Source organism: Plecotus auritus (genome assembly GCF_963455305.1).
Source record: "Plecotus auritus genome assembly, chromosome: 1".
NCBI lineage: Eukaryota > Metazoa > Chordata > Mammalia > Chiroptera > Vespertilionidae > Plecotus > Plecotus auritus.
The window spans coordinates 145,989,988-147,098,633 of NC_137770.1; the positions used below are offsets into that span (position 1 = coordinate 145,989,988).

The window sequence follows — 1,108,646 nt, forward strand, 5'->3', positions numbered from 1 at the left end:
CCCCCAAAAAATTAATTTTTAAAAAAGAGCAAGAAAGAGAGGAGAGGAGAGAGTCCTAGATCAAATGGAGGTTTTGGTGCAATGTTCTAAGTGCAAAAGGTCTGGTTAGTCTCTTCTTGTCCACTCTGTTCCATGCTCTGAGGAGTTTATGGATGCAATCCATAAGTACATTGATTTTGTCACAATACTGGATCCCAATAAACAAACAACTCTGCTGATTTGATGCCAAATGAATGTCTCTCTCATGGTCACTTAGCTGGCGAGAGGGAAATCATGTTTTCTCCAAGTCAATGCTCAATTTTCTTTTTCTTTCAGAATATATATATATATATATATATATATATATATATATTCAGAATTATATGTAAATATATAGCGATCAAGATCCTTGCTCTCCCAGCAGTTTCATTTCTTCCTTCTCAATATATGTAGGTAACCAAGAATATTTAACTTGTATGAAACATCACATATAAATTAGAGTACCTGGGACACTATTTAACATTAACTTAGACAACTGAGTATTCTTATCAAAATTTGATTTTCATTTAATTGATGTTGATTTTTTTCTGTCTGCATCCTTAGTGAGGTTACTATGTCATGAATCTATGTGGAAACCTTCCTAAAACGGTACCTAGTGCAACTCCAATTCTCATTATATACAGAATTATGGGAGCCTCGCAGAAGTCATTTACTTTCACAATGGAAAAATGGGTGTCTCTTGTTCCTCTGAGAAGAAGCAAGTCCCCACCTCTCCCTGGTATCATAGTCTTCTTTTTCCCTTTATTATTATGTGTGTAAATTAGCAGTGTTCATTTTTTTTACTTGTTCTTATCAATGCTTTGCCCTCCTGATTGAAGCTACTAGTATATACCTTCAGTGGAAATTTGATGCCCAGAATTGAAAGGGAATCCAGTAGTAATTCAGAGTGAGTCTGGAGAGGATTTTATCCATCTCCATCTCACTGGTGCTGCTCCATTATTTCATTTTACTCATATTTGAATCTTATTCTGAAGAGCTGACCTCATAGAAAGTAAGTATAGAGAGAAGAGGAAGGTAATCAGAAGTAATCATGCGTGATGATTTAGTGCCCAGAACTAAGAAAAAAGATGTCATTATAGTAAACGTGGGCTTTGATGTTTTGCCTTAAATGTCAACCAATAATTTTTTGTCAAAATACATTTTTTCTTTACATTATAGCAAACAACCAATAATTAAAATATATTTAAGATAACATGTTCAAAGTGAAATTGAGTTGATTACTGAAATAACCCTGCCTAATTAAAAGAGGGTAAATCATTGTGGCCTAAATGATTTAAGTTTGCCATATACATTTTACCACAGAATTGTCTATTTCAATTTCATGGAGAGGAATTAGGATTTCTTTGTGAAAAAAGTTCAATCTTCCATCTTACTATAGTCATAAGAACTAAATTGCTGTTTTGTTTTTCTTTGTTTTCTTCCCCCTTCCCCGCCCCCCTGATTCCCTCCCAACACACACTGGTTTAATATTAGCTACCCTCTCAATGAACAAACAAATCAGGAGTCACAAAAGAGTACTGTTGTCCCTGGGGAGTTCTCTGTTTCCCCACCTGTTGCAGGTGGAAGCGGGCTTCTTGTCATATCACAAGGAAAAAAAATGATTTTAGGAGACTCACATGGGAGAATGAGATATTGCAGAAATCTATATTTCTGTGGAATTAAACCCCTGAGTTTCCAAGGTCCCATTTCCCTTTGCCCCACCAAGGAAAAAGTCCCATTTCGTGTTCAGCAGGCCTAAGATCAAAGCCAGTGTCCAGAGTTTCCACGCCATGTTGGGGGACAGTGCAATCCAGCATCAGGCTAGCTTAGTTTGTGTTCCCAGTTGCAGTCCATCAGTCCATTGCATGTGGGATCCTCAGGGCCACGTGGCTATGGTGGGAACACAGGCCAATGCAGGAGAGCCACAGAAGAGCCAAGAGCGCCAGGAGAGAGAATTCCTTTGTCTGGGGGATTATGTATTCCCAAATTTTCATGGCTTGCAGTGGCCCTCACCCCCTCAGGCCAATGATTTCTGTTCTGAGGTTTGGCTGGCAGCACACACCTTCTCTACACCACCCCAACTTCACTGTGCAGGTGCCCATCCCCTCTTTGTCCAGGCCTTTCCCCGGTGATCTGCAGGGAATAGACTGTGGTCCCTGGGGAATGTAAAGTTGCAGCTTCCTGGAGAAGCTGCCCAAATGACCATCCTTATAATGTCTGGCCTTCTCTTTGCTTCTTTCCTATTACTAATAACTAGCTAATTACAATGGTATCAGTACCACTTTAGTTCTTTGTGTATGACAAAGATGTGGAATTCACAGAACATTCCCTCATTTAAGATCTTAAGATAATATTTCAGAATCACTCTCAACAACGTAGAACTTTAGGCAGACATTAGCACCTGAACTAATGTCTGTACAGATATGAAACCTGTTTGCAACCCTTATCTACACCAACTTTTGGAGAGGTTTTTAACCATTCTAAATGCAGTTTTATCTTTATGAAGGCATTTATAATTACCCATTTCATCCCACCTCCAACATTCACATTGAGTATTTCCAAAGACCTGACCTAAATTGAAACTTGGCTAACAGATACTCATTATGCTCAATATTTTTACTTGTTATTAGTCTATTCAGATGTTCTACTTCTTTTGGAGCCAGATTTGATATTTTGTATCTTTCTCAGAATTTGTCTGTTTGTTACCTAATTTGTTGGCAAACTGTTGTTCATAATATTCCCTTAAGGTTGGTAGTAATGTTATCAGTGTAAGTGGAGTTCTTGGGGGGCCTTGAGTGCAGGAAGCCTCTGCTCCCCAATACTGTCAGTGCACCAAGGAACGTGGAAGTCCGATGGACCTTGGACATTAGCAAGGTTGATGCTAAGCACTGAGTGTTGAGATATCAGTGGCTAAAGGCAATTCCCTAACATGATAATTCTTTTACTATTTACCAAACTTTACCTTTGATATGCCTGTATGCATTGCTAAAGGGCCAATGTGTAATCAAATAAATAAATAGCAGACCAGGCCAGAAGTCAGTGTGTCTCTTCAAGAAAGAGGCTCCCCCGGCCCCCAATGCCTTCTAAATTCATATTTCTTGTTTAGCATTTTTGTGCGTCAGCCCCTCCTTTTGATCCTGAACCCCGCCTCAAAGGTAGCAGCACTTGAGGAAATGAATTTCCTGAGGCCCCGATGGGAGGATGGGGTTTAGTGGAAAGCTTACTGATGATGTAAAATTAAAGGGGTCCTCCTCCAAGGTCCCATCTCTGTTCATCTCGCCATGGAAGATATACAATCTTGTCTTTGGCAGGTCCAGAATAAAGGCCCAGAATTTCTGTTCCATATGAAAGTCCAGTCCAGTCCAGCATCCTGTGTGTAAAGTCTGGATGGCCAATAGGCCACATGGGTGTGGGGAGGGAATGAGTGAACGCACGGACAAGTGCACATCATGGAGCAACTGAGAACAAGAGAACAAGAGAGAGGCAAATCTGTCTGGGATCACCAGGACCTTATTTAAACTAACCAATTAACTTTCCGAGATTTCCCACGCTTCTGATGGTGTCCACCCCTAGCCAATCCATTGTTCCCAGGCTAGACTGACAGGCAAGCACCTTACCTGCACCATTTTGACTTTATTGTGCCACTCTCCCCACAACAATCCAGTACCACCAGGTGTGAGAAAGGAGGTGTGTTAATCCCCTGGGAGGAATATGCTGTGTGAAGCCATGGCTTCCTGATAAAGTTTCCTAGGTGACCACGCTTACAATGTCTGAGTTCCCTTTGCTTTCTTTCCTTTATTAGTAATATTAACTAGTTAATTAGGGTGATAGCAGTAATGTCCACTTTTTCATTCTTGATATTACTAACTTAAGTCTTTTCTCTTTTATTCTTGAGCAATTGAGCTAAAAGTGTGTCAATTTTGATTATTCAAAGAACCACCTTTTGCTGACTTTTTCTATCCTTTTTTAAATTCTCTATTTCATGCATTTCCCTCAAATCTTTATTATTTACTTAATTCTGCTTGCTTTAGATTTAACTTGTTTTAATTTTTTAGGGTGAAAAGTTAGGATATTGGTTTTAGATATTTTTTCCAACTTTATTGATATATAATTGACCTATAACATTATGCAAGTTTAAGCTGTACAATGTGATAATTTGATACAAGTATATATTGAGAAATGTTTACCACAATAAGGTTAATTAATGCACCCTTCATCTTACATATTTATAATTTTGTTGTTATTGTTATAGTGGGAATATTTAAGATCTAAGCTATTAGTGACTTTCAATATATTATATAGTATTGTTAGCTATAGTCCAAAAGCATACACAGAAAACCCAGAATGTATTATTCTTAAACTGGAAGTTTGTGCCCATTGACCAATATCTCTTCATATCCCCCACCCCTCAGTCTCTGGCAATGTCCAATATACTTTCAGTTTCTATGAATTACATTTATTTTAGACTAGAGGCCCGGTGCACAAAATTCGTGTATGGGGGCTGTGTGTCCCTCAGCCCAGCCTGCACCCTCTCCAATCTGGGATCCCTCTCACAATCCAGGACTGCTGGCTCCCAACTGCTCGCCTTCCTGCCTGGCTGATTGCCCCTAACTGCTTCTGCCTGCCAACCTCATCACCCCCTAACCACTCCCCTGCCAGCCTAATCGATGCCTAATTGCTCCCCTGCTGGCCCAATTGCCCCTAACTGCCCTCCCCTGCCGACCTGGTCGCCCCCAACTGCCCTCCCCTGCAGACCTGGTCCCCCCCAACTGCCCTCCCCTGTAGACCTGGTCCCCCCCAACTACCCTCCCCTGCAGGCCTGGGTCCCCCCCAACTGTCCTCCCTGCAGGCTTGGTTGCCCCCAACTTCCCTCCCCTGCAGGTCTGGTCCCCCACAACTACCTTCCCCTGCAGGCCTGGGTCCCCCACAACTGCCCTCCCTTGCAGGCCTGGTCCCTCCCAACTGCCCTCCCCTGCTGGTCTGATCGCCCACAACAGCCTTCCCCTGCCTGCCATCTTGTGGTGGCCATCTTTGATCACATGGGGGCAGCCATCTTGTGTGTTGGAGTGATGGTCAATTTGCATATTACCTCTTTATTATATAGGATATATGGGATTACACACCTGAGTGGGTTTAAGCATTATTTGTCATTAATTGATATTTCACTTACCATAATGTCCTCAAGTTTCATTAATGTTATTGCAAATACTTCTTTTTATATGGATAAATAATATTCATTCATTTATTAATACATTTGTATCACATTTTGTTTTATCCATTCATCTGTTTTATCCATGGACATTTAAGTTATGTCTATGTCTTCGCTACTGTGACTGTAGCTCCAATGAATGCAGGGGTAAAGATAACTCTCTGAGATAGTGATATCACTCAGAAGTGAGATTTCTGGATCATTTTTAATATTTTGAGGACCCCCCATACTGTTTTCTATAGTGACTTAACCAATTTACATTCCCATCAATAGTGAACAGGGGCTCCCTTTATTCTACATCTTCACGACCATTTGTTGTTTTCACTTGCCTTTTTTATAATAGCCATTCTAATAAGTTTGAGATATCTTGTGATTTTGATTTGATTCAGTAAGTGAAAAAGATATCACAATAAATAAAAATCCTTTAGGACACATGCATATATTATGGTGCCACATTTACATGGCTAGCATGTAGGTAAAATTGAGTTTTTCATCTGTTGATCTGGATACTGATTGCTGGCTGATATTTAATGTTTTTCTGTTTTATTTTGTTTCATGTTTAATGTTTGTCTGATTTTTTGGTCTCATGTTAATATACTTTGTGTAAAAAAAATCTCTAATTTATTCTCAACATTAATAATCATAAGTCATAACACACACCAAAAGTCTTAATGAATACTTGATATGTCCTTTATGTCACCAGTTTTGCAATAAGCATGTTTTGTTTTGTATCCAGTTAGTCTGGTTTCATCCTTTATTCTTTGTCACTAGTTTCTGAATTTCCTTGGCAATCTGGTTCCTCCCTGAAGGTCTCCATTGCTTCTTTAAATATTATAATTTTTTCTTATTAGAGATTATAATTCTATTTCTAGTTTGTCTTTTCTTTTATTCTACATAAGAAAAATACCATGGAGCTTATTTATTATCAACATTTTATTATTGCTAGGAAGGAAAATTAAGATGAACACAATTACAAATATACACTACTTAAACTTGAGAAATGTTAATAGATTATCACAACTCCAGCAACCTTTATTAAAGAGTGAAGGCCAAACCTCACATGGGCTGTGGATGATTAACATCAACAATTGCAAGAGGCAGGATTTCTCATGCAATGTAATGCAAAAGCTTGAGAAGTCAAGTAAGGGTGTGGTGAGACTCTTTCAGCTGTACACTCAGTCAGCTGAAACCTGATGGCTCCAGTAAGTTTCTATACAGTCATATAAACAGGCTGTCAACCACAGCCTTCCTGAAGATTCTTTTTTTTTAAATTTAATAAATCTTTATTGTTCAGATTATAATACAATTGTTTCTCCTTTTTCCCCCCATAGCTCCCCTCCACCCGGTTCCCACCCCACCCTTTGCCCTTACCTCCCCCTCACTGTCCTCATCCATAGGTGTATGATTTTTGTCCAGTCTCTTCCTGCACCCCCCATGCCCTTTCCCCCTGAGAATTATCAGTCCACTCCCTTTCTATGCTCCTAATTCTATTATATTCACCAGTTTATTTTGTTCCTCAGATTTTTAATTCACTTGATTTTTAGGTTCACTTGTTGATAGATATGTATTTGTTGTTCATAATTTTTATCTTTACTTTTTTCTTCTTCCTCTTCTTAAAGAATACCTTTCAGCATTTCATATAATATTGGTTTGGTGGTGATGAACTCCTTTAGCTTTTTCTTATCTGTGAAGCTCTTTATCTGACCTTACATTCTGAATGATAACTTTGCTGGGTAGAGTAATCTTGGTTGTAGGTTCTTGCTTTTCATCACTTTGAATATTTCTTGCCACTCCCATCTGGCCTGCATAGTTTCTGTTGAGAAATCAGCTGACAATCGTATGGGTGCTAACTTGTAGGTAATTAACTGTTTTTCTCTTGCTGCTTTTAATATTCTCTCTTTGTCTTTTGCCCTTGGCATTTTAATTATGATGTGTCTTGGTGTGGTCCTCTTTGGATTCCTCTTGTTTGGGGTTCTGTGCGCTTCCTGGACTTGTAAGTCTATTTCTTTCACCAGGTAGGGGAAGTTTTCAGTCATTATTTCTTCCAATAGGTTTTCAGTATCTTGCTCTCTGTCTTCTTCTGGCACCCCCATAATTCTGATGTTGGTACGCTTGAAGTTGTCCCAGAGGCTTCTTACACTATCTTCAACTTTTTGGATTCTTTTTTCTTTTTGCTTTTCCGGTTGAGTGTTTTTTGCTTCTTTGTTTTTCAAATCTTTGACTTGATTCTTGCGTTCCTCTAGTCTGCTGTTGGGTCTCTGTATAATATTTTTTATTTCAGTCAGTGTATGTTTAATTTCTAGTTGGTCCTTTTTCATATCCTCGAGGGTCTTCCTAAATTTATCAGCCTTTTCTAGGATATTCTTGAAAAGCCTTATAACCGTGGTTTTGAATTCTATATCCAGTCGTTTGTTTTCCTTCATTTCTTTCGTTTGTGATCTGTTTCTTTGCCTCCGCATTTTCGTTGCTTCCCTGAGTTATTAGGGTATCTTTGTGTGCCAGGCTTCCTATATGGCCCAGTGGGTCTCCCAAGTTAACCTGAGGTGGACACTCTTGGTGCACCCCTTTGTGGACTGTGTGTACAGCCTTGTTGTAGTTAAGTCTTGATTGTTGTTGGTATCACTGGGAGCAATAGACCTCCAGGCCAGTTGGCTGTGAGGATCAGCTTTGTCTACGCTGGGAGAAGTTTGGTGCTGGAGACAGCCTTATAGGATTAGACTTGCCAAATTGCAAAAGCCTCTGTGCTCAGCTTGGATGGGGCGGAGTTTCAGGGCGGAGCAGACAGTCTTGGCTTCCCGTCAGCCCTGCCCTTGCGCGTGCGCCTCCTAACCTCTGCCTTCCGCGACTCCCCTGAGTTTCCACCTGACAGTCCAGATTCCTCCTGTAAGAGCATGGGTCCCCAGTGGCTCGCCCGGAACTGGGGTTCATTGCAGTCAGGAGCTTCCAACTCCTTTCCGCTAGGGAATGCCTGGGGCAACCTCCACATTCAGCTTTCTCTGCAAGCACTGGCGTGCACGCCTCCAAACCCATGGCAGCTCCCCTGGGTCTCCGAGTCTCTGTGTGCCTTTCTCTCTACCTGACAGACCAGACTCCCCATGTATAAGCCTGGGTCCACGGGGTTTCGCCCGGAACTGGGTTTCAGTGCAGTCGGAACTGGGGTTCAGTGCAGTCGGGGGCTTCCTTCCCCCCCGTCTCCACCAGAGAAAGTCAGCCAGGCACTCAGTCGCCCTTCCTCTCTGCACGCGTCTCTGTACCTCAGCCCTCCTTTGCCACTCCTCTGATTCTCCGTGAGCTTTCCACTTTCCTCCTCTAGTTGTAGAATTTCCACTCAGCCAGCCTTCCTGTGGTTCTGGATGATGTCCGTTCTGTCTTTTAGTTGTAGTTTTGAAATTGTTGTGCGAGGCAGCAGTTTAGGTGCTTACCTATGCCGCCATCTTGGTTTCTCTCCTTCTTGAAGATTCTTACCTATGCCTCCTTTTTTGGCAGAATGAAAAGATAAACCCAAACTTTGCAGATCATATTCGCTTCATGTGTAATCCTCAGAAGATCTGAACTAATATTTCTAAAGTTAACAACTATTTCTGTTTCTTGTTCTGTTAAATAAATAGTAAATAAATTCTATTATACTAGATGAGGATTAGTAGACAAATGTGTAGGAAATTAGTTAAGAGTAATCTAATGGGTAATCCCCATTTTAACTGGAAACGAGTTTAAAATAGCTTTCAAAGAAGGTTAATGGAGATTGTATGGTCAAGTTCTACATGACACCTTTTAAAATGTGTAAAAACCAGGCAGATCTAGCAGCATTTATCATTAGAGGAAGATGCAAAATCCTGGTTAGAAGACATTGTGTTCCAGTGGGTCCAAATCTACTATTTAAAAATTTTAACCTAGAACAAATAGTCCTATAGCAAATATATAGTGATGTATGTTATGAGGTATGTTGCCAGGACAGTCTAAAATACCTTTTTAGTTCATAATACTACTCAAATTGTATGTATTTCTGAGAATAAAAAACAGATTGTCAAAAGAAAAACATGTGATATTTTTTGATTTGTTGATGATAGCCATTCTGACAAGTGTGAGATGATACCACATTGTCGTTTTGATTTGCATCTCTCAGATGATTAGTGACTTTGAGCCTGTTTTCATATGTCTCTTGGCCTTTCTTGTGTCTTCTTTCGAAAAGTATCTATGTAGGTCCATTGCCCATTTTTTGATTGGCTTGTTTCTCTTCCTTTTGTTAAGTTGTATGATTTCCCTGTAAATGTTGGAGATTAAACCCTTATCGGTAATAACATTGGCACTCACTCATTTGTAGAATATAATGAACATCATAAACTGATGAACAAAAACAGATCCAGAGACAGAGAAACATCTATCAGATGCTCAAACCTCAAAGGGAAGGTAGGGGAAGGTGGGGGTAAGGGGGAGAGATCAATCAAGAGACTTGTATACATGCATATAAGCCTAACCAATGGATGCAGACCACAGAGGGTAAGGGTGAGGGCAGGATTGGGAGGTGGGGGGGGGGCCCAATGGGGGGATAACCACACAATTGTATTACCTTAATCAATAAAAAAATAAATTTGTGCTATAACTTGGAACATATTTATAATGAGTTGTTTATATGAGAAAAAAAAGAAAAACACAATCAATACTATCCCATATTGAGTACATATAGAAAAAATGTCTTACTAATTAACCAGAGACAGAAAGGGGTAAAGGCTATTTCATGGAATGCCAGGGCCAGCCTGACAGGTTGAACCGGGCTGAGGTAGGGAGGTGGGAATTGAGAAAAGAAAGAAAGACAGGAGAGCGGGATCAGGAGGACTACAGGTCATCGAGAGACTGTAGCAAGTTTATTAACTGCGTAATGCCTTTTATACACAAAACACTGAATAGGAGGTCTATCAAGAGGAAAGTATTCTTTGTTCCTCTTAATCTCTAAGGGAGAGACAGAGCAGAAGGACAAATTCTCAGTACAGCAAATCTCAGTAAATAGTTACAGACTTCTTGGTAAGCTATGAAAGGTTGCTCTCATTCTACTGATAACCGCCATCCAAACAAGCCTGGGAAAAACTGTGTGGGTAGGGGACCCAGCCTTGCTAGTCCCTTCAGGTGCAAGGACCATGTCAGCTTATATCCAGTCTCCCACAGATCCCCCTTCTTTGTTTTTTAGGCAAAGTTCATGTAGTCCTATTTGCAGGGATCGGATGCTGGATCCGAGGGTTCGGAAGCAGACTGGAAGTAAACAGAGAATAATGAGAGCAAGGATAACAACAATTAACAGAGACCAAATGAAAGACTGTAACCCATGAAAGGACATAAGGCTTTGAATTTCATTAAAAATGTTCTGTGCTACTTCGCTAGGAGGCAACAGAGCAAAACCTGCATCATTAATAGCTTTAATCTCTCAATGTAATCTACTGATATCTAAAGTAAAGTTAGTCTGATCCCAAACTTCTAACAGGTGGTTGCGAACTTGATCCCAAAGCCACATAGTACCATTATATATCTTAGGGGTGACACAAATCCAATCAAACTCAGCATGACACCGAAGGGTAGAACGCACTTTTAAGCTGTGCATTTGATCTCCTATAAGGAGCACAGCTTCTTCTAGTGCATTGAGCTTTTGTTCTATTTTCTTATCTATGAGCTCTTGAGCTCCTCAGGCATCTGAAACATCCTTTGCCAAACCATCCACAAAATGAGCTGTGTGTATTTCTTGGGTTAAAGCTATGGCTGCAGTGGTTTGAGGAGTGAGATGATCCGCACTTGGGTGGCCCATGATATCTGTATCATTAACATAAACGGGAACGCTGGGGTCATCCCAAGTAACAGCCCTAAGAAAAGGTGGATCTGGAATGTATGCCCGGTATGGAGTCTGGGCAGCACAGACCTGAACAGCCACAATTGAAAGCATGGCAAGAAACAAAGTCTCAGCAGTTCATTGTGCCCCTTGGCGAACGACCATGGCCTCGGCCTCCGTTGTCAGCTTCTTCAACTGTCCCCAAGTTGGTGGAGATGTCCTCCGAGTCGTCCGTGATCTCCGTGGTGGCGGTGGCGGCACGGGCGCTAGTGAACCCACCCGTAGCCTCTTGAATGGTGGAGTGAGTTCTTTTCCCACTTAGTCCTCCATCTTGACCTTGAAAGGGCCGGACATAGCGTCTGGGGATCCAACGGGGCTCAGAGTCCCCTTCAGGAAATACACAAACAGACCCCCGAGCCCATATCAGAACAGGGTCAGGGCCATGCCATTGTCCTGTAAGTAAGTCTTTCCACTGTACCCAAGGGTGGGATCTGGACAGTGAGGACCACTGTCGCTCCGCAGCGGTTTTGCCCTGAGCATCACCATTTAAAAAATTAAGGGAATAAAGAGCTCTGTTAAGTATGTTAGCAGGGGTATCTACAGACTCCCCCTTCCTTACTTTTTCAATTTGCCTTTTTAAAGTCTGATGAGCTCGCTCAACTATTCCCTGTCCTTGAGGATTATATGGGATGCCTGTTTTATGCTGGATTCGAAAAGTAGCACAAAACTTCTGGAATGCCGTACTTGTGTAGGCTGGACCATTGTCAGTTTTAATGGTGTGGGGGATGCCTAGGAAAGTAAAAGCTTGTAAACAGTGAGCAATAACATGTTTAGCGGCCTCTCCTGTACGAGGGGATGCAAAAATAAAACCAGAAAAAGTGTAAATAGAAACATGGACATAAGTTTGTTTTCCGAAAGATGGAATATGGGTTACGTCCATCTGCCGTAGTTGGCCTGGTTTGTAGCCTCGCGGATTGACTCCTTCTGTGGGAGGAATGAATGTGGTTAAAGGGTATTGAGGACAGAGTTTAACAATTTGCCAAGCCTGTTCCTTTGTGATTCGAAACTGCTGGCGCAGGCCAGTGGCATTTTGATGATGGAGAGAATGTGAGGCTTTGGCTGCATCTAAAGGAGATAATGCTAGATAGGCAGTTTTAGTAAGTTGATCAGCGTATTTCCTGCAGAGAGAGATCCAGGTAAATCTGTATGAGCTCGTATATGGCCAAAGAAACAAGGATGAGAACGTTTCCTGAGTAAAGCTTGAACCTGTAGTAAGAGAATAATCACTTCGGATCGGTCAGTGTCATGTAAATTAGCAGTTTCTAAGTGAATCATAATATTTACAATATAACAGAGAGTCTGAGTAAAGGTTAAAAGATTGAGTGGAAAGTTTGCGTAACACTTGATGTACTGCTTCGAGCTCTACGCGTTGTGCTGAAGTGTTGTTAGTCTGAAAAACAAAGGGTTGATTATTGATAACTAGGGCAGCTGTGCCATTATTAGAACCATCAGTAAACACCAGAACTGCATGAGGAATTGGTTGAGTCTTGACTACTTTGGGGAAAATGAAGGAATGTTCTGTAAAAAATTGTATGAGTTTATTAGATGGGTAATGAGAGTCTACTGTACCGTGATAGCCTAGGAATCAAAGAGGCCATTTATCATCTATATGAAATAGCCATTGCCTTTGTTGAGCCTTATAGGGTACTACGATGGTATGGGGCTCTTCACCAAAAAGTTCCAGAGATCTGAGATGTCCTGCAAAAATAAGATCTGCTACTGCTTCTGAGTAAGGATAAACTACCTTTGTCGGGGAGGAGTGCGGATGAATCCACTCCAAAGGCCCCTGTTGCCCTAAGAGGCCAGTAGGATATACTGGCGTAGCCAATAAATACTAAATACAGCCATGGCTGTGAGTAATCAATTTTTTGTACGAATGGTTTCTTTAAGGCAGCTTCTATGTGGCAGATAGCCTTGAGAGCTGCAGGAGTAAGCTGACGAGGGGAGAGCGGGTCGCTATCCCCACGAAGAATCTATAATAATAAAAGCATAATATGCAAATCAACAGAATAGCAGAACAGCTGGATGACCTTCTGGACGACCACGCTATGACACACACTAGCACCAGGCCAGCCAAGGCGGGTGCAATACTATTGGTTGGGGGCCCCGCCATCACCCCATGATTGCCTCACAGAGGGAGGCCCAGGCCACTAGCCAGCTACCTTGTGGTAGGTGTGTGGGGCCAGCCAGCAATTGCCCAGCAGAGGGAGGCCCAGGCCAGCCAAGCAATCACATCCCGCACCTGTGGTCTGTAGAGGGAGGTGACCGGTGGCAGGGGGTGGGGGAAGCACCACATAGATGGCAAGCAGTGGCAGCGGCGAGCGTGAGGCCAGCTGCTGACAGCCAGGGGAAGGAAAGCCCCAATAGGCCCTGATCGCTGGCCAGGCCTAGGGACCCTACCCGAGGGGTCCTGGATTGTGAGAGGGCACAGGCTGGGCTGAAGGACACCCCCCCCCCCATGCACAAATTTCATGCACCGGGCCTCTAGTATCAAATAAAGGTTTAAGGTCATTAGTAGTTATGCCTAAAGTTGGCCTAATCCAGTTGACATCCCCTAAAAATTTTTGAAAATCAGTCAAAGTCTCTAGCTTGTCTATTCTGAGTTGAATCTTTTGAGGACGAATTTTTCTTCCTTCTATGATATGTCCAAGATATAGGTAAGGGTCTCGTCTTTGAACTTTTTCAGGTGCAATAATTAATCCAGGTTTAAGAAGAGCCTGTTGTAAGTCATCATACACTTGTTCTAATTGACATTCCGTATAGTAAGCTAAAAGGATGTCATCCATATAGTGTATGATATAAGCCTGCGGATGTTTCTCTCGAACTCTGCGAATTGCCTGACTAACAAACTTTGACATAGGGTAGGGCTATTAGCCATTCCCTGAGGCAATACCTTCCAATGATAGCGGCGTATGGGTTCCTGAAAATTAGTAGATGGGACACTGAATGCAAAGCGTTTGCAATCAGAGGGGTCTAGAGGAATAGTGAAAAAACAATCCTTTAAATCTAGTACTAATAGCTTCATCCCATTAGGGATTGCTACAGAGGAAGGGAGACCAGGCTGTAAAGGTCCTATAAACTCCATAGTCTTGTTTATTGCCCTTAAATCTTGTAAAAGGTGCCAGTTTCCTGATTTCTTTTTTATGCTAAAAATAGGAGTATTCCAAGGTCTGGTAGTCTCTTCTATATGTCCTAGCCGGAGTTGCTCCTGTACCAACTCATGAGCAGCTTGTATTTTTCTTTGGAAAGGGGCCACTGCTCTACCCATACAGGGTCATCTGACTTCCAAGATATCTTGTCAGCTGTGTGGATAACAGGAGAAACAATGACCCCCCCCTAAAAATTTCCCTGAGCTGGGGTCGTAACAAGGGCAACACCCAGGGCAGACAGAATGTCTCGTCCCCATAAATTCACAGGGATCCCTGGCAAGACATATGGCCGAAATAACCCAGAGTGACCTTCATTGTCTTGCCACTTTAACATTTGTGAACTCTGTAAAGGAGAGTTGGTCTGACCTGTTCCTTGAAGTTGTGTCATAGCTTCTCTATGGGGCCACTGTTTAGGCCAGTGAGCTAAGCTTATGACAGAAATATCTGCTCCTGTATCCAAAATCCCTGTAAATCTTTTCTCTTGTATAAGTAAAGTTCTCTCAGGCCTTGCATGAGAAATAGCTTGTACCCAATATGCCTTGTCCGAGGAGCCCAAACCCCTGGCTCCCCGATACTCTGTGGAAAGTAGATTGCCTGTGGCAGGCAGTGGGAGCAAAATCAATTGAGCAATTTTTATATCTGAGGTGATGGTGATGATATTTCGGGGGGCAGAGGCCATAATTTTGATTTCCCCTTCATAATCTGCATCAATTACTCCTGGAAAAACTTGTAATCCTTTCATAGTTAAGCTGCTTCTACCTAGTAGAAGGCCAAACATCCCTTTAGGAGTAGGTCCATGCACCCCTGTAGGGATGGCCTGTGGTCCCAATTCTGGAGTTAACACATATCGCCCTATGGATCCAAGGTCCAATCCGGCACTTCCGGGGGTTGCTCGGAATAACTCTTGTATCCGTTTTGCTCCCTGGGGCAGGCCGGGTGTCGTGCAGCCAGCTGGCCTCGAGATGGCACAGGGACAGGAGGGTAAACAGACAATGCCCCTATTATTTGCCGGGGCTGGGCTGGCCCCTTTGGGGAGTTTCCCGACTGCTGCTGAGGCAAGGAATTTCCCTGGACATCTGCCTTGGATCTACACTCATTTGCCCAATCTTTTCCTCTTTTTCATTTAGGGCATAGTCCAGGTTGTTTGGGACCTCTGCCATTTCCTTTATTAACCCCTTTATTAGAGGGACACTGCCTTGCCACGTGTCCCGCCCCTCCACAAGTGAAACACTTGTGTGTTTGACTTTTCCCTGTGCTAAACTGTTGCTGAAGAATTCCTTCAATGGTGGTTCCCGTTAATGCGGCCGCAATGGCGACTCCTTGTACATATGAGGGGCCAATGTCTGCGCAAATGCGGATACAATCTGAGAGAGTCCCTTTTCTTTGATAGGGCCGCAGTGCAGCTTGACAGGCAGTGTGGGCATTTTCATACGCCAACTGTTTGACTATGAACATGCCAGCCTCTCCATCCACCACTGCTGGGCCAACAGCTTGTAATAGCCGAGAGACAAAATCCTGATACTTTTCATCTGGCCCTTGAATAATCTTTGAGAGCTCCTCTGTTTTCTGACCAGAGGTGGGTAACCTTTTCCAGGCTCTGGTCCCAGCTCCATTCATTTGCCCATAAGCTTCCTGGGGGCATTGAATTTGATTATGGGTATCAGCATAGGCTCCCTCTCCTACCAGCATTTCATAAGAAATATTAATCTGGGCAGCTCGATTACGAGCAGCTTGTTCCTTAGCCTTTTCATCATATTCTGATTTCCACAAGAGATAATCCCCTCCTGACAAACAAGCCTTGGCAATAGCTCTCCAATCACTGGGTGGGAGAGCCTCCGAGGCTATAGTTTCCAAGGTGGTTAAAGTACAAGGGGAAGTGGGCCCACACTGAGCACAGGCTGTTTTTAACTCCTTCAGGGTTTTAAAAGGAAGCGGGTCATAAGTACATTCACGCTGTCCCATGTTAGGTAGGGTTCACCCGTTCTATAACGGGGAAGGCGCGAATGCCCAATTCCTCACCACACTTTCCTGCCTCCTGCAAAGCCATCCGGAGAGGGGAAAGTGGAACTGGGGCTGCACAAGGCAGCGGAGAGCGGCGGGAACTGCCCTGGCGGATTCTCTTTTTCTTGCCAAGAAGCTTTAATGCTTCTAAAAAGTGTTCTAACACATCCTCCATATCACTACCCTCTTTAGTTCCAGCAGAAAAATATTCTTCCCCCTCTTTTGCCTGAACAACACCTATATCATCATCATGATAAAGGGCAGCAGCTTCCTCAAGATCCTCCTCATCTTGAGGATTTAATTTATCTTCAACATTTACATTATTCCTTTTTAATATACTGTCTTTTTTAGACCCCTTTTTTGTGCCATCACACTGCATCTCCTTTTTTCCTGGCCTAAGAGATGGTTGATTATGGCCATACCTGGGATCTAAACAATCCCGTATCAAATTCCATAAGGAAAATGCATCAGCAGGGGTCTTACTTGGCCCAAGGGCTTTATAATGATTGCGCATTTGTTCTCCAACTTTCTGCCACGTTTCTAAGTTAACGGTCCCTTCCTCAGGAAACCAAGGGCAGACCTCCTGAATGAATTTTTAAAAATTTTCTACTTGCTTGTCATTAACCTTAGTTCCTTTACTGTTGAGCATAGACTTTAACATTTGCCCATAAAGGGCATTTTCCCTAGCTTCTAACTGTCCCATGCTTTACTCCCGACTCTCAAAATATTGCTCCTTCCTTACCTTAACGAGTGCACTCTTTATCCGGAGGAGTTCCTCACCATCTGCTTCCCAAGTCCTCAGGTCCCTGGTTTTGGGCGCCAATTGCCAGGGCCAGCCTGAAAGGTTGAACCCGGCTGAGGTAGAGAGGTGGGAATTGAGAAAAGAAAGAAAGACAGGAGAGCAGGATCAGGAGGACTACAGGTCATCGAGAGACTGCAGCAAGTTCATTAACTGCGTAATGCCTTTTATACACAAAACACTGAATAGGAGGTCTGTCAAGAGGAATGTATTTTTAGTTTTTCTTAATCTCTAAGGGAGAGACAGAGCAGAAGGACAAATTCTCAGTACAGCAAATCTCAGTAAATAGTTACAGACTTCTTGGTAAGCTATGAAAGGTTGCTGTCATTCTACTGATAACCACCATCCAAACAAGCCTGGGAAAACTGTGTGGGTAGGGGACCCAGCATTGCTAGTCCCTTCAGGTTCAAGGACCATGTCAGCTTACTCCCGGTCTCCAACAATGGAATACATGGGATAATATTATATCAATCTAAGAAGTAATACTATGACTATAAACCATGAGAGTAACAAAAGTAATCTCCAAGTAATATATTATTATCTACTTATTGCTTTTCTACAAATTCCTGTTGACTTTATCAGAGTAAGGTACTTTCAAATATATAGAACTTTGTTGCCATTATATTTTTGTGATAGAATATCAGTATTATTTAATTGTGACTAAATCATTGAAATAAGCAGTATTTATTGAAATTCTGCTAACAATAAAGGATCATTCAAACTCGGGTATTCTATGACCTACTTAAAATGACAGAGAAAACAGTATAATTTGTGTAATCAAAGGCACATGAAAGTTTTAGAATCTCTTACAACATCAAAAATATTTAATGAATTCTAATGTGCTACTGTTAATGAATGCCATTTGCACATAACTGGAAAAGCCGACTAGTTTCTTTTAATACTTCCATTTATGATTAAACAATCCAATAACCCATTTTTTTTTCTAGCTCTATAAAGTCTGGTCTGATATATTTTACTACCTGTGTGTATTCTCTTCTGATTGAATTCTAGTTGTCCTGATTAAATCATCCATCACTTTTAGGAAGATTTTTCTCCTTATTAGTTTTTGGTACTGCCTCACTAGTTTTAGCTACTTGCTATTTTCTCTTCCTAATATGTCACTTTGAAAATATTTCAGTGACTTTCTTATATTACATTTTCTAATAACATTTTAATGTTCACTTGAGTTTTAGCGAAAACGAAAACTTTTTCTATGTCTTTTCCTGCAGGCTTTAAGCCTTTCCATCAGTAAATATAACTTAAATTTTGAAAATTTAGATTTCCATACATATTTGGGACTATCAATAAATAAGCAGCTCTCCAAATAGAAATCTTACCCCTCTAGTGTCATTATATAGCATGCAAGTACTCTGCACCCCTAAATCCTGTGACACTTAGGGAAAAGAGTTCTCTGATGTATTGGATTTAGATTATAATTAGCTACTTACATTTTCCTTGTTTTATGAACTAGGAAATGTTTTGTATTAATCTTTAGAAGATTATTTAAACTTTTTATTTTGTGAGGCCTGGAAAGGAAAGAGATATATATTTAAAGATTGAGGATTAACTTTTGAATTTATCTAATGAAGGTCAATCAAGATCAAGGTCCATACAAGAAATGTTTGCATCACAGTAGGAAGGACATATAAAATCGTTTCCTTGGCAGTATGTAAATATGAAGATAGAGAATGTGTATAGGTAGGAAGAACAAAGCAACTCCAAACTGGAGTGGAGGAAACTGCATTGAAAGATAAAACTCAGGAGGTTGTACTTTAAAGACTCAGAAGATCTTTGAAAAGCTGTGAGGATGGAGCATGGTCTAAATAGAGATGTATATTAGCAAATGATGACTATGTATAATTAGCATGAAGTAGTACACGGAGAGTGATTTTCTGGAGACAGTACCAAGGAATGATTTCAGATAGAGGACAGAAAGATATACAGAGATAATATCATCAAAAGACAGTCAAGCAGTTATAACCACAGAATGATCCCTTTCTTCTCATTCCAAGTGATACCCCAGAGTCCTAGCATCATCCACTAACCATGTGATTTGTGGAGTCAGTCTTGTAAACTATAAAACCAGGTCCAAAATTAATAATGGCAACTTGAATCAATACCTAAATTTTCATTTTAATCATGATAATATTTTTTTTTATTTTATTTACTTCTTTTTCATTATCATTTACCCACATATCCTCTTCCACCTCCTCCTTCCCCCTACAATTGCCACACTATTGTCCGTGTGAGTTCTTTCTTTTTTTTTTTTTGATTCCTCCCTCTACTACCCCGATATATAAATTTGATTCTCAATAAGATCCACATTGGTACTTCTTGCAGGGCTAGGGGGGAAAGCAGGCTGAGTAGACCAAAAAAAAAAAAAACAACAAAAAAAACCAACAACAACACTGATGTTATAGTTTGGTATTTGAGAAACAGAGAAAATCTGCATTTTAAAGTACAAACTACAAAAAATACCACCTGAGCTAATGGAAATGCAAAAGAAGATTATGATCCTTAACTGGGGCTGAGGCACAGCTGGCACATGCTGGCAGGGGTCATATCAGAATCTTCATGAGAAAAGGTTGTGATTTTTATGTTTTTCAAAGGAGGACATGAAATAACACAGAAAATAATGTCAGTGTGGTATAATGTGTGTACCAGTCAGCATCTGAATAGATTTTTTTCCGATGCTCACCAGAAGATATGTTTATTGACTGTTTTAGAGAGGAAAGAAGAAAGAGAGAGAGAGAGAGAGAGAGAGAGAGAGAGAGAGGGAGAGAGAATGGAACATCAATGTGAGAGAGAAACATGAGAAACATGAATCAGTTGTCTCCTGTACTTACCCCAACCGGAGATGGAACCCGCAACCTAACTATGAGTCCTGACCAGGAATCAAACTAGCAACCAACTGAACCACCCATCCAGGGCAACATCTGAGTAGTTTTGACTGGCCTATTATCAAAGCAGGAATTGGACTAATTTAGTGATATTTTAAAATATGTAATTATTGCCAAATTCATAATCAGTTATAAATCATCAGTTCAAATATAAGCCTCATAATTGTATGGTGGATACACATCTAGCACTATATTAAAGCGGCTTTAATGAAGCTCTACAGAACAAATCTTAGAAACATGTGACGTTAGACCATAAAGCATGACTCTAAGATCACTCACTCCTTGAACTGTCTCCATCAATATCACCAAGTATGCTTGCTATGTATGCATACTTCCGCTTCATGCACCTGCCTGAGGATTCTAATTCAATGAGTCTGAGTTGGGGTGAAATGTGGGAAACTAATTTTTTAACAGATCTTTGGGTGCTTACAATCATGCAAGTCATCCTAACACCACAGTTGGAAAACACTTCCTAGTGTAAAGGCATGACATTAAAGATCCTATTCATTATACATGTGTGTATAAATGCATTTTTTACTATCCCTCATTTTTTCATGGTAATTACAGTAAGCTTAAAAGAAAAGGAAAGGTACCCCTATAAAATAATACATGATATTTTAAAAATAACCTTCTTTAGCATCTAAATTTCTGCATTCAGTCTTATTACTCAGAGAAGAAAGTAAGCATAAATTAAAAACTGAATATAAAGCACATTCCTCTAAGATTAAATCAATTTATATAATGAAGTGTTGTCATGCAGAATTTAGAAAGTAATAGCCAAGTTGAGGACAAGCCCATCTCATTAAATAGCTCCTCCTTGGTTATGAGTTATTATCAGTCAGAGCTCAAATCCTTTTGATTCTAAAACAATAGTGAAACTTATTTGGCTTTTTAACAACATTTGTGGGAACCTTGCTCCCTTATTGTTTCATTAATCAAAATAAGTTAAAAAGAAAAATTTATATGGAGCAGCTTATTCGTACTTTATTTTAAAGGATACAATTTCTATCTCAGAAAGAGACTAGCCCTTTAATATAAATACAGTCTCTCATTGTGTGTGTAATGCAATATACAGACAGACATCTATCATTTAATTATTCATTTTTACTCTTTAATTTTTTTCATTCAAATTAATAAACAAACCATGTTGTTCACAGCTTTATATGAGAAGAAAGTAAATAATAGTTTGTGAAATTTAAGAAATATAATGAATACTTGGTCTTTCAAGTACTACACAAATACTAATTTTTAGCCCTATAAGCTTTTGCTTTTTAAGATATTTTACAGGAGTTAATTCAAAAAGTGTACCTTTTCAATGGTAATAATGTCTATCTGTGGCTCTTACATAAAGTATAATATATAAAAATTTGTTTTGGAATATTTAGATTGACCAGATTAAAAGAAGTGTTCTTCTAAATGATTCAATTGTTTCAATATAAACTTAAAAGTGTCATATATGTAATTTGGAATCCTATTTTAAAGTTACATATCTTAAGAAGCCCTTATATTTTAGACATTTTATTTGGTGAGTTCATTAAGCCAAAATCCTAGTTTGTGATATCTTATAATAGGAATGAATCTTCATCCTCATAGCTGAGCTGTGTTCTGCTTAAGTAGAGGGTTTGCTCAAATTCTGACCAAGCTTGTCAAAGGGACCTATTCTCAAACTAGACTGTCAAGTAGCCTGTGTGACACCCTAATAAAACAGTAGAATTACAGTAAAGGGAACAATATCCTTTTCTTCCCAGTTCAGAGCACAGGAACTGTGACAAAATTAGCAATGGCTTGTAAGTGCATAACTTGAAGATTTCATAAGTTTAACTTATATTAAGACTTTGAATGTGAGATAAAATAAACAGAGATCAAATGCACATCTAGAAAAAAAGTTGCTATGATCAGTTCATTCTTTATTTTAACCTTTTTTCTTCGTCTTTCTCTTAATGTTTTTTTTTTTGCTTTTTACTTTCTTTGAAGATTCATATTTTTGAGTCTAAACATATTATTGTCATAAACAAGTTATAATTTATGATGTTGGCTGTGTTTCTTCAAGTTTTTCTTAGATTAAAAGAAAACCCTGGCGCTTGCCTTGTCAATGTGTTATACTAAAATTGGAACCACACAGAGATTACATAGCCAGTGTGCAAAGATGAATCACACACTTGTGAATCCTTCTGTATTTGTCAGTATATGTCTTGGAAGAGATGGGGCAAAAAAGGAGAATATAAAAGCAAATTAAAGGATACTCAACCTCTACCACTTATATTTTACTTATTATATACAAAATCTAGTGTTAGCAAAAGTTAATCTTGTGTGAATATAATGTTTGTTGTATGATTCTCTGTAATATCTCTGTATTTAAAAGTATAAAAATCAATTATTATAACAGTTGTCCCATTTCCAAACCTAAAAAAAAAAAATTCAGAAGTGCATGCCTAGATTTATTCATAAGGATAGTCTCCAGTATTATTTATAACAAGAAAAAATTGGAAACAATCTAAAATTTGAATAATCATGATTCTTATGCATTTATTTGGAAATCTTATTTCCAAATTAGTTCCCTATTGCTGCTGTTAGAAATTAACACAAACTTAGTGGCTTAAAACAACACAAATTTATTACCTTAAAGTGCTGGAGGTCTAAAATGGGTCTCACTAGGGGAGAACCCTTCTCCTTGCTTTCTTCAGCTTTTGGGGGCTACTGCATTCATTGACTGACTCTTGACCCTTTCCTCCTCACCTCACTCCAACCTTTTGCCTCCATCCTCCCATCTCCTACCTGACTCTGACCCTCCCACCCTTCTCTTATAAAGGACCTGTGATCATGCTATACCTACCACAATAACCCAGTGGAATTTCCTCATTTCCAGATGCTTAGATTAATCACCTTTGCCAAGTCCCTTCTACCATGTAAAGTAACATATTCACAGGGTCTGGAGATTAGAATGTGGACATCTTGGGGTGGGGCATTATTCAGCCTACCACATTATATAAGCAAATAAGGGCTTGTGAATATTTAAAGTATTTAGAACAGTGCGGCCTGACAAAAACAAAACAAAACAAAACAAAAAAAACACCCTCAATTGTGATTTGTAAAATGAATAGGTGAATACGTGAACTCATTTCACAGCCTGATCTAAGCCACTATCCCCTTTTGCCTGAATAATTCCCATAGTCTCCTCACAGGCCTCCCTGCTCTGCTCCTTGCCGCCACCTCTTTTCAGCATAGCAGCCAGAGTGATCTGTTTAAAACATAAATTAGATTGTGTTTCTGCTGATGAAAAGACTACACCCACCTCACTCAGAGTGAAGCTCAAACTCCTTGGGTGGCCTCCACAGCCCTCTACCAGGTGCACTCTCCAATGTGACCTATTTAAAGGAACCTCCTTTACTTGCATTCTGCGCCAGCTTCACTGGCCCCTTACTGCTGCTGAGTCTTTTCCCCACTTCACTTGAGGGTCCCTGTGCCTGGAACACTCTTCTCCAGATATTTACATGCCTCAGATCCCCACTTCTTTCAGTCTTTGCTCACATTTCACCTCACTGAGTGCTACCCCGGACACGTCATTTGAAATCTCAACTGTTCTATCATTTTTATGCTCCCAATCCCTCTTACTCAGCTTTGTTATTTTTCCACTGCCCAATCACCTTTTATTATTCTAAAGTTTTATTTATTAAGCTGGTTATTGGCCCTCCCCTACTGAAATATAAATTCCAGTGGACAATGAATGCTGTATGTTGTGTCCCAATGACGTATTTGCATTCCTTTGAATAGTGCATGGCATGTAGTAAGCGCTCAATAAGTAAGTAGCTGAGGAACAAGTGAATGAGATCCCATTACATGCCAGGTTCTGTCCTAGGCACTGAGGCCACATCTGTCAACTTGATGGTTTCTCTTTTGTTGGAACTTCATTTTAAGTTCTAACTGCCAAAATCTACTCCACCCAAGTTGCCAGTTGACTGACAGAGAAGAAAACACTAGATGAGAAGCAGAAAGACTGGCAATTATTAATTACCCTTGTTTTCCTTCATACCATCCCCACCCTTACCACTCCTATACTTTTGTCCCAATTACAGGAATTGTTTTACTGATGTTTTGGAGATTAATTCAAATGCATGGAGTTGTTAACTGTGGGTGCCATGAGAAACATCAAAAAACAACACGACAATCCGAATAAGGGTCAGGGAATAAACCAGTGGGAAATGAAAATGTTCCTTTCAACATTATGTCATGTTACACATGCACATAGAAGAAAATGCCCATCTTCGGGTAGAATTGACTACAAAGCAAATTAGCCTTTTCAAGTTATTTTCTTTTTTTTTTTTTTAATGTATTTTATTGATATTTTACAGAGAGGAAGGGAGAGGGATAGAGAGTTAGAAACATCGATGGGAGAGAAACATCCATCAGCTGCCTCCTGCACACTTTCTACTGGGGATGTGCCCGCAACCAAGGTACATGCCCTTGACCGGAATCGAACCTGGGACCTTTCAGTCCACAGGCTGACGCTCTATCCACTGAGCCAAACCGGTTTTGGCTCAAGTTATTTTCTTATTGACTATCATTTCAAAACTGCTTAAGTATAAACCTCTGTCTGAAATGCATCCTTCAGAATGCTACGTGGAGTGCTGACAGAGTTATCAGGGGACTTCAGGCTGGGAGTTTTCCACTTGTTTTCCTGGACAAAACACAGAGAACTGTCTTTAGAAATAAGCAAAGCAGGGACATCAGTTATTCATAAGCAAAAGTTTTAATCTTCCTGATTTATACTTTCTTTTTCCTTTCTTATACCAGGTACTCTTAAATTTGAAAAGAAACCACTGATGCTGCACCTTTTGAACTGTTTCTAAAGCCAGGAAGTACATAGCCAGAACACAGCAAATGGCTGACATGCAATTTCAGCTTTCTGATCTCAACCCTCAGGCTGCCCACAGATGAGCTTAAAACAAAGACCAAAGAATTTAATATACTTTTCCACCTGATTTTACTTTCCTGTATTACAATGTACATTTTTAATTTTTAAAATATATATTTTTATTGATTTCAGAGAGGAAAGGAGAGGGAGAGAGAGAGATAAAAACATCAATGATAGAGAGAATCATTGGCCGCCTCCTGCACATCCCCTACTGGAGATCGAGCCTGCAACCCGGGCATGTGCCCTTGACCAGAATCGAACCCAGGACCCTTTAATCCTCAAGCCGACACTCTATCCACTGAGCCAAACCAGCTAGGGCACAATGCACATTTTATCAAAACCATCAAGTGTAAGTATTAAAAACACTATGTTTTAAAGACTTATTGAAAAGCAGCATTTGAAGAAATTCAACTACATGAGTAATATAGCCAATCACATCCTCTTCATTTAAAACCTTCCCGAGATTCTTCACATTTTATAGAAAATGTATAAGTCCTAATTTCTCCTCAAATAGTCATCAAACAGTTGAAAGCAATGTAATATCTCAATGGGCATCCATTATTTTATGTATTTTTGTGCTGTGGAAATCTATTAACCAGTTTTCATTATTTGGAAAACTTTTTAAAATAAGATTTGGAAAGGCATCTATATTTTGGAAATGTAGGTAAATTCTGGCTCATTCCAACAACGACAGTTTTAATACACTCAGATGTAGATAATTTCTGATTATACTCCCAAGTTAATAACATGAGTGTTATTAAAGCATTTTCTGACGACTTAACTACACATCAGATAAATTATTTTTTCTTAGAAATATTTTATAACTTTATTTTGAAACTGTACCCATCAGATAAATTAATTTTTACTTTTTTACTTAGAAATATTTTTATAGCTCTAATGGAAATTTTATCATGCATTTAAAGACAGAAATGTTAAAGCTTACATATTTTAGCCCAATCATTGATACCTCTAAATAACTACTAGTGATTGTTTGTTTTATCATATTTCTAGTTTCAATAAAAAAAAACAAAACCTGAAACCTAAGTGTGACTTATTAGTTATATGTTCTGGAGCAAGCCACCCAGTACCGATGAGCTTCGCTGTGTCTATGCTATGTAGATAATAATTCTTGCCCTACCTCACAGTAAGTTTGCAAAAATTAAATAATATAGAAGCATGTTGTAAACTCTAAAGCAACTAGAGATACAATATTATTTTCTATTGGAGATATTAAGTGCTTGAGTAAGTATCCTCAGCTTAAGTGTAACTAAAATGTTCCCCCTATTTCCATATGATCTTTCCTTAGAAAACAGGGGGCCATGAGACACATATTTCTCTTAGCATTACATGATTTCTCTTATAGGATTTATATAAAATAGTCAAATTCATAAAATCAAAACCAGAATTAAAGGAACAAATGGGGAGTTATTAATCTACAGGGATAAAGTTTCAGTTACGTAAGATGAATGCATTCTAGAACCAGCTGTACAGCATTATATCTAGAGTCAACAATAATCTACTGCACACTTAAAATCTGTTGAGAGGGCAGATCTCATGGTACATGTTCTTACCACAATAAAGTAAAAGAAAACAACCCTATTATGTGATTGTATGATCCTATTGAGTTCTATAGACACAGAACGTAGATTAGAGGTTAGTTACCAGTATCAGGGAGGAGGCAGTGTAAGAATTAGTAGTAGGTACAGAGTTTTTGCTTGGGGTGATGAAAATGTTCTAAACAACATCGTGAATGTAATTAATGCCACTGAATTATAAATTCTAAAATGGTGAAAATGGTAACTTTTATTTTATATATATTTTACTACAATTATTTAAAAAACAGAGGTCCGTGGGGGATGAAAGAAGGTGAAGAGATTAGCTAAAGAACATATATGAATAGCCCATGGACACAGACAACAGTGTAGTGAAGGCCAGGAGGAGGGGCAGGGACAGGATGGGGGTGGCAAAGTGCGGTGGGGGGGCGGGAGTGGGGAATGGGAGATATCTGTTATATTGTCAACAATAAAAAATTAGGGGTCCATGAAATTCCTTTTTCTCCACCTAGATTTATAATTAGACCTTTATAAAATAATGTATATACATCCACTCAACAAATATTTATTGAATGTCAATTTCCATCTGTCCTTATTTTAAGGACAATCCAAATGGCTCTTGTTTTCCTGTGTGGGGAAAACAGATGTTTCAAGTGATATTCACAAATCCTTCCAACTCTAGTGTTAAGTCAAGAACTTGTGAACTGATGTTGATCCTTAATGATTTTTGAAGAGGGCGCTCTATGCACCCTCCTATTACTTGCCTCACTCTCTCTCTTCTTTATGGTGATTTTCACAATGGAGAAAACCGTACTGACTCTAACTATGAAGTTCATGTTAGCCACACAGGAAAATGTAAGTTCATGTCTTCTTTGTACCATAACTCTCCCAAGATCTACAGTTCCACCTGGTTACTCTGTGAATTGATATCTCAGCATCATCCACACTGCACTTATTGTCTTTCTCTCCCATCCTTAGGCTTCTCCTTTGGACTTCACCATTTCTAATAATGCCAATATCATTCTCCAAGGCCCCCTAGTTTGAGAAGTTTTTGTGTTTCTGAACTAGTATTTTTTTTTATTTCCTCTTCTTTCCATTCTATCGCTAATACTGTTCCTCATTTTACAAACTTTATATTCCAGGGCCTTAAAATCTTCAGCCTGGATTATTCACAGTTATTAGTAAATTGCACTTCTGCCTTTGATCCTCCTTCTCCACTCCGTTGCCAGAGTAATCTCTCAGAGGATTATGCTCTGGCCCTCCTCAGAAATCTTCACTGGAGTCCAGCTTCCTCACAGTGTCCTTCAAAGCTATCCTCAGTACTGCCCACCCTTCCAGCTCTTTGTTCAGTGGCCCAGAAACGTCATTGCCTGTTCTTTGCACCAAAACCTGTATTTTTTTTTCTGTCTCTGTTTATTTGCTCATGACATTACACTTACCAAAAATCTACAGGGTAGGGAAAAAGTACTTTTATAGTTAGTCATATAGAAAACAATATAATAATAAATAAACAAATAAATAAATAAACTGTGCTTTGTGTACTCACAACTGTAAACCTACCCTTGCTCAACCCTGTACAGCTAATTGCTCGTTACATCCTCATTTCTTATCCTATCCAAAATTGAAGATCTAACTTATCACCTATATGGAAGAAACCCTAGCACAGAATGCAATCTTTCCTCCTTATGCCCATTGTTTTTTAAAAGATCAACAATTTTCATGTCCATGACTTACTTTTCAGAGTTCATATTTTATCTGTTTAATGTTGTTACTGAGCTCAGCACACTCTCAAACTGTCCTTGTACCTTACAGTGTAGAATCAATAGGCAGACTACAAATGAAAAGAATCATGAGGGGGACAGAAAGGCAAAGTAGAGAGAAGAGCTTAGAGATGCTGAGAAAAGAGCTCACTATCTAGGACAGAGGAGGAAAATATAATTTTGGAAGAAGAAGAGGAAATATATTAAAGAAAGCATTAAGTGTATTAAAGAAACAAATGATTCACATTCTTCCCTTGACTGTTGGTTTTTCTCAGTTTTAGTGGCTACCCTGTGTGCTGTCTCAAGTATGTGAAGGTCTTTACAGTTGTAGATAAGTGAGAGAAGCAGACATTTAATACTGATTCTTGCTTCATTTCCAGATTTTTTTTTTGAATTCCACTCTTTCTGGGAAATTTTCTTGTTTTACTAAGTAAAGACATGAGGGTGGTCAAAATTCAGTACCATTGTAACATTTCTGTGTTATAAGAAAATCAATTAACATCTTTTTCATTGCCTTATTTTTAAGAAAGAGGACTGTTTCAACAACAAACTTACTCACCGTCTTAATTATTTTATTATTTGTCACTGATTCTCAAGACTCCATTATTAAACACTTAGACATTGATGAGCCCTTTCTTAAAAATCAAATAAAAATATGAAGAGGTTGTCAATTTTGCTTTTAATAGTTAAGAATTTTTAAAGGGAGAACATTTAATTTAATTAAACTGTATCCATGTCTTAAACATAATAAAAATGGAGTATATATATATACTCTTTACAGTAACAAGTTGTCAGTGTTTTAAAACACATTTATTACTGAGGACACTGACTTATTTTTTTAAATATATTTTATTGATTTTTAACAGAGAGGAAGAGAGAAGGATAGAGTTAGAAACATTGATCAGCTGCCTCCTGCACACTCCCTACTGGGTAGGTGCCTGCAACCAAGGTACATGCCCTTGGCCGGAATCAAACCTGGGACCCTTGAGTCCGCAGGCCGACGCTTTATCCACTGAGCCAAACCAGTTAGGGCAAGGACACTGACTTTCTAAGAGGGTAAGTAACGAGCTCAAGGTTATGCAACTGATCAAATAGAGCAAAATTTTTAATCCAGTGCAAGCACATGTACACATTTTCCACTCTGCCATAATGTGCTAGTCAAGATTAAACATTCTCCTCAAATTCTCTGCAGCATTCTAAAATACGGGAGAAAAATATATAGGTTCAAAATCTTACAAATATTTAAAATTCTCAGTAGAGGTTAACCCACTCCAGCTCTATTTAAAGGCATGCAATGCCTATGGGTTCCTATAGGTGTCACTAGCAGGCCTGAGGTATAAGCAGAGAAAATGCATGGATGAATAAGAAAGGTGATAGAAGAAAAGCAAAAGAAAGAGAGAAATGAAGGAAAGAGATACTTTAGGTGAGAAGTAAGAACACCACCACCAACTGGCTACTATATGCCTCCATTTGTGGGTCTACTTTACTATTTAAAGCATTTCTGGAAATGTGTGTGAAAGTCTCATATACAGTAGCCATATAATAATCAAATATAGGAAGAGTGTGTCTTCCCAGAGAATTTAAAAGGAAAAAAAGCTACCTCTTTTCTGTTGAACCTAATCTTCAATGATAAAATTCCAACATTCAAATACATATGTTCCTAAATTTGTTTTAATCTAATGAGAATCTGGTGATGACACGATTTTTTAAAAACTTTAAACATTTTCTCTGTTATCTACTGTTAGGTTTATGAGTGCAACTTCTTGCCAGCTGACTCAGCATATTTTGTTTTCAAGTTTTCACATTTTTCAGGAAAGGATAAGGACAAAATACAATAAGATGTTAAAATATAGATGCTCCTTGACTTACCATGGGGTTTTATCCTGAAAAAATACATTGTAAATTGAAAATATATTAAGTTGAAATGCATTTAATACACCTAACCACCAAATACCCTAGCTTAGCCTAGCTCATTTCTACTGAATACCTATCATATTCATACTCTCACAGAGTCAAAAAATTCTAAATTGAACTTTTACCCACAAGTCAGGGACCATCTGAACTAACAAAACTGGTGTACATACATGGTGCTACTTAAATTGAACTATATAGCCTGGAAGAGTTCCTTTTTGTGACAGTTTGAAATATTTGTCAGCTAATTATAAAGATCTGAATTCAGAATTGTGAAGGTTATTTAAGGACATCAATATGTAATTTGTAAATGAAACTTCTATGGAAAGTAAACACATAAAAAAAAAAAAACAGGAACCACCCATAATTACCTACCTCTTGTCTCCTTGGTTCAAGTTTCCAGAGCAACTGCATGCTGCCCAGGTATTTGGAAAGTCCCTTTTCGGCACTTGGCCTGACTTAGGGATGCTACTAGTACTTAGTTTACTTCAGAGAAAGTGAGCAGCATACTGGATAGATGCAGATTAATCTGCCTTTTTATTGAATAACAGCCTTAGGGAAAGGCACCATTAGAAAATCAAAGCAGAAAAACTTTAAGGCCACTAAAGCGCTCTGGAAATAAGCTATAAGTGAATTACAAGAGGAAACATTTAATAACCTTAGTTTATCTTGAAGAATAAATGCTTCCTGATATTGAAAGATGTTCAGTAAGCGGTTTATTTATAAGAACCACGACTAATATCATATTAAGCACTGAAAAATTTAGTAATGTTAGAGTGATATTTTAAATTCACTTTGATGATTCCTTTATCTTTTATTTACCTAGTCACTTCTTGAAAAGTATAAGCAGCTATAATTTTATCAATATAAGGCATCCTCACAATTCTAGATATAAAGTACTTAATAATAATAATAGATACCATTTATTATGCAAACACAGTACTATGCAAAGATTACAATATATTTAATATCTTATTTTTCCTATCCTATGTAATAAAAGGGTAATATGCAAATTGACCCTAATGGTGGAATGATGGGGAATGACCGGTCGCTATGACATGCATTGACCACCAGGGGGGAGACACTCAACACAGGAGCTGCACCCTGGTGGTCAGTGCACTCCCACAGGGGGAGCTCCACTTAGCCACAAGCCAGGCTGACGGCTGCGAGCACAGCAGCAATAGCAGGAGCCTCTCCCACCTCCTCAGCAGCGCTAAGGATGTCGACTGTGGCTTAGGTTCCCAGGCTGCCAGAGGGATGTCTGACTGCCAACTTAGGCCTGATCCCCCAGGGAGCGGGCCTAAGCCAGCAGGTGGACATCTCCTGAGGGGTCTCGGACTGTGAGAGGGTGCAGGCTGGGCTGAGGGACTTCCCCAAGTGCACAGATTTTTGTGCGCTGGGCCTCTAGTATATTTTATAAAACCTAATTCTGTCAGGGTACATTTTAAGTCTTTAATACATATTTATTTTACTACAATATTGAGAAAACATTGTATTCAGAATTATAAATGAAAATATTATCCTCAACTCTATCATTTATTCATTGGAATCTCTTTGTTTAATTATTTGTTTTGTTAGTTTTTTCTTATTTTTGTTTAGATTTGTTTTTGGAATAAATAATAACAAAAATGAAAGTCAGGATAAAAGAAACTTTTTGCTATAGGAACAAGAGGCAACTTGAATTTGTCTATATAACAGCTGCACAAGAGGCCGTGCTTATATAGTACTAGAGGCCCATTGCACGAAGAAATTCGTGCAATAGGCCTTCCTTCCTTTGGCTTCTAGCACCGGTTTTCCTCTGGCACCTTGGACCCAGGCCTTCCCTCTGGCCAGAGTCTGCCGCCTTTGCAGCAGACTCCGGCCAGCGTCTGCTGCCTTTGTCTTCACTGCAGACTCTGGCTGGAGTCTGCCATCTTCATCTTTGCTGCAGATTCCGGAGTCTGCAGTCTTGTCTTTGCTGTGGCTGCAGTGCTGCTCCTGTAGATCCCCTCGCCCCACGCCCTCCCTCTCATAGCAGGCGTCCTGCCTCGCCTGGCCACTCTGTGCCTGGAGCAGCTGGGCAGCCACCATCTTTCTCCTTCTAATTTGCATATTCCCTCCTGATTGGCTAGTGGGCATAGCAAAGTGATGGTTAATTTGCATGTTTCTCTTTTATTATAGTACTAGTTGCATGAGGTGGGGGGATTATAGAACAGTGCTCACATCTAACTTATGTATTTTCTAGTACTTACCCAAATCTGGGTTAGAATATAGATAGATGTACTTATTTCTTAGCTCCCATTTCTGAATTGTAAGCTCCTTCAGGTTATAATGTATTTCATTTGTTTGTTACCTGATGTTCCAGCCCACATCTTACATATTATAAGTGCTGCTGCAAAATATTAGTAAATTTTAACTAATTAGTTAACTTCTGACAATAATTATACACTACAAATTATTGAATGTTATAATTCATTTAAGTAAAGTGACTAAATTATTTAACAAAAATAAACCTTTCTAACATTAAAAAGCATTGCATTTCTGTTATAGAATATTTGGAATACAGTGGAAGCCATAATTAGAAATAAACATTTCTCATAGCTTCACGAATAAGAGATGCCTGTGTTCATTTACCAATACTGAGCACTGCCTCCTGCTCCAGGGCCAGGTGAAGAACTCCAACAAGCCCCTGTCTTCATGGAGGCTGGGTTGCAGTGGGAGACATGCTACAAAGAAACCAACTCAAACACCTGGGAGGAGTGTGTTCTGGCACAAATGTCCTAAAGGGGAGGGACTTGATGTGCAGGAATCTTCTGAGGCTGGAAAAGGTGACAGAGGGTGAGAGTGGCATATGCAGATGCTCATACAGGCCTCTGTTAAGAAGCTGAGTTTTCACTTATATACTACTAGTGACCCGATACACGGGTTCATGAACATTGAAAGGAAATTAATTAGAAGGGAGCTGGCAGGGCAGGACTGGGCGAGATGGGCCAGACATGCCCTGGAGCCATCCTCCATGGTCCCTTCCTGGCTGGCCACACCTGGTGTGGCACTGTGGCTCTAAGGGCATCTGCAGAATGAGCAGGGTCCCTCTGGCAGGTGGGGTCTCTTTGCCTGGCCTGGGGGATTAGGCTGAAACCAGCTCTCCAACATCCCCTGAGGGGTCCTGGAGTGCGAGAGGGCACTCTGCAGAGTTGCTGTCATACAGGGTGTGGAACGCAAACGCAAATGTGCAGTAAACCAGATTTGGGGCCGAATTGTGTGGCCCCGTGAGGAATCAGGCTCCCTCCTCTCTGGTTTCGGGGTTCGTCACCTGAGAACTGCCCCTGCCAAGTCACTGCAGTTCGGCAACTCCTGCATTGAGCATCTGCACCCTGGTGGTCAGTGTGCATCATAGCCACTGGTCGGACAGGTGGAGGAACACTTAGCATATTAGCCTTTTATATCTATCTCTATATATAAAAAGCCAGTGACCGGAACACTGGAACAACCAGAATGACTAGTTGCTATTATGCTCACTGCAGCTGGCCAACTGGCCTGATCAGGGGCAGGGCCAGCTAGCCAACGTCCCGCAGCCCCACACCCCACCAACCCAGCCTAATCGGCCCTCAATGGGATGGGCCTGCCAGACTCCACCCGTGAACAAATTTGTGCACCAGGCCTCTAGTATATATATAAAACCCTAATACGCAAATAGACCGAACGACGGAACAACTGAACAACCAATCGCTATGATGTGCACTGACCATCAGGGGGCACACGCAGAACATGGTGGGTGTCAGCCAAGGCAGGATGGTGGAGCAGGTGAGCGGGGGTGCCAGACCAAGGCGGGGCACCAGTCGCTGTCATGAGGCAAGTCTCTGGTGGTTACTGAAAATTCTTTGCTCTCGCATGCTGCAGTCCTGCCTGGTGCTTGTGCCTGGTATTCGCACCTGCTGCCGGCACCGGAGCTCCTGCTCACACTTGCTGCTGGCCCCGATCGCTCGGTACCACCAGTGGGTGTGAGCGGTGGCTGCCAGCCCTGATCGCCCCTCAGGACTACTCTACCTCCCCCTGCTCCTGAGGGGCGATTGGGGCCAGCAGCTGCCTCTTGCATCCACTGCCAGCACCAGCCCCGCTAGCACCTGCTGCTAGCGCTGGCCCCAATTGCTCCACGCCATAAGCAGGTGCGAGCGGGGCTGGTGCCGTCAGTATGTGGGAGCGGTGGCAGTGGGAGCGGGGCTGCAGGCAGACAGGGGACCTGGGGTTGCGGGGGGAGGGGCCGGGCATGGGCACAGAGGATGGGTGGAGACCCGCCCCTGTGCCCACTGCAGCCTCGCGGCCCACAGTTCTTTTCAAGGTGCACAAATTCAAAAAATTGAGTAGAGCATTGAATTGAACAAATTGAGTACAAAAAGAAAAGTGAATGTTAAGGTTGGCTAACATGGAAAACATTTTATCTCTGACAAGAACAGTTTTAAGGGGGTGGGAAAGAGGGAAGGAGCCTGGATTGGAGAGAAATAAAAGACATGAATGGAAAGTTTTAGTTTCCCGCAATGTGGACAAAAACATATATTGGAAAGCCTCCCAAAGAAAAACTTAGAAATGCTGGACAAAGTATAGCAAACACCATCTTAAATATATAGGAAACGACAATATCTAAGGATAATCCCAGGGGCTAGACAGTGAAGAGGATTCAGAGGAGCTTAGAAACCATAAGGATACGCTGAAAATAAAGGTGTAGAGCTGCCCCTGGTAATTTGCCAATCACTGTTTAATTTTTTCTTCAACATTGAGTCGACGTGATGCTGTTTATTAAGTACTAGTAATGTATGAAAACAATCATGATAAAATGAACTTACAAGAGCCTTTAAAGTCCTCCAGGCCACTTCACTTTCCCAACTCCTCAGAGTTAATCCCATCCTGAACACGTTATTACTATCTTCACTTTCTTTACAGTTTCATCAAAATGGTCACCCCAAACAAGGTCCCCATTAGCCCAGCAAGTTGTAATCTATATTTAAATAAATTCTTAATCTTTATGTTTTTGCATCTTGCTTTTTTAGCTTAAAAGTATTTTTCTGATGTTTATCAATGTTGTTACATGAAGTCATAATTCAATAGCTGATGCCAAAGGAAACACTGCCCAGCGGGGAGGAAAAGCTGGTTTTGTTTCCTGAAGAGGGTGGCAGAGGATACGCTGAGTGAAGACCATGCAGGGAGGGTCAGGCAAGTTCCGCCCAAAGCTCCTTAGGCCCCAAACTGCCAAGCAGAACTTACTCTGTGATCCCGTGTGGAGATATTCTCGGATACTTTTGCACACTGTTGTACAGGTGGAAAACAGCTGGACGTGGCTCTGAACTCAGCACAGGGCAGGTACCCTGGCCCCATTCCAAGGTTCTCATCTCTTCTGGGCCAGCAGCCAGGGCCAAATGTGCACGGAGGGCACGCGCCCCTGAGGCCAGACGTTTCTCAAGCTTCTTGCACTTCTCTGCCCTGGGCAGGCTCACTTTCCTGGCACCCCGGACTTTATAAAGTTTCACTGTGTTTCAAAAACCCACCTGAATGAGTAAAAAGAAGCCCTTGCTGAACCAGAGAAATAATGTGTTCAAAATCAAAAGCGTCCATACATCACTCAGTGATTTTACATATGATAATTCACAAAGAAAATCAACATTTTCAAGGGGTTTCCTACTTTTTAAAAAAAGCTCTCTTGAAATATTTCCTTAAAGAAGGGAGGGGTCCTCATCTTCATATTATATATTGCTTTTCTAGTAAAGAAAACATTTTAAGAACTTTTGTCATTCCTGATGCTTGATTTTTTTAAGAAGTGCTCGATAAAAAGCACTGAGTTATTTTGGCTGCAATTATGCCTTCCACCTCTAGAAAGTCTTCCATATGAAACTTCAAATACATCACATTTATAGTGCTGTCTGCCATCCTTATTTAATGAATAGGGAAACAAGGCTGGAGAGGCCAATGGGCTCATCCATGACCACAGAGTCACAGGGAAATAAATTCTCAGCATGGACCCTCACTCAGGCCCTTTGCTGCTGACACCTGACCACAGGCTAGAGAGAATGGTGTGTGCAAATGTCGACATGGGTTCATCTCCCAAGGGCTAATCAGTGATCTTATTACTAAAAATATTGTACTAAATTCATGAAACAAATCACAAAACTGAATTGACAAACATTTAACTCATTGTCTACACAAAGTAGCTACTAGCATTATGGCTTCTTGTCAAATGCATCCCAACTCATATGCTTGTGCATAAATTATAAAGTATAATTTAATATCTGATATGGGCACATTTTCAGCCTGTTTGATGTAATATCAAGCACTTCAGAGAGTGTCTAGAGCTTACGAAGGACCACCTCCCCAGGTCTACCTGGGGACAGCTATTCATCTGTCACATGCCAGCTCAAGAGCCACTTTCTCTGGAAGGCTGTTCAGTATTCTGCACTTCCGCTTCCACTAGGTTAAAGAGGGAAGCTCTTATTTTTCTGTGATAACTTGTTCATATTACTATTGCAATAGTTTATTATAGTTTTCAAGTGTTGGTTGGTTTGTTAGTTGGTGTGCTTTAACATGCTGTCTGGATTCTTAGTTTATCAAAGGCAGAGACCACGTGTCACTCATCTCTGTATTTCTAGTATTGATAACACTGCAGGTAATATGGCAGGTGCCTCACAGTGGTTTATTGAATTAAATTCATTTTCTGTGCAGATGTAAGAGCATCGGAAATTCTACTTGTTTTGGGGTCTGTGTGTGCTCATCATAAAATGTATATAATCTTGGGACTTATATTGGAGTGTTTTCCTTGGATATTTGCATACCTTACAGTTTTTCCTAGGACGGAGGAGTTACAGAATATTAGAATCATATTGGATCGTTTAACTTTTCTTCAAAGAATGATGGCTAAAGACTTCCTCAAAGTGCCTCTCTCCTCCATTCTCTTTTTTCTATTTCTTCTTTGGATCATCATAAGGTTGTTTTTCCCCTCTTTGCTCCTTCTATTTTGGACCTACCAATGAAGATTTTACCAAGAATCAAACTTCTTGAGAGTTATTTATATGAAAAACTCTTAAGATTTAAGATTTCCTTTCCTATAAACCTTTTCATAATGTATTCATACATCCAGAATGTTTGTTTTCTCTTTTAGTGGAAGGGAATAAAAATAGAGACAGAGCATGCTTATTCTCATACTTAATATTTTACACTTACCCATTCTTGATTAATTACAATGATATGCTGCAGATGTCCAGCATAAACTGGATCATTTAATGTGTAATTATACCTTTTAGATGAATTCCAGATCTATTGCTGTTATTTTCCATGGACTGAAGCAGTTATGTGCCTGAACAGAATTAAGTTCCAATTATCCTGTGTCATGGGATATTATCTCATGGAAGATGAGAGTGAAATAGAACCTAGCTTGTGGAGAAATTGTTCCTATAATAACAAAAGTGTCACTTTGGGAATGCTTTGAAGTTCCTGAAAGACAGGAAACCACCAAATGCCACAATAACTCATGTAGTAAAAAGTAAACTCCATTTTGCAACTGGTGAAACTGTTCACAGGATAGTGAATAATACTGCCTGCCACTAGAGGAGTGGGTTTCAAGAAATGTTGTATCATGGACTTAATAACAAAATACTATTCGTATGCTTAAACTTTCTTTATTAAAAAAAAAAAGAATTCCCATCTTTTTTATTTTTTATTGATTTCAGAGAGGAAGGGAGAGGGAAAGAGAGATAGAAACATCAATGATGAGAGAAAATCATTGATTGGCTGCCTCCTGCACACTCCCTATTGGGGATTTAGCCTGCAACCCAGGCATATGCCCTTGACCTGAATCGAACCTGAGACCCTTCAGTCCACAGGCCTATGCTCTAGCCACTAAGCCAAACTGGCTATTGCAAGAATTTCCATCTTTTAAACCCAAGAAAAAACTTTTAGTGTTGAAGGGATAAAGAGTGTTTTTTTTTAAGACTACACACACACACATTGAGTGGCCAGATTATTATGATCTCTGAACGCAAAATAATCTGGCCACTCAGTATGTATATTAGAGGACTGGTGCATGAATTCGTGCATGGGTGGGGTCCAGCCAGCCTGACCAGGGGGAGGGGACATGGGTGGTTGGCCGGCCGACCTGCTGGTCAAACTCCTGGTCGAGGGGACAATTTGCATATTAGCCTTTTATTATATAGGATATACACTGAGTGGCCAGATTATTATGCATTCAGAGATCATAATGATCTGGCCAATCAGTGTATAAATTCTTTATTGTTTTAAGTATTACAAATGTCTCCTTTTCCCCCCATTGACCTCTCCACAGTCATTCCTCCCCTGTCCCCAGCACATGCCCTCACCCCCCTACTGTCTGTATCCATGTGTTATGCTTATATGCATACATACAAGTCCTTTGGTTTATCTCTCCACACCCTTCCCCCCACCTCTCCCGCCTTCCCTCTGAGGTTGGATGGTCTGTTCAATGTTTCTATGACTCTGGATCTATTTTAGTTCATCAGTTTATGTTGTTTATTGTATTCCACAAATGAGTGAGATCATGTGATATTTATCTTTCTATGACTGGCTTATTTTGCTTAGCATATTTTTTTTTTTTTTTGCTTCATTTCAAACTTGATCTTGTTGGCATAGAGTTAACATGCTATGTATTTTTCTATAGGAGTAACTATTAATCAAGACAGCACTGAATATGTGTGGCTGAATTTTTAGAGATAATAAGAACCTTTAAAAATTTTATTGGGTTAATGCCATAACAGCACTAGAATTTCAACACGAACTCTGAAAAAACCAATAGCACCTGTATCTCTAAATTATTTCATTGAATTCTGCACTTAACACCTTAATTTGATTATAGGTTTTGAACCTTTGTCTTACTCTTGAAATTTTTTATAATGGGATGATAAACTATTGAAGTGCTTTCAAGGTCAAAAAGATTGTGCACCACAGCAGCCTTTCAAATGCAGTGTTTCATAGAGCTGCTTTATTGAGGTAAGTTCCACAGCAAAGAGTGCATGTTGAGCTCCCTGAGTGGCAGGCTTGACACGACAGAGCTGTATGCTGAGAGTCGGGAGCCAGATGCGCAAGGTCAGTTTCATAGCTCTACTTTGTGAATGCCCATTGGCAGGCAAGTCATGAACCTTATAAAGTTGATGGCAATAGCTGCTTAAAAGGATGGCTTTATGAATTTGATAAAATGATACCTGGGAAGGTACTGAAAAGTACAAAATTGCACAAATCTCAAACTAGATTTTTTCCTGCTCTGCTGCCCAAAGTATCACACTTGCCCTAAAGTTGAAGCATTTTGTTGCCCAAAAAATGTAGCTCAAAGCACTTCTTTAGATTTAACTTCAAATACATTATATGCTCTCTCTGGTTGACTTAATTAATTTCTGTTAATCCAATTAACTTCAAAAACAAATAGCCACAGAGCTGTCATTTATTGAGGTGCTGTGTGCATCCCATCTATTTGCCCACTAAAAACTCTGTGAGGTAGTTAATATTATCTGCAATTAAAAAATGAAATTAAAAAATGAAATTCAAGAAGACCAGGATTTAAATTTTCAGTTTTTTCCTTCACATTGGTCTGGAGCAGCAAATCTGTATTACCTACTATTTATTAAAATATTCACTGGGATAACTAGGTTACTTAAATTTAACATGTTTAAATCTAAACTCATTATTTTTCTTCCCAGATAAGTATCTCTGTCTTGCACCCCTATTTTAGTTAATTCTATCAATATCTGCTTAATTGCTTAAGCCAGAAACCTAGTATCTTTTTAGATTCCTCCTTTTCCCTCACCCACTGGAGCCTAATAGTCAAGACACTGCCAATTATACCATAAAAGTGGTTCTCAACGTCTTTCTATCCACACAGCCATATTTCTAGTCCAAATCAAATAACTGTCTCATCCCTATGGAAGCCTTTACACATTGGCCTCACTGTCATCATTTATTTTTTATCCAGAAACTATCTATCACATTGGAAGCATAGCTATTTTCCTAAACTAATAATAGAAATGTGTGGTCCTGCCACTTCCTTGCTAAAATAACCACTATGTGTTTTCTGGTCAATCCAGGCTAAAATCTAAACTTCTTATCAGGACTCACTGTCCTTTATTAATATGCCTTGACTTATGTTTCTGTTCTTATTTCCTGCCTCCAGTATCTTCTATCTCCTGCCTCACACATTAACTGAACTCTTCCAGAAATTATCCAGCACTTCTCTACATCTATGCTTTTGTTCTGACTTTTACCTCACTGGATTTTCCCAAAATTTCTTGCCTTAAAATCTCTCATTTATTCTTCAGACTTACTAGTAATTATACTATCTTTTTTATAAAGTCTTTCTTTAGTTCTCTGTCTATATGTGTGTTCCTTCTAGCAGACTAACATCTTACAGTGGTTCTCAACCTTCCTAATGCCGCGACCCTTTAATACAGTTCCTCATGTTGTGGTGACCCCCAACAATAAATTATTTTCGTTGCTACTTCATAACTGTAATTTTGCTACTGTTATGAATCGTAGTGTAAATATCTGTGTTTTCTGATGGTCTTAGGCGACCCTGCTAGCGGTTCTCAACCTGTGGGTCGTCACCCACAGGTTGAGAACCGCTGCTACAGAGCCTAAGACCATGGGAAAACACAGATATTTACACTACGATTCATAACAGTAGCAAAATTACAGTTATGAAGTAGCAACGAAAATAATTTTATGGTTGGGAGTCAGCACAACATGAGGAACTGTATTAAAGGGTTGCGGCATTAGAAAGGTTGAGAACCACTGTTCTAGAAGCTAACACTGAAGATTTATTCCCCTATTCCTTGACAACAACAATGTAGAGCATCATATATAGAAGTGTTTGATAAATTTTGTTAAATAAATTATTGAATTAATAGTCTATTTCTGAATACACTGGAAATTCAAAGGATGATCAAAAGCTAAAATTGTCTATTTTAGTAAAGTCTAGATATATTTGTATGCAATAATATTATTTAGATATACAAAGCTCAGGACAATTTTGTTATTTTCTTTTCTTACAGTCTGCCTCCTGAACTTCACATATTTTAGTTTTACCATCTATAATGTAGATGGAGACTTAGACAGCTGCTACTTAATATGAAAGAATAGACAAATTATAGCTTAAGATGTAGGAAATCAAGAATATGTCACTCCCAACATAACAATGAAAAAAAGCTAGACAACCTACAAAATTATGATTTTTTTGGAGCCTGTTGGAGAGCTGAGGCTGTAAGATGAAGCAGGTTGACTAAATTCCTTAGATGTCTCTGAAAGGACAAAGAGGACACAACAACTGTTCCAACTTGACAAAATGCAGGAGAAAGAGGTAGCCACTATGCAATCATGTAAGAGGAAATCAGGTGATAGACTTCCAAATGACAACATGAGTAGCTATGCTGCCTTGTTATCCAGTAAAACTGGTGAAAACTGTATTATAAATAAAACATTTAAAACATCTGAAAATGATCCTAAGGGAAAATAGCAAATGAAAAAAAAAAATCTATTCAAGAACTTCTATGAAAATCTATATATATAAAAGCTAATACACTGTGTCTCCTGGTAGCTATGATGCACACTGACCACCAGGGGGCAGATGGTGGTCTATGCAGGAGCTGCTGAGCTGCAGTGACTTGGCAGCGGTGGTTCTCGGGTGACACACCCAAAACCAGAGAGGAAGGAGCCGATTCCTCACTGGGCAGAACGATTCCACCTTTGGCTGTGAGTTATGTTGTTGCTGGGGCACTGTCGGCCCTGTATCTGGTTTACTGAGCACTTGTGTTTATATTCCACACCCTGTACAACAGCAACTTTGCAGAGTGCCCTCTTGCACCCTGGGACCCCTTGGGGGATGTTGCAGAGCTGGTTTCGGCCCTATCCCTGCAGGCCAGGCTGAGGGACCCCACCTGCCAGAGGGACCCTCTCACTCCACAGGCACCCTTTGAGCCACAGAGCAACCCCAGGTGTGACTTGCTGGGGAGGGACCATGGGAGGTTGACTCCAGGGTGTGTCTGGCCCAGTCCTGCCCCGCCAGCCACCTTCTAACTAATTTTCTTTCAATGTGCATGAATCCATGCACTGGGTCACTAGTTTTGTAAGAAAGATGAGAGTCTGTAGTATTTGTAGTATTTGAACCAAGACTGCCCCTTCCTATCCTCACTCAGTGAGGCAGAAACTCTATTCCACACTACTGCCTCCAAGAACACTGGTTCCCTCTCCTCTCTGATCTTAGAGGGAGGGCTTTCTGTTTTGGAGGAGTAGGGCAGCAGCATGTCTCATTTCTGCCCCCACCTACCTATTACAGAGGTTAGGTCCAGGGTGAATACAATTATAATTCCCTTCTTGTGCTCAGCCTTCACTTAGGGAACAGAGATTCTACCTTGGCTGCAGCATGCTAAAATACTGGCAGCCTGATCACTCTTGTCCCAATTGGTGAGGTGGTGGTTCCATGCTAGAAGAGGCATGCTAGAAGAGGCTTCTGCCCCACCCCTTCAGCACTGGGTTTCTAGACCAATGTTCCACTCACAGAAGATTGCTACTATCCACAACCCTAATTCCAGAACCTTGGCTCAGAGATTTTGCCTGGGAAGAGAAACAAGCACACAATAAAAACAGAACTACAAATCCCAGTCTACAGGCACTCTGAAGAATAATAGAGGTTGCGATCAAGGTGACTGGGAGGAGGTTCAAGCTATCGGATAAATTATAGGTAGCAGCTTTGAAATAGGAAATAATACAGCTCTGGGGAGTCCTGACATCAGAATAAAAATCAATCACTTGTCTGAGAAACTATGTCTTTGAGGGAATCACATTTGATTGGATTAGCTTGCAGAACAATTTATGACCAAGACATTATTAAAAATAAACGCAAGTGCTCAGTAAACTAGATTCAGGGCCGACAGTGCCCCAGCAACAACATAACTCACAGCCAAAGATGATAGAGCAATCAGCTGGTACTTGGTAGACTTTAACAGCTGCGAGTGGTCAGGGAAAAGGTATTTAAAAACTTGTACCAGTACTACTGTTATCCCAGAACGACTGAATATACCCAAAGTTGTACCATCCTGAGGAACAACATCAGAGGCTGACACTGAGGGTCAGAGTGGGGTGGGGGTTGGGAATAAACCTCACTAAAGTAATTCAGTCTGTCACTGCACAAGTAAATAAGCAAATAATAATAGCAAGCCCCTGAGTGCTTATTAACAAGCTTTGTTATTAATAAGTACTCAAAGTTACTGCAATATATTATGTAAACTGTCCTGTTTCCAACAATAAACATTTCTGAGCTATGCAAAACAAAAAAAACAAAAAAACAACAACAAAAAAAAACAAAAACAGGAAAGTATGACATACATTTGTGGAAAAAAAGCAGGCAATAAAAAAAATTACCAACAAACAGAGCAATGGCTAAAGAAATTAAAGAAGGCCCTAACCAGTTTGGCTCAGTGGATAGAGCATTGGCCTGCAGACTGAAGGGTCCCAGGTTCGATTCCAGTCAAGGGAATGTACCTTGGTTGCGGGCACATATACTTTGTAGGGACTGTGCAGGAGGCAGCTGATCAATGTTTCTCTCTCATCGAGGTTTCTAACTCTCTATCCCTCTCCCTTCCTCTCTGTAAAAAAAATCAATAAAATATATATTTTTTTAAAAAATTAAAGAAGGTGTAATAATTGAAAAAATTCCATGTTCAGAGATCAAAATACTTAATTTTAAAAAATAACAATATTCTTCAAACTGATATACAGATGCAACACACTACCCATCAAAATCCCATCCAACCTCTTTATAAAAATTAACAAGCTGATTCTAAAATTCATATAGAATTTCAAGGCATTCAGAATAGACAAAAAATAAATAATAATAATAAAGAAACAAAGTTAGAAGACTCACAATTCCTTATTTGAAAATGTACTAAAAAGCTTAAACAACCAAGAAAGTACTGAAACAGGATAGACATATAAATCAATAGAACAGGATTCAGAGTCCAGGTATACTAGTAGATCTGCATATCTGTGGTCAACTGCTTTTTAACAAGGGTGACAAAACCATTCAATGGGAAAACAAACATCTTTTCAATAAAAATATCGGACACAACCTGATATCTATATACAATAATTTATATAAAATAGTGAAAATGCCCAAATGTAAGAGCTAAACCTATGAAACTCTTAGAGGAAAACCTAGAGGAAAATCTTCTATATCTTGGATTTGGCAATGGGTTCTTAGATATGTGAGCAAAAACAGAAACAACAAAACAAAATATTAAATTAAATTCGCCAAATTTAAAAACACTTACGCTTCTAAGGAAACCATCTAGAAAGTGAAAAGACAACCCCAAGAAGGGCAGAAAATATATGTAAATCATTCATATATTGCTGAACAAAACATGAGGCTAGAAAAAACAAAAAACAAAACGTGTGAACCTCAGGCCCCACTCTAAGAATAAGGTAACCATAACCAACTGCTATAGGTATTTGAAGTCAGTGGGGAACAGAAGGTGATGAGAGGAGCAACAAAACCTACAACAAGCCAAACTCCTGATTGGAATCACCCCACCACCAACTCCACCACCACACACACACATAGAAGCATGACAAAGCATGACGTTTTCATCATAAACACTATTTACCTCAGTTTCTACTCTTCTACCTAGGATATCCAGCGCTCAAAAATACTGTAAGACAAAAAAGCAAGAAAAAACAATCCTAACCAAGAGGCACATTAATCAAAAGACCCATTTTCAAGTGACCCAATTGCTGAAATGGTATGATAGAGAATTGATTATAACAGCTATAATCAATAAAGATCTTGTGGATAAAGTGGCGACATGTATGAGCAGATGTGGGATTTCAGCAAACAGAAAAAGATGATTTTTTTTAAAGTGTCAAAAGAAAACACTAAAATAAAAAAAATATTAGAGATGGTGCATTCCTCCAATGGGCTCATCAACAGACCAAATGCAGCAGAAAAAAAAATAACTAAATTTGAGGGTATGTGTGAAAATTATTCGAAAAGACTAAAAGATAAAAACTGTGGAGGAAAAATAACCCAAAAGAAACAAAAAAAGAGCACCTGAGACCTTTAGGACTCTATCAAATGTTCTAACATACAAGAAATTTTAATCTCAAAAGGAGAGAGAAAGCATAAAGCAATAAGAATATGGAGATGTAATTAATAGCCAGAAAATTTTTGAAAAAAAAAAATAGCCACAGATCCATAAATCCCAAATAATATGAAGCAAGATAAATTCCCCAAATCACACCTACACACATTATGGTCAAACAACTAAAATTTAATGATAAAAAGAAAAATCTGGAAACAAACCAGAAAATACAAGCAAAATTACATAGAGAGGAACAAAGACAATGACTTCACCAGACTTCATATTAGAAAGTATATAGCCCAGAAAAAAATGGAGTGAGCTTCTTTAAAGTAGTTATAGAAAAATCTTTCAATACAGATTTTGATACTCAGCAAAAATATCCTTAAAAAAATAAATGCAAAATTAAGACCTTTTTCAGACAAACAAAAGCTAACAGAATTTATTACCGTAAGGCCTGTGCTACAAAAAATGTTAGACAAATATGATAGAAATTGAGACTTACCTAGATAAATAATGTAGTGTACTTATATTTTTAAATATAAAAATAATGGTAAATTATCGTAGATGTTTTCATAATTTTAGTTGCTTTAAAACATAATGCAGAAGAAGTGACAATGTGTTTTGATGTTAGGAAGCATGACAAAAAATAGCATGTAGGATTAAGAGGAAGAAAAAGGAAGGTTCTTACACTATGTATGAAGTGACATTTGATGTTTTGATAAATTGATGTATACTCTACACTATACAATAATCATTGAAAATAATATAACACTTTACCTGTATAATATGGGAAATCTCTAGAATAAAAAGTGCCATACTTTTAAAAATATATATTTTTAGCCCTGACTGGTTTGGCTCAGTGGATAGAGCATCAGCCCATGGACTGGGAGGGTCCCGGGTTCGATTCTGGTCAAGGGCATGTATCTTGGTTGCGGGCTTAATCCCCAGTGGGGGGCATGCAGGAAGCACTGATTGGTGTTTCTCTCTCATTGATGTTTCTAACTCTCTATCCCTCTACCTTACTCTCTGTAAAAAATTATATATATATATATATATATATATATATATATATATATATATACTGATTTCAGAGAGGGAGAGAAAGATAGAAACATCAATGATGAGAGAGAATTATTGATCGTCTACCTCCTGCACACTGCAACCTGGGTATATGCCCTGATAAGGAACCAAACCAAGACCTCCTGGTACATAGGTCTACACTCAATCACCGAGAAATGCTGGCCAGGCAAATATGCCATACTTTAAAAAATATGTTGTTAATTAATGAAGATGATGTTCTCTTCTTATAAAATATGTTATAAATTGAAAATACAAAAATATTTTAAATGTAAATCTTTAATCTTAAAGCCAGTAAAGTTTATCTTTTCATGCTGTAGTCTCTATACAAATTCAAATATAAAATAACTATGATTAATATGGCAAAAAATCTAGTGGACAATGTGGACAATATTTTGTTCTACTACTATAGATACTCTTACCACTACCAAAAATAGTAGTGAAAGCTTAAGAGCATTTTGTTTTAAATAGCAAGCAATAAACTCACGTATTCTACTTTCCATTCTTTACTATGGTAGCAAAAACAATCTCACATTATACCATCACCTTCCAGGGCATCATGTTTCAAATACACCACTGAAAAATCTATACACAGAATGAAGAACCCCAGGCAATAACAGGGACTTTAAAGGGGAAGAAAGAATAGTGTTTGTTTCTTATACTTTTTACTTCATTCTTACAATGATATTTTGGATCCAAAACACGTAGGGAAAAGATAATGTTTATATTTTTAGTTGTCATAAAACACATTCAGTTCCAATAAAACATTAAAAAGTTGAGCTTTTAATCCTAATACAAGATTTCCTATAACTTCCCAATTATAGTTGTTGCTGTAATAAAATTGATAGAAACATATCAAATGCTGACCATTTTTCCTGCGTTAATTGAACTACATTCATTCTAATGTTTGGCTTGGTGATTGTTTTATGCTCTGCATGGAAATGAGCAGCGACTGAGCTGGTTTTCTGAAATTTCTTTCCATCTCCCTTACTTTGTTTTCAGTTCTGCCTCTAGATGCTGCAGTAGATCAAAGCTTTTCAAAGGCAGCAATGCGCTCATTGTCTTCCCAGTCATGGTGTGATACGAAGTGACGAAGAAGAACAAGAATGTTTGGAACAGTCACAATAGTATCTATTATGCATCCATCATAGAAGGACTGGAGCTGGATTGCACAGAAGTGATACGTGCCTATTGTTGAAGCTTTTTCTGTAATAGCAGATAGACATAATCATTCTGTGGAAGGCTTTCCTGGGAAAGATATCGTCTCCTTTTTGGACGTGCATTTTAGCGTGGTAGGTGGTTCTGCAGTTAATATAATGTGCAGCAAATGAGTAATGCAATTCAAAGAATTAGTTTTACTTACTGTGGCAATAGTGAATGATCCAGCATTGAAATGTATAATACCAGGGGCTGAATTGGCAGTCCTTGGAATTAGAAATTGCTTATTTTCATATTTATATCTGGCAAACCCCTTAAGTGTGAAGAAATGCAAATGCTTCAGGGAACTGCAAATGGGTATCTGCCACATAGGTGTCCATTCAGAGTAAAATGTCTAGTACTCTTGAGAATCTTGAAATTCGTTTTCAGAAATCATGAAAATCCTACTTGACACATGCCTGCTTTGCCTCGTCTCCATACTTAGGGCACTGGCTACTTTGCACGCCTTTCTTCTGCTAACATTTATAATTTTAAATGAAAATGTTAAATATTTTATTCTATTTCATTTTATAATACAAAATCTCTGAGTATGGTGTACTTCATCAAATATCCTTAGAAAATGAATTCCCAAGGTCTTTTTCTAATTAAAAATTTCCAGGGGATTCATTTTGTAGGAAGATGTGTACAAGTTTATTAAAGATGGGCTCGATTATCTAATAGGCACATTATTAAGAATGTAAAATAACCAATTTTAGATTAAAAAGAAAAAAATCTTGCGAGAAATTGCTCTTGAGATTCTCCATACATCCTTAATATTCTTTACCTGTAGGGAAAAGGTCTGTCACCAGACAGTCACAATGGGTCCTTCTTGAGCAGCAGAGCTTACACAATGGGCTAGAACTGCGCAGACATAGAGGAGACAACGTAAGAATGTTATCACTTCCTGTCTTGGCTCACCTGGGAAGGTATGGAGAAGTGGCTTCTCTTTACGATGGCCACGGTGAAGCTCTCTTAATCCAATCTGGGAAGACTGAAGAGAGGATATCCAAAGAAAGGATTTAGGCCTCAATTTCAAGATTTGACCCAAACCAGAAGGATATGATCTTTTTCCCTCTCTCTGGATCTATCATCTACCTATCTATCTATTTACCACCCTACACATACATCTATATCCACATCTGCATCTGCACCTATACCTATCTATATCTACATCTGTATCTACTGCTATGTTGTTCTTGTGAGTCCTCAACTTGTATCAGTAGTTTGCACCATCTCTACAAAGCTCTCTATTGAATTGCACATTATCTAGACATAAGAACATTTCCTTTCTCTCCTATAATGTGATACCTGTGTATAGACATAGAATATAATTATACATAGACTTGATTGTGCTACTTACCTACCTAGTCAGGATTAATGTTATTTAAATGGATACATTTCCTGCTACTGCACCTGGAAAACTACTATGAATTCGTGGCATACTGACATAAATGATTATCATTCTTTAAATTAATATGATCATAATGTTGAGTCCTATCAAAAGTCTGCTTTAATTTGGCATTAAATAACTTTAATTTATTAAAAACTGTGTAGATTAATAATGAACAATATTGAGACCTTTATTTTACTTAGTTTCCAAGTCTAATACAGTTCAGAACCTTGCATATTTGCTCCTGAAACAAAACTAAAGCACTCTAAAATGATTTCTGAGGAATAACATATCTCCAAATCTTCATCACAGAATGTGTACTAGGCAAGCCAAAATTAAGTGGAATTGTTTGTAGGGAACAAACACAACTTGGCAAAGTTAAGTGAAATTTTATTCTATTAAATCAAATCTGTGAAATTTTGGCAAATAAATATTTATTGTGATTCTTCATGCTTTATTTTAAAAATACTTTTAATAACTTTATAAACTCAGTATTAATTATCTTTTTATGAGTTTATATTATTAAAAGTTTCTAATGAATGTTAATTTTATCCATCCTGTTCTAACAATCTCATACATGCCAGAATGCTTTATAAAAATCTATTAAAATAATTATATATATTATTAAAATCTTTATTGAGAGTATTACAGATATCCCCTTTTTCCCCCGTTCACCCCCTCCACCCAGTTCCCAACTTGCCCCAGGCCTTCACCCCCCTACTATCTGTGTCCATTGGTAAGATCTTTGGTTACTATCTTCCCGTCACGCCTTGCTCTCTTTGCTCCGAGATTCATAGTCTGTTCCATGTTCCATGGCTCTGACTCTATTTTATTCACCAGTTTATTTTGTTCATTACATTTCTTGTTTATTTTGATTTTTAGATTCCATTTTTGATAGATATGTATTGATTGCCAATTTATTGTTCATATTTTTTATTTCTCCCTCTTCTTCTTTTTTTTCTCCCCCTCCTCCTCCTCCTCCTCCTCTTCCTCTTTCTTCTAGAATACCCTTCAACATTTCATGTAATACTGGTTTGGTGGTGATGAACTCCTTTAGCTTTTTCTTGTTTGTAAAGCTCTTTATCTGACCTTCAATTCTAAATGATAGCTTTGCTGGGTAGAGTAGGTCCTTGCTATTCCTCACTTTGAATATTTCTTGCCACTCCTTTCTGGCCTGCAAAGTTTCTGTTGAAAAATCAGCTAACAGTTGTATGGGTGCTCCCTTGTAAGTAACTAACTGCTTTTCTCTTGCTGCTTTTTTGTTTTTAGCCCTTGGCATTTTAATTATTATGTGTCTTGGTGTGGTCCTCTTTGGGTTCCTCTTGTTTGAGACTCTCTGTGCTTTCTGGAATTGTAAGTCTATTTATTTTACCAGGTAAGGGAAGTTTTCTGTCATTATTTCTTCAAATAGGTTTTCAATATATTGCTCTCTCTCCTCTCCTCTAGAACTCTGATAAGGCAACTGTTGGTATGCTTGAAGTTGTCTCAGAGGGTCCTTACACTATCTTCATATTTTTGGATTCTTTTTTCTTTTTGCTCTTCTGATTGGGTGCTTTTGCTACCTCATAGTCCACATCTTGATCTGATTCTCAGACTCCTCTATTCTACTGTTAAATCCTTGTAAATTATTCTTTATTTCAGTTAGTGTATGCTTAATTTCTGACTGGTCCTTTTTCATGTCTTTGATTTTCTCACTAAGATCCTTGAAAGTCTCGTGAAGATCCTTGAGTAACCTTATAACAATGGTTTTGAACTCTGTTTCCAAAACTTTGCTTGCTTCCATTTCTTTCATTTGTGACATGTTTCTTTGTCTCCCATTTTGGCTGTTTTCTTGTATTTGTTTCTATGTATTAGGTAGAGCTGCTATTTCTCTTGGAATTGGTAGAGTGTGTTGTAGGGCCCAGTGGCTTAGCCTCCCCAGTCACCTAAACTGGGCATTCTAGGTGCATACCAGTGTGAGCTGTGTACATAGTCATATACTTGAGCCTTGATTGCTGTTGGTGTCACTGGCAGGAATTGACCTCCAGGATTTTGGCTTTGAGGACCTGCAGCAACAGTGGGAGAGCTGATGTGCAAGAAACACCCATATGGAGCAGGACATGCTTCATTGGGGCCTTGGTGCTTGCTGAGTCTTCCCCTTGAGTGTGTCACTTGTGGATGTGTAGAGTTGTAATGTGCTATGGTCTGAAACTGTCCACTAAGTGCACTGGCTTTAGGGCTTCCAGGGAAGTGCAAAGTCAGCCACTGCCTGGGGCCACCCTGCAAGAGCTATTTATATTGGGGTTGGAGGTGCCCAGCTTTGAAGCAAGGCAGGCTTGTGCTAGTACAGGGTCTTGAGTCTTGGGCCTTTTATTGATAGTTTTGGAGCATGCTGATGCAGTTACAGCTTGTTTGAGAGATTTTAGCAAAGTCTGAAGCCTGAGCAAGGGCAGGCCACTCATATGCAAAAGCCACTGCAAAGAGATTAGGTGGGGTTGCAAATTGGATGTGGCCGGGTCTCAGTGAATCATTAAGGCAGAGCAAACATATATGGTTTCCAGTCAGTCCTGCTACCAATAGGGGAGATCCCAGCATAGGAACAATAACCCCTGCAAGCACCTCCATCTGAGAGAAAGATGCCCCCAAGTTCTTGCCCCAATGTCAGACAATCCAGTTTCTCCTCATATGTGCCTGGGTCCCCCAAAGCCTCACTCTGGCACTGGAGCTCAGATGGAGTGGGACCTTGTAAGTTCAGTTTGTGTGCTGGCCCTTTAAAAGGAACACCTGCATCCCCAGCAGCATCTGTGTCACTCAGCCACAATCCCTGATGGTTTTTATAGCTGGTAGTTATGGGAACTTCTCTTTCCAGCTCTGGAACTCTGGGCTGGGGGTCTGGTGAAGGGCTGGGACCCCTTGCTCCTCACAAGTGGCCTCCCCTGAGAAGATCTCCCTCTAGATTAAAAAATCAGCACATGTGGGTGTACGTCAAGCACATTCAGCACCTCCACCACTCCTACCAGTCTCTGTGTGCTTCGTTCTTTACTTCTCTGCTTGTAAGACTTCCATTCAGCTAGCTTTCAGGTTGTTCTGAATGATGGTTTTTCTGTATTTTAATTGTAATTTTGATGTGGTTGTGGGAGGCGGCGAGTACAGGCATTTACCTACATCCCCATCTTGGTTCTCAAAATAATGATATTTTTATACTAATTTAATGATTTTTTAAGAACTTAACTTTCACCCTAGCTGGCTTGGGTCAGTGGATAGAGCATCAGCCTGCTTACTAAAGGTTCCTCTGTTCAATTCTGGTCAAAAGCACATGCCTGGGTTATGGGCTTGGTCCCCAGGAGAGGGTGTGCAGGAGGCAGCAGATCAATTATTCTCTCTCATTGATGTTTCTCTCTCGCTCTTTCTTTCTCTCTTCCTTCATCTCTGAAATCAATAAACATTGTTGATGTTTCTATCTCTCTCTCCCTCTCCCTTCCTCTCTGAAATCAATTTTTTAAAAAGAACTTAACTTTCAATTAATATAATTAATCCATAGTAATGGACAATATGCAAAATGCACCTGTTAAAAGAGTAAAGAAATTATTAACCACTTGAATGAATAAATTTCCTAATCCATTCTTGGTCTACAATCACAGGTCATTGTCTAAATTAGGATTTGGATTTTACATTCTTTTTCTATTATATTTTCAGCCTTAATATATTCTCATACCCATTGTTATCTATGAACTAGTAATGTCAAAAGAAATCATTGCAGGTCCCGAAGAACAGCACTGTTAAGGGCTGAAATGCTTGTATTCTTTAAAATTCACTTATTGAAGCCCTACCGATAATGTGATAGTATTTGGAAATGGAGCATTTAGAAAGTAATTTGGTTTAGATGAGGTCACAAGTGGGGGGGGGGGCACAGTATGGGATTAATGCCCTTCTCTAAAGAAGCACCAGATAAGACCTTCCTTCTCCAGCTCTTTTCCCTCATGTAGGGAAGAAGAGGTCATGTGAGCACACAGTGAGTTGGCCTATTCACCAAGAGATAAGGTTTCTGATTGGAGCTTACATTGCTGGCATCTTGATCCTGGACTTCACAGATCTAAACTGTAAGAAAACACTTCTGTTGTTGTAGCCACAAGTCTGAGATATTTTATTATTGCAGCACCAGCTGACTAAGGTAAGCCCCGATTTATGCTTCAATTGGCTTTCTTTGGTTGCTAGAAATTGACCCTGACCAACTTAGGGAAAACAAAAGGATATATTGAAAAGATACCAGGGAGCTCACAACATTTAAAAAAATCCTATCTAATAAAAGAGTAATATGCAGATTGACCATCACTCCAACACACAAGATGGCTGCCCCCATGTGGTCAAAGATCCTGCCCCCATGTGGACACAAGATGGCCACCACAAGATGGCCAGCAGGGGAGGGCAGTTGGGAGGGACCAGGCTTGTAAGGGAAGGCAGTTGGGGGTGATCAAGCCAGCAGAGGAGGGAAGTTGGGGGCGACCGGGCCTGTAGGGAAGGGCAGTTGGGGGGGATCCAGGCCTGCAGGGGAGGGCAGTTAGGGGTGACCAGGCTGGCAGGGGAGCAGTTAGGCATCAATCAGGCTGGAAGGGGAGTGGTTAGGGGGTGATCAGGCTGTCAGGCAGAAGCAGTTAGGGGCAATCAGGAAGGCAGGCAGGCGAGCAGTTGGGAGCCAGCAGTCCTGGATTGGAGAGGGTGCAGGCTGGGCTGAGGGACACACCCCTCATGCAAGAATTTCATGCACCAGGACTCTAGTAAATAAATAAAAGCAGAACCTCCAGAATGTGTGAACAATTTGAATGGAGAGTTGCCTTGAACATTGTAGTAATGGGAGTCGGTTGCCATCTTTCTAGGCATTTCCAGGTTCTCTTGCCTTCAGTCCAACCATCTTCCGTTCTCATGTATCTTTGCTTAAGATGTAAATTCCTATGAGATAGAACTCGGCCTGCCTGGGAGTAGCTAAAATTTGACCTGGGATTTTTGAATAAATTTTTATATGAAAAATTAGTCAAAATTTATTTTTTCTTTGTTACATTCATATTTTAGTTTTATTAACAGTACAATACATGCATTATAGTTGAAAGGGGCATGATGGTTTAGAACAGTTCAAATAGCATAGAAATTTATTTCTATAAGATTTGAACTAATTTCTTTTGAAGCCATCAGTGCTTTTTGATTTCTCCATGTTTTGTCATACTCAAATCAATTTTTATAACTGCCATTTCCCTAGAAAATCATTCATTTTTATCCAGATTTTCAAATTTCTTAGCATTCAATAATACAAATTATTTTATAGTGAAGAATTACATTTTTCTAGTCTTATTGAGATATAGTTAACATATAACATTGTATCTGTTTAAAATATATAACATAATGATTTGCTATATATTAAGATGTGTTAAATGAGTATTCAAATAAAGTCAAGTTTAGGACAATACTTTATGAAATTTTTTCCCAAAAGTCAGAAATAAATTTTACTCATAGTGATGGGGAAATTGAGACATTTTTGCGGTCTAGCAATCTGAACCTGTAGCATTAACCTAATACACATTCTTATTAGCCAATAGTCTCTCTGCCCCTTTAATTGTCTGGTCTGCAAGACTTGTCTACTCCCATTTCAGAGAGGCCGTAAACTATCAGACGGAGTTATCAGTGCTGGTGCCAGGCCAGGCCTTTAGTTGTGGTCTGAAGGACACAGCACATGGGGCTCTTTAAGAACTTGCAAAGGGGGCCGGAAAAACCCTTATCTGGGAGACAAAGAACTGGAAAAAGTATAAATAGGGAAAGCTTCCTCCATGTTTTCGCCCAGAATTTGAAAGACATTTTTCTCTGAGCCCACCGGTGTAATAATAATAAAGTGTAGCCTTGACCAGTTTGGCTCAGTGGATAGAGCGTCAGCCTGTGGATTGAAGGGTCCCAGGTTCGATTCCGATCAAGGTACAACCAAGGGCATGTACCTTGGTTGCGGGCACATACCCGGTGGGGAGTGTGCAGGAGGCAGCTGATCGATGTTTCTCTCTCATTGATGTTCCTAACTCTCTATTCCTCTCCCTTCCTCTCTGTAAAAAAATCAATAAAATATATTAAAATAATAATAAAGTGTAGCTCCATTTCTCTAAGCTTGGTTTTTCTCTGGTCTTCTGTAACAATAGTTGCATTGATTAGGATTACTATGATTTTTCCTTCCTGCTAGTTTGTATGCTGAGATAGTTCACCTTTGTTTCTAAGCTCTATGGAATCTAAAAAGCATTTTAAAACTTCTATTACTCAGGACCTGAAACAATTTGATTCATTATGTTAATAATGAATTATTTAATTATTTTAATAATGGTGATAAAAATCAAAGGAAAACAAGAAACTTAAGTAGAACATTTTATTAAAATATTCAGATATATAATGATGATAAGGTTCTGATTCAAATTCCATGAAACCATTCAATATATTTAGTGAGAATATTTATTCTTAAAGGTAATGATTACAGTAGTATTCTGAATAAACTTTTATTTTTTACTATTGCTTAAGATGAGTTTGTATCACATTTGACAGATTGGAATTTTCTATATACCATACATGCTAGATAATACTTGATCTTGACAATACTATTTGAGATGATTAGATACGGTCTGCAGGCTTCCTGATGTTGTGCCATATAATGGATTTGAGAAGGAGTATGTAGAACTCTAAAGAAAAACACATTGAAAAGAATAGGATTTTAGGCATTAAAATAAGAGACTTCTTTCCAGATCATGAAGAATATAGGAAGTTTTTAATGATTTTCCACTGGAGTAATAAGTGGAACATCCCTAGTTCCCCAGCACTCACTCCCAGGCTACACTGCCTGTACCTCTGGCACCAGTCTAGTCTCAGTGTGTGCCTGTCTTCTGTGCGTAGCAGCCACTGCCTCATCCTCACCTCTGGTGGGCTGGAGGGTATGTAGTTGTCCGTATCTTGACTCTTACTCTTTATGGTGCTGGTTTTTCTAAGTCTGCTGTATTTATTATAGACATGTTACACAAAACAATAAAAGAGACAACCAATTGCAGAGTATATTAGAAAATCTAAAATTTGGGACATTCCATTGGACCAACAATTTGATTTCTTTAACAGATAAATTGCAAGAAAAATATAAGAGTGAGAAAATGGAACCTAGAGATTAAAAGAGACGTAAGAGACAAGTCTGACAATTTGGATGCATATTATCTTATATTGATCCTGATTTTTTAAAAAAAATATAGCAACAATAACAACAAATATAAATGCCCCTACTTATGTATGAGGCAATTGGGGGAGATTGAATACTGACTGAATATTTGATGGTATCAAGGGACATTGTTAAATGTTTAGGTGAGATACTGTGGTTAGATCCCTTAAATGTGCAGCTGAGTCTTTATAGGTGAAATTAAATGACATTTGGAACTTGCTTAAAAACATTCTGGTTGACACCAAAAATGAACCTTATTGTAAACTATGGATTCTGTGTGATAATGACAAGTTAATGTAGGTTCATCAGTTGTTAACAATGTAGCACTCTGGTGCGGGATGTTGACAATGGAGGAGACTATGCATGTGTGGAGCTCCCTGCACTGCATGCTCAATTTTGCTGTGAACCTAAAACTGCTCTAAAGAAAATAAAATCTGAAAACGCCACCACCACTCTGGTGGGTGGAGAAAATGAGTGGCAGTAGAAGTGAATCAAGAATGACCATGGGCCCTAACCGGTTTGGCTCAGTGGATAGAGCGTCGGCCTGCGGACTGAAGGGTCCCAGGTTCGATTCCGGTCAAGGGCATGTACCTTGATTGCGGGCACATCCCCAGTGGGAGGTGTGCAGGAGGCAGCTGATCAATGTTTCTCTCTCATCGATGTTTCTAACTCTCTATCCCTCTCCCTTCCTCTCTGTAAAAAATCAATAAAATATATTTAAAAAAAAAAAAAAAGAATGACCATGGGTTGATAATTGTTGAATTTGGTAGCAGGAACAATTATACAATTATCTCAATTTCTGTATCAGAATATGAGAATTTTCTCTGAGTGTTTGGAAGAGTATTTTGGAGAAATCTATTTCTTTGTTATAATGTCAGTGAAGAAACAGTTTAATTAATACAAGGGCATTTGTTTCTGAAAATATAGAAATCAAAACAGCAACAAAGGTCAAGAGCAATTACAGGATTTTTTCTCTAGCCATTTGTAATGGAAGGAAAAAGGAATGTGAAAGGGAAATTTTTATTAGAAAATAAAATAAAAAGAAACTGCTTCCAAGGTTTGCTAGAGTCATCAATCGCCCTGCCATAGGTACACATAGTAGAAAGCATCTTAAAATCATGTTGAAAGGAGGGTCTTTGAAATGGACCGCTTCCTGTACACCAGAGAAGCCACCTTCTCAGTACAAAGTAAAGGACACATAACACCTTCTGAGCATACAGTTAATTATTTTCAGTTGATGAGATATTAATATTTAAAATCCCAAATTTAAAACACTACATTTAATTCTTATGTAATTTTCTCCTTCAGGTACTACAAGTTAAGCTAAGCTAAAGATAAAAAGATTACAATTTCTTTTCTTTAATAAAAATGAAAATAGGTATAAATAGGGTGTCCCAAAAATGTATGCATACACTTTGAATAATTATAAAGGCAGTGTTTATTAAAATCCATTTCATTTTCAAAATTGAGCTACTGAAAGGGCAGAGACTCCATTTTTGTGCTAGGCCCTTCATCCTGTCCCCAGAATAACCTCCCTTCCGAGAAAAACTACAAGAAAGCAGCTAGGCCCAAATTGGGCTATACCATAGCATGCTCCTTCACCCATCAGGTGCTAGGGCCAGCCTGACAGGTTGAACCGGGCTGAGGGAGGGAGGTGGGAATTGAGAAAAGAAAGAAAGACAGGAGAGCGGGATCGGGAGGACTACAGGTCATCGAGAGACTGCAGCAAGTTTATTAACTGCATAATGCCTTTTATACACAAAACACTGAATAGGAGGTCTGTCAAGAGGAATGTATTCTTTGTTCCTCTTAATCTCTAAGGGAGAGACAGAGCAGAAGGACAAATTCTCAGTAGAGCAAATCTCAGTAAATAGTTACAGACTTCTTGGTAAGCTATGAAAGGTTGCTCTCATTTTACTGATAACCGCCATCCAAACAAGCCTGGGAAAACTGTGTGGGTAGGGGACCTAGCCTTGCTAGTCCCTTCAGGTGACCTGGAACTGACCAATCGGGGTCAGCCAACTCAGGGGACCCTCCCCCTGCCCCAGACCCCTATAAAACCTTTGTCCTGTTGAAGCTCTCTCTCTCTCTCCACCTTGCCGCTGTGCCGGTGTGTGTTTGTGGGACTGAGCTCGAGCTAGCTCGAATAAAGGCTCTTTGCTTTTGCATCGGACTCGGCTCCCTGGTGGTCTTTGGGGATCACGAAATCTGGGCATAACACTACCAGCTGTTAAAGAGTGCATACATTTTTGGGGGACACTCTGTATTATACCTTCCTACTTTGTCAAAAAGATACATTTGGTTTCTTTAACATGCACTTATTTATTTATTACCCATTAAGTAGGAATACATATCACTTTTACTTGATGTCTTGATTGACTTGACAGACCACCCAAATTAATTATCTCTGTGCTCTGGGAAATATCTTACTCCTTGTTTTCAATCCTACAAAAACAATACTAACAGTGTGTATGACGTCATAATTGATGAAAACAAAAAAAGTCAAAGGTTGTGTTAGACTTCAGCCTCACCAACAAAGCCTCAAAATTACCAGAACCACCTGACCTGATACCTTTGCTACTATTTTCAAGAACAGTAACAAACTGTTCATGACCTATTTTCATAAAAAAATAATGGAGGAAAATTAAAAACTTTGATATGCTCACTTTGACAGGAGATTAAATTTTATATAACATTTCTAAAATCAGATGTGAGGAAGCTTTCAGAGATAGAAAGCGATGTGTCATGGCTAATCCCATTTTATACCCAAAAGAAGGCTCTTATTGCCCACTTAAGAAAAGGATGGGAAAGATTTTACTTGCCATTTTCTCTCTAGCCCACTTCTTATGCTAGTAAGGAGTAGCCCTAAAAGGGGCCAAGAAAGATGTAATGCACTATTTCTTTATCTTCTGAGTTTTCAGGTAAAGGCCCTCATTGTCCACACCTACCTAAGAGAACACAGAATGCCATCCTCCCTTTTGTCTTTGACAATAAAATATGAAGAACAGTCATATTTGAACCAGTCAAATATGAGTAGTTAACTGTGAGTCGCTGACTAACATTCTGTGGGTGAAACAGATATTTTCCAGATTTGTCAGTTCTCTGAGTATGAACAGTGGCCACAAAGCCATTTAACAGTGAACTGATTTTACAAGCAGATTAAAACTGTCCTGGAATGGAAAATTCTCATAGCACATTTAGAGAGACAGAAACTCCTTTCTACCCTCAGATGAAATCGCTCCTCTTAGTAAAACATGTTCAAACAGCACTGTGTATGTGTGTGTTTTTGCTTCTGAAACAATACAGTTCACCACTATCTCTTACCTCTGATTGCTCTGAGTTGCTCCAACTCCCATACACTGGATTAACAAATGCACAATTAACACTTCCTTTAGTTTTCCTTAAAGCACATGGGGTTGCAAAAAAAGAAAGAGAAAAGAATAAGTATTGAAATATATCACAGTAAATTTTTAGGTAAAAATCTGGTAGAAATCTTTGCAAGACACATTGTCCAGTCTGCATACATATTTTTATGAATATCTACATATGTAAAAAGCCAGCGACCGAACACCATTAACAACCAGAATGACAGGTCGTTATGAGGCCCACTGTGGCCAATGAACCTGCCCGATCAGGGGGTGGGGCTGGCCAGCCAACTTCCCCTGGCACCTCCCCCCAGCTGGCCCCACCCCTGATCTGCTTTTCCCACTATGATCAATGGTGGGGTGGCTTGCCAACCCACCCCGAATCGCCCATCCCCAGGCCAGCCTCGACCCTGATGGACTGGCCCCACCCCGATTGGCCCTCAGACCCTCCCCCTGGCCAGCCACCCCTAATCACCCCCCCACCTCAATAGGGGGTGGGGCCAGCCAGCCAACCTCCTGCAGCTCCTCCCCCCCAGCCTGCCCTACTCCCATTGGGCCCCCCCACTCTGATCAGGGGCAGGGCCACCTATTGCCCTCCCCCAGGCCATTGGCCCCCATTGACACCTCCACCCCATTTGGGGGCAGGGCTGGCCATCCCACTGCTCACAGCCCCTCTCCATGGCAAGCCCCACCCCTGATGAGCCCCCCGATTGGCCCACAGCCCCTTCCCCCAGCCAGCTCTGTCCTCAATTGGCCCCCCACACACCAATCAGGGGTGGGGCTGGCCTGCCAACCTCCCACAGCCCCTCCCTTGGCCAAACTAGGGGGCAGGGCTGGCCAGTCCACCACCCATAGCCCCTCCCCATAGCTGGCCCTGCCCACAATCGGCCCCACCCAACTCAGTCAGGGGCGGGGCCCACCAGCCAATCGCCTATGGCCCCTCCCCCCAGCCAGCCTGGCCCTGATTGGCCCCCAATCAGGGCAGGCCAGCTGGCCAACCTCCCACTCTCTCCTCCTCCCAATGGGCCCGGCCCCGATCTGCTGATTGGGGCCAGGCCAGCCGGACCCCACCCGTGCACGAATTTGTGCACTGGTCCTCTAGTATTACTATAAGTAAAGACTTTTTAGCCTGACACAAAAGCAACCACATTCTTGAAAGCAACTGTTTTTTATCCTTTGAATATTTAGATCCAAATAAACCCAGGCAAAGACAAAAATGGCATAAGTTGATTTTTAAAATTGATTTCTTAAAATATTTATCAAATAACATGAGGAAAAATATTAAAAAGAACAATCCTATCTAATAAAAGAGTAATATGCACATTGACCATCACTCCAACACACAAGATGCCCATCCCCATGTGGATACAAGATGGCCACCACAAGATGTCTGGCAGGAGAGGGCAGTTGGGAGGAACCAACCCTGCAGGGTTGGGCAGTTGGGGGGGACCAGGCCAGCAGGGGAGGGCAGTTGGGGGTGACCAGGCCTGCAGGGGAGGGTAGTTGGGGATGACCAGGCTGGCAAGGGAGGGCAGTTAGGGGTTACCAGGCCAGCAAGGGAGGGCAGTTGGGGCAATAGGGCCAGCAAGGGAGCAGTTAGGGGCAATCGGGGAGGGCAGTTAGGGGCAATCGGGCCAGCAAGGGAGCAGTTAGGTGTCGATCAGGCTGGCCAGGGAGTGGTTAGGGGGTGATCAGGGTGGCAGGCAGAAGCGGTTAGAGGCAATCAGGCAGGCAGGCAGGCGAGCAGTTGGGAGCCAGCAGTCCTAGATTGTGAGACGGATCCTAAATTGGACAGGGTGCAGGCTGGGCTGAGGGACAACCCTCACCCCCCCATGCACAAATTTCGTGCACCGGGCCTCTAGTCTATATATATAAAAGCCTAAGCAACCATTACGACTGAATGACCGGAATGACCAGAATGACCAGTTGACCAGTCACTATGACATGCATTGACCACCAGGGGGCAGACGCTCAATGCAGGAGCTGCCCTCTGGTAGTCAGTGCGCTCCCACAGCCAACCTCCCAAGTCTGGCCAACCTCCCCTGGTCCCTCCACTCTTTCCCTCCCTCTGGCCAGCAGGCCCCGATCGGCCCAGCACTGATTGGCCAGGCCCCAGTCAGGACTGGGTGAGACAGCCCCGATCGGCCCTGATCACCAGCCAGGTCTAGGGACCCCACCCATGCACAATTTCATGCACTGGGCCTCTAGTATAATATAAAGCTGAACTGGTTATACAAAAAGGCCACCTTGAAGTCCCTGAGACTTTAAAGGTGCCAAGTCCTCACATTCTGAGAACTATTCTCCATGACAGTGTATCTCTTAAAGATTTATGGCATCATAGTCTTTAATATTTTAAACAGAAAAGTTAAATATGAGTGTTTTGAGGAGTTCTTTATGTTAATTTTCCTTTTATGAATCACAAATGGGCATGTCCTTGGTAATCTCACACATTGGTCTGTCCACATAATTAACTCAGATATAGTGGGATCCTAAGCAATCATTTTCCTTTTATACTTTAATTACTTAAGAGTCAATAGGTTTATCAGAAGACAACTAGCCTGCAATAGTTGCTGATAAAGAAAAAATGCCCATCATAGGAACAGACAAATATATAACCGGGTATGCAAATACACCCAACTAAAGACAGAGGAAGGATCACAGTCATGCACACAAATATACATGCACCCATACACATAATGGAGAATGAAAGACCAATTCCAGAATGATTGCTGGTGTCCTGAGGAAAAATATGTTCGTGAATACTTTTGACTAATCGAAGTATAATGACGACAAATTTGCCAGCAATATACCTTTAAATCCTAAAAGGAAAGAGAATAAAGAGGAAGCTCTTGCTCTTATGTTTTTTGAAAATAAGTTGTCACAGGTATGACCTCTTATTTTATCCACCAAACCAACCACATAGTCCTCTTCTAAAAGGAGTGAACCTGGCTGCATAACCTGGGTAATTGTGTTGTTCACTTCACTGTGTCTACATTTTGGTTATTGATGAAGAGAGCAATAGCAGCCTTTTTGTGGATTACATTTTGAAAAAAAAATCATAGAATACTCTTAAATGATGAGGCAACAAGTGTCATTAATTGAATACTTATGATTGCTCCAATTAAATCAAACAAGTGGTGCTTGATTCCTTGCCTGTTCTTCCTCCAAGAATAATCAATGTTAAATTCTCAGAGTAGCAAGCTCAGGAAATGGTTGGGTTGGGCATGAGCAGGTTGCTTTCAAAGTTGAGACTTGGTACAAAATGAAGGGCAGTTTTGAGATGTATCAAAGTGTCAAAGCAAAAGCTGATATTAACATGGAGGTAGGGAGAATCAAAACAGAATAAAAATTAAGCAGTAGGTAAAGAGGGGATAGCCACAGATACCAGCAGCTAATAAAAATTAATCTTGCCATGAAAAGGAAGCAGGAGGAAACCCAAACCATAGGACCAGACAGGACAGATGGTGCAAAGGCCGGGCATGCAACCAGGATGAGGGACAGGCTTGGCAGCCAACTGGATAGAAGTGAGGCACAGAACACAGAAAATCTTAATATGAGGTGATTATATTTGGCTTTGGACTGCTGGGACCCCAGATGACCTAGACCAGTGGTCGGCAAACTCATTAGTCAACATAGCGGCAAACTGCGGCTCGTGAGCCACACGTGGCTCGCGAGCCGCAGTTTGCCGACTACTGGCCTAGACCCTGATTAGCAGGCTGAAGTCAGGTAAATTGATCCATTTTCCAGTCCTGTTAATTCAGCTATTGAATCTAATATTCTTCAGAAGGGATTTTGTCTTAAGCAATTTTATATTAAAATGAGAAAAAAAACTCTAGGTGGCCACCCTTTGGGGATTCAGTGACTACAAAGAAGGAAGTGTGCTACTTAAGGGGAAGGATGTGGTATTGTAACAAAGAGGAAAAGGTCACCATATGAATAGTGGAAGAGGAACAAAGGTTAATTCTTCCTGCTACAAATTATCTTTATTAGCAATCTCACACTTTCATTTTTTTTCCAGATAAAAAGATGTCTCCCAATATTAGAAACCTCTGAATTGTTAGGATTAATTCTTAATATCTTTTCTTTGTGAAGTAAAATATTACTCGTCACCCATAAATACTACCATTAAATGAATTTCTAGTGTCAACTCCATACATTTACAATTTCAAGTTCTGTGACATAATTTTTTATCCTCCTCAATTTTACAAGTTTGGTTTTCAAACATTATCAATTTTACTTCAAATGATGAATCCTTATATGAGGAAAACAAACTGATTATGATGTGTTTCTGCTAGTTCTAACACTATATGGTGCAATGACAAGTCTGCATTAGGCTAAAAAATGCTACATTTAACTTATGTTATTTGTAGATAGGCAAATGGTTCGGAAAGAGCTGAGGTTTCAAAGAATCTAACCACCCCTAGGAATCAGCAAGAAATTGACTTAGATGTTTAGTTGAGAAAAGGAAAACCTGCATGGATCACATCAGTTTTCCACCCATAACTTATGCATTCACTTAAATTATTATTAAACACCATGCTTTATCCAATATGTGCAGAAACTGCATAAAGTGGAATTCTGAGTGGATTTAAGAGAGATATGTCAGTGCAGAACTAGGGCAATTCTGATGGGAATTTCCAATTTAAATATAGTGAGCATATGTATACTTCTAAAGGAATTCACTTCATGGATTACTGACTAACAAATATTTTTTAGTGTTAATTAAAAACATGGAAGGGTTTATAAAAGGTATCTGAAATTATTATAAATGGGCAATGAAGATAATAAAAAAGACAAACAAAAACTCATCTATGTTGAATATAGTAAACATGACTTTGAGGTAAATGTTTATTTTATATTATATATACAGGAGTGGGCAAAAGTAGGTTTATAGTTGTAGTACACGAAACACAATTTAACCTTGTATTATTATTTATTAATTATTGTATTATCTTCCATATGAACAACTGTAAACCTACTTTTGCTCACCTTGTATTTTAAAAGCCTTATTGAATTATAATTCACAAATCATACAATTCTTTCAACACATATAATTTAATTTTTAAAAGTAATATTGATATTAATTTACTGTAATTAGTTATTAATTTGAGAACTGTAGTAAAATAATATAAAATTTAATTGTCTTTAAAATGTACAATTCAGTAGAATTCATTACATTCACAATGTTATGCAACCACACCAATATGTATTTCCAAAATTTTTTCATCACTACAAATAGAAACTGTAGCCATTAAACAGTAACTCCACATTTTCCCTTCCTCTAGCTCCTGTAACCTCTAATCTATTTTCTATCTCTACAAATTTGTCTATTCTGGATACTTCATATGAGTGGAAATGTTTTGTGTCTGCCTTATTTCACTTAGCACAATGCTTTCAAAGTTCATCTATATTGTAGCATGTGCAAAAACTTCCGTCATTTTTATGGCTGAATATATTCCATTGTATTCATATGCTACATTTTGTTTGTTCATTTGATGATAGACACTTGAGTTGTTTCCACCTTTTGGCTTTTGTGAATACTCTGCTGTGAACATTGGCATGTAATTATCTGAGTCCCCATTTCTATTCCTTTGGGTATATAACTAGGAGTAAAATTGCTGGGTCATATGGTAATTCTATTTCGCTTTTTTTGTGGGAGAACCAAACAGTTTTCAGAGCAGCTGCACCGTTTTACATTTCCACTAATATTTTATGCGGTTTTCTATTTCTCCACATCCCAACAAACACTTATTATTTTTTGTTTTGTTATTATTATTATTGCCATCCTAATAGGTGTGAAGTAGTATTTAATTGTAGTTTTGATTTGCATTTTCCCTAACAGCTAATGACATTACTATAGGCCATTTGTATATCTTCTTTGAAGAAATGTCTATTCAAGTCTGCTTATTTTTAAAAATATTTGTTATTGATTTTTAGAGAGAGATAGAAACATCAATGAGAGAGAAATATCCATCAGGTTGCCTCTTGCACACCCTATAGTGGGAAGGAACCTGAAACCCAGGCGTGTGCCCTGACCAGGAATCAAACCTGCATGAGTCAATGCTCAACCATTGAGCCACACTGGCTGGGCAAGTCTGTTTATTTTTTAATTGGGTTGTTGCTCTCTTTGTTGTTGAGTTGTAGGATTTTTGTGTATTCTGGATATTAAACTCTTACTAAATATATAATTTCAAATATTTTCTCCCACTTTGTAGGTTATCCTTTCACTTTCTTGATAATGTCTTTTCATGTATGAAAGTTTTTGATGAAGTCCAGTTTAGTTATTTTTTTTGTTCTTGTGCTTTGGGTATCATATCTAAGACTGCGTTGCCAAATCCCAGGTCATGCAGATCTGCTAATATGTTTTCTTCTAGATTTTTTTTATGATTTTAAGCTCTTTTTTTTAAAAAAAAGATATATTTTTATTGATTTCAGAGAGAAAGGGAGAGGGAGAGAAAGATAAAAACATCAATGATGAGAGAAAATCACTGATCGGCTGCCTCCTGCATGCCCCACACTGGGGATCCAGCCTGCAATCTCGACAAGTGCCCTGACCGGGAATAGAACCATGACCTCCTCCTGATTCATAGGTCGACAATCAACCACTGAGCCACACCGTCCAGGCTTAGCTCTTATATTTATGTCTAAATTAATCCATTTTGAATTAATTTTTGTGCATGTTTGTGGTAAGGGTTCAACTTCATTCTTTTGCATGTGAAAATCCAGTTGTTCCAGCAGCATCTAGACTATTATTTTCTTATTGAATCTACTTGGTACTCTTTTCAAAAATTAATTGGTCATAGATGTATAGGTTTACAGTTGGATTACCAGTTCTAGTCCATGTATACTAGTTTGTTCAGACCTCACCTTTAGTTTGCTATAGCTTTATGGTAGGTTTTGAGTCAGGAAGTGTGAGTTCTCCAACTTTGTCCTTTATCAAGATTGTTTTGGCTCTTTAGTGTTCTCGCTCTTCCTTATGAATTTCTGCAAAAAAAAAAGGCTGTTGGAGTTTTAATAGTGAGTGGGTTGTATATATAGATTGCTTTGAATACTTTCAAGTATTGACAGCTTGAAAATACTAAGTCTTCCTATCTATAAACTTGAAATGTCTTTTTACTTATTTAAGTTTTATTTATTTTTTTTTTAGGAACACTTCATTCTTTTAAGCATAGAAACCTTTCACCTCCCTAGTTAAATTTATTCCCAGGTATTATTGTATTCTTTTATATTCTATTGTCATATGTTATTGCTTTCTTAATATATTTTTATGATTTTTCATTACTTGTATTTAAGAGAACAACTGATTTTTGTGTGTTGTTCTTATATCCTGCAAATTTGCTGAATTCATTTATTAGCTTTAGTAAATTTCTTATAGATTTTTGGGAATTTTCTATAAATACAGTAAGGTTGTTTGAAAACAGAGATAGATTTATTTATTCCTTTCCAATTTGGATTTATTTTATTTCTTTTTCTTGTCTAATTGCTCTGGTTAAGTTTTCTTATTACACTATATGAAATTGGGGTAATTATAATGCAGCTATCAAGGTGATTTGAAGAGCTAAACATGATAATTAATTTACTAAAATATACTTCTTGGGCATGCTTGTGTGAAGGAAATTGCTCTCATACTTCCACTATAAAATAATTTCTAAATATTGTTTCTAAATGTTAAAGAATATTCTAATATCCCAAAATATGATTGCCCTGAGTTAAGGGAAATGATGCTCTACAATGTAGTCACTCACTCCTTAAGGGGTAGAATGACAGAATATTGATTATGTTGTTTATCATCTTTCATAATTATTTATTTAAATTTGTCCAATATTTCCAGGACACATACTATGTACTAAACACTGCATTAGGTCCTGGACTTACAAGGCTGATCAACATATCCATAAAACTTGTAGAACTTGAACTTGTCTCTAGAACTTCTTTTGGAGGGTGGCAGATATGGAATTTCTGTCTCTTAGATGAAATTGCATGTTCATAAAATGCCTACCACAAATAGATGCCCACTAATAGTTGAGTGCTATTCTGTTTACTTTTGTTTCTTTTTCTTTCCTCCTTTGTTCATTTATATCCTCTTTTAAACTTGACCCCTGGGATTAATGAAGTGACATCAGCATAAAGAAAAACAACGAGGAAGTATCAAATAATCACTGTAGTACTTATTAATATTTTAAAATTAGATCTATTAATTTAAAGCTATCAAGGACCTTTGAAATCATCTTGTTAATGACTTTTAACAAATGGGGCAACTGAGATTCCCCCCCACTAGACAGTACAAGGATTTTGTCTGGTTTTCTCTTCTACCTCAGCATCTAGTGAAGTACCTAGTGCAGTAGGAATCAACCAAATGTTTATAGGAAGGGTAATTTCATGAATGCATATAGTCTGAAGGCTTAATGATGGAACAAAATTCACTAACCTCTCTACCCTGTTCCCCAATGCCCACTCCTAACAACATACTTCATCGGTATCCAGAGAGAGAAGACATTAATTTTTTTGCTGTTGTTATTGTGGAACCACATTTGTATTAGTTTTCTGTTCCACTTAGTGCAAGACTTTAAGTGGGGCAGGAGTTTACTTTTGCCCCCTACCTCTTTCCATTCTATTTTCAGCAAGTTAAGTGGCAGCCAGAAGAGTAGCTGGGGGTTTCCCTGAAGATTAGCAGAGAATAGAGAAGGCCCTTCTATCCCTTCCTATTACATACAAACGGAAAAAGTCATGTTATTGGAGAAAAATCAATTTGGTATGAATAACTCTTTTTACAATATTTGAAAAATAATGGTCTGTGTTCCTCATATAGTATATGTATCTCTGAAAAATAAGAGGCATGTAATATCCATGTAAAACTATCCAGATACATTTTAGGCTATGAACTATTTGATTTGTTACTATTGAGGAAAACGTTTTCTAACCATAAAAGTACATGTGACATACTTTTTAAAACTAAGGATCCATCTAAATGATGAAATACAACCATTTCACTGGTGGGAATGGAATTCATTTATTCTGAGAGTCATGCCTATTACCTTATATTTTGCTTAGCCTGATTAATAATGAATCTGGGGTGTCTCAGAAAAATAAATCTCAATTCAACTCTCGCTATTTCCACCTGTAATTTTAAACCCTTTTTAAAATTTTAAATAATTTTTTTTATTTTTCAATTACAGTTTACATACAAAGTTATATTATTTTCAGGTATACACCTCAGTGATTAGACATATAATTTACTAAGTGATCATCCTAATAAATCTAGTACCCATCTAACACCATACATAGTTGTTAGAATATTATTGACTATATTCCCAATGCTGTAATTTACACCCCCATGACTATTCTATAAAAACCAATTTGTATTCCTTAATCCCTTTACATTTTTCACCCATTCCTCCAATTCCTTCCCATCTGGCAACTATCAAAATGTTCTCTGTATCTATGAGTCTACTTCTGTTATGCTTCTTTGTTTATTTTTTAGGTTCATTTGTTGATAGATATGTATTTATTACCATTTTCTTCTTCTTGCTCTTGTTTTCTTATTGTTGTTGTTGTTGTTGTTCTTCTTCTTCTTTTTATTATTTCTTTATTGATTAAAATATTACATATGTGTACTCATCCCTCCATTAACCCTCCAAGCCCCTCCCCCAATGATGCCCCCACATCCCTGGTGTTCATGTCCATTGGTTAGCTTATATGCATGCATACAAGTCCTTTGGTTGATCTCTCCTCCTTACCCACACCCTCCCCTACATTCCCTCTGAGATTTGACAGTCTGATCGATGCTTCTCTGTCTCTGGATCTGTCCCTGTTCATCAGTTTATGTTGTTCATTATATTCCACAAATGAGTGAGATCATGTGATATTTATCTTTCTCTGCCTGGCTTATTTCACTTAGCATAATGCTCTCCATCTCCATCCATGTTGTTGCAAATGGTAAGAACTCCTTCTTTTTTACCTCAGCATAGTATTCCACTGTGTAGATGTACCAGAGCTTGTTAATCCACTCATCTGCTGATGGGCTCTTAGGCTGTTTCCAAATCTTAGTTATGGTGAATTGTGCTGCTATGAACATAGGGGTGCATATATCCTTTCTGATTGGTGTTTCTAGCTTCTTGGGATATATTCCTAGAAGTGGGATTACTGGGTCAAGTGGGAGTTCCATTTTTAGTTTTTAGAGGAAACTCCATACTGTTCTCCACAGTGGCTGCACCAGTCTGCATTCCCACCAGCAGTGCAAAAGAGTTCCTTTTTCTCCGCATCCTCACCAGCACTTGTCATTTGTTGATTTGTTGATAATAGCCATTCTGACAGGTGTGAGATGATACAGTATTGTCGTTTTGATTTGCATCTCTCAGATAATTAGTGATTTTGAGCATGTTTTCATATGTCTCTTGGTCTTCCTTCTGTCCTCCTTTGAAAAGTATCTATTTAGGTCCCTTGCCCATTTTTTGATTGGATTGTTTATCTTCCTTTTGTTAAGTTGTATGAGTTCCCTGTAAATGTTGGAGATTAAACCCTTATTGGTGATGACATTGGCAAATATGTTCCCCCATGCAGTGGGCTTTCTTGTTGTTTTGTTGATGGTTTCTTTTGCTGTGCAAAAGCTTTTTATTTTGATGTAGTCCTATTTGTTTATTTTCTCTTTAGTTTCCATTGCCCTAGGAGCAGTATCAGTGAAGAAACTGCTTCAGCATATGTCTGAGATTTCGCTGCCTGTGGATTCCTCTAGTATTGTTATGGTTTCCCGTCTTATGTTTAAGTCCTTTATCCATTTTGAGTCTATTTTTGTGTATGGTGTAAGTTGGTGGTCTAGTTTCATTTTTTTGCATGTATCTGTCCAATTTTCCCAACACCATTTATTGAAGAGACTGTCTTGACTCCATTGTATGCTCTTGCCTCCTTTGTCAAATATTAATTGAGCATAGTGATTTGGGTCGATTTCTGGGTTCTCTATTCTATTCCATTGATCTATATGTCTGTTCTTGTTCTAGTACCAGGCAGTTTTGAGAACAGTGGCTTTGTAATACAACTTGATATTTGGTATTGAGATCCCACCTACTTTGTTATTCTTTCTCAGGATCGCTGCAGCTATTCGGGGTCTTTTTTTATTCCAGATGAATTTTTGGAGAGTTCTTTCTAGTCTGTGAAATATTCCGTTGGTATTTTAATGGGAGTGCATTGAATCTATAGATTGCTTTGGGTAGTATGGACAGTTTGATGATGTTGATTCTACCAATCCATGAACATGGTATGTTCTTCCATCTGTTTACATCTTCCTCTATCTCTTTTTGCAGTGTCCTGTAGTTTTTCGCATATAGGTCTCTTTTTTCAGTGTCCTGTAGTTTTTCGCATATAGGTCTTTTACCTCCTTAGTTAAGTTTATTCCTAGGTATCTTAATTTTTTTGGTCCAATAGTAAATGGGATTGTTTTTTAGTTTCTTTTTCTGTAAGTTCATTATTGGTGTAAAGAAATGGCATAGATTTCTTGGCATTAATTTTGTACCCTGCTACATTGCCAAATTCATTTATTAAGTCTAATAATTTTGTGATGGAGTCTTTAGGGTTTTTCATGTACAATATCATGTCATCTGTGAATAAGGACAGTTTTACTTATTCTTTTCCGATTTGGATGCCTTTTATTTCTTTTTCTTGTCTGATCACAATGGCTAGTACTTCCAGTACTATGTCAAACAGCAGTGGTGAGAGTGGGCATCCCTGTCTTGTTCCTGTTCTTAGGGAAAATGGTTTTAGTTTTTGTCCATTGAGTATGATGTTGGCTGTGGGTTTGTCATATATGGCTTTTATGATGTTGACGTATGATCCTTCTATTCCCATCTTGCTGAGAGTTTTTATCAAGAAGGGGTGTTGGATTTAGTCAAATGCTTTTTCTTCATCAATTGATATGACTATGTGACTTTTATCTCTCAATTTGTTTATGTGATGTGTCATGTTTATTGATTTGTGGATATTATACCATCCTTGCATCCCTGGGATAAATCCTACTTGGTCATGGTGTATGATCTTTCTGATGTATTTCTGGATCTGATTTGCTAGAATTTTGTTGAGGATTTTGGCATCTATGTTCATGAGGGATATTGGCCTGTAATTCTCTTTCATTGTGTTGTCTTTATCTGGTTTTGGTATTAGTGTGATGCTGGCTTCATAGAATGAGCTTGGAAGTATTCCTTCCTCTTGAATTTTTTGAATAGTCTGAGGAGGATAGGTTTTAGTTCTTCCTTTATTGTTTGGTATAACTCCCCTGTGAAGCCGTCTGGCCCCAGGCTTTTGTTTGCTGGGAGCTTTTTGATGACTGCTTCAATTTCTTCCATAGTTATCAGCCTATTGAGATTTTTAGAATCTTCCTGATTGAGTTTTGGAAGGTTATATTTTTCTAGGAATATGTCCATTTCCTCCAAGTTGTCTAGTTTGTTGGTGTAGAGTTGTTAATAGTATTTTTTAATAATCCTTTGTATTTCTGCGGGGCCTGTTGTTATTTCACCTCTCTCATTTCTGATTTTGTTTATTTGCGTCCTCTCTCTTTGCTTCTTGGTGAGCCTGGATAGAGGTTCATCAATCTTGTTTATCCTTTCAAAGAACCAGCTCTTGGTTTCATTGATCTTTTGTATTGTTTTTTTGGTTTCTATGTCATTTATTTCTGCCCTGATCTTTATTATCTCCTTCCTTCTGCTCACTCTGGGTTTTACTTGTTGCTCTCTTTCTAATTCCTTGAGTTGTAGAGTTAGATGATTTACTACCATTATTTTCTTGTTGTTTTTTTTGTTGTTGTTGTTTGTTTTTTGAGGGAGGCCTGCAGAGCTATAAACTTCCCTCTTAGGACTGCTTTCATTGTATCCCATAGATTTTGGATTGTTGTGTTTTTGTTGTCATTAGTTTCCAGGATGTTTTTTATTTCTTCTTTAATCTCATTGGTAACCCAGTCATTATTTAATAGCATGCTATTCAGCTTCCAAGTGTTTGAGCTTTTTGGATTGTTTATATTATAGTTTATTTCTACTTTTATGGCATTGTGGTCTGAGAAGATGCTTGGTATGATTTCAATCTTCTTGAATTTGGGAAGACTTTGCTTGTGACACGATATGTGGTATATTTTTGAAAATGTCCCATGTGCACATGAAAAGAATGTATTATCCCTGGCTTTTGGGTGAAATGTTCTGAAGATGACAGTTAAGTCCATCTGATCTAGTGAGTCATTTAGGATTGCTGTGTCTTTGCTGATTTTTTGTCTAGAGCATTTATCCAGTGATGTCAGTGGTGTATTAAAGTCCCTTACTATGATTTTATTGTTGTCGATCTCTCCCTTGATATCTTCCAGGAGTTTGTTTATGTATTTTGGTGCTCCTGCGTTGGGTGCATATATGTTTATCAGGGTTATATCCTGTTGTTGTATCGGTCCCTTTAGTACTATGAAGTGGCCTTCCTTATCTCTCGTTATGGTCTTCACTTTGAGGTCTATTTTGTCAAATATAAGTATTGCTACCCCAGCTTTTCTTTCATTTCCATTTGCCTGAAAGATATTTTTCCATCCCTTCACTTTCAGTCTGTGTGAGTCCCTTGTTCTGAGGTGGGTTTCTTGTAGATAGCATATATATGGGTTGTTTTTTTTTTTTTTTTTTTTTTTTTTTATCTATTCAGCCACTCAATGTCTTTTGATTGGAGCATTTAGTCCACTTATGTTTAAAGTTATTACTGAAAGGTACTTGTTTGTAGTCATTTCTATTTTTGTGCCTGTGTTCCGTCTTACCTTTTTATCTCTTCTTTTTGCAGCATTCCCTTTAGCATTTCTTGCATTGCTGGTTTGGTGGTAATAAACTCCCTTAGCCTTTTTTTGTCTGCGAAGATCCTGATTTCCCCTTCAATTTTGATTGATAGTCTTGCTGGATAGAGTATTCTTGGATTCAGTCCTTTGCTTTGCAACACTTTGTATACCTCCTTCAATTCCCTTCTAGCTTGATGTGTTTCTGTTGAGAAATCATTTGATAATCTGATGGGGGATCCTTTGTAGGTAACCCTCTGTCTCTCTCTTGCCACCTTTAAGATTCTCTCTTTGTCATTAATATTTGCCATTGAAATTATCACGTGTCTTGGTGTGGGTCTTTTGGGATTCATCTTGCTTGGAAGTCTCTGTATTTGTGTAACTTTTTTCTTCCCCATATCCAGGAAGTTTTCTGTCATTATTTCTTCAAATAGATTTTCTAATCCTTGCTGCTCTTCTTGTCCTTCTGGCAGCCTTATTATACATATGTTTCTTTGTTTCACATTGTCCCAAAGCTCCCTTAGGCTCTCCTCCTGCTTTTTAATTTTTTTCTCCAGTTGCTGTTTAGATTGAGCTTGTTTCTATACCTTATCTTCTAACTCACTAATTCGGTCTTCTGCTTCTTCTAGTCTACTGTTGAAACTTTACATGGTGTTTTTGATTGTAGCTATATCACTTTTCATTTCTTCCTGATTCTTGCATAGGTTGTTGATTTTCTCATCCATCCAATGTATTAATTGAATGACCATTACTCTGAATTCTTTTTCAGTCATGTTGCATGCTTCAATTTCACTAATTTCCTTTCTTGGCGACTCCTCATTTTCTTTCCTCTGGGGATTGTGTCATCTCCCCATTCTGACTATCACCAGAAGTTCAAACTTCGAGTTGCTTGGACCTGGGCCATGTGCCGTGGGAGCTTCGCACCACCTGACTGTCACTGAAGTGCTCCAACACTAAGACGTGTGGCTGCCGTGTGCTGGTGGGAACCAGGCTCGCCCAGGGTCAGTGTTACCAGTGCACAGTGTGGTCTCGTGTGCGCACCTAGAATCATGGACCCCGCCTGCACTGCGCTGTTGGCGTGTGCCAAAAATCAGAGTCCCCTAGCGCATGCCAGGAGTCAGAGTTCCCCTGTGTCTGCACCAAGAATTGAGTATCAGAGTCTCTGATGCTTCATGTGGCTTCTCACTGAGGATCAGGGCCTCTGTGTGCACATGCACCAAGAATTGGAGTCACTGGCTCTTAGTGTGAATGCACTGTGAGTCAGGGATCCCAGGCACACATGATAAGAAACAGAGTCAAGTCAGTGGTGCTCAGTGCTCCTGCCCACTGGGAGAATCTGGGTCCTGGTCACTATGGGGGACTGGGTTACACAGTAGCACTGTCTCGGCCAAAGGTCTGCTCCTGCACTGTGGAATACAGACTTCCGTGTGCGCTTGCCCAGAATCAAAGTCAGGTGGCACTGCCACCCTGTGCGGGCTTTGGGTTTGGTCCCTTGATTGCGTTGCGGGGAGCAGATTCCCAGTCTCTGTGCGTGCGCAGGCTCAAATTCCCGTAGTGGTGCTGTGGCCCTTGCGAGGGGCGGGTCTATCAGTTACTATGGCTCTGTCAGTGAGCTTGTGGGGAGGGGAATTGGCTCCTTGACTCATGGAAATCTGCAGCCCCCCCCCCCCCCCCGGGAAGTCTGGATTCTTGTCTGTTGGTCTGCAGCTGTGGTCGCAGGTCTCTGCCCCCAGTGCCTGCAGGGTCCTGGTTTGCATCTGAGATGAGACTGGCTGGTGCTGAGGCCAGGATCCTAGTTTCAAGCAGCTCTGTTTCTAAAGATGGCGTGGTCTCTGTGCCCGCACTGGCCGCCCAGAAGAGTCCGCCCTCATCCTTCTTTCTCCTCCTCCTCCTCATCCTCCTCCTCCTCCTCCTCCTCCTCCTCCTCCTTCTTCTTCTTCTTCAAGAAAATCCTTTAATATTTCATGTAAAACCTGTTTGGTGGTTATAAACTCCTTTAGCTTTCCTTATCTGGAAAGCTTATCTTTTAAAAAATTATCTTTATTGTTAAAAGTATTATAGATGTCCCTCTTGTTTTCCCCCATTAACCTCCACACTATTGTCTGTGTCCATGGGCTATGCAGAGAATACAAGTTCTTTGGTTAATCTCTCCCCCAACCCCCCCAATCCAGAGATTGGTCAGTCTGTTTTATGCTTCTATGTATCTAGATCTGTTTTGTTCATTAGTTTATTTTGTTCATTAGATTTCACATATGAGTGAGATATTTTTCTAACTGGCTTATTTCACTTAGCAGAAGCTCTTTTGATTCTAAATGATCACAACTAGTCCTTGCAGCAAATTGGCCTGGAAGTAAATCCCTCTCATTGAAGTGCCAACAACAATCAAGGCTCAACTACAATAGGAGGGCCCACATGGAAAGGTGAACTGGACCTGAAGAACACCTACTACATTAAGCCACTCTACCTGGCCTGCAAGACGTAGAAGATTTACATAATACATAAACTCATCAATTAGGTTTTTTCACAAATGTTTCTAGTCCTAAGACTTTGTATGAAGTCCTTTTGAGTGTATTAGTCTTTCAGATAAGAGGAAAATATATTACAAAATCCTAATAAAAATAAAATATTTTTGGGTTTCCATTTATACTTGTATCTATTTTTAATGTTTCTTAACTAGGGTATTCATAATTTTTTTCTCTGTCTCATCATAAAAATTAATAAGTGATACTTTTTTTCTTTTTGTTTCCTGATTTTAAAACCTAGGAAAATGAGGTGTTTTTATTGTTGTTTTTGGTCATTTTGAACTCACAGTAATAGAAAGAGATTGGTAAACTGTGTTTCCTGTGTAATTGTCAGTGGCACATAATTCACACTTACCATCATAGTTCTTTTCTTAAAAACTTAGACAAGTTTTATTTTACACCTGGTCTCTGATCATTTCCAATCCAAATTTCAGTCTGTTTGAATAGACTGTTTATAAGGAGAGTTATCACAAATTTTAAAAGTTAGACAATATTTTGTTATTTTAAAAAAGGACAGATTTATGGAAGTTTGCAAAGATAAGCGCTATAGAAGACTGTAAAACAAATAAAAAGTAGATAGGAAGTTGGAGAAAGGGACTCTGAGAACTAGAAAATAGAGTTGAGCCAGAGGTAATGAGATAGACAGTACATGAAATGGGTATAGTGAGAGTCTATATGTTTATTAAATGTAGAATACAAATTTGCCTTTAAGATGTATGAATTCAAATTTAAGCAAGACAATAAAGTTACATAGGGTCACACTTTCAAAAAGAAATAAACCAGGTGCTTACAAGCACATCTTCTCCACCTCAGGAGAGAAGACTTAACTTATATTGTGTGCATCCTGTAACAAAGTAGCAAGCCCCCAAAACATTATCTTAGAAAAAAATACTAATGGGTTTCACTAGGTTGTTTGTTCACTCATATCTTTCAAAATATCAGACTAAAACTATGCCAACAAGTGCTTAGTAAAAACTGGCTAGGAGAAGGTGGGAGCAAGAAGGTGAATGAACTTTATGAAACCCTTGATGCACAGAAGGGCCTTAGAGAATTTGACTTGAGGGGGGGGGGCATTTTCATGTTTGTGTTTATCATAAAAAAGTCACCAAGACTAAAATATGTAGTATGTAATTAGAGTCGGCACATTAAATCTGTCATAAGGATCTATAGATATAATGCATTGCATGACATCATGAGGCAATATAAGAAAGAATAAATTGAATCTGTTCAATCAACCTTTTCTCACTGACGGTACATGACTATGTATTATCTTACTACTGCTAAAGAAAAAGGGGGAAATCATGCTAACTAGTAAGTGGAGATAATCAGCTATATAATGGTATCTACTTCTGGCAAGATTATGACTTTTTTAAAAAAGAATTAAAACAAACAATCTGGAAAAAAATAGAAAGGAAGAAAAGAAGCAAGCCAATTTGAACAAAACAGAAGGAAATGTTTATGAGCTCGTTTTCATTTCCAAGCCTTTAAGGAACAAGCTGAACCAAATGTTTGGGTGAAAAAGTTCAGAGAGAATTGGGCTCCCAAACATAACCAGAAATGCCACAAAAGGGAGAGGAAAGGATTAATCATCCGGGGTCACAAAATCAAACAATCAGGACACCAAATTTCGCTAAACTCATTCACATGTTACAGCAGCTGCTATATTTTCCTCTTACTCTTTTAAGGCAGGAAATAAGTATCGCTGACCACAAAACCTGTCACTGTTTAATGCGATCTTGCTGTGGCAGAGTGCTTCAGTGGGAACATGCCCAGGAATATGGATGCAATTAGCCTGAATAAAGCTGACCCAGGTTCCTGTAGCTTAACCTGCAGGAGACCCCATGCTGCCAATGGGAGCGCAGTCTCCACTGGGCTTCCCCTCCTCTGACTGCAGTGTTAGCACATTCACAACCACCTAACGTGAACCAGATGAAGAGCGGGAGAGTCCTTTGGAAGTGTATTTGATAGCACACTTGGGAATGTTTGCTTCACCTAGTGTAATTACTGGGTGCCAACCTTTAGGAAACAATTAGAGAGGAAGACAAAGATTTATACAGAAAAAGGCTCATCACAAATGGCTGATAATAATGAAAGATTAGATACGATCTTAATCTCTAATATTATGAGAATGGCCAAATGATGAGACATATACTACTTGAGAGAGTATTAGTGAGCCTTTCAAGTAATGCTTCAGTGGTACAAGGGCAGCGTTTCTCAAAGTGCCGTCTGTGGACCATTGGAGGTCCTAAGACATCTCCAGGGGCTACACCATTCAAAAATATTTTCATAATAAGACACAGGGGTAAAAGATTCAATCAAAGTGCAATCTAAATCAGTTAATTTATTATAACATACTTTTTCACTGTGTTGATATTTGTACCAATGGAGCTAGTGCAATGGTGGGTAAAAATTGCAGATTGGTGCAGCCACTGTGGAAAGCAATACCGAATTACTTCAAATAATTAAAAATGGAGCTGCTTTATAACCCAGTGATTCCACTTCTGGGAATGTATCCAAAGAAACCCAAAACACTAATTCAAAAGAATATATGAACCCCTATGTTCATTGCAGCATTATTTAAATAGCCAAGATTTTGGAAACAGTCCGAGTCCATCAGTAGATGAGTGGATAAGACAACTATGGTACAGTTACACAATGGAACACCACTCGGTTGAAAAAAGAAGGAAAATTTACCCTTTGTGACCGTATGGATGGACGTGGGAAACATTATGCTTAGTGAAATAAGCCAATCGGAGAAAGACAAGTACCTTATGATTTCATGCAGAGATGGAATTTAGTGAACAAACTGAACTAATAAGAAAAATAGAGACTAGACTTATAGATAGAGAGCAGGCTGGCAATTACTGGGAAGCGGGGGGAGTTGGACAGATGGAGGGATTGAGCAAAAAAGAAAAAAGGAGAGAAAGAACTCATTGATACAGACAACAGAAAAACCACTTCTCTTCTTTATACTGTGCAGTGCATTTAACTCACAGAAATATAGTATTTCCTTTAATTGGGATGAAATACTTTTCTATGTAAATTGCTCTGTAGGAATACTCACTCTGATTTCCTTATTGAATTCTCTTAGACACATAACCCCTTTGTTGAAAACTGATTGCAATATTGAAGGTAATAATCAATCTTTGTGATTTGCAGTACCAATCACCTAGCAACGCGCTTCATTGTTAAGTCTTTTTGACAATTTAAAGTTGAAAACCTTATGTAAGAATCTGTGTAGAAAATGGACCTAGTTGCATTTATTTATTTACATTCATATCTCTGTCACTTGAATGTTAACTTCCTCTGGGCAGAGCTAAAGTCTTTATTTTACAGTTTCCCCAGCAAACATTACGACTGAGTCCCAAGCATGTCCCAAACATGTGTCATGTACTCTATTACAGAGCCACTCAGATTGTGACTTATTTATGGCTTGGTCTTATTCTATTTATTGTTCCATGACGAGATAAATACGAAAATTGAGAACCAGTGTTTAGAAACATTTGTAGCAATTTGACAGAGTAAATTTATGTCTGTTGGGGCTAAGAATAAAAAATTTGGACTAGTATTTTATATCTTTTAACTTCATTTTCCCCCAATTCTTATAAAAACATTAGTATGTGATGAATTGAAAACAACAAGGCAAAACAGAGCTGATCCTTCACCAAAAAATAGCTTGAATGGCTTTTTCTACACTGTGAGTCCACAGATGAGCAAACACTCATTTGCTTGGCTTACTTATTTTCCTTCAGTAAGTTTTTGCTAGCTAACTCTTCTGAAAATATTCTTTTCTCTTTCTCCTTATGAAGTGAGATCTCAAAGCTCCATTTTTAGAAGGGCTGGGCACTATATAACTTCCTCTGATCAAAATGAAATGCTTTTTTTTTTCATGTAAATTTCTCTATGTGAAACTCACTCTAATTTCCTTATTGAATTCTCTTAGATACATAATCATTTGATTGAAATAGATTGCAGTGTTGAAGTTAATTATCAGATTGCATGATTTCCTTTAGCAATCACCTAGCAACTTGCTTCTTTCTAAACCTTGTTAGGTGATTTTAAAGTTGACAGCACTATATGAGAATTTGTCTAGAAAAATTGACTTGTTTTATTATGACTCTCAAATATTCACAAATTCCTTTAAATAGAGCCTATTTTGAATTTAATACTTGTAGTTAAAATTCTCTTTTACCGTGAATAAACTCAGTTATAATACTTAAAAAACTTAAACAAAGAATAAAATTATATTGTCTTATAGTTTTAAAAACAACCTATGTTTGAAACTTCAAGACAAATTATAAATACACAGCACAATTAGCTTTCTATGTAGATTTGTTAAAAAGGAACTTTACCCTATTGATTTCCAGTATATTTCCCTCATTTTCTCTTACCTGACCTATGTTTTATACACAGTTACCATGATTTTCTCTGCCTTTACACGAGTGCTTCTGCCTCTTTGGAATGCCCCATCCTCCTTTACATCTAGTGATTTCCACCCAAGCGTTCAGACTTGCATGATGTGGCACATCTCACTAAACCCTTCTTCCGTGTCACCACCATGTCATTTCCACTTCGGAGCAAATTCAGCTTCTCCTTGACTGTGTTTCTCTGGTGCTTTGCAGAAAGCAACTGTATGTTCTATTAAGATACGCTTGTTGAAGAACTGATATTATTTGCTTTTCTATATACCCTCTCTACGAGAGTGTAAATTATTTTTTATTTTTTACATTCTCAGCCCCTATCAGTGCCAAGCACATAATAGGTGCTTAATAAATGTTTGCCAGCAAATATATGAATGAAGTACTAAGAGTTTCTGATTTATGTGTGTTTTGTTTTACAAAGATGAAAATAAGCTGTTCATTTAAGTTCTGTTGTCAATCTGTCCTTTGAGTCATTAATGAGCTAGAAATTCAATACAGTAAATAAATGTAGTGCTAAACTTATAGCAGTGTCCCCAAGGATGCTTTTAAAAAACAAATATGTGAAATGTGATTTGAAAGCAGAAAGGAGTCTATCAGGAGGATAGCAAAGCAGTTACTGAAGAAAAGTTATGAAGCTGCTCCCATTCCCCACTTCCAAATCCCCTATCTTCTAGTAACACCGATAAAGAACAACCTAAGTGTTGTTCTGATTCTGCAGTCAAAGTTGCTGAATGTATTTGCTGCATGCCATGGTAGAGCTATATGATTTACTAATAACACACTTCACTTGACTGCCTTCTTGTCCTTCCTCTTTTACACAGGTTACCTCTTTCAAGGACCATCTCTGATTTTCCTATGACACCTTGACCTACTCTGATGGCTGTATACAAGGAAACACATGCAACATAGAAATATCATGGGCTGAAATGCTGTGTTTTTGCTATGAAAGATTTACAGTGAACTGAGGAAAGGGCCGTGAATCCTGTCCAGGGGACAATCTCTGCCAAACAGTCCTGTTTCAAAATGGAAACATGGCTATCTTCAGATCAAATAATTAGAACATGGGCTGTTACACAGTAAAGTGCTCTGTAAAATTTTTATACAGCTTTCATTTATTTTTTGTTGTTAATCCTCACCCTAGGATATTTTTCCATTGATTTTTTAGAGAAAGAGTGGGAGGGGGAGAGACAAAGAGAGAGAAACATCTATGTGAGAGAGACATGTTGATTGGTTGCCTCCCACACTCGGCCCTTGGGGCCGGCCAGGGATTGAGCCTGCAACCAAGGTACATGTGCTTAACTGGAATTGAACCCAGTGCTCTTCAGTCTGCAAGTTGGTGCTCTATCCACTGAGCAAAACCAGCTAGGGCCATATTTCATCTCTTAAGCTATTTGGAGTTTGTGTCCAATGACAATAGATTTGCAGTCACACACAGGTCCACACCAAATGAAGACGGTATTATTCAAGACTTGTATTCCTGACACATTGCATGTAAACTAATTTTGTTTAGTCAAATAATATATTTTCTAACTATCATGGAATTAGTTATTTTTGAAGTGACTAAATATTTAGTAAAAATAGCAAATCATTTTGGAACTCATATAAAATTTCTACTTTTGTTCCATTAATAAATATAAGAACTATTTTCTTGAAAAGAGTCAATCTATACACTAATTTGAAAATGACTTCTCTAAGAAAATAGAATGAGGAGAACAATACCTTTATAAGTAAAATTGGTAATTACATTAGATTGACAGATGCCAAGCAATGTTTTTAGAAGTTTCAGAGCAAAATCTGTCATATATATGTACATCTAAATTAAATGCTCTGGTATGAGGATAATTTGGGGGAAAGTGAACACAGTTACTCTTGTAACTAAATTCCATTTCCTGCGCCCCTGAAGTACCCAGGTTTTTTGATGCTAAATTTTTTTCCATAGATTTTGAATACTTATACTTGCAGATTTTGGTTTTCTTTATTAATATCCTAGTATTTAAGCTTCTGATTATGGACTGATTTTTAGTCCATTGTGGACTCCAATAATCAGTCTGCCAAGAGTCATACAAGCGGAATCATTTGTTGTTCCTTGATTTGCTTTCAACTTTCACAGAATAGAATGCAGTTCAATCAACTGGGTGGAAATTCTTCAAGAATACCCAACAATGATAGCTCAACTTTTAGAGTCATCTTGTGAGGATTCTAATCTGAATAAATTCTGGAGCATTATGGCCAAGTAAAAGATTGCTTTGGAATATAAATTGTTCATTTGGGTTCCAACATACTATTGTAAATAAGCTGAGAAATTCAACCTAACAAATATTTACTGAGATGAATTCCTAACTGCTACTTGTGAACTTAGGGATACAAATATGAATAGCACAAGGATCCTGCCTTCAAGAGGCTCAAAATCTTGGGAAGTCAAATGTGATGAGTGAAAAACAAGCTGAGAACTAAGTGCTTTGGGAGCTCAGAGGCAGAAATGGTTACTTCTGTCCAAAATGCCCTGGGAAGACTTGCAGAGGACAGCACTTTTGTGGTTAGCTTTGGTAGAAGTCTTACCTTTTATGTTTTATTTTTATGGTAAAGAAAGCAGTAAGGCCAGCATTTCTGGAAGTTTGTTCTACATTTTACAGTGGAAAGGTGGCAGTTTGCATTACTCATTTATGTCCTGAGCATAATCAGCCCATAGAGCCTGAACTCCAAGACTTTGATGTATTATTGTAAATCTACAAATCCCAGCCATCTGATTTTTCATCTTCCCTAGATGTTATTTATGAAATGCACACCATGTGTTAGGCAAGAGGCAAGATAAACAAACAATGCTGTCCCTGCTTTCCAGAGAGTTATTAGTGAATAGAATTACAACTGAGTCCCAGACATTACTGTTTTCACCAGTCAGTTGTGTGGTCAAGACCACCACACAGATAGATTTGCCAAATATTTGGTCTCATATTGAATTACAACTTAGGCACATTTTTACTTTTTAAAATAAGCATTAACTCTCTCAGGGAATTGTAATGCAAAGATTAAGGTAGGGTACTTCTCAGATTAAAGGTACCCTAATAGCCCTGGAATACTCAGGGCTCAAAGAATCAAGTTCAATATTCCATTCGAATCATGCAATTTTGGAGCTTGGAGATAACTTTAAAATAATTTAATTATCATTTCCTATTATGTAGTAGGTGAAACAATGGTTATAAGAAAGAGTAATTTAGGCAACACAAACATTTTAACTTTATAGTTACATTTCATATTAATGGTATAATAAAAATATATAAATGGCACATTAAACTCATGATTTCATGAATATTATTTCTCTAGAGAAAACTAAATAAAAAATGTAGTCTATTTAAAGATAAATATAAGTAATAGTAAACATAATACATACTCAAGCCCTAAATTATGGGGTGGGCTATAAATGATAGAAAATTGGAAAATTGAATGAATTAAAGATCCTCATTTTATACATAAGAAAATTTGGAATATTAAAGTAATTTTCTTCCCTATTATCCAAAGCAAGCCTATCTTTCTTCCTGGGTTTTGGATCTCTGTTAGTGGTATTATCACCCATGCAGTCGCTTAGGAATAATACCCTTGAAACAACTTTGATATTTGCATTTTTCTCACCTCCTGTATTAAGTCAATTATCACTGTTCAGTTTCAAGTTCTCATCTCTCACCTAAACCTCTTGAACAAGTGCATGTCCTCTAGATTGCCAATCTCTTTCTCAATCTGTTCTCATGCTCTTCATTCTTTTATTGAACACAGACGTGAGCTTGCCATTCTTCTGTTTAAAACCCTTTCCTGGTTTGTATCAGTTAAGACCCTAGCAGGAAATAGCTGAAATACTCAAGTTGGAAAATTTGAGGAGTGTTTGATAAAGTGGCAATTTGCAAAGCCAGAATGTAGAGAAACAATAAATGATGGTGCAGTAGCAGGGCCAATGACATCAGACCTGTTATCACCCCAGGCGGGAAGGAGGAAAAAGGAAAGGTATGGGAGAAGGTCGCTGTTGAATGCATAGAGGCTTCTCCCTGGAACACTGCTGCAGGAAGAATCCAGGATTATGAATAACCAGACCCTTCTCTTTCCTCTCTCTACGTGCCCCACTTTGGCCAAACATAACAAATTTAGATGAGAAGAGAGCTTGTTAATGCAATCCAAAAAGGTCAAGTCTCCAGATTTACCTTCTGTACTTCTCCATGCTCTTTGGTTGAGGAAGGTGGAGAGTGGATCTGGGCATAGACAGAGTATAGCCAGAACTCAGTCCTATATATTTTTTTTTTTAATGAATTGAAATCTATTTAGACATTCAAAATCCTTTAACCACTTCTCCACAACTTCCTGTTCTAAGTGTAATTTACCATTTCCGTTCCCATATTCTGTACTATGTGAGACATTTTTGAAACCATGATTTCCCACATTTTATTTTATTTTATTTTATTTTATTTTATTTTATTTATTTTATTTTATTATTTTATTTCCCCTCCTCCCTTTTCCTCATCTGTGCCTCGTTTCTTTATCCTTCAAGTCCCAGTGCAAATACTATCTCCCTTAGGCGCTCTCTTAATCCATCGGGATGCTAGCTCCCTGTAATATATCACCTCCATGTGACAGAGCAAGACCTGCCCTGTGCACCACTCATCCCACTCTGAAGAAGAAGAGCTATGGCTTTATGGAATCCCTGGCCACAGCGTCAGAAGGAGGGCTAGTATAAGAGGAGCAAAAATGTGACCCGCTTGGGACAAATACTCTTTTTCCTTTGAGTCCTCTCTTATGGGCCTTTCCCACCATTGCAGGACAAGAGAACAAAGGTGAGGGTTAAGGGGAAAGTATCAAGCTGTATAGGCTTCTCTTTACAATAGAGAAGGAGGAGGAGGAAGTGCAAAAGGAGAAAGAGGAAGAGGAGGGGGATTCCATTTTTAGGAGAAGATTTTGAATTCCTCTTCTCAATTTAATTTTCTTGCCCAAAGTAAACACTTAGCAGTATTAGCAGAGCATGGCCACTATATGTCTCACAAGGGACTGAGATTGGAGAGTTAGGCTCATGGGCCTTAATAGCTGTACTTTTTGCAGACAGACCAAAGTGTGTCAGCATTATGAGACCACTGTGGTCATTGTCCCAGGTGGAATTCCAGTTTGCTAAGGCTACGTATTCATTTCAGGAACCAGGGCAGGCTCACTGGTGATACTCTAGCTGCAAAAACAGCTGAATGCCTTAAGGCATAGAGAAAGCAAGGTTATGATTTTTGTTAAGGATAAATATTCATTGCTGGGCCCAAGTTAGGCCTCTCCAGGAATCCTAAACTACATGAGCAGCTAAATTTCTGCCTCCAAAGCACCACATTATTTATTATACAAGGTTTTAGCAGTGGGGAAAGCTCTGGTGGAGAGATTATATTATATTATAGAAATAGAAATTTTATTTGGAGGTCAGGACTACTCATTCATGATTTTCAAACAAGAACATTTATATCTCCAATGGGTTATATAGGGCAGCATGTCCAGCTTTTGAAATTCTAATTGTCTCTGTTTCTTATCAGAAATATTTTTAAAAATTATTTTGATCATTCTCCCCTTCCATTTTACCACCAAAGTATTTTGGTTTACATTTCTACCATGATACTCATCACAGTCTAACATATATTACAATTGAATATGAGTCAGAGAGCAGGGAAATCATCTTATATATCTTTGAGATCTCTCAAGACTAGCACATATGAAGTCTTCATTGATGTTTGTGAAATTTCATCATGAGAAATTCCCAAGAGCACATTCTGATCTCATAATTTCCTTCTCAGCAAGGCACACACTAACTCATAATCTTATAAAAATTTTTTAGAAAATTTCCTGATCTAAACTTTTCCAAAAAAATCCTCACACAGAGATATCTTATTTCTCAGAATAATTAACTATAATGTTTGCTTTTAAAAGTTTTCTTAGTGTATTTATTAAATTAACCTTCAGGAATAAAGTGCCACCATGCAGCTATTTATTGACAATTTTCCCCCAGGCAAAGATGATAGTCTAACTTCTCCAAAGAAGGCATAGAAATGGCGTGTGTGTGTGTGTGTGTGTGTGTGTGTGTGTGTGTACACACACATATTTTGCTCAACTTCACTAGCTACTAGGCAAATGCAAAACAAAACTACAATGAGATATGACCTCACACCTGTTAGAATGGCTATTATCAGTAAGACAAGTAATAACTATTGTTGGAAAGGTTGTACTGAAAAAGGAATCCTTATTCACTGCTGGTGGGAATGTAAACTCATACTGCCACTCTGGAAAATAGTATAAAGATTCCTCAAAAAAAATTAAGAATAGCGTTACCCTATGTCCCAGTAACTCCTCTTCTGGGTATCTACCTGAAAATCTTGAAAATATTTATTTGTAAAGATATATGCACCCCTATGTTCATTGCAGCACTATTCACAGTGGCCCAGACATGAAAACAACCCTAAGTGTCCTTTGATAGATGATTAGATAAAGATGTGGTACATATACAAAATGGAAACCTACTCAGCCATAAGAAAAAATGAAAGACTGCCATTTGCAACAACATGAATGGACCTTGAGAATTGTGCTAAGCAAAATAAACCAGTCAGAAAATGCTAAGAACCATATGTTTCACTCATATGTGAAACTCATAGACACAGACAATAGTATGGTGGCTACCAGAGGGAAAGGGAGTATGGGGGTAGTGGAGAGTAGAAGGAGTCAAGTGTTTGGTGATGAAAGGAGATTTGAATTTAGGTGGTGGGCACTCAATGCAATATGCAGATGATGTATCATAGAAATACATACTTGAAACCTATATAATTTTATTAATGAATGGCACTCCAAAAAATTTATTTTTTGAAAAAGATGATATAGTCTAAACTAGGAAAGCAGTGGGAATTATGTGGCTGCTGGTAAGGAAAGAACAGTCCATTATTTATATGTACCCTTTAATCTTGATTTCTAGGTATAGATTTTGATGATCAGATCTACTTTCTGTTACTATAAACAACTCTAGAAGGCTGTCATAGTTGTTGCTTCCTCAACAGTCCCATGGCAGAATGAAACTCTGGTGGAGTCTGGACCATGGGGACAGCTGTTGTGGATACCTTTCAGAGAATTTTCACAATAACTTGTTTCTTGGCCCATCCCCACCACTATAGTGCCTTGATATGGGTGCCTGCAGCCATGCTTATACTATTGACCTCACCTCCTGTCTCATCCATCAAGGGTTTGGCCAGAAATGGGATCCTTACCTAAGTGGGCTAATCAGGTAGTCTTCCTTTAGAATACCGAATGGGGATAGAAAGACAAATATTTACTCTTTCCCCATGTTTCGAGATCTAATGAGTACCTAGTACCCATCCTCTGGGTGATGACCATTTTGTTATATAAACAGTGGGTAGAGGAAATATGTCTTCAGAGAAAATTACCAAGCAAAGAAGGAAAAAGGAGCAGAGATGAGAGGCAAATGAAGAATTCCACTGGGTCCAAGCTGTTCTGAGGCCCGACCTCTTTTATTCTTAGCCTTGAACTCTGGGAGATATGAGCATTTTTAGACAGAATTCTTTATTTTGATTAAGCCAATTTGAAATCAAATTTACCTGAAATCAAAGTGGCTTCATTAATACATTAGGTGGCAAGTAGCTAACAGAGGTCGCCAAATATACAATAAAATCCAGGAAACCAGATCTCCAAAGACAACATTAAGAGATTCATTGCTGTGCTTAGCATTGTCTGAGCATACAGTACTCCATTCTATGTTTTCATTTATTTTTTGTTTATTATTTTAAAATATATTTTTATTGATTTTTAGAGAGAGAAGAATGGAGAGGGATAGAGAGATGGAAACATTGATGAGAAAGAAACATTGATTGGCTGCTTCCTGCATGCACCCTAAAGGAGCAAGCCTGCATCCCATTTGTGCCCTGACTGGGAATTGAACCTGTGATATCTTGGTTAATGGGTTGACACTCAACCACTGAGCCATACTGGCTGGGCTTATCCTATTTTTTGTGTGTTTTTTTTTTAAATTAATAAAAATGTTTCAAGTCACTGAAGGGGCTCTGATGCTACAGATTCTTTTTACAAAATCTAATGAAAAATCTTCAGGTTAAGGTTTATTTAGAGAGAGTGATGAATTTCTTGCTTACATTGATTCCTGTGCATCTCAAAGTTTTGGTATTATTTTCAAGGTGACGCGTTGTTTCACTTATCCATCTCTTGGCCAAACATTCTAACTAGCTTTATGGCTTAAGTGATTTCATGCAAAAAAAAAAAAACTTTTTAAGAAATTTGATGTACCACATTTAAATTTAAATTTAATTAGTAGACTTACATAATGATTTTGATGATGTTCAGAGTATTGATAATATTCAATAAAAGTATAGATAGTTTTCAACAGTCATGTATTGTGTACCAATTATGCATACAATGCTAGCTACTGGGGATATAAGGATGAGGACTGGTTAATATGGAAATAGTTAAGTAATAACACTGCATACTAGTGAAGTAAATGTCTTCTTGATGACAATATTCTGACAGCTCAGTGACTAAGCCTGGAGGGATGCCAGGTAATTTTTTTCCTGGCATCAAAAAATATATATATGAGTTTGGATAACTCTGCCAGGCAGAGGGTACAGAAGAGCATGTGCTTTGGGGGAAGGAGAGACATTTCCCAAAAGACAATGTGGAAGGGTGACAATGGTGAAAAGTTAAACTTGGTGCAGTGGTCTTTGACTAGTCACTTGCATTTTCCCCCAAGTAATTTTGACAGAAAAGGGTGACTTCATTGTTCAACTCCAATAGGTATGTTAAAATGTGTCCCAGAACAATCATATCAATTAATTATGATTTTTAAATCTAACTGGGAACGGAGGGGGAAGGGGACAAGAGAGAAAGAAAAAAGGAGGGAGGAGAAATTTGGCAAAGATTTACCTCTGCTCCCCTTTCAATATTGCTTTTCTCAAATATCTTCTTTTACTCTTTTTTGGAGAACTGCATTCTCACATTATCTCTCTATTTGTATCCCAGGGGTATTGCCCTGCCATTCTCCCACAGGTGATTTATTTTGGTAAGAATCAGGATAGATGTGGATAAAGAAGAGGACATGAGTGAATGAATAAATGAGAAAGGAGAAGCAGCAGGCCAAATGAATCTTTCTCAATGTAGAAGAAAACACATGAAATTTGGGCATCTACAAAATGACTCCCTTGAAACCATTTGTGTCATGTACCCTCAAGAAGGCTCCAAGGCCTCAGATACGCATCCTCCAGTCTGTAGAAACTGGTGTAGTGAATGGTGGCAATTGTGGTTGTGGCCTGCCTCATGTTTGGGCTGAGGCCAGTCTGGTTCCTCAGAGGGAGTTCCTCTCTCTTCACTCACACTAGTGGGAACTTCATCCTGTGGCCTCCAGGGCAACATGAACAAGGAATGATGTGGGAGATCACTAAAGACTGAGAATACAGTCTTGGGTGGTATTTTGGGGCGGGTAGTAGAGGGAATCAAACCTTTTTGTTTGAGATCTTGGAAATGAGAAGAGAAGGTACAAGGGAGAGGGAAGAAGATGTGGAAATCAATCAGTGTGTCAGGGACAGAGACACTGGCTTGGATCTCAAGTCTTGGACTTCACCTGCCTCTCTTAGGAGCAGAGACTTAAGATTTTGGTAACTGATTTGTAATCACTTTTTTTCTACTGTGTTTTATCAGTCATCCTCCCTTCCTGGTCCAATTCACATATATTTTGGGCAAATTTCATAACATTATTGTCTCTTTTAATGATTAAAAGTTAGTTTTTGATGTTTAAAACATAATCCAATCCACTTTAAAGCTACCAAGTAATACCAGACTTTTATTTGTTGCCTGCCCTTTCCCCATTTCAGACTTGAGATCAGACCATGGCTGCTGCTTGGAATCAGGAAGAGACTAAAGGTCACGGTTTTGGCTTTCAACTAACTCCCCTCCCCCACACCCTTTCATTTTTCAAGGCATTGCTCTATCATGGGGACACGGAGATGAAGGGGAAATGCAAGGCTGGGATCTTATTAGTAACTAGTCTCCTGTCATTGGTTGGAAGGCCCCTGCCATTGCATAATGGATAGTTCTCACTTTTCTCTTGTCATGGCCTCCATGGTGATAACATATGGAATTCGTGTGTGTGTGTGTGTGTGTGTGTGTGTGTGTGAATCAACTTCATTTTGGCCCCTTCTATTACTGAATACCTTTTAAAAGAAGGCAGCTGTGTCAACATTTAGTTCAGTCCTTCCCCTAATGCCGTTTTCAGGAGGGGCATCACCTCCCTTAACCTGGCAGCTGACCGAACAGCCCCACAACACCAATTTGCCTCTGTTCTCTGTGCTTCTTCAAATGGACTGAGGAAGGAAACTCTAGGCTCTCTTCCAGACATTTGGAGGGTTGTGCACAATTGGGATACAGTTTAACACCCCCCTCCCCCCCACCTCACTCTCCTGTTGTTTCCAGGTACATTGTACCACAGTCCTTTTAAGCCCAGCTTGTATAGGATGCTCCCAGGACCACCCGCTTCCAGAACAGTGAACCAAAAATTGTCTTCATGTCTGTCTGCAAATGGTACATGTATCAAGTACGCTTGAGAACTTTTGCTCTGCATTGCGCTCTGATGTGGAACAGGGATCAGATTTTGTAGGATTTTCACTCTTTCTTCTAGGCATCATAAATCTTAACTATTGATTCTCTTGGGGCTCTTCCATCACATTGCTTTGGGTAGTGTTGGAGGTGGTATCTTCCTCCCTTCTTTACTGGGAAGGAGGTAAAACTTCTCACTAAAAACACTGCACTGCTCCAAAGACAATGGCTGCAAGGACCCCTTCTCTTTCCTTCCCAGGCCTCTCCCTACCTAGACTGGAGAAATGAAAGGTTGGTTGATGACAGTATAGATGGTTCTGTTTCCATTAGTAAGCCTTAGTGGGTTGTGTCTGGCCTAAATTACTGGTAATCTTGGCAGTTCTTTAAAATGTGTAGTAATAGAAGCCTTATATTTGTAAAATGTAGCCAATTCCACTCCATTTTTTGTGTATCTTGTGCAAGAGGGGTTGTTATTGTAAGATAAGAGTTCTGATGTGTTCAGGTAGGATGATCAAAGCAGCTATATCTAAGCTTTTCACCTCAAATAATGAAGTTACTCTTTCTTTTGGGTAATCTCAAAGGTAGGTTCCAGAATTTGGAAATGATGAGCACTAATATTTCATATGTTAAAGTCAATGTGTCTAGAAAAATTCTATGGAAAAGTCTAGCAAATAATTGAAAGCATGATATGAATTTGGAGCATGGAAAAGAACTTTAGTAAGACAGAGATTATTTGGAGCCATTAATGTATATATGGCATTTGAAACCTTGGAAATGAAAGATATCTTACATAAAAGGGAATCAGATATAGAGTCAAACTCTGGAGACCATCAATAAGAGATGAGAAGAAGATACTAAACATTTTTTAAAAAGTGTCAGAAAACAGAAAAGATTAAGAGGAGATGAACAAATAAATAGGAAAAGAGAAAACAGAAATAGAGTTTGGCACAGAATGAAGGTGAGGAGTGATGAGGAAGGGGAAGTGTGATGCTGAAGAAGGATGACGGAATCGAGAGAAAGGAGAGCTGGCTCTGTCAGGCTGTGGCATAGTGCCACTGACATTTGCCTGAGAGATCTCTCCAAAGCCCCAGTGGCATAAGCTGTCCAACAGGAACCTGGAAAAGGTGTGAAATTTAGGGTTCTCCCTAAATACTCTCGCTGGCTGTGTTAATGTGATAACTCATTCACATTACATGATGATTTATTTTTTTGAATCCTCACCCGAGGATATTTTTTTCCATTGATTTTTAGAGTGGAAGAGAGAGGGAAAGACAGAGAGGAACATCGATGTGAAAGAAACACTTGATTTGTTGCCTCCTGCACAAGCCCCGACCTGGGCCCGGGCTGAGGAGGAGCCTGCAACTGAGGTATGCCCTTGACCCGAATGGAACCTCGGACCCTTTGGTCTGCAAGCAACGCTCTATCCACTGAGCCAAACCGGCTAGGTCCATGTGATTAACTTTATGTGTCAACTGGGCTAGACTGTGGCATCCAGTTCTTTGCTCAAATACTAGTCCAGATGTTGTTGTAAAAGTATTTTTTAGGTGTGATTAACATTTATAATCAGCCAAGTTTAAGTAAAGCAGATTACTTTTCATAATGTGGGTGGGCCACATTCAACCATTTAAAGGCTTTAACAACAAAGACTGAAGTTTCCCAAATGAGAAGGAATTCTGCCTCAAGGCTACAAGGAAACCCTCGCTGTGTTTACATCCTGATAGCATTCCTGGCAGACTTTGAACACAAGCTTGCACCACCAACTCTTACTTGAATTGTGACTCCTCGGCCTCAATTACATAAGCCAATTCCTTAAAATAAATCTTTCTCTAATTCCATATACTATATTCATTGTATTATTAATATAATTAAAATAATCATTATTTAATTAATTTCCCAATAAATATAATTGGTATAATTAATATTATATATTAAATGAAAATATATCTTATTATTTATATATAATTACATGTTACTCTTAAGATATCTTAATATATTACATTAATATATAATATATTTTAATATAATGTTAATATAACAAGATATATAATAAATGATAATGTATTAATATTTTATACTATGTAATATTAGATATATATACATATATCTATATGACAGAAACACTAATATAGTTAGCTATTGTTTCTGTTTCTTTGGAGAATGCTGACTAATGTGTAAATTTTAGCATAGGACCAGTATTTCAATTAGTAGCTTTGTGTATGTTATTCCCACCAGATTACAAACTCCCTTAGGTCCAGACTGCTTCTCATTCATGTTTGTATCTACATTGTCTGACACATTTTACACACATAATAAATAGCCACAGAATTAGTAGATCAGTATGTTCTTCTTGATAGTAATGGATTAAAAATGTCAGATCTTTTTTCTAATGAATACCATAGTTCTGGAATAATTTTGCTTTAATTGATGATAACAAGTTTGGTGTCTGGTATTTAACAAGACCGCAGGCTGGATAGCTGAGAAGCATTCATCAGCAGGTGGCATATTCCATTTGACACCAAGGAGAATGCAGTTATCCTATGCTCTGTGACACATCGGTGTTGCAGCTGATCTAAATCTCTGACCACAGACTCAGCTTACAAGACATGATGTGCTTCTTCAATACCTTAAAATTGTACTGAATCTTATTCTGAGCCTTTATCTTGTTCAGTTCATGGAGAAGGTAGTCACTTTCCTTATTGGGGTGACCTGTATCCCATACAGGTGATGCGAAGATGGGTATTAGGTAGGAAGATCCTAGCATCATTTTTAAAACTTTATCTTTATTGTTGAAAGTATTATATATGACCCTCTTTTTCCCATTGACCCCTTTTAGCCCACACTGGACCCTTGCCCCAGGCCTTCACCACACTATTGTCTTTGTCCATGGGCTAGGTATATATTCACACAAGTTCTTTGGTTAATCTCTTCCCACCCACCCTTAACTTTCCTTCTGAGATTCCATAGCTGTTCCATGTTTCTATATCTTGGATCTATTTTGTTCATCAGCTTATTTTGTTCTTTAAATTCCACATAGGATACTTGTTTTTCTCTGACTGGCTTATTTCGCTTAGCATAATATTCTTCTCCAGGTCCCCCCATGCTGTCTCAAAAGGTAAGAGATCCTTTTTCTTACAGCTACATAGTATTCCATGGTGTAAATGTGCCACAGCTTTTTTATCCATTCATCTATTCCTAGTATCTTGACCAGCACAGTAGACTGTGAGGTCTTCTGTGTCATGCCTGTGCCCTGCCTGCAAAGTTCCTCCAGGTACAGCAGCTCTTGGCCTCTGGCTTGTGCATTTCCTAGGACATGGGGGTCTTGGCCTGGAAAGCTGGTGCCTAAAGTTCAGCCTTCCTGGGAAGGCCAAGAAAGTATCTCTTTTGCAGTTCTGCTGCCTTCCCTGGGCACCACCATAAAGTTGGATGTCTATTCCCTTCTATCTTTTTAATCAGTACAGAATGCCATGTTCTCCTTTGTGTTGTCATCAAAAATGCTCTTAACATAATCTAAAAAGTCAACTTTACTAAAAAAAAATAAGCAAATAAGAGAAAGATATCATGAAGTATGAAAACACTAAAGTTACCTGCATGTAAAATGGAGTGAAAGGAAAATACAGCAAATTAAATGTTTCACTTACCTTACAGGTACTTTTCTGTTCGCAAGAAAACACAAGGTGGCAACGGTAATATGAGTCATCAGGAAAGCTAATCCAATACCCAGGAGAGTCCATATATCTAGAATTTCAAACCAATGAAAAGGATGTACACACAGTAAAAAATATTAGACACTCAAAAACCCAGTGATTCGTTTAGTCACAATGTCACCTACTATTCTGAGAGTATGTAAGATCTGCAGTAGAATGGTGAACTTTGATGTGGCATCGATTTCCTGTCCATCCTTGTGGACATCTGGAAATGAGATAAAAGATGAGAGTTAGAAAAACAAAAAGGAAGTAGCAGCATGTTTTAGTAGTATTGTCATGGAACAAAATGATGAGTGTCAATAGACAATGAGATACCTGCAATATGGGTAACTTTGATAAGAAACTAAAAACGTTAAACCAAAGTCAAAACAAAATCAAATTTCATTATTTTCACAGTATTGTGTAAGAGGGTGTTTGTCGTGGTTTACCTTCTCCTAGATTACAAGATGGGCACTTAGTTTTCAGAGATCTCTCTTTTTGTTTTCAAAAACTGACTTGTTTTTCGCCAGTGTCCATACTACTTTACCCATTTGTCTCAAACTTCAAAGCTAGCACATTTTTCAATAAAAAGTGATTTAACCTACTTCAGGTACTGATAGAGAAGATTCAAATTATGGATTAATATAAATTACAGAGCACAATTATTTTTCTTTAAAACAGATGATCCTTCAAGTTCATAGATTTGGAGTCAGGTTGGTAACCTCATGGGACGGATTAGGAATACTACTAGAATTTCACTTCCTTTGTTTCACTTAGGGACATACATGATGAAACTTAACACTGGGAGCATCTCTTTTGATATGGATAGTTTTCAGATAGTTCAGAAATGGAGACTAGCTTGTGCGCAGAGAGATAAGATTGATTTCTAAGTGGTAAATGTGTTAGAATACTTCTGGTAGTATGTATTTGCATATGGGTGTGAAAGCTTGGGTACACATTCTTGTTTACCAGAAATAACACAATACAAATGAAAGGATATTTAGTTGAATTTCCTGCCAGGTTCATGGTACATGCTCAAAATAGGATTAAAAGCTAGCTTCTGAACAGTGTGCTTAAAAGCTGTGTATTGAACAATGCTTCTTCAGCACACATTTGTTTTAGTTTCAGTCTCTCTTTTGAATTTGAAAACTTGAATGATCAATAGCAATTCCTTCAAAAATCAATAGCTTTTTTAAATATAAAAAGCTTAGAGGTATAAGGAGGTCCATATAAGAATACCTTCTTTCCTTAGGAGGTATTCTTTAAAAGGTAGAAATTTAAGACAATTTGATTGTTTGGATGTTTCTGAAATTCAAATGAAAATAAATCAGAATTGTTGATTAATGGAGTATTTTTTCTTTTGAGTTTCTTATTTATGTATTCTTTCATTTATTTATTTATTAAATTTATTTATCTCTTTTATTCTCTTTCTTTATTTTAATATTTTCCTTTCCAACTTGTCATTCATTTTAAAGTGCTTAAAGATGTTTTTTCAGCTTGGGTAACCTTGTAAAACATGTAATATTATTTTATATGCATACATTAATACTATGTTTTTTATTCTCATAACCCTTAAGATATAGTTCTTGTCAGTTCTCAATTGACAATGTGACTCTACATGTCAGTCTTTCACATGTGCACAAACTGGTGTGGCCTAGAGACAGGGACAGGTTTTCATTTTGGTTAATTGGGCATCGTTAGATTTTTGAAAATGCCACTCACTGGCATGAGGATCATACTAGTCTTCCCTTTAGATATATGGTAGGTATTTGAATGTGCCTATTAAGATAAATGTCAGTGGATACTGTCTTAAAATACCAGTTAAAAATGAATGGGAAAAATCCAAATGTGTGCATTCTATCGATCATCTATCTTCTCTCTATTTGTCTATATATTTATATATGTATGTGTACTTATATATTATCATTTACCTATCTATAGTGTGTGTGTGTATGTATATATATATATATATATATATATATATATATATATATATATATCACTCTTCTGGTAACGAATAAATAGAGTATTAAGTAACTATTTCTTCTGACTATTTTTTTACTGAAAGAAAAATTCCAACTATACTGAAAATATTTTGATGATAATTTTACAGAAATCAGTACAGATGCTATTGATAAAAGGAAAATTAAAGATAGGCAATTTGTTTTTACATTGGTAAAAATATACCTGTAAAAAGTAACAGGATGCCCTGACCGGTTTGGCTCAGTGGATAGAGCGTCAGCCTGTGGACTGAAGGGTCCCAGGTTCGATTCTGGTCAAGGGCATGTACCTTGGTTGTGGGCACATCCCCAGTGGGGGGTGTGGGGGAGGCAGCTGATCGATGTTTCTCTCTAACTCTCTATCCCTCTCCCTTCCTCTCTGTAAAAAAATCAATAAAAATATATATTTTTTTAAAAAAGTAACAGGATATAACCTTCCTTTAAACATAAATATATATTACTGAATTTTTATTTATTTATTTTTCTACTGAAGAACAATTATATTAAAGAATAAATCAAGGTGATATATAATCTTATCAAGTTCCATGATAAAAGTAATAGAAAGGAATATATTTTAAGGACCCAAATTAGTTTCAAAATATGCTGAATTTTTGTCACTTTTGGCCAAGGAAATTTTGAACTTAAGAAGTATGAATGAAATTTTGAGTTAGATATTTATAATACAAAATCCTTTAACGGAGTAATTTTAGAAGAAACTGAGTATCCTTCCCTCAAAAGTTTCCATTTAAGTATATCAGTCTGCTATATTTATTATTATTTTTTAAATCCTCACCCAAGGATATTTTTTCCATTGATTTTAGAGAAAGTGGAAGAGAAGGGGAGAGACAGAGAGAAACAGCCATGTGAGAGAGGCACACCAATTGGTTGCCTCCCGCACATGCCCTGGCCCTGACCAGGGCCTGGTATTAAGCCTGCAACCAAAGTATGTGCCCTTCACCAGAATGGAACCTGAGACCCTTCAGTCTGACACTCTATGCACTGAAGCACACCAGCCAGGGCCAGTCTGCCTAATTTAAACCAAATGTTTTCTACATGTGTTTTCATAGGGGCTTATCTGTGATTTTTAATATATATCAATTAATTTTGAGATATGAATAGAAATTACTGAAATTTTTAAATTTTTAAATTATACAGTAATATCTATGATTCAAAAAAATTCTTGTCGCTGGGCTGTTGTGTCTCAGTGATTGAGTGTCGACCCATGAACTAGGAGGTCTTTGATTCCTGGTCAGGGCATATGCCTGGGTTGCGGGCTCGATCCCCAGTAGGGGGCATGCAGGAGGCAGCCAATCAATGATTCTCTCTCACCATTGATATTTCTCTCTCCCTCTCCTTTCTTTCTCTGAAATCAATAAAATATATTTTAAAAATTCTTGTCAATAACAATAAATTGTTCCTTGAAGCAGAAATTAAAATCTCCACACCAACCTGATTCCAAGCCATCACTTCCTTCCTATGTGATCTTTATCAGATTAAAAGTAATACATGCTTAAATTAATGTATGTTTGAATACAACCCTTCATATCCCTATGTAATTCCATCCTCTTTATGTAACTAATATAAACAGCCAAGTATGTCTCTTTCCACTCCTTTTACCCTTTCATAGAACACACACACACACACACACTTGTGTGTGTTTATTGTAATAGAAGCATCTACATCTTTCTGTAACAAACTGGCTTTTACTTTCAACAATGCATTATGGACTTCCTTAAGGTCAGCTGTCTATACAAATAACCCATACAGACAGTTTTCAGAAATTAACATATCATGTATATATTTCTCAGTTTAATATTTTTGTTGTTGCTTTTCCCCTTCTCCTAACCCTCTCCACTAAGGAGAAACATTAGCTTGGTTGCAAAAAGAAGCAAGTAAGAATATTTAACATATATTTTATCTTTCTTTGTCATACTAAACATCTTCTATGGATAATTCAGTGTTCAAAGTAATTGTGGCAGTTGGATGCCTAGACTCCATTCAAACAGGGAGAATGGATGAGATATTGGGAAGATTTTGGTGTGCTTTGATTAGGCGGATGCCAACCAGAGAAGATCAGTCCTGGTGGGGCATCGAAGGCAGAGCTGGATGGTTGTTAGAGTGGGGTAGGTGTAGGGAGTGCTGTTCACTTGTGTGGTGCCAAGATACAAAGTAGTGATTAAAATATATGACATATAATAAGGTTTAAAAAAGTGTTAAAGGCCCTAGCTGGTTTGGCTCAGTGGATAGAGCATTGGCCTATGGACTGAAGGGTCCTGGATTCAATCTTCTCTCTCTCTGTCTCTCCCCTTCCCTTCCACTCTCTGGAAAAATATCCTTGGGTGAGGTCTGACAAAAAAAAAAAAATAGTTTGCTTTCCTTTGTTAAGATAAATTATATACCTTTAAAAAAACAGTGCTAAAGGAGAGGATGAAAGAATTGCTTTTATATTTCCAGACCCAGAAAGTGAAAAATGTGCAACCTCAATTATACATTTATGGAACAGGTGATATATTAAATTATATTTTAAATTATATTTATTTCAAAGAATGAAGTATAAAATGTTACAGAAAAATTGGTCATCCAATAATATAGAAATCATTTATAATTGATGAGATCTGGAGAAGTGTATTCAAATATGTTATTATGGAATCCCAAATTAACCTATAGATTTCCAAATTCTATTTTACACTGTGTTTGTGCAGCCATACTTACCCTAATATTGCAGTTTTTAAGGATGTAGAAGTAAAGCATGCATTTTGAATATATTTTATATTAGATTTATAATCTAGCATTATAGTAGTAGACTTGTTTTTCTTTTTCTTAGGTATTTTTAAAGCAACATGTTGTGATTATTAAATTCATTTATATTATTTTTGTTTATAGGAGCCAGTATCTTCTATACTTACATTCCATGCTTCAGAAAACTACAATATATAAAGCCCAAAAGGAATTACAATTGAAAACCTGCTACGTGCTCAACAATATTCTAAATGCTTTACTATACTATTTGTAATACAATATTGTTACAGAAAAAGAATTATTTCCCCATTTCATATTTGAAGAAATAAAGCCACAGAGCGGTTGAACAGCAAATCACCCAAGGGGACATTTTGAATGAGATTTTCAACTATGTCTCTTTATCTCCTCAGCCAATGACTCTGTTCACTACATGGTTTTGCTTCCCATGTCTTCCCAAAGTAGGAATTTAGTTGTTTATAATGGCAGTTAACTTTATAATGTTTATCTGTTAGAACTTCCTGGTCTTTGTTGTCTGGAAAAGTCCATTTATCTCATTAAGCTTTACTCTGGAAACATCTCTAGTTGTGGAGGAGGCAGTGTGGCACTAAGAAAAGAGTAAGTAATAGGGTCAGGGCACCTGGGTTTGAGGCTCATCTTTGCCATTTTCTAGCTATGGGAGAATCAAATGACTTCAGTTCCCTATTATGAGCAGTAGCAATTACAACTCACCTCATAGAATGTGCATGAGGATTAAACAACACATATGAAAGTCTATTGTAGACAGTGAAGTGTTACCTATGCCAAGCTGTCCCATACCCAGGCTTTCACTTTCTGGTAGAAATCATGGTCATGTCCCCTGCTGACTTTATGCCCTAACAGACTGTCCCTCCAGGCAACTGGCATCTGACAACTGCCCTATCTCTCATCCTTGCCTGAGCATTGGTTAAGACTTCTAAAGCAGTGAAAAGCCATTGCCACAGCTTCTGCTTTTATGTGGTGATTTTGAGGGGGTGGGGGAGGAGTAGGGGAGAGTGAAGGTGGAACAGGGCATAGAGGAGATAGATGGTCATGGAAATAATAAAATAAAATAAATAAAAATTTATATATAAATATGCCTGGAAGTTCTTAATCCAGTTATAGAGGTAGGGGAGGGAAAAGCAGTTGTTGAATATGCTCAGTGCCTGCAATGTACATTCCTCTGCCCCAGACCAATGAGACATCAGACACATGTATCAGACACATGTATTAGTACTCCAAGGGGGAAGAGGGAAGTGCTGTCTCAACTTAGTCTGAGAGCATCAGCTCTGACTGTTTTCAGGGCTGTGTGCTGAGCCTGTGCCAGCAGAAAGGAAATGGGACAATTGAGGAGAGCCCTTAACAAGCCATCCTGATTGTCATGGGTGAATTCATTTAACAGGAAACAAGAAAGCAGGAGAAGCAACTAAATAATCTCTGAGCCACAAAGCACCAAAATTCCACTTTGAGTACCAGTGATTAATTTGCTTAGACTAATTTCCTACTTGACTAATTAGCTCCAACACATTTATAAGTATTAGGGAGAGTCCACCTGAAATAGAAAGATAAATGTCCCACATCATCCATGCATAAGAGTTTGTTTTCTTAACAAAAACAGGAGAAAGGGAGAAATAAAATATAATTAGACACTCTCAGTCAGAGCCAACATGCTAACTTTCCTTAATTCTAATAGGTCTTCTGCTGTTAGTACACCATAACCCAGGGGCTCTGAAATCACTTATTTCTGGATGTGCTTGGTAACACCCATTCATTACCCACTAAAACCTGGAACAAAGGCTCCTCCCATCCTTTCTGTCATCTGTATGTTGGCCCCAGTTCCTGTGTCTCATTGCCAGGGAAAAGGGAGAGCCACACATTTTCTGAGCATGGATTCATGGGAAGAGGCAGGAGGTTTACTCTTTTTTTTTTTTTTTTTTTTTTTTAAATTTTAACTACTTCAACTGTTCAAATAAGGCTAAAGTAATAAGAGGAAAAATTAAGTGCTAATGCAGAGGCATGCTTATTTCATTAAAATGTTGATATTTGCATATTCAAATTTAGAAAAGACTTAAAATGTAAATTAGGTAACTTAATCTAATACTTTTCACTGACTCAGGATAATGGGGAGATTTCATTTGATTGCATTCTTCCTAACAATTATGAAACTAAAGGGACTTTTAATACTATTTTGAAATATAGCATTCCTAGCACCAGAAGGAGATAAATTTTTTTTCAAAGATTAAAAGCAATTTCTAGATTCCCATATCCATTCCTCTACTGCATCATCTCAATCACCAAAGTTCCAAGTTTACTTCTGAATTATCTCATCCATGCGTCTTCTCTAGTACAGCAATAGGCGCCTCATGGATTTCCTGCCTCCAGACTGATGTCACATTGTTCACTTCCCCAATTCAAACCCTTTACTACTTTCTCACAGCTCTTAGAGTCCTGTCCAGAAGTGGTTTTACACAGAGACTGTTTTCTGATATGGACTCTTGAAGGCACAGATCTCAATTTTCTCTTTGCTCATAAACTCTTTATTCTTTTGTACTTATATTATCTTATTGGAATACCTTCACCTGAGAGATGTACTCTTTTGCCCTTCTGCATCTTTCCAGACATCTATTCTCATTCGCTGGAAGATGGCTTAACTTCTCATCCATCTGGCTAACTTATATTTATCCTTAAAGACACAGACCAAATATCATTTACCCTGGGAGGCCCTCATTTGCCTGTGTTTCCTCCACAGCCAAGTTTACCTGTAGACCCCACATGCAATGGACTGATGGACTGCAGTGGGAAAACACAAAGTACGCTAGCCTGATGCTGGATTGGACTGTGCAGACCCGGAAAGGAAACTCTGGACACTGGCTCTGATTTTAGCTCTGCTCAAGACCTAGCTATACTTCTATGGCAGGACAAAGGGAAATGGGGCTTTGGAAACGTGGGGATTTAATTCCACAGAAATAAAGCCTTCTATCATATTTCATCCTCCTGTGTGAGACTCAGAAAAATTCTTTTTCTCAAGGTATCACAAGAATTCCACCCTCATGAGCCACCTTATCCACCATCATGGATAAGACCCCTTACCCAGTAACAGATGGTAACCCAGATGAGACCCTACCAGGAGAATTGGCTTATGGAAAGCATCCCTTCTCTTTTGCCCTTCTACAAAAGGGCCAAAGCATGCCCAGCAGCCTTCAAACTTGCATGTCTGCACCTGCCCTATACTCCAAAGAGAGGAACAACTGGCCTAGGTTGTGGTGAGAAACCTCTCTCTCTAGCCTGGGAGTTTTACAATTCGTTTCTCACATTGTCTCCTGGATTGGTGCTTGTCTGAATCTTTTGCTTCCTTTTCTCTGCCCTAACTAGCTTCTGCTGCTTTGGATGCAAATCCAGTAGAAAGCGACACCCTGCTCCCAGTCCCAAAGACACAACAGGCTCCAGAAAATGCTGAGAAGGTGCATCACCTGATACTACTATGGAGTTTGTGCCTTGTGTCCATACTCTTCCCTGTTTACAAAACTCATCTCTCTTCACCACTCTCTCTGCATGCTGCTCATGTTGCTACAATTTAACTTCTCTCTGTTCCCGCCCCACAGGATTCAGATTGCGGGCCTGGGAACACCCTTTATGGCCAGCTTGGTGCCAGTGCTATGGGTTCCTGCAGCGCAATATGCAGCTGAGTGCCAGGGGAATGCGAAACACAGAGAGCCGGCATGCACTCACTACTGCCTTGACATTTACTCCTGGCCTGGGAAACCCCCAGCTCTCCAGGCTACTTAAGCCTAGGGAGGGGCCAGCAACCCTGCATCCGAAGCTGGGGGCTTAAGGCCAGACTCCCAGCCCAGTGCAGCTCCAAGCCAAGGACCATCCTAACCCTCGCTTCCCTCTGCCTCCCATCTCCCTTTGCTTCTGCCCTGCTAGTGCACCCAGGGTGCTGAGGAGCAGGGGTCCCGGAGGTGGGCCACAGACTGGATTGCTGCTGCCTGAAGACCAGAATTTTGCCTCCTGCCCACACGCCTGCAAGTTTCCCAACCAAAGCTCCCCTGGACCTCATGGGTCTAGTGGCTGGGCACCTGTGGGGGAAGGCACAACAGAGAAAGTCTGAATGCAGAGAGAAGCCTCCAAGAAAAGCTGCTACCAGGACCCCGCCCCTGGCAAGCCCAGGGCTGCTACCTGCCTGGTTCCACCCTCCCCTTGGCTCATCACAGGGGGTGGGAACTACAATCATCACTAGGTCAGAGGGCACCTCCCTGGCAGCCTATTACTTGAGGCCTGGCAGCCTGTTAACTTGAAGCTGGAAGTTATAAATTGTAACCGCCCCGGCCGCCAGTCAGAGGAGCTGCTCACTACTGATACTGTTTCAGTTACAAATGAAACTGCTGTGTATTTTGATTCATGCAAACTTCACTACTGTGTAATTTGGCTCATGCAAACATTACTACTTGTTATTAATGCTTCTTCCACAGGCATAACTAATAGAGAAAAATCTCAAATATACAGTTGTTCAAAAAAAAAAAAAAAAAGAAAGAAAGAAAGAAAGAAAGAAAGGTTTTTGTTACCTAATCTTGGAAATTAACTACAAACAGAATTTAACCCCAGGGCCCCGGTGTTAAATCTTTGTCTTGGCAGATTAACAGGGGATATTCCCCCTCTCTTAAAGGAAGCTGTCTCATGCTGCCAAGGGACTGAGGCTGTGAGGAAATGAGACAGCAACAGATTGCCAGCCCAGCTATTAAAGGTTAGTTTTAAAAGCCATATTTCCCCATCCAAGACAACAAAGAGTAAAAACCTCCAGTAATGTCCAAGCCCATCAGAATCCCTTGTGTGGAGTTAAAGGCCCCACACCTGGACAAATGTATTACTATCTGGGGAAGGGTCTCTATGCCAGGCGTGAGAAGGAATTTTGCACGGGGGGTGAATGTGAGTCCCCCGGCTGGCGGAGGTAGGATGGCTGTGGGACTTTGGTGGCTAAGGTGTCATAGGCCACTCCAAATTCTGGTATATGACAGAAAGCTGGAAAGCAGAGAAGACATTTATGCCTCCCTCAGCTATCAAGTCGCCTTGTCAAGTTTTTTTTAAAGATTTTACTCCCTGAAGTCAATAAATAATGCCATCTCCACTCACAATGCCTTGAGAGTGCCTCCTCTGGCAGGAAATTTTATTCTAGGTTTTCTATCAAGGAAAGGACCTTCTGCCTTTAAAGGACTCATACCTCATCTCCAAGAACTCTTATCTAAACTATCTATTGAAATGCAAATACTAAAAAATAAATCTTATCTGATCCTCAGCTATTTGAGCCAACCAGTTTAACTCAATTCACCTATGATTTGCTAAATCAGTGAGCTTTACTATATAATACCTGTCTCCATGGAAATGTCTTTTGAAGTATAAATATATTTGCTAGTAAATAAAGCAAACCTGTATTTCTAAAAGTTATGAAATATGTTTGCCAATCTTGAAAATGCTAATTTCTTATTTTTAGCCTTTTCTCCCTACATGATACCTCCAGAGCCTGACAATTCTTAATGAGTCCATAATGGCAGTACCTTTCTTTGCACATACTCAATAAGACCAATTTCAAGTGATCTGGTCTTATTAACCAATATTTTGAATAAAATACCATGACTAAGAGAGACATGCCTGGACTCTGGATGTCACCAGCTGCCTTAAGGAATTGAGATTGACTTCCAAAGCCAACTGAAGCCACATGGCCTGATACCTTACTTGGTCACATGGCTATCTTCCCAAATAACAAACAAACATTGCTTTGCTGAAAGATGGCAAGAAAGAAACCTCAAGAAGTTTTGGGGACCTCAAGAACTTAAGGAACTGACCCAAACCTACAGGTATTGAAGACAAAGGTCAAAGCCTGATGGAAACTGTAGCTGGCCTTCTCTGCCCTGAGGGGATGACTATAGCTCAATATTTAAATTCTTTGTGAAAGATGGCAGCAAAGCAAATTTGAAAGAGCCTGTGTGATTTGTTTGATCAGTTGCTATTCTTGTATTTATGCAAATACTCAGACCAAACTAAAACTGGACTTGATACAGGCTCTTAGAATATGAGAATAACTGTAAGAAGAAAAATTGTATGACAATAAAAACCACAAAGCCTAATTGTGGATTTTTGACTCCAGTACAATTAATTGTCTTTAAATTTTTATTTTTAGGCTATCTCTATATATGCCATACAGATCTCAGCACCTAATAATATCATCAGAGATGTTAAACTGCAGAAAATTTATCAGATTGTCACTGCAAAAACCTTGCATCTAAAAGTCTTCTCAACCGGTTTGTGATTTGTTATGAGCATTAACTTTGGTTTTGTTTCCTTGCTTCTGTTTTCATAGGGTGCATGCCTATGTTCTTATTTACTTGATTGCATATTCACACAACTGAAGCCTCACTCTAGAAACCAACCGCATCACTTGTCTTCTGAAATGAGTCAATGCTTTGGACTTAAGGTTGGGTCAATGAAATATGGATGGTCTATCAACTTCATTTGAAACTGTTTTCCTTTTTCTGCCCATATGGTTCAGACAGAAAAGCCCCACACAGGGGAAATCTTAAAATATTTCCCTTAGTTTAGTCTATAATAATAAAAGCGTAATATGCAAATTGACCAAACTGCAGGACGACCGTCCAGAGACCTTCCAGACGACCATGCTATAACACACACTGGTGCCAGGCCAGCCAAGGCTGGTATGTTGTGATTGGTCAGGGACCCAGCCATTGCCCCATGATTGCCCTGCAGAGGGAGGCCCAGGCCACTGGCGGGTGGGACGATTGATCAATCAAGGGGCTGCACAATTGCCCCAGAGAGGGAGGCCCAGGCTACCCTGTGGTGGTGCTGTGGCTGGTGGGTAGGGCGTCCCTCTGCAGGGCAATCACAGAGCCCTGGCGGGGTGGGCAGGGCCTACCACTTTGGGGCAATCAATCATGGGGCTCCCGGACTGTGAGAGAGCTCAGGCCGGGCTGAGGGACCCCTGCCCCCAAGTGCATGAAATTTTGTGCACTGGGCCTCTAGTTTAAATATAATGGGCAGAAGGGTCAGGCAGGTGTGACACACCTTCTACAGGAAGCCACTCTTCCACCCTAATCTGTGGCATGTAAAGTTAACATTTCCCTTTACCACATGGGCTTTTTATCTCTCATCAGACCTTTAGTTGCTATAAGTCTCCTCACTTTTGAATTGTGCCTTTTAACCTTCTTGTCAAGTTTGTCATTTCCAGAATACAATAGGAATGCAGCTTGTTAAATGCATCATCCTCTGGACATCACTTATGTCACCTCACAGGGACACCAGACTAACATATATTTCGCAAAATCCCTCTTCCCTGCGCGAATACCCCCCTTCCCTTTTGCTTCTCCTTCCTCTGTCAGGGAGAAACTCTGAGCATAGATCTGCCTTTCCTTGGCAGATCTACGCTCTTTGACAGCCAGAAGCAATTGCAAGAAAATGAAAACTTTCATCCACTTATTCTTATACAATTTCAAGGCTTCTCACCAAGAAACAAAGAGAGAGAGGACCCAAATAATAAAAAAATCAGAAATGAGAGAGGTGAAGTATCAACCAATCCCACTGAAATATAAAAGATTGTAAAAAAAATACTATGAATGACTCTATTCCAACAAACCAGACAACCTAGATGAAATTGACATATTCCTAGAAAAATAAAATCTTCCAAAACTCTCAGAAAACCTGAAAAGGCTGATAACTACCAATTAAATTGAAGAATAATCAAAAACTTCTAGCAAACAAAAGCCCTGGTCCTGATTAGTTCACAGAGAAGTTTTATCAAAACATTCAAAGAAGAACAAACACAGATCCTCCTCAGACTATTCCAAAAAATTCAAGAGGAAGAAACACTTACAAGCTCTTCCTATGAAGCCAGCATTACAATCCCAAAACCAGATAAAGACATGACACAGAAAGAGAATTACAAGCCAATATCCCTGATGAACATAGATGCTAAAATCCTCAACAAAATATTAGCAAATCACATCCAGCAATACAATAAAAAGATCATAAACCATGACCAAGTGGGATTCATTCCAGGGATACAAGGTTGGTACAGTAACCACAAATCAATAAGGGTGATACATCACTTAAAGAAATTGAAAAACAAAAATCACATATTAATATCAATTGCTGCAGAAAAAGCATTTAACAAAATCCAACACGCTTTCTTGATAAAAACTCTCAGCAAAGTGGGAATAAAACCTTAACATATTAAAAGCCTAATATGACAAACCTATAGCCAACATCATTCTCAATGGGCAAACACTAAAACTATTTGCCCTAAGAACAGGAACAAGACACCAATCCTTCACCAATATTTTCACCAATCCTGTTCGACATAGTACTGGAAGTGCTAGCCATAGCGATCAGACAAGAAGAAGAAATAAAAAGCAACCAAATTGGAAAAGAGGAAAACTGACAATATTCACAGATGACATGATATTATACAAAGAAAACCCTGAAGTCTCCATCAAAAAACTACTAGATTTAAAAAATGAATTCGGCAATGTAGCAGGATACAAAATTAACACCAAGAAATCTATTTTTATACACCAATAATGAACTCACAGAAAGAGAAACTAAAAAAACAATCCCATTTACCATTGGACCAAAAAAATTAAGATACCTAGGAGTAAACTTAACTAAGGAGGTAAAAGACCTATACTCAGAAAACTATAGGACATTGAAAAAGACATGGAGGAATATATAAACAAGTGGAAGAATATACTGTGTTCATGGATTGGTAGAATTAACATCATTAAAATGTTCATATGATTCAAGGCAATCTATAGATTCAATGCAATTTCCATTAAAATACCAATGGCATGTTTCACAGACCTAGAACAAACTCTCCAAAGATTTATATGGAATAAAAAAAGACCCTGAATACCTGCAGCAATCCTAAAATAGAAAAACAAAGTTGGAGGGATTACAATGCCAGATATCAAGCTATATTACAAAGCCACTGTTCCCAAAACTGCCTGGTACTGGCACAAGAACAGACATATAGACTAATCAAACAGAACACAGAAACCAGAAAATGACCAAAGCCATTATGCTCAATTAATATTTGACAAAGGAGGCAAGAGCATACAATGGAGTCAAGACAGTCTCTTCGCCGAAACCGGTTTGGCTCAGTGGATAGAGCGTCGGCCTGCGGACTGAAGGGTCCCAGGTTCAATTCCGGTCAAGGGCATGTACCTTGGTTGTGGGCATATCCCCAGTGGGAGGTGTGCAGGAGGCAGCTGATCGATGTTTCTCTCTCATCGATGTTTCTAACTCTCTATCTCTCTCCCTTCCTCTCTGTAAAAAATCAATAAAATATATTTAAAAAAAAAAAAAGACAGTCTCTTCAATAAATGGTGTTGGGAAAATTGGACAGATACATGCAAAAAAAAAAAAAAAAAAGAAACTAGACCACCAACTTAATACCATTCACAAAAATAAACTCAAAATGGATAAAGGACTTAAATGTAAGACAGGAAACCATAAAAATCTTAGAAGAATCCATAGACAGCAAAATAGCAGATATATGTCATAGCAATATCTTTACTGATACAGCTCCTAGGACAATGGAAACTAAGGAGAAAATAAACAAATGGGACTACATCAAAATAAAAAGCTTCTGCACAGCAAAAGAAACCATCAACAAAACAAGAGAGCCTACTGCATGGGAGAACATATTTGCCAATGTTACATTCAATAAGGGTTTAATCTCCAAAATTTATAGGGAACTCATGCAACTTAACAAAAGGAAGATAAACAATCCAATCAAAAAATGGGCAAAGGACCTAAATAGACACTTTCCGAAAGAAGACATACAGAAGGCTGACAGACATGAAAATATGCTCAAAGTCACTAATCATCCAAGACAACAATGAGGTACCATCTCATAGATGTCAGAATGGCTATCATCAACAAATCAACCAAATGCTGGCAAGGATGTGGAGAAAAAGGAACCCTCGTGGACTGCTAGTGGGAATGCAGACTGGAGCAGCCACTGTGGAGAACAGTATGAGTTTCCTCAAAAATTTAAAAATGGAACTCCCATTTGACCCAATAATCCCACTTCTAGGGATATATACCAAGAAATCAGAAATATCGATCAGAAAGAATATATGTATCTCTATGTTTACAGCAGCACAATTTACAACAGCTAAGATTTGGAAACAGCCTAAGTTCCCATCAGCAGATGAGTGGATTAAAAAACAGTAGTACATCTACACAATGGAATTATAGGAATTATATGCTGCTGTAAAAAAGAAAGGACTCTACTATTTACAGCAGCATGGATGGACATGGAGAGCATTATGCTAAGTGAAATAGGCCATTTGGAGAAAGATAAATATCACATGATCTCACTCATTTGTGGAATATGATGAACAACATAAACTGATGAACAAAAATAGATCTAGAGACACAGAATCATTGAACAGACTGTGAAACCTCAGAGCAAAGGCCAGGGAGGGTGGGGTGGTGGGATAATTGATCAGCCAAAGGACTTGTATCCATACATATGAACATGACCAATGGACACAGACAATAGGTGGGTGGGGGTATGTGCTGAGGGGTGGGAGCAGGATGGTAGAGCTCAATGGGGTGAAAGGAGACTTAGTAAAACTCTCAACAATAAATAATTTTTAAAAAAGATTACAAGCCTTATTTCTCTAAATGGGGGACTAGTACTGCTATAATTAGCAAGTAATTAATAACTGGGAAGAAGCAAAGACAGAAAACCAGACACTATAGGCATGTCATTTGTGCAGCTTCACCAGGAAGCTGCAACTTTGCACTCTCCAGGGAACCACTGGCCTAGTCCCTGAAAAACAGTCAGGGAAGGGACCCGACAAAGGAAAGATCAATGCATGCCCAGTAAAGTTGGGGTGACATACAGAAGATACTTGCCTGTCAGTCAAACCTGGGGACAGAGATCATTGGCCAGAATGGGCTGGGCGTGGCCACTGCAAGCACATGAAAATTTGGGAATACATAATCTCCGGAACAAAGAAGTTCTTTCTCTCTTGTGCTTCTGGCTCACTCTTGGCTTCCTTGCATTCTCCTGTGTTTCCTCCACAGCCATGTTTACCTGTAGACCCCACATGCAATGGACTGATGGACTGCAGTGGGAAAACACAAAGTACGCTAGCCTGATGCTGGATTGGACTGTGCAGACCCGGAAAGGAAACTCTGGACACTGGCTCTGATTTTAGCTCTGCTCAAGACCTAGCTATACTTCTATGGCAGGACAAAGGGAAATGGGGCTTTGGAAACGTGGGGATTTAATTCCACAGAAATAAAGCCTTCTATCATATTTCATCCTCCTGTGTGAGACTCAGAAAAATTCTTTTTCTCAAGGTATCACAAGAATTCCATAACCATGAGCCACTGGTGGGGACAAGGATCTCTCCCATATGGTAAAATGGGGTGACCTCAGCCCTGACTGGTTTGGCTCAGTGGATAGAGTGTCAGCCTGCAACTGAAAGGTCCCAGGTTCGATTCCGGTCAAGGGCATGTACCTTGGTTGCGGGCACATCCCCAGTGGGAGGTGTGCAGGAGGCAGCTGATTGATGTTTCCTCTCCCATCAATGTTTCTAACTCTCTGTCCCTCTCTCTTCCTCTCTGTAAAAAATCAATAATATATATATATATATATATATATATATATATATATATATATATATAAATAAATGGGGTGATCTCAGAATTTCATTTCTAACAATTTCTCAGGTACCACTGACTCTGCTGATCTGGGGAATACTTTGAGACTTGCTGCCTTAGAATATTGCTTTGAGGCTGGGTTATTATTCCCAATCTACAGAGAACAAATTAAAACTTAGAGGACAATGGCTTTGTCAGTGGTGAATTCAGATTCTTTGAACTGCTTAGCTGTGTTCTTATTATTGTATCTATATTCCACTTCCTCACAAAAGTAGTATATTTATTACCAGATTCTGTTTTTAGGGGATGATAATTTGAAAATGCAAATCACATGTTCCTGTGGCTTTTTTTGTACTTCCACTTGAATTGGTAGCCAAGTTACTCAGAATTGCAAATGTAGGAAGGGAGCACATTCATATATTATTTCAAGTTATTACAACATCATAGAAACAAAAAACTGTTTCTACTCTTACTTCAGAGAGCATAAAGTAGATAAAAAGTGTTCTGCTTTCATTCATTTAGACTACTGGTTGGTGTGGTGCTGCAACTGATATGAAACTAAAAAAGAAAAAAAAATCCCTAAAGATTATGTTTTAGGTTTTCCTCTTCTAACATTTTCCACTGTTATGAAGTGACTAGTAGCCCTGCACATGAATCCGTGCACCAGTAGCTCTCTGTGGGGCCTGGCCACTCCGCGCCAACTGCGCAGAGGCTCTCTGCAGCCCAGAGGCCCATCCGTGGCCAGGTCCGGAACACTTGCATCGTCGCCGGGGTGATGATGCAAGCATTCCCCCTCTGCCTTGCCTCTCCGTGCCCGCTGCCCAGAGGCCCTCCATGCCCGCTGCCCAGAGGCTCACGCTGCCCACTCTCAGCGGCCACCCCCCCAGGACTGGGGGACTCTGGCGGGGCTGAGAGGACTGGGTGCCACCATCTTGTGGCTATGGGCACCGATATCTTTGTGACGGAGTGATGGTTAATTTGCATATTACCTTTTTATTAGATAGGATACTTCCCTGGAGTTGCAAAAAAAAAAAAAAGAAAGAAAAAGAAATAGCAAGGAAATGAAATAATTCACAAATTGGACAACTGAAAATGGGCTGAGAGTCAATAGAAACTAGTGTTGTTCTAAAATGAAGGTGGTAAAGGCATTACACTTTTTGCTGTGGAGTACAATAGCAGCAAAAAATAGGTTTTTGAAATTTTTCTTTTGTTATTATATTATGTATGAAAAACACATGTCTTGAAAACATAGGTTCTGACCTTTTTAATTCCAGCAAGACCTTATTGATGTTTTCTTTATTTCACATTAAAATACACACATGTAAGCACAAAATGGTAAGCTCAAAATGAGAAAGAAGGAGCAGTGGAATGCTGGCTCTGGAAGGAACTTCCACAACCACAGTGCTTACAAGGATGGGAATTCTTGGGTGTCTGTGGTCCACTTTGACCTTTAGTAAAGTGACAAGGCCCTTTACTTGCTCAGTACAAGACAAAGCATCGTCTAATGATTTTCCATCAAACTGAGAAAAATTTCTAAACTCCACACTCTTTGTTCAGTTAGTGATTATTGAGTGTCTTGTATTCACTAGGCCTTGTTTAAGATGCACCATTGTCTGCTAGACCATTTGCTACTGGCCTCAAAACTCACTCCTTCACAATACGGTAATGCTCTTCTCTAAACACTCTTAGCTTGTTCTTATCTCAGGTACTTTATGTTTTACACTTTTTCTGATAGTTAAGTAGTTTGCCCAAATCTTGGAATAGTTTTCCCTTTCATAAAATTGTGATCTTGGCTCAAATCACACCCTTTCAGAGAGGCCTTAGTCAACAAGTTTATCTAAAACATACCACAGCCAGCACCTCTGCCTCATCCCTGACTGACACAATCTGCTCACCCTAGTTATTTTTCTTCATTGCATTTGTTACTACTCAATTTTATGCACACATGCATATATCTTATATATGTATGTATATTTAAAATATTTTAGGTAAATATTGATTTTTAAGTATGTAGTATACATTACCTACAATGTATGTAGAATAAATATACTTATATATTATGTGCATATACATACAAACACATATTAAACTTTATAACCAGAAACTTGAAAACCTCAATGAAATGATTTTGCAATAGTAATATAAATTTTAAAGTTAATATAACCACTAGAAAATGAGAGTAGTTCCATAATGTATGTAATATTGAAAAAGGCTTAAAAATGCTTCAAAACTAGGCTATTTGGCTGTTTTGGTCTTTCAAAATTTCAAGAAAAGGTAATTCTCAAATTATACTTAGCATTTCAGAAAATAAAAGCTACCCAATTTATTTCAGGGAGCTAATGTTTGCCTAAGATAATAAAAACCTAAAAAAAATATTATATACAGAAGAAACTCTGGGAACAACGCCACTTATAGATACCAAAATCCTAAATAAATTACCAGCACACTGCATACAAGAATACATTGTGCTGTAGGCTTTAGTAAAAACCGCCTCTTCCCTCAGTATGTAGTTATAATCCTTAAGGAAAGGCAAATCAATCTGTATAAGGAGCAGAGGGCCTTGTGGGATAGAAGGAAAACTGTAGTAGAAGACTTACTGTTCTCAATTATAAACAGATTCCCTCCAAGAATGTTTCTACCTCTGAATCACTCTACTGATGACTTTTCTCCAGTTCTAAATGTATAAGTAACCCTCAAGTTATGTAAACTCTTCTAAACATATAAAATGGTTGATAACAATGAAAAGTACATTATTATTAACAAATAATCCCTTAGTATATTTCCTGGCCTAGATCTGTTTACTGGTGATTTCTCTCAAATATTGAGTAAACCTACAATTTATCAGTTACATATATATTCTTCTTAATATATGAAATGATTAAGGTAAACTAATTTGTTTCATTAAGCTATATATCTCTGCTACCAAAGTAAAATACAGGAAAAAGTTTTATATTAGAAAGTTTAAACAGCAGACAGTAGTATTTATTAATATATACATATATTTCCATTATTTGTATATCTCTGTTGTTAGATTACATGATGGTCGCTTAAAAATTCAAACCCTTGGACTTCATGAAGAATGATGTTCCCTAATATGTAACACCTGGTGATGAAGGCGCTCTATGACCGGCTATGGTTGGCACAGAGGAGGAAACGCTGGAATAAGAATAGGGTGGTGTAGCCAGCAATGGAAGAAAAATGACTCTGTTAGGGGTTATTTCATGTTGTAAAAATCTCATAAATTTTAAGAATAATAGGTCTTTAACCGCCTGTCCTGTGATAATATAAGTGCATAGGGGAGAGAGAAGTTGCGGGGGAAAGGCAAGGCAAGTGCCAGCCAATGATGACAACAGTTTATCAGAAATATTGCTTTACCATCCTCTTTGGTTTCAGCAGTTTCTGTTATAATAAATCCTGATATTAGATAATTTTATCACCCCAAATACAGAGCAAAAACATTTCCTGTTAAATTAAATATATATACATATATTCATATATATACACTATATATATTAAACTATACATATATAGTTTTAATTATTTCTGAGCACTTTACCACATCTGCAAGGAAATAAATAAGCACTGAAATTCAGATTTTTAGGCAATAAGAACTGACATGTAGCACATATTGGTTTTGTTTATGTTACTAAATATTTAGCTATTTTTATAGCATGTTGTATTTATATGTAAACATAAAATCAAGTTGGTGCAAAATCATGGAATACATATTTTCATTTGCTTCACATCATATATTTCAAAGGTTGTTTTATAAAGCATAGATTTTTTAAAAATATTCAATTGTCACACTGTATGTTGCACATTGTGTACCATATATTAATACTAAAACATCTTTTTAAATAAATCATTGTATTCTTTTGAAATAAGATTTTACACTTGATTCATTTGTTTAAATATTTTTATTGAAGGCCAGGTGCTAAGTCTTAAGTGTGGTCTAACCACACAAAGGTCAAAGTCCTGACCTCCGGAAGTGTACATTCTATTGAGGAAGGGAGGTGTGGAGAAAGACAATAAGCAAGGTGGAGTCAGAGAGGCTGCAGTGCCAACAGAAGGACCAAATTGGAGACGGAATGTGGACAACTCTTTTGGAAAGTTGTATCACAAAATGAGAAGATAAATTTGTTGGGAGCAGAAGCAGACAGTGGGAGCAAGTGAGAGTTTTGTTTGTTTGTTTTTGGTTTGCTTTGTTTTTTAAGGGAATAGCTACAAGAGCATGTTTATTCAATAGATGAGATAAAGCTAGTGTCTGATAAAGAGAGACAGGGGACATGAGAGAAATTCTTGGGAAGAGGAGAAGGAATGGGTCTTTTCTGAGAGAAGGCAGGGACATGAGAATGGGTTATTTGCTCCTGGAATGATTGGGAGTTCTCTGATGATGAATCTTTTAAGCAAAACTGGTAGAGATGGTAGTGTGGGGTGGGAAACTTGAGGCAGAGAGGAGAAAGCATAAATTGAAGTAATTTTGACTCAGAAATCACTCAAACTAGACACATGCAACAGCATTTTCACACAGTGCTGAGTGCCCATTAAGGTCATAAATGTGTGTGTATGTGTATTTGTCAATAGAGGGAATTTTGCTATATTTATATTTTATTAAAATATTGCATGCCTATTTTTCAAACACTCAAGTTGTGCTTAAGCTCCAAAGACACATGCTTTCAATTTCCTTAACTGTTTCTTTTAGGGCAAACCTCTATTTTTATTGATAATATACAATGTGGTGCTTTTTGATTTGCCTATTTTATTGTTATTCTAAAATTTTCACTGGCATTGTATAAACAGCATCTCCTTACTTACTGCCTCTTAGAGGCTTCCCTCCACCACTCAATATAATTAAATCAATATTCAGAGTTTATAATATTATTATTTCATAAATATTGCTGTTCACTGCTAAGCTAATAGTGTACAAAGATTAATGATCTATTTACTTTTTTGGCTCTTTTTTCCTCGAGTGAACTATCCAATTCATTTTAATTTGCTAAGTTTTCTATGCTTGTGGCTAATTCTTCAACTCTCTAACATACTTTCAATACAATTTTTCACCTGGTAAAATATCGGGTAGATTCTCAGTCCTTCTTTTAGGGAAGTCCCAAGTCTCTTGTTTCTTTGGGCCAACCTGGACTGCGTGCTCTGTAGACCTATTCTTTGAGAATTTCTAGGACTTCTCTTCAATGTCAGCCCTGTTTCCTGGATCCCATGTCATCCTCTTCCTTGGTTTCCTCCTTCATTTTGCTGGAGCACAGTGTGCATGAGCTGTTAAATTTTTGAGATCTTTTGTTTGAAATATTACACTCAAAATAAATGTTTAGTTTGTTTGGCTTTAGAACTCAGGTTTGAAAATCACATCTATAATAATAAAAGGGTAATATGCTGATTAGACTGGACGTCCTTCTGGAAGTTCTTCCAGATGAAGCCAGGGTGGGAGCAAAGCCCAGATCCCAGGCCCCAGAGGGAAGTCTGTGCCGGCAGCCGGGGGAAGGAAGGCCTACTCTTGCATGCATTTTGTGCATGGGGCCTCTAGTACTCTAATAAACCAGAGCATTTATTACCTCCTAGATATCTCCATTATCTTCTAGCTGTCAGGAGTCTCCATTATCCTGTAGTTTCCAGTACTTCTCTGATTACATGCCTCATTTTTTGTATGTGACCTATTGCATTCACAGATAGTGTCCTCATCCCAGGTTTTCTGACATTTCCCCATGGAGGCCACTGTATGGTTCTTTTTTCATTCACTGACACTTCATTAATCTGGGCAAGTTTTCTGCATTATTTCTTGTGACAATTCTCTCCCTGCTCTATTTACTCTGTTCTTTCTTTCTGGAATTCTTATTATTTGGATATTGAACGTCCTGACTTGGTCCTTAAATTTTCTTATTTTTATTGCATACTTTCCTTGTCTTTATATTATATTTTGGGAAGAATGCTCTGATTTTATATTCTAATATTCTTATTAATGTTTAAGCATTTTAAGTGCTATATTTTAAATTTCCTAAAGTCTTTTTTTCTATAATCATTTATTTCTCATAGACATTTCCTAACTTTCTGAGCACATTAACTATAATTAAACATTTTTATTCAGCTCTCCACACTGTTTCTGTTTCATTTGAGTTCTATTTTGCCACCTGAGTCTGGTGACTTATTATTTTACCTGTCTTTCATATTAGTGGCTTCCTTGTACACCTGGTCATTCTTATCTTTCTAAGTATATTTAAGAGTAAAGCTCTATAAAAATTATTACAAGGTTTCTGGCACAGACCAAACTGTTTGACTGATGGACTACAGTTTAGGGCAACAAGGTTTATTCTATCTTTATATTGATGTCATCCCACTTGTCCATCAAGAGAGATTTCCATGTATGTTGGAGTCTAATTTGGCATAGGGAAGATATAAGATTCAATGCTGGTGTTTTGGGAGCTGGGAAGAAATAAGGAAAATAAGGTTTTCACCATTAAACATAAAAACAGGTAATTATTCAAGGAACACTTCATGGCTGCCCTATGCTGACCCTGGTCTTCTTGTGTCTGGAGTTTTTGGCACAATTTCTCCAAAGAATAATTGGGTGGGTGCCATTGGGTTGGATATCTAAGACTCCTTACAGGCTTTCAACAAATTATTTTTCCAACTGAGTGTTTCATTCTGCCATTGGGGTACTTAGTACCTCTAACTATTTGGCTTTCCAGAGAGAGAATGCACTGTACCTCATTGGAAACCCCCTTCTAAGATGCTTAGATTTTAGCTTTTACACTCAGGTAAGTCATCCTCCACCTACATCTTATCTTCTAAAATGTTATCTCCTTATTTTGTTCTTTGTTGTTTATTCTTCATTGTCTTACCCTTGTCAATTTATATGGCTTTTACTTTTTGTTGTTGTTGATATTTTGACAAGTCTGGAAAGGAGACTGGATAAATGCATATGCATTTAGTTGCTCTGGAGTAATTCATAGGTATTTGGGTTCATTCAGATGTGAAGTGTGTCCCAATAGACCTGACAGATGGAGAAATGTGAAAGGGGGTTGGCAAGATTACCAAAAGAATATTTTTAATAATGAAAAATGGAACTTAATCTCTGTAAGAATGGAAGTAAAAACATGATGATGAATGTAAAAAATAGTTTTGGGTCAACAATTTGAAAAACTGAATAAGAACAGAGAATATTGCAGTGAATATACTAGATAGATTACATGGAAGTATGGGGCACTCTAGTCAGAAAGAGTGATTTTGAAATCTAAATAATGTAGCTGGAGGTGGTGACAATGTCTAGAAACTGACCATAAGAATGAATAGATCTGCAAGGATAGAAGAAAAGCTCATTGGGGAGAACTCAGAGAATGAAAAGGACCAAGAATATTGTTGAAGAACACTCCTAGATGCTTAGGTCACTAAAAATGATTATCCAAGTGGAAATGAATACAGCTGAAAGCCAAGATCAATAAATGTGGAAGTCAGATGCCAGGAACAGTGAGAAGCAGCAAACAGTATAGCCAGATGGCACAGTTCTGAAAGGCCAGCCTGCATTGTTATGACAAAAAGGTAAAGAAAATCATTCTAGAAGATACTGGGGTTCTGGGAAAGTCTGCTGACCAACATCTGAGACAGAGGACAGAAGGAAAGAGTCTGAGAAAATGGAGAGAGCTGGGGGATTGATTTAGCTTAGCAAATATAAAAAAAATAATAATAATATTGAAACTACTTGGTCATAATAGATGACTGAGAAAGAAAAATGTAGAAAGTGAAAGTTTAGGCATGGAAAGCCTAAATTTTGGCATAATCAGGGCAGTTGCTTCATTCAGTATTGTCAGCTGATGCTATGTATTGGGAGGGAGGGGAGGAAATTAATGTAATCAATCCTAAATAAGTGCCCATTTATCTACCAAGATTCTTAGTAATGGTCTTTTGGTCTTTGGATTAAATCTAAATGGTCAATGATGCATGAATAATCAATATTATTTAAAAGTGACTTTATAATGAAATACAAAAAATGTTTATAATCAAGTGGAAAGTACAAAAAGCATTCACATAGTACACTAACAGTATAATCTTAATTTTAAAAGTAAAGATAGATCAACATATTAATTTTTCTTTTATTTTGAGGTTTTCTCTTTGATGTACTTCAGAATTTAAAAATTTTCTACAATAAATATATTAAAACATTACTTTTAATAAGAAAGAAACCACAAATATCATTAAAATATATCACAATACCATGAATTAAATATTTTCTTTTACTTAGATATGGACTTACTTTATTAAAAATGTTACTGTATGAAACATTCAGATTAATAAGTCAGTTTGCTCTGAGATACAAAAAGGATATGACAATATCATCCCAAAACTGAATGAACATTTTAAGCCAATAATTTCCAAACTGGACTCATCACCAGCATCACTAAGAAAGTTACCTTTTTTAAGACAATTAAAAAAGAGTGATTGATATCTCATGGCTTCAACTGAGATTACTGGAGTGAAGTAGTGTCTTTTTTATAATTAGACAGCACTTGAAACCACTGTCATAAAATAATATAAAACAAAAATTATATTACATCTAATGAATCATTAAATTAATAATCTAATAGGCAGGCAAATTCAGCCAGTCACCATGTTTTTTCAGGCAGACTGGCTACAGACCTCAGGAATAGAGGAACCTTGTAGGGAGGAGTACCCTGTTGCATTTGTGTGTTTGTTTTTCTCCTCGCCTTTTGTATATCCCTGCCTAGGCAGTAGAAAAGGCCACAACCCATAAGCACCCATAGGTGTTGACAATAAAAGCCTGCTCCTTCTATCCATAAAACTGGTCAAAGGTGGCCAGCAGAACAGAAACCTTTTAACCACATGGACCTGTTGTCCAGATCAATACCATGTATGAAACTGTGCCATTTCCCCATACTAAAGGGTGAATTCTCCTCAACTGGTCTACCAGCAGTTCATCTTTTCCTCATAGAGAAAAACTCTCAATAGAGTTTGAGAGAAATATATGATAGTCTTGTCCAGTTAATTTTTTTCTCCCTAGAACTTAGAACAGCATGTCTCTCTGAGGGCTGCAAGGAGCTCTGTGGGGGCTGAGTAAAATCCTTACTGTCGACTTGGGTTCTGCTCTCTCTTCTGAGATCCCATGAAAAGTCTGCTCTGTGGGGCTTCAAGACCAGCCATGACCATATGCCTCTTCTGTGGGATGACATCCTATGGTAGATGAATAAGGGCCTCTTCTCCTGAGGGTTTTCAACTTGACTTTTTCTAGAGCCACCTAATTACCTCCTCAACCCACTTATCTGCAAACGAAGGGCTATCACCCAGAGTTTTCTTTGTCCTTAACTGCTTTTGTGATGGAGGTGATGTGGGTGACAGGCAAAGCCTCATTGATGAACCACAATTAGGAATCACGCTTTACTAAGTTACACGTAGAACTGCACAAAATAGCGCTAAAACACGAGCAGTTGGAAATTTTAAAATCTGACTTTTCTTTTTCCTTGGAAAACTGGATGATGACCTTGAGTAAATCATTTAAACTCTCAATACCTTTGTCTGCAAATATCCACAGTATATACTCTGAGTTTCAGAAAGGCTAAGAATATATAATTGTTTCAAGAGTAGGAAAGTATTAAAAAAAAAGAGTAGGAAAGTATTAAAAAAAAGAGTAGGAAAGTATTTTGAATTCTTCAAAAAGAATGACACTATATAAACTCAACAGTAATGTTTGGTTTTGTTTGATAACAAGTGATGAATAAAATGATTATTTCTCTCTCTGCTTGTTTCCTTCTGCAAGCTGCTTCTCTGAAATGTACTTGGTGTGCCTTGTCACTCTCCTTCAAAGAGCAGGTTAGGTAGAGTCTCAATTAACACTTTCATCTTAAAGTCCTTTAATTTCCATTTCTCTGTGTGCACTCTGCTTCAAATAATTAGTTAATCTGCATGTATTCAACTATAAATACAACATAGTGTGGGTATTGAGTAGTACCTAATCAATAGCAAAAATATATGGTAGTCTTGTCCGGTTCATTTTTCTCTCCCTAGAACTTAGAACAGTGTGTATTAATTATACACTTTCATATGAAAGAAGTCTGAGATTGTATTAATAGATGCTAAATATATTTTTGGATTCATTAAATCAAAAGGAGAAAAAATGAAGGAATGGATGTTACATGAACTCATCTGTATTTTGCAAAATTAATTCAAAACCTCACATTTCCATCTGAAGCACCTATTTTGTTTATCTTGGTGCAAGCTATGGTGTTTAATAAATGCATCAATTTCTCACAATAGCAAGTAAGTCCTTTTTCTTTGGTTTGCTCTCTGTGATTACATTAATATTAATGACCTTTCTTTTCCTTTCAAACAAAGAATATTCTTAAGTGTGTTAGGAATGACGACATGGCGAGAATGAAGTGTCAGCTACCACCTCCTCTTGCATGGAAACATAAAACCTCCCACCACCTCATCCAGCTAAACAAGAGTTTAACAAGAAAATCCAATTGTGAAACAGCACTATGATGACTGTAGCCAATTAGGTTTCTCTTTTATGAAAATGTAATGAAATAAAAAAAACCTTCTAGAATTAATGCCACTATTTCTATAGCATGCTGTTTTGTTTAATTGGATTCATATGGGAGAAAATATTCGATGCTTTCAATGATTATAATGGCTTTTGGCTCTCAAAAGTAAAGCATACTAAAGAATAACAAAACCAAACAGCTGTGTTTTTTTGTTTTGTTTTGTTTTGTTTTGCATAGAGAAAGGTGGGACGTAGCTTATAAAATAATTTGGTCATTTTGAAAGGATACCTGACTACTGTGAATAGACTTAGTATCCTGTTCTTCCATTTTCAAGGACTCATCATGCATAAATAATAACTTTTTAACTGTGTGTTTTCGCTCCTAACCTCTAAGGCCATGAAGACAGCAGTAATGTGTCTTGTTCACTGCTTTATCTGCAGCCTGGGAAAAGAGGCACTTTGTGGTCATTCAATGTACACGTTTTGAATTAAACTGTGCTGAGTATTTATAGCATGTATGGATATCTCTGATGACCCAGAGAGAAGAAAACTCAGAATCCAAAACCAAGATTGCCAGAGACTAGAGAGATTTCTTCAGAAAACAAAGCAGGCAGATTAAGACAAACACCCAAGCTAGGAGTCATTTTTGTTACTGCCAAGTACTTTATCTCCCTGTCTTTTCAGTGAGGGTATGCGTGTGTGTGTTTAGGGGCAGGAGGAGTTTCCCTCCAAAAGCAACAGGACCCAAAGATTGATTGGGTCACAGTATGTCCTGTACAATAAAATCTGCACAGCTGAAGTTACTGAAGGGGGATGAAGTTAGGCAAAAAATCCACATATCCTCTCTGGCTGCGCTATTCTTATGCAATTCAGCATCTGTCATTAATCAGTCCCAGGAATCCAAGGCCCATTAGCAGGTACAGCAGATTCTCCAACTTAGCACCTCAGCTTGGAGATGAAAATGGGACAGTGTCACCATTTGATTTGAGACAAACTTCATATCTCCCAGACAGAAGTGGAGCAGGGACATAGGCACCTTGTATACTGTTTATTGACCTCATGCACAGAAAAAAAAATGCCACCTTAAAAATTATGTTAGGAAAAGTTGAAAGGAACATTACCCTAAGGATTAAGAGAATGACCATTGTAAGAATGGCTTCTATGAAGCAGACCAATGGTGAAGTGAAGAGAGAAGAAAACAAAATGAATATAAAGAGGAATAAGGTAAGAAAAATTATGCAGAAATGTAAATCAACAGAGTTAAAAAATTAAAATCAAAATATATGTTAGAGATGATGAAAATAAAAATAGACATTTAAAAAAATTGTTTATCGATGAAGTGAATAAACTTGTGAATCTCATTCAGTATGTAAATAAAGATAATTACTTAGTCTATTTGTGCTTCAGTTCCTTTTATAAAATACATCAATATAATAACACCTGTCTCTTAGGGCTTAACTCAATATATGTCAAAGTGCTTATAATTGTACCTGGTATGTATTAAGCATTCTATGAATATTAGCTACTATTATCATAGGCAAATATGTTAGTAAGCTCCTAATATATGGAGTGTACAGTCCTAATTATTATATATATAAAGGCTAAAGCAGCTGACATATTGATCAAAAGTTAATCCCTGCCAGTGTGGCTCAGTGGTTGAGTGTTCACCTATAAACCAGGATGTCACAGTGCAGTTCCAATGAGGGCTCGTGCTGGTTGTGGCCTTGATCTCCAGTAAGGACTATGCAGGAGGCAGCGGATCAACGATTTTCTCTCATCATTGTTTTTTTTTTTTTTTTCTCTCTCTCCCTTTCCCTTCCTCTCTGAAATCAATAAAAATATATTTGAAAAAAGTTGATCAAATGACTAGCAGAGAAAATACCAAGCAAAAGACTGAACTAGATAAGAAAGAGCTTCCTGTCCTAAAATAACACTGATGGCTAAAGAGCAAATAGTAGGAAAATACACAGATGAATCATTTTTATGGTCAGTTTTGCAAACAGGCAGTTTTCTACTTTGCCAATTAAAACACATACAAGATATCAAACCGTTTTTTCTTCCAAAGTAAACATTTGGCTCAATTGATTTTTTATTTATTCTTTAAAAAAATCATGATTGTTTTCAATGGCACCTCTCTAACAAAATCAGTGGAGCCATAGGATGACTTTCAGAGGTAAACCACCAAGAGAGACCCTGAATGTTTCTCAACTGTGGTCAACATTACAATGAAAAATAAATGGTATGAAATCAGAGGCAGTGCCAAGTACCGAGTAGGCAAACAAGAGAGAGTGATAAAATTTTACACAAAGTGAGTCCTTATTGCTTTCTGGTTCAAGTTGCTGCCCCATTCCAATTTACATAAAAGGAAACTGGAGATCAGAGAAGTGAATTAATTGGGTAGAAATGACTCAGCTTATGACTGAATATCCATCAGGGTCCATGACTCTTGACCTTCAATATTAAAATATCTCTAATCTTTCAAACTGTTGTGTGTTTTGATTGTCCTTTTTTTGAAAATGGAATACAAAAGGAAGAAACTTTCAGTGACCTCTTCTAACACTCACTGTGGTTCATAATACTCCCACCTCCAGGAGTAAGTGTCAGGGATGCATGTACTCCCAGGTTTCGTTGTGAACAGGCAAGAATATCAGTAGTGTATGCAAAAGATCCTTAAAAACTGACCACACACAATATAACGTAGCACTATTATTTTGATTGTGCATATGATTCTGAAATCTATTTTGATCTTTTGTAAAACATAATTTTCTATACTTGGCCTGAGTAGCAAAATATAGCACTTACAATATTAATCAAGAAATATTAGCTGAGTGCCATGAGAGAGGCAGAGCAGATACCCCAATGTATAACAGCCTCTTCTCTTTCAAAACCTACCATCTACTTGATGCCTATATTTACATAATGGAATTTTCAAAGAACTTCTTTATACATTATTTTATTCAGTTCTCAGAACAGCCCTACGAAGCAGCCAAAGCAAGCATTCTCAGCCCATTTTTTAAAAATATTTTTTTATTGATTTCAGAGAGGAAGGGAGAGGGAGAGAGAGATAGAAACATCAACGATGAGAGAGAATTATTGATTGGCTGCCTCCTGCACGCCCCCTACTGGGGATTGAGCCCACAACCTAGGCATGTGCCCTTGACTGGAATCCAACCTGGGACCCTTCAGTCCACAGGCCGACGACTTTATTCACTAAGCCAAACTGGCTAGGGCTTAGCCCATTTTTAAGATGGAAAAATCAATGTTTATGGAAGTCTCACAAGCAATAATTGCAGAAGACAAGAAGTATCACCTAAGCTCTTAATGTGGGGATCATGAATGTTTTTAATAATTTCTGAATTATATATTTTGAAACTAGTGTTATACTTAACGAATTATTGAATGTGTATACACACACACACACACACACACACACACACACATATATATAATCTGAAATGATTTATCTTTCTTAATTCCTTTAACTTCTAATATAAAACATAACAAAAACAACTATATTTCCCATCCTTGCATCCATTTCTTGGTGCCTAGGTAGAGCTCCTCATTAAGTTTGCCAGACCACTAGATACAGAGGTCCCTGATGTGGACTGAATGCACTTTCACTGGGTTCTTCTGGGAAGCCACTCTGAACTTTACATTCTTAAGAAAGTGAAAAGCAAAGGCCCAAGGATTGTGTGGGAGAATGTACATTGTTAGGATTTGGGAGAAAGGAATTAATTAAGTGAAGACTAAAAATTAAATTACTATAAAGGTCAAATCAGTTAACAAAGCAGAAGCTGGAGGCAGGTCAAAGAGAAAAGGATAAGACGATATAGGGTGGTTGAACGACTGTGACAGTATAGCAAAATATAAAGGGTAAAAAAAAAAGAAAGAAAAGAAAAGATTGAGAGAGAATGAGGATAACAAGTTTAATCTGCAAATGGGGAAATTTGATGATGGAAGGTAATAGGTATACAAAATCATCACTGACCATTTGGACCAACATTATTTAACACGTCTGCATCACTATAATATATTTATTCAACAGCAACAATCCTCTAAGATATTATAAATTTTAAAAAATCTGGAGAGGTAGATCAAAATAGAGTAGAGTGTTTGCAGAGTGAAGAAATCGAAGTGAGTGAAAAAGATTGAGGATGTCATAAAAAAGAGAAGAGTGCCAAAGGGAAATGTGTCATAAAGACAAGGTCAAGGGCAGTGTTGGACAATCAGATGGATAACCCTAACAAATAAATTGTTGTTGCTGCAAAATCGTCATGTTACTCATAAAGTAAGCATATAGCTTAGAAACATTTCCTAGAATTCCAATCTCTATTTGGGAAGTTTCTATACAATTACCTACTGGTAGAGACCACAGATAAATGCACAGGGCTGCAGGTTAGTTTGGGTCAGACAGAAAAAATAAAGTTCACTGTGAGAAATATTGCCAGAATTTCTTGGATCACAACAGTAAAAGTAATAACAAGAATGAATGACGGAAATTCAGCAAGGAGTAACTGGCCCTTCATAGATTATTTTAAGTTATATTTAATAAAGAAAAACATTTATTTATAGAATTAATACTTTGGAAAATTTAGATGAATATGTCTGATATGTCTGATAATTGTTCTCACAAAACATTAATTATAAGGAAAATATAATGGCTGTCATGAACAATATCAAATAAAACATTTTAATATAATTGATCTTTTATTGATATTTTTTAAATAGAAGATTATAAATGGTTACAATAATTAAACACAAATATTACCTGAAACCCTTAGATACTTCAAAATGTATCAGGTATAATATATTTGGCTCAAGACAATAGATATTCTGTTTTTTTATAAGCTCTGTAAAATTGTAGAGCTTTTTTTTTAATGCCAATCCACCAACACAATTATAATAGCCAAGGGAATAGAGCATTGACTACATATGTAGTATTGATTTAGGTGTTTAGCCAATATTAGCGCATTTAATCTTCACACCTACACTATGAGGTAGGTCCTGTTACAATGTGTATTATACATATGAGAATATTGTAAAGAGTGAAATTAACTTGCCCAAGCTCATGCAGATAGATAGCATCAGAGACAGGAAATCAACTCAGATATTCTGAATCCCAAATTCTATACACTTAATCATGACATTCTACTGTCTCCAAATAAGATCATACACAATTAAGGTAAGTGTGTGGCCCTTGAGAGAAGGGAATTGAAAGAAGATAAATCAGAAATGTAATAGGGCTTCCTATCAGTCACTAACTATCTTTTTAAAAATTGTCTTTATTCTACTGGTATTTTTTTCCTTCATAGATATGTCTTTTTGTTAATATATCTCACATGGCAGTCATTCAATCTCAGCTATTATAATGGGAATAATTTTGGATAATATTATTATCTTATCTGTAGAAATATACATGACTTCCTGGATCTCTAGGTTTTTTGATATCAAGTGTATCTTCAAATCATCAACAGTTACATTGAAGAAAGTCAAGCCCAGAGTGATAAAGAATACAAAGAAATCTGGGCCAGTAATAGTCTATAAATCACTTCTCTCTTCCTGTATATAAAGGGAAAACTCCTAGAAACACACTCTTCTCCCAAGTCTTTAAAAACTCTTTCATTTGCAGTTCACTTTTAAAATTAATTTGACCAGAAGACTGCAGAACAACAAAAAACAAACTGATGAACATGTTTCTTTTTTATCTTAAATGCAGTTTCTATGAAAATCCCACTATTTATAGTTTTTATTCCACAGAACGGGGCAAAGTATTGACCAATTGTGTCATATTTTCTGCTCTTTAAAATAAGATTTTTGTTTCACATGAACTCTGCGATTAACTTAAAGTTATTATCAGAAAAGAAGGATTAATTACTTTGTTAAATAAATAGGAAAATAGTTGCAGTTGGTTACTCTCTAATGAATCCAAATACCTGGATTCTTCATAAGGCATTTATGTGCAGGTAGGGCAGGAAGCTGAAACAGGCCATGAATATCCAGGGACTCAGCCCCAGCACACACACACTGCTGTGTCTATCTTCTGCATTTCTTTCTTGCCTCATTCCCCTGGCAGTCACTTCCTGATTTTCCCTCTGTGTATAGATATTTTCAGCTTCAATTTTCATGCTCTCTCATTTTCTCTGTTACTGTATTCAACGACAAAGGTAGTTTCTTTGGGGAACTTTGTTCCCTAACCTCTTTTTGCTTTAAGAACAGTGAATTTTAGATTCACCTGAAAGTTATTTGTTTGCAATGGGAGTAAAGGAAAGCAAAGAAATGCAGCCTTTTATTACAGCAAAGGTTTCCCTCCTAAACATAGTGAGAACAAGAAACTGTGCTACCTAATATAATTCCCCTTTTGGGCTCATCTCTGTAAAAATGTGGATAATGGCCATTTGTCCTAAACAAAGACTGCCTTTACATCTGTTTTCACTGGTGCTTAAGGTATAAACCAGGAAAGCATTGATAAAATTAAATAGACCTTCACCTCAAGGCTTGAATGATGACTGTGTCTGGTGAAATGTTTTATGCCACACAACTTGTTAATAAGATGTATAAGAAAAACCCCACATTTTTGATACAATTTTTCTTTCCCTTTTCTTAATCTTGCTTTAGTCTTTTATCCATCAAAATTGTTTGTTCCCACTGGAGGGATCCTGCCAGGGGAAGCATTACTCCTGCCTGGTGGATGGCAGTGCATATGGAAGGTGATCAATCATTTTGTCATTTCAAGAAAATCACACATTCATTTGCTCCCACAGGAGACAATGTTACTCTATAAAGTCTATGGCTGCCTATTCCTAATGCTGTACATGTCAGGAAGCCACTCAGTATGTCAGTGATAACCCTGCTCATTTTCAACAAAGAGCTTAATTAAACTGTTAACAGGTGATCATAGTTTCAATTGGATTCAGCTATCTGGGTCACTGTTGGGATCTCTGCAGCAAAGGAGGGCTTAAATCATCTCTTCATTAAGCTTTCAAAAAATAGAGAAGAGAGAAAATGGTATTTCAGGTTCCTTTCTGTAATCTATAGAAGACTTTATATTTCTACTATCTTGTTATACTATTACGTTAATTAGCTAATTAATTCAACCATGGACTAAGTCTGAGAGCTACAATGGTAAAAAAGAAGTAATGTTTATCCTTCTGGTTAGTTGGTGCTTTAGTGAAGGCAATTAGGAGGCACAGGAGTTTAAGGAGTGATGTCCATAATTTATAGGATACCCAAAGAGTGTCACAGCAAAATGGACTGGCTAAAGTCTTCAGACAACTGACATCTTCATCTTGCATAAATTTACATATACATTTGTAATGACAATTAGGAGCCAAAGGCAATGCTGCCTAACTCAAAAGTTTTTATTAATAATGGAAAAACTACATTAAAATGGGTCACCATAGATCAGCAAAGAATAACTAGGATAATGTTCTGAAATTTAGATGGACTATTCAGAAGTTTATTGGCATAGAAGTAAGAAAGAACAAAATTTGCTAAAAGCACAAAGAAAATATTAGAAATGAATAAAAGAAAACTTGAATAAAAGAGGGCAAATTGGCTTTAAACTGTAACCCAATAATTCCTTTCTGCTACTTTTTTGTTTGTTTTATTTGTTTTTTAAACCTACAAAAACTGTAACTTTGATCTGAAGAAAAAATTCAGTAATTGTTTAGTTTTATTCTTGTTGGAGATGCAGAATATTCTTTGCATTTTTTAACTGGAAGGAATTCTTAAGAAACACCACTGGCTTCTCATATATACCCTCTTACTTTTATTTTTGAAACACTTGTCATATCTATATATCCCATGTACTTTACCAATTCACTGCAATTGCTCTAAGTACTAAGTTTGCTGATGGTATTGTAGCTGTTCAGAAGTAGACATTTTCCATGCCTATCTTACTAGGCTTTTCACCATTTGACCATTCCGGCAACTGTGGTTGAGGTTCTCCAGGATTCTAGGAATTCTTTCTAGGATTTCATGACACCGATGGTCCTAGTTACTTTCCTTACTCAGATTCCTCCTTATATTCCTTTCTGCACTCTGCCTACCCCTTGCATTTATATACTGATAACTCTCCAAATCAAAACCTCTAGTTCTAAATGTTAAGCGCTACCGCTAGCAGACATACATTGTAATTGATATACATTATTTAATTCTTCACATATAGAACCATAGAGGTAGAGGTTATTCCCATTTCAGAGTTAAAAAATTTAAGTTCTGAGAACCTAAAAAACTCGCTGAGGTCATACAGCTTATAAGTAGTAGAGTGGTGACTTCAAATAAAGACAGTAAGACCAAAAGCTTCAACCTCTGCCCCTTGCTACAATGATTCTCTACAATCTCAAGTGCCAGACACTCCTACTGAACTCTCCAAAGGACATCTCCGTGTGTGTATTCTACAGGTCCTTTAGGGCAGTATATACAAGGTTGAATTCAACATCATCCTGCAAAACCTTCTAATGTTTCTGCCTCTCTTATTTCAGAGACTGTTATTCCTAGCAACCTAGTTGTACAAATCCACAACCCGAGTATTATTTTAAGCCATTCATTCTTCCTCATCCCTATATCTGATCAATTTTCAAGTCTTGCACAATTTCCACAGCCATAGCCATCATCCAGACTCTTACCTTAATTTAATTCAATAGCTGCCTAACTCATGCTGCTTGCCTCAGTATAGTACTGATCTATAGTGCCCATTCCCAGAGCATCCCCCACTGTGCACAGTGATTTTTGTAACATTCAAATCCCTCCCCATTTCTCTCAGAATAAGGCTTACCCTCCCTATGGTGTCATACATGAACTTTCATGATGTGGGCTCTCTGCTTTAAGAATTTTACCTTCTATGTCTCTCTCACATGGGCCATGTACTTGAGCAGCATGTTCAAAAGGTATGTCCTTGAATATTTGGTTCTTTCTTAGAAGATACAGCTCCTTCCCTATTTGTAAACATCTATTTATCAAGCTTCACCCCAAAAACAATTCATATGATTGAGAGGCAGATCCCACATCCCATTACAGGAATTAAACACTTCAGACATTTGCTTTTCCAGTTTCCATGGCAGCTAAGATGTCAACATGTAACATAGGCTCCGCCAAGGAGAGGTTAGACTTTGAATTTGAGGCTAGTGATGCATCATGGACATCATCACTGATAGTGCTGGCATTTTCATAAGTTGTCCTAATATTCACATAATTTGTTACAGTATTCTGGGACAATATTGTGCTATAGTGCTACAAGCTTAGCACTAGTGTTTTGTGGTAGCCACAGTGATGTCCTTTCACCATTAGTTCTGGGGCATGAACTTAGCCATTGTTTCTTGCTTCATAGCCCCTGAGCATTGTTCTCCAGCTTTCCAAGTATTTCTGTGGATTATGCTATAGTTTTAAAATAAACTCCTTTCCACTTAAATCTACCAGAGTCATTTCTATTGCTTGCAACTGAAAACATTGACTGTTATGCCCAGGCAAGATTAAGCTAGCGCTATTCTCTGACTTTGCAAGGCTACTATGTACTTGTCTCATTATATTGTGGCTCCATAGCTCATATGTCTTTTCTACTTTATAAATCATTTTAAAGCTAGGATAATTACTTTTTTTGTTTGTTTGTTTGTATCCACTTCCTATCACAGTCATGGTACATAATAGTGTTCAATACGTGTTTGTTTGTTTGCTTTGAATGATGAAACTACTTAGAAGCTAAATAACTGTCATTCTGAAATAGTCTACTTTTCACATTATGCTTTTTCTCATTCAAATAATGACCCTCTCTTAAAAATTAATAATTATGCCTAAGTAGGCTCACTCTGCCTATATAGAATCTGATGATTCAAAGTATATTCTGACAACAATAGCTGAGAAATCAAACAATATTCTTACATTTATCTGGTAAGAAGTATTTCTGAAGATAAATATGGTAGAGTTCACCATAATACATCCCAACATATTGAAGGGTGGCCCAGCCTCATTCAGTTTTACCAATCTTTAGTTAACTAGAAACATCATCATAGACACAGACAACAGTAGGGTGGTTACCAGAGGAAAAGTGGGGGAGGGTAGTGTAGAATAGAGGGGTCAAGTATGTAATGACATAAGGAGATTTGACTTTGGGTGGTAAACACACAATGCAATATAATTGTATTGTATAATTGTATACTTAGAACTTACATGATGTTTCATTTCCTTTTAAAATTTGTTATTTATTTACTAGAGGCCCGGTGCATGAAATTCGTGCACTTGGTGGGGGGGTCCCTCAGCCTGGCCTAGCAGTCCGGGAGCCCTGGGATGATGTCCGACTGACAGCTTAGTGGGCCTAAGCCGTCAGTCAGACATCCTTAGCATTGCCACAGAGGCTGGAGAGGCTCCCACCACTGCCGCTGTGCTTGCCAGCTGTGAACCTGGTTGCTGGCTGAGCGGCGCTCCCCCTGTGGGAGCACACTGACCTCCAGGGGGCAGCTCCTGCGTTGAGTGTCTGCCCCCCTGGTGGTCAGCACGCATCATAGTGACTGGTCATTCCACCAGTAGGTCATTTGCATATTAGCCTTTTATTATGTAGGATACGCTGTAGATGAGGCCCCCTAGAACCAAAAGAAATGCAAAAAATTCACTGTTAACTCATTCTCGAATTGCCCCCACTTAAAATCAAACTGCCCTCCCTGTGGGGCATGTGCTGCACCTTAGGAACCAGTGGGCTTGACACTTTTCCTCTCTGAGCTTCATTTCTGCATACATATGTATATACCATGGGAATTGTAATCTCTTCTCTGCCTACCTCACTGGGTTGTCATGAGGAGGTTCTGAGCTAATAAACCTAGAAATGTTTCATTAGTAAGTGATGTCTAAATGGGAAGGGACTGTTATTTTTAAGCCCACGGGTACCATTGCAGGTAGCAGGTGCTGATTAGGGGAGGAGGGCATGATTGTTTCCTGGGACTGTAGCTATGGAAGCTTTGCAGAGGGTTCCGCAGGCCTCGAAGGGGTGGGCTCTGGCCAGCAGCCCTGTAGCGGTGGTCGTCTCTGGAGGCGCTGGCAGGGGGCAGAAAATTAGGGGGCGCTAGGGGGCGGCAAGGCCGAAGGGGGAGTAACTGTCAAACCTTCCTGCTTGGCACAGTTCTTTAAGTTGTATGTGGCTGTCTTGCAGCTGTACCTGCTCAGGGCGGGGCTCCAATCTCCTGGAGTGGGGTCGGGGCTGGGCCAGGGCGGAGCCAGGCAGGATAGGAGGGTGGTTTTAGCCACACCCCCAGTGAGGTTCAGCGTGCTTCCACTGCAGAGACGGCACTGCGGCTGTCAGGGGGTGGGGGACAGGGTCTGACCCTGGAGGTGACGCTCAGGCCTGCCTCCACCTGGGTCTGGAGTTGTAGGGAGGAGAGGTGCCCTGCAGAGGTGGGCCGTGGGCCCCGGGTGCCTCAGGGGTGCTAACAGGTGGTCACCAGCATACTATTGTTGTGGGCACCCCTGGTGGGGGTGGCGGGGGAAGAGATTGGGAGTCAGAGGTGCAGGCTGCAGCTACCCCCAAGTCTGGATCTTCTCCCATCTAGTCAGCCTCCCCATCCCCACCCCGGGGGGTGCGGGGGCTGAGGTAGAGTGTCCGTGCAGGGGGATTGGAAGAGCTCCTCCTGGCCGCTTCCTCTTCCTTCTTTGCAGTCTGGGCTCCTGTCAGGCACTCTCCTCAGACCCCTGGGAACTTGGCTCCAGCTGCCCACCCCCTGCTGCACACGCATCAATATGCAAATTGGTCATTATGGGGACAGAATAACGGCAATTAGCAAATTACAGATATATATTAGAGGTCCAATGCACAAATTCATGCACCAGTGGGGTACCTCAGCCTGGCCTGTGGGGATCAGGCCAAAACTGGCTCTCTGACATCCTGGCTCTCTGAGAGGTCCTGTATTGCAAGAGGGCGCAGGCCAGGCCGAGGGACCCCACTGGTGCACGATCCAGGCTACAAAGTTTCAATTGTAGAAGATAAATAAACCCCAGATACCAGGGCCTCCGCTTGGGTCACCAGGGGGCGTGGCCGGCCTGCAAACCACAACAGGGGAGGGACCATGGAAGGGCTCCATGGAGTGTCCGGCCCGTTTCGCCCAGTCCCGATTGGCTGGATCCTAGCAGCAAGCTAACTTACCACTCAGAGCGTCTGCCCCCTGGTGGTCAATGCACATCATAATGACTGGTCGAATGGTTGAATGGTCGGACACTTAGCATGTTAAACTTTTATTATATAGGATAAAGAGAATTCATTGGTTGCTTCTTGTAGCCCTGATTAGAGATCAAACCTGCAACCTTGGTGTATTTGGATGACACTCTAACGAACTGAGCTACTTGGCCAGGGCAAAACCTATATAAATTTATTGACCAATATCAACTCAATAAATTTAATAAAAAACACATATTCATGGTAGTTAACTAAAACATTACTGTAACTAAAACAGCACCTAAATTCTTTGGACTTGTGACCATTTAATTTACATTTTTTAACATAGATAAAGAAGAGAAATAGTATTGTGAAAAATATCCCATTACTGATATAACATATTCTATTTGGGTCAAGAGCAGAGACTATCCTTTGATAGGGACAGTAAGTCCAGAGCTGATGGGGATATTGTTTTTTCTATTGACCACCCAGTGCACTTAGAAACAGCATCCCCTGGCCGGTCTAGCTAAATGGTTCAGTGTTAACCCATGAACCAGGAGGTCACAGTTGAATTCCTGGTCAGGGCACATGCCTGGCTTACAGGCTCTATCCCCAATAGGGGGTGTACAAGAGGCAGCCAGTGAATGATACTCTCTCATCACTGATGTTTCTATCTCTTTCTCCCTCTCCCTTCCTCTCTGAAATCAATGAAAACATCCTATCTAATAAAAGAGTAATATGCAAATTAACCATCACTCTGCTACACCCACAAGCCACACCCACAAGTCACGCCCACCAGCAAATCAGGAGCAAATATGCAAATAAACCCAACCAAGATGGCTACGGCCACAGAGAGCAGGAGGGAGGCTTGGGTTTCCCCGGCAATGGAGGAAGCCAAGCTTTCCGCCTGTCCTTGCTGGCCTAGGCCTCCACTCAAGGCTACAAAGTTTCAATGATAGAAGATACATAAACCCAAACAGAAATGGCGGCAGCCAGGGAGCTGGAAAGAGCAGGAGGCTAGGGTTGCCCCTGGCAATGGAAGAAGCCAAGCTTCTGCAGCCCTGGCTGGCCCAGGCCTCCGCTTAAGGCTATAAAGTTTCAATTATAGAAGATGCATAAATCCCAACAGAAATGGCTGCCGCCACAGAGCAAGCAGAAGGCTTGGCTCCGCTCCAGGCTACAAAGTTTCAATTGTAGAAGATAAATAGCCAAAACCGGTTTGGCTCAGTGAATAGAGCGTCGGCCTGCGGACTGAAAGGTCCCGGGTTCGATTCCGGTCAAGGGCATGTACCTTGGTTGCGGGCACATCCTCAGTGGGAGGTGTGCAGGATGCAGCTGATCGATGTTTCTCTCTCATCGATGTTTCTAGCTCTCTATCCCTCTCCCTTCCTCTCTGTGAAATATCAATAAAATATATTTAAAAAAAAAAAAAAGAAGATAAATAAACCCCAGATACCAGGGCCTCCGCTTGGGTCACCAGGGGGCGTGGCCGGCCTGCAAACCACAACAGGCCCCTCACCCAGGCCGCCCCATGCCCCAAGGGAACCCCCACCCTGATCCGGGATACCCTTCAGGGCAAACCAGCTGGCCCCCACCCGTGCACCAGGCCTCTATCCTATCTAATAAAAGAGTAATATGCAGATTGATCATCACTCCAATACACAAGATGGCTGCCCCCATGTGGTCAAAGATCCTGCCCCCATGTGGACACAAGATGGCCACCACAAGATGGCCAGCAAGGGAGGGCAGTTAGGGGTGACCAAGCCCACAGAGGAGGGAAGTTGGGGGTGACAAGGCCTTCAGGAGAGGGCAGTTAGGGGTGACCAGGCCTGCAGGGGAGGGCAGTTAGGGGTGACCAGGCCTGCAGGGGATGGCAGTTAGGGGCAAACAGGCTGGCAGGGGAGCAGTTAGGTATCAATCAGGCTGGCAGGGGAGTGGTTAGGGGGTGATCAGGCTGGCAGGCAGACGAGCAGTTGGGAGCCAGCAGTCCTGGATTGTGACAGGCATGTCCGACTGCCCATTGGGATCGGGCCTAAATGGACAGTCGGACATCCCTCGAGGGGTCCCAGATTGGAGAGGGTGCAGGCTGGGCTGAGGTACACCCCTCCCCCCCGTGCACAAATTTTGTGCACCGGGCCTCGAGTTCATAATAATAAAAAAGAAAGAAACAGCACACAATGTTTTTTCTAACTTTCAGTAAAATCTCTGACCTGTCAGGCTAAACTGACAGCAATTCTCACTCTCAGTAGGAAGTGTTGCTGCAGACTGAACCTAAAGAAAGGTCTAGGAGGCAGTTTATAGAGATTCAGTTAACTTAAAGATGCATATGAATTGATTGGAAATCTATAACATTAAGAAATGATGCCCAGCTGGCATGGTTCAGTGGTTGAGCATTGACCTATGAACCAGGAGGATATGGTTCCATTCCCAGACAGGGCACATGCCTGGGTTGTGGGCTCGATCCCCATAGTGGGCATGCTGGAAGTAGCTGATCAATGATTATCTCTCATCATTGATGTTTCTGTCTCTCCCTCTCTCTTCCTCTCTGAAATCAATAAAAATATATTTTCAAAAGAAATACTAAAAAGTTATTACAGAGATGTTAATTGAACCTCTAATGTAATTTTATTGACCTTACAACAGTGTATTACGATCACAAATTTGTCTGTCTCCACGACAGTCCACTTGAGGATAAGAACTTTTTTGGACTTTACCATTCATTGTCATATTTCTAGGAATAAGCACTGTGTGTGCTTGGCACAATTTTATTTTACTTATTTATTTTTAATATATTTTTTAAAAATTAATTTTAGAGAGTAAGGGAGAGTGAGAAAGAGAATATTGATGAGAGAGAGAAACACTGATCAGCTGTCTCTTACATGCTCTCTACTGGAGATCAAACCCACAATCCAGGCATGTGTCCTGACTGGGAATTCAACAGGTGACCTCTTGGTATATGGGAAGATGCTCAACCAACTGAGCCACACTGGCCAGGGCACTTGGCACAATTTTAAAAGTAAGTAGTCATGATAAGATAAAGTCCATAAACCAATTCCCCCTTAAAAACAGCTTAAAAGCTGCTTTTTGCAAGGCAACTCAAATTTTTCTATTATCCATTGCAGTGGTTCTCAACCTTTCTAATGCTGCGACCCTTTAATACAGTTCTTCATGTTGTGGTGACCCCCAACCATAAAATTATTATTATTATTTTTTTATAACATGGCCTACTGTTTTTTGTTTTTTTTTTAATTTCTTTATTGAAGGTATTACATATGTGTCCTTATTCTCCCATTACCCCCCACCTCCCATTCATGACCCCACCCACCTGTTGTCTGTGTCCATTGATTAGACTTATATGCATGCATATAAGTCCTTTGGTTGATCTCTCCTCTTTACCGCCACCCTCCCCTACCTTCCCTGAGGTTTGACATTCTGATTGATGTTTCTCTGTCTCTGGATCTATTTTTGTTCATAAGTTTATGTTGTTCATTATATTCCATGAATGAGTGAGATCATGTGATATTTATCTTTCGCTGCCTGGCTTATTTCACTTAGCATAATGCTCTCCATCTCCATCGATGTTGTTGCAAATGCTAAGAACTCCTTCTTTTTTACCACAGTGTAGTATCCATTGTGTAGATGTACCACGGTTTTTTAATCCACTCATCTGCTGATGGGCACTTAGGCTGTTTCCAAATCTTAGCTATGGTGAATTGTGCTGCTATGAACATAGGGATGCAATATATCCTTTCTGATTCCTGTTTCTAGTTTCTTGGGATATATTCCTAGAAGTGGGATCACTGGGTCAAATGGGAGTTCCATTTTTAGTTTTTTGAGGAAACTCCATACTGTTCTCCACTGGCTGCACCAGTCTACAATCCCACCAGCAGTACATGAGGGTTCCTTTTTCTCTGCATCCTCGCCAGCACTTGTCATTTGTTGATTTGTTGATAATAGCCATTCTGACGGGTGTGAGATGGTACCGCATTGTTGTTTTGATTTGCATCTCTCTGATGATTAGTGACTTTGAGCATGTTTTCATATGTCTCTTGGCCTTCCTTCTGTCTTCTTTTGAAAAGTGTCTATTTAGATCAGTTGCCCATTTTTTGATTGGGTTGTTTATCTTTTTGTTAAGCTGAATGAGTTCCCTGTAAATGTTGGAGATTAAACTCATATCGTTGATATCATTGGCAAATATGTTCTCCCATGCAGTGGGCTTTCTTGTTGTTTTGTGGGCTTTCTTGTTGTTTTGTTGATGGTTTCCTTTGCTGTGCAAAAGCTTTTTATTTTGATGTAGTCCCATTTGTTTATTTTCACTTTAGTTTCCATTGCCCTAGGAGCAGTATCAGTGAAGAAATTGCTTCGGCATATGTCAGAGATTTTTCTGGCTGTGGATTCCTCTAGTATTTTTATGGTTTCTCATCTTATGTTTAAGTCCTGTATCCATTTTGAGTTTCTTTTTGTGTATGGTGTAAGTTGGTGGTCTAGTTTCATTTTTTTTGCATGTATCTGTCCAATTTTCCCAACAACATTTATTAATGAGAGTGTCTTGACTCCATTGTACATGCCTCTTCTGTCAAATATTAATTGAGCATAGTGATTTGGGTCGATTTCTGGGTTCTCTATTCTATTCCATTCATCTATATGTCTGTTCTTGTGCCAGTACCAAGCAGTTTTGAGAACAGTGGCCTTATAATAAAGCTTGAAATCTGGAATTGAGATCCCACCTACTTTGTTCTTCTTTCTCAGGATTGCTGTGGCTATTCAGGGTCTTTTTTTTGTTCCAGATGAATTTTTGGAGAGTTCTTTCTAGTCTGTGAAATATTCCGTTGGTATTTTAATGGGGAGTGCATTGAATCTATAGATTGCTTTGGGTAGTATGGTCATTTTAATGATGTTGATTCTCCCAAACCATGAACATGGTATGTTCTTCCATCTGTTTACGTCTTCCTCTATCTCTTTTTTCAGTGTCCTGTAGTTTTCCGCGTATAGGTCTTTTACCTCCTTAGTTAAGTTTATTCCTAGGTATCTTAATTTTTTTGGTGCGATGGTAAATGGGATTGCTTTTTTAGTCTCTCTTTCTGTAAGTTCACTATTGGTGTATAGAAATGCCATAGATTTCTTGGCGTTAATTTTGTATCCTGCTAAATTGCCAGATTAATTTATTAAGTCTATTAGTTTTTTTGATGGAGTCTTTTGGGTTTTTTATGTACAATATCATGTCATCTGCAAATAAGGACAGCTTTACTTCTTCTTTTCCAATTTGGATGCCTTTTATTTCTTGTTCTTGTCTAATTGCAATGGCTAATACTTCCAGTACTATGTTGAACAGGAGTGGTGATAGTGGGCATCCCTGTCTTGTTCCTGTTTTTAGGGGAAATGGTTTTAGTTTTTGCCCATTGAGTATGATGTTAGGTGTGGGTTTATCATATATAGCTTTTATTATGTTGAGGTATGATCCTTCTATTGCCACCTTGTTGAGAATTTTTATCAAGAAAGGGTGTTGGATTTTGTCAAATGCTTTTTCTGCATCAATTGATATGACTATGTGATTTTTATCTCTCAATTTGTTTATGTGATGAATCATGTTTGTTGATTTGCAGATATTGTACCATCCTTGCATTCCTGGGATTAATCCTACTTGGTCATGGTGTATGATCTTTCTGATGTAGTGCTGATCCAATTTGCTAGAATTTTGTTGAGGATTTTGGCATCTATGTTCATGAGGGATATTGGCCTGTAATTATCTTTCATCTATGTTCATGAGGGATATTGGCCTGTAATTATCTTTCATTGTGTTGGTTTTGGTATTAGTGTGATGCTGGCTTCATAGAATGAGCTTGTAAGTGTTTCTTCCCCTTGAATTTTTTGGAATAGTCTGAGGAGGATAGGTTTTAGTTCTTCCTTGAATGTTTGGTAAAACTCCCCTGTGAAGCCGTCTGGCCCCGGGCTTTTGTTTGCTGGAAGCTTTTTGATGACTGCTTAAATTTTTCCATTGTTATTGACCTGTTGAGATGTTTAGATTCTTCCTGATTGAGTTTTGAAAGGGTATATTTTTCTAGGAATATGTCCATTTCCTCCAGGTTGTCCAGTTTGTTGGAATAGAGTTGTTCGTAGTATTTTTTAACAATCCTTTGTATTTCTGTGGGGTCTGTTGTTATTTTACCTTTTTCATTCTGATTTTGTTTATTTGGGTCCTCTCTCTTTGCTTCTTGGTGAGCCTGGCTAGAGGTTCATCAATCTTGTTTATCCTTTCAAAGAACCAACTCTTGTTTTTTTTTTTTGATCTTTTGTATTGTTTTTTTTTGGTCTCAATGTCATTTATCTCCCTTCTGATCTATATTATTTCCTTTCTTCTGCTTACACTGGGCTTTTCTTGTTGCTCTCTTTCTAACTCTTTGAGTTGTAGGGTTAGGTAATTTATTACCATTGTTTCTTGTTTTTTGCAGTAGGCTTGTAGAGCTATGAACTTCCCTCTCAATACTGCTTTCTCTGTGTCCCATAGATTTTGAATTGTTCTGTTTTCATTGTCATTTGTTGCCATGATGTTTTTTATTTCTTCCTTGATCTCTCTGGTAACCCAGTCATTGTTTAATAGCATGCTGTTTAGTCTCCATGTGTTTGATTTTTTTGGATTGTTTTTATTGTAGTTGACTTCCAGTTTTATGCCACTATGATCTAAGAAGATGCTTGATATGATTTCTATCTTCTTGAATTTGAAGAGACTTTGCCTATGACCCAACATATGGTCTATCTTTGAAAATGACCCCATGTGCACTTTAGAAGAATGTATATTCTGTGGCTTTGGGGTGAAATGTTCTGCAGATGTCAATTAATTCCATCTGGTCTAGTGAGTCATTTAGGATTGATGTTTCTTTGCTGATTTTTTGTTTAGAGGATTTGTCTAATGGTGATAATTGGGTATTAAAGTGGCCTACAATGATTGTATTGCTGTCAATCTCTCCCTTGATATCCTCTAGGAGTTTTTTTATGTATTTGGGTGCTCCTGTATTGGTTGCATATATGTTTTCCAGTGTTATTTCTTCTTGTTGGATTGCTCCCTTTAGTATTATGAAGTGGTCTTCCTTATCTCTTGTTATGTCCTTCACTTTGAGATCAAATTTGTCAGATATAAGTATTGCTACCCCAGCTTTTTTTTCATTTCCATTCACCTGAAAGACCTTTTTTCATCCCTTCACCCTCAGTCTGTGTGCGTCTTTTTTTCTGAGGTGGGTTTCTTGTAGACAGCAGATGTATGGGTTGTGTTTTCTTATCCAATCCGTTACCCTATGTGTTTTGATTGGGGCATTTAATCCATTTACATTTAAAGTTATTATTGATAGGTACTTATTTGTCACCACTTTTATTCTTTACTCTGTGTTTTTTCTTTGCTTCCTATTTCTTTCTTTCTTTCTTTTTTTTTCTTTTTTTTACAGCAGACCCTTTAGCATTTCTTGCATTGCTGGTTTGGTGGTAATAAATTCCCTTAGTCCTTTTTTGTCTGTGAGGCTCCTGATTTCACCCTCAATTTTGATTGATAGCTTTGCTGGGTACAGTATTCTTGGATTCAGACCATTCCTTTGCGTGACTTTGTATATTTCATTCCATTCCCTTCTGGACTGATGAGTTTCTGTTGAGAAATCAGTTGCTAGTCTGATGGGGGTTCCTTTGTAGGTCACTTTCTGTCTCTCTCTTGCCGCTTTTAAGATTCTTACTTTGTTGTTGGTGTTTGCCAATTTAATTATAATGTGCCTTGGCATCGGTCTTTGGGGGTTCATTTTGCTTGGGACTCTGTGAGCTTCTTGGATTTGTGTGGGTTTTTTGTTCCCTATATCAGGGAAGTTTTCTGTAATTTCTTCAAACAGGTTTTCTATTCCTTGTTCAGTTTCCTCTCCTTCTGGAACCCCTATTATGCGGATGTTATTTTGTTTCGTGTTGTCCCAAAGTTCCCTTAGGCTCTCCTCCTGCTCTTTAATTTTTTTTTTTCTAGAAGCTGTTCTACTTGAGTATTTTTTCCTACCTTGTCTTCTAGCTCACTGATGCGGTCCTCTGCTTCTTCTAGTCTACTCTTGATGCTTTCTATTTAGTTCTTTACTGCAGTGATGTCATTTTTCATTTCTTCTTGGTTCTTCTTCATTTCTTCTGGGTTCTTACTCATATTGTCAAATTTGTCTTCCATTCTTTTCAGCCACCTTATGACCATTTCTCTGAATTCTTTCTCTGGAAGGTTGCTTGCCTCCATTTCGTTTACTTCCTTTTCTGGTGATGCCTGCTTTTCTTTCATATGCGGGCTGTTTATTTGTCTCTGCATGTTCTCTCTTCTCCGGGTGTTTGGTTATGTAATTCTCTCTCTCCTCTCTCTGGGCTTCTATTTCCACCTCAACGATATGGCTCTCACTTCTTCCTCAAGTTGGCAGAGAAGCATGAGGGCACTGAGCGGCTCTTAAAGTTGCAAAACCAGCACGGTGGCTGCATTCTTTTCCAGGACTTGCTGAAGCCTCCCCAGGACAAGTGGGCAAAACTCAGGATGCCATGGAAGCCACCCTGGCCTTAGAAAGGAGCCTGACTCAGGCCCTTTGGGAGCTGCAGGCCCTGGTTCTACCTGCAGATCCTCTTCTCTGTGACTTCCTGCAGAACCCATAAAATTATTTTCATTGCTACTTCATAACTGTAATTTTGCTACTGTTATGAATTGTAATGTAAATATCTGTGTTTTCCGATGGTCTTAGACTCTACAAATACGACCCACAGGTTGAGAACCGCTAGCAGGGTCGTCTAAGACCATTGGAAAACACAGATATTTACATTATGATTAATTAACAGTAGCAAAATTACAGTTATGAAGTGGCAACGGAAATAATTTTATGGTTGGGGGTCACCACAACGTGAGGAACTGTATTAAAGGGTCGCGGCATTAGAAAGGTTGAGAACCACTGGTTTAAAGAGACTAATAATATCCACTTTGTCCTTTTCAATATTTTCATATTGCTTTAGTCAGTTTCTCTTCTTTTATTCCTCTAAAATATGTTAAACAATATTTTAGTTCTGGAGCATGTTTAAAATGTAAATAGTACCATGATCACATTTAACAACAATAACTAATAAACATATGTGAACTTGATATTTTAATTAATGTACAGATGTGATATTGTGATTTTATTATATATAATAAACATCTAAATATTTAATTGATTTTTCAAAACTAATGTCTTTCTCAAGTTCAAATACCATGACAGAGCTAATCCCCGCCATGACTGGTTCTGATGCTTACACTATCTCTTAAATTGTTTTTTGTTTTTATCTTCTAATATGCTTTGTAATTTCTTCTTGATAGCCAGACATGATATACTGGGTAAAAGAAACTAGGTAGTGAGGTGGTGTGGAGGGGGGTTTACGCCTTATAATTAGCTCTCAGTCTTTTACTGAGCCTATACCTCTGACTGGGAACTTCACAGGTGTTTAACAGATGGATTTTTTTTTGTTTGTTTGTATTTCCTTTTTCAGGTGGGACAGGATGGCTAGAGAGGGCTGGAGTTAGGTCTTTTCCTTCCCTTCAGATCAGTTAGGTTCTGGTTAATTAGTTTCCCCTGAGGACAGGCCACCTTAGGAAGAACAAAACTCTAAAGTATTTAAAATAGTTCTTTTTCCCCTCCCCATGCTGGAAGCATGAGAGGATTTTTCTCTATTTACTGTGGGAACCTTACTGAGCTACTGGAGGTAAATCTCACAATATTGTGGGGGCCACCAACGACTGCAGTTTTCAACTCTTGTGCTTGTCCACGTCGAGACTCCAGCAATTTGTCAAACCAAAGTCCAGGTTTCCCTGTCCTGGCACTCATTCCTGCAGCAGTTCCTGATGGCAGCCTCTGCTCCGGCAAGCTGTGACTCCTGTAGTCACCTGTCTGTCACTCCGGTCCTGGGAACAGCAGTTTGCCCGGTGTGGTGTCCTCCCCTCTCTTAGGGCTCCAAAGAGTGGATTTTTCAGTCTGTTCAGTATTTTACTTGTTGTTATCACATAGTCCATCATGAAATTTTTAACTAAATGTAGGTTCCAAATGTGTGTGCTGCAATTGTTTGGTGTAGTGGTCTATAAATATCATTTAGGTTAAGGTGGTTGATAGTGTTGTTTGTATCATGTTCATACTTAATGAATTTTAGTCTACTTGTTCTATCGCTAACTAAATAAGTGACATTTAAAATCGTCAACTATGATTGTGAAATTGTTTATTTCTCCCTTTGAGAGAGTTTAGCCACTCTGCTTCATGAATTTTGAAGGTCTGATCTTAGTTGTAACATATTTAGATCAATAGGTCTATTGTTAGTTAATTGCCCCTTTTGTCATTATAAATGCCTCTCTTTACTTCTTATAGTACTCTTTGTCTTTAAGTCTATTTTTATCTGATATTAACAGTCTCAGCAGCTTTTTCATTCTTAGTGTCTACATAGAATATCATATTGATTCTCAAAGGCTTCACTCCTGCTATTGAATTTTTTATGTTAATTGAATAGTTTTTGGAAGTCCATTTTAGTTCTTCTGAAGGGGAATATAGGGGACAACCTGAGGAGGGGGGAGGGCTAGCAATCTAAATCTGTGCCAGTAATCAGTATCCTAATGCACATTCTTGTTAGCCTATAATTAAGTTACTGCCCCTTCCTTAGGCAATAATATGTTTTCCAAAATACTCCCAGTTTACCAGGGCCATAAACCAAGAATTTAACAACATAGCCAGAGGGGAGGTCACTGGCACCACCCAGGCCAGGCCTTTGGGTGTAATCTCACTTCTCCCATCCCAACCCACAGAGGGACTGCAAAGCCCATGAAAAGTGTGGAAGCCTGGTCCATATTTGGGGAGACAAAAAAACCAAGGAGATAAATGGGAGAGACCCTCCACATTCGGTACTCAGACTTTGGAAACTGTCTCCCTTGAGTCACTGTACTAGTACATCTGCAAATAAAGGGTTTTTCCTGAATCTTCTGAGTACACGTGTGTTTTTCGGTCACCTGGTAAATTCTGCAATACTTCTATTAACTTCTTAGTTATGCCTTTTAAATTTGTTTTAATTGTGCTAGGGCTATAATTATGCATCCTTAAATTATCAATTTCTAATTAAAGAGACTTTTCACTTCTTCCCACTTAAATTTCCTATTTCCCATTCCACAAATATGATAAACTCACAACAGTATATGTCTGGTTACCCACCTCACCTGGTTCTTTTTGCTTTTTTTTGTTACTTCACACACATTTCATATTCCTTATTTCCTACCTTACAATGTTAAAACACCAGCTGCCTTTTAAGAAAAAATGAGAGAAAAAAAAACCTTTTTTTTTTTTAATATTTATTACTTTTGCCATTCCTGATGCTCTTATTTCTCCCTATAGATTCAAGTTTCCATCTCATATTGTTACCATTGTAACCAGCCAGTTATTGATATTATTAATAGGAAGAAATCAAAAGGGTGGCCGACATTACAATCATGATCATCTGGGCAGCTTCACCAGGAAGCTGCAACTTTACGCTCCCCAGGGAACCACCAGCCCATTCCCTGCAGGTCACTGCAGGGAGGGGTCCAACAAAGGGGAAGGTGGGTGCATGCGCAGTGAAGTAAAGGTGAGATAGGGAAAATGCTTGCCTGTCAGTCTAGCCTGGAAAAAAAGATAATTGTCTAGGAGTGGATACTGCAAGCACACAAAATGTTGGAAGGTCCAAATCCCAGATAAGGGACTTCTCTCTCTCTCTTGTTCCTCTGGCTTTGCTCCTGCTTCCTTGCTCTTGCCTGTGTTCCTTCCATGGCTATGTGGCCCCTACATGCAATGGACTGCTGCTGGGAACACAGGCTAAGCTAGCCAGATGCTGGACTGGACTGTGCAAATATGGAGTGGAAACACTGGACACTGGCTTTCATCCTAGCTCTGCTGAAGATGAACTGGGACGGTTTCCTTTGTGGGACTGAGGGCGATGGTAACTTGGAAACTTAGGGGTTTAATTCCATGTAAATAAATATCACTTATTCTTCCATGTGAGTCTCAGAAAATGCCTTGTCTCCTGACATCGCAAGAAGCCCACTTTCACTAGCAGCAGGTGGGGACATGAAGGACACCCCACGGAAAACAATAGCACTTCTCTTTAGCCTGAATGATATTCTTTTGCATTTCTTAGAGTATGTGGCTTCTAGTGACAAATTGTTTTGGGGGGTTTGTTTATCTAAAAATGTATTTCACTTTTGCTTTGAATATTTTAATAAACAGTTCCTTTTTCTTTCATCCCTTTGGAATTTGGTCCATGGTATGTTTGCTTCTATTGCTTCTGACAGGAAGTCAGCTTTCAAATGTATTACTAGTTCTTTGTATATAATGAGTTGGTTTTTTTTCCCTCCAGCAGCTTTTTTCCTTTCCCCTTTAAGTTTGGTTTTTAGAAATTTTACTATGATGTGTTTAGATATGGATTTCTTCATATTTATCTTGCTTGGTTGGAGTTTGTTGAATTTATAAGTTGATGGTTTTCACTAAATTAGGTAATTTTTTTGATCTATGCCCTTAAATATTTATATGGTCAATCTCATTCTCTTCATCTTGGACTCTTATTATGAACTAGAGACCCAGTGCATGAAATGTGTGCGTGGGTAGGGTCCCTAGGCCTGGCTGGCGATCAGGGCTGATCTGTGGGGCAACTGGTGGGCTGATCAGGGGGCCCCTGCTGGCAACCACCTTGGCCAGCCTGGCGCCACCCGCGCACCAGCCCCACTCCCAGCCTCTGCCACTGGTCACCTCTCTCTGCGGGGCACCCAGCGGGGTGATCGAGGGCCCCCACTGGCACCCACCTTGGCTGGCCTGGGGCCTGCGGGCTGGGGGCAGCTTCTGTGTTGAGCATCTGTCCCCTGGTGGTCAGTGCACATCATAGTGACCAGTCGTTCCTCCAGTCGTCCCACTGTTCAGTTGATTTGCATATTAAGCTTTTATTATATAGGATATGTAAAACCATTTAGTGTATCATATTATCTAACAGGTTTTTTTGTTTTTTTTTTTGTTCTAACAGATTCTTAAGGTTCTGTTCATTGTATTTGCCAGTTGGGTTTTTTTTTTCTTTTCATGTTTTTCTGATAGCATAATTTTTATATGAAACTCCCTTAAGTTTGTTTTATTTGAATGGGTTGGCATAAAAGTGGTATGCTACAGAATATGCAAAATATGATATAAATGTATCTAATTTGGGGACATCAATTATACTAAAATAATTTTGGAAAACATTATTATATACAGAGAAATGCAGATATGACATCATGCATATTGCAGATTATGCTAACTTCTAAAAGGTAAAGCAGGAGACTATCAGGACATGTCACACCTGCAGAGCGGCATTAAGTAGCACCCCTGAACTTTCCCAGGGATGTTCATTTGTGTCTTTCTGCTACTAGTGCTCTCTTGGTGAAAGAATTTTTGAGGAACATTTCTTAGTCACTTGAGGACATTTCTCAATCTCATCCAGCTTTAAAAATTATCTTAGGGCTTTGTTTTCTGTCGGCCCAATCACCTCTCATAGGTCTTTTATCACTCAGTGCTCAGACCAGCTGTTATAACTTTTCTGTTAAGGACTAAATATATCTTCACATTTTATTTCTTAAAAAACAAAGCAATACATATTTTTGTGCCTTTTACTCCTGAACCAAGAAGAGTGAAAGCCTGTGCATAGGTTATCTCATTCAACACATAAAACAACTTCATTACAAATGTATTATTATGACTTGCTTTATTATTTTTTTTAAAGTACCCATGTGCCAAACATTGTCCTAGTGCCAGGGACAGAGACATAAACAGTACTCAGGCCCATAATTGAGAAACTAGCAGAGGAAGCTTTAAACCCACATTAAATCTAAACTATTTTATATTTTATAAACATTTTGGGTCATTGGTTAACCAAAAGTTGGAAACAATGTAGTAGATGAGACAGTGGAATGAGTTTTCCTATTAACAATTCCAGCCAGCAGCCACATGCCAGTACCCTCCCTAATGAACTGCTGAAAAAGGAAATGCTAACCTTTGGATGTGTCTCAGAGAAAATAAACAACAGGAGAAAGTGTCATGTTTTAAAAATAAAATGGTGGTGGTGGTTGGGTGGCAGGGGGGACCAGATCCATAGTTCACATAGCACAACTTTGTTTTTCCTTATTTACATGAGCTACAAAACTTGCCTTTTGTCAACAAAGAAAATGGGAATGAAGGAAAACCAGAATTGTTTTTTTTGTAGGAAAAAAGATACACTGTTGTTTGAAGTACCATTTAGAAACTAAGAAAATAATTGGATTCCTACCCATTTCTTATACTGAATTCAGAGATCACTAAGATTTTACAGGATATAATGACACCATTACTCATAAAAAATAGAAAAATTACTGATAATGTTCTTTAATTAGAATTGACAGTCTGTATTCCTAGTTCTAATCAGTACAAGATAATTATATACTGCCATAAAAATATAACTATTTTTATAGGATCTTTTACAATGAATAGTTTTATGAACTATTACTTTTTCACATATTCATCAAGAGGCTAATTATGAGGGTTAATAGTTAAGAGAATATTATTTATAGTCCAACATATTTGGTTTACATTACAATTGTGCTACTTATTAGATGAGTGACTTTGGGAAAGATACTAAATTGTTTGGACCTCAGTCAGATTCATCACCTGAAAACAACACTACATGGATTTTTCCCCTTAAAATTAAATGGGACACTTGTGCCTGACCCACAGTATTAAAATAATAGTCATTTATATTATTAGATGATATACTGTCTATTACCATAACTGTTTTGACTCATTATGGGATCATGTCATGAGATAAGATCTTTTTGGGAAATGCTAATCTTTAAGATGATTAGAATCAGATGCTGCCTTGCAGGTAGAGTCATATCCTATCTAATAAAAGAGTAATATGCAAATTAACTGTTACTCCACGACAAAAATGGTGGCACCCATAGCCACAAGATGGCGGCGCCCAGTCCTCTCAGCCCTGTCGGAGTCCCCCAGTCTCAGGGAGGGCTGCTGCTGAGAGCCTGCAGAGTAAGCGGCCTGGCAGAATGATGCCCAGAGCCCTCCTGACCCTTTATAAAAAACAAAAACAAATTCACTCCCCACGGCCCGATCCCCTCCCAGCGGAGGCAGCCTGGGGTCTCAACCTGGCTGGGGCACACACCCCCAGGCACGATCCCCTCCCAGCCGCAGAAGCCTGGGGTCTCAACCACTGAGTCACACCAGCCAGGCAGATATGGAGAAATCTTAAATGTTTCTTTTTTTAAAAAAATTATTTTATTGATTTTTTACAGAGAGGAAGGGAAAGGGATAGAGAGCTAGAAACATCTATGAGAGAGAAACATCGATCAGCTGCCTCCTGCACACTCCCATTGGGTATGTGCCCTCAACCAAGGTACATGCCCTTGACTGGAATCGAACCTGGGACCCTTCAGTCCGCAGGCTGATGCTCTATCCACTGAGCCAAAACAGTTAGGGCTGTCCAATATGTTAAAGAAAAAACCCTATCTAATAAAGGAATATGCAGGGGAGGGCATTTGGGGTGACTGGGTTGTCAGGGGAGGGCAGTTGGGAATGATTGGGCTGGCAGGGGAGCAGTTAGGTGTCGATCAGGCTGGCAGGGGAGTGGTTAGGGGGTGATCAGGCTGGTAGGCAGAAGCAGTTAGGGGCAATCAGGCAGGCAGGCAGGCGAGCAGTTGGGTGCCAGCAGTTCCAAGGGGTCCCAGATTGGAGAGGGTGCAGGTTGGGCTGAGGGACACCCCCCTCAGTGCACGAATTTCATGCACCGGGCCTCTACTATCTACATAAGCATAAACACTCCCTCCCCTCAATCACTGCATGTGATCCAATTGAATGAACTGTTTCTTCTTGTCTATCTTTGATGCCTACAAACAAAGCATTTGGAGGCATAAGTGCCTTTCAACAAAGCAGACTGATAAAGCATCTGTGGTGAGCATCTGCTGAGCTGTGCCACAAACTTCACTGACTCTTTCAAATGAACAACAATGAGGTTTCTTTATCAGATTAGATATCTAAATGAGTTCAGGAAGATAGCACCCCACAGGATCCCTGGTTCCTGTACTTAGGGGATCTTTCAGCCCATAGAGCACCACTTTTGAGTCTTGGTTCTTAAAATCAAGAGTTTGGAGGGAAAGCGTTCTGCGAGGGTTCTGACTAAAAAACAGATGATATAGTCGATTTGGTTTATTGAGGAGGGTTTATTAAAGGGATTTTTTTTTTTAAGTGAAGGCAAGGTTTTGGCAAACAACAAGGAATGAGGCAATATACCAAGACAAGTAACAGCAGGAAGTTGAAGGAACTCTTTCCTGAGTTCAAAAATATACTAGCAGTGGAAGAGGGCTATCAGAAGTTATGTCTTAGAAGGACACAGTTAGATTGCAATGGCCCTGAAAGGAGGGGGCCAAGGAAACATACTCTCACTTTCCTTCTGCCCTCTGATCTCTACCAGTGCACCCCACTGGCTGAATTCAATGAGAAGCCAAAGAGCAAGGGAGCCTATTGATGCAGTCCAGGAAGGTCAGCGTGCCAGCCACAGAGCGTGGGAAAGAGGGTGGAGAATAGATATGGGGGTGGGGGCAGAGGCTATATGCTGTGAGGAAGGACAGATTGTGCAGTAGTTCTGAGGTAGACACTGCGTACTAATAAATAAACCTTTCTAAAAAATTCTAATGCCAGGGGCTAAACTTAGAAGAATGGGTACCGATTTCCCCCTCTATTATCAGAATTAATGTGAGCTTACATTATAAAAGTACGTTAAAATTATTGGACAGTTTAATCAAGTACAGTTTTGGCTAACTGAATAAGTAACGTGAAAAATCTTATTCAGGTTAATTTAAGCAATTTTATTTTACTCAAATTACCAACATGTCTCATACTAGTTGTTATGCAAATTTTCCCTAAAAGGAAGAGAATATACATACAAAGAAAATGCAAGCACAAACTGGACTTGACCATTAGCCACAAGAGGGTAAGATAGCTATTTCCAAACTAATTACGGTTATTATTACACCTACAGGCCATACTATGAATCAAACTCAGTAAGAGTCTGAAGAAGAGAGGGCTTTCTGGAGCCCATGGTAATGGCTTTGTGGGCATAAGTCTATCTGACATCACTCCCTGAAGCCTATCAGAAACATGTTCTCTCATGGCCTCCTTCTAACCTCACAACCAGGCTGAGTAAGTTACTATACTCTCTTATCAGGCGTCCTCAAACTGCGGCCCGCCGAGGACATTTATCCGGCCTGCCGGGTGCCGCTGCCTGTCCTGCTTAGCAGCCGACTCGTCCCGGGCCCGCAGTGCGCATAGGAATTTGTTCACAGTTTTTTTTAAACTATAGTCCGGCCCTCCAACGGTCTGAGGGACAGTGAACTGGCCCCCTGTTTAAAAAGTTTGAGGACCCCTGCTAGTAACACACGGATGCCAGCAATCTTTGATTCTTTTATTCTGGACTCTCAAACTTGAGTTATCTACTCTAGGACTTCAACGTTTAAAAGACCCATGTGTCTTCTCATAGGAATGTTACCTAACTTGAACTTGAGAATGTTCATGCAGATTATGTGGGTTTTTTTGTTGTTCTTAGATCTTTCTAAATTATTCAGAGTATTGGGCCAAGCATTAGAAATAGATTTGTCCAGTCTGATTATTTCGATCTCCCCACCATCTATTCAGTAAACTTTTTAGCTTGTTTTTATATTATTTTACCTTTCTTTTATCTTCCACTTTTTCTGAGGAATTGAAAGTAGCAATGTAAGAGGGTCAACCATGCAGGTAGGCTGCTTTAAATTAAGAAACTCAATATTTTGGTTGGTTCAGTTAGCATTTCACAAGCAATTTTTGTACTGGTATATAGATTTCAAAACAGGGGCACAAGGTCCAGTTAAAAATTTATACATTTTGCCAACTCTGGAGATCACAGGGTCCAGTACACACTCACAGAAGAATGATAAGATTAATCACAAAGTTCAAAAGATTTTCTGGAATACTCTGTTATTCTATTTTGACAATGATTCCAGACAATATAAGGAGACACATTAAAAAACACACAAATATTATTGGGCTGGCCCTGGCCCATTTGGCTCAGTGAATAGAGTGTGTGTGAGCCCAAGGAGTGTAGTGTCTGGGTTTGATTACAGTAAAGGGCATGAGCCTCAGTTTCAGGCTCTATCCCCAGCTCTGGTAGGGGCAATGGATGTGTCTCTCTTATATTGATGTTTCTCTCTCTGTGTGTTTCCCTTTCACTCTCTCAAAAAAAAAATTAAAAAAAAATTGTTGGGTTGACATCCCTTAAAAACAAAGTATGTTGTGAAGTTTTGATAAATTTAGTTTGGGGTTGAATTTGAATTATATCATTAGAAAATATATTTTAAAAATATGTCATAAGTTACTAAGATTAGTTTTAATTTTGGAAAAAGAATGCATCAATTTTTATTTCACTCAAAGATAATCTCTAGTTCTGAACATTATGAGTTTACTTGCTATTACCGATAATAAAATAACAGGTTTTAGGTGTATGGATTGTAACACAACTTGGGTCATTTCACATGTATGAGTGTTGAATTAACAATTTAATTCTCGGAGAGTCATGTCTAGTGGTAGGGAAATATTTTGTAAAATATACTTGTAATTAAATTTAGGCTGCTTGTTCCAGGCACTAAAAATCAACTAATGAGCTTGCATAAGAGGCAAACTCACATTAGACTGTAAATAGTGGAACATAGCTATAATACTCATTCTCCCATAATAAAGGCTTTTCATTTCAAAAATGTAACAAATGGTTTCCATTATTCCTTGAGGGTCTAACTTTTTCCATAATTTATTTGTTGCGTCCTGTAATATGTAATGGAGAACCAGAGTACCACACAAAAGAAGCTCTAAACAAAGTCTAATATTGTATTGGAAAAGTTTTGTTAAATAAGTAAAACCAAATTATTAATCTGCCTCAAGATGATGTCTTTTGCTTGTAATAACCATATTCTTTTATAGTTTTTTTTCTGTATTGCAGAATGTACATTTTTATTTGGCATGTAAAGCCTTTGTCTAATGATCAAAAGGCTTTTGAATGTACATATAATTATTGCTTAGTACTCTGATATGCATAGTTTACTTAGAATATTTTTAATGTTATTCATTATTCACTTTAACCATTTTATCTAACAATAGATTTTGAATGTTAATTTTAGAATGTTGTTTTGTATTATTGCTTGCTGTTTATCAGATTTATTATACTATAAATACTATCATCTAAAAACATAATCCACCTGCAATATAGAGTCTATACTATATGAAAAATACATTTGGAATTTTAAACCTGACAAATATGTGATAAACATACCTTTGGGGTGTTAAGTCTGATAATTTTAGCCCTTTTCTCTTATTTAAGCCTAATTTTTTCTTCCATGGAACCATTAGTAAAAATTAATGTCCAATATAAATAAATGCAGATGACATTAAGATGATAATAATATGAATAGAAAGCAATTCCTAGATGATTTCTAGTTGCATATGAAAACAAAATTAAAAACATGTAGCACCATTTTTTTAAAGACAAAATCCATTACTCTGACAATTCCTTATTTGTTCTTTTTCTCTTTTCATTTTAAAGACAAAAATGTATTATATAATTTCCACATCTCAGCTCTTTTGCTGTGTAATACCATGATTACAGTTATTTCTGAATTACATAGAGAGGAGAAGGAGGAAACTAGATAAGTTCAAGAAATGGACTGAAAGGAATATTTTTACCACAGGGTAACAGTGACCCAGAGATAAACAAATTAGAAATAGATGCTATTGGATACCACATTTTCCAAAATAGTCTACAGCAATGAGTCTATGAAATATTTGATGCAAAGTATAATTAGGGTAGGAAGGAACATTAATAAAATCTTCAGTGTTCAACTGTATTTTTTGGAAAGACGCTATAGTCAAATTTTTTATTTCAAAATATTAAAACACACTTTTTTTTTCTTCCTTCTGCCTTTTTTTAAGGATTAAAGACACTAGGATACTGCAATGGGCCTGCAGGGAATCGCAGCCCAGGAGAACAAGAGGAAGCAATGCCCCCTGGTGAATGTCAGTTCAATGGTGAGTCACTGCAATAGTATGTATTGGGAGAAGGGAGGTGACTTGAAATAATTTCAATTTAATTTGAATTAAATAGTTTCATCCGTGTATGTACATAGTTGAACCCTACTTGGTGGTGAATTGGATGCTTTTCATCTGTGGAAATAATCTCCATCTCTACTATTGCCTGAAAAACAAAAACATTTGTATAGTCTGGTATGTGTGACATATAGACATAAAGCCACACATTGACTCTTTAGGGCAAGGCAATTCTGAGGTTTAGTTACTGGTGACTCCAACTACATCCCATCTTGTTGAGTTAAAAACATTCAAATTATCTGTATTCTGAAAATGAGTTAACTTCTAGCCAGGGACATATATGTTGCAAATATGATCAGAACTACTAATGTTCAATAGTTATATGATCATACTCTCCTATTTAATTCCATCCACCAATAAAATAATTTTTATCTGTCATTTCCCACATGGATTTTATGGTGGAAGACTAGAGTTGTATACTGAAGTTCCTGTGCACTGAAGGAATAGACTATACGATTAAAAGGAGTCCTTTGGGGATACTGTGGAAAGTCAAACTCTGACTGTGGAAAGTCAAACTCTGATTTTAAAGTGTAGTTATAGTTACTATTATTATATTATTTTGCATATTTCCCAAAATGTATGGTGTGAGCTGGGGAAAAGTTGCTTTAAAGGGGTTGGGAATGTGTGGTGAGCCGAGAGCTATTTTATGGGACCTTTGTGGGGATCAAATAGATGTGCCTGTTGAATATGGCTCCTTCATTTCAGCCATTTTCCTATCAAGACCAGTTAGAGAAATGTATACGACTATATGCTGACAGTGTCCCAGAGACAAATAAACATATGAGTTTCATCCATCTATGCACACAGTTGAACCCTTTGGGTTGGGCAATGGATGCTTTTTTAGAAATGCAAGCACAGTACTAAGACTAAATATTTTTTTTTGCTATAATATAATTTTTTGAAGGAGAAACTGTTGCACATTTTATATAATCCAGAACTGTCTCTCTTTTTGAACTCCTGGACCATTCCTCACTATATTTCCTAACTTTTACTTTACTTTATGTTTAGTTGTTTGTCTTATGGAGCTCTTAGTTCTTACTCTTTTTTTTTTTGTCCTCTGATAAAGCAAAATTTAAGAATTTAGTTTTCATGGGGTTTCAATCAAAAAGAAAAAAACAAAAACAACTTAGCCTTCCTGTTACTCTCATTACCCACATGACCAAAAGGAAGTTAAATTTTTTGCTGACATGTCTCTTATGGTTTAAGTCTGGGCTTCCTTCACTAGGAGTCTTGCCAAACATTCAACTTCCACAATCTTTTGTGGGAGGTGACTTCATTGGAATCTGAGAGCAAAGGCTAAAAAAAAGAAAAAGTGCCATAATAATTGCAAACAAACCCTAGCTCTGGTGAAGGATTGCTTGGTTTACATTCCTGAAGTAGCTGGAAATATTCTTTCTGGGTAGTTTGATAGAATAGTAGTTTTATTCTCTGGAAAACAACTCCTCTTCCAGATATTCAAGTTCCTCCTTATGATACCATCATTTTCCAAGTTATTAAAAGGCTTAGGGTAATCTTTCTTTCTTCCTCTTCCTTATCATCCCTCACTCACATTCAATTAACTATTGAGTTCTAAAGTCACTTTCCAAAATTAATTTTCTGCTCCTCTCTTAATGCAGAATCACTTTTTACTTTTAGTTTAGTAGTGTGACCATAACTTTTATGATTAATTAGTCACTCTAAGCAGTTGCTCCATTTTCATCTCTACTCTTATTTGTTTTGTCCTGTGCCTTTAACAAATTTGACATGATTTCATAGTCCATGGAGAGAAACCAAAAAAAAGAAGTTCCTTTGTCAAGTGACGTTATTCACTGCCTTTTAACTTTAAACATTTACCTTATGTATTCTTGGCATTCATTTCTTTAAAAAAAAAATATTGATGCTAGATAGAGAGGAAGGGAGAGGGAGAGAGTGAGAAACATCAATGTGAGAGAGAAACATCGATCCTGCACACTCACTACTGGCGATGGAGCTGGCAATCAAACTGGGGACTTTTTGGTGCATGGGATGATGCTCAACCAACTGAGCGACACCAGCTCATATATTAGGACTAAAACTTTTGCCTTTTCTCCAGAATTCTTTGATCTGTTATATAATGAAAAGTGGAAATGGATGATAGTGATGGTTGCACAACAGTGTGAATATTACAACTTATCTCTACACTTAAAAATGATAAATTTTGTTATGTAATTTTACACAACAAAACAATGAAAAATATATTCATAAGTAATATTTTTCAAACAAATCCTAAAGTACTTTGGAATGTCTATCTTCTGAAATGTAAAAGGAATTTAGCATATAAAACTACCACCTGAACGCTCTCCTCTTTTTGATATTCCTTCTCCTCTTTTTGATACTATTCCTTTCCAGATTTTAGTTCTGACTTTTTAAAACAAATTTAAGAGTAGGTATATTTTTTAGAGTTAATAGTAAATTTATAGAAGAGTTTACCTTTTTCTTTAATCACCATTGTTTTATGCATCCTCATTTTCCCTTTGGGATAAACTTTTCTTTTTGCTTAAGGAATTATTTCTTTTATTGGAAAATCTATGGGTAGTAAACACCCCTAAACTCTGTATGACTGATGATGTCTTTATTTCACCTTCCCTCACACATGATTTAAATAGTTTATCAGAGCATGAAATTCCAGTGTGACAATAATATTCTCTCAGCACTTTCCTAACTCTGTTGTCATCTGGTATCTATAGTCTGGGGAGAATACCAATGTCAGTTTAAGTTTCTAAAACTTCATAAGTACTTTGTATCTTTTCTCTGAATGCTTTAAAAATATTTTGTTTTCCCTGATATCCTTGCATTTTTTCCTTGACACATTAAGGTCTTTAGTTTTTTGTTTCGTTTCGTGCACACCTGTGCATGTAACACTTTACATGCTAAATTTGAAGTCACGGCTTTATTCCAATCAGAAATATTCTCAGCCACTATGTTCTTTGAATATTGCTTTTTAAATATTTATCTTCTATGTTCTAGAAATTATAGTGGCATATATTAAAGTTCATCAATCTATCCTTCGTATATCATAGGTATTTTTCATATTTTAAAATATGCATTCTGAGTCAGTTTCTTAATAATATCTTCCAATTTATTAATTCTCTTTTCAACTGTGTTCAACTTAAAATCTGATTTTAATTTTTATGACTAGTTATCAGTTTAATTTTTCTTGAATCATAGCCTTGAGAATTTAAAATAAAAAATGCTTTAACATACAAATTTTGAACTTAGTTTAAACTGCTTGTTTTTCCTTTTTATTTCACCAGGACTATAGTTCCCAATTGTGATTTTGTTTACTGCCTCTCTTATTATTAGATTTTCCTCTGCCTTAGAGCTTTATTTTGTGAGTTTGTGTTAAATAGGAGTCCCCCTTTATGATTCTCCCCTGTGTAGTGGTTTTAGGTTACTTTTCTTAGGCTGCCCTCCATTCTCCATCAAGTATGTTATTGTTTCAAGGCTCCTGTACTGCCAAGATACTAGATATCTCAAATATGTAGTTCTTATTCCTCTGTGTGGCTTTGTCCAGGTAATAGTTGTAGGCAATCTTGGTCCTTGCTATGTAGGCATTCAGCTTTATAAAAGGTGCATATAAAAGCCACAATTGCTATTTTTTTAATCCTAATTTCATGAGTTCTTGAAATTGAATCCTGCTTGAATACCTCATTTCATTCATTCTTCTGTCAAACTAGGACTTCTGGTACTGATTCTTCTACAGCAGTAAAATGACCAGCCAATTTTGCCTTTTTTATTAAGCTTTAGCCAAAAAAAAATTCTAGAATCAAATTCTTCTTATTAAATGTTTATAGCTTATTTACTTTTTGTAGCATTTTTTATAGCTGTGCTGTCTTATTTGAGGACCCTGGTCTAGTTCATGCTGCTGAATTTGCAGATGAGTTCTTTGGGAGAGACTGCTGGGCACCTAGTCCAAATCCATTCTCTCCTTCCTTATCGAAAGAACCCTGAAAAATGCCCAGCTGAAAAATTATTAAACTTGTATATTATACAAGCATAAATTTTCTAATATAATAAAAATAATATTAATTTTTATCTCCCATGGTTTTAAATCTGCTACATATAAATACAAATTTCAGGTGGCCTCATTTCTTCCCTGCTCATTTTAGGTAAATCAATATGTAATAGTTACTTTGAGTGACAAAATTCAGTCTCATTTTGGTGATCTAACTGCTCAATCTTACGTGATCATCAAAGCCCCAAACTTAAAGTTGTGTTTCCTTCCTTCCCTTAGTAGGATCCAGCTTTAGGAAGCCTGACCACCTTTGAAGAAGTTGAGTTGGCTTTTATTTTTGTCCCTCATCTCCTCCCTTTTCCAACTGCTTCTGGTCCATCTGCCATCAGAGTCTGGGCCAGGAAAGGGGAAAGCTGACAAAGAATAATCTTATTTGAGTTGTGCTTCTGTTCTCTGAGCCTACCCAGTGTCTAAAGAATCTTTCGACTTTTCAGAAGGCAGTTTTAGAGTCATTTTGCTTTAGGGTCCCCTCTACTTCTGGCAAAACCGCCTGGGGAAACCTTTTATGAACCACCCATTCGACTCCAGGATGTGTATGCTTAACTGAAGTACTTCTAAGGGGAATCATGCAGTTGCTTTCCAATGCCCCCACCACTGGTTCATTCTGCCCGCCAGCCATCTTTAGATAACTCATGTGCATGACAAACACCACTCCCGTGAGTTTGACAGCTGTAGGAAGCCTATACATGCTTGCTGAAAGGTTTCTACGAAGCCCATTTCACTGTGCTTTTCCTTCAATGATGGGGTGGGGCTCAGCGTGGCCAGCAAATCTTTATAAATCTACTCCCTATTATCCTTTTCTCAATACTTTTAATAGTCTCAATGTTACACAAGGTGTCTAAAAATCACAATTTCTTATAATTTGATCATCTTATTAATCTTTACTTCTTAAGCTAAACTTCCACGGAATGTCTTGTCTTGGTATATTTCTTAGGAAATTGAGGTATATTTGGAAATTGTTAGGTGGAGCTTCTGGTCAAGTCCCCCTTTCCAGTCAACCCTATTTTGTTTAAATTGCCTGGAAAGGGGTTCTGATGGAGCACCAGGCCCAGAACGTGTCAGGAGAAGCACAGTTTTGGCTTTGGCATTCTTGAACAAATGAAATGATGCCAGTAATCATTTGTCTCTAGAACTTTTTTCATAAGAAAAAGGTTGCTTCCTTTGGTTTTTAAGTCACTGTAGCCAGACCTCTGCTACTGGAAGCTGGAAGGGCTTTCTAACTGATAAGCATACTGACATAGAGAACGGTGAGGGGATTTACCAAGGTCTCTCCACTGGCCCAGGCCGCTTTCTATGCCCAATTCTGTTTCCGGAAAAAAAGACCTTTATGAATCACATTCTTCTCTATGTTCCCTTGTTGGCTTTCTATTGGGTTTAGTCAATGGGAGCTAGAGTTTAGAGGGTGAGAGGACAGATAATTGGATGTGTTTTGTCTGTTTCCTAGCTTCTCTGGCGGGGTGGTTTGTCATCCTTCAACAACTGTTGCTTCTGCTGTAAGGCCCTCCCCACAGTGCCAGCTCTCCCCGAGCTGTTGATCCACAATCCACTCCTTGTCCCTTCAGTGTAGGCTTTCTACTTTTACTAGTGTCTTGAGTCTCAACATCCCTGTTATTCCTTTAGCCTTGCCTATACCTTCACTAAAGTAAGTATTCTTCTAAGTTTTGCCATTTTCGCCATCTGGGTAAATTGTCTTTTCTGTTGGGCCCCTGACTGATTCTGGTGTGTAATTATTAAGTGTTGTTGAGGCAGCTCTTCTAATTTCACCTCCAGTCTTCCTTCTTTCGCCCCTCACAATACTTCCTATACGTAGTATTCAATGAGTGCTTAAATTTTATATATTGTGATGTTTTGCCATCAAAATAAAGAAACATAGGCAAATACTTGTCAATGTGGATATATATTTGTTCAGTAGTGTGATTTATCCTAGTAAACAATATACTATAAAAATAATGTTATATACCATTTATCAACATATACCTTTTTATGTATATAACTTGTATTCTCTCAACATTATAAAAGCCATAGCCAATAGGAAAGACAATGCATTATAATTTACATTGCTACAGAGAAAATTCTTATATCATGTTTAATTCCAACAAAATTGAAAAGGATAATATATGTAAAACCTTTTTCCTATATTGAAGTTTTTAGCCAAACTAAAAAATTCTCATTCTGACATTCTAATAAGAAAACAGTGTTTTCAGTTTTATCTACAAAATAAAAAAAATTATTAGAAAATATTCTCATTCCAGAATGATAATTCTATTTATTGTTAGATGGTGGAGTCACAAAATGTAAAGATTTGCTGTAAAGTGATCTTACATGTTTTAATTCTGGATTCCCAGGCATTAAATTCAAAAAGGATGCATTTTTCTATATGCAATAATAAAATGCATGTTCTCTCCCTTTGATCTCTTTTCTTGCTGCTGCTCCTGTGGCATTTGCTGTAATAAATTTGTGTGCTCACTCATTGCCCACACATAGAGAATGAAAAGGCAAGTAGGAGTTCTATCAACATTATCATTAGAATTTCTGAAAGTTATTTTTCTGTGTTGTATGTTACAGTTTTCATGTATGATTCTCACAAATCTTTATCTTTTAACACACAGTAAACAGAAGGATAATATAGACATATAGATTATATAGGATTTATATATAGACATAGATTATATAAAAACCTAGCTACTGATCATAGGTAGTCATAATTTAATTTTAAACTTGGAGACAAAAACAATTGCCATTACCTCTTTCTTCTTCCTGGTGAAAATAAAGAAAAACTGTCATCCTAAGAAGAACACAAATGAGTGCCTATATCTCAGAGTTACGATGGGCAGCAGTTAAGGCAAGGCAAACGTACACTTGGTCTTTCAGAGGATCAGAAAAATCCCACAGGGGTTTCAAAGTTGAAATGCATTTAACTACTTAGATCTGTCAACATTTCACTAGTAAGAGGGATAAGTTCAAAAAGTTCTACCTCATTTGCTAGATTTTGCTTCTGGAAGGCAGAGATCAGCCACCTAGCAACGGCACAAAAGATTCTACTGTGACATAGTTAAACTCATGCTGACTGAGCAGGAAGAAAAGCTATGTAGGATCAAGGCAGAGCTGGATCGCCAGCAGTTCCAGTGCCACTCGGGAGCCTGGTTTGGGAAATTGTGAAATTCAGTCTGAGGAATGACTTTTTGTCAGCATTTTTTTGAAGCTCAGGTCTCTGAGTGTCTCCATTGGGCTCTCTCTCTCTCTCTCTCTCTCTCTCTCTCTCTCATTCAATCCAGTGCTTTGGAAACATACACACACACATACACATAGCCACAAAAGAAAAGATGCCATTTCCAACCAACTGCCACTCCATTAAAGCTCAGGTGTGCACATGCAAGGAAAACAGATAAAGTAAAAACTGTGTTGATGAAGAAGGAACATTTTCCTACACAGCTATTTTAGGATCGGTGAAGTAGCAGGCTTTTTTGAATTCCCAATCCCTACAAGATAGACAGCTATCTCTTGTTCTCTCTTTTAAAGCAAGTCCTTTGGCATTAGATACGGCCCCAGAAGTAACCCACCACTTTTCTTCCAGGAGGAGAGAACTATCTACTTAACAGTCAGGTCATACCAGAGACTTTGGAAAATATCTGGACCACAAATCCCTGTCAGCAATGACCAGTGAACCGAATCTGGGCCATGTCCTTCCTTGGAGGATGCCCTCCCTGGATGAGTCAACAGGTCATTCAAGAGGCACTTACATCAAATTGTCAAAGCAATGCCGAGCTCAGCTGTGAAAGCCCATGGCTGGCATGGAAAGTCTAAACACAATTTAACAGATAAGTGTGCAAACAGATCATGTGGCTTTCTTTCTGGGAAAGGGGCAGCGAAGGCAAATTAGGGATCACTGTGCTTTTCATTTTCATAACGCTTTTGGCACATGTGATCGGAGAAGAATCCAGCTTTGGGAGGGAGGAGCGGAGGGAGGCTTGGTGAGAGGCTATTTGCTTCATGTTCAATCACATTTCTGGTCTGTCTGGCTTGTTTGGCTCTACACGGGGCAGAGAGTGTGTAATGTTTTCTGACAACAGGGTAAGAAAACCGAGGGACAGGCACAGTAACTTGAGCCACTGCTAAAAGCAGCCAGTTGGCTGTGCCTTTTATTGTAAGAGATGTTATTGTTTTTTTAAATATTGCAACTGTTATTAGGATTTCTTTTTTAAAAAATGCATTTCTAATTTACAGAAGCAGTGCTTAAGATGAAAATGCAGAAATGTAAATATGAAACTGCTCTTTTCCCCGAAGCCAATTTCCCTCTACAGAGGTCACTGAACTCCAGAAACTTTGAGGTACACACTGCTAGACTTTCTTTTTTACATGTACACATTTACATACTCTCCCTCCCCCACATATGCATATTATTTTGGAATCTGCACTTTTTACCGAATATTGTAGAGACTTTTCTATGTCAGGATTTATATGTTCCATTTAAAATATTATGTAGTATCTCATTTCAGTATTTGAACTTTTTTTAAAAAATATATTTTATTGATTTTTTTCACAGAGAGGAAGGGAGAGGGATAGAGAGTTAGAAACATCGACGAGAGAGAAACATCGATCAGCCGCCTCCTGCACACCTCCCACTGGGGATGTGCACGCAACTAAGGAACACGCCCTTGACCGGAATTGAACCTGGGACCCTTGAGTCTGCAGGCTGACACTTTATCCACTGAGCCAAACCAGTTAGGTCTACACTATTTTGAACTTTTAAGTTTGTTTTCACAATAGTACTGCAAAACACCCAAATCAACACAAAATCCATATCTTTCTTTTTATTATGTCAGTAGCCTAATTATTTTCCTACCAGTGACCTGGTGCACGAAATTCATGCACATTAAAAGGAGATTAATTAGAGGAAATAATTTAATATTGCTATTTGTCCTTTCTCTACAATAGAAGTGTTAGAGATGAAAGAAAGTTAGTAAAATGTATATGAAAACCTTCCTCCTGGCTGAGTCTGGGGCTCACCACGGGACCCAGATTCAAGTCCCCGCCCACCCACATGCACCTCAAAATCACATGAGACCCAAACCCGGCCAGCCCCCGCCCCCCATTGGGCTAGATCCAGACCCGGCCAGTCCCACCTTTGTCAAGCCCTGCCAGGCAGGGGGCATAGCCTCAGGCGCTAGGATGGGGGATATGGCCTGAGGTTCCCTGTCAAGCCCCACCTGGTAGGAGGGGCGTGGCCTGGGGTCCCCCAGCCTGTCACTGGGGCAGGGGGAGCAGTGTGAGGTCCCCTAGCCCAGCACCAAGATGGGAAGCGCACCTTGGGGTCCCCTGTCAAGCCCCACGGGGGCGGGGGAGGGCATAGCCTCAGGTCCCTGCTGATTGCTTGTTAAGGCTCCTTAAGGGAACTTGGCCTCAGCTGTGGGTGCAGCCATATTTATGATGGAGTGATGGTCAGTTAGCATATTCCCTCTTTATTAGATAGGATAATCTATGTATAAAAGGGTCAGTGTTTCTACATTTTATAGAGTTTATTATGAGACTTTTTTTTTCTCGTTTTGACAGGTAAAACTGGAATTTCAAAGATTTATTTTGCACTTATTATTAATGAGGGTTGAATTTTTTTCAGATAGTTGACAACTTTGTCTAGTTATCTATAGTATAAATTTTATTGCTTTGAGAGGATACTATATATGTATATATATGTACATGTGTGTATACATATAGGTATACATATATATAACAGCTAATATATAATAGCTAATCTTTGTCTGTAGTATATATGTATATCTTTTTTTGTGGCCTGTTGTGCTTCTTAACATTTTTGTTTATGGTGTTTTCACCATAATGCAGTATTAAGAACCATCCATATGGTCAACTTACACATTTCCTTTTCTGCTGCTAATAAACTTAAAAATGACTTCTGTACTTTAATATTTTAAAATATTCCCTTATTCTATATTTCTTCTCAGATTTTTTTTGTTTATATCTTTAATAAATCTGGAATGAATTCCTTGTGTATAGTATCAATAATAATTTATATTGTATTTTTAAAAAATAAGATACAGAATGCTTTATTTCATGATAAATGGAATGGATTGGAGAAAAAGTTTTCCCTCAACATTCAAAGATACATGACTTGTGGAAAATAATTTGTATTTTAAATAAATGTCTAACAATTACTCTAATATCAGTTATTACAAAATCCAGCTCATTCTCATGAACTTGAAATGTTACCTATTTAATATTAATTTCACCTGTTTGTAGTCTCTTCATTCTGTTCCAATAATCTGTCTATTTCTATCCCAGCACTGCAATATTTATTACCATTGTGTTTTAGCAAGCTTTAGTGCCAAGTAGAGCAAATATCAATTCTTAATTTTTTTCTTTAAATATTATGTTTATTTTCCAGGCGAACATTACAATTCATTCATCTATTTCAAAAAACAAACCAAAACCAGAAACACTAAAAAGGTTCTTTGGTTAATTGTCATTTGTACACTATTTAATTTTGCTGCTTCTGGAAAGAAAGTTCATCCATTATTTTTTTATCAATTAAATCGGGTCTTTGAATATTTTCACCTTCATTTGAGCTTTTAATTTTCTTTATATGGATCTTAAACATTACTGTTAAGTGTAGGTTTGTTTATCTATACTAATAAAAGGGTAATGTACTAATTAGACTGGTAGACCGAACATCATTCCGGATGTTCTTCCTGACAAAGCTGGGGCCTGTGGCTGGCCTGGGATGATGCCTTCCAGAGTCCTGGGTGCCTGCGGCCGGCCAGAGGGAGGGAAGCCTGAGTCCTGAGTGTGGGGGCAGAGGCAGTTAGGGATGATCAGGTAGGTAGGCAAACAGGGGCAATCAGGAAGGCAGGCAGAGGTGGTTAGGAGTGATCAGGCAGGCAGGCAGAGTGCTTAGGGGTGATCAGGCAGGCAGGCAGGTGAGTGATTAGGAGCCAGTGGTCCCAGATTGTGAGATTGGGCCCAACCCAGCAGTCAGACATCCCCCGAGGGGTTCTGGATTGGAGAAGGTGCAGGCCAGGCTGAGGGACTCCTCCCACCCCTGTGCATGAATTTTGTGCACTGGACCTCTAGTATTATAATAATTGCTGCTGTTTCAGAATAGAACTCTGTTCCAATTATCTTATTCAATTATTATGCTAATGGTAAAAGGGAAACTTATCTAGTGTTGCATATTTATTTTGTATCCATCTACCATGCTGAACCCTTTTATCATAGTAATAGTGTCACAGTTAATTTGCTTGAATTTCCTGCCTGTGAATATCTACAATAATATCAGTGTTTCTTCTTTTTCAATATGTTTTTATTCTTACTTCTTTTGCTTGATTCTTTGGCTGAAACATCTTGAGTGAATATAATAATCCCAGTGCTAACAGACTTTTCTTTTTAATTTGGCTTTAAGGGAAAATGCTTTCAGTTTTTTAAAAAAGATATCACATTTAAATTTTTTAAAGAGAGGGACTATATATTTGACTTTTAAAATTTCCACTATGTCATTCAAACTGTTAAACCTTAAAATCTCTTTCTGGGGGCAATTTTGGTAATTTATATTTTCCCATAAAATTGTTTCTACCATGTGTAGGGTTTGAAAAAAATACACCTACATAGACTTTCAAGCTTACTACATAAAATATATTTAAATGCCCTCCTCTTTACATTGACCTTTTGAAACCTTGAAATGATTTTCATTTATGAAAAACTCGTGTTATTATGAATATATTTGTTAGTTCTTAGCAGTGAGTACTATGTTTGAAAAAATAACAGAGGCCATGATCTTAAATTTTGATGATTTGTTCTGTGTTCCACCTAGTAAAGAACTATTTTTTGTTGCTATAGAGATGATTTCTATAATGTTAAAAAAGAAACTGGCAAATACATTACTAATGCTTCCCACTTAGATGCAACATTTAAAAAATGCTCCTTAGTAAACTAAACAATTATACATTTCAGCAATACCAGAGCCCTGTTTAAGTCAAAGCTCCATTATGGCAGATATTGTTTTCTTAATGAATGGCCATTTCCCTAGTCCCCTCAGAAAATGGTTAAATGATTTATTTAAAGTCATGGAGTTAGTGAGTGTGGATGGAGCTCATACTCAAAGCCAGGTATTAGTACTGGTTATTAAAGGTATGGAAAACATGGCCAGTATTTTCTATGACAATTGTCTTCAAAATTATTGTCCACACATTCTCCAAAAGAGTTTTTGAAAAACTTTGTAGTTACTTTAATATTAAGTAAAAATTAAAAATTTTATCTTAACATTAAGCAGTTGCAAATGATTCACTCTCCAGGCTACTGCAAATAAAACTCTCACACTTTTAAATGTAAACATTGAAATGTAAATACTGTGGTTATTGAATACACATTATCTTCCAATCCATAATACATAAAGTAGTCCTTAGTATTTAGAAATATTCATTGTTCCTTTTATTCCTTAAACTAATATTTTGATTTTCCTTACCAAAAGATTTCTATTCTAAGTTATTTTATACTTTAAAGCCATGAATTATGTTTTTCTGCAATAAAACAAGGACAATAATTTATTTTTAAATTTCCAATTACCATAATTGTCCAAAGTTACCTTTACAAATAAAACTAGTAAAAATTGGGTAAAACAAATTTTGTTAGCCACAAAAAATAAAATTTTATTGGAAATGTAATTCTCAATAGGATAGACAGGGCATATTTTCATAAAACTTTTTAAAAATTGAAGTAGTTTTTAATAAAACTCATACTTGTAAAATAACAAGGTAACAGAAGCACAGAGGATCCCAGAAAGAAGCCATTCTCTCTGGTTGGTCTGGCTAAGTCCTCCCAGAGAAAATGTCATCCACATAGGATCTAAAAGATTAAAAGACATTCTTTGGTCAAATAAGGTAGACAAAGAAAACTCTAGGCAGAAGGAACAGTATGTGCAAATCTTGGAAAAAGGTAAAAATGTACCCTGTCTAGGCATCAGGTATTTTTGGACATGGTAAATTTGTGATGCCTATCAGATATCAAAATAAAATCTGAATGAAATTTGGGGACTTGTTAGCAATTGAATTTAAGAATGTAAATGTTAGTGGATAGGTTTGGGCTGCTGATAAATTGTATTCAAAGTTTATAAAGCAACCCAAGCTTAGATGTGATCATGTATTAAGTAAGGGTAGGCAGCAGAGAGAATTTCAAACACTGAGAACTGGAGCACTCCAATATTTGAACATCAGGGGAAAGAGAAGGAAACAGTAAAGGAGAATGCAAAAGGCGTCCGATGGTACCCTGGAAACCAGGTAAAGAGAAAAAAGTGATCCGAGCTCAAATACTGCCACCTTGAGAAGGTGAGCAATGAGAAATTACCATTTTTATTGCCTTTTTAATTCCTGGCTAAAGTGCCTTTTTAATATAAGGGCTTCCTAGAAATGATATTTAAAATGTTCAAGAGTTGTTTTTTTCTTTGTCATCACTCTATATTTTTTATTTCTTATTTTATTAGATTACATTTAGTAAATTGGCTGAGCAAAATCATCTGCTTTTATTAGTCTTTTTTTTCTTTTTAGTCAACTACATGGCTATAAGGAAATGACATATAATTATATATGTTTTTTAATTTCATGCTGCTTCCTATTTCTCCCTTTTAGCCTTGCTGATTTGATTTTCTTTTCTTTCTTGCAACCACTTTCCTGCCCTAAATATTAATTTGGAATTTATATTTCATAGCTCAGTCTATTTTTTCCCAGCGAACATATTGATGTACAACATAACATAATAACCAAGCCTCTTTAGCTGAGGGATATTTCCCTCCTCGGCTCATGCTTTGCATATTCAGTCCTCAAACAAACATGGCAAGCCATTGGTGTTTCTCAAGCAATGGGAAAACATGGTTCGCCTGGTAGTTTTTACTCTTGTGGATAATTTCAAACTCCCGGGAACCCAAATGACCTTCTTACAAAGTCTCTTTTTTTCTGGGATTACTGGTAAAACATGAATGTCCTTTCTCAAGGTGTTTTATTTTATTTTTTTAAATATACATTTTTATTAATTTCAGAGAGAGAAACGGAGAGGGAAAGAGATATAGAAACATCAATGATGAGAGAGAATAATTGACCAGCTGCCCCTGCCCGGCCACTACTGGAGATGGAGCCTGCAGCTTGGGCATGTGCCCTCATCGGGATTTGAACCATGACCTCCTGGTTCATAGGTCCATGCTCAACCACTGAGCCACACCAGCCAAGCTCTCAAGAAGAAATCCAAAGGTTTTTGTGGTAGGCCTCCTCAGGTAACCGGCAAAATCTTATATTCACAATGACCTGGATGAGAGGTGGGTTTGATCTGTTGTCCTTACTTCTTTTGGTGACAAAGACAATGAATTCTCCCCCAGGAATTAGAGCAGGGCCTGATATAAAGCCAACACCTTTTCACAGTGCCCTCTATTTACTCTAAATTCTGTATTCTAGCCATAGCCGGGTGGCTTAGTTGGTTGCAGCATCGTACCATAGATGGAAAGGTTGCGGGTTTGATTCTCAGTCTAGGCACATACCTAGGTTGCAGGTTTGTTTGGGAGACAACTGATCAATGTTTTTCTCTCTCTCTAAAAATCAATAAACATATTCTCAGGTAAGGATTAAAATATTTAAAAACTCTGTATTCTAAAGCTGTCTTTATTTAACCTTAAATTCAAAAATAAATACCTGTATGTGACAAATGACCTGGACACTAAATTTACTTGGGAATGAATTTGATACTAAGTGTAAGTAGAAATAATTTGCACGATTATTTGGCATTTCAGTAAAACATGCTATGATTAAAGAATTGTGCAGAATAAGTCAAATGGTGAATACTGCAAGATTTTTTGTGAAGCAAATAGTTAAGAACTAAACAATCATTAGTAGGATAAATGGGGTTAATTCAGTGATGAAAAACCAATGATTAAGTAGTACACTACATGGCATAAAAAAGAAAGATAAAATAATATTGATGGCCACCGTTCCTATAATATCTTGTATGTGTCAGGCACTGTACAGAGTGTTTTACATATGTTAACCCCTTTAAACCTCACACCCACATGATGAGGTAGGTGGTGTTATTTTCTCCATTTTACCAAAAAAGAAGCTGGAACAAAGGCAGGTTAAGGATGTCTCCAAAACTACACAGCTAGTAAGTGGTGGATGTAGAGTTATAATACCAACATAGAAGAACGGAATGATATTTCATAAAGAGAGAAAAAAAATCCCAAGGTAAAAAGTAGATGCATAAAGTGTAATTTGCATTTCTGTAAGAAACAAAGTTTGCTTGTATGTGTACATGATACATGTGTTTGTGAAAGGGAAAATATAGACCATACTACTAAAGAGAGGATTTTGATGTTGGAATTTCTACTTTTGGTCTGTTACATTATGGTATTTAAAAAAAATTATATATATATATATATATATATATATATATATATATACACACATATATATGTGTGTATATATATATATATATATATATATATATAGAGAGAGAGAGAGAGAGAGAGAGAGAGAAGTTCAAAATGTTAAATCCTATATTACAATGTAAAAATTTTTCAAATGTCCATTTTCATACCTATGTTGTAGATAGCACTAATTCCAAACATTTGTCACTATTGATAACAATTCTAATTATTTAGGCTATTTGAAAATTTTTATTTAATATCGAAAGTAATATATTAAAATATTTGATGGATTTTCCAGTTAATCCCTTTCTACATTTGCTGCATTGATTTCCTTTCTTTTGTCCATTCCCCTCTCACATCTCCTCCCCCTATTAGAGTTTTCTTATTTGAGAGAAAAAAGTTTCGACATCACCATCTGGATTTCGATTTTTTAAGTTTAATTAAATACATGAGGATGTTGCCAAGAATGTAAACCTCTTTGCTTGCTCATCTGAGGCTAGCTAGAGTGTGGGAGTTTTCTTGTCTATAAGGGTTAGAGAGCACAAAAATTCAAACTTCTTTACTCTAAACAGTTGGTACTAAATAACATTCAGCTAACTTTCAATATTCATTATTTATGACATCATTTTCAGTTTCTTTCAGGAGATTTTAGAAATTAATATTATGCATCCCATCTTTCCATCATGTTATATTATGACAAATTAATTTCCATGAAAAGGGATACAAGGAAAAGTATAATTTTGTTGAGATGTGAAATAAATTATGTAATAAATTTGAGAGACAAAATACTTTGAGAAACCCATTAATAATTCAGTTTCAATAATGCCAAAAGTGTCTAAATATAGTTCATCAAAATTTTGTTGTTTTAATTTATAGAGGTTTTTGCTTATTTTAGGGACAAACAACATTTCCTAAAATTTGAGTGTTGAACAGAAGGATATAAGGATTTAAGCAACTATTAATCAGTATCTTCCAGATACTTCTATGTTTCCTATGACTTGAATATCAATCTGAAATCAGTTCTCTAATAAGCAAAGTAATATGTCCATTGGTCTTCTAGACTGAAAAGTCATAGACAGATATATAATTGAATATGCATTATTTCCTTTGGAATTTATGAAAGTTTTGCGCAATTCCCTAAAGGATGAGAGAAAAAATTCAAGCAATCTTTGATATATAATGTAAATAACTCCCAAAAGAAATCACAAGTCCTGTTTTTATTTATTTTTGTTTTAAAAATATTTTAAGTATACAAAGGTATATCTTATCTGTACCTTAACTTTAGCTATTCATAAACACCCACTGCATAAACCAGAAATAGGATTTATTTATGAATTTTATTCTTTGTTGTTAGAAAAAAGAAGTATGAAATTTGAAATACAAAGGAAGAAACAGAGACACTTAATTAACCTGAAATAGGATGATACCCACATAAAAATATTTTTATAACCTGATATAAATATTAAATACAAGGAGTAATGAGTATTATTAAACTATATATGCCATGTAATATAAAATGCTCAAAGACATAAAATCATGTTAAATAATTGATATTTTTCTGAAAGGCACTCACACATTACTTTTTCTTATTCAGACAGATACACATAAATAATGCCATTATTCACTATTTTTTACCTTATTAACCACATTGATGCTCTATTATAACAGCCTCAAGAAAAATTAGTAAGCCAAGTGCAATAAATGTTAAAAAAAAACACCTAGACAATGCTACTTACCGACACATAGGACCACTTTTCTCCACCACACAAGTCCCACCATTTCTGCAATAAGCTATTGGACACTCTAAAAAAAAGCATCACAGAATACCAATGTTAATTATAAATATTATTAGAGGCCTGGTGCATGAAATTTGTGCACTTGGGGAGAGGGTCCCTAAGCCCAATTGCGAGAGGGCACAGGCCAGGCCGAGGGACCCCACCGGTGCATGATCAGGGTCAGGGAGGGACACAGGAGGTTGGCCAGCCAGGGAGGGACTGTAGGAGGGCTCCAGGGAGTGTCTGGCCTGTTTTGTTCAGTCCTGATTGGCCAGAACACAGCAAGCTAACCTACCCATCAGAGCGTCTGCCCCCCAGTGGTCAGTGCATGTCATTTGAGTGGTTGAATGGCCTTAGCATGTTATTAGCATATTACACTTTGATTGTTGGTCGGATGACCAGATGACCAGACACTTAGCATATTAGGCTTTTATTATATAGGATTAGCAAGATGATGGTCATATCACTGTTAGTCATTGCATTAAATGTAATAATTTAAAATCAATTGCTTTCTAGTTACTGAAAGCGCATGAATTCTCCGAGGCTTCTTTCCTGTAGCTCTAAACTTACTCAGTGGCCCCTACTTCCTGGGATGTGTTCATTCTCTTCACATGCCCGAGTGGTGGACCAGATAAGTAGACTTCTTGCCTGGGTTACAAAATGTGATTTGCTTTTCCAAGGATATATTCACCATCTTGCCTATACTTACTCCTCCCTGTTTAACGAATTTCAATAAGGAGCAAGGTGCTGAAGACAAGAATAAAGAGCTTTACTCCTCAGGCATCAGGGGCATGCTCAACTGAATAGAACAGATGCAAAATTTCCTTCATAAACAAGAAATTAGCTGGTTTGATTAAAAATAGCTGACCAGTATGATGAAGCATATGTAAATACAACCCTTGTTAGATAAACCAGTTGAAGGTTATTTTTGGTCTTAAGTACAATTTTAGTCTTCCTTAAATAAGAGGTTTGTTTTACTAAAACACCAGTCAGTGTCTGATACTGCAAAGTATCAAAATACACACAGATGCACATTTCTTTTCTAGGGTTATTAACAATTACTTTGATTGTAGTGAGTAACATATAGACTAGTCTTATATCAGAATGATTCTGTGAGAATCTAGATATGTACTCTCTTGCACTGAATAATGGGGCACCTTGAAAAGCAGAGTGGTATTGGTCAGAATAAGAAGTGAATCCTGGTATTTTGGAGGACAGAAGATTTGCAGATTATCTCTAATGAGTTTTTAAAAATTTCTGCCTTTGAGCCAGGTTCTTTATTCATAAAATGGAAAGACAGTACACACTATTTTCATCTTCAATTTACTCAAAACAGTTTAGAGCAGAGGGTAGATGAAATGGAGAAGGGCATGGGTATGACCAGTTAGTAATGAAAAGACTAAATATATCTCCAGTAGCGAAGTAGATAGTTCCCAAGAGTGGAACTAGGAATCTATGGGGTTGTTTTTAGAATTAGTACAGGTCCCCAGGCTCTTTAGCCACACTGATATCTCACTGCCTTCTACTCCCTTGTATTGGTTATTATGACATGTGTTTGGAGGTCCATACAACTCATGGCTGACTTTGAAGAACAAACAGTTTTTGAAAAATTCAAGTTCAATCCCAAAGTGGTGTATCACTTTGGAAAAACAGGAATACCTATAAACTGGACAAGTGATCAATTTAAAAACGAAAGTAACTTTTTTAAAAAATATGTTTTTATTGATTTTTTACAGAGAGGAAGGGAGAGGGATAGAGAGTGAGAAACATTGATGAGAGAGAAACATCGATCAGCTGCCTCCTGCACACCCCCTAATGGGGATGTGCCCGCAACCAAGGTACATGCCCTTGACCGGAATCAAACCTGGGACCCTTGAGTCCGCAGGCCAACGTTCTATCCACTGAGCCAAACTGGTCAGGGCAAAAAAAAAAGGTAACTTTTAAACTTCAATGTAAATAATTTACAACTAGACACCTTTTTTTTTGTTGTTGCTATTGTTTCTCTCAATGTGTATAGAGACTAAGGGAGTGATAGCTATTACGGGGTGGATTGTTGGGAAGACATAATCATGTGAGTCTTGGTTTTCCTTTCCTGAAAACTTCTCAGTTAATAAGTTGTGTGACCTTGTCTAGGTATTTTAGTTACAAAGTTCTTCATGTTTAAAGTGGGGATTATTTCACCTTCCTTATGGGGCTGCTAAGAGGATAAATTAAATTTATAACATTTCTATACTAGTCAATGGTATGCATAAGTATTAAAATAATTGTTCTGATGCATACTTCTATTTTGGGGAATTCTTTGAATTTGCCATGAAATCTAATTTTCATTACCAGTGCACTCTCCATCTTCTCAACACCACTGCCATTTACTGCAGACCTGCTCTGTCATAATCTGTCCTAAGCGTTTTACCAGTGTTACCTCATTTAATCCTCATAACATTATATGGTACATCCCACACTTATCCTTTCTTACAGAGGACATTGCTTAATGATGTAATGCTCAAGTTAACAGCAAGGAAGCAGCAGGTATTGAACTAAATTCTGGTCCTCTCACTCCAAAGCCTGTCAATTTAAAAATGTCAAATGATCCATTATTCAGTTCAGAATTTCTATAACCCCTTGCAGTTCTTGACATTATGGGATTTTAAACCCCTTTGAATCATGTTGTCTTAATGCACTGCCATGGGTTAAATATCCATATACACAATAAACAGCAGCGTAGTTTCAGGAGCTGTCTGGATTTTAAGAGTCCACCAGAAAGCTTGGGCAGCAAACCAAGTTCCCAGTTGGCACAGATTGTTCTCTTTATCTTGAAATCCCAGCACAGAGACTGCAGAAAAGATTAACTGCTGCTAAGAAACTTGAAATAGCTCCACAGTACCTACATGAGAAGTTTTTGTTTTGTTTTCATTCGGTTTTGAAAAATCTTCTGAAATGATATTTTGCTGTATTATTATTAGTAGTAGCGTTTTATTATTCATATATTAAATTATATTCATAATATTTCACCCTGTAAATTTAAATTTTAGTGTCTTTTCCTAATTCTCCTTCAAATAGCTGATTATCATAATTATAGTATCACCATTGCATAAGCTTAATTAACCTCTACTGCTGCAAATGACTGGAAAAACTTGCAACTTAAAATTAAGCCACACAAATTCTGTTCCATGATTTTCTATTGCATAAACCGCCAAACTTGAAAATAATATGTCTTTCTATTGAAACTTGGGAATAGGACCCATAGAAAATACTTAACCTGCAATACCCATACATTGCCTGAGCTTGATGTTCTTGTTAATGATTTAAACTTTGAGGTGAAGGCAGACCAACTGCTCACCATCTGTTGTGTGACTACTGGGAGAAGTAGTGGATGCTGTAAGGTTTGGCATAAAAGTCTATGAAATGCTGACCTTACAGGAATATGATGCGTGAAAGAAACAGGAAGGTTTAATGTGTACTGACACATCTTAGCATGGATTAGCATTAAAGGCATTCTTAAAAATGGAAGCATTGACTTTATTATATTTGATTGACAAACTAAAAAGCAAATATAATATAAATAGAGAATACATAATATAATATGGATTTTATTTCTGAAAACTGTTCCACTAGTTCTTTATTTTACTTTAACCCCAAAGCTGTGGCAATGTGACCTATATGTTTAAAAGAACTGTAAATGAATTGGTAAGTGATTAAAATATATGGGGCAACAAAAATGTATTATTATCTACTAGAGGCCTGGTGCATGAAAATTCATGCACTGGCAGGGGGGCGTCCCTCAGCCCGGCCTGCCCCCTCTCACAGTCCAGGAGCTCTCTGGGGTGGGAGGCAATCGGCAATCAGGGGAAGGCAATGCCCCCATCACACCTCTGCTGCTGCCACTGCCGGCAGCAGAAGCCTCGGCCAGTCCTGGTTACCTGAGTCTTGGGTGGCCTTGGGCGGCCGGGCAGCTGCCATTCAAGGCTTGCCTGTGCCTTGGGCCGGCCATGGGTGGCTTGGGGGCTGAAGGGACTGGGTGCCACCATCTTGTGGCTGTGGGCACCACCATCTTTGAGAGCGTGACAGTCAATTAGCATATCCCCTCCTTATTGGCCATGGGCACCGCCATCTTTGCGATGTGAGGGTCAATTAGCATATTCCCTCTTTATTAGATAGGATAGGGTGTCTGTAACTCAGTATGAATGGCAGGTCTTCTGTATTTCTGATCACATTTTTACAGGTAGAACATGTCAAAGCAAACAATAAACCACAGCATGTTATAATATATTTGTTCTCATATAAAATTATACTAAAGAAAATCTCACCTTTATGTAAACAAATTTTGGTATTGGACTTAAGTACTGTGTCTTAATAGTTTCAAAGAATGGAACTACCTCATTAATATATTTCTAACTGTCTGAAAGAGAGCAAGAAGATTTACTTCTGGGTGCCTAATATGATGTATGTGAATGCCTAGTAGAGAAATAATGTCGGAAAGCATTTATCTTTGCATATTTTATGGCACCAGATTTGCTCAATTCTTGATTTCCTTTTGTATTCATAAAATTCAGTGTTGTGTGAGTATTCATTTTCAGAAAAATAAAAAAGATATCATATACTATGATTTGAATATAATTATCATGCTGTTTTCACTTACAATGTTCTCCTTTCTTGAAAGATACAAAGAATAGTCATACAAAGAATATAATTTTGATATGAAATATCTGCAATTTATTTAGAAAATATGATCAAATACACCTTTTATCACCAATTCATATTATCTTTTAGTTGTGACAGATTTATATTGCCCTTATCTATTATTTTATACTAGAGGCCCGGTGCATGAAAATTCATGCACTCTGGGAGTACATCAGCCTGGCCTGCGCCCTCTGGCAGCTGGGAGCCCTCAGGGGATGTCCACCTGTCAGCTTAGGCCTGCTCCCTGGGGGATGAGGCCTAAGCTAGCAGTCAGACATCCCTCTGGAAGCCCCGGGGGAGCAGGCCTAAGTCGCAGTTGGACATCCTTAGTGCTGTAGACATCCCGCCACTGCCACTGTGCTGCTGTCAGCCCAGCTTGTAACTAAGTGTAGTTCCCCCTGTGTGAGCACACTGACCACCAGGGGGCAGCTCCTGAGCTAAGCTTCTGCCCCCTGCTGGTCAGTGTGTGTCATAGCAACTGGTTGTTCCTGGTCATTTCACTGTTTGGGTCACTTTGCATAATACCCTTTTATTATATAGGACTAGAGGCCCAGTGCACAAAATTCATGCACAGTGGGCGGGGGCAGTGTGTGTCCCTCAGCCCAGCCTGCACCCTCTCCAATCTGGAACCCCTTGAGAGATGTCCAACTGCCCATTTAGGCCCGATCCTACCGGTAGGATCGGGCCTAAACAGGCAGTCGGACATCCCTCTCACAATCCAGGACTGCTGGCTCCCAACTGCTCGCCTGCCTGCCTGCCTGATTGCCCCTAACTGCTTCTGCCTGCCAGCCTGATCACCCCCTAACCACTCCCCTGCCAGCCTGATTGATGCCTAACTGCTCCCCTGCCGGCCTGATCACCCACAACTGCCCTCCCTTGCAGGCCTGGTCCCTTCCAACTGCCCTCCCCTCCTGGCCATCTTGCGGTGGCCATCTTGTGTCCACATGGGGGCAGCCATCTTTGACCACATGGGGGCAGCCATCTTGTGTTTTGGAGTGACGGTCAATTTGCATATTACTCTTTTATTAGATAGGATAGAGGCCTGGTGCACAGGTGGGGGCCACCTGGTTTGCCCTGAAGGGTGTCCTGGATCAGGGTGGGAGTTCCCTTGGGGCATGGGGCAGCCTAGGCGAGGGGCCTGTGGTGGTTTGCAAGCTGACCACGCCCCCCGGTGACCCAGGCGGAGGCCCTGGTATCTGGGGTTTATTTATCTTCTATAATTGAAACTTTGTAGCCTGGAGCAGAGGCCAGGGCCAGCCAGGAAGTTTGGCTTCCTCCATCACTGGGGAAACTCAAGTCTCCTGCTCACTCTGTGGCTGCAGCCATTTTTGTTGGGATTTATTTATCTTCTATAATTTAAACTGTAGCCTTGAGCAGAGGCCTGGGCTGGCCAGGGTGTGCAGGAAGCTTGGCTCCCTCCATTGCCAGGGAAACCCAAGCCTCCTGCTCACTCCGTGGTCACAGCCATCTTGGTTGGGTTAATTTGCATGCTCGCTCCTGATTGGCTGGTGGGAGTGGCTTGCGGGTGTAGTGGAGGTATGGTCAATTTGCATATTACTCTTTTATTAGATAGGATATCTCCTGCATTAAATAAAAATAGTCAGGAGGAATGCTAACAATGAGCTACAATAAATTAGAGCATATTAAAGCAGTTTAATCAAAGTATAACCACAAATATATATTATCAGCTCTTATAACTGTTCCAAGGTAAGAAAAAAAGAAAAAATGTTTAAGTCAGTCTAAAGTTTAATAAATTAACTTTTAGACATGAATAGATTATGCAAATAGGGAGCTCTTATGAAGACGTGGAAGAAGACTACAAAGTTAAAAAAAATTACTAACATTTTAGATTGTGAATGGTTTATTATATAAACCAAGCAATTTTCATCAGATTATTAAATACTAATAATCTTAAATTATATTATAGTAAATTAAATTAAGTATTTGACTTTTCTTTATTTTTAAACATTGTTTATATAGAATAAACAAGTTCATTATATTATACTAGAGGCCCGATGCATGAAGATTCATGCAAGAATGGGCCTTCCTTCCCATTTGCTGGCACCGCCTTCACACCGGCCGGAGCCATGTTTTCGCTCCAGCTCGGAGCCGCCTTTCTGCCTTCCCATGCTCCCCATTGGCCCGGAGCAGCTGGGGTGGTGCAGAATGCCAGCGTTGTTGCCATGGTGATGACACAAGCGTCCAACACCGCCCCTGGCTGCTCGGCATCTGTGTATGCAAATTAACCCACCATCTTTGTTGGGTTAATTTGCATACTCACTCCTGATTGGCTGGTGGGTGTCATGAAGGTACGGTCAATTTTCATGTAGATATTTGTAATATTTATTTGTTTATTTTTAAGATTTATTTTTTTATTGAATTTTAAAGATTGAAGAAAGGAGAGGGAGAGAGAGAGAAACATCAATGTGAGAACAATACATCAAACTGCTGCCTCCTGCATGTCCCTATCAGGGACTGAGCCCATAACCTGGGCATGTGCCCCAACTGAGGATTGTACCGGCTATCTCTTGGTGTATGGGATGATACCCAACCAACTGAACCACATTGGCCAGAGCTATATTTGTAATATTTAAATGTCAACATTCTTCTTGCCCCAAACCAATAATAGAAATGCAGTTATTTAATTCTTGTTATTATTTGAATTTCAAGTTTTAATATTATTATTATCTGCAGGTTAAGTTACTGTCTTAGATTGTAAAGAATATTTGAATGGAAATGGAGTACCTGAACAGCTGGACTCATCAAGTTGGAAGTCCATGCAGTTGGCAAAACCATCACAGCGCTTGTGAACTGGGATACAGCTGTTGGAGGAGGTGCACAGCAGAGCTCCATCAGAGCAACTTACATTGGCTGGAAAAATAGAATCATCATCTTTTTAAAAAAAATTTTCTAATGAAATAATACAATTTATTGTATTATCCTTCATTTATTAGTTCTATATTTAAATTATATATTCAATTTAATAAGTTGAACATTTTTTCAAAGTATGTTGATAGAATCATTTCTCAGCATTGCATTATGTATGTAATGCATCATATGTATTATGTACTAGTAGTCTGAATTGATTTTAGACTAGAGCCAAATTTACATCAAAGAAGATCTCTGTTACTCTGCAAATGTCCCCGATATTATGTGCAATTGAACTGATAGGTACTGTAACTCGTTTGAGTGTTCATCAATTTCCAACTGAGTTATAAGTCAAATAGTGGCTAGGTACCTATTAGATCTGGGTGTTGATGTGGTCACTGCAGCTCAATGTGCTATGACTGTGTGACCTTATAGCACTGTGTTGGTGCATGATGGAGGTATTTTATAAATCCCAGAGTATCTTATTAGCCTGACTTCAAGAAACAAGCATACGTCTTATTCACAAGACTTTGTTTTTTTTCAGAAAAATGTCTTCATTGATGCCTGTCAAGGGTACTGACAGTTCAATGGAGTCTAATCCTGCAAATGACTGGACTTCCCTTGGATGCTCTCTCAGTCCTTACATTGTAGTGTTGTGTTCCTCCCTCTCATTCTCTAGTTTCTTTAGGATTGTGACTTCCTATAAAGCAAGAGGCTGTGTTGTAGACTCCTTCTATGAGTTAGGGCTGAACCAGAACATTTCATTCTAGGCCATCATGCGTCTCTGTTCTCCTGATTACTTAAAAACCTAGAAACCAGCAGGCCTGAGTTTCAGTCCTGATCTCTATTTTTCCTGGTTCTACCTCTGTTTTGTTCCATGCCAATAGTTAATGTCTTCAAGGCCTTTTGTGTGATAGCTCTTCTCTCTAGCATTGCTGTGTTTGGAATAGAGGGAAAGTGTCAAAGCATGAACCCACTGCACCATCTTCTCAGAAAATACAAGATAGGTTTAGAAAGTAATAATAATGATATTGGTCTACACTGTTTCTCTAACCTGTTTCCTTTAAGTCATAGTGTTTTGCAGAGATAATGTGAAAGACAGGAGTGATCAGCGAGGGCTTTCTGGGGCTTAACCCAAGTTCAACAAAAACAGCTCTGCTTTTTTTCAATATACTTAATGATACGATACAATATCTTATTTGAACATTTTTAATTCAAATCTGCTAAAATTTTTAAAGGATTGATCTGGGAAGTTACTTCTACTAGAATAAAGACAACTAAGTTCAAACTTCTCAAACTAAATGGACAGTTTAGAAGACATGGGAATAGAGATCCCCAAGTATGGTTCTTGCACAGATTTTGTCAGTTATTTTAAAATTTTTTATTTTCTTCAAACATATTTGTGTGCTGGAAGGAATTGTTTAGAGTTATCATAGGATATTGGCACAGTTTAGTTTGAGAACTGCCTATCAAAATTTATTTTCAAGTTGGACACAAAAATGTCGTTTGTAGGAGTTTGTATTTCCATTGATTAAAATGCTGGCTCTGAATAATTAAAGTGACAGTCTTCATTCAGCAATCCTTCCTGAGGTGCTGAAACATCAATTCAACAGCAATAAAATATTATTAAGCTGTCATGACATGTAAGATACTAGGCTTAGCACTTCAAATGAAGGGCACAGGGGAGACATGTAAATGAAGAGACATCAGAATGTATAAAGCAACAATAGCAAGATAACAATACAAGAGTGATCAGCAGTTCAAAACAACAATAAAAGATATGCCATAAAGTCAGATTTAGCTGGTAAAGCACTGGTATAAATAAGCATTATAAAAGCAAGAGATTCCTTTAGTGTAGGGAGGCCTATAAAGACTGAAAGAAGAGTAGAGTCTTGAGATGTGTTTTAAATTTTAATGTTTCCAGAGAAAAGCCATTTAACGAAGTGGTAATCTATAGACGGAGAATCAATAAATTTGGTATTGAAACCATGAGTAAAGCATTTTGCCTTTAACTGGAGAATTGTGTAAGAAGGTGGTACAAACAAACATGATAAACAAGGCTGAAACCAGCTTGCAGAAATGGCTAAGATCCAAAGGGAATAGATAATCTTTAAGCTTTTCCAAAGGTTTAAAAAAATTTTAGGATATACATTGACAAGATAAACCATATTGCAAACACATAAACTAGAAAATCGCACAATTTCCAACTCTTACAAGATCCAGAGATATTTGCAAAATAATGTGTATGTTTATTAATGCATCTATATATCTACATGTATGAGCATGTATGTATATATACATATTTTTATTATCAATGCATTGCAAGGAGCTGAGAGATAATATAAGATGATAGTTTTAAGGTTTTAAATAATATAATATGTTGAAATTTGTAAACAAAGTTAATAGATACTACTCATCTACTTATAAAGCATTATTTTTAATCCTTTTCTCAGAAATACTAATTCATCCAGATTCCCTCACCCAATTTCCAGTGGGAATGACAGCTTATCTTCAAGTTGACTGTACAATGAAGATCTGTAACTTATCAGTAATATAAAATATCAATTATGACCCAAATAGCATTAAAAGACATAAAATATACCTCTATCTGAAAAAAATTTAAAAAGAGTTTTACTTTTTCCTTTTAATAGAAAGTTTTCAATTTAGACAGTTAAAAATGGACCTTTTACTTTATAAAATTGGAAACGAAAACCATAGTTTCTGTGGCATTTTAAATAGTATAACATTAAAGTTAATGGATGTTTATCAATTTCCTTTTAAACGTAGGTGGCAAATAAATTATGAATGCAATTAATATTTACTGACATATACAGCAAAGAGCATTGCACTAAATATAGGACAACAAATTGAACTATTGCTCTCTTTTTCCCTTCTATCATTAATATATATACACCAAGGACAATTTCCAAAATTAGTCCAAATAAGTTATATATGAAATGTACTATTTTTAACTTTATTTTTATTGTTGACATTATTACGCTCCTCTCCCTCCCCGCCACAACTTTGTCTACTTCCACTCAGCTTCTGCCACCTCTTCCCTCTGGCCATGACTACACTGTTGTCTGTGTCTATGGGTTATGCATATATATAAAATTTATAGGAAACTGAGTTTCAAAATGTTTCCCTTGACAATATCCACTTTTGCCATATTCACATTAAAACGTTATGTTTTAATGTCTACAGAAATACTTATTTCAATCTGTCATCATCCTACATTATCTTTCTTACCTATGAGCTAAGTAACACAGAGCATTGTGTGGCTTTTAGCTCATTCACTCAAGTACTCAGGTAGGTGATACATTAAAGATAAGCAATTCATGAATATTTCATTGGCGTTACTTCCCTAAAGCAAAATTCCTGTTATAAGTTATAATTGCTGCATAAAAAAATAAACCCTAAGTAAAGCATGTATGACTATGGATGTGTATCCATTCAGTATCTTAGGAGCATGACCTATTGCAAGTGTTCGGTAAGTGGTATTCAACTTACTGGGACATATCAACTTCTACTGGAACAAATTAAAGTTAGAAAACAGGTAAATCATCTGCTTCCCTTTATGTTTTCCACAGCTGTGTTTATCATTGGTGGATAGCTTCTATAACTTCCATTTCCTCTTTTGAGTCATTCTCTACCTCTTCTTGCTCTAGGCCCTGGGAAACTAAACTATAAGGACACATTAACAAGATTCTTTGTCCTTTGGATTTTGATTAGGTTTAACTTTTGTTAAGGTTTGGCAAATGGGTAGCATCAGCAGGAGACTAGTACAAGGGAAGTAACTGTGAAATCACCCTTTAACCAAATAACACACTTTTAAAAAATATATATATATATTTATTGATTTGAGAGAGGAAGGGAGAGGGAGAGAGAAACAGAAACATCAATGACGAGAAATAATCATTGATTGGCTTCCTCCTACACACCCCCTACACGTGGGCATGTGCCCAAACCCGGGACCCTTCAGTCCACAGGCCGACAGTTTAAGCACTGAGCCAAACCAGCTCACGCACCACAACTTTTCTTGATGGACTTCTTTAACTCCAGATTCATACAACGTTTCTTCCTCTTAAATGTTTTGGTCTTAAATGTAGGTGATAAAAGCCCCTATTCTGCCTCTCCTGTTTGGTTTCTTTATGCACAATATTTCCCTAATAAATAACTGCTTTATTAAAATATTCTCAAATTATACAGTATCAATGAACCATCTATTTCTTGACAGAATATTAATGATGTAGTAACTGATGAAATCTTGAAATCTTGGTAAATAGATTGCTATCAGTGAGAAGACTGTTCCTAGTTTTGTGCTATTTTCCCATATAACTAAACCATACCTATTTTTCTTCATTTTTTAAGGGAAAAGGGATAGTTTTGGTAAAGTAAATGTCACTCCAGTTCATTAAAACAATGTGTTTCCAATGGAAAGACAATATTAAATACAAATTATTTTTAAATGTTGAACTCATCACTGATTTGTTTAAACATTCTACCACTACAGCATCTATTTTTGCCAGAAGAGGCCTTCAAATATCAATTGCTATTGATTTTCCTGCTTAAAATTGTAAACACCTCAGAATCCTATTCCTACAACATTTAAACATGTACAAGCCTATCAAAAGAAACAAACCAAACAAACAAACCTCTTATTTGGCCCTACATCTCACTAAATGTCAACTTCTTGAAAGAGTTGTCTATAATTGATTGCTCTTTGCCATTTCCCATTTTCTCTATAAAAGATTGACTTCCAAATTCTTCCCTCTCATTCCAGAACAGGTTCTCTCTTTCCAAGATCACCAGAAACCACATTTTGCTTTTCCCAGCCTACATATTTTTTAGGCCTAATCTCTCCGAAACATTCCAACCTGTGGACACTCTGATAATTACAGCTTTTTATCATCAGATCATCAATCTATTTTTGTTGTCCTGAGGTGTCTATGTCCTCATCTCAGTGTCTTTCAATGCTTGGTTTTCTTAACTGTCTTTTAGATGTTCCTTAGGATTTTGTCTGCCCCTTTTTCTTTTTACTCTTTATTATCTCATCTACATCACAGTTTTAACCATCGTATGTTGATGGCCATGTATCTGTATGGATCTTGCTTTATCTCTTTCTTGAGCTCCAGATATTCATTTCTAAATACTTTCTGAATATTTCTGTGGATGTGCCACAGATACCACAAATGTAACATGTTTAAAAACGAAGCCACAATCTTACCGTAACAGGTCCTTCTCTTCCTATTTTCCCCAGTTCAGGAAATGGTAGATTAGTTGTCCTGGTGTCCAAATCAGAAACTTGGAAACTATTCTTGATTATTTTCTCTTCTTCACCTGAATGTCTCTAAAATCTATTCCTATCTTTACCACACACCATTATTAACCAATGCCTTTATATATATTTTTAAAATATATTTTATTGATATTTCACAGAGAGGAAGGGAGAGGGATAGAGAGCTAGAAACATCGATGAGAGAGAAACATCGATCAGCTGCCTCCTGCACACCTCCCACTGGGGATGTGCCTGCAACCAAGGTACATGCCCTTGACCGGAATCGAACCCGGGACCTTTCAGTCCACAGGCCGACGCTCTATCCACTGAGCCAAACCAGTTTCAGCAATGCCTTTATATTTTTGACCACAACATTTCCTAAGCAGTCCTCTTCCTTGCTTCAGTCCATTCCATGTGCTACTTAAAGGGTTGCGTAGCCCTGGCATGATGGGGAGGCCTCTTCAAGATTGAGTCCTTGCTTGTCTCTCCAGACTTATTTATACATTTCCCACCACAAATTACTCTGGTTATACGAAATATGCTTCAAAGAACCTTTTCACTATTCTTGGGACATTCTTCACTGGAATTGAGCATCTCTATTTGCCTAATGACTACTTGTCTTTCTAAATTTGGCTCTTTTTAAAGTTTACAGACTCCCTAGCACCATAGTTAGAGTCGCCTATAAATTCAATAACCCTGTATCTCTCTCTCTCACAGAACTTATCACGTGGAATTCCCAATTATCACTTACCAATCTCCTTCAGTAATTTAAGAAGTATCTATAAACTGAACTGGTACAATGCCAAATCCACCTGAATCATAAATGTCCAATACAATAAGTGGCATAAATTGTGTTTCTATTGGAAGTTTGTGAACAAGTGAATGAATGAATGTGAGTTTACAAAATATTCTAAATCAGTAGGTAAGCCTAGGAAAAAAGGTTATTCCCCTTTGGGAGGAAATTTCCATCATTGGATGCTATTATTTTGTAATTTTGTTCCAACATTTTGTCCATTGTTCATTTTCACACAATTTACCCTACAGAGTCAGAACTCTTAAATATTTTAGAGATGGGTAGAAGCAATTCTCTCATGATAGCAGTCTATTCCTAATGTGGACTTATTTCCCTTTAGGAGCAGAACTTCAGATATTGCTACCTCATCAAACACCAATTTTCAACAAATCTCTAAAAGTATAAGGATACAGCACTTCCCTAAGCTTCTCTTTAAAGCTACTTAACGTCAAATATCACATAATTATATTGAACTTAATATGACTCCTATCAGCCAAATAACATTAAAACCTTCATGGGAAAGGGATAAGTAATTAGGCAGACTTTTTCTTTTTTATTCATTTCCATTTGTTTACCTTGCCTCTAAGAAAATATTATAAGACTTGACAAGTTGGCTTTATTACAGAAAGAATATACTTATATTTAATAACAGGGAGATAGAAAACCAATCTCTAAGTTTCAGCCAGGAAAAGAAGTTCACTGATTTAAGGATGAAACCTTTTTTATTTTATTTTTAATTTATAGTTAAGGCTGAAATCTTTAAACATTCAAAGGCTGCCTTCCTTTTCCTTCATTTATCTTTAGTCTTTCCAATAATTACTATAATTCTGGATGTCCACAATAAATAGGGCACTGATATTGCCTTATATTTATTTCAATGTTCCAAAGTGCTTTGTACTATTTAAAAAAAAATGTGGTCATTAACATATGGTTTATGGAGCGCTATCATTGCAGCCCTTACCAAAAATAGAGTATAGTTAACATACTATAAAATCAAGCAAATAAAAAATAATTACATAAATATTAATGGTGCTTTGATCCCACCACAATTATGTGCTTACCTTAAAGTTTTGTGTAATTACTTAACTAAAACTCTTCCTTTCCTATCTGACATAGGCTAATTATAATGAAAATAGAAGATGCCAAATAAAAGGGCTTGGGATTTTACATATATTCTCTCAAATCCTCACAGCCCTGAAAGGTAGGTATTATATGGATGAGGAAACTGACTCAAATAACTTTCCCAGGACTGAACAGGTAGTGACAAGGATGAGATCAAATCTATATCCTTAGGCTTTACACAAATTCTTAATGAAATGATATTTGCCCAGGTAGTTGTCCAGGTCTAGCCCCTAACTACACATATTCATTGAAATGAATATTTTCCCATGGAGCTTTGCTTGATCCTCTTCATTAACATTTATGGTGGGAAGAAATGATAATTACATGTCTTCAATCCATTTCCATAAACACTGTTAAAAAAAAAATTAACCAATACATAAGACCATCCCCATATGAATGACACAGATATGAGTAAGAAAGGAAATCAGATAAGTTTAACAGAGATTAATGTGACTACACAGATAGAATGCTTCTAGAGATGCTAAACAAGGGCTATATGTTTTGTCTAGGAACACAACACAAAGAACTATGTTATTGATGATATGGTCATGGTATGACTCTAGAGAATTTTGTTTTATTTGTCAAGCTCTCTTAATCATTCCCAAACAGCATTTCTTCCCTGGCACATTAAGTTAGTGAAATGACTCACAGCAGCTGGATTCATCTTCATTTAAGTGGCAGTCAGGCACTCCATCACATAGCAGGAGGGATGGGATACACTCGTGGGTAGAGCACTGGAACTCCATTTTACCGCAGAGCTGAGGAGGAGGACCGAGAGAACAATCCATTTCATCCGATCCATCTACGCAGTCCTCCTGTCCATTGCATTTCCCTGAGAAAGGGACACACTGGAGTGTGTAGACACAAGAAAATTGATCAGCTTCACAAGCAGGTGGCTGTGTTGTGACAGGACCTGAAAAGAGAGCATGTCAAGTCATTTTTGGCATTAGGAGTGTTAAATCTCTGTCTAGTGTTGAAACATTGTAAGATATATTTATTCTTTATTAAACATAAAACATTTTGGTAATTTAAGTAAATTAATTTCCAATTAGGAATTATATGAACTCCGCAAAACATACAAACATGATTAGAGAAAATGCCTTATCTAAATCTCAGAAACAACATTCTTTTTTTTTCTTTATTGATTAAGGTATTACATATGTGTCCTTATCCCTCCATTGTCCCCCCACCCCTCACTCATACCCTCACCTCCCTGGTGTCTATGTCCATTGGTTAAGCTTATATGCATGCATACAAGTCCTTTGCTTGATCTCTCCCCCTTACCCCCACCCTCCCCTACCTTCCCTCTGAAGTTTGATGGTCTGATTGATGCTTCTCTGTCTCTGCTTTTGCTCATCAGTTTATGTTTTTCATTATATTCCACAAATGAGTGAGATTTATCTTTCTCTGACTGGCTTATTGCACTTAGCATAATGCTCTCCAGTTCCATCCATGCTGTTGCAAATGGTAAGAATTCCTTCTTTTTTTACCGCAGCATAGTATTCCATTGTGCAGATGTACCACAGTTATTCATATTCATATTCATATTCATATTCATATTCATATTCATATTCATATTCATATTTATACTAGAGGCCCGGTGCATGAAATTCGTGCACGGGGGTGTGTGTCCCTCAGCCCAGTCTGCACCCTCTCCAATCTGGGACCCCTCAAGGGATGTCTGACTGCCGTTTAGGCCTGATCCAGGTAGGATCGGGCCTAAACAGGCAGTTGGACATCCCTCTCACAATCCAGGACTGCTGGCTCCCAACTGCTCGCCTGCCTGCCTTCCTGATTGCCCCTAACCACTTCTGCCTGCCAGCCTGATCACCTCCTAACCACTTCCCTGCCAGCCTGATTGATGCCTAACTGCTCCCCTGCCAGCCTGTTTGCCCCTAATGGCCCTCCCCTGCAGGCCTGGTCCCTCCCAACTGCTCTCCCCTGCAGGCCTGGGTCCCCCCGAACTGCTCTCCCCTATAGGCCTGGTCACCCCTAACTGCCCTCCCCTGCAGGCCTTATTGCCCACAACTGCCCTCCCTTGCAGGCCTGGTCCCTCCCAACTGCCTTCCCTTGCTGGCCATCTTGTGGTGGCCATCTTGTGTCCACATGGGGGCAGGATCTTTGATCACATGGGGGCAGTCATCTTGTGTGTTGGAGTGATGGTCAATCTGCATATTACTCTTTTATTAGATAGGATAGAGGCCTGGTGCACAGGTGGGGGCCACCTGGTTTGCCCTGAAGGGTGTCCTGGATCAGGGTGAGGGTTCCCTTGGGGCATGGGGCGGCCTGGGCGAGGGGCCTGTGGTGGTTTGCAGGTTGGCCATGCCCCCCGGTGACCCAAGCGGAGGCCCTGGTATCTGGGGTTTATTTATCTTCTACAATTGAAACTTTGTAGCCTGGAATGGAGCCAAGCCTTCTGCTTGCTCTGTGGCGGCAGCCATTTCTATTGGGATTTATGTATCTTCTATAATTGAAACGTTGTAGCCTTAAGCGGAGGCCTGGGCCAGCCAGGGTGTGCAGAAAGCTTGGCTTCCTCCATCACCGGGGGCAACTGTAGCCTCCTGCTCTTTCCAGCTCTGTGGCTGCCGCCATTTCTGTTTGGGTTTATGTATCTTCTATCATTGAAACTTTGTAGCCTTGAGTGGAGGCCTGGGCCAGCAAGGGCAGGTGGAAAGCTTGGCTTCCTCCATCGCCGGGGAAACCCACGCCTCCCTCCTGCTCTCTGTGGCCATAGCCATCTTGGTTGGGTTTATTTGCATATACCCTCCTGATTGGCTGGTGGGCGTGGCTGGTGGGTGTGGCTGGTGGGCGTGGCTGGTGGGTGTAGCAGAGTGATGGTTAATTTGCATATTACTCTTTTATTAGATAGGATTTATATTTATATTTATATTTATATAAAACAATGGTCAATTAAAAGTTTCACTTCATTCATTATTTTTGTTGGATTAATCTCATATTTAAGGAAGGGCAGACATCTTTAATTTTATTTTTTTTCTAAAATATTTTATTCACTAAACATTTATCTTTTGAACTCACCAAAGGTTAAAAAAGTTAAATAAACATTTTTGCTTGCGATGAAAATTTAGAACCAACTTTTGTAGTACTCCTATTACTTAGCTAAGATCTTTTCTGGGGAAAAAACCAACAAACGGAAACAACACCACCATAAAACAAAACAAACAAACAAAAAATCATGAGGGAAGTAATTTTCTCTATTTCAAGACAAGCACAAATTTCTTATGCTTCTCAGACTATTTCAAATGTGTGTGTGTGTATGCACTCCTTTATATTTTTCCTTATATTAGATTAGAGGCCCAGTGCATAAAATTCGTGCACTGGGGGGTGTCCCTCAGCCCAGCCTGCACCCTCTCTGATCTGGGACCCCTCAAGGATGTCCAACTGCTGGTTTAAGCTCGATCCCGGCGATCTGGCCTAAACCGGCAGTCAGACATCCCTCTCACAATCTGGGATGGCTGGATCCCAACCACTCACCTGCCTGCCAGCCTGATCAACCCCTAACCACTCCCTTGCCAGCCTGATCAATGCCTAACTGCTCCCCTGCCAGCCCGATCGCCCCCAATTGCCCTCCTCTGCCGGCGCAATCACCCCCAACTGCTCTCCCCTGCTGGCCTGGTTGCCCCCAACTGCCCTTCCCTGCAGGGCTGGTTCCTCCCAACTGCCCTCCCCTGCCGGCCTGATCGTCCACAACTACCCTCCCCTATGGACCATCTTGTGCCAGCCATCTTTGACTACATGGGGATGGCCACCTTTGACCACATGGGGGCAGCCATCTTGTGCAACGGCATGAGGGTCAATTTTCATATTACATCTTTATTATATAGGCTATGCAAAAACAAAATTCTCTCTTTTATTTTGAGGTAGCAATGTCATCATATTTCAGAGCCATTTATATCAAAAGGTACTCACAACTCACTTATTCTAGACCCTTCTAAACAAAAAAGCTGAGGCACTTGTACTATCTGTAAAGGATTCTGTGTTGTACTGCGGATTCTGTCTTCCATCAAGATTAAGGTGTTAATTCTCACAACTGCCAGGAAATTACCAGATGACAACTCACAGATGAGTTCAGCTCCAGGAGCTTCCCTCTAAGTTGCACTGCCTCACAAGAACAGCTCCAGTCATTGACCAGTTAATTGTGGATAAGATGACCGAACCCATATGTCTCAATTTGGGACAACTGTGAGGGCCATTATAGCCCTAGAGTTCCCCATGGCAGCCACTGAGCCTCACTATTGCACCTGCAGCACAGCTCAACCCTCCCTCTGCCCAGTCCTGCTCCTTCACTTCACAAGGCCTGTTCCTGGGAGGGTTTCCAATAAACCTTCTACATGGAAATCTTTGCCTCAGAGTTCACTTCTCTGGGAACCCAAGCTAAGGTACTATCCAACCATCAAAATATATCTTGTCTGAAATTAAATCTCCATTGAATCACTTCTCAAACTTTCCACTGAAATATTTCTAATGTAAGAGAATATTAACTTGGACCCTTCTGGGAGTCTATGTATGCTCTTAGCCAGGAGCACTTCTCTGTAAGTTCAACATTTCTTTTAAGTCTCTTGTTTTATCTAGTGAAAGTTCTGCATGTAGATGTTTTTTAATATAAAAGTATAAAAGCTTCCTCCAGTTCTCATTTCAAATAAAATGATTACTCATGGAAGATGAACTATGTTTATCTTTTGAATTGAAAGTATTCTACTATATTCTCTCTTTGAGAAGTTAATAAATTTTTCTAAAAATTTAATATCAATGTATTTATATTTCAATGTCACCCTTGAAATTACCTAATTATTATAGGTCATGTCTTTTCATATAATTCTGTAAAAAATGAGTAAAATTAATTGTTTCCTGTTTTAAACTGAAAAATCTTAGCACCACCTTAAATGCGTATTACTAAGTGAGAATAGTCAATCTAAGAAGGATATATATTGTCTGATTTCATCTATATAACATTCTGGAAAAGGCAAAACTGTGGATAGAATAAAATGATCAATGGCTAGCAGGAGCTGAGGGGAAGGAAGAGTTGAGTACATAGAGCACAGAGGATTTTCAGAGCAGTGTCATTCTGTATGACATTGTAACAGTGGATACATGCCATGCCATAGACTGAATGTTTGTGTCTCCCCAGATTTCCTATGTTGAAACCTAATCCCCATGTCATGATATTTGGAGATGGCTCCTGGGAAGTGATTAGGTCATGAAGCCCTCATGAATGGATTAGGGACCTTGTAAAAGTGCCTGAAGACAGCTACCTTGCTCCTTTTGCCTCCTGAGGACTCAGCAAAAAGGCACTATCTATGAGGAAGCAGTTTTTTCTGGGCACCAAATCTGTCAGAAGCTTGATCCTGGACTTCCTAAGCCTCCAAAACTGTGAAAAATGAATAGTTGTTGTTTGTAAACCACTACATCTATGATATTCTGTTTCAAAGTCTGAACAGATTAGACATGCCATCACAAGTTTGTCAAAACCCATGGAATTTACAACACTAAGAGTGAAGCCTAATGTAAGCTATGAACTTTGCATGATAGTTATGTGTTAATATTGGCTCATCCATTGTAATAAATATACCACTGTAGTGGGGCATGCTGATTGTGAAAGAAGCTGTGAGTGGTGAGAGAGATGGGTATACGTGAACTCTCTGAAACCCCACTTAATTTTGCTTTAAAACAAAAACTTCTCTAAAAAATTATATACTTTATGTAAATTTTAGCACTAATATCCCCCAGAGCATATAATCTAGCTGCACTGCATGTTTTATGCTTTTCTTTTTGTAATTTTTATGTTCAGTGAGCTGCTTAGTCAGGTTGTTTAAAAGCCATGGAATTGAGTCCCAGACAGTGTGGCTCAGTGGTTGAGCATCAACCCATGAAACAGGAGGTTACGGTTTGATTCACAGTCAGGGAACATGCCGGGGTTCCAGGCTCCAACTCCAGTGGAGGATGTGCAGGAGGAAGCCAATTCATGATTCTCTTTCATCATTCATGTTTCTATCTCCCTCCCCACTCTCTTTCTCTATCTGAAATCAATAATTAAAAAATAACATATTTAAAAACAATGGAATTGAGATGCAAGGCCAGTGAATCCACAAGCAAATGATGCCAGATTAGTCCTAATCTTAATTAGCTTCCTTGAAAAATGCATGTTTTTATCAATTACATGAGAGAGTTATTCTGTGGGAGAGCATATAGCATGATAAGTACAAAACTAACCCCTACATCAGAAAAGCAAACTGAAATAGCACATTTAGTGCTGAGAGTGTCATTCATGTACCCCAAAGAGTACTCTCAGAATAGAAAGGAAGAGAGAGAAGGAATTAGGAAATGTTGGTGACCAGGACTGAAGGAGAGAAAAAAGGAGGAAATAAAGACACTCCAAGAAAATGCAGATTAATTTGACAAAATAATTCATTATTTTTAAGTTAAAGGTTTTTTACTGGTGTTAAGGCAACATTTCTCTGACTATATCTGATTAAGGATATTGTGTAGATCTGATTCTGGGGCAGGAAGAAGACACTGCTATGAAAGCTTAGTGCATTTACACACACACACACACGCACACACACACACACACACTCACACACACTCAGACCTTAATATATTATATCAGATTTAGGGGAATGTTTCTCAAATGGATCACAAGTCTAAAGTTTGTGGAGATCAACCATAAAGTATATCTCGTGTTGTAGTTTGCAATTGATTTACTCTTTATATTGGAGCTGCTTCAAGGCTGTACCAACAATAAAAGTATGCTGACTCCCTAGTATCTCACAAATATGCTTCTCCAGTGCAAAGCAAGGATGTGGATTTATAGCTATCATCTAAAAATTTTTTTAAGTCATCACTCTCTTGTCTATATTGCACCAGTCATATGACAAACACATGAGCATTAGCTCTCATGAGTTTCAACAGAAAATAGGTTAAGAAATCTGATTTAGAGTATAAGGGGTTTGTATTGCAAGTTAGTTTTGAGAACAGTGGTTCTGAAGCCAAAGGAAAATCCCACAATCAAAGCTATGCTAGGATCATCATGAAATGTCAGTTGTGTCACGGCAACAGCATCTTTACCCATTCTAGAGGTGTGACCTCACACTGTGTTTGGACATTCCAAGTCAGAGCTGGAAAATTTTTAACCTCCCTTTGAGAATGCAGTGACATATTCTTCAATAAATACTTCTTAAATTGATGAATAATAATTAATGGTTAAAATAGTTTTACTTTCTATGATTAATTAACATAAGGTAACAATAAATAAAGAATGCATTGACTATTTCCATTGATTTAATAAACCATAAAATAGTATACATCAGAAAAATAAAAACTATAAGACTCTTTAAAAATAACTTTCTAATATATGTGAATATAAATCTAATTTAGTAGCATCTATATTCATTTATATAGATGCTATGGTTTTTACCAATTGTTTTAGAAGGTTTATGAGATTTCACATAAAGCACTTTTGCAAACAAGGTTATATATAAATGTGTAAAAATAAATCTGCCTTTTGTTTTATAATAAATGTTAGGAGAGAGAAAAAGAAAATATTTTAGGAAAAAACCCACCTGAGATAAAAGGGTGTAGGAACTGGCATTATTAGCTAACTTTTACATTCTCCGGAACCAAAAAATTCCTCTGATTACCACATTCTATTCCATTTTGTGCTATGAAGCATGTTACAATTTCTGACATCCTGGTTATTTCTTTGTCTTCCTACAGAATGTTGAGTTTTATTGTTCACTTCATTTGGGCAGCAGTTGAAATATCTTTCTTAGAGCAATAAAAATTACTTCATACTGATAATTTGCAGTGAAATACAATGAAATGTTCTCATGAATTTCATATAAATCCAATACATGCCTAAATTGCCCGAAGATAACCTGGTGGATTTTTATCTTTATGATTAATATGTTTAGTGAAAGCAAAATGAATTGCTGGTGTTGAAAGGAAAAATAGTTTTAAAGAGGAGGAAATAAGCTCTTGCCAAATATTGCCATACTCAGTGATATAAATGGTAAATGCTCATTGTAAAATACATCAGTTATAAGTTGATAATTGTTTGTCTCTGGCAGATATTTTATTCACAAAAATGGAAAAATATCTCAAAAACCCATGAGGAAAAATATCATTTTTAAGCGCAATTCCTAAGAAATCCTAGTTTGAAGTTATTTTTTTAAAATATATTTTTATTGATTTTTTACAGAGAGGAAGGGAGAGGGATAGAGAGTTAGAAATATCGATGAGAGAGAAACATCAATCAGCTGCCTCCAGCACACGCCCTACTGGGGATGTGCCCGCAACCAAGGTACATGCCCTTGATCAGAATCGAACCTGGGACCCTTCAGTCTGCAGGCCGACGCTCTATCCACCAAGCCAAACCGGTCAGGGCTGAAGTTATTTTTAATTATAATTTTATATTTATCTTTTCTTAAGTTTCTTTATAAAGAACAAAAATATTCATTAATTTTTTAATTTAAAAATTGTTATCTCTAGGTGGAGCTCTAAGAGAATCATTTTGATCTCCTTTAATCTCAATATCTGGTTAGTTTAAATATTCTTGGAAAGATGATAGTATGTGACCTCTGTTTGGACTAAAAACAACAGAAAAGTCTGGGACATATAGAGAAGTGTGGAGCATGTGGAGTAGATGAATCAGGAGGGCTTGTTGAGCTTGTCCGAAAGAGAAGAGTTAGAAGTTTGACAGAAGTGACAAAGCAAAGGCGGTCTAAAAGTTTCCAGAAGTTGAATCCAATACAGAAGCTGTCAAGCATCTAAGAACAAATGCCAAATAGAAAGTGATAATGATTTTCAAAGTAAATAGCTGCAGCTAGCCAAGGCTGAAAAGCTATAGTAACTTAAGGAGAGAGCTCACAGATTAAACATTTATGTGATATACATACAGGCACTTATATATGTATATATGTGCATTTGTGCAAATATTGTGTGTGTGTGCATCTTTGCATATGCACACATGCGTGTACACAGTTTCACCAGTGATAGAAAGGATGGAGGAGAGAGGCTGGGCAGTGGTGCTGGGCAACACAGGTGAGAAAAAACATGAGACTGCGGTGGAGGGGCGAGTACCTTATTACCAGAGTTCTTTTTCCCCCTCAGCACATACTGACAATGCAGACTTGAAAGAAACTCAAGAAAATACTTTCCGCACTAGGAAAAATAAGAGCTGAAGAAACGGAAGGTATTAAGAGGCCCCAAAAGAGTTATCCTTTCTACTCAACATCAATATCTGCCACGATTATAGAGAATTCCTTCCTAACTAAAAATAGTGATATCACTGCAAGTGACTGAAATTGTATAAATGAAGAATTTTCTGCCTTCACATAACACAAAATAATCTAAAACGTATGTGCATGGAGAAACATGAAATGCTAGGTTGCTGATCATTTCTTTCTTGTCATGAGCCCTGAAACCCAGAGAGACCCTCGTGGATTACATATTCGTTCCTATTTTATCATTTCCAGATGGTGCTATAGTTCTTGGTCTGACATATTTTTATTGGTGTGGCCTCTATTATATGCAATGGTGGACCAGGTTGTGTACTTGGACTAATTTAATGCTATTGTTCACTGATAGTTCGATTACATATTAACTACAACTTTATTTAATAGTTAAGAATTTCCTAAATGCTGAACTCTTGATTTCTAACTTTAAGGACAATATTATGAAATAAATTCCCCTTTTAATTCATGCTTCACATTGCATTTCCCAAAAGGAAGAATCCTGCTCAAAAAATGGTTCTTTAATGCCTTATACGTTTAACTCCACTATTCTTATGGGATTGAATGCCACTGTCCTGTTGGTATTCAATGTTCTGACACCTGATTTGACCTCACGTATGTTCTAAAACCTAAACCTGCAGAGGAAATAATGAACATTCCAGATACAGCAGTGTTATACTCTTTGCTGGCTGGGACGGGGTCAGGAAGGAGAATGTCATGTTAATCATGTGAGTGGAAAGGCTTCTCTTTACAGAAATTCTGAGTTGGTATTTAGGCACCAATCACTTCTTTGGTCTTTGTCTTTGTGTAGAAGGCTTAAGAAGAGAGTGGGAAGCTATCTCTCCATCACACACCATAAATAATATAAATTCAAGGAAATAGAAAAAGTTTTGGGCAATCTGTGAGGGAATATTGTTCAATTTCATGCATAATTTTGGAACACCTGCCTCAGGAATGTCAAAGGAGAGACACATGGCTTACTGAAGTGGGCAAAAGAGAACACTCAGGAGTCAACTACAATTCTATGGCGGTCTTTCAGAGACCTCCCGGCTGTAATGTCTTGACTATCTCTGTGATCCAAACAAACACAGAAAGTGGCTATGGTGCCATGTTTTCCAGTTAACAGGGCATTGGCACTAAAGACAGGGACACGCATGCTGCGTTTAATTTATTACTTTGGGGAAATATGTATGAGTAGCTTGGAGTGTTATATATGAATGTATCACTATTTTTAAAATCACATAGTTTTTGAGACTAATTCCTGCCTTGCTAATGAAATAATTAAAAATGATTATGTTGAAGTGTGTGTTGGGCTCTCTTGCCCTGTATGGAGTCCTACAGGAGGCATGCCTAACTAACCTCACATTAATTACATTACAATCAAAAAGAGCAGGAAGGGAAAAAAAAGCAAGACTATCTGGACTGGCTTCTTATTTGATTAATCATCTACTCCATCCTGCAGGCAAGACCCAGCCATGGGCCTGTCATTCTTTTGACAACCTCCTCTTTCCCCCCCCCCCCCCCCCCCACAAACCTGGTTATTTCTCTAGTTTCTTGTTTTCTATTTTAAGCAAGTTTATATTAGTGGAGATGGCAATTCATACTTGAAAACCCATTTACTTTTTGGTAAGCCAAGAAATGTTTTGTTTGTTTTCTATTTTCCCATTTCCAACTATTTTCACAGAGTAACCAGCATTTTCTGGGTAAAATGTTCTCACAGGCAAATAAGATGCTATCAGTAAAACTGGTCATTCTGTTGAAGTCATTTGTTTTTCAATTTAAAAAAAAAATATTTTCTTAAAACAGATTTTTTAGTAATGCAATGTCACATTCTTATTCTATTTCTTAGGTAATAAACACACAAATGTGTTTTCATAAAGTCTGGATGTTTTCCATATAACAACATATGTGTTCCAGGAAATCAGAAAACCCGTAATAAAAGTAGACTCTAATAGCCCAAGAGAACAAAACATGGCCAGATTCATCTTGGCTGTGAATAGCACCCAGAATCTTTCATACATACTTTGCCTGGTAAAACATTTGGCCTGTTGTGTATTTCTCAGTGAAAAAAAAAGTCAGCAAAGGTTAGAATAATTTCTAAAAATGACTAGGAATTTAAGAATTGGCTTTTGTTTCCATACAGTAGAGAAATTACTAAATTGCCACACCATGTTTTATTGTGTATATACATTATATTACATATATATCCAAGTATACATTGCATGTATATTTACATACTATTTATATACATAAACACATATATTGATTTGGGAAGTACCACTGTTCACATAAAAGCATTCAACTTTAAGACAGAGTGCTGGGACGGTAATTTATGGTTTGTCTTCGAAGTTCAGGTTCACTGTCAAATACAGGCTAACAGAATATGCTTCATACTGTTTTTTTCATGGTTGTCATTTGGATTTCCTTCCCTTAATTCAACAAGATTCCTTCCAAACTGATGATCAGCAGGAAACCAAGTATGAACCACTTCATAGTATAACAGGCAAGCTTCTTTCTCCCATAAGCCTGCTTGGTACTAGCTTTTAATGCTATTTTCTGGTTCTTGTTCCCTCTCCCCCTTTAAATCTAATACTCCTTCTAGGAGTTAAGAGGAATTATCCCATCCTTTGACAAACTGTGAGGACTTCGTGATCCATGATAATAGATTTAAAACCCAACAATATTCTATAAGCCAATAATAGGGAATTAGGATCTACTAACAATCACTTTCAACTTTTTGTACATTCATCACTATTCATTTTAAAATTAGGTCCATGAATCACTAATTAAATCAAAATTATAAAAGTGAACCATGCATTAAAACCACATTTTAAATAATTTATCTACAATTTCTATAACTTCTGATATAAAATGGATATCTACTCTTTATATCAGATGCTGACTTGAAATTTATATTTTTCTTAATCAACCTAAAAGTTAAAGATCTCTCATTCTCACTAAAATAGAAAAAACAAACAAACAAGATAATGACAATGGGGATTTTTCAATGTGGAGAAACTGAAAATGATTTAATACAAGCTACACATCACAAAATATCACATAAGGCATATTATAGGAGAACTGCAAACTTAAGGCTAAGATCTAGAACAGAGTTTGGCTTCTTGTGGGGAAGATGAAATATAATTTCATGAAGAAGGTGGCTTTTGTTCTGCCCTCAAAGGTAGAAAAGGCTTTTAACTAGAGGAGGTAAAGGGCAGGGTGCTCCCAGCCAGGAAGCTGTAAGACCGAAGTCATAGAGATAAGAGAATATGGGGCATAATTGAGAAAGGTAAGAGGTCCCATTTTAAGGGATCATTTTGCAGAGACATATAGGTATGGCAGGAGTTGTACTAAAGAATAAGAAACCTATTTGGTAAGCAATTGGAGCTTCTATGCATTTTATTCATAACCTGTATGAATGTGTATTTTTTAACTAGTTTCTCTTACATTTCCTCTCTCACCATTAGAGTATAGATAGTTTATTGTCACTGGTCAACTTTATAATTTGGTCCATATGTTGCAGAATATTCAGGTTTGATTATGATTTAAAAAGACAGAGAATAGCCTCACCCAGAGGTGGATAATGTGGAAATTAAACACAAAAGATTAACTGAGGAGACTGACATATAAATATATGACTTGGGCTTGGTCTATGGTGTGCTTCCAACAAGTTCTTTTAATTTTGAGGGAGTGACATGGGGACAGTTAGAGATTATTTAGAGTGATGACATGGGAGCAGATATCCCAGCTTCCAAGAAAATTATTTAAAGGCAGTGGAATTAGCCAGTTTTACCCTCTGTTTTAGTCAATTTTACTTGTTTCCCACTATCCTCTTTCAGATTCTCAGTTTTACATTTGATATTTAGAGCTATCCAGTATCCTTTCAATGAAGTTATTTTCTGCTTATTAGCCCAAGCCAGATTTTGTTGCTTGCATAAAAATTATTTTGGTTATTGTGGTGAATAAGAAAGATAGAAAGTTTACCTTTTCTGAAACTTACACTATAATAGAGACTAGGGGACTAATTTGGTACTTGTATATGACACATGTCAGTAAATTTGATAAATCAGTTATGTAGCTATTACAGAGATTCTTTTTTAAAAAAAATATATATATATTTTATTGATTTTTTACAGAGAGGAAGAGAGAGGGATAGAGAGCTAGAAACATCGATGAGAGAGAAACATCGATCAGCTGCCTCCTGCACACCTCCCACTGGGGATGTGCCCGCAACCAAGGTACATGTCCTTGACCGGAATCGAACCCGGGACCCTTCAGTCCGCAGGCCGATGCTCTATCCACTGAGCCAAACCAGTTTCGGCAATTACAGAGATTCTGATGAGCATTAAGAAGGACTTGAACTAGAGTTTGAGTCATAAAATAAAACTGAGTGGGGAGGAAAAGAAGGCAAATATCTATATGCAGCCTGAGGTTTGTAGTAAGGGAATAAAGGAGTAAAAAACAAACAAATAAAAACCCCCACACTGATTTTAAAGTGGATATTTATAAAACAAAAGGCACTGAAAATTTAATGACATGTCCTATGGTTATGCATAACCAAAAGGTTTCTCAGGAGTTTTTATCAACTCATACAAAAGATACAAATATCCTCATTATAGAATACTAGAGGCCCAGTGCACAAAATTTGCGCATGGGTGCCATCCCTAAGCCTGGCCAGAGATCGAAGCACGAGCATCTGGCATGGAAAGGTGGGTCCCAGCTGACCTCTGGGCCCTGGACACCACGTGGGCCCCCGGACCTCCAGCAAGCTCCCCTCTGCCTGAGTCACGACGCCCGAGTCTCCACAAGGAGATCCAGTGAGCATAGCTGGACACCTTGGGCCGGGGCACAGTGTGGGCCTCTGAGCCGCCCAGCAGTGCTGCACGGAAGCAGGGCAGGCAGCGTGCTCTCTCCCAGCCAGCCTTGCAGACCAGCTCCTGTGCGAACCCAAGGGAAGCCTGACCAGGCCCTGCGGTCCTGGCAGCTGCGGCCCAGCTCACCCAGAAGAGGCCACACAGGTGCAAGGTGGGCTCCTCAGGGGTGCTCAGCACCTGAACATGGGCTTCCCTGGTGTGCAAGCCCTGGAATCCCAGGGGAGGGTAGCAGGGGGAGTGAGAGTGAGCTTGGCCAATACCCCACATTCTCACCACACCTCCATCCCCTCAACCCCTGCCCCCAGGTAGCTGGTGAGAGGTTGCAGCATGTCACTGATGCTCACCATGTTTCGCTCTGCCCCTGGTAATCAGCACATGTCATAGTGAGTGGTCAAACGACCACCCGAGGGGACAATTTGCATGTTGGTCTTTTATTATATAGGACTAGAGGCCCAGTGCATGAAATTCGTGCATGGGTGAGGTTCCCCTCAGCCCGGCCTGTACCCTCTCACAATCTGGGACCACTGGCTCCTAACTGCTCACCTGCCTGCCTGCCTGATTGCCCCTAACTGCCCCCTCTGCCAGCTTGATCACCCCAAATGCTCCCCCCTGCCACCCTGGTCACCCCATGCAGCCTTCTGTTGAGTCATTTGGTTGTCCCTCACTAACCCCCCTGCTGACCTGGTTGCCCCATGCAGCCTGCTGTTGAGTTGTTTGGTCATCCCTCACTAACCCCCCTTGCTGGCCTGGTCACCCCAGGCAGCCTGCTGGTCATTACTATTACTGTGACAGCATCCTGGACAATTTGCATATTCCTCTATTATTAGATAGATGTTTCATTAGCAATATTCTTGACTCACAATGCTAAGTAAATGTGCACCATTCTCTGTGTTGAACACCATTAGAGTATAGATAGAGAGTATATTGTTGCTGGTCAACTTTATAATTCAGTTCCTATGCTGCAGAATATGTACAGCATCAGTTTTCATTCAACTGTCTAGCTGGGAGGAGGTAGCACCACTGCCCTGGAGTCCACTCCTCTGACCCTGTGTGTGCTGCAGCCTGTGGTACGACTGTGTGCATCTCTTCCTAATCCCACCTCCCGTGATGTCACACTGGTAACCTGCAATCAATCATGCTAGGAGTATTTACACCCAGAAAATAGGCAAGTTTACAAATCAGGGCTCCTTTCTTAAAAGAAATAAAAGCAGATTACCAGCAAACCACTAACTATTTCTCAGAATATTCAACGATGTCTCAAGAAACTACTTTTGGATGATACCTCTAAATGAAATGAAATCATCTTAGAACACAGATCTTAGAGCTGACAGAGTTTCAAATACACTTCATATTGCTTTAAACTTTCAGGTATGCATCATTATCATAATATCTCATTAGATTTTGAACTCCTGGAGAACTGGTGATACAATTATATTCATATCTGCCCTTCCAATCTAAATTCAGGGCAACACACAGATTCTCAACAAACACTGACTCAATGAAAGGCTGGCTTACTCAAGTTTACAGACACACCAAGTATTGAGAACTCTTCTGCATCTAATTGCAATAACATTTCTACTTGTACCTGTTGGCCCTAACCCCTAGACCACATGCGGCTTGCGAGCCACGGTTTGCCGCTCTGTTGACTAATGAGTTTGCCGACCATTGCCCTATACCCCTTTTAATGTCCTTCTCCTTCTCTTTGGACTCTGTCCCTTTCTGTGTCATTCTCTGGTTCCCTTCTGCTGTCATGATCCTTTGCAACAAATCTAGTCCATATAATCATAAAATGGCAAAGCTGGAAGAGACTAAGAGATGTCTAATTTCCTCAATGACAAAACATGGTTTAAAGATTTAAAATGGTTTTCTTAAAATTATACGAGTATTTAGTGGCACAGTCATGATTTAGACTCATGTCTTCAAAAGTTTACTCTAGTTGTCATCTTTGTAGCACTCAAAATAGTCACAGAATCTGTTGGATGATTCACTAATATCTTCTTTCTCTCTCTAAACAGGGGCTTGAGAAGTAGCCTGGAAGGAGAGTACATTGATGGTATTAAAGAGAGGTACCATATGAATTCAGTTGGCAATAACTTTTCTTTATTCATCTATCCATTTAACATATTTATTTGTCTATTCACAGCATATTTATTGAATATCTACTATAAAATAGGAACTCTTCTGGGCTTGTGGAATTCATAATTGAAGATAATATAAATGATGATGATGATGGTGGTGATAATGATCATGATGAAAACAGACAAACATCTCAACCTCTAAATAATTTGTATTCAAGAGAATACAACTGTCCTGGAAATGTTCCAGAGTTACACTTGCTGTTCAAGTTCAGGGATGTGAAAAGAGAAGGAGAATCTCTGTTCAAGAATGAAGTTGTCCTTTAATAGTGATAATATAAATAAGGAGAATCTGTGGCTGCCTATTCCTCTTGAATTTCTAATGAATATTATACTTTATTTTGTTTGTCACCTTGTTAGTTGCTATCATTTTATATATACCATGTTAAGATTAAATCTAAAAAAGGTGCCCTACAATAATATTTCTTTTCTTTGGAATTTGCATTCCTCCCTGAAAATATATTTTCTTTAGATTAAACACATAAGAGCAAATTTGTTATTTACTGTGTATTAGGTAATGGAGCATCAGACTCAGCACTTTTCTACCAGGAATGTTTTCAGTGTAAGATGAGATGTCTTAAATTGCTTAAGAATTATTGTTAGGTTTTTCCAAATGATTATTTAATTGCCTGAAATAGTTCATGAAATTCTTTTAGACAAAACACATTTCCTAAATCTTGACAATAATCATTTCATGGATAAGGAAAATCAGGTCAGATGTGGTAAGGGGTTTAATGAAGGTTTGAACCTAGTTCTTGATGACAAAGTAGATCTCAATGTTGCCACTCGTGTTAGTTTCCTAGGGCTGCTATAACTAAGTACCACCGACTGGGTGCTTAAAGCAGCAGAAATTTATTCTCTCACAGTTCTGCAGGCCAGAGTCTGAATTCAAGGTGTTGGCACAGTTGTGCTCTCTCTGCTGGCTCTCTATGAGAACCCAGCCCATTCCTTTCTCTTGGCTTCCTGTTTTTCTGGAAATCCTTGTCATCCCTGGACTCATATAAGTATCAGTTCAATCTCTGCCTCTTTCACCACATGGTATTCTCCCCTCGCGTCTCCCTGTTTCCTTGTCCCTTCTCCTCTACTTATAGGGATGCCAGTCATATTGTATTAAGGCCAACCCTGCTCCAGTATGATCTCATCTTAACTTACATCTTAATCATATTTGCAAAGACCTTATTTCCACATTCTAAGGTTCCAGGAAGGACATGGATCCCAAGGCCACACTATTCAACCCAGTACCCCAGTAAACTCCGGTGCTGAGATCATCTGCCTCCTAACTATCACCGCCCGCCCCTCCCCACCCCCCCCCCCACACACACACACCTGGCTCCAATTGTATGTACTGGTATCTGCCTATTTATTAGACTCCTGACCAAATTATGTAGAAATATATCATATCTTTAAGCATCTTATAATTTCTCTGCCATTGTTGTTTCGAATACTTTAAAACATCTTATATATCCTATGAGCTCTGCAAAATGTTTCTTCATCCTGGAAAAAAAAATGTGACCCTCTTTGTTTCAAATTATAGGAGAAAATAGCACACATTTCCTACCCTTGGACACTCACATGGCCAAAGAAAACAGACTGTGAAAATAAATACATTTCTCTGCTGACTCAGAATTGCTAGAGATGTTTTATTGCATGGAGAATGCCTCCATTTAGAAAATGTCCTGGGAAACTGAAAGTAATTAAAGGGAGAGTGGAGAAGTAATAATGCAGAAAGCAAAGATTCTTCAGGGTGGTGGAGGGGCTGCTGCTATAGGAGAATCTTCTAAATGGGAAGAAAACTACGTGTAACTAGTGGTGACAATTGCTGTCTATTCCTGTATTAATGGGAGAGTGCATATTTTTGGAGTGGAAACAGGCGGGTAGATAAAACTTTAAAAAAACCTAGTATGAGGTTGAAAGGAAGTTGAGGGCTATTTTTAACCTTAGGATGTTAATTTGGACATGAGAAAAAAGCTGGTATGTTAAATGTAAAAATCTGGATGTCATATTATAAGATCTGAAAAAAATAACCTAAGTTAATTTAGCTACTTTAGTTCATTTGAATCTAGATGGAATCTAAGGAAAGATGGAAAAAGCAAGCAGGTTTGATAGTATAGATGGTTTCACCTTCTCTGAGGGCTGAATGAAGAACACACATAAATGAATACAGGAAAAAAAATTTATTTAAACTTCTTTCTCTTCCTTTGTTTCATAAACATTCATAGTAGCAGATCCTATACTATCAGAATTTTTGTGTCCTTTTTACAACAATATTTTACAGGAAAGCTATGTCCCATTCTGGGCATTCTTATTCAACAAAAAAGAAAATTTGTGCAAGCATATTATCAAAATTTGATCAATTTGAATTTTATATGAAAATAATGCTTCCTTTATCCAGCATTACTAGGAAATGAAATTTTCCTGGCTAAGTACTAACACTTAAAGATCATTTATTTTTAATCCTCACCTGAGGACATGCTTTTATTGATTTTAGAAAGAGAGGAAGAGAGAGCGAGTGAGAGAAAAACATTGATGAGAAAGTGAAACATCAATACATGGATCAATTGCCTCCCGCACGCTCCCTGACCCAGGGTAGAACCTGCAACCCTAACTGGGAATTGAACTGCCACCTTTAGCTGTAAGAGAGGAAGCTCTAACCAACTGAGCCACACTGGCCAGTGATAAAGAGTGTTGTTATCCAAGCTTACTGAGACATATGTGTGTGTGTGTGTGTGTGTGTGTGTGTATTTTTCCTTCTTAAAAAGCCTTTAAAAAATCTGTAAAGGAGCATGACATCAAAATGATGGTTAAATAGATGGTCCCTGGCTCACATACCCCACCGCCTCCCCACAAACAATACTCTGGCAGCCATCCATGGACAAACTGTCTTTGCTGGAGCTTTAAGAATCAGGTAGGAAGTTATGACCCCCAATGTGGAGCCCAGGACCAGGAGAGCCACTTTGAGAATGCAGGCCCACACCCTGGTGGTGGGCTCATTGAATTCAGTCCTGGCTACAGACTAAAAGTAGCCCTGTCCCCCTGCTTAGCTGAAATTTTGCACCAGTTCCATCTTCCAAGGGATCTGGGAGGAGCCATCCCTGTCTGTGCCCTTAGTAATAGGCCACTGGCCTTGGACTCAACTGTGGATCCTAAAGCAGTCCTGCGACCTGGCTCCAGTCCTAGACCACCCCTTCTACGGTAGTCTAGAGTCATTCCTGCCCATGCAGGGACCAGCAACACTTGTTTGTGCCCCTGGGAAGCAGGACTGTCAACATTAGTCCTGGCTGTGGACCCTGAAGCTATCCTGTGATTCAGTTCCAACCCTGCTCTGCTGTGGTCCAGGGGCAATCGTGCTCACACAGAATCTGGCAGGAGACATGCCCATCTGTGCCCCTGGGAATAGGCCAACTGACCTAAACCTAACTATGGTTCCAGAGGCAGACTTGTGACCTGTCTTGAGTCCTGCTATACCATGGTGAGAAGGCAGAGCTGCCCACCCAAGGACCTGGCGAGAGCCATATCCACCAGCTCGCCCAGTAACAGACCTATTGCTCTTGGACAAGACAGCAGATCTACAAGCAGCCCTGTGACCCAGCTATAACCCTGCTCTATGATAGTCATAGAGGCAGTCCTGCATGCCCAGGGATAGAGTGGGAGCCACCCATGTGTACATCTCCGGTAACAGGTCTGCCATCCGCAGGCTTGATCACAGACCCAGAAGAGATCCCATGACCTGGCTCCAGTTCTGCTGGACTGTGGTTCTGGAGGCAGTCTCATCCACTTGGGCCTCCAACAGGAGCTGTGCACTCCCATATCCCTGGCAACAGGCCTGCCAACCTTGTTCCCATCTGTGGACTAGTAGCAGCCATGTGATTCATCTCAAGCCCCACTAAATTGTGTTCTAAATGTCCTAGGTCTTGTGAAAGAGACAAGCTCCTCTCGGTCTTGAGGAGCTCAAAATTAGAGGGAAATTGTGTGTGTGTGTGTGTGTGTGTGTGTGTGTGTGTGTGACAGGAGCCAAAAGTGAAAGAAAAGAAACTGAAGCTATAGAATAAAGGACAGAGAAGACTTTTATGGGAGAAGTTGAGAACAGAAATGATCAAGAAGAGATATTTACTCTTGGAAAAATGGAGGTGTTTTTTTCCTGAGACAAATGGTGACAAAAAAAAAATTTGGTTGTAGATATAGGTATATTTGGAGATGAAAAGATAAAATTAAAGGTATTTGTTATAAAATGGCTCTAAATTCGACTAGAAGCCTGGTGCACGAGATTTGTACACTTGGGGTGGGTCTCTCAGCCCAGCCTGCACCCTATTGCAGTCCCAAAAGCCCTCGGGGATTGTCCAATTGACGGCTTAGGCCCTCTCCCCGTCAGTCGGACATCCTTAGCACTGCCACGGAGGCAGGAAAGACTTCCGCCACCACTGCGGAATTTGCCAGCCATGAGCCCGGCTTCTGGCTGAGCGGCGCTCCCCCTGCAGGAGTGCACTGACCACCAGGGGCAGCTCCTGCATTGAGCGTCTGCCCTCTGGTGGTCAGTGCGTGTCATAGAGACCAGTTGTTCCGCAGTTTGGTTGAATCGCATATTAGCCTTTAATTATATAGGATTCAAAGGATATAAAAACATTGACAGAATGAAGAAAGTCCAAGGGAGAAGTTGGAGGATTTGAGAATTGCTGCAGAAAAACAGTGCCAGGAATGGGAAACACATGTATCTGGGATCCTTGAAGGCCCAGCTAAGGGTCCAAAATTTCTAGTTGTCCCAGTGAGCAGGAGCATCAGCAGTTTGGAAAATACAAATGGTCATAGCAATTCAATTTTAAAGATTGATAAAGTCATTATGACCAAACATGAGCTGGATACTTGTAACTATTCTACAGGGATGGTCTGATAAATACTTGCAATGTGCTTATCAGAGTTCTTGGCACATAATTAGGACCCATATTTATATTAAAATGAAAGAATCCTATATAATAAAAGGGTAATATACAAATTGACCAAACAGCAGAATGACCTGTTGCTATGACGCGCACTGACCACCAGGGGCAGACACTCAACGCAGGAGCTGGCTCCAGCCCACAGGTCTCAATTGCCCGATTGTAGGCCCCAATCGCCTGATTGGGGCCTACCGGTCAACCTCTCAGTCCCTTCCCCGGCCAGCAGGCTCCAATCACCTGATGGGAAATGGGAAACGAGGGGTGGGTGGCGGCGGACGTGGGCAGCATCAGGCTAAGGTCCCCGCCCCACCGGTCGCCCCACACATAGAGGGCGACTGGCATCAGGGGATAAGGCCGGTGAGCAGGCAGGAATGGCCAACCTCTCAGTCCCTCCCCCCAGCCGGTAGGCTCCGATCACTGGATGGCAAATGGGGAACCAGGGGTGGGTGGCAGTGGGGGGCAGAGCCAGCTGCCAGCAGCAAGGGAAGATGGCCCTGATCACAGGCCAGGCACAAATTGTGTGCGCCGGGCCTCTAGTAGGACATAATAGAATTCAAAGTGCTGATTTAGAATGGAATTGTGGTGTTTGATAATTACATCTGAGATTACTAGGAAAAAAGTATAAAGAGGGTGTTTTATAAAAAGCACATAAAGCATTGAGGATCTAGAATTTTTTTCATGTTATTTACTAGAGGCCAGATGCATGAAAATTCCTGCACTGGAGGGGTGTCCCTCAGCCCAGCCTGTCCCCTCTCACAGTCCAGGAGCCCTCAGGGGCAGAAGGTGACCCAGCAATCAGGGGAAGGCAATGCCCCCATCACACCTCTGCTGCTGCTGCTGCCGGCAGCACAAGCCTTGGCTGGCCCTGGTTACCTGAGCCTCAGGCGGCCCTGGGCAGCTGGACAGCCACCATCCAAGGCTTGCCTACACCTCGGGCCAGCCCTGGGTGGCTGGGCAGCCATCATCGGTGGCTTGCCTGCACCTTGGGCCGGCCCTGTGCAGCTGAAGGGGACTCTGGAGGCAGTATCGTGGAGTGGTTGGACCCACCTGGGGGCGGACCCAGCTGGGCTGCATGCCTGCTGCCCCGGAGGGGCTAAGGGGACTGGGCACCGCCATCTTGTGGTTGTGGGCGCTGCCATCTTTGAGGGTGTGGCAGTCAATTATCATATTCCCTCCTTATTGGCTGTGAGCGCCACCATCTTCGTGAGGGTGTGATGATCAATTAGCATATTCCCTCTTTATTAGATAGGATGTTGGAAAAGAGGTTTAGGAGGAGTAATCAAGAGGAAGAGAACATAAGAATTAGATGAAAATTTCAACCTGGATTTTCAGAGCCTGTTATAAGGTCCAGAAAGTAACTGTGAGATTTGGTTAATGAGGAAAAATATTTATGAAGGTGACTAGCACTGAAGGTCAGTGTTTTATACAAGCTCAATCACCTGGAAGTTGAGATTGTCCAGAATTTAGGATCCAAATTAAAATCATAAAAAAGATAAGAACCCCGATGTGTGACTAGAAGAATAAAATTTTGGAAGAGGCATCAAGTAGGAAAAAGACAATGACCCTATTGTCAAGCATTAAAATTTTTAAGACTAAATTTAAAAGAGAATAAATTGCCACTTAAGGAAAACATCTTAAGTAGGAGAAAGTCAGATTTCAGTTAAGGGGATTTTTTTTTTTTAAAGAGTCAGTGACAGGACTTTTGTTTTCTTTATGCAATAGAATAAGAATTCTAGATTGTAGAGAAGAAACAGGAAAATGGAAAAAGCCTACGGAAAGGTAAAAGTTGACATGGATGAAAAGACAGTCTGAAATATGATAGGTGACCAGAGGGATCTTTACCTTGTGCAGTTACTGCAAACCTACGTAAGAAAGTAGACAATAAAGCTATATTAATGAAACCAAATTTCTGCCATGCTTTTAAAAGAACTTTAGTCAAAGTTATTTTGTTGTCCAGATGACATGAAAATTCCATAGTGAAGCGTCATGGGCAGAAAAATCTTTACCTCCTACAATACAGACTGCTCTTTGTTCAGTATATAAGTAGGATGGAACCTGGAAAGAAATGCTATTCCTCAGAATTACCAATTCTTCTGCATTTAGATATTAAAAACAATGCACGCATATCCCATTTTCTGAAGGAATCACTTACCTCCAAATACACATTCTGGGGTAAAGGAGATGTCATCAAGGGCAATAAAGATGTGTTCATTACCACTCAAATCAGCTTCAAATGCCACCTTAAATGGACTGTTACTGGAGAGATGTACATATCCGTACACCCAACCGGTTCTTTTATTGCCAATCACTGACCACACCAGGATATTTAGTCCAGATTCCTCAATGATATACACCTATGGGTGGGGGAAAACAGAGAAAAAGCAGCTCTTTATGGTTTGGATATTAGAAATATATATACTTGGGTATCTTCTACCCAAGGCAGTATAATCTTTTCAATGTGAATAGAAACTACTTTTGACTTGTTTTGGCTTGTTTCCATGGTGTTTAAGAAAGAAGGAAGCCTGGAGAGTACTCTAAACTGACTTGATGTTTTCAGGTTTTTTAGATGTTGGCTAGTTTTATTTCTGTGCAGTGTACCCAGTCAGGTGCTACAGCTTAAAATAGGATTAGTCCCTCCCTTTAATGGGCCATGTGATAAACCCATTTCCTCAACTATGGCCTGGTGGTTCAAAGGGCAAACTTTGAAGCAGACTGCCCCACTTGAATCCTGTAGAGAGCGCCTGGGAAGGCACATGGGCATTCCTTTAAATTGTCAGCTGAACTCAAGGCAACAGGCAAAGCCCCGCCCTGGGAACACACTTTGCCAAAAAGGCAAGGGTGTTATCAGCCTGACCTTCATTTCGGCGCATGTGTCTGGTAGTGAGTTTTGATATGTAAATCCAGTCAAGCACCAGGAATGCTGGGGCCTACTCAGGAATGCAAATAATCTCCATTGTCTTGACTTTTGGTGAAACTTCCTGGTATGTGGGGGTATAAAATATACACGCTGCATCGGCTATGGGTCACTGTTTCTCCCTCAGAAGAGGACAGTGGTCCCACCCGGTCCCAGCTTTTTCCTTCCATTTTGTGTCCTGTCTCTTTCTTTCTTTTATTTCTCAATCCCCAGCTCCTCTACTCAGGAACTGGAGCCGCTCTCTAGCCGCGCTGGACGCGGAAAAGAGAGAAAATAGTTACAGAATCCTGGTTCCGCTCTTCATTGGGCATCCAAGTTCTTAATGAAAGAATGGAGTCTGGCAGTGTGACAGCTCAGTACCTTGACTATAATATTTTCTATATGTACATACTATGGTTATAAGGTGAGCACAATATGTTACATTGTCTTTTGTTAATTAAATCTTTGGTTTTGTCATATTAATTTCTGTGTATCAAATTGGACATGGTAAAAACTATAACATTTTTAAGCATCTAAAAAGCTGGAGGTGCTATACAACTAGAATCTCTCATTGCTAAGGAGAAATCCATGTCTAACTAAGGTTGTATCACTGAAGAAAAAGAAAACCCTCACAGTAAGTGACTATGAGAGTTTTCAAGTAATTTCAGAAACTAATGTCAGAAAATATTTAATATTTTGACAGAAAATCTTCCTGAATTAATTAACATCAATATTCAAGATGTTCTAAAGTTCAAGGACTAATAAAGTTCAGGATTCAACAAAAAAGAAATGAAATAGAAATACAGTTAGTTTTGAAACCAACTCTTGTGCCAATTTTTAATCATTTTAAAACAAAAACCTGTCATTTATAGCTCTCTTTACCAAAAATTCTGTGCTTAAACAACAAAAAATGTAAAGCTCCAAAGTTATTTTCCTTTTTTTTACTGAATTTAATAGTGATCAGTTCCCCGGATGATCAGTAATGTACTTGAGCAATCCCTTATACTACTCTTGCTTTTATAGAAAAACAAGACCCAGAGAAAACACATAGATAGTAATTTTCTTGCATTGCAATAGTCTTGTTTGTGCAATGACATTCCCTTTTATTAAGTAATCTTACTTTCTCACTTTTTTCTTAGTGTCAAAATTTATCCTATAAAAATCTATCCAAAACGTATACTAACACAAGAAGATGATAAGACCATTCATCCTGCTGCTTAAGATATTATATTGACACTAGAGGCCCAGGGCACGAAATTCATGCATGGGGATGGGGGTCCCTCAGCCCAGCCTGCACCTTCCCCAATCTGGGACCCCTCAAGTGATGTCCCGACTGCCCGTTTAGGCCCGATTCCGGTAGGATAGGCACTAAACAGGCAGTCGGGACATCCCGCTCACAATTCAGGACTGCTGGCTCCCAACTGCTCGCCTGCCTGCCTTCCTGATTACCCCTAACTGCTTCTGCCTGCCAGCCTGATCACCCCCTAAACCAGGGGTGGGCAAACTTTATGACTCGAGGGCCACAATGGGTTCTTAAACTGGACCAGAGGGCCAGAACAAAAGCATGGATGGAGTGTTTGTGTGACCTAATATAAATTCAAAGTAAAGGAGCGGAGGGGAAAGCAAGAGAACCCTCAGCTCTTTCGGCTCCACAGGCCAGATAGAACAGCTGAACGGGCCGGATCCGGCCCACGGGACGTAGTTTGCCCACGGCTGCCCTAACCACACCCATGCCAGCCTGATTGATGTCCAACTGCTCCCCTGCCATCCTGTTTGCCCCCAACTTCCCTCCTCTGCCAGCCTGGTCACCCCTAACTGCCCTCCACTGCTGGCCTGATGGCCCCCAACTGCCCTCCCTTGCAGGCCTGGTCCCTCCTAACTGCCATCCCCTGCTGGCCATCTTGTGGTGGCCATCTCGTGTCCACATAGGGGCAGGATCTTTGAATACATGGGGGCAGCCATCTTGTGTGTTGGAGTGATGGTCAATCTGCATATTACTCTTTTATTAGATAGGATAGAGGCCTAGTGCACAAGTGGAGGCCAGCTGGTTTGCCCTGAAGGGTGTCCCGGATCAGGGTGGGGGTTCCCTTGGGGCATGGGACGGCCTGGGCGAGGGGCCTGTGGTGGTTTGCAGGTTGGCTACACCCCCCAGCGACCCAAGTGGAGGTCCTGGTATCTGGGGTTTATTTATCTTCTACAATTGAAACTTTGTAGCCTGGAGTGGAGCCAAGCCTTCTGCTTGCTCTGTGGAGGCAGCCATTTCTGTTGGGATTTATGTATCTTCTATAATTGAAACTTTGTAGCATTGAGTGGAGGCCTGGGCCTGCAAGGGCAGGTGGAAAGCTTGGCTTCCTCCATCGCCAGGGAAACCCAAGCCTCCCTCCTGCTCTCTGTGGCTGCAGCCATCTTGGTTGGGTTTATTTGCATATTCCCTCCTGATTGGCTGGTGGGCATGGCTGCTGGGCATGGCTGGTGGGTGTAGTGGAGTGATGGTTAATTTGCATATTACTCTTTTATTAGATAGGATTCTAGAAATACTACCAAGAATTGTCAAATATTCCAGACCTGGAAATCAAGCATGTTGTCAATGTTTACCACTATAAAAAATTTGAAGTCAAACCAGAAACTCAACTGTTAATGGACATTAAACAAAACAGTAAAAATAAATCAAGGCGGGGGGGGGGGGCGTGCGGAGGTTAAACTGAAGAAAAATAGAAAGCTTGCACAGTTTGAAACCTGAAAAGTGAGATTTTAAAACCAACATTTTGAAAAAGCAGATATTTCTTAAGCAAAAATCACTTTATATATTGATGTTTCAATAAATGAAATATGCTGTCTCAACATGAAAGGAATTTGAGTCAGTTATCTGTTTCCAGTCTCACACATAAGAAAACATTCATCCCAAAGACTCTTCAGCTCCAGGATTTGGTGGATACATAGTTGTCACATTTATGCAAATTTCCCACACCCCCTTTTTTTTTTTTTAATAAATCTTTATTCAGATTATTACAATTGTTTCTCCTTTTTCCCCCCAAAAGCTCCCCTCCACCCAGTTCCCACCCCACCTTCTGCCCTTACCTCCCCCCCCACTGTCCTCATCCATAGGTGTATGATTTTTGTCCAGTCTCTTCATGAACCCTCCATACCCCTTTCCCCCTGAGAATTATCAGTCCACTCCATTTCTATGCCCCTGATTCTATTATATTCACCAGATTATTCTGTTCCTCAGGTTTTTAATTCACTTGATTTTTAGGTTCACTTGTTGGTAGATATGTATTTGTTGTTCATAATTTTTCTCTTTACTTTTTTCTTCTTCCTCTTCTTTAAGAATACCTTTCAGCATTTCATATAATACTGGTTTGGTGGTGATGAACTCCTTTAGCTTTTTCTTATCTGTGAAGCTCTTTATCTGCCCTTCAATTCTGAATGATAGCTTTGCTGGGTAGAGTAATCTTGGTTGTAGGTTCTTGCTATTCATCACATTGAAAATTTCTTGCCACTCCCGTCTGGCCTGCATAGTTTCTGTTGATAAATCAGCTGACAATCCTATGGGTGCTCCCTTGTAGGTAACTAACTGTTTTTCTCTTGCTGCTTTTAATATTCTCTCTTTGTCTTTTGCTCTTGGCATTTTAATTATGATGTGTCTTGGTGTGGTCCTCTTTGGGTTCCTTTTGTTTGGGGTTCTGTGTGCTTCCTGGACTTGTAAGTCTATTTCTTTCACCAGGTGGGGGAAGTTTTCTGTCATTATTTCTTCAAATAGGTTTTCAGTATCTTGCTCTCTGTCTTCTTCTGGCACCCCCATAATTCTGATGTTGGTACGTTTGAAGTTGTCCCAGAGTCTTCTTACACTATCTTCAACTTTTTGGATTTTTTTTTTTTGCTTTTTGCTTTTTTGGTTGAGTGTTTTTTGCTTCTTTGTATTTCAATTCTTTGACTTGATTCTTATGTTCCTCTAGTCTGTTGTTGGGTCTCTGTATAATATTTTTTATTTCAGTCAGTGTATGTTTAATTTCTAGTTGGTCCTTTTTCATATCTTCGAGGGTCTCGTTATATTTATCGGCCTTTTCTAGGATATTCTTGAAAAGCCTTATAACCGTGGTTTTGAATTCTATATCCAGTCGTTTGTTTTCCTCCGTTTCTTTCGTTTGTGATCTGTTTCTTTGACGCCGCATTTTCACTGCTTCCCTGAGTTGGTAGGGTAAATTTGTGTGCTAGGTTTCCTATATGGCCCAGTGGGTCGGCCTCCCCAGTTAACCTGAGGTGGATACTCTTGGTGCACTCCTTTGTGGACTGTGTGTACAGCCTTGTTGTAGTTAAATCTTGATTGTTGTTGGTATCACTGGGAGGAATTGACCTTCAGGCCAGTTGGCTGTAAGGATCAGCTGCGTCTATGCTGGGAGAAGTTCAGTGCTGGAGACAGCCTTATAGGATTAGACTTGCCAAATTGCAATAGCCTCTGTGCTCGGCTTGGATGGGGTGGAGTCTCAGGGCGGAGCAGACAGTCTTGGCTTCCCGTCAGCCTTGCTCTTGCGCGCATGAGCAGACCTCTGCCTTCCCGGCTCCCTAGTCTCCGCCCGAGAGTCCAGACTCCCCCCACAAGAGCGTGGGTCCCCAGGGGCTCGCCTGGAACCGGGGTTCAGTGCAGTCAGAACTGGGGCCCAGTGCATTCAGGAGCCTCCGACTCCCTTCCACTAGGGAAAGCCTGTGGCAACCTCCGCAGCCTTTGTGCGCACTGGCATGCGCGCGCCTTCAGTCCTCCGCCTTCCCGGCTCCAGAGTCTCCACCCGAGAGTCCAGATTCCCCCCACAAGAGCGTAGGTCCTCAGGGGCTCGCCTGGAACTGGGGTTCAGTGCAGTCAGAACTGGGGCTCAGTGCGGTCAAGAGCCTCTGACTCCCTTCTGCTAGGGAAAGCCTGTGGCAACCTCCGCAGCCTTTGTGCGCACTGGCACGCCGCGCCTTCAGACTTCTGCCTTCCTGGCTCCCGAGTCTCCGCCTGAGAGTCCAGACTCCCCCCCCCCCCCAGTAAGAGCGTGGGTCCCCAGGGGCTCACCCGGAACTGGGGTTCAGTGCAGTCAGAACTGGGGTTCAGTGCGGTCGGGGGCTTCCTTCCCCCTTCCGCCAGAGAAAGTCAGCCAGGCTCTCAGCCGCCCTTCCTCTCTGCGCGTACAAAGCCCCTTTGCCGTACCTCCAATTCTCTGTGAGCTTTTCTCTTTCCTTCTAGTTGTAGAATTTTCACTCAGCCAGCTTTCCTGTGGTTCTGGATGGTGTCTGTTCTGTCTTTTAGTTGTAGTTTTGAAATTGTTGTGTGAGGCAGCAGTTTAGGTGTTTACCTATGCCGCCATCTTGGTTTCCCCCCACACCCCTTTTTTAAAACTTAAAAAATAAAATAAAATAAAAAAATATGAAGCTTTCAGTTCAACTTGATAACCAGACAGATCTACAAAATTATACTAAATTGAGTTTTGGGGTTTGTTTGTTTTTTTTACATAAATTCTGGGTTATTTCACAAAGATTTAAAAAGAAATAGCTTTATTTTATAACTCTTTACCTGGGAAAATGAGTTCAAAAAACCCAATTACATGAAAATATAACCCAAAATTTTGTTTTTCACCCCAAAATTCTAGTATATATATATATATGTATTTAGTTATTAATGTATCTATTTTATTTACACTTCATTGTATTCTCTACTTTCAGTCTTTTAAATCTTCAATCAATCCTGGACGCTCTTGCCAAATTCCTTTTTCTTTCATTGTCCTTTTACCCTGCTTCTCAAAAACTCACCGTGACATCCCCTGATTGCTCCCAACACCCCCGCCCCCTGCCAACACACACACCATCGTGAGCATTATGTCTCCAATAGATGCCAACCTATCTTATGTCATTATTTCACCCTAGTATAGTCCAAATAAGTTCTGGTCAACTTTATTAACTAACTTAATTGCAATGAAACTCTTTTTGAGGAAGCAACTCCTCAGCACTTGAATAAACATCCCTTTGAATTAAAATATTCAATAACAGATATGAACAGATAATAGAAAATATGAGTGGTAATGATTAAATTCAGAAAATTATGGATATCAGAGACTAGTTATTTAACAATATCTATGTGTCTAAATTATCCAGGTAAGAATTTAAATAGCATGATTAGTAGCTTTTGTTGAAGTTCCTCTCTTCCTTCCTGTCTCCTTAGGTAAGACAGGAAGGCTAGAAGAGACTGAAATTGCTTATTCCCCTCCCCCCACCTGGAAAGCTATCAAAGGCTGGGATGGGTATTTTTCTTTCTCCAATTTGTTAAGCTCTGGTAAACCCCAGTAAATCAGCTCTCTTTAAATAGTTTGACTTGAGGGCATGTCTGGCCAAGAAGATTAGAATGCTGGGTATATTTCAAAATGGTTTCTTTTCCCCTTTTCCTACCAAATGTTTGAGGCGACTTTTCTCTGTTTTTCAGTGTGAGAACCTTGTAAGGCTGTTAGAGGTCAAACTCACAAAAGTATGGTATTCCTTCCAGAATGTTTAACTTTCAAACTTGTCTACAGTGAGTCTCCAGCAATTCATTAATTATAGCTCAGGTTTTCTTACCCCAATACTGGGTAAGAAGCCCAGGCCCAGGCCTTGCCTTAGCAGCTGTGTCTGGACTTCAGATCCAGCTCTGTCCTGGGAAACAGGGGGATATAGAAGGATGGCAGAGACCTCAGTTCTTGTAGGGTAACCTTTCCTTACTTTCTCCTGTCCTTCACAGGACCTTTGGCAGGTGGGTCGGGGGATGGTTGGTCTAGAGTTGGGGGAACAAAGGGTCAAGGCTCTTGGAGGCTCCCTGGATGGTGTGGAGCTAGCTGCAGCACTGAGGGGGATCTGGTCAGGCACCAGGCACCTGGGTGGGCACATCTCAGCAGGGCCCCTGCTTCTAGGACAGCCTCCCCCCTCTCCCACCCACCACTCCCCTGCCTGCCACACCAATATGGTAGAATTTATTCAATTCCAAGTATGATTGTTGCTATATGAATTTCTGGGAAAGATAAAACTATAAATTCAGCAAAAAAGATTAGTGATTGAAAGGGATGTGGAGGTGGTAGGGAGGAATGAATAGGTGGAGCACAGGTAGATATTTTAGGGCAGCGATGCTATTCTATATGATAATCTGGATGTGTCATACATTCGTGAAAACCCATGGAATGTACAACAGAAAGGGTGAACCCAAAGGTAAACCGTAGATTTTAATGACTGATAAAGCATTAACATTGGCTCATCAATTGTAACAAATGTACCACAATAATGCATGATGTTAATATTAGTGGAAACTTAGGGTAGGAAGTGCAAGGGAGTATATGGGAATTGTCTGAATGCTGCTGAGTTTTTCCTGTCAATCTGAAGCAGCTAATGAGAAAGCCTATTAATTAAAAAGCAAGCAAAAATATACAAGTACAGAGCTGGCGTGGAATTTTCCTTATTTGCTTTGATTCACTCAATTGCCTAATTAGTTGGAAAATCACAAATGTCTCATCCATTTTAATGTCAGTTAAAACAATTATTCAAATGGTCACTTGGTTCTCTAAAGACATTTACTCACTCTTTCCTCCCTTCCCTATTTCCATCACACTTTCTAATTTCAGATACTTTAAAAAGTCTGGTGGTACATTATCTCTAATTTTACTAATGTCAGCTGCTTTCCCAAGCTCCCTCTCCTGAGACCTAGCAACTTTGCCTGATCAGAGGCAAGGATGATCAAATACCAGGTACATTATGATATCAAAGGAGGTACTAAAGAACTCAGTTAATGATAACAATTTTCTAGAACCGGGCCCCAAAGAACAGTTAATGAGAAAGTCCTTACAATGCTACAAAGCTTGCTTCAAGATTTCTCTCCCCTGCCCCTTTCCTCTATGTTTTATTACTCTCTCCCTCCCCGTGTCTAGCCACAAGGCTCCCTTGCCAGTCCTCCTAAACACCAGAGACACTCTAGACTTGAAGCTTTGCACTATTTCTTCTCGCTGTCTGAAATGTTCTCCCACCTGCAGCTCATATTTGCACGGCTCACTCCCTCACCTCCTTCAAGTGTTTGCTCAAAGTTTACATTTTCACTGCGGCCCACTCTGACTGTGGTTTTGAAAATGTGCCCATACCCTGCTCCAACACTCCTATTATTCTGCTTTACTATGTTATACAGTTTTGTTTTTTTTTTTAAATATATTTTATTGCTTTTTTACAGAGAGAAAGGAAGAGGGATAGAGAGTTAGAAACATCGATGAGAGAGAAACATCGATTAGCTGCCTCCTGCACACCTCCTACTGGGGATGTGCCCGCAACCAAGTTACGTGCCCTTGACCGGAATCGAACCTGGGACCTTTCAGTCCACAGGCGGACGCTCTATCCACTGAGCCAAACCGGTTTTGGCTGTTATACAGTTTTTAAAAATAATTTTATTGAATTTATTGGGGTGATATTGGTTAATAAAATTATATAGTTTCAAATGTACAATTCTATAATACAGCATCTGTATATTGTATTGTGTTTTCACTACCCAAAGTCACATCTCCGTCTGTCATCATTTATACCTCCTTTACCCTCTTCTACCTCCCCACACCCCACTTTCCCTCTGGTAGTCACCATGCTGTTGATTGTGTCTATGAGGTTTTTTGCTTTTATTTTTTTCTTAATCCCTTCACATTTTTCACCCAGCTTGCCAACATCCCTCCCCTCTGACAGCCATTTGTCTGCTTTCTGTATCTATGAGACTGTTTCTGTTTTGTTTGTTTATTTTGTTAATTAGATTCCACATTTAAATGAAATCATATATTTGTCTTTCTCTGACTGGCTTACTTCACTTAGCATAATATGCTCCAGATATACCCATGTTGTCACAAAAGGTAAGATTTCCTTCTTTTTTTAGGTTGAATAGCAGTCCATTGTGTAAATGTACCACAGCTTTTTTATCCACTCATTTACTGATGGGCACTTAGGCTGCTTCCAAACCTTTGCTATTGTAAATAACACTGCAATAAACACGGGGTGCATATATTCTTTTGAATTCATGTTTGGGTTTCTTTGAATATATTAATAGAATATTAATAGAAGTGAAATTGCTGGGTCTTAAGGAAGTTCCATTTTTTTTTTTTTTTTTTTGAGGAAACTCTATATGTTTTCCATAGTGGCTGCACCAATCAGTATTCCCACCAACAATGCATGAGGATTTCCTTTTCTCCACAGCTTCACCAACACGTGTTTTTTGATTTATTGATGACAGTCATTCTGATAGACATGAGGTTATATTTCATTGTGGTTTTAATTTGCATTTTCTGATGATTAATGATGTTGAACATCTTTTCATATGTCTATTGGCCATCTCTATGTCCTCTTTGGAGAAGTGTCTATTCAGGTCCTCTGCCCATTTTTTAATTAGGTTGTCTGTGTTTTTTTTTTTTTTTTATGTTGAGTTGTATAAGTTCTTTATACATTTTTAGTATTAAGCTCTTATCAGATGTATCATTGGTGAATATATTCTCCTATTCAGTGGGTTGCCTTTTCATCTTGTTGATGGTTTCCTTTGCTGTGCAAAACCTTTTTAGGTTGATGTAGTCCCATTTGTTTATTTTGTCTTGTTTCCCATGTTACATGACTTTAAAACAACTACCCATCTTACTTATTTATCACATTTCCTGCTTGCTGTCTTCCTCCATTATAATGTAAATTCTATGAGGGCAGAGAGTGTGTTTGTTTCATTTAATTATGCATCCTTAATGCTTAGAATACTGGCTGGGTACATAATAGATTCTCAGTAAACATTTGATAAATAATGAAAGAGTGGAAAAGTTAACATTTTAAGAATTTCAGTGTTTTCAAAGGATCTTGGTGACATTCTAGTAAAAAACCTTTAGAGAACTAGAGGGAATAATTGACTCATTAGTCAATAATGGGAGCAGAAGTAGAAGCTCATATTTCTCATTGTGAAATTTCTATCTCAGTAAATTATTTTATTTGAAAAAGAAATGTATGTACTTACAAAACTCAGAATCATTCAGGAGCTTCAGTAAGAGCTAGTAATGCTCTCATCCCTATGTTTAAAAATAACTACTTGTTCACACTAAAACATCACCTCAACTTCTTTTCTTAGTTTACTAGTAGAGGTCACTGCATTATAATTAAGCTATATGTCTTAAAATAAGAAATGCACCATATTTAAGTATGGGAATGGATAATTTTCTATTTATCTGACACACATCCAGATATATGTGTTATATATGTATACAAACATATAATTTTACATATATACTATATATATAAGCTTAGAACAATCAGAATATGAAGATCACTTTACATTTAAGCTCTATCTTTAAAGGTTGAATAAATAGATTACTCTTTTTTCTTTCTTATTTGAGATGAAAGATAAAAAATACCAGTTTGTTCTCTAATATCCCTAAGCAAATTCAATGAGTTCATTCACATGAAATCTGTGTCCAAACTATAAAAGACTATCCAAAGTTGGTTGGTGATTACTAGTAAATGTGGTATAATGAGGCATTTCTATCATATTTTAAAAGCATACAGCTTTCCTTCAGTGTTTAACCTACCTAGCAATAAGAAGGCTGAACTTAAACTAGGGCTAGAACCCAGATTCTAATCCTGGTTCTGCCAATACTAACTGGATGTCTTAGTCTAATGATCTAATCTGTTTAAACCTTGATTTCTCCTCTATTGAGTGGAGCATATTAATACCTGATAGGTATGTAATTAGGTTTAAATAAATATATATAATGCATATAAAGTTAATTGCCAACACTAAGTACACATCCTTATTATTATTCACTAGAGGCCCAGTGCACGAAATTCATGCACGGGGGTCCCTCAGCCCAACCTGCACCCTCTACAATCCAGGAGCTCTCAGGGAATGTCCTACTGATGGCTTAGGCCCACTCCCATGGTTCTCTGCTCTCTGCGGGGCCTGGGGGTCTCGCTGCAGCCATGGAGATGAAGCCCCCATGCCCTGATGTCTGCTCTCTGTCTGCCGCCGCCATGTGCCATGCGAAGGAAGCCCCAATGCCCTGCAATGTGCTCTGTCTGCCAGGCCTGGGGGCTTCACTGACATCAACACACTAAGGAAGCCCCCATGCCCTGCTGTCTGGGCTCTGTCTGCCATGTCTGGGGGCGGATCCAGCCTCGCTGCTTAGGCGGACAGGCCTGGACACTCCAGTGGTGGGGCTGAGGGGACTGGGCGCTGCCATCTTGTGGCTATGGGTGCCGCCATCTTTGTGACAGAGTGACGGTTAATTTGCATATTACTCTTTTATTAGATAGGATGTGCTTGTTATTACATATCATTTATTATCTATTTTTAAAAGAGTTTATATAGTAGGATTAATTATATTAATAAGGATGCTTTCATCATGAGGAGCTGACACTATTGTAGGATTAAAAAGTAATTTCAGCGTTGTTTTATTTGTTTGGTTTTGGCGTGTGTGTGTGTGTGTGTGTGTGTGTTTTCAAAAGCATTGTTAGAGTCCTCTTAATAAGAGGAATGAGACCAGAGAGCCTTAGAAATTTTCAGTTTCCAGTCATTTGTAACTCAGAAAGCTAGTCTGGGACAAAGGTTTCCCTGTATTCCTGTATTCCTGTCAATTGCCTCTCCTGAACATCACTTGGGTTGCAGTAAACAGCAGTGGCTGAATCAGAGGAGGAGGAGCTGAGAAAACTACAGCTACTATGCATGTGGAAATGGAAATGGCTGATCTGTATTTAGCTCTACAACATTAACCTCACATTCTTTGAAAGAGCCAGACTATTTAGAAGTAATCAGAAATAGAGCATCAGCCAAATGACTCACTAGCAGAATGACCTGTGTAGCATTGAATATTAGCCTGATACTTACAAGTGTTTTTTTCCCTCCCAGCTAATGATATCATTGTACAGACCACCTTCAAAATGCCCTCAAAATACCTTCCCTCAAAAAGAAGAAAAATTAGCCGGCAAAACAGCAAATAGAAAAAAAATGGAATAATGTTTTAATTTACTTTAGTTTTAGCATGTTCTGCAAAATTGTAAATATTTGAAAAAATGATTTGTGATTCTGATGGCAAAATGAAAACACATGCTTACCTATACTCAAGAATATTCCACTGCAAAGACAGGAAAAATACAGAAATAAATCTACTGACACACTGGAAAACCAAGAGCATAGCTACCAACATAAAAAATAAGAACTTTATGAAAGTTTAAACTGAATAGAAACTGATGAAAATATGTAAGTAAAACTGAGAAAGTTGCGAACACCTACAAGTGAAGAAAAGACCAACCACGAAATGACGTTCCCAGCAGAATTCTGGAATAACTCAGAAAGGTGGTGAGCATAAAGAAGGAGCTGTGCATGTGTCACTGGCTAGTAATTCATCTTTATAAAAAGTCAGGTCAATCTCTGTGTGAGGAGTTGCTGATCTAGCATCCGTGCCTGGAACACACAGCGTGAGTAAATACTAGTATTGCTCCTGTGGGAGATCTGACACATGAGTTTCCATGAGTGGGCACTGGGACCAGAGGAATGAGGAGGCATCCCTTCTGACTGTCATGTAGTACTCATACCTCCCTCAACAAATAAACAAGCTACCATTACATCACAATTTCAAACCCACTAGAAATTCAGCTCCTCCTTTACACCAGAGCAACAGAGAACCAGCGATCATGATTCAAAATAAGTATGCACTTTAAGGGGAATGAAACTTCTTACTTGGTAGGAGGCAATGAAATACACACACACACACACACACACACACACACACACACACACGCTAGAGGCCCGATGCACGAAGTTTGTGCAAGGGGCTTGGCCCTCGCAGCCTTGGCTTCATCCGGAAGGTCATTTGGATGGTCGTTCTGCTGTTTGGTGTAATTAGCATATTAGCTCTTTATTATATAGGGTTATTCAATTTCCACACATAGAAATATAAAACCAATAATAAGTGACCAAACAAGTGAGGAAAATTCTAAGATACATTAAATTGAACAGAATACTAGTAGAATACCTTGAGGAAGATTGCTAATAGAATAAGTGGGCAATAAATAGTGTAAGTAACTCCCTTGAGAGATTTGGGTACCTAATATATCAGTAGAATAGAATAGGATAATAAGAAAAAAAAGCATTCAGAGTTCTTGGAAATTAATAATATGATTGCAAGTATAAGACCCCAGAGATTAACTGAATAGCAGAATCAATACAAATTAAATTCCAAAAAGTAAACTGGAAAATTAAACCAAGTAATCAGACTACAGTGCCAGAAGACCAAAACATAAAATCTTTGAAGATAAGTTAGAGGGTAGCAAGGACAGAGCCAGAAGTTTACACATCTCTCTAATAGATTTTCCCAGAAGGAGACAATCAAATAAATTACAGAATAAAACCACCTGGTGATGAAACATGATGAGGGCCCACCAAATTTCCAGGATAATGAACTCCAGGAATAAAAAAATATTTTACACACTTTCTGAGAGAAAAGTAAGATTCATAAAAATCCTGGAGGAGAAATAATCAGACTGACATCTGTCTTCTGTAAGGCAGACAGATCATGGATTTTAGAATACAATGCAACAGCAACTTCAATAACTTAAGGAAAAATAATTTTGAACCTAGAAGTTCATACCCAATCAAACTATCTTTCCAATATGGGTACATAACAGTTTTTCAATTAATCAGGAACTCACAAAGCTTACCGCCCATGTGTACACTATTTTTGAAAAGTGTGTAAAGAAGATATGTTATTTGGGGCTGACGGTGCCTGCCCCAGAGTTCATATGTTGAACCCTAAACCCTAGTACTTTAAAATGTGACTGTATTTAGAGACAAGAGGTGATTAAATTAAAATGAGGCCATTAGGGTGGACCCTAATACAATTTTTCTTTTGTTCTCAAAAGAAAAGGAAATTTGGACACAGGAAGAGATATACCAGAGATGATCGCACATAAAGGAAAATTCACGTGAGGGAAGATGAGAAGGCTACTATCTGTAAGCCAATAAGAGAAAACTCAGAAGAAATCCAACATGTTGACAAGCTGATCTTGGACCAGTAGAATCTAGAACTGTGAGTAAATAAACTTCTGTTGTTTAAGCTACCCAATCTGTGGTATTTTGATATGGAAGCTTAGCATACTAATATACACAGTAAACAAAAAAGTCAATATAGTGATTGCATAGAAATTGATAAAAACTAGTGAGCAAAGATAGCTATAAAAGTTTTAATTGATTATTATATATTAGTGAGGCATTTCAAAGGAGGTGATTGCTAAGAGAGTGGATGAATTACACCCTGAATCTTCTGTTCTAGCCAATTTTAGTAAGTCATAGAGCTGGGAGGATAAGCCAGGTCAATAAAATCTTACAAAAGATCTTCATTTATTTGAGGAGTGGGTAGGTTGGAAGTATACAATTCATTTACAATAATAATGGATAAATATTTTAAAGAATTTAATATAAATTAACCATTCACTTCAGAAAAAGAGACACAGCAATTAAAATGTCTAAATACTAGGAATAAGCAAGAACAAAAGACATAAAAACGGAAAGACATATAAAGGGAAAAATAATGAAACAAGGAAAAAAACACAGAAAACATACAAAAACAGGTCTCCATTTTGATGAAACAGCAACCATAACACTGAATTGATTTGTAAAAGAACAGAAGCTCAGGTAAGAGGAAAAGAGATAACCACAGCCTTATCTTTATAACTGACATAATGAAAGCCAACTCTCACGGAATAATAAAAATAAAGAGATGGGTAAGATTTTACAGAAATTATTTTTTTAAATGGTAAGAACATCCAAATTATTAACAGGCAAAAAGATTTTAGGGAAAGTATAAAGAGAAATGTTTAAATTTGATAAAAGTTCTAATTCCCCAAGCAGATATAACTGTATTGAATTCTTACACATTCAACAATATAGCTTTGAACTATAAAGGGCTGAGATGGATATAAACAAAAAGACAAACTGAGAATTCTATAATCAAGCTGGAGGAATTTAAAATACCTTTTCCCCAAGTTGACAAACTCAGTAGATAACAGTAAGCATGTAGAGGATTATTATGTATCTCTGTGTTTCTATCGTCTTTCTATGCCTCTATTTTTGTATCAAACTGAGAAACAACCTTTCTTTTATGCATCTGTAGAAAATTTACAAATGCATATATAAATTTCACGTATAATAACGGAAGCATGTCAAATCACCAGGAGAGGACACAGTACTGAGTCAATGGTGGTGGTGGAGGAATTGGCTTGCAAACAGCAAAAATTAAAAGCTTCTAACTTCTCACCATACATGCACAAAATGAAGTATAAGTGGATTAATTAAGTGTAGAAATCAAAATTGTGTAAATCTAAAATAAGTAAGATTATTTTTATGGCAGGAAAGTGCTTCCTAAACAAAGCATTAAAGCCAGGATCTCTAAGGAAAATAGATTAATAGATTTCATGAAATAAGAATGTAAAAGAAAATTCCTTTAGTCAAATATGGCATTTTTAAAATTTTATATAAAATAAAAGACCCAGACTTTTAAGCAAAGCTGGTTTTGGGGTCTTTCTCACAGTGACTTTGCACCGACCCAATGTTGGCAGGTGTAAGAAATACCTTCTTTTGCAAATTCCCATGCCTGTGTCTTAAAACCGTGACATGATTTTAATTTTTAGCAGCATATTTCTTCAAGTTGAGGTTACTTTTCTTTTTCTGATTTTATTATATTCTAAAGGAAAAGTTTATTTTGAAGGTCAGATTAGATTAGCTCCTTCTCTTGAGTGTCAGCCTTTACATTTCATGTGGTGCCTGCTCACCCAGCTCCATTTATAATATAATTGCAACTTATAGTAGTATGTTTCACCATCCTATTTTTCTATTTTCTGCAATGGGAGATGCACAGCACATCTCAGCATAGTTGGTTTTAGCTACACTATCAAAGTATCTCTTTGCTGGCAAGATCTACACACCCACCTTTACTAATCCGGTAACAAACGCCCTTGATTCTTATGTTGTGATGGATGATGGTTGTGTGCTGGACACACTCTCCAAGGCAAAGCTCGTCTGTCAATGCACTCCACCCAGCAAAATGTCTGGCACACGGCACATGCAACCTTACCTTTCTCTTTTATTTAATAGGACCTATCAGATTAAAATATGGAGCACTGATATTATATTGAAAAAAACCTTGAATCTATTCTCAAAAAGGGAGGAAATCACAAAAATAGTTAGGTTCATTTTAACTATTGTTATTGTATATTACTTTGCTACATCTTACAACTGATTGCAATGCAGCAGTGTGTGTGACATATGGAAAACTACTGTCCCAGTATATTGCTTCCTATATTTCTGCTTATAGTACATAAAATGCTCAATTTAGAGTATAATCTAGATCTTCTGAAAGATTGTTTAGATGGCAGAAATGTGTTATGCTCAATGACTCCTACACATATCTCTACCATTTATATCTGGGGATATTACATATACTATTGTTTCCTCTCTTAAACATAATCTACTATTATTTTCAAATTAGAGGCCCGGTGCATGAATTGGTGCATGGGTGAGGTCCCTCAGCCTGGCCAGTGATCAGGCTAATCAGGGCCAACTGGGGCCAGGTGGCTGGAGGGAGGGACTGTGGGTGGTTGGCCAGCCCCAGGAGGTTGGCTGTGGGAGTGCACTGACCTCCAGGGAGCAGCTCCTGCATTGAGTATCTGCCCCTGGCGGTCAGAGCATGTCATAGCTACCGGCTGGTTGTCTGGTCTTCTGGTCGTCCGGTCATAACGGTCGCTTAGGCCAGTGGTCGGCAAACTGTGGCTCGCGAGCCACATGCGGCTTTTTGGCCCCTTGAGTGTGGCTCTTCCACAAAATACCATGGCCTGGGCGAGTCTATTTTGAAGAAGTGGCGTTAGAAGAAGTTTAAGTTTAAAAAATTTGGCTCTCAAAAGAAATGTCAGTCGTTGTACTGTTGATATTTGCTCTGTTGATTAATGAGTTTGCCCACCACTGGCTTAGACTTTTATAAATATAGACGCTGCCCTTGATAAGCAGTGTGCCACCACTGGTGAAAACCATGACCATGAACTTTAGCATAAACAGGAATGAAAGAGACTTGGTTAGTTTGGAACATCAGTAAAAATGTACTTTTAAAAAAGAATAAAATTATAGATGGAATACTGATAGTGCCTCCCAACAAATCTCATAACATCATAACATTCTAAAATTAAGCATTAATAATATAAAAAAGGAATAAAACAAAATAACCAGATGTGTAAATTGCCTTATGGACATGCAATACAATGAGTACCTATTTAATTTTTAATACATATTTTTAAAAATGTAACAAGCATTTTCAATATTTTTTCTCTTTTGAAACAACAGTTTTTTATTGGTTTTCTTTTTTACTCAACATATGCCTGGAGGAATTTATGCTGCACTCATGATAATTACAAAATGGGCCAGATCCTCATCTGTGTGGTAACATCTCATGGTAATAACCAGAGCCTTTTTGGCAACTTTTTAACAGAGGTTATCAGTTTGTAAGTTATTCTTCACGGCACCAAATGGTAAATAGTGCCCCAATTAAGTGAAAATAAATCTAAAGTTTTTTTCCCTCTACTACTAGAAACTGTTCATATTTCATTGATTCATTATTCAACTATTCATCATGACCATGGTTATATGTGGGTGGTGACATTTGGTGCTGATTGGTATGTCAAATGTCCTTTCTAGGGTATTATCGTATGCCCCAGTAGGCTCACGCTCACTTTGTGTTTAAGAAACTGAATGGGATGAAACTCTTCTCTTTTGCCAGACTTCTTATTCTGAAGGTCAGGCGTCTGGGAGTATCCAGGGAATAAAAAGAATTTTCTTCTTCATTAGCATTCAGAAAACCACCCTCTGAATGGTCTGACTCTTCTAATAGGACATCTGTAAATCTGATGAGAAACTTGAGAAGTCCAAAATTGACCAGAGGAGGTCTTTTTTTTTTTTTTTTAAATGACAAAGAGTATGTTTTATTTTTCCTCATGTGTGTTACTCCTATTTTTGAACACCTTAGATTGGAATCTCTCTTCAGGCTTGCCTTCTGCAAATTCTTGGGTACAGAAACCTTATTGCAGATGTGGAAAAACTGGCAGAGAACCCATGTGTCTGATAATCCCCAACGTGCAGAAATGCTTGGGAAGGTCATGCATTTCAGCCTTTTGCTTAGGGTCAGCTGATGTTTTTTTTTTTTTTTTTTCCATTGACCCCCCCCCCCCCCCCCCCGCCGGCCTCCCCTATCCCCAGTACATGCCTTTACCTGCTCCTCCTCCCAGTGTCTTGTATCCATTGGTTATGCTTATATGCATGTGTACAAGTCTTTCGGTTGATCTCTTAACAGCCCACCCCCACCCCAACCTCCCCTGCCTTCCTGCTGTAGTTTGACAGTCTGTTCAACTTAATCAGTTTGATGAAGTGATGTAGTCTTTGTGATCCTTGAACTACTCCTTCAACAGTTAATCATTAAAAGCAGCAGAACACCTAGTGCACTGCTGATGGAAATGCAGACTGGTGCAGCCATTATTGAAAACAGTATGCAGTTTCCTCAAAAAGTTAAATATAGGACTGCCACAAAACCCAAAACACCAATCAGAAAGAATGTATGCACCCCTGTTTCATAAAAGCACAATTTAGAATAGCTAAGATCTGAAAACAGCCCAAGTGGCCATCAGCAGATGAGTGGATAAAAAAGCTGTGATATATTTACACCATGGAATATTATGCAGCTAAAAAAAAGAAAGATCTCTTACTCTTTGAGACAGCATGATGGACCGAGAGAGTATTATGCAAAGTGAAATAAGCCAGTCAAAGAAAGACAAGTATCATATGATCTCACTCATAAGTGGAATCTAATGAACAAAATAAACTGATGAACAAAATAGATCCAGAGACATGGAAGCATAGAACAAAATGATGAATCACAGAGGGAAGGTGGCAGCGGGGAGAGAGGAGGGGGAGAGATTAATTGGGGAACTTATATGCATATATGCACAGCCTATGGACACAGACAATAGTATGGTGAAGGCCTGGGAGGGGGAGTATGGGGTAGAGGGGATCAATGGGGAAAAACAAGGGACATGTGTAATGCTCTCAACAATAAAGATAAATTTTTTAAAAAGTATGTCTTTACTTAAAAAAAAGAAAAGCAGCAGAAAAAAAGGATGACATGGTAGGTCACATAGGCAATTATAGGTAAGACAAATACATATAGCACCCTACTCACCAACTTTTAAAGAACTATGTTGCAATAAATATTTGTAGAAAATAAGGGATGATTTTGAATAATAAAAATAAAGAAAACTAAAATGTTCCATAAAAATCGCCATCCAGTTCTGAGAGACAGTAAACACAGACTGGAGCCAGTGGCTCTGGGGATACCAAGGCCTGTCACCTCCTAGCTCTAGGACTTCAGACAAGCTCCTGAAGCTTCCTCTGTCTCATTATCTTTCTCTATTAAAATGTGGATATTAGCCCTGGCTTGTTTGGGTAAGTGGTTAGAGCATCAGTCCATAGGTCATAGGTTTGATTTGGGGTCAAGTGAGGTTCTGCTTCCTGGTATATGTCAACAGTTTGGCTCAAATAAACTCACAAAAATTATTTACAGGTTTTAATGTTGTTGTTTTTTACGTTTACATTACTTGGCATAGTCACAACAGAATTCCAAAGAAGCTCACCCAGGACCATCCTTTGGACTTGGAATTGGTGCTAGGATCCAGCAAAGGGACCATTGAGCCCTCTGGTTCTCCACCCATTGGCTGAATGTGGATTCCTTGAACCCTAGCAGATGCTGAGTAAGACCCCGCCATTAATGACGCCCAAGACAAGGACATTTGGAGAATAAAAAGAAGATTCGCCAGAGCGGAGAAAAGAAGACCACTGGTAAAGGTGGGTCACAGAAAATTCGGTGGGGAGATTCACTGCATGTAAAGCTTGCACCAAGTTTTGGAGGTCGAGAGCCTAAGGTGGGCAAGAAAGTCTTTTGTTTAGAGCCAGGCCATAATGGGGGAGGATTTGACCAAAAGGCAAAAATATCTTTGTAAATTTTTAGCTTCCATGCTCAAGGATAAAGAAATTAAAATGTTGAAAGGTAATCTTTTAAATCAGGCTCAAGGAAAAAGAGTGCCATTGTCATCTTTAACTATGTAGGGTCTTGTTCAAACTCTATTATGCCTAATTTGTATCAGGGATAAAAAGTCCGTAATAAGAAAAAGGGCCTCACCAGATCCTCTGCCTCTGGTGTCCAGAGGTTCAAAGGCAGCTAGGGGATGGAGCTGTTAATCCTCTCGCCAGGGAACACTCTGATGCTTTGTTTAAAAATTACCATAGGATGGCTTGGGACAGGCAGATTTTAGCTAAAATAACTTTAAAGGCCAGTCAATGCTTTGGAGAGCAGAATACGAAAAGATTCAGGAAAAGAACTGCGATTTATTAAGTCTATATGTTATCTGTTGAATGTAGTTTTGTTTTTTTTAATAAATCTCTATTCAGATTATTACAATTGTTTCTCCTTTTTCCCCCCATAGCTCCCCTCCACCCAGTTCCCACCCCACCTTCTGCCCTTACCTCCCCACACTGTCCTCATCCATAGGTGTATGATTTTTGTCCAGTCTCTTCCTGAACCCTCCCATACCCCTTTCCCCTGAGAATTATCAGTCCACTCCCTTTCTATGCCCCTGATTCTATTATATTCACCAGATTATTCTGTTCCTCAGGTTTTTAATTCACTTGATTTTTAGGTTCACTTGTTGATAGATATGTATTTGTTGTTCATAATTTTTCTCTTTACTTTTTTCTTCTTCCTCTTCTTTAAGAATACCTTTCAGCATTTCATATAATACTGGTTTGGTGGTGATGAACTCCTTTAGCTTTTTCTTATCTGTGAAGCTCTTTATCTGCCCTTCAATTCTGAATGATAGCTTTGCTGGGTAGAGTAATCTTGGTTGTAGGTTCTTGCTATTCATCACTTTGAATATTTCTTGCCACTCCCATCTGGCCTGCATAGTTTCTGTTGATAAATCAGCTGACAATCCTATGGGTGCTCCCTTGTAGGTAACTAACTGTTTTTCTCTTGCTGCTTTTAATATTCTCTCTTTGTCTTTTGCTCTTGGCATTTTAATTATGATGTGTCTTGGTGTGGTCCTCTTTGGGTTCCTTTTGTTTGGGGTTCTCTGCTTCCTGGACTTGTAAGTCTATTTCTTTCACCAGGTGGGGGAAGTTTTCTGTCATTATTTCTTCAAATAGGTTTTCAGTATCTTGCTCTCTGTCTTCTTCTGGCACCCCCATAATTCTGATGTTGGTACACTTGAAGTTGTCCCAGAGGCTTCTTACACTATCTTCAACTTTTTGGATTTTTTTTTCTTTTTGCTTTTTTGGTTGAGTGTTTTTTGCTTCTTTGTATTTCAATTCTTTGACTTGATTCTTATGTTCCTCTAGTCTGTTGTTGGGTCTCTGTATAATATTTTTTATTTCAGTCAGTGTATGTTTAATTTCTAGTTGGTCCTTTTTCATATCTTCGAGGGTCTCGTTATATTTATTGGTCTTTTCTAGGATATTCTTGAAAAGCCTTATAACCGTGGTTTTGAATTCTATATCCAGTCGTTTGTTTTCCTCCATTTCTTTCGTTTGGGATCTGTTTCTTTGACGCCACATTTTCACTGCTTCCCTGAGTTGGTAGGGTAGATTTGTGTGCTAGGTTTTCTATATGGCCCAGTGGGTCGGCCTCCCCAGTTAACCTGAGGTAGACACTCTTGGTGCACCCCTTTGTGGACTGTGTGTACAGCCTTATTGTAGTTAAGTCTTGATTGTTGTTGGTATCACTGGGAAGAATTGACCTCCAGGCCAGTTGGCTGTAAGGATCAGCTGTGTCTACGCTGGGAGAATTTCGGTTCTGGAGACAGCCTTATAGGATTAGACTTGCCAAATTGCAAAAGCCTCTGTGCTCAGCTTGGATGGGGTGGAGTCTCAGGGCGGAGCAGACAGTTTTGTTTTCCAGTCAGCCTTGCCCTTGCGCGCGCACGCGCCTCCAGACCTCTGCCTTCCCTGGCTCCCGAGTCTCTGCCCGAGAGTCCAGATTCCCCCCACAAGAGCGTGGGTCCCCAGGGGCTCGCCTGGAACTGGGGTTCAGTGCAGTCAGAACTGGGGCTCAGTGCAGTCAGGAGCTTCTGACTCCCTTCCACTAGGGAAAGCCTGTGGCAATCTCCACAGCCTTTGTGCGCACTGGCGCGTGCACCTCCAGACCCCTGCATGCCTGGGCTCCCCAAGGTCTCCCTCGGGTCTCCGAGTCTCCGGGTGCCTTTCTTTCTACCTGACAGTCCAGACTCCCCCTGTATGAGCCTGGGTCCACAGGGTTTCACCCAGGACTGGGGTTCAGTGCAGTCAGAACTGGGGTTCAGTATGGTCGGGGGCTTCCTTCCTTCTTCTGCCAGAGAAAGTCTCAGCCGCCCTTCCTCTCTGCATGCACAAAGACCCTTTGCCGTACCTCCAATTCTCTGTGAGCTTTTCTCTTTCCTTCTAGTTGTAGAATTTCCACTCAGCCAGCTTTCCTGTGGTTCTGGATGGTGTCCGTTCTGTCTTTCAGTTGTAGTTTAAAAATTGTTGTGCGAGGCAGCAGTTTAGGTGCTTACCTATGCCGCCATCTTGGTTTCTCTGTTGAATGTAGTTTTATCTGTCATTTTATTTGGTTTAACATGTGTATTGTTAGTTTATTAAGCATGCCTTTAATTCAATAAGAAAGAAACCTGGGCGGCCAGGTCAGTTGCTAATTTCCCAAAGCAAGCAGGATGTGGGGGTGGAGAGACACCTGGTGTTCCTGTAAATTGGACGCCTACTCCCAAGAGTACTATTAGAAAAATCTCATTGCTTTCAGCAGTCAAGGGCACATACATCCTTTGTAGGTTCCAGAGCCCTGGTGGGGGTGTTTTCAGGAGGCAACAAATTGATATGTCTCTCTCCAGTTGATGTTTCTCTCTCTCTCTCTCTCTCTCTTACTCTCTCTCTCTCTCTCCCTCCCTCCCTCCCTCCCTCTCCCTCCTACCCTCTCTAGAAATCAATGGGGAAAAAAATATCCTTGGGTGAGGATTAAAAAAAAAAAAAGCAGACAGTGTTAGTGCTTGCCTCATTGGATGATGTGAGGATTAGACCAATCAATACATGTAAAACACTTTAGACAGTGCATAGCATATAGTAACCATCTGATACTACTCTCTGCTATTTTTCTCTGCTCTTACTATCTTCCTAAACATCACAGCAAAGCAAAGAAAATCTCACAAACACTGACCACAACAATAATGACTTCCTGAATGGAACAATTATATGCTTAATTCCATAGGTTTTAGCAGAAATCATTTAGGTCTAAAAACCCCTACCTCTATTTCAACACAACAGGTTAACTGTTCTGAAATATGAAAAATAGGCTACTAGAAACCCAGATAGATATATGAATTCATCTGTTATCACTGAACACAGTTTTAAGTAGTCTCTTACGTTTTTTTTTCTTCACAAGCAATTAGAAATTTCTACAAATTAGCAAAAATAGTTGTAGAAGTATTAATTATTAAAGTTACCTGCCTTCCTTTGTGTATCTTTAAAAAATGAGTTTGGATATTAAAGGATATTAGTCATTTTTTACAAGAATGTCTTTTGTCCAGTGTCAAACTACCTCTTTTCGTAAACATTAAGTAACTCACACGAGTTAGCATTAAATATCAAAACAAGCTGAAATACTGGAATTAAATAATCTCATAGGAAATTGATTTGGTTCACTGAGGTTATTTTGGCAATGTGTATCAAAATTAACTAGCACCATTTTAAGGAGTGCTTTTAATTTTATATGTAGGTAGGTAATTGAAAAAAAAAACCTGACCTAGAAAATAAAGTATGTATTATCATTGTTCTATAATTTCCCAAGCCTTTGAATAAAAGGATATTGATGCCTGTATGAACATTTTATTATTCTGAATATTATTCATTCACCATCAGGCTTCCCAGTTCTTATGAAACAGTTGCCTTCTCTATGCAACACTCTACTTTGCAGGCTGGGATAAATCTGAATTGTTTGGCTTTTTATCCCCAAAAGTTATAGAAAGCTCATAATTGAATTTTACTTTGATCTCCTCAACTGTACAAGTCTTCTTTGACTATTAGCTTTATATGACGCCCTTCATTAATATACTAATAACATTAAAGCATGTGTAATTTAGAAAATAATCTTAATATACCAGTGAAAATCTAAGTCTTGCTCATTATGTAGAAATTGCTTGTTAGTTTATCCTTATACTCCACTTAGATCAAGCCCTAACTTCTCTGCCCAAACTTCTAGAAATCATCTAACTTGTCTCCTTGCTTCACTTCCACTTCTGTCTCCTCCTGCCACCAGCACTCATTCCTTTTTCCTGTAGTAGTGGGACAGTCTTTGAAATTATCAAATAAGGTTATATTATTCCAGTTTCACACTCTCTGCTATGGACTGGATGTTTGTATCTGTCTCACCAACTTCATATGGTGAAGCCCTCATCCCCAATGCTTTAGTTTTTGGTGGGGCCTTTGAGAGGTAATTAGGTCATGAGGGTGAAGGCCCTCTGAATGGGATTTGTGTTATTATAAAAAGAGACCCAAGAGAGATGATCTCTCTGCCAGGTGAGCACACAAAGAAGGCAGCCATCTGCAAATAAGGAAGAGGATGCACAACAGAAACTGAATTGGCGGGCACCTTGATCTTGGATTTTTCAGCCCCCAGGACTGTGAGATGTAAATTTCTCTTGTGTAAGACACCTAGTCCATGGTAATTTGTTATAGCAGTCCAAGACACTCCCCAATGACGTTGCATGGTTCTTAAATAAAACCTAATCTCACAGTCACAATGCCCTACAGGAGCTGGCCCCTGCCTATTTGACCTCTCTCTCTCTCTCTCTCTCACATTTTGTGCCAGCTATACTGGCCCTCACATTCCTTTCACCTTTGCACTTTTTCATTGACTTGCTCCCTCTGCCTAGAACATTCTGGCTCCGTCTTGTTTTTCAAATATAAATTCAAACATTATTTTTCTCAGGGAGGATTCCTTACCATTCAGTATAAAATAACACTCTCAGCAGACCCTAAGTAATTATTCATCACCAAAATCTGTTTTATTTGCTTCAGGGTATTGTATCACAAATTGAAGTTTTCATATTTGGGTGTTTTAAATTTTGTTTTCTGTCTTCCCTACTAGAGGGTAGTTTTTAATAAGTTAACATAAGCAGGACAAATTTAAACTGACTGGTGCTGACTCAAAATTTTTCTTTATTTTACAAATTAATATCTTTAAAAGATTTGTATTTTCTTGGGGGTGGGCACTAATATCAGTCAGGGACAAGCTATAAAATATAAACTACTCTAACATATTTCAAAAATAGAGGAAATTTAATATGGGGAATTGGTTACAAAATTTATTGCAGAGATGAGAAACCACCAGGAAATTTAGGAGACAATAGATTAGTATGCACAGGAAGATGTTTCCTTCCCTAAAACTAGAGCATTACAGGGAGTAGTCACCAAAATTGAGTTGCTGGAAGAAGCTAGAATTTGGCAGGATTACTTGGTGGGAGTTAGAACTAAGGAACCAGTGCCTATCTGGATGAAACTGAGTTACAGATGAGATGCAGTTAGGAAGTCAGCCAAAAAAGAGAGATGGGGAAGGCTTGTCTTCTCTTTCTGCCTGTATGTCTTTGGCCAGTGCCTTCCATTGGTCAAACTTATCCAGGTAGCAGAGAGCAAAGAAGCTTGGGAAATGTAGTTCTCTGGGATACAGAACAGAGCACAGAAGGGCAGAGATTACACAGTACTTAATATAATTTCATAAAATTCGTGCTGGCAAGAAAGCACACTACCACAATTTACAATTGGAAATCTCTATTAGGAATGCTGTGCTATTTTCATTGCCTCATAAATCCTCTACTAGAAACCTCACCTTAGGTAGTTTCCTTGCCACACCCTTTCTAAAGGATTTATGTAATCACTGTAAGTAGTTTCAGATTAGCACAATTATACCCTGCCATGTGCTCCAAGACTGCATTTGCTCTTTATGAACTCAAGCAGTCATCTGTTATGGCACATCCTAGAGCAGTGTCTCTCAACCTTTTCAATTTAAACATCCTTTAGATAGACATTTTTTTAAATTAGAAAGGTATTACATATTTAATGCAGAAAATTATAAAATTAATGAGTAAAAATAATGAAATAATATTTTTCTCCACCATCTAGAGATAACCATTGTTTGTGTATGCTTGCATATATTTCTTTTAACAATGTAGATATTTATATAGATTAAGATATATATATTTATACATACTGATGCACTCAAAATTAGATATATGTTTTAAATGGCATTCTGGAATGCATCTTTATTAATATCTGCTTTAGTTATTAATGAGATATAAACACTTCTCTTTATCACTAATTATTCATTAACATAATTAGTTTAATATATTATGTAATAATAAAAGTGAATGTACTATATTTCACCAATTCCTATCATTTGCCATTCAGTTGGTTTTAAATAGTTACTATTATAAACAATAGTAAAATAAAAAAACTTCATAAATAAAACATCATGCATGTCTATATTTATTTTCTTATCTTTCTAGATGTGGAATGTATTGATAATTATTATAAAAATATGATGCTTTCAATTACCAAAATACTCTTCATAATTTCATATTGATAGCAACAAAGAAGAATATTTATTTATTCACACCTATACCAACAATGCACAATATTATTCATTTTATTCCTTTAAAAACTCTTTTTAATATTCAAATATAAGAGGTTCTTCCTCACCACAATTCCAGATAATATTAATTAGACTTTTGATTTTAGTTACTTTAGAAAACACATGCACAAATGTTAAGTTCTCAGACCCCTGATAAGGAGTGATCTACCCACCAAACTTTCCCATGTCATAACTGCAGACAGTTCTTACAGATGCAACACATCTGTTGAAAAACCTCTGCCCCCAAAATGTAGTAAAACATGACACTGATATGCCCAAATGAGAGATAATAAGAAAGAAAAAGTTTATAAGATTATGAAAAAGAAAATATGTTTAAAGACATTCTACAAAGACTTTAGTTCAACACAGATCTCTGTCTTCCTTTTGTACCTTTAGTACTCCCATACTCCTGGGATCGGTCATGTAGAACCAGAACCGAACAGTGCACACTCCGAGGCTCGCCGGGAAGTACTGGGAAGTAGTGATTCTTGCAGTGTATCCTTCTTTGGGACCAGATGAGTTGACATACACGAAGTGTTGTCCACTACCTTGAAATAGATAAATATAACTTTTTTAAATTAAATTATATATTTTATAGCATGAGGCAGAATGTATTTATACCATGTACACATTTCATTTTTCTCCAACCACACACACACACACACACACACACACACACACACACACACACACAAACAGATACACACATGCATTTAAACACTATTCACTTACTTTTTGTGTGTTTTATATAAATAACATTTAATTTTTTGAACAACAACAAAAAAAGAGTCATGATTATGCGATTCACAAAATTCACCCAGGGATGTGACTCATGCATAAAGAGATAAAATATTTGTGTTTTTCCCAATTTGCTTAAATTGTCCATCAGTTTCAAGTAAATAAAATATTTTGTGAGCTGCATGTTGAGCAGGTTTTGGGGCTGATTGATGTATCTCATTTTCGGTTGTTCTGATTCACACACTAGCTACAGTAGTAGTGAATGGTGATACCAGCACAGTGAAATGTAATTCTCAATGCCACTACATTATTTTTTTCTGAGCAATAAATGACTTCTCCTCAATTGCATTATGGCATGAATATGTGAAAGATCTCTCCATTTAAACATAGCTGGATTTATTTCCCCTGCATACATAATCATATGTCTTTTAGCATTCTGTATGTACTGTCTGGAGAAATACCTATTCAGGTCCTTTGCTCATTTTTTAATTAGATTGATTGTATTTTTTTAATGTTAAGTTGTATGAGCTCTTCATAAATTTGGGATATTAATCCCTTATTGGATGTATAATTGGCAAATATCTTCTACCCACATGATAGTTTGTTTTTCCATTTTCTTGATGGTTTCCTTTGCTGTGCCAAAACTTTTAGTTTGATGTAGTTCCATTTTTTTATTTTTTCTTTTGTTTCCCTTGTCCTATATCAGAAAAAAAAAATGTTGCTATGAGAAATATCTGAGATTTTACTGCCTATGTTTTCATCTCAGGTCATTATGGTTTTGAGTCCAACATTTCAGTCTTTAATCCATTTTGAGTTTATTCTTCTGTATGGTAGAAGAAGGTGATCTTATTTTTTGTTTTTTTTTTGTGTTTTTTTTTTGTTTTTTGCATATATCCATCCAGTTTCCCCAACACCATTTATAGAAGAGACTGTCTTTTTCTCATTGTATATTCTTGCCTCCTTTGTCAAATATTAATTGAATATAAAGGCATTGGTTAATTTCTGGACTTTCTATTCTGTTCCATTGATCTAAGAGTCTGTTTTCATGTCAGTACCATACTGTTTTTATTACCTCAGTATAGCCTTATAATATAGTTTGATATTAATTAGCATGATACCTCCAACTTTTTAAACACTGCTTTAGCTACTTGGGTCTTTTGTAGTTCCATATAAATATTACAATTATTTGCAAAAAATGACATTGGTATTTTAATAAAAATTATATTGAATCTGTAGATTGCTTTGGGTATTATAAACATTTTAATGATGCTGTAATTATTCCTATTCATGAGCAGAGTATATGCTTACATTCATTTATACTTTCAATTTCTTTCTTCAATGTGTTATAATTTTCTGAATACAGGTCTTTTACTTCCATGGTTAAATTTGTTCCTAGGTATTTTTTGATGCAATTGTAAATGGTATTGCTTTCTTAATTTCTCTTTTTGATAGTTTGTTATTGGTGTATAAAAATGCAGCTGAATTCAGAATATTAATTTTATGTCCTTTTTATTGAATTTACTTATTAGTTCTAGTAGTTTTTTGGTGGAATTTTTAGGAATATCTACATACAATATCATGTCATCTGCAAATGATGACAGTTTTCTTCTTCCATTCCAATTTAAATGCCTTTTTTTCTTGAATGATTACTATGGTTAGGACTTACAATATTATGCTGAATAAAAGCGATGAAAGTGGACACTGTCTTGTTCCTGATTTTAAGTAAAACACTTAGTTTTCCCTTTTGACTATGATGCTAGCTATGCGTTTGTCATATCTGTCCTTTATTACATTGAGGTATGTTTCTTCTATTCCTACTTTGTTGAGCATTTTAATCATAAATATATATTGTATTTTAAGTGTTATCCTGCATCTATTGTGATAATCGTACGATTTTTATTCTTCATTTTGTTTATGTGGTTTATCACATTGATTTGTGGATTGAACCAATTTTGCATCCCAGGACTAAATCTCACCTGATCATGGTGTTTGATCTTTTTAATGTATTGCTAAATTAGATTTGCTAATATTTTGTTGAATATTCTTACATCTATGCTCATCAGGAATATTGACCTATAATTTTCTTTTCTTTTTTTTTGTAATGTCTTCGTCTGGTTTTGAATTCAGTAAATCTGTCCTTGTAAAATGAGTTTGGAAGCCTTCATCCCTCTTTAATTTTTTGGAATAGTTTGAGAATGATAGGAGTTAATGTTCCTTTGAATGTTTGGTAAAATTCACCTGTGAAGCCATTGGATTCAGAATTTTTTTTTTTTTTTTTTGTTGGCAGTTTTTTTGTTGCTCTTGTTGTTTTTAAATTAATTAATTTAATTTTTTATTACTGACTTTATTTAGTTAGTAGGTATTCGTCTATTCAGATTTGTTGTTTCTTCTTGACTCAGTCATGGAAGACTGTATGCTACTAAAAATTTATCCATTTCTTACAGATTGTCCACTTTGTTGTCAAATTTATTTCATATGCAAAAAATCCACAATACTGGGGGTGGGGGGTGTGAGACTATTAAACACTGACCAATTTCTCAAATCTTTAAATTGGATTGAACATCTTCACTTCCTATTCCAAATTTCCCATTTCATATTTATTTTCCCCAGTATTTACTTTTATTATAGTAACTTCTAAAAAACAGTTTATTAAAGATATGATATAATTACAAGGGATTTAGGACAAACTAAAATTTGCATTTTAGGACTATATTATGAAATTTAATTAAAATATTTATAATTCACTGTTTCTAATAATAATCCATCATTTCACTGAAGCTTATCTACTTCAGTAAAAGACAGTGTTATGTAGAGCTCAAAGCTAGCAATTCCAATTATTAGTTAGAGCACTCTAGGTGTGTTTTCAAAATATTACCCACCTAACCTCTTGTAATTTGCACATTCAATTTTGGTCTTACAAAATCCTATGCCTGATCACAAAAATCAGAAAGCCAATCCCTGGGTAATGTGTTAATGCATGAAAATGTGAAATTTTATCCATTTTAAAATTTAAGAATGAAAAAGCATGCCTGGCAATTTAGAAGAGACCATTGCAAAGTTGGTCTTTGGGGATTTTTAATTGTGGAATTCTAGCATATGTAAATTTGGCTTTGTAAGGAGAAAAGACTTGTTGCAATAACATATTTTTACTTGAGAACCATAAAGGTAAAAAGTTGCTTAGCCTCTTGAAATTATTAATAGAATTATATGAATTATCCAGGAACTATGTAATGTATTACAAATTTATAAAACCTTACATTGAATTACATTTTCAGAAATAGACTCATTCTTTATCTTGCAAGTTCAGACTAGACCCACTTTCAAACATTTATAAACTTTCAGTTGCTTCTTTGAGAATTACCTATTTATATATCTAGCAAAATCCTTGGAGAAGGTCACTCTAGCATCCCACACAATGTTCATAATTCATTAAAGCAGTTAATAAAGCTTAAACGTGTCAACTGTTAGAGCATATTTAGAATTCAGTGGTAAGTCATTAAATCAGTTCACTTCATTTATGTGTGACTGTGCAATGATCAACAACATTCATGTGCAATTTTTTTTGTTGGTTTGATATTGGACTATTTTAAAGCTTTCTACTGGCCATTTAAAAGTTAGTTAACTCTCAAATATTAGATCTCATGCATTCAATTACTTTGTAAAATCTAGCATATGTTAATTAAGTATTACTAGATGTAGTACTCTAGAATGTGGGCATTCATTAAATATGTTTGAGTGTATTTTTAAAAATGTATCTTCATTGTTGAAAGTATTCAGATCTGGGGAACTTATATGCATATATCATAGCCCATGGACACAGACAGTATGATGAAGGCCTGGGGAGGCAGGGTGGCTGGGGTCGATGGGAATAAAAAAGGAGACATCTCTAATACTTTCTACAATAAAGATAAATCTTAAAAAAAGAGAAAGTATTACAGATGTCCCCTTTTGTACCCCATTGACCCTCTCTACCCCCGCCCCCCTTACCCTCAGGCCTTCATTTCTGCCTTCTGTGTTTTTCTGTACACTTTCAGATACGACTTTAGTTTTGTTTATACAGGTTTTATAAGTTTTTAATATTCTCTTTTTAAATTATCACCTGAGGATATGTTTCCATTTATGTTTTTGTTTTTGTTTTTTAGAAAGAGAGGAAGGGGAGAGAGAGAGGGAGAAACATCAATGTGAGAGATAAATGTGGTTTGGTGCACCAACTGGGGATCAAACCGCAACTTGGAAATGTCCCCTGACCAGATAGAACCTACAACCTTTGGTGTATGGAACAATGCTCCAGCCAAATAAGTCACTGGCTAGGACTAAGTTGCTAATATTCTTAAAGTACAGATCTTATCTTTCACATATCAGTTAAAATCAGGCACTGAATAGAAGTTTCTCATTAATATTCCATTTTTACTTTAAGAACTATTTAAAGAATTGCACACATTTTAGAAAATTGGGGTCTACTTAGTGCCCAATAGTGTAAATTCTGCACCAAAGTGTATTGTTTAGAAATCACCACTGTTACTTAACATTGGGATGCCCAAATGTACAAGCCACATTCCCAACCCATCCCCAACGCTTCACGGACACTTTCTCCTTTTGGTGTTGCCAGAGAGGAAAGATCACAATTTGCCTTTTAGATGTTGTAAGCTACTATCTTGAGTTTTTGAAAATGGTTCCTCAAGTTATCAGGCTACCAAGTAATCAGTTTGACATTTTTTTTTTAAAAGGACAGTTAGTACTTTTAAAAGACAGCATGTTTTCACAGCTCCAGTGCCCTCAGCAGAATCTCACTCATGTGTACTGGGGTCAAATCATAAAAGACAATTTCCCACTTCAAGTGATCTGAATTCACTCTTTGGTTTAAATTTTTCCCCCTTGCTCATAAAATAAGGCTGCCTAATTTTTTTTTTTTTAAATGCAGTGCAATGCCTCTCTTTCAAAATAGCAAAATCCTTCCTGCTTCAGAGTCAGACTTACATAAGCTTGGCTCCACATCCTCTGTAATTTCTGACTGCCCCTCACTTTAAAATGGAAGGGTACATAGTGGGTGACTATCAGTTGAAATGCCCTCAATCTCTTTTTGCACTTTCATCCCCCCACCCCATATTTTCAAGGTGGTGGCTATTTGTGGCTGCAAGTTTTAAAGGCCTTAACAAGTAAGCATGCTCAGAGAGAGAACAAAAGTTTCCTTAAAACTGCCAAACGGTAACCACAGAATGAGTGCCTCTGAAATCAAATGAAATATTCTTATGGTCTTTGATAGAAATGTCTGTCCTTATGTCACACTTATTTGCTTTTTGAATGGCTGTATAATGTATGGATTAGCATTTTTTAATATCTGTCTTTTCCAAAAGTTTATTTTTTAGGCATTATTCTCTTTTGAGAGTAATTAAACACTTTTCAGCAAAATGTCTCATTTTAACGCTATTTATTATTATAAAATTTAGGATTATTAATTTTTCCCCCTCACTATGGATGGATATGATATAAAAATGAAGCTTCTAATTATGACATGCCAAAACAGGGTAGATTAATCTTATATTGAAAGCTTCTAATTACTCAGCAGCAAATATATCTCAACCACATTATCTTATACTAGAGGCCCAGTGCATAAAATTCATGCATGGGGGGTGGGGATGTCTCTCAGATGGCCTGCACCCTCTCCAATCCAGGACACCTTGGGGGATGTCCCACCACCCCTAACTCCTCCCCTGCCAGCCAGATCGCCCCTAACTGCTCCACTGCCTGTGGGATCAGGCCTAAACCAGCAGTCAAACATCCCTCTTGCAATCCGGGACCACTAGCTCCTAACTGCTCACCTGCCTGCCTGCCTGATCATCCCTAACCACTCTGCCTGCCTGCCTGATTGTCCCTACCCCCTGCCTGCTTGCCTGATCACCCCTAACCACCTCTGCCTACCCTAACTGCCTCTGCCTGCCTGCCTGATCACCCCCAACTGCTCCCCTGCTGGCCCGATCTCCCCCTAACTGCTCCCCTGCCAGCCTGATCACCCCTAATGCTCCACTGCTTGTCTGATTGCCCCTAACTGCCTCTGCCTCCACCTCTGCCACCATGGCTTTGTCCGGAAGGACATCCAGAATGACTTCCGGAAGGTAATTCAGTCTAATTAGCATATTATGTTTTTATTAGTATAGATAATAAAAGCATAGTATGCAAACTGTTCCCTTGACCAGGAGTTGTCTGGGAGTTTGACCAGTGGGTGGGGCGGGCTGCGGGAAGGGAGGGAGGCCCTGGCTGGCAGCTGGCAGCTGATAGGGACCCTACCAGTGCATGAATTTCGTGCACTGGAACTCTAGTAATGATATACTAATAAGGATGAAATTCTGAATCTCTTATTTCTCACATTAAAAGAACCCAGAGAACCTGAAATGTGTAACTTTCTTGTCAAGATGCTTTTGGAAACATGCATTGACCTCATAGCATATCTGAAACAGGATTTAATTTGACAAATGAAGATTAAAAAGGAAACTTATTTCCTAGACATGGAGGAAGGAAGAACTAATAAACCATAAATCTTTTTCTTTAGGTAAGTGACTTTGTTTAGTTTTGAGATCCATTTAAACTGAATGAATGTGGAAAGCAAATAGCAGAACAATATTTGTTTTCATTGAAACATTAAAGGGTTATTATCAGATTCTTTTAATGAATATGTAATAAGCAGAAACTGTGGGGCAGATTGTCCACTAGTTAAGCCTGTAAGCTGTGGGTTTCAGTTCAAATCTTGATTCTACCACTTACTCGGTATGTGACTTTGGAGAACCTATTTAAATTCTCTAGGACTAAGAAGAAATAAAATATAAATATAGTAGGTACTTTAGTCTCATGAGATTGTGGTGAAACTTAAATGATACACTAAATGTAAAGTGCTTTGAATACAACTATAAATTAGATCTATTCTCCTGGGAAATTAGAGAATAGGTAAGAAATACTATTTTCGCAGTAGTAAAACACTATCAATCATAAGTTATTGATTGAATAACTACTGCCATATAGAAGGCATCATGTGTTGCATTTGGATGTTAGGGAGTTGAACAAATCATGGCTGGAAAAAATGAAACATAACCCAAAGAATCTCATGATTAAAGACATCAATATGTATTATTGAGAAGACAAGCTCTAGATCACACTAGGTTCAAATTCAAACTGATACTTGCCTTTGATTTTGGGAAAAGCATTACATACCCACTGTATCTTATATTCATCATCTATCAAACAAGGAATAATTAATGATAATAATAATAATAAAATATTCACTGGGATTATTGTGAATCTATTATACCAAATATTGATGTAGATCCTAAATTGTTATACTATTTAGCCAATAAAAGATGGTTTAAATTTGGTGATTGAGGAAATACTTTATAAAATACATGTCATTATATCAGTATATTGAAGGAAATAGTGGAAATGGTTGCAGGCAAAAAAAAAAAAAAATCAGTTTAGAGTGGCAAAGATCCTTCTAAAAACATAACAATGTGGGAGGATATCTGGTTTCTAGTCCAGCATGTAAGGAGCGTGGAAGGCATCAGTCTCATCTTCACAACAAAAAAGTTAAACTAGCCCTAGCTGTTTAGGCTCAATGGATAGAGCATCGGCCTGTGGACTGAAGTTTTGATCAAGGGCACATGCCGGGGTTGCGGGCTCGATCCTCAGTAGGGGGCGTGCAAGAGGCAGCCGATCAATGATTCTCCCTCATCATTGATGTTTCTATCTCTGTCTCTCCTTTCTCCCTTCCTTTCTGAAATCAATAAAAATATATTTAATTAAAAAAAAAGTTTAACTAAAACTCTCCTTAGATCCATCAGACACTAAAGTAGAGATCACAGGGCAAACTGCCACCCCCAATTGGAGAGGCAGGTAGGCAGATGCAATTTAGTGGAGCAGAACCTCGGGAGCAGGAATCACTAATGGAGCCCATACTGGTTGAGGAGCATGGCAGCTGTAATTAACAAGCTGGAGGCTCAGGGTGGAAAAGCCAGAGATATGAGAATTCCAGGGGGACAAGGCTTAGGGGTACCCTCGAAGGTTTACCTCCAGAAGCCCTAACAAGTTCTCACAGTGAAGACTGGAGAAAAATCCTTTCTGCTTTTTTCAGGGGAGGGGAAAGTAGCCACTCTGAAGTGTGTCTATGTTTCCTCACCAGGTTTAGATGTCCTCGCTCAGGTGACCGGGCAGGAGAACTGAGAAGCACTTGTGAAGGTCACAGTAAAAGGCTTGCTAAAATCACAGGATTGTAGAATGCTTCCCTTCCCCTGACTTTACCACCTAACACCTTTCCACCTTACCACCCCATCAGTAAGGCTCCTGTACATTAGCAAGGGACTAGAATGGAAAGAACTTTATCTCTCAGACATTAAGTCTCTAGGGGAACCAAAATAAAATAAGGGAAGCAAAAACAAGGCTGCTAGAGGAAATTTTACCTTCTGACACAGCAAACAGTAATCACATCCTTACTCCAGGCAAGATAAAAAATTAAAGGCCTATTTACTGCAGTTCCTTTGACCCAGTGCATTGTGTCCATATCAACCAAAAATTACAAGTCATGCTAAAACAATGATATGACCAAAAGTTGATGTTTATAACACCCAAAGCATATTTGAGGAGGGAGAATGCAGTGTTTGGAGCAGAATAACATAAAAACTAAAATCCGAAATGCAATTTGGAGAAGAACCTAGGAAGCCTTTGGTGCCAAACTAAAGGGCAATGAGGAGCTTCTGATGATTTGGAGGAGCAAATTCAGGAATATTAATCCTGTGTCAGTGTGAACAGTGGCCGGATGTAGGAGAATATTTGCATTAGCTAGGAGGTTCTTTGACATCTGCAATGGCCCAAGAGTGAATGAAGATGAGAGAATTGGAAATGCAAAAAAGGGGAAAAGGAAAACATGTAAGTTGAGAATGAAGAGCTGATAGAATTTGAAATTGAGAGAGAATTAAGTGTTAACAATGATAATGTCAGTAACAAAAACTAGGACTCTTTCTGAAAGGAAGGTAAATTTGAGCTTGGATATATAACTAGGAGATACTAGAAATTACCCAGCTTGCACTTGAAAATGTGACACTAGAATGTGGAAATAAGGACTAGATATATGTAAGAATTAGCAAATTTTTGAGCAATGAAAGAATAAAACTTGGAAGAAGCAAAAGTGCAGGAAGAGATGGAAAAAAAGTAAAATCAGAATATTTGGTAAGGCTCACATTTAGGTTTTAGAAGGAGAAAGAAAATGCATTAAGACATATAGCATTAGAAAAAAAATCACAGTCTAATGAAAACACAGGATGAAAACTTCAGGAGGGTGTGGATTAGTCCATAGTGTCAAATGCATCTTAAAAGGAATCAGGTCATTATGATTATGAAGTCACTACAGTCCATGAAGGTGCTAAATTATAAGCTCCATGAGGTTTGGGGCTATATTTGGTAAACAATTAACACTACAGTGTCTAGACCAGTGACAATGGGTGACCAACAATTATTTGCTGATGAAATAATATTTTTGCAGAAGACAGGTTGTAGAGAACCAAAGAAGGTGTGTGTAGTGAGGTAGAGGATACAAGCAATGTGTGGGAAATTATAATTTAAGATATAAGAATGAGCCCGGCAGGTGTGGCTCAATGGTTGAGCATCGTCCTATAAACCAGGAGGTCACAGTTCGATTCCTGGTCAGGATGCATGCCCAGGTTTCAGGCTCAATCCCCAGTAGGGGGTGTGCAGGAGGAAACCAATAAATGATACTCTCTATTCACTGATGTTTCTATTTCTCCCTCCCTCTCCCTTCCTCCTGAAATCAATAAAAACATATTTTTTTTAAAAGAGATAAAAATGAAAAACAATAATATTCAAAAGGAAAGTGAAGTTAAGGTTAGACACATACTTTTCTTTCTTCCCCCCCCACCCGCCCAAGGAAATTGAGAATTATGATGATTGAAGCCAAAACCTATACTGTAGTTATAGAGGCAGTGTAAGGATAATTTTAAAAAGGGAGTAAATAAAAACAGGCAAGAGTTTGAGAAGATAGACAGGGATATGTTTTATGGTTCATTATTTTATGAGAAATAAGGTCTGTAAAAAATATGCATCTAGTAAATTCCTTTAGAAAAATTACAATGGTTAGTTTCTTGCAGAATGATGAAATAATTAACCTAAAATATTTTCAGATTATTTATTCAGAGTTTAATCTTGTCCTCCACGATTCTAAAAGAATTGGTTCGTTCGCATGCTTTTCATTGTCTACCTTTGTCTCACAGAGGCTACCTCTTACCTTTTTGTAAAAAGAAAGCATCATCTGGGTTCCAGTATGTAGTAAAAATAAACCAAGACAAAGGAAAGAAAAACAGGAATTACGATTATGTTTCTCTACAGAGGCAGAAACATTTGATATGAATTGGATGGGATATTGATTCAAATGGCACATGTTGATGATTGGAAAAGATTCATGTTTTGAGACCAGAATGCTTTTTGGTAAAAAATGGAAATCACAGTCTGATAATGCAAATTGATAATGCAAACCAGAAGAGTTATATATAGTCTGGCCTTATTCTTATTGCCTATTCATCACTAAAGTTAACCTTCTGTCTCAGAGAAAATATGGAAAACAGAATGACCCATGCACTCACTATAATTTCATGAAGAGAACTGCCTTTATTTTAATGCTGGTAAACAAAAAAATGATGCACATAATTTGTTGCCGTTTTGAGAAAACTAAATCTGTGAGATGTATTCTGAGACTTATCAACTGTTTTATTTCTTGGCATCATTGTGTAGTTGGAATGGAAGGTTTGTGTTTCTAAAAAGTAACACAAGACAAAGAGAAAGCAGACATGACACTGAACTGTGGTAAGAAAATGGCAACTAGAGTAAATAAGATATATAGAAAAATGTAGAAGAAACATACTTTGGTTGAGCTGTTTCATATTGATAAAATGCCACCCTTTTAATATAGCTAAAATATCACTTCCAACACTTGTGTATTTTATAAGATAAACTATCAATTGATCATTATTTGTACGATCGTCAAATTGACACATTTCAGGAAGTGTTGAGAATGTCATATTAAGTTGTAGAGAATGATGGATACTAATAGAGGCTTTTGCTTCAGAGAGACATGGGTCCCAATGATAGATTCAAGTGTCTTCTGCATGGCTAGGAGCAGATTATTTACTCTCTGAGTGCATCAATGTCCTCTTCTGAGAAAGCCTCAAGGTAAATGTGAGGATTAAAGGAGAAAGCTTGAATAAGCTATGTACATGGTGATTGGTACTCAATGAATGGTTGCTATATATAGTCACATCAATTTTGATGACAACTGTCAGTTAGACATACAAGTATCTATTTTTAGTAGTATATTATTTCTTAAAAAAGAATAAACAATAACAATAAAAAATCATCATCATTTGTACAGTATGAAAGGAATTACTCTAAAGTATTTTACTCTAGAGTCTTTTATTCTGAAGTATTCATTTAATGATTAAATTAATATATTATTTAGACAATATTGGAGCCAAATTACTTTTAAAAAATAGTATTAAAAGTTACCAAAATATCTGGTAAAGAAAAATATTATTGTTATTTATTATTACTCAGTTTATACTATATTGTATGTCATTCTTTTTTATAAAATCTCCTTTTACCTAATGCTCATATGTTTCAGAGGCACAATAGAAGTAAAGGGGAAAGGAAAAGAAAATACAAATAGGGGAGAATAAGAAAAAATACTAATATTCATAATTTACATACAGGCTGTCTTGCATAACTTCAGCATAATCATGAGAAATATTGGCAATGAAAGAAAATTAGAATAAGTACACAAACATTTTGAAGTTATACTAAAAATCAAGGGATCTGTCCATGGCAAGTCAAAGAAAAAAAGAGCTTTAAGAATTAAGGAAAACAAATAAAGTTTTTAAAATAATCTGAGATAAATTAAAGTGTTATTGCAAAATGAGATCCCACATCCTACCAGATTAGACTATGGGGATAATGCTAATTCATTGTTAAAGCAAAGCATCCAAAGCAAATCAATTTAGATGACCAGTAATGATCCAGGCTGATGGTCATAATTCCAGTGAAGGTGGTGGTGATGGTCAGTGAAATTCATGATGTAGTGATTGCCACTGACCTTCAACCCAATTATGTAGTAAGGCCAGGATATTCCTATTCAAGAGATTTTGGAATATGATTGTCTGCTAATGAAACAACTAAACATTTTATTAAAGAAAGCATCACTCTGCCGAAAAGAATTATCGCATTATAGTATGTATGAAAAACTTTTAAGGCTGTCACCTGAAAATGCAGATCCTATAAGAATTAATACTAAATTTATACCTCAAATGGTTTGAATATTTAATTATGGAGATAATTATGGATGTGTCATAACATCCCTGCCTTCAAAGGTATGTTTATACACAGTCATAAATATTGTCCAACAGGTCAGAGACTCTCTAATTTCACAAAAGTGATTAAATATTAACCTTAATTTTGACTATATATTAGAAAAAGAAAAACATAAAAGACAAGTTAAAGTACATATGGAATTAATGACATTGGTTCTTCTTTTTGAAAATTATTTAGGCAATAATTCATAAAGTATTATTTTTGGATATAAGACTACATGTTAATATTTAATTATTAGTATGCAATATACATATAATAATAAATATAACATTATGAAGATAATATATCAGATTAGATTATAATTATCCACTTGCTTTTTATATGTCTTTTTTTAAGTACCTTTCCTTTAAAGTAGAGTGGCAGTTAAATAGATCATCTTTGCAGTTCCTAGCTCAAGTGTGTGAATTCACCACGAAGAGATTGCCCGCCTTCAAAGATATGCAGAGATGGACACTAGTATTTCTTTAGTGAATTCAAGTGTTTTATTCATTTGATAAACAAGAAGGCCTTCCCTATGTCTGCAGTGAAATGTAGAATAAAAACATACTGTGAGCCACATCTGTATCTTTAAACATTTTGGTAGGAACATTTTTAAAAAGTAAAAAGAAATAGGTTGAATTTTAGTAATATATTTGATTTAACAAAATGTATCCATAATGCCTTAATTTCAACATATAATCACTGTATGTTATTAATAACTTATTTTTATATTATGAGTTTCTTCTTTTTATTTGTACTACATATTCAAAATCTAGTGTGTATTTTACACTTATTTTACATTTTACTTTAACACATCTCATTTTGGACCAGCCTCATTTCCATGGCTCAGTAGGTCCTTGTGGCTGGTGACTATCATATTGGACAGTATGGGCTACAGAGGAGAGTCTTTGGAGTTGGAGTTTAGTATTCCAATCCCCCTGCCCAGTCACTCCTGTGACTTGGTGAAGTTATTTAAACTTTCTAAAAATTTGGTACCTTCCATCATAATGTTTTAAAAAATTCAATGAGATAACATGTGCAAATCTTCTTTTGTAGTTTCTGACTGTTAGGAAATATTTAACAAATGTTAGTTCTCTTCCTCTAAATCCCTTGAGATTTCTCTTTATCTATTTATTTATTTTTTTGGTGGGGAGTCCTTTTGTTTAGAGTTTTATGTATGGGGAAGAAGAGCAACTATTCAGCATCTATCCATGCCCCTTTATAAAACTGGAAGCAGTAATGCAAGCACCCTCATTCCAATGGCAAAATTTTTCTAACTTAACCCCCCAATTTTTTCTAACTTAACCCCCACCCACACCACCACTCTGCACTCCTAGCTGCTCCCCACTATTTCCTCACTGATCCTTCTTTTGCTGCTCCTCTTTTCTTTCTCACCCCCCATAGCACTAATCAACTTCCAACAAACTACACAGAATAGTTATTTATAACACTTGATATTGATTTTCTATCCCACCTCTGTTCTAATGTCAGCTACATGATGGTAGAGTTCCTTCTGTCATGTGTTTAACATGTATATATACCTGGAACAGTATATCAAGAAATGAGCTCAGCAAATACTTATTGAATGAATTGATAGAAAACTTTATTTTTGCCACTCCAATATATTATTTTCTGAGACACTCATCTGTAGAAACTCTATTTAGTCACATAACAGAATGGGCAAAAGTAGGTTTACAGTTGTGAGTATGTGAAACACGGTTTATTCTTGTATAATTATTTATTAACTAGTGGCCCAGTGCATGAAATTCGTGCATGGAGGGGGGCTTCCCTCAGCCCAGCCTGCACCCTCTCCAATCAGGGACCTCTTGGGGGATGTCTGACTGCCAGTTTAGGCCCGATCCCTACAGGCCTGGCTGCCCCCAACTGCCCTCCCCTGCCAGCCTGGTTGCCTCCAACTTCCCTCCCCTGTCGGCCTGATCTTGCCCACAACTGCCCTCCCCTGCCGGTCTGATCTCGCCCACAACTGCCCTCCCCTGCTGGCCTGATCTCACCCCCAACTGCCCTCCCCTGCCAGCCTGATCTCATCCCTAACTGTCCTCCCCTTGCCAGCCTGGTTGCTCCAAAGTGACCTCCCCTGCAGACCCGATCTCGCCCCCAATTGCCCTCCTCTGCTGGCCAATTTGGTTCTGATTGGTTGGTTTCTATGCCAGTCAGCATCAAAAACTCCACATCCTAGGCAGCCATTGGCTCCTCACAGTTGACCCAGATTTGGTTCTGATTGGTCAGTTTCTATGCCAGTCAGTGTCAAAAGCCCCGCCTCCTAGGCAGCCATTGGCTCTTTACACTTCACCCAGATTTGGTTCTGCTTGGTCGGTTTCTATGCCAGTCAGTGTCTCTGGGTCTATCAACAAAGCCTAATCAGAAAGGCGGGGCTGATCAGCAGCCTGGGTGGAGGCCTGGAGAGAAATGGTGGCACAGCTGCTGGCCAGACTGGGAGAGAAAAAGAGAGGCAAGTGCTGATCAACAGCTGCCACAGAGGCAATGGATCAGTCCCTGCTTCTCTCTTCAGGCCTCTCTCTGGCTCTGATTCGCAGCCCCCTTAGCAGTCAGTGCTGGGGCACCATGCCTGCAGCAAAAGCAGTCAGCTCTGGGTCACCACGGCAACCCAGCGCTGACTGCAGGACTGACTTCCGGTTGCTAGAGCCTCGGTTGTTACCAGTAGTTACGACCTAGGGTTTTTATATATTAGGGTTATTGTATTATTTTTCATACAAACAACTAAAAATCTACTTTTGCCCCACCCTGTATTTTTTAAGTGGTGGCTGAAGCATCACACAAATCAAATTGTTTTCTTTTAACATTCTTCTCAGACTTTAATCTCAATATAAATAGTAGTAGAACATTAGTAATTTATTCCCCTTGAAGTATAAAAAGTACATATCTTAACAGAAATCTGCTCTGAACTGATATCATAATAAATTCCAATGTATTATTTAAGGATTAGATAAAACAAAAAAAATTTACAAATCATATATTTTTTAAATCCTCACTCAAGGACATATTTTCACTGACTTAAGAGAGAGAGGAAGGGAGAAAGAGAGAGAGAGGGAAACATGGATGTGAGAGACAAACATTGATGGGTTGCCTCCTGTAGGTGCTTGGACTGGGGATCGAACCCACAACTTAGGTATGTACCCTGACCAGGAATGGGACCTGCAACCTTTGGTATACAGGATAACACTCCAAACAACTGAGCCACCTGTCCAGGGCATCATATCCTATGTAATAAAAGCCTAATATGTTAAGTGTCTGGTCGTCTGATCATCCATTCAACCAATCAAAGAATAATATGCTAATAATATGCTAAGACCACTCAACCACTCCTTATGATGTGCACTGACCATCAGGGGGCAGACGTTCTAACTGGTAGGTTAGCTTGCTGCTGGGGTCTGGCCAATCAGGATGGGCCTGACACACCCTGGAGCCCTTCCATAGTCCCTCCCCGGCTGGCCTACCTCCCATATCCCTCCCTGGCCCTGATTGTGCACCGGTGAGGTCCCTCAGCTTCTCGCAATCCAAGACCCCTCAGGGTATATTGGAGAGCTGGTTTGGCCCGATCCTGCAGGCCAGACCAAGGAACCCCACTGGTGCACGAATTCGTGCACTGGGCCTCTAGTACTTTGATAAGACTCAGTATCATTTGACTTTTCAATATCTAACTGTGTGTCACTTACCTAACTCCTACTCTCCCAAGATAATGAATATGGGAATCTCCCTGTACCAAATATCAGAGATCAGGGTGAGATGGCCATATAAGCATGACATAAAATAAAGGTTAAGAGGCCCCAAATATGAAGATTTAGATGGAGCTGTAAATAAGGACCACACATGCTATGGTGATGTCCTGGGGGAGGGCTTGGAATAGGCCCCATTCACCAGGGGGTTCAGGCTTAGAGAAATCATTCAGCTTTTTTCTCAGGTATAGCATAGGAATAATGTCTGTTCTGCATGCCAAAAAGGAAGTGCGGTTATCATCTGCCTAGCCTGCAGGGCTCTGTCTACAAAGTATCAGGTAAATTACATTTGTTGAACACTTTGTACTTTAAACTGCTATTAACACAGCAGAGCATTAACTTCACTAAGATTAGGGTTATTGTTTGACCTTGAGTTGTGAACATAGAAGTAATAATGAGCATGTGTGTTATATCGAGCAGCATATTTCAATCCAGTTACTTTTCAAACACTAGTTAATTCATAACCTCAGTTCCCAACACATTGTGTGTGGTGTTTAATAGGCATTCAAGAAATGCTTGTTGTATTAATTAATTCAAAATAGATGGCTGTTAAAAATACAGAATGAGATACATCCAAATAACATGACCTACACAAGTATTTATCAAGTACTATTCAATCTTAAATGCTGGAGTGAATATAAAAATACAAAAGATGTGACTCCTGGCGTTTATAGTCTAATTGTGGAGATGGTCGATTATGCCATTTAAACAAAAGAAAGTTATGAAGGAAGGGAAAACAGAGACAGCAGCCATCTACATTATACCATTATTAATTCATGTCACACAAATGTCACTCTTGCCATTAAATCCCATGCACACTATGTCTAAACACTATTCATGTGCAGACTAGAGAGTGGATTAATGTTTGTACTGTAGTTTCTTCTATAGTTTCAACAATGGCTCCAACAAGACTCATAAATAGTCATGTGATGGGCATTGAAAATGTCCTCCCTATGTATCTAATTCTTCATCCTGGTAACAATAAATGAAAGATCCACAAATACAGTTTTAATTAACAGCAATGCTGTGATGCTTATAAATAGACCAGAGGCTCTTTGAATCGGTTGGCCTTCTCAGAAAGAATTTTGTTTTTCCCAGAGGGTCAAAATTAATTAATGTTCGTACAATTTATCTAGCAGCCTATTACCTTAGAGATGCCTAAACAAGTTCAGTGAACCATGTTAGTGTATCAAGGATGACATAATCAAGCTGCTTTAAACAGAACACTTTGTAAAAATATACTGTATCAAGTAGTAATTAACAGGGTGGATAATAAAGAATTCTGTCGGAATGATTACTTTCCTTTATCTCTGGACAACATTACTTGGGTACAATATTACATAAATAACCAGACATAAAACTTTTTATGTGGTCTTTAATGAACACACACAAGCTATGAAAGTTTAAAAAAATAAATAGTGCCATTAATAGTCCTTAATTGTTCCATTAAAAGCTATCAATTGATGACTTTTGTCTTTTTGAACATGCATGAAACCTTCTCATATCCATTGATTATACTTTTATTTTTCTTAAAATGAACAATAATACTTTTTGTGCCATTAGAAATATTATACTAGCAGTATTTTCAAATACTGTCTTAAAAAGAAAGAAAATGCTGCAAATGTAATCTAATGAACTAACACATAAACAAACAAAACAAAAACAAACTCATAGATACAGAGAACAAACTGATTGTTGCCAGATGGGAGGGAGGTGGAAGCGGTAAAAAAGGTGAAGGGATTGAGACCTTACAAATTGGCAGTGACAAAACAGTCATGGGGCTGTAAAGCACCACATAGACCATATGGCCAATAATACTGTCATAACTATCGTGTGAGGTGGGTACTGGACTTACTGGGAGGATCACTTTGTAAATTATATAAATTCCTAACAACTATGCGGTATACCTGAGACAGATATAATATCAGATGTCAACTATATTGAAACAATTTTTTAAAATTTAAAAAAGAATTCACAGGCATTTGCATCAAGATATTACTGTCTGGATCTTAGTAGCAAAATTCAATATTGGCTTATTTCTCATAACTTCTTAAGTAAAAAAATATATACTTATCCTTAGAAATAATCATAAAAGTTTAAAAATGTATATTCATTGTTGTGATATTTATATTACAACTGTAATAAATGTCACAACAACAAATATACAGCTAAATATATATTAATTGTTGATATTTATTATAGTGAATGTGCCAAAAAATAATTTAACTTTAACGTTAGATAATTTTATAAATTATGATATACCCAAAATGTAAAATACTATGCTCTAACTAAAACTATATTGCTAAAAATATTCCATGACATAAAAACCTACTCACATTACATTTTCTAAATTACAAAATACAAAGCTTATAGATGGTTATATCACTCTACTGATATTATGAGACAAGTTTTTATTTTTTCTGCTTAATTATATTTTAACTTTTTTAGGAAAAGATGGAAGCCTTAGTAATGTAAAATTGATGAAAAGAAATATTGAACAAAGCTAAATATTAAAAAAGTGAAAAGCTTTTTAAGTGGTAAAGATTTAAAATATTCACCACAATTCCACAAATACATAAATGTTCTACCATCATGTATATTAGATTTTCTTATGAGGTGCAATTTTTGTTTTACTTATTTTATTTTTAGATTTATCATCCTCTCCTTTATTTGAACCCTATCACCATCCAAGTAATAATCCATGTTAATAAATGAATATATATGTTTTATCATAATTTTCTCTATAGTCACATAGTTATAGAAATATCTACCTACATATTTATTCATATGCACAAATAAAAGATGTTAGTCATTCTTTGCTTTAGAAAAAATGGGTCATACTATATAATAATTTTGCATATGGCTTTACCCCTTTAACAATATCTTTTGGAAATCCCTACACATCAACTGTATAACATGAAACTCTGTTTTAGTGATTGCATGACATCGCATGCTGTGTGTTTAACAGGTTACACTGGCCTCCAGGTTGTTCCTCCAGGTTCTCAGCAGAAGTGGGGGTGGGGAGGGTGGTGATTTTGGCCCCAAGGGATTTCTAAGACATTTTTACTTGTCAAGACTAGGGGAGAAGTGCTACTGCAACTGGTGGTAGAGGCCAGGGATACTGCCCAATATGCTACACTGCACAGGACAGCCCCACACCAGCTAATTCCATTACCCAAACCATCAGTGGGGCCCAGGTTGAGACTCCAACCAGGTGTCTGACCTCAGGGCATTTAGTGCTAGCTGTCACTCTACTGTCACTCTGTCACTTTCCTTAGACACCCACATGGCTCACTCCTCACCTCTTTCAAGTGTTTGTTTTTGTTTATTTAAATGGCGTTTTCTCAATGCAGCCTACTTTGATCAGTGTATTTTAACAACCATTCCTCCCTTCCCATTTTCCCTCCAACTGCAATGCACACACCCATCCTTGGGCATTCTTGGTCATACTTCATTCCTTCTTTTTCCTCAACTTCTAACAGTCCATACAATCAGAACTGTTTGTTCATTATCTTGACTCTCCTTGTAGAAAGTAAACTCCACTTCGGCAACAATTTTTATCTGTTTTATTCACTAATGTATTCCCAGGACTAAACAGTGCCTGGTATCAATCTATACTAATAAAAGGGTAATATGCTAATTAGACCAGACGTCTACCAGGCATCCTTCTAGGCATCCTTCTGGACAAAGCCATGGTGGCGGGGGCCGAGGCAGAGGCGGTTAGGGGCGATCAGGCCAGCAGGGGAGAGCAGTTAGGGGCGAAGAGGGTGTAGGCCAGGCTGAGGGACCTCCCCGCCCCATCATGAATTTCAATGCATGGGGTCTCTAGTAGACCAATAAAGCAACAAGGAACAAATAACTGAATGTATGAATAATGGACATTTATCTTATTTCCCTTCTCTTCAACCACAAATAATGCTGAAGTAAGATTCCCTATACACATGTGCTGCTGTATTGGTCTTTTTATTTCTATACTAGAGGCCTGGTGCACAAAATGTGTGCACAGGGAGGTGGTGGTCCCTCAGTCCGGACTGCACCCTCTTGCAGTCCGGGACCCCTTGGGGGATGTCCAACTGCTGGCTCCTAACTGCTCACTTGCCAGCCTGCATGATCGCCCCTAACCACTCTGCCTGCCTGCTTCATTGCCCCTAACCACTTGCCTGCCTGCCTCATAGCCCCTAACCACTCACCTACCTGCTTATCACCCCTAACTGCTCACCTGCCTTCTTGATCAGCCCTAACCGCCTCTGCCTGTCTGCCTGATCGCTCCTAACTGCTCACCTGCCTGCCTGATCCCCCTTAACCACTTGCCTGCCTGCCTGATTGCCCCTAACCACTCTGCCTGCCTGCCTGATTTCCCCTAACCACTTGCTTGATGGCCTGATTGCCCCTAACTGCCTCTGCCTTGGCCACTGAGGCTTTGTCTGGAAGGATGTATGGAATGACATCTGAAAGGTCATTCGGCTGTCCAGTCTAATTAGCATATTACACTTTTATTATTATAGATGGTCAGAACGTTTTCTAATCCATGAACATTTCCCATAACCATGTTTGAGTATCCTTCCCCTGCTTCTCCACTCTTTCTCTCAGCCATCTATAGGTGGCTTTTGAAAATCTTTTTCCAGCTCTTTATTATTTAATTTGCATTTTTCTGATGACTTGTGAACTTGAGCATCATTGAATATATTTGTTGATTATATTAATGTAATCATCTGTGAATTAGTATGCAATAGATATAGATTAGAGATAGAGCTAGAGGTAGAAATAGAGATGACATAAATATAATCTTACTTGTAATCTGTAAGGAAAAATTTTCTAACCTATTATGTGCCTATTGACTTTATTTATGAAAATTTTAGACCACAGTTAAAATTTCACATAATGAAATATGTACATCTTTTCTTTTGTAGCTTCTGAACTTTTGGAAGTTAGATCCTGTCTTTAAATTGCATATTGCTTACCCTCTGTTTTCTTGCAAGAATTTTATTGTTATTTGTTACATTTAAGTCCTTAATCAATCTAGACTATATTTCTGTATATGAAATATGCAGAAGAAAAATGGGATTAATTTCATTTATTTCCAGATGAATAACCAGATATACCAGCACCATATTAAATAATACATCTTTTTAAATTGAATTAACTTTTGTTATATATTAAATCCTCCTAATTTCTGGCCTCAGTGTCTTGATTCTCTTTTCTGTTCTTTTAATATATAATCTGGTGTATATTAACTTCATGTTTTTAAAGAAAAAAACAGCTTGGTAAAAGGAAGAGGAAATATAACCTGGCAGGTCAAAAGAAATAAACATATACAATTTGAAGATGAATTAGGGAACGACTTTAAAATAAGAATGAGTACACATGTTGTAACTGAACATCATGTCATTTTCAATCTGCCTAAAATGTAAAAACAATAAAACTATAGTTCTAGTCTCACTAGTCATAAAATGTCTGGGCCAACCTCATACATTTTTTTTATGAAAAGTTATTTTAATTCATATATTCTTGCTCTTTTTCATTGTGCCTATGCTTCCATCCTTTTGAGTAATATTTTATTTGTTAGGTTTCTCCAGAAAAATAGAACTAATAGAATGTATATAAATATAGAAATATATTTGTTATAAGTAAATGGGTCATATGATTATGATGCTGATAAGCCTTAACTGTCCAGTGTGGGCCAGCAGGCTGGAGCCCCAGGAGAGCCAATGGTGCAGATGAAGTCCAAAGGCAGTCTGTTGGTGAAATTAACTTTTGGTTGGGCAGCCCACCTGTTTTGTTCTATTAGGCCATCAATTGATTGGATGAGGACCATCCATATTATGGAGGGCAATCTGCTTGAAGTTTACTGATATAAATGTTAACCTGATGACATATAGATGGTCAATAGACATATGAAAAGATGCTCAATATCACTAATCATTAGAGAAATGCAAATTAAAACCACAATGAGATATCACCTCACACCTGTCAGAATGGCTATCATCAATAAATCAACAAACAACAAGTGATGGGGAAGATGTGGAGAGAAGGGAACAGTCATACACTGTTGGTGGGAATTTAGATTGGTACAGCCACTATAAAAAACAGTATGGAGGCTGCTAAAAATATTAAAAATGGAATTGCTTAAACCCAAAACACTAATTCAAAAGAATAGATAAACCCCCATCCTATGTTCATTGCAGTGTTATTTACAATAGCCAAGCTATGGAAGCAATCTAGGTGCCCATTATAGGCGAGTGGATAAAAAAGCTGTGGAATACTCAATGGAATATTACTCAGCCATAAGAAATATCAAAATCTTACCATTTGCGACGGCATGGATGGTCCTAGAGGGTGTTATGCTAAGTGAAATAAATCAGTCAGAGAAAAACAAATACCATATGGTTTCACTTATATGTAGAATCTAGAGAACAATCTAAGCAAATAAATAAAACAGAAACTGAATCATAAGTACAGAGAACAGACTGATGGTTGCCAGGTGGGAGAGGAGTTGAGGGACTGGGTGAAAAAGGTGAAGGGATTGAGAAGTACATATTGGTAGTTACAAAATAGCCATAGGGACACAAAGTACAGCATAGAAAATATAGTCAATAATACTGTAATGACTATATATGTTGCCAATTTGGTGCTGGAAATATCAGTGGGAAGACTTTATGTATGCTTGTCTAACCACTGTGTTGTACACATAAACTAAAACAAAATAATATTGAATGTAAAAAAATGTTAACCTTGTCCAATAACACCCTCTAAGTTGCTACATAAAATTAACCATCACAACTATCTTTTTTTTTTTAATATATTTTATTGATGTTTTACAGAGAGGAAGGAAGAAGGATAGAGAGTTAGAAACATCAATGAGAGAGAAACATCGATCAGCTGCCTCCTGCACACCCCCCACTAGGGATGTGCCCGCAACCAAGGCACATGCCCTTGACCGGAATCGAACCCGGGACCCTTCAGTCCGCAGGCCGACGCTCTATCCACTGAGCCAAACCGGTTTTGGCCACAACTATCTTATGTTATTTTTTATTCCTAAGAAAACTTATCTATAAAAAAGTTATTTTTACCCCTGGGGAAAGTTAATTCCTAAAGAAGAAGAGTGCTGAGTAGGCAAGACTTCAGGCTCAAAATAAATAAGGTTACTAGCCTACTTATACTCTGATTCTACTAACTGTAAAACCATTAAAGGTTACATTTACCTAAAATCACAGGACACAAAGTAAAACCTGTCAAGACTTTGTGGATGCTCATTCCTCCATCACCAACTTAACTCTCTGTCTTGGACCTTCAGAGAGACTAGAATAAAATTGGTGGCCAGCTACTGGCCATTGCATATTTTGAAAATTCTTATCATTGCTAATTGTAAACCTTTCCATGCATTAATCTGATCGCCCCCTACTTGTCACTGCTCTGATTGTTGATTTAAGGGACACATTTAGGGTAGAGGGAAAACATTCTTTGACTCTCTTAAAATATAAGTCATGGATTTCCTTGTTGTAGCAATGTCAGTTCTGAGTCTATTCAGTAATTCAGGGGCTAAACAGAAAGTACTAACTTTCTTTTCATAATCCCTATTGATTTCTTTTTTTTAGGTTTTATTTATTTTTTTTTCTTAAATATATTTTATTAATTTTTTACAGAGAGGAAGGGAGAGGGATAGAGAGCTAGAAACATCGATGAAAGAGAAACATTGATCAGCTGCCTCCTGCACACCTCCTACTGGGGATGTGCCCGCAACCAAGGTACATGCCCTTGACCGGAATCGAACCTGGGACCCTTCAGTCCGCAGGCTGACACTATCCACTGAGCCAAACCGGTTAGGGCTCCCTATTGATTTTTAACCGCCCCTCCTCCCCCACCTGCAGACATACTCCAGCATTCAATCAAATAGATAACGCAGGTTTCCAGGAGTTGGTTACTTGGCCTGTGTATCTCTAGTAGGGTTACCTGGTGTATGATCAGAGTCTGCACTCAGTGCTGCATCAGGAATGCTGTTGCCAATGGCCCAGTCCAAGTCATCTTCAGAGTCTTGAGTAAGACTACAGGCTGTGGTCCAATTTCTGGAAGTTGTTTCAAAATTACAGCTTCCTGTTATGGTTGTGTACTGGCCTAAGGAAACAAAAATTTTAATGAAATGTTCTGAAAATCCACATTGCACTTGATATTTTACTACATTAGTGATGATTTTAATTAGTATCTGCATATTCTAATTCTTTATAAATAAACACATAGAACCAGGACATTTGCACCCATTGATAATATCAGTTGTAACCAGCTTTGTTAACCCAGGGTCTAGAAGCAGTGCATGAATATTGTCATTTATCCATTAACAAGCTATATGGATTGACTACTAATACTTATAGATGACAGATAAAACTGTCTACACATAATGAACATAACATTATAATACCTATCAAATCAAATAAATCAACAGCTTCAGTTGTCTGGATATTAATTCAGTTGCTCTGAGTACTCTAGTGTTTGAACAGCATAGACTGCTAGAGAGGCAAACTCATTTACTAAAGAAAAGCTGCCTTTGGGTGAAATAGTAAACTGTATGGACACACACCCTCTTGGCATATGATACAATTACCCATGTCCAACATTTCAGAACTAGTCAGTAAATAATGAAAGATGTTCTCTACTAAAAGTGTTGATTGATAACTCATTACAAATTAAGTTATTCACAATATAAATTACTAGATAACTGTGTTGTGATAATAACTACCGTAGTTGAGATAACAACTAGTCATCTGTGAAAAGTGCCATCATAACATCCTGATATCTGCTTTCATTTTTCATTTTATCTTTTTGCATAGCAGTTATTGTATTTGAGCATTCACTGTAACAACTGTGTTGTACAGGCAGAATGAATTATTGGGTGATTGAATCAGTAGGAATCAACGAGATTGTCATTGACTTTTCCTGTCCTTTTTTTTCTGTTTTTTTTTTTTTTAGAAAGATGGAGTTTATATTATTTTTAACATTTCTTCAAGTAGTTTCTTCTTTATAACTTTTTCTTAACATCAAACTAATACTAGCATATAGAAGCTTCATCAGAAGAAAAACTTGCAGTTAAAATGGACACCAAATATATAGCAAAAATAGCTTTCATATTTTTATAGAAAATTTTCTGGGTCTCTGAGAGAATTTTCATAAAGTATCAGCATTTTACTTCTCAGGCAGGATTGCATTTTATCTCCAAAAGTAAAATCACTTTAAATTATGTACGTTTCTTTCATTCATTCTACATAATTTATAATTAATGGATTTCTATGTGTTTCTTTATGGGCCCTGTATATCTTTATGCTTTCCTGTACCAAACCCATGGCATAGATAGATTTATAACATGCAAACAATGTGGATAAAAGTCAGAGATTCAGTTCTCCAGGTGTTTAACCAGCACAACTGCCAAAATGCAGAACCTATCAACGTACATACAAGACAGCCACCGTCGGTTCTTCAGAATAATGTCACATCCAGGCTCTGTACTATCGTATTTCTGTTTAACTGACTCCCCAACACATAGGCCTGACAATAATTATCCTACATCCTTTTCCCTTCTCTGTGACCACTCTGACCTTCTAGCTCCAATTTATTTAATATATGACCTTTATCTTTGACCCTAAGGATATGTATGCAATCAGGATTAATTCTCTTATGTTTCATTCTCTACATCAAATTTTGAAACTTTTCCTTTCTAGCGCTAATCTCAGTTTATGATCTCTACTCCTTAGCAACACTATTTTTAGCACTCCACAGCCTAATTTATTTCAAAGTTACACAATTTTTCCACATTCGCTAATCTCACATTCTCTACTAATTACTTTCCTATAACTTGCAGATACAGTCACAGTGTCCCTCTTGATTTAAAAAATATGTATTTATTTACTTAAATTTCTCACTCTGTATATCTTCACTCAGCCTGTCCAGGGGCCCTTCACACTTTTATGCAGATGGCTTACAACTAAATCCGCAGCCATGATGAAATGCAGGCGTTTGTCTTCAAATGCTTTTTGAACATTTCACTTGGAATATACAACCATTACCTCAAAACCAAGCAAGCCTAAAACAAACTCATCATTCACTTCTCAAGCTGGGTTCTTCTTTATGAGATTATTGACTAATTTCATAGGATGGATCTTCTCTCTTTCTAAAGATTCTAACTTTGGCGTTATCTTTGATTCTGCATTCTTCATTTTCATATCCAATCTGTCACCAAATACCTATAGATTCTCCCTCTGGAAACTTATTTAATTCATTTCCTTCCTTGCAGTTCCTTAGTGCCTGTTCCAGTTCCATTGGTTCAACCACCTGGTTTAATGGAGTCTCTTTTTTTTTAACGTAGCCTTCAATCTATCAACATTACAAATGCAAACCACATTAATCAGCTTTAAATGTTCTTATGTGTTATTTCCCTTGCTAAAAATATTCAAGTTTTCACATTGTCTGAAGATACTCTCCAAAATCTCTAGCCTTGAATACAGTAACCTTTACGCAATGCAAAGTGTTTTTTAGGCTGAAATCTGTCTCATATTTAAAATTGCCTGCCAACCGAATTTTTCAGAAAATTATCTCTTGAATAAAAACAGACTTTCTTCAACTTTTATAGTTAAAGCTAATTCTCACTTTTAAAAATGTTTTCTCTAGCATTTGGGTGCTCATTTGTCAGTCATCCCTTCCCTCTCTTGTTCAGGAGAGAATTGCAGTTTTCTCCAGGTATAAACCTTCTTTCACTCAGGTATGTGTTTTATGGGTGAAACAGCCCCTCATCAGCTCCAGGGGTGACTGATGGTTTATCTCAGCAATTGTGATGCCATGTTCCTCTTTCTTAATTAGTTTAGGCATCAACATGGGATGCAATTCTAGACAATGAGACTTATTGGAGAAAAGGCACCTAGGAAATTATTTTCATTAAAAAAGAAGTCAAAAGGAAGAAAATCTATTTGTCCTTTCTCAGGATATCATTGCAAAAATGAGATACGCAGGACTGCAGAACTTGATGGGGAGGAGCTGGCTTTACTGAATACCAAATAATTGCAACTCAAACAGACAGGAATTAATTTATTTCAATTAACAGTACGTTGGGAAGTTGTCAGTTTAAGGTTGGCATTGTGGTGCAGCCGTGCAGTGGGTGCGGTGTGAAGCACAAATTTCCCACCTTTCAGTGCTGTCACCTTGTCATCCTCACGCTCATGCATGGTTGCAAGACAACTGCTGTACTTCCATGGGTCACAAACATTCAAGCATTGAGGGAGACAAAAAGAGGAAAGCGCTTTTTCTTTCTGAAAGAGACACCTTTCCAAAATTCCCATGTGTATTCATTGGCCTCTGGTGGCTATAAGGAAGATTGGAGATGATGGTATTTGCAGCTGGTCACAATGCTGCCCCAGATAAAACTGGAGTTCTGTTTTTAAGCAACAAAAAGAAAAGAAAAGCAACTAGCAGGGATTACTGTCCATCTAAACTGCGTAAGGTTGGGATTTCTGTTACAAGTATCTTTATCTCCTCTTCTCCATTCCATCCTTCTTGAATGTCCAATGTCTATCCATCTCTCCCTTTGAAGACCATGCCAGTTCTTGGGGCATGTGAGGGTTTATGGCATTATAGTTGTTACCACTAATTTGGAAATTCATTATATCTTTATTTTATATTGTCATCTTACTTGTTTACTATTATATTACTATAAACATTTCTATTCGATCAGTAATTTTTAGTGAACTACATCATGTATATCAAAGTGTTCCCATACATAATTATTGAATGATGAATAATATGAAGACTTTGCAATGTTTCTTGATGAGGTCTATGTATCATCTGTATTTTCAAAATAGCTATTGCTTTATAAAAACGTTTTCTAAATTGTGTGTGATCTTTATCATGACCCCTTGAAGGATTCAAAGCATTACTAACATTCCTTTAAACAATTGGCATTTTCCCAGTGGAATAATATGGTTGTATGGTCAGTGTAAATATTGATCAATTAACATATGTTTAAGGGATAGCACCATAATTATTTTTAATTCCTTACATCCACATATCCACCTTATTTTGCCATACCATAATGCATAATACATGAATATTAAATTGTTTATCCTCATTGTGAAATGGCATCTTTGCTGCATTGAGAAGGATATTTAAGAATCTGGGTAGACTGGGAAAGAGGATGTTTGTCTCTGTAAGAGGCAGGAGAGAACGGGACCGCCAGCACGCTGGATATCCCCAGCTGAGAACACAAGGTGCACTTGATACGTTTTAGGTGATAATTTCCTTCCATGAAAGAAGAGAGCACATTTTCTGATTTAACTGTTGTGGGTTGTTGTTATTGTTTCTTAAGAATCGATCTCACTTATTAGTAACCATAGATTTTGCAACAGGAGGTAAAGATGCAAAAGAAAATTTTATTTTATGACACATTTTATGAGGAGTAACTGCATTTATTTTCTGATAAGTATAAAGGCCATGTATATAAGACATGACTGACAAATTTCCAGAGAATGTAAAAATGATGATATGGAAAAAGCTAACATTATCAATTCTAGCATACTGAACAGAGACATTCTTTACATTATTTCATTTAATTCTCAAAGCACTCAATAGGATGGATGTTATTACAGTATATCTACTAAACAGATGAGAAAAGTGAGTCATTGAGAATTTAAATAATTGCTCAACAAGTGAGGGTCAAAGTCAAAATGAGGACTCCAGTTTAGTAACCCAAAATTTGGTCAACTGTTTCTTATATTTCTCCAAAGGTCATTTTTAAAATGTGCAATTTATTTCATTATGCACATAGATTATCTGACTTCAGGAACGTAGCCCTGATGATTTACATTGGAGAATATATCTAAAAGACCATCAATATAAAATATTAATGAAGTCAATTTGCAGAACTAAGTCACTTGTGTATTTTCGTATGCTGTGTAGTTTTGTTTGTGGATATGAAAAAAAGTGTATCAAGAGACTAAGAAAAGTGGCTTTTTAATTTGTCAATATATTACTTATATATTAATAAATTCAACTATTTCTTGCAGTTGTCCATCAAAGTTGTGGGTAACACTAACAGATATAAGTAATTGACTTCAGTTTCAGAAAATCAAAACTGCCTGTGTGTGTTTTCACACCAATAACTGTGAGGGGGAAAGCATATCAGGCAGTCTGAGAGGAAAAATGAGCGAAGCCAGAAGAACATGGGCAGCATTCACATTTGAAAACCCGAATAACCCATAACTCTCCCTAGCATTTTGTAAGCCTGTTTCTATATTGCACATATAGGTGTACACACACACACACACACACACACACACACACACACACACACACACACGTGCGCGCTATTCTTCATTTGTACTCTCTGAATAAGCTGTGATAACCTTATTCTTGATAGAACTTGTTACACTTTACAATTAACCAGGAAACATCTCATTTACTAATAACTTCTTTAAAAGGAGAGAAAAAACCCATTAGATTTAAATACAATTTTCTTCAGAGTCCCTCACACACGCAGTACAAAGTAAGTTTTTGAAGTCTAAAACAATGTCTTGTTCATTTTTATATATCTAATGTTCAGAAAGTTGTTCCTAGCCCATATTAAGAATAGGAATAAATGAAAGAATATACTTTTATATAAATATTTTAATATACATCATCTTTACATGAGAGGAAGATAATTTTACTACCTACAGTAACTTTTCTATGTGCCTGTGACAGTCTTCCTTTCTCCACTGAATATATGTATCTATGCCATCATATTTCAATTATTTTTTCCTTTCGAACCTTTATAAATTTGGCTTAGTTTTTAATGTTTTACTGGTGGTTATGAAATGTTCTATTTGTTATGTCTTGTGGGGAAAATGGTGATTTTACAAGTGTTTTAGAATTCCAATGAAATCAATTTCTTACAGTAAGTATAAAAAATGTATTTTTGTCCCTGGCCAGTGTGGCTCAATTGGTTGGAATGTTGTCCCATATATCAAGAGATGGCAGGTTCAATTCCTGGTCAGGACACATACCCAGGTTGCAAGTTTCATACCTGGTCTGATGCACTTAAAAGAAGTTAGAAATAACAGTAAGAAGTATTATTTAATGTATTATAAATTTCATTTCAAAATACACATATTAAATGAAATATATAATTATTTTAAATTAAGAATATAATGTATAATATTCATAGTATAGTTTAAACAATGCCAATTACTTTCACTTCCTTTTATACTTTGGTTTAAAACTAAAATATGGGATGAATGTTGAGGACATTATGCTATGTGAAATGAACCATTCACTAAAAAAATTTAAAAATTATGTATGATTCCACTTATATGAGGTACCTAGAGTTCTCAAATGCATAAGAACAAAAAGTATAATGATGGTTGCTGGGAACTGCGGTGTGGGGAGAATGGAGATTTACTATTTATTGGGTACTGAGATATACTTTTTCAAGATAAAAACTTTTTGGAGATGGCTGGTGGTGTTGGCTACACTCACAGTTCTATACAGTGGCGTGATGGGAAAGTTTTCTAACATAATTTGTTATAGATTTATTGCAGTTTTTAATATAGGAGTAAAAAGAATGAGAGAGGACTGCCATCTGGATATTTTCATAGAGAAGTTGAAAAAATGTTTTGGCTATTCTAAATCTACTATAGTGCATGAAAAGAACATTTCTTCTCAGCTATGCCAATATGTTTCTCTACTAATAAAGTGAAAATCTGTGCTGAGCTGGCAGCATTAGAACAGACAAATATACTTACCACAGTGAGCTTCATCAGACCTATCAGAGCAGTCCGGTTTATAGTCACAGACAAGGTGGGATGCAATACACTTCTTGTTGTGGCACAAAAAGTCAGTGGCTTCTGGGCAAATTTCAGAAGTCTCTCCCACTGGGGAAAAAACAAAGGTGTTATTTTGTGATGGTTTCATTACATTTGATTACTCATTTTAATCATTTTATAGATTTCAAACTATTAAATAAGTTAGTGATTTTAATAGTTGTCCAAGGTAGATATCTATACAACTTCCCCTCTCTCAGTCCTATCTCCATTGTTCAGCAAGTTATATAGATGGTAATTTCAAAATATCCTTTAATTAGTCAAAGGCTGACCATTAGCTATTATATAAACCCAAACTTCTAATCAAGGAATTACAAATCTTTTGTTTTTTGGTACCAACTTATTTTTTAATTCTCATTTTTTTCAACTCTTCTCATAAGCACCTGCAACAGAAGGTTTCACAAATATGTCATTTGTTCTTTATTTTCCCATGTGTTCATATGCTGTTTCCTTTACCTACACTGACCATTCTCTCCTGTGCTTCTGCTGGTCTCTTCAACCTCAAGACTCAAGGAAACAACTCCTCTCTCTACCCTTGTCTTGCCTTTCTCTTTATCATCCCACTTCCTGGTTGAACACCCCGTTTTATGCCACTGAAGACCCCTTTTATTCCTTTGTTAAATAGTCAGCACCTCATAAAAGAGCAGTTTACATGCCTGTTTGCCCTTCAGACTCCAAGCCCCTTAGCAGGAGGAGATTTTGCTGTATTCTCTTGGATTTAACATGGCACCTACTACATACTTTGTGCTTCATAAGTGCTAGTTATAATAATTGACGGTATAATGGTTTCATCTAAAGGGAACTAAGAAAAGTGAATTGACAGGATTTTCAAAGCAAGTCACATAATTGAATATCCCTTAAACTGATATAAAGTCTAATAATAATTCTTCACAGCTTCAAAGTCATACACATTAAAGATATAAAACTATTTTTATCAAATTCAACAAATTAAATAAAGCTCAGCAATTCTTTTGATACAGAGACTATAAGTTCAGGCTGGTGTGCCTGAGGTAAGGTAAGTTACTCAAGGTTAGGCAGTATTTCCATAAAGGAAAATGGTAAAACTCCATAGATTTGATAAAAGTGCATTTTCATATCCTTTGAATCATCCCCCCCACACAACAGCTAAAACCTGAATTTGCAGAAATACTTTAACAGTAACATGTAGTCCAAATATGAAGATTGAAGAAAAAGCATCTAAGACAATAGCAAATATTTCAACTAGGGGCATCACTAAGATGAAGAATTTACAGTCAGGTTTGTTGGCTGATTTAGAATCTTTCCCAAATAATTTTAATAAACACTAGAGAAAATTTACACTTATCCAGAGCAACATGTAGACATTATTTAGTATGCAAGTATATGCACTGGAGATTATTTCTACTCCACAGAGGAAATGTCTTAACCCATAATCTGAATTATAGGATTTTTAGTTTTTTAAAAATTTGACTAAAATAAGCTACATCTCTAAATATGGATTATTTCCCTAACAGTATAGAATAACAAAGACATGAAGAGAAATCAAGTCAGTGCTTTGAATTTCAGTAAACCAAGCAACTGCTAGAATCCCTATTGTATGTGAATTATACTAAAAAAAAATATTAGAAAGCCTACAATTCTAAGAAAAGTATACCCTAAAGACAAGAATATAGTCAATCAGATTGTGGTTAGCAAAAACATCATGGTAAATAGAAAAATTAGATTATTTGAGTGATAATGTTTATGCCTGTTCAGCCAGTTTCAATTTCTTCATCCAGTCAATATGATAAACTCTATACATTTGATAAAGTTGTCAAATATAAGAAATAAAAGATAATCCCAAGTATTCTATAGTTAATGATGCAGTGATGGAAAGAACTCGGTGCTCATTATAGAGAGATGAAGATAACCTGGCTGGTAGAATATGGCATATGAAAAAAACTAAATTATTTACTTTAGCCAAAAAATAAAACATAAACGATTGACAGAGACATAAAGACCTAAAACTAAAGCAAGATAGGCTGAAGAATCCTAGAAAGAAAAAAGAAAAGGCCTGAAAAATTATGTAGCCATAAGAAATGAACATTTAATCCAATGAAAGCATGAGATAGGTATATATATATATATATATATATATATATATATATATATATATAGTTAATTCATATGCATTTGAACAAACTGTCACCATCCTGAATGTGACATCAATTGAAAGCTGACTTTATTCTGCTTTGAAACAGAATTTACAGTAAAGATGTCCTTGACTATAAATTTCTATTTGAATTTAAGTAGTTTTATACACAGGATTCATGCTACTTTATTTTATTGCTCCCATTATTCCAGTTTTGGCCAGGGGAAGCTCTTTAAGTTAGTTCTCGTGTCCCTTTGACATACCTCATCAATGTAGTCATTTCTTTTGGACACTACCTGATTTTCTAGCACTGTAAGTTGCTCAGGGTTAACATATATTTCCTGACCCAGTTCTAGAGTCAGTCATCAGCCATTTGGAGCACTGGTTTCCTTCACTGGAGAATGCCCTTAGAAACCAAGATCTGGGTACCAGGTTGCCCCTTGCTACTGAGATGCCATTTTTTTTCTATGCTATGATAACTTGAAGAGTCATGCCATTTTTCAATTATGGAAAATGATCAATATTTTCTGCTTTGGAATTCTTATTCTCACATGACATACTATCCTATATGTGGTGTGACACAAGTTAAGGTTTTGTTTTTGTGCTGATAGCTCCTATCTTATTTGTTTGTATTTCCTTCACTTTTGCACAAGCCCCTGAAAAAAACAACCACATTCTTTGAGCCTGACCTAAAAAGACTAAGCTGTATGAAAAGAGTCATGTCTAGATCTCCTCCTCTCATACAGGATTAGAAAATTCAGTCCCCACATCACTTAGGCCACTGGGAAGTTAGCTTCCACCTGTGATCTATATTTTGATTCTCCTCCTTTGGTTCTGGGTCTAGTATATTTTTTCTTCTTTAAATTTCAGTTTAGAGTATTAATAAGTGCTTTAGACATATTTTTATGTTTTCAGTGAGTGGAAATAATATCTTATATGATTTTGTCAATTCTTCTATAGCCTAACTTTCAATATAAATTTAATATTTAAAATCTGTCAATATCTTATGAATTCTAAAAATAACCACAAGAAAGCCCCAGAAAACAATTTTCTCCAAGTAATGCTCTTTATTTAATGTAAATTTTATGATACTTGATTTTTTTTTCCAATAGCAGATCTTTGTTTTAAAAAATCTCTCTTTATTTTGTGTTCATATAAAAGTAAATATATGTAAGCATCTGAGTGTACTCAGAGCAAGAGAAACATTAAGATGTATTTGTAGTGGTTAGAAGAGGAAACTTTTCCAAAACCAGGGTTTCTTTTTACTTGATAATGTATAAAATTTCTTTGTAATTTGTCTATTTTAATTTGATAAATTATCCCTGGATAGTTTTTTTATTATAGGTATGTCTCAGAGCTTTTAGCACTCTAAGTAATAAAGTTTTTCTCTAGTTAAAGCTGGTAATAATGGACAGTAAATACTGATTGCAAATGGGCTGTCCAAATAAAAGATGTGGACCAATATAATGATTTTGAACTCCCATTCTTTTTTTTTAATCCTCACTTGAGAATATGTTTTACTGATTTGAGAGAGAGAGAGAGATCAATATATGATAAACATTCATCTATTGCCTCTTATACATGCCCCAACAGGGGATTGAACCCAGAGCCTAGACATGTGCCCTTAGGAATCAAACACAATAAACTTTCAGTGCATGGTCCAACCAACTGAGCCACGCAAGCCAGCTCCTGAATTCCATTCTTTAAAAGCTGTAACCTTAGGTAAGTCATATAATATTGATCTCTAAATGAAAACATTGATCAATAGTTTTTCATACAAAAGACTATATGCTTACATCTAGTGATGTCATCTATTTAGAATCTTTAATTATTCATCCTAGAAACATATAGTAAGCAATTGTCAGACACCCTGGTGGATATTATGATAGTTCTTACCTTCAAATAATTTATAATCTGCTGATGAAAACTTATTATTAAGAGGGTATATGTTGTGCTATAATTGAAGATATTTATGGCTGGCTGTCAGAGGACAATAAAAAGTAGCTCAAGTTTATAGTTATGTTAATAAATATTTAATACATTTATTCAGTTGATGGTCTTTAAAGTGCCTATCATCTCAGTCATTCAGCCAATTAATAAAATAGGCCAGACCATCAACTGAGAGGAAGCAGTTCCTATATGAATTTTCTTCCATTCTTCTTAGCTTCCTTATGAAGAAAATTTGACTACACTGAATATATGGAAGATTCAGATTTATTTGAAGGAAGAGAAACATTTTGGATACTGAAAGGGAAATAGGCTCAAGAATAGATATTTTGGAAAAGATTATGCACTTCAAATCTTCCTTCACAGATGAACTTATTTCGCTTGAGTACTCTCTTGTTCTAGAAACATCAGGGGCAAGTTTGCACATAAAAGGAAATCTCAATACTGCAGAAGACTCAATATCACACAACAAGTATTTTCAAATGTTTAGAAAATAACAGTGTTTCATATTTTCCATTCACCATGAACACTTAAATCTGTCTTATGTTAGAAAAATTGCTAAGTTTTAAGGTCAGTGCACATATCAGACAATTGATAGCAACACATCTGAAACTGTAACCTCAGTGATCTCAGTGACCGCAGAACTCAGTGTGTGTCACATTATCTGAAGTGTTACTGGAGGTACTGGACCATGTCAGTGTACAGCAAGAGTTTTGGGAAATATAAAAAATCTGATTCTGCTTGTGATGCAGAGGCAAGGTGCCTGCTAAGTGGAAAATATCATAAAGATCAACTTTTCATGTTTTTAGACAAAAAAGGTGACTACAAACTGTGTCTATATTTGTCTGAAAGAAAATTATATGTACAAACCTCTCTTTTAATGAATGAAACCCAGATTTTTATCTTTAAATTTTTATATCTGGACATAGTTTAAGTATTTAGTTTTCTTTGTGATTTTTCACATATTTTAAGGGCAACAGATTGCTCAACCCTAAGACATATATATCAGTAATTGGTTTAAAGATTTATATAAAACAAAAACAAAACACACACAATTTTAGAAGGCCCAGGAAGAAGGCAGAGGAAATAATAAGAAAATAAAACAACACCAACAACAAAACTCAACTGATTTAACTGACAAAGAGCACACACTTCTGTGCATGAAGAAACGTTATTAATAGTTTAATGTTTCAGAAGTCCTCATCAACTCCTCAGCTCTTTTCAATTCCCAATTTTCCACCAGAAGATAACTTGCTCAATTACTTAACTTTTAAATGGTAGTGTCTAACTACCATTTAAAAAAGACATAGCAACCATTTCCATTCTGCTGCTTCTGATATGCCAAAAGTGTCTTCCCTTTTGTAACCCTTAAGGCCCTTAGGTATTTGGCATCATATTCCTGCTGTTCTGCTGCCTCTTAACCTTCCATCTCTTCTCTGGGCTCCAGGTCCAATATGGACATTTAAATGCCTGTGGAGCAAATTGTGACCCTGACTCATTTTCCTTTGCTCTTCCTCGGGCATCATATTTACTGTCATGGTTGTATCTACCAACTGGGGGGCTGATGACCCAATAGCTACATCCCAATCTGTAACTTTTACTGAGTTTATACACTTATACATCTTCCATTGGATTTCTCAGTAACAAATTCGACACACAAAACATGACCAAAGATGCATACACTGTCTTTTCTTTTTGCCTCCTACTTTATCTTTCCCTACTTCTTGCCTCACAATAAACTTCACAGTACCCATCTATATATGGTCCACAGATGCACATTTTTTTTCACCAATTTTGCCTTCATTCATATTTTTATGCCTTCATACTTCCCATTCCATGTGGTGGAGATGGCTGGCTATTTACAAGACATGCTCAAATTTCACATATTTTAAGGACAACAGATTGCTCAACCCTAGGCTATATATATATATATATATATATATATATATATATATATATATACATATATATATACATATATACCAGTAATTGGTTTATAGGTTTATATAAAACAAAACAAAAGCAAAACACACACAATTTTAGAAGGCCAAGGAAGAAGGCAGAGGAAATAATAAAATAAATCAACAACAAAACTCAGTGCCCTTGATAATCTCAATTATAACAGATGTATTAAAATACAGCACCATGATACATTTTCTGTTGCATTTATTGACTATACAGTGGACAAAATAATCATGCTTATTCTGAAAAAAAATACAGAAGAATCCTTAAAGGAAGTAACTGTTTTATATTTATTGCTATACCCCTAAAACATAGCACAGAGCCCAGACTCCTTTCAGGTGATAAAGTAATATTTGCTGACCTGTGTTTAAAACTGGTAAACTGGACTTTACCATTGCAATCAGAATAGTAGGCAATTTAAACTTAAAATGAATTAAAAGCATGCTAAGAGTACTAAGAACTGAGAAGTGCATTTAGCAAATTTAAAATGCATTGGGTTAAATCATCCCTACAAAATCTTGCAGTTAAAAATAATTATAAAAGAACTGTCAACTACTGAAAACTGTTCAGAGGATAAATGGGCTGTGTGATAATTATTATCACTGCCTAATATAATTTCTGAGATGTAATATATTCTGTGAGTTTGATAGTCCATATAAACACAGCTAATGATGTAATTTATTGGGTGCTACATGGACAAGGAGGCTCAATGGTGTGTGATGACATGAGGCAGAAAGTAAAGACAATCTGAAGAGAAATGGGACAAGGCAACATAGAATATCATATATAATAAAAGGGTAATAGGCAAATAGACCGAATGGCAGAACACCCAGTTGCTGTGATGCGCACTGACCACTAGGGGGTAGACACTCAGTGCAGGAGCTGCCCCCCGGTGGTCAGTGAGCTCCCACAGGGGGAGCACTGCTCAGCCAGAAGCTGGGCTCATGGCTGGTGAGCACAGTGATGTGGTGGAGCCTCTCCCGTCTCTGTGGCAGCGCTAAAGAGGTCCAACTGACAGCTTAGGCCCACTCCCCATGAGCCTCCAGTTAAGATAATAAAGGAAGATCAATTTGAGGAAGATGAATTTGGTATGCTACATAAAATTGTAAGGAAAGAAAAGAAATTACTTAGGAAAATTATAATCATCATTAAAAGTGGCCCAATCATTAAAAATATTTGTTTACATGCTAGATTCAAGCTTGGACTTAAAAAAGACCCATGATGGATGGAATATGTCATGTGTTTAGATCAAAGTAAAAATTTTTAATTGCTATATTAAGAAGAATTACACACTTTGCTCAAAATTTATCTTCACTCCAGTGGAGTGTGTTATAAAAGGAGAGTTGTACATTAAAGCACCAATGTCATAGACATCTAACAGGGAATGACAAAGGAAGCAGATTTAATTACGTATTTAATTACATTTGTTTCAGAATACTATTGTCTTTTCCTTTGCTCAGGTAACTTTTTTTTTTTTTAATCCTCACCCAAGTATATATTTTCCATTGATAGTAGAGATAGGAAGGGATAAAGACAGAGAGAGAAACATGAGAAACATTGATGTAAGAGAGAAACATCAATCAGTTGCCTCCCGTGCCCACCCCCAGGGACCAGGGATGGAACCTACAACCTGGGTATGTGCCCTGACCAGGGATCGAACCTGCCACCTTTTGGTGTGTGGGATGATCCTCCAACCAACTGAGCCATACTGGCGAGGGCTGTTCAGGAACTTTTGCATAAAATTTATACTGAAGCATTTGCTTCAAAATATCAGTTCAAAATATCCTATATAATAAAAGCCTAATATGCTAAGTGTCCAACTGTTCGATTATTCAACCAGTCGCTATGACGTGTACTGACTACCAGGGAGCAGATGCTCCAACTGATAGGTTAGCTTGCTGCTGGGGTCTGGAAGATCTGGACTGGGCGAGATGGGCGGGACATGCCCTGGAGCCCTCCTGCAGTCCCTCCCCAGCCCTGATCATGCACTGGTGGGGTCCCTCGGCCTGGCCTGTCCCCTCTCACTATCCGGGACCCCTCGGGGAATGTTGGAGAGCTGGTTTTGGCCCAATCCCCACAGGCCAGGCCGAGGGACCCCAGTGATGCACGAATTACATAACATGTAATAAATAGTTTATTCATTTTGACCACATTGAAAACTACAATTTTTATATCTTACCAATCAAGTCAGCAATTATGTTTCCTTATTTCTATTTATCTTACAACCACTATGGAATGATAGGTTAATCACTAAATTGATAGTTAATATGCCTTATTTCTATATTTGTAAAACCCCAAAATAACTTGAAATAAAATCATTTAAACACTGGATTGTTAGGTCTTTTCCCTCTAAAATTCTATAAAATATTAGATATTATCTGAAAACACTTTCTTCATTAATTCACTGAATTTTTTAAAAATATAAATGCAAGTACAAAAATGCTGTTAACAAGTAACCTACGATTATAATTTTCAGCTATCCAAAACTTCCAAAACCACATTTGTCTTATGAGGTAACATGTAAGAAATAAATTCTGTTAACATTTTTGGACTTTAAAGAGTTAAAAATTACTCTTGCAGACTGTCTCACACTATAGATATCCCCACTCCAGCATGTATATTTGCACTAGAAAGGAGAAATCAAGAGTTACATAAAGCCGAAGAGTTTATTAGCATTGATCCCGTAGAAATAAGGTGCGGGAATAACTGGAAAAAAACTAAACCATTACATTTTTTGTGTACAAAATTTATAAAAAATAATTAGGTAAAGAACTTAGGCTCAGGGACAGACGCCTTGCCAAATGGGAAGGAGTGTAGCAGGAGGGAGACAGCATAGGACCCTCTAATGCTCATTACCAAGAATCTCATGGTGGTACTAACATGGCTGCTTTATCACAGGATAGACAACTGATTAAAGAAAGGCCTACCAGGATTATTCCTGTTGAGACTGAATGTTGTACCAAGACACACACAAATGACAGGATTGGGGGCATAGGTGTCTAATGGCCACTTCACTGGAACAAATTTCCGTGAGCCCCTGTTGCTTAGGTCCTTGGAGCTTATGCTTCCCAAGGCTGGCTTGCACAATTGTTTCTTCAATTCTCTGATCTATCCCAGAATCTTTAACCAAAACTGACCTTGATTTATTTACTAGTAAGTTTGAAAATGTAGGTACATGCACTAAAAGGATATAAGCTATTAACTACATTTATTATTGATCTAAGTTGGCCCCGCTCTAGAGGTAGAAGGGCTGCAATAATAACCAATGATATGTGTAATAAAGGAGAACAATCCCACCCATGTTCAAGGAAATGTATAGCCTTCCTTAAAATATAAGGCTCTGGAACCTCTCTGATGGTGATCCCATTAATGGGCGTTAATGAAGATGAAGAGCTTTTGACATGCTGAACAATCTGATTCAGACTTTTTAATTAGTCCAACTTGTCTACTATTTATGTAGTAAGGTCACAACAGGACACTGTTACATAGTTTTAAACTTACGTGCAAATTTCAGGGTCAAACAATGATCAAGTTATGATTTCTTGCATAAAATAAACACACATCTAACCACAATAGAATATTATCATTGACCTTTTCCAATGACCTCTCTATTTTGTGAGATATATAAAAAATTAATCTGCACTGTATTTTCTATATAGCATTTCATTCAAATCTTCAGAATTTAATAGGTTTACTGTGGACTGGAGGTTATTATTGAAACTGGGACCAAGGATAAATATTTAGATGTACTTTATATTTGTTAGCAAATAGCTTAGGTCCAACAAAGAAAATTTAAAATATTTTTTTACAAAATCTTAAAATATTTTTGAGTAAAATCGGTAACATTTTGTGTGTTTTGGTTAAATTAATTAATCGTTTTTAGGCTCTGATTCCTGACCTGACAAGTGGAGATGGTAAAGTTCCCATGTAAATAACAGTTGTGTAAACATTAAGTGAGATAATGTATGCTAAGTTACGAGTACAGACTTAACACTTAGTACATGTTCTATTGATAGGGGTACAGCACATAGTAATAAGAATAGAACCACAGTTGTTTAATGATTATTCACCTTGTAACTATAGATAGGAGGTTTTCTTACAGACCCTGGGAAACTGGAGGATGAAACAGGGCTGTAAAAGACAAGACACCTCGGAGCCTGGATGGGTTCATTACTCAGAAAAGAAAATACATTTTAAAAACAGACCAAGGATATGACATGCTTTGATTTGGTTGTTATGCCTAGATCCTTACCCCCTCGGGAGTTTGCCTCAGGAATGCTGACCATTCTCTGGTCCCAGGACTGGGATGAGCTTTTCGCAATATCATAGGAGGTTAGCCACCTTGTTATTGGGCTTTGAGCTCCTGAAGATCAGACTGCAGACCCTCCCCTCTCCTTTTCCCTGCTGCACTCACAGCTGCACATAGCTTTCTTCCTCACCCTTATATAATCAGCCAGCTGGCAAGGGGGCAGAGCAGAATTTTCGGATGACCTACTGCTCTCCCATACTGCCGGCATTATTTGAATAAATGCTCATATATGAGTCAATCATGTCTGTGCTTAATTTGGGTCAAGTAGTCACAGGTGGCCTCAGACTCGATTAGTGTCCAGTATCACTGTTAATGGTAGTTTTTCCGTTTTTTCCCTTGAATCTTGACTACTTGCCCTCTCAGAGTCTTAGTTTCTTTATTTATAAAATGGGTTCTTATAAGACTTAGCTAAGATAAAATACATAAAGTTAATAAACTCCTTGATTTATAGAAGTTGAAAGTCCTAGTTCTTCCTGCATTTATCCCAGACCAGCATTCTTTCTACCAAAAAACACTGCTTTGAGAAAATATGAATACTACTTTATATTGTAATTTACTTGTAAATATAGTTAGAAAATGTCAGCATTAATTGGTAATATTAATTATTGACTTATAATGGGCTTGATACTTGTTTAATCACTTTGCAAGGATTAAATCAAAAGATTTTTACAATAATTCAATTTGTATAGAAGAGATATGGAGTGGTTACCTAACTTGTCCCAGGTCACACAGCTGAGAAATAGTGAAGTGAAAATTCAAACTGAGGTAATGATCCCAAAGCCTATCACCATATAACCTCTAATATATTGCTTTCCAATCAGAATGGTTATGAAAGAATGTAACTAAAGTGTGTGCTTTATACTTTTAAGGAAATTTGAAAATAGATAAAAGATTTAAAAGTGGAGGTCTTGGCATATTTATAGATTGGAAACATCTGGAAAGTCACTGGGTTCACAGCCAAACTCAACATAATATTTAAGTTGCTTAATACATTTTAAAAATTATTTTAAAAAGAACCTCTCCTAATCATACACTATGTCCTAAAGAATAAAGAAAGCAAGGTTGACATCTTGGGAGAACATATACATTTTAAGTGGCTAAACATTTAAAAAATGATGGTATAATTTTCCAAAATACATATTATCTTATATAATAAAAAGGTAATATGCAAATTAACCCTCACAAGATGGCTACCTACAACCAGGCTCGTGGGGGGGGGGGGGCAGTTGGGGGCAACCAGGCCAGCAGGGGAGGGCAGTTAGGAGTGACCAGGCCAGCGGGGGGGGGGGGCAATTAGGGGCAATCAAGCTGGCACACAGAGGTAGTGAGGTGTATCAGGCCAACGGGGGTGGGGGGGCATTAGGGGTGACCAGGCAAGCACACAGGTGAGAGATTAGGAGCCAGCGGTCCAGGATTGTGAGAGGGATGTCCGACTGCTGGTTTAGACCTAAACCGGCAGTGGGACATCCCCCAAGGGGTCCTGGATTGGAGAGGGTGCAGGCTGGGCTGAGGGACATGCCCCTCCGCACGAATTTCATGCACCGGGCCTCTAGTAAAACATTATAAAACACCTCTTGTTAATTATGTACTTTATATTTTTAAATATTATGGATAAAAGAAACATGCATTACTTCCATTTTTGGCAGGATGGGAATTAAATCACCTCATTTGAGAGGAAGCATCTGCAATGTGTAATAAAATATTGAAATATATTTTAAATTTAAGACAATTCAAAGCCAGAAATGAAATTAATTCAGCCAACAAGAAATATCTGTTGAAGTATTCAGATAACTTCATTGGCTCAGGCCCCATCCAGGGCATGAAATTTATTGAAGGCTCCCACACAAAACTGAAATCTATAGATTTATACCGGCTACATTAAAGTAAATGAGAAATAAGCCTGCCTATCAGAAGTGGTGGACATGAAATATACATCACCTGAATCTCAAATTTATAGGCAATAACAAAAGACTAATAAGAACCAAGACACTCCTGAGAAAGAAGATCAAAATCAAGAGACTATATAACTTAGATAACAAAACTTATCTAAATATAGTGATAAAATATAATAAATAAAATGGTGTGGAATGGCAAAGACATAGAATAATACACCATGGAAACATAATGGATGATGTAGAACTGAATCTCATGTGTTTAGAAATTTGATTTTTGGCAGACTTGGCATGCATGTTGGAAAAGGAAGAATGAACTAAACATATATGAGCAATCTTCAGGCTGAGTTAAGGGTACATTGAAGAGAATATAAAGATCCTGCAAGGAGGATAAAGGCATATAGTTTTAAGGAAATCAATTTCTAGCTCACCATTTTCAAATATGAAGCTTCCTAAGATCGATGTGCCTGAGAATGCATCTATGATCAGCCTGGCTCTCCTTTTACATTTCACAACCATACTCCCTACTTTCCAGGGAGTAAAAGAGCTTCGCATCTTTCCATTTATTCAACATTCAAAAATATGCATGGGCAAGTTGTGGCAGTACCTCATTTAAAGTCTCACATCCTATATAATAAAGAGGTAATATGCAAATTGACTGTCATGCCATCACACAAGATGACCACCCCCATATGGTCATAAGATGGCCTTCCATATGTGGTCACAAGATGGCCACCCCATTGGTCACAAGATGGCCACCCTAATGTGGTCACAAGATGGCCGCCCCCATGTCATCACAAGATGGCCACCACAAGATGACCAGCAGGAAAGGGTAGTTGTGGGCAATCAGGCCAGCAGGGGAAGGCAGTTGTGGGTGAACAGGCCAGCAGGGGAGGGCAGTTGGGGGACAATTAGGCTGGCAGCGGTGGGCTGTTGGGGGCGACCAGGCCTGCAGGGGAGGGAAGTTGGGGGGGACCAGGCCGGCAGGGGAGGGCAGTTCGGGGTGATCGGGCTGGCAGGGGAGCAGTTAGGGGCAATCAGCCAGGCAGGCAGGTGAGTGGTTAGGAGCCAGTAGTCCCGGATTGTGAGAGTGATGTCCAACTGCCGTTTAGGCCCGATTCCACAAGGATTGGGCCTAAACCGGCAGTCAGACATCCCCCAAGGGGTCCCAGATTGGTGAGGTTGCAGGCTGGGCTGAGGGACACTCCCACCAGTGCATGAATTTCATGCAGCGGGCCTCTAGTCTTTAATATATGACTATTTTCAAAGAATGATTTATCTAGATAGAGAGCTTTATTAGACTGAAGAAAAAATAACATGAAACTATCACACAATGTTATTTACTACCAACAAATTAATCACTAAAAACAAACCTATTTTTTTAATTAAGAAAACTAAAGATATAAGTGCAAATGTAAATAAATTTGATATTTTAAAACTCTCATCAAAGTTGTCTTTGGAGGTTTGATACAAATTAGCATTGCTCATAATGAAAGATAGGGAGAGTTACACATCATTAGAAAAATGACAGTAGCTGATGTACTATTAGTAGCTACATGTTAAATTTTCATTTCAACATCTCAGAAAACTGATTCCCTATAATGACATCACTGCTATTGATGAATGTCTATGATGGCAGAAACTGACGTTCAACAGGTTGTATAAAAAATTATGGTAGATTAACCAAAAAAAGCTATTTCCTTAGAACAGTGGTCGGCAAACTGTAGCTCATGAGCCACATGCAGCTCGCGAGCTGCAGTTTGCCATTCTGTTGACTCATGAGTTTGCCGACCATTGCCTTAGAACAAAGAAAATTATGTTATTACTGAGCTTATAGTGAGCAAAGAGGAGATTGCTGAGTTTGGACAGTTTTACACAACTATATTTGAACTTACAAGAGAAATGAGGTATATTTAGAAATATTTACATATCTATATTTACACTAGAGGCCTGGTGCACAAAATTCGTGCACAGGGGTTTGTGTTGCTCAGCCCAGCCTGCACCCTCTCCAATCTGGGACCCCTCGAGGGATGTCCGAGTGCCCGTTTAGGCCCGATCCTATTCTACTGGGATCGAGCCTAAACGGGAAGTCGGACATCCCTCTCACAATCCAGGACTGCTGGCTCCCAACTGCTCGCCTGCCTGCCTTCCTGATTGCCCCTAACTGCTTCTGCCTGCCAGCCTGATCACCCCCTAACCACTCCCCTGCCAGCCTGTTTGCCCCTAACTGCCCTCCCCTGCAGGCCTGGTCACCCCTAACTACCCACCCTCTGCTGCAGGTCTGGTCCCTCCCAACTGCCCTCCCCTGCTGGCCATCTTGTGGTGGCCATCTTGTGTTCACATGGGGGCAGCCATCTTTGACCACATGGGGGCAGCCATCTTCTGTGTTGGAGTGATGGTCAATTTGCATATTACTATTTTATCAGATAGGATATATATTTATATTTCCTGATGTAGCTGTTCAGTGACAAAACAAAGGGTGGATTCATTGTTCATATTAATCTCTATACTAATTTTAAAAAGATTGGCTTAAAACTCAATAGCACAAAAACACACAAACAACCCAATTAAAAATGTGCAAAGGACTTCAAAATATATTTCTTCAGAGAAGATATACAAATGGCTCATAAGCACATGAAAAGACGCTTATCATCACTAATGCAAACTGAGAAAATGCAAATCAAAACCAAATGAGATGCCACCTCACCCCTATTAGGATGCTACTATAAAACAACAACAATAATAAAACTCAAAAACCAAACAAACACAACAACAAAACACAGAAAAGCTTTGGTGTGGATATGAGAAGTTGGAATGCTCTAAAGAACTTAAAAATAGAATTATCATATGATCCAGCAATTCTAATTTAGCACATATACCAAAAAGAATTGATAACATGGACTCAACAGATATTTGTACACCAATGTTCATAGCAGTATTACTTACAATAGCCAACAGGTGGAAGTCACCCAAGTGTCCATTGGCAGATGAATGAATAAACAAAATGTGGTCTATACGTACAGGCTTAAAAGGGAATTCTTATATATGCTACAACTTGAATGAACTTTGAGGATATCATGCTAAGTGAAGTAAGCTAGTCACAAAAGGACAAATATTGTATGATTCCACTTATATGAGGTATCTAGAATAATCAGATTCATAGACACAGCAAGTAAAATGGTAGTTGCTAAGGTTTAGGGGTTCAGGGAATATAGTTTAATGGATTGAGAGTTTCAGTTTTGCAAGGTGAAAAGAGTTCTTGGACAGATGTTGGTGAAGGTTGCCCAACAATGTAAATGTACTTAATGCTACAAAACTATATACTTTAAAATGATTGAGATGGTAAATTTTATGTTCTGTGTATTTTATCAGAATAAAAAATATATGTATATGTGTACATGCATATGTACATCCTATATAATAAAAGGCTCATATGCAAATTGACCGAGCTGCAGAATCACTGGTCGCTATGACTTGCACTGACCACCAGGGGGCAGTTGCTCAATTCAAGAGCTGCCCCCTGGTGGTCAGTGTGCTCCTGCAGGGGGAGCACTGCTTATCCAGAAGCCCTGAGCTGGGCTCAAGGCTGGTGAGCCCAGCAGCTGTGGTGGGAGCTTCTCCTGTCTCCGTGGCAGCTCTGAGGATGGGGAGTGGGCCTAAGTCAATAGGTCAGACATTTCCTGAGGGCTCCTGGACTGCGAGAGGACTGGGACACCCCCCCCTCAGTGCACGAATTTTGTGCACCAGGCTTCTAGTGTGTGTGTGTGTGTGTGTGTGTGTGTGTGTGTGTGTGTGTGTGTGTATGTATATATATATATATATACTGATTATCTACTGAGTGTTAGGCACTGTTCTAGAAGCAGGTGTTTCAGTATAGCCTGACTTCTTTTTTCTCAATTTAAATTTGGAAACACTTTTATTGATAGCAAGCCTTGAATGCTAAAATACTTAGCCTTCACTTGCAGAGTGTGTGTGGGACAGTGCTGCTAAAATGACAAATATTATTTTCTAGGAGATTAAACCTGTATATTTTTAAAAAGACATAAAGAATATGGGATATTTATATTCAGCAATTATTATATTTAGAAGTGAGATAGCTGTCATGGAAGGTGTATTTACACATTTATTTGAATTTTAAAAATAAAGTTAAGTTTATAATGATGAAAACTAAGTCTGTTCTAACCAGCTGATTTACAGAGAACTGCATTTACCAAATATTACACATGTCAGACATTTTAATAAAAACTAGTGAACTAAATCTGCAGTTTTGATATAAATTGTCTGATTCATGTAACAAAATACTTATAAAAATAATGAATATTTATATTAAAACTAGAGGCCCGGTGCATGAAATTTGTGCACTTGGGAGGGGGTCCTCAGTCCAGCCTGCGCCCTCTTGTAGTCCAGGAGCCCTCGGAGGATGTCTGATTGACAGCTTAGGCCTGCTCCCCACCAGGAGCGGGCCAAAGCTGGCAGTCAGACATCCTCAGCACTGCAGCGGAGATGGGAGAGGCTCCCACCACAACCACTGTGCTTGCCAGCTGTGAGCCCGGCTCAAGGCTTCTGGCTGAGTGGTGCTCCCCCTGTGGGAGCGCACTGACCACCAGGGGGCAGCTCCCTGCGTTGAGCATCTGCCCCCTGGTGGTCAGTGTGTGTCATAGCGACTGGTCATTCCACAGTTCAGTCTATTTGCATATTAGCCTTTTATTATATAGAATTACTCATTTTTCAACTTTTCACATCTTTATGACAATTTGTGTAGAGTAAATTGGGAATCACTTTAATATTATGCTAGCAATATACATTTAAAATACAATTTTATATGTATAATAAGGGCTCAAATAATAAAGGGAAAATTAGAATTATTTGAAGCTTTAAAAAATGTGGTTGCCTTTACCCCACACCCAGAGATAATGATTTAAATGGTCTAAAATGGGGCTTGGGCAGAGATATTATTTTAATCTCCCCCAGAGATGTTAATGTGCAGCCAGGATTGAGAACTGCAATCATTGATTCATTTCACAATAGAAAGTGAACATTTTTTTTAACAAGATTAAAAAAAAAATGAGAGAGAGAGAGAGGGAGAAAGTGAGGGAAGAAGAGACTGAAGGAGGACCAGAATGAAGAAAAACAATTTTTGCCTCTTCAACTAAATACCTTTGTCATAATGGGTGGTGGGTAACATTAGTGTCAGAACCAATGGGAGAAAAGGGTATAAAATCAGGCAGGGAGTGGATTGATTTCTAGAAATGGGCATTCTTGGATCCCAGGCAACTAGAGTACCGAAGTTTTTCAGGTCATTTAAACACTGAGGCTACCCATCGTTGGTTTACCTCGCATTCAAGGCCTCCTTAGGCCTTATAAAGGCATATGTTCTCATGGTTTCTGGTCAACATGCCACAGCTTATTGGGCAATTGCATCCAAAGCCCAAAGATGGCTGTATTCCACTCAGCTTCATTTCACTGTGCTTACAATACTTAACTATTGAAATAAATTTCAATCAATCACTAAACTCATAAAATTATACCTAGGCATAAAATAACTAACATTAAAGATGGTTTAGAAACATATTAACATGTAAAAAAAGTAGTAAATAATAAAATTATTAATTTCTTAATATTTAATTTCTTTTTTATTAGCTCAACCAACACATTTAGCTTTAGTACAGATAAAAAGAGCCTTTTAATACTTTGGACTAAGTTTATATTTAAAGCAATAAAGAAAATGAAAGCATCCCCCTGCCAAATGAATCCCTATGAGTCCTTGATAATCAGGGTAATCATTGGATTTCACATTTAGTTTCCATCAGAGTGGGACAATTAAGAGAATCCTATTTAACTACTAAAGATAAACAACTAAAATGAATCCAGGGTGTTCTCTCAGTGCAGTGGACAACAAAATAAAATAGAAAATAATTACAATAGTAAAATATGCCAACATGGAAAGAAAAAAAAATTCACAAAACATGAATTATTTTGGTAGAGGACTTGGGAAGAAGGATCAACCAAAAGTATAAAGCATTATTAATTAGACAAAATCTGGTGAATAAATATGTATGGCTCAAGGATATTTAAATATTAGTGCTAAAATGTAAAGATGGTAAAAACTATGAAGAACATTTCATCTCAGAGTGTTTCTTAAGCCTAGTGATAAAGATAAAACTATAGAGTAAAACTTCAATTATATTAAATAAATTACATAAAACGTGTTCTATAAAAATATAAAAAGAGTCCTGGTGGTGTCATCCTGGTGGGTCAAAGTTGTGAGTTCCATCCCAGTCAGGGCACATACAAGAGTCAACCAATGAATGCATAAATAAGTGGAACAACAAATCAATGTATCTCTCTGACTGTTTCTCTCTCTCTCCTTTCCTCTCTTTCTCTCTCTAATCAATATAAAAGTTCAGTTATAAAAATATAAAACATAAAAAGAAAATGAAAAGCAAGAAAGTCATTTTACAATGTATCTTATAAAATAGCATTTATATGATTAGCAAAGAAAGAGCATGTCCAAATCAATATAAAAAAACAAATAGCTGTTCAGAAATTTTTGGAAAGAAATATAGGCTAGCCTGAAGAGGAGAAATGTGAATGACCGATAATAAGCATACCGGTTAAAATAAGCAATAAGCAACCGTGATGGAGAGCATGTGGAGAAACAGTAAATACCACTGAGTGAAGAGTTGCCAGTGGAAAGTTACATATTTATACTCATTCTTAATTGACAATAAATATTAAAGTGATAATTTGTATACTCTCAGGCTGAGAAATTGTTTAGTGATAGCTTGTAGGCTACCCGTGTTTCCCCGAAAATAAAACATCCTCCGAAAATAAGACCTACTTACAGGTTTCCTTCTGAGTGAAATATAAGGCATTCCCTGAAAATAAGGCCCCCAGGCTCTGTCTCAGAATGAAAATTAATTTACCGTAAACTGGTCTCTAGGGCTGCCCCGACTGGCATCTAGCAACCAGTGACGTTACGCGGAGTCCTGACGTCACTGCTGTGTGGAGGTCGGAGTGAGCAGTGAGCGCAGGGCGAGAGAGAGGAGGAGACTTTCACAGATGCATGTAGAAGAACAGGAGGATTAGAGCGGACGGGACGCGGCAAAGGTGGTGAGTGCTGGTCTGTCTCTGGTGACACTACCTGATGCTCGCGGCCACCTTCATGATGACTGAAGGTTCTCAGTCAGTGGCAGACCCTGCTCCAGCCCAGATCCAGTCCCCAGCAAGCCCAGTGACAGTCCCCAGGCAGGCCCCAGGGGGTAAATGTCTGATAAAGGGGTAGGGGGGATGTCTGATGAAGGTGTTCAGTGGCACAGGGGTGGGGGGAGGGGGATCACTTAAAATGACACGGGAGGATCAGAGGGGGCAATCAAAATGACACAGGAGGATCAAAAGGAGTTACTAAAATGGTAATCTCCCCTCTGATTCTCCTGTGCCATTTTGATTCCCCCCTCTGATCCCCCCTGTGTCATTTTGAGTGATCCCCCTCCCCCCACCTTGATACCCCAATTCCTTTTTTTTTTACCCCTAGAAATGAGCGCAAAAAGAAAAAGCTACTTCGTGGAGTACAAGAAAGGAATCATGGAAGACTCTTGGGGCCAAAATCTTACTGCTTTCTGCAAAGAGAAGATGTTGAGTATCCGATTGGTCCGAAAATGGCGAGCAGAGTATGGTAACCTCATTGAACAAGTGGACAAGGGAAATGCTAAAAAGCGCAAGTGTGGATCAGGTGGGCAACCATTATTTTCTGAGCTGGAAGACCTGATCTTGAATGGGTTGTTGACAGGAGAGCAAAGGCTTTGGTTGTGAATAGGGCTCAGATTCAAGAATTTGCCCTTGCAATGGCACCACAGTTTGACATAGCCCCCGAAGACTTCAAAGCATCACAACACTGGCTGGATAATTCCCTTCAGCGAAGTGAACTGTCTTTAAGAAGATCTACAACATTGTTTAGGTTGGAAGATACTCAAGTTATTAAGCGAGCACTTGCATTCAAGTCCTTTATTGATGATGCTGACTTCTCTAAATACAATCTTTCCAACATGATTGCTATGGATGAAACTGCAGTGTTTATGGGCCAATCATCTCAAACAACAATTGAACAGTGGGGTGCCTCCTTAGCGTACATTCCCTCCACTGCTTACGAAAGTGCACGTGTTTCCTGTATTTTGGCAATTGTCTGGATGGCACTAAAATCCCACCTTTAATCATTTCTAAGGGCAAGAAGGAAAAGATTGAATGTGTTTTGGGCATTTTTATTCTTGAAACTGAAAAAGCCTGGGCCACACAAGCAGTTATAAGGAAGTGGGTCGATTTAATGCTGCCGCTTGTTATGCGAGAGAGCCAAAGAGGTCTGCTAGTCTGGGATGCAGCCAGCATTCACCGTGCTAAAGACATGAAGACATTTCTTCATGAAAGAAAAATAGATCAGATAATGATTCCCGCAGGAATGACGGCCTATCTCCAGACTCTTGATATTGCAATAAACAAGCCATTCAAAGACAATTTGCGCATGCAAATTAATGACTACATTGAAAATAGAATGGAGAGAAATCAGCGTGGAAACTTTGTGAAACCTAAACTGCAAGAAGTTGTGACTTGGCTGAAGAATTCATGGGAGAAAATCACTGACAGTTGCATTGCAAATGCACTGCGAGCAGGCTACCTTGACAAGAAGTACTCATTTAAAGACAGTGCTATTGCTAAACATGAGAGATTTGGTCCACTGATTCTGAAAGAAATGGAGTCACAAGAAATTCACCAGGAAATTCAGGAATTGGATTGTTATGATGATGTTCCAGAAGATGATGACATGATTGTCACTGAATAAATGAGTAAATTCTTGATACTGTAGGATTCACAGTTTGTCTGGTTTGTGTTGACAACTACCGTACTACCGTACCGTATACAGGTAATAAATTTCCTTTATTTTCATTTAACAATAAATGTGTACCATATTCTTCTTCATGGAAAAATAAGACATCCCCTGAAAATAAGACCTAGCATGTCTTTGGGGGCAAAAATTAATATAAGACACTGTCTTATTTTCGGGAAAACAGGGTATTTGTTCTCTAAACAAATACCCATTCCCTTCCTTTACCTTAGATTATTTTGTTTTGTTTTAATCCTCACCTGAGGTTATTTTTTCCATTGAGTGAAGGGAGGGAGAAGAGGAGGAGGGGGGGAGAGAGAGAGAGACATTAATCAGGTACGTGCCCTTGACCCAGAATTGAACCTGAACCTGTGACCCTTCAGTCTGTGGGCTGACACTCTAACCACTGAGCAAAAACGGACAGGGCCCTCTACCTTAGTTTTGAATTAACGTATTCCCCAGGTTTCCTTTTGATTTGACCATGCAACAAAATTTGGCTAGTTATAAGTCCAAATGATGTGCAATAGCTTCAAGGAAACCTTTTAAAGTATGTGCTCTTTGCCACTTTCTGCACCTTATTATTTTTTTTCTGCCAATAGGAAGGGAAACCTAATGACTAGAGTTAAATCACTCATTCTGAACTTTTCCCCCAATATTTCAAACACCCATTTCCCCATATCTATTCTTATTGCGTATGCTAGATCAATTCATTACTCTTTACCTACACCATTAGAGAAGCCATCTATTGGAACAATCAGCTCACTGGGCAATACCCTTCAATATACTTGTATGTGAGGGTACTGTATGAGTATTAGTTAAATGAATACTAACTATTCGAAGAATATATTTTCAATGAGCCAATAGTGAACTTTTTTATCCCACTCCCTTTCATCCAACTACTCCCCTCATCCATACTGCCATCAAGGTGGGGGCCCAGTAGGTGTGATTGTACAGCCATCTGATTACAATTGACTTACTTGAGAGTGGCCATTTGACCTAAGATAGGTCAATCAGAGTACCCTACCAGTAATGTAGAAGTGTAACCAATCAGTTTCTGCAACAATATGTTGAAGACTCTTTTTTAAAAAAACAAACAAACAAACATACATATTTTTATTCATTTCAGAGAAGAAGGGAGAGGGGGAGAGAGATAGAAACATCAATGATGAGAGAGAATTATTGATGGCTGCCTCCTGCACACCTCCTACTGGGGATGGAGCCCACAACCTGGGCATGTGCCCTGACAGGGAATTGAACTGTGATCTCCTGGTTCATAGGTCTACGCTCAATCACTGAGCCACGCCAGCAGAGCTTAAAGACTCTTGAATCCCGTGGTGCAGTCATATTTCTGCCATGCATGCTGAATCAGAGAAAGCTGCTTCCAGGAGAGAGGGGACAGAAATAGATGTGTAGGGAGGAGCAATGAGAAAACATAAGAGGCACAGAAAGATCACAGCTCAAGTTCCCTCTTTTTCAATTCCTGGTTTTAGAGCCTTCCTGAAGCTGGGCTGTTTTTCTGATCCTGGGTTTCCTGAGATTCCTCATCTGAGGACCCTGCAGAATATGCCAGATGTTAAAGGCCCATGTGCCATACACATGTGCAAAGGCAATGACACAGCAGTTTTACTGTATGCACTGCACCTTTATCTTATGTAAAACTGATGCCACTGTTTGGTGAGAAGCCTCTACCTTGCCTGTGTCAGTATAAAAATGTGTCACTGATAGCTGGTGGCTGTTGTGAGGCTGCTCTGTTTGCAATAAAGCACGGCCCACCTTCCTACGCTGTCGTGCCTTTTCCCAATTCCCAGCATCCAAAGAGGTCAAGTCCCTGGCAGAGGAACTTGGACCCAACACCTCATCTCCATAATTAAATTCCCTTTATGTTTGAGGCTATTGTCAATTAAACTAGACCTAATTAACCTAGGGATTTCCTATAAATTATCATGAGAATGTATAAAAATTGAAAAACCAAAAAGTAAACTACTTGACATAAATCCAAACTATAATGATTTTTTTTTGGTTTGTTGTTTTATTTGTGTGTGTGTGTGTGTGTGTGTGTGTGTGTGTGCGCGCGCGCGCGCGTGATTTCTTTTTTTGCTGAGCTCCTTCATGACCTTTTAATCAACCATTTAAAATTGTATTTCCCAACTCCTCTGAGGTAAATTTCCAGACAATTTATGTGCTCCTATTTTGCTCATATCCTTTAGGAGCCTATTCTGTATTAAACATCATTCCCTCCTTAAAACGAACAATGTATGTGCCAGGTCTAGTTTGATCTTGGCACCCACTAGGTGCTCAATATATGTTAGTTTCCTTCCATTGTCTTATCATGTATCCAATGCATGTTTTCATAAAACATGAAGTTTGTATGCAACTGATCAATGAAGGAATTAGGTCAATACAGCACAGCAGTTGTGTTAATTCCTACATGATTTTCCCACCACAGTAACGTCTGGTGTTACCAAGGCACAGCAGAGGAAAACGGGAAACCCGCTGAGCCCAGACAGCCAGGGCAGACACAGGGCTGCTGAGGATGTCTCACCAGTGGCCGTGGCTGTTTCTCCACAGGCTCCCTTACAGAGGTACTATTTGTTCTATGGTTTTTCCAAACTTCGGTCACTTTTCCTTGGTCTCCATAATTCAACAGCTCTTAATTTTTTTTTTATATCTCCCTTCCATTAAGATTCCTTGCCTTCCACCCTACCTCTCCCCTTTCTAGGTAAAGTACTACTTCACTGAAAAGTTTCTTTATTTATTAGAATCATATAATGTTTTAAACTGTGTCAGTATTTATATTATGGTTGCTATTATATATATCAGTACTCTATAATTTAGTTACCTCTGCTCATTGTGGCTTGCCCAAACCCTATTTTCCCATCAGCCCTTTTCTTGTGTATTATTCAAAAACCTGCTTTTCAGAAATTCATATATACCTCTTTGTGTATGAGTGTGTGTGCATGTTCCATTACATTCAATGGACGGGAAAATTGGTTTCTGGCACTGGCTTAGTATTTATGCATGTATATTTTATTGAAACATATTTCTTTATGTTTGATCAAACAGGATATAAATTTCTCGAGTTCCACATCTACTAATTTTAAGTACACCTGTAGCTTATATGTCTTAATATTTGTTTCAGGACTGATAAGCATATCTTTCAACTATATAATAAAAAAAGATATGTCAGAAATGTAAAGTTTCCATTTCTTACTAATATTAACTTTGAATAGAAAAAAAAGTAAAATATACTTCAATAAAAATTGAAATGCCATATTGTCACAAATTCTCAACACAATGATCCTACTGACCAAGATATTAAGTGTGAAAATGTTCAGTGTAATTGAGACAAGTTATAATTAGAAATCATATAAACTGAAGATAATGTTAACATTCACAATTACAGTAGCCTTCATCAGGGATATTTCAAGGGCTATTTAAGGCTTTATAAAATGTATTATGAAGTGCTTGCTTCGGCAGCACATATACTAAAATTGGAACTATACAGAGAAGATTAGCATGGCCCCTGCACAAGGATGACATGCAAATTCGTGAAGCATTCCATATTTTTAATAACTTTACATCTAAATGGATTAAATGCACCAATCAAAAGAGATAGGGTAACGGATTGGATAAGAAAACACGACCCATATATCTGCTGTCTACAAGAAACCCACCTCAGAAAAAAAGACGCACACAGACTGAGGGTGAAGGGATGGAAAAAGGTTTTTAAGGTGAATGGAAATGAAAAAAAAAGCTGGGGTAGCAATACTTATATCTGACAAATTAGATCTCAAAATGAAGGACATAAAAAGAGATAAGGAAGGCCACTTCATAATGCTAAAGGGAGCAAAACAAGAAGAAATAACTCTGGTAAACATATACGCACCCAATACAGGAGCACCCAAATACATAAAAAAACTCCTGGAGGATATCAAGGGAGAGATTGACAGCAATACAATCATAGTAGGAGACTTTAATACCCCACTATCACCATTGGACAAATCCTCTAAACAAAAAATCAGCAAAGAAACATCAATCCTAAATGACTCACTAGACCAGATGAAATTAATTGACATCTTCAGAACATTTCACCCCAAAGTCACAGAATATACATTCTTCTCAAGTGCACATGGGTCATTTTAAAAGATAGACCATATGTTGGGTCATAGGCAAAGTCTCTTCAAATTCAAGAAGATAGAAATCATATCAAGCATCTTCTCAGATCACAGTGGCATAAAACTGGAAATCAACTACAATAAAAACAATCCAAAAAAATCAAACACCTGGAGACTAAACAGCATGCTATTAAACAATGACTGGGTTACCAGAGAGATCAAGGAAGAAATAAAAAACATCATGGCAACAAATGACAATGAAAACACAGCAATCCAAAATCTATGGGACACAGTGAAAGCAGTTTTGAGAGGGAAGTTCATAGCTCTACAAGCCTACGGCAAAAAACAAGAAACAATAGTAATAAATTACCCAACCCTACAACTCAAAGAGTTAGAAAGAGAGCAACAAGAAAAGCCCAGTGTAAGCAGAAGGAAGGAAATAATAAAGATCAGAGTGGAGATAAACGACATTGAGACCAAAAAAACAATACAAAAGATCAACAAAACCAAGAGCTGGTTCTCTGAAAGGAAAAACAAGATTGATGAACCTCTCACCAGGCGTACCAAGAAGCAAAGAGAAAGGATCCAAATAAACAAAATCAGAAATAAAAGAGGTGAAATAACAACAGACCCCCCACAAAAATACAAAGGATTGTTAAAAAATACTATGAACAACTCTATTCCAACAAACTGGACAACCTGGAGTAAATGGACATATTCCTAGAAAAATACAACCTTCCAAAACTCAATCAGGAAGAATCTAAACATCTCAATAGGCCAATAACTATGGAAGAAATTGAAGCAGTCATCAAAAAGCTTCCAGCAAACAAAAGCCTGGGACCAGACGGCTTTACAGGGGAATTTTACCAAACATTCAAGGAAGAACTAAAACCTATCCTCCTCAGATTATTCCAAAAAATTCAAGGGGAAGGAACACTTACAAGCTCATTCTATGAAGCCAGCTTCACCCTAATACCAAAACCAGATAAAGACAGCACAATGAAAGAGAATTACAGGCCAATATCCCTCATGAACATGGATGCCAAAATTATCAACAAAATTCTAGCAAATCGGATCCAGCAGTACATCAGAAAGATCATACACCATGACCAAGCAGGATTAATCCCAGGAATGCAAGGATGGTACAATATCCGCAAATCAATAAACATGATACATCACATAAACAAATTGAGAAATAAAAATCACATAGTCATATCAATTGATGCAGAAAAAGCATTTGACAAAATCCAACACCCATTTTTGATAAAAACTCTCAGCAAGGTGGGAATAGAAGGATCATACCTCAACATAATAAAAACCATATATGATAAACCCACATCTCACATCATACTCAATGGGCAAAATCTAAACCCATTTCTAATAAGAACAGGAACAAGACAGGGATGCCCACTCTCACCACTCCTGTTCAACATAGTACTGGAAGTACTAGCCATTACAATTAGACAAGAAGAAGAAATAGAAGGCATCCAAATTGGAAAAGAAGTAAAGCTGTCCTTATTTGCAGATGACATGATATTGTACATAAAAAACCCTAAAGACTCCTTCAAAAAACTATTAGACTTAATAAATGAATTCAGCAATGTAGCAGGATACAAAATTAACGCCAAGAAATCTATGGCTTTTCTCTACACCAATAGTGAACTTACAGATAGTGAGACTAAAAAAGCAATCCCATTTACCATCACACCAAAAAAATTAAGATACCTAGGAATAAACTTAACTAAGGAGGTAAAAGACCTATATGCAGAAAACTATAGGACTCTGAAAAAAGAGATAGAGGAAGACGTAAACAGATGGAAGAACATACCATGTTCATGGATTGGTAGAATCAACATCATTAAAATGTCCATACTACCCAAAGCAATCTATAGATTCAATGCACTCCCCATTAAAATACCAACAGCATATTTCACAGACCTAGAAAGAACTCTCCAAAAATTCATCTGGAATAAAAAAAGACCCCAAAGAGCTGTAGCAATCCTGAGAAAGAAGAACAAAGTAGGTGGGATCTCAATACCCGATTTCAAACTGTATTACAAAGCCACTATTCTCAAAACTGCCTGGTACTGGCAAAAGAAAAGACATATAAATCAATGGAATAGAATAGAGAACCCAGAAATCGACCCAAATCACTATGCTCAATTAATATTCGACAAAGGAGGCATGAACATACAATGGAGTCAAGACAGTCTCTTCAATAAATGGTGTTGAGAAAATTGGACAGATACATGCAAAAAAATGAAACTAGACCACCAACTTACACCATACACAAAAATAAACTCAAAATGGATGAAGGACTTAAACATATGATGAGAAACCATAAAAATACTAGAGGAATCCGCAGCCAGAAAAATCTCAGACATATGCCGAAGCAATTTCTTCACTGATACCGCTCCTAGGGCAATGGAAACTAAAGAGAAAATAAACAAATGGGACTACATCAAAATAAAAAGCTTTTGCACAACAAAGGAGACCATCAATAAAATAAGAAAGCCCACTGCATGGGAGAACATATTTGCCAATGATATCAACAATAAGTGTTTAATCTCCAGCATTTACAAGGAACTCATGCAGCTTAACAAAAAGAAGATAAACAACCCAATCAAAAAATGGGCAACTGATCTAAATAGACACTTTCCAAAAGAAGACAGAAGGAAGGCCAAGAGACATATGAAAACCTGCTCAAAGTCACTAATCATCAGAGAGATGCAAATCAAAACAACAATGCTTTACCATCTCACACCTGTCAGAATGGCTATTATCAACAAGTCAACAAATGACAAGTGCTGGCGAGAATGCAGAGAAAAAGGAACCCCCATGCACTGCTGGTGGGAATGCAGACTGGTGCAGCCACTGTGGAGAACAGTATGGAGTTTCCTCAAAATACAAAAAATGGAACTCCCATTTGACCCAGTGATCCCACTTCTAGGAATATATCCCAAGAAACTAGAATCACGAATCAGAAAGGATATGTGCACCCCTATGTTCATAGCAGCACAATTCACCATAGCAAAGATTTGGAAACAGCCTAAGTGCCCATCAGCAGATGAGTGGATTAAAAAACTGTGGCACATCTACACAATGGAATACTACGCTGCGGTAAAAAAGGAGTTCTTACCATTTGCAACAACATGGATGGAGATGGAGAGCATTATGCTAAGTGAAATAAGCCAGGCAGAGAAAAATAAATATCACATGATCTCACTCATTTGTGGAATATAATGAACAACATAAACTGATGAACAAAAACAGATCCAGAGACAGAGAAACATCAATCAGAACGTCAAACCTCAGGGAAGGTAGGGGAGAGTGGGAGTAAGGGGGAGAGATCAACCAAAGGACTTATATGCATGCATATAAGCCTAATCAATGGACACAGAAAACAGGGGGGTGGGGGCATGAATGGGAGGTGCAGGGTAATGGGGGAATAAGTACACATATGTAATACCTTAATCAATAAAAAAATTAAAAAAAATAAAATAAAATGTATTATGAAGTGATTATTTATATTTAATATTATGAATAGAATTAAATAATTGTATAATATTAATTTGATTATAATACATATAATCATATTAATTATAATATGCAGTGTATTATGATATACTTAAAACTTTAAATGTAGAGCATTTTGACAGAAATGCAAATTTTATCAATTTTATTGAAAGATAAAGTCATATCTGATATTTTCTAGGTGTGTTATAAATGGTTGGCTTAAATGCAGTGTTAAAGTTATTACATAGATTCATAGCTTTGACTTTTTAATTTAAAATAGCTGGTTAAAGATAAAATAAGAAATTCAATTACATAGTCCTATTGTTTAAAATATGTGCATGGCACAAAGATTAAGAATCTAGTCCTTGATTAAAAGAAAGCAAATAACTTGGCTCTAAGTTTTAATGTAGAATGTAGTTATTGGTTGACAACTGCAATGAGGCTTCTTGCCTGAGGCCTGTCTCAAATCAATTCAATCGATAAAGCAAAGTGAGGGCAATAGCTGGCAATTGCTGGGAGCAGAGGATGATGCCACAAGAATTCTCTTCATCTTTTGGTTCTGAATTTTGTTGGGTGCCAACTTTATTTCCCTGACTCTTTTCCCCACAAGGCTGGAGCCAGGGATGCTAGAAGCTTTTTCTTTATTTAGCATATTAGAATCTGAAAGGTAAGCATACTTCTCTCTTACTGCATTACATTGAAAAACACCTGCAAAGGATTGATATCTTTGTTGTGATTTTGGGGGGTCATTAATTAAGCAACCACAATCCTCATAAAATGTTCTTAACGACAACAAATGTATTAGCTTCCTGTGCTACAATGCTGGATAACTCAATGTCAAATAAAACTCTCTCTATATATTTGCAGTATGAGTCTATAATAGCCCTAATTATAAATAATGTTCCTCTATGTAATATAGGAAATCACATGGTGTGTTAGTTTAGGATCAACTGGATTATATAACAATAAAAAACTTCCAAATTTCAAAAACATTTTATTTTATTTTTACTATCATTATTATTGTTTTAATCATCACCCAAGGATAGTTTTTTGCATTGATTTTTAGAAAGAGTGGTAAGGAGGGAGGAAAGGATGGAGGAAGGGAGGGAGGGAGGGAGAGAGGGAGAGGAAGAGGGAGAGGGAGAGGGAGAGGGAGAGGAGAGAGAGAGAGAGAGAGAGAGAGAGAGAGAGAGAGAGAGAGAGAGAGAGAGAGATCTTATATGATCTTATTATCCAATACCACCGCAAATAAATCAATAAATCTATCACCCAGAACGGGGGTATTTTTAAACAGGACAACATCTTTTGTTAAGCAATAAAAGACATTTGCACAAATGTGAGGTAGCTATGTCAAATAAGTCTATTTTTTCACTTGAGAAACCATTTGGTATTCACCCAGCCAATAAATAAAGTTTATTTTGTAGTATCACATTTAATTTAAACATATGAATTGGCTCTAAATAAAGATTACATTTAACAAATGTTGACAATTCTTGGCAGAAGACTTTAGCTTTAGGTATGGAAGGTGCATTGCAGAAAAAAACCTAAAATAAAAATAGTCATTTATAATCTGATAGTGAAACTGCAGTACCTGGATTGGGCTCAAGTTCTACAATATTTGTATATAAGGCTTAGTTTCTTTTTTCCCCTTCTCTTACTGAAAAATTTTCTGAATCCAAAATAAAATAAGTCTGTAAAAATGAGGATTGTTTGAACATTAATTTTTTTAAAACAAGATTTACAATGTTTTAAAATATTTCAATTAGTGTTACTAAAACACTTCACTGTTAGTAATATGTCTGTTTTTTTTCAAGAGCATTTGAATTATTGACAAAATAAATATGGCAGGTGACTGCTTTTACCCCAACGCTATTCATGATAGTGTGTTCTATGCTATTATGACTAAACTAGAGGCCCAGTGCACAAAATTCGTGCACGGGGGGTGGGGGGGGCCCTCAGCCCAGCCTGCACCCTCTCCAATCTGGGACCCCTCAAGGGATGTCTGACTGCCTCTCACAATCTGGGACCACTGGCTCCTAACTGCTTGCCTGCCTGCCTGCCTGATCATCCCTAACCCCCCTGCCTGCCTGCCTGATTGCCCCTAACTGTTCCCCTGCTGGCCTGATTACCCCTAACTGCTGCCCTGCTGGCCTGATCACCCCTAAATGCCTCTACCTCACCCTGCACCCGGGATCCAAGATTCCCTCCCTCTGGCTGGCCACAGGCACCCAGGACCTGGGCCAGCTTTGCCCGGGTTGGCCGCAGCCACAGGGGACCATGGGCAGGCAGCTTCAACTGGGCAGCAGCTGCAGGTGCCCAGGACCACAGGGCGGGTAGCTTGTCCCTCTCCTGGGCCAGAGTCTCAGCTGCTGATGCCCGGGACTGTGGGGCAGGCGGCTTGTCCCTCTCCTGGGCTGCAGCCTGGCTGGTCCTCATTCCTCTCTCCCCAGTGTTGAGTGAGCCGTTACAGCATGACGGCGTGAGGGCATGATGACCATTTGCATATTAGCTCTTTATTAAATAGGATATGGCTAAAAGTTTCAGTGCCAATTAACATCAGTAAGGAAATCAACCTGTCTGTTATTATTCAGTGTAACCTCTTCATATCTCAATTTTTTAGAGTTGTACTAAGGATTAATTAAATTGTGCTGTGATAATGATGATAATGATAATCATATCTAACATTTATTGAGTAAGTACCATGAAGAGTTACTGTTCAAAGCTCTGGCATATATTAAATTGCTAAATTCTCACAGCTACCATATAAGGTCATTTCTTTTTGTTATTGTTTTAATAAAATAGGCACCCAGTTGATAGGTGTCTATTCAAGGTCACACACAAATAATGGCAGAGTCAGGCTTTAAATCTAGGAAGAATGACTCCAGAGTCTGCTTGATTAACCTAGGTGCTGTGAGAAGATGCCTCACACAAAGCAGTCATTTCTTTTCTTTTTTTTATAATTATATTTATTGAGTGCTTTCTATGCATATGCCAGTTGGTATTTAATCTTCAACAACGCTATCATTAAGTGATTCTTTTTATTTATTTATCTTTTTCAAAAATTTAATAAATCTTTATTGTTCAGATTATTACAGATGTTCCTCTTTTTTTCTCCCATAGCTCCCCTCCACCCGGTTCCCACCCCACCCTCTGCCCTTACCTCCCCCACACTGTCCTCATCCATAGGTGTACGATTTTTGTCCAGTCTGTTCCCGCACCCCCCACACCCCTTTCCCCCTGAGAATTGTCAGTCCACTCCCTTTCTATGCCCCTGATTCTATTATATTCACCAGTTTATTCTGTTCATCAGATTTTTTATTCACTTGATTTTTAGATTCACTTGTTGATAGATGTGTATTTGTTGTTCATAATTTTTATCTTTACCTTTTTCTTCTTCTTCCTCTTCTTAAAGAATACCTTTCAGCATTTCATATAATACTGGTTTGGCGGTGATGAACTCCTTTAGCTTTTTCTTATCTGTGAAGCTCTTTATCTGCCCTTCAATTCTGAATGATAGCTTTGCTGGGTAGAGTAATCTTGGTTGTAGGTTCTTGCTATTCATCACTTTGAATATTTCTTGCCACTCCCATCTGGCCTGCATAGTTTTTGTTGAGAAATCAGCTGACAATCGTATGGGTGCTCCCTTGTAGGTAACTAACTGTTTTTCTCTTGCTGCTTTTAATATTCTCTCTTTGTCTTTCGCTCTTGGCATTTTAATTATGATGTGTCTTGGTGTGGTCCTCTTTGGATTCCTTTTGTTTGGGGTTCTCTGTGCTTCCTGGACTTGTAAGTCTATTTCTTTCACCAGGTGGGGGAAGTTTTAAGTCATTATTTCTTCAAATAGGTTTTCAGTATCTTGCTCCCTCTCTTCTTCTGGCACCCCCATAATTCAGATGTTGGTACGCTTGAGGTTGTCCCAGAGGCTCCTTACACTATCTTCAAATTTTTGGATTCTTTTTTTCTTTTTTCTTTTCTGGTTGAGTGTTTTTTGCTTCTTCGTATTTCAAATCTTTGACTTGATTCTTGCGTTCCTCTAGTCTGCTGTTAGCACTCTGTATAATATTTTTTATTTCAGTCAGTGTATGTTTAATTTCTAGTTGGTCCTTTTTCATATCTTCAAGGGTCTCGCTAAATTTATCAGCCTTTTCTAGGAAATTCTTGAAAAACTTTATAACTGTGGTTTTGAACTCTATATCCAGTCATTTGCTTTCCTCCATTTCTTTCATTTGTTACCTGTTTCTTTGTCTCCACATTTTGGCTGCTTCCCTGAGTTGGTAGAGTAGCTTTGTGTGCTAGGTGTCCTCTAGGGTACAGTGGCTCAGCCTCCCCAGTTACCTGAGGTGGACACTCTTCTTCAGGGAGAACTTCTGTGCTGGAGACACCCTTATGAGACAAGACTTGCAAAATTGCAAAAGCCTCTGTGCTCAGCTTGGGTGGGGCGGAGTCTCAGGGCGGAGCAGACAGCCTTGGCTTCCCGTCAGCCCTGCCCTAATAGGCCCCTGTGTCTCAGTGTCCCTCGGTAATCACTGAGAGAAAGCCGCCCTCGAGTTCTGCCCGCTGCCAGACAGTCCAGTTTCTCCCCGAATGAGTCCGGGTTCCCAGAGTCTCACCCAGAACTGGAGTTCAGCACAATTGAGAGCTTCTGTTTCCCTCTTGCTTGAGAAAGCCAGCCGCACACTCAGCCGCCAGTCCTCTCCGCTCATGCGCGTCTCCATACCTCAGCCTTTTGCAGCATCTCTGAGTCTCCAGTCCTCTGAGTGCTTTTCTCTTTCCTTCTAGTTCTAGAATTTCCACTCAGCCAGCTTTCCTGTGGTTCTGGATGGTGTCCATTTTGTCTTTTAGTTGTAGTTTTGAAATTGTTGTGCGAGGCAGCAATTTAGGTGTTTACCTATGCCGCCATCTTGGTTTTCCCTATTTATTTATCTTTATTGTTGAAAGTATTACAAATGCTCCCCCCCTATTTTTCCCTTTGACCCCCCTCCACTCCTCACCCACCCCTCCCAGGCCTTTACCACACTATTGTCTGTATCCATGGACTATGCGTATACACACATAAATTCCCCAGTTAATCTCTCCCCACCCACCCATCCACCCCCACCTTCCCTCTGAGATTCAACAGTCTGTTCCATGGATCTATTTTGTGCATCAGTTTATTTTGTTCATTAGATTCCACATATGAGTGAGAACATGCGATTCTTGTCTTTCTCTGACAGACTTATTTTGATTAGCATAATACTCTCCAGGTCTCTCCATGCTCTTTCAAAGTATGAGAGATCCTTCTTATTTTTTTTTACAGTGGCATAGTATTCCGTGGTGTAAATGTACTACAGCTTTTTAAAAAATATTTTTATTGATTTTAGACAGAGGAAGGTAGAGGGATAAAGAGAAAGAAACATTGATGAGAGAGAAACATCGATTGGTTGCCTCCTGCACACCCTCTACTGGGGATCAAGCCTGAAACCCAGGCATGTGCCCTGACTGGGAATCAAACCATGACCTTCTAGTTCATGGGCCAATGCTCAACAACTGAGCCACATTGGACAGGCTGTACCACCGCTTTTTTATTCACTCATCTACTGATGGGCACTTGGGCTGTTTCTAGGTCTTACCTGTTAAAAATCGCACTGCTATGAACATAGGGGTGCATGTATTTTTTCTGATTGGTGTTTTAGGATTCTTAGGATATATTCCTGGAAGTGGAATCACTGGGTCAAATGGCAATTCCATATTTAATTTTTTGAGGAAACTCCATACTATTTTCCATAGTGACTGTATCAGTCTGCATTCTCACCAGCAGTGAACTAAGGTTCCCTTTTCTCCACATCCTTGCCAGCACTTGTCATTTGTTGATTTATTGATGGTAGCCATTCTGACTGGTATGAGGTGATACCTCATTATCGTTTTAATTTGCACCTCTGTGATGATCAGTGACTTTGAGCATTTTTTTATATGTCTCTTGTCCTTCTCTATGTCCACTTTGGAGAAGTGTCAATTTAGGTCCTTTGCCCATTTTCAATTGGATTACTTGTCTTCATTTTGTTAATTTGTATGAGTTCCTTATCTACTTTGAAATTAACCCATTTCTGATGACTAAGCTCTGCACAATGTGGCCTCATTTTCTCCCTCCCCTTGTTTCCTTCTGACTCATCAAGTTGCTCCCCTCCCAGTCAACCTGCATCACTAGTTCTGAGGCCGGGGGTGTTTTCATGGTTGCCTTTTATTTCATCGAAGCCTTTGCTTAACTGTAATCTTCAAAAGGGCAGTTTCTGACCACTCTAATCAGGTTAGTCATTCTCCATCACTTTCACCCTAGTTCGTACATAATGCCTATCACTATGTGATACAATATTGCCTATTACATTATTGTCTCTATCTGCCACCAGAACGAAACCCAATGAAGGCAGAAACTTGCTCTGTTCTGAACTTTTACACATACAACAAAATTTGAATAAATTCTTTCTACTAATTCATTTCCCATCTCTCTGTCCCTTTATCCATCTATCTATCCATCTATATTCCTATTTTCCATCAAATGTGAATCCTTACATTATATAGTGCTACCTTCCATCTTCCCCTTCACCCCCTTTTCTGACAATTATTTTTTAAAGAAAATTGTGAAAGATCTAAATGCAACATTTGGCACACATATGTTGAGCAGAACTACAGCTTTTCATCAAACTAAGTGAAGAAGGTAAGTTTTGAAATCAAACTCTACATGGTTCTGTTTATAGATTTATGCATTCGTGAGCTTTATATACAGCAATCACTGTTTTGTGATCTCTGAAGTTCAATTCAAATCCAGAGTGAGGCTGCCCTGAAATCATTATCATCAAGCCACTATTTTTCACTCCAGATGAATTACTGTTTAAAGGACACTTAGGAGTCATACATACAGTTTTAAGGGGAAAAGATGAAAGGTGTGAAAGTAGTTATAATAAAAAAGATATCTTTTCAGGCTATGTGTGAAGACAATGTACTAGACATCTAAAATTATGGTACTGGCTTCTCTTATTTTATTCCCAAGTTATTTCCTTCCTTTCACATTTATGATTATTTGGGGAGCATGATGTGTTTTGATCTGTTTGAATTTAGAGAGAGACTGAGTAGCTATTGTTTACTTTGAAGATTTTATTGACTTCTGGAAGCATTTTCTATTCCTTAAATTATTTCTTTTTCACTGAACTGAAAACTGGTCATCATTCAATTGGATCTTCTAGGTTTTTCAGTAGAAAAGGCAACGTCTCATATCATTATTGGCTCCCACATGAGTCACCATGTTTACCAGGGTCTTGGAGACAGTTCACAGACCAGTCCTGGAAATATAAGATGGTTGGGGTGGTGGGGGAGCACATAGGGAAGAAGAGGAAATGCCAGGAGTCAAGAAAGGGTCTTAAAAGGTGAAATAGAAAATAAATAAAGCAAACACTGTGCGCGACATGCATTTCGCTACTGCTCTGAGGAGTTGGGCATAGTGCACTGCACAGAGCTTCCCTCCGCCTTTGCAATCATTAATTGTTTGCTGAACCTCTCAATAGAACAGAACCTGATCTTAAACACTGATATAAAAAGTATTGTGCTAAAACAATGGCAAGTCTTTTGCTTTTGTTGCTCATTTTTAGTTTTAGCCAACAGATTTTCAGTGCTTGCTCTATCTTGCATTCTTCAAAGCACTTTATGTAAAGTAAATTATTTAATCCTTGTAAGAACTCTATGAGATGGAAGCACTGTCAGTTCAATTTCCTAGCTGAGAAAATGAGACAAAGGAAGCTTATGCCCAAAACCACAAAGCAGACAGCAAGTGGGTAAGCTAGGACTTGCACAGTGGTCTTGTGGCAGAACCGACAAAAATTCTATTTAGTATTAATAGTAAACGCATCAGGTAAATTACTATACTTAATAAATAATGTTCTGATTGAAAATTGATTAAGCATTTAAATTTAGAATTATCACATTTATAATTACAATGATGGAATATTCCTTTTCTTTTCATATAAATTATCCTATTTCTCTGTGCTATAGAATGGTAGTTGCATTTACAATTTTTGTGCAAGCTATTTTAAAATCAGTTTGAATTTTAAAAAGAGATTTACCAATTTCATAATCTTTCACTTATTTTTTTATAAATAAGTTACTTGCTCCCTTGTTAACTTGTCCAAAATGGAGATATGCTTTTTAATGTTTCTGTGGACAAACAAAAGAAGATGTCTATTCTTTGGTCTCATTTTTCTTTTTGAAAAAAGTACAATAAATTTGATAGTAAATTGAAGATAGTACCAGAATGCAAAGAAATAAAAAGAATATATCTATCTTATTTTAGCCATGTACTAAATATTATATTTTAAATTCAGTTGTAAGTTTTTTAATGGAAAGTAAAAAATAAATATGAAGCTCAAACAGCTTTTTTATTTGTAGGTACAGTAGATAACTACCAAATATATATCTTATATATATCCTTTTCCTTCCTCCACTTTTATTCTTAATCAATTTTAAACTTTGCTCTCATGGAATAAGTCAGACAGAAGAAGTCAAGAAGCATGTATACACTTTCACTCATATGTGGGATTTAAAACAACAAATGAGCAAACAAGAAAAGTAAACAAGCAAAAATTCATAGACACAGACAACAGTATGATGGTTATCAGAGGGAAGGGAGGGTTGTAAAGGCTAATGGGGGACAATAAGATTTGACTTTGGTGGTAAACACACCATGAATATACAGATAACGTATCATAGAATTGTACACTTGAAACCTATATAACTTTATTAACCAACTAGAGGCCCGGTGCATGAAATTCATGCACAGGGGGTGGGGGGGTCCCTTAGCCTGGCCTGCGCCCTCTCACAATCTGGGACGCCTGGGGAGATGTCGGGCCTAAAACAGCAGTCAGACATCCCTCTTGCAATCTGGGATGCTGCATGCACCAGTGACCATACTTTTCATACCGGTGAAAGGCATCTTGCTGTTGTATGGGCAGCTACATTTTTTGCCCTGATTATAAAAAAGTAGTACATAACATGATCCTTCTGAGGCCGTAGTACCATTTTCCCATCTTATGGGTGGAAAAATTGAAGCAGAGAGAAGTTAAGTAATTGGCTTTGTCACACAGTTATAAGTGTCAGAATCAGGGCTGACCACAAAATGTGCAAGCCAGAGTCCATGCAAGTCATTGCTGCATCATCCGTTTTTTTCAGTGTTAGAGCAGCCTTGCCAGGTTTTAATTTTTAAATCTAAGACACTCTTCCCAATATATAGGGTAGGGTCCCTAGGCCTGGCCGGCAATCAGGGCCATCTGTGGGGCGACCGGTGGGTGGGGCGATCGCGGGGCCCCCACTGGCACCTGACTTGGCTGGCGGCTTGGTGCTGCCTTTTGGCCAGCCCTGCCCCCCAATCACCACTGCCGCTCTGCCCCCTGGTGGTCAGTGTGCATTATAGTGACCAGTCATTCCACTGGTCCTTCCGCATTCAGTTGATTTGCATATTAGGGTTTTATTATATAGGATGTCACCCCAATAAATTTATTTAAAAACTAAAAAATAATAATAAATTGAATTCTCATTGTGTCAAATGATATATTTTCAGTAAGAAAAATATGCTGGATTCTAGAGTTGTCAATTCTATGAAAATCTCAGAGATGGTCTATTAAGATCCTGTCATTTTGCAAACAAGGAAACTGAGGCTCTAAAATGATATGAAAAATGTTAGGTGATTAGTATCAAAGTCTATAGAACTTAAATAAATCTATACAAATATGATAACTTGCTTTTGAGATTTCCTGGTTCATTTCTCCTCCACCACTTTGGTGTGGTCTTCTCTTTCTTTCATCTGTCCCTGGTCTACTGAATTTTGAATCCACTCCCAGTGGTGCTTGACATGGTTTTCATTTTTTTGGTATTGGTTTTGAACACGGGCTGCTGTACTGGAGAGGAATCTTGGTGGATCCATTTTGAGAGTTCGCGGTAGCTAGACTGCTCCGGTCCCACCAACTCCCATAGACCACTTGGGCCCACTCATTCTCAAAATGGGTAAAATCCCTCCCAATTTTAGCTGCCATTTTCAAACTGTCTGACTGATATTCTAGTGAATATCTTGCCTGTTGTCTCTGTTGTGATTCTCCTGCCTTCTCTTTTGTAGACTTAAATACCACACAGGTCTTGAGGCTGTTGCCAGTTTGTCTCCATTAGCTTGTAGGTTTTGTAGGTTTCAATGCTTATTTACTTTGCTTACCAGGTACTCTGACTGTTTTGATATGAGGACTTTGAAAAATCCAAAAGCTATTCTGACACCACCACTACCATCTCTCCAGAATTCTCCCTCACTTCTTTTTTTATTTTTATTTTTTACAGCTTTATGGATTTATAATGTACAATTTACATTCCACTAAGTTAATCCATATGAAATTTAAAATGTAATGATTTTAGTATAGTTATGAAGTTGTGTATCAATCACCATAAAAAAATTAGAACTTTTTTTTACCCCATAAAGAAACCCATACTCAATAAGTCATTCCCCAAATCCATACTTTTTCAGCCCTAAGTAACCACTAATCTACTTTCCATCTCTACACATCTGCTATTCTGTACATTCCATATAAATGTTATCATATAATATGTGGTCTTTTGTGATTGGCAGGAAGTGACAAAGAAATGAACATTGTCATTTTAACTTTCATTTCAAATGGGAAACAGCAACAATTTATTGATGAGAGATTTTCATGACAAATTATTTGCATATGATTTAAGTTGATTTGCTAATACAGGGAATACAGCACTATTTGAAAACATGGCATGGTAAATAATAATGATGATTATTACAGCAATCCTATATAATAAAAGGCTAATATGCAAATTGTCCCCTCTACTGGTAGTTTGGCCGGGAGTTTGACCAGGGGGCGGGGCTGGCTGGCCATCCACCCGTGGCCCCGATCGGTGAATTTGTGCACCGGGCCTCTAGAAAAGTATATAAATTTTACTAAATGCCAAGACTATTCTAAGTGCTTCATATATATTATCAGATTTCATATTCACAGCAATCTATGATGGAAGTATCATTACTACTATCCCCATTTTATTGATAACAAAATTAAGGCAAAGTGAAAACACACACACACACACACACACACATACACACACACAAACACACCCAAGGTAGACAGTAGAAGAGCCAGATTCCACACCCAGAGAGTTTGACTCAAGACTCCTTGTTCTTAATCACCATTCTATAGTGCTTCTCTGATTTTGGGGTGTTTTGTCAACTATCATTCTCTTCTTCTAAATTGCAATAGTAAAACACAACTTAGGGTAACATATTCTAAACTTTTTCTCATTAGCCATACTTCATAGCACTGACAGTTTATTGGTATATGGAGTGGACATAGAGGGGATAAACATGATGAAAAAATAATATTAAATTAAAATTTAAAAATAAATAATCATATATGTGATGATTAATTATTAAAAACAAACTAATGAATCATTGTTTTTTAGTTCCATGCTTAGTTTTTCAAACTTATACATAATGCTTTTTTTTTTTTGCTTTCTTTTTTTTTTTTTTTTTAAATTTTTATTAAGGTATTATATGTGTACATATCTTACCATTTACCCCCCCACCCCACTCCCATACATGCCCTCACCCCCCAATGTTTTGCATCCGTTGGTTACTCTTATATGCATGTATACAAGTCCTTCGGTTGATCTCTTATTTCCCCCACCTCTCCCTAACCTTACCGCTGTAATTAGACAGTCTGTTTGATGCTTTACTGCCTCTGTAACTATCTTTTTGTTCATCAGTTTATAATGTTTTTCATTATCCCCAAATGAGTGAGATCATGTGGTATTTTTTTTGCTTTCTATCTTGATTCATACATAATTTGAAAAGCCTCATTATTTGTATCAAGCTGATTTATTAAAGACAATTAATTTTTCCTAAAATATATTTAATATACAATTGACTACATTCACCTACAAGTGACCACAATTTGCCTTTATCATTTATGACATAGAGAGAACTATAGTAGTTTGTCACTAAATATCATATATTAAAGAATTACTCAGTAAGCTAAGCATTGGATTGAACTGAACAAAATTAACTATAATCATGTAAATTTTCACAGGACTTCAAGATAAATAGGGGAGGAAACAGTGTAAACTTCTAAATGAAACCTGGCAAAGTTGGAATAATTTTCCGTTTTCTTCTGTCCTGAATCAAACCATTTAGGAATCATTCTGCTTCCCTTGAGAAGAAAGGAATCTCTCTTGTTTAATAAAGCTTCTTTTTTTTCTAAAATATTAAAAAACGCTTTGAAAAAAATGTTTAAGTTGCTAGAAGCGTATATAGATTGAGTGACTAACAACTGTAATAGAAATTTACCATATTTCTAGGAAAGTTACTAGGAAGGAGCTGAAGCAGCACATTGTGGCCTCTAAGATACCTTTGCATGATTAGAGTTCAGAACCCTCCTTTCTGTCATCCGGCATCCTCTCCCAGACTCCTCTAAACCAGACGACCCTGTCTCCTGTTTGACACAGATACCTGGAGCTCTGTGCTCCAGATCATCTGGGCATAAATTCTGAGTTTCTATAACATGTTCCAAGAAACATAATGGGGGAAATCAAACTACAGAACTGATTTCTAAGCAGAATCCTCTTTGAAGCAGCCCTGGTCATAAAAAGAGCAGATGCTTCAACATCACCAAAACCTAAATCATATTTTTAAACTGCCTCAGTGAAGTCATATTTTAATATGAGAGCAACAATATAATTAAATAGCATTCAAGTTTAGCTCTCAGTCCCAGGGCTTACCTCTAAGTGACTCCGTGTAGAAAATCACTGAAGGCATATCTCTCATTAGCAGTATATATCACACAGCACTACTTTGGAAAGCAGATGGAATAATTCCTCAGAAAGAAACATGCCAATTGTGAAAATGTGCAAATGTATTTATAATTATTTTTTACATTTTCTAGGTATTTTTGTAAGAAAAATCTACGTATAGTTAGACTTCACATTTAGAAGCATGATAAATAGCAGTTTTGCAAGTTGCTGTTCACTTGCTAGAGGGGCTTCTTAAATCCCCTAAGCATAGACTTCAACTCAAATTCTGCTTGAATTATACCTAGTTGAACTTATTTCTCATATGTTCACCAACTACTAGCTTTCTAATCAGTAAGGTTCATCTTAAATTATTTAAAGTAGACAAATGTATATAAATATTAGGCCTACACTTTAAATTATGTTGGAAATAAGTAATTCAAAGGAGAACACTTCTGCATGTTAGAAAGGGGATGTATAGAAGGAAGAAAGACATTACCTGAGCAATTAATAAGTGAAGAAAATACTACCTCTTAACATGTAAGTGTAGGTTCAATAATTAAGAAATCAAATTATAAATTTATTTTTATTTATGTACAGAACACATAGCCGAAGAACACTTTATACATATGAAACAAAGACAAAAGGCTAGATTATAAGTGTGCTTCCAAATGGAAATGCTTTCCAGAAACTTACCAGTCATGCAGTTTTTAAATTCAATGTCATCAATTGCAGCTCCTCCTCCTAGATCCCTTGTTCTGATACCTTGGAATATAACTTCAAAATTTCTTAATTTTCCCAGCAGGATGACAGCCTTTTGCCACTGATCACCAGAAGTCTGCTTACTTTCTTGCCATACTTTTGATAGTCCTTTCTCTGTCTGAAAGTAAAATAGTTTACATTAGAGAAATAATTAAACACAAGAGAAAAAGAATAAAAATACCTTCCAATCATTTCATCAGTGAAAACTCGATTTAAAAACATTGAAACTCTGATTAGCTATCTATATATATATATAAAAACCTAAGTGATTGAATGACTGGTCGACTGGTTGCTATGACGTGCACTGACCACCAGGGGGCACACGCTCAATGGAGGAGCCCCCTGGTGGTCAGTGTGCTCCCACAGCCAACTTCCTATGGCCAGCCAACCTCCTGCAGCCCCTCCCCCCGGCCAGCCCCGATCACCAGTCAAGCCAAGGGACCCCACCTGTGCATGAATTTGTGCCCCAGGCCTCTAGTGATATATATTACTGTATTTTTCCATGTACAAGACGTTATTTTTTTCTAAACTCGTTAGACTGAAAATTGAGGGGCATTCTTATACATGGAAATCACACATTGTCAAACAGGCTTCCCCAGTCATGAGCCTTATTGTTACTGATGTCAGCTGATGCTGTAATTCAAGCATGTCAAACTCACGGCCCACAGGCAGCACGCCTCATTTATTTGGCCTGTGTTAGCCTTTGAGTTTGACATGCTTGCTGTGATTGGAGGTGGAGGTAGAGAGTGCAGAGATGCAACAGGGACCAGAGCATTCTGAGCCCAAAAAGATGTCAAAAAATAAAAAGATAAATAGTGGTAAGTGATTGTTTTACTCTGCAAAATTCAAACTGAATGTGATCAGCTATGTAAAAGAGTATGGAAACAGAGCTGCAGAGAGACAATTTGGACCTCCTTCCACTGAATGTATGATCAGACAGTGAAGAAAATAAGAACAACTCCTTAAGATGCCAAAAAAGAAGAAGGCCTTAAGAGGAAAACCAGCAAAATGTTTAAAATATTGATTTCTTAATTTGGGGTTGGAAAAGTGGGGGGCATCTTATACATGGGGTATCTTATACATGGAAAAATATGGCACATCATCAAAACAGACATATTAATCTACTGCAGTGTTTCCTAAAAGCAATACTAGCAGAAGTCACAATAACTTTGTTTTGGTATTTTCAGAGACACCATTATTAAAAAACTAGAGGCCCGATGCACAAAATTCATGCAAGAGTAGGCCTTCCTTCCCCTGGCTGCCGGCACTGGCTTCCCTCTGGCACCTGGGACCCAGGCTACCCTCAAAGCCCTGGCTTTATCCAGAAGGTTGTCTGGAAGGACGTCTGGTCTAATTAGCATATTACATTTTTTATTATTATAGACTAGAGGCCCGGTGCACGAAATTCGTGCATGGGGAGAGCGTTCCCTCAGCCCAGCCTTCACCCTCCCCAATCTGGGACCTCTTAGGGGATGTCCGACTGCCAGTAAACTGGCAGTCGGACATCCCTCTCATAATCCCGGGACCACTGGCTCCTAACTGCTCACCTGCCTGCCTGCCTGATTGCCCCTAACTGCCTCCCCTGCTGGTCTGGTCACCCCCAAGTGCCCCCCCCTGCCGGCCTGGTCGCCCCACACAGCCTGCTGCTCAGCCATTTGGTCACGCCTCACTGCCTCCCACCTGCTGGCTTGGTCACCCCCAATTGCCCCCCCTGTGGGCCTTTTTGCCCCATGCAGCTCAGTTGTTTGGTCATCCCTCACTAACCCTCCTGCCAGCCTGGTCGCCCCACACAGCCTGTTCGGTTGTCCGTTTGGTTGTTTCGGATGGGATGGTTGCTTATCCTTTTATATATATAGGTATTCACCTGGCCAGCATGGTTCAATGGTTGAGCATCAACCAATGAACCAGGAGTTCGCTGTTTGTTTTCTGGTCAGGGCACATGCTTGGGTTTTAGCCTTGATCCCCAGTGTGGGGCATGCATGAGGCAGCCAATCCATGATTATCTCTCATAATTAATGCTTCTATCTCTCTCTCCCTTGGCCTTCCTTTCTGAATCAATAAAAACATATTTTAAAAATATATCCTACTCAATTCAATAAAAACATATTTTAAAAATATATCCTACTCAATTCAATCCACCTCTCCTGTCATGTATACAAAATATTTTATATCTTATGGAATCTGAACAGTTTATAGAAATTCTGGATTTATAGCTCTGGCTATTCCTTCAAACTTCTATTCATATTTTTAATTATTGAGACTGCACCTTCCTTTAAAGAGCTGAAATAACTTAGAGAAGGAAAGGGGAAAAGAGATGAAAGGAGGACTATGTGGGAAAAATCACTTATCCCTGATGGATATGATAAAGGAACTATGGAGTGAATTGAGTATGGGTGGAAAGTGATAATTCCTAAATTCTGTCAGATTTAAAAAACCCTATTATTCTATTATTTTGACTACTTAAATTCTATTATAATATTATTATTATATGAGCACTAACTATAAATATTCCTATACCAAGTTCTTTATTTATAAAAGAAAAATTAATTTCTAAGAGACTTATGTAAATATCTCCTCTGAATGTCTAAGGTTGGTCTACTAGTGGTATAGTATTATGATATCTGAATAATCCCAATGTAGTACATATAACATGACATTACATATAACTTAACCCTACTGATAAAAAAAAATGATGCCTACAGTAAAACAAAATCTAAACCAGTTGAGCTCAAGGACAAGTCTTTAATTGTCTATAATTTTATTTGATAATTTTGAGCCTACACTATCTCTGGGAATTAGATGTTTAATAAATCATGATAATAAATACAAGAAAGATAAATATATACATACATATATATATATTACATTTTGTTTATGGTTAGCCCCAAGTAATTAATATCTCAGGGTGCAGTACTATGTTCTTATGATGAATTCACAAGAAAAACTGGCTTTGAAATTTATAATCAAACAGTAGAATAAAGAATATTTAATGTAATGGCATTCAGGAAATCAAGAACGATATTTCAACAGATTTATACCATACAACTCTGAAACATTTGATTTACAGAACACACACACACACACATATATATATATATATATATATATATATATATATATATATATACACACACATATATATATATGTGTGTGTGTGTGTGTGTGTGTGTGTGTATATATATATACATACATTAAAGAAAAAAGAGAAATGTTTGAAAAAGAAATCCAAAGGAGTTATGCATTCAGTTTCATGTTTTAGGGATCTACTGTTAATAAATATGGTTGACCTTTGTTCTGCTGAGGGAGACACAGATCAATCAAGTGGCTCTTCCTCTGCTGAGTTACAAAAAGAAAGTAGAACTCCATATCACTTCATCTAAAATTAACTTCACAAAGCAACTAAGGTAGATCTTTCAACATACTTTCCAAACAACAACAAACCTTTACAACCAGAGACTCTTGTAACTTCTGCATGAAGATGAAAAATCCACACCTACTTAATGGAGCTTTGGATCTTTCTGATGGCTAAAGAAGAGAAGCCATTTTCAAGGTTAGCCTTTGACTCTCGGTGATATCTCAGTGATTTGGAATCAAAGGAATGATTAGTTAAACTAAAGATTAGAGTAGAAGGGTTCTGTCTGACACATAGCTATATAACAAGCGAGGATATTCATAAAGTCAGTCTTAAGTTACAAATTTAATTCACTTTGCTAATTTTTCCTTTCAACCTGCTTTTGAAGTTAATAGAGCCACTCATCAACCATGTCTCAAAAGGTTTTCAACAAAAATCATCAAAGAAGATTGTGTAATCACTTTAATCAATAAAAGGAGAACCATTTCTTAAATCTTACAACTGGCTTTTTAATAAAAAGACTAGAGGCCCGATGCATGAAATTCATGCAAGAGCAGGTCTTCCTTCCCCCGGCTGCCAGCACCCTGGACCCGCGCTTCCCTCGCAGCCCTGGCTTCATCCGTAAGGTCGTCTGAAACGATGTTTGGTCTAATTAGCATATTATGCTTTTATTATTATAGATATTTGAATAATACAATCATTGTCATTTTATGTGTTAGGAAAAGAAAACAAAGGTAAATTCTTTTAAAAACCAACTATGGAGCCGAAACCGGTTTGGCTCAGTGGATAGAGCGTCGGCCTGTGGACTGAAGGGTCCCGGGTTCGATTCCGGTCAAGGGCACGTACCTTGGTTGCGGGCACATCCCTAGAAGGGGGTGTGCAGGAGGCAGCTGATCGATGTTTCTCTCTCATCGATGTTTCTAGCTCTCTATCCCTCTCCCTTCCTCTCTGTAAAATATCAATAAAATATATTTAAAAAAAAAAAAAACCAACTATGGATTAACCTACTGATGTGTTATTGTAGAATATCATTCTAATGTACTTGCTATTGCTCCACTTTGATATATAACATATAAAATCTTATCCCCATAATTATCAAAAGCATTCATCCAAATTTGCAATGCATACTTATTTATTGTATGCATCCAGTCATTCATTTATTTAGCAAACATTTGATGTTCATACAGATCCAAATACTATGTTACACACCAGGAACAAAAAAGTGGGGAAAAAAAGGGTGTCTACCATGTGATGGTATTAATCTAATAGGAGAGAATCATAAAAGTAAATAACTATAAAATTACTACAGAAATATAAAACAGAGCAAGTTTTTAAAAAGTAGTTACATATAAATTCCCAAATGTTTGTTCCACATACATCAGTGCTTTATTTATTTACTTAATATTCTGTTTTTAACTCTTTTTAAATTGAGAAAGAAAGGTCTCTCAATTCAAAGTCACATCTTTGCCACTGCCCACTCTTGTATCATGTGGATGTTAAATTCAAGAACCCAAGGCAGTATACATATGAAAAGTGATTAACCATACTAACCATAATTAAAAATACACATTAATATAAAATGTTTAAAATGTAAAAATTGGAAAAATTCTCTCTTCTTAGAATTTAACTTTTCATATAATTTTAATTGAATTCTCATCTATTATGCATATTAATCCTTTTATGTTATATTAGAGGCCTGGCGCACAAAATTGTGTGCGTGTATGGTCCCTAGACCTACCCTGCGATCAGGGCCATCTTCCCCAGCTGCCGACAGCCGGCCATGCCCCCCACCCCCGTTCCCCATTTGCCATCCAGCAATGGGAGCCTGATGGCCAGGGGAGAGACCAAGAGGTCTGCCGTTCCTGCCCACTCGCCAGCCCCACCCCTGCTGCCGGTCACCCTCTATGTGTGGGGTGACCGGTGGAGCAGGGGCCTTGGCCTGGCACTGCCCACATCCCCCACCACCCACCCCGGTTCCCCATTTGCCATCAGTGATCGGAGCCTGCTGGCCAGGGAAAGTGAACAAGAGGTGGTCAGTGCACCTCATAGTGACTGGTTGACTGTCGTTCTGCCATTATGGTTGCTGTGCTTTTATTATATAGGATGGTGCTTATCTGTTTTTGCAGTGTGTTTGTCTTATACCTTATTCCCTTCTTTCCCTTTGGGTCATGTAAAGAGTAGTGATAAGAAATACTAAAATGGTAGAGCCACTTCAAGTTGTAGATATATATATTAATAAAGTACTATATAGCCATTTGAATTTTCAGTTTTATATGTTTGAGGTAAATATATAACTTTTCTTCAGATTATTAGTCTATTTTCCTAAAACCGATTGTTCAACAACTCTTTCCTCCCAACAGTTTTTCTCTTTATCATAGTGTGAATCTATTTTTAGAGATCCCATTTCAGTCTGATCTGTATTCCTCCATCAATATCATACTTATTAAGTCACTATATTTTGCTCTGGGAATATCTGAGTGGACTTAATTTTCATATTCTTCTTAAACTCCTGTACATTATATTTAGTTTTATGCAAATACTAGAGGCCCAGTGCACGACATTCGTGCACTGGGGTGGGGGGTTCTCTCAGCCTGGCTTGCACCCTCTTGCAGTCCAGGACCCCACAGGGGATGTCCAACTGCTGGCTTAAGCCTGCTTTCCGGACCTAAGCCAGCAATCGGACATCCCCCGATCGGTCCTTAGCACTGCCATGGAGGTTGAAGAGACTCCTGCCACCCCTGCTGCACTCACCAGCCATAATCCCAGCTTCTGACTGAGCAGCGCTTGCACTGACCACCAGGGGGAAATTCCTGCGTTAAGTGTCTGCCCCTCTGGTGGTCAGTGTGTGTCATAGCAACTGGTCGTTCTGCTGTTTGGTCTATTTGCATATTAGGGTTTTATTATATAGGATAAAAGATTCTAAAAAGTGGAGAGATTTCAGAACTCAAGGAACCACAGGTGGTGAGTTTTCTAAATTTTCTTTTGTATCACATATCCCAAAATGGACATGAGAATCTGGCAATGTGGAATTTCAACAGGCACAGACTGCTCTGTCTTAGCCAAAGGACCAAGAAAGAGAAGTCTAGCAGAAAGAAATCATTTTGATAATAATGGTTCTACAACAGCCAAGCACAATGAAAAATTACAGTCTGTCTGCCCACCCCAACAGCAAAGGCCAAATAGAGAGCTTAGATGGCCACACAAATTAAGCCCCAAGGGCCCAAGACCCCGTCTTCCCAGGCTTTTTCTAAACAAAGTAAAAGTAAAAGAATTTGTCTCCAGTAGACCTACCCTAAACAAATAGTTAAAAGAACTTTGAACAGAAAGGAGAGTAAAGATATGTTAAAGAGTTGTAAGGTTTGTATGCTTGAGTCAGTTAAGTCTTAATGTTACATTTTAATAGTCAGATTTTCATCCTTAATATTATTTTTATTCTTTTGGCTTTCTCATACATTCATTCTCCCAAATGAATTTTAGAATAATTTAATGAATAACTGAAATATTTAAAGATTGAATTATTTTACCATGAGATATCATTTGTCTTTTGATACCCTGTGATATCTTTTTTTAGGCCTCTTTTTATGCCACTGACTAAAATTTTATAGTTGTCAATAAATAAGTTACAGACCTATTAAAATTTATTTCTAGATATAGCAATGTGTGTTACAGTGTTGAATGGGATACTTCTCTGTTATTCTTTGCCAACTGTTGATAATATAAACAATCATATTGTCAGGATGGCAAACTAGCAATAATTGTTAGCTCCCTCACCAAATATAAACCCTAAAATACTATAGAAACTATTGGATAGAACTAGTTTGAGGAACAGCAAGTGGGAAGAAAAAAAGAAGAAAGAAAGAAAGAAAGAAAGAAAGAAAGAAAGAAAGAAAGAAAGAAAGAAAGAAAGAAAGAGAAAGAGAGGAAGAAAGATGGAGGGAGGGAGGGAAGAAAGAAGGAAGGAAGGAAGGAAGGAAGGAAGGAAGGAAGGAAGGAAGGAAGGAAGGAAGGAAGGAAGGAAGGAAGGAGGGGAGGGAAGGAGGGAGGGAGGGAAAAAGAAGCAGAAATTGTGAAACATCTGGGAAGTCTATAGTTTTCTTGAATACCAGTGCCTTGCAGGTGGGTAGGGAGTTCCTGCAGTGTGGGAAAAAGAGAGATAGAAAGATCAATGAGTATGGGATGTAGGGGAGCTCCTGTACAGGCATGTCTTTCTTCCCTATTGCTTGTAAGAATGATTGCCAGGCTTCACAAAAACCAGTACTTCAATTTTAAGCTGGAATATCTGTGATCTATTAAGGCAGCTGAAATATTAATGTATGCAATTTAAAAAACACTTAGGAAATTGAAATATCTCAGGAAGGAATGTGAACTGTGACAAAACAATCTAAATGTATTACCAATGTATAAAATAATTTCACTAAGGGGTTGGAGGAGAAAGGTGTTGATCTAAGTAAATTTGGAATGAATGGAATCTGTAAGACAAAGGCAAAAAGGAACTGCACATAAGCACTGTATTCTAGTTTATAAAGTGGTTTCCCATGAGAATATAGGTAAACAGTTTGAAGCCACTACACACATACATGTACTCTACAATTAAAAAATTAATTAAATGCAAAAAGAATAGTGAGGGCCAGGTTTCTCCCCTTTGTAGTATAAGAGGTTACAGATGAATGAGGCCTAAAGCTAGAATCATCTATGTGGTAATGAATTATAGTAGAAACATTAAAAACTTGCATTTAGATTACTATAGATGCAAAAGGTTACATATAGAAATATGTATAAATATATGTATATACACAGGTTTGTATACACACACATATATTCTATAGCTCCATCAGTTAAAATATCCTACAAGCAACAAGACCCCATTAGCAAGGAGAACACATAGTGCCCAGATTTGGTTTATAGTACCATCTATATATATATCTACACTAATAAAAGAGTAAGATGCAAATTGACCATACCTTCATGACACCCACCAGCCAATCAGGAGTGAGTATGCAAATTAACCCAACAAAGATGGTGGGTTAATTTGCATATGCAGGTGCAGAGCAGCTAGGGGTGGGGTGGGATGCTTGCATCATCGCCATGGCAATGACACAGGCGTTTCACACTGCCCCAACCGCTCTGGGCCTCTGGGCAGCATGGGAAGGCAGAAAGGCGGCTCTGGCTGGAGCGAAGATGGTGCCGGAAGCCAGGAGAAGGAAGGCTCATTCTTTCACAAATCTTTGTGCATTGGGCCTCTAATATATATATGTATGTCTAATATGCTAAGTGTCCTTTCCACTGTCCGACTGGTTGCTATGATGCGCACTGACAACCAGGGGGCAGACGTTCAATGCAGGAGCTGCCATGAGGCACACTTGCCATTTACAGAGAAATGGCAGCACAAACCTGGCCGACAAAGCAACACTTGGCCCCACCACCATCCCAGAGTGACAGGCCACCAAATCACAGCCAATGCTGCCGAGACCCCATGGCCAGCCTGGAAAATGGTCACTGTGGGCATCAGGTAATGACATCATGTAGCAATACCCAGCTTCCTCTCCCTAGTGACGACTAGCTTCCTTGCAGTTTCTTCAGCCCAGGAACATGACTTGCTTTACATTTCATACTGTAACCAAATGTCTGTGAAGTGTTTTCCCATGCCTCATCTCATTTGATCCTCACAGAAGTCCTGGAGTAGGTAGATAGGAGACTTGGTGGAATCCTGTTTTCTTTTCATTAGCAGGAAAATGGAGATTTATAAAGCTTAGAAACTTGACCTGACTGAAAAGAAGTAAGAAATGATGGACCTTGAAAATGACTTAAGGTTTTCTCACTGAGCAGAATATAGTCAAACACTGCTACAGTTAAATATTTTACCCTTTGTTCTCCCTGCGAGATCTACAATAATAATCTGCTTTATGTTGATATTTACTGCTGTGTTGCTGACAATTACCTGAAAGAGAAGTTGGGGTGCTTCACTGGGCTGGAAAAAGTTTCGCTACATCAGAAAGCAGGTCTAATTAAGCAAATTTATTCTCTCTCTATATATAAAAGGCTAAGTTGACTGGTGCATGTGTGATACATATAAAGCTCTCACTGGCACCAATCTTACGTGTGTGTTTCCATCTGTCATTGTTGATTGTGAATTTGTTTGACACTTCTATTATAGAGAAAGGGTGAATAGTGATATTAAAATATTTCTTCTAATTAATTTCCTTTCAATGTGCACAAATTCATGCACCAGGCCACTAGTTCTTTTGAGACAGCATGGAGGGACCTGGGGAGTATGATGCTAAGCAAAATAAGCCAGTCAGAGAAAGACAAGTATCACATGATCTCACTCTTATGTAGAATTTAATAAACAAAATAAACTGATAAACAAAACAGATCCAGAGACACAGAAACATGGAACAGTCTTTGGAGTCTCAGAGGGAAAGTGTGGGTGGGTGGGTGGGTGAGAAGAGATTAACCAAAACACTTACATGCATATATGCATAACTCATGGACACAGACAATACAGTGGGAAAGGCTGGGGAGTGGGGCAGCTGCAGACTAGAAGGGGTCAATGGAGAAAAAGGGGAGAACATTTGTAATACTTTTAACAATAAAGATAAATAATTTTTTAAAAAAATGGAATCAGGAGTCCATGGAGAAAATGGATGGCTCAGAAAATTTACAACAGGGGCCTGGGGCAACTTGTAGCACCAGAATGTGAAAAAGTGTTTAAAAAATAAATACCAACTATGATTGGGGTATATCATAGGGACAATGGAGCCAACTGAAAGAACTCCCAATGCCCAAAGTTGGAATAATCGAAGCAACAAAATAAATAAGATAGTATTGGATTATAACCCACAGTGTAAAATATATATCAATGAGTCCATATTGATATAAATAGATGTTAAATAAATAGATGAGGAGAATAGACAACTCTGTCCCACTGAAGAATTCCAAAGATACTCCACCCTTAAAGAGGAGGAGCATGACTTTCTTCCAAAGAGTATCATTTGAAAGGGGGTAAAAAAGTAACTTACCAGTGGAGAGACATGACAAGCTCTATCTCAAGCCTTGTGATAAAGGTGCTATCACAACGATATCACATTTTGACAATCTATGCCATTGATATAATGTGATAAGAATGGCATTTTGCTTCTGTAGTCTTACTCCCCAAAACACATCATTCCCCCCGTCTTATAAGAAAAACACCAGATTAAATACTGATTGATAGATATTTTACAAAATATCTGAGCAATACTTCTCAAAATCATCAAGGTAATCAAAAACAAGGAAAGTCTACTGTCACAACCAAGTGGAGGTTAAGAAGACATGGATACTGCAACAGAAAACTGGTATTAGGAAAACATTGAGAAAATCTGAATAAGGTATGAACTTTAGTTACTATTTACATACTACATTGGTTCATTAATTGTGACAAGTGTGCCAAACTAATGTCAGATAATAAAAATAGGAGAAACTGGAGTGTGAGGAATACAAGGAACTGTCTGCAGTTTGTTTGCAATCCTATCTAATAAAAGAGTAACATGCAAATTGACCGTAACTCTGCTACACCCACAAGCCACGCCCACCAGCCAATCAGGAGCGAGTATGCAAATTAACCCAAGCAAGATGGCTGCGGCCATGGAGCAAGCAGGAGGCTTGGGTTTCCCTGGTAATAGAGAAAGCCAAGCTTTCCGCACACCCTGGCCAGCCCTGGACTCCACTCAAGGCTACAAAGTTTCAATTATAGAAGATAAATAAGTCCCAGATACCAGGGCCTCTGCTTGGGTCGCCGGGGGGTGTGGCCGGTCTACAAACCACCACAGGCCCCTCGCCCAGGCTATCCCTCACCCCAAGGGAACCCCCACCCTGATCTGGGACACCCTTCAGGGCAAACCAGTCGGCCCCCACCCATGCACCAGACCTCTATCCTATCTAATCAAAGAGTAATATGCAGATTGACCATCACTCCAACACACAAGATGGCTGCCCCATGTGGTCAAAGATGGCTGCCCCCAAGTGGACACAAGATGGCTGCAACAAGATGGTCAGCAGGGCAGGGCAGTTGGGAAGGACCAGGCCTGCAAGGGAGGGCAGTTGGGGGTGATCAAGCCTGTAGGGGAGGGCAGTTAGGGGTGACTGGGCCTGCAGGGAAGGGCAGTTGGGGCAGACCCAGGCCTGCAGGGGAGAGCAATTAGGGGCAATCAGGCTGGCAGGGGAGCAGTTAGGCATTAATCAGGCTGGCAGGGGAGTGGGTAGGGGGTGATCAGGTTGGCAGGCAGAAGCGGTTAGGGGCAATCAGGAAGACAGGCAGGCGAGCAGTTGGGAGCCAGCAGTACTGGATTGTGAGAGGGATGGGCCTAAATGGGCAGTCAGACATCCCTCATGGGGTCCCAGATTGGAGAGGGTGGAGGCTGGGCTGAGGGACACACACTCCCATTCACGAATTTCATGCACCGGGCCTCTAGTCTATACTAATAGAAGAGAAATATGTAAATTGACCATCACTTCACGATGCCCACAACCAGTCAGGAGTGAGTATGTAAATTAACCCAACAAAGATGGCGGCGCCCCCCCCCCCCCCCGCCCCGGCCGCTCTGGGCCTCTGAGCAGCGCGCCTCCTCAGGGCCTCCCTCCCACGCTCCACACCTGTCAACTGTCCTTGCAGCCTCCCTGTGGCCCAGCCCCCAGCCTCAGAGGCAACCCTCTGGTGCCTGAGGTCGTAGCTCCTGGTTTCTGGAATCTCCCTCTACCCCACACCTGCCCCGCTGCTCTGGTAAACAAAACCCTAGTGTTGGAGCAAACCCACAAGTGCGCACACATGCGGGAGCTCGCTCAGTGCACAGTTAGCACTCCCCGGGAGCCCCGGGCCAGCCAAGGGGCGATGGTAGCGGCCATGGCAGCAGTGGCAGGCGGCTCTGCTTTGTTTTGAATAGATGAAAGAGGCCATCTACACAGTAACCCAAATTATCAGATCTCCCTCCTCCCTATATCGCCAAATCAAGAGGGAAGGGCCAATGGGTGTGGAGGGAGGGCAGGTGGGCAAGAGGGGAGGGCAGAGGAGGAAGAGGATGAGGAAGGGGGCCAGTTGCATCCCACTTTCACAATGCGAAAGTGAAACGCACTAGCGCACCCAACCTTTCCAGTCCTCCCTGCCTGCCTTGCTCCCCCCACCTCTTCCCCTCTGCGCCTCCCCAGGAGCGTCAGTGCTGCACAGAAGAACTCTCCGGAGAAGGAGGGTGAGGAGGAAGTGGCACTGGAGCGCACAAGGCTTGCCACCACTGCCGCCACTGCAGGGCTGCCAGAGCGAGCCCACCGTGTGCTGGCAACCAGGGGAAGGAAGGCCTATTCTTGCATGAATCTTCATGCATCGGGCTTCTAGTAATTATATAAATCTAAAACTATTATAAAATAAAAGAGTTTTATAAACACAATTTTAAAAATCTACTTTATATAATATGTAATTACATCTATGCTTTAATACATGTTAATTATCTTATATAACTATCTCTCTATGTAAATTAGATAATTATATTTCATGTAATTACCATGAATAACTAGAATTTAGAAATATAATCTGAGGATAGAAAAAAAAGAACTATCAGAAACTTTTTTCATTTGTAAGATAATAAGGCACAGCTTCCAAATATTCCAATTTTAAAAAACTTTCTTTTTGTGTCCATAAAAATTTTGCTGTTTTTTAAAATTTTTTTCATCAATTACAAAAAAAGTTAAAACATGTTTAAGTAAACATAATCCTCATAAGAAATTGAGCACAGCCGAAACCGGTTTGGCTCAGTGGATAGAGCGTCGGCCTGCGGACTGAAGGGTCCTGGGTTCGATTCCGGTTAAGGGCATGTACCTTGGTTGTGGGCACATCCCCAGTGGGAGGTGTGCAGGAGGCAGCTGATCGATGTTTCTCTCTCATCGATGTTTCTAGCTCTCTATCCCTCTCCCTTCCTCTCTGTAAAATATCAATAAAAAAAAAAAAAGAAATTGAGCACATAAATAATATATAAAAAAGATGAAATGCCACACAGAAATCACCTTAAAACTAAACAACAACAAACATAATTTAATGTATATTTGGCCCTACTCATTGTCATAGTAGCTTAGTTTTCTCTTCTCCCTCTGAACAAGATTAAAACATTGAATATTTGAAGCCCCATGGATGACTTAACTAGTATTAAAAGCATCAATGTTTATAATAAAATATTTTTAAGTACCTTTTAACAAATGGAGAGGAGTGTCTAAGGCCTAGAATATGTTTCTAGCAGATAAATTTATATCATTCTTTAAATAATCTAAAATATTGTGTATTTAAAAATACTAGAAATTCCTTTAAAACTTAAAGCATATTACCTTATTTACAGTTTATGTACAAGTTAATGCTATTTTGAATTTTTGAAAAAAATGAAATTGTGTAGGTTATTTTAAATTTGCATAAAAATCTCTTCCCCAGAAATATCTTGCACATAGCTATTATGTTTCGAGTAAGTTCTCTAACTCAGTGATTCTTGTGTTTACAGAAAGCCTTCTGCCCTGAGAGAATCATGTTGAGGATTAGATCAATATACTCATTGGGTAGATGTGTGTGGTCTTAGATGGATATCTTGTAAAATCACGTTAGACAGAATATAGTCATATTTTTTGCCAGAATAATGTTCTGTTACATCCAAAATATTTATTTCTTAGCAATTTTCTTTAAAAATCTAGACAACTAATATAGACCTTTCAGTTGAAATAGACAGTTTAATGAAAAAATTAGAGATGAATGAAGCTGAAGTTGTATAATTAATGTCTTATAATCACATTCATTTTTACCATACTAATCTTTCTTTTTTCCCAGTGTTTTCAACTGCAGAATCATACACTCATTCACATTGTATTAGAAAGTTTAGTTTCTCTTTCATTCATATAAACACATACAGATGATCCATCTATCTATCAACTATCTATCTATCTATCTATCTATCTATCATTTATCTATCTATCTACACACACACACACACACACACACAGAGACAGAGATAGTGGTCACAAAGTCCCCCATGACTCTCTCTTGAGCCTTTCTATTTTCCATACAGATGTTAAAGTTTTCCTGCATGTTCACATGGTCATTTATTCCATGTTTAATAAAGCAATATATGATATCAACCTTTAGGTCTTCAAAGATAACTAGCAGTGTTAAAGTATTTCCCTACTCCGATGGTCTAAATTTAATGGGCATAAGTTGTTTGGTCTGATTATCAAGAGTGCCACAGCAAGTCTGATCTGTGACCATTCTTTCATCCACTAAATGTGTCATTATGATATTATTTTCCCAGCCAGTGTGGCTCAGTGGTTGAATGTCAACTCACGAACGAGGAGATCAGGGTTTGATTCCCAATCAGGGCATATGCCCAGGTTGCAGGCTTGACCCCCATTTGGGGGCAAGAAGGAAGCAAGCAATCAATGATTCTCTCTTATCATTGATGTTTCTATCTTTCTCTGCCTCTCCCTTCCTCTCTCTGAAATAAATTTTAAAAACACACATAAGAAAATAGGTTATTTAACCAGGAAAGCATGAGTTGCTGGATCATTATCTTCTAGGATAACTGTTGTTTGGGCACATCTATTATCATGGTGGAGTAAATCATGTCTGAATAGGCACTGTGTATGTTCAATAAGCAATATGATTGACATGCTATTAAACACAATTTGGTTCTATCAAGTGATCTTATAAAATCAATGTTCATACTATGAAAGGAGGTAGCTACTTCTCAATTAGCAGGCACACAATCTCGCGTTAAAGTGACTCAGAGATCCTCTGCCCAACCTCCTTTCCTACCAGGTATCTCTTCATTTCTCCTGTGCCATCTACACCCACCCCTTCTCAATCCTCACAGCCATCACAAACCGGTGGCCCATGAGGTCTGAAAGGTTGGTGACCACTGGTTTAAGGAAACCTTTGGAGTCTAATGGCCCACGCTCCTTCCCATTTCAGCACATTTATATGAAATGCTTTTTTTCTTTCCCCCTTTCAATCCAGTTAACTCCCACTCATGTTTCAGTGGAATCATCACTGTCTCACGCAACCTCATTGATCTCAACCTCTCTACCATAGACTCTGAGAGCACTTTGTACTTCTCCTTCAAAGCTTTTGTCTCACTTGTATTATGTAGTCTTTACTAGAGCGATGACTTGGTAAATATTTCTCTCCATCAGATAGAATATAATGCTGGGTAAAATCAGATCAATTGTACCTAGCTAGCATAGTGCCTTGCATATAGTAAGGTGCTTAATAAATAACTACAAACAAAATACATATGTCTACATACACATATGAAAAGAAAATAAAAATAGATTATTTAATTGATACTAAATGTGTACACAGTACAAAGAATGTAATCTGAAAATATATTCATTATAAAGCATCAAAATATCTTTATTTTAAAGCATCTAAAATATTTCAATTTCTTTTTCAAACTGTTTTCAGAAGCCTAGGATATTGGGATTTTGGGGAAGAAACATAAGTTCACAAATGCAATTACTGAGATTACAGAATTACAATATTAGAGATTATATTTTTCTCTTTAAATGTCACTTTGGAGAAGCCTTCCCAGGACTTCAAGGGTGGGTTCCACTCTCAATCATATCATATCATCCTACTTTAATGTTTATAGTACCTTTTACTTCTCAATGTTTATTTTCTTCCTGTGATTTAATTATTTTAATAATTGTTCATTTTTTATCTCCCCACCACAATTTAAAGTCCATGAGGATGAGAATTTCTCTATCTTATTCACCTCTGGATGTCACTTGCCTAAGACAAAGCTCGGCATGGGGTAAGCACTAAAAAACCATTCCTTTATTCAGTTACGCATATTGAATTTCAACTTGGTGAATTAAGATATTTCCTATGTACAAAAAACCAAGATGGCAGCATAAGGTATATACTTGTACGTGCTACCTCTCACAACCACACCAAAACTACAACTAAAAGACAAAACGACTATCACCCAGAACCACGGGAAAACTGGCTGAGTGGAAGTTCTACAATTAGAAGGAAAGAAAAAAGTTCATTGAGACTGTAGAATGTGCAGGGCCCTGGAAAAGCAGAGGTACGGAGGCATGCACGGAGAGGGCTGGCAACTGAGGACGCAGTTGTCTTTTTCAAGCGGGGTGGGGAGACACAGGCTCCCGACTGCTCTGAACTCCAGTTTCTGGCAAGACTCTGAGGACCCAGACTCCTACGGGGAGAAACTGGACTGTCTGGCATCGGGTCAGAAAGTGAGGGTGGCTTTCTGGCAGAGGTGCAGATAGGAATCATTGTTTACTGCGCTGGGGCGTGGGACTCGGGGACGTGCAGAGACACAGAAATGGCTGACTGGCGGCCATAGCTGTTTGCCATGCCCTAGTGATTCCCTGAGACCCTGCCCCGCCCAATTTACAAACCCACCCAAACTGTGCACAGCAGCTTTTGCATATGAATGGCCTGCCCTATCACAGCTTAATCTAACAAACTGCAGCTGGGTCAGCTCCAAAACTTCCAAACCCCAAGCAAAGAGGAGAAATCTGCAGATCTTGCTGTAGCTCCTGCTGGGTGGCCTCAGACAGGAGCTGACTTGCACCTCCTTGAAGATCCAGGAGCCAGTGCACCTAGTGGTCAGTGTGAGACGACACCAGATTTCAACTCTTTACATCCATAAGCAACACACTCAAGAGGCAATGAGCACCAAAGCCCTACTGAAGCAAGTCCTGCCCCATAAGGGTGTCTCCAACACAGCAGTTCTTCCATTATAGACACAGCTGATCCTTACAGCCAATTGGCCTGGAGGTCAATTCCTCCCAGTGTACCAACAGCAATCAAGGCTTAACTATATCAAGACTGTGTACCCAGCCCACAAAGGGGTGTACCAAGAGTGTTCACCTCAGGTGATTGGGGAGGCTGAGCCACTGGGCCCTACCATACAAAGCCACTCCATCAACACAGGGAAGCAGCCAAAATGCAAAGACAAAGAAACATGTCACGAATGAAAGAAATGGAGGAAAGCAAACTACTGGATATAGAGTTCAAAACCACGGTTATAAGGTTACTCAAGAATCTTCTAGAAACTGCCGAGAAACTTAGTGAGACCTCCGAGGAACTTAGTGAGACCTTCAAGGATCTTAATGAGAATGGCAAAAAAATTGAAAAGTACCAGTCAGAAATTAAGTATACACTGTCTGAAATAAAGAATAATATACAGAAATCCAACAGTAGACTAAAGGACCCCAAGAATCAAACCAAAGATTTGAAATATGAGGAAGCAAAAAACACCCAACCAGAAAAACAAAAAGAAAAAAGAATAAAAAAATATGAAGATAGTGTAAGGAGCCTCTGGGACAACTTCAAGCATACCAACATCTGAATTATGGGGGTGCCAGAAGAAGAGAGAGAGCAAAATATTGAAAACCTATTTGAAGAAATAATGACAGAAAACTTTCCCTACCTGGTGAAAGAAATAGACTTACAAGTCCAGGAAGCACAGAGAAGCCCAAACAAAAGGAATCCAAAAGAGGACCACACCAAGACACATCATAATTAAAATGCCAAGGGCAAAAAGCAAAGAGAGAATCTTGAAAGCAGCAAGAGAAAAACAGTTAGTTACCTACAAGGGAGTACCCAATACGACTGTCAGCTGATTGATTTCTCAACAGAAACTATGCAGGCCAGAAGGGAGTGGCAAGAAATATTCAAAGTGATGAACAGCAAGAACCTACAACCAAGATTACTCTACCCAGCAAAGCTATCATTCAGAGTTGAAGGTGAGATAAAGAGCTTCACAGACAAGAAAAAGCTAAAGGAGTTCATCACCACCAAACCAGGATTACATGAAATGCTGAAGGGTATTCTTTAAGAAGAGGAAGAAGAAGAAAAAGGTAAAGATAAAAATTATGAACAACAGAATGACAACAAATACATGCCTATCAACAAGTGAATCTAAAAATCAAGTGAATAAAAAATCTGATGAACAGAATAAACTGATGAGTATAATAGAATCAGGGGCATAGAAAGGGAGTGGACTGACCTTTCTCAGGGGGAAGGGGGTATGAGGGGTGCAGGAAGAGACTGGACAAAAATCTTACACCTATGGATGAAGACAGTGGCAGGGGATAAGGGCATGGGGTGGGGTGGGGAATCAGGTGGAGGGGAGCTATGGGGGGAAAAAAGAGGAACATCTGTAATAATCTGAACAATAAAGATTTATTTAAAAATATATTTCCTATAAAACTTTGACTATATTTCATATTCTTTCTTCAATATAGGTTAAAACTAATTTAATGTGTTTAAATTGAATAACTTGTAATAAACATTTAAAAAACTCACTAAAGAGTATGTTTTCTAAATACTGAGTTACTACATTCATATAGATAACTTTCTGAGACCTACTATAATTGTTCTAAATCTTATGTGATACAAAAAGGAGTAAGAAGTAGTTATAATAAGAAATAGGCTGTGGAGCTGATAGTTCTGACAAAGTTACATTCAGAACGATTCTTGCAAGGTCTTTGCTATACACTATAGAAAAGGCTCACTAACCCAATTAAATTCTCAATCTATGATATTCAAGGTGATTTTCTACTTAGTGGTTGATGGTTGGTCTCTACTGTCTTTCACACTACATTTAGTTCCTGAAGGAGAAAGACATCCATATGGTTGAACAAAGGAGAACAATGTTGGAAAAAAATAAAAATGAGGAGTCCTTAGGAAGCATCTGACAGGAAGAATAATAAGAGGAGGCAGGAAGGTCTGGAGCAGGATGTCAGTCCTGAATGATTGTATCTGCCCGTTGGTACACTACTATTCATGAAGGTTGATAACCATTTGATGCAAACAGAAGAACAACATTTTATGACAAAATTATTGGACATAATTCAGCTCAGTGTCTTCCTCCAGGAGAGAGGAATAATGAGAGAGAAAATCGAACAAGTATATGTGAGTCAAACAGCAAACAAGTACAAATGAAAGCTAAGATCCTTGTACAATTTTTTCTTCCAAAAGGGACATTGTTTATAAAAAATAAATAAAAATATTTCAGTAGAGTATTACAAGTAATATTTTCAATTCAAAATCCTCTGGAAACCAATACTATTTAACGGTAGACACAAAATAAAATGTATAAAGGTGATACTAGTGAAAGACATATATATTATGTATGTATGAAGAATGGGAGGATTTTCTTGCTTGAATAAATCATTGGATTTACCCAACTAGAAATATGGTTTGGTATTTAACAAACAAGTAAAAATTACCCAAACTTTTACTCTCCAACATGTTGATGAAATAAAGATTATATTGAAAAAGCTTTTGCAAAGCTAATATACGAGCATAAAGATGAAAAGACAATATCATCTGTTGTTAAGTCAATAACAAAGGAGGTAAGTCTAGTCATCAATTCACACATGATAGAAATAAAGTGGGATAAACAATGATTTATTAATTTAAGATTACAAACTCAACATGTTAAAACGAACTTATTTATTTATACTTCCTTACTCTTATATGGAGCAGCAAGTCTAAGTCAGGCATCCTTCTACTTGATGATAATCTATAATAACAAAAGCATAATATACTAGGACAACCTTCTGGACAAAGCCAGGGCTGTGAGGGAAGCCCAGGTCCCGGTTGCCTGGCGGCCAGAGGGAAGCCCAGGTCCCGGGCACCAGAGGGAAGCCTGTGTCCCAGGTACCAGAGGGAAGCCGGTACCGGCAGCCAGGGGAAGGAAGGCCTACTCTTGCATGAATTTCGTGCATTGGGTCTCTAGTTTGTTATAATAACAGAAATGAAACTTAAAATGAAGATTGTTTTACATAAACTCAAAGGAGGCATTTTAACTTGCTCACTACATTTTAATATTCTCTAATGCAGGTGAGGACAATGTAATCAGAATAATTACTATTCATGTGAGTGTTGTATTTTAATTTTACTTAGTTCTTATTAGGTGTCTTTTGTATGCCATTAATTAAGCTAGCTGTCAAAAAGAAAAATAAGAAGTTATGATTTAAGGGGCTCATAATTAAATGGGAACAAAAACGCCATATAACTATTATACTTGAGTGTGAGAAAATTCCGTTGTATTATAGAAAAAAGGTATAGTACTTTGGTGAGGTTAGAGTGAAATGAAGGGCCTGTGTGAAATTAGGAAAGTGCAATAAAGGGTATAGCATTTGAATTGGGCTTTAGAAATGGAACAGGATAGCACCAAATAAATAAAGTAGATGAGGACATTCTCAGCAAAGAAAAACAACATGACTAAAGGCACTGAGATATGAAAGTGTTTTAATATTTTGGAAGCCCTGAATAGTCTGGTGTGGTTAGAATACCAAAAGCGAGTTAAGAACTGAGGAGTCATGATTAGATATAGAGACCAAGGCCACATTATGGAAGGTGTCCTTCACTACATGTTGAGGATTTAAGTCTCATTCCTATAGCCAACTGGAAGCCACTGACAATTGTTAAGTTACGGTGTTCCTTCACTCGATCTGCTTTGGAAGGAACAGATCTTTAGCAGATAGAGTTGAAGACACTAGGCAGGATGAATTCATAGAACTTAATCCCAGAGTTATGAAGGGAAAAAATGGGCAAGATTTATACGTGAGTTGGGATAGGGCAGATGTCAACAAGGAGCTGTAAAATTTGAGAGCAGAGGCGGAGGTTCCTGGTAATAGACAATGCTTTTAGAATGAATGAATTGAGGGACTGCATTACAAGTCTAGTTAAAATTGGATATCATAAATTAGTAATGGAAATGATCAATATGCAGTACATGGCTTTCTCAGTAGGCCAAAATCAAGAACTAGAAATTATACAAAAATTGTTAAAAATGTATAGGGAAAGTAGTGAAAATTTAGGGCTACAGCAATTATCAGAAGAAGCCACATGCTTGGAGTCCAGGTTCTGGATCCAGAGTGATTCTGTTTGAACCTTAGTTACATCCCTTACTTAATGTATGACTTTGGGTAAGTCACAATTTATTTTGGCCTCTTATTTCTTAGTTGTAAAATGGAGATGACAGCAATATTCATTCAAAGTACTTTACCTCAGCCCTTTGTAATTAAATGTTTTTTAATTCAAAAATTTTCAAATATTTAGAAAGATATTAGAGTACTATATTTTAAGTGTATACCCAGTACTATTAATTACATATAGTTGCCTTGGTGGAAGTTTAGAAGAACTGAAAAGAGGAGGTAAGTAAACATAGGTTTGTGCTTCACAAAGAAGAACTATCTTTGATCAAATTAACCAAATGTAGAATAAGCCATGAAAGTTAGGTAAGACTTTTAGGCCATCCACTCACATCCAAATCACCGGCACTTCAACTTTCTAAGCCCCTCTCCCACCCCAAGAAGACATGAAGGTAGTAAGGGAAAACTGTTATTGGGTCAAACTGTTCTTTACTCTCTCCACAAGGTGGGGACATTGATCTAGAACAGTGGACACTGGTCAGAGAATCTGGGCAGGCGATGAAAAAGAGGCAAAGTATCTACAGCACCTTAGGTTTCTATGTTAGGATATTATTGCATGTGTTTGGATATTTTGTCTGCTTGCATATGTGTATATATTACTCCGGGGTGGGCAAAAGTTGGTATATACTTGTTCATAAGGAAAACGACATACAGGTTATGATTATTACAATAGCTTTATTAACTCAAAAGAATGTCATTATGACACAGTAAAGCTACTTTTGCCCACTTCTGTATGTAGTATATATACTAGTATATGTATTTTACCGGAATGCATTTCTTCTTGGGAAATGTGTCTTATTTCTTTGTGTTCCTCTATCAAAGATGCCTAATGCAATATGTCCTATAGAGAAGATGCATACTAAGTTATAAAAGAATTGAACCTTTTTTTTTTAGCTTTCATGATGTAATACTAAATATAAATTCTCATAATATTAACCTACTAGTAATTGTAACTATTCTGGGGTCTTAGATACAGTTTGTTTATTGCTAATAACAACCCTGAAAGTACCTGTTATTAATCCATTTTATCAATAACAAAACTAAAGCTCAGTGGTGAGGAAACTTGAAGCTGAGAACATACATAACAAGAAAGGTAGTAGAGTAGAGGTTGAACCCAGATTTATCTAAATCTAATGCCCATGCTGATGTCCACTACCTGGAACTGGGAGCTACACTAAAAAGAGGCTGTCTACAAAGCATGAATTAAGTCCTTGCTAAGCCAGATGCAATGTTTTTCTTTTAAAATGTAATAACAAGCCCTAACCGGTTTGGCTCAGTGGATAGAGCATCAGCCTGTGGACTGAAGGGTCCCAGGTTCTATTCCAGTCAAGGGCATGTACCTTGGTTGCAGGCACATCCCCAGTAGAGGGTGTGCAAGAGGTGGCTGGTCGATGTTTCTCTCTCATCCATGTTTCTAACTCTCTATCCCTCTCCTTTCCTCTCTGTAAAAAATCAATAAAATATATTTTTTAAAATGTAATAACAACACTCTATATTATCTGGACATTTTAACTGCTGAAATACAAGGTAGTAAAGAACAACAGTTTCATTTGGTTTAGCCTTTCTATTTATTATGTATGTACAAATATGAGATCCATACCATTAAGGTTTAATGTCATGAAAGAACCATGAATGTCCCTGAAAGCCTTGGGCAATAGCTCTGAGATCCAAATGCCCAAGAGTAGTCAATTAATTACCCAGCAGTAAATGGTGAGAAGTTTACTAAGGACAAGAATACTCTGTGTAAAGAATAATTATTGCATTTATTTAGTCATACCTTTCTCCCAAGGACATGACCTAGATGTCAGCCACAGACGTTCCTCATAGCCACATTCATTAGTAAAATGAAGCTGCAAATACACACATTTGATATGCCAGAGTTTCCTCTTATTTATTTCAGGCTGGAAATTCCACACCTGTATGTGGGCTTAGCAGGACAACATCATGACCAGTTAGTGATGTCTCCATGAGACCCTATGGGAAGACAGTGCTGCTTTTTGCAAGTACTTCCCATTCCTTCAGTTGTATGGTAAGTGATCAATGAGCTAAAATCTCTTCAAACTTGAATCATCTATAATTACATTAATTTGAGCTCACTGGAGTCCAATGGAAATAACTCACGTCTCTACTAATTAGGCATGTTTTTAAACACCTTGAACCTAATTTTTCACATCTGGAACATGAAAACTGTCGCATTTACCTTGTAATCTTTTATGAAGATTTGAAATCAACCATTTAAGGCTTCTAACATAATGCCTGATTTAGAAAACATTAACATTTTATCAATATATTTTCATAATAAACATTGATTAATAAAATCTCTATCAAATTATAAATATACTAGAGGCCCAGTGCACAAGTTCATGCACAGGTGAGGTCCCTCGAGGTGGCCTGCGGGGATTGGGCCACAGCTCGCATCCCCAGACTTGCAATCCTTCAGTCCCGCCTCACACCTCACTGTGGCCTGGCGCTGCCCCATCTCCTGCTCCACCATCCCGCCTGTGGGGTGATTGATTGGGGCTGGCCCCCCAACCCTGCTCCCTCAGCACCTGGGAGTGGGGCAGTGGCCCCACCCCTCACCTCCATTGCTGGGTGCCGTCTGTGGGGGGGGCAGCAATCAGGCAACTGCTTCCACCCTTCTTGGCTTGGTGCTGCCCAATCACCTGCTCCATCCTCCCAGTGTGGTACCGCTCTCGTCAGGGCCCATTGGGGCCAGCAGCGCCTCCACTGCTGCCCACTGCCAGCGCTGCACTGCCAATGCCTGACATGTTCTGTGCCGCCCCATGGTGATCAGCACACATCACAGTGAGTGGTCGAACTCCCGGTCTCCCAGTTTGAACTCCTGGCTGAACGACGGCCCGAGGGGACAATTTGCATGTTAGGCTTTTATTATATAGGATCCTATCTAATAAAAGAGTAATATGCAAATTAACCATCACTCCACTACACCCACCAGCCACGCCCACCAACCATGCCCACAAGCCAATCAGGAGTGAGTATGCAAATTAACCCAACCAAGATGGCTGCAGCCATGGAGAGAGCAGGAGGCTTGGGTTTCCCCGGCGATGGAGGAAGCCAAGCTTTCCGCACACCCTGGCTGGCCCACTCCAGGCTACAAAGTTTCAATTGTAGAAGATAAATAAATCTCGGATACCAGGGCCTCCGCTTGGGTTGCCAGGGGGCGCGGTCGGCCCAGGCCACCCCACGCCCCAAGGGAACCCCTACCCTGATCCGGGACACCCTTCAGGGCAAACCAGCCGGCCTCCACCCATGCACCAGGCCTCTATCCTATCTAATAAAAGAGTAATATGCAGATTGACCATCACTCCAACACACAAGATGGCTGCCCCCATGTGGTCAAAGATCCTGCCCCCTTGTGGACACAAGATGGCCACCACAAGATGGCCAGTGGGGGAGGGCAGTTGGGAGGGACCAGGCCTGCAAGGGAGGGCAGTTGTGGGTGATCAAGCCTGCAGAGGAAGGCAGTTAGGGGTGACCCAGGCCTCCAGGGGAGGGCAATTAGGGGTGATCAGGCCTGCAGGGGAGGGCAGTTAGGGGCAAGCAGGCTGGCAGGGGAGCAGTTAGACATCAATCAGACTGGCAGGGGAGTGGTTAGGGGGTGATCAGGCTGGCAGGCAGAAGCGGTTAGGGGCAATCAGGAAGGCAGGCAGGTGAGCAGTTAGACATCAATCAGGCTGGCAGGGGAGTGGTTAGAGGGTGATCAGGCTGGCAGGCAGAAGTGGTTAGGGGCAATCAGGAAGGCAGGCAGGTGAGCAGTTGGGAGCTAGCAGTCCTGGATTGTGAAAGGGATGTCCAACTGCCCGTTTAGGCCCAATCCTCATGGGGTCCCAGATTGGAGAGAGTGCAGGCTGGGCTGAGGGACACCCTCCTCCCCCCACCCCCCGTGCACAAATTTATGTACCGGGCCTCTAGTTTCTATAATAAAACTCATCATTGTTTAAACAGTATCATCCCACAATCTATTTTCTTTCCAGTGAGATGTTTTTGGGGAGAGATGAAGAAAAATAAAAAGTAGGAAAGAAATATGTCTTCATTCTCAAAGATTAGGTTAATGCCCTGGGATTCGGAAATAGTTGTGGGGAGACGAATAAATGTGCTGGTAGCTTGTGGCTCAAAGGAGACTCTAAGAACAAATAGTTTCTCTGCAATCACCCTACTCTACAATTGCCTGGACCACAGTGGTCACCACATTAAATCCATCTGTCCTGTCCAATTCCATACTTGCCAGACTCCAGTAAACAGAAACAAAAACACAAACAACAAAAATGTAGATATTTATTTATACATCTACATGTACATATATACACACTATGTTGTGTATATATACACACTTATGTATGTATGCATATCTATTACCATACTGCATATATACACACACATGTATATTTACCACAGCCTAGTCAATGCTACTATTTATTGGGACTCACTAGAAACCATTCTCTTTTCCACAGTGGGGAGTCACTAATGACTAAGGAAGGGAAAAGGGAGAAATCATGACCAACAGTAAAGACAAAACTAAGGTAAAATCCAAATAAACAGCCAAAACTGTATTATTAAGGCTAAGAATAAGAAAAAATACTTATTTTTTAAAACTAATCAAAAGGGCTTCACATATTGACTTCACATTTCATTTACTGGCTGTTAAGGGCAGATCACAACTGTCTTGGAAAGCCACCCTGGCAGATAAAAAGATATGGAGGAAATCCCCCTGATCATTTCTTAATGATGTGATTAAATGTATAGCTATAATATTTAAAAAGACTAATTCAAAAATAATTCATGACATCCATTAAGATGCTTTTGAAAAGTGGTCCCTGTTCCCATCCTATCCTCTTTCCCTTTGTTGCAATGTTCTTTTTATTCTATTTTTATTCTCTTTATTTGAATTTCTTGACATTGTTTTAAAGAGCCACCCCTTTGTTAGTGATAGGCCCACATTTCTCTGGTACCTGATGTTAATCTGTTTGCTGGTCCTTGTTGCCAAGCAAACTCAGATCAGAATTTTATCACTTTTGGACAAAGGCCATTTCCAGACTTAGAGAACAAGAACTAATGTGATTTTAAAAGCAAATTTTTAAAATATCGGTATAACAAACAAAGCACATTATTAAATCCTCCTGATAATATCAACAATAAAATATTTTTTATTGGAAAAAATAAAAGCAAGTGTTAATACTTAACACCAAACACAATTGGAGGAGTTTCTGAATATAAAGGCAGGTAACAGTGAGTTGTCTATTTCACATGAGCAACAAACACATTTCTATATTTTAATTGTAGCATTGGAAATAATTTTAGCTCTAATTTTTGAAATGTTCAATGTAAAGAAAAAAATCTCATGATAATGTATGTTTCTGTGTAGGGCTGTCTGTAACCTTTCTCTTTCTCTCTCTCTCTCTCTCTCTCAATTTTGTTTGAGTTGAAATTAGTTAAGATTATGTTAAAGAACAATTGGCATAATTCCAGAAATATGAGCTAGGTTCTCAAACTCTTGGTTCAATTTCTTTAATTAAATTTATGTAATAAACAAATTGTTTTTCCTTTTTTGGGGGGGTAGGGGGGAGCTGTTTTATTTTAATGTTTGATCAATCTTCTCTGGGATTGATTTCATTCAATATTTTTCTATGTCATCCTGTTAGATTAACACCCAACATAAATGATCTAAATGACATATTTTCCTCACTTCATTCTTGTTAATTTGTCAACCTGTTCCTATGTCAAAGTGTGCTCATTGTTAGAATAATCATTCTTGTGCTGAATGAAATAAAACACCCTAGTGTATCCTGGCCTTCTAGAACAGCAGACAGATGTGCTTCAGGATGACATAAAACTGCCAGTCATGCAGTCTCTTTTCAGCTCTGTTCATAGTTAGGCTCTGGACACCATGTGGGGAGGCACACACAACCTTCCCCCCAGGGCCTCAACCCCTTGATTTCTCCTCTCTTCATTATTAGCACCAGGGTTAGTTGTCTCATGTCTTTATACACATGACGACCTGCCATTGGGGTCTTTCAATACTCTGAGATTCTTCCCTGGACAGTCAGGTGCCACCTGTACTTTTTGCAGACAGGGTGATGCATGGCTTAATGCATTTAGTTTAAATTTTAGCATCATTATTTGCATAGAGCACTCCATTGTAGGGAGTTTGTTTTGGTTATTTTTTTTTATCATATTAACTTTAAAGCAGGGGTCCTCAAAGTACAGCCCGCAGGCCACATGCGGCCCGCCGAGGACATTTATCCGGCCCGCCGGGTGCCGCTGCCTGTCCTGCTTAGCAGCCGACTCGTCCCGGGCCCGCAGTGCACATAGGAATTTGTTCATAGTTTTTTTTTTTTAAACTATAGTCCGGCCCTCCCACGGTCTGAGGGACATCGAACTGGCCCCCTGTTTAAAAAGTTTGAGGATCCCTGCTTTAAAGCCTATTATTCCTGAATTATGGTCATTTGAATTAAATAAACTACCTTAAATATAATAGAAACTAGAGGCCCAATGCATGAAGATTCATGCAAGAATGAGCCTTCCTTCCCCTGGCTGCCGGCACTGCCTTCACTCTGGCCCAGAGCTACCTTTCCACCTTCCCACGCTGCCCAGAGTCCCGGAGCGGCTGGGGCGGGGCGGGAAGCTTGCGTCATCGCCATGGCAACAACGCAAGTGTCCCGCTCTGCCCCCAACTGCTCGGCGCCTGCATGTGCTAATTAACCTGCCATCTTTGTTGGGTTAATTTGCATACTCACTCCTGATTGGCTGGTGGGCACTGCGAAGGTACGGTCAATTTGCATCTTACTCTTTTATTAGTGTAGAGACAATTATTTTGGTATTTGTTAATGGAGTAGTCATAAACTTCTGTCCCCAAAGAAAAAGACTTAGAGTTGAACATTAAATAAGATTGCATTTTACTACAGAATGGTGAGAGTGTACAATAGATCTGCGCTTTATTGGAACAATATAAACAATTACAACTTTAAAAAGTTTTCTAAGCCAGATTTGGCCAAACCTCATATAGCCAATTACTAGGCTTCACAAAACTTCTCCAGTCAGAATAAGCACTGTTTTTTATTGTTGCTGTTGAATGCAATCTTTCCATTTTAAGGGTAACTTCCAATCTGACAGCATACACCAGGCAGGCATGGGTACAGAGTGAGTACAGCAAAGGCACACGAAGCTAGCTGGGGGCTTACTGCTCAGGAATAGGCTAGTCATAACCACTGCAAATGAGCACAGAGCCTGGTTAATGAGGGATTACCCTGAAGTGAGAGAGAGAAAGAGAAAGAGAGAGAGAGAGAAGGCCAATTACTTTTCTTGGGGGCATACTTGAAACACCAGAGTGAAGAATTAAAATGCTACCATTATTCCACACTTTGCATTTCTCATAGAAATTTCCAGCCCAATTAGCGAGGCTTCATAACTTTCCACAATGAAAGGAAAATGAAAACTCAGACAAATGAACTTCAAGAAAAAATTCTAGACAGAAAGTGAAATCTGGCTTAGAAGATAATATAATATAATGTAGTAATTATTTTACAGTGTTCCAATAAACCATAGACCCAGAGAATTCTGCATATTAGCATTAGGTATAAAAATGAAATTTTCATTTGTTAAATTTCACTCTAAATCTGTACCTCTGGAGCCAGAAAGCAATTTCCACTCTTTGCACAAATATTATGGGGTAATAATTATCTTTGTCATTCTTGAGTTCTCTCCAGCATGTTGTCTCATAAGATGTCAAGTCTTTATTTCATGGCTTCTCAAAAAATTGAAGGTCTTCTGGTTTTAGTCCATGTGTTGCTGTGTTTACTGTATATAGCATTAGTAACATCTAGAGTATATTTATCTTTCTAAAACTTTTATTATTGTTTTGTTTGAAATTCATTTCTCATGCACATTACTATGTTCTGCATAAGGGTATTTTATTGATCATAAAATTGCAAAAATATTGATAGCACAGCAGCATTCCATCTTAGGGCTCCATAGTCAATTTGTACTACTAGTGCCAACATGAAGTTAAGAAAGAATATAAATGAGACAGAGCTCAAATAAGAGCAGTAAGACTTCTTTAGAGTGTAAAGAAATAGATTTTTTCCTTTTCAAAATTTCTTCCTGAAAGAAATGCTATTTTTCTGCACCAGCGGTCTTTATCAGTCTTCCAGAGGGTTTTGTTCTCAAATGGAATCATTCACTCTTCTTGGTTGTGCTTTAATTATTTTTCTGTTGCATCATCAAAGGCAGCTTGCTACGGTCGGGTCCAGTCATGTGCTCCTTCCATCCTTCTTCCTGGCACAGACACACTAACTTTGGCTCTGGTCGTTGAAATCCCTGTACCTAAGCCAAACTCTCAACCTGTCTTTCAAGTTAAGGGTTTTAACCCAGTCATGGTAAAAAAAAAAAAAAAAAAAAAAAAAAAAAAAAAGAAAAGAAAAGAAAAGAAAAAGAAGTGCAATAACAGTCTGCCTTTGAGAACTGGAGGGGGATATGATGGATTATCAAAATCTTCTTTATGAATTACTGACAAGCCAACACCAATAATGGAAAAACCCATAACTATTTTAATCATATTAATTTGAGTGGGATATACAGGATATGTTTCCAGCATGGCAATTAATCATTGCTGTATTTGGTCAAGTTTGCAATAAAAAAATATGTTTCTTCTTTATACTCTTCAGTAAAGCTTCTGGACATTTTCTAGCCATGGAGTAATTAACCAGGGACACAGTAATTATAGGAGGTCAGTGTCTGAGATACCTTGTACTATTTCACTGTGACCTCTAACCAAGAATTAAAAATGCCCTCTTTTCAAATTCCTTGTCTTGCCCTACAGTGACCTCAGGTGAATTAGTTATTACTTGTTAATCCCTATTTAAGTTTGTGAGTTTCTTCACACATCTCCAAAGTTAACATTATAATGTCAGTGCTTAGAACCATAATATATCAGAAAGCCAAGGTTCAAATAATAATTCTTATTAACAGAGTTTATGAAATACAGTGTGTAACAAATCTTCAGTTTAAAACACACATATATACATGGACACACACAAGTAACAGAAACATCTACAGTGACAGAAAAGTTAACAACAGACATTTTAACCGAAAATTACTAAAATTACTGCAAAATAAGATGTCATATTCAATATATTAAACATAATCCAAAGCTTGTTTTCAGAGTCACATAGAGGAGATATCTCCTTATCCACCAATTAAGAAAAATGTATAATTCAATTCTCAAAGTCATATCTAAAATATAATTGTTAAATTGAAAAATATAATCTTTATTTTTTTTGGTTACAATCTTCTATACCATGGCATTTATGTTTGAAAGTAATGTGTGTATGTGTGTGGAGGGATTGGGTGTATTTTATTTATATATCAATATTATCTAGCTAGCTAGGTAGCTGAATATTCTTATTTATTATAATCTACACTAATAAAAGAGAAATATGCAAATTGACCACCACTTTGTGACACCCACCAGCCAATCAGGAGTGAGTATGCAAATTAACCCAACTAAGATGGTGGTGGCCCCACCCCCCAGCCGCTGTGGGCCTCTGGGCAGCATGCATGCAGGCACAGAGCAGCCAGGTGGGGCAGGACGCCTGCTATGAGGGGGAGGATGTGGGGAGGGGGTGCGGAGGGAGCTACAGGAGCGGCGTTCTGGCTGGAGCAAAGACTGAAGGCTCCAGCAGGAGCAAAGACTGAAGGCGGTGGCCAGAGCGAAGGCCTGGGTCCCAGGTGCTGGAGGAAAACCGGTGCCAGCAGGCAGAGGAAGGAAGGCCTATTGCACGAATCTTCATGCAACAGGCCTCTAGTATATTATATATGTATAAATCTAAAATATGTACACACACATATGTAGTCATTCTGAATTTTGATCTCTACAGTCAACATTGTGGTGAATAAATGAGTAAAAATAGAACTCATAACTACCCAGGACATACACAAAAATGAATGGCATCAGTCTAGAAAAAAAATTTTATTTATTTAAGCATATTTATTAAAGTACATTTTATCCCTTTAAAAATGTTACATATGCTTACATATGATAAAGTTTTGTATATTTCTGCTTTTGTAAATTATTATAGTAAGGTTAATTAATTACTTAGAAGTAAATTTGTTCCACTGATTAGAGTTGAGCGTGCATTTATTTTAGAGTGTATGTTTGTCTTGCCATATTTACATATTAATTTAATTCAATGAATATTAAGCATCAAATAGTTACCTCTGATTGTGCTATGTGTCATAACAAATATAAAAGTATAAACTGATGTTTCAAAACTCTAATAATTTACAAACACTCTGGGAAAGGAAAGTCATATGTACATGACGCTATCTATAGTAATAAAAGCATAACATACAAATCAACCCAACAACGGAACAGCAGAACGACCGTCAAGACCACCATCTGGACCACCACACTATGACACGCACTGGAGCCAGGCCAGCGAAGGTGGGTGCAATGAACATGATCACCCCACAGAGGGAGGCCCAGGCCACCCTCTGTGGGGCAATTGATGGGGGGGGGCATGGAACCGGGGAATGGGGAGGGTGGCAGCAGACACAGGCAGCACCAGTCCAAGGCGGGTGCAGGCGGGGGCAGGGCAGCCAGGTCCGTGAGGCAGCCGGGGTCACGAGGGCCCCAGTAGCCAGGGCTGCCAGGCCACCAGCTGGGACTGCGAGGCAACTGGGGCCAAGAAGACCTACCCTTGCAGAATTTCATGAATCAGGCCTCTAATTATAAAAATAAGAAAACTTAGATCATGCACCCAAATCAAGGTTTAATTTGTATACTAAACTTATTAGCAATCCAATTCATGAGGCAGTTTTGATGTGAGATATGGAAAGGAAGCAGTGGGCATTTAAAGCTATATTATAAGGAGATGCAAAGAGAAAAATAAGGAGGCAAGGACCTGTCATGAGGTAATCAAGGTTTTTACAATTAGAACAGAGATAGAAGAATTGGAAAAGAATATGAGAAGGAAAGATATAGAAGTCAGAAGAAAACCATGAAGGTGTTCCATATGTCAAGCAAAGAATAAGAAAATGTTTCTATCCGGGGATGGCCATGGATGTTGAATACTGCTGAGCAGCCAAATGATTCGGGCACAGAAAAGTGTTAACTGGCTTTGCTGGGATGAAGCTAGCATCTTTTCAAGAGAAGATTCAGTGGAGTTTTGAGGGTTGAATACAAGTTGGTTGAGGAGTGAATACAAGTTGGAGAAGTGAGAGCAAAATAACTTTTCAAGAAGGTTCACGGTGAAGGGGAAGCCCAGTAAAGAGATGGAACCTGAAGCAAGAAATACGATACATGCAAAATGGTAAAAAGATATTTGTATGCTGATTTGATGACGCAGTGACAGAGTGAAACTAAAAACATAGGAGAAAGGGTGTCATCAAGAAAGCAAGCATAGAAGGAAGGAGGAAGGCTTACGGTACAGAACATATATGGATGGCAACTGGAGAAGTGTGAGATAAGGATGCAAAAGTTGATCGGTGCCAAACTGTGTTGAGAGTAATATGCAGGATAACAGGTTTGATTTTTTTTTTCAGCTGGAAATGAAAAACTGCTCAATGTAGATGAGCAAACAAGGACTGTTAGAATTTACATCCATGCAGAATAGCTGGTAGCGGTTATTAGGATGGCCTCATGGTAGGCAACCTCCATGGTGGCCCCCTAATCCACCAGCTGGTATTTACTGACCTGTGGCTTGAGACATCTTTGAGTAGCCCCTTCTTGCATTGAACAGTGCTGTTCTATGTAACCAATAAGTAATTGTGGAAATGACTGTGACTTCTGAAGCTCTGCTGTATAAGACATCATGACTGTTCCCTTAGGCAAATTAGTTGACATGCAACCAACCCTTTCATACAAGCATTTTGTTTACACCCAGAAACAACTAAGCCCAATTCTCAAACCTTGGAATTTGTCGGGGAACAAAATAAGACAAAAAACTCTAATTACTTAAAAAAAAAAAAATGGTTTATTGTCCAGAGAGGATAACGACCAGGAGCACACCCTTTGCTGCAGGCAGTATTATGTAGCCAGGGTTTTTTATTATTTAGAATTCTAATGGAATCCACATTAAATATGAAAACTATCTTGATCTTTTTAAAGAATAATTATCATGTGGAAGTCTGTAGAAATGATCTATTCTCTAGGGCCTATTTCTTAAAAGAGCACATTTATAAATTTAAAAATACTAACCATTAAAATTGTCTGGTAATTTGTGTATGTCCTATTTTTATAAACCCTGCTTTCCTGTCTAGTCTACATGTAGCAATGGCTTGTGATTGCCATTTATCATGTTTAAATATGCTAATTAACACAATTAGTCTGAAGACAGTATAATAATACATTATTTGTGAAAATATAAATCATCTTAACTAACAGATTCTCAAAAAAGCAAGGAATTATATATTTAAATTATTGATTTAGTCTAATAACTCAGAAGGAGGGATCCCAATATCATTAGCTATTTTTTAAAAAGTTTACATAAACAATCTTCATTTAAATGAATGTGGATCTTATACTGCTCTGGAGGTATGATCAATGCCTAAACAGAAAAATCCTTTTATGGCTGCCTTATTAGTGTGTATGCTTAGCTGGTTGGCAGCCTATTTGAGTGGCTGTTGAGGCCTTTATCATCCCTTCCCAAGTCCTGTATCTCCTGTCCATCTCCTGCTGGGCATCCTTTAAGTTTAGCTGTTTGACTTAGTGAGCCATCCTTGATGCCACAGTACCTAATTTGGAGGCCTTCTCCCCATTCCAATCCTATGTCTTTGGTTTTAAAGATCTGATGTAATTTTTATGATTCCATAGTGTTTCATGACCAATGCCTTACAGCCGGTCAAGAGAGGCTCCATAATGTGTTAAGTCCTTGGTTTAGTTTATGTCTCTGAGTTAAAAGAACTTAACATGAGACTGAGAAGTGCCAGGAATCTGAGTTTCTTAGGGAAAGACACCTGCCAATTAAAGGGGCAGTGACATCAGTGTGAAGACCTGGGACTCAGCTCAGATTCCTAGACTGAGGTTTAGCCAGAGACACAAAGTAAAACAAACAAATAAATATGTAAAAAAAAGGAGAAGACTGATGGGCAGAAAGGACCTTTCACTGAGGGAGAAAACAAACAAACAAGCAAACAAAAAAACTAAGTAGGATAGAGAAAAATGAATTCCCGATTTCCCTCTACTTCCTACTTGCAATTTTTATACCAATCACTCAAAGACTTAGGTTTTTTAGTACCTCTCTTTCCCAATTCCAAGTCACAAACCACTTACTTAATGATGTGGTTTTTTTTTATTTTTATCACATAATTTTCATATTAGTTGTGACAAAATGGTTTACCAATTTTTACTTTATGACAGTTTTAAATTACACTTGAGTGGACTTAGTTTTCTCCCCCTCTACTGCATTCTAGTATTACCATTAGAAAAGCCTTCTGGAAAAGACATACAGATGTTTTACCTAGAAGTTTAATTACTGAACACAGTGTGTTATCATATAGAAGTCTGTAGGTTCGTTTCTATTTTGCTTGGTAGTTCAATTTGTTCATTAAATTCCACATAGACTCATAGATAGAGAGCAGGCAGACAGCTCTAGTTGGAGGAATGTTGTGGGGTGGAGGGACTGAGCAAAATAGAAAACAAAGAGAAAGAACTCATGGAGATGGACAACAGTATGGTGATTGTGGGGTGGAGAGAGGGGTCGGGTGAAAGAAGGCAAAGAGGGGATAAATTGTGATGGGGAAAATAAAATGAAAAAAATTAATAAAGTAAAATGAAAAATATCAATAAAATAAAATGAAAAAATTTTCAAAGCTCAGAGCCAGAAAAAAAGTTTGTGTGGTCCAGAAAAAGCAGACCTTTAGCTCTGGCCGCGTGGCTCAATTGGTTGGAGCATCATCCCATACACCAAAAGGTTCTGGACTCAATTCTGGGCAGGACACATAACTGAATCTGAGTATTTTTATTGAGTATTACTGTGCTTTCTTTGATAATATAAATCTATCAGTGTTTCAGCCCTAAATTTGAAGTAGTGTTGCAAAATGATAAAAAGTTAAAGGCATTTTACAGAATACCAGTGTATAATAATTAACCTCCCTGCCCCCTGTCTCATTGAGAGCTATAAAGTCTGAGAGATTTAAAATCTTTGAATCTTAGTTCCTTACTTGTAAAATGGAGTAAATAACTATTTCATAATACTGTTAAGGGACTTTTAATACATCATGTATATAGTGTGACTGCACATAGATAGATAGATGGTGTTTACTATTACTTTCTTTTCAAAGATTTCAATCAAGGTATTTCAAATGAGTTCAATATGTAAGAATAAAGTTATCATCTAAAATACATCATTCAGGAATGAGTTTTCTTCCTTCTCTGTAAAATGAAATGTATGATCTACATAGTAATAGTTTATAAAATGCATAGTCCTCACTTAACACTACCATGAGAAGGAACAGTGATGATATACAACTGCAGGAATTCCCAAAAAAGATGACCAGATATAAACTTGGGAATAGAATGGCAGATAATTTTTCGGCTTTATGGCTTTATGGTGGCTCACTCTGCCTCCTGGTGGCTCATTTCCTACATTGGTTTGCCGTTCCTCACGGTGAGTTCATCATTGCAGTTTGTGTGTTTTGGTTTGAATGTGTCCCACAGGGATCCAAGTGCAGCCTCAAGGTTGCAGTTGTCCTACATTGTTTGAATGCTAATTTCTTATCCCAGGATGTCTCTACATGCGGACAGTAGTTCCCACTGAAGCACTTTAAGAAATTGGGGATTTACATTATTTCAGAGACTTTTGAGGACCACAAAAAATTTGTGAAATATGTCAAACTTTTTTGTTTCTCTTCCTTGTTGGTTGATAGAGTTTTTCTAGTACCATTTTATCAATTATTGATTTATTTGGTTGATTCCATTTATGAGGATAATTTATGTGAGCCCAAACCCATTTGTGGGTTTAAAAGGGTGGATTCTGTTCTAAACTTTGTAATACAGTTGTGTATTATGCAATTTACTATGTAATGATCAATGTGAAATATCAGTTCTCTCACAAAGCTCATACTTTCTTTCAAAGTTCTTAACATAGTTTTCTAATTAAATGTAAATATGCAAATTAAATTAAATTTCTTATAACAAACGTTCTTTTACACAAATTACACAAATTCAGCCTTTGAAAGAGTGTGTGTCCAAGTTTGTAACCTCTGAACTATCCCATAAGCTACATGAAATTCTTAGAATAGTAATAATCTATGTGCGGCTATCATGCTGCATTTATTCTCAACTGTGCCAGGCTTAAAGTAGGTCCTTAACTAAACATGGAAGGAAGGAAGGAAGGAAGGAAGGAAGGAAGGAAGGAAGGAAGGAAGGAAGGAAGGAAGGAAGGAAGGAAAGGGAAGGGAAGGGAAGGGAAAGGAAGGGAAGGGAAAAGAAGAAAGAGGGAGGGAGGGAGGGAGGTGAGGGACAGGGAGGGAAGGGGAGGGGAGGGGAGTGGAGAGGAGGAAGTAGGGCGGTAAAGAGAGGGGGGCAATTCACTAGCCTCTCTGTCTGCTTCCACTCTCCCTGAATCTATTACCAAGGTTATTTCCTGAAGTTAATAATGTTCACACTTAGCTAAGAGATTTAATGTATTTTTCCAATAATTGAGAGACAGACTTGTACTATGCAATTCTTTTGATTTGAAATTCCTAACTATAGCTTTATCCCAAAGTGCGAATTGTTTTACCTAAAATTTTAAAGTAGTGAGTAAAGGGTCTGTTTTCTAATGCTGACTTTCATGGAGACTGCTTTGAGGTTAATTTAAAGTGATCTGTAATGAGGTAAAAAAAAAAAAATCTAAACTGGCAATCACCACACTGCTTTTGTGTCCATGAGTTTCAGTTTTATATCCCACCTATGAGTGAAATCATATGGTTCTTAGCTTTTTGTGACTGACTTATTTCAATTAGCATAATATTCTCAAGGTCCATCATGTGTTGTAAATGGCAGTATTTCATCCTTTCTTATTGCTGAGTAGTAGTTGTCAGAGGGGAGGGGGTAAGGGGTTACAAGGGGGAATATATGATGATGGGCAAAGATTTCACTTTGGGCATTAGGCACACAGTGCAATATACAGATCTTGTATCATAGAAATCCACAACTGAAACCTATCCAATATAATAAAAGCCTAATATGCAAATTGTCCCCTCTGGCGGTCTTTCGACCGGGAGTATGACCACTCGCTATGACATATGCTGACCACCAGGGGGCAGCGTGGAACATGGTGGGCATCAGTGATGTGCTACAACCTCTCACCGGCTACCTGGGGATGGGGGTGACAGGAACGGAGGGGCAGTGAGAATGCGGGGTGTCCACTGAGCTCACTCTCACTCCCCCTGCACCCTCCCCGGGGACGCCAGGGCTTATATTCTGGGGAAGCCCCCGCACTCAGGTGCCAGGAGCCTGCCCCACACCTGCGTGGCCTCTTCCAGGTGAGCCGGGCCACAGCCACCAGGACCACAGGGGCCGGTTGGGCTCCTGCGGTGGGTTCGCACAGGAGCTGGTCTGCGAACCAACGGGGAGAGAGCGTGCTGCCCACCCCACTTCCGTGCAGCACTGCTGGGCGGCCCAGAGGCCCACACTGCGCCTCGGCCCCGTGGTGTCCAGCTGCGCTCACCGCATCGCTGAGTGGGGACTCCGGCGCCGTGACTCAGGTGGAGGGGGGCACACAGGGGCCCGGGGGCCCAGGTGCTGCCCAGGGCCCAGAGGTCAGCTGGGACCTGCCCTTCCACACCAGACGCTTGCACGGGGCCTCTAGTATGATCATATTAACCGATGTCACCCCAATAAATTTAATAAATAAAAAGTAATAAATTAAACCATCATGAAAAAAACTAAACTGAACTTTGGTACAAAATATCAAAAACCATTTATTGTATAGCTAAAATTTAAAATTTGACATGGGATAATATAGACAATATGAAAAGAAGAAAGTGTGAAAATAATACTTTTGGAAGTAAGAATTGCTGATATAAGGGTAAAATTGACATGAAGATGCAAGTAGCCAGGAATGTTATCTGTGTATTTATGACAGGGCATGGCTGGAAACAGAAACAGACCAAGCTACCAAGTCACTAAAATCTGAAATACCATAAGCTAGGATCACTATGGTATCCATTTCTGATAAAATCAGGAAGTACAGATTGTACATAGCTAAATATAACATCATAATTAAGAAGATGGAATACTTTCAGACTGTATAAAGTACAGAGAAAGTTTAGCTGGGTAGAAGATGAAACAAAACCATCATTAGGATTTTAATTTAACACACAATTATTTTTAAACTGCTTGTTTTGATGTAATTGTAGATTCACATTCAGGTGTTTTTTTTAATGCTCTTTTTTACTCTTGAAAGTATTACAGATGCCCCCCATTTTCTCCCTCCACCCGACTCCTGCCCTCTACAGCAATACCCTTTACCCAGTTCCCCCAGTGGAAACATCTTGTAGAACTACAGGAAATATTATCCCCAGGACATTGACAGTGACACAGAACATTTTTTTAACCACAGGGACCATTCCTATCTCTCATTGTCCTCTTAGAGGTACACTACTTCTCCCCCACTTCCATCCCCATCAAATGATGAACGATGACTTCTCTTCATTTAAGATAGAAGCAAAGCCGATGTGAGTTTGGAGGTGAAAGGTGGACACAAAGGTTATACATGGCTATCTGACGAAACAAGCTAAAATCATAGCAATCATTAAATTATCCTCCTCATCCTCAGTGCCTTTATGGAGCACTGGCACTCTGTTAACAAAGCATGGGCATTGTATTTTTTCCCCAGCACAGAGCTACTAAATGAGTTATCTGCAGTGCTGTGTCATGTTAATGCTCCTCTAAGTGTGAGCTATGGTGATAATTTGAACATTTGTCATGTGAGAGAAGGGGAATGAATGTCTTTCTAATGGATTATGCTGACATATCTCAATACCCTTACTTTACTTTAAAAACAAACATCTTCGTTTTTTCTGGATATTTATTTGTCCTGAATAACCCACCTCATGACAGCATTCTGCTTGTCTAGCATCATCTCCTAAATGACAGACATCCTGAGCCAGGTTATGGGAAGCACACAGTAACAGCTTGTGCTCTAAGCTTAATGCCTGACAGAATCGCATCATCAGCTATCAGTGAACACAGGCACAAAGTTCTATGCACACCCTCCAAATAGACCGTGTGAGAACAAACAAGATAATGAGTTCTGGCATCAAAGAGGACACTTAAATGGAAACAATATGAAAATTCCCAGTTAGAGTAGTAACGAATCACCCATGTTTGGATGATACATATTCTTACACAGTTAAATTTATTTTTAACCAATATAAGTAAATATTCTGAGTATTACTTTTCTCTTTTTTCTATGCTACTTTGCATTAGCAATTAATAGAAAAAAGTGACCTAGAACTTGTTAAATGCTTTATGGTTTTGAAGCACATTCTCACCCATTATTACAGCATTTAAAACTATTTTAGCTCATATTATGACCATTTTTTTTTTTAAACACAGAGAGATGGCAGGACATAGATGCTAAGTGATTTACCCAAAGTAATGAATAATAAGTGGTAGAGCTGGGATTCAAGTCTAAGTCTCTCTATCTGGCTATATGTATAGTGATCTTTTGTCATATCCAGAAGCCTACTGAGATATTCTATCAGCTAAACACCTCACATTTATGAACTGATATAGACCACTGTATCTTTTGATTGCTCTGGTAAAAGAAATAAAAATGTATCCAAGGTCAAGACCATTGCTATGTTTGGGGTGGTTTTATCTGAAACAGGAATCTATTTTGCATTGGAAAGATAACTCATGTGATTCCTTGAAAGGTTCAAAGGAAGATCAAAAGTGAAGGAAAAGAGTAAGACTGAGAACTAATTATGTTTCTCTTTCTATGTACTAAAATTCTAATTAGATACAACTCTTCTGTAAAATCTGACATACACTTGTGTTGGTAATTTTGTTTTCCATTAATGGATTGACTTAAAGGGAAATGTGGTTTTCTTCCTGTGTTGAAAACAGCAAGGAAATTGCAGCAAGGTGTCAAGCCAGGGATCTTAGAGTCCCAGAAAGCAACTGGAGCAGAATAATCAATGGCCAGAAATGTATGCAAGTAAAAAGTACACAATGCTGAGAAGCAGCTGCCTGATAAACAACTCAGTGGTGAATAATAAAAGTAATTTCAAAATATGAGATTGTGAGACCTTCAAGGAGGGAGAGAAGATGGTCCTTCTTATTGAACATTAATTTCCATAAAAGAAGTGACTATTCATATGGTTGTTTACACAATCCTTTCACAGGATTGGTTTTTTGGAGTCAGAATGTAATACCTACTGAATAAAATGCTAATTATCTTATTGAATACATATGTAGAGCTTTCATTTACATGGATACATTTATAGTAAATTACAAGGAAAATTCATAAATTTGATTTTCTTCTCTGTGCATACAATTTTATATGTTTTCAGAGAACTTATCATATATGAGAAGGCACAAATGGACTAATTGAGTACTGTGCCTTGTACTAGTATAATGATTCTGATTCTAGCAATTCACATTGAAGTTATTAAATTTAACAGAACTTTTCTGAAGTTCTGACTTAAAAAACAATTGAAGTAATTTATATTATGTGTGTGCAAAATAAAATGTAATATGGATCTATCTTCCCCAGAGAAGTAGGAAAACTAAGTGAATCTATATTATTCTGTCAGTCATGTTGAACCATGCACTGTCATTTACTTGGCTCTAGTTCATTGTCTCACTATGTTTGCATTCATAAAATTTTCTTAAAAATATAATAGTGCTTAAGTTATGCAGAAAAAAAACATATATTTGCCTACAAAGTTTGAAGGTGGGGGAAGGAGATTTTCAAGAAAGCAGGGCATATAAAAAAATTCTCGTATGAAATAGAAAGCAGCACATCTTATGTAAAAATAAATTATCTAGAAAAATGTTTCTGTAGATCCATGCTAATGCTATGCCTTTAATGGTTTCACAAAATATAAAAACTTTTTCGAGTATTGAGCTACCCATTTTAAAGTATTCCATGAGATTTTTTCAAATGATGTTTATTACTGCATGGATAGAATAGTAATAAAAAAGTATAAATGCACTCATATCCGTGAAAATAAAACTGTTCACAATCTCTCCACATCTACATAAACAAAGTAGTTGGAAAAATATTCATGTATATATTTCTATCATATTTTATGCTCAAATGTAGAAAGAAAGTTTTTAAAATTTCTCTGATTTTGACTATTTTTTTTCTTAATTCATCTTCTGGTCAAACATTTTTTTGTAAAATATCAAAAGAAACAAAGTTGCTTAGCTTGTTTAATACCATTTGGGGTATAATTTTCTCCTTTTCAATGTAGGTGCACTTGCGTATATGTTTATGTTCCTTTGAATACAAAGAAAAGTTAGCTCCAATGCTAATAAAGCTAAGAAAGTTATTTATTTCAATATTCTACCTCGTATTTTAAAGCTTTTCTCGAAAATAATTTAAGTGAACTCCCCTCCCAAATAAGTCCTCCTCCTCTAACCCAAAAAGTATTTTCCACCATTCTTTTACAATTTAGAAGCCATAGGAACTTCTAACTTTGGTGAGATTGTATTTGCTGAGTGATCCCCAGTGAAGTCAAAAGGAGTCAAGATAAACTCATTAAAATATGATCCCTAAAATCCTTAGGGCTCATGAATGCTGAAGAACTAAGTAAGCTATCTTGCCACCAGCATGTTAGCATAAAAGAAGATAAGGCAACGTACAAACATCATCTGTAGCATATAGTAAATAGCATACCTCGAGTGGAAAATAAAATTCATTAGTACTTTTAACCCTTAACAAAGTCTTCAATGAGTCATTCACGGAAATTTGAATGCTAAAGCCTTCATATGTATGATCTGATCCATAAAGTAAGTCCACAAATAGATGGTCTAATTTATTAAAAGAACACTAATCCACTTTTATTATCCTTCTGTTTTTCTATTCTTGACAGAGTAATATCAACCATGATGTGATATAGGGTTTGTTATTAGGACCATAAAAGTAATGGCTTTATGTAGAATAATTTGTCTAGACTTCATAGGTAATTTCATATTTGGCTCCCACTCAAAATTGCCCCCAAATCTTCTACTTTGTAAATTCCTTTAATTATGTGTTTATATATTATTCTCCCTGTTTATATATATGAACATTTATAAATGTTAATAAAACATTTTTATTTTTTTCTAACAAATATAACATGTGTTTACCATGAGCCATTCATTATGAAGGACACAAAAATAAATTGTACCTCTATTCGACCTCCAAGAGAGTGATGGAAAGTGGTAAGTGCCAAAAGAATGTAGAAAAAGACATTGATTTTTTTAAAAAAGGTTATGTATAATGAAAAGGCATGGATAAGAACATAGAAGAAAATGTATATGGATAATGTGGTTATATTTGCTTACTGAGAAATATTTTAAGGTTATATTTGCTAAACTAAATTTAGTTGGAAAGCTTGCCTTTGGGAAAATGAGCAATGATGTCCCTCAGAAGAGAAAAGAGATTTCAGAATACTACAGATGAAAAGAGGAAAGTAGAAGGGTATAACATATATTTTTAATGGAGCCCAAACATTGGTTCTTAGGGAGTAAAATCTTAGATATTTCAATGGTTTAAAACCTTCCAAAACTTAATATTACTGAGAAAAATCTTATTCTTTAATATTTAATTAATTTTGTTGGAGATTTTTTGTATCACATGAACAGCATTGATGTGAGATTCTTTAAAGTTATATAAATGTATGGAAGATGAGTGCTATGAAATGTTGAGAATAGATGACTCTGGAGAACCTTCTCTTAATCCATTATTCAATCTTAAGTCTTATCACAAGAGTGGGCCATTGTGTGCCTATAGGTTGGCACTATCTTGTTGATGCTGTTTATGTTGATCCTAAGTAATCTTACCTAATAATAGACAAACATGTAAATTGACCATACCTCTGCTACGCCCACAGCCAATCAAAGTGAGTATGCAAATTAGAAGGCCAAAGATGGTGGCTGCTTAGCTGCTCCAGGAGTGGAGTGGCCAGGCGGGGCAAGATGCCTGCTATGAGAGGGAGGGCGGGGGGCGAAGGGACCTACAGGAGTGGAATGCTGCAGTGAAGACAAGACTGCAGACTCTGGAGTCTGCAGCAAAGAGGAAGAAGGCAAACTGTGGCTGGAGTGAAGGCCTGGGTCCCGGGTGCTGGAGGAAAACGAGTGCTGGAGGCCAAGGGAAGGAAGGCCTATTGCACGAATCTCTTTGTGCAACAGGCCTCTAGTTTTGTGTATAATCTGAGCTATAAAAACTGAATAAAAATCATATTTTAATTCAATTCTATAAAAGTTATTCAACATGTGTCAATTGGTGAACAGAAAATAATGTTGACAATATCTAAATGAATATCTAGCAGCTAAGTTGAAATTTCTTTTCTCATATCAAGCAGAAGTTAAAAGTTAAGCTCATTAAATATACTTTTAACAATTTACATTTTCAATTGTTTTCTTTTGCTGTTCAAAGAGCAATTTTGAATTATTTTTAAATTTGCTTAGACTACTATTACCAGTCTTTATACAAACCACTAATTTGCATTTATAATTTGACACATTTCAATTTATTTAAGGTGAATACATTACAAGTTACTCAATATATGTGGTTATAAAGTAAACCTAAAGATAAGTTATCCAAATTCATCTTAATTTCAAGATCAGGTTTCCTCTAAACATTTTCAGTCCATAAATGTTTCAATAGCTTTCAAATTTCTAACATATTAAATGGTTTGTTCTATATAGTTGGCATCTCATTATGTACTGCTTACATTTTCACTCATTTGATTATAATACCCACTATTTGCTTGGCACTATATTTCATACTAGAAACAGAACAGATGTATCCTCTCCTTCATCAAAGCTCCCTAGTCATCAGAGAATCGAACTTTCTGTAGAGAGGGTCATCATGCAATGTAGCAGGGCCATGAAACAAAGACTCAGTGGTATGGGAACACAAAGCCCCTTAATTAGGACCCATCCCATGAAACCCAGAGGTCCCTGTTTCAGGAATTCAGCACAGGAAGTCATAAGTCACCCTTTCAGAAAGAGTGTAATTTTGGAAAGAGGGCAATAAAATATTGAAGAACATGCTGTTTCTAATGGGAGAGATCTGTTTCTGATAGAAAGACTGAAAGTCATATTGCTGCTTTTGCAAGCATTTAAGTCTACTCTAAGCTTACCAGCTCCATGACAGCAAGTGTGTTTAGTACAAGCTCACTGAAGGCTTATTTGAATGCATGAATGGAATCAAGGAGTGGAAAGAGTTGGGACTGAGCTGGCAACTCAGTATTTGCAAAGGAGTGTTGTAGTCCTAAATCGAAGGGACTGAGTTAGCAACAGACAGTCTAAGTTAGTGCAGAGGATATCCTAAACAGCCCAGCTTTTCTTTATTTGTATCTTTCACAGAATGCTACCCACAGATGTAGAATCACAGCAGAATTTTCCAAGAAGCTTTGTTGACACAAGTCCTAGATTATTAAAAAGATATTCCTGACTTCTTTAGAAGATGTGGAGAGTTGTACCAATCTGGAAAATACCAATCTAAACCTATTTCTTCAGTGTTAAAAATTAGGACTTAAACATTTGTTTTATTTATTTTTTAATCTTTATTGTTGAAAGTATTACATATGTTCCCCTTTTCTCCCATTGCCCTCCCCCATTCCCTTTTCCCCCAAACACGTATTTTTATTAAAATTCACAAAAGATTACAAATGGAAATGTGTTATATACTCATCTTTTACAGAGATAAGATTGCTAATATTATTGGGATTTTAATTATTTAATATGATAATACATATGAGGGTGAATCATAGGGGTTTTGTCTTCTCCAACTCTGTGATCTAGAATTAGTGAAAACTGATTGCCAATCTTGTAGCAACCTCTGAGTCAAGGATGTGAGTCAGTTAGAACAATCAGGCCATGGAAAAGCAAGTTTAACCTGTTTTGGTAGAAGCCTGTGTTGCAAACTCCACAGCAAATTAACAGAGCAGGTGTTAAAAATGAACTGATGAGAACTTATGAGTTCCAAATAGAATTACTATTATTTGCCAAACATTACTGTGATTTTTCAGACAATATCCTAAAAAATGAAATGACATGAAAAGAATGTTTTGCCATGAAAACGTTCTTTTAAAATTGTTAAAATGCAAATATTATCAGAAATAAGCCAAAGTTAAAGTGAAATTAATTGGCACTCAGGATTCCTACATAGGGCAGTTCTGTACAAAACAATTGTGCCTATGAATTTTCTTTGGGCAAATTAACAGTAACCATGTGAAGCTACTGGCCAACTATATCTTAAAGTAGGCAAGACACAATATTTTTTTTCTTCTCTTTCTATCCTATATCTTATCCTATATAATAAAAGGCTAATATGCAAATTGACCAAACGGCAGAATGACCAGTCACTATGACACACACTGACCACCAGGGGGCAGACACTCAATGCAGGAGCTGCCCCCTGGTGGTCAGTGTGCTCCCACAGGGGGAGTGCTGCTCAGCCAGAAGCTGGGCTCACGGCTAGCGAGTGCAGTGGCAGTGGCAGGAGCCTCTCCCGCCTTCATGGCAGCGCTAAGGTTGTCCCACTGACGACTTGGGCCTGCTCCCCATGGCCCTAAGCCATCAGTTGGCCATCCCCCAAGGGATCCTGGACTTCGAGAGAGCACAGGCTGGGCTGAGAGACTCCCCCCGCCCCCCTGCTGACTGCATGAATTTTGTGCACTGGGCCTCTAGTCATAATAATAAAAGGCCAAGAGGCGTCACGACCAAAACAACCAAATGACTGGTCACCATGAGATGCATGGAGCACCTCTCAGGCCCGGTGCCCTGCGGGGTGCCTCCTCACACGGCGGGAGGTGAGGCACCTCCTCGCAGCGGCGGGAGGTGGGAGGCGGGGCACCTCCTCATGCGATTTCCATCGCATGCTGGGCCTCCAGTATTAAATAAAAAGTCAATAGCTGTGACTGCTTAAGGCATTTGAAAAAACACCCCTGAATCTGGGTGACAAATCTCTCAATATATTAACCCACAGGCAGTCAGTTTGGAAGTTGCTGACTCTACCTGGCTGCAACCCTGATATCCAGCCACTGAAATAGCTCTTCGCCGTGGCAGAACCTAAGCCCATTTACATTTAGCCTGCCCTGAAATTGCTTCAGATAGAATATTATCTACAGTGTCTTTATGTTTCAGTCATTGGGTACTGGAATTGACTTAAGCAAAAATTTCCTACTCAGATAAGGCATAGTGATTTTTCTTAATAAATAAATGAATGTAAACAATGAACATGCAAGATAGACACCCTTATAAAATTTAAAAATTTCAAGGCCCTCTATACATAAAATACTGGTTCTCAAGAGGATTGTAATATAAATGTGTTATCATCCTTAGCTACTTAATGATGAAGAGGAAGCAAACAAATTGAGCATATTCAGCTGGGAAGCAGAAGCCAGGAAGCTACAGCTTCACACCCCAATAAATGACAACATTGTCCCTCCCAGGAGATTAACACGCCTCTCTTCCCCCCTGCAGTTCAGGATTGGGTGTGTGGGGGAGAGAGCAGGGGAAAATAATGACATACCCAATAAAGACAAAATGTGCAGGAGGAGGTGCTGGACCACAGAGGGTTGTTGGTCTAACCTGGGAAAGGGATCATTTGTCAGAGGGTGGATCCCATCAGAAGCCCACAAAACTTTGGACAGCAAATTGGTTACTTTGGACAAGCTCTTGGATATAATTCCAGGAGAAAAAGACTCTCTCTCTCTCTCTCTCTCTCTCTCTCTCTCTCTCTCTCTCTCTCTCTCTCTACACTTGCCCCTTAGTTTGTGTTCTCTCCCACCCAGGAACATGGGATCATACAGGTCTAGTGGCCATCTGGGGCCCGGGACATACTGCCAGAAACTCTGGGCATTAGCCTTTGCCTTGGCCTTGCTGAATACAAGACTAGACCTTTTCCATGGCTGGAGGGAGGGAGATGGGACATTGGATGACCAGGGGCAGAGGCAAGCACACCAATAAAGCACCTTGCCACATTACAATTTCCCGTGCATGCATGGATCCTTGAAATGCTTTCCTCACAATCCCATGGAAGATCCTATTTCCCACCCACAACAGTTGAAGGAAATGCATCTTTATGCTTGCTACCTTCGAATAAAATTGGGTATTTTCTTCAATCAAGAATACAGGCAGAAAACTATAGATATTAGCACTACCTGTGACTCTCTAACCAATAATAATTAACAATATTTGATATAATATTCAAGGTCTGTGATTATCTGATTACTCCTTTGAAATAATAGTAGTTATTTTATACTTGGTTAGGTCTTGTCATTTAACATACATTTATTAGGTCATAATTTTTTATTTTAAAAATATTTTAATAACTAGTATTAATTTAATTGTTCCTTTATAATTCTAATATTTTATTTTTTACATTTATAGAAGTATTCTGAGAAGTAATTCAGAAGTTCATCACACTAAAAATAAGTCAATGATTTTCACAAACAACCACACACATGATAAACTCCAGATCTTGAAGAACTCTGATTTTAATTTAGAATGTCTCAGTTTTAAAGAGGGAAACATTATTATTGACCAAGTTTGATCATATGAGAGGAAGATTCTGAAAGAATAGATGTTTGCAATAATTTTAAAGATTTCATGCTTGAATAATAATTAATGTAATTAATTAGGAGACTCATCTATCTAGTTTTGTTCTTATATAAGTCAAATTACATTGTTTTAAATTCATTCTTTCCTTACCAACATAAAAATGCAGAAAAATAATATTAGATATGATTTTGAAATTTATGAATTATATTAGATATGAGGGAGAGTGCTTTAGATAAATACAATTACTGTTGATAGATATTGACAAGCTAAGGTGGAAAAATAAACAGCAGAAGTTGCTGAACAGAATCATGTCCCCTCTCTAACATGTGTGTGGAACAGGCCTATGGATTTATTAATATGTAGTGATGGAAATCTCTAATTTGTATGATTTCTGAACCACTAGAAAACTTTGATGGACAGTAATATCTCGACACCCTGAGTATAAAAACGGTTTAAATGCAAATAGCAAAAGTTAAAAGTAATGGTTAAAAGTGTGGATTTTGAACTTAGACTTGGCTTTTAATCCTGATTATAACATTTACTATTTATGTGATCTGGGTCTCAATTTCCTTCTCTGTAAAATTAGGGCAAAGAATCTACCACAAATTTATTTTGCAGGTTATGTGAGTTAATATATGTAAAAGACTTAGCACATTGTATGAAAAAAAAGGGGGGCGGGAATCAGCCAACAACTAGACATGACAAGAATAGTAGCAGTGGAAGTCTAAATAGAAGTGAAATAGGAGGAGGAAGATGGCGGCTGGCAGGATGGAGGTGAGGGGATGAAAAAAGAGTGTATGGATGTGTGTGGTGAGTGTGTGAGTGAGTGAGGGTCAGTTAAATCCCTGTAGGAGCAGCAGGGGCTGGCAGACCAGGGTCTTTTGGACAGGGAGAGACTACCACCGCTCCGGGCACTCCCAGGACTGCAGGACTCCGGCACGGAGCCCACACCATCTTGAAGGGGAGAACATGCTTTTTTTAGGAACTCATCATCACCACCAACCAAACCGGCCTTGGAACTGCCCCACGACCCAGCAGCCACTCCGGCCAAAATCCTGCTGTCCCACCCACAGACCCGCAGACCGTGGGACCTCCACCTCCAAAGGTGCACCGTTCCTGCAGCAGTAAGTGCAACTTTCCCCTCCCCAGGCCCAGAACTCCGGACACCACATTCGCGCGTTTCCAGCACACAGGCATTCAGGGAACACCACTCCATAGGCAGTGCCTGGGAGCCACTGGGAGCCCCCACAGGTGTGATTTTGTACAGACAAGGGTGTGCAGCCCTGCACTAGAAATTCTGAACTCCCTCTTCCTGAATAACTGCTCACGGACACCCCAGCTGTGCAACTTCAGTGCCAGGGCCCCTCAAAATGCGTCAGATCTCTGCACAGGCAAAGGCACCTCCACACTCATGCATTTCCAAGGAGCAGGCCCCCTGAGCCCATCTATCCACAGCACACTCGGGGGAGCAGCTATGAGACTCTGCTGGGTGTGATTCTGCACAGACAAGGGCGTGCTGCCCCACAGCAGAAATTCTGAATTCCCTCTTCCTAAATAACTGCCCACAGCCACTCCAGCTGCTCAACCTCAGTGCCAGGGCCCCTCAGAGTGCGTCAGAGCTCTGCACCAGCAAACGCACCTCCACAGATGCGAATTTCCAACAGGCAGGCACCTTGAGCCCATCTATCCACAGGGCGCTCGTGGGAGCCACTGTGAGTTCTCCCTGGGTGTGATCTTGGACAAACAGGGGCACACTCCCCCCCAGCAGTAGAAATTCTGAATTCACTCATCCTGGATACCTGCCCACTGATGCCTCAATTATGCAGCTACACTGCCAGGGCCCATCAGAGTGTTTCAGTATGCCTCACTGGCAAATGTACTGCGGGTGCCCCTGTGAGCCACCACTGGGAGCGAGTGCCTATCAACCACAGGTGCAGCAGCAAAAGCTGAGTCTGCCCACCCCACAACTACAGAACTCTGGACACCACAGTCACGCCTTTTCAGAGTGCAGGCCCCCTGAGCCCCATCACCCCAACAGACAGTTCCTGGGTGCCACTGTGAGTCCCCACTGGGCACACGTGATTTCAATTAAGGGTGCAAGACAGCAAAAATTGGGACACCCCCCCTGCATGGCTGCTGACTTCTAGACATTGCAGTTGTGCCTCTCCAGCTCACAGGCCTACATCATGAGAACCCAAATAGCTCAAGTAGGGAGCTACACTAGATTACCAAGCCCTGGAGACCTGAGAGATTACACCAGTAGCACCATCCCCAAAAGAACCTGGGTAGCAAAGCAACTGGATCTACAATTAAAACATTACAGGAAAACATGGGAAGACAAAAAAGCAATCCCCAAAGGAAAGAGGAATCACCAGAAGGGAGTTAAATGAAATTGAGGCTAGCAACATACCAGAGAAAGAATTCAGAGTAATGGTTCTAAGGATGCTTAAATAGCTGGATGACAAATACACACAACTCAATGAGAATTATAAGGAGATGAATGAGAATGTTGCCAACATGAAAAGGAACCAAGAGGAGATGAAGAATGACATAGCTGCAATAAAGTACACAATGGAAGGCTTAAACAGTAGACTAGAAGAGGCTGAGGACCGCATCAACGAATTAGAAGACAAGGTAGGAAAAAACACACAAACACAGCAGCAACTGGAAAGAAGACTTAAAAAGTAAGAGGAGAGCCTAAGGGAGCTTTGGGACAACACAAAACGAACAACATTTGTATAATAGGGGTACCAAAAGGAGAGGAAGAGAAGCAAGGAATAGAAAACCTGTTTGAAGAAATAATGACAGAAAACTTCCCTGATATTGGCAAGAAAAAAACCATGCAAGTCCAAGAAGCACATAGAGTCCCAAACAAGATGTACCCTAAAAGACCGACACCAAGACACATCATAATTAAATTGGCAAACACCAACAACAAAGTAAGAATCTTAAAGGCTGCCAGAGAGAGACAGAAAGTTATCTACAATGGTTCCCCTATTAGAATATCAACGGATTTCTCAACAGAAACACTCCAGGCCAGAAGGGAATGGAATGAAATATACAAAGTGATGCAAAGCAAGGGAATGAATCCAAGAATACTATAACCAGCAAGGCTATCATTCAAAATTGAAGGTGGAATCAGGAGCTTCACTGACAAAAAAGGGCTAAGAGAGTTTATTACCACCAAACCAGCAATGCAAGAAAAGCTAAAGGGACTGCTGTAAAAAGAAGAAAGAGAAAGGCAAGAAGAAATACAAACATTAAGGAAAAATATGACAACAAACATGTACTTATCAATAATAACATTAAATGTAAATGGATTAAATGCACCAATAAAAAGACAAGGGTAGCTGAATGGATAAGAAAACATGACCCATATATTTGCAGTCTGCAAGAGACCCACCTCAGAACAAAGGATTCACACAGACTGAGAGTGAACAGATGGAAAAACATTTTCAGGCAAATGGAAATGAGAAAAAGCTGGGGTTGCGATACTTATATCTGATAAAATAGACCTCAAAGTAAAGGGCATAACAAGAGTTAAGGAAGGCCACTACATAATACTAAAGGGAGCAATTCAACAAGAAGATATAACTCTGGTAAACATATATGCACGTAATACAGGAGTACCCAAATACATAAAACAACTTCTGGAAGATATCAAAGGAGAGATTGATAGCAATACAGTCATAGTAGGGGATGTTAATACCCCATTGACACCACTGGATAAATCATCTAAACAAAAAATCAGCAAAGAAACGGCAATCTTAAAAAACACACTAGATCAGATGGACTTAATTGACATCTTTAGAACATTTCACCCCAAAGCTACAGAATATACATTCTTCTCCAGTGCACATGGAACATTTTCAAGGATAGACCACATATTAGGACACAGGTAAAGTCTCTTCAAATTCAAGAAGATAGAAATCATATCAAGCATCTTCTCAGATTACAATGGCATAAAACTGGAAATCAACTACAATAAAAAAAATCCAAAAAAAATCAAACACCTGGAGACTAAATAGCATGCTATTAAACAATGATTGGGTTACCAGAGAGATCAAAGAAGAAATAAAAAACATCATGTGACAAATGACAATGAAAACACAACAATACAAAATCTATGGGACACAGTGAAAGCAGTCTTGAGAGGGAATTCATTAGCTCTATAAACCTACTGCAAAAAACAAGAAACAATGGTAATAAATTACTTAACCCTACAACTCAAAGAGTTAGAAAGAGAGCAACAAGAAAAGCCCAGTGTAGGCAGAAGGAAGGAAATAATAAAGATCAGAGTGGAGATAAATGACATTGAGACAAAAAAAAACAAAACAAACAAACAAACAAAAAACACAATACAAAAGATCAACAAAACCAAGAGCTGGTTCTTTGAAAGGATAAACAAGATTGATGAACCTCTAGCCAGGCTTACCAAGAAGCAAAGAGAGAGGACCCAAAAATCAGAAATGAAAGAGGAGAAATAACAACAGACCCCACAGAAATACAAAGGATTGTTAAAAAATACTATGAACAACTCTATTCCAACAAATTGGAAAACCTGGAGTAAATGGACATATTCCTACAAAAATACAACCATCCAAAACTCAATAAGGAAGAATCTAAACATCTCAATAGGTCAATGACTATGGAAGAAACTGAAGCAGTCATCAAAAAGCTTCCAGCAAACAAAAGCCCGGGGCCAGACGGCTTCACAGGAGAGTTTTACCAAACATTTAAAGAAAAACTAAAACCCATCCTCCTCAGACTATTCCAAAAAATTCAAGAGGAAGGAACACTTCCAAGCTCCTTCTATGAAGCCAGCATCACCCTAATATCAAAACCAGATAAAGACAACACAATGAAAGAGAATTACAGGCCAATATCCCTCATGGACATAGATGCCAAAATCCTCAACAAAATTCTAGCAAATAGGATCCAGCAGTACATCAGAAAGATCATACACCATGACCAAGTAGGATTTACCCCAGGGATGCAAGGATGGTACAATAACCACAAATCAATAAACGTGATACATCACATAAACAAATTGAGAGATAAAAACCACATAATTATATCAATTGATGCAGAAAAAGCATTTGACAAAATCCAACACCCATTTTTGATAAAAACTCTCAGCAAGGTAGGAATAGAAGGATCATACCTCAACATAATTGAAGCCATATATGACAAACACACAGCCAACATCATACTCAATGGGCAAAAACTAAAACCATTTCCCCTAAGAACAGGAACAAGACAGGGATGTCCGCTTTCACCACTCCTGTTCAACATAGTACTGGAAGTGCTAGCCATTGCAATTAGACAAGAAGAAGAAATAAAAGGCATCCAAATTGGAAAAGATGAAGTAAAATTGTCATTATTTGCAGATGACATGATACTGTATATAGAAAATCCTAAAGACTCCATCAAAAATTTTTAGACTTAATAAATGAATTCGGCAATGTAGCAGGATACAAAATTAATGCCAAGAAATCTATGGCATTTCTATACAACAACAGTGAACTTACAGAAAGAGAGACTAAGAAAACCATCCCATTTACCATTGCACCAAAAAAATTAAGATACCTAGGAATAAACGTAACTAACAAGGTAAAAGACCTATACATGGAAAACTACAGGACATTGAAAAAAGAGATAGAGGAGGATATAAATAGATGGAAGAGCATACTGTGTTCATGGATTGGTAGAATCAACATCATTAAAATGTACATACTACCCAAAGCAATCTATAGATTCAACGCACTCCCCATTAAAATACCAATGGCATATTTCACAGACCTAGAAAGAACTCTCCAAAAATTCATCTGGAATAAAAAGAAGACCCCGAATAGCCGCAGAAATCCTGAGAAAGAAGAACAAAGTAGGTGGGATCTCAATACCAGATTTCAAGCTGTATTACAAAGCCACTGTTCTCAAAACAACCTGTTACTGGCACAAGAACAGGCATATAGACCAATGGAATAGAATAGAAAACCCAAATATTGACCCAAATCACTATGCTCAATTAATATTTGACAAAGGAGGCATGAACATACAATGGAGTCAAGATCTCTTCAATAGATGCTGTTGAGAAAATTGGACAGATACATGCAAAACAATGAAAGTAGACCACCAACTTACACCATACACAAAAATAAGCTCAAAATGGATAAAGGACTTAAACATACGACGAGAAACCATAAAAATACTAGAGGAATCCACAGACAGAGAAATCTCAGACATATGCCGAAGCAATTTCCTCACTGATACTGCTCCTAGGGCAATGGAAACTAAAGAGAAAATAAACAAATGGGACTACATCAAAATAAAAAGCTTTTGCACAGCCAAAGAAACCATAAAAAAACAACAAGAAAGCCTACTATGGGAGAGCATATTTGCAAATGTTATCACTAATAAAGGTTTAATCTCCAACATTTACAGGGAACTCATACAACTTAATAAAAGGAAGATAAATGATCCAATAAAAAAATGGGCAACGGACCTAAATAGATATTTTCAAAAGAAGACAGAAGGAAGGCCAAGAGACATATGAAAACATGCTCAAAGTCACTAATTATCCGAGAGATGCAAATCAAAACGACAATGCGGTACATCTCTCACCCGTCAGAATGGCAATCATCAACAAATCAACAAACGACAAGTGTTGGCGAGGATGCGGAGAAAAAGGAACCTTCATGCACTGCTGGTGGGAATGCAGACTGGTGCAGCCACTGTGGAGAACAGTATGGAGTTTCCACAAAAAACTAAAAATAGAACTCCCATTTGACCCAGTAATCTCACTTCTAGGAATATATCCCAAGAAACTAGAAACACCAGTCAGAAAGGATATATGCACCCCTATGTTCATAGCAGCACAATTTACAATAGCTAAGATTTGGAAACAGCCTAAGTGCCCATCAGCAGATGACTGGATCAGAAAATTATGGTTCATCTACACAATGGAATACTACACTGCTATAAAAAATAAGGAATTCTTACCATTTGCAGCAGCATGGATGGAATTCGAGAGCATTATGCTAAGTGAAATAAGCAAGTCAATGAAAGAAAAATACCACATGATCTCACTCATTTATGGATAATAAAGAACATTATAACCTAATGAACAAAAAGATAGATACAGGGGCATTAAAGCATCAAACAGACTGTCAAATTACAGCGGGAAGGTTGGGGGGCGGGGGGAAGATAAGAGATCAATCGAAGGACTTGTATGCATGCATATAAACATAACCAATGGATGCAAGACACTGGGGGGTGAGGACATGTATTCCCAATGCGGTGGGGGGCAATGGGAAGATATGTACTACCTTAATCAATGAAAAAATAAATATCTGTTGAATGAAAAAAAAAAAGAGAGAAAGCTAAAAACAAAAAAGTGCAATAGCAGCTAGAGTAGTGAGAATAATGTTCTGCAGTGCTGACCAGATGTGTCTCATGTAAAGCAAAAACTCCTGGGATTAATTAAACAGTGTTAGCATCCTAAATAAATGTTTTCTCTGCGACAGAAGGGACGCCAGTGGCATTGGCTACACAGAAGTCTTAGTGCAGTGGTTGGCAAACTCATTAGTCAACAGAGCCAAATATCAACAGTACAAAGATTGAAATTTCTTTTGAGAGCCAAATTTTTTAAACTTAAACTTCTTCTAATGCCACTTCTTCAAAATAGACTCGCCCAGGCTGTGGTATTTTGTGGAAGAGCCACGCTCAAGGGGCCAAAGAGCCGCATGTGGCTCGTGAGCCACAGTTTGCTGACCACTGTCCTAGTGAATAGCAGGAGAGGAAACTGAAAGAGGTAAGAGATGTAGGAAAGAAGTGAGAAATTTTTTTAAAATCTTACTTAGTAAAAAGTATGCCTGGAACAAATATGCCCATGTTCTCCAGGGTGATTGAAATAAACATTTATCTATAATAATAAAAGCATAATATGATAATTAAACCAGACAGCCAAACGACCTTCCGGACATCCCTCCGGGCAACCTTCTGGAAGACACCAGGGTTGCGAGGGCCGAGGCAAGCCACCGTGGCTGTGAGGGCCGAGCCTCTTGCACGAATTTCGTGCATCGGGCCTCTAGTTATACATAAATCAGGACATTGTGATCTGGTGGCAGCTAATTTAATAAATCTCTGATTGGGTTGATATCTTGCATGGCTCCAGCTTGAAATGCAAAGATCAGCTTTTCTCCCCTGACTTGGTCAAGGTCAATAATGCAATCAATATAGCTTACACTATGTAGATGGAATTGTTAAGGTGCTGAAACAATTCTGATTTTTAAAAAAATGTTGATACTAAAAGTTTAGTATAATTGAATTATAAAATCCACATGGCAGTCTAAAATAATCAAAATTTCAAAATATGTATCAATAGAGATTCTATGTATCCTCTCTATCCATATTTTCTACATCATTTTATCTGAAACAGCGAATAAGATGCCAGCAATGTGAGTAAAATAGCATCAGATATTCAGTAAGCTGAAGAGATCAAAATATGTCTAAATCTGAAAGTCCATCTGACATACTCTAATACTTAAGCACATGTGGTGTTAGTAACTACAGTAGATGTAAACCTCAGATCAGGATGTGGTGAGCGTGTGTGTGGGGGAGAGGGTAATGGTAGGTTGGGCAGGATGGAAAATGCTCATTTTTGCCAGTTGATAACTGAGGCTCACTGTTCTCTAGATTGAGAATAAAAGATGACTTATTCTACTAACTAAGCAAAGGAATCTGTCCTTTCACTTGTTGATTTGACATTTTTCACTGCCTATTGAACAAAATTTGTATTCCCATATCCAATATGATCTTTACATAGAATTTCCAGGAAGTCAAGTATAATAACTCTAAATTAGAAGTCAGAAGAATTGGATTCATATCCTAACTTTTTTTTTCTTAAAATACCGTATGAGTTGGGGCAAGAAATATAACCTCATATTCTTAGTTCCTTCATCCGTAAAATGAATAGCTTAGATTAAACATATTTCAAGGACCCCACCAGCTCTAAAATTCTCTGAATCACTAAGCAAGATAAAGCAATGAACTAATTTGATTATGGTTTTTCAGCATAACTAGGCTGCTATAATCAGAAGGGCTCTCCTGAAACACATTATTTTTCTCCACTTCTGGCTTGAATATATTATGTTTTCTATCATAATGGTATAATGGATAGCCCTGAATGCTTTCAGTCAAGTAGATGCAAATTCCCTACAGCATACAGTCCTTTGATTAAAATAACATTTTATTACGGATGGAATAGCTCCAAAACACAATAATGTTCTTCAGGTAGCAGGTGTTCCTGTATTTTTTCAAATGACTAACTGAAAAGATGCGAAGGTGTTTTGTTTCTTGATGAGTAAACAGATGTATACCCATGACAACAAAATGTCAGACACAGGTAAATTAAAATATTCTCCCCAAATTCTTTATAGTGTATTAAAATCTACATATTACTCATCATTAATTAACTTCATAAGAAAACAAGTGAGTGGAAATATGAATAAAGTTAAATATATTTATAAAAACAAGTTAACTTTTATGTTGTAGAACTCTTACTCTACTCCTGAGCATGTGCTTTTTTGTTTTAAATCTTAGATGATCTGAAAAGCAATACATTTAAATTTGATGAGAATGTATCAAATTTAAATAAGTTAAAAGGTAGGTTAAAATGATCAATGTTATCAAGAATAAGTATACTATTTAAAAATGAATTATTGCTAAATTCAGAAAAATACATGACCCATGGATTTTAATTTAGATTATCAACATCCAATCTTCCTCCATAGAACAAAAACAAACAGATTGTATAACATTCTAATCTTGATTTTTATAATCCCTGGGTTCAACTATTAGCTCATCTAGTATCTTATAACCTTGGACTTAGTACTTAGCCCATCTGAGTCTTCAGTGAGGAAGGCAATGCAAAGCAGAGATCACAACCAGTTCCCATTGACTACATCCCATTCTCAACATGGCTTGGCCCAAGCAGTGAGTGTTAGGCAACAATCCTTCTATTTGACAAACTATAATCTCACAATAAAACTAGCTGTATTTTTTAAAGTTGTTACTGCTCTTGAAAATTTTTTAGCTACTTCATTTCATCATGGTTATTTTTTACATTTATAACTAAAGCAAACTTCAAAGAAAGAAAAATATTAAGGTTAATTTCTCAACAAAATACTTCCTCTATCTTCTTGTAATTCACTTATCACTTTAAGACCCAATGGTTACATTTGTTTCAATTACACCTGTTTAGTTAAAAGTAGTTCTCATACCACTAAAAGCAAGAAACATAGAAGTAATACATATATTATGTAAAATAATACTGTTCTTTACTAAATATTCCCTAAAGCAATAGATTTTCTTTGTTGGGATTTCCCTAAATTAACTCTTTTATTACAGGAGCAGTTTAACAATTACACATATCCATTCTAAGAACTATTATTCATTTTGTTTTCCTAAAAAATAAAATGATTCTATGCAATGAATTTGGATCTCAGTAAAATAAAATCTCCATCTTATTAGGAGAGGGAAATATGCACTATTATCAGTGAAGGACACTTAGGGATAGTGAGGGGTAAATATATAGGTTTTGGATGTAAATATACCTGAAAGCCAACTCCCAGTCTGTTACTGACTGATAAGTAGCCATGGGATGGTTATGTTATTTCTATGAGACTCCTTTATTCCCTATTATAGTAAAATTGGAGCTCACATTATTTAACTCAGAGGGTTGTGCCAAGAATTACATGAAATAGTACATGTTGATGTTCAACAAATAGCATGTGGTTAGTTTTCAATAAATGTATCTATTATTGCATGTTATTGTGGTTGTGCTCTACAAGCAATACTAACCTTTAAAACTATCCTACCTAATAAAAGAGTAATATGCAGACTGACCATCACTCCAACACACAAGATGGCTGCCCCCATGTGGTCAAAGATGGCTTCCCCCATGTGGACACAAGATGGCCACCACAAGATGGCCAGCAGGGGAGGGCAGTTGGGAAGGACCAGGCCTGCAAGGGAGGGCAGTTGGGGGCAATCAAGCCTGCAGGGGAGGGCAGTTAGGGGTGACCAGGCCAGCAGAGGAGGGAAATTGGGGGAGACCGGGCCTGCAGGGAAGGGCAGTTAGGGGTGACCAGGCCTGCAGCGGAGGGCAGTTAGGCGTTGATCAGGCTGGCAGGGGAGCAGTTAGGCATCAATCAGACTGGCAGGGGAGTGGTTAGGAGCAATCAGAAAGACAGGCAGGCGAGCAGTTGGGAGCCAGCAGTTCTGGATTGTGAGAGGGATGTCCAACTGCCCATTTAGGCCCGATCCAGGGCCTAAATGGGCAGTCGGACATCCCTTATAGGGTTCCAGATTGGAGAGGGTGCAGGCTTGGCTGAGGGACACCCTCCCCCTGCCCGTGCACAAATTTCATGCACCGGGCCTCTAGTAATATTATTAAACTAGAGGCCTGGTGCATGAAATTCGTGTATGGGGGGGGGTATCACACAGCCCTACCTGCACCCTTTCCAACCTGGGACCCCCTGGAGGATGTTCAACTGTTGGTTTAGGTCCCATCCTCTGCCAGCCTGATCACCCCAACTGCCCTCACCTGCAGGCCTAGTCGCCCCCAACTGCCCTCCCCTGCCAGCTTGATCACCTCTAACTGCCCTCTCCTGCTGGCCTGGTTGCCCCTAACTGCCCTCCCCTGCAGGCATGGTCTCCCCCCACAACTGCCCTCCCCTGCCAGCCTGATCACCCCCAACTGCCCTCCCCTGCTGGCCTGGTCGCCTCCCCCCCCCCACAAGTACCCTCCCCTCCTGTCCTGGTTGCCTCATGCAGCCTGCTGTTCAGTAGTTTGGTTGTCCCTCACTAATTCCCCTGCTTGCCTGGTCACCCCACGCAGCCTGCTATTTAGTCTTTTGGTCACTCACCCCTCTGCCGGCCTTGTCACCCCAAGCAGCCTGCTTTTGGGTCATTACTGTTACTGTGACGAAGTCTGTGACAATTTGCATATTTCTCTATTATTAGATAGACTAGAGGTCCATCTTGCCCAGTCCTGATCGGGGCCAATTGGGGCCAGCCAGCCAGGAGGAGGGACTGTGGTAGGTTGGCCTGCCATGGGAGATTGGCTGTGGGAGCGCACTGACAACCAGGGGCAACTCCTGCGTTAAGCATCTGCCCCCTGGTGGTCAGTGCTCATTGTAGCTACTGGACAGTTGTCTTGTCATTCGGTCATCTGGCTGTAACAGTCACTTAGGCTTTTACATATATAGACTAGGGGCCCAGTGCACTATTTTGTGCACTTTGAAAGGATCTGTGGGCTGAGAGGCTGCGGTAGGCACAGGGGCTGGTCTTGGCCCATCCTCCACGACCCTGCCCAGCCCCTCCTGCCATGGCCCCCAGTCCTTTGTCTGCTGGAAGCCCTGCTCCCGCTGCCATTGCTCTCACGTGCTGACGCCAGCCCCACTCACACCAGCTGATGGCGCAGAGTGATTGGGGCTGGTGCCAGCAGCGGGTGTGAGCGGGGCCTGCACCATCAGTGGGTGCGAGTGGCAGCTGCTGCCCCAATCACCTTTCAGGAGAAGGGGAAGGTGGAGAAACCCTCAGGGGCGATCAGGGCTGGCAGCTGCCACTTGCACCCACTGATGGTGTCGAGTGATTGGGACTGGCGCCTCCACTGGCAGTGGGTGTGAGCGGCGGCTCTAGCACCAGCAGTGGGTGAGAGCTGGGCTGGTGCTGGCAGCAGGTGTGAGTGCCGGGAAGGACCATGACGCACGGGAGCAAGAATTTTCAGTAACCACCAGAGGCTCACCCCGATGACAGCGACCGGTGCCCTGCTTTGGTAGGGTGCCCCCACTCATCTGCTCCACCATTCCGCAGTGGCCAACACCCACCATGTTCTGCACACGCCACCTGGTGGTCAGCACACGTCATAGCAACCAATTTTTCTGTCGTTTGGTTGTTCGGTTGTTCCAGTTGTTCCACTGTTTGATCTATTTATTAGCCTTTTATTATATAGGACTAGAGGCCCAGTGCATGAAATTACAGCCTCTCACGGTCTGGGAACCCTAGGGGATGTCCTACTGACAGCTTAGTCTGGCCTCCCTCTGCGGGAGGCAACCAGGATGATCAGGGAAGGTGCCACCCCCATCACCCCACTGCTGCAGCCACTGCCAGTCACCGCAGCCACCAAGGTGTTTTCATCAACACGGACTCCAGTCCCTTCACCACGAAAAAATGTCAACTTCCTTTATGCATTTTCAAGATGTCTCTTTCATAGGATATGACATTTTCTTTTTTTTTTTTTTTAATCCTCACCTGAGGATATGTTTCCATTGATTTTTAGAGAGCGTGGAAGAGAGAAAGAAAGACAGAGAGAAATATCAATGTGAGAGGGACACTTTGTGGGCCCCGGCCAGGGAGGATCCTGCAATCTAGGTACATGCCCTTGATCAGAATCAAACCCGGACCCTGTGGTCCGCAGGCTGAGGCTCTATCCACTGAGCCAAACTGACTAGGGCAGGCTATGACATTTCTTAGCCCCTCCAGCAGTGGACCTTCGTTTTTTCCTCCAGGAGTGAGGTGGAAAACCCTAGATCACCTTCTTGGATTCTTATTACCCAAGTTACCAAGAACACTGCGAGTGGCGTACAGGGAGCTTAGCCAATGAGCGATCAGAAAAGGTGTTTCTTCTGCAGCTCACGTGCAGAGGTGGGACTGCTGGCATGCAGCGGCTGGCAGGTCACCCTGTCTGCTTCCACTCCAGGCCTGCTCAAGCCCCCACGGCCGGCGCTGGCAGACCCCCACCCCCGTCTCTGTTCTGGGCCTGCTCAAGCCACTGCAGCATCTGTGGCTTGCCTCACCTCCCACGCAGTCCCCTCCTGCCCACCTGTGCATGCAGCCTCCTCCTGAGCAGTCATGACATTACAGCATCCTGGACAATTTGCATATTGCCTTTTTATATATATAGATTATTGTTCAATATAATGTGACTCTTGCAACTGATTGCATGTCTGTATTTCAGATTTAGATTAAAAGTTCTCAGGTATGACCAAAATGTTATGCATATAATACAAAACAGCCATTCCTTTGTCCCAAACAAGGATTGTCCTGAGCTTGGCAGTGGCTCTAGGAGGATACCACTCTTCCTGCAGTGCCTTCACCCATCAGTCCTTTCTCTGAATAGCTAGGATGGGCACATAGGGACTAAAACCTCAAGGTCTTGCTCTCAGGATTTTATAGTCTCTCTGTTGAAACAGAATAAATATAAATGAATAGCCAGGGAGCAGGAAGAACTTCTAGAATTTTGAGGGACACTCGGTTTAAAAGATGAGAAGAAAAGAGAAAAAAATGAAAGGCAGATTCCCCACCGCTCTTGTTTGCCATCTGGCTGGGATGCTTTCAAACTAATGAGCAGGGTGCAGTCCAGCCTGGTTCCACAGAGAAAAGCCTAAGAAGATCTTTGTAATGATGATAAAAAATATATGCCATACTAACTAGCAAAATAAAATGATTGCCCCAAAGTTCATGAAAAAATCAATACATGCTATAAACTTTTTCTCTCCTTTGTAATTAATGTCACTAAGTGAGAATAGACAAATATTTTAAATAAGTTTTTTTAATATGTTAGGTAGATAGGTTTTTAAAAATGTTGTTAAATGTCCATGGGTATGTAGGAATTCAACATGACTCATTAGGAAGATGTGTCTCAAAACAGTTTAATTGTACATTTTATAGCAATATAAAGTGTGTGTCTATAATGTAAGAGAGCTGAAATGCAAACATGAGTGGAACAAATAATTAAAGCAAAGTCTGCAGAGCTGAACCAATCCTCTGCATGGTGCACATCACATACGTATCACATTTAACAGATACTAGGAAAACAACCCTGTGGGAACTGCAAGCATTACATTTTAGTAAGTCTTCCAATTTAAATATAAGAATAAATCACTGCAATATTTGCTGCATGTATTTTATTAGGCTGGCTTTCCTGCATTATTATTGCAGAGCCCTAACTTACAAAGTTAGCTCAAGTTTCAGATAAAACATGGACTGTGTAGATATGTGGGCCCAGTTTTCTGGTCAGGCATTTCCGTCAGTGTCAGGGAACTTCACCAAAGCTCCTGCACAGTGAAGCAGCAGTAGCCTCAGGAGCATGATTTTAAAGTCAGCTTTCTTAAAATTCTAACTAGATTCTTGAAATGAACAACACACACACACACACACACACACACACACACACACACACACACACACACACACCTTTTTGCTGCTGTTTGAACTTGCCAAAGAGTAAGGTATATGAACCAAGTCTCATTAATATTAACATATACTTTGTTATTTTGTTCCCCGAACACTATCACTTTATTATACTAAATTAAAGCCCGAACAGAAACATCCAATTAATCCTCAGGAATAAAATGCATTACTGTGTCATAGTTAATAAGCAGTTCAAAGTAATCATACCTTGATCACTCTCCTGAGTAGTGCAGTTCTTTGCACGGTGTGCTTAGAAACCAGAATATCTAATATCAGTTCCTTTAATGATCACTCACATATGAGTTAAAATGGATAGTCACTCTTCTTTCAGATGTACAAATACTCTACTTTCTTTTACTAAGAAAAATAGGGGCGGAAATATCTAAGTAGAAGAAAAAACGTACCTGTCTTAGATAGATTGATAACATAAAAAGTGTCTCTGGGATTCAATCATAATCATAGGGGATGATGTTGAGCTCAAAACTGGTTTATAGGCTCAGCTTACTAAACTCCACAGACCATTTGAACCACAGCAGGAGCTAAAGGAGGCTTTCTCTGGCCCTGTTAGCAGAGTTGTAATTAAAATCTTTTTGGCCATGTGCTATTTGTAGGAAACTTCACTAAACTCAGAGGCATCATGGGCAAAGATCCTACCTTAATGAGAATCTGAATGGACCCCGTGGCCTTTGCAGATATGAAATACCAGAAGCTCATGGTGCATGCAGCACTGGATTCTTGCCACACACCACTCTTGAGGTGTGCTTCTTCACCCCGAAGGCCCACTGGAGTAGCCTCCAGATACAAAAAATGCCCTAGGAATAAGGACAGGATTCAGATAGGATAAAATAACAATGAGGGAATTATTTCAGCTTTTCCATCTTTTAGTTATTTATAAATTAAAGTATACTTGACATATGAATGGTCAACAGACACATAAAAAGATGCTCATCACTAATTATCAGGGAAATGCAAGTCAAACCATAATGAGATATCACCTCACACCTATCAGAATGGCTATTTATAAAAAAGACAAGAAATAACAAGAGTTGGTGAGGATTTGGAGAAAAGAAAACCCTCATGGACTATTGGTAAATTGGTGCAGCCACTGTGGAAAAAAGTATGGAAGTTCCTCAAAAAATTAAAAATAGAACGACCATATAATCCTGGGTGTTTATCTAAAGAAAATGAAAACAGTAATTCAAAAAGGTAAATGTGCCCTAGCTGGTTTGGCTCAGTGCATGGAGCATCAGCCTGTGGACTGAAGGGTCCCAGGTTTGCTTCCGGTTGGGGGCATATGCCTGAATTGCAGGCTTGATTCCGGTTAGGGGACGTGCAGGAGGCAGCCAATCAATGATTCTCTCTCATCATTGATGTTTCTATCTCTCTTTCCCTCGCCCTTCCTCTCTGAAATCAATAAAGATATTTTTTTTTAAAAAAAGGTAAATGCACCCCTATGCTTATTGCAGCATTATTTACAATAGCCAAGATATGGAAGCAACCTAGGCATTTCATATGATCTGAGCTGCCAAACAAAAGGGAAATCTAAGAGGCTTGCTTCTAACTCACTGACAGAACAATTTCCAACTGTATGCTTTTAGCAAAGTATTTTATAGTATGCAGATTAACTCATCTGACAAGAAATTTACGCTATTGCATCAACAAGATAGTTATAGAAATCATTTAGTGGACCCATCAGACTATCCAGTTATTGAAAAACAATGCAAAAATTACCTATGAGAAATGAATAAAGAAACTTTTAAAAATGCAGTCATCAGTAGAGTGCATAAATGAAACACAGAATTTTAATAGGCAACACAACAGGAAACATGTTGAGTTTTATATTTGTGTATCCAACTATCCCAAACATTGTATGTACATAGAGCTCAGTGCTGGGGTGGAACTTAGGCCTTCCATTTTCTAGTTTGGTCAGGCTGTCTTGGAGAGCTTTGTTTTTTCATAGGCCTGTGGAATTTCAATATGTAGACTTTTTTTTTTTCTACTCTGTAGCACCCAGGAATTCAGGGCCTTTCTTGCTAATGCCCTATATCTTTTCACCAGTATATCTGAGACTTGCCTTCAGCTCTTCATTGTAAAAACGACAATCCCCAACACCTTTAACCTATGAATCTTACAGTGACATTGGCACAGCACCTCTACAGCTTTCACATTGCTTTCCTTGTGTGCACATGACCTCATTTGATCTGTACAACCCATTTGGCACACAGGGGTAATTGTACTATCACCATTTGAGAGATGAGGATTTTGAGAATCTGAATAGATCAAATGAGTGGCAGAATTCAGAGTGTGTCCTTTAGGAAATGTACCTTATGGCAGCATACATTATCATCTATCTACACTTATCAGCATAAGATTAGACTGAATACTCACTGTTCTGGGTTGAATTGTGTTCCCTAAGAGATGTTCAAGTCCTTATCTCCAGTCCCTATAAATGTGACCTTATTTGGAAATAGGCTCTTGCCAAAGATCAAGTTAAAATAAGGTCATTAGAGTGGGCCATGATTCAATATGTCTGTGTCCTAAAAAAGGGAGGAGGAAATTTGGACACAGAGGCAGATATGCATGGAGGGAATACAATGTGAAGACACAAGGAGAATAGCTTCTGCAAGCCAAGAAATGTGAGGTTACTATAGGCTGGGAGAGAGACATGGAGCAGATGCTTCTCCCTGAAGGCCCTCAAATCCAGTCCCACTGACACCTGGTTTCATAATTTTAGCTTCCCAAACTGTGAGAGAATAAATGTTTGTTGTGTATACTAATAAATGTTTGTTATTTATACTCTCCAGTTGGTGGCACTTGGTTATGGTAGTGCTTGGAGACAAATACACTCATTAAATGTTTGACTTACTTGCCTTGGAACCTAGGTGGTCTCTCCAGAGCACTCCAGTTGCTCTCAGGGAAGACAAAGTGATGCTCATTGTGAATATGATTAGAGTGACTATACCAACCTAACAACCTACCATTTTCATTTCCATGTGTGTGGTCTTTGGGGGGTCTTAGGCTTTGATGAGAGCCAACTCCCAAAACCCAATCAAAGTTTTCAGCCAGGGAGTTTTGCCAGCCACACCAGCCTTGTTCAAAAGTACAGGAGCTCCCACATTCATTTTCATCAGTGGAATCTCCACAGTCATCTACAAAATTACAGCTTTGCTCTGGTTTATAACATTGGCCATTCTGACATTCCCGATAGCCATGTGGGCAGGAACCTAAAACATAGAAAACAAAACAAAACAAAAGAAGGATGAAGAAGTTAAAAGGTAGTAAAAGTGGATTCACTTCAATATATAAAGAAATATGGTGTTCTTAGGAGTTTGAATTTTCTGACCCCTATCTCTCCGTCCTAATTCTCCCCAGGGTCCCGGCCTATAGATCACTCACAAGGATCATTCAAAAATGGAAAAAAAAAAAAAAAGAAATATAATTTTATTGATCTAGAAAAGTACCTCAAGTCTCCTCAAAAACAACATTTCTTATAAGCAATATTCAAGGATGTAAATTTGATCCAAAAGCCAAAGTGAGGCTTCCCATTTTTTAATCTGAAACAAAATCGTTAGGGTACTAAGAGGCTATATATTATGGTGCATTTGGAAGTATATTCCATTAGTATCCATACACTCCAATATTTATCAGAAGCCAAGCATATATATGATACTTCCTTTAAGTAGGGGCAAGGATATAAAGGTAATAACAAACTATCCAATAGCTTTTTCTCCACAATGCATATTTATCTGCCAATTGTTTGGAATTTTAGAAGTAACTTCCTTATAAAGCAAGGTCAACCATAAAGATTTTTTCACAAAGCTTAAGATAAAGAGCAATATTTTTGAAGACCTGAGTTTGAACTATGACTCTGAAACTTATCAGTTACATGATTTGATGAGCTTTTAGTTTTCCTATTTAAAAAGAGAAAAAATAATAGTAAATGTAGATAGGTTAAACTAAATAAAAAGCCCACTGTTTATGTCAATAGCATCTAGAACAGTGCCTGGCCCTTATTTAGGTGATCAGCAAATATAAGTCAAATAAATGAATAAGTAAAATAAAGTGCTTTAGAAATTATAAAGCAGTTCAGTATGCTTATTGAAGGTATTATTATTATCTTGCTCCAATATTACAATAGAACCATTGATAACAATATTTCAGTAGGCAAAGTTTCTTGGAGATCAAACTTGGGACATTAGCTTCACATTTGCTCTGTGACGCTATAGTAGCAGAAATTTTCTTCCAGTCCATCTTTTCCATCTGCCTGGTGATGGAACTGATAATTCCATACCTAGATAATTCCACTTCTAGATGATAATTTCCATAGCCTGAGGCAAGTTGCCCGGTGGTGAGGGTTGTGTGGGTTAGAGCTAGAAGGTGATTGAGGGATTTGTCCAAAGGTGTTTATTAGCAGGAAACTCCAGTTAATAAAATCTTATCTACCAAAAAAACCACAGTCCAATTAAAAAATGGGCATAGGTCATAAATTGACACTTCCACAAACAACAAACAATAAAAAATAGTGGTGAGGATGTGAAGAAAAGGGAATCTTCATGCACTGTTGATGGGAATGCAGACTGATACAGTCAATGTGAAAAGCAGTGTGGAGATTCCTCAAAAAATTAAAAATGGAACTACCTTATGATCCTGAAATTCCACTTCTGGGGATATATCCAAAGAAACATGATATACTAATTCAAAAGAATATATGCACCCTATGTTCACTACAGAATTATTTACATTAGCCAAGATTTGGAGGCAGCCAAGTGTCCATCAGTAGATGAGTGAATACAAAAGCTGTGGTACAGTTTACACAATAGAATATTAATCATCTGTACCAAAAAAAAAAAAAAAAAAGGAAATCTTACCCTTTGCCACAGCATGGTTAGACCTGGAGAGTATGCTAAGTGAAATAAGCCAGTCAGAGAAAGACAAGTACTAATGTACAAAACAAACTATCAAACAAAATAGAAGCAGACTCCTAGATGCAGAGAGCAGACTGACATCTGTTAGAGGGGAGTGGTTACAGGCCAGATGGAAAAGGTGAAGGGATTAAGCAAAAAAACAAAACAAAACACACACACACACACACACACACACACACACCCACCCACACACACACACAACAAACCAACCTCATAGACAACAGACAATAACATTGTGATTACCAGAGGGGAATGGGGGTGGGAAGCAGTGGAATAGGGTACAAGGGGGATAAATGGTGATGGAAGGAGATTTGACTTGGGGTGGTGAACACACAATACAATATACAGTTAATGTATTATAGAATTGTACATGCTGAAACCTATATAATTTTATTAACCACTGTCATCGTAATAAATTCAATACTAAATAAAAATAATGAAATAATAAAATAAAATCTTATCTAAAATAAATCTTAGTCCTGAATCAGTCTCACATTTAAGAAAATAGATGAGTAAGAGGCAAAAAGTGGGAGGAGATGACTGGAATGCCATGTAAAAATCACTGGGGAGGATACTGGTGTTCTGAAGGCTGCTAGCCATTTGCACACTAATTGTTCTTGAACTGCGTGTGCAGGTTGCCTCATTAAATGGCCTTTACAATTACAAAGCCTTTGGACATAAGTTTCAACTGTGCATTATGTCTCTTAAACAAAGCTTTCTGTTTGGGTTAACTGCTAATATTTCCCTTTCTTGCAGTGTGGGTTTAAATGATTTTCACTTACATGCCCAGGTCAGTTTATCAGATTAGGGGTAAGACAAAAGACTTCTAATGTTTCAATTACAGAGCTTAATTCTAAATCATAACCTTAAAGCATTTTTTGAACTACATAGAAATGGAGATCATTTACATTAATCCTCACATTTACAGATGAGAAAACTGAGGATTACAGACATGAAATGACTTGCTGATTTTTCAAGAGCAGGGATGCAACTGGAACCCAGGTCTAATGTCCAAAAAAATGTTTTTTAAATCCATTGACTTGAAGAGAAGAGTAGTGATATCAGATCAACTATCACAACACATGAGATCACCCAGGAACAAAAGTGGTGGTGTTGACTACCAGAAGCATTGTTTCTCATGGGACTGCGGAAAACCTGAGAAATTACTAGATCGTTTCATTTTATTCTCGTTGGCATTGGTATTGATTCTGTCAATTCCAATTTGCTTGGGGAGTAAAAACAAACTGCTCCTGAAAATACTTTCCTCCAAAGTGACTAACCCAAGCTAAAATCTAATTCTTTTAAAGCAAACAAGAAAATAATTTGGACATGTTTCTAATTGGGAACACATTACAGATTGCAATATATTATGTAATCAATATAGCTAATATTTTAGAATAATCAGAATGATTTAGTTTTACATTTCTAAACAAATAGCTGCATAATTTTAAAATACAATAATTCTAATATTACACAAGATTAATTTTGAATAGAAAGCCCTCTACATTAGTAAATAAAGTTTCACTGCAATAATGCATCCTATCCATAAAATAACATGCAACATTTTTTGACGAATATAAAGGGATATTATCAACTAATGCTATTCACCTATTTCCAAATTATTTTCCTTGCCTGTTGTTTTCTCCAAAGAAATCAACTATCTAAGGGTGTATATCTTTAAATGATTCTGATTTTAAATCTCTTATGAAATTGTGCAACTTTGATTGTTTATTTAAATTAGGCAGTGGCCCTCTTGGTGGGCAGTTTAGTTTTGTAAAAAAAATAAATTATGTGGGATATAAAGCAAAAAGGAGCAAACAAAACAAAGCAAAAAAAACAAACTCATAGATGCAGACAACTGAATGTTGGTTACCAGAGTGGAAAGGAGTTAGGGCAGTGGTCGGCAAACTCATTAGTCAACAGATCCAAATATCAACAGTACAACGATTAAAATTTCTTTTGAGAGCCAAATTTTTTAAACGTAAACTTCTTCTAATGCCACTTCTTCAAAATAGACTCGCCCAGGCCGTGGTATTTTGTGAAAGAGCCATACTCAAGGGGCCAAAGAGCCGCATGTGGCTCGCGAGCTGCGGTTTGCCGACCACTGGTTTAGGGGGAGGACAAAGAGGGCAAGGAGGCTCAAATAGATGGTGGTGGAAGCAGACAAGACTTTTGGTGGTGAGCACACAGCAGAGTACACAAATGTCATATTGTAAAGTTGTGCACCTGAAATTTATATAGTGTTATTAACCAATGTGACCTCGGTAAATTTAATAAAAAATAAATACCTGGAAAATATTTTAATGGGTAATTAAAAAAAAGAATAAATTATAAAAGTTACAAATCTCCAACTCAAATCTTAGAGGCTTCTGAAACTCAACACGCTTAACTGCAATCTGTGAATTTTATCCCCAAAACTTTTTTTCAATGAATAGTCTCCTCATCTCTGTTAATGGCAACTCTATAACTCCGATACTCCAAAAAAAAAAAAAAAAAAAAAACAACAACAACAACAAAAATCTTGTAAGAATCTCTGTATAGGAGTCTGACTCAATTTTTTTATGTTTGACTTGAGTGCTGACAGCTTTTCCCCTCGTGCCCATATTTGGCAGAGCTGATTAAAAAGTCCAGTTTTTCTCCTGTTGGCATTAGGTTCAAACCACACAAGCCCCTATCTGTGCACAGGATTCCTCCCCCTGGTCACACCCCGGTAACCACCATACAACTCTAAGCCACTTTTCCTGCTCTCTAAAACGACCTTTGGACATGCCTGGGTGCTACTCTGATCTCCCAGTAAGCCTCAATATGTGAGTGACAGACATGTTTAAACCCTCTTGGTGTGTATGTGGTATCATCAGTCTTAACATCCAAGCCAAATTTGGATGAAGGTCCATCTTATAACTGAGGATTGTCCCAAGCTCTAGGAGCTGTATTAATAATAATATGTATTTTATCTCATAACTCGTCTATAATATTTCAGTGAATTCTATTAATTAGCAATGCTACTATTAGAATATATCTCATCATCTCTACTGTTACTATATTGGTTTTAGTCACTACCATTTTGTATGATTTTATTGCAATACTTTCTTTCCCGTTCTCTGTGCCCTACCCCTATCTTGTATGATCCATTAAACAGTAAAGAACCAAGGTGATATTTTAATATAAGTTGAATGTCACTCCACTGCCCCAAACTCTACTATATTTAAATACTGTTCCCCAATACAAAGAACCAGGTCTTCTTGGGAAATGGTCTATTGGGGCTGACGAAAAGAGAGTTTAAGATGAGTCTGGGATTTTTTTCTTGAAATACAAAATAATAAAGAGCTCAAAAAATTATGACATGATGAAGGTTTAAAAAGCCAATTTTTGCAAATGGTAAGAATTCCTTCTATTTTACTGCATTGTGTAGATGTACCACAATTTTTTAATCCACTCATCTGCTGATGGGCACTTAGGTTGTTTCCAAATCTTAGCTATGATAAATTGTGCTGCTATGAACATAGGGGTGCACATATCCTTTCTGATTGGTGTTTCTACTTTCTTGGGATATATTCCTAGAAGTAGGATCACTGAGTCAAATGGGAGTTCCATTTTTAGTTTTTTTTTTTTACAGCATGGATGGAACTGGAGAGCATTATGCTAAGTGAAATAACCCAGTCAGAGAAAGGTAAATATCACATGATCTCACTCATTTGTGTAATATAATGAACAACATAAACTGATAAACAAAAACAGATCCAGAGACATAGAAGCATTGATCAGACCATCAAACCTCATAGGGAAGGTAGAGGAGGGAGGGGGTAAGGGGGAGAGATCAACCGAAGGATTTGTATGCATGCATATAAGCCTAACCAATGGACACAGACACCAGGGGGGCGAGGGGAGGTGAGGGCATGAGCAGGCGGGGTGGGGGACAATGGGGGGATAAGGACACATATGTAATGCCTTAATCAATAAAGAAAAAATATAAATTAAAAAAAACAGATAGCACCTTCAAAAAATAAAAATAAAAAGCCAATTTTTAAATGAACTTAATGGACAAATTAGAGACAATTTGAGCATCAAAAGAGTAATGAAAAGATTTTTGCTCCTAGCATGTACATAGTAAGAATGAGGTTATGAAGTTCTCCTCCAGCCATAAACAATTAGAAACTGGACAAAATACATGAAACAAGTGTTTTCAGATCATTGTCCAACAGGAAGCACAGAATTGTGATCTCTTAAGGAAAGGGGGGAAAGCACAAACGATCACCCCATATTTCTGCTTGAGGCACTTTCTAGAATGTAGCTCCCACAGGGTCAGCCCAGCAGAAAATGGGGCTGCAGTGAGCTCAGGAGACAGAGTCTGTAAGGCAAAGTGGTGATGGAAAGGGAGCTATATTGAGAAAGAGATCCAGAGAATTACTTAAGTCTTTGGATGAATTTTAGTGTTCAAATTTATAGGGCAAATCCATAAAGAGAGACAGAGAACAACTTCTAATAGAAAAATAACCAGGAGCCAAAAGCTGAAAAATGACCAGAATTCACATAGAACCAGATATCTTTGACTTTCTACCAGTCAGCATGAAGAGTCCTTGCTGAATAAGCAGGGTATTCAGAATGAACGCCAGAAAGAGTTCATTCATTTTAGTAATGACACAGAGAAACTTTAGAAGGAAGTAGACTCTAGACCAGGGGTGGGCAAACTTTTTGACTCGAGGGCCACAATGGGTTCATAAACTGGACCGGAGGGCCGGAACAAAAGCATGGATGGAGTGTTTGTGTGAACTAATATAAATTCAAAGTAAAGGAGCGGAGGGGAGAGCAAGAGAACCCTCCGCTCTTTTGGCTCCGCAGGCCGGATAGAACAGCCGAACGGGCCGGATTCGGCCCGTGGGCCGTAGTTTGCCCACGGCTGCTCTAGACTGTGGATTGGCAAACTACAATGTCAGGACCATATCTGGTCTATCACCTGTGTAACTGAATAATGTTTTACTGACCTTTACCTGCTCCCCCCGACCCAGTGTCTTTCATCCACTGGCTATGCTTATATGCATGCGTACAAGTCCTTCGGTTGATCTTAAAGGCATGTACTGGGGGGAAGGGGAGGCCAGGGGGAGGTCAATGGGAAAAAAAAAAGGAGACATATGTACTACTATTTGTAATATTTCAAACAATTAAAAAAAATAAAATAATAAAAATAATAATAAAAAAAATAATTTTGTAGCCTTAAGCGGAGGTCAGGGCCGGCTGGAAGCTTGGGTTGCCCCTGGAAACCCAGGCTCCCATCCCCTCCTTTTTTTCTTTTTTTTTTTCAGCACTTCCTTGAGCAGAGGCCAGGGCCGGCTGGAAGCAGGTATCTTGGGATTTATTTATCTTCTATAATTGAAACTTTGCAGCCTTGAGCAGAGGCCAGGGCTGGCCAGGGCGGGCAGGAAGCTTGGCTTCCTTCATCACCGGGGGCAACCCAAGCCTCCTACTTGCTCCAGCTCCATGGTGGACGCCATCTTAGTTGGGTTAATTTGCATACTCGCTCCTGATTGGCTGGTGGGTGTAGCGGAGTGATGGTTAATTTGCATGTTTCTCTTTTATTAGTGTAGATAAAAAAATTGAAGAAGATACAAATAAATGGAAGCATATACCATGCTCATAGATAGAAAAAATTAACATCATTAAATGTTCATACTACCCAAAGCAATCTATAGATTCAATGTGATCCCTATCAAAATACCAATGATGCTTTTCACAAAACTAGAATAATTCAAAAATGTATTATTTGAACAAAAAAGACCACTTGAGAAAGAACAAATTTGGAGGTACCACACTACCAGATATCAAACCATATTACAAGGTCTATAGCAGCCGTGGGCAAACTACGGCCCGTGGGCTGGATCCGGCCCGTTCGGCTGTTCTATCCGGCCCGTGGAGCCGAAAGAGCGGAGGGTTCTCTTGCTCTCCCCTCCACTCCTTCACCAGCAGCAGTGTTAACATGGCAACGTCAGGAAACATGGTCACAGCTCCTTCTTCTGAGTGGGCGGATTTATATCGGTCCATTCAGTAGAAGGAACAACCTCTCAATCTTCCAGAGGCTCCTTGTAATGCCCGCGGACACGTCCCCCGACATCACCCTGGGAATGCGTAGACATGTTATCGTGGTGATGTAGGGAGACACGCCCCTGGAGAGCACAGTATCAGAGCATTAGCTAAAAAGGAGACCAACAACACTGTTCCCACTGAAGTTGATGTTTTAAAGACCAAAAACCTTTCAACCCAGTCTGCATTGCCATCTACATCTACGTCCCGGGCATAATTTGGAAGTTGCACTGAAGAAAATGTTTAATTTACTGTTTACACATTTTGTTCTTTTCTATTTGTTTTAGTTTTAAATTATTTTATTATATTTAAGTTTAATTTGAAAGGCTTTTGTACCTTTCCTTTGTTAGGCAATTTTATTTTGCCTTTGCCATCTTCAATATAAGGTATGTTATTGTGCTATGATTTCTCCATTTTTTGAAGTTTCAAATTATAATAATTAGTGTTTACATTCTTCTTGTTAAAATGTTTGAAATGAACAAAACTATTGAAATTAAAAAAAAAGACAGTACCCTTTTATGTAATGATGTTTACTTTGAATTTATATTAGTTCACACAAACACTCCATCCATGTTTTTGTTCCGGCCCTCCGGTCCAGTTTAAGAACCCATTGTGGCCCTCGAGTCAAAAAGTTTGCCCACCCCTGCTCTAGAACAAAGTTCAATGCTTTTTAAAGGAATATTCCAAATTTCAGAACACAGCAACATAAAATTCACAATATATAGCATCAAATTAAAAATTACTAGCATGTGAAGAAGCAGGAAAATGTGATCTATAATGAGGAGAAAAATTAGCCAATAGAAATAAGTATAGATATAAGAGAGATTATCAAAGAAGCTAAAGCAGCTGTCAGAATATGCTCAATGTGTTCATCTACAATTTTACAAAACGTATAGAAAGATATTTGTACTAACAAGTAAATTTAGCGATATTATATACTACCAACATACAAAAATGAATTATATTTTCATATTCCAGAAATAAACAACTGAAATCCAATTTTTTAAAAAAACTCCTTTTAAAATAGCATCCCAAAAAATGAAATTCTAGGGATAAGTTTAACAAAATACATGCCTGGCCTTTACACTGACAACTATAAATCACTGGGTAAGAAAAGAGACCCTAGATAATTATCAGGTTTATGATCATAAACCTCAATGATATTCAAAGCTCAATTTTATCTACAATTAAAATATAATTCCAATAAGAATTTCAACAGGATTTAGTAAAAATTAACAAAATAATCCTAAAATGTATTTGGAAATGCAAAGTACTTACATTAGTGTAATAGTTGGCAGACTTATAATATATAATATGAAGCTATAATAATTAACACTGTGTGGGATTGACATATATAGACAGACTGAGCAATGTATCAAGGTTATAGAGCTTATAAATAGACTCACAAACATGATCAACTGATTTTAGAAAATGGTGATGTTAGTATGTCGTATTTTTCTACAAAATGCATAAACTGAATCTAATTTGAAGAGAAATGAACAAACACAAGTTGGGGTATTCCACAAAATAAAAGGCCTGTATTTAAAAAAAAAAAAAAAAGTCTGGGTAATTGTTATAGATGAAAGAAATCTAAAGATACATAAAAACTAAATGTAGTATGCCCTGGGCAGTTTGACTTGGTGGTTGCAGTGTTGGTCTGTGGATGAAGGGTTGAGGGTTCTATTCCTGGTCAAGGACACATACCTCAGTTGCAGGTTCAATACCCAGTCCCTGTTAAAGGCCACTGCAGGAGGCAGCCAATTCATATGTCTCTCATATTGATGCTTCTTTCTCTCAAGCTCTCTCTCCCATTTCTCTTTCCCACTTTCTTCCCTTCAACTGTCTCTAAAAATCAATGGGAAAAATATCTTAGGGTGAGGATTAAAAAACAAACGAACAAAACAACAACGATAAAAAAAACACACCTAAATGTAGTGCATAATCCTTGATTGGATCCTGAACCAAGTTAAAGAAAAGTACATTAAGACATTTTGGGGGTGATTAGTAAAGTTTGACTGAGGCCTAAAAATTGAATAACATTGTATCAATGTTAAATGTCCTGATTTGATCATTATTCATGTAATTTATAGGAAACAGACTATGAATTATTTAGAGTTAAAAGGGCATGATGGTTTCTGCAACTTACTCTAAAATGATTCAGAAGAAAGTAAGATTATATGTAGACCAAATGGGCAAAATGATAATAATTTGTAAATCTGAATGAAGTGCAAGTTCTCCATAAAGTTTTTGCACTATTTCTGTGAATTGAAAACCATTACAACATTTAAAAACAATATTAAAAGTTAAAAAAAAAGAAAATCCTATAATCTCACTCAGAGTAAAAGCTAAATCCTTAAAACGGGCAACAGGTACCCCACAATCTTGCTCCCATTTTCTCTCTTATCATTGTCCTCCAGCCAAAGACCGCCAGTCACACATCTGCAGGCTGAACAACTTGGGTTTATTACTTGTAGCATACACTGAGTGGCCAGATTATTATGATCTCTGAACTCAGTGTATATCCTGTATAATAAAAGGCTAATATGCAAATTGTCTCCTTGACCAGGAGTTCAACCAGCAGGCAGGCGGGCCAACCGCCCATGTCCCCTCCCCATGGCCAGGCTGGCCGGACCCCACCCATGCACGATTTCATGCACTGGGCTTCTAATATATATATATATATATATATATATATATATATATATATATATATATACACACACACACACACACACACACACATATACACACACACACACACACACACTGAATGGCCAGATTATTATGTGTTGAGGGATCATAATAATCTGGCCACTCAGTGTAGATGAACAAATACCATTGGAATAAATGGGGCAGTTCAGTCAGAGGGTATAAAGAACTTACCATAGAATTAGGGCTTTGGTTACGCTATTTTTGGAGGGGGGTGTCCAAGGAAATGGAGTTTTGCTCCAGATCAATTACTGTCAGGAATCAGGGCTAATTCTATGATTGGCTGTCTTAATAATTCTTATCTAACAAAAGAAAAACTAGAATAGAATCTATACTAATAAAAGAGTAATATGCTAATTAGACCAAACAGCCAAACAACATTCCAGACGACCTTCTAGAACAACCAGTGGGCAGGGGGTGGGGTCAGTGAGCCATGGTGGTCCCAGTCCAGCGCCATGGCCCCTTCTGCAGAAGCGTCGCTGGGAGAGGCCGCAGCACCGCGGTCCCGGAGCCTCCACAGAGGGTGGACAGGGTGCGACCGCAGTGCCACAACCTCCCATAGTTCCTCCCTCAGCCAGCCTAGCCCCAGATCGCCCCCCCACCAGTGGGCAGGGAGGTGGGGCAAGTGCTAAGAAGCAGCGAGCCTGGCTTCTGGTTGAGCCACACTCTCCCTCCTCCCTGCCCCACCCCTGCTCAACTGGAAGCCAGGTTCACGGCTGGTGAGCACAGTGGAGAGAGATGTCTGAGTTCCAGCCTAGACCCGATCCCCAGGGGTTCCTGGACTGTGAGAGGGCATAGGCTGGGCTGAGGGTCCCCCCTCTCCAGTGCACGAATTTCATGCACCAGTCCTCTAGTAGAGTTATAATTGGTTAGAAACAGCTTTCACTCAGATGAATCAAAATGTTTGTGTTTTGTCTGTGTTCAGGCACAACTGCAAACTGATCTTGTTTTTATTTTAATCCACCATGGTCCCCGAGTGGCCTTGTCTAATATTGATGTTCTGTGAAATTGTTTATGTTCAACAGGAGAATCACCAGCTTGAAGCAACACCAATGCCTATATGAAAGGACAAGTCTGGTTGTCAGGGGCTGCTTTTCTTTTTCTCACTTCGCAATTCTATTTACCTGGCAAGAGAGTTCAGAGGGGCAGCTAACCCTTCTATGTGATGTGAGAATAGAAAATAAAACCTTTCTGGTTAATTTCTTTGTAGTAGGTTAAAAAAAAAAAAAAAGGCAGACCAGTTGCTTTGGGAGATCCTGAAACATTTAAAAGACCATCATATTTTTTTAAGCTTTTTGATTTTTCTCCTTACTAATTTGCAGCAAAATCTTGAAACTAGGAAGTGCAATGGCATCTACTTTTTTTTTTCAAATTTTTATTAAGGTATTATATGTGTACCTATCTTACCATTGCCCCCCCCCCCTACTCCCATACATGCCCTCACCCCCCAATGTTTTGCATCCGTTGGTTACTCTTATATGCATGCATACAAGTCCTTCAGTTGATCTCTTATTTCCCCCACCTCTCCCTAACCTTACTGCTGTAATTAGACAGTCTGTTTGATATGGCATCTACTTTTAATGTTAACATAGAAGGAGGTAATATGTGGAAGAAATTCCATTAAATAGATGACAGTAGCCTTAAGGAACTGACCAAAAAATAGGTAGAAAAATTGTGTTTGCATTAAGAAAAAAGAAAAACATGGAAGTCTAGGCAGAAAAGAAGCCTGCAGGCTTAAGGAGAAAGGACTAATGTGGTTCCAACTGGCTTGCTAAATGTAGTATATGATCCAATATGGCTGAAACTCTAGTTCAGAGAAAACAGCAGCTTTTATGCTTACATGTTTCTAGGCAATGCTTACTATCCCTAGTCTCAGCCCCAACCAGAAACAAAGTGCAAATTGGTCCAAATACTGTCCCTGCAGCCTCCATCTTTCTCATTCCTAATAGTAGCTCTCCAAATATTCTAAGAGCAGTTTCTGCAGTCTTGAGCTACATGACAAAATTGACACTAACCAAGTTACCACTAGGATTCATTCAGGACATATTTCCAGAAAGAATGACTTATATATCAATCTTTAAGTTACCCAATTTTAATATTAATGTTTTTAAAATGTTATGCTAACATTACATACTAACATTCAACTGATTCTAACTCTATAATTGGGAAAGCATTCAAACAATAAATCCAAAGTACCTGTAAAAAGAAATATGCCTTAATGTTTCTGACTTGGAAGAAATTTTGAACAATTTGTATACCTTCTTTTCTAGTTATCATATTTAGAAAGGTAAGGTAGTGAGTCTGATCATAAAAAATCATTATGTTCTGAAGTTTTATTTTTTTCATTGAATTTACTGTGGTGACACTGGTTAACAAAATTATATAGGTCTCAGGTACAAATTCCACAACACATCATCTGTATATCGTATTGTATGTTCACCACCCCAAATCAAGTCTTCCATCACCATTTATTGCCCCTATCCCCTAAATTTTAAGTTCAACTACCAGGAATAGCATGAAGACAGTCCACTGAATTATTTTTGCCACCAGGAAATGTAGGATATAATAGTCTTTCATTGTCTTTCAATGCACCTGATAGAGCTTTGAGTATCTGAGGAGAATTAGTTTTGTCTAACGCATTGTGAAGGGAGCTGCAGCCATAAGACAGAGCTGGAGCTACAAGTATTATCTACGGATAAATCTCAAGATCAATATCACTTTATGAAAATTATATTTTGTACTTTTATGCAGTCTAATTTGTCAATCTTTCCTTTTATGATATTTGACAATATAATATTAAATAATTTTTTCCCATATATTTTCTAGTGCTGTATGATTACTGTATGATTTTATATTTTTAAACCTTTGATGAACCTGAAATTTACTTTGGCATATAAAGTGAACGATAGATTTATAAAGTGAAGAAGAGAAATACATACAAACTTACAACATACACACATGCTCATGTATTTATTGAATACCTTTGAAAAAATGCATAAGGAATTAAGGGCTCCTGTGGAAATCTATAATAATAAAAGCGTAATATGCTAATTAGACCGGATATCCTTCCAGACATCCTTCCAGGATGAAGCGGGGGCTGCAGCCACCCATGGCTGCGAGGGAGGGTCCCGGTAGCCAAAGCAGCTGCGAAGGTCTGCCTTTGCACCCTGACCAGGACCGGGGCTGGGGAGGAACCTGCAACCAAGGTACGGGTCCTTCATCAGAATTGAACCCAGGAGTTTTGGTCCACAGGCCAACGCTCTATCCACTGAGCCAAACCAGCTACGGCAGAAATGTTTTTTTTTTTTTTTTTTTAAATCAATGACTTTTTGGTAATACTATGTGTGTGTATTTAAATAAATATTTGGCCGTGACCGGTTTGGCTCAGTGGATAGAGCATCGGCCTGCGGACTGAAGGGTCCCGGGTTCGATTCCAGTCAAGGGCATGTACCTTGGTTGCAGGCACATCCCCAGTAGCGGGTATGCAGGAGGCAGCTGATTGATGTTTCTCTCTCATTGATGTTTCTGACTCTCTATCCCTCTCCCTTCCTCTCTGTAAAAAATCAGTAAAATATATTTTTTAAAAAAAAGCTTAAATAAATATTTGCATTATCTTTAAAAGTAATAGCATGATGTCAGAACAAAGGCCTGAACATGCCAGAACCTCATTCTAGGATAAAGAAAAGGCTCAAGTAGGATAGTTAGGGTTGGAGAATCCTTGGATGAGGATCTGGAATGAGTTACAAGAATGCTGACAGTTTCTGGACACCATGGTTTATGGGAACTGGGAGATAAAACATTCTCCACTCTACATGACTGTGGAAGAAATGTTGAAATTAAGGGAGAACAAAATATCAGTTTAGAAAAGATATAAAGAACAAAGTTACCTGAGAAAATATATAAGATCTACCCTAAATTTATAGTAGAGTATGAGTTGCAAAAGATAGAGCAATAAGAGAAAGTTGATTGTGATAAAAGAATTCAGGAGAAACCCGATAGTCATTCTTGTTCCTGCCCTCATTTCCCATACTTAATCAATCATTGACACCTTCCATTTTATTTTACTTTCCAAATACCTCTTAAATCACTCGCTTCTCTCAAGGGACACTTCTGTACTTGACTAATGAAATAGCTTCCTAATGATTGCTCTGTGTCTACTCTGGGCCTCCTGAAATTCATGTTCTACATTGTAATCCGAGTGGTGTTTTCAAAATGCAACTTGGATCACCACCATGCCTGAACGTCTTTACAGGCTTCCATCACAGTGAAGGTAAAGACCAAATTTGTAATGTTGACATAGGATCAACTCCAAGTCTGTGTGCTACTCATTCTTCTCCTACCATGCTCTCCTCAGCATCCCACCACAAACCTACTAGCCCTCTAGCCACTCCGTCAACAACAGAAACTTTACAAATGCTGGATCACCTATCTCCAGAACTCTCTCTCTTTGAAAATCTTGCAATTTTTGTTTTAATGTCCACTTCCTGTAAGAAACCTTGATTGGTCAATTCACGGTTTGAGAGCCTCTTGTCATACCAGGCAGTTCTCTTCCCAGAACTGTAGTAACATGCAGTGCTGTACTTGTCTGCCTGATTATTTGCATAATAACTGAACACCACAAACCTGTAGGGCCACAGATTTTGGGATAGAAACTGGCTTTACTTAGAAAATAATATTCTAATAACAATGTATGGTATCAGATAGGTACTAGATTTATGGAGTGATCACCTTGTAAGTTATATACTGGTAAATGTCTAATCACTATGTGGTACACCTGAAACTAATATAATACCTGGTATTGTGTGTTAACTGTAATTAAAAAATTAAAAATATTTATAAAAGAAAGTGCTCACTATACATTTTCTGGATAAACAAAAAAAGTGAATGAATATAGCAAGGAGGAGGATACATGTCACTGAGTGAGAGCATTCTAGATGGTTGTCTGGAAAATCAGTTGGCATTTTGGTTGTTGGGCAACGATGAAAGGGAACGGGCTGTTTTGGTTGATAAACTTTGAGATACCAAGACTGAAGTCATTAGAAGAAGAGAGTCAACTACCTCAGACAGATGTATTGTGATAAAAATGACAAACATTTCTGGGTTTCTTTCTTTTGTTTTGGATAATGATAGCAGCTAAACAATTTGTTCAAAATATGCATTTCTAATACATTAAGCAAATATTTCTCTACTATATCTATAGACAAAATTCTATAGTCACAGTCCCAATTTCTTTATTTTTTCATGTATAGTCATGCAAGTAGAAAAGCTGTATTTGAAAACACAGTAAGGACATACACATAGATTTTTCATTAACACTTATTGAATTAAACTAAGGTATTGTGCTCATGTGGGCCTTAATTCTTCACTTCAGTGAGAATTTTGCCAGAATAATTTAAAAGTTGAACATGGCCTTCAGTCTATTCCCTGACTATCATTTTTCTATTTGCCAGTCTTTTTTTAACTTTATTTTTATTGTTGACACTATTACATATGTCTGCATTACACACAATCCCACCTCCACCCAGCCCTGCCATCCTTCCCTCTGGCTATCACCACACTGTTGTCTGTGTCTATGGGTTATGCATATATGTTCTTTGGCTAATCCCTTCACCTTCTTTCATCCTGTCTACCTCTCCCACCTTCCCTCTGACAGCTGTCAGTCTGTCCCATGTATCCATGACTCTTTCTATTTTGTTCATCAGTTTTGTTCATTAGATCCCACATATAAGTGAAAACATATGGTATTTGTCTTTCTCTCTCTGGCTTATTTCACTTAGCATAATAATCTCTAGGTCCATCCATGCTGTCACCAAAGGAAATAGTTCCTTCTTCTTATTGCCATGTAGAATTCCATTGTGTAAATGTACCTCAGCTTTTTTATCCCTCATCTAGTAATGTGCACTTGGGCTGTTTCCAGATCTTAGCTATTGTAAATAATGCTGCTATAAACATAGAGGTGCATTCATTCTTTCTGCTTGGTGCTTCAGGATTCTTAGGATATGTTCCCAGAAGTGGGGTCGCTGGGTCAAAAGGCAGCTCCATTTTTAATTTTCTGAGGAAGCTCCATACTGTTTTCCACAATTCTAATTTAAACTACCTTTATATAACTTGATCCCATAACAAAGCAATTTCCATTTGTAAACCTTGCTGATCTGGTTAAAAATAGTTTGTGTAATGAAACTGAGGAAAATTTTGTTGTTGTTGTTGTTGTTAATCCTTACCTGAGGATATTTTTTCATTGATTTTTAGAGAGAGTGGAAGGGAGGGGGACAGACACAGAGAGAGAAACATTCATTTGAGAGAGACACATTGATTTTTTGACTCCCACAGGTACAGTGACCAGGCCAGGGATTGAGTCTGCAGCCAAGGTACTTGTCCTTGACTGGATTTAAACCCATGACCCGCCAGTCTATCCACTGAGCCAAATAGGCTAGGGCTGAGGTAAATTTTTAACTCAAAGGAGAAAATAAAAGAAAACAGACCATCTAAGCTAAATTATATTAAGAGGAAGCAAAACATACTCACAGTACGTTTAGGCCTAAACACCACTCCCATTTGTGAAGTATTTTATTTTAAAATTAATTAGGATAAGTGAAATAAGTCAAAGACAAAGATATAATTTCACTTATAAGTGGAAAAATAAATGAATAAACAAAACTGGTTGGGTAGCTCAGTTGGCTGGAGTGTCAGCCCCATACACCAAGGTTGTGGGTTCCATCCCCAGTTAGGGCACATATAAGAAGCAACCACTGAATACATAAATACAACAAATTGATGTCTCTCTCTCTCTCTCTCTCTCTCTCTCCCCATTCCTCTCTTCCTCTCAGGTCAATAAATTAAAAATTTTAAAAATCTTAAAAAACACATAAAACAGAAGCATAGATAAAGAGAACAAACTGATGATTGCCAGAGGGGAGGAGGGTTGGGGACTAGGTAAAAATGGTGAAGATCTGTAGTTACCAAACAGACCTGAGATGTAAAGCTCAGCATAGGGAATAAAGTCAATAATATTGTAATGATTTTAGTATGAAATAAACTATGTTTGAATTTTCTTCAAGTTATGTATTTTTGACTATATATATATATACCATTCATAATGAGTAGAGTAAAAAATTATTTTAAAACAGAAATAAAATATGAGCTCCCTTTCCTTAAAGCATATATCATCTTACTAGGGTAAAACTCTTTTGAAGTATTTGTGTGTACATACACACATTACATATGTGTCACATAATTCACACACATAGCACACACATGTGCATTACATGTGTGTATATGTGAAAATTGCATATGTGAATTAGCATATATGTAATATAATTTAAAAGGACTGAAGAGTAATTTTAAACTGAGTGGTAAAATTAATCATAATGGTAACTACTATTTATTAGTCACCTCCTATATAAAGTGCTTTGTACCAGGCAATCCCATATAATAAAAGCCTAATATGCAAATTGTCCCCTCATTCGGGAGTTCGGCTGGGAGTTCGACCGCTTGCTATGATGTGCGCTGACCACCAGGGGGTAGTGCGGAACATGGCAGGTGTTGGTGATGTGGTGCTGTCAGTGGAAGGCAGTGGAGGCACTACAAGCCTCGATGGGCCTCCATGGGCCCCGATGAGAGTGGGATCGTGGTGGGATGGTGGAGCAGGTGAGCAGGTGGCACCAGGCCTAGGTGGGTGCAAGCAGGGGGCTGATCACCCCGCTGATCAGCCCAAAGATGACGACCAGTGGTGGCGGCGGGGGACAGGGCTGCTGCCTGGCTCCCGGGCACTGAGGGAGCTGGGTGGGGGGCCCAGCCCTGATCGATCGCTCCACAGATGGCGACCAGTGGCCGGTAAGCCCTGATCACAGGATCAGGGCCAGGGCCAGGCTGGGACGGGGAGCTGGAGGTGTGTAGTGGTAAGCAACCTCCTGCGGTGCCCGGCAGGGGGCTGAGACCCCTCAATGGCTACTGGGAGCGGGGGTGACTGGGATGGTGCAGTGAGAATGCGTGGTGTCTACTGAGCTCACTCTCAGTCCCCCTGCTCCCCGCCCCTGGCGCCAGGGCTCGTGGGCCAGGGGGGCTCACGTGCTGGGGACACCCCTGTGCTCAGGTGCTGTGCACCTGTGAGAAGCCCGTTCCACACCCATGCAGCCTCTTCCGGGTGAGCTGGGCCGCAGCCACTGGGACTGCAGGGGCCAGTCGGGCTCCCCGTGAGTTCGTGCAAGGAGCCGGTCTGCGAGGCCGACCAGGAGAGAGTGTGCTGCCAGCCCAGCTTCCATGTGGCACCACTGGGCGCCCCAGCCTGTGGTGTCCAGCCACACTCACCGCATCTCCGTGTGGGGACTCTGGTGCCATGACTCAGGCAGAGGGGGGCACGTGGGGGCCCGGGGGTCCAGGTGCTGCCCAGGGCTCAGAGGTCAGCTGGGACCTGCCCTTCTACGTCAGACACTCGCACTTTGATCGCCAGCCAGGCCTAGGGACTGCACCCATGCACAAATTTCATGTACTGGGCCTCTAGTCTATAAATATTATCTCTAATTTTCATGTAAACATTGCAAGAAATGTTAGTTATCTCCATTTTCAAAGGTGGCAATTAAGGATAAGAAACCTAAAGTATACCCAGCTGAGTGTCGATCTATGAACCAAGAGGTCAAGGCTGGATTCCCAGTCAGAGCATATGCCAAGGTTGCAGGCTTGATTCTCAGAAGGGGTCATGCAGGAGGCAGCTGATCAATTATTCTCTCTCATTATTGATGTTTCTATCTCTCTCGTCCTCTCCCTTCCTCTTTGAAATGAATAAAAATATATTTAAAAAGAAAAAATAAGGAAACCTGAAGTACTAATTCACACACCATGTGCCTGTGCCCACCAATGATTCTCAGAATAGTAATGGGAAAAGCGTGATTCATACCTTTGTGCAGGAAGAAGGCTCCTGCTTAACACTGAAGGGGCAGCAATAATCATGAACATGGGAACCCTGAGTGCACTGTGTCTCAATTTGTTGGAGAATCTTCTAAAGTGTGAAGATAACAGATCAAGTTGTCAGCATGGTTAGAATTACCAAACAGTTCATCTGGCCCATGTCAGCCTTTTATACTGAGGGCAAGTCATTTTGTATCTTGTTCAAAGCATGATGAGCTGATACACATATTAAGGAATAGGAAAACAGAATTTTGGAGATTGACATAGGTATTTTATTAATACTTTATATATTATTTCCTTTCAATAAAAATCAAACTGGACAAATGGGTAAATTGACTGAATCAGTAGAGAAAGAGGAAATGGGACAATGACTCCAGATACTAGCTTAGAACTCAAAAATCACCCTACAGTGTTATAGTAATTAGGCCACAAGATCACTGAGAGTATCACAAAGGAGAAGTATAGGAAGTATAAAAATCAGCATCTGTAAGACAAAGTCACACTATTTTCTAAAGAGAAGCAGCACTCCCTGACACTACATTGTAAAGAAATTTCTTCCACGAATCTTCAACATTGCAAATTACATGTTTGCAGATTTTTTTTAAAGTAAGCTAAAGATTTAATGCATAAAAGGAGGCAATTGGGAAGCTATTATTATATCCAGCTTAGGCTATGAAGTAGGTTCAGATTAGGGGTATTAAATAAGTAGCACCTAGAACATAGTAACTACTCAACAAATGTGACCTGTTGCAACAATTATGAGCATAATAGCAGGGTTGATGGTGAAAAGTAGCTGAAATTAGAAAATATTTTTAAGATAAAGCCCATAGAAATTCCCAGTAGATGGAAGGTGGATAATCAGAATGGAAGAGGCCAAGAGTTGCCTTGATTCTTGGCATGAGAAAATGGCTGAATGATGTAGCTATTTACTCAAGTGGGGGATGGGGAAAGCCTGAGGCAGAATTAAGTTTTATTCTATTGCCAGAGGCCCAGTGTACAAGATTCGTGCACTTGGAGGGGTCCCTCAGCCCAGCCTGTACCCTCTCACAGTCCGGGAGCCCTTGGGGGATGTCTGACTGATGGCTTAGGCCCGCTCCCTCTGGGGAGCGGGCCTAAGCCAGCAGTTGGACATCCTTAGTGCTGCCGTGGAAATGGGAGAGGCTGCCACCACCTCCACTGCACTAGCCAGCCGTGATTCCAGCTCAGGGCTTTTGGCTGAGCAATGCTCTCGCTGTGGGAGCACAATGACCACCAGGGGGGCAGATCCTGTGTTGAGTGTCTGCCCTCTGGTGGTCAGTGTGCGTCATAGTGACCAGTCATTCCACTGTTTGGTAGATTTCATATTAGCCTTTTATTATATAGGATTATTTGCAAGAGAGAGAAATTTTTATCATACTAAAATGTAAATACTTCATATTTATAGGACATTAACATGTATTATCTTATATTGATTGCCCTCATCTCAATTCCCAGGGAGATTAAGAGAACATGATCCTTTCTGTAGAGTTAAGAAAACAGCTTGAGGGAAGTATAAATGGCTTCCAAGTCTATAAATCAGTCAAGACATGTTATCATAGCATATCATGCATTGGCAAATATTGGCTATACTGCTGAATTTAATTGCTCTCTCAGGGAAAATGCTGAATTTTCCTTGAAATTTACTGATAAGTAACTGTACGTATACTTATAAACTATATGTATATCTATAAAAATAAAAGGGGATAGACATAAATTACTTAGAAAAGGTTGAGAAATTTATCAAAGACTGAAGGAATTGAAGTAATAAAGTTAATCAAAGGTAAACACAAATTGTTTTCTCCTGAAGTTTTTGGAAAATAGAAGAAAAAACTTGAGTAAATACCAAATAAAGAATCAATGTTATTTCCTATTGTGTAATCAAGAAGCCAAATAATTTTGATGAACATATGAAAATGCCAGGTAAGTGTAGCACTATGAATGCTACTTTTGGTGAAAGAAGGCTCAGTGCAGGAAGCAAACCGTTAACTAAGCATAGCACCTAAAGTCACCACATTCAGGTCAATTCACAGAACTTCAGTGATTTAAAGTCTGGTCTTAATCAGTTCCTTTAACCTTTCTGTATAAAAATTTTTCCACTTCTAAACTAGTTATTAAGACAAACCTCACAAGGACATTTTGAAAAATAAATAAATGCTTATAAGATGTTTTAAAGAAAAATGAATCACTATTTAAATAATGATATCAAAACTAATTTAGGTGCACATATGCTTTGTTACAAAAAATAATACCTCTATATATAAAAGCCTAAGCGACCGAACTACCGAACACTATGACACGCACTGACCACCAGGGGGCAGATGCTCAACACAGGAGCTCCCCCTGGTGGTCAGTGCACTCCCACAGCGGGAGCACCACTCAGCTGACCCACCCTTCCTGGTGGCCCACCAGCCCAGCAGCAGCCACTCACTCCCTCAGTATTCCTGCAGGTCCAATCTGTGGAGACAGGCCAGGCACCAACAGTCCAGCGCAACAGCACCACTGGCCCCCTGGAAGTCAGCCTCGGACACCACGGCCATTCCCCACCCTAGATGCTCCTCAAGGAAGAAACGATATATAAGTGTCCGCCAGGTGGCTCCCGACACCCGGCGCAAACATCAGCCATCCCACCACCCATCCAGAAGGCCTATCACATCCCACCCCCGCACCCCCCACCCCCGTACCCACCACCCCCGGGTCGGGCGCCAGACACAGGGCTCACGGCTGGTGAGCACCACTGCGGTGATGCAAGCCTCTCCTGATTGGAATTGGCTGGGCCCGTGCCTGTAGAGGGGCCGGGATGAGTGGGAGTGGCAGGCAGGAGCAGCAGGCAGCATTGGACCACCAGTTTTGGCCCAATCCCCGCAGGCCACCTGGAGGGACCCCACCTGTGCACAAATTTGTGCACTGGGCCTCTAGTTTATTAATAGTCACTTATGTCATCTTCATAGCTAAAATAAATGGAATGCCAACCAATGCTAGACATTTTATAAATATCATCTATAACTCTCACAATATTTAATAAGTATTACCTTGATTCTACACCAATATTAGTTAACTTGTGCAAATTCACAATGTTTGTTAAAGGTGGATCTGAGATTTTGACTCAAATGGATCAAACAATGAAGTTTGTGTTCCTTTTCATTCTAGCACATTGCATGAAATTCTAGGATAAAATAGAAAAATTAAGAAATAACAAGAATCAAAAGTCTATAACTTTATCTAATGGGGTTTATAAATAATAACCATGCATACAGTTATAATAAAGTTTTTCCAATAATGCAATTCAATACATGGTGGGAGAACTGAATGATGTAGTGAATGCTGTGAAAGATTGGTGACACCAGTAGCATGGGTTGACTCCATAGAGAAGTTGGGTACTAATGCCCTAAAAGAAGGGTAGAATTCATGGAAGACATATGAAGAATAGGAAAATGCCTTTTCAGTATTTGAAAATCAATCTTGTTTGAGAAACAAATTAATATTTTCCTAGAACTTGATACTTTGAAAAGCACTTTAATATTGTATGTGTAGAAATTTGCACACATGTATGTACCTGTACATATTCACATGTGTATAATCATACTTTTTCTGTATCAAACTTTAAGAGCAACTGTATAGAGAATGAACTAATCAATATTGGAGCCAGAACATAAAAATCATGTTCTCTCGCTCCAAAATACAGCTAGGGAATTAGTAGAGATATAGAATACTCAGCTATCTGCTTCATATTCAAAACTTTTCCTCACTTTCCATCTTCAATGGGATTTAGTCCAAACTCCTGAGTGCAGCTTTCAAGGACATTCACAAGCCAATCCCAGAACCTCTTTCTGGCATCATTATTCCATGTCCTCACTACATCATCTACTCTTCATTCACACCAGACATCTGTTCATTCCTCTAAACATACATGGGCCTTTAAGCACCTGAGTCTTTGATCATTCCCTTTTAGGTACAGGCTCACCACAATAGAGCGAGTATTGCAATAAAAGAGTCAATCTTTTTGCTGATGGAGAGTCTTGCCTTCAACTTGTGAAAAATACATCTGTGAAGTGCAGAAAAAAGAGGTATGTTTATATATATTGATCTCTGTATTAAAAAGGTACTATTCCATCATCTCCAACTAACTGAACTTTATCAGATTTTTCATTCTTTAGGCAAAATGATAAAGAAAAGAAACTGGGTATTGTAGTCTGAGTAATGAATATCAAACATGTCCCTGCCCAAATCTCTGGGACCTATGAATATATTATTTTACATGTAGGGGAGATGTGGTTTTGGCAGATGTAACCAAAGGTAATAATCTTGGAATGGAATATTATCCTGGATTTTCCAGGGGGTATAAACTAACCACATAAGCCCTTAAAAGTGAAAGAAGAAGGCAGAAGATTGAAGTACAAAAATAGAAAAAGAGGTTAAAAAGATTCAATTTATGAGATGGACTTGACCCACTTTTACTGGCTTTAAGGATGGAACAGAAGGGCCACTAGCTTAGAAACCTGAGTGGCCTCTAAAAGCTAAGTATGACCTCAGCTGACAGCTAGCAAGGAACTGGCAACCGCAGTCCTACAACCACAAGGAACTGAATTCTGCCAATAACCTGAATGACCGAAGGAACAGATTCTCTCCTAGAGCCTCCTGAAAGAAATGCACCCTTAAAGACACTGTGATTTTTGCTCAGTGAGATCTGTGTCGGATTTATGACTTACAGAACTGCGAGATAATAAATACATCTTCTTTAAAAGCCACTACATTTGTAGTATTTGTTATGGCATCATATAAAACAAATACAGGGGGACATGGATGTTGTAATTAGGCAAACATAAGTGTGAATCCCATATCTCTTTGTGTGATTTTCATTCAATTATATCATATGTAAGGGGAAGATAATCTTACACAAAAAAATCAACTAAAATGCCAACAGTGATATACCATACATAGCTGTTACTATTACATTATTATTATTTTAATTATAATTTACTTGGGGGAGGATCCAAATAATGTGTTCATCACAATATTATATAGCACATAGTATGTTTTTAAAATAATTATTCATTTACCAGGATGCCTCTATTTATCAAACTATAAACTCCTTACAGAAGAACGAAAGACTTGGGGTATTTAGCTTTGCATCACTAGAGCTTAGAACATTATCATTTATAGAGTATCCACCAGTAAGCATATGATAAATTGAACCAGATGGGAATACCCATCTAAGAAGTTTGAACATTATCCTTTAGTGTAGGAAAGCTATTCAGTAAATCTCTCACTAGAGGAGTGATATGGTCAGAGTATTGTTCTAACATTTTTAACTGAAAAAGAATTAAAATTGGGAGTGACCAGAAGCAGTGAGACTAGTTAGGTCTCAATTAGTTCGTTTTTTTTTCTCCATTTGAAATTTGACATATTTAGGAAATTGACACAGAACGGTAAAGTAACTTACTGAAGGTGATATTGTTAACTGTGAGGAGACAAAGGAATAAAATTCATTTTAAAAAATCAAGTCCAATATTTCTACTCTATAACATTGCTACTTGTGGTTCAGAGTCTGGTGGTAAACTTAATGCAAATTCCTAAAAAGCAATATTATTTTACAGAGAGTTCAACTTTTCAAAGTATAATGGGAAATTAACAAGGGACAGCCTACCCTGGTCCAGCTTAATTCCCAGGGAAGCACTGCTTCAGAGGGCTGAAGCTAGACATAAAGTCATGTGAAGCTGTTCCTGAGAATCTACGCTTACAATAGTTTCTGGTTATATTCAGTCTCATAAGACTCAATAATATTAAGAATACTAAAGATTCAAGTGTAAGAATAATTATTGGAGGCAGTAGATATTAATAGGGACCATTCAGCCTAATAAGATTCTTTGAATCAAAGAGACACATCTTTCAGGGGCCAACACCACGTCCATTTTTTCAGTGCATCTGATTGGGAAAAGAGGAACAATTGAATGGAGGGCCAATTTTCATAGGGTCTGTCATGGAAAGATGTGGAATATATGATATGATTCATGCCTTACTTAAAATATTCCTGGTAAATAAGACAATCATACAAGCAACTTAAAATAAACATAAAGACTGTGGTTTGCCCATTACTGCTCTAAGGCAAGACAGATAGTCTTTCAGAGTAGTAACTGGGACTAGACGGCTGCTGCCACCCAGTGGACACCATCAGATTTAGTTTGGCCAAGCCATCAATAAATTAAGTCCAAGCAACTCCTGGACTTAAGTTGGAGAAACTCCTGGAAGTGGGGTCCCAAGGTAGTCAAAAGCAGCCCCTGTTATTGGTACTGGGGGAGGTAAAAGGTCTTCAGATATACCTGTAACCTTTGTGTATAAGGAAGCCACAATTGCAGAACCAAACTGGTTTCTCTTTTGAAAATACCATTTGCATCTAATATGAGAAGACTGTTGAACCTTTCCAACTCTATGGTTAGCATCCGAGTGACCCCCAACCCAAGATGGTAATATCTGGGCACAATGACACTTGGAAATCCTGCAAAAGGTACTTGTTCTCCAAAAGTTCCCAATAGCAGGCCAGTGTCTGCTTCTCAAATGAATGTATTGGGCACACCTATTGGGGAGGCAGTGAGTCTAGTACCTAAAGCTGCTTCCCTTTGCCAGAGGTTCCAATAAGTTAATAGGTACCTGTAGCTTAGAGGGGGCCGTAGGAATGTAGGCTTCTAGAGGAATACTGCTGGGGCAGCCTATTGCACTGTCTCTAGCACTGTGTGCTGCTCAAGACCACAGCTAAATGAGGCATATTTTCTGGCCCACTTGTACAAAATCTCTAGATGAGGCAAATATTATCTCTAATACTCAGATAGTCTGATTAGGTGCTGGATTTCCTGTTTGAGCCCCAGCTTATATTGTTCTCCAGAATTTGATGGGTTACAAAATAATTGTGAAGGGTCTGAGACTTTACCCTAGTTGAAAGCTTGTGAGTTAGCCTGCTATGGCTTTATGGATTATTATAAAACACAGGACTCCTGGATAAGAGATGAAGGGCACTTTATTATTCAGAGGGGTAGAAGTAACAGGAGTATCCTCACTTTTTGTGTGTGTTTGTCTCTGAATCTCAGTTTCCACAATGTGATGTAAAGATAGTGGGTTGCATTGCAGGAGAGGAACTCTGAGAATAAGAAACCTGAATATTTTGTAATAAGCAGTAAGTATGCCTGCCCTTTGCTTCAGAGAAAGAATATATCTTTACACTCCAAAGCTGTTAACAAACCTGGACTTTCTTTTGGAGGGAGACAATGTTTTTATTCCCAAAGCTGTTTATTATACAAACATCCAAAGAGCAGTCAGTGCTTTGTTTTGCAAAATGTGCAGAAATGCAAGAAATGCAAGAATTGTCTCCCAACATTGAATGGTTGGTCCCTAATAATGAATAATTTATGAATCATTCTTGGGGTCTCATGTGAGCTCTTGTCAGCTCTAAAGCCATTGTCCTTTATACTCTTGAGGCCTATCAATATTATATCATCAAAGTAGTAAAGCCAATTAGCCTTAAGGGTGTTTCTTCTACATCTCAATCCATCCATTGGTGAGACATAGGAGAATTCAAGCACCCCTGTGATGACATAATAATTGTGCTTTGGGGCCCAACCAGATGATGGTACCAAAGTGACCAAGACAAAGGCATTAGCAATGGCCATGGTGGCATAACAGGTTCTGTCAGTTGTGCATTTGATTCAGTTACAGTCTTAATGTCTGAAATAGCTGGGGCTACACTAAATTAAGTTAGTGATAGTCAACAGTTCAACTTTTCTTTTTTCAATCATCACCTGAGGATACGTTTTCATTTATTTTAGAGAGAGAGGAAGGGAGAGAAAGAGAGAGAAACATAGATGCGAGAGAGAAATATTGATCAGTAGCCTCCTGTATGGGCCTGAACCTGGAAAAAAACCACAATGTAGGTATTTTCCCTGACTGTGAATTGAATCCACAACTTTTGGTCTATACAATGACTGTTCAACAAATTGAGCCAGCTGGCCAGAGAAACAGTTCACTTTTAGCTGACCACATAGGGTTGATATATGAAGATATTACATCATAAAAAAAAAATAGCTCTGCTGTCTTGAAGTCATTAGTGAAATATGTACTTTTCTCCTCTTGGAATACTGTGTTGTTTTTAAAATAATATGGGAAGCGTATTTGGTGGTCAGTAGTGCACTAGTGCAACTATAAGATGGACTAGTGCAGTGGTCGGCAAACTGCGGCTCACGAGCCACATGCGGCTCTTTGGCCCCCTGAGTGTGGCTCTTCCACAAAATACCACGGCCTGGGTGAGTCTATTTTGAAGAAGTGGCATTAGAAGAAGTTTAAGTGTAAAAAATTTGGCTCTCAAAAGAAATTTCAATTGTTGTACTGTTGATATTTGGCTCTGTTGACTAATGAATTTGCCGACCACTGGCCTAGTGCAATCAACAGATCTACTAGTCAGCTAGTGGAGCCCTCCCTACAAGGTGGTCTTTGCAATCAGCAGTTGGACTTGATGAGCATTCACAGTACAAGCAGATGAAACATCAATGGCAATTACACATTCAGTAGCATCCACAAGGGAAGCCAACAAGAGTCTGAACAATCTTACCCAAGGTTTCAGTTACTGATTTTCCCTTCCTGATTTTCACTCCATTTCCAAATCCAGCCAGTTAAATGCCTGGCTCTTACTTCTCAAGAGAACCTGAATCCAAAGAGCATAAACTTTTGTATCTATCACTTTTTGCCCCTACCCCATAGTACCTTCACTGTGTTGTAAAGCCACTGTTTCACCAGAAGATGGAAAACCTGAGGCCCACCCTGTTCTCCCTTATTTAAAGGCTGTCAAATCAGGATATGGAGACCCAGGCTCAGATAATGGAGGAACTGAAGGACTAATTTGTTCTAAGGGTCACATTCTTGACCTAGTTTCTCCTGTAAAGGAAGATTTCTCTGTACAAAGTTATTTGGTTTTATAAGGGTACCTTCTCTTTCCACCTGTTGCATAACTGCCCAATTGGCTTGAATTGCAAACTTTGCCTAGTGTAGGGGAGAGTCTATCTTTATTCTGAGCATCTTTTGGCACAAAATGATCACAGCCTCCTATACAGGGCCTCCTATTACTGACAACAGATTTAGAGAAATCCTTCATAGTGGAGAGTAAGGTGGGTGGAGCAGATCTTAAAACTTACCAGTCATTCTCTGTGTGAGGGACTCATGATCATAGCTGTTGTTTTGTCAAATTATCCAGGCAGAATGAAGCAGCTTTAACTAGCAGCCTCCATGTGATTTCAAGAAATGTTACTGACCTTGGAGAAGTGGCCCCATGTTAGCTATAATACAGTCATAGAAACTGAAACCCAAAGTAGCAAGTTTTGTTGTGAGGCAAATTCTGTCCCCACTGCATCCAAGTGGCTTGAAGCATGAAGTCACGTGTGAGATGGCTTCAGTGCTGCCATTTGCTCTCTAAGTGTATAACCTTTCTCACTTACTCTTCTCACAGAGGCACCAGCCAAGAGCTCTGCAGTCTATTGTATAAAGTGGTGCAGGACTTTCCATCTCTTTCTCTAATTACAGGTCAGCATCTCAGGGGTACAGAGGCATTGTGACATATACTGATGGATCTACATGTGCCATATCTGAGACACTCAAGACCTAATGCTCCATTCCATTTAAAACAAGCAGCAAACAAGTCAGCTCCTCTACCCAAGGGAGGAACCATTCTATAGACTCTATGGTCACCCTGTCCTACTTAATTGCCTTTGTGAGCAGCAACAGAGACTGCACAATCTCAAGGGACAGTTTGACACACTCGTCAAGGACACAAGGAGGGCTGATGATAGACTTTCTCTACCAACAATATGTTAAAACCTAACAATAATGGTTGAGCCCTGGCCAGTGTTTCTCAGTGGTTAGAGCGACGGCCTTCACACAGAAGGGTAGCAGGTTTGATTCCTGGTCAAGGGCACATACCTGGGTTTCAGGTTCGATCCCTGGCCCCAGTCAGTAGAGGCACATGCATGAGGCAACCAATTGATGTGTCTCTCTCACATCGATGTTTCTCTCTCTCCCCTTCCCTCCCTTCCACTTTCTCTAGAAATCAATGGAAAAAAATATCCTTGGGTAAGGATTAACAAAACAAAGAGTAATGATTGAATTATTTGTAGAAATAGTGATAAAATGAAGTCAGCTGATATGTGAGGCATGCTATAATAAACTCTAGTTTTCTGAATTTTAATACTGTATCCTAGCTAATAAAGAGGGAATATGCAAATTGACCATCACTCCATCACAAAGATGGCAGCGCCCATAGCCACAAGATGGCGTCACCAGTCCCCTCAGCCCCGCCGGAATCCCCCAGTCCTTTTAGCCATCACCATGGTGAGGGGCAAGCAGGCCCCTGCAGAGAGCAGACACCAGGGCCTGTGGCGGCGTTGAGCAGGCAGGTCTACAGAAAGCAGAGAACCATGGGGAGCGGGACTAAGCCATCAGTAGGACATCCCCTGAGGGTTCCCAGATTGGAGAGGGTACAGGTTGGGCTGTGGGACACCACTCACCCCCTGTGCATGAATTTCATGCACCAGGTCTCTAGTATTGTACTAAAGTTGATAAACTTTGAGATGTGAAAGTTGATACAAATAGACACGTAAATTTGAAAAAAAAAACTGAGTCCTAAACTTTCAGTTCATAAGTTGATTTAATGGTGCTGCTTTTTAGTAAATGATACAAAGTTAACACAAAGTTTACTTAAGAATATATGAATTATTGCCTGGTGAGTTTGGCTCAGTGTTGGAGCACCAGCCCATGAACCAGGATGTCACAGTTCAATTCCTGGTCGGGGCACATGCGTGGGTTGTAAGCTCATTCCCCAGTAGGGAGCTTGTAGGAGGCAACCGATCATGATTCTGTCTCATCATTGATGTTTCTATCCTTTTCTCCCTCTCCCTTCCTCTCTGAAATCAATAAAAAATATTTTTAAAAGAATATATGAATTAGCTCCTTTGGCCAGGAAGATAAATAAGCACTGCATATGTGAGGTGTGTTTATTTCACTCTCTCCTCTTATGAAGTCCAACCCAACCAGTTCTTGCTACTAAGAAACATGAAAAATAAACAAAAAACTTCATCCCTTTCCACATCCTATATAATAAAAGTCTAATATGCAAATCAACCAAACAGTGAAACAACCAGTTGCTATGATGCACCCTGATCACCAGGGGGCAGACACTTAATGCAGGAGCTGCCCCCTGGTGGTCAGTGCGCTCCCACAGGGGGAGTGCCACTCAGCTAGAAGCCCTGAGCTGGGCTCATGGCTGGCAATCACAGCAGTGGTGGCAGGAGCCTCTCCCGCCTCCATAGCAGAGCTAAGGATGTCTGACTGCTGGCTTAGGCTTGTTCCCCTGAAGACATCCCCCGAGGGCTCCCAGATTGTGAGAGGGCACAGGCCAGGCTGAGGGATCCCAGCCATATGCACATTGGGGGCGACCAGGCTGGCAGAGAAGGGCCATTAGGGATGACCAGGAAGGCAGGCAGAGGTGGTTAGGGGCCATCAGGCAGGCAGGGGAGCAGTTAGGGGCATTGGTAGGCAGGCAGGTGAGTGGTTAGGAGCCAGTGGTCCTGGATTGCGAGAGGGATGTCTGATGGCCAGTTTAGGCCTGATTTGGGATCGGGCCTAAACCGGCAGTCAGATATCCCCTAAGGGGTCCCAGATTGGAGAGGGTGCAGGCCGGGCTGAGGGACCCCCACCCTGTGCACAAATTTCATGCACTGGGCCTCTAGTTTATTTCATAAGACAACAACTTAAACATACCCATCATCTAAGATTCTTGTTTATATTACCTTAAACATTACCCTCTATATTTCATGTTTACAATGGAATTTTAAGTAAAAAGAACTATGTGATATACAACCAACATGGGGACTGAGTAAATGCAAAGTATCTTTGTTGTATCATCTAAAACCAACATTCCTTTACTATGATTGCATATCAGGAATTTAATACAATTATAGCTCATGCATTATCTTGCATGGAATAGGTACTCTGAATACTAGTTAAACTAAACAGCAATCTGGTCCTAAGAATATTTACCATTTTGATGAGAATTGTTTGTATATAAATAGGTTGGTCTCAGAGCAGTCAGAGCATGGTAAAAAATGAATAAAATGAACCAGTAAATACTACTAAACTCTGATAAAATATTTTAAGTAGTGGCATAGACACCTAGAAATCTACTTTGACAGCTGCGTTTTTTAATCAGCAAAGACAGCTGCTTGCTCATTAATTGTCGTCTTCCAATCCCCTTATCTTGGTAGCTTTTGCAATTAAGGTTTTAGTGTTTGGTGTGTTTTATGGTTCCTAGTTTTCCAGGCACAGAAGGCTTAATGCTATTTTCTGTTACATACTCACTAAGAGAAACATTTCTCCTCTATAAACATGTCCATCTTTTAAGGGTTCTTTCAGAGAAGAAAATGAATGGCAGCCCAAGTTCAACCAGGTATTTATCTGGAAGCCCACTGACTGACTTCGGTATATAAGACAAACTACTCAGGCCAGTTTGTAAAGGAGAGCTCCTGAGAGTTCTCCATGCCACATAAAGTCACAGTGGAGCAATTCATTTATGTGACATTTCCATTCCTAGCCCTCCAGTGGTGTCTGGGCTCTTAACAAGACAGCAAAGGAAAGTGTTCTTACTCCCAACAACAAATTGCAGAAAGGAGCCACGAAACAATCTATTTTCCGAAGACACTGGCATTAAATAATTGCGGTAAAACTAACACTTACTTAACGCTAATTGAGTGCTATATGAGAGTAGCTCTTATTGTGGCAATTTGACATCACAAAATAAGCTTTAATTTAGCTTTATTTTTAATTTACTTTAAAATGTTTTTTATTCCCCTATGATTTCTTCTGTGATGATTAATTTGTTTAGAAGAATGGCACTTAATTGTGTATATTTGGAATATTCCAGATGTGATCATATTAATGCCTAACTAATTCCATTGTGTTTAGAAAGCATACTCTGTATGGCTTTCATTCATTTGAATCTATTGAGACTAGTTTTTGGGTTCAGCACCTTGTTAAATATTCTACATGTACTTGAAATCGGTGTTATTCTGGTACTCCTAATAACTAATAGATTAAATATCACTGTTATTTAACTTCAACACCTTACAAATGTGTGTCAAACTTCTGTACAAACACATTGCAAATAATCTTAAAATAAATAAAATAACTTTGCTAAAGGTGCTCTATACAGTTACTACTGAATTTTACTCATACTATCAATTATAGAAATCTTTACTGTACTGTCATTTTAGTTGAAAAAAACAATATCTTTCTCCCTCTCCTCTCCTCTCCTCTCCTCTTCTTTCCTCCCCTCCCCTCCACTCTCCTCCCCTCCCCCTTCCCCTTCCCTTTCCTGCCATCCCCTCTCCCCTCCTCTCTCCTCTCCTCTCCCATCAACCTTCTGCCCTTTCCTTGCTCCCTCCCTTCCTTTCAAAAAAATGCTCAGTTGAACTACTAATATGTCCCTTTTTAAGACAAGAAGATCTTAAGGAACATATGTTCGATATAGGGTGTTAAATATCCTAAGACTTAGAGCAGTAGAATTTTCACAAATGAAACAGTTCTAATTAAAAGAGATGCAATGGACAGTTACTACTAAATGCCATTTAAAGAAAGGACTGTTAAAAAACAAAGATTCCTCCCGGTGAGGAAAAAAGATATGGTACTTCATGTTTCTGCATCCTATTTTAGTAACACCGCTATTAATATAATCTGGAGTATTATTTTGGAAGATGATTACATGTAAAGATATCTGATTCATAAAATTCACCATGGATTTCCTACATCCATGTGTAGCTGAGGCCTCTCCTTCTAATTCCCAATAAGGTAAGCTTTCAAGAAGTAGAAATAACTACTTTACTCAGCACAATAATTACTGGTAAAGATTAAAAAGAAACAAACAATTATCCAGATATTAATTATGTGTAGTGTGTGTTTTTTTATTCCCTGTGTCTCACTAACTTTGTATTGATGTCTTTAAGATCTCAGTATATGAGTCGGTTCTTGTTTTTGCACCTATAGCAAAATATTCACCTTTACATCAATGCCCCAACATTATTCTGTGACCATTTTCTTCCTTTCCATTTTCAGATTATGCTATACTTTTATATTTACACTAGAGGCCCAATGCACGAAATTTGTGCAAGAGTAAGTGACTGGCTGCCTAGATCCCTCCCTCACAGCCGGGCTTTGTCCAGAAGGAAATCTGGTCTAATTAGCATATTATGCTTTTATTATTATAGATACAGCTTTCTGGCAAAGGAATTCTTAGCTTTACATTGTGACAATGGGCTTATGTTTATTTGAACTTAGTAAGAAGAGGAGTTAGGCAGTAATAGTAACTTTATGCCAGTGAACTCTTTCTATCTTCTCTGCAAAAAAAGCATTGATTGAGTTCTATTGTTTCTCCAGAACAAAATCAAGAACATTTGTTAAAAATACAGAAATTTCTATTGTAAAACTGGATTTCTCACTTGAGGATTACAAGAATTACTTTTGTCTGCAGCATCTTATTTCCAGTCAGACATTAACATTTCTGATAGAGTTGTTATTTTTTAAATCGATCATGTCAGTTATAAGATTGAAGTATATGACTACATCTGAATGGTCCTGCTTTACAGCCCTTCATGGATGCAAAATATTTACTTGATGGCCTCCCTGTAAGGTTCAGCTCATAGTAAAAACTAAAAGAAAAATAACTATGAAAGTTGGCTGCCTCTTGAGTCTGATAATTAAATTCCCATGCGTATGTTTTATATGGGAACATATGCTGTTTTCAGTTTATTCTTGTGGCTTTCATTTCTGACCTTCAGTCAATTGTTTTGTGTGCTTTCAGCTTGACATGCCTTCATTAGTCAAATAACCACACAAAAATGTTGTTTTGTGTGTTTATATTTCTGTTATCTATTAAAGGTTAACATTTACCAAGCTGGTCAATCTTTTATTTTTTAATCTGTGCAACTTCTTACTATATCCAGGTGCCTTATATACAAAGCAAGTCTGTCAGCAAAGAAACACACATCTTCAATAGTTAATGTAATAGAATGAAAATAACATAGTCATGGTATAATCTATATTATATTCTTATGAATATTTTACTAAGATAAAAAGCACAATTCCTAACATGAATCTAATATGATATTATTTTTTTCATTAACTCTAGTTTCACATACATTAGTTCTTGAGATAAAAATAAAAGAGATTTTATAAAGAAAATTTAAATAAAATAATAAGTGGAGTTAAAACAATTGCTTCTTTTCTTTGATCTTGTTCTTTCTGTTCCCTTAATATTTTTTAAAATACTTGACAGTAGAAAAATACTGAATAAAATCCATGTTTGATATTAGAAAGCATTTTACAACATAAGAAATTATAATATTATAAGTTATATAACCAAACAATTTATATAATAACAGATTTAATTATTTACAACATAACTGCCATACAACCTATTTTGCCACTGTACTATAAATTTGTGTGTGAATCCTTCTATAGGAATTTAGTAAATAACAAAGGCCCATTCATATTGGACAGCAAAAAACAAACAATTATTCCCATTATGAATAAGAGATAAGCATCATTATTGAAAAATACCCATCTCTCAAATATAAATAATGTAATGTGGATTTTTTCACAAGAAATATGATGTGGAATGCTTTTGGGAGATCATGTCCAAACTAATAGGTAATAATTTTTATGATAGGTAATAATTTTTATGAGTCCTAGGAAAAAATGTGGAGGAACAAATAAAAACATCACTTTTGTAGTGCATGGAGATTAAGATATAATGAGTTGTTGCTAGGTTATAAAAATTTTGGCATAATATATTGCACAATATTTATATGATATTTTCAATAATTTAAATCATGCAGGGCTTGGACAATGAAAGACACAAAGGTAGTATGTCAAGAAGTGGCAAGAGAGGTAGATAGTTTGATGGCAGCTGAGTCTAAATTGAATAATATTAAATACTCATCATAGATAATATTTTCCAAAGGTCTAGAGGATTCAAAAAGCAAGAAACTCTTAAGAGGCAAGGTAATGACCTTGCTTTTTATGAAAGCACTGCTGTGTACCAACCACATGTGTGTAGATCATCCTTGGGCTGCTGTGCAAGGAGTTCTGGCAAGATGGAATTGGCCGAGTGTTTAATGAGCAAATTGACTGGAAAACAATAATGCTGTAGTAAAGTACAGAAGACCCTTGAACAATGAGAGGGTTGGGGTGCAGTTGAAAATCCACGTATAACATTTGACTCGCCAAAAACTTAACTACTGATTAACCTACTGTCAACCAAAAGCCTTACCTAAAACATAAATAGTTGATTAACACATATTTATATGTTATATGTATCATATACTGTATTCTAGGAAAAAAAAAAAAAAAACTAAGCTAGAGCCCTAGCCAGGAGGCTCAATTGATTAAAGTGTCATTTCATTCAAAAGGTTGTGGGTTGGATTCCCAGTCAGGGCCCATATCTAGGTTGCAGGTTTGATCCCCAGTCAGGGTGCATATGGGAGGCAGCCAATGGATGTTTCTCTCTTACACCAATGTTTCTCTCTCTCGATCCATTTCTCTCTCTAAAAATCAATAAAAACATGTTCTTGGATTTTAAAAGTAAGTCATAGAAAAAATGTTATTAAGAAAATTATAAGGGAGTGAACCAAGAGGGCAGCATAGGTAAACACCTATACTTGCTGCCTCTCACAACCACATCAAAATTACAACTAAAAGGTAGAACAACTACCTCCCAGAACTGCAGGAAAGCTGGTTGAGTGGAAGTTCCACAACTAGAGAGGTGAAGAAAGTGCATTGAGACTGGTAAGAGGTGCGGAGGCACGGAAAGTGCTGGCACCTGGATATGCTGCTCTTTAAATCGGGAGGGAGATACAAGCTCCCACGTGCTCTGAACACTAGTTCCGGGTGAGACTCTGTGGGACCCAGACACATACTGGGAGAAACTGGACTGTCTGGCATCGGGACAGGAATGCAGGGCGGCTTTCTCTCAGAGGTGCTCGCAATGATCATTGTTCCTGCACGGGGGCGAGGGACACTGAGAACTGGAGACCTCTCCAGTGCAGGGCTGGCTGGCAGCCATTGCTGTTTGCTCCATCCTGATGATTCCCAGATACCCCACCCCTCCCAATTTACAACCCCACCCACGCTGTGTGCAGCAGCTTTTGTATATGAATGGCCTGTGCTTTTTCTGCCTAAAACTTGTCAAACGGCAGCTGGGTCTGAGAGCCCCAGAGCTTCCAAAAGAAGGCCCAAGGCCTGGTAGCAGCAGCCTGCCTTGCTTCACAGCTGGGCCTTGTCTAGGCACTTCCAAACCCCATACAAAGAGGAGGAAACTGCAGATGTCTCTGTAGCTCCTGACCTTGCACCTCCTTGGAGATCCAACACGCAGTGTACCCAGTGGTAAGAGTGACACTATACTGGATTACAACTCTTCACATCCATAAGAGACACACTCAAGGGGCAGACTCAGTGAGCACCAAAGTCCCACTGAAGCAAGTCCTGCCCCATAAGGGTATCTCCTACACAGCAGCTCTTCCATTGTAGACATAGCTGGTCCTCACAGCCAATTGGCCTGGAGGTCAATTCCTCCCAGTGTTAACAACAGCAATCAAGGTTCAACTACAACAAGACTGTGCACACAGCCCACAAAGGGGTGCACCAAGAGTGTCCACCTCAGGTGATTGGGGAGGCAGAACCACTGGGCCCAATAGGACACCTACCACACAAGGCCACTCCATCAACTCAAGGAGATTTAGCAGCTACCCAGTACATAGAAATAAACACAGGGAAGCAACCAAAATGCAGAGACAAAGAAACAAGTCACAAATGAAAGAAATGGATGAAAGCAAAATACTCAATGTAGAGTTCAAAGCCACGGTTATAAGGTTACTCAAGAATCTTCTAGAAACCTCTGAGAAATTTAGTGAGAACCTCAAGGAAATGAAAAAGGACCAATCAGAAATTAAGCATACACTGACTGAAATAAAGAATAATATACAGAGATCCAAGAGCAGACTAGAGAATCCCAAGAATCAAGTCAAAGATTTGAAATACGAAGAAGCAAAAACACCCAACCAGAGAAGCAAAAAGAAAAAAGAATCCAAAAAGATGAAGATAGTGTAAGGAGGCTCTGGGACAACTTCAAGTGTACCAATATCCAAATTATGGGGGTGCCAGAAAAAGAGAGAGAGCAAGATATTGAAAACCTATTTGAAGAAATAATGACAGAAAACTTCTCCTACCTGGTGAAAGAAATAGACTTATAAGTTTAAGAAGCACAGAGAACCCCAAACAAGAGGAATCCAAAAAGGACCACACCAAGACACATCATAATTAAAATGCCAAGGGCAAAAGACAAAGAGAGAATATTAAAAGCAGCAAGAGAAAAACAGTTACCTACAAGGGAGTACCCATATGACTGTCAGCTGATTTCTCAACAGAAACTATGCAGGCTAGAAGGGAGAGGCAAGAAATATACAAAGTAATGAATTGCAAGAACCTACAACCAAGATTACTCTATCCAGCAAAGCTATCATTTAGAATTGAAGGTCAGATAAAGAGCTTCACAGACAAGAAAAAGCAAAAGGAGTTCATCACCACCAAACCAGTATTATATGAGATGCTGAAGGATATTCTCTAAGAAGAGGAAGAAGAAGAAAAAGGTAAAGATTAAAAATTATAAACAATGAAGTGACAACAAATACATATCTATCAACAAGTGAATCTAAAAATCAAATGAATAAAACACCTGATGAACAGAACAGGCTGGTGAATGTAATAGAATCAGGGGCATGTAAAGGGAGCAGACTGACAATTCTCAAGGGGAAGGGGTTGTGGGGGGTCCGGGAAGAGATTAGACAAAGAGCTTATACCTATGGATGAGGTCAGTGCGGGGGGAGGCCTGGAGTGGGGTGGGAACCGGGTGGAGGGGAGCTTTGGCGGGGTGGGGAGAAAGAGGAACATCTGTAATAATCTGAACAATAAAGATTTTTAAAAAGTTAAAAAAATCATAAGGAAGAGAAAATACATCTACAGTACTATACACATTTACTTTTTTTTAATCTGTATATAACTGGTAGCATGCAGTTCAAACCCATGTTGTTCAACAGTCAACTGTATAATCACTAGTGGCCTGGTGCACGAAATTCATGCACTGAGGGGGGGTACCCTCAACCTAGCCTGCACCCTCTCCAATCAGGAACCCCTTGGGGGATGTCAGACTGCCAGCAGTTGGACATCCCTCTTGCAATCTGGGACCGCTGGCTCCTAACCACTTACCTGCCTGCCTGCCTGATAGCCCCTAACTGCCTCTGCCTGCCTGCCTTATCACCCCTAATTGCCCTCCCCTGCTGGCCTGATCTTGCCCCCAATGGCCCTCTCCTGCTGGCCTGATCTCACCCCAACAGCCCTCCCCTGCCAGCCAATTTGATTCTGATTGGTTGGTTTCTATGCCAGTCAGTGTCTAAAGCTCCGCCTCTTAGGCAGCCATTGGCTCATCACAGTTCACCTGAGATTTGGTTCTGATTGGTCGGTTTCTATGCCAGTCAGCATCTCCAGGCCTATCTCTGGGCTTGATCAGAGACGGGGTGCTGATCAGCAGCCCCTGCAGAGGCCCAGAGAGAAACAGAGGCACAGCTGCTTGCGAAGGCCAGAGAGAAAGAGAGAGGCAATGGCTGATCAACAGCTGCCATGCAAGCTACGGATAAGACCCTGCCTCTCTCTTCAGGCCTGTCTCCGTGCCTGATCCACAGCCCTCTCGGCAGTCAGTGCTGGGTCGCCATGGCAACCCAGCACTGACTGCAGGACTGACTTCCGTTGTTCAGTTGAGCCTTCAGTTGATTGTTACAGACCTGGGTTTTTACATATTAGGATTAGCTATAGAAAATAATTTTTACCTATGCAAATTCAGGATCAAAATTTTAAGTAGTGCTGCTGGCTATATATGATTATTAAAATAAAGCAAAACAAAACTAACACATGGTTTGAATTTTAGTTCTCCATACTTTCTTTAATTCTCTGAAACTTCAAACAATCTCTCTGGAGTGAAGAAAGGATTCTTAACAATATGAAAGCCAAACTCTGATTATCTGTTTTTAGTTCTCTTCTTTTAACCTAAACTTTCACCATAAATGAACTTATTTTCTCACTCATAGTTTCAAGTACCATTAATATGCAGCTGACTCCTAATCAAAACCTGCAGCTACCTTGTTTTACCTGAGCTTTAGACTTCCTATATCTAACTGCTTATTTATTTCTGCACCTGAAGGTCCCTTAGATATCTAAAATTTAACATGCCCATACTGCCCATTCTTCAAGTTTCAGTTCAAATGTCATTTCTTCTATGGCACTTTACTGACCACTCAGAAAGTGCTTCTTCATTCTCTGTAGCCCCATGGTTTATTGACCATACAATTGCTCACTAAACACACTGTATTTAAATTAATTATTTTAATTATCTAAGTTAGTCCCTAGCACATTATATTCATCAAAATGCTTTCAAATGAACAAATAAATAAAAGAGTGAATGAACGAACAGGTTTAGAATGAATAGAATAGGAGACCTGGATTTCAATCATAGATTTACTGCTAACTAGATGTGCAATCTTACAAAGTCACTTAAGTGCTGTAGAACTCAGTTTTACTAGTATTTTCCCTAAAATGCAAGATTTTATGTTACATAACTTCTTAAGTCATTTGTCTCTCAATCAAAATATTATTTTATTCCATATCTTAAATCAGGAGACAAATGATCAGTTATAGTCTCAGTATATTTCTCTAAGCAAATTGGTGACTCACTAGTTTACTCTATGTGCGTTTGAAACCTGTCAGACCAGAGATGCTTTCTGTAATCTAAGAAGAGAGCTGTCACCAGAACCTGACCATGCTGAAATCCTGATCTGGGACTTACAATTTTCAAATATATGAGAAATAAATGTTTGTTGTTTAAGCCACTCAGTTTATAGTATTTTGTTAAACAAAGTTGATTAAGATACCCAGTTCTATTCTGGCTGACTTGTGAGTTATGGATATTGATGGTTCAGCACACCCTAACCCAATCAAAATGCACTCATGTCCATGAAGGACCAGTTGGAAAGCTTTAGCCTAGGGCTTTGTAGTGAAGGAGATTAGAGTCAACCTTGGACTTTTGAAGTTTCAGGGAGCTATAAAGGAGACAAAAGCACATAAAGCTGGGGCAAAGAAGAGTTCCACCCCAAAATAAAAATAAAATAGAAATTTTTAAGCATCACCATAGGTCCTGGATGGTGTTTCCCAGTTGTTAGAGCATCAGCCCTCAGACTGGAGGGTCATGGGTTCGATTCCCCACCTAGGGCATGTACCTGGGTTGCAGGTTTAATTTCGTTGCTGGTGGGGGTGCTTGTGGGAGGCCACCAATCAATGTGTCTCTCTCACATTGATCTCTCTCCTCTCTCTGTCCCCTCCCCTCTCTCTTAAAATCAATGGGGAAAGAAAAGAAAAGAAAGCCAGCATAGGATATCATTATATGGTTTGGCTTTTGATCTGGATGGAAATAAAAGTAAAATTTCTTAAAAATTGGTATTAGCTACTTGTTACATAGGTATTTTTGCTTATTAGCTATATATTATATAAGAATTATATAATATATGATATTATATTATATAAGTCTATATTATTTGGCCAGTCCTTCAGATCAAGCTGAGAACTATATTTGAAACCAACACTTGTCCCTGTGTTGACACCAGGTGTCAGGTTGGAGCATAATCACATCTGTTTGGAGGATCACCCACATAACCTAAGCCTCAAAGAGATCACACAAGTGGCATTCTAACAAATATCAGTTCACAATCAAATTCTCAAAACATATAATAAGCCAATGTGGGCAGAAACAATCACCAACCATCTGAAACAGCCCCACAAAGACTTCAAAACAGATATTACAGAAAACAATACAAGAGAAATTCATTGAATATGTTAAAAATAAAAGAGATTGGAAACATGTTGTTTTCATAAATGTCCAGGTGGGAAAAAATTAAATAAAATTTATAAACTATGAATTTAAAAGTCAATAAAAAGACTAAATAGAAAAATAGACATATATAAAATAAAAAATTATAATGAGAAATACAAATCTGAAGATATCTGTAATGAAGTTTAAGAGGTAGAAATGATTCAGTGAGAAAGCCTAGTAGCATTTAATCAAAATTTCAGAAGGAAAGAGGAGCTTATAAAAATAGTCAGTGTTAAACTGAATATACTGTAAACAGCTTCATTAAACTTCAGAATAACCAGAGAAAGAGATCTTCAAAAGACTGAGAAAAAATTAATGATTTCTTAATTAGTAATAATAATAAATTCTCAATAATAACTACAGAATTCTAAACAGAATGGAATAACATCTTCTAATCTAAGGGAAAATAATTGTAAATCTAGAATTGCATGCCCATGAAACTGCCTTCAAATGTAAGGGCTTATTAAAGACATTTTCAGGTAAATAAAAATTGTAAGTTTATCACCAAAAGATCCCTGCTAGAGAATTGCTAAATAATGTTTTTCTAAGAAGAAGTCAGATGAGCCTAGAAGAAAGATGTCAGAAGAAATATAGAGCTAATAAACTGGCACAGAAATTTCTAGAAAACAATGGCAGTAATGTCAAAATTTGATATAAAAATATCAAAATAGAAATAAAGCCCTGGAAAACAACTACATGTAAGTGGGTAGAAGGGAAACTAGAATTAAGGCATTTTAAGTTCTATGTAATATTAAGAAGGATGATAAAGGTGCCAAGTTACTTTAAGCCGTATTATATTACGTATGCACATTAAAATTCTAGGGTAAAGTCTAAATAAAAGTGTCTATTTTCCAAAGGAAGGAGGGATAAAAATGTGTAAAATAAGTCTTAAATCATTTTTAAAGAAATAAAATCCAAGCAAAACAATTCCTATAATTCCCATATTCCTGGAGACATTTGAATCCCATCCCATGAAATTAGAAATAATAAATAAAACTCAAGGGGAGAAATACTTCCAAAGATAAAGACACACATTTTGTAACAATAAAGAGTCATCTAAGCAAGAAAACATGACAATCGTAACTGTATATGAATCTAATTACAGAAAACAAAAACTAACTAAATCAAAGGCAAATTCACAATATTTGTTGTGTTACCACTTCTCTATCAGTCTTGATATAACAAGTTTAAGGATATAGAAGACTAACGTTTTACGAGGCACATTGATCTAATTCACATTCATAAGAGACTACCTCAAACAAGAGTAGAATGCACATTATTTTCTAGGTCATATGGAACTGTCACCAAAATGCACCATATACAGGGCCATAAAAATTATAAAGGAATAAAATCATGCAGAGTTTATTCTCTTAATAAAACAGGATTAAATTAGAAATCAATAACAAATAGATATCTGGAAAATCCACCAAATATTTTAAACCAGACAATGGTATTGTGTGTAAGTCATGTATTGAAGAAGAAAGACAAAGGTAATTATATATTTTGAACTGAAATAAAATGAAAACAGTATATTTAAAATCGATGGAATGCTTCTAAACCCAATAGGTAAATTTATGCCATTAAATGATTAATTTAGAAATAGTTTAATATATATAAAATCTGTTTTCTAATCTTATACCTTAAGAAGCTACAAAAAAAGAAATTTAACCTAAAACAAGTAAAAATAAGAAAATAATAAGAATAAGAGCATATCAGTGGAAGAAAAAATAAAAACAGTGAAAAAGATTGGTGAAACTAAAAGCTGTGTGTGTGTGTGTGTGTGTGTGTGTGTGTTTAATATATTTTATTGATTTTTTACAGAGAGGAAGGGAGAGGGATAGAGAGTTAGAAACATCGATGAGAGAGAAACATTGATCAGCTGCCTCCTGCAAACTCCCTACTGGGTATGTGCCCGCAACCAAGGTACATGCCCTTGACCGGAATCGAACCTGGGACCCTTCAGTCTGCAGGTCAACGCTCTATCCAATGAGCCAAACCAGTTAGGGCTAAAAGCTGTTTTTTTTTTAAATATCAGTAAATTTGATAAAACTCCACTTACACTGATTAATAAAATAAAATAAAACATAGATTATCAATATGAGAAATGAAAGAAGCAATGATAATAAAGAAATATATGAACAGGTTTATAACAATGAATTTGACAATTTGGGTGAAAAAAATTCCTTCACACAAGCAAGTCACCAAATCTAACTCAAGAAATAAAAAAGGTGAACAACTCTACATTTATGATATAGAAACCATAATTAACAGCCTCCCTACAAAGAAGACTCTGGAACAAAATTTAGCTGGTATATTCTACCATACTTTAGGGGAAAAAAGACTACTAATCCAACATGCATTCTTCCATCAAATAGAGTGGTAGGGAGCACTTCCACTTGCATTTTATTAAGTCAGTATTACTCTAATACCAAAAGCAGAAAAGGGACATTCAAGAAAATGATAGATCAATTTGCTCACCAACATAGGCACAATGCTATTTAATAAATTAGTAAATAAAATGCAGTGGTATAAAAGATAAAATACTTAATGAAATATTTATGTTAAGATGTAAGGAATTTGTTTAATTATTAATCAATATAAATAACCATATCAATTTTTTTAAAGGGAAAAAAGTTTTTTCAATAGATGCCGAGGGAAAATGACTGGTTCAAATACCTGGCACACAGCAGAGTAAGCGCTGCACAGGCCCTGTGTTCTCTCAACTACAGCAGAACACCAGGGGCTTTCACTTCTTTTAGCACTTCGCCTGTGCAAATCAGTACTCTTTTCCATGGCAGCTATAGAGAGCTGTTTGAATACGCAAAGCATATGCTGATAGTGGTATGGACCGGGCCTAGAAAGCACTCAATCAAGCAAATCCACTTTGAACTGTGGATTCCATTTCATCATCATCATCGTGATCATCATCATCATTGTGATCATCATAAAGTGCATCTGATAAAGCACAGTAGAGAAATCTATCTTCAGTGAGGCTTTGTGAAATTCAAACTAATTAATTTCTCCATTAATTCAATACATATTATTTAAACTATGTATTGAATTAATGGAGAAATCGTGCACCGGTGCAGTCCCTCGGCCTGGCCTGTGGGATCAGGCTGAAACCGGCTCTACGACATCCCCCAAGGGGTCCCAGATTGCAAGAGGGTGCAAGCCAGGTCAAGGGACCCCACTGGTGCACGATCGGGGGCGGGGAGGGATGCTGGAGGTTGGCCAGCTGGGGAGGGACTGCAGGAGGGCTCCAGGGCATGTCCGGCTCATCTAGCTCAGCCCCAATTGGCCGGACCTCAGCAGCAAGCTAACCTATCGGTCAGAGCATCTGCCCCCTGGTGGTCAGTGCACATCATAGTGCGAGTGGTTGAGCGGCCTTAACATATCATTCGCATATTATACTTTGATTGGTTGAATGGCTGACTGGTCAGCTGGACACTTAGCATATTAGGTATTTATTACATAGGATTTTAGTATGGTTCTAGTTTAAGATAAAGAGGTGGCAGCCATAGAGTATAAAATCTAGTGCTTAATCTCCAGGAATTTGAAGTTTAGTGTGAAAAAACATACTTATATATTAAAAAAGCTAAATAACTAATATTTACTAATAAAGTATTATAGTGGGTGATAGACACAAAAAGTATCAAATTAAGTTTTTTAATCTTTATATCAAATTAACTTTTATCATGAGATCCCTGGTGATTTTTAGGTTGAAAAAATGGGGAAAACTGTGAATTAAATTGTATTGGGATTTTCATTGTTGGTAATTATCATAGTGTCATAGAGCTGGGAAAATCATTGTTCACAGAGCATTTAAAAATCCACTATAGAAAATTCCTGATCAATTTTATCACATTTAGGATTATTAATTTGTCTATAATTGGCTGGAAATACCAAAAAAAAAAAATGCTCAAAAATTACAATGACAATTTCCTAGAATCACCACAGTTAAATCATACCTGATATTTTCCTTTACCATATATAGTCATTGGAACAAATTTGTTTCTTTTTCCTCAATCCTATCTAATAAAGAGGGAATATGCTAATTGACCCTCACACCGTCACAGAGATGGTGGCGCCCACAGCCAATAAGGAGGGAATATGCTAATTGACAACCCTGTCCTCAAAGATGGTGGTGCCCACAGCCAATAAGGAAGAAATATGCTAATTGGCTGCCATGCCCTCAAAGATGGCGGTGCCCAGAGCCACAAGATGACAGCACCCAGTCCCCACAGCCCCACTGGGGCAGCAGGCACATGGCAAGGCTTTGCGTACCTGCCTGCAGAGTCCCCCCCATTCCCTCAGCCCCCAGCCGCCCAGGGCCGGCCAAGAGCCAGCAGTGGCAGCAGCAGAGGTGTGATGGGGCCTCGCCTTCCCCTGATCACCGGGTCACCTCCTGCCCCTAAGGGCTCCTGGACTATGAGAGGGGGCACGTTGGGCTGAGGGACCCCCCACTCCAGTGCATGAATTTTCATCCACCGGGCCTCTAGTGGTTAAATAATGAATGGTAACTCACCGCTTTCATAACAACAGTAACAATAGCAACACAATAATTGTTATTTAAACCTATAAAGAACTTAGCATTGTTGGTAGTCACACTTATAAATGTTTTACATCTTATTCCAGCTTCACAATAACACAATTGGGGTAGATCTACTTATTAACCCTATTTTACATGTGAATAAACTGCTGAAAAGAGAGTAAAAAGTAACTTGCTCAATGTCACACGGCTAGTAAGGAGCACAGTTGAGATTTGTATCCAGATAATTTGGTTCCAAAATCCATATTCTTTTTTTATTTTTTTAAATTTTAATGTATTTTTATAGATTTCAGAGAAGAAGGGAGAGGGAGAGAGAGACAGAAACATCAATGATAAGAAAGAATCATTGATTGGCTTCTTCCTGCGTGCCCCACACAAACATGAGCTCACAACCCAGGCATGTGCCCTGACCGGGAATCGAACCTAAGACCTCCTGGTTCATAGGTCAATGCTCAACCATTGAGCCAAGTGAGCTGGGCCAAAATCCATATTCTTAATCACTATGAATATTGCTATTTGCTTAAGGGCATGGAATGTATTTTAGTAAAACATTTTGAGTTTATGAAACTCAAACTTAATTAATTTTTACTTAATATATAAAAATCACTAATGTATTTTTCCTTATCTATACTAATAAAAGAGAAATATGCTAATTAGACTGAGAGACCTTCCAGAGACGTTCCAGACATCCTTCTGGACAAAGCCAGGGGCTTGGCCAGCCTGCAAACCACCCCCAAATGGCCCTCAGCTCTTCACCCAGGGCGGCCATGCCCTCCAGCAGGGACCCTCACCCCAATTGGGGCATGGTCAGCCTGCAAACAGCCCTCAGCCTCTCGCCCAGACTGACCATGCCCCCCAGCAGGGACCCTCACCCCGATGGGGGCATGGCTGGCCTGCAAAGCACCCCTAGCCCCTTGCCCAGGCTGGCCACTCCCCCCAAGGGGACCCCCACCCTGATCCTGGACCCCCTTCAGGGCAGACAAGCTGGCCCCCACCCGTGAACCAGGCCTCTATTCTATATAATAAAGAGGTAATATGCAAATTGACCATCATGCCCTAGCACAAGATGGCCAACCCATGTGGTCACAAGATGGCCACCACAAGATGGCCAGCAGGGGAGAGCAGTTGGGGCAACCAGGCCAGCAGGGGGGCATATGGAGGTGATCAGGCTGGCAGGGGGAAAAGATGGGGGCAAGCAGGACAGCAGGGGGGCAGTTGGGAGCGAGCAGGCCAGCAAGGCGGGGCAGTTGGGGGTGAGAAGGCCAGCAGTGGGAGCGAGCAGGCCACCTGGAAGAGTGGTTAGGGGTGATTAGGCAGGGAGGCAGGTGAGCAGTTAGGAGCCAGTGGTCCCAAATTGGGAGAGGGATGTCCAATTGCTGGTTTAGGCCCGATCCCTGTGGGCCTAAACCAGCAATTGGACATCCCCCAAGGTGTCCCAGATTGGAGAGGGTGCAGGTCAGGCTGAGGGACACACCCCCTGTGCATGAATTTCATGCACCAGGCCACTAGTTTATATATATAAAAGCCCAGCAACCCTTACAGTAGCAGAACAACCAGAATGACTGGTTGCTATGATGTGCACTGACCACCAGGGGGCAGACACTCAACACAGGAGCTGTCCCTGGTGGTCAGTGCACTCCCACAGAGGGAGCGCCGCTCAGCCAGAAGCCAGCTCCCAGCTGGCGAGTGCAGCTGCAGTGGCGAGAGCCTCTCCCACTTCCGTGGCAGCACTAAGCAGCAGCGAGTCAAGCAGTAAGGAGCGAGCAGGCGGGCGGTAAGGAATGTGTGGTCTCGGATTGCAAGAGGGCAAATTTTGTGCATTGGGCCTCTAGTTTGTTATAAACACAATAAAATATACTTCACCATCTTTTTATTTTTAAAATGACCTAAGCTTTCTCTCTATTTTGTAAATATTAATGAACAAGTTATATAGAAACGACATAGAAATTAAAGTGTTAAAACAACTGTTTTGATTCCAAACATTATGCATAGTTTCATTTATACATCAACATATTTGACAACAATATGTTATAGTTTACAATTAACTATTTTTAACTAACATAGAATCATGTTCTAATAATTGTAGAATTTAATATTTTATTTATCTGACTATGGCGATGGACTATAGGGCATGAATTTCTCTTTGTGATTCTCACTCCATAATGTATTATTTTCTTATTGTGGCAGTCCTACTGCTTGTACTCTGTCCTCTGTTTCTGTTTTACAGTTTTTAGCTGGATACATGACTGCCCAGAAAAGAGTACATTTCTAAGAAACCCTTAGTGTGATCATGTGACTGAGTGAATGCCAATATCAGGTAACCCCAAGTATCCTGTGGCAACCTCCAAAAATATTCCTTAATGGAAAACTGGTACATACCCATTAACCATTTCCTTTACCTCTTCATCCATCATTTACTTTACCTCTCCATCCATCTCATTACCATCATCTTGGATCATGAAGTCTGAGGATCCAGAGGATTGCTTTAAATGTAGGGCAGTGAATTAGAAGAATCTGGAGTCCATCAATACTTAGTTGATGATTATATATATATATATATATATATATATATATATATATAATGAATATACACTTAAGTGTATGTTATTTAAGTGCTTTCGCGTATCAGTTATGAAATATGTATGATATTAATAAAATCATGTAACTGCCTCAAAAATTTGCATAGAGCTTCAGAAACACACTAACTAGGTTCAAGATAGTTTTCAGAAAACCCTGTAGCATTTGTACTACAAGGCTTTATGCCAATCATTAAATCTTTAATTTAAACATTTATCGTGAAGAGTATTACATTGAAATTTTAATTTTATCTGTATAGGCCTCAGCCTTCACCACACTATTATCTGAGTGCATGGGCCATATATATTAATATATAAGTCCTTTGCTTTATTTCTTCTTGTCACCCCCTCTTCCCAAGATATATCAGTCTGTCCCATGCCTCAGGACTTATTTTTTTGGTCAATTTATTTTGTTCATTAGATTCCACAGGTAATATATAATATTAACATAAATTGAAATCTAAGCTGTATGTGCTGGTAAGATTATGCAATATAATTTTTAGTATATTAAAATGTTCTATGTATTACAAGAAAATGTATTTCTACACCATTACTTTAATGTACTATACATGTAGTCTAAATAACTAAAGCATTTAAAAACTAGTTGTGTGTATTTATATGTACAGTCTAAGTAACTGAAAACATTTAAAAAGTAGCAAATGCATGCACATATTAAAACAAACTTTCTTTAGAAAAGCAACAAAGATGCCAGAATTAAAGACCCTTCCCAAATAGCTTCTCAAACAATTTACCACTACAAAGAATAATTTATGCTAACAGAGCAGTAAAGAACTGCTTTTGCAATATCTAACATGAGGGAGAAATAAGCTAGTCACAAATTTTTTTGAATTAATAAATGTGTGTTTTTTATATATTGAGTGCAAATCTAACCAATAGAAAATTCCAATTTTTCAATTTCCATGCTAACCTATGTTTTCATTTTGATGCCAGGGTCATAACACACACAGTGTGAAAACTATAAAAGCTTCCTTGCTCATTTAACTTTATAATTTTTAGGAAAACATTGTGAATAATGTCTAGCCTACAAATCCAAGGACAATTCAAGGTGAGAAATAGTACCTATAAAAGTGTGAGAAACTTACAAGGAGTCATTTCCTTAAAAATTTTACAGAAATGTTTTCCTTCAGGCAATAAATACCATGTCATTCTTTTGATATTTACTAAAATGCAGATAGAAAACTTTCTGAGAAAAATATCAACTTTCATCTTTCTGTTCTGTGTATTAAAATAGCATACATTTTAGCAATGGCTTAATTTTTCTTCCAAAACAATTATATATTCACATTTTCTATGAATTTTAGCTTTCAAAGGTATACTTAAGAAGGACCATTTAGACAGGACTTTAATTCACAAGAATATTTATTTTCATTATTTATGATCTTTCATTATTTTTGAAGATTATTTATGAATACTATAATGACAATATATGGCCTGACTGGTATTTCCAGTCTTGACAAACCTGACTATTTTTTTAAAAAAACTAGACCAGTCTTATTTATTTGTTATACATAATCTCTCTTATAAACATAAATTTCCCTTTTAAATTTTCATATATACTAAAATAATACATGAATGGAATTTTAAAAGGTGAATACTACTTCAAGTAGTCCATGTCTCATTGGACACTAACTTTGCATGAATTCATTTTTAACTCTTTCTGTTTTATCTGTCATTTTTTGCAAGTATCTAAATAAGATATCTACAAAGCTAATTCATGGTTTTTCAAGTTTCAGTGTTGTCTTTGTCCTATGGGAATAAGGACATTAGTTCTATATGATTCCTTTCTCCAACACATATTCTTCTCTCCCCTCATATACCCAAGAGTTGTTACAATTTTTGGTTAAGTTCTTATTCAGTGTTAATCCCATATAATAAAAGCCCAGTGACCAAAATGGTGGAATGACCAGAATGACCAAGGCCCGTCACCCAAGCTGGCCCTGACCACAGGGAGCGGTTAAGGGTGATCAGGTAGGCAGGTGAGCAGTTAGAGGCCTTCTGCACGAAATTTGTGTCTGGGGTGGAGAGGAGTCCCTCAGCCTAGCCTGCACCCTCTCACAATCTGGGACCCCTCGGGGAATGTCCAACTGCCAGTTTAGGCCTGATCCCGCAGGGATGGATTGGGCCTTAACCGGCAGTCGGACATCCCTCTCACAATCCAGGACCACTGGCTCCTAACCTCTCTGCCAGCCTGCCTGATCACCCCTAACTGCTCACCTGCCTGCCTGATCATCCCTAACTGCCTCTACCTGCCTGCCTGATTGCCCCTAGCCACTCTGCCTGCCTGCCTGATTGCCCCTAATTGCTTGCCTGCCTGCCTGATTGCCCCTAATTGCTTGCCTGCCTGCCTGATTGCCCCTAAATGCTTGCCTGCCTGCCTGATTGCCCCCAACCACCTCTGCCTCAGCCCCTGCCATGGTGGCTTCATCTGGAAAGATGTCTGGAATGATGTCCTGAATGTCATTTGACTGTCCAGTCTAATTAGCATATTACACTTTTATTATCTACTAGAGGCCAGATGCATGAAAATTCATGCAAGAGTAGGCCTTATTTCCCCCACCTGCCAGGACCAGCTTCCCTCCAGCACCTGGGATCTGGGCTGCCGGCACTGGCTTCCTTCTGGCACCCGGGACCCGGGCTTCCCTCCTCTGGCTTCCAGCAGGCACCCGGGACCCAGGCTGGCTTCACCTGGGCTGCCCACGGGCACCCAGGACCTAGGTTAGCTTCCCCTGGGCCGCCCGCAGGCACCGGGGACACGGGCTGGCTTCCCTCCAGCCCTGGCTTCATCAGGAAGGATATCCGGAATGACATCCGGAAGATGTCCATGCTAATTAGCATATTACCCTTTTATTATTATCCATAATCATTTTGAACGTTCTTCCTGATGAAGTCAGGGCTGAAGGGGAGCCAGTCCAGGTCCTGGGTGCCTGTGGGCGGCCAGAGGAGGGAAGCAGCCTGGGTCCCGGGTGCCTGCAGGCGACCAGAGGAGGGAAGCCCGGGTCCCAGGTGCCAGAGGGAAGCCAGTGCTGACAGCCGGGGGAAGGAAGGCTTACTCTTGCACAAATTTTCATGCATCAGGCCTCTAGTTATAGATAATTAGTGTCCTTTATTTAAACACACATATTTAAGTTCTTATAAAAGTATTTTCCCATATTTGTTTCCTGTTTTTACTCACTTGACTGCATAATTGACATATGAACTCTAAGTATAATCAAATCTATGATATAATTGTACATTTGTGTGTTTTCTTAAAGATATTGTTTCTGCAATTTGTGCCTCCTGACCCAATCTTGGTTGATTACCTTATGAACCTCCTGCATACCCATAGCTGTGGAAATTCACTTTGCCTTTCTAATTAATTTATGTAGGAAATAATTACATATTGAGCTCCCACTATGTGCCAGAGCTCATTTTTTAAAGGAATTTTTAATATGCCTGCTACTATGGAACTTCAATTTCTTTGAGAGGAAATAAAATAAATACATATATATGTAGATAGTATATATATGTGATAAGTATAATATGAAACAAGGTGATTATAAGAAAATGTACAAGGAAATAAAAGTTACAGACAATGCTTGCATTAATATATATGCAAATTTCCTCAACAAAAATTTATCATATAAATTTTAGCAATGGATAGGCCGAATATACATTCTAATCACATGTGGTTAATTTCAAGAATGCAAGGCTTGTTCATGATTTGAAAATCAGTTAATGTAATACCCATAGTTAGATATTAAAGGAGAAGTATCGCATATTCAGAAATAGCATTTGACAAAAGTTAATATATAATAATAATTAAATATTAAAAGATTAGAAATAGAATAAAACTTCTTCAATCTAATAAAAGCCACTACCTTAAAAATGAATAGCTAACATCATACTTAATGGAGAAAGACAGAATGCTACCCCCTAAAATCAGAAGCAATGCAAAATGTACCTTCCCACCACCTATATTTGATATTGTTCTTGATATCTAAGCCAGCAAGAAAAATAAAGGCTTGAAGCTTGGAGATAAAGAACAATACTATTTTTATAATATGTTTCATAATTTTAAGTCCTAAAGAATTTATGAAAATATAACTATAAGAATTATTAATGTGAATTTTGCAAAGCCATAAGATTAAATTGTCAAAAATCAGTTGTAGTTTTACATCCTAGCAATGAACTTTTTAAAACAAGGTAAAAAACAACAACACAGTACTACTAACAACAGCACTAAACAATAAAAATTTGGTAAAAACTATCAGGGAAAAATAAACTGAAGCCACAATGAGATATTATTTCATATGCACTAGAATTGCTAAGATTAAAAAGACAAATAAACTGAATATTGTTGAGAATGAGTAGCAACTGGCAAACATAAATTATTGATGGAATTTAAAATTAGACAATCATCTTTAAATATTATTTGGTTGTTGCTTATAAAGTGAAACATACATCTGCCTCAGGATCAAGCAATTGCAGTTCTAGGTACTTATAAAGAAAAAACATATTTCTATAAAGAGATGTGGACACAGCCCTGGCCATTGTGCCTTGGTGGTTAGAGTGTCAGCCAACACACCAAAGGATCTTGGGTTTGATTCTAGGTCAAGGGCATATACCTCAGTTACAGGTTCAATTTTTGGCCCCGGTAGGGGTTCACGTGGGAGGCAACCAATTGATGTGTCTCTCTCACATTGATGTTTTTTTCTCTCTCCCCCTTCTTTCTTTTCCACTCTCTCTAAAAATCAATGGGAAAAAATCCTTGGGCAAGGATTAACAAAAAACAAACAAACAAACAAAACAAGTGAAAGAAAAGAGATGTGTACACAAATTTTCATAGCAGCTTAATTCCTAATATCAATAATCTGAAACATCCCATTTGCTCATCAACAGAATGAATAAACACTTTGTGATATTCTCATAAAATAAAATAATATCTCTTTGTGGTTTCAGTTTATTTTTCCCTGATGGTTTTTACTTGTGCTTATAGGTCATCTGTATATATATCCTGCTATAGAGTGTCTGTTTAAACATTTCACTAATTAAAAGATACAAAATAGTGATACACTCAATAATATGGATAAATTTTTAAAAACTTACACTGAGCACCATTAATAGGAAGCTCATTACAGGCAAATCTAAATTATGGTGATAAACAGCAGGATTGGTTGCCTCTGGTTGATGGGATATGATGGAATAGGGGGCAATATTACTGAGAAGGAGAACAAGGAAAACTTTGAGAGTGATAAAAATGTTTGGTATTTTGATGTGTTTTGCATTCCATTGGTTGTATGCATTTGTTAGAATTCATTGTATTTTATACTGAAAAATCTGCACGTTCTGCTATATCTAAATTATAATTCATTTTTAAAATGGAAAAGAAAGGGTAAGATGAGATCAAACTTAAGTCTTACTAGAGATCCAGAGGAGAGAAATGAGTGAATGCAGGAAAAGCAATATTCAAAGTCATAATTACTTAGAATGTTTCAGAATTTATGAAGCACATCAATGCCCAGATTCAGAAAGCTCTTGAGCATGTGCCCTTGACCGGAATCGAACCCGGAACCCTTCAGTGTGCAGGCTGACACTCTATCCACTGAGCAAAACCATCCTGGGCAAGAACTGATTTCTTGATCATAATAATCAATAGAAGGCAAGGGACAGTGGGAAATTATCTCTCAAAAATATCTGTCAGAAAATACCAAGCTAAACTTGTACATCTCGTGCAACTATCTTTCAAAGATTACATTGAGCTTAAAGCATTCAATCTAATTAGAGATTATAGGTCATCATTAAAGAAACTTCTTACAGATATATCTCAGAAAGCAAGAAAATAATTTCAGAACGATCAGAAATATAAGTAAAAACAGATTAGCAATAAAACTGAACCTAAAAATTGTAAGCCTTTCTCCTTCATTAAAATCACTTGAGATAAAATATTTGAGATCATGTGCATCTTGTCATAAAATTTTATATCTTCAATTTTGGAATTATAATTGATATTCTGATTAGATAATTTTATTTTGATTATCTACCCATATGTGTGTTAACGCAGACAACATGCATTGAGAAGCCCAAATGTCAGTTAAAAAAATAGCAAACAAAAATCTTAATTATCCATATTCTTACCCAATATGAAAGAAATGGCTCATATGGAAAAAGTCCTAAATTAAAGGACATTTTCTTGGAACAATGATATAGTTAAAAATTAAAGTATTTCAAATTGCATATCTCTCCACTACTATATAAGTAGGGTACAGCCAATTGACATTTCAAATAAAGCTGAAATTTTCTAACATGTTAAGTTCATTGGGATATGAAATATATTTGGTTTCACACAATCATATTTTCTTTCCAAGAGAAATGTAATCTGTATTGTTTCACTTATACTAAACCATTTGAAATATCTTTCTTGGTTTTTAATTAATGAATATATTTTGGGGGTCTCAAACAGGAAAAATAATTTAATTTTAGCCTGATAACCATGATAATGCAATAATGTAATTCCTAACTTTGCTTATAAATATTTCAGTTAGGATCAAGTTTATGAAAAACACAAACATAAATTATTTAAGAGATTAAAAATGTAATGTTTTGCTTTTTATAGTTCCCAATGGAGGTAAACATAGACAATGAAATATTAACATAATACAGTTTATTGAGCAAAGAGTTGAGGCTTAGGAATAGCTAGTCAGATATCACAGAGCATCCTAGGAATACTTCCATCTTCATATGCTTTGATGATTTTTGATATCTCATTGGCTAATTTCCAAGCCTCCTTCAGGTGTTTGCTCAATAAACCTCATGTTAATTTTTCATTGTTTGAGTTAATCTGTATTATTTACAGAATCAGATTAGATTTGGAAGAAGTGAAGATCTGTTAACATTAGAAGTTACTTGTCTTCCCCAGTACTCAGTAATAATTTAAATATTACCTGCAGTAACCTAAAAAGAAGTACCTATTAAAGTCAAAGCCTTAGAAGTCAGTGATGTCTACTAATCTGATTTGCTGGTTGTCTTCCTTAAACTACCATTACATCTATATATATAAAAGCCTAAGAGACCATTTGACTGTTTGACCATTCACCTGGTAGCTATGAACACCAGGGGGCAGATGCTCAATGCACAGGAATGGACATATGAACAGACTGATGAATCTCAGAGGAAGGGGCGGGGAGGGCAGGAAGAGAGTAACCAAAGATCCGGGACCCCTGAGGGAGATTTTGGAGAGCTGGTTTTGGTCTGATCCCCACAGGGCAGGCCCAGGGACCCCACCAGAGCACGAATCTGTGCACCAGACCTCTAGTGTTTACATAAACAAACTCAGTAGTAAATCCCTAGATGACATATTCTAAGGGCTCTTCAACTATTTTATTTTTAAATCTGCCTCTTCAAAGCCAGATATCCTTGGTCAAAATGTTGCATCCTTTTATTTTCTCTTACATTCTAATCTCTTTTTTACGTGTCATGTTTTCCTCTCCACAATTTTCTCAAGTTCTAGGGGCTTTTGTTGTTAACATTAAGCAAAATATGGCTACATAGAGAAGACATGGGAGAAACATACTCAGGACAAATGCAAAATGAAATAATGGCTCACAGGACATTTGTTGCTGTGATGCTTCTGTTAACCATAGCAATGTCCATGATCAGCAGGCTCTGTATTGCCACTGCATGAAATTTTCAAAACCTTTTTGTCTACCAGCTGTATTTGCAATAAACTTGAGAATTTTTTCCATATAATATATTGTTTAAACAGTACTCTACTGATTTTGAGGCGATATAAATATATTTTCCAATATAATTATTAGCCCTAACTCCCCAGAAAACAAAGAAGAGATACATGCATTCTATGAATTTGAGTATTAAAACCAAGAGGTATTCTACTTGGAAAACATTAACTTGGAAAACATTCTGAGGAGTATGTCTATATTTAAAAATTAACTTATTTCCTCTCCCCACCCATACCATACCCAATCAAGTCATCAACTTTTGTGAATTTTAGTACTATTTCTTGTTTATTATAAGAAATATTAGAGGCCCGGTGCATGGATTCATGCACCCATGGGGTCCCTCGGCCTGGCCTGTGGGCATCCCCCAAGGGGTCCTGGATTTCGAGAGGATGCAGGCCAGGCCGAGGGACCCCACTGGTGCACAATGGGGGTGGGAAGGCTCCAGGGCATGTCTGGCCCATGTTGCCCAAACCCAATCAGCCGGACCCCAGTAGCAAGCTAACCTACCAGTCAGAGCATCTGCCCCTTGGTAGTCAGTGCACATCATAGGTACCAGTCAAATGGTCGAACAGTCAAATGGTCAAATGGTCGAATGGTCACTTAGGCTTTATATATATATATATATATATATATATATATATATATATATATATAGAAAGTAAAATCAGCAAATTTACTAATTGCATATTTTGGGGTTTTTGTGAGAGCAATTCCTTTGAAGAGAAATAGGGGCAGAAAGGATCTAAAATATTTCTTTGAGCAACGAATGAAATGTCACAAAGGAAAACCAAGTAGATACTATGCTTTTAACAAATTTCAACTTGTAGTTTAATTTTATAATCCCTCCAGTAGGAGTGGCAGAAAAAAAGAAAACTGAAAACCAACTATCGGCTAATTATTTTAAAAAACATATATATCTCAATTATGTTTTCAAATCACTTGGAAGTAAATTAAATAATCCCATTTTTACAGATAAGAAAGGTGAGAATTAAAGAGGTTAAGTAGACCAGGTGACTGATTTCATAGGTAGTAATCAGTACAGAGATCCAAGTTCATGTCTTTAAACCTCAAACACATGCACTTTGCACCAAACTTTGTGTAAAGGCTTCACTAAATTACAGAGCCAAGTGCAACCAGCCTTATTTCCCTAACTCAGGACTCTGACTGATTTGCTATGCTGGCATTCTCATAAGTAGATATCAGCCTTTTAAACTTTTGCCAAATATTTCAGGGAAATGAGTGACCTTAGAAGGAGCTAATCCACTCAGCCCTCTTTGCCTTACATATATTTTTAAAGCAAAAGTTGATTACCATGTTATATCCCCAACTATTCTTCTTGAATAACTCATATTTAAAAATAACTGTGGGGACTCAAAACACAACACACACACACACACACACACACACACACACACACAGAGGACTGATTCCCTGACCTCATTATACTAAGAGATTTTTAAAAATACCTGCCAATAAAACAGAGAATCAGATAGTGGCTGAATCTGCATATGAACATTTAGAGAGGAATCTTGGTTGAATTTTTCATATTAAATTTGTTAAACAATAATTTTTATCCATCATCACTTGGTACTTAATAGAATTGCCAACAAAATAAGCTTTTAGAGGTGGAGGGGTTAGGGGATGTGTGAAAAAGGTGAAGGAATTAAGCAAAACAAACTAACAAAAAACCCTCATACATACAGACAACAGTATGGTCATTGCCAGAGGGAAAGGGAGGTGGGGGGAAGTAGGAGAGGAAAAAGGGGAGATAAATGGTGATTAAAGAAACTTAACTTGGGGTGCTGAACAGACAACACAATATTACAGATGATGTATTATAGAACTGTATGCCTGAAACCTATATAATTTTATTAACCAATGTCATCCCAATAAATTAAAATAAAGTTTTAAAAAGAGGCACTTTTTATGAATGTATTTTTTCACTCTTACTTATGTTCATATCACCCAATATACTTAACAGTGGAAAAAATTGAAGCTTCCTTCCTAAAATTAAATAAATAAATAAATAAATAAATAAATAAATAAACAAACAAACAAACAAACAAACAAACTCACTCTTAAATATAACCCTGGGAAATTAATAATAATATAACTAATTTGCTTATTTGCAAATTAGCAAATTAGTTATATTATTATAACTAATAATAATAGTTATAATAATATAACTATTATTATAACTATTTGGGTCTTATTTGGTTCATTAGAATCACTGATTTCAGATTAAGTTCAATTGCATTTTCATAAATATATATGTTTTGTCTCCCCTTGTCTTTTCAATTTTAAGCTATTCTTAATGGAGATGTTAGCCTACATACCTGAATATAGATGACAAGTCTTCATGAACTGGAGTGACTTTCAAAACTTTAATAAATGTGAACATAACCTTATTACCCTTCTTCAAACTGTGAAAGTTTCAAGTTAAGTGTTTTAGCAGTAATAAGAAATTAATATTTATTAAACATTTCAAAGATACACACATACATATTATTCATTATTTCAAAATAAATTAGAGACATTATCAATAAATGATAAAATTGAATGATTATAATGTAATATAAAATAATTACATGCTTGTGGTCTCTGCAAGAAAAATAATTTTGTCAAAACAAATGGTAGAAAAACATGTTTTAATAAAAATGTGAATAATGGAGACTTACTTTCAAATGGCTACACTGCCTAAGGAATAATGATAAAGGTGCTCCAAAATATAGCATAATATAAAATGAGATTATTTTATTGAATAAGTGCTTACATTATGCCCGCCATGAAACTAGACAAATTACATAGGCAATTACCTCTTTTTATTCATAAGAACCCAAGAACCTAAGAAATAGGTGATGATCTATTGGCTTTAGAGATGAGGAAACTGAGTCTCAGAGTTGTGCAGCATGCAGTTAGTAAGAAGGAAGTCTGAGTATGTAGTCCACTAGAATATGATACTTGTGCTTTCATATTTGGCCCTGGGTATATTTCTGTGCTTCTATTTAAATAAGAATACAACTGCAATTCTTGAGAATTCACAAAATTTACCCTGAAAAATGGAACCCATTGTCAGAGACAGACCTGAAAGTACCCTGTGCTGCCTAGTGGGTGGCCATTAGCCAAGACTGGCTACTAAACAATTGAATTATGGCTAATCCAATTTGAATGTGCTGGCAGGTAAAATACCGTATTTTTCTGTGTATAATACACTATTTTTTTTCTAAAATCATTAGACTGAAAATTAAGGGGCATCTTATACAGGGAAGTCAGCAGAGGAGGGAGCCATGTAGGTGCGTAGCTGCCCATTCCTTGTCAAACAGGCTTCCTACAAACAGGAGCCTTATTGTTATTGACATCAGTTGATGCTGTAATTAGAGGTGGAGGTGGAGAGTGCACAGATGCAACAGGGATCAGAGCATTCTGAGCCCATAAAGATATCAACAAATAAAAAGATAAATATGGATAAGCCATTGTCTTATTCTGCAAATTCAAACTGAATGTAATCAGCTATACAAAAGAGCATGGAAATAGAGACAATTTGGAACCCCTCCCACTGAGTGTATGATCAGACAGTGGAGAAAACAGGAAGAAAAACTCCTCAAGATGCCAAAAAAGAAGAAGGCCTTAAGAGGAAAACCAAAAAAAAATGTTTAAAATATTGATTTCTTAATTAGGGGTTGGAAACGTGGGGGATGTCTCATACACGGAAAAATATGATATACACTGTACTTAAAGGCTTATGAAAACAGGAATGGAAAATACCTTATCATATTTTATATTGCTTTTATGTTGAATAATAGTACTAGTATGTTTAGTTAATAAAATATGTTAAAATTAATTTTAGATTTTTAAACATAATTACTAGAAAATATAAAATTCATACATGGCTTACATGTGTGACTCTCATTATACTTCTGTTAGACCTCCATGATATCAGTGAACTCTGCACGACTTTCATGAACATCAAAGAAAGCAGTTTGGCATTTTATTTGTACAGGGCACCCCAATATATATATTAGAGGCCTGGTGCATGAAATTCGTGCCTGGGGTGGGGGGGCGGTCACTCAGCCTGGCTTACACCCTCTCCATTCCGGGTCCCTCAGGGGATGTCTGACTGCTGGTTTAGGCCCTGCAGGATCGGGCCTAAACTGGCAGTCAGACATCCCTCTCGCAATCCAGGACCACTGGCTCCTAACCGCTCACCTGCATGCCTGTCTGATTGCCCCTAACCACCTCTGCCTGCCTATCTGATTGCCCCTAACTGCTCCACTCTGGCCTGATTGCCCCTAACTGCTCCCCTGCCTGTCTGATCACCCATAACTGCTCCCCTGCCTGCCTGATTGCCCCTAACCACCTCTGCCTTGGCCCCCACCACCACAGCTTTGTCTGGAAGGATTTCCGGAAGATGTCTGGTCTATCTGGTCTAATTAGCGTATTACCCTTTTATTAGTATAGATGATGAAATCATTGCTATTTAGAAATATTTCACATTTAAAGTCTCAACAAAGTTAAGCTTCTCACTTTTACCAAGAGAAAGGCAAATACTGTTGGTTTCTAGAGGTAAGTTAAAAGTATCTCAAATTGTTTATAAGAATGTAAACTCCATACACATTTATTTTTATTTTTCATCTGCTGCATTTGAATGTAGGCATCACAGCTGAGATCGTTTTGAAAACATTAAATCATTTCATCTCAATTTTCAGAATTTTCCAAATAGCATAAATAAAGACATGTGGTGATCATTTTTTTTTGTGTGTGTGTGTTTTACTTTGTGGGTTTTTTTTTGTGTTTTTTTTTTGGGGGGGGGGGGTGCAAGGGCCTCTTTCTACTATAGCCATCCTACCAATTACCATACCTTAAATTAATAAACACTGTACCAGCTTTTTGGGCCTTTATGTTTTTCTTCCTTCTTTTCTTTCCTTCCTTCCTTCTATCCTCTCTTTCTTCCTCTGTTCCTCCCCCCTTTCTTCTTTCCTTCCTTTTTTAAAAAATATATATTTTTCTTGATTTCAGAGTGGAAGGGAGATGGCATGTGCCCTTGACTGGAATCGAACCCGGAACCTTTCAGTCCTCCGACTGATACTCTATCCACTGAGCTGAACCTGCTAGGGCTTTCCTTCCTTTCTTGTTTTTTTTTTTTTTTTTTTTTTTTTTTTTTAATAAAACAGTTTGTTAAAACAAACTAATATTCACCTTAGCTCCGGGTTTCTTTTGTAATATTTTATCTCAGGTACTCTGCTACATGAAGTACCTGCTTCAGCCAAATCCCCCACACAGTTCACTTCCATGGTCTGCATTAAACCATCTCTGCTCTATCTCACACCTTGGACTTGCCCACAGTGCTCTCCCTTCCACATTTATTATCTGGTCCACAGTGCTCACATTTGACTTCTCTGTCCTTGCAAAATGAAGGGCTCTAAGTGTGGTTAGTTCCAAATTTCTAGGCATCCTGTAAAGAAGTCTCAGATTAGATGTTCTCAACTAGAGGCTTTCTTCATCTTCTCTGCATCCTTACAGTGGTTTGTATACTTCTCTTGGCACTTAATTATTCTATCTAATATTAGAGTTATCCAAGGTATTTTCTTAATCCCTCTTACCATTGAGTTACATATCTATATTTTTTTAACTTAAATTCTTTATTGTTGAAAGTATTACAGATGTCTCCTTTCCCCCCCATTGACGACTCCCCACCTGCTCCTGCTCCCCAGTACATGCCCTCACCCCTCCTACTGTCTGTGTCCATTGGTTATGCTTACTAGTATATGCATGAATACAAGCCCTTTGGTTGATCTCTTACCCCTCACCCACTTTCCCCTGCCTTCCCTCTAAAGTTTGATAGTATGCTCGATGCTTCTTTGTCTCTGAATCTATTTTTGTTCATTATTTTATTGATTTCAGAGGGGAAGGGAGAGGGAGAGAGAGATAGAAACATCAATGATGAGAGAGAATCATTGATAGGCTGCCTCCTGCATGTCCCCTACAGGGGATCAAGCCAGCAAACCAGGCATGTGCCCTGACCGGGAATTGAACTGTGACCTCCTGATTCATAGATCAACACTCAACCACTGAGCCATGCCGACCAGGCAGTTAGGTATGAACAGAGATGCTTTTATTTCCCATTCATCAAAAATTTTAATATAATACCTCAAATATCATAAGAATATACAAATAACTCTAGTATTATTAATATGTGCCCTTAATTTGATTAATATATAGTTTGCACCCTTCGTAAATACTTTTTAATTTTTCTTTTGGAAATTAAAAAAAAATAACTTTATTCAAGATTTCACAGATTTATTCCTCTTGCACCCCACTTAGTAGTTGCTCATTAAAGTTTTAGGTGATTCAACATAAAACTTGACTTTCTCACTGCTTAGATGCTATGATATTATTTTTATTATGTTAAAAATTACTATTAAGAAGACCAGACATGTACAAAAGCTAGAATACCTGTCATCCAAACAGCCACACAGATTGGAATAAAAAGCAAAGTTTCCTCAAGGAAGTAGATTAGTCTGAGGTTTCTGAAATGCTTTTGCATTACATTCTTATACTTAATTTTCAACACAGTCTTGAAATGTTTGTCTGTTCTCCTCTATGTTACTCCATATAGTGCTAAAAACATGGTAGGCAAAGAGCCTGTTGGACTAATTAGCAACTGTAATACAGTTACCTAGGAACTTTCTCAACCAATTTAAAATACTCCCTTTGTAATGAATGGGTAAGTAAAGGTAGAAATGGCAATATTACTTATTCCATCCACATCTTAAAAGCAAAAGCAAACACATTTATTCTTTTTAAAGCACTTTTGTTTTCATTAGTTGCAAGAGAAATAATTTAGCTACCAAAGAAACAGCACTTTTATTTTTGATGCTAAACACATGGTTTAAATATTCATATGTGATATTATCAACTGACAAACTTTGCTCCTTTGTCATTTTAATAATACTATTGCATTTATTTTCATCTCATCCCTCTAGTATATTATATAAATTCTTGCTATTGCCACTTCTTACAACATTGTCACTCTATGTTTTATATTGAATATCTACCAACTCAAAATTTTAATATAATTCCTTGGACAAATTACCAAAATATATTTTAGATTAAAAGAGTTTATGGACATATTCAATTATCTAAACTATTTAAGTATGTAAACTCAGCCACTCAAATTAGAGTTGTTGGTCTAAAAAGAATAAAGTAAACAGCATAACCACAGTAGTCTAACTAAAATTAAGTAACTCTGCCCTCAAAGTTCATATATTTTATTGAGTGAATTGATATTTTTTAAATCTTAAATTCTGTATCAGACTGCAAGCAGAGGGTCTTATTTTATTGGTCTAAGAAGAAGTTGACTAAACAGAGAACTCAGGAACTGATAAATATATGGATACTGAAGCTTAGGGAAAATTAGGAAGATAATTTTATAAGAAAAGGCTTGAAAGGTACCTGCATTTTTGGAATACAAAGGATTTTTTTCATTATGGAAGCAGTAGATAACTACTTGTATATGTCATTGCTTTTTATTTCCTTTTTTCCTTCCCAGTTTCTACCCTGTAAAACCACCAAACAAACGCAAGTTGAAGTGTACCTGTTGGAAGAGGCACCGCTAGTTGTTCTTCCAAGGACTGATGGGACGGTAGACAACTCTTCGTAAGCACAATGTCATCCAGTGCAATATCACCGCGGTGTCCTTTCCCAACTCTTCCTTCAAATTTGAGTTGGAAGTCCTCCTCTCCAGACAGTATTAGTTCCTTCCGCTGCCAGAAGTTGCCTTGTTCTACAGTGAGATTAACTAGGAACGTTGTTTTGTTTGAGACTGATACCTGCATCAAGGTGAGTGCCCCAATGCCATTTCCATACATGTGATAATGAAAAATTATCTGTAACCAAGAATAAGAATGTTATATGTAATTAGTACAATTAATTCCATTTTATTTTCAATGATAGTATATTGCCATCTTCGTTAATTCCAGAAAGAAAACTAAATCTACATATCCTATTGTTCTGTGAATACTCTAACACTGAGTACTAGTAAAGTGAGGCCAGCCTTAAATCATATGTTGCTGTATATGGAGGATAGTATAATAAGGATCAAATAGAAATTTAGTTTAAAAAAATGAGCAGAGTTTACTTTCTGTGATTTCTAAATGCAGGATTCATTGATAAACTCTTAACATGACCATCAAAGGAATAAAATATGATTAAAAAGTGATGTGTTATACAAAAAGACTTTTCATGATTAAGAAATAAGAGGGACGAAACACAATCATTTTCAGTCTCATGAAACTTAAATCATTTTCTCCAAAAAGCAGAATCCTTTATTGCTTATTCCACCACATTCTTGCACTTGAAACACATTTTCAGTTCTACAAGATCCTTGAGGCTCCACTATATATATCAAAACCACCAGGACAGCAATTACCCACATTTTACTCAAAATGCTAAAAACATGCTTCAGAAGAGCAGTTTGGGAGTTTTTCCCCCGAGTAAAAATTAATAAACACTTTAATATTTCAAAGATAAATTTGACTAGCTTTTTAGCAATTGTTACATAGAAAGGGAGAGTCAAAAAAATCTGAGAGAAAGAATAGTACAGGTTAGGAACAATAAGAATTCAGAGGGTTGCCGAAACCGGTTTGGCTCAGTGGATAGAGCGTTGGCCTGCGGACTGAAGGGTCCCGGGTTCGATTCCAGTCAAGGGCATGTACCTTGGTTGCGGGCACATCCCCAGTGGGGAGTGTGCAGGAGGCAGCTGATCAATGTTTCTCTCTCATCGATGTTTCTAGCTCTCTATCCCTCTCCCTTCCTCTCTGTAAAATATCAATAAAATATATTTAAAAAAACAAACTCAGGCTTTAAAAAAAAAAAAGAATTCAGAGGGTTTTAAAGCTTTTTTTTCCTTGTCATTTGTATGAATGAGGGAAAACTGTAATGGGGCTTGATCTTCACACACAAAAAGACATTACTGAAACAATAGCATACTCTAGAGAAAGAAAAATGGACGTGTTTAAAGGGTAAAGAATATGATCAAACAATATATGCAATGCATACTTCAAAGAGCATGAAGAATACGTAAGCCCTATTAAATGACTCTACTCAAATTGCCCAGCTGATGGAACTTTCAGATAGTATGCTCCAATCCAAACACATTTCTTCCAATTGTTAAGCAATTAATGTTGGAAAATGTGAGATCTTATGACCCCTGTGCCTTGTCCAAGAAGGTCTGGTGAAACCAAGGTGGCATAACTCCTTAGAGTGAGAAACAAAAGGGGCCGGGCAGACTCTTGGGCAGCACCAACAGGCACGAGAGAAACAATCTGATGGGCACGGCACATGTCTCTCTGGATCCTTTCCAGTCACAGGCGCGGTCCGTTCTCTCATTTGTACAAGAAACATGAAGTGTATGTGTTACAGCACAGTGAACACTTCTCTATCTTCTTGAGACCATTTTCTGAATGATGCCAGTAGGTTATCATGCACAAAAAAAAAAAAAACATCGAAACACCTCCATTTCTACAGAGAACACCTGATGACAACAGAAACTTATCACAGGGCAACCTGAGTGAATAAAAGTCTGCTAAGTACTAAATTCTAAAGAGGCACTTTCACTGAAAATTGTAGTCACTCAGAGGTTTGATCTCTTTCCTCATCAATCTCCATCACCACCACCCATTTCTCAAAAGGAAGAGAAACCTTCAATTTGAGTTTTTCTGCTTGAAGGTATTCCACAAGGTCAAGTGATAGACAGGATTTTTGTGAAAAAATGGGAGGTCATTCTGCTTATCTAATACATATATATTTTTTACATGAAAGACACAATCATTTCCAGCTTGACCTTTCCTTACTTCTTTGTATTTAATCTATATCATAAATATTCATAAAGTAAACCATTCATCATTAATTTTTGACATTTCTTCTAAGCATACTTCATTATTCTCACACAGATGTTTAAAACAGTAGGGACTACAGTTCTGGGACCAGGGAAAACAGAGATGGATGAAATCCTTGGTTACTAGAGAGTGAAAAGAAAAAAATTTTTTGAACATTTTTAGAGAAAGTGTCTAAATAGAAAAGCTTAGAAGTCAACTAGAATTTTATATGTATTTTATGTTTAATTTTTAATTGGCTTTCTAAGACTAGAACTTATTTGTAATTTTCATATATATATTTATAGATACTCAAACTATATAAAGTCTGGTGTGTTTGGGCTTTATTTTTAAGAAAGTATCAAGTAATTTGGAAGACAACAAAAGCAAACAAAATAGACTTGATTAAAAGTCAGATTTCATTGTTAGGCTAATTAAAGTTTAGTATAATTCTGAATCATATATTACATTCATTCTGGACATCTGAGTTATTTTTCTAAAACTCTAATCTGAACATTTCACTTTCTTGCAGAAAAATCTCTGAGACCAGAGTGGCACAACTCCTATCAAATGTGCCTGAAGACATAAAAGAGATGAAATCACTATCTGAGAGTTTACCTATGAATCACCTTAAGCTCAGACAGAAACTCTCCCAAGACAAACTAAAGATTTAACATGCTTTAAGACTGTGACAGTGGTGGGATGTGAAGGTTAGTCAGTATGAAACAGAAGAACAAGCATCGGTAACAGAAGCAGGTACAATTGGGAGCCTGTAAACAATGATTTAATATATCTCCTTCCCAGGGTTAGGGCTCTCACTAATGTGGAGAAAGGTACATGAGAATAATAGAATTTGAAGACATTAAAGAATTAAATCATGCACTGTCTCCCAGCCTGATTCTCTGATCAATTACCAACTTTGTGGATATAATCGGCTTTTCTTTTAGTGCTCAAACTTTGGGGAAACACCAGTCAGAATCATGTGTTCAGATCTTATGAAGATTGCACTTTTCATTGTAAATATAAATAAAGACACAATGATTTATATATCAATCTCTCAAAAGCAAGATTCCTGTGAAGTCATCCCTGAGGGCTTAATTTATATTATATATAATGACAAGTTTAGTTCCTACTGTAGCTGACTTGGTATTTTTGTGGAATAGAAACCATGGAGCAAAAAATAAATAAAGGAAAGTGAAAGATTCTGAAAATACATAGTCATTATATGAGGTTGTTTGGCCGTAAGAGCCACACAACCTTATTTATACTTTTAATACTCTATAAATGTTTTCTTCAAATTTCCACAGCATAGTGGCAAAACCACTGTTTTCTTCCTACCTATATAAGTTATTCTACTTCTCTTTTTTTTTTTTTTCGGGGGGGGGGGGGAGGAAGGTCAAGTTCAGTCTCTCTTTTTCCATGAAGACATCTTCAAACATTTTATTGTACCTCCACCTATCTCATATATATATGTTTTTGTTTATTTATTTTTTTTCTCATGGAGAAATTCTCATAATAGCAATAAGTACTAAACTTCCTGAGTGAAAACAACTGGTATTTTACTCCTTTTGAATTATCCATGGATAATAATCATGAAATTTCCCAATGGTTTCCAAAATTCCAATATTTATGGATTATACCCACAGAATAAATTCTTCCTACAGGTCCAAGTATCCTTCCATCTCATCCTTACTTCACCATCTTTCTTCCTCACATATCCCAAGTTGAATAAATTCAAGCACATTTTTGGTCTTGTCCTAACCATTTCATTTTCCTTATTGAATCTATCAGAAGTTGATCATAATATTTCTGTCTTTACCATACCTTGCAGTTTTTGCTTCTTCTACTTATGACCGGGCTGGAAATTCTGGCTGCTCTCATGGGCTGCTGAGGGAACAAGCTCTTTATGAAGATGTAATGACCAGACGAATTTCGCAAGGTGTGGTCAGCAGCTGGCTCTGTGCCTGCAGCAGGGATGCTGCTAGCTTTCAGATTCCAGTCAAAGTCATCCTCCTGTTCCTGCTCCCAGGAACAGAGATCAAATTCAAAATCACAGCGCCCACTGGAGGGACCTGGAAAACATTTCCCAAATTATGGAAGAAAGAAAGAGGAAATAAGCTGACTTAAAGACGTGCAATCCAAAATCACAGTGATCTTGCCACGTCACTGTAATATACAAAACTTTGCAACATTCAAACAGAATATTTTAGCTTGCTACACACAGTTATTTCTGTAGTTTGCATAAGTTTATCTCTCCACAAATCTGGTCCCCAGTCTCAAAATCAATGAGAAAATATTTTAGCATTACACACATTTTCTCCTCCAAGTACTTATTTGGTCAATGTGATTTATTTCCTCTGTCCTTCATCTTTGCTTCTCAGGGCTTGGTAGAGAATTTAGGAAGTTTATTATTTTGCAATACAGTTTGGCTTGGGAAATGCTGCCTAAAGCAAAAGTTATTAATCATTACAATTAGTTTGTAAATATAGCCTCATTTTAGATATGAGAAAATTTTAAAACAGAAAAGTAAGGTAAAAAGTGAAATAATTTTAATTAATTTATTATAAGTTGCATAAATTAAATGTTAAGTTGAATTAAATACCATCTATCTAGTATCTTAAAATATTTTTTTACTAACATTGTTTAAGTTTTTTCTTCCATTTCAATCCTTATTGAATTTCTGCCTGAGGGATCTATGTACTTCTGATAGAGTGGTATGGAAATCCCCAACTATGATAGTGTGTTCATCAATTTGCTTTGCAAGTCTATTAGTTTTTGTCACACATGGCTTGACATTCTGTTGTTAGGCACTTACACATTATAGACTGTCATGTTTTCTTGAATAATTGACCCTCTATTGTTATGTAATTCCTTTATTTACCTTTGATGACTTTCCTTCTTTGATGTCAGCTCTGTCTGATATTAATATAACTACTCCTGCTTTCTTTTGTTTAGTGTAAGCATGGTATATACAGGTGTTCCCCCAAAAATGTATATACACTTTAACAGCTGGTAGCTCAATTTTGAAAATTAAATGTATTTTAATAAACACTGCCATTATATTACTCAAAGTTTGTGTATACATTTTCTGGGGACAGCCTATATTCTTCCATATAGTTACTTTTAATCTATACATGTTTTTATATTTAAAATAGACTTCTTGTAGACAACGTATAGTGGGGTCTTATTTTTTGATCTACTCTAAAACTTTCTGTTTTTTAACTGGTGCATTTAGACCACTGATGTTCAAAATGATCATTGAGAGAATTGGATTAATATCTACCATATATGTTACTATTTCCTATTTGTTGCCCACATTCTTTATTCCTATTTTTATCTTCTATAGTTTTTCTGCCTTTTGCAGTTTTAATTAAATATTTTATATAATTGCATTTTATCTCCTCTCTTGGCATGTTGGTTATACTTTTTTTTTTAAACTCTTTTACTGATTTCCCTAGACTGTTACATTACCTTTACAAATAATCCAAACTCACTTTAAAAGAACATTATATTCCTTCATGGATAGTGTGAGTACCTTATAATAACAATATAATCTTAATTCCTCCCTTCTATCTCTTATACCATTGCCATTATTCATTTCACTTGTATACAAGCATACATGATTATATATGTATATAAATATCTACACTAATAAAAGAGAAAGATGCAAATTGACCGTACCTTTGCAAATCCCACCAGCCAATCAGGAGTGAGTATGCAAATTAACCCAACAAAGATGGTGGGTTAATTTGCATACACAGGTGCAGAGAGGCCGGGGGAGTTCCACACCACCCCAGCAGCTCCGGGCCTCTGGGCATTGTGGGAAGGCAGAAAGGTGGCTCCAGGCTGGAGCGAAGGTGGTGCCGGCAGCCAGGGGAAAGAAGGCCCATTCTTGCACAAATCTTCGTGCATCGGGCTTCTAATGTTATATATAAGAATACACAATTGAATACATTGTTGTTATTTTATTTTAAACAGTGTTGACTGGTAGATCAATTGGGAGGGAGTCGATGGGAAAAAAGGGGACATCTGTAATACTTTTAATAATAAATATAAAATTTTTTAAAAGAAAAAAAATTAAGTTTTTATTTCATCTTCACTTATTTCTTCTTCATTCCTCACCATCCTTTATGTAGGTCTGATACGTATCATTTCCTGATCTATATTGTTTTGCTTCTCTCTAAAAAACATCTTTTAACATTTCTTGCAAAGTAGGTCTAGCAGCAAAATATTCCCTCACTTCTTGAAACACCAGTCAGAAAGTATAAGTGCAGCCCTATATTCATTGCAGCATTATTTAAAATAGCTAAGATTTGGAAACAGTCCAAGTGTCAATCAGTAGATGAGTGAAACATTTACACAAAGGAATACTATGCAGCTACAAAAAAGATGGGTCTCTGACCTTTTGAGACAGCAAGGATGGACCTGGAGATTATTATGCTAAGCAAAATAAGCCAGTTAAAGAAAGACAAATATCACATGATCTCACTTATATGTGGAATCTAATGAAAAAAATAAACTGATGAATAAAACAGGTCCAGAGGCATGGATACATATCTCAGAGGGAAGGGTGGAGGGGAGTGAGAAGAGATTAACCAAATAATTTATATGCATGTATGTATAGCCCATAGACACAGATAACAATGTGGTGAAGGCCTAGGATGGGACGGGAGACAGGTGGAGGGGGGCAAAGGCTAAAATGGGGGACATCTGTAATACTCTCAACAAGAAAATTAAAATTTTTTTAAAAAGGTCTTCATTTCTCCTCACTTTTGAAGGATTATTTATCAGGATATGAATTCTGTGTTGGTAGGGTTGTTTGGATTGGTTTTCCCTTCAGCCCTTTAAATACTTCATTCTACTCTTTGCTTGCTCCCATGGTGTCTGAGAAGTTAGATGCACAGTCAAACTTAAATTCTCCAATGTCTCCCATCCCAACAATTTGATTATTGACCAAGTTATTCACGGAAAATATTTCAGTTGTCAAACAAAACTTCAGTTCTACACCAGACAATCCTTTCATGCTGATACCTGTCTGAACCTGTATCTCAGGAGACAAAGGAGAAAATGTGTGAGCATGAGTAAGTTTACCACTAAACCTTGTGCTAGGAATATTTTTGTGTGATTTTTTCTGCTTATTATTATTAAACATGTACATTAAGTCACCATAGGCCCTAAAAAGGTTATTGATAGCAGCAAAGTGAAAAGGAAAGTTGTGAGAAGTATAGAGCTTAAAAAAAGAAATACATTGGAACCTCAGCTTTTTAACTTAATTCATTCAGGTAAATATGTATGAAAATTTTCATTTTTTATGTACATTTCATTTCTTTTTGTTAAATTTTCATTTACATTTCATGTCCATTTGTTTTTAATGTGTTTATAGTACTTTAGATATGTATTATATATAAAAAGATTAAAACTGAATCATTTAGGGGGTCTGGAAAGGATTAATTCAATTTACATTATTTCTAATGGGAAAAATGGATTCAGTTTTCGAACAAATTGCTTCTCGAACAGCCTTCTGGAAAAACTAAGTTCAAGAACTGAGGTTCCACTGTATTTCTTACTTTTGTTCCTCTATAGTTAAGGTGCTTTTTTCCAATGACTATTTTCAGGGTTTTACTTTACCTTTGATTTCTCTTTAGTTTAAAAATGATGTGCCCAATTGTGTGTGTGTGTTTGTTTGTTTTTGTGTGTGTGGTTTTTTGTTTGTTTGTTTGTTTGTTTGTTGTTGTTGTTTTGCGGGAGGAGCATTTTCCTGCTTCATGTTCTCTGAGCTTCCTGAATCTGTGCTTTTTTGCCTGACATTAATTTGGGGAAATTCTCAGTTGTTATTGTTTCAAATTACTCTAGTCCTTTTCTCTTTCTTCTTTGATATACTCATTATTCATTTGTTTGTCCTAAAGTCCTTGGATATGGTGTTGTGTTCTGTTGTGTTTTTCTCGGTGTTTTTGTTTTTCAGTTTGGGAGATTTCTATCTTTATATCCTCTAACTCAGATATCTTTCTTAGTTGTGTTCAGGTTACAAATAAGCCCTTCAAAAGTATTCTTCATTTTTGTTCCAGTGCTTTTGATCACAGCATTTCTGTTTGATTCTTTCTTAGGATGGCCATCTCATTACTTACGATGCCCATATGTTCATGCTGTCTATTTTATCCATTAGGGGCCTTAGAAGATCGATCATAGTTGTTTTAAATTCCTCATCCCTTCCATGTCTGATTCTGATATTTGCTCTGTCTCTTCAAAATTTATTTTTCCTTTCAGTATGCCTTGTGACTTTTTTCTGGATAGCCAGACATGACATTCTGAGTATAAGGAACCACTGTATATAGGCCCTTATAATATGGAGAGAGGGAAAATATTCCTCAGTTTCATGATTAGGTCCCAGTCTTTAATGGGCCTGTGCCTCTGAACTGTAAATATCATAAGTGTTTCTCAGTTTTTTTCTACCCATTAGGAGGAACAAGATGGCTAGGGGGGGGATAGCATTGGGTATTTCCCTCCCTCCGGTCAGTTAGGCTCTGATAATACCCAGTCAGTTTTGTTACTAGAAAAATAGAATGCTCTGTCAGAAGTATGAGAAAATGTTTTCCAATATTTACTATGGAACCTGGTTGAATGTGTGGAGATAAATTTCACAAACTTGTCCACACTGAGTCTCATCATCAAAGACAGGTCAGCTTTTCTTCCTCCGGTGCTGGTTCCCATAGTGGTTTCTGCTCTTGAGTCTCTGCTCTAATAAAGTGTTACTCCCTGTGTTCACCTGTAGGTCTCTCGAGTCCTGGGGAAAGTAGTGTGCCCTGTGCACCCTATGTCCTTGCCTCTCTTGTGGGTCTCAGGAGAATTATTGATTTTTCAATATGTCTAGCTTTTTACTTGATAGGACAGAGTTGCAACTTCCAAGCTCCTCATATACAAAACTGGGTAGTTGGGATTATACAAACATATATATATATATATATATATATATATATATATATATATATATATATATATATAAGCTTAAGCGAACATTATGACCAAATGACTGGAATGACTGAAACGAGCACTGACCACCAGGGGGCAGACGCTCAGCACAGGAGCTGCCCCCTGGTGGTCAGTGAGCTCCCACAGACAACCTCCTGTGGCCCCAACCTTCATTGGCCCCTCCCCCCAACTGGATACCTCCCCCTGGCCAACTGGCTCCTGATAGGCCTCGATCACCAGCCAGGTGAGGGACCCCACCTGTGCACAAATTCATGCACCAGGCTTCTAGTCTTTTCATAATTCTGTTCAGTAAATTAAAAACTAGCAATGTAAGCTAAGGTATTATAAAACCAAGCATTGTGTAATTGAGAAAACATATACAATTTTATGTTAAAGCTACTTTTTATAATCTTTATTTTTAAGTAAATATGTATAATACAGCATAAAAACCAATGTGTGATTAATTTGACCATAAGTTATAAAATATCCTAGAGTTATTTGATAACAGTAATTCTGTATTAACTTTTGTTTGAAAATTATAACTGAAAATGGAAATCTTTAAAATCATAATTAAATGTGAGATGGTGCCAGGGCTGTCCGGCAGACCCTGAATGACAGATGAATGATAACTGACACACATTTCTGTGAAAGAGAAGCTAAGGGGCTAGTTGGCATAAGGAGCCAAGAAAGCCCTGATTGCCTGCCTCGTTAGCTTTTTATTGTAACAACTAAAGGCCCATTGCACGAAATTCGTGCAAGGGGGGATGTCTCTCAGCCCAGCCTGCACCCTCTCCAATCTGGGAACCCTCGAGGGATGTCCGACTGCCCATTTAGGCCTGATCCTACCGGGATCGGGCCTAAACGGGCAGTCGGACATCCCTCTCACAATCCAGGACTGCTGGCTCCCAACTGCTCGCCTGCCTGCCTTCCTGATTGCCCCTAACTGCTTCTGCCTGCCAGCCTGATCACCCCCTAACCACTCCCCTGCCAGCCTGATTGATGCCTAACTGCTCCCCTGCCAGCCTGTTTGCCCCTAACTGCCCTCCCCTACAGGCCTGGTCCCCCACAACTGCCCTCCCCTGCAGGCCTGGTCACCCCTAACTGCCCTCCCTTGCAGACCTGCCCCCCCCAACTGTCCTCCCCTGCTGGCCATCCTGTGGTGGCCATCTTGTTTCCACATAGGGGCAGCCATCTTGTGTATTGGAATGACGGTCAATTTGCATATTATCCTTTTATTATATAGGATTAGATAAGATAGAGGCCTGGTGCATGAGTGGGGCCAGCTGGTTTGCCCTGAAGGGTGTCCCGGATCAGGGTGGGGGTTCCCTTGGGCTGTGGGGCAGCCTGGGTGAGAGGCCTGTGGTGGTTTGCAGGCCAGCCACGCCCCCGGCAACTCAAGCAGAGGCCCTGGTGTCTGGGATTTATTTATCTTCTATAATTGAAACTTTGTGGCCTTGAGCGGAGCCAAGCCTACTGCTTGCTCTGTGGCCGCAGCCATTTTTGTTGGGATTTATTTATCTCCTATAATTGAAACTTTGTAGCCTTGAGCAGAGGCCTGGGCCCGCCAAGGCAGGCGGAAAGCTTGGCTTCCTCCATTGCCGGGGGCAACCCAAGCCTCCTGCTCTCTCCGTGGCCGCAGCCATCTTGGTTGGGTTAATTTGTATACTCGCTCATGATTGGCTGCTGGGTGTGGCTTGTGGGTATAGTGGAGGTACAGTCAATTTGCATATCACTCTTTTATTAGATAGGATAGCTTGAACTAAAATTAACCTCTAGATACAATCAGCAGGGTAAGCATCCTCGAGAAAGCACCTGCATCTGTAGTGTCTTTCAAACAAGGACATTTTGAAGTCTAAACATAAAGATTCTAGTCAAACACCCCAAGGGGTCAGACTTGTTTGGAAAAATCAAGGCAGGGGCTGCTGCCTGCAGCAAGGTCCCCCCAGAGGCCCCTGACCTTTCAGAGTATCCTCCTTACAGACATTCCAGCCAAGTCCCATGCTTCCCCACAAGATGGTGTCCAAAAACTAAAAATACTTGAGAAGAATGCAATTTGCAACATGTCAATCTATATTTAGTTAAAGATTTCTCTGTTAATGAACAACTGCTCAAATGTTTATAGGCAACTTTATCTAAATGAGAGTAAGGACCTGCCCTCCAATGCTAAGGCCAAAGGAAGGCAGAAATACATCCTAGCTGAAGTCATGGAAATTCCTGGATGAAGAATCAACTCTATTCTATTACATGAAATTACATAAGTTTTTAAAGAATTTCCAAATTGTGCTAGGCATCAAAACCATGTGTTTGTTTTTTTAGGGATACATTCTTACAGTTAGCACAGATCAGATAAGTATGTTTAAATACACAAAATAATCTCTATTCTCTTTGTAGTTGTATAATGTGGAGGATATGAGAACATATGGGTTTAACTGTAGTTTCTATACCATTTTAAAGTGTATAAGACTACTAAAATGTAGATTAACTTAATCACATTCCCCACCAAGGTACTTGTCCAACAATAAAAAATGGTATAAAATTACCAGTTTTAGCTTTTGAAAGAAGTAAACATTGATAAATGTAAGATAGCATCAGGACTAATATGCTTTTTAAAATGGTTTAATTTAACAGTCAACCTAACACTGATGTATTTTCAAGGATAAAGACAATTTTTCTGTTATAATTTCTATCACCCAATGAACAGGCTGTTGTTTTCTACCCAATTGCTAATTCCATTTTAAAATTACACTTAAAACTTATTTTGGTAATTTACTCTTTCCTAGAATAGACTGTAATTTGTAGAGCTTCTTTTAGTTCAGAATACTAAAATTCTCCTAGGTAATATTTCAGAAGACTGAGAGGTAAATTTCAACTCAGCGTCTTGTTTAGAATCTAAACTGTTGACTCAGTTAAGAATTATAATGAAGTAACTAATTCAGTTGCCCTTGTGCTGGAAAATTCAGCAGCCCACAAGGGCTAGATTAACATTCAGACCAGCATCTAGAAAGGACATCTGTATGAAGAATGATGTGTGTGCTGCTAAAAAACAGATTTCATTTGGCTTCAAAAATCATACATATGCTGCTACATAAACCTCTATGATGTAAATCATATTTTTCTATTTCCATACCTACTAAAGTTGGAATATATGTTTCCCCAGAAAGTTTAACTCTAACATCACTGGGAAAATACAAGCAAGTATAAGTTCTTTTTATTTCACATCACTGTGCTGAGAGAGAACAACTTATAATTTAATATTTTATTATTTCCCACAGGTGCCAGGTGAGAAAACAGCCATCTTCTGTGCAGATGCCAATTCCTGGCATTTCATGGAGTAATTAATGCCAGTGCCAGACAGTTGTATCATGGGTAAGAAAATGACCACCTTTGTCTACAGCTGCATCATCAATCAAACCAGTTTCTACCTTTCTAAATGCTATAATTTTTTCCATTGATCATTATCTTTATAAGCATGAAATGACTGTTTCATTTAAAAGATAGATCATTTTAAATTTATCTTTATTATTGAAAATATTACAGATGGCCCCTTTTCCCCTCATTGGCCCTTTCTAGCCTGCACCCATTTCTCACCCAGGCCTTCACCACACTGTTGTCTGTGTCCATGGGTTATGCATATATGCACATAAATTCTTTGGTTAATCTCTTCTTACCCACCCAACCACCCCCAGCCTTCCCTCTCAGATTCAAAAGTCTGTTCCATATTTCTATGTCTCTGATCTATTTTGTTCATCAGTTTATTTTGATCTTTAGATTCCACATATGAATGAGATCAAAGAACATAATGTAAGTCCTTTTAAAATCCTACTATCAAATTCCTAAATTTAAGATCCCACCACTCTATTCATTTATTCATTCAATATAAATGTATTGAGCATATGCTATAAATAAGAGCACATTTAGGAACATGGAAAATTGACTGGAAAGAAGGATACTGTATATTAAACAACTGTGTGTCAGATCCCGAGCTTTCACTTTGTATGTTATTTTATTTAAATCTCACACCTCTACATAATAGTTATTATTCTTATTTTTGGATGATGAGAAAGCTGAAGTTCGGAGTTAAGTACTTTGTTCAGTATTACACAGCAAGTAGCAGAACTAGTTGTGAAGAGTATGATACAGCCCCTCTCCTACCATCTGGAACCTTCTTTACCTATTATTTATTTAATGAACTCCCTATTCATTTTTTTTAGTCATGATCAACAAAATACTTAATTAACTAAAAAAACCTAAACTACTAAAATTCATAGGTTATATGACTCTGTTATGGTAGGCATAAAGAGAAAATGACACTGAATATTGTGATAGTCTAATCATAATTAGAGCACTGTAGTATTTTTAAACATTTAATTCCCATGTTTAAGGAAATTTTGATAGCTGAAACCATTCAATGAGAGAAAGACTAGATAATGGAGATCTAAAACCATGCATATTAGATGCTATTAAAGGATTCCAGAATATTAATTCTGATATCACAATTACTAACATGAGAACGGGGAATGTGAAAAGATGTGCAGAATTGATGGTACCTGTTTCCAATACTTAAGTTTTTATTATCATGAAGAAGTACAAGTTGTAAGAAATATTATAATAAAAAACATACTGGGTAAATACAGAAACACTAATTCAGTATTGGAATAAAACATTATTATATCCAGAAATGACTGACAGTTGAAAAGGTTTTATATGTGAGGCAGTGAATTATCTCGTGTGAAAGTTTTCAAGCAGGAATTAGGTGATTCTCCATTGCCACCTCCATTGTCTGCTAGGGCAGAAAAGTTATAGAAATGATCCCTTTATTGGTTGGTCATTCATTTCTCAATTCATTCAACAGCAATTAGTAGCTGTTGGGGCTAATTCAACAATAAACATGTCCTAATGGATTTCTCTCACATTTTAATAGAATGTGATAAGTGCTAGAATGAAGATAAAAATGTATGATTCATTATAATTGACTAAAAGTGAATCCTTCATAGAAATCTTAGTGTTAAATCCTTATTTCAAAAAGCTTGGACTAACTTCTATTAATCTCAACAACTCTATAATTCTTTGATTTCATGATTCAATTACTTCAACTCCACATATTTTAACAAACTGTTTATATCGTATTTATAAAAGGGTTAGAGCTATATTGTTTCTTTTTATTTAATTAATTGGCATTTTCAATAAATATGAATATCAAATAAAAGATTGAATGGAGACAAATTATCTATAGCAGAAATGAAACAGTAAATATCATAGATCCTGTGGATAACAAAGGGGTAATACTAGAATAATATGCACAACTCCACATGCATAAGTTCAACTACTTAGGTGAAATGAACCTTTTCCTGGCAAAGCAAAAGCTTACATAATGAAAAAATAACATGAGTAGCTTTATAACTACTCAAATTACTAATTTTACTTATTAAGGAAACTGAACTCAAAGTTTTAAAATTCCTGAAAAAATTCCAGGTTCAGATAGTCAAACTGGAGAATTCTACCAAAATTTTAAGGCACATAAATCGAAGAGGAAAACTCTCAATTTTCAGATGATTTGATGTGTACATAGAAAAAAAATCTAAGGAATGTACAACTATAAAAAATGAGTCAACAAAATTAAAGGACACAAAATTAACATGCAAAATTAATTGTATTTATATAAACTAGCAATGAACATATAGAAACCAAATTTTAAGATATACTATTTAAAATCCCCCAAACAATGAAATATATAGCTGTAAATCTTATGAAATATGTGCAGGACTTGTATGCTGAAAATTATAAAACACTAATGAAGTAAATTTAAAAAATCTAGATACTAGAGAGACTATTGTATTCATGAATTGGAATACTCAGCATATTAAAGATAATTCTCTCAAATTGATATAAATATTTAATGAAATTATCAAAATTGCATCATTTTTTTGTAGATATTGTCATGATTTTTCTAAAATTTATATAGAAAGCCGATGAACTGAAATAACTAAAACAGTTTTGAAAAAGAATAAATTAGAAGAAATCACTCTACCCAATTTCAAAATTTATTATATTGTGTAGCTTTAGTTACCAAGACTGTGTGGTATTGGTGGGAAAATGGACACTTGGATCTATAGACTGGAAAATAGAACTCAGAAATTGCTTTACACGGGTACAACCCACTAATTTTTGACAAAGCTGCAAAAACAGTTAAATGAAGGGAGGAGAATCTTGTTAATGGTGCTGGTGCCACTGGATAGACAAGACAAAACAAAACAAAATCTCGACCCAAACCTTACACCTTATACAAAAATTAACAAAATGGATCATAGACTTAAATGTAAAATATACTACACAACTTTTAGAAGAAAAATTAGAAGAAAATCCTTGGTGAAGTGTTTTTCGGCATGTAAACAAAACCATGATTTCTAAAAGGAAAGATCAATACATTAGCCCTTATCAAAATATTTAAAAAATGTTTGTTATTTCCCTGTTAGGAGAATGAAAACACACTCTGAAGCCTGGGAGTAAATATTTGCCACTCACAGAGCTGTAAAATAATTTATATCTATAATATATAAAGAACTTCAAAATCAACAGTTACAAAAATCTGATTAGAAAACAGGCAAAAGACATAAAGAAACATTTCATCATAGAGGATACAGATGGCAAAGAAAGACAGGAGATGTTCATTCTCACTACCGTGTATTCCTAAAAATAAAACATCCTCCGAAAATAAGACCTACTTACAGGTTTCCTTCTGAGTGAAATATAAGGCATCCCCCGAAAATAAGGCCCCCGGGCTCTGTCACAGAATGAAAATTAATTTACGTAAACTGGTCGCTAGGGCTGCCCCGACTGGCGTCTAGCAACCAGTGACATTACGCGGAGTCCTGAGGTCACTGCTGTGTGGAGGCGGAGTGGAGGTCGGAGTGAGCGGTGAGCGCGGGGCAGGAGAGAGGAGGAGACTTTCACAGATGCGTGTAGAAGAACAGGAGGATTAGAGTGGACGGGACGCGGCAAAGGTGGTGAGTGCTGGTCTGTCTCTGGTGACACTACCTGATGCTTGCGGCCGCCTTCATGATGACTGAAGGTTCTCAGTCAGTGGCAGACCTTGCTCCAGTTCAGATCCAGGCCCCAGCAAGCCCAGTGACAGACCCCAGGAAGGCACCAGGGGGTAAATGTCTGATAAAGAGATAGGGGGGGTGTCTGGTGAAGGTGTTCAGTGGCACAGGGGTGGGGGGAGGGGGATCACTTAAAATGACACAGGAGGATCAGAGGGGACAATCAAAATGACACAGGAGGATCAAAAGGGGTTACTAAAATGGTAATCCCCCCTCTGATTCTCCTGTGCCATTTTGATTCCCCCCTCTGATCCCCCCTGTGTCATTTTGAGTGATCCCCCTCCCCCCACCTTGATACCCCAATTCCTTTTTTTTACCCCTAGAAATGAGCGCAAAAAGAAAAAGCTACTCCGTGGAGTACAAGAAAGGAATCGTGGAAGACTCTTGGGGCCAAAATCTTACTGCTTTCTGCAAAGAGAAGATGTTGAGTATCCGATTGGTCTGAAAATGGCGAGCAGAGTATGGTAACCTCATTGAACAAGTGGACAAGGGAAATGCTAAAAAGCGCAAGTGTGGATCAGGTTGGCAACCATTATTTTCCGAGCTGGAAGACCTGATCTGTGAATGGGTTGTTGACAGGAGAGCAAAGGCTTTGGTTGTGAATAGGGCTCAGATTCAAGAATTTGCCCTTGCAATGGCACCACAGTTTGACATAGCCCCCGAAGACTTCAAAGCATCACAACACTGGCTGGATAATTTCCTTCAGCAAAGTGAACTGTCTTTAAGAAGATCTACAACATTGTTTAGGTTGGAAGATACTCAAGTTATTAAGCGAGCACTTGCATTCAAGTCCTTTATTGATGATGCTGACTTCTCTAAATACAATCTTTCCAACATGATTGCTATGGATGAAACTGCAGTGTTTATGGGCCAATCATCTCAAACAACAATTGAACAGCGGGGTGCCTCCTTAGCGTACATTCCCTCCACTGCTTATGAAAGTGCACGTGTTTCCTGTATTTTGGCAATTCGTCTGGATGGCACTAAAATCCCACCTTTAATCATTTCTAAGGGCAAGAAGGAAAAGATTGAACGTGTTTTGGGCGTTTTTATTCTTGAAACTGAAAAAGCCTGGGCCACACAAGCAGTTATAAGGAAGTGGGTCGATTTAATGCTGCCGCTTGTTATGCGAGGAAGCCAAAGAGGTCTGCTAGTCTGGGATGCAGCCAGCACTCACCGTGCTAAAGACATGAAGACATTTCTTCACGAAAGAAAAAGAGATCAGATAATGTTTCCCGCAGGAATGACGGCCTATCTCCAGACTCTTGATATTGCAATAAACAAGCCATTCAAAGACAATTTGCGCATGGAAATTAATGACTACATTGAAAATAGAATGGAGAGAAATCAGTGTGGAAACTTTGTGAAACCTAAACTGCAAGAAGTTGTGACTTGGGTGAAGAATTCATGGGAGAAAATCACTGACAGTTGCATTGCAAATGCACTGCGAGCAGGCTACCTTGACAAGAAGTACTCATTTAAAGACAGTGCTATTGCTAAACATGAGAGATTTGGTCCACTGATTCTGAAAGAAATGGAGTCACAAGAAATTCACCAGGAAATTCAGGAATTGGATTGTTATGATGTTCCAGAAGATGATGACATGATTGTCATTGAATAAATGAGTAAATTCTTGATACTGTAGGATTCACAGTTTGTCTGGTTTGTGTTGACAACTACTGTACTATCATACCGTATACAGGTAATAAATTTCCTTTATTTTCATTTAACAATAAATGTGTACCGTATTCTTCTTCATGGAAAAATAAGACATCCCCTGAAAATAAGACCTAGTGTGTCTTTGGGGGGCAAAAATTAATATAAGACACTGTCTTATTTTCTGGGAAACACGGTAGGTATTAGGGAAATGCAAATTAAGACCATGATGGGGCTACTCCACCCGTATAAGAACAACAAAAATAAAAATAAAATAGTTACAATATCAAATGCTCACAAGGATGTGGAGAAACTGGATCTCTCACTGTCAGTGGCAATGTAACATGGCACAGTCACTCTGGAAAACAGTACTATGGTAGGTTATATCCAAAGCATCGAATACCAGTCAGCAATAAAAAGAACAAATGATTTATACACAAAACAACTTGGACAGATCACAAGGGAATTACGATGAATAAAAAACAATAACAGTCTCAAAAGATCATATACTACATGGCTGCATTTACATAACTTTCTCAGAATGGCAAACTATAGAAATGGAGAATGAAGTAATGATTTCCCAAGGTTAGGTAGGGATAGTGGGAATAAGTGTAATTCTCCAAGAGCAGATTAAGGGAGATCTTTGTGGAGATGGAATATCTTGATTGTAGTGATGATTACACAAATTTACATATGTAACAAAATCCCACGAACTATATATACATGCATATTAAACCAAAGTTAGTATCCTGATTTTGATATACTATAGTTATATAAGATGTAACCATTGCATAAAGGTTACACCGAATTTCTCCTATATAACTACCTATGAATCCATTATTATTTCATCTTTCCAAACTGATTAAAAAAACTATTGTTCTGTAAAAAGTATATTTGTTTTTGTAGGGAAAAAAAGGATTTGGGGTAAGTAATTTGAAAAAAATGCTATTAATAATATCAACTTTTTGAAAATTCACAATGCAGCAATTGATCCAGAAAAGTCCCTCATGCATGAGTTTGTCTTCCTTGATGACTACCTGATTTCATAATTTGGAAAAGAGTATCCTAACACATATCACCTGAAACACTGAATGGTAATTTTGGAAAGACAGTGAAACTTTCTGAGCCCCATTCAGCTAGAGGCTGCAATAATGAATTCATGAAGCTTCGCACAGCTGGTCCCTCCCAGAAAACCTGGTTTATTAGCATGATGATACCTAACCTACTTTCTAATATAAGCTCCCAAAGACAACAGCAGCTACTCACAGACCATGGTTAATAAAACATGTACCTGAAAAAAACACTAGTTTTTTTCAGGGTGAGGTGCTGCTTTTATAAAAGCCCATGCTGGGGTTAATATTCACAAATGAATAAATTATGTCCCTTCACCCCTCCAAAAATGCTTTGCATTTATCTAACTCTCATTTGTAATGTGAATGTTTATGTACCTATCACATTTACTAGACAAAGAGCTCCACAATTATTCAGATAAGATCTGGTTTTTTGTTGTTTTTGCTCCAGGGCTTCTTATATTGGAGGTTCCCAATGTTTATCCAATAAATAAATGAAGGACAGTGTCAGGTATTCAAGTGTTAATTACAGAATGCTGGCATAGATTTATTTTATTTTTGTTTATCTTATTATTAATTTTTTTGCTTAGATTTTATATGATTATTGACTAAGAACTAGGTAACTGCCCAGATCAGTGGTTTTCAGTGCCCAAGATGATTTTTTATTTTCTTTATATTTTCTCACATCAATTGTGACCTTTCAATAAACACTATAATTTACTATACATATATATATACTAGAGGCCTGGTGCATGAAATGCGTGTATGGAGGCGCTGTCCCTCAGCCCAGCCTGCACCCTCTCCAATCTGGGATCCCTCTCACAATTCAGGACTGCTGGCTCCCAACCGCTCGCCTGCCTGCCTGCCTGATTGCCCCTAACTGCTTCTGTCTGCCAGCCTGATCACCCCTAACCACTCCCCTGCCAGCCTGATTGATGCCTAACTGCTCCCATGCTGACCCGATTGCCCCTAACTGCCTTCCCCTGCCAGCCTGGTCACCCCTAACTGCCCTCCTCTGCATGACTGGTCCCCCCCAACTTCCCTCCCTTCAGGCCTGGTCACCCCCAACTGCCATGCCCTGCAGGCCTGGTCACCACTAACAGCCCTCCCTTGCTGGCATGGTCCCCCCCAACTGCCCTCCCCTGCAGGCCTGGTCCCTCCCAACTGCCCTTCCCTGCTGGCCTGATTGCCCACAACTGCCCTCCCCTGACGGCCATCTTGTGGAAGCCATCTTATGTCCACATGGGGGCAGCCATCTTTGATCACATGGGGGTGGCCATCTTGTGTGTTGGAGTGATGGTCAATTTGCATATTACTCTTTTATTAGATAGGATATATATATATATATATATATATATATATATATATATATATATATAATAAAACCATAATATGCAAATCAACCAAATGGCGGAACTACCAGTCGCTATGATGTGCACTGACCACCAGGGGGCAGATGCTCAATGCAGGAGCTGCCCCCCCGGTAGTCAGTGTGCTCCCTACAGGGGAGCACTGCTCAGGCAGAAGCCGGGCTCATGGCTGGTGAGCGCAGCCTCTCCCACCTCTGTAGCAGTGTTAAGGATGTCTGCAGTCGGACGTCCCCCAAGGGCTCCTGGGCTGTGAGAGGGTGCAGGCGGGCTGAGGGACCGCCCCCCCAAGTGCACAAATTTCATGCACCAGGCCTCTAGTATATATATTTTTGTGTGTGTAGAGACAGAGACTACATCTTCTGCTTAACACAAGAGTATGAGGAATGGGATTTCTGCCTGTTTATTTATTGATGCATACTACACAAACACTGCATAACACATAACTTCTTAATAAATATGTTAAGTTAATTTTATATTTCTGTCTTCTTTATTTCTCTTGATCATTCTTGACAGGGTTTTGAAAATTTTATCAGTCTCTGCAAATCCTATCTTAGATTTGTGTTCTATTTCATTAACTTGCAGTATTAGATAGCTTCCAACATAAAAATTTAGTCTATACATTTTTCTCTAAGTATTCACTTACCTAAATCCCAGACGATTTTATGATTATTAAAACATATTCTAATTTTATTGTGATTTTTAGGGGGGGCATGAGTTATTAACTGTATCTGTCTTTTTCCTTCCCAACAGCAATTTTCTAGCACTTGTCTCATAATTGATTTCCAGTGTAATTCAAAAGAGATAATCTGTTACTTTAACCCACTGAAATTATTTAAATTTGCTCGATGCTTAAAGATATACATTTTTTTTTTTTTTTGGTAAATGTTCTGTGTGTGCTTAAAAACAATAGATATATACAACTGGTACTGCAGTATTATATTTGCCCATTAGGTTCAGATTACTTACCAATTATGCTGATCAAAATCCAGCATCCTCACTAATCACAGTGAATTAAATTATTCTGAGTGTGCCTGAGATACTCTTAATTATATATCAACAATAAATATGCTCATTAGAACATACATACAGAAAAACAAAAATATGGTTATTTTCCAAAGAAACCTCTATATCATGGCAAAGATATGTTCAAATTAGATTTTAGAGTTCTCAGATATAGAAATCACTTTCTTATTTGGTTACATCATATATTTTAGACATGGTATTTATATTATAAAGTAATAAATAATATTCTAATTTTTCTTCTAGATTTTACTTTCAGAATCTACATTAATATATGAAAATTAAACCAGCAGTTACTTTTGTTTACAAAAGATTATTTTCTTCTTTATCAGAGGTAGTCTACATCTTTAAAAATAGTTCAGTTTTTAAATTATTTCTGTTATTCCTATGTGGCATTTTTTTACCTAATGATATTTCAGAAGTTTTCTTAGAATTGTGATTCCTGTTCAGTCTTCACTTAGAATTCTCAAGAAAACAAACAAACGAAAAACCAAAAATCCAAAGACTGTGGAACTTAAACCTAAATGCTTGGTTAGTTGTCAGACAAACTTCTGAAAACAGTTCCTATAGTGATTTATTTTTTTTTCTTCCTATTCTTCTGGATCTAATTAGAGCTCCAATGTTTATAGTATACACAGGATAAATAACAGCACTCATAAGTCAGATAGCAGATTTTACCATTTATAATTAAAATATAACATTTAAGACCAGTAGAAAGAATAGTTAAAATTTTTAAATAATAAGAAAAATAAGCAATGCCATGTAAAAAGAACTCATTATCATGTAATCAGAACCAATATAAAAATGTGGGTTACTTTTAGAGTTTCTTACATATTTTTTGTTAGTTTATTTGTTTGAAGAAGCTGAAAAAGTTTTCTTCTTTCTATGTAACATCTAGAACTAAGTCAGCTTTCTTGCTTTAGTATTGCTGATATAAGTAGGACCATTCAAACTTTAAGTGATTTGGCAATCATTTCACCAAAAAACACCTCTAGCACAACCTTCCCTCCAAAGGCGTATGATTACTTTTGCCTTTATTTTCCTTACAAAACAACTACAAAAACAGCAAATTTCAATACATTCTTGACCCTCTTAGAAAACCAGCACCCTTTCCCTAACACAGAGGATTCCTAGAAATTTCCACAATTTTAGAACCTAAATGCAAAGAGGTCAAGAAAAATTTAGTCAGAAATTAGTTGATAATTTAAGTACTGAAAAAATTGCATTAAATTACATCTTGGAAAATAGATACATTGGCAACATGACCCCCAAAAGTATAATATCTGTTCTGTTTCACTGATAACCTAATAGATTTGTGTGATATTCACAAGAAAATGGCAATGAAGAATTTTAAAACATTAGATGAAGAAAATAACTATAAATACATCAGAAAATATTCATGAGGTAGAGATTAATATTAATACAGAATTTGAGATTTGCCAAACATTTTTGCTCAGTTCATATATGATAATAATCCTATCTAATAAAATAGTGATATGCAAATTAATCATCACTCCACTACACAAACCACACCCACCAGCCAATCAGGAGCAAGTATGCAAATTAACCCAACCAAGATGGCTGCAGCCATGGAGCGAGCAGGAGGCTTGGGTTTCCCCGGCAATGAGGAAGCCAAGCTTTCCGCACACCCTGGCCAGCCCAGGCCTCCACTCAAGGCTACGAAGTTTCAATTATAGAAGATAAATAAATCCCAGATACCAGGTCCTCCGCTTGGGTCGCCGGGGGGTGTGGCTGGCTTGCAAACCACCACAGGCCCCTCACCCAGGCCACCCCATTCCCCAAGGGAACCCCAACCCTGATTCAGGATATCCTTCAGGGCAAACCAGCCAGCCCCCACCTGTGCACCAGGCCTCTATCCTATCTAATAAAAGAGCAATATGCAAATTGACCATCACTCCAATACACAAGATGGCTGCTCCCATGTGGACACAAGATGGCCACCACAAGATGGCCAGCAGGGGAGGGCAGTTGAGAGGAACCAGGTGTGCAAGAGAGGGCAGTTGTGGGTGATCAGGCCAGCAGAGGAGGGCAGTTAGGGGTGACCTGGCCGGCAGAGGAGGGAAGTTGGGGGCGACCGGGCCAGCAGGGAAGGGCAGTTGGGGGGGACCCAGGCCTGCAGGGGAGAGCAGTTGGGGGGGGACCAGGCCGGTAGGGGAGGGAAGTTAGGGGTGACCAGGCCTGCAGGGGAGGGCAGTTAGGGGTGACCAGGCCTGCAGGAGAGGGCAGTTAGGGGCAAACAGGCTGGCAGGGGAACAGTTAGGCAGCAATCAGGCTGGCAGGGGAGTGTTTAGGGGGTGGTCAGGCTGGCAGGCAGAAGCGGTTAGGGGCAATCAGGAAGGCAGGCAGGTGAGCAGTTGGGAGCCAGCAGTACTGGATTGTGAGAAGGGTCCCAGATTGGAGAGGGTGCAGGCTGGGCTGAGGGACACACCCCCTCATGCAAGAATTTTGTGCACCGGGCCTCTAGTGGATATTATAAGAAAGAATCCACAACTGAAGGAACAAACAATTATATGATATAAATAAAATTCGTAATCTGTAACTTTTTTTTAAGATTCAGTGTTACACAGAAGTAGTATGGTAGCTTGGGCAAAATAGTGGTTCATAAATTAAAGTGCATGGGTAAGCACTGCTGTTCCTGACTTCTGTGGAATGCACTAATAAAATATGTTCCTACCCCTCAGGGCTGCTGTGAAGATTCTGTGGAGATTAGTAGATAAACGGGCTTTGAAGGTTAAAAGTTTTATATAACTGTGAGCTCTCTTTATACTGAAGTTATTCTTAATATGCCAGATTTGGTTTCAAGAGATCAAAAAGGAGCAAACTGCAATATTCTAGCACAGAAATTATTATTAGAAATACTTTGTCAAACTTCATTTTGACAATTTGTTTTCACCTCATTTGCAATGAAATGAGGCAACAACTGGGCTACATTGTACAATTTTATAGATTTACCCGAATGAGCACATATAGCCCATTGAGCTAAGGATATTTTAATAGGTGTTGTTTATTATAAATCAATCTCCTAAAACAATATTACATAGTTGATATGTATCTCCTTTAGGAGACCACTTTGCCTTTTTTATGTAATATCTGGGTATTCATTTTTGGTTTTTAAGCAACTGACCACATCTCATAATTTACATGAAGGAATGACAACTCTTTGAAATGCATCCAAGCATAGAGGCTTGATAACCCTGCATGAATAAGTTTTGATGGATGTTTTACTGTGTATTTTTTTTGTTTTGTTTTGTTTTTGTGTGTGTGTGTGTTTTAAAACTTCCTTTTACATGGAAAATACTTGCTTCCCTTCTGGGTTTTCCAATTTATCTACAATTCCTTCACACACACACACACACACACCCGTCATCTAGTTTTAAGAGAATTCTGGTTCTAAATTAGGTATTGAGAGGAAAAAAAGTAATGTATTTATTTTTTAAAATTTATCTTTATTGTTGAAAGTATTACAGATGCCCCCCTTTTTTCCACCATTGACCCTATCCAATACACACACACCCAGGCCTTCATCACACTATTGTCTATAATAGGGTTATGCATATATGTATATAAGTTCTTTAGTTGATCTCTTCCTGCCCATCCACCAATCCCCACCTTCATCTGAGATTCCTCAGATTGTTTTATGCTTCTATGTCTCTGGATCTAGTTTGTTTAACAGTTTATTTTGTTCATTAGATTCCATTTAGAAGTGAGATCATATGATGCTTGTCTTTCTCTGACTGGCTTATTTCACTTAGCATAATGCTCTTCAGGTCCCTCCATGCTGTCTCAAAGGGTAAGAGATTCTTCTTTTTTACTGCTGCAGAGTATTCCAGGGTGTAAATGTACCACAGCTTTTTTATCCTCTCATCTACTGATGGGCACTTGGGCTGTTTCCAAATCTTAGCTGCTGTAAATTCTGCTGTTATGAACATAGGGGTGCACATATTATTTCTGATTGACCCTAACTGCCTCAGCTGCTGAGCTATATACATACTCTGTATGTTCAGCAATTAATGCATGGAATTGAGTAAGATTGTGGGAGATAAAGGCAAAAGTTAGAAAACAGAACACTTTTACTTACTGCAAATGAAGGTAGTCTCATCTGAATTATCAGTGCAATCATTCACAAAATCACACAGCTTGTCCTGTGCAATGCAGTGCTTGTTAGCACACATGAACTCTTGAGCAGTGCATTTCCTGTCTGGGCGGAGGAGGGGTGAGCAATCTTGAAAGGTAATGTCATCCACTGCTACATCTCCCATGTAACTGACACTGCGTTTTGCCCTGAAGATAATCTACAGAAGGAGGGATGAAGAAAGAGAGAGAGAGGAAGGGAGGAAAGGAAAGGAAAGAAGAGAAGGAGAGGAGAGGAGAGGAGAGGAGAGGAGAGGAGAGGAGAGGAGAGGAGAGGAGAGGAGAGGAGAGAAAAGAAGAGAAAAGAAGAGAAAAGAAGAGAAAAGAAGAGAAAAGAAGAGAAAAGAAGAGAAAAGGAAAGGAAAGGAAAGGAAAGGAAAGGAAAGGAAAGGAAAGGAAAGGAAAGGAAAGGAAAGGAAAGGAAAGGAAAGGAAAGGAAAGGAAAGGAAAGGAAATGAAAGAAAAAAAAGAAAAGAAAAAAGAAAAGAAAAGGAAGGGAAGAAAATCAGTTTCAGTTAAGCTGTCCATCATATGCAAAACTTGGAGCAAGCACTAAATACAACACTTGACTCTATAAAAATGCCGCATAATGAAACTGACCCAGAAAGCTTGGGGATCATTTAGATTTGTACCATCCTCAACACATAAGAATGTGGGAGTGGCATCACCAATACCACTGCCTCCTGCGTTGATTTGTGGGATAGGTGGCCTAGAACACTGGCCGGAGTCACCAATCCACCATTGCTGCCTCTGCAGCTCCCAGATCCCAAACAAGCCCTGTGCATTTCTTAGAGCCTCCTCACACATGGAAGCAAGAGGCCAATCCAAGTGCAGAATATACCAAGAGAAAGGAGATGCATGCACATCCTTTACTCTATTTTGCCCAATTCTTGCCATTCCTCAGATCTGTCCACCCCAAGATATCAAACCTCAATACCATGAGGTTGTTTTATTGGCCACATCTTTGGAACTCACATTATTTTGATTTTCCTTTGATTAATGTATGTGATGAACACAATTCTCATGTGTGTCATTGTTTGGTAGTGAGCTCCCACTTATGTGGACTGCAATAGAATTAGAAGTGATGAAAAATAATAGGAGTCACTATAGTTTTCAGAAAGGCTAGCTTCAGTTTATGACATGACCACTGCTTAGAATAATAATGAACATAGTTTCATAGAACATAAAAAGTCACATATTGTTTAGTGTCAAATTTTTAAGTGAAACTAATTCAGAGTTTCTCTGCAGGCCAAATATGGATTTGTGTGTTATAACATAAGAAATACTCCTGTATTCTAAAGTAAATTTAGAACAATTAGAAATTAGTTAACAAGAAATACAGTTACCTCAGTGATTTTACACAAAATATTTGTTGAGATCGAACACCCAAACACCTTTGACCAAATATATATATAATTATTTTTCTTAAAAGAAATTATTATAATTTTGTTGTTATTGTTTAAGACATGTTATGCTTCTCTACTACTGTGTGAAAAGCTAGGTGCTTTCTTCTTAAGATGAGTGGATAGAATAGTTGAAAATCAAGTGTCTCCCATTATAAAAATAAATAAAATATAAAAATACAATTTATATGTAAATTTCTATATAAATTTACATAAAAGGGATAAATTGTTTTTCTTCAGATCAAATGTGCTAAGAAAAAATAAATTTATAATATTTATTAAGAGCTTGGAAGTAATTAAAAGGAGGTAAAACTGGGAAAATAATAATGCCTACAACTTTTTATAAGGTAAATTGAACCCTAGAAAACTGAAAAAGGTACTCTATCATCTGGATATATCTAAACATTTAAATATGTGATGGAATGTTCTGTGGATAAGAAATCAGAAAACTCAATTACTATTACATTAACTTGTTTATCTACTATCCTTTAGACACAATCTCAGTTGCCTGTCATGTCCAAATGATCAAATCATCAATTATATCACTACTAGAGGCCTGGTGCATGAAATTCATGCACAGGGGTGTGTGTCCCTCAGCCCAGCCTGCACCCTCTCCAATCTGGGACCCCTCGAGGGATGTCCGACTGCCTGTTTAGGCCCGATCCCGGTATGATTGGGCCTAAACAGGCAGTCGGACATCCCTCTCACAATCCAGGACTGCTGGCTCCCAACTGCTCGCCTGCCTGCCTTCCTGATTGCCCCTAACCTCTTCTGCCTGCCCGCCTGATCACCCCCTAACCACTCCCCTGCCAGCCTGATTGATGCCTAACTGCTCCCCTGCCAGCCTGTTTGCCCCTTACTGCCCTCCCCTGCAGGCCCGGTCGCCCCCAACTTCCTTCCTCTGCCATCCTGGTCACCCCTAACTGCCCTCCCCTGCAGGCTTGATCGCCCCCAACTGCCCTCCCTTGCAGGCCTGGTCCCTCCCAACTGCCCTCCCCTGCTGGCCATCTTGTGGCAGCCATCTTGTGTGTTGGAGTGATGGTCAATTTGCATATTACTCTTTTATTAGATAGAACTAGAGGCCCAGCGTGCAATTAAAAACATGCGAGGAGGCGCCCCACCTCCCACTGTGCAAGAAGGCACCCCGCAGGGGGCCGGGACCCGCACCTGACCCGGGTAGCGCCAGCTGCCGCATTGTGTCCTGTGTGTTGGGGTGGGGGCATGCTCCTAGCTGTGCAGCTACTGCTCAGAACATGCCCCCGGCTGCAGAGTTGTGTCTGCTGGGGTGGGGGCAGGCGCTCCTGTGTGTTGTGTCTCCGCTCTGGCCTGTCCCCAGCCCCAGCCTCTCCATGTGTTCTGTCTCCACTCTGGCCGGCCCCCAGCCCCAGTCTCCCCACGGCCACTGGGACTGGGGGTGGCATGTAGTCACCTCCCACCCATCTGGGCGTGCAGCTCCTCCTGAGTGGTCCTGATGCCTGGCTAATTAGCATATTCCCTGTTTATATATATAGATGCTCCATACAATGTTGGTTAAGATTCCACAGACTTTACTATTAAATGTAATTAAACATTTTAAAAAGATCAATGATGTAGTTTTGGTAGAATTAAAGCAGGATCAATTATTTTTTTAAATTTGGGAAACAATATAGTGTAGCCGTTGGATAATGGACTTGTAGATGACCTGCCTATGTTTAAAGTTTGTCTCTGCTGTTTTGTGGTTATATAACTAGAGCAGGTTACCTAACTTCTAGGTATTTCTGTATTCTAATCTATAAAATCTATACATATGAAGAGGTAATATGCTAATTGTCCATTGCAGTGTCCCAGTAATGACCAATTTGCATATTGATAGACCAGCAGGGGGCTGCACGTGCAGCAGGGGGCGGATGGCCGGAGCCAAGTTCCTGAGGTTCAGAGAAGAGCGCCTGACAGGAGCCTGGACTGCAAAGAAAGAAGAGGAAGCAGCCACAGTGAGCTCTTCCAATCCCCCTGCATGGGCACCCTACCCCAGCCTTCGCACTCCCAGGGGGACGGGGAGGCTGACTGGATGGGGAGAAGATGCAGCCTCAGGGGTAGCTGCAGCCTGCACCTCCAACTCCCGATCTCTTCCCCCGCCACCCATGCCAGGGGCGCCCACACAATAGTATGCCGGCGACCACCTGTCAGCACCCCTGAGGCACCCGGGGCCAGCAGCCCGCCCCTGCTGGGCCACCTCCGCTGGGGCCAGACACACCTCTCCTCCCTACAACTCCAGACCTGGGTGGAGGCAGGCCTGAGCGGCCCAGAGGGTCAGACCCTTCCCCACGACAGCAGCAGCACCATCTCTGCAGCAGAACTGCGTTGAACCTCACTGGGGACGCAGCTAAACCCACCCTCCTAGCCCACCTGGCTCTGCCCTGGCCCGGCCGCCACCCCGCTCCAGGAGATTGGAGCCCCACCCTGAGCAGGTACAGCTGCGAAACAGCCACGTACAATTTAAAGAATGGCACCAAGTGGGAAGGTTTGACAGTTACTCCTCTTTCAGCCTCACCATCTCCCTAATGCCCCCCTAATGCCCTGCCCCCCGCCAGCACCTCCAGGGACAGCCACTGAGACAGGGCTGCTGGCCAGAACCTGCCCCTCCGAGGCCTGCGGAACCCTCTGCAAAGCTTCCATAGCTACAGTCCCAGGAAACAATCATGCCCTCCTCCCCTAATCAGCACCTGCTACCTGTGAGGGTACCCGTGGGCTTAAAAATAACAATCCCTTCCCATTTAGACATCACTTACTTGATGAAACATTTCTAGGTTTATTAGCTCAGAACCTCCTCATGACAACCCAGTAAGGTAGGCGGAGAAGAGATCACAATTCCCATGGTATATGCGTATGTATGCAGAAATGAAGCTCAGAGAGGAAAAGTGTCAAGCCCAGTGGTTCCCAAGGTGCAGCACACGCCCCATGTGGGGGGGGGGCGCAATTTGATTTTAAGGGGGGCAATTCGAGAATGAGTTAACAGTGAATTTTTTGCATTTCTTATGGTTCTAGGGGGCCTCATCTACAGCGTATCCTACATAATGAAAGGCTAATATGCAAATGACTGAATGGTGGAATGACCAGTCACTATGATGCGTGCTGACCACCAGGCGGCAGACACTCAACACAGGACTGCCCCCTGGAGGTCAGTGTGCTCCCACAGGGGAGCGCTGCTCAGCCAGAACCTGGCTCATGGCTACGGCTGGCGAGCACAGCAGCAGTGGTGGGAGCCTCTCCAGCCTCCGTGGAATGCTAAGGATGGCCGACTGACGGTTTAGGCCAGTGATCGGCAAACTGCGGCTCACAAGCCACATGTGGCTGGCGAGCCGTGGTTTGCTGCTCTGTTGACTAATGAGTTTGCTGACCACTGGGATAGGGGCTTAATCACAAGGAACAACAACAGCCTATAATTACTGGAATCAAGAGTCTAGGTCAGTGGTCGGCAAACTCAGTAGTCAACAGAGCGGCAAACCGTGGCTTGCAAGCCGCAGTTTGTCGACCACTGGCTTAGGCCCACTAAGCCGTCAGTCAGACATCCCCCCAGGACTCCCGGATGCAGGCCAGGGTGAGGGATCCCCCCCCAAGTGCACAAATTTTGTGCACCAGGCCTCTAGTGGTGATAATAATAGTATGTACCTCGTACAGTTATTGTGAAAACTAAAGAAGTATTTTTAAATTCATAGAATAGTACTTAGCACTTAGTAATTGTTATGTATGGGATTGCTCTAGTTGTAAAAATTATTATAATTAAAGATTCTGTTTAAATCAGAGTGCAGGTTACCAAACAAAACTCTGAGAACTAACCAGTGTTGAATCAGCATGTAATTTCTAAAATTATCTTATACTTTTCCTCAAGAATTAGAGCCATTCATCTTTCGGAGACTAAAGGAAATGATATCATAAACATGAAAGAATCATGGACAATATGCCAGCTCACACTCTAGCTCCACTGCATAGTATTTTGCTTTGCACATAGTAGGTGTTAATAAGTTTTTACTGACAGACTGATTGGATCACACACAGAAAGATTTAAACAACAAATTTCAATATGTGAAATATTTAATTTTGGAAAGGCTAAATTAGTATGTGATTCCTCTTGATTACATCCCCTTTATTGTTGTTTTTTATACATGATATTGCCATACAAATATTCTTCTTACATAAAACTAGTTAAGATTTCATTCCCTCAAGTGTAAGCCTATGTCTAGCAGCAATGAAATCTTTTACACATTGTTGCTGAGGATTTTTCTTGCCTCAGTTAAAAGATCATGGAGGTTAAAAGGCAGAATCACTTAATAATATATTTCAGGATGTGCAAGGCCATTAAATTGCTTTCTAATATTTACGTCTTTAGGTTGAACTTATTTCTTAATAATTTCCTAAATTATCTATAAATGACCCATTAGAACACTAGATTCCAGTGAGGCCAAACATGCATGGGATTTATTATACCTATCTTTCCAAGATATTGGGGATAATGCTGTATCATTCCCTTTATACAGCTGTGACTAGCCTGTGCTTCCACAGGAGCTGAGAGGGGCTGATCTATCAGACACAGCACACAATTGTAGATACAGCCACTGAATATTAACAGCAGAATTGGCTACTTCTATTGCATATACAGAGGATTAGAAATGTAATCATTAGTAAATATATCTTATATACAGAGATAAGTGATTCTAAATTTGTAGAATTAAGCCCTGTGCAGTTAAGGCTAATAGATATTTGCCTCATCTTCTAAGAAAACCCCTATTGTGCCAAAAAATAAAAATTTAAACCATACACACACACATTCATGGAGCTCTTGCTTTCTTGGTAATCAATAAAAAATAAAATCCATACCAAATATCTTTGCACATAATTATTTTCACTTTAAACATTTTAATCTATGTTCTTTTCTTTAATTGTTTTACATATACCTTATCCTCTGAATAGTATTATAGTCTATGTAAACACAAATACTAATACAACACACAATTTTGTTTCTCTCCAAAATATTTTCAAATTAAGTGAATCTATTATCTCTAATAACATTCAACAATACAATATGCTTTAAAAATATGTCCTTTTAATCAAATTTTAAAAAATTAATGTAGTTACTCTATAGTCTCTTAGAATATGCATATTTATAAATAGAGGGAGGTGTTCTTTACATATGGGAGACTGTAGAATGGAGTAGAATTGTCATTAAAATTAAATGTTCCCAGAAGCATGTTTGTCTAATTGGAAAAATAAGAACATTCTGAAATTTCAATTTCCTATGGAAAATACTATATATATTCATACAACACATCAGAAATGGAATGGGAGGACAAGATTATGAGTGAAGAAAATAAATTAGGATTAAAGAAGAAAATCACCAAGACTTACTACCCAAGTACTTGGATTACAAACCTGTATTTGTGAATGAATGCCTAAAAATAGTTCTACTTTTTTCCACTGTGCACCTTGCTGTCCACTTTGAGCCCACAATTTAGAGGTAACATTGTCTTTTTTGCTCAGTACCTGCAGAGATAAATCAAGTATGAAGTGCTGAAATATTTTATCATGATAAATTTTAAACATAGAATTTTCTAAGTTTTTACTTTATTTTAATATCAACATGAAGTCCCTGATAGGAAATCTGAGACAGTTTTCATTAGATATCTTTGTTTTCTATACAGCACTATGTCCCAGGGCACCTCACAAGCTTTGTGTAATAAAAGTGAGCATGATTATCTGTCATTCAAGTCCAAAGAAATCTGGGCATCATTTCACTAAGAACTCTATGTTAGCTTTTTTTTTAAAGAAATTTATTGATTAACTTATTGGAAGAGAGAAGAAGGGAGAAAAAGAAAGAGGGAGGGAGGAAGGAGAGAGAGAGAGAGAGAGAGAGAGAGAGAGAGAGAGAGAGAGAGAGAGAGAGACAGGTATTCTTTGTTCCATATTTATACATTCATTGGTGTGCCCTGACCAGGGATTGAACCTACAAGCTAGGGGTATATGGATCACACTAACCAACTGAGCTACCCAGCCAGGACCTACCTTAGCTTTTAAAAAAAAACCTGACAGCAGTAACAACTGGAATTTTACATATTAAATAACATCCATGTTGTCGAAAAAAGCACACATTACTTACTACAATACTCTTTTGAAAATGATCTTCATTTTCTTGGGTTCAGTTGGGACAGTGACATTATTACAGTGGGAGCTCAATTAATTTTAACAACACACGCGGGTGATATGAGCACCACCTATTCATGCTGTGCTAGTAAGATCTCTGTATACCACAGCCTTGAAAAATAGTACTATATCCTCATTCTAAGAGAAAATTCAGATTAGTCTCAGCAGACAAATTATTAGGCTCCTCTTTGAGAATGATACAAAATGAGTCATCAAGAGAGCAACTGAGGGTTAAGAGATCAACCAAAGGACTTGTATGCATGCATATAAGCATAACCAATGAACAGAGACACTAGGGGGATGAAGGTATGTGCTGGGGGGTGTGAGTGATTGGGGAGAGGTCAATGGGGGGAAAGGAGACATATGTAATTTTTTTATCAATAAAGAGTAAATAAAATAAAACAAACTCGGGAAATGCAGAACAAGTCCACATTCTAAAAGAACGGGCTCAGGTAGTTTTTTTTATTCACCCTGTATAATAAAGAACTAATATGCTAATTAGACTGGACAGCAGAACAGCCATCTGGATGAACTTCCTTACAAAGCCAGGGCTGCAAGGGCCAAGCCCCTTGCATGAATTTCATGCATTGGGCCTCTAGTTTCATAATAATACTTTTTTAAAATAGGAGGTATACAAATCAAGGAATTATTGAAAAGGGTTTGTGATCATTTTGCCTTTAAAGTGAAGGTAATTTTTAGTAGTTTCATTATCTTTAAAAAAAAAGTAAGTTCAAATGGCTGTAGAGCTTTTAGAGTCTTAACTTACTCAATAATATGTGCCTATCAAAAATAACACTAAATTCTCAGTCTATAAAATTCATCATGTTATTAAAATCAAGAAAACATAATTTCTTAAAAAAATAAAAATCATTTTTGTGGATAATAGAAAGATTGTATTGGGAATAGATCTTTGTATGAATATTATTCTATACTAGAGGCTCAGTGCATGAAATTCATGCACTGGAGGGGAGCGTCGCTCAGCCCGGCCTGCCCCCTCTCACAGGATGGGAGCCCTCAGGGGCAGGAGGTGTCCCGGCGATCAGGGGAAGGCAATGCCCCATCACACCTCTGCTGCTGCCACTGCTGGCAGCGCAAGCCTTGGCCAGCCCTGGTTACCTGAGCTTCAGGCGGCCCTGGGTGACTTGGAAGCCGCCATTTGAGGCTTGCCTGTGCCTCAGGCTGGCCCTGGGCGGCTGGGGGACTGAGGGGACTGGGGGATTCCGGAGGCAGGCACGTGGATGGGCCAGACCCACCTGGGGGCGGGCCCAGCCATGCTGTGTGCCTACCATCCCGGTGGGGCTAAGGCAGGGGTGGGCAAACTTTTTGACTCGAGGGCCACAATGGGTTCTTAAACTGGACCGGAGGGCCGGAACAAAAGCATGGATGGAGTGTTTGTGTGAACTAATATAAATTCAAAGTAAAGGAGCGGAGGGGAGAGCAAGAGAACCCTCCGCTCTTTTGGCTCCGCGGGCTGGATAGAACAGCAGAATGGGCCGGATCTGGCCCAAGGGCCGTAGTTTGCCCATGGCTGGGCTAAGGTGACTGAGCGCCGCCATCTTGTGGCTGTGAGCACCATCTTTGAGGGTGTGGCAGTCAATTAGCATATTCCCTCTTTATTAGATAGGATATAAATCACTAAGGAAAATGTATTCATGAACAGAGTAATGCAACATTTAGTGTTATTCAGCCATGCACAAAAATAGGGATCAGATGTATTACTATTCTAACTATTTGATAGTTATGCATCTACTAATACAAAATCTTATCTAAAAAATGAAAGCATATTTTAGATCATCACAACTATAAAATATAGTAGGTAAATAATTCTCATTTTTCTAGTGAAAAACTTGTAATAAATTGTATTGTTTTGCCTAAAGATATTTTTTAAAAGTCAATGTAAAGCAAATGATAAATTGCAACCTCAATCAACAAGACTATTAGAATACTTTCAGATTATTAAACATGCAACACATACATATACCAGTATACAAACAAGTTTACTTTTAAATTGCTTTTGGTAAGAAGTCTCATCTATAATAAAGAAGACAATTCTTCTAAAATTCATCTATAAACTTAAAAGTGTTTCCAATAAAAACAGCAGTTTTGAAATAATATGTTTATCTAAAATTTTATTTGGAAAAGTAAGTATTTAATATGGCCAGGAAAAGCCTAGAATAAGACAGTAATAACATTGAGGAAGGGGAAAACACCTAATATTAAAATTATAATCAAGCTACTGGGAAAGAAGTAGTTAAACAGCTGGTCTGCATTATATTTCTCTCTATTGAGAAAAAGAAAGCAGATAACCCAAGTACAATCTCTTTGCAAATGTGTTAAACACAGACTTCTTTGTAAATAAATTAATGGTATTCAACACAGGGAGAGTCCTTATCTATGGCTGCCTTTACAGATTTAGCTCTGATCTAAAATTGCTCATGGTAAACAGTTCTAAAATGTTGGAATTCATTTTTTCAGACATGGCTTTCTGGAAAATTTAATATAAGCTCTGTAACTGAGTAAAAATATAGATGCTTCAAAAACTGAGTAGGCTTTTATGTAAACAATGTATCTATACATATTACAGACAAGCTGTATATTACATAAGGCATTTCCAATATGGTAAGACAGGCTCTAAGGATGTGCATTCAGATTCCAGAACCTCTCTCTGGTTAGCCTGTACAACTTAGTTGTCTGAAATAAACCCGGGCCCCATGGAGAAATAGTTAACTCCAAGGATGGAACAGTGTAAAAGTAAGATGAATCTAGAACTTCTTTTTGTCCATAATGAAAGGAAATACTTAAAGACGGAGGAGCTTGTTAAGGAAACATACAAGTCAGCTTAAAGGGACTCCTATGGCCAAATCTGTGACAATTTAAAAACCAACAAATAAGCAATAGATAAGAAATTGAATACAATAGGAATCCATGAATCCACACTGATACAGTTCAATAAATGAATTTAAAAATGGAGAGAAAATATTTTGGGGTTTTTTTTGTTGTTCTTCCCAAATAATACCAACCTATAGATATAGACAAAATAATGGAGTTGGAAAATCACAATTAGGTAATCATCATAGTAAAATTAACTCCATTAAAAATACTAAAGGATGCAAAAACTAGTGGGCAAAATTGAATCCAGGTCAGGATTTTACGTACTCTCAAAATAGTTCTTCACAAAATATTTATTGATAACAAAGAGAACAGAAGTACTGAGACTGATTGACATCATGTACTAACCAATGGGATGGAATATTAGTGATGTTAAAGGGGGAAAAAAGCTTAACATTCAACAAATCCAAATTGAGGAACATTACAAAATAATTGAATTACAATTTTTAGAATATCAGTCTCATAAAAATCTAGGAAAACTGAGTAATCATTCCAGTTTGAAAGAAACTAAGAAGAAATAACAACTAGGTGTAATATCTGATTCTGTATTAAACTGATTTTTTCCCCAATAAAGCTGCTCCTGGGATAATGGACAAAAAATAAGATCTTTGAACAAGGGTATATTGTCTGTGAGATTCTGGCAACCTTTTGTGAGTTTGAAACAATGTAATCTTTTTTACAAAAAAACAATATGAAAAAGACTCCTGGAGAATGAGCACCACTACTATAAATAACAACATGAAGGATGCACATTCAATTTTTTACTAAAGTGTGTATAGTCATTTGTGCTATTCTCTGAACATTGTTACTGAAATCTAAATGAAATATTTCAAGTATAAAACCGTATTACACAGAAGCTGTAAACTCAGAATACAGACCATAATCATAAATTCAACAGTAAAAAAAATATATCCTACTAGCCATGCAGGTCCAATTCTTCTGAGTATTTTTCCAATCATACCATGTTGAAGTGTTAATAATTGTCCATTTTCATTTATTAGTAGACTACATTTTAATAACAATAAATTATACATTATGAATTTTTATGTAACAAATTTTAAAAATTTTATAATCTAAGCAATACCTGGAGAGAGCCAACGGTGGCACCATTCATGTAAGTCCAGAACACCAGGGTACATTTTGGTCCCGTGCGTGAAATAACAGGAGTGAGGATGTCAGCCATGTCACCAAATTTTCCATTTGAGCTATCAGCATACAGGTACCAGCCATCCGTGGTATTTCTAGGGAAGTATGATGTGTTTATAAGATAAAAAGAAAATAGAAAATCACAAAATATAGTTTGTCATTTATCATATTTTATCATTCTACAGTTTTACCTGTAAGTATAACAATGTTTTATAGCATAATGATGACTCATAATCTTCAGCAAAAATAATTCTTCTATTTTGATTTTGAATCCATGTATCAATTAGTATAATGTGTGCAAATTATGGTAAAGGCTAAAATTACCAGGTCTAATCTGTAATAACTTGGTTGATTTTTTTTTTTACAATGATACTGCCAATACTCTGAAGCTTTATAGAGCTTCTTTTCATGTAGGTTAAAATGAGACCTTGAAACAGTGAATGCCTTAAGAAGAGGCATTAAAAAAATAAATAAATATATTGATAAATAAAGCATTAAAAAAACAGAATAGAAACTGGCCTGGGGTTATACTCATAGATCTAAAAGGCTGTCAGGTTCAAATTTATTCTCTGTTAAGTTAGGTCAGTTTTACTAAGTTGGTAGATAATTTTAGTGTGTCTTTACTTTCCTAGCTCCAAATTAAAGAAGGAAATAATGGTGGAAACAAATATCAATGCAATCTTGCCATAGAGGATAGTGTTTATGCCCCTACTTTAATTGTCAATTCAGGAAAAAAAAAAGAAAATAAAATTGTAAGACATCCTTGGCAATACACAACTTTCTTAAAAGTTTAAATTTATTAGGGTGACATTGGTTAATAAAATTATATAGATTTCAAGTGTATATTTCTATGATACATTCTTCACAATTTGGGCATTCTGGCATTCTGTCTTTGATTAATTCGATTTCTTACTACTTTCTCATCTAAATATGCTAGATAGTATAAAGTTTAAACTTGATAGTTATTAAAACCCCTTTCATTTTGAAAGTTTTATGATTTGATCAATGAAATGTGAGTCATTAATAGCAAATAGAAAGAAGTATTCATTCAATCACCATGTATTTATTGACTCAAACTTTCCAGTCTTGCCTGTCTAAGGCACTGGGAATATGACTGAGCAAAAGACACACAGGGTGGTTGGCCTCATCATTTACTAGATCCATTATGAAGGTAGAATGATCAAGACAGTGTGGTATTGGAGTAAAGACAGACAAATGGGCCAGAGAAATGGATGGAATAGTTCTGAAAGAAACCCACACATATTTGTACACATGATTTATGAAAAGTTTAGGTCATCAGAGCAATGAAGGGAAGGACAATATTTTCAGTGTGTACTAAATTAATTAGATAGCCATGTATGAAAATAAGAAAAATCGATATCTATTTCACTGCATTTAAAAATAATAAATTCTAGGTAGATTGTACCAGGAATGTGGAAGGTAAACCAATGAAGCTTATCTAAGACTAGAGGCCCAATGCACAGAATTCATGCAAGGGGCTCTGCAATTGCAGTCACAGTGGCTTGCCTCAGGCCTCGCAGCCCCGGCTTCATCTGGAAAGTCATCTGGAAGGACATCCGGAAGGACATCCAGAAGGCCGTTCAGCTGTCTGGTCTAATTAGCATATTATGCTTTTATTATTATAGGTAATATAATAATATCTTTATAATGTAGAAATTAGAAAGTTTCTTTAAACAATATATAAAAATAACCATAAGGGGAAACACTGGAAAACAGAGCTGAATTCAAATTAAGGATTTCTATTTATCAAAAAATACCCATACGATGATCAAAAAGCCAGTGAATGGGAGAAATCATACATACCACATTTCATAAATGCAATATTTATTGATGGCCTACCATATAGCATGCTCTAGCCCACATGTTCAACGGTATATATGTGTATATGTGTATGTGTTGTTATACATATTAGTACATATTATGTAACTACATATATACAAGCAAGACCTGGAAGAAATATTCCAAAATGTTAAAATGTTTATATCTGTGTTTGGGGCCATGTATATTTTGTTTCCTATATAGTGCATAGTTCAGAGTAGATAGACCCTCAAAAATACTTGATAAAGAAAATAGACAAGTGAGTTTAAAGTTAGTAGAACATGTGTGGAGATAAAAGGGAGTGGCAGAACTGCGGATTCAGATGAAATTCAGATGACAAGTTGGTAATGTGTTCTAGGCTGGGTAAAAACAAAACAAAACAATACAAAACAACAACAACAACAAATTTAGAAAAGACAGAGCAAAGCCAATAGATCTGGAGACTGAGGAGGAATTAAGTGACTAAAAGTCACAATTTTGGCAATGATAAAAAGCATCTAACCTATGGTTCAACTAGAGATCTCTGTGTTTGTTTCCCAAAAAGTATACAATGAAAATAATAGTAATTTGCCCAATCCATTATAATTCAAAAATATTCAGTCACTCACAAGAATAAATCCTATCTAATAAAAGAGTAATAAGCAAATTAACCATCACTCGGCTACACCCACAAGCCATGCCCACAAGCCACGCCCACCAGCCAATCAGGAGGGAATATGCAAATAAATCCAACCAAGATGGCTACAGCCACAGAGAGCAGGAGGGAGGCTTGGGTTTCCCTGGCAATGGAGGAAGCCAAGCTTTCTGCCTGCCCTTGCCAGCCTAGGCCTCCACTCAAGGCTACAAAGTTTCAATGATAGAAGATACATAAACCCAAACAGAAATGGCGGCAGCCACGGAGCTGGAAAGAGCAGGAGGCTAGGGTTGCTCCCGGCGATGGAGGAAGCCAAGCTTCTGCAGCCCTGGCCGGCCCAGGCCTCCGCTTAAGGCTACAAAGTTTCAATTATAGAAGATACATAAATCCCAATAGAAATGGCTGCTGCCACGGAGCAAGCAGAAGGCTTGGCTCCGCTCCAGGCTACAAAGTTTCAATTGTAGAAGATAAATAAACCCCAGATACCAGGGCCTCTGCTTGGGTTGCCAGGGGGCATGGCCGGCCTGCAAACCACCACAGGCCCCTCGCCCAGGCCCTCCCACGCCCCAAGGGAACCCCCACCCTGATCTGGGACACCCTTCAGGGCAAACCAGCCGGCCCCCACCCATGCACCAGGCCTCTATCCTATCTAATAAAAGAGTAATATGCAGATTGACCATCACTCCAACACACAAGATGGCTGCCCCCATGTGGTCAAAGATCCTGCCCCCATGTGGACACAAGATGGCCACCACAAGTTGGCCAGCAAGGGAGGGCAGTTGGGAGGGACCAGGCCTACAAGGGAGGGCAGTTGTGGGCGATCAAGCCTGCAGGGGAGGACAGTTAGGGGTGACCAAGCCAGCAGAGGAGGGGAGTTGGGGGCAACCAGGCCTGCAGGGAAAGGCAGTTGGGAGGGACCCAGGCCTGCAGGGGAGGGCAGTTGGGGGGAAACAGGCTGGAAGGGAGCAGTTAGGCATCAATCAGGCTGGCAGGGGAGTGGTTAGGGGGTGATCAGGCTGGCAGGCAGAAGTGGTTAGGGGCAATCAGGAAGGCAGGCAGGTGAGCAGTTGGGAGCCAGCAGTCCTGGATTGTGAGAGGGATCCTACTTCCTGTTTAGGCCCGATCCCGGTGTCCACATGGAGGTAAGATCAGGTCTAAATGGTCAGTCAGACATCCCTTGAGGGGTCCCAGATTGGAGAGGGTGTAGGCTTGGCTGAAGGACAGCCCCCCCCTGCCCCTTGCACAAATTTCATGCACCGGGCCTCTAGTATAAAATAATTAGTTAAAATTATATAAATTATAAATCCCTGCAATACTCCCTTGCCAGCAAGGAAAAGAAGGGAGACATGACAGGAGATCAATTTGAAAATTTCAAACAACAAAACTGCATGTGTGTTTTTATACCGCACTGTGAACACAGTTACCAGTGTAGCAGTATATCATATATGCATTAACTCAGGGCACATGATGTATGTACAATTCCTATTGGAAAAATGAAGAATTACACAACTTGTAATGAACACTTGCCTATGTTCGAGATGAGATTATTCAACCATGTACCTATAAAGGAAATCAACTCCCCTCCTAAAATGAGAACAGCAATAATGATCACACATACTGTGCTGTCACCCATAAAATATCAGCATCTCTCTACCAGCCTTCAAATTGTCTTTTCTCATATAAAGCATGAAGTAATGTTTTATAGAAACATATGTTTTCTAATAAAACATATAATAAACCACATAGTAGTAAAAGTTTAAAGAAAGTAGTGTTACACACCCAGGTGTTGCAAATGTACAGATCCTTGGTGATAATGTACAAGTTATTTAAAAAATCATTATAAAAAGAGATCTGATTTATAGTCCATGCTATTTTAAAGAAAGTCTCCTAGGTCTCCTAGGTGATCAGTTTCTAAAATCTTACCATTACACAGAGTAAGCAATTAAAATATTACATTGCTTTCCCCTCTTTATTTGAGAATCTCCTGGGTACTCAAATTAATAATAATAAAAAAAAATCCTCTTGCATGGACAAAGTAAAATATTTTTTAGTTAGGTCAATTGACCTTTGATCTTGTAAATATTCCAGATGAGGGACATATTCTCCAGGCTTATTCGTTAGGTTGAGATATATCTTTTGATTCTTTATAATATTGTAGGCTGTTTTAACATAACTGACTGCTATTAGCTACTAAGATTTATCATGAACTTTAATAGCTTCATGAGTAGCAGAAATACAAAGTGTCCTTTTTGCAAGTGCAAGGTATCTCAATTTTTAAAAAAGACTTACAATTTTAGTGGAGTGTGTTTGGATTTCTCTTTCCTAGTCTCATGAAATAAAAATGAAGTAATTAACATTTGTTGAAATTTTATATAACCACCTGGGGTTTTTACCAGCTCAAAATTCAATAACAAAGGTACCAAGGCAACTATTTTAATTAGAGGCACCCACAGTTCCTGTTTCAATATTATATGACATTCACTGGAGAACCATTATTTGTGAGTCAAGTAGAAAAACATTAAAAAGTAACTGCAAATTTTAAAAGTTTAAGAAATTACACAATCAGTTGTATTTATTTTCTAATTCTAAAACAGAATTTTAAAAGGCTCACTAATGTAAATATATATTTTTTTATAAAATAGATTTTAAGCCAAAGGAACACTAGCTTTTGAGATGAATAAAGTAAAATATTGTAAGTTTTTAGATGAATTTTTAAATTAATAAGCCTTTAAATTAGGGAATATTAAATAATAGTTTGTCCTTGGACACTCATAACAAACCTCAAAAATGGGATTATAATCATTACTACTTCCTGGATGAGATAACTGAAATTAATAATTTGCCAGTGGTAATTCCCTTGAAGCCAGGACTTTGATCTATCTATCTCCCCATGCTTTATATTCTAAACTCATTCTCCTTAAGAGAAGTGTCTGAACCAGCAGCATCACCTGGGAACTTGTTTAAAATGTGAATTCCTGGGCCCTATCTCAGATCTACTGAACAAGACTCTAAGGAAGGGATCAGCAATTTGTTTAACAAATTCTCCAGCTTATTCCGTACATGCTAAATTTTGAGACTCTGCCTTAAACCACTTACATTAACAGTTAAAATGGTATTTACAATCCCAAGTTACTAAATCAAAATGTCAATCCAAAAGAAATACCTAGAAAAACAGATATTCCACTTTTGTTTTTCTTCTCAAAATAAATACTCTGAGGAAAATAAATAACTATAAGATTAAAACAAAATTGTGACACCTGCTTTTAAAGCTACTCATTTTCTTTTATATATTGACTAAAAAATAGGTCAGATGTTCTAGTAAAAAAAAAAAAAAAAGAAAAAAAAAAAAAAGAAAGAAAGAAAAGAAAAAACTAGTTGGGAAACGTTTGGTTTGGAATTAGTCAAATGTATTTGAGAAACCCAATACATAACATTTACACACACACACACTTTTTTTATTTTTTTAATGTAAACAGCTCTTCTGGGAGTTGTATAACAATTGTCTATTATACTGTTCTTGTTTTTGTTGTTGTACATTCCTAACACTTTTGACACATACACACACAAAACACACACACACACACACACACAAAACTGCCACATGGTAAGCACTCAAAAAATATTTGTCAAATGAGTGAATGAAACAAACTTGATTTTGAGAATCACTAGATAAGTGATAACTTCTAATAGAAATTTTCTGACCCAGCTTTCAAAACATATTAGAAAAAGTTATGAGAGATAAAAGGTATGACAAAACGTTATAGAGATCAACAATCCAAAAAGACATAACAATCTTTAATGTACATGAACCTAACAACAGAGCATCAAACTATGTGAGGCAAAAACTACTAAAGAAATAGATGAATTCACTATCTTAGAAACTTCAACAACCCTATATCAGGAATGGACACTTACAGCAGATAAAAGATCAGTAAGGACATAGTTGAACAAAGCAACATCATTAATCAACTGCATATAATTGACACCTATAGACTACCTCATTCAACAACAGATTACGTATTTGTCTCAAGCTTACATAAAACATTCACATTTAATGAGGACTCTTAGCAGAAATACACAAGCAATTCTTAAAGCTTAACAATAAAAAATCAAAAAACTCAACTCAATTAAGAAATGGGCCAAAGACCTGGACACCTCACCAAAAATATACGAAAATGGCAAATAAGCATATGTTATCAGGGAAATGCAAATTAGGGCAACAATGAGATACTAGTACACACCTACTAGAATAGTCAAAATCTAGAACATTAACACCACCAAATTCTGGAGAAAATGAGGATGAATAATAAGTCTCATTCATTGCTGGTGGGAATACAAAATGGTACAGACACTTTGGAAGACTGTTTAGTGGTTCCTTATAAAACTAAACATACTCTTACCATACAATCCAGAAATTATACTCCTTTGTATTTACCTAAAAGAGTTGAAAACTTGTGTCCACACAAAAACCTGCACATGGATGTTTATAGCAATTTTATTCATAATTGCCAAAACTCGGAAGAAACCAAGATGTTCTTCAGTAGGTGAATGTCTAAATAAACTGTGGTGCATTCAGCAATGAGATATCATTCAACGCTAAAAATAAATGAGCTAGCAAGCCATGAAAAGACATATGAGAACCTTAAATGCATATTACTAAGTCAAACAAGCCAATTTAAAAATGCTACATACTGATGATTCCAATATGACATTCTGGAAAAGGCAAAACTTACGGTGAGAGCCAAAAGATCTGTGGTTGTCTGCAGTTGTGAATAGGGGAGGGATATATAGGTAAAGCACATAAAGGATTTTTATGGCAATGAAACTTATCGGTATATTACCAAAATGCTGGATAGATGGCATTATACATTTGTCCAAACCCATTTAATGTATCACACCAAGAGTGAGCTATAATGTAAAATATGGATTTTGGGTCGCTTGATACATCATTGTAGGTTCATCAATTATAACAAAGGTACCTGGATTCATTCTAGAGAATGAAGCAAGATTCATCTAGCACATAAGGAAAGGATCTACAGACAGAGAGGCAGATACACAGTATAAATAGAAATAAGGTGAAAGATACAAAAATGCTTAGTAAATTTTAACCTGTGACACAAATGATATTGTTATTATTTTGTTGATTTCAGTGTTAGACAAAAATAAGAGAATTATTTTAACAATATTAGCTAGCCATGTTTATAGTGAATAGATTTGTTTATTAAGACTTTTTATCTTAAAACATCATATATAGAAACACACCCTGAAATCCCCTCTAATTTGCCCGGTGTATCTTACCGGTACTATTACTTTCTGTAGGTTCCCTAATATGAAAAAGCTTGAGAAGCACAGATATATCCGAGCCCCTTTCCCTATTTGTTTGCTAGTAAACTTAGTTGTAGGAATATAGAAACTGAAAGGAGCAATGGGAGTGAGCAGAAGTCTATCACTGTCTCAAAGTGTAATGTCTGTCATAGAGAAACAACTTCCCTGAAATACCTTCCTATGAAAAGCAGTTTTGCTTATTCTGTAATCTAAAATCGGTGTAAGACTGCTACTATAGTAGGTAAAGCATATATACAAGGAACCAGTCAATGTAAATGGAAAATAGGCTTGTCAGATATAAGTGACAATTATAAATATGCAAATGAGTCAAGGTTTTCCACTCATTTCTTGTTCCTTTAATATTATCAGGGTCTAAATTTAAATGATTCCTGTATGTGAATATTCACATCTGGAAATACCTTTCCAGATATCACAGGCTATGCTGCCTTGAGATTTTAAATACTTCCACCTTTGCGCCAATTTTTTTTTAAAAGAAAAGCCTCTCTGTACTGAGCTAGAAATTAAATTAGTAATAGAATATGAGTAAGTACCAGCTGCAGTGTCTAAAACTAATTATAAGCTGACCCTCGGATTTATGCACTTGAGAGAGCAGAGGAGTTGATACTAGTTCTTAACCTCCTCACAATCATTTGTAAATGAGGAGATTCATGTTGTGCCATTACTTCCCTGTGCTTTGCCACCAGAGTTCAATAGCAGTATTTTAATGCCTTATATACTTTGTTAAGGATGATCATGAATTATCTTTCTTTGAACTTTGCACTATTCTATAGCTTTGCCCATCAGCCATGATTGGTTATTTATAACATCACTGATCTGTGATAGAAAGGTCTATCTAAATTTGATCATGTTAGAAGTATTTTAAAATGTAAACAAACACCACCACAGTGTTTTTGTAGCTGATTGTCTGTTTTTCTAATAATATGAATACAGAATGTCAGAACTGGAATTTATACTACAGCAGTCCTAGCAGTGAAATGGAAATAGTACAAGCTACAACAGTTAAGTGCTATTAAAAGGAAATGTTTTTATTTGAACATGAACAATAAAAGGCTCTAGTCCAGGATAATTTAACAGCAGATTTTTCCATTTCATAAAAAACCTATCATGTCCTTTCATTGTATACCAGGCTTGAAATATGCTGATTCCGTTGCCGGGAATTATTGGGTGTTCATATTTATATGTTTTAGAAATTTTTGATAGAAAATTACATTATTGAATTTAAGAATTGAATTTTGAAATAATGTAATCCTATATAACAAAAGGCTAATATGCAAATAGATCAAATGGCGGAACAACCGAACAACTGGTTGCTATGACGTGCACTGACCACCAAGGGGCACTCACGGATCATGGCAGGCGTCTGCCATGGTGGGATGGTGGAGCAGCTGAGCGGGGGCACCAGACCAAGGCGGGGCACTGGTCGCTGTCATCAGGTGAGCCTCTGGTGCTTACTGAAAATTCTTTGTTCTCGTACACCTGGCACTCACACCTGCTGCCAGCACAGGCCCCACTCACACCCACTGCCAGTGCCGGAGTCGCCGCTCGCACTGCCAGCACCTGGCGCTGGCCCCGCTAGCTTCTCCACCTCCCCTTGCTCCTGAGGGGCAATCAGGGCAGCAGCCATGGCACCGGCCCTGTCGCACCCACTGCTGGCACTGGCCCCAGTAGCTCTGCGCCAACAGTGGGTGTGAGCAGGCCCAACGCCATCAGCACTTGGGAGCAGTGGGAGCAATGGCAGCAGAAGCAGGGCTGCAGACTGACGGGGGACTGGGGTGGGGGGGTTGCGGTGGGAGGGGCCAGGCAGGGGCATGGAGGATGGGCCGAGACCTGTCCCATGCCCACTGCAGCCTCGTGGCCCACAGTTCCTTTCAAGGTGCACAAATTCATGCACTGGGCCCCTAGTAATAAAATAAATAAAAATAGTTTAAGTTTTTAAATCTACACTTTCTAATTAACTTGCCAAAAGTGTTCTCAGATGTCATGAGTCCTAGCTAACAGTATAACTGTGTTTGGTTAGAAAACTTTGTATTTAACTTAAAAGAGACAGCAAAGTAATCCCTTGCAAGAGATTTAGATCTCCACTTTAAAGAGAACATGAGAAATTTTAATTTTAAGCCTAGTGATTTCCCCAAATAAATTCTAGATCAAGACATTTTGTGTCTTTTTTTTTTTTTTTTTTAAGATATGTTTTGTTGATTTCAGAGTGAGGAAGGGAGAGGGAGAGAGAAATAGAAACATCAATGATGAGAGAGAACCATCAATCAGATGCCTCCTGCACGCCCTCTACTGGGGATTGAGCCCACAACCTGGGCATGTGCATAGACCAGGAATAAGTTATTATTCATTTCAGTTACTGTATCCTTCATTTATGACTGGTTCTTTTCTATGCTTTCTATGTTCTTTTTCATGCTGTTGAAGTTCTAAGTTCCTTGAGCAACCTTAAAACCGTTGTTTAAACTCTGTATCTGGTAATTTGCTTGCACCATTTTATTTAGTTCTTTTTCTGGAGATTTCTCCTATCCTTTCATTTAGGAACTATTTCTTTGTCATCACATTTTGGATGCTTCCCTGTGTTTGTTTCCATATATTATGTAGAGCTGCTACATCTCTCCAATGTAGTAGAGTGGCCTTGTGTAGTGTGTCCTATAGGATCCAGTGGCACATCCTCCACAGTTACCCAAGCTGGGCACTCCAGGTGCACCCCTGTTGTAGCTGAACCTTGATTGCTGTTGACATCACTGGGAGGAACTGATCCCACAGGCCAGTGGGCTATGAGGGCCAGCCTTTGACTACAGTGGAGGAGCTACTGCGCAGGAGTCAACTCTATAGAGCAGGACTTGCTTCAGTGGGGCTTTGGTGCTCACCAAGTCTGTCCCGAGTGTTGCTCATGGAGGTGGTAGGGTTGTACTCTGTGTGGTCTGAAGCTGTCTGCTGGTGCACTGGCTCTGAGGCCTCCTGAGAGGTACAAAGTCAGTCACTGTCTGTGCCCGCCAGGTGCCACCCAACACAAACTACAGAGTGATTTGTAGATGAATGCTACTTGTGTTGGGCTTGGAGATGCCCAGGAGAAACCAAGATGTGAACCAAGGTGAGCTGCCACTAGTGCTGGGCCGGGGCTGCTTAGCAAGTGGTAGGGGTACATAGAGGCCAGCTGCTGCTAGTTGAAGAAATCTGAGTAAAGTCCAAAGCAGGACAAGTGTGCCCAAAGCCAAGTGGAGTGAGGAGCTGGGATCCAGGTCTCTCCGCCAGTCTGGCCAGCTCAGCCCCATGACTGTGCCACCCTCACCATCAGAACAGAAGTGGTATTACCTCTTGGGCATCAATGATTTCCAGTGGTCACAGGAAACACACTCTTTTGATAATCATTACTCAATATAATAGAATGTTTCCCTCAGATATAACTTTTCTTTCCTGAATTTCTTATCTGTTGTCTTGTAAAATATCTCCTTCCCAAGTTATCTTCATTTCTGTTTGAGGTACTACCAGTCACCAAGGCACTGAACCTGGGAATCAAATATTTCCCTGCCAACCACTTATGCTGAGTTATTAGGATTTTATATTATAAATCTAAGGTTTATTATTCCTCCATCATGGGTGTAACCACATTTTATCATTGGTGAATTTCTGTGTAGCTATTTAAAACAAGATCAAAATTACTTTTATCATACTGTATTTTGTTTGTTTATTTATATTTTGTGCACTATCAAGCCTCCCACCTTTGTGCCCAGATAATGTTGTGCCTTTGTTATAGTTCTTATATTCTGTTTTAAATGATACCTAATTTTTAAAATCTGTCTTATCTGTATTTCTAAATTTTAAAATTCTTGTATCCCCTTCTGTTACTTGTTTAAATTTTATATAACAGATATTTTAAAAATATCTTTTTACATTTAAAATTTTAATTTAATATAGGGTCTGCTGATCAGAAAACAACTAAATGTGTTCATAAATTTTTTTCAATTACTGTTGACATATAATATTATATTCGTTTCAGATGTACAACATAGTGATTAAACGTGTATATAACTTATGAAGTGATCAACCGCATAAGTCTAATGGCCATCTGACACCATATATAGTTATTACAATGTTATTAATTATATTCCCTATTCTATAATTTACATCCCTGTGACTGTTTTTCTAACTGGAATTTTGTATATCTTAAAACCTTTCCTATTTTCACCTAACACCTGTCCCTTCTGGCAACCATCAATTAGTTCTCTATATCTATGAGTTTGTTTCTGTTTTGTATGTTCATTAATTTTGTATAACCCACATATAAATGAAATTATATGGTATTTGTCTTTGTGCAAAAATATCTCTTAAATTGCATTTTAACATGCCTTTAAAAGTAACATTCCTTAGAGACTATAAATGATCTTATGAATATAGTTTGAAGCTATATATATAGTCACTACATTCTTATAAAAATTTATCTAGATATATGGAGACAATTACAAAAAATAGCAATGATGATATAGTTTTTAAAACCAACAATCTAATCTTAAACTTTATTATCCTAGAAACTGCATTATTTGTGGTGTTATGCTATAAATAAAGTATTTAAATATTTTTAGTTGCCTAAAGTAAACACCATCTATATATACTTCCACTTTTAATCTTATGATTGCAGAAATCTAAGAACTCTGTTAATTATTTTATGCTGAAAAATAATAAAGAAAATAAATTGCTTCATAAAAATGAAAACAATTATGAGTAAATAATAAATAAGTCTAATTAAAATAAAGTTCACAGAACTAGTATATTTCTAATGAGATTATTAAGTGATCACTTAAACTTCAACTTGTTCTCAAAATGTAATGCTATTTACAAAAAAATACATATGATATAGTATAGCATCATAAACTAAAAGATACACACATACACATATATGATAATAACATCAAAAGAAGAGTGGAGACATTAATTGAGGCCTTAGATAAAACAAGGATCAAAAATGCATTCTATAAGTTTCACAGAGTCACTGACATTAGATTATGAACTGAAAAGCATAAAAAGTAATATAATTCAGAGCTCAAGAAAACACAAAACTAAACCAATCCTATATAATAAAAGAGTAATGTGCAAATTGACCATCACTCCAAGATACAAGATGGCTGCCCCAATGTGGACACAAGATGGCTGCCACAAGATGGCTGGTGGGGGAGGGCAGTTGTGGGCAGTTGGGGGTGACCAGGCCAGCAAGGGAGGGCAGTTGGGGTGGCCCAGGCCTACAGGGGAGGGCAGTTGAGGGGGGGAGGCCTGCAGGGGAGGGCAGTAGGGGGGGACCAGGCCGGCAGTGGAGGGAAGTTTGGGGGACCAGGCCTGCAGGAGAGGACAGTTGGGGGCAACCAGGCCTGCAGGGGAGGACAGTTAGGGGTGACCAGGCTGGCAGGGGAGGGCAGTTAGGGGCAATCGGGCCAGCCAGGGAGCAGTTAGGTGTCAATCAGGCTGGCAGTGGAGTGGTTAGGGGCAATCAGGCAGAGGCAGACGAGTGGTTAGGAGCCAGCAGTCCTGGATTGTGAGAGGGATGTCCGACTGCCCATTTAGGCTCCATCCCAGTGGGATCAGGCCTAAACGGGTGGTCTGACATCCCTCAAGGGGTCCCAGATTCAAGGGGATGCAGGCTGGGCTGAGGGACATCCCCTCCCATGCATGAATTTCATGTACTGGGCCTCTAGTATTTCAATAAAATTATATCATGTGCTCATATAGACTAAAAACTAATTGTTCACAAATATTTTCATAAGGAATAAACAAGGTGTAATTTAATTAATCATTTATTCAGTCACTTTAAAAGGGCTATTTTATTTAGCAAATACTGGTATACATCAATAAATCAATATATGTGTAACCAATAAGATAATTAACTGCATCTTTTATAAACCTATTGTAATTTATCATGACATCATAATGCTGGGTATTTTCAAATATCAACCAGGTCTTTATATTGAGCATATGTTTAAAGCCAATTCTTATTAATACTAAAATCTTGAAAGGAAAAATCAATGAAAGGTCCAAATAATATTAAATTATTCCTGAAAGATTTGTCCACAGGATGATGAAGACCTCTACATTTATCTCTATTGAAAAAAATCATGCCAAACCTGCTTGTTCCTTACATAAAACACTTAAGTGGGAAAGTCAGACTCCAATTCGCCAAGGTACAAACTATAAAGCATTTCAAAACAACAAATAGCTAGAAATTAAAAAAGACTGTGATTCTAGAAAAGGAAATAGTTACCTTTGGGGGAAAAGTTATAAAAAAGAGTCCAGTCTTGTGAATACATACCCAAGAAGTTGGTAAAGGTGAAAAAGTTATTAAAGTTAGAAGACCATCTCTCAGAGGCATCCCTGTATGAGAATCAGGGCAAGAAATAGAACTTGTGTTTTTGGGTTATTCACATGAGACCTGAATTTCAATATCTTTTATCAGTGTCTCCAAGTAATTCCAATATGCTTCCAATTTTGAGAACCAGTTCTTGACTAAACAAATGCGTCCTCTAAGTGTGGTTCCCAACCTGGCAGCATCAGCATCACCTGAGAACTTGTTAAAAATGTAAATTCTAGGGTCCCCCCACACCTACCTAGTCAGACATTGTGCAGTGAACCTAAGATTTCTGTGTTTCACAAGTTCTCCAGGTGATTTTGAGAACCACTAAACTAAATCCTCAGCAAAGCAATATGAGCTCACCTTGATTGGCTTATATCAACAAAATCTCATTTTTGGAGATTAAGAAAGAAGGCAAGAATGGTTTGGGGCTTTCAACATTTCTTGGTTTTCTCTCCTGGTTGCCATCACTAGCACGTCACCTATCTCTTCTCCCTTTTCTTCAAAATTATTTATAGAGTACCAGTTTTCTGTCTCTCCATCTCCTGTGGCATAAAATTGCAATCAAGTCATGTCAAATCTTTCAAATGCTTGGCTTTTAAGTAAGAGAGATTCACAAGAAGATGGAGGATAGTGTTAAAGAGCACAGACATTAGCATCTGTGAGATCTGGATTTACAGTTTTCCATCTCTCAAGCTCACTAAGTAGAGTGCCCATAGGCAAGCATCCTTAAGTCTTTGTTTGCTCACTTGTAATTAACTTGAAGATAATTATACCACCCCCAAAAGTTCACTGGGAGGACTTGACATGATTGCATGAAAGGCATCTACACCAAACCCATCACATAATAAACACTCAATTAGGACTGCTTTCATTTCTAGAATGCTTCATTATATGAAAGCAACTACTGTTCTTTTATCAGGCCTCCTTGTTAGTTTTGTGTAGTCAAAGCGGACATGCAGGAGAACACATACCTACTTAAATATAAGAAGTTAATGTAAATTTGACATTTCCCCGATTTTCATTAACAGCATTCACTTAACTGTTTCGATATTGTTCTTTGAAATAGTAAAATTAAAGTAGGTTTCAAATATAAAAATAGACATAATTTATCTTTATTCTACTTAAAGCTTACTACTAATAAATAAATCACCTGAAGTCTTCAGAGAAAAATTATTTAAAGAAATAATTGAATTAACATTAATATCTTCCTTTAGCTCATACATTTAGATTATGAATTGGTATGCACATAATTTGTGTTAGTACCTATTATATGCAAGACTATGCATGATTTTTAATGCATACATTTCATGTATTTTTATAAATACTTTTAAAATAAACACTATGTTGAGAGATATGTATCCATTCATGCATGAAGATATAATAGTTACTCTATGATCTTCATTATTGCTAAACCCTGACTAAATCTTCCATCCTTTTGTTACATGCCCTTAAAACTGATCAAAAATATAAACAAAAACAAAAAACACAATTTTTAGTCTGATCTGCCTATCAACCTTGATAACTAAGGCAAAACTGCCCTTCTTAAGTAATAATGTCATGAAGAACTTGAGGAATATTAGTTCTAAATATCAACTATTTTGGGAAAAAACATGATATTAAGGAACTATATTTTTAATTTCATTATAACTACAGTTCTAAAAGGTAGACTTTGTAAGATCAATGTAAATAGTACTTAGGAGAAAGTACTGTGCTAGACAGAATTATTAATAAAATTTACCTCTACTCCTACTTTATGGTTTAATTTGAATATCACATATACTCTTAGGAATAATTCACATTTTTAGAGTCAGAGACATTTGGATAGCTGCATTAAAGTCATATCATTCTGTAAATAAATGTCTCCAAAATACAAGCATCACATTTAAACAAAATCCTTCATGCCATAAAGAAATAGCAATCTTTCTTTATGCATATTTCTGTGCCTACTCAGTGAGTAGACAACAAATGTAGGAGATAATAGAGCCTTCTTTTCTGCTCTATTAAGTTCACTTTAACTTTTATACTGAGCTTCATATAGACCTCATTAATTTTGTTCAATTTATTTTAGTATCTCAAAATCCACAAAAAAATTTAAGTGCAAGCTAGTGAATTTTTTTGAAACAGAAGTTTAAAAACCAACTTTTATGGTAATCCTTACTGATTGAAAATATTACAATAAATTAATAATGTTTATAATGAAGATTAAAATGTTGAATAGAAAATGAAACTAAAACAAGCAGGTACAGGCAAAGAAATATTTCCATTAGAATACAATTAAGAAGTCTGAATGCAGATTATGTAAGAGATGCATTTAGCTAACTAGGAAGACACTTTAAAAAGCCATCTAAAAAAAACAACACACCAACATTTTTCAGGCACTTTTCTTAGCATTGGAATTTAGGAAAAAAATTCAGATCAGTGGATTCTATGAGACTAATATCCTAGTAGGAGAAAGAAAATAAACCCAGATGGATATATACAGAAAACAATTGATGGAATTAATGTTAAATATCTGAAAAGTGAAGACAGTCATAAAGAATATTATTGAAACAAATAATAGTTCCAAAGTAAAAAAAAAAAAAAAAATGTCCTTTACATCTCCACCTCCCTACCCTGCACTTGATGTAGCTTACTTGACAAACATTCTAAAGTGTAAATGATACAATTTTCTTCCTGGAATCTTGATCACAGCCATATATTTGCTCCACCATCCCTAGTAACTTCTAGTCAAGGTTCTCATCTGATTTAGTTCTGCTGTAAATACTCAGTGCCCTTAAACTTTAATATAATGGCATTGCTTTTGGGGAATCTGTAATGTTATTTTTTAGACATATCCTGCTCATATTTTGTTACACTATCTTTCACTGCCTTCGAAGATGTGATGCCAACCTCAGAAACAAAAGTTACTTTTACTCCTTTCCTAAAGTGATAACTTGTTTTCATCTTTTCTAAATGGTACCCGGAATTTTTGTGAATTTCTATATTCCCTTTCAGAGACCCATTCTGTTCCCTTTATGCCTGGTAATAATTCACAGTGTACTATGGTGAGTGTATGTTACAAACAGAGCAGAAAATTCTTCTTTAGTACTCTAGAGAAGTAATCATTCATGATAAATGGTTAAAAAAAAATAATAATAATAATAATGGAATTGCCTCTATTGACCTCCAGCTTATGGTCCAGGGAGGCATTTACATGATAAGGACTTTAGTTTTTCAGAGATTCTATTTCTCTCTAGTTCATGTCAATAAACCCAACTCAATTATTTCAGCTAATTTTCTGCCAGCTTCCCCCCGCCAAATCCTGTCTACACTCATGTACCAGATTTAATTTTAAATCACTTCTATTATCGTATGATTCATTTGTATAAAAAAACTTGAAATGATTCTTGTGTGCCCCAACCAACTTTGTTGGGTTAATTTGCATACTCACTCCTGATTGGCTGCTGGGCGTTGCGGAGGTATGGTCAATTTTCATATTTCTCTTTTCTTAGTGTAAATAGCAAAGATATATAAAGTATCAACATTTCCATCAATGAATAGATGAAGAAATGTTATACATACATATTTTCAACTGTAACTTAGAAACACCTGCCAGTTGCAATGTAATAGATGAAACTTGAGGGCATTATTCTAAATGAAATAAGTCAAACAGAGAAAGACAAATACTGCATGATCTCAGTTATGTATGTTATCTATAAAAGCCAAACTATAGAGAAAGATGGGAGAATGATGGTTGCCAGGGGCAGGAGGGAGAGAAAATGGAGGAAATAGTTATCACATGAATAATTTCTATATGATATACAGCTGTTGACTATAGTCAACAATATGCTATACTAGAAAGTTGCTAAGAGAGTAGATCTTAAATGTTCTCACCACACACACACACACACACACACACACACACACACACACACACAGTAACTATGTGAGGTGATGGAAATGTTAGCAAACTTTATTGTAGTAATAGTTTTACAATATATACATATGCCAAATCATGTGTCATATACCTTAAACTTACACAACATTATATTTCACTTATATCTCAATTAATCTGGGGAAAATATCACTCTGGGAAAAATAATAATGAAAACTTACCAAGAATACAATTGGTAGAACTAACTGTACAACCTAAGAATTCTGAGATGTAAAAATGATAAAAAGTAAAAAAAAGGCTAATAAAAATGGGTAAAATCATTGCAACATTCAATGATGAAAAAACCCTCCCTCAATGCTTTAAAAGATCTTATAAATCAATAAGAAAAGAAAACACACAAGCACTAGAAACTGAAAACCAAGCAAAATAGCACAAATAGAAAACACACATATACACATCCTGCCCCCCCCCCCCACATACACACACAGAAATACTCCTGGACCAGGCACAGAGAAAAAAATAGGTTACCCTCCTTAGTATTAAAAAAGTGAAAAATAATACAGTTAGCTGCTACTTTAACCTGTCAAGTGAAAAATATGAAAAAATAATTAAATACTCAGTGTTTGGCAAGCATACAAAAAAATAGACACCATCATATGTGCTGTTTGCAAAATGGTAAATTTTTGGAGAGTAACTTAAAATTATAAATCAAATGTTTTAAAATGTAAATATTACTTAATATAAAAGTTCAACTCCGTATGTTTTTTTTTTTACTTTCATGATATAATCTATAATGTGTACAAAGTTGTATATTATTCAGTAAAGACTGATTACATTTCTGTATAACCAAAAGCAACTCATAAACCAACTAGTGAGGAGATGAATTAGTGAATTATGGTACATCCATTTAATGGAATACTATTGGCCCTTTAAAAAGTATAGGTAAATAGTTGCTTATCAATTGTATATGAAATAAAAAGTGGATTAGAAACAATGTGGTTGAATTTGTTACCATAGTTAGCTAGATAAAGGAAGGAAGCCAAGAAAGTCAGACATCATGAGCCAAAATGGCGCAGGGGGAGGTGCTTGACCATAGAGGCCTGTCAGTCTCACCTGGGAAAGGGATCATGCGTGAGGGGTAGACCCATCAGAAGCCCGGAAAAGTTGGGAAGTTGATTGGCTGTTTTGGAAAAGCACCTGATTATAATCCCAGGTGAATAAAGAAGCTCGCTCTCTCTCTCTCTCTCTCTCTCTCTCTCTCTCTCTCTCTCTCTCTCTCTCTCTCTCTTGACCCACACTTGCCCTGCTGGTTCCTATAACAGGTGACTATGTGGTCTAGTGGCCACCTAGGGCCCACAGCTGACTGTGTGGGCTCTAAGGTTTAATATGAAGAGAGACTCTGGACAATGGCCGTTGTTTGAACCTTGCTGAAGACACGGCTGGCTTTTTCCATGGTGGGATGGAGGGAGATAGGACCTTGGGAACTCAGGAAGAGAACTCCTTTGATTTTGCATCACAAATAAACCTTACCACAGCACAATCTCCCCTGTGTGGGTCTCTGAAATGCTTTTCTCCCTATCCTGTGGAAGAGCCTGATTACAACCAACAACATTATGAACCTATTTGCATTAAAAATATATATGCATAAATGTACAATGCTTTCATCATGGTAGAAGGATTTTGCTTGATGTTTTTTATCTTATCTACATATATAACATTTTTATGGTAAAAATAAATTTATTCTTTTGTTGTTGAAAAAAAAGTGTTTTTGTAGAAATAAGAAAGTTAAGAAATTCTTAAGGGAATCAGTATATGGTCTTTACCCATAGTATTTGTATTATCCAAAAAAAATTCAAAGACAAAATCCCTTCAGGTGTTATTAAAGACAAATAGACAACCAAGATAGACATGTAGAACAGATAAACTGTTATCTGACCCTCCGCAGCGACTTCTCTTTCATCGTGTAACACTTTACTGAGCACTACACTTCTATTCATTTACTTGCTGCTTCCATGTCTGATTAAGCTTTCTATCTCAAGATCAGATGTTCAGGAAATACATCCCTAACAGACAAATTGTATGCCTAGGTGCAAGGCTGCCTCTGCATCTTCTATGCCAGTGGTCGGCAAACTGCGCCTCGCGAGCCACATGTAGCTCTTTGGCCCCTTGAGTGTACCTCAATCAGATTGAGGACGTTTTTAGCAAAGGCCAGCTTAGGAGTACCTTAATTAAGTTAATAACAATGTACCTACCTATATAGTTTAAGTTTAAAAACTTTGGCTCTCAAAAGAAATTTCAATCATTGTACTGTTGATATTTATTTGGCTCTGTTGACTAATGAGTTTGCCGACCACTGTTCTAGGCCATAAAGATCTTTTATTTAAGTAATTGATGTATCTGCATAAATCACTATATCAGAAGATCATATGATGTTGCAAAATATTTTCATTTGTGAGCTAGTATGTTAGTATTTTCAAGTCCTTGTCGTAATGTAGAACTTAAATCTAATCTATCTTAACTTAATTAAAGAAATATGTTTTTCTCTAGATTTTGTATAACAATTCTGTGCATACAAATATATTTACTTAATTTTAATGTGGTTAAAGAAAAAGCATATTTAAAAACTTATATAATGAAAATAAATGTTTATTTTTTAATGGAATTGTAACCATGATATAAAAGTTATTATTTTATTGTTAAGCTGATTTTTGGTAACATAACATAAAATCATAAACAATATTATATTCTTAAAACCTGATCCTGAATAGCAAATATTTCATCTAAGCACATTATTGTAGGTATTGTTTACAAGTGTTATTTTCAGCAATGATTTCTCTTAACTTTCCTGTTTTCAAGCCACTATAGTTAATTTTTAAAATTACTTAGAGAGCAACCAAAGGACTTGTATGCATGCATTTAGCTTAACCAATGGACACAGACACTGGGGCGGTGGGGGCTTGCCTGGGGTGGGAATGGCTGGGTGGGGGGGTCAAGTGGGGAAAAAGGAGACATATGTAAAACTTTAGACAATAAGTAAATAAAAAATAAAAAATAAAATTACTTATCAAGCTAAAATACACTGAAATAAAATAAAAATTAAAGAGGTTTAATTCACTAAATCAAAAATTATTAGTATATATGCAGATATAAAAAAATAGGTGCTTAACTCAAGGACAACCTATAATAAAAGCAAATTTTCTTGTGCTTTGGAGGCACAATTATGCATTATATGCAGTCCTGAGGCAAAACTGCTAAAATGCCCCTTCCCACAGGTATTAAAACAGTTAAAAGTACAATGGTAATTTAGATTTTGGCTGTTTGCAGTTTTATTTTTATTCTAATAAATTGCTTCAAAAAGCTGATATTTAACTGAATCTTTTAGAAATTATGCTGGAAGAGTGATAAGGCATCTAAATTGGCCTATAAAATATTATCTTCTTAACAGAGAAGGCTCTCAGAAAGCAATAATTCTGGTATTTAATGTCTAGGAGACTAAAGCATTGAAAATTGTTATTTTTGCAGAGCAGGACACATTAAAATATTTTCAGTTTTACTGAAATTTTGTGCCACATTTATATACAGCACTTAGATACATTATTATATGCCTAGTTATAGCAAAGAGACAACTTGCATTATCTATGGGACTTCTAGTTCATGATGTTAAGCCTAGACAAATTTATCCTAATAAAAGGGTAATATGCTAATTAGACTGGGAGACCTTCTGGATGTCCTTCCAGACAAAGCCATGGTGGTGGGGCTGAGGCAGAGGTGGTTAGGGGCAATCAGGCCAGGAGGGGAGGGCAGTTGGGGGTAATCAGGCTGGCGGGGGGAGGCAGTTGAGGGCAAGCAGGCCGGCAGGGGGGCAGTTGGGGGCGAGCAGGCTGGTGGAGGGGCAGTTGGGGGTGAGCAGGCTGGCAGGCAGGTGAGCAGTTAGGAGCCAGCGGCCCCAGATTGCGAGAGGGATGTCCAACATCCCCCTAGGAATCCAAGATTGGAGAGGGTGCAGGCCGGGATGAGGGACACGCCCCCACCCCATGCACGAATTTCATGCACTGGGCCACTAATGCATAATATAAAGAGGAATATAGGTGCATTTGCCACAGTGAGGACTATAACTCATTTATACCTGAAAGATAATGATCAATGTTATACATAAAGAGAAAAATCTAAGAAAAAATACTTCTACTTTACAAATAAGCAAAATATGAAAGAAAATTGTGTTCATGTAATCAGTATTTTTAATAAATGGCTCATATTCTAATGGTTTAACAACAATCTATAATCAATCCCTAAATTCCAAAATATTTTAAAATATTTTTTTCCAGATAATAATGAGATTGGTACATTTTGTTTTGATCCAATGGAAAGACAGGGGTCATTTTGATTATAATTAGAGAAGAGAACACATAGGCAAAAGGTTTGGGAAAAAAATGTTGGATATTATACAAAGAATGAGGCACTATAGAGGGTGTCTTGAAATTATGTGTCTTTTAGAATTACTCAGAGCAAAAAGTTTTCTCCCAAACTATTTCTCAATTATAATAGTTACTTTAGAGCACACAAATTATATTTTATTTTTAAATGCAATTACCTTAGAACAGTGGTCGGTAAACTCATTAGCCAACAGAGCCAAATATCAACAGTACAACGATTGAAATTTCTTTTGAGAGCCAAATTTTTTAAACTTAAACTTCTTTTAACACCACTTCTTCAAAATAGACTCGCCCAGGCCATGGTATTTTGTGGAAAAGCCACACTCAAGGGGCCAAAGAGCCACATGTGGCTCGTGAGCCGCGGTTTGCCGACTACTGCTTTAGAAGAATGTTTTTATTTCATTGTTTGTCCTGAAACATTCTGTAAATTTTTTAAAAATATATTTTTATTGATTTCAGAGAGACAGGGAGAGGGAGAGAGAGATAGAAACATCAATGATGAGAGAGAATCATTGATGGCCTGCCTCCTGCATGCTCCACACCGGGGATGGAGCCTGCAACCACAGCATGTGCCCTGACTGAGCATAGATCCGCCACCTCCTGATTCGTAGGTCGATGCTCAACCACTGAGCCATGTTAGCTGGCTACAATTTTTTAATTAATCATGAAAGATAATGATCAATGTTATACATATAAAGAAAAATCTAAGAAAAAAATACTTCTACTTTACAAATAAGCATTCACTACTTTCTCAATTTTTTTTCAATTATGTATGAAAGTATATATTTAAGCCCTCCCATTCTATAAATTAAACTTCCATCTTTTATAGCACTGGCCTAGGGTAAAGTGATGGGGCAGAAATTTGGGAACTGCTTTAATGATTAGTTCCTAAGACACATGTTCCAAATATAATATGTTGTCACTTACTTTGTATGGTCCACCGATGGCCTGTGGTTTTCTTCCCCATGATGAATACTGCTTCCATTACCAAGACCCCACTGGAATGTGTTTGAATCTTGAATTAAATTTTCAGGGAGTGGCTGGTACCATTTACACAGGCTTCCTTTTTCAAAGCTACAAACTTCCATTACTTGAATAGGAGGGAGCAGAGACAAGATCAGCTAATCAAAATAAATGTGTCAGTAAATGGTGATTTCTATCTGCATTACCACTTTCTTACTTTCGTTTTTTTTTTTAATTATAATCTAACTTTAACATAATTAAAATAATTAGGCAAATGAGTTGTGTAATTATTAGAAGAGTTTTAAAGAAATCTTGTTTATTATATTCAAACTAGAGGCCCAGTGCACAAAATTCGTGCATGGGCGGGGGGGGGGCGTCGTCTCTCAGGCCAGACTGCACCCTCGGAGGATGTCCAACTGCTGGTTTAGGGGATTGGGCCTAAACCAGCAGTCAGACATCCCTCTTGCAATCCGGGACGCTGCATGCACCAGTGACCATACTTTTCTTACAGGTGAAAGGCATCATGCTGTTGTATGGACAGCTAAATTTTTTTGCCCTGATTGTAAAAAGTAGTACATAACATGATCCTTCTGAGGCAGTAGTACCATTTTTCCCATCTTATAGGTGGAAAAACTAAAGCAGACAGAAGTTAAGTAGTTGGCTTTGTCACACAGTTATAAGTGTCAGAATCAGGGCTGACCACAAAATGTGCAAGCCAGAGTCCATGCAAGTCATCGCTGCATCATCTTGTTTTTTCAGTGTTAGAGTAGCCTTGCCAGGTTTTAATTTTTAAAATTAAGAGACTCTTCCCAATATATAGGGTAAGGGCCCTAGGCCTTGCTGGCAATCAGGGCCATCTATGGGGTGACTGGTGGGCGGGGCAATGTGGGGGCCCCTGCTGGCACTCACCTTGGCTGGCTGCCTGGCACCATCCACTGGCCGGCCACACCGCCTGATTGCCACCACTGGTCGCCTACCTCTCAGGGGGGTTAGGGCAGGGGTGGGCAAACTTTTTGACTCTAGGGCCACAATGGGTTCTTAAACTGGACCGGAGGGCCGGAACAAAAGCATGGATGGAGTGTTTGTGTGAACTAATATAAATTCAAAGTAAAGGAGCGGAGGGGAGAGCAAGAGAACCCTCCGCTCTTTTGGCTCCGCGGGCCAGACAGAACAGCTGAACGGGCCGGATCCGGCCCGCGGGCCGTAGTTTGCCCATGGCTGGGTTAGGGGGAGGGGAAGATGCTCAAAGCATCTGCGTTGAGCATCTGCCCCCTGGTGGTCAGTGCACGTCATAGCCACTGAATGTTCCACCATTTGGTCGATTTGCATATTAGGGTTTTATTATATAGGATACCTATAGTAACTGAAATACTGGGAATAAAGAATCTGCTTTCATGAAGATATGAGATTTTAATTAGCTCCTAAAGCAGCAACTGAAGCATTGCCAGTCTCTTCTAACATAACACATATGTTGCTTTCATGACCTCCAAGTTCTGGTAAGCCTGTTCTTTTTCCACAGTAATATTAACAAAGCTAAACTTTAGCCCAGTCTCTGAATGGATTTTTTCAAATTTCAAACTAAAACTCAAAACAATAAGATTTACAGTAACTTTTACATTGGACCCCTTTGCTTAAAACTTTTCAATATTCTTATAATGACTATATTTTAATATTACACAAAATTACAAGTACATTTTTTATTTTTTATCTATAATAATAAAAGCATAATATGCTAGTTAGACCAGACAGCTGAACAACCTTCCAGATGTCATTCCGGACTTCCTTCCCGATGAAGCCGCGGCAGCAGGGGCCAAGGCAGAGGCGGTTAGGGGCAATCAGGCAGGTAAGCAGAGGGGTTAGGGGTGATCAGGCAGGCAGGTGAATGGTTAGGGCAATCTGGCAGGCAGGCAAGCAGAGGCAGTTAGGGGCAATCAAGCAGGCAGGCAAGCAGTTAGGGGCAATTAGGCAGGCAAGCGAGTGGTTAGGGGTGATCAGGCAGGAAGGCGAGCAGTTAGGGGCATCAGATAGATAGGCAGAGTGGTTAGGGTGATGAGGCAGGCAGGCCGAGTGGTTAAGGATGATGAGGCAGGCAGTCAGAGTGGTTAGGGGCGATCAGGCAGGCCTGCAGGCAAGTGGTTAGGAGCCAGCGGAATTGGGCCTAAACCAGCAGTCAGACATCCCCCGAGGGGTCCTGCAAGAGGGTACAGGCCAGGCTGAGGGCACCCCCTGCATGAATTTCATGCACCAGGCTTCTAGTATTTAAATATGTTTCTATTGATTTTAAGAGAGAGAGGCAGAAGGAAAGGAGAGAAATAGAGAGATAGAAACATCAATGAGAGAAAAACATTGATAGATGCCATGACTGGGAAATGAACTGGTGAACTGATGACATCTTGGTTCAACTGAGCAACAAATCCTCTTTTTTTTTTTTTTAATACATATGTTGTGTATGAAATCTCTCTCTCTCTCTCTCTCTCTCTCTCTCTCTCTCTCTCTCTCTCTCTCCCCCCCCCCCCCTCTCTCTCTCTCTCTCTCTCTCTCTCTCTTCATGTGTCTGTCAATCTTGTATGTGCCCTGGTCTAAAACATAAATTTAAAGGCACTTAAATCTTGTTAAGCATGATAGAAGAATGTATGCTAATTCTTCTATTATAATTTTCTATACAAGTAGCTTTTATATAAAAGAAATGGCTCAAGACAGTTGAAATTTTCTAACAGGACACTAGGCCATGCTACTTAGAGATTATGCTAGAGTTTCCTTATCTGTTTTATGGCTACATTTAATTAAAAAATAATAATTTACTTACCACAAAATGATTCATCTGATTTGTCAGGGCAGTCATATCTAAAATCACATTTCTGGATTTCTTCAACACAGTGACCATTGGATCTGCAGACAAATTCATCATCTGTACAGTTGTGTGGAGGTAATGTTACTGGAATTGAAGTTTCTGGTGGAGTTGGAAGGTCCACTGGCAAATTACCTGGATAAAAAAGAATATTCAGGTGTCATTTAGCAGATATTTCATTTCTTTACAGACTTTACACAATAAGCTTTTCTAACTATGCTTCGCATTCAAAATAATAAAAAAATATTTGATAGTATTTGCTAATCTCCTGAATTCCTTATGTAAGGATATAAGATGGGGTTCTTGGTCTTAGCAATGGCAAATAAGTCTGGGTATCTTTGATTATAAAAGCAGGAGATGGTGCAGCTGGAAATTACTGAGAAACTATTCGGAGATCACTGAATAAATAGGAGGCCTAAGAACAGGGCTCAGAATATCAGCAGGAACCAAGAGAGTCCAGATTCTGGATTAGGAACTAGAGTCCAGGTCTGATTAAACCTTCTACTCCACCATGTGAATCAGGCGTCCTCAAACTACGGCCCGCGGGCCACATGCGGCCCGCCGAGGACATTCATCCGGCCCGCCGGGTGCCGCTGCCTGTCCTGCTTAGCAGCCGACTCGTCCCGGGCCCGCAGTGCGCATAGGAATTTGTTCATAGTTTTTTTTTTTTTAACTACAGTCTGGCCCTCCAACGGTCTGAGGGACAGTGAACTGGCCCCCTGTTTAAAAAGTTTGAGGACCCCTGAAAATGAACTTTGTTCTTCCACTGCTACAATGAATCTAATATCTCCTCATCTTTGTTGCATACATCCTCACATATTCAAGATTCAATGTTGCTAAGAGACCCACACCAGAAGTATTCATCTAGAAGTATTTAAACAATTAAATAAATAATTTCTGAAATGACAAAATTTAGAAGAAACTTATAGAAGTTAATTTGTATAGTAAATTATTTAATAAACATTTGTTAATAATATCCCTATGTCATGTATATAGTAGGTGCAAAAGATTTAAAGTCAAATATATAATCACTGCAATAAAATAATTTATAGACTAGTGGATAAGAAAAATTTTTCATTACAGTTCCATAACATAAGTTTATGATAAAGACTATCACTCATTTAGCTCATTTGCATATATACCAAAAATTTTTATAACATTACATCATTATGTCATTAAGTGTATTAATATTGTGACGTACTTAGAATAGTAAATGTATGCCATGAGCAACATGTAGGTCCTTTTATTTTTTACTAGAGGCCTGGCGCACAAAATTCGTTCATGGGGGGTTGTGTCCCTCAGCCCAGCCTGCACCTTCTCCAATCTGGGACCCCTTGAGGGATGTTGGACCGCCTGTTTAGGCCCGATCCCAATGGGATGGAGCCTAAATGGCAGTCGGACATCCCTTTCACAATCCAGGACTGCTGGCTCCCAACTGCCCTCCCCTGCAGGCCTGCCCCCCCACCGACTGCCCTCCCCTGCAGGCCTGGTCCCCCTCAACTGCCCTCCCCTGCAGGCCTGGTTCCCCCTAACTGCCCTCCCCTGCTGGCCTGGTCTCCCCCAACTGCCCTCCCCTGCTGGCCTGGTCTCCCCCAACTACCCTCCCCTGCAGGCCTGGTCCCCCCCAACTGCCCTCCACTGCATGCCTGGGTCCCCCCAACTGCCCTCCTCTGCCGGCCCAGTCACCCCTAATTGCCTTCCCTGCTTGCCTGATCGCCCTCTACTGCCATCCCCTGCAGGCCTGGGTCCCCCCAACTGCCCTCCCTTGCTGGCCTGGTGTCCCTCAACTGCCCTCTTCTGCCAGCCTGGTCACCCCCAACTGCCCTCCTCTGCTGGCCTGGTCACCTCTAACTGCCCACAACTGCCTTCCCCTGCAGGCCATCTTATGGTGGCCATGGGGGCGGCCATCTTGTGTCTTGATGTGATGGTCAATTTGCATATTACTCTTTTATTAGATAGGATTTTTTAAATTTATCTTTATTGTGCAAAGTATTACAGATGTGCTCCTTTTTTTTCCCATTGAGCACCTCCACTCTGTAACCTCCCCTCCCAGGCCTTCACCACTTATTGTCTGTGTCCATGAGCTATATATATGAGCCTATAAATTCCCAGGTTAATCTCTCTCTCTCACCCCCCAACCCCCACGTTCTCTCTGAGATTCCTCACTTTCTTCCATGCTTCCATCTCTGAGATTCCTCACTTTCTTCCATGCTTCCATGTATCTGGATATATTTTGTTTATCAGTTTATTTTGTTCATTAGATTCCACATATGAGCGAGATCATGTTATACTTATTTTTCTCTGACTGGCTTATTTCACTTAGCATAATACTCTCCTTGTCCTTCCATGCTGTCTCAAAAGGTAAGAGATCCTACTTTTTTACTGCTGCATAGTATTCCATGGTGTAAATGTATCACGGGTATTTTTATCCACTCATCTGCTAATGGGTACTTGGGCTATTTCCAAATCTTAGCTATTGTATATTATGCTGCTATGAACATAGGGGTGCATACATTCTTTCTGATTGGTGTTTTGGGTTTCTTAGGATATATTCCTAGAAGTGGCATTACTGGGTCAAATGGGAGTTCCATTTTTAATATTTTGAGGAAACACCATACAGTTTCCATAGTGGCTGCACCAGTTTGCATTCCCACCAGTAGTGTACTAGGGTACCCTTTTCTCCACATCCTTGTCAGCACTTTTAATTTGTTGATTTGTTGATGATAGACATTTTGACAGGTGTGAGGTGATACCTCATTGTCATTTTATATTTGCATCTCTCTGATGACAAGTGGCTTTGAGCATTTTTCATTTGGAGGATATAAACAAGTGGAAGAACATACCGTGTTCATATATTGATAGGATCAACATCATCAGAATGTCCATACTACCCAAGGCAAGCTATAGATTCAATGCAGTCCCCATTAAAATACCAATGGCATATTTCACAGATCTAGAACAAACACTCCAAAAGGTTATATGGGACCAAATAGACCTTGAATAGCTGCAGCAATCATGCGAAAGAACAAAGTTGGAGTGATCACAATACTATTACTGTATATCAAGTTGTACTACAAAGCCACTGTAAACAAAACAGCCTGGTACTGGCACAAGAACATGCATATAGATCAATGGAACAGGACAGACAACCCAGAAATTGACCCAAGCCATTATGTTCAATTAATATTTGTCAAAGAAGGCAAAAGAAAACAATGTAGTAAAGACAGTGTCTTCAATAAATGGTGTTGGAGGAATTGGGCAGGAACATGCAAAAAAAAAAAAAAGAAAGAAAAGAAAAGAAGAAAAGAAACTAGACTTACAACACACACACAAGAATAAATTCAACATGGATAAAAGACTCAAATGTAAGTTGTGAACCCATAAAAATCTTTGAAGAAACCATAGGCAACAAAATCTCAGACATCTCTTGTGGTAATATATTTGTGGATACATCTCCTAGGGCAAGGGAAACTAAAGAGAAAATAAACAAATGAAACTACATTAAAATAAAAAGCTTCTGCACAGCAAAAGAAACCTTCAACAAAATGAAAAGGAAGCCCACTGTATGGGAGAACATATTTGGATTCATTTCCAAAATATATAAGAAACTCATACAACTTAACAAAAGGAAGACAAATAATCAAATTAAAAATGGGCAAAGGACCGAAATAGACATTTCTCCAAAGGGGACATATTAATGGCCAAGAGACATCTGAAAAAATGCTCAAAGTTACTTTTAGTTTTTTAATCCCCACCAGAGGATACGCTTATTGGTTTTAGGGACGGGGGGGAGAGAAGAGAGAAGAAGAGAGGAGAGAGAGAGAGAGAGAGAGAGAGAGAGAGAGAGAGAGAGAGAGAGAGAGAGAGAGAGAGAATCAGTTGATTGCCTTCTTCATGTGCCCCAACTAGGGATTGAACCCAAGGCTAAGTATGTGCCCAGATGTGGAATCGAACCTAAAACCTTTAGGTATAAGGACAATGCTCCAACCAACTGAGCCACACTGGCCAGGGCCTATGTAGGTCCTTTCTAAATAAATAAACTGTTTTTAGATTTGAACTATTTTTTTTCACTGATTTTTTTATTGTTTAAAGTATTTCATATAGTAGTAAATATATCTCCTTTTTTCCTCCCCATTGACCTTCCCCCGCTTCCCCTACCCCGTCGCATGCCCTCATCCCACCCCCGACCCAGTGTCTTGTGTCCATTGATTGTGCTTGTATGCATGCATACAAGTCCTTTGGTTGATCTCTTTCCCCCTCTCCCCAACATTCCCCAGCCTTCCCCCTGTAATTTGACAGTCTGTTCGGTGCTTTACTGCCTCTGTATCTATCTTTTTGTTCATCAGGTTATAATGTTCTTTATTTTCCATAAATGAGTGAGATCATGTGGTATTTTTCTTTCATTACCTGGCTTATTTCACCTAACATAATGCTCTCCAGGTCGATCCATGCTACTGCAAATGGTAAGAATTCCTTCTTATTTATAGCAGCGTAGTATTCCATTGCGTAGATGTACCATAGTTTTCTAATCCACTCATCTGATGAGGAGCATTTAGGCTGTTTCCAAATCTTAGCTATGGTGAATTGTGCTGCTATGAACATAGGGGTGCATATATCCTTTCTGATTGGTGTTTCTAGTTTCTTGGGATATATTCCTAGAGGTGGGATTACTGGGTCAAATGGGAGTTCCATTTTTAGTTTTTTGAGGAAACTCCATACTGTTCTCCACAGTGGCTGCACCAGTCTGCATTCCCACCAGCAGTGCATGAGGGTTCCTTTTTCTCCGCATCCTCGCCAGCACTTGTCATTTGTTGATTTGTTGATGATTGCCATTCTGACAGGTGTAAGATGGTACCACATTGTCGTTTTGATTTGCATCTCTCGGATAATTAGTAACTTTGAGCATGTTTTCATATGTCTCTTGGCCTTCCTTCTGTCTTCTTTTGAAAATATTCTATTTAGGTCCATTGCCCATTTTTTTACTGGATCATTTATCTTCCTTTTATTAAGTTGTATAAGTTTGCTGTAGATTTTGGAGATTAAACGTTTATCAGTGATAACATTTGCAAATATGTTCTCCCATACAGTGGGGTTTCTTGTTTTTGTTTTTTTTTTTTTTTGTTGATGGTTTCTTTTGCTGTGCAAAAGCTTTTTATTTTGATGTAGTCCCATTGTTTATTTTCTCTTTAGCTTCCATTGCCGTAGGAACGGTATCGGTGAAGAAATTGCTTTGGCATATGTCTGAGATTTCTCTGCCTATGGATTCCTCTAGTATTTTTATGGTTTACCATCTTATGTTTAAGTCCTTTATCCACTTTGAGTTTGTTTCTGTGTATGGTGTAAGTTGGTGATCTAGTTTCATTTTTTTGCATGTATCTGTCCAATTTTCCCAACACCATTTATTGAAGAGACTGTATTGACTCCATTGTATATTCATGCCTCGTTTGTCAAATATTAATTGAGCATAGTGGTTGGGGTCGATTTCTGGGTTCTCTATTCTATTCCATTGATTTATATGTCTATTCTTGTGCCAGTACCAAGCTGTTTTGAGAACAGTGGCCTTATAATAATGCTTGAAATCTGGAATTGAGATCCCACCTACGTTTTTCTTCTTTCTCAGGATTGCTGTGGCTATTCGGGGTCTCTTTTTATTCCAGATGAATTTTTGGAGAGTTCTTTCTAGGTCTGTGAAATATGCCATTGGTATTTTAATGGAGAGCGCATTGAATCTATAGGTTGCTTTGGGGAGTATGGACATTTTAATGATGTTGATTCTCCCAATCCATGAATATTGTATGTTCTTCCATCTGTTTATGTCTTCCTCTATCTCTTTTTTCAGTGTCCTGTAGTTTTCCGTGTATAGGTCTTTTACCTCCTTAGTTAAGTTTATTCCTAGGTATTTTAATTTTTTTGGTGCGATGGTAAATGGGATTGCTTTTTTAGTCTCTCTTTCCGTAAGTTCACCGTTGGTGTATAGAAATGACATAGATTTCTTGGCATTAATTTTGTATCCTGCTACCTTTCTGAATTCATTTATTAAGTCTAATAGTTTTTTGATAGAGTGTTTTGGTTTTTTTATGTACAATATCATGTCATCTACAAATAAGGACAGCATTACTTCTTCTTTTCCAATCTGGATGCCTTTTATTTCTTCTTCTTGTCTAATTGCAATGGCTAATACTTCTAGTACTATGTTGAACAGGGGTGGTGAGAATGGGCATCCATGTCTTTTTCCTGTTCTTAGGGGAAATGGTTTTAGTTTTTGCCCATTGAGTATGATGTTGGCTGTGGGTTTGTCATATATGGCTTTTATTATGTTGAGGTATGGTCCTTCTATTCCCACCTTGCTGAGAGTTTTTATCAAGAAAGGGTGTTGGATTTTGTCAAATGCTTTTTCTGCATCAATTGATATGATTATGTGATTTTTATGTCTCAATTTGTTTATGTGATGTGTCACGTTTATTGATTTGTGGATATTGTACCATCCTTGCATCCCAAGGATAAATCCTACTTGGTCATGGTGTATGATCTTCCTGATGTACTGTTGGATTCGATTTGCTAGAATTTTGTTGAGGATTTTGGCATCTACATTCATGAGGGATATTGGCCTGTAATTCTCTTTCATTGTGTTGTCTTTAATCTGGTTTTGGTATTAGGGTAATGCTGGCTTCATAGAAGGAGCTTGGAAGTGTTCCTTCCTCTTGAATTTTTTGGAATAGTCTGAGGAGGATGGGTTTTAGTTTTTCTTTGAATGTTTGGTAAAACTCCCAAATGAAGCCGTCTGGCCCCGACCTTTTGTTTGGTGGAAGCTTTTTAATGACTGCTTCAGTTTCATCCATAGTTACTGGCCTATTGAGATGTTTAGATTCTTCCTGATTGAGTTTTGGAAGGTTGTATTTTTCTAAGAATATGTCCATTTCCTCCAGGTTGTCCAGTTTGTTGGAATTGAGTTGTTCATAGTATTTTATAACAATCCTTTGTATTTCTGTGGCGTCTGTTGTTATTTCTCCTTATCATTTCTGATTTTGTTTATTTGGGTCCTCTCTCTTGCTTCTTGGTAAGCCAGGCGAGAGGTTCATCAATCTTGTTTATCCTTTCAAAGAACCAGCTCTTGGTTTTGTTGATCTTTTGTATTGTTTCTTTTGTCTCAATATCATTTATCTCCACTCTGATCTTTATTATTGCCTTCCCTCTGACTACACTGGGCTTTTCTTGTTGCTCTCTTTCTAACTCTTTGAGTTGTAGGGTTAGGTAATTTATTACCATTGTTTCTTGTTTTTTTGCAGTAGGCTTGTAGAGCTATGAACTTCCCTCTCAAGACTGCTTTCACTGTGTGTGATTGTTGTGTTTTCATTGTCGTTTGTTCACATGATGTTTTTTATTTCTTCTTTGACCTCTCTGGTAACACAGTCACTGTTTAATAGCATGCTGTTTAGTCTCCATTTGTTTGATTTTTTTGGATTGTTTTTATTGTAGTTGATTTCCAGTTTTATGCCACTGTGATCTAAGAAAATGCTTGATATGATTTCTATCTTCTTGAATTTGAAGAGACTTTGCCTGTGACCCAATATATGGTCTATCTTTGAAAATGACCCATGTGCACTTGAGAAGAATGTATATTCTGTGGCTTTGGGGTGAAATGTTCTGAAGATGTCAATTAATTCCATCTGGTCTAGTGAGTCATTTAGTATTGATGTTTCTTTGCTGATTTTTTGTTTAGAGGATTTGTCCAATGGTGATAGTGGGGTATTAAAGTCTCCTACTATGATTGTATTGCTGTCAATCTCTCCCTTGATATCCTCTAGGAGTTTTTTTATGTATTTGGGTTCTCCTGTATTGGGTGCATATATGTTTACCAGAGTTATTTCTTCTTGTTGGATTTCTCTCTTTAGTATTATGAATTGGCCTTCCTTATCCCTTTTTATATCCTTCACTTTGAGATCTAATTTGTCAGATATAAGTATTGCTACCCCGCTTTTTTTTCATTTCCATTTGCCTGAAAAACCTTTTTCCCTCCCTTCACCCTCAGTCTGTGTGCATCTTTTTGTCTGAGGTGGGTTTCTTGTAGACAGCAGATATATGGGTCATGTTTTCTCATCCAATCTGTTACCTTATGTCTTTTGATTGGGGCATTTATTCAATTTACATTTCAAGTTATTATTGATAGGTACTTGTTTGTCGCCATTTTTATTCTATACCCCTGTTTTTCTTCTTCACTTCCTATTTCTTTTTCTTTCTTTTTTTTTTTTTTTTTTTTTACAGCAGACCCTTTAGCATTTCTTGCATTCCTGGTTTGATGGCAGTAAACTCCCTTAGTCCTTTTTTGTCTGTGAAGCTCCTGATTTCACCTTCAATTTTGATTGATAGCCTTGCTGGGTACAGCATTCTTGGATTCAGACCCTTCCTTTGCATGACTTCGTATATTTCATTCCATTCCCTTCTGGCATGATGTGTTTCTGTTGAGAATTCAGTCCCTAGTCTGATGGGGAATCCTTTGTAGGTAACTTTCTGTCTCTCTGGCCGCTTTTAATATTCTTACTTTGTTGTTGGTATTTGCCAATTTAATTATAATGTGCCTTGGAGTTGGTCTTTTGGGGTTCATTTTGCTTGGGACTCTGTGATCTTCTTGGATTTGTGTGGGTTTTTTCTTCCCTATATCAGGGAAGTTTTCTGTCATTATTTCTTCAAACAGGTTTTCTATTCCTTGCTCAGCTTCCTTTTCTTTTGGCCCCCTTATTATGTGGATGTTGTTTTTTTTCGTGTTGTTCCAAAGTTCCCTTAGGCTCTCCTCCTGCTTTTTAATTTTTTTTTTCTAGAAGCTGCTCTGTTTGGCTATTCTTTTTATATATATATATATTCTTTATTTATTTATTTTTTTGCATTTTTTATTAAGGTATTATATGTGTATATATCTTACCATTGCCCCCCCCCACCCCATTCCCATACATGCCCTCACCCCCCAATGTTTTGCATCCGTTGGTTACTCTTATATACATGCATATAAGTCTTTCAGTTGATCTCTTATTTCCCCCACCTCTCCCTAACCTTACCGCTGTAATTTGACAGTCTGTTTGATGCTTTACTGCCTCTGTATCTATCTTTTTGTTCATCAGTTTATAATGTTTTTCATTATCCCCAGATGAGTGAGATCATGTGGTATTTTTCTTTCATTGACTGGCTTATTTCACTTAGCATAATGTTCTCTAATTCCATCCAGTTGCCTACAAATGGTAGTAATTCCTTCTTTTTTTATGACAGTATAGAATTCCATTGTGTAGATGTACCATAGTTTTCTGATCCAGTCATCTGCTGATGGGCACTTAGGCTGTTTCCAAATCTTAGCTATGGTGATTTGTGCTGCTATGAACATAGGGGTGCATATATCCTTTCTGATTGCTGTTTCTAGTTTCTTAGGATATATTCCCAGGATTGGGATTACTGGGCCAAATGGGAGTTCCATTTTCAGTTTTTTGAGGAAACTCCATACCGTTCTCCACAGTGACTGCACCAGTCTGCATTCCCACCAGCAGTGCACGAGGGTCCCTTTTTCTCCACATCCTCGCCAACACTTGTCGTTTGTTGATTTGTTGATGATAGCCATTCTGACAGGTGTGAGATGGTATTGCATTGTCGTTTTGATTTGCATCTCTCGGATAATTAGTGACTTTGAGCATGTTTTCATGTGTCTCTTGGCCTTCCTTCTGTCTTCTTTCGAAAAGATTCTATTTAGGTCTGTTGCCCATTTTTTTACTGGATCATTTATCTTCCTTTTATTAAGTTGTATAAGCTGCCTGTAGATGTTGGACATTAAACCTTTATCAGTGACACCATTTGCAAATATGTTCTCCCATACAGTGGGGTTTCTTGTTGTTTTGTTGATGGTTTCTTTTGCTGTGCAAAAGCTTTTTATTTTGATGTAGTCCCATTTGTTTATTTTCTCTTTGGCAACCATTGCCCTAGGGGCAGTATCAGTGAAAAAGTTCTTTTGGCATATGTCTGAGGTTTTTCTGCCTGTGGATTCTCTAGTATTTTTATGGTTTCCCGTCTTATATTTAAGTCCTGTACCACTTTGAGTTTATTTTTGTGTATGGTGTAAGTTGGTGATCTAGTTTCATTTTTTTGCATGTATCTGTCCAATTTTCCCAACACCATTTATTGAAGAGACTGTCTTGACTCCATTGTATATTCATGCCTCCTTTGTCAAATATTAATTGCGCATATTGTTTGGGTCGATATCTGGATTAGCTATTCTGTTCCAATGATCTATACTTCTGTTCTTGTGCCAGTACCAGGCTGTTTTGAGGACAGTGGCTTTGTAATACAGCTTGAAATCTGGTATTGAGATCCCTCCTACTTTCTTCTTCTTTCTCAGGATTGCTGTGGCTATTCGGGGTCTTTTTTTATTCCAGATGAATTTTTGGAGAGTTCTTTCTAGGTCTGTGAAATATGCCGTTGGTATTTTAATGGGGAGTGCATTGAATCTATAGATTGCTTTGGGTAGTATGGTCATTTTAATGATGTTGATTCTACCAATCCATGAACATGGTATGTTCTTCCATCTGTTTACATCTTCCTCTATCTCTTTTTTCAGTATCCTGTAGTTTTCTGCGTATAGGTCTTTTACCTCCTTGGTTAGGTTTATTCCTAAGTATCTTAATTTTTTTGGTGCGATGGAAAATGGGATTGCTTTTTTAGTCTCTCTTTTTGTAAGTTCACTCTTGGTGTATAGAAATGCCATAGATTTCTTGGCATTAATTTTGTATCCTGCTACATTGCCGAATTCATTTATTAAGTCTGTGAGTTTTTTGATGGAGTCTTTCGGGTTTTTTATGTACAATATCATGTCATCTACAAATAAGGACAGCTTTACTTCTTCTTTTCCAATTTGGATGCCTTTTATTTCTTCTTCCTGTCTAATTGCAGTGGCTAATACTTCCAGTACTATGTCAAACAGGAGTGGTGAGAGTGGGCATCCCTGTCTTGTTCCTGTTCTTAGGGGAAATGATTTTAGTTTTTGCCCATTGAGTATGATGTTAGCTGTGGGTTTATCATATATAGCTTTTATTATGTTGAGGTATGATCCTTCTATTCCCACCTGTTGAGAGTTTTTATCAAGAAAGGGTGTTGGATTTTGTCAAATGCTTTTTTCTGCATCAATTGATATGACTATGTAATTTTTATCTCTCAATTTGTTTATGTGATGTATCACGTTTATTGATTTGCGGGTATTGTACCATCCTTGCATTCCTGGGATAAATCCTACTTGGTCATGGTGTATGATCTTTCTGATGTACTGCTGGATCCGATTTGCTAGAATTTTGTTGAGGATTTTGGCATCTACATTCATGAGGGATATTGGCCTGTAATTCTCCTTCATTGTGTTGTCTTTATCTGGTTTTGGTATTAGGGTAATGCTGGCTTCATAGAAGGAGCTTGGAAGTGTTCCTTCCTCTTGAATTTTTTGGAATAGTCTGATCAGGATAGGTTTTAGTTCTTCCTTGAATGTTAGGTAGAACTCTCCTGTGAAGCCATCTGGCCCCGGGCTTTTGTTTGCCGGAAGCTCTTTGATGACTGCTTCAATTTCTTCCATAGTTACTGGCATGTTGAGCTGTTTAGATTCTTCCTGATTGAGTTTTGGAAGGTTATATTTTTCTAGGAATATGTCCATTTCCTCCAGGTTGTCCAGTTTGTTGGAATAGAGTTGTTCATGGTATTTTTTAACAATCCTTTGTATTTCGGCGGGATCTGTTGTTATTTCACCTCTTTCATTTCTGATCTTGTTTATTTGGGTCCTCTCTCTTTGATTCTTGGTGAGCCTGGCTAGAGGTTCATCAATCTTGTTTATCCTTTCAAAGAACCAGCTCTTGGTTTTGTTGATCTTTTGTATTGTTTCTTTGGTCTCTATGTCGTTTATCTCTGCTCTGATCTTTATTATTTCCTTCCTTCTGCTTACACTGGGCTTTTCTTGTTGCTCTTTTTCTAACTCTTTGAGTTGTTGGGTTATGTAATTTATTACCATTGTTTCTTGTTTTTTTCAGTAGGCTTGTAGATCTATGAACTTCCCTCTCAAGACTGCTTTCGCTGTGTCCCATAGATTTTGGATTATAGTGCTTTCATTGTCATTTGTTGCCATGATGTTTTTTATTTCTTCTTTGATCTCTCTGGTAACCCAGTCATGGTTTAATAGCATGCTGTTTAGTCTCCATGTGTTTGATTTCTTTGGGTTAATTTTATTGTAGTGATTTCCAGTTTTATGCCACTGTGGTCTGAGAAGATGCTTGATATGATTTCTATCTTCTTGAATTTGAAGAGACTTTGCCTATGTCCCAACATATGGTCTATCTTTGAAAATGACCCATGTGCACTTGAGAAGAATGTATATTCTGTGGCTTTGGGGTGAAATGTTCTGAAGATGTCAATAAATTCGATCTGGTCCAGTGAGTCATTTAGGATTGATGTTTCTTTGCTGATTTTTTGTTTAGAGGATTTGTCCAATGGTGATAGTGGGGTATTAAAGTCTCCTACTATGATTGTATTGCTGTCAATCTCTCCCTTGATATCCTCCAGGAGTATTTTTTTATGTATTTTTGTGCTCCTTTATTGGGTGCATAAATGTTTACCAGAGTTATTTCTTCTTGTTCGATTGCTCCCTTTATTATGAAGTGGCCTTCCTTATCTCTTGTTATGTCCTTCACTTTGAGATCTAATTTGTCAGATATAAGTATTGCTACCCCAGCTTTTTTTTCAGTTCCATTTGCCTGGAAAACCTTTTTCCATCCCTTCACCCTCAGTCTGTGTGCGTCTTTTTTTCTGAGGTGGGTTTCTTGTAGATAGCAGATATATGGGTCGTGTTTTCTTATCCAATCCGTTTTCCTGTGTCTTTTGATTGGGGCATTTAATCCATTTATATTTAAAGTTATTATTGATAGGTACTTATTTGTCGCCATTCCTATTCTTTACCCCTGTGTTACTTCTTCAGTTCCACTTTTTTTTTTTTTTTTTTTTTTTTTTTTTTTTTTTACAGCAGACCCTTTAGCATTTCTTGCATTCCTGGTTTGGTGGCAATAAACTCCCTTAGTCCTTTTTTGTCTGTGAAGCTCCTGATTTCACCTTCAATTTTGATTGACAGCCTTGCTCAGTACAGTATTCTTGGATTCAGACCCTTCCTTTGCATTACTTTGTATATTTCATTCCATTCCCTTCTGGCCTGATGAGTTTCTGTTGAGAAATCAGTTGCTAGTCTGATGGGGGTTCCTTTGTATGTAACTTTCTGTCTCTCTCTTGCTGCTTTTAAGATTCTTACTTTTTCGTTGGTGTTTGCCAATTTAATTATAATGTGCCTTGGCGTCGGTCTTTTGGGGTTCATTTTGCTTGGGACTCTGTGAGCTTCTTGGATTTGTGGGGGTTTTTTCTTCCCTATATCAGGGAAATTTTCTGTCATTATTTCTTCAAAGAGGTTTTCTATTCCTTGCTCAGCTTCCTTTCCTTCTGGAACCCCTATTATGCGGATGTTGTTTTGTTTCGTGTTGTCCCAAAGTTCCCTTAGGCTCTCCTCCTGCCTTTTAATTTTTTTTTTCTAGAAGTTGCTCTACTTTGGTATTTTTTCCCATCTTGTCTTCTAGCTCACTGATGCGGTCCTCTGCTTCTTCTAGTCTACTCTTGATGCTTTCTTTGAGTTCTTTACAGCAGCGATGTCATTTTTCATTTCTTCTTGGTTCTTCTTCATTTCCTCTTGGTTCTTGCTCATATTGTCGAATTTGTCTTCCATTCTTTTCAGGCACCTTATGACCATTTCTCTGAATTCTTTTTCTGGAAGGTTGCTTGCCTCCATTTCGTTTACTTCCTTTTCTGGTGATGCCTGCTTTTCTTTCATACGCGGGCTGTTTCTTTGTCTCCCCATGGTCTCTCTTCTCTGGGTATCTGGTTATGTAGTTCTCTCTCTCCTGCGTTGATTTAAAGGCACAAAATACAGCACTACCAGGTACAACTCACAAGGCACTGAACAGAAATGTATTCACGATATTAAATAACCTCCAATAAAGGTGACCACCAGAGAAAGGCAAATTAGGTGATATGAGAGAAAGAAGAAGAGGAAAAAGAAAGAAAGAAAGAAAAAAAAAGGAGTGTCAAAATGAAATTGGGAAAAGGGATAGAAAAAAAAAAGAAAAAAAAAGTAAGAGAGACCAGAAAGAGACTAAGAGAGAAAGGGGAACAGACTATATATATTGGGGATAAAACTCCAATAGAACAATCACTAATCCCAGCAAATGCCAGCAACAAGTACCTGGGGATTAATACAAACTACAACACCAACTAATATGGAGTGAGGCAAGGGAAACCTGAAGCACAAAACAAACAAAAAAATAAACAAAAGAAGAATAAGCAAAACAGTCTCACAATAAAGCATAAAAATTTGATATAATCTACATTCAAGCGAACAACAACAAAAGGACAGAGAGAAAAACAAGTTTTTGGATAGTTAAGACAGTGAAGAGAGAGGTGTGTATGGACCTGGAGCAGGGGATTGGAGAGTAGATATGTAAGTAGGGTGAAATTTTAACAAGGTGTAAACAGAAAGAATAGGGAAAATCTAAAGCAGGAAAGGGGTAAGATAAACAGGACACTGAAAAGGGGCAGGTTAGGAAGAGAGTGACGGCATAAAGGTAAAGTTGAGATAGAGTAAAACGATGCTAAAGGAAAGATAAAAATAGAATGTAGAACCCTAATCCCAAAATAAAATGAAGAGAAAATAAAATGACACTTTAAAAAAAAAGAAAAAAGAGCAGTAGTAATAATATGGATTGAAAATAAAAATGTAATAATTAAAAAGGTAAAATCAAGTGATGAAAAAAGAAAAAAACGTTAGTTTCTTGAGTAAAAGATGCAAAAAATGAAAATAAAACAAATAAAAAAATAAAAATAAAATGTGGAGTAGTGAAGGTCATTCACTTCCTCTATTGTTCTGTTTGGCACACCTGTTTCTCAGTCCAGACAGTATTGCAGTTCCCTGTGTTCCACTGCTCTTCAGTGTTGTAAGCCAGTCCTGATTTTAAGCAGGCGGTGTGTCTTAATTTCTCGTATTCCTTTATTTTTGATTACATAAGAGTCAATTTGTGATTCAGCCCCTGGGTGGCAGTGTTTCTGGATTGACTTCCGGGTTTATCTACGGCCTCTCTAAGCAGTGTTAGAGCCTTCTTTCCCTGTGGCACTCACTACCGGTTTGTGGGAGTGGGCTGTCTCAGAGCTGACTCTCCAATGGTCACTCCCCTCTCCGATCCCCAGGTTCCAGAAAAACAACTTTCCCCTGCAGTCTCCCAGGGTGTCCCCAACTGGGTGATCCTATGTATTGGGCTTAGTAATCAGAATCAAGAATTTCAAGAGGAAAAAGCCCAAGTGTGCGAACTCCAGGACTGCGCGTAAGCCTAGGCACCCGGGGAACTCCAGGGCTGCACGTAAGTCTGGACAGCCTGAAATTCTGAGGGTGTTCCTGCACTTCAGATCAAAATGGGTTGCTTTTTAGAGAGCCCTTCTGTTATCAGCTCTGAGGACCCCTTTCCACATTCACAGATCACGCCAGCCCCTACAGCCACGAATTTTTCTAGGCACAGACTTCCCTGGTCCTCTAGCTCCCGCAAAACGCGCGTTCCTCTCTCCCGCCGGGACCAGAGATCTCACCTTATCCCAGGCGAAATCTGACCTTTCCATGGTGGAGTGTAGAGCTCCTCTGAACCCGTGTGTTTGTGCCAATTGGGGAGCATTGTTCTGGGGCTTGCAGCTGTTCCGTGGGTGCTGCAGTTGTGGATTCTTAGGCTTCCGATAAGCTCTGTTTGGCTATTCTTTTCCTACCTTGGCTTCTATCTCACTGATGCAGTCCTCTGCTTCTTCTAGTCTACTCTTGTTGCTTTCTATTGAGATCTTTACAGCATCGATGTCATTTTTCATTTCTTCTTGGTTCTTCTTCATTTCCTCTTGGTTCTTACACGTATTGTGGAATTTGTCTTCCATTCTTTTTATCCACCTTATGATCATTTCTCTGAATTCTTTCTCTGACAGGTTGCTTGCCTCCATTTAGTTTACTTCCTTTTCTGGTGATGCCTGCTTTTCTTTCATATGTGGGCTGTTTCTTTGTCTCCCCATGATCTCTCTTCTCCGTGTGTCTGGTTATGTAGTTCTCTCTCTCCTGCAATGACTTAAAGGCGCAAAATACAACACAACAAGATACAACACACAAGGCATTGAACACAAATGTAATCATGATATTAACAACCCTAAGTAAAGGGGACCACCAGAGAAAGGTGAATTAGAGGATAGCAGAGAAAGGAGAAGAGAGAAAAAAAAAGAGTTCAAAAATGAAATTGGGAAAAGGAAAATAAAAGTAAGAGAGAAAAGAGAGAGAATAAGAAAGAAGAGGGGGAAAAACTATATATATGGGGAGAAAACTCCAATGGAACAGCCACTAATCCCAACACATGCCAGCAACAAGTACCTGGAGATGAATGCAAACTACAAACAACAACTAATATCAAGCAAGGTGAGGGAAAACAGAAGCAAAAAACAAACAAAAACAAAACAAAAGAACAAAAAGAAAAAGCAAAACAATCTCACAAACAACCACAAAAAAATCGATATAATCAACGATCAAGCAAACAACAACAAAAGGACAGAGAAAAAATACATAAATTAAAAATTTTTGGATAGTGATGAAAGAAAAGAGAGAGGTGTGTATGGACTTGGAGCAGGGGATTGGAAATTAGATATATAAGTAGGGTGAAATTTTAACAGGGGGTAAAAAGAAGGAATAGGGAAAATCTAAAGCAGGAATAGGGTAAGAGAAATAGGACAACAAAAGGGGAAAAGTGACGAAGAGAGTGTGGGCATAAAGGTAAAGTTGAGATAGAGTAAAATGCTGCTAAAGGAAAGATGAAAATAGAATGTGGAACACTAATCCCAAAGTAAAATAAAGAGAAAATAAAATGACACTTTTTAAAAAAAAAAAAAGGTAAAATAGTAGTAGTAATAATACTGATTGAAAATAAAAATGTAATAATTAAAAAGGTAAAATCAAGTGAGGAAAAAAGAAAAAAATTTAGTTTCTTAAGTAAAAGATGAAAAAATAGAAATAAAAATGTGCAGTAGTGAAGGTCATTCACTTTCTCTACTGTTCTGTTTGGCATGCCTGTTTCCTAGTCAGGACAGTATTAAAGTTCCCTGCGTTCCACTGCTCCTCAGTGTTGTAAGTCAGTCCTGGTTTTTAAGCAGGCAGTTTATTTGTGTTTATGTTTACACAAGAGACAATTTGTGATTCAGTCCCTGGGTGGCAGTGTTTCTGGATTGACCTCCGGGTCTATAGATCCTCTCTAGCTAGGGTTTAGGTTTTATTTTCCCTGTGGCACCCAACCGGCTTGGGGGAGTGGGTTGCCCCAGAGCTGGTTCTCTGATGGTTATTCTCCACTCTGATCCCCAGGTTCCAGAAAAACAACTTTCCCCTGCAGTCTCTTAGAGTGTCCCCAATTGGGTGATCCTATGCATTGGACCCAGCAATCCGATGCAAGGATTCAAAGAGGAAAAAAAAAAAAAAAAAAGAGTCAGAGTAAGTGTGTGAACTCCAGGGCTGTGTGCAAGTCTGTGCAGTCTTTTTTCCCCTTGGGTCTAAGCAGCCAGCACAATTAAAATTTTTAGGCTGTTCTTTTGCGCCCAAATCAAAATGGGTTGCTTTTTAGAGTTCCCTTCTGTTAGCAGCTCTGCAGACCCTCTTCCACATTCATGGATCATGCCAGCCCCAACAGCCACGGATTTTTCTAGTTGCAGACTTCCCCAGGTCTCCAGCTCCCGCCATGCGCACATTTCTCTCTCCTGCAGAGAACACAGACTTCACCCTATCCCAGGCGAAATCTGACCTTTTTGTGAGGAAGTTTAGAGCTCCTCTCAATCCATGTGCTTGTGGCACTTGGGGACCAGTGTTCTCGGGTTCGCAGCTTTTCAGTGGGTGCCATAGTTGTAGATTCCCCGGGCTCCTCAGGCTCTGATAACATCCACTTTCCCCTTCAAGATGGCACGGTCTCTGCGTCCTAGTCAGTTGCTCCGGGAGAGAACCCAGCAGCAGTGGGGGCTGCCCGGTTAGGGGAGCCCGCCCGGTTAGGGGAGCCCGCCCGGTTAGGGGAGCCCCATTCTACAGTCCCCCACAGTCTCCTGGAGTATAGCTGTCCCTCAACTCTCCAACAAACACTCCCCATGCGACCACACACTCTCCCTTTGCTTTTTCACTCACACACTATCTTGCAGTCTGCCTTCCTGTCGGCAGCCATCTTCGAACTCTCTAGATTTGAACTTTAGATGAATGGAATCATTCTGTATTTAATCATCTGCATTTTTTACTCAACATTGTGTATTAATCCATCCATGGTCATGTGTATTCTTATAATTAGTTATTTTGACTCTTGTATAATATTTCACTATATGAATATATTACATTTCCAGCCTTTTTATGGTTTTTTTGAGTAGATTCGGTTTGAGGTTTTGTTTATTTCTTTCAACATTTCTCCTGCCATATCTAGGAGTGAAACTGCTTGGTCAAAGAGTATGCACAACTTCAACTGGATAATGCCAAACTGTTTCTAAAGTAATTGCATCAATTTCTGTCTCTCAGCAATGCAAATTCTGGTTGCATTACACACTCATTCTCCATTGATATATCTAGATATACCCATGTGTTTTCCATCTTCTTTATTATTACCTTTTGCATATCTGTCCTTGTTGAATTCATTTAGTCACTTTCTAATGTTCTCGTTTATATAGTTCATTTTGTAGAGCCAAACAGTCTGGTGCAGTAATGTCATTGCTTAATTTTGAATGTTATTCTCTGAAAGCTTTTTCTCACTCTCATTCCCGAGTTTTGTTGTGCTCTAGACTAAGTTACAATTCCTCAGAACTTTTAATATAACATTCAAATGTCTTCTGACTTAGCTCTTGCTGTTGTAAAATCAGCTATCAGTCTATTTATGTTTTTTTATAATTATATTTTAATCTCTGACTGTTTTTAACATAATTTCTTTTCATTTTTGTTTTTCTAATTCATTTCCATGAGTCTAGACCTGGAATTATTGTAATTATTATATTTTCATGAGGTTCACTAGGCTTCTTTTTAAATTTATTTTTATTTAAGTATAGTTGGTATGCAATCTTATATTGGTTACTAGTGGCCTGGTGCAAGAAATTCGTGCACGGGGCGGGGGGGTTGTACCTCAGCCCAGACTGCACCCTCTACGATCTGGGACCCCTCGAAAGATGTCCTACTGCCGGTTTACAGGGATCGGGCCTAAACCGGCAGTTGGACATCCCTCTCACAATCCGGGACTGCTGGCTCCAGCCGCTCACCTGCCTGCCTGCCTGCCTGATTGCCCTAACCACTCTGCCTGCCAGCCTGCTCACCCCCAAATGCCCCCCTCGCCAGCCTGATCACCCCCAACTGCCCCCTGTGCCAGCCTGCTCACCCCCTAACTGTTCTCCCTGCTGGCCTGCTCAGCCCCACCTTCCCTCCCCACTGGCCTGCTCGCCCCCAACTGACCCCCTGCTGGCCTTCTCACTCCCAACTGCCCCCCCACTGTCCTGCTCACCCCCAACTGGCCCCCCTGCTGGTCTGCTTACTCCCAACCACCCCACCCCCCACCAGCCTGATCACCCACAACTGCTGTCCCATCCTGGCCTGATCATTCCCCAGCGATCCAAAATCCCAGCCCCTCCTTTTTCCTTTTTTTCTTTTTTTAGTGCCTCCTTGAGCAGAGGCCAGGGCTAGCTGGAAGCAAGTATCTGGGATTTATTTATCTTCTATAATTTAAACTTTGCAGCCTTCAGCGGAGGCCAGGGCCAGCCAGGGCGGGCGGGAAGCTTGGCTTCCTCCATCACCAGAGGCAACCCAAGCCTCCTGCTCGCTCCAGCTCTGTGGCCACCACCATTTTTGTTGGGATTTATTTATCTTCTATAATTGAAACTTTGTAGCCTTGAGTGGAGACCAGGGCCGGCTGGAAGCTGGTATCTGGGATTTATTTATCTTCTATAATTGAAACTTTGTAGCCTTCAGCGGAGGCCAAGTCCGGCCAGAGTAGGCGGGAAGCCTGGCTTCCTCCATCGCCGGGGCAACCCAAGCCTCCTGCTTGCTCCAGCTCCGTGGCCGATGCCATCTTGGTTGTGTTAATTTGCATACTCGCTCCTGATTGGCTGGTGGGTGTGGCTTGTGGGCATAGCGGAGGTATGGTCAATTTGCATGTTCCTCTTTTATTAGTGTAGATAGTAGTTTCATGTATACCATGTAGTGATTCTACATTTTCATAACTTATAATGTAATCATCCCTCTAAGATTCTTAAATCCATGTGTTACATTAATTTTTTAGTGATTATACTTTGACTATTGCTAATATCTTCCCATCAATATTCTTTTTCAGTCTCTGGAATTACATTACTTTTTATGATCTATCCTTCAAATAAATCTACCTTTCCCATTTCCCTTCTCTATATCTATATGCTGCACCCTGAAATGTTCTCATAGCTATTTGACTAATTACAATATTGATGTTGTCTTTCAGCTATTTAATTCATCCACTGAGATTTTTATTTCATTGATTTTATGTCTCATATCAAGAAAGCCAATTGGATATATTTTCAAAATTTTCTGGGTGTTTTTTTTTTTTTTAACAATGTCATTTAATTTTCTTAAGGCTTGAAATCTTTTAATATTTTAAATTATTTGTTTATTATTTTTCTATTTCTATATAAGAAATTTCTATAAACTTTAGAAGTTTAAGCTAATAAACACTTATCTCACATAATTTCTGTAAGCATAAAACCAGAAAAGGTTTAGCTTGGTGGGTCTGGCTGAGAGTCTCACAAGGTGTTGTTACAATGTCAACCAAGGCTGCAGTCTTCTGAAGGCTTGACTGGCCCTGGAAGATCTGTTTCCTTTGGGGCTTGCTCACATGGCTAGCCAGTTATTGCTGCTGTTGGCAGGAAGTCTTCGTTCCTGGAATTTTTCCACAGTCCTTCTTGAGTATCCCTTTGACTTGGCATCTGGCTTCCCTCAGAGTGAATGATCCAAGAGAAGACACTAGAAGTGTAGCTTTGTAAATCACACAGAGTCATTGCCACAGGGGGCATTGGTTACACAGGTCAGTACTACTCAATCTGAGAAAGGATGGTATGCAGGGCACAAATACCAAGATTAGGGATCACTGGGGGCTCTTTTGGAAGATAGCTACAATAATTTACCATGCTTGGTTTTTCTGTGAGGATCCTTTATCACCTAGTTTGTAGAAGAATCCTTCCAGATAAACTTTGAGTTGATTCTTTGAAACCCCATGGGCACCTCATCCCACGGGTGTTATATCCTTTATGGTCCTTCCTTCCCTTTCCCTCCCTCTCATCCACCCAATATTCTGTTACTCCCTAACTCTGGCAGTCACATTATGCCGTATGTTCAATTTTTAAACACTTCCTTTGTTTCTCTCACCTGGGGATTTCTCTTTTCTAAGTTCAGCTTAACATTTTAATAAATGGATGTTATCTGTTATCTTTGACATTTCTTGGTATATGTAATACTATAATTTTCAGATCATCTGATCTTCCATCAGTTTTGAGATCTTCTGATCTTCCTTCTTATTTAAACCAGTGGCTTAACTGCATCTTTGGGCTAATTACAATTTAAGGTAGCAAACCACTCTCCTTGGGATGAAATCATGGATATGAGTGATGTCTAGCAAAAGGAGGTTTATGAGATGATACTCGTGAAAAGTAGATATAAGTTGTATGAGTTCTCTGTAAATTTTGGAGATTAAACCCTTACCGGAAATATCATTGGCAAGTATGTTCTCCCATGCAATGGTATTTCTTGTTGTTTCGTTGATTGTTTCTTTTGCTGTACAGAAGCTTTTTATTTTGATGTAGTCCCATTTGTTTATTTTCTCCTTAGTCTCCATTGCCCTAGGAGCTGTGTCTGTAAAGATATTGCTACGACAAATGTTTGCTAAAATAGGCAAAGGATCTAAATAGACACTTTTCGAAAGAGGACATACAGAAGGCCCAGAGACATATGAAAACATGCTCAAAGTCACTAATCATTCGAGAGATGCAAATCAAAACAACGAAATACCATCTCACACCTGTCAGAATAGCTATCATCAACAAATCAACAAATGACAAGTGCTGGCGAGGATGCGGAGAAAAAGGAACCCTCCTGCACTGCTGGTGGGAATTCAGACTGGTGCAGCCACTGTGGAGAACGGTATGGAGTTTCCTCAAAAAGTTAAAAATGGAACTCCCATTTGACCTAGTAATCCCACTTCTAGGAATATATCCCAAGAAACCAGGAACACCAATCAGAAAGGATATATGCACCCTTACATTCATAGCAGCACAATTTACAATAGCTAAGATTTGGAAACAGCCTAAGTGCCCATCAGCAGATGAGTGGATTAAAAATCTGTGGTACATGTATACAATGGAATATTATGCCATTATAAAAAAGAAGAAACTTTTACCATTTGCAACAGCATGAATGGAACTGGAGAGCATGATGCTAAGCGAAATAAGCCAGTCGGAGAACGGTAAATATCACATGATCTCACTCATATGTGGGATATAATGATCAACATAATTTGATGAACAAGAATAGATCCAGAGACAAATGGTAGGGGGGTTAGAGAGCAACCAAAGGACTTGTATGCATGAATATAAGCATAACAATGGACATAGACACTGGGGCAGTTGGGGCTTGCCCCGGGTGGGAATGGCTGGGGGAGGGGGTCAATTGGGGAAAAAGGAGACATATGTAAAACTTTAGACAATAAAAAAAGAAAGAAAAGTATATACAACTCATTTTCCATCTCAGAAATTATCCAGAATGATAGGTAAATAGACCACTATTCTAAAAAAGAAATTATAAGATTCTGAAATTATTTGTCCTTTTCTCATTATTCTTTTTTATTTTTTTTAAATCTTTATTGTTGAAAATATTACATAGTTCCTCCTTTTACCCCCATTAACCTCCTTCAGACTGCTTCCATCTCTCCCACTCCCAGGCCCTCACCACCCCATACTCTTTGTTATTCCACCAGGATGATCAAATCTTAAAAACCAAATAAGCCCAATATGTTTGTATTTGAGAGCACCAAAAGAGAGCAAATTAAGAAAAGTGTTTCTTACTCTAGAGTCAAACTTTGGAAATGGTAGTGTTTGAAAGTAGGAAGATGGAGTTGTAGCTGTTTCCTTAGGATTTTCCATGTAGAAGTAACACAGAGTCCAGAAACATGGTTTAGCCAGGACATCATTTGAAGATAAGGCAAAGCAAGTACTGCAAGGTTCCTGATGCTACATAATACCACACTCTGGGTAGCTTAAACAGAAAAGACCTCTTTCTCACAGTTCTAGAGGCTGGAAGTCCAAGATTAGGTTGCCAGCTTGGTTGGGTTCTTAGTGAGGGCTCTATTCCTAGTATGTTCTCACATGGACTTCTTTGGTGCAAGCAGACAGAGATATATCTTGTCCTTTCACTTCTTATTAGAACACTAATCTCATCATGAGAGAGGCACCATTTATGACCTAGCCGAACCCTAATTACTTCCCAGAGACCCCCACATGGCATCACATTGGAGGTCAGGGCTTCAATATGTGAGTATTGGGGTGACACAAACATTCAGTTCATAGCAGAGGTTGTTATTATTACTAGAGGTCCAAGGCATGAAATTTGTGCACGGGGTGGGGGGGAGGGGAGGTTGGGCCTCAGCCCGGCCTGCACCCTCTTGCAATCCATGACTACTGGCTCCTAACCGCTTGTCTGCCTGATCGCCCCTAACCACTCTGCCTGCCTGTCTGATCACCCCTAACTGCTTGCCTGACTACCTGATTGCCCCTAACCACTCACCTGCCTGCCTGATCACCCCTAACCACTCTGCCTGCCCACCTGATCACCCCTAACTGCCTCTGTCTTGGCCCCCGCCGTGGAGGCTTCATCTGGAAGGACGTCCGTAAGGACATCTGGAAGGTCGTTTGGCTGTCTGGTCTAATTAGCATATTGTGCTTTTATTATTAATTATTATAGACTAGAGGCCTGGTGCACAAAATTCGTGCACTGGGAAGGGTCCCTCAGCCAGCCTGCCCCCTCTCACAGACTGGGAGCCCTCAGGGGATGTCCTACTGGCCTCCCTCTGTGGGAGGTGACCGGGATGATCAGGGGAAGGCGCCAGCCCCATCACCCCGCTGATGCTGCCACTGCCAGTCACTACAGTCACCAAGGTGTTTTCATCAACACGGACTCCAGTCCCTTCACCACGAAAAAATGACAACTTTCTTTGGGCATTTTCAAGATGTGTCTTTCATAGGATATGACATTCTTATCTCTTTTTTTTTTTTATCCTCACCTAAGGATATGTTTCCATTGATTTTTAGAGAGCTTGGAAGAGAGAGGGAAAGACAGAGAATAACATCAATGTGAGATGAACACTTCAATTGGTTGCCTCCTCCATGAGCCCTGACCTGCAACCTAGGTACATGCCCTTGATCAGAATTGAACCCGGACCCTGCAGTCAGCAGGCCAAGGTTCTATCCACTGAGCCAAACTGGCTAGGGAAGGATATGACATTTCTTAGCCCCTCCAGCAGCAGACCTTCATTTTTTTCTCCAGGATTGTGGTGGAAAAACCCTAGATCACCTTCTTGGATTCTTATTACCCAAGGTACCAAGAACACTGCAAGTGGCGGCATACAGGGAGCTTAGCCAATGAGCAGTCAGAAAAGGTGTTTCCTCTGCAGTTCACGTGCAGAGGCCCCCCTGCGTTGTGTCCGCTGGGGTGGGGGCATTCTCCGAGCCACATGGCGGCCGCCCAGAGCACACCCCCAGCCCTGCGTTGTGTCCGTTGGGGTGGGGGTGTGCTCTGAGCCCTTCGTTGTGTCCACTGGGCTGGGGGAGTGCTGCCTGCCCAGATGCCCTACCTCCCTCCGTGGCCAGGGCACGGGATGCTATGGATACCGCCATCTTTGTGACGGAGTGACAGTTAATTTGCTTATTACCCTTTTATTAGATTAGATTATCATTAATTATTTGCCTAGAATTGCAAAGAAAGACTAAAGTTGGTAGCAATGATAGAGTTAACTCTCCAAACAAAAAACACTAAAAGCTTTGCAGATGAAACAAAATTGCAAAGGCAAAATGCAAATGACTAAGTCTGCACTCACTAAGAAGCAGAGATTAGTCTGGTTGATATGATCTACCTCTACCTCTCTAAGCTACAGGCAAACCTAACCACCTGCACACCTGTCATTTGAGGTCAATGACTCAGGCTCCTGATGGAGTCAATGTTCTAACTCCTTGCTCTGTGACTTCCTTGTAACAAATATGATATACTTCATGCTATACTAATAAAATCTCTCTGATAGAACAGATACTCCAACTTGTTTTATTTTAGACTTCCTCATTACAGTCATTCACACAAAGGTAATTAAGCAATAAAATTTATATTTGAACATCCCTAGTTCTTGATAAATTATTACCAGCTTTAGACATGTCATAATTATGTGAATGACTTGAATGATATGTATAATTGTTCTTTATCTATCTCTAGGTAACAGTGCACAAGTTTCCTGTGACTTCTGATGTAAAGAAATATGTGTACTTTAAAAATCTAAAGTCTACTTGAAATTTAAGCATAATAAATCTGCAGAAAATTTAAAAAATTGAAATATGTATAGCTCCAGGGTAAAGCATACATTTTTCCTATTGCACTTAATATAATAACTTAGAGTTGACCACAAGCTGAAACAACTACTTTTAGCATGCTTGTGTTAAGTCTACTTTTGGGTAGAGTATGTTTTACAAAAACATAGCTATTCTCTGACTGTGATTTGTAACAATTTTAATTCAATCATTTGCAGTGCCTTTGTTTCTGTTTCCAATACAGAAAATATTGGAAATATTGAAAATATTGGCTGAAATATTTTTGCTTTAATACATGCATTCAATACAATTTCCCATTTTTACAGACATTTTACTATAAAATTGACTATAAGTAAGCTCAAGTATAAGTTGAATAATTTTCAAGCTAAAATCTAAATATTTTATCATTGTTCTTCATTTTTGGAATTTAACAATTTCCTCAATTAAAAGATGATAAATTTAAAAGTTTCAAATTAGGTTATGTTATTTGTCCATTTTTATTTTCTAGAAACAATAACAATACTAAGTTTGATGGGCCTTTGGCTTTGGGATATTTTTTCCCTTGGTACATATAACTCACTTTATGAGACTACACCAAAGATGTTAAAACCAAAATGTTTAAGATTGCAATTACTGATTCTCAAATTTTTTTCACTTTTGCCTTGGAGTCTTTTATTCAACTGTAAATATTTCTGATTATTTGCACTTTTTTGAAGTCGATATTTCCTTTAGAAAATATAGAACAAAAGAGAACCTCAAAATAAAGTACCTTCAAGTATTTTATTGCTCTCAGAAAAATATAATAGACATACCAAAGAACTTAGTATTATAACATGAAAAGCTGTAGGTGTTATCTTAAAAATGAAGACAGAAGTACTCAGACTTTTTCTTTGCCATGTTATTCACACTGAAGCAAACTGTTCTTTGTAGAAAGAAAAGAAACTTGAACAAGCATCCTATATAATAAAAAGGTAATATACAAATAGACCGAAAGGCAGAACAAATGGAACATCTGTGATCTCCTTGCCCCGCCCAGCCCCACCCCCCAGTGGGCACCCCAACCCCAATAAGGGGTGGGGCTGGCCAGCAAACCACCTGCAGCCCCTCACCCCAGCTGACCCTGCCCCCAATCAGCCCCTCACCCCAGCCAGCCTGCCCAAGATGGCCCCCATCAGGGCGGGCGGCTGGAACCCACCAGTGCAAGAATTCGTGCACCGGGCCTCTAGTCTATACTAATAAAAGGGTAATATGCTAATTAGACTGAGAGACCTTCCAGACATCCTTCCAGACAAAGCCATGGTGGTGGGGCCAAGGCAGAAGTGATTAGGGGGAGATCAGGTGAGGAGGGGAGGGCAGTTGGGGGTCATCAGGTTGGCGGGGGGGAGTTGGGGGTGAGCAGACTGGTGGGGGGGCAGTTGGGGGTGAGCAGGCCTGCAGTGGGGGTCAGTTGAGGGTGATCAGGCTGGCAGGGGGGGCGGTTGGGGGTGATCAGGTTGGCAGGGAGGGGAGTTGGGGGTGAGCAGGCAGGCAGGGGGGCAGTTGGGGGTGAGCAGGCCAGCAGTGGGGGGCAGTTGGGGGCAATCATGCCAGTAGGGGGGCAATTGGGGGCAATCAGGATGGCAGGGGGGCACTTGGGGGTGATCAGGCCAGCAGGGGGGCAGTTGGGGGCAAGCAGGCCAGCAGGGGGTTTTGGGGGGGTGAGCAGGCTGGCAGGGGGCACAGCTGGGGGCAATCAGGCTGGCAGGGGGGGCAGTTGGGGGTGATCAGGTTGGCGGGGAGGGGAGTTGGGGGTGAGCAGGCAGGCAGGGAGACAGTTGGGAATGAGCAGGCCAGTGGGGGGGCAATTGGGGGCAATCAGGATGGCAGGGGGCATTTGGGGGCGATCAGGCCAGCAGGGGGGCAGTTGGGGGCAAACATGCTGGCAGGGGGGATTTAGGGGTGAGCAGGCTGGCAGGGGGGGCAGTTGGGGGTGAGAAGGCCAGTGGGGGGGCAGTTGGGGGTGAGCAAGCCAGCAAGCAGAGTGGTTAGGGGCAATCAGGCAGGCAGGCAGGTGAGCAGTTAGGAGCCAGCAGTCCCAGATTGGGAGAGGGATGTCTGACTGCTGGTCGGACATCCCCTGAGGGGTCCCAGATTGGAAAGGGTGCACACTGGGCTGAGGGACACCCCCCGCCCCGTGCACGAATTTCATGCACTGGGCCACTAGTTTAGAAATAAAATTGGTGAGAAATTAAGACTAATGTAGAGAGAATGCCAAAATTCCAATCAACTCACTCAGTTCAATAACAAAAAGCCATTCAGCAGATAGGGGAGGACATACAAAATATTGTTGTTAAGCCTCTTATAAGTATTTTCTATACTTTCTCAATTTTAAGACATCATCAATTAGAAGACTTATTAGCAACTGACTTATTAGCAACTTTCCTGAGGAAAATAAAATACTAGATCTTGAATAGTAAAATTCTTTCTATTAATTAATACTTCTAGTAACTAAATTCAAATATACATATTGAATTCTGAAATTTTAAATTAAATGAAAAATGGATAGGTAATTGCTTAATTGCTTTTTCTATCTATAAGCAGTATGTTGTGATACCATATAGTCATGGTTTTATTTTTCCAAATAATCCAGCTACCTCACCAATAATCCTTGATGTTTGGAAGTAAACTGTTGTATGTGTTCTGCTGAAGGGAACATACTTTTTGCTTTTCTTGTGTCAGAAAAAAAATAATGTGAAACAGATACTTCCTTTGGGTTACTGATTTTTAAATCTGAATGTCTGGCAACAATTCTTGCTTAATAATGTACTCTGAAGGTCAGATTCAAGGTGAGGGGAAAGCTATTGAATTTTGCCATTATTCCCCATCATTATCCACTCTGGAAATGGCCAACATCATCATACCCTGATGCAAAGAATAACAGGATTCTATTATATGGTTAAGTTTGCCTACTTTCCCTAGAAATGTAATTAATCTTGCCTCAATATATTTTCTCTAGTATCCTCCTGGACCAGTTTTTGAATAAGAATCTATATCATCAAAGTATTGAAACAAAGGAAGTATGAACCACAGTTGGGAATGGATTTGAAAATTAAGTTAGAAACAACCAGAAGTTAGAAAATAAGGAAGAGTTGACATTGAAGAGCAAATGATGCTCAAGGATGAAGCAAAAAGAAACTAAATTTATGACATAAACACTATTGGGAAAAAATTAATAAAAGTTTGCAGTGAAAAAGTTTACTATTATAATCAATAATTTTGAATCAGGGTCATGGCAGAGGTAATGGAAAAAACAGAACAGATGTGAGAAATATTTTGGAGTTGGAGTCAGCTAGGTTTGCAAGTGAGCCAGTTTAAGAAGAAAGTCAAAGGATACAGTGGAATTCCAGTCCCTGGTTGCTAGAGAATACTGATATCGTTAAAAGAAAGAAGGATGGCATGGAAAGAAAGAGGTTGATTTTGAGGAAATAAGTAAAAACAAAACAATCTTCTTTTTAATGGCTTTTAGTATAAAATAAAAGTTATAGGTAATGTACAAATCCATTCTTTAAAGATTAGGTCAATATTTTGTGTTTGTGTATATGTTTTCCAGTTTTTATTTGTAAACCTATATGTACTGATCCCACCTCAGCAAACATGATATCACAAATAAAATAGTTCATCAAGAATAATATTTGTATTAAGAGCCTAATTTTTATGGCAAGATTACATCAAATTCCTTTATAAAAGCTATGGTTATAACAGGCTTTGTGGTTTCAACCCAAAGTTGCTTTTGTTATAGAGCCAACATTAAAACCACATGGTTCAGAGAGTTTTTAGAATTCCGTATTTTTCTTCTGAAAATGGAAGCAGAATATCAGGGCTAATTGTCTGTAACTGATATTTCACATCTCTGCCTTTGTTTCTGGCAGCTCTTCTCGCTCCACCTTGGAACCATCAGCCGCAGAATGCATTTAACAGGGTAACAGGAACTACAACAGTGTCAATGGTGACTGGTGTTTGTTCTGTCTTTGTTGTTCTCTGCTGCCTAGGTCACAGGGTTTCTCTCTAATCTCAGAGTGGGAGGAGATTTGGGAAATCTCTGCCCATGGACATCAAACAAGCTAAGGTGAAAATCTCATTCCTGCCCTCAATTGTAAATTCTCCTCCAGGTCACTTGTGTTCCTTAAGTTTAATTTTGCACATCTGTAAAATTGAAATTGTGTTCTTTTCTTTTTTAGGTTGTGGGGGAAAGTATAAATTTAACTATAAGAGGAAGAGGTGTTATAAAAAAAAATAACAGGGAAAGGAGATAGAAAATATCAGATATGGAAGAGATCTCTGTGTGTGTCTGTGTGTCTGTGATTGTGTAGTGTTCAGAGTCGGTTTTACTAAGGGAGACACCTTTGAGCAGAGATCAAAAAGAAGAAAGGAGTCCAGTAGATATCTGGGGCAAGAGGGAAAAGCAGGTGTAAAAGTGTTGGGGTAGTCAAGGATTAGTTAAGAGGCCTTTTATCTGAGAGAAGTCAATTAGAGGCATTCTAGTGAAAGGAGAAATCAGAGAGAAATGAGGGAGCCAGTCATTTCTTCCTTGGAAGCCTGGAAGAAGCTCGGCTTTTTTTTTTTTTTTTTTTTTTTTCTCTCTAAATGAGATAGGATGGTCCTGGGAAAACATGACATTATCCAAGCTTTAAAAAGTCATTCTGGATGCTGTTTTGAGGATAGTTTATATGGCATAAGGGTAAAAGCAGGCAGATCACTTAAAAAGTAATGTAATAATCCAGTCAGAGACAATGGTAGCTTGAATCAAGGGGAGAACAGTGAGAGCCATGAGAAGTAGTGAACTCTGGATATATCTGAAGCTAGTGGCTGACCAGATTTGTTAATGAGGAATACGTAACTAGAAATAAAGGCATTTATTGAGCTAGGGAGGCATGTAGGAAGGTCAAAATTGAGGGGCAAGTGGTAATCAAGAATTTACTTTTAGACATCGAGAGTTAGGGTAAACTTATTCAATTCTGATTTTCTTCTTGCTGGCCTTCCAGAGAGGGATTTGACTTTCTGCCAAGTCTGTGGGAACCACTGCACAGAGTGGTTATGGTAATTAACCCTGCCAGAATGATGAGGTGAAGGATCAAAGCTGTTGTCCCCTTGTTACAAGGAAAATAATTAGAGCCCAGCCCTCTGATTATGTCTGGGGAGGGGCTGGTGCTCTCATGCCCAATAATGCTATGGTGACAGAGCAGGGCTGCGCTGAGTTCAGCACATGGCAATGCTTTCTACATGGATTTTCGCTATTGCTTTTTAAATACCCAGCCTCTGATCATAAAAATAAAAAAAAAAAGACTATGCTCTCCCTTGTCACAGATTTTAAGAGCCTCCAGCCTCACTGTCAGAATCATCCTCCAAGAGCTTGATATCCATTGCAACTAGATCAGTAAGCACAGACTAGAATGAGTTTCCACTGGGGTGTGTTTGTTTTAGGTGTTTCCCTAGTTATCTCTGAGATTCCTGTAAGAAATCTAAATTGAAATGTTGAGTAGGTGGTTAGTACATAAGTCTACAGTTCAAGGAAAATGTTGAGAATAGAGATATACAGGGTTGGGCAAAAATAGGTTTACAGTTGTGAGTATATGAAACATAGAGTTTATTCTTGTATTATTATTTATTATTTATTAATTATTGTACTATTTTCCAGACAAACAACTACTAGTATATGGGAAACATGTATGAGTTCATTAATGGAAAATCTATAACATGGAGAGAAAATTATTGAAATCAATCCTTAGGAAAATATAAGGTGTAGCCTGAGAATAAAACATCTCTGAAGGTAACTGAGAGGTTAATAAAGTCTCCAAAACATTGTAAGTACAAGGCAAACAATTTGGTTATTAAACCCCTCAAATATAATGAAATTACAGTTTAACTTCAGACGTGATTTTCTAGTATTTTTCATGTGATAAGACACGAACACAACTGATCCAACCCTTTTTACCATTTCACAAAGATTTTAAGGGTAATTACTAGCAAAGATTTACAATAATCTCTTCCAGGGTTAATATATTTGAGAGTATACAATTGAGGGTATTTTGGAATATTTGTTGAAATGAAATGCTGATTTCCTTGGTGGGTTTTTCAGTAAACAGGTTTGAAAATAGTCATATATTGAAATATTCTTTCTTACCAGGATAGAGGATACAGTCCATAAAAGACAAATCATCAATTGCAATGTCTCCAGTGAAGCCATCTCCCACTGAAGCCTCCACCAAAATCTAAGAAAAATAGAAGGAACTTATTGTCATTCTAAAGGAAACTAATTTATGAAATCCTATAGCTGAAAAAGAATTCAGAATTTACTTAAAGAAAACTCTCTTCTGAACCATTAAAAAGTATTTTACAGTAGTCTTCATAAGTAGGCATCTTGCCTCTACCTGAATAATCCTAGTCAGGAGAAGCTCCTCACTGCCCCGAGCCTGTGGAAGCCAAGAAGCCCATATCAGATTGATGTCTACTTCCCTATAACTTTCTACCACTATTTCTAGACTTGCCCTGTTTTCCTTTGATCCTTTAAGTATTTGAAGGCAAATTATTGTCCCCTTTTCCCACCTTTGCCCTCACAGTTCAGATGTTTCCAAGGTTAGACTTCTTCATCCTTTGAGGAATCCAATTTGATGCCAGAGGTAGTTGCTTGAATGTACATATTGAAGAGCTTTAAAATTTTTCTCACAACCACCTTATTCTGTAACACTTTATGAAACTGGCTAATCGTTATTAAATCTCCTTCTGAACCACATTAATCACAGTGAACTCAGATGACATCTGTGCTTTTACAGGAGCTGCAATTCCACCAAAACTCTAGTAAAATATGAAATACTGACAAACCACTGCAGTGTATGGCAGATTGTGATTAAGGCTGAGATTTACTATAATAGAATTAATCATGATGAATTATTTTAATACTTATGCAAATATGTTGAATACTTACTAGGAATCCTGCTAGAATTTAATAATGAACTTCAAACAAACTCAAACTTTAAAAACACATTCTCTTTTTCCACTATTAGATGAATATATGTTTCTATTTCATTTTTCCTCACAAATGATATATGTGGGAATAGAAATATTATTTCATTTTTTAAATTATATCCTCCATCAAAAGTTATCTCATATATTGTTTATTGATGTTTTAGTTAAAGTTTTAAAAGGTCAAATTAATGACCTCAAACCTCTTGACATCTTCTTCCAACTTCCCAGTCTTTCTTGAGAACTACCAGATTTCCTCCCTGATTTGTTGCTAAGGGACTTAATGTGGGAAAGGTTGATGTGTCTACAAATGGGTAACTACAATCCACCTAATACCGCTAGAGGAACATTTAACAGTGGTATGCAGGAAGTGCCCCACTGCTTTACAAAGGATCACCCCAAATATAAAATGCACTCTTCTTTTTACCACCAGCAGGATTCAAAGAAAAATTATAGGCAGAGAAAAATGCTTTGTACAAAATCATACAACTATTTTAATAAACAAAAAGAATTGGGCAGTACATACTGTTAAAATATATTTTGTTTTGTAGAAAATAAGACTGTAGTTGGGTAAACAAGAGGAAAAAGTTATAAGAAAAGACCAATTAATTACTAATACATTTCTTGGATCATTCTGTATCTATCTCACTGCAGTACCATATAGAATATGCTAACAGAAGGCTCACAGGTGGAACAAAAAATAAAAACTAAGATATATAAAAATAAACACTATTGACTTGGCTATCCTGCTCATAATTATCTTAGTTAATTCATGAGAAGAGATAGAAAATTGATATCAGAATTCCAAAATTGATTTTAATTAAAATTTATGGGGTGATATTGGTTAATAAAATTATATAGATTTCAAGTGTACAATACTATGACACATCACCTGTATATTGCAGTGTGTGTTTACTACCCAAAGTCATATCTTCTTCCATCACCATATATTTGACCCCCTTTACCCTTTACTACCACCACCCCATACCCCTTCCCTCTGGTAACCACCATACTGTCATCTGTGTCTATGAGTTTTTGTTTGTTTTTCTTGTTTGTAAATGTTTTCCAAAGTCAATAAAAAGCATACTTGTGCATATAAATATCTGTAAGATTATTTTAGGATATATACACATATTTAGTTCCATTCAAATGTGTGGGATCAACTGTTCCAAAGTATTCCTTTCGTTAAAATAATGGTCATTTGTAAAAATTACAAATTTTCTCATTTGTAGGCCACACCCGGTAAGCAGCATTTCTGAGTGGACGCTGTCTACATAGGCTTATTTGCATTAGGGTTTATTTCATATTATATGGCAAGCTTTGCTTCTGTTAGCATCCAGTGCCAATGGAAAGACACTGAAATAGTCCAAGGCAAAGGACAGTTGGGTCTTGCTGTAAGGCACAGTTTAATCAGAATGTTCACCAAAATATCTTCAACTTCCTACCCCTCTAAATGTTAGCATTCTTAAGAAATAGTGAACAATGGTTTCAAGATGAGATACCAAAAATGTCAATTTGTATATATAATTGCAGCCGTTTTTGAATATTAAAAAGCCTACTTGATAACAAATCACATCTTTAGAAAAAGTTATGAAGGTTTAATTCTAATTTTGTCCTATATTTAATTTAGTTCTGCAAACAGCTGTGAAAAGTATCCTAAGAAACTAGTCCTAAGAAAATAATCACAAAGAGAGCGAAACCAAGTGATTCTATTCTGTAAAATTTACTTTTACTTCTGGTGGTTTTCCCAGAATAAATAGAAGGATATTCAATTAAAAACATTGTTGTAGGATAGCATTGCCATTCTAAAAATTAGGTTACTCTTAAATTTCACTAGTACCTTATCAAATGACTTAAAGAAAAATTCCAGTTTGGTCTAAATGACCTGCATTATCTGTAAAGGTCAATTCTACTTGCATTAGAACTATTGTTAGCTTGGAAACTTTATAAAGTAACCTAGCTCTTCTAAGTTGTTTTTTATTTTTTTTATGGGCTGTTGCATGCTCAAATAAAGATGGAATGGCCTTGTCAACTACACTGAAACTTTTAGGTCTAATATAACTAAAGACGCAAATATTAATAAGGCTCTAGAGACTCAACCTGAAATCATTCTTTAAGGAAACTCTGAATTATTGACTAAAAATTTTAAATAATATGGAAACTATTATCATAATACATTTAACAAAATTTAGTCATAATTTTTATCAAATTACAATTTCCTATCTGCATATATGTGGGATATGTATATGTGTGGTTGTACGTGTTTTATAGGCTCTATTAATTCATAAGATAGAAAAGTAGAATTAATTCAACTTGTTAACTATGTTAGCCAGCATGTATTTGGAAAAGAATACAAATTTTTAGCATACTATATCAATGCTTAATATAATAGGTCTCAGAAAGACTCAAATGAAAGAAATTCTCATTTAAAATTTATGAAAGATTATCCTGTATAGAGCAACTGGAAGTCTAATGTATTGCTGGTGAGAATTCAAAATGGTACAGCCACCTTAGAAAATGATTTGGCAATTTCTTATAAAATTAAACACACTTCCATATGATGTGGCAATCCATATGTAGGTAGTTTACTCAAGAGAAATAAGACATATCTAAACAGAAACCTATTCACAAAGTTTACAGAAGCTTTGCTTATGATGTCCAAAATTTGGAAACAACCCAAATATCCCTTAATTGGTAAATAGATAAGCAAATTGTGGTAGATATAGACAATTGAATACTATCCTATATAATAAAAGCCTAATATACTAAGTGTCCAGTCGTCTGGTGACCAGTCGACTATTCAACCAATCAAAGCATAATATGCTAATGATATGCTAAGGCTGCTCAACTACTTGCTGTGATGTGCACTGATCACCAGGGGCAGATGCTCCAACCAGTAGGTTAGCTTGCTGCTGGGGTCCAGCTGATCAGGACTGAGCAAGATGGGCTGGACATGCCCTGGAGCCCTCCCGCAGTTCCTCCCCAGCTGGCCAACCTCCCGCCTCCGTCCCCAGCCCAATCGTGCACCAGTGGGGTCCATTGGCCTGGTCTGCGCCCTCTTGGACCCCTGGGACCCCTCGGGGGATGTCTCAGAGCTGTTTTCAACCTGATCCCACAGACCACTCCCCTTGGGAGGGTGCCAGATGCAGGGCTTGCCCAGGGGCCCCACCCATGCATGAATTCAAGCACCAGGCTTCTATTTCAGCAATAAAAAAGAACAAACTAAAGATACATGCAACAACTTCTGTAAATTTCAAAAAGCATTATACTAAGTGAAAGAAGCTGGCTTAAAGGCTATATACTTTATCAACCCATTTATATAACATTCTAGAAAAAGAATTATAGGAAAAGAAATCAGATTAGTGCTGCCAAGGGCTCAAGGGAGGGGGAGGGGATTGACTACATAGAAGAATGGAGAATGTGGGAAGGTGATGAAAATTGCTGGTGGTCTTAATCCAGCATCTAGAAGGGTTCAGGAATCTGGAGAAGGTGCTGTGTGAAAATTAATCAAGAGTCCAGAGATGAAACATAATTTTGGAAGGCATTTGGGGGGCCAGAAGAGCTTGGCTAAAGAGACCAAGTTCTCCCTTGTCTCAGGACCCCTTGCTTTTATTAACACAAATTGTCCTAAGGCAAGGTAGATATACACATCAAAGGCCAGGGTTTAGTATACCGAATCCATTGTCAGATTGGAGGAATTGCCTATGGCTGTTCAGATGTTTGGCCAGTAGGACGCAATAACATGTAGATTAAGATGCCCTCAGCTATCTGGCAGCAAGCAATCATTTATGTATCCTTTTCAGGTTTGGGGAAATGCCTTCAGTCATTTCCAGATGATTCAGCCCTGCTGACATGCTGTAATTGGCTTCCGGCAGAAAATATTTTCTATTTTGGTTGCGTCAGTGGTTACACAGATGTACGTTTGTTGAAATGTATAGAATTGCTTCCCTAAACATAATGGATTTTACTTACATAAATTATACCTCAATAAACAAAAAATATTTATTCTATACTTATTACTATGTCATCAATATTCAGCTATTATTTTTACTTTTGTTTAAATTGCTAACTTAATGCATGGCATTTGATAGTCAGTATATAGTAATCTCAAGTATGTCAATCTATTTTTCATTCAGCTATGAAAAATCTTCTCCTGCTACCAACTAATAATTTTCCACAGAACAAATATTTATGTTTTCTCTTCTGCTTCCTAATAGTGTCAAACTTACTTTTATTTGGCATTCCATAATTAAAAATGCAGAAATAATGAAAATGAAAGACATTATAAAAACTCTCTTTAGCCTGTTTTGACAATTTACTATAAGCTGAAGTAGACAACTTTCTATAAATACATTCACACAAGTATCCAATATTTTATTGTATAAGATACAACTTGGAGTGCTCCAAGAAAGTCAGCTTAGAACCTCAAACTTTTTAGGCTAATACTTAAGAAAATATTTGCTTGATTTAACATTAAACAAGTTTTAATCATCTTTTGAATTACTTAATATAACCTCGAGGCCAATCTCTGTGAAATAAAACTCAGAATTTTGTCTGACAAATTTTGTTTCTAACTCTATGTCTCTAGACATATCACACACACACACAATAAAATGCAGAGTAATTAGTTTTCAGTTATTATACCACACATATGAACACCACTTATTATTAAACATGAGTCATAAGAGCCATACATAACCTGTACATACACTGAACAGAGAAATTAATACAAGAAAATATAACCCTTGTAAACATATATACACCCAATATAGGAGCACCCAAGTGCATATAAAAAGCTCTTTTTTATTGTTTAAAGTATTACAAATAGTAGTACATATGTCTCCTTTTTCTCCCATTGACCTTCCCCCAGCCTCCCCCATCCCCTGGCACATGCCCTCATCCCACCCCCACCCCAGTGTCTGTATCCATTGGTTATGTTTATATGAATGCATACAAGTCCTTTGGTTGATCTATTACATCCCCCCTGAAAAAAAAAGCTCTTGATGAATTTTAAGGGAGAGATTGACAATAATACAGTCATAGTAGGGGACTTTAATAGCCCACTGACATCACTGCATAGATCTTCCACACAAAAAATTTAGCAAAGAAACAGAGGCCTTAAATTACACACTAGATCAGGTGTATCTAACCAATATTTATGGAACATTTCACCCCAAAGCAACAGAATATACTTCTTCTCAAGTGCACATGGAACATTTTCAAAGATACACATGTCAGGGCACAAAACAAGTATATAGACATTCAACTAAGCATTTTAATGGATCATAATGGTATGAAGTTAGAAATCAACTACAATAAAAATACTCAAATACATTGAGGCTAAATAGCATGTTATTAAACAATGAATGAGTTAACAATGAGATCAAGCAAGAAATTAACTACTTCCTGGAAACAAATGGAAATTAACATAGAACCACCAAAACCTATAGGGCATGGTAAAAGCAGTCCTGAGAAGAAAGGTCTTAGCACTACAGGCCTACCTCAAGAAACAAGAAAAGGGACCAATAAACTATCCAAGCCTATGACTAAGTTAATTAGAAAGAGAAAAGCCCAGAGGAAGTAGAAGGAAAGAAATAATAAAGATCAGAGCAGAAATAAATGACAGACTAAAAAGATCAATAAATCCAAGAGCTGATTCTTCGAAAAGATAAACAAGATTTATGAATCCCTAGATAGATGCAACAAGAAACAAAGAGAAAGGACCCAAATAAATAAAATAAATGAAAGAGGCGATATAACAGTGGACATCACAGAAATACAAAGGATTGTAAGCAAATACTATGAACAACTATATGCCTGGACAACCTAGGCAAAATGGACAAATTCCTAGAAACATACAATCTTCCAAAACTCAATCAGAAAGAATCATAAAATCTGAGCAGGCTAATAACAACAGATGAAATTGAAGCAAAAACTCCAGCAAACAAAAGCCCTGGCCTGGACGGCTTTACCAAACATTCAAAGAATAACTAACACCTATCCTCCTCAAACTATTCCAAAAATTCCAAGAGGAGGGAACACTTTCAAGCTCTTTTTCGAAGCCAGCATTATCCTAATTCCAAAACCAGATAAAGACACTACAAAGAAAATTACAGGCCAATATCTCTGATGAACACATATGTTAAAATCCTCAATATAATATTAGCAAATCGGATCCAGCAATATATTAAAAAGATCATACACTATGATCAAGTGGGATTTATTCCAGGGATGCAAGGCTGGTACAATATTCGCAAATCGATAAATGTGATACATCACATCCAGGGATCCTCAAACTTTTTAAACAGGGGGCCAGTTCACTGTCCCTCAGACCGTTGGAGGGCCAGACTATAGTTTAAAAACAAAACTATGAACAAATTCCTATACACACTGTGGGCCTAGGGTGAGTTGGCTGCTAAGCAGGACAGGCAGCGGCACCCGGTGGGCTGGATAAATCTCCTCGGCGGGCCGCATGTGGCCTGCGGGCCGTAATTTGAGGATGCCTGAAAACAAACTAAAAGATGAAAACCACATGATCAAGACTATCTGGTTTGGCTTAGTGGATAGAGCATTGGCCTGTAGACTGAAGGGTCCCAGGTTCAATTTTGGTCAAGGGCACATGCCTGGTGATCCTCAGGACAGGACATGCAGGATGCAGCCGATTAATGATTCTCTCTCATCATTGATGTTTCTATGTCTCTCATCTTCTCCCTCCCTCTCTGAAATGAATAACATTATATATTTTAAAAAATGTACTTAAAAAAAACCCCACGTGATTATATCAATAGATACAAAAAAAATTCAACAAAATCCAGCACCCTTTTTTGATAAAAACTCTCAATAAAGTGGGAATAGAGGGATCATAACTCAACATAATAAAGGCATATATGACAAACCTATAGCCAATATAATACTCGTTAGGCAAAAACTAAAAGCATTTCCCTTAAGAACAGGAACAAGACAAAGATGTCCGCTTTCAGCACTCTTAGTCAACATAGTACTGAAAATCCTAACACAGCAATCAGACAAGAAGAAGAACTAAAAGGCATCCAAACAGGAAAGGAGGAAGTAAAACTGTCATTATTCACAGATGACATGATATTGTACATAGAAAACCCTAAAGACTCCACCAGAAAACTACAAGACTTAATACATGAATTTGACAAGGTAGCAGGTTACAAATTCAACATCCAGAAATCAATGGCATTTTTATACACCAATAAATGAACTCTCAGAAAGAGAAACTAAAAAAGCAATCCCATTTACCATTGCAACAACAACAAAAAATAAGATAATTAGGAATAAATGTAACCAAGGAGGTAAAATACCTGCACTTGGAAAATTTTAGGACACTGAAAAAAGAAATAGAGGAAGATACAAATAAATGGAAGTGTATACCATGTTCATGGATTGGAAGAATTAACATCATTAACATGTGTATACTACCTAAAGCAATCAATAGACTCAATGCAATCCCTAATAAAATACCAATGGTATACTTCACAGAGCTGGAACAAATACTCCAAAAATCAATATGGAGCCATAAAAGACCCCAAATAGCTGCAGCAATCTTGAGAAAGAAGAACGAAGTAGGATGGTTCACAATACCAGGTATCAAACTATACTACAAAAGCATTATAACCCAAACATGCCTGGTAATGGCACAAGAACAATGGATAAAAACAGAAAACGCAGAAATTGACCCACACCATTATGGGCAGTTAATATTTGACAAAGGAGGCAAGAACATACAATGAAGTAAAGACAGTCTTTTCAACAAATGATGCTGAGAAAACTGGACAGACACATGCAAAACAACGAAACTAGACCACCAACTTACACCATACACAAGAATAAACTCAAGTTGGATAAAAGACTTAAATATAAAATATGAAACGATAAAAATCTTAGATGAGAACATAAGCAGTAAAATATCAGACATCTCACATAGCAATAAGTTTACGGCTACATCTCCTAGGGCAGTGGTCGGCAAACTCATTAGTCAATAGAGCGGCAAACCGCGGCTCGCGAGCCGCAGTTTGCCGACCACTGTCCTAGGGCAAAGGAAACTATGAAGAAAATAAACAAATGGGACTACAACAAAATAAAAAGTTTCTGTACAGCAAAAGAAAACATCGTCAAAATGAAAACAGAACCCACTGTTTGGGAGAACATATTTGCCAATGATACATTTGATAAGGTGTTACTATCCAAAATATATAAAATACTCATACAACTCAACAAAAGGAAGACAAACAATTCAATTAAAAAATGGGCAGAAGGTCTAAATAGATATTTCTCCAAAGAGAACGTACAAATGACCAAGAAACATATGAAAAAATGCTCAAAGTCACTAATCATCAGAGAAATGTAAATTAAAACCACAATGAGGTATCACTCACACCTGTCAGAATGGCTATCATCAAACAATCAACAAATGACAAGTGCTGACAAGGATGTGTAGAAAAGATAATACTAGTTCACTGCTGGTGGGAATGCAGATTGGTGCAGCCACTATGAAAAACAGTATGGCATTTCCTCAAAAAGTAAAAATGGAACTGCCATTTGACCCAGTGATCCCACTTCTGGGAATATATCCTAAAAAACCCAAACACCAACTGGAAAAAATATATGCACCCCTATGTTCATAGCAGCATTATTTACAGTATCTAAGATTTGGAAACAGCCCAAGACCCCATTAGCAAATTAAATGGATAAAAAAGCTGTGGGACATTTACACTATGGAATACTACACAGCTGAAAAAAGAGGGATATTTTACCCTTTGGGACAGCATGGATGGACCTGGAAAATATTATGCTAAGTGAAATAAGTCAATCTGAGAAAGACAAATATCACATGATCTCATTTATTTGTAGAAACTAATGGACTAAATGAATTGACCAACAAAATAAGACCCAAAGAGAAAAGATAAACCAAAGAATTTATATACTTACTAGAGGCCCAAATTCTTGCACAGGTGGGGTCCAGCTGGCCCTGCCCCCAATTGGCAATTGGGTTGCAGGGGGCTGATCGGGGGCAGGACCAGCCGGGGGGAGGGGCCGCAGGAGGTTGGCCAGCAGGCCCCGCCCCTGCAGTGCACATCATTGCAACCAATCATTCCAGTTGTTACAGTCCCTTAGGGTTTTATATATATGGATATGCATAGCCCATCTATTGTCATTGTGTCAAGTGTTTCCAGGGTAATCAAGGAGAAAAAATGTGTCCCTGTCCTCAAGTATCTCATCTTCTAGGACAGAAAAACACCTAAGTGGTAACACCCTGGCTCTCAGGAGTTTAGTTTATCCCAAACAGTGCTTTCAAGTCAAATAGGTTGCCAATATTTTAGAAGTGGGATGTTTCATAAGAAGACTGTTGTAATTGCAACCATCCCTGTGACTACCTGTTATACACAACTCTAAAGCTGTCAGTTACCATTTATTATTTTATACCTGACCTGCTTCTTCCAATTCATGTCTTTTTTCTGGTTCCCATAGGCAGTTGGGTTTGCAATTCCTTGTGCATATTCCCTCAGAAATTGTAAAGGGTCTGAGATTTTACCCTACTCACAAGCTAACAAGTTAGCCTGCCACTGTTTTATAGAATATACTGGAAGAAGACACTGGATTTTTATTTAGAGAACAGCAAAAAGCATCAGCCATTGGTTCCCAAATTTCCACAGGACAACATGATGAAGGCCAGATGTTTTCCTGCACATGCAGTGGGTTGCACCAGAGAACAGGAAACCCTGACATCTTATCTTTGGGAGAGAAAGAAGAGAGGAGGGGGGGAAGGAACAGAGGGAGAGAAGGTGCTTACTTTGGAACATAAGCACATATTTCAGGGTAAAGGCTATTCCAATACACTCGTTTCTAAGAGGGTGAACTGTACAGAACACAAGAAATCCATAAAGAACCATCTCCTGAAACTAATCCTATATGATAAAAGCCTAATATGCAAATCAGCCGAATGGCAGAACAAAGGGTTGCTCTGATGCACACTGACCACCAGGAGGCAGATGCTCAACACAGGAGCTGCCCCCAGACTGCAGCTAGCCAAGGTGGGTGCCAGCAGGGGCCCCTTGATCACCCCCCAGATCAGGCCTGATTGTTAGCCAGGCCTAGGGACCTTACCCGTGCACAAATTTCGTGCCCTGGGCCTCCAGTACAAAATAACATTAAATGTAAAAAAAGTCAAAAAATTTAAAAAGTATATAAATAAAAATTTTTCTCCCAACTGTGCAGATGAATGGTGCTACATTGCTGATATATTTAAATTTGTAGAAGAACAATACACCTTAATGTATATGTAAATTAAAATGTTTACATCAATTCAGCCTTCTTTCCTCTTTCATAATACCTCATTTTATAACACTCTGAACTGAATGAGTCTGATTTTTTAGTCTTTCAGAGAAGGCCACCCACCTGTGGCTGGCCAATCTCCTTTCCACCCACAATTTCCCCCCCAATCAGGGTTTCTGCTGTATTGAGGGTAGAGATATTTTTTAAAAATCAAGGAATGGGGAATTTTGGTGGAGGAAATAAGGTCATTCAAAAAATTTCATTGATGTTTCTTTATTTAAATATAATTCTTTCTGTTATTCTTCTTGAATGAATGAAAAAGACAGAAATCTAAAAAAATCATCCCATATATTCAGGTCATATGAGGTTTATTTGCTTTCTGTGGTCTTTAAAGGGATGGGAAAGCATAAATGTTATTTCAGCTACATTTTTGTGTTACTTTATACAAGAAAAGCCAAAATCTGGATGATGTTTCTTCCTCCTCTAATATATATAATGTCTCTCAAGAATTTGCCTAAATGGATTTAAAAGAAATAAGTATTGATCAATTTATAACTAATTTGCTACTTGAAATTCTGCAAACTCACATGCTATTTTAAAGCATCCTCTGGGGACTCATCTACCATGTAACCCACTTCGCATCTCATCTGTTATTTGAATGAGGACAAATTGTTGTCCAGTCCTAAAAATGTATATGGGATGTATTTGATTGGAAGTTATAAAGAAGCATTTAATTGAAAATAGCCTGATCGGTGTTACAGAGAGAAAAGTAAAGGAGATAGAGAATTGCCCAGCTGGCATGGCTCAATGGTTGAGGGTCGACCTATGGACCAGGATGTCAGGATTCGATTCCCAGTCAGGGCACATGCCCGGGTTACAGCTTGATCCCCAGCGTGGATAGTGCAGAAGGCAGCTTATCAATTATTCTCTCTCATTATTGATGTTTCTATCTCCTTCTCCTTCTCCCTTCCTCTCTGAAATCAATAAAAGTACTTCTTTAAAGAAGATAAAGAACTATTGATTAGAAAGTTCAGAAAATTGTGTATTTATTATTTCAAATGATTATTAAGGTATACAGCAATAAGATTTTAATAGAATACAATATAATACTGTCCAAGTGATTGGTTCACACATGCAAAAATAAATTCTCATTTAAGAAGCATAGTTCTAAAATTCTTATTTTTTTAAATCAATAGACTCATTTTTATCCTCCACACTACTAAAGATAATATTTAAAGGAAAATGAGTAGAACTACAGTTTGTCATTTTATATACAAGTACTAGAGGCCTGGTGCATGAAATTTGTGCCCTTGCAGGGGTCCCTTAGACTGGCCTGTGCCCTTTTGCAGTCTGGGAGCCCTTGGGGGATGTCCGACTGATGGCTCAGGCCTGCTGTGGGCTTAAGCCGTCAGTAGGACATCCTTAGCACTGCCGTGGAGACAGGAGAGGCTCCCGCCACCACCGCTGTGCTCGCCAGCCATGACCCCGGCTTCTGGCTGAATGGCACTCCCCCTGTGGAAGTGCACTGACCACCAGGGGCAGCTCCTACGTTGGGCGTCTGCACCTCGGTGGTCAGTGCGCATCATAGTGACCAGTTGTTCCACTGTTTGGTCAATTTGCATGTTAGCCTTTTATTATATAGGATTTTACAAAAATAATTACATACCCCTAATGCTTTCTCTAGTTCAATATCCTGTAATACCCACCCAGTGGATACTGTGAATTAAAAAATCCATTTCAAGTCTCAGTTTAGATGTTACTACCTCCAGAGAAGCTTTTCTCTTGATCACTCAAGCTGAAGCTACTGTCCCTTACAAACTTTTCATAATTTTTAATTATATTTGTGCAACTCAATGATTGGCTGCCTCTTCTTGGAGACTTTAAGGACAAGCTCTGTGAGGCTAACTGAGGGATAGAACACTGTACACACAGCTCCTAGCACAGTGATGAGCACATAGTAAGGACTTGCATATGTTAGGGGGAAAATGAAACTTCCAATTTCAACTAAAACTATGTTACTCTTTTTTAAAAATTCTTTATTGTTGAAAGTATTACATATGCCCTCTTTTCCCCCCATTGTCCTCTCCCAGCCTGCCCCCTCCCACCAGCCCCAGTCTTCACTGCCCTCCCACCCCCCGCATTGTTTGTGTCCATTGGTTATTCTTATATGCATACAAGTTCTTTGGTTGATCTCTTATGTTACTCTTGATGTCACACCATAGTGCCCACATGTTTTACATGGCATATGGTTATCAAAGAAATTAAAGGTGTAAAATATATTGTTTCATACTACACATGTAAACTGTTGACAAACCTTGTTTCTTTTTTCTTATACAACTTCCTGTGTCTCTTCCTTACACAGCCTTGTTCTGGGATTCCAACTCAATGTCTACCTGCATTTATATGGTTTTGTTGCCCTCTCCCCTTTTTCCATTCCTAAATTTATGACATCTGCATTTCCAGATCCTTCCCTCAATCTTCAACAATTTCTCAAGCACCACTTTCTATCTGAAAAAAAAATAAATTCCATTTATTAGAAGAATTTCTTTTAAATTGTCTGGATGTATTTGATAGCAATATTAGTTCTAGTTAGGCTTGCAACCATTTTTTAAAAGATTTTTTTAAAATATATGCATGGAATGAGACCTTAGCGAGCATTTAGAATCCAAAATCTTTATTTTTTATTTGAATAAATGAGAGCCAGAATGTTTAAAAAACTCACTCATAGGTCTATAGACAGACTCTGTTGGCAAAATGATATCCAAAATACTCAAAAAAGCTCTAATTCTTGACTAGTTTAAAAATCCAAATATTTTAATCAAATTTTTCATTTGTCATTTTACTTTTATTATGCTTGCAAGCTTTTATACTAATTGACAGTGATTAATAGGAATTAAACGAATGGGGGCACTGTGCAAATAATGCAAGACCAATTTGTTCCTTGTATTTAGATAATTATTAATTCTGATTACAGATGTGTAACATCTACTGTTTAGCACTGTAATATTATCTATAAAAATAAAAGCGTAATATGCTAATTAGACCAGACAGCCGAATGACCTTCTGGACATCATTCTGCACATCCTTCTGGGCAAAGCCACAGTGGCAGGGGCCCAGGCAAAGGTGGTTAGGGGCGATATGGCAGGCAGGCAAGAAGTTAGGGGAGATCAGGCAGGCAGGCGAGTGGTTAGGGGTGTTCAGGCAGGCAGGAGAGTGGTTAGGGTTGATCAGGCAGGCAGGGAGAGTGGTTAGAGTGATCAGGCAGGCTGGCAGAGTGTTTAGGGGCGATCAGGCAGGCAGGTGAGCAGTTAGGGTCAATCAAGCAGGTAGGCGAGCGGTTAGGGGTGATCGGGCAGGCAGGCAGAGTGGTTAGCAGCAATCAGGCAGGCAGGCAAGCCAGTAGTTAGGAGCCAGTGGTCCGGGATTGTGAGAGGGATGTCCGACTGCTGTTTTAAGCCCGATCCCATGGGATTGGGCCTAAACCTGCAGTTGGACATCCCCCGAGGGGTCCTGGATTGCAAGAGGGTGCAGGTCAGGCTGAGGGACCCCCACCCCCCTGTGCAGGAATTTCATGCACCTGGCCTCTAGTTAGCAATATAGTACAGAGTTGGGCAAAAGTAGGTTCACAGTTGTTCCTATGGAAATAATACAAAAATTAATAAATGATAATACAAGAATAAACTGTTTTGTGCACTCAAAACCTACTTTTGTCCCACCCTCTATTTTCCATCACACTAATTTTTCATGCACATTAATACCAGTACTCAGTATATAATTGTACTTTAAAGTCTTAGCATAGATGAGCATGTCCTATATACTAAATGTTTTTCTAAACACTCTTTCAATTTAGATTTTAAAATATCACTTTAGTCAAAATAAATGTTTTTGAAACCAATGTTTTTAATGATGTTTTGTTCTTTGAAAAGTTACAGTATGACATTTGACATTGTTATTTTAAATATTTGCTACAATACTTAAAATAATTGCAATTGCTCCTCAAATTTGACTTCTCAAAATAAAAAGCTGATTTTAAAGTTATCTTTGTTATCGCTTACATGTGGAAAAGTAAGTGATCATTTACTAGTAAACTATTTATTACCAAAATGGCACATGAGGGTATTTGACTTGTTCACTTTAATATAATGAGCCTTATAATGTAGCTTAAGTAAGAAAATCTAGCTTATCAAAACCCATGATCTCATATGTATTCATGCCTAGGATAAGACTAAAGTATATAATAGGCCTTACTAAGCCACAGAATTATAAGAACAGCACACAGAAATATCCATAAGTGTTGCAAACCCTTTATCATAGTAACTAATACCTATCCCTTCCTAATTGTTTGGAAAAGTAGATAATTTTAATTATAAAATTATCAAGATCTAGAGTAAAGTCTACACAGTATTTTATAGCCTGGGATGTTCATGCAAACAAAGTTACGCTTGAACATTTAAGATACATTTTTGTTATATTATTTCTTACTATAAAAATATTAAGAAGATATTTTAATGAAGCTATCACATTTTCTGTCATGCTAGGGGACATTAACTTCTGAAGGATTTTTTATTTTTTTATGTGTTTGTGAAGATGTGACAGCTAGTATAACCAACTACTGTTTTATATGAAAGCTCTTTGGCTTTTCTATGGAATAAAACCTTTATTCATCAATCCATTTGCAGGAAGAACTTTCTAGATCTTGAATCTGTGAGATTGGATGTATTTTCTAGGCTGGCTGAGTAAATTCAATTTTCTTGCATATATATATTAGAGGCCCTGTGCATGAAACTCGTGGACTCGGAGGGAGGGGGTCTCTCAGCCTGGCCTGTGCCCGCTCGCAATCCGGGGGCCTTCAGGGGATGTCTGACTGACGTGGAGGCAGGAGAGGCTCCTCCCACCACTGCTGCGCTCACCAGCAGTGAGCCCAGCTTCTGGCTGAGCAGCGCTCCCCCTCTTGGAGTGCACTGACCACCAGGGGGCAGCTCCTGCATTGAGTGTCTTCCCCCTGGTGGTCAGTGCGCATCATAGCAACCAGTCATTCCACCATTTGGTTGATTTGCATATTAGCCTTTTATTATATAGGATGCTCAAAGTTTTGCTAGAAATTATTTATAAAAATTTCACCAAACCAGGTGATAACCCTACTCGCACCATTAGTATAATTGGATAAGATTTCCAATGTTGGTCAATAGCAAAATAAAAAATAAGAAAAGAAAGAAACACAACTTCATTTTAAACTATGTGATAGAGAACAACTCTTTATTTCTAACTGATGATTTTCTCACTTCTTTTTTTCCAAACTCACCAAGCATTGCATTTTTGTACAAATAAAACTAAAATTCAAATATCTATTTCTAATAAATTAATATATCACTTCACCTTAAAAAAAAAACAAGAAATTAATGATCAAAACTTCTCTCATATCACTCTCTGGTGGCTCAACAGGACAGTCCATTACCCAGTTCTGAGGAAGATACCCCAGCACAGACCCCAGCAGCTTCCTCTGACAAGAGATAGAGGGGAGTCCTCTTTTTTATCCCTGCCCACTGCTGTCAAGCCTCTGCCCTGGGGGCTTCTGTCCAAGAGAACTTTAGTCTCCAGCAGCACCTCAAACCAGAGCTCACTTCAGTGCACTGGGTCAGACATGCCTGATAATTCACATACAGGCTTTCTCCTTCCTGCCCAGCTGCTCCACAGCAGAAGGAGCACTAGTGGCTCAGGCTTCATCTCAGTGTCGGCTCCTCTGATCAGTCATCCTGCATCTGGTCTTCAGTGACCCAGGCAGTTTCCCCAAAAACTGAATATAAACCGAAAATGTCGGTTTATTAATCTATACATATAAAACCCTAATATGCAAATAGACCGGACGGTGGAACAATCGAACAACCAGTCACTATGATGTGTGCTGACCACCAGGGGGTGCATGCAGAACATGGCAGGCATCAGCCCCGGTGGGATGGTAGAGCAGGTGAGCAGAGGTGACAGACCAAGATGGGGCACCAGTTGCTGTCATCAGGGTGAGCCTCTCGTGGTTACTGAAAATTCTTTGCTCCTGTGTGCCGCAGTCCTGCCCGGCGCTCACACCTGTTGCTGGCACTGGCCCTGCTCGCACCCACTGCTGGCACCGAAGCCACTGCTCGCACCTGCTGCCAGTGCCCGGCACTGGCCCCGATCGCTAGATACCATCTGCGGGTGCGAGCGGCAACTGCTGGCCCCGATTGCCCCTCAGGGCTTCTCTACCTCTCCCTGTTCCTGAGGGGCAATTGGGGCTAACAGCCACCTCTCGCACCTGCTGCCAGCTACAGCCCCGCTCGCACCTGCTGCCAGTGCTGGAGCTGCCACTCACACCCGCTGCTGGCGCCCGGCACTGGCCCCAATCATTCAGCACCGTCAGCGGGTGCAAGCAGCGGCTGCTGGCCTGATTGCCCCTCAGGGCTTCTCCACCTCCCCCTGCTCCTTAGGGGTGATTGGGGCAGCATCTGCTGCTCACCCCCACTGACGGAGCTGGCCCACTCACACCTGCTACTGGCACCAGCCCCAATCACTCAATACCATCAGCAGTTGCGAGCGGTACCGGCACCATCAGCATGTGGGAGCGGTAGCTGTGGGAGTAGGGCTGCCAGCAGACAGGGAACGGTGGGCTGTGGAGGGGAAGGGCTGGGCAGGGGCAGAGAGGATGGGCCAAGACCACCCCTGTACACACTGCAGCCTCGTGGCCCACAGTTCCTTTCAAGGTGCATGAATTTGTGCACTGGGCCCCTAGTATGAAATAAAACATGACTGGAAATGTGTCTGAATGCCTATGCCAGGTGGTTGCCATATTAAGGTTCTTAGAAAAAGAAATCTTATTGAACAAAATCCAGATCAGAAGCATACTTGGTGAGTAGATAGAGGGAAGGCAGTGTGGATTTTTCTAGAGACAGTGTCAGCAAGAAAATATAGCCTGTTGTTGATCAGATAGAAAAGGATAGCATCCTTTCACAGAACTGAAAACACAGATATAATCTTCACAGTAACAAAAGCTTGTATTAAGAGCATTAAACATCACAATTTACTATATTTCAGCTATCTTCCATTAACTACATTTAACTTGGTGCCTTTTTAAGGCAATAAAAAAGCAAATTTAGGCCTCCTTGATGCTATTTAGGAGATAAGCTAGAATGAATAGCAACATTTACAATTCATTGCTAGGTATTTTTAAAATAAATTCAGATATTAAGTAACTGTAAAACCTAATGTAGGTATCATTTAATATAATATATCCTAAAATTGTTTTACCACCAGAATCACCCAAGGTGGTTGTTTTTTTTTTAATTAAAATTCTTAGTACTCTTCCCCAGAGCTTCTGATATATTGTATGAAAGTCTATCTTTAAAAAAAAAAATACTCCAGATAGTCCTGATAATTAGTACAATTTGAGAACTACCAATCTAATTCTACTTCTATGTTAAAAAAAACAACACCAAATTGAATTCCTAAAGAAGTCAAGTCATTTGCTTGATAACTGAGATATTTTATACACACACACACACACACACACACACACCCCTTAGACATGTAAAGCATTCTGCCTGATAACTAATATAAGACACTAGAGGCCTGGTGCGTGAAAATTTGTGCACTTGAGGGTGTCCCTCAGCCCACCCTGCACCCTCTTGCAATCTGGGATCCCTCTGGCAGCCCAGGAGCCCTCAGCGGATGTCCGACTAAAGGCTTAGAGCGGGCCTAAGCCGTTAGTGGGACACCCTTAGCGCTGCCACGGAGGCAGAAGAGGATCCCACCACCACCGCTGCACTGGGAGCCATGAGCCAGCTTCTGGTTGAGCGGAGCTCCCTCTGTGGAAGTGCACTGATCACCAGGGGGAAGCTCCTGCATTGAGTGGTTGTTCCCGGTCGTTTCACTGTTAGAGTCAATTTGCATATTACCCTTTTATTATATAGAAGTATTATATAGGATATGATAGAGAACTGACAGGCAGCTATCAGAAGGGAGGGGTTTGAGGCTGGGTGAAACATGTGAAGGGAATAAGCAACAAACAAACAAAAAACTCATAGACACAGATAGCAGTATGGTGATTCCAGAGGGAAGGAAGGGTGGGGAGAGGTAGAAGAGGAAGGGGGGCAGTTTAATGGTGATGGAAGGAGACTTGAATTGGGGTGCTGAATACACAATACAATATACAGATGATGTGTTATGGAATTGTATACCTGAAACCTATATAATTTTATTAACCAACGTAACCCCAATAAATTCAATAAAAAAGAGAAAAGACATATGAATGCATCTTAAATAAGATTTCTGTATATTTAGCCATGCTACCAGGAGAATATACATTATGCACAATTTATTTATTTTATTGCTCAAAATGTTTTTTGCTGACATTGTCCTAAACTCTGGAGGGTATCTAGCCTCTTGTATACCAACTAAAGACTTGAGACAAAATTACTTTCAATTTTGATGAGCTCCTCGTAAATTTCTACTTCCTAAAAATCTATTCTGTTTTCCCTATTCTTCACCATTGCCTATGCTACACCTAAAATAACACTGCATTTCATAGTGAACTCTCAGTATTTAAGCTTGTGAGGGATATAAATATTTAATGACAGCATTTCAAAGATGAAACAAAATTAGAACTAGAACAATATGGAAGCCAGTTAGCATAGAATTTATTAAAATTTGCTCTTCATCCCTAGGACTTTAAAAGGTATGCTTGTGCAATGCTGCAAGCTCATTGACAGAAGTCAAGAGACACCTAGTGCAATTTAACGTCAGCTGAGATACGTTTCTCACTGCTTCTGTCCTGATTGTCCTAGTCACTGTCCCCCTCTGGGAGTGCAGATAGGCATCCACAGAGTGGGGACAGCTGTCCTTGCTCCTAACCCACACTCAAGTCAGCACCATTTTCATATATGTTTAAGAGACCAAGGTACTGATCCATTAGTTGACATCTTGGGTAGCAGATGAACTCTGCAATAACCAAGTCTCAGTGTAAATCTAAAATCTAAGCATACATACAAAACAGCCAAGTTTCTGAGTTGCATGTTGAAATGTCTGCTAGTTCAATAGAAAATGCAGGTTAGCAATGGTCTTTAAAGAAAAAAACCACTAGCCCTGGAGGTCTCCTAGCTTTGAATCACATGGAAATCAAAGCTTCACCTTTCACTAATCTCTTAAAAATTAAATTTTCATAAAATTATCTAAGCATTATGGAAAGGTAAGACCTCTGAGGAAAAAGTCAGTGGGGGAATAAATGTAGTAAATCATATATACTTTGAACATCGTAATGTGGTTTGCTAATAAAGGAGAATGTCACCTGACATGTTTAAAGCATGGGTAAAGGATTATTCTTAGAAAAGTAGATATTCATTTAATATGCATTTTTACATAAGAGAATGAACAGTCATACAGATTATTAACAGTGATTCCTTCAGCTTCATTTAAGGGTGGGACACCGACTTCCATAGATTTCGTAAGAATATTAGAGTTAAAAGTAACAGTCCTTCGCAAAGCCTCATTTTTACATTCCTTTTCATCTCCTTCATCCTGTGCTATTGATTTCCTTCCAAACTATTCTATTACTTTTTCTGAAAACATATATTGTTTTTGGCCTCATCAGATAACCATTACTTTACTAGAGGCCCGGTGCATGAAAATTCATGCACTGGAGGGGGAGTCCCTCAGCCTGGCCTGCCCCCTCTCACAGTCTGGGAGCCCTCAGGGGCAGGAGGCAACCTGGTGATCAGAAGAAGGTGATGCCCCCATCACACCTCTGCTGCTGCCACTGCCAGCAGCGCAAGCCTCGGCTGGCCCTGGTTACCTGGGCTTTGGGAGGCCCTGGGCAGCTGGGAAGTCGCCATCTGAGGCTTACCTGTGCCTCGGGCCGGCCCTGGGCAGCTGGGAGGCTGAGGGACTGGGGAACTCCGGAGACATGTGCCCCAGCAGGGCTGAGGGGACTGGGTGCCACCATCTTTTGGCTGTGGCACCACCATCTTTGAGGGTGGGGCAGTCAATTAGCATATTCCCTCCTTATTGGCTGTGGGCGCTGCCATCTTTGCGACAGCGTGAGGGTCAATTAGCATATTCTCTCTTTATTAGATAGGATGTCTTAGCCTTCTAGAGTGCCCGAAGACGGGTTCTACCTAAGCTTTCTTTTAGTAAATATTCCTAAAAATAGATATCACTTCCCAATAACCTTTCATTAATCAGTGTGTTCTGTCTCTAGGGTAAGAGAGATAAGGTCAGTTAGTGTCAGTTGTTTAATTATGCAGCCATTTGTACAAATCTAACCAAATTATAATGCTTGGAAATAGTTAAAAGGTATGCTCAGACTGGGAATGTGGCAACATGACAAAAAAACAATAAAGGATCATATCTAAGGATGACATATGATATCTCAGATCAACAACAAATACCCTACTTCCATTATAATATTGAAAGAATATAATTCCTTGTGGATTCCATAGTGGCTGTTTATAAAGATCAGGGGTCAACAAACTTGTAAATAAGTGTTGTTTTTTTCTTTAATTGGGAGTCTTATGAAAAGGAAAGGTTGTATTTTGTTTTTAATTGGAACAGACCCATACCAATTTGTTTTTATTCTCTAAGTTGCTTTCATCTTACAATGCATCTTTTGAGTTGTCACCACAGTGACCCTATATCCCATGGAGTCTAAAATATTCACTACCTAGCTCTTGACAGGGAAAGTTTGAAAATGTCTGATATAGATTAAAACTGTTGTGCCTGTCAGAATCAATTAAAAGGTCCTTTCACAATCTTTAATTTTTAAGTAAATAATTATCTTAAAAATCACTTAATGTTGAATTATTAGGACTAAACTGTTTAAAGCTGTCTTTTTAGGAGCCATATTTCCTTTCTATCAATGTTAAATTTAAGATCTTTGTATTCACTGCACTTCTAAAACTGGAAAAAAAAAAGGTATTAGGAATATTTATACATCCTCTCCATTTTAAGAGAGTCCTAGCTACTTTTGAAACGCAAAATATATCTTATATAATATTCTCAGGTATACTCTTAAATTAAGTCTTTTATTAGATGGGGCTTTAAAAAGGACAGGCATATCTACAATAAATTGTTAAAGTATTTTGAAAAATTTTCTATATAATAATCTTCCTTTAATGTGGTCTTGGTGGTTTTATTGGTCAGCATCTAGGTTTTGGAGGTATAGAATATCAAATCTATAATAATAAAAGGGTAATATGCTAATTAGACCAGACGTCATTCTGGACATCCTTCCTGATGAAGCTGGGGCCAGAGGGAAGCCAACCCAGGTCCCAGGTGCCTGCCAACAGCCAGAGGAGGGAAGCCCAGATCCGGGTGCTGGAGGGAAGCCGGTGCCAGCAGCCGGGGGAAGGAAGGCCTACTCTTGCATGAATTTGTGTGCATCGGGCCTCTAGTATATTCATAAAAAGGGATTTCAGATGGATTATCAAAATAGTTTTCTTAATGTGAGAGAAAATTCTGAAAGCAGGCATTTATTTTGAGAGTTGTCTCAGGAAGAAAGAGTGAGGGGCAGAGTGATACTGGAAAGGAAGGAAGGTTGATGATAAGAATGGTTTATCAACTTGTCTAACACTGCGTCGGGACCTAATAGACCTTCGAAGGAGTCCTATAAAACAATCCAGCACTTGTCAATTTGGAAGGAGAAAAGCGCTCTGTCCTTTATCGGATAAGAAGTGTCTTAAATATGACAAAGTGTTAAAAACAAGATGCTAAACGTGTGGGGGACACGATAACTGTCTGAACCACTATGTTCTATCCTTGGAACAGTGGAAACACAAACAGTGAGAGGGCAAGAGTCACATATTCATTTATTTGGGCATTGTCATCACTAGGTTCACTGAAATGCGTCTGCATGCTTGTATATGGCTTTTGATTTTAGCTGATACAGTGAAAATTATAAGGAATCGATTTATATTTTTAGGTAATTATAATAAAAGTGCTAATAATAGACTGATAATTTATATAAAATGTATATTTCTAACAGAAGGTTTCAAGTGACTGTTGAGAGGATAAACACCCATTTCAATCTGTGCAAAAAGGCACACTTTGCCCTGGATGGAGTCCAAGAGAAGTTTTGTTTTAAAGGCAATTTAGGTTAGTAAATAAGAACCTGAACTCTGGACTGATACTCAAACCTTAAAAACTTAGTTCCACTACTCAATGTTTTTAATTTTTTTTGTTTTGACCTGATTTTAGACTTATAGAAAATATGCAAAAATAAGATAAAGAGTCCCCTCATGTCTTTCAGCCTAAGTCCTCTAACGTTAACATTTTACAAAACAATCCTCATTTTCCTCCATGAATGAGTAGACCCTCCTCTTAGTGTTTTGGGGAGATTGTGAAAAGATAATGCACAAAACACAGCACCTGGCACATAGGAAGTATTAAATAAATATTAGTTGCAGTTATTAACTTTGTTTTATGTCTACATGAGTAAAAGCTTTGGTAGAAATAGAGGCTATAAGGGAAAACAGAAGGTAAAGCTCCATGATCTTTACCTTCCATGACTAATTAGCATGAATGCCAGAACCTATCATCTCAGGTCCGATTCCCTGTGAAACAGATTTGGGTACAGAACTTTTACTAGGCAACTCCCTTGAAACCAAGAACTGTAGGTGAGTGAAAGAATCAGGAGAGCTATGCTGCAGTCACAAACAAAGCATCAGGGAACTGAGATGGTCCTTCAGAGTTGCCCCAAATTGAAACAAGAATACTGAGCTTTTATTGCCCCCCCACCCCCATGTTCTCTTGATATGAGCTGTCTCAAAGAGGGGGCATCACACCTCGGCAAGTCAACTCTCTCTTGAGGGCAATTTCTAAAGAGAGAATGAGCTGGGAAGCATTAGCTGATAAAACTCCCCACAGGTGGGGGAGGAGTAGTCCAGTCCTGAGGGAGCACTGGGTTATACACAACAGTATCCATGACAAACTATTCATTAGAAACTGTGGACACAGCCAATTCAGGGCCAGTGAATCAAAACTACGTAATCTATTCTTTTAGGAGACAAAAATTAAAAAGAAAATTAAAATCTATATATTGATCCACAAAGTCTTTTAAAACATTTGTCTTTTGCTATGTTTCACTTTGCTTTTGTTTATTTAAGAACCTCTAGAGAGAAAAAAAATTTGTAATATACGTTTTGGACAGGACCAACTGTCCTGCAGTAATCAAAGTCATTAAAGGTTTTCCTATATTTTCCTCAATAAGTTTTATAATTTTACATTTACACTATATATATATATATATATATATATGTATATATATATATATATTAAATTTACATTACATGATATATATCTTAAATTACTTTGAGGACATGGTGTGAGGTAATTGCTGAAGTTCATATTTTCCATTTAATATCCAGTTTTAGCAGCAACATTTTTAGAAACTTTATTTCCCTATTGAATTACAACTGGCAATATAAGAGTGGGTCTCTTTCTAAACTTTTTATTCTGTTAAAGCAGCTTTATAATATCTCTTGAAATCTGGAATGTTAAGTCCTCCAACTTTGTTCTTCTTTTTTAAAATGTGCTTTAAAATGCTATTCTAAAACTTCTGCATTACCATAAAAATTTTAGAATCAACTTTGTAATTTCTCCAAAAAGGACTATAGGGTTGATTTGGGTTATATTGAATCTAGAGATTAATTTGGGGATAATTATCTATGGATATAATATATATATATATATATATATATATATATATATATATATATATATAAATAAATAAAAGCCCAGTGACCAAATGGCAGAATGACGAGAACGACCGATCAACCAGTCACTATGATGGGCAGTGACCACCAGGGGAAGACACTCAAAGCAGGAGCTGCCCCCTGGTGGTCAGTGCGCTCCCACAGTGAGAGTGCTGCTCTGCTGACCAGGATGAGCAACACTCCCACAGCAGGCCAATCCTTGCAGGCCACGCCCCCCACCAGTGCACGAACCCATGCACTGCACCTCTAATCATCTAATAAGTATAAAGTCTTTAACTGTAAACTTCATATACAGGCAGTCCTCAGGTTATGTTGGACTCGACGTACGTCATTTCGTGGTTATGTCACCATCTCCCATTTATTTATAAAAAAAAGTTCTGTGATCTCAATGTGTGTACATATGTGCTTTATGTTTTTTATTATTTACTTACCACAAGTAAAGGTAAAGAATTGTTATCGTTCTTTTAAAATTTTTTTACTGTTTCACTTCATTACTTCTGTGTATGTGATCCATGTGAATGTCGTAGGTGCTTATGTAGGTGGGTTCTGACTTATGGAGAAAATCATGTTACGTCGCGCTGTAGGAACGGATGTCCGACGTAACCCAAGGACCTACTGTATATATTTCCATTTATTTAGGTTTATTTAATTTCACACTTTAATGTTTTATAAATTTCATATCTGCACATTTTTCATTAAATTTATTCCTAAGTATTTTATTATATTTATATAAGTTTATTTATTATATTTATTATAAGTTGATTTGTTTATGTAATGTTATTTTCTAGTTGCTTGTTCATTGTAAATAAAAATACAATTTACATTATTTATTTTCATTTTACCCTACAACTTGGCTTAAATCCACTTACTAGTTTTAGCACTTTTCTTATGTTCCTGCAGATTTTATATGATACATTCATGTCATCTGCAAACACATACAGTGTTTTTTCCTCCTTTCTAAAATATGCTTCATCTCTTTCTTTTATTTTATTTTCGTATCCCTCCCTCCTCCCCTCCCTTTCTTCTTTACCTCTTTTCTTTCTCTCTTGTGCATTCACTAGTTTCAACCTCTAGTACAATATTTAAAAGAAGTGGAGAGAACCAATATCCTTGCATTCTTCCCAATCCTATGTAGAAACCATTAACTATTTCACTGCTAAGTAAGATGGTAGCTGTAGGTTTCTTTTGTAAACACATTTAATCCGTTTGAAAATGCTCCCTTCTATTCTTAGCTTGCTGAGAGTTCTTATTACAAAAGGGTGTTAGATTTTATAAGTTTTTCCTATACCTATATTGAAATGATAACATAATTGTCTCCTCTTTTCTATTAATATGGTAGATTTTCAGATGTTAATCTAAACTTGCATTACTGAGATAATCTCCATTTGGTCAAAGGATATTATCATTTTTTAAATATTGCTTTGAGTAATTTCACATCTAAATTCAAAACAAACATTAGTCTCTCATTTTCTTCTCTTGTGACATCTCTGGCTTTGGCATCCAGATAACATTGGCTTCTGTTGGGAAATGTTCCTTCCTCCTTTTTTTTCCTTTTTGACTTTGTTTCATATAACTACTCAATAAATATATCTGGGCCTGGAGTTTCCCTTGTGTGAAGTGTTGAATGTGAATTAAATTTCTTTACTGATCCAAGACATTTTGCATTTCCTTTTCTTATTGAGTCAGTACTGGTGATTTGCATTCATTTCATCCAAGTTGCTCAATTTATTGGCATAAAGTTTGCCATACTACTTCTTTATTATTTTTCAAATTTTGGTAGACTGTGTCATTGTCTGTGACTATTATTTAGTACTATTATGCACTGACCTTTTATCATTCTCCTGCATGATAAGAGAAAAAAAAAAGCAGTTTTCTCTGGCTACCAGGGCTTTCTTTTTTGTTTAGAATAATTAAGCATGAAGATAGAGCAAATGGTTTTTATGTCCTCAAACATTTAGAAAGGGGATAGAAATCTAAAAGGCTAATATGCTAAGTGTCCATCCAGGTAATGACATCATGTAGCAATGTCCACCTTCCTCTCCCTAGCAACGGCTAGCCTCCTTGCAGTTTCTTCAGCCCATGAACATGACTTGCTTTATAGCTAAATGGAAACATTTTACACTGTAACCAGATGTCTGTGAAGCATTTTCCAGTGGCTCGTCTCATTTGATCCTCACAGAAGTCCTGGAGTAGGTAGATAGGAAACTCAGTAGAATCCTATTTTCTTTTCATTAGCTGGAAAATGGAGATTTATAAAGCTTAGAAACTTGACCCGACTGAAAAGAAGAAATGGTGAATCTTGAAAATGACTTCAGGTTTTCTCATTGCACAGAATATAGCCAAACACTGCTACAGTTAAATATTTTACCCTTTGTTCTCCCTGCGTGATCTACAATAATAATCTGCTTTGTGTTGATATTTACTGCTGTGTTGCTGACAATAACCTGAAAGAGAAGTAGGGTGCTTCACTGAGCTGGAAAAAGTTTAGCTAAATCAGAAAGCAGGTCTAATTAAGCAAGTTTATTATATATCTATAAAAGACTAAATTGACTTGTGCATGTGTGATACATTTAAAGCTCTTGCTGGTGCCAGTCACGTGTGTGTTTGCATTTGTCATTGTTGATCGTGAATTTGGCTGACACTTCTATTATAGAGAGAGGGCAAATAGCAATATTAAAATATTTCTTCTAATTAATTTCCTTTCAATGTGCACAAATTCATGCACTGGGCCACCAGTTCTATAATATTTATTCTAGTTCAAAGACAGCTTTCAATTTTTATTTTTAAACTTAATAATAGTACCTAGTAAATTTATTATTATTATATATTAATTATTGTTGTTATTGCTGTTATTCTTACTATTGTATTTGAGTGATTACTGTATGCCTTGATCTTTTATAAGAATTATTAGGTGCATGAATTTGTGCCCGAGTGGGGTTCCTCAGCCTGGCCAGCATTCAGGACTGATTGGGGCCATCTTGCTCAGTCCCGATGGGAGCAATGGAGGCCGGCCAGCTGTGGAGGGACTGCAGGAGGGCTCCAGGGCATTTCTGGCTCTCTTGCCTAGTCCCCATCGGCTGGACCCCAGCAGTAAGCAAACCTACCAGTGGGAGCATCTACCCCCTGGTGGTCAGTGCACATCATAGCAACTGGTTGACCAATTGGTCAGACACTTAGCATATTACACTTTTATTATATAGGATATACATTTGCTATGACATGCACTGACCACCAGGGGGAAGCATGCAATGAAGGAAGGCCCCAATCGGCCCTGATCACCGGCCAGGCCTAGGTACCCTACCTGTGCATGAATTTAATGCACCGGGCCTCTAGTACATATATAAAATATAATATTTACAAAAACTATGCAAGGTAGGTACTATTATTATATCCAATTATAGGTAAAGAAACTGTGGCATATCGAAGTTACATAATTTTCCTAAGGCTACATAGATAATAAATGACAGAGCTAGGATTTGAACTTAAGCAGTTTTACTCCAAAGTCTATATTGCATTTTGTTCAATAGCTTGAATATACTCTATAATGCAGTGAAAAGTTAAATTTATTATACCAAAAATCCAACTTTAATTTGAGCTACTTAAATGTAAAATAGCCCAGCCGGTGTAGCTTTGTGGTTGAGCATCAACCCATGAACCAGGATGTCAGGGTTCGATTCTGGAACAGGACACATGCCTAGGGTTGCAGGTGCGATCCCCAAGAGGGGCCATGCAGGAGACAGCCAGTCAATGATTGTCACTATTAATGTGTCTATTTCTCTCTCCCTTTCCCTTCCTCTCAGGAAACCATGAAAAAATTTTTAAATTCCTTTTTAAAAAATGTAAAATAAAGTGAGCTCACATTTTACACTAAATAGTAGTTCCAGGTTGATATAAAGTTATAACATTGCATAAATTGTAGTAGTAGTACAACATTATAATTTTAATATCAGTGTAATGTCAGCACAAATTGCAGTCCCAGGATGTACAGAGTTTGCTTGGATAGAATGACACATGAAACACTTACCTCTGTCATTAGCAGTTATCTGAATAGGAACAATGCCAAGAATTATAGAGCAAGCTGACATTACTTATGAGAGCAGAAATATCAGAAACTGAGAAAGAAGCAAGAAGAAAATCTTAAAATGTAATCAAATCAAAGATCAGAAAGCCAGGGACAACAACGGGAGAGCAATAGAGTCTTGGAGGTCAAAACAAGTAGTTACACATTGCATTGGATAAAGACAAATAAATCTTATCCTAAGACAGAGCCTGAGTGCTCTGTAGTGGATTTTGATTGCCTTTGACTGTGTTTTAATTTAGATGGAATTACAAGGACACTGTGGGCTAAGGTCTGCTCTGTAGTGATTGAATCAATAAGAATACTGCAGTTAAAAGAATAATCATACTCATGACACATACAAAGAAAAATGACAATAATGTATTTGCACACATACATGTGAATAAAATTATAAATTTAGAGACACATAAGTATAGAAACAGCCTATACCTGACAAAGACATGCTTATATACAAGGATACCTATTCCAAACTTTCTACAAAGTGAATGTTTTATAAACCTTCCACATTTCCTGAAAATTTCAGTTATTCCAAATGCAAATAAAATTTCCGTTGGCAGGAACTCTCACAGAAATTGGGAAGAAAAGTTTTTGTCAGATATTCAGTATAAATAGAGGCTTTAGGTACATCATGGAATTCCCCAATAAATCATAAATTTGGGGTTATGTGGACTGACTTCTATTTTTATCATTTTTTATCATTTCTTAGGACTTTTATTCATCTTCATACTCTACACTTAACCCTCCTGGAGACTGGCTCAGATATAAAAAAACATCTTTAATCTTAAACATTTCAGAATTCCATCCATTCATATTTTTAGTGTTTCCCCTTGGCTTTATATCATGAAATGAAAAGAACATTTTCTATATGAGAAAGTAAACTTAAAAAGGTTCAAAATGGCAACAATAAAATATTTTTTCCTAAATAAATAGTGATATAATAAAGCAAACAAGAATGTATATTTGGGGAGAACCAAGATGGCGGCATAAGTAAACACCTGTATTTGCTGCCTCTCACAACCACATCAAAATTACAACTAAAAGACAGAACAACTATCATCCAGAACCAAGGGAAAGCTGGCTGAGTGGAAGTACTACAATCAGGGAGGTAAAGAAGAAAGCACATTGAGACTGGTAGGAGGTGCGGAGGCACAGAACAGGCTGGCACTCAGGTGTGCCGCTTTTTTAATCAGGAGGGAGATACAAGCTCTTGCTTGCTCTGAACTCCAGTTCCAGGTGAGACTCTGGGGGACCCAGACACATACCGGGAGAAACTGGACTGTCTAGCATCGGGGCAGGAATGCGAGGGCAGCTCTCTTTCAGACAGAGGTGCTCGCAGTGGTCATTGTTCCTGCTCTGGGACCTCTCCAGTGCAGAGCTGACTAGAAGCCATTGCTGTGTGCTCCGCCCTGGTGATTCCCTGATACCCTGCCCCACCCAACTTACAACCCCACCCAAGATGTGTGCAGCAGTTTTTTGCATATGAATGGCCTGTCCTTTCTCAGCCTAAAACTTGTCAAACAGGCAGCAGCTGGGTTAGGGAGCACCAAGGCAGCAGCAGCCTGCCTTGCTTCACAACTGGGCCTCATCTGGGCACTTCCAAACCCAATACAAAGCAGAGAAATCTGCAAATCTCTCTGTAGTTCCTACAGGGTGGCCCCATGCAGTGGCTGACTTTGCATCTTCTTGGAGATCCAAGAGTCAGTGTACCCAGTGGTCAGTGTGAGACCATACCAGATTACAACTCTTCACATCCCTAAGTGACACACTCAAGAGGCAGACTCAGTGAGCACCAAAGCCCCACTGAATCAAGTCCTGCCCCATAAGGGTGTCTCCTGCACAGCAGCTCTTCCATTGTAGACACAGCTGGTTCTCACAGCCAATTGGCCTGGAGTTCAATTCCTTTCAGTGATAACAACAACAATCAAGGCTCAACTACAACAAAACTGTGCCACACAGCCCATAAAGGGGTGCACCAAGAGTGTCGACCTCAGGTGACTAGGGAGGCTGAGCCACTGGGCCCTATAGGACACCTAGAACACAAGGCCACTCTATCAACTCAAGGAGACTTAGCAGCTACCTAATACATACAAACAAACATAGGGAAGCAGCAAAAATGTAGAGACAAAGGAACATGTCACAAATGAAAGAAATGGAAGAAAGCAAAATACTTGATATAGAGTTCAAAGCCACAGTTATAAGGTTACTCAAGAATCTTCTAGAAACCTCTGAGGAACTTAGTGAGACCTTCAAGGATCTTAGTGAGAACGCCAAAAAAAAAAAAAAAAAAAAAAAAAAATGGAAAAGGACCAGTCAGAAATTAAGCATACACTGACTGAAATAAAGAATAATATACAGAGATTCAACAGTAGACTAGAGCAGCGGTTCTTTGGCCCCTTGAGTGTGGCTCTTCGACAAAATACCACGGCCTGGGCAAGTCTATTTTGAAGAAGTGGCGTTAGAAGAAGTTTAAGTTTAAAAAATTTGGCTCTTAAGATAAATTTCAATCATTGTACTGTTGATATTTGTCTCTGTTGACTAATGAGTTTGCCGACCACTGGACTACAGCAGTGGTGGTCAAACTGCGGCTCGCGAGCCACATGCGGCTCACAAGCCGTGGTTTGCCACTCTGTTGACTAATGAGTTTGCTGACCACTGACCTAGACTCTCGATTCCAATAATTACAGGCTGTTGTTGTTCCTTGTGATTAAGCCCCTATCCCAGAGGTTGGCAAACTCATTAGTCAACAGAGCAGCAAACCACAGCTCGCGAGCCGCATGTGGCTTGTGAGCCGCAGTTTGCCGACCACTGAACTAGAGGATCCCAAGAATCAAGTCAAAGATTTGAAATACAAAGAAGCAAAAAACACCCAGCTGGAAGAGCAAAAAGAAAAAAGAATCCAAATATATGAAGATAGTGTAAGGAGCCTCTGGGAAAACTTCAAGCGTACCAACTTCCAAATTATGGGGGTGCCAGAAGAAGAGAGCGAGCAAGATATTGAAAATGTATTTGAAGAACCAATGACAGAAAACTTCCCCTACCTGGTGAAAGAAATAGACTTACAAGTCCAGGAAGTGCAGAGAACTCCAAACAAGAGGACTCCAAAGAGGACCACACCAAGACACATCATAATTAAAATGCCAAGGGCAAAAGACAGAGAACCTTAAAAGCAGCAAGAGAAAAACAGTTAGTTACCTACAAGGGGGTACTCAACAGAAACTATGCAGGCCATAAGGGAGTGGCAAGAAATATTCGAAGTGATGAATAGCAAGAACTTACAACCAAGGTTACTCTACCCAGCAAAACTATCATTTAGAATTGAAGGTCAGATAAAGAGCTTTACAGACAAGAAAAAGCTAAAGGAGTTCATCACTACCAAACCAGTATTATTTGAAATGCTGAAGGGTATTCTTTAAGAAGAGCAAGAAGAAGAAAAAAGTAAAGATAAAAAATAATGAACAACAAAGTGACAACAAATACCTATCTATCAACAAGTGAATCTAAAAATCAAATGAATAAAAAACCTGATGAACATAATAAACTGGTGAATGTAATAGAATCAGGGGCATGAAAAGGGAGCAGACTGACAATTCTCGGGGGGAAGGGGGCGTGGGGGGTACCGGAAGGGATTGGACAAAGATATTACACCTGTGGATGAGGACAGTGGGGTGGGGTGGGAACCGGGTGGAGGGGAGCTATGGGGGGAAAAAAGAGGAACATCTGTAATAATCTGAACAATAAATATTTAAAAAAATAAAATAAAATAAATAGCCCTAACCGGTTTGGCTCAGTGGATAGAGTGTCAGCCTGTAGACTCAAGGGCATGTACCTTGATTGCAGGCACATACCCAGTAGGGAGTGTGCAGGAGGCAGCTGATGGATGTTTTTCTCTCAATGATGTTTCTAACTCTCTATCCCTCTCCCTTCCTCTCTGTAAAAAATCAATAAAATATATTTTAAAATAAATAAACAAACAAACATGTAAAAAAAAGAATGTATATTTGGGTAAAAAAAATACTTGGAAGACAATATCTTGAATTTCATTTAAAGAAATTAGTTTTCCAAGTTTATAATCAGCTCTGGCAGGTGTTGCTCAGTGGTTAGAGTGTGGACCCCGCACGCAGGGTCCACACTCTAACCACTTGCTCGCTCTCTTCTTCTGGCACCCCCAAAATTTGGAAGTTGGTACGCTTGAAGTTTTCCCAGAGGCTCCTTACACTATCTTCATATATTTGGATTCTTTTTTCTTTTTGCTCTTCCGCACAGGGTCGTGGGTTCCATTCCTGGTCAAGGGCATGTACCTGGGTTGTGGATTCGCTCCCCATTTGATCTCTCCCCCTCCTCCTCCTCCTCCTCCTCCTCTTCCTCCTCCTCCTTCTTCTCTCTCTCTCTCTTCCTTTCTCTTCCTCTCTCTCTCTCTCTCCTTCTCTCTATATCTCTCCCCCTCTCTCCCTCCCTTCCACTCTCTCTGAAAAGCAATGGAAAAAATATCCTCTGGTGAATATTTTTTTTTTAATTTATAATCAAATTTTACTTTGGTAATAGTTGACAATGCTGTTTTCTGTTTTGAAAACAATTTCAGAATAGCTCCTAAAGCAGGTCAAACTAGCAATACTGCCATAAAGACAATTCTATTAAGAACAAGAACATTGAATTTCTTTTTAGATCCTGAAATTCTGGGAAGCATTAGAATAAAAATCACCTACTATCTCCTTTTATCTTATGAAGAAATAATTTTTACTAAAAATCTTAATATAAAAATTTGGTTGTGAACCAAAATCATCAATATGACATATTTAAGGGGAAAAAAGATACTGTGTCTCTAATCTATTGTGAGTTAATATGTTCCATAAACAATCCTGGAAGGAGGCTGCACTCTGAGTATAAATTGGTATAGATCGCTTTGCAGTCACAGATAGCGATACAGTATTTTCTGCTGAATGAGAAAAAGTTTAAAGGCATAAATCAAGATAAAGCAATCATCTGACAAAGGATTACAAAGAGTCCCAAACCTTTTTCTTAGTGAATGCTGTGACGCATTGATTTTCTGCTGAAGATAAAGCCGAAATCATGTGTCATCAATATCAGCTAGCAAAGCTATTTGGTTCAATATTTTATACCGTTAAAAAAAACTTACGGAGAAAAAGCAAATCTGAAGTGTTTCACATGATCAAAACAAATTTGGAACAGCAGAGAAAAACACATTTGAAAGACATTTCATAGACATTTATTTGTGGAGAATAAAGAGTACATCACAAGGGAATAAACTATTACTTTTGTTTGTCCAGCCAGATACACAGCTACTGTCTGAATAAGAAGATTCTTATCTGCTGTGATACTTAAAAGTATAGTGTTTAGCAAAATAATCTAATGTTGATAATCTAATATACTTCTTCATATGGCAGCTTCACACAAGTATAGTTAAATACTTCCTTATAAAGAAGAGGCCAGCAAGGTAGCTGTTAGCATAGACAGCACTTTCGTCCAATTCTAAAATGGCAAATAAATTCCACAACTGAGATTTCCTCCCCTTTCAGAGCCCCTCAGCTGACAGTCTCACTGTGGCAAATTTGCACAATCAGACATGGCAACCTCCACACGAGTCTACAAGGCTACGTTTTCTTACTCCATTCTACCAACCAGAAGGCAAGCTAAAGTGATTTGGAAGTATCCGATATAATAATCCTATATAATAAAGAGGTAATATGCAAATTGACCATCACTCCAACACACAAGATGGCTGCTCCCATGTGGACACAAGATGGCCTCCACAAGATGTCCAGCAGGGGAGGGCAGTTGGGAGGGATCAGGCCAGAAGGGGAGGGCAGTTGGGAAGGACCAGGCTTGCAAGGGAGGGCAGTTGGGGGCAATCAAGCCTGCAGGGGAGGGCAGTTAGGGGTGACCAGGCCTGCAGTGGAGGGCAGTTTGGGGGGGAACCAGGCCTGCAGGGCAGGGCAGTTGGGGGGGACACAGGCTGGCAAGGGAGGGCAGTTAAGGGTGACCAGGCCAGCAGGGGAGGGCAGTTAGGGGCAATTGGGCTGGCAGGGGAGGGCAGTTAGGGGCAACCAGCCGGCAAGGGAGGGCAGTTAGGGGTGACCAGGCCAGCAGGGGAGGGCAGTTAGGGGCAATCAGGCCGACGGGGGAGCAGTTAGGCATCAATCAGGCTGGCAGGGGAGTGGTTAGTGGTGATCAGGCTGGCAGGCAGAAGCGGTTAGGGGCAATCAGGAAGGCAGGCAGGCGAGTAGTTGGGAGCCAGTTGTCCTGCATTGTGCGAGGAATGTCCGACTGCCCATTTAGGCCCGATCCCACCAGGGTCCCAGATTGGAGAGGGTATAGGTTGGGCTGAGGGACACCCCTCCGCCCCCCCGCTGCATGAATTTTGTGCACCAGGCCTCTAGTCTATGAAAAGAAAGAGTGCAAATGGCTTGTATATGCAGCACCAGGGAGAAAAGGAAAGAAACAAACAAAAACATAGTTATGAGAAGTTTCCAAACAGGGCATAGATTGTGAAGGGATAAGGGACATACTGGAATTAAAGCATTCATTTATACTTAATAATTTTCTAACCCTTTTTACCAACTAGTTGGCAATTTTAAAGAATTCAAGCCTACAACCCAAATCTTTCTTCCTTTGTCTTTCTTTTGTTTTTTTCCAACACAGATTATAGAAATACGAGAGGCCCGATGCATGAAATTCACCAAGGGGCTCGGCCCTCGCAGCCCCTTGTGGCCTCGGCCAGCCCTAGCAGCCCCAGTTTGGTCTGGAAGGTTGTCCAGACGGTCATTCTGCTGTTTGGTCTAATTAGCATATTAACTCTTTATTATATAGGATTTGAACATTACTGTAGCATGTATTACTTTTTATGATTTTGCAATGTTCAATGACCCATAGCAATATATATTTCACATATATCATTAATAATATAGGGGTGGGTAAAAGTTGTAATACAAATAAATAGTACAATAATTAATAAATAATAATACAAGAATAAACTCTGTTTCACATACAACTGTAGACCTACTTTTGCCACCTCTGTATATAAAGTATATTTCTAATGCTTAATGGCCCATGATTACATTTTACTATAATTTTGGAGGGTCAAAATATTAGATAAAATTTAGTATTATAGAAGCTGTAACAAGTAGAGAAGGATATAAAATGGATTTATTAAGAAATTAAACTTGTTTTCTGTTATATACACTCTTATAATAACCTCCATCTAACCTGTTCTTCTCCCTTCTCTAGTCACTTGTTCTTCAGCCAGGAAACCAAGTTTATCACTTTGTATCAGTACTGGATGATGTGTTGACATAAAAAGCTGTGATTATATCTGAATTCAGCTGAAGATAGTGTATGAGAAAGTTAAGATTGCAAAAGGAGATTTATTGTGCTGTTCAACAAGCAACAACTCTAGGATTGTTGCTACACAGACTAAAAGCTAGTCATCCAAATCTTTTCAATGCAAATTCTTGCAACTACACACACCCTGAAGAAAAATGTTATATGAGGCTACACATGTAATTAAACTTTTAGCATTTCTGTACATAATTTCATGGAAAATGGGGTCAAGTTAACATTATTAAATATGGTTCTGTTTAATATACAACATAACTTCAGAAACATTTTTCCCTAGAACTGAAATATGATGCACCATTTAGAATGTAAAAGTATATTCCACAAATGAAAACATAAATTATGATTAAGACTTTTTAAAATATTTCATCACAAAACCACTTGGGAAAAATCTCTTTTACTTTATACCTAAAGATGTTAACATAATTCAATTCTTTCAGAGTAAGTTAGAAAGTTCTGTGGCATTAAGAGGTCTAGCTAAACAATCTTTTCTTTGAAAGCCTATGTCCCCTCCCCATGCCTTCCTCATACTTAAAAACACGTTTTAGAAAAAGCGCTCATGTTAGAAAAAAGTGAGCTGAAGACTGTCAGTCCTGGTTCCTGTGGTGCCCAATAATCAATAACTCCCATTAAACTAGGTTTCTGTAACACTTATCAGTGACTACTCTCCATGTGACTCCATGCCAAGAAACTCATCTTCCAAGGGAAAAGCAAAAGGGAGATTCTCATCATTGATGTTTCTACCTCTCTCCCTCTCTCTTCTTCAATTCTGTATAAGAAAACATTTTCTGTCAGTATGTCCAGAGGTAGGGTAAAAACCCAATGAAGTAATAAATTTTTAACACTGGAAGTTTGAGAGTACATCTGGCTTCAAATACTTGATGAGGAAGTGCTTGAATGAATTTTAATGTTAAATAATTCAAATTGTATTCAAATGTTATAATTCTGATATAATATTTATGGCACATCTTCAATAAAACAGGCAGCCAACAACATCAGGTAATAAGTACTTGTGTGAAATATTATTGTTCATTATGTAGCTACAACCTCATTTAACTATAAGGAAAAATATGACATGTAGTTAAGATCAGATATGACAATCTCATTTGTGTTGCCTTTGTTAGAAATTGTCCTTTCAGAAGGTCAGTAGTATGCTGAGTATTATGAGTTGAAACCTCTTTAGAAACTATGGTTTTAAATTTTCTTCAAAATAGATATAACAACTCTTATTTCATTCAATAGCCGCTACAATTGAAAATGGCTCAAATACCTCCCCTTATTGAAATGTCAATGTGACCATCCACATATGAGTTCCATAAAAAAATTGTTTTGCTGTATTGATTTTTCATGGAAATTTTGAGCTGGCAGTGTAACTTAGGAGGAAGAAAGGTGTCTCCTTTCCAAAAAGCATACTGGAAAAGGGATTAGCAGTGAGTTCTAAGAAATTCTATATAACTTTTTTAAAAATGAAGCAAGTCTTAATAAACATGTTAGATAAACCAGCTTAGATAAAGCAATAAAAATTCTTTAACTTGGCTGGTGTGGCTCAGTGGTTGAGCATCAACCTATGAACTAGGAGGTCAGGTTCAATTCCCAGTCATGGCACATGCCCGGGTTTTGGGATTGATCCCCATTAGGGGGCATGCAGGAGGCAGCCGATCAATGATTCTCATCATTGATGTTTCTATCTCCCTCTCCCTTCTTCTCTCTGAAATTTTTAAAAATCATTTTAAAAATTAAAAAAAAGAATTCTTCAAAAGGAAAAGATAAATAAACTGTCTAGGATGTAAAATTTTAAGCATGCTAATCCAAGAGCAATCTAGGATAGCAAGCACAGTAATCTGAATTAGATAGAAATTTTAAGGATAGAGTTAGAACACTATACTGGTGGCAGAGTACTGGAATAAATGGAACACTGGTTGGCATATATGAATGTATCCCACAATATTAGTACCTAGATCACAGACTTACAGACACAATCTCACTCTCAGAACCACACTTGGAATAGTTAAAAGGTGAATAGCCAAGAAAATACATTTGGGAAAAGGAAATGTTATTTTGACATACTATATTATGTCCATATACAAACCAATTGTATATGGTTTTTCTGCAGTGTGATTTCATTAACACCAATGTAGCATTTAATAATTAGTATGGAATATTATTGGTAATAGAAGAGTAAATAATTTTATAATTAGTATCAATGACCAGCACTGCAACCACCAAACACATTCCAAGAAGTATTGAGATCTCCAGAAATTACAGTATCTAAATGCCATTATTCTCCTTCATAATGCTGTTATGTTATAGTCTTTTCTGCACCATGAAAATCGGGAAATGCCCTCTAAAATATATTTAGAAAAAGTGTGGGGGAAATAGGTAGTTTTACAGAATCCATATATTTTGAAAATTAGCCACATTTTTCCTAAGTTATTTCTTCATTATCTATAAAATTGACAAAAGAGATCTCTAACTTACCCATTTCAGGAAATTGCTGAGAGATCAAATAGTATATGTAAGTAAAAGTCACATAGTATTTGAACTTGATGTTGTCAATTTGACTTTTAGGAGAAGGCAGGTGAGAATTAGAGTAAAGAATATTCCACCAGGAGTAAGAAGACCTAGACTCAAACTCTAGCTCTGCCCCATAGTAGCTCTAGCTTAGCTTAGCCCCATTTTCCAACAAAGCATGCACTCTTCCTGGATTTCCAATGCCTACCTATAAAATGTGAAATATTTAGATGAACTATTCAACATATCATAATTAAGAGTCAGCTTATTACAGAATATCAGAGATGGTGCCAAACTCTTTTTTCCCTCCAGATTTTTTTCAGCACAATTACTTAAAATCAAAGGACCCTGCAGCTGTTTCCAATGCCATGTGTCCATCTTTACAGATTTTAATCAAACATTATTGGGGGTAGTCAAGGAGAAACACAACTTAACAAGCTTTGGTACAGCCTTAATTAAATGATAAAATGCATATCAAAGTAACTCTGATCAAATTCCACTTACTTTAAATTAAAAAATATAGCAACCTTTCATATTCCTTAGACATTATGATGCATTTCCAATACACATTATAAAAGCCATTATCCATACCTGAAAAGGCTGCCTGCTGGGAATGTCGAGGTGTTTCCTTATCCACCTATTGCCTTGATTCCCAAATATCTGCCACAGCAGCTTCCCCCTTGTGTTACTCCAGATTCGCTGGTAGATGGCCAGCCTGTAAACGTGCTTTCCGAACATGTGGTAATAGAAGCGGAAGGTGCAGCTTTCTGTACCAGTGGCATTGAGGACCGGGCTGAGTAAAGCAGCTGTGTTTTGGAAAACCTGTGGCTCCGAAGATTCTATGTAGAGATAGTGTCCTTTAGCTGTGCCCAAAGTATTATCTTTCATTGGCCCTGTATTAAGTGTTGATGTTGGACCCTGGTTCCTGGTCCAATCAAAATCATCTTCTGTATCTTGTTCCCAATTACAAATTCCATTTTCAAAGTTACATTGTAGTTCGGGTGCTGAAATTGGCAATGAATAATAGCAAAAGATAATTTAAGATAAAAATAACTCTGATTAATAATACTAGTTGATATTTTAATCCTGCCAAAGTAAGCAATTTTAATCTAAAAAAAATGCAACAGTAAAGTTTTAAAAAGAGTGAACAAATTCTAGATAACACATCAAGTAATAATATTTTATGGGCTGAAAGTGGAATTATTTTGGTCATTATTTTCCATATGCCATTTATGTTCATCCCTTCCCCATTTCTATTACTATAACTCTAGGCAAATGATCACAACTCAACAGCTGGCTCACTGCAACAAACTTCTGGCTCAGTGGATTTCAATTTTAGCTGAATGTTCCAATCCAGTGAACATTAAAAAAACAAAACAGAAAACACAAAACCCAGAATTCATCTCCTAAAATGTTGATATATTTGGTCTATCTAAATGATAGAGCCAATCATCAGGATACCTCATCAGCTCCCTTGATGATTCTAACATGCAGAGCTGAAAAGAGTCATATTTTAATAGATGTCAATCTTTTGGAGTCCTCTGTGGTATATGGTAAAATTGCTTACATAGTAAAGCCTATCCAAGTACTAGTTGTTAGATACAGGGTGAAGCCCAGGAATGCATGTTTTCAACAAGTACCCAAGATGATATGAAGCAGATACTTTCCAGACCTCACTCTGAGAAACTTCTCTTGGGCTCATCCTGCCCCAGTTCCAAGTGTCCCTGCCATACCTGTGCTAGAATGACCATTCTTTAATGACAGTTCATCATTTTCCTGCTCCAATCAAAACCCTTGAATTGGAGCTCATTTAACCTAAACTTAAATCTACACTCCTCTTATCTTTCAAGCTTCACATTTCCCAAATTAAGTGAACTTCCTGTTTGTCCTTCCCAATGTGCCCTGAGCATTCCACCCCTTTCCCCATCTCTATTTATGCCAAGTGTTATGCCCTGTGTCTTACTAATCCTTAGCTATGTCTCCTCAGTGTGCATCTTTTCTACTCACTGGATTGTAGCTCCTTTAAACTGGAGCTTTGAAACTTCCAATAACCTCAGTCACTAGAAGAATTCAAAGCACTTATGAAGCACTAGCCCCTTATCAAATAAATACCTACATTTATAGGATAACATCGGAATATATTTATTTTTCAAGATGTGAAAATTGTGTCAACACCAAGTATTTCTTTACAATAAATGGGACAGAATGTACATTTGACATTATTTGTAATTAGAATTAATGACTAGTTCCACATTTTAGCTTCACTTACATAATCTAATATTTTTTAAAAATAAATGTCAGCTGTCCTTTATTCAACTGTATTTGGCATCAAAGGTGAACAAATACTCAAACAATAAATAAAAGCATATGTGAATAAATGCAGCAAGGCAAGAACAAATCATCTGTATCTGAAAACTAGAGAACAGGGCTTAGATCTAATGAAGGGAGCCAAGTGAATAAATATCAAATGGAAGAAGAGCTTTCATTTGATATTTCCTCACTTGTGACTAATCAGGCCCAGCTGTGATGTGAACTGGGGACCCATGGTGTACTTTCCAGGTGTCAGTCTTTGGCTGTAGAGCAGAAGGATAATGTCAAGCTGCTGAGTTTCTTGACAGAAAGCCAACAGATTTGTATGTTGCCTGTCTTCATACTGACTACATGCTCAGTCTTCATTTCAAAAGGGAATATGTGTAGCTCGGCCCTTAAAAAAGACCATGACCCTAAACATACTTCAGGAAATATAGTGAGGATTTAGAATGGCTAATGTATTCTATGTAGTACAGTAATATGTCTAGATGGACTGCTGAGAGAGCAACTGACAGTCTAATGACACTACTATTTTCTGTCATTAATATTTAGTCACAAGAATTATATTGATATTTTATGAAGTTAATACTGACAAGTTTGAGGATAATTTGCTTACTTTTAGATAGAGAACACATTTCTTTTAAATCTTCACCAAGAATATGTCCTTGTTGATTTTTGAGAGAGAGAGATGAGAGAGAGAGAGAGAGAGAGAGAGAGAGAGAGAGAGAGAGAACAATTGATTGGTAGCCTTTCATATGCATCCAGACTGGGACTGAAATCCGCAACCTAGGTATGTGCCCTGACCATAAATCGAACCCACAACATCATTTTGGTGAACCATACAGGATGATGTTCTAACCTGAGCCACCCGGCCAGGGCAAAAATTTTTAAAGAGTGGAATTTGGAAAGCTTGAAAAAGATAAAAAGGCTTTCTGAATTTGCAAAAAATAAATTAGATATAAGACAAGCAACACTTCTTATAATAGCCATTGAATTTGTTTATATCCACTCAAACATTAGTTGTGTACTGAAAATCATTGAATTTGTTTATATCCACTCAAACATTAGTTGTGTACTGAAATTTCTGACAATGTCAAAGATCAAATATATGCAAAACTCTCACGATTTATATGCAAATTTCCTAATGTAATGTTTATTATGATGTGCCCAGCATTTTATGGCTTTTCTTTGGTTTATAATTGGCCTCCCAACTTAATAGACACATAGTTGAAATATTAAGTATTGTTGCTATTTCTGCAAAATGAAAGATACAATTTTTCTCCTGATAGATTTTTGTAATTAAAAGATAAAACCACAACTATTAGTTTCTGATTCATATTCAGGACCAAGTGCATTAGGTACTTTCTGGAGCTAAGCTTATGAAGTTTCAAGAACTACATAATTATCAGACACACGAATTTTTTGGTAATTTAAACCATAAACTCAGACTTATCTTTGACACCTTACTCTGTGCTCCCTATAGCCAAAACCTCATCAAATGTCCCTCCTAAATATTTCCCAAAACTTTGGACACTCCATCTCCATCCTTATCACTGTGACAAGCTGCCAACTCCTCTCCTGCTGACTACTGCAATGGCTTCCTGATGGATCGTCTAAATACAGTCTTCTCTAATCCATTTATAACACACCATATCCATAGTGATATTTTCAAATATGCCAATTTTATTATATTAGCTTTCTTCTTAAAAACCTTCAAATAAGGAAGAACTTCCTTAACATGGACTAAAAAGACCTGCAAATCTGGCTGCCCTTTACACCTCTCTCCTTACCTTGCACCCTATTCCTTCTTTCTCCTTGCACAAGCCACATATTAGCTATCTTCCTCTGCCATGCGGTGACATATGGGGACTTTTTCATGCTTTGACTTATTATTTTTCAGATTTCAGCTAAATAATCACTCTAGGAAGTCCAATGTCGCTATTCCATCAAGTCACATCACCCCTATTTGTAAATCTTGTCAAAACTTCCCTTTTATATTAATTTATTAAATATTTGAATAATCTCTTTCCTCACCTAGGCTTTAAGCTCCATGAGGGCAAGGACACTGTATAGGTGTATTTAACATTGTACCACTAGTATTTAGTTTCTAAATCTACATAATAAATATAGATGGCTTTGACTAACTGATTAATTAAATCGCACAAAACGTTCATCGATCCTGGAACGATGTTTAGTGTCTTTGGCTTGATTGGCTAAAGAACAGTAAATTTAAATAAGATCACCACTATCAAATGTGGGAGAGGAACAAAAATATACCTACCACAGTCAGCCTCATCAGTATGATCGCCACAATCATCCACCAGATCACATAACCGAAGCTTGTGTATGCAAGCCTTAGTGTGTCCACACCAGAAATGATCTGGCCCTTCACAGCTCTCCGCAGGGAGGGGAAGGGTACAGTTTTCAAAACTGATGTCATCAATAGCTGAGACCCCATCATAAATACCAAGGCTGACTTTTTCTAGGGTCAGATGGAAGGGGTGAGTAAGGCGCCCAAGCTGAATAGTTGCCTGTGACCACTGGTTGCCCTGGTTATATAAGACTCTCCAGAGCACTGTGGACTCATTGGAATTTTCTACGTGTAGCTGGAGCACAGCTGCTCCCACTGACAGGCCATAGTTATAAAACCTGGAAAAGAGTAAACAAAAGAAATGGATATGATTTACAGGGATAGACTACATATTTAACGTTTACACTCTTTCACTCAGTCAACAATAAATAATTAGTCATCTTAATGGAGGCCTTTATTTCGTGCAGCAATTGTGGCTGCACCTTTGCAAAACTTATCTGCTAAGGTGCATACTCTGACTCTCAGGACCCTATGAGCATTTCTAAAGGAATTTAGTCCAGAAGAGAAGAGAGAAGCAGTGTTGATTAAGTTATAATATATTGCTGAAGGGTAAAAGGCCCTTTCATCTTAAGAAAGAACACAGCCAACACTAATAATGAGCTCTTAAGTAAACTGCTAATTATGTGGAGCTAATGCATTAGTTATTTTTAAAGCAAAACCAAGGGCAAATCATAATATCTACTAAATGCAGCAGTATGCCTGCAAGCAAGGCACTGCTAGGGTGACTGACCATTGTTTGGAATATTTACCAGAAAGAAAGTGTGCACTCTGTTCCTGTCTGGTTGATAGTTGGACTCTGGAGTTTAGCAACTTGTGCCAAGCTGCTGCTTTTCTTCAGAATGAACATAAAATGCCCTATTGGTATACAAAAACAAGTCATATGTTAGCCTATTAGATTATAAAGTGACACATCTGTCTCTTACCCCTACACTATATAAGTTCCATGTCCAAGTAAAATTAAGACCATACAACAATTAAAAATCAATGAAAGTGATTGTTAGTCAAATTTGCTCTTATAAATATTAAACTATGATCTATATCAAGGTCTAAATGATGCCAAAACAATTGGTAATTTAAGTTAACTCAGCCAAAAAGTATACCTATGCTCTACCCCCACCATCCGTAAAGGAATAATCCCATGCAGACAACATGCGTGTAACTGACAATGCTCAAATGCCCTACTATTTCTCATGGTAACATAGAATGTTACCTGCTTCTCTTTCTTTTCTCTGACCTGACCAAAGGGGAACTGAGGTCCTTCCCAAGAGCCTTTGCTTATTTCTTACCTTGAGCAGTATTGTGAGTATGATCATAGGGTGGGGCCTGTTGCTCAAAATCAGCAGAAAGGTTACTTCTGGAGCTCCATATCCAGTCAAAATGGTCACCGCTAATTGCTTCAAACCAACCACAGCTATTTGCTTCAAAGTCACATTTGGAAACTGAAGAACAGAAATGTGGCTTTTAGGTTGGCTCTCCAAAGTGCTCGCACACTTTACAAAGGGTAGAGTTCAATGGAAACCACCTTGTTCGGCTTCTCTAAGTATATCAAAGAACATACTTTAGCCGAAACCGGTTTGGCTCAGTGGATAGAGCGTCGGCCTGCAGACTGAAGGTCCCGGGTTCGATTCCGGTCAAGGGCATGTACCTTGGTTGCGGGCACATCCTCAGTGGGGGGTGTGCAGGAGGCAGCTGATCGATGTTTCTCTCTCATCGATGTTTCTGGCTCTCTATCCCTCTCCCTTCCTCTCTGTAAAATATCAATAAAATATATTTAAAAAAAAAAAAAAAAGAACATACTTTAGGAGAAAAAGGATCTCTCTGGACCTGAAAAAACCTGGAGTTGTGCTTATCATACTGGAAATTGATAAGGTAGAATTATCAATTTTAAAAATTCATTTTTTCCCAAATATCCTAAGCAGCAGTATCATTCAGCCATATTGTTAATAGAATTGCCAAAGTCTGTCTAATTTATTCTGATACTCATGTTAGTTTATCTGCTGCTACTATGTCATCTGGAAGGCTGAATTATTCCTATAGAGTACTTTCACAAAACCATGAGGGCAGCTACTTCTAAAAATATTTAGTAACTGAAAAATGTAGATCCATTACATTTAATTAATGTTCACCTCTGGATTTTACAGAACTTAATATTTCCTAAAGCATTATATGCATTGCTTAATTTGTGCAGGGCAAAATAATTTTACACAGTTTTCAGGTAAATATGCAGAAGAATAAGTTAACTTCAGGAAGAAAAGAAGAGGAAGAGGAGGAAAGAAAGGGAAGTTATAATAATAGCAGTATAGTATTATAGCTAATGTTCAATGAATACCCTATGTAATAGATCCTGAACTACTGAATGCTTTATAGATCTAACTTTCACATCAGCCATATGGGGGAAGTATTACTATTATTACTATTATGATGATGATGATGATGATTATTATTAAGAGGAAGAAAGGAAGGTTTAGGGAAGTTATTAACTTAACCAAAGTCATATAATCAGGAAGTTGGAGAGAGGGATTGAAATCCAAATATTTTGACTCCTAGTCTAATATTCCTTCTGCAACTGTTGACAATAACTGTTAAATATCATTAGATTGAAAAAAAGGATAAAGCAAAATGGCATAATCTAAATTTGCTTAGTGTGGATGTTCATCTGTTATTATATACTAGTGGCTCAGTGAACGAAATTCATGCACATTAAAAGGGAATTAATTAGAGGAAATATTTTAATATTGCTATTTGCCCTTTCTCTAGAATAGAAGTGTCAGAGATTAAAGAAAATTAGTAAAATGTATATGAAAACCTTCCTCCTGTCAGAGTCTGAGGCTCACCACGGGACCCAGAGTCAAGTCCCCGCCCACCCACGCGTGCCTCCAAATCACATGAGACCTAGACCTGTCTGGCCCCACCCCTGTCAAGCCCTGCCAGGTGGGGGATGCAGGATACAGCCTCAGGTCCCCCATCAAGCCCCACCGGGCAGGGGACACAGGATGCAGCCTCACATCCCCATCAAGCCCTGCCAGGCGGGGGACGAAGTCTCCTGCTGATCGCGCGTAATGACCATTTGCATATTAGCCTTTTATTATTAAGACTGGAGGCCCAGTGAATGAAATTTGTGCATGGGGTGGTGTCCCTCAGCCCAGCCTGCACCCTCTCCAATCTGGGACCCCTTGAAGGATGTCCGACTGCCCGTTTAGGCCTGATCACAATCCAAGACTGCTGGCTCCCAAATGCTCGCCTGCCAGCCTTCCTGATTGCCCCTAATCTTTTCTGCCTGCCAGCCTGATCACCCCCTAACCACTCCCCTGCCAACCTGATTGATGCCTAACTGCTCCCCTGCCAGCCTGATTGCCCCTAACTACCTTCCCTGCAGGCCTGGTATCCCCCAACTGCTCTCCCCTGCAGGCCTGGGTCCCTCCAACGGCCCTTCCCTGCAGGCCCGGTCACCCCCAACTTCCCTCCTCTGCCAGCCTGGTCACCCCTAACTGCCCTCCCCTGCAGGTTTGATCGCCCCCAACTGCCCTCCCTTGCAGGCTTGGTCCCATCTTATGGTGGCCATCTTGTGTCCACATGAGGGCAGCCATCTTGTGTGTTGGAGTGATGGTCAATTGTATATTACTCTTTTATTAGATAGGATAGAGGCCTGGTACACGGGTGGGGGCCAGCTGGTTTGTCCTGAAGGATATCCTGGATCAGGGTGGGGGTTCCCTTGGGGCATGGGACAGCCAGGGAGAGGGGCCTGTGGTGGTTTGCAGGCTGGCCACACGCCCCGTTGACCCAAGTGGAGGCCCTGCTATCTGGGATTTATTTATCTTCTATAATTGAAGCTTTGTAGCCTTGAGCGGAGGCCAGGGCTGCGGGAGCTTGGCTTCCTCCATTGCCAGGGAAACCCAAGCCTCCTGCTCACTCCATGGCCACAGCCATCTTGGTTGAGTTAATTTGCATACTCACTCCTGATTGGCTGGTGGGCGTGGCTTGTGGGTATAGCGGAGGTACAGTCAATTTGCATATTACTCTTTTATTAGATAGTATATGCATTACCTATGGACATAGACAATAGGGTGATGAAGGCCTGGGGCAGGACAGGAACAGGATGGAGGGGGCAATGGAGGGGGGAAAAGAGACATTGTAATATTCTCAACAATAAAGATGTAAAGAAAAACCCAAATGGGTATAGCTGTGTTTCAATAAAACTTTATTTAAAAAGCAGGTGGAGCTGGATTTGGCCTGCAGGTTGCAGTTTGCTGACCCATTTTATTTTATTTTATTTCATTTTATTTTATTTTATTTTATTTTATTTTACTTTATTTTACTTTACTTTACTTTATTATTTTAAAGAATAGTTTATTGATTTTTAGAGAGAGAGAGAAAGGGAATGGGGGGGGGGGAAGAGAAAGAGGAACATCAAAAGGCCCACAACCAGGGCATGTGCCCTGACAGGGAATCTGGCAACCTCCTGGTGCAGGGTACAATGCCTAACCAACTGAGCCACACCGGTCAGGGCTGCTGACCCCTTTTAAATAAGTTTGCATTTCTGCTAGGATATTATCTAAGTCTAAGAACTTTTTTGTTTTGTTTTGTTCATTCTCAGAGTGTTTCCCCCCAAAAAAAACAGCATCTAATTTTTATTTCACATGTACCATATGTTTTCCTAAGTCTGAATATAGTAATAATAGTTTTGTTTTTAAGTTTTCCCCCCTGCATATTGTTTCCTCAAAATTCTTTTTGTTTTTGTTATATTAGAGGTTTTTCTCAAATATTGATGACCCCTGGTTATCTGCTCATGTCTAAGAGATTGAATAGCATTCAGGGGTCCTCAAACTTTTTAAACAGGGGGCCAGTTCACTGTCCCTCAGACCGTTGGAGGGCCGGACTATAGTTTAAAAAAAAAACTATGAACAAATTCCTATGCGCACTGCCAGCCCGGGACGAGTCGGCTGCTAAGCAGGACAGGCAGCGGCACCTGGCGGGCCGGATAAATGTCCTTGGCGGGCCGCATGTGGCCCACGGGCCGTAGTTTGAGGACGCTTGGTAGCTGTTGCCTCTGTGGTGGGGGAGGTGCTGACTGGGGCATAAGGAAACTTCCTGGGGAGATGGAGATGTGCTCTATCTTGAGTGAGGTGTGGGTTGCCCAGGTGTATACAATTGTCAAGAGCCATTATACTGGCCACTTAAGACCTTTGCATTTTCCTATAATGGCTTAAACAATATAAAAAATGGTTTATGAAAGCAAGCTGCTGAGCAGCCCTATGCGAGGTCGGGGTGTGTATGAGGGCTGGTTGTCTCAGGGGCTCAATACAGAGAGTTGAGGTTGGGCTGTTTCATTGGGAAATCTCTGATGCCAACCTGTTTAGGTATTCTTTTCTTGGTGAGTTGGACCCTGGAACAGAACTAATACAAACAGGAAAAAAACAATTTGGAGAAAACAGTATGCAGGGAGAAGAAAATAAAAAAATAGTAACAAAATACTTGTTAATATAGTCAGAGATTGAAGGGAATAAAGTCTAGATCAGCCGTGGGCAAACTACGGCCCAAGGGCCGGATCCGGCTGTTCTATCCGGTTCTCTTGCGCTCCCCTCCGCTCCTTTACTTTGCATTTATATTAGTTCACACAAACACTCCATCCATGCTTTTATTCCGGCCCTCCGGTCCAGTTTAAGAACCCATTGTGGCCCTCGAGTCAAAAAGTTTGCCCACCCCTGGTCTAGATTGTCCTGTCTGGAGAGTTTAGCCCTGACATCACTGTCTGGGAGCCAGAGGGGAGGGGCACCAGGTGATGGGAGAGGAGGAGGGTTTCCAGCATTCAGGATGGAGCAAATAAGCTGCTGGTGGGTCACAGGGCTGCCCCTCCCAGTTGTCCTGCAGTGTCCTGGGTTCAGAGACCCTGTTTTATTCTCTCAGGACAATGAACCTTCTGTCTTGTTTGGGGCAGGGGCAGGGCAGCTGCCCAGCTGTTTTTGGCCCCAGCTTTGTTCCCACTTCCAGGGGTACTTAGTTCATTAACACGGGCACCTTTGGGGGTTTTCTGAGGTAACTCCTGGTGCCCCTTAGCTTTTCTCATTCCTGGCTTAGGGTTCACTTCAAGGGCAATGTTCTCGGGCTGCTAAGGCACGGACCACATTCATCCGCCTTCCAGATTTAAATGTTTGTTGCTGTTGTCCCTTTTCGCTTTATTCTTTCTGATTCATACTGTGGTAGGCAGAATAATGGCCACCAAATGTTGCCTGCGGTGCCACCCGCCTCCTCCGGAGCCAGGCACGCTCTGAGGGCAGGGTATTCCCACAGGCCTAGCAGGAAACAGCTCGGGGAGGGCGCCTCAGAGCACCTCAGGGACTGACGGAAGTGGGGGGGTGTCATGGAGGTGGTGCCTGCGCTTCTGTTAACTTACACAATGTGTTTTATACCACAGCACGTGGTGGCAGCTGTGAGTGGCACCAAGCAGAGCCTGCGGGCCAATGGGAGTGCTCACAGCCACCGCTGCTGCCATGTGGGGAGTACAGGCCGCCCTCCACGGCTCCCTCACCCCGCGTCCCCGCTGCCACAAGTCCCCACCCACCTGATCCTGCTGTGCATGCAGCCTGAAGGAACATTATGTGACAGCATCCAGGCAATTAGCATATTCCTCTCTTATTGGTATAGATACCAATGCAAAATGAGGCTCACTCCCACTGATGATTATTACATTGAAATCCTTGTTCACTGGCTATTCTTATCCAAGGATATACTACCTAGATGTTCTCTTGTAAAAGAACTTGGGAAGTAATCAGTATGTTTTAGGGGCTATAAGTATACACTAAATCACTCAATGAGATTTTAAAATTTAAAACAATAAAGGCATTTAACCTAATTATAAATCACTTTTATAATCTCATTATAAATTTTGAAAATGTTAATTCTACTCAAGGAAGAATATGAGGTGAATAATAACATTACAAATATATTCTAATTTTAATAGTTTCTATATAATACCTTATTTCCAAAATATATCTGTTTTCTGTCAAGTTTCCTAGCTGAAAATATGTCCAGCAGAGTACTTTCAAATTTCATCAAAAGTCAATGGGAGGAGACCACTTTGTAAGTTATATGATTGTCTAATCACTACAGTGTATACCTGTAAATAATACAAAGTAATATGTAATGTAAACTCTAATTGAAAAAGAAAGCAATTAGAATATATGGATACAGTTAAAAATAAATATTTTTAAATGTTGCCTAAACTTTAATAAACAAGGGATGATGATATGCCAGTATACATACAGAGACACTTAGAAATAAGCAAAATGAAGAAAGTACTGCTATATTTACAATATAAATTTCTCAAGTAAAATTTAGAAATCTATGGTGAAGCATATTTAAATGCTACTTGAAGTGAGAAAAATGACAAATATAACAAGTTAAGAATTAGAATAAGATCACATTTTTAAAGGCCATTTCTATTTGTGAATATAAAATATACCAATAACCCATAAATGTACATAAATTCCAGAGGTTTCAAAGTATGGAATGCCATTTCAATCCCTGAGGAAGCAAGTGTTTTTGTTTCCAATTTCAGACAATCTTCAAAACAGTTCTTGTATACAAATATAGAAAGAAAACTAAGTATTGCCATTGTATAATATCTATCCCCATAGCTACTTGGAAAGGGGACCTTATCATCTGCTATCCAGGGAGATATTGCTGTGGAAATAAACGGATATTCAAATGGTAGTAAAATTTAGGAACTATAGCAGCAATTTTGTAATTCTCTTACACAAAGCTCTTCAAAAATAGTAATTTCAACAGATGATTATGCTGTTAAATTTCAAATATGTTGTAGTATATTTTGTTCCTAAATATTTAGATTTCTATACACATTTAAAAATCCACCTCAAGTGATCACATATGTAGTAATCAGATGAAATTAACCTCTGGTTAGCCATTAATCAAACAAACTTCATTAGAATGGCTTTTGAAAATTATGTATATCTTTTTCTGACAGAAATACAATATCCTGGGTGTGTTTTAATAATTGAAATTTGAGGACTGTTCACTGTTTCAGGAGCATCATTAATGACTATCTCAATTATTATCATCATCAGAATTACCACAATTTGTAATAACAATTGCAATTACTATTTACTCAGGGATTATTATGTACCAAGCTTTGGGCTAGAAGTTATTACATTCATAGCAGGATGCCAACACAGAATTTCTAAAAATTACACATGACTATTTTATAGCTATGAGTAGAAAAGCAAGTGACTCTATAGCAACTTTCCATTATTTTATGTAAAATTACCCTTGTGACCTCAATTAATTATGTAAAAATAATTTCAGTAGATAACCCGGGGGAAAAGATGTTAGGGATATTTGGTGGATGACAAATAATTCCATCACCCTACACTCTCTTTGTCATTTTTAGAGCTTTTTCACTCAGGCAAAGGAGAGTTATGCATGGAGGAGCCAAAAAATCATGTGAGGTTAAAAAAAAAAAAAATCCAGAATCAGACATTGTCTCATTTCATATTCACTGTCTTATAGCTTTTCTGATGGTTTCAGATGATCCTTACAGAGGTTAATTTGTAAAGGATAAACATAAACTGGACAAAGAGGAAGTCTGAACTGATAATTTGGACTTTGCAAAAAGACTTAAAATATACAGGAAGAGCCTCTTAACATTTACCCAAAGGTATTGAAAAGTTTTTATATGACCATAAAAAAGCTGTGCATGAGTGCTTATAGAAGCTTTCTTCATAATTGCCAAAACTTGGAAACAACCAAGATGTCCTTCAGTAGATGAGTGGATAAAGAGATGACGGCACATCCAAACAATGGAATATTATTCAGTGCTAAAAAGAGATATGCCATCAAGCCATGAAAAGACACAGATGAAACTTCAATGCATATTGTTAAGTGAAAGGAGTCAAACTGAAAAGGCTACATACTATGTTATTCCAATTATGGCATTCTAGAGAAGGCAACACTATGGAGACAGTCAAAATGTCTGTGGTTGTCAGCAATTGTGGGTGCAGGAGCGATGAACAGGAGAAGCACACGGGATTTTTATGGCAATGAAAATACTCTGTATGATACCATAATGATGGCTACATGTCATTATACATTTGACCAAGCCCATAAAATGTACACCACCAAGAGTGAACCCTAATGTAAGTTATGTGTTTGGGGTGATTATGATGTATCAGTGTAGGTTTATCAATTGGAATAAATGCCCCACTTTGTGGGGTATATTAATAATGGGAGAGGCTATGTATGTTTGTAGATTGAGAGTACATAGGAAAACTCTTTACCTTTCCCTCAATTTTTCTGTGAAACCAAAACTGCTCGTAAGAAGTCTTAATAATTAATATGTACTATAAAGGAAAAATAAAAACAGAATTCATAGGAGGCAATATATCTTGACACATCATGTGCTTGAACTTCAAATTCCCTCTGATCTTAGCCACATAGGCACAACATGCTCATATTTAGAGGAAGAAAGAAAAATGGATAAATAGACCAGTAGCAATTGTATAAAGTTAGAAACCTAGAGCCCAGTTGAGGGCTGCCACTGTGATTCATAGAGAGATCTGAACCAGCAAAGACATAAATGTAGTGAGGAAGACATTTATTCAAAATATATATGTCATCTTATTTAATCCTCGTGAAAAATAGAAGATATTGTTCCATTTTAGAGATGAGAAACGTAAGATTAAAAGAGGAATCTATACTAATAAAAGGGTAATATGCTAATTAAAGCGGACGTCTTCCAGACATCCTTCTGGATGAAGTCACAGTGGCTGCGAGGATGCATGGCAGGCAGCCATGGCGGCAGCTGCCAGGGCCCAGGGCAGGCCGCTGCCATGAGGCAGGCCGCGAGGCAGACCACCACCACAGTGACTGCGAGGGCCGAGGGCAGGCTTCCCCGGAGGCCAGAGGTGGCAGCAGCAGTGGCAGGGTGATGGGGGCAGGGTGAGGGGGTGGCACCTTCCCCTGATCACCAGTCGCCTCCTGCAGAGGGAGGCCAGAGGCAGCAGCAGTGGCTAGGGTGATGGGGGCATGCCTTCCCCTGATTGGCCAGGTCACCTCCTGCAGAGGGAGGCCAGACTGAAGCTGTCAGTAGGACATCCCACCAGGAGTCCCGGATTGGAGAGGGTGCAGGCCGGGCTGAGGGACCTCCCCATGCACGAATTTCACGCACTGGGCCTCTAGTCTTACATAATAAAATGCTAATATGCAAATAGACCGAATGGTGGAACAACCGAACAATTGAACAACGGGTCACTATGACGTGCACTGACCACCAGGGGGCACGCGGAACATGGCAGGCATCAGCAACTGGTGGCAGAGTGCAGAACATGGCGGGTGTTGGCCGCGGTGGGATGGTGGAGCAGGTGAGCAGGGACGCCAGACCAAGGCAGGGTGCCAGTCACTGTCATCGAGGCGAGCTTGTGGTGGTTACTGAAAATTCTTTGCTCCCGTCCAGCGCTTGCACCTGCTGCTGGTGCTGGCCCTGCTCACACCTACTGCCAGCGCCAGAGCTGCCGCTTGCACCTGCTGGTGGTGCTGGGCACCAGCCCCAATCACTGGGCACCATCAGCAGGTGCAAGTGGCAGCTGCCAGCCCCAATCATCCCTGAGGGCTTCCACCTTCCCCTGCTCCTGAGGGGCAATCCGGGCCAGCAGCCACCTCTTGCACCAGCTGTCGGCAATGGCCCTGCTCATACCTGCAGCCAGTACCGGAGCTGCTTGCACCCTCAGCCAGAGCCAGAGCCACTGCTCGCACCCGTATCTGCACCCAGCACCGGCCCCAATCACTCGGCGCCATCAGTGGGTGTGAGCAGTGGCTGCCAGCTTGGATCACTCCTGAGGGCTTCTCCACCTCCCCGTGCTCCTGAGGGGCAATTGGGGCAGCAGCTGCTGCTCACACCCACTAACGGCGCTGGCCCCAATCGTTCCACGCTGTCAGCAGGTGCGAGCGGGGCCGGGCCGTCAGCATGTGGGAGCAGCAGCAGCGGCGGGAGGAGGGCTGCTGGCAGACAGGGGATTGGGGACCGCAGCAGGAGGGGCTGGGTCCAGAGGATGGGCCGAAACCCGCCCTGTGCCCACCGCAGCCTCGTGGCCCACAGTACCTTTTAAGGTGCACAAATTCGTGGACCGGGCCCCTAGTAACATATAATTTCTTAGTTCTCATTATTACTGACACAATTCCAACCTAGAATTGATGTCAAAGTCCATGCTCTTAAAATAATTATTCTGCCCTAGTAATCAAAAATATGATAGCTAATAATTTTTAATAAATATTATATGCCAGGCACTGTGCTATATATTTTAATGCAAGATCATATATAATCTAAACATTTATGTTTATAGGACCTGTTGTGGAAGTAGATTTTAAACTATATAATAACAATAAGTCCACTAGACTTACTGTCCGTTTTTCTTTAAACTTTTACTTTTTTCTCTAGATTTCATGACCCTACTGGTGCACGGAGAACAAAAGTTAATGGAGTATTCTAGTATGTTGCCTTAAGTTCATTGAGGTTGTGCTTTATTTGACTAAGTAGAGGTTATTACAGATGCATTAATACTATATGTATATCCTATTTTAGGACATGTTCTCTACTAATTGTATTAGTAGAGAACCGCTAGCAGGTGACCCCACAGGTTGAGAACCGCTAGCAGGGTCACCTAAGACCATCAGAAAACACAGATATTTACATTACGATTCCTAACAGTAGCAAAATTACAGTTATGAAGTATCAACAAAAATAATTTTATGGTTGGGGGTCACCACAACATGAGGAACTGTATTAAAGTGTCGTGGCATTAGAAAGGTTGAGAACCACTGCTCTAAACCATCCCTTAAGGATTTTTAAACAGAAAAGGGTCATGAAAATAGAGTGAACCCATCTACAATTGAGGGCAAGTTACTCTCCTATATAATAAAAGACTAATATGCAAAGTGTCCAGTCAACCAGTCAGCTGTTCAACCAATCAAAGTGTAATATGCTAATGATATGCTAAGGCCGTTCAACCGCTCTCTATGACATGCACTGACCACCAGGGGGCAGATGCTCCAACCAGTAGGTTAGCTTGCTGCTGGGGTCCGGCAGATGGGGACTGAGCAAGACAGGTGGGACACGCCTTGGAGCCCTCCCGTGGTCCCTCCCTGGCTGGCCAAACTCCCATGTCCCTCCCCGGCCCCAATCGTGCACTGGTGGGGTTCCTCAGCCTGGCCTGCACCCTCTCGCAATCCGGGGGATGTCAAAGAGCTGGTTTCGGCCCAATCCCACAGACCAGGCCGAGGGACCCCACTGGTGCACAAATTCGTGCACCAGGCCTCTAGTACTGTATAATTTCTCCTTCTAACATGAAGGTCACACAAGTTTTTTTGAAGCCCATTGTAAAAGGGATCCTTAAGCTCAGGCTTTCTTAGCTGTTATGCAAACCCACTTCATATGCACATCAACTTTGGCCCCTTTATGCTGCCCCTGGGACTTGGAGTGTAAGAGGAAGCAAGGCAAACATGATGCTCGTGCTGTTTACTATACCATTAGTAATACAGTCCTTTGTCTCTGATCTAAGAGCCTCACCTCTTCTGCCATCATCCATAAAACTATAGCAAACTAACTTGTTTGCTTATAAAGTTTAAGAACCTTCACAATTCTGACATACATACTACATTAAATAATATATATAAATAGCGCCTACCATTAAGGAACACAATTACTATATCATGTGGTAATAGCATGTTTAGTTTTCTGAGAAACTGCCAAACTGTCTCCCAGAGTGCTGTACTATTTTGCATTCTCACCAATGATGAATGAGAGTTCCTGTTGCTTCACATTCTCACCAACATTTGTTGTGGTCAGTATTCTGGATTTTGACCATTCTGATACGGTGTAGTGGTATTTATTATTGTTTTAATTTGCATTTCTTTGATGATATATAGCATGGAGCATATTTTCATATATTTATTTGCCTCTGCAGATCTTCTCTGGTGAGGTATCTGTTCAGATCTTTGACCCACTTTTTTAACCAAGTAGTTTTCTTATTGTTGAGTTTTAAGAGGTTTTTCTTTTATATATTTTAGATAACAATCCTTTATAAAATGTATCTTTTGTAAGCATTTTCTCCCAGCCTGGGCTTGTCTTCTCATTGTCTTGAGATTGTCTTTTGCAGAACAGAATTTTTTAATTTCAATAAAGTACAGCTTACCAATTATTTCTTTTGAATTCTTATCAATTATTTCTTATCAATTATTTCTTTCTTATAAATCTATCTTTTGGAAGGAATTATACTCAAGAGTTGTACTTAACCTAAACCTAATTAGATAATTTGGGTGATTATTCTAGATTCTTGAACTGATGACATTTAGCTGAGCTTTTAAACTTTTTATTATGGCTATAGTAGAATGAGATCCTTGGAAACCTTGAAAGAGGGTGAATGCATTTTGCATATTAGAGAAACCTTGGGGATCCAAGATTGAACTGTGGTAGGCAGAATTGTAAAATAGACCTCATTATCACCATCCCTGCTGTGACAACTGTTACGTTATGTTACATGGCAAATAGATTTTGCAGTTGTAACCAAGGTTACTAACCAGTTGACCTTAGATAAGGTGATATTTGGGTGAGCCAAACCTTATCAATAAGTCCTTTAGAAAAACATTTTTTTTCTAACCTGGCCTGTGTGGCACAGTGGTTCAGTGTTGACCTATAAACCAGGAGGTCACAGTTCAATTCCTGCTCAGAACACATGCCCAGGTTGCGGGCTAGCTCCCCAGTAGGGGCCGTGCAGGAGGCAGCTGATCAATGGTTCTCTCCCATTGATGTTTCTCTCTCTCTCCCTCTGCCTTCCTTTCTCTGAAATTAATAAAAACATATTTAAAAAATATTTTTCTCCAAATACGTTCAGAAGAACTCAGAAAGACTGAAAGTATAAGAATGTAACATATCATTGCTAGCCTAAAATTACGAAGTTCTTCCCTCTATTTTCCCCCATTGCCTTTATCATGCTTTACTTATTTCTATACCATATGCCCCTTCTAAAAGAGTATGCCATTTACTTATTCATTATAGTTTCAGTCACTTTCCTACTAGAAGCAAGCTCTAAGAAGAGATGGATGTCTGTCTGTTTTACATGTTGTAAGATATTAGAAAATTTCTGCCACATAGCAGACATTCAATACACACTTGTTGCAAGCATCTGTGACCTTTCTTTTTCCAAAATAAAATTTTAATTATTTCTCAAATTTTTGGTTCTATTACAGAGTTGAATTTATTGAGTTGGTACCCCAATACAATCTTACTTACCAGCACATCCACTCCTAATTTTTAAATAGGTTTTACTTTTGATACAGTTTACGAATTGTGAGTATCTCCTTGGGTTCAATATTTGATCTTTATAATCCTTTAATTATAATTATATATTAATTACCTCAAAGCAGTGTTAATTATGTATGTATACTTCATTTGGAATGGAAAACTTTAAGTGGTGTCTTTAATGTCAGAGTTTTGTTTTTAAAAATTGCCTCTTACTCTACACTTTCTTCCCGGTAAACCCCAGAAATATTAAAGCTTCAATTACTTTATTTCTGTCAATGAATCCAATTATTATTGCTCCAACCCATTACTTTCTTGTTAGTGCCACAACTGTCTAAAATCCTATCTAATAAAGAGGGAACATGCTAATTGACCCTCACGCTGTCACAAAGATGGCGGCGCCCACAGGAAATAAGGAGGGAATATGCTAATTGACTGCAGCACCCTCAAAGATGGAAGCACCCACAGCCACAAGATAGCAGCGCGCAGTCCCATTAGCCCTGCTGGGGCGGCAGGCATGCGGCAAGGCCGGGCCCACCCCCAGGCAGGCCCAGCCACTCCACGCGCCTGCTTCCGAAGTCCCCCAGTCCCCTCAGTCCCCTCAGTCCCCTCAGTCCCCCAGTCACCCAGGGCCGGCCTGAGGCACACCCAAGCCTCGGATGGCAGCTGCCCAGCCACCCATGGTCACCCAAGGCTCAGGTAACCAGGGCCGGCCAAGGCTTGCACTGCTGGCAGTGGCAGCAGCAGAGGTGTGATGGGGCATCACATTCCCCTGATCGCCGGGTCGCCGCCTGCCCCTGAGGGCTTCCAGACTATGAGAGGGGACAGGCCAGGCTGAGGGACTCCCCCTCCAGTCCATGATTTTTCATGCACCGGGCCTCTAGTATAGGTAATAATGATCTCCTCCTCAACCCTGCTCCCCTCCTCTCACCAACTCTACATCTGTAACTCAAGATAAAAACTCAGAAGCATTACTTAAAACATCCCTTCCCTATCTTCCAAATACATCAAGTATTTCCTTACACTTAGATTTATTTTTTTTAATTTTATTATAATGTATCTCTATACGCCAGTTCAGTCTATGATAATCTCATCTTTACTCCAAAATTCTCCTGTCTGAAACCATTACTTCCTTATTCACCCCTTCAATTCATTCTATACCCTACATCCAGGGTATAAACATTTAAAGAACTTAATAATTCAAACTTGATCCCACAATTGCTTTTAAAAATCCTTAAATAGCTTCCCTATTATTTAGAATAATGTCCAAATCCTTAATATGGTTAAGCTAATCCCCCCAAATCTCTGTGCCTCTCTTGTCTTTATGCTCAAGCTACCTTTATTATTTCAGTTTCTTTAATAAAGCAAGAATACCATTAACCCAGCCCTAACCGGTTTGGCTCAGTGGATAGAACATCGGCCTGTGGACTGAAGGGTCCCAGATTCGATTCCGGTCAAAGGCATGTACCTTGCTTGCGGGCACATCCCCAATAGGGGGGTGTTTAGGAGGCAGCTGATCAATATTTCTCTCTTATCGATGTTTCTAACTCTCTATCCCTCTTCCTTCCTCTCTGTAAAAAATCAATAAAATATATTTTAAAAAAAGAATACCATTCACCCATTTTAATGCCTTACCACAGTCCTTTTTTTTTCTTTTCAGAACACACCATTTACTTTGACCAAGCAATTCAAATTTATTCTATCACTTAAAAAAAAAAAAAATAACGTGACCCACATAAGTATAGTCAATTGATCCTGACAAAAAAGCAAAAGCATCAAAATGAATAAAATATAGACTTCAACAAATAATGTTGGAACAACTGGACAATCACATGAAAAACAATAATCTAGACACAGACTTTACATCTTTTACTAAAACGAACTAAAAATAAATCACAGGCCTAAATGTAAAATGCAAAACTATAAAACTCCTACAATATAACATAGGAGAAATCTTAGATGACCTTAGGTATGGTGATGACTTTTCAGATACAACACCAAAGGCAAGATCTATAAAAGAAATAATTGATAAGCTATACTTCATTGAAATTAAAAAATTCTCTTCTGCAAGAAAATCTCAAGAGAATGAGAAGACAAGCTCAGGCTGGGGGGAAATGCTTACAAAAATATATCTTATATAGGATTGTTATCCAAAATATATAAGAGAAAAAAATTCAACAGTAAGAAAACAAACTTTTAAACTTTGTTTAAAAAAAATTGCTCAAAGATTTGAACAGATACCTCACCAAAGAAGATCTGCAGAGGCAAATAAGTACATGAAAATATGCTCCATGCCATATATTATCAAAGAAATGAAAATTAAGACAATAATAAATACCACAACACGCTATCAGAATGGTCAAAATCCAAAATACTGACAACAACGAATGTTGGTGAGGATGGGAAGCAACAGGAACCCTCATTCATCATTGGTGAAAATGCAAAATGGTACAGCACTCTGGAGACAGTTTGGCAGTTTCTCACAAAACTAAACATGCTATTACCACATGATATAGCAACTATGTTCCTTTTTACTTATCCAAAAGAGTTGAAGACTTATGTCAACACAAAAATGTGCACACAGTTGTTATAGAACTTTTATTCACATGGAATACTGAATATTATTCTGCTATAAAACGAAATGTTCTATCAAGCCACGAAAAGACATTTAGGAACCATAAATTCATATTAAGGAGTAAAATAAGACAATTGGAAAAAGCTATATACTGATTCCAACTATATGACACTCTGGGAAAGGCAAAACTATGGGACAATAAAAACTAACTGGGATAGAACAGGGGCTGGATGAAAGGGGGGCAAAAGGGTCACCTGTAATACTATCAATAATAAAAAAAAATCCTGCTATCTCCACACTAGGGCCAATCACAGGATGAATCTATAACTATCACATACCATCCTATAACTCCCATGTATCTCTCAACAAACTTGCATGTATATATTAGTGCATTATAATTCTCCCCACTAGATTGGAATTTCTATGAAGGCAGGAACCATATATGCCTTGTTCACTGTAACAGCTATAGAGCCAAATATAGTACTTGTTAAATATTTACTGAATGAATGAACTAACCACAAGGTTATTGTCCTATCTCTCCAGGTGCCCTCCGAAAATACCCACTCCTTTATCCCAGTGGTACATAATTAACTCCCCAGGTAAAAACTGTTCTAGCTAGTTGCCTCACTCTTATTTTTATCAATAATTTGGTTCTGCAATTAAAATTCTGCTCCTAAGGCCTTATGGAATTTCCAATTCAAGTCAAGAAATACCTTTATTCCCAAAGTTGTCATTAAGCCTCCTTCCATGCTTCTTATCTCAGATTTCTATTCATGCCTATCTTAGACCCTCCAATTGCCAATGGTGTAAAACTAGCTTTTTCTGTTAGTTATATTTTATGTGTATTTTCTATCTTCTCATCTAAATTGTAAACTACTCCATAGCATGGCAAATATTCCAAACATCTTTGCATACACTATACACTTTTAGCAGATACTAAATACTTATTTTTTAAAGCCTTTCTTACAAATGCCCTAAGTGTGAAGAGGTCTGCATTACTTTAGAATCTTATAAATTTAATCATCCTGGAAAACTTAATGACAAAATTAAAATCAACCCTGAGATTCACTCTGCACTCTCACCTCCACCATAGTAAGGGACGTGAATTTCATTCTCCTTGGGCCTCCCTTTTCCTAACTATAAATTAGTTAATATGTGTAAATACATCTCAGACAATTTTAGATACAAAATAAGTGCTTTATAAGTGTGTGGTAGTATTTATATTATCATATGGTTTTTCAGGTACCTTTAAATCTATATATACTCCAAAGAGAGAGGTTTACATCAACATTGGAAGAAAATGTAAATTTCAGTATCAACAGTAGTAAAGTTCTGCAAGGCAACAAGACATTGTTTTCTAAGAAAACTTGGTGTTAAATAGGAGAGAATCATTTTACCTCCTTATACTTCTCATCACATACTTTTCTAAACTGAAAACAGAAACAAAATGAACAAGAGTAGTAAATATGAGAGACAAGAAAAGACTGGTGTAGAATGAGCTTACAAACAACAAAAAGATACTTAGACTTCTAATTTATAATTTTAGAGTAAAGAAGAACAATGATCTTACTGAAGAATAAAAGCCAAAATGTGCTCAAAGTAATGCATAGAATTACATTTCTTCATAGATTCAAAAATGTGTTATTGAAATTTAATCTTAAGTGATCATAGAGAAAGACGTTCTTATTAAATACACAGATTATATCCTCAATAGAATTTTTAACTAAAAAAGAAGAATCGTGTATTTTTTAATCTCTAGTATCTTATCTATTATTTTATCTCTACTACACCGACTTTCTCCAATCCAAGAGCATAACTGTCTACAGCAAAGATTGATAAAAATATCATGGCTTATTTACTAGATTTTACTTGTCTACAGAAATATTTTTCTCTTTTTGTCCCCTCAGTGATCAATGGCTCCATAAATGAGAATGAATGGACTTTTTTCTCCACTTCTTGGTTTTATGTAACAGAAAAGATGAGCCTTCACCAGAAACAACTTCCCATTCTAATATTTTACAATTACCTCTGTCAAGGGAGGTTTTGTGTGTTTTTTTTTTTAAACTGGAAAACAACATCTAGATTTAATTTGAGGACAATATAAAGAAGAAAATAAGAATCCAGTTTACTGCCCTAGCTGGTTTGGCTCAATGGATAGAGCGTCAGCCTGCAGACTGAAGGGTCCCAGGTTCGATTCCAGCCAAGGGCACATGCCTGGGTTGCGGGCTCAGTCCCCAGTAGGGGGCATGCAGGAGGCAGCCAATCAATGATCCTCTCTCATCACTGATGTTTCTATCTCTCTCTCCCTCTTCTGTCTTCTCTAAAATCAATAAAAAATATATTTAAAAAAAAAAAAAAGAATCCAGTTTACTAAGAAAAAAATAACATCTTTTTACCACAATAACTTATTTATTAACCAATTTACACTTAACAAAAATGTAAGCTGTTAAATAATTAGCAAATATAGGTTTATTTCAGATATTTTCCCATGGAGTCAAGCCTATATAGAAGAATCCTATCAAATAAAAGACTAATATGCAAATTGACCGTACCTCCGCTACACCCACAAGCCATGCCCACAAGCCAATCAGGAGAGAATATGCAAATAAACCCAACCAAGATGGCTGCAGCCACAGAGAGCAAGAGGGAGGCTTGGGTTTCCCTGACAATGGAGGAAGCCAAGCTTTCCGCCTGCCCTTGCCGGCCCAGGCCTCCACTCCAGGCTACAAAGTTTCAATTATAGAAGATAAATAAATCCCAACAGAAATGGCAGCAGCCACGAAGCTGGAGAGAGTAGGAGGCTAAGGTTGCCCTAGGCAATGGAGAAAGCCAAGCTTCTGCAGCCCTGGCCGGCCCAGGCCTCTGCTTAAGGCTACAAAGTTTCAATTATAGAAGATAAAAAAATCCCAACAGAAATGGCTGCCACCACGGAGCAAGCAGAAGGCTTGGCTCTGCTCTAGGCTACAAAGTTTCAATTGTAGAAGATAAATAAATCCCAGATACTAGGTCCTCCGCTTGGGTCGCCAGGGGGTGTAGCTGGCCTGCAAACCACCACAGGCCCCTCACCCAGGCCTCCCCACACTCCAAGGGTACCCCCACCCTGATCTGGGACACCCTTCAGGGCAAACCAGCTGGCCCCCACCCATGCACCAGGCCTCTATCCTATCTAATAAAAGAGTAATATGCAGATTGACCATCACTCCAACACACAAGATGGCTGCCCCCATGTGGTCAAAGATCCTGCCCCCATGTGGACACAAGATGGCCACCACAAAATGGTCAGCAGGGGACAGCAGTTGGGAGGGAACAGGCCTGCAAGGGAGGGCAATTGTGGGCAATCAAGCCTGCAGGAGAGGGCAGTTAGGGGTGACCAGGCTGGCAGAGGAGGGAAGTTAGGGGTGACCAGGCCTGCAGGGGAGGGCAGTTAGGGGTGACCAGGCCTGCAGGGGAGGGCAGTTAGGGGAAAACAGGCTGGCAGGGGAGCAATTAGGCATCAATCAGGCTGTCAGGGGAGTGGTTAGGGGGTGATCAGGCTGGCAGGCAGAAGCGGTTAGGGGCAATCAGGAAGGCAGGCAGGCAAGTAGTTGGGAGCCAACAGTCCTGGATTGTGAGAGGTATGTCCGACTGCCTGTTTAGGCCCAATCCTACCTGGATCAGGCCTAAATGGACAGTCGAACATCCCTCGAGGGGTCCCAGATTGGAGAGGGTGCAGGCTGGGCTGAGGGACACCCACCCCCTGTGCACAAATTTTGTGCACCGGGCCTCTAGTATAAAATAAAAATCAGCAGCTTATTTTCACTTCTTCGTAAAATAAAAAGTAATTTGTGTAATAAAGAGAGATGCATTATTTTAAGAAGACTTTAATTTTATAATTAATTTTAAATATGTTGAACCTTACCTAAGAATATCTTCTCAAAAGCATTTTTTCAGAAAACATGTGAAAAAAAATACAGCCCCCATTAGAAGACACACACACACACACACACACACACACACACACACACACACACACTGGTTTACAGCCAGTAGGCAAAGGAAGAAATTATCCACCAGAATGCATCCAAAAAAATAAAAAGGGTACATTGGAACCAAAAAAGAGATTTTCCTTACTCTCTATGCCAGTGGTTCTCAATCTTTCTAATGCCACGACCCTTTAATACAGTTCTTCATTTTCGTTGCTACTTCATAAGTGTAATTTTGCTACTGTTATGAATCGTAATGTAAATATCTGTATTTTCCAATGGTCTTAGGCTCTACAGCAGTGGTTCTCAACCTGTGGGTCGTGACCACTAGCAGGGTCACCTAAGACCATCGGAAAACACAGATATTTTCATTACAATTCATAACAGTAGCAAAATTACACTTATGAAGTAGCAACGAAAATAATTTTATGGTTGGGGGTCACCACAACATGAGGAACAGTATTAAAGGGTCGCGGCATTAGAAAGGTTGAGAACCACTGATCTATGCTTTGTGGCATAGTGTGGATCCACCCTGTATTCTCTACTTATAAAGCCTAACATTATATGAACTAGCTAGAAATGTTTACACAATCCGGCTCAGTATCTTCACTCAAAGCAGGGCAAAGAAAGATGGATTTGGAGCTATGACACAATCAATTTATAAATGGCACATTTGGCTAATGTCTAGTCTGTAATTGGTGGAACCCTGTTTTAAATCCAGTCAATCTGTTAAGAACCCACACTCTTAACCACACATTATTTCTTTAATCACATTACAGTTCATAAATTTGAAATGTGCTGAATTACCTTCAACAAAACACAATAGTGTGTTTCAGGAACTTAAAATATTGTTTTATAGACTTGAAAATAAGAAGGAGATCATATTGGCAATGGATCCATGACCATAGTGAAATGAGTTTAAAAAAAAAAATACCAAATGGGCCCTAGCTGGTTTGGCTCAGTGGATAGATCCTCAGCCTGAGGAATAAAGGGTCCCAGGTTTGATTCCAGTCAAGGGCATATGCCTGGGTTGTGGGCTCGATCCCCAGTAGGGGGGTATGCAGGAGGCAGCCGATCAATTATTATTGATGTTGCTATCTCTCTCTCCCTCTCCCTTCCTCTCTGAAATCAATAAAAATATATATTTAAAAAAAATAGAAAATGAACTCCCTATCTCTGAGTCTTTATTTTTATTTTTTGCCTGCTTCTTTTGCAGAGCTAATTTTATACTGGAGATCTGTTTAGTCATAGAAATGGTAATTCTTCATCCCATTTTTATGAATCTATACGTTAAAGATTCTAGCAGATACAGTAGTTTGGAGAAAATATGCAATCAGCATCTAAGTTTGAAAAAAAGTAAATTAGAAAAATAATAAAACATTTCTTTTTCTATACTGTATGACCTATCTTTCCTTAGGCTTTATTGAATTCAAATACTAAGTGTTGGCTTATGTTGTTTTTCCCATAAGCAGAGAGAAATGTAGAAAATAAGAAATCATTTAGACCTATTTTTAGCAAAAAATCACATGCATTTCAGACTAAACAGTTTTTAGATAGAAACGCATTATAGAGCTCAGAAAAAGTTGTTTGAGAATATTAAAGTGTCTTTACTAAGTACAGATTTGGCTTTCTCATCTGCATTTCATAGTATGGATTAGAACAAAATGAATATATAAATAGCTCATTCAATGTGACATAACAAAATGTATCATTGATACTATTTGACACGTGAAATTTTCATTTCCAAGTATAAAGGTTACTTTCTAGAACTAAAGCAAACACTATATAAAGTAGTATTACCTATATTAGTCTTTGAGAAAACTAAATATTTGTTTACAAAAATGGGACCTTCTGAACAGTATCTTCATGACCATGAGAGAATTGAAAGCAAATTTCAAAATGCACGTTAAGCACAGTGTAGCTGGAACCCTTCTACTTTGCTGGCATGACTGCTTATTAACATAATAACCCTTTGACCAAAAAAAAGAAAGGGCAAAATGCACTATGTCATTAAATAACCATTTAAACAAAAATTCAATTTTAGTGCCTATCCTAAAATAATTCAAATTAACAATTTAAAGCTAAGAAAAATAGAGAGATGTACTTAAAAGTGATGACAGTGGCATACTGACTTCAAATAGCCTGTGCAGGGGAAACAAACTTTTCAGAACACTGAGATTGCTTGAACACACCTGGGCACTCTGCTCTCTGTCTCCCTCTCAGGTCCCCAAACTTTCTTAGGTTTTGTCCTACTGATGCCAAGTTGGATTTGAGAGCTCACATACCCAAATAATTTGAAACATTCTCTTAAATTAAAACATAGATTATTTGTCAAAGTTCTTCATAAATAACAACATAAACCCATTATAAAATCACTCTGGCATGAATTTTGCCAATATATTTTTACCAGGCACAAATGGAAATCAGCGCTTTACCCTGCAGCCCACCCTATTAGGGTCTGAAGGCCAAGGAAGTTCTGCTAAGAGATATTATATCTGCCCAGCTATGTAGGTTCTTCAGTTCTTCAGTTATCATAAATAAATATTGGAGACACTTAATTTAACATCATTATCAGTGTATGGTATTTTTAACTGTCCAAAAAAGAAAGAAAGGAAAGATGTGGGGAGAGAGGGAGGGAGGGAGGGAGGGAGGAAGGGAGGAAGGAAGGGGCTCCTTGAAAACCTGTACAAGTAGATTGCAATTTAAATAATCCTAGTTTTATGTTGCAATTAATGAATATAGAAATGAATATAGAAATTCACTTAAATTGTTGGCGGCAGCAAAAATGGCACCATGTGTTAGACTGGTGGAGTCAGACCAAACCTTGGTTCAGCAACCTTAATACTTGAATTCTGGCTAAGAAAGAATTCAGAGCCAAGACTCAAACTATAAGAGAACATTTATTTAGAAAGTCACAGGGGTAGAAGAAGTGAGTGACATAAGATATGGGCTCAGGAAACAAGTTACAGAGGCAAAAGAAGGACCCTTGGAGCTTAGGAAACAGACAAACAAGAAAAATGCATGGGGGCGGGGGCAGGGCGTGATGTGGGTGTGCTCCATAGAGAGCATAGCACTGGGTTCAAAGTCCTAATGGCTTTTAAGAGCCAGGATCTTAGGGACACTCCCAGAGAAGGATCTCAATAGGATATTTATCAGCCCTCCAGGTGTGTCCTTTCCGGGTCCTGGCCTCTACGGATTGGTCGGTGCCAGAGCAGAGGATCATTAATCAATGCAGCTAGTGCTAATGTCACTAGCGGCATCACCCCACCTGGCCTTGCTCCTTTTCTGGGCCTGAAGCTGCAACACAACTGAGGCTTAGATGGATCTGATGGAGAGTCAAAACCTCCTTGTCCTGGAGGTGCAACCCACATTGACTAGCAACATGCCAGGGGAGGAAAGGTCAGAGGAGAGTCTGAACTGCCAGAACAGTGATATGGAAGGCCAGGCGGTCTAAACCACATGTTAACAGTGATATGCTAATAGAAGAAAGGTTACACTGGGGTGAAGGCCTTCTTCTCCCAGTTTTGCTCTTTGCTAGGCACCTGGACTCTTCACTCTGGTGACCTTCTGTACCTGGTCCATATCCCTAGCTCTGCTCAGGTCTAACGGCCTATCACAAAATCATCCAAGGTTTTCAACATTCTACAAAATGACAAAATCTCCAGGCATCCCAAACTTTTTTTTTTTAATCCAATAAATTTTTAAAATTTCTTTTACCAAAATTGGTTAAAATATACTAGTGTGTGTTTTCACTAAAAGGTTTGAAGCTATTTCAGAGGCACTGAAAACTTAGTTCTTAGTACGTTTAATAACTGTTGTGTGGCAGGCCATAATCACTCTTATCTAAAAGAAAAAGAAATCAAGTTGGGTTAGCAATGTTCATAAAATGAGAAAATTATAATAAATTGCATCAAAATATTAAATATTTAAAATTCTGGAATATTAATGTTCTTTTTAAGGAGGATTTATTATTTATGAATAGAAATCCTGCGGGTGGTATTGTCTTTTTCAGCTTACAGAAAACATCTGTTTTTTCAAGCAATTAAGTTCTCTATGGGGAAATTGATATGCTGGTATTTCAAGGCTAGATGATTAGCTTAAAATCCATGTACTTCCTTCTCTCCTTTTTGCTGCAAAGAGACAAAAGACTCTTATCCTTACTCCTCTAAATTTTTCACTGTGCCTTTATCTCATCTCTACTCACTGCCAGAATCTTTAATGCATAGGTTCATAAAAATGGGATGAAGAATTAGCATTTCTATGAGTAAACAGATTCCCAGTATAAAATTAGCTCTGCAAAAAAAAGCAGGCAAAGAAATGAAAATAAAGACTTTAGAGAATTGGAGTTTATCTGCTAATTTTTAACTCAATTCACTGTGGTAATGGGCCCATTGCCAAATAGTGATCTTCATCTTCTGTTCATGTCTAGAAAATAATCATTTAATTCCATGAAACATCCTATAGGAATTGAAGGCAATTCAGTACATTCAGATTTATGAAATGTAATGTGATTAAAGAAATAATTACTAAAGAGAATGGATTCAGTTTTGTTGTTATTTTGAGGACATTAATTGTTTAAACTTCTATATAGAATTAACTAAGTTATTATTTGGTCTCTTAGGGACCTAAGTAAGAGCATGAGTTCACCTCCAAAAGTGAATTTTTTATGTCTGGCTTCAAACTTCCTATTGCTCAAACTGATCATAAGGGCAATTCTTCATTTCTGGCAAGTATCATTCTTAATTTAATGATGACCTTGAAAGGATAAAAAGGCTAATAATAAGTGCTTAAGAATATAGGTTTGTGAGGCACATGGCTTGCATTAAAAATGGGATCCCACTAATGAGGAAGAATGCTAGCTATAAATGTACTAGAGGCCCGATGCATAAAATTCGTGCAAAAATAGGCCTTCCTTTCCCTGGCTGCCCGCACTGGCTTCCCTCTGGCACCCAGGAATCGGGCTTCGATCTGGCCTCCAACAGGCACCAGGGATTTGGGCTTCCCTCACAGCCCCAGCTTAATTCAGAAAGACATCTGGTCTAATTAGCATATTATGCTTTTACTAGGGGCCCAGCACCCAAAATTGCGTGAGACCCAGAGTCCCGCGGGACCCATCAATGCGCCTCCTGGTGAGTCCAGTCATTGGTCGTTACGGCGTTACTGTGTTACAGCCACAGGCCTTTTATAATATAGATTATTATAGATTGTATCTCAGCTCCTAAAGTACGCTTCTTTGCCCTGCTTTGAGATACTGGAGCTGGACCCTATAAACATTTCTCTTTTGATTAGTTTGCACAATGTTAGGCTTTTCAGTACAGAGCACAAGATGGGTACCATAATAGAAGGAACTTTATTTTTTCTTCCAGAGTACTTTTTTTCCCCTCTTGCCCTGTAACTGCCAACAATGTAAAGTGACCCTTCAATTAATTTTTCAGGCATCCTGGCGGAGAATTTCTCCCTTGCCTTGACCCATTGGCTATGAACCAAATCCAGCCCACAGCATCCCAGCGGATTTCCCCACATTCCAGGGTTCCCAGTCATACCCTCTACAAAAAGTCTAAATCCTAGTGTTGGGATGTAGGCAGAGTGTACTTATCCGAATGTAATCTTTCCTTGGATTCACCATCTCAGCTCTAGATGTAGAAGCTTCTCCCCAGGTTTGTTACTCTTTTCCTTTATATTGTTCTCTTTTTGTAGTTAACTACTTTTTACTAATAATAATTCTTTATATTAAATCTTCACTGTTCAAATTTCTCATGTGGTTTCTGTCTCCTGAATGGACACTAACTGATGAGAAAGTCTGTAAAATGAGGATAATAATAGTGCCTACCTCTTAGATTGTTCATGATTAAAAGAGTTTATGTAGATAAAATTCCTAAACCACATGTATATTTGGTAGCAGTCTTAATGTATATCAGAGACAGACTTAGACCTGTTGACCCATCCCTGGCTGACTTGTCAATAGATGACATAGCAAGAAAACATTTTAAGAAATCTTGGCTGAGAAAGTATCTACCTTCCATATAATATAATTCTTCAACTCCTTAGAGTTAAAATAGCACACTGTTTACACTTTTGTTGTAGTCATATTACACTATAATGAAACACTATTAGACACTGCTAAAGTAGTTCTTTCCTAACAGACTCACCTTATTCTTTAATGAATCTCTTGATACAAAGTAGACATTAAGACAATAAAGGCTTATGGTGAGTCAAAGCATGGCTACCTTGCCAGTGTATCAAAACTCACCAATGGCCTTCATTTTTATCATGATTCCTATCTATGATCTGCATGAATTGCTGAAAGTCTCTCCAGCTCTGTGCTCCACCATGCCTTATAAATATGTCCATGCCCCCCATTTTCTTAACTGAAAACTACCTCTTATTCGTCCTCATTGTCTTCAATAGCAGTCATATAAATACTTTTACAAAAGTTTATCCACTAACAGCCCCCCTTCTTTTTCTTCTTTATTAATTTTCCAGAAATGGTAGGATTCCTCTAGAGCAACATCAGCATCATACAGAAAGAATGGAAACACAGCTTTGAAAAGGAGAAAGTTAAAAGAAATGCTGAAAGATTTAATAATATATAGAGATAGCTATGATCTATAGTTTTAAGACCAATTTATTTATTGATGCACTGTAGTTTGAAAGAATATAATTAAGCATTATGTACTTTCAAATTTTATATTCAAACACAGCACAACAGAAAGTAAGGTGTCTTCATTCATTTCTACTGCTTTAAAACTAACCTGGTTTGCTTTCTTTTTCTTTTTATTTAATTCTTTAATGTTTAAAGTATTATATATGTCTCCTTTTCATCCCATTGACCTCGCCCCAGCCGTTCCCGCACCCCAGCACATGCCCTCACCCCTCTACTGTCTGTGTTCATAGTCTTATATGCATGCATATAAGTCCTTTGTTTGCTCTCTTACCTCTCCTCTCCTTCCTTCTCTCTGAGGTTCAACTGCAAATCATTTTAGTTTTAAGAGGTCTCAATTCTGTCTTTGTTAAACACCACACACTTTAGTCTGCACTTTATATTCAGAGCGTGAATATGTACACATAAATCTTAGCCAACTGACTATTGCAGTGATGAAAAGTCACTAAAAGTAACTAAGTAACTAAAGTACTGACTCACCACAATTGGCTTCATCTGCTCCGTTTGGGCTGACAGATGTAAAATCACAGACCTTGCTGGATGAACTACAGCCTGCATCCTCACGTGGCACAAATCCACCTTTAAAATTAAGAGATGAAAAGGGTAAAACATCCTCTTCTCCTTCAACACATAAACAGAATACATAATTGTTTCATGACCACTAGTTTTTAAATAATGCTTACGATAAAGAAGCTGTACATAAAGCCAAATCAAAGTATAATTTGCTATTCCCATCATGTGTCTGGTGCTTCAAATGTAAACATGAGGCTAATTCTAAGAATTGCCCCCAAAGGGTTATAGCCATTTGCAATGCCAACTGAAGCTTTCAAAGGCTTTAATTAAAATACTGGGTTGAGCCCTGGCCCATTACTCAGTGGTTAGAGCATCAGCCTGCACACCAAAGGGTCACGAGCTTGACTCCTGATTAAGGGCAGTACCTGGGCTGCAGACTCAAACCAAGCTGCAGGCTCAAAGCTGAGGCAGTGTAGGAGGCAACCAATCACTCTCTCTCTCTCTCTCTCTCTCTCTTTTTATTTTCTCTCTCCTTCCCTCCTTTCCTTCCAATCTCTCTACAAATCAATGGAAAAATATCTTCAAGTGAGTATTACCAAAACAAAAAATAAAATACAGGGTCAAGGTAAATCTCTGGATATTTTGCCCCACAAATATAATGCACTATCAGTGGAATTTGGCATCTTTTTTAACTCCCCTTCCAGTCCTGTCCCATAAGGGACCCCTATAATTGCATATTGAAAAATTTTGCAAAAACAGTAGGTTTTTTTTTTTTCTTTGTGTAAAATCATTGGCCTTTCAGGAATAATTTATATAATTTTGGTTTAATTAGAATTATGCTTTAACAAACTGGGCTGATATTCAAATTGAGGCACATGAGTTTTGAGTTGATTTACAAAAAGAATTATCTGTAATTGAAATCAAATCTTCTGAGATTTCTGATAAGGTTAATTTTAATGATAATTTAAAATATTTAGCCACACCTTTGCCTCCAAGTACATCTTCTTCAATGCCAACTTTAATGCCTTTCTACTCCACAGAGCTTAAAAAGGTTTATTATAAGCCCAGGACATACATTCTGACTAATTACATGTTAACACAATATAAAGTTGGCCCATAGAATTATACAATCTCTCCAATGAAATAAATCTTTAATAGAGATCTTTCAACTAAAAGTTCTTTAATCCAGTTCTCAATTCAGAACTGTTTCTCCTATGTCATCCTTGTTTAGTACATTTACCTCCTATAAGAATGCAAGTTTCTCACGCACTATGTTGTGTAAGGAAACATAACTTCAGAGTATATGATGTGTCTGATTTCCACATGCAAATATTTTTCATGTGTACAGATAAAGAAAAATGAAGAGTTGCAGTGTTCAGGCAACATTTTTCATACCGTCCATTTATTAATTGACCCAGGAATAGGAGTGGCCAGAGGGAAACATCAATTAGTATTAAAATAACAAAGTAACTGCAGGCACAATATATGTGTTTCAATGTACTTGCAGGACTTAAATAATGGTTTCTGCACTAGCTGGTTTGGCTCAGTGGATAGAATATCAGCCTGTGGACTGGAGGGTCCTGGGTTCAATTCTGGTCAAGGGCACATGCCCAGGTTGCAGGCTTGATCCCTAGGAGCGGGTATGCAGAAGGCAGCCGATCAATGATTCTCTCCTCATTGGTGTTTCTATCTCTCTTTCTCCCTCTCCTTCCTCTCTGAAATCATTAAAAAGATATTTTTTAAAAATAAATAAATAAATAAATAAATAATGGTTAGACTTTCAAAAATGCCTATTTGACTATTTAAAATCCATTTTATGATCATATTTCCTTAATTTAAACTCTCTATAAAGTATTTAGTCAAAGAGTTGGCCAAACTCAATCTATTATGTAAAAACTAGTGGCCCAGTGCACAAATTCATGCACATTGAAAGGAAATTAATTAGAATAAATATTTTAATATCGCTATTCACCCTTTCTCTATAATAGAAGTGTCAACCAAATTCACGATCAACAATGACAGGTGGAAATACACACGTACAATTGGTGCCAGCAAGAGCTTTATATGTATCAAGCATGTGCAAGTCAACTTTGCCTTTTATAGATATAGAATAAACTTGCTTAATGAGACCTGCTTTCTGATTTAACTAAACTTTTTCCAGCCCAGTGAAGCACCCCAACTTCTCTTTCAGGTAATTGTCAGCTACACAGCAATAAATATCAACATGAAGCAGATTATTATTATAGATTACACAGGGAGAACAAAGAGTAAAATATTTAACTACAGTAGTGTTTGACTATATTCTGTGCAATGAGAAAACCTGAAGTCATTTTCAAGGTCCACCATTTCTTACTTCTTTTCAGTCACGTCACGTTTCTAAGATTTCTAAATCTCTGTTTTCCGGCTGATGAAACGAAAATAGGATTCCACTGAGTCTCCTATCTACCTACTCCAGCACTTCTGTGAGGATCAAATGAGATGAGGCATGGGAAAACGCTTCACAGACATTTGGTTAAAGCATGAAATGTTTTCACCTCTCTACAAATCAAGTCATGTTCCTAGGCTGAAGAAACTGCAAGGCAGCTGGTCATTGCTAGGGAGAGGAAGATGGGCATTGCTATGTGATGTCACTACCCGGATGGACAATTAGCATATTATCCTTTTATATATAATAGATATTATGTTTTGAATTTAAACAAAGAATTAGGATCAAGATTTAAAGTTTTGGCTAGCCTTAAGTCACTTTTCCAAACAATATATATTTTTTTAAATCCTAGGTGATTCTGAAACATGAATTTCACTACATATTAAATTTAATTGCCAAACAAAATTAAAATATAAATTATTTTTATAGAAGTGCTTTAAAACAAGCAAAATAATTAAAATTCTTTCATAATTTTTAAAATTGAAATACCTATATGTGACAATTTTAGCTTAAAGTTTAGAATATCATTGGAAGACAGACTGAAGTATAGATTGTGACATACCACAATTTTACTTTTTTCAAAATATATATTTTATATAAAATTAAAGCCTTCTGCACAGCACAAGAAATTATCAACAAAACAAAAAGGCAACCAACTGAATAGGAGAAGATATTTGCAAGCAATCCAATAAGGGACTAATACCTAAAATATATAAAGAACTCATACAACTCAACAACAACAACTAAAAAAATCCCAAACAATCCAATTAAAAAATGGACAGAGGATCTGAAACAGACACTTTTCTGAAGAAAACATACAAATGGTCAACAGACATATGCAAAGATGCTCAACCTCACTAGCTATAAAGCAAATGCAAATCAAAACTACAATGAGATATCCCTCACACATGTTAGAAGTGCTATTATCAATAAGACAAGCTATAACAACTGTTGAAAATGATGTGGAGAAAAAGGAAAATTCATATACTGCTGGTGAGAATGTAAATTGGTACAGCCATTTTGTAAAACAGTATGGAGGTTGTTCAAAAAATGAATACTAGAACTACCATATGACTCAGCAATCCCACTGCTAGGTAACCACCTGAAAATCTGGAAACATTTATTCCTAAAGCTATATGTACACTTATGTTCATTGCAGCATTATTCACAGTAGCCAAGACATATAAATAACCTTAGTGTCATTCAATGGATTATGGGTTAAAGAAGATGTGATATTTAAAATGGAATACTACTTAGCCATAAGAAAGGATGAAATATTGCCAACTGTGACAATATGGATGGATCCCGAGAGCATTATACAAAGCAAAATAAGTCAGATAGAGAAGGACAAGAAACTATATGATTTCACTCATACGTGTGATATAAAACAGAAAGCAACAAATGAACAAATAAAACAAACAAAAAACTTATAAACACAGACAACACTATGGTGATTACTAGAGGGAAGGGAGATAGGAGGAGGTGGAAAAGGGTAAAGGGGGTCAAATATATGGTGATGGAATGTGGTAAGCATACAGTGCAATAAGCAGTTGGTGCATTATAGAACTACATACTTGAAACTTATATAATGCTATTAATCAATGTCACCCCCAATAAATTTAATTTTAAAAAATAAAAATAAATAAATAGCCCTAGCCTGTGGTTCAGTTAATTGAGCATTGTCCTGTGTACTGAACATCACTGGTTTGATTCCTGATCAGGGCACATACCCAGGTTGTGGGCTCGATGCCCTGATGGGTGTATTCAAGAGGCAACTGGTTGATGTTTCTTTCTCTCTCTCTCTCAATCAATAAAAACATATTTTAAAAAATAAAATTAAAATATATATGTTTTAGTTTTCAAGGACATGTGATGTAACCCACATCTGGCATTAGGTATTAGTGAGTTATATTATTGAAGGACTCTAATGTATTTTATATTTTGACTAGAGACCCAATGCAGGAAGATTCGTGCAAGAATGGGCCTATCTTCCCCTGGCTGCCGGCACCGCCTTTGCTCCTGCCAGAGCCGCCTTTTCATTCCAGCCCGGAGATGCCTTTCTGCCTTCCCATACTGCCCAGAGTTCCGGAGCGGCTGGGGGAAGTGTGGAATGCCTGCGTCATCACCATGGCAATGATGCAAGCACCCTGCCCCACCCTCGGCCACTCAGCACCTGCACATGCAAATTAACCCACCATCTTTGTTGGGTTAATTTGCATACTCACTCCTGATTGGCTGGTGGGCATCGCAAAAGTACGGTCAATTTGCATCTTACCCTTTTATTAGTGTAGATATCAAGAAGAACTAGTTATTCCAAAGTTTAAAATTGCAATGACCATGAGATAAACTTACCTTTGTTTACTATGCTGGTACCTGAAATTTCACATCCCTGGGATATACTGATGTCATCTAGGGCAACGGAAGCATTTGATGATAAAACAGTAGCTTCTAAAATTAACTATAATTACAGAAATACAAATTATTAAAAATATACCGTAAGAACAAATGTTTTTGTGTAGAGAGAAGCTCATTTGCATCTATCTAATTTTAGAAAATTGTTTTGACCAGAACATTCAAGTTATAATTTAATAGTCACAACTGCTTTGACAGCATTTTATGTAACCTTAGTACTTTAGGTAACCTTGTTTCAATTAAAAGTTGTAACATTCATCAGTACTGAAGGATTTCCTTCCCATCGGAGCTATTAAGAGTCATATGCATTTAAAATGAGCTCTTTGGGATAATCAACTATGTGGTTTACAACTCAATTTAATTGAGATATAAATTCATTTGTAATGTGTCTGCTGGAAACAATGATTCATTTCCATATCAGAATATTTAAATACTTATATGTAGTATGTATACATATACATAATTTACATAGTGAGGTAAATCATATAATCTATAACCCTATACAGTGATTAGTAATATTCATATGCCAAAGCATCTAATTAAGTTTAATTTATTCTAACACTCTTAATAATGACTGATATAATTAATTTTCTTCTTGCTAATCACTCACATTATTCTGATGTTATTCCACAATCTTAATAAAAAAATAAAAGAAAGAAATTATGTCTGGAGTCTTAAGGAAACATACTGAGTCAGGTGGATTTTCCTGAGCAGGATGCAAGAGTGGTTTCTTTCCCGGGTTCTTGTCCAGATGGATTCAAAGAATGAAACCATGGACAAAAGGTGGTAGATGAAAAGGGTGGAAATTTATTGGAAACAAGTACAGACTCCCATGAAAGGAGGGAGTCCTAAAGGGGGTAACCCCCTAAGTTCCTTTTTTCTAAGGTTTATAAAGGTTTCAGTTCTTTCTTTCTTCATACTGCTTTCCAATTGGTGGAATATTAGCTTCAAAGCTCAAAACCCAAGTGGTGCTCCCCTTTTTTTCTCCCCCTTCAGTGGTAGAATTCTCTATCTCCTGTGAAAATCTGTCTTCCTCTTCCTCCCATTTGTTGGAATTTCTCTGTCCTCTGTGAAAGTTTGTTTCCTTTTTCTCCCCATACCCTGTGGCTTTTCCCTATCTTCTGTGAATGGATGTCTTCCTCTCCCTTTATCCTGTGGCACCTCTTTTCTTTCTCTGTGAATGTACGCCTTTTGGCAGCTCCAAGCCCTCATCTAGGCAGTCCTCATCTAGTCATTAGGACCCCTTAATTCCTAAAGCTCCCTAAACCTGCCTATTTTACCCCTAAAACTCCTTGCAATAGTAGGACCAACAGTCAAGGACACAGCTAATAGGTGCATCTCCATCTTATCAGGGAGGATCTCTGACCCCAAAGATCTTACATTTTACTTCCTATGATACATTAACAACTAACCTACACCAGAAGTGCTATATAAGAGATATGCATAATATACTAGGACTAGAGACCCGGTGCACGAAATTCATGCACTGGGGGTTGTCCCTCAGCCCAGCCTGCACCCTCTCCAATCTGGGATCCCTCTCACAATCCAGGACTGCTGGCTCCCTACCACTCGCCAGCCTGCTAGCCTGATCACCCCCTAACCACTCCTCTGCCAGCCTGATCGACACCTAACTGCTCCCCTGCCAGCCCAATAGCCCCCAACTGCCCTCTCCTGCTGGCCCAGTAATCCCCAACTGCCCTCCCCTGCTGGCCTGGTCACCCCTAACTGCCCTCCCCTGCAGGCCTGGTTTCCCCTAACTGCCCTCCCCTGCTGGCCTGGTCGCCCCTAACTGCCCTCCCCTGCCAACCTGGTCACCCCTAACTGCCCTCTCCTGCCGGCCTGGTCACCCCCAACTGCCCTCCCTGCAAGCCTGTTGCCCCTAACTGCCCTCCCCTGCCGGCCTGATCACCCACAACTACCCTCCCCTGCTGACCATCTTGTGGCAGCCATCTTTGACCACATGGGGGCGGCCATCTTGTGTGAGGGCCAATTTGCATATTACCTCTTTATTATATAGGATAATTCAAGAAAAGGACTTCATTATTTCTCTGCCAAGAATGTGAGACAAGATGAAAAAAGACCCCTAACTGGTTTGGCTCAGCGGATGGAGCATTGGTCTGTGGACTGAAGGGTCCTAGGTTCGATTCTGGTCAAGGGCATGTACCTTAATTGCAGGCACATCCCCACATCCCCAGTAGGGGGTGTGCAGGAGGCAGCTGATTGATGTTCCTCTCATCAAAGTTTCTAACTCTCTATCCCTCTCCCTTCCTCTCTGTAAAAAATCAATAAAACGTATTTTTTTTTTTAAAGAAAAGATGAAAAAAGATTTGGCAAAGGAGTAATAATTTAAACCTCAGTTATAATTACTGCTTCTTAAGATTTTGTTACATTGAGAAACTACTAATATTACAAGCAAAAGCAAGGACATGTGAACATGTATGGTATATTGGAAAACTTTGGGTGTTATAGAATGATGGGGTTTGAGACACTACCCCAAAATATGGCAACTTGGTGTATTGGATATTTTAAGCTGAAGGAATTGGAGAAATGTCATGTGCAGGATGGATTTTTTTTTTTTTTTTTTTTTTTAGGCTCATCGTCTAGATTTACTCAGAAATTGAAAGTAAACTGCATCATAATTGAATGAGTCCCCATGTTCATGTACAACTCTGAGGGTTATTTTACTCAGGCACACCTATCTTTGTGATCTGTTACCTTCCATTATAACTTTCAAAAAAACATATTTTGATCAAATTTCACTTTACCCCTTTAAAAGGGAGTCAGTAGTTCATTAATCTACTGAAAGATAATTCATCAGTTGGCCCCTCCAGATTCCCTCTAAGTCCTCCTTCATGCTGCTCTCTGCCCCACATGCTGTCCTGTTTGGGAAAAAGACTCTCTTCTGGATCAAACCTTAATCAGGTTTCTTTGAGCCCTCTTTTGTTTTTTTGTTTGGTTTTTTGTTTTTTTCCGACTATATTTGAAGTCATCATGGCGGAGTATTGGGAAAAGTTTTCAATTAGCAATAATCACGCCTTGGATAAATCTCATTGGCTATGATACTGCCACTGCCCAAAGCTAGAGCCCTCTTTTGGACTAGGCTTCAATCTTGGCCCCTGTCCTTTCTGGGCCTGTATAGCCCAGTTGTAGCAAGAATCCTGCGAAGTTAGTTTGGAGAGAATTCCCCATTCTTAATATTTGATCACTCTCATGATCTGATTAAGTTCCTCATTTCCCATCTTTGATGTATAATTCCTAGCCTGCCTTCTGCAAGAATACTATTAGGTAGGTTCAGCAAGAACCTCCCCCCCCACCCCCACTCACAGCCCCCATGTCTCCTCTTAAGTCATATTACACTCTCTGACCTCCCCACCTTTCATTCTGCTCCTTGGCTATGAATCCTCAACTGTGTTTGCTATATTCAGAGTTGAGCCTGATCTCTCTCCCATATTGTGATAGTCTTAATGTCTATTGAGAGAATCCTGAGTAAGTCTTTCTTACCATTTAAAAAAATCAGAATAATGTTTTCTTCCATAAAACTCAGTGGTCATTGGAGCATCCTGGCAAGAGATGGAAGAATGGGAGATCTGGGTATTTATTCCCCCAGAGTCCCCTTGGAGGGTCCATCACTCAGGTGAAAGCCTCAGCTCCTGTCAGAAGGTCCTCTCGGTCTGCTATAGACTGCTCCCCTCCTGCTCCTTCAGGTTTACAGTTACTAATGGAGGCTCATTGTTATCAGTCCTGGGCACACCACACTATTTCTACAGGATGAACTTTTTGATCTTCCCTTGAAGCAGATGATAATATGCTCATATGAAAGGTACCCTCCCTATACCTGGAGGAAAGGATTATCCTTATCTCTGAAGACAAAAGGACGAAGAGGGGAATCTGAATGAACAGCCTTGTTAAATGTCACCTAGATTACTACACTTCCCTCATACTCCTTGCCCTATTATATTCATGGAACCTCACATAAAAATACTCAGGGTTGAGTGTTTCATTGTGGCTTCATGTTCTTATGAAGGCTCACATGTCAGATAAAACTCACATTAAACAATTTTGTACACTTTTCCCCCAGTTAATCTGTTTTGTCAGTTTAATTTTCAGACCCAGTCATGCCTGAAGTGGTCTAAAATGGATAAAGAAAACTTTTTCCTCCTGTACATAGGAGAATGGGATTTTAAGAGAACAAAAAATTAATTGAAGCCTGGCCAGTGTTGCTTGGTGGTTGAGTTTCGACCTGTGAACAAGGAGGTCATGGTTCCATTCCTGGTCAGGGCACATGCCCAAGTTGCAGGCTTGATCCCCAGTGGGGGCCGTGCAAGAGGCAGCTGATCGGTGATCCTCCCTCATCATTGATGTTTCTATCTCTCTCCTTTTCCCTTTCTCTCTCAGAAATCAATAAAAACATTTTAATTAATTAATAGATAGAAAGGATAGATTGCATGAATTGGTGCACCCTAATTAGAGAGCAATTGAATGGCATCAATTTGAAGAAAAATTGCATAGACTACAAAAATTAATCCTACTTTTCAGCCTTTATGCTAGAGAGACATTGTTGGCATACACATGAATGCCTGTGCAGGAATGTTTATTTCAATGCTGGTTTTGATAATGATTGAATAGGAGTAATTCAAATGTGAGTCAATAAATTAATGTTGATATAAACCATTGGTAATTATGCCAGTTAAAATTAATCTATCTCTATGTGCTAATATGGAAAGACCTTCAATATGTGTTTCTGCATAAAAAAAAATAAATTATAAAAAAAGTTATACTATGATACTAAGAAGCTAGAAAAATTTATTGGCAAGTGGAATGGAGAAACTTGAGACAGATGGCTAACTCAAACTAGCCCTACCCAGCACCCTGCCTCACCTGCTTCCATCTCCCTTGCAGGATCACTGGCTAAAGTATTAAGCCCTCAGGACAATAAGGTTCTGATCAGCATCAAATAATCTTAGGAACAGAGTCCCAGGCCTATTGGCTACAGAGATAGAGTTTTGGTTAAACTAGAGGTAACTTCTAGGCCTCATTTGTGTTTCAGCTCCAGGCTCAGAAAAGCAACAAAATCAGATGAAGAAAGCCAAGGCTGACATCAGGTCCAGCTGTGATGACTAATGACCACTTGCCTCGGTGCCAACCAATCAGTAGACACCAGGACCCTGGAAGGGCACACCTGGAAAACTATAAATATTCTATTGAGTTCCTTCCCTAAGAACTCCCCTAAAATTCCTGCCTTTAGAAAACAAATAAAAACCCTTAAAACCAAGGACTTAGTGCACACTCTCTCTCTTAAAGCATGCTTTCTTCTTCCCTGCTTCTTTCCTAAGGAACGTATCTTTGCTTTCTTTCTCCAAGGGCCCTTATTTTGCCCTTGTAATTTGTTTCCTGAGTCCACACAACCCAGCTGGCTCACTTCTCCCCTGTAACTTTCTTTCCAAAGAGGCAAGGCAACTCTGCCTAGCTCACTCCTACTGATATAATATTGCCTCTTCTATCTTAAGACTTTCCTTTGTTTCTCTCTCCCCAGCTTTAATAAACATACTCTCAAAATCACCTGGACTTATTGTGAAATCTTTCCTGTGAAAAGTTAATAACCAAGAGCCCATATTGCCAGTAATAATACTATTAGGCTAAAAATACACGATGGGTTTCTAGATATACATGGTACATACATCATAGTACATACATAGAAAGGATATAGAAGTAAAAATAAACTGGTGTCTGTAGTTAACTCAAGATAAAGACTATGATGGGAGGTGATTGTGGTCAGGAGTGTATAATGTTTGATACTTTATAATAAGATGTATATAATTTTAAAAATTCTGATTAAAACTGGTTTCTGTGTAGTCTTAGCCAACTGAGAAATTTGGCCTTCATCCAAGAGGCAGGAAATAATAACAGGTTTTAAAGATAAATTTTAACAAATGAAATACAGGTATTGCAATTGTGATATATTTTATGGTTAACACCATTAAGTTATTGTAATTTATTTTGGAAAACTTTAATTTTGAAAGGATTTTCATTTTATTCATTATCATAATACATTCTGGTTGAAGTCAATTAAAATATAGATGCTTAATTCTTCAGATTTATTAGATAAGTGTTTGTTGATGACTATATTTGAAGTCCTGCATTGCCCAAAGACAAGCTGGATAAAATACAGAATATATGGGCAAGTCTCTGTTCTCCTAGAGAGGTGCATGATCCTATTCTTTGAATGGAGTGAGTGGGCCCTGGGATGAGTTGAAGTGGAATTGTGGGGTAGGTCTTTAAAATATGGTTTTATCATTTTGCCTGAAGGAAACCACTAGACTATTTTAGATATTCTTATTAAAATGTAAGCATAAAACAACTTTCAAAACAAATAAAAATGTCATTAAGTGATCTACACCTCTTCTTGTTAACTTCTATATAATTAAATTTAGGACTATAAAATAAAAAATATGATCTACCATTAATTAAAATCTCATCTGATGATTTCAAAATCATATTGGCTATTCCTATTTTTTATTGGTTGTTTTAACCAAGCTGATATCTTTATTTGTAACCCAATGCAGCTCCCTTTGGGAAAGACAGTACCTATTAATAATCAAGTAAGTGAAATAATTAAGTAAGTGAAAAAGAGATTGCTCAGAGAAGTGTTCAACCATGGATGAAGAAAGATTGAAAACCTCATTTCATAAGATTTTCAAGGCAATTTGAAAACTTAAACTTTAAATTGTATGTAGATGTCTTTCCCTTCTAAAACTATTTCTCAGGATCTTGTTGAAATTTGTTTTAATCAATTATGTTATTCCATGAATGAGCAAAATCATTTCTTGTTTTTGCTTCCAGGAACCACAATTTGTAAATGATGTTTATAATCAAGGGATTACTTTTTACACCTGTAAAACTAAGGGAAGCTTTTCCAGAAAAACACTCAACTAGCATATTTAGATTTTGGTTCTTGGATGTTTTAAAAATGAATAACAAGAACAATAAATATAAGTGAAAGAGGCAATGGAGAAAGCAGAAAGATATTAAGAGAAATTGAAATATAGTAATTTTTGAATGATGGTGGTATCAATAATAAGAGCAAGAGCTAACTTTTATTTAGAGCTTTCTACACATCAGGCACTTGCCTTAACCCTGTGAAAGATGATGCTATTTTTGCCTTCATTTTAAAGCAAAGGAAACAGAAGCTTAGAGTTGAAGTAATTGGTTGGAGGTCAGACATTTAGTAAGAAAAATATAGAGCAGGAGCCATTTAATGATTATGCTATATTGTATCACTATAATGAAATAAGGAAATAATCAGTCTTTAGCAAATGCTGCAGAACAAAACTACCTAGCAAAATAGATTTAAGAAAGCCCTAGATTAAGAAGGCTGAGGACATAGCAATTTTACAGAGACTAGTCCAGCCTTCTCCTTTGTATTATAAATCTTACTGAATCTTCAAATAATGTCAGGAAATTGTTATTGATTTCTATCATTGACTCTGATAAAGAGTGAAGATGGTATCAATCACTGTAGAAAATTTCACGAAAGGGTCATTTTAAAATGAAATCTAAAATATGACACAATTATATTTTAATAGGAAACTCAAAGAAAGTAGATCAACTGGAAATCAATAGCCAGTACTCAGAAAAAGTGTCAACTTTAGATATTAAAACTAAGAACAGCAGTTAGAGAGGAAATTCTAAATTAAATTAATGTATTTGTGTAAAAAGCTTAATATATCATGTGAACAGGACAAGCTAAAACATATTGGAAAGAATACTATTAACTATTTGACTTACATGCTTCCTGTAAAAACTGTTCAGGGGATGGAGAGAATATTGAACAGTTGTTAATTTGCTGTTCTTACGGAATAAACATAAGCCTAATCCTGTTCCTCCAGGAAGCATGAAAGCCCTACCTGACCAGGGTGCTTATTTCCTAAGGAAATCAAAGCAAATTGCACTCAGTTGTGATGTCTACTAGTACATGAGACATCAAAAGGACCACAGTGAATCAGAATTTCGTGACTACAAGGGAATACGAGGTCATAGAGTCTATGCCTTTCTCCTTTCCAATATATGGATTGGATTGGATTATATTGTATAAATATGTTCAGAGTTTAGTCACATTGAACTGATGGCCAAGCGATGACTAAGGTCACCCTTAAAGGATTCAGTCCACTAAATTTAAAGTGCCAAAAATGACTATTTCCAAGAAGATAAACTTTAAATATTCAAATATTTAAAAGCTAGATTAACTATTTGTAAGTATAGTATCTTTTCCATGTGTTGTTGATAGAAGAATGAAGTAGAGCCTAGTTAGAATCCTCATTCATATTTCCATATTTTTTGAATATACACTTAGAGAAATCAGGTTAAAACCAACATAACATTAGCTTTTTTTTTTTTTTTTCCTGCAGAGGATAAGAAATGGGATAAAAAGAGGTACAAAGAGGACAAAGCTGCATCTTAATGGGCAAACATTATTATTATAAGCAAATAAAATGTTAACATTAGTTAATTCTGACATGTGAGTACATGGGTATTTGCCTCACTCTGTATCTTCTATTTGTTTGAAATATTTAATGATATTTATATTAATATGTATTAAATAATACTGTATGTATATGTGTGTGTGACTGTGCATATTTATGTATTGTGTATTTTTGTCTCTGCCTGTGTTTCTGTGCATAAAATCTGGACTGATTCACACCAGATTGTTAACACAGGCCCATGATATTTTATCTAAAGTCTTTGGGGCCAGCTGGGTTTTAAAATTTGAATAGTTCAGAGTTGAGGCTGTTAATCTATTACATATGGGATGTATTACATGATTTCCTGAAGAAGCTTGGAGGCAGCGCTGTAAATCAAACCTATCACTAAAAGAACTGACTAAATACCTCACATAGTTCTGGTCAGGTTAAGTTTTGCCTTTAAATTCATTTTTCACATACTGCCTTCCAAATTTTAATTTTCTAAATTGTGGCTGATTATCCTGTAATGGGTTTCTTAATGGAAAGCTAATGGAGATTTTCTTGTTTTTCTTTTTATTCACCTGTAGTCTCTAAAACAAACCTGTAATATAGCCAAGTAATAGGAATAAGGAGCAGAGGCAGAGACAAAACTCTTACCTTCTCGGGGGTGAATTAAACATGGCTGAGGCTTAGCAAGAATCAAGACCATTCCCTCCCTTTGAAGGGCATCACAATCAAGCTGAAGGTGATTAGTGATGAATGGGAGGCCCCAACTGGGTAGAGAGAATAGCCAACATGTGGTGCTGAGCCCCCATGGAGGGGGATAAAGGGAGAAAGGAGAGTAGTTGGATAAGCCTGCTTTAGAAAACATCACAAATAAGTGGCTATAAAATTATAAAATCCTATCAAATCTACAAACTACTTAATATTCCCCAGATAATAAAGAGTAGTCTCAATTTGTACTGCAAAGCAGAGCAAAACAAAAACCAAAATCCTAAAGAAATATTAAAGAGAAAAAAAACTACACAATGCTGAAACTCCTCAATGATAATGATAGGTTAATGAGTGCCTTCAGGCTTAGAAAGGAATGGCTTTGGTCTAAATTCATAATATTTCTCAAATAACTAGTACTAATAGGACATTCTGGTTTTTGTTTTGTTTTATTATTATATTACTAGAGGCCCGATGCACAAAGATTCATGCAAGAATGGGCCTTCCTTCCCCTGGCTATCGGCACCACCTTCGCTCAGGCCAGAGCCGCCTTTCCGTCTTCCCACACTGCCCAGTGGCCCTGAGTGGCTGGGGCAGTGTGGAATGCCTGCGTCATCACCATGGCGACGATGCAAGAATCCTGCCCCCATCCATTTGGCACCTGTGTATGCATATTAACCTGCCATCTTTGTTGGGTTAATTTGCATACTCACTCCTGATTGGCTGGTGTGCATTGCCAAGGTATGGTCAATTTGCATCTTTCTCTTTTATTAGTATAGATTATGACTTTTAGAGCAATTTTAGGTTCACTGCAAAACTGAGGGGAAGGTACAGAGTTTCCATTATTACTCCTGCCCCCACCCATGCATAGTCTCCCCCATTATCAACATCCCCCACAGAGTGGGGCATTTGCTACAATTGATAAACTTACATTTACATATCATAATCACACAAAGTCCATAGTTTACTTTATGGCTCCATGGGTTTGATCCAATGTATATAGGACATGTATCTATCATTATATTGTCAAAATGTTTTCTCTGCCCTAAAAATGCTCTTGTCTTCCCCTGCCTCCCCTAATCCCTGGCAACCACTGATTTTTTTATTGTCTTCAGAGTTTTTCCTTTTCCAGATTGTAATATAGCTGGAATCATATAGTTGATAGCCTTTTCACATTGGCTTCTTTTGCTTAACAATACTCATTTTAGAGTTCCTCCATGTCTTTCTATGGCTCATTTGTATTTAACATTGAATAATATTTCATTATCTGGATGTACCACAGTTTATTTATCCATTCACCTACTCAAGGACATCTTGGTTGCTTCCATCTTTTGACAATTATGAATAAAGCTGCTATAAAAATTCATGTGAAGGTATTTTTGTGTAGAAAAGGACATTCTGTTTTCTTCCCAATAATGTCAATGGACAATAGACTCTGAATGATCTTATTGGTTTCATTCTAACTAAAAGTAGACCTAATTTAAAAATTTTACATAGAATATAAATAAATGAGGCAAGATTTCAAATTGTTCTGATTTTATTTGTTCTGTCACATGTAATGGACATTGACATGAAAATGATTCCATGACTGGCCTTTATAAAATGTTTTCCAATTAAAAGTTCATAGATTCATAGTGTTTTTTCCATTAGATTTGGGAGTGGAATCATTATATATATATATAATGATTTAGAGGACTGTCCTATTGACCAGAAATCTAGGCTCAATGATTAGAGGTTTTTTCACACAGTTCTCAGGGATTATATATATATGTAATCCCTGAGAACTGTGTGAAAAAACCTCTAATCATTGAGCCTAGATTTCTGGTCAATAGGACAGTCCTCTAAATAAAGAATACTAACATTTACAGAGTGTCTATTATTCCCAGGCAATGTTCAGGTAATAACCACAGCAACAGTAATATAACTGTTTACTCTATGCCAGATTTCTTCCATGTGCTTTACATGTATAAATCATAAATCATTTAATCTTCACAATAACTCTAATGTATAATACTAATAGCAATCCATTCTATTCCCTATTCTTCCTGCTTCCATGGGCAGGGACTTCCCTGAGGCAGCACTGCTGTTACTGACCCCTTACTCTTTCCCTGGGAGGAGGAAGATGTAACTGACTGGAGATGTTAAAAGAATAAGCTGGGTGTTCTCAACTCATCCTGTTTGTCTCTCACTCAACCCTCCTTTTTTGAGCCAATCCGTCTTCAGGAGGCAGGCTCTCTGATATTACCCCTGGATAATGATAAAAGGTGCCCCCCAAAGTGTGAGTCTAGTCCTTCTCTAGCAGAGTTGGATTTTCTCTGAGTGAATCTATTTATTCTAAGGTGAAGTATTATTTTAAATATATGGCTGCAGATTCTAAAGCCATCTTCTCTAAAATATTTCGCTATTTGTTAGACTTTTATATTTATCTCAATTGATTCAAAATGAGGACCAAATGAGGTGTGTTATGTGTCAGGGACCCCTAACACCCAAACAATGACCTTCTCACATACCCCCCCACACACATACACAGAGGAAGAAACAGAAAGGCAGAGGGATTAAGCAACATCCCTATGATTCTACACCTGGATTTGAACCCCAGGCTCCAGAGCCTATGTTCACAGCCACTATTGTGGCAACTTTTTCTCCATTATTCAGAATCCCTTAACGTGTTGTTTTGACTACCACTGGGGATTTCACCGACTGGAAAATTTGAAGCTCAAAGATGTAACATGCATAGTCACTTAGGAAACGAACTGAGCAGAGATCAGAACTCAGACCACCTGACTCTGAAGGCATTGCATTTTCCACTACAGTCTACTTAGTTTCTAAATCTAGTTTCAAAAGTAACTCATTTCAAACGTCATCCAGAAGGGAGCCATGTTCAGGGGGTGAAAGTTGGGGCACTCATTTGATAAGCTGCAGTTGCCTTCTTTTATTATTAACCAAGAAAATGACATCAAAGATTGAAAAAAATCTCCAATATTATTGGGCAACAGAAATAGAGCAATAGGATTAAAATGTGAATATAGCTCAAGTAAGGTTTTTTCACTATCTCAAATAATCCACCATCCATACCTAAAAAAAACACACACACAAAAAGAACATTTTCCTAATAAATTAATCTCATCTCTGCCATCTTATTAAGGTCTTAACCCCACCTTTGCTATGCTTCCACAGATAACTCTTGAGCACTTAGTCAACGTAACCTCTCTACTCATTCCTGATTGTGAACCTGCTTGCTTTATTGATGTCGAAGGGATATATGTGCTAATGGTTGTCTGAGAAGATTAACATTAAATAGGAATCTTCTGCTGAGTTTTATTAATTTGTATGTGCTTACCTGAAAAGGCAAACTAGATTCTCCAGTCTCTACATAGAGATTGATTTTTGCTTGTCTCCATTGAAATTTGGAGGTTCCAATTAGATCACCCTGCTTTTGCAAATTTCCATCCAGTGATGTTCTTGTAAAAACCGAGAGATTTGAATGCTGAGACAAATAATACCAAAACTGCACCTGTTGAAAAATATTGTTGAATATTCCATTTAACTGTCTCAAGTAGCTTTTCCATAATTAAAAATATCCCAAACTACTTTGGTGTTAAACATAATCTTCACAATTCTCCTTTCCTCCAAGTGTGTAAGCCCAGAACATGGAAAGCACTCATTTGCCAGACTTTGTATTCTCTCCTTAAGAAAAGGTTCAATACCCTGGCCAGTGTATCGCAATGGTTAGAGCATTGGCCTGCACACTGAAGGGTCATGGGTTCAATCCCAGTCAAGGGCACATACCTGGGTTGCAGGTTCCATCCCTGGGCCTTGGTCAGGGCATGTGCAGGAGGCTACCATTCGATGTGTCTCCACATTGATATCTTTCTCTCTTCCTCTCTCATTTTCTCTCTCTCTCAAAATCAATGGAAAATATATCTTCAGTAAGGATTAAAAAAAACAAAACAAAATAATAAAAGACTCAAGGTGGCTGTACCAACTGGTATATTTAACACATGTCATGGAGATGTCTAAAGAAACTGAGCACCAGCATACTACCAAAACAAGTTTGAGGACACACATTTGTCCACAGCATCATTGAAGTTTCTTAGGAGCCTTCCCTATTGCTTCTTATAAATCTGGGGAGATACATTTTCTGTCTCAAAGTTACAAAATCAGGTATTACTTTTCATTATCCTTGAAAAACTATAATCAATACTTGTCATTAACCCCTTCTCTGTTGTAACATTATCAAAGGATTGGGGAGCTCATATGATACTACTCATTAACAATTTAATCAAAGTGAGATATTGTTCTTTTTGAAACTAGGGAGCCTTGGTCATTTTGCTTCTACTTGTCATCAAAAATGACATAATCTAATAAAAGTTTGACAGGTAAACCATGTAATGAAGAAAATATATAGAGAGGATTACTTTAGGAGCTATCAGTACCTATAACATAGACTCCATCATTGTTATTTATTCAACCAATATTTACTGACCATTTAATAAGTACTGGGCACTATGAAAGGCAAAAGTAAATTTCCTCAATAGTTGGATAATTCACTCTATAATATATGGCAACTACACCGCCTTAAAAACAGGTTCAGACACACAGCAATCTCTTTTTTTCTTATTATGACACTAGAGGTCCAGTGCACAAAATTTGTGCACTGTGGGGGGGGTGTCCCCTCAGCCCAACCTGCACCCTCTCACAGTCTGGGAGCCCTCAGGGGATGTTTGACGGCTTAGACCCAGTCCCCATAGGCAGCGGGCCTAAGCTCACAGTCGGACATCCTTAGTGCTGCTGCGGAGGCGGGAGAGGCTCCCACCACCACCGCTGCACCCGCCTGCGGTGAACCTGGATTCTGGCTCACTGACCACCAGGGGGCAGCTCCTGTGTTGAGCGTCTGCCCCCTGGTGATCAGTGCGCATCAGAGCGACTGGTCATTCTGCCGTTCGGTCAATTTGCATATTAGGGTTTTATTATATAGGATAGAGTCTCAAGGCTGCTTTTTTCAAGGAAAAAAAATAACATTCAGAGATGAGGTCCCACAGAAACAGAATCCTTCTGTTTGGACTCAAAGTGATTCCTTTTTAGTTTACTATATTTTAAATTCTTGCTTTCTTCCATTTGTCATTCTGCTTTTATTGTGTTATATGAGCATATATTAGTGCATATATATATAGTAATTTACCCATTTATTTCACTGTTGGTACCAATTTCAGTGGAGATGAAAGATTGCAAAATTTCATTAAATTCTCTTTTTAAAAATTGTTCATTATAAAATATCAAGCATTTTCTGTTCTAATGTGGTACATATTTTTTTTCACCCTGTACTTAATTGACACCACCTGATCAAATAAAGTCTTTCTGGCTGTCCATTTCATTTTAGATTTTACTACCAGGATCATGTAAACTCAGACCTTGACAGGTAAACAGAAATGTAAAGTCAAATGGAAGTGTTTAATTAAATTCTATGGAAATGGAGGATTTATGTTCAATTACGATTAAATTTTAGACCCCTGCTGTAATTTCAGCATGTTGCAAGGTTGTAAATATGCAAAACAGAGCTTTAAACCTAGTTATACAAGAGATATGCATGCCCCATCAGAATTTCAAGCTGTCAAACTGTCATTCAGTACATCACCAGTGTGAAGTTATTTTAATAGTATATTATGAGTAAGAACCAATGGGATCCACATTCAATAGAATAATGGATTAGAACTTATATTTAATTTACTATTTTAACATAATTGGCATTACAGAAACTTAAGGAGAATTCTTGAATTTATTATAGACCAAGAAACTTTCTATAGACTTTTCACATTTAATATCGTTAAGGGTGAAAGCACGGAAAAAATTATTAATACAGCTGTGGTTTGAGACTGGCACTCATGAAGTGTGCAAGGTCTGTGGCTCTCGATCTGATACACACCAGGAGTAGAACACCAAGACATGAACTCAAAATGATGACGCATGTTGTGAATTTTTCACAGAACCTATTACGGCAATTTGTATTCAGTAGGTATTCAGTTAATAAGTATTGAAAAAAGAGGAAGAAATGAGTGGATTGTTAGCATCAGTAGTTAAGTAAATATGTATAAACTTTGGAAGGGAGGGAAAGGGAGAGAAAGAGAGGAACAGGGAGAGATGAGAGACAGAGAGAGAGAGAGAAGAAGAGGAAGAGGAGGAAAAGGAGGAGGAGGAGGAGAGGGAGGAGAAGAAGGAGGAAGAAGAAGAACCTGCTCTGTGTCAGAAAATGTACAAGATATTAGGTGTCCTTACAGATCTCAGAGTTTTATAGAGGAGGGTGAAAAAAAAGGAGTGAATAAGTATAATGCGCATTAATGACCAAGGTACAAAAATAGTGTGGCTACTTTCATGTAAGTTAATTAGCATTAAACAAATTTTAAAAATCCTTTTCTTAGTTATACTCATCATAGTTTATTTGTTCAGCAGCTGTATGTAGCTACCACACTGGACGTAAATTTCCATCATCACAGAAAGTTCTACTACATAGAGCTGCAAAGCATGTACAATTACAACAATCATTTAAAATTTATTTACTGCTTGTCATTGTTAGAGGAAATTATTTTCTTGATTCATGCCTGATTCAGTAAAAAGCAGTTAAATACAATGTCAATGTTAACATTTAAAGCGTGGTTTTATGTCTCTTGGGTTTTCACTAAGGCATGTCTTATATATAGTGTGACTGATGACTGTATTCAAGAGAATTTCATGAGCTAAAAGCTTGCAAAATAGCAGTTCCTTTCATTGCAAATTAGAGAGAAAAATAATGCTTAAACTATTTTATTGTATTTATTTATTGTATTCTGTGATTTTATATTATTTATATGTTTTAAAAATACCAAATCCTCAATTTTACTACAAAATGAAAGGACAGCTTAGGTGACTTCTCTGCTTGTTACTGAGTACAGGTGGTTAACCACACTGGAGAGTGGATGATCTCAGGGAGCCACTTGCTCTTTCATTTCGAAGGCGCCTTGAGAAGTTCCCTAGAGGAGTGGCCAGTTCTGCAAAGGACTAACTAGACTAGACTCTCTGGTACTTAATCCTGTGAAGGCTATAACAGGGCATTATTTAGAAGTTCAAAATGATTTCTCCCTTATTTCTGGTTTTCTGTTTCACTTGCCTTTGGTCTGTTTCCAACTGAAACTCTATCCTTCATATTTTCTGCTTCTTTCCTCAACTTTGCTATGGTCACTGTTCCTATTGCTTCCCTAAGAGCTTCTTGTCCTCTCTTCACGCCCTTTCTCAGTTGTATTCCAACAGTCAGCTGCCTCTGCCATCTCTGCTTTAAATCAAATTGGGCCTGTCTGGTATTGCTACACTTGCTTATCTTCAAGATCTAGAATAATAAAAATAGCAAGAAAAAAAGTAAAAAAAAAAAAATAAAGGAAACAAGTTATCGCCTCAAAATTCAGCTGGCAATAAGTCCATATTGAAAAGAAAGATTATTTATTACACATACACAAAAAAATGAAAAATAAAAAACAACTCACCATTACCACAGTGATTTTTATGATTCCTAGTTATAATTGTTTTGCCCGTGTAGTCCTTACCTGAACAAGGTTAAGTGGAAGTTAGGAATTCTCAGTACATTGTAACCTGTTTTTCTCATTAACCAATTACTCTCCATGTGTTTTGATCATATAAAAGGGGAGAGTACCTGCTCAATGCCTCCCCCATAACTGTTACTTCCCCTAGAATGCATCACATATTGTAACATCTATCCTTGGATTAAAAAAAAAAAAAAATCAGGGAACAAAGGGTGATTCCAAGCCCCACTCATAATTACTTTTTTCCTTAATTTGTCTTTGATGTGAGTTCACCACTCTACATGAGGAACATTATAAGACATGGCCTTTCAAAACGCATTGAGAGAGTTGTTGTAAGTGGGTTATTATTATTATACTGTGTTCACTCTCTTGTGGTACTTAATCCTGAATTGCTGTTGGGATTCCTCACTAAACCTACCTTTATGGCCAGCATGTGCTCAGGCTGTCCCTGTTTTTTCCCAGCATTGAGAACTGTGGTCAGCGCAGAGTAGGTAAGTAAGCACTAGGCGTGTATTGAGTCAGATAAAAAATGTTTACATTGGTGTTGCAGGGAGCATTCAGGGGAGAAGTCTCTGAACTATTTTTGTTTTGTGTTTTGCTTTTTACATTCCGCAATCCTAACCCTTGATGACGCGTATGTCTTGTTTGCACGGGCCGCTGAAACACTTAGATGCGGATATGTAGCCTGGCCCGGAATCACTTTGTTTTGGGACCATCCCACTTCTTGCTTCATCTAATTCGCCCTCTTCATTCATGTTTTTACTTATGAATTTTTAAAAAACACACCCAATATATATGAAGCAGAAACTTTATATCATCAATATTCCTGTATCTAATTGTGAAATCCTAAAACTGAGATATTTGTCTTTTGTACAGTAACTCAAATAGGAGAACTCAAAAAATATTAATCCATATAAATCCCCTTTATATTTGATATTTCCTAGTTAATTGGAAACAGTAACAGCATTTCAGTACCAATAAGAAATAATGGCTTCTGGATCCCACATGTTCTGTTTGTCCTATCTCCTGGCTATTAAAAAGAAAAGTGCCAAGTTTCCACCAGTGACTGAAGGAAGGTTTGAAGCTTTTAAATTAAAATCCATATCTTGAACAAGAATAAACTTGGAACAACTGCGCATGTTGATACCATGTGTTGGCCATATATAAAGTACAAGGTAATAATTCATAATAACCTTAAAAGTCTGTTGATAGAAAAGAAAGCTTTGTGTTCTTTTAAAGTTCTTTAAAAAAACATGTTCTTCACTACATTAGCCTGATTTGATTATGTAAGAAAAAAGATCATATAATGTTATAAAATGAAGGCTTTGATCATACAAAGTGCCCAGTTATCTCACTGCCTCACTTTATCATTTTATAATGAAGAACATTTGCTATTCCATGAATACAATGTAAAATACAATCAATATGTTCAAATTAGAAAGATCAGCTGGGTTTTCTGATTACTAAAGAAAATAAGAATTTGGTTTGTTCCCTTGTTCTGTAACTTTTATGGAAGAATCTAATATTGCCACAGACTTATAAAAAGGTAATTTTATATTCTTAAAATACTCCTTTTTGAGATAACATTAGCTATGTGTATCTCAAACTATAAATAACATTTTCTAACAGTCTAATACTATTTCCTAAGCTGGAAAATACTATAAAGTAATCCAAATATTCCTTCTTCTACCTCAAGGATTACTAAGATTAAAGCAGATGCAGACAAAATGTGAAAAACAAATGCCTCTCTAACAGTCTGTAATGTTGTTGAAGCACTCTCACTTTTCCAAAAGTGAAGGCAAACGATTAAATCAGTCTCTGAGGCCTTGGGAGGTTGAGGACTTGGTTCTGAGAGATAAACTATCAGGCATCTAAACTGTCCACTGCTTTCACTGAGTCCTCACCTAAATAATTTCCCACAGCTAAGCTTCACATTTAAGTAACCATAGAGAACAATGTCCTCAAGTGGAAATAATCATAAATTGAAACACAATCCAGTGACCAAAATGAATGGCTACCAGCGTACAACAATGGGAAAGGTAGATTATTTTTAAAAAGAAAATGAAAAACCAAATAAGCTTTCTCAGTGAGTCTCAGAAATTCCTAATAAGCTCTTAAGGTTTGTGTTCAAATTTTTGTAAAAGAGGTAGAATTAATACATTTTATCCCTTTGTATCCAATGTCTCTAATGTATTTAACAATAAAGATTGCATTACTTGAAGGCACAAAATTTCCAGGAGTTCTCAAACAAAATAGCAAAACAAACAAACAGAGAAACAACTATATTTATTTTATAGGATTTCATTAAAATAAAGCAAAGATGGGTGTAGAGTGCAGCTGAGTGAAGTGGAAGTCAAGTCCAGGTAGTTGTTTTAATCCTAATTCCCATAGAGAAATAAGCAGAAAAGAAGGAGGAGGAGGAGGAGGAAACAAGAAAAAAAAAAGAAGGATGAACACCTACTAAGAGTTCTGTGGACCCTCAGACTTCTATCAAGCTGAAAACATAACACATTTATACCTCTATATCATATGTAATTTATTTATTACAAATGTGCTATAACCTGTATTTACAAGTGATGAATTTAGTGTGTGGCAGTATTGATATATTCATTATTTTTTGATTACTAAAGAAAAAAATAAGCTGAAATCCTAAGGGCTTAGAGAGATGTCAAAAATCTCAAAATGAATGAAAATAAGACAAGTTGAAGAGAAAACATCTAATTTAGTTTTTAGTTTTATAAAAAGTGGAAAAAATTATGTCTAGTGAATGCCTGTTTTGTGCCAAATACTTTGCTAGGTGATTTAATCACATTTCAATATTTACAACCACATGAAGAAAGTATGCTAATACGAAGGTTTCCAGTGTAGACACTGAATCTCAACTAGAGCGTTTAATCTGTGGAAGAACTAAGATTCAACAAAGTTCCAGAAACTGACAAGAGTGGCTCAGTTAGTTGAGTGTTGTCCTGTGCACCGAAAAGCTGCTGGTCTGATTCCCAGTCAGGACACACACCTGCGTTATGGGTTAGATACCTGGTCGGGCATATATGGAAGGCAACCAACCGATCGCTGTTTCTCTCTCTCACTCTCACTCTCACTCTCATTCTCTCTCTTGCTCTCACTCTTGCTCTTGCTCTCTCCCTTTCTCTCTCTAAGCATGTCCTCATGTGAGAATTTAAAAAAAAAAAATGGCAGAACTGAGATTTGTACGAAGTCTATATGATTCCAAACCTCAGTTTTCTTTATTGTGCTTTTAAAATGAATTGAGTATTCTAATGCCTTGGTCTGTGTTGATCTGGTTTCAGGAGGACTAATTAAAAGAATAAAATTTCAGAAAACATAATTATTTTTCTGCATATATTCATCCTTTCATCTTTCTTTCAACAAGCATTTTTAAGTAAATTTATTTTACTCAATAAACATTATTGGTAAAAATAAAAAGCAGTTTTGACAACATGCATCCACAGCTTTTAGATTAATGAAAAGAATTGTGTAAAATAATATAAAATGATTGAAATAGTCCTTAGTGCCCCTCCCCCAAAAAAGAATGGCATGAGTTATGTTGCAAATGGTCTTTTGGAAGGACATGGCATTTCATGCTGAAATAACTCATACAAATCTCTCAATTCATCATGAAAACAGTGATAAAACATATCAGACATTTACTAGCATGAGCAGCACAAGCCTAACACTTTACAACCACAGAATGGCCAATAGAAATTCCAATAGTAAATTACCTGACATGGGTTAGAGGCAGTAAGTGATTTTGTAAGAACAGGACTTCCAAGTTTGGCCACTCCAGGCAATTGATGTGCTCGCAAATAAATAAACAATCCTGCAAGAACAAATATAAAGTCATATAGATGCAGGTTCTTCTGTTGTACATTTCGCAGTTCCTTACCCTAGTATCTTATCCTTGCACACATTTAACTGTGAATTAAATAAAAAAATTTACATTTTTACTTATTTACCATTAAGCTCTATAGACAACTAAAAGCACTTTCAGATGAATAACATTAAACACCTAAAATAAAATTCAATTGATTAAAAACAAGCTCTTGAACTAATCCTATGAAGAAATATTTTATTGGCTTAGCTCACATCCTAAGAGTTTGAAATCAAATTAAATGAAGCCTCTAGGTTTACAATTAGATACTCAATATGCACTTAAGAAATTTTGATGAGAGCTTTATTTTTAAGGTTTTTCACAAAGTACTGAAAGATACAAGCGTATGGGATGGGTTTGGTTCCTCCTGGGGCTTACATGTTTGACATTGTGGTCTGTGCTAGTGGGGATGAAAACTTAATTAAAGATCTAATCTGAACATTAACAAAGTAACTGCTTATAGATTTTAACTACAGTGGATGTGCTCATGGCAAATGTACACGGGGATAACATCGCTTAGCTGCTCAAAAGCTCACACATCTGAACTGCTGTCGGGGGGAGTTGTCATTGAATATTGAAAATTTACAAGAAAGGCTATTCTGAACAATGTCAAGGTCTGATCCTGCCCTTTGATAAGCAGGAAGTGATGGGCAACTTGGAAAGCCAACCATTTTTACTGGAAAATATCACATTCACAAGGTGATTTTTCTAGATACAAGTCAATGCTGACTGCACAGAAATGGAAGGATTTCAGTATTAAAATGTATTATTTTACAGATACCTCCATATGTTTAACAAAATAACCAAAGTTGCAAGTTAGCAGTGTTGCTTTTGAGCGAGGAAAATAGTACCCAGTTTATATGGTTTTTAAATCTTGAAGCTAACTGGGAAGGATGAGGAATACTCTTCCCAAATGCCAACCTAAGAGTAATGGAAACAGTGTATGTATAAGCTCATTTTATTCTCTACATTTCACCTATAAAGAAATAGAGTAGGAAAAGATAATTTGAAAAAAATTATTCCACATTTAAAATCCTCAGGTTCAGGTAAAACTCCAGTGAATATTTTCAAAAGTCTAAACAAAATACTAAAAATTAAAAAAATATTCAGACATGTAAAACAATTTGTACAATTTCAAACACTTAATAAAGAATGGAATACAAAAACTCTAAAACCTAAAAGACAAAAAGGATTTGAATAAATTGGTTACACCACAAAATAACTGGAAGTGTGATAAAAAAAAAATGTCTACTAGAAATGCACAACCCCATGACTAAGTTTTATTTAATTTTTAAAGAACAAATATTTGCAAAATTATTCAAGGGATCTTAGGTCTTAGAAAACTAAGGAGAGCCCCCTGACTCATTTTATGATGCATGCAGACATCTTTAAGAATGGCAGAAAATAGAAGAATTAAAAATAAATAAACTATAGCCCAGCTCATGTGGTTCAGTGCTTGAGCATCTACCTATGAACTACCGTGTTCGGCAAACTGTGGCTCGCGAGCCACATGCGGCTCTTTGGCGCCTTGAGTGTGGCTCTTCCACAAAATACCACGGCCTGGGCGAGTCTATTTTGAAGAAGTGGCATTAGAAGAAGTTTAAGTTTAAAAAAATTGGCTCTCAAAAGAAACTTTAATCGTTGTACTGTTGATATTTGGCTCTGTTGACTAATGAGTTTGCAGACCACTGAACTAGACGATCACGGTTCAATTCCTGGTCAAGGCACATGCCCGGGTTGAGGACTGGATCCCCAGTGTGGGCTTGCAGGAGGCAGCCAATCAATGATTCTGTCATTATTGATGTTTCTGTCTCTCTCTCCCTCTCCTTTCCTCTCTGAAATCAATAAAAATATATTTAAAAAAGAAAATACTATCAAGCAACATCACTCATGATCAGAGATATAAAGCCTAATAAAAATGTTGTCGATTATATTTGAAATCCTTATTAACACTTAGATGTCCCTGACCAGGTGGCTCAGTTCATTGGAACATCTTCCCATGCACCAAAATATTGTGGGTTCAACCCCTAGTCAGGGCACATATGGGAGGCAACTGATTGATGTTTCTCTCACTCTCCCTTCCTCTCTCTCTAAAATTAATAAACATATCCTCAGGTGAGAATAAAACAATAATATAATGATGATTGTTATTATTATAAATTATTATTATTTCCTTATCAACCAGAGCTTTCCAAGAATGAAGATTTTGTTTAGCAACTCTATCAACATAGTCAGCTAGATCAACAAATTAAAAAGTAAAATCATAGATTTATTTCAACAAATATTGAAAATACTGTGATAAAACAGCCATTTCAAATAATATAACTTAATATTAAAGTAAAACAAATAAAGACTAATAATCAAAACCAAAATAAACAATATCCTAAATGGCAAACAACAGAACTAGTTTAATTAAAATGAGAAAATAAATAGAGATTTATGTTAACTAGATATCATATTAGATAATATTATCTTAAACTAATATTATCTTATAGGTCAAGGGAATAGTATATTTAGTAAATATAACAGAAAAGTAGAGATAGAGTTCTCATGTTTTGCCACTAATATAATTGTAAAAGTAGAAGTTCCTAGGAATTCTATTTTTTAAATAGTGACAAGTGTTAATAAAAGAATTTGGTAAGGTAAGTGAAAACAAATATTTTAAGTTATTTTTATTAACTATAGCAATAATGTATAGATATAGAAGTGATGATACATATTGTTTACACAATAACATTAATACAAAATACATAGAAATAAATGTAATAAGAAAGGGACAGACATAAGAACATTATAAAATCTTGAAAGAGATTATAAATCCTCTGATAAATAAAAAAAAGATAACATATTTTTAGATGGAAAAATGGCAATATAAAAATATTGTTAGTGAAAATTCATTTGGAAGCCAAATGTAATACTAAAAAATTTAATCAAATATTTTAAAAATAAATAATATCATGTTAAAATTTACATGTGACGATAAAGGGTAAAAAGGATATAAACTCTGAACTCAGACCCAGGGACTTCAACATTTTTCAAGAAGTCCTAGCCAGTTCAATGAAATACACACACACACAAACACACACACACAAGACTTAAGATTTAGAAAGGAGAAAATAAAATTGTCATTATTTACAGACAAAATAATTGTGAACCAATAAAATAAAAATACTATTTGCTATAATAAATAAAATTAACAAGGTCATTGGATATAAGGTCAACATTTAAAATTGCATTTCTATAATACTAGCAATGGTGAAACAAAAATATCAAAAATCAACAAAAACATTAGCAAAATATTTTGTTTTGTTTTTTTTTGTTTGTAAAATATTTTTAAAACTTACACATTGAAAGCTATAAAATATTATTTAGAGAAACTAAAGAAGATAAATTGAGAAGTTGCAAACATTTGAAAAGATAATTTTTCTAAGAAATACAAATAAAGATTTCATATAAAAAAATCAGCAGATGAGTGGATTGAAAACTGTGGTACATCTACACAATGGAATACTATGCTGTTATAAAAAAGAAAGAACTCTTACCATTCGAAACAGCATGGATGGACCTAGAGAGCATAAGCTAAGCAAAATAAGCCAGTCAGAGACATATAAATATCACATGATCTCACTCATTTGTGGAATATAATCAACAACATAAATTGATGAACAAAAATAGTTCCAGAGACAGAGAAGCATTGAACAGACTGTCAAACCTCAGATGGAAGGCAGGGAAGGGTTGGGGGGTGGGGTAAGAGATCAAAAGGATTTGTATGCATGCATATAAGCATAACCAATGGACACAGACAGTAGGGGGATGAGGGCATGTGCTCAGGGGTGGGAGCAGCTGGGGAGAGGTCAATGGGGTCAATTTAAACAATAGAGAATTTAAATTAAAAAAATACAAAACAAAACAAAAAACCTTATACATTGAAAGCTATAAAGTATTATTTTGAGAAACTAAAGAAGATATAAGTTGAGAAGCTGTAAATATTTGAAAAGATCATTTTTCTAAGAAATACAAATAAAGGTTTCATATAAAAACCATTTGCACCCATAAGAAATAATTTTACACTCCGAAACAGGAAAATTTTAAGAGAACAAAATGCCTATTTATGGTAGGTAAATGGAAATATTCACTCCAATTTTGCTAGTGAATATTTAAGTATTAAAATTTATAAGGGAAATAATCTATCAATATTTATTAAAAATATAAATACATATATTTTAGTGAAAATATAGAAGTCTCAATCCCAGATAACTAATACTTTACACCCTATGTAAGATAACATGTACAAGAATGAATTTTAAAAACATTGTTCTAAAATCATCAATCAAAGGGGGAATGGCATAGCCCAGTGGTCGGCAAACTGCAGCTCGGCTCACGAGCCGCGGTTTGCCACTCTGTTGACTTATGAGTTTGCTAACCACTGCCTTAGGGAAAAACACTTAAAAAACATTTCAATAATGTACTAATGTTTTTAACCTGAAGTCAAAACTTCTGGGTAACGGTAATGCAGTTTGTCGACCACTGGCATAGCCAGTTCAAAGAAATGAAAAAACAAACAAAATGAATTAGGCATCTTCTACTTCCAGATTTAGTTTTCTGTCCTAAGCTAGCAAAATAAAAAATATATATATTAAACAAAAGTTTTCAAATTTAGGGCAATGGAAATGCATGATCACTAGATAATGATCTCTAAATGTGGGGTAACACATGAGCTAAGCCATACAATCATCCCAGCTTACCATCCAGACAGAATCCAGCTACCATGTAGGAAGCAGGGAACCAGGAGGGGTAAAGTGGTCTCTTCAAGTTGAAAAGATGGAGTTGGTATTTTGGGGACACTTAAGTGGCTAGAGTTTATAAGGCAGAGTGCCAAGAAGGAGATGGTTACAAATAGAGAGAGCTCCATAGATCTGCAGAAAGGTCCCCATTACACCGTGACAAATCCCACGTGAGAACTGACCACAGAGTGAATGTGAGGAAGCCACTTGAGGCTAGGGGGGAACATCTAAAAGGGGCAGCTGCAGCATGTCCCAAAGCTCACAAATGGCCAGAAATAGTAGGCTTTTCTCACCATCCATAGAGAAAACATTAATTCTACATCGGCATTGGACAGAGCTCCCAAATCAAATAAAAAATTATGTTCAGACAAAAAAACTATATGCAAATTTTATAACCTATACTAATAAAAGAGAAAGATGCAAATTGACTGTACCTCTGCGACACCCACCAATGAGGAGTATGCAAATTAATCTGACAAAGATGGTGGGTTAATTTGCATACGTGGGTGCTGAGTGGCTTGCGCATAGGCCCTGAGCGGCCGGGGTCCCAGAAAGCCCCCTGCCAGGAGTGGCCTATGGGTGCCGGTGCCAAGCAGCCCGGGTCCCGGGATGAGCGGCCGGGGGCGCCAAGCAGGCTGGGTCCTGGGACAAGCAGCTGCTTGCACGTGCGCCCATGCCAAGCGGCCCAGGTCCACGCCCCCCCAGCCCGCGAACACAGTGAACACGGGGCCACTGGGCTTGGGGGCATGCCCCTGGTGGCCAGGGACACGCCCCTAACCCAGTGGACACAACGCAGGGGATTCTCTGTGCATGGGCTGCAGAGGAAACACCTTTTCTTTTCTTTTTAATATATTTTATTGATTTTTTACAGAGAAGAAGGGAGAGGGATAGACTGTCAGAAACATCGATGAGAGAGAAACATTGATCAGCTGCCTCCTGTACACTTCCCACTGGGGATGTGCCCCCAACCAAGGTACATGCCCTTAATAGAAATCAAATCTGGGACCCTTCAGTCTGCAGGCCGACACTCTATCCACTGAGCCAAACCAGTTTGAGCGTAAACATCTTTTCTGACCGCTCATTGGCTAAGCTCCCTGTACGCCACCACTTGCAGTGTTCTTGGTAACTTGGGTAATAAGAATCCAAGAAGGTGATCTAGGGTTTTTCCACCACAATCCTAGAGGAAAAAAAAAATGAAGGTCCGCTGCTGGAGGGCTAAGAAATGTCATATCCTGCCCTAGCCTGTTTGGCTCAGTGGATAGAGCCTTGGTCTGCCGACCGCAGGGTCCGGGTTCGATTCTGATCAAGGGCATGTACCTAGGTTGCAGGCTCCTCCCTGGCCGAGGCCCAGGTCAGGGCTCATGCAGGAGGCAACCAATCAAAGTGTCCCTCTCACACTGATGTTTCTCTCTGTCTCTCCCTCTCTCTCTTTTCCACACTCTCTAAAAATCAATGGAAACATATTTTCAGGTGAGGATAAAAAAAAAGAAAGAAAGGAAGAAAGAAAGAAATGTCATATCCTATGAAAGACACATCTTGAAAATGCCTAAAGAAAGTTGTAATTTTTTCATGGTGAAGGGACTGGAGTCCATGTTGATGAAAACACCTTGGCGCTTCGGTGGCTGGCAGTGGCTGCAGCAGTTGGGTGATGGGGCTGGTGCCTTCCCCTGATTAGCCCGGTTGCCTCCCGTGGGGAGTGGGCCTAAGCCATCAATAGGACATCCCCTGAGGGCTCCCAGTATGTGAGAGGGGGCAGGCTGGGCTGAGGGACCCCCTCCTCCCCCAGTGCACAAATTTGGTACACCAGGCCCCTAGTATATTCATAATCAGCAAACATTTAGAAACAACTCAAATGTCCCTTAACTGGTGAGTTTAACAGCAAGTGGTGGTTGATCCATAAAATGAAAGACTACTCAGCAGTAAAAAAGAAAGGAACTACCACTGCAATCAACAACAGGGATGAATCTCAAATCCATTATTTTGGATTGAAAGAAGCCAGACTCAAAAAGTTACACACTGTATGAATCCATTTACATTTGATGAAGGCAAAGAAATCACATCAGCAGATGCCAGTGGCTGGAGGGGAGTGAGGTATTGACTACAAAGTGGCCTAGCAGAATTTTGGAGCGGGTAATATAACTGTTTTATATCTTCTGACGGTTACACAATTATATATGCTTATTCAGACTCAATGAACTGTACACCACAAAGGTTGAATTTTACTGCATTTAAATTATACTTTAACATGAGATGATGAAATAGAGGATTTGCCAGGAGCTATCTATTGTGAAGAAAACAATATAAGGACAGTAGTTACAATATGACCTCATTTTTGGTAAAATAATCACAAAAATACTTATACATATCTATCATGCATACAGGCTGTGTGAATGTTTAACAGAGAAGCTAGGAATGAAAAAGTAGAAGCCAACCAAAAAAGGAGGGTATGGAAATCAAGGCTTTACTCAAAAAAGATAAGCTACATCATGTCAACCCAGTCATCTTTTATGTAAAATTACATACGGGAGTGTATGAGGCAAATTACTGGATATTAAAGTTTTTTAAAAGCTGTAATCCATAAACACAAAGCTCTGAGAACATAATGCACTGGAAGTCTGTGGTTTTAGATATAAAAATTGCAAGACCGACTCTGCTGCATTTCCCAGGAAACTTCCATTCAATTCCCCTTTCCCTTTCAGGACTGCTTTGTTCTCCTCCTCATTGTGATTGATGACTATAGTGATTACCTGAAGGTTAGATAACACAATCTTAGGTGAAGTGTTGGCTCAGTGACTGAGATATTTCCTTCATTTGTCCTTTCTAAAAAGAGAAAGACTGGCCCTAGCCAGTTTGGTTCAGAGTCCTCTACAGTAAGACATCGAAATCCACTTGAGTCACCATCCATCCCCTATAAAACATTTATAATGTCTTATTGCAAATCTTTACTTATCTGCTTCAGTTACTAGAGTCTGACCTATTCAAGGCAGAGACCATGGCTTCCATCTGCACACTCCTAAGTCTAGTAGATGGTATGTACTCAATCACTGGTTTGAGAAAAGGAAAAGAAAACATTACATGAGCAGGAGAAAATGTACTATGAATATAGTATAGTTCCAATAATTAAATCTCCTTTCTATTTTAAACTTTGTTTAATCCACTCTGCCAAAAAATCTTAAAGAAAAATAAAACTCACTGGCACAAAAGCAAAAATTAAGACCACTGTCAAATAATGAGCTGGTTTTATAGCTTTGGAGAACAGATGGATGGCGAAAGTCTCCCTCCCATACCCTAATATCCCCCCCCCCCATCCCAATTTCCAGTGGTTATAATTTAAAAATATGGCCAGCACTGTTACTTTTGGCATACTTATTTGGAAATTTTAAAAGAGAAACAAATAAAAGAATGTCCAATGGGGTTATATGAGCTTAAAGTGGATCTACAGTTCAGTTGTGTTATTTTAAAGTTAATAGTATACTAATGTATCGGAGCAATGGCATCTAAACAAAAGAAAAAAAATAAAACAAAACCCTTCTGTTTTCCTAGGAGTTTCAAAAATCTTTATTGGAATGCTATATGTAGTTATAATTGCTCTATTTTAAGGGGATATGTAAAAAATTTTAAATATATGTTATTGATTTCAGAGAGGAAGAGAGAGAGAGAGAGAGATAGAAACATCAATAATGAGAGGGAATCATCAATCAGCTGATGACCAGCTCCTGCACACTCCCCACACTATGGATTGAGCCTGCAACTGGGCATGCACCCTGACCAGGAATCAAACTGTGACCTCCTGGTTCATAGTTCGATGCTCAACCACTGAGCCATACCATCCAGGTAGATATGTCAAAATGTTAATGATGGTTAAAAATATATCTGAGGTAGAAGTAAGATTGTTTCTTACAAAGAAACCTTCAGTGATTAAATTTCATTCAAGTATTTCCAGATTTATTTCATAGATAATGTTAAATCACTTTTTTCAACTCCCAGAAGGAAGATTAAGCTATTTTTCTTTCTGTTTTGCAAAAATTGGATTGGTCCTAAAAGGAATACAAGCTTACTGTACATAATTCCTGGCAAGAAGAGAAAATTATAAAAAGACTCCCCCCCAACACACACCCTTACGCCTTTATTCCAATGTTTTAAAAAATGCAACAAAATGTTGATTATTAAAATAATGCTTCTTCCAAGAAACTCAATTAACTACAAACTATTAAGTTTATCAGGAGAGTTTAAAGCAAGACGAACCAAAGTTCCATGTACATTATATATAGATAGAAATGAAAATACACAGTATCATCATTCCACAACATGAAAGAAAGATAACTAATTTTTTAATGTCCTACCATGATTTGTGTTTGCTGGGTGATCAGCCTCAAGAAGATGGTTTTCTCCACTGGTCAATCCTTTCACAATTTCCCAGTGTGAATTTTCTGTGAGAAATGGCTCCCAGCCGCAGAAACCAGACTCAAAGTCACACATGAGATGATTGGCTGTTATGCGTGGAATAGAAAACAGGTAAGGAGAAATGAAGTTGGCGCATACAAGGAAACATTGACCTATACTAGCCAATCAGCTTAGGAGGTGAGAATAATCATTCTACTTTGTAAAGAACCTTTTCTGTTTATCAGGATAGTTTTACTTTCCAATTTCACAAGGTTTCCCATGTGCTGTGTGAGGCATCCCCCATCTATATTCTTCTATCTACAAGTCTGGCACCTTAGATTCTGGTTGGCCATCTCCATTATATTTAACTAGAGACCCAGTGCATGAATTCGTGCACCAGTGGGGTCCCTCAGCCTGGCCTGCGGGATCGGGCTGAAACTGGCTCTCTGACATGCCCCGAGGGGTCCAAGATTGCAAGAGGGTGCAGGCCAGACCAAGGGACCCCACTGGTGCACGATCGGGGCCAGGGAGGGACACGGGAGGTTTGCCAGCTGGGGAGGACCCGCAGGAGGGCTCCAGGGCATGTCTAGCCGGTCTTGCTCAGTCCTGATCAGCCGGACCCCAGTAGCAAGCTCACCTACCGGTCGGAGTGTCTTCCCTCTGGTAGTCAATGCACGTCATAGCGGCTGGTCAACCAGTCAACTGTCTGCCCCCTGGTGGTCAGTGCACATCATAGAAAGCGGTTGAGCAGCCTTAGCATATCATTAGCCTATTATGCTTTGATTGGTTGAATGGCTGACTGGCCGACTGGACACTTAGCATATTAGGCTTTTATTACATAGGATGATGCAAGGTGAAACTCTACAGCTTTTTAGGGAGTAACTAATACACATGCCAAGATGAACAAGATTCACCTGCTGAGATGGTAGTAAAAAATATCTATTGAAAATGTTGGAATTTAAATTAATTCTGGACACCTAAAGAAGTTGAGTTCAGGACCTCGGTATTTTTTCTATATTCTATTTTAACAGCTTCAAAAAAAAAAAAAAAAGCTAACCATTTTGGAATTGCAGGTAATTTAGACATTCCAAACTCTGCTGTTTTTCTCTCTTAATACACAACTAAAAAGTTCAAAAATACTTTTAAGTTTCTTTATCACAAAAGAACTAGTGCTAGAGAAAGTCAGGATTTGGGATAAGCTTTATAAGCATTTTTCCTAGTTTTGTCAACATATTACTGAGAAAAAAATAAGTTTCAGAGGGATGGGCAATGAAGTAGAAATTCAAACAAGTTGATTTGTACTTTTGAAAAATTAGTTATGTGTTTATTTCCTAAAATAAGAATCTTAGCAGATTGGGGAATAAATTAATACAATTAATTTTAAAATATTTTCATATATTTCTCTTTATGCAGATGCATTTTTTATAATAGCAGAAGTGAGAACAAAATAAATTTTGGTCAGAAAACATCTATTTTTCACAAGCTCCCTATGATCACAATACTATTGTTTTAATAACAGTAACAATAGACATGTTACCACTGATATCCAAATATGTGCCAGGTATTTTACATATATTATTATCTTCACAAATACCCTACACAGTAAGTGTAATTATTCCCAAAAGAGAAAAATGGAACTTTAGCAGTAAGCCTCTTGCCTATGGTAAGTTTCAGTAAATGGAACATCCACGCTTTGAACTATCTGACGCCAAAGCTTATACTTTGAAACCTCCCTAAACCAGACATTCTGGCTCTTAATTCAAAAGACTCCATTATTATATGTGTGGCTCATCGACATTATTTTCAATTTTAAATAATATGGTCATTTGACCAGTATTTTGAATAAAATCACTATATCTTAATCAAAGGATTTTCAAATTTCTATAAATAGGAATGCCTGATTTCATGATCAGATATTTCATCACTACCATGTCTAAAACACTAAAGTGCACTTTGTAAATAACAATGCCACTGCATTATCTCTACAGGTAAATCAAATGTTTAGACCTCAGAGCTATTCTTGTTTAAATAATCACATAATGGATACATAATGTAAGATATTTTTTCTTTGCAAGCACATATTATTTTCTCCCTCAAGTGGATTTCCCCCCCAAAAATAAAAACAAGTGAATTAACTATAGTATAATAATGAAAAATGGGGCACATTACTTAATTTTGAATCAATATGACAAAGAAATGCCATTTACCCATATATCTAAGTGGAAATCTATTGCTTCTAGATATGTTTTTATTTTCTCATCTCAGGCTACAGGAGTTTATAGAATACTGTTATTGATAAAAAAAAATAAAAAATAAATAAATAAACACACACAAAAAAACTTACTCCTCAAAGGAGAGTCTCTTCTGGTGTCTTTACATAATCTTAAGAACCTATGACCTAGCTGTGACTGTCTCCCTGGACATTCAGAAAATCCTCTGGTCTATTTCCTTGGTCCTCCATGGACTTTGCCACCTACTAGGCCACCTCCAAGTTCATCTAAGTCAATTGGTGGGGTGCAGAAATATGCAAAATTCAAAATATATACTTGACCTCTTAAATGTGCTTACAAGTTTCACATTCTTGGCTATGAACTTGGTCAGAAATCTTCTCATCTCCCCCTAGTTCCTAAGAGACACATTTCCCTGGCATAGAAAATCTTCATAGATATGGTGACCACACATCTGTGTCGGCCCACAATTGCCTCAGTTTATGCCAGTTACCCTAGTATAATAATTAATACCTCTCATTTTCCTCTCAAATGTCCCTGCTTGAGCAATAAATTCAATATTGCCATACTGGAGAAATAAATTATATACTGATACACAAAGGAAGCAAGTCCATGTGAATGACAAACTTATTCACTGCAGATAGCCACTGTAGTAACCTATTATGCTAGTAACCATTCTATTCCCCAACTAGATAATGGTGTGAAATGGCGATAAGATCAATAAGTGTGGAAATGCAAAGTACAACATGACCCAAGCATCACCAAACCCTTTGGCAGACTCTTCACAACTGTGCCTGTGTCACTTGACTGCAAAGATGTAAAGGAGATTTCAAGATACAATAATTTTGGGTTGTATAAATATTGACATTTGGCTTTAGGAGAAAAAGTTCAAACCATTTCTTTCATTACTTGGATGGTGCACATTACTTAATGGTGAATCAATATGGCAAGGAAATGTCATTTACCCAAATACCTAAGTGGAAATCTATTGCTTCTGAATATGTGTGTATGTGTGTGTTTTTCTCATCTCAGGCAACAAGAGTTTATAGCATACCAATATTGATAAAAACTTATTCCTCAAAGGAGAGTCTCTTCTGGTTTTTTTAAATATAATCTTAAGCACCTATGACCTAGCTTTACAAGTTAAAATGCCAATTATTGCACTTTCCATGGAACACTAAACACCAGTCCTTTGAAAAATGAAAATTAATTTTTTAAAATGCATTACCATAAATATTTAAAAGCTAAATGGTACAATCACCTCTGTAAAAATCATGGTGAATTGTTCAGTTATTTTACCCCCTGGCATTTATTCCAGTATACTAGAAAGGGCTTTTTTAAAGGCTAATATTCTAGAATTTAACTGCACTATCTATATATATAAAAGCCAAGTGATTGGAATGGTGGAACAACCAGAACAACCAGTTGCTATGAGGTGCACTGTGGTGGCCAACTGGCCCGATGGGGGCCCTGATTAGGAGTGGGGCTGGCCGGCCAACCACCCAAGGCCCGTCCCCCTGAATGGCCCCACCCTCAATTGCCCCCCCAATCAGGGGTGTGGCTGGCCAGCCAACCGTGGCCCCTCCCCCCAGCCAGCCCGGTTCCCGATTGCCCCCCCACCCCAATTGGGGGCAGGGCCAGCCGGCCAAACTCCTGTGCCCCCCCCCCCCGGCAGCCCAGTCCCTGATCCTCCCCATTGGAGGAGGGGCCGGACCCCACCCATGCACGAATTCGTGCACTGGGCTTCTAGTAAAATATAAGTCAAATTCCAGACACCAAAGTTGAAGGTATTCCATTTATATTCCCTGTTTATAATTCAAAAAGTTTATCCTAAAGTTATAAGTAGCTGAAGAAAACCAAGAGGAACAAACATTCTGGAAATGAATAAATGCCTTATGATACCTTGTATGTTAAATACTAAATATATATAAAATCTCAAAAATCATCAATTCATATTATAAATAAAATGTATTCATTATAATGAGTGATTTTGGTTATTTGGTTGCTTTTATCTAAGTTTCTGTGATTATAGAAGACACATCACTATCTCTAATCAGAGCATGAGATATGCCACTGCTGGTAATTTCAGTGAAATTTCACTGAGTTCATCACTGAGAGTAATATTTTTAATTGATGACAAAGCTTTCTCTTGCATATTTAACCACTACAGCATATTGGCAAAGAAAAATAATTTCATTGTGACACCTGAGGAAAATTCTTCTGGATCATAAAAATTAAAATATTTATGAATTCTCTAGTTTAGAAGTAAACTAGTTTTCTATCACATAAGAAAAAAGTGCATTTGGAAATGAATGGGTAATGTTCCATTAAATAAGCAGATATTATATTTGAGTATGATTATATTATAAAAATGTTTGTTAATATTTATTAAGAAACCATAAGAATATTTTCTCCACTAAACATGTATATATTTCTCTTAGCCACTGGGAAGTATTTTAATATTTAATAATTTAAAAAATATATGAAAGATGTCTAGAGATGGTATCATCATCTTACCTAATAATAGACAAACATGTAAATTGGCTGTACCTCTGCTACGCCAATCAGGAGTGATATGCTAATTAACCCAACAAAGATGGAAGTTAATTTGCATACTCAGCCACCAAGTGACAGGGGCGGGACACTTGTGTCATCACCATGGTGACGACACAGGCATTCTGCCCCATCCCCAGTCTCTCAGGGCCTCTGGCACTGTGGGAAGGAGGGGCCGGAGCAGAAAGAGGCAGCTCCCGGAGCAGAAAGAGGCAGCTCTGGGGCCTGAATGGAAAGGGGCTGGGCCGGAGTGGAAAGGCGCTGCCAGCAGCCAGGGAAAGGAAAGCCCATTCTAGCATGAATCTTCTTGCATTGGGCTTCTAGTCCTATATAATAAAAGCCTAATATGCTAAGTGTCCGATCATCTGATCGTCCGTTCAACCAATCAAAGTGTAATATGCTAATGATATGCTAAAGTCACTCAACCACTCTCCATGACGTGCACTGACCAGCAGGGGGCAGACCCTCTGACCGGTAGGTTAGCTTGCTGCTGGGGTCTGGCTGCCCTGGAGCCCTCCTGCAATCCCTCCCTGGCTGGTCAAGCTCCCACGTCCCTCCCTGGCCTTGGTCGTGCACCGGTGGGGTCCCTTGACCTGGCCTGCACCCTCTCACAATCTGGGACCCCTTGGGGGATGTTGAAGAGCCAGTTTCGGCCCGATCCCACAGGCCAAGACGAGAGACCCCACTGTTGCATGAATTTGTGCACTGGGCCTCTAGTAAAAAATAAATATGTTGCACTGAATTCTTGGTTTAAGCTTCTTTCATTTGAATATGTACCAACTTTTCCTTTAAGGTGTCAAAACTTACATTAGCATTTTAAATGCTCTAACAAGTTCTACAAGTAAAATAATTTTTTCACAAATTATTTTCTCCTGTTTTGACTTAAACACAGATCTATGTATCCTACCATCTTTTTTGGTGCATACACACAGTATTTTTTATATACATATTTTGTGGAAGGAAATGACAATTGTTTAATTAATAAAACCTCAATACAGGAAAATAAATGGGAAAAACATATCCAAAATCAAATGCTAAAATAAAAGTAAATAAATAAAAAAACCATTTGTTTGAGATATAAGAATTGTATTCATTTAGTTGGAATTCATCATTTCTAAAGAGAGACACAGAATCTTAGTTGCTAAGTTACATCATATGAGAATCATCATGTGGTTAAATTATATATATACTAGAGGCCTGAGTACAAAGATTTGTGCAAGAATGGGCCTTCCTTCCCCTGGCTGTTGTCACTGCCTTCGCTTTGGCCAGAGCTGCCTTTCCGCCCCGGCCCAAAGCTGCCTTTCTGCTCCAGCCCGGAGCTGCCTTTCTGCCTTCCCACGCTGCCCAGAGGCCCGGAGTGGCTGGGGTGGTGCAGAACACCTGCGTCGTCGGCATGCATATGCCCCCAGCTGCTTGGCACCTGCATATGCAAATTAACCCACCATATTTGTTGGGTTAATTTGCATACTCACCCCTCATTGGCTGGTGGGCGTCGTGAAGGTATGGTCAATTAGCATGTTACTCTTTTATTAGGTAGATTTATAAATATGACTAGGCTTGAATAGTTGTAGGTTTCTTGTCATCACTCTTATCAAAGACTCTCCATAAAAGGTCTGAAAGAAAGGTGTTAGGCCTTTTTTCCTACGTAATTGGTCAGAATGGGAAAAGTCCTACATTTATAAAAGTAAGCAATATACAATATACTAGTATGTCTCCAAGGGGAAAATGAGAAAGAGGTTCCCTCTCCTACCCATTTTTCTCTTTAAGGAAAATACACACACATACACCACTAACGACAACTATTCATTTGATGAACAGAGAGGTTTTGCAGTGCTAGCATTACCACCAATTCACAGCAGAGAATTAGTATTTGCTATACAGTCAGCTCTTTTTTTAGTACTAGCATAGAAACCCTCGCAAGGAACAGTGCTAATAGCTTCAGAATGAGAATGTACATTCATCTTATTTCATATTAGCTTTACCTTGCTTAAAACAAACTCTAGTTTTTTAAATCCAACCACAGTCATGATATGGAGCATGTTAATGAGTAAACCATTGATTCACTTACAGCAATTCATCGGATCTTCATCACTCTTATCAGAACAATCCTGACGAGAGTCACAGACTGATTCCTGGGCAATGCACTGACCACTGGCACAAGTGAATTCACCTGCAGAGCAAGGCTTTCTGGATGCGGCCTGTGCACACACATAGACCCAGAGCTGATCCAGCCCAATAAAACTTCTCTGGCTCAAAAGAGCCCCTTCGAATATAATCTTTAGTGGGGGAAAAAAATGAAAAACAAATGAGTTCATAATCTCTTAAAAAGACTAATTGTAATAACAATAGAGATTAAATTATTAAGAAAACTTCTGTTTTAAGAACAGGCAAATACAATTGATAACGAAGTTCTTATTTGAGAAGCCTAACCCACACACATAAGATTAATAGGCACATTAGATGCACGGAAGCCTCTGAAAAACCACCCATGCCCATGATCAGGTGAAGTACAGCATCCCACTTAATCCTCGACAATATCCCTGACTGCAAACTATTTACTTGGTCTCATCTTTGCAGCTCTCTCTCTTTAATATTTAAGGAAAAGACTAAGAATTGTCACTATGTACACAGCAATAGCTATGCATATTTTTTAACTACTGAAAGTAGTATTATAATGCATGAAGAGAAATGTCAGGCAAATGGTAAGGGATGCAACAGAAGAATAGAAAATTTAAAGATTATAAAAATATATTAATTTTTATCAAAAAATAATATATTTAATAATCAAAGCTTAAATTAAATAAATCTCATTTTCTCCAATCAAATCGCTGCTTTTCTGAAGGTATACAATACTAGCAAGTGAAACAACCATATGTTCCTAGTCCAATGTAAGATAATATCAAAATACTTTTGTAGGAATTGATTATAACCGATTCTTTAGATCGATTTCAGAGAGAGAAAAAGCGGAGGGCGGGGGGGGAGAGAGAGAGACAGATCCATGTGAGAAAAAAACGTCCATCAGTTGTCTCCCACACACGCCCCAACCGGGGATTGAACCTGCAACCTAGACATGTGCTCTGACCGGGAATTGAACCCACCACTTTTCCGTTATACAGGACAATGCTCCAACCAAGCCACACCCGCCAGAGCAATGTCAAAGTATTAATCTTCCTTCAAATTCTACCAAGAGCAATAGTCAACACCAAGAGGAAAAGATAGACAGAAAGAGCTGACTGGAGCCCTGACTGGTTTGGCTCCGTGGATAGAGCATCGGCCTGTGGACTGAAGGGTCCCAGGTTCGATTCCAGTCAAGGGCATGTACCTTGGTTGCGGGCACATCCCCAGTAGGAGGTGTGCAGGAGGCAGCTGATCGATGTTTCTCTCTCATCGATGTTTCTAACTATCTATCCCTCTCCCTTCCTCTCTGTAAAATATCAATAAAATATATTTAAAAAAAGAAAGAGCTGACTGGATAGCAAATACTAATTGTCTGCTGTCCAATATGATAGTCCATAGCTACTTTGGGATATTTCAATTTAAATTAATTAAAATTCAGCCCCTCTGTGGCACAAGCCACATTTTAAGTGTTTAATTAGTCACATGCAGTTTGTGGCTACCTTGTTGGAAAGCACAGATATAGAAAATTTCCATTACCACTCAAAGTTCTATTGAACAGAGGTGAACTAGATGTTGTTAAAATATAAATAAGATACTAGAAATAAAAGCCAACTTCTTTTATCTCTTCCGACTTAAAGTTTCTGAATAAGTTTTCTGCTTTGTAAAAACATGAACAACTATTATTTCTTTGTTAAGAATTACTTAAGATGAAGTTCAGTTTGCAAATATATTTAATGATTTAGTCTAGAAAATAGTATTAAATTTAAATATCTAACATTAAGAAAACTTTGTAAGCTTCTATACACTTTCCCATAATGAGTATCATAGTAAAAATGTATAAAATTATTGCATCTAAAGCTGTATATTTTCATAGCAGCAAGCAATCAGACATGTAGAAATATCAGTTTGAAGTTGTAATATTGAAAAATTTAAACTTGTCTCAAAATTTAAAAATTTAATTTTAAGTCCCCAAAATCTGCCACTATTAAAAATCTACTTACATTTAATATGCATTTGGAAACCTAGAATAACTTCCAAATTATTTTCTTTATATTTTACTTTGTTTTATCTTGGGGTTAAATAACAAAATTTTAACATTCAGTCTACATAAAAAAGATGAAACTCCAATCAGTTAGTACTCATTTCAGAAATTATAAAGATAGATATCAGCTTAGAAAAGTTGAAAGAGTGTCAAAATGTTAAGTCAGTAGGCTATGTTATAAACCTCAACTTTACTGAGATTGCTACAAAAATGCTATTGTTCAGAAATTCCAACCTCAGAAGTAAACAGGATTCTAAAAATCTCATGATTACAGATTAGTGTCATTTGGGTTCTCCCTTTTAACACCTAGAGACATGTATGAATATGGCATTAGCATAAGGAATGAAATTGTTTTCAGAAGCCACACATATACTTATATTCCAATATAAATATATACTTTAATGCAACACAAAATGAATGTAATATTTAATAAAGTACTGCACTTCAAAAATAAAATTCTAAATAGCAATTAATAATACCAGATATTAAAATGTTATCTCACTAATTTACTATATTTTGTGATATTGCCATAATATTAGAAAAGAAAGAAATGACAGGCAAACATTTAATATGAAAGTTTAGGAAAATGTTATCACATAATTATTTCAGCACAATTTCAACAAAAGCCCATGTAAGTTTTCTGGAGACAGTCTTCACTCTGAGTCCTTCACTCAGGGGAAGTTTGGCCTGAGAAGGTCTAGGTAGAATAAAAAGAAGTAGGTAATCGCTTTCCCCAAACATATGTCTACATCTTTAATGTAAATGCTAATTTAAATTTAGCAATGGGTGATAAATTCACCACTACACAGCTAATAATGAAACATGATAAAAAAAATACTTGCTCTTCCCTTTTATACCTTAAATGACTTCAGTCCTTCTGGTATTAACACATCTGTTTTCACCCATTTTTTGTGAGTTGATGTATTGTATGTCCAAAATATTTCTTCTTCCTTTGATTAGAATAAAAAAAGACATTACTCATTCCCCACATTCCACTCTCATACTTACATACCTACACTCTTAATTACATTTTAATAGAATTTACCCTACCTGTAGGATATTAAGTGCTAAAAAATCTAAAGCGTTGGTGAAAGGGGTGTATAACATTTTTTAAAGGAAACATAAGGAAATGGGGGAACACAAGTAGGTGGAGTAGCAAGGATGTTTAGGGCAGTGAAAATAGTCTATATGATAATATAATGATGCATATGCCATTATCATTTGTCCAAACCTACAGAATGTACAACATACTATACTGTACATCTGTATAGTGATCATTTCCCAGGTTGCGCCCAGTGCACGAAATTGGTGCACTGGTAGGGTCCCTAGACCTGGCCAGCGATCAGGGCTGATATTCAGGGCAACCGGCGGGGCAATCGGGGGGTCCCCACTGGCACCCACCTTGGCTGGCCTAGGGCCTGCAGGCAGGGGCAGCTCCTGCATTGAGCGTCTGCCCCCTGGTGGTCAATGTGCATCATAGCAGTGGGTTGTTCCGCCATTCATTCGATTTGCATATTGGGCTTTTATCATATAGGATGCATTATGAGGTAACATGCTCAATAAAAGTCTCTAATGTACTCCAAAATTTTGCCTCTGGTATTGGGCTTTATAATTGGTGACTATGTTCGTAAGCTCTGAAATAATCCTATTTTTCTTTGGATTTTATCAAACAGTCAAGTTAATTTGACATTTCCCTGGTAATGTTCAGAATATTTACCTACAGGGTGCACTGATTTTTCATATATCAACACAGTGGAAATGCAAAAAGTGGCCAAATTATGTCTTAGGCTGAGCTTTGAGATGCCTCTGTGCTCTCCTTTTTACTGTGAGATAAGCAATGGCACTAGAAGGTGACATCTAGTTATAATGACACTCACCCCTTTTCAAACTCTTGCAAGCATTTATCTCCATGGTTGGCTTCACTTATTTGATTCATATCCAAGATTTTCTAGAAAATGAATCTATTTTCAACTTAGTCCTTTACCCTCTGATTTCTATTCATATTTCCAAGTCTTAAATATTTCAGAAGATAGCCTAAACCTACTAAAATGTACTTCATTCCATGACTTATTTATATCAACTCTTAAGACTCCCACAGACAGTGAAACATACATGTTAGACATGTTTTCATGGTCACATCGGGGTGAACTGGAGTTATAAAAAGGTGAGACACACAAGAATTTTTTGCTAATTATTTCGTATGCGACTTCAGTTATTCCACATCAAGACACTCGTCCTCCACAGATGCTTTTAGTGACACTGCTTGGCAAGCTGTAGTCATCACTTGCCCTCACTTTCATTTTATGAGAATAACTGAGAGCAACTGTGCTCTTTTTTCACAATGACTAATTGATTCCCCTCTGTTCTACTAGAAGAAGAATGCATTTACATTTTTTCTGAAAAATGAGCAGAGTTCTTTTCATATTGTAAATGGAATTTCATACACTAAGTTAATTGTATATTGTGTATGAAATCCAGATTTTTCTACCACATTTTCCTGTCTCATGCTACAATGAAAAAGAAAAATAATTAACCCCAACTAAACAAAATCAACTTCTATTTTATTTTTGTCCTCATAGACTCTTATCTAATTACTTTCAACAGGTGTCAATGTGAAAGAGACTCCCAGTTCAAAAAAGCCTTTCAAGTGATATTCTAATTTTTATTATCTTAATAAATAAAAATGTTAAAAATGTCTTTACTCTTCCAGACCAGCATCAGTAATGCCATTTTACCCTTCAAGAAAAATATTTATTGCCGAAACCGGTTTGGCTCAGTGGATAGAGCGTCAGCCTGCGGACTGAAGGGTCCCGGGTTCGATTCCGGTCAAGGGCATGTACCTTGGTTGCGGGCACATCTCCAGTGCGAGGTGTGCAGGAGGCAGCTGATCGATGTTTCTCTCTCATCGATGTTTCTAACTCTCTATCCCTCTCCCTTCCTCTCTGTAAAAAATCAATAAAATATATTTTAAAAAAAAGAAAAATATTTATTATTACATATTTTAGAGATATCTGCTTATCCTTCCCTCTTCCAGTTAAGAAAATAAAAGGAACCAATTTCAAGGGTTTATTTTATTTTTAACTACTTTTTATTGCATGCAGGATAGGATCATATACTGTGGTAAAGACCTTCCTTCAGGAAAAGTTTATTATGGCTTTAAAAACTGTATCATACAAGAAAAGATATTTCTAAGGCACTGTCTTCCCTGCCCTAACTGTTTTCTTCCTGTTTGCCAGTGGGAATTTAGAAAATATGTAGAAGCAGCACAAGTTGGGCACTGCCCTTGGCTCACTGACACGGAAACTCTCCTCAGGATAAAAGATAGGCTGCAACTTGCCTCTCACCTGTTTTCTATTTCTCAACTTCTAAATCCTCTGAATATAAAAAAAATAACTCAGCATTCTCACTAGACATTTCTTTTATTTACCTGCACATATCTTAAGGGTTTTTCCTTTGTTGTATTCCTGAAAGATATAAATGATCATTTTCATCAAGAGCTAATTTTGTAAATGACAGATTTGGAGTCTTTTTTAAGAGTGTGATAAAACATTAACTTGTGACTTAAATGTACTTTGTTACAGATTTGTGTTACGTGTATAAAATATAGCAAGTAGAGTGTCAGAAAAAATAGACCACTATCTTGCAGAATACTAATAAATCAAACATCAGTCAATATTCTCTATGATGTACTCTTAATTGCTTCCAGTTAATATACCAGATTAGTTCTCAACTAATAAACTTCTGTTCTTATAATGTAGGAAATGGATTGCTGATAACTGTATTCTTATTATATGAGGTGATATCTGAAGCCAATTTGTTTCCGTCTTTTCTTGTAGCATCCCAAAGCCACCAGAGAAATGATATCTCTAATTTTAAGTAATTCATAACTCCATTCTACATATCTTAAAAATCCATCATTAGTGTTCAGAACAGATTAAAATAATCCCCAAAATTAGAAGATATATGATACAAATTTTACTTAAATGTAGAATAACTAATTCAGCATTTATCAAATATTAATTAACTAGAGGCCTGGTGCACAAAATTCGTGCACTGCGGGGTGTGTTTCTCAGCCCAGCCTGCACCCTCGCCAATGTGGGACCCTCAAGGGATGTCCGACTGCCGGTTTAGGCCCGAACCCTAAACTGGCAGTCGGACATCCCTCTCACAATCTGGGACTGCTGGCCCCCAACCGTTCTCCTGTCTGCCAGCCTGATCACCCCCTAACCACTCCCCTGCCAGCCTGATCAATGCCTAACTTCTCCCCTGCTGACCCTGTAACCCCAACTGTCCTCCCCTACCAGCCTGGTAGCCCCTAACTGCCTTCCCCTGCAGGCCCCGCAACCCTATCTGCCCTCCCCTGCCAGCCTGGTCGCCCCCAACTGCCCTCCCCTGCAGGCCTGGCCCCCCCAACTGCCCTCCCCTGCAGGCCTGGCCCCCCCAACTGCCCTCCCTGCAGGCCTGGTCCCCCCTAACTGCCCTCTCTTGTCAACCTGGTCACCCCTAACTGCCCTCCCCTGCCAGCCTGGTCGCCCCCAACTGCCCTCCCTGCAGGCCTGGTTGTCCCCAACTGCCCTCTCCTGACAACCTGGTCGCCCACAACTACCCTTCCCTGCCAGCCATCTTATGGAGGCCATCTTTGACCACATGGGGGCAGCCATCTTGTGCAAGGGCGTGAGGTTCAATTTGCATATTACCTCTTTATTATATAGGATTACCTGCTGTGTAAAAGCACTTTCATAGGGCCATATATTTTTAAAGTGCCTTTAGCTATAATATAAATGTAACAAAATTATTCTAGAATTTCTTTGTTGAAGAAGGATACTGGACATTATAGCTGGTTGCAAATTACATAGAGGCTATCTGGGCTTGGTTTGCAGAGCATAGTAACAATAACTGAAAAATGTCTAAAACATAAACACTACAACATATATGGCTAAAGTTTAACCTTTTTGTTTGTTTATTTGTTTGTTTTGTAAACTTTCCCACATGTATCTGGAAAGTTTGGAGAACTACAGAAAGAGCAGGGAGATATTTTTACAAATTGAATGAAATATACCAAATAGATTCCAGGGCATTATGCTGCCAAATACCACTGCAAAATATATACTATTACAAAAATATAACCTAGTTACAGAATGCTAGACATTGTGTCTCATTCCCGTAACAAAGGAAAATGTATTAGGCCATCTAATGAGAGTATTCATCTAACTTTATGCTTTAGGACTCTGTGAATATCTTGGAAAAGAAAACTAGAAGAAAGAAGACTGGACATGTTGAAAATGACACAAAAGGGAAAGGTAGAAGTGATATAATAGAACTAGGAAGAAAAAGACTTTGTCTTGAATTTTCAAATATCTTGCTAATAAGCATTCTGAAATTTGAGGATGAAAGAGAAGAAAATGCTATTGACAGATGGTTATTGGCACTTAATAAGTGCAGATGATAAATTAATTTGTGTTAAAAATGAATCTAGCTGAAGTCATGTGCAAGTTTCAACTGAATTTACCCAAAGTATCCTGAGCCAAAGGAAACAAATTTGGATGTTTTTACTGTCTTCCTTTTTCCAATATCAGAATTACTGCAATTGTCAAATGTTCCCCATTTCTAGAATGATTGCTATTTACCCCTATGATTTATTTACTTCTATTTATAAGTAAATTTTTCCTCACAATAGAAATTCTCAGTGTCTCAGGTATTTTCCCACATGTAGAGAATTGTTTTTAGTTATAGTTAGGTTTAAAAAAAAAAAAAGGCTTAGACTAGCATTACCACCACAACTTTTACTCTGCCCATTGTGCCATTTCTTTCATTCAAATGACTCATTTGTCTGCAACTAATCAGTAATTGCCAGCCTTTAAAATTTTATCTACTGGTACCAGAACGAGTAATTTGCTTCCATCATATTTAGAACTTTAATGGTATACAGATCTAAAATACAAAACAGATCACATCAGAGCTTTAATAGAGAGGTATCAAAAGTTTCTCAAATAGCTAATTTTATTAGACCTATAGTTTCTTTAATATATTTTTATGAATGTTAACAGTTTTATGATATACTAGAGGCCTGGTGCACGAATTCATGCACGGGTGGGGTCTGGCCAGCCCACCCCGATTGGGGCCGATCAGGCCGGGCTGGCTGGGGGTTGGGGGAGGAGCAGGGAATGTGGGAGGTTGGTGGACCAGCCCTGCTCCGAATAGGGTGGGAGGGGGGCTGATCAGGGGTGGGGCTAGCCAGGGATAGGGGCCACGGGCTGTTGACCAGCCGACCTTGCCCCCTGGTTGAACTCCCAATCGAACTCCTGGTGGAGGGGACAATTTGCATATTAGCCTTTTATTATATAGTATTATCAAATTGCTTTTGCAAATTATCACATTGGCTTTTTCATATGGCAGTATTTCCTAAACCAACTTCTTAATATTTCTTTTTAAACGTATACTAAATAAAATCAAGCTAAAGAATACCTAAAGCCTACATAACTGAGAAACAGAAACAGAAGTTGCCAGGATTAGAAATTTCATTTACTCATTGGTTTTGAAACAAATGCATGATTCTTCTTACCTTATTGTTATACAGACTTACTCTCAGGACACTGTTTTCCATAGCATAATAGAACTGCAAATGGCAGCTCTTGCCCCAGCAGTGACACACAGAGCTGTTCAGATAAGCCCTGCTGTCTAAATGGTCAAGTGTAGAAGCATGGTTAGCCTCTACCCACATGTAGTAACCTGAAAATTAAAGGAAATGAAGCAATTTAGAAACAAATTAGGTACTTTCTGTTTGAACAAAATTACTGTATTTCTAGAGTTTTCAAAATCAGACTTGAATCACAAATATTTTATTTAAAATGGTGATATGATGGTATGAAATGATTGCATCAACTACAAATGACAGGTTTTTGTTTCCACATGCACTTCCTAAAATGCATTGAAATCTGTTCCAAATGTCTGAAATAGAAGTTTGATAATGCACCCCAAATGAAAATTCAATAGTCTTATAAAAATCCCAATGCCACCAAATTTTCATTTTCTTTTAAATATCACAATGTAATTTTTCTTTAATCAAGAATTCTTCAGCCTTCTTTCCAAAATTCTTTTCCCTTTTGATGATTTTTCCTACATTTTACAAAGAAACCTTTATAATTTGACAGAATATATTTTTATATATGTTGAAGTCTTTTATATTCTTTTAGAAAAACATTTCAGAATCAGACGAAATGTTTTTATATTTTCTTCATTGTTTCCCTTGACCTATGAGATATGTCGCCAAAAATATTGCTGAGAGATGTCTGAGATTTTGCTGGCTATATTTTCTTCTAGAATTTTTATGGTTTTGTGATTTACATTTAAGCCTTTTATCCATTCTGATGTTATTCTTGTGTATGGTGTAAGTTGATGGTCTAGTTTCATTTCTTTTGCATGTACCTAATTTCTCAACATCATATATTGAAAAGACTGTTTTCACTCCATTGTATGTGCTTGCTGCCTTTGTCAAATATTAATTGCCCATAAAGGGGAGGGTATATTTCTGGGTTCTCTGATCTATATGCCTGCTATTATGCCAGTGCCAGGCTGTTTTGATTACTATGGCATTGAAGTATAGTTTTACATCAGCTATTGTGATACCTTCACTTTGTTCTTCTTTCTCAAGATTGCTGAGGCTATTTGGAGTCTTTTTTTTTTTTTTTTTTTTTTTTTACAGAATATAATTCAAATGCCCTATTTCTTAAGAAACTAGATGGAAGCATCAAATCTGTGGATTTTTTATTACCTAAAAATATTATCAATCAATTTTTCCCATCTGATTCTTAAAACCAATTTTGATTGTTGATTAACTCAATAATGTAGACTATACAGAGATATTTCCATAATTTTATAACTTCAATTTTCAAAAATAATCTTTCAAATGCTTGTTCTGTAAGTTAGTAAATACTCCTGCAGCTTCTAAAAACTATTTAAATTAAATGAAACTCCTATTTATTAGAAATGTTAGACTTTAATGAAAATAGCATAGTAAGTTAATACTTTGCCCCAGACCTATACACAAGGAAATGATAAATAGAAAACACATTTTTACAAAGGCAAAGACAGGTCAAATGCCATTTCAAGAGAGAAGAAAAAAATATGCCAAGTGATGAGCAGGGCTGAAACCACAGAACATGGGCTTTAGGATAAAAAGCAGGCTGTTGTAGCTTGAATTTTGACTAATTTAAATTTTGCAAAAGCTAAAGAAGAAGAGTCAAATTCTCTTAATGAAAGCAAAGACTAGGGAGGGGAACCTGCTCATAAACTGAGGTGGGAAATATACCTTCCCTCACTGTCTCAGGCTGTAAGAGGCAGGATGTGCAAGACTCCTAGCATTGCCATGAAATACGAAACCGTAAACTAGTATTGTTACTCAGGTAAGGGATCAGGGAGCTGAGTAATGCTACAACAAAATCACAGAACAAGCAGGCAGGTACAAAGAAAAACATCAGGAAAGAATGGAGGAAGGATAGAGAAAAAGTAAATCTACAGTAGATATCAGGAGAAAAGGACTATCACAATGTAGTTGGAAATGCAATAAACAGTTTTTCATTTTAAAATTGTACCACCACATAGCTTATTATTTAGGTGTGAGGCCAATTTAAAAATGTTTAAAGTTTATAAATACTAAGCAAGTTCATCACCACAAATTTTATGTAAATAAAACACAAGTAATTTAAAAAGTGAACCTTTGCAAGAAGGAAAAGAAACTGAAAGGGCGAGGATAAGATAATAGAAACAATGGTGACTAAAGAAAATGATAAAATATATCATTGTAACAGTTGAAAACTTAATAGCTTCAAATGATATTTACTTAAAAATATTTTTTAAAAATATTAAACTATAATTCAAGACCTAAAAAGGGTGGTGGGTGAAGGTGGAAGAAGGTATAGGGGGATGAATGGTAATGGGAAAAAAAATAAAATAAAAAGGGAGGGTTAAAAATGGTAATTTAAACTATGACAAGTTCCTTCTATTCCAGAAAGTGATAAACATATTGGAGCACTTTAGTATTATTAAAGAAATTTAATATTAAAGATATATGTCAAAATTTTTAAATAACCATAAAAATATCTACACTATTAAAAGAGAAACATGCAAATGGACCATCACTCTGCTACGCCTACCAGCCAATCAGGAGTGAGTATGCAAATTAACCCAACAAAGATGGCGGCAGCCATGGAGCTGGAGTGAGCAGGAGGCTTGGGTTGCCCCCAGCCCACCATGGCCTCCGCCGAGGGCAACCCAGGCTTCCAGCCAGTCCTCGCCTCCACTCAAGGAGGGGCTGGGAGCCAGGGTCACCAGGGGCCGTGTCCTGACTGAAAACAGCCCTCAGCCCCTTACTCAGGCTGGCCAGGCACCCCAATGGGGACCCCCACCCTGAAGGCGGTGTGGCCAGCCTAAAAAAGGCCCTCAGCCCCTTACTCAGGCTGGCCACGCCCAGGGAGTAAGAGTCCCCACTGGGGGGCGTGGCCAGCCTGCAAACAGCCCTCAGCCCCTCACCCAGGCTGGCCACGCCCCCCCCAGCGGGGACCCTCACCCCATGGGAGTGTGGCCGGCCTGCAAACCACCACAGGCCCCTCGCCCAGGCTGCCCCATGCCCCAAAGGAACCCCCACCCTGATCTGGGACACCCTTCAGGGCAAACCAGCCAGCACCTACCCGTGCACCAGGCCTCTATCTATACTAATAAAAGGGTAATATGCTAATTAGACTGGGAGACCTTCCAGGAGACCTTCTGGATGTTCTTCTGGACAAAGCCATGGTGGCGGGGCCGAGGTAGAGGCAGTTAGAGGCCCAGAGGGGAGGGCAGTTGTGGGTGATCAGGCCAGGATGGGGTGGCAGTTGTGGGTGATCAGGCCAGGATGGGATGGCAGTTATGGATGATCAGGCCAGTGGGCGGGGGGGGCCATTGAGGGTGATCAGGCTGAAGTGGGGGGGCAGTTGGGGGTGAGCAGACCAGCAGGGGGGCACAGCTGGGGGCAAGCAGGCCATCAGTGGGGGTCAGTTGGGGGTGATCAGGACAGCGGCTGGGGGCAGTTGGGAGCAAGCAGGCCAGTGGTGAGGGAAGGTGGGGGCAAGCAGGCCAACAGGGGGGGCAGTTGGGGGCGAGCACACTGGAACAGGGGGCAGTTGGGGGTGATCAGGCTGGCAGGGGGGGCATTTGGGGCAAGCAGGCTGGCAGGCAGAGTGGTTAGGGGCAATCAGGCAGGCAGGTGAGCGGTTAGGAGCCAGCAGTCCCGGATTGTGAGAGGGATGCCCGACTGCCAGTTTAGGCCTGATCCCTGTAAACTGGCAGTAGGACATCCTTTGTGGGGTCCCAGGTTGGAGAGGGTGCAGGCCAGGCTGAGGGACACCCCCCGTGCACAAATTTCATGCACCGGGCCACTAGTCCTATATAATAAAGATGTAATATGCAAATGGTTGTTACGCCAGGAAGCGTAACGACCGACTGCATAACAACCGGATCACAGGTCAGCAAGAGGGTGGGGCAGCAAGCTACAAGTGGGCAGCAGAGAGCTACAGGAGGGGGTAGGGCAACAAGCTATGGGGGCGGGGAGGTGGAGGGAGCGACAGGAGGGCAGGGCAGCAGGCGGGAGCTACAGGAGGGTGGCAGTGATCTACTGGCTGCAAGTGGGCAGCAGAGAGCTACAGGAGGGGGCAGGGCAGTAAGCTATGATGTGGGGCAGAGGGAGCTACAGGAGGGCGGGGCAGCAGGCAGACAGCTACAGGAGGGCGGCAGCAAGCTACTGGCTACAAGCAGGCACCTGAGAGCTACAGGGAGGAGCAGGGCAGCAAGCTATGGGGGGTCAGGGGAGAGGGGTACAGGGGGAGCTACAGGAGGGCGGGGCAGCAGGCAGAGAGCTACGGGAGGGTGGTAGTGAGCTACTGACACATGGATTCATGCGCAGGGCTACTAGTAATATATATAAAACAAAGCTTCTAAGCCAGTGAGAAAAAGAAATAAAAGACTAACAACCAAAGATCTTAACAGACACCTAACTAAAGAAGATATACAGATGACAAATATGCATATAAAAAATGCTCCATATAGTATGTCATCAGGGAAATAAAAAGTAAACAATGAGATTCCATTACACACCCATGAAAATGGCCAAAATCCCAAATACTGGCAACGCCGAATTCTGGAGAGGATGCAGTGCAACAGAAATATCATTCATTTCTGGTGGGAGCACAGACACTTTTGAAAATAGTTTAATGTTTTCTTACAGAACCATATTTTTCCATATGATTCAGCAATTGTGCTCCATGGTATTTGCTCAAAGGACCTGAAAATGTAGATCCACACAAAAACCTGCACATGGGTGTTTAGAGCAGCTTTATTCATAATTGCTAAAACTTGAAAGCAACCAAGACATCCTCAGTAGGTGAATGGATAAACTGTGGTTCACCCATACATTGGAATATTACTCAGCATTAAAAAGACATGAGCTATTGAGCCCATTGAAAGACATGGAGAAAATGAAAATGCATATTACTCAGGAGCCAATCTCAAAAGGCTTTATACTTTATGACTCCAACTATATGATACTCTGGGAAAGGCAAAACTATGGGGACAATAAAATCTACATGGAAGTAGATTAGTTTTTGTTGGAATGAAATTTTAAATTATACTTTTAAAAAATAACTAACAATACCCCTACCAAAAAAAAAAAAAAAGGCAATAAAGAGAAAAGTACACAGAAATAACAAATTAGTGTTAGAATAAGAGGAAGAAACTCATTGACAATACTGCAGGGATAGGGAGAGCTAATAGAGTTGATAAACCTTTTTTTTTTTTTTTTGTGGTTGTTCATGCAAAATCTATTATCTCCTGATGATAAAAAATAATAAAATTTAACAAATTAAAATAGTTAAAATAGTTAATTAACCTAGTGTAATTTTTCCTAAATCAAGTGAAATTATTGATTTTCCTATTTTCAATGTCTATGGCATAATATAGTTTCAATAAAATATACTCAGTATATTCATTAAGACCCTGATTAAATGTCTGCATATGGTAACAATAAAGCACAATTCTAAAAATAATATATAAAAGATATTATTTTTTATTCCTACCTTCATCATCACTACTTTGATCTTGCTGAGTTGTAGATTCTAAAGCAGGAACTCTTCTTGCATTTGTGCGCAACCAGGAAATGTGCCCAGCAGGTGCTTCTGATGCCCAGCCACACGTGTCAAATTCAAATCCACAGGGCTGACACACTAAAGGGAGGGAGGGGAGGAAGATCCTGGTGGACTCTCACAGTCTATGAGAGTGGTTACTGCCATGGTTGGTGTTACACTGGGGTTTACACACAAATTCATATCTGGAAATTTTGTTTCAATAAACCTTAGAATGAACCAGCAATTCTATTTTTTCAAGTTCTTCAGTTCACTCAGATGGGCATCCCCCAAAATGAGAACCATTGCATTGCCATAAAAAATTAAAATTTTCTATCTTTCCTTGGACAAGTGCTTTGATTTGATTTTTTAAATAGCATAATATCTGACCTTAGCTAATTTATGGAAATAATTTTATTTATATCATTGACTATTCATAAACACATTGAGATTTTAAAGAATAATTGCATATAAAATTCCAAAATGGTATTTAGTGGAACTGTTTTACAAAATAGTATCACCTTAAATTGATATATTTAATATATTTCACTTGTTGAATAAATCAATCTTCCAATAACATTCCAGCTAAAACTTGGCGCATAAACGTCAACAAATACCAAATAACAAGTGAGTATCTTATATTCATACTAGAGGCTCAGCGTACAAAATCATGCACGGGTAGGGTCCCTAGGCCTAGCCTGTGATCAGGGCCATCTTCTGCCCACTCACCAGTCCCCAGTCCCACCCCGCCACCACCCACTCTGGTTCCCTGTGGTTCCCCGTTCACCATCCTGCGATCAGAGCCTGCAGGCAGGGGGGTTGGGTGGGTGGCGAGGGACCAAGTGGTGGTCAATGCACCTCTTAGCGACTGGTCAATTCATGCTTGACTGGGCTTTTATTATGTAGGATTAGGGATCTGAGTCTCATGAATGGATCACACAACAACAAGGTGGGTGTGCCAATTTAACACTTACATCTTAATCCTGCATCTGTAGAGTCAAATCTGCAGAGAGTTGTATCAGGATGGCATAGTTCCTGCTTTGTGACAGATGCTTCTTGACATGGTAAAGTTTCATCTGTTAAATTTAAAGAGTGAGATGCAGATGCAACTAAGGGGAGTTATTCATTTATTAAGACACTAGAGGCCCAGTGCACGAAATTCTTGCACTCAGGAGGGTCCCTCAGCCTGGCCTGTGCCCTCTTACAGTCCGGGAGCCCTCAGAGGATGTCCGACTGATGGCTTAGGTCCACTCTCCTTGGGGAGCGGGCCTAAACTGGCAGTTGGACATCCTTAGCACTGCCACAGAGGCAGGAAAAGTTCCTGCCACCGCCGCTGCGCTCACCAGCCATGAGCCCAGCTTCTGGCTGTGCAGCACGCCCCCTGTGGGAATACACTGACCACCAGGGGGCAACTCCTGTGTTAAGCGTCTGCCCCTGTGTTAAGGTCAGTGCACATCATAGCAACTGGTCGTTCTGCCATTCAGTCAATTTGTATATTAGCCTTTTATTATATAGGATTAACACTTGTTCTACAAGGCATTCTCCACCCAAATCTTCTTTATGGCAGCATCATCCATTAGGTGGACCCATTACACAGAGAAAAAGTATATAAACCAGGCTAATGCTTCTGGGATTTAATCAGATCTCTGTGTTGAATGCTAAAACCAAATATTTCATCCTCACCGAAGTAACCTGTCTGAACATAAAAACTAACAGCATATTATTAAAAGGATAACAGTACATACATCACATATAACATATGGTGTCTTCTTTAACTGGAAGCAGGATCTGCCCTGGAACTATTTTCCCTGCAGCCCTTTCAAACGGTGCCTCCTTTCCTCCCACAGCCCTCCCAACACAGAACTTAAAAGTGGATAGGTGTCCTTCCTGTACCAGTAGCCACTTCCAGATAATTCTCACTCAGTTTCCTAAATACCCAGCTTTGAATCTCTGGACATCAAAGGGTTTCACTCTCTGTGCCAGCTTGTTGCAGTCATCTACAGACTAAGCACTACAGCTCAATCCTTGATGGCATTAGCCCTTGTCTCACTGTCATTCTTTGTCATTTCAATATTCATCTTCATTTCTTCTATTCTTCTTCATTTCTTGATTTCTTCTTATTGGTGACTGTGAAGGAGAACGCTGATGAAAAACAACCCCTGCCACCAATCCTCAGAGGATTATCATTACTAATAACATTTCCTTGATCTTAATTACAAGTGACCCACTCCACAACCTTCATCCCCATTGTTCCAGTTCACTCCCTCTCATATCTCAACTGCAACAATGTTTTGACAGCACCAGGCCCTACCAGCTAATGGTCCTACAATCTTATCGATTCCTTTCATCCTCTCTCATGTTCTCTCTTCCTTTCTTAACAGATGTTACACAGCCAGTCATCCTGGCTCTTCTCATGCTTCCCCATTCTCTTGGAGCAAAAACTGAAAAGTACAATTCTCCACATAGTGCAAGTAATGGATAGTTAGCTTTTTGATTGTCATGTAAGTGCCTTGCCTAACATTAAGATGTTGATTGCTGAGACACTCATTTCAAAGAATCCCCTCGAATAAACACATGGCCAGCTACACAACTAGATAAAGAACCAGGCAGCCCCAACCCTTGAAGTTCCCATTTTTGAAAGACTTGATTGACCTAGATAAGGGACTGTTGGACTGACCCTGCTTTTCCTTTCCCTGCTGTTATTTTTAAAATTCACCAATAAAGAGTGGACCCATAAAACCCTAGGTCCCCCACCCTTGGTTCCAATAACGGCAGAAACCCTGGCCAGCTTTCGCTTTCACTTTCTCTCTCTCTCTCCCTCTCCCTCTCTCCCTCTCTCCCTCTCTCCCTCTCTCCCTCTCTCCCTCTCTCCCTCTCTCCCTCTCTCCCTCTCTCTCCCACTATGACCTAAATGTATGGCCCCAGATAAGCCTCCAGGACCTATCAGTAATGAACCTTGTTTTTTCAAATTTCCTTGATGGTTGATGCTGAGGTGCATCCTGCAATCTTAAAAACAACCACCACAAGGGCTGGTCCAGTCACAACTTTGGCTCCAGGCAGGGAAATGTCTGCAGGGGGTGCCACAAGTAGTAAGGGCCCAGGTGAGTGCCCCACGCACTCCTAGTTGATAGCATCACTATGGATATGCTTGCATCTACAAAAACCACCACCTACTCCATTTACATCTGTGAAGCAGAACTTGAGTGAAGAGAGGCCCACAATCATGATGATTAAAATTACATATTCATGTCTACTCACTTCATTGCATCATGGCAATGCCATACTACATTTTTCTAATTCTTTCCTTTTCCTCTATTCCTAGACACTATTCCCCCTCCTTAAATTTCCACCTCCTCTTTCATTTCAGATAATCATCCTTCATTCCACCTCAACATTCTCAGCTAATCATCTTGCTTCACATTTCATAGGAAAAATCAGAAGAAAACTAACAAGTGCCGCCATCAATCTACCTACACAGCAGTCCACATAGCTTTCCTCCTGTAATGAGCGTCAACTAGCCATGCTCCACTCTAAGCCCACTCCTTTCATTCATTCACATAGTAAATGTATCTCTTCTTGCCTATCTAAGAAATCATTCCAGCAATTTCCTCTTCTCCTTTACACTTCTCCTTTCCTCTTGGAAATCGCTTCAGTACACTAAGTGGCCAAAATTTCACCCATCCTAAGGAAACTTTCCTACCCTACAAGCCCCTCCAACTAACTTGTCTAAGTTTTTCATATTCTCACTGACTCCACACCAATTTGTCCCCCTGCCTTCATTTTTTCTTGAATCCGTTCCAATAAGGTTTTTGTCAAAAATCTTTTTATTGAGGTAAGAATCACATAACATTAAATTCATTTTAACCATTTGTAAATATACAATTCAATGGCTATTAGTACATTTACAATGTTCTACAATCATCATCAGTAGCTAATTCCAAAACATTTTCATTATACAAAAAGAAAACACCCATAACCATTAACAGTCATTCCCCATTCTCTCCTCCCTCATCCCACAAACCTCTAGCAACCAGTAATATGCTTTTTATCTATATGGATTTGCCCAGTACATTCCATATACTAGTAAATGGAATCATACAATATTGGCCTTTGGTGTTTGACTTCAACTTAGCATTTAATGTTTTAAAGGTTCGTTCTTGTTGTAACATGTATCAGAACTTTATTCCTTCATTTTTTACCCCACCACTCCACTGGAACTGCATATGTAAAGGCTGATCTCTATATTGCTAAATCTAGTATTTAATTTTCCCTCCCCAACATACCTGACATATAGCAGTACTAGAGGCCCGGTGCACAAAATTCATGCATGGTGCGGGGGTGGGGGGTGTCCCTCAGCCCAGTCTGCACCCTCTCCAATCTGGGACCCCTCGGGGGATGTCTGACTGCTGGTTTAGGCCTGATCCCTGTGGGATCAAACATCCCTCTCACAATCCGGGACTACTGGCTCCCAACTGCTCACCTGCCTGCCAGCCTGATTGCCCCTAACCACTTCTGCCTGCCAGCCTGATCACCCCCTAATCACTCCACTGCCAGCCTGATCGACACCTAACTGCTCCCCTGCCGGCCCAATCGCCCCTCACTGCCCTCCCTTGCCAGCCTGGTTGCCCCTAACTGCCCTTCCCTGCAGGCCTTGTCCCCCCCCAACTGCCCTCCCCTCCAGGCCTGGTCCCCCAAAACAACCCTCCCCTGCTGGCCTGATCACCCCTAACTGACCTCCCCTGCCAGCCTGGTCACCCCTAACTGCCCTCCCCTGCAAACTTGGTCCCCCCAACTGCCCTCCCTCCCCTGCATGCCCAGTCACCCCCAACTGCCCTCCCCTGTCGGCTTGGTCGCCCCTAACTGCCCTCTCCTGCTGGCCTGATCACCCACAACTGCCCTCCCTTGTCAGCTATCTTGTGGGGCGGCCATCTTATGCAAGGGTGTGATGGTCAATTTGCATATTACCTCTTTATTATATAGGATTGGGCCTAGTTGATCACCCTCCTTCTTCCCTAGATTCCAATACATAAATTTTCTCCTGGTTTTCCTCTTAAATTACTAGCTGTTCAATCTCAGACTCCTTTTTTGGTTTTCTGTATCACCTCAAGGTTACAAAAAGTAGCATTAGAGCTCAGTCCTTAGATCTCTTCTCTACAGTCATGTTCTTGTTAGTATCACCTAGTGTCACACCTTTAAAATTTTTCCCAAGTGCAAGTGACTCATAAAATTATATCTTACTAGAGGCCCGGTGCACAGATTTGTGCACTGGTGGGGTCCCTCAGCCTGGCCTGCGAGGATCGGGCCAGAACTGGCTCTCCGACATCCCCCAAGGGCCCCCGGATTGTGAGATGGCCCAGGCCAGGGGGCATCACTGGTGTATGATGGGGGCGGGGAAGGACTGCGGGAAGGCTTCAGGGCATGTCTGGCCCGTCTCACCCAGACCCAATCGGCCAGACCCCAGCAGCAAGCTAACCTACCAGTCAGAGCGTCTGCCCCCTGGTGGTCAATGCATGTCATAGCGACCTGTCAAAATGGTCGAACAAATGGTTGGACACTTAGCATATTAGATTTTTATTATGTAGAATTATTAACATTTATCTAATGCATGCCATGTTATAGTCATTAGATAAGAGAGTTTGTGTGGTATAATCTGTAATTCTCATAGTAATCATAGCTAGTAGGTAATATCATTACTGTACCGATGGGTAAGCTGGGACTCAAAAAGATGAAGTGGCTTGTCTCAGGCCACTTAGCAGTGAGGGATTGAACTGAGTCAGGGTTTAGACCCAGATTTCTTTGGCTTGCTTATTATCTCTGTATGTTCTGCCTTCCTTGACTGAGAAGAGGATTACGCATGAAGGGAGAAAGAACTCCAGGTCATAGAATGTAGGGGATCTACAATGTAGGAGTTCTAGAAATTACTTGAGTAGTTGGTCAGAGGCAGTGATTTTGGTCATAGAAATGGCCTATGAAGGCAAAAGAAGAAACTGAATAAAATACCAAGTTCAGAGAACAGAGAAAGCTGGAAAGTTTGAAAGTAAGCACATTGGATAATGGTTTTTATTTTTATTAATTTACTAGAGGCCTAGTGCACAAAATTCGTGCATGGGGGAGGAGGGGTTGTTCCTCAGCCCAGCCTGCACCATCTCCAATCTGGGACATCCCTCTCTCCAGGACTGCTGGCTCCCAACTGCTTGCCTGCCTGCCTTCCTGATTGCCCCTAACCACTTCTGCCTGCCAGCCTGATCACCCTTAACTGCCCTCCCCTGCAGGCCTGGGTCCCCCGCAACTGCCCTTCCCTGCCAGCTCAGTTGCCCCCAACTTCCCTCCTCTGCCAGCCTGGTCACCCCATACTGCCCTCCCCTGCAGGCTTGATCGCCCCCAACTGCCCTCCCTTGCAGGCCTGGTCCCTCCCAACTGCCCTCCCCTGCTGGCCTGAATGCCCACAACTGCCCTCCCTTGCAGGCCTGGTCCCTCCCAACTGCCCTCTCCTGCTGGCCATCTTGTGTCCACATGGGGGCAACCATCTTATGTGTTGGAGTGATGGTCAATTTGCATATTACTATTTTATTAGATAGGATATAGGCCAGCTGGTTTGCCCTGAAGGGTGTCCTGGATCAGGGTGGGGGTTCCCTTGGGGTGTGGGGTGGCCTGGGTGAGGGGCCTGTGGTGGTTTGCAGGCCGGCCACGCCCCCGGCGACCCAAGCAGAGGCCCTAGTATCTGGGATTTATTTAACTTCTATAATTGAAACTTTGTAGCCTTGAGTGGAGTCCAGCGCCAGCCAGGGTGTGCGGAAAGCTTGGCTTCCTCCATTGCCAGGGAAACCCAAGCCTCTTGCTCTCTCTGTGGCCACAGCCATCTTGGTTTGGTTAATTTGCATACTCACTCCTGATTGGCTGGTGGGCGTGACTTGTGGGTGTAGCAGAGGTACGGTCAATTTGCCTATTACTCTTTTATTAGATAGGATGCCCAGACCTTTTACTGGATTCCAATATAAATATCATCCTGATGACTTGGCTCCTTCAAAGACATCTGCTTTTCTAAAACTAAAGTTCTCATGTTCTCTACCCAAACTTTCTCCTCCCACATTCTTTCCCATTGTAGTTCATGACAACTCCACCCTTATAAATCAGGCAAGAAATGTGCAGTCATCTCTGTCTCTATTACTGTACTAACACCATCCATCAGCATATCTTTGTTTTGTTTAGAAAACACATTAAGAATATGACTGTAGTCCTGACCGGTTTGGCTCAGTGGATAGAGCAGCCTTGGGCAAACTACGCCCCACAGGCCGGATCCGGCTGTTCTATCCAGTTCTCTTGCTCTCCCCTCCGCTCCTTTACTTTGAATTTATATTAGTTCACACAAACACTCCATCCATGCTTTTGTTCCGGCCCTCCGGTCCAGTTTAAGAACCCATTGTGGCCCTCAAGTCAAAAAGTTTGCCCACCCCTGGGATAGAGCGTCGACCTGCGGACTGAAGGGTCCCAGGTTCGATTCCAGTCAAGGGTATGTACTTTGGTTGCGGGCACATCCCCAGTAGGAGGTGTGCAAGAGGCAGCTGATCGGTGTTTCTCTCCCATCGATGTTTCTAACTCTCTATCCCTCTCCCTTCCTCTCTGTAAAAAATCAATAAAATATTTTTTAAAAAAAAGAATATCACTGTATCCTACCACCTCCACTACTACTGTTGAAGGTAACAGCATTCTTTGTGGATTACAATAATAACTTCTTCTTTTGCCTCCTTGTTTCTGCCTTTCTCCCAATATGTGAGTCAGATTATGTGTCCTCTGCTCAAAACCCTTCCCTGGCTTTCTAACCTTCATGAAGTAAACACAAAAGTCTTTACCATGATCATCCTCATATAAACCATGTTCATCCTCAGAAACTCTGCATTTATGGTACTTCCAGTATACACATCGCTTGCTCACTCAACAACTTGGCTTTTTTGCACAGTAACTATGATCTCCATGTAACCATGCCTGACTACTCTAAAACTTCATCTCACCCTCACTTGTAGCACTTCTTATCTTGGTTTTCTGGTTTATTGTTCCCCATAGCACATATCACCACTTGACATAAAATATATTTTTTGTTTATTTGCTTAATGTCTTTCTCCCTCTGACTAAAATGTAAGTTCCATGGATGCAGGAATTACTGTTTGTTTGTTATTTTTGCTGCTGTCTCCCAATGTCTAAAAAACTTCTTTGGTACAATTTATGTGCTCATTATATACTTAATTAGTGAATGGATAAATAAATAACTTAAGAAAAATTTGACAAAAATTTTTAAATGTCATATACTCTATGTAAATTATTTGCATTTTTATTTGAAATAAAATTGAAGCAATTGATTATGAAAATGATTTGCAAATAACGCCCATAATCTGGTTTTTCATGATGAAAGCTTACAAATGATTTATGTTCTAAGCCTCCTGAATGGAAGAGCCACTAAAAATAAAACTGCATATGCAATTAAGGGAGTGTGGGCAATAAATGAAGCTAACATGGCACAATAACAATTACCCTGAAACAAAACTGTAATTTCTATAGTTTCATAAAATAGCTACAAATCTTCTCCCCCTTACAGCTACATAATTAAATATTGGCCATAGTTTAAACGTTGCATATTATCTCTAGTTCTTCACTATTTATACAAGACAAAAAAACAACAATAAAGGACCTGTAAACAAAAATAGCAAAACCGGCAAGTATAAATTGCAAGAATTAAGAATCTAGTTTATACCTATTGATATTAAATATATTTCATCAATGTCAACCACTTTTGTTACCTTTGGCTCCAAAACTAGAATTTACAACCATAAAAACAATGGCGTGGGGGTATAAGTTGTCATTCACTTAATATCGTGGACATCATTTTTTATTTAGCGCATTTATCCAGAGCTCAGAACTATTTAAAATGTCAATTATTTGTATTTATGGTAATATTCATTTTATTTCCCTCCTCACACTTTTTCTCTCTCATTCTAACATGCACCACAATCTAGTTGTAGAAAATTATTTTGTGTGTTTTTTAATTCTCCATTAATGATACATGATCAGTAGGATGAAGCTTTGTCAAACATTTTAAGGTCTCTATACCAATGAGGCCACATGTCTAGAGCCTGCCATCCTTCAAATCTAATCTTGTACAAGCAGGTTATGTGAAACTGGCCAGACTCGGCTGGTAGAGAAGGGATTCTCAAGGTCACTACAATAAAAGTTATCATCGACATTCACTTTTGACTCCAGGGGCTTTAGGCAATCTCTTTGTCAATTTCCTTAAATTAGAAATTAGTAATGGATTTCAGTGAACAGTTATTAGATCTTAAAGGGTAGCCAGAAGTTAATAAGATGTAAAAGGTACTTAGGTTCTTAGTTATTTAACTGTACTGGATAAAACATATGCATCATTCAGATACTCATTAAGATATGATTTGTATATTTGAGGTATTTATATATTTGATAAAGGCAACGTCCCGGCAGACCAATTTGAAAATATTCACAGACTATTCAAAATATTCTGAGTATGGGCCACAGCATTCAATCTTTATAAAAATTATAATAAGCCTTTATTCACGGGTTAATGTTATTAAAGAAGCAGTGATTAAGCACTTTCTTATTTAGTCACAGTCACAAACCTTGATTTTTTTTTTTCTTCCATACTTGCTACATGGGCAAAGTTTACAGAGATCCTCCTATTCAATAAATGTACAGTGAATGTTTATGTGTTGAGAAAACCAGTAATTTACAATGATGCTGTTTGAAGGTGTGAAAATAGTCTAAAATATTTCTTTAATATTATAAAAGGAATTTAGTTTTATTGTACACCTTGCAAAATGTTCAGAAACCATTAAAATACTTATATCTGACATTTTTATGAAGAAAGTCATTGACATTTCAATAGCAAAAAGTACATATAATAAAATAATAAAGTTATTTTTCCCCTCTAAAGATAATACTACACTTAATCTATGTAATATAATCTCACCATCAGAATTTTTCCAACTTTAAATGACCTGGGGAGTGGTAGGAGTAGGGAGGAGGGGGTCAATGGGGTGGAAACAGGAGGACATCTGTAAAACTATCAACAATAAAGATAAATTTAAAAAATTAAAATTAAAAAGTTACTTTATAAAATTCCTTTTAATTTACATATGATAATATTCATACTTTTTGATATTCTATGAATTTTAGCAAACAGAGAGCCAGTATCTGCAAATTCATTAAATTCCACTTATTCAGTCAGGTCTTCTTTGATGCCATTAACCAATGTTTGGGAGTTTTCAAAAAACTGATCCAGCATAAATTTTGTTAGATTTATATGTAAAACTTTACTTTGATTCTATTACAAATAGCACCATTTTTCTAACAGAGTTCTAATTATTCATTGTCATACTATAGAAATACAATATTGATTTTATACTGACCTTACATCCTACTACTATGATAAATTCATTTACTAGTTCCAGAAGCTTTTTGAAATATAAATTCTATGATATATTGTTATAGACAATTGTGTTATTTGCAGATATGAATAGATTTATTCCTTCAGCTCCACTTGCATGCTTTACTTATGTGTCTTGCCTTATTGCATTGGCTACGACTTCCTGCTGAAAAGAAGTGTTAAGAATGGACATCATTGCTTGGTTCTCAGTTTTAGGGGTAAAGCATTCATCCTTTCATTATTATGTCTGATGTAAGCTGTTGAGTTTTTGTACATGCCCTTTATTCCATTACAGATGTTCATACCTTGCTGAGGTTTTTAATCATGACAGTATGTTGAATGCTGTCAAATGCTGTTATGAATCTATTGAGATCATCATGTGCTTATTTTCTTTAGTCTGTCAACATGGTGAATTACAGTGATTGCTTTACAAACATTGAACTAGCCTTGCATTTCCCAATGATTGTGGTGTGTTATCTTTTTTATATATTACTGGATTCTATTTGCTAATATTTTAGTAAAGTTTTTTTGTGATAGAAATGTTGGTGTTTAGTATTCTTATAATATTTTTGATTAGTTTGGGGATTAGGGTAAAGCCACTCCTACAGAATAAGATGACAAGTGTTCACTTCTATTTTCTGGAATAGAAAGTATAAAACTGGTGTTATTTCTCCCCTAAATATTCAATACAATTTTCCACTACAACCATGTGGTCCTGGAGTTCTCTTTAACAGAAGATTTTCACTATGAGTTCTATATATTTAATAAATATAAAATTATTCAGATTATCAATTTCTTCTTCAGTGACTTTGGTTGCTTGTGACTTTCAAAGAATTTGTCCATTTCATATAAATTGTTGAATTTATGTTCAGAGAGTTGTTTGTTGTATTCCTTCATTATTATTCTTTTTAATATCTGTAGAGTCTTTAATGTTAGTCCCTGTTTCATTCCTGATATTGTTAATATGTGTCTACTCTCTTTTATCCTTGAACAGGCTAGAATTTTGCCAATTTTATTTACCTTTTTATTTTAATAATTTTTTCTATTATTTCCCATTTTTAATTCCATTATTAAGTGACTTAACTTTAACATGTTCTTTTTCTATTTGATTTATATGGATAGTTAAATTACTGCTTTGGGATCTTTCTTCTTTCTTAATAAAAAGTTTATACCTATTAATTTCCCTCTAAGCACTGCATTAGCAGTATTACACAAATTTTAGTATTATATTTTCATTTTCATTCACTTCAAAATATTTGGCTATTTTGAAGTATGTTTTATTTAAATGTGTATAATTTAGTTTCCAAATAATTGTGGATTTCTCAGATTTATAATTTAATTTCATTTTGGTCAGAGGATATATTTTATATGATTTCAATTGTTTTAATATTCTTTAAGTTTTGTTCTCTGGCCCCAGTAGTACATGACCAATCCAAATCAGAGCCTGAAAATTTCAATAATACTAATCCTGTCTTTATTCAATAATTTTATATTTTGTTCATTATGGATATTGATTTTTTTCATTAATTTTGATTTTTAATACATTGTATTAACATATTATTTATCATGATTAGTAAACATCTTAGTTTACTTGGGCTGCCACAACAAAGTTCCATATACTGGACGGTTTGAACACGTGATTTAAACAATAGATATTTATTTTCTCACAGTGCTGGAAGATGAAAGTCTGTAAAAATTGTCTAGCCAATGACATGGTCAAAAACATGGACTTTTCCCATTTCTTCCTTTTTCCTGTCCTGTGAAATGTACAGAGTTTCAACAGTCATTTGGTGACCATCAAATGACAAGCACCAGGCAAAAACCAAGGAAATCCCTTGTTCCCTGACTTTAATAATTAGTACTAAATAGTATTTAATGTGGTGTATTGAAGAAACTATACAGTAACTACCTATCTCCTCTATTTTCTTAAGTCACCTAAGAGAACATTTCTGTTTTCTTGCATCCAAATACACTCTTAACTCTACCCTCCACTGGAGAAGGATTTTCTGATGGAGATATATAGAACATGTTGCATTGGCTTTGCCTAACGTCTCTGATGCTACCCTGTCCTGACCATAATCACCAGGACTGCATGAGAAAGAAACCTCTGATTCTAGATAGCTAGCTCTGACCCAGTGCAGTCATTGTCAAGTATAATAATCAACATAAGAATAGCATCCCAAATACCAGTTCTAATCTTAAACCTGAGATTGGCTAGCTTCACAAAAGTGATTCCCTTCTAGCAGGTCTGTAGTGAAGCCCAGAATCAATCACTCCTCCATGTAATTCTGAAGATTACCTAAATTTAGTCTATCATGATAGTGCCTGAACTTGACTGGAGAGCCTCATTTGGAAATTTAATGTTACATAATTTTACCATCTCTCACATTCCTGCCATTTGCAAAATGCAATTCTATCCAAATGCCAATTCTATCCCATCATGCTTTATCCTGTTTCTCCATTATTAATACTCCTAGCACTGTTTTCCCCTCACTGCTACTCTGAAAAACAAAATACAAAACTTTCTGCACACTCACTTCTAAAGAACACATGATGTGATACCTGAAAACTAGCTTTTTCCATAGGATCACTTCCGTGGTACCTTTCCCAAGGGCTGACATCCTTTTCCAATGCCCCATAAAACACAAGGCCCAAAATTAACTTTGCCATTTCTCTCAATCCCCATTGTTGCTCCTACACACTGATTTATTCTTCCATGTATAAAAACGTCTTGGCTCATGATACCCAATTTATTGCCCTGTGTCATCCATACTCATCCATACTACTTTCCATATTCATCGAAGACTTCAGTCTTGGATTTTTTTTTAAGTTCTCTTCTTTAGCCCCAAATCTTATAATTTTGTATCCATTTAATATCCATGTGAAAGGTCCAGCCAATATTTAGCTTTAAAACCCATGCCTCAACTTTTGTGAACTTTATTTTCACACCATCTCAAAAACAATATGGTAACATTATCTAAAACTATTATCGTAGAAATTGTAGGCTGAAATATTTTTCTATTTGACCACAACTTTTCCTTTAACGTCCAACTTTCTGATGCTCTTACTTCTACTGCTATTGCATTTTTACTTCTAATAATTCTATAGAGCTCTTCTGAGTGCTTACTAAAATACTTGGCATTTGTCTTTTGTAATTTACTGTGGTTCATTTACATTGGCCTTTGACCAAGTATATGTATCTTGGGTGATTAGGGAAATGGCTTTGGTCCCCAGGGCCAAATGTGGGGAGAAAGTTCATGTTTGAAACAATAGTAGAGTCCTATTACAGGTGATCTCAATTCCAACACAACCCCAGCATGCTCCTGTGTAAATATGTAATGCAAATAATTTCGATGACAGCAGCCCATTCCTAAATTCCTAACAGTTCAGAAAGTCCAACCAATAGCTGATTTTATTGCCTTATTCACCTTTGAGAGTGATTAGCTAGAATGGCCAATGATTAGGACTAGTTAGGGATCACTTTGGTGGACTCCAATTTCTGCAGAAACTATGAAGCTGAGATATATCAAGACACTGATGAAGTGATCAAGGTCTGGAGCCAGAGTCTCATTAAAAATTAAGCATAAGCTGGCTGTGCTCTGGACCCAGTAATACCATGCTGGGTAACAGAGGAAGGCATATTAGGGGAGATTTAAATAGCAGAGTAGTCACTAGAGTTTGCTTTGCCTGAAGTTAACCATGTGTTCTATACTGATATATTGCATTCCTTCTGATAAGGCTAAAAATGTTACCTTTATTTAGTGACAAGGCATTGAAGTTTATAATTCTAGAAATGAGTGAGTTATATTCTGTCCCCTTGAAGTTCTCCATTTCAATTTATCTATATTCAATTTATCATATGGTGATTTCTTAGCTAAGATATGCTGAGCACAAATATGCAAAGATGAAAGAGACCTTTATGTGTTCCAATGTCAACTCCTATCTTGTTCTGGGTGCTACGTATTTGTAGGCCCTTATCCTATAAGTAGGAGTGATGTTTAAAATCAAAGCACAATATAGACACCATTTATCAAGATTCCTTGGTTTCTCTCAAGTAGACCAATCCATCTCTTCTGTTCTTGAAATATTTACTATAATTACCATATCTTTACACCAAATTAGAACTTGGAATCCTCTCTAAAAAGTAACTATCTTTATTCTGATAAATCATACTACAATAAAATAAAATTTAGGAAGAAAAAAAACTCTGTCAACTATCTCACATATATATATAATTATTGCTGATTCTTAAACTACATTCATTTTACCTGACCAAATTAAATTTTAACACTGATATTTTCTATTGATAACAATGTGAATGAGGAAAAGAATACTATTCAATTAATATAATTAAGGTACTGATATGGATCATTTTTAGATCTGATATATGTGGTTTATCAATGTAGCTATCTCAGTTTAAATAGAAAGTAAATTATAACTAATATCTCCATTTGTGTCTCTCACTGTAATGATCACATCAACTCTGCAAGAACTCAATTTCAAGTCTGTGGAGGCCAGTTTTCTCTCATTTTGCTAGAAAGCACAGAGTTCTCTTGGTAAGATTTAACTAGCCAGTGTAAACACTGCTACAAGGTTTCAAATCTGAAACTAAATTATCCCCTTCAACTCTTTATAGCATCAGAGTCAGTGAAGAATAGCCTATATTCACTTCTGGCATAGATCTAGTCATTGTTAGACAATTTATTACACAATGGAAAACAGGACACTCTAAAACACCAGGCAAAAATAAAGAGCAGATCAAAGTCATTACAAAGTTTGTATTGCACTGAATTTATTCTACACAATGAGGATCAAAATGATAAAAAGTTCTTACCATTTGCAGGCAAGCAGCCTGAACTGAAAGATATATCATCAATAGCTATGACTTCATCCTGCTCGTGAGTTGAAATCACTTGACCTTGAAAAACAACCTACATGAAATAAAATAAAATGATTTGCAAAGCTTAAAGAAAGGAAAACAAACTGCCCCAAAATACAAAAGAAATAAACAAAAATACAAAGCAAAGAACATCACTATCTCACAATCTTAAGGTAGAGAGCCTACAAATAAGAAACATCACTTCCTAGAAGCAGTTGGGTGACCGTGCCAGTTCCAAGTGGAAAGGGATCCAAGTGTAAATGCTAAAGGACTGGAAAAAGTACAGTCATTTCTGTGTCTCATGTGTCTAGCAGAGGTTAGGTAACATGTTTGTGACATGATACGACATTCACCTGGCTTCTACCCTATAATCATCCTGTATTTGGTTCCCATGTGTTCATACTACCTAGTATTTATCAGTTTTTGTATCCATGCTCTAGCTTGAACTCTCATTCTTGGCATTTCACAACTTTACCGCATTTTCACCTCTGGTTTTCTGAATTTTTCTCACAGTCTTGCCTTGGATGTCCTTGTGCTATCCCCCACATTTTCTGCCATGATCTAAACATAGCTTGAGACATTGACCAGAAATGGTTGTTCAGTGACTTATTGTTACAATCACTGAACATTATATGGTGATGTGCAGCTAGTCCAAGTCTGCACTAAGAGAAAATACACAGGTATAATTAATCTGAGAAACTTAGAAAAAAAAACTACTCTCCAGTCTCCTAATTACTTAAATCAAAAGAAAATAAGTGTGTTGGTAAAGGCTATTATCCCACCCTTAGTAAAAATATCATTGACATTTTGGGCTTAATTCATGGATACATTAAATTTGTGTTCATTGTTAGGCCTTGCTTATAATGTAAACATGTTATTATTTTAAAGAGTCAGCACTGCTTTTGAGCTTAACAGCAGGTCTGCATGCAGTCAACCCCAGCATATCATTGTGCTTGCTGCACTCTCCTTTGTTCCTGTACAAAATGGTGCACTGATACGTTTTGATCAAACCAGACACTATCTGCCAGACTGTTAAAAACATGAAGAGAAATATCCATAACCTATTGAGCAACTTGTCAACAAGTAGCCCTAAAAGAAAGTCATATTTTCTTCACATAAAACAGAATAACCGTGTGACTACTTAAAAGCAGGACCAATCTATCAAAGATTGTTGTGTAGGGATGGTTTTATATGAGGGCAGTGGAGAAGAGTGATAAAAGTGTATATTTGGAACCAGACTACTTGGGTTCAGGTACCCGCTACACCACTGAATAGCAACATGACCTTTGAGACGTTACTCAAGATGTCTGGCCTTGGTTTTTTCTTTGTAAAAGGGTATTGACAAAAAATGATGCTATTGCCTATGTGATAAAGCATTTACAAGGATAAATGAGTTACTATATGTACAGCATCACTTGATACATAGTTAGTATTTAAATAACTATTATATCATAGACTTATTAAAATATTTAAGCTATTATATGAATACTGTGTTTACAGAAAAAAAAATCTATTCTCTGAAGATTAACATTTCATTCTTCTTGAAAGCCTTTTCATATAGATACATTCCCCAGTCATTGCTGAGCTAAACTTACACACACCTATAGTAGCATATAAAAAGAGATAAGTAGAAATAGGTGTTAACTAATCATCAGGCTCTTCTATTTTTCTCCACACTCTTTCCCCAAACCCATCCATCCTCAGGATTTCAACTGTCATCCAGGTTGACGAAACACAAATTTACATCACAAATGTCACCTTCTCTCCTGGGCTCTCCTCCCACATCTCCACAGCCTGATGTGCATTTTCACTCAGATAATGTTAAGTCCATTCTAATTCACAGTGTTCTTTCCCCTTGAACTGGACCTGTCACCTGACCTTCATTGTCTGACAATGGTACTGATATCATTGTAATTAGCTACTTATTAATAATAGAAAAGGAAAAAGGGAAAGCCAGAAATTATAGCATGTCATTTGGGCAGCTTCACCAGGAAGCTGCAACTTTGCACTCCCCAGGAAACATAAATACATGCCCAGTAAATCTTGGGTGACATAGGGAAGGTACGTGCTTGTCAATCACACCTGAGGACAGAAATGGTTGGCCAGAATGAGTGTGGCCACTGCAAGCCCATGAAAATCTGGGAGTGCATAATCCCCCTTAACAAAGGAATTCTCTCTCTTGTTGCTCTCTCTTGTTACTCTTGGCTCGTGACTCCTGACTCCTTGGGCTCTTTTGCTTCTGCTTCCTTGCATTCACCTGTACGGCCCAGAGCCAGGCAGATCCCGCATGCAATGTCCTAATGATCTGCAGTGGGAAACACAAGTTAAGCTACCCTGATGCTGGATTAGACATGGCTCCCACATGGAAAAGAAACTCTGGACACTGGCTCTGATTTGAGCTCTACTGAAACCCCAGCTGAGCTCTATTTCTTTTATGACTGTACTGAGGAAAATGGGACTTCAGAAACCCAGGGTGTAGTTCCATGTAAATAAAACTTTCTACAATATTCATCCTCCCATGGGGGCTTCCAGAAATGCTTATTCCAAGAATCCCACTTCTACTAACAACTGGGGGAGATGAGCCCCTCTCTTATTCCGTAACAGTACCCGAAGACGCTCAAAACTTCAAACTGACCTTTGGAACTAGTTTCTCCTTCAGTCCCATGTCCAATCAATCAAGACCTAGGAAGCCCTCTCTTCTTTCCATGCCCATTTCTAATCCTCTATCTTCACACATGATCTAATAAAGTAAATTAAATTTAAATTACCTTCTTACCTTCAACCCTCTCCTCATCAGAGTTTGTAATACATATAACATATTTATTGATTTAACTAAATTATTGTTAACTTTGTATAACTGAAGAAAAGTTAGTGTGAAAATTGGTTGCCATTTGAGCCCACTAATCCAACAAGAGGAAATGTTTTTCTATTTCTCTAAGTGTAGGGGAATTTACTAACGGATCTTCTTCGCCACAAAACAGAAGATCCATCAGGCATAACTAGATCATCTAGTTACATATATTCCAACAAAAAGATTTTCCAGGCATTTTGGTTGAGATCCCAAAAAGAGGGATGGGTTGAAACATATAAGAAAGTGGAATCCCAAGATGATTTTTAAAAGCCAGGTACCATTATCAGAAGCTGTGTTGGGAGATAGTAGTTGTATATCTTAGGAAAGTGGTGTTTAATATTCCTTGTTTTCTTCATAACTTGGGCAAAGGATATTTTCCCCCAAACATCCTCCTCATTTTAACTGAGTTAGGGGAAATAATAAAAGTTAAAAAGTGGCAAAATCAAAGCAGATCACACATAGGTAATGGAGTTAGGAGTTGGCAGCATCGCAGAAGTCAAGTTTGGCCTGCTATGATCCAATAGTAACCATGATACAAATTCCTTTCAGCCCTAACATTTTAAGAGAAGATGGCCTTTGAAGAGAGTGAAGGGATCAGCACTTGAGCTACTTGATTTAAATCTTAGATAAACTTTGACAGGCCCTAGCTGGTTTGGCTCAGTGGACAGAGCATCGGCCTACAGACTGAAGGGTCCCGGATTCGATTCCAGTCAAGGGCACATGCCTGGTTGCAGGCTTGATCTCTAGTAGGAGACATGCAGGAGGCAGCCAATCAATGATTCTCTCTCATCACTGATGTTTCTATCTTGTTCTCCCTCTCCCTTCCTCTCTGAAATCAATAAAAATATATTTTAAAAAAATACACAGAACTTTGACAGCAGGTGAATGGATGTGAACCTAACTTGGATTACACAAGTAACTTCATGAACAGAAACTCTTATAATGATATTTATTATATTAGATTTTCTTAATTAGTAGTATACATTCAATATAATTTCCTAAGTAAACAGGAAAGATGACTAATCCTGTCTCATCATGTATTCAGATAGTAAATATTCTTGAATTAAAAGGTAAAATGACTTAGATTATAATTCTGAAAATTTTGAGAGTAGAATTTTTAACATTAAGATACCAATTCATATTGATTTGTATGAATTGCTTATTTTTGTCTATTTTTATAAAATCTACTGTTTCAGAATGGAATATCAAAGAAATGAGAAGTAAATAATAGCATATTAAAAATGCTTCCAGCCATGGCTGATTTTGCTCAGTGGTTAGAGCATCAGCCAGCACACTGACGGGTCATGGGTTTGATTCATACACCTCGGTTGCAGGTTCAATCTCTGGACCTGGTTGGACTCCAGCAGGAGGCAACCAATCAATGGGCCTCTCTCACGTCGATGTTTCTCTCTTTCTTTCTCTCTCCTTTCTCCTCCCCCACTTCCACTCTCTAAAATTCAATGGGAAAAATATCCTCACTCCTCAGGTGAGAATTTAAAAAAAAAAATGCTTCCATATCTTTTTAAAATTTAGGCACTGACTGCTCATTTAGCTTAAGAATTCAAACATTCAACTTGAAAACCACTGTCAGTGATATATTTAGCAACATAGTATTCATTCCTTTCTATCCATAAAACCAATACAGGGGGTTCCCTTCAAAACAAAAAGGAGGGCAGGGGGTAATAAAGGAAGGTTTCACTTGAATTGGGAACTAAATTTCTCCTTTATGTTATGACTGTTTCATTCTTTGCTTCCATGAACATTTTAGGACAGTAGTACAATTACTTGCTAATGTCTGCAATTTTGAAAAATGTGATTGTGGTTAAACTGCACCATACAATGCATAATAATATTGTTTCACCCAACACTGCAGGCCAAAGAATATCTAATGAGTCTCATGCAACAGATCTGACCAAATCTGGGGGTTGGATTTTTTTTTTTTTATCTTATAAATCCTCATTCTGCTTTAACATGACAAAAATTATCATGGTTCAGTGACTACATGATTGAGATCTGAAATCAAACTAATCTACTTGGAGTTAGTCCACCATCTAAAGCTCTTAATCCTCATTGAATAATGGGGTAAATTATAGTTTTACTGCAGAGGATTGCTGTGAAGGGTCAATGAGATAATATACATAAAGGACTAAATGCAGTACCTTACACATAGTAAGTGCTCAATAAATTGGTGGTTGTTATTATTCCTTAAACATCTTCATGACTTACTGAAATTCAGCCATCTTTGTTGACTAAATGCATAAACACCACTCTGTTTATGTAGCAGTATTCTCTCAAAAATTAGCATGCTTCAATTTTCTTAAGGGGTGGACCCAGTACTTTACAAATAAATATGATAAAACCCTCACAGTCCAGAGGGTTTCTCAGAAACTAATGCTGAGCCAAGGTCCAGGTGGGCCTAAAATCTCCTATTTATATATTTCTAAAGGACGCATGGATGGCTTTAAAACGACCAGAAGGCAGCATGGAGGGGATATTGTGAAAAACAGAATAATTCTCAGAGGTTTGTAAATTGATGAGGCAGCAGACACTGTCTGGACATACTGATTACAAATGCCCTCCAATAAGCCTCTCACTATAGCTTTTCAGGAATGAGCTACTGGATGGTGACAGGCAGTATTACAAGCACAGCACATCTCTGTGGCCCAGCCAAACAGAAGCAAATGAACATCTGCTCACTTGCTGACAGGAGAGAACTAAGGCATACCTGCAACCTGAAAGACTGATGTAGCCAAAGGTCCCAACAGAGTCATATTATTTCCTAATTTTTACAAAGCCTGTAAGGTAGGAGCACTGCTTTCATATCAGCTACAAAGCATTTGGGGAAACAAATTAATACACTGCACATTCGTCTGCTTTGGATGAAGCCACTGCTGCATTTTAAAGCACTCTAATGAATAACCCTGCGGCCTCAGCTACAGCTGAACTGCACTGGAGATGATAAATTCTGGAATTTTAAGTTTTATATTTAGCCACTACACATGTTTAGTCATCAGCACACACAATGTGCCCTTCGGGAATGGACAGCTGAGAAAGACAAGGAAGCTATTTTAAAAGGTCTAACCTACAAAACCAACAGGTTCCAGCTCTGCCCAACATCTGAATGAGTTGCTCTACCAATAAAAAGCCTGACCTAAAGAGAGACAGTTTGACATGAGAAGATAGCTCAAGACTCTTTTACCATCCACTCTGTTTGAAAGATGGAAAAGATGTGTAAACACTGATAAAATTTATATATAAACAAGATCCCCCTGTCAGTCATTAAGTTTATACAAGCATGCAGACAGAAGGACTTCAGCAGGTTCATCCTGCAGCATCTAGTCAATGTGACTCAGTCCCCTCAAGAGCACTCTTGGCTCTGTATTATTGCTTCTGTTGTTACTGAGAAAAGACAAAGAGACATAAGGGAGTGAGAGAAGTGTAAGAAATAAACTAGAAATCTCCAGCACCTCAATATCCACAACAAATTAGATACATTATTGATGTCTGGATTCTCGTTCCACACACTAAATCCAGGATCACATTGTGTCTCATCCCCATGCCTGTCAAAATTTTTCTCTTTGATGACAATATACCAGTAAGGGGTTAATATCCAATATATGTAAGGAACTCATACAATTCAATAGAAAATAAATAATATGCGCAGAGCACCTGAGTAAACATTTGTACAATTGCTAACATGAAAAGGTGCTCAGCATCACTGATTATCAGAAGAATGCAATCAAAACCAAAATGAGATATACTTCACACATGTTAGAATGGTGAGGATGTGGAGAAAGGGAAACCTTTATGCACTGTTGGTGGGAATGTAAATTGGTCCAGCCACCATGGAAAACAGTATAGAGGTTCTTCAAAAAATTAAAAATAGAACTACCATATGAGCCAGCAATCCCACTTCTGGGTATATATTCAATGGAAATGAAATAACTGTCTCAAAGAGATAGCTATACTCCCATATCTGCAGCATTACTCATAATCGCTAGGACATGGAAACAACTCAAGTATCTGTGGATGGATAAATGAATAAAGAAAATGTTGTGTATTCCTACAAAGAAATAATTCATTAAAAAAAGGAAATCCTACCATTTATGACAACATGGATGGATCTAGATGGTATTATACTAAGAGAAATAAGTCAGACAAAGAAAGACAAATGTTATATAATCTCACTTATATGTATAATCTAAACAATCCAAACTCATAAAAAAACAAAGAGTAGAGAAATGGGGATGGAAAGAGATTGCTTTGGGCAATGGGTGCACAATGCAATGTACAGATGTTTTATTGAGTCATACACTTAAAACCTGTATGGTTTTGTGAACTAATGTCACTCCAATAAATTCAATTAAAAATAATAATGACTTTTAAAAAGAGCAGGATGGTAGTTGCCAGGGGCTGCGGTGTGAGGAAAATGTTACTGGAAGGATACTAACTTCCAATTGTAAGATGAATAAGTTCTGGGTATCTAACATGCAGCATGGTGAATATAGCTAATACTACAATATGTACTTGAAAGTTGGTAAGAGAGTAGATTTTTTTTTAATTTTTAAAAGATTTTTAATTGAATTTTAAACAAAGAAGAAGAGAGAAGGAGAGAGAGAGAGAAACAATGATGTGAGAGCAAAATATCAATTTGTCTGACTCTTGCACACCCCCTACTGGGGATTGAGTCTGCAACATGGGCAAATGCCCTGACCAGGAATTAAAATGGCAAGCCTTGGGTGCATGGGATAGGGCCCAACCAACTGAGCTACACTAGCTAGGGCAAGAGAGTAGACTTTAAATGTTTTCAGCACACAACAACAAAAACAACCTATAATTATGTGAAGTGATGGGTGGGTTAACTAGCTTTATTTTTATAATCATTTCACAATATATACCTGCATCAAATCATCACTTTGTACCCTTAATTGTACATAATTTCACATGTCAATTCTATCTCAATAGAGCTGGGGAAAAACTCTTTTCCCATTAACATGGAGCTGGGAACATTCCCTAAATCCCACCTACAGTATCCTTAGTGCCCCAAATAAGTCTTTGTTAAATAAATGAATCAATCATTCATAGGAGGACTTAAATGCCTAATGGCTTAAGATAACCTCCCAACACACACTGATATATCATTTAAATTGAGTGCAAAGGCTCAAAATGACAGAACTGTGTTTCTAACCATATAATTCCATTTAAGTTTTATCTGTCCAGGTGTCATTTAACCATCTACTAAGTGCTTTTCTTTTAATTTCTTTGAATACACATTTAGTTTACAAAAGCCTGAAAATTTCAAACTACTGTGATTTTATGACAGCTCAATTAAAAAAAATATGCCATTCTCATATCTTATAATTTAATTTTATAATAGCAACCCTACTCATTCTCCTGTCTTTCCTCTTAGCCATTCAAAATAGCTGAACTTAAAATTAAATCCAATTCAAGTCCTATATTTAAGCAAATGCTAAATTCATCACATATCAAATGATTTTGCACTCTTTAACAAAATTATAAAATTGACTATATTATACTATCTTAATAAAGAGGGTAAAGGAAACCCACTTGGGCTAAATTGGCTCACAAATCAGGTTTAAAAAGCAAGTTAATCCAGAATAAAATGCTTTAAGATCCTCTTTTAACTGGAAAATTTTACTTGGCTGTCCCAAATGTTAAAATATGCAATAATTTTCCAAGAACCCTTGTAATAATCATTAGACTATAATTTCCACCATACATAAGTTTTATTAGATTGTATAAATAAGTTAAAATTTTAAAGGTTTGCTTTGACTTTATTTCTCAAAATTATTTTGGAAAATAAAGGCTGTATTGAATAATTTGAGTTTAACCATGAAATGAATATGACAATTATTTCATTTCAGCAGCATTTGGAATTAGTATTTAATTAAAAAGTCTATTTCCTCATTACCCAACATAATCCTGTTCTCTCAAAAGCATGAGAAAAGTCTGAAAGGGAAGTGAGCCTTAAGAATAAATGAAAAGAAATAGGACATTGGAATAGTAAGAGAAATAAAGAAAAAAATGTGGGGGATTCAAGAATTTAAGAAGAAAATTAGAAGATTATATTTTACTGATATATCAATATATCTTAATATTTATCAACTTCAGTTTTGATACATAAACTTAAAACCTTTTTTAAGTGTCTTTTGGGGTGACTGCCCAATCCAATTTCTTGGAACTATTTGGTCTCAACTCTTAAAAGTCCTGGCAAATCCCTCAGTCCTATGCCAAATGGGACAGTTAGTTATCCCACTTTAATTGCATCTTATCATCTTTCTTTATAAAATACCTAGAAAATATAACAAACATACCTGAAATTTCTGGGAGCACTGAATTCTGATGGCCTTTCTCTCCCACTGATTTTGGGGTCCAGCTATGTTTTGCCATAAAGGTTGAATAGGACCCCCACATGTAGTTTGAAGGCCAGCTGTTAATTTGCCACTCATATGGCTGGAGAAGTAATAAAATGTAATCTGTGAAAAAATAATTAATATTCAAACAATTACAATAAAGAAGTTCCCAAATGTAAAAAGTTTTAAAGTGCTGTGTGCTTTCAAATACCTGACAAGCATGCAGGTTATTCATCGGAAGAAAAACTCGGCTTCTTAAGTTTGAAGGAGAGTCCGCTTTGGAGACCAGTGAGAGAAAGTGGGCTATTAGAAACAAGAGTCAGCATTTAGATTTAGGATAATCACTGGTAAACTTAGTTAATACACCAGGCAGTAATTCAGGCTTATATCCACATTAGATAAATATATTTTTGCTCAAAGAATTAAACATTTAAACTGATATTTTTACTTCATTACATTCCCCACTGAAATAACTAATTGGGATTATATTCCCTATAGCACTATTATGGGCTGCAGTCCACAACCCAGTTTAGCTTATATAACGTAGGAAGTTATAATTCTGCAAAGATGGTCTCCAGAGAAAACATTATGTTAGGACTGCTCTCCAAAATAAGCAATTTAATGAGGAATTCAAAAGAGATCATTGTTTGCTGTGATTTTCTCCAGAAAGGATTGGATCACATAGTCCCAGCGTTTTCCAGGATTATGGAAAACAATACTGAGCCCGGATACTCTCGTATGCTGCAGTACAGACTGTGCCAGCTACTGTTTAAAAGCCTATAAAATAAATGTAGTCCTAGCTAGTGGTTAGAGTGTCAGTCTATGGATTGAAGGGTCATGAGTTTGAATCTGATCAAGGGCACATACCTTGGTTGCCAGTTGGGGTGTGTGCAGGAGGCAACCAATTGATGTGTCTCTCTCACATCAATGTTTCTCTCTCTCTATCTCTACCTCTCCCTTCCACTCTCTCTTAAAAAGAGAAAATGAAAAAAGTATTCTCGGGTAAGGATAAATAAAAACCCTATCTAATAAAGAGGGACAGCCAATAAGGAGGGAATATGCTAATTGATTGACACGCCCTCAAAGATGGCAGTGACCACAGCCACAAGACGGCAGCGCCCCGTCCCCTCAGCCGCGCACTTGCTTCTGGAGTCCCCCAGTCCCCTCGGCCCCCCAGGGCCAGCCTGAGGTGCAGGCAAGCCTCAGATGGCGGCTGCCCAGCCTCCCAGGGCCGCCCGAAGCTCAGGTAACCAGGGCTGGCTGAGGCTTGCACTGCCGGCAGTGGCAGCAGCAGAGGTGTGATGGGGGCATCGCCTCCCCCTGACCACCAAGTCGCCTCCCACCCCTGAGGGCTCCCAGACTGTGAGAGGGGGCAGACCGGGCTGAGAGACCCCCACTTCAGTGCATGAATTTTCATTCACCAGGCCTCTAGTAAATACATAAATAACAACATTCTCTGGACTTTCATAGATTTCCTGTAATACTTGACAAGACTGTAGTATAAAATCTGGGAAGCATTATTTTCTGCTACTCTATTTGGTGTGCCACTATTTGTCAAAAAGAAAAAAAAATGATGTTGATGATGATTATGATGATATATGTACCCTAATTATTTAGTGGTATTTTAAAGCTAAGTTGGAAATCATATTTTAATTGTCACATCATTAGTAATCAATAGTAACATTATGAAATCTTAAATACCTCTTTTTCCCTATACCTATTCCAAAATTGTACTCTAATTAAGCAGAAAGCAATGACATTAATGATTACTTATATAGTCTGATGCATAATTGAAATTCCAGCAACAACAGAATGTACTCCCTGGAATCTTCCATAATAGTAAAAGGGTAATATGCTAATTAGACTGGACATCCTTCCGGACATCCTTCTGGATGAATCTGAGGCTGCTAGGGAAGCCCAGGTCCTGAGTGCCAGCCAGCAGCTGGAGGGAAGCCCAGGTCCAGGGTGCCAGAGGGAAGCCAGTGCCAGCAGCGGGGGAAAGGAAGGCCTACTCTTGCATGAATTTCGTGCATCAGGCCTCTAGTTATTATGTATCTAATAAAAGGGTAATATGCTAATTAGATCGGGCATCTTTCAGGCGACCTTCTGGACATCCTTCTGGACAAAGCCACAGTGGTGGGGCCAAGGCAGAGGCAATTAGGGGTGACCAGGCCGGCAGGGAAGAGCAGTTGGAGGGATCATGCTGGCAAGGAAGAGCAGTTAGGGGGATCAGACCAGCAGTTAAGGGGATCAGGCTGGCAGGGGAGAGTAGTTAGGGGGATCAGGCTGGCAGGGGAGAGCATTTAGGGGGATTAGGCCAGCAGGAGAGAGCAGTTAGGGCAATCAGGCAGGTAGGCATAGGTGGTTAGGGGCAATCAGGCAGGTAGGTAGAGTGGTTAGGGGCAATCAGGCAGGCAGGCCGGTGCACAGTTAGGAGCCAGCGGTCCTGGATTTTGAGTCGGACATCCCCCGAGGGGTCCTGGATTGAAGAAGGTCCAGGCCGGGCTTAGAGCCTCCCCCCACACCACCACCACCCCCCACCCCCGTGCATGAATTCCGTGCACCGGGCCTCTAGTATAAACATAATTTAGATGATGGTATCATAGTGATACAAGTAGACTATTAGTTTGTTCCTACTTCATATTCAGCAAGTAAAGCAAATGTTAAGCAAGTAATTAATTAAATAAGCCTAAAGAGCCACATTAAAATATTGTTTTAAGCCCTAGCTGGTTTGGCTAACTGGATAGAGCGTCGGACTGGGGACTGAAGGATCCCAGGTTCGATTCTGGTCAAGGGCATGTACCTTGGTTGTGGGCACATCCCCAGTGGGGGGTGTGCAGGAGGCAGCTGATTGATGCTTCTCTCTCATCGATGTTTCTAACTCTCTATCCCTCCCCTTTCCTCTCTGTAAAAAATCAATAAAAATATATATTTTTTAAAAAATACATTGTTTTAAGTTTAAATAATATTATCAATGCAAATGACAATAGTATTCAACTGGCCCTAAATTATTGTTTATAAATATTCAATTACTAAAAAAATATTCATAAATATACAGGAAAATTGCTTTCATTTTTTAAGAAAATTACTTAAATTAATCATGTTTATTTTTTAAAGTATGGTCAAAAATAAGATTTGCCACATTACGCTAATAAGTATTAAGAGTAGCATTTGCAGCAAAATAATCAATTATTTAAATAAGTAGGGTATTTTATAAATATAAACTAAGACATTTGTTATGTGCTATGACAGTGTAAATTCTGTATTTTGTCAGAAATTAAATAAAGGTTAATCTTTAGGTTATCATGCAAAGTAAAGTTTTAAATTCAGAAACAGCTTGAGGTCCTTTAACATTTGTACTGGTAATAAGCTTTCCTTCCATGGGCAAAAAAAAAGTGTTCAAAATGCATCCAATAGCAATTTCTTGTTTTCTACCTTTAATTTCAACTTGGTGATAACAGACATATTTTTATTTTTATTTTTTTTAAATATATTTTATTGATTTTTTACAGAGAGGAAGGGAGAGGGATGATAGAGAGTTAGAAACATCGATGAGAGAGGAACATCGATCAGCTGCCTCCTGCACACCCCCCACTGGGGATGTGCCCGCAACCAAGGTACATGCCCTTGACTGGAATCGAACCTGGGACCCTTCAGTCCGCAGGCTGACGCTCTATCCACTGAGCCAAACTGGTCAGGGCCAGACATATTTTTAAATGCACTTGTAATTTTACCTTATTCTCTATAGTATGAATATAGAATTTTTGCTTTCCATAAGACTTTAGTCATCAAATCTAAGATTATAAAAGAAAGCAGATCCTTGGCAGCATAACCTTTTCCCACATGCCCATTCCCTCACCTGACACCCCTCCTACTACTGGCTCTAAACATCAGGAAAAGACTTGTGAAGCTGTCAACAACAAAAAAATGTAACCAATGTTCTCTCCACACACCTCTCTTACTCCTTGAAGGAACATAGTAAATCAAATCACACATATATCATCATCATCATCATGTATTTGCTATTAATCTCTAATATATTCACTTGTTTGTTTATATGATTCATAAATTCCTATTTTAAGCCTACCTCCCTAAAAGCAAGTGCATAGTATATCTTCAAAGCATGCTTAAAATAAAGTTGTGACAAAGTATTAATTATTAAGATTACAAAGAACATAAACAGCATGATTTCATTTATAATTATAAATGTTAATGTCAGAGGGCTTTCAAAATTATTTTTTCTTATTTACTGAGTAGGTGTTGGAGTAAAATCCAACATAACCAAGATTGATAACCAAAAAAGGAGAGTATATAAAACATAAAAGCAACAAAAAACATGAATCAAGTCTTGAGACTAAATCCAATAACTTTGGCAGTGAATTCCACCAACTTTGATGCTCAGGAAAGAGAAGGTAAAATTTTCAGTCTTGCTTTCTTCAACTATTAACAGGCAGTCTTGTGTTTCCTCCATTTCCCAAGTTCTAAGTGATTAATGGGTATGATTGTGAGCAGAAGAAACATAAATCCTATTGCATGCTACAGAGTAATAAACTGGCTCAAAGGAACAAAAACATTGAGTATTTTAGCAGTGAAATAATGTCAGTTCTTAAGAACATTTTCCAAAATATCAGGCTACAGGAATGGATCACCATGACAAGGTCCAAGACCTGAAGAAAAGGTTAAAATGTCAACACTTTTGGAAAGGAAAAGGTGTGTTCATCTATGACAGAAATATGCCTTAGTTCAGATAACAGAGAGGAAATAATCATCTTAGATATAAACTCCTTCTCTCTATTGATATAGAGAATGAGTTTATATCTAAGATGATTATTTCCTCTCTGTTATCTGAACTAAGGCATATTTCTTAGTTATAAAGAGAAATTATAAAGAGAAATTATAAATATCAATAACTAATCATTATTATAATTAGTTATTATAATTTCTAAAAATCAAAATTATAATTCAGTATTGAGGAGTACTCAATATGTAAAGATGTAATCTGTGGCAGTAACAGCATAAAGGTGGGAAGAATGGAGCTAGGTTGGACAAATGCAATTAAATTGCAAACTATTGCAATTAAATTGGTATTAATCCAACCTAGATTTTTTTAATCCCCAGGCAGCTACTAAAAAACTTGTTCAAAAACGTATGGGGGAAAAGTAAATCACTATGACACAGTAGAAAATATCTATGTAGCACAACCAAAAAAAGAAAGGCCCTGGCTGGTTGGCTCAAATGGTTGGAGCATCATCCCATACCTCAAAAGGTTGCAGGTTTGATTTCCGGTCAGGCCACATACCTAAATTGCAGGTTCGATGCCCAGTGGGGGCTCCTACAGGAGGCAACTGATCGATGTTTCTCTCTCACATTGATGTTTCTTTCTCTCTCTTTCCCTTCTTCTCTGTAATAAAAAGAAAAAAATAAATACAAAACATATCCTCCGGTGAGGATTAAAAAAGAAAAAGAAAAAGTAAAAGTAAAAACAAATATCAGGCAGCAAGTGTGAACCCTATCTTATCTCTAATTGTGATATGTAAATGGATAAAGTATCCAATCAAAAGTTTAAGGTTGGCATCCTATATAATAAAAGCCCAATATACAAACTGTCCCTTTGACCAGGAGTTCAACCAGGGGACAGACCCCCTCCCCCTGGCCAGCCCGCCATGGTCAGTGGTGGTGGGGGGGAAGGGAGGCCCCTAAGGACCCTATCCGTGCACAGGCCTCTAGTATTATATAAAAGTATGACCCACTCACAAGGTGTGTCTCTTATAGAAATCTTGTAGTAAAGATAAAAACATAACATAAAAAAAAATAATAATAACAAAAAGGAGAGCTAGAATTCCAGGGGGAGGGTGGGGACATTTTAACACAAAAAGAAATTGTTTTAGAAATAAAGGACACTTATGGTATGGCACAGTCTGCACAGCTGCCCCTGGTGCCACCGCCCACTCTGGGTTGGCTTGCAGCGGGTGACCAGAGTGCAGACTACCGCCAGTCAGAGTGGGCGAGCGCACAGCCATGGCCCCCTGGCTGCAGCTCTGCTCTGTCTTCTTCCCTGTCAATGCCTGTCTAAGCGGCTCACAGCTGGCCGTGAGGGGGTGGAGGGGCGCAGGGCGTGGAGGTGCGGGGGGGGGGGGGCGCGGAGAGCTCCAGCAGAGCTTGGGGCACCGACACCTGTGGCTGGAGAGGAGTGGGGCCGGCTGGCAGAAGCAGTGGGCTGCACAACATCACCTTCAGATATGACAAAACACAGGATGGGCCAAGTGAATCTGTTCCAGATTGGCCCAGGGGCCTTTGGTCGTCTCTGACGTAGGCCTGGGTTCCAACCTTGGTTCCCTACTTACCAAATCAGACTGTACCACATATTTGAATCCTGTGGAGAAGCATGTGATTGCTGACGCCCAGAACATCACCATCAGTCAGTATGCCTGTCATGACCAAGTGGCAGTCACTATTCTTTGGTCCCTAGGGGCCCTTGGCATCAAATTCCTAAAAGGATTTCGGGTAGTACCTGAGGAACTGAAGTCAGAGGGAAGACAATTCCAACAACTGATTCTAAAGGACCCGAAACAGTTCAACAGTAGCTTCAAAAGAACTGGAATGGAATCTCAACCTTTCCTGAATATGAAGTTTGAGACAGATTTCTTTGTAAAGATTGGCCCTTTTCCTTCCATTAAAAAGGAAAGCAATTATCACCCTTTATTTTTCAGAACCCGAGCCTGTGACTTGTTACAGCTGGAGAACCTGGCCTGCAAACCATTCTGGAAGCCTCGGAATCTGAATATCACCCAGTACGGTTCCGATATACAGCCACACACCTTTGCCTTCCGCTTCCTCTATCTTCATTACAAGCTCAAGCATGAGGGACCCTTCAAGAGAAAGACCTATAAACAGGAGCAAAATACAGAGACAACCAGCTGCCTCCTTCAAAATGTATCTCCAGGGGATTATATAATCGAGCTGGTAGATGACACTAATACCATAAGAAAAGTGATGCAATATGCTTTAAAGCCAGTGCATTCCCAGTAGGCTGGGCCCATCAGTGCTGTTGCCATCACTTTGCCGCTGGTTGTCATATCCGCATTCGCAACACTCTTCACTGTGATGTACCGAAAGCAGCAACAAGAAAACACATATTCGCATTTAGATGAAGAGTTCTGAGTCCTCCACCTACACCACAGCATTACACCTACACCAGAGAGCGGCTCTGCTGCAGCCCAAGGTCTTCTGCTATTCCAGTACAGAAAGCCAGAATCGCATGAAGGTCGTCCAGTGCTTTGCCTACTTCCTTCAGGACTTCTGTGGCTGTGAGGCGGCTCTGGACCTGTGGGGAGATTTCAGCCTCTGCCGAGAAGGGAAGAGAGAATGGGTCATCCAGAAGATCCATGAGTCCCAGTTCATCATCGTGGTCTGTTCCAAAGGCATGAAGTATTTCGTGGACAAGAAGAACTACAAGCACAAGAGCGGCGGCGCAGCTCAGGGAAAGGGGAGCTCTTCCTGGTGGCTGTGTCTGCCATCGCCAAAAAGCTCCACCAGGCCAAGCAGAGCTCCTCAGCGGCGCTCGCAACTTCATCGCCGTCTACTTGGACTATTCCTGCGAGGGAGACGTTCCTGGCGTCCTGGACCTGAGCACCAAGTACAAGCTCATGGACCGCCTGCTCCAGCTCTGCTCCCACCTGCCCTCGCGCGAGACCACGCTTCGCGCGAGACCACGGCCTCCCGCAGCCCGGACACATCAGCAGGAGAACTACTTCCGGAGCAAGGCAGGCTGGTCTCGGTACGTGACCATCTGCAACATGCTGCAGTTCATCCACGAGGAGTCGGACTGGCTTGAGAAGCAGTTCATGCCCTGCAGCCTCCCCCGCTCCACTGCCGGGAGCCAGTTCAACTCAGGCCTGGTGCTGAATGACGTCATGTACAAACTGGGGCTCGAAAGCGAGGCTGAGGTGCTGTCCCCGGGTCTCCTGAGGGGGCCGCAGCTGGGCCCCAACAAGGCCGTGGGCACCCCTGTCCTGCACGCCGGGAAGACTGCAGGCGCCTTGGGCATGCCACGGGACTCGAGCATCTATGGCTCTACTCCTCTGTGCCCTCCTCCGAGCTGTCTCTGCCCCTCCTGGAGGAACTCCCAGCGGACCAAACTGGAACGTCCTCACTAACCAAGAGCATGAAGTCCTCTTCAGGCCTGGGTGAGGAGGACCCTCCTGCCCTTTTGCCCAACGTTAGAGTCTAAGCATTGCCACTGTAGCTGCCACCTCTCTCTGGTTCCCAGCTCATCTCCCTGGTTGTGCAGCCCACTTGGAACTGAGGTGTCCTACAAGGATGTTTGGAGTGACATTCGTGCCAGTACTTCTTCTCTTTGCCCTTATCCTCTCACAGATATCTTGGCAAAGCCTCCAATTTTCTAAAACCATATGGCGCTCGGAAAGGCATATCCATAAGATCTGACAACAGCTTGCCATGGTAGGTCAGACCTTGGGTTAGAGCCAGCACTGGAAGGTAAGGAGGAAACAAATAAAAAGAAACAGGAAAATACCTGCACTAATCATTCAGACTTAATTTATCTCTTCAAACTTTGTCTGTTCATTGTTGGCTACTTTGATTTGAAATGCTTTGTAAAAAAAAAAAAAAAAAAAAAAGCACTTTTAATACTTTCACAACCACAGAAATCAAGTGTCAGTCTATCTAGAATCCATGTCATTAGAGATGATACTCCTGTCCACTTTAGGTGTGGAATTTATGATGCCATGGGTGTTTAAAAGGTCAAGAAGGTGACTGAATATATAATCACCTTTCATAAATTGAGTCTTAATGTATTTGTGGGTGGCATGGCTGGTTGAGGTGGGGACTGCAGGGCCAGGATGAACATCTAGACCAGCGGTTGCCAACCTTTCAGACTGCATGGATCACCAGTGGTCCATGGACCACCAGTTGGCGACCACTGCTCCAAAGGTTTTCTTAAACCAGCGGTCACCAACCTTTTGGACGTCACATACTAAAAATGGTCCATGGACCATAGGTTGGCGACCGCTGGTCTAGACCATTCTTTCTGAGATGAGCTAGCTGGTCAACATGCAAAAGCACCAGAGCTCAGCTCCCAGGACCACCTCTGGGTCTGAGTAGCATCATGCGAGGGCCAGATCTGCCTGCAAAGCTTTCCTGTGCTACCTTTACTGTGCTGTATCTCATATGGTGATGCCTGGAATTTTATTTTTGAGAGACTGATACACAAATGGATTCTAGTATTGGAAGTTGCAGTTTATGCGTCAGTTGGCTTCTGATCTAAAAAGCTGTGTCCAGAATATTCAGGGTCAGAATCTACTGAAATACAGCAGTGTGTGGCGGTGGTAGCCAGTTAATCTGCTGACCTGGTTTTGACTAATGACAAACCTCTTTTTAAGAAGGTGAAAAGGAGGGACTGTCCCAATGATGAATGTACTCTTCAAATATTGTCTAAAGAAGACATGGAGGAGAAACCAAGATGGCAGCATAGGTAAACACCTAAACTGCTGTCTCACACAACAATTTCAAAACTACAACTAAAAGAAAAAACTGACATCATCCAGAACCACAGAAAGGCTGGCTGAGTGGAAATTCTACAACTAGAAGGAAAGAGAAAAGCACACTGAGACTCAGAAAAACTGTAGAAGGCATAGGTACCGAGGTGCGCGCGCAGAGAGGACTGGCAACTGAGTGCGCGGCTGGCTTTCTCAAGCAGGAGGGAGACAAAAGCTCCTGACTGCACTGAACTCCCGTTCCGGGCGAGACTCTGGGGACCCAGACTCATTCAGGGAGAAATTGGACTGTCTGGCAGCGGGTGAAACTCGAGGGCGGCTTTCTCTCAGACGTACTTGCAGCGATTACCATGGGACACTGAGACACAGGGGCCTATTAGGGCAGGGCTGATGGGAAACCAATGCTGTCTGCTCCACCCTGAGACTCTGCCCCATCCAAGCTGAGCACAGAGGCTTTTGCAAGTCGTGTCTCATAAGGATGTCTCCAGCACAGAAGTTCTCCCAGTGTAGACACAACTGATCCTCACAACCAATTGGCTGGAGGTCAATTCCTCCCAGTGATACCAACAACAATCAAGGATTAACTATAACATGACTGTGCACACAGCCCACAAAGGGGTGCACCAAGAGTGTCCACCTCAGGTAACTGGGGAGGCTGAGCCATTGGGCCCTATAGGACACCTAGCACACAAAGCCACTCTATCAACTCAGGGAAGCAACCAAAATGCAGAGACAAAGAAACAGATCACTAATGAAAGAAATGGAAGAAAGCAAACTACTGGATATAGAGTTCAAAACCACAGTTATAAGGTTTTTCAAGAATTTTCTAGAAAAGGCCAATAAATTTAGTGAGACCCTCGAGGATATGAAAAAGGACCAACTAGAAATTAAGCATACACTGACTGAAATAAAAAATAATATATAGAGATTCAACAGCAGACAAGAAGATCGCAAGAATCAAGTCAAAGATTTGAAATACAAAGAAGCAAAAAACACTCAACCGGAAAAGCAAAAAGAAAAAAGAATCCAAAAATATGAAGATAGTGTAAGGAGCCTCTGGGACAACTTCAAGCGTACCAACATCAGAATTATGGGGTGCCAGAAGAAGAGAGAGAGAGCAAGATACTGAAAACCTATTTGAAGAAATAATGACAGAAAACTTCCCCCACCTGGTGAAAGAAATAGACTTACAAGTCCAGGAAGCACTGAGAACCACAGACAAAAGGGATCCAAAGAGGACCACACCAAGACACATCATAATTGAAATGCCAAGAGCAAAAGACAAAGAGAGAATATTAAAAGCAGCAAGAGAAAAACATTTAGTTACCTACAAGGGAGCACCCATATGACTTTCAGCTGATTTCTCATCAGAAACTATGCAGGCCAGAGGGAGTGGCAAGAAATATTCAAAGTGATGAATAGCAAGAACCTACAACCAAGATTACTCTACCCAGCAAAGCTATCATTCAGAATTGAAGGGCAGATAAAGAGCTTCACAGATAAGAAAAAGCTAAAAGAGTTCATCACCACCAAACCAGTATTATATGAAATGCTGAAAGGTATTCTTTAAAAAGAAGAAGAAGAAGAAAAAGGTAAAGATAAAAATTATGAACAACAAATACATATCTATCAACAAGTGAATCTAAAAATCAAGTGAATAAAAAATCTGATGAACAGAATAAACTGGTAAATATAATAGAATCCGGGGCATAGAAAGGGATTGGACTGACAATTCTTGGGGGGAAAGGGGTGTTGGGGGTGTGGGAAGAGACTGGACAAAAATCGTACACCTATGAATGAGGACAGTAGGGGGGATAAGGGCAGAGGGAGGGGGGGAACCTGGTGGAGGGGAGCTATGGGGGAAAAAAGAGGAACAATTGTAATAATCTGAACAATAAAGATTTATTAAAAAAAAGACATGGGACCTAAAATCATTAATTTCTTGAATCTGAAAGTATTCCCCCTAAAGAAAAAGAAAAAAGGACATTTATAATGAAAAAAGAACCCATCAAGAAACTATAAGACTTATAAACCTATATGCACCCGAAAAAAGAGCTCCAAAATATATGAAACAAAAGCTAATGGAATCAAACTGACAATACACAATTCAACAATAATTGTTGTAGTCTTCAATACCCCACTTTTAAGAATGGATAGAACAATTAGCCAGAACCAACAAACTCAGTGGTCAACTTCAGATAATACTAGAGCACCACAAACCATCTCCACAAATGACAAACTCAAAGGGAAGACTCAGCAGGCAACCCCACTAAAGTGAATCTTACTCTGTAGGGTCTGCCCCTGCACAACAGCTCCTCTACCAAAGTCATGGCTAGTCCTCAAAACCAATCAGCCTGAGAGTCAATCCCTCTCATTGCTGTGCCAAGAACATTCAGGGCTCAACTACAACAGGAGGGCACACACAACCCACACAAAGGACACACCTGGAGCATCTAGCTCAAGTTTCTAGAGAGACTGCACCATTGGGCCCCACTGTCCCCAGAGTGGCAACCAAAATGGGGAGACAAAAATATATGCCCCAAATTGAAGACAGGAGAAATCTCTAGAAAAAGAACTAAATGAAATGAAGACAATCTACCTGATATAGAGTTCAAAACAATGATTAGCCCTAGCTGATTTGGCTCAGTGCACAGAATATCGGCCTGCAGACTAAAAGGTCCGGGTTCGATTCCAGTCAAGGGCACATACTTCGGTTCCAGGCTCTATCCCCAGCCCTGGTTGGGGTGCATGTGTCTCTCTCACATCAATGTTTCTCTCTCTGACCCTTCCTCTCTCTTTCATTCTCTCTAAGAATTAATGAAAAAAATATCCTCTGGTGAGAATTAACAACAAAACAATTATAAAGATGCTCAGAGAACTTATTGACAATTTCACCAGCATAAAAACAGACAAGCCATAAAAAGAACCAGTCAGAAATAAAGAATAGAAAACTGAAATAAAGAATACATTAGAGCAGCAGTTGACAACCTTTTGGACCTCATGGACCACCAGTGGTCTACGGACCACTGGTTGGTGACCGCTGCTCCAAAGGTTTCTTTCCTTAAGGTTTCCTTAAACCAGCAGTCACCAACCTTTTGGACCTCTCGGACCACTGGTTGGTGACCACTGCAGTAGGAGGAATCAAGAGTAGATTAGATGAAATAGAGAACTAGATCAGCAATTTGAAAGTAAGGTAGCAGAAAATGCTCAGCCAAAACAGAAAAAAGGAAAAAACTACCGAAATAAATGAGGATAATTTAAGGAGTCACTGGGACTCCAAGTGTACTAACATTCAGAAGGAGTAGAGAGAGAACACAGGATTAAAATCTACTTGAAGTAATAATTATGAAAATCTTCCCTATCCTGGCAAAGAAAATAGAGACGCAAATCCAGTAGATATAGAGAGTCCCAAACAAGGTGAACCCAAAGAGGGCCACACCAAAACACATCAGAATTAAAATACAAAAAGTTAAATGCAAAGAGAGAATGTTAAAAGCAATAAGAGAAAAGCAGTTAGTTACCTACTAGGGATCTCCTATAAAACTGTTAGCTGATTTCTCAACAGAAACTCTGCAAGCCAGAAGGGACTGCTATGAAATTGTCAATGTTATGAAAAGCAAGGATCTACAAGTAAGTTATTCTACCCAGCAAAGCTATCATTTAGAATTGGATGAGTTTCCCAAACAAGAAAAAGTTAAAGAGTTCATCACCACCAAACCAGTATTACAAAATGTTAAAGAGACTTATTTTAAGAAGAAGAAGAAAATATATATATATGTATATGAATAATAAAATGGCAATAACTACATATCTATCAATAATTATTTTATGTCTAAATGGATTAAATACTTCAGTCAAAAGACATTTGGAGGCTGCATGGATTATAAAAGAGGACCATTACATATTCTGTCTACAAGAGACTCACTTCACAACAAATGACATACACAGGCTGAAAGTAAAGGGATGGAAAAAGAAATTTCATAAAAATGGAAACAACCAAACAAAAAAGCCTGGGTAGCAATATTTATACCAGACAAAATTGACTTTAAATAAAAGCCTATAACAAGAGACAGGAAAGGATCCAAATTCCTCTTCTGGTTATTTATCCAAAAAACCCCAAAACACTAATTCAAAAAGTATATCCATACATTCATAGCAGCATTATTTACAACAGCAAAGATATGGAAATAACCTAAGCGTCCATAAATAGATGAATGGATAGCCCTAGCTGGTTTGGCTCAGTGGATAGTGTTGACCTGCAAACTGAAAGGTCCCGGGTTCAATTCTGGTCAAGGGCACATGCCCAGGTTGTGGGTTTGATCCCCAGTAGGGGGCATGCAGGAGATAGCCAATCAATGATTCTCTCTCATCATTGATGTTTCTATCTCGCTCTCTCCCTTCCTCTCTGAAACCAATAAAAATATATATTAAAAAAATAGATTAATGGATAAAGAAGAAGTGGTACATATGTACAATGAAATATGCCTCAGTCATAAAAAGGAACAAAATCTTGCTGTCAGTGACAACATGGATGGACCTAGAGAGGGTATTATGCTGAGTGAAATACGTCAGTCAGAAAGACAAATGCTAGGTGGTTTTACTTATATATGGAATCTAAAAAAAAACAACAAAATAAATGATCAAACAAAACAGAAACAAACTCACAGATATAGAGAACATTTTGATGGTTACCAAGTGAATGGGGGTTGGAGGATGGGTGAAAAGGGGGAAGCGTTTAAGAAGTTTAAAATGAGCCTTGGCCAGGTGGCTCAGTTGGTGGGAGCATATTCCTTTACACCAGTGGTCGGCAAACTGCGGCTCTGTTGACTGAGTTTGCCGACCACTGCCTTACACCAAACAGCTGCGAGTTCAATTCTCAGTCAGAGCACATACCTAGGTTGCAGGTTCAGTCCACAGTTGGGGCACATACCCGAGGCAACCAATTGGTTTCTCTCTCTCTCTCTCTCTCTCTCTCTCTCTCTCTCTCTCAAAATTAATAAAAACATAGCATCGGGTTAGGATTTTTTTTAAAGTACAAATTTGTAGTTGCAAAGTAGTCATGGGCATGTCAAGTATAACATAGAGAATAAAATCAATAATATTGCAATAACTATGATGTCCAATGTACTAGATTTATTGGGGGTGATTACTTCATAAGTTATATAAATGTCTAATCACTATGTTGTACACCTGAAAGTAATATAATATTGTATGCCAGCTGTGATTAAAAAAATAAAAATAGAATTTTAAAAAGGAAAAGATGTAATACCTCAATAAACTGTAACAGGTAAAGGGAATGAATCAGTAATAAAAAAGCTTTCAACAAAGAAATTCTCAAAGAATAATAACTGGTAAATGCTATAAAACATTTAAAGAAGAATTAAGCAACACTTCACAAACTCTATCACAAATTAGGAGAGGACACTTCCCAACTCATTTTGTGAGGCCACTATTACCTTGATTCTAAAACCAAACACATCACCAGAAAATAAAGCAATTAATCAATATCCTTGATAAATATAAATGTAAAAACACTAAACAAAATACTAGAAAGCCTCATTGAGCATGATATAAAAAGGATTATTCACCATGACCAAGTAGAATTTATACAGAGTTGGTTCAACATATGAAAAACAAATCACTAACTTGATCAAGAAAAGGCCAAAAACCTCATGATCATCTTGATAGCTACAGAAAACACATTTGATAAAGTCTAACACCCTCTCATAATAAAAACACTCCACATAGTAGTAACCGAAAGGAATATGCTTACCTGATAAATGGCATCTACCGAAAGCCCTCAGCTAGCATCGTAACTAATGTAAAAGATTGAAAATGTTTCTCCTAACAGGAATAAGATAAGGATATCTGCTACTGCCACTTCTCTTCAACATTGCAGTGCGATTTCTAGCCAGGCTATTAGAGAAGGAAATTAAATAACAGGCATCCAGAATGGAAACAGAAAGTGAAACTATCTCTATTTGTAAATGACAGGTTCTTGTATACATAAGGTCGTAAGGAATTATGTGATTGCATTGGGGCCACTTGAAGTATTCAGGATAACCTTCCTATTTGAAGGTTATTTCATTAATAATGTTAATTACATCTACAAAGTTCTTTCACAGAAGTACCTAGATTAGTGTTTGATTGAATAACCTGGGAATGGTAATCTTGAGGGAGGGTAAGCATCTTTAGAATTTTCCCTAACGTAATTAGGTAGGCAGTAATTTGGTTCTCTTGTTCCATTTGCTGTGTTTAAAGGTATTAACCAAAGTCTATAAAGCCTGAAGCAGTTGAATGTCTATAAGTTCTTCCTTGACTAATTCAGTTGTAGGACACACTAAATCAATGTGACTACTAATTACGGTTGGCAGAGAACGTTAGTTTGCAGAGAACAGAAATCTGCTTGGTCAATGTAATTGGTAAAATTCCCTGCCCATTTTCATTAGACAGAATCTCAGTCTTCTAACAAAGTGGTTATGGTTCAAAAGATAGATTCCTTGAAATTTGAGTTGTATTTATTTCAGGGTACTAATATTTAATTTTATGTATTTCTGTTGAATCTGAATTTTTCACTTGTGGCTGAATTAATTTGAAAAATATATATACCCATATAACTTTAACAAATAAATAAACCATCTTCCTGTAAAGATAAAATTTCTGCCAAAAGGAAAGAAAATTATACATTAAAAATATGTTTTATTATATATAAAAATATTACATATTCAAAAATATATAAATTATAGAATATATTTAGCTCTAATCTAATAAATAATATTTATTATTTACTTTAAGATATTTGACAGCTTGACTAGTTATGTTATGCTGGACCTTACTGAACATCTACTGCATTAGGCCACTCTACCAAGCCTGGGTGATGTAACAGTTCTACATAATACATAGAAACACACACAGGGAAGCCATCAAAAAGAGACAAAGAAATATGTGCCATGTGAAAGAACAGAACAAAATTTCAAAAAAAGAATTAAACAAAATGGAGACTAGCAATCTACTTGATGCAGAGTTCAAAACACTGGTTATAAGGATGGTCAAGAAACTTATAACTTCCACACCGTAAAAAAGAACCAGTCAGAAATGAAAGATAAACTAACTGAAATGAAGAATAATTTACAGGGAATCAACAGTAGAGTAAATGAAGAATTAAATCAGTGATTTGGAATATATGGAAGCAAAAGCATCCAATCAGAACAGCAAAAAGAAAAAAGAAACCAAAGTTGAAGATAATACAAGGACCTTCTGGGACTAATTTAAGCATACCAACATTCACATCATGGGGATGCTAGAATAAGAAGAGAATGAACAAGAAATTGAAAACGTATTTGAAAAAATAATAACAGAAAACTTACCTAATTCGGTGAAGGAAATAGATATACAAGTCCAGGAAGCACAGAGAATCCCAAACAAATCCCAAAGAGGCCCACACTAAAACACATTATAATTAAAATACAAAAGGTTAAAGACAAAGAGAGAATCTTAAAAGCAGCAAGAGAAAAGCAATTAGTTACCTACAAGAGAGCTCCCATAAGACTGTCAGCTGTTTTCTCAACAGAAACTCTATAGGCTAGAAAGGATTGATTAGAAATATTCAAAGTGATGAAAGGCAAGGACCTACAACCAAGATTACACTACCCAGCAAAGCTATCATTTAGAATTGAAAGACCGATAAAGAGCTTCCTAAACAAGAAAAAGCTCAAGGAAGTTATTACCACCAAATTAGTATTACATGAAGTGCTAAAGGGTCTTCTTTAAGAAGAAAAAATGGAAATATTCAAACAATAACATCACAATAAATACATATCTAACAACTATTGAATCTGAAAAACAAAATAAATGAACAAGCAGAACAGAAATAGGCTCATGATACAGAGGACATTTGAGAGTTGCCAGATGGGAGAGGAGTTGGGAGGATGGGTGAAAATGGTGAAGCGATTAAGAAGTACAAATTAGTTGTTATGGAATAGTCATGGGGATATAAAGTACAGCATAGGGAGTATAGTCAATAATATTCTAATAACTATGTATGGTGTCAAATGGGTATTTATTGGGATGATCCCTTAGTAAGTTATGTAATGTCTAATCACTGGAGTATACACCCAAAATTAATATAATAATGCATTTCAACTGTAATTTAAAAATGGTTTTAAAAAATAAAGTAGAGGGAAAAATGGCGGCGGAATAGACAGACATGTTCTGAGCCTTGTCCCGGAGCAGAAAGAAAGAACAGCTGAGGGTCGCACGAGGAGTGTTTGTTGGCAAGTTGGGGGACAGCTGAACTCCAGAAGAAGGTGGGGGACTGCTAGATGGGGTTCCGCAGACCTGGCAGCCCCAACTGCGGCTGGGTCCCCTCCCGGAGCTGCGGGCTTGGACGCGGAGTCTGCGCCATCTTGAACCGGAAAGTGGAGCTTATCTGAAGCCTGAGAATCCAAAACTACGGCACCCACGGAACAGCTGCGAGCCCCAGAACAACGCTCCCCAATTGGCGCAAACACACGGGTTCAGAGGAGCTCTACACTCCACCACGGAAAGGTCAGATTTCGCCTGGGATAAGGAGAGAGAGAACTACATAACTAGACACCCAGAGAACAGAGACCATGGAAAGACAAAGAAACAGCCAGCATATGAAAGAAAAGCAGGCATCACCAGAAAAAGAAGTAAACGAAATGGAGGCAAGCAACCTTCCAGAAAAAGAATTCACAGAAATGGTCATAAGGTGGCTGAAAAGAAGGGAAGACAAATTCAACAATATGAGCAAGAACCAAGAGGAAATGAAGAAGAACCAAGAAGAAATGAAAAATGACATCGCTGCTGTAAAGAACTCAATAGAATGCATCAAGAGTAGACTAGAAGAAGCAGAGGACCGCATCAGTGACCTAGAAAACAAGGTGGGAAAAAATACCCAAGTAGAGCAACTTCTAGAAAAAAAAAAATTAAAAGGCAGGAGAAGAGCCCAAAACAACATCCGCATAATAGGGGTTCCAGAAGGAAAGGAAGCTGAGCAAGGAATAGAAAACCTGTTTGAAGAAATAATGACAGAAAATTTCCCTGATATAGGGAAGAAAAAACCCACACAAATCCAAGAAGCTCACAGAGTCCCAAGCAAAATGAACCCCAAAAGACCGACACCAAGGCACATTATAATTAAATTGGCAAACACCAACGAAAAAGTAAGAATCTTAAAAGTGGCAACAGAGAGACAGAAAGTTACATACAAAGGAACCCCCATCAGACTAGCAACTGATTTCTCAACAGAAACTCATCAGGCCAGAAAGGAATGGAATGAAATATATAAAGTCATGCAAAGGAAGGGTCTGAATCCAAGAATACTATACCCAGCAAGGCTATCAATCAAAATTGAAGGTGAAATCAGGAGCTTCACAGACAAAAAAAGGACTAAGAGAATTTATTACCACCAAACCAGCAATGCAAGAAATGCTAAAAGGTCTGCTGTAAAAAAAAAAAAAAAAAAAAAAAAATAGGAATCGAAGAAGGAACACAGGGGTAAAGAATAGGAATGGCGACAAATAAGTACCTATCAATAATAACTTTAAATGTAAATGGATTAAATGCCCCAATAAAAAGACATAGGGTAATGGATTGGATAAGAAAACACGACCCATATATCTGCTGTCTACAAGAAACCCACCTCAGAAAAAAAGATGCACACAGACTGAGTGTGAAGGGATGGAAAAAAGTTTCCCAGGCAAATGGAACTGAAAAAAAAGCTGGGGTAGCAACACTTATATCTGACAAATTAGATCTCAAACTGAAGGACATAACAAGAGATAAGGAAGGCCACTTCATAATACTAAAGACAGCAATCCAACAAGAAGAAATAACTCTGGTAAACATATATGCACCCAATACAGGAACACCCAAATACATAAAAAAACTCCTGGAGGATATCAAGGGAGAGATTGACAGCAATACAATCATAGTAGGAGACTATAATACCCCACTATCACCATTGGACAAATCCTCTAAACAAAAAATCAGCAAAGAAACATCAATCCTAAATGACTCACTACACCAGATGGAATTAATTGACATCTTCAGAACATTTCACCCCAAAGCCACAGAATATACATTCTTCTCAAGTGCACATGGGTCATTTTCAAAGATAGACCATATGTTGGGACATAGGCAAAGTCTCTTCAAATTCAAGAAGATAGAAATCATATCAAGCATCTTCTCAGACCACAGTGGCATAAAACTGGAAATCAACTACAATAAAAACAATCCAAAGAAATCAAACACATGGAGACTAAACAGCATGCTATTAAACCATGACTGGGTTACCAGAGAGATCAAAGAAGAAATAAAAAACATCATGGCAACAAATGACAATGAAAACACTACAATCCAAAATCTATGGGACACAGCGAAAGCAGTCTTGAGAGGGAAGTTCATAGCTCTACAAGCCTACTGCAAAAAACAAGAAACAATGGTAATAAATTACCTAACACAACAACTCAAAGAGTTAGAAAAAGAGCAACAAGAAAAGCCCAGTGTAAGCAGAAGGAAGGAAATAATAAAGATCAGAGCAGAGATAAACGACATAGAGACCAAAGAAACAATACAAAAGATCAACAAAACCAAGAGCTGGTTCTTTGAAAGGATAAACAAGATTGATGAAACTCTAGCAAGGCTCACCAAGAAGCAAAGAGAGAGGACCCAAATAAACAAAATCAGAAATGAAAGAGGTGAAATAACAACAGATCCCACCGAAATACAAAGGATTGTTAAAAAATACTACGAACAACTCTATTCCAACAAACTGGACAACCTGGAGGAAATGGACATATTCCTAGAAAAATATAACCTTCCAAAACTCAATCAGGAAGAATCTAAACAGCTCAATATGCAAGTAACTATGGAAGAAATTGAAGCAGTCATCAAAGAACTTCCGGCAAACAAAAGCCCGGGGCAAGACGGCTTCACAGGAGAGTTTTACCAAACATTCAAGGAAGAACTAAAACCTATCCTCCTCAGACTATTCTAAAAAATTCAAGAGGAAGGAACACTTCCAAGCTCCTTCTATGAAGCCAGCATCACCCTAATACCAAAACCAGATAAAGACAACACAGTGAAGGAGAATTACAGGCCAATATCCCTCATGAATGTTGATGCCAAAATCCTCAACAAAATTCTAGCAAATCGGATCCAGCAGTACATCAGAAAGATCATACACCATGACCAAGTAGGATTTATCCCAGGAATGCAAGGATGGTACAATATCCGAAAATCAATAAACGTGATACATCACATAAACAAATTGAGAGATAAAAATCACATAGTCATATCAATTGATGCAGAAAAAGCATTTGACAAAATCCAACACCCTTTCTTGATAAAAACTCTCAACAAGGTGGGAATAGAAGGATCTTACCTCAACATAATAAAAGCTATATATGATAAACCCACAGCTAACATCATACTCAATGGGCAAAAACTAAAACCATTTCCCCTTAGAACAGGAACAAGACAGGGATGCCCACTCTCACCACTCCTGTTTGACATAGTACTGGAAGTATTAGCCATTGCAATTAGACAAGAAGAAATAAAAGGCATCCAAATTGGAAAAGAAGAAGTAAAGCTGTCCTTATTTGCAGATGACATGATATTGTACATAAAAAACCATAAAGACTCGATCAAAAAACTAACAGACTTAATAAATGAATTCGGCAATGTAGCAGGATACAAAATTAACGCCAAGAAATCTATGGCATTTCTATACACCAACAGTGAACTTACAGAAAGAGAGACTAAAAAAGCAATCCCATTTTCCATCGCACCAAAAAAATTAAGATACTTAGGAATAAACTTAACCAAGGAGGTAAAAGACCTATAGTGGAAAACTATAGGACACTGAAAAAAGAGATAGAGGAAGATGTAAACAGATGGAAGAACATACCATGTTCATGGATTGGTAGAATCAACATCATTAAAATGTCCATACTACCCAAAGCAATCTATAGATTCAATACACTCCCCATTAAAATACCAATGGCATATTTCACAGACCTAGAAAGAACTCTCCAAAAATTCATCTGGAATAAAAAAAGACCCCGGCCAAAACCGGTTTGGCTCAGTGGATAGAGCGTTGGCCTGTGGACTGAAAGGTCCCAGGTTCGATTCCGGTCAAGGGCATGTACCATGGTTGCGGGCACATCCCCAGTAAGGGGGTGTGCATGAGGCAGCTGATCGATGTTTCTCTCTCATCGATGTTTCTAACTCTCTATCCCTCTCCCTTCCTCTCTGTAAAAAATCAATAAAAATATATATTTAAAAAAAAAAAAAAAAAAAAACAGCAAAGACAAAAAAAAAAAAAAGACCCCGAATAGCCACAGCAATCCTAAGAAAGAAGAATAAAGTAGGAGGGATATCAATACCAGATTTCAAGCTGTATTACAAAGCCACTGTCCTCAAAACAGCCTGGTACTGGCACAAGAACAGACATATAGATCAATGGAATAGAATAGAGAATCCAGATATCGACCCAAACCAATATGCGCAATTAATATTTGACAAAGGACGCATTAGCATACAATGGAGTCAAGACAGTCTCTTCAATAAATGGTGTTGGGAAAATTGGACAGATACATGCAAAAAAATGAAACTAGATCACCAACTTACACCATACACAAAAATAAACTCAAAATGGATACAGGACTTAAATATAAGACGGGAAACCATAAAAATACTAGAGGAATCCACAGGCAGAAAAATCTCAGACATATGCCAAAAGAACTTTTTCACTGATACTGCCCCTAGAGCAATGGAAGCCAAAGAGAAAATAAACAAATGGGACTACATCAAAATAAAAAGCTTTTGCACAGCAAAAGAAACCATCAACAAAACAACAAGAAACCCCACTGTATGGGAGAACATATTTGCAAATGTTATCACTGATAAAGGTTTAATCTCCAACATCTACAGGCAGCTTATACAACTTAATAAAAGGAAGATAAATGATCCAATAAAAAAATGGGCAACGGACCTAAATAGAATCTTTTCGAAAGAAGACAGAAAGAAGGCCAAGAGACACATGAAAACATGCTCAAAGTCACTAATTATTTGAGAGATGCAAATCAAAATGACAATGCGATACCATCTCACACCTGTCAGAATGGCTATCATCAACAAATCAACAAACGACAAGTGTTGGCGAGGATGCGGAGAAAAAGGAACCCTCGTGCACTGCTGGTGGAATGCAGACTGGTGCAGCCACTGTGGAGAACAGTATGGAGTTTCCTCAAAAAACTGAAAATGGAACTCCCATTTGACCCAGTAATCCCACTCCTAGGAATATATCCTAAGAAACTAGAAACACCAATCAGAAAGGATATATGCACCCCTATGTTCATAGCAGCACAATTTACAATAGCTAAGATTTGGAAAAAGCCTAGGTGCCTGTCAGCAGATGACTGGATCAGAAAACTATGGTACATCTACACAATGGAATACTATGCTGCCATAAAAAAGAAGGAATTACTACCATTTGTAGGCACCTGGATGGAATTAGAGAACATTATGCTAAGTGAAATAAGCCAGTCAATGAAAGAAAAATACCACATGATCTCACTCATTTGGGGATAATGAAAAACATTATAAACTGATGAACAAAAAGATAGATACAGAGGCAGTAAAGCATCAAACAGACTGTCAAATTACAGTGGTAAGGTTAGGGAGAGGTGGGGGAAATAAGAGATCAAATGAAGGACTTATATGCATGCATATGAGTAACCAATGGATGCAAAACATTGGGGGGTGAGGGCATGTATGGGAGTGGGGTGGGGGGGGGCAATGGTAAGATATGTACACATATAATACCTTAATAAAAAAAAAATAGTAATAATGCCATATCCTCCTTTCTGTAACTCTTTCTATCCTCTGTGTCAGTTAGGGATTGATTTTGTTTACAGAGATTACCAAATAAGAGCCATATAAGAGGCTTGAGCCCTAACTGGTTTGGCTCAGTGGATAGAGCATCGGCCTGTGGACTGAAGGGTCCCAGGTTTGATTCCGGTCAAGGGCATGTACCTCTGGTCAAGGGCATGTACCTTGGTTGCGGGCACATCCCCAGTAGGGGGTGTGCAGGAGGCAGCTGATCGATGTTTCTATCTCATCGATGTTTCTAACTCTCCCTCTCCCTTCCTCTCTGTAAAAAAATCAATAAAATATATATTTTTTAAAAATAATAAAGTAATAAAAATTTAAAAAGTTGACCAAGAAAAAGAAAAATCTACAAAACCTTTTCTCTGGGACATTTGAGATATTGCTCCCTGGCATATGTCCTCAGTTTAGATCAAATAAACTCTTATAAAAATTCTCTATATGTTTGGACATTTCTTGCATCAATACCCTTCTTTTCCCTTAAAAAAAAAAAAAAGATGTCTGGGCCCAAGTATAATCATTTTTTACTTTTGTCAATAGCTCCCCTTCCCCACCCTACTTCCTATAAAAATCTTACACTTCGTAAAAAAAAAAAAAAAAAAAAAAGCTGTCTAAAAAGCTCACAAACACCTTGATATGCAACAACTATTTTAATAGTATTTAGAATATTCACAGAATTTATCGTGATGCCTTACACACACTGGGATTAATAAATGCTTTTGAATTAAAATGAACAATTGTCACCACCATATGTAAATATGTGTACATAAACATATAAAATAAATTTTTCTTTGTTACTTTTTACTTTTAAAATAGTGTAACTACAACATAAACAGGACAAGTAGAATAATACACTATAATTCTACTTCATGAACACAAATCTTATTTGTATTTTTATTATTAAAAAACTAGAGGCCCAGTGCACAAAATTCGTGCACGGCGGGGGGGGGGGGGTGTCCCTCAGCCCAGCCTGCACCCTCTCCAATCTGGGACCCCTTGAGGGATGTCTGACCACCTGTTTAGGCCCTATCCTAAATGGGCAGTTGGACATCACTCTCACAATCCAGGACTGCTGGCTCCCAACCACTTGCCTGCCTACCTGATTGCCTCTAACCACTTCTGCCTGCCAGCCTGATCACCCCTAACCACTCCACTGCCAGCCTGATTAACCCCTAACTGCTCACCAGCTGGCCTGATTGCCCCTAACTGCCCTCCCCTGCTGGCCTGGTCACCCCTAACTGCCCTCCCCTGCAGGCCTGGTTGCCCCTAACTGCCCTCCCCTGTTGACCCGGTCACCCCTAACTGCCCTCCCCTGCAGGCCTGGTTGCCCCCAACTGCCCTCCCCTGTTGACCCGGTCACTCCTAACTGCCCTCCCCTGCTGACCTAGTCACTCCTAACTGCCCTCCCCTGCTGGCCTGGTTACTCCTAACTGCCATCCCTTGCAGGCCTAGGTCCCCCCCAACTGCCCTCCCCTGCCAGCCATCTTGTGGGGGCCATCTTGTGTCCACATGTGGGCAACCATCTTTGACCACATGGGGGTGGCCATCTTGTGTCTTAGAGTGATGGTCAATTTGCATATTACTCTTTCATTAATTAAGACAGGCTTAACTACTATAAAAATATCTTTAATTGAAAATTCAGATGAATACCAAAGTTAATTTTTTTATAGAATAAGGATAAACATCAAGGTAGGCTTCAGCTACATTTGCTACAAAAGTGAACACTGGCCACTAAAATTAAGATTATAACTTGTTTGTTCTTAGAGGAGGAATGTTATCCTTTACTCATGTATCACCAAAATTGCATATTGTTAGATGCGAAAATACTCAATGTTTATTAAACAGATGAGGGGACAGCAAAGCACAGCCCACAGACAAATCACATTTGCCACCAGATTTTGTATGAGAGCTAAGGGTTTTTACATTTTAAATGGTTGAAATTTTTCTAAAGAGTATTTTATGATCTGTGAAATTTATATGAATTATCAATGCAAGGGTCCATCAATAAAGTTTTATTATAACACAGCCGTGCTTGATTCTTATGTGTTGTCTATGCTACTTTCACAATACAATGTAGAGTCGAGTATTCTGTATGGCCTAAAAAAACAAAATTATTTACTGTCTGGCCCTTTAAAGACTAAAAATGCAGGTCTCTGGAATAGAACAGGTGTTAGATTTATGTCTCCATCAACAGATTACAAATTCATTGAGGACAAGAGCCATGTTCTTGTTCACTATTATATCTGTAGGTCCTAGAACAGATTGTGGAACAGTGGAAATGCTCAATAAAAAGTTTTTTTAAAAAAAATACATACATAAAGGAATAAATGAACATTAATTTTTTACTGATTCCCAAATAAAAATATGTTAAGATTATAAAGGCTGCAAAAATGTGATCTAGAGAGTGAGAATGTAAGATCCTTCTTTCCATTTTTTGTCTTCTGCTGTTTTTCCTTAATGAAATAATCCAATTTACTGTCTACATAATGCAGCCTGACAAGTATTAAGTAATAGATTATGGTTCCCAGCAACCTTCAGAAAGGACAGAATACTCTCAGTTCCAATAATTACAGGCTGTTGTTGTTCCTTGTGATTAAGCCCCTAGCAATTTAGGACATGTTGGTATTAAAAAATCCAGTGATTAATATAATGCTTATATTTAAAAAAAACTAAAATTGGGGAGGAGGCTTTAAGGATAAACAAAAGGGGCATAGTGTTATGGGAATGGATACTTGAAGGAATAAAACAAAACAAGTTAGCCCTGATTGGTATTGTTAAGTAGTTAGAGCATCAGTCCACACATCAAAATGTCACGGATTTGATTCTTGGTCAGGGAACATACCTGAGTTGCAAATCCGGACCTAGTCAGGGCACATGCAGGAGGCAACCAATTGATGTGTGTCTCTCACATGGATGTTTCTCTCTCTCTTCCTTTCCCCCTCCATCCCTCCCTTTCACTCTCTCTAAAATCAATGGGAAAAATATCCTTGGGTGAGGATTAACACACACACAAAAAATGTTTAAAGCAGTTTTATTATAATAGCTCAAAATAAGAAAAAACAAAGGTGTCAGTCAATAGGGTAATGGGAGAATAACCCATACAATTGCATACTGGCCAGCAATAAAAAGAAAAGAATTAAAGATACACTGATTTGGGCAGAGCTACAAAGCCCACCCCAAGGGGCCCACCACAAGAAGATTATATATATAAGATCCCCACATTGGCAGTTCAGGCTTTGGATCAGAATCCCCTGGACTAGCAGCACTGCGTAATAAAGGTTTTCTTTCCTGATTCCTCTGAGTGCTGACTGATCATTCTCCTGAGCCATTTGAACAGCTACCACAACAGCATGACAGTGATGTTCACACTTTGTTAAGGATTGGTTGTACAGGTGAACACATTTGTCAGAATTTATCAAAGAGTACACTTAATATTGGTGTTTTAATCTAATTTAAATTTTACCTCAAAGAAAAAAGGAGAACTTGAACTCTAGTGTAGGAGCAGACAAACTTTTCTTAAAGGGCCAAATCATTTAGACTTTGTGGACCATATGGTCTCTCCAATCACTCAAATCCAAGTTTGCAGCACAAAAGCAGCCACAGACAATTCGTGAATGAATTGGCCTGGCTGTGTAAAAACAAACAAACAAACAAACAAAAAACCACACACACAAACACAAACTAATAAAAACCAACAACTTTATTTACAGAAACCAGAAAATACCGCAAGCCCATGGTTTGTTGACTCCTGCATTTAGTTAAGAATATCATGCTTTCATTTGGGGTAAGGTGATTCCTGCAATTTTCTTTGAATGCATTGCAAATATGATGCATTGAGGAATAAAGGATTAAATAAATAGATGAATGGCTATGTGATAAAACAAATATAGTTATTTGAGTTGTATTACCTAAGTGGTAAATATATGGTTACACACAGCAAACTTTTTCAACTTTTGCATATCCTTGAAAATACTTATAATAAACTGCCAGAGGCAAAAACTAAACAAATAAAAAATAAGTGGGCACATAGAGCTTGCTTATAGCTTACTGGGGAAAACAGAGTTAATAATACAGTATAGATGAGACTTTTAAAGCTCAAAAATATGCCCAGCAATGGATCACTGCAGGTGTGGCTGCAGTCCTAGGTTAAAACCATCACACCTTTCTAGAACAAAATGAAAAGTTTGGATGCTGTTTAATAGTATGCTTATTTCAAAATAAATAGATTTCAGCTCCAATTTAACAATTGGTCAAAGTGCAAAAGTTTTAATATTACCATTTAAACCTGATTTTAAACACTCATAAGAAAGATGATCTTTAAAAAAAAAAAAAAAGTATCGTTATTGTTGAAAGTATTACAGATATTCCCTCCCCCCCGCCCCCTTGAGTCCCTCCTTCCCACCTCGGCCTTTCTCAGGCCTTCCATAAGAAAAATGATTTTTTAAAAATCAGTAATACATTGTAATCACTCTGCCCTGAGCTTTAGTAGACTTCAAATATTGACACAGGCATGTTTTTAATGTTCTAATAGATTTTAAAATTTAGCTCTGAAAATTTATTATACATAACCAGATTGAAAATTTATAACAGGGCGAAGATTAGGTAGCATTAATCCCATTTACAGATAAGAAGCCTAGATATAGAGATGTTTACTGACACATGGTATAACAATGATTCTATTTGGCACTGAGGATACAACTATAACTAAAAAAGACAAAGGCCACGTTTGCAGTTCTACTACTGAAATATTGGCTTTATTTTAATCTCTCAGCCAGGATCTTTCCACACTCTGCTAACAAGCTTCTATGCTAATATACTAATGCCAAAGAGATTCTTTTTTTTAATGTATTTTTATTGATTTTAGAGAGGAAGGGAGAGGGAGAGAGAAATAGAAACATCAATGATGAGAGAGAATCATTGATCGGCTGCCTCCTGCACACCCCGCACTGGGGATTGAGCCTGCAACCGGGGCATGTGCCCTTGACCGGAATCGAACCTGGGACCCTTCAGTCTGCAGGCTGGCACTCTATCTACTGAGCCAAACCAGCTAGGCGGGATTCTTGAAATCAGTCTAGCCAAAAGCAAAACATAAAATTGATGAATTAATTTATGTAGTCTCATGTTTAAATTTCACAATTTCCATAGAGTCAAAATATATAGAAAATCCTAATTATTGTCTAGATCTAGATACCTTTGGCATCCCATGAACTTAATTATAAGAATCCAATGTGATATTTTAGAATAATAAATATCTTGAAAATGGTTACAGTATAAAGAAAATTAGACAGCATAATTATTCATATCTAAATATCAGCTAAGATTCTACAGCCATAATCAAACACATGACAAAAAATGGAAGAAATGAAAGAAATTCAAAGTATTTACCAGATATAGCACCATTATGATCATAAAATGGAGGTGATAGACCAGTCATCCCATTTCTCTTTGTCCAACCAAGTTGCGGACTCTGGTCTTGTGTCATATTACAGAGCCCATCCTCAAAATCACATCTTTCATAATTTGAGCCTAATGAGAGAAAAAATAAATTAGCTTTCACAACCCATTTGGCTTCTTAAGAAATAAGAAAATATTAGAAAAAGAAAGCTTAGCAACAAATGACAAGGGTAGATTAGCATAAAGATTATTTCTCACATTTAAGTTTACTTTATTAATGTAAAGCTTTTTTGCATATGACATTCTAATAAATCATCACACACAAAACCCAGTGAAACCAGAAGACTGAGGACCTAATCCTGGCTTTGTCTCTTATTAACCAAGTACCTTAGCTAAACCACTTACCCAGAGAAAAACCCTTTCCTTCACTTATAAGATTAAAATAATAATATCCTGCCCTGTCTCCCTAAAGCAATTGCTGTGAGGATCTAATGACATATGTACATAAAAAAAATATTTCACAACTCATAGGCACTGTAAAATATGAGGAATTGCTATTAGGGTTACATCTAACACAATCTTAATATTCCTGCCATCCAGGCATATCAGAATTCCATCGCGTCTGTGATGGACCCCTGGAATTGAACATAGCACCTCCCTGTTGAATCTCAATGTTCTTGAAATTCTGAATGCTTTTATGTAGCAAAGACATTTTCGGGCTTTTTCCCCCGCTTTGGGTATAAGTGATCCAAGAGGCTTGGGAGAAGCAAGATTTGGACACTTGGTTATTCAGAATAAGGCTTTATTCCATTATATTTAAAAAAATCCTAAGTATATAAAAAAATGGTCAACCTCAAAAAAAAAAAAAAAAGGTTATCTCAACCACAAATCTACAAATCACCCCTCCTTGGGTTGTAATCCTTAGCAGCTATGGAGATGTCCCTTTAACAAGATTGTTCTTGCCCTGACTGGTCGAATTAGCCATAGTAAGAGTAATTATGCTGGTTGTTAAATAGTGCTTGGCAACCCAGTCACAAAAACATTTTTTCTTAATTTATTGGGATGACATTGGTTAATAAAATGATAGGTCTCAAGTTACAATTTTATAATACATCATCTGTATATTACACTGTGTGTTTACCATCCAATGTCAAATCTGTTGTCACCAAATTTTGACTCGCTTTATCCTTTACTACTTCACAACCCCACCTCTTTTCCCTCTGGTAACCATGATACTGTTGCTTGTGTCTATGAGTTTTCCTTTGTTCATTTGTCTTGTTTGTTTATTTGTTACTTTCAGTTTTATATCCCACATACGAGTGAAATCATATTGTTCTTGACTTTTTCTCTCTGACTTACTTTGCTTAGCATGACATTCTCATAATCCATCCATTTGGTCCCATAAAAATAGCAGTTTTTCATCTTTTTTATGGCTGAGCAGCATTTCATTGTATATATGTACCACATCTTCTTTATCCAATCATCTCTCAAAGGACACTTCAGTTGTTTCTATGTTTTGACCACCATGAATAATGTTGCATTGAACATAGAGGTGCATATATCTTTATGAATAAATGTTTCAGATTTTGGGGATAGATACCCCAAAGAGGGGTTGCTGGGCTATATGGTAACTCTATTCTTAATATTTTTAGGAATATTTGTATTTTCCATAGTGGCTATATCAGTTTGCATTCTCACAAGCAGTGAATTTTTATTTAGTCACATTTTGGACAAAATATTATTTAATAATAATACACCTGGTGCATGTTCTTTAGGTATTCTACATGAAAATTCAAGGATGATTGGGAAATGCCACTTTAAACACTAACTAAACCTGTTTTGTTACTAATGGTCTACTTTATTAATTTTACTTCTTGGTCCTTATTTTGAAACATTTTATAAACCAGCTATATTCGGTAATAATAACAGGAATAGCCACATTTTATTGAAGTAGATTGTTCTATGTTAGGTATTTTGCTTTCAGTAGTTTATTTATTCCTTATGAAGCAGACATTTTCTTCTATTTTAAATGAGAAAATGGAGGTGCTGTGTTGGAGGCATGAAGTAACTTGCTCAACGTAGAACTTCTAGTGAGTGCTGGGTCAAGGGTGGAACCAGGTCTTTTTTGACTTCAGAACATGAACTCTTAAAGCTCTGTTCTAAAATCTAACTGTGAATTTGCTGTTCCATTCTTTTTTTTCTTTATTGATTAAGGTATTACATATGTGTCCTTATCCCTCTCATTGCTCCCCCACCTCCCACCCCCTGCTCATGCCATCACCCCCCTGGTGTCTGTGTCCATTGATTAAGCTTATATGCATGCATAAAAGTCCTTCTTATCAAACACCTAGAATTAGAGGTCTATCAGAGTTTCTAGTCAGCCTAAGGACACTAGTATTTCCAGACAGAACTGATGTTATTCTATCCAAAAGCAAAGAAACTTGGTTAATCTATGAATCAAAGCATGGTTAAATTTACAATCTCTATAAGGCCTTTGAAATATTTGAAATAGCCAAAACATCCCAATTTTTACCTCATGGACCCCTAGTGGTTCAGGGACTTCGGTTGAATAAAAATAAACTAAATTACATAGTTAGATGTAATATGTAAATATATATATATATATATATATATATATATATACACACACACACACACACACACACACACACACACATACACACACACACGTGTGTGTGTGTTATTCAGTTAGCTATGCATGTATCTGCATAAATATGTATCATTATTGCTAGGGTCTTTCCGCTGCTAGGGTTCAGGAATCTGGAGAAGGGGCTGCATGTAAATGAATAAACTAGACACTAGACAAAAAATATAAATTTGGGAGGCATGGGGGAGCCAGGGGAGGCTCCACTTTCTAGTGAAGTGGGCTCTTCGAATCTCTGGACCCACATTTTGCCCTTTAGCAAAGCAGATATACATATGAAAGGTAAGGTCTGGTAAACACTAAAGGACCATCAGGTTGGGGGAACTGCCCTCAGCTGTCTGGCAGCAGGCAATAATATGCAGATCTTCAGCCCTGCTGAAGGTGTCCATCAGTCTTCTGACAACTTCTCGCATAATTATGACCTGCTGTAATTTGCCACCAGCACCTTATCAAGTTTCCTGTAGTTTCCACCAATTTTTATAACTCTCTACTTGTGAATATAAAATATTCAAAACTATTTTATCACCATATTTTAGCAATTACGTGTATGAAATGTACACACATTTCCTATAGATGTCAAACATTTTTTTGAATACCAAGAAATTACCTTACAGTACAATTACTAGTTGACATCTGTTTGCAATGTTCATTGTTCTTTTTAATACACAAGGATAATGGTGATGATTGCTGGAAGTGGTAGAACTAGAAAAATAGCTAAATAAAACATTTTTCCCCTTTGGTCTCAACAAGGTTTCTTTTTGTTATAAAATGAATCTAAAGAGCATACATTTTCAACTAATTCTTATTTAAAAAGGCAATCATGAACTTGTAATAACTGCTGGATTATTCAAAAACGCATCAGAAAGTTTCTAAGTATCCATTTCCTCCACTAGAAAATTATATGTTTTAAACCATTTAAACAATTTTTCTTGAATTGTGCCTGATTTACCTTTTAATTCCATATGCCACACATCTACATTAAAATCTGAAACTACCTGCTATTTTAAAATCTACTTCCATGTAGATTTCTGCTGTCACAATCATCACTAAGTTGTAACAGTTGGATACTATGCAACAATGAGGAATGGTATGCAGGAACTTATCAGTAGAATCCATGTTCCTGGGCTTTTTGAACTTCTGGAACTCATCATTTCATTTTCTATTCTTTTTATTTAAATTTATTGTTGAAAGTATTACAGATGTCCCCTTTGTTGTTTTTCCCATTGCCCCACTCCACCCCGCACCTGCTCCTCCCAGGCCTTCACCACACTATTGTCTGTCTATGGGCTATGCATATATACATTAAAGTCCCTGCTAATCACTCCTCCCACCCACCTCTGCCTTCCCTCTGAAATTCTTCAGTCTGTTCCATGCTTCTATGCCTCTATTTTGTTCATAAGTTTATTTTGTTCATTAGATTCTACATATTATCATTTTCAATTTTATGATTCCAAAGGTCAGATGCAGTGTAGTACAGGAGGGAGGGTGTCTCTGTGTTGCATTTTGTGGTTTCTTGGAAGGCCCAATTCTCTCCTGAATTGGCTTCCACAGTACCAGATTCTCTCATTAAAGTTCACTGAAGAGTCTCTCATTAATGCCATAATGGGAAGAAAAATATTAAATTATGTCCTCAAGAGATAGTTAACTTTAGGGCATGCTTCTAAGAAAATGGGAAGGATTAGAATAAAGTTTTAGTAGCAGTAATAGTGGAGAAACTGGTGCAGAACTCAGGAAAGAATGATATGCATAGATTATCACAATGTAAAGTTCTTAGAATGCAGAGAAAATATAAGAATTAGGAAAAATCTAGAAAGGAAGAGCTAGAACGTATTAAAAGCAAACCATTTATTTCACCTGGGCCATAATAATAATGCACATCTACTTTCCTCCTCAAAGTTCTATGAGACACAGTTGTAGTCTTTCCTTAACAATAAATCCCACTCTTTTAATTTAAATTATGGTAAAATATACATGGCATAAAATCTACCATTTTATCCATTTTTAACTGCACTGATGAGATATTAAATACATTCATATTGTTATGCAACCATCATCATCATCCATCTCCAGAACTTTTGCATTTTCCCAACTGAAACTGTATACCCATTAAATAATAACTCCTCCTTCTTCCCTCCCTCCAGCCCCTGGAACCCACCATTCTACTTTATTTGTCTTTTTGTGACTGGCTTATTTCACTTAGTATAATGTCTTCAAGGTTCATCCATGTTGTAGCATGTGTCAAAATTTTTTTCTTTTTTGAGGCTGAATAATATTGTATCATATATATATATATATATATATGTGTGTGTGTGTGTGTGTGTGTGCGTGTGTGTGTGTGTGTGTGTGTGTATAATCCATTCATCTGTTGATAAACTCTTGGGAGTCTTTCACCTCTTGGCTGTGAATAAGGGTGCTATGAACATGGGTGTACAAATATCTATTGGAATCCCTGCTTTCATTTCTTTTGGGTATATCTCCAAAAGTAGAATTGCTATATCATATGGTAGCTCTTACCCCGCCCCGCCTTTTTTTGTTGTTGTTGTTGAGGAATTGCCATATCATTGCCACAGCTTCTACAAGATTTTACATTCCCACTGACAATGCATAAGCATTTCATTTTCTCAACATTTTTGCCAAAACTTGTTATTTTCTGGGTTTTGTTTGTTTATTTATAATAGCCATCCTAATGGGTATGAAGTGACATCTCCTTGTGGTTTTGACTTATATTTTCCTAATGATTAGTGATGTTAAATATCTTTCCATGTGCTTATTGAACATTTATATACCTTTGGAGAAATGTCTATTCAAGTCCTTGGTCCATTTATTAAATCAGGTTGTTTTCATGTTGCTGAGTTGTAATAATTCTTTATGTATTCCGCATATCAATCTTTTATCAGTTATATGAATTGCAAATATGTTCTCCCATGCCTTTACATTGTGCTAGTGTCCTTTCATGCACAAAAGTTTTTCATTTTGATGAAGTCAAATTTATTTTTCTATTTTTTTTGCCTGTGCCTTTAGTGTCATATCTAAGAAATCATTCCCAAATCCAATATTGTAAGGTTTCTCCCTATCTTTTCTTCTAAGAATTTTATAGTATTAGCTCTTATACCCATTTTGAGTTAATTTTGTGTGTGATATAAGATAAGGATCCAATTTTAATCATTTTGTGTGAATATCCATTTTTTGCAACACTGTTTGTTGAAAATACTGGTCTTTTTCTATTGAAATGGCTTGGAGCACTTGTTGAAAATCATTTGACCATATCTGAGAGAGCTGATGTTTAGGCACTCTATTCTATTCCATTGGCCTATATGTCTATCTTTGTGCAAATTCCACACTCTGTTAACTACCGTAGCTTTGTAAAAAAATTTGAAATCAGGGAGTGCGAGGATTATAACTTGGTTCTTTTTCAGGATTGTTTTGGTTACTTGGAGTCCCTTGAAATTCCAGATACACTTTATGATAGGTTATATTATTTCTGGAAAAAAAAACATTCTTGGGATTTTAAGAAGGATTACATTGAATCTGTAGATTTCTTTGGGTTGTATTGATGTGTAAACAATATTCATTCTTCCAATCCATGAACACTAAATGTCTTTCCATTTATTTGTGTCTTCTTTCTTTCAGCAATAATTTCTAGTTTTCCATAAACATGTCTTTGTCTCCTTGGTTATGGTAATTACTAACTATTTTATTCTGTTTGATGCCATTACAAATGAAACTGTTTTCTTAATTTCCTTTTCAGATTGTTCATTGTTAGTGTATAAAAATGAAAATTACTTTTATGTGTTGATTTTGTATCCTATAACTTTGCTTATTTGTCCTAACAGGATGTGTTTAGTTTTGTTTTTGTCAAATGTTTAAGGTGTTCTGTTTAAGAATCACATTTTCTATGAACAGAGATAATTTTATTTGTTCATTTCCTATCTGAATGCCTTTTATTACTTATTATCTAATTACTCTGGCTGAGATTTCCAATACTGTATAGATAGAAGTAATGAAAGAGGACATCCTTATCTTGTTTCTGATCTTAGAGGAAAAGCGTTCAAACTTTTACCACTGAATAGGAAATTAGCTGTGGCTTTTTCATACATAGCCTTTATTGTGTTGAAGCAGTTTCCTTTATTCCTAGTTTATTAAGTGTTTTCCTTTTTAAGGAAAACAATGATTTTCATAGTCACAAAAGTTTATATATAACTTATTTTGCTTTTTAGAAAATTATTTCCTTCAGGTAGATAACATAGAAAAACATTTTCACAAAGAATTATCTCCTTTACTCTCATTAACTGTAAAAAAATAATGGCCAGTTCCTACAAAGGATGAAATGATCCAAATATTCCAAGTAAATGAAAGTAAAAATTAATTATCCTCAAAAGTAAATTTCTGTGGGAGACTGCTATTATTTGGACTGGCAATTAGTTTTTTCCAGAAATGTTTGTTATCTTTCACACTGAATTAATTTTCATATTTTCACTGGGATAGAAACAGGAAAAAATCCAACTCACAAAGATATGTAACAGCAAATGGAATTAGCACTTCCATAGCCCACACCAGTTATTCAATATTACTTAGTTTTGATTCTTGTCATATAATTGGCTTTATATTCAAATTATTGAGAACATCTTTGATGGTATTTGCATCACTGATGGTATCTATGCCAATGAGAAAAGGATTATCAAACCATGTTTTCTCTTTACCATTGTTTGAGATTAGTAACCCTTAAAGAAGGCCTCTAGTGTTTGTAAGTGTCTGGTGATTTCTGCAGAAATATGGACAACACATGGCATTCACTCAATCTACAGCAATATATACCCAAGTACTGTAAATGCTGCATAGCTATTTGCATATAATTCTCTGTTCCAAAGTAGCAGTTTGGTCAGAAGATCTTATGGCTTTTTCAGTAATTCCTATAATGGTGAATGCAGAGCCCTGATTAGAAAATTATATCTCTTGCATGGACAAACTTTTCTATCAAGTAAACTAATTCAGAAATAAATGAACTCTTGTCATTTTCTTTTCTAAACAGGTTTTCAATTTCTCTCAAAATAATTAAAATTCATCTTCCAAATCCAATCAAGCATTTCAAGACTTATTCACTGGAAAGTCACAATTATTTCTGGGTAGTAGAGAACATTATATTCTATTCATATTTCTTTGATGGAAACTTATTTAATGGCTGTGACTCAATGTTCCTTCATAAATTTGATAATTTTGACAACAGAATGCAAGCCTTCTCTTAGAATTCCTAGTCAAGCCTTTAGTGTCAACATGCACATGTAGAAATGATGTTTATTGACAAACAGAAAAGTTCATGGGATGATAAGCTTGGTAAGAGTTCTATCTATATATAGACACTGGGTTTCAGAAAAAAAATTTGCTTGTGAAAGAAATGGTTTACCATTTGATGTCAGCAGAGTATCTTTGAAATGTTCAAAGGGAGCTCACAGACTGAATGTCCCAGATGGTATGAACCTGTACACTTGAATCACAAAACAAGAGCAGATTACGTAGCAAGACTGACCAGTTTTATCTAATTCTGTGGTGGAAGAAAAAACTACAGCTGGTTGTTCCTCTGACCAGTAATGCATCAGTCTATCTAATATTTATTGACTGTGATAATCAGTGTTCTAGAAAATGGGGGAGGACTAGATAAATGTCCTGCCCTAATAGGACTAATATTTTGTTTTTTCAGGGCCTCCTCCTTAAACTGTTTGTAACTTTAGGATGGTATAATTTCATAAAGACATGCTTTATTTTCCTAAAGTATCATCAAGATACATGCTCCATCAAGTTCACTGTTTGTATAAAGCATCTTTTGTTGGGATTGTGGATAGAAACCCTGCAGGGTGGGTCAAGATAAAATTCCAGTAACACTTTAACCTCTTTCTTGGGAGAAAGATTCACTGTCCAGTGAATTTTCAGAACGCACTGATAATGCTTCTTCAGTGTGTTGCTTTCATGTTTTCACATACTCAAAGATGAAAGAACAACCCATATTGTATGTGGTTCATTTTTTCTCTCACATTTCCATTGCCCATTATGAACCAAAATAGTCCATACTGTGAAACAATTTTAGACATCAAAATCTATTAAGGGAAATGATTTATGTTACACAGCTGTGCACAGCAGCATCCAACACTGCCAAGAGGGAAGAGCTCCTGATAGTGCTATTTGACATGAAAGTATTTTATAAAGATTGTTTTCAGAATAGCAGAAAGGACTCTAATAGGCATACATATAAAAGAAAATGCTCAGTTCAAGGTCTCTGAAGCCCATCCCTTGGAGCAAGATTAAGATTAGCTCTCTTGCAAGAAAAATATTGTGTGAGGAAAGAAAAGGCTAGTATAAAAACAATAAAAGCCCCAGTGAATGTTTATTTTAGCTCAAATAAAATGGTTAAAATTCTAAACAGACATGCTATTTTGTTATTAGTACAAGTGGGTACATCTAATTTCCATTTGATATCCCTTACTCATTGAAAAATTTTCAGACTCCATTGGGAAATGTTTTAACAAGGAGCTTGTAAATTAATTTCCTTTGCACAAAAAGATTTACAATCTTTGTTAAAATATTCCAAGCTTTCTCAAGTTTGTGATGTCAGCATTCTTGACATCCCTCTCCCTAAGTCTTTTAAATTTTTTTAACATTTATCTTTATAGTTGGAAATAATACAAATGTACCCTTTTTCCCTGTAGACCCCTTCTAGCCAGCCCCTCCCCCACCCCGGGCCTTACCCACACTATTGTCTGTGTCCATGGGTTATGCGTATGTATGTATACAAGTTCTTTGGTTGATCTCTTCCCACCCACCCACCTCTATCTTCCCTCTGAGATTCTACAGTCTGTTCCATGCTTCTGTGTTTCTGGATCTATTTTGTTCATCAGTTTATTATGAGATTTTGTGCTACTTGTCTTTCTCTGACTGGCTTATTTTGCTTAGCATAATACTCGCCAGGTCCCTCCATGCCGTCTCAAAGAGTAAGGATTCTTCATTTTTTTATTGCTGCATAGTATTCCATGATGTAAATGTACCACAGCTTTTTTATCCACTCATCTACTGATGGGCACTTGAGCTGTTTCCAGATCTTAGCTATTGTAAACTATGCTTTTATGAACATGGGGATGTATACATTCTTTCTGATTGGTATTTCGGGTTTCTTAGGATGTATTCCTAGTAGTGGGATCACTGGGTCAAATGGAAGTTCCATATTTAATTTTTTGAGGAAATTCCATACTGTGTTCCATAATGATTGCATCAGTCTGCATTCCTACCAGCAGTGTACTAGAGCCTTTTTCTCCATATTCTCTCCAGCACTTGTCAACTTGTCATTTGTTGATTTGTTGATGGTAGCCATTTCTACAGGTGTGAGGTGATACCTCATTGTGGTTTTAATTTGCATCTCTCTGATGATCAGTGACTTTGAGCATTTTTTCATATGCTTCTTGGCCATCTGTGTGTCCCCTTTCTAGAAATGTCTGTTTAGGTCCTTTGCCCATTTTTTAGTTGGATTGTTTGTCTTCCTTTTATTAAGTTGTATGAGTTCTTTATATATTTTGGATAATAACCCTTTATCAGAGGAATCATTGGCAAATGTGTTCTCCCATATGGTGGGCTCCCTTTTCATTTTGTTGATGGTTTCTTTTGCTGTGCAGAAGGTTTTAATTTTGATGCAGCCCCATTTGTTTATTTTCTCCTGAGTTTCCCTTGTGCTAGAAGATGTATCAGCAAACATATTGCTATGAGAGATGTCTGAGATTTTATTGCCTATGTTATCTTCTGCATCCTCTGGTTTTGCCTCCACAGACATTCTTAGGCAAATCTCATAGACCTTTCACCATAAACATTGAAACCAGTGTGCAGTTCTGTAGACTGAGGTTTTATTCTACCTTAGTCTTTTTAAAATCTGCACTGCTATCCATTTTATCTCACTTTTCTAGTCATTCCATTTTACAGAACATTTTCTATTCTCACAGGTACCTCCTCTTCCTGTTCACCTCAACAAAAGTACACTGCAATTGGTGCAAATCATGCATAACAGATCTGAAAGTATTTGGGTTGACAATAAAGTACAGATAAATAATATTGCCTATATGCAAATGTTATTGAAAGGAAACAATTTGAGAGATTTATGCACATATTCTGATATCAATAACTAATGGAAAGTTTTATTTAGAAACAATATCTTTTATAGTGCCCTCTAAAGTTGTCCAATAACTGGATTTTATAATCACTTCTAAAACCTCAGATAACTCATATTTGAAATATAGGATGAATAGGAACCCCAGTTTCAGTCTTGAGGCACTATTAATTAATACATACCCTTCAGTTATTAATCTCTTGGCTTAGGGTCTCACCTCATTCACATTTACAAAATGAGGCTTTTGACTTAGAGGAGCTTGAAGGCTTTACTCCTCTAAAATATGTTTCTAAACTTGTGACTAAACACCAGAAAAGACCAAAAGATCTGCAGAGACATTAAAGCAAAATGGTCTTAATGAGTCTGCCCAATGCAATAAATGAAAAATATACTTTGCTATTTTTCAATGAGGCCCCAATTCAGTGTGCTTAAATTGTTACATAAAATTAAAGTAAATGTCACAGAACTCAAAACTATAGCACCCATTTAGGCCAAGACTGAAGTCTGTGAAAATTTTCTAATTTTCTTCAGCTAAGCTGTACATATTTATTATTAGATCTCTTACATATATAAGTCTGTTTTGCTGTGGACTGAATGTTGGTATCCCTCCAAAATCCATAGGTTTAAGCCCTAATTGCCAATGTGATGGTATTTGGAGTGAGGCATTTGGGATGTGATTGGGCCATGAGAACGAAATCTTCAAGATGGGATCCCTGCCTGTATAAGAAGAGACACTAGACATGACCTCTGTCATGTGAGAATGTGGCAAAGAAGTCAACTGTCTGCAAACTGGGAAAGGGACCCTCATCAGACATCAGTTCTGCCGGTGCCTTGATCTTGGATTTCCCAGCCTCTAGATCTGTGAGAAATAAATGTTTGTTGTTTAAGCCACCCAGTCTATGATATTTGTTATAGTAGCCCAAAATAATATGTATTGCTGTGGTAAATAGAATTTTTAAAGTATTTTTATTAATTGTTTCATGGCAATGTGTATACTAATTTTGCATCCAATGATATAATAAATATTACACATGAAATTTCACTCTATCAATGTTTTACCTTCCAGTACTTCAATGAACCAATTACTATAAAAGTACTTGATATTTATGTCATTCTAGTGAAGAAATGTTTTGCTTAGGTTAAACACTATCACCTCTCAGATTTTGAGAATGTACCTCTAACGTAGTTTTCACATATTTTGCATATACATTTAGATTTATATAAAATTAATACACTTTGAAAAAATGTTCTTAAATTCAAACAGTTTGTAAAAGAAATTAGGTAAAATCTTAAATCTTTATGATATATTCCATCAAACCAAAGTATAAAAGACTTCTGTCTCCTTATTAAAATACTAGAGTGAATAAAAAAAGTTCTTAAGCATGACATGTAGGTAAGGGAACAGTATTTTATTAACTGAATATATTTTTTCTCTTTTGGATCACAGTAAATTCTGAGAAAATTTAGCTCTAAAACAGCTATTTTTAATACTATCACCAGGTATGCAAAAGTAATTTTCTAAGTATATTTTCTGGGAACACTTCAGTGGGAGGGATGCATTGCAATATGGATATATCTCAACTTTGTATCAACAGTACATTTTATAATTTTCTGATTGATTTGGATTTGAATGGTAGCAATATAACACAGCTGCCTTTATGTTAAGAAGAACAAAGCAGAGTAAAACCTTTGTACAACAAATAATTTGAAGCAATTGCTAGAAGTTAGACTATCTCTGTATTTAGTATTGACTCTGATATTAAAATAAATAAACAAATAAACATACAAGAGAATGAACACCAGGAGAAGGGAATCTGCTTGGAAGCAGACAATGCAACATTTGGAATATGATATTTTTTTTAATATCCAGACCAGTTACACAACATTTTTCCCTGGCTCAGGATAAAGTCTGATAAAGAGGGATTCTTGTCAACACCAGAACTAAATAATTGTTATACTTAAAAATTATTTTCCTTGCTTACTATATATTAAATGCTCAGTAGTATGCATAAATAGAACTTAATCCATTGGGAAGATTCAGTCTTCCTAAACCTAGTATCTTTAAAAAAAAACACAAAAAACTGAGTTAAACAGTTGGAATATTCTTAAACAGAGTCCCATCATATAAAATAAGAACATTTTTAAAAACCTATGAATAGAATCATTTGCATCTGAAATTCAACTTCAACTATGCCAATTTCATTAACATAATCAGCCTATTAATCTATTTCTTAAAGGTCACATCATCTGGACATTAAAGGGGGGCACAGGTTGATCTTTTTCAGAATGTGACTGCTCTACCATCATTATAAAGTTAGCTTTAAAAATCTCATCTGTAAATTTAGCGTCACAAATTTTCATGAGAGAAACTGCTTAGCCATTATTATTCTCTCACAATATCCCCCCCTCTCCACCCCCCCCAATGTAGTATACAACAGAAATTCACATTTTAAAGTGATTCCCAATTTTATCTACAGGTTATGGTTCACATTTTAAATAAAATACTGAAGTGGGAACTTCTCGGAAATGAAAATGAAAAACGAAAAGCCAAAAGGTGATCTCCCAATGTAACATTTTAAATGAAATCTGTTTATTCGACAGATGTGTTCCTTCGCTTTCCTCCACGGCTGCACGTTATTAGAACCTTTCATGCAGCCGAGACCTTTCTCACGCTGTGGCTTCCTCCTTCTTTCACTTAATCTTTCCCCTGAAGCAGGACTATGCATGTTACCACAGCAGGTGCGCTAAAGGAAGATTCGTAGAGATTAACAATGGAAGGGACTTGGCACTTCTTGTCAAAACAGCTGAGTGGTTCCTCTTTGCTGCTTACCAGAGGGCTTTCCCAGACAGACCCAAGAAGGGGAGAGGAAGGGTAGCTCGCCCACATGTAGCCTTTCTGGGGAAACTGGAAAAAAAATCAAATCCTAGTCTTTGGTTGTGCTTTGCATTTAATAGTTACTAACCGCTTGATAGCTATCCCAAACTATGGGACAAAAATCATTAGACTGTTTTCTTCTACAGAGAAGAAATTTTTCAGTAAACTCTTTTTCTAGTTTTAATGTAACAACTGAATATGTAAATAGAAGGCCAACAATAGCAAAATTGAATGTGTAGAATCTATTTTAGCAGAAGAAATTCTGCAAATAGTAATGAATAGTGTTATCTGAACGAAAGAATTCTGCAAACATTAATTAATACAGTATCTGAATAAAAATAGAAAATATGTTTGAGTCAAGTGCTCTGACTAGAATTAGTGCCTTCAGATAACTAGGTCATATTACTATGAACCAACAATGACTCCATTTAATCCATTAGTTGTTTATGAAAGGCAATGGCATGTAAGAACAACACAAGTTCCATTGGTGAAATGAAATAATTTCTTCAGGATGTCTTATTGGCAGAGAAACTACAGACACATACAAGTCTTTACCCCTGTCTTCCCCTGGTAAGTGGATTCCTGTTTGTTAATACTGCACAGGCAGGCAATGGAGCATTTTCCCGCCTGTGAGAGCTGGTACTTCTTATAATGTGGTGGAGGTTCAAGATCACACCACTAGTAGGTGGTCTATCCAGGCTCCGGCCCTAGGTCCTGCGCTCTGTGAAGCCTGTGCTCTTTCCTCCGCCCGAAACCAAATGCTGCAAGCCAGAGAGCTGTGCTCAGTGCGTAATCATTTCACTTGGTGGTACCGTCCTAGCAGCAGAAGTAAAATCTAACGCCTTTAATTTAGAATTTAGTTAAAATGTTTTCATACTGCATTCAACCTTAAGCTGATATTTTCCATCACAGAATTTTAAAGCTGCAGCACTGCATTTCTTTTGAAATTTGCTCTACTAACACAAAATTAAATGCTACATTTCTGCCTATCATTCTTTCCATGTAATCAGTAAAAACTGATTTAAAATACATCCAGCTAGATAGAGTCTTAGCAATTTGATATTGCTTAACTAGAGAAATTTTTATTTATGGACCTGTCTCTTTAATGAAAAGACTATTTTAGTTTCTGTCTTATACTAAGGGCTTATAAATTAAATCCATGTAGGGCCAGGCATCTACCTGAATCTCTCTGGCTGCTCATCAGCCCCTGGTGCAAAGGTATACAGAAAGTGGAAAAAAGAGAGGAATGGAACTTACATTGCTGTTCATCACTCATGTCCCCACAGTGATCTGTAAAGTCACACACGTTGTCAGGAGGCACGGAAACCCCATTGCCACACTGAAAGGCCTCTGCTCCTTGCTGGACCAGTGGAGAGAGGAAGACACAGAAAATGCAGGGAACACAGGAAGCTCCGTTCTTTGGGAATGCTAGCATTCTGGCAAGGCGGAAGAGTAGTACTTGCATGTCTGTAGTGCTCAGGCAGTTGTAACAGGTGAGTCCCTAGTTAGAAACATTATTTTTCTTTCTCTGTTCTTCCTTTTCCAGGTTTGCCTCCTATGACTGGGTACTAATGGTAACAATCTGCAACTCTGGCAAATGGCTCCCAGGGCCGTTCCTTGGGTCTTCCACAGGAGTGTCTTTAGAAAATATTTAACTTGAGTAATTGCACCATTTCTCTATCTAGATAAACGTACACGTTTATTGCTCTGTTTAACAATTTAAGCCTTTATGTTCCAGCTATCTCCTGAAAGAAAATTTAAAATAAAAAAGTGGGCAAGTATATAAATGGAGAGAAAACCACAATAAAATTATAAGTGATATAGAAATGTTCTGTGTGAATTCATATGCTTATTTAATCACATTTATGTAATTTAGAACATTATTGTGGTTACTAAAACTTACTCAAATATTTCAGGCCCAAATATTAGAATGGCTCCATGGGAATGAAATGCGTATCCTTTATTATTGAACAGAAGCCTTGAATTGCTTGTTTAGATGACTTGAGAACAATAAGATTTTAAACGTTAAAAAGACATCGGAGATAATTATTTTACAAATCACGTAACTGGGGTCCAAGGACAGATGTGAGGAAATGGAATCACTTGGTGTTAGAAAGTAGAACTCAAATGTCCTGTTGCTGAGTGCAGGGCTCGTCCTTCTATGGTCAGTCCGCTTTCATTTGCTTTTACAGGTGAAACACATGATTTCAGCCATGGGCAAACTACGGCCCGCGGGCCGGATCCGGCTGTTCTATCCGGTTCTCTTGCTCTCCCCTCCGCTCCTTTACTTTGAATTTATATTAGTTCACACAAACACTCCATCCATGCTTTTGTTCCGGCCCTCCGGTCCAGTTTAAGAACCCATTGTGGCCCTCGAGTCAAAAAGTTTGCCCACCCCTGTTAGATGCATCTTTGGAATGTACAGTGTACCGAAGTTCAGAATACATCGGCATATTAATAAAATTCTATGGGCTGAATAATTATAGAAGTTATATGAAGTTGAATGTTCAAAATATTCCTTTATATTTGATTTCTTAAAGGCATGTTAACATTCTTTTTCAACTACTTTCTTTTAATTTCTGAAATATGACAACAAGAGACAGAGATAGCCCAGGAGATTATGAGAAGCAAGTGGACCGTGTGCAGTGGCAAGGACAATAGCTCAGGGGCAGAGAATGCATCTGCACATTTAAAGAAAGTCTGAGAAAAGTAAGATTCCCCACTTCTCTCCCCCGCCCCCCGCCACATTCTAGAAAGAAAAGACCCAATGAAAATATTAAATTCTAAGATATGAGCATTCAGGACTCAGGGAGGAAAATCCATACTTTTGGATTATCATTGAGCACTCCACAGTCTCTAGTATTTCATTGCTCTGTGCTTTCTTCCAACTTCATACCTATTTGTTCTCCTTATTTCTCTGTTTTGTAAAAGAATATTGAGTAATACCTTATTATTCCTCTTTGTGTGTCTCTTAAATGTCCCTTATATTTCCACATTAGTCCTCCTCTCTATTCAGATTATACATTTTTTTTCACTTTTTCCTAGGCTTTCTCTTCACACTTACAATTTAAAGTATTATCTATACACTAGAGGCCTGCTGCACAGATTCATCCACCTGTGGGGTCCCTCAGCCTGGCCTGTGCCCTCTTGCAGTCTGGGGCTCTCATAGTCCGGGACCCCTCGCTCCTCACTGTCTGCCTGCAGCCGAGGTGGGAGAGGCTCCTGCCACTGCCACTATGCTCACCGCCATGAGCCTGGCTTCTGGCTGAGCGGCCTCCCCCTGTGGCAGTGCACTGACCACCAAGAGTCAGTTCCTGCGTTGAGCTTCTTCCCCCTGGTGGTCAGTGCGCATCATAACAACAGGTTGTTCTGCTGTTAGGTTGATTTACATATTACGCTTTTATTATATAGGACTAGAGGCCCAGTGCACAAAATTTGTGCACTGGGGGGGTGTCCCTCAGCCCAGCCTGCACCCTCTCCAATCTGGGACTCCTCGGGGGATGTCCAACTGCCAATTTAGGCCCGATCCCTCAGGGAACCCTGTAGATTGGGCCTAAACTGGCAGTTGGACATTCTCCTCACAATCTGGGACTGCTGGCTTCTAACCACTCACCTGCCTGCCTGCCTGATTTCTCCGCACCTCTTCTGCCTGCTGGCCTGATTGACGCCTAACTGCTCCCCTGCTGGCCTGATTGCCCCCAACTGCCCTTCCTTGCCAGCCCGATTGCCCCCAACTGCCCTCCCCTGCAGGCCCAATCACCCCCAACTGCCCTCCCTTGCAGGCTTGGTCATGCCTAACTACCCTCCCCTGCAGGCCTGGTCATCCCCAACTGCCCTCCCCTGCCAGCCATCTGCAACAATGTGGGGGTGGCCATCTTGTGGTGGCCATCTTGTGACGACATGGGGTGGCCATCTTGTGATGATGTGAGGGCACGAGGGCCACCTAGGCTTTTATTAGTATAGATTGTTTTTTCACAAAGCTATATCTGAAGTCCTGATATGATATGTTGTTCAAACCTACATTTTAAGTCTTCTTCCTGAGTAAATGTGTACATACACACACATAACACAGAGGTAGCCTAATTGACATGTCTCCTTGAATCAAAAATTAAACTCATCTTCCTTTCATCCTCCCAACCAATCAACGATCACTCCCATATTTTATATTTCAATAAATGGCATTTTCCTCTGATCCAGCTTCCAAACCAGGAGCCTGTATATTGGTCCTGGACCACTCTTACCCACTCTACTACCAATCATCAAGTCTTGTGCATTCTTTTGTCAGCTGAAGATTCCATCAGTTCTTATCTCAGCAACACCCTGAACCAGATGTTTTTCTTACCCACAATGCATTTTCATTCTTCAGGCAGAGTGATCATTCTAAGGCACGAATCCACTCCTACATATTTCCATCTGAAATCAGCATAAACGTCATATTACTTAGCATGGCTCGCAAACACAGCTTACCTTTTTTTTTTTTTTAATTTCTTTATTGATTAAGGTATTACATATGTGTCCTTACCTTTTAAGGCTTACTGCTTACTATGCCCGCCCTTATCTTCTCAGTCACAATTTTACAAAACTGTTCCGCTGTCAATGGCCAGCTCTGAGATCCCATCCCCACCCAAGTCACCAGGTTAATACTACTTATTCTTGATTTCCCAGCTTAGAGGACTTCTCTAAGGCAGTGGTCGGCCAACTCATTAGTCAACAGAGCAGCAAACTGCGGCTCGCGAGCTGCATGTGGCTCGCGAGCCGCAGTTTGCCGACCACTGCTCTAAGGTATCTTGGCTGATTTTCCCAGGCTGAGTTAAATTTCATTCCTGAGCTTCTTCACAGCCTTCTGTACTCATTCATCCTAGCACCCCACAGGTCCAGTGTGGTCATTGTCTGTTGACTTCTGATTCCTCCATTAGTCTGTAACAATGAATCAGGCTGGTAACTTTTTCACTATTGCATCCCCAGTTATTAGCCAAGTTCCTGGCAGACAGGAGGTGCTCAATAGGTAATTGCTAATTGAATGAAGTTAATGAGGTCTTAAAATCTTTTCAACGTTTGCTGGGCACACAAAAATAAACACGATGAGTATGTTAAATTTTAAAATGCTACTCCATAAAAGATATATAACTCTTGTGTTCAATGTTGCTTTTCCATTTCTAAATGTGTGCTATTTTAAAAGGCCCTCTAGATTTTGAAATTGCAATTTTGTTTTGTGTTAGCAATGCACTCCACCATCTTCCCACACTAAATAAGCAAATGATTGTGTCATGTCACAGCCCATTTCAGGTTTTCCTGGCAGGGAAGAGGAAAGAAAAATAAGAAAGAGTAAAGAAGCATACAAACAGAAACATTTCAATTTTACATCCTGATTCTGAATTCAGGTCCCATAACATTTTATATATTCCATTTTTAAAAAATCACATATTTTGTTTCTCTCATAGTTGTTTATTGCCTAGTTTCAGCTGGGAAACTCCTTTATCAACTGTTATTGTCTAGTAAAAATAACATTACCCTACACTGTTTCAGCTGCCATTCATCATTTAGATAAGAAATGAACTGGAATGATGGTACCCAAAGCAAATCAGTATAATTCAGTCACATAATATTTTATAAAGCAAATTTATATTGTGCTGCCAAAAGATAAAATTATTCTCAGCTGATTATTTCCTTATCACTTTTTCTCTACATGTACCAAAAGGGGCAAAGAATAAACATGCTGCTAGCAGCCAGGGTTGTGTTTGTCTGGCTTATTAAGGAAGGGAATATGTCTCATAGACCCCAGTGCTCTAATATTCTGCTAGGCGCATCAAACACAGTGTCTCATTATGTCCAAAATACCCTCTTGCATTGTTTCCTACTTTTACTTTAAAAACTATTACTCAGTTGTCCAACATCACATGAAATGATGGAGCTTAGATGAAAACCCAAGATTTAAAAAAAAGGCCATATTATTTTAATTGAATTGAAGTTGACCTTTGAACAACACAGGGCTTAGGGCACTGACTCCCCTTGCTGTTGAAAATTCACATATAACTTTTGACTCTCCAAAATGTAACTACAAATAGCCCACTCTTTACCAGAAGCCTTTCATATAACATAATCCATTGATTACATATATTTTGTATGTTATATGTATTCTATACTATATTCTCACAATAAAATAAGCTAGAGAAAAGGTTATTAATAATGTTATAGAGAAGAAAAATTCATTTATGGTATTTATTGAAAAAAATCTGCCTATATGTGGACCCACATGTTGTTCAAAGGTCAACTGTATGTTGTCAATGATTTTCAATGGGAGACCCTGGCTGAGAATTCCAAAAGGCAAAATATTCAAAGCTGACAGCAAACTCATTTAAAGTAAACACATTGTTTTATCTTTTTTAAAAAATTGAGCACTTACTTTATGCTAGACTTTGGGATAGGGGGCAGGAAGATAGGAGAGATAGAAGGAAGAATAAGACAATATCCCTGACTCAAATGGATTTACAACTTGGGACACATCAAAATTGTACACACAATACTTCTAATTTTGGCTAAAAAATAGTGGATTATATTTCTTTAAAAAAAAAAAGCTACCTCTCAAACTATAACAATATTCAATGTTGGATGGAGTGGGATATAAAAGACTTTTAAATACATAACTGAGTCCTGAGTCTGAAAAATGTAAAGCAAAGTTGAAAAGGAGATAGGAGGAGATAGAGACAACACAGTGGAGTCTTTTACTAAATGACCATCCTAAAAATAGTTTAAGAAAAATTCCAGAATTTATGCAAAATAACAATTAAAAGAAGGTATAAATGCAAGGAGTAGTGAGTAAAGACTGAAGTTATATTACAGATAAAAGCAACACAGAACCCTAATTTTGAAAGATGTACTGGGAAAAGTAATAAAAGGAGTTGGGTCTACATGAAATAGGAAATTAGAACTGATATCCTTGCATAAAGCCAGAGGGAGAATTTGCTAGGAAAAAAATTCCTGGCACCTTCAATAAGGTACGTCAGGATTCCCATAGAATTTGATTATCCAAACAAGGGCTCACAGTGAAAAATTAACTGGAAAGTGACCAATGCTTCAGAGCCAGCTCAAATAATCACATAAACAAAGGCACAATAAGATATCCAAAGATTTCATACACTGGCATTATGTGATAGTGAATAATCATGTATCAAATCTTTAAAAGATTAGCATAAGGAAGAAGAGACTAGGCATGGTTTTATAAAAGTGACCATGAAAAATGTAATTATTGGAAATGAAAACAAAGTAGATGGTATACATAGAAAAAATGAATATAGAATTTAATAAATTGGAAGAGAAATAAGAAAAACTTCTAGAAAATGCAACATAGAGACGTATGAAAATATGGAAAAAAAAATATAGTTCAAGAGCCTGTAAAACAGTATGATAGGGCCCAACATGAGACTAAATGGAACTTATAGGGGAGATAAAAGAGAATACAGGGTGAGGCAATATTTGAAGTAAGCATTTTCCAGAAATGAAGAAAATCATGAACTGTAAAAATAAAGGTGCAGGATAATTAAAAAGATTCAGCTAGATACTTCATAGTTAAATTGAAGAACTCCAAAGAAAAGTGAAGATCTTAAAATCAATTAGAGCGACAAAACATATTATCTACAAAGTAATATTATTTAGACTGGCAGTTAACCTCTTAACAGCAACAACATAAGCAAATAAGAGAGTGGCAAGTGTAGCAAATGTAAGATAATGGATAATGTTTTTGTTCTGATGAGAAGAAAAATTACAGTTGAACTTAATAGCAACCTAAATGTTTACTCAGGATAAGGGACAAAATAAAGAAATGTTGAGATGATTAGCAACTGAGAGAGTTTATTTACAACAGACCCTAACTAATAGATATATTTTAAATTCTACTGCCACAAAAATACATGGAAAGGAAATAGGAGTTCATACAACTAGTTTAATATATTTCAAAGACACCGCTACACAGCTGACTTTCTCTGATGGCAATGACATTCAGGGCAAAATCAAAAAAGAAAAAAGAAAAATTTTAAGGAGAAAAAATTTTAAAAACACATATCTAAATGATAAAGCATTGTGAAGAGATGCTCTGGGAGTAGAAGCCATCTGTTTCTGGAATTTACTTGAGACTTCAGGACCTGTTCAATTCTGGTCTTGTGTATACTGCTTCCATGGATGAGTTGGCACACTCGGATTTATGACTCGGTGGATTTATTTTGATCAGCTCAAGTTGCAGGGTCACTGGTGTCTCATGATCATGAATTTAGTCTCAATAGCTATTTCTCAAAAGGAGAATAGCTGTTTTATGGCTTAACTCCAAAATTATAGGAACCTTACAGAGTTGGACATAGTCTTATCAAGCATGCCAATCTCCCACAGATCTTGGCACTGCAGTCTTAACAGCTCAGGAACTTTACCTTATTTTAGGTACCACACAGCCTTATGCTTTCTTTGCTTCCAAAATTCCAAACAAATTTTCTGCCTTTCTTTTAGATATAATGTGCAAGATTCAGCAAATTGTCTCTCGCTTTGAGAGTTATCTTCACTCTCCAAATTTCATGAAGGTATCAGAACCCTACATATCCACTGAGTTTATCACCAACCTCTGTCACCTATGGGTTTCATCGAAGTATTTAGGGAAGCTGCTAATCCATGCTCACCATATTCTATCGTAAGAATGCCATATTGATAGTGGATGAGCATGATGCCCCATACAATGGGGAGACGATCAAGCATCTTCAGACACATTACGACTCAAAGCAAGTGAGTTGATTGTGTTCTGAAGGTATATTGATAGCGAAGGTGTATTGCTGACCCTCTTCATTGAAAGCAGAATATTTCTAGCATTCTCTGCTTTGGGGATAAAGAACAGTGGTACATTTACCCCATTCACAGCTAGGCAGGGCTTTACTGATTTATGTTAGTAAAGAACCTGCCCCTGGAAGACTAGCTGGCATAGAGCCGCTATCTGATTACACTTCCAATATTCCTCCATTAATTTCTGAGACCCCTCCACCCTCTGCATTGGACAACGGGTAGGTCAGATTAGGGGCTGCCAGGACTTAGTGCTAGTGTAGCACCAATCTCTGCAATTCCCCTGAGGTGGAGCACCCTTTGTGTGTTCCTATCTCTGCAGAAAGGAATGGCACCGCAGGACTGATGCTATCCTTAGAAGGCAGGCTTACAATGCTGGCCCTAGGTTGATGTCTGGGAACTTCCATTTTGGGATGGTTTCCAACAGTCTAAATTGTAAGAGTGGCCCACTGTGCCTGAGCTGTGTGGACAAACAAAAGTATAGTTTATCCTGGCACTTGCTTTCCTCTGGGAGCCTGAAATTTTGGTATGTGCCAGGCAGAGTCTGCCTACTTAACTGAACCCCAATTTAATAAAACTCTCAGCACCTTAGGAGCTCTGCTGGTAGGCACCATTTCATCTGTGTTGTCACACTTGTTGCTGGAATTAAGTGTGCCCTGTGTCATTCAGCCACTGAAAAAATACCCACAGCATGATTTTACAGACCAGTGAGCCACTGACAGGTAGAGTTGTACATAAACTCCATTTATCATCTAACCTTCATCTGTCCTTTCCTCCATCTTAATTTTCTGCATGATAGGACCATGGTGATTTTCTGAATATCCAGGAATTAATGTAAGCTTAGAACCAGCATCTATTTCTCATTTTCCAGTAAACCATTACCATTAAATAGCACAGGCACAAGACCTAGAAGAGTATATGTGAGTGTGTGTGTGTGTGTGTGTGTGTGTGTGTGTGTGTGTGTGTCAAACCATGTAGGATTTTAATAAGCGGCCCACCTCTTTTATTCCTATGGATAGCTAACTCCATTACCCACCACCAACAATCCCTGGTGCGCCTGGTTTTGCCAACTATAATGGGAGTATTATGGTAATCATGCGAATCTTGCCTCTGATAATTTATTTTTATTACTGTCCAGCATTGTTTTGAGATACCATCATCTCCACTTCATATGAAATCTGAATAGGGGAACCACTACAATATTGTGTAAGAATACTGCTAGTCTTTTCACCAAAGTACTTCTAAATGCTTTATTATGCAAGGTCTTGTAGGCCTCATTTCATATAGAACAGGGGATGAATAAATAATGCACACCAAAAATCACAGAATGTAAGCCTCCTTAGAGACGAGGTCTAAAGCAGCTGATCTGAGCAATCAGCTAGAACCTATTCTAGATGTTTAAAAATAAAGAAATCTTTAGCCCAACTCAAAATTATGTTTCTCTTTACCTAAACCAACCTCTTTATCCCCATACAGATCTCCCATTTTCTACTGATATGATTTAACATAAGGTTGACATTCTTTTGGTGGGGAGTCTACTCTTCACAGGTCTGTGCATGGTTCTGTAAATAGTGGGGGTGGTCGGGATGAGACATGAGGAAAACCACGTGCTCATGAGAGGCAATGCCTCCAAATGAGGTGACTGCATACCTCCAGGCAAGGTAGGACCAGGCTTATGAGTTGGAACAAGGGCTACCTTTTTTTATCAAGGTGGGTGGGGTGGAGTAAGGCGTTCAAGTTATTTGCAGTCATCCAAATCTTCCCCAGTTCTCACACTTTCATAATCAATGCCCCAACATTTACATTTTAAAATCAACAAATTATAAAAACAGACTCAGTCTACAAGTAAATCAAGGTTAATTTAAGGAAGCATAAATTTCCTGGTTGTTTGACCATGCCATTGCCAAAGATTTAATAGCCCCAGTCTGTCATTTCCGTTCTTTAAGGATTGCACCCAGCCAATGGTACAATCTTTGTATTCCTCATTCTCAACCATCATGATTTCAACAGCAGTAACTTGGTCTGCCACTCCCTCACCTTCAATATACCCTTAGTCCATATTAGCACAGATGAAGTTTTACCACTTTTGCCACAAAATACAGTGCCAAACTTATCATGCAAACAGGATTTTCACAGCTTTGAAATCCAATCAAGCCCAAACCCACCCTAGATACCAATGTCTTTAAGAAGCTACAGTTAGCAACCATCCTTATGAACAAGTCATTTAAGGATCAGTAACACACAACAAACAAAATGTATCCCTCTTATTGTCAACTTTCAGCTAGTTTCAAAATACTGTGCAAGGCCTGAAGAGTAAACATTAGGAGCATTTCTAGGGATAGTTCACCGATTCCGAAATCACTATTCTGTCTCGGTGTTTACTTCTCAAAGGACCTGGATTAACACACCCAGCATAGCAGATACCTAAGTAAATGTTCATATGAACTGGGAAAGGGCTTAGAGAATAATTATAGTCTATATTTTTCATGGTGTTCCATTATTCTTCTCCCTGTGGACCTGGCCACCTTTCAATCAATGGGTTCCAGACGTGAAGATTGGCTCAAGTCAGGCTGGTATCTACTAAGGAAAATAAATTGATAATTAATAACTTTTTAAAAAGAAAGCACCAGACCCTGTTTATAACAATGGTGACCAATAACCAAAGATTTGAGGAAGAAATTATTCCAATTCTGTACAATCTCTGAGTCTCTTCCAGAGACTTGCTCAGTGACCACCAGCTTCTCTCCTATTTATTTATTTATTTTATTTTATTTTTTTGCTCCTGCTTGGGGTCAACCAGAGAAAGTCAAATACACTCCCAAACGGGTCACATAACATGCCTCACTTTTAGCTACACCAACTCCAGCTTCGCCATGCCAACAATGTCCAATGAGGGTGTACCTGAAGCTCTTCCCTTTCCCTACTCCTCTGCTAGACTTTGAGCCTCTGTAGAAGTGCCAGAGACGGTCTCTTGTTACAGAAAACTCTTGAGTAAACAGCCTCTATTTATTCTCATTTTGGTGGACTTGTTCATTTCCACACTGGTAAGGGTGTTAACACGTCTTCCCCCCACTTTGCTCTGGTTATCCTGCCCACTCTGGGAGAGAGGATGCATCAACTCAGAAACTTGGGGATAAACGTGCATTAGATGTGTTTAAAGTGTAGATACTCAGTGCGTTCTGCCATTTACATGAATTCTAGCAGCTGGATGCATTTTTCATCAACACCGTAGCACTGCCAACTTAGGGAGGGGACAGCCAGCTAGCGTAGGGGCACTAGCGCACCTGGCAAAGGCAGCTCATGGCAGACCCCAGCCCACTCACACCCACAACCATGACCCCCCACCCTCCCCCCCCACACACACACCCATGTGTGGAGATGAGCAAGACAGAAAGTCAATCTTCCCCTCCCCTTGAAGATACCACACCATCTACAAGCTTTAACGCTTTGGGATCTTCTGCCCAGAAAGAATCCTCAAGGGCCTCCATGCGGACGTTTTTATTCTGTGTTTCAGGTGTACGGTTTTCCCAGCTAGGGCCCTGACTTTGGAATAGCAGGCATGCCTTGCCTGAACCTTTAAATGTCTCTGAGCTCTGCAGCTATAACTATGGGGCACCAGTCTCCTGCCCCAGCATGCCATGCACATTCTTCCATGCTGACTCTCAATCAGCCTTGAACTTTTGCTAAGGAAACACAGTTCCTCATCACCCCTCTGCAGGGACCAGTACCACTTAGCAGTAAGCAGCCCACTCTGCTGTCTTTAAAAGCACTGTTTTCCCTTGCCTTCCATATACCCACATCCCTGCATCCCCGAGGGCATTTATGTCCCAGGTCAATAAATATTTAGCAACCGGGAAAATATTTAGCAACTGCACTGTCACCTTGTGCCAGGGATTATTTTGCCCCATACACCATGCAAGGTGGTGTCCATTTTACCCACAAGGCGATACTTGTACCAGCCCCAAACCTCATCCTACCACCTCCTTTCCAGACCAGTCTCATTATCGCCTGAATGTGACTCAGGTCCCTTCAGAGCAGATGCTAAACAGAGGACAAGAGATTGATGTTGGGGGATCCCTCATGATGAATAAAGGGCTGGGAGCTGGAGAAGGAGGAAGTGTCTTCTAACACCTTGGAGAGAAGAGAGAAAAGGAATTGGACAGCAAGATTTAGGACTATAACACAGGAATTTTCCAGAAACCATTCCTGAACTGTTTAGATGTTATAACCAAGCTAATAAAACCAACAGGAAAACATATAATTTTTGCCTTTAAGACTTGAAAATGTTCTGTTGGCAATTCTGTTCCCCCAAGACTTGGCATATAGCATGCTGATCACAGTCATACTTGAAAAAGAGCCATCCAGAGGCTCTGGAGTAATCAAAATTGTATGATCTCCCGACTGCGGGCTCGATTGCTTTCCTCCTCAGTGGGGTGGGTGCCTGTTATTATGGGTTTCTGCCATAACATAAATACCACGCTATAGAGAACTAACTGCACAAGTGAAGAGAGTATAAGAGAAGTCAGATTTCCAACAATTTTTGGAGTTTCTCTTTTCAAGATATCTATGAGCACACGGTTAAACTTTTCCCCTCCACATCACACTCAGGGCACTTGCCGTTTTTGACTCTCTCCTCTCCAATAAAAGAGACAACTTGTACAACGCAACACTCCTGACCTGAGTTCCTCCCCAGAAAGGCCAGAAGCTGGTGTGGGTGGCACCAGCCTCCCGTCAGGTCTCATTGCGGGGTGCACTCCACAAGGCTGAGGCCCAAGAAAAAATTACGTGTTTCAAAATTTATGTCAACCTGTGACTAAGAAGAAAAGAAGGAAGAGACACAAACGCAGTCTCTAAATTTCTATGGTCCCCGATCTCCCTCTCTCCTTGAAACTCCTGCCCCACACCTTTTATCTCATAACACTACTCAGAGGTGGAACCAGTATAAGGCCAACTCTGTTCAGAATTTGAAAGCCGGTCTCTCCCCCTTTTCCCTCCTCCACTCTGTCTCCTAGTTACATAATCTTAAGTCACTGCAGCACCCCACTGCACCTTCCACCCTCTCAATACTCAGTTACCTAAATTCCTTCACCAACAAAATATCTTTCTTATATCTCCTAAACATTCGGGGATTCACCCTCTGATTAATTCACACTGGGGGGAAAATAACCGCCAATATTTTGCATTATTTAGTGGAGTTTAAAAATAAAATAAAATATTTATTTTTAAATATACATTTTTATTGTTAATAGTATTACAGATGTCTCTCTTTTTCCCCTCCTTCACCCCCCTCCTCCCAGCCTCGACCCACCTCCCCAGTCTTCACCACCCTATTGCCCATGTCCATGGGTTATGCATATACATATATAAGTGCTTTCGTTTATCTCTTCTTGTCCCCCCCCCCCCTATCCCCACATCATGTGTTGAATCAAACAGTAATGAAAAGATTCAGGATTTCTGTCTATTTGTGGGAAATAAGTTCCCACAAGAGGGATTACTCATAAGACCAGACTTTGCTAATGCTGCCTTGTAGACAAGAACTGCTTCACAATATCACTATCTATAGCACAGGAGTTATTTTAGTCTCATTTCTTTTGGTTGCTCCTAACAACTTTATTCAAATTACCCTCAGATGGGTGAGTGAAGAGATTTGTTGGAAATATGCATTAAGATCACAGTTAATCAATCAGTTTTCAATCGATTGCCAAGCAGTTTTCGAAGTATTAAGGACATAATGTTAAACAATTCAGACAAATTTCATGTTTGTGTGTGCTTATATTATAACTATAAGCCCGGTGCATGAAAATTCATGCACTGGAGAGAGGTCCTTCAGCCCGGCCTGCTCCCTCTCACAGTCTGGGAGCCCTCAGGGGTGGGAGGTGATCCGGCGATCAGGGGAAGGCGATGCCCCATCACACCTCTGCTGCTGCCACTGCCGGAAGTGCAAGCCTCTGCCAGCCCTGGTTACCTGAGCCTCGGGCAGCCCTGGGCGGCTGGGCAGCTGCCATCTGAGGCTTGCCTGCTCCTTGAGCCAGCCCTGGGCAGCCACCATCCAAGGCTTGCCTGTGCTTCGAGCCAGCCCTGGGCAGCTGGGCAGCTGCCATCCGAGGCTTGCCTGCTCCTTGAGCCAGCCCTGGGCAGCCACCATCCAAGGCTTGCCTGCGCTTCGAGCCAGCCCTGGGCAGCTGGGCAGCTGCAATCTGAGGCTTGCCTGCACCTCTAGCCACCCCTGGGCAGCTGCCATCTGAGGCTTGCCTGTACCTCGGGCCAGCCCTGGGTGGCTGGGGGGCTGAGGGGACTGGGGGACTCTGGAGGCAGGTGCCCAGAGCGGCCTGGCCCATCTGGGGGTGGGCCCAGCCTTGCTGCATGTCTGCTGCCCCAACGAGGCTGAGGGGACTGGGCGCCGCCATCTTGTGGCTATGGGCGCTGCCATCTCTGAGGGCGGGGCAGTCAGTTAGCATATTCCCTCCTTATTGGCTGTGGGCACTGACATCTTTGAGGGCTGGGCAGTCAATTAGCATATTCCCTCCTTATTGGCTGTGAGCGCCACCATCTCTGCGATGGTGTGAGGGTCCATTAGCATATTCCCTCTTTATTAGATAGGATAGAGGAATCATCCAATGAAAAATTAAATAATTAATAATATAATAAGAAGCGAGAACAGAGGGCAAGGAGAAGAGAGAATAGAATAAAGCAGTGGTTCTCAACCTTCCTAATGCCGCGACCCTTTAATACAGTTCCTCATGTTGTGGTGACCCCCAACCATAAAATTATTTTCGTTGCTACTTCATAACTATAATTTTGCTACTGTTATAAATCGTAATGTAAATATCTGTGTTTTCCAATGGTCTTAGGCGACCCTGCTAGCGGTCGCGACCCATAGGTTGACAACCGCTGCTGTAGAGCCTAAGACCATCGGAAAATGCAGATATTTACATTATGATTCATAACAGTAGCAAAATTACAGTTATGAAGTAGCAACAAAAATAATTTTATGGTTGGGGGTCACCACAACATGAGGAACTGTATTAAAGGGTCATGGCATTAAAAAGGTTGAGAACCACTGGAACAAAGGAAGCAAAAAAGGAAGGAAGATGGGGAGGTAAGGCAGAAAGAAAGGGAGGGAGGAAGGAAGGGCAGTAAAACTTCAAATACTCTTAAGTTTTATGGAGAAAGTAAAACAAGAAATGGTTTTACAAACCATTTGTGAGGTGATTTTTTTGAAAAGGTGCCATTTAAGCTGAGTCTTAAATAGCAAATTACTTATGGGAAGATCTGGAGGAAGTACATTGCAAGCAAATAGAATAGCGAGTGCCAAGGCCCTGAGGTGGGGACACGTGTGAGTTCCCTAGGACATAGAGAAGAAGGAAAAGTGTGACATGTTTGAGGGACAGGGAGCTTGTCAGTGCAGCTGAGCACATGGAAGGAGGGGAAGAAGGCTAGAGAGGAGGTCAGAGAGGTGGGGAGGAGCCTAATTACTAGTACATGTGGAGTTTTGCCTTTAGTATATAAACAAAGAAAAGCCATTGGGGATTTTTTTTTTTTCAGAAGCAGTCCATCATCTGATCTATATTTTAAAAGGTCACTTTGACTCCCCTTTGGAGAATGGGTAGGAGAAGAACAGGGATGGAAGCAGAGTAATCATCAAGGCTGTGGCAGGACACAGAAGATAGAGGGCAGTGTGGTTGGTACTGGAGGAGGTGGGTGAGAAATTCAAGAACCTAGAGGCTCTGGCGATGAATGCCTTCTCTCTCCTTCTCTCTCTCTCTCTCTCTCTCTCTCTCTCTAGTTCTTACTCAGATACTCTGGACATGTGGAGTTTCCTCAGGCTTCAGAGTTGCCTCTTTCCCCTCTCTCTACTGGGAGCTTCAGTTGCTTACTCAGATTTTGCTTCCTCATCTTGTTCAACTGTGTCTAGAAGATAACTCCTATCATGGCCTCTCCACCCCTTTCCAGACGTCTGGAACTTTAGGTTTTGGATTCATCTCTTCATTCACTTTTCCTCTACATTGATTGATCCATGTTTATGAAATGAAATTGCCCAGCTGTCCTTTTCATGCTAATAGTTAGGTGTGTTTTTTTCCCTCTTATTGTATTTAATATGGATTTTGAATTTAAGAAATAAGATAAAATATTGATTTCAAATTTAAGGGGGAAAAAGCATATTATTAAATAAATATATCCTAGTTACTCTCTATTCAATTAGCCTATGAAAAGCTTATTTTATAAATAATAGTATTTTATAGTATTTTCTAAAAATTATAACCAGAGATTTATTTCATTGTTTTTAATACAATGCTTCTTAAAAGAAGGCTTTGTGTAAGACAAGATATAATGAGAATGTCAATAGTATTCTCATGGTCTTGCTGAAAATTCATAGGGAATCTAGTCTCATAACTGAATAAAATGTTCTACTTTTATCTTTTTAGAAGTAAAAGTGACTCTGATAGAGTACGATGGTAGAGAACCTAAGAAAAAATAGTAAATGCAAAATAAATGAAATAGGGTCCCTTCCTACATTAGGAGCATGGTTCATGTAACATTTGATTTCATTGTAAGCAGGTAGTCAGCACACAGCTTAGGATGAACAACAGATGTTTCTTAAAAGAGAAGAAACTAGAGTACTTGCATTCCAGGTGTAACCTCGGGATCTCACGCTGAAGCAGCAAGCAAGCTTGGATAGAAGTCTCTCAATATTTCCCACAACTGGAACAAGACATCGACATAAGGGCTAGGATTCTGTAAGGTGGGAAAATTGGAGAAGGTAGCCATCTGCAATGTTATTTTATCAGACTTTACTTCATTTATTTCTCTCTCTGATTGTGAATGATACTTACGAAAAGAACACAATTTCAGTGTGATAGACATTACCAGGTAAAATATGTACCAAAGAAAGCGGGTGGATGTATAAATTCCTTAAACTTGGCAATACTCAAACTCTGTTTAGGAAAAGAATCTTATTTAACATAAAAGTTCCATAAATTTACATAATCTTCACAAAGATATTCTATACAATTTAAAAGAATCTCACTCTAGTCTTCTCTCAGTTATTTCAATTTGCACTTAAATCACGTATACAGTACCCAGTAGAGCCCCAATGTTCCACTTAATGATTAGTGCATATCTACCATTTGTCCAGCACCCAGGTAGGTATTCAGTATGCAAAACTAATTACAGCACTGTCTCAACTTCATGGAAATAACAGTAAATACTCTAGAACTGCATACCAGTTTACTCGGTAAAGAATGTATTTTAATGGATTCGATCTATATTCAAAATTTATCTGGAACTCCATTGAAGATACAAATAATACATTTTAGAAGAATATCAACGACTATATAAACCCCTGCACCTCTGTAGATGGTATTGCGGAGACAGACCAGAGACTCATTTCTTTGAAAATTTTCTCCAAATTATACATTGTGAATAATTTTCACATAACGTGTGTGGTTTTTAAATTTACCAAATATTAATACATTTATTTTAAAGTTAAAACTAAATCTACATTTTACACTATATTATGCAGTTTAAAAGCACAATATACATGTCAGTCATTGCAACAAGAAAAGTCTGAGTTAGTACTGAGAGCCTGGGTTCTGGCTCAAGGGATGAAATATAGTCTCAAAGACCGAAATAGATCACAGAAATTTGATTTCATCCCCATCAAGACTCCTATCTAAGCCATTTTGAAGTCCAGGACTCACTTGTCTCCTTGGTATAAAAGCTGATACATTCAGTTATAACAACATGCCCACAGCAGTACTTTTAATTTCAAAAACCTTTGAAAGATTTAGCTTCCCTGGGTGACATAAGTGGCACTCTGTACACAAAACACAGCCAGCTATTGAAACCGGGAATGCACCAAACCAAATGAAAAGAATCCTAGAGTTTTCTAAAGTAATGATGTTTTCAAAATCTTGAAACATGACTTTTGAACAGTTCTAATACCAAAATGTTCTCATTTTCTTTATCCTTCCCATTTATTTAACTCTTAAACAGAAAATCCATACTCTGGTCTTAGAATCCAGAAACTCTATCACCATGACCTTATTTCATTAAAATAGATCAGTCTATATTTTTAGTTTTCTGTTCAATCCATATGTCGAGGACTTCCATTCATTATAAGGTTAGCTCTGCACCCATTGGATAGATGCAAGTGACATAATTAGTGCCTCTAATTCAGTTTGGATCTCCCAGGGTATTGAGACAACTCAGGGAAAACATTTCACTCAGTCATCTTCAGACTCTTAAAGTTAGTAGATTCATGAATATGGCTGATACACAAAGGAAGCCTTGGCTGGTAGGGATTCTGTGCTAATTTTCAGAGTAGTCTAATGTCCCTTGCCTGCTCTCCACTAGAATTGATGACAGGGATGATGAGATCCCTTCATCCATATATTACTTCATGATAGAGCAAGCATGCAGTTAGGCATCAATCAGGCTGATAGGGGAGTGGTTAGGGGGTGATCAGGCTGGCAGGCAGAAGCAGTTAGGGGCAATCAGGAAGGCAGGCAGGTGAGCCGTTGGGAGCCAGCAGTCCTGGATTGTGAGAAGGATGTCCGATTGTCCGTTTAGGCCCGAACCCAGTAGGATTGGGCCTAAACGGGAAGTTGGACATCCCTCGAGGGGTCCCAGATTGGAGAGGGTGCAGGCTGGGCTGAGGGACACACCCCCCCATGCACGAATTTCGTGCACCGGGCCTCTAGTCTTCTTATAATCTACTAGAGGCCCGGTGCACGAAATTCGTGCATGGGGGTGTGTGTCCCTCAGCCCAGCCTGCACCCTCTCCAATCTGGGACCCCTCGAGGGATGTCCAACTGCCCTATAGGTCCGATCGGGCCTAAACCTGCAGTCAGACATCCCTCTCACAATCCAGGACTGCTGGCTCCCAACTGCTCGCCTGCCTGCCTTCCTGATTGCCCCTAACCACTTCTGCCTGCCAGCCTGATCACCCCCTAACCACTCCCCTGTCAGCCTGATTGATGCCTAACTGCTCCCCTGCCAGCCTGTTTTCCCCTAACTGCTCTCCCCTGCAGGCCTGGTCACCCATAAGTGCCTTCCCCTACAGGCCTGGTCACCCCTAACTGCCCTCTCCTGCAGGCCTGGTCCCCCCTAACTGCTCTCCCCTGCAGGCCTGGTCACCCCTAACTGCCCTCCCCTGCAGGCCTGGTCACCCCTAACTGCCCTCCCCTGCAGGCCTGGTCACCCCTAACCGCCCTCCCCTGCAGGCCTGGTCCCCCCCAACTGCTCTCCCCTGCAGGCCTGGGTTCCTCCCAACTGCCTTTCCCTGCAGGTCTGGTTGCCCCCAACTTCCCTCCTCTGCCGGCTTGGTCACCCCTAACTGCCCTCCCCTGCAGGCTTGATCACCCACAACTGCCCTCCCTTGCAGGCCTGGTCCCTCCCAACTACCCTCCCCTGCTGGCTATCTTGTGGTGGCCATCTTGTGTCTACATGGGGGCAGGATCTTTGACCACATGGGCAGCCATCTTGTGTGTTGGAGTGATGGTCAATCTGCATATTACTCTTTTATTAGATAGGATAGAGGCCTAGTGCACGGGTGGGGGCCAGCTGGTGTGCCCTGAAGGGTGTCCCAGATCAGGGTGGGGGGTCCCTTGGGGCGTGGGACGGCTTGGGCGAGGGGCCTGTGGTGGTTTGCAGGCCGGCCACGCCCCCTGGTGACCCAAGCAGAGGCCCTGGTATCTGGGGTTTATTTATCTTCTACAATTGAAACTTTGTAGCCTGGAGCGGAGCCAAGCCTTCTGCTTGCTCCGTGATGGCAGCCATTTCTATTGGGATTTATGTATCTTTTATAATTGAAACTTTGTAGCCTTAAGCAAGGCCTGGGCCAGCCAGGGTGTGCAGAAAGCTTGGCTTCCTCCAACGCCAGGGGCAACCCTAGCCTCCTGGTCTTTCCAGCTCCGTGGCTGCTGCCATTTCTGTTTGGGTTTATGTATCTTCTATCATTGAAACTTTGTAGCCTTGAGTGGAGGCCTAGGCCAGCAAGGGCAGGCAGAAAGCTTGGCTTCCTCCATTGCTGGGAAAACCCAAGCCTCCCTCCTGCTCTCTGTGGCCGTAGCAATCTTGGTTGGGTTTATTTGCATATTCACTCCTGATTGGCTTGTGGGCATGGCTTGTGGGTGTAGCGGAGTGATGGTTAATTTGCATATTACTCTTTTATTAGATAGGACTAGAGGCCCTTGCACTGGTGGGGTCCTTGGCCTGGCCAGCGATGAGGGCCGATGTGATGGGGGGCTGCCAGCTGGGGGGAGGGACCATGGGAGGTTGGCCGTTGGGCTGTGGGGAGAGACTGTAGGAGGTGTGCTGGCCACAAGAAGTTGCCTGTGAGAACGCACTGACCACCAGGCAGCAGCTCCTGCATTGAGCATCTGCCCCCTGGTGGTCAGTGCATGTCATAGCAACCAGTCAACCAGTCATTCAGTCACTAGGTAGTTTGGTTGCTTAGGCTTTTATATATTTAGATGATATTATTGTGATTTAGCTAAGAAAAATGTGTGTTTGTACAATTACAGTTATGTGGGATTCAGTTCTTGTTATAAAAAAGTTCCAAACAAGTTCAAAATACATGATGCCAAAGTAAAGGTAGGTAGGCATGCTACTCTGCTTTGACCTCAGCAATGACTTAGATGTGTGAATTCTGAAGACATTCTCCAAAAATCAGAAGCCAACAATTTATATGACAGAATCAGATTTCTAACTTAATGACTTATGCTTAACTTAAAAAATAATATTTTCAATATATATCCCAAAAAATGTAACCAGAAATTCCAGTTCTAAAATTTTCATTGAGGAAAGAGCAAAATTGTTAAAAAAATTTTGTATAAAATTTTGTACAAAATGCATCCCAGTTTCTTAAAATAGGGAAAAGTGTAAGTAGTGGAACAGTTTAATAAATATGATCCTTTGTACAATTTATTTATTAAAAAATCATTGCATAGATCAAGGGTTGACAAGCTCTAGATTGTAGGCTAAATTTGTCCATGGCCTGCTTTTGTACAGCCTGTGAGCTAAGAAATGATCTGTATATATTTAAAGTGCTATACAACAAACAACATAATAAAAAGAAAGAAAGAGAGAGAAAAAAGGGGGAAAAAACAAACAACAAAAAAGAAAGCAAAGAATATTATATACCAGAGATTGCATGTTATTCACGAGGCTACATAAAATACTTACTATCTGATCCATTCCAAAAATTTTTTCCTGACACCTGAGATAGAACTGTAAAAATTGACATGAAAAGATGATCAGATAATAAATAGTATACAAGACCGCATGTGTAGAATTTCATTTAATAAAATTTTGCAAATGTACATATATACACACAGAAATATGAAGAAGACAATTAGTAAAATTCTGACAGTGGTAATCTCTAGATTATGAAATTATATATTTCTTTATAATTTTCATTTATAGAATAATTTCAAAGTAATGTACATGTACCAGTTTTATAATAAAAGGCTATTTTCATTTTGAAAAATAGAACTACCTAAAATACAGTAAATGTTATTAGTATTTATCCACCCTCTACAGTATGTCAGGCACTGTTCTTAGGAAGTGACATTTACTAATATGGATTCTCACAATATTGAATGAAATACATACTTTTCTAATCCTGTTTTCAATTTTAAAACTGAGTCAGAGAGTTAATTATGTGATCCTTTGTGCAATTAATTCCCAAGACCAGGTGTCTACCCACTTACCTGAACTGCCCTATAAGCACATGGATCTGATGTGGCCACCACAATGCTCAGAAAAACTCCAAATTTTATTTTTTAATTTAAAAATTTTTTTGTTAATCTACACCCACTGTTATTTTTTTAGAGAGAGTGAAAGGGAAGGAGAAAGGAGAGAGAGAGAGAGAGAGACATCAATTGGTTGCCTCCCACATGGGCCACAACCCAAGCCCTGGGATCAAACCTGCAACTCAGGTGCCGTGCCCTGGATCAGGAATCGAACCCATGACCGTGCAGTGCACAAGCCGACATTATAACCATGGAGCCACATTGGCCAGGGCTGGGATCCATTTTAAATATATATATATGTTTTTATGATTTTAGAGAGAGGGGAAGGGAGACATAGAAACATCTATGAGAAAGAAACATAGATTGGCTGCCTCCTGCATGCCCCCTACTGGGAATTTAACCTGCAACCTGGACATGTGCACTGACAGGGAATCCAACCAATGAACTCTTGGCTCATAGGTCAATGCTCAACCACTGAGCCACACCAGCTGGGCTGGGATCCTTTTTGATATACACTTTTATGCAATTTAATGTGTGATATGGCATCCAGAACGGGTAATTTAATCTCTTACTTCATTAATAGTATCCAGGACCAAAAAAGTTATAGTTCTGCTCCTAATTTAGTGTCAGATGGCCCCTTAAAAATTACTTTCAGTTTGGAGTGTCCCACTTGGAAAGAAATATTCACAATCTGGAGCATTTCAAAAGGAGAACAAGAAGACAATCAGGATTGTAAAGCAACCCAAATATTTGTCCTAAGAAGTCTAGCAGGAAAAAGAAATCAAGGAAAAACATACAATTGTCTTCAGTGTTTGAAGATCATTTATATGGCGTTGGTAAGCCTGTTCTCCATGGCCCCAAGAGGTATAGATAGGACCATTAGGTACAAGTCATGAGGAAGTAGCTCTCACCCTAACATATGGAAAATGTCTTTTCTTAACAATGATGGCACAAGAGATGGATTGTTCATTTTATTGGTATGCCACATCTCCAAAGTTTTTATAAAAAAGAAGGCAGGACACTACTTAAAGGGGAGTGAGTGTACTAACTTTTGGATAGCAGCCACAAGTGGCATTGTAAAAACAGCAACAGACAAAAGGGTAAAATTGTTCCAGACACTAGATATAACTTGGCTACATAAAAAGTTGACCAAAGAGACCAGTGTGTTCAAACTTCATACTAGGAAATACCCATCACAGGGTAAAAAATAATCTCTGTTCATGATGAGGATGTCAGAGGAAGCACACTTATTTTCAGGTATTTTAGTTCTTCAAGGATACACATAAGGTAGAAGGTGAGAACCAAAGTTTCATTGTAATGTTTTGGGGGCCAGCTTTTGACAAAGGCAGCTAGAGAAGAGTGGTACCAAATAAAATGATTGCAGAGAGAAGTTAGAAATCAACACATATATTAGGAAAATTAAAGTAATAAGACACTAGTAACTCAGCAACAGACAGTGATGTTAGACATCTGACGTTAAGGTGATAAGTGCAGGAAATACGTGATTATAAATAAAGAAAACAATTGTGTATCTTTATGTGTTTGTGTTTAGGAAAAAAGTGGAACTTGGGTTATGCTGTTTTTGTTATCTAACAAATGACAAACTCGTACCCCTCCATGTGACATATGTAAGAGCTGGCATAGTAGGCTTACAGATGCAGCCAGACAAATAAATCAGGCATGGAAAATGCCAAGTGTTGTGATTAAATTTTGGTGATGCACAGTTCCTTGACATTTGCTTTTGTACTTGCCCTTTCCCCTTTGTTCTTTGGCAAGAGTGCAAAGGTAGGAGTGAGATGGAGGAAGCCATAGGACAAGCTGCTTGTTATTATTATAAAACTCCATAAAGTGGAGTTTTCAAAGCTTGAAAGAGAACAGGAAGATACCCAAGTGAGTAATAAAGGATTTTTTTTATTCACTTTTCAATGGTAACAAAGACTTGTCTGGTATTTCTCACTCTCTTCACCATTCTATTTTCTCTTGAGCTACTTTTGCTTTTACTTTTTAAAAGCCCAGATGTGTTCTGAGTTCTTTTAATTATAGCTGAATAAAATCCAAAGTCAGAGAATATAAAATGTGAATGGTATGGGTTAGAAGTACAAAAGTATGGGTGAGACACACTTGCAGAAGACACTGAAAGATAAGTTTAAGGCAGATGATTAACAAAAAGACTGGGAGGAAAGCCATAAAGATTCACTAAGATAAGATCAAATCACCAATAAGAAGTTAGAATAGCACCTATATGAAGGCAGGATATCTATAATTGTTTAAGTAGAAACTAGAAAGTAAATTAGGAAAGAAAAAAAGCCATTATTTATTATCTGTGGTATATTATAGATACAGAAAAACTGCTTATGAAATGATCCAAAGGTATACAATAAGTATAATTTAACACAGTAGATAGACACAGAATATCCAACCCAAAATAAGATTGTGGAATACAATTGTTGTGGACAATTCTGTAATCTAATTAAAGGTACATATTATTTTTAATGCTATGTTTAAAGTATTTTACAGAATATGTGAATGGTATTTTTTACTTGCTCTCATTCTTAGAAGAATTGTGAAGGAGCAAAGAAACCTAAAGCAACAGGGAGTGGGATAGCAAACTTGACTATGATAAGACAGCCAAAAAGTGGAAAAGAAGAAAGAATTTATCCACCGCATCTCACCTCCCGGTGGTGTTAACCCCTGCTGGGTGGCACAAGCAGGGAGCTCTCCAGGAGACATTAATGGAGAAGCCTCTGGCAGCGTCTTAGTCCATTTGGGCTGATCTAACAGGATACCATGGACTGAGTGGCTTGTAAACACCAAACATGGATGCCTCACCATTCTGGAGACTGGGCATCCAAGAGGAAAGCACCACAGATTGGTTCATAGATGGCACCTTCTCTCTGCCCTCACATGGGAGAGGGATCAGAGAGCTCTCTGAGGTCTCTTTTACAAAAGCATGAGTTTCATTTATCATGACCTTATCACCTCCCAAAGGCCCCACCTCCCAAAGTATTCCAAATACCATCATCTTGGGGATTATGTTTCAACATATGCATTTTAAGGGGACACAAACATTTAGTCTATGGCATGCAGGAGACAAAAAAGAGGTGCAGGTTGAAGGCAATGCAGAGTTGGAATCAAAGAAAGTGAGTCTAAGTGGATCTGAAATGTACCCAAGAAGAGCTGATACAGACAGTATTCAAAGCCATGATGCGGGATTGGAGAGCATGAAGGCAGAGAGGAGAGAGAGAAACTCTGACTCCTGGGTCACTCCAATGTCTAGAAGTCAGAAAAATAAGGCATAAGTAGGTAGGATGAAAGCTGAGACAACGTGAAGTTCCACAAACTAAATTAAGAAAGAAACTGATTGTATTTTCTATACTGTACATCCCCATGACTATTTTGTAACTACCAATTTGTACTTCTTAATCCCTTCACCTTTTCACCCAGCCTCCCAACACCCCACCCATCTGACAACCATCATTCTGTTTTCTTCATCTGTTTGTTTCTGTTTTGTTTGTTCATTAATTTTTGTCTTTTAGATTCCACATATAAGTGAAATCATATGCTGTACACCTGAAACTAATATTATAATGCATGTCAACTGTAATTGGAAAAACTTAAAATTAAAGTGATTGTATGTCCACTATATAGGGTGGGGTAAAAGTAGGTTTATGGTTGTAAGTATGAGAAACAGAATTTATTCTTGTGTTTTAAAATTAATTATTTTATTATTTTCCATATGAAGAACTGTAAACCTACTTTTGCCCCACCCTGTACTTTAATAGGAGGAAGGTAGGAAGAAAAGAAGGAAGGGATGGAGGGAGGGAGTGAGGGAGGGAAGGAAGGAGGGAGAAGGGAGGGAGGAGAGGTAGGGAGGGAGGAAGAGAAGAAAAAGAAAGAAAGAGAAACTAAAGGGGAGAGAATGATCAACAATGTCAAATGCAGCTGAGAGATCAACTAAGAAAAGAACTGATGGATACAGCAACAATGTGAAAGCTATCAGTAACTTTGTCAAGAGCAGCTTACTGAGAGTTCAAGACCAAATGGGAAGAGAGGAATTTTGGAAAGTGATTATAAGTAAGCTTTTCCAAGAGTTTTATCATCAAGGGGGGGTCCGGGGGGGGGGAGAAGCTGAACATAGATGTGGGTTCAAAGGAGCTTCTTTTTTTAAGAAGAAAGAAAATGATGACATATTTGTAAGTTCACGAGAATAACCCAGAAGAAAGGCAAAGATGAATAATGCACAAGAGGAGGAAATTGCTGCAGGATTAGCCTTGAGTGGGTGCAGGGGATGTACTGCAGTGCCCCGGGGGAGGAGTTGCAGGGCAGTTCATCCGTTTTCACAGGAGATGAGGCTGAGTATAAGCAAACACAGAGTTGCATAGGTGGGTGTTCACAGTGGGGGAGTGTAAGAAAGTGCCGTTTGGATTGCTCCGATTTTCTTAGAGATGTAGAACACAGTCATGAGCTGAAAATGAGTTCTAGGATAGATAGTAAGTACTGGGGGCTCAAGGGGAGAGGAGACGTACCAGAATAGCCCGATAGGAGACATAAATGAGCTAGGAAGTAAGTGCACCAGGGACAACTGCATCACAGGGACACATTCACAGCCTCCGGGGGAATGACTTGATGCCAATGGCACAGACTCTGGAGCCAGGGAGCCTGAATGAGAACAGCCTTCACCACCCCTTACTTATGTGATCTGTGCAAGTTAGTTAACCGCTCTGCACCTCTCTTTTCTGCTCCATAAAATTCATAATAATAATACTGTCCTCATAGAATAGAGAATTAGATGACCGTTCAGTATATGTATATATATAATATATATCATAGAATTTTGTCTGAAACTATTATTTTTATATGTGATAGCTATTATCTATATTGCTACTAATGAAAATGAATTTAAATTCAATATAAACACCAAAGATAAACACTTATCAAAATTATTAAACTCCTCCCCCTCTCACAACCTAATAATACAATACTACTAAGTCCTTTGAATTATAACTATTTTTTTTCAAATATCACATTGCATCACATAAAATTTCTGATATATAATAAAATTGCTGATTTTATATAATAACTATATACAGTTTGACCTATATGTCTTCTAATTTGTGTCAGACCAACTTTAGATGAGGGACCCAAGCCCTAGTAGACTGGGATTTTCATGGTGCTTTATTGGCAAGTTTCTTTAAATAACAAAATATATCTGCTTTTGTAACCTTTCTTATCTTTTTCTATCACTATCTGTATTTTATTCTAGAATTTCATGACATTCACATGCACACAATCTCCTAAAATCTTTCTTTTAAAAACATCACTGGCAAAACATACTTTTCTAAGTAGAAGAAAGAGGCATCTAAATCCATCTGGAGACGGATGAATGATGAGCTCTCAGAAGCTGAAAGGGAAGTGATGGATTCTCCGGGTAGAATGATCAATTGAGCCCTGAAGGAATAAAAGGGAACTTCAGCAAAGACCACCCCTAGGCAGAAGCCTGAAACACAGATTTCCCTGAAAAATGTCACAAAGATGATTGCAGGCGAGGCCAAACCCTGAAAACAACAATGATCAAAAAACCCTTGACAAGGTCTACTCTCACCACACACACACACACACACACACACACACACACACACACACACACACACACCAAGTCCAGGACAGATGGCTTGCTTCGTTTTTCCTGGGCCACATACTGCAACGAGTGCCACTAAATCAAGCACAGGAAGTCCCATCCTGAGAACTTCCAGGTGATATTGCAGTTACTCCAGTTTCAGCCAAGGCAGCCGATTAGACAGGAACCCACACTCTTGTGAACAGGTTTATATACCTGCTGGATAATCATGCGGTTAGTTTCTGAAGAGGAAAAATATCATTTAAATTCAGTCTGCTATTTGGACTCTAAGGAAGCCGGTGTTTGCTGGCCCCATGAACCACCTTCCTTTTACCCCGAGAGAACGGCAGGCAGATGCGCAGGCTGCGAAGTCTCCCTGAGCTTGAGGATAGAATTTCACACACATAATCAGTTTTAAAATATGCAAACTTCTGCCGATGTTTACACAGGGACAATTCTATTTTCTAACTTAAAATAGCAAAGATATGTTATATTTCCAGAAGAACTCACTACCAGACTACTTTTTTTGAAACTTGAGGTGGTAAGATGAATAATGCATAGGTAATTTATGAGATTTCTACGCATTTTAATTGCCAAATTCAAACTGAATAAACTATATTAATGAAAACGCAGGCAGTTGCAGTAACCCTTGGCTTAATCCACATTTAACAAGTATTGACAGGCTCTTTTTTATCAGGAAGGCAATAATCACACACCATCTGCTGCCAGTTAAGTGGAAGTAATTCAATTGTTAAATTACAAATGGAAAGGACTGAGTTATAAATATGTTTGATTAAAATGGACCTTGGGAAGATTTCTTTTGGTAGTGTCTGCTACAGCCAGCTCTCAATCAGTTAAGGATGGATAATTCAGGGTTTCTTTCCTTCTTTCTCCCTCATACTTTGCAATTTCAGTGTATGAACACTTTTGCCAGAGAATGGGCAGAATGAGAAATGATGAGTATCCATTGATCCCTGCCAGGTGTATGACTGCATATTAAAAACAGTAATATCCCACATTGTTTGGCCTTGTTTTTAATGACAAAAAAAATGACTAGAATACTTCCCTATATAATAAAAGCCCAGCGACTGAAACAGTGGAATGACCAGAACTACCAGAGACCAGAACATCATGGCCCCTCCCCCCGACTAGCTCCGCCCCCCAGGGGTGATCAGGTAGGCAGGCAAAGTGGTTAGGGGTGATCAGGAAGGCAGGCAGAGGCGATTGGGAGCAACCAGGCAGGCAGGTGAGTGGTTAGGGGCAATCAGGCAGGCAGGCGAGCAGTTAGGAGCCAGCAGTCCCAGATTGCGAGAGGAATGTCTGACTGGATTGGGCCTAAACTGGCAGTCAGACATCCCCAGAAAGGTCCCAGATTGCAAGAGGGTACAGGCCGGGCTGAGGGAAACCCCTCCCTCTGCCCCCCCCCATACACGAATTTTGTGCACTGGGCCTCTAGTACAGTAATAAAAGTTAAAAGTCCCCTATATGCTAAATATAAAACTGTATATTTCATTGGACATATAGTGTTCAGATTAATGAATTTCTGGACTTACAGACCTATTTAGTAGATGAAATTGCTATTATTCATTGCTTCTCAATTTACTCAATTCTCTCTAAATTCATTTGTGAAATTTATTGAGTCAATTAATAAAAATATGCAAGAATTTTAGTTAAACATAGCAAATAGTCACTTTGATTCCTAAGCTTACTAATAAAGATAAAAGGCCAAAAGATATAAATGCAAAAGTACAAAGAAATTAGGAAAGATGGTCATAGCAGAAATGAGGTTTCAACAAAATTTTGAAAGATGGAAAGTAGATGGAGAGATTGTAAATGACTTAGCAAAGAGGAGGATAAAAGTTAGTGTCTCACAGAAATCCTGAGATTTCAGCCCTTAGAGGCACTGACACCTTGGAAAACAGCGTTAAGTTGCAGGAATACAAAACAGGACTTCATTAAAATCCGGTTTACAAATCTTAAACTTTCAGATCTCTCTAGCCCAGCACAGCCAGGCCCTTGTCCTTTATTCTAACCCTTTCTCCTCCATTTGGCATTATACAGAAAACCAAAGGTTGGCCTCTACATAATCCTAGACCCAGCAGTGCTCTCGGCAATCCCTCAGATCTGTCTGTTGCTTCAACAGTTTAGACCGAACAGACCCAGCCTCCTACCACCCTCCAACCTCTTTTCCTGTAACCAACTTCAGAACCACCTCAGCCATCTTTAGCCTACAAGGCCAGCCAACACTGTTTTTGACCTTAATTCCTTATTGCTGAACAACCATAAGATCCCAAATTCATCAGAATCATTCCACTGAGGTGGCGGCTGCTGTCAACCACCTGGTCAACCTGCATTGGTGAGCCTCCTACATCTCCTTCCCTCTGGGCTTCTGTTTCCCCTGCAATAATGTGGCTCTGGAGGGCATGGGCCACTTCCATGAGTTGTCAGAGAAGTGTGAGGGTGCTGAGATCTCTTAAAGATACAGAGCCAGTACTGCAGCAGTGCCCTCTTCCAGGACATGCTGAAGCCTCCCCAAGATGAGTGGGGCAAAACTCGCCATGGCCTTGGAGAGGAACCTGAACAGGCCCTTTTGGATCTGCATGCTCTGTGTCTTCCTGGAGAACCACTTCCTAGATGAAGAGGTGAAACTCATCAAAAAGAAGGGTGTCACTTGACTAACCTCCACAGGCTGGCCAGCCCCCAGGCTGGGCTGGGCAAGTATCTCTTTGAAAGGCTCACCTTCCAGCATGCCTAGGAGCTTTTGGAGCCCAGAGGCCTTGAGAGGCCCTCTGCATTCATTCCCCTGGTATCTGGCTTTTGTCTGAGCCTCTCCCTGAAATCATTTTAACAACTCTGGAGCCCTCTCCCATTCATTGGACCAAGTGGAAACAATAAAGCTTTTTGAAGCAAAAAAACAATCCTAGACTCTCCAAATAGCTTTTAATTGTATCATTTTTTAAAAGCCTGCATAGCAAAGTGCTCTAGATCGCCCTCCTTCCTTCTCCACCCTGCTGTGTGACCCAGGAGGCCAAGCCCTGGAGACCAATCACCCAGGCTCCCCACTCCTGCCACCCATATGGATTAGCTGAACGGAAGGTGCCAGCCAGAATAAAGAAAATCCACCAGAAAGTAGATCAAAGCCCAAAACAGAAAAATAAAAGAAAATTTGAGCACTGACCCAGGACATCCAACATCCCACTGAAAAGTATTCCAAAAAAGAGCAGAGAATACAGAGTGTAAATTATCAAGAAAATAATTTAAGAAACCAGGGAATCTGGATGAAGGATATAGGGATATAGATATATAGATATATAGATATATAGATATATAGATATGAATTATTTGTATTATTTTTGCAACATTTTTGTAATTTTATCATTCCAAAATGAAGTTTACATATATATGTACATAGCACATGTAAAATTATATTTGACGATATATGTCTAAGTAAGAAAAACATATTACGTACAAAAAATTGAAAAGGCACTGGACTTCTCAAACAGCTACAATGAGGATGTGAAAGCAATGAATCAACAATGTCAAAATGTTGAGGGAAAATTACTTTTGACCTAGAATTGTAAACCCAGTAGAACTGTGAATCAATCTAAGTTTACAAAAAAGAAATAGTTCAATACTTGTAAGTACTGAACATATATCATCAATGTTCTTTTCCTTAGGAAACCCAAATAAAATGTGTCATAGAATAACAAGGTAAAAAACTAAGAGAGGAAGACATGGGACCAGTTTGTGTGAACTCCCAGGATGGGAGCTGTGCTGCTCACCTAGACAGCAGACAGTCTGGGCAGGAGCAGGTTTCTAGGGGAAACAAAATGAGGTGTTCAATATTTGGAAAATTGTTGGTCTAGTGAGTATTTGGTGGAAAATGGAAATGGGTAAAGAAAAAAAACAAGTAAATGGGGAAAAAAATGAGGCTGCTGTTAATTCCAGAAAAAACAAAAGGCGGGGCCGGGGATGGGGGGGTGGGGAGAGGAGTTGTGCCAGAAAGAAAATCATTGACAGTATTCACATAATAATAAGACTGTGAGCACTGATTATTGGTATAAATAAAAACTGTAATACGATTATACCAAGATGATGGGGGTGGTGGTGGATTAGTGAAGTGGTCTAAGAGAGGCACATTATCAATCATCATAACAGCATTTGCATGTTGTTTAACAATATGGATGTAAATGTTAGAAGAAACAGCAAGAAACTTTGTAGAAAGTTATTGCCTTTGTAGAAAGCGGTGAAAGGCTGAGAAGGGTTAGGGTGGCAGATGCCTGCTATTTAGGGTGAACTTGGCATTTTAATATTAAGTGCATATGTTACATTAATAAAAATAAAATTAATTTAAAATTAATTAATTATATGTCTTATCACATTCAGTAAAATATATTTAGATCTATATTATTTGTAAATATATTTATAGGTAAACTTCATTACCTTCAAGGAGCTTGGTGAAATATAACTTGTGAATGGAAATAATGATGTATCTCAACATTACCTAAACCCATGCTCATACCTCCCTAGATTTTCCAGAATAGTCATCATTTCAAATATTTTATCCCACTATCCTGATAAGTATGCTTAATGCGGCCTCATTTTCAGATGGAAAATTGTTACTCTAACTGTATTTTTAACCTATCACTAATTTAACTTAGGCATATCAAAAACCTTATGCTGTGCCACCATGAACCTTTCACAAGAGAACCAGAAAAATCTATTGCCTATATCATCAGTGTGATAAAGGTCACCTTCAGACAAAACAATCATCATGCTGTTTTAGCCTTGGCATTTAAAGAACTACAGCTACCATTCTAGAAATATAGATCAATTTTGAAATTGCCTAACACAGTTTGCTTAACCTTTACAGATAGCTAAATCATAAGGTGTGTTGAAAGTGAAGAACTTTAAAAGAGAATAAATAAATGGTGGATGATGAGGCAAGGTGGGAAAAAGAAACAACAATGGTTTCATAACCATCAGTTTACAGGATTCTCTTAACTAAATTAAATAGATCATGTACCCTTTACAGATAAGGAAACTAAGACATGGGAAGTTTTTCAAGTGCCAAGGATCATAGATCAACTTAATTGAGCAATTATTGAGCTGCTGTTTACAAGGTGTAGCACCACCACACTAGGAATACAATGGTGATGGTTTTCAAGGATCTTACAAAGTCAGGGAGAACAGATACTAAATCACTAATGGGTAAGTAGGATACTAGGAAAGCATTTGGGAGAAGTAGCTTACCAGGACTTCTGGGAAAGCTAGCAACTAAACTGAAACCTGTAAAAACAAATTAGAATTAACTAGGCAAAATAGGTTAGCTTTCATTCTAGTAATATTGCTTTAGTCTGTGTTAATAAATATTTTAGAGGGTGCCCAATATATACAATGCATAGATCCCAAGTGAATGTGTCCTTAACAAAATTCAAATGGTGAAGCCCCAACCTTTTTGGAGGTGGGGCCTTTGAGAATTAATTAAGTCTAGAGAAGATTATAAGGGTGGGGTCCCACATTGGGATTAATCTATAATATGTATAATAATAAAAGCATAATATGCTAATTAGACTGGACAGCTGAACGACCTTCCGGATGACCTTCGGATGACCTTCTGGATGAAGCTGGGGCTACGAGGGCTGAGCCCCTTGCATGAATTCCGTGCATCGGGCCTCCAGTGTCTTTATAAGAAGAGAAAGAGTCCAGAGCGCTCTCTCTCTGTCTCCCCACCATGTGAGGACACAGTGAAATGGCAGCCAGCCAGGAAAAGGGTTCTCACCAGGCACCAAATCAGCTATCACCTTGAGCTTGGACTTCCAGCCTTAAGATCCTGTCATTTAATCTGCTCAGTCTATGGTACTCTGTTATGGTAGCCCAAGCTGACTAATGCACCATTTTTTAAAATAAAATTTAAAACCTACCTAGCAAGGCAATATAGAAATAAAACAAATCAATGAGTCAGAAACAGGCAAAACTAGATAACATGAATCCAAATTCTTCGAGTGACTGAACCTCTCCAAGCTAGAGTTGTCACATCTCTAAATTAGTAACCACATAGAGTATGCCTCATAGAGCTGTTATGAGGATTAAATGAGCTAAGGAATGTGAAGCCCTGTAAAAGACAGGAGAAATGATAACCATTACTATTATGATAAGGAAAGGTGTCATGAGACAATAGCCAAGGACTAGTTAATATAAATCACATGCACTAATTTTTCTCTTCAGCATCTTTGCTCATCCCTCCCTTTGGAACATACTCCCAACACCTCTTCCCAGGCCCAACCTCCCATTATCTTTGCGATCTCCGTTTATTGCCTCCTCCTCTGCCAACTTCCGGAACTGCCCTGAATCAAAGGAAACTCCTTACTCCTCCTCCTGGCACTATCTCAGCCCTGTATTCTTTAAGGACTTGATACCATATGAAACTGCCCATTTTAACTGAATACCTTTATTACCTACCTCCTCCTAATAGAATGTAAACTTTATGAAACCAGAAGCATTTTCTTATCCAGGGCCCTATCCCAACACCCAAAACAGTATCTGGCACACAGTGGCAGCTCAATAAACATTTTAAACAAAGAAAGGTTGCTGGATTAAGAAAGTATAAATAAAAAAGAAATAATTCAATGGTTTGTGGGAAAGGTGGCATCTACATAGAACTTAACAGTATCTGTGGGGTTCACCTCAAAGAGACATTCTCTCCAGGAAGCCAGTGTCCCAATTTTAGGCGCTGTCCCCATAGAGCATTGGGATTTATCTTGATCTTGATACACATGAATGTGTGAGACCTTTATATCTCACCCAGTGGTTTTTGACAAGGGACAATACCATTTCTTTAGGGCATATTGTTTTGTTTTGTTTTGTTTGGGCTGTGCGGTATTTTTTGCAAGTATATACGTCAAATAGTACATGGAGCATTTTGCTGACACATAAGACCTAAGAATGAGGGATGCTTGATGTCCTGAAGTGCATGGGAAATCTCTCACCATGAAGAATTACCCTGAAGAAAACACCAATGGCACTCTCCTTAGAAATTCTGCAGGACTAAACATCATAGATAGCTTCCTTGGCTGCTATGACTGAGTATCTGAGAATTTGAGATTTCCCTTTTGGAACCATTATACCAATTTGTTGTCTGGCTAAAGAATTCTCTTCCCTGTGCTGACATGTTTACATTTAGCCAGGAAACATTCCTGAACTGCCACTTGCAAAATTTCCTCATTTCTGATTATGGTAAACCTCCAATATAGTATATATCATGCCTTTAAATGTGCAGCATTTTAATAAATATCTGCCAAATTAATTTTTCCCAAATATAAATGTCTCAAAAGGAATCAAATTAACAACATTATAGCTTTAAACAAAACAAAATTTTAATTAGTTTTTAAAAATAAATATACTCCAATAACTATGGAGGAAATTGAAGCACTCATCAAAAAACTTCCAGCAAACAAAAGCCCTGGGTCAGACGGCTTCACAGGAGACTTTTACAAAACATTCAAAGAAGAACTAAAATCTCTCCTCCTCAGACTATTCCAAAAAATTCAAGAGGAAGGAACACTTCCAAGCTCTTTCTATGAAGCCAGCATTATCCTAATCCCAAAGCCAGATAAATACACTACAAAGAAAGAGAATTACATGCAAATATCTCTGATGAACATAGATGCCAAAATCCTCAACAAAATCCTAGCAAATCAGATCCAGCATTACTTTAGAAAGATCATACACCATGATCAAGTGGAATTTATTTCGAGGATACAAGGATGATACAATATCCGAAAATCAATAAACATGATTCATCACATAAACAAATTGAGAGATAAAAGTCACATAATCATATCAATCAATGCAGAAAAAGCATTTGACAAAATCCAACACACTTCTTGACAAAAACACTAAGTGGGAATAGAGGGATCATACCTCAATATAATAAAAGCCTTATATGACAAACCCACAGCCAACATCATACTCAAGGGGCAAAAACTAAAACCATTTCCCCTATGAACAAGAAGAAGACAGGGATGCCCACTCTCACCACTCCTGTTTGACATACTATTGGAAGTGCTAGCCATAGTGATCAGACAAGAAGATGAAATAAAAGATATTCACACAGGGGGAAAAAAATAAAACTGGCATTATTTGCAGGTAACATGATATTGTACATAGAAAACCCTGAAGACTCCACAAAAAAATATCAGAGGGTGCGGGGGAGGGGGGCACTTTGTAAAGATGTGATTGTCTAACCACTATGATTTATACCTGAAACTAATATAAAATAATATTGAATGTAAACTGTAATTGGAAAAATAAATAAATAATGGGTTCAGATCCCAAAAAAAACCCTACTAGATTTAATAAATGAATTCGGAAATGTAGCAGGATACAAAATTAACACCCAGAAATCTATGGCTTCTTTATACACCAATAATGAACTCACAGAAAGAGAAACAAACAAACAAAAAAATCCCATTTACCATTGCAACAAAAATATTAAGATACTTAGGAATAAACTTAACTAAGGAGGTAAAAGACCTGTACTCAGAAAACTACAGGACATTAAAAAAAAGAGATAGAGGAAGACATAAACAAATGGAAGAATATATCATGTTCATGGTAGAAACAACATCATTAAAATGTCCATACTACCCAAAGCAATTTATAGATTCAATGCAATCCCCATTAATATAACAATGGCACACTTCAAAGACCTAGAACAAGTTCTCCAAAAATTCATCTGGAATAAAAAAAGATCCCAAATAGCTGCAGCAATCTTGAGAAAGAAGAACAATGCTGGAGGGATCACAATTCCAGATATCAAGCTATACTACATGGCTCTGTTCTCAAAACTGCCTGGTACTGGCACAAGAACAGACATACAGACCAATGGAACAGAACAGAGAACCCAGAGATCCACCCAATCCATTATGCTTAATGAATATTTGACAAAGGAGGCAAGAACAAACAATGGAGTCAAGACAGTCTCTTCAATGAATGGTGTTGGGAAAATTGGACAGATACATGCAAAAAAATAAAACTAGACCACCAACTTATACCATACACAAAAATAAACTCAAAATGGATAAAGGACTTAAGCGTAAAACAGGAAACCATAAAAATATTAGAAGAATCCATAGGCAGTAAAATATCAGACATATGTCGTAGCAATATCTTTACTGATACAGCTCCTAGGGCAGTGGGAACTAAGGAGAAAATAAACAAATGGGACTACATCAAAAGAAAAAGTTTCTGCACAGCAAAAGAAGCCATCAACAAAACAACAAGAGATCCTACTGCATGGGAGAATATATTTGCCAATGTTATATCTGATAAGGGCCAAATCTCCAAAATTTATAGGGAACTCATACATCTTGACAAAAGTAAGATGAACAATCCAATCAAAAATGGGCAAAGGACTTAAATAGAAACTTTTTGAAAGAGGATATACAGAAGGCCAAGAGACATATGAAAACATGCTCAAAGTCACTAATCATCTGAGAGATGCAAATCAAAACAACAATGAGAAACCATTTCACACCTGTCAGAATGGCTATCAACAACAAATCAACAAATGACAAGTGCTGGATAGGATGTGGAGAAAAAGGAACCCTTGTGCAGTGCTGGTGATAATGCAGACTGGTGCAGCCACTATGGAAAACAGTATGGAGAATTTTCAAAAATTTGAAAATGGGACTCCCATTTGACCCAGTGATCCCACTTCTAGGAATATATCCCAAGAAAACAGAAACACCAATCAGAAAGGATATATGCACCCCTATGTTCATAGCACCATTTACAATAGCTAAGATTTGGAAACAGCCTAAGTGCCCATCAGCAGATGAGTGGATTAAAAAAATGGTGGTACATCTACACAATGCAATACTATGCTGCTGTAAAAAAGAAAGAACTCTTACTTTTCACAACAGCATGGATAGCATTATGCTAAGTGAAATAAGCCAGTCAGAGAAAGATAAATATCACATGATCTCACTCATTTGTGGAATATAATGAACAACATAAACTGATGAATAAAAATAGATCCAGAGACAGAGAAGCATCAAACAGGTTTTCAAACTTCAGAGGTAAGGCAGGGGTGGGGGGTGGCGGGGGGGGGGGGGCGGGGAGGTGAGTGATAAGAGAGCAACCAAAGGACTTGTATGCATGCATATAAGCATAACCAATGGACACAGACATTGCAGGGGAGGGCAGTTGTGGGCAATCAGGCCAGCAGGGGAGGGCAGTTGGGAGGGACCAACTGCCCTACCGGATCGGGCCTAAACGGGCAGTCAGACATCCCTTGAGGGGTCCCAGATTGGAGAGGGTGCAGGCTGGGCTGAGGGACACCCCCTGCCGTGCATGAATTTCATGCACCGGGCCTGTAGTATAGAATAAACTTGCTTATTAAGACCTGCTTTCTCATTTAGCTAAACTTTTTCCAGCCCAGTGAAGCACCCCAACTTCTCTTTCAGGTAATTGTCAGCAACACAGCAGTAAATATCAACATGAAGCAGATTATTATTGTAGATCACACAGGGAGAACAAAGGGTAAACTATTTAGCTGTAGCAGTGTTTGACTATATTCTGCTCAGTGAGAAAACCTGAAGTCATATTCCAGGTCCACTATTTTTTAGTTCTTTTCAGTCGGGTCAAGTTTCTAAGCTTTCTAAATCTCCATTTTCCAGCTAATGAAAAGAAAATAGGATTCTATCAAGTCTCCTATCTACCTAGTCTAGGACTTCTGTGAGGATCAAATGAGATGAGGCACAGGAAAATGCTTCAGAGACATTTGGTTAAAGTGTGAAATGTTTCCACCTGGCTTTAAAGCAAGTCGTGTTCCTGGGCTGAAGAAACTGCAAGGAGGCTAGTCGCTAGGGAGAGGAAGCCGGGCATTGCTATGTGACGTCATTACCTGGCACCCACAGCGACCATTGCCGGACTGGGCTGGGCTGTGGGCCGCATTTTTCCCCAAGGGTTCTCAGCAGTGTTGGCTGCGATTTGGTGGGGTGTCACTCCAGGGTGGTGGCGGGGCCTGTGTCCCACTTGTGGGAATCCAAGTGTTGCTTTGTGGATGCCAGGTCTGTGGTGACATTTCCCTGTGCGCATCATGGAAGCTCCTGCATTGAGTGTGTGTCCTCTGGTAGTTAGTGCACATCATAGCAACTGGTTGGATGGTTGTATACTTAGCATATTAGCCTTTTATGTGCATATATAGATGTGATAATGTCACCCCACACCATTGATGAGCATATTATTATCAAATAGTATTGATCCTCTTTGATCAGATTGCCAAAAATTATAAGCAAAAATATCCGATGCATTGACAGACAGGTGACGTTTCTATAGTAACCTAACAAATATCAGTGTGACTTCACACTTATATTTTCCTCTCTTTCACTTCTATAGCATAAAGCATGCCATCCTTTACGCCGGTCGGTCCTTTACACCAGTCGGTTGTCCGGACAGTTGGATAAACGTATGGTCTGTCACTTAGCCTTTTGTATATATAGATGAAAATTAAAATTCATAGAGTACCATTAAAAGGTTTTCACAGCAAAAGAACTAAAATATCAATATAAGGATCAATATAAAATATCTTTGAAATATTTGGTTTGCTCTAAAGAAAGTAGAAAAAGGGAAGCAAAAAAAAAAAAAAAAAAAAGATGAGACAAATCCAAACAATTAATAAAATGGTAGATTAAAATCTAACCATATCAACAATTAGATTAATTTTAAGTGAGCTAAACTTTCCCCCAAGAAGGCAAAGATCATCAGCCTAAGATAAAGACACAATTAAAATGAAAAAAGATACAAGTTCCCCCTACTATCCAAAAGTAAAGCATTTCTATGAAACTTTTTATAAGCCAAAATGTTGAAAAGCAAAAAATATCCCCTGTTTCCCCAAACGTTACACCATTTCACATTTATGAAAGACCTACATTAGTACAGTAATGGCTCTTTTTGTAAAAGTGAAAGCCCTCTTCAGATTTCTCTCAGTTAGCAAAAACAGGTACTACAGTGTTCAGGAAAGGAGGTAGCGTAATGCAAACTTTCAAAAAGCATGGAGTACCTATATATCATGAAAAATGAATCATAAAAAAGCTTGGTTGGCTATATTAACATTGGAAAAAATAGACATTAAGATAAGATGTATTGCCAAAAATAAAAAGGAACTTTTTCTCATGAAAAAGAGTTAATACACCATGAACACATAACACTCCTTAATGTGTGCACCTAACTACAAAGCTTCAAATTACATGAAGTAAAAACTAACTAAATTAAAAGCAAACTATGTAAATGTAACATCAAAGCTGAATATTTTTGTATTCCTCTTCAGTAATTGATAGAACCACTAAACTATCAACCAATTTGACATTTGACATATATAGACACTGTATCCTTAAATTTAGAATATATTTATTTTCAAATGTATGCAAACTTTCACCTAAACAGACCATATTTTGAGCCAGAAAGCAATAGCAATCATAATCCTAGCAAAGTATTTTTATAGGAATTGGGCATCTATTTGTAAAATTCATATGGAAATACCTGGAACACTCAAAACAATATTGCAAAAGAAAACCGAAGTTGAAAATCATATGGCATTAGTCTAGAAGATGTACTATAAAGCTACAGTTAGGAATTTTGGCTTAGAAAAGAAATAGGCAAATAGAGTATTGAAACACAATAGAGAGTCCAGAAGTATACCTCTGTGTATGTGGTTAATTAATATTTGACAAAGTTCTCAAAGGAATCCAGCAGGAAAAGGAGAATCCTTTCAATAGACAATGCTGGGACAATTGGATATCCAAGTGGAAAAAAAAGCAAATAACCTTCAACCATATTACATGCCATATACAAAAATTATTATTAGATTGCTATCGTTGTAACTAGCTAGTTAATATTAATAATAGGAAAGAAGCAAGGGAAGGCCAGGCATTATAAGCATGGTCATCTGGGCAGCTTCACCAGGAAGCTGCAACTTTACACTGTGCAGGGAACCACCACTCCATTCTCTGCAGATCACTGGGGGAAGGGAAATGGACACTTGTGCAGGGAAGTCTGGTGAGATAGGGAAGGTGCTTGCCTGTCAGTCTATCCTGAGAAAAAGATAATTTTCTTTTTCTTTTGTAGATAATCACTGCAGATATGTGAAATCCTGAAGGCTTAATTGGTTAAGCTCCTAGTTATAACCCAATACAAAGAGTTCTTGCACGCTTGTTCCTCTTCCTTCTCTCCTCCTTCCTTGCACCTGACAAATGAATACATAGTAAGCACAATATCATTTGCCATCAGGAAAATGCAAATTAAAACCATAAAGAACTGATGGAAATATTAAATAGTACAAGTACTTTGTAGATATGTTTGGAATCTGTTATAGAGTTAAACACACACCAACACTCTGATCTAAGAATTCCATTTCTAATTATTTATCCAAGAAAAATAAAAACATATGTCAAAGAAAAAGACTTATAGAAGAATCTGAATGATAGCCAAAAACAAATTCTTTTCAATTGCACATGAAACATTCAAGTGTTCAGCTATAAAATGATGGCAAATGTCCACCATTGGGAGAATGGAATGATAAATTATCATACACTCATAAAATGGACTACTGCTCAGCATAAAGAAGAACTAGTTACTAATAAATGCAAAAAACATGAATAAATCTCACAGATGTTGCTCTGAGTGAAAAGAGCCAAATAAATTGAAGAGTCCCTATTGTGTAGTTTAATTTGTATATGAAGTGCTAGAACAGGTGAAACCAAGTTAAGGTGACACCGTGCTTCTCTGGGTTGGGGGGTGGGTATTGGTGGCAGGAGTAGTTTGCCTTGGAAGGGACATAGTGAACAGTTTTGGCAGATGGAAATGTTTCATATCATGATAAAGGTGAGGTTTCCTTAGTTATAAACATTTGTCAAAAATTATATAGATTTATGCATTTCAATATATGTAATTTTACCTGAAAAAAAAAAAATTGAGTGCCCACTGAATCATTGTAGAGAAAGGGATAGATAAGCTAGACAAGCTAGATGAAATAAGAATACCAGAAAGATGATCCTTGTTAAAGCTGAGCTATTGGTATAAGGAGTTCATTTTACTATTGTCTTTACTTTATGTATGCATGATATTTATTATGATGCTAATTTTAAATGGTTGTGTAATAATTCATTCATTTATTCAACAGATAGCTTTTAGTGATTTCTATGTGCCAGGTGCTCTTCTAAGTTCTGATGATAGAGCAATTAAAATAGCAAATATTACTACTGTCATGGAGATCACATTCTAGTGGAGAAAGATAAAAATAAATAAATAATGTAGTAAAGAAATAAGCAATAAATAAGTAAAAGATAAAGTATAAGAGGTGGTCATAGTGCTCTGAAGGAAAAGTAGACAGAGAGGGGAAACTGAGTTACAAGGGCCAGTGATGCAATTTTAAAAAGAGTGATAAAGAACTCACTGGGAAGCAGACACTGAAGAAGGCCTGCAGAAAGTGAGAAGTCCATCAGGAAAGGGAACAGAGAAAGCAGATGTCCCAACCTGAAAGCATACCAAGTGGTGCTAAAGAATTATTTTTGAAATCAAGAATTACCTCAGATATTGTCCTGACTACTATAAAGATGAAGTTAGCTTTTGTGGAAGTGGGAAAGACTGTAGGACGAGGAGATTCGGGAATGCTGGCTAAGAGTGTTCCCACAGTACATACTAAAAATACCTTTCCTCCCCTCCATTTGTCTGCTTCCCAATGCTGTTGTATCAGTACCTAATGCTTGGAGCTATCCAGTGACATATGACACCCAGTGAGATGAGGAAGACATAACTGACACTAAGATGTCACAGAAGGATGGAAAGAGCTTGGGCCCTTTATGGCCCTGATGCCACTGAGCCAACTCTGGAACGTTCTATTTCTGGATTTCTTGTTATGCAAAATAACAATTTCTATTTTTTAAAGCCACTTTAGACAGGTGTTCTATTATTTGTAACATAAAGCATCCCACCTGAAGCACTTCCCATGTACCAGTGGTTCTCAAAGTATGATCTCAATACTAGCAACATTAGTCTCAGCTGGAAACTTTGTAGAAATACAGATTCCTAAACCCTACAGGGTCTCTGGAGACCGGGCCCAGTAATCTAGTTCAACAACCCCTCCAGGTGTTGTTGATATACATATAGTTTGAGAATCACTGCTCTGTACTTTATTTTTTAAATATATTTTTATTGATTTAAGAGAGGAAGGAAGAGGAAGAGAGAGAGAGAAACATCAATGATGAGAAAGAATCATTGATTGGCTGCCTCCTGCACACCTGGCAACCTGGGAATGCGCCCTGACTGGAAATCAAACTGTGACCTCCTGGTTCATATAGGTCTACGCTCAACCACTGAGCCACACCGGCTGGGCCCTGCTCTGTACTTTAATGAGCAGGAGCAGACAATATAAAAAGCCATTAGATTTCCCCAAATTCTGACTTTATAATCCTGGTTCCATCAGGGTAGGACTGAGAAACTACTTCAAGTGAACAACTGATACAGGATTTTTGGACTGGAACACACGGTGTTCCCCTGGGGAGGATGGCTTCCCAGGATTCTTTGTCCATCAGAGTTGAAGAATGAAACCACGAACAGAAGATGGAATAGCAAAGGTGGAAATTTATTGAAGAACAAGTACAGACTCCCATGTGGGGAAGAGAAAAGAATCCCACTGAGTTCCTGTTTCCCGGTTTTATAAAGGCTGCAGTTTTTGTGCCTCGATATCCCCTCTGATTGGCCACTATTCCCCTTTGATTTGGTCACTATACCAACTCCTGAATTCAAAGGTCAAACCTCACAGGGGACTTGTGGGGCTTTCCTTCTTTATTTTGTAAATATAGACCTTTGGCTACACCCAGTTCCCTTACCTTTGGAAATGTAACTTCTGCCTTTCCCTTGTCTTATGGAGATGTAACTGCTGCCTCTCCCAACTTCCTTGTCTTATGGAAAGGTAACTTCTGCTGGCTCCCTGCTCCATCTTATGGAAATGTAACCTTTTGCAACTCTATAGCCCTGTGTTTTTCCATGGACCCCCTTAATTTTAAAAATTCCCTAAACCTGCCTTTTTCACCCCTAAAAATTCCTATTTCACAATCTCTATTTATATCTTAGAAACTGAAAATAGTGAATTTATGGGCATAATCATAAAAAGTTTGAGGCAACTGTCACTGCAGGTTTATCCTCATAAGTATAATTATACATGAAAGATAATGAAAACAGCTAACGGGAAGAGGGGGAGGAATTAAGCTGTCAATGTGAGAAACGACCAAATCTGTAGAGAATTTTTATGAGTTTATTTGAGCCAAACTGATGACAATGGCCAGGAAGCAAAATCTCAATGAATTGAGCAAATACTCTGGAAAATGGCAGTTTTGCCACTTATTTTATACATCAGAATCAAAGGATAAGACTTAAGGGGGATTACTTGAAATCCACTGGTGATAGATTAGGGAGGCAGGACCAAGCAAAGTGGGGAAATCTCTGGACTTGGATGAAAAGTAAAATGAATAGACCCATACATCTTTTACATTGGAGGGTACAGGGTAGTTAACAGTTAACAATTAACTTGATAACAATAACAATGAGGGGTTTTGTGGTCTCTGCTCTGGTGCAGTAATTGTGCCCTGAGGAGTCTGGAAAAGGAAATTACCCTGACATTTCAAAGGTATATTATTAAGGAGGAAACTGGTCTTGCAGAACTTTTTATCTAAATGTAGAGACCATGAGAGAGAAACCAAGATGGCAGCATAGATAAACACCTAAACTGCTGCCTCGCACAACAATTTCAAAACTACAACTAAAAGACAAAACGGACATCATCCAGAACCACAGGAAGGCTGGCTGAGTGGAAATTCTACAACTAGAAGGAAAGAGGAAAGCACACTGAGACTCAGAGGAGCTGCAGGAGGCAGAGGTACTGAGGCGTGTGAGCAGAGAGGGCTGGCAACTGAGTATGCAGCTGGCTTTCTCAAGTGAGAGGGAGACAAAAGCTCCCGACTGCACTGAACTCCAGTTCCCAGTGAGACTCTGGGGACCCAGACTCATTCGGGGAGAAAGTGGACTGTCTGGCAGCAGGCAGAACTCGAGGGCGGCTTTCTCTCAGAGGTACTTGCAGTGATTACCGCGGGACACTGAGACACAGGGGCTTGTTAGAGCAGGGCTGACGGGAAACCAAGGCTGTCTGCTCCCCCCTGAGACTCTGCCCCATCCACGCTGAGCACAGAGGCTTTTGCAAGTCTTGTCTCATAAGAGTGTCTCCAGCACAGAAGTTCTTCCAGCTGATCCTCACAACCAATTGGCTGGAGGTAAATTCCTCCCAGTGATACCAACAACAATCAAGGCTTAACTACAACAAGACTGTGCACACAGCCCACAAAGGGGTGCACCAAGAGTGTCCACCTCAGGTAACTAGGGAGGCTGAGCCACAGGGCCCTATAGGACACCTAGCACACAAAGCCACTCTATCAACTCAGGGAAGCAACCAAAATGCAAAGACAAAGAAACAGATCACAAATGAAAGAAATGGAGGAAAGCAAACGACTGGATATAGAGTTCAAAACCACGGTTATAATGTTTTTCAAAAATTTTCTAGAAAAAGCTGATAAATTTAGCAAGCCCTGGAGGATATGAAAAAGGACCAACTAGAAATTAAGCATACACTGAATGAAATAAAAAATATTATACAGAGATCTAACAGCAGACTAGAGCAGGGGTCCTCAAACTTTTTAAACAGGGGGCCAGTTCACTGTCCCTCAGACCGTTGGAGGGCTGGACTATAGTTTAAAAAAAAACTATGAACAAATTCCTATGCGCACTGCGGGCCCAGGATGAGTTGGCTGCTAAGCAGGATAGGCAACAGCACCAGGCGGGCCAGATAAATGTCCTCGGCGGGCCGCATGTGGCCCGTGGGCCATAGTTTGAGGATGCCTGGTCTAGAGGATCACAAGAATCAAGTCAAAGATTTGAAATACAAAGAAACAAAAAACACTCAACCGGAAAAGAAAAAAGAATCCAAAAATATGAAGATAGCGTAAGGAGCCTCTGGGACAACTTCAAGTGTACCAACATCAGAATTATGGGGTGCCAGAAGAAGAGAGAGAGCAAGATACTGAAAACCTATTTGAAGAAATAATGACAGAAAACTTCCCCCACCTGGTGAAAGAAATAGACTTACAAGTCCAGGAAGCACACAGAACCCCAAACAAAAGAAATCCAAAGAGGACCACACCAAGACACATCATAATTAAAATGCCAAGGGCAAAAGACAAAGAGAGAATATTAAAAGCAGCAAGAGAAAAACATTTAGTTACCTACAAGGGAGCACCCATACAACTGTCAGCTGATTTCTCATCAGAAACTATGCAGGCCAGAAGGGAGTGGCAAGAAATATTCAAAGTGATGAATAGCAAGAACCTACAACCAAGATTACTCTACCCAGCAAAGCTATCATTCAGAATTGAAGGGCAGATAAAGAGCTTCACAGATAAGAAAAAGCTAAAGGAGTTCATCACCACCAACCAGTATTATATGAAATGCTGAAAGGTATTCTTTAAGAAGAGGAAGAAGAAGAAAAAGGTAAAGATAAAAATTATGAACAACAAATACATATCTATCAACAAGTGAATCTAAAAATCAAGTGAATAAAAAATCTGATGAACAAAATAAACTGGTGAATATAATAGAGTCAAGGGCATAGAAAGGGGGTGGACTGATAATTCTCAGGGGGAAAGGGTGTGGGGGGTGCAGGAAGAGACTGGACAAAAATCGTACACCTATAGATGAGGACAGTGGGGGGCAGTAAGGGCAGAGGGTGGGGTGGGAACCGGGTGGAGGGGAGCTATGGGGGAAAAAAGAGAAACAATTGTAATAATCTGAACAATAAAGATTTATTAAATTAAAATAAAAATAAAAATAAATGCAGAGGCCATAGAACTGCCCTGGACAGGGGGCGGGTTGTTATGCTGGTGCCAGGACAGACTATCGGATGTGGCCTGACACCTGGGGGCCTTCCTGCAGGGCCACGAAGGGGGCAGGGGCATATCTGGAAGACAAAGACCCCAGCGGGATATATATAGACAGGCTCTCTTCATGTTTCTTCACTTTGATTTGGAAATTATTCCCGGAGTCCACTAGTGTTAATAAACAGGGTCCCTCCCTTTCTCTAGGAAGCGTGCTTGGTATTTCTCTGGTCTTCTGTAACATTATCATAGATGCAAAAAGACAATAGACAGGCTTGTAAGAACAGGAAAAAAAAAAAAAGGATTTTCTTTTTCTATGCTGTAGCCTTCCACAATTTGTGAGAAGCATCTGGTAATTAAACCCCAAGACTATTAGTTCCTCTGATTCAAAGAGCCCCTGTGCTCAAACTACAAGACAAGATAAGCTACTCTCAAGAATTACCTCAGACATTGTCCTTGCATACCCCTTCTCCTTGCTATTTTTACAACTCAGGTAATTCTCACCAAAAACTCATTAATTAGTAGAAAGTTCCCTGTCTCCTGAAGAACAAACAAACTACAGCCCCCACCCCCACCCCCGCCAACATCTGCCCAATTTCAGCCCCAAATCCCCTTCCCTTTCTGTCACCTAGCAACAGCAGCCATCACCCTTTAAAAGAGAAGGTACTGTTTATTACTTTTCCTTGTATTCATTAGCAATGCACTGGCCCTATCTTTTTTGGGAAAGTAAAATAAACTTCCTCTCTGCTTCTCTTCTTTTAGTTGTGGATTCTTTCGCAGCCCTTGTCACTGGCCAAACCCTAACAAGGCTCAGGTAAGGTAAAATTGATCTTTGTCAGGGAAGATACCAGCCTAGGACATGACTACTCACCATGACTTGCTTTTAGTTAGAAAGTTTTAATTTCATACTTTCAGTCTCTGGGTTTGTAAGGCCACTAGGCTGCCCTCCCCTGAGCTTGTCAGGTTTAATATGTGCCCCCCTTTTCATCCACAAAGGCCTTCCCTAGGCTCAAGAATGGCCCTATCCCCTACCCCCCAACAAACCACATCACAGCCAAAGCTAATTTCACAGCCATCGCTAGTACCCTTTCTGTATGCGTATCTTAACCACTCCACCTATAATCCCCAAACTCGGTCCCCACGGTTAAATTTATATCTCAGTTGCTGGCAGCAGCTAAGTTTTTAAGCATGGCCAATCATGTCCTGTGCATTTTGAATTTAAACCTAATTTAGTAGTTATGTCCAGCATTCGAGATTTCATGTAGAGCAATAAACTCTTATTGCTCTCCTGACTGATGCCAAGTGTAACACCATTGCCGCTGTGTGTTTTGACGGTCAGAATAATTCATTATGTCCTCTATCGACTTTTTACAAAAGACAGAGCAGGTTATGTCAAAGAATTTGGAAAAGAAAAGTTTAAACCCAAGGTCATCAAAGTGTTTGAGACACCTTTTAGAATCAATTGCAATTCAGGTACAGTCTCTGAAATCATTTGAAGTCTCTTCCCCAATATTCAAGTTGTCTGAAAGCAACCACTTGCAACCATGCTAACTGAGCTGTTAAGCAATTATCAGTGACAGCTGTAGCTCAGGGACCCAAGCAAGACCTGCACACAGCTAACTTTTTAATTCTTTCCACTGACAGTTACTGGATTAATACTGAATAGAGTTCAACCAGCTTCACTTTATTGTGATAATGGAGTTGCCAAGATGCAAAATCCACTAAGAATCTACTAAGTGCTAAAAGGAGTTTTTAGGGGTAAATAGGCAGGTTTAGAAAATTTTAGGAATTAAGGGGTCCATGGAAAAACACAGGGCTACAGAGCTGCAAAGGGTACATTTCCATAAGATAAGGGAGCTGCTAGTAGCAGAAGGTACATTTCCATAAGATAAGGGAGCTGAGAGTAGCAGATGATAGTTTCCATAAAATAAGGAAGCCGAGAGCTGCTGAAAGGTATACATTTACAGAGTAAAGGGAAGGAAGCTTCTCACTCAGAGAGGAAAGAAGAAAGTCCACTGGGAATAGGGAAACAATAAGAGAGAAGAAGGAGGGAACCTCACATACTTCACATGAGGCTTGAGCTCAGGAGTTGCTACAGTAACCAATCTAAGGGGATAGTGACCAATCAGAGGGGATATCAAAGCACAAAGATCTGCAGCCTTTATAAACCGAAGGAAAAGGGACTCAGTGGGACTCTTTCCCCCTCCCCACATGGGAGTCTGTGCTTGTTTCTCAATAAATTTCCACCTTTTACTATACCATCTTTCGTCCGAGGTTTCCTTCTTCAACTCCACCAGACGAGAGCCCAGGAACCATCCTTCCCAGGGGAACACCACACGTTCTAGTCCAGCTTCCCCGTATCAGGGCCAAGCTTGTGCTGCATAAATTCACACATATCATCTCACACCTGTGTTTCACCACAATTTAAGGATGAGGCATCAGGAACTGAGAGAAAATAAAGGGTTTTACAGCGGCTCTAGGACCAATACTTTTTTAATTCCGGTGTCTCTGATTCCAAAGTGCTTCTTCCTTGTATAGCACGTTAGGACTTTGTATATAATAATTTCCCTAATTCTTACAACTATTTTGTGATGTGAAAAGCCCATATCCTAATATCTAAGAAATCAAACATGGTCCCTCTTCACTCCAAATTTCAGAAAAAATGGCCCCATTGTGAGACAGTTCACAACCAAACCATAAGTGGTTCCACATTAATCTCTGGGACCTCCATGATACTGTTAATACTCTAGTTATTATTAATAACAGGAAAGGATTAAAGGGAAGAGTAGATAATATAGGCATGCCATTTATATAGCTTTGCCAGGAAGCCACAGTTAACATTCTCCAAGTCTGTTTCCCCAGGACCTTACTTGCATGAGGTGGGAAATGTCAGGCCCGTGCGCCATACAGTATAAGGCCTGCAAAATCATCTGGTCTGGTCCTGCCAAATGACATTAGGGGTGTTAATTAAATGTTTGACCAAATATAATAGGCCAATTTTTAAGTTGATAATTTCATATGGCGTTATAAATATCCAAATGGCCCTTGGCAGAAAGAAGTTCCCCACCCCCGATCTACGTGCTTTGGGATGATGCTTATCTGTCAGTCACACCTGGGAGCAAGTCAGTGAGTGGCCAGAATAGGCGTGGCCACTGCAAGGGTGCAAAATCTTAACTCCTGAACAAAGGAAGTTCTCTCTTTTGGCACTTGCACTTTTGGCCCTCTTACTCCTTAGGGACTCCTGTTTGGGGGGCGGGGGGGGGGGGCTGTGCTCTCCCCTGTATTCACCCATGTAGCTCGCAGCCATGTGGGACCCACACAATGGACTATAATTAGCCTAATGCTACATCAGACTCAGCTCCACCCTAGAATAGAAACTCTGGACACTGGCCGGCCATTTAGCTCTACTAAACCCTCAGCTACATATTTTCCAGGAATGATTTAAGAAACATGGGTCTATGCAAACAGGAATATATTTCCACACAAATAAAAACCATTCATTCTCCCATGCAAGTCTTAGAAAACACCTTTTCTGAAGATATCTCAAGAACCCCATTCCCACTAGTGATGGAGGATTTCACCTATCCAATCCTCTGGGATGTTGCAAATTTCCCACTTCCTTTTTTTGGGAAATAATGTAGAGAAAGAGTGGGTAAAGAAGGAGGGCAGGCAAGAACCCAGGCACTCACCCAGTCCCTACCATGTGGTAGCCATGATGTCCTATTATTTTGCACATATTAACTTATTAAACATATCCTCCCCACTACCCAATGGTAAATCCTAATCTTAAATTGGTGAAATAAATTTTTTCAGAGATTCCAAAAAAACCCAGAGGTGCTACTGGAATTAAATTTTACTTCTGCATGCTCAAAAGTAATTGCTTTTCCCATTACACTGTTAAGATATATATACTCCTTCCTCTCTCTTCCTAGACTAAAATCTAATATAACAGAATTTCAGGAAACGGCGAGAGCTCTATTCCCCACTACAGATAAATGCCTCTCTTGGCCACCCTGGAATTGGTCCCAATTAATACCAAAACTTATATGACTGCATCCCTCAAAAACTTCATTGCTAGCCAAGCACTTGAACTGCTATTCTTCCTCTGTCTCTTTGCTGCTGAGCTCTGTAGTTGGGTTTCACCACCTTTGATTTTCCTGAGCATCTTTCTGATGAGTTCACAGTGAAATAACTAAGGGTTATAAAGAGGAACTGAAGAAATTTACAGTATTGTGATTGGAAAATTAAATGCAATTGCCTTCAACACACTTTATTTAAAATGCAAATATTAATTACAGATTGCTTTACTTTAAATATTGCTTAGGCATTTTCACTAAGAACTGCTGGTTTATAATCCATTCAGGCACAAAACAGAAACTTTGAAATCTAGGATGCATTAAAAGGACTACTTTATATAACAGAGTAGGAAACTTTCATTCTAATGTTTTCTCTCATTTTAATGAGATTCTCGGTAGTTCTCAGTGTTGTATTTATCAAAATAATAAAGGTTTAGGCCACCACATACTGTTAATCTGCAATGATTGTGAAATGTATTCTAATTGATTTAATGTCCATCAAAATTTTATTTTGAAATATAAAACACTCAGACACATAATAAATAAATGATCAGTCAGTGATCTAGCACAACCAGAAAAATCACATTGATTATAAATTATTCAAAGTGAAATGGTGCCTCAGCAAATCTTTATATCATTTATGTTTGAAAATTAGATAAATAAGAAGAAAAATCAAGATTATAAATGGATTTCCATGGTCAAATTGATATTATGCTTCAAATACCTATTAATAGTTATAAGAAAATAATATAACATAAGGACAAGTATTTATATTACTTTGGCTATATTCAATTGAGAAAGATAAAATCAAGAATGTTCCATTAAAATTATTAAGATTATTCATTTTGTATGTTAGAACAACTTTTCCAGGAATCTAATGTGCTGTGATTATAAATCTTGATAAACTTGAAGATATTTTCAAGAAAACAGTAATATGAATTTAGTACTTTTTTTTAAATAAAAGGAAGCAGACATATAAAACTTAATATATTCTAAGCATGTAACTCTTTGAAATAACTAAATAATAAATATATAAGTGGATTAAATAGATACAAACAAATTATATAGATATATTTATATGTCAGTGAGAAAGAGAGATAGGGGATGGAGAAAGGGAAAAAGAGAGGGAGGGAGAAGGAGATATGTAGGAAAAGGGAGAACATGACAGCATAAAATCTGGAAACACATCAAGATTTGGCATATTTGACCATGTTTAGTGTGGTAAGGAACTGGTCAGACAATTATTTGCACAACTGGATTGGGTGAACCTAGTGGTCATGTAAAATGGGTGTGTGCTTTCCAGATCATAACTTTTAAAATTACTACTTCTCTTGGATTATGCTAAATGCACAGGTATATTCAGCAAAAATCAAAACACCAATCATCTGACAGAAGATATAACATATTCGTGTACAAGGGTTGATTTAAAAAAGCTGCATTAATGTGAAGTGTTCTTTGCAGTTTTGTCCAGCACATCTAATAAGTATTTATTGCTTTGGGTAAACTCATTTCCCACATCCTTTAAGGATGGCTTAACCATATCTGGCTCAAGAGTTTCAATCTATATCTGAGGTTGAGGTTAATAGGTTATAGTTATTAGTTCAGAAATGTATGGGTGACTCACTTCCTGTCACTAAAATGCAAGAGATTTATTGTGGCTTTCAAGAAAGATATGTATCTTCTCTGTGTGAGAATTTCTAGAAGGGCCCTTCTTTCTTCCTGGTCTTGACAAGAAAACACATATCCCTGATAGTTGTTGGCAGCATCACTGCTTAAATAAGGAAAAATAAGAATAAAGCTGACACTGTCAAAGGTAGATTGGAGAGACATAGATAAACTCAGTTCTTGATGAACTGAATGAGTCACTGTATCAAACCAGGTTCAAAGAGCCTTTTACCTTTGTACTTTCCTCATATGTGAACCAGTGAACTCTCCTCACTGTTTAGGCCATTTTGAGCTGATTTTCTCTTACTTGGAATCAAACCCATTAAAAATAACATAGTTACTTAACAAAGTACCAATTTAGTCAAAAATATGTTCCCAGCTTCTACTTCTGTTTATTTTTTTTAATTTACCTTTATTAATGAAAATATTACAGATCTTCCCTTTTTTCCCAGTTGACCCCTTCTAGCCCGCCAGCTTCTACTTTTAAAGAGTACTATTCTGAACACATGTTGTAGTCATGGCAATGCAGATCCCAGCCTACAATCCTACCAAGCCATGGAGCCCAGATTACTTTCCTGTCCAATTGCTGAACACAGTCTCCAGCCCCACCTAATTGTGTAGTATAATTAAAGGCCCTTCTCAACCATAGGGCCTGACCAGTGACCTTGACCAAAGGCAAAATGCAGCGACCTGATTGCAAAGTCCAGGCTGTATCGCTGCACAATTTGAGGAAAAACCTGAGGCCCCATCTGACCATAAAGTCCAACTTATATTCCTGCTTGAACATGAAGTCCAACCAGTGCAATCATATATTTATGTAGCATAGCCCAAGGCCCAGCCTACCCAGGAGTGATTGTGGAGCACAGCCCACAGCCTTGCCCAACTAGGGAGCCTACCAGCAGACCCACTTGAAAACAAAGCCTGGTCAGCTGGCCCATCAACCACCTAACAGCACCCCAACCCCCAAATTCAGAGCATAAGCAGTGGCCTTACCCAGCTAGAGACCCTGATAGCAAAGACTCAACTGCTTACAAATGCTGATGACCCATCCAGTACCACAAGTTGAGCAAATGGTGAAGGTCTTTCTCAGCTGAAATGAACCTACAAAGTCTGAAAGAGGAGACCATTTACTCAAATGCACAGATGCCAATGCAAAGATACAAGGCTCATTAAGAATTGGGTAACCAGAAAGATTCCAAGATAGCGGCCAGCAGGGCGGCCGTGAGGAAGGGAGTGTGAGTGAGTGAGGGAGTGAAAGAGGAGTGTGTGGACGTGGTGTGTGTGTGTGTGTGTGTGTGTGTGTGTGTGTGTGTGTGTGTTTGTGTGTGAGAGACAGCTAGATCTTGCAGGATCTTTGGGGACTGGCAAACCGGGCTCACATAGCCAGGCAGCCTCTGCTACTGATTTAATCTCTCCTGGAGTACTGGCTCTCCCACAGAAGCCATGCCATCTTGAAAGGGAGAGCTGCTGTGACTGGGGGCCCAGCCTCACCTCCACCCAGGGTGCTCTCAGACAACACCCGGGATCCTACAGCCACTTCGGCCAGGGACCTGCTGCCTTGGCTGTTGACCCATGGACACCAGGACTCCAGCCTCCCCAGCTGATGGCTCCTGTGAGTTCTAGAGGGCACTTCCCTTCCCCGAACCCCAAGCACCATGATCTCACGCACACACGCAAACAGCCACACCTTACACAGCAGCTCCGGGCTCGGCGACCACACACACAAACAGCCTAGCCTTTCTCAGCAGCCTGGGGCTCCGCAACCACGCATGCAGCAGCCCTGGGCTCCATGACCTAGCGCACGAACAGCCGAGCCTTATGTAGCAGCCTCAGGCACTGCCATTGCTCCAGCAGTCGCGTGAGCAGCCGCCATCCTGCAACCGCAAGAGGAGCAGCTGCTGCCTGCAACCACCTGAGTAGCAGCCACTGCCCATGACTGCACAACCAGCCACCAAGCCCACTGCTGCAGTCACAGGACCTGCACAACTCAACACCTAGATCCTTTGGTGAGAAAAATGGGGAGACAGGAGAACAACCCCCAAAGGATAGAAAAGGAGGAATCACCAGAAAATGAACTAATGAAACAGAGGCATGCAATATGTCAGAAAAAGGATTTAGAAAAAGGGTCATACAGTTCATAAACCAAATGGATGAGAAAATCAACAACCTATGTAAGAATCAGGAAGAAATAAAGAGTTATATAGCTATAATAAAAAACAATTTGGAATCCTTCAACAGTAGACTAGGAGAAGTGGAGGACCAAATTAGCGAATTAGAAGACAGGGAAGCAAAACACACCCAATCCTAACTACAATTGGAGAAAAAAATCAAAAGACAGTAGGATAGCCTGAGGGAGCTGTGGGACAATATGAAACGAAGCAACATATGTGTAATAGGGATACCAGAACGACAACAAGAAAAGCCAGGGTTAGAAAACATATTTGAAGAAATAATGTCAGAAAACTTCCAATATTTGGGGAAGAAAAAGTCACATAAGCACAGAGAGTCCCAAACAAGATGAACCCCCAAACAACCACACCAAGACACATCATAATTACAAAGGCAAACATTAACGACAAAGAGATAATCTTAAAGGCTGCAAAAGAGAGACAAAAAGTTACCTAAAAGGGAGCTCCCATTAGATTATCAAATGATTTCTCAACAGAAACACATCAGGCCAGAAAGGAATGGAAGGAAGTATATAAAGTGATGTTAAGCAAAGAATTGAATCTAAGAATACTCTATCCAGCAAGGCTATCATTAAAAATTGAAGAGGAGCCGAAACCGGTTTGGCTCAGAGGATAGAGCATCAGCCTGTGGACTGAAGGGTCCCGGGTTCGATTCCGGTCAAGGGCATGTACCTTGGTTGCGGGCACATCCCCAGTGGGAGGTGTGCAGGAGGCAGCTGATCGATGTTTCTCTCTCATCGATGTTTCTAGCTCTCTATCCCTCTCCCTTCCTCTCTGTGAAATATCAATAAAATATATTAAAAAAAAATTGAAGAGGAAATCAGGAGCTTCACAGACAAAAAAAAAAAAAAAAAAGGCTAAGGGAGTTTATCACTACCAAGCCAGCAATGCAAAAAATGCTAAAGGGACTGGTATAAAAAGAAGAAAAAAAAGGGTGGGGGGAGAAGTAACACAGGCACAAAAAATAAAAATGGCTACAAACAAGTACCTATCAATAAATTTAAATGTAAGTGGCCTGAATGCTCCAATCAGAAGTCATTGAGTGGTTGAATAGATTAGAAAACAGGACCAATATATATGCTGTCTACAAGAGACCCACCTCAGAACAAGAGACTCCCACAGACTGAAAGTGAAGGGATGGAAAAATATCTTTCAGGCAAATGGAAATGAAAAAACAGCGGGGGTAGCAATACTTATATCTGACAAAATAGACCTCAGAGTGAACCATAAAAAGAGATAAGGAAGGCCACTTCATAATACTAAAGGGATTGATACAACAAGAGGATATAACTCTGGTAAACATATATGCACCCAATACAGGAGCACCAAAATACATTAAAAAAAAACTTCTGGAAGATATCAAGGGAGAGATTAACAGCAATATAATCATAGTAGGGGACTTTAATACCCCACTGACATCATTTGAAAAATCCTCTAGAAAAAAAAAAAAGCAGCAAAGAAACAGCAATCTGAAATGACTCACTAGATCACATGAACTTAATTGACAACTTCAGAACATTCCACTCCAAAGCCACAGGATATATATTCTTCTAAAGTGCACATGGGACATTTTCAAAGATAGACCACATATTGGGGTACAGGCAAAATCTCTCCAAATTCAAGAAGATTGAAATCATATCAATCATATCAAGCATCTTCTCAGACCACAATGGCATAATATTAGAAATGAACTACAATAAATCAATTAAAAATTCAAACATTTGGAGGGTGAATAGCATACTATTAAAAAATGACTGGGTTGCCAAAGAGATCAAAGAAGAAATTAAAAACATCCTGGAAATGAATGACAATGAAAACACAACAATCCCAAACCTATGGGACACAGTGAAAGCAGTCCTGAGAGGGAAGTTCATAGCATTACAGGACTACTTCAAAAAATGAGAAAAAAATGGTAACAAATTATCTAACTCTACAACTTGAAGAATTAGAAAGAGCGCAACAAGAAAAGCCCAGTGTGAGCAGAAGGAAGGAGATAATAAAGATCAGAGGAGAAATAAATGACATAGAGACAAAAAAAATATGCTAAATATGAATGAAACCAAGAACTGGTTCTTTGAAAGGATAAACAAGATTGATGAACCTCTAGCCAGGCTCACCAAGAAGCAAAGAGAGGGGACCTAAATAAACAAAATCAGAGATGAAAGAGGCCAAATTACAACAGACCCCACAGAAATACAAAAGATTATAAAAAAAAAAAAAATACTATGAACAACTCTACTCCAACAAACTAAACAACCTAGAAGAAATGGACATATTCCGAGAAAAATAGACTTTCCAAAACTCAATCAAGAAGAATAAAAAAATCTCAACAGGCCAATAACTAAGGAGGAAATTGAAGCAGTCATCAAAAAACTTCCAACAAAAGCCCAGGGCCAGATGGCTTCACATGAGAGTTTTACAAAACATTCAAAGAAGAACTAAAACCTATTCTTCTCAGATTATTCTAAAAAATTCAAGAGTAAGGCCACTTCCAAACTCTTTCTATGAAGCTAAAATTACTCTAATCCCCAAACCAGATAGACACCACAAAGAAAGAGAATTACAGGCCAATATCCCTGATGAATATAGATGCTAAAATCCTCAACAAAATTCTAGCAAATAGGATCTTACATTACATTAGAAAGATCATACAGCATGACCAAGCAAGATTTATTCTGGGGATGCAAGGATGGTACAATATCTGAAAATAAATAAATGTGATACATCACATAAGCAAATTAAAAGACAAAAATCACACAATCATATCAATTGATGCAGAAAAAGCATTTCACAAAATTCAATACCCTTTCTTGTTAAAAACTCTCAGCAAAGTGGGAGTAGAGGGGTCATACCTCAACATAATAAAAGCCTTATATGACAAACGTACAGCCAACATCATGCTCAATGGGCAAAAACTAAAACCATTTTCCCTAAGAACAGGAACAAGACAGGGATGCTCACTTTCACCACTCCTGTTAGACATAGTACTGGATGTGCTAGTCATAGCAATCAGACAAGAAGAAAAAATAAAAGGCATCCAAATTGGAAAAGAAGAAGTAAAACTGTCATTATTTGCAGATGACATAATATTCTACATAAAAAACACTAAAGACTACATTAAAAAAATACTAGAACTAATAAATGAATTCAGCAACATAGCAGGATACAAAATTAAGACCCAGAAATCTATGGCTTTTTTATACACCAATAATGAACTCACAGAAAGAGAAACTAAAAAAGCAATCCCATTTACCATTGCAACCAAAAATTAAGATACCTAGGAATAAACTTAAGCAAGGTGACAAAGGACCTGTACTCAGAAAATTTCAGGATGCTAAAAAAAGAGATAGAGAAAGACATGAACAAATGGAATAATATACCATGTTCATGGATTGGTAGAATCAACATCATTAAAATGTCCATACTACCCAAAGCATTCTATAAATTCAACGCAATCCCCATTAAAATACCAGCAGCATACTTCAAAGACCTAGAACAAATTCTCCAAAATTTCATCTGGAATAAAAAAAAAAAAAAAAAAACCAAATAGCTGCAGCAATCTTGAGAAAGAAGAACAATGTTGGAGGGATCACAATACCAGATATCAAGTTACACTACACAGCCACTGTTCTCAAAACTCTCTGGTACTGAAACAAGAACTGACATATAGACCAGTGAAACAGAACAGAGAACCCAGAAATCAACACAAACCAGTATGCTCAATTAATATTTCACAAAGGAGGCAAGAGCATACAATGAGGACAAGACAGTCTCTTCAATAAATGGTGTTGGGAAAACTGGACAGATACTTGCAAAAAAATAAAACTAGACCACCAACTTACACCATAAAATAAACTCAAAATGGATAAAGGACTTAAACATAAGATGGGAAACCATAAAAATCCTAGAAGAAGCAATAGGCAACAAAATAGCAGATATTTGTCGTAGCAATATCTTTATCGATACAGCTCCTAGGGCAATGGAAATTAAAGAGAAAATAAACAAATGGGACTACATCAAAGTAAAAAGCTTCTGCACAGCAAAAGAAACCATCAACAAAACAAGAAAGCTCACTGCATGGGAGAACATATTTGCCAATGTTATCTCTGATAAGGGTTTAATCTCCAAAATTTATAGGGAACTCATACAACTTAACAAAAGGAAGATAAACAATTCAATCAAAAAAATGGGCAAAGGAGCTAAATAGACATTTTTTGAAAGAGGACATTCAGAAAGCCGACACATATGAAAACATGCTCAAAGTCACTTATTATCTGAGAGATGCAAATCAAAACAGCTATGAGGTACCTTTTCACACCTGTCAGAATGGCTATCAACAACAAATCAACAAATGATAAGTGCTGGATAGGATGTGGAGAAAAAGGAACCCTTCTTCACTGCTGATGGGAATGCAGACTGGTGCAGCCATTGTGGAAAACAGTATGGCGTTTCCTCAAAAATTTAAAAATGGAACTTCCATTTGACCCAGTAATAGCACTTCTAGGAATATATCCCAAGAAAACAAAAACACCAATCAGAAAGGATATATGCACCCCTATGTTCATAGCAGCGCAATTTACAATAGCTAAGATTTGGAAACAGCCTAAATGCCCATCAACAAATGAATGGATTAGAAAACTGTGGTACATCTACACAATGGAATACTATGCTGCTGTAAAAAAAGAAGGAATTGTTTCCACTTGCAACAGCATGGATGGATCTGGAGACCATTATGCTAAGTGAAATAAGCCAGTCAGTGAAAGATAAATACCACATGATCTCACTCATTTATGGATAATAAAGAGCATTACAACTGTTGAACAAAAATAGACAGAGGCAAAGAAGCATTGAACAGACTGTCAAACTACAACAGGAAGGTAGGGGGTAAGAGATCAACTGAAGGACTTGTATGCATGCATATAAGCACAACCAACAGATGCAAGACACTGGGGGCGGGGGGATGAGGGCAAGTGCTGGGGGGTAAGGGAGGCTGAAGGGAGGTCAGTGGGGAGAAAAAGAGACATATGTACTACTATTTGTAATACCTTGAACAATAAAATTTTAAAAAAAAGAAAAAGAAAAAAAGATGTCCATACTACCCAAAGCAATATATAGATTCAATGCCATCCCCATTAAAATACCAATGACATACTTCAAAGATCTAGAACAAACTCTTCAAAAATTCATCTGGAATAAAATAAGACCCCCAAATAGCTGCAGCAATCTTGAGAAAGAAGAACAAAGTTAAACAGATCACAATACTAGATATCAAGCTGTATTACAAAGGCACTGTTCTCAAAACTTACTGGTACTGGCACAAGAACAGACATACAGACCAATGGAACAGAACAGAGAACCCAGAGATCCACCCAATCCATTATGCTTAATGAATATTTGACAAAGGAGGCAAGAGCATACAATGGGGACAAGACAGTCTCTTCAATAAATGGTGTTGGAAAAATTGGACAGATACATGCAAAATAATGAAACTAGACCACCAACTTATATCATGCACAAAAATAAACTCAAAATGGATAAAGGACTTAAACGTAAGACAGGAAACCATAAAAATCCTAGAAGAAGCCATAGACAGCAAAATAGCAGACATTTGTCATAGCAATATCTTTACCGATACAGCTCCTAGAACAATGGAAACTAAGGAGAAAATAAACAAATGGGACTACATCAAAGTAAAAAGCTTCTGCACAGCAAAAGAACCCATCAATGAAACAACAAGAAAGCCCACTGCATGGGAGAACATATTTGCCAATGTTATCTCTGATAAGGGTTTAATCTCCAAAATTTGTAGGGAACTCATATAACTTAACAAAAAGAAGATAAAGAATCCAATCAAAAAATGGGAAAAGGACCTAAATAGACACTTTCGAAAGAAAAGATACAGAAGGCCATGAGTGATAAGAAAACACTAGAGGTCCAGTGCACAAATTCATGCACTTGGGGGAGGGGAAAGTCCCTTACCCCAGTCTGCGTATCTCGCAGTCCGGGAGCCCTCAGGGGATGTCCGACTGACTGCTTAGGCCCACGGGGAGCGGGCCTAAGCCAGAAGTTGGACACCCTTAGTGCTGCAGTGGAGTTGGGAGAGGCTGCACTCCCCAGCTGTGAGCCTGGCTCAGGGCTGATAGTCAAGACATGGAAACAACCTAGGTGTCAATCAATAGATAATGGATAAAGAAAATGTGGCTTATATACATAAAATGGAATCTTCTGCTATAAAAAAAGAAATTCTACCATTTGCATCAGCATGGATGAAACCTCAGGGATGTCAGGAGTGGGGAACATCCGGCCTGTGGGCCATATAAGGCCCTCAAAATCATTTGGTCTGGCCCTGCCAAGGCATTAGGGGTTAGTTAATTAAATATTTGACCAAATATAGCAGGCTAATTTTTTAAGTTGATAATTTTGTATGGCCCTCAAATGATGTTATAAATATACAAATGTCCCAGGAAAAAGGTTGCCCAGCCCTGTAAAGTGAAATAAGTCAGACAAAGACAAATACTTTGTGATCTCAAGTATACATAGATGGAATCTAAAAAACAAAACAAAACAACAGAACAGAACTCATAGAAAGAGGGTAAATTCTTTCCCAAGGTGGGGCCTGAGGTGGGGATGGGTAGGGAGGGGGATGGAGGTGGTCAAATGTACATACTTCCAGTTATAAAATGAATGATTTCTGGGGATATATTATATAGTATGGTGACCACAGTTAACAATTCTGTATTGTATACTTAAAGTTAAGAGAATAAATCTAAAAAGTTCTCACAATGATAAAAGGTAATTATATGTGGATGTAACTAAAAAAAAAAAAGGAAGAAAATTTTCAGAATACCATGGATATAAAAATGTCCTACAAGTCTTCAGAAGAACACATATGCAATATATTTTTATATAAAAACATGTATTACTGTTTTGAAATTATGAAGTGAAAATAATTTTAAGTTAGAATAATATGTAACAATACATAACCAATGTTAAGAGAAGAATAGGATATTTTGAAACAAACAAGGTCACAAGAACTTTCCTTTTGAAGCAAACCTTCTAAAGAAGCAAATAAAATATATGCCGTACCAAAAGCAAGAGGAAAACCACAAAGAAAGAAGGCATGGAGTCCAGGAAGCAATAATTTACACAGGAAAGCAGCACAATTTCTGGTTCATATATGATGACAACTATTGAGCAGGCCTAGATAGCAGCAGTCTGCATTAGAGGACACAGGTGGAAGTCTCTAATCTCTAGGACTTACGTTCCCAAGGGGAAAATGATGAGTGTTGGGAGCAGGGAAGAAGACCTAATGCATTTGATTATGATAGAAGTTTTATAGTTCTATCAGAACGTAGGCCAAAAACAACACAAAAAGACAAGTATCTTCCAAGAAAAACAAGGCTGTATATCAAATATTATCATTAAATGCAATGGAGTTCACTGGTCAACAATATTTACATATTATCAGTATTATCATGTTAACAATATTATCAGAGGATAGAGACAAGAAATTGATTTTGAAAATTATAATCCTTAGGTACTACTTGACTTCTAAATTTCTCCATCTATTTCTATGATTAAGAAGTCGAATTTAAGTAAAAGAAAGCAAGAACAACTTAAATGTTTAAAAGTTATTTCCAAGTTTTTCATTTTATTTCACATGAGCTTAATTTCAAGCTTCTAAAATGAGAAGCTAAGCCAAATTATTTCTGTTATCTCCCACTTCTGTGTGTTTTTTTCTATGAATCTATGTGTCTGTCCATAGATATGATTTCTTTGATTCCACTGAGGAAGTATGAATGTGTACAGGAGTAAACCATGAAATTCATTTTGGAGCTCTTTTCCAGAGATCACATTTGCTAAGTTAATAGATTGTTTTCAAGACCCACTTAGGCATCATTCTTAGATTATTATTGGTATAATGTAGCTAATCTTCATTTCTGCACTCTGAACTTTATGAAGCAGTATACCTTTAAAAGCTGATGAATGTCCAGTGAATTTCATAATAGAATGATCTTTTAAGAAGGAGATGATTCTCTGAGATAGAAAGCAGATCCCATTTTCTGACTTGCACACATTCTCTCTAAATGACTTGAAAAACATAGTTTTCTTTTTCTTAATTTAAAGAGTCACACTTTTTGAAAATAAATTTTGTGCTAAAACTAATTATAGAGAAGAAAGCCTGACTGGTTTATGACAAGGTAAATTCCAAAATCAAATAAACACAGTTTTCACATTGAAGGTCAAATGTACAAAATGTCTCTCAACGCACAAGTCAGCTGTGGACTTTATCAAACAAGATATAGGTGTATTGATACAATCATTTTGATTTGTAACCCAACTATATAGAATATGCTCCACCAGGAAGTTTTTCTAACACTACATCACGTTCTCCTAACAGATATGAAAGCTGAAAAAGCAGAACCAATTGGGCATAGTTATGCATGAAAAATTTAGGTACACAAGCTTCAACTTATACAAAGCATCTTAGAAACCAAGAGCAATTGTTCCCATTGAGATGATCTATAATAATAAAAGCATAATATGCTAATTAGACCAGACAGCCAAATGACCTTCCAGACAACCTTCCAGACGAAGCCAGGGCTACAAGCGCCGATCCCCTTGCACAAATTTCATGCATTGGGCCTCTAGTTAATGTAATATTATAGACACGATCATTTGAATTTTGTCCATTTTTTTTTTTTGCCGTGAGTCAATCAATCTATTTTAACTTAATAAAGGAAGATGTCAATATTTTTTTCCTCAAGATAGAAAAGAATTTTTAAAAACATAATGGAAGTGCGTCTGATGTACATTTGTAGTCAACATAGTCTAAGATGCGGTGAGAAGTACTATATCTTATTTAAAATATTTCCAGCCTTCAACAGAAATTTAAACCACCAGAAAAAAAAAAGCTAAAGCTAATATTGTAATATTTAAGCATCTCTGTGGTAACAGTCCATGTTCAGTGAGCTCTGGGGGCCAAGGTTAAACTCTCTAAAAGGTCAGGAATGATTCCTAGTACATTCCTTCTTTAAAAATAAATCACTGCTATGTCTCTGGTTCTATTTTTGTTCATCAGTTTATGTTGTTCATGCATGCATATGAGCAAAATCAATGGACACAGACAGTAGGGGGGGGTGAGGGCTTGTGCTTGGGGGAGGGGGTAGCAGGGAAGAGGTCAATGGGGGAAAAAGGAGACTCATGCAATACTTTAAACAATAAAGAATTAAAAAATAAATAAATCACTGCTCACATATTTCTTTGACATCCTAAATAAGATAAGATAGGAGATTTTATGCTAAAGCATTCATTAGCTTTAAAATTCGGGACTTGCAATAGTTGTGTATCTGTGGCTATTAGGACATTTTTGGTTATAAAGGTGAAAAACCTGAATAAAATTAGCATTTTTTTAAGCTGAAAAGTCCAGTCCAGAGTGTGAAGCACTGTCACAGAATTCAGTTTCCTTCTCTCAGCTCCCCCATCCCTTGCGTTGGCTTTAGTCTCAGATTTTATCATTGGTTCTTAAGAGATCCAGTTATGCCTCCTTCTTGATATCAGGGGGCCAAATGGGGAAACCAAAGCACATGCTTCACTCCCCCAGCAGTTTCAGCAAATATGTCGTTAGCTCTGATTGGTTTTAAGTTCATCATTCAACCAACCCCTGTGGCCAAAGAAATGTGCTGGGAAGAGCCAAGACTGAGTTACAGGTGTGAGGATTCAGCACATAGACTAAGAATGGGGCTGTGAAATACTACCACTATTACTACTACTACTGCTAATAATAATAACAATAATAATAATAATAATAATAATAATAAATACATACAATTTTTATTTGCCCCAAGTTTCTGTTCATATTTTTTTCTTTGATCCTGTTTTCTGGCACAGAGCTCCTAAAACCCTATAATTTCCTGAGTGATAGGAATGTCTGACAGAGAACTCCTAAATATCTTGGAATTTCTTTGGTGTTAGAAGCATTTTTTGTTCTAATAAGGTGGCTCTCACTGGGCTCTTGAATGGTGGATGATCACCAGAAAGAACAAGCCATAGTTAGAAACGTGGGACTTTCAGCCCCACTCCTCTTTTCCAGAGAGGGGAGAGGGGTAGGAAATTGAATGGATAATTGGTCATACCTACAAGATGAAGCCTCCATAAAAATCTCAAAAATATAGAGTTCAGAGAGCCGCTAGGTTAGTAAATAAATCCATGTGCCAGGAGGGAGGTGCATATAATAAGTTAAATGAATACCATGGACAATAAGAATTTTAGTTCTAGCATTTTTCTTCCATGTTAGTATTACCATGTCATGAGATATTGCAGAGGTGGTCAATTCAGATTCCATCAAACTCAAGAAAATATATTACAAAAAGAAGAGTGTCCCTGCCCTGGCTGATGTGGTTCAGTTAGTTGAGTGTCATCTCATGACCTGAGAGGTCACTGGTTTGATTCCCAGTCAGGGCACATGCCCGGGTTGTGGAGTTATGATCTTGATCCCCAGTAGGGGGTATGCATGAGGCAGCTGATTGATGTTTGTCTCTCATCAATGTTTCTCCCTCTCTTTTCCTTCCTCTCTCTAAAAATCAATAAAAACATATTGGGGGGTGGGGAGGAGAAGAGCATCCCAGTGCATTACTCCTTCATTTCTAGCTCATTTAGCTCTCATCTATAAATCCATTTGATGACTCTATCACAGTAAATGACTTTCCAGCCATATTGATCGATATTTTTACTTTGTTTTATCATAAAAAGGAGTATTCTTTAAGAAAAGATTTACTCTTCATCACTAAATTTTTAAAGAATTCACTTAATTCTTGTGAAGTATACATTTGCATAGGGAATTGGGGACATTGTAATTCAGTTCATCCAACTTCTGAATAACTATATGTAAAATATTCTTGAGAAAGTAATGTAAGTAATTGCTTTAGAGAGGGCAAATTTTCAAGTCTGCCTTTGATGCAAAGGTTGGTATCTTAGGACTGTGTATGGTTAGATCAGAAGGCTAATGGATCAAGATTATAGCCAGTTCTCACATCACCAAGTTAGGTTTGGAAATATGCTTGGAGACTGTGCCCTGACCATGTTTTGAGGGCCTTTCAATGCTATAGATTGAATAGTATCCCCTCTCCAAATTCATATGTTGAAGCCCTACCCCCAAATGTGGTGGTATTTGGAGATAAGGCCTTAGAGAGGGACATAATTAGGTTTAGGAGAGTTCAAGAGCATAAGGCCATTATGATGAGGTTAGTGCCATTATAAGAGACACCAGACAATTCTCCCTCCCTTCTTCTCTCTCTTTCTTTCTCTCTTGCCCAGCAATGTAAGGACACAAGAAAAGTTGCCCATCCAACAAGCCAGGAAGAGAGTCTTCACCAACCAAGCTGGTACCTTGACCTTGGACTTCTAGCTTCCAGAACAGTGAAAAAACAAACCAACCAACAAACAAAAAACAACTTCAATGTTTAAGCCACCCAGTCCAGAATATTTTGTTTTGGCAACATGAGCTAAAGCACCACTTCCTCATCTGAGGGATTTCTCTGAAGGATCCCTAGCATCTCATCCTGCAACCTGGAAAATGCCAAAAAATGAACTAATGCTCTCCCCACCATCAGCAACTCTCAACCACTGGTGGATGGTGTCTGACTCTTGGCCTCCGGGGGATGACTCTGAGGGTATGTTCTAAATTATTTATCACCCGTAGTGGTAGCTGGCTTGGTGATCGGTGCAGCTGTTTTCGGCTGCTTTCCCTTTGTTTCCTTTGTTGTCATATCCCTACCCCCTGACGGGAATTTCCTGTGCCTCTCAAACTATTGGTACTTGAATCTTTCCTCGGGGTCTGCTTCTGTTGGAACACAAGACATGCTGATCCCTTTTTGTTTGTTTGTTTGTTTGTTTGTTTGTTTGTTTGTTTGTTTTGCCATTTTGAGGAGGGATACAGCAGATTGCCATGGGGGAAACACATACTTAGGTATCATCAACTTTTAGAAAAAGATCTAACTAAGCACAAGCTCTAATCTGGTGGTTTAACAGTATTTTTTTGCTTTATTTTTCTCCCCATAACACCCAGGCAACACATGCATGTTTGTGTTGAGTATGTAGGTATTTATGGTGAGTATTTTATTGTTTATCTGCTGGGCCCACGCAGGGGCACCATGCTGTAAGGGATACTGCTTATTTGGTTTGTCTACTCTGCGAGCTTTAATCTTCACTGCAGTTGTTCACTGGGGATGCATATAGAGTACAGACCGGCTCAGTCTGACCAGTTTTGGATATTCAAATAATTCTAAACTAGTTGCTAAAAGGCTGCTTTCCTGATTCTCCTAGGTAGCCTTTCTTCCCCTCCCTTCTCTCTCCAAGCTGTCCAAACCCTCCTGACCAGTCTCACCATCCAAATCTGACAACTGAAGGGTTGATGCGCACACACTAAATTTCAGCACTACATATAGAACAAATTAAGAAAAAATATATAGTTGCTCTTTAATGGAAAAATTTTAAAGGCATCCTTTAATTAATTTGAATGACTGAAACTACTCAATAAGTTCTATTTATTCTCACTTATTAATTTGCTTATTTATTATCAGCTAGCTAAAACATGAATATATGAATTGTGTGTATATACACGTGTATATACACATGTATGTATATATCCATTTTATGTATATGTGCATGTTATCATATATATAACAAATATGTGATGCATTCATAACCAATGAGTATCATAATGTTGCCTCTGCTCTGGTCTTACTTCTGTAGTCCTGACCTATACCATTATCCTTGGATCCTCTTCCATATTTTGCATTATTTTTGTCAACACTTAATGCATGTACAGGAAAGCTCAGTTTTAGTTTAACATGTCTGGGCACGTACAGCAGAATAGTGGGGTGACCCCACCAGGGAACACAGTACTGACCTGAGCAAGGGGACTGTAGAAGTTGCTAAGACTCAGCTGAGCATGTCTCCTTCTTTCTGATGACTTGTGAATAAGATTCTTTCTCCTTGGTTAAAGTCCCTGTTATCCTAGGAATGGTTTCCACTCACTATGGATTTCTGCTCTGTGATCTCTCTGGTCTTTTGTGCCAGTGAGAGGAGTTTACAGAGTTTATAGAGTTTACAGAATTTGGAGAAGAGAAGAGCAGCTTCTGCGGTTGATAATAAACTGAAAAAGTCTTGTTTGGTGCACAGAACTATTACACTATTTTTGTTTCAATAGAAAATATTTCTCTTGATGTAGTGACCTCTTAGTTTTCAATCTTTAAATGCATCAAGTCCACTATGTGTACAGCGTACTTGCAAATGAATCATTTTATTTAATTTTCCCAACATCAATATGAGTCAGGATATTTGAAATTCTGCATTTTACATTTAAAGATTAGGACATTGAAGTCCAATATTTTGTGGGCTATATTTTACTTCCCCAATATAAATAGCCAAATTAATAATGGCAACAACAAGAATGCTGTGTAAGAACATTGCTTTCTTAAGTTTCTGGCATAAATACAAACTCCTGTAGCTATAGCCAAATATAGGCAATTTGTGTGAAAAACGATGCTCATAGATTAATATTTTAGAAATGATTGGTTGTTTGTAAAATGTGATTTTAAAGATACTGCTGGTCAGTTCTAATTACATGCCTCTGGCTGTCTTCATTTCTTTCTTTTTACCTTCAACATATTACCATTTGAAGTGGGGCTTTTTCTGTTGTTTGTTTAAATGTTTTTTTAAATTGATTTAGGAGAGAGGGAGAGAAAGCTATAAACATCAATGATGAGAGAGAATCGTCCATTGGCCGTCTCTTGCACACCCCCTTCTGGAGATCATGCCCACACCCAAGTATGTGCCCTGACTGGGAATCAAACTGTGACCTCCTGGTTCATGGGTCAACACTCAGCCACTGAGCCACATCAGCTGGGCATTACCAGTTTTTCCTCACTATTGTGTTTCCTCTTTACTTTTGCACTATCTGGAGCAAGGTCATATACCTACAGCTCTTTATTATATAGGACTAGAGGCCCAGTGCACAAAATTTGGGTACTGATAGGGCCTCTAGTTCTGGCCGGCGATCAGGGCCAATCTGTGGGGCAACAGGCAGGGTGATGGGGGGTTTCCCACTGGCACATGCCTTGGCCAACCTGGTGCTGCCCACTTGCTGGCCCCATCTTCCATCGCTGCCACCAGTCATCTCCTGCTCGCCGGCCAGCCCCACCTCCCGATTGCCCCACCACCGCTGCCGGTTGCCTCCCTCTGTAGGAGGTGGCTGGCGGGGCAATTGGGAGGCCCCCCGCTGGCACCCACCTTGGCTGGCCTTGCACCTGCAGGCTGGGGACAGCTCCTGCATTGAGCATCTTCCCCCTGGTGGTCAGTGCACGTCATAGCAACCTGTCATTCCACCACTCGTTCTGCCATTCGGTTGATTTGAACATTAGGCTTTTATTAAACAGGATTACTAGAAAGCCATCTGGTAACCACAATTCTCTTCCTCACGTGCACTTTGTTTCTCTGAGGTGCAGAGAAGACATTTGGAATTCCTGGGGAAGATTACAGAGATAATTTCTGAATGTAATGACCATACTTTTCAATTTGAATGCCCTGGAGCACCTGACATGGAGTCAGATGGACATAGGGTACATGTCTGTTGAATGAATGCTTGAAGTAGAAGAGAACAAGACCAGTAATAGAGTTTACACTCTTCAAGTAAAAGGAAAAGTACAGGAGTCACAATAATAAAATGATAGAAAAATATTCATAAAAATCTATTCTTTATTTTTATTTGGTTGTGCATAAAAAGATTAAGTTGCCAAACTTAGGATTGATATGACAAAATATGTCATCTTATATTCTATATAGCAAAATCAATACAATTTTTGCACCCTTATTTAGTCTAGTCATTGATGCACTCACAAATGAGCTACCTACTTTGTGTCATTAGGATAGGTACAATAGATACAATGGTGAGCAGAAGTAGATATGGCTTCTGTTTCCACAGTTCATGTCTACTGGGGTATAAACTATAAATAACTGTTTGATATTTAGAATTCTTTTTATTATAAGCAGGAGTGGAGAATCAATCTGGCAAAGGTAAAAGTGGTAGGTGTGGGTAGAAATTTTTTGCACATGTAACTGAAATGTGGAGGTAATTATTTAGGTACTAGGGGCCTGGTGCATGAAATTTGTGCACTGGGGGGGTGGTCCCTCAGCCCAGCCTGCCCCTCTCACATACTGGGAGTTCTCAGGGGATGTCCTACTGATGGCTTAGGGAGGCGACCAGGCTGATCAGGGGAAGGCACCAGCCCCATCACCCCGCTGCTGCAGCCACTGCCAGTCACAGTAGCCTCCAAGGTGTTTTCATCAACATGGACTCCAGTCCCTTCACCATGAAAAAATGACAACTTTCTTTAGGCATTTTTACCTTTACTTTTACCTTCGCCAGGTTGATTCTCCCTAGGCTGCAGGCTCTTCCCTGGCTAGGGCCCAGGTCAGGGCTCATGCAGGAGGCAACCAATCAAAGTGTTCCTCTGGCTGAGGCTTTAGGCCTGGGAAGGAGCCTCCCAGCTCCCTCCAATCACTGGCTCAGCCCCTGCCCAGGCCTAAAGCCTCTGGCTGAGGCTTTTGGCCTGGGCCGGGGCCCCCCACTCAGCTCTGATGACAGGCTGCTCAGGGCCCATGCAGGGCCTACTTCAGAGTGACCTGGGTGCCGAGGATGTTCCCGGGACCCAGGCCGCTGGTGCCTACACATGCAAATTAACCACCATCTTTGTTGGGTTAACTTGCATACTCACTCTGATTGGCTTGTGGGCGTAGCGGAGGTACAGTCAATTTACATGTTTGTCTATTATTGGGTAAGATTATCAGAGCAGGCAGAAGTCACTCATCATTTCCAGCTTTACTTTCCTTTTAGGTAGCTTGTTACCAGGCAGGCTCTCTCCATATTTTAGCCAAGGTGACGCCTTGTGCTCCAGGTTTATATGGGTTTCAGTATCTATGATCTCAAATGGAGGTAAATGTTCCTTTCTCTGCTGTTTTATCTAAGATAGCTTTGTATTCAACTGGCAATTACTATGGCATAGAAGACCATTTATTCAGGTCTGTGGCTGGAGTAGGTGAAACTTCACCCTCATATAAACCACTTAAAATGTGCCTCCATGTTTATGCTTCAGAAGAAGGAAGGAGGGATAATAAGCAGGCAAAAATAATAATAAATATTATAATATATAGCATTAACTATACTAGTTATAAATACTAGTATATGCATATTATATTTCCTATAAGCGATAGTGAAAACATAAAAATTATTAATTTGAAGCAATTAACTATAATACTATAAAATAAAGTAAAACACAGTGAGAGCTCCTCTCAGGAAAAATGGCCATTTCAGTTTGGGTGTTTACAAACAAACGACCAAAGGCAGGGCTCCTGCATGTCTCCCTGCAATGCCTCCCACCCCAGCCTCTCTTTAGGCACCTCATGTGAATGCTTCCCTGCCACAAAGCCTCGGAAAGCACATTCTGACCTGGCTGGGAGTTGTATGCCCGGGATCTGAGAGCTAACCTCCAAATGTGAGAACTGCCTATCATTATGGGAAGATTAATAACCTTGTTGCTGAAACACGGAGTCCTGGAGACACCAGCCTTTTGCAACCTTCAGCCCATATTACCTGTAATCTGGGATGTATCCGTGTAAATTCTGTTATGTGAGATGTCTGATATTTTTCTGCCTACATTTTCTTCTAGGACTTTTATGGTTTCATGACTTACATTTAAGTATTTTATCCAGTTTATTCTTGTGTATGGTGTAAGTTTGTTGTCTAGTTTCATTTTTTTGCATGTACTTGTCCAATTATCCAACACTATATATTGAAGAAATTTACACAATGCAATACTATGTAGCTATAAAAAATAAGGAACTCTTACCCTTTGAGACAGTATGGAGAGACCTGGAGGATATTATGCTAAGTAAAATCAGCCAGTCAGGTAAAGACAAGTATCACATGATCTTACTTATATGTGGAATCTAATGAACAAAAATAAGCTGATGAACACAAAAGATCCAGGGACATTGAAACATGCAACAGACTGATGTATTTCAGTGGGAGGATGGGGGTGGGAAGAGATTAACCAATTAACATATGGATATATGCATAGTCCATGGACAGACAATAGTGCAGGGAAGGCCTGGAGAGAGGAAGGGGAACATCTGTAATACTTTCAACAATAAAGATAAATTTTCTAAAAAAATTCAGGGAAAGTAACTAACAATAAAATTACAACAAACATCCCTAATACCTACACAGTAATTATTATATGGATACAGTAATCATTTTTAAGTGAATAAACATTATTTTTAGCATTACTTTAAAAATTGGCAAAAAGCCATTTATACTATAGCCATCCTATATAATAAAGAGCTAATATGCTAATTAGACCTTCCAGAACAACCAGTGGGCAGGGGGCAGGGCCACGGGCTGCAAGAGCCGAGGCAGCCAGGGTTGTGAGGGCCTACACTTGCACGAATTTCGTGCACCAGGGATCTAGTTATATATATTCACCAATTTACTGGAGGTTTTGGCTATGTGGTAAGTAAAGAAAAATAAATTAAAGGTATAAAATTTAAAGAGGAGAAAATACAACTGTTGTTAATTTTGCTTGATATAGTTGTCTATCTAAAAATTTAAAATAATCTAGTGACAAATTATTACAAGTTATTAGATCTAAAAAAAATATTAGCAAGATGACTGGATATAAGATCAACACAACCAAATCAATTGTATCCTCCTATACCAGCAAAAGGTTTTTAAGGCACCATTTATAATATCAAAAGAAAATTATAATATTCATGTAAATAAATCTGAAAAAAAGATGAGTAAGATATATAATTATAAATCTTTATTAAAGGCATTGAAGAAGGTTCAGCAAATGAAGAGTTATGTCAAATTCATGCATGTAGATGTTGCCATCTTGGACTATAAAATTGAGGTAATCTGTGATGGTCAACAAGATAGAGGAGTTGGGTCTTCAGTTCAGACTCTGGAGTAGGGTCTGTCCAATATATATATATATTTTTTATCACAGATGACTAAATAATTAATTACTCAGTAGCTTGGAGGCAACTTGTGATTTTTACATTGTGTATGCCAAAGGGATAAAGGAGGAGATTAACATACAAGAAATGAATCTAATGATTTATTTAGAAGGGTTTTACTCCCTTCTAAAGCCAGTTACTCTGGAAGATGGACATTTCCTACTTTTACAAATGCTAGAGTAAGTTACATCAATGGTGTGCTGATAAACGTTTAATAATTGAATTTCCAAGAAAAGAAAAACCACACACAACAATCCTGATTTGTGGCATCACTGATTTCTGAGTTGTAAATCCTTCTGCCATCGCCAATTTCAAGTTACCATTTGAACTTGCTGAAGGTGGATGGAAAGAGATGCATATCTTGGAGCTCTTGTGAGATAGTCCCAGTGCACCACTACCTGTGTCAATATCTACCTGTGATGGTAGATTGACAGATGTGAAGTTCGAAAAATGGGTGGGCTGACCTCTTCGAATTTCCTGTCTTATGATACTATACCTTAAGCTTTGAGGTCCTTCATATTTACTTGACTTCCATCACTTACACTATTGAAATCTAAAATAATAATTTCCTTAATAATTCCTAGATTGAATTTTCAACAAAAAACAAAAAGAAGAGTTAGTTTCCCCAAACATGTAAAAACAGGTCAAGTTTAATAACTGGTCAACTACAACCCAGATAGAACTATCTAATGACTGATAACTTTAAATGAAAGTTGCTGTCAATGTTGTGTTTGATTCTTTTATCTTTTACAACATAACTCAACCCTTATCCCTGTCTTGATCTTCCCCATTGTTGCAGTTAGTGCTGTGGATTATTAGGCCAAGGTTCAGACACAAGGAACAAAGATAAAGCAACATAAATGTGAACTTTGATATGCTGCTGCTTCTTTTTTTTTTTTTTTTTTTAAATATATTTTATTGATTTTTTACAGAGCGGAAGGGAGAGGAGGGATAGAGAGTTAGAAACATCGATGAGAGAGAAACATCGATCAGCTGCCTCTTGCACGCCCACTACTGGGGATGTGCCCGCAACCAAGGTACATGCCCTTGACCGGAATCGAACCTGGGACCCTTGAGTCCGCAGGCCGACGCTCTATCCACTGAGCCAAACCGGTTTTGGCAAGCTGCTGCTTCTTGGTGATTGAAATTTCGTTTCACCAAGTGGCAAGTGAAATGACACCAGGTTTAAAAATATATATATCTTGTGTCAGTGTGAGGGAGAAAGGATGAAAGAATGCTATTAAGAAATAGTCAGGAGCTATAAAGAAAATTCAAGAAAGTTTGTTAACACCATTTCAACCAAAAAAATCTTTTCTTCAATCCTTTTGAGTCACGTTTCCAAACATAAGCTAAACTATATACAAAGTAACTATTTTAATCCTTTACAAATAAATAGTTTGGTAAAAAGAATACGTAGAATATTGGAAATTCTAGGTAATATTTTTAGCTGAAAATTAAGATACTGGATATATTCTCCCTGTTTCCCCTGTATACCTGTGGTACATCTACACAATGGAATACTACGCTGCAGTAAAAAAGAAAGAACTCTTACCATTTGCAACAGCATGGATGGACCTGGAGAGCATTATGCTAAGCGAAATAAGCCAGTTGGAGAAAGATAAATATCACATGATCTCACTCATTTGTGGAATATAATGAACAACATAAACTGATGAACAAAAATAGATCCAGAGACACAGAAGCATCAAACAGACCATCTAACCTCAGAGGGAAGGCGGAGTGGGGGGGGCGGGTCAAGAGATCAACCAAAGGACTTATATGCATGCATATAAGAATAACCCATGGACACAGACAGTGGGAAGGAGGGTGAGGGCATGTGCTGGGCGGGAGGGGGGCAGGGATAGGTCAATGAGGGGAAAAGAAGACATATGTAATACTTTAAACAATAAAGATTTTTTTTTAAAAAAAAAGTCAACAGCCAACACAACAATAGCTGACTGGTGTGAATGAATCACAATTATACCTACTTTTTTCTCAGATTGGCAAAAAATGTATTTTTTGGTGTGCCACAGAATTTCAGTAATTAGTTTATATGTGCCATGAGATTTAAAAAAAAAAAAAGTGGAAAATCACTACACTAGATGCAATAAAATGCACCCAGAAGCTGCCACTTTAACAAAGCCTAAAAATTTCAACCAATGTCTAATTTGCAGAATGAAATGACCTCTTAATACAGACAGAACAAATGGCATCTAAAGGTTAAAATAAGAGAGTATGCCATGTATTAACAAATATGATAATTTACATGTTGTATTTTCTCCAAAATAAAGTTGGAATATAAAACAATTAAAAATAAAACATGCTTTGTTCAAATCTTTAAAAAAAATAGCAGAGAGAAATAACTAAAAGATGACTATTAAAGTTTTGAGAGAAGATGCTGGAAGCCAATTCCAGCATGTCATAATTGCAAGAGTTTCATCAAAAGGTTGATGGAACCTGGGGACTCAACAAGGGCTGAGTCACATATGTTATCACCTGTTGGGAATGGCTAAAGGCATTTCCCCAAACCTGAAAAGGATGCATTAAATGACTGCTTGCTGCCAGACAGCTGAGGGCATCTCAATCTACATATTATTGCCTCCTGTTGGCCAAACACCTGAATAGCCGTAGGCAAATTCTCCCCATTCTGACAATGGACTCTGTATAGGAAACCTTACCCTTCGATGTGTATATCTAGCTTGCCTTAGAACAAATTGTGTTAATAAAAACAAGGGGTCCTGAGACAAGGAGAACTTGGTTTCTTTAGCCAAGCTCCTCTGGCCCCCATAATGCCTTCCAAAATTATGTTTCATCTCTGGACTCTTGATTAATTTATGCAAAGCCCTTCTTCAGATGGCTGAACCCTTCTAGATGCCAGATCAAGACCACCAGCATTCACATGGATGGAATTAGAGAACATTATGCTAAGTGAAATAAGCCAGTCAATGAAAGAAAAATACCACATGATCTCACTCATTTGGGGATAATAAAAAACATTATAAACTGATGAACAAAAAGATAGATACAGAGGCAGTAAAGCATCAAACAGACTGTCAAATTACAGCGGGAAGGTTAGGGAGAGGTGGGAGAAATAAGAGATCAATAAAAGGACTTATATGCATGCATATAAGAGTAACCAATGAATGCAAAACATTGGGGGGTGAGGACATGTATGGGAGTGGGGTGGGGGGGCAATGGTAAGATATGTATACATATAATACCTTAATAAAAATACATATAAAATAAAAAAATAAAAAAAGTCCACCAGCATTAAGAAGTAAATTTCAAACAAATAAAATATTGGTTTACATAATGGATAGTATAACAAGGACATTATAAAATGTTAACAAGGATCCAAAAAAGTCATGGATAGGAGATACAATCAATCCCTATTATTCACAGGTACTAACTATATTTGCAAATTTACCATCATGCTAAAATTTATTTATAACATCAAAATCAATACTCACCATGATTTTGCAGGTATTCATGGACATACACAGATGGACAAATATGTTGAGTCACTTGAAGGTCATGTTTCCAAGTAAGGTTGAAGAATGTGATATTCTACCTTCTTATTTTAGTTCTCATGCTGTAAACAAACATCCTTTTCACAGTTCATTAGCACCACGTTTTTCACTGAATGTCACAAATCATTAGGGAAATGTAAAACATACACACACACACACATATACACACACACACACCTTAATATGGCTATTTTTAAAAAGTCATACTTCCTGGCTGGCACAGCCCAGTGGTTGAGCAACAACATATGAACCAGGAGGTCACAATTCAAATCCTAGTCAGGGGACATGCCCAGGTTGTGGGCTCAATCCCAGTGGAGGAGTTATGCAGGAGGCAGCCAATCAATGATTCTCTCTCATCATTGATGTTTCTCTCTCTCTCTCTCTCTCTCTCTCTCTCTCTCTCTCTCTCTCCCTCTCCCTTCTTCTCTGAAATCAATAAAAATATTTTTAAAAGACAACAAATGTTGTCAAGGATGTAGAAAAATTAAAACCCTGTACACTGTTGGAACTGCAAAATGAACAGCTGCTATGGAAAACAGTAGAAAGGTTCCACATTTCTGTGCTTTTTGTTGGTGATCTGTGGTTATAATGACCCCCAAGCATAGCGCTGAAGCACTATCTAGTGTACCTAAGGGCAAGAGGCAGTGGTGTGTCTTATAGAGAAAAGAGGTGTGTTAGGTAAGCTTCATCAGGCATAAGTTCTAGTGTTGTTGGCTGTGAGTTCAATGTTAATGGATCAACATTATATGTAACAATGACATATGTGATGTGGGGCATCTTTAATCAGAAACACAATAGAACAAGGTTGTCTAATGACTGGTTGAGCAAAATGTTGTAACTAGACACTAAAGGAACCTAACCTTTAATTCACCAATGGTTCAGTATTCCTTAACTCACTGTTCACAGTGACTGGATAGAACAGCCGTGGACAAACTACGGCCCACGGGCCGGATCTGGCCCGTTCGGCTGTTCTATCCGGCCCGCGGAGCCGAAAGAGCAGAGGGTTCTCTTGCTCTCCCCTCCGCTCCTTCACCAGCAGCAGTGTTAACATGGCAACGTTGGGAAACACGGCCACAGCTCCTTCTTCTGAGTGGGCAGATTTATATCCGCCCATTCAGTAGAAGGAACAACCTCTCAATCTTCCAGAGGCTCCTTGTAATGCTCGTGGACATGTCCCCCAACATCACCCTGGGAATGCGTAGACACGTTATTGTGGTGATGTAGGGAGACACACCCCTGGAGAGCACAGTATCAGAGCATTAGCTAAAAAGGAGACAAACAACACTCACTGTTCCCACTGAAGTTGATGTTTTAAAGACCAAAAACCTTTCAACCCAGTCTACATTGCCATCTACATCTACGTCCCGGGCATAATTTGGAAGTTGCACTAAAGAAAATGTTTAATTTACTGTTTACACATTTTGTTCTTTTCCATTTGTTTTAGTTTAAAATTATTTTATTATATTTAAATTTAATTTGAAAGGCTTTTGTACCTTTCCTTTGTTAGGCAATTTTATTTTGCCTTTGCCATCTTCAATATAAGGTATGTTATTGTGCTATGATTCCTTCATTTTTTGAAGTTTCAAATTATAATAATTAGTGTTTACATTCTTCTTGTTAAAATGTTTGAAATGAATAAAACTATTGAAATAAAAAAAAAAGACCATACCCTTTTATGTAATGAAGTTTACTTTGAATTTATATTAGTTCACACAAACACTCCATCCATGCTTTTGTTCCAGCCCTCCAGTCCAGTTTAAGAACCCATTGTGGCCCTCGAGTCAAAAAGTTTGCCCACCCCTGGGATAGAACATAACTACAATGTATAATGACAATTAACTATTTGTAATATGCTCTGACAGAAAGCTTAGTGTGATTGAAAGATGTAGCCACAATATTTTAAGGTTGTTGTTTCAGAGTACCATGTCGCATGAAATCACTTGGAATCTGAAACAAAAAATGTACTGAGTAGACCAGTCTGATGTAGTAGGCAATATCTTTTATTTTCAAAAGGTTATTTCAAAAGAGCTGCTCAAAAAAGCCTAAAGTTTTATTTGAATAAAACTAATAGGGTGTGAGTCATGAAATTAGAAAGGGCTTCAGAAGCTTCTTCTTTATCTAGAGATGTGACAACAACTTATGGGGTGCCATCCATCCCCAAGATTATCACTGACTAGATGAAGATTTAGTTGTTGTTGTTTTTTTTCTTGGACATTGGTTCTATGTTGTAATTACTTCATAATCTTATAAGATAAACAATTTGACCATGCCTCATTGTAAGACTTGAATTAATATTTGTAATTACTTTTTCAAATACAATAGAAGAACATAGGGATATAATACAAAGTATTTTGATGCATTGGAAGAGAAAACTATTGATTAACTTTTTTTAAAAAAAAGTGGGAGTGTGCTCTTAAACCAATGAATCATTAATATTTGATCTGAAATGAATTTACTATACCCTTTAAAGGTGGTATACTATAGCATTATTTTTAATTTTAAGAATTAGGGGTTCAAAATATATCTACTTATTTCAAGAATTCTAGTTCACTAGAATATTTCATCTTATTGCTATATCATTGCTTAATGAAGAACTTCATCTATGCCTTTTCCACTTATGATAACATGGAGAGGGCAGTGTGCACACAATTTATGTTTTAGATGAAACTGAGTCAAAGAGATGATTAGCCCTCTCTGGCATGGTGCTGGCAAACAAAAGTCTAATAGTAAACAAAATCTTTCTTGACTACGGAGCAAATAGGAAGTTATAGTAAAGGAAAAAATGAGTGAAAGAGCAGGTGGGGACTTTAAGAGATAATTTTTGGTTTTGCCATTTAGCATCCATTTGTTTTTCTCCAGGAAGAGTACTTCAGTTTTCCTCTGATGAATCACATTCCTTCCTGTAAAAAAAAAAAAAAAAAAAAAAAAAAAAAAAAAAAACCTCCCTCTGTTTTCATTTTCAGTGCTTCTGGTCACCAAATGTGTGGGGGGTTTTTTCTCACACCGACCAATTTTCCAAAACCACCTTGGTGTCCTACAATTCAATACAATTCTGATACTATCTACCAGATCCTGCAAGTTAAGGGTATAGTCTCAAAAGACTACCCCCATGTTCAATGCCAATTGTTAAGTCTCAGGTCATCATCCATGCTTTTGGCCAACTAGCTGTAAATTGGCAGTCTTAGAAACCTCCAGTTCCATAATATGCTACAATGGCTCACGGAACTCAGGGAAATATTTATAGTTCACAGTTTATTATAAAGGATACTAGAGGCCCAGTGCACAAAATGTGTGCACTCGGAGTGGGGGGGTTCCTCAGCCCGGCCTGTGCCCTCTTGTAGTCCAGGATCCCTCAGGGGATGTCCAACTGCCAGCTTAGGCTGGCTACCTAAGCCAGCAGTCGGACATCCATAGCGCTGTCAGACATCCATAGCACTGTCGGACACCATAGTGCTGCCAGCAGTTGGACATCTGTAGCACTGCCATAGTGCTTCTGTGAGCCCGGCTTCTGGCTGAGCAGCGCTCCCCCTGTGAGAGCACACTGACCATCAGGGAGCAGCTCCTACATTGAGCGTCTGCCCCCTGGTGGTCAGTGTGCATCATAGTGACCAGTTGTTCCACCATTCAGTCGATTTGCATATTAGCCTTTTATTATACAGTAGGTCCTCAGGTTATGTTAGAGATACGTTACTATGGTGCAATGTAACAAGATTTTCGCCGTAAGTTGGAACCCATCTACATAAGCACCTACATCACTCACATGGAGCACATACACCGCTGTAATGAAGTGAAACAGTAAAAGAAATTAAAAGAAAGATAACAATTCCTGACCTTTACTTGGGTAAATAAATAATAAAAAACATAAAGCACATATGTACACACGTCGAAATGACAGTATTTTTTTTTAATAAATACTGTAAATGGGAGATGGCAACATAACAACGAAATGACGTACATGGAGTCTGATGTAACCCGAGGACTGCCTGTGTAGGATAATAAAGGATACAGGTGCATAGCCAGATAAAGAGTCATATGCTGAGGTCTGAAAGGGTCCTTAGAGCATCAGTTATCTTTCCATGCACAAGTGTATGATATTCCTGCAATTAAAATACAAGCAAAGCTCATGAGAATTAAGACTATATCTCAACAGATCATACCTTTCATTTGTTTGAACTGTATAATCATTTCAATATTAAAGTGATTAAAAATATACCATGATTATCCTTAGTGCAACCAGTCCAATATTATGTACATTTTTCTATTCCCTTTGAATATTCTCATCCATATTTACAGTTTCATAGTGAACACAGTAGCTTACATATAATTGTGTATTACCAGGTTGATACAGTGCCTTCAAATATTCCATCAAGTTGATTTAACAATTTAATAACCATCTCCCTTTTGTCCCTAATTAATCTTTTCAAAACTTTAAAATTACAAATAACCTTTGTAGCAAATCTCTCCATGTGAATAGGTTTTATTTAATACCATATCCATAGCATACATTTCTGAAGTGGAATACATTTTCTAAACCAGAAAACAAGGTCTGGAACTTCTTTGTACACAATAAGCACACGATAAACATAAAACACAAAATTAAAAGTTCTCAAGGAAGAAGCACAAAATTAGTTAAGAATCTATAGGGATCCATTTATCAGGAAAGCTAACCACTGAAAGACTGGAGTGGAACTATAAGGATCTTGCAAATTCTATTAACTGAACCCATTGGTGAAAATAAATATTTTGCATTACCAGGAGAAAGAATACAAGATAATTTAATAAAATGAGCAAAAAATAATTTAGTTTAAGAATCTAAAGATCAAATCCACACAGTGGTTTGGCAAAGTAGTATAGTGCCATCTGGGTCTGGGTATACTATTCAGCAGAGTGTTGTCCTCTGACCCAAGACTTGGTCTTCTACACAGTCATCCTTGGCCTTCACTCAGGGGGCTCCCCCTCATAGTTGATTCCCCAGAGTTTCAGGGTTAATGGCTGAGGATCTGTACTCAAATACAATTAAATCTCATCCCTTCAGTGGAAGTTCTCTCTATTCTCCTCTTCCCCATTTTAAGAATTAGACAACAAGATAAACTAATAGCATTTTAATTTTGTCTTGTACCTTTACTATTTCTAATTCTGATAAATTGGGCATAAATCAGTAAGTATCCCTGTCTTAAAGTTGGAGTCCAATCTCAAGGGGTCACCCTCACATTACCTGACTATAATATAAAGGGAGAAGGATATATACATATAAAGATTGAGAAACAACCACAATGGCACATGAAATTGTTAATTTCTTATCTTGGAGAAAGAAATAATCACTATAGTCCAGTATCCCTGCTTTAACAAAAACATTTATCAAATAACTACCATCTTCTATTTCTAGGCATTGAACAAGATGGACAGAGTACAGGCCAGTGGGAAAATGAGACATTAAACATAATTATGCCAGTAAATTATTAATTCCATCTAGATAAATGCTAAGAAGGAGAATCAGGATAGTATGAAAACTTACTAATGTGGGAATTTACCTGTTCCAGATGTCTCCATGTTCTGGATGCCAAAGATTTTAATCTGAGTTCTGCAGGAAAATAGATCAAACAGCCTGTGTGTAGACTCAGAGAACCATAGGAGCTTTTGGGGTATTTAAATACCCCAAAATGACCACTGTGTAGATGGTGAGGGAAAGTCCACCTATACTTTATCTTCTAAACACTTAACAGTTTTTCTTTAATTATAGTCTGTTACTATTTATTGATTTGCATTACTTTTAAATTTTGTATCTTTCTCATTAAATAATGAGGTCTTAATAGCAGGGAGTTTTTACTGCTCCCCACCATATATGAGCATGTAGCCTGACACAAGTTACATGTTCCACAGATATTTGTGGAAGTAAGAAAGGAAAAGAGGGCAAAGGTGAGAGAGGGACAGAAGTAGCCTGAAAGCATTGAGATCTGAAGTTTGGGCATTCAACACGCAAATTCCAGGGCAATAGCCACTGCACACAATGATACACACACACAAATAAAAATAAAAATAAAAAGAAAAAAGAAAACCCAGAGTCAGGTAAAATTACCAACTGGTAAATTTTGCAAATTGAACTAGATCCTATACAATTACTGACATAGTATCTTTAGCTAAAAAACAAAGATCTCATGAAAGGAAAACATTTTCAACAGGATCCAATATTCCTGCCCAGTTTAGATTATAGAAATGAAGTTGTAATTCTTGAACCAGAAATGGACCAGACAAAAAACTAGAAAACAAAAACAAAAATACCAATTTCAATATTTTATACTTTATAAAGGGGGCATCTCAGGAGAGAAAAAAAAATCCAAAAATCAGAGAAATAATTATTCAAATCCTAAGAAGTGGATCTCACAAGTTAAGCATAGAGATCTTAAGGTAAGGTAGAAATGTAGTAAATTACATGAAGTTAGTTGAAGGTGTTTTAGCAAAGTTTCCTAAACCAAAAGATATCTGTGGCTACTCTGTGATCACATCACCAGAATTGAGGATTCACCCAAATGCCTGGTCCTAAGACTATTTTGATTCCATTTCAATTCATCATTATTTAACTATTGCATTAGGTTTTAGATTTTTATATCAAACTGTGCTTCTTGGTAGAATATGTTTAAATGTATGCCAAATAATGTCCATTTCACACTTGTGATAGTTATTCTTGTGATACCTAAAGGGAAGGATTCATTCTAAAAGGTTATATCATTTTTCATTTCAGTAGTCATGAGCAGCTCAGAGCAGATTGCTGCTTCTTTTTTAATTTTAGATATGATCTCTTAATCTTTGCCTCCATCCCTCCCCAAAGAGTAACTAGCTCAATGGTTTAAGGAAGGAAAGTCTTCAAAGAGGTGATTCATTTCTAAGAGAAATGGGAGTCCTTACTCAAGGTTAGAAAGATCTAGGGCTTAGTTTAATTAATTACAAGAATTGTTAAATAGAATGAAATAAAATTAACTAGTTTTCAGCCCTCATAAAAAAGTCTGTTTGAGGTCAGTATACTAGTATATTGGGAAATTGGGGGCTGGGATTATGGGGCAAGACCTTGAAACTTCATTCTAAACTTAATAAACATTTAATAAATTGGTTGATAATGGCAAGTTTACAAGTCAGGTGGAAGATAATTCGCCAGTAAATTGCCTGAGGTTTTGTTGATAGGATGAAGGGGGAGACTTGTAATATTGGTAGCAGGCCAAAGACCAGAGAAAACATTTTGGACTATTTCAAGGTAGTGTTAGGAAATATGAAAAGCTGAAACAGAAAGGATTCATATAGAAAAGTGAAGGTGATTCATGCTGTGAATTTAGGGAACTGGTGGGGAGGAAGAGACCAAGACCAAGAATGTTTTACTCAGATGTAGGGGTGTAAAGAGTGTAAAAGCATTTCATAGAGATTTAGGAACAGAGGAATAAGTTGAAACTACTGTTGTCTGTTAAAGGGGTTATGGGGAGAGTACATTTGCCCTTCCTTTGGTTTGTTATTTCTGCTTTATTTCTGTTCCTATCTTACAACTTTGAAACTAATGTATATCCATGTTATTATTTAGTGTATTTGTTGATTAAACATGTCATTAACTTTTGAATAGTAAAAGTATTTGAATGTTGCACACATCAACTTATTTTTTTATTTTAAAACATGTATTGGGTGACATTAGTTAATAAAATCATATAGGTTTAAAATATACAGTTCTATAATACATCATCTATATATTGCATGTGTTTACCACCAAAATTCAAATATTCTGTCAAATATATTTGACCTCCTTTACCTTTTACTACTTCCTCTCCACCTCCCTTCCCTTCTGGCAACCACCAAACTGTTGTCTGTGCATATGAGTTTTATTTTGTCTTGGGTATTCATTTGTTGCATTCAGTTTATATCCCATATATGAGTGAAATCATACAGTTGTTGACTTTTTCCATCTGACATATTCTGCTTAGCGTGGTATTCTCAAGATCCATTCACATTGTCACAAGTGGCAGTATTTCATCTTTTCCTATGGCTGAGAAGTATTCTATTGTGTGTATATATATATATATATATATATATATATATATATATATATATCACACTTTATTTTTCAAATTATTTTTTTAGTATAAGAAATAACCCTATCACTTATTTTTATTCGTTGGATATTTTCTATCTTTCTTCCATGCATCTACAATAAATGTATTTATAATAATTTTTCTGCCCTAGCTGGTTTGGCTCAGTGGATAGAGCATCGGCCTGTGGACTAAAGGGTCCCAGGTTCGATTCTGGCCAAGGCACATGCTGGGGTTGCAGACTCGATCTCCCCAGTAGGGGGCGTGCAGGAGGCAGCCAATCAATGATTCTCTCTCATTGATGTTTCTATCTTTCTATCCCTCTCCCTTCCTCTCTGAAATCAGTAAAAATATATTTTAAAAAATAATAATTTTTCTGATCATATTTTCTTGTAGCACCAAAAGGAAGATCTTCTGAATTTCTATAAGATAGAGCTGTATTATTTATAAGAAGCATATAAAACTCCAAAAATTCTCTTAAAATAATTTATCATTTTGTATAAATACATTCCTAAAAATATTTGATTCCAATCATTAGATCTAATATAACTCTTTAAAATTATTCTTACTGTTATATCAACTACACCCACCTAAATTCAGTTATTGTGAACACTTCCAAATGTGTAAAAGTGGAAAAAACATGCAAAAGCATGTAATCTTAATCAATAATATTAGGGAATTCAGAAACCTATTTATACTACCAAAATCCCAATTCAGAAAGAAATTAAGCTATAAAACTATTATGATTTTCCAAACACAGATTTTGTACTGGATTTTTGTTGGGTTTTGCCTATTCACAGTCATTCTACCTTTTTTAATAATAACAACATAATGAGGCATAGATAGCTTGAGGAAAAAAATAAATAGGGAAGATAATGAAAATACATCAGGTATAAACTGAAGAACCACTGATGTTTAAAGATGGCAAGAGGTACTATATCGCTTTCCAAAGGGAGTCAGTTACACCAGAAAAATCACTATACCAGGTGTCAGTAATTCATGTGCAAAGACTGATAAAAACCCAATATGGTCTTTAAATAGGCCATGTCATATCCTGATGGAATGACTGAAATGTCAAGTCATTTTGAAAGTCTGTTGTCCTACCTTCTCACATGAAAATAGTGGGCTTAGAGTGCCTTTTCTAAGACATGTTCTCTATTTGACAAATGTGAACATCAGGAATGAAAAGTTTCCTTTGAACTTCAAATAATTTGCCCCCGCCTACCTAACTCCCACCTTAAGATTGCTGACTTGTAACTTTCTACTTTTCTTTTTTTTGCATCAGGCATAGTCAAAAGGAAAAAGTAATATAACTAGTTATGATTTCAAAAGAAAAGGGTCAATAATAAACAAGATATAGAATGAACAAAATGCATTGCATCACAGTCAAATAAAGACTTATCCCAGGACAGTCTGTTATGTAGAAGCACTTCTGCTCTTGTCTGAAAGGAAATTTGGGCTTCAGGCAAAAGACTCAGGAGGAGGAAAACGTGGGAAATATCACAGCACTTAGCAGCAAGTCTTCACTAACTTCCAGGAGGGGGCAGAGTTGTGGATTTTCCTCTTCTCCTGTCAAAGCACCAACAACAAACCAGAAATATCTATCTTTGCAGGTTTTAAGCTATTTTTTTATGTCTTCCTCAGAATTTAATTGATATCAACGAATTAATAATTGCATAAACATGTCTTTATAAATGTCACCGGTCACACTGCAGATTCAGCGTTTTTCCTTGTCTTATCAAGACCAAGGTCAGATCACTTTTCACTGTCAGTTGCTGAACAACTAGTCTCCCTTATCAGCGGGTAAATCAAGCCCAGCCCTATCATTCACCCTTTATCTCTGGAGCTGAAGTTTTCAGCTAAATTAGGTCAAAAGTAAATTATAAAAGCTTGGGTGTTATTAAACCCTTTTCCCCAAGTTCTGCATACACACAACTATCCCTCATTTCCACACGTATGAGGCCTCTTCAGCTGTGTCTTCTGGAACTCTCTATCTACCATGAAGCCTAGTAGGCCTTATCTTCAACTGAACACTACAATTCCTAAATATATCTGCTCGATGCTCCCTACATACACATTATTTTGTAATTCAGTATAATTTCTTATCCTCAAAATAAAATTATTCATCTTATTTTGCATTTCTGAGTGTCTAGTGTGGCAGCAAACAATTAAGAAATAAAATTTATGGCCCAGCTGGCATGGCTCATGAACCAGGAAATCAAGGTTCGATTCCCAGTCAGGGCACATGCCTGGGTTGGGGGCTCGATCCCCAGTAGGGAACATGAAGGAGGCAGCCGGTCAATGATTCTCTCTCATCATTGATGTTTCTATTTCTCTCTACCACTCCCCTCCTCTCTGAAATCAATAACAATATAAATTAAACATTAAATTTAAAAAAAGAAATAACATGTACGGATTTGATCTCCAGGTAATTCTTCATTGTAGTCATTTTGTTTCTGGCATGCAAATCCAGAGAAGTTTTATTAAACATGGAGAATCAAATTATGTCCTTTATAATCAATATAAATGTTAAATCTTTATCTTAACATGTATTAAATAATTTGCTATTCTACTTCTCTTCACAACTATTTAAAACTCTGCTGCTATTTTTAGTTTCAGAAAGAGCAATTCTGAGAAAGCTGGCCCTTTTATTTTTCCTCTTCATGATACCACTATTATTGCTTCATTTTCTATGTACAAGTATGGGCTAGCAGACAACACTGCTCAAATCATGTGTGTGTGTGTGTGTGTGTGTGTGTGTGTGAGCACACATGCGCTGGGGGACTATTTGGAAACAGAATAAATAAAATATAATTATACTTTAGCTTTAAGTAATCCTTTCTTGAGTAAATTCCATGTAGATGCAAAATACAGAGACATTTACATAAAGCTGGTCCTTTTATTATCTCAACATATACAAAGACATTTAAAGTAAAGGCATTGAATGATTTACTCTGAATTGATTTTCTTGCAGGAAAAAACCTTTAGAGGCCTAGAAGTAGATATATTATTTATTATGTTATTTCTTGATTATGAATAAATAACTTGTAAGTTTATTAGAAATATTTGTAAATCTCTTCGGGTGCTACCTATAATAATTTCAAGAACTGAAAATTTTTAAAAAGCATACTAAAGTAGTAGAAAATTATAACGTTTAATATCAGAAAAAACTATAATAATTTCAATTAATATTGTTACAGGAAATTGAGCAGAGCAAAATTATAAACTTCACAATGCTCTTGCTCACATTTGAAAAACAAAAAACTAAGACACATAGCAGATTATTACTTAGAAGGACACTGAAGCCTTAAGCACATGCATTAAATTTGTGCAATCTTGGTGAAAATAAGAACTGGTTTCCTAATTATACAATCTGAAATCCTTCATCTAAAACCAAATGAGATAATAAAGTAAGAGAAACAAGATACATTTTCTGCATAAAGGACCATATAATCCTATACCTCATTTAAATAATAGATTCATAATTTTATTTCAAATAACTATTCTGTGAAACATTAATGTGCTTGAAAATACTCAAAACATATTTGATTCTTCTATATTAATATTATATGCACAAGTACTTGTATGTTTTGATTTTGGTATAGTCATTTTTATAGTTTTTCATTTCTCATCTACTATAAACTATATAAATATGAAAAGATAATTTTTCAAAAATAGGATGGAAGTTTTTAATATAAAACTGAGTGCCAAAGAGACTGAACAGACAATATTTAACAAATCTATGAAAATGTTAAAATTACTAAACTCTACCATTTCTAGAATATCTCTCTTAGAAATAGGATTTTTAATTTCTGGAGACAATTAGCTTTAAAGACACAACTAAAATTTGTAAAGATTTCATAAAAATAAGGAATGTAATTTTACACTAAACTTGTACAATTGTTTTTGCTTCATTCTTATGTTTTAAATATTTTACAAGTATGGACATGATGTTCATTATATTATCCTGTATACTTTTCTGTACACTTTAAATCTTTCATTATATAAAAATAATTTTAAGATACATTTAACATTTTTACTCCATAAGTACCAAAAACTCTCTGAAACTTAGAATTTTATTAATAATTTTACATTCAAATATTTGATAAAAATGCAAATATAAATTACATGTGACATTATATTATGACTAGTATAATTTTACACTTTTAAGTATTAACTAGCAGACACATCCCAATCCCATCACTCACCCAGTTTCTCCATAAAATTCTTAAAAGCAAATAAGAAGTATAAATATTAATCAGTTTTCTAAGATTACTGTATGAAAAGTCTCTTAAAATTTAATTATCTAGTTTTTCCCTCCTTTTCAACATTTTATGAAGTCACAAAACATAAATGTCTTAATTTAATTCAACAAAAAAACACTGAATAAAGATAGTGAGCTTCCCTCTTAAGAATTCAAAAGCATCATATTATAGTAGCAGATACTCAGGGATTTGTTTTTATTAACTAGATTTTATAACCATAACATATTAAATAGAGTTCACTTTTACTCATCTATGTACTCTAATATTAAAGTTTTAAAAGAAAAATATCCATCTCCAAATTCAAAATAAGGAGGAAGGTTGTACCCCAGCAGCTTTGGAGTTCTCAGGAACACTGTTGCCAAGTGGGGACCTTGAGCTGCAGCAGAGGGAGAGTAACACCACACCTTCCCTTTCCCAGCCCCTTCAGCACCATTGTATTGACCTCCACATTAAATTCCTCTCTACTCAAAATATCCAGCATTGTTTTTTCCCCTCTGACTAGACACTACTGACTGAAAATACTAATATGAAATAGAGCCACTAGTTTTATTTTCAATTTAGCTGAGTAGTTGGTGTATGTGAAAGAACAGAAAAATAGCAACTGCATTACAATTACAGATTATTCGTATCATCATTATTTTATAGAAGCTGCATAAATATGAATAGAAGAATGCAAGATCAAAAAAAGAGTAAAGTTGGGAATAAAGGGCAATTGCACAATATGCTATATTCTAAACAATTTATCTTCATAGTCTTAACGAACAGTCCAGCATCTTTTGGTGAAAGGAAAGACAATGAGCCCTGGGGGGCTCTTTTCCTAAAATGGATCTTGGTTGAGTACACACCCACTGACAAGCACCCCTTCAAACAAAATCTTAGTCAATCTGAATAACTACAACACATAACTCTTCAACACACTGCATAATAGCTGCCAGGAACAGTAAGCAAATTGCAAATCTAAATAAGTTAACATATATATAATAAAATTCTATAATAAAAGTAGGAGGGAAGCCCTGGCTGGCATGGCTCAGTGGTTTGAGTGTTGGCCTACAGACCAAGGGGTTGCAGTTTTGATTCCAATCAAGGCAAAAACCTCAGTTGTTGATTCATTCCCCAGCTTGCCCTGGGAGAAGTGCATGCAGGAAACAACCAATTGATGTGTCTCTTTCATCAATGTTTCTCTCTCTCTCTCTCTTTCCCTCCCTCCCTTCCACTCTCTCTAAAAAAAAAAAGATCAATGGAAAAAGTATCCTTGGGTGAAGTTTAATTTAAAAAAAAAAAGTAGGAGGGAAAAATCAATATAGAGGGTGGGTCAAAAGTAGGTTTATAGCTGTGCATGGAAAATAGTACAATAATCTATAATAATAAAAATGTAATATGCTAATTAGATCAGACAGCCAAACAGCAGAATGACTGTCCAGACGACCTTCCAGACAACCTTCCAGATGAAGCTGGGGCTGTTCAGCTGTGAGGGCCAAGCCCCTTGCATGAATTTTGTGCATTGAGCCTCTAGTTAGTTAATAATGATCTATACTAATAAAAGGGTAATATGCTAATTAGAACGGGTGACCAGCCATCTTCTGGATGTCCAACTTCCTTCAGGACAAAGCCACGGTGGTGGGAGCCAAGGCAGAGGCGGTTACAGGCGATCAGGCCAGCAGGGGAGGGCAGTTGGGGGCCTTCTGGCCAGCAAGGGAAGGCATTTGAGGGCCATCAGGCCAGCAGGGGAGTGGTTAGGTGGTGATCAGGCTGGCAGAGGCAGTTAGGGGCAATCAGGTAGGCAGGCAGGTGAGTGGTTAGGAGCTAGAGGTCCTGGATTGTGAGAGGGATGTCAGACTGCCGGCAGTCTGACATCCCTTAAGGGGTCCCAGATTGGAGAGAGTGCAGGCCAGGCTGAGGGACACCACCCCCCGTGCACAAATTTTATGCACCAGGCCTCTAGTCCTATATAATAAAGAGGAAATATGCAAATTGACCATCATACCCTCGCACAAGATGGCCAGCAGGGGAGGGCAGTTGCGGGGGACCAGGATGGCAAGGAAGGGCAGTTGGGTGCAATTGGGCCAGTGGGGGAGCAGTTAGGCATCGATCAGCTTGGCAGGGGAGTGGTTAGAGGCAATCAGGCAGGCAGGCAGGCAGTTTGGAGCCAGCAGTCCCAGATTGTGAGAGGGATATCCCAGATTGGAGAGAGTGCAGGCTGGGCTGAGGGACACCCCCACCCCAGTGCACAAATTTCATGCACCGGGCCTCTAGTACAAGAATAAACTATTTCACATACTCACAATTGTAAACCTACTTTTGCCACACCCTGTTTTTATGTAGGTTACTGAAAGTTAATGTTATATTTAAAAATTCTAATGGAGTGTACAAACACATAATGGATTGCTATTATTCTATAAACTTTTTCAAATTGACATTTTATTAGCTAAGAAATTTTAAGATCACCTTTATTATTGTAAAAATATATTTAATAACCTTAGCCTTCACCCTTCATTGATTTAATGTAACATCTATTGATTTTTCAACTACAGGCTAGAAACAATCAGAATAGTGTACCCATCACCTTAAGAATCTTAGAGCCTAATTATTTTCTTTTCCTTTAAACAATGGTCTCCCTAGCTATGTTTGAATTTTAAATTTTGAAAACGTGAGACACAGTTTTTAAAATAAGAGAGCTTAGATTGTTTTCAAAATTGAAAACTTTACTTGAAGAGTAAAGTTTTGATTTACCAAATAAATTATTATACTTTACAATAAGATGAAATTTATTTAAGATTGAAGTGTTTGTATTAAAACTATATGCCATTAAAATAATGTATAAAGTGACTTAAATGATACAAATCCGATAATACAAATTATTCTTCATTGCTTTAAAAAGGTATTTATAGTAGAAAACACTATTTGCAAAGTAGATATTTCTTACTCTAGACACTAGAGTATAAAGGAGTATGATGCAGTTCTATGACCAAGGTATTTTGGCACAGTTTAATCTACTCAATCTATTCTTACATGTAAAACTAGTCACCTTTGCCTCAATTTAGAAGCAAAAATGCAAAATTCTCATTAAGTATGGTAATAATAGACTATTTCCCATACAAATTTATTACCACACATGAATAAAACATTGAAATTTTCTCTTTCCTTCTCTTCAACATCCTACAAAAGCATATTTTCAATGTAAGGAAAAGTATATAATGACTACAAACTCTGGTTAGCTTATTTTTAAACAAATACATATTATAAAACTCATTTCATAAAAATTGCAGACTTTTTGGCAGAAAAACAAAGAAGAAAATGTGTTTTAAAGAGAACAAAATATTGAACCCATTCCAATCATCCATGATTGCCAAACTTTAATTGGCTTCCGTGACATGAAAGAGGAAATACCTAGTCATTTTAACCAGGTTTTTTTAAAATAACTTTTACCCATACACATTGCCTGTTTCCGAACAAATCATTTCAAAAACAAAACAAAATATTTTCTACACACTTAATCCTTAATCTCCACAGTCTATGCTGCCATTGACACTCGTTATTCATGTTTTTGTTGATGGATGCACTTTTAAGTTTACATATAAATCTAGCCATTGATAAACAAGTACTAATCACAAGGATCAGCCTTGCTATGAATTAGTTGATCAGTCTTTGCTGACATCTTGTAATTACATGGTAGCTATGATGTGTTTAGAAAAAACTGCATTAGGGTAAACAGGCTAGAATAGCTTTAATTGATTTATTTCACAGTATAAACTGGATGAGTTACAAATAGAAAATGTTTATTGCTTGATTGATTGTTCATTCTTTTTTAAATCTCTGATTTAAAAAATGCTTTTTGACTTTTCTTTTCCAGGATACCTTAAGGCAGATTTCATAATTTGTGATCACTTAAGTGTATTAAGTATCTGTACAGATTTTTCTTCCATTAATGGCATAGTGGATAACTACCCCACAGATAACAATTATAAACTTTAGAAAAATTATGAATAAACACAATCATTCTAAGTTAAGTACTAGAGAGTCAGCAAAATTTTCAAAACTTAAGAAGAAAACACTTTTGAAAGAGCAATGCACTGGGTGAAATTTATGTTCATGCAGCTTTTTCTGTGAGGGCACTTCTTAGTCTGAACAGCTCAGTACATTGTGAACTCAGAAGATGGAGTTCAGGTCTGAAAGAGAGCTATAAAGGAAAGGAAGTGATTCTGTTTATAGATTTCACCCAAATCATTCATTGATCCCTGAACTGCACGTACTGCAGGGTATGAGGGAAAATAAATATTTGGAGGCTCCAAGAACTAAGAGGAAGTTTCAGCTGCTTGCTCACCAGAGAGGTGAGAGAAGTTGCAGCTCAGCTAACTTAGGCAAGATTCTACATTAAAAGACAGCACAATCCAGAGTCCCTGTAATATGTCAAACATAGTGTTCATTATACAACAAAAGAATTACTTAACATTAAAATAAAAGCAAAAGAAAAACAAAAATTGTCCCATAGTAAAGTGGAAAACAGGCCCACAGAAACCAACTCTATGATTACCAAAAATATTGGAGTTAGTACAGACTTCAGAGTAGCTATAATAAACATGGTAAAAAAATAAAGGAAAATATTTTCAAATAAATAAGGAAATGGAAAATATCAGAGATTTGGAAACTATAACAGTGAACCAAATGGAAGTTATAGAACTGAAAATTATAGTACATAAAATTAAACTTTTGCTGAATAGTTACAATAACAAATTTGAAATGGAAGGTACAACAAACTTGAAAAGAGATTAACTAAAATATTCCAATGTAATGAGTAAAAAAAAATATTTTGTTATTAAAAAAATTATTTCTATCAAAATTTTAATGGCATTTTTCACAGAAATAGAACAAAAAAAATCCTAAAATTTGTATTGGACCAGAAAAAAATTTGAATAGCCAAAGCAATCTTGAGAAAGAATGACAAAGATAAGACATCACACTTCCTAATTTCCAATGATCAATTAATTTATGACAAAGAAACCCAGAATACACAAAGGATAGTATCTTCAATAAATGGTGCTAGGAAAACTGGACAGCCAAATGGAAAAGAATGAAACTGTACCACTATTTTATACTGTACACAAAAACTTTCTTAAAATGAATTAAAGACTTAAATGTAAAACCCAAAAACCATAAAACCCTTAGAAGAAAATATAGGTAGTAATTTACTTAACATCAGACTTGACAATGATTTTTTGGATCTCACACCAAAAGCAAAAGCAAAAATAAACAAGTGGGAATACATCAAATAAAAATGCTTCAGCACAGCAAAGGAAACCACTAATAAAATGAAAAAGGCAAATCATATATTTGATAATGGGTTAATATTCAAAATATATAAAGAACTCATAACTAAGTAGCAAAAAAAATCCAATTAAAAATTTGGAAGAGAGCCCTTGCTGGTTTTTTCAGTGGCTAGAGCTTCAGCCTCTTGACTGAAAGGTCTCAGGTTCGATTCCGGTCAAGGGCACATATCTCGATTGTAGGCAACCAATTGACGTGTTTCTCACATCTATGTTTCTCTCTCTCTGTCTCTTACCCTCCCTTCCACTCTGTCTAAAAATCAATGGGAAAAATATTCTCAGGTGAGGATTAACAATAACAACAACAAAATTAGAAAGAGAATTTGAATATACATTTTTCCAAAGAAGACATACAGATGGCCAACAGGTACATGAAAATGTACTCAACATTGCCCAGCCCGTGTGGTTCAATGGTTGAGTGTGGAACCATGGACCAGGAGTTCACGGTTTGATTCTGGTCATGGGACATGCTCGAATTGAAGGTTCAATCCCCAATAGAGGGCATACAGGAGACAGCCTATCAATGGTTCTTGCTCATAATTGATGTTTCTCTCTCTCTTTCCCTCTCCCTTCTTCTTTCTGAAATCCTATCTAATAAAAGAGTAATATGCAAATTGACTGTACCTCCGCTACACCTACAAGCCATGCCCACCAGCCCATCAGGAGTGAATATGCAAATAAACCCAACTAAGATGGTTGCAGCCACAGAGAGCAGGAGAAAGGCTTGGGTTTCCCTGGCAATGGAGGAAGCCAAGTTCCACCTGCTCTTGCTGGCCCAGGCCTCCACTCAATGCTACAAAGTTTTAATTATAGAAGACAAATAAAGCCCAACAGAAATGGCTGCAGCCATGGAGCTGGAGAGAGCAGGAGGCTGGGGTTGCCCACAGCAATGGAAGAAGCCAAGCTTCTGCAGCCCTGGCCTGCTTTGGCCTCTGCTTAAGGCTACAAAGTTTCAATGATAGAAGATACATAAATCCCAACAGAAATGGCTGCTGCCACAGAGGGAGCAGAAGGCTTGGCTCCACTCCAGGCTACAAAGTTTCAATTGTAGAAGATAAATAAATCCCAGATACCAAGGCCTCTACTTGGGTCGCCGGGGAGCGTGACCAGCCTGAAAACCACCACAGGCTCCTCGCCCAGGCCGCCTCACACACCAAGGAAACCCCCATCCTGATCTGGGACACCCTTCAGGGCAAACCAGCTGGCCCCCACCCATGTACCAGGCCTCTATCCTATCTAATAAAAGAGTAATATGCAGATTGACCATCACTCCAACACACAAGATGGCTGCCCCCATGTGGTCAAAGATCCTGCCCTCATGTGGACACAAGATAGCCAGCAGGGGAGGGCAGTTGGGAGGAACCAGGCCTGCAAGGGAGGGCAGTTGTGGGCGATCAGGCCAGCAGGGGAGGGCAGTTGGAAGGGACCAGGCCTGCAAGGGAGGGCAGTTGGGTGTGATCAGGCCTGCAGGGGAGGGAAGTTAGGGGTGACCAGGCCAGCAGGGAGGGCAGTTAGGGGTGACCAGGACTGCAGGGGAGGGTAGTTAATGGTTACCAGGCCTGCAGGGGAGCAGTTAGGCATCAATCAGGCTGGTAGGCAAGTGGTTATGGGCAATCAGGAAGGTAGGCAGGCGAGTAGTTGGGAGCCAGCAGTCCTGGATTGTGAGAGGGATGTCCAACCATCCACTGGGATCAGGCCTAAATGGGCAGACAGACATCCCTCAAGGGGTCCCAAATTGGAGAGGGTGCAGGCTGGGCTGAGGGACACCCCCACCCCGCCGTTGCACAAATTTCGTGCACTGGGCCTCTAGTCAATAAATAAAAATGGTACTCAACATCACTTATTATCAAGGAAATGTAAATCAATTGAGATATCACTTAACATCTGTTAGAATAGTTAACAAAAAGACAAGAAATAACAATTGTTGGCAAGGATGTGGAGAAAATGGGGACCTTTTTGCAGTATTTGTCTCTCTAGTCTGGCTTATTTCACTTAGCCCAATGCCCTCTATGTACATCTATGTTGTCACATTTGGCAGGATTTTTTTCTTTTTTAAAGCTGAACAATAGTCAATTATATATATAAAATAACATTTATTTATCCATTTATTTATCAATGGGCACTAAGCTTGTTTCCATGTTTTGGTTTTTATAAATAATGCTGCAATGGATTTTAGAGTGCAGATATCTTTTTATGTTACTGTTTTCATTTCCTTCAAATAAATATGCAGAAGTGGAATTGCTAGATGAAATGGTAGTTCTATTTTTCAATTTTTTTAGAAATCTACTTAGTGTTTTGCACAATGACAATAAATATTTCAATCCCCACAGTGTACAAGGATTCCCTTTTTTCAAAACTCTCAACATAAAGCTAACACAATTCTAGAGCACATTAAGCGAATCACATACCATGATCAAGTGGGATTCATCCCTGAAATGCAAAGATGGTTCAACATATACAAATCAGTACAATGATAATGATATACCACATTAAAAGAATAAAGGATAAAAATAAAATGCTCATCCCAATAGATACAGAAAGAGCATTTGACAAAATTCAATATCCTTTCATGATAGAAACTCTCAACAAATTTAGTTATAGAAGAAATGTACCTAAACATAATAAATGCCATGTATGACAGCCACAACAAATATCATCATACTCAATGCAGAGAAACTGAATGCTTTTCCTCTAAGACAGCGATTTTTAAACAGTGTCCTGTGGCACACTGGTGTGCGCAAGAATTTTTTTTTAAATGCAATACCTAATTATTTAGTCAAGGGCACTGGCCTCTTTTCCCTTAGATTGCCAAATAATAAAATGACAACAACCAACACAACAATAGTGTTCAGTGTGAATGAATAAAAATTATAGCTCTTTTTTTGTCAAATCAGCATAAAATATATATTTTTGGTGTACTGCAGAATTTTAGTAATTAATTTATGAGATGAAAAAGATTGAAAATGGCTGCTCTAAGATCAAGAATAAGGCAAGGCTGCTTCATCTTGCCACTTTTATTGAAAATGTTACTGGTGCCGAAACTGGTTTGGCTCAGTGGATAGAGCGTCGGCCTGCGGACTGAAAGGTCCCAGGTTCGATTCCGGTCAAGGGCATGTACCTTGGTTGCGGGCACATCCCCAGTAGGGGTTGTGCAGGAGGCAGCTGATCGATGTTTCTCTCTCATCGATGTTTCTAGCTCTCTATCCCTCTCCTCTCTCTTCCTCTCTGTAAAAAATTAATAAAATATATTTAAAAAAAAAAAAAAGAAAGAAAATGTTACTGGAAGTCCCAGCCAGAGCCAATAGGCAAGAAAAAGTTAAAAAGGGCATCCAAATGAGAAGGTGTCAATAATTTTTAAAGTATTTAAATAATATAGATGTTTCATCTCCCAGTCAAGATAGTGGAATTGATAAATGCAGTACTGACATCTTCTCATGAACACATCAAAATGACAAACTATGGAACAGCCATCATTGAGATATACCTGAAATCTAGTTGAACAGAAGTCTTATAACTAAGGATATAAAAAAGAAGCCATGCCCGGCTGGTGGGGCTCAGTGGTTGAGCATTGACCTATGACCCATGAACCAGGAGATCATGGTTCAATTCCCGGTCAGGGCACATGCCCAGGATGCAGACTGGATCCCCAGTGTGGGGAATGCAGGAAGCAGCTAATCAGTGATTTTCTCTCATCATTGATGTTTCTATCTTTCTCTCCCTCACCCTTCCTCTCTGAAATTAATTTAAATATATATATTACATATATATATTTTAAAAGAAGCCATGTGGAGACTGGTAGGAGTGCAGAATAGGCTTGACCCACAGCCATGTGAAGTGGTCAAAAAATGAGAGGGATATCAGAGATCCCCCATGAAGATTGTGGAATCCCAGGCCCACACAAGACTCCCCATGCCAGGGTTCCAGTACTGGGATGAGAAATCCCCATAACTTCCAGCTGTGAAAAAAGGGAGATTTCAGCTGAGGAATGCGAGAGTCCAGGCATCCCTATTTAAGGACCAGTGCATGAAATTACTTGGACTAACACACTCTGAGCTCCAGCTCTGGGGCAGCAGTTTCAAAGGTCCCAGGAACATATGGGAAGGAACTGAATTGTCTGGCTTTTAAGTGAAGGCTGGAGGGGCAGCTTTCTCTCAGACAGAGTGCTGGCAAAAGCCATTGTTCTTTTGCTGAGCCTTTCTCCCACAGAGCTGGCAGGTGGGCGCCATATCTGAGTGATCATCGATCTGACTGTTCACCCTGCCTGGTGATTTCCTGAGACCCTGCTTTCCAAACTCATGAGCCCATGCAATCCGCTTCCAGTGGATATATATATATATATATGCCTGTCTTGGCTCATGCTGCATACTTTCCTAAATTATCTCAAAAGATTGCAAACCCCACACAAACAGCACCTGGCCTCTTTGTGCCACATGCCTTTTGCTAAGTGGCCCGGGGCCCAGCACTATTGGCAGCTAGATTCAATTTGGAGCTTGGCCTCTCCCAGGAACCTCTAAGCTCAGCACAAGTGCAGCAATCGGAAGATCATGTTGTAACTCACGCCAGGTGGCCCTGGACAAGGCACAGACAGCAGCTGGTCTTGGCCTATACCTCTAGGAGGCCCCAGAGCCAGCAAACTTGGAGGCCAGCTTCAGACCACACAAGAGCACCACCCAACTACCTCTACAGGCAACACTCAAGGGGCAGACGCGGTGGGGAGCAGAGCCCAGCAGAAGGAGATCTGCTCTGTGGAGTCAGCCCCTGCACAGTGGCCCTTCCACTGTTGTAGCACCTGGTCCTTATAGCCAATCAACTTGGGGGTTAATTCTTACAACTGAAGTGCCAAGAGCCACCAAATCTCAACTGCAACAGGAGAGAACACACAGCCCACACAGGGGCACACCTGGAGCAGCCGGCTTGGGTGAGCAAGGAGACTGAGCTACTAGGCTCTAAGGACACCTACTACATAAAGCCACCCTACCAAGACCAGAAGACAATATCAGAGCTACCTAATACTTAAAAACAAACACAGAAAGGCAGACAACATGGGGAGCCAAAGAAATACATCTCAAATTTAAAAAAAAAGAAAAAAGGTAAAGCTCCAGAAAAAGAAACAAATGAAATGGAGACAAGCAAACTATGAGATATAGAATTCAAAACAATGGTTATAAGGATGTTCAGGGAACTTAGAACTTCAACAGCATAAAAAAGGACATAGAAACCATAAAAAGAACAGTCAGAAGGAAAGACTACAATACCTCAAATGAAGACTACATTAGAAGAAATCTATAGCAGATTAGATGAAGCAGAGAAATGAATCAGTGATTTTAAAGACAAAGTGGCAGAAAACACCCAATCAGAGCAGCAAAAAGAAAAATAAATTAATGAGAGTAGTTTAAGGGACCTCTGGGACAACATCAAGCATAACAACATCTGCATCATAGAGGTACCTGAAGAAAAGAGAAGGCAGGGGATTGAGAACCTATTTAAAGAAATAATGACTAAACACTTCCTGAAGCTGGTAAAGAAAAAAGACACACAAGTCCAGTAGGCACAGAGTCCCAAACAAGATGAATCCAAAGAGGCCCACCTTAAGACACATCATAATTAAAATCCCAAAGATTAAACAAAGAGTCTTAAAAACAGCAAGAGAAAAGCAGTTAGTTACCTACAAGGGAGCTGCCATAAGACTGTCAGCTGATTTCTCAACAGAAACTTTGCAGGCCAGAAGGGATTAGCATAAAATATTCAAAGTGATGAGCCCTAGCTGGTTTAGCTCAGGGGATAGAGTGTCCGCCTGTGGACTGAAGGGTCCCAGGTTGGATTCTGGCCAAGGGCACATGCCTGGGTTGCAGGCTCGATCCCCAGTGGGGAGCGTGCAGGAAGCAGCTAATCAATGATTCTTTTTCATCCTTGAAGTTTCTATCTCTCTCTCCCTCTCCCTTTATCTCTCTGAAATCAATAAAAATATATTTTAAAAAATATTCAAAGTGATGAATAGCAAGGACCTATAACCAAAACTACTCTACCCACCAAAGCTATCACTGAAAAATGAAGGGCAGATAAAAAGATTCCCAGATGCCAAAACCGGTTTGGCTCAGTGGATAGAGTGTCAGCCTGTGGACTGAAAGGTCCCAGGTTCGATTCCGGTCAAGGGCACGTAGCTTGGCTGCGGGCACATCCCCAGTGGGGGGTGTGCAAGAGGCAGCTGATCGATGTTTCTCTCTCATCGATGTTTCTAACTCTCTATCCCTCTTCCTTCCTCTCTGTAAAAAATCATTAAAATAAAAAAAAAAAAAGATTCCCAGATAAGAAAAAAGCTAAAGGAGATCATCACCACCAAACCAATATTGCAAAGAATGTCAAAGGGTCTTCTTTAATAATAAGAAGAAAAAAATGTGAATAATAAAATGGCAATAAATACATATTAATTAAATGCAAATGGATTAAATGCTCCAATCAAAGGATATATGGTGACTGAATAGATAAGAAAACAAGACCCTTACATATCCTGCCTACAGGAGACTCACTTCCAATCAAAACACACACAGAGACTAAAAGTAAAGGAATGGAAAAGGTATTTTATGAAAATGGAACCAAACAAACAAACAAAAAAGCTGAGGTAGCAGTACTTGCACCAGACAAAATAGATTTTAAAACTAAGGCTGTAACAAGAGACAAAGAAGAACCCAGCAATACCACTTCTGTGGATTCATAAGAAAAAATCCAAAGCACTAATTCAAAAAAAAGCATATGCATCCATATGTTCATTGCAACATTATTTACAATAGCCAAGAAATGGAAGTAAGCTAAGTGTTCATAAATAGATGAATGAATAAAGAAGATCTGGTGCATATATACAATGGAATGTGGCTCAGTCATAAAAGGGAATAGAATCTTGCCATCTGCAACAACATGGATGGACCCAGAGTGTATTGTGCTGAGTGAAATAAGTCAGACAGAACAAGACAAATGCCATCTTTTTTTCACATGTATGTGTAATCTAAAACACAAAATAAATGAACAAGCAGAATAGACACAGACTCATAGATACAGAGAACCGTTTGACATTGTTAGATGGGAGGGGGTTTGGGAATGGGTGAAAAGGTGGAGGTATTTTACAAAGAAGTACAAATTGGTAGATACAGAATAGTCATGGGGATGTAAAGTATCACATAGGGAATATAGTCAACAATATTGCAATAACTGTGTATGCTGTCAAGATGGTTACCAGTTTTATCAGAGTAATCACTTTGTAATTGATATAAATGTCTAATCACTGGAGATACACTTGAAATTTATATAATATTGTATGTCAACTATAATTGAAAAATAATTATTATTTTATGAAAAAATTAAAAAATAATGTAAAGTTTGTTTTCTGACCACAATGGAATAAAATTAGCAATCAACCAAAAGAAATGTGAGAAACCCCCAATATCTGAAAATAAATAGCACATGTTTAAAAACATGAATCAAAAGAAATCACAATAAAAATTAGAAAAGTTTTTGAACTGAGTGAAAAAATCATAACACATCAACATTCAAGTAATGCAGCTAAAACCACGCTATCATGTTGCCTTACCTTGTAGGAATTGGGGCTCAGAGAACATGGGTCAGAAAATTTAGAAACTATTGCTACTGCTATTGTTATGAATAATAAACTGTCCTTTGCCTCTGTCCCAGGAGACTTGTATTTTCTTCCAGCATCTATAAAACTATGGCAGCTAACTTGTTAACTTAGAAGAAGGGTAAAATCTCAGAGCCTTCACAGTTTTGATAGAGAATTTTAAAACATAATCCAGTTCTGTCTGGGTTGCAGCTTCATTCATTACACCAAAAGGTTGCAGGTTTGATTCTGGTCAGGGAGAATACAGGAGGCACTAATCAATGTTTCTGTGTGTCTTTCCCTTCCTCTCTCTCTAAATTTAATTAAAAACAATGTATCCTCAGGTGAGAATTTAAAAAACATTTTTTTAAGAAAAAAGACAATTCAGTAAAGATCTAGTGCATGTGAGAAATTACTGTACTAAAAGAATAATTCTAATTCAGTGGAAAAATTGTGACTTATTTAACAAATGTTACTGGAACAACTGGCTTCCCATCTGGAAGAAAATGAAAGAAGACCCACTCTTTCAGCATATACATAAATAAATTTCATAAAGACAAAACATTTAAATTTAAAACATACGACAAAATTTCTGCACAATATACAATCTAAGAAATTTTCTTTGTCATGAATAGAAACCCAATAGCTATAAAACGTAAGTTAAACCTATTTGAGCCATAAAAACTTAAAAATTTTGTGCCTGGCCAGTGTTGTTCAGTGGTTGAATGTCGACCTATGAACCAGAAAGTCACAGTTTGATTCCTGGTCAGAGCACATGCCCAGGTTATGGGCTCGATCCCCAGTGTGGGGTGTGCAGGAGGCAATCAATCAATGATTCTCTCTCATCACTGATGTTTCTATCTCTCTTTTCCTTTCTGAAATCAATAAAATATATATTTAAAACAAAAACTTTAAAATTTTGTGATAGAAGGTACCGTAATCTAACAGGTATGCAAGAGATTTTAAAAATATAATAATGCAAACCACAAAAAATTAAAGTATACATATATATATAAAAGCCTAAGCGACCAGCCGACCGGCCAACCATTAGCTATGATATGCACTGACCACCAGGGGGCAGACGCTCAATGCAGGAGTGGAAACCACAGACATGGAAACATGGAACAGACTGATGAATCTCAGAGGAAAGGGAGAGGGGAAGGGTGGGAAGAGATTAACCAAAGATCTTATATGCATACTAGAAGCCCGGTGCATGAAATCATGCACTGGTGGGGTCCCTCGGCCTGGCCTGTGCTCTCTTGCAATCTGGGACCCCTCGGGAGTTGTCAGAGAGCCGGTTTTGGCCCAATCCCCACAGGCCAGGCTGAGGAAGCCCATCAGTGCATGAATCCGTGCACCAGGCCTTTAGTAATATAATATAATATAATATAATATAATATAATATAATATAATATAATATAATAAAATAATATAATATAATATAATATAATGTAATATAATATAACATAATATAAGCTTAATATGCTAATTAGACCAGACAGCTGAACAACCTCTGGACATCATTCTGACGTCCTTCCGGATGAAGCCTTGGCAGCGGGGGCCGAAGCAGAGTTGGTTAGGGGCGATCAGGCAAGCAGGCAGGCAGAGTGGTTAGAGGCGATCAGGCAGGGAGGCAGGCAAGCCATTAGGAGCCAGTGGTCCCAGATTGTGAGAAGGTGCAGGCCAGGCTAAGGGACCCGCCCCCAACCCCGTGCATGAATTTCATGCACCGGGCCTCTAGTATAATATAATACAATACATTATAAATTCTTACAAATAGCCAAAGAAGAGATAAATTACCATGTAAAAGAAAATGCACTAAGGACATGGAAAGGCAATTCACAGAAGATCTCACCCAAATGACACAAATATATTTTAAAAGATGTTCAACTATAGTAGCAGTACAGGAAGTGCAAATTGAAGTTACTGTGAGATACCATCTTATTCCCATAAGATTGGCAAAATTTTTAAATGATCTTATCATCTCTTTTAGGTAACATCTAAAGGAAAGGCTATTCTCATACACTTTTTGCTTCTTACAACCCTAGCTTAAAAACAATCCATTAACAACTATTAAAATTAAGAATATTGTATCCCTTCAACACAGCAACCACATGAAGACATACAGATAATAGTTCATTGTAACACTGCTGATAGTGGCTAAACTTACAAATAAACTAAAATGCCCATCGTGAAACAGATACTGGACAATTTATAGTATGCCCAATCACAATGTAACATTTGGCAAATAAAAAATATGAATGAGAATTTTACATCTGGAGAGGTTTGCATTGTTAAGTGAGGAAAACAAAATACAGAAAACTATAGACTATTATGTAATTAGTATTCATAGCCATATGTGTGTATATTTTATATTTAAGCAAAAAGAAAATAGGAAGAACATGTTGTTAGAATTGGATACCTATGGTGGAGATGGAGGGTCAAGATTATTTGATTGGAAAGGGAAGAGGAGGGGAAAGAGAAGCTCAGCAAAAAAATGGAGGGGGATATATAATATGATAACATGAATTTATGGAACACGTTGTATCTGTATCACACATATGTGAAAAATTTAACCATAAAAAGAGAGAAAACTATTTGAATAAATTATAAGAAAATAATAGACTCTCTAAGTCATTGCAGTAAAGGAGAACATGCATTCATTTCAATTTCATGACCTGGCTTTGAGTTTTGACTTTGCCAGTTAAGAGCTATGTCATTTTGGGCAACTTAACCTCCTAGAGCCTCAGTTTCTTCATTTGTAAAATTTAATTAGAAACACGATCCATTATCTACTTTCACGGTGTTGTTATGAAGGCTTAATTCTATAATGTGTATTTAATTTTAACAAACTGCAAAATTTGCACTGCATGATTGTATTATTGTGTTAGAATTATATAAATTATACATTTCATCCTGACATTTTCATAAGCAACTAAAATTATCACTAAACAGAAACTATCCAGCCTTTTATTTCCAAAGAAAGGTAATGATGTTACCCAAATGGAAAGTAATGATAATAATTATAAACATATAAACAGACGGTATTGTACTACAACCACCACCACTGCCATTTCACTTATCCTCCAAAATTTTAGGTTAAATGTAGGGCAGCCTGAATTTCTTTCTTCAAAAATGTTGGTCATGCACAATTTGCATTTGACTTTATTCAAGAAAATGAAGTATTTAGCAAAATGATTTCTCTAATTTGGCATTACTGTATTTCAAAGGCAATCACTAGGAAGAGAGGCAGCACACCTCAGCACAGGTTTTCCCAGTGGCCACTGCCACCATGGGCCACGCTGATCATCCCCGAGCAACATGTGGACAGCCTAAGGTAGGGCTGGGGTGGTAGTGAAGGATATGAGCACTGCATATGATGGGGAAAGCCTTGCCCTGCAGACACTCAGGGGACTTGCTACAGTCATGGGGGCAGGACCAGGGCTCTGTGTGAGCAGGTGGGGTAAAGAGTCAGCAAATAAAGGATGATTGTTTTTAATGCAATTCCGTATGGACCCTCATGCTACTTCGTGTACCCTGCTGTGACTTGGAGAAATACAGATTGCATTATGTGATATTACTACATGTTTTTTTCTAAAACTGAATTTAAATGTGGGTAAGCCATTATTTCTTAGAGACTTCTAAATTTTTAGGACAAAAGAGTTTCTAGGTATTCAAGATATTTTTCTACATGGACACACAAATACAGAGATTGACTTACATAGTGCTAGTGGTCATATTTATTGTTAATGAAAAAAATCTGCTTTCATTTTTCCAGGCTGACAAAAAATGACTGCTAATATGTTATCTTACTTTAGACTACATTATTATTTTGTCGGTGACAATAAAAGTGTACTTTTTCATAAAGAGAAGCTTTCAAAAAAGTGTTTCCCATATACTTAATTGAATTTGGTGATTATATATAATCATCTCCTCTAAGGAAGACCAAGGGCACAGTATTTTTTTTCCCTGCTCTCTGAACTAAACTCATGCATCACACAGGAAGAGACAGGGCAAAAGTGGATATTCATTTATAAGTAAAATAAATTGCACCTTGACTTATTAGGAAATGTAATCCGAGAAAATAAAAAATACTTTCTTTATATAATGCTTCGGTATTTCTCATCCTTATATAAATCTGTTCCTTTTAAACTCCACGTTTAGGCCTTGGCTGCTCTCATTATATTTAGAAAAATTGACTTCAGTGACTTGACCCCAAACAAGGCCTTGGGCTCTTTAGAAATCCATTTCTAATGTGTTGATCTTAATGCTGCACCTTAAGCACTCTTATATCTAAAACTAAATGGAACTGCATAATGGTAGAAAATTATTATTCCCAGCATCTTAGACACTGAATGAATAGTGAAGCAAAAACAGAATCCTCCTGTTATGTAAAACTGTCTCAAGAAGCTAAAACAAGATTTCCCAGATCTCAAATATTAGCCCATTTCCTGCTATCACATAATCTCATTTACAAGGGATGTATAGTGTGACTTGTAAACAAATATTTGACTTTCATTCAACAAAAGTTTTTAAGACACCTATTATGTGCTAGTCACTGACCCATGTATGGGGTTAGAACAGGAACAAGCTACATAGAATTGTTAATGATTATATCAATCTCAATGTCACTTTTAATTGATTCTATTTTTTATTTGTAGATACCAGAATGAAACAACCACATATACTAAAATTTTAAAAAAAATTAAATGACACCAGGGCTTAGTAGTTATGAGATCATCAACACTCTATAAAGAAAGAATGAAGATAGAATAGAGTTTCACCTGACATTATGGGTTGTTCAGTTCCCTAACTTCTAGTTCTCCTTATTGGATCCCACTTTAAACCACTAAGAGGTACAAAAAAAAAAAAAATTGAGAGAAACATATCCTTTGCTTTTTCCTGATTCAATAGTAAGTCGAAATCTCAAATTATGGGCACAAAATGTTGCTTTCAAAGGCAGAAAGCATTTCATTGAGGAAAGCATCCTTCTTGCATTTATGTAAAAAATTTTTTTTTTACAATACATACTTTATTTTTCTTTCAATGAAAAATAAAATTCTAGAATTTCTTGGAATGTATTTTTGTTAAAAATTAAATGTGTATAAAGATATTCCTTGCAGCAATGTTTGTAAAACTGGAAACTATAAGCACCCTTAATGTCCCTCCTGGAGGTCATATTAATAAATTTTGGTACAACAATATTATAAATTGCTCTGCAGAATTAAAATCATGCTGCATTCGTATTGTGATAGGTTGCATTAATGACCTCAGTTTCTCACAACTCCCTGTACTGACATCCTTATTAGTACATTCCCACACTGACCCTGGGCTTGACTTCATGATATGCTTTTGTCAATGTGACAGTAGCAAATTTGATGCAAACATATTCTTGACACACCCCTTGTATGCTTCTTCTCAACTCTTGGATCCCTGCCTCCATGATTATGACATGCATGAACTAGCCTCTTAAGAGATGTGAGAGAAACATGGAGAAAAGCCAAGTTTTCCAGCTCAGGTCATTGTGGACCAGCCCAGCTCCTTAGTCTACTTGTCAGCAAATGTATGAAAAAAACCCAGATGAGATCAGCTTGGATTGAAAAAAATCATCAAACTAAATGATGAACTCATTAGAAGTAAAAAATGACTTATTTTAAGTCATTAAGGTTGTTTTTTTTTTGGGGGGGGGTTATCACACAGCATTACTGTGCCAACAGATAATTAAACATGTACTAACATGTAATTATCTCAAAGAGATATGAGTGAGTCATAAAAGTAAGTCACAGGAAAATTATTATAGAATGACTGCATTAATCAAAAACTAAATCTGATTCATATCTTGAAAAATAATATCTAGTCTAAAAAGGATATACATTAAGATTTATAATATTTATCTCCAGAGAGAGTAGTAGATTGAATATAAAGGATAAGGTAGAGTGATATGTAGGGGAAAAGTAAGTTTTCCTCAACCTCCTTAGAGTCCCTGACTAGATCTGAAAATTAAATGTCAAAGATGGATTAACAGGAGGAAAGCATACAAATTTTAACTGAGATCTTGCCACCTACCATGTACTACATACAATAGACCCTCACAAGCAAAGGTCAAATCAAATTAAAATAAATTCCTCCCCAAAATTCACTATCTAAGTCAGAAAAAAAGGTTTAGCCCTAGCTGGTTTGGTTCAGTGGATAGAGCATTGGCCTGCTGACTGAAGGGTCATGGGTTAGATTCCAGTCAAGGGCACATGCCCAGTGTTGCAAGGGGGCATACAGGAGGCAGCCAAACAATGATTCTCTCTCATCATTGATGTTTTTATATCTCTCTCCCTCTCCCTTCTTCTCTAAAATCAGTAAAAATATATTTTTTAAAAGTTTTTTAAAAAGTCATTAAACAATGTATTAAATGCAATAAGATAGTTATAACCAGGGTGCTATGAAATTAGCCAACACAACAAAGCCACATTTCTAGACCAGTGCTATATAATATGGTAGCCACCAGACACGTGTGGCTAGTGTGAGGAAATAACTGAATTTTTAATTTTATTTAATTTGTATTAATTTAAATGTAAATAGCCACATGAGGCTAGTAGCTACCATACTGAAGAGTGCAAATTTAAATATGTCCATCACCACAGAAATTTCTATTGAACAGTGCTGCTCTAAACTAGGAGTTAGCAAACTTTATCTGCAAAAATTCCTGACAGTAAATATTTTAGGTTTTGAGAGTCATACAGTCTCTGTCACAATGACCCAACTCTACCAATGTAGTTCAAAAGCAGTTGTAGACAAGCAAACAATAAATAAATATGTGTAACTACATTCCAATAAAACTTATTATGAACACTGAAGTATAATTGTCATATAATATTTATATGCCTCAATATTACTCTTCTTTACATTTTTTAAATCATTCAAAAAGAATGAAAAGTCATCCATAACAACAAGTCATATAGAAAGCCTGTAGTAGGCCAGATCTGTCCCACAGGTCATTTAAGCCCTGTCTAAGGTAGTGAAGGACTGCATTCCAGAAGTCTTATTTAGTTGAAACTTGAAGTACTAAAATTCACCGGGATAATAATGTTCTGGAGAAAAAGGGAGGAAGATAGGAAAGAGGGAAAGGGAAGGAAAAGAAAGAAGGAGAGAGGAAAAAGAATAAGCACAGAGATCTGAACATGGGGGAGTATATCACATTCAGGGAACTAAAATTAAACAGTATATAAGACATGAGTTTGAGAGTGGCAGGAAATAAACATGGGAAGCAGAAACAGGACTCATATATGACTGCAATGCCCCCTCTTTGTTGATCTTTTAGTTTAGCTAAACAGTTAAACCCACAGGACTTTAATAGGCTACACTTGGCATAAGATTGACTTACTAGTAGAAGGACATGGACATGGCAGTAGGGCAGTGTCAAGCATGTTTCCTCAGAACAAGTCCTCATGGAGTACAGAGTTTAGTCTCCTTTGGTCCCACCCTAATCAACACAGATGCTAAAGAATGAGATCTTATCAGTGTAATAGCCCCGTGACCTACATAGAAACCAGTATTTCTTATAACACTCCTCTAGACATAGCTTCCAGGGATCCACTCAAGGAGTCCAGAGCTGTGGTTTCTGACACAATTCACCTAGGCGAGAAGTAATATACCAATGACAGCCCTTTACAATTAGCAATATTGCCCAGTAATACAGCTGACATCCCACCTTTATCAGGTTTTCCAGGGAGGTTGGGGGAGGGGGGGGAGCACTTAATTCAAGATCAATGTCTCATGTAAAAAAGAAGAGTTTTATTAACCTTTTACTCACCAAAACTTGGTCTTCATCAATAAAAGCAAATTGCATTTTTGGGAAGAACATTCTGGTAGCAATGTGGAGGATGGACCAGAGAGAGGTGAGACTTGAATTTTGAGAAACCAATAAAGGAGTTGTTGCAATAATCCATGGGATCATAAATTAAGGCAGAAATAAAAGGGAGAAAATTAAAGACTTGACTGATTCAATAAGAGAGGTGAAAAGGGGACTTAGATAAAAAAAAAATAACTCCCACATTTCTTACATGATTATGAATTTAGTGACTTCAATCACTGAAATAAAAAACCATGGAGACAAGAATGCTACTAAAATTTGTATTTTCAGCACCATTATAAAAGTAAAACACATCTTGATTTATGTATCTTAGATGATATCTTTTTTTTTAAATAAATCTTTATTGTTCAATTACAGGTGTTCCTCTTTTTTTCCCCCATAGCTTCCCTCCACCTGATTCCCCACCCCACCCCATGCCCTTACCCCCCGCCACTGTCTTCATCCATAGGTGTAAGCTTTTTGTCCAATCTCTTCCCGCACCCCTCACACCCCCTCCCCCCTGAGAATTGTCAGTCCACTCCCTTTCTATGTCCCTGATTCTATTATATTCACCAGTCCATTCTGTTCTTCAGATTTTTTATTCACTTGATTTTTAGATTCACTTGTTGGTAGGTATGTATTTGATGTCACTTTGTTGTTCATAATTTTTATCTTTACCTTTTTCTTCTTCTTCCTCTTCTTAAAGAACACCCTTCAGCATTTCATGTAATCCTGGTTTGGTGGTGATGAACTCCTTTAGCTTTTTCTTGTCTGTGAAGCTCTTTATCTGACCTTCAACTCTGAATGATAGCTTTGCTGGGTAGAGTAATCTTGGTTGTAGGTTCTTGCTGTTCATCACTTTGAATATTTCTTGCCACTCCCTTCTGGCCTGCATAGTTTCTGTTGAGAAATCAGCTGACAGTCGTATGGGTGCTCCCTTGTAGGTAACTAACCGTTTTTCTCTTGCTGCTTTCAAGATTCTCTCTTTGTCTTTTGCCCTTGGCATTTTAATTATGATGTGTCTTGGTGTGGTCCTCTTTGGATTCCTCTTGTATGGGGTTCTGTGCGCTTCCTGAACTTGTAAGTCTATTTCTTTCACCAGGTAGGGAAAGTTTTCTGTCATTATTTCTTCTAATAGGTTTTCAATATTTTGCTCTCTCTCTTCTTCTGGCACCCCAAAAATTCGGATGTTGGTACGCTTAAAGTTGTCCCAGAGGCTCCTTACACTATCTTCATATTTTTGGATTTTTTCTTTTTGTTTTTCTGGTTGGGTGTTTTTTGTTTCCTCATATTTCAGATCTTTGGTTTGATTCTTGGGGTACGTTGATCTACAGTTGAGTTTCTGTATATTCTTTATTTCAGACGGTGTATGCTTAATTTCTGACTGGTCCTTTTCCATTTTTTTGGTATTCTCATTAAGATCCTTAAAGGTCTCACTAAGTTCCTCAGCGGTTTTTAGAAGATTCTTGAGTAACCTTATAAATGTGGTTCTGAACTCTATGTCGTCCAGTAGTTTGCTTTCTTCCATTTCTCTCATTCGTGACATGTTTCTTGGTCTCTGCATTTTGCTGCTTTCTTGTGTTGATGGAGTGGCTTTGTGTGGTAGGTGACCTATAGGGGCCAGTAGCTCAGCCTCCCCAATCACCTGAGGTGGATGCCTTTGGTACACCCCTTTGTGGGCTGAGTGCAAAGTCTTGGTGTAGTTAAGCCTTGATTGCTGTTGGTACACTGGGAGGAATTGACCTCCAGGCCAATTGGCTGTGAGGACCTGCTGTGTCTATAATGGAAGAACTGCTGCGCTGGAGACACGCTTATGGTGCAGGACTTGTTTCAGTGGGGCTTTGGTGCTCACTGAGTCTGCCTCTTGAATGTGTCACTTATGGATGTGAGGAGTTGAAATCTGGTGTCTCACTCTGACCACTAGGTACACTGGCTTCTGGATCTCCAATGGGGTGCAGGTCAGCTACTGTCTGAGGCCACCCAGCAGGCGCTACAGCGAGAACTACAGTTTTCTCCTCTTTGCTTGGGGTTTGGAGGTTTTGGAGCTGTCTGACCCTGGCTGCAGGTTTGCTAGGTTAAGCTGCAATAGGGCAGACCATTCATATGCTAAAGCCGCTGCTTGGAGCTTGGGTGGGTTTGTAGGTTGTGCAGGGCGGGGTCTCAGGGCATCACTAGGCTAGGGCGTGGCAAACAGCGATGGCTGCCAGAAGTCGGCTCTGCTCTCCCACCGTGTCCCTGCTTCCTGCGCCCCAGCACAGTAAACAATTATTCCTGCGCGCAGCCCTGCAAGCAAGCCTCCCTCACTTTCCGACCCCACGGCAGACAGTCCAGCTTCTCCCCGTAGGAGTCTGGGTCCCCCGCGTCTCTCCAGAAACTGGAGTTCGGAGTAATCGGGAGCTTATCTCCCTTCGGGTTGAAAACAGCAGTGCTCGCGATTCGCACGTCTCCGTACCTCAGCTTTTCAGTGCTTGTGCACCCCTCAATGCTGTTTGCTCTTTCCTTCTAGTTGTAGAACTTCCACTCAGCCAGCTTTCCCGTGGTTCTGGGTGATAGACGTTTTTTCTTTTAGTTGTAGTTTTGAAATTGTTGTGCGAGGCAGCAGTTTAGGTGTTTACCTACGCCGCCATCTTGGATCCTCCTCCCTTAGATGATATCTTGACCCAGAAAGAATGCTTAGTTTTCAGCCTAGAGCTCTCTAAATATGGAGATTAGTGCTACAAAATGCACTCACCTAAATGAGAGCATTTTTTATTAGAACTAAGGAAAGGTGTTTTCTTCTATTCATCTGCTCACCTACCGAACAGAACTCCATAACTCCAAACTATTTGTTGAAGAGACCCCCTCATTAACAAAGTAATCAAGGATGGGTCTGACACTGAAGGGAAGATCATTCTTGGCGCATGATTCATGTTCTTGTACACACCCCAAATCTTATTGGTTTTCCTTTTGAGTAATACATGTGCTTTGTTTTTGAAAGTGCACTTATAATGAGGAAAAAGTCCAGTCATTATGTTAAAGAGGCAAGGTAAGGTATGAATATAAAAAACAGAAAGCATTATCCTTCCAGATCACAGTTAGTTAGATTAGTACTTTCCTACCCTCATGGTATATATATAACATGGTCATGTGTGCGAGGAATACTAAAGAAAATGTGCAGTGTGGCAACCAACCCTACAACCACTGGTTGGAAGCTGTGCTCACATGTTATGTTCACTTTCTAGTATATTTCTAGCTTCCATTTCATTTAGGACCCAAAGCCAAATGCACAATCTGTGTGAGTAAGAACTGCTCAAGGCCCAATGGACCTAGTTTTTGAAAAATACCCATGGACAGTCACCAAGCCCATACATTTCTGTTACTGCTCCATTTTAAAATAAATGTCTATACCCTGAATATCAAAGTTGCAGGAGTAAAGTTGATTCAGAAAAAGAAAAAAGTCTTCCTTAAATTAACCCTTCACATAAATTCCTTAATCCTTTATGGATTTTGGAAGGCTGCTCAGAACAATTATTTCCTTCAGGGAAGTATTGCTATCCACAGAGTCCATCTGGAATGGGTTGTTCACACTATGTAACTCATCCCACCAGAACCTTAGCAACCAAAGGAAACCTCCATCTGGTTCCTCAAAGTCACCCAGAAAAAAATGGCACCTTTCCATGCGTTTAATATAAAATGGAAAGAAGAAATGATCCATAACTTGCCCAGAAGTTCTTCTGAGAGCTCACATCCTATCTAATAAAAGAGTAATATGCAAATTGACCATACCTCTGCTACATCCACAAGCCACACCCACCAGCCACGCCAACCAGCCAATCAGGAGTGAATATGCAAATAAACCCAACCAAGATGGCTGTGGCCACAGAGAGCAGGAGGGAGGCTTGGGTTTCCCCAGCAATGGAGGATGCCTGCCCATGTTAACAACTCTCACTGCTGAGAGCTCTTTCTCTCTTCAAACAAAGGGCTTCACCACTGCAGGCAGGAGTCTATAGCCCACCTGAGAATGAATGGGCATGGTAAGAACACTTCTATTCAATTCTGCCAAAACAGGTAAATTACAGGGCTAATGAAAAACTTAAGCCTTCTGAAATTCTCTTTCTCTAATAGAAGCAAGTGAGTTGGGCTATTCCTATTAACCATGCTTCTAGTATTTGTAAACTGGATGCTTTAACATCTGTTCTGCATTCATATGCTGGACATGCCTTGTTCTGGACAACCTGGTAATATGTCTGAGTGTCCTTCTCTGGGCCTCCTGCCTCCCTCAGCCTCTCCTCTCCTTGGAAAAAGTCCTCCTCCCAAGGGGTGTCCTTTTTATATACAAACCAACCACCAACCACCCAGCCACCTTCCTTTTTGGGTTCTCATATTCCAAGCCACTATACATCTGCCTTAATCATCCCAGAGCCAGGTACCAGACTTTAGGGACACCCCCTATGTTCCAGAGCCCACTGAAATCATTCATGCTAGCCAATCATAAGCCTGCTTACTCTGCCTCACCCATTCCTTCTTACAGACACCACAATATAAATTCTTGCCCACAATTTCCCTCATCCCTCTATCTCATGGCCAATGTTTTCCCATGTGTCCCCACTCTCCAACATGGCATGGCATGGCTCTCTCTTCTTTGGAACTGTGAGTGACAAACTATCTTTTAATAAAAATTATTTCCTGATCTGTTAACCTTGTTATTCTTCAAATTTTCTGTTAATAGAATATATTTTAGAACAGCTGCTAATTCTATTATATGGCCATGAGGAAAAAGTAATCACAGTGACTGGGAGGGAAATGTAAAAACAGGCACTAGAGCCCTAACCAGTTTGGCTCAGTGGATGGAGTGTCAGCCTGCAGACTGAAGGGTTCCAGGTTCAATTCCAGTCAAGGGCATGTACCTTGGTTGCAGGCACATCCCCAGTAGGAGGTGTGCAGGAGGCAGCTGATCGATGTTTCTAGCTCTCTATCCCTCTCCCTTCCTCTCTGTAAAAAATCAATAAAATATATTTAAAACAAAACAAAACAAAACAGAAAAACAGGCACTAGAGCCAAGATGTCACTCCCTAGTTACTGTCATTTGGGAGAGAAGGCCTACAGAGAGCAACCCATCTCTCAAGTGGGCCCATGCTTTGAGGGATCACTTCTTTCTTCATAAGGACAGAGTATTGAATCAAGAGTCAAACCACTCAAGTCTTATAAGCCCAGACTCGCTCCATTGCTTTCCTAACTTATCTGACCATCAGTCTCCTTGATTGTAAATGATGAATAAAGTAGTGGTTCAAAACTCATGGTATGTGTGAGAATTAAAGAAGCAACTGCTGTGTCTGTTATAGTGCTTGACACACAATAGGTACTCAATAAATATTATTACTGGTATTATTAATATTACCATAATTTATTCTTATACTTTCGTTTAATATCTCACTTGTTGAAATCATAGTTAAGATCCAACGAGGTCCCACATTCAGAATTATTTAAATTTTCTTAAATGAATGAATCTTTCATCAATGAAAAGCATAGGATTTGTCACTTCGTCATTCACGAATATTCTGATTTGTTTTCACAATTACCAGCCAACTTGTCATATTATGGCCAATATTATGTGTAAGTTCTTCATTCTGAAAAGGAGAGAAATCATAATGATTGTGACAAGACAAGGAACCATCAAGCATTCAGTAATAAAAAGGCATAAACATAACTATAATATCTCTTACTGAAATATTTAAACATCAATAAATCTCCATCAAAAATATCACACAAAAATGCAGAGTTTAGGAATGCATAATGTTGGTGTGATGTCTGATGGTTTCCATACTGTGTTGGTTAATATAACATGTCAACTTGACTAGACCATAGGGACCCAAGTATTTGGTAATCTGTGTGTTTCTGTGAGGGTGTTTTGGGATGAAATTAACATTTAAATCAGTAAGCTGAGTAAAGCAAATTACCCTCCCTCATTCAATCAATTGAAGGCCTGCATTGAACAAAAATAAAGAGTCCTGCCTCTATTCCCAGTAAGAGAAAAATCTTCCTGCTTTCAAAATGGTACGTCAGCTTTGTCCTGCCTTTGAACTCAAACTGAAACATCAGATATCCTGGGTTTCCAGCTTGCTGATTCATCCTGCAGATCGTCTCCAAAATCCTGAGTCACTTCCAATCAATAATTCAATAAATCAACAAATCAATCAATTAATCTTGCTGGTTCTATTTCTCTGAAAAACCCTAATTAATACACATGACCATGAGCATGTAACAATAATGAGAAGAAATAATCAGAGTGTTTACTATGTACCAAGCACTGCTCTATGCCCTTTGTAGAAATTAATTCATTCCTTATAAGGTATTTCTGATATATACAGTAGAGAAAACAGAGGCATAGAGAGATAGAATAACTTGTATCAGTTTATACAACCAGAATTTGAACCTATGCACTGTGGCTCCCAATCTATGCTTCTAACCATCATGGTGTACCTGGGGTGAGGCTGACCACCATTGGAAGCCCAGTTTCACTGTGGACAATTCTATGTGACATCAGCACCATATTCTTGACTTTTAAAAAATGACTCATGGGAATTTTGTAAGAATTAAATATTAATGAATGCCTATCCTATTTTCCCAACCCAGCGTTGTATTCAATGATTGCTACCTCTTTTTTCCATCGTGAGTAAAATGTTCTTGATTCTATTTTCATAAACATGGACTATTTTAACCTATGAGTATTTCCAAAAATAAAAACATTACTATGTTCTTCCATTTTGGGCTCTTTTGATAAGATATCTGCCATACACTTTCAAAATTAGTAGTAAACATAAATTAGTCAGTTTTAATACCCTCATTTCTATCAAGCGATGTCATGTGTGCCATGCTGTAAAACAAATTTTCATAATTTTGCTATCACAATTAAATGAAAAAGAACTTGCATTCTGTCATTAAAATAATATACATTCTCGCCCTAGCTGGTTTGGCTTGGTGGATAGAGCGTTGACCTGTGGACTGAAGGGTCCCAGGTTTGATTCCGGTCAAGGGCACCTGCCCAGGTTGTGGGTTCGATCCCCAGTGGGGCACGTGCAGGAGGCAGCCAATCAATGATTCTCTCTCATCATTAATGTTTCTATCTCTCTCTCCCTCTTACTTCCTCTCTGAAATCAATAAAAGTATATTTTTTAAAAATAATAATAATAATAATAATATACATTCTCTAAGAGCTCTAACTCCAGCATCACAAATGTGATAGGTTAATTTTTTTAATCTAGTCACTTTATTTCAGGAATTTACTTGCCAGCCAACTCTATACAAATTGCATTGTTCATTATTCTTTATAGGACAGAAATTACAAGAGCTCATAATTTTTGTAAGATTTGAATAGATATCAGTAGCAATAATGTTTTGTATACCTTACATTTCTTTATAGAAAACTGACTGCATTAATATCACTAGTACATTTCATGTAGAGAGCAGTCAAGGTTATATTCATAACAGCTAAGAAAGTGTCAATGTTTTCTTCACCTTTTAATTCTTTCTTTTTTTAAAATCCTCAGCCAAGGATATTTTTCCATTGATTTTTAGAGAGAGAGAAAGACAGAGAGAAACATCGATGTGAGATAAACACATCTATTGGTTGCCTCCTGTATACCCTGACCAGGGCCCAGGTCCAGGGAGAAGCCTGCAACCGAGGTACGTGCCCTTGACCAGAATCAAACCCGGGACCCTTTGGTTCGCAGGCCAACACTATCCACTGAGCCAAACTGGCTAGGGCAGTGGTCGGCAAACTGCGGCTCACGAGCCACATGCAGCTCTTTGGCCCCTTGAGTTTTTAGCAAAGGCCAGCTTAGGAGTAACCTAATTAAGTTAATAACAATGAACCTACCTATATAGTTTAAGTTTAAAAAATTTGGCTCTCAAAAGAAATGTCAATCGTTGTACTGTTGATATTTGGCTCTGTTGACTAATGAGTTTGCCGACCACTGGGCTAGGGCATTTGTCTTTTTATTCTTGATATGTAAGTAAATGTAATTCTTTATTTTAATAGCTTTATTTAGATACTAGAGGCCTGGTGCACAAAATTCGTGCATGGGTGGGGGGGATACCCTCAGCCCAGCCTGCACCCTCTCCAATCCGGGACCCATTGGGGGATGTCTGACTGCCGGTCTAGACCGGCAGTCAGACATCCCTTTCACAATCCTGGACTGCTGGCTCCTAATCACTCACCTGCCTGCCTGCCTGGTTGCCCCCAACTGCCCCCTCCCTGCCAGCCTGGTTGCCCCCAACTGCCCCCCCTGCTGGCCTTGTCACCTGCAACTGCCCCCCTGCAGGCCTGGTCACCCCCAACTGCCCCCCCTGCCAGCCTAGTCACCCCTCACAGCCCCCCCACTGGCCTGGTCGCCCCACACAGCCTGCTTGTTCAGTTGTTTTGTCATCACTCACTAATCCCCCTGCCGGCCTGGTCACCCCATGCAGCCTGCTTGTTCAGTCATTTGGTTGTTCCTTGGGCCAGCCCTGGGCGGTTGGGCAGCAGCCATCCAAGGCTTGCCTGTGCCTTGGACCGGCCCTGGATGACTAGGAGGCTGAGTGGACTGGGGGACTCCGGAGGTAGGTGCGAGGAGTGGCTGGGTGCCTGCCACCCCTGGTGGGGCTAAGGAGACTGGGCACTGCCATCTTGTGGCTGTGGGCGCTGCCATCTTTGAGGGTGTGGCAGTCAATTAGCATATTCCCTCCTTATTGGCTATGGGTGCCGCCATCTTTGTGAAGGCGTGATGGTCTATTAGCATATTCCCTCTTTATTAGATAGGATAATTGACATACAATAAACTATACATATTTCACTATATAATTTGATATGTTTTGACATATGTATACACTTATGAAATGATCATCACAATAAAGATAATAAATATATTTACCACCTCCAAAAGTTTCCCTCTGCTCCTTTGTAAATCTATCCCCCTTTTTGGCAATCCTCCCATTTCCAAATGCAGTGAAAGACTTTGCTGTGGCCTCCTGTTGTTCATGCTCTTGCATAATCCCCTCCTCTTGGGTGTGGGCTGAATCTGGGGCTTGTTCCTAACCAATAGAATATAACCGCTTTTGTATTTATAACACTAATGGTGGTTGAAGATCAAGTAATATCAGTTGTATATGATGATAATTAGTAATTTTTAAAAATTAGAGAATAAGAGATCTAGCAAAAGAAAAGAGGAGGACTTTTGTAGAAATGCAATGACATATTTTTTTCTGACAACTTAATGTTAACTTTTTCCTTTTACTTGATGACCATTGTCATCATTTAAGCCCTGTTTTATACCAGAAAATTCTAGAGGATTTGTCCTTAATAAGCACAAAATATCTAAACTCACTTTTATTTATATTTAGCTCTTCACTCCTAAAAGCTACAGGACCTGAATTGTTAGAAATCCTTTAGAAAGCTGACTGATCTCAAAAACTGCAGCTTGTGCTTCCATCAAGTCAGATCAAAATACATCTTTTGAGTGCTGACTATATGACAGTTGTGTTCAGGTGCTGGGGATAGAAGATTAATAGAAATGGTCATTGTCCTTAAGGAAATTTTATTTGCACCATAGACTTAAAAACATAAGAAGATGATTCCAATGCAATGTATTAAAGTACAATGAGATATAAATAAGGTACAACCTCAAGGATATAAAGCCTGCATAAGTAGACAAGTTGTTGTGTGGATAGACATTTTCCCCCCAGGTTTTCACACAAATATTTTCACATGATTTTGGTACTAAAAATATGTCATCCTGCCAGTATAAGCCCAAAATCAAAATGTATAAACTACAAGATAAGGACATTTGAGAACAAATTCAAGAAGGGGAATCAGCACAATTTTTCTTTTATCCCCATCCTCACAGGGTCCTATCTCTCTTCTCAATATAAAAGGTCCATTCTGCTGAATGGCTAATGATACTAAAATTAGGTACAGGAAAAGCCTTTAAATCATCCTAATTTGATTCATTAGAAGTTCAATATTATAAGTTTTTAAGAATATATTGGGTTATGGAAGTTTTCCTTCCTGTAGTAACAATCCAAACTTCCCTGCAGAGAAAAAGTAGAGGTTGCAAAAAGATTTTTAAAGATCCATAGATGGCAACATGTGGCTAATGAGGCAATTTTAAAACTGCATAATTGAAACTTGATTAAGGGAGAAATCTAGTATTTCAAACTATTTCCCCATGTGAATATTTTCTAATTCCAGATGGGTCTGATAAGAGGGAGAGTAGCTGAGCATGGCTTTATAAAGATTCATAAGGCCAAGTCTTGAATTCTAATTCAAGACCATCTGAGAAGGGACTGTCAACCTGAGTGTTTTTCCACCTGATTTGAGCCTGAACATCATGTTTACTGAATTCCATGAGGAACGACCTCATGGATAAACATGCCAAGAGATTCTCATGGCAGTTGCAAGACTTCTTGTGATATTGCCTCAGTAGTCAGTGGCATTATTTTTGCCATATTCTACTAGTAAAAATTGTGTCACGGTGTCAGCTCAGACTCGAGGGTAAGGGAATACACAATGCTGTGAATAGTGGGGGACATGACCCCTTGAGAAGGGAATCTTTAAAAACGGCTTACTACAGAATGACTTTAGGTCATAGGAAAGTACTTAACTGATCAACAATCCCAGCTGAGCTCTCAATCAATAACCAGTATCAACTACCAACCTAATAAGTCAACTATCAAGAACACCCAGCCCTAGCCGGTTTGACTCAGTGGATAGAGCTCAGCCTGCAGACCAAAGGGTCCTGGGTTCAAGTCCCATCAAGGGCATGTACTTTGGTTGCAGGCTCCAACCTAGCCCGGGCCTTGGTCAGGGCTCATGCAGGAGGCAACCAACCGATGTGTTTCTCTCACACTGATGTTTCTCTCTGTCTTTCCCGCTCTCTTCCACTCTCCCTAAAATTCAATGGAAAAATACCCTCGGGTAATGATGTACAAAAGAAAAAGAGGAGAAGAGAGGGGAGGGGAGAGGAGGGGAGGAGAGGGGAGGGAAGGGGAGGGGAGGAGAGGAGAGGGAAGGGGAGGGGAGGGTAGGGGAGGGGAAGGGAGGAGAAGGGAGGGAAGGGGAGGGGAGGGGAGGGGAAAGGAGGGGAGGGGAGGGGAAAGGAGGGGAGGGGAGGAGAGAGGAAAGAACACCTAGCCCAGTTGAAACTTAAAATAATTCTGTAGTCATCATATGACTAGAACCATATAAGAAAACCCAAGTGAGAATTCTCCAAGTCAGCCCAATCACCACAGAAACACAAGAAATAATAATTGTTGGTTTAGGGCATTGAGTTTTGTAATGGTTTGTTATGCAAAATTAGATAGTAGAAATACCTTTCATTGTCCAGGCAATAAGAATAAGAAAGTATTCTATAATATCCATGGTCACAAAGTATAATTAAAAAGCCAATAAAGAGGGCAAATAAAAATAACCAATCCAAACAAATGAGCTTATAGCTATTTCACAGCAGGTCAATGCTACTGCAGCAATTAGGAAAAAAGTAATTATTAAAGTCATATGTTTAAAGGTACTAGGAGTCTATAGAAGCAAGTGTTAGACAAAATAAAATTCTAAGGAGAATTCTGAAAAGTATCTAAGAGGATAAATTTTCTCAGGGGAGCTAATAACATCCACTTATTTTTCCCATGAAACATGAAGTAATTTCAGTTGTAGACTGAAGATTTAGTTTTCCCAAGCTTCAGGTTTTCTAAGCACAGGGCCTCTAACAGGGGAAATGCAAACTGGAAAAGCTTTGAGTAATCATAGTCAAAATAGTCTGGCAAATTAATAGCGTGAGGGACCTAAAGCAATATACTCACAAGACATTTTCTGCATTCTGAGCTATAAACATAGTCCAAAATCTTCTACTGGGGGACTGAAAGTCTGTTTCTCAAAACTTAGGAAACTAAAACTTATTTCAAGCATACTGTCAAGTTTCTCCTTCAATATTTGCCAAAATGTGAAAATATGCAGGGTCTGAGCCTAGAGATTTGGCTCTCAAGCATAGAACTGGAACTGTTATAATGCCTCACACCTGAGAAAAATAAGGCCAGCCAGGCTCTAAGACAGAGTCTGGAAGACACATAGCTTAGAAATAAAGACGAGGCAGAGACAGACTGTGTAACTAAAACTAAAACACAGCTTCAACCTAGTTCAATTTTGAATTAGATTGAGATAACAAGACTCTCACTCTGTCTGCTCAACAGATCAACAGAAAATCCTCTCTGGTAGAAGTTTATAACATCAGGAATATCTATAACTCCTTATATGTCTAATGTATATAAATGTTCAACATGAAATAAAAAATTATTTCAACTATGAAGAAGCAAGAAAATGTTACCAATTTAAAAAAGAAAGGACAGACAATAGAAATGAGCACACAGATAATCAAAATATACTGGTATAGTTAGCAAAAACATTAAAATAATTGTAATGTAAAAGAAATAATGAATATATGGATCAAATAGATAAAAGAATGAAGACATTTAATAGAAAATCAGAATCTATAAAAATTAATCAAAGGGACATTCTATCACTTAAAATTGAAAAGTAGAATATATAAAATAAAGAACTCAATTGATAGGTTTAATAACAGAATCATTTGAAATGGCAACAAAAATTAGAAATTCATAAATAAATCTAGCAAAAGATTTATAACATCTACATAGAAAACTATAAAACAATAGTGAGAGAAATTGTACAAGACAAAAACAGAAAAAAAGTTATTGTGCTCATAGACTGGAAGACTCAATATTTATTTTATTTAGTTGTTTTTTTCAATTACAGTGACATTCAATATTATTTTATACTAGAGGCCTGGTGCACGACATTCATGCACTGGGGGAAAGGGGGGGTCTCTGACCTGGCCTGCATCCTCTCACAGTCCGGGACCCCTTGGGGGATGTCTGCCTGCTGGCTTAGGCCCGCTGCTCCTTAGCACTGCCTCACAGGCGGGAAAGGCTCCTGCCACCACAGCTGTGCTCACCAGCTGTGAGCCTGGCTTTTGGCTGAGAGGCACTTCCCCTGTGGGAGCACACTGACCACCAGGGCACAGCTCCTGTGTTGAGCAGCTGCCCCCTGGTGGTCAGTGCGCATCATAGCGACTGGTCATTCCAACGTTTGGTCAATTTGCATATTAGCCTTCTATTATATAGGTTTAACTTCAAGTGTACAGCATAGTGGTTTAACAATCATATAATTTACCAAGTGGCCCTCCTGATGAGTCTAGTACACACCTGGCACCCTCCAAAGTTTTTTCAATATTATTGATTATGTTCCTATGATGTACTTTTCATCCCCATGACCATTTTGTAACTACCAATTTGTACTACTTAATCCCTTCATCTTTTTTACTAAGTCCCCTAAACATCCCTTCCATCGGTAACCATCAATTTGTTCTTTATATTTATAAATCTGTTTCCTGTTTGTTGGTTCATTTATTTTATTCTTCACATATAAGTGAAATAATATGGTGGTATTTTTCTTTCTCTATCTGACTTATTTCACTTAGCATAATACCCTCCAAGTCAGCAATTTCCCTCCTTTTAATCTCATGGCACACATAAACTAATTACTAAAATTCTGTGGCACACCAAAAAATACTTTTTTTGCCGATCTAATAAAAAAAATAGGTATAATTGTTATTCATTTACACCAAATGGCTATTGTTGTGTTGGTTGTTATCATTTGGAAATTAAAGGGAAAGAGTCAGTGCCCCTAAATAAATAGTCAGGGATTGCATGTTTTAAAATTTCATGTGGCACACCAGTGTCCTATGAAGCACTGGTTGAAAATCACTGATCTAGGTCAATTCATGTTGTCAAAATGGTAAGATTTCATTCTTTTTTTATGGACAAGTAATATTAGATTGTAAGTATGTACTACTTCTTTATCTATTCATCTATTGATGGACACTTAGATTGTAGAGACTCAATATTAAAAGATGTCAAATTTCCTAAATTAATCTATAGATTAACTGCAATCATCAAAAATATCCAATACTTTTACTATTGCAATAAATATATTGATTCTAAACATTTAATTAAAGCAACAGCCAAATTATTATAATAGGAGAAAGAATCCTACAAACACTTGAGAAATGACAAAAACAGTGCTATGCATTAGTGTGGAAAGATTGGTCTTTTCAGTAACTGGTGCGGGTATAAATGCATATCCATTTGGGAAAGAAGAATAAAACGCAACATACAAAAGAGTTTCAAGTTGATTACAGATCTAAATGTAAACCATAAACAATTTCTAGAAAATAGTAAAGGAGAATAAATTCATGACCTTAAAATATTTCTTAAACAGGACAAAAAGAGCACTAACTATAATAGGAAAAGGTTTCTAAATTGAACTACATTAAAATTTAGAACATCTTTAGAGCAAAATACAGCACTAAAGAAATGAAAAGCCAAGTCACAGCATGGGAGAACATCTTTACAACAAGACAAATGGTTCAAGTACAGATAGAAAGCCATTTTTACCCAATTTAAAAATGGGTAAAACCACAACAGACACTTCAAAAAGTATAAATCCAAATGAGTGACAAATACCACCATTAATCACCAGGGACATTAAAATTAAAACTACTATACAATGAAATACCACTAGCCATCCACCAGAGTGGCTAAATTTTAAAATGCTGACAGCACCAGATTTTGTTGATTATGTGGAAGTGTAAATTGATAAAGCTGCTATGAAAAACTATTTGTCACTATCCACCAGAACTCAGCATATAGACTTCTTACAAATCAGCAATTTGATTCCCAGGCATATAGCCAACAGAACTACATATCTATGTGCACCAAGAGACATGGACAAAAATGTTCATATTGCATTGCTCATGATAACAAAATTCTGGAAACAGACCACATATCCCCTCAAAAGTAGGATAGATTGTAATATCCTATCTAATAGAAGAGAGATATGCAAATTAACCATCACTCCAATACACCCACAAGTCACACCCACCAGCCACGCCCACCAGCCAATCAGGAGCCAATATGCAAATAAACCCAATCAAGATGGCTACAGCCACAGAGAGCAGGAGGGAGGCTAGGGTTGCCCCCGGCAATGGAGGAAGCCAAGCTTTCCGCACACCCTGGCCGGCCCAGGCCTCCACTTAAGGCTACAAAGTTTCAATTATAGAAGATACATAAATCCCAACAGAAATGGCTGCCCCCACGGAGCAAGCAGAAGGCTTGGCTCCACTCCAGGCTACAAAGTTTCAATTGTAGAAGATAAATAAACCCCAGATACCAGGGCCTCTGCTTGGGTCACCAGGGGCATGGCCGGCCTAAAAAACCACCACAGGCCCCTCACCCAGGCCGCCCCACGCCCCAAGGGAACCCCCACCCTGATCCGGGACACCCTTCAGGGCAAACCAGCTGGCCCCCACCTGTGCACCAGGACTCTATCTTATCTAATAAAAGAGTAATATGCAGATTGACCATCACTCCAACACACAAGATGGCTGCCCCCATGTGGTCAAAGATCCTGCCCCCATGTGGACACAAGATGTCCACCACAAGATGGCCAGCAAGGGAGGGCAGTTGGAAGGGACCAGGCCTGCAAGGGAGGGCAGTTGTGGGTGATCAAGCCTGCAGGGGAGGGCAGTTAGGGGTGACCAAGCTGGCAGAGGAGGGAAGTTGGGGGCAATCAGGCCAGCAGGGGAGGGCAGTTGGGAGGGACCAGGCCTGCAAGGGAGGGCAGTTGGGGGCGATCAAGCCTGCAAGGGAGGGCAGTTAGGGGTGACCAAGCCAGCAGGGGAGGGCAGTTAGGGGTGACCAGACCTGCAGGGGAGGGCAGTTAGGGGTGACCAGGCCTGCAGGGGAGGGCAGTTAGGGGAAAACAGGCTGGCAAGGGAGCAGTTAGGCATCAATCAGGCTGGCATGGGAGTGGTTAGGGGGTGATTAGGCTGGCAGGCAGAAGCGGTTATGGGCTATCAGGAAGGCAGGCAGGCCAGCAGTTTGGAGCCAGCAGTCCTGGATTTGAGAGGGATCCCAGATTGGAGAGGGTGCAGGCTGGGCTGAGGGACACCTCCCCCCCGTGCATGAATTTCGTGCACTGGGCCTCTAGTATTCATATAAAAGAATATATAAAATGAATTGCCTATAGCCAGTCACAAAACTTTGGGTTAATCACATCAGCATAATATTAATCAGCAGAAACCAGACCCACATAATACATGGCAAGCATATGATTCCAATTATATAAACACTAGAGGCCCAGTGCACGAAATTCATGCACTGGTAGGGTCCCTAGGCCTGGTCGGCAATGAGGGCTGATCTGGGCCTTCCAGCTGCCAACCGGAGCCTTTCTTCATTCTGTGCCGCCCCCTGGTGGTCAGTGTACATCATAGCGAGCGATCAGTCTCCCGGTTGAACTCCCGTGGGGACAATTTGCATAGTATGCTTTTATATATATTCTAGAGGCCCAGTGCATGAAAATTTGTGCACTGGGGAGGTCCCTCAGACCAGCCTGCCCCCTCTTACAGTCCAGGAGCCCTCAGGGGATGTCCTACTGACAGCTTAGGCCCACTACCCTGGGGAGTGGGCCTAAGCGACAGTCTGGCCTCCCTCTGTGGGAGGCAACCTGTCGATCAGGGGAAGGCACTGCCCCCATCACCCCTTCACTGCTGCTGCCTCTGGCCTTCCTCTGCAGGAGGCGACCAGGCTGATCAGGGGAAGGTGATGCCCCCATCATGCCTCTGCTGCTGCCACTGCTGGCTGCCACGGCTGCTTGAGCCTCAGCCCAGCCCTCACTGCCTGAGCCTCGGGCCGGCCCTGGCAGAGGCAGCCGCCATCCACGGCTTGCCTGAGCCTCAGGCAGCTGCTGTGGCTTTGTCTGGAAGACATCTGCTTTAATTAGCATATTACCCTTTTATTAGTATAGATAACAGACCTAATAAAGGTGAAACAATAGTGTTTAAAGCACAGACTATGATTGCAATTTTAATTAGTATGAAAGCAAGACATTTTAATCCTATTTTAGAAACTTCCTTCTCTCCTAACCTCTTACACACAAAAAAAACACACACACACAAATTACTTGCATTTATGAAGTATTGTATAATTTCTGAATTGTTAAGTTCAATAGAGTTCTTTATCAAATACACACTTCCTACTTTTCATTTGTATTATGTATTTTTTAAAGAACTTTGGTGTTTTAACATTAGAAGCTAGTTTGTTACCAGCAAACAGAATGTTTTTAATAATTTACATTTCCTTGGACTACAAAAATAAATCCAACCAAAAAAAAGTAAGACTCAATTTGTAGATTTATAAACCTTACTAAAACCAATTAAAAGAGATCTACATAAGGCAAATCCTTGTACTGTTATTTTAATCAATAAAGAAGTATCAAAAATATATAAAGAATGCCTACAAATCAATTAGGAAAAGAGACAAGTCAATAGAAATATGAACAATAACAAATACAGGAATCTCACAGAAAAGTAAATAAGAGGCCAATGAAAGGTTCTTAATCAGTAATTATAAAATGTAAATTAATACCAAATAAATATATTTTATACTCATTAAATGGGCAACAAATAAGAAGTCTAGTAATATTGTTTTGACAATAATATAAAATCATGGGGATCCTTATACAATACTGATGGGATGTATATTGATACAATCACTTTAGAAGGCTATTTGGTAATATCTACATAGTTAAATATGTGCATACTTTATCATCAAGCAATTATATTATGGCCCACTGAAATTTTTTCATATGTGCATCCAGATATTGGTATATTAAAACAAACAACTTTGTTAGTAATAGGGAAATTAATAATCATCATAATAATAATACCTGCAGGTAATACAAATATCCAACATAAGAAAACAGAAAGTTATGGAATATTCAAACAAAAAATATTTTATAGCAATGACTGACCTACTCAGTACCATGAATTAATGGTATTGAATCTCATAAACATAATTTGAGGTTTTTCTTTTAAAAAGCTTGGTTAGCTTTGATGCAAACCCATCCTCAGAATGATGGCACTGCAAATGATTAAGACTGTGGCCATTTCATTGGACTTTGGTGATGGCGATATCACACGCACAAAAACTGAATAAAAAATGAGATGACCTGGAGAGCATTATGCTAAGCGAAATAAACCAATCAGAGAAAGATAAATATCACATCATCTCACTCATTTGTGGAATATAATGAACAACATAAACTGACGAACAGAAATAGATCCAGAGACAGAGAAGCATTGAACAGACTGTCGAAGTTCAGAGGGAAGGCAGGAGAGAGGAGATCAACTAAAGGACTTGAATGCATGCATATAAACATAACCAATGGACACAGACACCAGGGCGGTGAGGGCATGTGCTGGGGGGTGGGGTGGCCGGGGAGAAGTCAATAGGGGAAGAAAGAGATATATGTAATACTATATGTAATACTTTAAACAATAAAGAATTTTAAAAAAATGAGGAGACTGAGATATAGACTTAGTTGAAAACTTTGTAATCTAAAGCATAATTAACAATATCATTGGCACATGGCACAAAGTTGTCTAATCATCTTTGGAAACTAGCAAGGCATTTACTTAAAGCTACCCTTCAGATCTTAAAAACTAGATACACAGCAAGAACCCACCCACAGGTTCAGTTCTCTATTTGCTAAGTGTTTGCTGGTCAGTTGGCTCAATCTCAGTAAAATCACAAAAGGCTAGCCCACTGGTTCAGCATCAACCTATGAACCTGGAGGTCACAGTTAGATTCCCCATCGGAGCACATGCCCAGGTTGGGGGCTCAAACCCCAGTGGGGGCATGCAGGAGGTGCTGATCAATAATTATCTCTCTTTCCCTCTCCCTTCCTCTCTGAGATCAATAAAAACATATTTAAAAGAAAAAAAGCACAAAATGGCTAAACAAGTGGCTCATATATATTTTAATAATGACATTTACAAAAAGTATCAATGAAATCATTTTTAATAAAAATTGTCCAGAAAAAAAATGTCACACAAACTCACTGTCAAGCAATCTTGAACATTTTCTTAAAATTTAAATAAATAATATAATTTCATGCTTTCAGACTATAAAAGTATGTGTTTAAGCATTGCTCTGTGGTCTCCAAAGGTATAATTGAAGCACAAATTAATGGCTTTTAAGCCCAGGAAAGTGCTTTCTTTCCCTTTTATTTGTGAAAAGATGTTACAGTCACATTTGCTTTTACAAAAAGAAAATTATTCCTTTTGGCAGGTGTGGTTCCATTGGTTGAGCATCCTCCCATGCACTGAGATAGCTGGTTCCATTCTTGGTCAGGGCACAAGCCTGAGTTGTGGGTTCCCCCAGCAGGAGGCATGCAGGAGGCAACCGATCAATACTCTGCCCTCTCATTGAGGTTTCTCTCTCCCTCTCTTTTCCTCTTTTTCTAAAGTCAATAAAAACATATTAAAAAAAAAAAAAAAAAGAATAGTATTCTGTGAGTGAGAAGAGCCGGTGAAAGACCCATTTGAAATATAATTTGTTAATCAAAGAGAAAATTTTAGTATGCTTTTAAGGATCTGGTTACACAACAAAAAATTAAGCATAATTAAATTATGCCTTCAGTTTGTTTTAAGGGCTGCCTTGTTTAGTCAGATATGCCTTGTTTAGTCAGTTTTAAGGGCTGCTCTGGATTAGTTCAGAATCCAAGTTTTGGAGTCAAGAACTGCTGGATTACAAACTGAACTCTGTCACATTTATGTGTGTGACATTGGGAAGTTACTTAAACTAAGCTTTAGTTTCATTTTTTTAAAAAAACAGTACCTAATTACATCTCATGTATTTCTTGTAAGAAATAAATGACAATAGTGAACAGAAATTCCTCTGAGGCTGGTACTGAGTAATTACCTAGTAAATTATTTTACTTTTGTTTTATATTGTTATTGAGGCATGAGTTTGTAAGATCACATGGTTTTCTCAAACTGTGGCTAAAATGAGTGACATCAAGTGTCAATCAGGTCAGTTGAGTTGAAAAAATATGTCCTTAAAGTATATAAAGAAAATCTTTTACGAAAGGAAAAGTCCCAACCAATATAATTTTGAGAATTTTTTTCTGTTCACATTCTCAGAAGGTTTTGGGAAGCAGGTTCGGTTAGCCATGGGGCAGGGCAGGGCAGAAGTAAGATGGCAGCTCAGCAGCTGCTGAGGGGACAATTTGGGTTTGACAAGAGGGGTGGGAGAATGTCTGGGGGTGAAGGTCTTGAAAAGTTCACAATGAAGAATGTTAGTACTTCAGGGTCTTTTCTACATATAATTTTATCATGGTAATAAAATAATTACTCCATAGCTACTGAATTTTCACTAGAGAATGAACTATAAACAAAGGTAATGAAACTTTAAATATGCTGCAGTAAAACCTGACTACACTGTGGTTATAGTTATCAGGGCTAATGCAGGAAAGGTGGAAGCAGAGAGAACAGTTAGGAAAAGAATTATGAGGGAAATAGTTTCAGCAGACTAGGAAGGAGTGTTTAAGGTAAGAGATTAGCCCCTTCATGGTGTCAACAGTGAAGCACTTAACCAGGAGTAACTAGCATGTACCCATTCAAGTTATTGCTTAATTTTGCCTGTGGGATCATATTAAGAGCATAGTCTCTGGAGTCAAATATAGAGCTTTGAAGAACTTAGGCTAACCCTCACAGCTTCAGTTTCCACACTTGCAAAGTGGGAATAAAAATATCTGTCTCGCCCTAACCAGTTTGGCTCAGTGGATAGAGCATCAGCTTGTGGACTGAAGGGTCCCAGGTTCAATTCCAGTCAAGGGCATGTACCTTGGTTGCGGGCAGATCCCCAGTAGGGGGCGTGCAGGAGACAGCTGATCGATGTTTCTCTCTCATTGATGTTTCTAGCTCTCTATCCCTCTCCCTTCCTCTCTGTAAAAAATCAATAAAATATATTTTTTTTAAATAAAATAGTCTATGCTTTAAAAACAATCTGTCTCATAGCCTCAGTCGGGTGGCTCAGTGGTTTGGAGAGTCATCCCATGCACCGAAGGGTCGTGGATTCAATCCCCAGTCAGGGCACACCCCCAGGCTTCACATACCGATTGATGTTTCTCTTGCACACCAATGTCTCTCTCTCTCTCTCTCTCTCTCTCTCTCTCTCTCTCTCTCTCAAAAGCAATAAACATATATATATTTCTCATAGACCTGCTTTGAGTATTAAAGATGATAATGTATGAAAACCAAAGTACAAATCAATAGTCACTTAAGTGATCACTATTATTTCATTCTGTGTCAGCCACTGATGTGCTTCTATAATTTATGTTGAATTTCTCACATTTGCATTTTAAAAGAATAATAAAAGACTCACCATCTCTTGAATTTCCTACATTTTCAAGGACAATGCAAGAGCTATTAGGAACAAAAGTAACTAGAAATGATCCACTCATTTCTCTTCTAGTAGTATTTCCTAGGGGAATAATTTGAAATACTAGCAAAGGTATAATACATACAAAGACATGAATATGCTTTAAAATTATGCTTGCCAGGACTTTTATGCCAGAGCAAAATTCTAATATTGCCTGGGAGGAATAAGACTAGCAATTTTATCTGCAGTCCTAACTCCGCTGCTTTAAAACGCATAGAGGGGAAAAAAGAAAGGATGGAAACAAAATGTGCTTTGAAACTGACCTCTACCTTTTGTACCGTGCCTCCCACCATACGCTTTCTACTGTGTGAGGGGAAGATTTGTAGACCTTCCTAGCTTTAGGCAGAGGCATTGTATCTTCCAGGCCTACTGTTGCCTGGAAGACTCTTGCATTATTCAGAATCTCATTGCTTTATGATAGTTTCCTATCGCTTGGAACTGCACATGGCCTGGCTCTAATGGCTGAAATTAAAAACTGTGTTGCTGCTACCATGGTGCTTTGCAACATATGAAGTTGCATCCATCCCGTGCAGTAGAATTTTTCTTTTCATTCTTTGAAATTCTTGAAACAACAACAAAAGCCATTGCTTCCCTGATTCCTTCTGTTTATATTTCAGTAATGTCTCATACATAGATTATTGAGATAACTTCAGTCAGCACCAGTGTTCCTGCTAACAGACTCCATCTCCCTCACCCACTGTGCAAACTACAAAGAAATAAAGCGTTCTAAGCCAAGGTTTTAATGATATTATTCAACAGATGCTTATTTCCTAATTAACAAAACCTATACTTTGTGCAATTTTGCCTTCAATTACAGTCTTAATTTATCTGCTACCCTTTGCCTGGAGCACAAGATCTTCAGTCAATCTGAATTTTTCTCCATTCCCTATCATAAATATCTCTTTACTGCCTCTAATTCGCTGACACAATTCCTTCACATTAAAACATCCTTCTGGCTTTCCTCTCAGTCTTAAATATTCTGCTCAAACTTGTACTCAGAATTAGCTTGCTAACTGTTCTCTCTGCTTCCACATTTGACTGCATACCTATTATTCTCCACGTGATGGCCAAACTGACCTTCAGCAATTAGCTCATCTCACTGCCAGCGACTTTTGACGACCTCCGAATAGGATTTAGAGGACAAAAGAAACACCAACAACTCAGTCCCAGCCCACATCTCTCTCTGAACTATCCTCACTATCCTCAACATTCACCATGCTCATTCCCAACTGTGGGCCTTCTGCGGTCCCTCGTGCACTTCAAGCTCATTTCCACCTCTGAGCCATCACACTTGCTTTGTCCTCCACCAGATTCTTCTCCCTCATCCACTTCCCAAACTTCTTACGGTTTTTTTTCTTCATGTAAATCAAGTTTCTACTCAAGTGTTACTTTTTTTCAGAGAATTTCTAACTACCCTGTCTAAAATAAGGTCCTTTCCACCTCTTAAATTACACTCTATTCCTTTCCCTGTTTTTGTTTTGTTTTGTTTTGTTTTTGTGTGTGTGTTTTGTTGTTGTTGTTGTTATTTTTTTTACCTTTACACCATTTATTTGTATTATTTGGAGTATTTATTGCTTGTTGAGAGACTAGATATACAAATAGACAGTAACTAGCTCATATGTAAAAACAGAACTACTGTCTATTTGTATTTCTAGTCTCTCCACAACCCAGGAAGCCAACCTATTATCTACAAATCAAACTTATAAGAAGTTGGACTACTGTCTCTAACAACCATTCCAGAAAACCAAACAATAACTCCTGTAACAAATTGGCTCCAAATGGCCAGGACTTGAATAATTGATGGCTTCCCTAATTTTTAGCCTGCTTCCAGTATAGGGCCAACTGGAAAGAGCCACATAGGTACCCCCTAATCAATTACATAAAGTGTCCACTTTTATTAGCCTGCCTATAATTTCCCTATCTTAACAGTCTCCAATCAGTGCATACCTGAAATGTTCCATTTTTTTTTATTATAAAGCTTTCCACTCCCCCACCTGTCTTTGAATCTCTATCAAATACAAGTGATGATAGTAGCTGACTCCCTTGCTATAGCAAGCTCTGAATAAAATGCCTTTGCTTATGCTCCTTATTGTCATTGATCATTTATTTATGCATTGTCAAAAATCTATCTGATCAGGATATAGATACTATGAGGACAAAGCACGTCTAGCTTGTTCATCACTGATTCTCCAGCATGTGGAATGGTACTTGAGTAACCAAAACACAGGTTCAGCTGCCTGTACAACTAAAGCCAAACTTGTGAGACAGGTTCTGGTACAAAAGGAAAGCGATTAATTCAGGTGCCTCAACCTGGGAGAATGATGAACCCCTGTCTCAAAAATCATCCCCCCTTCCTGCTGAAGCCCACAGTTCTCATAAGGATAGGGAGGGGAGGACTTTTTTCTATCCTAACTGTCTTGCTAGCTTTTGGGGGGTTTTCGCCCTCTCCATTCATTTTCCTAGCTTTTGGCAGGCTGGAGCCCTGTCCATTCATCTTTCTAGCTTTGGGCGCTCTCAGTGTAGGACCTTCCCCCAGTGCCATCTTGGTCAATGGGGGAGACTCCCCAAGGCTCCATGACTGTCTATGGTATCAGGATCAGTGTGTGTGTGGCGGGGGAGGGGAATGCAGGACCTGCCAGCAGGAAGCCTGGAGATGCTGATGCTGCAGCCCTCAGCCCATCTCCCCAGGCTGGACACAGCACCTGCACATCCAGGGAGCTGGTTGGAGTCTGGTGGCACCCCTAGATTCCAGGGTACCCACCAGCCCCCACACAGCTTGCTCCTCCAACTGCCCATACTGAGACTGTCTACAGAACACTTGGAATATATGTTAGATAAAAACATGTCAAATAAATGAGCACCTTTCCTGAATACAACAGTTGGAATGCACCTCTATTCCTCTATGATTTCATATAATCTACCCTCTATCACCTGTAGATACTCCATTAGACTGATTTGTAATGTAATACCTTGTACCCCTGTATTTTCTCCTCCTAACTGTAAATAGCTTGAATATACAGAATGGTGCATATAATTTTTTCATGGTAATGGCTCACGCTGTCCTCTAATCATGACTCTGGTTGTTCCATGAATGTCAGTCTCATGTCTAAACAAGTCTGTTCTCATTTCTGTTCTCCCTAAATTTATGGTATGGCCTTGGGTGAGGCAGAGCTTCTCTGAACTGTAGCTTACTTCTCTGTAAAAGGAGGTGGTTGGACCTCATGGTCACCAAAGCTCCCTCTAACTCCAAGAAGCTATCTGAGGGCCTGAAGGTAAAAGATAAGAAAGGCAAAAAGAGTCCACATTTCCAAATGACTTTCAGTTTAGGGTACTGTATTCTGTTAATATGCCAGTTATAAAGTCAGTGTTATGCATTGCAGGTAAGGCTTATTTATATTCAGAGCACTGGGGAAGTTTCCATGTAAAACACAAGAAATGTCTAGCATGTCAATGAAGTTTCTGTCCTTTGAGGACAATCCAACTTGAAAAACAGGACAACAAAACTGAAGAGTTGCTAGAGGTAAAATATGTCAGTATTTCATGTCTTAGGGCAAAGAAACTAAGGTACTTCGCATCTGACATGAATAAATCCTTTAATGTACATATAGTTTTACAGTCTCCACAAATTATACAGCCCAAAGAATAATGCATTAGTATTTGATGTAGAACTTACAAGACGTTTGTATTTCAGTTTTTCTTTAAACAGATACTTAGTATTAATTCATTTTGTTTTCAATATACTGTATATTTACTGACTACTTACTGTATCCAGCTCTGGACTCAGCATTATTAGCTATGTAAGTTTGAGCAAGTTATTTAACTGATGTGTGCCTTGGTCTCTTCATCAGTTGAATAGGGATAATTATAGTATGCAATTCACAGAGTTGTTGTATGAATTAAATAAATTCATATGTTCAAATCCCTCGAATGGGGGCTAGCAGATAGTTAACAATACTCAAATAATTCATATTATTATTGGTGTTACTGTTGTTCTGTTATTGCTATTTTTCTATGCAAGGCACTCAGTTAAATGTGTTAGGGAATTTAAAAAGAGATCATAGGGGACAGGAAGAAATTAATATGCAGAGCACAGAAGTTTTTAGGGTAATAAAAATACTCTACATGATACTATAATTGTAGATACATGTCATTATACATTGTCTAAACTCAAAGGAAGTATAATACCAATAGCAAACCCTAATGTAAAGTATGGAGTTGGGGTAATTATGCTATGAAGGTTGATCAATAATAACAAATGTACCGTTCTAGTGGGGAAGGTTGATTATAGGGGAGGCTGTGCATGTGTGGGGGCACAGGATGTCTCTATAGCCTCTTCTCAGTTTTGCTGTGATCTTAAAACTGCTCTAAAAAATTGTCTTAAAAATATCACAAAACATAATATACATGTCTTGCCCCTAAAAAAATTTTAAAGTTATGGGAGAGGTAAATGACTGTACCGAAAGGTGAAAGTAGTAATGCCATATGAAATATAGATAAAATGCTATGAAAATTGAGGAAATAAAGGGATGACTTGCATAAATTTACATTATATCCCTTACCATACCATATGATTTTTAAGTATGTTTTTTGTCCTTCATCACTACACCCATTGGACTAAATGTCTCCTAGAAGATAAGAACCATGCCTAGTTCATTCATCTTTCATTCACTTTGCCTTGCACAGAATACAGTATAAGAGAAGTCTTCAATAAATCTTTATTATATGAGAGTAAATGGCTAAGTTCGGATTCGGACAAATAACACTTGTCTGTAAACTGTGCATTCACATAGAAATGTCCAATAAGGAATTAGAAACAACAAATAATTAAACTTTCTTGAGTGAAGGAAGGGCCAAATATTGACATTTATGCTTTAAGAAAATATTCTGATAGCTGTTTATAGTACAAATTGGAAAGAAAAATAAGTCAGGAATTCTTTGAAATTTCCCAGTATTATTCTACATTTTCAATTTTTCTTAAATGTTACATCTTTAATAAGATTTGTAGATACACTTTAATTCAATTATTGGAGTTGCATTAGTTGGTTCATATTAAAATAAAATCAGAACATTCTAAATGTAAGGCCATTCAACAGATACTGATTTTTTATCAGTTCTGAGATAACATTCATGTTGCAGATATTGGCAGAAAGAAAGATCTTATAATAGAGACTTAGTCAAGAAAATTGTATTAGAAATTCTGTGATTGAGATTTTCTGTACATCTAGTCTTGTTCTTGAATAGTTGACTATAATCTATAGCCTTTAAAAAAAGTAATTTAGGGCAATAGTTTCACAGTAACACAGAGAATGGAATTAATAAATCAGCCTTTTCTATGCCTCAGGCATTGCAGAAAGTAAGATTAAAGTGATATCTAGCCACATCGCCTCCTGAAATTTTGAGATATTTGCAATGTACCTTCCCACATTGCAAAGCAATTATTTATTTCCTTTATTTCCTTCTTCCCTAGGAAATCAGAGTAATCGAAATGTTGGTTCCTTATACTTCTGAAAAGATGATGAGACTTTTGTTTCTGATTAATTAGGAATTAATATTCTGAACAGACTACTCCAACCTACTGCATACAAAATTTGATTTTGGATAAATTACAAAAATAATATTTTTCAAATGCATTGCTGATTTAAAAAGAAGTCTGAGAAAGTCCCAAAGGCAAGAAATTGATGATGATGATGATGATGATGATGATGATGAGCTAAAAGTAGAGTGATAAAGAGAATGTGAAGCTGGAATGTTCTGGGACAAATGCTAATAACAGTAGTCTAGAGTTTTGGGGTTACAAGCCTGACCATGCTGGTAAATGAGGATGGGACTCTGGGTCTTTGTCACAATGGAAACTGCCAGACATAAGCTCACATACACGAAAACAACTCTACCAGAATGAAAGGATGACTAGGCAGCTCAGCCCTGCAGCAAAGAGTGCTAAGAAAAAAAGCTATCTGTTGCAACCTTGGTTCCAGGGGGGAAAATAGGGAAGAAGAAAAATGGTTTCTCATTAAAAATTTTAGCCATAGACCGGCTACCACATGTATCTTGGGCTTGATTCCATATTACATGTATGAGTTAGGAAAGTAGAAGGCAAAATATTAATTAAAGTGGACCCAGGATGATCACACAAACCCTCTAGAGAAAAGCATCCTCTACTTAGCACCCACAGGATTTTCCCATGCTATATAATAAAAAAAAATAATATGCAAATCGATCCAACAGCCGAACCACCAGTCGCTATGACACACACTGATCACCAGAGGGCAGATGCTCAATGCAGGAGCTGCCCCCTGGTGGTCATTGTGCTCCCACAGGGGGAGCACCACTCAGCCACAAGCCAGGCTGACGGCTGGCGAGCACAGTGGCCTGCCTCAATGGGAGCACTAAGGATGTCCAAGGGCTCCCAGACTGTGAAAGGGTGCAGGCCGGGCTGAGGGGACCCCCTTCACAGTGCACGAATGTTGTGCACCGGGCCTCTAGTAGTCAGATATTAGTCCACATTATCAAATACATATGAAAATAAGTCATCTTGAGTGCAAGTTAGTAGAAACAAAAGATTTATAACCCCAAGGATTTTAATATCAGAATATACTGAAAAGAAAATAATTAAGGAAGAAAATGAAAATGCCAATTTGAAAAAAATATATGCACCCCTATATTTAGCACAGCATTATTTACAATAGCCAAGATATGAAAACAATCCAAGAATCCATTGACAGACAACTAGATAAAGAAGATGTGGTAAATATATCTTACCTAATAATAGACAAACATGCTAATTGACCGTACCTTTGCAACACCCACAACCAATCAGGAGTGAGTATGCAAATTAAGCCAACAAATATGGAGGTTAATTTGCATACACAGCCACCAAGCGGCTGGGGGTGGGGCAGGATGCTTGTGTCATTGCCATGGTGACGATGCAGGTGTTCCGCCCCCAGCCACTCTGGGCCTCTGAGAAGTGTAGGAAGGTGGAAAGGCGGCTCCGGCCAGAGCATAAGCGGTGCAGCCAGGGAAAGGAAGGCCCACCTTCTGGCACGAATCTTCATGCATCGGGCTTCTAGTAATAGTATATTACTCATCATAAAAAGAATGAAATTTGTCACTTGTGACAAGATGGATGGACCTAGAGAGTATTAACGCTAAGTGAACTAATTTGGACAGAGAAACACAAATACTATATGTTTTCACTTACATGTGGAATCTAAAAGCAAAGCAAATGATCAAATAAAACAAAACAGAAACAAACTAATTAATACAGAGAACCAAGTGATGGTGGGCCAAGGGAAGAGTGTTGGGGAATAGGTGGAAAAGAAAAAGGAAATTTTAAAAAGTAAAAAATTCCAGCTATAAAGTAAGTCATGGGAATGTAAACTACAGCATAGAGAATGGAGTCAATATTATTATAATAACTATGTATGGTGACATAATTACTAGACTTACTGTGGTGTCACTTTGTTCAGTATATAAATGTTGAATCACTGTGTTGTACACCTGAAACTAATATCAAATTATATGCCAACTATAATTTAGTATAAAAGAAAATAGAGAATTAAACTGTAGCCAATGGTCAAGAAGATATTAAAAATGGCCAAGCCAATTTGACAAAGAACCAAGTAATAGGTCTAAAAATGATAAATATAATCTTTGAAGTTCAAGACTCAAGGGGAGAATGAAACAGCTCATGAAACAAAACCAGAAAATAAACCTGAAGAAAGTACCTACATGCACTATAAATAAACAAGAGAATTTAAGAGGTACAGAAAATACAATTGGGAAGTTTTACATATATCTAATCACTGTTCCAGACAGAAAGAATACAGAGATTGAAGAAAGAAAAACAACAACAACAACTGAAGAATAATGTCTAAGAACTTTCTAGAAATTATAAAACATAGAAACACTCAAGCAAGATTTTTTAAAAAAGAAAATCATAACAGGTATATTAAAAATGCAGAAAACCAAAGTCTCAGAAAAGATCTTTTAAAAGTCATAAAAAAACACCAAAAAAAAAAACAAAAACAAACAAACAAACAAAAAAAAACATATAAAGAAAGAAGAGAAACAAGAGCAAATTTAGCTGGACCAGTGTGGCTCAGCAGTTGAATGTGGACCCAGGAACCAAGAGGTCAACAGTTCAATTCCCAATTCCCTATTCCAGGTCAGGGAACATGACTGGGTTATGGGCTCAATCCCCAGGAGGGGGCTTGCAAGAGGCAGCTGATTGATGATGTTTCTCTCTCACTGCTCTTTCTCTCTATCCCTCTCCCTTCTTTTCTATCTCTAAAAAAATAATAAATCAATAAAAACATATTTTTCAAAAAAAGCAGAATTAAATAAAATAGAAAACAAAAATATTTTTAATGTATCCCTGTCCACACCAATGAGCATGTGGCTCCCCATAGGGGCCCTCTGAAGTAGAAAATCCTAAAACTGACCCTCATAAACATGGAAACATGATACATAACAGAGACAGCTTTGCCAGTCAGAAGGTGTGAACTGGAACTTAAAAACTGATGCTGGAAAATGTATTTTAAAACCACTGATGTTGGGGTAATTAATGGGAACTCCATCTCACACCATACAGAAAAATAAATTCTAGAAAATTAAAGATTTAAATGTGAAAAAAGAATATCTTCAGGACCCTTTAGTAAGGATGACTTTCTTAAACAAGACACAAAACCATAAATCATGATATAAAAAGAAATAAACTTGACCCATTAAAACTAAGATATCTTTTTATTAAAAGACTAGAGGCCCAGTGCATGAAATCATGCACAGGGCGTGGGGGTCCCTCAGCCCGGCCTGCACCCTCTCCCAATCTGGGACCGCTCAGGGGATGTCCGACTGCCAGTTTAGGCCTGATCCCGTGGGCCTAAAACTGGCAGTCGGACATCCCTCTCACAATCCGGGACAGCTGGCTCCTAACAGCTCACCTGCCTGCCTGCCTGATGGCCCCTAACCACTCTGCCTGCCTGCCTGATCGCTCCTAACCACTCACCTGCCTGCCTGATCACCCCTAACCACCTCTGCCTGCCTGCCTGCCTGATCACCCCTAACCACTTGCCTACCTGCCTTGTCACCCTTAACCACTTGCCTGCCTGCCTGATTGCCCCTAACCACTCGCCTGCCTGCCTGATCACCCCTATCCATCTCTACCTTGGTCCCCACCACCACAGCTTCGTCCGGAAGGACATCCTGAATGACATCCGGAAGGTTGTTCAGCTGTCTGGTCTAATTAGCATATTATGCTTTTATTATTATAGATTTTACAAGAAAATGTAAAATCAAATATTAAAAATAGAATATAGTTTTTTAATTAATTGGACATAAGTCAGAAATATATAAACAATTCTTACAAATCAAAGAGGAAAAGATAACCAATTGGAAAATAGGCAAATGGGAAAATATAAATGCCTACTAAATAAGTGAAAATATTCCCAACACTGACATAATATATACACCATAAACCATGGAGTTCTCTCATTAAGAGAAACATCTACACTCGCCTGCACCATTCTATCCCATTCTGGGTTTATTCCATAAGGAGGGTGCTATCTATGCAAGTCTACTGTAATTCCCCAGTGGAAATTCCAAAAAGTGCTGTGGATCTTTAGAGAAATAATCCCAGGACTAATTGAGGTGAGCTGTAGAAAGAGAGTATTATTTTCAGTAATATCCTAATCTATAAATATAAAAGCCTAAGCAACCAAACAATCAAATGACTGAACGACTGGTCACTATGATGCACACTAACCACCAGGGGACAGATGGCTGGCTGGCCAACATCCCACAGTCCCTCCCCCTGGCCAGCCAACCTCCTGTGGCCCCTTCCCCTGCCAGCCAACCTCCCACAGCCAAGCTCCTGTGGCCCCGATCAGCCCCAATCGCCGGCCAGGCCAAGGGACCCGACCCACGCACAAATTCATGCACCAGGCCTCTAGTTTAGTTTAAAAGAAGATAAGAGAAATTTTCAACATCTTTTTATCTCAGGAATGAATGGAAGTCTTGAATCTATGATCCACAAATGCCATCACCCATTTTTTTAATTAAATTCATCAAGGTGACATTAAATAATGAAATTATACAGGATTCATGTGAATAATTTTCTGATACATTATCTGTATATTACATTGTGTGCCTACCACCCAAAGTCAAGTCTTCTTCTGTGACCATATATTTGACCCCTTTTACTTTATACTAACCTCCCACCCTCTTCCCCTCTGGTAATCACCATACTGTGGTCTGTGTCTATGCATTTTTATTTGTTTGTTTTTCTTGTTTGTTCATTTCTTGCTTTCAGTTTTATATCCCACATATGAGTGAAATCATATGTTCCTTGACTTTTTCTGACTGACTTATTTCACTTAGCATGATATTCTCAAGTTCCATCCATGTTGTCACAAATGGCAGTATTTCATTTTTGCTTATGGCTGAGTAGTATTCCACCATATATATGTACCACATCTTCTTTCATGCAATCTTATTTTTAACCAGGGACATAAAAATTAAACTATGAGAGAACGCTTTATATATACCAATGGACAAAAATGTAAAAATCTGACTTAGCACATAGTGATAAATATAATGAACAATAAAAAATACACCTTTAGTCTGAGGTACATTGATTCAACAGTTTTGGAAAACAAGTTGGGATTATTTCATAATGCCACTTGCCTGTGATGCACATCACACTACTTTCATGTTTATTCAATAATAAAATTGTTTTCTCTTTCTTCTACCTTTGTGAAGAGGTTTTCTGGGTGGCAGGAGAATTTCTTTTACATGTCCTCAACAATGGCAAAAGCAAATTGCAGAAAAATACAGAGTAGGATACCATTTATTGATAGTTCAAGATCCAAAATTGATCTATCTTATTGTTAAAGGTATGTATATATTTTTACATTGTAATACATCACCCTTTTCTCCAGTTATACTGAGCTGTAATTTACATATAACATTGTGTAATGTGTTGATTTGATATACTTATATATTGCAAAATGATTTCCACGGTAGCCTTAGCTAACACCTCCCATCATGTCACATAATTACCATTTCCTTTTTGTAATGAGGACATTTAAGATCTACTCTCTATGAGGTCAATGGGGGGTGGGGGGACCAAAGCAGACATCAGTAATACTTTGAACAATAAATATAAATTTGTTCCTTCTCCTTCCCTGCCTCATGATCCTTTGTTTGGTACCAAGAAAGCTTTAGCACATAAATTTTTGCCTCAGGCTCTATTTTGCCAAGATACTCAGATCAAAAAAAATGTACATATATTTTTTAAGTTTTTATGAATACATATAGTTTTAGGAAATGGTAAAAAAAAAAGTATTTTAAAACTAACAAAAATAATGCTAACAGTATAAAAGATGAATACAGAAAAACTGTCCCAGAGAAAAATGGGATCCAGAGAATAAGTGAAAAAGTTATTTCAGGAATAACTACTCAGCTCTAGAACTGAATAGAAGGTCTAGATGAAAGGAAAAATTAATATGATGAAATAAATACGAATTTGAGCAAGGGAACTCACGTTTCATCTTTCTTTGTAAAGCAGAAATCTTTTACTGAGATTGATAAAGAAGGAAAAAAATGAGAATTGAAGAAAAGGAGAGTAGTCCCTGTACACATCATAGGCCAAGTGTGCATGCCTAAGAAGCATTGGTGGAGGGCAGAAAGACATGGTCAATGGGGATCGGAAGTGGGCAGGTTCTGTTAGTTCTCTGGTTTCTACTGGCAATAACTGGCTCCAGGGCAATGCAAGCAGCGGCCATTAAGACTGGAGGCTATCCAAGAGTACAGTCCAAGGGTACCATCTATGGTCATAGATCAGTGCAAATTAAATGACCTGCCAAGAAGGCCTGTAGCATAAAACTGCTAACACCTTTTCCCAAAAGTCAACCCTGGAGAATATACTAGTATAGAATGAGGAAGCAAACATGGATTCCAGAACTAAGGAAAAAATTAAATTAAATAAAGAAATCAAATGTAAGAACCTCCTACCTAAAGAGAATAAAAGCTGGATGGCATGAAGGAAAGCTCTTTAAATGTTATTCTTTCCTCTCACTTATGTTGCACTGGACAATCATTGTGTCTACCACAGAAATTTGCAGCAACAGCCCAGGCCTCTTTTGCTGGTTAGGGAAGAGAGTATCTAAGCAGAACAAAAATTGCCATAGCCCATGGACACGGACAACAGTGAGGTGAAGGCCTGGGGTGGGGTGGAAGCCAGGTAAAGTGGGGCAAAGGGGGGGAAATGTGGGACATCTGTAATACTCTCAACAATAAAAATAATTAAAAAAAAAAAAACTGCTAGAGTTCAGAGTTTCTAGGATTTGAAGCACAGGTATGGCCTGGCTAGCCACCATACTACATTTCTCTCCACTCCTGTTTAAGGCTCCCAGGGCTGGAGGAATAAACCTAGGGAGACATTATCCACCCAGTGCAATTTCTTCGTCAAGGACTGCAGGTGGTTCTGGGCATGGTTATCCCAGGTAGAGCTCCATGATAACTGCTATTCTCCAATATGGTGTGTGGCCCCTCCCCTCTCCCAACACTCTCTCAGAATAACAAGAGATTAGCACCTGGATTTCTGGCTGTCTCCAAGTTCATGTTGCCAAAGGTACCCCAGAAAAACACAGACAAGAATAACTAGACAACTAAAGTTTAAAGTGACCTCAAATGAAACAGGACGAATTGGAAACCAATAAAATCTACTGCAGAATTACTGAGTGAGAAGTACTAAGAAATGAGAGTAAAAATCCTTGGGAGAAATAGCAAAAAGGTATTCACAATTTGAAGGGAGAAAAAGTAATCATAGGTAGGAGCAAGTGCAATGTTAATTACAAAAAAATAAAATATTTGAAATAAGAATAAGATACTTAACCAATAAGATGAATATTGTTTTCAAAACACATTAGAGAGATGAACAATTAAATTGAGAAACTCTGAGAAAATAGCAGAAAACGTTAAAAAGATAGATTTTTTTCAAAGCTAAAGAATTTGGAAATATATGTGACAGGATAAAGATTATGAGTTCTAGAAGAGAAGGGGTATTGAAAAAATAATAGAGATAAATTTCCCAGAATTAAAGAGGAACAAAAGCCCTCAGATCAAAGGGCATCATAGAGAGTGCTAAATATGAGATAAGAAAAAAAAAACCCATGGGAAGACAAGTAATAGAACATTTTATGAACATCAAAAAAGTAGGAAGTTCTAAAGCCTTGCCGAGAGAAAAGAGCTGATCATCTACAAAGGCATAAAATTCCTATCTGGGGCAGGGGGGAGGGAGGAGTGGGGGAGAAGCAAGAATTTGCATCTCTAACAAGTTCCCAAGTGATGCTAAGGTTGCTGGTCCAGAGACCACACTTTGAAAACCACTGTAATATATTTCACTCAGAAATTGAGTATGAAGCAGAAAAAAAAAAAAAAAAAGCAGAGATATAATATGTCTGAATTATACACTAAAAGCTATTAGCTATATAAAGAATTCTATAGGCTCTGTCAGGGTAACTCAGTTGGTTAGAGCATCATCCAGAATCACCAAAGTTGTGGGTTCAATCCCTGGTCAGGGCACATACAAGAATCAATCAATGAATGCATAAATAAGTGGAACAACAAGTTGATCTCTCTCTCTCTCTCTCTCTCTCTCTCTCTCTCTCTCTCTCTCTCTCTCATCAATAAATTAAAAAATTAAAAAGTTCTATATCTAACAGACAAAACACACATTCTTTTCAAGTACCTGTGGGGTATTTACTAAAATAAACTATTAGGCCTCAATATAAAGAAGCCTCAATGAAGTCCACAGAATAAATATTTACAGATTCTATTTTCCAACCATAATGGAAAAACAATAATTTCCTTAGAATAAAGCTTGAGGTGCTGGATTGGGTTAAAGAGAGAATGGTGTTTTTAAATAAATGAAACAGAGAGGCAGAGAAATGTAGATGTGTGTATACATGGGTTATTACATATACATATATTTCCGACTTCTCTTTACTGAGAGGCATTAGAAAAAATGACACCCTGGTGAGAATGAACACATCTAGTACTCACATCTTAGTTTCCAAATATCATCCTATATAATAAGGAGCTAATATGCAAATAGTCATCTCGCCCTCATGCCCTCACGCCCTCACACCCTCACTCCTGAACTGCTCAGAAACTCAACACTGGGGAGGGAGGAATGGGGACCAGGCAGGCACAAATGAGCTCACAAGAGAGGAATGGGAACCAGCCAGGCTGCAGCCCAGGACAGGGACAAGCCGCCCACCCTGCCATCTTGGGACCAGCACCTGCACCTGTGCCTACGGCCCAGGAGAAGGACAAGCCGCCCACCCCATGGTCCCAGGCGCCAGCGCCTGCAGGCCAGGTGAAGCTGCCTGCCCACAGTCCCCTGTGGCTGCGGCCGGCTCAGGTGAAGCTGGCCCAGGTTCTGGGTGCCTGAAGCCAGCCCGCAGGAGGAAAGTCCAGGTCCCAGGTGCCCGCAACTGGACGGAAGAAGGAATTCTGGGTTCTGGGTGCAGGGCGATGCAGAGGTGGTTAGGGGTGATCAGGCAGGAAGAGGTGGTTAGGGGAAATCAGGCAGGCAGGCAGAGGGATTAGGGGCAATCAGGCAGGCAGGCAGGTGAGCAGTTAGGAGCCAGCAGTCCCGGATTGAGAGAGGCAGTCGGACATCCTGGATTGAAGAGGGTGCAGGCCGGGCTGAGGGGACCCCCTCCCCTGCCCTGTACACAGATTTCATTCACTGGGCCTCTAGTTCCTAATAAAAGGAGCGGGCTAGAAAAAATATGGTGGCTGGCAGGATGAAGGTGAGGGAGAGGATGTGAGTGAGGGTGCAAAAGGAGAGTGTGTGGATGTGTGTAGTGTGTGTGTGAGTGGTGAGTGAGGGACAGTTAAATTCAACAGGAGCAGCAGGGGGTGGCAGACAAGGCTCTCTTGGACAGGAAGAACCTACCACCACTGTGGGCACTCCCTGGACTGTGGGAATCAGTCACAGAGCCCACGTCATCTTGAAGGGGTGAGCAGTCTCTTCTAGGAACTCATCAGCACCACCACTGAGACAGGCCTTCTACACTGCCCATGACCTGGAAGCCACTCCAGCCCAAATCCTGCTGCCTCACCTGCAGACCAGCGGACCCTGGGACCTCCACCTCCAAAGGGGCACTGCTCCCACAGCAGTAAGTGCAACTTGCCCCCTCCTCAGTGGTAGACCTCCAGACACCACAGTGATGTGTTACCAGTACACAGGCCTCCAGGGCACACCACTCCACAGGCCGCTCTTGGGAGCCACTGGGAGCCCCCGCTGGGTGTGATTTTGTACAGATAAAGGCACTCTGCCCCGCAGTAGAAATTCTGAATTCCCTCTTCCTGAATAACTGCCCATAGACACCCCAGCTGCACAACTTCAGCACCAGGGCCTCTCAGAGTGCGTCTGAGCTCTGCGCCGGCAAATGCACTGCCACAGTTGCTCATTTCCAGTGAGCAGGCCCCCTGAGCCCATTGATCCACAGGGTGCTTGTGGGAGCCACTGTGAGCCCCTGCTGGGTGCGATCTTGGACAAACAGGGACAAACTCCCCTGGCAGTAGAAATTCTGAATTCACTTATCCTGGATACCTACCCACAGACACCTCGATTGCACAGCTTCAGTGCCAGGGACATTCAGAGTGCTTCAGTGCGCAGGCCTCACAAGTCTACCGCTCCACAGGCAGCCCTTGGGCATGCACTGATACAAACAGGGGTGCACTGCTGGGCTGTAGAAACTCTGAATTCTCTCTTCTGTGATACCTGCCCACAGACACCTCAAGTGCCAGTGCCCTTCAAAATGCGTCAGTACACCCTTCTGGCAAATGCACCACAGGTGCCCCTGTGAGCTGCCACTGGGGGCATGTGTATCCAACCACGGAGGCAGCAACAAAAGCTGAGTCTGCCCACCCCACAACTACAGAACTCTGGACACCACAGTCACGCCTTTCCAGAGCACAGGCCTCCTGAGCCCCACCACCCCAACAGACGGCTCCTGGGTGCCACTGTGAGTGCCCGCTGGGCACACACGATTTCAACCAAGTGCACAAGACAGCAAAAATTGCCCCCCCCCCCTCCACAGCTGCTGACTTCTAGACACTGGAGTTGCACCTTTCCAGCTCACAGGCCTACATCAAGAGAACCCAAATAGCTCAAGTAGGGAGCTATGCTAGATTACCAAGCCCAGGAGACCTGAGAGATCACACCAGTAGCACCATCCCCAAAAGAACCTGGGTAGCAAAGCAATTGGATCTACAATTAAAACATTACAGCAAAACATGGGAAGACAAAAAAGCAATCCCCAAAGGAAAGAAAAAGAGGAATCACCAGAAAGGGAATCAAATGAAATTGAGGCAAGTAACAACAAGTTAGAGAAAAAATTCAGAGTAATGGTTATAAGGATGCTCAAATGGCTGGATGACAAATACACACAACTCAACAAGAATTATAAGGAGCTGAATGAGAATATCATCAACATGAAAAGGAACCAAGAGGAAATGAAGAATGACATAAGCTGTAATAAAGAACACAATGGAAGGCTTAAACACTGGACTAGAAGAGGCTGAGGACTGGGTCAGCAAATTAGAAGACAAGGTAGGAAAAAACACAGCAGCAACTGGAAAGAAAATTTAAAGAGCAGGGGAGAGACTAAGGGAGCTTTGGGACAACACAAAATGAAACAACATTCGCATAAAAGGGGTTACAGAAGGAGAGGAAGAGAAGCAAGGAATAGAAAACCTGTTTAATAAATAATGACAGAAAACTTTCCTGATATTGGCAATAAAAAAAAACCACACACGTCCAAGAAGCACATAGAGTCCCAAACAAGATGAACCCCAAAAGACCGACACCAAGACACATCATAATTAAATTGGCAAACACAAACGACAAAGTAAGAATCTTTTTTTTTTTAAATATATTTTATTGATATTTTACAGAGAGGAAGGGAGAGGGATAGAGAGCTAGAAACATCGATGAGAGAGAAACATCGATCAGCTGCCTCCTGCACACCTCCCACTGGGGATGTGCCCGCAACCAAGGTACATGCCCTTGACCGGAATCGAACCCGGGACCCTCCAGTCCACAGGCCGACGCTCTATCCACTGAGCCAAACCAGTTTCGGCCAAAGTAAGAATCTTAAAGGCTGCCAGAGAGAGACAGAAAGTTACCTACAAGGATCTCCTATTAGAATATCAACTGATTTCTCAACAGAAACACACCAGGCCAGAAGGGAATGGAATGAAATATACAAAGTGATGCAAAGCAAGGGACTGAATCCAAGAATACTATACCCAGCAAGGCTATCATTCAAAATTGAAGGTGGAATCAGGAGCTTCACTGACAAAAAAGGGCTAAGAGAGTTTATTACCACCAAAACAGCAATGCAAGAAATGCTAAAGGGACTGCTGTAAAAAGAAGAAACAGAAAGGCAAGAAGAAACACAAATATTAAGAATAAAAATGATGACAAACAAGTACTTATCAATAATAACATTAAACATAAATGGATTAAATACTCCAATCAAAAGACATAGGGTAGCTGAATGGATAAGAAAACATGACCCAAATATTTGTTGTCTGCAAGAGACCCACCTCAGAACAAAGGATTCACACAGACTGAGAGTGAAGAGATGAAAAATTTTTTTTCAAGCAGATGGAAATGAAAAATAAAAGCTGGGGTTCCGATACTTATATCTGACAAAATAGACCTTGAAGTAAAGGCATAACAAGAAATAAGGAAGGCCACTACATAATATTAAAGGGAGCAATTCAACAAGAAGATATAACTCTGGTAAACATATATGCACCCAATACATAAAACAACTTCTGGAAGATATCAAGGGAGAGATCGATAGCAATACAGTCATAGTAGGGAACTGTAATACCCCACTGACACCACTGGATAAATCCTCTAAACAAAAAAATCAGCAAAGAAACAGCAATCCTAAATGACTCACTAGATCAGATGGACTCTTTGACATCTTCAGAATATTTCACACCAAAGCTACAGAATATACATTCTTCTTCAGTGCACATGGGACATTTTCAAAGACAGACCACATATTAGGACACAGGCAAAGTCTCTTCAAATTCAAGAGGATAGAAATCATAACAAGCATCTTCTCAGATCACAGTGGCATAAACCGAGAAATCAACTACAATAAAAACAATGAAAAAAATCAAACACTTGGAGGCTAAACAGCATGCTATTAAACAATGATTGGGTTACCAAAGAGATCAAAGAAGAAATAAAAAGAATCCTGGAAATGAATGACAATGAAAACATAGCAATCCAAAATCTATGGGACACAATGAAAGCAGTCCTGAGAGGAAAGTTCATAGCTCTACAGGCCTACCTCAAAAAAACAAGAAACACTGGTAATAAATGATCTAACCTTGCAACTTAAAGAATTAGAAAGAGAGCAACAAGAAAAGCCCAAAGTATCCCAGAAGGAATGAAATAATAAAGATCAGAGCAGAAATAAATGACATAGAGACCAAAAAACAAACAAACAAACAAAAACAACAACAAAAAATACAAAAGATCAACATAACCAAGAGCTGGTTCTTTGAAAGGATAAACAAGATTGATGAACCTCTAGCCAGGCTCACCAAGAAACAAAGAGAGCAGACCCAAATAAACAAAATCAGAAGTGAAAGAGGTGAATTAACAACCGACCCCACAGACATACAAAGGATTAAACAGTAATACTACTCCACTCCAACAAGCTGGACAACCTAGACCGAATGGACATATTCTTAGAAAAATACAAGCTTCCAAAACTCAATCAGGAAGAATAAAAAAACCTGAATAGGCCCATAACTACTGATGAAATTGAAACAGTAATCAAAAAGCTTCCAGCAAACAAAAGCCATGGACCAGATGGCTTCACAGGGGAGTTTTACTGAACATTCAAAGAAGAACTAAAACCAATCCTTCTCAGACTATTCCAAAAATTTCAAGAGGAAGGAACACTCCAAGCTCTTTCTATGAAGCCAGCATTACCCTAATACCAAAACCAGATAAAGACACTACAAAGAAAGAGAATTACAGGCCAATATCCCTGGTAAACATAGATGCTAAAATCCTCAACAAAATTCTAGCAAACTGTACCCAGCATTACATGAGAAAGATCATACACCATGACCAAGTGGGATTTATTCCAGTGATGCAAGGCTGGTACAATATGCGCAAATCAATAAACGTGATACATCACATAAACAAATTGAGAGACAAAAATCACATAATCATATCAATAGATGCAGAAAAGGCATTTGACAAAGTCCAAAACTCTTTTCTGATAAAAATGCTCAGCAAAGTGGGAATAGAGGGATCATACCTCAACATAATAAAAGCCTTATATGACAAACCTACAGCCAACAACACACTCAATGGGCAAAAACTAAACTCATTTCCCTTAAGGACAGGAACAAGACAGGGATGCCCGCTTTCACCACTCTGTTCAACATAGTACTAGAAGTGCTAGCCAAAGTGATAAGACAAGAAGAAGAAATAAAAGGCATCCAAATTGGAAAAGAAGTAAAATTGTCATTCGCAAATGACATGATACTGTACATAGAAAACCCTAAAGACTCTATCAAAAAATTATTAGACTTAATAAATGAATTTGGCAATGTAGCAGGATACAAAATTAATGCCAAGAAATCTATGGCATCTTTATACACCAATAGTGAACATACAGAAAGAGAGATTTAAAAACAATCCCATTTACTGTTGCACACAAAAAAATAAGATACCTAAGAATAAACTTAACTAAGGAAATAAAAGACCTCTACTCAGAAAACTACAGGACGTTGAAAAAAAGAGATAGAGGAAGACATAAACAGATGGAAGAACATACTGTGTTCATGGATTGGTAGAATCAACATCATTAAAATGTTTATACTACCCAAAGCAATCTATAGATTAAATGACTCCCCACTAAAATACCAACAGCATATTTCACAGATCTAAAAAGAACTCTCCAAAAATTCATCTGGAATTAAAAAACAAAAACAAAACAAACAAACAAACAAAAAAACCCAATAACTGCAGGGATCCTGAGAAAGAAGAATAAGTAGGAGTGATCTCAATACCAGATATCAAGCTGTTTTACAAAGCCACTGTTCTCAAAACTGCCTGGTACTGCCACAAGAACAGACATATAGACCAATAGAATAGAATAGAGAATCCAGAAATCGACCCAAACCACTATGCTCAATTAATACTTGACAAAGGAGGCATGATCATACAATGGAGTCAAGACAGTCTCTTCAATAAATAGTGCTGGGAAATTTGGTCAGACACATGCAAAAAAAATGAAACTAGACCACCAGCTTACACCATACACAAAAATAAACTCGAAATGGACAAAGGACTTAAATGTAAGACAGGAAACCATAAAAATATTAGAGGAATCCACAGGCAGCAAAATCTCAGATATATGCAGAAGCAATATCTTCACCGACATAGTTCCTAGGGCAATGGAAACTAAAGAGAAAATAAACAAATGGGACAACATCAAAATAAAAAGCTTCTTCACAGCAAAATAAACCATCAACAAAACAACAAGAAAACCCACTACATGGGAGAACATATTTGCCAATGATATCTCCGATAAGGGTTTAATCTCCAACATTTACAGAAAACTCATACAACTTAACCAAAGGAAGACAAACAACCCAATCAAAAAATGGGCAATGGATCTAAATAGATACTTTACAAAAGAAGACATAAGGAAGGCCAAGAGACATATGAAAACATGCTCAAAGTCCCTAATCATCCGAGAGATGCAAATCAAAATGACAATGAGGTACCATCTCACACCTGTCAGAATGGCTGAAATCAACAAATCAACAAACGACAAGTGCTGGTGAGGATGTGGAGAAAAAGGAACCCTTGTGTACTGCTGAAATTAAAACTGGTGCAGCCACTGTGGAGAACAGTTTGAGTTTCCTCAAAAAACTAAAAATGGATCTCCCATTTGACCCAGTGATCCCACTTCTAGGAATATATCCCAAGAAAACAGAAACACCAATCAGAAAGGATATATACACCCCTATGTTCATAGCAACACAATTCACATAGCTAAGATTTGGAATCAGCCTAAGTGCCCATCAGCAGATGAGTGGATTAAAAAACTTAGGCACATCTACACAATGGAATACTATGCTGATGTAAAAAGGAAGGAACTCCTACCATTTGCAACAGCATAGATGGAGCTGGAGAGCATTAGGCTAAGTGAAATAAGTCAGTCAGAGAAAGATAAATATCACATGATCTCACTCATTTGTGGATTATAATGAACAACATAAACTGATGAACAAAAACAGATCTAGAGGCAGAGAAGCATTGATCAGATGCTCAAACCTCAGAGAGAAGGTAGGGGAGGGTGGGGGTCAGGGGGAGAGCAACCAAAGGACTTGTATGCATGCATATTAAGCATAAGCGATGGACGCTAACAACAGGGGTGGAGTGAGGGCAGGACTGGGGTATGGGGGGGATAATGGGGGGATAACGACACATTTGTAATACCTTAATCAATAAAGAAAAAAATTAGGTGTAAAAATAAAAGGAGCGAAGGCTCCCTAGAGAACTGGTTGATTTCAAGGTTAGGGCAAGAAAACACAAAATAAGCCAGGGACATCTAATGGTGTCAGAAAGTAAAGTGCTTAAAGAAAAAGAATAGTAGCACATCAAAGAGTGTAGGAACACACCTGGATGGCAAAAACAGGATATTTAGATAGAATAAAGGATCTCCCCCCAAATACTTAACAATTTCAGATGGAAAAATAGTTACTTTTACAGTAGAAAATCCTGACAAACACCATGTAACCAAGTGATTGAGGTTAACATTACCAGGAATATATATCGGCATAATTGACCCCTGGCAGTATGTTCTAATAGCTCTCAGGTATCCTTCCCACTCATGCATAGTCTCATTATAATCATGTGGAATCACCAGCTAAAGCCAGATTGGGGGACATTCCACAACAGGACTGACCAGTACTCTTCAAAAGTGTCAAAGAAAGAAGATGAGGAAAGACTGAGGAACTGGCACAGATTGGAGGAAACTCAAAGATTCAGAACAATTAAATGTGATTCAGCCCTAACCGGTTTGGCTCAGTGGATGGAGCGTCGGCCTGCAGACTGAAGGGTCCCAAGTTCGATTCCAGTCACGGGCATGTACCTTGGTTGCGGGCACATCCCCAGTAGGAGGTGTGCAGGAGGCAGCTGATTGATGTTTCTCTCTCATCAATGTTTCTAACTCTCTATCTCTCTCCCTTCCTCTCTGTAAAAAATCAATAAAAAATATTTTTAAAAAAATTAAAAAAAAAATAAATGTGATTCAGAAACCAGAATTGGATCCTGGGAACAGAAATGGGGAATTACTGGAAAACTGGTGAAATCCAACTAAGTTCTGTAAATTAGTTATAGTGATGTATCTAGGTCAGTTTCTTAGTTATGATCATTTCTCTGTGGTTATGTAAGATTTTGACATAAAGAGAAGTTGAGTGAAGAGCATCTGAGAAGTCTCTGTACTTTTTCTGCAACTCCTCTGTAAGTCTAAACTTATCTCAAAAGAAAGAATAAATGTTAATTTTTAATAAAGTAGTACCAAAAATCTCAAGAAAATGGAAAATTATTTTAAATTTATAGCTGTGCCCCACAATGAAACTTTAAGCATTCAAAGGCATTTTTATTTTTAAATTAATAATACAAAGGAAAAACAGAGATGAGAGACTGTGTGGCCCTAGAGGGAGAGAAAAAGAACATTTATGTGTGATAGCAAGAATTGCTGCTTTTTCTCTGGTTGATATTCCATTTTGCTTTTCTAAATCTTTTGCATGGCCCAAAGGCACTTCCATCATTAGGTTCTGCAAGTTACTTTCCTATCCCCACAATAAATCTTTTTATACTAAAAAAATATACGCTAAAACATCTGGGTTATTCAAGGACACTGAAAAGATTAGTAAATCAGCCAAATTTTCCAGAATTTCAGGAAGAAATTTGTCATATGCATTTAATATGTTTCATGAAAAACATATTTGTCCCATACATAAATTCAATTAAGCTGCTAAAATGCAGAATCCAAGCATTATGTGTGCTCCTTAATAAAAACATCACTGGGATAGTATATTATTTGCGTCTTATTTTTTCCTCTTTTCTCGTAATATTAATGTTTTTAATTCATTTTTTAATTTTAGTTTTTCAGTTCTGGAGGCATGGAAAGTGAAGTCCATGTGAAGTTTACATCATGTTTATGAGTTGACTCGTGGACTTGAATTTAGAATTGGGCAAAAAAAAATATTAATAGAGCACAAGTCATTGATATCTGGACACTTTTTAAATTATGTTCTCGTATGCTTTCTATGTTTTCTTGTAAATACCTATATGACACCGTTACCATGGAGATTGGGAAGGGTGTTGTGCAGCAGTTTTTTTCATACAATACATCTTGCATAAGAAAATAAGAAGAGAGCAGCATCCCAAAGGCAGTGATGAAGAGTCAAGTGCACACCTAAGGTTCCGGAGTTCCAGGATACTTCAGTACCGGAACCTTCCTGCCTTTGTCCTTTGTTCTGATATCTTGGCCCAGGTTCCTCCAAAAGACAGAGCCTGAGACAGGAATCTGCAAGGTGTTGGTAATTCTGGGAGCTGATCACAGGAAACAGAAATGAGAGACTGAGAAGAGTAAAACCAAGAAGGTATGAGAAATACATATTTGGTCTCACTTTCTAATAAAAAAGCAAATATAAGTAAGTATAGCAGAAATAAACCAATTTGCATGGGTTGATCTTCCTTCTTAGTGGCAAAATTATTAAAGTATTAAGCATTCACTCTTAACATAATTGTGCATGATGTTATGGTAAGTAATTAGTTAAGAATATAATCTTAAGTCTTCATTGGATGTGGCTATGGTCAAAGAAACTAGTTTTTGATTCACAAGGCTCTTTCAACAGACAACTACACTGAGTGGCCAGATTATTATGATCTCTGAATGCATAATAATCTGGCATCATAATAATCTGGCCACTCAGTGTATACACACACACAAACACACACACACACACACAGATATACACACTAGAGGCCCAGTGCATGAATTCATGCATGGGTGGGGTCCAGCCAGCCTGGCTGTGGGGAGGGGACATGGGCAGTTGGCCAGCCTGCCTGCTGGTCGAACTCCTGGTCGAGGGGACAATTTGCATATTAGCCTTTTATTATATAGGATATACAGTGAGTGGCCAGATTATTATGCGTTCAGAGATCATAATAATCTGGCCACTCAATGTATTTCTCTAGTTCAGGGAGAACAAGGAGGTTGTTTTATGCCAATAATGAAGATTGAGGAGAGCTGTGCAGAAGTGGAATGTACTGCTTTAAGGAATACAAAGCTCTATATTCGTTCAATGATTCTAATTCAATTAAATACCATAAATTATGGTATTGTGGCATATTAAGTGAAGCAGAGCACACATAGCCAAATAAACTGTAACAGACATGAAAGTGCCATCACAGGTGATAGCTGTCAGGAGAGCAGACAGCTGGGTCAAGGATTTGACTATGCTTGAGGAATTAGGAAAATCTTTACGGAAGGTGACCAGGACACAAACTATTCTCACCTGGCTATTTTCTTCCTCCTCAAGACTCCTGCAAGGAGATGGGCCAGAACAGATGCCCCTATTTTTCAATGAGCCTTTAGGATTTAGCTTTGGCTAGCATTTTATATGAATTTAATTTCCCCTTTATTTTCTCCCACACAAAGACATTCATCTACTTTTAGATTGTTTATGTATCTTCCAAACTAAACTATTCTGAACTGTTCTAAAACTGTGCTAAAACTTCTGAAATTGTGCTTCAGCGAATATTTTAAAGGACTTGTGCCCATTCTGTTTACACAGTCTCTCCACTCTATTGCACTATTCTGGAGCTGCTTAAAAACCCTGGTGCCCACCCCACCCTGAGCTAACTGTGATAAAGCTCTCCCCCATCGTGTGAAGTGTTTTCCTGGCCTGACTGTGACTCCTGTCCTTTCATGTTGAGGACGCTCATCAGTGACATCGATTAGAATGGTGAGAACGTGCTCATACATAGTGTACTAGTATTTATATTATAACTTATCAAAACTGACGACTAGCTCTGCTGTAGGCTTTCCTTTTGATGATATATTGATGTCACATCGAGTAAGAATTCCTCAGTAATCAGTTTCATTTTTCTTAATTCAAGTTTTATTGCATATTTTTATGAGTCTTACTTTTAGGGATAGGTGACAAAAAATAGATGGTGTTTTGCTTCTTTTTATAGTCCTCTGTCCGTTTGCTTCATTAGAAATTACATAAATATTGAATATTAAATAACCAGTGACAATGGTGAAGGAAGCTGTATAACATTAAGGGACAATTCATATTTTAAAGGGGAAAAATAGATGTTAATGAAACATTGGGAATGCTATTTACAATGATGCATGATATATTTTCCAGTAATTCAAGAACCACGTATGGGATGTGGTGGCTTTAAAACACAGCCTCCAATTTTTTTATGCACCTCTCATTGAAAGATGGTGACTATAGTCACTCCCTTGAATTGAGATTCTATGAAAATTTAGAATGTAAGAAAAGTAACGCCGTGTCCGTTTCTTTATGAAACTGGCAGCTCTCACTTCCTGTCTCTTGGACCTAGCCACCCTGCTATGAGGAACTCTACCCAGCACAGATGAACTGCTCCTGTCAAGCTCTGCCCAAACTGCAGGTGGATGAAGGAGGAGAGAGAGGAGGAGGAGAAAGAGAAGGAGGAGGAGGGGGAGAGATGGTTTTTGTTTCAAGCCACTATGTTTTGGAGTGATTTATTATATATCAATAGAAACTAGAACATAGAAGTTTATAAAATACTTAATAAAATGTTTTATTTACTAAGTTTATGGGGGGTGATATTAGTTAGTAACACTATGTAAGTTTCTGGTGTACAATTCTGTAATACACTACCTGTATATTGCATTGTGAGCTCACCACCCAAAGTCTAGTCTCCCTCTGTTACCATATATTGATCCACTTTACACTCTTCATCCTCCCCCCAGATCCTTTCCCTCTGATAATCACCCTTCTGTTGTCTGTGTCTATGATTTTGTTTGTTTAAATACCATACAGAAGTTAAAATAAATAAATAAAATTAATAAGTAATAAATGCATATACATTTTATATGCACATATCAGATATTATTTTATGCACATATCAGTTTGAGAAATGTTCATGTGTCCTCATTATAAATAAGAAAATGGTCACCAAAAGGTTGAGATTTGCCCAAAATGAGAAATTTAATAAGTAAATCATCATGATTAAAATGCAATTCTTCAGCTTCCTACTCTGATGTTTTGCCAATAGGTTGTGCCCCTTTGCTCTCAGCCTTTGTTTAAAAGGCATTTGCTTTCTAGGGCCAGTTTGCACTTAATTGGCACTCTTCAAAATATAACTCCAGCATTAATCAGGACAAAGGAAACTCACATTACATGGGAAGTCAAATGCATGTCCCAGACATAAACATTTATTTTGGGATCAAAGCTCCTTTCCTTAGACTTAAATATTAGTATTAGGCAACAGCACTCTATCCAAACATCTGGGCAGTAGAGTCAATTATACCAATAAGCAAGAAAAACAGAACAGCATAAATTCCAGCAATAATGAAAGCAATGGTCAACCAAATTAAAAATTAAAGGTTAGCCAAATAAGTATGTCAGATGACCGGCTCGGATTGTATACCACTTGAGAATCTACTGACCTATCATTGGAAATAAATTTAAAACAGAAATATCGACCTGTCATCCCAGAAAAATATTACTTGATGTTTCCATTTCTATGGTAAATTTACTGAGAAGGGACCCTATGTAACTGGTATTTCTACAGTGTTTGCATCTCATTAACACTCAGTAAATATATAACAAAATCAAAGTAAAATGCCAAGTGGACGAGATTAGACAAACCTGATAAAGCCAAGTACAGGGGAGAAAATGTAAGCGGGATGTAAATCTCATTTGTAAAACAGCTGAAATACCTGGTCACCGCTCAGGACTCCCACACCCAGCCAATGAAACATGAAACTTTCTTCTGTTTCTGACTAGCAAAATAAATATTTCCAACCCCTGGCCCAACGTTTTGACACACATGAATCAATAAATGTATAAATCTAAATCAGACTTCATGTTCACTGCTATTCTAGCCGGACAATTTCAGCAGCCAATAAACAATGTCTAGGCCTGGATAGATGACAATTTCTTTTTATACCAAATTTCTCTCTAAAAACCACTTCTATAACAGCAGTGATAGATGTATGTTTCTGGGAATGTTCTCTGCTTTGATTTCTCCGTCTATAATACAACTGTCACTTGTCTGTTTCCAATGAGTAGTTTAGAATACATTTTAGTTATCTGTTGACCAACTTCTTAAAACTTCTGACTACTAAACGTAAAATACCTGCTACTGAATATACCAGATACTTCATAGGATATCTGGGAGTCAGATAGGCCTTGGTTTGAATCCTCAGTATCTTCTATTAGCACTATGTAGTTTAGATTTGGGTAAAATACTAAACCTCTCCAATCTGACCTGTTTTTCTGAGGATTAAATTGGGTTAAATGGGAAAACAATCTTGAAGAAATTTTTATTCACCCACGGATAAAAACACAGCCCAATTAGCAAAAAAAAAAATCATCTTGTCTATCTCCAAAGACCCTATTATACCTACTGCACAATATATATGAAATGCACACTGAAGCATATGGCACAGAGTTATTATTCTATGCAGAAATTTTGGGTGAACATTTAAATATATTGTCATTATAAAACTTTATGCAAATTATCACATTTTCTGGAAACTATGACAACATCACCACAAGTACTTCTTATGAGAAAATATGTCTTCATAACAATTGTTGGAGCATAATTATCTATAGGCCCCTTGCACCTCTGAATGCCTTGCAAGTGTGATATCCTCTCAAGGATGTTTGTGTGTGTGTGTGTGTGTGTGTGTGTGTGTATATATATATATATATATATATATATATATATATATATATATATATATATATAATAGCCTTGGAAGATAGAGATGATTTCTCCCTCAGAAGTAAAGAGTAGGTTTGCTCCCTTGGCAGACAGAGATAGTGTCTCCCTCCACAGCAAAGGTCAGACATGCTTACTAAATAACCTAATAAAGATAATGCTTCTTCTGGAGAAAAGGGCAAACATGCTTACTGTCCATTATAAAAGATTCAGATGCCCTAAACTCAGGGTTCCTCTCCTATAATGCAATCAATTGTGGTTGCAGGTATATTCTTATTCTCTTCACATCACCTGGTGGAAATTGGGGCTTGGGAAACTGGTGAAAAATGCTAATAATCTGGCTACTGCTATTTCTGTGATTTATAAATTGTCCTTCATCTCTGATCCAAGATGCTTATTTATTCCACCAGCGTCCATGAAACTATGATAGGCTAACTTGTCAGTTTGCATGTAGGGTAAAATCTCAGACTATATACAGTCCTTGACAATAGTCTGTAATACATACTTTTAATGTTATGCTGAAATATTTGAAATTAAACTTTAAGGTAATGATAGTAGAGTTACCTTGGACCACAGATTTCCTCCTCAGGTACCTAATGAAATTAATAAAAAGTAGCAGCAATCTACTAAAGAAGTAGGTATATTCTAAATCAAAAGGTTTTAAAGAGTGGTAGGTAGGTCAAGGGGAGCAGGATAGAAAAGTAGGTACTGTGTGACCACTACTCTCACTGGCAGCCCATAGAGAAAGAACTGGCAAAAGTAAAGAATACTAAAAACTCATTATGATTGTCAATCTGGAAGTTCCTGTTAGGTAGAGAGATGGAAACCCCCCCAAAAAAATGTTAAAAAAAAAAAAACTCTCAGGAGAAAAAGCCATCACAACCACCATAGAATATTCAGGTTTGTAGTGAACACTACCATGATTCGTCATTTCCATGACTGCTTGAATTGTGTCCCCAAAAGAGATATTTTAAAGTCTTAGACCCTGATACTTCAGAATGTGACTTTATTTGATATATGCCACTTCAGAGGTAATTGGTTAAGATGAGGTTATACTGGAGTAGGGTGGGATCCTAATTCAGTGTGACTGGTGTCCTTGTCAGAAGGTAAGAAGACAGAGACACACAGGACGATAGCCATGTGACAATGGAGGCCAACAAACACCAAGAATTACTGGCCACCACCAGGAGCTAAGAAGAGTCAAGAAAGGATTCGACCCAAAGTTTTAGAGGAAGAAAGACCCTTCTGACACCTTGATTTTAGATTTTTGGTCAACAAAACGAATTTCTGTTGCTTTAAGGCACTCGGTTTGTGGTCCTTTGTTATGGCAATCCTAGGAAACCAATGCAAGAAAAACATCTGAAACTTGAGGAATATACCCATGAGAACAGCACATGCAAAGGCTGAATAAAGCCCAACTTGAACTTTCCTCAACAGGCCCCACCTGCCATGCCCACCTACTCCATTTTACCACCATCCCAATAGGACAGAAAGAAGGTAACATAAAGTGTGCTGTTCTTCTGCAAATCAGAGAAGATAAGGTCTTAGGTTAGTCTCTTTTTCTCACTCTCCACATCCAATTCATCATCAGATTCTGCTGCCATTCAAATACATTCAGAACTCCCTCCCTCCCTTATCAACTCCACCACAATCACCTCCCCCACTTCCACTATTGTCTCTCAACTGAATCCTTGCAGCAACTTTTTAACTGATTTCTCTCATACTCTCATGTGCCCTTATACTCTATTTCTATACTGCAATAAGAACAATCCTATCTATCTAATAATAGAGAAATATGCAAATTGTCCAGGTCGCCGTCAAAGTAACAGTAACGACCAAACAGCAGACTGTGTGAGGCAACAAAGCTGGCAGGGAGGTTAGTGAGGGACTACCAAATGACTGAACAGCAGGCTGCATGGGGTGACCAGGCCAGCAGGGGAGTTAGTGAGGGACGACCAAATGACTGAACAGCAGGCTGTGTGGGGCGACCAGGCTGGCAGGGAGGTTAGTGAGGGACAACCAAACAACTGAACAGCAGGCTGTTTAGGGCAACCAAGCCAGCGGGGGCGAGGGGGGGCAGTTGAGAGCAACCAGGCTGTCAGGGGGGAACAGTAAGGGGTGACCAGGCCAGCAGGTGATGCAGTATGGGGTGACCAGGCCAGCAGAGGGGGCAGTAAGAGGTGTCCAGGCCGGCGGGGTGGGGGGCAGTTAGGGGTTACCAGGATAGCAGAGGGGGCAGTAAGGGGTGACCAGGCTGGGGGGGGGGCAGTTAGGGGTGACCAGGCCAACGGGGGGGGGGGGCAGTTGGGAGCAATCAGGCCAGTAGGCCGAGATGGTTAGGGGTGATCAGGCTGGCGGGGGGGGAGGGGGCAGTTAGAGGTGATCAGGCAGGCAGGCAGGTGAGCAGTTAGGAGCCAGTGATCCTGGATTGCAAGAGGGATGTCCCGGATTGGAGAGGGTGCAGGCTGAGCTGAGGGAACCCCCCCCCCCATGCACAAATTTTGTGCACCGGACCTCTAGTTAAATATAAGTCAAATCATGTCACTCTGCTCAAAATTCTTCAAAGGATCTTGTAAAGATTTAGGTATTCTTACTATTAATACCTAAATCTTTACAAGAACCTGACAACTTGCTACTCTTTGACCTACTCTCCTACTGTCCTTCCTCTACACTGGCTTCCTCGATGATCCTCAAACACACCAAGCCCACTCCCATCTCATGGCATATTCTTCTGCCTAGAACATGCTTCCTCCAGATAACTAAATGGTTTGTTTTCTCACATTCTAAAGATTTCTGATTAAAAGATCCCTTATCAGTGTCTCCTCTCTTAACCACTCAAAAATATTAACCCTCCCTCTGCTAGATGTCCTTACCCTACTTTATTTTTTTAATATATATTTATTCATATCCATTTAAGATAGAGATATGTTGGTTTATTGATATTCTGATATATGATTATTGGTTTATTGTCTGGTTCCTCCTACTAAATTCTAAGTCCTTTGAGATCAGGGACCTTTCCTATTTTGTTCACTATTACATTCCCAATGCTTAGGACAGTGCCAGGGACATAATATCCACTGACCAAAATATTTATTGTTAAATAGGTAAAGATGAGTTTATGTACTATCTAGTAGATATTTTTATAAGAGTAACTGGAAAGGTCTAGACAGAGATGCCCTACATGGACTGAGTAAGATAAAGTGTGCTGAAGTTAAAAATAAAAATAAAAGAAGAAAGAAATGTAGACTATAATCCCAGAAGAGAGATGATAAAAGACAGAGGGTATGACTTATTCATCTTTTAATCAAAATTGTTGCTTAATATACATTTAATTAACTTTGTTTTATGAATATCACACATTTTGTTCTTTTGTAAAAAATTTATTTTTATTGATTTCAGAGAGGAAGGGAGAGGGAGACATAGAAACATCAATAATGAGCCCTAGCTGGTTTGGCTCAGTGGATAGAGCATCGGCCTGCAGATTAAAGGGTCCTGGGTTCGATTCCAGTCAAGGGAACATGCCCGGGTTGTGGGCTTGATCCCCAGTGTGGAGCATGCAGGAGGCAGTGATCAATGATTCTCTCTCATCACTGGTCTTTCCCTTTCTTTCTTTCTTTCTTTCTTTCTTTCTTTCCTTTCTTTCCTAGAGGCCCGGTGCACGAATTTGTGCATGGGTGGGGTCCAGCTGGCCCGCCCCAATCAGGGGCCAATCTGGCCAAGCAGGCTGGGGGAGGGGATGTAGGAAGTTGGTGGGCTGGCCCTGCCCCAGATCAGGGCTGGGGAGCTGATTGGGGGCAGGGCTGGCCAGGGGGAGGGGCTGTGGGTGGTTGGCCAGCAGGCCCCGCCTCCTTGTCGAACTCCCAGTTGAAATCCTGGTCAAAGGGACAATTTGCATATTAGCCTTTTATTATATAGGATTGATTTCAGAGAGCAAGGAAGAGGGAGAAAGAGATAGAAACATCAATGATGAGAGAGAATCATTGTTGCCTCCTGCATGTCTACACTGGGGATCAAGCCCGCAACCCCGGCATGTGCCCTGACCAGGAATCAAACCATAACCTCCTGGTTCATAGGTAGTCGCTCAACCAGAGCCAAGCTGGCCAGGCACATTTTGTTCTTTTTATTATAACAATAGTCAAGTCAGAGTGGCAATTTATATTTTCCCTTCCTATTGTCTATAATAAAACTCTTCCTCCCTCAGAATACAACCAACATTTGTAATGATTTACTCAGTCATAATCCCAGTAAGTAAATGTCCACTATGGGAAATTCATCTTTTATAAAAATGGATTCTTTAGGACAACATCACCAAAACAATCTCAATATCTAAAATGAATGCAAATCCATCAAGTAGTTGTCTTCAAATTTGATATTTAACCCAAACATAAAGTTAATTGTATATTTTAATGGTAATTATTAAAATGCCTAGTGTATTAATTAACCCTCACCAATAATATAATTCTTTTTTTTCTCTGAGTCAAATTTACTGTCCTTAATTCTCATGTTCTTTAATAAGTCTGCATATAGTAAAATAAATGTTAATATTTTACATTTCCTTCACATTTTCACTAGCCACATAAGGAAGTATAATACCCCTCAAAAATAATTTTAAGAGGCATAAAAGGTAGGGAGTAAAATTTACAATTATATATTTCAAATTGAATTCTGCCAGTTTTTGAAAAGAGTAAAACATTCTCAAAACAATGATTTCAAACCTTGAAAAGAAGCAAACTAACACAGAATTCAAATCTTACTGCGTAACATTCCTGTTTCCCAAAGTTAATGTATAAACTTGTCAAATATAGTAATGAGCCTGACACAACTGTATGCATCACAAGCCTAGCAAGGCATTTGCAAGCATATAAACTATTGGTATAAATTGTTTCCTGAACTTCTTGGATTACAATGTTATTGGAACTTGGCATTGGAGGGAATTGGAACTTAATGAACTTTAGATGAACTGGACTATGGGCGATTGCCCTGAATGAATCATTGTGGCAGAGGCTTCTTTCCTTCTTCTTCTTCTTTTTTATTTTAATAGGAAAGTGAGCTTGGGGAGAGTTAAGTTTATTTCCATCTAAAGCTCAATGAGAATTTGCAAGGTTAGTGGGAGTATGAGACTGCTTTGATGAATAACTAAAAGGGTTCACTTGCTGAACACTAGATATCCAGCAGATTGCCAAGCATCTAGAAATACAACCTTCCACAGCAATTTACAAAATAAATGTGGAAGCAATTTAGAGTACTTTGTTCCTCCCAAACAGTTCATCAGTCAAAAGCAAGCTAACTTCGCACTGGCACACTCTCAACATCAGCCTAGGGAACTGCCTTTGGGTTCTCAGGCATAAAGAGGTTTTTGTTTATTTTTTCAAAGGAAGATACAGTTTATTTCAAAGGTCATGACTTAAAATAAAAACATAAATAGAAAAGGAACTTATGATAAGCCCAATGTGACTGATTTTTAAGAACAGAGTAAGCTTCTCAAAAAGACCTTTTTATTTAATGCACAACAGTGATATTTACTTTATAAAATATTTTTTAATTTGTTTTATAATGAGAAATTTACTCTACCTCTGGGTCATTTTCATCCCCAACATGATTCTATTCCAGCTGAGCATATATTTAACATTCAAGCTTTAAAGCATATATGTCAGCCTGTTTTGCTATTGTTTTCTTTAAAGGAAAAAGGTTGGTATTTGTAGAGATAAGGTAACATCTTTGTGTTCCTTTTTATTATTTTTTAAATTTTATTTTTCAATTACATTTTACTTTCAATTTTATTTTGTATTAGTTTCAGATGTACAACATAGTGGTTAGACAATAATATACTTTACAAAGTGATCCCCCAGGCACCATATATAGTTATTATAATATTATTGACTATATTCCCTCTGCTGTACTTTTACATACCTGGGACTGTTTTGTAATTTCCAATCTATATTCTCAATCCCTTCCTCTTTTTCACAGAGTCCCCCAACACCCCCGCCCCTCTAGCAGCCATCAGCCTGTTCTCTGTATCTATGAGTCTGTTTCTGGTTTGTTTGTTTTTTGGTTTGTTTTTTGTTTTTTGTGTTTTTTTTTTTTTTTGGGGGGGGGGTTGCTTTCTTAGATTGTTCCAAATATAAGTGAAATCATATGATATTTGTCTTCCTCTGACTTATTTCACTCAACATAATACCATCTAGGTCCATCCATGTGTCATAAATAATAAGATTTTATTCTTTTTTATGGCCAACTAATATTCCATGTGTATATGTACAATCACTTTTTTAAAAATTGTTTAATATGATTTTATTGATTGGAGAGAGAGAGGAAGGGGAAGGAGAGATAGAAACATTGATGAGAAAGAAACATCAACATTGATCGGCTGCCTCCTGCACATGCCCTGCTGGGGATCGAGCCTGCAAGGCAGCCATGGACCCTGACCCAGAATCCAATGGGCAACCTCCTGGTGCATGTGTCAACTCTCAACCACTGAACCACACCAGCCATATAGTACCACCACTTTTCTATTCACTCATTTATTGATGGGCACATAAGTTGCTTCCATATCTTGGCTATTGTACAGTGAATATAGGGGTGCATATGTTCTTTCAAATTAGTGCTTTGGGTTTATTCAGATATATACCCAGAAGTCAAATTGCTGGGTCATAAGGCAGTTCCATTTTTAATTTTTGGAGAAACTCCATACTGTTTTCCATAGTGACTGCACCAATCTGCATTCCCACCAACAGAGCATGAAAATTCCCTTTTCTCCACATCCTTGCCAAGTATTGTTGTTTGTTGATTTATTGATGATAGTCCTTCTGACAGATGTGAGGTGGAATCTCATTGTGGTTTTAATTTGCATTTTTCTGATTATTAATGACATTGAGCATCTTTCATATGTCTATAGCCATCTATATGTCATCTTTGCAGAATTGTCTATTTAGGTCCTTTGCCATTTTTAATTGTATTGTTTGGGGTTGTTTTTTTTTTAATGTTTTCTGTGTCTTGTTTTTTGTTTGGTTGGTTTTTGGTCAGTCCTCACCTGAGGATATTTTCCCATTTATTTTTAGAGAGAGTGGAAGGCAAACGAACGGAGGGAAACATTGACCTAAGAGAAAAACATTGATTGGTTGCCTCCCTCATGTGCCCGGACTGGGGTTGGGGATCGAGCCTGCAACCAAGGTAGGTATGTGCTCTTGACTGAAATCAAACCCGGAACCCTTCAGTTCATGGGCTGACACTCTATGCACTGGGCTAAACCTGCTAGGGTGAGTTCTATGTATTCTTTATAAATTTTAGATATTAACTCATTATTGGATTTATCATTGGCAAATACGTTCTCCTATTCAGTAGATTTCTTTTTGTTTTGTTGATTGTTTCCTTTGTTATGAAAAACCTTTTTAGTTTAGTGTAGTCCCACTTATATACTTTTTATTTTGTTTCCCTTGCTTGAGGAGATATATTGGAAAAGATATTGCTAAGAGAAATGTCAGAGTTTACGGCCAATGTTTTCTCCTACGAGTTTTATGGTTTTGTGTCTTACATTTAAGTTATGGTTTCCTGTCTTACATTTAAGTCTTTTATCCATTTGGACTTTATTCTTGTGTATGGTGTAAGTTGGTGGTCTAATTTCACTTTTTTGCATGTATCTGTTCAATTTTCCCAACACCATTTATTGAATAGACTGTCTTTATTTCATTCTTTGTTCTTGCCTCCTTTGTCATATTTCTGGGCTCTCTATTCTATTCATTGATCTATGTGTCTGTTTTTATGCCAGTACCATATTGTTTTTATTACTATACTAGACTTGTAGTATAATTTGATATCAAGTAGTGTGATATCTCCCAATTTGCTCTTCTGTCTCAAGATTGCTGTGGCTATTCAAAGTCTTTTGTCATTCCACATAAAATTTTAGATTATGTGTTCTAGTTCTGTGAAATATGTCATTGGTATATTATGATAGGTGTTGCTTTGAATCTATAGATTGCTTTGGTAATATGAACGTTTTAGCAACGATAATTCTTCTATCCATTAGCATGGCATATACTTCCACTTATTTGTATCTTCTTCAAGTTCTTTCTTCAATGTCATAATTTTTGGAGTACAGTTCTTTTACCTCTTGGTTAAATTTATTTCTAGGTATGTTTTGATGCAATTATGAAGATTGTTTTCTTAGTTTCTATTTCTAATAGTTCATTAGTGATGTATAAAAATAAAACTGATTTCTGAATATTTACTTTGTTTCCTGCTACTTTACTGAATTTATTTATTCGTTCTAATAGTTGTGTGTGTGTGTGTGTGTTTTTGGTGCAATCTTTAGGGTTCTCTCTATATAGCATCATGTCATCTGCAAATAATGACAGTTGTACTTCTTTCCAATTTAGATGTCTTTTATTTCTTCTTCTTGCCTGATCACTGTGTTGAGGACTTTCAATACTGTATTGAAGAAGAGTGGTGAAAGTAGACATCCCTTTCTTGTGCCTGATCTTAAGAGAAACACTTGTAGATTTTCCCAATTGAGTATGATGTTAGCTGTGGGTTTATAAATATGGCCTTTATTATGTTGAGGTATGTTTCCTCTATTCCTACTTTAATGACAGTTTTTACCATAAATGGGTGTTGGATTTTGTTGAGATGCTTTTTTTGAATCTATTAACATAATCATATGATTTTTATCCTTCCTTTTTTTTATATGGTGTATCATGTTAATTGATTTGTGAATATTGAACCAACCTTGCAACCCAAGAATAAATCCCACTTGATCATGGTGTAGGATCTTTTTTATTGTATGCTGGATCCAATTTGCTAATATTTTGTTGAGGATTTTAGCATCTATGTTCATCAGGGATATTGGCCTATAATTTTCTTTCTCTGTAATGACTTTATAGGATTTTGAAATTAGAATAATGCTAGCCTTGTAAAATGAGCTTGGGAATCTTCCTTCCTCTTGACTCTTTTGGTATAGTTTGAGGATAGGTGTTAGCTCTTTGAATTATTTAGTAAAATTCACCTAAAAACCTATCTGGTCCAGGACTTTTGTTTTGAGGAATCTTTTTGTATCACTGCTTCGATTTTGTTGGTTGTAATCATTCTATTTAGAGTTTATATTTCTCTTTTATTCAGTCTTGTAAGACTGTATATTCCTAAGAATTTCTCCATTTTTTCAAGGTTGTCCAATTTGTTGCCAAATAATTTTCATAGCATTTCTTTTTTAAAAAATATGTTTTTATTTATTTCAGAGAGCAAGGGAGTTGGGGAGAAAGAAATATCAGTGATAAGAGAGAATCATTGATTGGCTGGCTCCTGCACATCCCCCACTGGGGATCGAGCCTGTAGCCCTGGCAGGTTTATAGGTTGACGCACAATCACTGAGCCACTGCATCCAGACTGTATTATCTATATATATAAAGAAATAATATGCAAATTGTCCATTACGGTGCCACAGTAACGACAGTTCAACAGGCTGCGCATGCATGGAGCACCTCTACATCCCCCCACCTCCGTCCCCCGCTCCTGCAAGCGGTGGTGGCAGCTCCCTCCAGCATCCCAAAGCAGCGCAGCTCCCTCCCGGCTCCTGCGGGTGGTGGCAGCTCCCTCCCGCCTCCCCCAGAAGTGGAGCGCTCCCTCCTGCCAGCTCCCACAGATGCGCTGTGGCTCCCACGGAAGCTGCAGACAGCCTACTGCACGCAATATTGGCACTGGGCCACTAGTTTTTTTATAATCCTTTGTAGTTCTCTGGTGTCAATTGTCCCTTCTCTGCTTTCTTTTCTGATTTTATTTATTTGGGTCCTCTCTCCTTTTTGTCCTTTTTTTTTAAAAAAAATATATATATTTTATTATTATTATTATTATTATTATTGATTTCAGAGAGGAAGGGAGAGGGAGAGAGAGACAGAAACATCAATGATGAGAGATGATCATTGATCGGCTGCCTCTTGCACGCCCCCTACTGGGGATCGAGGCCACAACTTGGGCATGTAAGCTGACCAGGAATCCAACCATGACCTCCCAATTCATGGATTGATGCTCAACCATTGAGCCATACCAGTCCAGCATCTCTCTTTTTTTCTTGATGAGTCTGGATAAAGATCAATCTTCTTGATATTTTCAAAGAACCAGCTCATGATTTCATTAATCTTTTGTTATTTTTTAGACTCTACTTTGTTTTATTCCATTTCAATCTTTATTATTTCATTCCTTCTGTTCACTTTGGGCTTTGTTGGTTGTTTTTTGTGTGTTTTTTTTTTTGGGGGGGGTCTTTTAGGTGTACAGTTAAACTGTTTATTTGAGATCTTTTTTGCTTCTTGAGGTAGGCCTGTATTGCTATGAATTTCCCTCTTATGACTGCTTTCACTGTGTCCCAGATTTGAGGTTATGTTCTCATTTTCATTTGTGTCAAGGTATCTTATTTTTTTTTTTCCTGATTTCATTGTTAACAAATTCATTGTTTAGAAACATGATATTTAGCCTCCATGAGTTTGTGTGATTTTTAGTTTTTTTCTTGTAATTGATTTCTACTTTTATACCATTGTGGTAAGAGATGATGCTTGATATAATTTCAATCTTCTTATATTTATTGAGACTTGTTTTGTATCTTAACATGTGGTCTATCCTGGGAACTGTTCTATGTGCACTTGAAAAGAATAAATATTCTGCTGCTTTGGGGTGAAATGATCTGAAGATATTAATTAAATACATCTAAGCTAATATGTCATTTAAGGTCGCTCTTTCCTTGTTGATTTTGTCTGAAATATCTATCCATTAATGTCAATATGGTGTTAAAATTTACTACTATGACTGTTTCATTGCCGATCTTTCCCTTTATGTCCATCAACATTTGCTTTATATATTTATGTGCTCCTATGATGGGTGAATGAATGTTTACAAGGGTTATATCCTCTAGTAGAACTGGTCCCTTTATCATTATGTAATGTCCCTCATTGTCTCTTATTATAGTCTTTGTTTTAAAATATATTTTGTCAGATAATTATTGCTACCCAGCTTTTTTTTTAATTTTCATTTGCATGAAATATTTTTTCCATCCCTTTACATTAAGCCTGTGAGTGTCTTTCAATCTGAAGAGAGTACCTTGTAAACAGCATATATATGTGTCTTGTTTTCTTATCTATTTGGCTACTCTATATTTTTTATTTATTTATTTTTAAATATATTTTTATTGATATCAGAGATGAAGGGAGAGGGAGAGAGAGATAGAAACATCAATGATGAGAGAGAATCATTGATTGGCTGCCTCCTGCACATCCCCCACTGGAGATTGAGCCTGCAACCCGGGTATGTGACCCTGACCAGAACTGAACCCAGGACCCTTCAGTCTGTAGGCCAACACCCTATCCACTGAGCCAAACAAGCCATGGCTACTCTATATTTTTTTATGGGAACATTTAATTATTTTCATTTTAAAGTGATTATTAACAAGTATATAGTTATTTCCATTTTAATATTTATATTTATAGTCCTTTCCCCCACACACACTTTTTTCTTCTTAAATAAGTCCCTTTAACATTTCTTGTAATACTGGTTTGGTGGTGATGAATTCCTTTAGCTTTTTCTCATCTGGGAAGCTCTTTATTTCTCCTTCAATTTTAAATGAAAGTCTTTTTGGGTAGAAAGTAGTCTTGGTTATAGTCCTTGTTCTTCATCACTTTTAATATTATATACCAATCCCTTCTGACCTGAAAAGTTTCTGCTGAGAAATCAGATGACAGTCTTATGGGATTTTCCTTGTAGGTAACTGTCTTTCTCTTGCTGCTTTTAAATTTCTCCATAAATATAACAATCTACTTTAATTTCTTAAAAATAAAAAAGGAGCTTCAAGGTAAAATAAAAATGGTGCCAATTCACAATTCTGGATCTCAAATCAAAAGATACAAATTCTAACATCAACTGACCCCTCTAAGAATAATTTCATTAGTAAGTGATAATTTTCATATACCCAATGTCTAACTCAGAGTGTCATGATTGTTAAAAAAGGAGAAAATATTTATTCTACCACCTATTCATTTAATTTTCCCTCCTCCTTTTTCTCCTTTTCCCCTTTCTGCCAGCACCACAGCTATATGTTTGTGTCCCTATCCATTTATCTTCAAATTATAAAGTAACAAAGCTGTCATTTTAGTTCCTAGATCAGGCATGAAAATCACTGCTAATTACATAAGCTATTAATCTGAGTATTTGTCACAGATATCTGAATATCTGTGAGGAACTCAAAAAAATAAATCAAGAACAATGTCTTCTTCCTGATGTAACTTTTTCTACTCCAGATAAAAGAACAATGTTTATTAATGACCAAGATGTTAAAGTAACATGCTGACCCAGTGAAAATGCTCCAGATGAAGCTTACCTAGCTCATTTAAATTCAGCATAGTTAAACAAGGTTTAGCTGGCATTTTTAAAAAGCTTTAGTTTATTTCCTTAAGATGCTTTTCAGAGTCTGACCCTGTCAACTTATACTAACATGTTCAATTATACACATCATCTGATTATCAGCTTCTTAAATAAGCAGTCTAAAATCTATCATTAGCTTCCATATTTTCTCCACTTTCATTCTGAATTGGCTGCATAGATTATAGCAGAAACAGACTCAGATGGACCACTGTTATAAATGAAGCTGGTGCTATCACATAAATGTTTGCTTTCCTTGAGGAATGTTAGACCTGGACTTAGAGGTCAAAATGACAGCTGGGGGGGTGGTGCCAGCCGGGCCAGTGAGACTAAAACCTTGTATCACATCCTAATCATTCCAAATTATTTATGAGTTGCTTTCCCTACCAAATTGTACCAGTTTTAGAACCAGACCACCTGGGTTAGAATCCAGCTTCACCAGCCTTGGGCAAGTCACTTGTGTTCTCTATAACTCAGTTTCCACATCTATAACATGGGCATAATACTAACTAACCTCATGGGATTGTTATAACAATTAACTAAATCAACTAAGGGTTTCGGGTTTGATTCCTAGTCAAGAGCACATACTTGGATTGTGGTTTTGCTCCCTACCCTGGTTCCAGCAAGTGTGGGAAGCAACCAATCAATGTGTCTCTCTCACATTGATGTTTCTCTCTCGCATTGATGTTTCTCTCTCTCTCTCTCTCTCTCTCTCTCTCTCTCTCTCTCTCTCTCTCATTTCTTCCCCTTCCTTCACTCCCTCTCTTCCTCTCTCTCTGAAAAGCAATAGAAAAAATATCCTCATGTGAGAATTAAAAAAATAAAAACTACCTTAAAATAGAATATTACTCAGTCATAAAAAAAGAATGAAATCTTACCATTTGCAACAGCATGGATGGACTTAGAGACTTAGAGGATATTATGCTAAGTGAAATAAGTGAGAATGTAAGACAAATACCATATGATTCCAATTATATGTAGAATCTAAAAAAAAAAAAAAGAACAACAAAGTGAGCAAACAAAGCAGAAACAAACTTATAGATACAAAACGGTGGTTGCCATATGGGACTGGGGTTAGGGGGCTAGGTTAAAAGGTGAAGGGACTAGGTACAAATTAAGAAATAGTCATGGAGTGTAGGGAGCGGTTATAGGGTTAAGCCTCGGACTGACCTGCTGGCAAAGCCGCAAACAAGTCCCAGCTTGGAGGGCACAGTCCTCTAAGCATAAAGCTTGATCTTGTGGCTGCTCCCTAGATCTTTCCTGGGTAGCTAATGGGCTGTGGGAGGGGCAGCAAGTGCTGCCAAAACAAGTGAAACTTACAAGAACATTGTAGATTACCTTGTTTGTCCCTGACTATAAATAAAGCATCAGCTTTGCAGTCTGGATCTGTTCTGTGGCCTCAGCAAGGCACAGAAGATCCACCTAGACCCAGCTTATTCTCTTGTTCTGTCTTATTCTTCATCCTTCACCGCCCTCCCTAAGGCTTGCCGAACCCTTGGCTGTGCTGGCATGGCACAATGGAGATATAAAGTACAGCATAAGGAATATTGAGATGATCTATGTATGGTGCCAGATGGGTACTGGACTTATCGGGGGATCACCTTGTAGGTTATATAATGTCTAATCACCATGCTGTACACCTGAAACTAATGCAATATTGAATTTCAACTGCATTTGAAATTTTTTAAATAATTTTAATGTAGTGGGGATGTGGGGAGAAAGAGCACAGATAAAACAAGATTGGCAAATATCCGTAATTCTTGAATCTGGGTTTTGTGGAGTTTCTTTACACTATTATTCTTACATATGTTTTAATATTTCTAAAGTAAAATTTAGTCCAGCCAGTGTGTCTCAGTGGCTGACCATTGACCCACGAATCAGGAGGTCACTCGATTCCCAATCAGGGCATATGTGGGCTCGATCCCCAGTAGAGGGAGTGCAGGAGGCAGCCAATCAGTGATTCTCTCTCATCATTGATGATTCTATCTCTCTATTCCTTTCCCTTTCTATCTGAAATCAATAAAAATATATTTTTAAAAATAAATTAAGTAAAATTTAAACATAATGATCTGAGCCTCTATATATGAAGCATAGAGTAAGGACTAGACAAAAGATAACTATTACATTTATTCCTCTTATCAACTGATGAACCAAACTGATATACCAGTTTGAGCCAGTAATATTCTAAATGCACACACTTCATTTCACAGTCTATATCTTAGCATTTTTGAAGATCTAGAAACTTCATTATGTCAGTGTCCTCAAAAGTTTATCAAAACGTGATCCAAATTAACTAAACATGGAAATGCTAATAAACCTCTGCACCAATTTATTAATTTATATTCCAGGGAGTCTCTTTTAGAAGAGCCAAAACTCAGAAGCAATATAATCCCCATAGCATTTTTTTTACCTAGGAAAAGCATAATAAATTGGAATTCAGATGGGTTGATGCTATCAATTAAGTTATGCTTATATTTCATTATTCAATCTCTCCTAGAGTAAAATAGGAAACAGACAAAAATCTCATCTCAACTCCCTTCCCTTTCTACATGCTATCCTATCTTCTCTCATGTTCCCTCTTCATGGCATCATTTATTGAGAAAATGTCCTGCACCCTCCAACTCTTACACCCATTCTAATTTGGCTTCCACAGCTCATCAAAACCACTCTCAACCTCAGGTCACCAACGACCTATGCACCTGTTAAATGTCAGTAAGACAAAATTTCATCTTAGAGTTTTATCCTATTTTATATTTCTACATCATTCTACATGATGACCCCCCTTCCTTTCCAAAACTATCTTTTCCATGACATCAAACTATTCTGGTTATTTCTTCACGTTATGGCCTCACCTTTGCTGGCTCCTCCACTCTCATTGCCTTTAAATGTTAAAATTTGACTAGGCTCAGTTCTAACTTGTTCTTTCACCATTATATGCTCTCTTCCTAGATTTACCAGTATTTTCTAAATTGACATTTTTCACCCAGAATTCATCTCTGAATTTCAGATCTATATAACAAGTGCCTACTTGACATCTCTAAGATGTCACAAGTTACTTTGAAATATATACAAAATTGAAGTCATCATCTTGCAGCCAGCCCAATTTGCCTCCTGTATTCCTCACAAGACATCCAGTTCTACATAGCAATATATATATATATAGTAGTTTCCCTGTCATCTCATTTTCTTCATCTCATGTACATACATGAATTACATATGTGTGTGTACTTGTGTGTGTGCATGCTGATGTGTGTGAGCCTCATTGGAACATTTCTGAGTAGTTCTGAGTGACTGTTTGAGTTTTATAATAATGAAGTTAAACTAAAATCAATCAATAGAATGTGTGATTTGCTCCAGAAACATGCAACTCCTCAGAGCATGAACAGAGGTTGAACAGTTAGGTTTAATCGGGGTTGGGTTTTGCAAGGTGAGTATAATGGAAGAAGAGAAAGGTAAGGAATCGGAGAACTGCAAGGGAGTGATTATAATAATGCATCATGAAATCTAATGTTGAGTAGTAGATATGTTAATAAAAAAGGGAGTAATGCTTAATAGAAATACTAGCAAGATCAGTGGATTGAAGGCCTTCAAAGGGCCAAAGAAAATGAATGGAACAGACTGGAGATCATGAATGGAATACTTAAAATCAAGGAAATGAGAGTTAAATTTTGAAGAACTGCAAAGAAATGTGCTAAAGTAGTTATTAATGGTAGGGGAGAAAGGCATATCACAATATCTAATCTACTCATTTGTTTTCACCACTGCATCCCTGCTATCTGTTACCATGTATGGAAATGTCCAATAATACACCTCAATTGGTATTTTGTTAAATTATACAACATAAATTATAATTTTTATTTTTGTGTCCTAGGGCAGGACCAGAGTTATTTCTAAATTACCTATAACAGTATTTTTCTTTTTTTAAAAAAAAGAAACAATAACAAAAATAAGTATATCTACTGAGGATATCACTGTTTGTTGAAGTCTCATGTATAACTGAATAAAGTTAAAATGCAGATTGCAGAGAAAACATAGCTATAAGATGCACATTAGTGAAATTCTGTACATGTAAAAAGCATGGGAGAAATAACTAAAAATATAAAAATTATATTTCTGTAGTAAGAGCTTAAAAGGCAAATGTGGATAAGCAATATAAATCTCAATATATTTTATTCCTCAGAAATACTTTACACATCATTGTTAAAGAATGATACTTCCTCTATGGGTTTAAAAATAAAAAGAAAGAATTTGCATTTTTAGTAAATAGTCCACCCTGGTGTGGGAGATGTGGTTTAGTGCCTTCTCACAAGGCAACAGAAACTTATGTTTACATTTTGTCTCTTTAAAAAAAATTATATATATATATATATATATGTGTGTACATATATATATATATATATACACACACATATATATATATATATATATATGAATTGGCAAATGAATAATTAATGTAGTAGAAACTCTATTACAACTTTAGCCAAGACATTCTAGCATATGAAGATATGCTAAGCACTCATAATTGTATTGTTTCTGGTAAAGTGCTGCAATCATACTTTTATCTATAAAATTTTTTCAGAAATGAATGTTTTTGATGTATATAACATTTCAAAAAATGTTAAAAACCACAATGCTTCCCCATCACCTCTAGAGCTAGTATGTGTTTAGCTCTATATGACTACAGTTATACAATTCAGTTATCTTGAGATATTTCATACAAGCTTCAAAATTTTCTAAGTTAGTGTCATTAGACTGAGTGTCAGCACTAGTCTAAATTACTCAGCATAGCACATACCAAATCCAGCTGTATAAATATAAACATTTTTATTAATGATGACATAAAAACTTAAGCCTGTAACTTACAGACAGAATTATTAGGTTTAAATGTCTACAAAAATACTTCTAGAAAGGAATTATTCAGTTATGCTACAAGCATATCCTTTTAACTATAATCATGCTTTTCAATTGCCAGACCTGAACGATAAAATAAACCATGCCAAACTCTTAAAATATAGGTTTTGCACTGCTTTAAAAAAATTTTATCTCAATGTAACAGTAACAGACCAAGAGTGGGTGTGAAATCCACAAATGTGAGCAGCATTTCTTATCATTGCTTCCCCTGAAGTTTAATCACAGAAGCAGTAAGAGTGCATAGACTGATCTTCCTTATTTTTTGATACTACATGGGAAAGGGCAATTTTCTAAGGTAACTGAAGTCCAATCATAACATTTTTTATTTAAACTCAACATCTCAAATTGCAACCTGGAGGTGAATCACAAAACCATTATAATGCCCCCATTTCTCAAGGAGATGGGCCAACATGTCCAATTTTTTAAAAGAGTGATATTTCACAGATGTCATGAGGAAACAGAAACAGAAAAAAAGCTTTAAGATGCAAATGACATTTTGTGACATTTTTAAGCACTAAAAATGGGACTGGGGGAGAAAATAACAGATTATAGAAATGAGAAAATAAAGTGGTTTCTCTTCAGATGCCAGGTGTTACTAGTGCTACTGAAGATATAGCATCAATCAGTCAAGAAACTCTTTTTAAAAATATATCCTAAAATTTGAAAACCAAATCAAAGTGGCATTTCAAAAGTAGAAATTATATTTTCCGTGCTTTTCCATCATTTCATTACTTGTTATCAGAGAAAGGAGAGAGGAAAAGTAAATCCCAGACCAGATAAGTTTTGCTACTTACTCCTGGTCCCCAGAATGGTTGGGTGGCCATGGGCAGGTGAGTCATGGAGAGATAGTTTATGGCAGGAAGATGACTAAATAAAATTACAGAGTTACTTATGATTCTGGCCTACACCTTCTTGTCCAAACTCCATATAAATACTGTCTGGAATTCTGGTCACCTGATATTTAAGGAATATAAAAGTAGATGTCCTAATTAGATAGCACACAGGTACTATGGGTGCAGTAGGTCTTAAGCATAAGGCATTACTAGTGTGTAACTATCACCAAGTATTGTAATAAAAGGTCTTCACTAATTATTTTAATTAAAGTTGAATTCCTTGAATTTTGTTATTTTGAGATGGTCGAGATAATTCCCCCAAAATAGCATATGGAGGTAGAAATGGAGTAGACATAAATAAAGCCTCTAAACACATTTGATTGACATTTGAGTCACATTCCATACTAGTTCTCTGAGGCCAGATTCTCATGACTCTCTGTCTTTTAAAGTCTTTTAAAAGTATGTAGTCTTGCCCTAACCGGTTTGGCTCAGTGGATGGAGCGTCGGCCTGCGGACTGAAGGGTCCCAGGTTCAATTCCAGTCAAGGGCATGTACCTTGGTTGCGGGCACATCCCCAGTTGGGGGTGTGCAGGAAGCAGCTGATCAATGTTTCTAACTGTCTATCCCTCTCCCTTCCTCTCTGTAAAAAATCAATAAAATATATTTTTTTAAAAAGAAGTATGTAGTCTTCATTTATTTCTAATTGCATAGATGACTGCAACGTGACATTAAAATTGATATTTCAGCTCACACTCAAAAACAGTGTTTCTCAGTGGAGATACTATTAATATTTGAAGTAGAACAATTCTTCAAACTGGTCCACAAAACCCAGCCTTGACATCTCTGAACTGGAGCAGAGGCCACAGGGATGGGATAGAAAAGGGCTGGCTTGGAAGGAAAAGTCATTTGACCAACACATCACTCTCTGCTTTATTTCATTCTCCCAAGTCTCCCTTCATGCCCACAAGCAACTACTGATCTATAGATTAGTAGTTCTGTCATTATAGATTAGTTTGCATTTTTAAAAGAATTTTATATAAATGAAATCATATAGTATATACATAATATTTTTTATCTGACTTCTTTCACTCGGCATAATCATTTTGAGATGAAGTGATGTTGTAGTGTGTAACAATAGTTCATTCTATTTTATTGCTCAATAGTATTCCATTGTATGGATACACCATAATGTGTTTATTCACTCATAAGCTGATGGGCATTTGGGTTGTTTCCAGTCTTTGGTTAGGCAACCAGTGGTCCTCAAACTTTTTAAACAGGGGGCCAGTTCACTGTCCCTCAGACCATTGGAGGGCCGGATTATAGTTTTAAAAAAAACAACTATGAACAAATTCCTATGCGCACTGTGGGCCCGGGATGAGTCAGCTGCTAAGCAGGACAGGCAGTGGCACCCAGCGGGCTGGATAAATGTCCTCGGCGGGCCGCATGTGGCCTGTGGGCCGTAGTTTGAGGACGCATGGTTAGACAAATAAAAGCTGCCATGAACATTCACCTACAAGTCTTTCTATGGATATTTGCTGTGGGGAGCACAAGAGACTTGGTTGGAAAGTTGTAAGGAGGACAGTCCCAGAAAAGGGAAGTGTGTGGAAGCCTGCCCTGTTTATCGGAATTCCGATTTAGGGGAGTGTCGAAGGTGGTGCCCCTAATTATTCCTTGACCTTTCCAAACAAGTCTGTGCATGTGCAGACACCCGGGGGGTTTACTGGAATCCTTAGGCTTAATCCCTGGATGCCCTTGCCTAGAGGACAATGTAAACATATGTCCTCCCAAGATTACTTACCCTACTGATTGTATCTAAAGATAAAACTTCAATAAAAGCCTAATGAGGCAGGCAATCGAGGCAGCCTGGCTGCTATAAGTCAGGTCGTCCCTTAGCCCTCTCCCTGCAGTGAAACTGTGTCAGAGTAATCTGTTCATCCATCGTTCAGGGGTTGCTGGTCAGTCCCAGCATTTGCTTTCTTTTCTCTTGTGTAAGGAAGTAGGAGCAGAATGTCTAGGTTATATAGTAGATATGTTTTAACTTTGCAAGAACCTGTCAATTTTCCAAAGTGATGCATTCCTATCAGCAGTCTATGAGAGTTCCAGTTCCTTCACGTTCTGCTAAAATTTGCTATGGTCAATCCTTTTTTTAGCTTTGATTTTTAGAGAGAGGGTGTGGGGGGAGATATATATATTGGAGGCCCAGTGCACGAAATTCGTGCATGAGGGGGGTGTCCCTCAGCCCAGCCTGAACCCTCTCCAATCTGGGACCCCTCAAGGGATGTCCGACTGCCTGTTTAGGCCCAATCCTACCTGGATCAGGCCTAAACGGACAGTCGGACATCCCTCTCACAATCCAGGACTGCTGGCTCCCAACTGCTTGCCTGCCTGCCTTCCTGATTGTGCCTAACCGCTTCTGCCTGCCAGCCTGATCACCCCCTAACCACTCCCCTGCCAGCCTGATTGATGCCTAACTGCTTCCCTGCCAGCCTGTTTGTCCCTAACTGCCCTCTCCTGCAGGCCTGGTCACCCCTAACTGCCCTCCCCTGCAGGCCTGGTCACCCCTAACTGCCCTCCCCTGCAGGTCTGGTCCCCCCCCCCAATTGCAGGCCCGGTTGCCCCCAACTTCCCTCCTCTGCCAGCCTGGTCACCCCTAACTGCCCCCCCACCCTGCAGGCTTGATCGCCCCCAACTGCCCTCTCTTGAAGACCTAGTCCCTCCCAACTGCCCTCCCCTGCTGGCCATCTTGTGGTGGCCATCTTGTGTCCACATGGGGGCAGTCATCTTTGACCACATGGGTACAGCCATCTTGTGTGTTGGTGTAACAGACAATTTGCATATTATTCTTTTATTAGATAGGATTAGATAGGATAGAGGCCTGGTGCAGGGGTTGGGGCCAGCTGGTTTGCCCTGAAGGGTGTCCCGGATCAGGGTGGGGGTTTCTTTGGGCATGGGGCAGCCTGGGTGAGGGGCCTGTGGTGGTCTGCAGGCTGGCCACACCCCCCGGCGACCCAAGTGGAGGCCCTGATATCTGGGATTGATTTATCTTCTATAATTGAAACTTTGTAGCCTTGAGCATAGCCAAGCCTCCTGCTCGCTCCGTGGCCGCAGCCATTTTTGTTGGGATTTATTTATCTACTATAATTGAAATTTTGTAGCCTTGAGCAGAGGCCAAGGCAGACCAGAGCAGGTGGAAAGCTTGGCTTCCTCCATTGCAGGGGGCAACTCAAGCCTCCTGCTCTCTCCGTGGCCATAGCCAGCTTGGTTGGGTTAATTTGCATACTCGCTCCTGATTGGCTGGTGGGCATGGCTTGTGGCTGTAGTGGAAGTACGGTTAATTTGCATATTGCTCTTTTATTAGACAGGATTGACTTGTTCTTCCACTTATTTATGCATTCATTGGTTGCTTTTTGCATGTGCCCTGACAGTAGATCAAGCCCACAACCTTGGCACATCTGGATGATGCTCTAACCAACTGAGTTATTTTATCCATTCTCTTAGATATGTAGTGATATCTCATCAAGACTCTGCATTGCTTTAAGCACTAATTATGTTAATTAAGTATCTTTTCATGTGTTTGTTTGCCAATTGTATATTTTTTCATGAAGTGTCTGTATAAATTTTTCCCCATTTTTCATTAGGATACCTGCTTTTTCATTGAGATTTGAGAGTTCTTCATATACTCTAGATTCAAGTTCTCTATTAAATATATGATTGCAAATATTTTCTCTTAGTCTATTAGCTTATCTTCTCATTCTCTTCACAATGTTTTATTAAGATTAGAGGATTTAATTTTGATGAAATCCTATTTATCAATATTTTACTTTAGAAATCACTCTTAGTCTCATATCTAAGAAATTTTTGCTTAACCCAAGGAAAAACATATTTTCTCTTCTCTTTTCTTTTAGAAGATTTATAGATTTTGGTTTAACATTTAGATATATAATCCATTTTGAATTGATTTTTCTATAAAGTGCAAGCAATACATTAAAGTTTTTTTTTTCCTCCCTTGCTTATGTATATTCAATTGTTACAGCAATTTGTGATAGATTACTCTTTCTGCACTATTCTGGGACATTATATTTGTCAAAGAACAATAGTTGACCTTGCATTTCTGGCCCAGCATGAAAGAGCTTTGGAGTCATCACTACCATCTCCCAACAAGAAAAAGCCTAACACACTGAAAGCAGGATCTCTCAGACAACTGAGCTCACAGGGCAACTGCAATACTAGACGTTACAGGGACAGACAGGCAGATGCAGAGACAACTTAACCAAAGCTGAAAGTTCCACAGAAACCAGCGACAGGACAGAAAAATTAAACTGTAATTGACAAAAAAATGTGGACAAGTTTGAAAGGTAAAAACACCAGAGAAGGCCCAGCCTTCATCAGGAACCACACCATTGTGAGTTTTACCACCAAGAGTTCTACAAGGCTCTCAAAGTGAAGATCTGAGAAAGGGGAAAAGAAATATAGACAAACCTTGGAGACACTGTTCCAAACCAACACAATAAAGTAAATATCACAATAAAGTGAGTTTCCCAGTGCATGTAGATGTTCTGTTTACCCTATACTGAAGTTTATTAAGTGTGCAATAGTGTTATGCACATATCTTAATTTTAAAATACTTTATTGCTAGAGGAGAAACCAAGATGGCGGCATAGGTAAACACCTAAACTGCTGCCTCACACAACAATATCAAAACCACAACTAAAAGACAAAACGGACACCATCCAGAACCACAAGAAAGCTGGCTGAGTGGAAATTCTACAACTAGAAGGAAAGAGGAAAGCACATTGAGACTCAGAGGAGCTGCAAAAGGCTGAGGTACGGAGATGTGCGTGTGCGGAGAGGACGGGTGGCTGAGTGCACAGGCGGCTGAGTGCATGGCTGGCTTTCCCAAGCGAGAGGGAAACAGAAGCTTCCAACTGCGCTGAACTCCAGTCCCGGGCAAGACTCTGGGAACCCAGACTCATTCGGGGGGGAATCTGGACTGTCAGGAAAAGAGAAAGCACACTGAGACTCAGGGGAGCTGCGGAAGGCAGAGGTTCGGAGGCACGCGCGCACAGAGAGGACTGACTACTGAGTGCACAGCCAGCTGAGTGCGTGGCTGGCTTTCTAAAGCAGGAGGGAGACGGAAGCTCCCGACGGTGCTGAACTCCAGTTCCAGGCGAGTTTCTGGGAACCCCGACTCATTCGGGGAGAAACTGGACTGTCTGGCAGGGGGCGAAACTCGAGAGCGGCTTTCTCTTAGAGGTGCTTGCAGCAATTACTGAGGGACACTGAGACCCAGGAGCCTCATAGGGCAGGGCTGACGGAAAGCCAAGGCTGTCTGCTCTGCCCTGAAACTCCGCCCCATCCAAGCTGAGCACAGAGGCTTTTGCAATTTTGCAAGTCTTGTCTCATAAGGGTGTCTCCAGCACAGAAGTTCTCCCAGCATAGACAAAGCTGATCCTCACAGCCAATTGGCCTGGAGGTCAATTCCTCCCAGTGATACCAACAACAATCAAGACTTAACTACAACAAGGCTATGCACACAGTCCACAAAGGGGTGCACCAAGAGTGTCCACCTCAGGTAACTGGGGGAGGCTGATCCACTGGGCCTTATAAGACACCTACCACACACAACTACTCTACCAACTCAGGGAAGCAGCAAAAATGTGCAGACAAAGAAACAGATCACAAATGACAGAAATGGAGGAAAGCAAACAACTGGATAGGATATAGAGTTCAAAACCACTGTTATAAGGTTTTTCAAGAATTTCCTAGAAAAGGCCAATAAATTTAGCGAGACCCTCGAGGATAATAAAAAGGACCAACTAGAAATTAAATATACACTGACTGAAATAAAAAATATTATACAGAGACCTAACAGCAGACTAGAGGAACGCAAGAATCAAGTCAAAGATTTGAAATACAAAGAAGCAAAAAACACTCAACCAGAAAAGAAAAAAGAAAAAAGAATCCAAAAATTTGAAGATAGTGTAAGGAGCCTCTGGGACAACCTCAAGCGTACCAACATCAGAATTATGGGGGTGCCAGAAGAGGATAGAGCACAAGATACTGAAAACCTATTTGAAGAAATAATGACAGAAAACTTTCCCCACCTGGTGAAAGAAATAGACTTACAAGTCCAGGAAGCACACAGAACCCCAAACAAAAGGAATCCAAAGAGGACCACACCAAGACACATCATAATTAAAATGCCAAGAGCAAAAGACAAAGAGAAAATATTAAAAGCAGCAAGAGAAAAACAGTTAATTACCTACAAGGGAGCACCCATGCGACTGTCAGCTGATTGCTCAACAGAAACTATGCAGGCCAGATGGGAGTGGCAAGAAATATTCAAAGTGATGAATAGCAAGAACCTACAACCAAGATTACTCTACCCAGCAAAGCTATCATTCAGAATTGAAGGGCAGATAAAGAGCTTCACAGATAAGAAAAAGCTAATAGAGTTCATCACCGCCAAACCAGTATTATATGAAATGCTGAAAGGTATTCTTAAAGAAGAGGAAGAAGAAGAAAAAGGTAAAGATAAAAATTATGAACAACAAATACATATCTATCAACAAGTGAATCTAAAAATCAAGTGAATAAAAAATCTGATGAACAGAATAAACTGGTGAATATAATAGAATCAGGGGCATAGAAAGGGAGTGGACTGACAATTCTCAGGAGGAAAGGGGTGTGGGGGGTGTGGGAAGAGACTGGACAAAAATTGTACACCTATGGATGAGGACAGTGGGGGGGAGGTAAGGGCAGAGGGTGGGGAACTGGGTGGAGGGGAGCTATGGGGGGAAAAAGAGGAACAATTGTAATAATCTGAACAATAAAGATTTATTAAATTAAAAATAAATAAATAAAATACTTTATTGCTATATAAAAAAAAATGCTAACATCATCTGAGCCTTCAGCAAGTCATAGCCTTTTTTCTGGTGGAGGGTCTTGCCTCGATATTGATGAAAACACATCTGCAAAGCACAATAAAGGGAAGCACAATAAAATGAGGTATATCTGTACACTCATAGCGTTCTGTTTGTCACAACTCCTGTCCTCAAGAGAAACTATTTTTTCGGAGCCTAAGTGATGTGGGAGATGGCATAATGGGCTAGGGCCGTAGTCGGCAAACTGCGGCTCGCGAGCCACATGCGGCTCTTTGGCCCCTTGAGTGTGGCTCTTCTACAAAATACCACGGCCTGGGCGAGTCTATTTTGAAGAAGTGGCGTTAGAAGAAGTTTAAGTTTAAAAAATTTGGCTCTCAAAAGAAATTTCAATCGTTGTACTGTTGATACTTGGCTCTGTTGACTAATGAGTTTGCCGACCAAGAGCAAAAGACACTCAGTGGTCGGCAAACTCATTAGTCAAACTACTACCCACGAAGTGGTATATTGCTATTTGAAAGAGGACTTGGATTAGTTATAAATGTATATTGCAAACTTAAAGGCAACTAAAAAAAGTAACAAGCAAACAATAAAAGTATAGCTGTTATGTTAACAGAAGGGAAAAATTAAATCACACAAAATGTTCAGTTATATCAGAGAAAACAAAAAGAATAAAAGACAAAAAAAAAGAATAAGGTAATAAATAAAAAAGGAGTAACAAATATGGTAGATATTAATCTCTCTCGATAATCACTTTAAATATCAATGATCTAAATATATCAATTAAAAGACAATGATTGTCAGAGTGGAAAGAAAAACAAAACCCAAACTGTATGATGTCTACAGAAAACCCACTTTAAACCTAAAAATACAGATAGGTTAAAAGTAAAAGGATGGATAAAGATATGTGCCATGCTAATACTAATCAAAAGAAAGAAGAAGCCCTGGCCAGGTGTCTCAGTTGGCTGGAGTGTCATCCCATACACTAAAAGGTTGTGGGTTCAATCCCCTGTCAGGGCATGTACGGGAGGCAACCAATCAATGTTTCTCTCTCCTCTCTCTCTCTCTCCCCCTCTCTTTCTTTCTCTCCCATACTATCTCTCCAACGTCAATAAACATATCCTTAGATGAGGATTAAAAAAATAGCTAGAATTACTATATTAATTTCAGATAAAGCAGACTCCACAGCTAGGAATATTATCAGAGATAAATAGGGACATTGCATAATAATGGATCAATTCTTCAAAAATACATAATAACTCATAATGTGTATGCACCTGACAACAGAGCATCAAGATGAATAGGGTGAAAACTAATAAACTTACAGTTTTCATCATTTGAAAAAGTTTCATCCATTATTTTTTCAAAATAAAAAAAAATACAATTACATGAATTATAGAGTAATTAAAGTTGTCCCACCATGTAATTATTTTTTTACTTATTTATTTATTTTAATCCTTACCTGAAGATATGTCTTTTATTAATTTTAGATAGAGAGGAAACGGAGAGAGAGAAACATCAATGTGAGAGAAAAATATTGATTGGTTGTCTTCCACATGCTCCCTGACCAGATTGAACCCCAGACCTGGGTATGTGGCCTGACTTGGAATCAAACCTGCAGTCCTTTGGTGCACAGGACAACACTCTAGCCACATGGGCCAGGGTTTTATTTTTATAAAGTTTTTTAATCCTCACCTGAGGACATGCTTAGAGAAAAGAACGAAGAGAGAGAGAGAGAGAGAGAGAGAGAGAGAGAGAGAGAGAGAGAGAGAGAGAGAAACACCGATTGGTTGCCTTCTGTACGTGCCTTGACTGGGGATGGAGCCTGAAGCCCAGGTATGTGCCCTGATCCAAATCCAAACAGCAACCTTTTGATGCACAGAATGATGCTTAACCAACTAAGCCACTCCAGCCGGGAGCTTAGTAAGTTTTTTAAATTCCTATTTCTTTCTTTGTGTTTCATTTTGGATTATCTATTACTATGCCTTCAAATGCATTAATATTTTCTTCTGTGATGTCAAATCTTCCATTCTTCCAATTCAGTTTTTATCTTACACATTGTAGTTTTCCTTCTATAAGTTTAATTCAAGTCTTTTTTATATCTTCCATGTCCTGAATTAATTTTTGCATGTTTGAATACTTGAAACAGTGTTCACTTTAGGGTTATTATTTCACACTACAGAGGCAAGACCTTTCTACCTACTCTACCCAGTGCCTCATAATTGTGATGTTATTCCAGTCTGGCTGATGGGACAGGCATTGTTCTGACCTTGCCTGATTGCCTCATAGTGCTCCTGCTAACCCGTTCAGGTGGCTCCTTCTCTGGACATCTGTTTTCTCACATAGATTCGCTGGTCTGTACTTTGCTAGACACTGGAGAGGGTCTTCTTGCAGATCTCATGGGTTTTTTCTTTGTACAACTCTCTCTTTTCTCAGGGCTGTGTCCTGTGGTCACCTTGGACTCTCAGCTCTCTATCTGCAGTTCATGGAGTCCACTGGTTCTACCTGAGTTCCTTCACCCTACACTATACCCTGAAATTTCTCTCCCGTCTACAGTAATAATCATAGAACTCACATCATTTGTTTTCGGTCTCTCAGTCATCACTGTGCTCCATGCCTCATGTCCAATGCCTTCAAAATTATTTTGTATATTTTGCTCAGTTTTTGTTTGCTTGTTCATTTCAGGAGGGAAAGTAAATCCAGTAGGGATAAGACATTTTAATTTCAGAAAATTATGACAAGTGATGCTGGTATTTTGTATTTCTTAAGAGTGTATGCAGATAAGGGCCCCCAGAGTTTAGTCAGAGGAGTGGGTAAATGAGACCCACCAATAAGTGTGGAGAGACTATTAAGAAAAAAAATAAAATGACCTTTTAATTACATCCCATAAGTTGTTCTTATTCATCGTACCAGTTACTCAACTTCTGGAAAAGCTTTCCTGACCCTTAGTATGTATGCGCTCAATTCATGCCATCCCTTACCGCTATGAGTTTAACTGCAACCTCCTTCTATTCAACAATAATTGTAAAACTTTTTCACAGAATAAGGCATTTACTTTCTCCTTGTAAAGTCTTCGAGTCAATATTTTCTGCCCATCAGCTGTCACTGGGACTTAAAGGAAACCTGCTACACCCTGGTCATATTTACTGCTCACACAAGAGGATTTGATAATGGAATCAGGCTGCACCCCGCAAGCTGTTTCGGCAGGGTCACGGACAGGGGACTTGGACAATATTGCCAAATTGGGTTTTCGCGCACCACACACTGTATTTGATAGTCCACTGACATAAACCTATCTGGTCTGTGTCTTTGGCTACATGAAACTCTTGAATAAAAGGTTTCAGTCGAGAAATATTTTTGTACTGCAGCAATAAAATGTTTCCAAAGGCAGGAAAAACACTTATTGGTAGGCTCATTATTGTATAGAAACGAAGCCTTGTGTACCTCTCTTGTTTCTAGATTATTCAGAATTGCACTGTATGAAAAGCAGCCTAAAAATGTTTAAGCACTTGCTACTTCAATTAAAATATCCATTAAGTATCTATTAAGTGATAGGCAGTGCCCTGTGCATGGAAAATACCACACAGAAGTGACATAAATCAGTTCTGCCTTTATGATGCTTATAGTCTGGAGTGGATCCATACAGCACTAGGCATTGAATGTAAATGGAATAAATAATGTGTGTCATGCATGCATTTCTTATTATATTTCAACTATACATAGATTTTTCTGGATTTATACACTATAAATTATTTAAAAGTTTTCTTATATTAATACCATTTTTTGTCATGTCAACCACCATAAAAATTATAAGTAATATAAATGTTTTTATAATTTCTTTCTTATTTTAAAAAGAATTCCTCACCCTAAGTGGCTAGAGCATTGGCGCACACACACAGAAGGGTCATGGGTTTGATATCCGGTCAAGGCCAGGTATCTGGGTTGCAGGTTCAATCACCAGCCCAGATCTGGGCACAAGTGAGAGATAACCAATCAATGTCTCACACTGATGTTCCTCTCTCCTCCTCTCTGTATCTCTCCTTCTCCCTCCTTCCACTCTCTCTAAAAATCAATGGAAAAATTATCCTTGGGTGAAAATTTTAAAAATAAATAAATAAATAAATAAAAATAATTCCTCAGAATAAAAAAGTTGAAAACTACATTAATCCTTGATCAGTAAAATTTCCATTCTATCATCATTTGAACAGAAAAGGTAGCCTAATATATTTTCGATAATTGTACAATTCTGCAGCATTATACAAATGAAAAAAGCACACAAGCAAAAAAGGAAAAGCCTCCAAAATAGTATGTAATCATCTGTACCCAAGAAATTAGTGTGAACACTTAAAAGAACAAAAAGCTCTAATCCTGACTCTGGAGATACCCCTTGCTCTTCTCTTCCAGCATAAATAACATCCACTGTTGTAGCACCGTCACACGAAGAACTGAGATGAAGAGTTTGGAAGGAAATGTAACCTGGCTGTGGTTCTCCCCACCTATTAGCATGTTTTTTAAAGGACTTTGTAGTATAAAAGTGAGGCATGGATGTTTTAAGCAAAACCAAGAGCCACTCTTTAATTAACTCCACCAAAGATCCTCAACATTATACAGCAGTAATTAGAATGTAGAGCTATTTACTCTGTAATATTAAAGAATGTCAAGACTTCCATTATTTATAAAGCTGTATGTTTTTTTCAACTTTTCATTTCACTTGCTCAAATTGGCTCTGAAGTGATATGTAAGAGTATCTAGCTCAACCATTAAGCAAAATCGTTTCTAAACCCCAGGATGTTTTCAGTGTACACAGATAAGGGCCCCCGAAGGCACTGGCCGCCTAAGTGGAGATTTACTTCTGCAGAGTCAGAAGTGATAACCTTGATGGTCCCTGAAGCAATGTCCCTACAACAGTTATTGAGAACCAGAATTCTGGCTGTTGGCTAATGTTCAAGCCACATAATTTCCCTTAGTCTTTTATAAATCAACAGAAAAGTTAACTGCTGAGTTAGACCTGTCTGCCAACCCCAGCTCCATTACTCACCGTTGTCTAATTGAATGAAAAAATTTACATCCCTGTCTAATGAGAATTACATGAAATAGTTTCTCTACTACAGGTGACATAGGATTTAAAACAATGTTGCTTTACTCCCTCAAGAAGCCCACTCCCACACCCACTTTCCTAAATGCTTTTTGTTTTCATCTTTTCCACAGCTCTGAGCATTTCATTCAATCTGCCGTGACCACTGGCTTTGAGCTCACATTTAAGTGCTAGACACAGCATGACAGGATAAAATTCACAGTTGTTTCAAATCTAGCCAAAGAGCTAAAATATTGTTTTTACTCGTAATAACATAGCTTAAATTACAAATAAAATTGTTGCCACAAATAAGTGTTTCTAGAGCTCATGAAAGCTAAAAGCTGAATGTTGGGATGCTGTGCATCAGCTATGCAAAAATCACTCACAACCTTATTTCTTTTAATTTCTGTAACGGAGACTGGAGAATTGAGATGCTTTCCCAGAAGCCCCCACAGCTGGGTTTAGCCATATGACTCACTTCTAGCCAATTAAATGCAAGTACAAGTCATTGAATAGGCTTTTTTTTTTTAATGGACAATGGTATACGTTTTGCCCTTTATTCTTTTCCTTTCTGCTGTATGGAACATAGATAGAATGCCTCGAGATACAATTGTAACCATGGGGATTCAAAACAATTTAAGAATTAAAAAATCCCAGGCTTATGATGAAAGCGCTAAACTATTCTACCAGTCTAAGACTTTCTACTTCCAAATTGCTTATTACATGAGACAAATAAACATCTTATTTGCTTAAACTACTGTTAGTTGAGTTTTCTGCTACTTATAATTGAACTTTATCCCAGCTGGCACAGCCTAAATGGAGAATAGAACTTAGTTTAACAGAGAAAAATGGGAAAGAACTTTAGGTTAAAACAAAAAAGAAAAGAAAAGACAGCAGGAGACAAGCATGAATGATCTATACTTGGAGAAAAATGAACATCATTTCACTGAAGTCGAGGACATGCAGGAGATAGTAGTAGATAAAATAGGATTGCATCTCTCAGAAGGGTCCAAATACAGAGTGTCTGAATGCCAGGACCAAGAATGGGAAGTATGGAACTGAAGGGTTGATGAGGCAAGAGAGAGGCGATTGTGTATATATAGTAAATAATACTGTGGTATTGTGGTCTGTAAGGGATTTTTTTATAGTTGCTGAGTCCATAGATACATGGAACTGAATTTGTTACTCCAACATCTATAACTAGGAATTTTCTCTTGTAATTTGTGAATAACCCTCACTCAAGCCCACTGGATGACACTCAATCCAGAGCAATACTAGAGCGGGGCCTCCAAATTAATAAGTAAGTTAAAAGCAAGGACACATTTATCCTTTGGGCACCTTTGTTCTTTACTTACTGTTATTGCTTTTATTACTTGTAACACCAATTGATACTACAATGACAATAGCCAAACCCAACTTCTCCTTATCTGGAGAGTAGCTCAAATTTAAATTTATCACTCTCACCTCTATTCTACACATTTGAGAAACATGTGAGTCTTCATTTAGGTTCCTCTAGAACAGTGGTCGGCAAACTGCGGCTCGCGAGCCACATGAGGCTCTTTGGCCCCTCGAGTGTGGCTCTTTCACAAAAGACCACGGCCTGGGTGATTCTATTTTGAAGAAGTGGCATTAGAAGAAGTTTAAGTTTAAAAAATTTGGCTCTCAAAAGAAATTTCAATCGTTGTACTGTTGATATTTGGCTCTGTTGACTAATGAGTTTGCCGACCACTGCTCTAGAATCAGATGCTGATATAAGTATTCAAATACGCGACTTTTATTTGACAAAAGATGGGACATTCCTTGGGGATTGGAGATCTAACCTGTATTTGACACGAGAAAAAGGGACCTGGAGTATTTATACACAACTTCCCATCTGTCATCAGTGATAGCCACTGTGGGTGGTAATTCTTCTGCACTTTGGGCCAGCCCTGAGCGCAGGCAGAGTTGTATTCATTGTCTGCAGAGAAAGGCCTCTGCAAGATCGTGGCACTTGGAAGTCTTATGGGAGCACTGAAGTGGTAAGGCCTGAGAAATAAACGGAGAATCAACAGCAACTGATACAACACACTGGGGCTGACCAATGACTAAGAGTCCAGGTCCCAGTTCTACAAAAAATGTAAAACACAAAGATTAAGGATTCACCAACAGAGTATAAGACAGACTCTCCTTTCTTTGCTGCACTCTAGAAGACAGATATGAAAGCCAAAGTGATTTCCAAAAGGAACAAAGAGGCCCTGACCGGTTTGGCTCAGTGGATAGAGCGTCGGCCTGCGGACTGAAGGGTCCCAGGTTCGATTCTGGTCAAGGGCATGTACCTGGGTTGCGGGCACATTCCCAGTAGGGAGCGTGCAGGAGGCAGCTGATCGATGTCTCTCTCTCATTGATGTTTCTAAACTCTCTATCCCTCTCTCTTCCTCTCTGTAAAAAATCAATAAAATATATTTTAAAAAAAACACACAAAAGTAACAAAGAGGAAATACTCGAATGGAAGTTTATGGTGGTCTGATTGAAACAAGAGCCCTTTCAGATTAAAGTAAAACATGCCAGTGGAAAATCACTGGGTGGGATTATTCCTTTCACTTTTGGTGAACACAGTAAGAGGAAAGTATGTAATACAATGGCAAAGAATAGATCAAATGCTGATATCCAGGTCTAATATCTTAATAGCTAGACAGGAATCAGGAGAGCAAGCTATACTTGGTTCTTCAAATGGCCGACTTTGAGCAGCCCCAACTTTTTTCTCACTTTAACAAACACTAATACTAGTATAATGCTTACTATGTGCTTGGCACTGTTTGAAGTGCTTTGTAAAGAAAACTCATTTAACTTTCCTAACAACCCTATGAAGTACTTACTGTAGTTTATCACCATTTTACAGATAGAAGCATAAAGAAACTAAGAGACTTTCCCAAGACAAATCTAACTCCAAACTATTTTCTTTTAATCATTGCAATCTTCTGCCTCCTTCTAATAAGAATTTTATCAATGTTGGGGGTATATAGTCATGCCCTGTATCCCTATTACCAGTTCTTGCCTTTTTATAATTATCATTAGCCTATCCTCAGACTGTAAAGAGAGGGTTGAGAGAAAAGAACTAAGTCTTCTGGCAGCAAAGTTCACATCTAGGCTAATGACAAAACTACATCAGAAATCAGCTGATCAGAAGTAGGCTCAGCTGGCAAGGGTAAAGTAATTGCACTGGCAGAATCACACTGCAGAATCTTGAACACCAGCTGACCGGTTTAGTCTTTACTATCCTATAATCACAACAAATCATTGAAGGATCTGAGAAAGTAATTAAGAGCATATACATGAGGTCAGGTGTCAGTTTGAGCAACAAAAATAGTGGACGTGTAGTAGCCAGTGGAAGGCAAAGGCGATTCCAGGAAACTACAATTATCTGGAAATGCCCACCTCCTCGTCAAAAGGGTCAAGACATAATTACTCTCCTTCTACCCTTCTGAAATGCAAATCTCCTACTAAGCAATAACAGCTGGATTCACTTTGAAGGGAAAATACAGTTCTGCATTAATGTGAACATTCATAACCATGGACACCAACTGGCTTCTCTGAGTCTTTGAATTTACTCAACGACAAAGAGAAAAATGCTACTGTCTTTCCGTCAGAATCAGCTGGTAATATACAAGCAAAATGTTTCCCTCAAGGGTGTGTTCCAGGCAGACCCTGAAATGTGTTCATCAGCTGCTTCTCCACATCTCCACTTGACAGCCAAAGACTTGTAGACAGGATTCACTTTGGTACTAATGGTTTAGGGCCTGGTGGCTTGAGTTACTAGCACGTGCCTCTAGTGATAAAATTTCTATCGGTGATCACAATGTTCACGCATCTGCACATTTTTCTACCTGAGAACATATCACAGGAGTGTTTCTCAGAGCTGACTACCACTCCAGAATCCCTATGGGCTTTTCGATACATGCCCAGGACCAAATCTGGAAACTGTTATTAAGGGGCTTCGGGTAGAACCTGAGCATGTACATTTTTTTCAAACTCCACAGGTGACTGATGCAAAGCAAGTGGAGAACCACACACTTGCAGTAAAAAGGATGGTCATAGTTAACAGTGTTTACATGCTTTCCATGTACCAGGCAGTTGACTGAGGGATTTACATGTCCAACTCATCTGATCTTCATAACAACCTTTAGTGGTCGGGGCTATTACTGTCTTTATTTTTCAGTTAAGAAATCCGATACAGAGATGAACTGAATAACTTACCCATTTCTGGCATGGTGGAGGCAGAATTTAAACCCAAGCAATGTGCTATCAATATATGTATATTCCTTATACCAAATAAGTAAAAGCATTTTATTTCTATGGCTCATGTGAAGGTTGAAGATCTTAAATATTAAAATCTGAAAGCTTAAAGACATTCAGATTTAAATAAGATTGGCTTGAACCTCTATTGTGTTCTAATGACCTTCCCAAAATCAGTTCCCATGGTCCTATACGTAGGTAGTTCTGACTCCAAACTCGGCCCTTCGTGAAGTTGGTTCATCCTGCCCTCTGCCTTGCGTGTCCCTGTTTCATTCTTTTTTGACTCTTGAGATAACCATACATGGTAATGAGCCACTTTCCATCATTTAAAAAAGAACTAAGCTAAAAAATTATAATAGATTTAATAAAGTAGCAAACTACTGATTTCTTGTATGAGACAAAGAATAAAAATTTTTAATAGCAGCAAGACAAACAACTTAAAACTGAATAGTAATGTCCTTTCATTAAAATTCCCGCAGCCAGTTGCTCAGCCATATTCCTCTTATTTTTTCCTCTCCCCTCGCTCTCTCCTATGTTATGCAGCCTTTGCTGTCTTCCCACCTCTGGATTTCTCTTCGTCTTTAAAGCAAAGACATTTAGCAAGCTCATTAGTTGCCTCAGTTGCTAGCACCAGCTTTCAGGTTCTCACATACCATGGTAAGTGATTTAAGTATATTCTTAAGCAAAGGTAGTGCTTTCTCTGAATGGTATTGTCCTGCCTGCTTTTTGTTTGTTTGTTTGTTTTTGTTTTTCCACCTTTATGTACTTTCTCTTGGTCAGGAACTAGGCTGTGTCAATGGTTATACAAAATAAGTTTGTGATATGACCCTGAGTCAAAGAGTTGACAATTTAGATGGTGAGGCAAGATGTGTAAGATAATAAGAAATTAATATATAAATGTGTTCTGGGGAATAGAAAACTTGGAAATTTCTAGTAAGAGAAAAAATAGGCCAGACAAGTAGATTAAAATATAACAGAGAAGAAAACACTTAGGTTAAGTAGGATTGAGAAGATCAGGGATGTGAAGTAGAAAGACTCCTGTGTCCCACCCCAGATCAGTTCAGTTCAGTCAGAATCCCTATGTGGAGGACCCAGATTACAGCATATTTTTCAAGTTCCCCAAGTAACTCCTATAAAGCCATGGGTGATCATCACTGTTCTATTTAGTAGCTCATGGCTTGCCTAGTTAGGAAATGTCAAGCAAAGAAATAAAATTCAAATTTCTGACATGAGATCATTTTTTAAACTTCTAATTGCCCTTTACACTATACACACATAGGCTTGAAATATTGCATTTTATTTGCATTAATAGTGATCCAATATTTTCTAAATTATAATAAGAATGTAGGTGAAAGGAAATCTGAATTTTCATCCTGTTAACGTAAAAAAAAAACCATTGAAACCTGTAAAGAATTTTTGTGAGTTTATTTGAGCCAAATTGCCGACATAATGCCAGGAAGCAGAACCTCAACGAATTGAGATAATGCTCCGGAGAATGGCGGGTTACATTTGTATTTATACATTGCCATCAAAGGAGGGACATAGGTGGGTTACATGAAATTCATTGGTGATAGATTAAGGAAGTGGGGTAAAGCAAAGCTTGGAAAACCACTGGGAATGGATAAAAAGTGAAATGATGGACACATACTTAGGTGCGTGCAGGAACAATTAACAGGATAGTGAAGGAATTTGTGGTATCTGTCCTGGTGCCCACCACATTTGGTTGTGCCCCAGGGCCTCCAGAAAAAGGGAAGTTACAAGTTACCCACACATTTCAAGGGTATATTATCCTAGAGGCAAAAAGACAGATAGGCTTAGTTAAGGTAAAGGTTGACCTTGTCAGTAAAGATACTGGCCTAGGATGTAACTGCCCACCATAAGTGCGTTTAGTTAAAGTTTAACTTCAGACCATCCTTTGTGGTGACTTTAGGTCTCTGAGTTTGCAAGACTGCCATGCAGGCCTCCCCTGAGCTTGTCAGGTCAGCATGTGGCCCCTTTCGTCCACACTCCTCAATCTTATTTTTTAATCTCTCTTCTAGTTACTACAATAATAGCTGCAGCAGAATTTGGAAGTGGGTACCTGTCAACCAACTGTCAGATGGACAGAGCTTTCCACTGAAGAGAAATATAGTAGAATGCACTATATTATTTCAGCTTTTATGGATCAGGTATTGTTATTGATAGAATAGAGTCACAAAATCAATGTGACTCCAAAACACTGCTGGAATTTGTCTCCAGAACAACATCAATGAGCTTCCTGACAAAGCCTCCAGAAGGATGTCCACATACAGCTATGAAGGACCAGCTGGTGTCAGACCACTCACTGCTGGTAACAACTGGAAAGCCCAGGTAGAATATCTTACAAAACAAAAATCTGAAGGCAATGTGCTCCTAAGGCAGCAAGGACTTGAGGGGCCAATCGCCTTGAGAAAAGGGAAGTACAAAGAGGTGAGGCCCAAATTTACCATCACATTTCCCCTTGAGTCATTGGCTTTCTTTGATCAAGACGCTGAAAACCCAGAGGGAGCAATTCAGAGGCTGAAAAGATGAGCGGTGTTGAACAGAGACTTCTATGGTCTCAGTGAACTAAGAAAAAAAAAAAAAAAATGGAGATGACAGCTGACCAGGGGAAGGAGTCTAGTAAATACTCCGGCTCCCACTTAGGACTCATGAGGGGCTATGCTATGGGAGTAAGGGCAACCGGAAATAGAAGAGCTTTCCCCCAAATTTAAAGATCACTGCAAATCACCTCAATCCAGATGAGATTGAAGTATTCTTCTCCTAAACTCCCTCCATTCCAGAAACAATTTCTCCCTGCAGGAAGGAAACATGCAGAGCCTCAAAATCACTCCACAATTTTCCACACACAGCAACTACAAGAAATAGTCATTTCTAGAAAATGGGGACAAAATGTACCCTATATTACAAAAAGAGGCCTGTAAATTGCCTGGCATATAAATGCTCACCCCTAATAGTGGCCCTTGAGAAAATATTGAGTATGTCATATTAAAATATACTTCTTTTTATTTTTTCTGCCAGAGACTTTGGGGAATTGCTTAATAACTTTGTATATTTTACATAAGCAAAAAGATGTGCAAAAAATCATGATTAATGTTGATATTGGAAACTAGAGATACTTTTCTCAGCAAGCAACCAGAAATCAGCAAAAATTACAGTTCTGCATTAATGGCACCAGCACAGCTTGAAAAGCATTTAAACCTTACTTTTCTAGCCATTGTCACCATATCCAAACCCAGGCTGTTCTGTTTAAAACTAAACAAAATTTCTGCCTGCAGCATCACAACCTGATGTTTTATAAGCAAGGGAAAATAATTACCTCTCACTATGGGTGTTCCTTAATGACTAAAACTGGAAATGCTTTATCCATGCTTTTAAAGCCTCTATATTATGCTACACCCAGAACATCAGAATACAGTGTTGATATAAGGAATTAAATGCACTTCAAATTTATAGTGATTTACCAACATCTGAATTCACATTTTACACCTTTAAGTAAGGATTATGTTTTGATATTTATACACTAATGGCTCAGAATATGACCATAGGAAATCTAAATGCCAATAACAGCCCAGATAATACTAAATTTGAGTGAAATTAGCCTAAATTGAGCAATTTTGCTCAACCATTTACTCATCAGGCTTTTAAGGTGAGTTTAAACTATTTTTGAAATATCCAAATGTTATTTTGAATAACTGTGCCATGATTTTAGAATCGCCCTAGCCTGTAAGGTGTATTGATAGAGCATACAGAGTTCAAGAAAGAAAAAATGAGATATCTTAAAAAAAAAAAAAAAAAAAAAAAAAAAAAGTGTGTTCAAATTCCTTTCGCCATTCCGCTCCTTCCAAATTCCTGCTGGGCTGGGACTCAGCAGGGCAAGTCACCCATGACCGCCTGTGGCCCTGTTCTACCCTGACCCCAATGCACTGCTACTCTGCTTGCGAATCACCAGCCCAAGACTGCACCTTTAACCAGTGGTACTCGGAGGTGACTCACTTCTGCATGGAGGTGCCCATCATTATCACGGGCTGGAAGACTGACATGGACAAGGACAAGTCACAGGTGAAAAAGCTGCAGAAAACTGGGTTGGAGCCTGTGACCTACCCCCGAGGCCAAGAGATGGCGAAGGCCGTGCGCGCAGTGGGTACCTGAACTGCTCAGCCTGGCTCTGCGAAAATGTCTTCCAGTAAGTGGCCAAGGTGGCTCTCAGCGGTCGCAGTAGCATCTAAGGGCAGCGGATGGCCTAGAACTTTAACGTGGTGACCTGACTGCCTGGGCCCTGCCTGCACCAACCTCCCCAGGAAGCGCGGGCAGGAGCCGGGCACTGACCTTGCACGGGATTGGCTGAGCGGGACCCAATCCCCAGACTGTGACCCTCTATGCACCTCAGACAGATGGGCACCATCAAGGCCTGGGCCCCGGGCCCAGGGTTGAGCTTCCTGGGTGAAGCGAAACCCCTCTGAGGCCTGAGGAAGGGGGTTTCCGGGCCCACCAGTCCTGAGGACCCAGAGTCCTGGGGGCCCCTGAATCACTGACAGACGCCCAGCTCCCAGCCCTGGGCCACATCCCGGAGCGGCCTGTGCAGCCTCGAGCCACCTCGCGGCTGTTCCCAGGGCTGCACCTTCAGGACCTGGCGTTCCTAGGGCTATCTTGGCCAGAACCCACACCTGCTCCTTCTGGCTTTGCCTTGCCCATGCATACACTAACTGTAACAACGAAAATGACGTCAGTTGCCCCAAATTTTTTTGTGTGAAGTAAACAAACATTTATTTTATAAAATGAATAACGTGGCCTTCACTGTGCCACAAACCCTACGTTGATAGTGACACTTGAAAGAAGACCCTTAGAAGGATTGGAATATTGATTATCTGAGTGTCATAGCTTTCTTGTAATTCTTATTCTTGACCTACATTCCAAGAAGTGGGGTGTCTTTAAGAAAAAGAAATTATTATACTTAATAGGATGAGTTTCTCTTTTCCCCAAGGATGGAAAAAAATAGGAGAAAGTGGTGAAATGCAAGAAAAGTTTATGATCTCTGATGAGTGCCAATAAACAGAAAAGATTTCAAACATAGAGCAATGAGATATAATTACATACATTGGCAGTTTTAAGTAGTGACAAAAAAATTCTTATGACAGGAGAGTGAAATACTGGATTCTTGATTTTTAAATAGTTTCAATCCATTTACATATTAAAACATATTTTAAGACTTGCAGACCACAAGACATAATATGGCATGACATATGCTATGATAGCAGTTGAATAGTTTAGCAAGTACACGATTTTTGGCTGAAGTGCTATTTTTAACTTAAGAAAAATTCAGTTATAATAGCAACAAAAATTATAATATACCTACAAATTAATAAGATAATTGATGTACAAGGGACATATCAAGACAAATCTCTGAGGGAAGAGGGCACAGGAAGAAATTAACCAAAAAATTTATATGCATATATGCATAACTCATGGACATAGACAATGGGCTTGGGGGGGGGAAGGTATGGGGTGAAGGTAATCAAAGGGGGACATTTATAATACATTCAACAATAAAGATAAACAATTTTTAAAGGGTTAAAAAAAGAAAGTTATTAAACTTTGTTTATGGACACAAGACAAGACCCGAATACATGGAGAACCGTACTATGATCTGGATTGAAGGTAAAAATATTATGCCCTGACCGGTTTGGCTCAGTAGACAGAGCGTCAGCCTGCGGACTGAAGGGTCCCAGGTTCGATTCCGGTCAAGGGCATGTACCTTGGTTGCAGGCACATCCCCAGTAGGGGGTGTGCAGGAGGCAGCTGATCGATGTTTCTAACTCTCTATCCCTCTCCCTTCCTCTCTGCAAAAAAAATCAATAAAAATATATTATATATATATATATATATATATATATATACACACACACACACATATATATATATATATATATATATATATATATATATATATATATTATACTTTCTTCAAGTAAATCCATAAAATCAGTACACTCTTAATCAAAGTCAAGTAGAAATTTTATGGAACTTAACAAAGTGATTCTAGAATTAAATCAGAAAATCAAATAAGTGCAATAAGTAATGAAATCTTAAAGCAATAAAAAGGAATAGTGAAAGAATGATTCACTTGACAACTCAAACACCAAAACAATAACAAAAGCTTTAGTACCTGAGAGAGAATCTAACTGTCGTAGAAATGATGAGGTAGATTAGTGAAACCAAATACTGAAAAACAGACTTGGTGTATGCATGTAAGAATTAACAAATGACAGTTTGATATTTTAGATAATTGAGAAAAATAAAATTTAAAAAGTTGGCTATTCACTTGAAAAACTAAAGATAGATTTACTATATTGTACAACACAAAAACAAATTTCTGTCATTCTAAATATCTAAATGTAAACTATTAAACTACAAATTTTTATAAAGAAAATATGGACAATTATATTTTCATAGAGAAAATCTTCTTAAATAAAACTAAAACTCAGAAGCCATAAAAGGAAATTTTATAATTCAACTTAAGGAAAACGAATTCTGAATAACAAAAAATCCTTAAACAAAGTAAAAATTAATGAGAGGATGAGGATTATAGTGAACAATGGACTTTTGCAAATTTATTTTTAAAATAAAAATGCCTTTAGAACATATGAATAAGCAATTCACAGAAGAATAAATATAAATGTAAGATAATCATTTAAAAAGATCAAATCATTAGAAACATGAAAATTCAAGTTTAGCATTAACTTGGCACAAATTGAAAAAACTAATGAAGCCCAGTGCCCATACATCAGCAATTTTCAACCCTTCTCATGGCGCACATAAACTAATTACTACATTCTGTGCCACATCAAAAACATATATGTTTTGCCGATCAGACAAAAAAAAATAGGTATAATTTTGATTCATTCACACCAGAAGCCTATTGTTGTGTTGGCTGTTGTCATTTTTTTATTTGACAATCTAAGGGAAAAGAGGTCAGTTGTGGCACACAGGTTGAAAATCGCTGTCTTACACTATTGGCAAGAATATAAAATGTTACAACCATTTTGAAGGACATTGAACAAAATCAATCAAAATTTAAAATGGGCACAGCTATAGATCCAGGTACTTTAGTTCTTCAAACTTATCCCTCAGAAATACTTGAATAAATACACAATGAAATAGTGTACAAAAGTATTAATTAAAGCATTTCTTATAACAAAAGATTAAAACAACTTAAATGTCCATCAGTTAAAGGATTTTTATATATCACAGTAATTTATTCTCTGAAATTATATGTAAATATTAAAAAGAAAAAGGGAGACCTATGTGTTCTAATATAGAAAATCCCCCCAAAGTGTAGGTAAAATAATTGAGGTGATAGACTGCCGGGACTGACCAGCAGACCCTGAGTGACGGATGAATGGATTACTCTGACACATGTTTCTGTGAAAGAAAGGGCTAAGGGACTGCTTGGCTATAGCAATCAAACAGTCCCATTCACCTGCCTCCTTAGGCTTTTATTATAACAACAGCTTGAACTAAAATTAACTATTAGGTACTATCAGTAAGCATCCTTAAGAAGACACATGTGTCTGTGGTGTCCTTTAAGCAAGGACATGTCTAAGTAAACACCCAGGGACTCAGACTTGTTTGGAAAAGTCAAGGCAGGGGCAGGAGCCTTCAGCCATTTCCCCCCTTGGCCATCCTCCACCCAGCCACCCGCCCCCCCTCTTCCTTCTGGACATCACCGCATTATTGTCTCTGTCTATGGGTTATGCATATATGTTCTTTGGCTAAACTCTTCACCTTCTTTCATACAGACCCCCCAACCCCCTCCCCTCTGACAGCTATCAGACTGTTCCATGTCTCCATGTCTCTGTTTCTAATTTGTTCCTCAGTTTATTTTGTTCATTAGATTCCACATATATGTGAGATCATATGGTATTTGTCTTTCTCTGACTGGCTTATTTCATTTAGTATAATAATCTCCAGGACCATCCCTGCTGTTGAAAAAAGTAAGAATTCCTTCTTTTATTCTAGAGGCCCGGTGCACAAAATTAGTGCACGGGGGGGGGGGGGGAATTGTACCTCAACTCGGCCTGCACCCTCTCCAATCTGGGACCCCTCAGGGGATGTCCAACTGCAGGTTTAGGCCCGATCCTGGATGTCCGACTGCCAGTTTAGGCCCAAAATCGGCAGTCGGACATCCCTCTCACAATCCGGGACCACTGGCTCCTAACTGCTCGCCTGCCTGCCTGCCTGATTGCCCCTAACAGCTTCTGCCTGCCAGCCAGATCGCCCACAACTGCCCTCCCCTGCCGGCCTGATGGCCCCCAAGTGCCCTCCCCTGCCAGCCTGATCGCCTACAACTGCCATCCCCTGCCGCAACCTGCATCCTCCACTGGGACATACCTCCTCCACGCTGCACAGAGCAGTGGGACCCCCAGGCCTCACCACACAGAGCAGCCGCTGGGCCCCGCCTCTGCTGTGCATGTGGCCATTTGTGGCGGCCATCTTGTGGTGGCCATCTTGTGGTGGCCATCTTGTGGCGATGTCGCTCAAGGGCATGATGCCACCTAGGCTTTTATTATATAGGATTGCCACCTAATATTTCATGGTATAAACATTCCACAGCTTTTTATCTACTCATCTACTGATGGGCACTTGGGCTATTTCCAGATCTCAGTTATTGTAAATAACACTGCTATGAATATAGGGGTGCATATATTCTTTCTGGTTGGTGTTTAGGGATTCTTATGATATGTTCCCAGAAGTGGGATCATTGGGTTAAAAGGCAGTTCCATTTTTAATTTTTTGAGGTGTATCCATACTGTTTTTCACAGTGGCTGCACCAGTCTGCATTCCCACCAGCAGTGTACTAAGGTTCCCTTTTCTCTACATCCTGGCCAGCACTTGTTTATTTATTGATGGTAGCCATCCTGGCAGGTATGAGGTGGTACCTCATAGTAATTTTAATTTGCATGTCTCTGATGATTAGTGACTTTGAGTATCTTTTCATATGTCTACTTGCCATCTGTATGCCCTTTTTTGGAGATGTGTCTATTCAGGGCCTTTGCCCATATTTTTTCTTTCTTTTTTTTTTTTCTTTATTGATTAAAGTGTTATATGTGTTTTACTTGAATTGTTTGTTTTCCTGGTGTTGAGTTATATAGGTTCTTTATATATTTTGGAGATTAACCCTTTATCAGATGTTTCATTGATGAATATGTTCTCCTATACAGTGAGTTCCCTTTTCATTTTGTTGATTTCTCTTGCTTTGCAGAAGCTTTTTAGTTTGATGTAGTCTTGTTTGTTTATTTTTTTCCTTTAATTCCCTTGCCCTAGGAGACATAGCAGCAAAACTATTGCTCCAAGAGATGTCTGAGCTTTTACTGCCTATGTTTTCTTCTAGGATTTTTATGGATTTGTGACTTACATTTAAGTCTTTTATCCATTTTGAGTTTATTTTTATGTATTCTTGGTGGTGTGGTTTTAATTTTTGCATGACCTGCCCATTCTGTTCCACTGATATGTATGCCTATTCTTATGACAGTACCAGGCTGCTTTGATTACAATGGCATTGTGGTATAGTTTAATACCAGGTATTCAGGGTCTTTTTTGGTTCCATTTAAATTTTTGAAATATTCATTCCAGATCAGTGAACTATGCCATTGGCATTTTAATAAGCATTGCATTGAGTTGATAGATTTCTTTGGGTAGTATAGACATTTTAATGATATTAATTCTTCCAATCCATGAACACAGTATGTCTATGTTTCCACTTATTTGCATCTGTCTAAATATCTTTCTTTAATAACCTATAGTTTTCTGAGTACAGGTCTTTTACCTCCTTGGTTAAATTTATTCCTATGTACTTTATTTTTGATGTTGCATTCATATGGGATAGTTTTCTTAGTTTCTCTTTCTGATTGTTAATTGTTGGTATATGGAAATGCCACCTATTTCTGGATATCAATTTTGTTTCCTGCTACTTTGCATAATTCATTTATTAGTTCAGTAGCTTTTTGGAGGAGTCTTTGTGTTTTTCTATGCACAATATCATGTCATCTGCAAATATTGACTTCTTTATTAACATAGAAGAAAAGCCAATACTAACATGCATCCACAAAATACAATCAATAAAACTACTTTATATGAGTTTTTATTTAAATTTCCAGTCTTTTAGAAATATAGCTGTGACAGTTGTTTCCCCATGAATAAATAGCTCTATATGGAATAAAAATGAACCCAAGCTTAAAATTATCATCATCCTCATTAATTCTATAATATTGAGGTCAAAAATAAATCTTGCAAAAGGTAAAGAGTTTGCCTACATTTATCCTTCAAATTTGTTATTTTGTTTTTGTAGTTTGCAGACAGTCATAAAGTAAATTTAAGTAATAATTGTAGATTTGCAGTTATTTGTTTTAACTAATATTACAAGGAATTTCTAAAATTTGGACTGCAAGTGTCTGCCATGCAATCCTCATAGATGTCTATGAGAAAAATAAAAACAAATCATTTAATTAATTTATCCAACTGAATCCCTTCAGAATTATTCAGAGAAACTGAGGCATAAGCAAAAAAATATATACATAATTGTTCACTTCCTTCCATCAGACCAAACTGCCCATTCAGGTATGATTAGAGATAAGCTATCATTTCTCTAAAACAGCCCCTTAAACATCTTGTGGCAGTATTCCCAGTAATCTCAAATTCTTATACTTCTATCCCCGATAGAGGAAATGCAAACCCCCTTAAGGGGAACTGAACAAGTATTCAGTTTTTTCCTGGGGCAGTCAAGTCAAAGCATGTTCCCAGTCTAATTGGAAAGAAGTAAAGGTTTGAGTTTCACAAGTGAAAGCTTTTTGGCAGTTAATTGGCAAAGATAGCTACATGTAAAGCCTTAAGTACTCTTCCTGGAGTTTAATTTCTTGGAGTGATTGGACTAAATGATCTCTAAGATTATTTCACCTCTAATATTCATTAAGCTTATGGGCCAATCCTCCAAGCTTAAGAGCAACAGAAAAAAGTCATTGTTAAGAAGGTTAAAATAGAATTTGGGGTTGACATGTAAGGAAAAATATCCTATAAGTAAATTACATCTAGAAAATTTTTACTTTACAAAATTAGTTTTCATTTGTAATGCTAACAGCAAGACACCCATGAAAAACACACATGGTGTCTAAATAAGACAAAGGAAAATCGTTTGGGCAAAAATAAAAAGGATCCCAAATCAATTATATAGAAAAGATTCCTTTATTAACTTTTGGTCGAGAATATGTTTGTATATTTTCAGAAAACAACTCCAAGACCATGTGGATTCCTGCAACAGAGAGGAATTGACAGGTCTGCTCCAACCACGAAGACAAGAGGAGAAACAGTCCAGAGATGGAAGACGCTGATGACGCCTTGCCACGCTAGCAGTCAGCAGCTGTGCGACGCAGCAAGTTGCCTAGGACCAAACCAGAGAGGGTCGGACCTGCATTGCCACCATGTGCCCACCATCCAGATATCATTGCTGACATGTACACATAAGGAACTGTTTGACATTGAAATGGGGACTCAGAACTGTTGGACATGGAAATTGGGTCTCAAACATTTTTTGTTATTATATGTTTATTTCTAGTCTACAGAGGCAAGATTTTTTAAAGGAATGAAATGGGGAAAAAATAGATACAGAGGCAAATAAGCATTGAACAGACTGTCAAACTACAGTGGGAAGGCAGAGGAGGTTGCTGGGGGGGGGGTGGGCTGTAAGAGATCAACCGAAGGACTTGTACGCATGCATTTAAGCATAACCAATGGATAAAAAACACTGGGGGGAGGGGGCAGGTAAAGGCATGTACTGGGGGAAGGGGAGGCCGGGGAAAGGTCAATGGGGAAAAAAAAAAAAAGTTTCAAATTTCATCAATAATATGAAATAAAGACTAATTCATGATGAAAAAAAAAAAAGAATTTGGGGTTGAGGTTGCAGGGATGGAGCTAGTTATCAGCCAATATCTGTTTATATTTCATAACAAACAAGCGTGGAGCCTTAAGACAATACACATTTATTATTTCTTACTAGAGGCCCGGTGCACAAAATTCATGCACAAGGGAGGTGTGTCCCTCAGCTCAGCCTGCACCCTCTCCAATCTGGGACCCCTCAAGGGATGTCTGACTGCCCATTTAGGCCTGATCACAGTAGGATCGGGCCTAAACGGGCAGTCGGACATCCCTCTCACAATCCAGGACTGCTGGCTCCCAACTGCTCACCTGCCTACCTTCCTGATTGGCCCTAACTGGTTCTGCCTGCCAACCTGATCACCCCCTAACAACCCTCCTGCCAGCCTGATTGATGCCTAACTGCTACCCTGCCAGCCTGTTTGCCCCTAACTGCCCTCCCCTGCAGGCCTGGTTTCCCCCAACTGCTCTCCCTGCAGGCCTGGTTCCCCCCCCAACTGCCCTTCCCTGCAGGCTTGATCACCCCCAACTGCCCTCCCTTGCAGGCCTGGTCCTTCCCAACTGCCCTCCCCTGTTGGCCTGATCACCCACAACTGCCCTCCCTTGCAGACCTGGTCCCTCCAAACTGCCCTCCCCTGCTGGCCATCTTGTGGTGGCCATCTTGTGTCCACATGGAGTCAGCCATCTTTGACCACATAGGGGCAGCCATCTTGTGTGTTGGAGTGACAGTCAATTTGCATATTATTATTTTATTAGATAGGAGGCCTGGTGCATGGGTGGGGGCCGGCTGGTTTGCCCTGAAGGGTGTCCTGGATCAGGGTGGGGGTTCCCTTGGGGAGTGGGGCGGCCTGGGCGAGGGGCCTGTGGTGGTTTGCAGGCTGGCCATGCCCCCCAGCGACCCAAGTGGAGGCCCTGGTATCTGGGATTTGTTTATCTTCTGTAATTGAAACTTTGTAGCCTTGAGCAGAGCCAAGCCTCCTGCTCACTCAGTGGCCGCAGCCATTTTTTTTGTGGAGGCCAAGGCAGGCCAGGGCTGGGGAAACTTGGCTTCCTCCATCGCCGGGGGCAACTCAAGCCTCCTGCTATCTCCAGCTCCGTGGCCTGCTGCCATTTTTGTTGGGATTTATTTATCTTCTATAATTGAAACTTTGTAGCCTTAAATAGATGCCAAGGCAGGCCAGGGCAGGCGGAAAGCTTGGCTTCCTCCATTGCCAGGGAAACCCAAGCCTCCTGCTCTCTCCGTGGCTGCAGCCATCTTGGTTGGGTTTATTTGCATACTCGCTCCTGATTGGCTGGTGGGCGTGGCTTGTGTGTGTAGCAGAGGATGGTCAATTTGCATATTACTCTTTTATTAGATAGGATGATTCTGTGTGTTGGCTGGGTGCTTCTTCCAGTCTGGGCCAGCTTACCTGGAAATGGATCATCTAGAGCAGAAGTCAACACACCTTTTCTATAAAAAACTTTATAGATCATTTGGTCTCTTTTGCAGCTATTCAACTCTATTGCTATAGCACAAAAGTGGCCATAAATGATATGTACATGAATGGCATGGCTGTGTTGCAATAAAACCTATTTACAAAAGCAGCTGACAGGCTAGATTCAACCCATAGACCATAGTTTTCTGATCCCTGGTCTTAGTGGAGTAGCACACATGTCTGGCTGGTTAGTTCAATATCAGCCAGGTGCTTTACTTTGCTTCTACACAGCTTCTTGTTCTCCAAGATGGTGCCCTCTGTTCAGTCACATGGTGTACTTAGAGTCCAGATGCAGCAAGATAACAAAGCCCTATTGTATAGCATTTTTTCAATCTTCTGTTTGTGGTATATTTGCTCCTTTGGCCAAAGCAAGTCACATGGCCAAGCTCTGAGTCAATAAATGAGGAAATAGACTTCACTTCTTGATGGGACTAATGGGCAAAGTCAAAATATAAAGTGGTGTGCAGAGAGGTGTGGAACAATATTTGTAGCCATTTTTATTATATGCCACAGTCACCCCTATAAAATATGTATCTTTAATAAATCCAAATTCTAATCATTTAGATTTTACTAACCACAAATCACTTAGAAAGATAACATTTTGAGAGGACATAAGATATACTTTATTTCTTCTAAAAATAATGTTAATGTTATGATTACTTTAAGCTTCTCAACATGGAAAGAAATATCACCTGATGAATTCCAGGGTTCCTCTAAACATAAACTGTGATTTCTAAGGTTTGTGGAGATTACCAGGGGTCCTCAAACTACGACCCGCGGGCCACATGCGGCGCGCCGAGGACATTTATCCGGCCCGCCGGGTGCCGCTGCCTGTCCTGCTTAGCAGCCGACTCGTTCCGGGCCCGCAGTGCGCATAGGAATTTGTTCATAGTTTTTTTTTTTTAAACTATAGTCCGGCCCTCCAACGGTCTGAGGGACAGTGAACTGGCCCCCTGTTTAAAAAGTTTGAGGACCCCTGGATTAGACCATAAATGAGTAGATTAATAAAATCTTTTAAGTTGAATTTTTTCTCCCTATATTTAAATGAACAGAGAAATCTATTGCCATCAGCAATAAGAGTACATTCTTGAGACTAAGCATGCCCACTTCACGCCATCATTTTCACTCCACTTTGACACCTGTCTGCAATGAGAGCAACCACTACAGAAATTGACTAGTGTTATTTTATAGCAGAAAACTATCTGAGGTAGTCATTTAAAAAATGAAGAAGAATCCTGAGAAAGCCAAAGGTGGAACTTCCCCCTTTAACATTTTGTCAGAAATATAGAAAGAAAAGTGAGAATATTTAGCTATTTGATAGGGCTTTCAAAATAATAGATGGAATATTATGGCAGCCATGGTTGAATCTGATACTGATACACACATTAAATTTTAAAATAATTTTATTTATATTAAAGTAGATCATTAATTTTTCAGCAATAGAGAAGCATAAACATATACAAAACAGAGAAGCATTTGAAATAAAATTGAAAGTTTCCTGTATGGGGGAGAGATAGATGCCTTCTATGTTTTGGCATGATTGGATTTGTTGTTCTCAATATTAGCTTTGTGAAAAAAAAACTGGCCTCTGCCTACCTTCTAATTCTCAGGAGGAGAAAAGTAAATCTTTAGGTAACCTTTTCAGAGAAAAAGCAATCATTCTTAAGCATGAAAACAACAATGTAAATTCTTTTATAGATTACCAGTTGAGGGCAGGTCAGAGAAGGGAATGAAGTCACATAAGAACACTGGTCCTTAAAGTGTGGCCCTTCCCCAACAGAATCAACCCCAACAGGGAATTTGTTAGAAATGTCAGTTATCAGGCCCCACACTCTACTCAGTGAATCAGAAACCAAGAGTGGGGCCTAATAATCTGTTTTCACAAGCCTTCCAGTTGATTCTGACACATGCCATATTAGAAGATAACCCAATGTGAAGATTACATTAAGAGGGACCAGTAGAAGCCAATTATGTCTGATGATTTTACACTATCTGTTTTCAGCAGTCTCCGTGGCCCGTTCACTTTTTAAAAATTAGGTACTCCATCAGGATATTCCAATTATAAGAACAAAAGTTGACTACTGACAATAGGCTTGATTAGCAAATCACCACACTGTGAATGCTTACTCTCATTACTGGACATAATAGGGAACCCGAAAGAGCTCCAGAAGTTCAGATTTCTTTTTTTACTTATGCAGTTTACAATTGTACTTAGTTTTGCTGTTTCCTACCTTCATGGAAGAAGTTATGAATAGCTGGAATGTTAAATTCTTCATCTCTAGTCACTTTCTACATTCTATTCTCATCTTGAACATGATGTTTTGGTAGAAGTACATATTCCATAGGACTTTCCAACAGAGAACTACTTAATTAAAATCACTTTCCAAATACTTTTTTACCTAATGAAGCTTGTGGGTAACGTTTCCAAGTGCATAAGCCCATCTACGAAAAATCTTAAGCTCAAATAATGAAGGGTTAATAGGGTTCAGGAAACCAATCTAAGGAGTGCACTATCCTAAAATATGGCACCTTGGCATATTGTATATTTTAAGTTGAAGGAGTGTGAGAAAAGTTTTCTTCCCAACAAGGTCATAGAAACCCATGAGGGAAAAGATTATCTTAAAAGCAAAAACACCCTGGTATTTTCTGTATGTACATTTTACACAGTTGATTGTCTAGATTCATAGCTAATGAAGGTAGTTCCAGAGGTGACTAGTGTGGGAATATGGCTTCTTGGAATACAGGGCGGAATGGAGGAATATTTTTTATTTAGACTACTATGAAACTAAAGCAAAGCACCACTAACCAGTGCTAGTCTCAGCTATTCAAAACTTAAATTTCTCTTTTCAAAGTTACTCTCAAACTTGGATATTTTATGTAGAATAAGAGGAAATGACCCAATATTATGTGTTGCTTTTATATTAAAAGATTGATTTTTACATCTTTAAAAGATAAAGCTATAAAACATTTATACTAAGGAGAAAGTTAGGATATTTTCTGATACATTATATTGTACGACTAGCTTATCTGTCTATACTAATAAAAGGGTAATATGCTAATTAGGGCAGATGTCTTCCGGAGGACCTTCCTGACGTCCTTCCGGACAAAGCCACAGCGGCTGCGAAGGGCCCAGGCTCAGGCAGCCAGGGGGCGGCCTGGCACACCCTTGGCCCTTCTCCAGGCAGCTCCCAGCACCCCAGGGTGGGTGGGCATCCCGTTCGGCCGGGGGTCCCCAAAGGCCCTGTGGACCCCCTGCCGCCTCCCATCTCCACCCCGATTCCGGGAGCTCCGGGGCCCACGGGAAGGAAGTGCATGCCTGTGGGCGCTGTAGAGTGACAGGTGACGGCAGGTTTGGGGGACTCCAGGGAGGCCTCCTAGCTGCGGACACCCAAGTCCATTCTGGATCTAGGGCCCCCACTCTTGCCGCGGGTGACTCTGAAGCCACCAGTGTCTAACTGCCAGTCTTCAGGAGGTGGGAGTGCGTCCACCGTCCACCAGAAAGTAGGACCATCGAGCCCTTCACAGTCTCAGTGCAGGCACAGGTCCGTGGCTGAGAGGGTGGAGGCCAGACCAAAACAAAACAGCAGAAACACCCTGCCCACCTCGGTGGGCGCAGCTGCAGTCCATGTGGGCCTGGGCAGTGTAGAAAGCGTTACCTTCTCCCAGGTCCTGTGCTCTCTCACGCTCAAGCCCCCTGAGTCCTGACAGCAAAGTGTGGAGGGCATTCTGGGTGCTTTTGCCCAAAGACACCCTTTGGGGTGAATTCAGAGCCACATCTCACTTCCCATGAGACTGGAAGAACCATGTAAAAGGAATTCAACAAAAGCTTTCTTCCATTTCTTTCATTTGTGACATGTTTTTTGTCTCTGCATTTTGGCTGCTTCCCTGTGTTTGTTTCTATGTATTGGGTAGAGCTGCTATGTCTCCTTGAGTTGGTAGAGTAGCCTTGTGTAGTAGGTGTTCTACTGGGCCCAATGGCTTAGCCTCCTCAGTCACCTGAGCTGGGCAGTCTAGGTGTGCTCCTGTGTGGGTGTATGCACAGTCTTGTAATTGAGACTTGATTGCTGTTGGTGTCACTGGGAGGAATTGACCTCCAGGCCAATTGGCTGTTGGGACCAGCTGCAAGTACAGTGGGAGAGCTGCTGTGCAGGAAACACCCCTACGGAGCAGGACTTGCTTCAGTGGGGCTTTGGTGCTCATTGAGTCTGCCCATTGAGTGTGTCCCTTATAAATGTGTAGAATTGTAATCTTATATAATTTGATGTTGACCACTGGGTGAACTGGTTCTTGGGTTTCCAAGGAGGTGCAAAATCAGCCACTGCCTGGGGCCACCCTGCAGGAGCTATTTGTATTGGGTTTGGAGGTGCCCAGGCGAGGCTCAGCTGTGAAGCAAGTCAGGCTGGTGCTAATGCCGGGTCTTGGACCTTTTATTGATAGGTTTGGGGCTCCCTGACTCAGCTGCAGTTTGTTTGAGATATTTTAGCAAAGTCTGAAGCCTTAGCAAGGACAGGCCATTCATCTGCAAAAGCTGCTGCACACAGGTTGGGTGGGGCTGCAAATTGGATGGTGCAGGGTCTCAGGGAATCACCAGGGCAGAGCAAACAGAAATGGCTGCCATCAGCCCTGAGATCAGGGAGGTCCCAGCATGAGAACAATGATCCCTGCAAGCACCTCTGTCTGGGAAAAAGCTGCCCCGGAGTTCCTACCACGATGCCAGACAATCCAGTTCCTCCTCCTATGTGTCTGTGTCCCCCAGAGTCTCACCCTGGAGCTCAGAGGAAGTGACTCCAAGTAAGTTCCTGTGCCAGCCCTTTAAAAGGAACACCTGGATCTCCAGCAGCCTCTGTGTCACTGAGCCCCAATTCCTGCTGGGTTTTACAGCCCATAGTTATGAGGACTTCTTTTCCCAGCTCTGGGAGCCTGGGCTGAGGCTCTGGTGTGGGGCTGGGAACTCCTGTTCCTCATCAGCAGCCTCTGTAGACGTGATCTCCCTCCTGATTAAAAAAGTGGCACATGTGGGTGCTGGTCCAGCTCATTGAGCACCTCCGCCCCTCCTACCAGTCTCAGTGTGCTTTCTTCTTTACTTCTCTGGTTGTGGGACTTCCACTCAGCCAGCTTTCAGGGGGTTCTGGATGATGGTTGTTCTGTATTTTCATTGTAATTTTGATGTGGTTGTGGGAGGTGGCAAATACAGGTGTTTACCTACACTGCCATCTTGTTTCTCCCTCAGAGTATTCTTAAAACAATTTTTTTTTTCATTAAGAATCCAATTGTTTTTTTAGTTGTTGATATTCGTGTTTTTCCATATGATATTATCCTCTGTGCTGGCAAGAGGATTAGTGAGACAACATTTACTAAGGAGTTTCATTCTTGTCTACAGAATTTCATTCCAAGCTGCTGACACTCATTCTTCCAGGTTTAATGTCCATGCTTTCTTAATCTTATCTGAAGATGTCAACAAAAGGTTTTCAAACAAGGAAGATTTATATTTTTTTCAAATGATCCTTAATAATGTGTTGACTGAAACATCAAAGGGTTGCCATTGCACATTCATGCCACTAAGAATAAATATCAAGCAAGTTGTATTAGCCTAGTGGCAACTACGTCACAAATGCTGCCCAGGCATGTCATAACATATTTTGCAATTTCAGAGTTGTCAAATGTAAAAATAACATGCATCTTAAAATCAATGACACACACCCAGCTGGTGTTGCTCAGTGATTGAGCGTCAACCTATGAACCAGGAGATCATGGTTCAATTCCTGGTCAGGGCACATGCCCAGGTTTTGGTCTCAGTCATGCAGGAGACAGCCGATTGGTGATTCCCTCTCATCATTGATGTTTCTATCTCTCTTTCCCTCTCCCTTCCTCTCTGAACTCAATAAAAACATTTTTTTAAAAAAATCAATGACACATAATGTTTGGCTTTATTTTCTTTAATTAATATGAGAGATTGTGCTAATGGATTTAAACTCATTTCTATTTATAATTATTACCAATATATGTGGACATATTTCTGCTATCCTATTTTGTGTGTTTAAAATGGTAACAGGAAATGAGTACTAAACTTATTGGGGTGATTGCTTGGTAAGGTATATAAATGCTAGTCACTCTTTTATACACCTGAAACTAATATAATATTTTATGTCAACTGTAACTTAAAAACTAAAAAGTTACAATTCAATAAAATGGTAGCAGGAAGTTTTGGCCTCTATGCAATCCAACATCTCAAACAGAACTTTTCTAAAATCAGCTTTAAAAAAAATTCTTAAAGCATTATTTTTAAAAATCCTTTAAATATTTGTTGTATCATAATAGCTCATTTTATATTGAAATCTAAATTTTTGCTACAACTAGTGATGATAATTAAAATCACTAGATAATTACTGTTTGATAGTACAGGTAAAGTATGTAGATGGTGGGAAATCATACTATTTTTGCTATCGATATAGCACATGTACCTCATTAAACTAAAACATACATTTTTCTGAATTGTGAAGTGTTTATATTAAGGTGATTTCTAACAAGAATGTACTCCTTTTAGGAATAAAATTGATTGCACTGAGTCTTTACGATGAGTCAACTTAATTCAAATAGAATTCCTTCTGAGTGAAATACTTACTATTTCTCCTCAAAAGGAATTTAATTACCAGTGTTACCATTTTTACTTTATGAATACTACACATGAAAAGATAAGATTTCAAAAACATTAAAAAATCCTAAGTCCAAAATTGAAATGTTATTTGGACGCATCCTGGAGAACACATCCCCTCTGTGCAGGAGTGAATAGAAAGTCTTTAGTTACTGTTTACACCGTGGCAGTGTTTTGGGGGAAACTTAAGGGCAGGAAACAGGAAGTCATTTTCTTTAAGAAAAATGCAGTTTTATTCTGACGGTTTTCAAACCCAATCTTTCTTCAAAGGAAGAACACTCTACTTTTAAATACAGTTCATAACTGTTCCTCCAAAAAATGCAAAGAATAGTGTGAAGCAGAAAGGGATTATTTCTACTTTGACTATATTATTTTCTTATGCAACTAAATGTGAAAGACAATGAAAGAACTATACGGAGTAGTCATTTAAAAAGCACAGGGAGTGAGCAAACAATGATGAAAAATAATAGCTATAGGGCAATTTTATTTTCTCAGAATCGGGGTCTCCTTAGAAGCTAAGTTTAATATGTTCAGTAAGTTGAAAAATAACTTACCTTCTGTTACCTTAGTACATATACCAAATACATTTTATAGACTCACTGCATACCAAAAGGCAGAGAATCTCCCAGGAAAAGATAGACAAAATCTTAGGAAAAGACAATTGTCTATTTTTCTCTACAATGATTTCAAGCATTGGAAATGAAAAGTATTAGGCCACCCTTCTTTAATTACTTTGAGTTGTGCAAAATACGTGGACTGCCTATTATAGCTTTGGTGGCATTACCTAAATTACCTTTTCAAGCTTGGAGACTGAAACAGAAGAATACAGACAAAATTTAGCTTCACAAAAAACAAACAAACAAAAAGAAACAGACATTGTAGGTAATATCAAATGGCCCAGGTAAGATATAGTCCCTTCTCTTTTAACTCATCTTCAAAGATTCCAAGTGCTCTTGATCCAATGAGCTGTACCATTAAATAGAAGGGAGAGAGTTCACCAAAAATAAAAATAAAAAGGTTTTGTTTTATTTTTCAATGTAGCTACATTGCCTTGCAAGAGTCAAGTTGCATCATTAATTGATATTTGATGTCTGTTGTTTGTTGAAAGAATTTTTAACTGAGTTGGCCCATCTTATAGGAAATGGGGACTTGCCTTCTCTTCCCAATTTCTTCTTACACACACACACACACACACACACACACACACACACACACACACCAAGAAGTCAACAATAATCTTACTTTGTTTTTTCTCTCTTCCTCTAATATAGCAACTAGTTTTCCATTTGTCCTCACATGCAGCTTTCTATAATTTTCTAAGGGTGCATCCAGAGAGTCAAGGGGAAAGGGGGAAAGAGACTTTGTTTGAGGAGCCTGTCTGTTTGCTCTGTAAATCCCCTCTGACCATGACATTTATCCTTGTCAGGAATCCAGTTGGGCAATATGACTAGTGTGACAGTGTAAACGTATGCAAGCCTATATAATTGCTGATAATGGGGGAAAGAGAATTGAACATAATATTGGATGGGAAAGAGAAAAAGTATGATCCCTTCTAGTCCCCAATATTCTGAGTTCCCAATTATAAGAATTTGAAGCTGAGTGCCACTATACATACATACATACATACATACATACATACATACATACAGTGGTGAGCCTTGTCTAGAATTATAACACTGGATGTCAAATGCTCTGAACTCTGCTACTCATCTCCTGAGCAAGCCATTGTGTACTTATGTACAATGTGTAAACGAGTAGCTACTCAGGCCCAGGAGGGATTAATAAGAGTTAAAGGACCACTTCTAGCAAGTTCAGTTTATTTACATAGCAGCAAACATGCCAGACAAGGCCAGTTTTGCTTTCATGAACTTTAGATTCCAAGTTCCTTCACGGGAGTAGTAAGTGACACCAGCATATCTCAAGCCTAAATGATGAGTTGGAAATATATTCCAAATATACTGGGAGAGGCAAATCAATATTTAAGTAGCCTTCTTTTGGTATCTTCTAAAACTGTTGATTGGGTATTTATAATATTTTGTTTAGTCTTATGGGATTCTAATGTTAGATTCTTAAAGGAGTTAAAGAGAAAGCAAAGAGAATTTCACATTAAGTAGAAGTTGGAAATTAATCAAATCCTAGTTCCAAGTATTATTTGACCTCCTTATTGCTAAAACTTGTTCTAATATTTTATATACTCATCATTGTAATAGAACTCCTGGTGGAAAAGGGGAGGGATGATGGCTAGGTCACTACCAGGTATTAGGTATATAAAACATAGTAAACAGAATTTGTGAGGACATGGAGATTAAAGGGGATGAGTGTGGTGCAATGATAACATGTCTAAGTAGCAGAAATTTTTATTCTTCTTTTGTATGCTTTATCCTTCAGGCTACACAGAGTCGTACATAAATTAATGCTAAGATAATCAATTTATGCATGATATTGTATAGACAACTGTTTAAAAAACATAACTAATAAAGTTTATAAAAATCCCATCTGTTGTAATCAATAAATTTATTCTAAAAACATTTGAATGTTTTTATGGCCTCTTTTTTTTTCTTTTTGTTAATCCTCACTTGAGGGCATTTTTTCCATTGACTTTTAGGGAGAGTAGAAGTGAGGGAAGAATGGGCAGAGAGAGAAAGAGAGAGAGAGAGAGCAACTTCGAAGTGCCTCACATTGATTGGTTGCCTCTCATATGCGCCCCAAACTAGGGTCAGGGATCAAATGGGCAACCCAGGTACATGCCCTTGACTGGGAATCAAACCTAAGACCTTTTGGTGCATGGGCCTGTGCTCTAACCACTTAGAAATACTGGCCAGGACTGTAGCCTCTCTTTTAAAGAGCAGCAGGTGGGGGTAAAGGAGAGAGATCAACCAAAGGACTTGTATGCATGCACATAAGCCTAACCAATGGGCACAGACAACAGGGGGGTGGGGGCATGCATTGAGAGGGGTTTGGGATGGGAATGGGGGGATGAGGACAAATATGTGATACCTTAATCAATAAAGAAATTTAAAAATTAAAAAATTAAAAAAAAGAAAGACCAGAGTTGCCGATGCTAGTTCGCCTTTCCTTCCCCCAAACCCAGTTTCTCCATTGTTATTAATATATTGTAATAGTGGGATGGATACATTCATAACAATTGAACCAATATTGATATATTATTATTAACTAAAGTGGTTTATTAACTAAACCATTAACATGGTTTATATTTAGTTCCACTCTTTGAATTATAAATGTATATGGGTTTTGACAAATGTGTAAAGTTATGTGTCTCCCTTTACAGCACAATATGGAATAGTTTCACTGCTCTAACAATTCCCTTTGCTTCTCGTATTCATACCTACTCCCTTTTTCTGAACTCCTGAAAACCAGTGAATCTCGGTGTATCTATAGTTGCCTTTTCCAGAATGTCATATGGTTGGAATCATACAGTATATTACTTTCCAGACTGGCTTCTTTTTCTTAGCATTTAAAATACCTATATGGTGCCCTAGCCAGTTTGATTCAGTGGATAGAGCGTTGGCCTGTGGACTCAAGGGTCCAGGGTTCAATTCCGGTCAAGGGCACATGCCCAGGTTGTGGGCTCGATCCCCAGTGTGTGTGTGGGGGGAGGGGGGGCATGCAGGAGGCAGCCAATCAATGATTCTCTCTCATCAGTGATGTTTCTATCTCTCTCTCCCTCTCCCTTCTTCTCTGAAATCAATAAAAATTTAGTGGGGGAATAAAAAAAACGTACATGAGCTTTATAGTTCATTTCTTCCAAGGTTTTACAATTATGAATAAAGCTGCTATAAACATTTATCTGTAAAAAATAAATAATTATAACCTAGTCGGTGGGAAAAAGGGGGTCGGAATGGGGGGAGAGATTAAAGTCTGCTAAAGGTAGATGAAGAATCAGTCTAGGGGACTCAGCCCAGGTCAAAATCAGAGCATGCAGATTGCCCCTAAACCACAAGGGATGGGATAATAATAAGAGCAGCCAGCATGCCAGAACAGCACAGAGCAAGCAGTTTTGAGCCAATGGAGCATGGAAGGTTTTTTATTCCATTTATATCAACTACTGGCCAGTGATCCCACTCCTATATGTGCAACAGAACCTAGGATTGACACCTGGCTCCTGGACCTCGGATGTGACACACTCAGCTTGGTAGGCTGATGAGGGTTTGTTCTAGATGTGAGGAGCCCAGACCATCCTTGGCATGAATGCACTTGGACGGATTCCTCCTTGCTGCTAATTCAGTCAAGGGACATTCACTGGTATTAGTGAAGTCTCAACCTTCCAAAATAAATACCATTTTATGCATGCATCTGTTTAGTTGGGTCTCACTAAGCTTTTTCAATTTCGAAATGAAAGTTTTTGCTCTGACTGGTTTGGTTCAGTGGATAGAGCGTCGGCCTGTGGACTGAAGGGTCCCGGGTTTGATTCCGTCAAGGGCATGTACCTTGGTTGCAGGCACATCCCCAGTGTGGGGTGTGCAGGAGGCGGCTGATCGATGTTTCTCTCTCATCGATGTTTCTGACTCTCTATCCCTCTCCCTTCCTCTCTGTAAAAATCAATAAAATATTTTTTTAAAAAAAAGAAATGAAAGTTTTGCTCTTACTAGATGGGGCAGCATCAGAGGCAGGAGCTTTGTGGTGTAAAGTGGAATTTAGAAATAAAATTTACTGGTAAATATCATTATATGGTTGTTTCTGCAGAGGTATTTTCTTCTGAGCCAACCAACATTCTAGAATACTCATATTGACCACCACAAATTTAAATATGTCTATATGTGATTTATAACATTAAAATTTCTGCTGACAGATAATAAAATATCTTGAGTTTTTTTCTTGTTATACTTTCAGTCTTTAGTTAGGCCCCTTATTGAATATTTTATTATTTTCCCTACAGGATCTAGAAGTTAATAATGACAGTGTCATAGGTTAAACAATGTGCTAGAAAGAATAATGATAGGTAATAAATGATTAGATACATAGATGATAGATAAATGGATTTTTAAATAGATATAGATGAATGATAGATAAATTTTAGATAGAGATAGATGATAGATAGACAGATAGATAGATGATAGGTACATATGGGAGTACATTTATTTATACCCAATCTGATTTCATTTGATTCTGGTCAGATTCCATGAAACAAGTAAGTCCAAAATCAGTATCAATGGGCCAAAATCAAGGTATCAGCATGGAGGACACTCATTCTCACCTTTTTCAGCTGTGGGGACTACCAGCACTCCTTGGTGTGATAGTTACCTGTATGCATCAGTTTCACTGGTCTAAGGGATGCTTACATATCTGGTAAAACATTATTTCTGGGTGTGTGTATGAGGGAATTTCCAGAAGAGATTAGCATTTAAATCAAGAGACTGAATTGATTCCCCCACCAATGGAGGTAGGCATCATCCCATCTTTTAAAAGCCTGGGAAGAACAAAAGGGCAAAATAAAAAGGTGACTGTGTTCTCTCTGCTTGAGCTGAGACATCCATCTTCTTGGGCCCTAGGACATCAGCAGTCCTGCTTCTCTGGCTTTCAGCATCTGACCAGAATTCACACCATCAGCTTCATCTACTCCCAACAATTCTCAGGCCTTTGGACTTTGGCTGAATTACATCACTCACTTTCTGGTTATCCAGTTCACAGACAGCAGTTCATGGGACTTCTGGGCCTCTGTAGTCACCTGAGTCAATATCTATAATCTTAATATCCTATTGGTTCTGTTTCTTTGAAGAATGCTGATTAATAATACACTTGGCTTTTTGCCACATCGCTCGTAGCTTCTTGCTCACACTGCCGCATCCTCTTCCTCTGTGAGTAACCTTCCTCTGTCCCTCTCTTATAAAGACATCGTGATTGCATTGGGTCCACCAGATAATCCAGGATAATTTTCCCATCTCAAATCTTTAACTTACATCACATCTGCAAAGACCATTTTCCATATACAATAACATTTCTAAGTTCCAGATATTAGTAAGAGACATTATATTAGTGGGAGACATTATTCTGCTTATTATATTCACACTAGAGGCCCGGTGCACAAAATTCATGCATGGGGAGGGGGGTATCCCTCAGCCAAGCCTGCACCCTCTCATAATTGGGGACCCTTTGTGTAGGGTCTCTAGGCCTGGCTGGCAATCAGAGCCTATCAGGGCTTTCCTTCCCCCGGCTGCCGCCAGCTGGCCCCACCCCTGCCACTGCCACTGCTTGCCATCTGTGCAGCGGTGCCCCCTTCCCCCGCCACCAGTCACCTTTCTCTGAGAGCAACAGGTGTGGGGTATGACGGCTTGGCTGGCCTGGGCCTCCCTCTGCAGGGCGATTGCTGGCTGGCCCCACACACCTGCCATGGCGTCGCTGGCTGATGGCCTGGACCTCCCTCTGTGGGGTGATCGATTGTGGGGCCCCCAGATCCATGCCCACAGATGGAGGCCCCGCTCACCCACCACAGCACCGTCAGCCAGGTAGCCTGGGCCTCCCTCTGTGGGACAATTGTGGGGCAATGGCAGGGCCCCCTGACCAATCTCAGCACACCAGCCTTGGCTGGCCTGGTGCCAGTGGATGTCATAGAGTAGTCATCTGGAGGTCCTCCGGACGGTCGTTCTGCTGTTCGCTCATTCGGTTGATTTGCATATTATGCTTTTATTATTATAGATTGCATAATGTTTCAAAATTATATTCAACCCCTCCCATTAACACAAGAGCCCACATCCCATAATTAGAGACAAGAATAATGTTGAGAGAAATGGGATGAGTAATCTCTGCTCCAATTTCTGAGATGTTTGCCCTCAGAAGACCCATCTAAAGATTTTATCTTTTTCAGGTTGACTCTTGGTTTCTTGCAACACACAGCTACCTCTTCTGAAACACACAATTCTGGATTCTAGGCACTCTGACATCTCCAGGCATCACTAAGTTCATATGTATCTTTAAGATCTCTCAGATCAAATTGGTTAAAGGTGAAGATCTTACTCCCAAATACTAGTAATTCTAACTATCAGAAGAGCGATTACCAAAGAATTCACTGTGGATTGCTTTTGCCCTAAAATATTAATAGGTGTTAATGGAGGAAAATATGCCACATGATCAAATCAGTTTGGAAAATCCTGGTTTAAAAAATATTAAACACCCATTTTACTGTGGCCCTATGGAGAGGCTTCAATAAATTAATACATGTTGAAATTCTCCTAGAAGTGGTGGGTGTGTGTAGCATTTTCCAGTTATGTCACCCTTTTTTAAGGGATTAACTAGAGGGGACAGTGAAGATGTATAAATAATAGATTGAGAAACATTAATCTAGACAGCGCAAACATTACAAAGTAAACACAGAATGGTTGCAGCTATAAAGAAATGCAAGGTATCGGAGAGCTGTAAGCATTCTTTCCTGGGAGCTTTAGAGAAAGAGTACAGTCTATGACAAGTTTGAAATATTGCTTGAATTTAGTCCCCCATGTCTTTCAGCTAGATATGCTCAATATATCTACCCAGTGTTGTTTAAGATACCTATTTTAACTTGGCATGTTAGGTATTGCTCCTCTCTAATAATGAGTAAACAAATTCTACTAAATACAAAAATTTGCATATGGTATATCAATATGTAGAACCAGGTAGTAACTGAAAGAGGGTATTTTCTGAGTGATCTTCAGGGTACCACGAGAATGTTTACTTTCTGGAGCCAGAGACAAAAAAAAAGTGTCCAGTGGTTTTCTGTACCTGGAAGCACAATTCATCCCAGGATTTTCCTGCCCACCCTGTTTGCAGGAGTAGGAAACAAAGGAAGTCATAAACAGATGGGACTGCATCAACATAAATAGTGTTTGCACAGCGAAGGAAACCATCAAAACAAAAAAGAACCTACTAACCTACTGAATGGAAGGAGATAGGTACATCTAAGAAGGGGTTGAAACACAACATTTATTAAGAACTCATGCTACTCAACACCAGAAAAAACACACAATCCAATTTAAAAAATGGGCAAAAGACCTGAATAGACACTTCTCCAAAGAGGACATACAGATGGCCATGGCCCAGAGACATATGAAAAGATGCTCAACATTACTAATGTCAGAGATATTCAGATGCAGATTAAAACCACAATGAAATATCATCTCACACCTGACAGTAATCCACAAATAACAAGTGTTGGCTATGATGTGGAGAAAAGAGAACCCCTGTGTACTGTTGGTGGGAACACAGATTGGTGCAGTCACTGTAGAAAACAGTATGGAGTTACCTCAAAATATTCAAAATGGAATTGCTGCTCTGGCCAGTGTGGTTCAGTTGGTTGGAGCAACATCCTGGACACCAAAAGGTCGCAGGTTCGATTCTCAGTCGGGGCACATATCCAGGGTGCAGGGTTGATCCCCAGTCAGGATGCATAGGTGACGCGAACAAAATTGAAGGGAGGGAGGTTGGGGGACCATGTGAAAAGGTAAAGGGATTAGTAGTACAAATGGGTAGTTACAAAATAGTCACAGGGATGTGAAACACAGCAGAGGGAATATAATCACTAATCTTATATAATAAAGAGGGGATATGCAAATTGACCCTCACTCCATCACACTGTCACAAGATGGCTATGCCCACAGCAGAGGCAGGGTTCCCATAACACAAGATGGCTGCATCCACAGCGGAGGCGGGGTTCCCATAAAGAGCCATAATGAGTGATCAGCAGGGACCTGAGGCTGCGTGGCCCCAGGCCAGGGCAGGGGACCTGAGGCTGAGCCCCCCACCTGGTGGGGCTTGATGGGGGACCTCAGGCTGTGCCCCCTTTCCCGGCACCAGGCTGGCGGACCTCAGGTCGTGCCGACCTCAGGCCGCACCCTCCACCCTGGCAGGGCTTGACAGGGGACCTGAGGCTGCACCCCCCAATCTGGCGGGGCTTGACAGGGGTGGGGCTGGCCGCGTCTGGATCTTGCCCAATGGGGGTGGGGCCAGCTAGGTCTGGGTCTCGTGCAATTTCAAGGTGCACACGGGTGGGCAGGGACTTGACTCTGGGTCCTGCGGCGTGCCCCAGATTCTGACAAGAGGAAGATTTTCATATACATTTTACTAATTTTCTTTCATCTCTGACACTTCTATTATAGAGAAAGAGCAAATAGGAATATTAAATTATTTCCTCTAATTAATTCCCTTTTAATGTGCATGAATTTTGTGCACCTGGCCACTAGTATTGTGATAACTATGTATGTTACAATACTAGGTCCTGGAAATATGAGGGGGAAAACTTCTGTATAGTATATGATTGTCTAACCACTATGTTGTATACCTGAAACCAATACAAAATAATATTGAAAGTAAACTGTAATTAAAAGTAAAAATAAAAATAATTTTAAAAAAAAACACCAAAGGAAGACCAATGAGCAGCCTTTTTGTGATGCCCCTAGAGGTAAGTGAATAGTTCTTTCTGACTGTAAGATTATGTTACTAATCAATACAGACAACAACAAAAATAAGTATGGGACATTACAAAGATTACAAAAGTCTTTTTTTAATATATTTTTATTGATTTCCTAGAGAAAGGGAGAAGGAGAGAAGAAACATCAATTATGAGAGAGAATCATTGATCGGCTGCCTCCTGCACACCCCACACTGAGGATAGATCCCGCAACCTGGGCATGTGTCCTGAACCGGGAATCAAACTGTGACCTCCTGGTTCATAAGTCGATGCTCAACCACGGAGCCACACCAGCTGGGCTACAAAAATCTTTTATACAATGGTTGTTTGGATTACCTGGAGAAAAAATAAATCCAATAAAATCATTCAAAGAGACATTAATTAATTCCTTGAGTACTCAGAACTATGGCCTTTGTAACAAAGTGTCATTGCCTGGTGTCTGAATGGATCTGACCAGCGAAAAACCCCACAAAAGCCCTCAGGTGCATAGTGGGGGAACAACAAGGAAAATAAGTTATTTTTACTCTATCCACACATTTCAAAAGAAAACAACCAAATAGCAAGGGTGAAATGAGGAGAATCAATGTGTAACAAACAGGGCCAGCTACATAATTTGCAAGACATGGTGCAAAATGAAAAAGGAGACCTCTTGTTCACAGAGCTGGCAAGAAGCTTTCTCCTTGCTTTCACCATCTGTCTCTTTAATGCTGCACTCTCTTAGGAGAGTAAAGACCTCACAGCCCTGCCCCACAACTGGGCACAAGAGGTTCATGCCGAATCCTAACCTTCCCCACACACCCAGACCCCGCTGGGGGTGGCAGCAAAAAGGGAGGTGGGGGGAGCTGGTGCCTGAGCTTAGGTCCTGAGACACATGGAGATGGTGAAAGGCAGGAATCCCCCGCCCCCTCAAACCCAGGCTCCAAGCCCCTGGCACAGATTCCACTGTTCCATCAGACTTGAGTTATACAGCACACACTCAAAAGATTAAGTTATTAAGAATTTCAAGATAGCAATTGCAGAGCATTAAACCCCAAGTGCCTGCACTGGTCACACACCCAGAAAGTGGATTCTGGTAATAGCGGGTGGTCCAAGCCCAGGACGTAATTAGATCATGATGAATGAGAGCTGGCTGAGCCAATGGAAATGGCTATTCTGGCACATTGAATCCTGCTTTCCATATCTTTCTCTGCTCTGGTGAGCTGCCAAAAAAAATTAATGAGGTTTAACCAAATCTGCGATGAAAGCGAGACTTTCTGGGAAGTGCTTCTAGTTGCTTCATTTTTTTTCCTTATTATTGGTGATATTTAATTAACAGTGTTGCTGTTACTGAATAATTATAAAAATGTTTAGGAAGTAAATCTTTCTACCTCTTCTACCGGTTACTCAAGCCACTCATTTTTTCTATCACTATAGTGCCAAGCAGATCCACAAAGTTTAATCTAATGTTTATTGAATTTAATTCCTCCACTAGTTGAAAGTTAGCTAATACAAAGAATGTACAATTATGTATTTAGTAAATGATGTTGGAATTGGAACAATTTTCCCTGGTTATTTTGTACATCTGCTGGAGTTGTCTAGCAAAATCCTATCTAATAAAGAGGGAATATGCTAATTGTCCTTCACACTGTCACAAAGATGATGGTGCCCACAGCCAATAAAGAGGGAATGTGCTAATTGACTGCCCCACCCTCAAAGATGGCAGCACCCACAGCCACAAGATGGCGGCGCCCAGTCCCCTCAGCCCCACCAGAGCAGCAGGCATGTGGCAAGGTCAGGCTTGCCCCCAGACCTTGCCATGCGCCTGCCTCCGGAGTCCTCCAGTCACCTCAGCCCCCCAGCCGCCCAGGGCTGCCCAAGGCTCAGGTAACCAGGGATGGCCGAGGCTTGCACTGCCAGCAGTGGCAGCAGCAGAGGTGTGATGGGGTGTCACCTTCCCCTGATCTCTAGGTTGCCTCCTGCCCCTGAGGGCTCCCAGACTGTGAGAAGGGGCAGGCTGGGCTGAGAGACCCCCACCCCCCGCCTCCAGTGCATGAATTTTCATGCACTGGGCCTCTAGTCCTTATATATTGCTGGATTTTTTTTTCATCTGCTTGGTGAAAATTCACAATAAAGGGATTGAGACACAAAAATTTCAAAGAGGTCATTAGTATTTTTTTTAATGTATCTTCTCTTCTCTTTGCCAAACTCAGAGAATCTAGAAGCCATGACATAAATCATTAAGTCCCCAAAGTTAGAGGGGACTTAGAGAGAAGGGCTGCTAAAGAGAATAGCAATGTTTCATTACAACTTCCTCAAATTCTTTCAGAATTATTAAATGACTAGAAGCCAGGTGCATGAAATTCGTGCATGGTGGGGGGGGGGGTGTGCCTCAGCCCAGCCTGCACCCTCTCCAATCTGGGACCCCTTGAGGGATGTCCGACTGCCCGTTTAGGCCTGATCACGGTGGGATCAGGCCTAAATGGGCAGTCGGACATCCCTCTTACAATCCAGGACTGCTGGCTCCCAACTGCTTGCCTGCCTGGCTTCCTGATTGCCCATAACTGCTTCTGCCTGCCAGCCTGATCACCCCCTAACCACTCCCCTGCCAGCCTGATTGATGTCTAACTGCTCCCCTGCCAGCCTGTTTTCCCCTAACTACCCTCCCCTGCAGGCCTGGTCACCCCAAACTGCCCTCCCCTGCAGGCCTGGTCACCCCTAACTGCCTTCCCCTGCAGGCCTGGTTCCCCCCAACTGCTCTCCCCTGCAGGCCTGGGTCCCTCCCAACTGCCTTTCCCTGCAGGCCTGGTCGCCCCCAACTTCCCTCCTCTGCCAGCCTGGTCACCCCTAACTGCCCTCCCCTGCAGGTTTGATCGCCCCCAACTGCCCTCCCTTGCAAGCTTGGTCCCATCTTATGGTGGCCATCTTGTGTCCACATGAGGGCAGCCATCTTGTGTGTTGGAGTGATGGTCAATTACATATTACTCTTTTATTAGATAGGATAGAGGCCTGGTGCACGGGTGGGGGCCAGCTGGTTTGCCCTGAAGGGTGTCCCGGATCAGGGTGGGGGTTCCCTTGGGGAGTGGGGCAGCCTGGGCGAGGGGCCTGTGGTGGTTTGCAGGCCGGCCACACCCTCTGGCGACCCAAGCGGAGGCCCTCGTATCTGGGGTTTATTTATCTTCTATAATTGAAACTTTGTTGCCTGGAGCGGAGCCAAGCCTTCTGTTGGGATTTATGTATCTTCTATAATTGAAACTTGTAGCCTTGAGTGGAGGCCTAGGCCGGCAAGGGCAGGCGGAAAGCTTGGCTTCCTCCATTGCCAGGGAAACCCAAGCCTCCCTCCTGCTCTCTGTGGCCGTAGCCATCTTGGTTGGGTTTATTTGCATATTCGCTCCTGATTGTCTTATGGGCGTGGCTTGTGGGCGTGGCTTGTGGTTGTAGTGGAGTGATGGTTAATTTGCATATTACTCTTTTATTAGATAGTATTTCTAAGTTTCTGACAAGGGAATAATATAGCACCAAATGCAGTCTTATTAACTGTAAAACATCTCATTCTTGAACAGACACATTATCTCTATTCAACCACCTCCAGGGGTTAATTTCACACCCCAGGGTTTAATTTGAGGAAAGAAGAGAGTACTTTTTAAAAATAACATATAGTCTCAGCCTGCTTTGCTTCAGTTTTAAGAAAAGGACACAGAAAAAAATAGCCCTATTTGAATCCCAGCAGCAAAAACACGTAAGGGAATGAATGAATTCTTCCCAGGGTTTTTGTCTATTATTATTTTCAACCCAACTGTCAAGATCTGGAAAGATCAACATAGTCTAAAGTGAATCAGAGCACAGTAACACTGAGTTTCTAAAGAGGTGGACAGTCAGCAGGAGACAGGATTTATCATCTTTGCAGAGCCAGCTGGTAAGAAAAGATTCCCAGGAAGAAAAACAGGCATTGCATTCTCTAGAATGAGCTCTTCAAAGTAGCCTTAAATTGTTTTCTTTTAATTTCAGCAGAACTAACAGAGGGAATAGAAGTGTTGACTTATATTTGCCAAGATTAGCACACTTATAAGGGCAAATTAAAGGGAATTTAGCTTTTCACTAGATGTGCTTTAGAGAAAACAAATGTTTGTTTAAGAGAGGTGTCTCCTTAATCAACATCAGTTTAAAAAATGATGTGTCCCTGGTTATAAAATACTTTGTAAATTCTAGTTTTTCTTACAGCATGTCACATCTCCCAACTCTGACACAGAGTTACGATGTTGACGGTAGAAATATCCTAGAGGAGATTACTCCCTATATTATACAGAGTACCTTTATAAAGATCCATAAAATAAAGTTCTCTCAGGTCCATGTACATGGCAGAAATATAGATACATGATAATAAGCAAATTATTTCTTTTCCTCCCATGATTATTAAAGAATATTCAACCATAATTAGTCCTTAGGGAAATGCAAATAAAAATCACAGTGAGATACCATCGCATAGCCACTGAAGTGGGTGGAATTTAAAAAAGAGTCAGGTAATAAGTGCTGGCAAGTACGTGGAGAAATCAGAATCCTAAATATACTGATAGTCGGAATGTAAAATAGGGCAATGATTTTAGAAAATAGTGTGGCAGTTCTGCAAATCGCTAAACACAGTTACCATAAATTTCACTCTTTTGTATATACTCAACAGAAATGAAACATATGCAATACAGAAACTTGTACACACGTGTTTATGACAGCATTATAAATAACAGCCAAAATATGAAAACAATCCAAACATCCATCAATGGATGAATGGATAAACAAAATATGACATGGCCATATAATGAACTATTATTCAGCCATGAAAAAGGAATAGTGTACTGATAACACATCATAATATAGATCAGTGATTTTCAACTGGTGTGCTGCAAGAATTTTTAATACATGCAATACCTGATTATTTAAACTTACGACCTCTTTTCCTTTCCATTGTCAACTAAAAATATGACAGCAGCCAACACAACAATAGCCTTCTAGTGTAAATGACATCTTGAACCCTAAATATATAGGTCATATAATAGAGCTGCATCTTATTTGTCACATTGCATAATAAGCATCTGCATGAATGCTTAATTATTTTTTTTCCTTTTTATAGAATGTATTGGGTGACATTGGTTAACAAAATTTTACAGGTTTCAGATTCACAATTCTACAACAATTCTACAATTGAACAACAATTCTACACACTATATTGTGTGTTCACCATCCCAAATAAAGTCTCTGTCCATCACCATTTAACCCCAATATACTGTCCTCCAACTCTCCCAATCCCGTGCCTCCCCACTCACAAATCACCACACTATTGTCCCAGTCCATGAATTTTTTCCTTATACACAATCCCTCCAATCTCCCCACCCGGGCATCTCCAGACTCCTGATAGCTCTCAGCCTGCTCTCTCTATGAGTCTGTCTCTATTTTGCTTGTTAGTTCATTTTGTGCATTAATATATGAGTAATTGAGTAAAATTACTCAATTTATGAGTAAAATTATATGCTACTTGTCTTTCTCTGACTGGATGACTGGCCTGTATCACTTTGCATAATGCTCTCCAGGTCCATCTATGCTGTTGCAAAGGGTAATATTTCCTTCATTTTCATGGTCAAGTAGTATTCTATTGTGTACATGTACCACAGCTTTCTTTTTTGGGGGGCGGGGGGTGAGGAGGTTTATTTTTCTTCATTTTTTTTAATTTAAGTTCTTTATTGTTTAAAGTATTACATAAATCTCCGTTTTCCCTCATTTACCTCTCCTCAGCTTCCCCCAACCCCCAGGACATGCCCTCCCCTCCCCCATCTGTATCCATTGGTTATGCTCATATGCATGCACACAAGTCCTTTGGTTGATCTCTTATCCCCTCACCCCCCGCCCTCCCTCATAGGTTGGACAGTCTGCTCGATGTTTCTATGACTCTGGTTCTATTTTTGTTCATCAATTTATGTTGTTCATTATATTCCACAAATGAGTGAGATCATGTGATATTTATCTTTCTCTGACTGGCTTATTTTGCTTAGCATAATGCTCTCCAGTTCCATCCATGCTGTTGTAAATGGTAAGAATTCCTTATCTTTTACAGTAGCATAGTATTCCATTGTGTAGGATGTACCACCGTTCTTTAATCCACTCATCTGCTGATGAGCACTTAGGCTGTTTCCAAATCTTAGCTATGGTGAATTGTGCTGCTATGAACATAGGGGTGCATATATCCTTTCTGATTGGTGTTTCTGTTTTCTTGGGATATATTCCTAGAACTGGGAATATGGGGTCAAATGGCAGTTCAATTTTTAATTTTTTGAGGAAATGCATACTGTTTTCCACAGTGGCTGTACCAGTCTGCATTCCCACCAGCAGTGCAAGGGGAAATGCACTCCCCATTAAAATATCAATGGCATACATTAAAGACCTAGAACAAACTCTCCAAAAATTCATCTGGAATAAAAAACGACCCCGAATAGCTGCAGCAATCTTGAGAAAGAAGAAAAAAGTTGACGGGATCACAATACCAGATATCAAACTACACTACAAAGCCACTATTCTCAAAACTGCCTGGTATTGGCACAAGAACAGACATATAGACCAATGAAACAGAACAGAGAACCCAGAAATCGACCCAAGCCATTATGCTCAATTAATATTTGACAAAAGAGACATGAACATAAAATAGAGTCAAGACAGTCTCTTAGATAAATGGTGTTGGGAAAATTGGACAAATACATGCAAATAAATGAAACTAGACCACCAACTTACACCATACACAAAAATAAACTCAAAATGGCCAAAGGACTTAAACATAAAACAGTAAAACATAAAAATCTTAGAAAAAGCCATAGACAGCAAAATAGCAGACATTTGTCATAGCAATATCTTTACCAATACAGCTCCTAGGGCAATGGAAACTAAGGAGAAAATAAACAAATGGGACTACCTCAAAATAAAAAGCTTCTGCACAGCAAAAGAAACCATCAACAAAACAAGAAAGCCCACTGCATGGGAGAAAATATTTGCCAATATTATCTCCGATAAGGGTTTAATCTCCAAAATTTATAGGGGACTCATACAACTTAATAAAAGGAAGATAAACAATCCAATCAAAAAAAAATGGGCAAAGGACCTAAATAGACACTTTTCGAAAGAGGACATACAGAAGGCCGAGACCTATAAAAACATGCTCTAAGTCACTAATCATCCAAGAGATGCAAATCAAAACAACAATGTGGTACCATCTCACACCTGTCAGAATGGCTATCATCAACAGATCAACAAATGACAAGTGCTGGTGAGTATGTGGAGAAAAAGGAACCCCCCCCACCCCCGCCATGCACTGCTGGTGGGAATGCAGACCACAGCTTTCTTATCCACTCATAAACTGATGGACACTTAGGCTGCTTCCAAATCTTGGCTATTGTAAATAACACTGCAAAAAACATAAGGGTGCATATATTCTTTAGAATTAGTATTTCAGGTTTCCTTGGATAAAGTGCCAGATCTAGAATAGCTGAGTCATAAAGCAGTTCCATTTTTTATTTTTTGAGGTAACCCCATACTGCTTTCCACAGTCGCTGCACAAATCTGCATTCCCACCAACAGTGGACAAGGGTTCTATTTTCTCCAAATCCTCAACATCCCTTTTTGTTTGTTGATTTATTGATGATAGCCATTCTGACAAGTGTGATGTGATATGTCATTGTTGTATTAATTTGCATTTCTCTGAAGATTCGTGAGGTTGAGCATCTTTTTATATGTCTATTGCCCATCTGTATGTCCACTTTGGAGAAGTGTCTATTTGGATCCTTTGCCCATTTGTTAAATTGGGTAGGATGTTTTTGGTGTGGAGTTTTGTTTTTTTAAATAAATCTTTATTGTTCAGATTATTACAATTGTTCCTCTTTTTTCCCCCCATAGCTCCCCTCCACCTGGTTCCCACCCCACCCTCTGCCCTTACCCCCCGCCACTATCCTCATCCATAGGTGTACAATTTTTGTCCAGTCTCTTCCTGCACCCCCCACACCCTTTTCCCCCGAGAATTGTCAGTCCACTCCCTTTATATGCCCCTGATTCTATTATATTCACCAGTTTATTCTGTTCATCAAATTTTTTATTCACTTGATTTTTAGATTCACTTGTTGATAGATATGTATTTGTTGTTCATAATTTTTATCTTTACCTTTTTCTTCTTCTTCTTCTTCTTCTTCTTCTTCTTCTTCTTCTTCTTCTTCTTCTTCTTCTTCTTCAAGAATATCTTTCAGCATTTCATATAATACTGGTTTGGCGGTGATGAACTCTTAGCTTTTTCTTATCTGTGAAGCTCTTTATCTGACCTTCAATTCTGAATGATAGCTTTGCTGGGGAGAGTAATCTTGGTTTTAGGTTCTTGCTATTCATCACTTTGAATATTTTTTGCCACTCCCATCTGGCCTGCATAGTTTCTGTTGAGAAATCAGCTGACAATCGTATGGGTGCTCCTTTGTAGGTAACTAACTGTTTTTCTCTTGCTGCTTTTAATATTCTCTCATTGTCTTTTGCTCTTGGCATTTTAATTATGATGTGTCTTGGTGTGGTCCTCTTTGGATTCCTTTTGTTTGGGGTTCTCTGGGCTTCCTGGACTTGTAAGTCTATTTCTTTCACCTGGTAGGAGAAGTTTTCTGTCATTATTTCTTCAAATATGTTTTCAATATCTTGCTCTCTCTCTTCTTCTGGCATCCCCATGATTCAGATGTTGGTATGCTTGAAGTTGTCCCAGAGGCTCCTTACACTATCTTCATATTTTTGGATTCTTTTTTCTTTTTGCTTTTCTGGTTGAATGTTTTTTGCTTCTTTGTATTTCAATTCTTTGACTTGATTCTTGCGATCCTCTAGTCTGCTTTTGGATCTCTGTATATTATTTTTTATTTCAGTCAGTGTATGCTTAATTTCTAGTTGGTCCTTTTCATTATTCTCGAGGGTCTCGCTAAATTTATCGGCCTTTTCTAGAAAATTCTTGAAAAACCTTATAACCATGGTTTTGAACTCTATATCCAATAGTTTGCTTTCCTCCATTTCTGTCATTTGTGACCTGTTTCTTTGTCTCCACATTATGGCTGCTTCCCTGAGTTGATAGAGTGGCTTTGTGTGGTAGGTGTCCTATAGGGCCCAATGGCTCAGCCTCCCCAGTAACCTGAGGTGGACACTCTTGGTGCACCCCTTTGTGGGCTGTGTGCACAGTCTTGTTGTAGTTAAGCCTTAATTGTTGTTGGTATCACTGGGAGGAATTGACTTTCAGGCCAATTGGCTGTGAGGATCAGCTGTGTCTATGATGGGAGAAATTCTGTGCTGAAGACACCTTTATGAGGCAAGACTTGCTTCAGTGGGGCTTTGGTGCTCACTGAGTCTGCCCCCTGAGTGTGTCCCTTATGGATATGAGGAGTTGTAATCTGGATGGTCCCACTCTGACCCCTGGGTACACTGGCTCTTGGATCTCCAAGGAGGTGCTAATTTAGCTTCTCCCTGATGCCACCCAGCAGGAGCTATGGAGAGATCTGCAGATTCCTCTTCTTTGTTTGGGTTTTGGAGGTGCCCAGATGAGGCCCAGCTGTGAAGCAATGCAAGCTGCTGTGGGGCCTTGGGCCTTCTTTTGGATGTTCTGGGTCTCTCTGACTCGGCTGCAGTTTGTAAGGTAAGTTTAGATTTCAAAGGACCAGGCCATTCATATGCAAAAGCCTCTGCATACAGCTTGGATGGGGCAGAGTCTCAGGGCAGAGCAAACAGCAATGGCCTCCCGTTAGCCCTGTCCGAAGAGGCCCCTGGGTCTCAGTGTCCCTTGGTAATCGCTGCAAGCACCTCTGAGAGAAAGCCACCCTCTAGTTCCGCCCGATGCCAGACAGTCCAGTTTCTCCCTGTATGAGTCTGGGTCCCTGGAGTCTCGCCCAGAACTGGAGTTCAGAGCAGTCAGGAGCTTGTGTATCCCTGCAGATTGAAAAAGCCAGCCGCGTACTCAGTTGCCAGCCCTTTGCACGTGCGCACCTCCATACCTCTGCACTTTACTTCCGCAGCTCCTCTGAGTCTCAGTGTGCTTTTCTCTTCCCTTCTAGTTGTAGAATTTCCACTTAGCCAACCTTTCCGTGGTTCTGGATGATGTCCGTTTTATCTTTTAGTTGTAGTTTTGAAGTTGTGCGAGGCAGCAAGTTCAGGTGTTTACTTATGCAGCCATCTTGATTTCTCAAGGTTACCCTTTTTTGGTGTGGAGTTTTAAAAGATCTTTATAATTTTTAATATTAACCCCTTATCAGATGTATCAGAGAAAATGTTCTCCCTTTCAATGGGTTGTCTTTTCATTCTGTTGATGGTTTCCTTTCCTGTGCAAAAACTTTTTAATTTGATGTAGATTTTTGTTTGTTTGTTTCCCTTGCCTGAAGCTATATATTGCTATGAGAAATGACCAAGATTTTTCTGCCTATGTTTTCTTTTAGGATTATTATGTTTTCCAGTCTAACATTTAAGTCTTTAATCCATTTTTAATTTATTCTTGTGTATGGTATAAGAAAGATGCCTTGCCCTGATCGGTTTGGCTCAGTGGATAGAGCGTCGGCCTGCGGACTGAAGGGTCCCAGGTTCGATTCCGGTCAAGGGCATGTACCTGGGTTGCGGGCACATCCCCAGTAGGGGGTGTGCAGGAGGCAGCTGATCGATGTCTCTCTCATCGATGTTTCTAACTTTCTATCCCTCTCTCTTCCTCTCTGTAAAAAATCAATAAAATATATTTTAAAAAAAAAAGAAAGATGCCTAGTTTTATTCATTTGTATGTATCTGTCCAATACTCCCAACACAATTTATTTAATACGTTACCCAATTGTATGTTGTTGCCTCCTTTGTCAAATATTGACTATAAAGGTGTGGGTTTATTTCTGGGCTCTCCATTCTGTTCCTTTAATCTATATGTCTGCTTTTAATGCAGTACCATGCTGTTTTGATTTACTATGGCTTGATATCAAGTAGTGTGATTCCTCCAACTTTGTTCTTTCTAAAAATTGCTGTTGCTATTCAGGGTCTTTTGGGGTTCCATATAACTTTTTGGGATATTTGTTCTAGTTCTGTGAAATAAGCCATTGGTATCTTGATAGGAGTTGCATTGGACCTATAGATTGCTTTGGGTAGTATGGACATTATAATGATGTTAATTCCTCCTATCCATGAACATGGTATATGCTTACACTTATTTGCATCTTCTTAAATTTCTTCCTTCAGTGTCTTAAAATTTTCTGAATACAGATCTTTTACATCCTTAGTTAAATTTATTCCTAGGTATTTTGTTCTTTTTGAAGAAATTGTGAATTGGATTGGTTCTTTAGTTTCCCTTTCTAATAGTTCATTATTGGCATATAAAAATGCAACTGATTTCTGGATATTTACTTTGCATCCTACTACTTTACTGAATTCATTTGTCAGTTCTAATAGGTTTTTGATGGAATCTTTAGGGTTCTCTTTATACAGTCATATCTGCAAATAATGACAGTTTTATTTTTTCCTTTCCAATTTGGATGACTTTTATTTTGTCTTCTCCTCTGAATGCTGTGGCTAGGACTTATAGTACTATGTCAAATAAGAGTGGTGAGCCCTGCCTGGTTGGGCTCAGTGGATAGAGTGTCGGCCTGTGGAACAAAGGGTCCCTAGTTCGATTCTGGACAAGGGCACGTACCTTGATTGCAGTCTTCTCCCTGGCCTGGGCCCTGGTTGGAGGTGTGTGTGTGTGTGTGTGTGTGTGTGTGTGTGTGTCTGTATGTTGCGGGGGCGGGGGGCAGGGCGGGTGTGTTCGGGAGGCAATCAATCGATGTGTTTCTCTCACATAGATGTTTCTCTCTCTGTCTTTTCCTCTCTCTTCCACTCTCTCTAAAAGATCAATGGAAAAATATCCTCAGGTGAGGATTAACAACAACAACAAAAAAGAGTGGTGAAACTGGACATCCCTGTTTTGTTCATGATTTTAAGGGAAATGCTTGTAGTTTTTGCTCATTGAGTATGATGTTGCTTGTGCATTTGTCATATATGGCCTTTATTATACTGAGGTATATTCCCTCTATTCTCACTTTTCTGAGAGTTTTTATCATAAAAGGGTGGTGATGCCACACGGAAGATAGTGCTCCATCCAAGAAAGATGGTATCTGTGGTTTGGAGAATGACTTGGCACAGAGATCCTGGCAGCTGACCCTTCAGCTCCCTCTCCAGAACCACAAACCTCAGATTCTCCTCACATGATTCTATTCACTCTAGTGGATACCAAGTGAATAGAGTATCCACTAGTGATGGAAGCCAGTCACAAAAAAACACATACTATATTATTTCAATCATATGAAGATCCTAAATATATAAATCTACAGAGACAGAAAGTAGATTAGTGGTTTCTTATGGCTGAAGGGTAAAGGATAAAGGAGGTAAAAGCTAGAATGTACAGGGTTTACTTTCAAGGTGACTAAATGCTTTAAAATTGACTGTGGTGATGGGTGCACATACCTGTAAATATACTAAAAACCATTGAGTTGTACACTTTTAATGTCTGAACTGTATTGAGTATTATAGCTCAATAAAGCTGTTAAACTTTTTAATTAAGAAAATAAGATCATTTATTTTCTATGAAGTCAGTCAAATTTCTGCACAACTTCAGCAAATGTATAAAAAATGTTAAATATATTTTTCATTAATTTTAGAGAAGAAGGGAGAGGGAAAGAGAGATAGAAACATCAATGATGAGAGAGAATCATTGATTGGCTGCCTCCTGCACACCCCCTACTGGGGATCTAGCTCACAACCCGGGCATGTGCCCTTGACCGGAATCAAACCCAGGACCCGACGCTCTATCCACTGAGCCAAATCAGCTAGGGCTAAAGTTTTTAAATACTGATTTCATCCCAGCTTTATAGTAGTCCCTCCTTATCTATGGTGTTGTTTTCTACAGTTTCAGTTATCCATAGTCAATCAAGATCTGAAATATTAAATGGAAAATTACAGAAATAAACAATTCATATATTTTAAATTGTGCACTTTTCTGAGTAGTGTGATGAAAATTCATGCTGCCCCTCTCGATCCTGCCCAGGACGTTAATCATTCTTTTGTCCAGCTTCTCACACTGTATATACTCCCCACCTGTTAGTCATTGTGTCAGTATCACAGTGCTTGTATTCAGATCATTCTCATTTTACTTAATAACTAGAGGCCCAATACATGAAATTTGTGCCTGGGTAGGGTCCCTAGGCCTGGCCGGTGATCAGGGCCCCTGCTGGCACCCGACTTGGCTGGCCCGGGGCCTGTGGGCTGGGGGCAGCTACTGCATTGAGCATCTGCCCCCTGGTAGTCAGTGCATGTCATAGCAACCAGTCATTCCACCGGTCATTCTGCCGTTTGGTCAATTTGCATATTAGGCTTTTGTTATATAGGATGGCTTCAAAGTGCAAGAATAGTGACACTGGCAATTCAGATATGCCAAAAAGAACCCAAAAAGTGCTTCCTTTAAGTGAAAAGGTGACTAGACAACAAGATATTTTGAGAGATAAACTTTTATTACAGTGTATTGTTATAATTGTTTCTATTTTATTACTAGTTACTAGAGTCTTGGTGCAGATTTGTGCACCAGTGGGGTCCCTCGGCCTGGCCTGTGGGGATTGGGCCAAAACCAGCTCTCCAACATCCCCCAAGGGGTCCCAGATTGCAAGAGGGTGCAGGCCAGGCTGAGGGACCCCCCTGATGCACTATCAGAGCCAGGGAGGGACTGCGGAGGGCTCCAGGGAGTGTCCAGCCCTTCTCGCCAGTCCTGATCGGCCAGACCTAGCAGCAAGCTAATCTACCAGTCAGAGCGTCTGCCCCCTGGTGGTCAGTGTGCATCATAGCAAATGGTCAAATGGTTGAATGGTAGGACACTTAGCATATTAGGCTTTTATTATATAGGATTATTGTTAGTCTCTTACTGTGCCTAATATATAAATTATATGCATATTATGTCTATGCATAGAAAAAAGCATAGTGCATACAGGGTTTTGTACTTAGGCAGTTTCAGGCATACCGTGTTTCCCCGAAAATAAAACATCCTCCGAAAATAAGACCTACTCACAGGTTTCCTTCTGGGTGAAATATAAGGCATCCCCCGAAAATAAGGCCCCCCGGGCTCTGTCTCAGAATGAAAATTAATTTACCATAAACTGGTCGCTAGGGCCGCCCCAACTGGCGTCTAGCAACCAGTGACTTTACGCGGAGTCCTGACGTCACTGCTGTGTGGAGGCAGAGCAGAGGTCAGAGTGAGCGGTGAGCGCGGGGCGGGAGAGAGGAGGAGACTTTCGCAGATGCGTGTAGAAGAACAGGAGGATTAGAGCGGACGAGACGCGGCGAAGGTGGTGAGTGCTGGTCTGTCTCTGGTGACACCACCTGATGCTCGCAGCCGCCTTCATGATGACTAAAGGTTCTCAGTCAGTGGCAGACCCTGCTCCAGCCCAGATCCAGGCCCCAGCAAGCCCAGTGACAGTCCCCAGGCAGGCCCCAGGAGGTAAATGTCTGATAAAGGGGTAGGGGGGATGTCTGGTGAAGGTGCTCAGTGGCACAGGGGTGGGGGGAGGAGGATCACTTAAAATGACACAGGAGGATCAGAGGGGCAATCAAAATGACACAGGAGGATCAAAAAGGGTTACTAAAATGGTAATCCCCCCTCTGATTCTCCTGTGCCATTTTGATTCCCCTCCTCTGATCCCCCCTGTGTCATTTTGAGTGATCCCCCTCCACCCACCTTGATACCCCAATTCCTTTTTTTTTACCCCTAGAAATGAGTGCAAAAAGAAAAAGCTACCCCATGGAGTATAAGAAAGGAATCGTGGAAGACTCTTGGGGCCAAAATCGTTCTGCTTTCTGCAAAGAGAAGATGTTGAGTATCCAATTGGTCCGAAAATGGTGAGCAGAGTATGGTAACCTCATTGAACAAGTGGACAAGGGAAATGCTAAAAAGCGCAAGTGTGGGTCAGGTCGGCAACCATTATTTTCCGAGCTGGAAGACCTGATCTGTGAATGGGTTGTTGACAGGAGAGCAAAGACTTTGGTTGTGAATAGGGCTCATATTCAAGAATTTGCCCTTGCAATGGCACCACAGTTTGACATAGCCCCCGAAGACTTCAAAGCATCACAACACTGGCTGGATAATTTCCTTCAGCGAAGTGAACTGTCTTTAAGAAGATCTACAACATTGTTTAGGTTGGAAGATACTCAAGTTATTAAGCGAGCACTTGCATTCAAGTCCTTTATTGATGATGCTGACTTCTCTAAATACAATCTTTCCAACATGATTGCTATGGATGAAACTGCAGTGTTTATGGGCCAATTATCTCAAACAACAATTGAACAGCGGGGTGCCTCCTTAGTGTACATTCCCTCCACTGCTTACGAAAGTGCACGTGTTTCCTGTATTTTGGCAATTCGTCTGGATGGCACTAAAATCCCACCTTTAATCATTTCTAAGGGCAAGAAGGAAAAGATTGAACGTGTTTTGGGTGTTTTTATTCTTGAAACTGAAAAAGCCTGGGCCTCACAAGCAGTTATAAGGAAGTGGGTCGATTTAATGCTGCCGCTTGTTATGCGAGGGAGCCAAGAGGTCTGCTAGTCTGGGATGCAGCCAACACTCACCGCGGTAAAGACATGAAGACATTTCTTCACGAAAGAAAAATAGATCAGATGATGATTCCCGCAGGAATGACGGCCTATCTCCAGACTCTTGATATTGCAATAAACAAGCCATTCAAAGGCAATTTGCGCATGGAAATTAATGACTACACTGAAAATAGAATGGAGAGAAATCAGCGTGGAAACTTTGTGAAACCTAAACTGCAAGAAGTTGTGACTTGGGTGAAGAATTCATGGGAGAAAATCACTGACAGTTGCATTGCAAATGCACTGCGAGCAGGCTACCTTGACAAGAAGTATTCATTTAAAGACAGTGCTATTGTTAAACATGAGAGATTTAGTCCACTGATTCTGAAAGAAATGGAGTCACAAGAAATTCACCAGGAAATTCAGGAATTGGATTGTTATGATGATGTTCCAGAAGATGATGACATGATTGTCATTGAATAAATGAGTAAATTCTTGATACTGTAGGATTCACAGTTTGTCTGGCTTGTGTTGACAACTACCGTACTACCGTACCGTATACAGGTAATAAATTTCCTTTATTTTCATTTAACAATAAATGTGTACCGTATTCTTCTTCATGAAAAAATAAGACATCCCCTGAAAATAAGACCTAGCGTGTCTTTGGGGGCAAGAATTAATATAAGACACTGTCTTATTTTCGGGGAAACACGGTATTGGGACTTGAAATGTATCACCTACAGATAACGGGGGACTACTGTATTTCTACTTTCTTGCCCTTATCTTTTTATCACTTCTACCACCAATCAGTTTGCTTTTGTTTTAAAAGATTTGTGTAAAGTTAAACATAACTTTCAATTTAAACTATAGTATATATAATTTAATTGGAAAGCAAATTGACACAATTCAGCTTATTTTCTTAGAAAAAAATTGTATCACAATATTTTTGTCCAAAATGTAAACATCTGCACTACCACACTTCAGTTCTTGAAAATCAGATCTCCTTTCTTGAATTTCAGCAGAAGACAAGAAAAGAAGGCTATCAACTTCATGGCTCTAACTATGAATAAAACATTTATTCCAACATTTTCCTTAGTTTGCCAATTTCAGCCTTGTGTAATTTCATAAAACCATGATATAGAGATTCTTATGAAAGAATGTAGTGGATCTAATTATCAAGATAGAAGGTATCTTTATAATTTTGATTTTCACTCTATTATAGTAAAGCTTTTCATACTCATGACTTGTGTGAAAAATCTTAACACTATTGAAAATCTGGTTAGCATACTCCCTCTGCTGGTTTATAGCTGTGTTGTTCAAGCAAGGACATGCACATTCATCATCTCTTCCTTCTACTTGTGTTTCCTTTACACATCAGATTTTCTATGTCATGCTTCCTTATAAAGAACCAAGTTACCTAAGCAAGCTATGAAATGCAAAATTCTTGAAACCATGGGTTTTTATTAAACTTATTATATGCAAAACCTTTCTTCTTGCCAAGTTCTAATTATTCTAATTATTCTGCAGAATTTGATAGCACTGTCATGTTTTTACCTTCTCTCTTTCATCTCCTACAAATAACTATGATGAAAAATACTACTTTTTTATTTATAATAGTCAAATATTAAAACTCTTACTACAGTTTTTCTGCTTCTAAGATATGACATAACTTCTGGTATCACAGGATACCTCCAAAAATATTTGGAACATTACATATAAAATTAAAAGGTACAAAGAAAATTATTTGTTGCATTCCAATTACTTAAAAACTTCTGATAATTAATGAGAAATATCTTCCTTTTATAGATTTAATCTTCATTCTTATAGCAGTCTTCCTAGTCCAGGTCATTGTAATTTCATATTTACATTATTGGTTCTAATCATTCTAGTAACATTACTACCAGGAAAATTTTTCTTAGCCAGAAAATGTCCCTAAACCCAGTGTAATAATTTCACTCCCCTCCTCATAAATCAATAGTCATTTGGAAACAAACCACTTATGCTTTATTTTCTCCACTAGCCTTTAAGGAAGTTGTAAATCCATAAAGCAAAGTACAACGTTTTGCATTTGTATGTTTATACAATTTTCTGGAGAAAGGGTTGCATAACTTTCGTGAGCTTATCAAAAGGATTCATGACTTCCTCTCCAAAAAAGTAAGAATTTACTTCTTTTATGTGTCTGCATATACCCTGCCCCTCAACACATACATTAATGTATACACCACATTGGCCCCTTTGCTCTCCGAGTCTTACACCTAGAATGGCCTCCTTTTCTACATCCTCTATGCAAATTCTGTGATTCTTCAGGACACAAAATAAAGTACCATGTTCTGTATAAATCTTATTCCCACTGCTTCTCAATTCCTATTATTCTTTAAGTAACAGCACTCGAGTTAGCACTTCATTATTCTCTAATAATTTTCCAATTATGATCAAATAACCATTTTCTAATATTTGTGACATGCATATTGGTTTTATTTTGCCAGCTAGACTACATATATAGCTATCTTACTGTTTAGCATGCCTTTTTTATTCATTCAGGTGAACTCTCTGAGGGCAGTAAGCATGTTATTTGTATGCTCATTCCCAATGTCCAATATTGCATCTAGTGTTTAGTGTGGGATTCCCTAAATGTTTGATAAATAGAACTACAAATGCTCTAAAGAACATAAAACATCTCATTATTCTGCTTCCTTCCATTATACAGGTATTCCAAAATATAAGTATATTTATACGTTTTTTAAATTTTTTGTGAAAATATTCACAATCTAAGCTTTTCCTTCTATAAAAAATAAAGAATAAAAGGGCATCACTTTAGTTATGGTGTGGTATGTCCTGGAGGTTATAAAGCCTAAAGGCTTCAGTCTCTAAGGAAGATGTATAGTTCACTACAAAACATTTGAAATTATACATTAAAACATGGATGGCAAGAGACAACCCAAAACCTTGGTTTTGTGAAGACTGTATCCATATATCCCATCAGCCTGGTGGTAAGTGCTCAGGTTACCAGGTACTAAGTAATGTCTTTTCACATTGTTCACGTTGTTTTCTTTTTGACCTGCATGAAACAGTTTGCCATCTCACTAAAGCCTATCCTATATCATATAAATTTTAAGCATTAGAAAGAACTGATAAACAGCAACAAAAATGGCAGATGGCAAAAGATCTCAGCCCTAATTTATCAACTTGAATGCATTAATGACAAACAAAATTAACTAGCTATTCTCAACCCTCAATTCAGTTGATTCTTACCATTAAATCAACTGAAAAGCTTTCAGAAGCATACATATACTAGAAGTCCAATCCCAGATGTAATTACTCTGGGGTGGAGTGTGGACATTTTTTTAAGCTCCCCAGGTAATTCAAATGTAATGTCAGATTTGAGAAACTCTGCCCTACACCTAATTAAAATTGTATCCAAACAGCATTTTATGAGATAACTTATACAATTCAGTAAACTAAATTCTATAATATAGATTTTAGGCATGAATGAGAAAAGGAGAGGCAGGGAGGTAGGAAGGAAAAAGGAAGAGAGAAGACTAGAAGTACCACAAGGAAGAGGAAGGTACCAGAGCAGATGTGATATGGTAAAGCTTCACTTCAGCTGTCTTCAGACTAACAATTTTTAAAAAAAAATGTTTCTCTAGAATTCTACATGTTCCCTTCAAAGGACCATTTTATTAAATTGTCTCATCAATTCTTTCCTTTAAAGTCCCTTGAAATTTAGATGAATGGTTCTTAAACAGCTGAATCATCAGATTCAATTCAGATTTTTTTTTGCTCAAAACAGATTTCTTGTCCCACCTCCAAAAGCTCCTGATTTAGTAAAACTGCAGTGGGGTTCAAGAATTCATGTCACGAATGTTTCCCAGTTATGCCTCCGTTAGGACTGAGAACTACTGATCCGGATTACTAGATAATGAAGTGTTAGTGTGCCCATTTCAGGGATTCTCAAGTAGACTTTTTTCAAAATACACACATTCGGCTCAACTCAAGAGATAGTCATTTGTTAGGCAGGGTTTTGGCTAAACTATTTGTATTTTTTAAAGGACCATGGTAATACTGAAGCTCCCAAAGCTGAGAACATGCAGCAAAGCTTTATAAAATTTCAATTAAATAAATGAAAGAATTATTGGATACAGATTCCTATGGCTTTTGCCTCCTTTTAGTCTTGCTTTTGATTTGTAATGGTATTTATGTCTATTTCTCATTTCTGGTACAGAATGCTCCTGCACAATTATGGCCTCTTAACTCCTTGGAAGACTTGATGAAAACAGAGACCTACCTGACTTCCACAGATATTTTCCTCATGAAGCCAGGATTGTAAATGCTGGTGGATAATGTCATGCTTCAATCCTGTCTTTAAGGTGCATTTCATTCTACAATGAAAGCATTGAAGGATCTCAACTCTGGAAGGTGTCTTGGGGAAAAAAGGTATGGTTTGGTCATCCCTCAGGTCCAGCATCAACAAAAGGGTACTTAAATAGTTATCATCTACTTACCAAATCACAATCATGGGACTGGGGGAGGGAGGTATGGAGATGATATTCTGGGATTGTGTATTTTTAACAAGCATTTGCAGGTGATTCTATGATTAGGCAAAATTTGGAAACACTGGACAGGGGAAAATGAAAGTCAGGCAAGATGTAAAGGGAATATAAGATAAACAACTAGGTTAATCCAATAGATAAGGAAAAGCAGCTGATGATCACATTACTAATGTAGATTGCAAGTCATTAAAACCATGCCTTACATTTACAGTGGTTCTCAACCTTTCTAATGCCGCGACCCTTTAATACAGTTCCTCATGTTGTGGTGACCCCCAACCATAAAATTATTTTCGTTGCTACTTCTTAACTGTAGCACAAATGTAAATATCTGTGTTTTTCGATGGTCTTAGGCGACCCTGCTAGGGGTTCTCAACCTGTGGGTCTTGACCCACAGGTTGAGAACCGCTGCTGTAGAGCCTAAGACCATCGGAAAACACAGATATTTACATAACGATTCATAACAGTAGCAAAATTACAGTTATGAAGTAGCAACGAAAATAATTTTATGGTTGGGGGTCACCACAACATGAGGAACTGTGTTAAAGGGTCGCGGCATTAGAAAGGTTGAGAACCACTGCCTTAGAAGATGTAAAGAGCAAGGAAGACAGAATTTCACCATGGTAGTTAAGAAGCATAGCTTTTAAAAGTAACGTCATTCTTATTTCTACCCATCCTTTCCACTTCAAGAAATGATTTAGACTGGGTAACAATAAAACCACAAATACCTAGATATTGAATAAAATAAAAGTATCCATTTATAAAGATGGAAGGTAACAATTAATATTCATAAAACTCTGACTGATCAAAGCTATAACAACTGAATGCAAAGATTTGCCCTGAGCTTCCTAGCAGCCTAAGTAACAGGGAAATTTTGATATGTTGTTTACCCCTCATTTTCTGGTGAAAGAAAGTACATCAATTCATCAGGAGAAACAATTTTTTTTCTTAAATCGGAATGTTAGGAAAAATTTGTCCCAAGGGTCTTTATATAAGGAACATTGAGAACGTAATGGACCATGAATTCTAAAACAGTAAAAAATAAAGAATGTCATGTGGCTATTTTTTTAATATATATGTATTTTTAATATATATATTTTTATTGATATCGAGAGGAAGGGAAAGGGAGAGATAGAAACATCAATGATGAAAGAGAATCATCTATTGGCAGCCTCCTGCACACCCCCCACTGGGAATCCAGCCCACAACCCGGGCATGTGCCCTGACTGGGAATCAAACCATGACCTCCTGGTTCATAGGTTAACACTCAATCACTGAGCCATGCAGGCCTGGCTCATGTGGCTATTTTTAATATCAAAGCCACGGTGAAAGCAAAGGACACAATGCTAATGATTTGCAAAGGTATGCAGACTTCTGGTAACTTCCTCCAATTAAAAAAAAAATTATTAGTATCACATTAATGCTCAGAAAAAGTTTTGAGAAATTAACAAGTCCATTAAGCCTGGTTTCCCTAAGTTAATATCTAAGAATCACGCAGGAACTGCTAAAAAAAAAATGTACATTCTTATACTGGTCCCTAGAACCTCTGAGTTGGGACCAGGAATCTACATGTAGAATAAATAATTCTCAGTTGATTGTGGACTACATTTGGAGAACCACCACCTGAAGCTTCCACTTTCAAAACTTAGTTGTTGCTACTGAATTTGTTCTTATTCAAGACAGAAGAGCCTAGTGAAGATCTGGTGAGTACACAGGTGCTTCTTTGCATGATGAAGTTTGAGAACATTTGTTCTAACTTTTGGACATATAAATGAGGGAGAAAGGATAAAAAATACATTATCATAAATGGTAAAATGCCTGACTTGAAATAACTAAGGGAAAGCCTGCTGGAGAACCTCTCACAAGTCAGGCCAATAGCTTAGAGAGCTGTTCCAAGTCTGTTCCAGAGCTCAAACAGGAAATCAGCTGAATGTTGTACCATCTGTTGTGAGTAATTAAAGTTTTCTACAACTTTTGCTCTAGGAAATGTCCTAATATGGCATCAGGTGGCATTGCAGACCTATGTTTTCAAATATAATCATCTTTCCTCTAAAATTTTTCTTAAACAACACCAGGGCCAGAAGAGACATTCCAGTTCATCTAATTAAATTCTCTCAATTTGTAGATGGGACAAGCGGAAGACAAAAGGTCATGTCCAAGGTCACTTGGTTAATTTTGTCACATATAGCTCAAAACTCTGGGCCACTGATGCTATCAAAGCAGACTTACTAATGCAAACCGGTGTTGTTATTAGTATTGTTTTGTGTGTTTTTTTAAATCAAAGGTTTAATTTAGGAGTATGAAAACAATAACTTAATTCTTTAATATGCTCTTTTCATTCACTAAGAGGACATTGGTCTACCCTCAGTAAATGAAGATTTCATTTTTAGAGAGGGGAGGAATTTGACTTGGTTTTCATTCTCTGTGGTATTTTGTTTTGATTTGAGAAATAATATTTTTATTAATAAAACAATATTTATTTACCTTTTATCATTTTTTATTTTCAATTACAGTTAATATACATTATTATATTAGTTTCAGATTCACACCCCATTGATTAGACATTACATAACTTACTAAGTGATCATCCTGATAAAATCTTGTACCCATCTGACACCACACAATTATTAGAATATTATTGACTATATTTCATATGCTATACTTTACATCCCTGTGACTATTCTGTAAAAACCAATTTGTACTTCTTAATCCCTTCACCGTTTTCACCCACCCACTAACCCTTCTTCCATCATGGAACCATGAAAATGTTGTCTGTATCTATGAGTCTGTTTCTGTTCTGCTTGTTCATTTATTTTGTTTTTTAGATCCAATTGTTGATAGATACGTATTTTTGCCATTTCATTGTTCATATTTTTTATCTTTTTTCTTCCTGTTGTTAAAGAAGACCCTTTAATATTTCATATAATACTGCTCACAGACCAGGAGCTCTTGGGGGATGACCAACTGACAGCTTAGGCTCGCTCCCCATGGGGAGTGGACCTAAGCCGCAGTCTGGCCTCTCTCTGTGGGAGGCAACCCGTGAGCCAATTGGGGAACGGCACTGGCCAGCGAGCAGCCGGCCCTGCTCCATTGCCCCTCAGCCACTGCCAGTCACTGACACCCCCCAATCACCATCCCCTCCCTCTGCCTGCTAGCACCCACCTTGGCTGGCCTGATGCCATCCATTCGCCAACCCCACCACCCACTGACCGGTTGTGCCACTGTTCGGTTGATTTGCATATTAGGCTTTTATTACATAGGATGTCATCCTAATAAATTTAATTGAAAAATAAATAATTTATTATGTATTTTTATCTCTTTCATAGTAGTTGAGCAGCACAAGTAAGTACTTTAATTACTTTGATTTAGACTTGTTGGACTATATGCCTTTGGGTAATGAATCCTTCTGTCTAAATGAGTTCTGGCTTAGTAGAATTACTGTAAAGTCTCCCTTGGTTGTTTCTAATTATTCCCATACCTTCTATATTCTTCTTACATAGATTAATATATTTATAACTCTAGTCCTGCTATCTGTCCTAGCACCAACCTTGTATTTTAACTGCCTTCACCTCCTTAAACTTTATTTGCTAGTGTTCCTTCTAAACCTTACCTGGATCTCTGGTCTCTGTGAACAGCTTCCGTTCATCTCGCTAAGCAGCATCAACTTTGCCTCTAGCTCTCCTCTACCCAATATATTACATCTCCTGCTACTATTCTGTCCACTTCGACCACTGTTCAGTCCTTAGAGAGCCAAAGTTTCTGACAAGAAGATAAATGAACTGTATTTCAGCAAGTCTAGAAGAGGCACCGTACTGCAAGAGATAGGTCTCCCAAAAGAAAGGAGAATATAAATCAGAGAGCAATCCTGGAGTGATGTTCATCTCAGAACTTCTGTTTTTTACAGTCCTGATGGAATAAAAATGCCTGACTATACTGGAGAGCCCATGGTGTTCTGCTCAGGTACCCTTCCATCTTCCCTGCAATCCCTTGCATATCCGACTTGTGTTCCATCAGACCCCCTAAGTTTTGGCCTATGGGGAGTCTCTTTCATAGTTACAATGCATTCATCAAAATTTCATTATAGAATACTGAGAATCTTAATAAGGCTGTAAATTGTAAAATGAGTTTTTGAGAATTTTGGATTTGGGGAATCATATATCCCTATCACTTTCTTTCCATTCTTGGATTATTATTAAGAATAAATTCCATTCAGCAAATCTTCAGAAATGGTTACCAGTTTATATTGCCAATTATTAACCACTAAGTGTTCCTATATACTTAATAGCACAGGAAGCACTAATGTCTTCAGTGGACATAACTCATAATTTTGCCAAATAAATGCATTGTTCACCAGTAATTTAATCCTCCACTGTAAATCAGTGTGCCAACCCACTGGCCTCACACCCATTAAAACGACTTTGTTTAGGTGATACAGAGTTTCAGCTAACCCCTGGAGGTAAGTTATATAAAAGCAGTATTTTAAAACAATTACAGAAATGGAGTCCTAAGTTAAATGACACTTAAGTCATTGTGTTCCATTAAGTTATTTACAGAAGCCTGAGCATAACTATGACCATAAGTATACTCTGTTGAATGATTTAAGTAAAATAGAAAGCACATTTCCTGGCCTCAAGCAGTATATAATTTAATAGTAAAAAGTGAACAAAAAACCCTAATCAGCCTGGCCAGTTTGACTCAGTGGATAGAGCGTCGGCCCACAGACTGAAGGTCCCCAGGTTCGATTCCAGTCAAAGACACGTACCTTGGTTGCAGGTTTCCCAACCCTGGTCTGGGTGCATGCAGGAGGCAACCAATCGATGTGTCTTTCACAAAGATGTTTTTCTCTGCCTTTCCCTCTCCCTTCCACTCTCTCTAAAAATCAATGGAAAAATATCCTTAGGTGAAGATTAACAAAACAAAACAAACACACACACACACACACACACACACACACACACACACACACAAAACAACTAAATAAAGTGGGAAAAGAAAACCAAAATATATCTAAACACATTTCCTATCCTTCAGTTCTCAATTCAAATGCCAGTTCTTCAAATTTTCCTAGCCACTATCAATTTGGTTTTGCTCTTAGAACCTGTGAAAATTCCCTTTATTTGATGAACTCCATTGTTAAGCATTAGTATGTGTGTGACTATTTGGTGAATGTCTCTCTCCTGTGCTGGCCTGTAATTGCCATGGAGATGGAGTCCATGTCTGTTTTTTGCTCATCATTGAACCCTCAAAACCTCATCTATGGCTACAACTAGTGGTACTATTCAATAAATATTTCTGAATGAGTGATTGAGTGTAAAATGTCTCCATTATATTTATAGCATTAGTTATATCTTTGAAAGAATGCCCAATGGTGAAAGAAGTCTACTATTTGACTTATTATAAAACCCTGAAAATGTCCCTTCCTTCTCTTTCTCTCTTTACCTGAATTTCCTTAGGACTAAAATGGGGATTAAAAACATCTGAGTAACCTACCATTCCTTATATGGTTGTTTTTCCACTTACTATTACTACATAACAAACCACCCATAAAACAATGTTTTTAGGATGCTCAGACTCTGTAGGTCAAGAATTCAACCAGGGCAGAGTAGACTTTGTCATTTCAGCTCTAAAATGTTTGCAGACCTAATTGGGAAGACTCAAAGACTGGAGGTGACCCAATGGCTGGGAACTGGAATATCTGGAGACATCTCCACCCACATATTTGGCAATTAATGCTGGTTGTTGACAAGGAGCTCAGCTGAGCTGTTCGCTAGAAAGCCTGTGAGGGGCCTCTCCAACTGTCTTCTCCAAGTGGGTTAGTTGGACTTGTTAAATAAAACAAAATAATTTTTAACTGCCAAATTAGCTTAAAAATTATAATGCCAGCAAGGACTCTACCCCAGCTGCTAGTAGGAGTGCGTATTATTTAACTCTGATGTGTAACAAATTTTCCTTAAAAGGTAACAAATAAAACAACAAAAAAATTATTATCTTACACAGTTTCTGAAGGTCAAGAATCCAGTAGTGACTTAGCTGGGTGGTTCTGGCTCAGGAGTTCTCATGAGGTGGCATCAAGGTGTTGGCCGGGGCTGAAGTCCTCTGAAGGCTGGACTGCAGCTGGAGGACACTTGCATGATGTCTCACTCAGGGTTGTTGACTGGAGGACTTGGGTCCTTGATGGCTCTTGGCATGAGGCCTCACTCAGTTCCTGGCCACATGGACCACTCCTTGGAGCTACTTAAATGTTCTCATAATATGGTACCTGGCTTTTCCCAAGTCATGGGATCCAAGAGAAGGCAAGGCAGATGATACCACAATGTTCTTTGACTAGCCTTCATTTTCATATATTATATTGGTTTACAAAGGTTGACCCTATTCATATGGAAGAGATTACACAAGTGCATAAATACTAGGAGGTAGATACTGACATCATTATCAATAAATTGGTATAGCCACTCTGGATAGCAATATCACAGTATGTATCAAAAGCATTAAAATGTTTTCTATAACACTGCTGGCTTTGCCTTCCTCTGAGTGTTCCTGGAAATGGCAAGCTCAAGTTCTGATAGCAGTGAAAAGGGTTTCTTTGAGGATGAATTCAATGAAGAAAGGGTGATTGGTTCCCTTTGATGAGGAATGTAATGAAGAACATCAAATGAAACCTCAGAAGTCAAATTGAAGATGCCTAGGACAAACGATAAAGTTTATCTTCCTCAAACAAATGAACAATTCAAAGCTTGCCCAAAACCAGTCCTTCCCTTGCTTTCCATTTTGCCTTCAATTAATAAAGAATGTTTCGACACTTTGCAGAATTGGCAGGAACTATTGAATTTGAGTACCGATGGCAAGAAAATAGAGGTTTATCTGAGGTGCAGGGAACATGCTTGCTCTGAAGAAAAACAAATGAGTGGGGAGCATGGAGCCAGTGTAAAGAGTGTTGCTGAGACACCACAGGAGGCCACATCACAGTCATGTTTGAGGAAATGCAAGATGGTGATCAAGAGAGCAAGGAGTGAGACAAGCTGTCTGATGTGTGAGAGAGGAAGGGACCAATACTGTTGTTGAAGTGATAGCTTCAGCCCAGGAGGCCATGTGGGCAGCATGGTCAAGAATTGCTGCAAGAGCCATGCAATCTGAGGCTGTGAATTCATGTTTCATTCTGATTCCTGCTGGGAACTTCCTGCTGCAAACACCTGGCGTCAGGTGGTGTGTGGTCCATGGCAGACCTCTCTTGGCAGACAAAAAGGGTTGGCTTTGCCTGAAGTTCCATGCAGGTCAGGCCTAGATGCCTGACACTTCCACAAAAATGATCTCTCTCTTACTGACTGGCCTATGCTTTCCCATCCTTAGACCTGGAAGATAATATATTATGCCCTGGATGTGTTAGGAGGAATAAAAGGATGATGGAAAGATTAGTTAAAATGAGGAAGAAAAAGCAACCTGGTTTGAACACTCTCAATAAAGAATAAAAGGTGGAGAACTCACAGCTAAATTAACTTGTATCCCAATGATTCCTGTGCTCTGTCCTGGACATCCTCATTGTTATCTGATACCTTGAGTATAGACATGAATGTCTGGATTCTGTACTTGAGGTTTGCCAAAATGTGACTGCCACTGCTGCTTCAAATGTTCAAATATGTAGAATATAATTTGGTTTTGTTTTAATTAACAGATTTTTTAGCAGCAATTTTAGGCTTTCAGAAAAATTGAACAGAATGTAAGAGTTCCCAAATTCTGCTGCCCGCTATTTCCCCTCCTACCAACACCCTGCACCAAAATGGTGTTGTTGAATTTACATTGACCCATCATTATCACTGAAAGCCCATGGTTGACATTAGGGTTCACTCTTTGTGTTTTACATTCTATGGATTTGTTTTATTGATTTCAGAGAGGAAGAGAGAGGGAGAGAGAGAATCATCAATCAGCTGTCTCCTGCACACCCCCACATTGAGGATCAAGCCTGCAACCCAGGCATGTGCCCTGACTGGGAATCAAACCGTGACCTCCTAAATTCATAGGTCAAGGCTCAACTACTGAGCCACACTGGTGGGCCATTCTATGGATTTTGACAAATCTATAATGACCATTATAGAGTCATAAAAAATATTTTCACTGTCCTAAAAATCCTGTATTCCTATTCAACACTCCCTGCTCCCAATCTCTGACCCACTGATATTTTTACTATATCCATAGCTCTGCCATTTCCAAAACGTCATATAGTTGGAATCATACAGTAGCCTTTTCAAAATCACTTCTGTCGCAGCAATATGCATTTAAGGTTCCTCCAGGTCTTTTCATGGCTTGATAACCCACTTCTTTTTGGCACTAAATATTCCCATTGTCTGGATGAACCATAATTTGTTTATCCTTTCATATATTGAAGGCCATCTTGATTGCATCCAAATTTTAATAATTATGAATAAAACTGCTATAAACAACAAAAACAAGTTTTATAGGACAAAGTTGGCCTTCAAAGGATGTTGTTTGCAGGAATGATTAAATTAATAAATAACCTGTTAGTTCCACTACTAGAAACCAACTCTAAATAAATAAGATGGAGACAACAAAGATTTATATAGCAAGACTAGGGGCCCAGTGCACAAATTTGTGCACCTTGAAAGGAACTGTGGGCCATGAGGCTGCAGTGGGCACAGGGCCGGGTCTCAGCCCATCCTCCGCTCCCCGGCCCAGCCCCTCTCGCTGTACCCCTCCAACCCCCATCCCCTGTCTGCTGGCAGCCCCCTTCTTGCCATCGCCGTTCCCACACGCTGATGGCACTGGCCCCGCTCACACCCACTGATGGCACAGAGCGATTGGGGCTGTCACCAGCAGCAGTTGCGAGCAGCAGATCCAGCGCCGTCAGTGGGTGTGAGAGGCAGCTGCTGCCCCGATCATCCCTCAAGAGCAGGGGGAGGTGGAGAATCCTTGAGGGGTGATTTGGGCCGCAGCTACTGCCTGCACCCACTGACAGTGCCAAGCAATCGGGCTGGTGCCGGGTGCTGGCAGCAGGTACAAGTAGTGGCTTCAGCGCTGGCAGCAGGTGCGAGTGAGGCTGGTGCCTGCAGCAGGTATGAGCACCGGGTAGGATCAGAGTGCATGGGAACAAAGAATTTTCAGTAACCACAAGAGGCTCTCCCCAATGACAGCAACCGGAGCCCCACCTTGGTCTGGTGCCCCCACTCACCTGCTCCACCAACCTGCCATGGCTGACGCCTGCTATGTTCTGCGTTCTGCTGCCTGCTGCCAATGCCCACTATGTTATACACATGCCCTCTGGTGGTCAGCACACTTCACAGCAACCGGTTGTTCGGTTGTTTGATTGTTCTGCTATTCAGTCTATTTGCATATTAGCCTTTTATAATATAGGATGTTCATTATGCATTATTTGTAATAGGGATGAAGTAGAAATAAATTAAATGTTCAAATAACTGAAACATTAAATTCTATTATATCATGATTGTTTTCAAAGAATTTTAATGAGATGTTTCTGATATAATGTTAAATAAAAAATGAATGCAAGATAAAAACAATAATTAAATATGATCCCAATTAATTGCACTCATATATGAAAGTAAAGAATACTGTCGGGGGAAGGTCAATGAGGGAAAAAAAGGAGACATTACTATTTGTAATACTTTAAACAATAAAAAAAAATTTTTTTTAAAGAATATTGTAAAAAAATACAACAGTTAACAATAGTTTCAGGTTGTGAGTATTAGTTTTTCTTTCTTCTACTTCAATGTACTTTCATATTATCGATATTGCAAATTATCAATATTGCAAATTATCGATATTGCAAAGATGCAAACACTTTTCTTTATAGAAAACAAAATGCAAAAACTGAACTTCAGGGGCTAGTTCTGTGCCTTCATACATTCATTATGGAATCTTTAATATTTTATCTCCCCCATTAAGCTGGAAACAACTAATCCACTCAAATATGACATTAATTAAAATGCTCTACACTTCTATCAGAGTCTATTAGTTATAATCATAAATATTATTGATTTAAATGTTGATTTATTGCTTTTCTTCTCATGTATGTTCTTCTCAACAGTTCATGCTGCCCTACATAATCTTCTCAATAAGGTCATAGCTAAATTTTTACACTTTACTATTAAAATGTAAATGTGGTGTACATAGAAAAACTATATTCCTTATCTCAAGATCTATAATCACTAGAAAGTCAGCAATATACATAGCTACTTATGAGACTATATTTTTGCTATTATAAATCTGGGTTGAATTTCACTTGCATGTTACAAAACTATTCTAAAAAATATTGCTATTCAAATCATAGAAATCACTGTTTGAGTGAATTTTGGAGACCATCACTTTTTGTCTTGTTTTTTCTGTCTTTTCTTTCTATAGATAATTCTAATATAATTCTAGTGACTTTAGACTATACACATAATTAGTCTGGAATGCAATTCTAAGTTTTACCTTCCAGCAATTCTGAAGTTAACTTTGCCTGTTCTGCTACATTATAGTGACACTGTCTTTCATCCAGAAACTCCAAATTTTTTTAATATATTTTATTGATTTTTTACAGAGAGGAAGGGAGAGGGATAGAGAGTTAGAAACATCGATGAGAGAGAAACATCAATCATTTGCCTCCTGCACACCCCCTACTGGGGATGTCCCCGCAACAAGGTACATGCCCTTGACCGGAACGAACCTGGGACCCTTCAGTCCGCAGGCCCACGCTCTATGCCCTGAGCCAAATCAGCTAGGGCCAAATTTTTTTTTTTTTTTTTTACAAATGGCTCATTAAGACACATGCTCCTGCAATGGCTAGTGTAGCTCAGAGCTTAGAGAACTGTCCCATGCACCAAAGGGTCCTGGGTTCGATTCCCAGTCAGGGCACATACCCAGGTTGCAGGTTGCAGGTTTGATCTCAGCATGTATGAGGCAACTGATCAATGTGTCCCTCTCTCCTTCTCCCTTCTCTTCTCTCTAGAATCAATGAAAAACATATCCTTGGGTGAAGATTTAAAAAAAGAGAGAGAAAGATACCTATTCCTGAAGGTAAATGAAATAATTTAATTGTATAAGGTAGCACAAGCAGAAATTAAATGACCAATAGGACTTCCAAAGAAAATATTTAAAAGCCCTGGAAAGAGGAAGCTTTTTTCTGAAAGACTGGCCTCTTTCACCAGAGTCTTTAATATTCTTATCTTTCTTTGCAAATAACCACTAATATAAAAAAGAACTTGAACCTTAACACCAGAATATCCAGCTTTTCCAAAACATCTCTATACAACAGGTAAAAATGTCAACTTTCTTAAAAAGAAGAGCTACACATTAATAAGACTATTTTCTGTTCTTTAAAAATTAAAGTCAACCCATCCTTGTTGAAATAAATACCTGTTTGCTGTATCCTCCTTCTTTAAAATGAAGTATGCTTCAAACTAAGAACCAAGTTAAAAGAAATAATAATTAGGACAAGACCAACAAAAATGTTTTCATACATTCATTATGGAACCTTTAATATTTTATCTCCCCCATTAAGCTGGAAACAATGAATCCACTCAAATATGACATTAATTAAAATGCTCTACACTTCTATCAGAGTCTATTAGTTATTAGCATAAAGCTGTTAGCATTTTTATAAAGCAACTTACAAAGTTACTCTAAAGAAGATGGTAACCACATCTATCTCAATATATAAAAGCCTAATATGCAAATAGACCAAACGGCAGAACAACCGAACAACCGAACAACCAGTCGCTATGACGTGCACTGACCACCAGGGGACACGTGTGAAACATGGCAGGCATCGGCAGCAGGCGGTAGAGCGCGGAACATGATGGGTGTTGGCCGTGGCAGGATGGTGGAGCAGGTGAGCGGGGGCACCAAATCAAGGCGGGACACTGGTCGCTGTCATCAAAGCGAGCCTCTGGTAGTTACTGAAAATTCTTTGCTTTCACACGCTGCGATCCACCCGGTGCTCACACCTGCTGCCAGCACTGGCCCCGCTCACACCCACTGCCAGGACCATAGCTGCCACTCGCACCCACTGCTGACACCCAGCACCAGCCCCGATCGCTCGGTACTGTCAGCAGATGCCAACGGTGGCTGCCGGCCCTGATCACCCCTGAGGGCTTTTCCACCTACCCCTGTTCCTGAGGGGCGATCGGGCCAGCAGCAACCACTCACACCTGCTGATGGTGCTGGCCCCACTCACACCCGCTGCTTGCACCGGCCCCAATAGTTCTGCGCCAGCCCCAATAGCTCCATGTTATCAGCACATGGGAGCTGCAGCAGCGGGAGCAGAGCTGCCAGCAGACAGGGGACCAAGGGCTGTGGTGGGAGGGCTCAGGCGGGGGCACAGAGGATGGGCCAAGACCCGACCCTGTGCCCACCACAGCCTCGTGGCCCACAGTTCCTTTCAAGGTGCACGAATTTTTGTACTGGGCCCCTAGTATTTAATAATGTGTGATACTATGCCAACTGTGAGACTTGTCCTTTCGTTGGAAGTAATAGTATAATTCACAATTTAAAGAGTAAGAACTGGAGAAAAGATACAAACACTTTTCTTTATAGGCCTTTTTCTGTCTTCAAATATAAGTACTGAGTACTCTTATTACAATGAAGCTGAAAGCAGGCTATTTGTTGGCACATTACTAAGTCACCCAAAAGCTTTTTGGCAAATTGCCAAACTTACAAAAGAAAATGTTTGGATTTTACTATGAAACCTACAATTAACTAGTCTAATATGTACAAAAGGCCTCAATTTGCTTTTGCATATAGTATAAATCAATCAATTATATATGCAAATTACACCTCTGATATGGCATATACAAAATTTGTATCTGAAAATATAAATGCCCATCATTTTAAAGGCATTTGAATAGATTTATGTTATCTCTACTCTTTTTTAAAAAATTCAAAGAAAGACATTTAAAAATGTATCTCCCATCATTCCATTTTTATAGTGTACTAGAGGCCCGGTGCATGAAATTCGTGCACAGTGGGGGGTGTCCCTCAGCCCAGCCTGCACGCTCTCCAATCTGGGATCCCTCGAGGGATGTCCGACTGCCCATTTAGGATCAGGCCTAAACAGGCAGTCGGACATCCCTCTCACAATCCAGGACTGCTGGCTCCCAACTGCTCACCTGCCTGCCTTCCTGATTGCCCCTAACCACTTCTGCCTGCCAGTCTGATCACCCCCTAACCACTCCCCTGCCAGCCTGATTGATGCCTAACTGCTCCCCTGCCAGCCTGATTGCCCCTAATTGCCCTTCCCTGCCAGCCATCTTGTGGCAGCCATCTTGTGTCCACATGGGGGCAGCCATCTTTAACCACATGGGGGCAGCCATCTTGTGTGTTTGAGTGATGGTCAATTTGCATATTACTCATTTATTAGATAGGATAGAGGCCTGGTGCACGGGTAAGGGCCGGCTGGTTTGCCCTGAAGGGTGTCCCAGATCAATGTGGGGGTTCCCTTGGGGCGTGGGCGGCCGGGGCCTGTAGTGGTTTACAGGCCGGCCACGCCCCCCGGCGATGCAAGTGGAGGCCCTGGTATCTGGGATTTATTTATCTTCTACAATTGAAACTTTGTAGCCGTGAGCGGAGGTCAGGGCCGACCAGGGCAGGTGGGAAGCTTGGCTTCCTCCATTGCCGGGGAAACTCAAGCCTCCTGCTTGCTCCGTGGCCACAGCCATCTTGGTTGGGTTAATTTGCATACTCGTTCCTGATTGGCTGATGGGCATTGCTTGTGTGCGTAGCAGAGGTATGGTCAATTTGCATGTTTCTCTTTTATTAGTGTAGATTATCTATCCTTAACTCAAACAATACACTATGTTGAATAAACAGTTAAAAGTTATTTAAGGGAAAGAGATAATGCTATTTATCTTCACATACAATATATAATTTCCAAATTTCTTCATAAACATCCATTTTACCCATCCCAGAGGCAATGGGACTTAGCAGGTAAGAGCACAGACAGTGTAGTCATATTGTCGGATTGAGTCCAGGCTCTACCATTTAATAGTTATGTGCCATGAAGAAGTTACACAACCTCTCATTGCCTCAGTTTCCTCATCTGTAAAATGGGGATGATTTTAATGGTACATACCACATAGAGTTTTTACAAGGACTAATAAGTAATAAAGGAAAGGGCTTATAAGAGTATCTGCCACAGCATAGTGCTATGTGTTGGTGCATAGTGCATAGTGCTATTAATTTTTTCTGACCATTTCTGTTCTTGTCACCACAACTTAATCCAAGAATACTTATGTTCCCTCAAGGTTGCTGCCCCAGCCTCCAAACTGGTGTTCCTGCCTTCCCTCTTTTCCATATATAATATACTTTTTCTTTTCAAGAAACTAACAAGTAAATTTACCTATTGACAAGTTCCCTGCCCAAATAACTTCCCCAATTCCTAATTTTCTCCAAAATAAAGAACTAGCTCATCTTCATGACTTTCCCCAGTTTATGTATAACACTAGAGGCCCAGTGCATGAAATTTTTGCCCTGGAGTGGGGGGATCCCTAAGCCCAGTCTGCATCCTCTCACAGTCCAGGAGCCCTCAGGGGATGTCTGACTGCCAATTTGGGGAGAGAGCTTAAGCCATCAGTCAGACATCCTTAGCATGCCGAGGAGGCGGGAGAAGCTTTCCCTGTGGGAGCACACTGACCACCAGGGGGAAGCTCCGGCATTAAGCGTCTGCCCCCTGGTGGTCAGTGGACATCATAACGACCGGTTGTTCTGCCGTTTGGTTGATTTGCATATTAGCCTTTTATTATATAGGATATTTCAACATTATCTTTCTCTGGCTGCCATACATGTTGGTTCAACCAGCTGCCTCCCTATCTTCCTTCTGCCTCCCTGAACTCTACTTCGCTGTTTTTCCCGAATGTATTCACCCCACCATTCTGTCTACCCAACTCGTATTCATTCTTTAAAATTACTGAAGTCCCAATCTGTTCACAACATAAATACTAAAATTCTTTGTCTGGGATGCACATTTTGGGTCCTTTGTCATATATTGCCAGAATTTCAAAGTGTCAGGGTATCCTATATAATAAAAGCCCAACGACCAAATGGTGGAATGACCAGTCGATCAGTCGCTATGACATGCATTGACCACCAGGGAGGAGGTGCTCAATGCAGAAGCTGCCCTCTGGTGGTCAGTGCTCTCCCACAGTGGGAGCAGCCACTCAAGAGGGCGGGTTCATAGCTGCTCATCTGACCAGGATGAGCTGTGCTCTCACAGCGGGCCAATCCCCACAGGCCATGCCCTGACCAGTGCACAAATCCCGTGCACTGGGCCTCTAGTAATAACATAAGACTACATCATACCTAGCTTTTAGTATTCCTCCCAAACAATTAGCCTGCTTCTATGAGGATCAGGACTGTGTTTTACTCCTCTTTTATTAGAGCTACAGTCAGATAATGAGCATTACATGGAATTGATTTGAATATTTGTGATCTCTGTCTAAGCCGACATCATCACATTAGCATACTAGCATCTTGTAACTGACAAAAAGAGGAGGGAAGCTCTGCTGGAAAAGCTCATACAAAAGTGCACAAAATTCATCAGATGATTACCCAAGGTTTGTATTTGGGGCAAAAGGACCAAAGACCACAAATGTGAGTCCTGGTAGCTGTCTTGGTGTCCTGGAGGGAACTCCTAATAGTGTAGATTTCACCTAGTCCTGTTATAGCAATTCCTGTCAAAGGTGTAAGACTGAGACTCCAGAGGCAATGCTGTGACTATTTGAACTTATTGCTGTCAAATGACTAGTTGTTTCATTTTTCTTCTTTCCATTAAATGGATCATATTTGGTCGAATAGATCAGTAGTTTTGCTGTTGTGATCGTGCACTGTTGCATTTTGTCAGTGCCTGGGCCCCGGGCCCCAGGACCCACAGAGCATCAGGGGGATAATTCCACCTCAACCACCACCAGCTGGCCACCCAAAGAAAGGCAGGTGGTCTTTCTAATCTGCAACCTTAAGAATGGAGGTGCATCACCTCCTCTTCACAGCAAGCCCTGCCAGTGTCTTCCTACGTCATACCCACAGAAGCTCCTCCCAGGAAAACCCCAATTTGCTAGAGTGCTCAGATTGCACCAAAAGGTAAATGGAAGGTAGAGGCAAGACTGCTTTTATATGCTAAGTGAAATAAGCCAGGCAGAGAAAGATAAATATCTCATGATCTCACTCATTGTGGAATATAATGAACAACATAAACTGATGAACAAAAATAGATCCAGAGACAGAGAAACATCAATCAGAACATCAAACCTCAGGGAAGGTAGGGGACAGTGGAGGTAAGGGGGAGAGATCAACCAAAGGACTTATATGCATGCATGTAAGCCTAATCAATGGACACAGACAACAGGGGGGTGAGGGCATGAGTGGGAGGTGGGTGGTAATGGGGAATAAGGACACATATATAATACCTTAATCAATAAAGAAATTTTAAAAAAGACTGCTTTTATAATTGAGGGGTCATATGGAGGAGAGTTTGTGTAAAGAATTAATAGATATGAAATTTTTAAATAATTATTGTAAAATAAATGTTGTTAAGCTATAGTTATCTGTGCACACAATCAATGTATCCACATCCTTTCCCAGAAAGCTTTGGATAGAGATAGAGACAGAGATAGATAGAGAAAGAGATAGAGATAGAGATAGAGATAGAGATAGAGATAGAGATAGAGATAGATAATTTATGTAATTTAAATATTTATAATTTATGTAATTAAATATATAATTTAAATTATATTATTCCAATAATATGTATCAAGACTATACCACTTTACTACTTTTAGCATTTGTTTTCCCTTCTTCACTACTGTTTTCTGTTTTATTTTCCTACTGTCCTTCTATATTCCCTTTATGTCCTCACTGCCCTTTAAAGTTTAAAGTCCTGATTGACAACTAATTTCTGGAACAACCTCTTTTTATCCAGATGAAGACCCAGATGGAAGTTGAGTGTTTGTAAACTGGCCATTATGTGGGAAGAAAAAGGAAGCTCAACCCAACAAGAAGCAGAGGAAGCCCTAACAGGTTTGGTTCAGTGGATAGAGCTTCATCCTGTGGACTGAAAGGTCCCAGGTTCGATTCCAGTCAAGGGCACGTACCTTGGTTGTGGGCAATCCCCAGTAGGAGGTGTGCAGGAGGCAGCTGATCAGTGTTTCTCTCTCATCAATGTTTCTAATTCTCTATCCCTCTCCCTTCCTCTCTGTAAAAGATCAATAAAAATATATTTTAAAAAATTAAAAAAGAAGAAGCAGAGGAAGCCTGCAGGGAGTAACAGCAAAGTGTGAGTCAGGGAAAATTCTGTCTCAGTGCCATGTAGAAAGTCTAAGAGGCATGTAGACCATCGAGTGATGCAGAGGCCAAGAGAGTCATAAGAAGTCTGATTGCTCCAGCAGATTCATATAAGGTTTCAAGGGGTGGATAACAACCACCTTCTGGAAGCGAAGGTAGACAGGACACACCCAACCCTGCCACCTGCCAAGACATCAGGCTCAGTTCTCAACTGGGAGTTCGTGCCCTGGAGATGGGGCAGAGGAAGCATCTGTTCCTTCATAGCCTAGGACAGGCAGAAGCCTGGCACCCAGAGCAGAGATGGAAGGTGAGCTGCTTGAGCAATGGCCATCCTCAGGTAACAACACTGAATTACCTTTGTGTAAGCTGTCCCCTACACCTAGAATCTCAAATCCACTCACGTTGGGAAAACTGCATTTATATTTTAATCTCAAGTGCAACCTTCTCCCTCCACCTCATGGTCAAGTGTCCTTTCTCTGTGCTCTAATCGTATTGTAGCAGAACTATATAGTTGTTTGTCACCTCAATGAGCTAAGAGTTCCTTGAGGTCAGAAATTATATTATTTTCATCTCTGCGTCCCCAAAAATGCCTTATACAATGTGCTCAATACATCCTTGTTAATGAGCAAATGAGTAAATCAACAAATAAGAGAATAGAAGGATGAATGCATTCTTGAGTATTTGTGGTTTTGTCAGACAACTGACAGACAACAGGTGAGATGAACCAGTGACACGGAATCCTGCCCTCTCACCCTGAGCAAGGAGCAGAGCTCCTACAGACGCTAGGTTATACACCAGAGACACCAAGAAGGCACATGGACAGGTGCAACAGCTGACACTACCTCTAATAACAATAAGACTTCTCTGTCTTTTCTTTTCTTCCTACCTCCAACCAGAGTTAAAAATCAACCACATACAGTTGATTTTTCTCATTTAGAGTATTTTACACTAAGAATAGACTTTTCTGCTTAAGAAATAAACCCTTTGGGAAATGACTGCAAGTATATTATGTACAGAAGAAAGCAAGTTATCGTCAATAAGATAACAACAATGCCACCTCTAAGGCTTGTGATAAGAAGTTAGTTTAAAGTTCTCTGAAAGAACTGAGATTAAGGACAAGAATAATTACTATCTTTAGGAACAAATCTGTTCTACAACTTTGAATATGAGAAAGAGAAAAGATCTCAAGTCAAGCCTCTGCCATCAATGATTTCAAGTGCAGCAATGATGTTTTATCCTTATTAATTAGTTTATTCTAGCACAATGCATTGGGCTATATAAAAATGGTTGAATTTTATAAGGAAAAGGGAAGATTGCTACCAAAAAGCAATAATCTGATTCTCACTTATGAATTTGCTCAATGTTTCTTAGAAATTGTGTTTAGAAACATCTCTTTTAACTCCCCTATCTCTTTTGTGCTTTCCAACATCAGGTGTCAGAACATATCAGAGAAATTTATAACACTAGGAATACTGTCAAGCCTAAATAATAGAATAAATGAATGGTATTGTTAGACCATACCATCTACATATATGACTTCACTTTTCCATGAATGAAGAAATAAAGTTTTTAAAAGTTTAATATTATAACTGAGAACATAAAAAAATAGCCAAGTCTAAATCAAGCATACATTCTTCTTTTCCAACCTAAAACATTCCCTGACTGAAATACTGTAAATATATGTGTCCTTTGACATCAACAAAAATTATCTTGGTGATGTTACTCTGTATTATAGATTTGAAAGTTTAGGCTTGAAATTATGAAATAGGATGTTCAAATCCATATAGCTCACAGGCAGTAGAACTTACATTTGAAATTTTGTCCATTGAATTAATAAAATGCAAGGAAAGAGAGAGTTCTGATAGATAAATAAATCAAGTTTTAATTTGCCTATGGCATTATTCAAATTCTCTATGGTTTTTTCCTTCAAAATGAATAAGAGCATCATTTATCACAACTGTTTAAAAATGTCATAAATTTCTGCAAATGATATGGAAATCAGATAGATTCAAAGAAATACTTTACAACAACAACAAAAAAGGTATATCTTTGGGCACTATTTCCCAAACTGTGCTCTTAGGAATACTAGTTTGTGGGATGTTAAGCAATATTATAAGGTGGGGGCCGGAGATAGAAACGCAACAAAAATCAGTTGCTTTTCTATGCATAATGAACAATTCAAAAAAGAAATTAAGAAAACAATTCCCATTTAAAATAGTATTAAATTGCATTAACTAACCATATTGTGGCAATTAATTCACAATATATACATGCATCAAAACATCACATTGTACACCTCAAACTTATATAATGTTATATGTAAATATACCTATATACCTTAGTAAATTTGGGGGGAAATTTTTAAATAACAATAAATAATATACCACCAAAAAGAATACTAAGCAATAACTTTATTTTTTTAAATCAAAGATTTAAATTGTTGTGTTTTTTTTTGTTTTTTGTTTTTTGGTTTTTTTATTTTTATTTTATTTTATTTTTTTACATTTTTTTAATTGTTTGAAGTATTAAAAATAGTAGTACATATGTCTCTTTTTTTCCCCCATTGATCTCCCCCCACCCTCCCCTTCCCCCCAGTACATGCCTTTACCTGCCCCGCCCCCCAGTGTCTTTTATCCATTGGTTATGCTTATATGCCTGCGTACAAGTCCTTCAGTTGATCTCTTACAGCCCACCCCCCCTCCCCCGCAACCTCCTCTGCCTTCCCACTGTAGTTTGACAGTCTGTTCAATGCTTCTTTGCTTCTGTATCTATTTTTCCCCCTTTTCTTTCCTTTAAAAAATCTTGTCTCTGCAGACTAGAAATAAACATATAATAACAAAAAATGTTTGAGTCCCAATTTCAATGTCCAACAGTTCTGATTCCCCATTTCAATGTCAAACAGTTCCTTATGTGTACATGTCAGCAATGATATCTGGATGGTGGGCACATGGTGGCAATGCAGGTCCAACCCTCTCTGGTTTGGTCCTAGGCACGCTGCTGCGTCACACAGCTTCTGACTGCTAGCATGGCAAGGCGTCGTCAGCGTCTCCCATCTCTGGACTGTTTCTCCTCTTGTCTTCTTGGTTGGAGCAGACCTGTCAATTCCTCTCTGTTGCAGGAATCCACATGGTCTTGGAGTTTTTTTCTGAAAATATACAAACATATTCTCGACCGAAAGTTAATAAAGGAATCTTTTCTATATAATTGATTTGGGATCCTTTTTATTTTTGCCCAAACGATTTTCCTTTGTCTTATTTAGACACCATGTGTGTTTTTCATAGGTGTCTTGCTGTTAGCATTACAAATAAAAATTAATTTTGTAAAGTAAAAATTTTCTAGATGTAATTTACTTATAGGACATTTTTCCTTACATGATATCACCCTACTATCCCCCCTTTTTTGATTAATGGAGGCTTTTGTAAATTTTATAATGCAGTCTTGATAACTTTAAATTTTAATTTTTTGCACAAAAATATGACTGCTTTAGTTTCATTGCATGTTCAGGAATTTTACCATGAGATGAAGTACCAATAGAAATTTTAGTTAACACTTTAGGAACAGCTTTTTGTCCAGTACAATTAAATTTTCTTGAATATTCACTTATTTGAATTCGCCTATTTAAATTAATCTGAAAACTTGATTATTATTTTACTGTCAAATTTAATACTCTACCAGCAATCTTAGTTTACCCTGTAAATATTAGTGGAAAGGATTATTTGCATTCTTGAGTAGGCCCTGAGCATTCCTGGTGCTAGGCTGGATTTAGATATAGGGCAGCTGCTGTCAGCCAAGTCTCTGTCTGTTACCTGGGTCCCAATCTGAGCTGGGCCAGGTCACACTGTCTGTCACCTGTGTCCCGATCTGAGCTGGGCGTGGGAAGCAAAGCAGCCATGGGAGCAGGAGACCTCCCTCAGACGGGGCGAGGGTTCAGGCCCCTGCAAGGTTGGGAGGGTGGGAGTCTGTGCCCCACCTCTGATGATCCCCAAGTTCTCTCCTGATGGCCCCTCTGCGACTGTGCCTGTCTTAGGTTGTTCCTTCCCTGAGGAATCTTACCCGTCTCTGGCTAACCAGTAATCCTCCGGGGCCAAGCAGGGTGATGTGAGGTTCAGTTCTGACTCCTTGGTAGCCTATGCCCCCGTGGCCTCCACGCCCAGCACCTGCCTTGGGATCCCCTGGCCTGCTGGCGGGGCCCCAGAACTGATCACATATCTCGGGGAACTCAGGTTTCTTCTCCAGGGAGGGCCCAGCTCACACAATTGGGCAAGAGACAGATCCATGGTACCAGCCACCACGAGGCTTCAAGCTCAGCATGAACAGAAAGCTCAGGCAACAGCTGAGGGCAATTGGATTGTGAGAAGAGGGTCCCTCTTGGCAAAAAAAGGAAGAGGGGCCAATATAGAATGCTCAAGTGCCTTCCCAGTGCCTTAATTCCTTCTGAAAGGGATTAAATCCTTCCATGTCCTCTTTTTATTTTTTTTTTTAAATTGCTGCCAAACATTCCAAGAATTAGTTTGTAAGTTTGTTTGGGATAATTGTACAGTATGCTGTTGTGAAATATCTAAAATTATGACATTGTAGAATAATATCATGTAAGGATATTATTTGCTCTAGGCCATGGCAATTCAATTTCAAACTGGCTACAATTTCTTTTTGTAACTTTATATAAACTTTGTCAGGGAGGCAAAAACACAAATTATTCCCCCATAACCCCCACCCCCCACTTATGCCCCACCCCCTTGTTGTCTGTGTCCATTGATTAGGCTCATATGCATGCACACAAGTCCCTTGATTGATCTCTCCCCCTTATCCCCACCCTCCCCTACCTTCCCTGAGGTATGACGTGCTGTTCGACGTTTCTCAGTCTCTGGATCTGTTCTTGTTCATCAGTCTATGCCGTTCATTATATTCCACAAATGAGTGAAATCATGTGATATTTATCTTTCTCTGCCTGGCTTATTTCACTTAACATAATACTCTCCATCTCCATCGATGTTGTTGCAAATGCTAGGAACTCCTTCTTTTTTACCGCAGCGTAGTATTCCATTGTGTAGATATACCACAGTTTTTTAATCCACTCATCTGCTGATGGGCATTTAGGCTGTTTCCAAATCTTAGCTATGGTGAATTGTGCTGCTATGAACATAGGGGTGCATATATCCTTTCTGATTCGTGATTCTAGTTTCTTGGGATATATTCCTAGAAGTGGGATCACTGGGTCAAATGGGAGTTCCATTTTTAGTTTTTTGAGGAAACTCCATACTGTTCTCCACAGTGGCTGCACCAGTCTGCATTCCCACCAGCAGTGCACGAGGGTTCCTTTTTCTCCACATCCTCTCCAGCACTTGTCATTTGTTGATTTGTTGATAAAAGCCATTCTGACAGGTGTGAGATGGTACCACATTGTAGTTTTGATTTGCATCTCTCTGATAATTAGTGACTTTGAGCAGGTTTTCATATGTCTCTTGGCCTTCCTTCTATCTTCTTTCAAAAAGTGTCTATTTAGATCAGATGCCCATTTTTTGATTGGGTTGTTTATCTTCTTTTTGTTAAGCTGCATGAGTTCCCTGTAAATGTTGGAGATTAAACCCTTATCGTTGATATCACTGGCAATATGTTCTCCCATGCAGTGGGCTTTCTTGTTGTTTTATTGATGGTTTCCTTTGCTGTGCAAAAGCTTTTTAATTTGATGTAGTCCCATTTGTTTATTTTCTCTTTAGTTTCCATTGCCCTAGGAGCAGGATCAGTGAAGAAGTTCCTTCGGCATATGTCTGAGATTTTTCTGCCTGTGGATTCCTCTAGTATTTTTATGGTTTCCCATCTTATGTTTAAGTCCTTTATCCATTTTGAGTTTATTTTTGTGTATGGTGTAAGTTGGTGATCTAGCTTCATTTTTTTGCATGTATCTGTCCAATTTTCCCAACACCATTTGTTGAAGAGACTGTCTTCACTCCATTGTATGTTCGTGCCTCCTTTGTCAAATATTAATTGAGCATAGTTATTTGGGTCAATTTCTGGGTTCTCTATTCTATTACATTGATCAATATGTTTGTTCTTGTGCCAGTACCAGGCTGTTTTAAGAACAGTGGCTTTGTAATACAGCTTGATATCCGGTATTGAGATCCCACCTACTTTGTTCTTCTTTCTCAGGATTGCTGTGGCTATTCGGGGTCTTTTTATTCCAGATAAATTTTTCGAAAGTTCATTCTAGGTCTGTGAAATATGTCGTTTGTATTTTAATGGGAAGTGCATTGAATTTATAGATTGCTTTGGGTAGTATGGACATTTTGATGATGTTGATTCTACCAATCCATGAACATGGTATGTTCTTCCATCTGTTTATGTCATCCTCTATCTCTTTTTTCAGTGTCGTGTAGTTTTCCACGTATAGGTCTTTTACCTCCTTAGTTAAGTTTATTCCTAGGTATCTTAATTTTTTTGGTGCGATGGTAAATGGAATTACTTTTTTAGTCTCTCTTTCTGTAAGTTCATTATTGGTGTATAGAAATGCCATAGATTTCTTGGCGTTAATTTTGTATCCTGCTACATTGCCGAATTCATTTATTAAGTCTAGTAATTTTTTGATGGAGTCTTTAGGGTTTTCTATGTACAGTATCATGTCATCTGCGAATAAGGACAGTTTTACTTCTTCTTTTCCAATTTGGATGCCTTTTATTTCTTCTTCTTGTCTGATCGCAATGGCTAATACTTCCAGCACTATATTGAACAGGAGTGGTGAGAGTGGGCATCCCTGTCTTTTTCCTGTTCTTAGGGGAAATGGTTTTAGTTTTTCCCATTGAGTATGATGTTGGCTGTTGGTTTGTCATATATGGCTTTTATTATGTTGAGGTATGATCCTTCTATTCCCACCTTGCTGAGAGTTTTTATCAAGAAAGGGTGTTGGATTTTGTCAAATGCTTTTTCTGCATCAATTGATATGACTATGTGGTTTTTATCTCTCAGTTTGTTTATGTGATGTATCACGCTTATTGATTTGCGAATATTGTACCATCCTTGCATCCCCGGGATAAATCCTACTTGGTCATGGTGTATGATCTTTCTGATGTATTGATGGATTCGATTTGCTAGAATTTTGTTGAGGATTTTGGCATCTATATTCATGAGGGATATTGGCCTAAAATTCTCTTTCATTGTGTTATCTTTATCTGGTTTTGGTATTAGGGTGATGCTGGCTTCATAGAAGGAGCTTGGAAGTGTTCCTTCCTCTTGAATTTTCTGGAATAGTCTGAGGAGGATAGGTTTTAGTTCTTCCTTGAATGTTTGGTAAAACTCCCTTGTGAAGCCATCTGGCCCCGGGCTTTTGTTTCCTGGAAGCTTTTTGATGACTGCTTCAATTTCTTCCATAGTTATCGGCCTATTGAGATGCTTAGATTCTTCTTGATTGAGTTTTGGAAGGTTATATTTTTCTAGGAATATGTCCATTTCCTCCAGGTTGTCCAGTTTGTTGGAATAGAGTTATTCATAGTATTTTTTAACAATCCTTTGTATTTCGGTGGGGTCTGTTGTTATTTCTCCTCTTTCATTTCTGATTTTGTTTATTTGGGTCCTCTCTCTTTACTTCTTGGTGAGCCTGGCTAGAGGTTCATCAATCTTGTTTATCCTTTCAAAGAACCAGCTCTTGGTTTTGTTGATCTTTTGTATTGTTTTTTTGGTCTCTATGTCATTCATTTCTGCTCTGATCTTTATTATGTCCTTCCTTCTGCTCACTGTGGGCTTTTCTTGTTGCTCTCTTTCTAATTCTTTGAGTTGTTGAGTTAGATCATTTATTAGCATTTTTTCTTGTTTTTTGAGGTAGGCCTGTAGAGCTATAAACTTCCCTCTCAGGACTGCTTTCATTGTGTCCCATAGCAATTGCATTGTTGTGTTTTTATTGTCATTAGTCTCCAGGATGTTTTTAATTTCTTCTTTGATCTCGTTGATCACCCAATCATTGTTTAATAGCATGCTATTCAGCTTCCAAGTGTTTGAATTTTTTGGAATGTTTTTATTATAGTTTATTTCTAATATTATGCCATTGTGGTCTGAGAAAATGCTTGATTTGATTTTAATCTTCTTGAATTTGGGGAGACTTTGCTTGTGACCCAGTATGTGGTCTATTTTTGAAAATGTCCCATGTGCACTTGAGAAGAACGTATATTCCATGGCTTTGGGGTGAAATGCTCTGAAGATGTCAATTAGGTCCATTTGATCTAGTGCGTCATTTAGAATTGCTGTTTCTTTGCTGATTTTTTGTCTAGAGGATTTATCCAGTGATGTCAGTGGTGTATTAAAGTCTCCTACTATGATTGTATTGTTGTCGATCTCTCCCTTGATGTCTTCTAGGAGTTCTTTTATGTATTTGGGTGCTCCTGTATTGGGTGCATATATGTTTACCAGAGTTATATCTTCTTGTTGAATTGCTCCCTTCAGTATTATGTAGTGGCCTTCCTTATCTCTTGTTATGGCCTTTACTTTGAGGTCTATTTTATCAGAGATAAGTATCACAACCCCAGCTTTTTTCTCATTTACATTTGCCTGAAAAATGTTTTTCCATCCCTTCACTCTCAGTCTGTGTGAATCCTTTGCTCTGAGGTGGGTCTCTTGTAGACAGCAAATATATGGGTCATGTTTTCTTATCCATTCAGCTATCCTATGTCTTTTGATTGGTGCATTTAATCCATTTACGTTTAATGTTATTATTGACAAGTACATGTTTGTTGTCATATTTTTCCTTAGTGTTTGTGTTTCTTTCTGCCTTTCTCTTTCTTCTTTTTACAGCAGTCCCTTTAGCATCTCTTGCATTGCTGGCTTGGTAGTGATAAACTCTCTTAGCCCTTTTTTGTCTGTGAAGCTCCTGATTCCACCTTCAATTTTGAATGATAGCCTTGCTGGGTATAGTATTCTTGGATTCAAACCCTTGCTTTGCATCACTTTGTATATTTCATTCCATTCCCTTCTGGCCTGGTGTGTTTCTGTTGAGAAATCAGTTGATATTCTAATAGGAGAGCCCTTGTAGGTAACTTTCTGTCTCTCTCTGGCAGCCTTTAAGATTCTTACTTTGTCGTTAGTGTTCGCCAATTTAATTATGATGTGTCTTGGTGTTGGTCTTTTGGGGTTCAGCCTGTTTGGGACTCTATGTACTTCTTGGACTTGCATAGTTTTTTTCTTGCCAATATCAGGGAAGTTTTCTGTCATTATTTCTTCAAACAGGTTTTCTATTCCTTGCTTCTCTTCTTCTCCTTCTGGTATCCCTATTATTCTAATATTGTTTCGTTTTGTGTTGTCCCAAAGCTCCCTTAGGCCCTCCTCTTGCTTTTTAAGTCTTCTTTCCAGTTGCTGCTGTGTTTGTGTGTTTTTTCCTACCTTGTCTTCTAATTCGCTGATGCGGTCCTCAGCCTCTACTAATCTACTGTTTAAGCCTTCCAATGTGTTCTTTATTGCAGCTATGTCATTTTTCATCTCTTCTTGGTTTCTTTTCATGTTGGTGACATTCTCATTCAGCTCCTTATAGTTCTCATTGAGTTGTGTGTATTTGTCATTGAGTTGTGTGTATTTGTCATCCATCCGTTTAAACATCCTTATAACCATTACTCTGAATTCTTTCTCTGTTAAGCTACTAGCCTCAATTTCATTTAACTCCCTTTCTGGTGATTCCTCTTTTTCTTTCCTTTGGGAGTTGCTTTTTTGTCTCCCCATGTTTTCCTGTAATGTTTTAATTGTAGATCCAATTGCTTTGCTACGCAGGTTCTTTTGGTGATGGTGCTACTGGTGTAATCTCTTAGTTCTCCTGGGCTTGGTAATCTAGTGTAGCTCCCTACTTGAGCTATTTGGGTTCTCTTGATGTAGGCCTGCGAGCTTGAGAGGCACAACTGTGGTATCTAGAAGTCAGCAGCCGTGGAGGGGAGTATCCCAATTTTTGCTGTCTTGCTCCCTTAATTGAAATCACGCGTGCCCAGTGGGGACTCACAGTGGCACCAAGGAACTGTCTGTCGGGGTGATGTGGCTCAGGGGGCCTGCACTCTGGAAAGGTGTGACTGTGATGCCCAGAGTTCTGTAGTTATGGGGTGGGCAGACTCAGCTTTCACTGCTGCACCTGTGGTGGATAGGCGCTTACTCCCAGTGGCGGCTCACAGGAGCACCCGCCATAAGTTTACCAGCGAGGCACACTGAAGCACTCTGAAGGGCTCTGGCAGTGTAGCTATGTAATTGAGGTGCTTAACTTCTAAAGATTTCTCTTTAGGGCAGATCCTATGGCCTCAGGGAGTATTGAGATTCCATGGTGTTAATCAGTGTGGGATCTGGGTGTGGCTATATTGGTTGCCTGGAGACTGGAGGGAGGGGCTATCTCTCAGGAGAAAATGGCAATGGGGCCTAGATATGACTCAGCACCAGACTCGCTTCCACCTCTCCTGGACCATCTGCTGCCTACTCTCCCCAGATTCCACAACCCCACTCCCTCTTCTGCACCTCAACCACAGGTAAGCGTCTGTATCCTAAGGGTCCTACGAACCAGGTTCAGTGGAGAAAGGCGCAGGCCCCAACGCGAGGAGGGACCGCGTCTCTGCAAGTTCCTTTCTTGCTGGCACTGCGCGGTCAGGCAGCTCTTCAGGGCTGCCTTAGAGCTCAGATCCCAAATCCAGACTCCAAGGTCTAAAATCCCCTACCTCCTGCAGTCCCGTGGACCCTTTTTTTTTTTTTCCAGTCAGACGCTTTGCCTGTCCTCAGGGACGCGGCCTGGCACTGTGTAGTTTCTCCCTGACCTGGGCTCAGAGGTCCAGCAGATTCTAATGCCTAGATCTTTGACTTTACCTTTATCGGGGGATCTCTGCCCTTCCCAGCTGCAAACTGTCTCACCAGCTGTGCCTCCTTCACCAATTCAGGCTGGATTCCACTCGTTTCAGCTGCTCCCTCTATCTGCTCCAGGACAAGGCTCAGGACACGTCCATCTATTCTGCCACCATTTTGTCTCCTCTCCTAAGCAATAACTTTAACCAAGGAGGCAATACCTATACACTGAAAATTACAAAATGTTGCTGAAAGAAGTTAAAGAAGACACCAATAGATGGAAAGACATCCTCTGTTTATGGATCAGAAGACTTAATATGGTTAAGGTACCCATATTACCCAAAGTGATCGACAGAATCAATGCAATCTCTAAGAGAACCCCAATGATTTTTTTTTTTTTTTGCAGAAATAGAAAAATCCAACTTAAAATTCATATAGAATTTCAAGGGACCCTGAATAGGCAAGACAATTTTGAAAAAGAAGAAATTTGGAGGTCTCACACTTCCTGATTTCAAAACTTAAGACAAAGCTATGGTTAAACAAAACAGTGTGGCACTGGCATACATACAAATGTATATTTCCATGGAAAAGAATAGAAAGCCCAGAAATAAACCTTCATATATGTGGTAAAATGGTATTGACAAAGCTTCCAAGACCATCTAGTGGGAGAAAGACAATTATTTCAATAAATGCTGCAGAGGAAACTGGATTTCCACATGCAAAAAAATTAAATAAATATAGTTGGACCCTTACCTTACATCGTATTGAAAAATAAATTTAAATGAATAAAAGAACTGCTTATCCAACACTCTTATATCTCAAAAAATGGCAACCTCATCTTACCAGCTGCTCATATCAGTAGCCTTAGTCATCCCTATCTTCTCCCTTAATGTCATGCCACACATTCAATCCATCAGAAGACCAATCAGCTCATCCTTCTAAATATATCCTAAGTCTGACCACTTCTACTGCCTCAAAGCTATAGTTACCTCTCCTCTATACAGAGATTGCTAACCTGTTTCCCCTTTTCTCTTCTCTTTTATATAGTTTATTTTTTCATATAGCCTTTCTATTTTCTACACAGTTATACTATTCCTTTAAAACAAACCAGATCAGCCGAAACGGGTTTGGCTCAGTGGATAGAGCGTCGGCCTGTGGACTGAAGGGTCCTGGGTTCGATTCCGGTCAAGGGCATGTACCTCGGTTGCGGGCACATCCCCAGTGGGAGGTGTGCAGGAGGCAGCTGATCGATGTTTCTCTCTCATCAATGTTTCTAGCTCTCTATCCCTCTCCCTTCCTCTCTGTAAAAAACCAATAGAATATATTTTAAAAAATAAATAAATAAATAAATAAAAATAAAACAAGCCAGATCATGTCCCTCCTCTAGTTTAAAACCTGTAATGGATTCTTATAGCACTCTAAGTAAAAGTGATTTAAAAGGCCTACACTATCTGCCCCCCACCCCCCACAGAACTTGGTTATTTATTTATTTATTTATTTATTTATTTATTGTCTAAAGTTTTACATATGTCTCCTTTTTCCCCGCTTGACAACCCCCCCCAAGCCAGTCCCACCCCAGGAAAGCCCCCACTGCCCCAGAGTCTGTGTCCTTTGGTTATGCTAATATGCATGCATACAAGTCCTTTGGTTGCTCTCTAGCCCCCACCCCTCCTTCCCTGCCATTTATTTGTCTCTGGATCTGTTCTTGTCCATCAAATTATGTTGTTCATTATATCCCACAAATGAGTGAGGTCATGTGATATTTCTCTTTCTCCAACTGGCTTAGCATAATGCTCTCCAGTTCCATCTATGCTGTTGCAAATGGTAAAAGTTCTTTCCTTTTTACTGCAGGATAGTATTCCATTGTGTAGATGTAGCACAGTTTTTTAATCCATTCTTCTGCTGATGGGCATTTAGGCTGTTTCCAAATCTTAGCTATGGTGAATTGTGCTGCTATGAACATAGGAGTGCATATGTCCTTTCTGATTGGTGTTTCTGTTTTCTTGGGATATAGTCCTAGAAATGGGATTACTGGATCAAATGGGAGTTCCATTTTTAATTTTTTGAGGAAACTCCATACTGTCTTCCACAGTGGCTGCACCAGTCTGCATTCCCACCAGCAGTGCACGAGGGTTCCTTTCTCTCCGTATCCTCACCAGCACTTGTCTTTTGTTGATGACAGCCATTCTGACAGGTGTGAGATAGTATCTCATTGTTGTTTTGATATGCAACTCTTGGATGATTAGTGACTTTGAGCATGTTTTCATATGTCTCTCAGCCTTCTGTATGTCCTCTTTCAAAAAGTGTCTATTTAGGTCCCTTGCCCATTTTTTGATTGGATCGTTTATCTTCCTTTTGTTAAGTTGTATGAGTTCTCTATAAATGTTGGAGATTAAACACTTATCTGAAATATCATTGGCAAATATATTCTCCAGTGCAGTGGCCTTTTTGTTGTTTTATTAGTGATTTCTTTTGCTGTGCAGAAGCTTTTTATTTTTATGTAGTCCAATTTGTTTATTTTCTCCTTAGTCTCCATTGCCCTAGGAGCTGTGTCGGTAAAGATATTGCTACGACATTATGTCTGCTATTTTGCTGCCTATGGAGTCTTGTAGGATTTTTATGGTTTCCCATCTTACATTTAAATCCTTTAGCCATTTTGAGTTTGTTTTTGTGTATGGTGTAAGTTGGTGATCTAGTTTCATTTTTTGTATGTATCTGACCAAATTTCCCAACACCATTTATTGAAAAGACTATCTTGACTCCATTGTATGCTCTTGCCTCCTTTGTCAAATATTAATTGAGCATAATGGCCGGAGTCAATTTCTGGGTTCTCTGTTCTGTTCCATTGGTCTATATTTCTGTTCTTGTGCCAGTACCAGGAAGTTTTGAGAACCGTGGCTTGATATCTGTTATTGCAATCCCTCCAACTTTGTTCTTCTTTCTCAGGATTGCTGTGGCTATTCGGGGTCTTTTTTTATTCCAGATGAATTTTTGGAGAGTTTCTTCTGGATCTTAAAAGTATGCCATTGGTATTTTAAGGGGGATTGCATTGAATCTGTAGATTATTTTAGGTAGTACGGACATTTTAATGATGTTGATTCTACCAATCCATGAACATGGTATTTTCTTCCATTTGTTTATGTCTTCCTCTATCTCTTTTTTCAAAGTCCTGTAGTTTTCCGAGTAAAGGTCTTTTACCTCCTTAGTTTATTCCAAGGTATCTGATTTTTTTTGGTACAATGGTAAATGGGATTGTTTTTATCTGTTTCTCTTTCTGTGAGTTCATAATTGATGTATAAAAATGCCATAGATTTCTGGGTGTTAATTTTGTATCCTGCTACATTGACAAATTTATTTATTAGGTCTAGTAGTTTTTTGATGGAGTTTTTGAGGTTTTCTATGTATAGTATCATGTCATCTGCAAATAAGGACAGTTTTACTTCTTCTTTTCCAATTTGGATGCCTTTTATTTCTCTTTCATGTCTGATCACTATGGCTAGCACTTCCAGTACAATATCGAACAGGAATAGTAAAAGTGGGCATCCCTGTCCTGTTCCCATTCTCAGGGGAAATGAGTTTAGTTTTTGCCCCTTGAGTATGTTATTGGCTGTAGGTTTGTCATATAAGGCTTTTATTATGTTGAGGTATGATCCCTCTATTCCCACTTTGGTGAGAGTTTTTATCAAGAAAGGATGTTGAATTTTTTGAAATGCTTTTTCTGCATCGATTGATACGATTATGTGAATTTTGTCTCTCAATTTGTTATATGATATATCACATTTATTGATTTGTGGATATTGTACCATCCTTGCATCCCTGGAGTAAATCCTACTTGGTCATGGTGTATGATCTTTTTAATGTAATGCTGATTCCTATTTGCAAAATTTTGTTGAGGATTTTAGCATCTATGTTTACCAAGGATATTGGCCTGTAGTTCTCTGTTTTTGTGTGGTGTCTTTATCTGGTTTTGGAATTAGGGTAATGTTGGCTTCATAGAAAGACCTTGGACAACAGAAGACCAGAAGATGGCTGCCAACGGGAAGGCAGACTGCAAGATAGTACATGAGTGAGAGAACGAAGGGAGAGTGTGTGATCCCACAGGGAGTGTTTGTTTGTGAGTTGAGGGACAGCTATACTCCAGGGGACTGTGGGAGATTGCAGGACAGGGTTCGCCTGACAAGGCAGCCTCCACTGCTGCTGGGATCCCTCCCGAGCGACTGGCTCTGACACAGAGACTGCGCCATCTTAAAGGGGAGAGTGGATGTTGTCGGAAGCCTGAAAATCCCGGGAATCTACAATAACAGCACCCAGTGAACAGCTGCGAACCCGGGAACACTGGTCCCCAAGTGGCATGAGCACGTAGATTTGGAGAAGCTCTGTGCCTCCTCATAGAAAGGTCAGATTTTGCCTGGGATAAGGTGAGGTGTGTGGTCTGGGCAGGTGAGAGAAATGTGCACAGTGGGAACTGGAGAATCCGGGGAAGTCTCCCCCCAGAAAAGTCCACAGCCATTGGGGCTGGTGTTATCCATGAATGTGGAAGGGGATCTGCAGAGCTGCTAACAGAAGGGAACTCTAAAAAGTAACCCATAGCTGAACTGGGCACAAAAGGGCAACCTAAAAATTTTAACAATGTGCCAGCTGCTTAGACCCAAGGGGGAAAAAAAACTGCACAGACTTGCACCGCAGCGCCAGAGTTCGTGCACTTACTCTGGATCTTTTTGCTCTCTCTCTTTTTTTTCCATTTTAAATCCTTGCTTTTGATTACTAAGACCAATACATAGGATCACCCAATTGGGGACACTCTAAGAGACTGCAGTGGAAAGTTGTTTTTGTGGATCCTGGGGATCAGAGCGGGGAGTAACGATCAGAAAACCAGCTCTAGGGCAGCCCATTCCCCCAAACCAGTATTAAGTGCCACAGGGAAAACAAAATCTAAACACTAGCTAGAGAGGACCTATACACCCGGAGGTCAATCCAGAAACACTGCCACCCAGGGGTTGAATCACAAATTGACCCTTGTAAAAACACAAATAAAGGAGTATAAGAAATAAAGACATACTGCCTGCTTAAAAATCAGGACTGTGACCTACAACACTGAGGAGCAGTGAACGCAGGGAACTTCAATACTGTCCTGACTAGGAAACAGGCAAGCCAAACAGAAGAGTGGAGGAAGTGTATGACCTTCACTACTGAACATTTTTATTTTTATTCATATTTTACTTAAGAAACTAAATTTTTTTTCCCTCACTTGATTTTATCTTCTTAATTGTTACATTTTTATTTTTAATCATTATTATTACTACTACTATTTTACCTTTTTTTAAAAAAAAAGTGTAATTTTATTTTCTCTTTATTTTATTTTGGGATCAGTGTTGTACATTCTACTTTCATCTTTCCTATAGCATCATTTTACTCTATCTCAGCTTTACCTTTATGCCAACACTCTCTTCCTCACTTTTCCCCTTTTGTTGTCCTATTTCTCTTACCCTATTCCTGCTTTAGATTTTCCCTATTCCTTCTTTTTACCCCCTGTTAAAATTTCACCCTATTTATATATCTAATTTCAAATCCCCTGATATAAGTCCATACACACCTCTCTCTTCTCTTTCTTCACTATCCAATTTTTTTTCTCTCTGTCCTCTTGTTGTTGTTTGCTTGATTATTGATTATATTGTTTTTTTTATGATTGTTTCTGAGATTGTTTCGCTTTTTCTTTTTGTTTTTTTTGTTTTGTTTTTGTTTGTTTTTTGCTTCTGTTTTCCCTCACCTTGCTTGATATTAGTTGTTGTTTGTAGGTTGCATTCATCTCTAGGTATAAGTTGCTGGAATTTGTTGGGATTAGTGACTGTTCTATTGGAGTTTTCTCCCCATATAAATAGTTCTTTCCCCTCTCCTTTTTATTCTCTTTCTTTTCCCTCTTACTTTTTTTTCTTTTCCCAATTTCATTTTTGCACTCATTTTTTTTCTCTATTTTTTTTCCTCTTCTTTCTTTCTTATGCCCTAATTCTCTTTTCTCTGGTGGTCACCTTTATTTGGGGTTACTAGTATCATGAATACATTTGTGTTCAGTGCCTTGTGCATTATGCCTTGTTGTGTTGTATTTTGTGCCTTTAATCAACACAGGAGAGAGAGAACTACATAACCAGACACCCAGAGAAGTGAGATCATGGGGAGACAAAGAAACAGCCACATAAGAAAGAAAAGCAGGCATCACTAGAAAAGGAAGTAAACGAAATGGAGGCAAGCAACCTGTCAGAGAAAGTATACATAGAAATGGTCATAAGGTGGATGAAAAGAATGGAAGATAGATTCTACAATAGGTGTAAGAACCAAGAGGAAATGAAGAAGAACCAAGAAGAAATGTAAAACGACATTGCTGCTATAAATAACTCAATAGAAAGCATCAACAGTAGACTAGAAGAAGCAGAGGACCACATCAATGAGATAGAAGACAGGGTAGGAAAAAAATACCCAAACAGAGCAGCTTCTAGGAAAAAAACTTAAAAAGCAGGAGTAGAGCCTAAGAGAATTTTGGGACAATAAGAAACAAAACAACATCAACATAATAGGGTTCCCAGAAGAAGAGGAAACTGAGCAAGGAATAGAAAACCTGTTTGAAGAAATAATGACAGAAAACTTCCCTGATATAGGGAAGAAAAAATTCACACAATACCAAGAAGCTCACAGAGTGCCAAACAAAATGAACCCCAAAAGACCAATGCCAAGGCACATTATAACAAAATTGGCAAACACCAACGACAAAGTAAGAATATTAAAAGCGGCCAGAAAGAGACAGAAAGTTACCTACAAAGGATCCCCCATCAGACTAGCGACTGATTTCTTAACAGAAACACATCAGGCCAGAAGGGAATGGAATAAAATATACAAAGTCATGCAAAGCAAGGGTCTGAATCCAAGAATACTATACCCAGCAAGGCTATCAATCAAAATTGAGGGTGAAATCAGGAGCTTCACAGACAAGAAAGGACTAAGGGAGTTTATTACCACCAAACCAGCAATGCAAGAAATGCTAAAGGGTCTGCTGTAAAAAGAAATAGGAAGCAAAGAAGGAACACAGGGTAAAGAATAAAAATGGCGACAAACAAGTAACTATCAATAATAACTTTAAATGTAAATAGATTAAATGCCCCAATCAAAAGGCATAGGGTAACTGATTGCATAAGAAAACATGACCCATATATCTGATATCTACAGGAAACCCAACTCAGAAAAAAAGTTGCACACAGACTGAAGGTGAAGGGATGGAAAAAGGCTTTTCCGGCAAATGGAAATGTAAAAAAGCTGGGGTTGCGATTCTTATCTCTGATAAAATAGACCTCAAAGTAAAGGCCATAACAAGAGATAAGGAAGGCCACTACATAATACTAAAGAGAGCAATAAAACAAGAAGAAATAACTCTGGTAAACATATACACACCCAATACACAAGCACCCAAATACATAAAAAAAACTTCTGGAGGATATCAAGGGAGAGATTGACAGCAATACAATCATAGTAGGGGACCTTAATACCCCACTATCACCATTGGAATAATCCTCTAAACAAAAAATCAGCAAAGAAACATCTATCCTAAATGACTCACTAGATCAGATGAAATTAATTGATATCTTCAGAATATTTCACTCCAAAGCCACAGAATATACATTGTTCTCAAGTTCACATGGGTCATTTTCAAAGATAGACCATATATTGGGTCACAGGCAAAGTCTATTAAAATTCAAGAAGATATAAATCATATCAAGCATCTTCTCAGATCAAAATGGCATAAAACTGGATATCAACTAAAATAAAAACAATCCAAAAAATCAAACACATGGAGACTAAATAGCATGTTATTAAACAATGACTGGGTTACCAGAGAGATCAAAGAAGAAATAAAAAGCATCATGGCAACAAATGACAATGAAAAAACAACAATACAAAATCAATGGGACACAGAGAAAGCAGTCTTGAGAGGGAAGTTCATAGCTCTACAAGCCTATTACAAAAAACAAGAAACAATGGTAATAAATTACCTAACCCTACAACTCAAAGAGTTAGAAAGAGAGCAACAAGAAAAGCCCAGTGTAAGCAGAAGGAAGGAGATAATAAAGATCAAAGCAGAAATAAATGACATAGAGAACAAAAAAAAAAACAATACAAAAGATCAACAAAACCAAGAGGTGGTTCTTTGAAAGGATAAACAAGACTGATGAACCTCTAGCCAGGCTCACCAAGAAGCAAAGGGAGAGGACCCAAATAAACAAAATCGGAAATGAAAGAGGAGAAATAACAACAGACCCCACCGAAGTACAAAGCATTGTTAAAAAATACTATGAAGAACTCTATTCCAACAAACTGGACAACCTGGAGGAAATGGACATATTCCTAGAAAAATACAACCTTCCAATACTCAATCAGGAATCTAAACATCTCAATAGGCCAATAACTATGGAAAAAATTGAAGTAGTCATCAAAAAGCTTCCAGCAAACAAAAGCCCAGGGCCAAACAGTTTCACAGGGGAGTTTTACCAAACATTCAAGGAAGAACTAAAACCTATCCTCCTCAGACTATCCCAAAAAATTCAAGAGAAAGGAACACTTCCAAGCTCCTTCTATGAAGCCAGCATCACCCTAATACCAAAACCAGATAAAGACAACACAATGAAAAAGAAGTACAGGCCATTATCCATCATGAACATAGATGCCAAAATCCTCAACAAAATTCTAGCAAATTGGATCCAGCACTACATCAGAAAGATCATACATACACCATCACCCAGTAGAATTTATCCCAGGGATGCAAGGGTGGTACAATATCCACAAATCAATAAACGTGATACATCACATAAACAAATTGAGCGATAAAAATCACATAGTCATATCAATTGATGCAAAAAAAGCATTTGACAAAATCCAACACCCTTTCTTGATAAAAACTCTCAACAAGGTGGGAATAGAAGAATCATACCTCACATAATAAAAGCTATATATGATAAACCCAAGCCAACATCAAACTCAATGGGCAAAAACTAAAACCATTTCCCCTAAGAACAGCAACAAGACAGGGATGCCCACTCTCACCACTCACGTTTGACATAGTACTGGACGTATTAGCCATTGCAATTAGACAAGAAGAAGAAATAAAAGGCATCCAAATTGGAAAAGAAGAAGTAAAGCTGTCCTTATTTGCAGATGACATGATATTGTGCATAAAAAACCTGAAAGACTCCATCAAAAAACTAATAGACTTAATAAATGAATTCGGCAATATAGCAGGATACAAAATTAACACCAAGAAATCTATGGCATTTCTATACACCAATAGTGAATGTACAGAAAGAGAGACTAAAAAAGCAATCCCATTTACCATCGCACCAAAAAAATTAAGATACCTAGGAATAAACTTAACTAAGGAGGTAAAAGACCTATTGGCAGAAAACTACAGGACACTGGAAAAAGAGTTAGAGGAAGACATAAGCAGATGGAAGAACATACCATGTTCATGGATTGGTAGAATCAACATCATCAAAATGTCCATACTACCCAAAGCAATCTATAGATTCAATGCACTCCCCATTAAAATACCAAAGGCATATTTCACAGATCTAGAACGAACCTTCCAAAAATTCATCTGGAATGTAAAGAGACCCCGAATAGCCACAGCAATCCTGAGAAAGAAGAACAAAGTAGGTGGGATCTCAATACCAGATATCAAGCTGTATTACAAAGCCACTTTTCTCAAAACAGCCAGGTACTGGCACAAGAACCGGCATATAGACAAATGGAATAGAATAGAGAACCCAGATATCGACCCAAACCACTATGCTCAATTAATATTTGACAAAGAAGGCATGATCATACAATGGACTCAAGATAGTCTCTTCAATAAATGTTGTTGGGAAACTTGGACACATACATGCAAAAAAATGAAACTAGACCATCAACTTACACCATACACAAAAGTAAACTCAAAATGGATAAAGGACTTAAACATAAGACAGGAAACCATAAAAATACTAGGGGAATCCACAGGCAGCGAAATCTCAGACATAGGCTGAAGCAATTTCTTCACTGATACAGCTCCTATGGCAATGGAAACTAAAGAAGAGAAAATAAACAAATGGAACAATCAAAATAAAAAGCTTTGCACAGCAAAAGAAACCATCAACAAAACAACAAGAAAGCCCACTGTATGGGAGAACATATTTGCAAATGATATCACTGATAAAGGTTTAATCTCTAACATTTACAGGGAACTCATACAACTTTATAAAAGGAAGATAAATGACCTAATAAAAAAATGGGCAACGGACCTAAATAGATACTTTTCAAAAGAAGACAGAAGGAAGGCCAAGAGACATATGAAAACATGCTCAAAGTCACTAATCATCCAAGAGATTCAAGTCAAAACAATCTAACACCTATCAGAATGGCAATCATCAACAAATCTCACACCTATCAGAATGGCAATCATCAACAAATCAATAAACAAGTGCTGGCGAGGATGTGGAGAAAAAGGAACCCTCGTGTACTGCTGGTGGGAATGCAGACTGGTGCAGCCACTGTGGAGATCGGTATGGAGTTTCCTCAAAAAACTAAAAATGGAACTTCCATTTAACCCAGTAATCCCACTTCTAGGAATATATCCCAAGAAACTAGAAACACCAATCAGAAAGGATATATGCACCCCTATGTTCATAGCAGCACAATTCACCATAGCTAAGATTTGGAAACAGCCTAAATGCCCATCAGCAGATGAGTGGATCAGAAAACTGTGGTACATCTACACAATGTAATACTATGGTGCTTTAAAAAAGAAGGAATTCTTACCATTTGCAGCAGCATGGATGGATCTGGAGAGCATTATGCTAAGTGAAATAAGCCAGGCAATGAAAGAAAAATACCACATGATCTCACTCATTTATGAAAAAAAAAAAAACATTATAACCTGATGAACAAAAAGATAGACACAGAGGCAGTAAAGCATGGAACAGACTGTCAAATTATAGCAGGAAGGCTGGGGAGTGTTGCGGAGGGGGAGGAAGAGATCAACCGAAGGACTTGTATGCATGCACATAAGCACAACCAATGGACACAAGACACTGGGGGCGGTGGGGGGGCGGTGGGATGAGGCCATGCGACAGGGGGTAAGGGAGGATGGGGGAAGGTCAATGGGGGAAAAAAAGGAGATATATGTACTACTATGTGTAATACTTTAAACAATAAAATAAATTTTTTTAAAAAAAGAAAGAGCTTGGAAGTGTGTCTTCCTCTTAAATTGTTCAGAATAGTCTGAGGAGGATAGGTTTTAGTTCTTTGAATGCTTGGTAGAACTCCCTGTAAAGCCGTTCGGACCAGGGCTTTGTTTCCTGGGAAATTTTTGATCACTTCTTCAATTTCTTTGGTAGTTATCAGCCTATTCAGGTTTTTTTATTCTTCCTGATTGAGTTTTGGGAGCTTGTATTTTTCTAAGAATATGTCCATTTCATCTAGATTGTCAATTTTATTGGAATAGAGTTGTTCATCGTATTTTTTTTTAATTGTTTGTATTTCTGTGGGATCGGTTGTTACTTCACCTCTTTCATTTCTGATTTTGTTTATTTGTGTCCCCTCTCTTTGCTTCAGGGTGAGCCTGGCTAGAGGTTCATCAATCTTGTTTATCCTTTCAAAGAACCAGTTCTTGGTTTTGTTGATCTTTTATATGTTTTTTGGGGGGTTTTGTTTTGTTTTGTTTTGTTTTGTTTTGTTGGTCTCTATGTCATGTATTTCTGCTCTGATCTTTATTATTTCCTTCCTTCTGCTTACACTGGGCTTTTCTTGTTGTTCTCTTTCTAATTGTTTGAGTTGTAGGGTTAGATAATTTATTATCATTGTTTCTTATTTTTTGAGGTAGGCCTGTAGAGTTATGAGCTTCCCTCTCAAGACTGCTTTCTCTGTGTCCCATAGATTTTGGATTGTTGTGTTTTCATTGTCATTTGTTGCCATGATTTTTTTTATTTCTTCCTTGATCTCTCTGGTAACCCAGTCATTGTTTAATAGCATGCTATTTAGCCTCCAGGTGTTTGATTTTTTCATTGTTTTTATTGTAGTTGATTTCTAATTTTATGTCATTGTGATCTGAGAAGATGCTTGATTTCTATCTTCTTGAATTTGAAGAGAATTTGCCTGTGTCCCAATATGTGGTCTGTCTTTGAAAATGACCCATGTGCACTTCAGAAGAACGTATATTCTGTGGCTTTGGGGTGAAATATTCTGAAGATGTCAATTAATTCCATCTGATTCAGTGAGTCATTTAGGATAGATGTTTCTTTGCTGATTTTTTGTTTAGAGGATTTATACAGTGGTGTTAATGGAATATTAAAGTTCCCTACTATAATTGTTATTCTGTCAGTCTCTCCTTTGATATCCTCCAGAAGTTTTTGTATGTATTTGGGTGCTCCTGTATTGAGTGCATATGTGTTTACCAGAGTTATATTTTCTAGTTGAATTGCAACCTTTAGTATTATGAAGTAACTTTCCTCATCTCTTGTTATGGCCTTCACTTTGAGGTCTAATTTGTCAGATATAAGTATTGCTACCCCAGCTTTTTTTTCATTTCCATTGGCCTGGAAAACCTTTTCCATCCCTTCACCATCAGTCTGTGTGAGTCCTTTGTTCTGAGATGGGTCTCCTGTAGATAGCAGATACATGGGTCATGTTTTCTTATCCACTAAGCTACCCTATGTCTTTTATTGGGGCATTTAATCCATTTACATTTAAAGTTATTATTGATAGGTACTTGTTTGTTGCCATTTTTATTCTTTATGCATATGTTCCTTCTTCCCTTCCTATTTCTTCTTTTTGCAGCAGTCACTTTAGCATTTCTTGCAGTGCTAGTTTGGTGGTAATAAACTCCTTTTTTGTCTGTGGAGCTCCTGATTTCACCCTCAATTTTGATTGATATCCCTGCTGGGTACAGTATTCTTGGATTCAGACCCTTGCTTTGCATGACTTTGTATATTTCATTCCATTCCCTTCTGGCCTGATGTGTTTCTATGGAGAAATCAGTCAATAGGCTGATGGGAGATTCCTTGTAGATAACTTTCTGTGTCTCTCTGGCAGCCTTTAAGATTCTTACTTTGTCGTTGGTGTTTGCCAATTTAATTATAATGTGTCTTGGTGTCGGTCTTTTTTGATTCATCTTGTTTGGGACTCTGTGAGCTTCTTGGACTTGTGTGAGTTTTTTCTTCTTCACAGTATTAGGGAAGTTTTCTGTCATTATTTCTTCAAAGAGGTTTTCTATTCCTTGCTCAGTTTCCTCTCCTTCAGGTATCCCTATTATGTGGGTGTTGTTTCATTAGGCTCTCTTGTTGTTTAAGTTTTTTTCCAGTTGATGCTCTGCTTGTATATTTTTTCCTACTTTGTCTTCTACCTCATTGATGTGGTCCTCCTCTTCTTCTAGTATACTGTTGGTGCTTTCTATTGTCTTCTTTATTGCAGCAATGTCATTTTTCATTTCTTCTTGGTTCTTCATTTTCTCTTGGTTCTTACACATATTGTTGAATTTGTCTTCCATCCTTTTCAGCATCCTTATGACCATCGCTCTGAATTCTTTCTCTGACAGGTTGCTTGCCTCCATTTAGTTTACCTTCTTTTTCAGTGTTTATTCCTTTTCTTTCATATGTGGCTGTTTCTTTGTCTCCCTATGTTTGCTCTTCTCAGGATGTCTGGTTATGTAAGTCTCTCTCTCTCTCTACTGCATTGACTGTCTCTAGGCAATCTCTGAACTTTCCATCCACAGATTGCCTCGCCAGCTGTGTTTAATTCGCCAGGGGTGGATGTTGTTCAATTCTGCTGTTACTTGTATCTGCTCTGTGAGAAGGCACAGGGCCCATCCACGTATTCGGCGCAGCTTTGTCTCCCCCTGGACAATCTTTTAGGTGCCCGCGGCTGGGGAGTCTGAAGTCTCCATGTTCGTGGGTTCACAGCTGAGGCAGCTGGTCCCTGGGTGATGTGGTTGTAGGGTCTTGGGAGGTTTCTGAGGTCTCCCCGGTTGAAGGTAAGGCTGGGCTTCTGATCACAGCCACTCTCCCCTTCAAGATCGTGCAGTCTCTGTGGCAGAGCCAGCCAATCCAGAAAAGATTTCAGCAGTAGTAGAGGCTGCCCTGCCAGGGGAGCCTGGTTTGCCAGTCTCCAACAGTTCTGTGGAATATAGCTGTCCCTCACTCACAAATACAGACACTCCCCACATGTCCACACACTCTCATTTTGCTCTCTCACTCACACACTATCTTGCAGCCTGCCATCCCGTCAGCCTCCATCTTAGATCCCCTGGTCTCTTGTCCCCAGAGAACTTCTTGACTCATCTTATGCCACTCCTGGCATTCTTCACTCTAACATACCTGCTTCATTGTTTTCCTTGGACAATACCCTGAATATTTTCTTCTTAACACCTGAGTAGTTGTTATTCCTTTTTTAAATTTTTATTAAATGTATTAGGGTGTCATTGGTTAATAAAATTATATAGGTTTAAGGTGTACAACTCTATAATGCATCATCTGTATATTGTACTTTGCATTCACTTTTTTTCAGTATGCATACCAAAATTTGAAACATGTATATATATTTGTTTGCTTGTTTAGTGTCTATCTCACTTCACTAGAATATAAGCTCCATGAGAGAGAGTAAGGACTTCTTTTACTATACCATTATAGGACCTGCCACATACAAAAACTCAAGAAATATTTTTGAATAAATGAATATAATTATTGCTACAATTATACATATAATTTATAACTTTTGTAATTTACAACTTAATTCATTGCTCCAATTCAATTCTAAAAGTTGAGTATTATCATTTGATAATGAATGGCCATAGCTCAACTTAGTGAACAAAAATTAGTTTTAAATTACAGTGCTGATTTCTGGTCAAGATAGCAGTATAGGTAAACACACTACTCACCTACTCCTAAAACCACATCAAAATTGCAACTAAACTGCAGAACAACCATCATTCATAACTGTCTGAAATCAAGCTGAATGAAAATCTTACAACTAGAAAATTAAAGAAGAAGCCTCATGGATACTGGTAGGAGGGATGGAGACATGGAACCCACTGGTTCCACAACCTCACGTGGTGGACAAAAATCAGGATGGATATCTCCACTGCAGAGGTCTACCCCTAAGGAGCAAAGGGTCCAAGCCCTGTACCAGGTCTCCCAGCCCAGGGTACCAATGCCAGGAAGAGAATTCCCCATAACTTATGATTGTAAAAACTATCAGGGATTGAGACAGAAAATCAGAGGCTGCTGGAGTCCCATGTAGTGCCTCTTAAAGGGCCAGCACACAGACTAACTAGGATAAACTCTCTCTGAGCTTCACCATGGAGGCAGCAGCTTGAAAGGCTCCAGAGGCATAAGGGGAGAAACTGAATTGTCCAGCATCAGAGTGAGTGGTGGAGGGGAAGCTTTCTCTCAGACTGAAGTGCTGGCAGGGCCATTGTTCCTTTGCTGAGCCCTCCCCTGCCACTGAGCCAGCAGGCAGGTGCCATATCTGAGACTTCATCAACCTGGCTCTCACTGTTTGCCACAAGTTGGTTGTTATAGAATAGTCATGGGGATGCATAGGGAATATAGTCAATAATCCTATATAATAAAGAGGTAATATGCAAATTAACCCTCAAGCCCTCACAAGATGGCTGCCTATGACCAGGCCTGCAGGGGGGGTTAGTGAGGGACAACCAAACAACTGAACAAGCAGGCTGCATGGGGTGACCAGGCCGGCAGGGGGGTTAGTGAGGGATGACCAAATGACTGAACAAGCAGGCTGCGTGGGGCAACCAGGCCGACAGGGGTGTTAGTGAGGGACGACCAAATGACTGAACAGCAGGCTACGTGGGGCAACCAGGCCAGCAGGGGGCCATGAAGGCTGACCAGGCCAGTGGGGGGGGGGGGGGCAGTTGGAGGCAACCAGGCCAGCAGGGGGGCCAGTAAGAGGTGACCAGGCCGGTGGCAGGGGGGAACTTAAGGGTGACCAGGCCAGCAGAGGGGGGCAGTTGGGGGCAACCAGGACAGCAGGGTGGGCCAGTAAGGGGTGACCAGGCCAGCAGGGAGGGGGCAGTTGGGGCAACCTGGCCAGCAGCAAAGGACAGTTAGGGGCGACCAGGCAGGCAGGCAGGTGAGCGATTAGGAGCCAGCAGTCCAGGATTGTGAGAGGGATATCTGACTGCCGGTTTAGGCCAGATCCCCTGGATCAGGCCTAAACCAGCAGTCAGACATCCCCTGAGGAGTCCTGGATTGAAGAGAGTGCAGGCTGGGCTGAGGGGACCCCCACCCCATGCACAAATTTCATGCACCGGGCCTCTAGTATCCTAATTACTATGTATGGTGTCAGATGGTTGGGAGATTTATCAGGACAATCACTTAATAAGTTATTAGTATATAATGTCTAATCCCTGGGGTATACACCTGACACTAATTTATGTCAACTGTAATTAGAAATTAAAAATGGTAAAATAAAAAAAGTAATTAAAAAATGAATTACAATGCTAATGGACCATTAATGGGGGGAAATTTTTTATTGCTTTTTATATATTGCCTTCAAATTCAGAGGAACCCTTGTTCCCATGATATCTTGGTCATTTGGACAGTAAAAGAATCTGAAAAATACTGACTATTTTTTGAAATCTTGCCTGTAATTGGTATTTTTTTCCCAGGAATTAATGACAAACAACAGAACTGACAAGGGCACCTCTGACTTTACTGATTTGAACCTTTGTTATCATAGTCATGCTCCAAAGCTGTATTAATTTTTGGTCAAGTAAATTTATTATTTTTCTACCCATAGTGGATATAGGTGAATCCTCCAACCCAATGACAGAAAGAAAAATTATTTGTAGTTGTTTATTTTTAGGTAAAATTTCTTTCTATGTCTGTAGAGATTCAAAATCTATACAAATTCTACAATTTTTATACCTCAGCCCAATAATAAATTTTGTACTGCAGATGAGATGGCTCCTCTGACCCTTTAGGGTATCCATTCTCAGGCAAGAGCCTATTCTCAGTGTCAACCTGCCAGACCTGGTCTCCCAGGGTGAGTGAGGTTCCAGCACCATGCTCATGTCTTCTCCATTCAAAATGCATTTCTCATGTTTCAGCTAGAACTAATATGCTAACTAATTCAGGCCAACCTATAATGATGAATAACTTTACATGGAAATTTTGAAATGAGAAATCTTTTTCAGCATTACTCCAATCATACCACATAGGGAGTTCTTTATTATACTAAATATTATAAATGCCTTCTCAGGAAGCAAACAGAATGTGACTGAGTCTAGCATGACAAAAGTGGTTAGGCAAATTATAGCAATGTACTGAATGGAATATTAAGTGTTCATTAAAAATGATATCCATAGAGATTATATAGCAAGTATGCAAAAAAATATGATTTTAAGTGAAATTTATAGATATAAAATTGCATTTACCTTATGATTATGTCTGCTAAAAGTATGTATGGATTTGGCTAAGGACTGGGAAAACATAAAAAATAAATGTAATTTGCCACATGTTCAGATTTATTTTAAATTTTTCATTAATTTTATAACTATTTTAAATTTAAAATGGTGTAATTTTATGTAATGTCTTCAGTAGTGTTATAGCAATACGTTCTGTCTTCTAGGTTTTCTTTTTTAACTACTCTTTATAGTCTTCAAAATTAACAGCCTTATATGATGATATTTTGGCTATTACAATATAATGTATTTTAAGATCTATCACAAAAGTCAAATAGCTTACCTACTAAGCCTGGAATACTTTTAATTAATTAAAGGCAAATAATACCTTTTACATTAGTGTTATAATTTATAAAGCTCATTTGGAGAATTTTAATAATCTTGTAATATTTATTTCATTATGGGTTTACTGAAAGCAATTCTTATCTCAAACTATCTTCAACATTATTTATTTATTTTGATTGTAACATTCACTGCTAGAGAAAACTATATCTTTATCAAATATTTTAAATCACCTGTAATTTCTCCATCCCCAGGATTTATTTGAAATGGCAGGTTTAATTTAACTTCTGTCAAACTGTACCTTGAAGAGATATACATCACAAAAATCCTATGAAATCTTGAATCTGTAGCAGTTAAATATATGCCTTTGGTTGACATTTTATTTTGGCTGCAAGTGATTTTAAATATCCAATAAAAATACTTATTCTAATGTCAGATTTAGACAATTTTGCCACAGAGAAAACACTTCTAATATATCATGGTTTTAGGGCAGTTTAAACACCCTTCCCCTGTATCCCCCCCATCAAATAACAAAATATTGATTCTACCTAACTAGGCTCCAAAAGATAATTAGAGGAGTTGAGAATAAATTCTGCTTTTGTGAAGAAATGACCAAAGGACACTAGTGCTGCTCACTCCCTGATCTACGACTGTTGGGACAGGGGAGACATCCTGGGTGTTGTGGAGGAAATTGAAGAGTAACTGTCTATCTCAGCAGTGGTGGTCCATTTTCCACTAGAACTTTAAGTAGGAAGAGACTCTTCTGACAAAAGAGCACTTAAAATGACCCTCCGTTACCCAGCATGAGCTCAGCAAAAGAGCATAGAATTCTCAGGGTGAAGAGTCATGAAGTCGATTCATCATGTAGCCACAACCGGCATTTTATAGATTATAAACAAGAAAAGCAAACAATTTAGTGCTAATAAACTAAAAGCCACTTACTATTTCTTGCATTTATTCACTGAAAAAAAAATTATTGAGCACCTCCTATAGGTCAGACACTCTTCCAACACTTAAGCTGTAACTGCAAAAAAAGGCAAAGTCCCTGCCATTAGGGAGTCTACATTGTACTGGAGAAAGTCAATGATTAACAATCTGAATCAATGGATATAATAAGATTGATATGTGCTCCAAGGAAAACAAAGGTGGGTCAGAGGATGGAAAGTATATAAAAGGCTGGCAGGTCTCCTATGTTTGATGGAGGTTCAGGGAAGGACTCTTGGATTAGGTAACATTGTATGGAAAAGTTGAATGAAGTGAGAAAGTTGAACTATGAGGTTTTTGATGAAAGTGCTTCAGACAGAAGCAGCATAATTTGCCAAAGCCCTAGGGGACTTAGCATGATTGAGGAGGCCACAAGGCTGACTGAAGGAGAGTGAGGTCAAGATCGATAAGAGACACAGATAGAAAAACAGGTAAAGGCCATTTCATAGATGACATTAGTTGCCACGGTAAGTACCTGAGCTTTCATTCTGAGTGAAATTATAAGTCATTATTGGGACAAGGGTAAAGCATGATCACAGAGCAAGAGGGGAAGCTGTGAGACACATTAGAAACCTATTGCAATAAGTCAAGTGAAACATGATAGTTACTTGGACTAAAAAATATTTCATTGATAACTCATTAGGATATATTTTGAAAATAGAGCTGACCGGATTGTCTGATATTTTGAAATATGTGGTTTAAGGGAAGGGTAAATAACTTTTTGAGAGTCAATCTCTGGGTCAAGATGAGATAACTCAAGTAAGTGAATATAGACAGAGAAAAGATCTAAAGACTACACCTGAGATACTTCAATATTTGAGGTCACAAAGCCAACTGGGATCTAGAAGAAAAAAAAATAGACTCGGCAATTTAATGAAAACAAAAAGAATATGATATTCTCGTGACCAAGTGCAGACACAGTTTCAAAGAGAAAGGGGTAACCAATGATGTCAAATGCTGCTGCTCCATCAGTCAGATAGGGCTGGGAACTGACCACTGGGCTTAGCAATAGGGAGCATGTGGATAAAAAACAGGTGCAGAAGGATGGAGAAAGATTGGAGTGGGTTCTGTTGAGAATGAGAAGACAGAAAGTATCCACAACTATTTCAAAGAGGTTTGCTAATGCAGGCAGCAAAGAAATTAGACAAGAACCAGTGTGAGATGGTCAGGAGAAGGTTTTTGGATAGGAAATATTTCGAATAGTTTTTATATATTCAAGGATGTAAAAGATCCATCCTTATATTATCTCTTGGCAAATATCAGAGTTTGTAGCTTCATTATACAGTCAATATGCAGTTTCATTATAAAGTCAAAGAAAAAAGGTCAAATAGGTTTTTTTCTCAATTTCTGCAGCAATTTTTAAAGCATACTTCTTAATGAATAGTTAAGAATAATTCCTTTTCAAAAATGCAAGTCTTTTGAAGAAAATGCATTTTTTAAATTCTTGATATAAGATCAGCTAAACATAAAATTTAACATTTGACTTCCCAGAAAAAAATAAAATCATTTATGAAATGGAAAGTAGAGAAAGAAAACACACCTAGTGTGCTTCTCATTTTCAGGAGAAAGTTCGCTCCCTGCCACTTTGTTAGGAATAATTTAATAACATAACGAATGTTATGTTAAATGTTTGTATCCTCAATAACAATTTATTCTAAGAGGCTTTATTTTACAAGAGAAATAACAGAGCAAGTCTTTTATTTGTTTTTATTACTCAAAACAAGTTTCCTTTTTTGTTTGTATTTAGCTTTCTGACTGTGTTTGTGCCTTCAACACTTTCACAATGATTTTCTGCTCCTCAGTAAGGGGAGTACGCTTGATCCTCTCACGAACACATTTAACACACATGGATCCACCACAGGCCCTGCTGACATGTTTTCTCGTTTTAAACAAACTCATTAGAACTTTAGGTCTCACAGTACAGGCTCCACTAAGCCAGCCGGGGCACACGCCAGATGCAGATTTGGTGCTTTCTCAACCTTCTTGGTGTAAAGGTAAACAATTCTATTACCAGGGGTTCAGAACAGCCTAGTTTTGTTAAAAGCTGTATTGTAGGACAGCCTCCTATGGTATGTTAAATGCTGGACCATTCTGAATGCTCCCACACTGGCTCAAAAGACTGTCTGAGAGATCCCAGCTCCTGCAACTTATATGTGAAATATACCAATATATACCAGTGTGTGTGTGTGTGTGTGTGTGTGTGTGTGTGTGTGTGTGTGTATTAAAGCAGGAAGAAGACCTGTTGAGACTTCATTTTTTTTCTAATACAGTTTTTTTGGATAAATCTTTATTGTTCAGATTATTACAGTTGTTCCTCTTTTTTCCCCCATAGCTTCTCTCCACCTGGTTCCCACCCCACCCTCTGCCCTTACCCCTCCACCACTGTACTCATCCATAGGTGTATGATTTTTGTCCAGTCTCTTCCCACACCCCCACACCCCTTTCCCCCCGAGAATTGTCAGTCCACTCCCTTTCTATGCCCCTGATTCTATTATATTCACCAGTTTATTCTGTTCATCAGATTTTTTATTCACTTGATTTTTAGATTCACTTGTTGATAGATATGTATTTGTTGTTCATAATTTTTATCTTTACCTTTTTCTTCCTCTTCCTCTTCTTAAAGAATACCTTTCAGAATTTCATATAATCCTGGTTTGGTGGTGATGAACTACTTTAGCTTTTTCTTATCTGTGAAGCTCTTTATCTGCCCTTCAATTCCGAATGATAGCTTTGCTGGGTAGAATAATCTTGGTTGTAGGTTCTTGCTATTCATCACTTTGAATATTTCTTGCCACTCTCGTCTGGCCTGCATAGTTTCTGTTGTGCAATCAGCTGACAGTCGTATGGGTGCTCCCTTGTAGGTAACTAACTGTTTTTCTCTTGCTGCTTTTAATATTCTCTCTTTGTCTTTTGCTCTTGGCATTTTAATTATGATGTGTCTTGGTGTGGTCCTCTTTGGATTCCTTTTGTTTGGGGTTTTCTGTGCTTCCTGGACTTGTAAGTCTATTTCTTTCACCAGGTAGGGGAAGTTTTCTGTCATTATTTCTTAAAATAGGTTTTCAATATCTTGCTCTCTCTCTTCTTCTGGCACCCCCATGATTCAGATGTTGGTACATTTTAAGTTGTTCCAGAGGCTCATTACACTATCTTCATATTTTTGGATTCTTTTTCTTGTTGCTTTTCCGGTTGGGTGTTTTTTGCTTCTTTGTGTTTCAAATCTTTGACTTGATTCTTGCGATCCTCTAGTCTGCTGTTAGAGCTCTGTATATTATTTTTTATTTCAGTCAGTGTATGCTTAATTTCTAGTTGGTCCTTTTTCATATCCTCGAGGGTCTTGCTAAATTTATTGGCCTTTTCTAGAAAATTCTTGAAAAACCTTATAACTGTGGTTTTGAACTCTATATCCAGTAGTTTGCTTTCCTCCATTTCTGTCATTTGTGATCTGTTTCTTTGTCTCCACCTTTTGGCTGCTTCCCTGTGTTGATAGAGTGGCTTTGTGTGCTAGGTGTCCTATGGGGCCCAGTGGCTCAGCCTCCCCAGTGTACCCAGAGGTGGACACCCTTTGTGGGCTGTGTGCACAGCCTTGTTGTAGTTAGGCCTTGATTGTTGTTGGTATCACTGGGAGGAATTGACCTCCAGGCCAATTGGCTGTGAGGATCAGCTGTGTCTATGATGGGAGAACTTCTGTGCTGGAGACACCCTTATGGGGCTAGACTTGCTTCAGTGGGGCTTTGGTGCTCACTGAGTCTGCCCCCTGAGTGTATCCCTTATGGATCTGAGGAGTTGTAATCTGGATGGTCCCCCTCTGACCACTGGGAACACTGGCTCTTGGATCTCCAAGGAGGTGCTAATTTAGCCTCTGCCTGATGCCACCCAGCAGGAGCTATGGAGAGATCTGCAGATTCCTCTTCTTTGTTTGGATTTTGGAGGTGCCCAGATGAGGCCCAGCTGTGAAGCAATGCAAGCTTCTGTGGGGCCTTGGGCCTTCTTTTGGAAGTTCTGGGGCTCTCTGACCCAGCGGCAGTTTGTTAGGTAATTTTAGATTGCAAAGGGCCAGGCCATTCATATGCAAAAGCCTCTGTGCACAGCTTGGGTGGGACGGGGTCTCAGGGAATCAACAGGGCGGAGCAAACAGCTATTGCTGATCCTCAGCCATGCCCCTCAGAGGCCCCCATGTATCAGTGTCCCCCAGTAATCGTTGCAAGCACCTCTGACAGAAAGCCGCCCTCGAGTTCCGCCCACTGTCAGACAGTCCTGTTTCTCCCCGTATGAGTCTGGGTCCCCAGAGTCTCGCCTGGAACTGGAGTTCAGAGCAGTTGGGAGCTTGTGTCCCCCTCCGATTGAAAAAGACAAGCGCGTACTCAGTTGCCAGCCCTTTCCGCACACTCACACCTCCATACCTCTGCACTTCACTTCTGCACCTCCTCTGAGTCTCAGTGTGCTTTTCTCTTTCCTTCTAGTTGTAGAATTTCCACTCAACCAGCCTTCTTGTGGTTCTGGATGATGTCCGTTTTGTCTTTTAGTTGTAGTTTTGAAGTGGTTCTGCGTGGCAGTTATTTTAGGTGTTTACCTATGCCGCCATCTTAGTTTCCTCCTCTAATATAGTCTTATTGATTTCAGAGGGGAAGGGAGAGGGAGAGAGAGATTGAATCATCAATGATAAAAAAGAATCATTGATTGGCTGCCTTCTGCATGCCCCCTACTGGGGATCAAGCCCACAACCTGGTCATGTGCCCTTGACTGGAATCGAACCTGGCACCCTTCAGTTCTCAGGCCAATGCTCTTTCCATTGAGTCAAACCTGATAGGGCCATATGTGGTATTTTTTTCTTTTCATATGTGGTATTTTTAATAACAATCTCCTAAAAAACGAAAAAGCTTAGGGCACATGTTATAATTCTTTGAGTGCATTTCTATAGAAAATTATTGTCATATAAAGTACCAAACTTTAGAGTGATCTTATGTCAGAAAAAAACAGAAAATAAATGATTACTTTATCTCTTGGACCAGTGCTTCTCAGAATTTTTCAGAACTATGCGTGTCCCTCCAAGGGGCAGTCACTTGGTGTATCCATATACCCGCAACCCATCTATGGCAACACCAGGTGAGAAGAACCTTAGATTCTGACTCTCAAAAATGAATTGTCTTCATCTCCTTTGAGAGAAAAGAACAGTAAGATCCAGACCAGACTCTCTGACTCTCTGAAGATACAGAATAACGGGATCTCATTTGCTTTAAGTACCTGAAATGCCACAAAGTTGAACTGTGACTATAAAATTCCAGAAACCTGTCTGAAATTTTTCTTTGAAAGAAAGGAAATTCCAAAAGCAACTGTAGCTGGCCAGGAATGAAGTATGTATATTATTTAAAAGGTGCTCAAAAAATTTCATGACATCGTATTCAATCAAAAAGTTCAGAAATGACTAGATGTAATCTTAAAACTGTGTGTGGGGCTTGGGAATGTATAAAGGTTAGTGTTATCCATCTACCACGTTGGTTGAAAATAATCTCAGTGTAGGAAATCTAAACATTTTTTAGGAGTATCTTCTTCCAGTACATCCACCTTTGGCGAGGGGCTGATGGGTTAATGGCTTATCATTTCCAATGTGAAGAGGTACAAGCATTATACTCCAATTGTTTAATTTATGTATTGCTATGTTCTACCACATTTTCAATGCTTAGAACAGTGTCTGGCTCATAGTAAGTGCTCAATAAATTTCACCTATAAAATTATTCATTCAATGAATATTTTATTGAGCACTTATTACATGGCAGGCATTGTTCTAAAACAGCAGTTCAGGAATAGAATGCTTAAAATGAGTTATATATTGTGGAAATCTAATACTAATAAATTCTATTAAAACAATTGTTGCCATAATCAGTGAAATAACATCTAGGAACACAGTCTACAGGATCACTTGCTTTTTGAGGTCCATGTCCTTGACCAGAATCAAACCTATGATCCTTTGGTCCAAGGACAGATGCTCTATCCACTGAGCAAACCATCCAGGACTTAACAGTTTTTTCAAAAAAAAAGTCAAACTTAGCTCTGGCCTTGTGGCTCAGTGGTTTGAGCTTTGGCACCAAAGGGTCACAGGCTTGATTCCCCATCAAAGGCATGTACTTACCCTGGTTGCAGGTTTGATCCCTGGCCCCCGTCTGGGTGCTTATGGGAGGCAACCAGTCGATGTGTCTCTCTCACATCAATCTCTCTCTCTCTCTCTCTCTCTCTCTCTCTCTCTCTCTCTCTCTCTCTCTTCTCTCTTTCTCTTTCTCTCTCTCTCCTCCCTCCCTTCCATGCTCTCTAAAAATCAATGGAAAAGATATCCAAGGGTGAGGATTAACAAAAAATAAATAAATAAAATTTGAAAAGTCAAACATAGAAACAAAGAGTAAAAAGGTGATTGCCAGGGGCTGAGAAATAGAAGCTGGTAAAAGGGTACGAACTTTCAGCTATAAGATAAATAAAGTCTGAGAATCTAATGTAAAATATGATGAACATAGTTGATAAACTGTATTGTGTAATTGAAATTTGCTAAGAGAGTAGAACATAAATGTTCTTACCAAAAAAAAAAAAAAAGACAAATAAGTGATATGATGGATGTATTAATTAACTCAATTGAGGGGAATCCTTTCACAATGTATATGTATATCAAATCACCACAATGTACACTTTAAAATATATTTTTATTAATTTCAGAGAGAGGAAGGGAGAGGAAGAAAGAGACAGAAACACCAATGATGAGAGAGAACCATTGATTGCTGCCTCCTGCACACCCCACACTGGGGATTGAGCACGCAGTCTGGGCATGTGCCCTGACTGGGAATCGAACTGGTGACCTCTTGGTTCATGGGTTGACACTCAACCACTGAGCCACACTTGCCGGCCAATGTACACTTTAAATATCTTACAATTTTATATGTCAATTATACATCAATAAAGCTGGTATTTTTTAAAGGCAGCCCGATTCTTTTTTTTTTAATATATTTTATTGATTTTTTACAGAGAGGAAGAGTGAGGGATAGAGAGTTAGAAACATCGATGAGAGAGAAACATCAATCAGCTGCCTCCTGCACACCTCCTACTGCCGATGTGCTGGCAACCAAGGTACATGCCCTTGACCAGAATCGAACCTGGTACCCTTCAGTCCGCAGGCTGATGCTCTATCCACTGAGCCAAACCGATTAGGACAAGGCAGCCTGATTCTTGGACTCAATGCCATTGATACTTAGCAACTTCTTCAGTGGTCATCTGCTTACCCATCCACACCAATGGTTGCTGCTTATGATGTAACCTATTTTGTTGTAAATATCAAATGTCCTCTCAAAACAAAATATAAAACTATAGCATTTCTCCAAAATGAACAACTATTAAATGATTTTATTTTTCTATGCTGAGTATTTTATTTTTTAGACACTTCTCTAAAATAGTGCAAGTATAAAATAGCCCCCTACACTCACCTACTTCTTCAGAAGGCTTATAAGCAAATCTTTTGCTTAAATTTTTAGGATCACATGGTTTTCTTCCAAATAAAGCCAAAAGTGAGCACCCACTAGGGCACAAAGGCTTTCCAATGTAATGATTATGCAAAAATGAATCTAAAAGGGAAACATCTGCAGCCATGCACTATAGGATGATGAAGACTGCAAAGTTCAGGATTCCGAAAGAGGATTCTTCCGTCAGAGTAACCTGCTTGTGCTGGGAAAGATGGAGGAAGAAGGAGAGGCTGATACTGATGCTGGGAAATAATTCTAAACCTAAAGTATAATGAATGAGAAGTATATGAGATAACTGTTCATTACACTCCTGGGACAAGGCTATTTCTAAATCTAGTGAAACTAAAAACAGCCACAAAAATGAAAAACCTTCAATGCCCAGAATTTGGCCAAGTATATTTTATCCAGTTCTCCTCAGTATGAAATGAACTCTCAAAGCAATGGCAATCCAGGCTTAGATGCTTTAGGTCACCAAATGCCCCGATGCCAAGAAAAGACACATTCGTCCTCATGTTTGACATTAGAGAATTTTTTAAATGTGCGGTTTCCTAGTAACCGTGGGCTTTTACATTTCTTCACTATTAATGTACATATAAGCCAAATAGAGAGAAATGCTTAATACAAAACAGCACCTATAATTTAAAAAAAAAAAAATGTTGTTTCTGTATTTTGTACTGTCTACAGGGATGAAAGTATTGTCAGTTGGAAACTGATAGATGGTCTTAGTTCCTTAGAACTCAGTAGTTGCAGCCCAGTTGCTTATCAGTCCTGTGCCTCACCCAGGACATAAGCACACACACACCTTAGTATATTCAATATCACATGCTAAATTTCAGAGCATTCGGGGACAACAAAAACAGAAAGAACATCTTTTGGAAATTATTCCATTTAGATTTAGAAGCTTAATATAAGCACAAATGCTTTATTGCCAGAGGAGCAATCCTATTACTTGAATTATTTGCAAACCCCACAAGGTTTTAGCACTTTATTTTGGAGATTATTGCAATGGGCCCCGGCAATGATAAACAGGCACTGGGATTCAAATGCCTTTTCCTCTAAGTATTTTTCTCTAAGTACAAGTCATATTTGTATACCTTGTGTACCTTACAAAGTGAATGTTGAATGGATATTTAAAGCACAAGACTGTATGAGACCTCCAAGGGAGCTAGTGTAGGTGGAGGAAACGGCCCAGGACTGAGGCCTGGAGCATTCCAACTGCAAAGGTCAGAGAGATAAGAAATACCAGGCAGGTGAATTGGAAAGGGAAGGCAGTAAGGTGAGGGGAAACCAAGACAGAATAGAAACCAAATAAAATGTTTTAAAGATGGCAGAGTAATTAACTGCAGTAAGAACCAGTGATAGACCACAGAAGAATACTATAATCATTCTCTTACTCTTTAGCATAATATCTGATACAGAATGAAAATGAATGAATATTAATAAATCTTGGATGACTCTAAATAATAACTATAAATATGCTTCAAGCAGTGGAAAAGCTGAAAAAATGGCACAAGGGACACAATAGTCAAGAATTATGCTTAAGGAAGTGATAAAATGAAATTTACTTTAAAAGCTATTCTTTAATTAAATGGTAGTTTCGCCAATCCCCAGCAGCAAGACGTATTTTTAATATCTAAATGGTAGGAAGGAGTGCTTATTCGTGTCGGGGGCAGGAAGAGGGGGTTGCCAATGTACAAAGCACTCAGTTTTAAGCATTATGATTTATAACTTCAGAAATATTCTTTTTTGGATGTATAGTATGTTTATTTTTGGGGAAAATGTCTGTTGTTTCTTTAAAAGCTAGTTGTTTGAATTAGTTTAAATTTTATGTGATGGGTAATTATTTTACTCATGTCTCTGTCTTCTCCGATAGCTTTCATTATTAAGCTTTTCTGTCTTTAAATGATTCCAATTCCCCGTTTTTTAAATTATATTTAATATGTGAAAACACAACACTAAATTTTAAACTAAAAATATCCTAGGGAATTAATTTTAAAAGTGAACTAGCATTGCCAGAATGTTGATAATAAAATAATGTTATTTAGAGAAATTGTCTATTTACATATATACCAAGACACAAAGGATATGAAGAACTGACAAGTACTGACAGACAAAATTAACTTAATAAAATAAAAATAAAGACAAGTAAAGATTTTAAAGAGTGGTTCCCAACAAAATGGTGTATATCTGAGTCTCTTGGCCAGCTTTCCTGTGTGTGTGTGTGTGTGTGTGTGTGTGTGAGTGTGTGTGTACTCTCAGTGACACAGATTCACTGGATCTGGAGCACAGCCTGGGCTTTATAAATCCCCTCCCCCAGGAAAAACTGATGTGAAGAAGCTGGAATCAAGAAGATGGTGTAGGGAGGGAGAGTGTGTGAGAGAGTGAGGCACACATAGAGGAGAGTGTAGACGTGTGTGGTGTGTGTGTGTATGAGCTAGGGACAGTTAGATTCTGCAGGTCCTCCAGGGGGCTGCCAAACTGGGCAGCCTTAGACGGCAGAGCCCCGCGCACAAAGCAGACACTTCTGGGCAGCCGGTGCAGGCACGGAGACCACGCCATCTTGAGAAACAGAGCTGCTTGAGACTAGGATCCTGGTCTCAGACACAAACCAGGACCCTGCAGCCACTGAGGACAGAGAACTGCGACCACAGCTTCAGATCAACAGACAACAAGAATCCAGACTTCCAAGGCCGCAGATTTCTGTGAGTCAAAGAGCCTATCCCCCTCCCCGCAGGCTAGCAGATAGCGCCATAGTAACTGATAGACCCGCCCCTAGCTCGAGCCACAGTATCCTTAAGGGGAATTTGAGCTTGAGAGCGTGCATGTGGACCGCAGCGCTGCTACTGGAATTTGAGAGACTGAATCTTCTCCCCGCAACGCAATGGGGCGAACAAACCCGAAGCCCACGCAGGGCGGCAGTGCCACCTGACTTTGATTCTGGGCAAGTGCACACGGAAGTCTGTTTTCCACAGCGCAGGCACACCACAGAGCTATTGTGCAACCCAGTCCCCCATGGTGATGGGACCCAAATTCTCCTGGCAAAAGGCAGCACTGAGCACCACCGACTTGACTCTGTTTCTTACCGTGTGCGCCTGGGATCCCTGACTCACAGCACATTCACACTAAGAGTCAGTGACTCCAATTCTTGGTGCATGTACACACGGGGACCCTGATTCTCAGCGAGAAGACGCACGAGGCAACAGACACTCTGATACTCGATTCTTGGTGCAGACACAGGGAAATTCTGACTCCTGGCACGCTCTAGGGGACTCATTTTCGGCACATGCCAGCAGTGTGATGCAGGCAGGGTCCCTGATTCTAGGTGCGCACACGAGACCACACTGAATGCTGGGAACACTGACCCTGGGCAAGCCTGGTTCCCACCAACCCATGGCAGCCACATGTCCTAGGGTCAGAGCACTTCAGTGAAACTCGGGTGGTGCGAAGCTCCCATGGCACACGGCCCAGGTCCACACAACTCGAAGTTTGAACCTTCTGGTGATAGTCAGAATGGGGAGACAACACAATCCCCAGAGGAAAGAAAATGAGGAGTCGCCAAGAAAGGAAATTAGTAAAACTGAAGCATGCAACATGACTGAAAAAGAGTTCAGAGTAATGGTCATGGAATTTATATATCGGATGGATGAGAAAATCAACAACCTATGCAAGAATCAGAAAGAAATGAAAAGTGATATAGCTACAATCAAAAACACCATGGAAAGTTGCAACTGTAGACTAGAAGAAGCAGAGGACCGAATTAGTGAGTTAGAGGATCAGGTACAGAAATAAGCTCAATCTGAACAGCAATTGGAGAAAAAAATTAAAAAGCAGGAGGAAAGCCTAAGGGAGATTTGGGACAACATGAAATGAAGTAACATACGTATACTAGGGCTGCCAGAAGGACAAGAAGAGCAGCAAGGATTAGAAAATCTATTTGAAGAAATAATGACAGAAAACTTCCTGGATATGGGGAAGAAAAAAGTTACACAAGTACAGAGAGTTCCAAGCAGGATCAACTGCAAAAGACCCCCTTCAAGACACATCATAATTTCAATGGCAAATATCAACGACAAAGAGAGAATCTTAAAGGCGGCAAGAGAGAGACAGAGAGTTGCCTACAAAGTAACCCCCATCAGATTATCAAATGATTTCTCAACAGAAACATCAAGCTAGAAGGGAATGGAAGGAGGTATACAAAGTGTTGCAAAGCAAAGGACTGAATCCAAGAATACTCTATCCAGCAAGACTATCAATCAAAACTGAAGGGGAAATCAGGAGCTTTGCAGACAAAAAAAGGCTAAGGGAGTTTATCACCACCAAACCAGCAATGCAAGAAATGCTAAAGGGAATACTGTAAAAAGAAGAAATAAACAGGTAAGAAGAAACACAGACACAAAAATAGATATGACTACAAACAAATACCTTTCAGTAATAACTTTAAACGTAAACAGACTAAATGCTCCAATCAAAACACACCAAGTGGCTGAATGGATAAAAAAAAAAAAAAAAAAAAAAAAAAAAAAAAAAAAAAACCATATATATGCTGTCTACAAGAGACCCACCTCAGAACAAGAGACTCACACAGATTGAAAGTGAAGGGATGGAAAAATATCTTTCAGGCAAATGGAAATGAAAAAAAAAAAAGCTGGGGTAGCAATACTTATATCTGACAAAATAGACCTCAAAGTAAATGCTATAACAAGAGATAAGGAAGGCCACTTCATAATACTAAAGGGATCGACACAACAAGAGGATAAAACCCTGATAAACATATATGCACCCAACAAAGGAGCACCCAAATACATAACAAAACTCCTGGAAGATATCAAGGGAGAGATCGACAACAATACAATCATAGTAGGGGACTATAATACAACACTGACATCACTGGATAAATCCTCTAGAAAAAATCAGCAAAGACACAGCAATCCTAAATGACTCACTAGATCAGATGGACTTAACTGACATCTTCAGAACATTTCACCCCCAAAGCCACGGAATATACATTATTCTCAAGTGCACATGGGACATTTTCAAAAATAGACCACATATTGGGTCACAAGCAAAGTCTCCCCAAATTCAAGAAGATTGAAATCATACCAAGCATCTTCTCAGACCATAATGCCATAAAATTAGAAATAAACTACAATAAAAACAATCCAAAAAAAATCAAACACATGGAGACTAAATAGCATGCTATTAAATAATGACTGGGTTACCAAAGAGATCAAAGAAGAAATTAAAAGAATCCTGGAAACTAATGACAACAAAAACACAACAATCCAAAATCTATGGGACAAATGGAAAGAAGTCTTGAGAGGGAAGTTTATAGCTCTACAAGCCTACCTCAAAAAAAAAAAAAGAAAAAATGGTAGTAAATAATCTAACTCTACAACTCAAAGAATTAGAAAGAGATCAACAAGAAAAGCCCAGGGTGAGCAGAAGGAAGGAGATAATAAAGATCAAAGCAGAAATAAATGACATAGAGACCAAAAAAACAATACAAAAGATCAACAAAACCAAGAGCTGGTTCTTTGAAAGGATAAACAAGATTGATGAACCTCTAGCCAGGCTCACCAAGAAGCAAAGAGAGAGGACTCAAATAAACAATCAGAAATGAGAGAGGCAAAATAACAACAGACCCCACAGAAATACAAAGGATTGTTAAAAAATACTATGAACTCTACTCCAACAAACTAGACAACCTAGAGGAAATTTACATATTCCTAGAAAAATACAACCTTCCAAAACTCAATCGGGAAGATTCTAATAATCTCAATAGGCCAATAACTATGGAAGAAATTGAAGCAGTCATCAAAAAGCTCCCAGCAAACAAAAGCCTGGGGCCAGACGGCTTCACAGGAGAGTTATACCAAACATTCAAGGAAGAACTAAAACCTATCCTCCTCAGACTATCCCAAAAAATTCAAGAGGAAGGAACACTTCCAAGCTCCTTCTATGAAGCCAGCATCACCCTAATACCAGAACCAGATAAAGACAACACAATGAAAGAGAATTATAGGCCAATATCCCTCATGAACATAGATGCCAAAATCCTCAACAAAATTCTAACAAATCGGATCCATCAATACATCAGAAAGATCATACACCATGACCAAGTAGGATTTATCCCAGGGATGTAAGGATGGTACAATATCTGCAAATCAATAAATGTGATACATCACATAAACAAATTGAGAGATAAAAACCACATAGTCATATCAATTGATGCAGAAAAAGCATTTGACAAAATTCAACACCCCTTCTTGATAAAAACACTCAGCTAGGTGGGAATAGAAGGATCATACCTCAACATAATAAAAGCCATATATGAAAAACCCACAGCTAACATCATACTCAATGGACAAAAACTAAAACCATTTCCCCTAAGAACAGGAACAAGACAGAGATGCCCACTATCACCACTCCTGTTCAACATAGTACTGGAAGTACTAGCCATTGTGATCAGACAAGAAGAAGAAATAAAAGGAATCCAAATTGGAAAAGAAGAAGTAAAACTGTCCTTATTTGCAGATGACATGATATTGTACATAGAAAACCCTAAAGACTTCATCAAAAAATTATTAGACTTAATAAATGAATTTGGCAATGTAGCAGGATACAAAATTAATGCCAATAAATCTATGGCATTTTTTTACACCAATAGTGAACTTATAGAAAGAGAGACTAAAAAAGCAATCCCATTTACCATCGCACCAAAAAAATTAAGATACCTAGGAATAAACTTAACTAAGGAGATAAAAGACCTATACTCGGAAAACTACAAGACACTGAAAAAAGAGATAGAGGAAGACATAAATAGATGTCTTGAAGAACATACTGTGTTCATGGATTGATAGAATCAACATCATCAAAATGTCCATACTACCCAAAGCAATCTACAGATTCAATGCACTCCCCATTAAAATACCAATGGCATATTTCACAGACCTACAACGAACTTTCCAAAAATTCATCTGGAATAAAAAAAGACCCTGAATAGCTGCAACAATCCTGAGAAAGAAGAACAAAGTAGGTGGGATCTCAATACCAGATATCAAGCTGTATTACAAAGCCACTGTCCTCAAAACAGCCTGGTACTGGCACAGGAACAGACATATAGATCAATGGAATAGAATAGAGAACCCAGAAATCAACCCAAACCACTATGCCCAATTAATATTTGACAAAGGAGGCATGAACATAAAATGGAGTCAAGATAGTCTCTTCAACAAATGGTGTTGGGAAAATTGGACAGATACATGCAAAAAAATGAAGCTAGTCCACCAACTTACACCATACACAAAAATAAACTCAAAATGGATAAAGGACTTAAACATAAGACGGGAAACCATAAAAATACTAGAGGAATGCATAGGTAGCAAAATCTCAGACATATGCCAAAGGAACTTCTTCACTGATACTGCTCCTAGGGCAATGGAAACTAAAGAGAAAATAAACAAATGGGACATCAAAATAAAAAGCTTTTGCACAGCAAAAGAAACCATCAACAAAACAACAAGAAAGCCCACTGCATATTTGCCAATGTCATTACCGATAAGGGTTTAATCTACAACATTTACAGGGAACTCATACAACTTAACAAAAGGAAGATAAACAATCCAATCAAAAAATGGGCAACGGACCTAAATAGACACTTTTCAAAGGAGGACAGAAGGAAGGCTAAGAGACATATGAAAACATGCTCAAAGTCACTAATCATCCGAGAGATGCAAATCAAAACAACAATGCGGTATCATCTCACACCCGTCAGAATGGCTATCATCAACAAAGGACAAGTGCTGGTGAAGATGCGGAGAAAAAGGAACCCTCATGCACTGCTGGTGGGAATGCAGACTGGTGCAGCCACTGTGGAAGACAGTATGGAGTTTCCTCAAAAAGTTAAAAATGGAACTCCCATTTGACCCAGTAATCCCATTTCTAGGACTATATCCCAAGAAAACAGAAACACCAATCAGAAAGGATATATGCACCCCTATGTTCATAGCAGCACAATTCACCATAGCTAATATCTGGAAACAGCCTAAGTGCCCATCAGCAGATGAGTGGATTTAAAAAACTGTGGTACATCTACAGAATGGAATACTACGCTGCAGTAAAAAATGAGTTGCTACCATTGGCAACAGCATGGATGGACCTGGAGAGCATTATGCTAAGTGAAATAAGCCAGTCAGAGAAAGACAAATACCACATGTTCTCACTCATTCGTGGAATATAATGAACAACATAAACTGATGAATAGGGACAGATCCAGAGGCAGAGAAGCATCGATCAGACTGCCAGACCTCAGAGGGAAGGTAGGGGAGGGTGGGGGAAAGGAGGAGAGATCAACCAAAAAACTTCTATGCATGAATATAAGCCTAACCAATGGACATGAACACCAGGGGGGTGAGGGCATGAGTTGGGGGCATGTGGGGGGTTAATGGAGGGATGAGGACACATATGTAATACCTTAATCAATAAATTTTTTTTAAAAAGACAAGTAAATATAAAACAAGGTCAGAACACCATAGCTATACCTTAACTATAAGACTAAGCATTAGTGTATAGTTTTGGATGTTGTACTTATAAAAACTGGGCCACAAATTAATTCTAGAGCTTCCTGATGGCCAATAATTTCTCCAAAGGAACATGCTTAAGGCTGCAATTCCCCATGTGTCATGGGTCTACGTACAAGGGCCACTGAGTAGTGCGGTAGATGATATCTTCAACTGCTTCCCAAATGCTTACAATAAATGCAAAAATATATGCATCCCACAATGTAATTAATTTGAAGGCAAATGCAAAATAAACTTAAAAGGAATTTTGTGAGAAAACCAAAATAATATAGACCACTGCATAGCTCTTTAATGCTTTGACTTAATTCACAGAAAAGAATTGGCTGCTTGGAACAATCCTCCATAGAAATCATTTGTTTCAAAGGGGTTTAGGAAAATCCTAAAAATAGTAAGTTCTTAAGAATTCATTATTTGCCTGCTGTCTTAATTTAACATCTGTCTCAACTGTGCTGTTGTTAATGTCTTGGTAATGAGAACTCTCTCACTTTAATATAATTATGTACAATACCTGGCATGGCATCTTGCAGAGGAAAAGGTTCTCAAAATAAAATAAAATAAAATAAAATAAAATAAAATAAAATAAAATAAAATAAAACAAAACAGAAGTATTCATTTACCTAAAAACTTTATCTGACAAAAGAGTGATAGAGAGCTTCCTCTCAGCTAAAGGGGTTCCCTTCCTCATTGTTCACAATTGGCTGGACCTCATGATGTTCATCGATGGTCACACAATGGAGAGAGATACAGTAGTCTCCCCTTTATCCATGCGGATATATTTCAAGACCCCCCTAGTGGATGCCTGAAAGCACGGGTAATACTGAACCCTATAATACTATTTATTGCTGTACATATATATATATGATAAACTTTCATTTATAAATTTGAGATTAACAGCAATAACTAATAACAGAAAAGAACAGTTATAATGGTGTATTGTTATAAAAATTATGTAAATGCGGTTCGTGTGTGTGTGTCCCAATATCTTATTGTACTGTACATACCTTTTCACTTAAAGGAAGCGCTTTACAGCATCTCTTTGACAAATCCAATTGCCAGCATCACTGCTCTTTCACTTTGAGGCCATTATTAAGGCAAATGAGGATGATGGGAACATTAGCGCTGTGATACCTCAACAGTTGATCTGATAGCCTGCGCTACTAAGTGACCCCTGGGGAGGGGGCATGGACAGCCTGGAGATGGTGGGCAAGAAAATGGTTCACATACTGGGCAGGAGGGAGGGAAACGCATGATTTCATTACGCGACTCAATGGCATGCTATTTAAAACTTACAAAATGTTTATTTCTGGGATTAGCCATTTAATATGTTCGGACCTTAGTTGACTTAAGGTAATCAAAACTGCAGAAAGCGGAACTCTGAAAAGGGAAGAACTACTGTCTCCTGAAACTAGCATCCGCCGTTTGGACCTTCAGAAAAGCACCACTAACACTATAATCGTAATCTTTTTCACAGCGTTCAGTACAAGTTATAGATTCCTTTAGTCCTTATGCTCCAATTAAATAAGCATGAGCCGAAACCGGTTTGGCTCAGTGCATAGAGCATCGGCCTGCGTACTGAAAGGTCCCGGGTTCGATTCCGGTCAAGGGCATGTACCTTGGTTGCCAGCACATCCCCAGTCTGAGGTGTGCAGGAGGCAGCTGATCGATGTTTCTCTCTCACTGATGTTTCTAACTCTCTATCCCTCTCCCTGCCTCTCTGTAAAAAAAAAAAATCAATAAAATATATTTAAAATAAATAAATAAATAAAAATAAATAAATAAGCATGAGCTGCCCTAGCTGTTTGGCTCAGTGGATAGAGCGTCTGCCTGTGGACTGAAGGGTCCCAAGTTTGATTCAGGTAAAGCGCACATGCTTGGGTTGCGGGCTGGATCATGCAGGGGGCAGCCGATCGATGATCCTCTCTCATCATTGATGTTTCTATCTCTCTCTCCCTCTCCTTTCCTCTCTGATATCAATAAAAATATATTTTTAAATAAGTAAGTAAATAAATAAATAATAAGCAAGCATGAGCTAATGTGCAGAGTTGACCCAAAAACAGAAAAGCTAATTTTTGAATATATGTAACAGTATTCACATATATTTTACTTAATGATACACATATATCATAAAGATTCAACTAACAGGTAACATTAATTTTAGACTTGAGCTATTAACATTTATAGCAATACAATTTTTGTCTGTTGTCACACATCTGATAAATAGTAAAGCCTGGCTCAAACCTTAAAATCTATGCTCATTCTATGATTATCCAATTGTTCTCTCAGTTTCCTTATTCTTCTCTGTTCAGAGATTTAAAGTAATAGGTATGAAAACAATATATACTTTTTCAAAACTAGCGCCTGATGTAAGCCCATGTTCCTCTTTAATTTTCAGTTCAAAAGTTTAAAGCAATGCTTATTAAAATAATACTTTTTTCAGAAATAGAGCCTGATGTAATATGATCATGCATCTGAAATTTGAATGCACAACTAACTTTAGAGTGCATTGAAAGAGGTGAAAACTTAGAAATTTTTTTTCAGGAAAAGTAGTACTCTCATCCACAAAGGTACATGATAAGATATAAATTCAAAAATTTTCCCCTTATGAACAAATATTGAATACAAGCATTTTTAGGACACTGATAACAGTAACAAAAATAACACAGACATATACATTAGTTCATTACAAATGCTTACATAAAGATTTCTGAACTAAAAATGCCTATTTTATTAATTTTTAATATATATATTTGTGTATATGATCAATTTAATAAGCCAGGTATACATATTTCCTTGAGAATCTTGGGAAACAGCTAAAATAAGCAGAAGGGAGGATGTTGGCAGTGCACAATAAGAATGCTAGTGCTGAAACTTGGTTAACATTATCACATTATCTGAAATTCAAAGGTCCCATCAAATAAAGTAAAATAATTATGGAGTCAAATTACATATCAAATTCTAACATTAAGAATGATTGGTCTATTGAATACCAGCTTAAAATTGGCATGAGTTGAATAATAATAAAGTTAAAACTGTATGTCATTTTTGAAATATTATTTACCAACCTAGAGAAAAGAAATGAAGTATTCCTTTTTCTTCTAATATCACAACTATCTGAAAGGATTTTCTTCACAACTAAGAAATTTTACTTAGTGTAATTTTGAGATCATTTCAAAATGCAGATATAATTTCTAATATGAACTGTCAAGAAATTGTGTACTTTTTGCAATAAAATCTCCTGTTTTCTGTAATATCTCAGAAAAACTTCCTACTCAAAGTTACAAGAAGATTTTATCCTGTTTTCTTGTATAAGATTTATACTTTTAACTTTACCACTTAAGTCTTATATTTCACCTCAAGTTACTTTTCTGTAGAAGATGAGGTAAGAATTGATGTTCACTTTTTTTCACACATGGATATCCATTTGTTGAAAAGACTTTCTTCATTAAGTTGCCTCAGCACATTTATTGAAAGTAACTTACCATATAGGTATAGTTCTATTTCTGGATTCCCAACTCCATTCCATTGATCTATATATGCACTATACACACTGGAATCACAAAATAAAATAATAGATATTATTCTATGTACATTAACAATCTAAAATTATGTAAATTAATGTTCCACTTTAAAAAGAGACAAAATCATTAAAATTGTTCTATTTTTTAATGCAACTGTGTCTTTTTATATGCAATATACTGTATTAAAAATATAAAGCTATAGTAAGTATGAAAGTAGAAACATCAAAATTTATATGCTAAGCAAATACTAAACCAAAGAAAAGCTTGCATAATTCCATTAACACCAAACAGTTTGTTTATAAACTAAGAGTACTACTAGGAATAGGTCAATTCATAAAGATAAAGAGTTCAATACTCATGGAAGAGCATCAGTTCTAAAATTATATGCAATAATATAAGTTCAGTGAAAATTATACAAATGCAATAAGAAACAGAAAAGTCTATCAACATAGTAAAATGTTTTTAATACAGACCTTCCATTGATCAACAGGTAAATCAGGTAATTTACAACAATCAAGCACAAGTGAAAGTGCAAAAAAGTGTTCCTAAAACCCATCGGTCAAAAGAAACCCCTCAAAAAATTCCCACTGAAAATGCCACATCCAAAATTATCTGAATCCCTCCAACCTTATGGATTTATCATCTCATTATTCTCTTAACAACAAAAAAAAAATTCTAACCATTTAATATCCCTGAACAGGCAAGAAAAATGACTGCTTTTGTTTGAGTTAGCACCAATTGCTACAACAAACAAACCTAATAAACCTCCCCTGGTTTAACAAAATAAAATTTATTTTTAATTCATGTCAAAATTTAACTGAAAATTCTTTCCATATGGTATATCATTCGTATCATTCCTTTCTTAACCTCTTAAACATTTTTCTATGTTATGTCCTTGATATTTTCAGAGCTCCTTCCTAAAAAAAAGTGAGATGCAGTAGGGGACAAGTAAGCAAAAACAATTGCTTTTTTTTGTTGGATTAAAGCATAATCTCCATACAGTAAAATCACTTTTTTTGTGAACAGAGCTATGAATTTTTACAAGCACATATAGCTGGACAATCTGCACCTCCAAGGTTTACATTTAGAAGTTGTATTCGTCCCCCCAAAATTCTCCTCTTTTCTTTGTGGTCAGTTCTCTCCCCATCCCTATACCCTGGTAACTACTGATCTTTCTGTTGTTTAGTTTTGTCTTTTCCAAATGAACATATAAATTGAATCATAGAGTATGTAGCCTTTCAAAAAATGATGAATCGGACTTAAAAATCAAGAACTTCTGGTCTTTAAATAACACTATTAAATATTAAAAGGACAGGTCACAGACTGGGAGAAAATACTTGCAAAGAACTTCTAATGAAGGACTTATATCCAGGCTATGTAAAGAGCTCATAAGATGCAACAGTATTTAAAAATTATTTTTTAAGCAAAAGATTTGAACAACCACTGCAGCAAGCAAGATATATGCATGGCAAGAAGCACATGAAAAGATGCTCAACATCATTAGTTATCAGGAAAATAAAAATTACAACTATAATGTAATGCGTGAGGCTATGAATTTTTTAATGTTGTCAATACTAAGTGATCAGAAAAAATGCAGAAAAAATGGAATTCTTCTAATTCCTAATGAGAATACAAAGTATACACCCAATCAATTTGGACAACAGTTTGGCAGTTTCAATCCAGCAATTCTACTCCTAGGTATTTTTCCAAGTAAAATAAAAACTTAGATTCACATAAAAATCAGCATACAAACATTCAAGACAGCTTTATTTATAATCAGCAAAAACTGGAAACAATCCAAGTGTCCTTCTACTGAGGAAAAGATAAACAAAAACCATTATTTTTCAATGCTTTGTTTGAAAAATGGCTCCTTAGACCATTTATGAGATATAAAAAGAGTTTCAGAATTTGATATATGAAGAAGTTATCTCATATTAAACTGTAATTGTAGTTCTACACTATTGTTTTAGAGGTAAAGTTTGCTATCTTGTTTTCATTTCTCATTTCAATAAACTATCAGTTCTCTTCAAGGAAACAGTGGGAAGAGACCTGTTATTTGTTTGGGGAATGTGTGAGATTTAAATATCTACTAGGCCAAAAAGATTGTGAGAAAGATTACTCCCGGTGAGACCATCAGTTATTGGCGCTAAGCAATTGCTTTCAGCTATGTCCTAAATTGCAAAAGTCAATACTGAGCACAGAGCTTCTTCAAAAGCCCACGGAAGTTCTTATTGACAGCAAGGCTCTCACAATGCATATCCATTTCCCAATCATTAGGCAAAAGTTGCATCCAATACATTCTTAGTAAAATAGGCCAATTATAAAGACAATCCTATCTAATAAAAGAGTAATATGCAAATTGACCATACAGCTGCTACACCCACAAGCCACGCCCACCAGCCAATCAGGAGTGAGTATGCAAATTAACCCAACCAAGATGGCTGTGGCTACGGAGAGAGCAGGAGGCTTGGGTTTCCCTGGCAATGGAGGAAGCCAAGCTTTCCACCTGTCCTGGCCTGCCTTGGCCTCTGCTTAAGGCTACAAAGTTTCAATTATAGAAGATAAATAAATCCCAACAAAAATGGTTGCGGCCACAGAGCAAGCAGGAGGCTTGGCTCTGCTCAAGGCTTACAAAGTTTCAATTATAGATTGTTGAGAACCAATTCCAGCATGTAATAATTACCAGAGTTTTACCAAAAGGTTGGTGAAGCTTGGGAGGCTCAGCAAGGGTGAGTCACATATATAATTTACTTGTTGGAAATGGCTAAAAGGCATCTCCCCCAAACCTGAATGGTATTGTTAGCTGCCAGACAGCTCAGGGCATTTTATTGCCTCCTGTTGACCAAACACCTGAACAGCTGTAGGCTATTCCCAAACTGACAATGTTTCTGTATACCCTTTGATACCGTACCCTTTGAAGTGTATATTTCCACCTTGCCTTAGGACAAATTGTGTTTAATAAAAGCACAGGTCCTTGGTCAAGGTAGAGTCTTCTAGCTCCTTCAGCTGGAAGCTCTTCTGACCACCAATGCCTTTCAAAAATATCTTTCGTCCACGGACTCCTTCTTAACCATCTACGCGCAGCCCCTTTCTCCAGAGTGCTGAACCCTTTGTAAGGCTGGGAAAAAGAACCCCGGCAATCGATGCCCCAACAAGGGACACCAGTAATTGGTGCCTGAACATGGGGCTTCAACCCTGGAAACATTAATGGAGTGCTTCTGGAGAAAGAAGGATTCACCTGAGTGGAAAGTATCACCAGACCTGGTGATGGAAAGTTCACTGTGCGTAGAGCTCATGTCAGCTTCGGAACCCCATGGATCTGCAAGTGTATGAGTGATACTTTGTGTTTCAGTCAGATTATTATGGGGAAGAATTTGATCAATAGGCAAAATTATAAAGAAATTGGAAAATCAAAAGGTACCTTTTAAATCAGGCTGAAAAAAGAGTACTGTGGTCATATTTAATATCGTTTCTTGTTCAAATCATGAAAAACCTAATTTCTTTTGAGGATCAAAAATCTGTAATGTCTAAGCCACCAGATCCTTCGACCCTGGAGAGGAGAGACTCGCTGCTAGAGAGATTAAGGCCGTCAGCTCTCTCCCCAGGAGATTACTCAAAGTTTTGTTTAAAAATTATAGAAGAACTTGCTGGGAAATGCAAATTTTGGCCAAGATAACGTTGGGTGCTACGTAGTAATTACTTCAGAAAGTGAAAAAGGAAAAAATTTAATATCTGTCTTTATCTTTTGAGCATGAAAAGATACTCGACCAGATCTGTTACTGACTCTTTCCCCCAGAGCAAGCAGGATGTGGGGAAAGGGAGACACATGGCGACTCTCCAATATGGAAGCCCACTCTCCCAGTATACTAATTTACAGTTTCCTTTCTCACCATGAAAAAGTTTTAAAGCTACACCCTTTGTTAATGGAGGAAGGGGTGGTCACCCTTCCCCCAGCAGAACAGGTAGGCCAGCTTCCCTCCAGTAGTTTTCCTGAGGTGGCAAACTCTTAAAGAAAAAAACAGTGGCTCCTTTGAAATCAGTTTCCTGCCAGCAGCCATCTTTAAGGAATGTGGTAATTTGCATTTCAATGGCTAAAAACTTCCTCCAAACTCGTTTGGCAGTAAAAAAAATTTTGGAAGTTTGCTTAATTACATAAATAATAAAGTTAAAGGTTTAGATACTTTGAAATGACAAAATGCTAAAATATCAATCTAAAATTGTCTCATGAAAAACCTAGAGGACAGAATTGAATCTATTTGAATATGTCTTGTGTTTTAGAAATTTATTCTTAAGAATATAAAAGTGTTATTAATCTAGGAACTGCTAAATATTTGACTGACGGGCTCTAAAAGTCTAAATTTGATATCTTAAGATAATTATAAAAAGTATTATAATCTTTAAATCATATATAGATATATATTTAATGGTTTTTTTCCAAGTTAAAATTTCAAGGCTGTAACCGAGGGAAATATTTTAAATCAAACCGATCTAATATACTTGAAATCACATGGAAAGCTCTATCAAATAAAAATTAATAACTATATTTTAAATATTATAAAGGTTTTGGCCTCTCAGAAGGGCAAAATAAGTAACTACATATTTCTTAAAAACCAACAGCAGAATTTAAAATAAGAAAAAGCCCATAGCCGCCTGCATTTTTAATTAGGCTGAAGGTGGGGCCGCTTTTGCACCTGGTGAATCAGACATAAACATTTACTAAATTTGCTTTACTTTTTAATTAAAGATACCTACTTAAATTATAAACAATTAAATTCTAATAAAGACCAGAAACAGCTAGTGAGACTTCTGTTTGTCTGTAGGAATTTTGGTTTGCTCTTCCCTTTTATATTGTGAGAATAAACAAACCATCTTTTCTATCAAAGAACAGTTTAGGCAGCCGCCATGATGGCCACATGGCTTGCTGCTCCCTCTGGGGGCTGCCATCTTGAAACAGCGTCTTTGTAAGCAATTTGAGTAAGTCTTCTAAGAAAGTTACTGAAGGCCTCCCATGATCCCTCTGAATATGCAAATAAGCCTAAGGGGATACTCTTTAAATATAAAATTCTAGCTTAATAAAAGGAGAAATTTTAAAATTTTGAAATCTCTTTCACTGATATTTACTGTGTAAACTAAGATTGTTATTAAAATATTAAATCTGATCCATACTAGTAGTCACCATGACCTTAAGGGAAATTGTTTCATGTAACATGGCCTGGCAATACCTGCTGTGATTAAACAGCAGCCCTGTAGGTTGCTCGGTAGGAAAGAAAGACAAAGATTCTTAAACGAAACTCTCTGTAGCCTGAAAATTAATCTATAAGGAAATAGAGAGGTTTTCTTCAAACATCTAAAGAACTGTAATTGAAAGTTAATATATTTGGCCTCTTAAACTGAAGTAAATAATGTATGTTTTTGTCTCTCTGACAAAGCTAATGTTAAAGTTCTTAAAGATTAATTGCAGGGACTTAATGTCATTTACTGTCTATAACCTAGGACAAGTGAAGTTAAAAAATAAACTTTATTTCAGATTGATTTAAATTGCCTAATTGAAATAAGTGAATATTCATGAAAACTTAATTGTACTGGACAAAAACTTGTTCCTGAAGTATTAACTAAAATTATTATTGATAGTTCATCTCATAGTAAAATTGCCAAACATGCTATGAATCTGAAGCAGTCATATTTTTGTGCAAAAATTAAATTTATAGTTATCAACACTGCCAGCAAGGGAGGGCAGTTGGGAGGGACCAGACATGCAAGGAAGGGCAGTTGTGGGTGATCAGGCCAGCAGGTGAGGGCAGTTAGGGGTGACCAGGCCTGCAGGGGAGGGCAGTTAGGGGCAAACAGACTGGCAGGGGAGCAGTTAGGCATCAATCAGACTGGCAGGGGAGTGGTTAGGGGGTGATCAGGCTGGCAGGCAGAAGCGGTTAGGGGCAATCAGGAAGGCAGGCAGGCAAGCAGTTGGGAGCCAGCAGTCCTGGATTGTGAGAGAGATGTCCTAAATGGGCAGTTGGACATCCCTCAAGGGGTCCCAGATTGGAGAGGGTGCAGGCTGGGCTGAGGGACACACACACCCCCGTGCACTAATTTCATGCACCAGGCCTCTAGTATTATATATGAGCCTAACCATAAACCTAAAACTATTAGGTTCTAAAGAAATACTTGTTAATAGTAACTTTGTCATGCTTAATTTATTTTTTATTGAGATACAATTGATGGGTAACATTGTATTAGTTTCAGGTGTACAACCTAATGATTCAATATTTATATATTGTGAAATGATCAAAACAATAAGTCTAGTTAACATTCATCACCACCCACAGTTACACTTTTTTTGCTCTGATGAGAACTTTTATCTACTCTCTTAGCAACTTTTTATATAATACAGTATTAGTAACTATTGACACCATATTATACATGACATCCCAGGACTTTTTTATCTTATAACTGAACATGTATGTCACCCTTAAGTTTAAATGTTACATTTTAGTTTATTTCTTAGTTTTTAATTATTTAATTTCTTATAATTAATTTTTAATTTTGCTCTAGTTATTATGCAACATTCCCAATTTAATTTTCCACAACATACTTGCAAAAGTCTACATTATACATTAGTAGATGAAAAACTTGTCACCTCCGTATTATCAAAGCTTTGACAAAACTTATGTCTAATTTGTTGACAGAATCCTAGAGAAGTGGTTGGCCAGAAACATGGGATGGGGCGAGGAGGGGGGAATGGGCCAGGGGTATGGAGAAGAAGGACCAAATTTCAAATAAATGGGGCTGATGCAAGATAGAAGGTTCTCACTCATATTTGAGGGTCATCGGAGTGGATCAAGGATATACAATGGTGTTAGGGGATCAGTTTGACATCCTAAAAAGAATTCCTACAGCAGAATAAGTGAGTGAAAGGAATAAAGGCCATTATCACCTACTGTAAGAGACTGAAGTCAGTCCTCTCTGTGGCTGGTCTCAGGCACCCACACCAAATCATCTTTCCAGGTAACATCAGCAGCTGGGCTGTGGAAAATGCTTAGTGTGGCCATCAAAGAAGCATTAATGGGCCACTGGCATTAGTTCCGGCTTCACATCCTTAGGGAACCCTATATGTGAGCACTTCAGAAGTGTGACAGCCTTGATATCTGTTGTGTAACATCTCAAGGACCAGCCCTACCCTCTGAGGAAGAACTTCAGTGGTTCTAGAGGAAGGCAAACTGGACAGTAAAGCATCAGGTTTACCTATATCTGAATCTTAGAGTATCAAAATCTTGTGGACAGGAAAAATGGATGTTAGAATAATAATGTTTTATTGCTATTTAGTATTGAGCAAAAAGGGACAGTTCATTCAACTATTTACTTTGACTATATACATGGTAAATGGCTCTTGAAAATGCCTCCCAAAGCAACCCAGGGTTTTTCCTCATAACTAAAAGAAGTCTGGGTTTTAGATGGGATAGCATCCAGGGTTATTCCTCCTGTCACTTCTTATACCCTTATTTTATTTATATAATGTAATTAGAAACTAACTGCATTTTAATGTTTAAAAAAAATGAGTCATGGGTAAAGACTTGAGTCAATTGTATTTTATCAGATTGAAAACATATTTGCTGAAGGCACAAGGTGAACAGTAAAGATTAGTACACTATTTTGATCTCCTGTAAAAATCAACAACACTGACTTAGGATGTTTCCACAGATAAAACAGCAGATGGAAGTGAGGAGGGAATAATGGCGGCGGAATAGACAGACGTGTTCCGAGCCTTGTCCCGGAGCAGAAAGAAAGAACAGCTGAGGGTCGCGCAAGGAGTGTTTGTTGGCTGGTTGGGAGACAGCTGAATTCCAGAAGGAGGTGGGGGACTGCTGAACGGGGTTCCCCCGACCTGGCAGCACGAACTGCGGCTGGGTCCCCTCCCGGAGCTGCGGGCTTGGACTCGGAGTCTGCGCCATCTTGATCCGGAAAGTGGAGCTTATCTGAAGCCTGAGAATCCACAACGGCGGCACCCCAGGAACAGCTGCGAGCCCCAGAACAACGCTCCCCAACTGGCGCAAGCACACGGGTTCAGAGAAGCTCTACACTCCACCACGGAAAGGTCAGATTTCGCCTGGGATAAGGTGAGGTCTCTGGTCCCGGCGGGAGAGAGGAACGCGCGTTTTGCGGGAGCTGGAGGACCAGGGAAGTCTGTGCCTAGAAAAATCCGTGGCTGTAGGGGCTGGCGTGATCTGTGACTGTGGAAAGGGGTCCTCAGAGCTGCTAAGAGAAGGGCACTCTAAAAAGCAACCCATTTTGATCTGAAGTGCAGGGACACCCTAAGAATTTCAGGCAGTCCAGACTTACGCGCAGCCCGTGCGCTCCCTGGGTGCCTGGGCTTACTCGCAGTCCCGGAATTCGCACACTTAGGCTTTTTCCTCTTCAAATCCTTGCATCTGATTACTAAGCCCAATACATAGGATCACCCAGTTGGGGACACCCTGGGAGACTGCAGGGGAAGGTTGTTTTTCTGGAACCTGGGGATCGGAGCGGGGAGTGACCATCAGAGAGCCAGCTCTGAGGCAGCCCACTCCCACATGCCCTTGGCGAGTGCCACAGGGAAAGAAGGCTCTAACACTGCCTAGAGAGGCCATAGATAGACCCGGAAGTCAATCCAGAAACACTGCCACCCAGGGGCTGAATCACAAATTGACTCTTGTGTAATCAAAAATAAAGGAATACGAGAAATTAAGACACACCGCCTGCTTAAAATCAGGACTGGCTTACAACACCGAAGAGCAGTGGATCGCAGGGAACTGCAATACTGTCTGGACTGAGAAACAGGCGTGCCAAACAGAAAAACAGAGGAAGTGAATGACCTTCACTACTCCACATTTTATTTTTACCTTTTATTTTTTTTTATTTTTTTATTTTTTTTTAATTTTCATTTTTTGCATCTTTTAATCAAGAAACTTTTTTTTTCTTTTTCCATCACTTGATTTTACCTTTTTAATGATTACATTTTTATTTTCAATCCGTATTATTACTACTGCTATTTTATCTTTTTTTTTTTTTTTTTTTTTTTTTTTAAGTGTCATTTTATTTTCTCTTCATTTTATTTTGGGAATAGGGTTCTACATTCTATTTTTTATCTTTCCTTTAGCATCGTTTTACTCTATCTCAACTCTACCTTTAGGCCATCACTCTCTTCCTAACCTCCCCCTTTTCAGTGTCCTGTTTGTCTTACCCTTTTACTGATTTAGATTTTCCCTATTCTTTCTGTTTACCCCTTGTTAAAATTTCACCCTACTTACATATCTAATCTCCAATCCCCTGCTCCAAGTCCACATACACCTTTCCCTTCGCTGTCTGAGTTATCCATAAACTTGTCCTTATCTCTGTCCTTTTGTTGTTGTTCGCTTGAATGTAGATTATATCCAATTTTTATGCTTTTTTTGTGAGATTGTTTTGCTTATTCTTCTTTTATTTATTTTTTTGTTTGTTTTGTGCTTCAGCTTTCCCTTGCCTCACCCCATATTAGTTGGTGTTGTAGTTTGTACTAATCCCCAGGCACTTGTTGCTGGCATTTGCTGGGATTAGTGATCGTTCTATTGGAGTTTTATCCCCAATATATATAGTCTGTTCCCCTTTCTCTCTTAGTCAATATCTTGTCTCTCTTACTTTTTTTTTTTCTTTTCTCTTTAGTTTCCCTTTTCCCAATTTCATTTTCACACTCCTTCTTTCTTTTTTTTTTTTCTTTCTTTCTTTTTTCCTCTTCTTCTTTCTCTTCTATCACCTAATTTGCCTTTCTCTGGTGGTCACCTTTATTGGAGGTTATTAATATCGTGAATACATTCCTGTTCAGTGCCTTGTGAGTTGTACCTGGTAGTGCTGTATTTTGTGCCTTTAAATCAACCCAGGAGAGAGAGAACTACATAACCAGACACCCAGAGAAGAGAGACCATGGGGAGACAAAGAAGCAGCCCGCATATGAAAGAAAAGCAGGCATCACCAGAAAAGGAAGTAAACGAAATGGAGGCAAGCAACCTTCCAGAAAAAGAATTCAGAGAAATGGTCATAAGGTGGCTGAAAAGAATGGAAGACAAATTCGACAATATGAGCAAGAACCAAGAGGAAATGAAGAAGAACCAAGAAGAAATGAAAAATGACATCGCTGCTGTAAAGAACTCAATAGAAAGCATCAAGAGTAGACTAGAAGAAGCAGAGGACCGCATCAGTGAGCTAGAAGACAAGATGAAAAAAAATACCCAAGAAAAGCAACTTCTAGAAAAAAAAATTAAAAGGCAGGAGGAGAGTCTAAGGGAACTTTGGGACAACACGAAACAAAACAACATCCGCATAATAGGGGTTCCAGAAGGAAAGGAAGCTGAGCAAGGAATAGAAAACCTCTTTGAAGAAATAATGACAGAAAATTTCCCAGATATAGGGAAGAAAAAACCCACACAAATCCAAGAAGCTCACAGAGTCCCAAGCAAAATGAACCCCAAAAGACCGACGCCAAGGCACATTATAATTAAATTGGCAAACACCAACGACAAAGTAAGAATCTTAAAAGCAGCAAGAGAGAGACAGAAAGTTACATACAAAGGAACCCCCATCAGACTAGCAACTGATTTCTCAACAGAAACTCATCAGGCCAGAAGGGAATGGAATGAAATATACAAAGTCATGCAAAGGAAGGGGCTGAATCCAAGAATACTGTACCCAGCAAGACTGTCAATCAAAATTGAAGGTGAAATCAGGAGCTTCACAGACAAAAAAGGACTAAGGGAATTTATTACCACCAAACCAGCAATGCAAGAAATGCTAAAGGGTCTACTGTAAAAAAAAAAAAAAAAAAGAAAGAAAGAAAGAAAGAAACAGGAAGCGAAGAAGTAACACAGGGGTAAAGAATAGGAATGGCGACAAATAAGTACCTATCAATAATAACTTTAAATGTAAATGGATTAAATGCCCCAATCAAAAGACATAGGGTAACAGATTGGATAAGAAAACACGACCCATATATCTGCTGTCTACAAGAAACCCACCTCAGAAAAAAAGACGCACACAGACTGAGGGTGAAGGGATGGAAAAAGGTTTTCCAGGCAAATGGAACTGAAAAAAAAGCTGGGGTAGCAATACTTATTTCTGACAAATTAGATCTCAAACTGAAGGACATAACAAGAGATAAGGAAGGCCATTTCATAATACTAAAGGGAGCAATCCAACAAGAAGAAATAACTCTGGTAAACATATATGCACCCAATACAGGAGCACCCAAATACATAAAAAAACTCCTGGAAGATATCAAGGGAGACATTGACAGCAATACAATCATAGTAGGAGACTTTAATACCCCACTATCACCATTGGACAAATCCTCTAAACAAAACATCAGCAAAGAAACATCAATCCTAAATGACTCACTAGACCAGATGGAATTAATTGACATCTTCAGAACATTTCACCCCAAAGCCACAGAATATACATTCTTCTCAAGCGCACATGGGTCATTTTCAAAGATAGACCATATGTTGGGACATAGGCAAAGTCTCTTCAAATTCAAGAAGATAGAAATCATATCAAGCATCTTCTCAGACCACAGTGGCATAAAACTGGAAATCAACTACAATAAAAACAACCCAAAGAAATCAAACACATGGAGACTAAACAGCATGCTATTAAACCATGACTGGGTTACCAGAGAGATCAAAGAAGAAATAAAAAACATCATGACAACAAATGACAATGAAAACACTACAATCCAAAATCTATGGGACACAGCGAAAGCAGTCTTGAGAGGGAAGTTCATAGCTCTACAAGCCTACTGCAAAAAACAAGAAACAGGGGTAATAAATTACCTAACCCAACAACTCAAAGAGTTAGAAAAAGAGCAACAAGAAAAGCCCAGTGTAAGCAGAAGGAAGGAAATAATAAAGATCAGAGCACAGATAAACGACATAGAGACCAAAGAAACAATACAAAAGATCAACAAAACCAAGAGCTGGTTCTTTGAAAGGATAAACAAGATTGATGAACCTCTAGCCAGGCTCACCAAGAAGCAAAGGGAGAGGACCCAAATAAACAAGATCAGAAATGAAAGAGGTGAAATAACAACAGATCCCGCCGAAATACAAAGGATTGTTAAAAAATACTACGAACAACTCTATTCCAACAAACTGGACAACCTGGAGGAAATGGACATATTCCTAGAAAAATATAACCTTCCAAAACTCAATCAGGAAGAATCTAAACAGCTCAACATGCCAGTAACTATGGAAGAAATTGAAGCAGTCATCAAAGAGCTTCCGGCAAACAAAAGCCCGGGGCCAGACGGCTTCACAGGAGAGTTCTACCAAACATTCAAGGAAGAACTAAAACCTATCCTCCTCAGACTATTCCAAAAAATTCAAGAGGAAGGAACACTTCCAAGCTCCTTCTATGAAGCCAGCATCACCCTAATACCAAAACCAGATAAAGACAACACAATGAAAGAGAATTACAGGCCAATATCCCTCATGAATGTAGATGCCAAAATCCTCAACAAAATTCTAGCAAATAGGATCCAGCAGTACATCAGAAAGATCATACACCATGACCAAGTAGGGTTTATCCCAGGAATGCAAGGATGGTTCAATATCCGCAAATCAATAAATGTGATACATCACATAAACAAATTGAGAGATAAAAATCACATAGTCATATCAATTGATGCAGAAAAAGCATTTGACAAAATCCAACACCCTTTCTTGATAAAAACTCTCAACAAGGTGGGAATAGAAGGATCATACCTCAACATCATAAAAGCTATATATGATAAACCCACAGCTAACATCATACTCAATGGGCAAAAACTAAAACCATTTCCCCTAAGAACAGGAACAAGACAGGGATGCCCACTCTCACCACTCCTGTTTGACATAGTACTGGAAGTATTAGCCACTGCAATTAGACAAGAAGAAGAAATAAAAGGCATCCAAATTGGAAAAGAAGAAGTAAAGCTGTCCTTATTTGCAGATGACATGATATTGTACATAAAAAACCCGAAAGACTCCATCAAAAAACTAACAGACTTAATAAATGAATTCGGCAATGTAGCAGGATACAAAATTAACACCAAGAAATCTATGGCATTTCTATACACCAACAATGAACTTACAGAAAGAGAGACTAAAAAAGCAATCCCATTTTCCATCGCACCAAAAAAATTAAGATACTTAGGAATAAACCTAACCAAGGAGGTAAAAGACCTATATGCGGAAAACTACAGGACACTGAAAAAAGAGATAGAGGAAGATGTAAACAGATGGAAGAACATACCATGTTCATGGATTGGTAGAATCAACATCATTAAAATGTCCATACTACCCAAAGCAATCTATAGATTCAATGCACTCCCCATTAAAATACCAACGGCGTATTTCACAGACCTAGAAAGAACTCTCCAAAAATTCATCTGGAATAAAAAAAGACCCCGAATAGCCACAGCAATCCTGAGAAAGAAGAATAAAGTAGGAGGGATCTCAATACCAGATTTCAAGCTGTATTACAAAGCCACTGTCATCAAAACAGCCTGGTACTGGCACAAGAACAGACATATAGATCAATGGAACAGAATAGAGAATCCAGATATCGACCCAAACCAATATGCGCATTTAATATTTGACAAAGGAGGCATGAGCATACAATGGAGTCAAGACAGTCTCTTTAATAAATGGTGTTGGGAAAATTGGACAGATACATGCAAACAAATGAAACTAGATCACCAACTTACACCATACACAAAAATAAACTCAAAATGGGTACAGGACTTAAATATAAGACGGGAAACCATAAAAATACTAGAGGAATCCACAGGCAGCAAAATCTCAGACATATGCCAAAAGAACTTTTTCAGTGATACTGCCCCTAGGGCAATGGAAGCCAAACAGAAAATAAACAAATGGGACTACATCAAAATAAAAAGCTTTTGCACAGCAAAAGAAACCATCAACAAAACAACAAGAAACCCCACTGTATGGGAGAACATATTTGCAAATGGTATCACTGATAAAGGTTTAATTTCCAACATCTACAGGCAGCTTATACAACTTAATAAAAGGAAGATAAATGATCCAATAAAAAAATGGGCAACGGACCTAAATAGAAGCTTTTCGAAAGAAGACAGAAGGAAGGCCAAGAGACACATGAAAACATGCTCAAAGTCACTAATTATCCGAGAGATGCAAATCAAAACAACAATGCGATACCATCTCACACCTGTCAGAATGGCTATCATCAACAAATCAACAAACGACAAGTGTTGGCGAGGATGCGGAGAAAAAGGAACCCTCGTGCACTGCTGGTGGGAATGCAGACTGGTGCAGCCACTGTGGAGAACAGTATGGAGTTTCCTCAAAAAACTGAAAATGGAACTCCCATTTGACCCAGTAATCCCACTCCTAGGAATATATCCTAAGAAACCAGAAACACCAATCAGAAAGGATATATGCACCCCTATGTTCATAGCAGCACAATTTACAATAGCTAAGATTTGGAAACAGCCTAGGTGCCCATCAGCAGATGACTGGATCAGAAAACTATGGTACATCTACACAATGGAATACTATGCTGCCGTAAAAAAGAAGGAATTACTACCATTTGTAGGCACTTGGATGGAATTAGAGAACATTATGCTAAGTGAAATAAGCCAGTCAATGAAAGAAAAATACCACATGATCCCACTCATTTGGGGATAATGAAAAACATTATAAACTGATGAACAAAAAGATAGTTACAGAGGCAGTAAAGCATCAAACAGAGTGTCTAATTACAGCGGTAAGGTTAGGGAGAGGTGGGGGAAATAAGAGATCAACTGAAGGACTTATATGCATGTATATAAGAGTAACCAACGGATGCAAAACATTGGGGGGTGAGGGCATGTATGGGAGTGGGGTGGGGGTGGGGGGCAATGGTAAGATATGTACACATATAATACCTTAATAAAAATTTGAAAAAAAAAATTAAAAAAAAAATAAAAAAAAATAAATAAAAAAAAAAATAAAACAGCAGATGTTTTTCTGTCAAGGTTAATTTTCTCTTAGAACTTATTGGGTAAAAATCATATGAGTAAACACAAACACAATTCCCTGGATGGACCAATATTTTAGAAATAAAAATAAATTGTCTCAAAGTGAAATAAGTCAGAGAAAGACAAGTATCACATGATCTCACTCATATGTGGAATCTAAGTAACAAAATAAACTGATGAATAGAGTGGACCCAGAGACATGGAAGCATGGAACAGAATGGGGAATCTCAGAGGGAAGGCGGGGGAAGGTGGCTGGGTGGGAGGTAATCTTGTATGCTTATATGCATAACCCATGGACACAGACCATAGGGTGGTGAAGGCCTGGGACGGGGGGGAAGGCAGGTCATGGGGGGGGGGCATATGTAATACTTTCAACAATAAAGAATTAATAATAAATAAAAATAAATAAATAAATAAATTGTCTCATATTATCAGAAAAATTTGAAATTCATTCTACATTGCATTCATGTATTAAAAAATAGTATTTTAGCCCTAGCTGGTTTGACTCAAAGGATAGAGCTTCAGCCTGCAGACTGAAAGGTCCCAGATTCGATTCCAATCAAGGGCACATGCCTGGGTTGCAATCTTGATCTCCAGTAGGGGACATGCAGGAGGCAACCGATCAATGATTCTCTCTCATCATTGATGTTTCTATCTCTCTTTCCCTCTCTCTTCCTCTCTGAAATCAACAACGATATATTTTTTTAATAGTATTTTAGAATTTAGCTTTTTAAAAAGTTCTAAAAATTATAATTTAAAATTCATATTTATAAAATATAAATAAACTTAATGACTTTTTTATTGGATAAAACCATCAGAAATTCAACATTTTCAGGAGGTACCACAGTGGTTAATGACAGCCTTTGAGGTCAGTACGTCTGGGTTGTAATTCTACCTCCTAATAACACCCAAACTAGGATGTCTTTTTTAGCAACTTATTTTCTTTTCTCCAAGCTTTACTTTCTCTCACTCCAGCAAGAATAGAATATTAACACCTACCTCACAACTGATCAAGTCAACCAATTCTTCTGACGTACTGTTATGTCAGCTGTAAAAGTGGGCCATTAATACCGGTTCTCAGAGACATTGTTAGAACTAAAATGAAACCTGGTAAAACATATTAAATGTAAAGAAAAAGAACAATATCATAATTAAGTTGTTTTGTGGAACATGGTGCTGTATGAATTAGTAAATATTTAAATACACATCATTGTAATTCACCAGGATAATTATCTAGTGAGTTGTCAAACTGTATCTCGGGCTTTCATGCAAATTACAAAACCACACTTGGGCCGTAACTGGTTTGGCTCAGTGGATAGAGCATCGGCCTGCGGTCTCAAGGGTTCCAGGTTCGATTCTGGTCAAGGGCATGTACCTTCGTTGTGGGCACATACTCAGTAGGGAGTGTACAGGAGGCAGCTGATCCATGTTTCTTTCTCATTGATGTTTCTAAATCTCTACCCCTCTCCCTTCCTCTCTGTAAAAAAATCAATAAAATATGTTAAAAAAAAAAAAGAAAAAGAAAACCACTTGGAAATGCCCGATTTACACTACCTTTGCCTTTATATCATTAACTGGGTTTGTCCCACAGATCAATGTGCACCAGGCATGACCAGACAAACCTATTTTATACCATGGCCTGGTCAAATCTGAATGCAGGTTGGCATGTGAGCTGAAGTACTTCTGAACCTTGGCACTATTTTTCTTTCATCACTTCTCAGCTCAGATTTCTTCCTAAAGAAAGCTTATATTTTATTGCTTCATCTCAGCTTCTCAACCCCAGAGGATAACATTTCTAGAGATTTCTGCACAACAATGAGGATTTTTTCCAGCCAGGAAAAATGTCCCAGACCTTATTGTTGTTCTGAGATATTCCTTATATCTTTTTCTCCTTCAGACACCAATGCTTAACTCAAGGGTATCTTTTTAAAATATATATTTTTTATATCACACAGTCAGAAAACTTTTATACAGTTGTAATTCTTCTGAAATCTCCATTTTAAATATCCCAGTGTAGTAGCATTCACTATTATCAGTTGTATGACAGTTGTTAAAGATGGAAAGTTATTCCTATATAGAACTTCAATGTACTAAGCAGCAGTATTACTTTAGACCTAAGAATTACCTATGCTCAGGAGCTGACAGGCTCCTGATATTTAAATATATTTAAGTGCCTCTGTCTGAGCATGTCATCACCCTTGGAACTTACCTAAGGTAGAGGTAATGGCATATATCAAGACAGCAAACTTTTGGCAAAGAGAGAAACCAAGATGGCAGCATAGGTAAACACCTAAACTGCTGCCTCACACAACAATTTCAACACTACAACTAAAAGACAAAACGGACATCATCCAGAACCACAGGAAGGCTGGCTGAGTGGAAATTCTACAACTAGAAGGAAAGAGAAAAGCAAACTGAGACTCACAGGATCTGTGGAAGGCAGAGGTACGGAGGCACGCACGCGGAGAGGGCTGGCAACTGAGTGCGCGGCTGGCTTTCTCAATTGGGAGGGAGACACAAGCTCCCAACTGCTCTGCACTCCAGTTCCCGGTAAGACTCTGGGGACCCAGACTCATACGGGGAGAAATTGGACTGTCTGACAGCAGGGGAAACTCGAGGGCGGCTTTCTCTCAGAAGTGCTTGCAGCTATTACCAAGGGAAACCGAGACCCAGGGGCCTCTTAGGGCAGGGATGACGGGAAGCCATAGCTGTCTGATGGACCCTGAGATCCTGCCCCACAAAGTCATTGCTGTTTGCTCTGCCCTGAGACTCTGCCCCATCCAAGCTGAGCGCAGAGGCTTTTGCATATGAATGACCTGGTCCTTTGAATTCTAAACTTACCTAACAAACTGCAGCTGAGTCAGAGAGCTCCAGAACATCCAAAAGAAGGCCCAAGGCCCCATAGCAGCTTGCATTGCTTCACAGCTGGGCCTCATCTGGGCACCTCCAAAATCCAAACAAAGAAGAGGAATCTGCAGATCTCTCCATAGCTCCTGCTGGGTGGCCTCAGGTAGAGCTAAATTAGCACCTCCTTGGAGATCCAAGAGCCAGTGCACCCAGGGGTCAGAGTGGGACCATCCAGATTACAACTCCTCATATCCATAAGGGACACACTCAGGGGGCAGACTCAGTGAGCACCAAAGCCCCACTGAAGCAAGTCTTGCCTCATAAAGGTGTCTTCAGCACAGAAGTTCTCCCATCATAGACACAGCTGATCCTCACAGCCAATTGGCCTGGAGGTCAATTCCTCCCAGTGATACCAACAACAATCAAGGCTTAACTATAAGAAGACTGTGCACACAGACCACAAAGGGGTGCACCAAGAGTGTCCACCTCAGTTAACTGGGGAGGCTGAGCCACTGAGTCCTATAGGACACCTAGCACACAAAGCCACTCTATAAACTCAGGGAAGCAGCCAAAATGTGGAGACAAAGAAACAGGTCACAAATGACAGAAATGGAGGAAAGCAAACTACTGGATATAGAATTCAAAACCACGGTTATAAGGTTTTTCAAGAATCTTCTAGAAACCGCCGATAAATTTAGTGAGACCCTCAAGGATATGAAAAAAGACCAACTAGAAATGAAGCATACACTGACTGAAATAAAAAATAATATACAGAGATCCAACAGCAGACTAGAGGATCACAAGAATCAAGTCAAAGAATTGAAATACAAAGAAGCAAAAAACACCCAACCAGAAAAGAAAAAAGAAAATGTATCCAAAAATATGAAGATAGTGTAAGGAGCCTCTGGGACAACTTCAAATGTACCAACATCTGAATCATGGGGGTGCTAGAAGAGAGAGAGCAAAATATTGAAAACCTATTTTAAGAAATAATGACAGAAAACTTCTCCTACCCGGTGAAAGAAATAGACTTACAAGTCCAGGAAGCACAGAGAACCCCAAACAAAAGGAATCCAAAGAGGACCACACCAAGACACATCATAATTAAAATGCCAACAGCAAAAGACAAAGAGAAAATATTAAAATCAGCAAAAGAAAAATAGTTAGTTACCTACAAGGGAGCACCCATACGACTGTCAGCTGATTGCTCAACAGAAACTATGTAGGCCAGACGAGAGTGGCAAGAAATATTCAAAGTGATGAGTAGCAAGAACCTACAACCAAGATTATTCTACCCAGCAAAGCTATCATTCAGAATTGAAGGGCAGATAAAGAGCTTCACAGATAAGGAAAAGCTAAAAGAGTTCATCATGGCCAAACCAGTATTATATGAAATGCTGAAAGATATTCTTTAAGAAGAGGAAGAAGAAGAAAAAGGTAAAGATAAAAATTATGAACAACAAATACATATCTATCAACAAGTGAATCTAAAAATCAAGTGAATAAAAAATTTGATGAACAGAATAAACTGGTGAATATAATAGAATCAGGGGCATAGAAAGGGAGTGGACTGACAATTCTCGGGGGGAAAGGGGTGTGGGGAGTGCGGGAAGAGACTGGACAAAAATCGTACACTTATGGATGAGGACAGTGTGGGGGGGGGGGGTAAGGGCAGAGGGTGGGGTGGGAACCGGGTGGAGGGGAGCTATGGGGGGGGGAAAGAGGAACAATTGTAATAATCTGAACAATAAAGATTTATTTTTTTAAAAAGAGAGCATACTTTTAATTTTTTATAATGGAGTATTTAAAACATAGAAATATACCATATATATATATATATATATGTATATATATATATATATATACAGTATAAAGAATAATATTAAAATAGGCACAATATAGTCACCACCTTAGTTTAAAAATAAAATAATATCAATATTTTTTATATTTTACTTTTTGTCCTTTTCATTTACCAATTGCATATTTTGTTTCTCCTCAACAAAACCTTTGAATATTGTGAACTGTTGTATTTATATTTAAAAGGATATGCTTTTAGTAACTTATAATTAAAATACATATGAAATAACATGGGGGGAAAGGCTAATATCAAAAGTAACATTTAAAAGCTGTTACTTGTTCAAAAGAAATTTTATATTTAAATCCAATGTTATTATTATAAATGACATGCAGAAAGTTTAGAAGGTAGGAAAAATTATTCACAAGATAAAATTTACAGTAAAATATACTGTATTTATACATATTTAACAGTAAAATGTACTTCTTAAAGGTAATTAATTTTTCCTAGCTTTATTGAGGTAAAGTTAACAAATAAAAATATATATATTTAAGTTATACATAGTGATATTTTGGTATACTAGTACATATACATTGTGAAATAATGTATACCACAATCAAGCTAATTAACACATCCATCACCTCATGTAGTTACCATTTATTTGTCATGAAAACACTTTATTCTTTTAGCAAATTTCAATATACCATACATTATTGTTTTTTGTTTGTTTTTTAAATATATTTTTATTGATTTCAGAGAGGGAGAGAGAGATTGAAACATCAATGATGAGAGAGAATCATTGATCAGCTGCCTCCTGCATGCCTCTTACTGGAGATCGAGTTCACAACCCGGCACGTGCCCTTGATCAGAATCGAACCTGGGACCCTTCAGTCCACAGGCAGATGCTCTATCCACTGAGCCAAACCAGCTAGGGTCATACATTATTGTTAACTCTAGTCACCATTCTCTACATTAGGTCTCCAGAATTTATAACTGGAAGTGTTAAAACATCTTCCATTTCCCCAATCCTCCAGACCCTATTCAACTCTATGTTACCATTAATTCAACATTTTTAGATTCCACATATCAGTGACATCATATATTATTGGTTGGTTTTTTTTTCACCTGGCTGGTTACACATAGCATACTGTCCTCCAGGTTGTCTCAAATGGCCAGATTTATTATTTTTTTTTTAATGTATTTCTTTATTGATTTCAGAGAGGAAGGGAGAAGGAGAGAGAGATAGAAACATCAATGATGAGAGAGAATCATCTATCGGCTGCCCCCTGCATGCCCCCCACTGGGGATCGAGCCCGCAACCCAGGCACGTGCCCTTGGCTGGAATTGAACCTGGGACCCCTCAGTCCGCAGGCTGACGCTCTATCCTCTGAGCCAAGCCAGCCAGGGCCAGATTTCCTTATTTTTAAGATTGCATAGTATATATATGCAATATTAAATATATATATATATGATGTGAGTTCTAGTCTCAATCATTAAATTCTACAAGTTTTAGCCAGGCTGCGGTGGCTCAGTGGTTGAGCATTGACCTATGAACCAGGACGATGGTTTGATTCCCCGTCAGGGCACATGCCCAGGTTGCAGGCTTAATCCCCAATGGGGTATGTGCAGGAGGCAGCCAATCAATGATTCTCCTTCATCATTAATGTTTCTAGCTCTCTCTCCCTCTCCCTTCCTCTCTGAAATCAATAAAAATATATATATTTTTTAAATTCTACAGGTTTCAGTTTTCTTATGTATAAATGGACTTTTGCCATTTATTACATATTTTATCAAATGCTTTTTCTGTTTCTATGACATGATCATGTGATTTTTCTTCTTTAGCCTTTTGATTTGATGGATTACAATTAATTGATTTTTGAATATTGAACCAGCCTTATATACCTGGGATAAACCCACTTGGTCCTGGGGTTTTTATACATTGTTGGATTAGATTTGCTAATATTTTGTTGAGAATTTTTGCATCAATGGTCTATTGCTTGTTTTTGCAATTTCTTTGTCTGCTTTTAGTGTGAAGGTAATGCTAACCTCATAGAATAATTAATAAATATTCCTCCTATTTCTATCTTCTGAAAGAGATTTCACAGAATTAATATAATTTCTTCCTTAAATGTTTGGTAGGATTCACCAGTGAACCCATCTAAGTCTGGTGCTTTCTGTTTGGGAAGGTTATTCATTATTGATTCAACTTCTTCAATTGATATAGGCCTATTTAGAATATCTATTTGGTCTCTCTTTTTTGTCTATTATTAGAATTTTATATCTTCTCAACAATTTGGAAAGGTCCATATTTCTTTTACACAGCTACTATACTCTAGACCAGTGGTTCTCAACCTTTCTAATGCCACGACCCTTTAATGCAGTTCCTCATGTTGTGGTGACCCCCAACCATAAAATTATTTTCGTTGCTACTTCATAACTGTAATTTTGCTACTGTTAATGAATCGTAATGTAAATATCTGTGTTTTCCGATGGTCTTAGGCGACCCTGTGTTAAATGGTCGTGACATTAGAAAGGTTGAGAACCACTGCTCTAAACCATTGAAAACATTGATTTTCATGCATACAGAACGTAAGTGGCAGCTGATTAACTCTAAATTTTTACATGTATATACACTAAAGATATTAATATACAAGTTAAAATGGACCACACCAACTGGTTGATTCAATGTCTTTAGGTTCCAAATAAGGAGAAGGGTCACAAGGCCAAGCCAAAGGAAAAAACATAAATAAAAGAAAACTAATATTTGATGAATACTATAAGGGACACAATTATCATGTACTTATGCAACAAATATTTACTGGCTATCTACCACATGCCAGTGTATGGCACTATGTTAGATGCCATACAATCAGACAGCCCTCCTAGAGCTTATATGCTGTGAACAAGGCCAACAATAAACATGTAAAGACATAGCATAGTATAATCATCTTAGTTTTTTATATATGCTCTGAAGAGCATTCAAGAAGACTAAAGGGATAAACAGAGGTTGGAGAAGGAAGAATATCCTATATAATAAAAGGCTAATACGCAAATTGTCCCCTTGACCAGAGTGTTCAACTGGGAGTTTGACCAGGGGGCAGGGCCGGCAGGCCAACTGCCCGTAGCCCCTATCCCTGGCCAGCCCTGCTCCCGATCAGCACCCCCCCCCCCCGCATTGGTAGGGCCAGGAGCCTACCACCCTCAGCAGTCCCTCCCCCTGGCTGGCCTGGCCCAATCGGCCCTGATTGGGCCGGGCAGCCGGACCTCACCTGTGCATGAATTCATGCACCGGGCCTCTAGTATTTTAAATAAGATGTCAAGTTGAGCCATTCTAAGCTGATAACATTGAAGCAGAGATTTACATGAAGTGAAGGAATAGCTGTCTCATTTCATCTGAGAAGAATTAGCAAGTGAAAAAGCAAAATCTATGACCCAGAAATTAGTTCAGTGAGCTTGGGGACAGCGAGGCCAGGGAGGCTAGAATGGAATTGTGAGAACAGTGTAAGGACAGAGATGAAAAGAGACTAGAATATATAAGTCATTATAGAACATGGTAAAGTGTTTAGGTTATATTCTGGCAGTGGGGACAAATGAGATGTACCATGATTCAATCTTACTCTTTAAGGGGATAACAGACTGTGGGAGCAGAGAAGCAAAAATAAAAACAGGTGAACCACTTAGGAAGCATGTGCAATGGTTCATGCAAAAGATTACGGTGACTTGGACAGAAAAGTAGCTTCAGGGAGGCAGTTTTGGTGTCTTTAACTTCAATCCCATTGTTGCCATAGAAATGGGTGGGTGGAATTTCTTTGTCACTAGTAGGAGTGGGGTTCTTGCAATAGCTTGAGAAAAATAATTTTCTAAGACTTGCATGGGAAACCAAGTAATTTTTATTTGTGTAGCGTTACATCTCTTGGTTTTCAAAGTCCCAGATCCCTTAAACCAGTCTTGGAAAAGGTGCAGCTGGGGCTTCAATAAAGCTAGAAGTAAAGCCAGTGTTCAGAGTTTCTGTTCTATGGTGCAGTTGAGTCTGGCAGAGCATCAGGCTAGATTCAGTCCATCAGTCCATTGTGTGAGCCATGTGGGTAAATGCAGGGGAGCATGACCCCTGCAACAGGAGTCCCAAGAGAGCAAGAGGGCCAAGAGAGCAAGTGGAGGGAATTTTCTTTGCTCAGGAGTGAAGTATCTCAGATTTTTGTGCCCTTGCAGTGGCCACACCTATTCTGGCCACTGACTCAATCCCAGGTGTGACTGACAGGTAAGCATCTTCCCACATCACCCATACCTTACTGGGCATGTGTCTCTTGTCCAATCCCTTCTCCCAGCGATCTGCAGGGAACAGAGTTGGAGAAAACTATTAACTGAAGCTTCCTGGCAAAGTTGCATATATGGCATGTCTATATTATCTAGTCTCCTCTTTGCTCCTTTTCTGTTATTAATAACCAGAGTATTATAATGTTATCACCATTACCATTCTTATGGAATCATGTGCTTTCCTTCACTTGAACAGTACATGCTCAGTCTTTCCCATGATGCTGAGTAATTACAAGTAATCAGTTTGTCTTTTATTTAAAGGAGTTTTTAATGATAAGATAATTTATGCAAGAGTCTTTTTTTTTTTCCAAGCCAAACTGTATCCAGCTTTATTAAAGATACTTTTCATAAACAATCATAGTATTTCAGGCAGGACATGGGCAGACAATCGTTAACAGTATACAACAATTTTCAAACTCCCTTCTTCAATGAACTACCAAAATCAGAAAGCCACTATAAAACCCAATGAAGTCTTCATCTGATGCTCTGAACAGGGAAAGTTTAGAGTGAGGGTTGACATTTCACATTAAGCATGTTGTTTAACAACTTTTCACAAGCCGACCCTGACTTTCAGGAAATGAAATGAAAATGGCAGAGAATATCAATCTGTAGATCCACAATCTAAAAAGGAACTGCTGCTCTTTTGAGGAATGCCATCTCAATGGTGACACTGGAAAGTCCAGATTGCCCAACATACTGGAAATCAATTTTTTGGGGTCAGGTCCCAATAGGTCTCTGGGCTTAAGACAGCCAAAGTCTATGCTTAAAGTGGAGAGGGAGAAAAGGACATAAAAACGAATTTTAGTTTTCCCACACGACAAGGTGTTTGTGCCAAGATGGCTAATGTGTGTCAACATCAAGAGATCCCTCCTCCCAGGAACCAAGAGGAAATTTCTCAAAACTAGAAGGGAAAGGTATTTCCCCCCCATGTCAGTCCAGCTTTGGAGACATTCTATTAGTACTATATGTCCTTCCCCCCAAAAATAACAATGAAGTGTTCTGTGTGCTAACAACATAGCTTAAAAAAAAAAAAGTAAAACAAAATTCTGCATTTTTATAAAACTTGATAAAAAATAGTATTTCAAACTGTACAGTCACCAGAAATACACAGTTATCAAAAATGCACACACTTCACTTGGCATCTCCAGCACCTTCAGCTTTCTGTGCCTGGTCTGTTTTGGCATCTCCGTTTTCTGCAGGATTATTCCCATCTTTGCCAGCATCAGCTTTCCCCTTTTTCCCTTTCGGTACCTCCTCTCCCTTCTTTGCAGGGGCCTTTTTAGGCTTGGGCTCTGGCTTTGGAGGAGCAGGTTTAGCTGATAACCTGGCGGATCTTCTCTGTGGTTCGTCCTTCACCTTGGCTTTATCTCCTTTAGCATCCCCTTCAGCCTTTCTCTTGGGCATGATGGCGATGGTGGCGGGACGTCCGAGCGGGACGCAGGGATGCAGCAGCGCGCAGGCCTTGCTAGGTCCGGGGGTCGATCTCGTCTCCTCACACTGCTCTGCAAGAGTCTTGTGATAGAGTTTACCATCACAATTTTCATTTCAACTATTTATCCATTTATCTTGTTTAGGAAGTAAAGCTTTTATTCGCACTTATTAGATGATGATCTATTCAGAAAAGCCAAACACACAGTTTCAAATTGGTGAGGTAATGTATTAACTAGTGTTGTGTTTCACTTTGCTTTTTTCCTGACACCTAAGAGTTGGTCTGGCACTCACAGGTAGGACATGATGAATTCCTTTTGAGAACAAACAACTGTACAGAAAATGAGCATCAGATAAGTACATTCTGTGGCCATGAAGATCAAAACAAAGTCAAGATCACTGTGTTAGTTTAACACAGACAAAACATGAACAATTGGCAACCATCTTAATAACCAAACATCTCCTGTCTTAGGTAATATCGAGGCAATATAGTAAGAAACTAGGAAAATTCCTTGGCAAGTGGAATGGGGAAAATGAAACAGACAGCTGTCTGATCCAAGCTGGCCTTTCCCAGCACTCTGACTCACTTCTCCCTTGCATGACCACTTCCTTAAGTATTATGCCCTCAGGACCAGGAGGTTCTGATCAGCATCAAATAATTTTAGGAACAAAGACTCAGGTCCATTGACCACACAGAGTTTGGGTAAAACTAAAGATAACTTATAGGCCTCAGTTGTGTTTCAACTCCAGGCCCAACAAAGCAGCAAAACCAGATGAAGCAATGCCATGGCTGACATCAGAACCAGATGCAATGACTAATGACCCCCTACCCTAGCGCTAATGAATTGATAGAGACCAGGACCCTGAAAGGACACACCTGGAAAGCTGATGAATATTCTATTGAGATCCTCCCCTGAGGCCTCCCCTAAAATTCCTGTCTTTAGAAAACAGATAAAAACCCTTAAGGCAAAGGATCCAGTGTGCACTCTCTCTCTAAAGCAAGTCCATGCCCTCCTCCCCCTTCTTTCCTAAAGTACCTATTTGCTTTCTTTCTCCAAAGGCCTTTTGCCTCAGTAACTTGTTTCCTGAGTCCACACAGCCCAGCTGGCTCACTTATTCTGCCTCTGTGACTTTCTTTCTAAAGGGTTAAGGCAGCCATGCTCAGTATCAACTCTTCCTCATATTTCCAAAGGGCAAGGTAGCTCTGCCTAGGCTCACTCCTGTTGCTATGATCTGGCCTCTTCTATCTTAAGTCCTTCCTTTGTTTCACTGTCCCCAGCTTTAATAAACATACTCTCAAAATCACTTGGACTCCTGTTGTGACAGCTTTACTTCACTAAAGTCATGAACAGAGCACCCACATTGCTACTAACAATATGAGTAAATGCTTTACTCTTGTCTGATCTCCTTCAAGGTAAGATTATTTAAGGTATCTCTTAGACGCTGAATTGTGTCCCATTGAAGCAGATTAGTAAGAAACTAGAAAAATTCCTTGGCAAATAGAATGAGTAAACTGAGACAAATGGTTGAACAAATGGCTGGAATGATTGAGTAATTAACAGCCATCTAATAAATCACAGGACCTTATCCTCCCTAACTGAAGATGCCTAAGAGCAGGTGTTTCAAATCACCATAGTCAGGGAGGTAGATGAAAAATAATAATTAGAACCAGATGAATCCAAGATAAAGGTAAAACTAACCAGAAAATGACCCCAAAGCTCATTATACCATCATTATAATGAAAACTGACACCACAAGTAGAAATGGGGGTGAGGAGAACAAATGCCAAGACACATCTGGAATGGACCATATTAGAAACAAGTTCCCATCCCAACCAGAAGACAGTGTCAGAATTTGGCACAAAGCTTGGAGATGACATGAAATCCCTTGGAAACATATAAAATCCCAAGAACTAACTGACCAAGTGTGCAACTCACTGGTGAGTTGGCCCGTGTCCACTCAGACATGTACTTTTTACTTCTTTTACAGTGAAACCTACGCCCTAGCCTTTCTTTTTCTCTACCTGAATAAAACTTGCTTTGTTCTCATTCCAATTCAACCTTGAAATTTTTCCTGGGTGAACGAAGAACCTGGAGACGGTGCTGGGTCAGGGCCAGCCCCCAGCACGGAAGCTGTCCCGAACACCATCAAGATTTATATATTGAAGTCCTAACTCCCAATAATTCAGAGGTGACTATATTTGAAGACAGATCTCTAAAGAAAAAATGTTAAAATGTGTGAGCCCTAACCCAATATGACTGGCATCCTTAGAAGAAGAAAACATTAGAACACAGAGGGAAGGCCACATGAGGGCTCAGGGAAAAGATGGACACCTACAAACTGAGGAGAGAGGCCTCAGAAGACATCATCCATGCCAACAACTTGCCCTTGGTCTTCTAGCCTCCAGCACTGTGAGAAATAAATTCTATTTGGTAAGCCACCCAGCCTGTGGTAATTTGTTATAGCAGCCTGTGGTCTAATAAATATATTTGGTCTTCGTCCTGGTTTCTGGCACAGAGCTCCTAAAACTCTTGTAATTTCTTAAATTACAAAAGTGTCTTGATATTCATAACAAGCCCTTTGGATCACACCTGAGTTTTTGCTAGTGAGGTGACTGGGTGGGGTCCCTACAGAACCTCAGGATGGGTCTGGTTGCCACAACCTTTTACGACTATGGTTCAGGATCTGAAGAAGGGGCCACGCACAAATGAAAACACTATACAAGAAATCTGAATTTAGAAGGCATGGGGGGGGAGGAGCCAGGTAGAAACCTCTCTCTTGGAGAGGCACACCAACTTCTGGCTGGTCTGCTTTTTATTCACTTTTAGATAGACATCTTGCCCTTGGTAAAGCACAGCAAACAGGAAACAGACAGACCATCTCAAAGGTCGGTAAAGATCAGTAAAGATTTACTTTGAGGCTCTCAGGTCAGGAAATTGCTTCAAGCCATTGCTATCTCAACACGGAACAATCGGTGCATAGCTTTAGCCCTGCTAAGGCTCAAGGTTCATCAGCCTTCTGAGTTCCTTGATGATAGTATTGACAATGAATGGCTTCCCACATCTGGTTACTGAAAGATCAAGTGATTACAGTGGTCAGCTGGAGAGTAAATCTCTCTAAAACTCTTAAAACATGAGGAGCTTCTGGGTTGATGGATGCCATGTGCCAGGAGGTTGGTGCAGGGACAGTAGCTCCAATGCCTGGGGCCCTTCAGAACTTACTCTATGTACCTCTTCCCACTGCTGTTCATCTGTGTTCTTTATGATAAACTAATAATCAACATAAGTAAATGTTCTCCTGAGCTTTGTGAATCATTCTAACCAATTATCAAACCCTAAGGGGAAGTCATGGGACCCCTTATTTATAGCCAGTTGGTCAGAAATACACATGACAATCTGGTCTTGCAATTGGTCTCTAAAGTGGAGACAATTGTTACGAAACTAAAGGTGTTGGTTTGCCTGTGCACATCAAAGCCTAATTAAGATGCAACAGGAGTTTAAGAAAGTAAAGGTTTAAGGAAATGACACCAAACTCAGAGGCACAGGTGAACTAGTGTTCTAAAACCTAGCTCACCGATGGCTCACATAGGGACAGATTATATATTTTTTAAAATTTTAATTATGGTGATTAATGGAGTTGGGGTCATGGGATCCACTGATTGGTTGAGTCCAGAGTAGGGAATAGTTGGCCATCATATCAGATCCCAAAGTCAGCCATGGCATCATTCTGTCTCATTTTGTGAGGGTATGGTAAGTAGGTCTGAAACACAACTGAGGTCAAAATTTTATCTTTAGTTTGACCAAAACTGTTTCTGCGGTGAACAAACCCTAGACTTTCTTCTTAAGACAGTTTTATGCTGACCAGAATCTGATGTACTAAGGGCTTAAAGATTAAAGAAGAGACTGGACAAACAGAAAGAAGAAAGATTGTGTTAAAGAAATGTAGTTTCTGCATGATTACACAATCATGTAAGACCAAAGCCTCAATCTATGAGATCTGATGCTATCTCTACACAGGTAGTGTCAGGAATAAGATAAATGTGTAGGACACCCAGTTGGTGTCTGCTGAAAATAGGAGAATGGCTTAGTGGTATTGGAAAATTTTCTAGACAGCCATAGAAAACTAATATAATACCTAATTTATAGACTTATCTACCTCTGTCCACCACCATTCCCTTCCTGACAGTGTCCAAACCAGAGCGAAGCTCTCCTTCTTAAATCCTCCCCCAAATCACCTAACCCAGGCCCAAACTTTGGAAGTCCTTTCTTACTCCCTCTTACTGAAACATCCCATTGTCGCCAAGATGTGGGACCCGTCTGCAACAATAGGTATGTTCTTGCTGGGCTTTGGTTGGGGGGATATGACAGTGTCTTGAGTTCATTGAGGTTTTCTTTGTTAATTACTCTCAGATGCTTATATTCAATCAGTTTTACTGAATTACAAAATATTTTCCCACCCAGTTCGTTTCAGTGCCAATCTAGGGAACTCACAGTTTAAAGAACCAACCCCAACCATCTTATACCCCCATCCAGCAAAAGACAGATCTAGTTATGTCATGAAATGATACCTTTGTAATAATATGGTTATTACTTAACAGTAAAGGAGTAAAAGGGAAGACTAGATATAAGCATGCCATGTATACAGCTTTGACAAAAAGCTACATTTAACACTGTCCACGTCTGTTCCCTTTTCATCGATAGGGGAAGGGACTAGAGTCAGATGCATGCCCAGTAAGGTCTGAGTGATGTGGGAAAATGCTTGCCCATCAATCACACCTGAAAACAGGTAATTGGCCAGATGGGCATGGCCACTGTAAATTCTCAAAATCTAAATATATACACTTCCAAACAACAGAAGTTTATCTCTCCTGGCTCCTGGCTCTTAGGACTCCTGCTGCAGGGGGCCATGCTCCCCTATGCACATATGGCACATGGCCATGTTGGCCTCCATATATGGACTAATGGACTTTAATCTGGCCTGAATGCTGAGCCAAACCCAACTGCAACATGGAACGGAAACTCTAGACCAGGGGTGGGCAAACTTTTTGACTCAAGGGCCACAATGGGTTCTTAAACTGGACCGGAGGGCCGGAACAAAAGCATGGATGGAGTGTTTGTGTGAACTAATATAAATTCAAAGTAAAGGAGCCAGGGGAGAGCAAGAGAACCGGATAGAACAGCCGGATCCAGCCCGCGGGCCGTAGTTTGCCCAAGGCTGCTCTAGACACTGGCCTGGTTTCTGACTTTACTGAATGCCCAACTGCATCTTTTCCAGTACTGGCTTAAAGGGCAGGGGATTTTGGAACCCAAGAAATGTAACTCCATGCCAATAAAGCCTTCTTCCACATTCCACCCTCCCGTGAGAGTCTAAGAAAATTAATTTTCTGAAGATATTGTAAGAGCCTCACTCCCACTCTTGTCTGGGATGTCTGGCCCATTAATTTCTCTGGCATCAAAAACATCTTCAAAGCACTTTGTCAGTTCCCCTTGCTCTACAAGTATGCTAGGTGCTTTATATAACTTATATCCTATCATAATTAAGGTTGCTTTCAGTGAACCAGACATTAGCTTCCTCAATTTTAAGTGAACATTAGCACCATCAAAATAAATGCTAAGACAGAATTTCAACTCAGTTCAGTCTAACTGCAAAGCCCATCAGGAATTTTCATAAGACTTTGTTAACATAAAACATCCATTTCAAAGGACACTTCTAAACTTATGGAAATGATCTACTTGTTGTTAGGGGGTAATTTGCATTGCTAAGTATTCCAGCGGACATTGAAGAAGTAGCAAAGAAAAAGGAAACCATACTGGGATCACAGTTAACAAACAAAAAGATAGTCAGCAGTTCCTCAGCACATTTTTTTTCTTTCTGTAATTGTATAGAATACTTAAAAAGGCAACATGTTGAGGGGGGTGGGGGGGGGGAAGAGACACAATACACCGATATATTGACTGTTTGTACAGATTAGATGTTTTCTAGATTAGATTAGCTATTAGAAAGCTTTCATAAAATGACTATTCAGTAAAAATTTTTTGAGAGAATGACTGAATAGTTTAACATCTTCACACTTGATCCTCACAAAAATCCTAGGAGATAAGGAAAAAGGAAGTGACCCCCAGGAGTGATTCTTTCAATTTACTAAGGGTGAAGGAATCATTTCTAAAATTTTTGCTTTGAAGACAAAGGCATTTATTTTTCTCCCACTGCTTACAGAGGATAGCTCGCTTCGTATAAAATAGACTTAGAATTGATAATTTTATAGTGTAGTGCTCTTTTCTTTCTTTGATTGGCTTATTTCTGCACTTCAAGAAAAGAAAAGAACAACACTTAGGTATAATAAATGACATCCATTCTCTTTTTTTTGTATTTTTTTTAAATTTGTGGAAACATACTTTCTTTTCATAGTTTGCTTATTTTATTTTTCAATTACAAGTTGACATTGGTTTCAGGTATATAGCATAATGGTATGACACTGTTGTAATTAACTAAAAATTAATAACAGGAAAGGAGAAAAAGGAAGGCCAGACATTATAGGTATGTTTCCCGCAAAACACTGGGGGAAGGAGACTGGACAAAGGGAAGATAGATGCATCCCAGTAGTTAGGATGACGTAGGAAAGTACCTGCTACTTGTCACACCTGGGAACAAAGGTCATTGTCCAGAATGGGCATGGCCACTGCAAGTGCTTGAAGATTTGGGGTATTTAATCCCCTGGGTAAAGAAGTGCACTCTCTTGGTTCCTCTTGGCACACTTGGCTCATGGCTCACATTTGACTTTCCGGTATTCGCCCATGTGGCCCATGGCCATGTGGACTCCCACACACAACAGACTAATGGACTGCAACTAGCCTGATGCTGTACTGGACCTGTCTCCAACAAGAAAAAGAAATTCTGGACACTGACTCTGCTTCTAGCTTTACTGAAACCCAGCTACACTTCTTCTATGACTGGACTAAGGGAAATGGGACATTGGAAACACAGGGTTTTAATCGCATGCAAATAAAAATCACTTGTTCTCCTGTGCAAGTCTCAGAAAATACTTTTTCTCAGGATATTGTAAGAAGTCCACCCCCAGCAGCACCCAGTGGGGAAGAGGACCCCCATCCCACTTCATCCAATATTGGTTAGATATTTATACAACTTAAGAAATGATCTCCCAAATAAGTCTAGTACCCACCTGGCACCATTCATAGTTATTACAATACTAGAGGCCAGGTACATGAAATTCATGCATAAGGGGCGGGGGAGGGGTCCCTCAGCCTGGCCTGCACCCTCTCATAATCCAGGACCCCTGGCTCCTAACCACTCGCCTGCCTGCCTGATGCCCCTAACCACTTGCCTGCCTGTCTGATCGCCTGTAACTGCTCACCTGCCTGCCTGATCACTCCTAACTGCCTCTGCCTTGGCCCCTGCCACCACAGCTTCATCCGGAAGGACGTCCAGAATGACATCCAGAAGGTTGTTTGGCTGTCTGGTCTAATTAGCATATTATGCTTTTATTATTATAGATTATTGACTGCATCCCTTATGCTGTACTTTACATCCCCATGATTATTCTGTAACTACTCATTTGTATTTCTTAATTCCTTCACATTCTTTCACCCAACCCCAAACCCCCTTCCATCTGGCAACCATCAGGCAGTTCTCTATATCTATGAATCTGTTTCTGTTTTGGTTGTTCATTTATTTTGTATTTTAGATTCTACATACAAGTGAAATCATATGGCATTTGTCTTCCTCTGTTTAATTTCTTTTACTTAGCATAATACTCTTTAGGTCCCATCCATATTCTCACAAATGGTAAAATTCCTTTTTTATGGCCAAGTAATATTCCATTGTGTATATGTGTGTGTGTGTGTGTATACACACATAAAGCAGATGTAATATATATGAAATGACATCTATTTTCTGAATTAAAAGACATCAATTTTCTGTTTTAAAAAAATTTAGCATTTGTATATGTTTATGTAATATGTTATCATCATGGATTAATAATAAATCATTTTGTAAGGTTACTTAGTTTTCTATTTAAAATTTGATAAATATCAGTCTGAAGACCATTCTCTGGTTCCCCAGGTTACACCATATGCTGCTAATGCTTGGAGAGGTGCAAGTGTTCTGACCAGACCAATCTCCTACGTGGTTACGCAACACTCAGGTCAACAGCCTCATGATAAGTGAGTACACTTACCTATGAGAATACCTGAAAATTTTGTCTGACTGATTCCAGCTATCACCATTAACATTTTAGACTTGAGGGCAGTAATTAGAAAACAGGTTGGTAAAGTTTGCTCAGATATTTTTCAGGCACAACTTCAACTATCAGAGGGTCCTCTCATAGAGTAAGCAAATTTTGACTCTGTCACACATCAAAACACTAGTTTGTGGCCTGAAGAGTGACTGCAGTTTCAAAATATGTGCTAAGAGTGGGGAAAATTTACCCACTCTTAACACTGAGAATTATAATTGCTAGTATTTCATGTTTAAAGATCTTTTAAGCATAGGTTTTTCTTTTTGTGTAGAATTTTAATATTTCTGAATAGATTCTGAATCACTATTAATAATTCTTTTCTTAAATTTGCTACTTTAAATTTAGTCAGATTTTAAGAGACCCAAGTTACTAGGTAGGAGGCTTCTGTGTCACTCTGTCCCAAAGTTGTTCCCATATAAAACTGTATATAAATCTGGTCACCTTAAGGATAATACCAGGGAGGAAAAAAAACACCTCTGTTTTGACAAAGTTTCCCTAAATCTATTCAGAACATCATAACTAATACATGATTTCATAAGATTATTGAATTTGAAATTTTATAAATAAGTTAGCACAGGATTTCTAAGTTTAAAATGTTCTAAGAAGGTAAGACTATGACTAAGGTTGACATGTTTTAAGTTAAAATTTTTTATTTTAAAAATACATAAAAGAACGAAAGCTTTCAGATATAATAATTACTTGGCATGTACACAATGGGCCTTTAAATTCTAGAATCCTGTGGTGAGGCATGGGGGTGAAATGAGTGAAGGGGTACTAACTTTCAGTTATAAAATAAATAAGTTATGGGGATGCAACAGCATGGTAACAATAGTTAATAATACTGTGTTGTGTATTTGAAAGTTGCTAAGAGAGTAAATTTTTGGGTATTTTTGTGGGTTGTTTTGTTGTTGTTGTTAATCCTCACCTGAGTATATTTTTTCCATTGATTTTTAGACAGAGTGGAAGTGAGAGGGAGAGACACAGAAGAGATACATCAATGTGGGAGAGACACAGAAGAGATACTTCAATGTAAGAGAGACACATCCGCATGCGCCACCACCAGGGCCAGGGACCACGGACCAAGCCTGCAACCAAAGTATATGCCCTTGACTGGAATCGAACCCAGGACCCATCAGTCTGATGCTCTATCCACTGAACCAAACCTGGCTAAGGCTAAGAGTAAATTTTAAAAGTTCTCAATACAATAAAAAATACTCTGTAACTGTGTGTGGTGATGGATGTTAAGTAGACTTATCATGGTAATCATTTTGCAATTATACCATTAGAAATGATTAAAGAAGATAATTTAAGTGATACAAACAAACAGACTTTAACACATCACGACGCAGTCTCCTTCCTGAGAACTACAAAATGGGATGGAAGGCAGGAGGCTCTTATAGGATAAAGAATAAAGAACAAAGCAGAGAAAAATAGAAAATATCTGATTGTCTAGGGCAGGGGTGGGCAAACTTTTTGACTCGAGGGCCACAATGGGTTCTTAAACTGGACCGGAGGGCCGGAACAAAAGCATGGATGGAGTGTTTGTGTGAACTAATATAAATTCAAAGTAAACATCATTACATAAAAGGGTACCGTCTTTTTTTTTATTTCAATAGTTTTATTCATTTCAAACATTTTAACAAGAAGAATGTAAACACTAATTATTATAATTTGAAACTTCAAAAAATGGAGGAATCATAGCACAATAACATACCTTATATTGAAGATGGCAAAGGCAAAATAAAATTGCCTAACAAAGGAAAGGTACAAAAGCCTTTCAAATTAAACTTAAATATAATAAAATAATTTAAAACTAAAACAAATAGAAAAGAACAAAATGTGTAAACAGTAAATTAAACATTTTCTTTAGTGCAACTTCCAAATTATGCCCGGGACGTAGGTGTAGATGGCAATGCAGACTGGGTTGAAAGGTTTTTGGTCTTTAAAACATCAACTTCAGCCGAAACCGGTTTGGCTCAGTGGATAGAGCATCGGCCTGCGGACTCAAGGGTTCCAGGTTCAATTCCGGTCAAGGGCATGTACTGTGGTTGCAGGCACATCCCCAGTGGGGGGTGTGCAGGAGGCAGCTGATCGATGTTTCTAGCTCTCTATCCCTCTCCCTTCCTCTCTGTAAAATATCAATAAAATATATTTAAAAAAATAAAAAATAAATTGAAAAAATAAAAATAAATAAAAACATCAACTTCAGTGGGAACAGTGTTGTTGGTCTCCTTTTTAGCTAATGCTCTGATACTGTGCTCTCCAGGGGCATGTCTCCCTACATCACCACGATAACGTGTCTATGCATTCCCAGGGTGATGTCGGGGGACGCGTCCACGGGCATTACAAGGAGCCTCTGGAAGACTGAGAGGTTGTTCCTTCTACTGAATGGGCGGATATAAATCCGCCCACTCAGAAGAAGGAGCTGCGGCCGTGTTTCCCGACGTTGCCATATTAACACTGCTGCTGGTGAAGGAGCGGAGGGGAGAGCAAGAGAACCCTCCGCTCTTTCGGCTCCGTGGGCCGGATAGAACAGCCCAACGGGCCGGATCCGGCCCGCGGGCCGTAGTTTGCCCACGGCTGGTCTAGGGCCACGAGTCAACCTTGTTTGGGGTGAGAAGGCCTACAGTTGGCTGGGTTTGTGCTTTGGTTGACTAGAGAGCATGTGCCTCTGATCAGGAGGAGAATTACAGGGACGTGAATGTATCTAAAGGTTTCATTTTCCGATGTGGCACCCCAGTCAGGAATGACTCTCTCCTGGGCCTAAAAAGTTATTTTATGAATACATATACCAAACCATCATGCTGTACACCGGAAACCAATATAATGTTATATGTCAATTATATCTCAATCAAAAAAAAAATCTAGAATTCTGGACACAAGTACATGCATGTACACACCTTCCTCTCTCCCTTCCCCCCACTCTCCCCTCATGTGTCTCTCACAGAAAAGAAGCAGAGTTAACAAGCAGTAGGTTCAATGTCTGCTCAAATTTATAATTTGTTAAAAAGTGAGTTAATGGGAATTATTCTCACATTGGCCATATACAATTTGGAGAAGAACACCACCAAAAGTTCTCAAACACATATAGGAAATTAGGAAGTAAAGTCTTTAAAAGTCAGGTTATTCAGTTTTGTGGAGCCATTTCTAAACATTTGTCATTCTATATGCTCTCTGGGCTCTGTGAGGAATAGTAGCTAAAGTGAAGCAAAGAATGTCCTGGTGATGCAGACACTGGAGACTACGAAGGTGACAATCTGGATGCCTGGAGATCAGCAATGGTCATGTGGCAATTGAGTGGCAGAGCTCAGTGAGGCTTTGCTGTGGATTCACTGAGCCAGGGACCCAAGGCCCCAGAGCAGCGGAGACAGTTCTGCATTAGGACTCCCAAGGCTGGCCAGGATGGAGGGCGTTTGAGTGACAGTGGCTTCTGGATGTCAGTCCTTTATCAGATAATAACATGGGCTCCCAGAGAGAATCTGTGGTGCAAATTTGAGGGAGAGTTCGAGTTGACAGTTCCAATCCCTCTGAAATGAGGAATGTGAGGAAATTAAAAGAGAAGCCCCGAAGTGAGACAGCTGGCTCAGATGAATGGAACTGGTTCCCTTTTTTCTATTTTATGTAGGTCATTCTGTTTGATATAAACTCATTGCTATTTATATATAAAAGTGTATATATATATATAATTTTTTTCCCCACCAAGTACAAAAAGAAAAATTCTCTAAACATCCAAATTGACCCAAAGGTTCCATAGCTCTCAGAAAAGAAAAAATGCTGTTTTTATCTATTATTGAATAGGGTGTGCTGTTTTCCCCATCTTCTCTCTTCAGGGTAAATAAGGGATAACAGCACGTTATGTGTGTGATATCTGATCTTCCCAGTGTCTAGGCAACTCTGTGGGAGAAGAGGCGTGGACTCTTTTAGGCCTACATGGTAGCACTTATTTAAAAGCACCCCCCCCCAATGATTTAAAAAGTTAACATGGCATCTACAAATACCAAGAACACTAACTGAATTTAAGGAACCACAAAAGTATCTTGGTACTTGTGATCTTGAGCCAGAACAATTCATTGAACCTAGTAAATTAAAGACTTTGAGCCCAAAGCTCCTGAACAATAAGCACCTGATGGTTTATAACGAATTTTCAGCAAACACTTGTTGAGTGTTCACAAAAGCAGTGCTTCAATCATTCTAAACTGCGACCAAAATTGAAGCAGTGGGCCTCTATCACCAAACTGTTATGTATGCACCATAAATGCAGATTCACAACTCTTTTGTGCTAAAAGTGAATGCTGCATCCACTGACTTTTTTAAAACAAGAGTGAGGGTAAAAACATTTTCCCCCTGTGCTTGCAGTGGCATAAAGGAACACAGAGAAATAACACATTTTCAAAAGCACTCCCATCACATTTTCAAACTTCTAATAGAAGCATCTACCCACAAAGATGACATTTTGTCTTTGTTTCTTCACTTTAAATTGTTTGCCATCACAATGTCAATCAAAAGCAAATTTACACTCCAGACAGATGCAAACCATAGCTTTTCCATAGTGTTTTCAGGAACCAGTCATTTGTCTATCCGTCAAAGCCTATACAGCCTTATTCACACTCAAACAGTAATTCTCTTTTCAGAGTAGCTGATAATCATAGTTACTTCTAGTGTAGTGGGATCATTTCCTCCTGGACTCCCATTCACAAACTTAACAAGCAGCAGAGAGGCTGTTAGTATCAATTTTGCCCCTTCTATGGATTCTCTTGATTGTCACACCCTAAGAGAAAAGTGAATTTTCTCATAAAAAATGTAGCATTGGCAAAGTCATCCAGCCAAGTACCATGCCCTTTTAACAATTTCTGACCCCTTGAAAAATCCAAGAAAAAGTTATGAATAATTTCCCCAAAAATAAATACATATCCTATATAATAAAAGCCTAATATGCTGTGTCCAGTCAACCAGTCATCTGTTCAACCAATCAAAGCATAATATGCTAATGATATGTTAATGCAGCTGAACTGCTCACATGAAGTGCACTGACCACCAGGGGGCAACGCTCAGTGCAGGAGCTGCCCCCTGGTGGTCAGTGCGCTCTCACAAGGGGAGTGCTGCTCAACCAGAAGCCAGGCTCATGGCTGGCAAGCACAGCGGTGGTGGCAGGAGCCTCTCCCGCCTCCGCGGCAGCGCTAAGGATGTCTGACTGACAGCTTAGCCAGGGGTGGGCAAACTTTTTGACTCGAGGGCCACAATGGGTTCTTAAACTGGACCAGAGGGCCAGAACAAAAGCATGGATGGAGTGTTTGTGTGAACTAATATAAATTCAAAGTAAAGGAGCGGAGAGGAGAGCAAGAGAACTGGATAGAACAGCCGGATCCGGCCCGCGGGCGGTAGTTTGCCCACGGCTGGCTTAGGCCCATGGGGAGTGGGCCTAAGCCATCAGTTGGACATTCCCCAAGGGCTCCCAGACTGCAAGAGGACACAGGCCAGGCTGAGGGACCCTCCTGAGTGCACGAATTTCATACACTGGGCCTCTAGTAGCATATAATCACGGACGTTTGTGTGTGTGTGTGTGTGTGTGTGTGTGTGTGTGTGTGAGTGTGTGTGTGTATGGTTTTAGGAGTTCACATATTTCTGAAGTTCATTCATGTTAAAACTCTTGTCCAGGGCTTTTGAAATGGGTTCAGTTACCCAGAGAGGTTATTACTTGTCAGTTATATGCTACCTATATCTGCACAAGGCCTCAAGAAAGTGACAGTGAACAGAAAACATCTGATTCTATAACAGTTGTTCAAAATGGCATGAGTTTCAGTACCATACAATCAGTCCCAACATTATACTTCAACTAGAGGCCCAGTGCATGAAATTTGTGCATGGGTAGCATCCCTAGGCCTGGCCAGCAATCAGGGCTGATCTGTGGGGTGACCGGCAGGGTGATCGGGGCCTCTGCTGGCACCTGCCTTGGTTGGCCTGGTGCCATCTGCTCACTGGCCCTGCCTCCTGCCCCCACCACAGGTCGGGGCCTGCAGTCTGGGGGCAGCTCCTGCTTTGAGCATTTGCCCCCTGGTGGTCAGTGTGTGTCATAGTGACCTGTCCTTCTGCCAGTCATTCCACTGTTCAGTTGATTTGCATATGAGCATTTTATATAGATAGATTTCTCCCACTTAATTATCATCAAGGACAAAGCTCAAGAGAACCCCTTCCCTCCTCCACACACAACCTTAACTTCACTTTTAGAAACTTATTCCCCCTTCCAGGAAGACCATCAGTTTTAACCATATTTTATCCCCAAGGCTACACACAGTCTCATTCATTCTCTGAACCACTATGGATTGTATATCACTGTATCCTCAACTTTTCCTTTTGTAGGAAATGTTCCCTTCCTCAACAATGCACTGCTGGTTTGCTGCATGAACTGGCTTTCTCACTGCATGCCTCACGTTGCACAGTTTTCCTGGTACATCTGGAAAGCATCATAGAGTCATTGCCAGGCTCTCAGTTGACACCCTTTCAGGTCACAAGCCTATCTCTAGGCCCTGACAACCAGAATGAGAATTCTCTTGGCCAGTCTATACAGAGTAGTCCCCCCTTATCCATGGTTTTGCTTTCCATCATTTGTTTTAACTACTTTTCTAAAATACTAAGTGAAAAATTACCCATTCTGATTAGTGTGATGAAATCTCAAATTGTCCTACTCTATCTTACCTGTGATGTGTCATCCCTTTGTCAGCATCACCACCCAGCAGTTACAAGGTGGCTGATTCCTTATCAGATCGACTACTAGTATTGTGGTGTCACTGTGCCTGTGTCCATCTCACCCTTATAGCAGCCTAATCCTATGTCATAATTCTGTCATTCACCTAACTGGTAATGTAGGCTTTGTATCATCTCATGTTATCACAAAAAGAAGGTGAATACAGTACAATAAGATATTTTGAGAGAGAGAGACAACATTTAGATAACTTTTATTGCAGCATATTGTTGTAACTGTTTTATTATTAGTTATCATGGTTAATGTCTTACTATACCTAATTTATAAATTAAACTTTATCATAGGTATGTATGTACAACAAAAACATGGTATATATAGGATCCAGTACTATCTGTGGTTTCAGGCATCCACTGGGGGCCTTTGGACATATCCTCTGTAGATAAAGGGGGACAACAATATGGAATCTACCCTCTAACCTCTGTTGAACACTCTTCTTAGCCTCCTTTTAAATTTATATTACTTTGTATTTAATTAGCACTTTATATTGTCTGATTGATCATAAGAGATCATACTCTTAATTAACTGGTACCATTTCTATTCTAGATACAAAGATCTGCTTCTATTAGGTCAAAAGCCGGGGGAACCTGCTCTGCTAGAAGTTCATAACATTTGCCAAACTCTCTGTGTATTCAAAGTAGTTAAAACACATGTAGTTTACTATTCTGCAATATCTGTGGGTTGTCAAGTAACCAATTAAGAAAAGGAGAAATTATTTTTTAAATTTTATTTATTTACTTATTTTTTTCCTTTTTAATGAATTTATTGGGGTGGCACTGGTTAACAAAATTATGCAGGCTTCAGGTGCACAATTGTACAGCACATCATCTGTATATTGTGTTGTATGTTCACCACCCCAAGTCAAATCCCTGTCCATCACCATTTACTCATTAAAGAAGTATTTATGACCCTGGCTGGTGTTTCTCAGTGGTTAGAGTGTCATCCCGTGCACCAAAGGGTGTTGGGTTTGATTCCCCCATCAATGGCATGTACCTAGGTTGCAGGTTTGATCCCTGGCCCCGGTCGGGGCCCCTGCAGGAGGCAAATAAACAATGTGTCTCTCTCACATCGATGTTTCTCTCTCCCTCCCTCCTTTCCACTCTCTCTAAAAAATTCAAAGGAAATATATCCTCCTGTGAGGATTAACAACAACAATAAAAGAAGTATTTATGTAGTTCCAGACCATTACCAGTCTGGAAGCATGGAAGGGGGTGGGGATACAGATAATGCCCTTCCTTTATTTATTACTTTCATTACATTCTTGTATAAGGATGACAAAAAATAAACAGAGGATTGATAATTTTAGATAATAAAAAAACAATATTAAAAAATATAAGGCCAAGTGCCATGATATTGACTGCGATCAAGGGTGCCCTAAGGTTTGGAGAGGTGATGTCTGAGTGAAACCTGGTTAAGCAGCCAGCCATGCAAACATCGGGGAGCTGAGCTTTCTAGGCAGGAGCAACAACCATAGCCATGGCCGGAGGTAGGAATGAACTGGGCACTTTATCTAGGAACAGAAGGGTGGTCTGCATGTTTGGAACAGAGTGAGCAAATGGGAGAGTGTCATGAGATAAAGTTGGAGAGAAAGGATTTATTCTTTTCAGCTTCATAGCAAGAGTAAGGGAGTTTGCATTTTAAATACAAGGAAAGCCAAGGAAAGTTAAAGCAGAGGGTGACATAATCCTGTTTACATTGCTAGAAGGTTACTCTACTAGTAGTTGTTATATGCAAATAGACTGCACTGGGTTAAGAATAGAAGCAAAAAGTGAAAGAGAACTTAAAATAAGCACTCTGTACTATGGAGAAAACTACTATTCCATACCCAATTTTTGAAAAGTGGTATTTTTTTTTTTTGGCCTCCTAACAACATAAATCTTTATAGCAAGTATCATTACCAAATCATCCTATATTCTATATAATAAAAGGCTAATATGCAAATAGACCAAACAGCAGAACAACCGATCGCTATGATGTGTGCTGACCACCAAGGGGCATGCACAGAACATGGCAAGTGTCGGCAGCAGGTGGCAGAGCACAGAACATGGTGGGCATTGGCTGCGGCGGGATGGTGGAGCACATGAGCGGGGGTGCCAGACCAAGGTGGGGTGCCAGTCTCTGTCACTGGGGCGAGCCTCTGGTGGTTACTGAAAATTCTTTGCTCCTGCATATGTGGTCCCGCCTGGCACTTGCACCTGCTGCCGGTGCTGGAGCCACTGTTCACACCCACTGCCAGCACCCAGTGCTGGCCCTGATTGCTCAGCACTGGCAGTGGGTGCAAGTGGCGGCTGCTGGCCCCGATCTCCCCTGAGGGTTTCTCTACCTCCTTCTGCTCCTTAGGGGCAATCAGGGCAGCAGCCACTTCTCACACCCACTGATGGCGCCAACCCCGCTTGCACCCACTGCTGTCACCAGCCCCAATCGCTCCATGCCGTCAGCGGGTGCGAGCGGGGCTGGCGCTGTCAGCATGTGTGAGTGGTAGCAGCAGGAGCAGGGCTTCTGGCAGACAGGGAACCAGGGGCCATGGCAGGAGGGGCCAGGCGGGGGCACAGAGGATGAGCCAAAACCCTCCCCTGTACCCACTGCAGCCTTGTGGCTCACAGTTCCTTTCAAGGTGCACAAATTCATGCACTGGGCCCCTAGTAACATTATAAACATAAAACTCAAGTTGGCATCAGGCTGGTGTGGCTAAGTAGTTGAGCATCAGCCCATGTACCAAGAGGTCACCAGGTAGATTCCCAGTTACAGCACATGCCCAGGTTGCAGACTTGATCCCTACTAGGGGGCATGCAGGTGCAGGAGGCAGTCTATCGATGTTTCACTCTCCCTCTCCCTTCCTCTCTTTCTAGAATTAATTTTAAAAAACATATTTTTTAAAAAAGCTCAAGTTGGCATCACTGTTTAATTAAATGTTTTTGAATGTCAAATCAAAACAGGGGACCCTTTTTGCATGACCTTGTTAGCTAAGTGTTCTTTGTAGTTCCTTGGAGCATTTAACTTTCAGAGGCAGACAATTACCTGAAGTTAATGGCTGCTTCTAGGGTTTTATTGTTTAATTTATTTGAAATAAAACATACATATGATATTTTAGTTGGGTTTTGATGACAGCATTGAAGCTTTAAATAATAGTAAGATTGCTTATAATCTATATATATAAAAGGCTAAGTAACCCGTCCAACTGGTAGCTATGATGCAGACTGACCACCAGGGAGCACACGTTCAAAGCAGGAGCTGCTGAGCTGTGGTGACTTGGCAGCGACAGTTCTCAGGTGACGCACCCAGAACCAGAGAGGAGGCAGACCGATTCCAGGGTGCGTCACCCAAGAACTGCCCTCTTGCAATCTGGGACCCCTTGGGAAATGTTGGAAAGCCAGTTTCAGCCTGATCCCCACAGGCCAGGCCAAGGGACCCCACCTGCCAGAGGGACCCCACTCACTCTGCAGATACCCTTCAAGCCACTGCGTCACTCCCGGTGCAGCCGCCTGGGGAGGAACTGAGGAGGTTGGCTCCAGGGCATGTCTGGCCCATCTCGCCCTGTCCCGCTGGCCACCTTCTAATTAATTTCCTTTCAATGTTCACGAATCGCTACACTGGGGCACTAGTATTATATAACTGGATACAAACTTTTTAGGAGTTACCTAGTACTTATACAGAACAGGACTCTGTGCCTGAGTGCAATGGTTTCTACTGCTATCCCTATGCCTCCATTATATTAATTTCATTTTAAATAGAAGAAACAGTAGGTATGGCTAGTAGAAAAAAAATGAAAGAAAGAAAGAAAGGAAGGAAGGAAGGAAGGAAGGAAGGAAGGAAGGAAGGAAGGAAGAAAGAAAGAAAGAAAGAAAGAAAGAAAGAAAGAAAGAAAGAAAGAAAGACTTATTTTTCATTCATCACGTCTGAATATCTGAATCTTCCAGATCTACAGCTTAAGCTTTTGCTCTAGAATGTTTGTGTATTTATTTTTGCTTCTTCTTCCTTCCACTTTCAACAGAACTGTCCCCAGTTCACTCTGATTCTATTTTTGTGGATTTTTCTGTTGGGAGGGAAGCAATTAATCTAGAATGTTGATAGTTATTAATGTTTAAGATATTTCTCTGTCCTGATATCAGGGACATTCAGAAACCCAAATTATGGTGCAAAGATATAAATGTCATTCTAAGGGGAGAAACTGCAGGTGTGATGCAGACAGGCCCCAAGGTTCTGTACTCATCTTACCACTAACGCCCTACTCATGTCCCACATAGAAAGTTACCTCTCTCAGTCACCATTGCCATCACTATCATTGCCACACATGGAAGATGCTCAATATTGGAATTTGTACCAGCTAGAGAAGAACCAACCATGTAACAAATACCTCCAAATTATTCTTCCCTAAAGTTCAATCTTCCTAAATGTGCCATTTTTATAACATTAATGATTTCTCCCTCTTGTCCATCTTTTGCCACTGACACTCTTTCTAAAATGTCAACTGTCACTATGTCAAATTGCCAAAGGCACAAATTTAGTGCTGTAAATTTTTTAATTAATATACTAGCTATTTTCATCATTCAAATATGACAGGCTTAAATAAAAAATTCAATTTCTATCTCTGATGACATATAAGAAAAGCCAAAATATAGTGAAATGATGCCTTTGTCAATAATGCTAAATGAACTCCATATAAAAGGAATACCCTGATTCATTTATTTTTCTCAGAAATTAATAGGCACACTCTCCATTTTTATAGTAATCTACTCTGCATTAAGACCTAGAATTGAAGATGAAAAGTTTCAAATCTCTGTGCTGATTTCCGTGCTTTATTTGGTAATGTGTGTGTTTTGAGGGTTTTTTTCTTAGAAATTGAGCAATTGTCAGTCATCCCTGCATTTTACCAGCTCCCTGCAAATAAGTTATTTGCTCACATGTTGATCTATTAAATAAGGTAAGGAGAGAGTCAAAAGCTTGTGTTTCAATGAGTCATAAAAAGCTTGGGACATCAACATTTACAACTAATATACAGAACAACCATCATTCAGAACCACCTGAAATCTAGCTGAATGGAAGTCCTACAACTAGGGAATTATAAAAGAAGCACATTGAGACTAGTAGGAAGGACAGAGACATGGGGTGGAATCATAGAACCAGCTGATCTCACACCCATGGGTGGTGGTTAAAAATTGGCATGGATATCTTGGATATGGAGGTTTCCCTGAGGAGCAAGGGGTCCCTGCCCCACACCAGGCTCTGCCCAGTGTTCCAGTACCCCACAACTTCTGTCTGTAAAAACCAGCAAGGAGTGTAGCTGAATGACATGGAGGCTGTGGGAGTATCAGGCAGTTCCTCTTAAAGGGCCAGCACATGGACTTACTTAGACTCACTCCTTCTTAACTCCTGTGCTGGGTCAGAAGCCTGAAAGGAACCTGGAACATTCAGGAAGAACTAACTTATCTGGAATCAGGGCAAGAGCTGGAGGGACAGCTTTCTCCCAGACAGAAGTACTGGCAGAAGACAGGGTTCCTTTGCTGAGCCCTTCCTGCCATGGAGCTGACAAGCTGTACCATATTTGAATCTCCATCAACCTGGCTCACACTTTTTTCCCTGCCCTGGTGATTCCCTGAGACCCCACCCCTCCCTCTTGCAGGCTCATCCAAGAAATTTCCAGTGGCTTTTCTATACAACTGGCCTCTCTTGCTTTGGACTTTCCTAAAATCCCTCAAATAAGCAGCTGCTGGTGTCAGCATGCCCCAAACTTCTCAATAAGTGGCCCCAGGCCCAGCACTAGTGGCAGCCCACCCTGGTTTACAGCTTGGCCTCTCCTGGGCAACTCTAAGCTCAACATAAATAACATCCATTTGCATATTGCTTTGTAAACCATTCTGGGTGGCCCCCAGGGCACAGGCAGAGGCTGACTTTGCACCTCCCAGGAGGTCCCAGAGCCAGTGCTCCTGTGATCAACTTTGACCACCCAGATTAAAACCCTACCACCTCCATGAGTGACACACTCAAGGGGCAGACCAAAGCCTCACTGAAGCAAATCCTGCTCCATATCAACTCCTGCAAAGCAACTCTTCAGCTGTAGTAGCAGCTGATCCTCATAACCAATTGGTTTGGGGGTCAATACCTCCCAGTAATGCCAACATAAATCAAGGCTCAACTACCATAGGGTAGTGCACACAGCTCACACAGGGGTGCATCTGGAGTGCCCAGCTCAGGTGACTGGGGAGGCTGAGCCACTGGGCCCTACAGATCACCTACTACACAAGGCCACTCTACCAAGTCCAGGAGACATAGCAGATCTACCTCATACATAGAAACAAACACAGGGAAGCAACAAAAATGCAGAGACAAAGAAACATGTCACAAATGAAAGAACAGGAGAAGCCCTAGAACAGGTTTGGCTCAGTGGACAGAGCGTGGGCCTGCGGACTCAAGGGTCCCAGGTTTGATTTCGGTCAAGGGCACATAACCAGTAGGGAGTGTGCAGGAGGCAGCTGATCAATGTTTCTCTCTCATTGATGTTTCTAACTCTCCCTTCCTCTCTGTAAAAAATATATATTTAAAAAAAAAAGAAGAGGAGAAATCTCAAGAAAAGAACTAAATGAAATAGAAGCAAGAAAACAGATACAGAGTTCAAAACAATGGTTATAAGGATGCTCAAGGAACTTAATGAGAATTTCAAGGAACTTAGTGAGAATTTCAAGGAATTTAGTAAGAACATCAACAGCATAAAAAAGAACCAGTCAGAAATGAAGCATACACTAAATTAAATAAAAATTACTATAGCCCAGCCAGTGTGGCTTAGCAGTTGAGCATCGACCCAGGAACCAAGAGGTTGCCGGTTTGATTCCTGGTCAGGGCACATGCCCATGTTGCTCTCTCACTGATGTTTCTATATCTCTATCCATCTCCCTTCCTCTCTCTCTAAAAATCAATAAAAACATTTAAAAATAAAAAGAATAATCCACAGGGGATCAACAGTAGAGTAGATAATCAAATCAAGAATTTGGAATATGAGAAAGCAAAAAACACCCAATCAGAATAGCAAAAATATAAAAGAATCACAAAATATGAAGATAGTGTAAGGAGACTATGGGACAACTTCAAGCATAACAACATTTGCATCAGATGTGCCAGAAGGAGAAGAGAGGAAGCAAGAAATTGAAAACCTATTTGCAGAAATGACAGAAAACTTCCCCTACCTGGTGAAAGAAATAAGCATACAAGTGCAGAAAGTGCAGAGAGTCCCAAACAAGATGAACCCAAAGAGGCCCACACCAAAGACACATCATAATTAAAATGCCAAAGGTTAAATACAAAGAGATAATCTGAAAAGCAGAAAAAAAAAGAAAAAAGAAGTTAGTTACATACAAGGGAGCACCCATGCAATTGTCAGCTGATTTCTCAACAGAAACTTTACAGGCTAGAGGGGAGTGGCAAGAAATATTCAAAGTTGCCGAAACCGGTTTGGCTCAGTGGATAGAGTGTCGGCCTGTGGACTGAAGGGTCCTGGGTTCGATTCCGGTCAAGGGCATGTACCTTGGTTGCGGGTACATCCCCAGTGGGAGGTGTGCAGGAGGCAGCTGATCGATGTTTCTCTCTCATCGATGTTTCTAGCTCTCTATCCCTCTCCCTTCCTCTCTGTAAAATATCAATAAAATATATTTTTTTAAAAAAAAGAAATATTCAAAGTGATGAAGAGCAAGAACCTACAACCAAGATTACTCTACCCAGCAAAGCTATCATTTAGAATTCAAGGTCAGATAAAGAGCTTCTCAGACAAGGAAAAATTAAAGGAGTTTATCACCGCCAAACCAGTATTACATGAGATGTTAAATGGTCTTCTGTAAGAAGAAGAAATAAAAAATATAAACAACAAAATGGCAATAAATGCATATCTATCAACAATTGAAAATAAAAATAAATGAACAAGAAATCTAATGAACAAAATAAACTGATGAATAAAATAAAACCAGAGGCATGGAAACATGGAACAGACTAATAAATTTCAGAGGGAAGGGGTAAGGGGTCTGGGAAGAGATTAACTAAAGAATTTGTATGCATTACCTATGGATACAGACAATAGGGTATTGAAGGCCTGGGTGAGGCAGGAACCAGGCAGATGGGGGCTATGGGGGGCGGAGGAGAAAGGGGGACATCTATAATATTCTCAACAATAAAAGTTAAAAAAAAGAAGAAGAAGAAAAAAAAGCTTGAGAAAATCCAACAAAGGGTGTTGAGCAAAGGGAAATTCAATTAGCTCAAGTGAAACTAACTCAGGCAAATATGCTGATTAACTAACTCCACCAGGATCTGATTCTCTTGAGAACAAACTTCCCCTGCTGTTTTGTCTAGGCTCACTTTTGACTCTTAAGTCACATTTGTGACTGTAGATTGTCACTCATCCAGCCATTTGCAGCCAGGGTTGGTGTGGGTTTGGTGACAGAGAAGAGCATGCAGACAAGAAAGCGAGGCCTGACCTCACTCAACAGAGGCTGTTCTCATGGTCAAGCCAAACAGAGCTCCTACCAGGTGGGGAGAAATGTCACCTACTCCTCCTGAAGCCACTGAGAAGACATACAAGCTCATGGCAGAATTGATCCTAATCAAGATGTCAAAGTACATATCTGAGCTCATTTTATGAAACAAGAATGGGGGTCAATGTGAGGCAGCTTGTGTTTGTTTTATAGGCTACTTAGGAAAAAAAGGCTATCTTCTACCACATTGCAGTTACTTCAGGAACCATTGGGCAAGTGAGAATTACATTTTGTTTTTTTGGGGGGTTTTTTTGTTTTGTTTTTTTGAAATCTTTAAAAAATGTTTTATTTATTTATTTTTATTTTTTTATTTTTTAAATAAATCTTTATTCAGATTATTACAATTGTTTCTCCTTTTTCCCCCCATAGCTCCCCTCCACCCGGTTCCCACCCCACCTTCTGCCCTTACCTCCCCCGCACTGTCCTTATCCATAGGTGTATGATTTTTGTCCAGTCTCTTCCTGAACCCCCCATACCCCTTTCCCCCTGAGAATTATCAGTCCACTCCCTTTCTATGCCCCTGATTCTATTATATTCACCAGATTATTCTGTTCCTCGGGTTTTTAATTCACTTGATTTTTAGGTTCACTTGTTGATGGATATGTATTTGTTGTTCATAATTTTTATCTTTACTTTTTTCTTCTTCCTCTTCTTTAAGAATACCTTTCAGCATTTCACATAATACTGGTTTGGTGGTGATGAACTCCTTTAGCTTTTTCTTATCTGTGAAGCTCTTTATCTGCCCTTCAATTCTGAATGATAGCTTTGCTGGGTAGAGTAATCTTGGTTGTAGGTTCTTGCTATTCATCACATTGAATATTTCTTGCCACTCCCATCTGGCCTGCATAGTTTCTGTTGAGAAATCAGCTGACAGTCGTATGAGTGCTCCCTTGTAGGTAATTAGCTGTTTTTCTCTTGCTGCTTTTAAGATTCTCTCTTTGTCTTTTGCTCTTGGCATTTTAATTATGATGTGTCTTAGTGTGGTCCTCTTTGGATTCCTTTTGTTTGGGGTTCTGTTCGCTTCCTGGACTTGTAAGTCTATTTCTTTCACCAGGTGGGGGAAGTTTTCAGTCATTATTTCTTCAAATAGGTTTTCAGTATCTTGCTCTCTCTCTTCTTCTGGCACCCCCATAATTCTGATGTTGGTACGCTTGAAGTTGTCCCAGAGTCTTCTTACACTATCTTCAACTTTTTGGATTTTTTTTTTTTGCTTTTTGCTTTTTCGGTTGAGTGTTTTTTGCTTTTTTGTATTTCAATTCTTTGACTTGATTCTTGCGTTCCTCTAGTCTGTTTTTGGGTCTCTGTATAATATTTTTTATTTCAGTCAGTGTATGTTTAATTTCTAGTTGGTCCTTTTTCATATCTTCGAGGGTCTCATTATATTTATCGGCCTTTTCTAGGATATTCTTGAAAAGCCTTATAACCGTGGTTTTGAATTCTATATCCAGTCGTTTGTTTTTTTCCATTTCTTTCGTTTGTGATCTGTTTCTTTGACGCTGCATTTTCACTGCTTCCCTGAGTTGGTAGGGTAAATTTGTATGCTAGGTTTCTTATGGCCCAGTGGGTCGGCCTCCCCAGTTAATCTGAGGTGGACACTCTTGGTGCACCCCTTTGTGGACTGTGTGTACAGCCTTGTTGTAGTTAAGTCTTGATTGTTGTTGGTATCACTGGGAAGAATTGACCTCCAGGCCAGTTGGCTGTAAGGATCAGCTGTGTCTATGCTGGGAGAAGTTCGGTGCTGGAGACAGCCTTATAGGATTAGACTTGCCAAATTGCAATAGCCTCTGTGCTCAGCTTGGATGGGGTGGAGTCTCAGGGCGGAGCAGACAGTCTTGGCTTCCTGTTAGCCTTGCCCTTGCGCGCACTAGTAGACCTCTGCCTTCCCCAGCTCCCGAGTCTCCGCCCGAGAGTCCAGACTCCCCCCACAAGAGCGTGGGTCCCCATGGGCTCGCCTGGAACTGGGGTTCAGTGAAGTCAGAACTGGGGCTCAGTGCAGTCAGGAGCCTCTGACTTCCTTCCACTAGGGAAAGCCTGTGGCAACCTCCGCTGCCTTTGTGCGCACTGGCACGCGCGCGCCTTCAGACCTCTGCCTTCCCCGGCTCCCGAGTCTCCGCCCGAGAGTCCAGACTCCCCCCGAAAGAGCATGGGTCCCCAGAGGCTCGCCCGGAACTGGGGTTCAGTGCAGTCAGAACTGAGGTTCAGTGCGGTCGGGGCTTCCTTCCCCCTTCCGCCAGAGAAAGTCAGCCAGGCTCTCAGCCACCCTTCCTCTCTGCGCGCACAAAGACCCTTTGCCATACCTCTAATTCTCTGTGAGCTTTTCTCTTTCCTTCTAGTTGTAGAATTTTCACTCAGCCAGCTTTCCTGTGGTTCTGGATGGTGTCCATTCTGTCTTTTAGTTGTAGTTTTGAAATTGTTGTGCAAGGCAGCAGTTTAGGTGCTTACCTATGCCGCCATCTTGGTTTCTCCTGAGAATTACATTTTGATCTGAAAAAAAAAAAAAATCTTTCCCAGTACCTCTGAAGCAGCACCTCCTTTGATAACTGAAAGTGTCTAGATAATCTGAGGCCCCAGATATAAAATATAACCAACATTTGCCTCAGAAGCTTTCATGGGAAGAGCCTAGGGTTCTTTGAGTCCCCAAGACTAAATTCCAAGATTGTCTGAAGCCCTTTCTGTTGAAACATGCCTCTTCAAAACTGCAGACTCTCCTCTCCTCCTTTCCCTTTCCTGTGGGGAGGAGCACACTGGGGAGAGAGGGAAGCGTGCAGGAGTGGTGAGCAGAGGTAATAGCAGTGTGGACAAGAGATTGGGGTCATAGAAGAGGCTGAGCAAACAAATCAATATATTGGGGTTAATGGAAGCCAGATCTCTTACTGTTGGACAAGGAACTCACAGATGGAGAAAGTTGGAAGGCCATAAAGAACTCGGCTGTTAAATTAGAATATTGTTTTTTTGTGTGAACACATGACTTTTAGTATGTACATATACATGAGAAGCGATATAGAGATAGACATTGCATTATTTGTACGTGTATGTGTGCAAATGTACGTGTACGTACATATGCACATACATTTATACATTTTTTTCTAGGTGATTCTAATTGTGGGGTGGGTTTTTATAAATTGGGCAGCTTCTGGGTCAGAAAGTAAGGAAGTACTCATGATGAATTTGAAGAAAAAACAAGCAGAATGGGGACATGTGAAAGGGATACAGGAGCCAACCTGAAAGAGCTCCTAATGCACAGATGTGGGACTTGAGCAACAAAATTAGCAGTAGGAGAGGATTATAATGCTGTGGGAACCACCCCAGAGTCCATGGATAGTCAAGGCTAATTAGAGTGTAGAGGCCTTGCTGAAAGTATGCCGAACGGCCAAGGCCACTCTGAACATGGGAATCGTAATCAGAATGCCAAAAGACTACACAGCTGCAAGGCCACAGCAATCTCACGGCACGTTAGGTCCTAGGTCAAGAGAATGGGAAGGCAAGCTACAATCAGACAGAAAATCATTTGCCTTTCTACAGCCAAATGATTGATGCCATTGTTGGCTAGAGGCCTCTTTTGTCTAAGTAGTAATATACATGTTGTTAACCAGCCAGGGGACTAGGAAAAAGACGAAAGAACTCAAACAGAGCTGAGAGCTGGTACTGCTACAATGTAAGGCTAAGAGCTCATAGAGAGCTCAGATATACTAGTAGCTACCAGGTTAACCAGCCAGTGTGCTGAGAGAGAAGCTCAGAGGTAGTTACTATGTGAGGCTGCAGAGACCAGCCAGTGTGCTGGGCAGGGGAGACAGGAGAAGCTGCTGAACTAGAGAGGCTGGAGAAGCCACGGAAGCTGTAGCTCTAAGGGAGAGCTCAGGTATTGCTATGTAAAGCTATAGGTCTTGAGACAGCATGCAGCTACTCCTCAGATAATAGCTATGAGCACAGAGATGAATGCTACTATGTGGGAAAGATAAGTATTTACCAGCTGGTGTACAGCTGCCTGTGTGGACTTTGCTGTGAAGAGCTGTTTTGTCTGAAGGCTATATGGCCACTGGCTTTTGCAATAAAGACTCATTCTTATACACCTACAAATTCTCATGGCTTCTCCATCTGAGACCCCGCATCCCAGGAGGTCCAGCCCCAGACAGAGGGCCTCGGATCTGATACCTGTAACTAGTGAGCAGAAGATAAAGGAGGAACTTGGACTAAGTTCCCAACAGTTAGTGTAGCAAGCAGGGTTCGAGAAGGAACCTACTCTGGCACAGTCGGGAAGAATTTAGAAGAATATATGGCTCAGAGCACCAGAGCTCCGGCAGGGCTCTGGCTGTCTCTGACAAATGCAAAGAATAAAATAAATACCCATGATTATTGAAGACAAATAAATGGGGGCAAAAGGACAAATATTTCTTACAAAATTACTTCAAATAATAAATGTAGAAGGAATGAGAGAAGTAGGAAAGCTGCATTAGAATCCCACAGTAATTTTTGGTGAAGGGAAATTCCATGAATGGATGCTAAAAGTAGTGGGCAAAACTTTAAGAAGATTCAGGACATTAGCAGAGCCTCCATGTATCAGCTCATAACATTTATTAATTGTAGTACCTGTTAATTATTGTGACTCTAGGAGGTGGAGCTTAATTACCCTTCTTTGAGTGTGGTCTGGATTTAGTGACTAGCTTCTAATGAATAGAGCATGGAATGGGACCAGACAGAAGCCTGGCAGACACCACCTTAATCAAGTGACCAAGGTTAACATCACCAGTATGAGTCATGTTGATATCATGTACCCACTAATACATCAAGATGAGAAGGGCCTGTTACCTTTATGGTGTTCTTCCCAGAAGTCCACAACCTCAGTCGAATTAATCATGAGATATCAGACAGATACAAGTTGAGAGATATTCTACAAAATGTCTGTCTGGTACCCAAAATCATAAAAAATAAAGAAGGAGGGAGAAACCAGAAAATATTAATGGACATCCAGGAGCCATGATAACTAAATGTAATGTGTTATTCTAAATTGGATCCTGAAACAGAAGGACGTTATTTAAAAAGCTGGTCAAATCCTAATAGTCTGAAGTTTAGTTAATAGATTTGTTCCAATGTTAATTTCTTAATTGTGATCATGTACCACGATTATGCGAGATGTTAACATTAAGAGAAGCTGGAGGAAGGGTGAACAGGAGCTCTCTATATGGACTTTGCAATTTTTCTGTGCTTTTGAAATTATTTCAAAATTAAAATTTTTTGTTTTAAAGACTAGAAAACAATCAAGCCACTTAGTGTTTTGCAGGGCAAGCACACACACACACACACACACCCCTCTTTGGCTTCACAGATGCTATTTCTCATTACTTTAAAATTTTAACTCTAACTTACATGTTTTTAATTTAAAAGATTGACCTAGGTCCTAGGTCAAGAGAATGGGAAGGCAAGCTACAAACGGACAGAATATATTTGCGAAAGACATATTTGATAAAGGACTATTACCCAAAATAAATAAAGAACCTTTAAAACTCAACAATAAGAAAAAAACAAACCAATTAAAAATTTGCAGAAGAATGGAACAGACACCCCAGTAAAGAAGACAGACAGGTCCTATGGAAAGATGTTCAACATTATACCTCATTAGAAAATTGCAAGTTAAACAATTGCAAAACAGATGCCCTACACAATTATTAGAATGGCCAAAATCCTGGCAGCACCAAATGCTGCTGAGTATCTAGAACAACAGGAACTCTTATTCATTGCTAATGGGAATGCAAGATGGTACAGCCACTTTGCAAGACAGTTTGGTCAGTTAAGGCTAGGTAGGGTTAACAACTAAATTAAAAGCAACTCTTTATTTTTAAATTTTATTTTAGTTTTTTACTGATTTTAGAGAGAGAGGAAGGGAGAGGAAGAGAGTGAAACATCGGGCAACCAAGGCATGTGCCCTGACCAGGAATTGAACTGGTGGCCTCTTGGTGCAGGGGATGATGTTCAACCAACTGAGCCACATCAGCCAGGACTGAAAGCAACTCTTTAATCAGTGGTAAAGATAAGGAAGGAATAGAGGGAACAGAACAGAGAGAAAGAAGAAACAATGACTGATTTTGCCCTTTTCTGTTCTTAACTTTGATGGCATCTTATGACAAGTAAAATAACTTCCAAAGTCCTTAGCCTGTCTTTCTAGTTCCCTAGGAATCACTGATTCCTAGGCAGCATTGCCAGTCATGATTCCCTAGGTTCCAATTCACAAAATTACTCAAATTCTCCAGACTCATTCATTGTTTTCTAGCTTCAGTGCCTTTTTTCATGTTATTCCTCCATTTTAAAATATCAACTTTCAAAATCTAATGCAAAGGCCAGTTCAGCTAAAAAGTTTTCCCTGGTTATATTTTACTAGAGGCCTGATGCACAAAGATTCATGCAAGAATGGGCCTTCCTTCCCCTGGCTGCCGGCACCGCCTTTGCTCCAGCCGGAGCCGCCTTTCCGCCTTCCCACGCTGCCAAGAGCCCCCCACCTCTCAGCACCTGCATATGCAAATTAACCCGCCATCTTTGATGGGTTAATTTGCATACTCACTCCTGATTGGCTGGTGGGCATCACAAAGGTATGGTCAATTTGCATCTTACTCTTTTATTAGTGTAGATTCTCCAGGTAAAATTTATCTTTCTTTGTTTTTCCTATATTAGAAAGGCATTTTATACATATGTAAGAGCACTTATCACATTCTGCCTAAAACAGCAATCGGCTGAGCGTGTCCTACCTCCTTTGCAAGGCTATCACCTGAGAGAGCGACCACAGCTAATTCACCTGTACTCCCCAGCACACCTATTGCAATGCCTGCCGCCTAAAACAATCCTTGAAATTTAATGAGTTGGAAGGAAACTTAAAAATCAAATAATAATTGTTATAAGGTGTCAAAAATGTTGGTTGCAAGAGTGATGGAAGATCAAGGGGAAAGGCTTGGAAAAGAATATTAGAAATGGCAAAAGTAATAATAAATGCTAATTTAGAACATATATGCCACTCAATTCCAAGCCCATTGTGTATATTATCTCATTTAATTTTCACAACAATTCAACAATGTAGTAGGAATTGTCATCATTATCATTCTAACAGAGAAGCAAACTGAGAGAGGTAAAATGGTTTGCCCGAAGTTGAACAGTTACGGAATGGTAGAGCCAGAATTCAAACCCAGGCAGTTTGAATCTATTTATACTTTCCAGTATAATATAGTCCAGCAAAGGGGCATTTCACACATACCATAAAGAGAAAGGCCCTTCAGGAATGGGCAAATGAAGTTTCCATCCTTGCTAACCTTTGGATGCCCAACTAAGCACACTGGTGTAATTATCTTGAAGTTAAAATCCTTACCCAAAATTGGCAACATTCACATAATGTTATAAAACATCCATATAATATGATATTTTCAGAAAGCACATTTCTGTGATTTTTAATGCCCAAGTCCTTGTGAAAGCAAAACATTTGGTAGACAGCCCAAGCATTGTGTCCACAGAGAGGAATCTCGGTGAATTTAACCAAAAGCATGTACCCAGCCATCAGGGCCCTTTGGGAATGCTTGCTAGGAAAACCACATATAGCTTTCATTTTCTATCATCTGATCCTAAGATAGTCCTTGTTTTTTCTGCTTAGTAATAATTCAAAGCACATTTCCTATAGGAAGAATTTTTTAAAGACTGATTTTTTTTATAACTTCGATGTTAGGCAAATTTTTCAAATTTTCCCATTCCAATCAATGCTCCATAAGATACTTATAAAATACTGAGGATGATAGTTTATTAATTTTTATTTTTTTTTAACCAAAATGGAATAACACTGTGTATTATGCCATGTACATTTTCTGTGGTCACAACAGGGGCTAGTTGTTAAGTCTATTTGACTATAGTGAATATGGGGTCACTTCAGCTTTCAGAAACCTTAAATTCGGCCTGGTGTAATAGCAGAGCAAATTTTAAAGTTGAGCATGAGAAAATGTCTTGGGAACTGGTATAAAAAGTATTTGACAAGTAAACAAAATATATCATCAATTAAATACACACAATCACACACACACACACACATACACACACACACACACACACACACACACACTTTGCCCCAACTCCATGCCCACTACTGTGTTGGGCCCTTTTGGGAACACCTCTCACAATATAGTCTAAGTCAGAGATTTTCAACTGGTGTGCAAGAAGTTTTAAAACATGCAATACCTGACTATTTAGTCAGTGGCACTGACCTCTTTGTCCTTAGATTGTCAAATAAAAATAATGACAGCAGTCAACAGAATAATAGCCACCCCAGTGTGAATAAATAAAAATTATACCATACTGGAGGCCCAGTATACTGATTCATGCACATTGAAAGGAAATTAATTAGAAGAAATATTTTAGAGGCCAAGGAGGGACCACGGGAGGTTGGCTCCAGGGCATGTCCAGCTGGTCTCACCCAGTCCCAATTGCCTGACCCCAGCAGCAAGCTAACCTACCAGTTGAAGCGTCTGCCCTCTGGTGGTCAGTGCATGTCATAGCGACTAGTCAAATGGTGGAACAAACAGTAGGACACTTAGCATATTCGGCTTTTATTATATAGGATTTTATAGGTTGGTAAAATATATCTTTTGGAGTGCTGCAGAATTTAAGCAATTAGCTTATGTGTGCCATGTGAAAAAAAAGATTTGGAGGTTGCTGTTTTAAGTAAATGCTCCTGTTTGTGTTCCTCCTGTTTCTTACTTATAGTCTCTTCCATCAAGTGGCCTCACAGTGATCTCATTTCCTGGGAAAAGCAGATTTCTACCTTTCAATTGTATTGCAAATACCATGACTGATTTAGAGCTTACAGATCTATCCTTCCTGCATTTTAACAGGAAAAAAAAAAATATTCTGACAGGATCAGACCCTAACGCTTAAGGCTCTGGAATTTCAGGCATCATTTAGCAGAGAGCAGAAAATATCTGGGAACATTGAAGCATCTCATCCTTAATAAAAAATCATGCAGATGAGTACCGAGCCCTCTTATATTAAGCCAGTGCTGCTGCCGATTTTTCATGAACCTTCCGGTCCTTCCTGCTCTGTGTTTCTGTGGGGAAGTGAAAATGTGGTCTGGCATTAAGAGATGTGGGTGGAGAACCAAAGACCTGGGCCTAAAGTTCGGTGTCCCTGCTTCTCAGTAGCTCCAGCCTCAGTTTCCCCATCCTTGGGCACTGTGTGGGTAGTTGGTTCATTCATTCAACCCATGTTTATACTAGGAAAGCTCCAACTGTAAAATGAGAATAATAACATACTATGTCATAGGGCTGTGGTGAGTTTTCGGTGAGTTTACACCTGTAAACATTTACCACAATACTGTGGCATTCAATAAATGCTAATAATACCGTGACATATTTATAAAGTTATATGGAATTTGATCTCTAAAGAAATTGTCCCACAATTTACTTCTTTTTTAAAAAAATATATTTTATTGATTTTTTACAGAGAGGAAGGGAGAGGGATAGACAGTTAGAAACATCGATGAGAGAGAAACATCGATCAGCTGCCTCCTGCACACCCCCTACTGGGGATATGCCCGCAACCAAGGTACATGCCCTTGACTGGAATCGAACCTGGGACCCTTCAGTCCACAGGCGGATGCTCTATCCACTGAGCCAAACAGGTTAGGGCCCACAATTTACTTCTTATTTGCATTACTCTTCCTGGGTTTTCATTACTCTCTCCCACTAAGATGACAGGACTCCAGATGTTGTTTCTCTTTTCTCAAATTACATAACACCTTTGACGCCTCACTTTCAATCAGGACTAATAGGCTCTAATTGCAGACCTTATCAATGGGAATGGTGCTACTTCTTGATAAATGAGCTGCTGGCACAGGGTGTCCTGCCATATCATGTAGATGAGCACAGGGGGAGCAGTGTCATTCCCCAAATCACTCTTGGCACCCAGGACTGGGCTGAGGGCAGCTGGCAGTGTCCTTGTTTCAGGGCACATGGCTTTGCCAGCCACTGATGGTCATCAAACAATACACTCTGATATTATTCTATAGCTTGCTTTTGCAAAGAGATCCTTTCTAAAACAGTCCAGTTGATTCATTTCCAAGCCACTGGCAAACATAATCGCATAGTGCAGACAGAATAATAGAACATTTGGTAGTTCTCCCGTTTTCTGTAATGAAATTAGTAGAAAATAAAAGACTGTACTTTGACTAAAGTTTGAGAAATGGAATTTCCAGGGTCAGAGGGTAGACACACACATGACTTGATAGTGAGATTTTTTTCATAAGGATTTTGAGTGAATTCTTTGATTAACATTCACACTGGAAATTAAACAGTTACCACAGAAGTTACTCTACAGCTGTTTCAAGCTTGAACACTTAACTTCTCAACTTGCCCATCATGTTAATATGTCACAGATAATTCTTAATAAATAGAATGGCCAGGAATGTACTGCACTGAACCCCAGTCCCGGGCAAAATCCCGTGGACCCAGACTCATACAGGAGGCGTCTGGACTGTCAGGTAGAGAGAAAGGCACCCGGAGACTCGGAGACCCGGGGGAGACCCGGGGGAGCCCCGGCAGGCAGGGTTCTGGAGGCGCGCGCGCCAGTGTGCACAAAGGCTGCGGAGGTTGCCACAGGCTTTCCCTAGCAGAAGGGAGTCCGAAGCTCCTGACTGCACTGAACCCCAATTCTGACTGCACTGAACCCCAGTTCCAGGCGAGCCCCTGGGGACCCATGCTCTTACGGGGGGGAATCTGGACTCTCGGGCAGAGACTCAGGAGCCGGGGAAGGCAGAGGTCTGCAGGCGCGCACGCGTGCAAGGGCAAGGCTGACTGGAAGCCAAGACTGTCTGCTCCACCCTGAGACTCCACACCATCCAAGCTGAGCACAAAGGCTATTGCAATTTGGCAAGTCTAATCCTATAAGGCTGTCTCCAGCACCAAACTTCTCCCAGCATAGACACAGCTGATCCTTACAGCCAACTGGCCTGGAGGTCAATTCCTCCCAGTGATACCAACAACAATCAAGACTTCATTACAACAAGACTGTACACACAGTCCACAAAGGGGTGCACCAAGAGTGTCCACCTCAGGTTAACTGGGGAGGCCGACCCACTGGGCCATATAGGAAACCTAACACACAAATCTACCCTACCAACTCAGGGAAGCAGTGAAAATGCGGCGTCAAAGAAACAGATCACAAATGAAAGAAATGGAGGAAAACAAACGACTGGATATAGAATTCAAAACCACGGTTATAAGGCTTTTCAAGAATATCCTAGAAAAGGCCGATAAATATAATGAGACCCTCGAAGATATGAAAAAGGACCAACTAGAAATTAAACATACACTGACTGAAATAAAAAATATTATACAGAGACCCAGCAACAGACTAGAGGAACACAAGAATCAAGTCAAAGAATTGAAATACAAAGAAGCAAAAAACACTCAACCGAAAAAGCAAAAAGCAAAAAAAATCCAAAAAGTTGAAGATAGTGTAAGAAGACTCTGGGACAACTTCAAGTGTACCAACATCAGAATTATGGGGGTGCCAGAAGAAGAGAGAGAGCAAGATACTGAAAACCTATTTGAAGAAATAATGACTGAAAACTTCCCCCACCTGGTGAAAGAAATAGACTTACAAGTCCAGGAAGCCCACAGAACCCCAAACAAAAGGAATCCAAGAGGACCACACCAAGACACATCATAATTAAAATGCCAAGAGCAAAAGACAAAGAGAGAATCTTAAAAGCAGCAAGAGAAAAACAGTTAATTACCTACAAGGGAGCACCCATATGATTGTCAGATGATTTCTCAGCAGAAACTATGCAGGCTAGATGGGAGTGGCAAGAAATATTCAAAGTGATGAATAGCAAGAACCTACAACCAAGATTACTCTACCCAGCAAAGCTATCATTCAGAATTGAAGGGCAGATAAAGAGCTTCACAGATAAGAAAAAGCTAAAGGAGTTCATCACCACCAAACCAGTATTATGTGAAATGCTGAAAGGTATTCTTAAAGAAGAGGAAGAAGAATAAGGTAAAGATAAAAATTATGAACAACAAATACATATCTATCAACAAGTGAACCTAAAAATCAAGTGAATTAAAAACCTGAGGAACAGAATAGTCTGGTGAATATAATAGAATCAGGGGCATAGAAAGGGAGTGGACTGATAATTCTCAGGGGGAAAGGGATATGGGGGGGTTCAGGAAGAGATTGGACAAAAATCATACACCCATGGATGAGGACAGTGGGGGGGAGGTAAGGGCAGAAGGTGGGGTGGGAACCGGGTGGAGGGGAGCTATGGGGAGAAAAAGGAGAAACAATTGTAATAATCTGAATAAAGATTTATTCTAAAAAAATTAAAATTAAAATTAAAAAAAATAAAAAGATGAAATGAAGCTAACAGATCCCCATTGGCAACTGTATTTAATTTTTAATATATTTTTATTGATTTCAGAGAGAACGGGAGAGGGACTGAAACATCAATGATGAGAGAGAATCATTCGGCTGCCTCCTGCACACCCCACACTGGGGATTTAGCCCGAAACCCAGGTATGTGATCATAGGTTGATGCTCATCCAATTAGTCACACTGGCCCATTGGCAACTGTATTTAGAGATGACATTTCATATTATAAACTCTTATAGACAATGATTGCTTAAGGGCCTTGATAAACCCTATCATTCATGTGTAACCAATTCAAAATTCCTAATAACTAAACCAGATCTACTCTAAAGTTTATTTTTGAAATTTCTTTGGGGAAAAAATATATTAGTAAGCAAATTGACAACACAAAGGCAAATGTAACAGCATTTTTAACCTACATATGATAATAATTTTCAATGACTTGGGCAATATTTTATTAGGTAGCAACAATAAATGTCAATTAACAAGTCTTATCTATCCATTAAAGCTGGTCCATCAGGATCTACATTTTGGCAAGATAATTAGCAATTTATTCAAGATAATTAACAACTTGAGAACATCAAACATTTTGGATTTTTAAAAAATTCTTTGTTCAGATTTTCAACTAATGCACCTTGCCTCTGTGACTTTAGATTGGTGAGGTTTTATCTGTATCTTTACAAAAGAAATTTTTAAACATATGTTGAGTCTTTCGGTTACCAAATCACAAGAACTTTCTGCAATAGGAAACCAGCAATTAAATAGCAAAAAAAATTCAACAGTGCAAAATGAAATCCTGTTCTGCCATCTAGAGGACACGTACTAACTGCTTAGAAAATCCCTTAACTCCTAATGGCACCTGAAGCTTAAAATAAATATATATTCTGTTCAAAAGGTGGGGGGAGGGGATTGTGAGATTGATTCTTTATTTTTCTCTATAGCACTATCAGATTTCATCACACACACAGAAAAAAATAATTTATAAGCACTATTGTATTTAAATGAGGAGATGGATGTTAGCTGAACCTATTGTAATCATTTGGCAATATATGAGAATCAAACTATCATGATATATGCCTTAAACTTATACAGTCATGTGTGTCAATTATTTCTCAATAAAACTGGAGGGGAAAATCTATTTTATTAACTATCACAAAAGTAGTAAATCTACTGAATCTTGTAATAATTAAAATCTGAGCTCACTATAGGTCATGACAATTGTTTAATCTCTTTATTCATCCATGCACACTGAAGAAGAAAGTAGCCTGTGAGATGCTAGTAAGCTGAGATCTATAAAAGCAACCATGTTATGTTAAAAGAACAAACTTAATTATGCTTTCATTTTATCTCTTTTCTGATGCTGTAAAGGTTACATGATTTTTTTTTTCTTCCAAAAGCTTAAACGTGAAAGAACAACAACAAAAAAAAATACATAGAAGTTTCCATTTGAAAGATAAAAAAATAAAAATAAAAAGCACTTTTTAAAAAACCGTGGATTAGATATGTATCAGGTTGAGGTGTTACACCTTGCCAGATTTGCTTGGCCCCATCAGGCCTCCAAGGTCTTGGCCACGTACAAATGCAGAGCCTCTCCACGGCTAAGACTCCTAAGAACACTCTCCTGGCCACTGTGGGGCATCGGCACAACCCTCATTGTGCCTGCCATGGGATGACTGTAGTTTTTGGGGGCACCTGGGTTTGACCTCACCAAACTTAATCTGTCAGTCTTTCAAATGTTTCTAGTGTTATTATAATTTGACTCTCCCCATATAACTCACCCCAGCATTCATCAATTCCTCATATTTTTGAGATATACTAGTAAGCTCTCCCACCATTCATCTATGTGTCTCTTTCAATGTTATGGCCATATTTCAACTCCTCTGGAGTTATTTGTTAAATGTCAAATGATCGAGAGAGAGAGAGAGAGAGAGAGAGAGAGAGAGAGAGAGAGAGAGAGAGAGAGGGGGGGAGAGAGAGAGAGAGAGAGAGAGAGAGAGAGAGAGAGAAGGAGAAATAAATCCTTTAACTTAACCTGTGACTGGCTTACTGACTCTCAGCTTTCCCTTGTGCATAATGTGGACAAAAAAGGGGGGGAGGGTTCAATAGAAAGTAACCTCACAGGCTAATCTGTTCATAAATTCCTAACTTGGCAGGTCACGGTAGCTAGTCACGCCCCAGGCATATGACTTCTTTAGCAAAAGGTTTATCTTGGCATTAAGAAAATCCTGTCCATTGTTTCCGTGCATCTAAGTTAACACACCTTTGAAATAAACCAGAACCATCCTCCAGAAAGCACATAATCTTGTTAACCATCCTGTAATCCAACCCGTGCCTTGCTTTCTCACACCTTCATGTAATCTTCCTTAGTTCCTTTCTTAATTCAAATGCATAAAAGCAGCTGCAGAACTGTTATTCTCTAGAGCCGTGGTTGGCAAACTGCGGCTCTCGAGCCACACGCGGCTCTTTGGCCCCTTGAGTGTGGCTCTTCCACAAAATACCACGGCCTGGGCGAGTCTATTTTGAAGACGTGGCGTTAGAAGAAGTTTAAGTTTAAAAATTTGGCTCTCAAAAGAAATTTCAATCGTTGTACTGTTGATATTTGACTCTGTTGACTAATGAGTTTGCCGACCACTGCTCTAGAGCATTTGAGATCTTGCTCCCCAGCCTATGTTAATTTGGCTCAAATAAACTCACAAAAATTCTCTACAGGCTTGGGTGTTTCTTATGTCGACAATAGCAAGGAGGAGGAGGGGGCAGGAGAAAGACAGAAAGACAAGAAGGAAGAGGAGAAAAAAGAGGAGAAAGAAGTAAAGGAAAAAAAGAAACTCTATCAGAAAAAAAGAGCTGAATACCTTATTGTTAGTGCGTCAGCTTAAACTATCTTTCTGTGATAGTTTCCGTTTAAATTTTTAGTCCCACATTTTAAGATTTTCCAAAGTACTTTAGTGCCGTTGTTGGCTTGCAAGCCACATGCAGCTCTTTGGCCCCTTGAATGTGGCTCTTCCACAAAATACCACGGCCTGGGTGAGTCTATTTTGAAGAACTGGCGTTAGAAGAAGTTTAAGTTTAAAAAATTTGGCTCTCAAAAGAAATTTCAATCGTTGTACTGTTGATATTTGGCTCTGTTGACTAATGAGTTTGCCGACCACTGCTTTAGTGAATATATATCCACTGTTAAGCAGTATTATAAATTGCAATGTGGCATTTTACATGTATCACAGGGATTGGTTCCAGAACCCCCTGCAGATATCAAAACCTGCTGATGCTCAAGTCTCTTGTGGGAAATGTTCTATTTGCATGTAGGCTACAGCAGGGTATGCCTACAAATTACTTCATCATAGTGCTCAGTGTGTGGCAAATTCAAGTTTTGCTTTTGAAATTTCTCTGGGATTTTTTTTCAAATATTTTTGATCCCTGGTTGGTTGAACCCATGAATGCAAAACCTGCAGATATAGACAGCCTACTGCACAAAGTATTTGCTTTTCAGAATATTTTACAACATAATATGTACTTAAAAAACAGGTAACATATGGTCATCCATGTAATCAAAGAACTTCAAAACTGAAAGGGACAGTAAAAATGATCTACTTCAATTTCTTCATCTTCAGCAAAGAAACTGAGGTCAATAGAGAGTCCATATTCTGTTCAAGATCACACATACAGTCATTGATGAGGCTTTCATTATAACTCACAGTGCCAACTCTAAAGTCCAACTTTTTTTTCACTTCATTTTTCCATTCATTCCACATTTAATGCACGCCTACTATGGGCTAAGCATTGTGATAGGCACTAAATGGGAAATGCCACATGAAAAAGGGACAGTCCCTGCTATCTAAGAGCTAACAGACTTCGGGGAATGGAACACTAGTCAGTCATATAAAATTACAAAACTCGAGATTAAAAGAGTTTAATGGGAATATGGCTTGGTCTAATATAGGAGATCAGGCACAACCCTCTACTAACTTGATCTTTCTGGTAACTAGGGGACAGACTAAATATATTTTCTATTATATCCACTTGGACTGCCTTCCTACTGCCCAGGGATTCCCCTTCTCTTTTAAATGTGGGCTAGGAAACAGAGAAACCATTCTAGTGAAAGATTGAGAAAGGGGAGATGGGTAGGAGAGCAATAACTTCCTGGTTTCTTCTCAGTGTTCCTAGGTCTCTGGTCCCATCCTATTCCAGAATCCAGCTGTATCCTGACCTTGGGTTCCATGAGCACTTGTGGGAGTACAGATCCTTCTCTGCTAGGGGCTGTACCCCTGTGGACGCCCGGTAGTGGATGAAGACGATATAAGCAGTCATAGGCATATAAGAGACTTTATTGCAGACCAAGTAGCCATTGCTACCAAGGAGCCACCAGACAAAACAGTTCTTCAAAGTAGCCTCACACAGCAGCCACACATAGGAGCCAGCCACCTGCTGGTCAGTAACACACTCTTATACTAGCTCAGACAAAAGAGGCTTCTTGCCAAATAGTGACATCAGTATCTGGGTTATAAAAAAGTACCCCTGCCCAGTGTATACAGTAAGATTACTGTGTCCTTGCTGTGCGCCTGCATATGGCAAATTGGCCTTGAGCACCCGGCACACTCTGGACAGGGCCCCCACAGCACTTATAAAATTCCACTCTCTTTGTTAGATGAGATGGGTTTCTATCACTTACAACAAAGAAGACTGTTAAAACAGATTTTGTCTTTAAAAGAAAACACTGGTTTCACGTTATATTGGAAAAGTAATTATTTATTATGAAAAAAATAAAACTGTTGACTGAAAACAAATGAATGTTACACTGTATTGCACCATGATTGCAAATGAGGCAAAACTTGTCTAAAAGATGAACATTCCAGGGCAAACAGCATCCTTTTATTGAGTATGTAGACATGCAAGCAACTCATTATAATGTAATTGCAGAAATAAAAAATCACGAGTAGCAGCAACCTAAACTTAACACATCAAAGAAGCCTTTTATGACAGTCATGAAGCTATCAAACATTTAAAACATGTCTTTTAAATAACCCACATTAGAAGCACATGCTTTGAACCATTTTCAAGTGATGATGTAAATGCTTTGTTTGCTTTTTAAAAATTTTAAATTAATGCTTATATAATGGATCAATAGCACACATTTCAGCTGCTTGGTAAGCATAGTCTGTGGTGTGAAAGACATTTTTCCCCCTCTGTACAATCAGGGTAACCACAGAGTGCCAATTCATAATTTTGGCCTTATTAACACCATCTTCTATTTGACCAAGTATAATAGCTAAGATATTGTTACAGCTTTTGCAGAAAGCCTGAAGCTTGAAGAATAACAACGGCTTGTATTTAAACCTTAAGAAATGAACATAAATATAAATAGATACTTTAGTTTTACATTCTGAAGCAGTAAGTATATTATACAGGGCCTGCTGTTTCCTCCTTAATGCTCTAAAAAGCACCAATTTATGTTAAGATGGCAACATGTGATTATATTAATTACATTCTGATTAGAATAAATGCAAGAGCAAGGCTGTTGTCCTTGCTGTGTGCCTGCGTATGGCAAATTGGTTTTAATTTAAAAATTAAATTGCTTTTAATTTTTTCCTTTTTAAACCATGTTCTGTGCAATAGATGAAAAGGGTAAAATTTGTAACTATTACATAATTGGAAAAAATATAACCATAATTTTATTTCACAATCTTAATGAAATAGCAGCTAAATTTTTTTAAAATCAAAATTAAAAGTTGACACTGAACAGTTTACTCCAAGAGAACAAGGTAGGGGTTGTAGAGTCCCTGAATGTCCTGAGGGAAAATGTAAGATTAAAATGATTAAAGTATCTTATGAATAGGGACAAAATATGTAAATAAATTATACATAATCAAGATCAGCTGATAGTCATTTGATAGCTTACCAACACCAGTGGAAATATATTCACAGTATAATATAATCAATCAGATTTTAGGGTTTTTCCTTTCCCTATTTGGTACTAAACTAATTATATATTGATTGAGAACTTGCTCATTTGCTTTAATGAAGACAATATTCGGATCTGCTATGCCAGGCTAGCCCTGCTAGAGGTAAACAAGAGTAAAATAAAACAAAATCTCCAAGGAATACTATCCCTTAGTTGTGAATTTTGCATATTTCAAATAGAGTTTGGGTGAAGGGTATTTATGGGATGGTGTAACATCCCACAAACTTGAGCAAAAGCACCTTATTATGGATTGGAAAATGAGGTAATTTTTAAATTAAAATTTTTTAAGTTTGTGCAAGAGAACATTTCCAGTCTTCTAGAACTATTTTCTATTTCAAAAGATATGCACAACACATTTTATTTCTCCATTTCTGAGAGAAAATGTAGATTAGATTTTAAAAAATGCAAAAGATGCCTCTATGTGACTACACTCCTAAATTCTAAAAACCTGATCAATCTTCAATCCTTTGGCCACATTAAAAATAACATAGGTCCAACCAGTTCTACAGTAAAATAATGTACTTTCTAGTCTAGTTTTAAGTACTAAATGGGGGGGGGTGGAATTCAGTTTTCAAATTTTCTATTATTTAATATCCTTTTGAAGATTTTTCTACCCATGTTTATCTTCACTATCAAGTGTTTTGACTTTTGTTCCTAGGTATGCCTTTATACCTCTCTAAATTTAACATTTCCCCAAACTATATACATTTAAAGCTGAATTTAGGTCTGCTGACCACAATAATTTTTCTACCTTAAATATAAAGTAGTTAAAATTATTTTTTTTTAATTGGCCTTCTCTATTTAGTTTTGGCCACCTGGTACTCTTAAAAAATACTTCTTGGGAACCTGATTTTTGGATTTAAGTCTTTACAGTAATGCTAAATAAATTTAATGTTTGTAAAATATTGACATTCTGGCTGCACTATCCTTTCAATGCTAGAAAGCCAAACAGAACTGCAGTTTGAGATGGCATAATAAAGCCAATAAACTCTAAATAAACTAACCCCTTCTAATTAGTAAAAGCCAAGAAAGTAAGCAAGGCATTTTCTAGAAGAGAGTATTACCAGCAGAATATGGTGTTTTCCTAAGCAGCTTACTAGCATGCTCTT

At 38.7% G+C, this 1,108,646-nt stretch overlaps 2 protein-coding genes and 3 pseudogenes across 5 annotated transcripts; 2 read left to right on the forward strand and 3 right to left on the reverse strand.

The window, feature by feature from the left end:
- Positions 1–55,420: 55,420 nt before the first annotated feature.
- MALRD1 (MAM and LDL receptor class A domain containing 1) lies at positions 55,421–732,040 on the reverse strand (the record flags this gene model as incomplete). Its single annotated transcript, XM_080679375.1, has 40 exons — positions 55,421–55,541; positions 59,387–59,462; positions 94,388–94,484; positions 94,579–94,658; positions 170,895–170,961; positions 178,356–178,481; positions 186,321–186,584; positions 209,012–209,213; positions 236,914–237,071; positions 261,357–261,518; positions 268,160–268,288; positions 310,467–310,650; positions 374,501–374,658; positions 376,825–377,070; positions 440,984–441,275; positions 445,086–445,333; positions 466,543–466,756; positions 473,405–473,515; positions 478,146–478,302; positions 501,595–501,757; positions 504,437–504,613; positions 536,334–536,421; positions 575,732–576,144; positions 579,732–580,099; positions 580,571–580,676; positions 581,108–581,260; positions 612,615–612,720; positions 625,185–625,358; positions 633,150–633,247; positions 642,426–642,572; positions 649,315–649,522; positions 652,263–652,355; positions 657,968–658,134; positions 663,510–663,656; positions 664,529–664,630; positions 678,836–678,932; positions 688,067–688,228; positions 688,317–688,408; positions 716,917–717,057; positions 731,863–732,040. 40 exons carry the CDS (start codon positions 732,038–732,040, stop codon positions 55,461–55,463), a joined length of 6,432 nt encoding a protein of 2,143 aa, XP_080535501.1. The 3' UTR covers positions 55,421–55,460.
- LOC308255506 (interleukin-17 receptor D-like) lies at positions 694,124–696,335 on the forward strand (annotated as a pseudogene). Its single transcript has 2 exons — positions 694,124–694,368; positions 694,458–696,335. The product of its transcript is annotated as an interleukin-17 receptor D-like (transcript).
- A 248,469-nt stretch (positions 732,041–980,509) lies between the features above and the next one.
- Positions 980,510–981,113, forward strand: LOC308241337 (developmental pluripotency-associated protein 2-like; annotated as a pseudogene). The gene has a single exon. The product of its transcript is annotated as a developmental pluripotency-associated protein 2-like (transcript).
- Positions 981,114–1,022,347: 41,234 nt separating this feature from the next.
- Positions 1,022,348–1,022,743, reverse strand: LOC308241348 (large ribosomal subunit protein eL34-like; annotated as a pseudogene). Its single transcript has one exon. The product of its transcript is annotated as a large ribosomal subunit protein eL34-like (transcript).
- Positions 1,022,744–1,064,580: 41,837 nt separating this feature from the next.
- Positions 1,064,581–1,065,735, reverse strand: LOC308247515 (non-histone chromosomal protein HMG-17-like). The gene has a single exon (XM_080666731.1). It carries the CDS (start codon positions 1,065,641–1,065,643, stop codon positions 1,065,371–1,065,373), a length of 273 nt encoding a protein of 90 aa, XP_080522857.1. The 5' UTR covers positions 1,065,644–1,065,735; the 3' UTR covers positions 1,064,581–1,065,370.
- Between the last annotated feature and the right edge of the window lie 42,911 nt (positions 1,065,736–1,108,646).

Excerpts from the sequence above, each read along its gene's own strand:
- LOC308247515 (XM_080666731.1), bottom strand. The coding sequence starts at position 1,065,643 with ATGCCCAAGAGAAAGGCTGAAGGGGATGCTAAAGGAGATAAAGCCAAG.